General features: G+C 37.4%; 11 protein-coding genes and 3 long non-coding RNA genes across 59 annotated transcripts; 6 read left to right on the top strand and 8 right to left on the bottom strand.

The window, feature by feature from the left end:
- The first annotated feature begins 1,174 nt into the window (after window positions 1-1,174).
- Window positions 1,175-11,625, top strand: LOC107311521 (solute carrier family 22 member 2-like). Its single transcript, XM_015858060.3, has 11 exons — window positions 1,175-1,681; window positions 2,997-3,100; window positions 4,151-4,305; window positions 6,147-6,315; window positions 6,691-6,805; window positions 7,232-7,338; window positions 7,444-7,658; window positions 8,428-8,536; window positions 9,535-9,647; window positions 10,894-10,993; window positions 11,489-11,625. The coding sequence occupies exons 1-11, from the start codon at window positions 1,271-1,273 to the stop codon at window positions 11,553-11,555; spliced, it is 1,665 nt and encodes a 554-aa protein (XP_015713546.2). The 5' UTR covers window positions 1,175-1,270; the 3' UTR covers window positions 11,556-11,625.
- A 1,620-nt stretch (window positions 11,626-13,245) lies between these two features.
- SLC22A2 (solute carrier family 22 member 2) lies at window positions 13,246-33,777 on the bottom strand. Of its 3 annotated transcripts, XM_032443291.2 has the most exons (12): window positions 33,227-33,777; window positions 24,139-24,648; window positions 23,209-23,312; window positions 20,013-20,167; window positions 18,922-19,090; window positions 18,527-18,641; window positions 17,888-17,994; window positions 17,508-17,722; window positions 15,868-15,976; window positions 15,104-15,216; window positions 14,645-14,744; window positions 13,246-14,151 (listed from the first exon to the last, which is right to left on the bottom strand). In XM_032443291.2, the coding sequence occupies exons 2-12, from the start codon at window positions 24,547-24,549 to the stop codon at window positions 14,085-14,087; spliced, it is 1,665 nt and encodes a 554-aa protein (XP_032299182.2). In that variant the 5' UTR covers window positions 24,550-24,648; window positions 33,227-33,777; the 3' UTR covers window positions 13,246-14,084. The 3 variants fall into 3 exon arrangements, 2 of the variants coding, with proteins under 2 accessions (XP_032299182.2, XP_085397533.1); XR_014943975.1 differs by lacking the exon at window positions 17,508-17,722; XM_085541407.1 differs by lacking the exons at window positions 13,246-14,151; window positions 14,645-14,744; window positions 15,104-15,216; window positions 17,508-17,722 and having other exon boundaries at window positions 15,818-15,976.
- On the top strand, window positions 15,861-17,073 carry LOC146761384 (uncharacterized). The gene is made up of 2 exons (XR_014943976.1): window positions 15,861-16,001; window positions 16,951-17,073. It is a non-coding gene; the product is annotated as an uncharacterized LOC146761384 (long non-coding RNA).
- Window positions 33,778-37,723: 3,946 nt separating the features above from the next.
- Window positions 37,724-61,617, top strand: SLC22A3 (solute carrier family 22 member 3). 5 transcript variants are annotated; one of them, XM_015858063.3, is made up of 11 exons: window positions 37,724-38,266; window positions 45,943-46,046; window positions 48,003-48,157; window positions 49,433-49,598; window positions 50,245-50,362; window positions 54,623-54,720; window positions 54,855-55,069; window positions 57,971-58,079; window positions 58,227-58,339; window positions 58,779-58,878; window positions 59,935-61,617. In XM_015858063.3, exons 1-11 carry the CDS (start codon window positions 37,853-37,855, stop codon window positions 59,990-59,992), a joined length of 1,650 nt encoding a protein of 549 aa, XP_015713549.2. In that variant the 5' UTR covers window positions 37,724-37,852; the 3' UTR covers window positions 59,993-61,617. The 5 variants fall into 5 exon arrangements, with proteins under 5 accessions (XP_015713549.2, XP_085397537.1, XP_085397538.1 ...); XM_085541409.1 differs by having other exon boundaries at window positions 37,953-38,266; window positions 48,116-48,157; XM_085541410.1 differs by lacking the exon at window positions 37,724-38,266 and adding an exon at window positions 42,453-42,510.
- On the bottom strand, window positions 61,618-82,360 carry LOC107311524 (plasminogen). Its single transcript, XM_015858062.3, has 19 exons — window positions 82,256-82,360; window positions 78,918-79,053; window positions 77,251-77,357; window positions 74,009-74,123; window positions 73,116-73,255; window positions 72,452-72,572; window positions 72,211-72,329; window positions 71,160-71,322; window positions 70,461-70,591; window positions 70,157-70,322; window positions 69,275-69,441; window positions 68,238-68,386; window positions 66,669-66,762; window positions 65,419-65,539; window positions 65,197-65,271; window positions 64,677-64,817; window positions 63,498-63,604; window positions 62,503-62,648; window positions 61,618-62,299 (listed from the first exon to the last, which is right to left on the bottom strand). The coding sequence occupies exons 1-19, from the start codon at window positions 82,302-82,304 to the stop codon at window positions 62,138-62,140; spliced, it is 2,409 nt and encodes an 802-aa protein (XP_015713548.1). The 5' UTR covers window positions 82,305-82,360; the 3' UTR covers window positions 61,618-62,137.
- Window positions 82,361-85,472: 3,112 nt separating this feature from the next.
- Window positions 85,473-104,524, bottom strand: LOC107311523 (plasminogen-like). 3 transcript variants are annotated; one of them, XR_014943973.1, is made up of 19 exons: window positions 104,375-104,524; window positions 102,811-102,946; window positions 101,920-102,026; window positions 100,437-100,551; window positions 99,844-100,007; window positions 99,141-99,270; window positions 98,891-99,009; window positions 98,008-98,170; window positions 97,008-97,135; window positions 96,024-96,183; window positions 94,674-94,867; window positions 93,563-93,711; window positions 92,833-93,021; window positions 91,269-91,386; window positions 90,736-90,810; window positions 90,142-90,282; window positions 87,947-88,053; window positions 86,725-86,870; window positions 85,473-85,715 (listed from the first exon to the last, which is right to left on the bottom strand). XR_014943973.1 is itself a non-coding variant. In XM_015858061.3 (19 exons), the coding sequence occupies exons 1-19, from the start codon at window positions 104,421-104,423 to the stop codon at window positions 85,554-85,556; spliced, it is 2,457 nt and encodes an 818-aa protein (XP_015713547.2). In that variant the 5' UTR covers window positions 104,424-104,524; the 3' UTR covers window positions 85,473-85,553. The 3 variants fall into 3 exon arrangements, 1 of the variants encoding a protein (XP_015713547.2); XM_015858061.3 differs by having other exon boundaries at window positions 92,928-93,021; XR_014943974.1 differs by lacking the exons at window positions 85,473-85,715; window positions 86,725-86,870; window positions 87,947-88,053; window positions 90,142-90,282; window positions 90,736-90,810 and having other exon boundaries at window positions 92,837-93,021.
- A 37,545-nt stretch (window positions 104,525-142,069) lies between these two features.
- On the top strand, window positions 142,070-204,031 carry MAP3K4 (mitogen-activated protein kinase kinase kinase 4). Of its 15 annotated transcripts, none has more exons than XR_014943968.1 (27): window positions 142,070-142,208; window positions 159,024-159,214; window positions 166,717-168,098; window positions 171,456-171,698; window positions 175,156-175,302; window positions 176,700-176,857; window positions 177,255-177,371; window positions 177,781-177,880; window positions 177,985-178,068; window positions 179,324-179,590; window positions 180,743-180,892; window positions 181,621-181,782; window positions 182,120-182,253; window positions 183,482-183,560; window positions 185,622-185,700; window positions 187,680-187,776; window positions 188,651-188,767; window positions 192,141-192,241; window positions 193,448-193,528; window positions 194,429-194,620; window positions 195,266-195,336; window positions 196,134-196,250; window positions 196,744-197,949; window positions 201,549-201,671; window positions 202,180-202,286; window positions 202,481-202,660; window positions 203,449-204,031. XR_014943968.1 is itself a non-coding variant. In XM_085541396.1 (27 exons), exons 1-27 carry the CDS (start codon window positions 142,081-142,083, stop codon window positions 203,467-203,469), a joined length of 4,776 nt encoding a protein of 1,591 aa, XP_085397522.1. In that variant the 5' UTR covers window positions 142,070-142,080; the 3' UTR covers window positions 203,470-204,031. The 15 variants fall into 15 exon arrangements, 12 of the variants coding, with proteins under 12 accessions (XP_085397522.1, XP_085397521.1, XP_085397525.1 ...); XM_085541396.1 differs by having other exon boundaries at window positions 185,622-185,688; window positions 196,744-196,903; XM_085541395.1 differs by having other exon boundaries at window positions 196,744-196,903.
- Window positions 142,117-143,864, bottom strand: LOC146761383 (uncharacterized). The gene is made up of 2 exons (XM_085541405.1): window positions 143,397-143,864; window positions 142,117-142,257 (listed from the first exon to the last, which is right to left on the bottom strand). The coding sequence occupies exons 1-2, from the start codon at window positions 143,862-143,864 to the stop codon at window positions 142,180-142,182; spliced, it is 546 nt and encodes a 181-aa protein (XP_085397531.1). The 3' UTR covers window positions 142,117-142,179.
- Window positions 204,032-204,985: 954 nt separating the features above from the next.
- Window positions 204,986-269,854, bottom strand: AGPAT4 (1-acylglycerol-3-phosphate O-acyltransferase 4). Of its 4 annotated transcripts, none has more exons than XR_014943972.1 (9): window positions 269,660-269,772; window positions 254,922-255,152; window positions 234,776-234,945; window positions 227,701-227,862; window positions 226,064-226,213; window positions 220,693-220,795; window positions 219,525-219,600; window positions 213,842-214,040; window positions 204,986-207,523 (listed from the first exon to the last, which is right to left on the bottom strand). XR_014943972.1 is itself a non-coding variant. In XM_015858053.2 (9 exons), exons 2-9 carry the CDS (start codon window positions 255,097-255,099, stop codon window positions 207,432-207,434), a joined length of 1,134 nt encoding a protein of 377 aa, XP_015713539.2. In that variant the 5' UTR covers window positions 255,100-255,152; window positions 269,660-269,772; the 3' UTR covers window positions 204,986-207,431. The 4 variants fall into 4 exon arrangements, 3 of the variants coding, with proteins under 3 accessions (XP_015713539.2, XP_015713543.2, XP_085397530.1); XM_015858053.2 differs by having other exon boundaries at window positions 226,060-226,213; XM_015858057.3 differs by lacking the exon at window positions 269,660-269,772 and adding an exon at window positions 269,016-269,429 and having other exon boundaries at window positions 226,060-226,213.
- Window positions 269,855-279,138: 9,284 nt separating this feature from the next.
- Window positions 279,139-284,023, bottom strand: LOC107311518 (uncharacterized). The gene is made up of 3 exons (XR_014943967.1): window positions 283,926-284,023; window positions 282,396-282,624; window positions 279,139-280,755 (listed from the first exon to the last, which is right to left on the bottom strand). It is a non-coding gene; the product is annotated as an uncharacterized LOC107311518 (long non-coding RNA).
- Window positions 284,024-291,184: 7,161 nt separating this feature from the next.
- Window positions 291,185-888,261, bottom strand: PRKN (parkin RBR E3 ubiquitin protein ligase). 3 transcript variants are annotated; one of them, XM_085541382.1, is made up of 13 exons: window positions 887,908-888,228; window positions 783,446-783,609; window positions 709,902-710,139; window positions 689,434-689,552; window positions 631,750-631,833; window positions 617,281-617,396; window positions 541,764-541,900; window positions 406,795-406,856; window positions 394,961-395,110; window positions 315,057-315,110; window positions 307,914-308,000; window positions 297,297-297,414; window positions 291,185-292,422 (listed from the first exon to the last, which is right to left on the bottom strand). In XM_085541382.1, exons 1-13 carry the CDS (start codon window positions 887,912-887,914, stop codon window positions 292,313-292,315), a joined length of 1,446 nt encoding a protein of 481 aa, XP_085397508.1. In that variant the 5' UTR covers window positions 887,915-888,228; the 3' UTR covers window positions 291,185-292,312. The 3 variants fall into 3 exon arrangements, with proteins under 3 accessions (XP_085397508.1, XP_032299424.2, XP_085397509.1); XM_032443533.2 differs by lacking the exon at window positions 315,057-315,110 and having other exon boundaries at window positions 887,908-888,261; XM_085541383.1 differs by lacking the exons at window positions 783,446-783,609; window positions 887,908-888,228 and adding an exon at window positions 762,909-762,989.
- Window positions 887,244-1,057,059, top strand: PACRG (parkin coregulated). Of its 10 annotated transcripts, none has more exons than XM_085541387.1 (6): window positions 887,244-887,554; window positions 888,535-888,713; window positions 920,435-920,569; window positions 974,259-974,430; window positions 981,885-982,034; window positions 1,056,576-1,057,059. In XM_085541387.1, exons 2-6 carry the CDS (start codon window positions 888,567-888,569, stop codon window positions 1,056,734-1,056,736), a joined length of 765 nt encoding a protein of 254 aa, XP_085397513.1. In that variant the 5' UTR covers window positions 887,244-887,554; window positions 888,535-888,566; the 3' UTR covers window positions 1,056,737-1,057,059. The 10 variants fall into 10 exon arrangements, with proteins under 10 accessions (XP_085397513.1, XP_085397516.1, XP_032299459.2 ...); XM_032443568.2 differs by lacking the exon at window positions 887,244-887,554 and adding an exon at window positions 887,918-888,047; XM_085541386.1 differs by lacking the exon at window positions 887,244-887,554 and adding an exon at window positions 887,920-888,051.
- Window positions 1,057,060-1,080,125: 23,066 nt separating this feature from the next.
- On the top strand, window positions 1,080,126-1,094,519 carry LOC107311509 (uncharacterized). Of its 7 annotated transcripts, none has more exons than XR_014943962.1 (4): window positions 1,080,126-1,080,238; window positions 1,082,481-1,082,550; window positions 1,084,548-1,084,737; window positions 1,092,567-1,094,519. XR_014943962.1 is itself a non-coding variant. In XM_085541380.1 (4 exons), exons 1-4 carry the CDS (start codon window positions 1,080,218-1,080,220, stop codon window positions 1,092,692-1,092,694), a joined length of 426 nt encoding a protein of 141 aa, XP_085397506.1. In that variant the 5' UTR covers window positions 1,080,128-1,080,217; the 3' UTR covers window positions 1,092,695-1,094,519. The 7 variants fall into 7 exon arrangements, 1 of the variants encoding a protein (XP_085397506.1); XM_085541380.1 differs by having other exon boundaries at window positions 1,080,128-1,080,255; XR_014943961.1 differs by lacking the exon at window positions 1,084,548-1,084,737.
- Window positions 1,093,924-1,097,560, bottom strand: LOC146761382 (uncharacterized). Of its 4 annotated transcripts, none has more exons than XR_014943965.1 (3): window positions 1,097,455-1,097,560; window positions 1,096,557-1,096,660; window positions 1,093,924-1,093,950 (listed from the first exon to the last, which is right to left on the bottom strand). It is a non-coding gene; the product is annotated as an uncharacterized LOC146761382 (long non-coding RNA). The 4 variants fall into 4 exon arrangements; XR_014943964.1 differs by lacking the exon at window positions 1,093,924-1,093,950 and adding an exon at window positions 1,095,303-1,095,332; XR_014943963.1 differs by lacking the exon at window positions 1,093,924-1,093,950 and having other exon boundaries at window positions 1,096,478-1,096,660.
- Between the last annotated feature and the right edge of the window lie 766 nt (window positions 1,097,561-1,098,326).

Below are 1,098,326 nucleotides of genomic sequence, written 5' to 3'. Positions count from 1 at the left end.
TACTGTGGCTTTCTCAGGCTGAGGATAATTTTCTTCCTGCACTGTTAACAGATGTCTCTCAAACAGTTTTTCTAAAGCTTCATTTTATTGTTAAAACAAAAGTAGTCTTTTTAATAGTAAGCATTAGGTTCCTTCAGGGGTATGGGAGGCTTGACAGTGTGTTCTTAATGCTGTCACTTATCACTACAGGTGTTGCCTCAGAAGGTGTTGAAGAATGTTGCTTCTTCTCCCCAAATATTCAAGGTTTGAGTTGTTTGATATGTAAACTGCTGCATGAAGTGGCTTAGTATATGACATAGCACCAAATAGTTATTTCATTTTGACTGTGCATAATAAAGCTTATGCAGAACAGGTACTGCTCGGATAAGCATCCCAGGTGAACTATACCAATAAGACTTTCTATTAATAAATAGATGACAGCACTGACTGTGGTGTTCACCATTGAGACTGTTGCTTGCTATTTAAGCACTGTAGGTAGGCCAGCTTCACCCAGTTTCCAAGCAGGCTTTGACTTCTGTTTGCTTGACCTCATCATCTGCAGATGCACCTCCTGTCACGGCACGGTGGGTGTTGCACACCCATCCCTCTGTCTCCATGTTGGAGCACAACAGGTGTGGAGGTGACATCTGCCACAGGTTGGAAGTAGCTGTGGGCAGCATTGCACTGGCCTTGGAGTAATGCTTCATTAGGAGGCTGCAGGAGCAGAGGTTTGGTTACCTGGCTCCAGTGGATCTGCCTGAAGAGAGGAAGAGCTGTGTGCAGAGTGCTGGGATGCAGAGCAGGTTTCACACTAGGCTGTATATGCTCTGGTGATCAGTGGGCGGCTCCTGTGGGCTTGCTGTGCAATGGGAAGAACTGGTGCTGTTCCTACCCTTCTGTGAGAATGGCCTTCTGACCATTGTATTAGAAGGAAGTCATCAGTAAGGATTAATTCAAACAACTATTAGTGGCTATCTAGCAAACAAACAGCATCAACAACAAAAAAGAATGCAACAGAACAGCCACAGCATTGTTTATTTATGTTTAGTGAGAGGTAAGAAGTATGTGTGTCCTGAATAGGGGTTAAATGCAAATTCTGCCTGGGTGGATTAAGGTCTCCTTTCAAATGAAAACTTTAAAAAAAAATCTTGCAACACGTAGTTTAATAATTTATGGAGTTAATCTTGACTTTTGGTCAAATGTTTTGTTACTTAAATAGCTTTGCTGCCAGCTGAATGTATCAGTGTTGCAGACCGGAGTGATAAGGATTTGAGGTGCTTTTGATGCCAAGATGCCAACCCTGGATGACATTTTAGAGCACATTGGAGAATTTGACAGGTTCCAGAAACAAACCTTCTTCCTCCTGTGTTTGCTTTCTGCTGCCTTCACTCCTGTCTACGTGGGTGTCGTCTTCTTCGGGTTCACCCCCGAGCATCGCTGCTTCAGCCCTGGTGCAGCGGAGCTGAGCCAGCGCTGTGGCTGGAGCCTGGCGGAGCAGCTGAACCACACCGTCCCTGAGTGGGGCAGCCATGGGGCCACCTACAGCAGCCGTTGCAGCAGGTACGAGGTGGACTGGAATGCCACGGGTGTCAGCTGCACCGACCCCCTTGGCAGCCTCGTGGGCAACCGGAGCTCTGTCCCGCTTGGCCCCTGCCAAGACGGGTGGGTTTATGACTACTCTGGGACCTCCATAGTGACCGAGGTAAAAGCATGTGCCTGTCTTCTCTTGTGTTGTTTCTAATGAGCTGAGGGGTGCTGGAGGTTGTTGATGTAGCCTAAGCTTATTAGAGAGACGGGCACTTACCTGTAAGAGAGGATCTTCTCTCTTTTGAACTTAATCTGAATGCTCCGCAAATCCTCTTTGCTCTGTCCCTGCTGTGAAGTATTGCGCTGGTGTGCTCAGAAGGGATCTCCGGCTGAGGAGCAAATAAACCCCCAGGTAGATAAAGTCCAGTTTAATGAAACTCCCATCCCACATGAAGTCCTATTGGTGGAAGTGTGTAAACAACCTGTGTAAGAAATCCAGTGCTTGCAACCCTCCAACAAAACTGGCTGATCTCAGCAGGTGCCTTTCAGGAGCTACGCCTGCTTTCTGCGATCCACACTCAGATGTGAAAGTCTGGAGTTTGCTTTTTAGTTTTGGATATGGTTGAATGACTGCGGGTGGGGAGAAGCACCTCTTGTGATTAAACAGCTTAATTAGAAACAGCAGTGGGTTTGTGCAGTCCTCTTTCAGATTAAAGCTGTTTCCCTTTTCTTTGAAAGCTGGTGCAGGGCTAGGCCCTCAGGTCATTTCCTTCACCACAGGATATCTGATATGCTGCACACATACCTCTGGCTGCATTTTGGCAGTGTACCTTGTTTCTGGCTGTGACTGCTTCTGTTAAAGCTCCTTATGTACTGCCTGCTTGCCAAGCAAAGGAGAGGGCAGCACGGCGTAAAGCATGTTGCTTTGCTCTAAGGTAAAAATTCCAGATGGAAGAATGGCCTCATGCCCTTGTAGAGCATCAGGAAGAAGTTCATATTAATTGAAAATGCACTGTGTTAAATGAACTCAACTGCCAGTAGTGAAAAAAACTCATTTCCTGGTAGCTTTTACTTATTACAGGAGGCAGTACTTGAGAACTCAGGTCGGATAGCAAATGCGTATGAGTAAGGCTCACCCCAGGGTGCACGATGCCTGATGTGCAGGCCTTGTTAGGCTGTAGGGAGGGGTTAGGTGAGTGCGAGGCCAGAGCACAGAGAACAGGCTATGTCCTAGGGACCATTTTTCAGCAAGCAATAACTCAATTACAATCTTTTCAGTAATGAAAGATGATACATGAGTGGGAAACAGCAGGGAACTGCCCAAGGGCCTGATCTTGTTTTTGGTGTTGGATGCTTAATTTGATGAGTATCCTTGGTGCCAATAAGAGCACTGGCCCGGAAACACATATCTTTGCATGAAATGAAGGAGGTTGTGGGTGTGAGCAAGCTACTGGTTCCACTGCTTTGGTTCTAACTGGTTGCTCCTTTAGTTTAACCTGGTGTGTGAGGACTCCTGGAAACTGGACCTCTTTCAGTCATCCGTGAATGCTGGGTTCTTTATTGGCTCTGTCAACATTGGCTACATAGCAGACAGGTACGTGTGGGGTGACAGCAAAGCCCTCTGGCCTCCATTATCAGTATGCAGTGATTGAACTTAAAGGCAGAGAGAAGTTGTGCAATGGGTATCATCTCTGCTCCCTTCAAAGTAAGGCCAGCAACTGGCTGTTCAGTTACAGTCAGAAGAGGGTGCTTTGCCTTAAAGTGAACGAGCTGTCCCTGGTATTTTGTACAAAGCAGAAAAGATTTGTGCAAGTCCTGCAGAGTTGGTATGGATGACAGGCCCAAACTTCCCTGCTGGGCCATGCAAGAGTCCGGAGGATGTTAACAAAAACAGGAGGTGCTGATTTGGAGCCATTGCTTCATCTGTCATACTCAGTGTGGGTACAGCCTAGAAATATCTTCCTTCCTCTTGAAAAGCTTTGAAATAGTAGGTGCAGAGATTGCCAGACAGATACAGCTGGTTTGGAAATCAGTGACTCCTGGCATCTTTAACATCCTGTTCAGAGCCATCCTTTTCCAGGAAGCTAGGGCTGAAAAGGAGCAAATGCTGATATTTGAAGGCCTTTTTCCCCCCTCTCCTTTTCCTCCTGCTTGGAGGTGGTTGGCAGAGCAGGTTCCAAGCATCTCCAGGTGAGAAATGCAGCCCATCAACAGCAAGAGACATACATAAATATATTGTTGTTGGTGGTTTGTTTTTTTTAAGGATTAAGTTCCTAATGCATGAATCTGCTACTCTGGTATGTGCAGATGTATCAGAATCATAAATTAATCTGTTCTTGCTTTTCACACTATTTTATTTAACAGACAGCTAAAATAACTGTTCTGAACTTAGAAAACACTACAGCCCAAACATGTGTAAATATAGGTCTTTTGCTGCTCTCTTTAGGAAGTTTTTCTTCCTCTGAGAAACCTAAAAGCTTTTGGGGGAACTGAAAAGCAAAAGCAAAGAAGTGAGCAATGGACTAAAAGTCAGTGTGTACCTCTTCTATTGCAAAGTGTTTTTTCTTTCTTAAAATACACACAGTTTTGTCTACATTTTCATGACTATATTGTTTTGCTTTACATTTAATATCTTCCAATTCAGGTTCGGCCGTAAGTTTTGCCTCTTAACCACAATTACTGCCAGTGTGGTCTGTGGGATCCTGCAGGTATTTGTGCCCAGCTACCTGTGGATTGTGATTCTCCGTTTCTTACAAGGGCTGGTCAACAAGGGCTGCTGGACTGCAGGCTACATTCTTGGTGAGTTCAAACCCTCGTGCAGGAGCAAGATGGGCTGCAAAAGCTGAAGGGGAAAAAAACCACAAAACAAACACTGAACAAAAGACCTCTTAAAAAATGACTCTTAAAGCTTTTTTGAAATCATATGAAAACCATCAAGAGTGGTTGTTTTTTTTTTCCCTTTGACTTCCTGGGATTCTTTACTCCCAAATGGCAGTGACCTTCAAAGATCAAGGGTAGGCATGTGACTGCTGTTACCTCAAGGCAGGCTTTTTCTGCAGGTCAGCCCCCTGTTGCAGATTGGGGCCCGCTCTTGTCAGTGCTGGCAGGGGGAAGACAGTGGCCCCAGGTTCAGCAACAACTGCCCTGTTGCAGCCCAGCTGAAGACAGAGGTGATGACAGAGGATGTGAAAGAAGCAGGCAGGGGGTAGGGAAGACTGTAGACGTTGTGATACAAAGAGCACTAAAGGGCAAACAGAGGCTTTACAGCCTAAAAATAACTGAGGAACAGCATGTACTTGCTGAGGGAAAGACAAGCTGTTTGGGTGTCTGTGCACTTGGATGAATGAAAGCCAAACCGGGGCATTGTGAAGTGATGGGAAGAGCCACACTGTGCTGGTGTTTCTCTCAGCATGTTGGCTGGCAGCTGTGCAGCAGCAGGGCCAGGGCCAGTTCAGGATCACCTTCTGTATAGTGGAGCTGCATGGGACTTCACTGGCTACTCATCTGTGGAGTTCCTACTCCTGTAGGGAAAAAAACCAAACCCAAACAAAACATGCGTAAAACCCTACTGAGCAATCACTGAAGAAATGAATGAAATATTCTACATAATGCTCAGATGAGTTATATCTGGGTTAGCGTGGCAAGTGGCCTTACTAAATGGCTCCAAGCAATCCAGTTAATTGTGATGGTGGCAGAAACATAAATGCCAATGTCTAAAACTACTGTGAATTGTCAGCGTAGACACTGTGCTAATGCATATCCAGATGTTGAATATAACATAATAATGTATATCCTGCACTCCAGACCATCCTCTGCCAAGATGAGGTTGTTTTTTCCTGTGTATATTCCAGATACTCAGTTGGCATCTTCAATATTTTCCTGGTACAAATGAAGTCTTTATGTGTGAGCCATTTTCAGAGCGTAAAATCCCTCATGATGATGATTTGCCCCATCTTGATATTTTTCTCTCCAATTACATCTCGTTATTCCTGGATTTTCCTTGAAATCTCTTTGTGAGAGAAATCATGTAGAGTCAACCCCAAAGCCCACATAAACTTGTCTCCTGTCAGATGGCTGATGCTGAGTGCTCAATGAAGGGTACAGGGGCAGAGCAACTTCTTTATCCTGTTTTTTCTGACCTTGCCTAACCTGCAGCTGCCTTTGACTCAGTTTTACAGAGCTTGAGGAGTGGTGTCTTTATCTATGCTCATCCTTTGCCTGATCAGTGTTAGTTAATCTGGTATCCCTAAACCAAGGAGCTCCTTGAGCTGCTAAATAACTACAGTCTGTTCTTTCTCTATTAAGTTTTCTTGAAATGATTCATAAATGAATGTACTTTTTACCTTAGCTCTGTGTTGGCAAGACTTAACCTGTTAGGCCAATATGGTGACAAAGTGGTTCAAAATGCAAATAGATGATGAGGCCTTTAGGGTGGAGAATGCTGTATACCATCCAGTGATACAAGCATCTATGCATGCTTGGAGTGAGATACAGGCCAAAAAGGCACGCTTGGAAAAATAAAAATGATGCTCTGTTACTGCACTGGAGGTATGATGTAGGTTAGCATTTGGTTTTGCAACAAAATCTCCGTGTATTTTGCACTGCATGGAGTTGGTGGAGCTGTTATTCTGTCTCTGCAGTGACGGAAGTCGTTGGCCCACAGTACAGGAGGACAGTGGGGATCCTCTACCAGGCAGCCTTTTCAGTGGGGCTCCTGGTGTTCGATGCCATTGCTTATGCAATCCCTCACTGGCGGTGGCTGCAGCTCACTGTCACCTTACCCTGCTGCTTCTTACTGCTTTACTACTGGTAAGACTGTTTCTGTTGTATCTTTGCCCATGAGCTTAAAAGCAGCATCTCTGCTCCCAAGATTTGATATTGAGGGAGATTTGGCATCGCTTTTTGGATGTGAATGCATGTTAGTGTAAAGAGGAGATATGCAGCAGTAAGGGGTGGTAAATAGGATCCCTCAGCAACCAATGTTTCGCTGTATCTTAGCCTATTAGTGGTCTAATAATGTATTAAATATTTCATAAAAGAAAACATATGTCTTACATAGGGCCTACATTGAAAAGATAGATGACGATTGTTGAATGTCTACATGATTGTCACAAGTCTCCATAGGTAGGAACACTGCATGCATGTTGCATTTTGATATAACAGCATTAACTCGTGTGCTGTTAGGTGCCTTCCAGAGTCTCCCAGATGGCTGATATCTCAAGGAAAAACTGACCAAGCTAAGAAAATTGTCAATGGCATAGCTAAAAAAAATCGGAAAAAGATGCCTTCCCATTTTGAGGTGAGCTTGGTATTTGCTTATACATGTAAAAACAAGAGCCCCGCTAGTAACTTTTATCAATTTTTTCTGGTGGAAACTTATTTTACTTTTGATTATTGAGAAGTCTGGTTTTGTAATTAGGGAGGTAATGAGCTCTAATGAGGGAGGTGAGACAGCAAAACTGTCTCATAGCTGTCTAAGCTAAAAACAGTGTTTTCCTGCAGAAATAAGCAAGAGAATGCTAGAATGGGCCAATGGTAAGCCTTGGAGGGAGTTTTAGTGAACTTTGCCCAGGTATTGGCCTTCTGCATGGGGAGAAGGGACCAGTATTCCACCTTGGGACTATTGTGTGTTGTGAATGGTCATAGTGCCTCAGACTGTTCCTGCCATTTTCCAAGGCTTGTAGTGAGTGCTCAGCCCCTACAAACACTGCTGGCTTTTTCATAGGATATTAAATTTGAAGATGAAGATAGTGGGAAGCAGAGTCCTTCACTCACTGACCTTGTCAGGACACCGCAAATGAGAAAAAACACATTCATTCTGATGTACAACTGGTAAGAAGATAATGTTGGTGAGTCATTTTGAAGCTCTGGCTATAAATGCTCCAGCAGAATAGACTGTGAGATCCTGATAAAGCTGGGACACCCTTCTCTGCCTAGGTTCACAAGCTCCATCCTCTATCAAGGGCTCATCATGCACATGGGACTAATGGGTGGGAACGTTTACCTGGATTTTCTCTATTCTGCTCTCGTTGAGTTCCCAGCTGCCTTCATCATCATTGTCACCATTGATCGTATTGGCCGTCGCTACCCATGGGCTGCAGCAAACCTGGTGGCTGGGGCTGCCTGCCTTGCCACAGCCCTGATTCCAGAGGGTGAGTCAACTGGGTGAGGCTTCCCATCCCTGAATTTCCTCCAAGGAACAGCACCCAATTTTGTCTTCCTTCTTCTAGTCCTGAAGGGCTGCAAATGTGTGCCCACCACTGGGTGCTGCCCACCTGACTTTCACTGGTGCTCCTTGCACTACAAAGTTAGAAGGGACCCACAAGGATCACTAAGTCCAACTCCTGTCTCCACACAGAACCACACAAAAATCAAACCATATGTATATCTGAGTATGTTGTCCAGATGCTTCTTGAACTCCAGCAGCTTGGGGCTGTGACCACTGTCCAGGGGAGTCTGTTCCATGCCCCACTATCCCTGCTAAAGAACCTTTTCCTAACTCCCCACCTGATGCTCCCCTGATGCAGCTCCATGCCATTCTCTCTGGTCCTGTCTCTGTAACACAGAACAGAACTCAGTGTTGCACCTCTTCCCCTACAAGGAGCTACAGGGCACCACGAAGCCTCCCCTCAGCCTCCTCTGCTCTGGGTTGAGCAAACCTTAGGGACCTCAGTTGAAACAGTGTAATGAAACAGATTTTATAGCACAGCTAATTATAAATCTCAAAGCATCTGGGTCCCTTGTGCTGTGCCACAGCTCATGAGGTGCTGACTTTTCATTTCCTGATTCACACAAGAAGGAGTCATTTAAAAACATCACGCAATAGGGAATCAGAGATCTAGCTAAAATAGCACTAGTATTAACCAATCCCTGCTAAATCACTGGGATAATTTAAATGTATTGAATGCATTTTACCTGCAGACCTACATTGGCTGAAATTAATTGCTGCTTGCATTGGACGAATGGGAATCACGATAGCTTTTGAAATGGTTTGTTTTGTAAACACTGAGTTATATCCAACGTACATCAGGTAAGTGTATCCTTCTGCTGCTGGGCCAGCAAACAAATAGTTGAAGCCAATGTGTATTTTATGTTCTTATGCTAAATGGAAGAAATTCCCAAATACTTTCAAACATATACCATTGTTACTGAACATTAAGTGGAGCAGAAGTGCTGTAAAATGCTGGATAATGAAAAAAACAATGTGGTTTAAGAAGGTGAAATTTCATGTGGATGAAATAAAGGGAAAGGTAGACAGAACCAGTGCAGATGAGGAGTGTGAAGACTCACATACTGCTTAGGTTTGAATGTAATTTGAGTCAAAATTACATGCAAACGGATGCATTCAGTGTGGCTGCTGCTATGGAGAGTATGTGAACTTGAGCTCTTGACCTGAAGAATGGATTTTTTTTCCTAGTGGACTGCAAGGTGCATAGCTCAGAAGTAGATATGTGCACTGCAGATAACTAAAGCTTGGGAGTAAAGTCCTCAAAAATTCCTTCCCCTGAGTGGCCATTGACCACTGCATGCAGGGAAGGTGTCTGTACTGACTGGATCAATCTCAATCCTCCTTACTTTGCTGGAGACTCTTAATCTTATTTATCTATCCATAATAAACATAGTAGAAGGTAGTTGGGATTTTATTAATGGTACATATTGAACAAAACATTATTTGATACCCTTTGTGCTAAGTCACTCAAGAGGAATTGAAAATAATGGTTTTGTTTTACTGTGCTTGGAGACTTCTCGCAGACACTTTGAGTCTGATTCTTTTCTACATTTAATCTTGGGAATTTGCCCACATGGGTAATACAGGTATACTCTACTGCTGCTATTTGCTAAGCTTTTTTTGCTTGCAGTACTTAAGTCTGAACTAATGGATGTGCACACCATAAGAAAACTAGAGTTTTGCACACTATTTTGGTGTTTTGTGGTTTGTGGAGCCACATGCTGTGTGAAAAGTCAGTGGTGCCCTGTCCTCTTCCATTTGCAGTGCTTGCTAACGTGATCCCTTTGCTGTCAAACCAGGAATCTCGGTGTGATGGTCTGCTCTGCCTTGTGTGATGTTGGTGGAATTGCTGTCCCATTCATTGTCTACAGGCTGGTGGAAATCTGGCATGAACTGCCACTGATAGTCTTCAGTAAGTGCCATGTTACTTCCTCACCAGCTGCTCCTGGGGTGCAGTTAATGGGGTCCAGCTTTCAAAGAGAGGGAAAAGCAGCTGAGACAGCTCCAAGTTCAGTAGGAGCAACTGGTTGTAACCTTCAGTTTGTAACAACGTGGGACTTCTATGTGCACTCATATCTGCCATGTTGTCATTGTGTCATTATTGTTCCCTGCATTTCTAAAAGAAGCTGGAGATGAACATGTTGGATAGATAATGAAATGCTGAGCAAAGCTTCAAAACTATGTTGAGACTAAATGACTTTTGGTTTTGTTTTGCTGTATTTAAATCTGATAAACTGCTGCTCATCTATGAGGAGTATTTCCTCAGTCTTGGAGCCCAAGTCAGAATTCACCCCTCCCCCCTCTTTTTTGTTTTTAATGGAGTACAAACATAGCTGTTATACTTCAGCTTTTCTAACACTGTTAACTGGCTCTTCTTCACCTGTTTGGAAAGAGACTGGTAAATAAATGCAAGAAGAGCATTTGCAAACTAGTGACCTGAACTTTTCAGGTCAAGGTCTGTGTTCTCTGAATCTTTGGATCAGAAGGACGTTGTTTCAAGTGAAATGTCTTGAATGGCAATATGCATATACTTAACTGACAGTGCATTTAGGAGAGTGCTTAGCAGATTCAAAATACAGACATAAAACACATACAAAGTAGGTAAACTATCAGCGAGCAAGTTAAACACATTGTGCAGGAATTAATATGTTGGGTATATATTCTCTAAAGCTTGTTATATAAATAGCATCTGTTTTCTGGCTCAGCCTATAGAAAGTGTTTTTCCTCTTTACAGATGTCAGTCCAGTCTTCATTACCCCACCTACCTCATTGTGTAACTCACACTGAACTTGGCTCCTTGCTATGCTGTGTAGCTGCCAGATCCTCCATAGATGGCATCCCTGTCTTGCATATAAAGCCTTTATGTGTACATTTTCTTTAAAACAAACAAAAATAAAATGCTATTTGTGAGTCCTTTATGCCAGGCAGCAGAAAGTTATGTATATCACTTCAGGGAGGTGGTTGAATCGCCATCCCTGGTTGTATTTAAGAGCCGTTTGGATGTGGTGCTCAGGGATATGATTTAGCAGAGGGTTTTTAGAGTTAGGGTACTGGTTAGGCTGCGGTTGGACTTGATGATCTTCAAGGTCTTTTCGAACCTGGGTAATTCTATGATTCTATAAGCTAACAAGCTCTTTGTGCATTTCTTTGATTTGAAGCTGTCCTTGGTTTGATTGCGGGTGTATTGGTGCTGTTTCTGCCTGAAACAAAAGGAAGAGTTCTGCCTGAGACTGTTGAAGATGTTGAAAACTTTCACAGGTGAGTTAGGCTGGTGAACTCTTGGCACGTTTCACTTGGAACTGTACAAAATGTACAGAACAGAAGCCCATTTGTTACTTTGCTTCCTCCTTTCCAGAAGTTTCTAGCTGATTCCTAGACTCTAGTATAAGGGATTCGGGACTTAGCTTTAGTGTTCATCTAGGCATCTGAAAACAAGCACCAAAGGTCTTTACTGGTCTGTGAACAACTTGTCTAGTATCTTAAAATGTCTGTAACCCTACTATAACTGTAATTTGTGCTTTAAGAAATTGGCTGATATTTGTGGAACAGAGAAAGTGCAGTGTTAATAACAGCTACTTTATATGGTAAGTAAAGCACTGGTCTCCCCTGAGGAGCCAGAGCAACCCTAGAGGGCTTCAAGATTAACTGTTTATTTTCTCTGGGGAAGACGCAGAGCAAACGAAGAACCTGAAATCAGGTGCTAGCTGAATGCTTTGCTTCCTGGTTGCTGCTCACATCTTGTTGTTCTTGCAGGCAAAGCATTCCAAAGGACAAAAAGATCTATCTCCATGTCCAAACATCAGAAGTAGCCCATGATTGAAGAAGGCACAACTTTCTGGACAGTCTGTTTTAGAGCACTAGCAGGAAGAATAAAATTAGAATGAATACTCTCTTCTGTCTTGCTTCCATTTGTTCATAGAATCGCAGAAAACTCAGCCTGGAAGGGGCCTCGGGAGATCAGCAGGTCCAGGCTTTCACTGGAAAAGGGAGCCTAGATGAGATTATTTATTTAGCATGCTGCACAATTGCATCTTGAAAGTCTCCACTGACAGTGATGCTATTCCATCCCTCCCTCTTTTTCTGTCTATCCTTTCATTTGAATGTTTGAGGTTTTCTGATGAGGTTGTCCCTATTACTGCATAGCTTGTTCCCTCTCTGTACCCTGTAATACAGATGTTTTAGGGCTGGGAAGTTTTCACTCAAACTGTGTATACCTCAACATGGGGCAGATTTTAATTTGAGGATTGTGGGGTCCATTCCAAATGAACTTTATAAACCTCCATGAAGTCTGACTTTCATGTTTTGTCTTACATGGACAGCATAACATAACAGAGATGTACCTCTATTGTGGAACTGAGATGACCACAAACCTTGTCTAATCTTATCACATAGGTCAGAGTTTCTGAGCTGACGTTTGTCCAGTGATCCTGTGCCTCAGGGAGCAGTAGAAGCAAAGTTGGGTCTGTCAGGGACAGTTCAGCACCTTTCGTGATTTGCAGCTGTCTCAGAATTGGGTTCTGCCTTTCTTTGTGCTTTGTTCTCCTTTCCTGCTCTCAGTGGTGGCACTTGTAGTCCTTGCTCATCTCTCCTAATCGCATTCTGCTTTTCCTTTTCCACCCCACTGAACAACCTTAATGTCTTGCAAATCCAGGGGGGAACAGACAAGTTACTGTGGTTTTCCTTTACTGTTTCAGCCTTGCTGTCCCCTAGCAGTGTTGGGGAGCGCTGGTTTCTCATAAGGATACTGTTGCTGCTTAATTGTCATCTGTAGAGAGAGAGCACCCAGCTGAGCAAAAAATGTTGCTAGACTCACAGGCAGCATTCAGTTGCCCCAAGATGACTATTTGGTTGTCAGCATGGTGACTTTGCCCTTGCTTTCAAGGGGCTTGAGCAGCAGTTAATGTTCAGTCTTGCTTTGAGGGCTCTGAAAGCAGGGCAGTACGTTGTCCTGCTGAGCAGGGCCCTCAGATGACACTGGCTCAGGCAGCTGCAAAACTAGCATTTGCTGTAGGGTCAAAGAGGAAAAATTTGGCCTTGAGTTTGGCTGAGGGACAGTGAGGATACAATTGGGTGTGTCTATGAAGCTGCTCTCCTGCTGCGATTGCCAAGAGGTCTCAGCTCCATACCAAAAGAAATCAGTCAGAACTGTTGTTTTTGTTGTGTGATACTGATTTGAAACCTGTCAAAAACTTTGTATGAAAAAAGGGTGAGGGGAACCAAGAAGTGGGACTGGTCAGGAGGCAAACAAAAATGCACTACATATATAAAAGCTGCTGAATCTGATGTGAACCACTTTATGAGACTCCAAAGGGCATAGGAGAGGAAAAGGAGAGACTTTCAACCTTTAAAAGCCCTACAGTTGTTATATTTCAGCATGTTATAAATAGAGGTCTACCTAGATAGCTAGATCCTTGTGGCTCATCTTTTCCATTAATTCATATCACTTATAGATACCTTGGAGCTTGTCTATACAAAAAGTCCAAACCACAACATTAGGAAAGCAATGCATATTAAAATAACAGGAGTTTATTGTTTAAAACACTGTTGTATTATTGCTTGTGCTGCTCCCATTTGACAGATGGTGATGAGGCTTTCTCTCCTTGCCCCATTACTGATATCTCAAGATAGAGCAGTAACACTCAGAACCTCATGGCCTAAGGCTCAGCTGCCTGCAGCATCATCTTCCCTTCTTTTTCATATTCCAGCTTTTCTCATAGCCAGTCAAATTCTGGGATGCCAAAGCTTAAAAGTTGGTCTGGAACTTGATTTCACCCCACTTAGATATCCAGAAAAGGTGGAATAAACTAAGTGGAAAGTTCTGGTGGATATTCTTTGCCCTTGCTCCCTAAGCATGCTCTGCAGAAATGTTCACCATAGGGTGGTAGGAGTTGAGCATGCTCAGCATCAGTCGCTGAGATTTTCAGGGGTGTATGGGCAGTGACACTAAATCAGCTGCTATCTGCATGCTTTCTTTCATGTAAAATTAGGTGCAGTGTAGAGGTGGGTTGGGAGTACAAATACATTCCTGCTTGCTATGGAAGAAAGCATTCCTTCATGAGTGTCCTGCCTGGGCTCCAAAAGTCACTGCTGTCAGATGTCCGGGGACCCTGGAAGTGTAAAAGTGCTCAGAAGACAAATAGAGAAATTCAGTGGAAGATGGTCTGTGAGAGCCTGAAGTGGAAATCCATGGAATCAGCTGGCATGGCTGTGGCTGGTGGCAGTGGGAGAGCAAGCTGGAAGAGGGTAGGCTGTGTTTGCATGGTTCTTTCCTCAGTGCTGGTTGGGGGCTGGTTGTGATGGCCCTTCCACTGCTGCCCAGTAAAAGCGGGTCTGGAACAAAAGTGGAGCCTTACTTGGGTAAACCTTCTGAAGACAGAATTTGAAGATAAATTGTGTTTTCTTTGCTTCTTTCTTGTCTGTGGAAGAAATAAGGGAAAGACAGATGATGCCCTCGGTGGCAAAGTACATTATCCCCTAAATAACCCACATGCTTAAACTCCCTGGAAACTAAATTTAACAACTCTCTCATCACTGTCAGTTATTCAAATGAGATAAAATTATTTGGAAGAACAGCAGGAAAACAAGTGGTTTGGAGAATTTCTGTAGGCTGACCGCAGCTGCATGGATGTCTGAAAATTGTGTTAGTGGTTGCATTAGTTACTTTGTCTGTTTCTTTTTCTGTTAAAGCTGTGGTTTCTACAGTAATTTCTGGGTGTGTATTTGCCTGTGTGAACTTCCTAACTTCTAGAGACAACTTCTATCCTTCCTGCACTGTGTTGCACTCACTTTCTGGCCAGGCTAGGTCCTGTCAGGTCCCCAACTTCGGGTGATGAATGAAATGAATGATGGCTTTGCTGCCGTGAAGGAAAGCTGCTCTAATCTGTGGGGCCTGTGCTTGACACATCGTACCTGTGCATGTTTTCAGCATCTTCAATGGTCTCAGGCAGAGATTTTCCCTTTGTTTCAGGTAGGAGCAAGACCAGGCCACCACCAACAAAAGCAATCCCGGCTGCAGAGAGACAGCAAGAACCAGGATAGGAGAGACTTAACAAGCTAGATCTGATATGCATCTTGTATGCACATAAGCATATGTACATTTCTCTCAGCATCTTGTTTGTTTTTTTTTTAACAGGGGGAAATTGGTCACCAAAATCACCTGCCCAGGGAGGTGGTGGAGTCATCATCCCTGGCAGTGTTCAAGAGGCGTCTGGATGAGGAGCTACGAGATGTGGTTTAGTGGTTTGTTGTAGGTAATGGGAGGGCAGTTGGACTAGATGATCTTGTAGGTCCTTTCCAACCTTGTGATTCTACGATTCTGTGATCACTCACCTAGGCTGAGGCAAACTAACCACCTCCCAGCTCTCTTACCAAAGACAACCAGAGGCAGCTCATGCCAGAGCTCCGCCAGTCTGTACACAATGAAGGGGGTAATGATCCCACCGATGTCACACATGGACGAGCAGATCAGCACTCCTAGGTTTCTGGAAAGAACACAGACACAGGCCCATGTCAGGGGCTCTGCCTAGGGGTACCCCATACAGTGCTGTGCAACCCTCCTGCTGCCACCCATGGCTGGAGTAGGGTGGAAGAGAGGGGCCAGTACCCTGCTGAGGGGGTTGCAGCTGATGGGCAGAGGAACAAGCTGTGGGGACAACAAGGCAGTAACAAGGCAGGGGCTGAGAAAGGCCCTATCAAAGTGAACATAGGAAAGCACAGGTTGTGCGCTCTCCTCTGAGGAATGCTGCAATAAAAATGGGTGAGGAGGGAGAAGATGGTAAGGTAAGGCATTAAAGCCAGTCCTATCTTGGGATAGGGGTGTTAACGAGCATTTGACTTCAGGTTCACCAAACAGCCCTGAAAGAGGGATATCTGAAAAAGTTTCTTACATATCCCATTAGGGAGTCCTGCCTTAGTGCTGGGCTAAGAAAAGCAGCACTGTATTTCCTCCTCACAGTGATGGAAAAAGCTGACTGGTGGGCTGTCAATTTTAAATGACATTTCTGCTATTTGACAGGTCCTCTTTTTCTTCCATGACAGATGTTTCTGAGGTCCAAATGGTGACTCTATGATTGCCTCAAGTGGATTAACAGATATACTCACTGCTTAACTCCAACAGAAGGAGATACACTTACCTGAGAGAAGTTGGATACAGCTCAGGATTTACCAAACAAACCATCTCAAAGCACATGGTAATTCCCATTCTGCCCAGGCATGCTGCGGTCATTTTAAGCCAATAAAGAGCTGGAAAGACATTGCGTATATTGAGGTCAGGATACAAAACCAATTTTTTTCTGCGGTAAACACAGAACAGCACTAAAGATTTAATTTAAGAAAAGAGGAACTTTACTGTCATATATTGTCCTGAGGTCTGAGTATGATTGTGTTGTTTCATTCTTTAAAGAATTTATAATATGATTGTCTTGTGATTCAAGCAAGTAACAGAGGTTTGAGGCTGTCACAGAGAGGAAACTGATAAAAGTATATTGGGTATTTCAGTAAATTAACCAAAACTTGTGCAAAAATGCCATTTCCTGCATGCGATAAAATGAAGCAGTGCGCAGCTGCTTTCTTGGTTGCCAAAATTTGCTAACTTGCAAGATACTGTGCACTTTTGCACAGAGATGTCTGATGGCTTTATGGAAGGCACAAGCTGGTGCTGTCACCCCTCTCTCTAGGTATGTGCTCTGTGATTGCTTTCACACCTGAAGACAGAGACATTTGCCGCAAATGAAGGCATATCCCAGTGCTGAAGTGGGCATCAGTCCAGGACACTGCTGCATGCCTCATGGGTTCTTAGATCCCAATTTGACCTCAGACTGTGGTTTTAGCTGTTTCAGCTACCAGCACATGTACAGCATGGACTCTCTGCCTCATTTACCCCACTGAGGGATGCAGTGTTTCACAGACTAACAGCTACTGATAACCACTCCTGCAGAGTACCTCCAGAGCTGAGCAGACAGCCACTGCTGCACATGGCTGGCAGCAATTGCATCTGAGGGCAGCGGCCGGAAGGCTCCCATCCCAGTGCTCCTGTGGAAAAGCACATCAGTCCCCTCTGTATCCCTGCAGTCCCCAGCTGCTTGTGAAATATCTATTGTCTGAATGCTTTGTTGTTATTTTTGCCTATTATTTTTTTTCCATGACATTTTCTGTTTTCTGTCCTTGTTCTGCTGTGAACTGATAGTTGTTTGGCACTATTATTTCTATGGTTTCAGCCTAACTACACTCCATAAAAAGAAACGAAAGATGTTCCAGTCAGTGGCTCTCATGGGAGACATTTCCTTGAGACTCCGGACTTGGAGAGAACGCTCAGCTGAATAAAAGCCAAGTGCCTGTCACTGTGGTTGCTCAACATCCTACGCTGCAAGAAGCAGTGTATCCAGATGGTGTTTAAGTTTGTTTGTCCCTACATCCTAACGCTTTAGAAACAGAAAAGATGGGGCTTGGGGGATGAAGAATGGTGCATCCAAATCCAAATTCTAAGCCACACAAAAATCAAAGACTTAACAGGGCATTTCTTGTGGTCTAGCACTGGCAGACTTGCCATCTAATTTGGTGCTATTTTGGAAATGTAATTGACCTCCTTCCTCAATCCTCTCACTATCTGGTGTAAATAGTGATACTGGATATACATAGGCTTCTGTGGAATTTGTGTTCATTGGATCATAATACTGACATGGATCAGGTTTGCAAAGATTCCTTTTGATTTTCCAGAACAGTGACATGGAGATGTAGAGGGATTTCACTGACTGAGGAGATTTGAGTGACTCACTGTCTGGAACTAACGCCGTAACAAGGCAGGCACCACCTGTCATCACATTTGCCACAGCCCATGGGTAGCGACGGCCAATGCGATCCACTGTTAACAAGAGGATGAAGGCAGCTGGGAACTCAACAAGAGCAGAATAGAGGAAATCCAGGTAAATGTTCCCACTAGCTAGTCCCATGTGCATGATGAGCCCTTGGTAGAGGACGGAGCTTGTGAACCTATGCAGAGAACAGGCAGATGAAATCAAACTCTTTGAGAGAGAGCTTATGCAAAGGACTCAGATTTGTAGCTGGTTTGGAGCAAAACAGGCTTAAATCAATGTTGACATTTTAATTTGAATTGAATACAACACCTCCACATAGGCTGCAAAAGTATTCCCTTACCAACTGTACATCAGAATGAATGTGTGCTTTCTTATCTGAGGTGTCCTGACCAGGTCAAGGTATGAAGGTTTCATCTTTTCTCCATCTTCATCTTCAAATTTGAGGTTCTGGGAGCACAGATGAGAGAGAAGGATAAAAGATTATAGTTAGCAGGTGAGAGGATGATGAGCACTGCAAGGAATATTTTCCCCTGGATGTTAGTTTTGATTTATTAGTTATGAAAACAAAACAACTTCTCCAAAGTATTTTGGGGAAAGAAAATATGAAAATGTATGTAGACAGTTCTCATGTCTGTGCAGCAATATGTATGAGGCTGTTGCATGGCATGAAGTGGTAGATTAAAAAATGAATGAGGATGTCTTGGATTGTTCAGTTACGAAACTGGGTGAGTCTGCTGTGTGTTGATTGGTATTAATTAAAGGACGAATGTTTCTTGTCTGCTGGCCATCTTTGCAAGTCTCTTTTCTCAAACAAGCTCTGTTAGAGTTCTAGGCAGGCAAAGAAAAGCAACTTGTACGTTAGGAAACTGCAGTTCTTTCTGCCACCAAGCTGCTCCCAAATCTAAACCCACAGCAAGCCTAACATTGTAGCTTTGCTTGCCTGAGCTTTGCACACACTCAGCAAATGCAGTGTATTCACCTGGAAAGATGGAGGTAGCTGCTTCTTGTTTCCCTTGGCAATGCGCTTAATAACTTCCATAGCTTTGTCATTTTGCTTCTGAGTTATTAGCCATCTGGGGGACTCAGGCAGACACCTGCAAGGCATACAAGCATGACATTTAAGGGACAGGAAAAGGCAACTGTGCATGTTACAGGTTGTTCCTTGCTTCAAGATGGCTTGGAACAAACTCCTGGGCAGGGGGAAGAAAATGAAAGAAAAACATAAGATCTGGTCTGACATTGTTTCCGAAGTCCCACTGGTAGCATTATGTCTGACCTCCTCAAAGAAACTTGGACTCCCAGGTGCAGTCCACTGAATTATCTTTTTGACTTAGGGTTGCTGGGAGTTGTGATACTGGGAACTTAGAAACTTACCAGTAGTAGAGTAGGAAGAAGAAATTGGGCAGGGTGACAGCAAGCTGAAGCCACCTCCAGTGCGGGAGCACATAAGCCACAGCAGTGAGGATGAGGAGTCCCACAGTGAAGGCAAGCTGGTAGATGATGCCCACCGTTCTCCGGAAGCTTAGGCCAACAAATTCTGCAGCTACAAAGATAATGTTATGTGAGGCAGAGGGAAAACAATGGGAAAAGGTATTTGCCAGCAGCTGAATGACATGGAGCCCCTATAGCATCATGTGAGGACGTGGGTTTAGTTGGGGAAGCAGAACTGGCCTGGGGTACAGGCTGCAGCCTCAGTGCAAGAAACAACTGGTGCCACTTTTCTGTCTGTCTGCAAGATGTAGTTTGCTCTGCTTGGAGGCAACAGGCAGTGTGGCTTCAGCTGGGGCTGACCGTGTGGCATGACTCAGCTTTTCAGGAGAAGTCTCCATCGGTCAGTTAGGGACTTAGCCCCTCTACTAGGAGTGTCAGGTCTCACCCCAAACAAGGGCAAATACAGCTTTCTGTCTCCTGCTCCATCTATCCAAGGACTAGCTTGCAATACCTGCAGCATCTGCTGGCTCCTGCCTCCCACCCAGTTTGATAACAGGGCCTCTCCTGCTGAGATGCAGCACAAGGTTTGTGAAACACGGATGTTATCGCTTGCAGTGGTGCTTGCTGCCTTTCCTAGAAAAGCACTGGATGTCTTTACAGCATTTTCAGTTCTCGACCTTAGACTTTGTTCTCCTATTTGGCATGTCACTTCAGATACAAATGCTCCCTAGTGTCTAGAACTGCCTCCTAATTATTCTATGTATGTGTACAAGTTGGTGCAAGCTTTCCAGGAATAAAATGTTGATTTGAGAACAAAGTCTGTAGGCCTGCGAACACTCAAGACAGGAAGCTCACAAAAGAAAACACAGTTTGACTCATAGACGGTTTAAAGCAACAAAGTGCAGTTGGGCAGTAAACAGCATGCTGTCCCTGTCTCCACAGATCCCTAAACACCAAAAGGCAGCAGCAGTGGCCAGCCCTGCTGATAACCGAGGGGCTCCTGCCCAGTGAGAGGAAATGCAAGGCGCCGTAACTCAGGACGTATCCTGTCAGCCAGCCCCCCTTGCTGACCAGCCCCTGGATCAACCGAAAGATCACCGTCCACGTATAGCTGGGTGCGAAGGACACGAGAACCCCTGAGACAGAATTGATGAGGACTGTGATCAAGAGGCAGAGCTTGCGGCCAAACCTGCAGAGGAAAAGAAGAAAAATAAAAGAGGAAAAAAGACTCAGCTCGCATTTGCACAAAACCCGAGCTGACCTCTCCAATTCAATTCCCTGGTCTTTTGCTCTCATCTACCTTCCCACCCACTGGAGCACAGACCTGTGGAGAAGAGCTGAGATGGAAGTTGTGCAAGTTGTTACTGTGTTTGCTTAGCACTGCCATTACCACATCAGTCTGAAAAGTGTGGTGTTAGACTGATGGTGCACACAGTGGCCAAATCCAGAAGCAAGAGTTAATAGAAGGAAGAGAGACTGTATCTCTTCTGAGGTATAGTTGGAAATGGAGGGACCGCAGGAGAGACCTGAAAAGTGGGAGGAATGTAGGAGCCATGTTGTTTTGTTCTGTTCCTGAGCTCTGATGCATTTCCCATTTGCACAGGCTGGTGACAGATACTAAGAGTGCTTGGGAAGAAAGAAAGCACCACCTGCTTTGGCCAAGCTTCCCTGCCACTATACTTACCTGCTGCACACACAGAGCTAGATGGCAAACCAAAGGGTGTGAAGAGGCTGAGCATGGTCCCTGTCCCCCTTTTCTGTACTCATTCTGAGTAGGAGTCTGGATCTGCTACTCCCTTTACAGCATTTTTCATTTCAATAGAAACTCAGGGAACTCCCTAATCCTGTCTTATCAGGTCATCGCTGAATTCTGGTTCATGACTTATTGAGTTCAATAAGTGCTCTAATGAGGCCCTTCCTCCCTTCTTTCAGAGCTGCAATATATATATATATTTAATGTAGATCGTGTTTGATTACTGTTATCTTTACCTGTATTCTCATTTAATTTTTACTGTCTGCTGAGCTCTTCTTGAAGGGGGTCTCGGACATTCTTGTTATTTGTCATTCTCTGTATCACTGTGACTCACCCGCACATAGTCAGAAATAGATTGTTTCCAAAAGAAACAAGCTTACTGGAGCACTTGAAAGGCATTTCTTCTTTAGCTGACAGAGACATCTATTCAGTTAGAAGTATGATTTATGAAAGCCATTAAATTAGTCAGCGTACACTGACAAAAACAGCATGATAATAAATGCCAGCCAAAATAAATATCTTCTATTCTCCCCAATAACCAGCTGATCAAATCTCTCATACTTCTTTCATGAGTCTGACGTACTGATATTTTTTGACTCTGTTTTAAAGACCAGCCCATGAGAGGCTTGTCAGACCACAAGAGATGTCCTCTCCTGTGAAGGCCATTTCCCAGAGGCCTGGCAATAAATGACAGAGGTGCAAACACTGAATCTTAACACTGACCTTGTCAGCTGTCCAAGGAAATAGGAGTGTTCTTTCCAAGACACCAGTACTTGGAAATGTGCCCAGAACCCGATCGAGTCAATGAGTTGGTCTGATCCCTCTGAGAGAAGTGCATCTGGGGAGAGCTGATGAAATCTCCCCTGCAGCACATAAAATGTTCTCAAAAATTGCCCTGAGTACAGCAGATTTCAGGCACTTAATGTATGGAAGAAACAGCACTCCGTATGCACTCCTGGTAGAGGAGAGATGTTTCAAATTCAGGAAACAAATAATACATAGGCCTTTTTTTCCCATTCTGTCTATGAAATTTTAGGCTTCTGCAGTTGTTCTTGTCCTAAGTACCTGGATGTGAGATCTTGCTTTGCTTCTGAAAGCTTGCACTGCTTTAAGACCATAGAGAATGGGAGAGGGTGTCTGTGAGTACAGCAGCAGAAAAATGCTCAGTGTTATGATGTGTACTTGCATTACCTTAACAGCAATAATATCTGACTCTCATGTCTTATAATTTGCCTGATTATTTAGTGTTTTTAAGCAAAAGGAGCATTTTACATATAATATGCTGTGGGACCGTGATCCTTGGTTCTACTGTTTCCTGTAACCATACTTTGTCAAGAAATTCTTTTCCTAGTTGTTATTGCTTAGTTCATCTCTGTGTTTTTGGGATCTGCTTATCACTGTTTCATGTCCTATGATACCTATGCTGCTACATATCTCCTCCTTTGCTCCCATAAGCTGCGCATCATTACTGAAATATCAGTTCATGTAAAAAGGATGGAATACTTTTAAAGTGTACTGGAAAACTGGCCAGAAAGCAAGAGTTTTGCTTTAAGGGAAAGAGAAGACAATAGCTTGCTGAATGTTTCTGATGCAAAAAGAAATCAAGATCTTTCAAAATGTGTGAAGAAAAGCAAAAAATGGAGGAAGGAGGAAAATGAAAAGGGAGATTTGGCAGTATATGAACAGCAAAACCGAGTTAGAGTCCTCAGCATGGGAGGAAAAGGCTATCACCACCAGTGCTGGCATAAATTCTAAGAATTCAAGGAAAAAACATTTCTTCAGGCTGACTCTATGGAAGGAAGCCTTTGTGGGACTGTTCATCCCCTATTAACTTCACATATTCCAAATTCCAATTTCAGCCTCTTTTATCATTGTACTGCGGGGAAAAAAAAGCACAGGAAAGCCAGCTATGAAGCATAATGTTTATTTTGAGTGTAACCTGAAAAAAATATGAGCAGATATATGGCACACTGACATTTTTTGATGATAAAAAGGAAGTGAGATTTATACCCAACTGTGTACAGAGTGAGCTGAGAGAGGGACAAGGGAAGAGTTAGGAAGTAACTTTTTCTCCATCTGGGAAAAACATTCCTATTTTAAAGCTGATTTACAGCCATCTGGATAGTGTTAATACCAGTGTGAAACAAATTTATTACAAGATGGGCAAATAGTTATTTGAGCTCATATTGCAGATTGTCACTGTTAAAGAAAACAAAATCACTCCACTCTTAATCATGCAAATTCCACACAAAACCATTGAGAGAGTGAACACTGTGACATTTCTATGGATTCCTGAATCACAGCAGCCAGGGTTTAGGAACCATGATCCATTCCTTTTTAAGAGATACATGGGCCTTCTGAAACAAGTTTTTGGTGCATTTATTTCCCCTTTGGGTTGTGAATGTTTTTCAGTGACATGCAAGAAGCAGAGGACTGGAAGAAATAGTTCTTCTCACACCTGTATACACATTACATACCTATCTGCTATGTAGCCGATGATTATGGAGCCAATAAAGAACCCAACATTCACAGATGATTGAAAGAGATCCAGCTTCCAGGAGTCCTCACACACCAGGTTAAACTGCAAGGATAGTAACAGAAGAAGGGAACATTCAACTCCAAACATGGCTTTTCGAGGAGGGATAATGGAAGGAAGCAACTTGGAATGGAAAAGAATAGAATGAAAAAAAAACAACTAGGAAACAGGCTCTGAAAAATAAAATACATAATCTCTTAAAACCAACATCTGCAATACATCTCATCCAGATTTTCCCAGACCTTACAGAGAAGTTATGCCTTGGAAAATGATTACACAATGACATAAGAACAGAATGACAAAGGCAGAGAATCTTTGAATGGAAAAGTAAAAAAAGCTCAGAGAAATATTGCTTTCTCCTCCCCCATATCTACTAGAAATTTAGGGGATGCTGGGAGCATTATTTCCTTCTCAGATGCCAAAGGCTGCTCCTAGCCATGCAGTATCTCACTGCATGAAACCAGCACAGTGTGGGAGGTGGTGGTGTTACAAATTTCAGGGCAATTTGTGTGCAGGGACTGTAAGCAAGGATCTCCATCCATGGAGCTTTCTTTAGCTGGGCTTTGCCCTCAGGTGGCACTGCTGGGTAGCGTAGAGTTTTCCCAGCTTTGACTGGGCAATATGGTTTGCAGGAGCTGGGAGAAGCTGAGAATTTGGCCAAATGTAGCTTTTGTAAAAGTTAAAGAGGGGTATTTGGTAAATCAATGAAAGCACTGCCTTTTTCTTTTTAAACACTATTGCGAAAATATCAATTCAAATGTTACTAGAATTGAAAATTTTATTGAAAATTTTATTTCAACCCCTCTTTCTACCTCAGGTAAGTTTAAGGATTGCAGATAAGATAGGTATTGTTGGACAAACTGTGCCTTACCTCGGTCACTATGGAGGTCCCAGAGTAGTCATAAACCCACCCGTCTTGGCAGGGGCCAAGCGGGACAGAGCTCCGGTTGCCCACAATGCTGCCAAGGGGGTCAGTGCAGCTGACACCCGTTGCATTCCAGTCCACCTCGTACCTGCTGCAACGGCTGCTGTAGGTGGCCCCATGGCTGCCCCACTCAGGGACGGTGTGGTTCAGCTGCTCCGCCAGGCTCCAGCCACAGCGCTGGCTCAGCTCCGCCGCACCAGGGCTGAAGCAGCGATGCTCGGGGGTGAACCCGAAGAAGACGACACCCACGTAGACAGGAGTGAAGGCAGCAGAAAGCAAACACAGGAGGAAGAAGGTTTGTTTCTGGAACCTGTCAAATTCTCCAATGTGCTCTAAAATGTCATCCAGGGTTGGCATCTTTATCTCCTGCTGCTTATTAAAATATCTAACTGTTGCTTTTCACGGCTTCTACCTTCACTGTGATCTTACATCACAGCTGAGGTGTTTATTTAAAACCTGTAGACAAATAATTAAAGAATGTGGTCAATTGTCAAGCCATGCATTGCAACCTTTGTTTCTCAAGAACCTTTTCTAAACAAACTTTGGCTCTCGTATTTTAATCTTTGCTGCTATTTTGTATACAACAGTGAAGTAGATGAGTTCTTGCCCTACATTATGGCCATTTCGAGTCAAAGAATCACAGAATCATATGGGTTGGAAGGGACCTTAGGAAGTCATCTAATTCAATCCTTATGCTGAAGCATGTTCCCTACAGCATGTTGCGTATGAAAGCATCTGGGAGGGTTTTCAATATCTTCAGAGAAAAAGACTCTACAACCTCTCTGGGCAGCTTGTTCCACAACCTTCACATTCCCAGACAGTTCTTTCTTGTCATTTTACAGTATGGGGTAGACAATAATTCCTTTTCCCAGTGCCTTACAGTTAACTGAGGGCATAAATATTATGAAGTATTATCCTCTCCCCTGTATATATGCGACTGTAGGACCTAATTATCAGAATTATCTTGGATATAGATAACAGCTTGTATGCTACTTTGGGGTTCTGGAAAAGACAATTCCAAGAAGGCACAACAGAGCGGATTTCTATTAGGGTTTCAAGAGCTAAAGAATAGCATTGTATCCCACATCAGAAACAGACAAGCCACCACAAGTACAAATGGGCATTTCTTAATTGTTGGTACACAGACCAAGCTTGCCATAGTTCACAGGTGACTGCTCCATGACCAAGGAGCAAGGAGAGGGTTAAGGGTCAGTGAGTGTCCCCAGGACACAGCACTGGCCCTCAGAGGCCTTCCCTGTCCTGCACCCCTGAGAGAGAGTAGGAGGAGGCTGTTCCAAGCTACAGCCTCATCTGTCAAACACATTCCAGCTGTTTCATGTGGATTTATTAAACAGCGTTAATGGGTAAATGTGTGCTTAAGCAACGGAGGCATCTTCAATCTCTTTTACTGAGTGGGATGATTTCTTTCATGTTCTCAAAATTGCAGTTACATAAGGCGCTTTCATGATGTTCCCCATTTGCGTCCCCTGTAAACAATTAGCTTGTGTTAAGTAATGTAAGTCGTGATGGAGAACTGGAACAGATTCAGGGCAATGCATCTGAGCATCAGAAGTGTGGATTTGGACAAAAACATCCGTCAGCAAAGGCTTTGGCCGTTTAAAGAATATTTCTGCTGGTGAATGCTCTGAAAACAGGTTTTATTTTTTCTCTTTTCTGGGCAAAATGAAACCACTTTGCAGCTTGCCTGGCCCTTCTGGGGGGAATCCCTGGGCAGGTTGGTGTCACGGAGTTAATGTCTCTCCCAGGAGCACTCTGTGACCTCTTTGAGTTTTATGAAGCACAAAACTAAGTGATGAACTTTGGAGGTAAACAGAGGTGATAAGTAATGTGCTATTTTATAGGGCTATTAATAACAAATCCTGCTGAGTTGCAATGACAGTCATACCTGGAAACTGTCAAGAATCTCATATGGGACTGCTACTTTGCAATAAACATCTTTTACAGCTAAAAAAAGAAAAAAAAAAAGGCATAAACCTTTGACCATTTACAACTTAACCGTTCACCTATCTCTGTTTAAGTCTGTTATACATCAGAAGCAGGGAACTAGCTATTCCCCTTGTGAATGCTTCAGGTCAGAGGGAAAGGACCTCATTGCAAAAGCAGCCTTCAAACTGTACTCCCAGCTGCACATGCACAGCTCCTCAGTGCATGTATATGACACATCTGTTCTCAGGTAAAATTTGGGCCAGTGAGAACCCAGTTAATTGCAACAGAAGTGCATAAAGCACCCCATAAAGCTTTACTCCCTTTTTTGATTCTGCCAGGTTTAATTTGATCCTGGAGTAAGACTGATACAGTTATTGAGTACATCTGCCAGCTTTGCTGGCAGAAGGTTGTCTTCATTTGTAAGGTATATTAGTGTTCCTTCTCTTGGAAGACCTCTAGTGGAACTTAGAAATTCTCTTGTATTTCCAGTAAGCTACTGAGTAGTTTCAGATATTGAATGGCATCTGGAGGATTTTGCTACTGACATCTGAGCTGCCCTCAAATATTGTAGGAAGACTCCCTAAGATTGGTGACACCAGCCATACATTTATGCCTTGGCTACAGCACTTTCTGCTAGTCCATCCTGAGTAGTTCATCCCATCAACATGAGGGAATGGAACTTCCACTGACTTCCATCATCTTAGCACATAGAGTGTGTTTGTTTGATCACTTCAGGAAGTTTTGCAGATAAGTTTTTTCACTTTTGAAGAGGATGACGCAAACATGTATGCAGTTCTCTTGGTAGATCTGAGTGTAAGTAAATGTGCAGCACGATAGCTTATCAGTATGACATCTGTACTGAGAACCTAAACAGGGCACTATTTGGCCATCCACACTCCTTAGCTTTACCACTGCTTTCCCTTATTCTCATTAGCATGGTTCTCACATTGCCCAGATGTGTTTGGTCAGTGACACTGTCCAAAAGCTTCAACTGGTGTGCAGGAGGAAAAAGCTCACCCTGGTTCACTATGATGCGTACAGATGTAAGCCATACTATGCCACATGCCTTTAGCAACAAAAAGTGGCCAGCTCATTTTATTTGTTAGTGCAGATACAGTACAACGTCACTCAGTATATAATGTGTAACAGCAGCTGGGGAGCAAGATAAACAAAGCTGGAGCTGTTCTGTTAGCAAAGGATATCTGAGCCTCTGGCAGAAGAACCATATTGCCCTGCAGTAGCAGGTCCATGATGCAAAGTACCAACTGTGATAGTTTTTCTGTATGTAATCAGTAATCTCTTCAGTTTGCAGCAGTGAAACATTACTGTGCCTGTTTCACAAGATGTCAGCCTTCTAAAAGATGTGCTCCTGTATTCCAACCTTCCTGAACTTCAGATGTACGCTTGCAGGGCTGGGTGAAATGGGGATGAAATAAGGCCTAAAATTCTGTTCTAAAAAATTAGATACAGTTGCAAGCCAGGTCTAATTAATCCACAATAATAATGTATAATTATAGCACATATGCTGTCAAACAATAGCCCTGACAGTTAAAGATCTGAAAACATCTCACTCCTGAAGATCAAGACTGAAGCAGAAGAATGCTCCAGGTTATTGTTCCAGAGAGGTTAGCCTTTGGTCTTTGTGAATTTAGGCTAAAATGACCTACTAAAGGTGCCTTAGGCAGATATTTCCACTGAGGTGCCTGCTCTAGTGTTCTCCTACAAGCCTTCTTAAATGAGCAAGTATTGCTGAATTGAATTCCTTCTGGTAAGTCATTCTTTTATCCACATCACTTAGTTATGCTTTCGATAAGTGCTTTGCTGTATGTGTAGCTTTATTGCAACTCCATATCCAGTAAGGACTTAAGCATTTAACAGGGAGCTTTACAGGTGGTGCTACATGCCAGAATCAAGTACTGATCTAAGGATCTGATCTAAGGAGGATATACCATATTCACAGGAATATCTTTGAGAAAAACAACAAAAAAAGCAAAATTTGGACAGTCTAGGAGTCCATAAATCACCAGTACTTTGCATCATGGGATCTCAGATTTTCAGATCCAGAGGTGAGAACTAGGTATCCAGAAACCAAGAGCTGACTATAGAGGGAGCCTACACACCTTTGTTTTTGGGCTAAGTTATTTGAAGAAGCACATGTTTGTTCTTAGTATTTATTTATACCTAGATAATGTGTTATATAACTGAGAGAGAGAAACAGAGTGTACTTTGTGGTTGGCTCACTTACTACTAACACATTTTTCTTAGATGATAATTACACTGTATTTGGCAAAAAACCCCAAAACCCTCTATCTTTGGATTCCCCACCTCTAAATCCACAAGTCACTGCATGAGCTCATTTTCTCATTTAACACTAATTATCACATAGTATTGTGCAACCTGGGAGTAGCTCTGCCTATGACAACTCAGTGCACAGTCTTCACTCTTCAACTTCTGCTGTGGCATGCAGTGTGATCTGCAGCTGGAGTTGGCCCTCGGAACACTGCATTTCTGCTTTTGCAGTGGGTGGGAGCATGGCTGAATCACGCTGCCACTGGTGTTGGGGCACAGAGGAAACAAATGGCTGGGTTGATGGATGCTCATGCTGCACTATGAACCTCAACAAGCTGAGCTCCTGTGCCATGGGGTCCTGCTGCTTTGTTCTGACTCACCAAGGAGACAGCAAGGTCACCCTGCAGAACACCTGGGGCATGAGCAGCTGCTCTTATCAGAGCAGGTGGAGATAACATATTTCTACAGGGAAAAAAGAGCTCTGGCAAGTAACTACTAGTACAGAGTCTAAAGAGTGTGCTTCGCACTTCAGGAAAAACACACAGGTTTTGTTCAATGGCCATCTGAGCTTTTGCACATGCCCACTCACCCATAGAATTCACAAAACACCTCCAAGAGCTGCATGGAGAGTGAGGCTCTTTTCAGCCAGTGATGAGGCTGTACCTGGTGCTGGGGTGGGCCAGTGTGGGCTGCCTGCAGCTATCCTTATGTTTCAGCCCAGTCTAGTCACATCCAGCCACACAGCTGGGAAGCATGCTGGTGCTGGGCTTTGGCATCCTGATCACCTGCCATTCATGGCTGGAAAATTACAAGCCTGGTTCCAGAGGGCTTGCATTCTAAGTCTCAGGTTTATTTCCTTTGCATATGTGAACTGCTGATACCAGCTCTAAGGGGAACAGGACTTAGCATGAGACAAGCAGTGCAAACAGTACATATATTTACTGCCTCAGTTACTGCCTCTGGTGCAAGAAGCAAGGCAGTGGGTAGATGTTGGTCTCCATTAGACATCCCCTTCAGGGTGGTGGTAGGTAGAAAGAAATTACCCATGACCTTCAGTGAGAGCATACTGGCACCTTTGAGCATCTGTAAACCTGGTTGTCTTCTTGAATGAACAGCTTGTGAGATACCTGAGCTTCTGAAGTGACCAGCCATGGGAAATCCTCACCAATAAGGGAGTGAGCAGAATGAGATCTTTGGAATTGGCACAGGTGCACCAGAAATCCAGTATGGAGGTACTGTGGGGCTGGAGTGGGTCTGCTCTTGAGGTATGAGGAACTGGATAGCTGCAGTTAGGAGAGCTCCCAGTGGAAGAGCCCCTTTCAGCAAGTGGAGCTGAGGTGCCAAGTCATGCACATTAGCTAAGTGACTGCAGATGCTCAGTCTCATAATAATAAAAACAAGGACAAAGTGCAGGAAACAGACAAAAAATGAATCACAAATTCTAATGTGGCAGCATCAATGTGTCACCATGTGTGTAGGAACAGTGTCTGTGCAGGGAAAATCCTGTGCTGTTGAGCTGGTGATGAACAGAGGGTTTCCCCTGGCTAATAGTGTGAACAGTACATCCTTCTTGAACATGGTGATTTCCCTAGGCTGAGGAGGTGGAAGCAGCAGCACAGACAGTTTTGCAGTGCATGGGCTGTTCTGCAGAAAAGTATCTTGGACTGAATGACCTCATAAAACATGTGTTCTGACAGTCCTATTGAGCAAGACATCCATTTAGTGCAAGATTCCAATGACTTCTCAGTTACTGGGCTGCTCCCATGGGGATGACACATAAGAGTAAATGGACTGTGACTATACCATGAAATTCCGAACCTCAGTTTCATTTTCATGACTCCCTGAGAGTGGAAGATGCTGGCAGGACAGTGAGTTATATCTGTGGGGAGCATCCAGCTTACCAGGTATTTACAGTGATACAGGTGATAAAAAGCTTTCGCATGCTTTTTCAGACCAGGTCATAGCTACATTGCAGCCATGTCAATATTTAAGTGCACCTGATCTTTGAATGCAGCAGAAGATGCTGGGATCTCAACTTTTCTACCTGATCTCTGGGTATGTCTTTACTGTGACCTGCAGCTGAATTGAACACTCTAATAATGCCAGCACTAGTTCCCAGCTTGCACAGTATACAACACTGACATTAACTGCCTGTTCCAGGATCTAACCACTCTCCTCGTGAAGAACTTCCCCCTAACATCCAACCTAAATCTTCCTTCTTTTAACTTAAAACCATTTCCCCGTGTCCTGCTATTGTCAGCCCTTTCGAAGAGTTTACTCCCCTCCTGGGAGTAAGTTCCCTTCAGGTACTGAAAGGCTGCAATGAGGTCACCCCGCAACCTTCTCTTCTCCAGGCTGAACAAACCCAACTCCCTCAGCCTGTCCTCATAGGGGAGGTGCTCCAGCCCCCTGATCATCTTTGTGGCCCTCCTCTGGACCCTTTCCAAAATCTCCATATCTTTTTTGTACTGAGGGCTCCACACCTGGACACAGTACTCCAGATGGGGCCTCACAAGAGCAGAGTAGAGAGGGACGATCACCTCCCTATCTCTGCTGACCACCCCTCTCCTGATGGAGCCCAGGATCCCATTTGCTTTCCAGGCTGCCAGAGAAGAGTATGTCCCTCCATGCTGGTCCTTTGTGGGGATGAACTGTGCTATCATCAGGCCATAAATCTAAACCCAGCTCAAATCAAATGTGACAGCTACCCAGTGGGGAAAAATACATTGCAGCCTCATTAACTCTGATTTTACTTAAAAAATTCTGTAAGACTTGTACATGATCTCAGTTACAGGGCAACTGTTAAGCCAGATGATAACATACAAGATCATTGCTGTGGTTATTTTGTGGTTTCCAGTTACAGATAATTCAGTAGAAAAACAATTTCCTGTTCTGTACCCGAAGCACTGTGGTGACACTGTTGTGGCATCTGGTGATGCAAACTCCCGTTCTCACGGCTCCCTGTAAGATGAGAATGTGCTGTGGTGAAGGTTTTGTGGTCCATTCTTGTTCAGCCTCTTTTTCTTCTAGGTTCTGAGGTCACAGCACCTGTGTGTCATGTTCTCATTTGAGCTTGGTGCCATGTATTCTTGCTTCTACTTCCAGTACTGCCTATAATCAGGTTCTCCTAGACAATGACCTTTGCCTCAGGCATCATCTTGTATCAGGACTCCACGTGCAGGCCATCACCCCAGCTGCCCCTTGGGAACAGCCTGTGCCATCTCTCTGGGCTGGCTGTGACTGCAGCCATCAGTGCAGCCTCACTGATTCCTCAGTCTAAGGCTTGCACACACACATAGCATTCCTCTGGGAAAGGTGAGCAGTGCAGAGGAAGCAGACTGCTGCCCACTTACATCTACCAGGTGACCTCAGATACTGTGTCACAGGCCATGCAGCAGCAGACAGGGAGGAGCTGAATGCTTTCTGAGATGGCAGTTTCCCTGCCACGTACCAGTTGTTTTTCCCCACCATCCCCATCTCCTCACAGATTGCCCCATTTGAGCCTAACCTGCTGTTCTGCTGGTTTTTGCAGTTATTTGGTATCTGTGGTATGGTAGCCTCTGTGTTTTGTGCCTGGGTCAGCAACTCCTTTGAGCTGCTATCTCCCTGCTGCAATACTAGCAGCTCTGTGGGCACAGCAAGGATTGGTACTGTATGCAGCTGGGTATTTGGAAGTTGTCTGAGTGGCTAGGATGGTGCCACAAGCTATGCTGATGATGCCTATGTGCAGATGACATGGCAACACTGCTGTTTTATGTATTAAACAAAACCAAAGTTGACCTCTTCTACTTCAGCTATGGGAAGAAAAAATAGCATGTGAACTAAAAATACTGTATGAAATAATCCTCTAAATAATCTTTTAATGAAATTCATCTCTGGATGAGCCTCCTCAATCTCAGTGTCAAGGATCTGACAGTTAGTCCAGTAACAGCCTGTTTGCTAAAGCTGGTCCATGCCATCTCCTCAGCTCAGTACAGAGGCATAAAAAGTGGGTCCAAGAATGCCCCACATACTTTTAGGTATGTCTCTAGGGACACAGCAGCTGTTGGTGCTGCCTCAAAGGAGCCCCCTCCCTGCTTCCCCACTGCACTGGCCAGCATGGAACTAGGCTACCTACCACCCCCCTTGTTTGGACTTGGTGGTTTCCCCTATCACTTAGTTGCCCTGGACTCACACTGCATAGTTTCTTCTGGTCCGTCTCCCAAAGACAGGTGACAGACTTGGCACCCAGTAAGTGTAATGACATTTCAAAGCAAATAAGCATTAAAGCAACTGAAAGTAATTAAAATATCCTGTGATAGATTCATACGTACAAAAAAAAAAAAAGCCCATTTAGAGTAGTGTGCTAGGTGATGGAACATGAACAGTGAGGGTGTATGCCCAGTTAAGCAGTCAGATGGAAGTGGCTTTGTCCTTCCTATTAATAAAGCATGCTCATCAAATAGAAGGTGAGAACCCAGACGTTCAGAATTCCTTCTTGTTAGTATTGTGAAGTGAGAACAAAGGACACAATGTTACAGCAGAGATAAACTACAAAAGCAGTCAACTATAAATAGACTGTTAGCACTGTGAGCTTCCAAAAACAACAACGAGATTAGAGGAAGGCGTTGAAGAATTATGGGTTCACATCCAAAAACCAACAACCAAACAAACCAACCAACTTTATCTCTAGAAATACCCTTGCTTGTTGCACTGTATGAAGTAGCCCTTGTTCAACTCTTGTGACCAAAAACCTCAGTTTTTTAAAGTTATTAGCAAGGGTTCTGACAAGCATACTCTGAAATTATAGCATACTTACCTGAACAGGTAGTGCAGCCTCTCTACTGGTCTCCAGTGCTTAGAGAGATGCAGGTGTTCGCTGTTTTCTGAATAGCATTAAAGTCAGTGAGGCACAAACCCTCCCTATCAGAGGTGCATCTGAATGCCTAGCACCTCATGCTCTCCAGAAGATGACAGGTGCAGCATACAGCTGTTGTGGTGCAGCCAGCCATTCAGGCCTTGGACTGTATTGTTTCTCAACAGCCCTTGGTACCTGAACTCCCACCCTCTGCACTGAGGCAGCAGGATGTGAGGATGGTCTTTGGCTGTAAGGTAGAGGATGTCTTCCTGCTCTGCTCTAACCTTTTTGCTTATACATGATCAAAAGAAATTGAAATATGGTCCATAAACTTGGACTGTCTCAGTTGGTGATCACTGCTCTCTCCCTCTCCTGTGTGTACCTCTTCGCTCCTCTTTTGCTTTTCCCTTCATGCTTTGCTTTTGCTTACTCACTTGAGCTTTCCCATTTCTCCGTGTCCCTATCTTTCTCTGCTATTTCAGCTGCTGTGCTAGTCATGAGTACAAATCCCCCTGGTTGTTGTGATACATTTGTGTCTATTTGTTCTTGGAACCAGATAGTAAAAATAGTCTAAATGCCATGGAAATAGTGAGGGAGAGGAGTACAGTGTACACTGCTTTCATGGATTGCCAAAAGGTGGAAACCCTGTTGCTTGATATTGACTTTTCCCATGTCTCAAAGCTATCCTGCAGCTAAGTTGATCTTTGAGGCCTGGGAAAGGACATGCTCTACTGAGAAGAGCTGTATCTCTTGGAAAGAAAATCTGAAAAAATAAAATAAAATAATGGTGAGAGAAAAGGTGAAAGTGGGTGGTGAAAAAAAAGAAAGCTTGATAAAAGTGTAAGGAAAAAAAGACAAAAAAAAACAACCAAACCCAAACCGGACAAAAGAGTTGTCAGAGAAAATGCGGCATATAATTTAGTATCCTGACTTGGAATATGATTGTACACGTGTGGGAGAGGGGGTTGTAAACTTCTATAACTGCCCTCCAAAGGAGGTCTCAGTCTCACTCTGATCTCAAGGAATCCACAATTTTATCTCCAAGACTGAAGTCTTGTATTTTTTCCATCCTGGTTTCTTAATGAGATGTATGGACAAGATTTTACTGAGAGCACTATGAACATGCACTATTTATGGAGCTGTGGTTAAGGTTCTTCACTTCAGCATGGAAGAGCAATGATTTCAGCACAGGACCACTATAGCTGGTTCTCAGAGGTGGAGGTGAAGTGACTGGAGAGGAATTAAGAAGGGCCCTGCCATCTTCTGCTTTGAACTGAGCTTTGCCATTAAGATGTTGTCATTGTAATTTGATCTACTTCTAGTGAGTTAATCACCGTGGACTCTGCTGTGAAGCCACTAGGTAGTGGAGGTACAGACAATGCTGCAGTCCAGTAGAAGGGCTGCCCCTTTTCCTGGCATGGAGGGCTGAAGAAAAGACTGGTGTGGGCAGTCTTCTGGCCCTAGGATGTGGTGATACTGACTGGTTTACACTCCTGTTGCTTAGGGCTACCTTACCTATAGCAGATTTGTATGGGAGACAAACATTTGGGGGCACAAAGCAGCATAATGAAGTTGCATAATGGGCAGGGTCGATGATGGCTGCCCGAGCTCACTCCAGGGCCCTCTTTTATTAGGCATTTCTATTGGATATGTTTTTCTGTGTAATTTAATCACAGAAGTAATGCTATAATCTGTGATCGTGTCCTAAGGTGTCTGCATGTTCACTGATGTCACTGCTACATTGCTTACATTGTCCCAGAGGATATCAAGGTTTTTAAGTGTTTCTCTGAAGCACTGGTAAGTTATCTGGGGTGTTATATTAAAGCTAAAACTTTCTAGGATTCAGCCAGAGTAGGTATTTATCCAAGTCCCTTTTGTTATTATGCAGACATATATAAGCAGTACTCTAGAGCCTAAGTAGGCAGGGAGTGTGTGTCTTCTCCTCTAGACTACATAGTTTTCATTCTGTTTCTGAAATAGCTGTGACATTCAGGGGTCTAAAGACAGCTCCTAACAAAGATGTTTGTGTTTGTAACTTAGTTCTACTTCCACATCTCTTTCTCCTCTGCTCCCCTTTCATCAGAGGCTTCTGCCTCTCTTCTTTCCCTGGCCTGCTGCCTTCCCACCTTCCACCTTACTCTTTTTTGTTCACTTCTCCACATCTATTTTTTTCTGCTTTTATCATCTTCACCAGTCAGCATCTTCCTCAGCTATGTATCCCCTTGCATATCTCCCAGTACCAAAGAGCACTGTTTATTTTATTATATGCAGAGGACAAAATGCTTGAAATGCTAATTTGACCCCAAGATCTGTCCTCAAAGAAGAGTTGAAGGCATTCTCTCAAGAGGCTACAGTTGCAGGCTTTGTATACAAACCCATCATCATCTTGACCTCAAGTATGTTCAGCTCTTGCAGTTCATGAAGCTGAAGTTCCAGGAAAGCCTCAGAAAAAAAGGGAATTGCTTGCTGTAGAGTAACTGTAATGCTCATTCTCATGAATCTCTCACTGGGATGTTTTAGAATTCTTTTACAAACTTGGAGCCTTACAGCACATTGATATGATATGGTGGCAAATACTGATAATTCACTTTTGGACCAAGAAATGAAAACAAGTGTGAACGCTATGGAGCTCAGGTCACCTTGACATCGTCTATGCCAGTCAATTGAATTGACTTAATGAATCATTATGTCTATGATCAACAATTACAGTAAGTAATATCAGGAACGTTCCCAGATTTCTGCTGCTGGGACTTAGTGCTAATCTCTTGCAGTTGCTAGGTTTTCTTTCAGGCTCTGGTGCACATGCTGTGCACAACAGGAGCAGAATGGATGAGATCAATGACATTTTGATAACCAGCTACTAGACCATGCTTATTTTAGGAAAAGAAAGTTCCTCCTGAGGAAATGCTCAAATGTTGCTCAAATATCAAGTCCGACAAGCCTGCTTTAGCTCCACAGATTAACTTAGAGGTGGAAATGGATGACTTCTTAAACAGGTGAAATGCTGACCAGTGATATGTTATTATATGGCATACAGGAGGCAACTCATGGTTCAGAACTGAGCAAATGCTCTACATGAAAGTCACATTTCTTACTAGAGAAAAGCTTGAGAAGCAGCCAATATTTCACACACACTCAAGCAGAGCCATGAGAGCACTGCGCATCAGTGCGCTATGAGAGACCACATCAAGCTCTATCCCTGTTGGTTTAACTTAGAAGAGGTCCTACAGAGAAATCTTCCTGGTCACAGGGAGCTGTCAGAATCTGCTACTTGACCTTTGGCACCCCAGTGTGATCAACCCTTGCTCAGCCCGGCTGGGATAAAACAGCTTCTTTTGTTCAAAGCCAGCCATCAGACTCTGCCCTTCTTCCTTAGGCACAGACCTGGACCCAAAGGTCACTTCTAAGCTTGATTACTACGAAACAGTTTAACTGGCAGTCAAGTGAAATTCTCTCAAAAGCATCTCTTGGTACAAGTGCAGTAGCTCTTCTACCTACAGCACTCATCTTTGCCAAGCTCACAGTGCAGCCCTGGTCTTCACATCTGTTACAAGACCCACATCAGATAGACTGTATAGTGATCAAAGCCCTCCTTATTTTGCAAGTAACTGTTTTAGAAATTGGAGTTCTACCCAAAACTATAGACATCCATGGTCAAAGCTGTAAGTGACAGTAGATAAGGGACTGATGGAGGTACACTTCGTAGGTGTTGGCTCTGTGCTACCTCATGTAAAGGGGGCTGTAGACTGTATAATCCTGAACAGAGTACAGAATGTGTGCTGTTCCTCTGACTGAGGGAGTTCTACATGAGATGTGCCCATGTGCCTACAAAATGAAGCCCAGCTTTCTCTTCCCTTCTTTTCATACTCAAAAATCCGTCAGGATAGAAAAGTGAAACAGTTTCTTTCCCATTTGTTTTTGAGAGTCTGAAAGGGAAACTGGTCATTTTGTGTTTTACATATGGGGAAGATTTTCTGAAAATAAAATGAACAAGGACATGTAAAAGACTTTATAAGTAGATGGAGCCAACTTTAAAAATATCCTGAATTTAGGATTGAAGCAGTTAGAGAGCTTTCTTTTAATTATGCTATGGAAAGACTTGCAAATTAAATCTGTACGAGTGATGAAGTAGTGCTCTGGACAAGTAATAAACCATTACTTCAGTACTCACTTCTGTTTGCTGAAGAAAGACTTCATAGTTCTCTCTGAGACAACTTTCTCTCCTGCTGAGCAGCTGCATCACTCACTGCTGCATTCTGCAACAGCCTTTGCTCTTTTCAGTTAACATTCTGCTTTGCCCTTGCACCTACATATTTACGTCAGCATTAGTGCTTCACTCACCCCTAAGGAGTTAACTGCTTTTATTACACGATCTGCTTGACATTCAGGATGAATAGGAAACACTCGCCCCTCCTCTCCGACAATATTTTCCTGCTCTTTAAATCTCTGTGCCCCGGACTGCCTGCAGCCTGGCACACCACAAGTTGCCGGCAGGTCATGCACGGGGACACCCGTGGGACATGAGCACAGTGCTGTTACAGAGCGTGATCACTGCGGGCGCATCGAGAGGGCAGGCTGCCTTGCACCATGCCCTCGTTCGATGAGGTGTTGAAGGAAGCTGGGGAATTTGGAAGATTTCAGAAAAGGGTCTTTTTCCTCCTTTGCCAGACAGGCATCACTTTTTCATTCCTGTTTGCCAGCGTGGTTTTCCTTGGGCAGGTGCCGGACAACTATTGGTGCCGAATACCTGGGGCAGCTGATTTAAGTGAAAAATGCGGCTGGACGCTGGAAGAGGAGCAAAACTTCACAGTGCTTCCCCTGCTGCTGGTGAATGGCTCCTCCGGTGGGCGCTGCGAGCGGCTGGATGTGTCCTGGGATGCGGCCACAGGCTGTGCCAGCCCCCTCACCCACCACCTCGATGGCAGAGTGGGCAGCCCACCACTTATCACCTGCCAGGACTCCTGGGTGTACCGACAGCCTCATGCCTCCATTGTCAGTGAGGTAAGGAAAGGCTCTGTCCCTGCCTCAGCTCTTCCCTCTTGGTGTGGGGTTGCAGTAGGAGGACCTAAGGATGGGTCATTTCTTCGGGCACTGGTTTTCTTTACTGGGTTGGCTTTGGTCCCATGAGCAGATCAGTACAAGGAGTTTCAGTGTCAGACTTCCAGGGAAATGTGAGCTGAGCTGGCTGGTGCCTCCTCTTACTGCTCTCATTGCTCTGTTGCTGGAACACTGATTGCCGTGATGTTAAAACAAAGTGATGCCCTTGTGGCTGGGGCTGCTGGTGACCAGGTTGGACCAGCAGCATGTGTTCTCCATGTCTCCAGTGATGAATGCTGAGCTATGCAGGTAACAGTGAAAACCGGCAGCTGGCTCCCTTCTGAGATCCAATGGGAATCAGCTGCGACTGTTGTGTATGCTAAGGAAAAAAAGCCACACATCTACTCTCAAAGTTATCACTCAGCTTCTCTTGAAATGTCACAGAGTGCCACCAAGTACCTGTTACGGCTGCTGGTAAGCACTTGTAAGCACGGTGACATTTGTGAAGCTATGAAAAGCCACGTGTAATGTTGTCCTAGGAAACCCTCCGTGCAGTCTGTAATCATGAAGTGGGTGTACAGTAGTCTGCTCCAACTGTGTCACCGCTGCGGTAATGAAAAATTATACGTGTGCTTCAGGAAGCTGAGCAGGAAATAATCAAGGTGCAGTGCAAAATATGCCAGCACAGTTGCTGGCTGTGGCTTCTGCCTGGCTCACCAGTACTGACTGCACTGGAGCTATGGCCCTGAATCACAGAGTAGGGCACAGCAGCTAAAGCCTTGAGCAAACATGAGGCAGAAAGTGGCACCCACCCCAGCCTTTCAACTTGCCACTCTCCCCATCCAGCTAAGATGCTGCTGCTCACAGTTCTCAGGGTCTTCAGAGAAGAGCTTTGTGCCTTGAGTGCCAGTTTTTGTGTGCCACCACCAAAATGAGGCCACAAGTGACACGTGGGGAGCTGGTGTCCAGATTTGGTCTTGGCTGGTGGTAGTGGTGACAGGAGGGTGAACGCTGTTGGGCTGTGGCAGGGAAGCTGTGTTGCTGATGCAAAGCATGCTGCCAGGGTCAGGACAAGTGTAGGTCCTGGGGTCTTCTACCTAGGAAGCTGTGTTAGCCAGCCACCTGGTAGCTTCAGAAAAAAATATAAGGAGGTTCCTTTACTTTTGCATTTCTCTCCCTTCAGCTTTGCTGTGGCATGTAAGCTGTGCCAACAGGACTATGCTCAGAGGCCGTTTATGGCAGTTAACTGTTTTGATTTTCCAGCTGCATTGGAGTACTGGGCACGGCTTAGAGAAAATGAAACCAATGTTTGTGCTGCCACAGTAAATGGGAGCAAAAGGTTGAATGTTCACTGGCAAACCCTGTGCCCAGCCTTTGTCCTGGGGGACCTGCCAGGGCTGTGTAGAGCAAGAGGGATGTGAGGTGTTTGTGGAAGCACTCCCACCTCTCTGTCAGCATGTTGGGGAAACCAGAAAGTAATAGTTTGTGACTAGCAGAGGGCATTAAGTGCCTGTCCCTGCACAGGGACGTCTAGTCACACTAACAGTGTCACCGCAGCTCCAGGGTAGTGGGAATGTGGTAAGGAATGTGACATGAACACCCTGGCTCAGCTGCTTTGAGTTCAACTATTAAAGACTCTTGATTTGAGACAATTTAAGTCCCAGATTTAATTTAGTCTCCTTGTACTCATCCGAGGTGCTAATAATTAATGACTCAATTTTAGTAGATCTCTAATCTGCTTACCCAGATCAATAAACACCTTCTCCTTTTCTCATGCATCTGCTATTAAGTGCATCATTTTGTCCAAGTATGAACAGAAATGTTTTTGTTTCTTTCAACTACCTTAAGGATTCCAGCACCTTATGTCTGCACTTTATGTCTGCTGGGGAACAGAGCAGGGCTTTTGTCCTTCCACATTTGGGAAGAGCAAAATCTATTCAGAAATCATCATTGGAAGTCATCCTCTGGTGCCGTGGTGCTTGAAGTAGATTTGAGCAAAGTGCAGCCGGGATGATCTAAAGGTTCTGAAATACCGGCAAAGGCCTCACAATGTGTGAAACTTGGCTGAGGTCCCTCTAATTTGGTAGTGTCTTTGATGATGGGTCTGAGTAGATGTCTGAGCCAAGTACGGTCTTCTCCCATTCAACTTGATGGAGCCTTATGCAACTCCATGTGAAAGTGGGAGACATAACTGTGTACATCAGTATCATGGTTTTGGCTGGGACAGTCTTAATTTTCTTCATAGATGTTGGTATGAAGCTGTGTTTTGGATTTCTGATGAAAATAGTGATAATAATACACCAGTGTTTTAGTTGCTGCTGAGCAGAGTTACACAGAGCCAAAGGCTTATTTCTTGTGCTGCCCTGCCAGCAAGGAGCTGAAGGTAACACTAAAAGCTGGGAGGGGACACAGCCAGGTCTGGTGACCCAGGCTGACCTGAGAGATATCCCATGCTCAGCAGTAAGAGCTGAGGTAAAGGAGGAGGATGTTTGGAGTGAGTGACATTTGTCTTACAGCTGCTACCTATGATGAGGACCTACGATGAAAGGGTAAGGGTTTGCAAAGTACTTTATTCGGGCATTTTTGGTGATGATGACTCCTACAGGCATACTCATGACTAACAGTCACAGCTGCAGCTTGAACTGCCTGTCAAGGTGCATGAAAGCATGAGGAAAGTCTGGGTGCTCATCAGCAGCTACAGCACAGCTGGAATATTTTGGGCTTATATTAGCAGCCTGGGCTGGCAAAACTTCAGTAGAAGGGACTGGTTCTAATCTGTCTTGTCTGTTGCAAGTCTCCATGACACAGATGATGTCATTTTAGGACTTGACAACAATTTATAGTCCAAGTGTGAGGTTTGAGGTGAACAAGTGATAATTCAAACATATCCTGTTGCACCTGCTGTGAATAAATTTTCTTACTCCTCTGCTTGCATCAGAAAATAAGTCAGCCAACATTTGCAGAACCTGCAAGCAGGACTGTAATGTTTGTTTCAGTTTCTACAGTCCCTTAGCTTGGGGGATAATGTGGCGGTTCAGGTCTGGCTGAAGATATCACAGCTGGTCCTTTTGCTCCCCTCTGAAACAAGAAACAACCTTGAAGCACTGATCTAGTGTGATCGTTGTCGCTGGCACAACACTACAGTGTCTTATTTCCACTGTCACTATGGGATTAATATTAAGCAGCGAAGGGAATGTGGAGACAGCAGACACGAGCTCAGAGAGAAGTAATGGCTAAATTTCCTACAAAACTCTCCTCTTTGCATGTGTGGGAGGGGCTGGAGCTGTTCTTTGCAGTTACACAGTGGGGCCATGTTTCTGTTGAGCTAGCTGGTACTGGCTGAAGGACTGGGCCTTGGCTTGTCATGCTGTTCTTCGGACAGATGCTGTTTCTTAAGAGACTATATGTTTCTCTGGGAACAGAGTAAAGGCTGGCTCCATTTGTCCTGGTAGGTGCTCAGCTTGAAGTAAGACATGGAAAATGACTGGGTCCTTTAGCACTCTTTCAGAAGGTTTTACAAAAAGATTATTTCTCCATTTCCTCTGTGTGTACTTGCAGGGGCTTTCATTGTATTAAGTATATATTAAAGATAGCACTTTGGCTGTCTAGAGTATGCAAGAGATGAGTGCTTCCCAGCAACAAATAAACAACTCCAATTTTTCTTTTGCAACAAACATTATCTTAAACTCTTTGTTGCTCTGTTTGACCACTTGTATGGATGCCACTTAACACATGTGTATAGGTTTTAACTATGCTACTGAATCTGGGGTGATGGATCATTGTAGGTCACTTTAATCAAATGATGGGTGAAACTCCTCATTGGAACTTTATTATGTCAGGTAATAAAGTACTTCCAGACTCCTACACAAAAGTGCAATGTTTTGAGGAGCTTTTAATGAAATGTTGTCATTCAAAGCAGCACATGTCTGCAGGGATAGGTGTGCTGAAGCATTGTGGGACTTGGTGTGTAAAGCCTCTTGTATGGTAACTGCTGAGTCGCAGCCTGAACCACTGATTGAGCATCTGGGGAAAGGACCCAGTCAGCCCTGGGAGCACAGGTGAAGGCAATTCAGCTTCATGACCAGAAGGAGTGGAGCCTGGCTGCACCTCTCTTAGACCTCATTTAAGGGCTGACTGTCACTGGGAAAGGTTCTTTTTTTGGAGATCCCTCCTGGAGGTCTATGGACCTGGAATCTTCTGATATGAGGGTGAGCAATCTTCCTTTATAGCACCTCTCTATCACGCTGATTCTTCTGTCATCACGTTTCTGTTGTAACACCTTTCCCATCGTATTGATCTGTCCAATTGCTATGCCTCTCAAGTACATGGAATTGTAAGTCTGCTATTAGCCTTCATGTCCAGCTGAAATGGAAAATGCATGTCACTTGCCAAAACTATGAGGAAATAAGATGTTGACACAAATTATGTTTCATAATCATTAGTCAAGTATGAGCACTTATTCTGTTCTTATCTTAGTTGGTTCCCTCCCCTTTTCTAAGAATTTCTTCTCTAATGACATGCAGAGATCCAGTGCTAAACCTCTTCGTTATCACAGAATGATCTAACCAATATAGTTTGCTGCTGCTTTGAAGATCAGCAAAGAAGTGCACCAGCATTGTTCCTTCAGTCACACCAAGGGGCAATTCTGCCCTGGGACTTCATGTTAATATTCAAGCCTCTAGTGCTTGGGAAGGTGTCCATCACTGGGATGTTCTTCCAAGCAGGGGTGTCCACCTGCCTGTACTGTAAAGCTATCAGGATAGGAGGGACTGATTTCCCTGCCCTACGGATATTACAGAAGAGAATATCCTGAAGAAGATAGTACCTATTGCCTGTCTCATCCTCAAATGCTGAAGGAGGACTGGATACAACTCTGCTCACCCTGGTGTCCCCCAAAAGTTTCTCTAGGATATCTCACATTTTGCACCAGATGAGGCATTCTGGTGCAGCCATGGAGTAGCACTTCTGAAAGGAAACCCCACCTGGATCCTAGTTTGATGAGGCACTCAGTTTGATATGGTGCTCAGCAATGAGCCATCACTCTCATATCTCTTCTGCAGATTATTTTCTACTGATGTGAGCGACTGATGTAACTTTTGTGACCCTCACCAGCGGACCCTAAACTGGGAAGTTTAGGGGAAAAAAACCCAACAAAGCAGTAAAAAGCAATCAGTCAGCTGTGATTTAGACATATAGAACCTCAGAGTTTTTGATTCTCAACATTACCAATTTTCAAAAACAAGTTAGATTGCAGGATGGTAGTTTATATGTATATATATATGTATATATATATATAGGCTTGCAGTGGAAAGAACATGTACTGTCAATGAATGGGCTCTCCATTGATTTCATTACAAGGATTCCCTATTCTTATGGAAGTGCTCCTGGTTGGCAGACTCCTCACAGTGTGGATCCTATGTGCATGGACATGGCCTATGTGGTGGTGGCACAAACATCAACCTGTGCCTGGAAGGACACATGTCCTACTCTGAAGCAGAGAGGAGGCATCACCTCTTTTCTATTTATTTATTTTTTTTGGGGGGGGAGGCTGCTAGACAAGTAGATAGAGATGTTTTGGCAAGGAGGTGTCATGCAGGAGGACTACTGGCTAAATGAAGGCAGACTAAAATCCTGGATATATAGATACAAATGCTTTTCTAGTGATAAATAGGGAATATTAGGTAGAACTAAATGTCTGAAGGCCACTTAGATAAAAAGGAGATTTCCAGAGGACATGCAATTCTCTTGTAACTGTTAAATTCTCTTTTAAAGATGTCTTGCTTTTCATCTGCAAACTATTTATAAGGTAATCATTTAAATGCTAGCTGCGATGTCAAGCAAAAAGGAAAGGTTCAAGAACACTTATCTGTACCACAAGCTATTTAAGTGCATAAAAATAGGACTAATTCAAGTGTGTCTTCACTAATCTCTTCAGAAAGAACACACAGTTTCCTAGAAGTATTGTGTTTTCCTATTTACAAGAATATTTTAAAATAATTGACTATATTGTTAGCCAAGAGCTAGTTTTCATCAGTTTTCCCAGTCATCTGAGATTGATATTGAGATAAAAGACTGTTCTCCAGTAAATACATTTTTCTCTGAATGTTTCTGGCATGTGTTCTCCCCCTCTTCTCTGTAACAGCTTGTTCACACTGCCTGTTTATAACAAAGAGAGATCAAAATACTTAAAGATTAAATGTATATTCTCTGCAAAAGTATAGATCTAAAGTATATGCTTCCAGAACCAGAGCCTGGGCAGGGCTATAATGCTGCTCTACATGGCCACTGAAGGGCCTATCACAGCTGTGGGCCTTGCAGGTTCTTGACTTTGTCCGAGGTGGTGGTGCTTGGTGGCTAGTTCAGACTTGGTAGCAGGTCAGATCTGACTCTTCCCTGGCTGTGGTGCTCCTAAGTTACCTTTGCACCTTTGGAAATGTCACTTCATGCTTTGATGGGTGGCGTGGCCTTCCCAGGATGGCAGCTCTGCAGTGCGCTGAGAGGTGTGGACCAGTCCTGGGCTTGGTCTCTGAAATCAACAAATGAATTCAAGGGAGAACCATTTTCTTAATGGATTTTGATGTCTGTGTAAGCATAAGCTCATCTTGACATTGCTTTAGCAGTTTTGTTATTACGTGCATCTTTTAATTTTTTCTCATGCTGATTTTATGGGTGTTTCTGGCAGGGCAGTAATGCTCTCACTTTGGCTTTCTGGCTTATAAGGGGAGTCCTCTCTCATGACCATCTTCTGGAGGAACAAGTATCAGAGTACTTTTTGCTCTCTAACTCAGGCAATTCTGTGAAGGGCTCTTAAATATAGTCCTGTATGAGCCTGCTAATCTATTAGTCTGATACATCCGTCCAAGGTCTGAATCATAAGGAGCTGAGCTGTTTGTGAGGTGCTAAGTATTCTTGACCCCTTGCAGGAAAGGGTATTCACTCTGCAGGCCATGAAATCAAACTATCTGTTATTTCTGGGGACTGTTAGCAGAGCGATGTGAGGACTTCTCTGCCTGTCTTAGAGAATGACATATTCAGAGTGACTCCACAGGCATTTGCTGGAAGGAGAATAAAGTGGTGCAAAGGCTTATGTGAAGTTGTGTTGATAGCTGGAGCACAGATGCAGTTTGAAGCTGGCTTTCTGCTTTGTTCTGTGAGAGCAATTGCTGCATTGTACAAAAGCTCAGCTGAGCAGCAGTGTTCAGCTCCAGCCAAAACGCATTGTATATGCCTGAAATGAAGGCTCAGTGGACCAGAGCCTTTCCAGAGGATCTGCTGAACGGGTGTTGTGGTTTAACCCAGTTGGTGGCTAAACACTACACAGTCCTTTGCTTGCTCCCACCCTTCCCTGTGAGATAGGGGAGAAAACATGGGGGGAGAGGGAGATTATAACCATAAACTTATGGGTTGAGATAAAACTGTTTACTAAGATAGGGAAAAGAAAAAGGATAATACTTACAACTATACGTATGTGAATGTATATAACAAGTGATGCACCATTGAAACCAACTGATTCCTGCATGTAAGGTGTGGTGTCAAAAACTCCAGCTCCTCTTCCTGCTTATGTTGTTTCTGTACTGCTTTGCTTTGGGGATGATGAATAATCTCTCCAGGATGTTTACATCTCTCTCTTGATCCCACAGTATAATCTTGTGTGTGGCCGTGCCTGGATGCTGGATCTCTCACAGGCTATCCTCAACCTGGGCTTTCTGGCTGGTGCCTTCACCCTTGGCTATGCAGCAGACAGGTAAAGCATTAGCACTGCTGTCCTTCTATTTGTTTTGAGATGGAATAACTTGTAGTGACCTGCACTAAGCACACATGACCACTTTAGAGGTTTAGTGAACTTTGGGTAAACATCTCCAGTCTGGGTTAACCAAACCTTGACTTCCTTTTGGGCTGGAATCTTCAGGCAGTGATACTTTCTAATCATACTTGGGCTTTAAAATGTCATGAAAGGAGCTTTCCTTGTGGTTTCCAATGTTTTCTGTATACATTTAGACCCAGGAAGGGCAGAAGGAAATGGAATGAAAAGGATGTATTCATAAGAGCTTTCTGGAATGGTGATTACTGGAAAATACTTAAAGGAACCATTGAGGAAAGCAGTTACTTGAGGAGAAGAGGAGAAAGCACAGTAGGTTAACTCTTTTCACATACTGGACTCACATGTAGACCATCAAGATCATAGCTCTGTATGGTCTTTAACTGTGTTAGGGCTGAATGAATATCAAAGAAAAGATGTGGTTGACACCCAGGCTTGGGCAGCAGCCCACTCTAGAACAGGGATCCCCCAATATTTTTACCTATTTCTCTCTCTTACAGTGGAAGGAGGAGCCTGGCTTATGTTTTGTGTTGGTAATTACTGATAGGCAACATATGCTTTGCCTAAGAGCACCCCTGTTCACTATTATCAGTTATCAAAGAAAAATCAAGGCAGAAATATGCTCTGCCAGTGAAGTGGACAGCAAGAAGAACCATAGAATTAATCAGAATTTAAACTCAGATACCAAATTTTAACCTAGCAAACAAGAGTACTTTTAAGGAAAACCTGATCTCTTCAAGGGATATAGTAGTAAAGAACATGGGAAAGAGGAAGAGATGTCATGGCACTGGCATCTTAGGTTATCTTTGCTCAGTGTTCGGTTGTGCAGTTGTAATACTAGTACCTTAAGACTGTATAATGAGAGACATTGCAGTTAACTATTAAATAATAACGTGTCCAGGAGTACCTGTGTGTTAGTCATAGGCTATCTACAGCAAAACTATGATTGCTGTGTCTTGATAGAGGCGCTGGAGGAATGTGCTGCACCCAGACCATTAAAGTCTTTTCTTCTTGATGGCACTCAGGAAAACTGACTGAAGTGAAAATAACTTTCTACCCAGATTATTGTTTCATAGCAATTCTTCTCATAAAACCTTTTGAACAAAATGAACAAATGTACTCTCGCTAATCCTTTCTGGTAATGTAAACAACTGTATCAGTTTTTAGTTTATTTTTTTAAAGCTGTAAAAGTAACAACAGAAAAGATCAAAATGGAAATGGAATGGAAATTCTAGTTGGGTTCCAAGGACATGATTAAACTTATAGGGAGGTTTTATTGTGTTTTTTCTTTGCCTTTTTTTTTTTTTTCTCCCTGTTTTTCTTCTGGAATTGTGGCTTAATTTCATTGCACCCATTAATACTGACACTATTTGTTTGCTGGAAAATGAGACTCATGAGTAACCTAGGCAGATTTGAAAACCAAGTGATCTTAAACCTTAAAAAAGCCCACACTGGAAAATCAGATAAAATGACTATGGAAGAAATAGCTTGCTTTCACAGAGCTGGCTACAATTACAATTAAGAGGCTACTCTGTGTAAACAGAATTCTCCCCCCCAGAAAAATTTCTCCTATTTCATCTGGATCAAAACTACAAACTGTAACTTAGGAGCCATAATTTAGCTATGATATGATTGCCAGTTTTTTAAAATAAAAAGGAATCTGGTGAGAACATTACCAGTTTTAAAATTAGCGATGTAAAGTCAGTGGTAACTACCATGGAGAAAAGAGCCTCATATCCTGAGATCCAAGACTGCAAAGTTTCAGGCAACCTCCATTTGGAACAAGGCATGTTTCGAAAAGGCACCTCTTCAAATTAAACATTCAAATGAGATGATACATTCTATCGACTATCATAATTTCCATTTTCTTTTTTTCAACAGATATGGCAGAATCCTCATCTACCTGCTCTCCTGCCTTGGGGTTGGGATATGTGGTGTCATAGTGGCATTTGCACCAAACTTTACTCTATTTTTGATCTTCCGTTTTCTCCAAGGTGTCTTTGGCAAGGGAACCTGGATGACATGCTATGTTATTGGTGAGAATTATTACTATTATTATTATTTTTTTTTATTTTTTTTTTCTGGTTCAGAAAAATGATGGTATGAGGAATGGGGGACAAGAAGTCTGGCTATGCCAGAACAGAGGGGATGACAAATAACACAAGTCTATCCTATTGAATGCATTTATTCTCAGTGACAAGATAGATGCATGTGAATTGTAACTTGAGATGATCCTTGGCCTGGGCCAATGAGGTACATGAGGTTCCTTACTGGTATTATTATATTCTGAAAGAGAAGAAAGGAAAGCTCTCTCATATATAGCATCAAAACAGCAGGGATCCAGACTGTTTAATAGCTCATAGTCATGGCTCAGTGATGAAGTTCCTTCATAGCAAGCTTACTTTTCATGAGAGAAATGTATTGTCATCAGCAACTTGAACGACTGCCACGTTCAGAAAAGGGAAACTTTCCAGCATCCTTCTAGAGCATGAAATTGGATGACATTAAGGAAAGCATCCTACCAGAGATAATGCATCAGATTCTTTTTAAAAAGGGAGTAATCAATAATCTGTTGTGGTAAACCAAAACACAGTGGAAATATCGTTTAGTGCAAAATTTGTACCATCACTGTAGTCTGTGGGGCCTGTGATTATTATTATTATTATTCTTTTTCAAATGCCTGGATATAGTCAACGAATAAAAGCAAAACTACAATCAGACATAAATGGTTATGGTGAGTCCCAGAAGCCCTATGGGGTCATGGGTACATGCATGCTACCTCCAAGCCTTTTTGTAGCCCACTCAGCATCTGCAGCCCAGAAGCACTCTGTCTTCTGAGTGAAGTTTCATTGTGGATCAGTTCAGGTCTGAAGTCTGGCAAAAGGGCCAGAATTTGCTAAAGACTCAGACAGTTAAAGTCTCTTTCCCATGGAGGTTTTGTCTGGATTGACCGCAAGTACAGTCCCTGCCTGGACAATGCTCTGATCTGGAGCATAAGCCAAAATTATGTGAGGGAGAATGCAAACAACTGCTACTAATTGTGATGCAGTCTCAAGACCTTGGTCTGTCCCTGTTTGATTTGTTAGTAAATGTGCAGTCAGAGACTGCTAGATGAAGAATGATGGATGGGGGTGATATCACTCATGTTTGGACAGACCTTGTGACAGCTTAAAAAGCTGAAGGCAAGATGATGGGCTAGGCAGACTTGTGAGCTGATACAGTACCATCCTTCCTTATGGTTCACCACTGATGTTTTTCTTTGGAGTTAGCTTTGATTCTGTTTTGTTTATTCTGGCTTTCTATCTGCACAGTGACAGAGATTGTTGGTTCTGACCAGCGGATCGTTGGGATTGCGATACAGATATTCTTCACCCTGGGAATTATAATTCTCCCTGGAATTGCCTACTTGGTTCCCACCTGGCAGGGGATCCAGCTGGCCATTTCACTGCCCAACTTCCTTTTCCTGCTCTACTACTGGTAATATTGCAGTCATTGCTCTTGTTATTACTATTGCTATTAGAACATCTTGAGTCCACCGCAGTGGCTCAAAGTCTCTAGTGTGCAAGATGTAAGTTAGGAGGGAGATCTTGTGTACTCACACATACATACTAAGCAATATATTCTTCTCCTGCATGTTATACTGTTTCTTCAATTATTTTCTGTCATTGCCATAGCACTTTTAGAATGTGATTAATCTTAACTGCAAGTAAACAGAAACTGAAATACTGATTTGTAGTCTTGCTTTGGGCACGGTTTATAAAATACATATGCATATAGCTAAAAGCTTGCTGGTCTGTCTGTTCTTAAAAGCATGCATGGTTAATACTGACTTTCAGTAGTCTCTTGCGGATCTTTACTAACAACCTGATGGCTTGTTGGTTATTGTGCTTTGATGTACAGTGCCCATATAAAGGTAAGAAATCTAACTTGAACTTTGCAAAGTATTGACCGTCTATTTTCCCCCTTTTGCCCACAAGGATGACATACTGTGTGGGAGACTGAGGAGTCTTCTCTTCTAAAGACTGAAAAATCAGCATGTTGGGTATAAAAGCAGGCAAAAGGACTTTTCTTTATTTAAGACTTTAATGGGCGAAGCCCCTGTTAATGACTTCTGTTCTTACAGGGTTGTTCCTGAATCTCCACGTTGGCTTCTGACACGCAAAGAAGGAGAGAAGGCATTAAAAATCATGCATGACATTGCAAAGCACAATGGAAAATATCTCTCACCTCATTACTCTGAGGTACTGTCACCTGTCTGAGCTAGATTTTTTTTTCTAAGATTTCTTAGTCTTTTGAAGGTTCAGTGTGATTTGTGTGGTGGGCAACACTTGAAGCACCACACCAAAACAAGATTTTAAGTTGTTATGTGCAAGAGTGTTAGAAAGTACAGTTGGCATCCTGGGTTCTGACAGATTGGTATCTCACTAAGTTCTGTCCCATTGCTTTTCTTTAGAAGGAGAGAAACTGAGATTTATCTGAGTTTTGTTTGTTTTTTAAAGTGGAAATACTTCACAAAAGTCCTATAATATTGTTCTGGATGAACCCCAAGCAATTATGTTTGATACTTTCTTCCTCAAACACCAAACAGCTCTTTCCTAATGCACAGGATTTTATTCATCTGCTAAGTAATGTGCTCCATAAATCAGTCACTCACCTGAAGCAGCTCTGCTAATTCAAGAGCATTACTGCCATAACTATAGATATTGCAAGAAGCATACAAGAAGTCTGCAAATATGGAAGTATTATAGAAATGGCTAGTTGGTTTTTACCTATATCCCATTATATTTTCACTTAATGAAGTGTATGTTAATGACAGCTCAGGAAAACTATCTTTACACGGTAGGTTCTGTAGAGATGCTGGACCCTGATCTATTCTGTACCTCTTAAGATATGTATCTAGACTAACGATTTTCTAAAGTCAAAACTAGACATACTCTTAGGGCTTAGTGTGCTGAAGCTCACATTTCCATAGTCAGCTGCTTTATTCATAAGCAACTTAAGTACCATTATGATGCTGTAATGAAATTTTTTGTATGTTACATTGTTCAGGGGAGCAGGAAAAGGGTAATGATGGGGGTGGAGGGTGGGAGGGAGTGTTTGTTGGGGAAGAAGTTATACTTCACTTCTGTGTCCAAGAAATGGAATATACATAATAAGAATGTTGTATGCTAGAGAAATAATGTGATTGAGGGAGATCTGAGGAGAAGTAATAGTTTAGCTCAGCATTCAGAGCCATGTCACCAGTGAAAGCCAAAGCATGAATGTAATACCGGCCAAGGTCAGGAAGTCAGCCTGAGCTGTCCCACAAAGCAGAATGAGATGTGCAGAGCTAGCCTTTACTGTGGCAGAAGTGCAGGTTGAAAACAGTGAGAGAGAAGTAAATTGAAAAGGCTAACTAATGAGAAAGAAATGGTTAACCCTGTTTGTTGTGCTTGTCTGGGGCAGATACCCCAGTGAGGTTCACGTTTCCTGCATTACCCAGTGCTGAGCTTGGCCAATGATGGGAAAAGCTGTGCTGCTGCAGCTTCTCCTCTGCATGCAGTTCTTGCACCCCTCCTTCCCACCATCCCTTGCCCAGACATCAGCATATTCAAAGCCTCACATCAGAATGCAGATGTGTCTTTCCCTACTTTTTGCTGTAAGTCATATTTAATTTCTTTCAGAAGCGTTCCACCTCATGACCCTGAGGCACTCATAGCTGCAGCAGATTAACCCAGCTTCAAGCTGGATCTGTTCCTGGGACCTTTTCAATATGCAATGTGTCATCTTTGGTGCTGTGCCCAGAAGAGAGTATCTCCGGGGAGCACGTTAGCAGAGGAGTGAGTGCATTTCTCACATTAACTCACATCAGAGTTCTCATTCACATTGCAACTCCAGAGTTTCAGGTAGCGAAGTGCAGGTGTGGAAGGATAGGGCCGGGAAGTGTTATCCTTCATCATATTTTGGCAAAGATTTTCCTGTCCCTCTACAACAATTTCATTGCCTGCATCCTTTGTATGGCTCTGGATGTATCAGCCCTGTGTTTTTACTGGCACACAGAAACCACAGATGACCTTTGTATAAAAACAGATAAACGTTTCTTTCTGTTGCTCTTTGAGATGTGACATTGGCACGGTTCAGTTCTGTACAGACCTCATTAACTTTTTGTTGTATATTATAAACATTTTTTCCCAGTTGCTTGTAATTATCTTAGTATTTATTTTTCACACTAATTGTTTCATACTTGATCTCTATTCAAAAGGAGAATGAGTCATAACTAGTTGGCTAAGAACTGCTTCATGAGAGAGTCTCTCCCTTTACACTAAGGCATTTCCAGCATATGTATTAACTTAGATGTATGTGTTATACATATGCACGTGTGCTGTCCTGCACAGAGTTAAGACATGCAGACTTATATGTCTGTGCTATGAGTAGCCTTTGAGACTTATTGCTGAAAAACTGAGATGTAATTTGGTGGGACATAAACATGTCATGGAAGTTAATTATAAAACTTCCCGCAGAGTCTTCACATTGTGTATCTTTGGAAACATGGGCTCTTGTCTTTGAATTCCTAGCTGCACTGATGTGAATAGCAAAGTTCTCCATGACTTCAAGGGAGAAAAGAAGAATTTTCTTCCAGATGAATTGTTGACTCTTTGGTGTTTTATTTCTTCATCTATACAGAATGCTCAGTTATGCTTGGCGTTATTATGACTTTATTTAGACATTAAAATGTATGGTAGCAGCCATGCTGAATTTATCTTCTGTCTTTTGGAAGACTAAAACCATATTTGCACAAAGGCACAGCTGGTGGCTGGCAGCCTGCTCTTACAAACAAGTCATGTCAGCTTTGTAACTATACTATGAGCAAGTCCAAGAGCACTGCAGAAACCCAGCAACCTCAGCCTGCCCTACAAAATGCTCTGGAATGCGGCAGAAGTGGCAGTGCTTTGAAGAAAACTCAAGGCTCTGGCTGCAGAAGAAAGGCAAAAGGGAGTAGAAAGGAAGTTCAAACAATTGTGGCATTTGTCTCTCTATTTAGAAAGCTTTGTGACTCTCAGTTACGGAAAGCCATGATCAGATATGGCGATATAAATCTTGCTGAAAACATCTGTGCTACTTTGTCACCTGAACAACAAACACAGAGCTACAGCCATGGGCACAGCCCTGGCTGAACTGAGGAGACATTTGGATGATGCTTTGCCCTTTACCTGTTGCTTCTTCATGAATGTGCATGGTCCCACATACTTTTCTGTGTCACCTTACCTTCCTGTAGGCCAGGATTGCTTCCCTGGGCTCCTGGCATAGGACAGTAACTTTGAGTCCCAGCAGGCAGGCTGCCTGAAGTCCCCCTCAAAATGCACCAGGTTTAACTCTGTGTTTCCTTCAGCTTTTCTGTGAGCCAATGAAAATTCCAACCATGGCTGCCAGTCCTTGGGCAGACCTGTGGTTGATCTCTGCCTAAAACCACCTGTCTCTTCTCTTTCTCACCTGCAAAAGGAATAGAAGAATCAAAGGGCAGCCTCTTAGCTCTGTCACTAGCCTGTGTTTTAATGTTATGTCTCTGTAAATGTCAATAGTGAATGCTAAGGGAGCAAAATACGGGCAATGTCTTGGACAGGGATAGCCTGATCCTTCCCCTGGTATGTTCCCCAGCCTCTGGTTCCTGGCAGGCTTGGGAAACCCCTGGCCAGGTTCTTCTTCTGACCTACCACGTTTAAAAACTACTGTCCAAGTAAGCCTCTGTGGATGTGCTTAATCCCTTTTTGGCCCTCCTAGTGTTCTGGCTCCACAAAACCTTAAGGCAGTGAGCTCCAAAGTATAGTCATAATATAATTGTGTAATCAACCTGCCCTTTTCTGTTATTGTTAAACCTTCTTGCTAATTACTTCATCATCTGCCTCATTATAATTGTGCTAGAGGAAGTGTGAGCAGATTTACTTAACCTCTGAGGCATATGAGAATCATGAATTCATACTTCACAGGATTTTTAGTTGTTTCAGGGTAAAACCTTGCTCAGCATAGTGCTTTGTATTTGAAGTGCCTCTGAATTTCACCAGCTAAATTCTGCAGCTCCTTCACAGATCTAATTTTTCTCACATTTCCTGCTGCCCATCTTTGTCACCAGTGACCATCCCACAACAAATTGCTTTGCCTGTCCTGTGGCCTTCTCTGCTCCTAATGACCATAGTGTGGACAAAGCTATTTACTGTCTTTCATGGGATTCCAGGTCAATCTCTTTCAGTTTGCTATGAGGAAATCATTTTTCCACTCTCAAGTCAATATTTGAGATTATTTTTTTCCCCCAATTTTTGCACTGTCATTGCTAAAGAAAACCAGTGTCTGATTTCAATTATAAGCTATTTCCAATAACTACATAATGCGCCTGAGTGCTAAAAGCAGCAAACCAGGCTGTCAGCGTGTTTACTCGCTGACTGAAATACTGCTGAGCACTGCATTTACTTAGATACTGCGCTGTGAGATGCCTGACGGCTGATTTTGTTCCTTGCCTTTCTCCTCAGATCACTGTTAGTAACATGGAGGTCACCAATCCCTCCTTTCTTGACCTGGTGAAGACTCCTTGGATGAGGAGGAACACACTCATCCTGATGTATGCCTGGTGAGTGGCCACAATCGGTACTGCTTGTTACACAGGTGGGACATTATCAAGGATAATCTCCTGCTGACTTGAAGGGACTTTCTAGCCATTTGCAGTCATTTGCCTCTCAGTACTATTTTGCCTTTGGTTTTAAGGTTCACAAGTGCCCTGATCTACCAAGGGCTTGTCATGCGCCTAGGAATTGTTGGAGGAAACCTCTACCTGGACTTCTTCATCTCAGGAGCTGTTGAGTTGCCTGCTGCTCTCATAATTTTAATCACAATTGATCGCATTGGCCGGCGCCTTCCCTTTGCAATAAGCAACATCGTGGCAGGAATTGCATGCCTTATTACTGCCTTCTTGCCAGAAGGTAATTTCCAATCCTTCCCTACGTTGGGCTATTTAGGTCAGTGGCTTTTCTCTCTGACACCTCTTAAACAAGGGCATGTAGACAAAAGCAAAAGGTGTCCAGTGATGCAAGCAGAACCAAGCGTCATGAAACAGCACAATTTATTTGCTTGTAGGCTGTCCTGGGATATGTCGCAGTTATATCTTTAATGAGCAGTGAAAAACAGGTGCGTGTAGTCTTGGAAAACGTGTATAAAGGCCCTGTACAGTTTTGAACACACATGCAAGGGAAGAACACACAAACAGGAAGGGAAAATACATTAATTGACTTGGAAGACTGTTAATGATGGAAGAAATCAGTGGTCTAGCTGAGACACTGTTGCGGTCCCCTCATTACAAAAGAAAACTATACCTGGGAATATATTATGACTCTAACCTCTTGAGATCTTCCTCAGGGCTCTCCTGATATTATCAGGCTGTTCCAGTGGCTCAGTGGTGCCAGGTTATTGTGTGCTCTGTCCACCCTAATTCATGCTCTCCCTTCCATTCTCATCCAAGGAAGAAGGGGCTGTGGCACACAGCAGGAGTTCAGGCAATGCTGATAGGGTAGAGAAATGATATGGGTTTCAATTAAGTCATTCTTTCCCGATTTCAAGGGCATGTAAAAGGTCTGATATCACTTGACGGCTTCCCAGCACTCCTTTGTTTTCTTAAAATTGTTTTTGCTCCTGTACAGCTGTTATGTTGCAGCTTCAAGTTCATATCCACGGGGGGATGGGGATGTTTGGAGATGCTGTGTACTGGGTGTTACCACATCAGTATGCTTTGCTTCAGAACAGCAAGGAACTGGCAGCCAAACAGGCATTAGAAAGGTTCATTCTTCCCCTGGTTCTTTGTGTCAACAAGTGGCAATTTCTGCTAACCAAGAGGTTTTAGTCACAGGCTTAATCAAGAGACAATAATTTTGCTTCAGAAGAGCCATGAGGAACCATTGCAGGGGTGTGATGTGTTGATGAAAGCAGGCAGATTTGGAGTGAAAGCAAAATGGAATCCTTCAGAGAGGACTGCAGGCTCACACCCCTCTCAGTTAAGTTCCCTGCAAAATGATTCCTCCAGAAGTACTTATTACAGCATGTTTGAGGACCACTGAAGTCTGTGAATGCTGGGTCTGCTCTCCTGAAGGATTTTGCCCACCATGACTCATGTTTCTGCTGCTGGGAGCCCCTGTGAAGAGCCAACATGCTGTGCATGGCTCCTGACCGGTTCTCTGCTGTGGAGCACTGCCATTTGGGCACAGAGTACCCAGTTCTGGGGGCTAAGGTACTCATAGATAGGACATCTGAGGTGCCAGTACTGCTTTCAAGTAAAATATTTACACAGATAACTTCACTAGCAGTTTGTGAGATCTGTGAGGTGCTCACACAGGTCAGGTCCCTTGGCTCAGGGATGAGCTAAACTCCTCCTCAGGGGTCCTATGGACTGAAGGGGAACCAGGCTGAGAATGTGGGTTTGTTTTGGTCTTTCCAGCCTTTGCTTTTCTGGCATGTGTTTGAAAACAGAGCTTTTCTAAGCAAAGGCAGTTTCACAACATAAAATGAAATTTGTTTCAGGTCTTGTTTGATTATTTTGGACTGGAAAAATCTGCAAACATCCATTTTCTGGGTTTGACTGAACTGAAATGTTTTCATGTTCCTCCTATTGGAGTTCTGAGAAAGCACAATCTCTGACAGAGCCCTCTCCAGAGGCAGAGCTCCCCTTCATGCCAGGTTCAGGGTTACTGTTTTACTAGCCTCCCAGTCTGCTCAGTGTGTCCATACAGGAGACTGTCCTCCTCCAAGGACATTTTGCTGTTCCACATTATGTTCTGTGTGGCTCTCCATCAGAGGCTGTTGGCTTTCCAGATGGGGCTGGAGGACTGCTGAAGGGTTTCACATGAGTCATGATGACTCTGCCCTGTGGTGTGGATGTGGCCATCAAACCCCTTTTACCTGACTCCCTATAAACAAGCAGTGTCCAGAGCCTGAGCTGAGCAGAGAAAGCCAGCTTGAGTGGCTTCGGGATGGTTGTGCCAGATACGATACCAAATGATAAATGCCAGAGAAGGGAAGTAGGAGGATGCCTGAGTAATTCAGTGTTAGGGGTGTGTCCAATGTGCAATGGATAAACAAATTATGAATTGTAATTAGCCTGTTCTAAGGAAGATGCTATGCTGTCCTGAATCACTTAGTTGGAAGTCATTTATGATTCCCTGCAGAAGCAGCTCATGATGCTGGAAAGCAATAAATGCCAATCTAGACTGATATCTGCAGCAGTTTGACTTTCAGTCTGGCATGTGCTGATTCAACATTACTGTGTCACAGCTTTTGCTGACAGGGCTCGGAGCTTTTAGGAGCATGAAAACAGAAATAGCATGTCTGGGTGAGACCTGAGGCCCATCTAACTCCTGACAAGGAATAACTCAGGCAGATAGGCAGAGAGGATGTGTTTTCCTTCTACCTGTCCCATACAGACATGACTTGTCACCAAAATGTTAGAGGCTGATCTGACCAGGGGTAGGAACAGCTTTCCAAAATGTTTTTTTTTTCTTGTTAATCCCCAGATGTGTTGTTGGCTCTTCAATCCTGTTTTCAAGCTTGGTAAGCTACTGTTGTCACTAATTTCACATGGCAGGAGTTTTTCTATCTGTGAGGAAGAATGGTAACACTGCCAATGACTATTAGTGAGCTCAGAGCACCCAGGAGCAGCTGTAGCAGCCAGAGACTGCTCAGTAGGTCCCACCTCAGCCTAATTGGGAAAACCCTTTGCCCCTTTGCCATGCTGTAGTCAGTGCACACATCAGGGTGAAATCCTTACGAGAGCTGCTGACAGCACACTGCTGATGCAGTAAAGTCCCCCTCACCAGGGTTTCTTTCTGAATGGACAGATATCCCATGGTTCAAAACCACGGTGGCCACACTGGGAAGGCTGGGCATCACAATCGCTTTTGAAATTGTGTACCTTGTGAACTCTGAGTTGTACCCGACAACACTGAGGTAAGGCAAAACTTTTTTCTCTGCTTTTCCCATTCCCTATTTCACTGCTTTTTAGTAAAACTCATGAGGTAATTTTGGAGTTAATTGTATTGGCTCATCTGCTAGTTTGCACCTGTTAAAATATCTGTCACTGCTTTTCTTTTGCAGAAACTTTGGTGTTTCCCTGTGCTCAAGTTTGTGTGACCTAGGTGGGATCATAGCCCCATTTCTACTTTTCCGATTAGCAGCCATTTGGTTGGAGCTACCTCTGATTATTTTCAGTAAGAATTGAATTTAAATATACTTATGGTTGACATAGTCTCCTAGCAGAGCTTTTCTTTTAGAGCACTAGTGTAGCGTGTGGCCAGCCCCTTTCCACCATCACGCCTAGTGCAAGAGGCAGAACAGCAAATGGTTGAGATCTGGGTGGTTTCACAGCATTCTGTGCTGTGAAAGGCCCCCTTTAGTAAGATGATAGAAGAAGCTATGTGAGGTGCTTCAAGGCTGAAAAATCTTGCAGCTAAGTTCTGTAATGGCAGAGGAGTGAACTTAATGTCTGAAGGTGCTCACTAAGAGTAGAATTAATCAGAAATACCTGTTGTACTTTAAAATATCCCTTTAACCTTAGTCAAAGTAAGTTTTCCATATCTGATAAACCCTGAATATCAAAAAGTAACACCTTTAAAAACTGGTTTTGTTTTTCTTCCATGCCCATTGCAGGTGTTCTTGCAGCTGTCTGTGGGATCCTAGTATTACTTTTACCAGAGACAAAAGGAATCCCTCTACCCGAGACAGTGGAGGATGTAGAGCAACTTTCAGGGTATGCTATGTATTTTCTAACTTTTACCTGGTTGAGGTTTCCTGAGGGTGTTCTTCTCCAACCTTGTTGACCACCATAAATTACTGATGCTTTTTGAGCATCAAAGTAAGTTCCTGTATAGGAAACTGGTAATCACAGCCTGAACCTCTGATTAATCAGCTGAGGCAAGTGTCGGGTCAGCTGTGGGAGCACAGGTGAAGGTAATTCAGCTGTGCTCCAGGAAGGGGTGGAGCTTGACTCCACCTCTCCTAGACTTCATTTAAGGGCTGACCACCACTAAGGCAGCATCTCTTTTGAGATTGTTCCTTTGTGGAGATTGGATAACCAGCCTCAGCATTTTCCAGCTAGACTGAAGGCATTCGTATTGGTGAGTTTTTCCCTATAAATAACCTTTGGATATCTATTACCACCATCTTTATGATATTTCTGCCTTACAGTTCCCTAGTCAGGTTGATGCTATAAGCAGGTAATATTTTCCCAAATAGAAGAGTGAACTTTCCAGTACCACTAAGGCAGGTTGTTAAACGAATAACCACCACCACCAAAAACCATTGAAAGATAACCTATATTTTTCTCATAAAATTTTCCTGTGCACTTCTGGAGGCAGAAAATGATAATGTACAAGAGAGAACTGCAAAGAATATCCTGCAGTTCTCTAGTCAAGAAACTGAGCCATTGCCTCCATTAAGGTGCTGTGAAGAAGAGCCCTTGATAATGTGAGCTTGTCTACAGCTTGTGGAAGCTTCCACTGATTCATTTTATAACTGAAGGCATATATGCAGTGCTTCCCCATTTCTAGCACGTGACAAACTAGAATCTTCAATGCACTACAGGCACACAGGGAAAATTTACACCTTGGCTTGCCTGGCAGCAAATTTCTTAGTGAGCTAGTGACGTAGACTGCTGTTTCATACAGTGGGTATGGATCTTGCATCAATAACGTTTTACCACTTCAATATACAAGCAACAGGAAAAAAAAAAAAAAATTGAATGTCAGTTCTGTGGCTTGAACTACAACTCTTTTTCTCCCTCATTTATGTGTTCATTTTTCTTCAGTCACTATGGTAAATGTGGGAAGAAAAGGAAACACCAGAACACCAACTCTTATATTTGATGTCTAAAGGATGATGTTGAGCAAAGGACTGTTATCCCAGACTGGGAATTTCTTCTTCACTTGCCACCACTTTGAAGTTTGCTCCAGAGTATGGATTAAACTCCATGATCTTATTCCAAGTATAAGGACATTCAGAAAAGGTGGTGTATTCTTCTGTAAATATGAAATAAATTCATTTTATCATTATGTTGTTTCCAGGAAGAAAGCGCTCTTTGATTTTGACAGAGAACAGATCAGCTTAATTGCACTATCCAGCTCAATGAGCTTTTATTTATTTGTTTATACATTTGAGCTATTTGTTCATTGGATGATTTTGGATAGTTTTGGGGAAGAAAATATGAATATGTGAGCCTTTGCCCTTGGACCATCTGGACAAACAGAAGAACAGATGTCTCATGAGGGAGAGCACTGAACAGGGCAGCTGTTTTTGGATCAGAAGTGATAAAACTGGGAGTCTATCACCCTGGTCTGCTCCTCTTACCCAGCAACACTGCAGCAAAAGCTCTGCCCATTGAAGGTCTTTCTCAAATGTGGTAGCGCTCCTCCTTTCCTGTTATGCAGCTGTCAGTTCTTGCACAGGGCATTAGCTCTGCAGGTCAGATCATCCCACTGCCCATTGGTGCTTCTCTCCAGACCTGTGGTCTTGTGTCCCACACATGCTGATTTTTTTTCCATTCTAAAATATACTCCCTGCCCATTCCTGCAAGCCAAATCATCTCACCCTGACCAGGACCTAGGTGACTCAAGTTCCTTCTTCTCATTGTTACTTGTCATCTTTCTGGTTGAGGATAAGTTATTTGGGATACTGACAGGGATGTTAAGCTGTCTTGGGAAGATGAGCAAAGATGAGATGAGCTTTGTTTATAGAGGGAAGTATTAAATGGATCCTGTTGTTTGAAGTTGACCCGGAGCGGAAATGTTTGATCTCTGGCTCTGCAAGCAGATAAAGGGACATCTCACTCCCTTTCATCATGTATGACCTCCACCTAGTGCTGGGTCCCGGTCAGAGACAGACAATACCCTCCTTATAATGAAGAACTTCAGAAGATGTGATAATTGAACAGGACCATGTCATGGATAATGAAGAATTAAACAAAGGAAGCAAAGGAAATTGAGTTGTAAAGAGCCTTAGAAGATCCAAAACCAACAGATTTGGTGTGAACAAATTGAGGAGTGAACTTTCAAACTTCATACCACAAATGACTGATGCTAGCATTAAGTTTAGTGCTGCTGAATTACTACTACTCTTGCTTAACTATCTTATGAGCACTAATAGTTTCCCATGCATGGGGTTTTCCAGTCTTATGGGCACAGAATTCATTTCCTGTAACCACAGGCATACGTACTTCCTCTTCATTTAGAGAAGGAAAAGCTATATGTAATGGTAAGGCAAGTTATATAGTGAAACAAGACCAGTGCTGTGGGCAACAGAAGTTTATAATACACTACCTGCATTGTCATTACTTGCTGTAATGACTGATATTAGTTATTTCTCTGTCTTCACTATGAGCTAACTTTAGGATAAGGGTATTTTTTTATTCACTGTTTTGTATCTATGATGCAACGTTTGTGTTTCTGCTGACACAAATTTCCACATCAATAAAAAAAAAAAAAAAGAAAGAAAATACAAGCCAAATGTGTTTATTTTTTTCCGTGTAGTTAATGCAGTCAGATATATCTAATAAAACACAGCAGGCATAAAAGATGTGTACAGTGAGTTTCTTCTTCTTTTTATCATTGAATTGCTGGAAAAAGATCAAACAGCTCATAGAAAATGAAGGATATTCTCCTTTCTTCATCTGTTGGAGACACAACATCTTGGGGATTTCAACCTTAGAATAAAGTCATTGTAGAGTCTCATATAGGATCAAAATGCAGATATTCAGTTACAGTTGGTGTTGGGATTTTCTACAAGTATTTTAAAGGTGTGTTGGTCTATTGTCAAACATAGCAAACCACAGAATGTATAGAAAGAGGGTAATGCAGTCAGCTGAGTTTTGCAGCAATAAACATTACCTTAAAGCAATTGTAAGTGGATGATCATATTTATTTTGCTTTTTAGGAATGATTGTAGCTTTAATATTGCACTTGTAATATTTCTAATGTGCATACTGCTTTCCAGGAGAGGGCAGTCCATACCCAGGATCAGTTGTTTTCCATTACGCTCTTAATCCAAGGAATATAATTAGAAACTCGAACGTAAACTCCAGGTTTCATGGGTTGGGCACAGCCAAGGCCCCAAGAGGTGACTCCATGTTGGACAAATCTGTCTTGGTCCAGACAAACCAGAGGTCCTCCACTGTCTCCCTAAATAGAGTGAGAAAAAACAAAATGAGAGCTTAAGATGTGAAGAGTGGTGTTCTCACAGGAGGTACAGAAATGGAACTACCTCTTGAATGAGAGGCCCCCATGTGTTATAAGAAAGCACTAGAACTTTAGCCAGAGAGTTTTCTCACGTATGCTGTTGAGCAGTGTTATAACCAATGCTGATGCTCACAGCCCTTTCTTACCTGGCAGGTATCTGTGCCCCCATGAATATTCCCAGCACAGAGCTCATGTTTTTTGACTCTCCCATTCAAAAATTCGGGGCGGTTGCATATTTTATTCTCAATTACAGGGAAGCCAGTTTCCTTTAAATAGCCTTCACCAGGAGTTCCTTTGCAAGTAAACAAAGTAAATTGTAATTAAAAAACCCCAGCAAGTTAAATGACAAAGATACATCAGCATAATCATGAAACAAATATCAGGATAGGAATAAGCAGTAAAATAAACAGTGTTTATGAACACGCTTTCCATGCACACATAGAGCAATTCCAAAATCAGTAAGCATTGTCAGTAGTACCATAGTGCTTATCACCTTTTAATACAGTGATTGCCCTTACTGTTCTCACAGAGAATACATATGGGTCATTCCCCAACCGTTTTATTTCTCTGGGTCTGAGAATACCTCTCTGTGTAAGAAAGGAGGAAGGAAGCAGCCAGTAGAAAATGTTGCAGTGGACAGAAGCAAGGAGGCAGAAAAGATGTGATTCTCTTCTCAGCCAAGACAAAGTGGGAGGTTTGAAGATGGGAGCATTTTCATATTCAAATGAGATCTTCTTAACCTGCCTAATTGTGAGAAACATCATTTGAGAAAACAAGCAAACTCACATTATATATTAAGAAAATTGCCTACATCTACAAAAACTTTCCATCTGACTGTGTGAAAGCCTACTCAAGGGAAAAGCAGAGTGGGCTGAGAAATAAAACCAAGTATGTGCTTAGCTCTGATTCCTCTCTTTTTGTATTGGTTTTTGGTGTTCCATTGTCTGTTACTTAGACAGGATTCTTTTAGAGTCTAAATCAGAAGGAGGCTTTAGAAAGAAAGGCAGTCCCTTACAAACTGGGATGTAAAATGCTTGCATGTAAGTTTTTTGGAGGGGTGTTTGTGGCACAGAGAAGGTAAGTATACTTTAGATACAAATATACACCAAGCTCCAAAGATTGAGTGTTAATTCTGTCTCACCTTTTGTATCTCCCCAGCCTGTTACATAGCACTCCTCTCTTCCTCCTAACACAGCATTTTCTTTCGGCAAGCAAACAGGGATTACCTGATCAGTGATGACTGCTGGGCTGAAAGAAACAAACAAAAGACTCACAGGAGGTCAGTCATTAGATCATGTATCCGCGATACCACTGTTGTTTTTTTTCTCAGAGGATTTTATACAGTCAGCCTTTTTTTTCCTTGAAATTCTGAGGTAATGGTTTTTTTCTGACCACTTATATTTTAGGCTCTAATCCGACAGAATACAATACACACACAAAAAAAGACCTGAAATGGAGAATGGTTCAAAAGGAAAAGATAGTAAAAATACTAAACTAAATCCAAAAGAAAGTGTTCACATATGGTTAAAATGCGGACAACAAAGCCTACCTTGCTCTGCCTGCCCTCAGCCTCACTATTTGTAGGTCATTTTCAAACTCTTAGCATATAGCAGAGGCTGAGTCATTTTTACTTAATTCTGTGTGCAGATTCTTAGGTTCAATTAACAAGCCACTTTAATTGTGCTGTGTTTTGGATTTTCATTGCAGGCAGAGAAAGCAAAGAATAAGTGCACGTTCACATCTGCTTGTAGCTATGTAGATGTATTCCTATCAATTGCATAGCATGCTGGAGTTTCAAACCAACAGAAACAGATGAAGGAAGTGCTAACCTGGGTATTGCATCAAAAGCATGTATTGCTTGCCTGCAATAAGGACAACATGCTGGAAGAATTCTCCCCACTCTATCATGGAAAAAGTATTGAGTCACGGTGTGCTGCCATTGTAGCTTTCAATCTTTGTTTCATTACCAAGATCAAAGTGTATAGGGAAAGTTATGGAGTGAAAGCTTTATAGGCACAACCTCCTCCTGTTCCACTACCTCCACTGCACTTCACAGCAGAGGGCTCTGAGCATACTGCTAGAGTGTGTCACCATCTCTAGCCCTCCTCCCACTCCAAAGCAGCCCTTTCCCCTTCCTGAAGCCCTGTAACTGAATCACCTTAGCATCCACTGGAGCTTCTGTAGAAAGAGAAGAGAGGGTCGTGGTATGCATAGAAACACATACTTTCATAGCACCAGCAAACAACCACTGCTTAGTTAAAAAGCAGGCAAACCAAAGTTTTCCTGTCAGAATGAAGGAAGGCTTCAGGCAAAAGGATACCTCCTCAGTTTTAGTAGAGCAATGTCCGCCCTGTGAGGCTCCTTGAACAGCTTCTCAACATCTCTTTTCTGTACTGATGTTTCTAAAGCTCTTTCTTCATGCAATCCAAGGTATACTTTATACGAAGATGGCCGTGATGACCTATTGGAAATGATTGCACACAGTGAGCAGATTAATGCATGTCCAGGACACAGGACACTTATGATAATGTTGGGCACCTAGTTCTGTCAAAAACAAAAAAGAAACCCAGCTTTGGAGTAAACTTATTTTTGTAATTCCTTATTATGGCATGTTAAACCAAGGCTTGCTATGTGCACTAGCTGGTGACAGTTACTACTCAACACTCTCTGGTTTTCAGTCAGAACTGCTTTAATGAATGATGAATAGTTTTGGCTCAATTCTTGACTGTGCAAACTGAGTCAAGAGGCAACTCAGGTTGGTTATTGGGCCAGTCTTATTTCCCCTGTTATTTTCTATCTCATGTAAGAAAATGCTGTTGCAGTCTATAACAGATACTTACTTTTCTAAGCAGTGAGCAGCAGTAAGGACCCACTGTGGGTCTATCAGTGTTCCCCCACAGAAATGCAAACCATAACTGTAACAGAGCAGAAAGACATGAAAAAAACATGGGTTTAAGGTGGTGAATTCAGCTGTAGATCGCCATAGTTCATCAGATAATCCTTCCAGCATTGTCTTTACAAACTAAATAACTTATTCTGCATTTTTATGAGAATGACTGTACCTTGTCCGGAGACTGATTTGCCAGGGCCAGGAGTGTGGATGTGAAATACACCCAGCAACAATCCTTTGAGCACACAGCTTTGGTCTGGTCTTGGCCTTTCCACACTCATACTGAGCAGGAGCTACAGAATAAGAAAAAAGAACGACTGTGAGGAACTTCAGAGTATTTGCTGTACATTCTCTACGCACTCAGAAAACTAAAAGGTGAAACTCTTACATTTTTCTATTCAGCTGCTCTGTAGTAAGTTATACGCTATACATCATCTATGTTTTGTTAGATTTGTCTCATTTAAAATGCCAGGTAAATCTTTTTTTGCATAACTTTCCAAGTTCTCAGCAAATTACAAATGAATAGAACTACAATGAGGTAGGAAAAAGAAAAAGGAATGGAACAAAGAAGGAAACAATTAAATCCTCCCAACACCTTTAAATGTATTCTTACAGATGACAGCAATGCAGAAGCCACACTGCCAGCTGTATTCAAACTAAATATAGTGACACAGCACATGAAATTCAATCACTGTCTCTGTGGAACAACACTTTGTCTGCTCTTATCCCAGGCTCTTTTAAGCACTTCAAATGACTGCATTATTCTAGAAGGGTAGATTTTGGTTAGCCATGGGAAGATGACCTAACAAGAAGGCATTTATATTTGTTGTTAACAAAAGTAGCTAACTACAGAAGCTAAAAGCAAATGCCATGTTTCCTCTGCTCCTTTACTGAGCAGACTGGAAAGTTACACTAAAAAGAACTTCAAAATGAAGTAAATGATCTTGTGTAAATGCTATTTTTCCTCAAGAGTTCCAGCCCAAAACTTTCCAGGCAGTAATATCTTTACAGTTATGCTTTGTACATATTATAGAACAGCTTTCTTATTCTTGTTTGTTCTATATTTGGGTTTTGATCAGAGATATGTAAATACAGAAGCATGTTTTCCAACCAGATATGCCACGTGACCAAGCAGGGTAATTTCTCCAGGACCAGCCCTATTTTGAAATATCTGGCAAAACCTCCATGAGCTTTGGTGGACTCCAGGTAAGTCCGCTGCTGTGTTTGAGAATTCCAAGGAATAAGCATTTTTCTTAAGAATTCAGGCCTTGGTGTTGAGCATTACTTCATTGCAGCCTTAATTTCCTATCTGAAGCTACTGCACTGTCTTAGAGCTGTCTTTCAGATTAATCACTGAATGTTGTCCAGTAGTCATAAAAGGTAATAAGAAAGGGAGGTGCTAGTCTTAAAAGGAATAATTACGGCACTTGGGAATGTCACAGTACTCCCAGGCTTTTCTTGGGTCAGTTGTGTAGCACCAAGGTCCATTCACATCTCCATCAGGGTTCCTGCAATACTGTAAAAAATAATGAAGATATTAACTATTAACAACCTTATTGATCTTGTCCCAGAATGGGGATTTCTAGAGCACTACAGTGCCTATTTCCACTCCCACTGTAGTTGGTAGGAGCTGTAACATCAGCTCTAAGGTCTTTTCACAATCAGTCTGTTTGCATGACTGTGAGGCATCAGGAATTGTATAGGCTGCTCTTGCACAACTTGGTGATGTCTATGAGTCCCAGGGCTGGTTCGAAGTCTTCACACAGGGTGTCTAGTTAGCTGAATTATTGTTTAGGGTTCTATGGCCATGCTGTCTGATCTCCATTTAGAGCAGACACATCATACAATTGCATGCACTCATATGGAGGAATGTGAATTTAGTCACTGTCATCTGAAAGTTAGTCCCACCAACTGCCCGTGTGTCCAGTTATCACCCTAAAATATAGCAAGCAAGACCACTTGGCCATGCAGCAAGATCTCACTTCTACAGGCTTAACACAATTCTGATCTTTCAGAGCATCTTCATCCTCTTCATCAATTTAAGAAATACTACGACAGACATTTTTTGTAGTTAGCTTCCCTACTCTGAATTATGACCACATATCATAGGAAAAAGAATGGGATAGTTGCTTCCATTTCACAGGAATCCCAACCAATTACTCTATTCAAGAATTAATAAGTCATGACAGGCAGCTTTTCATAGAGCATTTCCCCAGTCTTAGCTGTTATTCAATACAGGCTATATGATGCTATCAAAGAAACAGCTAAATCTATGTCTATAATCAAGTACATGGAGGAAAAAAATATTGTTCAATCTGGCAACATCAAACTACTTTTTTATATCATATATGTAGCTCATCACAAACTGGACAAGTACTGTATATAAAATGTTACAAGTCTTAGCAGCCACTGGCTAGAAAAAAGATCTTTTAATGGGTACTTACATGAGAACTACGTTAGAATTGAAGGTTATAGACAGGGAGTGAGTTACAGAATGGGTCAGAAGCATGGATATCTGTGCATGATAGGCTGTGGCAGTGGCTGGAGTACTTTGCGGAGGATGAAATTAGAAGAGGCTGAGGACTGCAGTCTATCAGGTATATAGTCAAAGGCACTAGAGCTGAACTTGAATCCCTCAACAACTCACCTGTTGCTGTTGTTACTGAAACCTAATAACCTAGGTGTTGGGTCTTTTTTCTGTCAGAGGAGGAAAAGTACTGCCAAAGACCAACTCCGGATAGTCTTCAGCAGTAGGAAAAAGCAAACACTCATACAAAGCCCTTTGGTTATGCTGCAAAAGCATTTGACATTGCTCTGTTTGTCCCAGTGAAGAACAGACTGCTAGTGTCAACAAGAATTAACACAATCAGGTTCTTGGAATGAACTGAAGAAAATAATTTACAAAGACTTGACATAAAGTGCTTACTGAGAGACCACAAAAAAGACAGGAAAAGCTCAATGACACAAAGTATTAAATGAATAACTGCTTACATTTTTTTCCAGGCCTGATTTTGGATGGGTCCTTGGAGTGAAGTAGTCATGTTTATGCGGTGTCTGAGAACTCCACTCTTGACAAGTCCTGCCCCTTGCAGTTCTTGCTACTGTGCCACGATAATCTATACCGTTTGAATGAATGCAATCTGTGAAAAAAGAGGTAAAGAAAAAAACTGTTAGCTGTCGGCAATTGGGTCACACCCATACTTGATGGTGGTGAAGCAGGAATAAATTTGAGGAAAAGCTATTTGAACTTACACATCTTCCTTAATGTATATACATGGAAAGAAGGACAAAGTAGTGTCAGTGGTAGCTAGCAATCACATTCTGATTTGTTTTCATTTGCAGTTTTTTCTTCATTACTATGATAGGCGTAGATTAAAGAAGCTCACATTCACTTAACCGTTTTTGACTCCAGGAACCAAGACCACAGAGATCATGCACTCAAAAAATCTTTTTCTTACAGATGTTAATGCCTACCCATCATATTTTATATTATGTAAATAGGTCATAATGCATATTCAGGAAAAACTATTAATTTTCAACCTCAAGAAAGTGACAGAACACAAAATGAAAGCTGTAGCACTCTTAACATCTACTGGACAATGAAGCTGCATTTGAACTAAGTTCAAAAAGCCAGCTGTTCTCTGGTGGGAAATGGAGCCCAGAAAATGTGAATGCATGGCACGTGAAAATACGCTTTCAGAACATTTGCCAGCAAAATGCCATCACTTCTATATTTGTTGTCATTGCTCATAGCGCTCCCACCAGAGTGGTTACTATCAGTCATTTTTTTTCCTTGTGCTTCCAGCATTGCCAGATGTAATAGTTAAAAATATCCTACGTTACTCTAAAATAACATGCAGAAACTATCATACAAATTTTACAGGAAAGTTCAGAAAATGATGGCTATGGATAAGGTGTTATGTTCTGAGGTTGTTTAGGACTCTGCCTTTCATCCTCATTCAACTCTATGATTTTTACATATAAATGATCTTCCTCATTACAAGTGTTCCCAGGGAAAGTCTTCTCACCAGGATTTGGTTCCAGAGTTGTCTGAGGAGGTTTTGGTAGAGTCATCTGGATATTGTCACTACATCTCTTCAGGTTGCAATACTCCCATCTCACACTTGGGTCAGTAGTGTAGCACCATGGGCGGCTATCAGCATCTGGGTTTCTGCAGTAATTCTGCCTCAGGTCCCTACAAAAGCAAACATACTGTATGCCTATCTATGCCACAGGCCTGAGAAGAACTTGATAGAACATTTTAGAAAGCAGGCCTGGTACAAAGATCATGTATAATGGCTGGCAGAAATCATATTTTCAGCATAAAGAAACGAAGAAACATTTGTAGAAAATTTAATTTCAACGGGTATTATTCACTGTTTAAGGCATATAGTAATAATACTGTTTGCAAATCCAGATAAGTAAATGCACATGCTTTAATGTATATCAATACCTTTTAGTTTTTTAAAAAAATTATTTATTTTTAAGAAGAAAGAGCTTTTTGAATAAATAAATAACAAAAACCAGGAATAATGAAATGACTTCTCTTCTCCACAAACAAGTAATGAACGACAAACTAGGAACCTAAGACTTCAACTCACGAAGAATCTGATGTATAGAAACTGTTCATTTCAGTATAAGGTAACGTTTATGGAAACTTAATTTCTTAAAAGTAATATAGGAACAGAATTAATTAGCATTCTGAAGCATAACAGTGAGAACTGAGTGTTGTTTCAAGATGAGATTAATAGAAAATATTTCCAGATTTAGAAAAAGAAAAAAAAAAAGGAATAATGACTTTTAACAAGTATATCCCCTTCAAATCACTGTTGTGTAAAGGTGTGGCAAATAAAAATGAATTCATGAGTGATCATTCTTGAATGAAACACAGAAATGAGAAATGCACATACGCATTTGGGAAGTGTTCTGAAGTTTTATTGTGACGGTGTGGTGACATTGAGTTCCAGGCTTGACATTTCTTCCCTGTGATAGTGAAAGACGCTGTACCACGATAACTCACGCCATTGCCCTGGTAGCACTCCTCAGTTGCTTGAGCTTGCTCAGGCTGATCAACAGCTGTAGTGAATAATAAAAACCTGTTAGCATTACAGAGTGTGACAGCAATAATACAGCCGAGCAGTCACCTAAGGTTTCTTGCAACCAAACACAATGGCACAGCACTTCCATAATGCGAATGCCTCCTGTTGTTCTTACCAGGGGTGTCTGGCTCTTTCCCATCACAGGAGGGGATGGTGCAGTATTCCCATCGAGCAGTTGCATTCGTGGTGTAACACCATGGCATCTTCTCACCATCTGGGTTTCTACAATAGTTTTCCTCTAAATTCCTGAAAAAGAAAGGTTGGCTGAGAAAAGTCTCTCATGGAAACCTGATAATGGTTATGAACAAGGAGGAAGTGTGTCTTGCTTCCTAGTTTACTGTTGCATTTACTGGTTCATTTACTAGATGAAGAATTGCAGTGCACCAGTGTTTTGGATGTGCTAAACCAGATGTCTGCTAGATGGACATATGACTTCATGCAGTACTTTGAGGCGTACAGCAGGAATGCAGAAACACAGGGTGAAAGAATCCAGCCACAGGCAAATATCATAGTAATACTTTTCTCATTGTACTTTTTTTCACTTGAGCAACAATACAGTAGAAGGATGAACTGAAGAAGGAAAAAGATAACTAAGCAGAGCTTGAAAATCAGAAGAAGAGATGATCATATATAAGAAAAACAAAGTGAATGGAAAAGCAATAAATGTGTGAAAAACTAACTGAAAAGATGGAATCCTACAGGTAATGAACTCTGGTGTAACACAGGGACTGTGCAGACCAACTGAAGAAAAATGAAGTGTTTCTGTGCCTTGGTACTTCTCATGCACACTGAATAGAGGAGAGCTTTCACTTACTTGCAGGGATAGTTTTCAGGAGTGCGAGCGTGTCGGTGAGGAGACTGAGAACTCCAGCGCTGGCAGGTATTCCCTGATTCAGTAACAGATATTGTGCCTCGATAGTCTTCTCCTCTTCCTGACAGGCACTGACGCCCTGGTGCAGGTACAGGTGGGGGTGTCGCTATTGCAGAAAGAGGAAATCAAATTAAATATAGCCTTCTAAAAATACAAGAAAAACAACAACAACAAAGACAACAAAGCTCTTAAGAGCTTTAGAGTGAGGTAGGAATTTTAGCTTTCTTTACGGGTAAGGTTTAACAATCAAAATGTTTGGAAAGCCCAAAATGAGGAGAAAACATCTTCTTATCTTTTCTCTCTCTCATTTTAACATTCAGACTCCCAGAAGGGCGTTTGTATCTGCCCCTTTACAGCAGCCAGAAACAACACAACCAATGCTAGCAGCCCCGTCAGAACATAGCTGAAAAGTGAGCAAACAACATTGTGAAGAAAACTGGGGTGAATGTGGCAGGCACATCAGTGACAGATACAAGTGTTGGTGCAAACCAAAAGATGTGTACACAACCTGGTGAGAGTTAGGGACAGCAAGGATGAGGTCTGGTGAGAAGACCCAGGGGAAAAGTATTGTGGCAAGGACAGACCCTCAGAGGAAAAGGAAATTGAACTGGGAGAGCAAAAATTCCCCTAAAAACAACCAAAATTTTTTTGGAATGAACAAAAATTTCATCAAAAAGGGAATACAGAAGGAGTACCAGAACCACTGGCCTGGAGAAAAAAAAAATATAAAAAAATAAAAAATAAAAAAAATTAGAAATGCCTATGACAGACAACTCTAGTCTCAAAAGAGCCATTAGAGGCTCATTTCAAGTTTATATCTTTTTTCTTTCTTGCTTGCTTTCTTTCTTTTTCTTTTAATGAGATAAAAGTCATCAGTCTTTTATTCTTTCTTTTATTTTGAAGGCTTAATCTACCTGTTCTAGTTCTTTGCACTACTCTGAATAAAAGATGTCTAGATGTTTTAATGTCTAGAGGCCTAGAAGTCAGACTCAACTGCAACGAGGAATGTCACAGAATTCCCAGCGTTTATTCGGGTTGGTAGTGAAACACCAGGGCCGAGGTTCACCATCAGGATTACGGCAATAATTCATCTTCAGATCCTTCTCTGGAAAACTGAACAGGAGAAATTTTAAACAAGTTTTAAGGTTTTAAACAAGTCACTTATGGCTGGCTGTGACAATTAGCCTCTCTGGGGTAAAGTGGTCTATGGGCCACCATGGTGATAAACAACTTACTTTTCAGGGAGGTATCCATGAGAGTGAGGTTGCTGGGAATCCCAGCGTTGGCACTCAAGCCCAGACATTGTTGTTGCAACTTCTCCATGATAGTTTTCTCCACTGCAGTGCATGCACTCCACTGTAGGAACAAGTTTAGAATGAAGACAAGAGACAGAGATTTCAAGTGGAACTTATCTGTAAACAAATTCATCTCACTTGAAGATCAAGAGTCTAATCAGAACACAAGGCTGGAAGACAATAATTTTTGTCAAAGTTTGTCGATGACTTGAACTAACTGGTTAAAGTATTCTATGAAAAATATATACTATAGAATATAGTTTCCAAAAGAGATGAATTTAAACTGCTGATCTATAATTGAAAATCTGTTCCTCGCTCCTAGTGTGTTTTATTTACTTTTGCACTAGCAACCATCATTTCTAGTTCTATGATTATGGTCTGAGAATACATTTATCATCCTTTTGTCTAGAGAAATTGCTCTCGTATAGGTGACTTGGGAGATGTATTTGTGGTCCGTGTAAAAAAAAATCCCTTTGGAAAGTTCCAGATTGAACTAAACTCAAATTTGGAACAAATATGGAATGAAAATAAAAATATCTAAATAACTACTTGTTTTTGAACAAATCATCTAAACAGGGGGAAGAAATCATATATGTATCCTCACCTTCACATTCTGGGATGTTACAGTAATCAAATCTGGTATTAGGATCTGTTGTGTAACACCAGGGTCCTTTTTCATCATTATCAGGATTTCTACAGTAATTTTCCTCCAGCCCTGCGTTAGGGTATTTTTCAGGTGTGTAACTGGAACAGAAGTAAAATGGGATTAGAGAACAGGAGAAATGTCACTGCTGTTCAGTTGAGGACTTTAGAAGTGAAATCTCTGAGGAGCATTTTGAAAATGTCATTCATTAGAAATCTCCTAATTGCTACTGAGTGCCCTAAGTCAAGGGTTAGAAGTGTCAGAGCAGCAGACTTCAAGAAATTTGTTGTCTTTATGGCCAGTCATGTATTTAATACTAACATTTACTCTAGATCTTCAGTTTCCAATCATTTTCACTCAGCTAGGTACTTTTGTTCACTGAAACGTGAGAGTTCTCTGTGAGCAGAATATTATGCTATGTCAATAGCAGGTTACTAAGTAAACCCAATTGAGAGTTTTTCATTAAATACTTTAAATACTGATCTGTATATTGTCTATGGATTCACTGATAGAATGATTTAGTCTGTCTCGCTGGCTACATATGATATTTTTCAGTCAAGAGAAGATACTCTTGTCCTGAGACTGATGAAGATTCCTTGTTTCAACAGAACCAGCTGCTTCTCTGTCCAGCATTCTGCCCACGTAAGGATCAAAAAAAGTTAAACACAACTGCCAAGACTGAAAATGTCCCTTTGATTGTGCAGCTCCAATTCTAATTTAGATTAAAGAAGTGTAAGACATTATTTCGTATTAAGGATTTGAATATGAAATGACTTAGTTGTAAGACTACTCAGCACATACAAATGTTTTAGCAATAAATCAGAAAAACATGAGTACATATGAAAACACCATACTTAGGTTTATGGGGTGCAGTATCAGCCCACTTCTGACATGCCACACCCTTCTGAGTTTTGGCTTCTGTTCCTCTGTAATCCTTCCCTCTACCTTCCTTGCATTCTAGAAGATAAACTGAAATGATACATGCTTAATTAATTGGTATCATCACATATCCTTCTGAATTTAGCACATAAAAGTTATCTTTTTCTTTAAAGTTCAACATATCACAAATGACATTTAATTGATTCATGATAGCATGCTAAAGCAGTGACTCTGCAAGATAAAGACAAGTTATAATGGTTGAAATTTTATATTATACATACCTTTCTACTCTTAGCTTTTAAAACTTAGTAGTCCCTTCATGGAATAAAATAAAATAAAATAAAATAAAATAAAATAAAATAAAATAAAATAAAATAAAATAAAATAAAATAAAATAAAATAAAATAAAATAAGGAGGAGAGGGAAAGATAGGAGTTGATATGGTTCGGCAGCAATACTGGCTTGAAGCATTCCTGACTACCCACAGCATCTTCTTTTCCCAAGGATTCATCACATTGCCTTCACAGCTGCAGTAGTGCAACTGCTGGCATGGATATGATGTGAAAAAGACCTAATTTGAAAGAAAACGTTCAAAAAAATCTCATATTCTGTATAAAAAAATAGCCTCAATGAGGCTATGGGGAAAAAATGCAAAATGGTGAGTGGGGAATATCAAGCACTCATAGCCAAAGGAAACCAGCAGGATTTCAAACCCACATTCATTTGCCTTAACACAGATTACTGCACTATTTTTCCAACCTGTACTCCTTGTGGGACTCCTCGTTACAAAAGGAATGTATCAAAAAATACATCACAGTAAGTATCTGTATCAAGTCTGGTCTACAGTGCCAACTCAAGCAGTCGCAAGCTGTGTCTAAATCTCTAAACTGAGAATCTCATCAACTTTGTTCAGTTCTCAGACAGTAAAAGTAAATTGGTAAAATCTATTCATAATCCCCCTCAAATCCAAACTCAATGGTCAAAATATTTGCAAATCTTTCTTAATGTTACTACCTTTTGTTTTTATTAGCAGACGAAAAAATAATTTTTGTTAGTCCCTTATCTGGTCAGTTAAGGGGCTTTTTTAAGTAGACAATTTTTTCCTAAAAATTCTAGACTGAACTGTCACAACAACCTAAGTTCATTTTTTTCAATAACTTCAGCATTCATCAATTCTCTCCTCCACTCAATACTTTTTAATGCACATGGTTTAGTTCATCAACCAGTTCCTCTCTTTTAGCAGAAATAAAGTAATCTCTCTTTTAGGTTGTGCCCTGACTTGTCTCTGTATTTATGCAATGTCCAAACACAATATTTTTGGGGACGAGTTATGCATCAGATTTTTTCAGCATCATTTATAGCAAAGGTGATGTATGAGCACAAGTTAAACATAAATTTAGAGAAATAATGTCAATTTACACAAATCTACCTTGACAAAAATGAAAAGAATGAATGCATGAATCTTCTGTGTGCTGGTGGTTATTTTAGAACTGGATCTATGGGTCTTACCTTCATTTTGATGTGTATATATGGACAAGTTTACTCTAAAAGCTTTAACAGGAATTTCTCAAACATTTCTGCAATAGATTAACATTAAAAACCTAAAGAAATGAATCAGTTAAGTGCCAGTTTTTTCTGTTTGCATAAACTTTTGATCGTTTATATAACCTTTAAGTTTCATTCAGCAAGATGACAAATAACTAACTTTGATCCCCAATCTCAATCCTTGTTCCTTTGGGTTAACTATTTACAAACTGGAATGTGGAGAGCAATTTGCAGAAGCCAGTTTTAATTCTTACTGCTATTTCAATAACCCAGATAATTTTAACTTTCTGTAATATACCATTTTTACCACTAGAAAAATAATTATGAAAGCTGTAAATTTTGTACTAAATGCAATACTTCCCTTTGAAAGCAAAAATAATAATAAAGAAATCATATAGCAATTGCTTCCACTCTCAGTCTGGTTTCATCAGCAGTAGTGCAAAAAACAGCTGGGCACTTAATAGGAAATTCTTTGAAATGCAGTAGCTCCTAGGGACAGTGATATGATCCATCTGGGTGAAAACTACATTTTGCTTTGTGTTCTGTCAAGATATGTAAAAATTACATTGTCATTAGAATGAGAATGTATGGTAACTGTTGAGTCACAGCTTGAACCACTGATTGAGCTCTTGTGGAAAGGACTTGGGTCAGCACTGGGAGCACAGGTGAAGGCAGTTCAGCTGTGTGACTGGAAGGGGTGAAGCCTGGCTGCACCTCTTTTAGACCTCATTTAAGGGCTGACTGCCACTGGGAATGATCTGGCGATTGCTCTTTGGTGAAGTTTTCCCTTGGGAACATGGAATCTTCTGATAGTGGTGAGTACTCTTCTTTCCTTTATAGCATCTCTCTATTTTGTTGGTCCTTCTATCATCACAACTTTATTGTAATAAAGGGATGTTCTACTATTGTACTGCTGGTCTACTTTGACATGTTAGGTAAGGCCTTAAAGCTATCTAAGATTATATTCTGAGTGATAGTAGCTCTGGGTGTGGAACAGTAAAAAATGAAGTACTGACTGACTTGAAATTTGGGGGGAGGGGGGGAAGCGCAGCACTTTCCCAAAGATTATATGGATAAGGAAGATTGTGTAAGTGAAAAAGATTATATAAGGAAGGAAATCTTCAGGAAATCATGAAAAATACTAGCCTGTAAGGGCCCTTAGAGGTATTGGTCTAGTTCCCTATACAGCTTCTGAGAGCTTTGTCCAGTTAATATCTGTGAGGCTCCATAGCCTCTCCTGCTAGTGTGGTTGAGTGCTCACTCATCCTATTTCAGGATCTGTAGTCTGTACAAGTAGCTCTTCCTACTACCCTCAGTAGAAACAAAGAAGATGCAGCTATAGGTAACAGCTGGTTCAAAAAGAGAGGTAGATCAGGAACATTTAAGCACCTTCTTTACTCCTGACACTATCTGTGCTCTCTGAGAAACAGTAGTTTTTTGAGCCTTGTGGATCCCCAGAATTTAGGGAGCAGGAAAGATGTGGAGCACTTATCTAAAGGGAAAAATAGCTGGTACTACTGCTTCTCCATCTATGTGGCAGAAACCAGATATCAGAGGTCTGTTCTACCCACTTGGTGTGGTCCAGTGACCACATGGCCCCCAGCTGCAATAGTGTTATGGTAGCCTTTCTCAAAAGGATATCTTGGTGAAGTCAGTTAATGTGTAAACATACTTCTTTTTTCATAAAGAACCGCGTTTGTTCTTCTGAACAGCACTGCTGTTTTGGTGTTCTCAGCCAGTGTTATACACTGTTGGTCTTTACTGGTGAATAAGAAGGCCCTGTTAAAATTAAGAGGAGAGAGCAAGGTAAGAAACAGTAGATGCACATGTACATTATTTTCCTGAAGACTGTTTTTTAGCATTAAGTTATCATTGTGGAAACACTGCATTTTGGCAAGGTTTAAGATTCAGTAGTGCTTTGCAAAGCACCAAATGTCCCATCTCCCAGTTTCAGTGCTGACATTAACTCCAAAGTCTTACTTTCATCTTGACTTTGAGAATGAGCCATATGAGAAAGCTATGAAATGGGTTAAAAAAGGAGCATTTATAATGTGCCAGAGACACCAGAGAACACATGCAAAAATGTTACTGATCATTCAAGGAGCAGGATATTTTACAGTATTCAGCAGTTACCAAGGAACAGATAAAACTCAACAAGCCAGCATCGTAAGTTACTCTGTGATAACTGTTCTAAGTCGTTATTACTTGAAGCAGTGTAAGCACTTCGTATAGTACACTCATTTGTGTTTTTGGTGAGGGCCTAGGCTGGAAGTCTGAAAAATGAGAGTTGGTGATGTAGCCTTTACAACAGAATCTGAGGAATCTTGGTAGGCAAGTGATTTCTGTTGTTGACTTTTCTGATGCAACAAAGAGCAGCAGCAACATGGCACTGAGTGGGCAGGTCTGCACCAGTGGGCAAAAATGCATGAAATAATCACCACAAGGGTCTCCCTACCTTAAATAAAGGTCTGACAGGGAATCAAGGGCTGGAATGAGCTCTGTGGATCATCAGCATTCTGAGTTCAGAAAGGAATCCTGCAGAAGTGGTAGATCTGTGACTAATGAAGGCTAGTAAAGTAAGTCTCCATGCCTCATGGAAGAGAACAGCCTCTCACTGCAGTCACCGTTCTCCTTCCTCATTACTCCAGTTTTCCACTTTACAGCTGAGATTCAAGGAGCTTCTGAGGCTTAGATGTGGAATGCTTGGAGGCCTGAAGCTCAGAGCATTAGGCTCTTCTCAGGCAGAATCCTGATGATAAGCTAGTGGTATAGAGTGGTAAACATCCTTCATGGTTCATGTTTCTAGTCCCTCAGTTCCTTGTTAAATGCAAGTGCAGAGGGAGTGCTTGGGTGGAAATAGCGCACAGGTTTAGATGGCTGTCTCTTTCTCAAGGTAAATAGAAGATACACAAGTTTGAATTCTAGTAAAACTCAGAATAGTTCATGTGTCTGCTGGGCAGTAGGTAAGGCATAACCATGTAGTTATTGCTGTTCTAAATTTCCAAGTAATTACTTGTGACTCTTTATTGGGGAAAAAAAGTGTCCTGATAAAACCATGTCACATCGGTTTTCTGTGTGCCAAACTGTGCATCAAGAGATAATGAATACAATACAAGTATAATATAGTTTTCTTATTTTTCCTACTTCTGCTCATCTTCACTTATGTCTCTGGGGCACTGACTTCCCATATCTCTGTATTTTTCCAACATACTGCAGAAGCATGTATCACTCTAAAGTCCAGTCAATAGTAAAGTCTAGTCAAGTTGTCTACTCCATGATCTGTATATGTATGTCTCCATCATCTGAAATACGTATACAGGACATAGCAGTAAAAATTACCTGCAAGGAAATTTTGTTTCAGTTTCACATTGCTCTGCACATTCTTCTTTACTGTTTGTCGTATAAGTTTGCTTCTTTGAGTTAAGCAGCCAAGCTCCCTCTGTCCTCACATAGCTGTCTAGTATGCTTCCTTGCACTAAAGGGAGAAAAAGAGAGAAAAGAGGTAAGAATGTGAATGCTGATGTAGTTAATTTCAAAATTTCATATTAAATCCTTTGACAACTAGTTGAACAACATGATTTAATTATAGCAATAAATCAGTTAATAGCTACAGAAAGATTTAGTTGTCTAGTCTGTTAGATGACTGTGTCACTAAAAACCCAGGGCGAGCAGGGCAGAGACTTGAACAGCACTTTGGTCATTTTGAGAGGCATTGTGGATGTCACAGACTTGGTATATAAGGCGATGGGAATAAAGAAGAAAAGAGAAAGTTGCATGCTTTCTGTGACAGAAAGAACCCCCTGCCCCCATAGTTTGGAGAAAATAGTGGAATGAAACCCAGGAAATACATAAAGCATCAGTCTGTTGCTGATATCTATCCACAAAGAGAACAAGAAACCTTTTTGTTTACACTGTAGATGCTCTTTTTTTCCCCCCTCCAGATGCTCTTGTGAGAAGCAAGCTGTTCTCTGTCACTGTGGTTTTCACTGTGGTCATTGTCTGTTTATCATTTTTAATGAATCTGGACTTGGTATTTGCTTAATAATCAAGGTAGTAGGTGTTTTCCTTTATTGCAGCTAATAACTGGTAAATAACTTCATTGTGTAGCCCCTGAGCTACAGCTGCATGTGACACGTGATGCTAAAAACACATCTAGGTTAACCAATAAACATTAAAAGAAAAAAGCTCAAGTACAATCCTGAAAAGGAGTTTGCCATTTAGTGGCTTTTTTTTTCTCTTACAATAATGTTATTTCTGAATGCTTAGATACACATTGTAGAACCATGATTTTCATGATTTCTGGCAGCAGGGTCACAGAGTTACATGAATCCTGTGATTTTTTTTTTTTAATATTATTATTTTTTTTTTTTTTTTTTTACTGTTTCCTTATGAGATGAGCATATGACTTTACTGACAAACATTTGGCTATGAGATTTGTCCATTCTCCTTGGCTTCAGCCTCCAACAGGCAAGTGACTCATGGTCTTTGTGACACATCCCAGTCCTGCTCTGTGCACTGTTTTGTGTTCTGATTTACACATTTGCTGAATAAAAGGCATATAGAGTGTGAATTGCATGTGCCTCAGCTTCCTGCTTGTATGCGGCAAATACACTAGAAAGGAGGTCTTTCTTCATTTTTTTTTTGTGACTCGTTTCTTCCTGAGCCATTGCCCAATGGCAGTGGAAAGAGAAGGCAGCTTTATTTCACTCTATTCTACAGCCTCTGAGTAAGAAACTTTCCAGGGCTATTCATTAATTTACTTATTTTTAAATTGAGTAAATGTCTTTTAGACAACTATTTCTTCCTTTCCTGAGCAAAACTTCTGTAGTGTGAAACAGGCTCATGTACCTTTTGGTACAGCTAAATGCCTTCACCTGAGTGCTAGCTCAGGCAGCAGTTAACTAGCTACCCTAGATAACCAGCTGTAGCAGGAGGTTGGACTAGATGATTTCCAGAGATCCCTTTCAACCCCTTTGATTCTCTGGTTGTACTTTATGATCATTTTACATTTACAACAGTTAGCTGATAAATTGGACAAAAGAGCCAGACTTCATAGAATCACTGAATGGCTTAAGTTGGAACAGACCTTAAAGACTACCTTGATCTGACAAACAACTTCCTCTCATACCACTGCAAACTCAGCAAGGTTACTGAATGTCTTTTTTTCTGTATGTATTCTACTGAAGATATTGGCTTTAAAGGTTGACTAGCATCATGCATTAAAGCATAATTAAATGTAAAATGAAGTGAAAGTGGAAAATGATATAATAAAATTCATGTGACAGGCTCGCTTATTACCATACCTATTTCAAACCAACAATGATATTAAGATGTAGTCAGTTGTGGGGAAAAAAAGCACTGAACTGGGTTTAAAAAAAAAGGTCATATGCTGCACTGCTCCCCATAACAACAAGAAATTTAAGAATTCCTACTGTGGTGTAGCTGTATTTTAACATCTTGATGTAATATCATAATTATGGTGTTATTTTAATAAAATGTTGGTTGGCTCATAGCTTCTTTCTGTTATAATTACATGGCAGGGTATAATGCTTTAAGAAAACAATAGAAATATATTATCAGAATAAAGATGTGATATATTTTCTTGCTACCCTTTTTCCAGCAACTGTGGAATTTTTCAGTGCTAAAAAGATGTATTACTCTTCTTTTTTTTTTTTTTCCCCCCCCCCCCTCAGAAATGCCAGTATTTACAGCAAATTTATGAAGGATTTGCAAACAGAAGTGTTGCAGACAGAAGCCCAAGTGATATTTCTTTCCCTCCCCCATATGCATTCCTAATTAATTGAGACGTCTGCTTGATCTGAGTGAGACTGCTCTCCTACAAAAAGCATAGTTTAGAGATCAGGATTTAAATGAATTTGTTAGGTTGGGGCTTGTCTATAGTATTTCTAGTTGCTGAAGTCTACTCATATTTTTCTGTGACCTATTATGTATTTCCCATTTATGTAAGAAAAATGTTACTGTATTTTATTGTTCCTTTCTTTTTGATACAAACTAGCATGCTTGGGAGTATATTTTAGTTGCATTTGTTGAATACTGTGTAGTTAGAGATAGGGCTCAAATCACATCATTGATTGATGCTCCTGATCATATAAAATGAAAAATTCCCTGTTAAGACCATGGCAGTGGAAAAAAAAATGAAGCTACAGGGTGTAAAGGAACTTTCTTCCACTTCACTTGATCGTTTTTATGAGTGTGTGTAGTTCTACTTTTAGCAATACTTAACAAAATACATATACATTTTATATATATGTATGTATGTATATATATATATATTCACAGTATTCATTGATTACAGAAGGGGAAAAAAAAAAAACACAAGAAAACAATACCAACCAACATTATTTGATTTCAGCTGGCTTTTATCCTGAGCTACTCGTGTCTTTTAAGCAGCCTGCTTGTTTACTGTGTCCCCATTTCAGGCCACTTGGCTTATTGGCAAGTGCTGGCCATTTGGCACCCTTGCAGAAACCAAGACTGTCGTTCTTCTAGTGTCTCCAGCAAACATCAGAACGACCATGGGTCTAACTTTTTTCACCAGAAGCTCTTGCCCATTGTCCATATAACACATGGATTTGGTGACACACTTGCACAACATGAAATTTTCAAGTGCTTGGCCCCCATCTCTCCCACATAAGCAGAAGGAAAAAGACACTTACCTGTGCTGAACAAGAAAAGAAGGAGCAAAGTGGCTTTGCTAATTCCCATTTTGGCCCAGCTGGTGGGTGCTGGAAGTTGTGTCTGTCAGTGCACAAAGTTTTATTGACTTGTACTGGGTTGAGGAGGCATCAAACAAACAGGACAGGTAGATTAGGTTAATGATTCTCCCACACTGTGATCCCCTTTTGCTGCGGAGTGGCACAATGTTCAAACAACCTTGAATTGGATATATTACCAAATCAGATTCAGTCATTTGTATTGGGTGCTGGGAAATGTGAAGGCACTCTTGTATTCTGTGTGGAATGTTTTTGTACTTACATTGTTAGATGTCTCTATGCTAGAGAATAAGCAAGAACGATCTTGCTGGAAAGTATAGGAAATCATTTCTTCTGGCAGAATTTGTCATTCTTCCAGCACCGGGCTCACAATGCTAATTTTAGCCATTCACACTTGTACTGATGTATAAGGACCACCTTCCATTTAACCTCAAGAAAAGCACTCTTATTGGATCCAAATAATCTTATCAGATCCATTTAGCTCTGAAAGATAGTTTAATTTTACTTTAGGATTTTCTTTTCTTTTTCTTTATTTTCTTTGTTAATTTGGGAGTAAGGGTTCATTTTGGTACAGTGGTAAATACATTGTTACTTTTTGCTTAAGATCCATGAATAGCTATTTTTCTTTCCCAGACATTTAACCTCATAGTGTATGCTTAAACTCATCCTGTGAGGTTGCCAGACTTTGTTCATCCATATATTATACTGATTTCAACATCAGCCACACTCTGCGTTCCCCAGGTGGCCTTTGCCTTGGAAAATTTGCTCTGCGACACCATTGCACAGTTTCTTGTGCATGTAAGGTCACTGGTGGAGCTTCAAAACAACTTGAATCAAATATGCTAGTGACTTGTATGAGGCAGGAAGGAGTTGAATGCTGGATGAGGAAAACAGGCTTGAATGGACCATCCTGGGTCATGAAGTTCAGACTTCTGCAACTGAAGGCAAAAAGTTCATAGAATCACGAGCTCCAGCTAAAAGCCAGTTGGGCCGTCTGTGACCTTGTCTCACCTACTCTAAGTCAAAATTGCATTGTACTGAGGTCTTGGGATAAGGCTATGAGTGAAGAAGTAAAAAAGAACTCTATGTGCACTAGATTAGACTTCTTGGATACAGTTCACTCTATTTTTCATTGTCATAAACCTGCTTAAAATGCATCTAGTTCACTGCAGCTGCTCCTGAGAAATAAAACTTGGATTTACTTTCCTTTCAAATATGATAATCCATGTTTGTGGAAATATTCTCTCTCTCTCTCTTTCTCTCTCTCTCTCTCTCTCTCTCTTAATGGATTTGATCACAGGGAATTGATCGTGGAGTTACTGTCAGCAATCAATTCTGGTATAAGAGTGAGATCTCAACATGAAAATGCCAAAATGGGAGAAAGTTTTCATCTCCCAAAATGATGCTCCTCACTGCTGTTTTGTAACAAAGATATGACCTCTCATGGAATTGTGTTTAAAATGTGCTCTTGTAAACTGTTGATTTATCTATCTACTTCTGTCTTTATCCTTTCCTCTTTTTTTTCCTCATAAGATTCATATATTGTTTAAATCTTTTCCTAGTTTTGATCCTATAGTGTTTGTTCTCACCTGTTTGACCTCTGTGAGGCCCACAGAGGCGGGCCTTGTGTGGAAGTTTATCAGACATTATTTCAGAGTCAGGGTACTTTCGTTAGCATAGTGGTTAAAATATAAACAATGGTAGAAAGCTTTTTAAATAGAAGTTGACCCTTGAAATTGGGTTTACTGTAAGCTCAGAAACTCCCCTGCAAATGAAACTGCAGACAGTGTCAGAACATGGGTCACAACTTATTAAATAAATTCATATAGTCCTACTGTTTCTAAATATCAGAATAAGAAAAAGACAGAAAACAGCCATTTAGATATCTATTGCTTCCAAATAGGAGAAAGGACCAAAGGGAAGATTCAATTGTTTGGAACAAAATTCTTAAATACAGCTCTAAGGAAGGACACATTTGTTAGACTAGGGTGAGTGTGAGCTAAAGCTCTTATTTGAGCTCTAGAGAGTAATAGTATAGCATATATCTGTGCCCAGCTGGGAAATGTGGAAGATATTCTTACTTCCTTTTCAAAGACAAGCAGAAGAAAAGATAACAAAATTGAGAGATACGTAGCCCTGAGTAACTGAGCTAAAGAGCATTTTGTGCGTCAAACCCAGAGGATAATGTAGATGGCTTCTAAAGGCAGAAGCTGTCGGGAGCAGGAAGGGAAGTTGTTCAGGAAAGAAGGAGGCAACCAAATTAAAAGCAAAGTCCAGCCTTGCTCTAGACACACACAAACACAGAGTGCAGAATCCCTTGTGGATGAGCTCATCTCCATCACTTCTGTCTGTAGAAGATAATGTATCTCAGCAAACAGTGGAGACAGGAGGTTTTTTCTGTAGTAAAATTTTTGCTTTTTGAGACACTTAGGCTGTTGTCAACTATCAGAAACCAGCAGAATGAGGTCAGACAAACCTATAAGAAGCAGAGAGATTTAAAAGTGACAAAAAAAAAAAGAGCGTCATTATCAAAGAAAGATCTAAAGAATGAACTACTGGCCTTTCTGTGCTGCAGAAAAAATATTTGGAGCAATGGAGATCACGCAATTGTCTTTTAAGAACTATGAAGAACATTACATGCATAGAGAACCTGGCAACAACTGTTACTTTAAGTGATTAAGAAAAAATACAGTCCTTTTTTCCACCTCAAAAACAGGCATCTGAAGAGTGAAAAATACTTCGAAATAGTTCCCAGTTCAGCAGCAGTTGCGTTTATCTGAACAATTGTGTTTGTCTGCAGGTATGTTTAAGAGAGAAACGGATATATTTTTTTCTGTGTGACCAGAAGGGGTGGAGCCTGTCTGCACCTCTCTTAGAGCTCATTTAAGGGCTGGCTGCCACTGGGGGAGGGCCTCTGGTTGGTGATCTCTCGCATGGGGTTTTTATTGGGAGCCTAGATCTTCAGAAATGAGCGAGCACTTTTCATTTTTGTGACACCTTTCTATTGTGCTAGTCCTTTTGTCATTATACTTCTTGTTTAGCTATTCCATCGTGTTGATCTTTTGTCATTATACTTCTGTGTCATTATACTTTTATCCACACATAGTGCTGAAAGAGTCATAATTGGTCAACATGGTTATTGCTTTGTAATAACTACTTATTCTCAGTAAGAAATGATATTTATTTAAGATTCTTCTGAATTATTTCTATTTTAAAACTATGCTTGGAATGCTGTCCAGATTCAGTGGGTAACCATTACATTCTTGATCCAAGACAGAAAGCTAGGAATTTGGATAAAACCAGTAGGCTTTGATGGCTGGGCACAGTCCAGTCCCCAAGAAGTGACTCCATATTGGACAAATCTATCTTTATTTTGGCAGACTAGAGGTCCTCCAACTTCAGCCTAGGGATAAGAAGAGAAAATAAGGTAACTCCTCTAGTAATGACACTAGACATGCAAACAACAAAATACTGTCAGCAATATCACTGTGGTAACTCTGAGGGCCTCAGAATATAGCTGAGGAGAGAGCTGTAGAATAGAATTTTCTTCTCCTTATTTTAACAAAAATTTGGAGAGGAAAATGATGGGGTTTTTTTTGTTTGTTTTTGTTCTCCAAGGACTCAGGTCATTCTTTTTGTCTGAAGAAGAGAGATCCAAGTACCAATCCTGGGTGTAAAATAACCCCATATCAGCTTGAGAGCAGTTACACAACAGCAGGAAGTATCTTAGTTTTCTGCATTCTCCATCTTCTTGATTCCAGACAAAATGAATATTATGGTTATTATGCTGTTTCTTAAAACCCAGGCAAGGCAGGATACAAATAGAAATGCTTAGTGCTTTGTGTATGTATCAGTGAATTCACCATCCGTACTCTTGTATGTAGCGTTTGTTGTGGCACTGACTACTTGCTCAGACAGACTTTGTCTTCTGACTGCCTCCAGGTAGTCATCAGCTTTGTATTGAAAAGTACCCAATATGATATCCTCCAATAAAGAAAATCACATTTTAAATGTCTTACTGTAAGTTTGTGAAGATTTGGAAACTGGGAACACTTTAAGCATTAGCAATCAGGGGATTAAATAAAGAAGTGATACAATGTCAGGTGGGAACCAGAAACATTCACTGGTTTCCTTCTCTCTGCAAAGGGAAGGCCAAATAGCTTATCCCAGAGTTACTTTATGCAGGGATGGAGTATTCACAATACTGGGCTACTAATACATACAGGATATGTCAGGATACAATTTTGCAGCTGTTCTGATTGACTGTGTGAGGGAAGAAAGATGCTACCTATGCCTTAGTCTTCACATTTCATGCAGAGACCTTGAACTGGTGAAGCTATTTCTCAGCCTTGGGAAAAAAAAAAATAAAATTACATTTGACCTGCTCATACTCAAAGCTATATTATTCTTACCTCACAGTAACGTACTCTTACAAAAGGGAATCCACCACAAAATTCATGGTTCTCTACACTTCCATTGAAAAATCCAGGGCGATAGCACATTCTCTTTTCAAGTATGGGGAATTCAATGTCTTTTAATCTCTTGCCTGTATCAGTACCTTTGAGAATGAGCAAGAAAATAGAACAGTTATAAATCGTAACCTAGGCACTGTGACGATGCAGTGAGGCCTGAGCAATGAAAGGACTAGGATCGGACCCCAGCTCTATCATGGGTACCTTGGGATGCTGGACTCTCACTAGTAAGTGTTTTAAATTTTTAGTAATTGGACCATTCCTCTCAACAATCAGTTTGTAATGTGTTACAAAATAAAGCTAGATGCTTAGTATGGAGAACAATCATGTTTATTTTGGGCTTTCACTATAGTGCGGTAGCTATGGCTTACATCAAAGGAAAAAGCTTGGATTTACTTCAAATTAATTTGAATTCTTTCAGGCCTCAATGTAGCACTTACTAGATTGTAAAAACAGTTGAATTTTCCTAGAATACACTGTATTTAGGTGTGGGGCTCTGCCTCTGTACCCCTTTTCAATAATTAGTTTCATGATGTGGCAGGACCATCTTTCTGCTGTAGCTTAAATGCTATAATGGCCTGTTGAAATCTTGACTTTACCCTTTTCTTGTGGTGATCGCTGAAATGAATGTAAGAAGCTGCTGCCACCGTGTGGCATGGTAAACAAGAAAACCCTGTCTGTGCTGAAGAAAAATGTTATTGGTGATGCTGATGAACCACAACACTGATGTAGTGATTATTCCTAAATGTTATCTTCACAGCATCAGCTGTATAGCTAAATGACACAAGAAGGAGAAAGAAGCATTGCAACCCATGTGAAAGATTATTACGGTGAAACACAGAGGCAAAAAATTGTTCTGTGATTATTATTTTTTTTCTTTCAATTTTATGAATGCATTCCCTAAGAAACTTCTGTTTTCTTCATTTTACAGGTGGAGTGCTACTAAGGTGCTGTCTGGCACATAGGGTGGGAAGGATGTACCTTATATGCTCAGTGAGGTAAAATGTGCGTATATGTTGAGAAAAAAAATAGAATAATGCATGGTGATTTCTGACTTAGTTAAATCTGCATTTTTTTTCCTCCAGATTCTAAAATTATATGTATTTTTAGGAAAACATTTGAGAATTCCCCTTAGTTTTCAGTCCCACTGAATATGCTTTACCTTTTGTTTTTCCAAAAGCAGTTAGAAAACATACGGAGTTTCTTTCAATCATCAGACTTGTTTCAGGCAAACAAACTGGTTTTACATGGTCGGTAATTGTTACAGGACTGAAAAACAAGCCAATAAAGAACGGTTACTTAGGCAAATGATAATCCATTTGTTCAGTCTTCATACTCAGTAGGCTCTGCAAGAAAGTGGGGAGATAGGGAAAGGTGGAGAAGATGATGATGCTTTGAAACTATACAGATGATTATAAAATGGTGCCTGATCACATCCTGGAAAAAAAAAAAAAAATGTTACCTATCAGCAACTGAAAGTCTCTGAGATACATTTGTGGGCAGAGTCACAGTGTGAGTGTGTTTGCAGGTAGTGCTAGAGAGCTGATCTCAGGTTATTCAGTCAGACTTAAAAGAACATGCACAATCTTGAGCCCAACTTAGCAGCCCTTGCAGGTGCAGTGATTCTCTCTAACTTGGAGGCTGCAAACATTTCCAGGGACTTAATAAGAAGTGAAAGAATGGATAAGTGAGTAAATAAGCAGGCACAGCTTAAGTTACAGAAAAATATTTTTCTCTGGCTCCATGGCTAATGCAACTTCGGATCTCGCACAATGTCAAGCATAGTAAGTAAATATGAAAATAAAACTCTTCCTTATCACAGCATAATGCCTCGAAGCTTCAACATTGGAATAAAGCTTAATGAGGAACAGACAGGGGCCTGGGAAAGTTATTCAGGGGATGAAAATATTGTATGTGGAGGTCTTCGCTTTAGACTGTTCAGTCACTTAGCAACTCGCAGACAAAGGTGCCTGAAGGTAGAAAGTGATGGATCACTATCCAGATCCATACTTGTTATTTATGGCATTTCATTTGCAGGAAGTGTTCAGGTGGTACTGCTGCTGCAGAACTGATGGTAGTGCTATAGCATGCATAAGCTGTATGGGAAACTTGATCACAGCCTGAACCTCTGATTACCATCTGAGGCAAGCAACTGGTCAGCTGTGGGAGCACAGGTGAAAGTAATTCAGCTGTGCTCCCAGAAGGGGTGGAGCTTGGCTCCATCTCTCCTAGACCTCATTTAAGGGCTGACCACCACTAAGGTAGGATTGCTCCTGTGTGGAGTTTTGCAGTGAGCCTTGGTATCAGTGAGCACCTATCCTTACCATGCACCCCAGCATTGGTGAGTATTTGTTGTTTGTCTTCTTTTCTGCATAACCTCTGGTTATCCATCAACTTTACAATTGTACAATTACAACTGTATGGTATGTATGTGGGGCACACAATAAAAGAAGGAAAGAACAAGCTAGTTACAAGCAATAGCAAATACAAAACTGATGAAGCATGAGATCCTTATGTTCACTTGAAATTAGTGGGATTGTTGTTAACTGAGAAACAGAGGGCCTGTGTTGAAATTTAAGTGAAAGTAATTGTTCTTTGTTCATTAAAACTGAAAATATTAGGGTGGATGTTCTAAAAAGAAAAGTCCTCTCAGGTCAAACACAAAGTTTTCATGCTTTTTAACTTATGTGTGGTGAGCAGACAGAAGACCAAGTAGAAAACTGATAAAGAAAGAAGAAAATCTGTGGGATCATTCCAAAAGGAAATAAAATTGAAATAAATGTACAGATTTCAGAGCAGACTGCTCAGATGACTGAGAAAGACACAAAAGAGGACTTCAGGAATTTACAATTATGCATGTGAATTTTTCCTATGGCACAAACTGGGTCTGATTTTACTGAGTTTTTGGCCAATTCTGATACTTGTGAGACATGCATGTGGCCTGGCCAACAGCACTGGCAGGGAAACCTGAAGAAGTTCTGGTGCCTCTTAGCCAGAACTTCAGCTGATGATCACAGCTCAGGTTGTCCAGCAGGAAAATCCTCCAAGCAGAAGATCCTCCAAACAGAATTCTACTTGGATTTATTTCTATACTCCCTGTTTCAGTGGAGCTCTAGTCAGCAGGTGCCAAGTGGAATTCCCCATGGCAATCCCTCCCATCTCAGTTAGATGAGATTGTCTTTCCTAAGCTGTGTAAATAGCTTACACAGGTTCTTCCAGTGATGTCTTTCAGCAGGAGCGATGCTCAGCATTTGCAATTGAGCAGATCCCTAAGCTAATATGCTCTCACACAAATCCAGGCTAAGGTAACTCATGACTTCAGGTGCAGAGAATGGAAAACTTTGATTGAAACAGTACCTGTTCAGTTTTAGCAGAGCAATGTCTGCTCCACTGGGTTCCTTCAGTAATTTGTGAACGCTTCGGATCTGCAGGGATGGCTCTTCTGCATTTAGGTTCTGTATCCCAAGAAAGACCCTATAGGAAGAGGGCTCTGCTGACCTGGAAGGAATGACAGTGGCAAGGTTATGCATCCATACACATATTCAGGAACATCATTCATAAAATTTCCTGATTTCTTCAGAGAGTGGCAATTTACAAGATGGCTGGGTTTGTATTAGTAGTGGGGGTTGCTGTGGCCCAGGTGCAAGAACTTGCACTTGGATTTGTTGAACCTCATGAGGTACATTAAAGCATGCTGATTTAACTTGTGTAGTTCTCTCCGGATGACACCATCACAGGTGTTTTCCAAGACACACAGTTGCCTCCTTCAGATGTAAGAGATGCTGCTTGCTTGCTTTAACTTGAAGAGATGGTGCAGATATAGCACAGGCTGATTAAACCATCAATCAAGATCAATAAGTGAAGTGCCCAATCAGTTACATTTTGTGCCTCTGTTGATTTTTTTCATCAAGCTGTAAGAAATACCTGTCCTTCATCCCAGTTGATACTCACTCTTGCAAGCACTGAGCTGCAGTAAGGACCCACTGTGGATGTACCAGGGTGCCAGCACAATGATGCATGTTGGTACTAGAACAGAGAATAAAATAACCATATTATTCTCAGACTGTACAGTCAACTTCCTACCACTTGTGCTACGTGCAGTGGGAAAAACTAGCAAACAAGCAATTTATTTTTGTTCAGAAAGGTGGTAGTCTTCACATAACTTCTAACACAACAGAAATATAGATTTGAGCATTTCTGGGCATAAACCCCCCAGTGCAGAATGCAATTAACTGTCATTATCCCCAGTGAGACTTATTGCTTCTCCACATCAGTAAATCTAAGAGTATCTGTAGTTCAAGTTTGCTTTGGGTATTCAGAAGAAAGTGGGAATAATTTATATGTTAAGGTATTTTAAATAGAAACAAAACTTAGTTTCCAGAAGCGTATACATTGTTTTGTACCAATCCCTTTCTGATGCCTGTTCCTTATGAAACCCTTGTAGTCAGGGATGGTATATATTTCATAGTATGAAATATTAATACCTTGTCCTGAGACTGATATGCCAAGGCCAAGACCCTGGAGATGCATCACACATGCTGTATTGCTCACAGGTCCGCTCACTTCTCATTGAGAATTTTCCACAGTCATGCTCAGAAGAAGCTACAACATAAAAAAAATTTTAAAAAAAGCTACAATGAATTTTGGTTCACTTCTGTAATGCCACTCACTGTGTAATCTGATGAAAAGAGAAAGAGGTGAGGCTCTTTTGTATTTTCTTTAGATTTTCACTGTTGAAATTGGTTTGGATTGCATTATGTTATCATTATCTAGAGCATTTCAATGTGACACTAATACATGACATACATAGTTTTACTATGAGACAATTAGTAAAGTAACCAAAGGCAACTGATTGTAAGACTGGCAATTTGAAAATCTAGTATTCCAAGGTTCTTTCGAGAAGAAATCAGATCTTTAGAAGTGAAGTTCCATCACAGAAATCTCAGGGAGCAGGTTTGTTTACAAGCTCTGCCACCTGTTTGTGTAACTTTCTGTATTCTTTTGTCCTGTGCAGCTCTTAGGTCTGGTTAGAAAAATTGATGTGCACAGTTGTAACATATTACTGCTTAGATGAACACAGTAGATGGCCATCATGACAAATATCACATACTTGTAAAAGAGTGATCATTCTTCACTATTTTGCATTATTACACTGTCCTGGCTGCTAGATGTTACAAATGATACATAAGATGAAGAAGAGATAGAATTTCCATATCCCCAACATTTTATATATATATATATATATATATATATATATATGCAAACATACATGCACACATATTTATGCATGTCTTCATATATTATGTATCTACATGCATGGGTGTGTACATACATATATGTATACATGTATATAAATACGCAAACATCTGCCAAAATTCAGGCAAAGAAGGGAAGAGCAAAGCAAGTGTGTTGCCTCTGTGAGCTAAGTAACACTGTCAATACACCGGAGCTATTATACGCATCAATTCCCAGGGCATCACAGAAGATAAGACATCTTTTGCTGCTGAATTTTCTGCAGATGCTACAGCTGCTCAGTATAATAAATAGGACGAATGAATAAATAAATAATACATAAAATACCCAGGACCAAATTCACTGCCTACCCCAAAAGAAAAGCAAAATGTCAAGGGAAAAATTATTTTTACATCCAGATCAGAAGAAAAGTTATGTCAGCAGATTATGAAAACAATTTTTGTTTAATCTCTGGTTCTCCCAAGAAACAGAAAATTGTATTAGGCATTTCTCAAGGCACTAGTTCTGCCACAAAGTGCATGGAAAGACTAGCATGCACATCATGGAAATCCTTTCCTTTGTTTGAAGACTCCGGGGAAAGAATGCATCTTTTTCACAGCTTCATTTGGTATTTCATATTCACATAGCAACTCCAAGTGCTCAGCTTCTCTGATAATAAAGAACACATTAATGATTATCTATGAAATCTTATTGAGGATTCTCAACACCAGGTTATCTAAACTTTGGCTGAATATTAGAGGCGTCTGATTTTGTCTAGCTGCTGTACAGATCTACATTGAAATCTAAAGTTACTACCTACTCCATCTGCTTGTAGCTGAGTTTAAAACTTTCTGTTATTGCCACAATGTGTTGCAGAAAGGGAAAACAGAGAAGTCTTTAAGGATAATTACAGCAGCGCGGGATTTCACAGTACTCCCATATTTTTTCTGGATCTGTTGTGAAGCACCAAAGACCATTTATATCTCCATCAGGATTCCTGCAATACTGTAATAATTACAAAAACAAAGAATGAAGACTCCAAATGTTAGCAACATTATGAAGAAGTCTACAAACACATGTTTTCTAAAGTTGTTAACCTAAAACTTTGAACTATGTTCCCCAGCCACTTCCTCACTGCATGTTTAAAATTTTCTATTCCCTCTAAACAAAATTCATTATTTTCTGTATCTCAAAACCAACTGTAAAAGTATACAAGTATGATAAAGCATCTATACTTTTCTGAATCCATCAAGAGTCAGCCTAGCTCTAGTGCTTTTTAAATAAAGCTTGACATAGGATGACTAACTGTTTTGCAGTATGGCATTTACTGTTGGCCTAATACTTCTTCCTCTGAAATTAGTGAGAGCAAATTAGGTTAGTCCTGAGAGTTTGCCAGGAGCCTGCTCAGCTGGTGGCATACAACAAAAGGCATTGCTCTGGTACTTGCAAAAATAAGGGAAGCCTTTATCAGCTCGATGTTGTACATCTATGCTTGAAATACCAACATCTTAGGTCAGTGACACCAGTGGCAGTACAAGATGTTTACGTTTTTATCCAGGCCTGCTCTTGGATGAGTCAGAGGAGTGAAGTATCTGTGGCTATGAGGGCTCTGAGAACTCCACTCTTGACAAGTTCTGCCATTTCCAGTTTTTGCTGCTGTGCCGCGATAGTCTTTACCGTTACCGTTAATGCAGTCTGCGAAAAAAAGGAAAAGGAAATGATTGTTATCTACTGAATCTATGTGTGCTGGTATTGCAGAATGCAGAACTAACCCAGATTAAGTACTTTTAGGGCTTCCTTCTTCTCTACTGTCATTAGCAGAAAGGCAAAGATGTACCATGGGTTGTGATCTCTTGCCTGTCAAGATGTTCTCCTGGACATAAAGAGTAATTGAACCGCAAAGCAATATATACAAGGAACTTCAGGCTGATGCTTTTCTGATACCTGAAGACTCTAAGATCCTGGCTAAACTAAAATCAGGAAGCACCTTTGATGAGAAAATCATGTTTAAGAGTTAGCAGCCCATTACACTGAGAAAGCAATTGTTGTCTCCTAGAACGTTGCTTCAGATGCTTCCTCCTTCCGTGCGGAAGAGTACAGTGTCTTTTATAAACAAATCTTTTATCCAGCCCAGCCACCCTGCTTTGCAACACAAATATTCAGTGGACACTCTATGGAGCATTCAGAAAAGTCACACTGCTTTGACCAACATAGGCTATTAAATAAGGAAGCAGTAAAGGAGGATAGAGCAAAAGCCAACTTATCTTGGTGTATAGCTTTTGAAAGACACAGTTGCCTATGAACAATACAAGAAGATAAAGACAACCTCCTAAAAACAATAAAGCAAGGCACAAACAAAATTTATTATTGTTGTATTTCAATTGCACACAGCTACAGAAACGCTAGAAGTGCTGTCTATTTTCATTCATCCTCCTAAGTGAAGATGATATCTCATAGAATGCACTGTAAAATGATACAGGCTGCTGGATAAACTCTGGTTAAGGAGAATTAGCTGCAAAATTCAACAACACAGTTGTGACTGCCAGAGGAGAGGTGTGCCTGTTTTGTTGTAGCACTACTCAAGAATAATTGTGTTGGGTTGCCATTTGTTTGATCCATAGACTGTAGAGAAGGTGACAGCTAATGCCAGCTGTTACCAGATGTTGTGGGAGGGATAGGAAGGTCAACATTTTGTGCCACTGCTGCAGGGGGGTCGTTTGGTGTGGCTTCCTCAGTATGACCATCACATCTCTTGAGACTGCAGTACTCCCATGGAACGCTGGGGTCTGTGGTGAAACACCATGGGCGGCTATCACCATCTGGATTTCTACAATAGTTCTCTCTCAGATCTCTGCAAAAATAAGTACAAATATTCATGCTGTGTAAGATTGAAAGTAATGCCAGGAATGCCTTACCAAAAAGGTATCTACTACACAGAGATAAATACATTTTAAAATTCTTTTAATTATTGCCAGATATATTACTACCAGCAAAAACATCTTTGGCTGAGATAAAATTGGAGTTTTATTTCCCATGTACATCAGAGACATTAATATATTTATCTCTAAGGAGATGTATCTCTACCTCTGGCTTAATTCTGGCTGCAATATGTAGATGTACTGAGTAGCTAAATAAATGCTGACAAAGAATTTATTTCAAAGTACATATATAGGCAAGCATACATAATCATGTAAATGTGCAAATTAGCTATGAATATGCTGGAATATTTTAATTTTTTTATTGTCAAAGGTTCTTCCTTATATGAAGAAGAATGGAAATTGAATACTCATGAGAATTATTACTATTATTATTAACTTAATTTAAAAACAAATGGTAATTTACAAACACATGGTAATTCAGGGAGTGCACTGTATTTGCTGGGGTGAATGAAACTGGAATTTCTCTCTCCAATGATTTGCAGAGTTGCAGTATTTTCTGATCCCCCCAGAAATGAAATACTTTTCAATTTCAATATGTAAGTACTTTCAATGACAAAAATATGACTTAAAAAATCAGTAATTATGGTTAGTCCTCCAAGTTGTTTCTAATCCAGTATTTTAATTCCAGAGAAAAAAGTAAACAAATCAAGTGAGAAAATTCAGTGAATTCAGTTCTGGATGTCCAGTTCCAGCCACAAAAGATGTTTAAAATGGTATCTCTAACTATGATGTACTTGTCTGTGTGTTTTGCAACATACATGCTGTGTTCTCCCCAGGTAAAACAAGTAGAAAAAATATTGCAAAGGTCTCAAGTTCTTATATAAAATGCATATTTCAGCAGATGCCAGAAAAACACAGATTAGAAATATGAGGCTAATAGAAGATATTTTCTGAATCCTGCTAAAACTATAGTGAAAGAAATTGTCTTTTACGGATACATTCCCTATCCGTGTTTTAAAACATGGATGTGCTGAAATAAGAAGATCTGTCTCATTTTCAGCGCTGGTCATTGTCAGATAGAGAAAAAAAAAAAAAAAAAAAAAAAAAAAAAAGGGAAGATAAACATACGCATTTGGGAATTTTTCTGGGGTCTTTCCATGGTCATGTGGTGACTTGGAGTTCCAGGCTTGGCATTTCCGTCCTGATACAGTGGTGGAAGTTGTGCCACGATAATTGAGGCCTTGGCCTTGATAGCACTCCTCTGGCAAGAGTACCTCTGTAGCCACATCTGCAGCAAGAAGCAGAACGGGTCTCTTGTATCATGATTTTATGATTGTATTAAGTAGGCACAAGAAAACATTGAATTCTTAAGAGGACAAAAGGGATTTACTCATTTATGCAGTGAAATTCTTATGAGAGCATATTAGCCAGTGTGAAAAACAGAAAGGCTTTTCCAAAGTTATTTAGAACTTTCACAGATTATCCTCATGCATCAGATGCTGGCCATTGGGGTGTGCATTCCTCTGTTTCATTTTGGCATTTGTGGAAATGTTTGAGTTGAAAATGAAACTCCTCAGAGGTGAGAGATCTTAGTGATTTTGTTTCTATTTCTAGAATACAGATTATGTTAAATTTCTGACCTCTTCTTATCCTTTTAATTGAACTAACACTTCCTTCTTTTGTCTGCTTGAGTCAAGGGGTACTTCACAGGAGATTTTGCTGCTTTGGAAGCTACTGTCCCCTCTTTTGCTATTTTGTTTTTTCCTCCAAAAACAGGACTTCCTTTTATTTAGCACTTTTTATGTCTTTTAAGCTCTTTTTATTTTATTTTTTTTTCAGTTAACTTGCTAATAATGACCAGAATTTGGAAAACAGAACCTAACAAAACCCCTTTTTGATCTGTTATTCTTCTGTTGGGTCAGCTGGTGACTTACAGTCTCCGCACCACTTCCATTGGAAGTCCACCATTTGGCAGATTTTCTAACATACCTAGCAGAACAACTGCATTAACAACAGTGACAAAGTGACTGAACAAAAAAATTGACGTTCACAATGAGAAGCAAGAAGTTTGTCTCTGCTTTGGTGTCCTTAAGTGCACTCCACTACTCATACCAGCACTCTGTTCTGTCCCATCACATTGGGGAATTGCACAGTATTCCCACCGGACACTGCTGTTGATGGTGTAGCACCAAGGCCTCTTCTCTCCGTTAGGGTTTCTGCAGTAGTTTTCCTCTAAACCCCTGAAACAGAAGCACTTGTTTTAAATAACTCACTGGAGTAAAAAACAGTACAAGACTATTCACAATTGCTGCATGTAGAACTCCATTCAGCAATTATATTCATTGTTTTTATAGATATATTACCTCATTCACCGCTATTCTGGAGCTAGTCAGCAGCAATTGAATTTATAGTCTAAATGATGATGTCATATGAAGGGTTTCTACAGTGCTTACACTTTCTGCTCTTTCTTTGAGACCAGGAAAGGGTGGTAACAACTGACTTTGAAACACAAGGCATTAGTGCACCAGACCCCGTACTGCAAGATCAAGGCAAGGCTGGATGTCACATTGTGCAAGCTGCTCTCTGTCCTCAACCACCTTCTGCAGTGATGATAGATAGGGTTTTGCATGCTCAGGAAATCTTACAGGATCTATTTTACAACCCACAGGTCCCAGAGAGGAACAGAGCTAAAAGCCTGTGCCCACTGATAATGCTCTACAGACCCAGCTCCTCTGACCTCTGAGCACAGGGAAGTATTGGAACATCTTGAGCCCTGGAGCATTGCTCTTCAGAAGAGGAGCACATCAAAAGTGTGTCAGAGAACACAACCAGGGGTTTTGTTGATGTAAAAGCAATAAATACTTACAGCTGCAGTGGGATGAGGAGGAATGCAAGTATAGCTGACATGAGTACATGAGAATTAAGTTGGTTAAAAAAAAAAAAGGAGTGCAGAAAAAAATAAATTAAAAAAAGTGAAGAGCAAGGCCTGAATAGCAGTAGTGAGAGGTGACAGAGAGAAAACAGCTTATCAACAGAACTGCTCCTTTTGTCTCTGTATCTGGATCACTAAGGGAAAATCATGCTCTTGCTAAAATGAGGAGGCTCAGCATACTTGCAGGGGTATCTGTCAGGAATCCATCCATGTTTGTGAGGAAACTGCATGTTCCAATGCTGGCAGGTGTTTCCAGATTCGGTGATGGCTATCCTGCCTCGGTAGTTATCTCCATTCCCTGAGATACACTGGGAGCCCAGGCCAGAGGCTGGTGGATGCATAGCTGTAACAGGATTAAAAAATAATAATAATAAATAAAATAAAATAAAAATAGTGAAGAGTAAAAAAATTACAACTAGACAATGCCTTCAACTATATTAAAAAAATCATTGCTTTCTATAATGGTAACGTGCAAAGTTTTCTTTCAGCAGAGATTATGTTGGTGAAAATCCAAAAAACAGCAGTGCTAATGTCATTATTCAGTGCCTTGGAAATGTCCAGAACTAGTTTGTTCTTCATGGTCAAAGTTAGCTAACAATTGAATTAGGTTTTCTCCTGAGGCCTGAACTTATTTCTCAGGACTAATCCCTCACTAAAAAAAAGGCAGTTCTAGCTGTGCTGGCCAAACTCAGGTAAAAAAATCACAATGCAGCCATGGAGGCTTATGTGTTTCTTATGACTCTGCCTTCTCAGGTAAATGGAAAATCAAGGTGATTGAGAGAGAATGCCCTGCCTTTTAGGTGAATTGAAATGTATGGTGGTTTAGTTTAAGACCGGAGTTTCCATAACACCTCTGGCATTGTGCAACTGCACTCTCAATCACCTTACATGATTTTATGCAACAGTAGTATAGTGAGTGATTCTGCTAATTATTGTACATTATCCCATATTCACAAGGATTTCCTTAGGATACTCACAACTGTCATCTCTTGTCTTTCTCCTCCCTACGTTATTTTAATTATAAGAGCTACCCTATGGAGCAATCTCAAGGAGTCAGACTCACTGCAACGAGGAATGCTGCAGTATTCCCATCGTTTAGTGGGGCTCATGGTGAAACACCAGGGCCGAAGTTCTCCATCTGGATTACGGCAATAATTCATCTTCAGGTCCTTCCCTGGAAAGCTGCATATCAAAAATGAAAGATAAGCTTATGAATTTGCTATGGGTGGCTGTAGCAATAAGAGTGATTGCAGGCAGGGACTCCCAGGCACTACAGAAATGAGTGGGGTAGCACAGCACTGAGAATGACTCACTGTTTTAGGGTATATCCATGCATATGAGGTTCTTGAGCATCCCAGCGCTGACACTCAAGCCCAGACTCTGTTCTGGAAACACTTCCATGATAATCTTCACCATTACACTCCATGCACTCCACTGTAGGATCTATGTAGAATGAAAACAAAGCAAGGTTCACACCAGCCCTTGAACTCTGATCCTCATGAAAGACTAGATTGACAGGAAAACAGAAATAATAGAAATTTCTTGTTCTTCTAGAAGGTTTTGCCCTAAACAATGATTGAAGGAATCCAGAAGACACAGAATGATAGCCCAGTCAGACAAATCAAGCTTCAGAGATATATATCATTTGCAGAGAGGCCTTTGTCACATGTTTGCATGTAATGGTTGTTCTGGAGTCTTTATATGTAACGCAGAAATTGGGTTAGTATTTACTCTTGTTAAAATTAAATAAATCAGTAAGGGTAAGAGCAGAACAATACCAGCAAATCAGTACAATAAATAAATAACATATAAATAAAAATAAAAATGCTCTGTATTTACAACATTATTTTCAAACTGGATCCAGATAGGAAAACAATCCTTGTGCTGAAATCTTCTTAAGTTTCAGCTTGACCTAAATTCACATTTGAAACCAATCTGTAATAATAATGTAAGAACAAATAGCAGGAATAATATTATGTCCTTGCTGAAAACCTTGTCCCAGAAAAATAAATGTACCTTCTCCAGTCTGCATGATCTGCCCCTCACACTCTGGGATATTACAGTAATCAAATCTGGTAGCAGGATCTGTTGTATAACACCAGGGTCCTCTTACATCCCCATCAGGATTTCTACAGTAGTTTTCCTCCAACTCTGCTCTTGGGTGTTTCTCAGGCGTAAAGCTGTAATAGTATTAAAACTATTTTAATACAATTCATTCAGTAGAGCAGGAGGGGTATGTCAAACATACTGAGCTCCTTTTGCTCTCTACTCATTCATAGTAGAAATGAGAAAAACAGATTTGAAGATCTAATCCATGAAATACTGTGTCACCAGTAGTAAAACTTTCATTCAGTGTTGGAGGAAGCAGCATTTCACCTTCTTAAGATGTACAGTGAGTAGACAAAACTTCTCTAGCTGACAATGCAGCCTTTTCTTATCTAGATCATTGCAGTTCTCTGCCAATAGAATCAAAACTAATATGAGAGCTGAAAATTGTCTTAAAATGTCACTTTAATAGCTTGCAATATGAAGTTGTTTATACACATAAAGTTGGGGAAGCTTGGAAATGATTCAGAACAACATAAACACAAATATAAATAAGGCCTTACTTTGGATTGTGGGGTGATTTTTCTGCCCATTTCTGGCATGGAATGCCTCTCCAAGTTTTGGCTTCTGTTCCTCTGTAGTCCTCCCCAATTCCTCTTTTACATTGTAGAAGATACACTGAAATTGAATTTTTTTCTTTTTTAATTCAGTGGTTACATCTCTTAAAACTCAGATTTAAGTGTTTTGAACCTCTCACACATGAACACAGAGATGTGATTCTGTAAGGCATTTAAAATGCATTAATTAGAAATGAATGAGTGACTAGAAAAGAAAATTCTTGAAGCATTTTATGAAGCTAATAAAATCAAATCAGAAAAGGAGATACAACAAGTTACAAATACGAGTTGCATATTTATACTATCATAATATCGGGATATGTATAGGAAACTGGTAATCGCAGCCTGAACCTCTGATTAATCAGCTGAGGCAAGTGTTGGGTGGGACACAGGGTTGTGTGGGAGCACAGGTGAGGGTAATTCAGCTGTGCTCCCAGAAGGGGTGGAACTTGACTCCACCTCTTCTAGACTTCATTTAAAGACTGACCACCACTAATGCAGCATCTCTTGGAGATTGCTTCTCTGTGGAGTTTGTCTCAGTGTTTTCCAGCTAGACTGAAGGCGTCTATATTGGTGAGTTTTTCCTATAGATAACCTTTTAGACATTTATCACCATCTTTCTTGTATTATTACTATCTTTGTATTATTTTTACCTTACAGGATATAAAACAAGGTATTTCACTGACCTCTGGAGATTGATTCTTTGAAATGTGTTTGTCACAAGCACATTCACAGCATAGGTAGGCATCATGCAGTTATCCCTTCAAGGGGTTACAATTTATACAAATTATGGAGTTGTGGAATCATAGAATATCTGAGTTCAGGAATGTCAGTGGGATGAAATTTGGTTTGGAGGCATCAAAAAAAAAAAAAAAAAAAGAAAGAAAAAGAAAAAGGGGGTGGGGGAAAAAAAGAAACTATTAGTGTTTCCTCCCTTCCTGAGAGGTGAAGGCTCCTGGATATAAAAATCACATCCTCTGGTAATAACATGAGGATCAGATGTATCTCTTCAGATGTTTCAGAAATTTGGAAGAGCTTGGATGATGGCAGTCAGTGTATAGAAGATCAGTTGAAGTTAGGGATGTGTATTGATTTGTGCCAGTTTACACCAGTGTTACTTTCTGGCCTCTGTTACAGAATATAATTTGGGTCAAAGATACTTTTTTATTAATTTAGAAAAGTTAATTTCAATTTAAAATCCAATTACTTATTCATATGTATTTTTTGTTTCAATATATGAAAAAAAAAAAACACCTACAGCAGAAACTCCTCTTTTATCCATTTCTAACTCAAAAGATAACAGGTCAACTCGCCTCACTGAGACTGTCACCACCTGCATTTATTTACTCCAGAACCACAGTAGGGGTTGCAAGGATGCAGTAAAAATAGGATTCATGTATAAGTGTGTAGTGTCATACTATATACATACTTTTCTTTTCATAGAGAACTGCATCTTCACTGTGGAACGCGACTGTTGTTTTGCGATTTTCAGCCAATGTCAAACACTGTAGCTTTTTCTTGGTGAATAGGAAGGCTCTGTTGAGAAGAACATAGGAAACAATATCTTTAATTCAGTTCAAATTTTAAGTAATTTCCTATAGATTATTATTTTACTAGTACTTTCTTATATCCATCTGGCTTTTTCAGAGGCTGCTCTCAATATTTGAGGCACTGACATTTTCTATTGCTCTGAAGTGGTTGGCATTTTCAAGATGTCAGAGTATATGAATAAGTTACTGTCTCGGAAGCTAGCTACAGCATTGGGAAAACACTGCCAATGGCATTATAGCTGCCTAAGTTAGTGCCTTTCCCTACAATGCATAAAAACATCTCTTATTTTGTGAAACAAGGCAGCATCAAGCAAAATATTGTAAACAACCCTGCAGGTAGCACTGGATAGGAGTAGGACCTTGGACTTCTGTAGAGAAAGAGAGGCAATGCAGATTCACCTTTTACTTGACCTTTTGCTAATTTATAGGTTCCCCAAGGGCTCTGGACTTGTTTTGCACAAATGTACATCCCATGCTGAAGTCCCCATCCTGGTTTCTGAGTAGCACACTTCTGAAGAGAATGTATAGAGCAAAAAAGTTGAAGAAAAATCATGTATTATTGTATGTTTCTTGTGGAATATGCATACCACTTCACTACATGTGTTAAAATGACAAAAACCAAGCATTACTTGTTTGCCTTTTCCATACTTTCTTTTTCTAGCTACGTAGTCCAGAGGTTTATTTATTTATTTGCTTTCTGTTCAATTTTGGGGATGTGGACTGACTTCTAAGCAACAGCAGAAAGTGTTTTAAGATTCAACGGAAATTACCTGCAATTAAAATTTCTTTCAGCATCACATTTCTCTGCACACTCTTTTTCATTATTTGTACTGTAGAACTCTTTATTTCTAGTAAGTATCCAAACACCATCTGTTCTTAAATAGTCATCCAGTATGTCTCCTTTCACTACAAGAGAAGAAAAGGAATCAGGCATTAAACATCAGAATACTGCAGCTAAGGAGATCTGTGACTTTGCATCCCAGTTTTCATACAGCATGGGTAGTTAAAGTCACCATTTAGATAAAGCTGTCAAACAAACACCAGTCAGAGAAAGATGGGAAGTGGTGTCAATACTGAGGTTTTGGAGAACTGCAGACTGGGATACTGTGAGACTGTGGTTTCCACATAGGTTCATAATCACCACAGTTTCATTGGTCACTGAACAGTTGTTTATCCACATATATCTTGCCCTGAAGTAAGAAATCTCAATCAATAAAATGACATTGTAGTCCTTCACAATGACCACCACTCTGTCACAATGGCTTATGCAGGCTTCATAATGAATTTGTCAGGCTGCATCTCTGGTGCAACAGAATATACCATTGTAAATTAGTGAATCAATTAGTGTGAATATATCTGAAAGTTGCATGTGCATCAGATGTAAATGATGTATTTGCTCATATATTTAACAATTATCTCTCAAATATTTTTACTCATAAAGGAATTTGCCACCTAATTATTTTTTTTCGTGCCCACAAAGACTCCACCTTCTGTTCTTAGATTTCCATACCCAGTATTAGGTTACGGATTTACAGAAGTGATGTGGCTTATTTATTTTAAGGTAGGTTATTGTTGACAGGCATGGGAAAGTCAAAGTTGCTTTCTCTGGGTTACCTTGGGCCCAGCATTGTTTATACTTGAATAGTCTGCACAACTTGTAGATGCTCTTGAAATTCTTATGTTGTCTTTAGTGGAACTCCTAGCTTCTTTAAGAGTTGTTTAAAAAAAGAATTATAGGTTTACTTCTGGAAAAATTAATCCAGTTTTTTGAAGATTAGATTTCTACCTACTGCCCCCAAGAAAATAGAAAACGTTTACAGTAAGAGTTTGACAAGAGAGAAATGTGATGTCCATGGAATGTCACGGAGATTTTCTTCATTCTGTTTTATCTTTCTTTTAAAGATTGCTTTTAAAAACTGGAAAACTCCTGCCATAATAGATGGGAATCAGGATCACCATGCTTGGCAATGCTCAGCAGTTGAAACATCTCCAGAATTTGATCCAGAGCCTGCTGAATTAGAGATACAGCCCCACTGACTGCTGTGGATTTTCTCAGAGGCTTTTGGATTACTTGCTGAAGGTGTCCCCATTTCTGGTCATTTGGTTCCTGTGCAGAAACCAAAGCTTTTGCTCTTCTGGTACCTTCAGTGAGCTCCAGATAGACCACAGCTCTAAATTTGTTCACAAGCAGCTCTTGCTGACCAGAAAGCCCCAAATCGGCCATTGTCCATGTAAGTGGTGACACACAGATTGGTGAGCCACTTGCACAACATGGAATTTTCAAGTGTTTGGCCCCCATCTCTCCCACATAAGCAGAAGGAAAAAGACTCTTACCTGTGCTGAACAAGAAAAGAAGGAGCAAAGTGGCTTTGCTAATTCCCATTTTGGCCCAGCTGGTGGGTGCTGGAAGTTGTGTCTGTCAGTGCACAAAGTTTTATTGACTTGTACTGGATTGAGGAGGCATCAAACAAACAGGGCCGGCAGATTAAGTTAATGATTCTCCCATACTGTGATTCCTCTTTGCCATACAGTTGACGTTTAAACAACCTTGAATTAGATATTACCAAATCAGATTCAGTCATTTGTATTGGATGCTGGGAAATGTGAAGGCACTCTTGTGTTTTGTGAGGCATTTATTTGTTCTCAGTATTATAACCAAGTAAAGCTCCTGAAATCTCAAGAAAACTCAGGACTGCCTAGACCTCTAAGGATTCACAAGATGTCCCACAAACTTCAGCACTGTGTCCACTGCTATGGGGCTCAGCTGAAGCAAATCAGGAAATCAGTGCCCAATGACTTTCAGCTGGTTTACCTGCCAAGTCAATAAAGCCTTTAGCTGAGGCTAGCAAGGCAGGGTTAGTTGAAGTTAGGAATTTATTATTATTATTTGAAAGCAGTGCTGGAAGGCTGATGCTTTTGGAAATGGTATATGCAACAGTCATATGGGAATGGAAGAAGCAGGATTAGGGAATCATTTGTCAGTGAAGAAGTCACCTAAATATTTACAAGTTTGATATATGTGAGATGTGAGTTACTCAAGAGATGAATGAGGACGTGATGAACAGGGGTACAAACCATACAGAGCCAAACCTTGCTTGTTTTGCTACCAACAGCACTGCTTGCTCTTTGACCAAACAGTAATTGCTACAAAATGCAAGTGCAAGGTTCTGAAGTTGCTCTAGATATGTAAGCAGGTATAGTGGAAAAGTCTTCTCTCTTAGATCTCGTTTTAGTCTTAGGAAGCTGGAGAAACGTTGTGCCTATTTTCTATTCATAATAAGAAAAGCCACCACGTTGCTCATGAAAGCTGTGCTCCAGTCCCTACTTGTTTTTGTAAGGGATTTTCTGTAGAATGTGCTGTTCTGGTAGTGCCCAGAAGGGTGCAGCAGATGACACCTTTTATAACATGGTAGGCGAGTCTAAACCCATAAAGGAAGGGGTGTCAGATAATTATCTGAGCAACAAATTCCCAAGGGATTTATTATTTCCTTTCTTGTCTCACAGCACTCTTAAGGAAACTTGTCTTATGCAAATAAGTTCTATTTTGCTTTCTCAATTCTTTCCTATGCTCCTCCCACTGCAGTATATCATTAAAATACTGAGACAATGAAAACAGAAGGAAGAGAAGGAGATTCAAGGCAATTTCAGTTGTTGATGGAAGAAGAGTATGAAAATGCATCATAAGATTTAACAGTGTAGCTTAGGGAATGACTTGCAAATATGATTGCTTCCAGCACCACTGTATCACAAACTGTGTGTGGATTTTATTTTTATTTATGTATTTATTTCACACACATGCTGCCATTACCTACACATCTGTGTCCCTCTAAGGAGACTGAGACTTCTAAAAGCCTTCAGCACTAGTCTGGCAGCCAACAGAATTATGGATAACAGGGCATTGATAAAATGATCCAAAACAGCCCCCAAAATGCTATGGTAATTTTAATTATTGCTCTTCCTGTATTTCTAAAGAAGGTGTAGATCGTTGAAATAAAAGAGGCTTAAAGTTGATTGATTTGAACTTACTAAATAGTAATAGGTTAAGAAAGCCTCATTTTCACAAAGTTGCATTCTGCCTATAAGAGACAGCGTGCAAACATAAAGGACAGAGGAAAAAATAGAATGAGAAAGAATAGCAGGAAGAAAGGCCAATGTAACATTATTGCTGTGGGGGAAAAATAAAGATTAAGATGTGGTGGAAAATAAAGGCACCTATTTGGAATAACAATAACAACAAAATTTATGATGGCACAGCACTGATTTCAACTACTCTGGAAAACTTCTAATAAGAAGGAATAGTCCCTTGAAAACAAAAATAAATATGGTTTAAAAAGAACAAGTGTGTTGCAAGCTCAAACTTATGTTTTTAGATCAATTTGGGAAAACAGAGCCACAGAACTGTTCAGGAATTTAGAACAAAAAAAAACAAACCAAAACAACAACAACAACAACAAAAAACCAGAACACATGATTTTTAATGCCTGGTGTCAAATTGCAAAATAATAAAAGACTTTACACAGGCTTTCAGCTTGGAGAAAGAAACAGATTTGCACATGCTTGTTTGTTTTAAATTTTCTCTGGGAACATCATGCAGCTCTGCTGTACTGGCTTGGAGTGTGCATTGTATTTTTCTTTTGATAACAGAAGACTTGCCCATTAATCAAAGAGATGCTTCAAGCTACCGATTTAGTGAAGTCCATCAGTGGCATGGAAATATTTCTGCTTGCTTTAGAGGGCTTTTAGAAAGGCCTTGTGTATTCTCTAAATTGCTACATTGATTTCTACTCTTGTAAGAAAACAAGTTTAGGAACAGAAAAGAAAATGATAGTATTTCCCAACCAGTGAGTGAGAAATCATTTGATTTCTTGTCAAGGATAGGTCACACAGAATCACAGAATCACAGAATTACCCGGGTTGGAAGGGACCTCAAGGATCATGTAGTTCCAACCCCCCTGCCTGGCAGGGCCACCAAACATACACATTTACTAGATCAGGTTGCCCAGGGCCCCGTCCAGCCTGGTCTTGAACACCTCCAAGGACGGGGCATCCACAACCTCACTGGGCAGCCTGTTCCAGGACCTAACCACCCTTCTAGTAAAGAACTTTCCCCTAACATCCAACCTAAATCTTCCCTCCTTCAACTTAAAACCATTTCCCCTAGTCCTGCTAATATCAGCCCTTTCGAAGAGTTTACTCCCCTCCTGGGAGTAAGTTCCCTTCAGGTATTGAAAGGCTGCAATGAGGTCACCCCGCAACCTTCTCTTCTCCAGGCTGAACAAACCCAACTCCCTCAGCCTGTTTTCATAGGGGAGGTGCTCCAGCCCCCTGATCATCTTTGTGGCCCTCCTCTGGACCCTTTCCAAAATCTCCATATCTTTTTTGTACTGAGGGCTCCACACCTGGACACAGTACTCCAGATGGGGCCTCACAAGAGCAGAGTAGAGAGGGACGATCACCTCCCTATCCCTGCTGACCACCCCTCTCCTGATGGAGCCCAGGATCCCATTTGTGGTCCTTCTGTGAGGAAATAATAACAGAAGATTTAGCTGAGACATGGCTTTTTATACTTGCCTGAAACAAATAATGTGAGTCACAATCTCCATGAAATATAGATATGTTATCATTTGCCTGTCAGATGTAAATTCCTTTCAAAGAACCAGTTTCTAGAGTACTTTGTACTTTCTCAAATCTCCAGTTGTTCTCTCTGGAAAGGACACACTGATAGAAGCAACAAGTGAGAAATCAACTACAAGAAGTCATAGAGCATGTAGTGAGTCATCACAACTTAATATTTATTGGCCTTTTGTTTTGTTTTTCAGTGTTATACTGCACATTTTCTTGGTCTGGCCACACCATTCCCAGTTTCAGGCTGGTTTCTAAGGAAAGTAAATGCAGTATCCTCTAAATTTCATTAATGGTTTTTTGCTTCTGCCCCAATATGTAAAAGCACAAAAATTAATCAAGGAGTCCGTTAGTGCACTGTTATATATGCTAAGCTCAGAGCGGGACCTAGCTCCATTCTTCCACTACATGTGAAAGACATTGTTATGAATTTTGCTACCTTGATTTTGGTGAGGTGAAAACTTGCTTGTTCTAGTTGATACTTCCTTTGTCCTTATTTTTTCCAGATGATGCTAGTGATGATGGCTGTTATTAACATCGGAGCCTCCTGAAACCAGGGCCAAAGCATAAAGGGTCTCAGCCCTGAAGAGTGTACACCATATGGAGTAAAGAGGTGAAGAAATTAAATGTCGTAGATGAGGCAGTTGCATGGTCAGAGATCCGTATACTCTGCCTATTGGGCTAACTTGTGGCTGTGGGGCATCACACTAAACAGCCTGTTGCTTGCATTTTTAAACAGCTGTGAGAATGGAGGTAAGAATAAGTCAAGCAGCTTGACTTCCCTGCCTGGGGAAATAGGTCTGCTTCACATGCACCTGGAGCTTAAGGCTGTTTCTGATACACATGTTAACACCTGTCCCACTCATGATGGCTCCTGAACAAAACACTGTAGCAAGTTTCTTTTTTATAAAACAGAGACAGCATGCTGTCCCTCTTTCGTGAAATAAAGACTAAGTGCTAAACATAACCATTTTATAAGATGGAAGTCATATAAGGTTCAAAATATATTGGTATTTATTTAGAGTATATAAGTAACACAAAATATTTCCAGTTTGATCTTACAAGCATCATTTCATTCCACTGACAGCTCCCTCTGCCCTGGAGCACACTAAAAGCTCTTGGTTTGCCCCTGCTTTTCACAAAGTGTGACTGTGGGTGTTGCCTCACCTTGATACTTCAATTGTTTTTAGCAGGAGTGCCCTCAAGCTATGAGGAGAAATACTTGCAAGTCAGACTTGTTTAGACCTGCTGTCCTGGTCTCTGCAGCTGGTAGAGCTCTGGCTCTCATCCAGCTCTGCTGAAAACTCTTTACCTGGAATAACCAAATAATTATCAGATAATAAAATGCTTTAGAAAATTGTCTAGACCTAAATGGCATTCTTAAATAGGAGACAGATGCTCAGTTTAGCTTGCATGATCTCCAGTCATTTTTTTTATGTGATTATGACCCATCTGAAGTGCAGATCGTTCAAATGGAGCACAATCAGAGTTACGTCCCTATTAATGGTCAGAAGATGCTGATTCTCTTGGCTGAACAGTTGCCAGTTAATGACCTCCCAACCTGGTGTCTTCACACCCTTTTCAAGAAGCAGCTAACAGCTATCCTTGCAGTTAGGTTGTTACAGATGTCTAACCTAGACACCTTTTTGCTGTACAGTAGACCTTCTCCTGTAAGTGGTCTACAAGTGTCTTCAACATAGCTGCAGCCAAAGCTAGATGGGCTGAATCTGCACCTGCTCTGACACTTCAGGTGATAAGCACACTCTTGGCAGATGGGAAGCCTTAGGCTAAGTGCATCCTTCCAGATCCTTGGCTGCAAGAATGCCTGGCTTAAGTAAGCTCTGCACGAGACGTTTTAATCAGCTCCTGCTGTGAAACAAGCTCCGGCAGGGCTGGAGATAGTGTGAGTTCTACAGGGGTGAATAAAGATAGTCAGCTCTTGAAGGCTGTGAAGCAGGTCTGATTGGAGGGTGCTTCACAGAAGCCCGTAGTGAGTTGTGCTGCCTTACCCCACTTTCACTGACAGCCGTTTCTTGTACTTCGTCTGGCCTGGACTCAAAATATTGCCCATCACAGGAATTGCTTTGTGGAGACATCAGACTTTCCTCATGGCAAGGACAATGAGAAAACCATTTTGCTTCTTAAGGAACTGGGGATAGGGTGAGCAGGTGCTGCCCATGGTTCCATTAGGGCAGGATCTGCAGCCTGTCCCTCCCGTTCGTTCCATCTCACTGGGAATTGTTGCCCTGGGTTGATGTGGAGACTGGGCTTGGGAGTGGGCAGAGATGGGCAAGGCTGGTGGTGCCTCTGAAGTTCTGACAACCACAGGTTAAGGAACTGAGGCAACAGGAGCTTTTTCCCCTATCTTGCACCTTGTCATAACTAAAAATCCTTTTACTCTACACAGTGCAGTTTCCTTTGTTATAAATGCCTTCTACTCAGAAAATATCTGTTTAGCTTCACATCTTTTATGTGCTTTCCTATTCTCCACAGGCCAAGTTGGCATTCAGCACTCACTGCAGGGAAGAATCCAAGACTAGAGGCGTTTCTGGAGAGAAAAAGTCAGTGAAAGCAGTTTCTTCCAATGGAGAAGCTGAATATTCAAGACACCTGGCTGCCTGTTATCTCTATGCCTGCAGACATCCAAATATAACTCTCATAAGGACCTTTTCCATGATTTTCTCCATGCTTACAATCATCATTTCCTTTCCTGCATGGTGCAGAACTAGGAGCTGGGTTGGCACAAGGAGTATTTTTGCAATCACCTCTTGGAAACTTTGGGACAAGCTTTTTGTTCCTCTTAGACATTTCATTAACTAAGGAGATAATAATCTGCTATGACATTTCTTATTACAAGTTATACTGGCCTAAAAGTAAATGTCAAAACTGTGAGTAAGGCCACAATGAGCTACATACTGGCCAGTATCTTACGTGCACAGTGACTGGAATATTTAGCCTTGCATTTTCTTTGTCTCCCCTGTACGTATCTGTCTCAGGTACTGTGTTGAAGCTTATTTTTCTGCCCTAAAAAAGACCTCCCTTTAAGAGGAATCTTATTCTTTCTCATTTGAGGAAAGCATTTCTTTCCCATGCCTCTTTCTCCCCAGTAAAAGTGGGGAGTAATCAGCTGCATATTCAGTCACAGGCCACTCTTTTTAGGAAATCAAACAGATTTCTAGCCATGTCAACTGGGCTGATGAAGAAGCTCGGTTTTTTTTTTTGTTTGTTTGTTTGGTTTTTTTGTTTTTGTTTTTGACAGAGGATAGTGCTTGAAAAGTTATTTTTAAAAGCAATTCGATATTTTGAACAATTTTTTTAAAGTACAATAGCTGCTATAAAGAGTAGGATGGAATGGTGTATAGGAACTGTTGAGTTACAGCCTGATCCATGGATTGAGCACCTGAGGAAAGGACCTGGTCAGCCCTGAGAGCACAGGTGAAAGCAATTCATCTGTGTGATCAGAAGGGGTGGAGCCTGGCTACACCTCTCTTAGACCTCATTTAAGGACTGTCTGCCACTAGGGAAGGATCTCTGGTTGGAGATCTCTCGCGAAGTTTTCCTTGCGAGCCTGCTTTTTTGGAGATGGGTAAGCACCTTTCCACCTATCTATTCCATCTGTACTAGTCCCTTTGTTACTGTGCTCCTGTATTGCCCTTCCTCCACACTGACCTTTCTGATTGTTATGAATGGAATATGAGTGAACAGTTCAGTTGAAAAGGACCTGCAAAGATTACCTAGTCCAACTGCCTGGCCAATTCAGAGCTAACCGAAAGAGAAAGCATATTGAAGAGGGTGTTGTCCAAATGCCTTTTGAATACTGGGTGTCAGACATCAATTGTCTTATTAGGAGGCCTGTTCCAGTGTTTGGCCAGCCTCAAGGCAAATAAGTTTCTCTTGACATCCAGTCTGAGGCTCCTCTGGAAAAAGCTTTGTTCCCTTGCATCCTTTTACTGGTACTTTCCTCTGCGTTTCCCCTCCTTGTGGAGCTGCTGAGAGCAGTGAGGTCACTTCACAGCTTCCTCTTCTCCAGACTAGAGACTATGGCTCTCCAGACTATGCTCTCAGCCTCTCCTCACAGAGCATGCTTTCCAGCCCTGTTACCAGCTTTAGTGCCTTCTCTAAATGTTTTCAAGGATCTTGATGTTCTCCCTACATTGTGGAGGCCAGAACTGCACGTAATATTCAAGGTGAGACCAACACAATGCTAAATACAGTAGGAAAATCACCTTTTTTAACTGGCTAGATGTACTGTGTTTGATGCAGTAACTAGACATGGATAGCATATTTGCTATTTAGATTAGATATTCTAGCAAAAATGGCAGAGGGGATCAACACTGAAATAAAATTGGTTTTTGAAAGACCTAAACAAAAATATTGTCAGTTACTATAGAATTACTAAGTACAGCACAGGTGAAACCATAGACACGCATGGTGATTAAGATGAAATAAAAGTGATTTTCTTTTTTAGGGGAGCAATGTGGGCAACTGCATTTATAATGTATTAATAGGTTTGCAATGGGTGTTGCTTATCTTAATTGGGTTTGAAAGCTTTGTAAGTAAAGTAATAGAGATGTGTTAGTCTCGTGTTCATGAGGCATAAGTCAAAATGCTTGTAAAATTCACATCAGACTATTGTTATTCTTCTAATGAGTGGTTCTAATGCAGTATTATTCAATCAAATAAAATAGCCAAAGTCTACTGCCTATATCTTCTAATTGATATTACTTTTAAATATGTATGTAAAGTGCATATCTTAATGATTAAAAACTGTTCACTCTGCAGAGTCATCTCTGCTATATATCATCTGCTTAGCTCTTGCCAAGATAGTGGGCATGATATCAATTGTTAGGATTTTACTTTGTTAGAAAACTTGCTCAATATTAATAACTCTCGTGCCATTATTCTCTTTCTACTGTGCTGTACATTTATTATACTAAATCTAGTAAGTTCTACACATTTTTTTAAGGAACAGATTTACAATTACCCTTCTTCATTTGTACAGAATATCCAGTGTGGGAAATAACTGGATTATTTGTTCCAAAGCTTTATTGGGTCTTCAGAGAGAGCACAAGTAATAACTGGGGATATGGGATAAAAGACACAATAACATTTTAAGTGATAATATACAGGGAAACTGCCTTTAGGACAGAGATGAAAGAGTGCTCTGCCATGCATGTCCTTGCTAGCAATAGCAATTTTAAAATTGAAATTTGGAAAATAGATGCTGAAGACGAGAGATGAAAGTTGCATTGGCCTTTGAAACCTGTTCTGACTGCAGAGATAACAAAGCACACTTCTTTTTTTTTTTAAGAGTTAATGCGATCAAATAATAGTCTTCAAAATTCACAGTTCAAACAGCCTGAAGTCCTTAAAAACTGATTTCAGTCTATTCCCTTCTCTCCAAGGAGAAGAGCAGGGTGATGAAAATCTTGTGCAATGAATATTTGAATCTAGTCCAAGGTAACTGTTATTTACTCACAGGGTAAAAATTATTCCTTGGGCTATGAATGGCAGATGATCTTTTGGATCTATTGACACTTCTAGACAGCTTGACAGTCATTGTCTTAATGATTGCAGTTCACTATATTGGCAGACAGGCAACTATTTTTTTATGACACAAACTGGGAGAAATGATGTTGTATGGATGCAGAGATGACCATGGTAGAATGAGCTACTGAAGAATGAATATAGAAATGCAAAACGAAACATTAAAATAGCCACTGAGATCTGATAGTTTCCTTTTAATATTATAAAGTATGGTCAAGAGTAAGTTGTCCTAAAATGCTTTGCAGATTGTTTTCTTCTGTTGCATATCATAAATTATCAGTAAGCAGTCAACTTACTTGCATATGCATAGCAGCTGGGAAAGACAATAATGTTCCTCCTTAGCAGTCCCTGTGATGGCTGCCAGGTAGGTTCCAAAGCATGTAAACTGCCATTGCCAAGTCCTCCTGACTGAAAGAGTCTTTCACAAGTCCCAAGCCCAAATACGAAGAAACTTGGCATCCAGCAATTTAGCTTCATGCCTTCATGACCTCTGGCAGCCACTGCGAGAAATCTTGAAGTGTAGCCATTAATAATAATGGAGGAGGTCAGTGAAAATGTTGAGAATACAAAGGACCTAGAACAATGCAACTGTTCTGTAGGTTTCCATGAGAGCTATTAATGTGTAAGGTTCAGCTACATGCAGAGCAGGATGTTTTGAATGGGTTCTTCCTATGTATTGTAGGATACACTGATAAATTGAGCATATCGAAAGAATGTAACAAGCCATCAGTTTGACTACTTATCAGTGTTCATTTGCAGTAATTTATTGTGGATAACTTTTTTAAAAAATATATTTTTAGAATATAATATAAATTCAATGTAGTACTTAGAATCTCATGCTTCAAATATGCATATGGCTTTCCAGGAGAGGGCAGTCCATTCCCAGGACCAGCTGGCTCCCATTATGTTGTTAATCGAAGAAGTGTAACAAGAAATTCCCATAAAAAGATAAAGTGTTTCAGATGAATAACAATAAATGCTCCCAAATGCATTCCACATTGGAAAAATCCATTTTGGAGAAGAAAAGCTATCAGTTTGCTTCTGTATTCTGGAAGAAAGAATGTAAATATGTTAGTGACATCACACTGGTAATCAGTAATGAGCAGAAAGGGGCACAGAAGCAAACCACAGAATCATCAAATATATCACTGCAGCTGCACAAGGGTAAAAAAACAGCACAACCTAAGCTTTGGCGGGGGAAGATTTTTTTCCCTGTCTATTATGGAAATATAAATTGGTGTGCTATGAAGAACTCTAGAGGCAGCAAGGAGTTAAGACTGACCTCTTATTTTCTTTCATTTTTCAATTCGTTTCAAACTTATGCTTCATATTTTTGTGGAATGATGTGTGGGGATATTTTGGGTGGGGGGGGGGGGGAAGTCACTTCACTTATATTTCTTCTCTTGAAATCCTCCCTGTCCTCTCTTAACCTGTCTCTGTCATGGATGTGACTCACCCGAAAGATCCTTGAACTTTGTTCTGGTGTAAAAGCAAAGCAGTCACGTTGACAAGAAATGTCATCTGTTGTAGTTCACCTTAACAGCATCTGGCTCAGGTACTCCTAAGCTTGTCAGAGATACCATGTTTGTGTCATACATTCCAGGGTTATTGAAATCTAGAGAAAAGACTGGATCCTATTCTGATGTGGGGTAGCAGGGTCAGTGCAGTGTTCAACAGCAGCTGTTCAGGTATTTAAATAGGCTTATTCACAGCCATTGTTGTACTGCATTGTAGTCTGCACAGCAGGAATCAATGCTGTGAGGAAAAAAACCCACAAAAATCTCAGCATGGAGAAGGTGATAGTTTAAAAAAAGGTCCAACAGTGTTGATTTTACCCATTCATACTTATTTTGTCATAGATGTTATTTACTCACAGTTTTATGGCCACATGCATACAAGTACCAGGACCTACCTGACCGAGCATCCTGGTCAGACTTACTGGTGTATAACATGAGGGACAAGGGGTGCCGATACTGAATTCTCACTGTATCTCTGGGTTACTTTTGAGTAGTGATGGCTAATTAGCTTTTGGAAAAATCCTTTTCTATGTATGTCTTCCTAATGGGTTAGAAGCAAAACAAATGGCACAACAGGATGTGTAGGAACCTTGCTGCCTTCTTTCTATTCTCCTAGCAGAGTTGTTTGAAGCAATGAATATACTGAGAGGACCAAAGAACTGGGAAAGTAAATTTCTAAGAGCAATATAGCTTTGGTAGGCTTGCAATAAGGATAGTAAATGATTGGTTATGTGATCCCAGGCTTCTCTTACCTGACAGGCATCTGTGTAACAATTAGTGGTTAGAAGTTAAAGTTTTCACAGCTTCATCCAAAAATTCAGAGCTATTGCATATCTTATTTGCAGTCACAGTGACTGTGATTATGTCTGCTTTAGGATGCAATCTTCACCCATATAATTTTAAAATAAACAATAAATAAATAAATAAAACCACAAACAACCAAGCTCCCAAAAGCCTGCATCTTAAAATACAAAATAGGGTATTATCAAAATCTTTGTATTGAGGGGAACTCTTGTCCTCTGGCCTTATTTCATATTCTTTATTCAAATCAGCAAGACCTGCTTGCGCTTTGTGCCTCAGTAGGTGTCTTCATAGGCTTTGAGATGGAATTTTTGTAAATGATTTAGTAAAGGGTATCAGAAAACATTTGACTTGGAAGTAGCAGGAGGAGGAGGAAGGAAGTTTACATGTATTTGAAAAGCTTAAGTTACTAAAGCTAAGCTTAGAAAAATCTACCCAAATTAGATGGAAAGTCCTTTGTGCTGTAAACCAGTGGTGCCTTCACAGTGTTTTTTTTTCACTTCTGGTTGCTGGAGTGATTATTGCAAGCTTAGAGAAATATCACTCCATGTCAGTACAAAAATAAGACAAATATTCCTCTTGGAGAAACATCTTAGTGGGCGCTCAGTATGAAATTTGGTTCAAAGACTGGGGAAAGAATGGTTCAGATTTTGAATTTCCATTCAATTCTTTGTACTGGGAGTTTCCAGCTAGAAAGCTTGGATATTGGACTGAGCTTTTCACTAAATGCTAACAACTGTTCACAGGTAGGGCTTTAATTCTCAATATTTTTTTGCTAATGGGGCAGAATCTTCATTTAAATATCACACAACCTTGTCAGAACAAATTTGACTTAATGCCTGTTTTTCTGCTTTTGGTGAGTGCTGTAGGTAGCCACTTAGATTAAGATAGTGTTTCTAATCTGTAGTCAAACTGTGTGCAAAAGAGATAAGGAATTTGGGAAATGGTGTACTGTAAGATACAGTGGCACACAATGAGATGGCACACAACTGCGCACATCATATTTTTATACATTCCTGAAGCTCCGTGTCTTTTGTTTCTAATTGAAAAATGAAGCTACTGCACAACTGCAAAATCTCAGCCTGAAGAGTTGTATGTGGGTTAGGTGAGTTCACAGCTGGAAGGCTGTATGGCTCAAATTTATTGGTGAATTGCTATCTGCCTGAGACACAATAAGCTCAGGTACCCAAGGGTCAAAACTACAACACAAACAGTCAGTATCTTCAGTAGTGACCCAAATAATGTACCTGACTTCTACTATCATCAAATTTGAAGTAGACATTGAAGTAGGGGAGTGCTGAACCAACATCTGCGCCAGGGATACAAGAAGCCTTTGTGCTAGGAAGAAGTTTGTTGAGGAGGATGTCACAAAAAGAGCCTGCAAGTTGCAAAGAGTATGGGGTGAACAACAGACACATTGCATGTGGCAGTGCCTTAAAAGCAGAACAAGGGAGGCTTTGTCCCTTTTTATCCAGAGTTGATGATGCTGTATCTGAAATCCCATGTCTGACTGTGAGTCATCAGTTCAGAAAGGAGTCTGAAAATCTGAGGAGAATCAGCCAGCAGGGTTAGGACACACGCAGTATGTGGCCTTAGAGGAGAGACTGAGAAAGTTGGGCTTGTTCAGCCTTACAAGGAGGAGAGTAATAGAAGATCCTGTAGTGCCCTACAACTACTTGAAGGAGAGTAGCAAAGGCAACAATGACAAACTCTTCTTGTAGATTTTCAGGCCTTGGTGAAGCAATATTGCTCCTGATCTGACTTGTTTTTAGTAGTCCAAGCTAAAGAGTTATATAAGAGTTATATATAGTTCATAACAAAAAGTTATATAAACCAGTGGTACTAACATAATTACCCCACTTGAAGATTTGACAGTATTCCCAAGTTTTCTGGAAGTCTGTTAGGTAGCTCTGAGGGCCGTAAACATCTTCTTCAAGATTTCTACAGTGTTCTTAAAATTAATGAGTAAAGAACACAAAACCTCAGCTTCATGTTTTCCTAATTTCTATCACTAATGCAAAATCAAACTTTTGAACTTTTTATTTTTTTTTTAACATTCTCTTTTATGACAAGACTATCTTCTGAACACATGCTTCTTTAATTATCTCAAAACCATTACTTTGTAAGAAAATGTAATGAACGTAGGAGAAGAGTTGCTCGATAGAGGCAGGCAGAAGATGGAGGATTCTAAGGGCACCTGAGAAGCAGAACAAGACAGAGATTGGGATTTTGTTAAGTGTTGGCACTGCCTTGTTGCCTCTTAATCCAATGGAATTTGAGTAGGTCCACACCAACAATTCCTTAGATCTAAGAACACTTAGTCCAGTTTTCATAGTACTATAAAAGCTGAAAAGGTTATTGCTCTGATATGCACGATGTAACTCATATTTTGAAAGGCTGAAGACCATTAAATTTTTCTTTGCATGGTTTGTACACCCACGTCATATCCCATCAGTGCTTTAAATAGTAGTGTCCAGGTAAAGTGTAAAGTCCTCTAAGTCTTCTGCTCATCTCCTCTGTTAGATTCAAAGAGAGTGAGAAGATTTCTAGTTATTGTGTTTGTTTTTAACTACTTTATAGGCTTCTGTGGATGAACAGGTGCATATTACAGAGCTGAAAAACAGTTTTGCTAAGAGGGAAATGTAGCAAATGTTTATATTTGGAAGGCTAGAAATATGAGGTTAATATTGTAAAATATCAATATTAGAAATGTTTCCAAAAGTCTGGAGTTCCATTTCAGTTTGCTGTATCTGTTGGAAATTGGATCAAGATCTTTCCTAGATTGATGTTAGTGCATTGTCTGTCTTGCTATTTACGCACATTCCAGTCAAATCCACATTCTAACAGTTACTTTAGAGTCTAAGGCAAGAGCCAAAGATAAGTCCAAAACTGTGACCAGGAGGGTAATGAATCACACAACAGCACAAATCAAGCAGAAGACTGAAAATGAAGTACCAGAGCAATTGCAGACTCTACTTGGAATAAGGCACGTTAAAGTGTGCTAGAAGAAGAAACAGAACTGCTGGGGAACTAGATTGGGCTAAATTCCAAGATAAATGGAAATAAGCAGATGGAAGTATTTTATTCACTCCTGCTTACGTGAAGAAGTTTTTTTATTGATGATATTCTGAGAAAAAATTGCTCAGAAGTAAATTAAATAAACCTTTAAAATTAAATAAACCTTTAAAAATACCAGTTCAAAAATTACGTTGATTTGTAGGTGCTGCTATCAACCATCACATATAGTACAAAAATATTTTTCTAGGGCTCCACTGTGCTGTTTAGGATGCAGTTAGAATTAGCGGCCCATTTCAAAGTAAAAACGTACTAAGTGCCTTTTCTCCACAGATATTTCATATTCTTTGCCATCCAGCAGAATCACACATAATTTTTAAATCCAAAGTTTAGATTCAGATAGCTCCCAGTATTGTAAGAGGTGGGTATCTGGGTGTATGCCCATTTGCAGGTGTGTTATAAACTCAAAAAATTGCTGCTGCAAGGCTTTGCAGAGGGTACTCAGTATCTTGCAGCACTATGATTTAATCTTGTCTTACCACTTTATTTTCAGAACATAACGGGCCGTTGCACTGCTTTACCATATGTTTATATCTCTACCTGGGTCTCAGCAGTAATTCTCTTTCAGATCCCCAGCAATGTGAGTATGATGCACCTTGGCTCATGTATGGAGCCCTGCAAATATGTGTGGGAACATTTCGCAGAACAGATGATGTGTAAAGTACACAAATGGTATTAATTTGTTTCTTTACTATATATCACAGGACATAGATCTTTAGCAAGTGAAAAGAAATAAGACCAGTCTCAATTATTTTCTCCACCTTAGTTCGGAACAGTGATGAAATGTCCAACAGCTTCATAGCTAGAAAGCTTTCATGATGAAAATTAAACAAATTTGTTGATCAAAAAAGTATAATTTGGGATAGAAGAGAAAATAGGAGATAAGCTCTTACTAGGATTGAACAAGGATTAATATGAGAAGAAGTAATGGATTTGAAGAAAAAATGAGAGATAAGGGGACTGTAGAAGACACAACTCACATTAGTTACATTGGTTTAGTCATTTCCATTGCCTTTTACAACTAAGGGTAGACCTGATAGCCATTGTGATTGCTTTGTCACGTAAAACACATTCTTGACCATTGGTAAATATTTAAGCTGTTTAAGTCTTTCATCTATTACTCTCTGAAGCACTTTAAGGACTATTACAGCTCTCCAGAGTTTATAAAGAGATACTTTTGGAGAGTAGGCAGCTGTTTTACCATATTCATGAATGACTGTTCTTGAGCACATTCTGGAAGAGTAATGACAGCTCTTAAATTTTCAAGGGCAATTTAAAGGGACCTCCTTCATTTACACTTAGTCCACAATTTGAGTTTTGTGGGGGAAAAATAAAAGACATTTTAAAATTTTGAACGCATTGTTGTGGCTTAACCCAGCATGTGGGGAAAGGGTAGAACAACAAGCTAACACAACATAAAAATGCAAAAAGCCCCTCACCCTTTTGGGAAATTCCTTGCTGTTCTACAGTGATGATACATCATGAGTGAGCTCCAGGTTTGGCTTGTTTTTTCAGTGGTAATTAAAGGTGATGTTCCATGGTGTTATCTCTCTCAATAGCACTCCTTTACACTGGAAGACTGCATTGGCATATCTGTATCTGTAATGCGCAACTGAAATAAGTTACTTAATTTTAGTACATGTCTAAGTTTATCAATTAAAGCAAACAAATAAACAAGCAATACCTTCTGGAAATAGGTAAAAGTTAGTTAAAAAAAATCAGACTGATTAGTAAGCAGTTGCAGGAATATTTGAGAATAAAGACCAGAAGGTGTTTGCAAGGGTATTTGGAAAGACGTCACGTAGCAGATGGCATCTGGCAAGAACATTTGCATTTAAACTTCACTTTTGCACACCAAATCTGTTTCTCATTAGGGAAGGAAAAGTTTCATACGCAGATCTAAAAATTCATAAACTGTACTTTTTCATGAGTTAGATTTGAGAGATTAATGCTCAGTGAGGTGGTTGGTGGTGTCTTTCAGCAGTGGTGACAGTGGGTCACCTCCACTGGTGCAGATATTTATGAGTGCAGAATGCAGGCACTTGTTCTATGACTGGTGAAAATGCATAGCTAATGGTGTTGACTACACTGAAAGATAGTGTTTTGTAGCTGAGAATTTTCTGCATCAAATGCTGCTATCGTGCTCTTCTTATCTGTTGTAGTTTACACAGAAATACTAGGAAACATTATTTTCAGAGCAGCCTATGTGTTAAGTGATGAATATATGAGCCATCTGTAATTCTCTCCATGTCTAATCCAAATTCCTTATAATTTTCAAAACAGTCTCAATTCAGCTGCTTATGAAAAAAGCTGCTTATGCTTTTTGCTCATAAAGACGTGCATTCTAATTGGTTTAAATGGAATGGAAAAGAATTTCAGTGGCGTACATACTCAGGTGGGAGTAAGACTTAGGTTAAATCTCTAAGCAGTAGCAAGAAAAGGAAATGTGGCTTAACCTGTCTGACAAGGACTTCAAAATAAAAAATAAATACTGATTTTAAGACACAAGAGATATGCATCATCTTGGATTGAAGACCAGTTCTTTATAAGAGGAGAAATGGTGCAGGAAAAATAAACTGGTCTAACTGTCCTACAGATACACAACAAAATTGTACAAAATATACTGATGTGCTTGTTAATGTACCTTAAAAACACAACTACAGATTTAAAATAGACATGTTTACTGTCTAAATGACCACACTATCATATTTGGTGTTACATGAGATCTGATCCTGCAGTGTGTTCACTGAAATGTTCAGTCTCAATACCCAAAGCTTTTAGAGTAAGTAACATACATTAAAAATAGAACTTAGAAAATAATATTTACAGGTTTGTACCGAGTAATGGGAAAAGTAAAGGCACTCTAATCTTTCTTAACATGCTGTTATTCTGAGGTGGGTTTTTTTGCCTCATTTTATCTAATTAAAGATGTAGATAGCATTGCTGGAAATTACGGACAATGTAGATAGAATCTCAGATTCTGCATATTCAACCCCCACTGTTTGTGTTATGAAAGGGTTACAAAGAAGATAAGGAATGCAGGACTGAAAAGGACCTTCAGACTACTTCCCTGTAATTGGAGAATCATACCTACTATCACATGTGCAAAATTATCAAAGTCCAGTGTAAAATTGTGTATGTTGAAAGCTTATCTCCCACGCACTATTCCAACAGGAAGGCTGTTCTTAACCCTTCCAGCTCTGGTAAATCCACAAAAGTAAGAACTGATGAAGATGGGGAAGGAGTTAAATGAATTGTGATCTGCAAGACTGAAATCTCACAGGATTTAGAGTGAATTGCCTCTAGCTAAAGATCTCCTAACAGCAGCTTGTTTGCACTGAACACTATTTGGAAACACTTGGAGAAGCCCAGAACTACACAGTCTCCTTAAGGCAGACTCTGCCTGGAGTCATGGCTGCAGATTAAAATCAGAATTTCTTCTGTGGAAGCTCTTAGCTCCACAGACAAAAAAAAAAAAGAAAGGCCCGGGATGTAGCTGACAACTGAAAGTCATAAGTGGTTATAGACATCATAGAGGAGGAAGAGTCCTCAGCAGAGAGAGAAAAAGCAGCCCAGTTGTCCTTAGTCTTGACAATACTTTGCATGCTGCCATTTTCAAGAAGGAAGTAGTGATAACACTGAAAAATGTACAGTGGTACTGGCATTTGACCTCAGAGGTCCCATTTCTTTACCAGTAAGACTTACCAACACTCAGTGTTCGTGATCCTGCTGTTTGATAAAATACTTAACATTGACCATGTTTCAGGTACCCGTGAGGACAGGAAGAGCTCTCCACATTATCTTTAGAAATTAGAGGAACAATCAAGGAAGAAATGAAGACCTTAATTTTATCCAGCCAAAACAGTTAAGGAAATATGAAGTGGAAAATAGCTGGATGCGTGGCAGTTATTCAGAAAAAGTGATGGAATATTCCAGTTGTTCGCAAGAGGAGTAGGGCTTGGGATCAAAACTGTACTTCCAGTTTCAGAGAGGCCAATAAGAATGATCAATTATCTTAAAATACTATCTGTGAGGCAAGCTTGCAAGAAGTAGATGTTTTTGAAGTCAAGAGAAACTTGCATTTCAGTGGTAGGCTTTATAGAAACCTTCGGAAGATGAAAGGGTCTGTGCTCATGATGGATAAACTTGAAGTTTGAAAGACTCAGGATAAATGTGAAAAGCAACCTGCTGTGTCAGAACAAGAAAGCCTTGGAGCAGAACATCTGAAAAGGTATCTTAAGGGCAGGATAGACAACATTTGATAAAACTGATATGGAAGAAGTCGCTCTGTTGCAGGACAGAAAGGTGGAACAGATACTTCTATTCTTCTCTGAAGCTTTCTATTGTCATTGACCTCCACTCTTTCTTCTTTCAACAGTCCATGACAATGTGTCATGTAGCGTTTGGAACAAGAGTGTGTCAACTTCCATTGCTAGTTCCAAAGCAGACATCTTTTTGTCTCTGCCCACTTTTCCATGTCTTATTTTCCTGTTCTGGTTGCTGGCTTGCTATCTGTAGCATTCTGAAGTGGAACAGAATGCAGAGAATTAGAAGCTTTTTTAAGAGTAGGGATGGGAATTTTATTTCCTGTAAACTGCAAAACAAATTTGAGTTGAAGTAATAAACTAGTATATATACAGATAAATTTATAAAAATGTATTAAAGTATTCCAGTGGCAAGTATTTTAATTGTGTTTTTGAACTGACAGAGTGGATTTGGAATTAAAATGAGTTATTTAACAACAAATAGGAAGTTCCTATATAACAGTCTGAATTTTCAGCTTCACCTCAGAAACGTTCAGATGTTTTTGGCTGAGTAGCAGCTGCCGCCTGCAGTAGAAAAAATACTTCAGTGGATGATGGGCTATCAGAAACTCAGTACCTGTCCCTGCAGCATGTAGTGAGGTCAATTGGCAGCATAATTTGTGAGGAATATACAGGAACACCTTCTTGTGTCCTGTTCCTACTAGAAAAGAAATGCAGAACAGAACTGAGATGAAGTTAAGATACTAGGTAGACACTCATTACTAACTAGTCTGTAACTGCTCAACCATCAGATTCACTTTCCAACTGAAAGATAAACATTTGGATACAGTGTCCAACTAAACATACAGTACTACTTTGGGATAAGCCACACCCTAGGAATTTTTATTTTTCTCATTTATTACAACACAAGTTTAGTGAGATGAACTTAGCAGGAGACATCTACGCTGTAGATCTTTGCATTTAATCAGATAAATCCACCTACACTGTACATAGTCCAATTGAAAGAGAGCTTGCTTCACTTCCATTTGTTCTTAAGAATATGCTTAACAAGCGTTCCTTCCTTGTTGACGTACTCACTGCTAATAAGATGGGAAAAACAATGAATCTTTGGATTTGTTTTCCATGCAAGTGGCATTCATACACACTGTGAGGAAGTTTACCCATTTTTCACGTTACTGATACATTCATATCATCAAAACAGTTCCTGTTTCTATCTACTCAATTTTTGTATTTATAATGGATCACTTTGTTCTTTTTCTCATTTAGTCTTTGTTGTCATATTATTAATATTCCTCATATAAACATTCATTATATTCCTACATGTCCCATATTATATTTTGTTTCCCATGCACAAATCAAACTAAAAATGTTAAATAAACTATATTTCATTCAAAACATACATAGAATCATAGAATCATCTCTGTTGGAAAAGGCTTTCAAGGTTACGAAGGTCACTTATGGAAGGTGACAGGAAGCTTCTATCAAGGATGCTAGAGATCTCTTAATTTATGGCTGCACACCAACATTAACACAAATACCACTAAATTCCATTGAAATTCTTTCATTTTGAGAGGTATACTTTAACAAACACAAAGCATTTTGTTATTGTGCTCCGTCTGTTTAATACTGAAGACTGCGATACTGAAGATCACAGCTCAAGAAGGCATAGCAGTAATGAAAAGCTCTTCCTTCTTCACAGATAGTTTTAATTGCTAAAATTAAAAGCTAAAATGGGAATAAAATGCACGTACCTTCAAATTGATCTGCCTACAATTTACAAAATATCTTACTGTGGTTGCAATTTTCTCAGTATTATATCACATATGTAGGAGTATTTTGTCCTTAGGAAGCAAAAAGAACTACTGTATAAATATAGATGTGATTTGAGATCATGCTCCAATTTTGGCAAAAGATAATATGGAAAAGTTCTTGCCACTGAATCTTCTTTGGTCTTCAATCAGAAGGTATTACTCCTATAACACTAATTGTGCCTTGGTAACTTGAGCCACTCTGCAACAATAAATGGAGTAAACAACAGGAGGGGTATGACTAGAGGTAAGAAAATTCAAGGTCTGCTTGCAGTTTGGGAGACGTATCACTAAGTAATTTTTGTTTGTTTTATGTCCCTAGTAATTTATAATCAAAATGATAGATGTTCAGAATAGCTTTTCCTTGAATTCATTCTACAGTTGATATTGAAAAAGTTTGACCCTAGTAAAAGATTTGGAAGATTCCTGCCTCAATAATATAGATAGAAAAAAAAAGAGGAGCAGGCATGACATAAAAAGTGAAATAAGAGCAAGTAAATAGGAAATGTTACAGATATTGACAGTAAAGGAGCAAGGAGAGACATATCTATGAATATGCTATGAAATGTTATGAAAACAATAGGCCAAAAATACAGCTTTCATGACAATTTGAACCAGAAGACAACATTACCAAGACCAAGTTTCCATTAACTAGCCAAGTTAACAAGGTGCATTAACATTTTATTCAATGTGCAAACAAAATCTAATTCTATAAGGACTCCAATAACAGCAGCAAATTGAAAATGTGAAGCTTATGATTAGACATACAATGGAGAAAGACAAAGATCCAGAATAATTTATCAATATGAAACATAGTTTGGCCTTCTTTTACTCACTTCAAACATACAAGCACATGCTTTTTCTTAGGGATTGTCAAACCATTATCCTGAGACAGCTTCTGCAACTCAGTGTTCATCCAATTAGTTTCCCTTCCCATTACTGTGTTATTCAGTGTTCCCCCTTTTGACACTGCACTTCTGCACTGTTGTGTCTGTAGGGATAACCCTTTTAACACACAACACAACACTGTGAAGCACTGTTAAGAAGAGCAGTTAAGAAACTAACCATAGCATTTTGACTATCGGCAGCTTCTGCACACCACTTGCAGGCCTTATCCAAAGACCAAACACAAAAACTGTGACAATGACCTACTTCCACCAGCCTCCACAGACTTCCTGCTAAGCTGTTTGTTGGTGCATGTTTGGTGCATGTGCCTTAGAAGTGAGTTAGAAATCCATGGAGGAAAGTAAGGGTAGAGAATGAATAAAATGAAACACACTATTTTTAGACGTGAAAATGAAAAATTAGACACACAGCTCCCATTTTAAATTAGTTTTGTTAGGGTACAAAAAATCTTTTCGATACCCAACTCTTCACACATTCTTGTGACTTGTTAACTGCAGCCAGCAGCAAGTCATGATCTTGTGAAACATGAGTACCTGCAAATCTCAATTCCATTGTGAACACGTAGGCACATTATTTCCTTTGCTACTCTGCATTTTTTCCTCTGATATCTGATGTTTCATAGTTCTCTATTGAGAAAAATATTGTAATGACAGTGAAAAAGGAGTAGTGTAACAGTCATGGGGTGTGATGTAATAACAGCAAGTACAGTATTGCTCACAGTATCGCAGTGTTCAGTTGTTTTCTGAAATGAATGAGCCTGGTGACCTTTAAATCTGTCCTTGCTACTTCTGCACTGAATTTCTTACCCACTGCCACTCCATCAAAGCCACTGGACCATGTTCAGCACAGCACAGTTCTGGAAGAGTCTGTTATACTGGGAGTAAGTAGAGAAATTTCCTTTCACCTCCTGTGCTTTGCTTTCTTTGGTTCTCAGTCTTGCCTCTTTTGTTTTGTTTTTTGTTTTGTTTTGTTTTTTTTGGGGGGTGGGGGGGGAGGAGGAGGAGAGGGGGGGAGGGGACATGATTATTTTGGTAGCTTTTGTTGCTATTATTTTGTTATATGAGATGCCACATTAAAAGTATCATCACTTATTCATAATTTCTATTGCCATTATTAGTATTACTGTGAGTTCTTCTGGCAGAGATTGGGAGGGGAGAGAGCTGGGGATTAAAAGGGCAGCTGCTGCCCACTGCATGTCCCTGGGCTGGGCACTGTGCAAGATGTTCTCCATGGGCTGGTGGGTACCATGCTGAATCCTGCTGTCTTAATCCTACCATCTGACACGCTTTGGCTAAAGCAGTGCTCACGGTCCCTGTGATTAAAATGAAGGTGACAACACATACCTATCTTCTTCCTCCATGTCTGAGTAGTGAGTGTGAGCTTGCTGACAACTTTAAAAATGAGAAGCATCGCCTACCTTCCAAGAGTTACAGTTATGTAAGGTACTTGTTAGCTTCGAGGCATGTTACTACCACAAGCTACTAGTTTAGAAAGACATTTGGAAAACTGCAAAAGCCCTTATTTCAGCTAAAGCATTGTAGTTTGGTACATAGTGATGCTCATGGAACTGAGTGATTTTCCTGGTTTTGCAGAAATCTTGCCTCAAGACCTGAATACCTAGAGGGCTACAGGGCTAGTATTTCAAGTGCCTAGCCTGTCTGACATTGCCTAGATCACAGTATGAGTCTAACTTACAAGGAAAAGAATCTCTGTATTTCCAGTAAAAAGCAAGCTCTCATTTTTCACTTAAGAAATATTTCCATGAAGCCTCAGTGGTGTGGTGCATTTCCAGAGAGGCTTTAGTCTAGGATGGACTAGGAGCTGTTTCTTCAGGGAAGACAGACTATAACTGTGATCCTCTCTTATTTTCCTGATGTTAGGTCAGTATATTTTTTATCCCATGGATGAGAACAAGCAATCAGATGGGATCACTCACAATATATTTGGCTTTCATTAATGTAGTTTGATTGACTACTAAAATACTCCTTTTACAAGGACATAGACATTTCAGATGATCTGGAATTTATAGTGACAGACAGGGTGGTTTAATATTCACAGTACAAGCACCTCTGGTGGTTTAATATATTGTTGCCTGTGACCAACCACTGTTTTTGGGCTATCTGCTCTGAGTGATCACCCTCTGAAAAGAACATATCATCTGAGCATACCAATCTGTGGCCTCAGCATAAAAGCCCCCATGTGCTGTGGCTTGGACAGAAATAACTGCCATTTCCACATCAGACATACCCATAACTTAGATCACAACCAGATAAGAACTTTGAGCTGTCCCTGAAACCAAACTATTTCCTCCAAATTTTCACTCTATTAACCCACTCCTCCATATGCTGTCAGTAGCAGGTTGGTTTGCTTCAGTGTAGTATGATTTCACAGAACAAAGCAGCTGAACCCGAGCATTCAAGCCATAGCAAATAGTTGGGATGATAACCTTTTTATCCAGCTCATCATAATAGTTCATCTGACTGCTCTTTACAAAGCAGACTGAAATGAACAGGGCAGCAGAGGAGACCGAGTGATGTGGCCTGCTGTGGTAACAGAGGTGACTAAAGTGGCAGTTCCTGGCTGCGGCGCCTGGCTGTGTGACTCAGGTTGATAGGGATGGATGAAGCCATCTGCTGAAAGCCCCAGGTGTGACTCCTTCCCACACCTCTCCTGTGTGTTCGTTCTTTCGCATGCTCATGCTCATTCCCACACCTCTTGCTGCATACCAGTGGCACCATGACTGCTCTGAGTGTTCCTGAGATCCTTGATTGTAAATTCTGAGGGCTTGGCTTGTGCACATATGGTTTAACCATGGAGACCTACTGCTAGATGTGGTCTCTCTCAGGTGACAGTGTGGCTTGTTCCAAAGGGCAAGGGAGGTGAAATAACTTCAACCTCAAAGACAACCTCAGAGTTCCCATGGATGCTGAGCAATGCGCCACATGATCCATTCTGCTCAGCTGGTACCTGCACTACCTCTGGTCAGGAGAGCAGATACTGTCAGGTGTGAGCTTCCTCCATGAAGTAGTCACAGGCTACCTCCAAATTACCTCCTGGTACAGACCAGTGTGGGAAGGAGTAGTTCCCTTTCCATAGATCCCTGCTGCTTGTGGTCCTTGCCTAGCATGTCTTGTGAGGACCAAGCCCTGACACCCAGGAGGCATCCATCTTATTGGGGTGCTCTCCACTCGGGTGGTCTGCTGCCCATAAAGCAGTAAGTCATTCCACAGTGTGTGAGGAGCAAATGTTTAGCAAGCCTGGCAGTTATTTGGCTCAGGGTCTGAGGAAGTGGCTTGGCTCATCATTCAGTGGGTTTAGAAAGAAACACAAAAAGGTGCAGTTGTTCTGGGCCCAAATGCAGAGCTGCAGGACTCAGAGGCTGCCAGCCTGCCCTTGTCAGCTAGCTCAGGTGAAGTTCAGTAGGATTAGTGGGCCCATCTGATCAGCTACTGATGAAAAGCCTTTCACCAGATTGCCCAGAGTAGTTCTGGATGCCCCATCTCTGGAGGTGGTCAGGGCCAGGTTGGACGGGGCCCTGGGCAGCTTGATCTGGTGAGCAACAACCTTGCCCATGGCAGGGAATAGGAATTGGGGGAGTTTTAAGGTCCCATTCAACTAAGCCATTCTATGATTCCATGTGCACGATCTGCCCCACAACATCCCTCTGCAGGGGTGAGCAGCAAAGAGCAGGACGGGGAATCAAGAGGTTGGATGGGGTCCACAAAGTAAACAGTGCAAACACTTCCCTGAATACCAAGAACTGCAGAAAAGTCTTCTGTACTTTCAGCCAATCTTTCTGGAACATTTGGTCTCATTGCAGAAAAAAAGAGCTGAGTCATACAGTTTTTTAGGAGGGCTCCTCCTGCCATTCTAATAATTACTTAATTTCACAGGTAGAAGAGTCACCTGGGACACAAGAAGGGCATCACAAGCAAAGGAAATTATTGAACAGAAATAAAATTATCTTGTGCATATACTGTAAAAAAAGCAAGAAGTTCTGTCTGACTAAAAATTGCAAGCTTTCTTTTGTTATAATTGCTCATCTAACCAGAAGAAGTCCATTTGATTCCATGTCTTTTTAAATCCCCTCCTTTTCTTTCCAGAACAAGCTGGCATTCAGCACTGTAGGAAAGAATCCAAGCTAAGAGACGTCTTTGTAGAGAAAATAGTGTGAACACAGTTTCTCTCAATGGTGAAATTGAATGCTCAGGGCACTTGGCTAGCTGTCATCCTTATCCCTACAGATGCACAAATGTAATATTTAGCAAGGACCTTTTACATATTTTTTTCCATGCTTACGTTTGCTGTGACTTTTCCTGCTGAGTACAGGGTTGGAAGTTGGACTGGCAAACAGACTGTGTTATTATAATCACATTTTTTAGATCCTCTGGAAGAGCATGTGGGTTTTGCATTTCACTCCAAAGCATTTAATTTGGAAAATGAGTAGCATAACAGCAGCTCCTATTAATGAAGTGGTTTTATCTTTTTAATAAAGTAACAGAACGAGAGCATGGGCAAATTTATATTAAAGAGCCGGGTATTTTGAGAAAAGGAAGAATCGGTATCAGATCAGGCCAAGAACAAACATAATGATTTCTGCAAAAAGCTGAAAACTATCACTATCATTTTTGTCAGTAGTCCTGAAAGGGCAGCTCCTCAGGTAGATGGGCTGAACGGTCACTGAAGAGCAGGATTTCACCTCTGCAGAGCTAGAATTTGCAGAAAAGCAGAGTAACTCTTGTTTCTTGTGGGACTTGTTCCTGTCCTCTTTTTGGTGTGTTTTTCCTGTGACAGCTTGCTGCCCAGGAGAGAAGGTAGAAGGCGGTGAGAAAGTTCCTCCATGACAGAAGGAACTGATATCGAACCAGTGCAGGGGCAAATCACACTGCATAGTTACTGACATAGTTCACCAGCATGTATTCGCTTCTTACACAGAACTGTCATTTTTGAAACTTCAAAAATCACTTGGCAATGTGTCCTCATATTATCTCACTGCCCAGCAGCCTTTGTTCTTTATTATACAGATCAATGATGTATCAGTGAGAGAATATCAGGATAGAAGCCACTAATGGAGATAAAAATCAGGGTTATTTCTGTGTCCTTCTTTTACATATTTAATGAAATGTTAAGTTAGGCTCTACTGAACAATGTGTAAGAATCTGCCTTGCAGAAGCTATCAAAACATTGTTATACAACTAGCTACATTTGGCAAAACATGCAGTCATCCAGAACACCTTTGCATAGTTTAAAATCTGTTAATCTTTAGATTCATAACCAGGGTTGCACATGCCATCATATTTTATAAGTTTGTCTCATTAAAATGTGTGCAACATATCCATGTAGTCATGTACAGATAAGAAAATTACAGAGAGAAGTAAATAGCTCAAATAATGCAACGTGACTTTACAGCAAAGAGATGTAACAAGTTCTAGAAAGGGAAGGCATACTGGAATTCTGGGCAAAATAAATAACTTGAAAATGGAAAAGAGACATGGAGAATTTTCCATCACGATGCAGGCATGGGCATGCATACAGGTTAGTGGATGGCAGTATTGTAATCTTTTAGTCAGAAATACAGGAGATCACTGTTGGAGAATTATACATACTCTTTTTACAGTCTTTTACTAATTTGTGGGTTTATTTGTATTGTTTGTTTTAAGAATGTAAGGGTTTTTTGTTTGTTTGTGTGTGCTAATAAATACAGTGACAGACACACCCTGCACTCCTTTCCTGCTCCCCCAGACCAGTGCATTTAGAACAGCTGGTGCCCTAAAGGAGGTGCAGCTGTGGTTGACTGACATTTGCTTAAGTAGGTTGGGGTGAGGATGGGCTGGTGCCTGCTTTGAGGAGGTGCTGGCCAGTTTCTGATTCTGGACAGCAGGTAAAGTGCTTATATCAAGGATTTGGATTGGCTGTAAGGAGTTTCTATAGCACTGAGGATGATAATGTAGAACATGTGGGATGTTTTTTTAACATAATAGTTTTAATTTGCATCTAAAATACATATGTATAAAAGAAAACACGTGCTAGAGAAGAAAACTTATTTGCATTACTCTTGTAAGCTTTGAAAGCCTGTATTCTGGAATGAGGAACTCTCCCAGTGTGAGGCCTGAACAAATTGATTTTGGTACTTCATGCACTCCTTCATTGCTTTAGATGCAATACTGAGACTACAAATTGGTCAAAATTATTATTTATTTAACGTTTACAATACAGCAAAGTGGAAAAGGTTCTATCTGATTCTATCTCCTTTCTCCTTCTGTTATTGATAGTCTCTGCTCCAAAGAACCAGTCTGAAAGATTAGACATGGGAGAGGATAAGATCAAGAAATAAATCAGACTGGAACAGACAAGTAGGAAACACAGGTAACTGGTTAAGACTTGTCTGCATTCAATCAGGAATACTTTGCACAGTTTTCCAATTATGTAAGTTCTGAGATCACAGGTTTTCACTTTAAAAAGGACATATTTATTTTGCTTGGTGAACCTGCTTTGTTGGAAGTTCAATTTCTATGCTCTTGTTTTCAGGCTTAAAGGAAAAGTAGTGGACGACGAGGGGTTCTTCAGAGCAGCCCATCAGTCTCATTCACTGCAGAGAAGAAAGAGTTGAGAACTTCAGTTTCAAGAGGCACTGTTGTACATTGATCTCTGTGGGCACGCTCCGCTAACTGCCAAGGTTTGGGTTTCTTTTTTTAACAGCTTAGCATGGCTTTTAGCAAGCATAAATATAGCTGTACAAATAGTGAGAAGCTATTTTTGAACATTTTGTTCACTGCTAAATACAGAATTGCTAACTCAAGCATTCAGAAGTCATGATTCAGGTCCCCAGAATGAAGAGGCTGGCCTAAGTATGTAGGTCCTTTTTTGTTTGCTGTCTGTTTTGCCTACTGAAACCTTAGAATGTCTCTGGATCATGTCTTCAGGCTTTTTACTTCAAAATTGCAAATAGAAGTTTAATCTGAGTTTATATTTGCAGGCTCTTAGAGCCAGGACTTAAAGAATTCTTCATTATACTTTGGTATAAATGCAAACCTTGGAAGCAGTGTAAAACAATATCCTTTCATTCTTATCTTCTATTAGCTCTTTAAGAGCTGTCAAGGGACTTTCTTGGCTTATCTGTCAAAGTGTATGTCATCCTGGTAGCTGAAATTTCTTTAATCAAAAAGGGGAATATCACCTCTGAGCAGGCAGACCAGCACAGGACTGACCAACGCACCATTGCTTTCCCACCTTCCCTTGTTTTCAGAGCTTTGGCAGAAGGGGAACACAACGGCTCCCTGTACATTAGTCAACCGAGTGCAGAACAGCAGCAGACTTCTGAGTGAAGGAGCACTTGCTCATGCAGCATAAATGTATAATGAATGTCACTCAGAACACAAATATCGTAGCAGAAATGTCAAATACTCCAAGGAATATCTGCAACAGGCATTAGCTTAAACTTGTTTGATGAATGTTTTGTACAAGTAATTTCAATTTGTGACGCATTTGGAAGGGCTTTTGTTTTGCAATTTTAAAAGCTGTTAATAGGCAGCTCATAAACAGGACAAGGATTTGACTTTGTCCAGTGAAAGGAAAATAATACGTTGCTTGTACAGTTGTAACCTTAAGCCCAGTATGATTTTGTACATCCTCACCTCCCACTCTCTAACAAATTTTAAACTTGGCTAATGTTGTTTTCCAGCAAGAATGGTTGATTGTCCTCCTTCCCTTGAAAAGAACCATTTTTAGGCAATCAGTGTCATAAGAGCTGGTGACTGTTCATTTCTAAGAGCACTTGAAAATATATTTTTGTGGATGAAACACACTTTATTCACTATTGTACTTTTCCGGGAAACACCTCAAAAACAAATTCCAAGCACAATGAATGCATTGGCCTTTTCACCAGTGCAGATTAGCAAGCTTCCCTTCTTCCTTCTAGCATCATTTACTACTGCAAGGCTCTCAACTGGTCTTTGCTGGCAATTAAATTGTTCTAGCACCACAATAGTAAATTATTGGTTCTGCAGTCATTTACCAAACAGCTGTTCTATTTTCTGCTTGCTCCACATTTTGCCTTATACTAGTATCCTTTCACCTAAATAAAATTACTAAACACACTAAAAATACTGTAATAATGCCAGGCTATTTTTGTCAGTAGCTCTCAAAGAAGACTGTGTGCCTCTTTTACTCCCACACTTAAAAGTGGCAGTCTGCTTGATACCTATGAGGGAACAAATAGTCTGGCAGGGAAGGGCATGGGCAGGGCTTGCATCACCCTGACCCGTTCCTGCTTGTTGAGCCAGCTAGGCAGCCCAAGTCATAGGTTACACCTTCCCTAAACAGGTGTAACTTGAATTGTCCTGCAACTATACTAGGGAGCCAGAGAGAGGGAGCCACAGTCCCTGAACAATTTGCTCTGGAGTTTTCTTCCAGAAGCTTTGTTGAAGTCCAACCAAGAGCAAAAGTCACGTTGTCCTTTCTCTTACCCTTGCAGATATAATGCAGCGTGTAGCATGCTTATGACTCGCATCACAATAACGTGGAAGTCAAGTCAGTGTGGGCTATGCTGCTGCTGCTACACATGGAGGTGAGGAGAGGGAGCACTTGAGTGAAGAAGGGACAAGCAGAAGCCCTGCGCTGCAGTTCCCTGTCAGGCTCATGGCAAGTCAGGACACTACAGAACAGGAGCAAAGAGGCCTGCAGCAAAAATGAGCTGGTCTAGGATGTGTCTGGCCATCTGCAGTGACCTCATCCTACTGAAAAGCCACAGGGATTTCTTGCCAGGTCACTGCTGAATTTGCAGGTCTTTGGTTTTGCATGTGTTTTATTTGAGGATTAGCCTTACTAAATGTAGATTAAATGCCTATCTACATACATTTGCAAATATGTTCAGGGATAGTGGGCCTAGCAATTCTCTCTGTACCTTTGCTTTTCATGCAAAACAGTCTATCTTGGTTTAATGATCTTGAGCCAGACTGACAAATGTTAATATTAATTATCTTTCTTACTTAGATGGAATCTAAGGGTTTGGAAATATTTTTCCTTATCTAGCTCTTTCAAGAAATAAGAACCTTGAGTATTAGGGTTGGTGGTGGTGCTAAGGAGAACATGCAGACTTCTGTTTTTAGCCAAAAAGACTAGGTACTGCTCTGATAATATGGCTAGCAGATGGGGAGCATGCAGCTGGCTAAGCGCTGACAATTAGGCTGGGCAGCCCATGCAGCTGAGTTCTTTGCTCTTGGCAAAAGAACACATGGCTTCTTGGCAGTGAAACTGGGTCTTATTCTATTGATAAGAATGCACACTTTCCTTATTTGCATGCACAATAAATGCAGATTTCACAGTAAGCTAATGATAGGTGTCTATGAGGTATGACAGTATCAGCTCAATTGTTGATTTAGCTATTCTGGTAGAAAATGCACCTTATTAGTTTCATACTGCAATAGGAAGAGGTTCAGTTGTACTCACAAGCTCTGCTGGAGCTGTATCTATTGTTCTGCCGGTTCATACCCAATATAAATACACTAGAGAAACCCTTTTTCAGCTTTGCAGATCATAAGAAATAAAGAGCACTCTGAGTAAGAATGCTACTGAATAAAGCATTGAGTAATCCGAGCTTATGGAACAGAAAAATCAAGCAGTATATGAAAGTGAGAAGCATAGTTCATATACATATTGTAATAAATAACATAAATTAATTCTCAATAAGTTATTTTTAAGGTAGGCTTCTTGCTTTGAAAAATAGCTACTAAGTTTAGTCTAGTCAACTACTGTTAAATGAATTCTCCAACCAGATTAGTATAATACTCAGCTTACACTAGAAAAGCAGCATCTACGCTATCCCCTTTTTTTCCTTCTGTTTCTGCCTTATATTGCCACAATTGCTAACAGGACCTACCATTTAATATCACATCTGGATGGGACATATTGTGGCTGTAATTATACTTACCTAAGTATATTTTTAAATTTTCCCCTCCATATTATATGAGTATATCTTTCTAAGTGTATCTTTCTATATTAAAGTTTAAAATAAAGGCAAAGAATGAAGTATATTGAAGAGAGCCAGGTAGAAAGACTAGCAGATCTACTTTGTAGCATCATGTAGGTAAGCTGGCTGATTCTTTGTGTGGTTTTCAATGCAGATATCATACATTTTTAGACAGTGGCTTTCAGATTATGAAAATATGTTCTTTTTTGCATATAAAAATAATCAGCTTCTAAAGCTCTGATCTGGTATGTCAGTTTCATGCTGAATCCTCAGATTTGTACGTGATTATAAGTCTCTGTGGTTGTTAAGCTAGTAATCCACTTGTAGTTTGCATTAAAAATTGCTAGTAGTGTTCCGTGACCTGTGGATGAAAGTGTCAGTGCTCAACAGAAAAGATCTTTGTTTTCACCTTTAAAAGGCTGCTGGCTTGTTACTGCTTCCTCAGGCAGAAAAGTTTAAAATTAATGTAAAGATCATTTGACCTTACAGTTTAGAGAAATTGAGGTTCTGTCATGGTAATCCTAATGGCTGTGACTGTGACACCTACAACTTGCAGCTTTCTAGGAGACTCATATGTACTGCATTGCATCAGAGAGTAATTTTGATAGCTCTGCCCTTACCCTCTTTAGACAAATGATTACACGCACAGAACTTCCCTTTCTGAGCTAGTGGCTCCAGGAGAGGGATCCATTCACAGTGAAATCCTCTTATTCAGCACTCTTGTTGGCAAGCTGTTGTGGGTATGGCATGGACATTTGGAATAGCTATAATAAATGTAGCATGAAAGGTAAGTGGATAATATTAGTAGTATAAATAAATTCTAGGTACTTTCCATACTAAGCACGCTTGCAGATTGTTATTTGAATGCAGACGGTGTGATAATTAAAATACATCAGACAGACTTGATTTATTTGACACATGAAATGCAATTATGTATTATTTATGGAACTTGAATATTAAGATTTTTTTTTCATTAATTGAAGTATGAAAGCAAAATACATTGTTGATGTTATTTTTTCTGTAAGAGATTCTTAAAACAACTTACTTACAGCTCAGGCATAAAATAAAGAAAAGGCAGAATGGTCAGCCTGGCTGTGAAACTTCATCAGTAGGAAAATGCACAACTTTGTAAAGGAGGAGAACAAAGATTTTCAACAAAGCCATCCTTATATCTTATATAAACAGTCATTATGCACCTTCTTCTGGCAGGAAATTACTATTTAATATGCAGAAATAGTGGCTACTTAAAAGCAGTGTGAATGATGATGTATTTAAGAATAATTTAATCAGCTGCTTCTCTATTTAAGCTGCTCTATTTAAGATCCCTAATTTAAAAAGCAAACAACAAAAACACATAATTTGTGAAAGAACTGTAAACGCTAACAAAAGTTTTGTGCTGCTGTATGCTTTTAAATAGTTTTATTTTCCAGTGTATTAGAGTTTGCTTGTAATTGAAAAGCATTTATGAGATCAGTCAGATCACTGAATTACAGAATGGCTGATGTGGATGGGTACTTCTGAAGATCATCATACCCCAGCCCTCTCCTCAAAGCAGGTGTCAGCTGGAGCATGTTGTTTAGAGCCACAATTAGTGGAGTTTTGTATAGCTCCAAGGACAGAAACTCTATGACCTCTCTAAGCAACCTGTGCTGTTGCTCAGCCATCCTAGTGACAAGGAAAGTTTTTCTCATGTTTGAACAGAATTTCCTGTGTTATCAGTCTGTACCTGTTGCCTCTTCTCCTGTCACTGGACATCAACCCCAGACATCAAGTATTTGTTCACTTTGGTAAGATCCTTCCTGTGCCTTCTCTCCTTCGGGCTGAACAATGCATGTCTCTCAGCTTCTCCTCAGATTTTAGATGCTCCACGCCATTAATGTTCTTGATGGGTCATTGATGGGTCCACTCCAGATGGGCTATAGCTCAAAGGTTCATCTAAAGTGCTAGTGTCCATCTGAAGAGCTAGTTAGAAGATAGATAATTCTATGATCTCATGCAGGCGGGTTGCTGTTATGTAATGTGTGATAAAGTTTTGTAACTGACCCATACTGAATGCTTCCAACAGGTGAACAAGCAAGCTTGTCAGCACTCCCTCTCCAGAACTATCAAAAGAATAACGTGTGCTCACCCAATTTAAATCTGTTTGCTGAATGTCCAGATACGCTTTGCAAAATGTTCATGAACCATTAGAAAGCTGGAGTCTTTCAGATGAGTTCAGGATGCATTGTGTTAGTGTCTTAATGTCCAGCCGAAGTAGCAGGTCTAATTGACTACTATCTCTGCTTAGATTAAGGAAGAAATCGAATTTCAAAATATGGGTAAACGTCAGAAACAGGGTTAAAGGTGTAACAACACAAACTATAAGAGAGGAAGAACTGAGCAATGACAGACAGATCCTCAGCTTCAACAGTCATCCCATTCTCCATCAACACACTGTTTTATTCTATTTTCTTTGGTTAAAAACAAGAACTAAGAAAATTCCGTCACCTTTGTTTCTATTTCTGACTATCACTATAGTAGCAAGCAAATGCTATGGATCTGAATCTGTTGCGCATCTGCTCTTAAAAAACAAAGTCTGTTTTATCCTCACAGTCACAATGAGATCTACCCAAAGGTGGCAATATCAATCATCTTCAAAAAAAGATGCAACAATTTCAAAGGCATTTGCAGCACTAAGAAAAAACAAAATATGGTAACAAGTCATGTTTGGGATACACAACACTTTAAGAATTGGTTAAAATCGGTGACATCACTTCAAAAGCTTCCTCTTTGAATTTTTGGGGTTTTTTGGTCTTGTGTAGAATATAGTGATGATATATCGGTGATGATGTTGTCACATATAGGTAAGACTAACACTACATCCATAAAGGTAATAGGAACTTTGTGTTTTAAGCAAAACCAGTATAAACATATAATGCTTGTTAATTAACACTGCTGCCTCAGATTATGTTACTGAACACTCCTTTGGCAGATGCATTAGAAATAAACATTTCCCTGGCATTCTGCTCTTTCCTTAGCTTCAGTGTGTAAGTGACTGCAAAGAGGTGACTGCACTATCCTTTGACTAGGTTACAGATGTGTGCATGGCTATCCTTGGGAATGAGAGGACATAAATGAGACTTGAAATTTTTACATGCTCTTTGTACAATTTAGGGCAAATGTTTTTCTTGGAGGAGGCCTGAATTTGGGAACCATTATTTTGAAGATTCTGGGGTAATTATGAACCTAGGGAAAAAAAAAAAAAAAAAAGCAAAATGATGCATCCTTTCAATAATTATACACAGAAGACTTTCAATAAACTTGTTGCTATGGTTATAGAAAACAGTTACATTAATACAAAACCTAACTGTAGTTTCCAGATTTTGCAAAAATTGGCTTTCCTTTTTCCAAATCAAGGTTACCTAGGTAACTCTAAGTCACATGCTAGTCAACATATTGGAAGTAGATAATATTTCCTTTATCTGTAACATATTTTCTTGTCAACAAATGAGAAAGAAGGAACTCTTACGTCATCTGTGAGATAACAGGATTACAGAGGAAAGAGAAATTCACAGGGGGTCCATTGCCAAAAGACAGAAGTTTCTGAAGAGGCGATTCTGCTTGTTGTGTGCAGCCTCTGCAGCTGTGATGGATGCATGTATGTTATTCAGGCAAATGGGGGACAGGAAGGAGGATGGCAGAAAAAAGATGTAAATGGGGTAAGATTCATATTTTTGAGAAACAAGAACTTCTCAAAGCTGTTTTGAGTTTCAGGATTCAGGAATCTGTCCTGGAGGAGACGTATCACTGGACAGAGTAACTGTCAGTCAAGCAAACAGGTCTAAAGCTTTACTTTACAATTCATTGCCCGGGTAACAACCAGTATATGGATTTATAACATACATGGAGATCCTAGGGAATCTCTCATCTCAGTTATAGGTACTAAGTAGGCCAAACAAATGCTTTGCAATATTGGTATGTCTGATTCCTTAGAGAAGGATGTGTGAACTCCAATATACACAGCGGATAGGAAAAAAAGACTCTTTAAAATTGGTTAGGGTATGAATTTTGTTGAATTCAAAGTCAGGAGAGAAAGAAATGTTGATGAAAGAGCTGTTAAGCTTTGACAGTAAGTTTTTCATAGGTCTTCCAAAATTTTCCTTTATAGTTTTCTGTTGCTTTAGTCTAGGCAAGTTTGAGAAGTAACGTTCAGAACTAACTCCCAGGTCTCTTTCCAAACTGACTCATAAAGGTGCTAAATGTGCAGATGCTCTGTCTTCTGCAGCTGCTCAGCGGAGTGCGTCACAGAGACCTTAGCTCTGTGGTACAAGGGTCATAAGCTGGATTCCTCAACTGGCTGTAGCTGGAGAGATTCCTGTTGCCAGGAAAGCAGATTAGCTCACATCATTCAACACTTATTTCAAGTGCTATGTGCTATGTTTCCTACCAAGGGTGTGTCTTAAAATAATCATCAGTACCTGTGAAGATGAGGAGACTTAAAAACAACTCTAAAAATAATGATAGGGAACAGCAAGACACAGATGGGAATAAAAAAACTTGAAATGCACTGAAATAACATAAAATGGCAGGTGATTATCTCTTTAGTGGTTTATTCTGAAGGATCAATGCATATAATCGTTTAAAAGGATGAAAATAGTGATGTTCATAATGAGTTAACAATTGTTTTTAGTTTGTTTGTTTTAATTAATGAAGTGGACAGAGATGTAGGTAGAAGGTAAGGCAGAAATACAGAAAAATTTGAGATAGCAGGAGCTGTAGAATGAGATACAAACCTGTCATCCCCCAGACAGTTGTGCACTGTGACAAGGGGAAAATACATTAGTGCCTGAACTATCAACAGGATTAAATCATGACAGATTAATTCACCTTGTGAAATCATGGGTGTTAAATTACTCCAGATGATTCAGAGCAGAAGGTGGAAATGGATCCTCTAAACATTGCTGTACATATGAGTAACTACTCTCTTGGGGCTGTCCCATTGATTTCAATATGCCTGTTATATAAATGGATTGATACGTACGTAAATGTTTGCAGAGATTAACATTAAATGAAGATTAAAATTTTCTCATAGTTGCTTACAACGTCATAGAGCTGATGCAAAAGCCATGATCTACTGAGATGAAGGAATATACCAGTTATGCTGCTTTGCTGTGACTACTCTCACTTTACACAAAGCTGCTGGAAGGAGGAGCAGTGGACCAGAGCTATAGAAGATATTTCTAGGCAGGAAAGATTGATATAGATCTCACAGCTGTTTTGCAGCTGCTGTAAGGCAGTTATAGGAAGAATCTCAGATGCACAACCAGTTATTTTAAAAGACAGAGTATGGAACTTTTAAATTGTTTTCTGAGCTGATTAAAAAAAAGCAACAAAAAAACAAATAGCATCTCTAAAATTTTTAATATAAGCAAGTGTTCAGACACACAAAATTCACAAAAACACCAAGTGTTACATGCAATGAGGCACTAAATTGCACTGCCAGACATACATAGAAAGCAACTGGGTATGCTCTGGATCTATAAAATGTGGCTTCCGAGGATAGGCCTCAATTCATCAGTGGAGCTTCTTTGAATATGTTATTATATTATATCAAACTCAAACACGGACAAAGCACTGCTTATGATCTTGGTCTTCTTTAAGAATATCCCATGGTTGGTTGCTGAGTGTGTCTATAATGCAGTTGGAGAAGGAATTATAGTGCGATTAACAGGAACCAAGTTAGCTTTAAATGGACTCACGCTGATATGTTCAAGCTGTCCTAAATTCAGCTCAGGCTTTATTAACAGGTCTAAAGTAAGTTGTTGGGGAGATATGAGCTACTGTAGCCATGGAAAATGTTTTGAGTCTCACTATATCTATAGATGGTCGTTTCCATGCCCAGTCTCTAGGTAACTTTGAGTATCTGTCAGTGACTGTAGCTCTGCCCCGCAGTGCAGGCACTCAGCCCCGTGGCCAGCTCTACACACCAAAATTGTACTGCTTTAAGCACAACTCAGGCTCGTCGTCCTCTCATGTAGGTCATGTTGTTTTAATAACGGCTGCACACAGTTGCTTTTTAGGACAGGAAGTACCAAAAAACTAAACCAAAACAAAAAAAACACAGTGATAAAACAGTAATCCTAGGAATGTTTCTGACCTCACGCTACTGTTACTTACAAATACTCCTTTAATAGTGATGAGTCAATGATATCAGGCCTTGTGTGATCTGACATGCAGCATGTGAGATGACAGTGTTTGGACAGAAATACTCTACCTCCATCAAGCTCGCTGGCTCCTATTATAGCATGGCTGTTAAGTCATGCTGCTGAACAAGCTTTGGCAGTTATTATGCAAGCTTCTGAAGTGAATGAATCACAGCGGTTAACAGACGATTGAACAGAGCTATACAGTGTGATTCCTTAATTTCTTTCAGAGGTTCACACTTCAAATCAATTGGAGCAAAGCTCAAGCTATGCGACATTGAAAACAGAGTCCTCTTTCTTTCCAAAAAAAAACCCCATCCTGATCTTCTGTGAAAGGAACAAAAGTGTAGATGGACGAATCTGCATATTTCCAGGTAGAAATGCATCTTGGTATTTTATTTTGGCTCTGGGGTGAAAAGCTGCAATATCTACACATGAAAGAAATGTTGTCACATGGTCTTCCATATGCCAAATGCAGGTATGGTTCGTGCTTTATTCTTCGTAGGTCTGCAGAAGAGCATTTTAACCTATGACCAAGAAAAAAATGACAATTCTGTCTTCAGCAGATTTAACTAGAGCTGAACTAACTGTATCTAACAGGCTGCTTTCCAGTGTCTGCTGATGAGGGTGGGACTACATTTAATTAACTACTCTTTGCTTTTAAATAGCTGTTAGTGGAAATGAAAACTATTGGAAAGAAAACCCAAATCTACAAAACTGTTATTGTCCGGGATATTATTTTTGCATATAAACTCAAAGCAAACTATCATTTGATTACTGTGTTTCCTAACACATGTGCACTTTTGGTATACTCAGACTCACAAACTGGCAGTCATTGAACATTTGATATAAAAGAATATTCCCTAAAAGAAGACAAAATTACTAAAAGAACGTTATATTTATCAATTTTTGTAAGGTCTCTGCAATTTATTTAATTATTGCATGTCTAAATATCATCTACAGATAGGCTCTTTGAACTTGTATTACCATTGCCAGGGTTTGCTGCTCTTCATCCAGTCCTAAAACATATAAAAGATGAGGCTCTCACCAACTGGAATATTTAACCAACCCGTTGTGTTTCTCTGCTATTTGAAGGGCGTTAGCCTGTATCCCAGCCAAGTTATAGATGTAGTTCAGGAAATTACGTTTTTCCTCCCTATATTTTCACATGGATCATGTAGCTTCAGGTCTTTGTTTTAAACCGATAAACAGCTCTGCTGTAGGCTTTAGAATGCTTCTAAAATGAAACAAGCTGTTCCAGGAGCACTAAGCCTGCTTTCCCACACACCCCTCCCCCTGTGTGTGTAACTGCTCTCTTGCGATTCTTCTATGAGAATGGAAGTCGGTGCAGGGCCTCCAGCCTTTCGGATGGCTTTGAACTATTTGGGTGGCTCCAACCTCTGTGTGTGTAGGTCATCACCCGAGCACCCAGAGATGGTCAGTATTCAGGTAAACCCTACAGCCTTCCTTACAGTAATCACTAACATTGAGTTTCGCTCTGTCCGTGGATGCTAAAGTCCATGCTACTCGCTCACAGTGAATTACGGATGTCAAGAACAGTTCTGTAAACCACCTGACGGACGGTAGCTCTGAGATAACCAATAGGCAACAAACGAGCGCATTGACCAACGTGGTTTCCTCAATAACCCAAAGAAACAACACGCACAATACAGCGGTGTGAGGCGGGGCTGCGTCCCCCCAGTTTCTTAGCGAGAGCCGCTTCACGGCAGACTACCGTGGGACAACCCGGGGCCGGGTGGCGAACCCCGGGTAGCTCCCCCTCCGCCTCCTCCTGCTCTCGGAGACAACAACGCCCTGCTCCTACCGCCCGCCTCCGGCCATAGGGCGGGCGGCAGCGGGACGGAGAGCACCGCGCGTCCCGCCCGGGGAGCGCTGCCTCCTCCGCACCCGTCCGGCCTCGTCGCACAGAGCGCCTGTGTCTTGGCGAGTCCCTCCTCGCGCGCCGTAGCGATGCTCCCGGCTTCGCTGCCCTGTGAGGCTGATTCCAAGATGGCGGCCGCGCGGGCGGCTCTTGGCGGCCGGGTCCCTGCAGCCGGGTAGAGCTCCCACCCCCGTCCCCTCCTCCGGCGTCGCAGCGGGCCGGGTCGGGCCGCGCACCTCGATCCGCCGTCATGGCGGCCTCGGTGCATGCATGAGGAGAGTCGCCGCACCGCTCCCTGCCGCCGCCGCCATGGAGGAGCCGCCGCCGCCGCCGGGGAGGTCAGTGCCGGGCGCTGCCAAATAGGGAGCCAGATGGTGGCTGCCACATTGTGGCAGCGCGGCGGGCGGGGGCCGAGCCCTGCTGCAGGGCGTCGTGCACGGAGCTTCGGCTCTGCAACATCAGCGCTTTTGCACCGCGACCACCGAGCCAGCAAACGCACCGAGCACAAATCTCTAGCGGCTGCGGTGGGTAAGGCAGTGCTTTGTGGGCGCTGGGCAATTAGCGCTGCATCGCCTCCTCCACCCTGTCGGGCAGCACAGAGGAACGGTGTTGTGAGCTGCTCTGCGGGACGGCTCTCGGGACAACTTTTGCCTGAGCGGGGACTGTGGGGTGTGTGTGTGTGTGTGTGTGAGCATCGCATCCATCGCATCGCATCCATCGCATCGCATCGCATCGCTGCTGGCGGCATCCTCGGGAGGTGCGGCACTGGGGAAGGCTCCTGCACAGCGGCTGCGTTGTGTGCTCTGCCTCCAGCTCCGTGCCGCCCGCCGCTGCCTGACCCCGCGTGTGTGTGCCCTGCTGAGAGCTTGGGGTGCAGGTTGCTTAGCGTTTGCAAGCGTGGCTGCAGAAGTGTTGCATAAATCCGAGCTGTTAGTTCTCTAGTGCTTATTTCTCCTTTTAAAATAACATCCTGTTGATGCGCTTCGCTCCTCGCTAGGAGGCATTCAGGAAGCGTTTGGGAAGCGCTCGGCTGATCGATTAGTTCTGCAGAGCTGGATGAGGGCGGCGTGCTCCAGGTGTGCTGCACCTTCCTCTTCTTGCTCTGACAAGAGGGGACGTGGGGATGCTCTCAGTTTGCATTGAGGCTATGGGGCTGAATAACATGTGGTTTTCACGGGTGTATTTTAACGATCCGCTTTTCTTACGTCTTGGGGACCGGCAGAAGCGGAAGGTATGGAAAAGTTCTTTCAGAATACTTCTGTGATATCTTAAGAGTGCCAGCAGGGCGGATGTGTCAGTGTCAAGGTCCCTTCTTACAGTAGCTTCGAGGAATGATAGTGCAAGTTAAGCGGAAAACGCTTTCAAGTGAAGTTTGCACAGCAGCGTGACCTTGGACCTGGGCTGCCTCCGTGTAGAGGAGCAGTGCAGCGCCTCGCTGGAATACACCCAGGCATTTCCTGTCTGGGGCCATTTCTGACCTCTGCTGGTTTCTGCTTATTAACACACAGTTTATGTGAGTCGGATGTGGGTGTGGATGGTGCGGTGGCAACTTCACCCGGCGAATGAAAACAGAATTAGTTATTTTGGTGTGAGCTGGTGGGTGGGAAGGAAACGTCGCAAAACAATTAAGTAGTCTTAATTGGTGTGGGGCAACGCATGCACTTTGCCGTGATTCACTTCTATATGGACTTGGTGTACTGACTGCACAGCTGCTTTGGATGTGCTTCTCTGGCTTTGTGCAATACTTTATTTCTGCATTACTTTTAAGAAAAAGCGTTGGAGGCTTTTTTCAACATAGTCAAAGTTTTTTTAGATTTTGGAGCTGTCATTAAGTCTGTCATTCCTGCTTGCGAGGTCAGAATCTTGCTGCAATCACTGTGATGCACCAGTGTGAAATCCATTTGATGGCTGATTGTTTTCAGTCCTGCTTGTGGTGTATGAATGCGTTTTTATGCTCCCCTGGCTAGCACTGCGTCACTATAATGCATTCTTCTAAAGTTCATTTCAGTTTTGTTGGGCAAGTCCTCGGCCATTCTCATTTGCTTAAAAAGAAAGTTGATTGCTTTATTGTTGTGAGACAGCCTTTTGTGTCAGAAATCTTTTGATCTTTGTCTGAGGGTTCTGTCATGTCAGAACAGAGGTGCAGTGCTACCTTATGTGTAGGTAAGGTGAGTGTGCAGTACATTCATGGTCTTATTTGAATGATACAGTTGTTCCAAGATGTTTCAAAACATTTAATAGAGAACTCCACTCTAAAAGCAAACTTTTTCTCCCCCAGGGCTTCCTTTTCTTCTTGAACATACTTTGGGGTCAGGAGAGAGGGGAGGCAGCTCCAAACCAAAGAAGGTACTTGGAGCCTGAGAGTAGATGCTGAATTTGAGACAGGATTGCACTTGCGTGAGGGACAGGCTGCTGTGATTGTGGGTGAAAGAAATAGTGCCCCTAGAAAGTTGTGTGAAGAATTGACATTTAGCTATCGATTCTTGTTAAAAAGCAAACAGATAGCTTTCAAGGTATTTCCCCTTGGGAAATAAATAAACACTAAATAAAACAGGCGTCTCCTTGGTATTTCTTGTTCGTGGCTTATAGGCTTTAGATCTTCTCACCTCAAACTCAGGCACTTGCAAGAACTTTATAGCACAAAATTCACTATGGCAATAAATGAAGCCTTAAGCGTTTCCTTTTTGAGATGCCGTTTATTTGGGCACACTGCAAAGGTGTGAAGACCCATAGAGCTACTCTGACTTGTCCTTGATTGCTTGGAAACCTCTTTTGTCCTGGCATAAATCCAATGCAAGGGGAGAATGAAGGAGCAAGGCTGTGAGTAGAGCAGGGCAGAATAGAGAATGATGGTGGAGGCTTCCTCTGCACTGTGATGTTTTAATTCGGTCTGTCAGATTTGTTGGCTGTATGATGACAGTGAATTGGGCCGTTAGTCTTCAGCATCTGTAGTTTGGGGGAGACTCGAGGTCATTACATGGATTGTACTTAACATACTTCTCTGGTTGCCAGAATGTATCTGTAGGATTGATTGTATGTCAGCAGCAAAAAAAGTTAAAACTATTTGATTCAGTTAGGATGATAGCTTCCACTGGAAAATTGCTTCAACTGTAGTGATTTACCACCATCCTCTTCTTGATTTTTTTTCCCCCTGTACATTTAAATAAAGTAAGGTATAATCTCTATTTTTAACGTATTGCATTTTCTTGTTTACATGTGAAAGACTGGGATGAATGGTTGCTCTACCTCCACCAATGATTGTTTGTGCATGCAAACACATGAAGTGCTTAATGAGATATCTGCTATTTACAGCAGCAAGGATTACTCTGTGTTGTGTGGCTGCTGGAGTTGGTTTTCTGTCTGCTAATCAGCGCTGCCTGTGTCAAGGTTGATTTTACTATTATGTAAGCAAGTGGTTTTGGCCCTCGTGGAATGCAAACTGTGCTGAGATGAAAAACAGATCTACCAGATTTAATGGAGAGGTTGAGGGGTGCGCAGCAATAATTATTCTAGAGAGTGAGTTGGGTGTCTTAGAATCTTTTAAAGATTTGGTTTCCATGACAGCCACATGTCATAGACCATTCTAAATGTGTTTTAGATGCAGTTTAACAGAGGACAGGTTCTTATACTACCCACTGCTAGTTAAATAGCACATTGACCTGTGTCAGCATGGGAAGGTACAGATCTGTCAGCTTCAGTTCTTCAGCTGTGTGGTTGGATTTACTGTTCTGTGTGCCATTTATGTCCGCAGGGCTGATACTTTCCTTAAGGCTTCTTTTGCTCTTCAGTATTAACTACAATAATACTATATTTTGCCTGTAATCTATTAACAATAGTTTATTCCTTTAAAAATGTAAAAATTGTTCTGTACTCATCCTTGACCAGCTGCAAACTTAAAACCAATGAAATGTTTGCTCTTACCACCCCAATTTGTGTGTTAGTGTCTTGAATGATGTTGGTTCACATGTAGTCCAGCAACTGTGTGTGCAGGAGCACAGCAGCTTGCCATGAACCTTCAGCTGCCTTATTTTGGATTCAGACAAGTGGGATGTAGCTTCATTGCCCAGATGCATGTCTGCTATTGTCACGAGTTGGAGGAGCAGATTTTCTCTGCTCCTGCATCCAGATACCACTTAGCTGTGTTGACTGTTGTGCATTGCTTTCTGATGTGTGGTATCCTTGTCTGGCTTGTTACGCCCTTGGCTTAGCGTGTTGGTAGTTTACTTGCTGATGGTTTCTCTTAGAGCAGTATTTGTAAAGGCTTTTACCACTTTAGCTCTGAAACATCCATCAAGGAAGTGGTAACAAGGTCACAGTTAGAGATGTCTCTGTTACTTCTCAGCTGCATGATGGAACTGCCTGTGGATGTGAAGAGCTCCAAATTGTGTGGCATACTGCAGCTTGACTGCATTGCCTGCATTAAGAGCCGTTTGGATGTGGTGCTCAGGGATATGATTTAGCAGAGGGTTTTTAGAGTTAGGGTACTATGGTTAGGCTGTGGTTGGACTTGATGATCTTCAAGGTCTTTTCCAACCTGAGTAATTCTATGATTGGCCATCCAGCACCCAGAATTACAAAGTACTTAGGTATCAACTTCCACTAAAAAATATGCTTCACTTTCAGTGCTTCACTTTTGAGTTTCTCGCAGACTTCATCAAAAAGATGAACTGAAATATTGGGATCAAACCCAGTTGATAGCTTTTCTTATCTAGGAGTGGAACTTTCTGTCAGAATAGTGAAGTTTGTGAGCAGGAAAGCGTTGGGGAAGAAGAGAAATGACAAATGAAAATCAGTGGCTGTTGTGGTTCTGATTATCTTTTAGTGTGGCTCTGTGCCTTCCCAATTTATCACTTAAAGTTACCTTTTACTTTTTTTATGAGTCGCCCTCTGGAACTGGTTTGGGGTATCTGATGCCAAGTACTGAACTGCAGCGTTTATCCTTTGGATTTGTACTGTGATGTCTTTTGCTCAACCGTCTTTAATTTGGTGATGAAAACACACTTCAGAACTTCTCGTTTAAAGAAATAAAAAGGTGAAGTGCTGTTCTTTTCCTCAGGGTTGAGTTATGATATAGCTGGGGTTGAGAAAATAGCACAAACCTAAGTGCTGAAGAATGAAAGAAACATAGTTACTGAGACCAGTTAGTGAGAGGCTGAAGATAAGGAAACTGAATGCTGGATAGGCTGGGTGAAGCTCTCTGTAGTTTCCCTCCTGTTTCTGCACTTCTGACCTTTGATTCTTTTGCAGCCTCTCTTCCTGGGCTTAAAAGTAGGTGTGGGAATCTAACAAAGTCACCAGCATTTTCACAGTAGGTTTTTTTTCACACGTTGCAGAGTGATGTCAGAATTAAATGGCTGCTCTTTTTTGTCCAGATAACTTTTGGTATGGTTTTAATCGAGTAATACGTTTGTGTATGGGGAGAGCACTGGGAGCAAGCTCAGATCACGATGTACATGCCTATGTTATAAATGCTGTTCTGTCATCATCCAGATTTTCATGAAAACTTAAAATAGTCCAAGATGGAAAATATCAGTTAACCTTTTTCAGTTTCCAAATTTACTGCTAAAAACAAACAGGAAGTCCTGACTATTATTATTTCTTTTTCTGAGATGAGAACATGAAGACCTGCCAAAAATGTTATGAGCTTTATTTTGTTTCTTTTTTTGCTTATTTCTAGTTGGTGTAGCTTGCAGGGGGAAAAAAAATCACTTTCTGAATTCATTTAAATAGGTCTTGATATCTTTTATTTCTGCTTGTAATAAAACAAAATGATGAAAAATAGTTTGTATTTTGGTTGATTTATGTTCAGCTCATTGTTTGACGCTTTTATCATTCTCAAATTTAACAGATTTTACTGTCAGTTTGTGGTCCCTCTCCACCTCTCCGCTGTTTCAATAAGCCTTGATGCATTTCTTTGTGACTGTTCGTCTTTCTGCTGTAAATACAACAACCAAACGCTTGGAAGCTTCTGCTCAAGAATTTTGAGCAAAGTGTCAAAGTATTATCAATTTAGCAAACCGGCTGCAGGAGTTTCTGTGTCCTGAGAAGCAGAACATTAAGTTTGAGCTTCTGTCTTCAAATAAACGTAGCTGGTCTCGATACAGATTTCTGGTGGCTTCGTTCTGCAGTGACTTCATTCACATTCATTGCTCTGAAGATCTTTGTGTGAGGGGGAGCTGGCTGCAGGCAAATGTGCTTGAGGTCTGCGCTAGAAATGAAGGATGTTCTTGCTTGCTGTGCCATTCTGTTCTTATTAAATGGCTCAAACTGAGATTTGCCAAGGGGGAAAAGATGTCCCTGGAAATCAATCAGAGATGAACTGGTTGGCTGTAAGCATTGAATTAGGTTGGTTGGGTTTTGTTTTTTTTCTTCCACAGTAACTACTTTTTTTTTCCCTTCTTGATTTCTGTGGAAATACTGTTTTGTTGTCTTGCATTGAAGTCTTGCTACAAACTGTTGTTGATCTTGCAACAGAAATACTTGTTTTGTGCTTCTCTTAGGCTTTAGCTGATCTGGGATTTGTTGTCCTTGGTGCTTACTGTTAGTGTGGCTCTTGCAGTGTAAGCCCATAACCTTCATAGCAGCTTCAAGTGTTAGTGTTTGTGCAGCCATGCAATAGATTAATCATTGAATAGAAATAAGATATAAATAGTGAGCAGAAGATGCAATTACAGTGCTGCTAACACATTCTGGTTATTTACCAATGCGGTTATAGTCTTTCTGTAGGTTTTTTTCTGTGCCACAGTGCCTTGTTCATAGGTTAATTTATAAATAAGCTGTTGGAATGGTGTAATTCAACCAGTTCTTGGACTGATACAGGTATTACCTTAAGCATCTTCTGCTTTTATCATTGCTGCAGATATAGAATGGCATTCGTTCTGAAGCTGACCCAAACAAGAAGTTAAATTTCTCATTTCCCAACAGCCCTGTCTTCCCTCCCACTCCCAAACCAGGGATTTCTGCCATAATGAAATTTGCTAGCATTGCATTATATGCATTTGGTTGCCCAATTGAATTCAAAGTGATTGAAGTTGGAAGAATTCTGCTAACAAAGGCATTCCAGCTAAGCTGAATTGTTTTGGCAGAAGAAGTGAAGAACCAGGGTTGGTATGTTCAGTTACACCAGAGCATCTGAGGAGCTGGTGACCTCCGGCAAAGTGTCACTGGAAACCAGCAGGAACGGTCACATTCCAGGTTGCCTCACATGCAGCTAGAAGAGTGTGACTGAGGGAATGATTTCACATCGTGCTCAGTGTGTTTGAACAGCAGGTTGCCTTTTCTTTCACTTGGTCTCTTCCTGAGGGGAAGACAAGCTTGTTTTGCAGAGAAGTACTTTGTTTGGGTCCTAATGGATAAAAACCTGGACATGAGCCAGCAGTGTGCTCTTACAGCCCAGAAGGTCAACAGTATCCTGGGCTGCATCAGCAAAGGGGTGGCTACCAGGGCTGGGTGGGTGTTTGTACCCCTCTACTTTGCCCTCATGAGGTCCCATTTAGAGAACTGTGTCCAGATGTGTGGTCTCCAGTACACAAGGGATGTGAAACTGTTGGAGTGGGTCCAGAAGAGGGACCTCTTCCCTCCAACAGCTTTTTTCCCTTCCCTCAAACAGCTTCTTGGTATTATCTTGGTATTATTGCTATAATTGACCTCATTGCAGCCTTTCAGTACCTGAAGGGAACTTACTCCCAGGAGGGGAGCAAACTCTTTGAAAGGGCTGACAATAGCAGGACTAGGGGAAATGGTTTTAAGTTGAAAGAGGGAAGATTTAGGTTGGATGTTAGGGGGAAGTTCTTCACTAGGAGAGTGGTTAGGCCCTGGAACAGGCTGCCCAGGGAGGTTGTGGATGCCCCATCCTTGGAGGTGTTCAAGGCCAGGTTGGACGGGGCCCTGGGCAACCTGATCTAGTAAATGTGTATGTTTGGTGGCCCTGCCAGGCAGGGGGGTTGGAACTACATGATCCTTGAGGTCCCTTCCAACCCGGGTCATTCTGTGATTCTGTGATCTTTGTTATCACTGCCTCTTCTTCAAACTTTCTTCTACCATAAGCATAAGCTTCAGGTCTGTTTTTTACCCATTTGTATTAGGCCTGACATTGATGTGCTTTACATAATATTTGTTTTTATAAGTACAGAAAGTGATGAAAGGTTCAACGTGACTCATAAATATTTACGTCTGTGCTTTCTGAAGAGGTGGGAAATTGATGCATTTCACAAGGCAGGATTAAGCTGCTTCGTCTTAGAAAGAAAGAATGCTGCAGATGGAAAGGTGGTAGTGGGGATATAGAGAGAGGGCTAAAGAAACTTGCTTGAAAAACAGGTCCTGAGAAATGGAAGGAGTTAGCAGTCTTGCTTTTTACTTACCAACTGGAAGAGAAGAGCTGCAAGGGCAAACTGTTTTAGAGAGCAGTGTTTTTTCTCTGTGCTTTTTTTTAATATCATCTTCATGCCAGTAGAGGCAATAAGCTAAAGTTCTCTTTTTTCCTCTATAATGTTTCTGTTAGGTCTTCTAACAGAAGCTCTTCTGCCAAGCTTTACTATCAAGTTTAGTTACCCAGATGCCTCTTTTCTGGAGTAAAGCAACGACTACAAGATTTACGACCTGGAAACAAAGTTCTTGTTGCTGCTTTTTTCCGCTAGATCGATTTTGCTTTCAGTGCTTTTTGTTGCAGTGTTGAGATGTGGCACAGGTGTCTGTGTGCTCTTATTTTCTCTGACATTTGGGAAGGCAGAAGGTAACAGATGCCTGCTCCAGTTCTTTACACAAAAACATAAGTGTTTGCCAAGAAGCAATGTTTTCTACATGCAATGAAGGTTTCCTTTTCTTTAGGGGGACTAAAGAGGACAGTGATCCAAGACTTAACAGAGAGATGGTGCTTGGTGGAAATCTAATCATGTTTGCCCTTTGTACTTTGAAGATCAGAAGAACCTTAAAGTGGACTGGATCTGCTTGTTTCTCTTGGTGGTAGCGATTCCCATTCAGGAAAAGAAAATCAGAAAGCTTGATGCTTACCCAAATTATGAAAGGATAACAGATTGAAAAGCCAGACATGTCCTTAGTTACAAATACAATTTAATTACACTGTTAAAATCTCATATAATATAATTCCAAGTTTGGAACGATAAACCTCATTAACCTGTGGACAGCAGTCATGAGTTATTGGTGACTAAGGTTTGGTGCTGACTGCTCAGAAGTGCTGAGCTGAGGCATATCAATTTCAAATGCGGATACAAAAGCAAGCATCTTCATTACTGTCTCTCAGTATTATGCTTTAATGTGAATCCGGGTTTTTTTTACTGTGTTTAGGCGTAGTCACAATAGCAATACGATGTGCACCATTCCAATCTCTGTGCTGGTTTCAGAATTTTCCTATCTTGCTAACCAGGCAATTCCTTTTCCTCATTAGCACTCAGCTAGGTTTGCACAGGATTTATTTAGCAAAATAAGTTCTATTTGTGTGAACTGTGAGCAAATTCCTGCTGTTCTGTAAAAAACAAAAAAGCAACCACACAACAGCAACAAAAAAACCACACCTTTTTTTTTCTTTCTTGCCTTTTTAACCAAAGGCTTTTCTATTTCTTTTGTTGCCATTAATCTGTTTGTAATATATGCTTTAAAAGCACCATCTGCAATCTCTTGCATCTAATATTTGCACATGTAGATCAGCGAGAGAAAATTGTATGCAAGAATGGTTTTATAGTCTTTTCTGCATTCAGCAGAAACTTTTCAGAACCAAGAAATTAGAGCTGCTGGCAACGGAGCTGTGCCGTGTTTAGCAGCTCTAACTGCAGACTCCTTTGTTGTTCGGTTTCAACAGATGGCTCCCTAAAGCACGCGTTTGCATTGCTAGCAGCTGCAGCACGATCATGATTTGCAATTCTGTGCTTGTCGGTGTGCTGGTTATGTTGGAAATAAAATGTTTGCAACTGGATTTAGGGATAGTTGTGTTAGTTTAAAGAAGGTTTTCTTGGCTGTGTCTAGTGACTGTGTTTCTATCCCCTTAGCTAACTGAAAATGTGCAATATGAAGAGCAGGCAAATGAACCTTTTTTCTTCCTACATATTTTAATTGCCTGGCTGTATTCTGGTTAAAGAGCATATGTGTTAGAAATTAACTATTTACCTTAAAAAACAAAGATACTGAGTGTCAATAACTTGGTGGTTTGGTGGTGGACTTTGTATGGATCTTGCAGTGCAGTGCAGAGGAATGGCAGCATGCCCCGGGAAGTAGCAGGGATCCTCCTGAGTATATGGAAGGTGTAACCTCTTCAGGAGCTGTTTGCAGGAGCCTGGGGGAAGGCCCGGCTGGGGAACTCCTGTGGTGGCCTTGTTCTGGCTGCTGCTGCCTTGCATTACTGCTGTGTGCTGGGGGTTCAGGTGACCTCTGCTGCTTGGATTCCCAGAAGCTTTTAATCTGGGAATGGGATGGTGAGCAGCGGCTATACTTGATATATGCAAGCACCTAGTGTATTTGAACTCCTGCTAATGAGGATCAAGGGCAGCAGGAAGTTTATCTCTGTACTGCTCTCACAGTTGTTAACATGAGATGGTTTTCACTTGTTTCAACCCATAAGATGAGGTGCTGTGTGACTGCTGGTCTCCTACACCAGCACCCAGGCCTTGTGCTGCCCGTCATGCTGCTTTAAACTTCATACCCTTTAAACTTCATGCCCATAAACTTCACTGGAACAGGCTGCCCAGGGAGGTGGTGGAGTCTCCTTCTCTGGAGATATTTAAGACCCACCTGGACACCTACCTGTGTGACGTGGTGTAGGGAGCCTGCTTTGGCAGGGGGGTTGGACTCGATGATCTCTAGAGGTCCCTTCCAACCCCTACAATTCTGTGATTCTGTGATACCCCAGTTCTTCCCTCTCCTGATTTTGTTTGCAGACCTTTGAAAATCTGAAAGATATATCTCAATTTTCCTGATTGAGCTGAAATATTAGATATATAATATTAGATATAACCAACACTTTGGTTTATTTAAAACAAAATGTTTGTTGTCAGACATGCAAGAAACTGAATCTCCAGATTCTGGTTGAATTGCATGGCTGTGTAACACACAGTAGTTACTTGTTGGAATATTTTTGGTTATTTATTTTTAGTTAAATTTCAAAGCTGTTGGCTTTATTTATGAATGCATGTATGTATTTTTTTAACCACGCTTCTCTTGCAACTTTTCTAATATTCCTGATTTATGTTTCTTGGCTATGGTCTCTTCTGTATTCCAAGAATAAAACTGATGAGTAGCATTTTGCTCATTAAAATTGAGGATGGGAGCAGCCTGCAAATACTCTACTGTGAAGACTATGCACTTCCAATTTTCCTCCTAAGCATTGGGCTTAACCTGTCCTAAGAAAATGAGTAACCTTAGTTAACATCCATGTAGATTTCGCTTTTCGTGTGCACTCTTAATTGCAATTAGGATGGTTTTTACTGGCTGTGGGGAGGAAGACCTGCATTTCTTAGGAGCAGACAAGAAATCTGCTTTTCCAGTATTGCCAAACTGTTCCAGTTAAAACAGTATTTAGGAACCAGCAATTCTGTGTAATAACCAACGCCGTCATTTGATTTAGGATTACCAGCAGTGCATTTTAAAGGTGTATGGATTTAACTAGTCTTTGATTAGTTCACGAAAGTAAGCAGTGTGCTAGCATTACAAATGCTATATTAGTAATCTAACACATCTAAATCTATGTTAAAGTGACAACTGTTTTTTAATACCAGAGGGTTGCTACTGGTATTCACATGTGTCTGCAAGCTATTTGATTTTGTGTGGGTGAGAAATCCTTACATCAGTTTAGTCCTACCTGTGTACCTCCTTTAGTTCAGAACCTATATGTTGAATTCAGTGCTGTACAATGAGGCTTTCATTGGTGAAACTGAGTCTTTGTGTTCCTTGGCATTGATTGGAGCTCTGGCTTTCTTTAAGTGCTTCCCAAGCATAGAAACATTTATCTGCATGCTGGATTTTTACACTTGAGTTGCAGCTGATGTTCTCCTCCCTCTTAAAACATCAGCCCATCTTGTCAACCACTAACGTGGTTGGGCATGGTTGCTATTTGACAGTATGACTTCTGGTTCCGTGTCTTGTTATAAATCTGCCAGTATTGCATATGAATTCATAAGAACTGCTTACCCAGAAAAATGTATCTGAATTGTAAGGTACTTACTGAGTCCCACTGTATACATATGTATATAATTCAGGTGTGAGGTTGAAGGGCTTTTTTAATGCATTTGGCCTTCATGCCCTCTCATCAGGCGTAGCAGGAAAGATGAGCCATTGGCTTGTGAGAAAGGAATTGGCTTATGGGCCTTAAAGATCAGTTCAGCCAGCTTGGCGAAGAGGGATGGTCATTATGCTCTTAGAAGAGCTTACTCACTTAAAAACAAAAGGGAAACAGTGTCCTCCCTGGTCTTCTACAGCAAGGTAAGCTGTCCTTGTTTAAAACTGTCTTGGCACTGAGCCCTTGTACAAGCGCCAGGCCTCACAGAGCATCAGCACCCCACCCTCTGCCTTGAACAGCTAGTGACATCACTGAACAAATAAATAGTTCCATAAGCATTGGAAGTAATGACTTCTTGTTTCATGTGGTCTGGTCTCTTGTGGTTGATTCTGTCTTTGGCAAGCACAGAGGGGTGTGCACTGCCTGAAGTTTTCTCTGCAGTAACGTTGTTTGCAAGAGTTCTTGGGAACAAAATCCTTTTAGTGTCCAAAAAGATGTAAACTTGTGTTCTGCTTTCCCAGCTCAGCATTTACAAGATTTGTTGGAGTAAATTATATCCAAAAGGGCTTCTTTGTTGTATTTGGCCAACGGTGCTTACTCAAACCGGTCTGTTAGAAGACGCACAAACAGCATGATTTCTCAGGGCTAGGAAACCAGATAGAAGTGTTGCTGATTTTTTTGTAGTTGTCGTTATAGCCAAATTTACTGCAGGGCTTTCCTTAAGCTACAGATGGTGCTATGGTAGCACCTGAGTTTTTCTTTGGTAACCTCTGTAGTTTATCTGCAGAAATTAGCAAGCTTGACTGCCTTCTTCTTGAAGCTGTAATGTGAGAAGAGTAATTTCACACACTAAATGCATCGACATCTTTGGGGAGAGCGAGTCTGTTCTGCGTGTTAGGATATTTATTTCTGGTTGTAGCTAAAGGCAAACAAATGATTCAGTATCTGATTTTTCTTAATCTCACTGCCGTGTTACTGGCTGGCAGTATGCTGACATATTCTTCCTGCAGACACTCAGGCTCACTCTGCCAGAGCATGAGTGATGTTCCTTGTCTGCCTCAAAAACAGCAAGGAAAATGCTCCTTGTATTTCAGGTGGAATTGTCACGGAAGTGATCAGGAGCTGGTGCTAGTCATATTCCGTCTGACTTAGGCCAAGTATTTCTTTGCCTCCATGCCTTTCCTCAGAGTCAAGATCGTGTTGCTTGCACACCTACGTCAGAAATAATACTGCTGTCCTTAGAGCTGGTCCTGGTGCTGTCCTCTGAGAGTAGTGTTGTTGTGGTACATCACTTGGTTGCTCAGCAGTGATGAAGCTGGTACTGTTACTGTGCCTAACTGCCACTCTGCTGCTGTAATCTTACAGTGGGACAGAGCAAGTGCTTCCCAGGAGGAGTGAAAGACTATCCAACTAGTTGTTTACTGTCTTTGTCATGCTTTATTTTTATAGCAAACCCTTACAAGAGAGTGCATGCGTGCCCCATCCTGCTTGTTTTACTTCTGACCTCTTCTCCAGAGATGAAACTGGCACTGGAAACTTATATATGAATCTAGCCTGGAGTTTACATATGAAAACTTATGTGTGTGGTGGTTTCTTTTCTTTTGTTGTTTTCTTTTGTTTAATTTTGCCATGTAAGCTTAGGGACACACCAGCTCCTGGCATGGGCTTAAGTCAGAAGTTACTCGAAGGAAAGGCTGATAGTTTTTGGAAGGGAGAAGGAAAGACCAAAATCTCCATAATACAGAATTTGATTGGATTGTTCTGCAATAGAGCTGTGTAGTACCAGGCAGAGGTTTCTGGAAATGCCAGTTCCTTGCTGAAGGAGAAAACTGTACTCTAGGTTTATCATTGAAGGATTCAAAGTACTTTAGGGCACTTAAAAAGATAAGTCAACATTTTAAAGAAGTTGAATTGTCTTGTGATACTCTACATGAGGCTACACGAAGCAGTGATTGCTTAAATGTCTCTAAGCAGACCCCAGTGTGCTTTACGTACTTCAGGGGATCTTGTAAACAGGAGGCAGACAGGCTTCTTAGATACTGGCAGGGCAAAAGGGAGTGGCTTTAAACTAAAAGAGGGGAGGTTTAGATTAGGTGTTAGGAGGAAATTCTTTAAATTCTTTATTCAGAGTGAGGCACTGGAACAAATTGGGCTGAGAAGCTGTGGGTGCTGCTTGTCTAGAGGCACTGAAGGCCAAGCTGGATGGAACTCTGGGCAGCCTGAGCTGGTGGTTGGCAGCACTTCCCACAGCAGCAGGTTGGATCTGACTGATCCTTAAGGTCCCTTCCAACACTCACTATCTGTGGTTCTGTAATTCTATAAAATGTAAAGGGCAGTGGAAGTCCCACTGGGGCTGAAAAGATTTTGTGCTTGATTCTGTGCTGACTTTGCAAAGGTACGTGCTTTGTTTTGAGCTCTGTGATTCAGCATCCAGTTGTTAAGTTGACCATCTGAACTTCAGATTGGAAAAACTTTTATACATTATCTTAATTTCATGTTTGCATTACCTCTGAGTTCTTTTGAAGTATTATCTGCATCTTTCCTAAGGGCCCAAGTTGTTGAGACTAATTAAAAAGTTACTGTGAAGAACCTGTTATTTTCTTGCTACAGGAAAAAAAAGCTTTGGGATTGCTTCATATTAAAAATCAGTGGAAAATACATAAAATACATGCAGGTCTCATGGGCTAGATGTTGGTTTTGAGGATGGTAGAGACTGTTTTCAGAAAGCTGGAAGTTATCTGCATGGTATGTGCAGTTTAGAGGCGTGGAGGGTGAAAGGGAAGTTCTCTGCTGTTAATTCTGCCACTAAGTATACTCACTTTCCTGTATTACATTTGAATTGTTGAACTTTGATTTGTTTAATATACCTCTTGATTTAGAGTTGCCACAAGTTTTCTGAGGAACAAACAAATTGTATTTAAGGTTTTCTTACTTTGTATTTCCCTAATGACACTCTCTGACTGTATTCTCTGTACTGCCTGTTGCCTATCCTTTTCTTGGTTGGAACATTGCCTGAATGAGTCTGTTAAGAGGTGGGGAAAATTTGCATGACTGTTCCAGGAAAACGTGGAAGATTCATGCTGATTTACAGAATGCTTGGGATATATTGATGGATTAGCTTTCTAAACAGATATTGCAAGTAATAAATACAGTATCTTTAGCATCTTGGCTTAACTTGATCTTTTCAGGAAAGAGTGCAAATCTGAAGATGCTACTTGCAAGATCTCTGAATCTGAAGCTGAGGAATTATCAGATGAAGCAAGTGCTGACACCTTCTATGGAACTTCTCCTCCTAGTACACCCCGCCAGATGAAGCGTATGTCAACAAAACATCAGAAAAACAACGTTGGGAGACCTGCTAGCCGCTCTACTTTGAAAGGTAGGTGTTTTTTTTTTCTCTCCATTTTTAGCTGTAAAATGTCATAGCAGCAGCTCTTTGTTTCCTAAAAAAGGAAACATACAGAATATGGAGTGGGACTATGAGGTTCAAAATGAAAGGACAGTGATTCATGTTTTTAAGCTAATGAATACATTTCAGATATTCTCATAAGATGCAACCATGTCTTTTACCTGCTTCTTTGACTGAGGTGTTATAAAAGTTCAGTGATGCTTTCCTGTTTTCTGAAGTGTTAAACTTGGACTATGTAAAGAGTAGGATGTCTTTCTCCCTTTGTAGTGCATCGGAACTTGTGCAACAGAATGCTTAAACTGAAACTTCTGTCCATTCCACCCCTACTTCCTGAAGTTCTCCATTCCTATAAAATTAAGGGCTATCCAGAGTGCTGAAGACTAGAAAGATATTGGAGCCTGCAGAGGGAAGCTTTTTCTTAGTCTATCTCAAGCTATTAAGTCCTTTTTCAGTCAAAAGAAGAGGCTTGGATTTCAATTTAATTTTATGATCTCAGTTTTTTATGAAAAATTTTATTTAGGATGCATTCTTTTCCACAGAGCAGGAATCAGAAAGCTTTTTAGTTAATTGAATACAGGGAAAGGAATCCAGCAATCTTTACATTAGTACTCTATAACAGAAGAATTGGTCTTTCTTATAGGTGGTGGATACTAGAAAGCTCTGTGGCTCACTAAATACCAGGACTACTAATTGAAAATGGAAAATCAAACCAGATGAAAGATACTTGTCTTTTTGGTACTCTTAAGCGAACATAAACATCAGATGGTATTTTGCAGCTCCACCCTTTCCTTTGAGGCCACCTTATTACTTCTTTTTCTTTTTTTCCTGTTCTTCATTCTCACCCTGTGAGAATTTGAAGCACTGAATCAAGTTAACTCAAACATTATTGAAGCAAGAGATACCAGACTTACTTGAACACCCACAAACAGAAAATGGTAATCACCACTTGGATCACACTGTGTGTAAATATTTTTTTTGTCAGAAGTTGTCCTGGCAAAGCTCTTTGGAATTGTCTAACAAATGTGCAAGTTTAGACTTCTTAGAATTCCTGAAGTATCCCTGCGTGTAGTTATTTTCATCATGTTCTCTGAACATAGAAAAAAAGTAGCACTTCTGATGTAATGGATGGGGATTGGTACTTGAAATATAAGGAAAGGTTAGTAGGTGCAGCTGTTTATTAGGAGAAAGTTTAGAAACAGAGGAGGTGATAGTAAAATCTGGTAAGTGCAAGATCTTATGAATCTATTCTTCCCCAAGACCTATTGTCTAGGTAATGAGACTGTCAAATTCCAAGCATTTACAGGTATTGTAGATAATGCATTTCCAGTCTTCTATTTCTCAGGTGCTTTGCAAGTTTATATCTCTTTGTGTCTTTTAAATACTTTTCTGTACTCCAGTTGGTTGCAAATGACTCACTGCTTAGAAACAGCAGAATGGATAGGATGTCTGTGCTATAAAGTACCAAGGTTTATAAAAGCCAAAAGGAAAGGAAGAGTTTTTAAGGCAAACTGAGTCTGAGAACATCTCTTTGTGTATTTCAGAATTTTGTGCACTTGTTTTAGGAAAAAAAAAAATAAATAATGATAAAGCACAGAGTTATTGGAGAGGTTATTTTCTTTCCTGGAAAATAAATAAAATGGAAGCTTTTATTATTTATCTAAGTAGAGTTACCTTGATTGGAAGGTACTCCAGCGATTTCTCTTAATGGGAGACTGGAAGCAGTGGTAAAGCATCTCACTAAATTACCATCCTCTAATGTTTTAGAGTAAGTGTCACATAGAAGAACAACCTAATTTGGAAGAAAGCAAACTCCCATGCATTCCAAACTTTTCCTCAGATATCAGAAGGGCTGGGAGTGGCTGAGCTTAGATTCTGAGTAATGCCCAATCTGGCACTGTAAGGCTTGGGATGCTCAGTATATGAGGGCGCTACCCAGTTAGTCTAGCGGCATCCAAATGGGCTCCCACAGCCACTCTTAAAAGAGTTTGGGCCACACCCAGCCTAAGAATGCTCACGGCTAGATTAGTGAATAGTGCAGTTTATTAAAGAAATACCATGATTATGGATTCACAGATAGCTGCCCAATTCATCTAGTGATGTCTGTGTGGGCTCTCATGACCACTCTTAAAGAGTTTGAGCTGTGCCCAGGCTAAGTGTGCTCATGACTAGATTAATGAATAGTACAGTTTATTAAAGCAACAGATTTCTGGTTTTTTTTTGAATTGCTGGTGATAAATAATACACTGCAAAGCATATGAACCAAGAACATGAATAGCACGTCTGAGTACAAATGCATTAAGTTATAAACAACCCAGAGATCTCTAAGTTTCCTTGGGAAGCACTCAGTATAACCAAGTATGTGAATTTGCCCAGTAGTCATCCTATGGGGGGAAGAGAAGCTCAGCCTGTTTTACTGATCCCAGAAATCAGAGATGCTTCTTGTATGACATCCAATTATATCTTCCCCAACATCCCCCCCCTCTCTTAAGCTTTTTTTATACTATTTCTTATTTTTCAGGAGGAACTTGAGTGACTTATGTATCATATATACCTTTGTTTATGGTTGGTGTGTAATGATCTCACCTCTCTTTTAAATAAATAGGCTAAAAAATAAAGAGCGCAGGCTCAGTGAGGAGTGGTTGCTCCTTGAAGACAGGTAGTATTTGGGGTAGAAATGTGTTCTGGTATTACAGTGAGCATATAGTGAGCATAGTTAACCCAAAGGATGGCACTCTGTCAAGAGATGGCAGACCGTTGGCCCAAGGGAGCAAATGTGCATCTTATCAGTTCCATAGTACCATCATGTTCTTGTCTGTCACAGGACCTGGCCAGGATATCTTCACTCTGCTCCACCCTCCATGTCGCTCCTCTTAAAGTCAGTGCATTAAGCTCCCCAATATTGCCAACACTTAAGGCTGCCTAGGGAACTTCTATGGGATGGTTGCCACCCATACCAGCTGCACTCTGCTTTTATACCCTGGTGAACAGTGCCATACCTTAATTTCTAAGTCACTTATAGCAATTTTCTCACAGAAAAGAAGGCAAATTACGTGCTGAAAATTGTCAGAGATATTCAAGGATCAAGTGTAGAGCACATGTTTGTGTTCTAGCTTGAGATGAACTGGAGAATTCATGAAATTGAGATATGCTAGAAATCTGTCTCACGTGGCACAAGTGATGGGAAATTATGTGAAAACTATGGTGGTACAGAACTACAGAGCAGCAGTTGTGAAAGGAAAAGCAAGTATTACTAAAGTTATGACACTTATAAGCAAAAGTATTTGAAGCTGAGATTACGTAAACGAGTAACATTTTGAGGGAATGATGCAGTTGCACATCTTTGGCCTCATTTTGTGCTTGACAGCACATGAGACACTGGAACCAGGGCAGAGTATGCTCACTGGCAGAAAGTGAATGCTATAATCAGAAGCTAAATAGAGGAACAAGGATCTGTCACTTTGGATGGGCATTAATTGCTTTTGGATGCTGGCTACTCTTGTTTCTTTTGTTTTTTTCTGACTCAGATCCTATTCCTGTGCACACATGAACTTCTAGTCATCAGCTGCTTTAGCTGATAGGGTCCCAAACACAATTTCCTTGTCTTTTCTTTACAACTGCACCTAAGTCTGCATGGTTTCAGCTGAACCCATAAGTTTGCTTTGTAGGGAAGCTGTCAGTTCTTATCTTGCTTTGTTCTGGAAGGACTTCTCAACAGCAGCTTCTAACTGCAGGGAGCCTGTGCAGGCTCAGGGGAGGAGGCAGAGGCTGTCTGCGGCCTCCTGTGTGATTTCTGTTACAACTGTGATTCATACAATGAGAATGTACTAAGTACTCAAAGGAATTTTGGCTGTGTGTCATTGTAAAATTCAGGTTGCTGCTTACTCGTATACTATGCTGTGTTCTTGGTTGCAGCTTGTATTATCTCTTCTAATGAAGGGTATAAAAATTAGTGCTGTATGTTAAATAGCGTTCCACATAAGGCACTAGCAAGAGTGTGCACTTTAGTATACTGTTCATATTGCATCTTCATTGCGTTTCAGACTGCCTAAAAGAAGAGGAGGGTTCCTGTTTTGATCTTTTGATCAGTTAATTGTTTTTTTTCATTTTCATTTTTTGACTGAAGTGCAGACAAAGTGCTGTTAAGTCAGTCTGTTTCTTATCTACTTCTGAGTTTGGGAGATTTGGTTGTGTGTGTTTCATCTCTGCTAATTGCCAATATCATCGTTCTTTCCTGCAAATGCAGAGCATGTGTTCTTGCTGCTTTGTCGTAGCTTTTTGGGCTATTCTCTCCTCACAGCAGTGCCAGCTGTGACATGGAATGCAAGCTAATATGCTCAGCAGTGCTCTCAGTCTTAGACTGGTGCTGGCTAATATCAGTAGTTCACAACCAGTAAGAATTTGGTTCTGCTGTCCAGCACGGAGTTGTTTGAGTAAATGTAGAATCAATGACAACAATTTTCATAGCTGATAGCTTTCCATTTTCGGGAGCATAACTGTGCTTGTATTCTTTGTTGTCAGCTGTTGTACTTAGTAGCTATTGAAAGACACACAAATGCCTGTAATGAAAGTACTATAAAAGTTATTAGTAAACTCAGTATTTGCTAAAAGAAGTTTCTGTGCTAAAAATTTTGAATTATGTTTGATTCTGGGTTTATGATGACATATACTTAATACTACAAAGTTTCTCAGTTCCAGCACAAATGGAGAACTTGTAGCGTTTTAAGATAAAAGTATTTAAAGGTGCTTTCAGAATGCAGTTGAATGCTTTAAAACTGTTTTACTGATCACATCTTTCATACTTGCCCTTGTAGACCTGTTATAACATTCCAAATTTATAAATTCCAAATTTATAAACAAATCAGGTGGTATCTAAATGAAATACCAATAGCGTCACATACTGTTACGCTTCTCCTGAATATTTTGCATATAGAAATAAATTATCCCCAGAATTATTCTTGCTTCAGCTTTTGTGTGGTTAAGCTGACATGCTGCCTGCTCCCCACTCCCAGGCAACAGGGTTGAAATAGAAATGTCTGTTTCAAAAGTAGAGTTCCACATTACTTTCGTTACAATTCTCAGTACAATTACTGATTCCACATACTTAGACAGGAAACTGAGCAACTCTTTTTTTTTAGTGATATTTCTTTGAAAAGCTTGATTTAGTTTGAGTTCTTGAGAAAAGTGCTTGGCTGGAATTAGAAGTTTGATTAAGTTTTCTAGAATGGCAATCATTCGCCATAACCTTAAAATTCTTTTCTCCTTCTGCAAGTCCCTACTGTTTCTATGCCAAACTTTCAGTTTTTATTGCAATAAAGATGATGGTTTTGAAGTACAAGTAACAGCTGTCTTGGCTATTCTGCCCTCCAGTTATTTTTCTTATTTAGTCTTTCAGTGAGAGCCAGCATCTTCATGCTGTTGTCTTCTGCGGCTTTGTGTTCTTTCTTTCTTATATCCTTCAGAAGATATTTTGTTCTTTTTCAGAAAGAAGTGCTATTATACACATTGTGGCCTACCACAATCCTGTGGGGGTATGGTACATCTCTGGCAAGGATTGAATTATATATATATTTTTAAATATGAAGAGTAGAAGGAAACAATGTGGCAAGTCACACCATTGTTAACTTGCTTATAGCTCATTAACAGCTGAAAATGTGGTTCCTAATGACTGTTTAAGATTGTAAGATTAAGGTTTGGCAATATTCCTTATCAAGATACCTTTCTGAGCTAATCCTTCAAAGGAAAAGGTCGAGTGAAATGCTATTTTCAAGCAATAGGTTAGTTGTAATATATATTAACTATGTGTGTGATTAAAATACAAATAAAAAAAACCATTCATGTGTGCCATAGCAGTTTGGCAGACTTAAGCAAGCTTTGATCTTCAAGTAGAAACTTTCCAGGAATTTGAACTCTGCAACATTCTCTGCTTTGTTCATTTCCTGGACTAGAGGGTTGAGAAACTTCTTGTGCGCTTAACTGTTGGCTGTAGGGGATTTAGAGAATGAAGATGTCAACCTGTATGAAGCACATGAGCCATAACTGTAAAAAGTGAAAGTACAAGGATCCTGCAGAACGGAGTGATAAGTTAATTGCCAGTGAAAGGAGTTTAAATAGTTTGTGTACAATAGAGGTGTGGCAGGAACAGATGGGTAGATAGAGCGGGAGTTGGTTAGGGATTAGGAAGATGGAAAATAGAAGCTGGAGGGTAAGATAACCAAAGAGAAGATCAGATAAGGAGTGATCTATTGTGTTTTTAATGTTCTATTTTTAATAATCCCTTGTTTTTGTCGATAAGTTGCCTGATGGGGTTACTGTAATAGCTTAGAGATAAGGAAAGAAGAGTGAAATAGATGGCATCTTGGAAAAAGTCTGTAATGATTTATTTTCAAATTTATTTGAAAATTCTTTTTGTTTAGACTTCAAAAAGCATTAGTATTCCAGAGACTTGTCTGAGTTTTCAAAGTACCTATTGGGCTAGTAAAAGTTACTGTCTTAAGCAGCAAACCTTATCTTGAGTGTGATCCTTTGGCAGATTGCCTGATTTATTTAGGGTTTTCCTTTAACCTAGACAGCTCTGCTCAAACATGGATTTTGTTGGCAGATCTTTGTGAGTTTCCAAAGAAAGATGCTAACAAATGTCAGAATTCCTCTGTGTGGGTTTTCCTGCGCTTGGTTAAAAGGTTGTGCTGTACCATCTGATGAGAACTTTTCCTCCAACCAGAATACCTGGCAGCATGAGCTTCCAGATGTGCTTTGCTTGGAAACTGGGAGGGCATATTTTTCAGGGGGTCCCAGAACACTTGAAAAAGAGGAAGAGAATACACATCTCATAGGTGTGTCTGTGTACTTGTTTGCCTTACCTGGCCAAGCCTCTGATGTTAGAGGTGAACTTGAAAGCTTTTTCAACAAGAATTGCTTTCTGATTTTTAAACTCAGATCGCTGACTGAATGAGAAAGATTAAATAATGCTTAAATCAGAATTCTAAATTGCATGTAGCTAGAAGCCTTTTTTTTTTCTCTCTTTTTTTTTTCCCCCACCACCTGTCCTGTAGTCTGGCTACTGAAGCTCATGCTGTTAGTCATCAGCTGTGTGGGATGCTTTTCTTCCAGTGTATCTTGATGAGAGAAATGATGATCCATACTTGTATTTTTTGATTTTGGAAACATTCTTTTATTCTTCATCATACTCAGTTCTCTGCAGATGACGTACTCAGGATGATGAAAATTCTCTTGAGGTTCTTCATACGTAAGAGGTAAAATAAGAAGAGAAAAAAGATCCTTTGATTTTACCATTGGTTCTGCTCTACTAATGGTAATTTACAAGACTTAATTTTACTTCTATCCCTGCCTTTTTTGTTTTACTCGTAGTAGGAAATGTTGTATGTGTGTCCAAGAAATACAATTGGAAGCTGACTGAATGACAAATTTTCTTGTTGATTTAGTCAGATTCTTTCTCTTTTTTTCTTTTATTACAGAAAAGATGAGTATACCACCTCAATCTGTGCATAAAGACAATGGGAAAACCATTGAGAATGTGGAGGAGCACAGCTATAAGCAAGGGAAGAAAATTCGTGCTACCCTAAGGACGACAGAACGAGATCACAAGAAAAACGTGCAGTGCTCATTTATGTTAGACTCAGTTGGTGGGTCTCTGCCAAAAAAAACAATTCCAGATGTTGATCTCAATAAGCCTTACCTCAGCCTTGGCTGTAGCAATGCTAAGCTTCCGGTCTCTGTTCCCATGCCAATCTCGAGAACTGCACGCCAGACTTCTAGGACTGATTGCCCAGCAGACCGCTTAAAATTCTTTGAAACTCTGCGGCTTTTGTTAAAACTTACCTCAGTCTCAAAAAAAAAGGACAGGGAGCAAAGAGGACAGGAGAGCACCTCTTCTGTCTGGCTGAACCGATCCAATGAACTGATCTGGCTGGAGCTGCAAGCTTGGCATGCTGGCCGGAGCATTAATGACCAAGACCTCTATCTCTATGCAGCCCGTCAAGCTATCCCTGATATTATCAATGAAATCCTTACATTCAAAGTGAACTATGGAAGCTTCTCCTATGTAAAAAATGGAGCCAGTCTCAATGGTACGTCAGGAGAAGGAGTTTGCAAAGCGACGCATGGAACCAGTGCTTTGGGTTACTCAAGTTACCACGAACACCTCCATCGGCAGCGAATCTCATTTGAGCAAGTAAAGCGAATAATGGAGCTGCTGGAGTATATAGAAGCACTTTATCCATCTCTGCAGGCTCTTCAAAAGGACTATGAAAAATATGCTGCAAAGGACTTCCAAGACAGAGTGCAGGCACTCTGTCTGTGGTTGAACATTACAAAAGACTTAAATCAAAAACTAAGGATTATGGGGACTGTTTTGGGCATCAAAAATCTCTCTGACATTGGCTGGCCAGTGTTTGAAATTCCTTCTCCTCGACCATCTAAGGACGATGATCCAGAGGATGAAGGAGTTGATAGGGAAACTGAAGTAAAGGAATCCTCAGGAACGTGCACAGAGGAGAGTGATGGCGAAGAACAAATCTCTGAGGAGAATGTTGAGGAACTTAGACAAGCCATCAAGAACAATTTTACTAATCAGCCAAATTTTGACTTTCAGGACCATTTTTCAAGGAAGCTTGATAGGCTTGAATCTGGGGATGACTCTGCCTCTTGGATTATTCCAGAATGCAGTGCTGAGGCAGGCTGCAGCAAACACTGTTTGACTTCTATTTACAGGCCGTTTGTAGACAAAGCACTGAAGCAAATGGGGTTGAGGAAGCTAATTTTAAGACTGCACAAGCTAATGCATGGTTCATTGCAAAGGGCTCGTATGGCGTTGGTAAGGAGTGATTGCCCACTGGAGGTAGGTGGTTGTTGCGTAAATGGGTGTCTCCATCTGCAGTATTGTTTTTAACTGAAACTGGAGGAATTAGAGCCATACATAAGTATTGATTGCTTTTGAGGTTTTGGAAGATAATGTATATTATGATTAAAAGCCCTGTTCTACTTCTGCTGAAGCGCATCTGTTATTTGACCTGAATCAGAATGCGTGAAGCTCATAAAATTTCCTAACAGCCAAAGCTGCGAATCAGAACAAGTTAGCTATGAAAGTCATATTTTTGAAATTGCTAAGTATCTTAAATGTCATAAGTGTTTTTAACACAAGTTAAAGAAACACCAGCAACTGGAGTCTTTGTTGAAGAGTCACAGAAATAAACCATTTAGTCATTTAACAGTGGTTGATTTGTATAAGATGGAAGGATTTTTTTTTTTTCTCTCCTTCTCTATTTTAATGACTTTGAGTGTTCATTTTCTGTAATTATTCCATTTTCTTTGGAGAAAAATCTTTAAAGAAATGATATCGTGACTGAAGTTGAACATTAATGTATCATAAACTTTCCTGCTCCAAAATTAAAGAAGGTGATGAAAAAAAGAGAAAATGGTATTTGTCAGAAGCTTGGTACCTACTGTCATGAAAGGTGATGTCACACTGAAATAGAAGAGAGGTTTCTGGTTGTTTTGGATGGGTCTTTGCAACTGGAAGTAGTTTGAAAGTAGAAATTAGTAGATTAATGGTAATTTCATCTTAAGTATACACAGATACCCATCTGTGTATTTTTAGAGGTTTTAATGTATAAGTTTCATTCATCATAGTTACGGTTTGATATTTTTGCAAGAATTAGGTTCTATAAAGTGTTTCATGGAGAAGCTATATAATTCGATTCTCAAAGAAAATGACTATTGTTTTTTATTGTTTACAAAATCAAAAAAGCTGCTTTATTAGAACATTACTTAAAGCCATTACATCCTGTTTGTTGCTTATTCAACTGGCTGCAGTTTCTGATTTTATGCAGGATGTTAATAAATGACTTGGGTTTTTTGTTTTCTGTTTTTTGTTTGTTTGCTCTAAAGAAGCGTAGATGCTTGAGAGTAGTTGATAATGGACTTGTTGATGAGTAAAATTAGACCAGCTGAACAACAGAAGGTTGAATGTCCTAATGTCATGTGCTGATGTCCTAATGTTAGGAAATGAAACGGCACATTTATTCCATTTTGTTTCATTAGTTTTTTTCATGTTATAGTTATATAGCTAGATTTTCCCAACACTATGCTTGCATCACTACGAGGATTGTATTTCTCAAATACTTTATTATTCTGTAGAGGTGAAGCATTTTCATAATCTATTATTAATGAAAATCATAAAATCACAAGGTAGGAAAGGACCTACAAGATCATCTAGTCCAACTGTCCTCCCATTACCATTGCTACCACAAGCCACTAAAACAAATCTCTTAGCTCCTCATCCGGACGCCTCTTGAACACTGCCAGGGACAGCGACTCCACCACCTCCCTGGGCAGCCATTCCAGTGCCTGATCACTCTCTGAGAGAAAAAGTTGTTCCTTATATCTGATCTAAACGTTCTCAGGTACAACTTGTGGCCATTTCCTTGGGTCCTGTTTGTTGCCTGGGAGAAGAAGCCAAAAAGTCTCTTGTATAAAAAGCCTTTAGCACTTGTGCTATTCTTCAGAAGTTAGGTTTATATTAGAGAGATGTAATACAAAGAAGACATTAATATACCTTTTAAGAAGCTGATCAATTAGTGATTAGATTTCAGCTAAGCTTGATGTAGAGGAAACCCCCACTTACGCTGTCTGGTTTGCTATCTGCATAATGAGCTAGTGGTTTATAAACTACATGAGAATCTGCAGCTCGTAATGTTTTGCTCTAACTTTAGACTGTAATGAATGTGCTATCCCACCCCCTGTGCCAATTGAGAAACTAAAGTGAAAAATAAATACACTAAGAAAATGGACTTTGTCTGTACCTGTAATTCTGTGTGGCTCTTCTGAGAAAGCTGGGCTTGTGCAGGACTTTAGGCATAAATGTAAAAAATGTGTAAATGTAAAATAATAAACTTTAAAAACAGTTTCTCTTAGGTAAGGAGCTTAAAAGTGACTTAAGTTTTTAGATCTTTGTAGGCTCTACTGTAAAATCTCATCTTATTTCTGATGTTTTTCTTTCCTTTGAAGTGATGTTTTTAAAATTTAGCATTGAAGAAAAACCTAGAAAATGCTAATTATATTTAATATACAAATAAGAGATATTCATACTTAGCAGATATGAAATAAGAATCGGAATAAAAGGGACTTAATCTTAAACAAATTTTGTATTATGTACGATGTGTTGTTATTACTATGATCTGCACACATGTTGAGATATGTATTTTCTTCCTAGATTAAAACCCACAATGACTACATGTGCAGTTTTTCTTAAAGTATTATCAGAAGACATATGGTTTAGATATCTAGAGTATACAGTTCAGATTTTTTTAATTATTATCGCTAATAAGAAATGCCATTTCATTTAAATGTATTTTTCATTTCAGTGAAAAAGTAAGTTTAATAATGGAAAAAAAGCAGCTTGATCTCTCTTTTTTCTTTTTAACCTTCCTTTTTAAATTTCACTTTCAATTTCTAATACCCACCAAAATTCAGAGCATATTATTTTACAATTTTTTTCAGCTTAGCTAGTGACACTTCTATGAAAATTGCATTACTTCATAATGTGAAGCTTTATATAAAATATTTGGGAAACAAAAGTTGTAGATACTCTGTGTACTTGAGAAAGAATGATGTTACTTGCCTGACCTAAACAAGTGCAAAATTCTTTCTTAATTTGTTGTCATTAGTGTAAAGCCTTTTTATTTCTTCTTATTTTTAATATATCCTGAAAATTTCAAGTACTGTGCATTATAAGGGTCTGAATCTATGTATTCCTATATTGTATTAGGCTTAATTGCTGTGTTTGTGATAACCACAAACATCAGTTTCTCCCTGTGTAGTGATTTTGGTGCTTAATTGGTGATTTAATTATTTTAAATCAGTAACATAAAGTAAAAAATGGTGTTGTTTGCTCCCAAGGGAGGGTACATTTGTGTTCACCTCAGTATGGTGATCCTCAAATGAAAAAAAATAACAGAAGTAGTGTTATTTTTAACAAGAACAAGAAGGCCAAAAAGAAACAACCACTCCACCACCTAAACAAAAAATGAAAATAGAATTGAAACTTCTGTGGTTGATTTGCCAGTTAATTAATAGGCAGCTGCTCTAATAGAACCTTACCTTTTAAAAATAGTCTTTTTTATATGCTGCTTTAATTAGACCCTAAATCTTAAAAGAGTTTGGGGATTCTTTTTATGATACCTATTTCTTGTTACAGTTTTCAGATTGTCCAGATCCCATGTTGTGTTCAGATTATGTGCAGTTATTAAATTCCCCACCTTGCTGTGAGCAAAAATGCAGCACTGTATCATGGGAAGAGCTGAAATCCATGGATCTGCCATCTTTTGAACCTGCGTTCTTGGTCCTTTGCCGAGTCCTGCTCAATGTTATCCATGAATGTCTCAAGCTAAGGTTGGAACAAAGGCCTGCTGGGGAACCATCTCTTTTGAGTATTAAACAGGTTTGCTTCAAGTGTTTTTTTTCTATTTGAAATTACTTTGTCTCTTTCATTTTAGTAAGGTCGTCTATTTGAAGAGGAATTGTTTAAGAAATGAGAGTATATAATTATGTAATAATTTCTATAAATTGTCTTTATTTCGTATGGAGATGTGGTTTTTGCATGGTAAACAACTGGTTATGTATACATCTCTGATTTAGACATCCAGGAATCAAAATTGGTGATTAAAGAATTATCAACCAGTAGCGTAAATAGTGTTTGTTCCATCTGCATTACAAGCTATGTAATCTTGTCCAGTACACTTATTTGTACATGGGTTTTCTAGGCAGAGTAGCCAGTTTTATGGGAGCAGCTTTAAGGGTTTCTATATTGGTTAGACATTTCATTTGATCCTTTTATCTTTGTGCATGTAAGACCCCTACCAATATGGTGCGGACTCACATTGTAAGTTGACTAGGAAGAAAAACTAAATGGGAAAAAATGCTCTTAGTGTGCAATATTTTTTATGTAAATATCTGATCTTTATAAGTGTAGTTACCCAAGATTGTGAGTCTTGTCACAGGTTGAGAATTTTCCAAGAGGGTTTCTCTTCTGATAGTTATCCCATGTAAGAAAGGCTGCTCAGGTAGTATCAGTATGTCTTGGACCAGACTTTGAAAAACATTGATCTAAACTCATGTTCCTGCTCCCCAGTGAATCTAACCAGAATATGGCTTTGTCAAGTGGCCTTTCAGGGTAAACTTCTAAATATACTCTGACTGAGTGTGATTTCACATTTCAGTTAGTCAGAACTCAAAAATCAATTGCCAGAGTACATTATGGTCCCAGCCACATAAGTTTCTGACTACTCTTAGCGAGGTACTTACAATTTCAATCTCAATGGTCGTATTTATTGAATAGTATACTGTATGATAAAGTGCAACATCCTTCTTTCCCTGAGACAAATTGTATTTTTTTTTGCCATTACATTACATTTATGGAATTTGAGTTCTGCAAAAATGGCTGCTTTTTCCTGGAAAACAATATATTTGTTACAAACTGTTTTGGCTGTATGTCCTGTCTCGCTAATTACATTGAAAAAGTGAATTTAACTGAGCAAATGCTTACTATCCCACACACTATTCAGTATTTCAGGTTGATTCTCATCTGTCTTGAGTTTGTGCTGAGAAGTGGATTTACTGTCATAAAAGCTTTTTCCTTACAAAATTCAGCGGAGAAATTAGATCAGTACACCTGAAGGTTTTTATTTCCACATTATAGGATACTGTATTAGAAGAGTGCATTTGTCATACTTTCTTCTTCAAGATCCCTTGGATCTGTAACTAGAAGCATTGTAGCATACTGTAAGTTGATGCAGGTGCAGATTTCTTAGGAATTCTAGGAATCCACACACTTATTAGCCAGGCAGTATTTGAATACGTGTTTTAACAATTAAAGAAGAAGGCAGTCAAAGGATTTGTGTTTGGATGGTAAAAACAGTATCTATCAGCGCGCTATCTGGATAACCTTACCAGCTCATAGAATCATAGAATGGCTTGGGTTGGAAGGGACCTCAAGGATCATTAAGCTCCAACCCCTCCTGCTGCATGCAGGGCCACCAACCTCCATATCTAATACTAGACCAAGCTGCCCAGCGCCCCATCCAACCTGGCCTAGAACACCTTCAGGGATGGGGCATCCACAGCCTCTCTGGGCTGCCTGTGCCAGCATGTTGCTTCCTGTAATTTTAGGATCAGCAGTCATTTGAAGTTAGCTGACATCGTTTTGCATAGTGACTGTTAGCTGTCATGTAGTACACATTACTAGTAGGTAGCCTGACCTGGCTGAAAAGGGTAAAGTTGCAGCTACCTGGTTGTCTGCTAAGTGGCTCATTCTGTCTGGAGCGGAGCCACAGTATGCTGACTACTTGACTTGTCCTGCTTGATTGGATTTTCTGTGTCAGGTATTATTCAGGTATTTCTCTTTTTAATGGTGTTTTAATAGTATTTTATCTCGGAGAAGATGAAGGATCTTCTGCAAGGATTAGAAGTACTTTTCTAGTATCAGTGAAGTGTACCATAATATGAAGTGTTAGGGACAAGTGATAATGCCAAGTCCTAATGTCTCTATGAAGTAACAGATTGGTTATTAGATACCAATTTTAAATTGTTTGAATAAATGATGCTTTCCTTTGTGGGTCCAGTGGCAAAATGAAACAATAGATTAGCACTGTGTACACTGTGTGATTGAGTGGAGTGTGGATAACACATTTTCATTTTTAAGTAAGACACAGTGGGGATATAAATGTCTGATTTTTAGATTTCTACATTATAGTGAATTACTGTGGTTGTGTTTTTTCTTTTTTTTTCCTTATCTTTTTTCACTTGAACTGCTAACAGACCTAAGACTGAGTTTAGAAAGCTACCATTGTTTTCCCCCTGCATGCCAGGGGGATGTAGCGTATTGTTTTTTGTTCTACAAAAGATTCAAAAGTACTCTTGCCATATTGTGGCTGTGGGTTTTTTGCTTTCATGCCATTGTACTTTCTCATATATTGAGAAAGTGATATTTTCTTTTTCCGGGACAGATGTAACAAAGGAATTCAAAAAGGTTAATCAACCAACAACTCTGTCCTCTCTGACCACCCAAATGAACCCTTCTCTTTCCTCTTTTGATCTCAGACTCTTAATTTAATGAATTTGGTGCTCAAAAAAGGTTGGGATGTCAGACCTGGAGACTGATGATATAATTTCAAAAGAACACACACTTAGCTCTGGAAGGGATTTTGAGAGGCCATTGCTAGCGGGGGTCTGAAATGTATTGTGTTATGTACTCCTGTGTTTGTGCTTGTGCATGTTTCTTTAAACAAATGCAAATTTTAAGCTTTCAGTTAAGAGTGACCACTGTTTGGCCAAAAGCAAATGTGTGGTGGTCAAAAGATCTTTTGCCTAATGTTAGCCTTTTCCAATGAAACAGCAGGAGTACCAACTGCTTTTCAGGTACAGGTTTTGGAGTAGTGGACACATGGCCAATAGATTGAAAATCAAATTCATGTAGTAACATATTTCTCGTAAGTCTTCAAGTGTCTGTCAAATACGCTGCATGTTGTTCCTGACTTGCTTCTGTTTAAAGTTGCTTTTGATTGTTGTGAGACCTCTTGCCTCCCACTTCCAAATGTTTAGTCTGTCCAACAAGGTGCTTACTGTGGCCCTGGGTGGGAAACAGAATATGAAATGTCAGCTGCAATCTCCATTTACAGTTATGTGGCAGATGATGTGATAGCAGTTAGGTAATCCTGGCAAACTAACGCAGGTCTCTCCTGGAGTCATACAGAGTGACCTGTATGCATTTCTATAGACATTCAGAAATTGCTCAGTGATAAACTAAGACAAACATCTGACAAAATTAAGCTTTCATATTCTGGAGACTATTTATGGGTAGTGTCTTGACTGACTCTGGTTTTTGGGGTTTTCTTTTGCAGCTAGTGAGAGAGTGTAAGGAGGTTCTGAAGGGTGGCCTGTTAATGAAGCAATATTACCAATTTATGTTGCGTGAGGTGTTAGATGACTTGCAAAAGATTGATTGCAACATTGATGCTTTTGAAGAGGACCTGCATAAAATGTTAATGGTAAGCTTCAAAAGAAGGGAAGGCATTTCAGGTTCTACTAAGAGTACTTATCTGAGTAATATTCATAGATGTGTATCGCTCATGTTAGGTATAGATATTGCTAATCTGTTGCTCTGCTCTATTAACATAATATTGTTATTCTGAAGGACTTGTAAAGATAATATTACAGCTGTTGTCATTTGAAATAATACTAATTCTTGTTTCCTGGACTGTGGAGCAGTAGATCTGTAAGTAGCGTGTACTTGCAAGAAAATGCTTCATAAATAGACCTGTGAATTGCATACAGTTTTTTTAAATGTTTAATAACCTTTTACTAGTGAATAAAAAATAGGATTGTTTGATCAGTGCTGTGTCTTAAAACTTTAATACCTTACGTTCATCCATGAAAGGTGCCTTTTTTGTGTGTTCATTATTGTCATAAGCAAAACACAGAGGTATTTTCAAGGTAAGTGCCCTACTTCTGACTAATCCTAAATGAAATATTTAGATCAAGTAAATTTAATTTAAATTGCTGTTCCTTTAGAATTGACATTATTTTTGAGCTGTAAAAGTTCAGTCCTCACTGTTCTGGGGGAAAAAAAACAACAACAAAGAACAAATAAAACTAAGAGCAATAAGATATACTTCAGTACCTTATTTAATAGTGTTTTGTCAGCGGAGCTGCTGGTTCTATCAGTTGTTGAGGATACACAGTTATTTCTTGTTAACCTGCTTTTTGTTGCCTATAATGGGAAGAATACACCATTACACCTAAAGTTTCTTGTGCAGACTATCTGCCTTTATTGCCATCTGAAATTGAAGAATTGTACTTACCTGGATTTTTTTTTTTTTTGTTAGTTTAAAACTGTATATATATATATATATATACACACATACATATACACACACACACACACACACATATATATATATATTAGAAGTAAGTGTTGGTAAAAGGGATGTAAGGTATAACAGAATATGAGAGGTTTGTTCTTTGCACTTATCCACACCCAGGAATATGGATCCAAATATTTTGGAATAATCCAGTTAATAAAAGATTTAGGAATGTTTTTCTCTTTGTTTTTGCTTTTTCAGTAGTTTTGTTTTAACCAGCTCTCGCTTCATTATGCAATATTGTGTTGAATTGCAGCACAGCAAATAAGGTGATGATACTGCAACTGCTTTCAGGAAAGTATTGTAGAGAGTGAACTTCAGCACCACTTTTTATTTCTTGAGTCATAAGTTACACCATCTTCGTGCAAAAACATAACTCGTTGTCATTCCTAGCAAACAAAACATGTAGAAATATTTTCTATGAATTGTATAATAGTAAGTTTGCTTGTTGGTTTGGGAGGTTGTAGTCCTTAATTGCAGGTTGTGTAACAATTTCTGTCTAAATGATCTCTTTTCATATGCAGGTTTACTTTGATTACATGCGAAGCTGGATCCAAATGCTACAGCAGTTACCTCAAGCATCTCATAGTTTAAAAAATCTCTTAGAGGAAGAATGGAATTTCACCAAAGAAATAACTCCTTATATAAGAGGAGGAGAAGCTCAAGCTGGAAAACTATTCTGGTAGGTTTAAATTACTCTGTTTATGATGCCAATTTGTACCATGTTTTTATGCAAGTTGGTACTTGTTCAGGGTTCTCAGACTGGGCTTCTTGAGCCTCCAGTAAGCAGGTAGTTGTCTTTTTGAGAACTATTGGATTATTGCACTGAGTGTAGCTACAGGATTCAGTAAGTTCAGATTAGTCTTACTCTAGCTGTAACGGGAATGACTGCTAAAATGCAAAGTCCCTGTTCCTGATAGCCCCACTAATGTAAAGTAACAAAGGGCCCCCACGATGCTGCTTGCTTCTTCAGTTGGACTTGGCAACACAGCTCTCTTGCATTGGATAGTATAGGAAGAAGCTTAAGGTGCCATACTATCCTGAATAAGACTGAAGTTCCACCATTTCTGTTGCTACAGTGATATTGCAGGAATGCTGCTGAAATCTACAGGAATATTTTTAGATTCTGGACTACAAGACAGTTGTGATGAATTTTGGGCCAGTGCCGATGACAGTACTGCATCAGATGAAATAAGGTATTAAGCCCTTTGGCTTAATAATAATAAGCACAGTTGTGTTTCTTTACCCCTGACAGGTATATACTGCATTTTAATTCTTAGAATTAAAACTTAGTAAATGTGACATTCCTTAGACTTTTTTTTGCTGATATTTCTGTATGTGGTAGTATTGAATCATTCTTTTGAAACCTAATAACCTTCTTTTAATTCGGGATGTCAGAAGTTGTTATCTAGCCGTCTTTAAATTCTCTTTTTATATCCTTAACAAAAATGTGCTTGGGCAAGTTTGATTTTTAGTCATCTGCTTGTAAATATTTTCTACACTCTTTCTATTGGTAAATAAATTAAAAAAAAATCTTTTAATAGCTGTGTAAATGTTAACATGCTTTATTAAAACACCATCACTTCATTCCTATCAATGTTTCAGGAGGTCTGTCATAGAGACCAGCCGAGCACTCAAAGAACTGTTTCATGAAGCTAGAGAGAGGGCCTCCAAGGCTCTTGGATTTGCTAAAATGCTGAGGAAGGTAAGTTAACAGTAATGTTTCATGTGATTCACTGATGTTCACTATTATTTATATGCTTTAAATAAATTTAGTTTGAAAGTATATTCTTTTGATGTTGCTTTTAGGACCTTGAAATAGCAGCAGAGTTTGCATTGTCAGCCCCTGTCGGAGATCTTCTGAATGCTCTGAAAACAAAAGAGTATGTGAAGGTAAATTCAGTTCAAGTGCATGAAATTAGCGTGGGGGTGCTAAGCAAAGCACCAAGGCATATTTATGTTAAGATTTTCAATTTTTTAATGTCACCTGTATATCTCAACATTTGTAATTTCATGTTTTTAAAGCTGAATAGTGGCAGTAGAATTATTTTCTTCGTCTGTGTTTGTGTGAGAATGGTAGCTGATGTTTTGGGAAACCAGAGTCTAATTCCTTGCCCTTCCAAAGATTTCCAATTTAGGAAGTGCAACAGTGCTGCAATAGTACTTCCCCATTCTGTGAGAGAGGAATAATAACACTTACTAAGGAACGGGCCTATGGTGATGAATTGATGGTTGGACTAGGTGACATTAGTGGTCCTTTCCAACCTTAATGATCGTATGATTCTGTTTCTAGCAAACTGTTGTGCAGAAAATTTAACTCCATTGGGCACAGGTGCCCAATAACAACTGCATTATAAACTCCCATGTGAATGGTTTAATGCTTTGCTCCTAGGCCAGCTAGTCTTTATTGCAATTTGAATTTAAAGAAATCAACTCTTTCAATTAGTTATATTTATTTGGATCTGCTGCACTGTTGGTTCTCTTTTGTTTGATTGTTTTGTTTTGTTTTGTTTTCCTTATTTGTGTTTAAGCTACATAATTTACAGTTGGTACCCAACTGACTTACTTTTATGTGAGAAATTTCCTGTTGGATTTAAATGAGTGATTGCTAAAAGGGAACATTGGTTTGAGGAAAGACAAACATGTTAATAGGAGAGAAGCGCATAGGTGTTGTTGAAGGTGTTGTTAAATATATACAGCTTTGTGCAGGGAGTTGAAATTTTTGAAAATCTATTCAGTCAGTTGCACAGTAGTTTTGGAAAACTGTTTTAGATTTCATTCGCAATGTTACAGGTTTTATTTTGACCTATGGACAAAAGTGATTTTAATTGAGAAGTATACCTGCCTTATGTCAAAAATGTTGAGTGCTATGTTTTGTCTTAGCTTGATGGCATCCAACTCTGAAAAGAAAGAGCTAAACTTAAACTCTACATCAGTTACCTTATGACAGATCACAGAAATAACTATTTTGCTGTTCTCACAGTCCGATTCTGACTCATGACTTGGTTACAAATATTGCTTTAGCATGCATATCGTACAGCTACTCGAGATAACTTGTTTAAATCAGATGACATGTCTCTATTTTACTTATCTCAGGAGAAAGTGAAACTCATTCATTCATTCAGTCTCATTTTATTTTCTTCTACAGGTACAAATCCCTGGACTTGAGAATTTACAAGTATTTGTCCCAAATAGTATTGCAGGTGAAAAGGCTGTGATTTTGCAGCTCCTGAATGCGGCTGCTGGGAAAGATTGCTCAAAAGATTCAGATGAGGTTGCATATGAGGCCTATTTAATAATGACCAAACACAGTGACAAAGACCATGAATTATGTGACATGTGGAGTGCGTGGGAGGGCCAACCAGTCAAAGTAGTGCCACAAGTAGAAACTGTTGATACGCTACGAAGCATGCAGGTGGGTTGCTTCTTTTTGTTTTGGCTGTTTGTGTTATCTCCATGCTTTTTTGAAGTCTTCTTCTAGATTAGCCAAAATGATTTAAGTGAGGCATGTTTTAGTTTATGTGTATATTTATATATTATAGCATAAGATTGATTCTTAGCTGTATTAGTAGACTACATTGAATTGGAATGCTTCTTAAAAGTATTAATCTCTACCATGTACATTTTTCAGGGATAGATTTTTGTAGTAAGACGTTTTAAAGTCTTATTTGGTGTTCAGATGGGTTGACCTTTATGTTTTGTTAAGAACTCAATCTTCAGTAACGTAGGTCAGTTGCATGTTTTCCACTCACTGACACATGAAACAAATTAGTTTCAGTCTTGAGTGAATTGTGATATTTGAAGTAAAATATCTGTGGAGTTACTGGATGTTCAGCAGCTCTTTAGGAAGAAATATTTCCAGTTATACTTCCCTTCATTCCAAGCCAACGGGGGTTCCTGCCAGTAGTTCTGCTGTGCTACAGTATCCGAGCCAGCTGCAACTCCCTGCCTATCCTGTTCACATGCCCTTATGTTAAGCTAAGTGAATTTTCCTATTAGTATGTCATGCAGTTCCTTGGATCCCTACCATAAATGGGCTCTCCTGTCTACTAACAGGGTGACTTTCTGTAACACTGAGTGTGGCCTCAGATGTTCTGAGGGCCTCCAGCAGCTACAGGCAGTTAGAAATACCACTTCTGTCTAGCACTGTTTATCTGTAGGCAAGACCGAACAGTAAAAAAAAACCCAAAACTTATAATTAAGTTTTTAAAATTTCATTGGACTTGTAGTAAAGGTACCATTTAATTCAGTGAGTGAAAACAGCAGAAGATGGAATTTAGTTTGCGAATGGCATCCCATCTGACTTAGATAATATAACATGGATGCATTTATGTTTGTGTCTGCATTTAAAGAAATTTGAGCTTGAAAATATTATTTATTGGGAAGACCTGTGCTTGAAAGACGAGTGTTTATCAAGCTCTGTTGCTAGCATTAGTCTTTTCGGTGTGAATTAACCATATAATATGTTAGAATTTCCAAAAATTCCCAATTGGCATTGGCCAATGCAGGACATATTTGTAGAGAGTGGGTTTTGTTGATAAAGACTAGTGGTATCTCATATTCCTAGGTTGACAACCTCCTTCTCGTAGTCATTCAGTCTGCCCACCTTGTGAGTCAGCGAAAAGCTTTCCAACAGTCTATAGAAGGGCTCATATCGCTCCACCAGGAACAGACATCCAGCCAACCAGTCATTGCCAAAGCTCTGCAGCAACTAAAGGTAAGCTGCTGTTTTCAAGATTATGTCAGTAAAAATGATTTTACTTTGCTCACTGATAAGTAGAGGTATGTAAGGAGACTTGATTGCAGTGCTAATGATATTCTACAGCTGTAATTTGTGCTAGGCCATTGGAATCCATTTTCAGTACAGTGTTCATTCTTTTTTTGCTAAGAATGTATGGGTGTGATTTTGACCAATATTAGTATAATCATTGTTATATTAGTTATGTGGGGAAAAAGTTCATCATGCAATAGAAATACAGTAACAGAAAAAGTAATGTATTTGTTTCAGAGGATTAGAGAATGGAAGGAAAGTGTCTGATTTTTATTTTCCCTTTTTAAAGATCCAGAAACACTAAAACATTCCTGTGTTGAATTTGCAGTATCAGGGTCCTGTGTTTCCTCTTGCATTTAGCAGAAGCTATAGACACTTCATGGTTAAAATACTACCAAAATTATAGATAGAAAAACTCCTTTTTTTTTTCCCTTTGCTTTTGTTGTTCTTAATCTCATAAAAGCAAACAACCTGAATTGCGATACTGCATTTAATTATAAATCCTGCTTAGTGCAAGTTCTGAAAACTATTTGTTTTTCTGAGACTGAATGTATTGTGGTGACATTAAAGTATATTTGCATTTAAAATAATGTAATCATCAGATTTGTATTTTCCTTAATCTACTCAGCAGTCAAATATAAATAATAATATGATCTTTTTTTGTTGTTATTTAGAATGATGCATTGCAGCTATGCAATAAGATAAGCAGTGCCATTGACAGAGTTGATCATATGTTCACATCTGAGTTTGATGCTGAAGTTGATGAATCAGAATCTGCAACTTTGCAGCAGTACTATCGGGAAGCCATGATTCAGGCTTACAATTTTGGGTTTGAGGTATGGAAACTAAAAGCTAATGATAATAATGACAGTATGTTTTGTGGAATTGACATGAAATTAGCAGAACACTTCAAAAACTAAGACTGAAAAAGAGATATTACACATACAATACGGCTGAAGTGCTGCCCCTTACTAACTCATTTTGTGTCGTATACTTTTATGTTTCTTTCTATAGTTATACAACTACTTGCATGAAATCATTTTATTTGACAGTAGGATGTGATTGTTACACTGCGCGAAGTTTTCTTAGCCTGCAAATACTCTGGTGGATATTGCAAATAATACTTATGATATTACTTATATTATTTGAAAAGTAATCTTTAATTTCTTATAGTACCATAAAGAGGTTGTTCGTCTGATGTCTGGAGAATTTAGGCAGAAAATTGGAGACAAGTATATCAGCTTTGCCAGAAAATGGATGAACTACGTGCTAACAAAATGTGAGAGTGGCCGAGGCACTCGACCCAGGTAACAGCGAACTTGTTAATGTTGTAGTAATTTGTGTTATTTTTTAAATAATATTCGGGACTCTTCATGCTGTGAACAGTGATTAATTGTTTAGAAGCTATTCTTTTAAACTATTAATGCTTCTGGCACTTGAGTTTTGAAAATAATTTGAATTGTAAATACATAAAGCCAAATGAATCCTCCAGCTGCTTTGCAGAATCTTCTGCTGAACATCTTGCCTCCTGTTAGGAAGAAAAAGTGGAGATCATTGGACTCAAACAGTTCAGAAACTGGGTATGGGCCATTAGCTCTGGACAAAAGTATGCGACCAGGCGTCAACAAAGACTGCTGAATATGCAACAGTCATTCTCAGAGTATTGTACAGAGAAAGGACCATTGTTTCACGTGGTTGCAGAAATGATGTCCTTATAAAAGCTTTTGCCTCCTGTACAAGTCCTTTTTATCATTCTCTTTGGAAAGTAAGGCCCACAGCTGAGGAAGAAGTGTTTCCACTCTGGTGAAAATTCTTCAGGCTGATGATTGCATATAAATATTAGAATTCAGCCTTTGTATTTGTGAAATGGTTTTTGTTGCAGTCCAAATTACTTCTGCTTGCACATGATTCCTTTTCCCAGTTTTATTTCAAAGCCTCTTTTTCTCATCTGTAACTTTATTTCAGAAATTAAATGGATTGAACCACATTTTGTACTTTGAGTGATATAAAGCTGTAGTTAAACTAACTGTATCTAGAATTACATTACAGATATCTAAATACATGTTTCCTCAGTCTGTTGAGAGTACTGTTGGGCCTGGTGGTCTCTCAAACTGTGTTTAGAGTTAGTGCTGTGAGACTTTATTGCTGGATGCTAACAGGAAAAAGAAAAAAAGAGAATTTGCAATATCTTAACCATCCTGAGGATGTAAACTAGTGGCTGGGTTTTGCAGTATTTTGTAGCTGATAAATCAGAATTTCATGGAATTCTGTTGCTTTATAACAGATACTTTATATTGATCCGTGCTTGCAGATGTTTTTATTTTTCTATTTATTTTATTATTAAATACTCAGCAAATATTAATATAAGTTAAATACATTACCTTTATTATATCAAATTGCTTTCTTACTTATTTTTCCTGTCGAAAATATGAAAAAAGAAATCTTTGTAACTACCATTTGCTTTTCTTTGATGTTGTTGAAACGCCTGTGATGGTTCTCATCAAAGAGTAATTCATATTTCTATCTCTGAAATAGGTGGGCAACTCAAGGCTTTGATTTTCTTCAAGCCATTGAACCGGCATTTATTTCGGCTCTCCCAGAAGATGACTTCTTGGTATGGAATAAGTTATTGTGATTATTATTTATTTCTAAGTATTTATGAGGCATTTCTATCACTGTTTGTTATCAGGGGTGTTTTTTATAAAGCTGTGTCTGACTGCAGATGGGCTGAAAATTGTTGTTATGTATAACCGATGATGACATCTCTTCAGTTCATAAAGTTAGGAATAGTGCATGGTTATGACCACTGGTATTAATATTTTCAAATTGCTGACAGTTTGCCTGTTCTGTACTTCTATCTCTGGGGAAACTCGGTACAGGCTTTACTGCAGAGTTAAAAAAAAATGTAGACAGCCCAATAAATTTCTGAATACAAGCTTCTGAGTCTTAGCACCCAATAACTACTACGTAGTTTAGTTTTTATTTATGTTTTTGCCAACAGCTCTCAAGTAATTTATGTTTTTGTTCTTCTGTGTCTATGTTGTTGTATGAGAGTTGTCTGCCTAAATGATAAGGTTAAGGTTATGATGGTAATATGGTAATACTGTAGTTTCAGAAAGTAACCCCTCAGCTTTACTGATCTGATTTGACGCAGTTTCAAAGGTGCCTGCTATTTTGAAGAGTAATGTGTGTGTACTTTGGTGTTACTATCTTGCTAGAGATCATTATCTATAAGGAAGCTTCTAAGGAGGAAAGAATGTGGCCTATGACATTAATTACTGGTAATTTTGTCCATAAGTGGAACTGATACTTTCTTGTGACCATGAAAGTGTGCTAACAAGCAATCATGCTTGAGTTAGTTTGTTGACTGATAATTATCTAAAATACCTTGACATTTCCTCAAGTAGGGTTTTTATGACAGAGGTTTCAGAGGTTTATGTAATACAGATTAAGTTTGGATATGGAACAAGTAGGAGAGAAAGGGAGAAAAACCAAAACCCTTCACTGTATTTCTGAAATTTTGCTTTGTTAAAGCTGGATTTCAGTTTTGCAGTGTGTTACTTGAAGCTCCTTATGGTTATTTAGTTTGACTGCTGTATAACACCAGCTCACAGCATTTTACCTAGAAATGCCTATGTCAATCAATCTCATTCAAATAATACTTTATGGCATTAAAAAAACCAAAAAAGTCCGGGTTTGAAGCTCTAGATTTAAAGCTGAGATAGATTTTAGCTCAGTCTATATTGGTAAGATATGCCAATCACAGACTACACACTGTTATTCCATTTAATTGCTGTTCATTCAGTTAGTCTAGTGTCTAGCTTCCACGTTCCAGTCTTCAGTAAGTTTTTGACTTTCTGGAAGAAATGTTGACTAGTCCGAATGGCTGGTATTTAGAAGTGGCTTTCATAGCAACTGTACCGAAGAACAAAATTTTATTTCATTATTGTGAAGATGAATTTTATCCCTGGTGTTCTGACAAATTAATTGATTCAGTCGGATTTAATAGTTTGTTTGATGTTTCATGGGCAATTATGAGTCAAGCTCAGATTGCCTCAGTCTAAGTTCAGTGATTTGACTAATAAATATTCTTTCCCAAAAGTTTTACTTGCTTCCTGGGAAGGTTAGGAAAGTGAATTTATTTTACTGTGCAGTGCATCATATTCATTGTTTTACAGGCTTTCATTTTATGATTCAGGCTGGCATATTCTCACTCATATTTTTTCACTATTTCATATTGAAGAGTGGGGACAGGGATCAGAGAGAAGGCAGCAGAGGTTGTTGCAGCATTTTCTTAATTCCAGCAAGCTTGGTTGTACATATTTATTAGTGATGGATAATTGTAAGTTTCACTAGCTTTATATTATGAAGTATTTTTATGGTGAATCGTTGTTCAGTTCTTGTGGTTACTGAGTTTTGGCAAGGCCAGCAGACAAGGCAAAATTAAGACTTTCTATGTTGAAAATAAATAAATTAATTTAAAAAAAAAAGTCAGTCAAAACCCCCATATGCATCCAAAACTGTAATATCATTGGTAGACAGGGGAGTGAGGCATGTAGTTTTTGAGATATTATGTATTTAACCAGTATCATTTTATTACTGTGAGATTTACTGTATTGTTCTGAACTCTCTTGAAATATAAAATATCTCAATGTTTTCTGTTTGCATTTTCTAGAGTTTACAAGCTCTGATGAATGAGTGCATTGGCCACGTAATTGGAAAACCTCACAGTCCTGTTACAGGTCTGTACCTTGGTAAGGCAGAAGTTACTGGTGTTGGTTCTTGAGTTTTGCTGCTATTTTAACATAACTTTGTTTGTAAAGTAGTTTTAAAAAGCTAGAAAGAGAAATAAGGATTTTATTTCAAGGCTTTTGTGATTCTTGATGGGAAATTGTGACTGCCTGAAAAAAATGTAGATAAATGGTGCTTTTACTCAAGAAATTTAGAAGATTTACAGATGCTTTTGTCTGATTTTGCCCCCGAATCCCTGTGAAGTTTTGCAGATCTTCTAGAGGATTGTGTTTTCTAAAGATTGGTTAAAGAAGTAGTTTTAACTTCAGACAGATGTTCAGAACTCTCTATCCCAGATTTTCTTTGTGGTGCTGCAGGTGTTTACACTTCTGACAGACTTCTATTTAAGTGTTGAGGTACAGAGTAGTTATATTTGGTGGTATGAGATAGAGCTGTGGGAAACAATTCTCCAATACCGAAGTTTGTCATGGCTTAAAAAATATCTTTGTTTGGCATAAGAAGATCAAGATATTTCATTGTTTATCATGAGAAGAAGGATGTTTCCTCAGCTGTGTTTCTTTTTCACATACCTCTCTCTCAGCACTGTTTCTCTTTTCTTCCTCCCAAGTCCACTGAGTGGTTTAACTTCCAAAATACCACATCTCCTTCCTGTCTTTCTCCTGATGCCCACTTCCTGGATAGGGTTTGGATAGGATATGGCCAGTGACATGAAGGTAGTTTGACTTGGCCAAGAGGAAGTTTTTCAGTATTTTAGCAAAGCTTTACTTTTTATGAGGAACTCTTGTAAGCTGAGAAACTTTTCACAATCAAAGTCAACATAATCCTTCGAATAGAAGTACTGTCTAAAAGAAAAATCAGTCAAATTCTGTACATTCACTTTTTGTACTGTATTGTAAATAAGTATAACTGAATATAAACTATATTCTAGCTGCAGAACTTGCAAATACACCTTTCTGTCTCATGATTGGGAGTAAAATAAGAATTCCTAGTTCCGTTTGTATTCTGTATTGAGTGACTTAAACCCACTGTGATCTTCGCCCCCTTTCCTAAAGTTGCATTCATGCTGTTGCCTATAGATACACAGCAGGGAGTCTCCTGGTGTTTCATCCTGCCTTCTTCCTTTGTGTAGCAGCATGTATCCACCTTTGTGCGCTGGATTTTACCTTCTGTTAGTGTCCTTGCAAATTATAACAGGAAAACCAGCACTGGTCCTGACAGCCTGGTAGTGCAAACAAGGCAGAAAACACGCTTGCCATGATTAATCCAGCCTTGTAGAAAGGGAACTGTCCCAGGTTTTGATGAGCAATCAGCTATCTTGTGTCACCGTATATTTCTGACTACTTAGGGAGAGGTTGGGGAATGGGAAAATGCTGTAAAATGCTTTTGTGGGCACTGAGTGAGCTAGGCATAAGGTCAGTGTGGCTGATTTAGGTATGACCCTTTTCCTGTTCACCATTTATTTGCAGTCTGCCATAGGGAGATGATTAGTATTGGTAAAACTGTCATATGTGTTTTCCCCTAGTTTTACTTTCTCTTGTCTGAGAAACCCAATTTTGATGCAAAATGGACATAGTAGTGTTGTTTGCTTCTTAATTATTATGAAATTTGTTAAGATCTATTTTGAAGCAAGACAATAAAGCAGTCTTTCAACTATGAATTTAAAATAACGAGGATTTAGTTTTATTCAAGTAAACATCTTCAAATTGCTGCTTTTTTTTCATTTTCTTGGGAATTTTAATTATTAATTATTATAAGTGTTACATGATACAGTGTGAATAATATTTATTATTCATAGCTTTGTAACAGCTTTATTTAAAATCTGAGTGATTAGGAAATTTTCTTAAGGGCTAAGCAAATATGTGCTGGTTTGCACATAATTCTGTAAGATTGCAGTTAATGTTAATTTTGTGTCTTGAAAAGCCCTTAACAGTTTTCTGACATACAAGCTAAGATCTTACCTTTTTTTTCCTCATGTCTGCAGCTATTCATCGAAACAGTCCCCGTCCTGTGAAGGTACCTCGCTGCCATAGTGATCCACCAAATCCTCATCTTATCATCCCCACTCCTGAAGGCTTCAGGTATTTAGCATTAGTTTAGATTTCTAAACTGTTTTGTTCTCTGGTTGCTCTGCTGACTTTTGGGACACCATGTGTGGAACATCGTATCTTTCCTCTTGGAGGCAAGACTTCTAAAAAAAATATGGCTGGCATGTCTCAATTTTATAGAAGTGCTTTTAAAGACAATACAAATTCCTTCTTTCCCTCTCCTTCTGCCCCTTTATTTTACAGATTTTATTGGTGCATGCTTCCCAGCTTTGAAGTCACCCACATCCTCATTGCCTTTCCTGAAAACCCTGTAAAAACGGAACAAATTTTAGTCTAGTAAAAACAGTCTTGATAGCAAGACTTTTCTTTTTTTCCTTTCCCTGCTCAGAATCTCTGTCTGTGTTACTGTGATAGTGGTTTCTGTAGTTTAGCTGTAGGTACAATTTAAAAGCCCATAGCATTCTAGTATATAGAGGCATTTCTGCGTCATCATCAATCTTTGACAGCCAAAAAACAACGACTGAGTTTGCTTCCCTTTGAAAGAGTTGACATGAAAATTTTTGTGTAAACCTCGCCATGCATCTTTTTACACAGAAGGTTTTATTTTTCAAGGACAGCAGCACAGTCAAACTACACTCTTCACTTTTTGGGGAATTGTTTAGCTGCTGGCAGATGCCGGCATTAATCTAAACATTTGGAGGTCGTTATTTTAAGGATGATTTTTCTTGTACATATTGACATTTCCTGAGGCTTCTGAGACCCAAGATTGTTTCACAGAAAAGTCTGTATGTGTTTGGAAGACATTTAAAGTCACGGCTCAATCAAAATTTCATTTTTAAAGTAAATTTTCAGCTCCATCCATTATTATTTTTTGAACTCTTTCCTGAAGTTTTTCTTCTTGCCACAGCACACGGAGTGTCCCTTGTGATGCACGGAACCCTTGCAACGTTACTGTCAGTCGCCCCGCTCCCATCGGTAGCGACTCAGCTCAACCCAAATCTGTCAGCAGTACAAATGATACCAGGTAGCCCAACTCCATGACATAGCAGTCTCATTCTACTTACATCATCCATATAACTGTTTCCACCTACTTGCATTCCAGTAGATCATTTGCACCGTGCTTTTCCGTCCCATCATATATTCCACTGGCTTCTTCATTCCTGTTTGACTTGAGTAGTATCTTACTTTGTAGAAACTGATGAAAAACCCCTTCTCAGAATTAAAATCTCTGAACAAAATTTGTAGTTTAAGCATGTGCTTCTGACATTTGGAGTCAATAGATAACAAGCTCACTTAGTTGAAAATGTCCATGAAATTAACATAATCTAGTCAGTTTGGTATAACTTCACTAAATTGTATTGGTAACTAACACTTGGCACTAAGTTGACTTTTACGTACAAATCAACCCAAGATGCGATATTTAGTTTGTTTGTTTTGTTTTTATCTTTATTTTTGTTCTGTTAGATTTTGGCATTGTTAGTATCTGCCATTACTATTTTGAAACATTAGATGGTGGCAAACAAGATTAGACAAGTAAAGTATTTCATTCTATAAACACGATTTTCAATAGCAACCCTTACCAACTGGACCAGAAAAGCACATATTAAGGTTTTAAGGGGGAATTAAATCACAGCTTTGTATATAGTATCCTTCCTGCAAGACTTTTTTGTTGACAAAAGGCCTGAATTTTTGTCATTCATACTATCTGTTTTTATCCTTCATGCTTCCATTTTAAGCCCTCTGTTGAAAAAGCAGACAAAGCAGGCAGTAATCTGCAGTGCTATGCACTTGCAAAACCCCTTTCAAGTAAGTAAAATTCTAGAGAATTTTTACTGGGAGATTCTGACGGCTTTATATGCATACAGGGTAAAGTTTTGTTTGTTTTTATGATTTTGAAAGTCAAATGCAGAACTTGCTTGATTGTTTTTTCCCTTTATACAATAAATGAAGATGATTTTTATCTTGAGTATTTAGAATGCCAAGGTATGTCTTTGCTTGAAGGCAGTTTTTAGAGGGGAGATAGTAGGCTTTTTTGCAGTATCTGTAGTCTTTGTTGTGATTTTCTACCAAATGAAATGGTCACTATTCTAATTCGACACAACTGAGTACATGGCATGGTTTCTATATGTGCATCTTTTACACTTCTGTCAAAATTTGTGCAGTTTAGCATTTTGGCCTTTTTCTTCTAGTGCTAGAAGGTAGTCATTAAGGAGAAAAGAAATAAGAATTCTACTTTTAATTGCAATTCAATATACGCTACTGTAATATGAAAGTCAATGTGAATGCAGTGCTTTAGTCTAATGGCTTTGCCTGTTTATCTCATACCTGTGTTTTCTTTTTCTGGTGGTTAGTATTAAAGTATCTTGTGACTGGGTGTTTTTTGTTGTTTTGTTTTTCATGCAGTGCTTGCAATTTTAGGTAGCATTGCTTAACCTCCTTTATCAAATAGGATATCTGCTGGTTGTTACTCAGTTGATGGCCAAATATTACAATGTAATACATTTATAACAAGTTTCTGCTGTTAATGTATTCAAAAGAACTTGTTATACCTTGCAGTCCTAATTACAGATGTCATTTATATTAGTGCTTCAGTAGGAAAGTGGAGTCTTTTGGGTGAAGTGGCATTGGCTCTGTATGCAAGAGGTGAGGAGTCCAGCTGCTGGAATAGCGCAGAAGCACAAACTGTGCACTTTCCAGAATCTCTCTAGACGCTTATGGCATGATCATAAGCATTACACAACTATAAAAGGTTGAATGTAGAAACTTGATACATCAATTGAATTGGGTTGTGCATAGTGCATAAATGCCACCATAGTTCAGTTGAAGTTATGCTTGTAAAATAAACCCCAACAGCTGTTCCATATAACTGGAAAATGAAATCCAGAGCAGTAATATTCAGTTATTCACATTGAGCTTGATGATAGGTATAAATTTGTACTACATTTGTGCCAATGACGTATGTAAATGTTTAATTTCTGAGCTAGCTGATGTTATTAATCATCATTTTATATTTATCCAGAATCAGAGAAGAAATTTAGCAAGTATCTCTCTTTTACTCTATTTCTGTGCCTGAGAACGTGCAGGCAGTCCTTATGGATGCAGGCATTAAAGGATTTGGGTGGCTAGGATAGGACCATGGTAGATTTTAGACTTTTGCATTCAAAGTTATGATACTTAGAATATTCTATTTGGTTACTACCTTATTTTAGAGACATCAGGAATTTTTGAGCTCTGTACAATTAGAAATGTTGTTCTTTATGTCCTTAATATTACTGATTTAAAGCTCAGCTTCCCAGACAGCATTGAGGATTTTCACTCGCTCGGTTCATCCTCAAACTTCAGCATTCTAGTTGAAGCTGCAGGCAGTATAGAACAAACATACTGAGAACATTCACATGGGAGAGTATCCTGGTCTTCAGCTTCTGCTTTCAAGGTTGTGTGTTGCATTTAAAAATATGGATATATATAATTAGGAAAACATATTGTAGGATAGGGAGGTGTTCTCATATATATGCAGCCACTGTGTCAACTGTTGGTGAAGGATTTAGTAGTATTCCCCATTTTCCAGTAACGTTTAGCTCATACTTCTGAAACATTAGGAGGCATCAATCACAGCTCTACCCCGCCATGCCTTAAAAAATGAAAAGAGAACCCTGTGCAAAAGGGATTTACCATAGAAAGTTTTGTAGTTTTTACTGTAAAACCTGGGTGAATTCATCAGTATCTTGGTAGCTGGAAAAAGGTGTCTGAAGACTTAAGGGCTTAAGACTCATTTATTTCAGTACTGTTTCTGTTCAACATGCTTATTCATCTGGGTCTTATTCTGAGGTATCTGATTGTACTCTGCTTTTTGGAGGGGGTAGGGCCTGGGCTACGGGTCATTTAACACTGTGTGTCCAGTCTGCTGAATCGTGCCTCTACCCCCCAGTTCTTACTTAGTGATTATGGGCTTTGAATTTGTACTTGTCATGCTCTGGAAGCATAATTAAGTTACCATTCTTCATCTGATAACGTGGTCAGGTTATCGTCAAGCTGAATCTCTTCTGACTGTACATCCATAGCTGGCACCAGCCATGTCCTGCAGCAACCGTTTTGTTAGTGTGTTACATATCAGTAGAAGAGAGCCTGTTATGAGCAACAACATTTTCATATTGTTAATGCTTTAAAAGCTGAAGGTTTTTATAATAGATAGTGGCATAGTGAAAATTATATTAAAAGTCTTCATTTTGGGGGAAAAATAGCTGAGGGTTTTCCATTTGCATCTCAGCATCAGTTTTTCTTTCATGGTTCATGTCCTAGGCTTCATAGCTTTCTTTTTTCTCTTTCAAACCGCAGTTAAATTGTCATTAGTAGTTACTTAGTGCAATGTTAATTAGTATGATGGCTCTATTTAACAGAGGTTCCAGTGTCCCTGAAAATGATCGACTGGCTTCAATAGCAGCCGAGTTGCAGTTCAGATCCCTTAGTCGTCACTCCAGTCCCACTGAGGAGCGAGAAGGTGATTGTCAGTGTTATGTTGTGACCTGAATATGCTGATGATTCGTGTCAGTAATGTATTTTTATCTGTTCCCTGTTCTTAGCTCTCTCTTTTTCTTTTTCCCACGTTTCCCATTGAGACTTAGATTTTTAACTTCCAGGGTTATACTTTTAAGTTCTTCTGCTTTTGTATGTAACTCTTCTCTCGCTTTCCATACTGTTTTTGAATTATATCCAAAGGAATTTCCTGGTGTCTTACTAAGATACATTATGCTTAATGAACTGAGTAGCATGGTTACTGAATTATACACCATCAGATAGTAAATTCTTAAGTGCTGTTAATGAAACTGGACCCATTGGGGCAATGAAGAGTTTCCAGTCAGATTCTTACTACCACTGCAGCTTTCATACTACAGATACTTGCTTTTACTTGAATCCACCGTGTGCGTGACTTTGTCTCAACCGAGGCTCCTCCAGGTGTACCTGGCCCCTGTATGTGTGGTATTTTTTGGTAATAAAAGCAGAATCACAGTGTGGCTGAGTTTATAAGAGCCCTCTGGGTCCACCGCTGCAACTCAGCTTCAGTAGGAGCACTCAGGGCAGGATGCCCAGGTCCATGTCCAGATGGGCTCTGAAGGTCTCCAAGGAGGAGACTCCACCACCTGTGCTGGTACTCAGCTACCTGCACAGCAGGTAGAAGTGCTTCCTGGTGGTCAGATAGAACATCTTTTGTTCCAGTTTTTGTGCCCACTGCTTCTTGTCCTGGCACTGAGCACAGCTGAAAGGAGCCTGGCAGTGTCTTTTTTGCAACCTCCTTTCTGATATTCCTACATGTTAATGAAGATCTCCCCCTAAGCCTCCTCCTGTAAGATGATGTGTTCCATGTAAATTAGAATGAAGCATGGAATGACAAACAAAGCAGACATCTCATTTCAGAATAACTTTCATAGGATCACAGAATCATTAAGGTTAAGGTTGGAAAAGACCTCTAAGATATAATCTATTCCAACCACCCACATACCACCAGTATTGCCCACTAAACCACATCTCTCATAACTCATTCTCTAAAGATGAATCATTTATTAAATCAGGAGCTTACGCTGTTTAAAATACTTGTAGTGTGTATTAGTCCTGATATGTAAGATTTCCGTTTCTGCTGCACAGTGTGACTGTGTAATCCTTAATATGAGGTAAAGCCACTTTTATGCTGACAGTATTATTTCTCTAGAACCATCATATCCAAAAGGAGATTCAAGTGGCTCATCCCGGCGGAGTTGGGAGCTCAGAACCTTAATCAACCAGACCAAAGGTAGGTGTCACTGTAATGTAGTATTTCCTAAGCGATTGCTGTGTTATAAGGCTGAATTGTAATGCTCATCTGAAAAGGTTTTCACAGCTTTGTTCCATAAAGGGGATTTTTTATTTATTTATTTTTCAGAAATCTAGGAGGCTTATTTTTCATTTGGGGCTTAAGCACTGAATTAATGGAATTGGTTTAAACTGGAAGGAAAAGAAGAGTGAGGAGCAAAGTTTCTAAAAGAGTGCTGCAAAGAGAACTGCTTTTACCATCTACAGTAGATAAGACAAGTAATTATGGGCAGGAAGAAGAATACAGGGATATTTCAGTATGTCCATCTTTTGGGAACTGTTAGAAAAGGTCTATCAAGCTGTCTATCAAGAGTGACAGATACATATTGTTTCTTCATAAGAAGGAGTGTAGAAATGATTGCTTTACTGAAATATTTTCTAGCTTCACTGGCTAGGATTCTGTTTCATGATAAGACTTTAAATCTGGAGTTATGTAATACCTCTAAGTATCTGAAATAACAGAAGACTCTTGCAGTTCAATGGAGTAAAAACTTAACTGCCCTTCTGTTCTTAACGACCCCAACACATTTCCATTATCTACCTGTGGTTAATTACAGGGGAAATATATATATAAAAAAAATCTTTACATTTCAAACATCTAACTTCCTTTAATCGATTGAAAGATGAGTAGAAAAGTCCCAGTATTTTTATTTTCCTTTAGTTTCATGTTTCATTCATATGTGGTTTCTAAAGTGCCTTATCCTTTTGCTGAATGTTAAATTTGATGCATAAGATAGTTATACTGTAGGTCATGTCCCTTGAAATGATGCCAAAAGGTAACAAAATAAAATATAAAAAGAGGATATTTCTCATACAAATTGTACCTAACTCTTCTTTTTAGACACTGTTTCCAAACAAGCACCAATAGAAGCTGTTCAAAAGTCTGTTCAGTTGTTTGAAGAAAGGAGATACAGAGAGATGAGGAGGAAGAATATCATTGGCCAAGTCTGTGACACACCGAAGTCTTACGATAATGTCATGCACGTAGGTTTGAGAAAAGTGACTTTCAAGTGGCAAAGAGGAAACAAAATTGGTAAGTTTGTTATATGTTCATTTGTTAGACTGGGGGAGAAAAAGAAAAAGATGGCAGTCTGAGACCATCTTTTGAGGTCTCGTATCTTCGCATGGGTAGTACCAGCATCACTGAAATCAGGATCTTGAAATACAAAATACAGTTACAACTGGGATTTTTCTTTGTGTAGAAGTTCAGTGAAGTTTTCCCTGCCCTAACCTGATAAGAAGCAAAGGAGTAAAAGGATTTTACTTCCTTTTACTTTCCTTTACTTTCCTTTTACATTCAGCCTATTTTGTTAGATTTGTTGATTTCTGCTTTTGGAAGAACCACGAATATGAGTGGAAATGAGCACAATCTTTGGTTTGTTTCCTTCCCCAATATTGGTGTTGATTCCCACATATGATTATTGTTTCCTCTCTGGTTCAGGATTTGTGGGAAAATCCTCATACTCGGGTGGTTTACTTTCAGATCAACCTGTTAAGTTGATAAAAAGTGAAAACATGACATTGAATTCAGGATTATGAATGTTTTATTAGGTGCTACAGGTTACAGTCTACTTGAAATTTTCAATGAAAATACAGGTGAATGACTTTGGCAAAGGTGAGCTCAGTTGATGTGAGTTATTCAACGTAGTTTAATTCATTTGTCTTATTTTAACTGCAGGTGAAGGCCAATATGGGAAGGTATACACCTGTATTAGTGTTGACACTGGAGAGCTGATGGCTATGAAAGAAGTGAGTATTCAGTATGCAAGAATTGCTGCTGCTTTTGCCTTTTTTCCAGACCAAATATATATGTGTTGTAGGGCAGTAAGGTCTTCTGAATATCGTTGTTAGCCACCTTGAAAAGGATGGGAAGACAAATCATTTCTTCATGTGGCCACTATTGCTCCCTGTTGCTTGTTTTTCCTTATGTTCTTAAGCCTTTTCTTTCAGTGTACAGGTTTCAACTTAAATGTATGTAAAAAGGATATGGATAATTCCACAAGGAGTTGAATGAATATTGAACAAATCCTTGCTTATTACCTGTGAGCTCTCATGAAGAGATATTAAACTGGTTTTGAAAGAGTTTTCTGAGTAGTAGATACGGTGCACAAATTTGTCTTACTTTACAGTATTTCACGTTTGATTTACTCCTCCTTCATTTCTTAGATAGGAAGTATTACTTGGGATGTTTTTCAGCTTCTCCTGTAGTTTAGGTAAGCAAGGGTGAGTCACGAAGCTGTTGATTAACCTGTTGGTTACAGAAAACCTGATTTTCCTTACAGAAGCAAGTCAAGCTGTGTAGGCATAGAGATCCTTCTCCCTTCCAACATTTTGTTTTTGAAAAGATGTGTACTGTTTAGTTTTACTGCATTTCCATATCCTTGTACAGCAACAACCCTTAAGTGTTCACAGCAGTTACCATGGCAGCTATTTGGTGCTTGGACAGTTAACGTTTTTATGTGCCAGATCTTCCACATTTTCTTGTTACTGTTCCTTAACAGTTTGAAACTTAATAGCAGGAAAATAATGAAAAATGTTTCTTGCAGATAAGATTTCAACCTAATGATCACAAAACCATCAAAGAAACAGCTGATGAACTGAAGATTTTTGAAGGCATCAAACACCCTAATCTTGTTCGGTATTTTGGTGTGGAGCTCCACAGGGTAAGAAAATACCAGTCATGGAGGGACAGGAGAGGGGCTGTATAAAGGGCTGAGAACATTTTAAGAAGCTTTGGTTCATTGGAGGTTTTACTTCAGATCATTCTTGTTGAACTTAGTTGTCTGGATGCCTCTGTGAATTGCCCTGCAGTGTAAATGAGTAGTGAGTGATGCTGCAGCTGTTCAGTGCTGCAGCTCTGTTTGACTGCTCCAAGTGCAAACTGTGTTATGTACTTTTTGGTAACTTTTGTGGGTAGATAAAGACTAGAGATCCAGCCTAAAACTTGTCACTGTTAGCAGCAGTGTTTTCTTATCTGAGCAGCAGAAACCTGGAGTTGGATCCCACAGCGTGTTGAGATACCTGACCTTTTCTTACTCTCTGATCCTTGTATGCCTTTATCCCCTTCCAAGTCTGAGCTCTTTTCTGTATCTTAGTTCTAATTCAGCAGTTAAAGAAAATGAAAATCAATGACATCTGGTTTGATTCCCACCACAGGAAGAGATGTACATCTTCATGGAGTACTGTGATGAGGGCACTCTGGAGGAGGTGTCAAAACTGGGCCTTCAGGAGCACGTCATTAGGCTCTACACAAAGCAAATCACAATTGCTATCAATGTACTTCATGAACATGGTATCGTTCATCGAGACATCAAAGGTAATGTGAACCAAAAAGGTAATGTTGTTTTGGTGTTGTAGAAGAAAGGAGGAGGAGAGGAGAACGGGACGAGACTTTTCAGCTATAGTGCGCATTATCTATACAAGAGTTGAGTAAAAAGTCTTCCAGGCATTTTTCAGTCTCCAGTTTACAAGTTGGTGACTTAAATGTTCCTTTTAAAGCACAGAACGTTAAAAAGCAAACAAAGGCAGTCACTGGTGGCATTGCGAACTTATAAATTCTGCTCATGATTTATGTTGCTTTTGTAGAGGTGGTGAGGATTGTTGAGGATTCTTCCAGACTCAAATTTTGGTCCTTGTATTTCTCCCATTAATGCACTGAGTTACGTAATGCTGTTTTTCTTCTCAGCTGTGCAAGAAACTACGGCGTTCTGTGGGAGCTGACAAGCAGTGTTCCGTGCTAGGGTGGTCCAGCAGAGCTTTTCCTAGCGATTCCCATATGACAGAAGACTTTTAGTCTTTCAGACGAATGGTTGATTAAATGCACTATTAAAATCTTTGTTAAAAGAAGTTTAATGGATATGGTGAAACTATGTATCATGGCTGTTTTGTTGTTGTTGTTGTTTTTTCCCCCATATATGTATCTACTCATTCCTGGCTCTCAGGTTTTGCTTACAAAGTAAGCAGAACGGATCTACAGTAATTGAAGGGGAGATGGTTTTGATATTTGCTTAAGGTACTCAGTGTCAGTCTGTATTGCACATTCGTTTTTCCTTTCCTGAACCTTCTGAGAACATCCTTCACGTTTAGTTCTCTTATTTTTGTTAGTTTGACATATTTTGCTCACCTCTGGCAGATATTCACCTCTGGAGAAATTAGGGGAACGGTGCACACAGTATGCCCCGTGAATGCTCATTTTACGACAAGGCAGTGCAACCCAACGATGCTGGGTTTCTATGTCCCTCTTGCTCACAGGGTTTTGAACCATCGCAGCAGTGTAGGAGGTTCCCAGTTGCTTTTGGTCCTTTGGCCTCGTGCTTCTCATTTGGGAAAAGAACTATCTACGATCCAGAGGCCTCCCACCAGGTAGGCCACTCTTGAGTCAGTTTTGGCTTTTTTTCCTAGAAAGCACTTTCCCTTACACCCATTCCCCAGCAGTTTTGCTTTTTCTGGTTCTCCTTCCTGACCAAAGGTTTCTCTGCAATCGTGGATTTCCCTTTGTGCTTTTCACAGTGCCTTCCTTATCCTTTACTTGATCATTCCATGTCCATGTTACCCTTAGCTGGATTGCAACCTCTTGGCAGCTCACGATCCAAATCCAAAGTGACTGATAGGGATTTATTTTGTGCTTCTCTGTATCATTGCTGATTTCCGGATATGTTTCCAATTAGGTCTTCCTCCCATCAGAGAAATGCATTGAAGAGAGAAGAGCTGCTTAACAGAACTGTAAGGCTACATTATCCAAGGCATTTCTGTTGCAACAGGTTCCTCATACCAGACATTGGGGCAATCCTTGAGAGTAGTAACAGCTACAGAGGGTCGCTTCTGACAGAACTGTGTACGGACTTTCTCTAAACTTAATGGCAGAATTTGAAGGCAGACTTCAGAGAGGGTATCTCTATAAGGGCTGCCTTCTGGTTACATTGCAGGCCTCTTGCTCCATCTTTTTTTATGCTGAAATTGCATCCTCAAGTTCTCAGACAACAGCAGTAAAGAAAATTGTTTTCACTTTTTTTAAACCCGCGACATTATTACACCAGAAGATTTGCATTTACTTGCAGTCCATTACTCTTATTTTTTCCGATAGGGATGTGTCATTCAGACTGTTAAAACTGCTTTTCTATGGGAATCTCAATGATGGATCACAGTAGATCGCTCATGCCCAGTTTGCCAAATATCACCATGGATAACGATGGAATGTTTAATGCTGAAGAGAACCTCTGGACATCTCTGGCTGAGCCCTCTCCTCAAAGCAGGGCCTGCCTCAGTGTCAGATTCAAAGCCAAGTTAGATCAGATTGCTCAGGTCTGTGTCTGTTTGAGTGACAGAGGATTCCCTCTTTCCCGTGTCCCATCCCAGTGACCACCCATCCCCATTGTAAAGAAAAAAATGCCTTTTCCTAATACCTCCCTGGAATTTGAGATGCTCTGTTGGTTTCCCCTGCCCTGTACCATTCCACTGTGTGTCTTTGAGGAAAACTCTGTTTCAATCTTCATGATAACATTGAAGTTGAATACAGCAATAATTTCTCTCTCTCTACACAGTCCCCATCCTTCTCTTCCTCATGCTAAACAAACCCGTCTCTCAGCCTTTCCTCATCATGCATAGCAGCCCTCTGACCGTCTTGATGACCCTGGGTTGGGCTCGATGCATCTGTTGACATCTGCCTTGTATTGAGCAGCCGAAGAACTCCAAGTGTGGTCTCCCAAGTGCTGAATTGATAAAAGTTAATTGCAAGGTCATGCCTGGTGCCCTCTCTTTGGGAGAGCAGAGTATATTACACAGAGTGCTCGGATTGCATTTTCAGCCTGAATACAGAAAATGAAGGCTTTGTATCTGAAACTTCAGTAAATCAGAAACCTGTGAATGAGACGCTCCAGGCCATGAAGTCTTCATCAAAGCATTATTGTCTTCTTGTTAACTTTGCTGTTAGCTCTCTCAGAATTTCTGCTATTCCTGCCTTCATCTCTTTGTGATGAGCAGAGGGAAGGAAGGTCATTCAACAAGAGGCGTAAGGTTATTCAGCGGGAGACTGTGGGCATTTCATGCTCTATGTGAGTGTGGAAAAGCAGATGATAAAGCTGATTTTCTCATCAAAGGGCAGCATTTGGCCTGAAGCGAGTTGTTTCGTAGATGAATGTGACTGTTCTGCTGCTAAAGTACTGCTGAGGAATGGCTATGAGCTGCCCTGTTGGTGAAACTGTGCCACATTAGTCATGGGGATTTCAGTGCAGCTGCTTGGGCTCGCAGTATTGAGACCAGCACTGCTGGAATATCACACTAGTGTCAGTTTTCACTGTGCTTAATCTGGGACTGATCCTCTAAACTTGAATTTAAATGCTCTGAGTCACAGCTGTTTGTTCTAGCAAGAGAAACGCTTTTGGTGTTTGCTCTGCCTGCAGTCTGCCAGGAAGGTCTTGTGGTGTAAATGGCAGCAGTATTTTGCAGAGCTGTGCTGCTTCCTTCCTTTCACTAAGTACAGTGGAGCTACTTTGATAGTGCATGTGTAGGAGAGAGGGAACAGGTAGGGGTTGTTGACCCTTTGTATTGTTTTAGCCTAAGTCTCTGCTTTTACTTTATTTTGCTTGTCAACCATGCAGATATGGTAGGAATTTTGTTACATTTCCAATCACATTGACTGTAAAGGGCAAAAAAGATTGTGCATCAAGTACTGCTTTTCCATCCCCTCTTTTCTTACCCAGGTCCTGCTGGGTTCTGTGCAGGTGTCCGCTATCCAGTGAGATCCTTTTTTAAAGCTCCTGGAGCTTGGTCTTGTTCTCCCAAGCACAGACCGAATGGCTTAGAGGCTCCAGCAGGCAGCGCAGCAGTGGAGGACTCATTCGGCACTGTGTGCCCTCCTGACTGCAGGGCTCACAGTGACGTAAAGTCATAGAATGGTTTGGGTTGGAAGGGATCCATGCAGGCGTCTGGCTGAGTTCCGCAGTTTGCCAGCAGAAAGAATTCTGATCTTGAATCCGTGCAGGCACCTGAATGCTGCCACTGGAAAATGGGGGGACACAGGGTGTAGAAGAGTGGTATTTACTAGAAGTTTATTCTCGTTTCAGAGGGCTTACAGTAATCAAAGGTTAGAATTTATTTCTGTTAACAAATTCTGTTGTATCTCCTCCTTTTATTGCCTCTTGGACTGAATCAATTTAGGTTTTAAAGCATTCTCAGAGCTGTAAGGGGAATCTGTTGAGAAATGGGGTTCTGGCAGGATGTTGGATGGAAAACCCCACCTGTTTATCAGAAGCACTCGGCTTATTTTTGCAGTGTCACGTAGAGCAACTGACCTGAAGCCAACTGCAGGTTTCTCTTGGAGAATTTCAACTATGCTGGGGCAATATTTGGTAGTGTAAGCTGGCAGCATAGCCGATATTGTAATGTTAGCCCTCCTCCAGAAATTAGACTGTAAATAGAGTGAAAAAGGAGTGGGTGTTTGGTGGTACGTGGAATAAACGCTATGAGCTCAACTTTGTACGTCTGTCCTGATGGCACAGATGTATTGTGTCATCTGTCTTGACTCAGCAGGACTGAGAAGGTGGGCACTGGGAGGTGAGCATCATTGGTCTCTCCCATCAGCTGGTTTTGCATGATGCGACACTGGCAAGGATGAGCACTGACAGTCAGGGATTTCTGGAGGAGCGTTTTCTCATAGTGAATGTATGTGTGGAAACCTGCTGGAGTGTTTTGTGCTATGAGCATTTCTTGTTGTCAGCTTCCAGGGTCTTTAGTATGAGCTGAAACCCACTGGGAATCCGGCCACCTCATTGGTCGGGTACGCTGTGGGGAACATCTCCAACACTAATTCCACACTTAGTTAATCCACCAGTTCAGTTCTAAGTGTGAATTCAGCTATGATCTACCGTGTAATTTCTTCTGGCAGCATTTCATCTTGAGGAGTCCTCCTGCCTCAGTTCAGCACGGGTTTAATGGCTGTTACCGTTTCTCTTTGTGTCTTGTAGGAGCCAACATCTTTCTTACCTCATCCGGACTGATTAAACTGGGTGACTTTGGCTGCTCAGTGAAACTAAAGAACAACACTCAGACAATGCCTGGAGAAGTGAACAGTACGTTGGGCACTGCAGGTAAGGAAACACGTGTGAGGCAGCAACTTGGCTAGTTACCGTACAAGAAGATAACTCTGCCGAGAATAAAGCAATATGGCTCAGGGAAACTTGTTTTAAGCTTCGCTAGTTAGTTGTGCTTTACATCCATAAGTGAATGTGGTAACTGGAAAGATAAAATGTTATTATTTGTCTGGTTAACTATAAAGGTTCTGAAGATTTGTTCTGTGGGATTTGGCCTTACTGAAGCAGCAGTGTTCGTAGAGAACAGCTGCTTAATCTCTCTGGTTAAAAACCCCCCAAATACCAGAGCACATACTGTACCAGTGCTTCCACTGTCGCTTTTCACACTGCAGGACAGTTACGCTGCAAATGTGTCAATGAACAAGGAAGAGCCAGCACATGACAAAACTTAGAAAAGCTAAGAGGCAATTCATTTCAGATGTATTAAAAAGCATTTGGTTTGCCTACTTAATCACTTTGTTTCCTTCTGCTGTATAAAGTGATGACATTGTGTCTTGTTTCAAAGCGTACATGGCTCCAGAAGTAATTACCAGAGCAAAAGGAGAAGGGCACGGACGTGCAGCGGACATCTGGAGCCTGGGCTGTGTTGTTATAGAGATGGTCACTGGCAAGGTACGTGTGTCATCTACTGACAGAACACAAAACGTCCTCAGCAGTTTCTCTAAAATCTCTGACCTCACTCCCAGCAGTGAGTCCACAAGTATCAAGGGGGGCTTTTAACTTCCCGGGGCACAGAATTATATGCTTTGTTCTACAGTGAGCTGCTCGCTAAACCTTGTGCTAAACAATTCTGTTCTCTGTTGCAGAGGCCTTGGCATGAATACGAGCACAACTTCCAGATCATGTATAGAGTGGGGATGGGTCATAAACCTCCTATTCCTGACAAAGTGAGTCCGGAAGGGAAAGACTTCCTTTGCCACTGCCTGGAAAGTGACCCAAAGATGAGGTGGACGGCCAGCCAGCTCCTCGACCATCCTTTTGTCAAGGTTTGTCTCGCAGTTTTGGCTGCAAAGACCGCAGATGGGAATCAAACTGCCTTGAGTTGGCTGTGTTGTGCGCAGCTGTGCCACAGGGCTTTGTGTCATGGTGGGAGGCTGATACTTAGTTGATGCCCTACAGAAAGTGAGGCGTGGAAAACTGAGGAAGCACCTGCATTGCTGCGGACAGACATGTAGCTACTACTACTTTGCTGCTCTCGAGGTGCATTATCCTTATGTTAAAGACTTGTCAAACTTCATGGCACTTAATTGGATTTAGAGCGCTATAAATGTGCCTACAGCTTCAGTGTGTATGTATAGTATGTATGTATGCAGAGACATGTAACAAAGAGAAATGAGTCCCTACATTAAACAGTAAAACAAGCAAATGCTTGGGACATCTACTGTCCTTCAGTAAAAGGGTCAGCCTTTAATTTCACACTCTTGTTGACTGTTTGCCTGGCATTACCCCAACAAGCTGCAGTTATTGTATGAATTTGGGTTTCATTTTTAGCTGAGAATGTTTTTGCCTGTTGTTAAGCAATGCAGTAGTGTAGTAGTAATTGTAGCTAAACCCCATCTGTCACAGAGGCAGAATGAATTGTTGTGGTGACAGTGGAAGCATCAGTTGTCAGATAGATAGGAACAGTTGTAATGCATTATATCATTATAACAAAGGAGAAATAAAACTTGCTTATTCCTTCTGTTCAATGAAGGTTGCTGAAGAGGTTGAACTGTTGCTGTCTTTTCCCTGCAGTAGGGACAGATGAATTCATTGCCTCGTGTCCCCTTCACAGGTTTGCACAGATGAAGAATGAAGTCATTCACTCGATGGCCTTTTTTTACTCTGGCAAAAATACCTTTTAAACACTACTGTATGTAATATTTACATAAAGACTGTGCTGAGAAACAGTGTAAGAAGAGGTGACTCACGAAGACTGCACAAGTGACAAGCGTCACTTTCTCTGCTGCTCCTGTATGTTGTACTTGGCACATGTTGCTCACGTGACGGTGTCCGCAAGTTGAAAGAAGCTGCATGTTTCAGTGAAAGTGCCATTACTACTGTATATGGACCAGACCTTTTTTTGTTGTTCTTTCTCCTGTTTCTCATTTGACTGAGAACCGTTCATGTTAATACGTAGGATTTTTGAACTCTTTAGGTTCAGAAACAAAAATGCTGTAGTTGTTACCAGGCGTTATGGACCTTGTTTTTTAAACCTGTTTGTTGAGTGCACTGACTGTGAACTTGGACTGGTTTCTTGTTTGTTTTGTTTTTTTTTTTTTGGCAAGCTTCGGATTTGTGATGCACAAGGCTGATTGATGACATTGAAAAACAAACAAAAAAAGGGTTTTTTTCTCAATAAATGGTTTATTTTAGGAGTTGGTGGTGATGGGTTTGTTCTTCTGGAAGTAACTGTGGAACAACAGGAGCTGTGGGGAACTGTGAAGTTGAAGTTTTAACTCCTAATGCTGCAGAGCTAACAGGAATTGGTGTCTCTTTACCTTGCTATAAGTAAGTCAGTGGCTTGACAAATACAAACATGTAAGAAGAGCAGTGCACTGCACCAGGGATAACAGAATTAAGGCTCTCCCTTCACTCTCTCCTGTGGAAATAAGGTGATGTTGTGCACTTCCTTATGCTACCTGCTATGTTAGGGATAGACTCCAGGGCTACATTCACTTTCTTCTTGGACACCTGCACTACAGAAAATGGCATGATAACCTGCAATGTCTGATCTGTTCAGGTATGAATATATACTTCGGTGTGCTGTTTCAAACAGTTGCCTTGTAGCTGTTACTTGTAAACTTTAGTGCATGTCTGGGTAAGCCAAGTTAAGTTGTTAAGCAGGGAACTCCCTGTCGATATTCTGTCTCTCTCTCCTCTTAGTGTAGAAATCCCTGATTTATTATAGGTGAGGCACAGCTGGATGAGCTGCTGAGAAGATAGATATCACAAAGTGACAATGAAACCAGAAATACACCACTCTTTTATGTGTGGGTCACCAGTGCCGTATATCCAGGCTTTCAAAAGAGAATACAGTGCCCAATTTAAGCAAAGAACTTTTCCTATCTTTCCTACTTTCAGTTACGACAGGAGGGGAATCATCGTCATCCTAAGCAACAGAGTAGGAAAGTACCTGAGGTTGAGGTGCAGCCCTGTCCCGCTGTGCTCTTTGCTTTGTGGCACATCGCGGTATCACAGTTTGTCTCCTCCTTTGTCTTCAGTGTCCTTGAACACAAGCAGGAATCCAGAACGGTTTTCAAGAGTCAGGAGAAAGATGACAACAACTGTTTGTTGTTACTGCAGACCAAAAGAAAACTCATTCACTGCACTTCAGGCTTTTCATATTTTTATTTTAATTAATTTGTATAAACAAATGTAAGACTACTTTTGTTTGTTAAGGCAGTTGTAGACCATACAGTTGTTTGTGGTGAAGAAGGGCAAACACTGATTCCTACAGACATATGTATGTCATTCTTTTAATACAGTGAACGGGGTTCATTTACCTTTGGCAAATACCATTAAACCTTCTCTGTTGGCCAGTGAACGCTGGAAGGATATTGGGTGGCAGCCCTTGTCTGCTGAGACTTAGATCCAGGACTGGCATCTTTGGCCCTTGTGCCTGTTACAGTGGCTGCTCCAAGAGAAACCTGTGTGAAATACCTTAAATGTTCATTGGGAAGCGCTTCTGTGTTTGGTATTTTCCTCCTAGAGAAGCAGTACTGTGTGCGGTAACTTAAAAAAGGACTGAGATTGATAAGGGACGTTAGAGGTCTCTCTATCAGCACATGAAGGCAGTTGTTCTTTAAAAAGGGGGGTGGGGGGGGAAGAGCTGGGGAAGAGCTGGTTTTTTTATCACCTGAATATGTATTTGCTGCTCTCAACTGTCACCTATTTAGGTGTTAAGATTGTTTCAGTACAGGTGCATGGTAGCATTTTGGCAGAGAAGGGCACGTGCTTTCTTAAGAGACAGATGGATAGATAGCTTTATAAGCACGACAGTATCCTCTGGGCTCTGGCTGTATTTTGTATGTTAAAGAAATAAACCAAAGTCCATGGTTATTTTTATGACACATTACACCACTTACTCCAATATGCTTCAGAGCACAGGGAATGCACGTGCACAAGAGACAAAAGCCTACAAAACGAGACCCTCACAAGACCCAAGGCCCATTTCGTCCTTCATATTGTACTTCTTACTCACTGCATTCACTCTCAGCAGCTAGTGCTGACTGCCACATGCTAAATGCACCACTGCAGCTGCTCTTCAGATACTGCATATTTAAAGGATTACCGTCTAGGTGATCTGATGGTACAGAACAGCAAATGCATATTTCATTGAATGATTCATACACTTTTCTATTAGCCTCTGCTGCTTCTGGCTTCAGTTTTATTCTAACTAAAGATAAATGGTTTTTACCAGCTGTTAGAAATACAACTCTAAGAAAATGTAACACGACTGAACGTGCCAAGAATGCTCCCCACTGCTCAGCATCAATAACTTTTGGGTTTAAAATGTTGTTCTTTTGTTCCCTTAACTGATTTCAGTTGGAAGTCTCCTCTCTAAAGAGCAAAACAACAACAAACCAAGAGGAGGACGCCCAGCAATCAGTACGAGGGGGATGTGAGAGAAACTTGGTTTTCCCAGGGGACTCGATCCTACTTTAATTTAATTTAGAAGGCTGTTAATAAACTCCATACAGGCATAGAAACCTGCAAGCCATTCCTCTGTCCCAGGTCCCTCTCCAATTCTTTTCTTTTTACCCCAAAGAAAAGTGGAAGATAATGTAACTATTCCCTCAGACCACGTTAGGAGGCCCTACAAAAAGTCAGGCGGACAACAGATTAATTAGATTCACAACAGTGAGGGTGCAGGGCAAGAACTTTTAATGCACGCTTTGTATTACTTTGTTACAGCACACCCAGCTGTTATCTGTTTCCATTGCTGTTAGGAAAGCCTAGAATTTGAACCTGTGTTTAAAGCTGAAAGTAATTTGTTACCTATTTTTCCAAACTATGAATGGCATTTATTCTCAGAAGAACTGGAAGTTTCAGCTATACCGCTAAGTATTGCCTAGTGGAAGATGTGACAGTGGGTAGCTCAGCTCTCTGCTCAGGCCACAGGCCCAAATTCTGCTCCAGGTTATGACACTGCAAGGCTCTGAGCCAACAAAATGGGCCCATAGTCAGCCTGACTGGGTCCAATGTGGTGCTCGCTGTGGGATTAAATTCTAGATGTAAAAAAAACTCTACCACACTCTTGTCAGTTCAGTAGAGTTGCAATAGTGGTATCACCAAGCAGTGCATCGTACTGTATTTGAACACTGACAAATTACTGTTACTCAAACTGCTAACATGGGAGCTAGACAGCTATCAGTTTTAATCATCTTGTAACAATCTTCTGACATTTATCCCTTCTTTAGAGCAAGTCAAGATAAAGCTCAGACCTCAGCAACCACCGAGCAGTTTCCGGGTAGAGTCTCATCATACCAGCACACTGAATTTTTTCTCTTCAAACCTTAAAGACACTCTATATGAAAACAAACCAACCAAACAAATGCAAACCCGTTGGGAAGAGTGAACCGAGGAGCGCCTCGTCCAAGAGAGAAATCCAGCCCAAACCCCGGGAGAAAAATAACAGGAGTGCAAATTCAGATATGCGTGGCAATTGCTCGTCCTACCATTCCTTTGACCTCACTTGAAGGACCATGGATATGCACTTAAGAGTTTTCAGAGGTTGCATTTGTTCCCTTTGGGTTGAAGCAGTCTCTGAAGATACTACTTCAGTTTCTGCTTGTTGTCATTGTTGCCGTAGGTGGAGCCCTTGTTAATTTCTGTAACACCGATCATCCATCTGACACCAACGGAAGCTGCAATATAAAAAGAAAATAGAGTGAAAAGCCTTCTCAGAGGCAGAGACTGAAGGTCTGAACATACACAGCATCTTAAAGAGACAGTCAGTATTCTCTGCTCTACAATGTGACCATAAAGTACTGTATAGTATAGTGTTACAGCATTAGCAGCATTGAAGTACTACACCTATGCTCCCATTTGTCAGATAACTTACCCATTCTTACTTCATTTTGGAAAACCCTACATGTGTTTTGCTGGCCTACGTCTTGAATTAGGCCAGATGGCTGCCCTGCCAGTCAGAGGGACCTCAACAGGCTGGAAAAAGAGATCAAGTGGGTAATCCAGAAGTTCAAAGAGAAATACCTTGACTGGAATAATCCTGTGCACTAGGACTGTCTGTGGGGCATCATACAGCACACAAGGCAGAGAGATGAGATGGCTTCGAGCAAGTTCACTGTTGCTCACTGTTAGCCCACGAATGGAAACAAACAACTGCGACAAGTGAAAGATTTCACTCAAGAACAGAGAAAAGAAAGAAGTCTTTGATATTTGACATGAGCTAGAAGACAGAGGAAGATCCAACACAGAGCCTGCAGTTTGGTATGCTAATGTAATAGTAAGCATGAAATCGTTAAGACTTTAACCAGAGGGATATAAACCACATCTGGAGATGGACATGGAGCATAAATAAGAGTGACTGTTATAGCAACCACACGGCACAGTGGGGATTTCATAAAGTTCCAGGAATGCTGCTGCCTGGACACCAAAAAATACCGAAGAAAGTCAGCAGTTGAAATTTCTTTCCTTCTCTGCTCTCTGACGGGAACTGCCGCTGCCCTTCCACCCTCAGTTCACCCTGCAGTCCTTGGCACTCTGGGGAAGGCTGGGTGCAAGAAAAGACTGCTCATGTTTGCCAAGCCTGTGGAAGCACAGCAGGGCTAAGTGCTGCGCTGCTGCAGGCGCTTATCCATGCGCTGACTTATCCATGCCCTGACTTGCCTCTTCTCCACTCTCGGAGCTTAACTCTCCCCATACTCTCCTTAAACCCCAGCAGCTGCTGGGCAGCATTTCAACGTTCCTCTTCAAGAATGTATCTCCATCGTGGTAGGATGCTGCTCACCTAATGATGGGGAGGGTGAGAAGGGAATCGTTGGGCTCAAAGCCAGGTGGTTTTGTGACTACAAAGAGTACCACATATGAGACCTCAAAGTCCACAAAATTAGGGCAAAATCTCTTCTGCAGCATGGCAACTAACAGACTTAACTGTATTCCCCTTACAGAACATTGTAGCTTATATGAAGAAAACTTCCTGAAGCAAGCAGGCCTCAGACAGCCAAATCAGAACTGCAAATGAAGGACAAAAGGGAATCGGTGTCTATTTGGTTTTATTAAGAGGGAAAGCTACAGATTTCTATTTTACTATTGCAGGGTGCTAAAGGAAAGCTGTCAAATAGCATGTCAGTACAGTGCCTCAGGCCTAAAAACTATTCTTACCTTACCGTATGCCCTGATGACAACATCATGTTTAAGGACTTGTTCTGCTGTGGCTTAAGATACAAATACGTGATGGGAAAGAAGACAAAGAAACCAAAGAGGAATTGCGGATAACCATCAGCTGTGAGACTTTGAGCCCCCTCTTGAACAGCAGGAAGGAGAAGCTGTCAGCTGGGGTATCCCCATGGCGTTCCCTGGCAAGCTGCAGGAGGTAGCAGAGCTCCTGCTGTCTTTCTGCCCATCACTGCCTACCCTGCCAACTGACACAAGATGTTGCTACAGACCTGCTCTGCCTGGCTGAAAGAAGGCTGAGTTAACACAAATCAACATAGTTCTGAACATGGAATCTGCTTATTGAACATTTATTTAGTTCCAAGAAAACCAGCACCCACCCACATCACAGCACCACATCCCTCATCGTAAACCTTTGTTCAGAGCAGACAACTTCTTTTCTCTCACATCTTATCCATTTCCTGTGTTTTGCACCACACTGCAACTGTAGTAGGGGCATAGAAATTTCCTATATAGTCTACTGCACAGATGTGTTGTATAGACTATACACCAAAATGAATCTGTACAACTAAAGCTTATACTAATTGCAGTTTTTTTTTAATTTAGTGTCTGTCTAATCTTCTATAAAGGAAAAGAAAGAAGCAAGTAGAGACAACAAACATCAAACCCTGCAGTTTTAGGCACCAGGCTCAAAGGCCAGACTGTCTGGCAGCTCCACCAACAGGCAGAATCCTGCACATAGTTTGCATCCTCCTAGTGTTGTAAAACCTCCTGCACACTGCTGGCTCACCCTCATCCACTCACGTCAGCCTTCCTTCTCAGATCACATCACGCTCTCACCCTCTGGTCTGTATTCTGCATTTGGACACTGTCACATCGCTGTCACATAAGACTCATCTCTATGAAAGCAGGTTTTCTGATAGCACTGTCCACACACTGTGTAGCAGATACACAACAGCTCCTGCAGAATCGAAGCTGGCTCATTGTTATTTGTGCTTGCTTCAAATGAAATACTTGGGTCTCTAAGTGATACTTAACTGCTGGAGCCATGCCGTAAGCTCAGATTTCATTATGCTTTTAGCATTAGACATGTGAGAGCTACTGTCAGATATAAATATGAACATATGACAGACTCACTGCTTTAACGCTGTAATACCAGCTCCAAGTTTTAAACTGTACCTGTGAGTTAAGTACATAAATCTCTTGCCATGTAGCCTATGAAGCTACAGCTGCTGGAGTGGGTCCAGAGGAAGGCCACAAAATTGACCAGAGGGCTGAAGCACCTCTCCTGCGAAGAGAGGCTGAAGCAGTTGGGCTTGTTCAGCCTGGAGAAGATTCTGGGGAGGCCTCATTGTGGCCTTCCAGTACTTAAGGGAACCTTCAACACGTGGAGGGAGACTGACTTTATACACCATCTGATAGGACAGGGGGATCAGATTTAAACTAAAAGAGGGAAGATTTAGATTAGATGTTAGCAGGAAATTCTTTACTCAGAGGGTGGTGAAGCACTGAACAAACCACCCAGGGAAGCTGTGGACGCCCCATCCCTGGAGGTTCTGGGCCAGGCTGGATGGGCCCTGGGCAGCCTGATCTGGTGAGCGGCAACAAGGTGATCTTTAACACCCATTCCTGCCCAAGCCATTCTGTGATTCTATCAAAGACTTCTGTCTTTTGAGCTGCTTGAGCATTTATCCTCTGGAGCAGGGACTGCCTTGTGTCACTTCAAGTAGCATCACAAAGGACTCCTGGTCCCAGACCAGTAGTTAGATATTAGCACAGTGCAATGATTATGATGAGTATAAATAGCCAAACTGCTGCACAGCAAGGCAAGAGGGGATGGCTCAGCATTCTCAGTATAAAGAGGAGACATTGTTTATTTAGGGCTGAAAGGGTTTGAGCTGAACCAGCAGAGCTATATATACACCCTGGTTATTCATTTCTCAGATCTGAAAGTTGGGTTCTCAGGTGCTCCTGTGTTCTCACTCCAGCTTGACCACCATGGGGCATTTCTCCTACAGATTGTTTGACCTGAACAGCCACTAATAAGGCAGTAAGCATTTAACTGGAGAACACAATGAGCAGGGGCTGTTGGAAAGATAAATAACACTGAATTCAAAGCAGAGGATCAGGTTGTAGAACCTCCCAGTCCCTCCTCCCTTTCCTATCACAGAATACTCAGCATAGGCACAGACAGCACAATAACAAAGGTAATGTTATCGTGTAGTGAAGCCTGCCCTTTGAAACAATGAAGTCTACCTATAATGGGAGATTAGGAACCACTTCCTGATGCAGGTGAGATGTCAGACTAGCACAGGTATCACGGCTGCATCACATCCAGAACATCTGGGCCAGAGAGACCCCTCAGGATAAGAAGCACAGTCTGGGGAGAACGGCCCTGCTGCAAAGACAGCTGTTGGCTACAAAAGGCAGAGTAACTGCTTGGGCTAAAGTTTTGGTGCTTCCACAACAGAATGAGACCAAAAATTACCAACTGGCAAAGCTAATGCTTTCAAAGGGGCACAGGTTAAAAAGAAGAGACTATAACATACTAAGGAAACTACTGCCCTTTTAGTGAGTAATGACACATCCACTTTCAAGTGTGCAGGGTAACCAACCCTGTTGTTTATTTTTACTGAAGGCTGAGCTTTCCTCCTCAGACCATCAGCTAATAGGTGACATCACCTTTCTGTTTTGCCAGCTCATCAGCAAGAGGTGGCTGGCTGAATCTAATCAGATGATACCCTCTGCTACAGGCAATACAGTGCCTTCTGCCACGCTGCAAATCCTGGCCAATTACAGGCACTTTGACTATGATCACACCATATATTCAGAGAGAAAACAGAGCTGTTGCTAAGCACAGGGGTCTTTCAAATCCCTATAGAGGAACTGCAACCTGCAGCATCCCACAAATGTTGCTGATGATGTATGGTGCATCAACGCAAATCATACAGTGGACTGTTATCTCAGCATTCTTAATGTGTTCCTCAACTGTGCTCTTGCAGCCTGGAAGCTAATGCAATTATTCTGGAAGCCGACTTCTGCTATAGTTCACTCTTAGCTCCAGCATCACAAATAACTTGAAAAAAGTCCTTTGGATTCAGAGAAACCACAGCAGCCCATTTATTAATCTTACCTTGTGGCCAGAGGCAGAAGAAAGAGCTAAGTGAGGCATAAGATATCCCCCCAAAAAGTTTGTTTTCCCACCTGTTCTTAGTAGCATCATACCTTTATACCTTCCAAAGGCATAATACCAAGTGCTATTGCCAGAGACGTAGCATTTGCAGTGGTGTCATACACCATCCTATTCACTGTTGTGAAATTCTGTTTCTTTTTTAAAAGCATATTTATGATACACTCAGAAGTTAAGGTGAGGAAGCCACAAGCACACGGCACAGCAGCCATACAAGGCGCTTGCTTTATAAATCTATGGCTTATTCCGGATAGGAATTTGTTCATCCAACACATACTCAATACCACAGAAATTGCAGATACCCAAATGCAATTTTGTCTGCCCAGCTGATCTGGCTCCCCCTTCCATGAAGAACATTGTAAAAGATTTCCCTCCTTTTCTATGGGTCAGCACCTTGTTTTGTTTCCTTTCCTCTGTTTAGGTAACACAATCACCTCAACCACAAACAAAAACATTGTGGTAGTGACAGTAATGGGAGGACGATTGGACTGGATGACCTTGTAGGTCCTTTCCAACCTCACGATTCTATGATTCACAGAATCACAGAATCACAGAATGACCCGGGTTGGAAGAGACCTCAAGGATCATGTAGTTCCAACCCCCCTGCCTGGCAGGGCCACCAAACATACACATTTACTAGATCAGGTTGCCCAGGGCCCCGTCCAACCTGGTCCTGAACACCTCCAAGGACGGGGCATCCACAACCTCCCTGGGCAGCCTGTTCCAGGGCCTAACCACTCTCCTAGTGAAGAACTTCCCCCTAACATCCAACCTAAATCTTCCTTCTTTTAACTTAAAACCATTTCCCCGTGTCCTGCTATTGTCAGCCCTTTCGAAGAGTTTACTCCCCTCCTGGGAGTAAGTTCCCTTCAGGTATTGAAAGGCTGCAATGAGGTCACCCCGCAACCTTCTCTTCTCCAGGCTGAACAAACCCAACTCCCTCAGCCTGTCCTCATAGGGGAGGTGCTCCAGCCCCCTGATCATCTTCGTGGCCCTCCTCTGGACCCTTTCCAAAATCTCCATGTCTTTTTTGTACTGAGGGCTCCACACCTGGACACAGTACTCCAGATGCAGCCTCACAAGAGCCGAGTAGAGAGGGACAATCACCTCCCTATCCCTATTCAAACCAAGACAGCCCAGAACTGCCACAGGTACTGTAGGAACCACCTATGTCAGTCTATACCCTATGCTGCACAGATCAGACTAGATGGCCGCAACAGGTTGCCCCTGCCTTAATCACAATTTTATAGGTTCCCGATGGATTATGTAAAAGACTACAATTACATTATAGAATTCTCAGAGTAAATAAGCTTTCAGTACTTGTAGACATTCAAAGTGAAATCCAGCACCACAGTACACAGAAGAAGAAATCCTCTTGTAGGCAACACACGGGAAATGTACTGTTTGATTTCTACACAAACAGCAAATTCTGTATGTAGCTCTTAAAAAACAACGTCATACAACTATACAAAGATAAGTAAGAAAAGGATCTACCTAACCTGTTCCAGGCAAAAGTGGATATAGTTTCATGTGGTCTGTTGAATTCACTAGTCCTATGTTTAGTCACAGTGGTTTAGTAAGGATCAGTAAGTCAAGCCAATTATTCTGTAAAAAAAACTTCTTGCTTGAGAAAACTTACCCATTACAATGACAAATCCAAAACTAGCCAATGTTAGTGACGATCCACTGTTGATCATGTTGACGAGCAGCTTGAATAAGGGATACAGCAGCAATAAGGCCCAGAAAAGCCAATTCAAAAGCGTCCATGGTCGTCGGGGTGGTACTATGGGGACTTCTGGGTAGGTTCCTGTTCGGTAGTACTGTTCTTGGAATGCATCCTGGCAGAACAAAGGAGGACAACAATTAAATCTCCATCTGCCGACAAAACTACACATTCCTGACTTTGACGTTTTGTTTGTATGTTTGTAACCCTGCTGGGAGGTCAAAGAGCAAGTCATGGCTGGAAAGCATGCGCTTTGAAGTCAGTGAGCATAGAATCAGAAATAAAGAGCTTAGAAGGATGTGTAGGCATCCTCCCTTTCTCTTATACAAAGAAGCCTGAAAAATAGCATGCCTAGAAAGTATAACAAACACAGTAAGGAAAAATAGGTGAGGAGATGTACACTCTGCAGCTACATAGACATCATTGTTGCACTTCTTGCAAGAGCTGCAGACACTGGACAGATAGTAGCAGGAAGCCAGAGAACTATTTGGGCTACATCTGCCGCAGCAGATCCTCCGCTCCTTTATGTTCTTCCATACACTGCTCTAAAACAGCCCTGACAGAAAAAGTGCCATCTTGTAAAATCCTCCAAAGAATACTTCCCACTTCTGATCACTTTGTCCCATGGATGTAGTTTTACTTATGTTCCTAGGCAGCCAATGGAAGAAAGGCCTCTCTAGAGACAGTTGAACATACAAATAGTTTAAAGATTCTTTCACTGTTTTTTATAGTCTTGTTTAACAGAATAACAGAAAGATAGCAGGGTAGAGTTTTGTTTGATCTGTGGTTTTGGGGAGGGTGTGGTGCTGTGCTTTGTCTTGTTTTTTGAAGCACAGAAGGTTTAGAATTCAGTGCTTTTCTCTAAAGCTTAGCTGCGTGAACAGCATTGCCTTTAACATTGTGACCAACATAACATATCAAAGCTGGTGGGGAATCTTCCTTCTGGTTCCAAACAAAGATTACTAATCTCATTAACACAAGACTACTTAATTGAGTCAGAATTAGACTAACATAAGAAACCCCAATTAAGTCAGAACGAAGGGCCAGATTTCTTCAAAGAAAGGAATGCTTCATGATGGTTTCAAAAAAAATGCTGGCAAGGCCAATATTGTCCCAACCAACCACAAGAAGATGAGTTCTACTATGCTATGATTTTACATTTACTTATGCTCCAGCTGACACGGACAATTCCTTAATTATTTAATGGCAATCTAGCAATTACAGGCTGCTACCATTTTATCTAATTCAAAGGGAACATTCAACTTTTAAGAGATTACACAGTAATTAAAGCATTCCTCTCTCCCTACTGAGATTAGAAAAATTATGATTGCTTTGCTCATGTGAACTAGATTATACTATGATCATTATGACTAATTAGTTAGCTGTCTTCAGTGAATTATGCAATGTATGAAGTTTTCTTTACAGTGCTTTGAGGATTTCAGTTTATGACTGGTTTAACATAGTTATTTATCATCGGCAAATTGAATTCTACTTTATACACTGGGGCTTCTAAATACCACCAGCGTTACCTAGAAAAATACAAACCATTTCTGACTGTTATTGGTAATACCATTAGGGGGCCCATTACTACGAACTGCAACACAAACACTGAAAAGAAGCAGCATATTTTCCCCCTTGTTTGTACGGCACAGCACTGGAGTCAGCAAAAACCACCGACCCTATCTCACTCAGATGTTTGAGACAGATGTAAGAAATACATAATGGACAAATGGATGTCACTGTCTTCAGCTCCCCTAATGTATCATACACCACTGTGCGGAATGGCTCCTTAATTCAGTTAGGATTCCTTGCCTTTAAAAACATTCCTGTTCCTCACAAAACAGATCCATGTGTTGATCTGTCTTCTGAGACCTAGAGGGTGCCTACAGTACCCGTGTACAGCTCAGGACAGTATTTAAATCCATCATATCCATCAATATTCCCTACAACCATCTCCCCCACAGTCATCTCCTTGCACTCCCCTGCACGCAGAGATTGTTTTCTGTTTGTATTAAAGTTTCACCCACTCAAGAATCATTTTCAGATGTGGAAGAATGCTGTCCCTAATGATTCCACCAAACTTCAGTTTCTTCAGGCACTGATGTGAATAATGCAGTAGTGAAAAAACAGGGAAAATTCATCGTCTTGCAAGAATCTAACTGGATTCTTGCCCTCTGCTCCCACCAGGGAGGTCTAGCTACAGAGGGATGCCTCTGCTCTTCCACAAAGAAATCCTCAAAGAACAAGTATCCAAAAATATACCCTTAGTTCCCAAACACTTGAGCTCTGTGCTCTTTCCTTCTTCACTTACCCTTTACTAATTCCCTGAGGAATTTTGGCATATAGTTTCATGCCTTGTTTTCCATGCTTCTCTTACAAATGAGAAGAATCAAAAACTCACTCTCTTTTTAATGGAAATTAAGATTCTGAAGCAGAACTTCTATTTCAGGAGCTGAAGCTGTAAAGAGGTACAAAGAAACAAAACATGCAAAGGCCAGCAGAGCTGTGACATTTATACAATACCTCTTCAGACTGGACACTAACATGCACTAACATGCTCCATCTATTTCTAGTTAAAGTCAAGGGGAGTCTTTCTACTGGTAACAGTTTAATAAAAGAAAAGAAAAAAAAAAGAAAAAAAAAAGGCAATTTGCAACCCAAGTTGCACCTCTGTCATGAGCCAGCATTAACTGAAACACTGCTGGCTGGCTGTACAAGGACAAAATTCATCCTCAGCAAAGGAAGAAGCACAAGGGCATGACATCTGTGTATGCCTGGAAGCATAGGAAGGAGAACAGCACTTGCCTTGTAATAGGGTGTGCCACTGTTCACCTGTAAAGGTCCTGTTTGGGACATTTGCAGCATGGCTGAATCAGAAAACAGGAGTCTGAAGTTGATTATAAGGCAAATTCCCAGAGAGCAGTATCTCTGATTGAGAAGTGTGTAACTGAGACCAAGCAGCAAGTTAAAAAAGACAATACAAGCTTTTCTCAAAGACCAGCTCCCTTATTAATGATTAAAAAGAGTCATGTCCCTTGATGTCCACTAACATCATATTTTTTCCCTCATTCAAACAGCTGTGTCCTGGATGATAATGAGAGCCCGTCACTCCAGCCTAGTACTGTGGCATGCCACAGCTGCTACATTACACTACTAGAGTACAATCCAGCTCTGCTCCATAGGGAAGGGAAGGATAGTGGAGCTTACCATTAACTTAGACTCACACTCAGATGCTCAAAGGAAAATGTACGTAGTCATGCTTTGGAGAGAGCAGGACTCTTCAGGAGTGGTTTTTTCACATAAATGCTAGAGCAGTTTGAATCACAGAATGACCCTGCTTCTGCTCAACCCTTCTATTACCATGGTCTTGCAAAATAGACAGGGCAGCAATTACTGGTAGCCCTTGGAACTTCACAGCTGACAAATCCCTATGAGTGCACCTGCATAACGAGAGGCACATTGTGGGGCAACTCTGCAAAGGGCACATAATTCATCTGTGAAGGTGTCCTAGAGCTGGCAGCCAGTGCACAGTGCAGAAAAAGCTCAGACTGCCGTGAACCAACCGTGCTGCATGCTCTCTCCCCCCATAAGGCTTGAGGGGGTATTGCAAAATTACGACTATCACTGAGAACAAGCAACAGCACATGCAACTGTAATGCAAGATAAAATGGGAATCTGATTTTCAGTAGTGTGCATACCTTGTCTTATTTTAAAACAGTAAGTGGAGTGCTATAACCAAAATAGACAAAGCAGCTGGTGAGTGCATATCTTGCAATGAATTTAAGTTCTTTGAACAAAACTTCATTACTTTTTATCATTAATATTTACTGACTCTTGAGATACGAGCCTAAAACACTTCTGGAAGCAGCACTCGGGTATCAACGCTGCATATCATCTCACCTAAGAGCCAAACTCTGTCTAAAAGAAATATGGCAGAAAGGTAAAGCAGAATTGAATTTTCACTCTGCACAATGGTTTTCATTATCTCTGAACTCTTTAACAAGTTAGCCCTGCTCTGTACCCACCTGAACAGTCTGATTTTACAGAGATGAATGAAAGCAATGGAATAACATAAAACAGCTGAAGAGGAACATACCCATCTCCCAGTCCAAAACCAACCAACCAACTAACAAAAACTAACAAAACAAACCCCAAAACATCCACACTAACTAAAAGCTGCTCAGGGAAAGGATAACTGAATATACACTCCTTCCTCCTATACTTAGATGGGAAACTACAGATTCAACCAACCAGCAAACTAAGCTGCTAGAAAAAAGGTAGGATAGATGTATACTCTGCACTAGAAATAAATGCTAAGGAGAGAATAGCAGAAAACAAAGTGAATTACTGCAAAGGATGTAACAGAGAACTCAAGAAAACAACTCCCACATTCTCATTTAATTTACGTTCCTTCCTGCAAATTTTTTAAACATTATCTTAGCAACGTGAAACATGGTTAGAAATAAAGGTGTAGTAGCAGGAAACTGACTTCTGCAATGTTCATCTAAATGACCTTTTCCATTAATATTCTTGTAGAAAGAGAGTGCACACACAGGCTCATTAAGAGGAAGTGATGGAATCAGCTGCAGAAGGCACAACTTACAGAAATGGAGCATCATAGGCAGTTACATCTTTAACTGGAGACTCAATATGCATTTGCTTTGCATATTCCTGTAAATATGCTGCTTGAGGAAACATTAATTAAACTAGGAGTAGTCAGGGTTTGAAGCAGAGAAAGGGCATGGTCAATATAGAAATGCTAACATGGCATTCTGGGTTGAGTACAACAAGTTACACTGTAATGAGTGGAAAACAGAACTTAGCTACGGTCTAAAATTTCTAAATCCTAAGCATTGCTGTATTCCAGTCTAAATACATAACTGAGATCGTACTGTGCTCTGTGTATCTATGACTCCCAATGACTGAAATGGGCGTGCTGTGTGTATTCAAAGAGCACATACACAACCGTTATTTCTTATGTTCATAAAAACAAAACCTGTAACAAACACATTCTGAAAACCTGAAGAATGAATACAAAAGCATTTGAGAAAAAGTCAATAGGCATCTACATGCATGCAGTCATTATTATTCTGCAACTGTCTTACGATCAAGAATCTTAAATGCACAATCCCATTGCTGTGCGCAAATAAGAGTGTAATTTATCAACTTGCCTGGTTAACATTGGATATTTACCTTCTAAAAGAGACAGACTAAAACAAGGGACAAACATTTTCATATACTTAAGCAGAATATACTTCATTTAGCCCACTAGTTCTTGATTTAGGAGATGCCTCTTCTATCAAGGAGGCAGTTGCTAGTTTGTATACTTCCTCTACAGTAGAGGACTACTCCTTCACTGAGGCTTGTGTAAGTTTCCTTCCTCTTGATGTTTAAAAAAAACAAACAAAAAGGCAACTATGACTGACAGTGCAAGACCTCTTTGCATCTGAAACAGCACAACACTTGTCTGGAAAAACAAACAACTAACCCACAAACCCACAAAGCACAACCACTACACATAAACTCTCTAAACATCTACTAACAGTGTCAAGAACTGAGCAGCAGTGGCTCACAAGCTTTGTTTAGACAAAACACCAACCTTTTCTTGATACAGTCTGTGGAGCCAATTAGAACACTCCCGCTCATCTTCTGGGATTTCTTCCAATGGAATCCGCCTGCCAATAGTAAACAAGAGAAACTGAAGAACATTAAATAGTTCCGCTCTGACAAACAGCACTTACATTGCAGAGGCAGATCATTCATCTAACAGTGGACTCACTATACTCGCCCCACCACTCTTTTATTTATTAAATAATTTGTAGTAACAACTCCCAGCTCAGAATAGTTTTGCTTCTAGAGCTACCTTCAATTCTCATATATATCTGAAACTCAAATATTGATTTCTGAAATAGTAATGCATTCTATCTGAGCTTACCTTCTAGCCAAAGGTTTGCAATTTTCTGTTTCTAAAGTAAGGCACTGAATGAGTTGATTTCCTACCTCACTTAAGTGTGTTTAGCAAACTAGGCACCACAGAGATCACACTGTTCTCCTCATAACTAGAGTAAAGCAGATCTAATATTTTTCAGGTAACTTTTCTGATTCATTAATTTATTTATTTTTAATGTGCATGCAGCATTAGATTATTTCTAGCAAAATGGCTTTTTTTCACAAAAAAAAATCCCACAAAAAAATAATAATTCAACAAATTATGTGAACTTTGGTGACAGAAAACATTCCTTTGTCATCTTCCCCTAGAAATGCCAATAGCAATTTTTAATAGATTTTATATTTTTCAGTATTATCCGTACTTTAATTCACCTCAGTTGAGAACAACACTGAATTAATTTCTTTTAGCAAAAGAGAGAATACTTCCCATAATCATTACACAGCTTGTCCCAGGAGGGAGGCAGAGTCAGTCAAATCTACCAGTAGTTACACCAGAGATGGGAACAGTCCTGAGCTTGGCTTCCACCCAGAAGCAAACCACTGCGCCAGAGGGGAAGCGTGTAGATGTGGTTTCTTGACTCCTGTCTCTGGTGCAGGCCTCAATTAAAAAAAACAATAAACTAATCCTGCAGAGCTCCAAAAGGGTTCTCATATCCTCACATAATTACAGTTGCAGAACTTTACATAAAACCCTGAGCAATCCATATGAGTTTTTCCATGTGGAGCACTGTGACACCTGGTTGGTAGAGATTTGCTTGATCTGCTTGTAAATATTTCCTTATTTATGCCAAAAAAGAATTAAAATGTACATTACTTGCCTTACATATAAATCTGCATGGTATTTCTTTCCATTTAGAACACCCAGCAACGTTGGATTCTCATTATTTCTAAAATTGAGAGTAGAATCATAGACTGCTGAAACTACAAGAAGAAAAACAAGTTATGTGAATAGAGAAGTAGCAGAATGGAAAAACCAGTCATTCACTCTCAGACAAGAGAATACTTAAAAAATCATCAGCACCATAGTTTGAGCTATCAACACAGTAAAGATAATGATGGAATATTCAAGATGCGGGTTATCAGAAGCCAAATATCCAGTAAACCTTTCAGGAATTATACCAGCAGAATGGATGAGTTTGGACTCCACGCTTGTCTCCTTCCCCCAGCAGACATCAAACACTGAGTGCAGGGAACATAATGACAATTCATACATCACAGGACATCCTAGAAGCCCTGTGGTTGGAAAACTACCAGCTTTCTCAGCTCCCTCTGAAACAGACACTCTTCTCCCCATCCTCCTACAGAAAACTGGGCAAATAACCAGGCAGATAAACACTTAGCGAGCAATATATAGTTTGTCTAACAGTGGGTAAAGTTCATCTGAGATAAATCCTGCAGCCAGAAGGCTTGATACAACTATTATTTAGGGTTCGAAATAGAAGCCCAAACTGTGTCACAGCATGAAGGTTGTATCCCTCAGTCTATTTTTTGTACTACAGTTGGGTTTTTGGCCCAAGCTCCAAACTATGTATTATAAGCCAAAATCTGCTTCAAGTACATTACTTTCAAAGTACAGTAACTACCTCCACTTTAAAGCTCTGAAGTGCAGAAGATTTTACTAATCCACTCCCTATTTACTAATCCAGTGTAACTGAAAGAATATAAAACCTTTATCCGGTTTGTAAAAGACAGACTTGTTAGCTTAGAATAATCTCAAACTATTAAAGAAAAACAATGAAATGAAAACAATTAAGCAAAGTATGATGCATCCAGCACTTCTCCTTTTTGTCTTTTAGAAGACGATTACATTTGAATTCTGATACAGTTATTAGTTATAAGTTACAGTTAACAATACAGTTACTGTTCATCATATTAGAAAATGATTCTCTTGTTCTGCAAAAAAAAAAAACAAAAAAACCCGCAGAGTTGGGCAGGATCATCTTTATGTGCTGGTAGGTCACACATCATTTTCCTCCAGCTCCACCAAAGCAAAACAAAATAAAGCAAAACCAAACCAAACCACACCAAACAGAAGCAAACTAAACTCTCCTTTTCCAGTATGTAACTTGCCTGTATTTTGATACTGAGTCCAGCTCTTTTTGTTATCACACAGAAATCTTTTGCTGGCAAAGCAGTATTAAATCCAAGATAACAACAACATACACAGGAGTAAATGGACCCCTATTATATCAGGATAGAAAGTAACTGAAGAGCTACGCTTTTCCATTTTGAAAGTGCAGGAAAAGAAGTAATGAATTATCTTGAAACCTTTTGAGAGAAAAACTTTTTTTTTCCATTTAAATTGCTATCTTCGGACATTAAATAAAGACATAAATCTCATTTTTGTCTTCTAATTAATATCTATTTTGATTCCTCGTACAGAATTCTGACAAAGAACTATACGATTAATGAATTAGGATTAACAATGACTTAAGGGTTAAGAAAGCTTTGAACTGTGTACATGGAGAATTTTTCTTACTTTTATTTTCTTACACTTATTTTATAATTTATTTTTATTGGCCTCTTGAATTTCACACGTTATGTTGTGGAGATTGAGAACTACGTCTGGATGAATGTCCAACAAATCAACCTGGCAGCAACATAATCTCATTCTAGCAAATAATGATCTGAAGTGAAGATTACAGAGCAGAGTGGGGAAGAGAAGGTGGAATTCACTGTATGTTTCAGCACGATCCATTAATGTTTAATAGCTTGCTTAAAATATCTTGCTTAAAATAATCTGTCTGCTCAAACTGGCTAACTTGCACAGGTCTAAGCACTGAAGAATTCCAGAACTGAAGAGCTGCTCACGGAAAACAAAAAAGTCAACTCGCCAGCATGGCCATATTGAATGCCATGAGAACATCACTGTGGAATTTGTTCTCACATGCTCCCTCTAGGACAGCAGTTCCCAGCACGCACAATTGGAAGAAGCTGACAACCTGGAATTAATCTGCAATTCATCTTGAGGTACATTTATGAGGTAGCCTTAACTAAACAAAAACAGCTGAAACAAACAGCCTGGTATATAGACAGAATAGCTGTTGAACACATATTTTATAGTATTTATGATGTTTATCTTTGCTGAGAGTAATGGATAGGTACTTTAGAAACAGAACTATGTTTTCATTTGCTTCCAGCTGAGCTGTACAGGCAGCAAACTCTGCACTATCATCTAACGATTCATTAGGACAGCACGCAGCCTCTAGACATGACATGGCTGGTGACTCCATCTGTTACTTGTGAGCTGATAGAGATGACCACTGATAAAAATATCAGAACAAGTTTGAAAATGCTGGAAGCAAGCTGTATTTTAAGGACATCTGAACTTGTGAAAGTCACTAAAGGGAAGTGAGTTCCATTATTTCTAATGAAGGAGAGACTAAATAATAGTGCTTATTTCATGTGGAATATTTTAGGGGGGGGACTATTTCTCTAGATGACCATTACAATAAGACTTTCTGAATAACACTTTCAGCCATTAGAGTAGTATCAACCTCGTGAAATTATATTATTCTACAGAGGCACAATTGGCAAAGGTACTCTTGCTATTATAAAAAAGGTCACTGTGATTTCTTAGAGATGGAAAAAAGAAACCCTACACCCGAGGTTCTGACAATAAAAATGTGTTCACTCAAACAGGTGTATAAGGTTATCTCTATTTAACGGCAAGTGGGAGGAGGGGAAATACAGTAATTAGGTGGTAAGTTTCTTTGTATTTGTATGAAAGATATTTTTGCCCAACTAGATCTGCTGATATTGACAGATGTGGCATCTACTGGTGCAGAGACAATTCCTTACATATACACATTAAATAAACTCCATCTGAGGTTAAGTTTTTTCAAAACATGATTTCATTAGATTGATTTCATCTGTATCTGTTTCCAACAGATACAAAAGTACAGCACAAAGGAACATCAGATGTTGAAACAAAGTTTTGGAAAGCATCAACCTGTGATTGCATCATTACAGTGGTCACATCAATGCTCTTTGGAACAAGTAATCTGATTGCAATATGAGGTATACAGACAATTACTGTGCCACATTACAAAGTGGAGCGTAACACTGAGACTAGGGAGCAGTGAACAAGTTAACAGTGAAGAAGTTAAATATTACTAGTTATTAATGTAAATATTCAAAAGAAAAAAATGTCCAAATTACTACAGCATAAAGCCTCTGCATATATTGACACTTATAGCAACACTTTTTTCCTTATAACATGGATACTCCCCACCACTTATAACATGGTATGTGCCCTGGGCCTGGAAACATTCAGGGTCAGGCTCTGAGCAACCTGATCTAGCTGTAGGTGTCCCTGTTCGTTGCAAGGGAGATGGCCTAGATCGCCTCTAAAATGACGGTAACATGTACCCCTTGTCTGGGTAAGAGTGAAACAAATAGTAACCCAGATCTAATTACCTCTCTCTTACTCCAAAAAGTGACAGTGCAAATAAGGCAACACACCCACAAGGACTGAAACACTTATCAGAGATCATCAGGCTTTCCCCTCTATTTGTTGGCTGGGTTCAAGTTACATAGTTTCAACAGCAACTATCTATGAACTTTCCCTGCTTCCTCTTGAACCCTCACAAAGGAAACCTTACCTCTTCAGCCTTATCCTCATAAATCTACCAAGGATTGAGGTAGTAACATACTGTTCCCTAAATAAGTAAACCAGGGAATCTAAGTCTTTGTTGTCCTGAAAATATATTGAATATTTAGGATTCTAGAAGTGCTATTGTGGCTTATCTAATGAAATCTCAAACTTCTTATAAATGGCACTTGAGTTCCTTGAAATTATTTCCTTTTGGAATATTTTCCCATAAACCAGCTGCTTGTCCACAGCCACATTACGCTTTGTTTTCTTCATACTGAATAGTGACAAGAAAACAAAAAATAAAAATCAACACTTAAATCACCTGTCCTTGACTCCCCAGCTCAAGATACTGGAGGTCAGAGAGTTCTGACACAGATATTCTTCAGTGCCTCAAGTCTTTCTCCCCTCCTCCTCAGCAAAACAGTCTTATTCAAAAGGGAAGGTTAAACTACGCTCTTTGGGAAGTTGCACATAAACTCCATCTATTTTGTGTATCAGAAAAGATCCAAGCAATGCGGCCTGTTTTGGGGGTGGGAAATCACTGATGCTTGACAAGCTACAACAGTGATATCATCTACCTGATTTGAGAGAGGGCATGAAGAAGAGACATGACAGGGAGCAAGATAGCTGACTGCAAAGTGGTTTTTTTGTTGCTTTTTTTTTTTTTTTTTTTTTTTTTTAACATCAGCTATCCCAGATATGCCAGATAAAAACACATCTTCAAAGACAAAAGAAGCTTTGACATTAACTTCAGTCATGCCAGAACATTTTCTTCTAAACCACTAACTACTTTGTCTTCCTTACATATCAGCCTTCTAACAGCACATAAATCCAAAGCCCAATTTAGCAGTGGGTGAAGTTTAGCACCATCTCTCCCTTGTCCATGAAGTATGCAGCAGTAAACCTAGCTGGATTTTACTAATCAAACAAGATCACTTTAAAGGCATTTGTGTCACATTCTTGCTGATGGCACTCTAAGTTGGTAAATTCAGTTCAGGTAACCAGAAGGAGAGTGGGGGGTATCAAACAACATTCACAAGGAAATATTTATTCATGTTTTGTCATTTGTTTCTAAACTTCTCCCACACATAACTTCAGAAAAGGTTGACTTCCCACATATCTGCTCCACAGAGGTTACCAAAACTCTCAGGAGTATATTTACTCAGATGTTTTAAAGTGTAACATTCTTTTGATAAAAAAAGATAATTGTATTTGCCATAAGAAAACATCTGGGATGTCTTCTTAGATTCTCTGAAGTGGTTTGTTAGCTTCATTTGGAACAGGAATTCTTAATGGTATGGTAAAAACTAAGAATCATTATCCTTTGGGAATATATAGAAAATCCAGACTCGGGGATTCCCCAGTACAATGACAGAACACAAAGCAAAAATAAGAAACTAATGAAGCTGCCCCTGGCTTTTACAAGTCAAACCCAGTTTTAATTTTCATGAACTACTAGAAGAAAGCTCAGAAAAGATTCCACCATTCTTTTGATAGAACATGCACTATGGGGAAAAGAATAGCATAGCAAAGTGAGAGCAGTTACATGAAATAACCACTTAGCACTGTTCCTTGTGACTTTCCTTACCTACATTTCTCAAACACTGCACGGTGACAGCAAATCCTTTTGTTCGTGGCAGTAGGTGATATTTGAGCTTGGGCAAGCCTTTGGCTTCAGCCACCTTCATGCTAGCCTGATGCTTCAGCTCTGTGAATCTTGTGCCCTCACAATGAATCAGGAACTATAAAGCAAGAAAGAACAGTAGTCAGAAAACAGCTCACATTTTCTACATATGCTTGACCAGAGCCCTCAGTGATTCCCACTAATATGGCCCAATCAAACACTGCTAGCAGGGACACGAGTAGACAGATACACTACAAGGTAATTGCCCTTGAGCTATTAAAAACAACAACAACAAACTTCCCTCATTTGCCACCATGTAACTTGCCATCCTGTGATCTTTAACATCTGCTTTGTTACTCATGACTAAATCACTTGATTTCTCTAATGGGTCACCCTTTCTCTAAAGAGATGTTAGAAACCAGTCAAAACATATTTTCTGTTGCAAGTGTTTTACTGATGCTGAGGTGCTCCAGTATCTAAAAGTTGTTAAGTGTCTGAACCAAATGCAATTCTAGGAAATGCCTTATTAGCTTCACTTGCCTTCACAATGGCATATGCACCATAAGCAACAGCAGATACTACCTTTGTTGATAAGGACAGGACTGATAACATATGTAGGGCAGTAGATGCAGGAGAACTGTAAGTCTCAATCCCTTAAGAACTACACAGTTTAACTGCCCAGACATTAATTACAGTTTTGTCAGTGTCAGGAAAGGGACACCACAGGGATCTTCAGAGATTTACCACGTGCTCATGTGCTTTCTGCCAAGCCTGAATCCAAATAGCAGTGCGTATTGCATCAGTGAAGTTTCAATAAGCCACAGCAAAACTTTAGCTCATTAGACAAAGAAACTGAAGAAACCTGTCCAAGTTTCCAGCTTCAGCTCCAGGCTCTCTAGGAGCACTTTTATTCACTCATAACATGCATCACATTGAATAGCCAGATGAAACATACAGAAACTGCTGAGAAAATCCTTCTAACGCATCTAGCACACTCTGCCTTTCTACCTACAAGGTGCTACCACTGTGCCTTTTGACATTATATCATTCCACCGCACCAGAATAAATCCAACAGTACAACAGCAACTAAATATTTCCTATTACAGGCACAGCCTCATCTCAGAAACCCCTTCATAGCAGCATATGAAGGATGGTGGTAATTTGAGTTTACCAATTAGCACTGACCTGCCTTGGTCTGCAAAAATGCATTCAACACCTTTTGCAAGTGAGAGAGCACAGACACCCCGCCTCCAGCTGCTATATTTAGAGAACTGGAATTTGCCTTAGAAGATTCAATGATCTCTTAGAGGTCCCTTCTAAGCTGTACAATTCTGCGATACTATGAAAGTTTATTATTGATCACAGTGGGGACGTTTTTCAAACAGCATCTGTAGGGCTCCATAGAGGGAGAATATAGACAGGTTAGACTACTCTACCAGAAATTTAAGATAAAATTCAGGTCTCTCGTAATATTCTCTGGATACTTCTAGGGAGTTCATGAATCAAAGTTCTCAGAAGCGACGCGGTTACCACCAGACACTACCCACGCTTTCATTCTTACAGGCACTGCAGCACCTCCCACTCCTCTCATTAGTCATCACTCACCCAAAAGTTTTCAGGGTAGTCCCGGAGATTCAGCAACTTCTGCATAACTGTTTTCCGATCTTCCTCCCACTTACGCTTGCAGAAGACTATCTCCAGAAAATACCACATCCAGCCAATGATAGGCATGTAGGAGAGCTCCTTCTTTGCCAGCACTTTGGAACTCTGCAAGACAGAGTGAAAGGAAATAAGACAGAATCACACCAGTTACTGAGTTCTGTTTGGACCTGGCACATGCATAGCTAGATATTAATACTGATTCATATATGGATCAGTTCCAGACAGTACAAAAGCAAAACAAAGAAAAATATTTCTTTTATGACACAGCAGCCAAATCTACTTAACACTCATAAAGCCTGCACTGTACAATAGCATATTGAGGCATACATCTGTATCACAAATATTTTCCCAATGTAGGATATCTTAACACTAGAAACAGCAGCAGCAATACAAATACTTCCTTTGCGCTCAGATTTGTTTATGGAAAGACAAAAATAGTTACACAAGTGAATTTCTCTTCGGAACACTTTCTGTAATAAGATAACCTCATGGATTTGACAGACACTGAAGGGATTCATCTACACACTGCATAACAAGTCTATTGCTTATCAAGGGTTCAACTCATTCCAAATCTTACTCAAGAACTCAGTCTCGTGATTACCTCACAACAACTCTCCTTTAGGCAGATTTGACTCCAATTGCTCATTTTCTACTTTTCAGGTCACCCTGCATTGGTGTGTGTGTACACAAAAATTATTTCAGCAATTCCTGAGGTAGCTGCATTTTCCTAGAGGACAGCAGGAGCAATTACACAATCCAGTTTCTATCTGTGATATCATTATAAGCAGTACCATGCTTGTGCTCTGCAGATGGGTTTCAGGACATGGCATCTGACTAGAAGAGATTATTCACTAGTAGAAATTATGAGCAACTATTACTTGCTTTTATTTTCTTAGTTGCTGTTGTTCATTTGGTTACTAGGAGAAGAGACTTGACCTAATTCTTTTATCTCAGTTCATTTCTCTCATCTGCTCTTTCCTTGAGGAAGGAAAATACCTTAAATAATTCAGCAATCTAAAAGCTCATAGGAGTGGAAGGCAAATGCACATGAGCAGCTTCCAAGTGACTGTTACACAGAAGTGCAAAAAAAAAGACACGAGAATTCAATTCCTAAGAATGCAAGAATTAACACCATCAAATAATTTAATACTCTATAATAAAGTTCTCTCTCAGCTATTTGGAGTCTGAGTGATGAGCCCAGATCACACCCCCAAGGCCTGTTCTCCCCCAGGGAGCAGCTGGAAGACCCAGTAGCTGATACTGAAGCAGACTTCCTGCAATTTCAGTTTTTCCTGGACATTAATCCATGCTGCATAGCAGCAGTAGCACTGAGCCCATCCTCCTCTTCCAGCTCCCCAGACCAGCTACAGGGAAAGGCTCTCCTCCCACCACCTTCCTTAGCTCTCAAAACTTTTTTTTTTTTTTTTTGCCACAGTATTGCTTTTTCTTTTCTCAGTTACTTCTGATATGAGTCATCCTCTTATTTCCAAAATAAAGCTAAACAGTTTTAGTATACACTTTTAAAAATCTTCTTGGAGCTTTTTTTTTTTTTTTTTTTTTTTTTTTGGTTATAGACAATGTCGAATGCCCAATGAAAATACAAACATAAGCACAGCAGCTCTTTCATTCCCCGCTCCTGTGCAAGACTGAGGAAGATACCTGAGCCAAAGCTTTTCCCTGTTAAAAGCCCAAAAGATGCCAAGTGATCCCAGATGAGGGAAGTGGGACAAAACCTTAGGGAAATACTACCCACACCTTAGTCACAATCAGGTCAGCCATTAGCCAGCCACCCAGTTGGAATTATAGAATCCACCATCAGGCAAACAGCAGCAGTCACACCTCATTCACCCCCCAAAACAAAGTGAAAACAAAGACAGGCCTATTGTGAGCTGTGGTGACACAGGGTGCAGCATAACCACAACAGCAGAGCAGATGCTTGAATTCTTCCACAGGTCACACTCTGCATTTTCTGTGCCAAAGCATTTTTGAAATCTAGAAGTGCACTTCAGACAAATGTGAACATGCATCTCCTTTAATGCACATAAAAAGGAATTACATCAACTAATGCTGCTTTGTGCACCTCACCTACCCCAGAAGTAGAAGGAAGACGGATGGCACAGAAGCATTTGGCAAAAGGAAGCTCTGCAGTAACTACACTGGTAGGAGTGCTCTTCTGTGGGAGTAACATATTAGGCCTGGCCCTCAGGAGCTCTCATCTCCTTTACAATAACAACAGCTACAGCCTGCTCTGTTTCAGCTGGCTACATGCGTAAATACAACAGGAAGAACACAGATGTGGTTCATTTCTGCCACCAATTTTCCTTTTACCAAAGAGCTTTGGAAAATATACGACCCTTATACTCAGCTCACTCAACAGAATAAATGGAGTAAATTGTCACTTCTTTATGAAATGCACATTGCCTTCATGAAGGAATTTAAACATTTCCACTGCTTGAAGCAGTGTAATTCCAACAGACATCTTATGAAATCACTGCTGGGACAGGAACACTTTATCTATGGTCACAGCATTTTAACACAGGTTAATTTCTTTTCACCAAGTTAGTTTGGATAGAAATAGCTGCAAAATTCTCCTTGTATGCCAATGTCACACACAAAATTTAAAGGTCATTTTAAATATGTTCATACAGCTTTGCTGAGCTATGTCTCCAGCCTCAGTTATTCAGCAACTTTTAATCACAGAGTGCAACAAAAAGCCTGAAATCTACTTGCAAGCTGAGGATGTCTAACAAAATTTGTTCTACAATTTCAAAACATATTTACTGTAGCTTCAAGACAGTAGCAGCCAGCAATTCATGTCATAGATTATTTTCTCTATGGGCTGCCCTCACTGCTGACATACTTTTGATAATTGTTTGCTCTATTTTTGAAATATAGCACTCTTTCAAATTATAGTATTAGGTCACAAGGATGAGAAGATGTATTTCTTTAGGGGGAGGGGAGGACCCACACTTTTTTTTCATGTGGGAAAGGTAACAGCAATATTTTAAATGGATGTATGCTCAAGTATATGCTAAGATGCTGTACTAAATGCAAACAATAATGTGTTTAATGCAGACAATCATATAACTTCTATTAATATATTAAAATATACAAACAAATGACTGTTAAAAACCTACCAACCATGCTCAGTTGCTCCAACAGCAAGCTTCAATATAAATATCTTTTATTTAAAATTTGGGTTTCCTGGCATATGAAACAGACAACTAGGGTTAGAAATGACTACACAGGCTGAGCAATACCTGTATTCAATGGAAAAATGAATGAGTAGATTTAGCTTTAAACTCAAGGTATTTTTTGCTGGTGAAGATATCATCTCAGGAAAAGAGTTACTAAAATCACTGAAAAGGTAATTTGCCACTGCTTGTTTACATCAAGCAATGAATCAGAAGAGCCCAGTTTACCCTGGCAGGGAGTATACCAGTATGTTTTCAGTGGAACACCTGAATAACATCTTACACAGAACGTGACTTTGTCTTCCAGGCTTTATGAACTTTGCTTTCTTCTCCTAATTTCCAGCAACACTAATAGCCTTCTACAGTTTGGTACTGCTAACACACACTAGTAGCTTCAGCTGCATAGAACCTAACTGCAAGCAGCAAGATAATCCGTGGCTTAAAATAACTTGCAAGAGAAAAAGCAAGCACAGAATTGCTTCTTGATGTGGTTTTTGCCTTCACCTCTCTAAATGAATAGGCCTCCGGCTCTCACTCAGAACTGTCAAACCAGCACCTCCTAAAACTTTGAATGGGTGCTCCAAGAGTATCATATTAAATAAAGTAATTAAAAAGTAAAATAAATGTGGTTTTGTTTGTTTTTTACCCTGTTCCATCCCAAACATACGTGTATTCTTAGTGACTCCTTTGTCTCTTTTTGCCAGGTTTTCTTCTGTAGACAAAGAAATCTTTCATGAAAGTAGAGAACCTCATGCCATCTAGGCATAAGTAACAAATAATGACAAGAAGATACAGTATCACAAACCACAGTACAAACCACAGTATCACCAGTATCCCTCCACCACAAACTTCCCCTCTCCTCATCCCCTTGAAAAACTGATAAAAAAAACAGAATCAAAACCATAGTAACAGAATATTATAAATCCGACGGGACTGCATCAATTTAGCCATAAAGACAGAAGAGAAAGTCAGAATGAAGAAGAGAGATGAAAGGAGAAGAACAATGCACGGACTGAACATCTGTTGCAAAAAAGACCAACAGGGATAGTTGTCATTGCATTTAAAAATAAATAAATAATAAACAATAAGTACAGAAAAAGGTAAATATAGGTAAATATATATTTTTTTCTGCTGCCAGGAAAGACTAGAAAGTTTTAAGGAGTTTAATTTTCCTTTATTATGAGCAAAACCACTACCACCACAAAGAAAACCCAAACCAAAGAACAAACAATGAGAATTTATTGGTTTCATTTAACACAAGTTCAAGGTGTAAAAGAGAATTTGAACACATGCTTGCAATATTGTTAACAGCACAGTCATTGTGTACCACAGCTGTAACATACAGCAGTGCACTACAACACCACCATTCTCTCTGCCTTCTGCAGCTAAACACAATCAGTCCCACTCCCTTGGCCACAATTTGCCTTCATCTTCTTTCTCTTCATCCTTCCCAGCCACCCCTCCTTTTTTCCCCATAGAATTAGGTATGACACGAGACAGAAGAGGTGCCTGAAACACAATGTACCAGGCAGACAAGTACAGAAACTTATACGGGAGGTGTCATACACAAACTTTCAACAGTAGGGGACACAACACTGACTTAGTGAGACGTTGGTAGATGCTTAAAAAGCCTACAAAGACACTTTGCAGAGTATTAAACTAAACCATGTTAAATAGAAAGCCACATTGACTCACAAAGTCCCTGAGCCACACACTGCCAAAGGCTAGGACGATCCTTAGAAATCTCACTGTATACTCGCCTTGTTCTTGCAACTCTTTCCCAAACATCTGCCTCTTGCTTCTGTTAGAAGTCAGGGCAAGACTAGCTGCCAGCATAATGGCTCTTACATTCTTAATTGTGCTGTCACAACAAATCCTGCAGTTCTGAGCCCTGCAAGCTGCTGTAAAGCAGCATGAAGTCACATCAAGATAGGCCCCTCATCCCTAGTCATCCATTCACTCCTGTGCTGCACCAAACCAAGTACCAGGAAGCCAATGCAGTAAATACAGTTAGGAAACTAACTCAGAATGAAAATTGGGGTGGGGAGGTGCTAGTTTTGCATCTGTTTGGCTTGAACCTTAGCTTATGATGAACCTTAACTAGTAACCCCTACAGGGAAACAGACTGCTTTCCTGTGTCAAGACATCTACGCAAATAAGAGCACATGGGAATAATTTCCTCCTGGAACATTTTCTGGGAAGTAAAACCACAGCACATTAATCAAGACTGAAATAGTTTAAAAAATAATTACAAAATGATATATCAGCTCCTAAAAGAATTCCAAGATTAGCAAAGATACAAATTGAATAATAACTCAGCATTTAAAGACAGGAAGAACTATTTTCAGTTAATGCAGCACAGTAATTGTGCAATAGTTCATACGGTGGTTTTCCTACGTGTAGGTAGCAATATACAAAATTAAAACATAATCCTGATTATCTTGGGAAAACTATTAAAAGACATCATTAAAACTAATGAAATTTCCAACCATAAAGCACCAATATAAAACAAAAGACCTTTGACCTTGTAGTCCCTTCCTGGTTTGTATAGAAACAATCCTTTAATGGCACTTTCTGAAGAAGGTCCTGAACATCTACAATAGCTTTATCTACAGAACTGCAGTCACTGGGGTAGTCAGTTTAATTTTGTAAGCCTAAAGCACAACTGTATAACAAGCACTACTTAATAATGAGAGAGTACGCTTTTAGTATACACATCTGCTGTGAACAGGTTTCCCTACATCTACTGAATATCTATATTAATTCATCCACTCTTTATTAGTTATCAGTTGGTTACTGCATTCACATCAGATGGCTGCTCTTTCATTCTAGAGACAAAAGTATGTACATGATTTAAGCTCTAGTTGTGTGTTTGTTGGATTTGCAAAATGATTCTAAAGGGAAACAAATTCTATGGTTTACTGGGAAAGAATCACAGAGCAGCTCACCTTTCTGCAGCACAATCAATCAAATAGGTACGTAGCAAGGTGCACAGAAAGAAACAAAAGTAAAACCTCCACAGGTTAAAAATCTTCATCAGTTTTAACTGCAATACTTATAAAAATTTCTATGATTATCCAAGAAATCTTGGTCCCCAAGTACTTCCACTGCACTGATTTAAGTTCATCTTGCTTAGTGTGCATAAGAGTTGAATGAATTTGAACAGATGTGTCTTCTTCTTGTCCCAGTTTGGGCTGGGATAAAATTAGTTTTCTTCATAGCAGCTGGTATGGTGCTGTGCTTTTGAGTTAGGATGTTTCAGTTCTTGCAGAGCAGTGCTTACATTGTGTCACGGTCTTTCCAGCTCCTCATGCTGCCCTGCCAGTGAGGAGCCTAGGCATGCAAAAAAAGCTTGGAGTGGACAATGAGGATAGCCAACTAAAACTGATCAGAAAGTGCTGTGTTCAGCAACATAGGCTAGATGAAATAAAAAGGATAGTGGGAACATGTAGTGATCTGGGGAATGGCAGTTGTCTTCCCAAGCAACTATTACAAGTAATAAGACCTGTTTGCACGGAAGTAGCTGAACATCTACCTGCGGACAGAAAGTAGTGAATAAATCCCTTCTTTTGCTTTACTTGTGTATATATCTTCTGCATTACCTAGTTAATCTGTGTTCACCTCCACCCATAGTTCTTGCAGTTTTATCTTTCCAGTTCTCACCCCACCCCACTGTGAGGGGTGTGAGTGAGCAGCTGTGTGGTACTGCATTGCCTGCTGGGGTTAAGCCACAACAATTACAAATAAACAAAACATTTTACTGGTGTGTTTTTTCCCCACATCCAAGAAGAGGAAGCTTATTTAAAATGCTAATCAAAACTTACCCCCAGGACTCCAAATCTTTCACAGAAATTCCAGCCACAGAGAAAGTCAATTTCAAAGTTGTGATTTAGAATTACGATGGCATTCTCCTTCCCATACTTGTGGTAACTCTCTGGATCAGTGTAGAGGGTGCAGTCGGTGCCTGACCACCATTCCAGTAACATTACCATCTCTAAAATAAAGAATAAAAAAAAAAATAAATGAAGATACAAACTATATGCAAAGTCACAAATTAGTATTGTATTGAAAAACACCAGCTGCCTCAACAACGTGTGGTAAAAAGAAAGGGAACAGCAGGGAGCAGGAGAGAAAAGGGAAGTAAGGAGGTAGCATGGCAGGACAAGGAATTTTCCACAGCGACACTGAGAAAATGAGTTTCAATTATTTGAAAATTACAAATTTAATATTAAACATTGTATTATCAAAATACATGTAAAATTAGCATTTATGGTTTGCAGTACTACCTAAAAAATATATTAAAAAAAAAAATCACATGAAGATCAGAACAAGCTTGCAGAAGGAATAAACAGGCCTATTTCTCCTGCACACAGGTTCCTGTACTCCTAGGAGTTCTGCACACAAAACTTCTGTGAAGCACTGACAGCAACCAGGACCTCAATCCATGTCAGGATCATTTGGCTCCAGGCAAGGTAGACTCAAACTACAGTGATTTCAGAAAGTCTTATTTGTAGTGTAGGTGATAGTACAGCCAATAACTGCATTTTGTTTATTTAAGTTTCTTTAAAATGCCCAGAGCTTACATGAAACTGGCACTAACAAACTCTGATAAAAGAAGCAGCCCTGACACATCAGAGCCTTTCTAGAGCCATCCAGATTCAGATATTGAAACAGATACAGGATAATGTTCACACTGCAGCTAGCTCACTTCGCTCCCCAGTCTCCTCTGCCATACAAACATTTGTCCCAGCATAAAGCCTGTGATAGGCTGGGCTGCCCAGAGCCAACCAGCAGGACCCAGAACACCAGCCTCCAGAGGGCACTGAGGCACAGGGTCAATCCTCTCACTTCCTCTTAACTTTCAAAAGTCAGTTAACTTTGTCCATGTAAGCGTAACCATGAGCATCCCTCCAGACTGCTTCACCCTTCTGCTTTTTACATAGTCCACCTAACACAACTTTGATTTGGCCTAAAGTGAGACTGGTGTCCCAATGTCACCATTGTTCAGTCACATTTAATTGTCCAAGACACCTTGAAAATGACCCTTCAGCATTTAGAAAAGTTTTTCTCCCTAGTCCCAAAAACAGGCATTGAGGAACAAGTCAGAGAAATGGAGCAACATTCAAAAGTTACACTGCTACTCACTATGCTGTTTGTCAAATAAACAAAAAGAAGTGGCATCTAAATAATGAATTAAGTGGCAAGCAGGTGAAAAAAAAAGCAACTGTGATTCAATTATAAGAAAATAAACAAGAAATTCTAGAAATGGTATAATTATAGACTAAAAAGTATCTAGGACATCTGTAATCAAGTCTGCTGCATGTACACCTTATTCATCATCCTTTTAACTTGTCTGAAGTAGCAGCTGTATGTTTCACTACAACAGATGCACTCTGTGTTTGGCACGAGTGTATCAATCATTCATGGCAAAGCCAATAGCTCAGACAGGATGCAGAACTGCCATCCCCAGGGCAAAGATAAGGTGTTGGCTGGCAAAGTGTGCAGAGCCAAAGGGAGTAATCGGTATGAAATACATCTGTACATCTTTTCCTGATATAATAGTTAAGCAAAAGGAGTGAACAGGGGTGTGGAAAAAGCCTGCAACAAGAAAATCAGTGTTAAATGCCTCAAAACTGCTCTGGATTAGCGTTCAGATTTATTCCTAAAACTTTAAGAAACAGATTCTGAGATAATGAAAGATAGGATAGTGAAAACAGTTTAAAACAAAGCTGTACTTAAAAGCTTAAAAGAAAAGTCATTCCTCAACAACCTCCTAGTGACTATCACACAGGTTCTACCTTCCTATTATCCTATTATCAAGCACAGGCAAGAATTATGCTTCATATTTGCTTTGCCTGTAACTACAAGCTTGACAACGGGACTTGTGAATTTAACCTTTGTTTAGGAAAGTTTCTCTGGTTTGGAGCAAGAAGCTTGGAGAGCTTTATCTCAATGGAGAGGGAAATAAAAAAAGCAGTGGCTGTCCTTGAGGAACCCATGTCCTGAGAAGATCTAAAGGGTAATAAAAGACATGTTTGTTTCACGTCAAAGCTCGCAATACTTCTCCATCAAAGCAAAAGTCTCATGAGAGGCGCTGCTCTTTGCTCAGAGAAAAGCACCCTTTTCCTAGGGCATATATCTCTGCTGGAAAGATGAGACATCTAAGATGCTCTTCTGGCTTCAGGTAAACCCCTGAGCACCACACATCCTCATTCACCTCAGAGAAGATCAAAAGCAGGTCAGTCTTTGAACAACTTTTGAAATCCTTTCTGTTTAGATCCCCCACTGGCCTCAACTAGCAAATGAAAACAGAGAACAGTCAGGAACAAGTTTTTCGCATGTTCAGTCTTCTTTAGCTCAATTAATTGCCTGAAGCTTTTAGATGACATTGTGCTGTACAATGAAGAACAAGCACTAGTGACATGAATGAATTTTATCTAGCAGCGTTAAAGCAGGCTAATAGACAATCTCTACTCAAATAATACTATCTTAACGTGAAATAAATACACTCAAGGTACATACAGGTGACTGACTGGTCAGCCCCCTGTTTATTTCTGATCAGAGCAGATGTAAGGGAACTATTTGGTCATGGCTTGAACTGGTAATTCAGCGCCTGGTGAGGGGTGTGACTGGCCTAGGGCTTCACGTGACCAGGATCTGTGTTTGAATTAAGTACCTCAGAAGCGTGTCCCTATTCCTCACCTCACTTGCACTTGCTGCAGGAACACAAAGCGGAAACTGAATGCTTTTGTAAATAACATCTTACAGCCTTTCAGTTCTTAACCCTTATTTTTTCTTTAACCTTTCCACTCTTTCTTTTCCCTTCTCCCCACGTTCCTTCTCTTTATGGCTCTCAGCAATGTAATGTCAGTTTGCAGTACCCTTGCATCACGCTACCAGCTTACACCCAGGATCTGCCACAGAAATTTATTACCCAGAAACTCTGTGGTAGCTCAGCAGCACAAGGTCACTCATATATGCACTCCTGCCAACTCCACAGAGCAGACGTTCAGTGAAAGCCTTCTTTTCTGTGTATACCAGCCAGACAATGCAACTAAACATCAGTTTACATAGGAAAAAAACTTAAAATACAATTCTTGCTCCCAACCAGGGATGATCCAAAATTTCTAGAGTAAATCTTTTCCCTACCCCTTTTTTGAGAGGTTTTAGAGTTTGAATTTCACAACTGGGCTGGACAACTTGCATTCACCCACATCATGGAGTTCTCAGCTTACAAACCAACTCCTCCACTGACACTTCCACACAACTCTTGCACAGGAGAAAAGAAAAAAATATGAAATCCTCTCATATCTGCTTGGAAGGGAACATTTGCACAGTAAGCTACAACCCACTAGCTTCAGGAGGGACTGACTGTAAGGAGAAAGCATACTTTCACATCTCTAACACTGATTCCTTGTCTCCCTGAGAATGTCTAGCTCTTCTACCCTGAAAGGAAAAAAAAAACAAACACAAAACTACACCCTGCTACAGATAATGGCATCTACCCTTTGTGAGGTTAGATTGCTTCCTGCCCCTTCAGTACCACAACCTGATCTGCCTCACCGCCTGTACTTCAAGAACAAACAAGAGAACATCGCTGATGCCAACTAGTTACTTGAAAAACACTTAAGGGAAACACACAAAGAATTTACTGAGATGTTATTTTCCACCTTAAAGTTTTGAGAAAATGAGTCATTAAAACAACTACCGCTATTCTTCTAACCTTGCATGAAATTTGATAGTAAATTTCTTTAGCTGGACTAGAAACCCTTGATGATACCTACCATCTCAACTGCAGAGCTACCAAGGAGCTTTACAAACAACTTCAGGTACTGACAAGTCCACAGCTCCTGGCATAGGCAATTCCAGTGCTTCACTGCATTATCTAGCTTCACCACTCATTTATTTTGGTTGTCTACTTCTTTCCCTGCAGCAGGTAATTATAAACTAAAAACTGAAGACCAGCATTCTGCTCTAAGCTTACACTGATTAGGTACAGGAATAACTGGAGCTCAGAGGTGGAACATTACTGAATGTCTAGTAGACGATGTATTATAAAGACCTTACACACATTTTCTGTCTGGCATTGCCTTCTCCATTCTGCTCCAAGCAGATTCTTATTCTCTACTGAGAATATATCACTGGAGCAACAGTGATTTATAATGGAGAAATCTGGCCCACTCCATGACAGAGGTTCTGGTTTTCAATCAGTACAAAAATGTTTAAGAACATTTTAAGCAGAAGAGAAAACCATAACTCATACATCTCTTGCCTTAGCCTCTTGCCCACCCTGAGCTACCCTATTAGGTGATGTAATCATTTTTACCTTTGGACTTGTTTTTAGTAAAAGGGTGGAGAGTGATAGCAGAGAATCATGCACACAAATCTAAAGCAACAACAAAAACAAAAGAAACCCTCTCTCTACTGGCTGCAGGTCTGCTCTTGGAGATTTCTGCCCCACTCCCTGCGGGAGATGCTGTCAGCACCTCCCTTGAATAACATTTCAAAGACTTGCATGGCTGTGCTTTTAGGGCCAGAAATCACCAACAGAGAAATCCAGAAATGATTATTTAATTCCCCACCCACTAGAGTAAATTATTGGATGTGCTTTCAAGGCAAAAGATAAGTGCAGTCCAGTCCTTTCATACATTCAAGCAGAGAGACTCATTTCAGCATTTGCTTGCAGGAAGTTCCTTCAATGTAGTTTTCTTCACCGATCTTATATTCCAGCAAAGACCGTGTGCTTTTTGATGTATTTTTGTTTTGTCACAAGTAACCAAGGTCAATATAGTATGTGATGATCAAAGGAGTTAGAACTAAGCAACAGTGTAAAACAACATGCAGCTTGGAAGTTTCCATGACACCAACATCTGCTTCATACAGACATGAAAGCAGGCAGTCACATCTCTTGTGGATGTGGTTTCTTATTGTCCAAAATACTGGCTTTCTAACATTGCACATAGGAACACCACCACAGAAGAACTGCTTAGTAAGTCAGAAATGGTAGCAAGCCACTCACTGCAAGTCTCTGTGTAAAAGGAACATCAGTCTTATTTCAACATTCTCTTTTAAGCAACTTCCTGTTTGATTTAACACATTGAAGATATTTTTTTTCTTTTTCCTAGTATTTACTACCTTTAAGCCAGCATATCTTAAATTTAAGAGACATGTCCCCACTTAGCTGCTTTTAGCAAATGTTTTCACTGTTAAGACTTGTACAACATGACCATCGCATTTACAACAACGTCACTGCTCAGCTCTTTGCTGGAATTAGTTATCACCAGAAGGGAGGTGACAGCTCAAAGCAAAGCCACAAGGCTACCAAACCCAGCTTACAAGTAACCCCAAACAGTACACTGGGAAGAAGTCTGGTCTTGTACAGGATGGTTCACTAGAAGAAACAACATAAATCTGTCCTAAGCACACATGCTATCTAAAAAAACAAAACAAAACAAAAAACAACACAACTTCGTGACTTACTAATAAATATGCCAAAGGTGATGAGAGATACAAAAATGAAAATGACATGTGAGTTGAAAGCCCAACTCCAAATGTTCATCTTGGCCCAAAGATTTGCTGCTGCTCACTGGAATCTGGAAAGAAGCCAGAAGACCTTCTTGCTGTCTTTAGACCAGTCTTCTGTTCAGAACAGACTCCACAAGAACTTGCCTTTATGAGAGATTACAGGGAGCAATCATCTCTAGTGTTTCCCAGAGAGCAAGAACTTCACATCAAACTTTCAAATACACTGGAGAGAAATGCTATAAGCTCAAGTCAGAATTAAAGCTGATGAGTTGTAAAGAGGAACACTGTTTCTCTCAAAGAAAGCTTAGCCTATGATATGCCAAAAACATTCAGAAGATAGCTGGAAATTATGATTATGAAGTTACAGTTTTTGTCACCTCCGTGACTCCTGCATACCACTAACTAATGTCTCTGTTCCATCGATGATTCCCCCTCCTCCTGTCTTCCTTCCCAGATCCACAGGTACCAACCCTCCTTCTCCTTTAACTCAGGCTAGTGGGTGAATAGAGAAATTAAATTCAAATAGAGGACAGCTGACCAAAAGTTAACCTGAAGGTTGCAGTTCAATTCTTAACTTCAAGAAGGATTGCTGCATGCTAATTCCTTCCAGTTTCTCAGGCATGACAACTGATTCTAACAAGAAAGATTACTTTTGACTGCAAAGTTGCATCATTTACATTATCCATTTTGCTTAATCCAGTTGTGTTCAGTCAATCAGAAAAAACCAAAACCAAAACAGAAAAAATACCAGATACACTGCAGCCTACTGTTATCCATGCAATACAAGATAATATGTCAAAGCATCTTCTCTTTCTCAGATTATTCCCTTGGGTTCCCTCTAGCACAGGCTAACAATTCCTATGTAAGGGGGCAAGACTTCACAATTGGATTGTGTTAAACCATAGAATGGGTTGAAAAGGACAATAATGATCATGTAGTTTCAACCCCCCTGCTATGTGCAGGGTTGCCAACCACCAGACCAAGCTGCCCAGAACCACATCCAGTCTGGCCTTGAATGCCTCTAGCGATGGGGCATCCACAGCCTCCTTGGGCAACCTGTTCCAGTGCATCACCACCCTCTGTGTGAAAAAACTTCCTCCTAATATCCAACCAAAACTCCCCTGTCTCATTTTAAAACCATTCCCCCTGGTCCTACCATTGTCCACCCTTGTAAACAGCTGTTCCTTCTCCTGTTTATACGCTCCCTTCAAGTATTGGAAGGCCACAATGAGGTCCCCCCAGAGCCTTCCCTAAGCCTATCCCATTTCTGACATGGGATACTGAAGTATCCAATGCAAATTAATGAATTTTATCAGTGATATAAAATCAGAACACACTTTACAAATCAGATAACCTTGAGAGGCAAGGTAATAGAAATGACATTAATTTTGACAGCACAAGCATTGCAGAACTAATAAAACTGAAATGATGCAGGACAAAGGGATCTGGGAACATCAGTTTATATTCTGGCCTACTCTTATTATGCAGCTCTAAGAAGGAAAAAAAGATGTCATTAGGATGTTCTTTCCTGGAGAGAAAAGGAATGGCTCGTTGCAATAGTGAGATCATCTCTGGGCCAGCACATCACTAACAGACATTCGTGCTCAGGAAATAAAACCTGAAACAAAGCAGATGTAGACCAGGGCTACCAGGGTAACAGGAAACCAGAACAGCTTGGCTCACTTAAGCTATCAAAACACATACAGAAAGAGGATTGGGTTGCCCTCACAAATATCACTTAAGGACGATGGGAGGTTAGCAGTGGGGAAAGAGCAATTTAAGCTAAATACCACTGACACAAGAATAGCTATGTAAAGTGACTGGAAGCACAGATATTCTTAAGCTTCTTCTAGTTCCTTTAACAGATATTCCTATTTCCTATCAGTAGAAAAGAAGCATGATATTTTCCAAACAGTCTGCACTATATACACCAATACCTCCCCTCTTCCATCACTACAAAGCCATGACACAACAGATGAGGAGGAAGCCAGCATTTCCCAGGCAAAGATTTCTTGTTTAAGGAGAGAGGTGTCAGTGCAAGGGAGTTCTCAGTCAAAAATCACTTTTCAGGGTAAAGATCTCAAAAATCTGAGCATGCACAAAAGAGAACATGAATCAAGTTAGTGGCTCTTTTCATCTTCCCTATTATTTACTCAATCACAGTTGAATTATTTGACATAATGAATTATTAGCATTTCCTTAATTAGAGGGCTACTGGCAGTGTCCATTCTTAGGACTCAGAACAGCTCACACATTCCTGTGACTTTTCTAGTATATGCATTGTTTGCAAGTACTAATTAAATCATATAACAATTAGAGAAGTTATTTGACTCAAATGAAGTTTTTGCATTTAATTTACATAGGAGTGGAAGCTATTTTCACACATCTCTCCTTCTAGCATATGTTGTAACAAAAGCCTTTATTTCTACACAGACCAAGCTTCAAATCAAATCAAAATTCAGTTTTCAGCAAGAAATTAGTTCAGAACAAGAAAGCACATCAAGAGAGAAAATCCTATTGTTCTCATTGCTCTAGATCCACGTCTTCAACATGTTTAACCTCCACTTGCAGTTGCTGATAAAAAGGGATGGGAATTATCTCTGAGAAAAATGATTGATGATAAAAGCGACTACCAGTTGCAATAGAAAGTAATCTTTAGTACAGATCAGGGGAAACAGAGAATTAAATTAGGAAACTGAGCAAAAGGTAATTTAAAACCTAAGAAAGTCTACAGCAATATTGAGTAAACCCCTCGTTAGTAATAGCTCAGTTTCCTAGAGGTAAGAACAGAAGGCATCACAGAATTACCAGTGTTAGAAAAGATCCACTGGATCACCCAGTCCAACCAACAGTTCTCACTACACCATGTCCCTCAACACAACGTCCAAACGTTCCTTGAACCCCTCCAGGGTTGGTGACTCCACCACTTCTTTGGGCAGCCCTTTCCAGTGCCTATTTTTTTAAATAAATAAAATCTGCACAAATCAGCAGAACAAGAAAACCATGGCAGTGGCAGCCAAGGTTCCATTCATATTTCCACTTCCTTTTGATTTCAGATAATGCGTGTGCTTCTGAAGAAACAGATACTTATTACCAGAAGTAATATGCTACGAACAATGTACTTTTGCAAGTTTAGGCAGATAATTTAAGTACTTAAGTCTTCCTATGAAAGACTGTCTGAACTTCAGGACTGGAAACAAGTTGACTTAGCACCCATATTGTACCACTGAAGCTATTCATTTAATGGCAAATAGCCACTGAACCTCTATCACTTTGAGAACATGGTTCAGAATAAAACCATTACTCATTTTTCACTTGCATTCCCTGAATTCCCTGTCTCTGGCTGTAATCTTGCAGCATCTCATCATGTGAGGTCTTCAGAGAAAAGAGCTATGTCTGCTGATGCTTATTTTAGTTTCTTCTGAATTCCTAACAGTGACTTTCACCAAGCGTGCCTCGAAGGGACAATAAGGTCATGAACTACAAGCCAAACAAATGGCTTTCATGAATTAAAAATAAAGTACGACAGATCATATATACCCATCAAGTACACAGAAAGCCTCACAAAGCTGTGACACTTGCATGGAGCGTAGAGTGCAACTCCTCAAACTGAAGTTATCCAAATAGATAAATACATAAGAAATACTTCATAAAACAAAGAAGAATGCACTCAGGTAAGACAGACATCCTCCCAAAAACTCGGTAATAAGGAACACCTGTGCCTCTCAGATAACATTCCATTTGATTTTAATATTTCCTCAAGCTTAATTGTAGGAAGAAAGGTAGAAGAAGAATCTACATGCATACAGGCCTGCTCAGAAAGCTGGCAGCTTGTTTGCTCCAGCAGGAGAGGATGTGAAGGTTCCACCAGTTTGTCATCTGCTCTAACTGTACGGGTGCCTGCAAAAGAAGCATTACTAGCTTAATGCTCTGTAGTCCAACTAGTCCAACTGTAACACACAGATGTGCGATTTCCAAGCACACTACCTTCTTGCTTTTGCATGGCTACTGCCATATTCTTGGAATTATTTGCATAGAATAACATTCCTTGCAAATAGCTGATGTGGTCAACATAATCAATAGGCTCAGGGCTCATGCTCTTCCATTCCATTACCAGCCAAAAGTCAGAGCAAATAAATGCTATTTATCATATGAATTTAATGATCTTATTTGAAAGCTTAGACAAATAAGACTGTTAAGTACAACGCTCCTTCAATTAAAATAGCTTGCAATCAAGGAGATTGCAATGGCTAGAATCAAGGAGAAAAAGCATGTAGGGGTGCTCCAGTCCTTTCTCATTATAGACCTGCTTTTTGAAAACTGCAACTTTTTCTGGTTCAGATCCTTTTCCAGTTGCAGCGTAGGCTGATAGCAGTGGAAGAAGCAACCTCAGCAAGTTCATCCAAAGGACAGAAATCACTCATGACTTGAGTTGCTGTGACTATCATTCCTTATGCTTTCTTTCTGACTGCTAAGGGTATGACTGGGAAGCTTGTGAAAACACAGTACAGGGACACAGTACAACACTCGAGTCAGATAGCATACAAAGGCTCCTCCAGGAGCTTGGCCCTGTGAGATGATGCCCACTCAAAGGTTTCCATAAGAATGAACTCATCCTAGAATTCTGAAAATCCAAGTTTTGCAGCACATCAAATCACTCCATGACACAGTGTATAAACAAGGCACACAAACAGATCCTGAAGTTCTTAAATGAAGACTACTTTTATGAATTTTGTGCAAGACATACATCTTCTTACACAGGAAGATACACAGAAGGGAGTAGAGCAAAGGCAGCACACTATGCACCGCAAAGAAGGAGTCTCTGGGAAAGCAGGTGGGAACGTGTTTCATAGAGCTCAGGGCACACTCAGGCTGTTGTAAGCAAAGCACAATGATGGCTGCTCAAAAGCATGCTCTGTGTAAAGGCAACCAGTGACTGGCAAATAGTAATAAGCTAAAATGAACAGCTCATAAATGCATAATTTGGAACATTCATGTACAAACCGAACCACCAGTTTAAAACGATAATAACCCTCCTTCCTTTTGCCAACATGCTCAGTGTTAGCCAATCTAACCTAAAGATCAAAGTAATGGATTACAAGACAGGATGATGTATTAGATGTGTTATGAAGTTAAAAATCAAATTGAAAAATAAATAAATCCAATCCTACCCACATTTGGTTTGTAAACTAGAAATACCAAGTGCAATTGAAAGCCTAAATGTGAATTTTGCATTAGTCTTACTTAAATACGCTTCCCCCAAGACTGATGATACACACTCCTCCCCCACCCTTTTTTTTTTATTTTTTTTTATTTTTTAAATATTTTTATTTTTTAATATACACTGACATTTACTTAAGTTGGCCAAATCCTCAGCTGGTATAAAAATAATCTTCAGCTTCAGTCACTGCTACAGCAAACTGAGTAACCCAAAATAAGGAAAAAGCTCTTTGTACTCATTACAAAGCTAGAGCTTTATCTGTGGTTTATTCTTCTTGGCAATTTGATCTCGACGCTTGGTTAGTCAGTGAATTAAAACTTAATTCACATACACGTGCATGAATTGGCCAGTGCAATTAGTGAGAAATACTTGACATTATTGAAACACCCTGGCAGAAATTTTGATGGCAGACATTACAAACTGCAGTTGTGGTACTTTTTGTGCCTTTGCTCCCTGAATGTGATCCATTTCATGTTCTTACAGAATGAATCACAGATCACAGAATCACAGAATTGTAGGGGTTGGAAGGGACCTCTAAAGATCATCGAGTCCAACCCCCCTGCCAAAGCAGGCTCCCTACACCACGTCACACAGGTAGGCATCCAGGCGGGTCTTGAATATCTCCAGAGAAGGAGACTCCACCACGTCCCTGGGCAGCCTGTTCCAGTGCTCCGTCACCCGAAGACAGTGCTTGATTGATAAAATTGTTTCATGCTTCTTGAAGGAACAACATCAACATTTTCTCAGATTAAATGTACTGAACTAGGTCCAAAACTACTGCCAATTTAATGCAGCCACACCTGCACTGCTGAAATGCAGCCAGGCTATAATTGCTTTGGGAACCAAAATCAGAACCAGATTTAATGAAAGATCTTAAGTGCACAAGCTTTCAAAGAATCCTGGAAGTTATAGAGTATTTCAGACACTCACAGGAGTACTATATACAATAGGCAGTGAGAAATTGTGATTAAAAGAGGACAGAGCCTTAGTACCTCAAGGCCTCTTGCACTAACAGCTCTGCTGTGGTCAGCTCTGGCCAAGACCATGCCCTGTTACCACTGTGTGCTGACACATCACTACCTCATGTCAGCTTCCCCCATCTCTCACTCCTGCATTTCCCTCCCATTCAAAATGTGCACTGATCATTCAGGTTTGATTAAATGGATTCTCCCCCCTTTCTAACCTAAGGCCCACAAAACATAAACCACATTTTTTCTTTGTGTGAAGAAGAAATGTTAAGTCTGCATATGTGTTCTTGAAACAAGAGGTTTCAACTGGTGCTGCCTTGTCCAGCATAACCCAGAGCTAGAGAGGTGGAGGAATATAGAAACAAATGCTGTTCACTTCTTTAGTCACTGTTCCTTTTAAACCATCTCCATGTTGAAAGTTAAAAGCAACCCTCCCCTATGGAATAAAATAAACACAACAGCTGCACACTTCACACATCTCATTACACAGCTTTTTTCTGTCTTTTATCAGTAGACAAGCTGCCCACAAAACAGCTTCTTCTCTCCAAGTTACAGTGCATGTGGAACAAAGCCAGCCTTGCAAAGTACAATGGGTTTAACACATATGCAGAACTTCGGTAGTCACTGCTTTGAAATGCTCTTTTCAAACCCTCTGGGGAAATTAATTATTTAGCAGCCACGTGTCAAAGAGATTTGTCTCACATTTGAGGGCTCCTCTTATCCTTCCTCCCCGAGGAATTTAGCAGTACTCCTATGTTTCAACAAACCAGCAGTTCCTCATGGCAACAGGACCGGTCAGTGCAAATAACAATCAAGCAGACAATCACCAGAGCTGCCCCCAAAGGACAGCATGCAATTCTTTTCTGTTGACATAAGGTACCAAAGAGGGAAGTAGAAATGACCTTCCAATTGCAATACCACAGTTTAGCAAAACTGCCCAAACTGATCCCATTCTATTTTTTTTTTTCTATTGAAGTTTATTTTCCATATCTCAATAAAGCCATCCTACTCCAAAAGCATCCATCTACAACAGGCTGCACATATATGATGGCAGACAAACTTCCTATCTCTCTTTTTGTCTTCTTCATTTAAAAACGGGATTATGCCTACTGGACTTTCCTATATCAGCAAGTGAAGGACATGAGCTAGAAACAAAGCACAGAATCATGTATCCTGACTATTAACAATTTATGAAGGCCATCAACATCATTACATTCCATCCAATCTAAGTCAAACTACGCAACAGTATTTTCAGCCTTCTCACACTGTTCACGTGAACAATGTTTGAAAAACAGCTCTGAAGATTATCATGACACTCCAATATTCTACAAAACAAAAGGAAGAGCCTAGCATAGCACTACTCTTAAAGGAGATCCAATTTCTCTTTCCAACTAGGAACTTTTCAGTGACTTCTTTACACAGCCTACACATTACGCAGCACCAAACATTAGGTCTAAGCCACTAAGTCCTACAGTATTACCCACATGGCTTGGAATACTCCCAGGACACTGCTTGCTCTTCTTAGCATTTAGAAATACATTGAAAACGTAGTGTTATAAGAAAAATAAAACATACTGTGGTCTCTATTTTAAACTCTAGATAAGCAAGGAACACATGAACACTAAAGAACTATCAGTTATTTTGCCTATGTAACTCCTTCCTCCTCTTTATGCACAAAAAAGCAATGTATGTACAATTAATAAAACATTAATTGACATTTTGGTGGTTAGGAAAACTTCTTCATAAAAAATTCAACTGAGAAAATCAGTTTGCATTCAATTTCTGGAAAAATAACTAAATCTAATCAGTAATAGAACTCTGAATACTGAAGGGTTAATATCTCCTGTCATTTGTATGAAGAGCAGCATTGCAAAAAGCAAGGTCAGACAAACCCCATTAAAAATGATTCAAATTTAAAGGAAAGAAGAGATTTTTAAGTTTTCCATGGCTGGCTTGCAAATATAGAACCTTCAGCAAATTATACAGTGTTAGCGCATTGCACATCTTTGGCTAAGACCCCATTTGAGCTAGGGAAAAGGTCTGGAAAATGTCAGAACACTATGAGTTTGTTTGTTTTAAAAAACCCAATAAGAGATTTTCCACAGCATTCAAGGACAGTACAGGAAAGGTGCTACTGCAAAGCAGCAAAGCAATATTAAGAAAAGCTACTGACAAAAGCCTCACAGCTGCAGATCTCCCACAATTTTCCCAAAACAAGGGTAAAGTGCTTTAGAAGCAACAGTCAAAAATTAAGCCTATACAATCACTCTATTATCTTACCTACCACAAGCAACAGATCCATTCATCGAAACTGTTCATTAGAAGTACATACTGATTCCTGGATTTTTGGTCCTAAGTACATAGCCATGTAAGTACCAATAAGTAGTGAGAAATCTATGTAAAATGGGCAAAAAACCCTCACGTATTAGGATGTTACCCTGTTTTTTAACCTTCAATGAAAACGCTACACTCACAGGTGCAATAAAGCGTTGCTAAATCAAATTTCAAATAAATGAACTGAAGAATAATCAGACTGAAGTGCACTTTCCCCTTCAACGCTATGAGATAACACAAATGTTTGGTATTGACACCCCAGTGTAATTTATTTGAGTACAGAAAGAGCATATAACTTAGGAATACCAATAAAAGTGGGCTAACAGAAGAATATAACAACCTACCCACAAATAATTATACAGTGATCTCTATTATCTCTTTCTCTCTTTGTGGTTTCTTATTTTGCTTTGAACATTGTTTCAGCAAGGACCAAAATGGGTCTGGCAAAATAACTGCCTCCCCCAAGCCCAAGCAGATTAAAGAACTGTCTTGCAGACATTAACATTTTTCCTCTTTATTCAGCATTAAAGTATTCAGAATTCCAAATACTGTGTTGAAAGAAGCATGTTTAAGAAGAGATTACTACAAGACAGACGTAGAAGACATTCAGCAACACACATTTAGAATGCCCAACAAGGCCTTTCTACCTTCTCTAAAGTGAGAAAACAACACAATCCTCAAGTAAGAAGCATTAACATTATGTTTGCAAACAAGTCACAAACTATCTTGCCATAGGGGAGTACCAAGCACGTGCAATCAGAAGCTCTTTCCACTCAAGTATCACCTCAATGAAAGACTTCAAACAACTGGTGAAATCCTTGACATACAAAGAGCCTAAAAATCTACACTGCAACACTTTGCTATGTGAATTCCATGCTTTTAAGAGAGGGAGAAACACCATAGTATGTGCTTCTAGTGGCACACACTGCTCAAAAGGGAACAGAACAGTAGATGTAGCCTACCAACAGCAAACCCCAAGACAAGTTCTATCTCAACTGCACATAACACCAGTAGATGTATTCCCTGACCTGACAGAACACAAAATACCTCCAAGTAGCTCTGTCTATGTGAACACTGCTCCTCCCCAGACCAGAAAGAAATACAAACTAGCAGCTGTGCTTGTAACTATTGAGAGCAATCCAGGAAATATTTTCTACATCTTTGCAGGAAAGTTACATAAGATTAAGAGGCTCTCCTTCAGATGTTTTTCTATTCTAGCAATAAAAATCATCCCTGGAGCTAAGGTGGGAGTTTCTACAAACATCCAAAGTATCTTAAGATCTGCTGAGCTACCCAGGCTGGAAAAGACCTCTAAGATAATCCAGCTCACCCATCCACCTAACAAGGTTCAACAAGGACAAGTGCAGGGTGCTGAACTTGGGCCCGGGTAATGCCAGGTATTTATACAAACTGGGGAAAGATCTCCTTAAGAGCAGCCCTGTGGATAAGGACCTGGGAGTCCTGGTGGATGAGAAGCTGGACATGAGCCAGTGGTGCTTGCAGCCCAGAAGGCCAACTGTGTTCTGGGATGCATTTAAAAAGGGGTGGCCAGCAGGGAGAGGGAAGTGATTGTCCCCCTCTACTCAGCTCTTGCGAGGCCCCATTTGGAGCACTGCATCCAGGCCTCCATGTAGGCACAGAGAATGCATGCCACCAAATAAAAACCTGAGGATCAACATGGCCCTGATACTACCACACATCCTCATCCGGATGCCCATTTCTTGTACTGTGATGCTTATAGTTGTATGTGGGAGGAATTAGTTTCACTGTTTCATAACAATCAGCTAAGATGACAAGCCTGAAGCAGTTTTCAGTTTCACCTGATTTTGTTTCTGGAATGCTCAGTTATAAGAAGAATCAATTTCCATCTTGTTTTCTCTGCAGTCTGTAAGAAGGTATCAGGGGTGCCCATTTGCATGCAAAGAAGGGCCTTCCCCTCTGAGAGATTTACAAACTGCAGCCAACACACTGTAACTTTACCCAGAGGTGTAATAACATCTCTTTCAAAGCACAAGAACAGCTATTAGTACTACTATAATTAATTTATAAAGGCAAATTAGAAGCTAAGACAATTGTTTTTAAACCCCTTATGCATCCTTCCACACAATCGTACTCTTCTTGGCAGATCTTCCATTTATGCAGTGCAAAGTTCACCTTGGGCTGATAGTCAGTGGAAGGCCAGTTAGCTATTCAAGTGAGGAGCACAGACTTCTCAACAGAAAGAGAAGCTAACTTTCTACCAAAACAGAGGCAGAAAGAGGACAAATTATCAATCACTGCTCCACTCATAGCCAAATACATTCCTGAGTAAGCACACCCAACACCATTAAAGAAGCCATTCATCCAACGTGTATATCTCAGTCTCCGCACTCGGCAGTTATGTCCCATGCAGCCAACAGGTGCCCAGCATACTCTGCTCACCCTGCAGTAGCACTGCACCAGCTTCCGAAGCACAAGCTAGTTCTGGATGTACAAATCATTCACCCACTGCCTACAGAAGCTGCACAGCCATGTGCACACATAGCGCTATGGCCAACTCTCTCTCTACAAGTTTGGCCAGCTTCACAGGCTAGTGCAGAAGAGCTGTGCATACCCTCTGTGGTGCTTTGCTTTCCTCAGATAACAAGGAGGTAAACATATTCCCATCTCTTCCAATTTAGGTACAAGCATCAACAAGAACTGAGATGTGTTCTGCACTTCCTTCCTCTGCATACTCCTCGACTCTTCATTTTTTGGAAGAAGAGACCGAGGACAAAGTGCCCCTAAATTATTTAAAAATAGAAAATAAGACTGACTGCTTGCCTAACCTATATTCCAATGCCATTTTCCAAATGCACTTATTTTTAAAACTTATTACGATCTTGCACAGTTTTGCAGTGCTCAGTTTCCCCACTAGAGCTGCACTTTGCAGAGTTCAGCATCAGGAAGAACTTATCAGGGCTGACATTTTACAGACATTTAACAGATAATTGAATCAGTAGGTGAACACACACTGAGAGCCAGAAAACATTGACTGAAAGTCCTAAGCCCAAAGGTCTTCTTTTCTCTTACATTTGAAATATAACAGAAGTTGTGTAACTCTTGGCACTTCTCAAGAGCAACACAGACAAAAGAATCAACAAGTTTTCCTCTTGGCTAGTTTAATCTACCCACTCTCTGCAACTAACATTCTCCAGTAAGCACTGAGGCATACAGGGTAAGGAACACTACAACTAATCACTCCCTTGCAGATAACTGTCAAAGGAGTCAATAGATAAAAAAGAGAGAGTTTATTCACAGTAACACACATAAAGTAATTTGGACATCTAAAAGCAGCCCAAATTACAGTCTGGTGAATGGTGACCATTTGAAGAGAAAGAGACCAGAGCTGAACAAAGCATCCAATGCAATTAAGAACTTTTCACCAGTTCCAATTTCATAAAATGCCACAACAAAAGAAACAAACCAATCCCACCAAAAAATCCACAGCCTATTTAACAGAACCAATATTTTTAAGTAATAAAAATATAGATGCCAATAATACTGACATCAGAAAGTATCCACATCTCTAAAACACAATAAATTAGGTCACTACAGAAGCTAAACTCTCCCTATCTGACCAACTCATGATTCACAATTGGTTTGAAGACGCTTTCAGTAACTGGAATCAACAATATGCAGTTCTGCTCCCTTCCCTTAAATCCAAGTTGTTGCTCTAGTTTGATTCTGCAAGTCATATGTGTTCATCAGCACACCAATGCCCCCCAAAAGTAATTATATTACACATAAACTACTACAAAAACACATCAGTTTTGACTAACTGATCTACTGCAGTTCTTTCAAACACCTTTTTTAATGAAGTGTCACTTTCCCCTTTTCAAACTTCACTCAGATACAGGTGAGTCATTTACCAGGTTGCAGAACTCTGTTGTAAAGCTCAAATAACTGTCTTTAACCTGCATGACTGGGCAGAAATCTCACCACACAACCTGTTCCATTGGAGACTAAAGGCTAGATTAGCAACCCTGTATAAAAAGCCATCTTTCCAACCAAGAACAAGCATATAGTATTACATGCTCTTATTTACATAGCGACCAGCCTCAGGTATAGATGGAACCATGCTGAGGGCAGCTAAAGGCTTCAACTTGGAGACTCTCAACTCTGATGTCTCTGTATCAAGTAGCCAAAAGGCTGAATGAGGCAGAAGGTATTGCATTAAAAATAATATCGCTACAAAAAATCTCTTCTGTCCTAAAGGAAAATTTACACGTGTTGTTTCCTGTATTCCATGGCTTCAAATATATTCTGTGCCACCAGAAAAAAAAGTGAAAACTTGGCCACACTCATGGCACTGTTTACACATTAAAACAAATACTACTTGCAAACTCACTACTTCAGGAACATACAAATGGACAACAAATGTGAAATTCCTTTATGACATTCGTCCATTTATCACAGAAATAATAAGACAGTACCTGCAATTTATTTGGGCTCATACATACTGATGCAGCTTTGAAATCTGAATCAAAAGTCTGTTTGAAAAGCCATGCTTTGAAGAGTTGCATAGCAGACTCACTGATGAGAGAAAAATAATCTCCAACAGCCTCCAGCTTGAGATATGTGGCAGATTTCTCCCTCAAGTGGTTAATTACAATCACTTACCATGCTTCCCCCTTCTCAGGTTCCTAGTAGTGAGTAGGTAGCCTGGAGGAAAGCATTTTGCTGTACTCCTGCAACGCAGCTCTTAATCATGGTGTTGGATGGCTGTTTTCTTCATATGAAACCACCCATAACTTACTCGCCATTGACAGCAACATATTCAGATCATCTTTAGGGAGCCTCATAAGGCACACAGTTTTTAACAGTTTCACTTTTAGAGTCCACTTTCAAGTCCTGGAAAGGCCCAGATCAATTACTCAAGAACACGGACACATTTAACAGCACACATAACTATTAGACAAAGGGACACTTCTGTATTTGTTAACAGCTTCTGGTGAGATGGCACTGTGCTGCAAGTTGATAGCAATTATGTTAAAGTCAGGAGTTACACTACTGTAAATCATTGCTGGAGCTCTGCCATAGCTCTTTAAAAACAAATATATAAGCATAGTGATATTACTGAGATGCTCTGATAATCCACTCCTTATGGGTGGAAGTTCTACCCACTTCCTATTAACAGAGAAGAAATAAAAGGATGTAGATCTCAGTCATCGTACTGGATCGATTAGTCAACAGCCAGTGAGTCATCACAACTCCCAGCAGCTGTACAGATTTGGTCTTACTAAAGTTATACCCTGAGCATATGTTCTCCACTCCCCTAGAGACTCCCATTTCTTTTAACACTTACAAGCTACCTGTTGTAATGTACATTATAAACTACATGCTTATACCAAGTACATCAAGATGCAGGTTAAGATGAAATGCTTATTCAAGCAAACAATTTACAAGTGGCTTAAGAAAGCAGCATATTGAATTGGTGTTTTGTTTTTTTAAAACTACTTCCCATTTCTGAATAGCATCCACATATGAAAGCTTTACAAAGATCAAAAACAAAATCATGCATAATAAAGAGATTGAAAGCGCTATCAGAAATGACTGTTAATGATGCAAACCTATAGACAGTGCATGTCACTGAGGTATGCTGTTAGTTGGTCGTTATTTTTCATTTAGCTTAATGAAACATGATTAATAGTCAAACAAGAGGCAGTCTTTCTTCATTATTCTGAGTTAAGCAAATATCCCAATATCAAAGAGCAAAACATTTCAGCAGAACAGTATATTTCAACAATGCATACACCTCTCCACACAAATGCAAGCACTGTAGGAAGAACTAATGATCTTTATATTTGTTACTTTGACATCTATTTCAGACTTTTTAATGATTCCCTCAAAACAAAATATGAAAATAGCTTGAAACAAAATAAAAACAAAATAAAATCTTACGGCTTGAAATGCAGTAAGCCAGCCTGCAGTTGATCCTCCTGAACAGTTGCTTGTTGATTGGCCAAAGTATAAGTGTAAAGAGTTGAATGAAGTTAATGATCAGTCCTGACACTATAAATATGTAGCAGATCAGCAGGTGGCAAATGAACTGAGACTTCAGAAAGCCAACGATGTCCATGATTTGCTGAGAAAGTAAGAAGGTACCTTCAGACCCAAAATTCAGAAGACAACCTGCAAAATCAAATAGTATCAGCAGTTACAGAGTGCATTTTTATTCCACAAACAGATTAATACATATGTCCCACTGCAAATTTAAACATCCAAAAGAAAGTCAATGTCTTTATTTAGAATAAGGCCTGATTAAAACATTTGCAAGAGTAAACATGGATAGAGAACATCATATTACTGTATTGATTTACGTTTGGCTTTGGAAACAAATTTTCGCATTTCAATTCTAATTCTACAAAACACATAAGCATGCGACTCCATTCCACACAGTGTAATGCTCCTCTATCAGGCCTTCGCTGTTAAAAAATGAGCAAAACAAACCACTTACATTTTGAATTGTCAGTACTTTATAAGACACATGCTGTGGCCTTTGCTATATTTAAGAGCAGCTCCAAAACCTGCAAGTCTTGGAGTGTGCTGTTTCAACAAAAGCTTGCTAAGTGTTTTTCTGCCAGTGTTAATGATACTTTTACCCAAAGAACTGTATCACAGCTGGGACTTTCACCACACCCACAGTAGGATACTTCTTTATTAAGGTTCCATGGCCTCTCTTTAATGTTTGGTATTCTTTCTAACCTGATATTTATTTCCCATTCAAAACTACTCCATGCATTTCCCACAAACCTGGGGGGCATACAGTACCTTCCACATTGCTATAAACAACTGTATGTGTGTGTGCGACTCTGAGTAACCTCACGTGGCTGCTTTATGCAACACCCTAAAAAGGTGTTTCCAACTTTCACTCTATTTGGGACTATTTACTTTCAGATAACTTTACCAAAGGTTTGCTTTACTTGCATATACATACGGAAGTCCAAAACACTGCTGGCTTTTATTTTTTTAAGCCATATTTGTTTAACAATTGATACTATGAGATTTCTGTGCAACCTTATTTAAACGAACTGGCAAACCAGGAAGCTTAACTACAATTGTACAGTACTAGCAGGGGTAGGAACAAAATTTTCTTCTTTTATTTAATTAAAGAAAGACATCCAATATATCAGAGATCCCACAGCCTTCAGTGCATCCCAGAGCACTTCCTGAGTACACAGAATCATAGAATCACCAAGGTTGGAAAAGACCCACAAGATCACCCAGTCCAACCATGCACCAATCACCAACAGTGCTCACTAAACCACGTCCCTCAACACAACGCCCAAACGTTCCTGGAACACCTCCAGGGTCAGTGACTCCACCACCACCCTGGGCAGCACATGCATAATCAAGAAAGGGTCTTTAAATGTACAGTGTGTACATGGTAGTGTATGTGTGTGTTTCCATTCCAGAAAACAGAGAAGTACACTGATGATAGGCACGAGAGTAGCTCTACTGATTTTGAGCAGTATTCCTTAGTACGTACACAGCCTAAGACTCCAGTGTTATCAGAGGAGGATAAAAACCCAAAAGTTTTCTGCCCCATTGCAGAAGAGATTAATGACTCATTTCCTTCACATAAGGTTATTACAAACAAAAACTTCTGCACAATCACTTCATTCTTGTCTACTGAAAATAAATACAAATGTTGCAGCTTTGTGTTTTTTCACCTTCTTCTACGTGCTGTTCTGACCATGCTCCCAAACCAAGAGGTAGCAGCAGCTTCCAGCTTTACTAACTTGTTCCCTTGTTCCATCCAAATACCAGTTGGTTTTGGCAGAAGAATAAAAGCTTGACTACGCACCATAAACACAATTTGTTCAATTATTCCTTGACACTGTAACTCCAACAGTTATGCTCCATAAACCCAGAAAGGAAACATCAACAGCAGCACTAACCCCTGACCCAGCAGTGTTTCCAGAAAACCAGCTCTTAGGTTACATCAAATGGTCTGTACAATTTTGGAAATGAACAATCCAACATTAGCAGCTGAGAATCCAGAGGAAATGTCCTCTTGCCAAGTATACCAGCCTGTCAAAAACCATACTGAACCTCTGCAGCCATCATGACCGCCAACTCCTGGCTCAGTTGTTAGGAGAAAATAAATATGAAGTCACGATCTCACAGTAATCAATACCCTGGTCTTTCAAATGTGGGTAAGGAGGAGGTGTTGCCACGCTGCTCCCTTCCTAAACCATTTCTCCTTGTGAGGCACAGGAGTTTGCCCAGGAAGGAAGCCCTGAGATAGTATGTCTGAATATGCCAACCACAGGCACTAACAGAACAGCAGCTGTCAGCATCCCAGGGAATTAACTGATTAAAAAAAAAAAATCTTAAGGCCCATCTTTCTAGTTTATACAAGGCTGCATTATGTGAAGCAGTGAGTCTAAATCAGTGTCCTGAAACATTTATTTTACTGCCCTTGCTGACTATGCTTACTACAAGAATATGCTTACACACAAGAATTGCCACAAAGCAATAGGAAGATATTCAGCCAGGTCTTCAACCACAAGGAAGATGAAGCAAAATTTAAGAAAGGGAATCTGTGCTGTGGGATGATTTATATAAAGTGTTTATGGCAGTCCCAAGCCCATTATTAGCAGTTAAAAATGTGCCCTTTGTGTATTACAGACATTGTTCCTTTATCTTGCCGTACTATTCAATATCAAAGCAGACACCATCTGTAGCTCAGAACTGCAGGGAAGGCCTGCGCTCATTGTAGTAAGCACTGCCATTATACTTGCAAAAATCTTTTCCAGCTTTGACCAGCTATGTGCTACAGATACGCTTCTTAGGATGGCAGGCAATTTATTAGCATGGCTTTGCCTGAACACCTTGTTTTTGCTGAAAGTTAAAAAGAATGAGAAATGCTGTCTAGCAGAAATGGTTGTAATGATTCATCCTGGAGCCCTCTGTCTCACACTATCAGCATAGAATCAAATACTGAACAGAGGGAAAATATAAAAGTAGTAAAACCATGTTTTGAATGAATATACAATGAAAAATAAATAAAATACTTATTTAATTCAGACTATATCACTTTTTTGAGTATCAGAATGATATCATTTATTTAAAACTGTTAGATTGAAAGAAAACAGTGGCTTACAAATGGATGGCTTCAAAGACTGCAAAATGCCTGAAACCACAATGATTGGTTTTATCCTCCTGTCCTTGGTTAAAACTGGTAAAAGCTTTTTGCACTACTTGGCCTGTTTAATTCACAAAGATCAGAAGAGAACATACCCAAAGAACCACCCATGAAATAAAATGAAAGCATGGCTTGCTTACAGTGGAGATCTGGAAACTCACTATTTGATAAGATCAACAAAATCCTTCAGTTCTAAACAGCTGATTGACAGTATTTATGAAGAGGAAAAGCAGTTGATTGTCTGACAGTCATTGAGCAGGAAGAAACCATGATGCCAGTACATCAGTTTGCTTTTAGCCCTGCAAAAGTGGTTAAACTACATCAAAATCTTACATTTTATGTGCATCATTTACTTCTTGTTGAGTCTATAAAACAAAGCTTCACAGAATGAAAAGAGACACTGATGAACTGACTATGATAAAACGTATTTTCTTTCTTATTGTTTGATGAAGCCACAGTGGAATATTTAAAATTCATTTCTTCCTCACACTCATACTTCAGACACGACATTTCAATTCTGTAAAGCTCCCATGAAACGTTTTGCATGTAAACTAAAACTACTTAAGCAGCACCACTGAAATGAACGTAATCCAACTCACCAGAAAAAGGAAGAAGACATTACCGCTGGTATTTTAGTTTTCTGAGAAGTAATGTGAGCAGAGATTAAATTTCTCCTCTGATTAAATGAAAGTTATTTTTTCCTACATAGCGCTCGTTCACTATTTTATTTGCTCACAAACTTATTCTTTATAAGATTAGTTTCAATGTGACAGGACTATTTCCATTACTCAAACTCCAAGAAAAGCAGCTCATTCTTTGCACAGGCTATAAAGTAGCTGAAAATTAATGTTCAAGAATCAAGTCTGATCTTGTCAGAGGTCTAGAAGCTTTCTAAGAGTTCACAGGAACTCTTCCCATGTGCTCAGCCTTACTTAAGTTCCTCATGGGTAACATCAATGTTACACTGGTCTAAGTGATAAAAGGATCAGCTCTTTAATTCTTAATCCATGACGTTAGTTTAATAAACTACACTGATTTCCTTATAGATAAAGGCTGAAAATTAGAGCAATCTTTTACGAAACAAAAGGGCCAATTGATGCACTTTCTCAGAAGCTATTAAGATCGGATTGCTGCCAAGAAGCTCTCTTCTATCAGACACCCCTTAGAAGAAAATGGCCAGCCAGCACATCAGAAACAGATAGGAATGTTCTTTAGTAACAGTATTCAGTTGGATACGAAACAAAAGACTCAAACCTCAAACGTCTGTCTTGGGAACAAGCGTCTATTCACGTGATAAAAAGGTCACACGATAAGGTTTACAAGAAGATTCCGCAATCATTCATTCTCTCCAATTCTTCCCCTAGTTCCATTCTTCAGCAAGGTCCACTCTTTTTTCTACTTCAACTGGTCTCTGCATTCCCTTCCACTTGGAAAAAAATGGTCAGGAGGACACAGAAAAGACAAGGCAACATGACACCAACGGTAAATAAGGTGAACATCTCTCTTCTGGCAGAGGCTGCTGCCAATTAACACCACCACGTAGTACTTCAGAGTCCACAGGAGATTTCAGACTACAACTAGGGCTCATCTTATTGAATAAAACTGTTTGCACTTTCACAGGAAGCATGGGAATGAAGCTGAGAACTATCACCCACCTCATTCAGAATTTATTCACACTGGCATTTGGGCTAAGCTAACATTGTACGCACCTACAACTATAGGCAGGACAGCATTGATAATTGTTCATGTCAGAAAAGCATGTAACAAGCCTACACAGAGGTTTTTGCTCACGTCTACTCTTTGATAAAGTGATAGTGCTTAAAACTTCAATGCTCTGCTGCAAGTTAAGGAAAAACAAGCATACAATGATGACGCCTATTCTTGTATTTTCTTGTCTAAATCAGATTCTTGGATAGAGAAGAGTAAGCACAAGTCAGATTACAGCAGTTTCTGAACGGCCTCTAAATGCCTTTCAGTTGCCATCAGGTCAGCGGAGATAGCAGCATTGTATCTCATACCATAGTTCATCTAAACACTGTTTCTGTATACGGAATGTATAGGCAAGGCAGTCGCAGGAAGCCCTTGTGCTCCTCCTATTAGTGAGCATCAAAAGTCAGCAACAACAAGGCTGTGTCCATAGGTGTATTTGCTTTCAAGGGGCATGCATCTATACATGCCATGACAAAAAAAAATAAATTCAGAAGGGTTACACCTACACGCTTCATGCTTCATCAGGGTTTGAATTGCACGAATGTGCAGAAGGACTTCTTTATGGTGAGGGTGACAGAGCATTGGAACAAGCTGCCCAGGGATGTGGTGGAGTCTCCTTCTCTGGAGATATTCAAGACCGGCCTGGACGCCTACCTGTGTGACGTGGTGTAGGGAGCCTGCTTTGGCAGGGGGGTTGGACTTGATGATCTCTAGAGGTCCCTTCCAACCCCTACAATTCTGTGATCTGTGATTCTGTGAATCACTTCTCCCTCTCCCCTAAAGGCAACTACCAAAGTATCACCTCTTCAGAAAAGCTCCAGAGTGGGGAAACATTTGAGCATATCTTACACCTTTTCCCTCCAATTACAGAAACTCCAGAAAGCTTTTCAGCTTTCCTGAGAGGTCACACATTCCTAAACTGCTTATTTTGTAACCCGCACAGCTTCAAAGGAGAGATCAGTCCATTTGGTTGTTCTGAAGGCTGAAGAATGAATACTATCTACCAGCAAGTTTCAGAATTTCCAGCTTAGAGACTTGATATACGTACTGGGCTCACGCAGTAAGATTTTGGCAGTGGTGGGATAGCCTGTGTGAATAGAGCCCAGAAGCTGCCCCTCGTGAGCTCAGAGAGCAGCACCAAGCCAGCTTCAAAGGGGACCTGCCACTGCCACAGCTGAGCCATGAGTGACACCAGGCATACTGCTGGGAAAGCAGATTTAAGAGAGGGGAAAACTGATGTGTGACAGCAGTAGGGAGAGATGAATGAGAAATACAAGAGAAACAGCCCTCCAGGCCCCAAGGTCAGTGCAGCAGGAGGTGCTCCAGGCACAGAGCAGCAGCTCCTTGCAGCCCAGGGATACCCGCGGTGGAGCAAGCTGCCCCCTGCAGCCCCTGGGCACCACGCAGAGCAGATTTCCACGTGCAACTATGGAGGAGCCTGCGGTGCAGTAGAGGATGAGGCCTGAAGGAACTGCAGCCCACGGAAAGCCCCAGGCCATAGCCCATGAGGACCACTCCAGTCCTGAAGGATAGGCCCTGCGGTACAGAACTGTGTTGGGGCTGCCCACACATGGTCAGTTCAGGAAAGACTCCCCAGTGGAGCTGGCAGCAATCAAGGAGGAGTGGCAGAGACAGAACTTTACTGATTGACTGCAGCCCCCATTCTCTGTTCCTCTGTACTGCTCAGAGGGAAGAGCTAGAAGAGGGTGAATGGGAGGAGACAGATGGAGGGCAGAAAGAGAAAAGTCTTTAATTCACTTTCAGTTCTCACTGCTCTAGTCAGTTAGGTAATAAATTATATTAATCACCCTATGCCGAGTCTGTCTACTCCACAACAGTAACAGCTGAGCGATCTCCTTGCCCTCACCTCAACCCTTGAACCTCTTTATATCCTGCTTTCTCCCTCACTGCTTCGAGGAGGGGGAGTGAATGAACAGTGTGATGAAGTTTAACCATCAGTGTGAAGTCAGCATACTATAAAACTGAATTTTAGTTTATCTTTGTTAAGCACAGAGGCAAATAAGCATCCGAGAGCCCAAACTAAAGAGACAAAAGTAACCCAAGATTTTTCCCCCTTTCTATTTTCTTCCTGCTATGATCTAATGTCAGGGCAAGACAGCCATGCCAGCCCTTCCAGCCTGCCAGAATATGAGTTCTTCATCCCTGTTTGCACGTTGCCTGCTGGTAAAATACTGCTTAGCTGCTGCTTGCCCTGACAGCCCCAGGTCTTGCCCCTTTACTGCATGGAAAGGAATCACACAAGGGGAAACTGGCTATTAAGGACACACAGTGTCTGCACACACAGTGCAGAAAAGAGACTGCAAGATGGAGAGCTACTGCCAAGCTTAGGTGAACAGCAGCTCAATCTTACTTCTTCTTCCAGGAGAATTAAATATTCAGAGAGTAGGAAGCTGAAAGAGGGTACCAAAGGGAGCTGGGCTTACATCTAAAGTTGGGCAGTCTAGAACTCCTGGGGGTGCTGAGTTTAGGAAACATAGGGACAGCAGAGCTTGATGTTGAGGAAAGCATTTATTTGGCGAGGGTAAACTCCTTGAAGTTAAGCACATCTCCAGACCCCTAAACAAATACTCAAAAAAATACAGCTGGGTGAAGCACAGCCGTCATGTGGGCTGCAGGATAGGACACTGACAAAAATGGCAGTAGAAGGCACGTTGCTTCTTTCCTGTATGCCAAGAATTGTTTCCCCACTCAGGTTCCTGGATTTTAATACTTCACAAAAATATATATTTCTCAAAATCGCAACTATTTGCTTTTTCCTCAGGATAAACTAAAAGAGCTGCATGAAGATACTTAAGAGCTGAAGGACTCACAGTTCAGTTCTGTATACCACAAAGTTCCTCTGATTCCTCTTACTTTCTCTACATCCACCAATCCAACAAGTTATGTATCCTGCCAACAAGGGCGACATGCATGCCAGGCAAATTTAGAGATTGAGCATGAGAGCAGAACTAAACAACAAACACAACCTTACAAGAAAATACATAAGAATCGAAGCAGGGTGTGAACTAAACTCTGACAGATGTAAGTGACTTGGACAGTTCCTCACATGTAGCTGAGGTGAACACACAGAGTCCAAGACAAGTATCTGTATCATGTACTTGCAGCCAATGTCGTATCCACTCTCAAGTCTCCATAGGCAACATTAAGTGCTTAGTCAGAGGTAACTAGAACCATGTATTACTGTTATCTGGCACTCTCCTCCTCCAAAAACAAACAAATATGCAAAAGCCTCAAAACACACTTCTACCAACATACTTCAGTGAGTGATCAGCTTGCTGACAAAGTACTGGAGGCTCAAACAACACGAAAGGATGCACCCAACACCCCGGGGATCTTCAGCAGCAACAGACAAAGTAAGAAGTATAAATGCAGATTGCTCAAACTAGGATGTGTGTACTCATCTAATGGCCTCTATTTTCCCTCCATATTTCTGTTCCTCAAGAAACAAGAATTGAGTATTCAGCAATTTAGATGGAGCTGTGCCACGAACTAGAACGTACAGCTTTCATACCAAATTGATGATGTTGTGTGCATGTGAACACAACAAATGCAGATCTCCGTCACTGTCTGTATCCAACAAGCATTTAAAGCTACAGTTCTGCCCCCCTCTGCAGACCCAGGTGCTGCCAAGGCACATGGGCCAGGCAGCGCCCACCATGCTTCCTCTTTGCAGGGGTGTGAGGGAACAGTGCTGACCTCTTTCGTGAGGGGACCCAAAAGCTTCCAGGATGAATCACAAGATACAATTAGCAGTGCTGGAAATGAGAAGCACCATCCACCTGATTACAAATCCAGTGAGCTGTCAGGTTGGTTGGATTTTTTTTTCATTTTTTTAATTTTGAAGGACTGGATCCTTCAGCTAATCTATTTGCATATTTTTAATTAATATGAAAGGGTATTCATTAATATGCTCTTTGAATACTGAAGGAATGCTAAACAAAAAAAAAGGAAATCTTTTGTTTAGCAGGACTTATCTTTGTTCACCTCCAAGTATTAATTAAATGTGGCTTTATGTAGGCACATGACACTGAAGAGTATGAAGGAATACCGCACTGCAACACCAGAGGGCCCGGGTTTGAATCCCCCTGTGGTGCAAGTGGTAGAAGTGCTGCTCTGCTACACAGAGGCTCGAATCCCAGGGGTTGGACTCGATGATCTCTAAGGTCCCTTCCAACCCGCACGAGACTGTGATACTGTGAAGTACCTGAATTTCTCCTTTATGAAAGTCACACACTACAACTGAAATGGCGGTGTCTGTACAAGATGTAACATACCAATCACAGGAAAATACTTTCTTATTGTATTTTCCATGCCTGCAGCAGGGAAGCGTCCAGATGGACTGTTCCAAGAAAAGCAACTTCTACCTCAGAGAGGTAACACCCAATACTTAGAAACACGTGAGTCTTACAGCTGAGATTTTTTTGGCATGTCCCCCTCCCAAGAAAACAAGATTCTAGTGTCAGCAAAAGGCTCAGCTGCAGCCACACACCAAGCAATCAGACATTCGGATGCCATGTTAAAAAAACCCCAACACAACAAAACAACAAATAAATAACGGTAACTGCTTTTTACCATTCTTCACTGGTCATACTCTGCATCAATTTTCACTCCTCTCCACCTCAAAGACCTGCTTCAGAACCACTTTGCTACATAGTAAACTCAGAACTCAGCCAGCCTCCTCACTCTGCCCCGTCATCAGCCCCCCAGCAGATGGATTTAATCTGAAAATTTCAGAGAATAAAAGCCTTTATCACAGACACGGGCTTTATCAAGTCCAATAATAAAGGGAAGTTTCATTTTGGTCCTCATTCAAATCCTGCTGAAGCCAGAAGAAATCTCTCAACAAGCTTTGCTCGTTGCACATTATCCCCCAGAAACTGCCAAGTGTCATAGAATTAATCAGTGTATTCTCAGTACCTAAAGTTACAGCTAGTCAAAGCCATAGACTTCCATTAAAATGATTTATTTGGAGATGGTGCATTTACTTGACCTGCATTGACTTGCAGGTGTGCCAAAATGTTACAGTTCTGGTAAGAATCCAGTAGCATTTTAACAAACTTTCTAGGAAGGAAATTAAGTATGTCAATACCTACCCAGATTTTCTCTGCACAACTTCAGGTGCCTAAACCCTTTTAAAAGCCTGGCTTTGAGCCTTTGTCCTGGTAATTTGAAATGAACACAGGAACAGGGACAAGGCTCCATTTCAGAATGAAGCTCTTTTGTCCCATCTCAGGAGAAATGCAGTACTTACGCTCGCTTTCAGAGGATTACACATATCCATGTGAAAACTAGGCAGCAACACAACAAAGCCTCAATGAATTTAGGATCCATACACTCCTAGTTATCCTTCCGCTTATTTATATCCTTATTGTGTCCATCACAATCAATCTTAGCAAGACACAGAGAAATGGTTTTAAGTTAAAAGAGGGAAGATTTAGGTTGGATGTTAGGGGGAAGTTCTTCACTAGGAGAGTGGTTAGGCCCTGGAACAGGCTGCCCAGGGAGGTTGTGGATGCCCCGTCCTTGGAGGTGTTCAAGGCCAGGTTGGACGGGGCCCTGGGCAACCTGATCTAGTAAAGGTGTATGTTTGGTGGCCCTGCCAGGCAGGGGGGTTGGAACTACATGAGCCTTGAGGTCCCTTCCAACCCGGGTCATTCTGTGATTCTGTGATCACCATAGGGTGACAAGAAAGGATGGTCTCTTTCAATTACTTTGCTCCTCTAGATGCCTGTTTTACATTTGTTGGTTGTGGGAAGATAGTGGTATCCCTGCTGCCTAGTGCCTATTGAATTGGCGACACTGATGTTACTGAATTGTTTTTAATGTAATCTTCGCTAGTACTAGATCAAAGAAAAGATACTAAATGTCTGTGCAAGCTTCAACACTGTCTAAACACATCCACAGAACCATAAAATCAACTAAAGCACTATTAACCCTTTGCAAACCACCCATGGCAAAGTCATTTTCAAGAGTAGGCTGCTACACAGAGTGCTTCCAGAAGTGCAAAGAAGCATCTGCACTAACAATATTACCACACTTTTCAGCACTTTGGGAAATAAGAGAAAAACAACAATACGTGAAGAAAGAGCCCAGAGAAAGGAGCAGGAGTAGGACGTTATTTACTTTCACACAGTAGCCCTCATGTGCAATTTCTACACATGGATTTCCCCCAAACATTTTCTTTTCCTGTCTCTACAAACAAGTTTTCAGTTAGATGTCCCCTTATTCTTTGAGAGGTGAAAGAAGATTGTGTGATCTGCCAACTGAATCTGTACAAGCAAGCTTTCCCATTCACCTGGATGCTGCTGGAGAAATACAACCAACATTTGGTTTTGTTGATCAAATACAAAGCAAATAATGCCACATTCTGACATATTTGTCCAAATTTTTGCAGATACAGTAATCAATCATGCATGTACCTGAGAGAACAATGTGAGTCTCTGCCTGCAGCTCCTAAACTTCTGGCAAGTAAATCTTCCCACGCTGATCTCCAACTTCCTTCTAGCCTAGAACTGGTTAATTGCCTTTCCCTGTTCCTGTTATTTATGCTACAGCAAAAACCTCAAGCCAGGTCAGCCCACTTGCAAGCAACAGAAAACGACTTCTGTGTTACGCCGTGCCATTACAAGTTTAACAAAGCAGACAGAAGAGCTGAAGGCGAAAGCAGAGTTGTAGAAGCAACAAGATTAAGTTCAAAACAAAGAGCAGACAACTCTCAGGATAGCAAACCAGCATCTCCTAGCCCTGGGTTCACTACAGCTGCTGGCCCTTCCCATCCAGCCTCTAACACTCCTCGTGCTCCCTTTCAGGAAAACCACTACGGCCATTATCCTTTCCTCGTATTATCTAAGAGCAGACTTTACAGCATCACTGTCCTTGCCACAGAACAGTTATTCTCACTCACTTCCATTTCCTCTTTTTCTGATCTCACCTTGACCCCACCACATCTCCACTCTGAGGCACTGGAGGAGGAAGGGAGGGGAGGAGGGGGGAAATAAAGAGAAAAAAGAAAAAAAACACCCACAAGAAAATGAAATGATTCAGCAGTTTCTGGGAAGCACAGGAGCATTAGTCAGAGGTGATAAGGGTAATAGCCACAGCGAAATATGAATGGTGACCGAGCAACGGACTGCTGGATGTACTTCCCCAAGCCCCTGAAACTGAATAACTGGGGAAAGTCAGTCCTCACCAGAAGCAGTAGAGAAAAGGCAGGATCAGCACCAGTGCTGAAATCAAGTGAGCATACAGGTACTGCTCTCCAATCATGTTTCCTTCTTACAGACAAGCCCACTGCATCCCATAGAACTAAACAAACACACCTGGACAGACAGCTGCCCTCTGCAAATTTCTCTCCAATTAAGGAGATCCACATCTGCAAAAGCTTTCACTGACTAAAAGATGGGCACATCTTTTAGTGCACTAAAATGAATTGCTGCTCTCTTGTTCCTCTTCTCTCTTATCAAGATATACAAGCAACAGCGGTGGTGATGCAGTTGGTTAGGGAAATATTCCTCTACATCAAGCAGCAGTTGTTTGACCTTTTAAAATGAAAGACCAAAATTGCTAATACAAGTCCTAAGGGCTGCAGACACACGTGCAAGAATGACATTTGCCAGCCCCAGCAGAGTCATAACAGTACCTGCCTAGGCTGGGGAGGTTTCCAGGGGCTCTCTTCCCAGCCTTCATCTTTCAGCAATAAAAGCAAGGTTCACAGAGCAAGACAATAAACCACCTCTTTTCAGCGGGACAGAGTATAGCCATACGATTCTCACCCATCACCTTCAAGGCAGCCTTTCTTCTTTATGTTGTGATAAGTATGTTAGGCTGTAAATGATGCACAACAATCACCCCCCAAAAGCACAGCTCCTTCCTGAGAAGCTGAACAGTTTCATTACTGCCCAGTTTTGGCTGGACAGAGCAAGGCCCTGCTGCAAACAGCTGCCCCACAAACCAACACTTACTGGGTCTCAAGAACTGCAGTCAAGGTGCTGCTCCTGGAGCTATTCCCTATTCTGTGCCTCTGAGCCAGCACTGTCCCCTCTGTGCAGTATCTCCACTCAGAAGATACAATGCTACAGCTTCTTGTGGAGCACGTACTAACACTGTTATTTAAATGCTTACCAATAATACAACCAAACTTTGCTTAAGAGCAACTTTTACCCACCAGCAGCTCACAATGCCTCCTCTGTTCATTGCAGGCATATTTTCAGATATATTCTTTCACATGAGCTCTGGCCCTCTTTCTTCTACAACACACTGCTACCATTTCATTTTTAGATACAGCTTATTCAGGCATTGTTATGTAGATCATTAAAAGGAAAAAGCAAAACTATGCATAAATTTATAAAAACTCCTACAATGAACATAAATGGATTTTCATCCATAGTACAGCAGAATGTATTCTGAAAAACGCAGCATTATGTCAGCTAGAGAAAGTTGCTGGGCAGTAAATGACAGCAAACATTTACAGCACATCAACTCACTGTGGTCAGCATTTATGCAAAGGTAGTCCTGGCATATTATATGCCAATTAGCTTGTGTTTGAAGTACTGTTAATATCCATGTGAGAAGGTAGTGAAGAAAGAAGGCCACAGCCTTGAGCTTACGTTGCTCCACACTCCTACTGCTTCCTTATCTGCTGGCTTTAGTTCCCTACAACTCACTCTCAGGGAGAAGTGATTATCAGCATCAGCTGAGGCTATGAGCGCCCATACAACTCCCTAGGCTGGGTGCATGGCTGCAAGCTTCACGATTGTTTGGGAGATGGGGGGAGCATGAGGGAGCTTCTTGTATCCTCCCCCGACTTGTGAAGGATTTCAGTTTCCATGCAGCAGCAAGGTTATGCCGTCCCAAACACCTGCGTAATACACATTGCTCCTAAAGCTCTACGTGTAGCACTGAAATAGTTATAACTTAAGAACGGATGATAACAACCCAAACCCTCCACACGACACTGTTAATTCTGTTCCCTTTTGAGCCTTAAAAGCACACACACTAAGAACATTACACAGAGGGCTGCACCTTAAGCTTCACAACCCTTCCTCGGAGCTCCCCCACGCCTGCTGTTATTAGCCACAACACCTCAGTCCGGCTGTGGCCATTGTTTCCCTCACCCGAAGCCTCCACAGGAAGGCAGGACGGCAGCGGGAAGGAAAGCAGAGCTCCACAGGCAGGGGCTCCCGTCCTCCGTCCCCCGGCGCTCGCCACGCCTCAGCTCACAGCAGCCAGCCCCGCTACCTGTGACTGCGGCCGAGCCGAGCTGTGCGCCCACCGCCACCACTACCAGCACTACAACCCCCTCCCGTATCCCTGACAACCCCGTCTCCCTGACAGGGGGCGACGAGACGGATCGAGGAGAGGGGACGCTCCCCACCACCCGGCCGGGCTGCTGCGTCCCGCCGAGGTGAGGCCGCCGTTCTCCTCCCGTTTCCACGGAAACCCCGGGGCGGTGCGAGGCGCCGGAAGATTCTGGGCGGCAGACGCGGCGGGGCCGGCGGCGGCAGCGGGGTGAGAGCCGGCCCAGAGGCGGCGGGTTGGGGATGAACCGAGGAACTCGTGGCCGCAACCCTCAGCCCGCCTCCCGCCGCGCCTCGCCTCACCCCGCGCACACACCCCCACGACCCGCCCGACTGCCGGCGCTGATGGGTTGGGGCAAGACGGCTCTTTGTTGTTCGTTTCCAAACCGGGCTCCAGCCGGCTTGAGAGGCGCAGCCCCGCACCTGAGGAGCCCTCCGGCCGCCAGGGGAAGAGCACGTACCTGGCGCCGCCGAGCCTGGGCATGGGCGCACGCTGAGGCGCCGGGAACGGACGGCACCGCGCCGAGCCGCGGCTCGCCAACTGCCACTAGTTTGCACGAGCCGGGAGGCGGCCGGCTCGGGCGGGGCTGCCTGGCTCCACCCGCCGGGCGGCTCCCTGGCCCCCTCGCCTTCCCTCCCCGCCGCCATGTCACTTCCTCCCCGACCTCTCCCCCCACCTCAGGGGCGTCCGCTTTGGGACGGCTCTAAGAGCGGAAAGCCAGGTTGCCCCAACCCCTGAGAGTGATGGGCTGAGCCCTGGCGGGGATGGAAATGGGGTAGAGATGGGACGGAGTGGGCTGTGGCGGCACGCAGGGCCTCTGAGGACGGGCTTGCGGAGTGAAGGGCACCTGTGTGCTTCTACCACTTGAGGGAGAAATTGGGGGATAGAATAGCGGCTGCTCCGCCTGGACAACATGAGATGCTGGTGGCAGCCATGCAGGCGAGCAGCGAGTATCCTGATGCGCTGTGATCGCCGCCTGTGGGAGCGCAAACGTTTGCTGCCCGGCTTTGGCTGTGGAGTCACAAGTGGCTTCTGAATAAGAAACAGCAAGTAACCTCCCGAGGCTGTTAAACGCCCAGAGTATCAGGAGGTGATCGTGATGGGGATGACGCGGCATCGTGGGCGGCATCGTCAGCCCCGCAGATCGTGTAGTTACACCGGGGCTGGAGTGCACTGGCACGATCTGTGACATCCTGGTCCATAGCAGCCACACAGGATATAAGCAAGACTTCCCAGCTAGTTCCAGGAGCACATTCAGTACCGAGTTACAGGGAAGCATCCCATCTAAAATGCCCTATGTGGGAATAGCAAGATATTGTGTCTATCAGAGAACAGAAAGGGCAAGGCAGCTGCACAAAGGAGGACAAGTCTGAATCAGAGAGCTGAGCGCAGCACCAGCAATAACTGACAGCCAGAGCACAGAGCAGGGTCTAATGATGATCCCTTGAAGATGAAGCAGTGCAGTTTGTTCATTCTAGCTAGGAGATGGGGTCAGAGATAGAGTCAAGGCTGCAACATGGGTTCAGCCAGGAAACAAGGCCAGAGGCAGAACTTGACAGCACATCCACCTCCTACACAGCTCATGCATAAGCTTAATCTTCAGACCTGAACTTAAATAGAGCTAATTTCTGAGGGCAGAGCATGTGAGTGGAGGTCTCAGGTGAGGCTGATCTGGGCATTAAAGACCTGATGGTGACCTGAGGGCTTTGTAAGATTCTTCCTGGTGAATACATATAGTCTTGAAGGAGGCCAAGATTTAGCGCATCTGTGCTATTCACTCACGGAAGTGTTGAATCCAGCTCACTAATATACTCAGGCTAGTCATGGCCTAACTACTGAGGATTAGTAAAGGGTATTTTCACAGCCATACTTTAAAAGACTGATCCTGTGTACACGTCTTAGAAAGGGACACTTCCAGGTAGGGGGATGAGATTGTAATCCCTAAGTGAGGTAGTCTGTAACTCAGCTGCTACCTAAGCATCCCCTACCAGCTATTTTAAGCAGCTTTGTGTGCTACACATACAGATTTTCTGTGTTTTAGTTGAAGGCATCTCCTTCAGTGTCTTGATATTTTTTTTCATGAGCCAATTATTCAGAAATCTAGTACTAAGCATGGTAGTACATCTAGTACTAAGTGTGGTAGTACTCATATATCTTTTCTGATCTGGCTCTGAGAACAAAATCTCTGAAGCTGATAATGTTTACACTCCTCATTTTCAGAGAAATTATAATAAAAATCTGGCTTGTTTTCATTATTATTAAGCTGCAGTTTAACATATCAATTTGTGGATGCATTACACTTGAGAAAAATCTACAGTGGGGAAAGAAATCCTCAGCTTGACAGAATGTGTCTTTATCAAAAATCTAACCAGGAAAATGGGAATAATGTAACACTTTTATTTAAACTGGACTTTGAAAAGTAAGCATGCTAATCTTAGAAAGCTGTTAAATTCCATGGTAATGACTAAAACTGAAAAGCCCGTGGCAAAAAATGCTTCTATAATTAGGAGCAAGGTTTGTCAGGTCCTCACTGTGTATTTTTTAAGTGTTATCAACGTGGATGATAGAAAGGAATCAAATGAACTTTCCTTAAGCTCTAACCTCTACAACAGCGAGTAGGTTAAGATGTGTATGGCTAATTAAAAACTACACCATACAGCCAAGGACAGATAAATTGAGTATCTTCAGGTCTCAAGTTTTGGCATTTCCTTCTGAGTGCTTGAATTTGCACTTTCAATGAAGTTTTTTTCTTCTTGCTTGTGGGCACATAAATAGCTTATTAGCATTGGGCAAGACTCTGGAGTTGAGTCAGGAACTTATACCAGGTGATGAGTCTGCTGTAGCGCCAGGGCCATTTCTCACTGTGCTTAAAATGGGTAACTTTCAGCGATCTTTTTCTGCAAGAAACAGCAAGCAAACAAGCAAATTAAAAGCCAACAAAAACTTCTTTACTAGGAGAGTGGTGAGGTCCTGGAACAGGCTGCCCAGGGAGGTTGTGGATGCCCCATCCTTGGAGGTGTTCAAGGCTAGGTTGGTTGGGGCCCTGGGCCTTATTATCTAGTAAACGTGGAAGTTTGGTGGCCCTGCCAGGCAGGGGGGTTGGAACTTCATGATCCTTGAGGTCCCTTACAACCCAGGTTATTCTGTGATTCTGTGAAAAACCTTCTGCTGAGTTAGATGCGCACTCAGATCAGGAAGGGGATCCAGGTATCTCACACAACAGAAGCAAAATTGCTTGCTTGTTCTAACAGACAGACCCCAGCCCTACTGACACTTTTAAGTGCTTTAAGAATCTGATTTCAGAACTTTGATTTAGTTAAGAGCTTATCTATTCTTGGAAGTTCTGCAATTCTAGCTATGGCAGCCTAGTGATAGAAGCAGCATGCATAGTATTGATGCTGCTAGATTGAGGTGGTATATACTGTATAGGAATATATGATGATGCACCGCTGTGAGCAGCTGGGCTCAGAAAGCCCAGTTTTCTACTGCTGTTTGTCTTATGGTTAGATTCTCTGATGTCTAATAAGATATGTATTATAAATGACACATTTCCCTCATTTAAAGCATTCACATAATGTTCCTCTTCTGTGTAGGCTGAATGTAATAAAGATTGTACTGCCTGCTATCCCTCTGGGGGGGCAATAACAGGAAGTCTTTCCTGTATTTGACTTATGTGTCTTTATGAAATCTGTGGGAAATTAATTGTATCTGAGATCTCTGCTTCTTTTTTGGGGCTTCATTAGAATCAACAAACAAGTACGAGAGTCTTGGCTATGATTAATACATATACCATAGTTTAATATTTATTTATGAAACCAGATGAAAAAAAGTATACACCAGCCAATAAAAGTTAGCTGTCGGAGAACAAAAATGAAAGGTAATGCACACATAGGTGTTATTAAATATGCTAGTGTGGGATGGCAGTGAAAATCACACTCTTTTGGCCCAAGTCACTAGCTCTACTAGGCAAGTTTTCCTACATCAGCTGTACAGTGGTTCCACTTTCTTCACAGAAAAAAAAAATAACCGCTTCCTTACAGTATATACAGTGGCTATACAGTAGCCATACATGGAAATATCCTGTTAAAACTAAACCTTGGGTCCACAGTTAGTTTTAGAAGACATTCCTTCTGTAATTGAACATGCAGAAATAGAGCTGTGTGAAGTGCAGTAGAGTAATTTCAGCTCCTGACAGCCTAACCCAACCCTCTACATATGGAAAGATTAATACCATGCAAAGCTATGGGGAAAAAAAAGGACTCTGTCATTAATTTCCAGTACCATCCCTCTAAGAATTTCCAAAGATCATATCATAAAGAAGTTTTATAATGACTCTGCAGAACTGTGCTCAGTTTTTCCCCAAATACTGCCATCCACAAAACAGGCATTCCTTACACAAGTACTAGAATTCCCATGTCTGTTCTAAGAGCCCAGTATGAACCTACCTATAAGGAAAGGAAGGGCTGTTGTTTCTCTCTAAACGCAGATGTAATATGCTGTATCATAGATTATTTTCACTCTTTTCTTAAAGCAATGAAGACATCATTGCGTACCACCTCGGGCCCACAACTGTTGGCTCAGGTGACTAGATTTAGATTATCTGAATGTGCAAATGCCTGAGCTGCCATTTATCAGACACAGCCTACAAAACTACATGCAAAGGAGGGGCTAAGCTACAAAAAACGTAAGGGCTTTAATAGGACCTTGGAAAAAGAAAGATACCAATATCTGTCATGGCCCTGGGTATGCATCTTGGGGTGAAATTCCTCAAAGATCTTCGGGGAAAGATCTCTTTGAAGCTGCAAATTAAGTGCTGTATAGCTGGTATTTGGGAAACCATCACTCTTCCAGGAGCAGAAACTGTGTAGAAAAAATCTTGGTCTGAACAGCTTGGAAGTCAGAGAAGCTCTGACCCTGTAAAAACAAATGCTGCTTATGCCCAACTCTGTTTACATTGAGTTTACCAGGGAAGAGACACGCTGGCTGTTCTCCAGGTTTTCAAGGGCAGTACCTGATCTGAATATGTAGCTACGCAGACTTTAGCAGTCAGAAACAAATCCACACAGCCATCCTTTTTTTGGCTCACCCCGAAAAGGAAATTTCAGTATTACTTCAGTAGTGAGTAGTGAGCTCCCTACATGGTGTAGGGAGCCTGCTTTGGCAGGGGGATTGGACTCGATCTCTAGAGGTCCCTTCCAACCCCTACAATTCTGTGAGTTGAGCTAGGCTTGGTGAGCCTGCTACTTGGAACTTCTGCAAACTTACTGGTAAGGACAGTCACTGCAATAATCATATACTGCTTGATCTCTCTTGCAATGAATTCTGTAGAAGCATCCTCTTCCTGTGGATGGCTGCATGCTCACTCTGCCCATAAAAGACAGCAGCTGTAAGCCATGCTTAAAGCATTCATCTTCATTCTGCCAGGGAGCATTTCTAGATCCCTTGCCAAATTTACACTGAAGCCAGCATTTGATTATCTCATTGTCATTCAACTACACAGAAATGGAGAGGTCATTAAAAAAAACAGTCTTTTAACAAGTGGCAGGCAAAATACTCATCCTTACGTGCTGCTCACTGAAGGACATGTTGCTCACATGCACCTCTCACCAATTCTGCACCACATTTTCTGTGCTGGAGATAAAAGGCAGGATACAACCCTTGCCTCAGCTGTAGCAATCTCTATCCAGTGTTCCCTTATGCGCTACTTTGTAAAGATTGCCATATCTTAAGGGACTGTCAAGAAGCTGTCTGCTTCCCAAAGAAAATAGCGGGTTAAACCCTGGTTAGGTGACAGGAAATATCCACTGTGCAACACTGTATATTCTGTATATTTCAATGGAACCCAATAATTATTCATAAAACCCTCAGACTTTAGAGGCATCCTGGGAAGTATTGTCTATTGAGGGCTTGAGGGTTACCTTCAGTGGTGCACCTTATAAAGTAAGGGGCTCTGTAGGAGAGAAGCTGACCCCTCGAAAACGGAGAAAACTGATATGCAGTTTTGTTGATTTCTTTCTTAAATTGAGGCAGTGGTTGAGGAAATAGACTTTTATATAAAAAGGCATTAGCTAAAAGCTAATTGGGTGAAAGCTGAATGCTTCCAGTTCTTGTAAACGTCTACTGTGCACATTAAAGAATGAAATAAAGTGGGGACAAGATCTTTGATACCAAACTGCAGAAGCAGACTGTATAAGAAATGGTAACATGCAATGCAGAGACAAAAAACATTAAAAGCCTAGAGTCAGAGAAAAGGAGATGAAAGATTCAGAAAAGGTTATGTATTGATTTTGCTTCAGGCTGCCTGTAATATTTCTGAAAACAATACAGTACGCTATATAATTAGACTGCCTTTCTCTCCCAAACAAGGCAAATGTGTGTTTGGTATGGAAAACATAAGAGGAATGATTTTTCCTCTATTTTCCCCCAGTTAATCATTCTACTCCTCTAAAACTGTGGTATAGGGAACTTACACATTTGTGGTGTCACAGCAGGAGACAGGTATCCTACCTTGACCCCCTCAGCCTTCTGTTTTTTACTGTCTGTCCTTATCTTGCTCTTGGTGGCATTTCATTGATTTCAGTGAACATGGACACAGATCCTGCCTTTTGTATAAGGATTCTGTATCCAGAAAAATCCTGAGTTACAAAGAAAAGAGAAATATTTCCTGAATATAGAATGCTCAGGTGAGAATGGAAACGTTATTAAAAAAAAACAAACATAAAATAACTGGAAATCATAGTAAGACACATAGTAAGCCACAACCACTGCAAGACACGGAAGGCCAGGCTATTTGCACAAGAGCTTGCTTTGGCCTCCAGCTGCTGAATTTTGTCTGTCTCAGTGCTTAGCATGGCCTCCAGCACAAACCACAGCTACAGCCCCACAGTGCCGCAGGATAAAGGCCACCATTCTCCACATGCACTAAACGCAGCTGTTCTGCCTTTGATTCATAGCACAAGCCACCCTACTGGATCTTCCTCTCCTCTGTTCTTTGATCCTTTGGAAAGCTTGGGATATGACAACTGGTCGTGAAGCTGGTCAGCAGGCTGAATCCAGCACAGGAGAGTGGTGAATTAATGACTGCTTATTCCAATGATTCCTTTGTGGTTTACATGAAATTGAAATTGTGAATTTGAAATTGCAATCTGCTTCCTCTGGAAAAACACTGCAATTGATAGTAATTAGCAACCTCTTACAAACCATTGGCAGGCTGTCCTGAAACTAATCCTCACATTCCCTGAGCATTGCATTGCCTGAGGCAGCTGGGTCCCTTGTCACCATTTGATACATTCCTCAGGCCTGAGGCAAAGGGCTGGCTCCAAATACCTGTCCAGTAGGAAACTATGCTAAGTGACCTGATGGCTACGTGCCCAAAAGTCTCAGCCAGAAGCTGGGGAATTCTCCTAGTCAGCCCAGGGCTGGAGGGGGGGGTTGGGGTGAGCCTCCTGAACGTGGTCACTTAAACACAGCCTGTCTCTTGGCTGGTACCTCTACTAAGGATGTACCTTGGAACAGTTGCCATGCCACATCTTGTGAGAAGACTGTCTGCTTCATAGATGAGACTCAAGTACCCAGGGCCTTATGGCAGATAGGTATCACAATCACAGGTTTAGAAAAACCCTCCCAGAAACTATTATATATGGTACACAGAATGGACTGTTTTCTGGGAAATACTAACTGCAACAATGTGGTTTTATAGAAATGCAGAAGGAAATACAGAAGTACCAAAGCTGACTACATCAGATTTTTTGTTTGTTTGATGTATTCAAAATTGATTGGGCCAAAGGAACTCAACTGCTATTAAGTAACATTTCTTGCTCTGCAGAGAATCCTCAATATTGTGCTATTGTCGGTATCATTTATCTCACAAGTTCATGTATTTGTGAGCTTGTGTCACCAAATGTTAGCAAAAGTCTTGTACACATACAGCCTGATAAGCCTATGGCCTGGAAGTGCCAGCTCAAACCCCACCTTTCGACACAGCAACAGGTGTAACACAACAGTTTTCAGAGTGATTTGACACAGGCTTATTCATATTCTCAATTCCATGCTAGCAATGTTATTAATCCTAGAAACCCCACTGTGTCATGTTTTCTTTTCCAATCTGAATAACACAGCTAATGTCATTTCCTATTCACTAACAACTGGATGACTAAGAATCACGAGTCCAAGAAACTCTGAGCTCTAGGGTCTGTCACTTGGCAATTCAAGCACAAAACACTCAACATAAACACCCTGAATTTACTGCTTTTCACACCTTTTTTGAACCACTGGTGTCATAGGTCTTACAATCACTATCAGCAATCACTATGAGCATGGCCTGCTGCCTTCAAGGCATGGTAGCCTTAATGCTAGCATAAGTCAGAATTAGGTACACTAACTGCAGTAAATCAACAGCACTGAGCAATCCCATTTCATTAACATCAGCATCTCACCACCAGCTGCTTCTTGGAGACAGATGGCTGCAGCTGACTCCCAAAGCTTTGCTTTCTCTTGCCATCCACAATGGGTAGAAGCATTTGAGACAACAGTGACAGGGTAGTCTGAGTTTGTTTATACACTGAAAATGTCCTCTTCTGTCCTCTACCCTTCTTTTGCCATCTCTTTTTCTTAGTGAGGGAAAGGAAGAAAAAAACAAAAAGCCTTCATTTCAGGCCAAATAATGGAGTTCCAGTATCCAAGGCTGAAAAAATCTACATCTTACACTAGCATCATTAAAAGACCTACATTGGCTACTGTGTTCCCATAACAAAAAAACAAAACAAAACAAAAAAAATTTGAAAAAAAAGCCTATTCTGGAGGAAAAACATTCTACATAGTAGGTAGGAAATGCTTTTTTCTTCACACACACCCCACTCTTTTTTTTTTTTTTTCCCCTGTCTTAATTCAAATACCATTCTTAGGCAAAGAAATGAACTCAGAAAATAAACCTTCGGCATTGCCAATGATCAAACAGCCCCTGCTGATCCCTAGCTCCTGCACTGAGTTGTGCCAAAGGCACTTTTCTAAGGTCTTCTTGAAATTAAGAAAGCTTCTATGAAGACACTTAACAGCGAGTCCCATTCACTCGCCAAGACATATGGCATTTTAAATAGCAGTAACCTGCCTGAGCAGGACCCTCCATCATGCGGAGAAACAAGTAAGGTTTGCACAAACCCTCTGTAAGTCTTCTGCCTTGAGTGGAATGCTTTATCCAGCAGCCAAACAAGATTCCTAGACAGTGATTCAGTGCACAGCCTATCTGAGCTGGAGGAGTGCAGTGCCCTCCATAGCACTTTGCCATCAAACTTCAATTCTCTTAGTGGAACAGAAGCTCATAGAATCTGATACACCAACAAGAGCAACTTGCTCCAGACTGTTGCTCTTACTACACTACAGGAAGTGAAGGGAGGAAGGACCAGCCATCTGGGTTGATGCATTGGACATCAATAGTATTCTTTTCCATAACTCTGAAAGATGTGAAGCACAATGAGACTTTGTAGGGGCTGCTAAAATATCACTAATAATACTCCACAGCTAAATGAAGGCAACCATTGATAGGCTTGGGTAATAGAAGTTATTTTGTAAGCATTATTATAGATGTGTTTAAGAATCTAAAAGACATGTATGAATTAAGAAATGAAAGCAAACAGATATTACCTGTTTAGAGTGTATTTTTGGAAGCATGGCCATCCATACTTTTAAAGTAATTTAGAGCCAATTACTTTACACTGGATGTTAGCAGCAAAGGGGAACTGGCACACTAATGGGAGAGGGAGCAGGTTAACAGAACAAGTACTCACAAGGGAAGAAAACACAGTAAATCTTCCCTGACTCCAAGTATCAGCACTAACGATCACTTCATGCTACAGTGTCTGGCACTCAAGCTGATAACAATAGAGTTATTAAGATGATCCTTAAATGTTTGTGGACCAGTTGATTGCGTCATCTTAATTAGGCAAGAGCTGAATTCCCCTAATGTTGTGTTCAGCCCACTGAGGGACTACAAATTACACTGGGAAGGTTGCGGGTGCTCTGCTTGGAGGTAATGTGAGGGCACACGGAGATGGACCTGCAGCTCCATAGAGGGAAATATGCGTCTGTCCTGCCATGCATCTGGACAGTGCAGAGTATAGGGAACCTTGCCTTCTGCTGTCTAAATATTTACTGGGGCACGAACTACGAACAATTTTGGAGAGAGTTAGTTGATGTAAACCTGGCATAGATTCATGGATTTCCACAGCACTGGGTACTGACTTATGCTACAGGAGTCTGTGGCCTTTCAACTGTATACCAAGATAGTCAAGGGATTTCTTACCAGTCAGACTCCAGCAAATCTTGCAGGGGCATTTTCAGGTATTATTAGTCTCCTGGCTGCCCCTTCTTTCTTCTTGGGGTTACGGATCCTACAGGAGAGGCAGGAACAACATATGCCTGTGTCTTAACTGTGCCAAGGCACGGCCCAAACTTTCAAAGTCACTTCCAAAGGCTAAACTGTTCACTGCTAACTGCCTGTGGGGAATGAGGTGTGTCACAAAAGAAGGGCAAGGCACAAGGACAGCCATGGCTATGTCTTCAGCCACATCAGCAGAGTTCTTTAAAGGACATTTGCTAAGGTCTTCACTGCAACCAGATCTGTACGGTAAGGTAACAGAGGCACAGTGACTGCTTTCCCTTCCCCACACTTAGCACTCCTAAAGAGACAGCAGTACAAAGACATGTGACAGATCTTGAAAAGACTGAGTAGCAAACTGTTGATACAGCATGAGATGAAGCACTTCCCAGAGCTAGCAAATGCTTTGATGCACTGCTTCAGTTTGCATTTGAATGCTACACATACTAACAGCAAAACGTATGCTACAAGGTCAAAGGTGGAAATGACAGAATGAAAGAAGCCTGAGCAAACTTACTGCCTTCTCATACATTACACAGGTCACTCATATTACCTATATGTTCCATTGGTTTTAGCTTCTATGGCTTGCCCCTTCCCTTTTTCAAAGCACAGAAGAAGCAGGCCTCACTTAATGAGACATTATTCAAAACTGGCTCCCCCCCAACACCAACAAACTGTTTAAACCCTCATAGGCATTTTTGATGGTACTGACTTTTCAAGTGTCCAAGTTTATTTTTGCAACTTGCCTGCAAAGTGAAGCTAGAGGAATAAGTCTGATTCTGCCATCCTTGCTGAAGCTAGTAAGCAGCTTCCTTCATAATTACTGGCATTGTGCTTCAGAAAAATAGAAGAAAAATCAGGGCTGTTCCACGGTTGTTCTGTTTGTGCTTCCTTTAAATGCATGGACACCATGCACCAAAAAGATATTTGGGACTGTGATGCTCCTCATCTGGGATGATGTAGATTCTGATCACAGAAATATAACTGAACTTAGTAACAAATTCAAACAAGGAATCTGGATTGTCAGCTAGAGAAGGATGTCTCATTAAATCCAGATTTCAGATATGTAGTTCTGCCATTACCTTACATACAACTTCTAGTCCCATATATCCTCATACACAGCCTCTTTCAGCGATAATGCGCGGCACTCTTGGCTGGCAGAAATTGACACGTACAGAGGTAACCTAGAAAGCAGACAGAAGAAAGGATGAAATTGTGATATTATCCTGCTTAACAACTTCCTCTGTGCTACAGAGCAGGACATTTAATAATGCAGCTGTTTGCATGTACAGGACAAAAACTGTCATATATAATAGCTATGATAACTATTAACAAAAGCCATAGAGTCAGCAAGTAAGAGACAGTAGCCCCTAAAGGGAAAAGCATCCCTAACAACTCCCATCACAGCAACTCTTCCAATTGCATATGAAATTCTAGCTTTCAAATTTAATTTTCCTACTTTTTAATCAATGTAAAGGCTACTTTTGAGTAAGTCCTGATCAAAACGTTGGTGGTAGATCAGTAGGCTATTATTTGGTACTATTGTTATCACAAGCAGCTGTGACACAAAAATTTACAATGTCTGTAATTAGGAAGTGAAGATGGCATAAAGCCTTTACAATCAAAATGAAACCAAAATGCTCCTTTGCCTTCTTACTGGAGTAGGACACAAATGAACTGCAAAGGCTTTATAGCTACATGGGAAGATTTAATATTCTGTTTCCTCAGCTAACATTAAATTCTTAGAGTTTTCAGTAACATTAAAACATATTTTGGAGAAACAGTGTCTGACAAGGCACTGCTTTATACAGAGAGGATGCCCTAAGGGCACTTACTTGGTGGTGCTAACATTTGCTGCTGGGTTTTCCACTAAGCAGTTTGCTGAAGTGTTATGTGTGTTTTTGAAACCCACATTACATAGGCTTTCAAATTATGACCATGATGAATTTTATTTTTATTATGAAAAAAAACTTGTTAAAGAGTTGGATTTTTTTATTATTATTCCTTCTGGAAAAAAAAGCAAACTCTATAAATGTTACAGATCAGTATGTGTTCCAAAAAGTATATACCACATATGTCATTATCTCCTAGATGTGGGATACACTGAGTAGAATATTCAAGAAGGTACCTAAGACGCTATTTCTTTAGCTGCTGCTAAGTGGTAACACTGGGAGAAAAAGTTAGAAAATGCATAAATGTCAAAGAAGACAACATCTCATTTAAACTTCAGCATTTTTAGAGCAAAAATAGCTCTTTTTAAATGTGCCCCATTTATACATATATTAAAATTATTATTTAGCAATACAGCTTATATTCTACCAGACATCATTGTATATAACCTCAGTCAGGAAAAAGAAAAGGTTTAAGAATCCCCACGAGACAAACTAAATGGGAAAATATAAGAATGTGATTATAAACATGTGGCATTATTTCAAATACTGTCACCTACTGATAAACAGCCATTAGAATCACCTCTGGAAAAACTTTCTCTATTCCTTCCTTAACAATAAATAGGGTCTGAGCTGGAATCTGGCAGAGCAAAGATCAAGATCATTGAAACTCCATTTCTTTCCTCCTCTCATCTTTCCCCCGGCGCATTAAATGCTCAGAAGCTGCGTGAAGTGAGAAGGCTAGTCCAATGATCCATTTATCACCAAGCTGCTGCAACAGAAATAAGTCTGACTGCAGTCACCTGTGACAAATGTCCTCCCTAGCGATTAGGGAATTGTGTTCCATGTGCCCGAGTGATCTTTAAATTGTAGCAAAAAGCAAGCTGCTTGCAGCTGAAATAATCCCACCAGTGCAAGATATTTAACTGAGATACCTGAGTTAAGAGTTTGCTTGCTCCAAACTTCATCAGTAGTCATGAGACACACAGGGAGCATTTGGTGAAAATGAATCAGATAATTTCTGCAATTTTCATCACTGATGTGTTTTGAATATTTTAATTAATGCCAGCCTCATTTTCTCCACAGGTTGGTAGAAACAACGTCCTTTAACTTCACAGGACAAGGCCTAGGTTTTGGCTTGGAAAAAAACAAGCTTTGTGCTTCCTATATAGACCAAAAAGAGAGAATGGGCATGAATGAATCAATTTATCACAGCTGTCTACCTAAATGTATACAACTCTTCCCGTATGTTAATAGGGAACTTCTGGTTTCAATTCAACGAGGGCATTAAAACTGAAGACTAGATACTTAACGATTACGTACCCATCATTTAATGATAAAATGAAGCAGTACAGCTTCCTTGCTTCACCTCTCTGACTCTACTCCACTCCCCAATAGCATGGTGAGAATTTAATGTAAATATATATTTGCTTATTCCTACTTTCTTCGCTGTCTGACACTCTGTGGAGCTGTCTATCAACCCTCCTGCAGAAGCTTCTCCATATTAGTCAATTTCAACCAAGTTTGGTCAATGCAAAAAGATCCAGAAGATGCTACATCTATATAAAAAAAAAAACAAACAGACTGGTAGCCAAGCAGAAAAACTACTAGTATCCCTATTGAGGAAAATCTTTCACCATTAATGCAACCCTTCTTAGCTCTTGGAGCACTTCAACAGGCCAAGGGAGGAAGCTATTAATGCTGCCATCATCACATGTTCAGCATTATATAAGCCACCTACTTCAGACCAAGTTTGTCATATTGAGTTTGGCTGGGAGGGAGTTAATTTATTCCACAGCAGCCTGTATGGTGATTTGTTTTGCATTTGTGATTTAGTCAGCATTGCTAACAGGCAAGTGCTTTGGCTGTTGCTTCATACACTGAAGCTCTCTCTGCTTCTCTGTAGCCTGATGAGTGGGCCAGGGACAGGCAAGAGCTTGGGAAGGTACAGAGCTGGGGCAGCTGACCTGAAATGACCAGAGGGTTGTACCATAGTGAATAATGTCACGGGCAGCAACAAGAATTGGGTGGCTTTCTTTTTAAAGTAACTGTTGTTTGGAGACTGACTGGGCATCAGTCTGATTGCGGCTAGTAGTAAGTGATTAGTTTTCCATCACTATTTTCTTCCCAACCTGGCTCAGTGTGGGAGTGGGTGATCATTGGGGTAGGTACTGAGTTGCTGGCCAAAATCAACCCACTATATTCATCTACATCTACATGAGATAAATCAGTAGCACTATAGGCAACCCTTGAAGATAAGAACTTAAGAACTGAAACAAGTTTAGTAAACAAATAAGTTATCAACCTGGAGTTATTCAAACACATCAAGCTATCAAATTCACTGAAAATAGAAGCCTTACAGCACTGTAAGGTAGTTTAAAAAGAAAAAGCTTTTGTAGCACTTGGAGAAAACACTTATAACACTCAAAAACATGTTCAAGGATGATTACCAAAATGATGATTACCTATATTTGCTCAATGTGCAGTAACTGGCTTGTATCCTGTGATACACAGCAGTAAATAGCTACCACTGTATAAATGAAGAAAAAAAGCAAAATAAATAGTCATAAAGTGCAGATACCTGATAAACTGGAGGAGCTGATGAATCAGAGACAATAACTGCATAAGAAATACTTCTGGATTTCTCTCTGCAAGCAATTAAATAATCATGCAGCCCTCAAAGTTTGAGATTTCATTTGAGAGTAGGCCAAGTAGAGAACAAAGCTGGGTGAACAAATACGGAGGGACCTCATAAGATGCCCTTGGAAACATCAAAACCCACGTACCTCTTACACATGCTTTCTTCCTTAGTGGAACAAGGCAACAAGAAAACTCATTTTCCTTTGGATGAAACAGTGTTGCATAACAATAAATAGAAATAATTTATTAGAGACTTGGTAAAGCTTTGAATCATAAAAGGTTTTAGCAATGTAAATAAGTAAATAGCATTCACAAATAGCAAAATAATAGTGTGATGTATGTAGCGCTTACTGGAAATATAACAAAAGAGACACTGGATGTATTCATTACAGCGGGCTCTAGATTATGGATATCTTGTATTTCCTGAAGAAGCCAACACCGCTTTCAAGTTAATCAGGACCATATTTTTCCATAGAGCTCAGTATCCAGAAACAAAGCTTCAGTTTGCTTTGTATTTTTATTTACTCAATTCTGTCTAAAACTATACAAAAAGGAGGACTAAAAAATGAAGTGCCACTGATTGTTCTTAACTTGTACATAGTATATATTGCACAAAAAACGACCATTAGTCTCAGGAGGAGACATCCTACCACGCTACCTTGCTGCTAGCACTGTTTAGAAGCCCATGTTTGCTTTCTGTAAAACCCAACAAATTCAGTCTATAAAAATATCCTACACTGTTGTACTTCTGAATTAAACTAAAAATCTAAGTGACTGCAGCTTAGCTAGGAAATACCTTAGGGTTCACTAAGCACAGCCCAAATAATATTTTGGTATGGATCTGTAATCAGTTAAATCACTGCTAAAACTCACGATCTCAAATCATTTGATTTAAGCTTCATTAAATGACTAATTTTAACTTAAATATCACAGCCATTTTTGCCTTTGAGAAGTAATTTCTTTTTAAAGGACAAGCAAACCTGCCATTCATTGCAGCAGTGAGCATTTAAAATGTCAGTGTGGCTTACTGATGTGGTCAGTTTTTTTCCTGTTTTAACTCCATTAGCTCTGGAACACATAAATTAAGGCCAATCATTTATTTTATTTTATTTTTTTTAAACCATATTATGATCTCTTTACTTTGGAAAAGAGCAGTGCAGAGCTTTCCAGGTTTAACTTCAGGGATAAACAAGCTCAGTTGTCTGATCTTAACCAGGAGCATTTTACCATTCTGTATAAACAACAAGTATACAGAGAAGTTAGGCTGGTCTTTAGAGAGCACATAGCAGGAAAGATTATCACAGTCAGGAAAGATTATCACAGTCAAAAAAGTAATCAGGAATAAATGGAAAATGCTCACCAGTGCCATAGGCTTGCAAGAAAAACTCCAAGAGAAGGAATCTCCAGAAAAAAATCCATCTCCAGAAAAAAATCCTTCTCCAGTGGCAGTCAGCCCTTAAATGGGGTCTAGTAGAGGTGCAGCCAGGATCCACCCCTTCCAGTGACACAGCTCAATTGTCTTCACCTGTGCTCCCACAGCCGACTCAGTGCCCTCCTCAGGTGGTCAATCAGAGAATCAGGACGTGATTCAACAATTCCCATACACATTCATTACAAGAAAAAAAACAACCAAAAAACACCACCACCAATGTTGCATTGGTCCCACCAGATGGAATTTCTGAATAGTATTTCATTTTTTTTATTGCTCCTTTTTATTTTAGCAGTGTTTTTTTTAATCATCGCTTGAAATCCTCTTGAAGTTTTGAGGCTGGAGTAAAGAACAAAGTTGGCAGACTACAGAGATTACTGTTTATGAGGCAGACAATACAGCCACGTACCAACTGATTATACAGTGCTGCTTCAGCTGTACTTAACTAAAGCTTTTTAAAACAACTCTGACATTGGCACTTGATGGATTTTAGTTTGCACTAAAGCGAGGTGGATAGAGTGAGCACAAATATGTTTTAAAGATGAAATATTAAATGAACAAAGAAACAAGGAGAAAGCTGGGACGTTATGTTCTCCCAGAGATATGTGCTGCTAAAAAGTCAAACTAAATGGTGTTTTCAAAGCCTCTAAATTACCCTTCTCCCAGTGAAGCCAGTAGTTGAATCTCCCAGTGGTTACAGAAGATGTCATGTTAGGTCACAGTTTAGGCCACTGAAAAACCTAACCTTTTAAAATTTCATTAAAAAAACCTCAGATGAACACCTTCACTAAGAACCGCAAACACTGCCGTCAGACAACACTGGTGTGGTAGTCTCACAAAAAGCAAGGTCAAAGATCCCACTAGTTTTACGTTTTTAGGGTTTTATTCCCCCCCTCCCCCTTTTAATGTGTTAAGAAAAATATCTCAAATTAAAATGTTTTGTTACTTATCTATTAACAATATTGCATATTTTGTGAGGGCTGCTTCCTGCTTCAAAAGCACTTACTCCTCTTTTATTCTGTTGGCCCATAACAACAGAGGTGGATACTGGTGGTATGGCAGTAAAAGCTGAATTTTCCCACAAATATTCCATTGCATTTTGTTGCTGTGTGGCAGATGGCAGCAGAGAGGCACTCTGACAAAATGGCATCTGACATGGAAGTGCAGGTGAAGCAAAGGTGTGGAAATTAGTTTCTCTATGTGGAAAAGTTGCACCCATTGACATTCACTGACGCTTGCTGAATGCTTATGGAGACGTGTATGGAGACAGTGAATGAGAACACAGTGAGGTGGTGGGTAGTGAGTTTCAACACTGGTGACAGTGCACCGCCTTTACTGAAGAAGATTGTTATGAGCATAGCATGCAGGCTCTAGTTCATTGATAGTGAAAATGCTAGTGACTATGTTGAAAAATAGTGCTTTTTAGCTGAGAATTTGCTTTATCAAATAGTGTCATTTCATGGAAATAAATAGGAGGCATTACTTTTGGAGATACCTATGTATATATGGCCCCAGACAATTTCTATTAGCTAAATGCAGCCCAGGCAAGCAAAAAAGGCTGACACCCATATCCTAGACAATCAAGCTAGAAACTGCTAGAGCATTAGCTAATCTGCCTGAGGCTGGGATGGTTCACAGCTGGAGATCAGTAGATGAGCTACAAGGGGAATTAGGAATCAAACAGGCAAACGTATACATGAACAGGCATCATGAGAGTCAAATAATCATGCTTTACGTAAAGATTATCTACAAGCATATAATCATAAATTGTTTTCAGGCTCACATTTTCCTAAGATATATGAGTACAGTTTCAGAATATCATTGGGATGGATTTCAAAATGGCAAATTGTTCAGTGTCAAGTGTCTTGGGCTTTGAGGGTGTTACCGTCACAAATAAATGCATATTGTTCTGATACAACTCATGTGCTGACATCTACAGTTTGCTATTTGTTTCTGTTGTGATAGGTCCACAATCTATGTTCTAATGGATAAAGTTTAGTTCCATTGAGATTTAATTCTAGTGCAATGATGGGTATAAGGTTTATATCAAAGCATGCATATTGATTAGACAAAAGCTGTGGCCTTCTTGTTGATGGGCTTAAAAATAAATCTTGCTAAATGCCATCAGGACTGAAATTTCTTTTCAGATTTAGCTGCATTACCCCAAATTACCTGTTGAATTCCAGTCCTTTTCAGCAGGGCTGTGTTCCATCCTTTCACCCCCCACCTTATGAAGCTCCCTTGGGCCCACTGCTCAAGCCTGTCTAGGCCTCTCAGGATGGCATCCCATCCCTCAGGTGTGTCAACCACATCACAGTTTGGTGTCATCTGCAAACTTGCCAAGGCCCCACCTGACCCCAGTGTCAATCTCACTGATGAAAATATTAAAGAGCACAAGACCTATTACTAACCCCTGAGGGTGACCATTTGCCACGATCTCCATCTGGACACTGATCCATTGACCATGACTCTATGGTGTATGATCTGGGGTATGATCTTGCAACCAGTTCCTCATCCATCAAACAGACCACCCATCAAAATGATATACTTCTGATGTAGAGAGAAGGGTGGTAAGGCAGATCCGCTAGGTTTTTCAGGAAGGACTTGCCTGTGGTGAAGCCATGCTGGTCATCAAGTATCACCTCCCTGTCTTCCATGTGCCTTAGCACAGCTTCCAGGAGGATCTGTTCCACAACCTTCCCCAGCACATTGTTGAGGATGACAGGTTGGTAGATCTCTGCACCATCATTTCTATCCTTCTTAAAAATGGGAGCGATTTAAAAATGGGTGAAATCACTAAAGGACTGCCAGGACAAGCAGACATAGGGTTTCCTTCTGCTGGCTGCCTTGGTCCAGAGCTTTCTTTTTCAGGCTTTGCTGAGAGGAGAAACTGAAAGAAGCATGTGAATTTTGCTGCCTGGGAACAATATCTTATTTTAAAGAATCAGATCACATGTAGGGTATTCATATGCAAAAGGCAGAACTCAATACTTAATTGTCCTTTGAGAGTGTGACTTTTCCAGTAGTGGTATAATCTTTCTTCTGAAGTGCCACTTACTGATTTCTTTTTAAAGTTTACATTTTAAAATGAAATTAGTTGGATTGCAGTTGGCAAAAAGGTAAGGGCAGACATACAAAGCACATTTTAGTCAGTCACGGCTCCTAAAATATTATTTATGCTAAGCTTTGAGATATGCATTGTCCTTAGGGAGCCAAGATGTTACATATTTTCTTCTTAATCTACTCAGTCTTCAGATTTCACTGCCAGCTGAAATTGAATATTAGATATTTTCTGTATTGTTATAGAGCTGAATTATTATAGAGATAATTATAATTGAATATTTCAGCATATATTCTGTACTTAATTGATTTAACACACATTAAATGGAGCTCAGGTTGCAGTACCAGGGACAAGTCTCTACATATTAATCCAAAAGATGAAGGTTTGAGGTGAAGTGACTTCAATTAACAAAGGCAAACCTAGATGTAAAAGGATGCAAACTTCTTTTTTAGCTCTATATCACTGTAATGGATCATCTTTCAGCATTACATTTTAGTGTTTCCAGAGTGCATTGCTAATGGTGAACATAAACCCACAAGCTCTTGAAACCTCTGCATCTGCTCATGTCCTCGGTCTGCCTCTTGTTTTGTGCTTGAGTCCTGTTTCCCTTCCTCACCCTGCTGCTGACAGGAATACTTCCATGAGTGCTCAGCCAAAGGGAGCATTTGCCAGGCAAATGAATGCTGACAAAAAAATGAGTTTGTTAAGTTTTAAGAAAAGGGCCCCTCCACCTCCACACTCCTCTATAATAATGACAGAACATGGGGGATACCCACAGTCCTGTTTGTACATCTGTAGCTGCACTCAGTCCTTGGCAGGAAATTTTTCATCACACCTCTGCCATGAACAAGTGTGATTGAAACTTACGACGACCCCTATCTACACGCACAGCAGGTCTATACCTAAATCCAGAGGTACCAAACCAATTGACAACTAAAGCTGAGTGGGACTAATCCCACCCTGACAGCTCACAGTTGAAATAAGAGTAACAGACTGCAGGGACACACAAGACTTGGTTTGTTCTGTTTCACTTTGGTTTAAATCACAATTTCAGTAAGTTTTAAAACAAATGTTTTACATTCTTTAAAGGTATTTTTCCATGCAGAATAAAAAAGAAGCGTAGGAAATTTTAGGTCCACTTCACACATTTCTGTAGGCATTCTAGCATTTTTACTCTGTCAGCAGAGCATTAATCTTATTTTTTTCATGCCCTCTACATTGTGAAAACCATGAAAATTAATCTTACTGTAAACAGAAATGAGGTACAGATGGCTGTACCATCTCAAACTGTGTGTATACAGACACAGACATATATATTAATACAGAGAAGATCAGGATGAGTTCTACCAAAATCTGCAGAAGCCACACTTTTTTTTTTTTTGGCAAGTAAATGTCATATGGTTGCAAATGGAGAATCTGGACTGTGTGAAGAAGTCTTACATGGCAAGGGGCTATAAAGTCACACTCTAAAATGAATAATACTGAGCCAATGCTTTTATCCTGAACTCCTTTGTTCTCTTTTCTTGCCCTTGCTTATGACTTTGATGAATGTTCATAACCCTATCTTCTGACAAATTCTTCCCAAGAAAGAGATCTTTCCATTGTAGCCTTATGACTCATGCTCAGTCATGCCCTGCCCAGACTGGAAAGAAATATAGGAGCTGATCTATATGGTCCCTTGGCTTCAATGGACCTTGATGCAGAAGCCTGTGTTAAAGGTATCTACATTAAAATATTACCTTGTTAAGAATAGCTCTAATTAAGTGAAGCTGTCTTCCAGTAGACAAGTTTTTCTATCTCTGTAAGAAAGGCACTAAACAAAAATGGGAAAGAGATACAGACTTCTCCCATGTAACTTAGTATAAAAGTAAAATTATTTATGGAGATTTTTTCCCAAGCCTGTTGGTAAAAAGCCATAAAATGATAAAATAGACCCAGGAGAAAGAAACCAAATGATAAAATAATCAGAGCTAACAGTAAAATATCCTTATTAAAATAATGTATATAAATGAACTACATCACATCATTCTATTGCACTCCTGTGCTCTAATGAAACCATACCTGCACACATTTTAGTTCACTGGTACTAAAGAGAAAATGGCCTTTACCAGGAGGCCATTGTGCTCTCTTTGCCACTTTCTTTCTCTCACAGCATTTTCTTAATTCCGTCAGTTCACTTTCATTTTTGATACTTCACCCCTTCATCCTTATTATTTTTTTTCTCATACTTCTAAGGTGATTTCCAGCTGAGACAGATGAGTACTCCACTGCTTTTAACAGCTGGCCATTCTTGTAGAGTCTGGGATTTCTTTGTACCTCGAGACTGTTGCTCTGCACTGACTGATCGAAGGCACACCCATAATTTCAGAAGTCTACAGTCACACCACACAAGCTGTTAATTCAGACTTGATAACAAGAAGTTAATGGCCCTGGAATTTATTTTTATTCTAAGAGTATGCTTTAATCAAAGGGCTAGTCTGTCAGCTGAGAATCAGATGAGTTTAATCTGTCAAGGAAATGCATTATCCATTACACCTAGCATCTTTGTACTCACTTACCTCGTATAAAAATAAATGAATACATAAGCAATGAAGTCATTTTTGACACCTTTATTTGCTGTGTGCTTTTTCTCAAAATGACTTATAAGAAATCCTTACCTGACACGCTGAGATGAACAGTACCCATTTCATTTTAGATTAGGACAGCAATGCAAAGGATATGAAACAGTAACATTGTTCAGGCTTGGAAATGCTATAAAGCTTTACTTATTGTGTAAACACTGTAAAATGAAAGAAGTTCCTCATTGTTTGAGCTGTAAATGCATTTTCAGAAATCATATTCTGATTCAATTTAGATTGACAATGAAGGAAACCCGCAAGAAGGTTCCTCCTGCTTCCCCTGCTACATTCAAAGTATTGCTATAAGCACAAGAAAAATGAAACCCCTGGAGTTTAACTTCTACAACACTTAATCATATCCAACCACCACTGCAACACTCATGGTTAGAGCTCAAACTGCATGCATCCTCAACTAATCTATGAGAGGTAACATAGTCTGTGTGATGATAGGCAGATTTCATGCCATGTGTTACAAATACGCAAGCACAAATCTGGCATAAAGCTGGCTGTTTCTATGAGAATTTGGTTTGAAGGCAAGAACACTACAGCAAACCTGTTCAGAAGGAACCCTGAGTAAACACTGAACAGCCAGTGTCTTCCATCTGTTAAAAAGCTATTAAGCTGTTAAGAAACACAGTCTTAAAATCAAAAATTGTGCTGATTGAGCAAAGGAGTTGGTGCTGGGACTCTCCACTGTAGCTCCTGATACACAAAAGCACCTGCTGCTCTCTTGCAGGAGTCAGGGATTTCTGACTAGAAATATCAAGTGTGTTCCTCATGGTAAACCTGTCTGCTCTCTGTGCTGACAGGCTGAAGATATTCAGAAAGGTGAAATTTATCCTTCTTTGTACCACGATGAGTACGTTTGTCCATTAAAACAATTTCTCTTTTTACTTAATGGATTTAAAACTCTTGGCGCACCTTCAATGTGAGTTTAGTATGATTCCACAGGTAAGCAAGAAAAAAACAACAAACTGAGCTAACATCTGAACTATCCACCCCTGAAACCACTGGGAGTTTTGTTCAAGCAAGGAGTTCAGAATGTGACCCTGATGAAAGCCAGCTGCAGCAGCAATGCCAGCTAGCCCCTGGGTCACTGTGCCATCAGTCAAACCAATGATTGCCCATGCAGGTTCTGTTCCACTCCACGCCACAGTTCCAGCACCACTCAAACCTGCACTGAGGTCGAGGACATTTCATGTGCATGCAGCCACCTGCAAAAGAGCAAAAGAATGGTTTTGGTACGTGGAAAGCACTTACTGATATTAATCAGCCAGTAACAGTTTTAAAATCAACTTTTGTTGGCATTCAATTACTAACCAAGTAAAATATTTAGTAAAAGGGAAATACAAACCTGAAGACTGCTTCTCCTCAGCTTTCTAAATCCTGCTACTCCCTCTCCTATTAGGATGCAACGTGCTGGTGTCATTTGAGGGACTCCAGAAGTAGGAACTGAAGTACTGCCTGACATTTGGAGAGACTGTGCAGGGGACACAGAACAGCAACGGCAGGCTCTAAAACAACACTTACGGAGGTGTCTGCTCCGAGGTAATCTATGCTAGTAGAGTGGTGAGCCAGAAGTTGAACTAAATTATTAGTTTTTTAAATTTGGATTCAGTGTTGGAGGGTTTTGCAAAGAGTGACTCAAGAGACAGATTTTAATGGCTGAGTGCCGATGATACAAAAATGGCATTAGTAATTTAAGTTGACTTGACCTTCTTAGTATCTGAAGCAGTCTTTAGATCACATCAATGTTTCCTTTGTGTTAGGTTTCTTACATGCCCATACTGTGAGAGCAGCTTTAATCTCTCTGCTCACAGCCTTGACGATATGTTTAGTTTGTAATATATAAAACATTAACATTGTCAAAGGTCATTACAAAAATGTACTTCAAATGGAAACTATGTTGCTCACCACACAAAGAAATCTCTTGTATAATTCAAACAGAATGAAAACCATGCAGTAAGAAGTGCTGAAATGTCATCTCAGTTTGACTCCAGATGGTGATAAGATGTACAAGGAGTGTGTGTTTCCTACTGTACGACCTGCAACACTTACACAACCTTTCCTATAAATGCCACTCCAGAAGGTAAAAACAACAGACACTAAGAACTGATCTGTTAAATAGGTCAATCTGCTTCATTTGACAGAGGAAGAAAACTAGCTGTGATGGCAAGGTCTATTCAACATATCAAACATCCTGTATTAATGTAAGAGATGCAATTTACTGGACATTTCTGTCTTATTTAAATGTAAATGTACTGATGGCCAGCCTCCACAATACATTTTACTTAAAGTTTAGAACCACTCCTCTCTCACAGTTCGTATTAAGCCATCACTGGATGAAATGCATCTCAATCCTGGTGCAGGACTACAGCTCAATAAGCGCTCTGCGTCAAGCATGTGTTCTACCTGCTAAGCTACATCAGTCAAGTTCTCTGTTATACAGGCGCTGAGATCAGCAGTCAGTGTGCAGTGCCTCAAGCAGTGTGGCCCGCAGCTCTGTGAGAACAGTAGTCTTCTGAGAGACATCGATGTGTATTTAAACTCACTCGGACTGACAACAGAGCTGTGGGAGAGTGCTTTGCTCTTTCATATTGTCTCTGCAGAAAAGTTACTGGCACTTAAAAGGATTCTACAATGCCTGTAGAAACACAGGCTCTTGTAGAAAAGTTATGGACATAAAGGAATACAGTATTGCCACTGTCCCTTGAAACAAAAAAGGGCCACAGAGACCTTTGGGGAGGGAAAACAGAATTATTCTCTTGTTGCGGAGTCAGAGCACTCCTCCTAAAAGAGGACTGCTGGCAGATTTCTGCACACAATCACCAGCCTCTTAACATCAGCTGTACTCAGGGAGATGCAAAGTGTTCCTTTCAGTCAGCCCAGAAGCTGGAATGTGCAGTACTTTTTACCAGAGAGGAAAGGAGGCACTGCACTTTTCATGCTTTGTGCCTTAATTCGTGGGGCCACTGAGGTGGGAAGGCACAGGGAAGATGAAAAAGCTCAAGGAATTTTAGAGCCATTCAGGGCAGCTGGGCAGCATCCATGCTGACAGCAGGTTATCCTGGTTCATAGTACTAGATTTTTTCAGCATGGCCTAAAGGCTATCTGACTACAGATGAGACAAAGCTGTTCTGCACAACAATCCTCCCCAGAATGCCTTCCGCAAGCATGATTTTACCAGAACATTTTTATACCTGTCCCAGCCAGTTCTAGACTGCCAACAGAACCACAGCCTCACAGCAGCCAGACCCACTGAGGACCTCCTGGCTTTCTGTGCTTGCAGAGAAGCAAGAAGACTACTGCAGTTCCCAGGAAGTCTTGTCAGTTTGACTTCTCAAGGGCATTAATCATTTTTGTCCACAGTTGTTAACAAGTTTTCACTAATGAGCAGGCACAAGTTTGGTTTGTAAGTGGTGATATGAAAATCTGTCATTTGTGCATGACTACAACTTTTTGGGGAGTACAACTAAACTAAATAGTGCTGAGATACCATTCCCTTTTGAAATCCTGTTAATATAAATTGGCATATATATTTTGAGAGAATGCAATTAACAAAGGTGTTTTGTTAAAAGACATTAGGTACCTTTTTATCTTCTGACTCAGTGAAACACATCAATACCATCACCATGGTATTGTTACATGAGAAACAATGGGCTGCCAGCAGTTTACAAATGTCAGTCTGGAAGCCGGAACATGCAGTACCCATTATCAGAGAAGACAGCAAGCACTGCACCTTTCAACCTTCACGCCTTAATTCACAGAATCACTGGGGTGGGAAGGGACCTTGGGAGATGATCCAACTCAACCTCCTTCTGCTCACATAAGGATCAACTAAAGGAGGCTGCTCAGGGTCATGCCCAGAATGTTTCTTAGAATGGAGGCTCCACAACCAGTCTCGGCAGCCTGTCCCAGTCTTCAACCACCTTCATGGTGAAAAGTGTTTTCATATATATTTTATTACTGCATTTGGATTTGGACTCGTTGCCTCTCGTCCTTTCACTCCACACTACTGAGAGGAGCCTGGCTGTGTTCTTTATCACTCCAATCAGGTATTTATGCACGCTGGTAAGATTCCCTTCTGTTCTTCAGGATGAACAGACCCAACTCTCACAGCTTCTCTGTTCTCTAAATTAATCACCTCTGTAGCCCTTTCACTGGCCTTGCTCTGCTCTATCCACTTGTTAAATGGGGAGCTCAGAACTGGACCTACTATTACAGCCATGTCTCATCAGAATTGAGTAGAATAGAAGGATCGCCCATGATTTGACGGTGATGCTTCTCCTAAGCAGTCCAGGATACAGCTGACTTTCTTTGCTTCAAGGGCACTGATGGCTCATGCTAAACGTGTATAAACTTGTATACCAGTATACTGTATATACTTGTACACCAGGACATCCAGGTCCTTTTCTGTAAAGCTTTCCAGCAATTGGTCCCCAGTTTGAACTGGTGTATGGAGTTATTTCTCCCCAGGCTCAGGACCATTGCACTTACCTTTGTAGGACTTCATGGGGCTCTACTCAGTACATTTTCCAGCCTGTCAAGGTCCTTCTGAATGGCAGCATTACCAGCTGGTTCCAGTACACTGAAATATTTGTAGCTTGATTCTGTGTCTTTGGCATTTTGCATTATGAGGCATTGTTCTGACACAGGTCTAGCCATAAGCAGGGAAAGGTCTGTTCTTGCTTACAATCTATTTTAAATACTTATTTTCTTCCAGGGGAAAAAAAATATAATGGCCTTTATTTTCTTATTTTTTTAATACATTGGTGGTTTTCATAAGCAATTTCCCTATTTGGAATTATATAAATTATATCATAGTGTCAAATAGGGATATTCTATTTATGATGTGTTACAACAACTGCTTATAAATTAACAATGAAGTTACACAGTGTAAGAGAAAGTAAAGCTCCTAGCACTGCTTCCAGCCTAACCAGAAGGTTTTTTGTTTGTGTATTCACATACCATAAGTATGAACAATCACAATTACTGCCTATTTGTAACCCAGTTCAACCTTCTGGCTTTCCAGCTCATTTTATAAGCCTGTAAATAACTTTTCTGACCTACTCCTCGGTTCTCTCTCTTTTGCTGCCTACCTTGCTCACTATACTTTGCCAAATCTTATCTCCCCTTCCCACTCCTGAATTCATGCTTTCATTCCTTCTGCTCCTTGTGCTTGAAATCTCCCACCTTCCATCTGCCAGCTACCTTCTTTTCTCATACCCCAAATCTCAGGATTTTGTCCTATTTCTTCCTCAGTAATATTTCCATAGTATCACTGCTTCAAATGTTTTCTCCTTACAGTTTGCAGTGTCTCATTTAGCATTTTCAAAGTCCCTTTTGTATAACTGATGCTACAAAATGGAGAAGCAATCTCTATACTCAATATTAATATAATATTTAGGCAAACATTCTATTTTGATTAATTCACCTTAATACAATTAAATCTCAGAACAGCACATTATACAAAGCACAGCCTATTTGCTTTTCCTGTTCCCTGCTTTAACCAACCCATTGCTAACAGATTACTTTTCACCCTGCAGGGAAGGCACTGATCAGTGTAAGTAGTTTGTCAGGACTCACATTTCTTCCTCAGACCTGATCTTCTACTGCAGAGGGCATTTCAGTAGGTTGAAATTCATTTCATTTTAACTCAGCTGTATGCTGTCTAGACATCCACACCAGATCCAATTCTCCTACATCCCACTTTTAGATGTGAATCTTCTGGACCTCATCAGACTCATGCTTTGTTCCAGAGTGAGATGAGTTTTGCCCTGCAAATGCCTATTTTTTTTTTCCATTCCAAAATGTATACAGCTAACTGGGCATTCAGTCATATTAACACTACAGCCAGTGCAGCATGTTCCTTGTCTATCACATACGTGAGTATTTTGTGAGGCTTAGTCAGTGGCTTCTGAACTAAATGATTGCTTTCAAGATAACCTAGATAAAGTGACAGAGGGAGCATTCAAGCTTTGTGCCCTTCCTCTCTTGTCATAGCAGCATGCATGTGAGCACATGTTCGTTCATACACACATACATGCTAACATTAATTTTACATGACAGTTAAGTACCAGTTATTTACCATTTTTCTCCACAGGAATATGGCAGTTGGGACATGGCTTGGTTGTTTTCTTGATTGTTTCTTTAGATGCCTCTTCCCACCGAGCTTGCATGGCTGCGTTTTCATCAACTACATATCCCTGCAAAGAGAAAGCATTTACTCACAAGTGCAAGCTGCATTTTGTTTTGTTTTGTGAAGCAAAAATTCTGTGCCTCTCACAGACTGTTTTCCCATGGTGGGCACAGCACACACACTGGGTAGGAGCACAGGCTGCCCTCCCTGCTGGGGCTGCAGGAGTGTGTGCCACCTGGGGGAGATCCTGCAGCCAGGTGGAGGTCAGGGGCATCCTCCAACTCCCTGCCCAAGCAGCCCTACAGGATGGCGCAGCGGGCACTGGGACATGTTGCAGAGGCACCCAGGCAAGTAAAGTAAAAGGTGAAGCTTGGAATCAGGTGAATCCAACTGAGAACTGACATTTTATACAGGTCTGATATTTGCTTCAGGGATTAAATCTCTTTTCGCATGAAATGCAAAACACCAAAGCAATGCAATACCTCTAAGCAAGGTTCCTAGAAGAAAGCTGTTTTTTGTTTTTGTTTTTTTTCATAATAAGGTATACTCCTTTTATTCCTTTGTTACTGTGATTGAGATTTCATTCAAATATAACCTTGTGCAAATGTGTAAGGCTTCATAAACTACAGAGAAGAAACACAAAGGTATTGGAGGAAAAGTAACAAAGTCCTGGTGAGTAATGAAAGCAAGTGTCTCCCCAGCCAGAACTACACAGACAGCAAAAGTCATTGTGAATAAGGCTGTAAAAGGGACTCCTGTGTTTGTCCTATTTATGAGTGGGACAAAATTACATAATCTACACAAGTGTCCTACTTGGCAATTTCCTACCTAGAATGACAATACAAGGACCAAAGAGATGGCAGTGCCCTGGGTAATTTCTACCATACAGGATTGGAAATGATGCTGAAAAGTAAACATTGTGTTTTGGTTCCAGCCTTGAAAAGCTGCTCTACTCATACCGTGTTTTCTGCTTTTCAAGTACATGGAAAAACAACAACCTTATGCTAAATTATATCCTTTGCAAAAATTGTTACAGCTTCTTTGTGTTTCTGCCTTCTAGATGACTACAGGCTGCTCTGTGAATCAACTCATATCCTATTTACACGGATTTCTAAAATATTTATTTCTAGCAAGTCAGAAAAAAGGAACTGGCCCAACTTTGAAAGATGTGATTTGACCCTAACTCTAACTGATTTCTACTGCGCTGCTACAGATAAAACACATGACTTTTGCAGTGTCAGAGAGCAACATGTAGTTGGTTACTTCTTGGCTGGAGTCACCGGAGTTCAGATGGAGTAACAGACAGCAACATCTCATTCATCTAGTGGTCACTGCATCATGCAACTAAAATAATCAGCCTCTTTTAATCAGAACACCTTGAAAATGTCTTTATACCCTCATTTCCTTTGTTTTATTACTTGTATCAGTCACCTGAGCCCTTTAAACCCTTCTACTGATCCTCACTTTTGTCCCATTTGCCAGTATTTCTGATGCAGAGACAAAAAAAGTGAACAATGTTGTCTCAGCTCTATCGTAGAAATGATTTTTACTTTTACCTCTCTGCTTCTGAGGGGGGACTTAGGCTCTGCATGCTGCTGGGTTATTCAGCAGTATGGCAAATGGTGACATCTGTTGAATGGTGCATTAGGAACTTCTGGGGAATAGAAAAGGCTACTCAGGCTAATAGCAACGAACATAATCTAAGCCGATCTCACAGCACCCTGATCTTTAAAGAAAGGAGATTTTAGCAAGAGATCTGAGCTAACACAGAGGGGCCTGAACAGAAGATGTGGAGGGCAGGAACAGCAGTAGGGTCTCAGTTTGCCCGATGACAGAAGGAAGAGGATATTAATATCATCTGGTTGCAACAGCAATTAATTATTTAGCATCCATAAATACAAGACAAAAATCACCATTGCAGCAAAAAACGTTACTATTATTTTCAGAATAACAGCTATAAGAGGCCATCAGATGCAATTTTACTTTTTCTATTCAACTCAGAAGAGCTCCACAGTGGCTCAATTTTTTTCCCAAACAGTCCAAATCCAAATGATGTGATCCAGTACTTGGAAATGTATTATTTTCACTTCTCCGTGACTTTATTGTGCCATAATAGCAAATGACATTGAGGCAAAATTTCACACACCAAATTGCTAATTGGATTTGTATAAACATATTTGACCTTAGTTCTAAAAGCAAAGACAAACTTCAGAATGCTCAGAAATAATTAAAATAAACAAGTGCAAACTGCACATACACAATTCACTGAGAAAGAACAAATTGATGACAACAGCAGAGTGAATTACTATATTAATGTTTTCCTTTGCAAAACCTCTAGCATAAATAGGTTCAGCAGCATGTTATTTCCAGCCCATTAGAGCTGAAACATCCTTCTTGTGCCCAGTACTGCTGAATGCTGAGGTAAAAAACTTCCTGCTGCAGGAAGCGAATGCAGAAAATGGTATACTGATAGAGTCTCTCTAATTCATTAAAGAAACCATACCTATGAGCCTCATAGTGCTTTATGTTCAATGTGCTTTATGTAGTGCTCCATATACAGTGATTGCAGGCATGTGTATTTATCTTCATTTTCTCCTCAAATAATAAAGGAAAAATTATATGGCAGTTTTCCATTTAGCAATGTCTATTTGTATCACCTTCATTCACCCTATGCTAGCAGAACTCACCTTGACAATGGGATGGGTGACCAGAGCTTTCAGCCAGAGGTGGTTCGCACATGCCTGGGCTTGGATAGGAAGCTCTGCAGTACTCCAGGCATGCACCACATGGGATGGGAGACTTTGCTACACTTACGATGCAGTATGCTCCAATTCCCCAGTTATCATAGGGTATTCATCAGAGCTTTACTGAAAAGCTGCTAGATTCCATCCATTCCACTTTATGATTTTTTTTTGATTCCCAATTGTTGATGATGACAAGGAGCGAACACTCATAAATAACAGGATGCTCCAGATGAGCTGTTGCAAGCATTTTTCAGCCTCCCTTCTTCAATATCTCTTAGTGAAACGGAGAAAGAATTCACCTTGCTACCTCTGGGTCACACTGAAGGATGAAGATTTACTTCTGTTCTGTTCCTATGCTGAGTCTTTTGGAAAAACTAAGGATAAAACGACCACAGAGACTGCTGAGCCTCACACAACATTGCAAGAGAACACGTACATGGAAAGTTCTTCATGCAGTTAACCTACATTGAGCACTTCAGACACAGAAAGCAGCTCAAACAGAAACAAGGTGTCCTGCTTTAATGTAGCAGCTCATTCGGGTAATGGGGCACACACCACCTTGTCAGCAGAATTATGTAAAGCAGCTGAAGTACGTGGTCAGTCAGCAACTAGAGAGTACCAAAAATGTATATGGCACAACTTGTTCAAAAACATCAGAAGCTTTAGATACATAATGTTAAATTCAGATGCCTCCATATTAGACTGTCTTACATAAGCATTCTTCTTTTACAACCATGCTTAATTTGTGTAGCACAGACAACATCTGAAAACTGAAAGCCTGTGGTTCAAAATAAATATGAAGCTGTAAACACTGTGTTGTGCTCAGCTTTGGTGAATGTGGTTTCTGGGCTCCTGCTTGTTTGTTGTTGCTGATTATTTCCACTCTGATGAGCAAAAGAGCTGGCCATGCATTATTTAAAAAATACATCCAAAGCAGTTTGCTTTTCATCAGAAATACTTCTCCTTCTGTTCCTTCCATAATATTTATATTAACACTGCCTATAATTATTTTGGGTTAGAGCACCAAGCAAAAGCAGACTCCTCTTTAGAAATCTGATCTACAGGGGTTGGTGACAGCCTAACTTCAATTTCTTTTGTTTTCTCAGCTTCTACTGGGCTGTCCTATTTGTCCTATGAACACATTTGCACAAAGTAATCCCCTGTCATGTTTAGCGATGTTTTTTATTTAAGTTCTAGGATAAAACAGCATATTAAATAGGACATCAGATAGGCTAGAGAAGCATTGAAACAAAAAATTGAGTAAATTAAGAGTGTCAGTAACACTCAGGTCCAGCTACACTCAAATGAAGCAGCTTTGTGTGAGCCAATTGGCTTGGAATACCTAAGGAACCCTAACTGCAAAAAACTGCTGGTGTGTGAAGGCAGCAAGTAGCTAAAATCCAAGTTCCATGTTACAAATGGGGTATTGTATCTGATGTGAGATGAAAGAGATTTCCATTAAATAAAATTAGAGAGCTCCAGTTTGGTTACAATGCACATCAAGATTCTCACACTGCATACTGGGGATATTCATATCAGAAGATGTATTCAATTTAAAACTCAAGCAGCAAGTAGACACTAAATGATCACCATCCTAAAGCAGACATCTAGTCTAATACAGGTCATTTTCATATAACTGTTGTGCACCAATGGAAGGAAGAATATGCTTTTACCTGTAAGTGGCAACACAGTTGCAATGAACTGTCAGCTCAACCTCTTAAACAAAAGTAGTTTGTCACATCTTTTTGCTTTACTCTGGCCCAAAATACAAAAGCTAAATTCTTTCTATATAGTTCCCCTCATTAGACAGTAAGCCAAGACCTACTCTCAGATTTCTTCCAGTATATCTTTACTTTTAACATAGGGATCCATTTTACAGGGCATTTATAACTGGGTTACAGTTATTTTTCTTGTTCTTTTAAGGAGTCATCTGTGAGTTTAAGTATCCTGTGCCTGACACTGGGAATATACCAGTTACTGAATCCAAGCTTCAGTTTCTTTTCCTATTGTGTCAGATACTTACAACATTGAGCTACATGTATCATTTTGGTACAGCCATGTATTACTTAACTTTTTAAATTTATCCGATGGGAAAAAAAAAAAATCAATAGTCTAATAATAGATGTTCCAGATTTCATACTGTGACTCATTGAAAGATATTTTGTATGAAGTATGTCTCCAGTAGCCTTTTCTTTCACTAAAATGCAGTGAAATAATTCAGATTAATTCAGAAGCTTACACAGATGGGCCCATGTGAACCTAATGAGATTCAACAAAACTAACAACAAGGTTTTGCACTAGGGTCGGGGTCATCTCAGGCTTGTGTATATGTACAGGGGCTGGGAGAAGACCTCCTTGACAGTAGCCCTGCTGGAAAGAACTGCTGAGCCATCAGTGTGCTTTCGCAGCCCAGGAGGCCAACAGTATCCTGGGCTGCATCAACAGATGGGTGGCAAGCTGGGTGAGGGAGGAGATTGTTCCCATCTGCTTTGCCTTTGTGAGGCTTCATCTGGAGTACTGCATTCGGGCCTGGGTTCCCACTGCACAGGAAGGATGCGTAACTGTTGGAGCAGTCCCAGAGGAGGGCCATGAAGATGATCAGAGAGCTGGAGCAAAAGGTTAAGGGAGTTTGGATTGTTTAGCTAGATTGTTTCACCCTTCACTGAATTTTCAAAGAAAAAGAATTACTACTTCTTTAAAATAATATGTAGGTTGCTCTGCAAGTAGTGCTTCCTATTTATTTCCATCAAAATTACAACAGATACAAAAAGCACATCAACACTATTTGATAGAACAAATTCTCAGCTACAAAAACTATTTTTCAACATAGTCACTACCATTAACTATGCGTTTTTCACCAGCAATGAACAAGAGCCAGCGTGCCACACTCTCAAAAACCTGCATGAGTGAAAGTGAACCCCCATCACTCTTGGCTCTGGGCAGCCTGGTTGGCAACATACCAGGTGGGTTGAAACTAAATGATCATTGTGGTCCTTTTCAACCAGGCCATCCTATGATTCTGTGCTTCTACTGCCACTGCAGAAACACACCACGCACTGCCTTACTGTGCTCACGTTCACTTACAATATTGCAAGAAATAAATTGCATCAAACCTGATTTTCATGAAGCATTTGCTTAATATTTAATATTTTACCATTACAATAATTCAGCTAAGGATTTTTTGTGATTGCCTGTGTGAATTCCACGTTAGAATTAAATTCTGAAATAGCTCTTGTTCACAGTGAACCAATATGTTTTTCTGCATAATTACAGAAAACTTCCACCTATCTAGAGACCAGCCTTCACAACTCTTTGTGCTTGCTGGAAATCTACAGCAAAAACATCATAAGAGATCAGACAGATGTTCAGTGATCGGGAAGGGAAACCTAGTAAGGCACCACTGCGTATTTTATACCACCTACTGGCAATTTAAAGATCTGCACACAAGAGGCAATGGGACAGAACAAAGGATGGGAGGTTCACTTCAGGCTCAAGTGAGACAGGAACCCTTCCAGCAACTACAACACAAAAGACTTCTGCAAAGTGCTAGGTGATGTTACAGGCATTCCTGGATGTTAGTGCACCTGGGTATGTTTTCAAGCTATGCCCATGCTAGCATAGAGCCACTAAAGGCACTTCTGAGACTGGGTGCTATGTTACCTTTTCTTGAGTCACCAGTGGCCTCATCTGCCTGCCATGGCTTTTCGAATATCATTGAAAATGGACTGGCAACTATATCGGCTAATTTGCTCAGCAGTCTGGAATGCATGTCATTGAGACCCATAGACTTAAGAATGGCTTAGGTTGGAAGAGACCTTAAAGATTATCCATGTTCAGCCCCTCTACTGTGGGCAGGGCTGCCATCCATCAGATCAGGCTGTTCAGGGTCCATGAATGCTTCCAGAGATGGGGTACCCGCAGCTTCTTTGGGCAGCCTGTTCCAGCATCTTACCATCCTCTGAGCAAAAAATTTCTCCTTAATGTCTAAGCCAAATTTCTTCTCTTTTAGTTTAAAACCATCCCCCCTTGAGCTATCACTAACTACCTGTGTAAAAAGTTTATTTCCCTCTTGTTTATAACCTTCCTTTAATAATGGACCCTGGGAGTCACCACCTGTGACAGGCCACATAACTGCTGACAGCAACCCTCTGGCTAAGACCATCCAACCAATTCTTTATCCACCTAATAGTCCAGCCTTTGGATTCCTATCTCTTCAATTTAGAGATTAGGATGTGGTGGGAGACCATGTCAAAGGCCTTGAACAAGTCCAGGCAGATGAAATTCAAACACTTAGCAGGGCTGGGGCTGCTAGAACTAGCTGAGTGGCTATTCAGGCTTGGACTAAGAGTACGTATGACTTGATAAGATTTTAATAGCTAAGCTTGGAGCAGAAGGGACCACTTGGCAAGTTTTAAGACACTGGCCACCAGGGATGTTTTATCTAGGCTTTGGTTTACAGCAGTTGTGCTAGTGTCAGTGGTAAAAATCAAACTGTTCAGAAAGTTTTTGTGCCAGTTTAGCTAGGCTAATTTTAAGTTGTGGATTTAGAGAGGAAGCTGGTTTATGGCTGGATTCCCCTGTATATGAGTGAGGTTAAAAGGAGCCAGGAAGCTTGGTCTTGTGGTGTAGATAGCAGGTGCTATACAGTTATTTCTAAACCTAAATCTGGCTGGAGTCACTTTTATGGTATCATTGATTCTATCATACACACTTTGCCTTTGAATCCATCAAACATGATTACTTCTCACATCCTAATCTTCAAATAGCCCTAAGAAGCTGCAATGGTTTTAAAAAAAGCTTGTCAGTCAAAGTTGGCTCAGATACATATTTTTTTTCCCCTAGAATTATGTAACATGCATTAAGATGGGAAATAATCAGAACATTCTTAGGATGAGTTTTCAGCAGGAGATCAGGGCTAAAAATGGAAATTCAGTAGAAAAGAGGACATTTTATCCATCCCAATAGACCACATAATATCTGCATATAGATATGTAAGACCTTAACATACCAGTATTTAATGCTAGATTATTCTCTGCATTCCCATTGCTGGATTTCTTTTTCTGTCCCAAATAACAAACAGAGAGGAGAATGATTTGGTGACTGCATGTGTGGTTGACCCTTAAATCTGACTACTAGCTATTGTGGCAGAAAGATCTGCTTGTAAAATAGATGACATGGAAAGGATCCTGACTATCAGAAAGGGGAAGAGTCAAACTAGAGGAACTTAAGCCCCAAAAGGCCACCCTGGAAATGTAGCATTCCTAACTAAACAGATATGGTCAAAGTCATCACAGTCTGAAAAATAGTACAATTATAGCAAATTCTCAAATGTTCTCATACACAGGATTCTGCCCCAAAGAGGACAAAAAGGACAAAAGCAGAAAATACAGGTGGATAAGTATTTAAATCAATTTCAGTGAAACAGATGAACCAGTCCCACATGCACCTCTTTCCACCTAGGCTTTGTGAATGCTCTGTATGCACACACTTGTGATGTATGCAAGACATTTTTTTACTTATGCAATTCAGATGAAAAGAGCATCTCACCAGCAGTTTGGCTGGTACTGCTTTAGCTAGCTCTGCAGTTTGCTAGAAGCATGTGAAAGCATTTCCTTAGTAGCACATCACCACCTTGTGGAGGAGTTTGATCAGTGCATCTCACTTTCTAAGAACAAGTCGATCTGATCTAAGTCAATTGTCTTAAACACAAGTTAGAGTCGGAATGAATTTTGAGTAGTCTGTAGTCTTCTCTGCACCGGGGAACAGATTCGCACAGCTAAAAGTGATATTCTGACACCATTTAACTATTCTTGGAACAGCTCTTTCAAGAGCGCTGGAAATCATTCATGAGCTGCTAAAATGTTCACTTTACATTGGAACATCAGTAGTATTCAACTTCCCTAAGATAACAAATCTAACTGGGTATAGTTCCTGTGTGAGACTTGGGATCAGATGAATATAGCACTCACACAATTATCAGGAGAAGCTAGGGCAATATGTGAGTCTTTAAAATAAACCTCTTCTTCCTACGGTCTTCTAAATTTTCCTGGCATTGCTCTATCTTTTGCCAGCATGGAAATCTTACAAGCTCTAGTTTTCAGTAACTCAAAATTAGTGAAGCACTTTGTGCAGTGACAAGAAGACTGCTCAAGGATTTCAGTACTATAAGGAAGACTTGTGACATAAATAGCTTGGTACACTATAGCCTGGCATGAATAGCTTGGCACACTATTCATGTTGAAATGTATTCAATTTCTAGCTCTACAATATTTGGGTAAGGCTTGTTCTGCTTCACCAAGTTATTGGATACTTTAACTAAAGAATCTTCCAATGTCTTTGCTGAAGCTGTTTTGTTTTTCCATAGATGTGAATGGGAGCTGGAATGCTTTTCTAAGGCTGCTGCAAAGAAAACAAGCTTATTCTTTGTGGAGGACAGCTAAGCTGCTCCTTGTCACAAAGCAATGTGAATGCCAGAAGCGTACATACGACTTCAAAAACGGAGTTGCGAAAATATATGGAATAGAAATTTGCTGTTGGCTGCTAAGTACCAAATTCTATACCTGAATCACAAGAATGAAGCATTATTATAGTCACGCGCTCCTCTCTGGACATCAGTAACTGAGAGCTGTCAGAGATGGGGATCTGGGCTAGATGGACTTTGAGTCTTCTATAATACACCATTTCCAGGGCACTGGGGACACATGTCCTATGTGCCAAGACACAGGTTGTTTGATTCTGTCTTGATGAGCATTGATTCTTTTTTATAAAGTAGAGGAGCTTCACTAAGAAAAGTTAAAGAGAAACACCTCTACATGGGTCATAGCCTCCTGCATTGTCTCCTAAGTACAGTAAATGAATCATCTCATGTTAACAGATGGGGAAGGTTCCCTTCAGGTTCCCAGCTCTGTCTCAGTCTCTGCATTCAAAGAGTGAGAGGCCCAAATGCCAGCTTCAGACAGAGCCTGCCTGTAGGTACCAACAGGAGCTGCACATGCGTAGCTGAGAGCTGGCCACGCACCCTGTCAGCACCTGCTTACAATCTTGCATCTGCTGTGTTGAACTGCCTGGGGTCTCAGTTAGCCTTACTGCTTAACATCATACATGCCAGACACCTGAATTTCAGTGTTTTATATCCTAGAAGATCAGCCTGGCCATCAAGCAGTGAGGTATTTAGATATTTAAGGGGAACCTCTCCTGTTTCTTGTTGCTGTTCATTTTGTTTTAATTCACTGATTTATCAGTCATGGAGAGCAGGGAAACTTCAGTCAGTTCAATCTCAAACAGAAATGCCAGGAGAGAAAAACTATTTCCTGTCCATGGCTATAGCTACAATAGGCACAGCATTATGGAACAGCCTAGAGTAATTATCACCTAACAGCCTAGGCAATCCATTTTCTATTTCTCTAAGCTAAAACATAAATTATCAACAGCATTTTCTCCACAAGCTCTATAAAAACCCTGTTATTCAGTCAAAACCCACATGATTTCCTGGCTGGTGCACTGAATACAAGCTGCAAGGCAGCAAGGCTAAAGAAAGCCTTTCAGAGGTGTTCCCATTAAATAGAGACAGCCCCTGAAGCCCACTGGAAAGGGCTTTTCTTTATCAACTGATGGCAGACCTCTGTATGCCCCTGACAACTCAGCTACTCTGTCAGTCAAAGAAACTGAAATCCAGCACAGAGTCAACCCCAATGGCCAGAGCAATTCATCATGAACATAATTGTTTTGGCTTAAGATTATAATTAGAATCAACGTAGCAAAATGTCACTCTTGCTGGGCAAAGGAGAATGATTAAGATGCAATGAGTTGTGGGTATCTCTACCTTTTGGGCCGCAGCTCCCTGTGTGCTGAGGAAGGAGCTGCATTCCTCTTCATGGTATTCTTCTTTACATTCACGGCAGAACACAAACTGGAAAACAAACCAAAACACAGAAGTGATAAAAACATGTTAGGGATACAGACAGCAGATTACAAGCATGAAGAGTCATATAGCAGACAGTCTCTTGCCCTCCTCATCCCATTAAATTCCCATAATCTTCCAAATTGTGTATCTCATGATACAATCTGATCATTAACACGATAATTTGGCATATTATTATCATATACTTCTTTGCTGAAAAAAAAATAAATGCCATTACTAAAAATGAGATTTTGCTACACGGTTGGTTTAGGGACAAAATCATACTAGGTGCTTCTGAGTGTGTTTCTGTTGTAATGAAACCTATACAGGAAGGGTGGTGGCTGAAATAGGCAGTTCTGCTTTATAGTGTTTGCTAATGGAAGCAGCCTATTTGTACTTCTGAGTCAAACACATTCTCTGTGGAAAACTGAATTTACTAGAAGATGATCATTTTATATAAGTTATATAGAACACGGTTTTCTAGAAAATTATACCCTTGATGTGGATTTTTATAGACTGGTTTAAGAAGTTCTCAGTCAGAATGCAATGATAGATTACTTAGCATGGATTTTAAGGGACTCCCTCTAGACCCTTGTCAGATTTCTAGCAACTGTTCTGATTTCACCTTCCTTCAGTAACATTTTTCTTTACATAAGAGTTCATTCTTTTGCAGAGGCATAAAACAATTGTTCCTCCCTCAGTCTGAGCTGCCTCTCCTACCCAAACTGGTTCATATGTATCACATTCAATGCCTTTTTTTAAACTCTAAATGAAGATATCTGTCTTGACATGTGTCAAAATCTTTGACTCATCACTGCTGCATTAAATTCTGTGTCCTTGCAGGTAAGAGGAAAAGTCAATAATGTAAAATGAGTTTCTCTTTTGCTGTTTTAAAGTCGCACTGTCTTGATGCCAGTCTAGACTCAGAAAGATCTCTCAGCAGTAAGCTGTTCTGACTGGTATTATAAGCAAGACTGATAAAACAGCCTTGATTTTTAGATACAGAGCTGCATTCGCTTGTAATGAATAAAGGATATCAAGAGAACATGACACTGGAACATTTGTCTGACACAATTTCCATCTTTCCCAATTTCATTTTGAAGTCTTTCAAGCCTTATTGTCACTTTTCTAAGAACTACTGAAAATTGTATTTCATTGTCATGCTAACGAAATGATGCTTTTATGAAAAGCAGCATTGTGCAATTCCGAAAGGGTTGAGTCTATTATTCAAAAAGCCAGGGAAATTTGGAGTGAAGAAATGGAGTGAACACTTTACCTTCTAGAGGAATCGAATCAAATCACTTGCTCTCTTGCCACTTCACTCACTATTTTGTCAGTGATTTAAAATGTTTTCTTTTACATCAGCTGACATCGATCTCTTAATTCCTATGTGCTTCTTAGCAAACAGTAACAATGAAGGCAACTCTGCAAGGCATGCTATATGAAAGGTTGCACTATTATAATACAGTATTGTGCAATTACAACAATTTGCACTCAAAAGTTTTTTTTGTTGAACATTGTCCAAGCATATAGAGATGTACTCTCTCTGAATATCTAATATCTCCAAGATTTGTTACCACTGAGCAACTGAAATTATGGCCAGGCTTAAATGTACTTCTTTGGGTACGACCTATTTTCTTTTTCCTTCCTGAAATTATTTCTTATGAATATGTCTGTCTGAAAACATTTGTCTGAAAGGGTTTTGTATAAAGTGGTATCACTGCATGATCACAGAATGCCTCAGCTTCCTCTATTCTCTCCAATATCCTAAAATTGCAGTTTTAAATACTTCATAAATATTAATAAGGAGGATGTATTGAAGAAAGATTAAAAAACAAAACCAAAACAAAAAAGGGACAAATATATATTGCAATGATATTTCATCTGCCTCACAATGTAGTTTAGGAAGTGCTGCTATTTATTGCAACAATAAAACCCAATAATCACATTCTGTATTATTTAAGGATGTGAAATGCATTTTCTCACTAAAGAGGCCACTTTCTATTCTTACATTTAAACAAAAACTCTTCAAGAGCAAGATCGATGTGTTTACCAGCGTTTTCCTCAGAGGCTTGCTCTAGTGGAAGTGTGCACAAGTGTATAAACTGGACTCTCCACTAACCACTTCGTGCCGTGCAAGTAAGCCCATGAGTGACCCTGTCACACCCTTGTGATGAGACAAAGCTTGATTATTTTTTGTTGTTGAGCCGGGATACTCTTTTCACATCTGATTAGATAATGGATGAGATGTAAAATCAGTTCTGTGGCAAAAGAACACCCTGGAGGCTGATAGGTTTGTCAGAATAAATAGGCATCTCCCAGCAGAAACACATTAAGTGCTCCTTTTTTATGGCAAAGCATGTATCATAAAGAAAACACATCATTTACAACAAAGAACAGTTTGTGGTAGCTCTATTCATTTTTTACATTCAAACATGAAAAATTATAATAAACTTTCAGTAATGAAATACAGCAACCACAAAAATGCTGTCATTTAACTTGTATTTTGTGGCTGCATTAATATTAACTCTGTTATTTTGCCCTTGGAAATAAAAAGATCTAAGTTGTTCTCTCGGGATTTAACAGTTTTGCATACATTTAATATTAGAATGTGTTTAAAAATTACCCTAAGTAGTGCAGTTACTAACAACAATCACACTTTCATTCCCCTTATTTACTTAAAAACTGTCAGGTTACTTTGATAACACAAAATGCTCAAGAGCAGCGTATTTAGCACTTACTATTGTTAACCTTGAAAGATTCTTCAGTTGTAAAACTACTAGCACAAAAAATAAATCCCAGAGGTCCCAAACCTACTCTCTAGGCTTATGCATTAAAATGAGGATTAGCAGGAAAATTCCCACAGCACTTAAGGGATTTGGGCACTGGAAATTAATATAACCTGTGTGCATGCTATTGCGGGCTTCGGAATATCTGCAAAAATGTATGAGATAGGCCCAAGCAGAAACCCTGAATCCAAATTACCTCAAAACAGGAGGTATTAAAAATCTCAACAGATCCTGTTTTGAAAATCCTCCCATCTCTATCATCACTCAAACAAAAGGTAGAATTGGTCCAAACTCTGCTCAGGTGAGGGGAATTTGCACCCCAGAGGTGACCTGTGCAGGGTGACACAACTGGGGCTGTAAGGAACATTGGATGATGAAACTGAGATTATAGACTCAGTTATTCCTGATCAAGCCACTCATTAAGTTTAAAGTTTGAAAGGGAGAGCAGAATATAGTGCTTAATTTAGTGGAAAAGGACTCTGTCATTTATATGCTGAGCTGTTTAGTTTTTTTTTTTTTTTTTTTTTGAAACAGGATTTTGCCTTTTTTAAAGATTCGCTTTCTTTTGTATTAGGCACCACAACTCTCATTTTCTTGCCTACTGCATATGTCTCAGTTTTCATTTCTAGCACTGATAATATCTCCTTATAATGCTTGCAAAGTATTCCTGCTAAAATAAGATTCCTTCCAACTTCAATTCAATACCCAGTCTTGAATCCCTACACAAAGCTTCGTTTTGGCTCCCTACTTTTAGGTTACTTCTCAACTAAAGGATCCTTTTCTTTCTCATTTTCACCTCCTCTCGAGTCTACACAAAACAAAGGCAAATTTGCTGTGGTAGTCATAGCTGAGGCTTAAGCTGCATCCCTATGGGTGCACTGTTAGGGGCTTCAGTGTATGCTGAGAACTCAGGTGTGCACCCAGATTTCTTACCAGACTCATGTAGTCTTGGGCTGCCAAGTTTTCCCTCTGACATCTACCACTATTAACTAAACAGAGTACAGACTGTGTGTGACAAACAGTTTAGCCAAAACAAACAATCAAGTCCAGGAAAGATCAACTAATACCTCTGCTACAGTGTTCTAATGGCCCTTAAAAATCACTCTTCCCATCCCCAGGTAATACTCATGGCACTTTTCTGGGGACTGGCTTTTGTTATTAATTATATTTGGCTAATCTTTGTGATGTTGCAGCACTGTATCAGTGAAATCTATTCTGGGTCACAGTCAAGTGTTGAATTGTGACAGGTATCCTATCAGTCCCTATTGAATACTGCTAGCAATACTCTGCTGATCACAGACTACGTTCCAGTGAGGCACGCATACTCTGCCACCTGACAGCGATGAGACAATGCTATTGTCACAGCAAATATGCTGACAACTAGACTTATCAAATTGTTTTTTCTTCTCTGTTCTTTTGCATTTTTTTCTTGATCTTCATTCACCCATTCATTGCTGGTTGTCTTGAACAGTCACTACAGATGAGAACTGGGAAAATTAAAGCTACTGAATGAAGGTAGGATCAACACCCTGACCGTAGTGTAAAACTAGCATGCAAGAGAGGCAAAGTTCTCTCAAAACTATAACCATATGAACAAAGAAAAATCGCAGATCCATCACCTTCCATTTAAAATGCAGGGATCACAACTTTTACTTTGCTTTTCCAGGAAAACGTGTATTTCAGGAAATAAAACTTCAAAACCTCCACCCACTCCTTTCTCTAAAATCAAGAAGTCCCCCCAGACCTCTAAACAAAACAGAGAAGCACTAAGTTACAACCACAATTCAGGCTAAAGGCGAAATAAACCACAGGTGACAGCAGTTAACTGTGCTATTTTAAGAGCTGTCAGAAAACGCATGTGGAGGGCTACTGTAATAGAAGTGCAAATATATTTTAAAAAGAATACAAAGGAAGCAATGCATTATCTGACATAAGCGGAACTGGGTAGATTCATCTTCACATTCAAACACATTTTTGCTTATATTTTATACATCAAAGCAGAAAAAATATCATTCTATGATACTTGTATGGCTTTCAATTTCAGAGTATTGGAGCATCTTGGATTTGCAAGTGAACCTCACCCTACTTCCATGAAGCAACAAACCTCTACTACTTCTACTATAGTGACTGGAGCCTAATTCATAAAACCGCTCAGTCACAAAACCTTAAAATGCGATGATATCAATTAAACTGATGTGAAAATCTGAATGTCACTGAGGACAAACTCCAAAAAGACTGGTTCAAGATCACAAAGCAGTACTGTTAGGGAGAACATTTCCGATTTTTAAGCATTGGATAGTCTGCAAATAATCTCAGATCACTATTGGAAAGAACCACACCCTGTTTCCATACAGTCAAAATTCAGCCTGTGGTTCTGTAAAAAATGAATACTGACATCATGTTTGGCCGGAAAAGGTTTTACCAGACATACATGGGTTGCTCCAAAAGAAATGCCTCCTATTTATTTTCATGGAAACTACAAACAGAAACAAAAGGGCACAACAACACTATTTGATAGAGCAAATTCTCAGCTAAAAAAAAAAACAACACTTCAACACAATCACCACCATTAGCTATGCATTTCACCAGCAATGAACAACAGCCTGCATTCCATCTGCACCAGAGGAGTCGATCTGCCGTCTCTTCTTTCACCTCTGCTGAAATGCACCACCCACAACCTCATTGTGCCCACATCCCTTAGTTGTTTTCCATCAACATTCAGTGAGTGTTAATTAATGTCAGTGGGTATCATTTATTTCACATGGAGGAATTCAGTTTCACACCTTTGCTTCATCTGCACTTCCATGTCAGATGGCATTTTGTCAGGCTGCCCCTCTGCTGCTGTCTCTCATACTGCAACAATATGTAATGGGATATTGGTGGGAAGGTTCAACCTCTACTGTCATACCACCAACATCCGCCTCTGATGTTGCAGCCAATATAATAAAATAGGAGGCATTAGTTCCAGAGCATCCCTTGTATATACTCTTATTTTGAATAAGAAAGCAAACCGATTCTTGGCTGGAGTTCAAATCTCTGGAAACAACTACAAAGCTTTTTTTACTTTGAAACAGTGTACTCTATTACTTATTTCCATCTAAAGTCAGTCAACCCTTAAAAAACAACTACAAACACCAACTAAACAAAAACCACACAACCAAATGTCACACTCCTTGCTGTGCCACCGCTGTGAACCACACATTTTAGATACTGGACTGACTTTGCCTCTGGCACTTCTATATCCAGCACTGAGTGTGAGACCACCAGGCACATGCCCTGTCTTCTGATACGTTTTGTGCTTACAAGCAATAACCTTTTAAATCGGAATATTTACCATCTGCAGCAGCTACATGCACTTAGGATTTGTGGCTTTGCCAGTTGTCAGTTACCGAAAACCTGCAAATACTACAATGAAGATAAATGCCATGGTAGAAAAAGCCATTTTTAATGACACCTGTTTTAATAGATATAATACAACTGAAAAGCATGGTAGTGCTCACAGAGTAATTTTGGTCTTTTTCCTTACAATAAAGTACACTCTCTTACTATTCATATTTCATCTGGAATTAAACCTTTGTGAGGTGCATGACAATCTGTCAAAACGTGGTATCAAACATATAGCTGCAGTTTCTGTGTAGCTTTTGCAATTGAAAGGCAATTTACCATCAATATTATAAGAAGCAATTTTCTATAAACATTAAAAGCTATAAGTGTGGGTCTGCATCAAGATGTCTTAGAGATTACAGTGCTTTTCTTTTGAATCTAAAAGTGAAAGCCTCTCTTCCTGACTCTCCAAAACAACCCACAGGCTCATTGCCTCAGGTCTAGATGGCAGCATGCACATGCAGAGACTCTGTAGCGAGTGATGGTGAGATGGTGTCTGCAGACCTTTCTGGAGCTTGCTGTGCACCAGACTGCATTAACCTAGGGATAGCCGCTCAGACCTCTCTGGATTTCCCATTTACTGATTGATGCGGATAGGCAACTTTCTTCACCCAGCTCCTGTCTGAAATGCCCAGTTCCTTGTGGGCTGCAAAGGACAGAACAGAAGTAGGAAGCTGAGAGGAGCCCAGGCACTCCTTTCAGAAGAAATGCACAGCTTTTACTGTGAGCAGAACAATCCTGTACCCTGGAGCACTTGGAAGAGAAGCCCAGACTGATGCTGACCAAACTACCTCTGGAAAAGGAAGCCAAATAAACGTAAAAGCAGGCAGATGTCTACAGCAGCAGGATGATGAGCACAGCAAAATGCACCTGTTCCTAATATTCACCTCACCTGTGGGAGAGCTCCCATAAGCTGAAGAGAGAGCCAGGCTTCCAGTTTGTCATACTGCAGGGACAGCAGTGGGGAAAATTACTCTTATCTTGAGATGTTTTTAGAAAGTCTGAGACAAAACACTCTATAATGCATAGAACAGCACATATAGCGCAGAAGATGTAGCACGCTATAAGCACGATGTCAAAAATTGACTTTTTTTTTTGGAAAAAAAAGGTGGTTGGAGACTCCATTAAAAATCATATAAAGTCTGGAAACGATGTTATTGCTGAATGCATATATCTGTTCACAACAAATGTCACAAAGAAGGAATTTTACTGCTTGTGGCTTTAGCTCTGCCTGTAGCAGCTTTGGAACTCAATTAATACACCCTCGCACAGTAAGACAAACCTAATTCCCTATGATAATACTGCTGCTATGCATACATACCCTGCAAATTTGAGCATCCAGCTGCACACTGATATGTGCAAACAGACCTGGAATTCTGATGGATTCATTAGCGTGGTTCTTGGAACGAGCTCCTGAACATGAAGGTTGGGAAGTTGATGAGAGATAAGCAATTATCTGGTGCCTAATTCACACCGAATTACAACAGAAATCAGGTCCCACCTGTCCCTGAATTCTTAAAATCTCTATGTAACCCCAGCACCACATTCCTGAACTTATTCCATGCTACTGTGTTCCTGCAGCCACCCAGAAGTAGTATGTATTCGTTCACCTCCTGACTGTCAGGTTTAATCTAGATAATAATAATCATAATAATAATATAAAATAATAATAATAATAAAAAAATCACCTAGCTATACTGACATTTTTCCAGAAGATGGCAGCAGTGAAACAGGAATCAAAGCAGACAAGCTTTGTTAAGCTTTTGAGATTGAAAAAGATTCTGAAGAAATCAGTCAACAGCTAAGATCCAGTCCAGGTTAGTAACAGCTGATACATGCAAAACTAGTCCTGACATGACAGTCTCATAAAGAAGAAACGGTATTCAGCTGCACTGAAACTCATAAAGAGGAGCAAGGGGCACTCCTTGCTTCAAGGACATTGCATCTTATTTCTCTCAAATTTGGCAACAGCTGAAGCTCCATAAAGAGAACATAAATATGACAATCTAGGAAATAAAATAGCATAAATAATATATCTCAGATAACTACGGTGTTGCTTTAAGTATTTTACTGGCTTCACATTACCTCCTATGTGTATTGTTTCCCTTTTACAACTATACAGTCAACACAGCATACGTGCCAGGCAGAACAGAAAATAATGAACAAATCTCTCTTGTAAAGGAACACCTCGCTTCTGCACAAGGCTCCAGTGAGAGTGCATTTCCTCATCATAACCAGATTAAGCACAGTGTGAGGATCTGTCTGTGAGAGAAATTATTTTTTTAGGGGGTGGGTGGAGGGGAGGAAGGAGGGCGACCTTAAGCCTCTATTCTGCTTCTAGGGAAAAAAGTCTGAGAGAAACTGAAACTGCAAACAGCAAATTCAACCCACGCTCCTTTCAAGACTCATTTCAAAAACTGACCATGGATGTGCACAATGCTGTACAAACACAGAACATGAATACTATGAAAACCATCCGCATTAGATTATTCTAATTACAGTTATTTCTAGGCTGGAATAATGACGCCGAATGACATAGAGAATCTTTGGGCAAACTGCAAAAACAGGTGAAGACCTGGAGATAAGCCTCAGTCTAATGTTAGATGTAGCAAATTTACACCATCATCATCTCCAAGCCCCAGAGGATAGATTTAGAATCAAGCTCTGCAATGCAAAGGTATCTGAAAACTAAAAGTAAAAAGCTGTTTAGAAAAGAAGCAAGAAAGAAATTGAAGCAAATGTTGAAAACCTTCAGATCTGGTTCTTCTGAATGGGGCATCATCTGTGCAAAATGTTCTGTAAACACTGCTGGAGAAAGCATTGGGATAATGATGAAAACATCACGGTTCATCTGTCAAGGAAGAAAAGCAGGTAGCTTCTCAAGAAACACAGCTTGCTGATCAAAAATCAATGATAGCTGGGTTGGTTCATGCCAGGAGTCCCTTGTTACAACCCAGAGCACTGTTAAGGATCCTTCAATTTATATGCCTTGTTTTCAGTGCAAAGGCTAGTTACGTGGTTTCAAGTTATTTTCTTGTGAAAAAAGGAAAGTTTTGTAATAGCTACACAGTTTGTGCTAATGGTGTTCACGGTGTATATATCTAGTCAATACTGTGACTTCTTGTCTGACCTTTCAAACAGATCCTTTTGTGGTTTGTTGATCATAGACTTTTTTGGATCAAAAATCCAAACTACCAAAAATGACCCTTGAAAAATGAGCTCAGGATGTTAGTTGGTTTACAGGGAAGCAAATCTAGTTTGGCACCTGTCTCTGCATCCTTTTGATGAGCCACACAATAAACATTTTTGCTATAGAAATTCCATATTCAGAATACAGAATATAGGTTCTATATGAATCACCTTCTGTCTGGCTTAAACAAGTATGAAGTCATGTAACAAGGCACCATTAAGCTCTGGAATAGGGTCCCCAGGCAGGTGGTTGAGTCACCATCCCTGGACATGTTTAAAAACCATCTGGATGTGGTGCTCAGCGACATGATCTAGTGGAGGGTTGTTAGAGTTAGGGTAGTATGGTTAGCCTGTGGTTGGACTTGATAATTTTTAAGGTCTTTTCCAACCTAAGCAATTCTATGATTCAATGAAAGGCATGTTACTTTCAGTATAGATGCAAGGTTCTCCAGCTTTTTCCTCTCTGAACATCTATGTAATTTACCAGTAAAGACCATAAAATCTTGGATGGTTGTCTTGACACACAAAGGTACAGATGTTCAGTGCACTCCTAGGACACAAAACTGTCATAAACCCCACTACTAGTAAATACATAGTAGAAGACTACAACTTGGGCAAAACATCAGATGACTCTAAGCTGATTCTGTGATTCTGTGTGAAGCCCTTGCTGTTCAGCCTTTTCTTGGCACAGTCAGCAAAGACCTAGAACTCAGGGAAACAAGCATCTGCACATGCTCTATTTCAGACAGACCACTCCAAGCTGTAACTTTTGCTCAACATGGAAGTAGAACAGATCTCAGCATAAAAATGTTTTATGCTTGATTAAAAAGCATTCATAACTCAGTTTTGATTCAAAAGATCCACTGCAAGATGACAAATCACAGTGTGCCTGAGTACAGGTGTTGGAAGGCGCAAAGGTCTCTTGACACGTCAGGAAAGCTTGACTCAGTCCTTCCAGGTACTACTAGGAGATCCTGAAGCCTTCTGACATGCCTGCTTTTAAGATGAACTCTGAACTGGCACAGCTTAATGCCAGAATTAATGACTGCAGTGCAAATGATGTATTTCTTTAGAATAAACATGCAGGACATTTATTTACTATTTCTACAAAACAGATTTGGTGGGGCTTATTGTTTGCTTTTTAACAATGAAATTGAAAAAATCACCTTCTGTGATAATTATATTGTGTTCTGATTATCTGATTCTATGTGAAACCGCTTGCTAACCTGGCCAGATCATGAAAAGGGGTATGGCACAAATTTTCTCCAGCAGAGCTATATTAATTTATAGCTGCTCAGAATCAGGGCCTAACTGCAGGTTTTGACATTTACTATATCAGTTCATACAGCCCTGTGTCATCAAGACTCACTAGACAAGCAGAGCACACATCTCTATATTTTTCATTTGAGACATACCACTGCAGTAATTCACCTCCTTCTGGGCCACCCTCCCTCATTACTCTTTGAATGCATTCCATCTATACTCTTTTTTCCCCTCATTTCTCTGGCTACATTTACACCTTGGTCCTCTTCACAGCACTCCTGAAACAAAATCCAAGCTCTTCTCTTTTTCTTTTCTTTAAAATAAATAAATAAATAAATAAATAAATACAACCCTTTTCTTCCATGCCTTTAAAGCCTCCCTGTCATAAAGCAAGTTATTGAAATTTCATTTCTTCTCCCTCTTTCCAAATGTTTTCACTTTCCTTTTATTCATACCAGAAAGCAGCCTCTCACGTTGCTATTGACTAGAAAAACATCTTCATAATCACATAATAAATGCAATAATATGCTTGTAACAACAATAACAATGTTATCATACCAACACTGACAAGAATAATACTACTGTCTAACATACGGTACATCATTACTCCCTCCCTTTCCTAATCTCAAAGGGCTCGAGGGCAGTCACACCTGGAAGCCTTCCACCTATGACTTTAGAGTGCTCATGCGGTAGGAACAAAAAGGTATGTGTTTGAAGACATTCAACCTTTCCCACCTCAGGAGGCATGCTGAAGGTGCTATATGCAAATCAGACAATGCTAAGTACAGTAGCATCCTAAAAAGGAGATAATTAATTGAGGGGAGGGGGGAAGGGAGAGAGTGAGAACCTTTTGCTTTTTTTTTTTTTTCTATCTAAAACTTAGCCTGAGGAAATTATTAGTCTGAGTCTATTTCCTCTACTCGAACATACGTGCCTGTGGTTCAGTTCTGTCACTAATGATGATATTTTGGCCTTTTGAGTTTTTGAATAAATCAAAGAAAAAATAAGAAAAATGGATCACAGTTAAATAGCATTATACAATTTACCTTGAAATAATTATAATCTGTTGGGAAATGTCTTTTTTTTGCTCATTTCCTCTAAAAATTTGACTTTCTTTGCTTCTGGGAATTTAATGCCAAAATGAAAAGGAAATAGGCACTGTTAGTATGTGACTCCACTGTACTTTTGTTCTTCTGCTTCAGAGGCAACCTGCCAGCTCACACAGATAACAAAGAGAGGTTACTACCTCAAACCATATTAAAAACACTCAACAATAATCTCAACAATAATGGATGGCCCCAAACCACTACAGCTCCCAGTCGTCTTATTGCAGTATTCGGAGGCTATTACTGTAGCTTTTTATTAAATAAGGATCATTAGTAAACCTTGTTTTGATTCTTATGTTGTGCTACTTTTATGGAGTATGTTTACTGCAGCTGTGTGCTACAACAGTGCTCTACAAGCTCCTTCTGACTTCCATCAGATTGTTGGATACGCAAAAGGTCAGAATTTTTCTATAAGCAGCAAAACAAAAAGAAGTAGCACTTCATTGCTTGTACTAAAGTGGAAAAATCAGGTTTGTCAAATGGAGAAAGCCTTTAATGTGCTTCCATGTGTTGTAATAAGTGTTGGAGGATTTCACTGGAGAATCAAGTGTGCATCATGATTCTCAGCTGCAATATGAGAAAATTGTATTTCATGGAAACTTGAAAGATATTAAAGGAAAAGGAAACAATTTCATTTACAATTCAAATTATCTGTATTTTCCATTAACAAAATGTGTTATTTTTTTTTCAAATTCAAAATGGTCCAGAACTTCAAAGCTCTAGTTCCACCAGCAACATTTTGTTTAATCTCATGCTTGAGGAACAATTTAGAAACTAAATCCATGCTTATGTTTACCTCATTTTACACAGCCTCTGTTCAGGGATTCTGGCACTCAAGGAGTAAGTATCTAATTCCACAAATATGGTTTGTGCCTGTTTCTTCTTAAGGTAAGATCAGAAAGTCAAAATTAACAATTATTTCCACTAGCTTGTCCAGTGTCCTGGATTCTTGAATTCACTACCTAGCCATCTGCTCAATACACACAACAGCAGAATTACACAACACCTTTTCCTGATGAAAACACACACAACCTTCCAAAAGGAAATAATATTACATAATACAAAAGCATGATTTTACGTATATATAATACAAGCCACCTGGACTAGTACTATCACAACAGATGTAATGAAGCAATTATCTCATTGGTGACAGGTGACAGGATGAGGGGAAATGGCCTCAAGTTGTGCCATGGGAAGTTTAGGTTGGATATCAGGAAAAATTTCTTTACAGACAGGGCTGTTAAGAACTGGAATAGGCTCCTCAGGGAGGTTGGCTGAGTTAACATCCCTGGATGTATTTAAAAACCATTTGGATGTGGTGCTTGGGGACTTAGCGGAGGGTTGTTAAGGTAGTATGGTTATTTCATGGTTAGAGTCGATGATCTTAAGGTCTTTTCCAACCTGACTGATTCTATGATTTTATGATCTTTCAAGTCAAAGAAGAACTCACACATTTGCTATTTTTTGAGAAACCTTCACCTAAAGAAAAAGCGTTTCCCTGATTTTTGATGATATTGTCATTTCTATGGGATCCACTTAAAGGTTTTATTCTTATGTAATGATGGCTAAGGATGTGTGCATGCAGCAGTATACAAGGATTTAAGATGTATAATTCTTAGCAGTATCTAACGCCTCAGAATAGCAAGCTAGGCATTAGGTCTATGTTAAGAATGGCCTTCAGTTAAGCCATTTGGATAACCTCACTGAAAAGATCTTTTTATTTAATTCAACTTATCTAAGATCTTGCATTAGAAACATAAAATGCCAAGTAATTGAAACACCTAGTTTCTTTTGTGAGGCCTTCCCAATAGTTGGGGTATTTTTGCAAATGATAATTGAGAAATCAGCCTACAGCCAGTCTCTGTAAATTTTGTTTTACTAGCATCTTCTACACTGAAATTATTTCCTCAGTGAGAAAATAATTTGAAATACTGGTGGTGGTCTTGGTGTTGCTGTTGGGCCAATGTAGCACACTAGCAGCTCTGCACTTAAAATCTATCTGCAATTGTATGGTTTTTCAAAGAAAACTAGTAATAACCCAATCCCTTTCTTGACTTTGGTCTAAGTGCTTTTCTATTATACACATTCGATATACAATTGATGTGCATCTTAGCACTGAACTGTAGACAATGGCAAAGCTATAAACATATAAAAGTAGCATTTCTGCTAAGACCCTGACAGTAAGCTTGTCCATCAACTGCAGAAAATGTAAGGCTTAACAAGATGTGTGGTACTGCGAGATAACGTATGCCTTGGGGGGTGTTGTGAAGTATGAGGCAGAAGTAAATGCTTTTAGTGACCTGCCAGTGTTATCTTACAGTAACATACACACCTAGGAATAGCCTAGAAAATTATAAAATAGCCCCAAACTCACAGAAAACTAAGTATGTTATTTTAATTTAACAGCTAAACAAAAGAAATGAGGTACATAATAATTAATTGGCCAGTAAAGAGCAAATAGCTTATGAAATATTTCATTTCTTAACTGCTGAGGAGAATAATAGGCGGGGTCACAGGTGAATGAAATAAAATGTCATGTACATTCTTCATGCTATTCAAGCATAGCAATTTCCCCAAAAGGTTCTTCATTAAAACAAAAAAATGAAATAATGGGAGAGATATTTTGGAAAGATTTTTCAGATGCGTTAACATTTCCCAAGATAGACTCCTATATATAGTTCTGATTGGTATTTGGAATGCCACAGCTGCTTTACTGGACCATGTTACAGATCCATCTAGGATAAAATTTTGCAGCCTTTAAGTTTATTCTAGCAGATATCTATAACTAAAATAATCCAGTGTTTCCAATAATATTTACATCATACAAAATTTAGTGGGTTCACATTTTCTAGCATAGAATCCTTTTCTAAATCACATCCCTACACTCAACATATTTTCAACACACCTACTTTTAAACACCTGAAAGTAATTTACCACTTTGCCCTGAAAAATTGTAGTGCCCCATAACATTCAGCAAGTACAAGGGACAACTCCAGATTTATGGGGCTTTGTATTTGTGGTAAATACCAACCAAAACATGCAACTTGTTCAGCTACAGGTATTAAGGTATATTAAAATACTAAGTTCCAGGTCTCTCTTGCAGCAATCTTTCAAAAATGCAGTCAATTAATTTTATCAGCCATATCCTTTAAAAACAACAACAACAAAAAACCCCCTTCATTATTTGGATGGGCAATCAATTACAGATAAAATATTTGCTGCCACAGTTGTGCAAGAGTGGATTTCAATGCAGCTTTTGAAAGTATCTTACCAGACTACCTGTCTCATCATCTTCGTGAAGCAGTGACTTTCATATTAGTGAAACACTTCACATTCAAGAGAGACATCCTCTTGTATTTCACTTGAGTTACTGTCTTTTAAAATTCATAAGCAAGATGATGAAAATACAGCTTTGATACAAGGGCACGTGAATGCCAACAAATACCTCAACATAAAAAGTGAGTAACAGACAGACTGTACAGTCTCTTACAGTCTTCCTTTAGCTGTAAGGATAAACCCACCCCTAATATTTATCCTGTTATTTCATGTGATGAAATTTACTGAATAGTAAGCCTGCTGAAAAGCAGTACTTTGCTCAAGGGATAAGATCTCTGCAGAAGGTAATATCTTTTACTGGGCGGGTCAATACAGTTGGAATACCAGACAGGGTCTTTTGTTATAAACATTCCTCAGTTTGATCCAACAACAAAACATTCCTAGGAATGAAAGAAATTAGGAAAACTTTTCTGCAAACATTAGCAATGAAGAAGATAGTTTTGCAGGCATCTGTATAATGAGTTTGAGAGATCATATGATGTTGTGGTGCTCAATCAGGCTTGAGCTCATAATACAGCTTAGGAATTTTGAAAGACCTTTCTCTCATTTCTAACCCACTACTCAGAAGTTGGACTCAATTAACTGTACAGTCTTCTTCCAACATGGGATATTCTATGGTTCTCTGAATCTATCTGTTCATGAAATTAGAAATATATGGTAATTTATGGTTAAGTGGAAATATATATGATAACATATGGCTAAAATTGGCCCAAAGATTCAGAAGTTACTATATGGGAGTAAAAGATCAACAAAGACATGGAAATTGCACTACTGCATTAAGCTTACTTATTTTCATACAGAATCAGGATTAAAAAAAAAAAAAGTGAGTTTGTATCATGCTTTCTGACAGAGTGAGTCTGCTGATAAAGAAGGGAACACGAAGGTGGAGCAGGTGTTCAGAGATGAGCACAGGGTAAGGACTTACATAATAGAAAACGGAGCAACATCTCCCTTTGTTAGATCTGCTCCATTCTGTACTCTCTATATCACTTCCTTTCATGCTCCTGTAACTCTCTATCCTTTTTCTGCTGTATGTTCTGAAAGGCAGAGAGATATCTTTTTAAGTCCCTCAATAGGTTTTTGGTAACCTATTTTATGAGATCATTAGCCTCCATATTATTCCTAAAAGTTCTTCATTATGCTTTCATCTTTTGATTTTCACATTACTTAGTTTCATTTTTATTTTTTTTTGCTCTCCGTGAATGTGAAGAAAGAGATTCACCTATACTGAGGTTAGCTTTTTATATTCTAATCCCAAACGCTTTCAATAGAGTACTATAAAAGTGTTTTTCCTTCTTTCATTCATGGAAAGAACTGTATATTTTTCAACATTTAGCCCTTAAATATTGGAAACTTTTGGTTGTTCTATTTTGCTCCTTTTTTTCAAGAGCAATGATACCCCAAGGCAAAGGACACAGGACAGGGGTTATAGCATTTTTACACAATTTAACTGATGCCTTACGTAACAGCAACATCTCCTCCCAGGCTTTGCTTCACTTTGTTTACCCTCACAAAATAATCTAGCATCTGATTTGCTTTCAGCACTGCAGCTGTATTTTAGACCAAAGGCTGTAGGGACTTTTCTATAAAAGTACTCTCAAATTTCACCCTGATTTTATGTATAATTGTATAATCACCATTCTGTGCTGGAATTACTTTTTTAAAAATTAGTTTTTATTATTATTATTTTTGGTGAGTGCTTTCTTGCAAGGTATCTGAACGCTGTTTCTTCTGTTGTTTCCTTTCAATCTCCCTGCCAATACATGCGTGGAAAGACAACAGCACAGTGCTCACACCACCACAGCTGTTTCCATGAGAATTTTGATGTCCTGAACAAATGTGAGCTTGCAGACACAAGCCATCAAGAAATATGCAGTTATAAAGATGAAAGTTAAAAAAAAAAAAGCTTTTTCTCATACTGTTATTAACTGTGGTAAGCCGTGAATCATCTGTGTATGTGTTTTAACAGATGAAGAGTCTCAGCAAGAGATGACAAAACATTAACATTTTATATATATATAAATTTATATATATGTTTTATGGTTTACTTATTGATCAGGCTATGATCAGATATGCTACAGCACTGAATGCTTATGAGGGCACTGGCAAATGTACACAGTAGCAAGGCAAACTTAGCTCATTTACCACACATAAAAATGTATAATAGATAAATACCTGAGAACAGAAATATACAAACACAGATGGAAAATACTTCCCTGTTTCTGTCATGCTTATTTGCAAGAAAAAGTGGAGCAGTTCAGCTTCATGGATTCTATAGGTATAGATACGCACATCCATAACATACAGTAAGAACACACTATTATATGGTTAGGAAAAATGCCTATTGAATTCAAAAGACATCAAGTAAATCGGGAATTTTTTGTCTGTAATTACCATTTTGAAATAATTAATCTCTACAGCATTTGTCTTTCAATATTCTTACAAGAGCCATATTTAAGTAAATAAATGAAACGCAGTGGAATCAGACCTGTGTCAGGTCTTAGTGTCAGAGGTTATCATGGTGCTGGTACCAAGGCAGTAGCACTGATACAGGTACCAGCCACTATAGCTGTCGGCAAGCCCTGGCAGTGGGAACTCATAGGGTAGCAGAGACAGCAATGAGGTCTAAGCACATGTCGTGCCTGCTTTGCTTGCTGACTGCATGGAGTTAACAGGAGCTCACCTGTCCCATGGCTTCTGAAGCTATGCTGAAGACCACATTAATGCCAGAAACAACCCAAAACAGAAAGCACTGCTCACTAGTCTGCAGCTACATCTACACTCAACTGCATCTTCTGGGATGGTCTTCTGGGATGTCCCTGCTGGAAGGGCAACACTGGAACTCACTTTTTATATATGAGATGCTGACTGTGTGAAAACAGACTTAGCACAACATTAAGCAATGACAAACTCTGTATGGAACAAGAATTTAAAACCAAAATTTAACCAAGGGCTTCAAAAACAACTTTTCTCCCCAGCCTGTTGCAAATTACACAGCCTTCAGTATAATCTTAAAGAAACAGCAGTTCTTGACAGCAGTTAGCCTCTTTTTTCATTACTGGAGTTCTTCCAGCTCCTCCAGATCGATAATGCTCCTATGTATCTTTATAAATCTGAGTAACAGATCCATTCTCATAAAGTTGAGCCTATTTTTCTTTTCTGCTAAAAAGCTGAATCAAATACTGATTTTAATGGATATTTGAAATGGGGAGATCAAATTCCCTCTTAGTTATGCCATGAATAAAACCCAAAAATAAATGTTACGTATCTTGGCACAGATTTTCCCTTAAAATTCCTGAGAACAAAATTATTTATTATTCCCCTCCCCTCCCAGTCCCACCCTTTTTTGCATTGCTTTTTTGCAGCCCTGGAGGTCCCTTATCTGTGTACATGTCAATGGTTTATGGGCTGGTCCGGCCTGGTTCTGTGATGAGTGGTGTGGAGGGATTTCACAAAATCCGCGCCTCCAGAGAAGGGAAACAGGGGATCCCAAAATAATTAAAAACAGCGGCATCAATTTGAGGAGAAACAAACTAATTTACTTAATACGGTATCTTGCATTCCGATAGACACTATAATACAATATAATTAGAACCGAAGCTATTAAATCAAATATGAGAGAGTATCTGAAAGCTGTAGGGCTTACAGTAATACTGAAGTGATGCACGTAGTTGGGACGGGCAGCAGTGAGGAGAGGCAAAGGAGAAGAGAGAAAAGAGAGTGATCAGGTGACCTTACCAGGAGTTAGATCTCCTCTCTACAATTACACAATTTAAACAAAAAGCATGGACATAAAGTCACGTACATAATTAACTATAAATATAGGCAAAGGCATGATGAGTATAAGTGGACTACTCGAATAGTTAAGTAGAAATACAGGATAATTTACATCTTGAGTATAAATTGATTGTAAATAAACGTGGAGAAAAAAAACCCACCATAATATTCCTTTGTTTAGGAGCATTAAAAATGAAACAGGTTATCTTTCCACTGACAAGAGGATGTTGAAGCAGCCAGAGAATATACAGATCTGCTAGTAAACCTAGCTTACTAGTAGAGCTCCCTGTATGTGGGGAAGCCATTGTGATTGTTTTGTCCATCTTGGAGGTAAAGGTTTGCTTATGGAAGTAACACATCCATGGCTGCAGCTGTCATAGAATCTGTGAACAAATTATGCTCTAGCACTATTTGATAACATAGAGTATTGAAAATAATCCCCAAGGTTGTCATCGGTAGTCTGAAACACATGTATCTTTGCAATTTAAGAAGAGGGAACTGGAGAAATTGCAACTTCTGATTCTGCCTCTGACTCACTGTGCAATTGTCAGTAATTTGAAACTCCTGAACGATATCCCCTGTTTATTGAATGTGTTTTTGTGGGAAGTAATTCATAAAATTCCCAAACTTGCAAACTGAAATCCTTATGTGTCTGGTCAGAAGATGGATCCCTTTCAATTCTGCCTATGGAATGGCACTGGCTCCTCCTTGTTCCTGTCACTTCCACTACTCTGTCCATCAAAACTTGAATATTCCAGCAAGGGGTCCATGTATCTAAGTACTTCCTAATGGTTGTGAGATGGAACTCCTTACTGCAGATTTTAGGATGTGTACGTGAACATCTGCACCCTGCTGAGAATGGAGAGGGCACAACATTCCACATTTCACAGCTTGGCTGCACCGGAGCTCTCTAAGGCATGAAGAAAATGGACACACAAAAAGATACCTCCTTGCTGTGGTGATGCTGAGGATACAATTACTTTTCAGCTTTTCAAAGAATGCTATAACTGGCAACAAAACAGAGCCAACTGTAACCAAGGAAACCACTGTGAAATAACCACAGAGTAAGTGAACACAACCACTGTGAAAGTTACATCTGCAACAGACATCAACATCTAGAGATTCTGCTTCAAGCTATGAAAAACCTGCACCATCTCACTAATGGACTTTTAAATGGAATAGGTAACACAAGCAGCGGTCTGGTCTATGGCAGCTCTTCAGAGACAGGAGGTGTTCTTTGTAAAGCAGAAATCTGGGGCTCCCCTGTATTCTGGGAGTGAGGCTCCAATGGAAAAATGATATCAGCTCTAATTCAGTTCTAAATGGCACATGTTTTCAACTCACCAGTGAAGTTCATTAGCAGTTGTTCAAAATGGGTATTACAAGCTATACACACAATAAGACTAAAGAAAAAGCCCTTGACCCACAAAGAATGCACTAAACAGAAGAGCTGTAAAAGAAAGAAAGGGATGTGCAGGTTGCATGCAAAGGAAATGTACATAGTTTGGATGTATTTAAACAGATTTCCTTACTTTGAGAAAGATGTGGTGGCCTTTTTTTTGCTGATGACTGGTTGTATTTTATTAAATGCAAGTAACTAAATTTCAAAGCATCAGTATGTTCACTGTTAGCTCTACTCTTCTCATCCTTTACTGATTTCTGGGTGTGAGAAGAACCCCAATTTATATATGTGAATTATATATTAATGTGAACAGAAGCACTGAAAAATTAAAAAGTATTTCCCAACATCTTTTAGACACAAAGTATTCCAAAGCTGAAGATCAGGAAACCTGCTTCAGTGTCATCAAACAATTCTGAACCTAAATACCCTTAGCCACACGTGCCCTCAACTCTGCAGCTAATCTTTATTCCACTAATACATTTCCTATCAGCAAAACCTCCTTTTGTCTCTGTCTTTTGCAAACACAGTGCTGGCAACTTCACTTACTCAGAACAATGCCATTCACTGCAAGTATTCTTTTTGCCTTCAATAGTGTCGCTTTTGAAGTAAGATACTGGTGAATGTGATTATTTCTTCTATTCAACCACCAGGAACAGATCCTATGATTGCCTATCACAGAATAATGCAGTAGAGAACCAGAATCTCTATTTTCATTTGAAAAGTTATTCCTCTCATACTTTTCTCAGTCCTTTTTTTTTCTTCTCCCTGAAGTGGAAAATACCAGTGTCCTAACCATGTGCATGTTTATTTGAAATATAAAAAACACACAAATTTGATGATAACTTCAAACAAAATCAGACATCAAAGTTTCCCCCAACCAAATGAAACAAAGACTTTTAAGAGAATGTATGTAAAATCAATAGAAATTGTAGAGAAGTTTGGATCTGGATTTGAACTTCTGCTGCAGGGTTATAACAAGAGCTCCTTGATTGTAATAGTTAGAAATCTATTACATGGGGAATTTTGCTCCCAAGCTCCATCTCAGTGCTGAATATTGTTGGGAATGTCAGCTCTGGGATATACAGTACACTGAATTACAGAACTTTTAGAACTGTGGTAGGAAAACAGAGATCAGACAGTGTGCAAAAGGAGCTGTTAAAGAGTATTTCCTTAAACAGCATTCCTATTCTAATACAAGAGAAGAGGGGATTATTTGAATAAGGATTTTAAACATATGTATGTATATATACACACATATGTACATCTGTATGTAGCACAGAGGTAATTTTTCTTCAAACAATGCTCAAGGCTGATTACGTATGAAAGGCAAATCATTCTTTCATCCAACAGAGGATGGTCTCTGCAGACCGGAATATCAACAGAGAACTGTGGTAACATTCTTTAGTTATCAAAGACTACATTATACATAGGTTATGATTTAATGGATCTTCCTTCTAAATACAGACACTCTTCCCATTCACAGAAATTTGAACTTATTCAAAAAAGGAGAAATATTGAGTATTCACTCTCATTCTAAAATTATCTGACAGCCTGTCATTCCTCAGAAAGACTGTGAAACAACAGTAGCCATGTCACCTGAAGATTTCTAATGTACTGTTCACATAACTAATAAAGCCATATGGATAGACTGAACTTTATTGGAAACAACATCCGCATACACAAACACTTGTTTCCTGTTCAGTTATGATACACTGCTGATGGCTGTGACTAAGATGAGTACATATTAGCTATGTCTGTGCATCTGAGTCAAGGCTGGGTATGCTAATATGACATTTTCTTAACTTTTGACTTCCTGGTTCTTCATCCATAATATTTTTGTAACATTTTTAAATAGGACCTTATTTATCTATAGCAAAACTGTCATTTCAGGGATAACTTAATGGTCTTAATTAGATTTCTTACTCCTCTGAGGCTGTACAGTATTAGGAGAGCTTAGCTGTGAGTTTCTAGGCCTACAGATAAAATAAAATGAAGGAATAATCTTTGAAAGGATTTTATTTTATTTTATTTTTTTTGTACAACCAAAGCATACAACCATATTGTTTAGCTTACCTAGCTGTCTGTGATTGTGGACCTGACTCACAGATTCTATACTACGGACCATACACCATATGTGAGGCATTATTCAAATGTCAGTGCCATACACTAGCTACTTTTGTTATGAGTGTTTTCCACTTACAGTTTGACCAAAGGCTTTAAATAAATGCAGTACAAATACAATCACTATCAAAATGTCCATTCCTGCTATGGTCTGAGATCACTTTCCATCTCAAAAGAAAACACTGCTTCTAGGCACCCATGTAGGAAAGAGGTATCTTTATGAATAAAGCAGAGAAACTTCCTTTTTTGCTTTGTAAAATTCACTAGCATGTTACAATGGATACTTCAAACTGCGTGCAAGTTAGAAGCAAAACCTGACTTGTCAGATTCTGTCCTCACTGTCCCTTGCTTTAAAGTAGGGTCAATGTTCATAAGGAAACCATTCTCTTTTCTTAAATTTCCTATCATGATAACCAGAAATTGAATATTTATATATAAAAGTTTATCTGAAGAAAAGTTCCTCCTTCATGACACATTTTTATTTCTACTATCAGTTTTTGTCTCCATTCTGAGTGATGCGTTTGCCCACATGCTGGAGTGACTCTGGAGCCCTTCCCATACATGCCATGCCCAGCAGACAGAGCAAGGTGAATCTGTCTAGACAAGGCTGTAGGGCAGCAGGGAGGCATTTGCTGTCTTCCCTACAAAACCTGGTCAAGCTCCTATCAAGACATTTAATAAGTGTGAAAGCAGATAACAGAAATTTGCCTTTTTGCCTCAAGCATTTCCATGTCCAGGGCAGCTTCTGAATTTACAAGGGTACCAGATGTTAGAAAGTCCTCATAGAAAGGCAGAGCTGAAGAATCATCTCCCCAGAAGATGACCACAGCCCCAGGCACAACTGGGAAACAGACAGACAAGTAGCTAAGCATACATCTAGATCACAGATCTGAAACAGCAGCACTTCAGTTATCCCTGGAGGAACTCTGGGACCAGAGGAAAGGCCTTCGAACTACCAGTGACTCCCAGAAAAACAAAAAAAACCACTCCCTGTGTCAAGGGAATGAAAAAAAAAGAGAGGAACACAGAAGGAAAGGGAACTTCCCCAGCCTTTGATGGCTAGCAGCACCAACGCGCCCCTACCCAAACTCAAGTTTATATAGCTTGGGCTGGCAGGAGTTACCTTAAGAAGGGCCAAATGCGATGTTCTTCTTTACCTTCATAAACATGAAAATCTTGTGCTCACGCCAACACAAAATATGAAGAAAGTATAGAAAGTAGTTCTGAAAAGGTTGTGTTTGCTCTCAGAATGCCTGCTGAGGCAGCGTGCAATCTGTGTGTCTCTTTTTATGTTCTTGACACCAGAGGAGAACGCAATGAGGGAAATTACATCTGAAATAGCAAATGTAGGGGTTTTGAGTCACCACCCAGAAGCATCTTTTTATAGATGAAAACTGCAATCGTTTTGACAAGCAAAGTGTACTTTTTTTTTTTTTTTCTTTTTTCCCCCCGTATAATTTGACTTATCTAGGTTTTCTATTTATAGACCTTTTTCATGGCCACAGTGTCAGTTTTCTGTTTGCTGCCTTTTCCAAGTAAAACATCACTTGTTTCCATTTCTAATTAAGCATTAAGAAGTACAGCATTGAATTCAGTTAATCCAGCACAGCCTTTACTAGTAGAGTTGTTTGGTTCTTCCAAACAATGGGAGAGAGAAAGCAAACATGTTTAGTTGTTATATCACAGCAAATATGGTCTCCGGAAGTAAACAAACACAAATCTCTAAATTCTGACTTTGTACTAGAGGTCACTTCCAATTCAGGTTGTAATGGGAAGTGTTTGAAATTCTTTATTGCTAAAGATTTTAATGTTTTCTACAAATATTTCTGTGAAATATTGCAGAATTTTTTTAAATGCAGAAGTTTTTGTGTGCATCAGCCCAAATGAAACTTGACAGCACTATGTGTTTGCTATGGGAAAGTGAGCAAGGCCAAAATGCATTTAAGATCAAGCCATATTCACTTTAAAATTGAGTCACTTTCTGAGGAAAAAGCTTTCAGTGATATTATAGTTCCAGTATGAAATACCACCCCTACATGAAAGTCTTCTTTTCAAATTGAGCAATAATTTGAAAACTCAGCTGGGTAGTACTGCAATATTTTTAATGTTCTTATGTAAGTCAGCATTAATTCACAGAGAATTACAGAGAAGGGACAAGCAAATCACATTGTAAAATTCACTGCTTTGCCAACCTCATTGTATTCTGTCTGCTAATAGTATTGGTATTACCATTGGTGGAAATATTTGACTCAGTAATTATGAAAATATAGCATCTGTGATTTCAAAAACCTATATGCTATACAAAGACTTCAAGTCTTAGTCCAATTTAGTTTTCTCCAGCTTCAGACTTTAGACATTTGTTCTTGTTAAATTCTTACATTTCCATGTTTTGCAGTTCTCTGATGGATTATAATATCCATTTCCCAGAAGAGAGATCAATTACCCCTCAGTCTCTCTTCTGTTAACATAAAGGAAATGGGCTGCCTCACATTTTAAGATACTTTCCCTAGTTCTAGAATAAATATGTTGTCTTTTGTCTGACTGTTCTGAAATTTTCAAATGTTCCCAGTCATGACATCCTCGTTCTCACTTCAGGATAACCTGTTCCAGTTGCATTATACTGTGAGTGCACGGGTAGTTGCTACAGCCCTCATGATCTACAGATCTTTGTCAAGGTCACCACTTTCTTAAATGTAGACCCCTGTTTGGAAGGGCATTGTATAACTCTGTAGGTAGCTACATAAGAAGTGCCTTTTGTTTGTGATCTCAGTTGCTCAGAATGGCTGCATCTTTGTTTACAGTTCCCATCAGTCTTTGTATCATCCATAAGTTCTGTCATGGGTCATTTCCATTCACCTCCAAAACATGGCTAAGATGTGGCTTTGTACCAATGTCTGATAAAGTCCAATGACATCACCCCATCCATGATAATCCCTCATTGGCAAAAGCTTTTTGACATCTGTTCAGTACATTAGATTGTTTTAAGTTACTAAGTCAAACCCCTATAATAAATCATAGCGCATCGTTTCTATCCTATTATATTCATCAAACAGATGCATCATTACATCAAAGATTTAAATCAAATGTGTTGACAAGGTCTCTTCATAAAGAACTTGTGCTTTTTGAAATTGATTGCTTTCTTGCCCTTAAAGGGCAAGGTTATTATTAATTTAATTTCATTGGCATTCTCATTTTTGTCAGGGATAGATGTCAGGGTAACCAGTACATATTTATCTGGAACATCCTGCTTGACATTTTTAATAGAGAAAATATACTATGTACTGCAACAGCAACTACTACTTCATCATTGCCGTTATTCTATTTTACCAGAATTTCCTCTGTTCTGAGATCTATTAGAAAAAGCATCAATAGGCTATAGATCTCCTTATCTGTCTCCTTCAGGACTTTTGAATACGTGTTACTGAATCTACTTTAAAATATTTATGCCAAATACACATTTCTGCAGTCTTTTCAAGTTATTTAAAGCCTGGAAATTCTCCTCGTGAAAAATAAAGGAAAAAAAAAAGCTTTAAACTACTTCCAAATATAGGCCTAAAACAATTTTAGAACGTTTTCTACCTTTTTGTGCACTATCAATAACTCTGCTGACTGGATCTTAAAGTGAGATCGTACTAAACTTGGGATTTCTTTAATAGCAGACATACTAATCCGTTATTCTCTTACATTTTTAATGTCCCTAAAAGCCATAAATTTTTTATTTACCTCAATCTTTGATTCCTTTTATTGACTTTCTGGATTTGACAACTTCTAATTGATATTAATTACTATCTATTTTTCTTTGTCCTATTGCTTTATTCTGCTTTTTGTATCTTTTTTTTTTTTTTTTTTTTTTTTTTTTAAACCCGTGTTGCAGATGAACTATCCAAAGCTCTCTTCCACACTGAATCTGCTATGGTCAATAATGAATTATGTTTCTTGAATAATCATGACTACCATTAACCCATTCCTAAGAGTTTATTTTTCATTTCAAGAACAGTATTTATGTAATATTTATATTTTCAAACATATAACAACTGCACTGTAAACTTAGCAAGTATATTTTGTAAATATATTCCCTTTCCATTGTGCTCAAACACATTGTATGTTTTGTACCAAAATGTTGGTATAACATTTACAACTTATGTTTATGTAAGCAATCATACTTACAAAACCTTGCAGAATTATATATAGGAATACAGGAACAACCCTGGCCTGTGTAGGCATGTGCATTTGCTTATTGTGATCGCTACTTACAAGTGCCTACTGCAATTTTCATGCTATTCATAAGCCAGCTTCCTTACTGGAAGCTGTTACAATTTAATTAAAATGGCTTTCTTTTGTGTCTTCCTAATTCAGCCTTGTTGTAAGTTCCATGAAGAATTTAACCGTACTGGTTATTGTCAGGATGACAGGTTGAGAAATCTAGTTAATTCCTTATTCCCAATTAACAATAGTATTTCATTAAAAATGAAACTATTTCATTAAAAATTAATACAAATGCAGAGCATAGAGACAAAATTATTTATAAAGAAATGTAACTACATTGTTTCTTTCTGAATGATAATGAACTTTTCTGAGACAGTACATAAAAATGCTGCATTTTAATGGGTTTGATTAGTTTTCTGTGTTTTCTATACTTTTAAAAGTTACTTGCCACCATCATGAGCTATTTCTCTTCTTGATTATATTTAAACTCAACGTTCACTTAATTAAAACCAGAGTAAAAGTCTTCACTACTCTCTGACCACCCAGTTCTTATACAAACTCTTATTGCCTAACCCTATTAACTTCTTTTCCTCTTCTCTCTACAACTCAAGAAGTTCATTCTAGCCTCTTGTTTTTCTCTCTAAAACCACAGTTTTTAAATTCTTCTTTCATTTATACCTCTATCATTCTTTCATCCATTAATTTCTCAATGGACTTTCAGAGCTCCTGCTCTTTTTCCCCCTTTCTCAATATCTGTCTATGTTGACAACAATAATTTGGGTACATCTTGCTGAATCTCAGATGGAATCAATTAGTATTTTCCTTATCTACATCATCACCTGAAGATGGTAGCATTGCTTTCCACATCATTTCTTGTTATTAGAACTTATTAGCCTTATTAGGACTTTCTTCTCTTTTTTGTGCTTGTTTTTTAACAACATGGATGTGAAATTGATTTTAGTGGAGAAAGAATTTGTTTTCCACAAACCTATAGACAAATTCACGGACATAGCAAAATCCACGCAGATTTGGCAGTGAGATATGTAGCTGGGTCAGGATTTGAGATGGACCAACAGCTGGGTTTGAACTGAGAGAACTGTAACATTGGTGCTGGGCTTCCTGAGATTAGATAAGATTATAGCTGTGTATGTGTACACAATTTGGTACCTTCAAACTGAGCTTGCAGCATTATTTTGGGAAAATGCAGCTGTCACTACTCCTCTGTGTTAATCACTCTAGTGAAGTGGACAAGGGCACCTGAGTATTTCCTTCTACGTATAACTGCTTATTACATGTGTTTGCATGGCTACCAAATATGAATTCTGGTAAAATACTTCTCTAAAGTGTAACTGCAAGAATAGCCTTTGAAGATATTTAAAATGAGTGTGCGTGAAATGTGCACTGGTGGAGAAGTGAACTGGATAGCGTTTCCCAGCTCTGATACTTCAGAAGCTCTGAAGTCTGCATATTGGTTTTTAATACAATCAGTGATTGTGAGAGACAGTGTGAGTGCTTACACATCACAGAATCATAAAAAAGCTTTGGTTGAAAGGAACACTAAAGCCCCAAAAATTTGAACCTCCATGGCATGGGCAGACCTTGCTGCCCAGGGCCCAATAGAACTGGACCCAGAACGCCTCCAAGGATGGGGCATCCACAGCTGCCCTGGGCAGCCTGTGCTAGTGCCTCATTACCGCTACTCAGAAGGATGAAACATTTTCCATGATTTTGTAAGGCATTTTGATGTACAAGGTTTACAGTTATATATGATCATCAGCCATTTCACGCATCTCAGAACCAATGTAACTTCAGAACATTTTTGCTGCTTAAGGTATTAAGGAAAGCTCACAACAGCCTACTTTAACAAAGTGCCAAAACTGTTCTGAGTCTGGAATGGGACAGCATGCTATAAAATGTACTTCGATAATTAGAACAAAGAGTGTTTGGCATGGTTCTAATACAGCCTCATGCATGAGAGAAGATAGTGAGTCTGAGAGTGTGTCGCTGCACTTCATTAACCTGTCCCACATCTTAATCCAGGCTGAACTAAGCCCTGCCACTGATTACTTTCTACAATCTATGCTAATTTATGTGGGTCTCTGGCACTGCTGCTTTAAAAACAGAAAGTGATCCACAAACTTGGATTTCCTTCCCCTCTTGCTATGTAAGGTCCACACAGCAAGCAGTGAGAATTAAGCAGGGCAGCTTGTTTCACTTTTAATCAATTGCGCAGACACGTGGGACAGACAGTAATCCTTCTGCACACTTTGTTTAGAGGAAATTAAAGCTCTATGAAGGACAAAAGCTATATACACTTATCAACTAAATTTCAAGAATTATAATTACCCACAGTTATATTCAAGTAAGATGAAGAAAGAGTCTTCCTTCAGTTTTAAAAGAGCTAAAGGTTAAAACAGCCTGCAAATTAAAATACATGCATAAAATGTGCTATTTCCTATATTTTATAATTACAGTCTTCTTAACAATTCCCTGTATTTCCCAAATAGAGAAGCAGACGTTTCAGGCCAAACATTTTTATTTTCAGTATTATCCTATTGATATTCAAGCAGCAGTATACGAGCTCTTAGCAATTGACCTGCCTGAAGCTGGAAAATACATCTGAGACCAAGGACAATTTGACCAGTATGAAAACTTGTAAGAAATTTAAAAGCAAAATAAAGAACATAAAAATTAGAAGTTTTTGCACATTTCAGTTTTGAGCAACTTCAAACTACTTTGGAAGGCTTCTCCAAATAAGAATCACCGGTGAGCTATTTTAATGTCTATTATCCATGTTTCAAAATTCCCAGATTTCAGGCTTGTTTGGCTGGGATCTTATTCCCAGTTAAAATGAACACTCAATTTTGTCACTTTATTAGTGAAAACAAAGTAAGCACTTACATGTTTTGACTACATCCTTATAGAAGAATCTTTCTTATACAGCCACTATCTAATGCATGAGCATTAGGTCCCCACACAGATGAAACTAGACTTTTGTGCACTATCAATTTGTTCTCTGTGTAGATATCAAATTTTGAAAAGCATAAGACAGATTAATGCTCCCCCTAGTTGCTTAACTACTGGATTTTGCATATGATATCATCTAAATTTAGTATCTTATTAAATTAAGTCTCTGATAGACAGACAGCTATCCTTGATGCATCAGAAGTATTGGCATGAGAAGAAAAGAATTTACAGCCCTAATGTTCCTGTTCTTGATGAAAACCTTTAATTTAGAGTCACCATCATAGGTTTCACGTGGTTTTAATGCCTTCAGCTGAGAAGAGATGCCAAAAAAACCTGCAATCTTGTTCTATTAAGATAAACTTTCTGAATTCAGTGTCAAAATCAGATTTTCTTAAGACAACTTAACACTCGTCTAAGAATATTATCATAGCCTGTTGTGCTGTCCTATGTACTAAAATGTCTGTGATAAATAGATATCATATGCTATGAAAGCCTCTGCTTATTCATGCAGTAAAGGTAGTACTGTGTTTCAGTCAAGAAGAATGTACAGATTTCTGCTTCAGTCCTACTTAATTCTTAATAATTCTTAATAATTAATTACGTAATTCCTCCTTAAGTCCAAGCTGTATTCCTTAAAGTTGACCTATTGCTGCAGATGTACATAACCTTGAAAGCAACTTCAAGAAGAGATACGCTGCTGAAAATTAAAATTTAATTTTTGGTATGCTAAAAATAATTACAGTGCTCTAAATCTGAGCGACAAGACAAGAATGGTTTCAAATATCCCCAAAAGTATGCTTTTCCTCAGTTTAATCTTCAATCTCATTTTTCCTTCTTAATGCAAGAGATACGAACATGTTGCTTTTTTTTTTTTTGCCATTTCCTCAGTTTACTGAGTCACTTCAGATTATTTTCTTTACAAAAGAATTGTAACCTAGTTTGAGGTCTCTTCCTGCCTTTATGTTGGCTTTCATTGCTTGAAAGGTAAAATTTTCCTCATCCTCTTAAACCAGTTCAAAAATGTGTGTGGGTTGACAAGAATTAATTCAACACTGATGTCACATCTTTCTCTTGGCTGGAACATGATTTAATAAAAAGACCTCTTTCCATTTGGATCATGGTTCAAAGCGATTTATTTATAACTTACATAGTGGTCCCTTTCTTATATAGTACACACTAAAAGTATAACTATGCAGAGTATGGTAGGAGCACTTGTCCAGTGATGCTGGAGTAAAGAAACAAAGGCTCTTGACTTATTTACATTTACTTTCTACACAATGTTTATACCTACCATATTGCTATATGAAATTCTTTGAAAAAGTTTAACTTCATATGGCCAGTGCACATGGCTATGCAAACCTGACACCTCCGGAATGGTAGGCCACATGAACTAGTTATCTAGCAAACTTACCTAGTATTGATTAGTGGAAACAAATAAGAACAGCACTGTTACAAACATCATCTTAGTGGCAAACAGAGTAAAACAGACAGGTGTTTCACTGCAGAGGTTTGTTGATTTTTTTTTTTTTTCAAATGAAAGATGTTTTAGCAGGGTAACTACTACTTTCTTCCTACTAAGTTCAAGGCCCACTAAAACAGTGGGACCTATCAGTGAAGACTTGATTTTGATTATTTTTCTGTAAGATAAATGTGAGGAAGGCAGGAGTCTGAGAACAATCAACTAAGATACTGGATCTGGGAGGCTATTAAGATTAGCTTGGAAAAAAGTGCAGACAACTAAACGAAGATGTTGCTCCCCAAGGGAAGAAGGAGAAGAAACAATTTAGAAATGGATGCATTGAAGCTACATAGCACGCCAGTGATTCAAAGTCTTCTGACCTTTAGAAGGACAGTGTTACCATTTAAATCATTTTTTGTTTTGTCAGCTATAGCGTACAAGCTCCTGTATGGTCAAGCTATTTAATCATTACTTAATTACAGTAAAACCAGATGAACAAAACAAATGTGAAGAGTTCTGGCATAAACACTGACCTGAGCTGCTTATTTACTTTTTCTAACAAAATGAATCTACATCTGTCACTTCTTCCATAGGAAAGTTGCTTTGTGAGCTGACAGATTTGCTGATGACACCACTCCGCTGCACAGAACAAGCTTAGAAGAGATCCTGCCAAAACCTGTAATAGAGTTTATCGCTGCTCCTTTTCATCTTGCAGGTTTGCATATGTTGGACTTCAGTGATTTTCCATTGGCAGACATACTGCAAATTTTAAATCTTATGAAGGCTGAAAAGATGGCTGCATCTTTTAATTAACGTTTATGTATCTAAACTATTGATTAACTGAAGCCTCAATATCTCTTGAAGAATTCTGAAACATTTTATATCTAAGTGAAGTGGCAAAAGCCAACCATGGTTCAAAAGGGTTGTTGTCAGTAGCTATGTATGCACTTCTTTCAAATTCAATGTTTTGACATGGGGTAAAACCGTGATTGTGCTCTGCAACCACTGTAGTCTTGTGTGGTTGAATCAGGCAGCATTTCTTAAGTGTCATGAACCTTGGCCTCAACACAATGTAGAACAGACTCTTCTTTCTCCTTTTGAATCAAATGTATTAAAAGCAGCTATGCAATCTATCCATTTTTTTTTCCCCAAATGAAGAAACATTTAACACTAAGTTGTTAGCATCTGACATGTCAAGAATGTTAAAACAGAAAACCCTCACACTTTCACTAGCAGCTCTAAGAAAAGCCGATAAAAAACATAGCTGCAGGGATTGGGTGGAGCAGACAGATACAGCATCTGGCTGATGTAACAGGTGGGGATCCATATCACTAGATGCTTCTGCTGTTCAGCAATGGCTCTGAAAGAGATGTGCTTCTTAGTGCAGCCTTGAAGGCCTTTAATTTACTGTGAGTTTTTAAGTGTATTCAACTATTGATACTTTTGCTTGTTTTCATATACTTCTGCAGTTCTGAAGAGCTGTCTTTTCATTTCCAACAGCTGCTTTTCTAGCTAGAAGCTCAAAATGTACTATAATAATAATAATAATAATAGTAATAATAATAATAACGACAATGATAATACTACTCTGAAGATGCACCTCAACACATGCATCTCTTTCAAAAACTGAACAACACTATGAAATTACCTCTCATGCTACACTTAGTCATCAAAGCCTCCTACCACAAATAGTGTCCTTATGAAAAACAAAAAGGAGTCATTCTGTGGTTCTGGCATTCTTCCTATATCCCGTAAAGATATTTCACTCTTGTACACCTCAGAATATAAAGTGGTGATTGCAGGGTTGTAGGTATCTGTTGATCTGAAGGGCACTAGCTAGAAATGAATATACTCTTTGGCTCAGACTCCTCACTGAGCACCATTCTCTTTACAGCTGCTGAACATATCCCAGCACTTTTTCATGCTTTTGAGAGCCTCAACAATCCCAGACAACTCACTTCATGCTAAAAATATTTTCCTTCTTGATCTTCACAAACACTATGCAGAATAACTTTGAAGTGGTTGTTAAAATAAGTCATCAACAGGACAATAAACTGAGCTTCTCATTTCATCCCAGCAGAGACAAGCCTCCTGACTGTATTCGTCTTCTGAGGTGCAGCTGGTGGCACAAGGACATTACTACTCCTGCCTCCTTCTCTTTCAAAGCAGCAAGACATATTTCATCCATCAAATAAATGTTTCTCATAGAAAGACTGATGGAAAGGGTTTCACAAAAACCTCTGTATGTTATAAGACCTACTCATTAAGTCATCATCTGTTTTTTCTTATTAAATATTGAATGGACATTTAATTGCTGCAACTGCTACTCGCATGATTTGCAGTTTACCCTGAAGAGACAACCTTCCTCATTTCAGAATAGAGCCTATAGAGTTTCAAAAATGAATATATCAACTCATACTGAGCTGAATTCTGTAAGGAGGAGTAAGAATTTCCTAAACAACAAGATGTCTTAGCTTCTGCAGCTCCCCTTTTAGGGCTTCCTTACTGGTGAAGTCTACAGGAAAACTATAGGCTTCATAATGAGTTTAGGAGACCAGTCAAAGGTATTGTTGACAAATTAACTGAGAATTAATGTTCTTCTACACAGTAAGACTCTTAAAAAGACATTTTAAGCTTAACTTGACCTAATTAAATGTATCCACTTGAAATATATATATATCATTCCACAAAACTTTTTTTAAAGTATATTTGAGTCGGAGAGCTATTTTATTTACACTCCATTTCTTAATCCAACCTCTCTGTGGCACTGCAAGCTCAACATAAAACACTCTTAATGTCTCCTGAGTTGTTCAGAATGCCTAAGTAGAAAACTGTTTTCTTTGTCTCTTTATCACAATAACATCTTGAAAAAATTATGACATGTCTATATAGCTTAGCAAAAGAAGTACTCGGTGGGGTTAGCAAGGACTCAATTGTTATTTCCAGCTAATGCTTCCTCTAGATACAATCCCACCATTTTGATAGGAACAATGTTATCCTATCTAGAATAACCTATCGTGCCCACTGCGTTACAGCTGAGAAATTAAACTTTTCCTCCTGCTGGAATCTAAACAGATGTGATCTAGGTTGTCTAGATATTACACATAGAAATAAAACACAGTATTGTACAACGGCCTATTAAAGAGATAAAGTGGTGCAATCCTGATAAAGTTATATGAAGGGAAAAGAAACATTATTTCACTGTGAGAGTGTTTTGTGGATAACAAGCAACAAAGCAACATTTATTTTGTGTACTAATAATTAATGGGCAGCACAGGCCGCAGTTTTGAATTTTTCTGGTCTATGTCATCTCTCTAACTGTCCTTTTTCTTTACTGTGCAATCAACTCCTTAATGGAAGGGAGTTTCTTTTTTCACTAAGTTTGGCTTCCAGCATATGGTATTCTTTAAAAACCCACTCTGTGATCAGCTCAAATAGTAATTTTTAAAAGGTGCTGCAGTTGTGCTAAAAATGGTTTCATGGTACAACCCCTCATTTAACTTGCATGTTGAATAAACCATATACTTAAATGTACGAGGACTTGGAAAGGAACTCTTGGCCAAGCTATGTTTCCAGAGAAGCATAAGAAAGGAGGCACAGAAAGGGAGGAACCAGGAGCTGTGATGACATGAGAGAAGACAGAACTCTATTAGACTTGCATTGCTCATTTTTTTTTCTCTTTCTCTCTTTTTCTCTTTTTCTCTTTCTCTCTCTCTTTCTCTCTTTCTCTTTCTTTCTTCTTTCTTTCTTTCTTTCTTTCTTTCTTTCTTTCTTTCTTTCTTTCTTTCTTTCTTTCTTTCTTTCTTTCTTTCTTTCTTTCTTTCTTTCTTTCTTTCTTTCTTTCTTTCTTTCTTTTCTTTCTTTCTTTTCTTTTCTTTCTTTTCTTTCTTTTCTTTCTTTTCTTTCTCTCTTTCTTTTTTTTTTCCTAATCTGAGTTTTAAGTGATAGCTCATGGGGTAAAAGTATAACAGTACGGATTTTTGCTGAATTCAACACTCAATACTGATCTAAGTATATGTTCCAAAAAGATGTTTTAAAACATGTATTTCAAAGTATTACCTGGTGGATTTTGTAAATAGTCATAAGTATGCATACTTTTCTCTTTTGTTTCATTACAGCTGGCTTGTGAAATGGATTGAATGAGACAGATTTATATTTTATATTTTATAGTTAGATCTAAGGAAAAATTCACAAGTGAGGGAAAAATCCCGAGTGTTCAGGAGTTTAGGTTTCAGGTAAACAAGATAATCAGGCAAACAAGATAATCAGAAAGAAAATAAAACAAAACAGAAGTCTAATGTGAATCATGGGAGAAGATAACCCAGGAGTGAAAGGCAAATGCAGCCTGGTACAGCCAGAGAGGGTGTCCCTTCTCACACTGTCATCCTCGACCCATGCTGAGGGGCTAATCTTGAGCTTAGTGTAAGATTACACGCTCACAGACAGCAATGGCAACCCCGACATTCCCATCTGAATTAGCAACGGCAACAACAGTTTCCATCTTCTATGTAGGTTGCACCAAAAGTAATGTCTCCTGCTTATTTCCATGGAAACTACAACAGATACAAAGAGCACAGTAACACTATTAGACAAAGCAAATCCTCAGCTACTAAATGCCATTTTTCAATACAGTCACTACCAGTAGCTATGCATTTTTACCAGTGATGAACAAGTGCCTGCATGTCACACTCGTAAACATCTGCACCAGTGGAGGTGACCCACTGTTGCCACTGCTGAAGAGCATCGCCCACTGCCACCCTGTGCTCACATCTACAGTTTGGTCTCCATAAACATTCAGCAAGCATCCATGGGTGCCAATTCTTTTTCTGCACAGAGGAATTCAGTGCCACTGCTTTGATTTGTCCACACTCCCACATCAGACGCCATTTTGTCAGACTGCCCCTCTGCTGCATCTGTCACACAGCAACAACATGTAGTGGAATAGTGGCAGGAAGGTTCAACCTCTACCACCATATCACCACTGTCCGTCTCTGATGTTGTAGGCCAATAGAATAAAATAGAAGGCACTGCTCTACAGAGCTCTTGTACTTGCAATTAAAAGAGAAAGAAATATGTAAAGATACAAGAAGGTGGCCCTTCATAAACCTAGTGTGCTTTACATACACTTTAACCTCCACTTTAAGACAGATTAAATGAGGCATAGGGTATCTAAGACTCAATTTTTAAATAGGGGCACCTGAAACTGAACATCTGTTTCCACACTTGCATTTCAGGGCCATGTGAATTAGTATTTCCTAGGAGAGGATGTTCCTGCAATTAAGTCTGTCTAGGACACTGAATTACTTTTTTTTTTTTTGTTTACATTTTTCTCACAGACTTTTTGTCTCAAAATGGTATTATTGTGAGAAATGTTTCTCTATGCCAAGGTGACAAATGCCACCAAGAAGCTACTGAGAAATAACTACTTATTATAATAGTGAATAATAGTCTATTATTTTTCATGTCAACATTTGGATTTTATTGACTGTTTTAGACACTCAAGTGAAAATATGTCTCTTAGATTTTTGTCACACTTACATATTGACTGTAATAGAAGCACAGTCCACAACCTTTACACTAGGCCTTGGTCTTAAAAGCTCTACATTTACTTTTCAATATTGTCTCTCTTGATCTACAAGCTCAAGACTTGCAAGTTTATAGAAACGCAGAAGGATAAATACGAGTTCCTGATTTTAAAATAATAAATGATTCAATTAAAGTAATACAAAAAAACAAACAATAACCTAGCTAGTATAGCTTGGTATTCATATATTCGTAAAGAATTATGATGGGTATGCAATTTTATTCTTCTTTTGGTGAAGCTGTCAAAATGGACAAAAATATATAACTATATTCATTTTATCCCCAGGCAGCTCTAACTGCAAAATGAAAAAGAAATTACGTATGGTAATAAGTATAAAAGAAATGCTACCATAAAAAACTACCTATTTATATTAAATTCCTTTTTTGATTTGGAAAGGAAGTAATAGAAAACCCAGCAAAAGCAGTTTACAAACTTATGCAAGACTTGAAAATACTTGTCACGTAAGCTCCGATACATCTATTACTAGAGGTTGGCAGTGAAAAAGAAAACAGATTCCCAGAAGCCCCAGAGAAAAATGTTCTTGAAACAGCAAGGTCACACAGCAGTGTGTGCTCAGAAAACACTGAGGTCTATCACATCAAAGACTGACAACGTGTGTACTGTTCAAACCTGAAAGAGGGTGTTGGCTACTGTTAAGCCTAAGTATCAGAGTACTAAACTTTTCCCATCCAGATACATCTTGGAAGCATTTATCCAGGAATGTTAAAGCCAAATCAAATCCCTTCCTTAGCTTGTCTGGTTCAGCTTTATCTTCAAGGGAGGTAGCATAATTTTAGTGGCAAACCAGTTTGCCAAGCAAAGTAAAAAAGTGTATCATGAAACAAACACATTAAAAAAAAAGAAAAAAAAAAAAAGATAAAAAACTGCTCTACCTATGTTACCATTTAAATCTTACTGAAACCTTCATGCCAGTTCACAAGTTCAGAGTGACTTAAAGGGAACATCTTAGCAAAAGTCTTTAATTTAGAAGAGGGAAACAGAAAATCTGAAATGTATTTATCATTTACAATAGCATAGTGTAAGCATAAATGGACTTAATCTTGTGTACTAAACTAAAGCCTAGGTGCAGCTTCCCTTACTGAGCTGCTGTGCAGGGATCAGCATGGCCTTGGCTTGCTGTCTCATGGTTCTGCTTATGTGTTCAGACACACATGTCCACACCTACAGTGCAAACTTCTCAGTATTGTGCTGGAAGACTGAGGCTCCTGGTTTACAATTCATCTCCGTACCAAATGAACAGAAACTACATAGATGGTTTTGCCTCAGTTACTTTTTATAGAATATATGAAATGTAAAAAACCTACTGATACTTGATTGGAATAAACACTTTCTGTGCAATGATGCTTACTGTTGCATCCTCTATAAACGTTTTGATGAAATTGTCAGGACTTCTCCAGCTTCAGTAGGTCCCAAAGCAGACAATCTCTATTTCCAGTGAGGAAAATGTCCAGAGATGTAGAAATATCTTCACACTTTTATAACCTTTCACTTTTCCGTGGCACAGACTCTTGATCCACTTTGACAGGTTAATATACATCGCTTATAGCCCGCATCACCCCTGCTAAGCCAACTGTCATGCACAGAAGCCAAACAATTGCTCTGAATCAACCCTTTTGACTGACAAAACACATGAAAGCAAAATCTTTTGTTGATCAGACCTTAATGATCATTTATGGTTTAATATGGCAATTAAATATTCCTTTTCATCTTTTTTTTTTCTGTATTAGATATTTTTCCTTTTTCTACTGGTACCTGATTCATACTAATATTACCACCACTATTGCATATTGAAGTACCTTTTTTTGATGATTCCTGCATTAAGCAGATTTTTTTCTTTAATTCTCTTAGACAATCATTAATAACATAAATTCTATTATAGATGTATGTAAAACTAGATCTGAATATATTGACATCTGTAGTAGGTGGTTGGCATTCATCTTAGCATGGCAGTGTATAAAGCATGACACTGTTTTATTATTCTAAGTAATAAAGAAGATTAATGCACTGTATCTCTGTATAATCACAGAGAAAATCAGATCTTAATCCTGCTTTCTTCGTGGTGCAAAAATATGTTCTCACTTATTAGTGCTTCTATTCTAATTCTTCCACATTTGGTGGATTGCTCTCCAGTATTAATACTGTACTACTGATTTAAGATCGTCTCCCATAGAAAAGTCCATAGAGAACATAGAAAATGTTCTCTCATTATACAAAATGTAATATACCTTCCCCTCACTTTCACCATCATACAAATCTTTTCTCCAAGCTATTTCTCAGCTTGTCTTCTTCCGAGCCTTCATTAAATCCTTACCATAGTCCTTCTCCTACCTGCTGCCATGTTCCTTATTCTCCTTCAGAACCTCCTTCTACTATACTTTTTATAGCTTGTGTTGAAAATTGAATTTCCATTTTTGGCTCTCTTTGTCTGCTGGGACCTCAGATTTTGCTGACTCTTCTCTTTGAAACTGATATCCTTCCTTTGCCCTCTTGAAAAACTCTGGTTACACCTTTAGCCTGTGCAGTCTCTGGAGCAACCTCTCCACCTTTTTAAACTTTTTTTGGTAATAGTTATAAGGGATTTGTCTTTAGCCCCATTTTCTTCTGTATTGCATGTTTTTGGAGTGATTATATCAGTAGACATATATTTAATGTGTCAATTGATAGATTGTCTCTTCTGAATACTTGTCTCGGCCAACCATACTACATTTCTGATACAATTCTAGTGTTTGTTTATGAATTTGTAGTCTTGTCATAAAATTAAATACAAAGTAAATTTAAATCAGAACTTGTTATTTTTCTGCCTTACCATACCTTTTTACTAATACAGGTAAGAGAACTATCCTTAGCTGTATAACTTGATACCATTCATTTTTATATCTTTCAATTCTTTGTGATGCTTTGAAGTGTCTTTTTTGTCCATACACATATTTGGAGATGTTTGAGGAGAGCTGTGTTGGCATGTGTTCTGATAAATTAAAATATTCTTTTTTTTTGGTCCTTTTTTCTGCCTCTATTCAGATTATTCACCTAACCAGTACCTTTAAGTGTGTCACTCTGCCTCTGCATCCTCCTTTGCCTCTTTATTTCTTACCCTACTTTGCAAAAGTTTCTTGTCATCTCTTTCAAAAGCTTTCACAGAATATTCTTTCTTTATGTACCAGTTGTCCTTCACCAGTGCAAAACTGGTTCTCATTCCTACCATGCCTCAATCATCGAATCTTCTTATTGCTTTCTCTCTTAGTTCCCTTCCAGCTCACAAAAGCCCTCTATTTATATAGCCACAAGGAATTTATTTCTCCAGTTTCACATCATTGACAGTAAAGCATCTGTTTTCTTTAGTGTCTGCTTTGCAAAAATAGTTGAGAATAATTAGGATACTTATCTACAGAGACACTTGCTTCTTGTCCTGTCATATTTTTTCCCATGTATCCACACTTCTCCATCTCAAGATGTTGTCTTGTGTCTTACTGTTTTTATTTGCTTTGCTTTGTTACCATCTTTCTCACTCTTGGAGTGGAATTTATTCTTTGGCAAATACATATGAATTGGAAGGCAGAAAACAACTGCATGTATCGGAATATGGGTGTGAGTTGATATACATAAGATTGGAGGAAGAGCAGAAGTAGATTAACGAAGTTAACCATTTCGAACTCACTATATCTACTTATATTTGTATTATTGTTGTTTCACATCTAAAACTTATTTCAAAATATCTTAAAACTGTAACTGTTCCAGAAATATTTACCTTTATTAAAAAACATAAATAAAAAAAACAAACAAACCAACCCAAACCTACCATTCTCATTACTCTTCCCCATCCTGCTGAAGATAGAAAGTGAATATTAGCAGCTATACAATAAGTAGCTGTGGTAGTACTGCCTTGGAAATTGTCTGCCACTATCATTATGAAGCCTACAGGAACCACCGTTTAAAATCTATCACTGTATACTTAGAAAAATCAAAAGCTTTCCAAAGCACATTGACACACTCTGGTTCTTTGCCCTAAATGACAGTGACAAGATGCCTCGGATAGTTTCTGATCAAACAACAGAACAGAAAGCACACAGTTCTATAATTAGGTCTAAATCCTTTGGCTGAATGAAAGGCTGTTATGGAGAGTGAAAGTGGAGTTTGGAAATTCACATCTCTACATTGTCAATGCTACGCATTATAACCAAGAACATTAGGGAGTCTATTATACAGAGGCAACCACACGCCCACACAATAAAAGCAGTGTGCTCATGTTGTCTTTCCTTTGTAAAGCTTTCTGGAAATAAAAATAATAATAATAACATATAGAGCAATTTTGAGACAGGATTTCAAAGACTGCAAAATCATTATCTGACACAGGGAGAACTATCATATGGAAAATGACTACTTTCAGTATTACCTTGACTGCTTGGAAAGCTTTATAGAAAAATGAGAAACATTTTTTCCTTATTACTAAGCTTTCAAATTTTTTTTGTATGTGCTGTATCATTGTACTAGTAAATGCAGCACTTAGCTTCACGGTGTGCCAGACACTGCGATGCCCAGGTGATAAACACCATCAGCCATCCCCAGCAAGTCCTGTGAGCCTGACTGACTCTAAGGAACTTCTGACAGTGCCTTCAGAATTTTGAAATGCCCTTCCATTTTCATCATCTTTTTGAGAAAGGAAGATTGAAACATTAATAAATAAGTAAAATGAGTCAGAAAACAACTTTTCAGCACTAAAGCACTAGTCAGTGAGACATTACCTACCCATACTTCCTCCTGCATTTCAGATCCTGGCATGTTACTACATATTCTTTTCTTGTATTTGATTTAAATCATATTGATGAGATTTAATGACAGGAAACATACGGAATAGGACTGTTTTGGCTGCACATCTTAAGTGAGGGCTTTGCCCCTTTCTAATTCAAGTTGCAGTTTCTCAATAAGTTGTCCTTACAAAGCACTGTGACGAGCCATACTGTCACTTCAGTACGGGCCCATGTTTTGGATCCACAAAGACTGAACAAATACCAGAAAGGAAAAGGGAGAAGAACAAAACATCAGACCTGTTAAGAGTTCTGCAAACTCTATTTATTTATTTATTTATTTTGTGGTATGAGACTATACCTTATTTATTTACATGACATAACCTTTGGAAAATTATTTACAGTCCAGCTTTCTCTTTTACCTCCAGGGCAGAAGCTACTGAGAAGGTAAAATGTCAGCCTCTTTCTGTGAAGAAAGACAGATTATATAAATGATGAGTCACAGACAAATTTACAAATGTAGGGTCTTAAACTACTTGCTATTTTAGTATGCTTTTTACTTGTGATAATAAGATGTTAGGAAAAAGAAAAATAAAGTATAAGAGAGTGGTATCCTTGCTGAAGTTGGCTAACCACTTCTGATTCTCATTTTCACAGACTGTTATTAGTTCAAATTTAGGTAACCGCATATATCACTTTATTCTTCAAGAGGCTGCTTTTCAGGGAGTGAAAGGACGATGCTGAGAGCAAGGGAGAGTTTGGGATACAGCAGCACAGGGCAGACTTCACTGTAAATACTCTCCTCTTCAGCTTAGATATCTGAAGGGTTCAGTGTTCAGCTGGTATTGACTTCTTGAAAGGACATTGCTTCTGAGCTTTTTAAAGGAGCCCAAGTCCTTTCTGGTGTTTCTGGAAAAACACTAAATATTTTAGATATTTTAATATGGAAAGTTACATGTTGCTTAGCAGGTCTGAGATTTCAACACCAACTTGCACTTGTTGAGCTTGCAAGAGTGAGATCTTGTAAGATATTTGTAAGATGAGTTTGAGCTGGTATATACTGACATAGATGTTTTGTTTTCAAGAAGCAAAGCCAATTTTTATCAACCGGGAGTTGTAAATGCAGCTGGTAAAGCATTTTTGGATCTTTGATACGTAATTAATAAGTAATGATATTCATTCAGCAAATAGTTTCTCTAGATAATAACTGAAACATTCACTAATTCTTCATCTGTGGAGGAAAACTGTTTTCAGTTCTATACTTAATATACAACTGGTTTGAAAAAAAACATATTTCTCCTTGAAATAAACGTCTTAATTTGTATTTGCTAAGTCTCTTTGAAAAATCATTTTAAGATGCTCTGCTAAACAGAACCTAGGACAGGAAATTGAAGCTCTAAATAGTAGATACTTTTTAATACGAGTTGTCCTCTTTCTGCTCATGTGTACCCCTCTGTGATTATATGGTTGTTGACATTTTCCATGAGACAGGGCAAGGTCAGGGTGAGCGCTGCTTTATGCAATTCAATAGAAAGACCATGTGATACCACTTTCTCATTCAGATCACAGGAAAACCCAAGCTGCCAAGTGAGTACAAATAAAATGCGGAGCACTAGACCTGAACAGGTTTGCTGGCTCCAGCAGACCGGGAATACTGGTTTTAAAGTCAGGAACAAGATGAAAATATATACATCTTTTAATTCACAGCATTGAAAGAGAAAAAAAGGGGCAGTGTCTGTGAGGTGGCAATGTGTAAAGTACTGCGAAAAGTGCATTCTTGCTGAATGAATCAAATCATAAGCAAGGCTGAACTTCTCTCACAATTAATTACCAATATGAACCAAATGGGAGATACATGCATTTTTACTTTATCACAGATGCTGCGGCTACACATTAACCAAACACAGACTTATTTTAAGACCACGAGCTGATTTAGCCACTTATTTATTTTCCAGTTCCCATCATAAAGTAGAAATTCTTATCTGTTTTGCATGCACTGGATAATGTAGCATATGCTTTCCTATTACCGAGTGGCTAATGACTTTCTAAATTAGTCTGAAGGCCTAAGGCAAGGACTGCATGGTTAGTACATTTGACCAGTCATTAAAGTGTCTCTCAGTGGAAAGAAAAACAACTTAGCCAAAATGGTACTACGGTTTTACATTAGCAGTCTTTCCAACTGCTACCCCAAAGTTTTCATCTAATAAATTGCTTTTCTATAAAATTCTGACAAGGAGGTGGGAAACTCTTTTACCTTGTTGCAAACATTAGACACATCCTGAAATCTGAACTACACTCTAAGTACTGCTGCAGTGATGCTTGCAGTAATATATATATATATATGTACATATATATAAAAGACAGTAATATTTTCTGTAGAAATAAACTAAAATAAGCCTCCCGCAAAACAGAACAAACAAAAAAACCCAGTATAACAAGCAAGCACAACAACCTCAAAGTAAACAAACAAAAGTACCAAGAAATCCCTCCAACATTCTTGTTCAGCAGAAAAAGCTCATAACCATATTTCCCTTCACTTTTTTTCCTCTGAAGAATCATTCTTTAGTACTGCAATGTGATATGAAGAGATTAGAAAAGTCCAACATTGGTTCAAGAGACACAATGTCCACAATAGTCATATTTCAAAGGGGTTATTTAAGACCAGTTTTAGTCTGTCTTTGGACTGAATGCTTACTGGAAGCAGGAATGCATTATATGAACTCTTGGATCTTGCTGTTCAGTTTAATTTCTTGAGGAAAAAAGGCCAGTTGATGTGCTCTGAGATCATGCTACAACGTGAATCCAAGTGCAGTGAGCTGAAATAATTGAGAAATTTGCTTCAAAAGGGCTTTTCTGAGATGAAAACTCAAAGGCCAACACACATTCTGGTATTCTGTGATACTGTGAATATTTAACAACTTCATTTCCAATCTGAAGGTTGTAATTATTTAATGCAAATAAGGATTCTCTTCCTCCTATTCCTTTACACTCTTAGCATGCTGTCATTTTGCAAAAGTTTTGAATTGGCCAAGTACTGAACTAAATGAAAGAAAATGTACATTTGTATACCAGTAAGGTATTTTAAACATTTACTTTTCAAAATCTGTCTGATATGAAAAAATAAAATAGATGAAGACTTGGAAAACTATGTTTGCCTGGAGCATCCTGAAATATGAAAGGAAAATATGTTAATTGGTATCTTCTGATTCGTGCTTAAATCTGAGTTTTCAAATAGCCCTTCATCTACATGAGCTAAGGGATCTAAATTATGGCAGTATGATTCAGCTTGTCTTTTGTCCATTCATTGCTGCCCAGTACACCTGGACAGCTATGAAAGGGTATCTGGTAGTACAGAAACCAGCTCACATTTTGTAACTGAGCACATTCACAGACGTAAGTTTCCCTTATAACGTGGTGATCACAGATAAAACACGCACTGACACCATAGCCTAAAGAGATCAAAGCATCATCACCTAACTACCTAAACTGTATCCAGTTCCTATTCTCTAAGCTTCTGAACTTAGAGCTAACTTCTAGGCCTATGTCCATTGATTTAGGCTAGATTTAAAGAATAGAGCCTTTAGCTTAATTCCTACCAGTCACAATCAATTCATTGTTGATTTTCTGTTTAGCAGTTTTTATATGAGAAACTGGTATTTCTAGTGTTCTGCTAAAATGAGAAGGCTGTAATGGAACACACATTGTTCAGGTCTTGTGTGAAATGGCTTGCAGATTGTACTCTGTGAGGTGTCCAGCAACGGGCTTCAGAAGAGAGAAGAAACTTCCCATAATTCACTTTCCTTCAGCTGTGGCCAGTTGATGTTCTACCTGGTATGGTTTATGTTTGGGCAATACTGTCTTTCCAGAAAATTTTGAAAGTAACCACAGAGAGAACTTCCCTGATGCTAACAGTTTTCTTCAAAGAAAATGTTCAATCCTTTCGGTACAGGGGCAGATGAATTATTTGAAAGGGCTTGTGAACGTCTCTTCTTATGTATCTGTTCACTCATCACTTTCTTTTGTCTCTCACTGTATGTTAAGACATCAGGGTTTTGCCTGGACTATAGTTCTGCTGAAGTCCATGCAGCTCTGCTGATTTTGACCTCAGAATCAAGCACTTAACTCCTTGAATTCGAGACAAAAAGGTGGAACTTCAGGTTGCACAGCAAAGACAGCTCTCAAGGGATGTATTTAGCAACTTGTATTTCTCAAGGTTGAGTGCTAATGTTATGGGCATGACTGCTGCTGCTATGTTGACCTCCCTCCCTGTTTACCAGAGATGACTGAAACACCTTTGGACTTTCAAGACTTGCAAAAATCTTTGCTCAAACCCCTAAACTACTTTAAAAGTTTCACATTCTTCCAAGTTTCTTTTAACAGATAGCAATGGGGAAGTCTTAAGCAGGAATACCTTGTCTTTTATTCTAGAATAAGTATAGGAATGATTTACTTCCTTAGCAATCTAAAAATGTGAAGACAGTAGGGACTGTAATTGCTTATCCTTAACCGCCCAAGTACCAGCTCTGCACTTGCATTGTTTGCAACTACAGAGTGTGATACTTTGAAGGATAATCAGCAATGACTAGATTATCAATCACATACCATCTCAGCTATAGGTAGGTATATGATATAGGGACAGGCAGCTGTTTGGAAACATTTTTTGGCTCAAAATCCTAGTATTTGCAGCATTACTTGATTCTCCTAGATGAATGATCCCTTGGCTGACTCTGAACCTAGGTGGAGCTGTGCCATCTGAACACATGTGCCATCTAAATTACTTGGCCAGTGCCATTAGAGGTTCAGTGCCAAGTGACTGCAGGTTTAGACAGGCAGCATACATAATATTGCAAATGCTGGCTCCTCTGTAGAAAATCCTGTCCTCTCTGACAATGCTAAAAAATTGACTTTACTTGCAGTCCAACACTAAATGCACCTGCTGGTGCTTACAGAAACCCTCTTCCCCATAGGCAGATCCTCAAAGCAATAAATGACCAGTCAAATGGCAAGACGGGTCCTCATACACCAAAGAAAAAACAAAACAAAACAAAACAGCTTCTATTGAGATATTACAAAAATAAGTAGTATGATATAACTAGTATGATATCAACAGCATTTAGCTAGACACACCTTTCATGCTGTTTACCTGTGCTTATATCCATATATCCTGGTAAAATCTGGACAGCCCAGATTGCGCTTCATTGGTAGAAGTGTCCAGAAGAGATGCAACATTGTCAACGATTCAGAAAATGTCTGACTGCACAGAGTGCTGAGAGGAAGAAATTTTGGCCAAATTGCTTATGCAGGCACATTTCTGAGATTTTTTTTTTTTTCCTTTACAAAATGATTAACTTATTAAGTCACTCACTGGAAGGCAACCAAATACCAATTGCTAGCATTCAGTGAGGACTCAGCAAAGTTAATTACTGTGGTTCCTATCACTTAGCCACCTATTTTGTATCTGGCAGGTCTGTATGTAGATGCAGATTTGCAGGAAGTTATTTACATCAAAGTGTGTATGTGTGATACAGGAACAGGTTAAATGTTATAACTATTGCTGTCAAAGGAGTGCCTAATCTTACAATACAGACAAGATGTGTGCTGCTAGGAATCATTTAACTCCCCATCAAAGACACAGAGACATCCACCTTTGGATGATCTGCAAACTCAGTCATCAAACTGTAGATAAAATGGTGCCTTTGAGTTGAGTTCTTGGATATGGAAGAGAAGTTCCACAATCATCAATCAACTAGCTGAACTTTGAAGGGGCTTCCTCAGGAAGAGAAGTCTGCATCAATGAGAAATGATGTAAAGAAAACCTCCCTAAAAAGAGATTTTTTTCTTTTTCCTAGGAAGTTTGTTGGAGAACAGGATAACAGAAAAGCTCTGTGACTTTAAATCAATGCTCGTATTTAAAAAATGAAATAGCTAAAGAAAAATCCTTCCTTTTCAGTATTGAAGGAAACAGCTGATGACTTACTGACCCATGCCACTGGTATCACATAGTAATTCATTTTAAGAGTGCTGGAGACAAACTAGAATTACTGTGACTTCAGTATACTTCCTTCCTCCTGGCTCTTATTGGGATGTACCCTAATTGCAACAAAATGAACTTACTTTCTAGTTATGTATTTCAATTTGTCACACAGAAAACCAACCAAAAACCCCACCCATATCAGTTTACACGTTATTCACTGAAAAACTACTGGGTGAGCTAAGGCGAACTTCAGTTTAATGTGAAGCTGAGGAAAAGCCAAAAGCACTTAATTTCCCAGTGGAATTAATTTTCAGATAGAAGTATTATTTTTCTATTTAAAGACAGCACATACAACTCTTAACTACAGGGAAAAAACAAACAAACAAACATATCTCGCTTTGTTTGGGAGGATTTTAAGTCATACTTGCTGATTTAGAAAGCATTACTTACATACAAAACATAATGGTAATTAAAGGACTGATCATCTATTATCTGTGTTCTATTATCCAGCTTTAAATTCTGTTTATTGGCAGAATTTAAATATTACTGCAATTACAGATGATGTTTTCAATGCAAAGCAATACAGGTTCAAGTATTTCTCTTCCACTCTCCCAGGTTTTTATATACTGCTCATCACCACAGTTTCTGAGTACCTTTCAGAAGTTCAAGGAACAATGCAGCTAATGTTTTGTACATATTTATTTTCATAGAGAATCCCCACAGGGAGGAGAGTATATGGTCTTGTTCCAGTAGAGATTTTTGTTTTGCTATTTATGTTAACAGAGATCCATGTATGTGAATGGGAAAACAAGGTCAGAGACTGTCTGTGTGGAGGAATGATAAGCAGAGCGGTAGCTGCTTATTTCTGCTAAAATGAGCAGCAGCACAGCATGATTTTTAGAAGTGAATAATGAAAAAATACCTTAGCTGTACACACACACACACATATTATGCATGTATGAAAAATCTGCTCTTTGAAACGGGCATGGTACAATCAGTTCCCAAGATGAGAACACTTCACATCTTTAGCTGATCACCTCAATACTATATATTTTCATTATCATTTTTGGGAAGGAAAATTTACAAGCGAGTAGAGAAGCCATTCTGATTCTGTCTGGGTTCTGTCTGTTTTGATTTGAACTAAATAATAATCACCATAATGAAAAATTATTCACCTAGAAAGAAATAATGCAACACGGAGTGCTAGGCTCTGCAGCACCAAATCCAGTTATGAACATGAGACATACAGCTCAGAAGGATTTTTGCTGTTACACACTTTAAAAAATCTCCTGAAGTTTTGGTTTAATTCTCTTGGAGTTACCCAGTCAATCCCACTCACTGGAATGGAATGATTCATGGATCACAACAGAGTACCCGAAAGAAATATCATACCCTTCATCTCTACATGACATCTCTACTTCCTTTTTTCCTAAGCTGAGCCTGTAATTTAAGCGCTCGAAATCAGAAATGGGAGTATGGAACCCCTGAAGCTGTGGACAAGTTTCTTAATTTTGCAATTCCAGTCTTCCCATCTGTAAAAACTGGGGGTAATACTTTCCTGTACTGCAACAAATAGACATTAATGAGACTGTTTGCTGCCTCCTGCTGTGGGACAGGTGTCTGCTTCTTGAGCCAAGAAAAGAAATGAGGTTTCTTACCAAGGCTTGTGCTTATAAAGCCTACCACAAATGCCCTTCTGTAATTGAAACATGCATAATATTAAGAATGTAGGTTGAATATGAGTCCTGCTTCTGTGGTATAAGAACAGTACATTAATTTCCATTTAATTTCTTGCTATTTCTGTCAAGTTCTTCCACTGAAATCTATTTTTTTTTTTTTTTTTTTTTTTAAATTTGGAGAGGAACATATCTCATGTTTGTCTCTTAAGCATAATATGTATTCATGCTGAGTCACTGCTGGATGGCACCACTGAGAAATGCTTTCACTGGTCTTAACTCAAATCCGATGTTCCCTGAGATGCTCAACTTATATATTTGATCTCACACATTATCTCCTACACCTATGGAAAAAAAACCACCTCCTATATTATGCCTTGATTGGCACACTGGGTTGGCTTTTGCCTCTTTTGCATTTTAGGTTCACCACGCTGTAGCTGTCTGATATATGTATCCCTGAGACAGATTTCTACTTAGGCACCATAAACAAAGTGAAACCTAAGATGCAAAAAGCATCACGCAGGTGAAAAGACTGATCCATTTAAGAAACCCATTAGCTCAGTAGTTACTGCCAAGAAGCTGGGTATTTGTACTGGCTCTTCTTCGCAGCCCTCTTTATTTTCCTTCCAGAGTGGTAATCGCAGCTTGTTTCCTCTGGCATGGAAAATAATTTCCTGCATATTTTTTTCTGACAACATCACAGGAGCAGAAGGCTTGTTTTTCCCTTCCAGAGCCAGGAGAAACTGTATGGTAAATGCAGTAACCTTCTACTAATAAAGAGGTAGAGCACTGCACAACAACACTGAGTTGAATTCTACAGCAAAGCTGACTGATATCTACTGTGTGCCAGCACTGAAACCTGGAAAACACTGGAAAATCCCTGCTGCCATGAAACATATTCAATGATTTTTGTATTAAACAACAAAGTGAACTTCACATGCTAGAGTGTTGTTTTCCACATCATTTAGTTCAGCATTTATATTCAACCCTGTTTTTTCTTTTCTGTATTTATGTTGCCAACACATTTCCATTAAGAATGGGAGACCTTGCCAAAGTCTAAGATTTAAGTCTAATTTGTTCATAGAAGGTGAGGGACAAAGCCATGACAAAGTTTCTACTATCGGGAAGTAATTATTTTTCAGTTCCTGAAATATTTAACAAATAACTCCTTCTTACTAGCAGATGTCTGAAGGCTGCCTAAATCACCCTCTCTATCAATTACCCCACAGAACTTGAAGAAGTTGAAACTCTGTATCTCCATAATTCATAAACTTTTGCCGTCTTCTTAGTGTAGCAAAGCTGAAGATCATGGAATCACGGAATTACAGAATTGTAGTGGCAGGAAGGGACCTCTAGAGATCACTGAGTCCAACCCCCTGCAAAGCAGGCTCCCTGCATCAGGCTGCACAGGTAGGCATCCAGGTGGGTCTTGAATAACTCCAGAGAAGGAGAATCCAGAGCCTCCTTGGGCAGCCTGTTCCAGTGCTCCACAACGAAGACCCTTTGCATATTGGTGCAGAGCTTCCTAACCTCCAGTTTATGGCCTGTCCCCACAGACCGCTGAGAAGAGGTTGGCCATGTCTCTTTGAATCCGACACTTAAGATACTTATAAACATTAATCAGATTCCCTCTGAGTCTTCTTTTCTCAAGGCTGAACAAACCCAGTTTGCTTAGCCTTTCCTCATAGAGGAGATTGTCCAGGCCCTAAGGAGGACAGATGACAGGATAGAAGCTATTTTGAAACCTCAATGGTTTTAAAAAATCCTGGACTCAAATTTTTAAAAGCAATGAAAAAAATAAAAGCTTTCTGCTTAGGTGCAAATGACTCAGTGAAGTGGGAGAGGAAATAACAGCAGGCAATCATTCTACCGGTATAATTCAATAACTTCCACTACATCAGTGAATCATTATTCCACTATTTATTAAATTCTTTTGTAGTCACAAAATCCTATCAAGGGTCTCCTTTCATTTTAAGTCTATCTGCCAGGCTTCATTCCTAGTCCCTTTAGACTACTTTTATGATAATAATGATGAGAAGTCTACATTAAGTTGGATATAAAGAAAATGGAGAAATCCTTGAAATCAAGCAGGGTTCATCTTTGTTAAACTGCAATAACCTACTGTACACTTCAGCTGAATACTATTTGCAACATCCTCCCTGGAGTACTGCCGTACTGCTGGATACTAGTATGTGAGCAAATTTAACAGAAAATAATGTAATATTTCTTTCAAGCTCTAACTTCTACTGAAACAAGGCAACGTCTTCAGTTGTTTGCAAGGGTGAGCACATACTCTTGAGTTTCTCAGCTTGCTAATATCTAATTGATGATAAAACCAAGATTTCTATGAAACTGCTTATTTAAGTATTATGACTTCTCTGACATGGTACAAATAGCGCACTTTCTTGTTTGATTTTTTAATTTAGTGTTTTAAAAAGAAATACCAAAAAAATAACCCATGTTATATTCCTAATCAAGTATTGAGCTACAGGATATGATGCTGAAACTGCTAATATCATTGACAGACCAAGGAAGGCAGATTATCATTAATTTGAAGCTGCCCTGACAAAGATTTTCTATATGCCATTGAACAGATCAGTTAAGAACAAATTTTTAAAGATATCTGAGCACCAAAGTATGCAGCAAGTTATGTCTCTCAAAACATCCTGCACAACATTTATGCACCTGTAAGACAGGGATAACAGCATTCAAATACTTCACAAAGATGTCCTAAAACATAAATTCATGATAATATGAATTTATTATCCCCGAGCTCTGATCCCGGGACAGTATGGTCCCTCTAATGATGAATTATTAACTGCTCTTAATTTACACCAAGAAAAGCTGCAGAAAGAAATGACTCCCCTGGTGTAAAACTATTAATGCTATAGAAAGAATCAGTCTTGATGGAAAATCTATGAAACGTACCTTCTTACTGTCCTACCTCTATCCACAAAACTTCTATACATCTGACTACCTTTTCTGACTTTTCCCATCCTTTCAGCAACAGGGAAAGATGCACTAAGAAATACACATACAGATGTAGACACACACATAAAAAAATAAAAGAGAGAAAGATAGGGAGGAAGAGAGGAAAGAAAGTAGGAGCGGAGGAAGATAGGGAGGAAGGAGAACAAAAGATAAGAAATGTTTAGTACCTGGAGAACGTCAAAAACTATAATGACCTTCCCATGACTACATGGCAAGTAAAATTAAATGTGTTAAAATAAAAAGGAGGCTTGTTTTCTTTTCTTTCCTGGTTTGCAAACTCATCATAAGTAAAGTTAGTGAGATGTCAACAATTCTTCTCAAGTCTGCAAGTTAACTGCTGCTCTTTTAATTGTTTTCCGAGGATTCTGTTCAACGCAGATACATCTTTACACATCAGGGAAACTATAAAACCTATACTATAAAGTACAGTGGGAAGAAGCAGTAGCAAAGTTGGAAGGATGCAGATGTTCCACCTCCTTCTTTGAGAGTGCAACCTGTCCTAGGGCCAGCACTGTGCTCTGCTGCTCTGAGGACAGGTGCAGCAGGGCCATGGATATGCTTGCCACCACTTTTCCAGATGATCTTGCTACCTGTATCATGTCTTTGATGTTTAGCCTTGTGCATGTGACTGCAATTAATAATAATCACTAAATAATGAGAATATTAACAAAATAGATAAAATATGAATATGTGCAAAGACAGGAGCTTTTTCTTCATTAGTATGGTTTTCAACACTTGTTTTGAAAACAGAAAGTTCAAGCCTTACCCTTTTGAACAAAGAAATAAACACTTTAAAATGAAACTGAATAGACTGAGGAGCAAAAACAAATCTTTGAAGAAATCCTGAAAAATTACTGAACTCTCTGTATTTATAAATCATCTGGTAAAATAAGACTAACAAGGAATCTTTTTGGTTCTTCAAAGACCCAGTAAAATAAACTACTGCCTGTTGCCCCTGAACCACTACACGATAAACAATGATCAAATGCATTTTTCTGTAGACTGATGTACATGCACAGTAGAAAATAGCAGAATATATTAAACATCTGGGGCACAAGGGTAGGTTCTTAAGGAAATTCAAACACAGAAACAGAGCAGAACTCTGAGTAAATGTGTGGCTGTTAAATGTAAACAGAATGGGATGATTTGAATGTCATATCTGAAGGAAATATGTTTACTTGACAGACCCAAGAAACTTCTCAAATACAGTCCCTCCTTTTGAAATTGTTAACTGTATATGACTGCAACAATCTACTGCTTTAACTAGAGCAACTAACTTTTTGGGTTAAAAAAGTGTACTTTGCACTCATGGATCTTTAACTTTCACTCATTCAACAAGTCCCACCACTGCCATTACACTCTACCTGCTTTACAGTGTGCACAATGTAAGACCAGCTGAGGTAGCTGGGCTTGTTCAGCCTGGAGAAGAGAAGGCTGTGGGATGAACTAATTGCAGCCTTTCAGTATCTAAAGGGAGCCTACAAACAGGAGGGGAGTTAACTCTTTACAAGGCCAGATAATGGCAGGACAACATGAAATGGTTTTAAGTTGAGGGAGGGAAGATTTAGACTGAATATCACGGGGAAGTTCTTCACTATGAGAGCGGTGAGGTGCTGGAACAGGCTGCTCAGAGACGCTGTGGATGCCCCATCCCTGGAGGTGTTTAAGGCCAGGTTGGATGAATTTGACTCTTATGAAACTGAACCAGAAAATGAGTTCCAAGAATTCATTTTATACCCTATGGTGCTACCACAGAGAAGAGCTAGTTTGAGGCAAAGTTCCTAAAAAGTTAGAACCATGTCTCTGTAACAAACTATTTCACATTTCAGGTGCATTCTTGCAACTATGTTTGCCAATGGAGACAAAAGCCTTAATATACCAGCAGACCTGCATACTATAAAAAAATAAGTAGGGCACAATTCCCTGTGTCTTTTGAAGAGATACAGAGTTCTAATTGTTATGTATTATGGTCTGCAGATTGAACTTACATTTTTGTATATACAAAAATTTGATTACGTAATCTGCAAATTCAAATTAAGATGTTTATAGCTCCCTCTCAATTCTCAGTGCCCTTGTCTGTTGTCAATGGGCAATAAATGACATTAATCTTCTTTTGCACATGATAGAAACTGGTGAGTGATCTCCCTGCACTTATCCCAGCCCTTGAAATTTTTAAATTGTATTTTCTATCTGTTTTGTCAAGGAGAAGAAGGAGTGAGAAGATGGCATGATGGTTCTTAGGTGCTCTCTGGTATTGAACCACCACAATAATGTAAAGACAAGTTGCTGAGTTCAGTATCATTGATGAAATAATCCACAAACATGAATAGCTACAAGTAATAATGTAATCAGAAAAACACTTTCATTTGTAAGTGGGTATCAATAATCCAGAATAAAAGCAAAGACAATTTCTGTTTGCAGCATAAATGTGCAAAAATAACATAGACTGTAAACAGAAACTTTGAGAAAAGATAATGGCTCTTCTTTTTGTCCTCTATTTTGCAATAATATATATAATATAGATAATATTTTAAATTACAGAAATCTGTAGCCTGGAGGTGTAAGATGTAAACATTTCAAGGAACCAGCCTATCACAGCTAGGTCAGTGGTTCAGTTATAGCCTATTACCACCCGACTGTTGCTCAGTAGGTTGTATGCAATGAACTGCTACACTGATTTAGCTTCCAGAGAACATTGCAACTATTGTCCTTAGCATGCTGCTGGGAGATCAAAGGTTAGAAAGAAAAAAAACGGGAAGAACTTTGTGGCTAAGCTAGACTTTTGGGGCAGCTTATTTTGTGCATGACTTGTGCTTTCCATAGCTGCCATTTGACAGTATTCATAATAGCTTATTAGGCAGAAAGAAAATTTAAGACAAAATAAATTAGTGCCTTTAAACAAGATATTTAAAAGGGAACTACAATCCACTTCCAACACTTTTTTTTTAAAGAAACATAAGTTCAAATGATGAAACAGTATATTTCTACTGTGAAAAACAGTTTAAAATGTTATGACGAAACAAAGTAAATTTGATTCAAACTCTACTCTGTACTGACTCTGTTATTTACTTTAAAAATTCTTGTAAGTTCATGAAATATATAAGCTGCCAATAACCTCTTTTGTTCACCAACATCTTCACCATCATGAAAAAAGCATTCTCATTTCTAATTAAAATCTTAGCGATGAGGAACTCAGATTAACTCGAAGCTCGTATTTTTCTCCTCATTATTTCCTCCACTGAAATCACAGAATCTATCAGTAGATCACTTCATAATAAAGTCTGAATATCGCTTTCCATTATGTAGAAGACTAAGGTAAATATCATAGATGTCAAGAATATATATTTATCTTAGGAGTAAAAGGCAGTTTCATTATATTTATTAATTGAAATGGATATGCTCTATATTTCTCTTTAGAACAAGATTTAATTTAGTATTTCTCTCTAGTAGTAGGATAGTGAAAAAGAATAGGTATTATCTACTTCCACTCTTTCTTCCAGTTAGAAAACTGTCTTATATAATGGGTACTTCAGGAATTGACTACTGTTCTCTTCCTATAGGATAATTACAATTTTACTCTTTAATGTATATTTTACATATTTCATTTAATATTTAATTGACTTGCTCTCCTCTGGATATTTAGAAGCCACTTGAAAGTTTCACTTATTGCTTTATCATGACTTTGTTATTTTTGATGCATCATTATGCATAAGAATACTGGATTTATATTTCCATTCTTTAGCTTACCTTTAATAGAAGAGCAGTTCTATTTTTTATTTTTAGCCATAAAAAGGAGTCCTTCTTTTTAGGGCTTAAAGACCAAAGATCAGATTCTCTGTTTTGTACACAAAGACAAATTTGATGAAATACCATGTCTTTATTGCTCACCTAACTTTTCTTTCATATGCTAATGGTAATAACGTTATTAATCTCCACACACAGACACATAACTTTGAAATTCTACCTAAATATATCTCAATATTCTTTTCATAAAATGTACTTGTGGAGCAAGGTTTTCAATGGATTAATATATATTCATACTTCTGCATTTCTTTGTTCCTAGTTGGTTGAGGGCTGGCAGAACTTACTTTTAGCTCTGCTTCTGCTATTTAGTGTGTGCCACACCTCTACACAGTTTTCTGAAAAGAATATAAATATTCCCTCACCCGTAGTAACACACTAAGTGTAAGAAACTCACAAAATTACTGTAATTGTACTAACAAAGAGTACAAAAAAAAAACCAACAAAAAAAACCATAAAAAAACATAAAAAAAAAACATCAAAAAAACAAACAAACAAAAAAAAAACCAAACCAAAAACCACCACCACCACAAAAAAACAAAACAAAACAAAAAAAACCCAGGGAAACATGGATATAAAACAATGTCTGACAAGGCATTTTTCATTGGGAGTGCCAGGAAATTAACAGTCATTTAATACAGAACCGCTTTTAAAACTTCTCTGTACTACTAATAAAAAAACCATCTAACTAACCTTTAATCTTGAAAAGTATGGTATCTAAAATGCCATTAATAATACTCCCTAGGCAACTTACTTTTGATTCTCTGTGTTCTAATATAAGGTTCATCAAAAAAGATGTCTGCTTTAGATCTGGACTTGGGCATAAGAGGGAACGAGATGCTCCTTTTTATTCTAAGTTAAGATTTAATCCAATTGGTTTTAAATTTTAATATTTTAATACATAATAAAAAAAACACTAAGTAAAACTCACTCCTGTCACCTTGATATTTCACTGTGGAATTCTGCGCTAGCTTTCAGCAATGGTTCTTTATGTATAATCAAAGACACTTACACATTTTGTCTATTATGCTACATGTTTCAGGTTTGTAGACTGGATGAATAAGTCCTATGACTCTGATCCTCTGCTTGTACTATTTAAAGTGACTCTTTGAGACAGTCATTCAACTGAATCATTCCCTGTGGATATTTACTGATGTCATCTACTTTTAGTGGAAAAAAAACCCAACAAAACAAACAAACAAACAAAAAACAACAACAAACCAAGAAAAACTATTGATTAATGCTGTCAGAGTTTTAGGAGACAACATGGCTAACAGTAATAATGGCTACTACAAGAGATCAGCGCTATAAATTCCATTTTGCCTGGTGCATCATAAATAAAATAGTTCACTTAGTTCACTACAATAAATTAGATTTGAGGAAATGTTTTGCCTTCTCTTTCCAATGGAAAGAACCCAGGTTGAGTTAGTAATGCACACAGATTCATCAGTTCAAGGCGTTTACTCCCTGGATGAATAGCATTGTATAGCAGTGGGAGGAGCAGTCACAGGGAGCAGTCAGGGTTTGGTCCTCCAAGGCACCATCCTCAGATGTGAAATGTAAAGGTACTTATTTCCTTCTGAAAGCTTAGAGTGCTACAAAACTGCCATTTTAGCAAACTGTTTCAAATTGTATCTACACTGCAAGAAACTCCAGTATTAGGTTGCATTTTAAAAGAGCAGGACACTATGCACGCTATGCATATGCAAGCGTGAAAATCATGATGCAAACAAAATGAGATGACTAAAAGTAATTAATCCTCCATGTTCAAAGAGTACCGACTACATGACAAATAAAAAGGCTCAAATAAATTCAGACAGCTTTTTAAGGGTAAATCTACAACAGACAATAGAATAAGGCCTACAGTGTGTTTGTAACCAGTAGAAAGTATTCTACTTGGATTTTACTTTTAAATTTGAAAAGGGGTGGTGCTTTACAATCTGAATAATTTCTCTGAGTTTATTCTGGGTTGACAAATGCGTGATTAATTGGGAATCTCGAAAGAATAAAGTTTTTCTAAAGGTTTTAGCATCAGGAGCTGGCTGATTAGTTTGGGCTATATATATTTCTTTAAAAAGCTTGAAAACACGATTTCAATGGAAGCTAATGCTTCAAAGATCAGGGTGTTAATAATGGTACCTGATGACTCATTAATCAAAAGCCATCATCAAAGTAGATAATATTCTTTTAGACTATACATCAGCATAATGCTAACTTCCTAATTAAAAGTAAATTAACTACTGAACACTGTCCTAAGTCAGATCCAGAATAACAAAGTTTTTTTTTTTTTTTTTTTTTTTTTTTTTTTTTTTTTTTTTTTTTTTTTTCCCAACAGGGAAGGAGTTCTTTCAGTTATCTTTAGGAGCTCCTCAGACAATTACCACTAAATTTCCCCTGGACTTCTGGCTCTTTTAGTTGATTGAGGTTAATTACTTGCATGACCTTCCGCAAGCCAAAACACTTTCTTAAAGGGCATTCAATAAACCTGTTCTCTTCTTGATTACAGAAAATGAGAATCTGGTTAATTTTTTAAAACAAAACAAATAAACAAATATCTTAGAAATCTTTGTGAAAGGATTTCTTCTATGTATAAAACTGAAGCATCATGAAGTACAGTTTCTCATCTGTGAAGTCTCCTTTCATTTATTCTTTTAGGAGCAGAGAATATTTCTTTTACAGTAAAAACAGAATTGGGTTGAAGGTCTTCAGAAAGTCCAGGCTGGGTATCTGTGGCTCCCCTGCTCTATGGACACTACTGTCTCTGCTATTATGTGCCCATGCTGATAACTGGTTTTCCCCGTATCTTAAAGAGAATGACAGTTGAAGAACCATATATTCAAGCAAATCCAAGCAAGTTTACAGTGACTGAGTGATGTAATTATCTTGATATATGTTTTACTATTCATGATACAATATGACCCAGCTGAAAGGAAAGATGCCTTTCTAAAGACAAAGTACAAAACACACACAGTGGGCATTTAACATGTAAAAATCGACCTTTATAAATTATAGAAGATTCATGACCTACAGCACTGTCCAGAATACCTGTGACACTGCATGTTGTTTGTACACTTAAGAAGCTTTTCCCTTACGATGCAAGACTTACAAAGGGTTTCTTATAACCAGTTGTTCTTTGCATACCCGTAGCAGGTTGCCAGTCTGAAAGACTAATGCTTTATTATGACACAAAGACAGGTCATCTAACAAACAAAAAATAGTCTGAGGACACTCCCTCCAAGCTACTGATTGCCTCAGATTGCACAAGGGTCAAAACCTACTCCTAGCCATTAGCATTTGGAGTTTAATTGATCTTACCTTAGAAACCACAGGCAACTCACAAGGAATAGAATAACATTAGCATTCTATTTTACCATGGTTTAAAGTATTCTGACTGTGACAGCCATTCCTTACAGTTGGATTTGTTTCTGAATGATGCTACATTAAAGCTAACATGCATTTTTATCCCTAAAGATATGAAAGAGAGAACCAGTATGGAGATTTTTCTGAATTCTCTAATTATGAATATTATATTCCTCATGTTATCTCTTTTATAATCGGAGACTTTTCATATTGCTGCAAATTTTCTTTTTTCTTTTTTTTTTTTTTTTCCCCTCTAACAAACCAACTGCAAACACAGTGACGTAGTGTTAAGCTTGCATGCTGAAAACAGCAAAATCCCCAAAATTCCCAAGTAAAGGATCCAAAAGCATTGTTAGTTCATTCCGATTGTCAGGTCTGTATATTTTGTACTGTATACTGCAGATTCAATTATGAACACCAAATTAAATTTTGAGAGAAAGATGGTTACAGATGATGATGCTTTCTATAGATAGCATCAGTTATTATCTTTCGGGACAGATAGCATCTATCTTTATAGATAGATAAAGACAGCTACTTTTCCTCTCTTTCAGTCCTTGCTTCTCCACTCCAATTATTCATCCAGCAGCTTCTGTGAATCATTTGTTGGTCTTTTCATCTAATTTCCTATATTGGAATAAAGAAAACACTTGTAAACCATTGTTCCGAAACTTCAGAAGATAAACAGGGTTGATTTTGCTTGGACCACAATAATCTGTTAGTGACCATTATATAAGCAAGAAACAGCCAAAATGTAAAAGCATGTCAGAGGTTGTCCTTGGGAAATTTCCCAGTTGTTTTACTGCAAAATACAACAAAGGAGGGAAAAGTTGAGTATCTGGCTCTTAGCTATTAAAAAATACGAGTCCTGAGGGAATCTGCTGATGTAGTCACCAAGCCACTCTCAATGATATTTGTAAAGTCATGGCACTCAAGTGAGATCGCTGCTGAGTGGAAAAAAAGCCAGTGTGACACTCATATTTAAGAAAGGCAGAAAGGACATTCCAACTACCGATATGTCAGCCTCACCTCTGTGCTCCAGAAGACTGTGTAACAGATCTTCCTTGAAACTATGCTAAGGCACATGAAAGAGAGGAAGGTGATACTAAAACCAGCATGACCAGGCCAATAAAGTGGTCTTCTATGATACCATAACTGCATCCATGGATAAGAGATAAGATGTCATCTACCTCGACTTCAGAGAGGCCTTTAATTTGACCCCCACAACATCCTTCTCTCTAATTGGAAAGATATGGATTTGAGGCTTGGATCATTCATTGGACAAGAAACTGGTTGTGAGATCATCCAAAGAGTGCTGGTCAATGGCTTAAAGTGCAGATGAAGACTGGTGACAAATTGTGTCCCTCAGGGGTCAGTACTGGGAACAGTGCTCTTTAATATCTTCATCATTTACATTGATAGTGGAACCACGTGCATGCTTAGATAAGACTGTAGATGACACCAAGCTGGGGTGCAGTCTACACACCTGAAGGATGGAATGTCATCCAGAGAGACCTAGACAGGCTAGAGCAGTGGGCCCAGGAGAACCTCATGAGGTCTTGAGCCTAGGTCGCAGCAACCTCCACTATCAGTACAAGCTGGGGGAAAAAGGATTGAGTATAGAATCACTGAAAAGCTCTCCTTCTTCCTCCCTTTACTCTCTCTCTTCTCTGCTCATCAGTTCCTTTCACTATGTCACTGGCGAACTTTCAACTCAAAGGCAAGGATTATAATATTATATAATGTAGTAATTTATCACGACATACTATTATTCATCTAAATACAGTACACACACACATATATATATACTATGCTACATATGCAGTATAAAAAAAGTACATAGTAACATAGTAGTATACACTATTACATAGTATTCTACAATATTATATTGTAGAGGCAGCAGTTAAAATAAAGACAATCTCAACGAAGGAGGTATAGAGTTTTGCAGGGTGTTTATGACCTGGTTATGACTAGTGACAGTGGCCCAGTACTCTTCAAATATTCTCACGCTATGTTTTCAACCCATAAACTCAGCTCAGTTTCATTTACTTAAAGCGCAAGTGAAGTTCCACCAGGGAGACATACATTCATAATCGTGTAAATGTTGGCCAAATTAGACAGTAAACTCCTTAACAGTAATTCATCACTTCAATTCTTGTGCTTTTTATCAAGCTTTTTTTTTTTTGACTGATGGTAGATTTTATTTTTCTTTAATGAAAGCTGACACTCTTATGCTCATCCTGATATGAGATCTCTATTTAGATTTGAACATTCATTGAGCAACAGATTAGCCCAATGCAACCTAACGTGTCCTTCATCGTGCTGAATTATCACCATAGTGTGAATGAGCATACATTCAGCTACTACTTCTAAGTGAGATCAGTTAGAAGTGAAGAGAACAAATGTAAACCTGCAGCTTCAAATGGTTAAAAAGCTTCTTGTGAGACACTAGGGAAATGTAACCCTGGGAAAAGTTGAGGCAAGTAATGGCTCTGGTATAATTTTTCCAGCTGTGCTACTGTTTCTGGGTTTGATACAGATGCCTCTTCAAATGCAGTGGAGCAAATCAGATAAGAAAAAGAATGAGCAAGAAGAGGGAGCACAAGCAGTTAACACTGTTTGGCACAGGCTGTGCAAAGAAAGAGTACGTTCTTCAAATAACAAGTAAAATTGCCGGTGACTGATTAGGCAATGCTCCACAATATGGGTGACTTAACAATTATTAGCACTATATCTTTTCTCTTTCTGAAGAAAGATAGGCTTCAGAAAAAAATACTTAACTATTTAGCTCTTACAATAGGTTTTGTTTCCTTGACTACCAGATATAAAATGTACTATTCTGATGTATTAACTCAGCAACAGATTGAGAGACCTTTATTCCTCACTAGTAATACCTCAGGATATTATGAAATTTATTCCCTAATAATGCTGGTGTTTTTTTTTTTTTTTTTTCAAATGCATGAAGTTTAATGTGTTGCCTGCTAAGATAAGAACAACCTTATGCCTCTGTTGCTGTTTTTTTTTGTTGTTGTTGTTGTTCTCTAGATTGCCGAACACTTGCTTTACACTACACTGAGGTTAACCATCTTAATGTTGTACATACAACATTAGATACCGTGATATTCTGTTACCTTCATCCTTTGGAATTATTAATAAGAAAAATGTTTTATTACTAAAGCATTCGAGTACTGATCCACTTCTTCAACAATACCAATTTCTAAGGAAATAGTTATAACAATGGATTAAGAATGGAGACAATTTTTTTTTAATCAATGAATCTTTAGTTTTTTTCAGGAGAGAGGGTTCAATTTTAGCAGCAAGCACTCAGATGGCATTTGTGGTGACTCTGCAGATCACCTTATGATAACTGCCAACATCTTGGAATCATAGAATTGTTCAAGTTGGAAAAGACCCTCAGGATCAAGTGCAACTGCAAACTAACCATACTACCCTAACTGTAACAACCCTCTGCTAAATCACGTCCCTGTCGTTGTGTGCCTCAGACTATTTATGGAACTGTGCTTAGCTAATCTCCAGCAGCTCAGAAACACAGATAAGCTAGGATTTACTTCTAAGATTATTTTTATTAACTCATTTATTAATTGATTTTATTTAATTCAATACATTTATTAAATCATAGGAACTTTTAACATTTCCTGCTTATTAATTGAGCACCATGGAAATTTGCTGCATTTTAGGGGGAATCCGTAAAAATTAATAATTTTCTAGATAAGGTTCCCTCTCCAGTCTCAAAATTAAATTAAAAGATGCCTAGATTTCTTGGCCACTTAATTTTTTAATTAAGTGCCACTTAATTTTTCCTAAGGGGACATAGTTTTAAATGGCATAAGGTAAAATGATACAAAGATGGTAACAGATATTCAAAAGGTTATTTATAGGGAAAAACTCACCAACATGGATGCCTTCACTGAGAAATGCTGAAGGAATCTCCACTAAGGAACAATCTCCAAGAGAGACACTGCCTTAGTGGTGGTCAGCCCTTAAATGAGGTCTAGAGGAGGTGGAGTCAAGCTCCACCCCTTCCAGGAGCACAGCTAAAGTACTCTCACCTGTGCTCCCACAGCTGACCCAACACTTGCCTCAGCTGATTAATCAGAGGTTCAGGCTGTGATTACCAATTTCCCATACAAATGGTCTTTTGCTACCATTCTTTACTCCCATAATATTCTGTATTGCTTCAAGTAGTTTTTCAATGAATTTAGAATTCCCCCCACCCCCCTAAAAAAAAGGCTGATTCTATCATTTCTTTGACCCAACAATCAGTTAAAAACAGTTAGGCAAGCTATGACACAGTGCTGTTTCCTTCACAAAAGTGGGTGTTTAACACTCATGACAAATTTCCCACAAATATATTAGAATAGACCCCATCCAAGCAGCCAATGTGAAGCAAGCAGGCTATATTTCCCGACTGATTTTATCTAAAAATTTGAGGAATATATTTTCCAAACAAAAAAGCAGGATCTGTAGTTCCCAGTGTGCAGAGGGCCTTCAATTAATACCAAGATAGCTCTTGTTTATAACTCTGTGCCGGACTGGCTGTGTTGATAATGTTCATAGTTTTCTTAATATCCTATTATCTCTTCTCACGCTTATCCTTTCAACAGAGACACTTGCTGAGAACATTATAGTTGAGGGAGAGAATAAGGTATTTTTCTGTTCATGCCACCTATTTGGACTTAACAAATTCATCATGGCCTCTCTCATTTGCTCCCCTTTTATGGGCCTCTCTCATTTGCTCCCCTTTTATGTTTCTTAGACAGCTCTGGGATATTTACTGGACAGGCACCACTGTCTGAAAGTTTTATTTGTTTTGCTGCCTGCCGGAACTACAGAAGAAATAATTCTGCTATTCAATTATACTGCATGACATAACTGAAGCCATAATCCTTTTCTACATATCAAATGGGAAGAAAATGTACAAGGTATGATTTTGATTTACTAGAAAACATGATTTAGCCCTGCCAATACCATTTGTGGATTTGGCTAGTCAGGTTTGGAGAATTTTCTTTCTACAGCTTAAACTCACAAAATCAAGAAAGCACTGGAGGGGTTAAGGAGAAAATAAGTGTTTCCCTCTTCTGCTTGAAAAGCCTTGAACCCTCATCTGTTGCAGAATGCCCTAAGCACTGTTGCCTGTTTAGAGAAGCCCCCTGAAAAACACTTTGAAGCCCATCAGATGAACAGTGTTAGACAAGTGTTTCCCACCTACTGAAGGGAAGATGCAGTTCCTCTTTGCTGATTTAGATTAAATCTAGCATTAAATCTAGCCCAGCATTTCTGTTGCTGTGTTTATAAAAGAAATGTTTCTTGATACAGAGATGAAGCATACCATTCAAGGCCAAATATAATATTTCTATATTGTTTCCCTTTGGTGACTTAAAGCCTCTTTTTTATTAGATGGCTGAATCAAAAGATTTGTCAGTGTTGCAGTCTCTAGATCAGAAGAATCAGTAGGAGAGAAACACTTTAACAATTTAATCCAAATGTCGACAACTCTCTTTAAAGATAAGCCATCTGTGACACTGTGGTACCAGTATCAAGTTCCACTTATCCAATTTCTCTCATGTAAACTGAACACCTCTGTCTGAAGGAGACAGCATCAATTTTTTCTGAATGGTAAAGAAAGCAATGGTCTATAGGGAACAGAATGATGGCAGTACAGTTTTTAAGTACATCAGTTTATAATAAAGTCTAAAGAGGTCAATTTTTTCTTTACACCAATGAGATAAATTCTCCAACAAGGATAGTAAAAGTCACCCACTGCTACATGAGTCACGATAAGACAAATTACCAGAAAAAATGGAAATAATCTCAAAAATAATTTCAGTTATTTCATTCAGTTTCATTTTCGTAACTTTCAAGGAAAATTAACAAACTTCTTTGGTATTAGTTCCTTTAAAAGGCTCACAGAAATGATGTGAGAGTTGCATTTAGAGAGGAACAAAGGACAAATGTGTTAACAGTATAGGGGGAAAAATAATCTCTTGGAGCCCCTATAAACTCTGATGTTTACAAGCAACATCAGCTGTCACAAATCCTGCTCTAGAAACAAACACATAAAATTACTTCCTGGATTGTGTTTGCCTAAAATACTCTGATTTGATTGCTTAGCTGCGACATCACTGAATCATAAGTATCTCGTGATCACAGGTCAAGATGAGAAACAACACTGCAGGCAGTGCGCTGCAGTAACTGTGTAGTTCAAGCAGCAGATGGGCAGCTTGATGAAAAAAAAGCTGTCTACCAACTGGCAGGAGAAATGTTAGAGTGAGAAAACAATATCTCAGTTTTGGGAATGCCTGCAGTGGCATTCATTTTTATCATGGGATGGACTTTGTCTCACTTGCAGCACAGGGAAGAACTTTTTTTCATCTCCTCATTCTTCTTCATGCACATACCCACATCTTCAGTGTCAGCACAAAAATTAACTAAATTAAATCTCATATTAATATTAATTTGCTCACATACGCTCAATTTATTTGAGCTTCAGCTGCCAAAGCTTCAACTCAAGGTCTCTCTCAAATGAGGTTTTAACACACAGGTACCCTCTGCTGATATGGACAACTGCAATGTCAGAAGTTTGACCAGTGATTAAATCCACTGTTCACAAGTCAAAAAATTTCAAGTCAGCGTTACACTGTTTAAACAAGAATTTACAAATGGTTGAATGAATAAGCACAAAATGTACATACACTGTTACATTCCTTGTGGAAATTCTTTCTGGCTTGCAACACTAATAGCTTACATAAGGGAATGTCAAGCATCTCAGAACTGAAATGTCTTGTGCTGCTCACCTGTTTACATCAGGCTTATGGTTTAGCCATGGCCTGCACTACTCACTGCTACACAGAAAACTGGAAAGAAGAGAACAATAAGGTCGGTCTAAGAAAGAAAGGGAAAGGGAGATTCATCTAAGAACACTGAGAGCATTATTAATACCATACAATATGTTCACAATGTGTGGGAAGTTTGTAAAAGAGCAGCATTTAAACTCTGCAAAATCAAATGACTAAATTGAAAAACCTTAAAAAAGATCAAAACAAAATGTGAGAACTAGCAATGTTACCACCATCAGCAGATCTACTGAAAACCTGATATCCAGAAATAAGCATTTTGCAGCCTTCTGTGGAAGGGCAGCCATTTGCACACAAGCTTAAGTGCAGGCCATTTATCATACTTTAGGTGAATTCCTCAATTATTTATCTGTTTTTTAACTTTCAGACTCCAAAACTAGAATCATATGACAAATATCTGTATACTACTTCTTCTTATGTACGTTCTTAAGGAGTTTTAGTTCGGAAACTCAGTTGCACTCAGATAAGACAAGATTTCCTATTCTCATTATTCTCTTTTTAATTACTTCATAAAATCACCATAGTTGGAGAAGACCTCTAAGATCATCTAGTCCCACTGTCCACCTATCACCAATATTTTGCACTAAACCATGTCCTTCAGTACAAAATCCAAATGTTTCTTGAATATGTCCAGGGTTGTTGTCTTTACCACCTGCCTGGGCAGCCCATTCTAGCACCTGATTCTTGCAGAGAAGTATTTTCTAATGTCCAACCTGAACCTCCACCGGTGCAACCTGAGGACATTCCCTCTGGTCTTATTGCTTGTTACATAGGACATACATACACTACAACCTCCCTTCAGGTAGTTATACAGAGCAATAACGTCTCCACTTCGTCTCCACTTCTCCAGACTGAACAATCCCAGCTCCCTCAGCTGCTCCTCACAAGGCCTGTGCTCCAGACCCCTCACCTGCTTCACTGCCCTTCAGAAATAAACAAAATGCCTTAAATGTGACTTAAAGCTTTTCCTGCCTACATCGAATAACAAGTCTATGTCAGCTTTACATTGCATTCATTTTAAAGATTTCCAAAGAAGAGAGGAGCAATCTCCATTGGAGAAGCAATTTAGCAGAGAATGTTCATTTTCATTTTCATTCTTACCCAGTTTCTGAACGGGGCAGGTATAGATACGAATGAGGGGGAAAGATGGCTTAATATTCCACCAAATCATGACTCAGTCACTTTCAGGCCAATCTCAGACATGCCAAAGTTTCAGCGTGAGTACTACATTTTGAATTGACTTTCGTGTGCACTACGAATTTGTCTTTACTGCTGCAGTTTGGTGGGTTAATATAAAGAGATCAGCAGAGGCTTTAAGAACGTGGCCTGGTATATTTCAGATTCTCATATTCCATTAATTTGTACATGCAAACATAAAATTAAGTCACGAGTAACTTATCTCCAAGAATTTTACTGTTAGGTTACTCTCACTTTGAAACCTTTACATCAATCTCATTGTGTTTCTCCACAACAGAAATAAAAACAAAACTAAATAAAACAAACCAAACCAAAACAAAACAAAACAAAAATAATTAAATCAATCATTTGTGATATATTCCAATAAGATGCAAGATCTGAATAATGGAGAAAGGATCCAATGGTAAGCTCCTGAGTAATCTTCAAACCAAAATATAAAAATGAATGTAAATATAATGTTTGTGCGGTAGCATCAATAATATATTATAGTAAAAGTCATCTGGAATGGAACTAGAAACCTGCAGGAGAAGTCTTCTTTATTTTTTTTCTTCACTTGTGGCTATAACATGTACATATATCTTCAATTCAGTGTACATCTTGGTTCACCAAAGGAAAAAAATCCTCATAATATTTACACTAAGCTATTTTCTGTGTGTCATTTTAGTTTCTTGGGATTATAAGTAAGAGCATCCATGCTCTGGTAGCTGAAGGATCAAAATTCCCTGATTAAATCTATTGTTTGTATGTCTGTTTTCTGTACAGTTTGCATTTTCATTAGCACATCTCATGGAAAATCATACATGTAAAGACAGTTTATTCAGTTATGTGCATTCAATTATACATTCATGTATATGTATAATTCTTAGTTCACTAGAGACTACTCTCTGTGGGGTAGAAACCACGCTGTTCTAAGTATTCTACAAATAAACAACAAGTCCTGGCCAGAGAGTACAGACAAAAACTGACATGGTAAAATAAATGATATATTTAACAGTTTTGCATTGCAATATCCATAGGGAAAGACAAGGGAAAAAAGCCCACAGCCTTTCAGATTTTGGAAGAAAACCTTCAACAACATTTGTGTAAATAATAATTTGTAGATAACCATAAATCAGCCAAATGTAAAATCAATCCCGGCCAAAATATTAATCCTAGATCCAGACCATAAAGAAAGCAGGATTCCCTAAAGAGGCAGCAGGTAAATCTATTTCATGCTGGCAAAACTTCAATGTCCTGATGTCTGTACCTACACATCTCATAAACAAAGTAATATCTGGAGAAAAAAAAAGCTACTTGCAGATGAAATATTATGGTTGGCAACATTTGGTTTTTTTCATATTCAGTGAATCCATTTCAATGATCAACATAGATCATTTGGTGCTTTTAAAAGCATTTATCCATCTAATTGGAACAAACTGTAAACTTCACTTTCCATTTTTCCATGCCAAAATAAAGGTCCTTCCCATCTCACACTGAACAATACCATAAGGCTTATGATACGTTCAAACTAAGCAAGTTTTCTCCTACAGCTTTATTCTGTATGTACCTTTATCATGATGCAATGACAGCCATGCAGGCTATAAAGACTGTCACACCCTACTTGTATACCACTTGCTCTTAAGATCATCAGAAAATGATTCCATAATCTAACCTCATAAATGCAGGATCCCCAACAATAATTCTCTCAGAGAGAGGCTAACATATATTAACATGTAACTGACTCCCAAACACCCATTTTTATCCTTCATTAGATAACTTAAAAGCAAATTTAGAATGTACACGGAAAACAACTGAACAGATAGAATGCACTCAGAGAGTTAAAAGTACTGCACAACAGATTTGCAATAGGGGAGAAGAGGGACAAAAATAAGCTTCAGTTTGTGAAAGTCTCTCTCCAAATGGAGGTTTAAAAACTGATACTTAGCAAAAATTTTCTGAAATGGTGTCTCTGTAGGGCATTAAAAAAAAAAAAAATCCATTAATAACGTGTTAGCCGTTGTTGAAATGTCTATTATGAGTCTCAGACTGTGTGAAAGCCTGTCTCTCCACAAGAGAGATATGACAGGCCTGTCAGGAGGGAAAGGAGATGGCTGAAGATGGATATGTGCTGCTCTGTTGACAAGTGGTGGGGACAATCAAAGAGATGGATCAGTAAAAATTTCCATTAAATCAAGAAAAACACAACTTGCCCCTAACATCACCACTGATAGTTTCTTAGACCAGCTGCTTCCCTGACACCCTACTGAGGAACAAATTGCTTTCCTAGCAGGACATTTGGACACTCCTGCATTAATAGATACGGATCCCAGCATGCCAAGCCAAGCAAGAAGGCAATTTAATATGAGCAACACTGTCATCTCAATTTAGGACAACAGTTAGGATGCCCTACAGGGCATTGCAACAGCTTCTGGAAGTACATAGTGTAAGACATTCTTTCTGTCTTAAGGCTATAGAAAGCTGGTATTTCTAGTAAATAGCCAAGCCAAGGAGAATGGAAAATCTAAATGCATAGATGACAACAGCATTGTATTGTCCAGAAGCATCAGTTTCAATTTGAAGGTCTTTCATTTCCGTAGAGAAGTGCAGCAAAGTTTACAGGGAAAAAGAAGACAAAAAGCCTTGAGGAGATAGGAATAACACTAGGTGGCAGGCAATTCATCGACAGGTGGAGGTGAGTTTCAAAAGAAAAACTTAGGCAATTTAGACGGCTTTGTAGCATAACAGTTTTAAGTAACAGGAAAACATAGGAACTTTCAGTATTTCCTTTCTGATAGTGAAAGCTTTAAAAATTTTTAGCTGTTGTCAGTAATTGTGCTTTTGTTTTTGCACAAGTCCACTCTTCATTACTCATGTACACAATCTCCAGTTACGTTTAAGCAGGAAAATAAATGTTCTAAAACCATCAAGTGGTGTAGTAGGGCAAAGTCTCCATGACCATGTGGAAAGAAAAGATGGGATTTCTTGAGGTATAAGCACCTGCATTCCTGCAAGTTTTGACTAGTTTGGCAAGGTAAGGATTAAAAGATTGTGCACTTATCTCTGCAGCTGTTTACAGAGCTCTTGTGTGCACAAAACAGATTGTTAGCATGTAAACTTATTCCGTCCTTTTTCTTTAATCTTACTGACAGCTTGTTTTATTGGTCACTATTTTCAATTCCTTGATCAATAATCAAGTACTAAGCAATGCAGAACAAGTTCTAATGACATGGCAGCTGCAGTTAAAGTGTACTACTTAAACTACTAAATTAAATAATGTACCTGCTTGATCTCTTTCTACCTATCATGATCAGAAAGAGCAGCTTTGGTTACATTTAAAAAAATGACTGGCTTTAAATTAAAAACACAGGCCAGAAAGATGACTCTCCAGCTTTTTAACTATTTAGATTTTTGTTTACAGTACCATGTTTTAAGGTAAAAAAAGTACAGAGAAAAAAGGTTTTCTACAACTAGTCACTAGAGATTAGATCTAATAAAGGCCAAGTGCAAGTAACTAATAATTCTCTAGAAAAAGATTCTACTACCTGATTAGCAGTGCATGCAAGAAAGTCCTGTCATGATTAAGAGCTTTAGCTTATTCATTGTTGGTGTCACAGTGAATTGCTTGGAATATCAGCCAATCAAGACAGATTACCAGATGAGTGAGTAGCCAATACCTAAAGTGATGTTACAGCAAAAGGAAATTTCCAATTAAGATTCCCATTATCTTTTTCCTTCTTTCTGATGAGCAAGGCTTAAAATTCCAGTTATAACTACATGATCAGAAATAATGCGACACAATATTTGTTAAATATTGAAACCATACTTCTCAGAAGCTATGTTTATATTTCTAGGAAAACCATTTGCCAGGTACACAACTATTCTTTGGAAACTATAATTAAATATTTCATGTTATTTAGAAAAATACATATTTAATATGCATTTATAGACACAGTTAAATGCATCTATACAAAAGCTAAGGTTTTCAATCAATTCCTAAGTACAATTTTAGCTTGTCATATGTGATTAATTTCTGATATAAGTAATTTTAGAGGGTTTTTGTTGTTTTTCATATTTCTGTGTCACTGAACATCAATTGTTCACATGCACTGTATATGTGTACCAAGGCCAGAACACCTTAATTTATTGTAGAGTAAAATGTTTTGTTTCCCAATCGATGTTTTGGGTGGCTTTTTAAACAAATTTCTCTTAGAAAACTAATACTTTTCCTTACTCAGCTTCTTCAAATAGAAAAGTTAGGCTCCAAAAGTCTAACAAGAAGGAATACATGAAAAAAATAATGACAAAGTTTCATTTAAACTGTGTAATGAATGCTAGAATGAAGGACTACAAAAAGGATGTTATACAATTCATAAGATAACAATATGACAACGTAAAATGAAATAGAAAACACAGTTGTATTAGAAAAGTCCTTTTCAATGAATACAACTTCTGTGCTGTCCGAAAATATTCTAAAAGCCATTATTTGCTGCATTGTGTAAATGCATAGATTGTTCTCCATGTAAAATGACAGGAAAGCCTCAATAAAGAGATAAAATAGGGAAACTGAAAAACATCTTCAGTAAATTCTTGCAGCAGGAGCAGTGCTATTTCAAAACAGTAATAATAATACTCCATCTAAGTGCTGCAGTTAAGAGGGAAGTACATGCAGAGAAAATAATCTATTTACAAAGAAAGATTTAAAAAAATACACACACACCAAATTCAAATAGCAGATAAATAGCTTAGTGTGGTTTGCAGAGGATTTGCTAAAGAAGGGGTGAGAGGACCAAAAAGCACAGGACTAATAATAGAATTCAAGTGGTACAAAGAAGCATGGAAAATAGTAAATTCACACCACTGTGTAGGAAAAAAAATAAAATACACGAATATACACACGCACACACACAACTACATATTATTAATCACTGAGGAATACTAATTATTAATTACTGAGGGGGAAAAATGCCCTAAAAATGAATGAAAGAAGCACTAAAAACTAGAATGCATATAAACATTTCAGGATGATGGTGACTGACCTCCCCATTCAAGGGAAAATTCAACAAAATATTTGGGAGATTTATGGGGCAGAAAATATGAATTAGAAGAAAAGATTTAGTTACTGAAACTTTCTCTGATTTTCACTTGCCTGTTCAAATACTAATGTTGCATATGGAGGTAGCCACACAGTTTCCTTTCTTTTAGACAATGTTACATGTGAAATTTCTGTTCCAATGAAAATTTTGAAGCAAGTAAATTGCAGAATGAATGTAATTACTGTTTTGGCTTTCCTATATATATCCACACCAAATAGCTGAGTGGGAGCTCTGAAACTCAGGACTGTGGGAACTAGTTTTCTTTTTTTTTAAGGTTAAGTTGAATATTTCTTTCCTCATAAAATGTCTGCAGTGATTATGTGACACAGAGACTGATTTATCTGCTGTTATCTTGAAGTATCAACAGTGTCATTTCATAAGCAGCTGGCTATTCTAAGGAAGAAGATTTTCTAATCCAGTTCTGGCTGTTGATAAAAGAGAGGAGAAAGTTGTAATGTCATTCTGAGGTAGGATTGTCTTTCTTTAAAGCAGTATTCAGAAAGTCTCCAGGGATTTAAACCCTCCTTAGGTTTATGTATGTTAATTGCCAAAGCATATATGCATTCGGCAATATTGCACATAATTGATTTAATCAGTTTCAGCTGGCTTTACTAGAGACTATTTCTAAATCAAAGCCTGCTAGAGATTAGAATGACCAGAGAGTTGAACAGATATGGAGAAACAAATATGTTGGTACATTAATCGATTTTCTTCTGAACCAAGTGGACTGAAAAAAAAAGTTAAGATAAAAAAAAAAAAGAAACTTTTCTTGGACAAGCAGTATTAACGCAATGGTCACCTTCCCTCTTTAACTGAATCACAACATCAGACAGGAAAACATGGCTGTACTTTCATTAATCAGTGCTTCAGGTTTCTTCAATGTATTTTTAATTTGCAGTGTTGGAGTAGGGAACACAATTAATGTGATTTATAAAACTTGGTTCAGCATTCTCCTTTTTTGTGCTAATACATTTTTGACTCAAGTTCAGATTTCCAGTTTCTCAGATTATCTTCTGCAATGTTCCACTTTCTGTAAACATTTGTTGACTTTTCTCTGTGGTCATTTGTACTTGTCTAAGTGCAGAAACTTTACATTTGTCCTGACTGAATTGCTAACAAGTTCCAAATTGTTTGCTGCCCCCTAGCTATATATTATATGCAAATTTAATAGTCTTACTCCGTCATCATTCATCAAGGCATCAGAGAAAATATTAAAGACAGCCAACCTCAGAACAGACACTTGAAGAATATGACTTGAAGCATCCCTCCACTTCAATTACAAAATGCTGATACATTGTTTATACAGTTTTCCAACTCATCACATACCCACCTAATGAAATTATCACCTAATCTTGTATTTTCAATGTCTGCCTGAAGGAATTTCATGTGAAACGATGTCACAAGTTTTACTGGCATCAAAATACAGCAATGTCATCATCTACTCTCCTACCCACAAGTCAAAAAATAGCATTATAGTCCTATCACACTGACATAGTTAGGCTAGATTGATGTGATAACTCTTGTTAAAATCACTGTTTTTTTGTCTTCTAGGTACATGCCAGTAATTTGATACTTTGCTAAAGATTTCCTCTGGGAAGTTAAACCTACTGGTCTATAATTCTGAGGTTCCTCACCCCTTCCCCCCCCCCCCCCTTTTTTTTTATTTTTTAATTTTTACTTATTTAGATATAGAAATTGATATTAGAATTATTAAAAAATAATCAGAAAAGGTCTCAATAACTAAAACATCATATTTTCATCCTTCTAAGAAGTGATCATTCATGTTCTTAGTTTTATTCAGCCATTCCACTTGGACAAACTTCCTCAGCCTCAACTAACTTGAAATTATGTCTCCAGTGCATCTTATCCCCACTATAGCTTGTAGCTGTTCTTCTGTTTTATTGTTTATAGATCTGCTAACCTGAGTAGGTTTGATATGAAGGTTGAAAGAAAACAAGGAAATACTTTTTCCTTCTTGGAACTGTTTGATGATGATTTTCCTCCTCCATGAGGAGATGGATAGCAACTTGCACATTACAGTTTATATTATTTTGTTGTTAATATTCTTTCATAGATTCTGTACTGTATTAGAAGTATTCTGTTTCATGTCCCACACTTTCTGAGTTTTCCCACCATGTATTACTTATTGTTCTATCTGATCAGCTGCTATTTTGATTCATGCAATTCTTTCTTGATTTTCATGTTACCAAAAAGCTTTTTGTTCAGCTAAGTAGGTCTTCCCTGACTGTTTTTAGTCCTTTACATTAAGACAATTTACCATTGTGCCCTTAATGCAATTTACTTACTGAACTCTTTGCTTCCTTCTGGTTATGCTCATTTCCTGTCAAATATCCACATCTGCATTTTTGTAATTTCTTGAAGGCATAGTTTTCTTCTTGCATAATTTTCAGAAGTATGTTTAATTTGACTGATTTGTTTGTGTTTGCCTAGGAGACTTATTTTAAAAATCTACATGTCTAAAAGATTCAAACTTCATTTCAGGAGTTGACCACTAGTCATCCATACAAAATTAATATTTTTTTATTTTTCTGAAAAATAATGAAGGGGAGCACGTTTATATTATGCAGATAACATTTTTTTTGTGTGCGACTATGAAACCTTTGCAAATGTTATTAGGGGAGTTTGTTTCTGCCTTCAGCAGTAATACTCAGCATGGGTTAAATGTTTTTTATATGGTTTTGAATAGTTATATGTCACACTCTGAAAATAGCGATTAAACTGTTCATTCTTTGTTGACTGAAATCAAGTAAGAGATCTTTTGCTAATAATTAATGTAGTCTCCCATAGGGAGAAACACTATTTGCATGGTTTATAAGAAGAAACAATTCAAAAACACTAATGTATTTTCTGAACAGTGAAAGCTTATGATGCATATTATGAAAATACCACTGGTGAGAACCACAGCAGCATATAAAAGCCATTTTTGTATTGTACATTTACTGCTAACTTTATTTGCTGTCTGATTTATTTAACTCAACAACCACCAGTTGCTTTCACTCTGATCGTTCATAAAACTGAAGGATATGATGAGATGCTTCCTTAGAGCAGTGCAACTGGTTGGAAGCTATATTTTTTCCCCACCTCCAAATGTGTCATACTTTCCCACTTAACTTTACAGAAGTACTTCACGCCTACATAAAACCTCCTGTCAGTATAAAGAATTTTACGGTATGATATCTGTAGATGCTTGAAAACATAACATCTGATAGGTTGTAATCAATTTGTGGTTACATAAATCCACTGCACTAAGCAGGAGTGCATGCAAAACAGCATGGTCATGTTGCTGGTCTGCTCCTTGTGCATCCAGCTCTTGCACATTTAAAGCTTTCATCCATTTAACAGTCCTTACCCTCTGCACCCCCTGCTCCTCTCACACCCCCACAGCACTTCTCATTACAATTTGTGATATAACCATCCCAATTCTGTCTTTGTATCTGCACAGATTTGGGAGCCAGTTTCCCAGTGTGTGCTGAATACACACAATTTGGCTATCAACACTTTTATTCCTTTATACCAGGCTTGCCTATGAAAGGATTTAGTAAGTTAAAGGTTTTCCAATAGGATATAGAATTTCAGACCTTGTCTGATTTGTAGAGAAATTCCTACTTCTGCCTGGACTCCATCTCTGCCTGGTCACTGAGCACCATGCAGGCATTCAGAGGTGTTGTACTGCCTCATGCAGAGTCACGAGTCCCAGAAGAGGAAGCAAGTTAAAGCTCCTTTTCTCTTCCCCCTGGCTGTTCTCACAAAATACAGGAGATACTTCTCACTTCTTGGGTCAAGCAATAGAGTGGAGATATTGGTGTTACCCTGAGAGTTTTCAGTGCTCATTAAGATCCTGCCAGGTCTTCTCAGGTCTTCTCAGCCCTCGAACTGAGACTGCTTCCTTATTGCTCTCATTTTCCTTTTTTACTCCTTCTCTATCTTCAGAGGATATCTTGAGGATTTCAGTTTTGATCTTCTGCCTTTTATTTATTTATTTTAAGATTTTGGCTTTCTTGTTTAGGTCAAATGTCACTGAAAGACTATGTTATCAGCAGGCATATTCAACTAATTAAAACCTTTAAAGAATAGCTCTTTCTTCTGCCTTATGACAGTTTTATAAGCACATACTGACTCTGGTTTTTCTATGACTTCCCATTGAATTAAAGGTAGTCATTGTTCTCCAAATCTATGTGTTTTCTTTTCAGTAATGATATTATTACTTTACAACATAAGGATAACTTCTATTTCATTTGGCATTTTATTTTTGGTCATTTCATTTTATTTTCATAATTTGCCTTTGACTTCAAAATATTCTCTTTACCCCATTACAGCGTAGTGACCTTAATATCATTCTTAAGGTTAAAATGCAACTTCTATTTCAAACTCACTTATACAAGCTTAAAACTTCCACAGATAATCTCTTTCAGACTGAATTTTTTTTTACACTTCTGCTTTGTTAGAAGTGGATTTTTGTTTGAAGCTTCACAAGCATCATCTATTTGTTTTGATTTAGCCAACATGAAAAGACAGCAGTTCTGCAGCAGTCAAGACAGTTTTCAGATGCTATTTTTTGGACTCTGATAATTGAAAATCAGCTTTGTTTCAGCACTTCAAAATCAGCTTTGATTGTGAAATGGTGGCTTTGCTAGCTCTTTGAAATTGTTTGGAAATAATGAAGTTATGTATGTGACTTCATTATTAAAAAACTGAAGCAGTAGTAGTGAGGGAAGTTGATAATAAAATAACTTCTCTACCTAAAAATTGTAAAGGATGTTTCTTTTCTATAAGGAAATTATACTTACTTATATTTTATAAATAAATAAAATTATAAATCTCTAAATATTTTTAGTGTCACTTCCCCCTTACTCTTAATGGATTGTAAGCAACAAAGTATGTTACAGAGTGCCCAGTCAATCTGGGTCTAGTACAGTACCTGGAAATAATGCAAATATTTTTCTTATACTGGTGAAAAGACAAAAATAGCCTCTTTTCTTTATTCCACAGACATACAGTTGCAATTACAAAATGTTGTCTGAAGACATAGTGCTAAATCCTGCAGAGATGTAAACCCAGGCTTAAGCAATGGTTAGCAACAGGAAGGTGAGAACAAGTTCTTATATGCTTTCAACAGAAAGGATTTTGAGCTAAGAAGTGTTAATGCACACTGCCCTCACTTTTTCTATGATTCCTCCCCATGGTGTGCTTGTAGTGTGGATTTTATGCAATACCCTTTCATCACAGAGTCTCACAGTCTCAATATATAATCATTTCATGCCCTACTACTTGAAAAATGCAGTTGTTATCTTGGAAGAATGAGGGAAAGAGCCTGGCTAACCAACAAGGAACTTACCCATTTTAGAAAGTCAAGGAAAGGCCGAGAAAGAAATTCTTTGGACGTTTCTTTAGTCAGGTAATGGAGGAATATATTTAAAAATGAATAAATAAATAAAGCTAACATTTTTAATAGGGACATTCCTTTTAGTAAATGTTTATTTAAAAAAAAAAAAAAAAGAGGGGGAATTACTAATGAGTACCACGCTGACACAATTGCCATATTTGTACAGCATAGAGTCGCAGAATAGCCTGGGTTGAGAAGGACCTTAAAGACCATCTAGTTTCAATGCCCCTGATGCAGGTAGGGTTGCCAACCACTAGAACAGGATGCCCTGAGCCACGTCCAGAACTTATACAGAACAGACTTAGATCTCAAAAGCTCTATTGCAGATTTTCAGTCTGACATTCACTGAAACGAAGACTACAGGTGCTACAAAAACTGCGTATTGTGGCACACAAAGAGTACATTTTTCCTTTAGCATTCAGAACTTTGAACTTTTTTCCACGGCTAAGCTACAATTGCCAGTCAGTAGGTTCATTCTAATCTAAGATCTTACTGTTTGGCTCCTATCTTTTTTACTCTATCATTTCCCATTGATTAAGTAGCTCTTGCATTTTACACTAATGCAGTAATAGAATCCAAAGTGCCTCAGGAGGCCTTTATATGAAAGGCAATAAATAATCCTACCTTGATTCACATTTATTTTCCTTTTCATTTATAAGCAATTTTCTGCATTCAGCCTGTGTTTCTCCTTCCTGTTCAAATTCAGAAAGTTTTAAGAAGATTGCTCAAATGAGCCTCTCATACAATGTGGATCCTGCCTTCAGTTGCTGCCTCTCTCTGAAAGTACAGTCTTTGCTGATTGCATTATTGTTCCCCCTCCAGTGTCTCAGTGATAGGTCTGGTTTTTTTTCTTTTCTTTTTTTTCATATCAAGTTTTCCATTAACCCCTAGTTCTGCTAATTTGCAAGTTATTTGTATTCATTTTATCTATTATACAGCTGCAGTCAGTACGTAAACTGTGTAAGAATGAAAGCTCAGATAGCCTGTTACAACCAGGAGTTTTAATCCATTAGCTGAAGGAAATACAGGTCAGTTTAAGATGGCTATACTTTTCCATCAGCATTTCCCCCATGTCATAAAAGTGAGAATAATCTTTATCTATAAATGGAATATAAAGCCAGAATTCTAAACATTTTTAGTTTCTGACACGTGTATAACATAATGGATATTTCTATAATCAGAATTTATTTTGCTTTTACTTCTTATGTTACACTCCTTGTATTTCCTGATGGGCCACATGATAAAACATTGTCTCCAGACTGTCAGAGGTATTCCCAAGCACTTTGTTGAACAGGATAGGAGTAATGAGAAAAAAATAGTGACAAGTCACAAACAGAATGTACAAGGTGTGACAGAATTGTGAGTTCATTTCATATAATCTGAGCACCACAAACAACCAGTTATCACTGGAATAACAGTCCACTAAATGATGCACTTCAGTGAAGCTGTTCCTCCTAGTCAGTGTGCTGATATCAAATACAGCAAGCAGCGAATACTGTAAACCCTGCAAATATTCATGTTTCTTTTACTTGTAGATGCCATTTTACCCTTTCCAAAGATGAAGAAATTTGAAGGCAGCTTCAGCTTTGGAATCTAAACACAGAGCAAGGGACAAAGTAGACTGGTTGGCATCACTAAAACCGAAGTTCCCAGCACCCTTCAAGGTGACTGTTCGATCTAACTGTTTACAAAGACTATGATTTAGTTGATAAATCATAAAACAATGTGATTTTAAATCTGACTCTTCTTTTAACTCAGCCTTCAATTTAAAACAGGCCTGACATGAAGTTTCAGCTACATTGGTAAAACAAGGACACATTCTTTTTCAGCAAAACATTAGTCTACAAATCACAAATTGAGCCAGTTTAGGTTCATACAGACCAAGTTTATCCCCTTGCATCATAGGTCTGTGTGTCCAGTTTTGACTTTGCTGTATAAGCGACAATTTGATTTTTTCCTAGTTTTCTATAATACAGTTTCCCTCATCCACAAGTAATGCACTTCTGCTATCTGTGTTCTCAAGCTAGATTACAGAGGCCAGCAGCCTCCATTCCCTTATCAGGTAATTACCTCATGTCTCTAACTCCTTCGTCCTTCTTCCTCAGACCCCACCTGGCAGATTTTAAATAGGGAAGTACTAGGTAAGCCAATAAATAACAAATCAAGTCTGTGCATTAAAAACATCGCACATTTAATATAAAATGTTCAACATTCATGTAGAATGGCCATTTTTCAGATGCCTGCATGATGCAGAAATAAGGAAAAAGCTACACCTTACATACATGAAGGGATACAGTATTTGATCCCCTAATATGGCACATCTTATATTGTCCTACACATCAAGCAGACAGAGTTGATGGTGTTTCAAGTCCAGGTCAATTAGAGTTGAAGAGAGACACATGTTTTCTAACACTTTTTTTATCAGCTAGTTCTCTGTGATTTAGGAGGTAAAAAAACCCAACACTTATTCTTTTAACTATTGAACTAAGCACAAGTAATTGATTTATTCTCCTCATAGAAAGTATTTGTTTTGCTTTTGCTAGTTACATGAATGAACATGATCTCTTATACCAATAATGGAAGCATTCTCTGTGTTGTTTTATCCCCTTATTGTCAGCTGAGCTTCCTATCAGTCACAAGGTCAATGAATTGCAGCACTAAAACATATGGGCAACGGAAATAACAAACCCTGACACCAACACATACAATTTGTTAATTTCCCAGTGTTGATCTTGTGCAATGCTTTTGTTAAAATATTGCCTTTTTTTTTGTTTAAGTCCCATGTTTATAGACTTTGTTTTAAATCACATAAAACATTACCAGAAAGAAAAAAAAAAAAATCAAAAAATAATATTGGTCAGTCTGAGGAAGCCTGTCATATTTTAGCAATGAAACAACTTGCTTAGCTACTGAAACATAACACATCAACAAGATGGAATTCCACTTTCTATAGAGTGCCCACACAATAGAATAAAGTAATACATGATGATTGGCTAGAGTTGGTGGCTCAGCGCTAGCAGCTCGGCATTTAGCCATAATAGAAAATGTCTGTCTCATTTTCCTTCTCCTTGAAAAAGCTCCCTATAGTATATTATGAAACATTCCTACTGTGAGGTGGTTTCTTAATCTAAGCAATACCTTCAGCTATTACCTTATCCATGGTAATACATTTCTAATGAATTTCCTTAGAAGCAAAAATTTAATGCCATATGGAACCAGGACAGATACCTGAAATGTAATAACAAAGAGTAACCCAGCAATTTAACTACAGACAGTACTAGATAGTGGCTATTTACTATTTCCATTTTAGCATATTGCAAATGACGCAAAGGTCTTGAGGTCTTCTCTTTTCTGAGCTATTATTACTCTGTTTTCCAAAACCACTGAATCTCCTATTCAGACTACTGACTTCATTGCCATTCCACTCTTAAAACTGAGACAAGAATTAAGAATGCTTTTCACACAGTCTTTCTTTACCCATAACATTTTATTAATCTGATTAGAGAAGTAAAACTTTTTCAATCCAAATATCTTCAAAGTTTGTCTTAATTTACCAATACTCATATCGTCTATCTTTAAATCTTGGAAGTATCTGAAGAGGCACCTATTTTCTCTTTACATACAGTCAAAATTTTCCTGCTGCTGCTAATGAAGAATCAAACATTTCTATCTGCACCTCTATTTACAAATTAAGTCTTTTAGGTTAGTGAGACTTTCAAATGTTTTGATCAGGCAGTATATATGGAATCTTGTACCAAAAGCAGATGCAAGTGTGAAAATTTGCACAAAGAAGGTACATGCTGATCATGAAAACACATTGCATTAGAGGTAAACTTTATAACAATAGACTTAAAACTGCCAGACGTTGAAACAAATTTTCACTGCAAGACTGGGGAATTTTACAAACTATGATATGCTTTCATATGTATGAAATAGCTCTGAAACAGTATTTCCAAGCTAGTTCATGTCTCAGAGTGACAATTAAGCATGTATGCTAAGAAATGCACGAACAAGAGACAATTAACCATACTAAAAAAACTTCGCAAACAATAGGAATGTGCACTGAACTTCTTCTGTAACTACTTTAGAGTTTCTTCTATTTTATTAAGCTTTCTGAAAGGACAGACAATCATTAATTCCACAAATACACTGCAATTGATTGCATTAACATATGCTTCCTTAGCTATGAAAGAAGACTACAGAAAAAATCAAAAGGAAACTGCCTTTGAGATTTTGTTCTATTGGTAAAACAGCCTAGGACCTCTATGTATTAGGAAGACATGGGATCTACATCTATTTTTCAGGGAACTTTTCAAGTCTGCAGCCATAAAATTTCACCCATTCTGGAACACAATTCTTTTTGTGCGTGTGTGTGTGAGTGTGAAATCTCGGTATTTTTCAATGTCACTGTCTGTACACATATAGTATAAATTGTGTAGTAAATATGGTATAAAGGAGGTGAAGTAACCCCAATTAAGCCTTTGCAAGGTTACAAAACTTCCGTTCTCACTGTACAGTGCAATCCACTACACTTATGGACTGGAGCTTCAGCTGAGGGGAGTCGAATGAAGGGCCACAAAAATCAGTGATGATAGCTTGTTCTTAGCATAATTTGGAGTGGTCTCAGGACATCCATGAACTATGTCACTTGGCTATAATGTTGGCAGTCAGATCCCTGAGCAAGGGATTAACAAAACACAGAGGAACTGGAATTACATTATTCTTCTTGCTTATATACACTGCTATCTAGGAATGAATAAACTAAAATGGGATTGTCAGAGGCTCTATCTCCACCATCTCAGTTCTCACATTCCAAGGGAATCACAGAATCATGGAATTGTTTGAGTTGGAAGGGAACTTTAAAAGTCATCTAGTCCAATCCCCCTGCAATGAACAAGGACATCTATAGCTTGATCAGATTGCCCAGGGCCCAGTCCAGCCTGAACTTGAGTGTCTCCAAGGACAAGGACATCCACCACTTTGAGGCAACCTGTTCCAGTGCCTCAAACCCTTACTGCAAAAACTTCTTCTTTATGTCCAACCTAAATGTCCTCTCTTTGTGATTGAAACCATTTCCCCTTGTCCTATCGCAACAGGCCCTGCTAAAGAGTCTGACCTTTTCTTTCTTAAAGTTATCCTTTAGGTATCGAAAAGCTGCAATGCAGAGGGGCACAAACACCTCCCTCAACCTGCTGACCATTCTTTAGATGCAGCCCGGGATACATTTGGCTTTCTGCACTGCGAGGGCACATTGCTAACTCATGTCCAGCTTTCCATCCACCAGCACCTCCAAGTCCTTTTCAGCAGGGTTGAGCTCTATCTATCTTCACATCTTCCAGCTTGTAGTGATAGAAAAAAATCTATGCTTGGATCAGTTAACTGATCCTGCATCTTGAAAAATGTTTATGTTATTGTGAAAAAAGGGTTGGGATGCAATCACACATTAATCAGTTACCATCCCACAGAAAGATGGTGTAAGTAGCGAAAGTAGTGAAAGTTTCCTAGGACAGATGAGCTATACATGTATGTATCTTAAAGCGTACTTTTTAATAAGCAAGTAGTAAAGTCCTCCTTGAAGTTCCACTCTAACCTACTTTTAACTCCTGTTTTTTTTTTTTTTTTGTTTTGTTTTGTTTTGTTTTTGTTTTATTTTTACTATGTAGGAAATAATATTGCAGTATAAAATAAAACCAGACAAAAATGTTTTACTTATAGAGCTATCGTATGTCTTGATTATTACAGCTTTTCCTGTACTAAAGCCAGCTGGTACAATATGAACTTTCTTCTATGTTTTGTTGCTGTTTTCTTGTATTAAATATGTCACACTTTTATATTTCTGCAATAAAAGTTAGTAACATAGGTCTGATACATAGTAATGAAGGAAAAAAACATCATAAAATGATGACAGTCTGATAAATCAATTAATATGCTCATGGGTAATAATAAAAAATGTAAAAAATTAGGCAAGAGTCAGTCAGTCTGTGGTACCACAACATGGATGTGGCTGACAACTGCTCATGATCATTAAAAATATTTCAGCATGTTACTTTGTAAGACAAAATTAGTCTCTCCTTGTTCAATTTCTCTGCTTGAAAGCCTCAAACATATCACCAACTCACTGTAAAGACTAAATATAAGGATGCTTATTTTCTTGGCACAGTTCTATCTAAATATTCTCCAGGCTGTTTTTATATTGGTGTTTCCAAATTTCCCGAGACAAAGAAAAATCTACCATATCTAATTTTCATAGATACCCTTTAACAAATTAAGAGCACTCTCTTGAAGATGTATTTTGCTCTCCATTGACACTGACAGCAATTACTTTGCAAAAAGAGATTCTAGTTCCTCATTTTACATAGCACAGAAAAATTGAGAAAGGCAAAAAGTCTGCATCCTAGCCCAGCTCAGGTACCTCTTCACCTTTTTCATTCTTGTACAGGACTGGTCACATCCTTGCCTATTTGGGACTGCTTCACACAGTTTCTTTTTTGATTAATGGAATAGTTATTTTACCTCAATCCCTTTTGACCAACTAATTCTCTATTTTGCTTCTTCTAAAATGGCTTCTGAAAAATCTCTCATTTACTATCTTAACTTTCACTTCAAAAGTTCTCCCCTCTCCCTCCCTTGATCAATCTCATTTGTTAATTAAAATCCTTAACTGTTTGACAGTTCCTTGCACTTCAATTCAGACCCAAGCAATCCATTTGTTCTGTGAAGTGGACACATATTTATCTAAGTTGGCTTTTGGGTGAAGGAGTAATGTCATGTGTTAGATCTATTTTCTTCTTCTAAGTCTATGTCACCACTTATTTGAACTTTACCAATAGACGGAAATTCAAATACCCCAAAAGAGACTCTATGCATCTAAAGCGTAGCTTACAGGATGACACATACTCACAGAGGATCTCCAGATTCATGTTGCCTTGTTTCTTTGCTTAGTTGCTTCAACAAAGAACTTGTCTCTAACCTAAGCTGCACAGGTAAATATTGCAAGACATATTTTGCTGAACTTATTTGGAAGAACAAAAAGGATATTTCTTCTTTGAGCCTGTAAAGTGCTATGTTTGCTTGTGAAAGAACCCAGAGAACTGAAGTGACTGAGCCTGGACTTCTCTGACACTTAGTACACAAAGACTGGAAGGCCTTCACATTAAAATTACTGGAAAAAAGTATCACCACAGTTTAACTTTCTAAATAAAAAACACCCAAAGTGACTCCAGAAGATGGAGTAAAAATAAACAGCTTTCCTAAATGTCTTGGTGTCCTTGTAGGTAAATTCTTACATTCTGCCAGCTCAATGAGTTTCTCACCAGCAGCTGACTTGGCCATTGCCCTCTGATGCCATGGCATTCCTTTTCCTCCCTGCTTTTGTTTGTGTTCTGCCATTCCCAGCTCTGGGCTTGTAGCCCAGAAGGCAGTGAGTGAGACTCTGTCACCCTGAGTAAGCTCAGAAACACCTGAGAGAAGAAGCAATCCCCTTCATCTCTCTCATGAAGTAGAATTAGTAACTTATAATCCTAAGAACAGCTCCTGTCCACCACAACTTCATGCATCAGATATGGTAAAGAATATGAGGCTTTTTTTTCCCCTTTTTTTTTCCTCCACAGCAGGGGGGGAAGAAAAGAAACAAGAAAAAAAAAAGAAAAAAAAAAAAGAAAAGCCTTATCTGTTCACAAGTTCTGGTTGGATTGCATGCAGACACATGTGAGTTGCACTAAGCAGGACATCATATATATAGCGCTTGGACTCTTGCAACAGACAATATTCTGCCACAAATCTTAGAGGTTATTATTTGTCAAATGTTTTTTTACCACATTCCATTACACATTCTGAGGAACAGCCTTAATATAAGTAACAGATGGCTTACAGACCAGGCTTTTTCTCATTTCAGACCCAGAGAAATGTAACTCACGATGTTAAAGGCATTATGTAATCCAAACAATGGGTGAGGTTAAACTCCAGACTGTAGACCTGGTCACTGGCAAACAACACAGATTCCACTGAAGGAAACAGAACAATCTGCTAAGCTAAGCAATACACCAATCCCTTATGCTTTGTGAAATTTATTTACAGGGCATTTGCAGATTCAAAATGATGATGAATGAAGCTGCAAAACACAATTTGATTTTCATCACTTCAAGGCAGAAAGTAGAGGAAAAATTACTTGTGATTTTATCTTTCTTAAACAATCCCTAATGGTTAATCTAGAAGCATTTCTTTTCATTTACTCAGTCTTGTTTCTTATTACTCTCCCACCTTCTGCTTTATTTTATTGCCCTCTGTGTGCCCAGTGAGGCTGGGGAGCACTCTTTTTTACATGCACCACTGCATGGACAGATAGAAAGCTTTACCAAGGTCGACAGATGCTAACCTACTCAGAGGAGACAAGTTACTGCAACCTCCTAGTTCGGCAAACAATTATTCTTCCATGCTATCAGTTTGAGCAACATCAAAACTACAATAAGAAGTGCATTTTCCACAAGAAAGACAACAGCAGGAGCATGATAATATTTTATAAATACAGATATTTTCTCTTCTCTCATCCTGCATGGAATTCAGTAACATGAGCATAGAAAAAGTCACTTAGCAAAACATCAGTCACACTGACATAACATGTAACAGATTTCTCTCTGCATATTTCTGTTTTTCTTGCAGACTGATTCTTGAAAAGCTCTGTTATTTCTACTGCAAAAAATAACTGACCTGTATGATTTAACTGATTAGCAAAAACATTTCCAAGTGTCATTGGCTTCTGTTTTCCAAAATTTCACCATTAATTGAGCATAGTCTCTAGTTAAAATTGTATTTCTTTTCATTGTATATTTTAAAATAAATTATAAATGCTACTGAGGTATCAACTGGTAATTCTTTTTGTCTTCTTTTTCTCATTTATGAATGAAGAAAGGTGGTGTTAATATAATAACAAATTATTTAGTCAAGATTCGGCTTATTTTTGCTGAGTGCAAGGAGAAAAAAAACGAAGTGCATTTGGACTGCCATTTATACAACTCAGTTTTTCACTTTAGCTATTCAGCAGCTTCTAAAACCAGTTTAAACAAAGCATTCTGGAATGGAAACAGCCTGAATGATGAAATAGTCATTCCTAAGCCGTGGTACTGTATTTCAATAGTTTATAGAGATACAGCATCCCATTCTCTTATAAAGGGCGATTCAGAGTCACCAATGGAAAAAAGTCCCCTTTTCCCACTTTTTCTAACATCCTAGAAAAGCATTTGTCTTCCATAGAGCTGATAGAAAAATATATGTACTTACCCCACAGCCTATTCCATTGCCTAGTTCACATACAATCTTCCTCACTCCTGGTTCAGGTAGCAGACCTGCGCCACAGCTGGGCGTTGGACACAGCAGGCCCCCCATCTGCAGCACGCACTCCTCTGCACCATAGCGCTGGTAGCGGTTATACTGCAACACAACAGACAGGTTTTAAACTTCTGACTGCATGCAAAGAGAAAAAAACAACCCCACAAGCTTAGAGCTTGAATCTATCCCACATATAGAGTCATCTGTCCTAATGGCTTGCGTGCTAAGTTCAGCTTATTTGATAAATGCTTCAAACTGTGTAGATCACTAAATGAGTTGTCATTTTCATAGAATCATAGAATCATTGAGTAATGGAATAGTTTAGATTACATCAAAGATCATCCAGTTTCAACTCCTCTGCCATAGGCAGGGTTTCCACTCACTAGATCAGTCTGCCCGGGGCCCATTTTGCTCCAACTCACTTTGCATGCATCACTCAGTTATCTTTTAAACAACTAGAGAACTGTGTGTGACACTAAAATGAAGAAAGTAGCAGACTGTTCCTGCAAATAATGGGGAGAACTCTTACACTGATCTACCAAAATTGTTGTAAATATCATAAATGTAGTTCAACAACAAACACTGATAAATGCTGTATACACATTAAAAAGAATCCACAGAAAGACGCAGTACAATGTTTTTGAGCCAAGGGGCTGCAAAAATTGGTCAGTCAATTTCCATTTCAAAATACATTTCATGATATTGATTGATTAAATAATTGTCTCAGATCCACTCAATTTAATATTTGATGCAGGTGGTTTTACTTCCAGGATCCTCCAGGAAATTCTCTTCGTCTCTGCAGTTTTCATCTAGTCCCATACCAATAACTTGGAGGGCTTTGGAAATGTCTCCAGTTTAATGGTGGACACATTGACATACAGGAATATTGAATAACACACACATTCTATCCTCTGAGACAAAAAACGCCCACTCTAAGATGACTGATGACATAGCAATAACTTTCCCTGGTCTAACTTATCGTGTTTTCAAACTGAGATAAACTGAACAAGTCCAAATCATGCTGTGAACATGTAAATCACATCCACTCGAGGGCTCTGCGCTGGCGCAGTTCCACCCTGGTGGCTATAAAAGCACTGTAAACCAAGCTACAGATTCACCTATAAATCTGGTCTAATGTAGAGTGAAATAAATGAGAGAATTTGGTTTAAAAAGCCCCATGAAAACAGAAAAATCTAAAAGGCCAAAGAAAAAGGGAGTAGTATGAATTTTCTTTTAGAGCAGAATGACTTTATGGTGAGCTAAAGTAAAAAAACAAACTTTATGTTACAGTGCTCACAACAGTATTTAGTGCTTCATAAATTTTCTCTTGTAACTGCTCATGAAAATCCACTTGTTTCCTTTTTCTTGGATAAAAAACAAAAACCTGGTTGTGATTCTGTCAGCATTCCCATTATAAATTCTCAGCTGAAAAAGAAAAAGATATTCCTTCTAGTTTCTAGCTTAAAATAGAGGTCATGAAAAGACTACTTTGGTCATCTCTCCCTTTCTTTTGATTCACAGAAGCACAAGGTAGAAAATGGTCCTCTTGGCAAGATGGACAAAGCAGTTGTATTCTGCCTGAAAAGTCTGATATTTCATAGGAGTTCAGCACAGAATTTATGCATAATTATAACACTCTTATCAGTGACTTTCACACAGTAAAAGCCAAACAAGTGGATCAGTACAGTTGCTGGGAAGACCACACAAAGCGCATTTGCACATCTTGCTATATAGTTATCAGCCAGTTTCCTGCTTTCAAAGCTCAGACACATTTACAAGATCACGAAGTCATAGAATGATTTGGTTGGAAGGGACCTTTGAGATGATCAAGTTCCAACCCCCCTGCCATATGCAGGGACACCTCCCTCTATACCAGGTTGCTCAAAGCCCCATCCAGCCTGGCCTTGAACATTTCCAGGCAGGGGGCACCCACAGCCTTGCTGGGCAACCTGTTCCAGTGATCTGTCATAAGAAGCCATTTTCCTTTTCCCTTGTTCTTGTACAGTAGTTCAGTTAAATTCAGCGACTGACTAAAACATGTAGTAGCAGAATATATACATGTTCTATCATTCATAATTTGCTATTATATGCTGTGTTCTATGATCTTAAATAAAATGTCTCACTTTACATTAAGATGCGCTTATAAAAGGTTTGTAAAGGACCAGAGCACTATTAATGAATGATTAATTAACAACTTTAATACAGTGACAGATTACATATATCAGAGAAATTTCCCCTTGATGTAACACAGCCATACGTATCACACAGTCCTGATTCAACCAATATGCTTAAAAAAAGTCAGTTTGCAAAATCACGCAAATTATTTTGGAGTATGTGACTGTGTTTTTCATCACTTGTCTGGAGATTTAAAGTAGTATTCACTTAATTTAATTTCAGTTCCTACAGCAATGATACACATGGTTGTATGAGTTGCTTAGACTCATTCATGAGAGAGAGACGAGATGCAATTCATCACTTTTCTTTTAGAGATATGCCTTACTGTGAGAAGAACTGAGCCTTAGAGTGTCCTATTGTATTAACAATAAAGACAGAGCAGACAATTTGCTAGATACTGATACCTGGCATTAGGTAACTCCCATAATAGGTGCTTCAGAACCAATAATTCTGATCCTAAGTCACCGGGCCAAGCTATTTTTGAATCCAAGGATTAAGTATCCAAATAAGTTAGACTGCAAATTACCTACAAAACTTTCTTTCCTCAAAAATTAAACATTTAACTTAAGCAAATCACATGGGCTCCAAATATACTGAACGTGAAGAGACAGTTATCTCAGTAAGGGAATTTATCCTGACTTAAATGTGATGTCTACGATAGGTGGAATGAATCACCCCAAGAAAATGTTTTAGTTGAAGCTCAGAATACTAACTTAAACTAGGTATCTAACACTTACAGAGCTGTTACTGGAAGATTAACTCTTCTGTTCATTCAAAATACTTCACAATATCTATTAATTATTAGCAGTGTGCACCCTATTTAGTAATCCACTCACCAAGTGAAAAGTGTTCTGCATGTTAAAAGTAAGAAAAATACTGTAATTATTTTTAGGAAAAACTTCTGAAAAATGTAATATATCAAAAATTTGACTGCAATGGCATTCATAGCACCTGATTTTAATTCCTGTCAGCAGCACAGCCTGCCTGTGGTTTTCATGTAAGTCACTTAATCTATGCTTCTCATCGGTTCCCCATTTGTCAGGAGGTAGAGTTATACTTGCTGATTTCACTGTAGTGTTGAGAGGCAAAATCCATTAATAGTCATGAGGACATCAAATACTATGGTAATGAGAGGCATAGAATTACACAGAAATCACCAGTAATTTACTGCTGCTAGAAATCAGCTTTTGAGGAAAGCATGCAAGGCATTAGAAATATGCCTTAGAAATTTAGCTAGGTATATAATTGCCAGATTCACCATAGAATCATGTATTTCAATATGTATTTAGGAAAAAAAAAAGACTATAAAATATGATTTACTCCAAACAATTATTGCTAAGACAGATAAAGGTACAGAATCAAGATACTCATAAATGATTTATTATTATTATTATTATTATTATTATTATTATTATTATTATTGTTGTTGTTGTTGTTGTTGTTGTTGTTGTTGTTATTATTATTCTGTGAAAACAGCATTCTGCCATGGATGTTCCCCTTGGTTTGCTAATTATTCCAGACAACCCAAATCTATACTTTCCATTGAAAAAAAATTTGAGTAGAAAAAATTCCCAGCTCCACTTCTGGTATTTTAACCACACCATTAAGGTCTTTCATGCAAGTTTTACTCAAAAAGAGCTGTGAGGGCCTTTAGAAATTATTTTTATAAATGATTATAAATTACACTATGACATGGACACAGAAATTAGATAACAGTAACCACTTATTCCCTGCTCCCCACTTTGTAGATAGGGATGATGTCCCCGGAGAGTTTGAATAGTAGCAGGTTTTCAACCAGAGGAAATTCAATCACTTAATATTGTAAATCAGTGATAATATAATTGAAATCACTGGGCTGACAGAAGAATGAGACAGGGTCAACTATACATTGCTCTACTTTAATGTTCACTGAGATTTAGATATTAAGACAAACCTGAAATGCACCTGGATGCACAAAACCCTTGTGAAACGTACTTTGTGAATACAATGCTTTCTTGCTAATATTATGTAACTTGCAAGTTATGCTTTAATATGCCTTGTGCTGTGTTTTTAATGCCGCTTTTAAAATGTAGGCATAGTTCTTTATTTTCCTCTTTTTATTATTATATTTTTTCCCCTTAAGCCTAAAAGGATCTTCTCAGTAGCAGCCTCACATGGAACTGTGGACAAAAGTTAAACAGGTAGATATAAAGCCAGAATTTCTAATCTCTACAAGATAATTTAATTACTTTTTTATTTTATTTATTTATTTTTTAATCTTTATGCAATGGTCTCAGAGGAAAGAAAATTTACTTTCTGGAGTCAAATTCTTTTTACTGTTCATATAAATCAAATAACCATCTGTGTGTTTTAAAATTAGATTGTGGAGCCTATTAGTCCATAATGTAGACTAAGCACTTTATTTATATGTATTATACGCATACAAAAATAAAATAAAATTAGTTACATAATGCAATTATGTAACTTAATGTATAAAACCCTTACCACACTTTGGAATAGCAAAAGCACTTATAAAAGAGGCAGCATATCAGTGACTTAAAAAATAGATTAAAAAGAGATTGACTGTGATGGTTGTCCACCATTATGTGGTTCATTGCACTACCTTTAGATTATTTTTCCTACGTTACTGGAACTCCGCTGCCTGGATAGAATGGGAAGATCAAGTTCAAAGCATAAGCTTTTTACTCCCTAGGTGTCACTGAGCACCACAGAGGATAACAGAAAGAGAACCACCTTACACAGAGTTGCAATTTGAATGACTTTGGGAATGTACATAAGGCAGTCTCAAGAAAATACTTCAGGTAAGGAATCCATGACTAGACTAATGCAACACAGTTTATGTTCAACAGTAAAACAGGACAGAGCAAGGAGAAATGAATTTCTGGAAGACTGTAGCACACAAAATGGTAGAAAGCACAAGATGTGGAGTATAAAAATAATAATGAACAAAAAATACCGTGAAAGGATAACATTGGAGAAGCATGTATTGGAAGTCAAACTGAATACACAAGAGGCAATATGATACAGGGAAGAAAGCTGACTAAGCACAGTGTATGGTTTGACAGCATATTAACAAACTACTGAAAGTTTTATTATTTCCCAGCAGGTATTTATGGAATCACTGTGAATAGATCGAATGCTGGAAACCAACATTCAATTCCTCCAGACCCTCGTGAGCATTCCTTTGTTCCCTACAAACGGCAAACCTCAAGTCTCATAACTTATGCTTTTGTAAATTGCACAACTGAGATTCATTGAGGTAGAGAATGGCTCAAAGGAATTGCACTTCTCAGGCTGCAAGAGTGAGGGTATGCATATCCCATGAAAGCAGAACAAGTTCACCTAAGGGATATAAGAGCGCTTGCTTGTTACACCTGCCTGAGACCCTCAGCGCTGGAGTTCAAATATTCCCTCTGCATTCAATAAAAGCTGGGAGGAAGAGAATTTCTGTGGTTTTTTTTTTTAGAAGCATGTTTTTCATTGGTATATTTTATAGAGAAATAAACAATGGAAGTTTGCTTCCTATGCAAAATGACATTTTTGTTTGATTTTGACAAGACAAGAAAATAATTGATCTTATCACAGGTAATTTTCTCCGTTCTTTCTCCCTCATTTTTTATTTCTCTCACTATTGTAGTGCACAGGCAACGTGGAGAAAAAGAGTAAGAAAGTAGGAATTATCTGTCTGTGACAAGAACACAAACAGTATAAAGTTCTGGTAATTCAGAAGCAACAAAGCTGAGGAACTCACATGGATGTCAGTTACTTCAGGAAGAAGATTTGTTTGGAGACATGCAAAAAGACAGAAAATACTAATGTTCTGTAGCAGATATTAAAAAAAAACAACCTCACACAACTCTAGTAAATATTGCAAGCAAAATAAATAAATAAATAAATAAAATATATATATAATTGCCACAAACATGTATTGCACAATAGTTATAAAATCTAAATTAATATTATGTGATTTCTGTTCATTCTGTGCTCCTTTCATACTTAGATTCCCATGTCTTCTGAAGTTACATCTCATAGGAAGAGAGAGCACAACCCTTGAAGAGCATGGGAATGTGCACCTGCAGATTTTCAAAACAGAGTACCCTTTGCAAAAGCTTTCCCCAGCTCATAAGGAAAGTATCTTTACTCAGGCTTTGTCTGATTTCAGGGATATGAACACCCACGACATTTGTAAAGAAAAAGTGAGCAGTGCAACAAGCTGCAGTAGTAGCTGATAGAAGAGATCTGTTAAAATTGAACATTCCCCTGTCAAAATACCAAGAAACTGGCCAATCCATTCTGCAAAGTTGTCAGAGCAGATGATATAGTAGAGAAGCATAGCTATACATTACTTTGCAGCTTCTGTTCCTGCCACTAGGATGTGATCAGCTTCATCTGTTCTGTGACCTGTTGGGGGCACTCAGGTATAGCAGCAGACTGCTCTCTTGCATTATTTGTTTTCCCTTCCAGCCTTCAGATGTAGCTGCTATTTTATTAATGAATCACAATATTCCATTTAAACAATTAAACAAGATTTCTTTATCACTTTGGGGAGAAGAGGGAAATTTCTCGGAGAGTCACTAGGGAGACTCTCTAACAGTTCACTGCAAGTCCTCTAGCTGTGTTGGTATATCATAGTGTTGAGGTCTGAATTAAAGTATTCTCTGCTGTTTCTGGCACTGGCTTTTTGAATTACCTGCTTTACACTATATTTGGACACAGCCTATATTTACTGCACCTTTAACATATATTTGTAAGCAGCTTGTATGATCATGACTTGGAGACACCCAGCCTGACAGGGCAAATGGTTGCTGCAGGAGACCGTAACTTTCTTATATTGTGCTCTTTCTCAGTAGCTCACCAGTTAATAAATCTTTCATCCCAGTCCTGAATATCTCTCAAGGTACCTATGAAGTGAAGCGGTTAGACAGCAGGTTGGACTGCATCCATTATGCTAGGGGAAAATGATGGATTATGGATAGTGATACTGAATTGCAAGAAAAAGCTCAGCAGAACTAAAGCTAGTTAGATGGCTTCAGGTTTTACCCTTCATAGGGCTGCACATCCAGGAGAGTCTCTATACCTTATGCAGGCTTTTGTGCATTGGGACTGTCTGTGAAAAGGAGATCCAAAATGACCCAGTCAAAGCTCCTTTCTGAACTTTTTCCTGCATCCCCTCCATTCGTGTAATATATCAGGAAACCAGCAACCAGAAAAAGAATAATGATCCAAGACATGAATAAGCCTTTTTATTTCTTCCAGCTCTAGAAGAGGCTTATCATTGGAGACATTTCTAGGTCATACTCTCTGGCACCTTCTCAGAGTCTCCATTACTGAATGGGGTAGCAATCTGTTGCTAAATGTATTTGTGATGCATTTTAAATCAATGACTTTGGAAGCCAATTATAACTGGTAAGTTAGTTAGATATCCACAATGCATATCATGTACCAGTGGAGTTTATACTCTTCTATTTCACCACTCTTTCTACAAAATCTGCAAACAATTCCCTGTTTAAAAACTACCTTGCTGTTTCCAATTAATCTTAAAAGATAGAGTTTCTAGCAAGAATGCATTTCCTGTACCACACAGTTTCCCGAGGGAATAGGAAATTTACATGTCAAAGAGACTAATGAGAATTTAGACTATTTGGAAAACAATTTTATTATTACAGAACTTTTAGCAAATATTAATCAGTAACTCCTCAAATTTCAAGTAAAATATAAAGCATTTATTTCTGAGCATTTTCACTCAGTGCTTATGTTTAGATAAAGAAACAGTTTATTTGGATAGACAGACAGGTAGGTAGGCACATTTCCCAGTAGACTGATCATTAAAGTGGCTCAACACCTTTATCTCTCATTGACATTAATAAAAAAATACATAAACTCACTATTTACTGGAAAAAAAAATATGCAGTGAAGAAATGGTTGAGATCATTGTTTTCTATTAGAAACAGATTATTGATTTTAATTTGACTGAAATTTTGTTGATAAAAGTAAGAGAGCTGAAGAAGCAGGCTTCTCTAAGACACTTGTCTTGGTGCTGCATGGCATTTTGATTAAGTATCTAGAGTAATGCAAAAATAATATGCCATATATTAAAAGGATTAAAATTTAGCAAATTCTGGCAGGTCTGAAATATAATTGTAAATAGGTAAACATCATTACGCAGATCTATTTCCAAGAAGATCCTAAAGGTACTGATCCCTGGACTTCTGCCATCTAAAATTTTTATCAATGACTGTGAAGTAAACCAAGGAACACAGAACAACAGTGATAAAGTTTGCAATAATTTGAGGAGCAATGAACAAGTGAATCCATGTTATGGGGCTGTCAGAGCTGTTGGTCAGGCAGGTCTAATCTAACAGCTTACTTTTCAGCTATTTTTCTAGGGAAAAGCAGCATAGGGCATAATCGCACATTGGGATTTCTGTGTGGGAAGCATCATTACTTATTCTGATCTGAATCTGAGCTGTGTCAATGCATGTCCAAAAGCACAAAGGCAAATCTTTGATGAATATTTAGAAATCTCTAGAAGGGAAATAATGCTCCTTACTGGGCAGCCACTGCTTTAACTGGAACCAGCAAGTAACTACACTGGAAATGCCCATGTGAAGTGAACTGTAAATACAAAGTAACTGGACTGAGCAATGGCAGTTTCACAAAGTAGGAAGGGTGCTGGCGCTGGTAGAGTAGTGGAAAGAAAAGAGACTGGCATTTTTTATCTTTCATCCCTGAAAGGTATAATAGGATTTACTGTTTTTAAGAGATTTGTAAACAAATAATGGATGTTTTTCTCAGCAATGTACTCCAGTTTAAACAAGAATTAATCCAAGAAATTCATGTAATGTGGATTCTAAAGAAGATCAGAAAAGATTATCACAATAGTCTATTCTGCTTTTATAATCTGGCCTTAAACACATAAGCATATTAAAAATAAATCAAGTTTCGACATGTAGCAGTAACCTGCCCCTGTTATTCCTTGTCTGTTGCTTGGATTTGAAGAAAAGATTTGTTTAAAAGATTGAAAACGCTGAAACTAATTAGTCTGAATAAAACAGTGTTATAATTAATTATGAATTTTCTGTATGCATGAAAACAGAAAAAAAAAATCCCTTAAAAAAGTAAATACATAACAAAAATATGAGAAGTTATCAGATAATTACTTTTTTCCCCTGAAATTCATTCCTTTCAATACATTGAGATGTATTTTAGGTGTTTTTTTTCTCTTTCTCTCTCTCTCTCTCTCTCTTTTTTTCTTTTTTTTTTACACTGTTTTTGCGCCTACTTTTCCTTTTATGCTGATTTCAATCAAACAAGAGCTACCGTGGTCATCACAAGATCCAAGACGACAAAGCTTTTATAGAGACACAACATAATTGCAACATTCTTCACACCTCCATGGGTTTAGGGAATCATTCATAGCATAGCAATGTGCACTATTTGAAAAGGTATTTATTATGACTGTAATGATAATCGTACCTGAGTAACCTGTTATTGCAGCCAGTTTCAGAGAAAGACAAATCTTTACAGGTCTGATCCATTTTGTAAAACAACTTCCTAGCTGCATATTTTTACACTCCTAATGCTCTCTAACAAAAGTTTCTTATCTGTTCAAGTGTAGTCACTCCAAATATGAGTAACTTCGTTACGAAAATCAGTAAAAATACCACAAATATTCCAAGTGGAAAAAATGTAGTACTTACTTGACTAGCAGAATTTTATTCATTAAAATTCTCCACTCTCTCCAAAACTTCTCTTATTATTGGCAAAAAATTGTCTTTTATTTTAAGGTTCCTCATGATTTGCATATCATCTCACTTCTGATGATCATGTATGTCATCATCTAATTCAATAATGAAAAGATGTATAGGTAGGAGTGTGGAATAAAGAAAGAAAGATTATATAGGCAATCTTAAGTCTGACATCTAATGTCAGATTTGCAGTCTTAACTCTTTAAGCCTTCATCTTGTTGCCTACTGCCTCTGCTTCTAAAAAGCAAACAAACAATCAGGAAACAAAAACAAAAACAACAAACCCACAATGGAAAGTTTATCAACTAAATGCTTTTGCTGGGATGCACTACTCAGACTACTACCAGTGCTGTTATCAATCTGTGCCTGGCTCAAGACCTCACACACCTACTCACAGTCTTCTCATTCAGCTGTTTACTACTTTACCTTCAAATCACTACCCTTCCCTTTCCTCCTAGCCCACATATCTTTACTGCACGGCAGTTCATTACATGCAGATTAATATATTTCCTTTATTTAATAATCTCTTCCAGCAAGTTTCTGTACTTGGTCCCTTCCAGTTCTCAGTCGCAGTTCCTCATCCTGCCACTCAGTCTTTGACCAGCCAGCTCCATCCCTCCAGTATCCTCAAGTTGCTCTGCTCTCCAATTGTCAGCTGGTTCTCACCAGTCTCTCAGCCCCATCAATCCCAGTCTTTATTTCTTTTATTTTTTCTTTCTGAACTTTCATTCTCACTAGACTCCTGTTTCTAGTCTCCTGGCCTACCCTGCCTTCAGTCTTTTTTTCTGTTTTTGCCAGACAAATCCTCCCACACTGCTCTTACTGCTTTCTTCTTGCTAAGAAGAAACTTAGTCCCTGAGGACTTACATGCTTGATTTTCTATAACATCTGAAGTGAGGGGCTGGTGGAAGAAAATTGAAAGTCTGGAAAATGTACCAGCAGTCCTAACTGTAAGAAAAATATGCCTGTAGGATAGTGAAAAGAAAAGGTGAAGAAACAGGGTGTTCTAGACAATATAATATGATCTAACAGCTAAGTTATCAGACTTAAAATTAACATCTCAGGACACGCTTCTGCCTTTGTCATAGACTTCATATAACCTTCTGCAAGACCCTTGGGGCTATGTTCCTTAACAGAAGCAGATATTCTGAGGTACAACACACCAATGCTGAGCTTTCAGGCACCTGGTTCCTAGTATGTATAGCAACTCTCTGGTAGGCCATTGGGCTTTGTAACCGTACAGTAGGAAAGACACTTGAGACACTGGCAACTTGAATTTCCGAAGCACTGAGTATCCGACAATTCAACTTGCCTCTCAATATTTAAGGCTATTTTCTCAATATCTCTGTACACTGATTTCATTGTTAACAAAACATTAACTATGACCATCTAGTGAGTGTAGTAAAGCATACCTCACTTGCTTTTGTAAGATTGCTGTATAGAAACAACTTTGTCAGTGCAAAGCGCAGCTATAATTATGAATTAGAAACATTCTTTTAAAAGAGACCATGGAAAAAAAAAAAAAAAAAAAAAAAGGGATGGATAACACAAAGCAGCTGTAAATATCAGTCCCTTAGTCAGATTGTTTGTCTATCTGATGTTTTAGAGAGCCTGTTTACCGCTGTAATCTAAAGCTGAAAAGCTGTGGCAGATAGCAGATGTACCAATTAATAACCTGTCAAGGCTGATGGATAGAATTAAAAAAAAAAAAAAAAAAAAGCACATATATTTCCTGTGTGCATTTTCCCCCATATTTCAGGTCACTGGGGGTCACAAGACTGACTCTCTAGAGATAGACAAAAATGTCTCATTAGTGTCTATCTTTCATGACATTAAGATGTTAACTTTGAGGTTCTTACTCACCTGTTCTTCTCCCAGAATCCTGAAGTGATGAACCTCTTTAATCAAGGAGTCTGCACAGCCAGCTGTTGGAATGAAACAAAAACAGCCACTTTAAAACTCCCTGCCAGTGCAGTTTCAGCTGTAAGATACATACACACAGAGAGGATAGAACATACAGATTATGTTGGATTTAGAAGATTAGAAAGATAAGCCATGGTTCTGTGGGCAAAAGAATGCTGAAAACCATCTATCAAATAATCCCTCCGCATTTCAGAGCATACTACCAAGAATGCGTAGAAAGGTTATATTCTGTATATTTTAGCCCTTTCCTCAAAGGACTAAAAACAAAAGCAAGATGAAAAGGGCAGCAGTGTCTGCCAGATACTACCAGTCTCTTAGTGTAACCCAAGAGGTCTGTTAAAAGAACTTATCACATCAGAACCTGAGAGCTGCCCAAAGCTGCATTCTGATTCACATACCATATTTGGACTCAGCTCTGAGTTTCATAAAGGCATTCCCTGGTTCCCTGAAGGATAGGTTCTGCAGGTGCCACAGATTACTTTACTTCTGGCTGACCCAGACACATTCCATTTCACACATACGTATTTGTTACTCACAAGTGTGATACAGAAATCAACTACATAGGCAGGAGGGAGATTTGCCAGAACTTTGTAATGAGTTTAAACATTTTTTACGTCTGTACCAGCCAGTAAGAAACAATACATCTTGCTATATGACATGCCCATTACAGATCTGTTCAGACTCTCATTACCTGTCTGGTGATGAAACTCAAGCATGCTTATCACTTTTGTGCACTACTAGACTCAAGTTTGGCAAGGGATAAAAGTGCAGACTGTGAAAGCAATCTGAGCTTTATCCTGCTTACCATAAATTGAAGCATCTGCTTGTGAACAGAGAAAATTCCTTAAAAGGAATTAAAAGCAGAATATGGGAGGAACTAAAATTTTTATCAACCTGTTTTTCTGCTGATGCAAGTAGGAACAGCTACCTCTCACCCTTAATGACTGCTATTAAAAAGATGTAAATGAATTTGGAGACAGTTGTCAGGAAATCTCCATCAGCACCATGGCTTCACTCAAAAGCAATGAGGCATGGCCTACACTCAAAATTCCTCCTGGCATAGCTGTGATACGGATACAAAGGGAAAAGCCTTTATACTTGCAAGTGCGTAACTAAAGAAGGCAAAAACCCTATTTTGGACACATTTGTAACAGTACGAGTCTTTCAGCTGTTTAACTTCTTCTACCTAGGGTGTTGATTTAAATGATAGTTTAAAAACTTCTTGCTGGTAAAGTTTCTATTTCTATTCAGAGGAGGTTCGTGTGGAAAATGCAACATCAACATAACTTCATCACTGAACCCCTTAAAAGGTAGCCAAGATTTAGGCATACTGAAAGAATTTTCTGTTACTTGCTTATCTCACTAAATATTCCTTCCTTCCCATTTAATGAAACCCAATATATTCTTATCTTTACCACCCATCTCTTCCATCCTCTCACAGAAGGATATGGATATATTTGAATGTGCAAGTTTAGCTTGGAGTGATTTGTTATTAACAAGTTTTTCTTCTTCTCATTCTCTGTGACCACAGACTCTGTGGTCATAGATGAGTGTCAGATAAAAAGTCACTGCCTAAAATAAAGTTCCTCTTTCCTACCCTCAAGATCCTACTTAATTATTGCAATTTTTTCATATACAATATATATATTTTTTCTGAAAATATCTGCATTGATTTCACACTTCTATAGGAAATTCTAACTGTGGCAGACAATTTTGTATAATGCTGCATTGTAATCTTTGACAGATGATAACTTTCTATCAACAGCTGAACTGCTTTACGGTTGTCTCTGCTTCTTTCAGTCTTCATGAATTCTTCAATGAACCTTCTTCCACTCTTATCCTTCCCAATTTATTATCCCACCTTTAAGAAAGGAAAGTTCCCCTTTTCTTGCCTAGCAAGGATTTTTTCCCTTTTTCTTCTTATTAAAATCATCTTTCTCAAATGCCTATTTCTGCAGATGTGAAGAGGGCAAAATGGAATGGACTTCTGGGAGAAGTAGGCCTCAATCGTAAGATGATTACACAAGTCAATAGAAAAGAAGGGAGAAGACTTAAAATCATGTCACAGTTGGCAAGACCCCACGACCCTGGAGGTGTTCAAGGAACATTTGGATGTTGCCTTGAGGAACATGGTTTAGAGAGAACTATGGGTGATGGGTGGATGTTTTTACTGGGTGATCCTGCGAGTCTGTTCCAACCTGGGTGATTCTATGATTCTACTTCAGTTTTTTGTAAGCAGGCCTTTGTAAAATAACCCATTTTCTTCAAACATCTGGGAGATTTGAAGAAGTCTTGAGTGATGTTAAATTCCTGCACTAGAGACATAGGTTATAGAAAAATAACCATTCCATAAATTAAAAAAAGATGTAAAAATACCTATTTTAATGAAGACTGTTAAGAAATACTTTTCATGGCACCCACAAAAACACCCATACATTTGTTGACTTTTACATGTAGACGCAAACATACATGGGAACTCGAAAATTATTACAAGTTAAGCACCGCACCCGCTGGGCTCACTGGCAAGTCGCACACATGAAAGCTTATAAGAAAAATGCATTTTCTCTTTCTGATTTGTAACTTGAACTTGCCATTTGGAATAAACAATCTGCACTTTAAAGACTCCTGCTGTTTTGTGTAGGATGCTTTGAGGATTAAATTATACATCCTCTATAGGACAGAAACCCTTACAATTAATACTCTTAACAATTAACTGAACACTTTCATTTCCCTTCTCCCAATAATTACTTGAAAAAAAACCAAAAACACAGATATGCAGCAAATCTCTACAGATATAAGCAAAAATATAGAAATATTTAATTAAAAAAAAAAACACACACAAAAAAACACCAACCACCAAAAACCAGCAACAATTAAACATGAGTGTTAAAAGCAAATGATCCAAAGGCATGAACAATTGCCTTTAATCAGAAGCCAAAACTCAGGATTGAGGACATCTGCAGACTGATAAAATGACAGCTAAAGGGCTTATTAATTCCCTCTTTCAACTGACATTCAAGCCTCTATGTTTCATATGTTCTTGGCTGCAAGGGCTGTTACAGCCTTTTGCCTGCTATGGAGGCACAACAAGACACAAGAAATATAATATCAATGCAGATCTTTAGGTTTTATTTATACCACCTTTTACCGTGACATAACTCCACTGACCTAAAAGGGATACGATCCATTTCATTAATGTTATGGTTGAATCTAAGTAGGAAACTAAGTCTAAAGAGGATGATACCTAGTTCAAAGGACTAGTAGCTTTACAAGCCCATTGCAAGCAACTTCTTTGCTTTTATTTAAGCTTTTATTCATTGCTTAAATTTAAGATTATTACTTTTCTAAATGTTCTATCAGATAACAGATTATTTGTTTTAATCATTTTATTGTTGCTTGAATTCCACACTGCATTATTATTTCAGTCCAAATGCCACTTACAACTTTACATTTACAATTTACATTGTGATATTTTCTTCATAGGGACATGAAGACATTTTCAATCTGTTCCTATAGGGGAATCTACATTCATGAGAAAAGTAAAAAAAAAAAAAAGAAAAAAAAAAAGCAAAATTTAAGAAGGACAGTTTAATGTCTGCTAACAGCATAAATCCCCTGATTTGAACAGCTCTGAACACACATTTCCAATTTGTAATTAAATGTGATTCCATCTAACACCAATTGAACTACTCAGCTCTTCACAGATATATATATATATATATATTTTCTCACAGGACTAGCTTCTGGTTACTTTTTTTTTTATTTAAAACTATCACTTTGTATGGTTTATGTTCTCCAGTGAGAAGGCAAAGGAAAACTTAAACCAGTGTCCTTTAAAGAGAGAGTGTTGAGGTACTGGCACAGGCCGCCCAGAGAGGCTGTGGATGCCCCATCCCTAGAGGCATTCAAGACCAGGTTAGATGAGGCCCTGGGCAGCCTGGTTTAGTATCAGATATGGAAGTTGGTGGCCCTGACTGCAGCAGGGGGGTTAGATGGGTTGGTTCTGCCCAACACTTCTGCACATGCATTAGGCATATAAGTTTTCCATAACGTTAAGCTCCCTGAGCACTTGTATTATGAACACAGCATAACTCAATTTTTCTCACTTAAATTTTCTGTCTGCATCAAAAGTTGCTAATTCTGAAAAGCACATACCCTTTTTCCTGTTCTGAACGTAACTAGGTAAGCGTATCTATCAGTGTCCTTCAAAGGATGTCTTTCCACAGTACTAACTGCTAAATTAAGCTTGCAACTGGAAAAAGTTCTGAATACGTGAGAATAACTACTTTGTGCTTAGAAAATTAACGGATGAGTGTGCCTTTTTTTTTCTTCCTTGGTTGCACTGAGTAATATTTGATGATTACAAATAAGAACAACGTTTCGCCTTAAAAAAATATACATTCTAACATTTGGCAAAGCAGCACTTAAGGGCAGTGTTTGCACTACAGTAGTGATAAGTCCTGTAGTTGACTGTGTGTGCAGGAAAGTAGCATGGGAAATATGCAGCCCTCAGTTGCCTGTTACAAAGGGCATCTTTCCAAGGCACAGCTAGCTCCTATGTGACCCCACAAGCAAACTTCAACTGCTCAGCACAGTACAGCACAGCAAGCTCTGCTCAGTAAGAGAACAGCAGAACAACAAACAGAGCCCTGCTCCCCATTTTGTGTGCTACTAACAGGAATGGTAACTGAGTAACACAAAGGAGTCAGGGGAGACTTAAGCACAAAACAAGACTCACCAGGTTTGAAATCTCACGATTAGCATGCATTTGTTTGATCTGTCATTTTCTCAGTTTCTTCCAACCTGTTCAACTAATTGGTATATTGGTGCAAAAAATAAACCTTTATACTGTCAGAGTCTGTTCTGATGAAAAGCAATCCCATGCCGGTGACAGTACTGTCACTCTCATGGGAACAGACAACAATTTCAAAGCAGGATGTCTGTTCACTGCATTTTTGTTAATTAAATGTTTGGATGTTGCAGGTGACCTTTTCTCATCTTTGAAGTTATGTGAACATGAAGAACATGAACACAAAACCGAAGAGATTGACTGGAGTGCACAATTTTTTTTTACTGAAAATTGTGCAAAATATCAAGTCCATAGTTTACGGAACATAAGTACATAAGCCTTATGCTTGAAATATCGTTTGTAGTTCCACACTGTGGAAGGTATGGAAAGCTCTTCCCACTGATTTTTCAAAACCACACAATTATAAACATTTTCCAAACTTACTTTACAATCTTAAAGAACAATATCTTTGTAGACAGTCAATTACTGGCTTTTTTTCTCTTTTAAGTGTTACCTAGATAATTTTTGAATGTAACCAAGCTTAAAGCTTAAAAACTTTCTAGACTTTCACTGCATTTACTCATACCATGTTTTGTGTAAGAAAATTTATTTTTTAAAGAAGTAATAGTGACAGAACTGTTTTGTGAGTAATTTGGCATGTCAAGCCCCATGCCTTATAGCTGCAGATCTTAACATGCGGGAGTTTCATGTGGGCACACAGCTTTATCTGTAAGATGAATTGGTGCTAACCAGGATTAAATCACAAGCCTGACTCAGAACTCTCATGCAATCAGCTTGTAAACACTAGGTTAAATTACTGATTTCATTTATTAACTACAGATCTTATTTATTTACCTTCTGAATTCTCAATGGTGATTATGCATTTTATGCATAGATTATGCAGGCACATTCACAAACTAAAATTCTCAGACCCACTAACTCACACTTCTTCCAATGTCTATTTTGAGGATCTATTATGATTGATAGGTTAATTTGTGGAATATTTATTTTCACCAAGAAAGTAAAGCAAATGTCCTTTGGTACAGTGGATGCACAGGGTTTTTTTCCTGTATATCTATAGGTACCATAACTTTTCTCAGGAATCTGTTTCAGCTATAGATATATACCAAAGTAACTTGATGATCTTTAAGGTCTTTTCCAATCTCAGCAATTCTATGATTCTATAATCAGCATTTAGTCTGTTGGGCATATAAAACATCTGATGATTTTTTCTTTCTTTTTCTTTTTTTTTTTTTTTTTTTTTTTTTTTTTTTGTACATATGCTATTGACTACAGAGTTTAATCCGGAGACAACCTTTTAGTACTTACATATCTGATAGTATCCGCCTTACATCTGGTGTAGGAAATAACATTTAGTAAAACTGGAACCCAAAAAGTCACATTCTTTGATTGCACAATCATTTGACAACATCTGTTACCAGATTATATTTTTCCAGATAAGCAGATAGTAAAGTAGAATGAATGTGAACCTGAAATGAATTAGTTTTTAAATAGTATAGATTCTTAATGAAAAATATAAAAACAAACAAACAAATAAATAAATAAATAAATAAAGATATATTTTCAGAAGTAATGAGTACGGACTTCAGTCCTTTTGAAGTCAGTAGGTATGTATTTAGTCTTCAAAGCTCAGATCTGCCACTTTTTGATGTTAAACCAGAGGGCAAAACAAGAAACTGGCATTTGGCTTACATCTCCAGAGGTCAACATGGTGCAAGTCTTTCCTACAGCTCTTCTGAAGTCTTTAGATATAGAGTTCTTCAGTTCAAGCAAACCGGCTTAGGTACAAATAAGTAAATGTTGCTTGCATGTATTTAATCTACTAAGAAGATGGGTTTATATATATATATATATATATATATATATATATATATATATATATAAGTATAATGTTTTGGTTAAAAGACTGTATGCCAATAAAGACACAATAAAGATCAAATGCCCCTTTTTGCAAAGCTTAATCTGCAGTAGGAAATCAGATTGTTTCTTTTTGTAGTTGATGTTAAAATTCAGAACTAAATGGCTTTTTGTCCTGATTAATAGTCTTGCCAAACAGTATTATGGTCATTTTCTTTTGTCTTGACAGACTTCCAATAACTGAATTCATTAAAAAAACTCTATGCATTATTTTGCTATCAAAAAGGCTACTAAAGCTAATATTAGCAGAAGTTTCATAAAAGCTTGATTTTCAGGACAGAATTTCTGACAGATAGCAGAGATGTCAGATGCCCAGCTGAACATGTTACATTTTTATTTCTGTGTGTGTCTTGACTTCAAAATCCTCTAGGGACACAAAAAGTTTTTTTTTGCTCTTTGTGAGCGCTAGTGCAAAAAATCTGCAAGAGGACTGCAACAGAGATGGGACAGGATCACATAAAGTTTGACTACTGGTGGCAAATAGAGCATCTCAGATGCTTTAGAGAAAAATCTGTCGGCCTGGCTGTCTCATACTGAACACAGCTCTGGCTTTTGCTGTGCATTTACTGGTTTTTAATGACGCTTTAAAGCCAAATGACCCAAAGTAATGAACCATGTTAGCAATTTCCTCCTAGAGTCTTTCCTTAAATCTTTACAACACAAAATATCAGTAGGAATACTGACCTGCCATTTCAGTTCAGAAACTGTTTTCTCGCTTGCTTTTTACGTAAGACGATACATGAACAAGCCATGCTTGTTCACAACAGCATTCCAACCCTGAATTGTAAAGAGCTGCACAATGCCAGCATTCCAGTACTTGCTATTCTTGCCAGTTTTCTGTATATACAGCAGCACTATAAGATGGACTGTCAAAAAGATCTGTCTTAGGAAAGGGATTTTCTAAAATGAAATTCAGTGTTGCCGAATAGTCTAAGACTTCATAGTGGCCATGCAATAGTGCAAAGTTATTTCACCAATAGTCTGTACCATCTGGTTGTTCAACACTCTAATTTAAATTATAGGTGAAAATTCACCCATGCAGTTGCCAGTGAAGTCAGTGAATACTGAACTTGTGCAACAAAATGAAATCCATGCTATGCTGTCTATCAGCAATGAGAACTGAACAGGGCCACTTACTGCACAAATATAGCAGTTTCAACAGCAGAAATAAGGAGACTTCCTTCTTTCAGCACAAATACTGACATGTCAAATTTAAGTAGCTTTTACAGAAATATAATTTCTTTTCTTTTTTTTTTTTTTTTTTTTAAAGCTCCTTAATTAGCAAAAGTTAATCCTACAATTACTATAACATCAAAGAGTCAGAAAATCACCAAGTCAGAAAATCACCAAGTCTGAGACTTCTAACATAATCCTGGTGATTTTTTTTTTTTTTAGTTCAGTTGAGATACAACAGAGTTGCTCTAAATTTCCTCTGGAAGGCATATTATTCTCTGCCATGTAAAACTTGGTCATGAAAATCTTATTGCAGGGATCTGGGCTGAAAGGAACTCTTCACTCTCAGTCTAGTATGTTTTTAGCTCAATCAGCTCAATTCATGAAAGGCTTTCTCATCTTTTATTCAAAAAGTAGTTGAAATCTCCAAAGCAAACTCTGCTCTCTCAAATTCCCACCTTCATGCTAGCACTGGCCTTTGATGATGATCAGTCCTTTTGAGAAGGCAATTGAGAGGTCAGGAGCTTTCCGCATGTGTTAGAGACTGCATAAGAGAGGAGACTGTCTTCTCAAGGAAAACCCAACTATTCCTAAATAAAAGTCAACACAAGACAAAAAAAAAAAAACAAAACAAAAAAAACAAAAAAACCCAAAAAAACCAAACTAAAACAAACCACAAAACACACCAACACCCAAACCCTATAGAGGAATTTCATTTGTCAGCTACTGATGGGCAATTTTTGAAGGGACTTATTGCTGAATGATAAAATTAAAAAGGTGCAATGTAGAAACCAGTAGAAGTTGAAATTAAATCAAAGTCCACAAAGGCATTTTACACATGACAGCTTGATAACTGAAGTATACTGTAAAGTCCTAGTGCTAAGAATCAAACTTAGATAACATTTTTTCCTTTCTCCCCTAAAACTTGAAAACTATTTTCTTCTAATTTTGAGACTCAGAGATAGAACAGCATCAGCAATTCATACTGCAGTACATTTCTCTCTATACATACTACCAAATGAGTTAAGATGCAGGCTATATAACGCAGAAAAGCCACTGTACTATCAAAAAAGATGTGGTCAGATGCCAGAAAACAAACACAGGTTTCCATCTCCTTAATTACACAGTAGTGTTAAATTATACTAAAATGCAATCTGTAAAGGTAATTTTTCATCTACTTTAAAGGAAAATCAATATGCCAAGCTCAAAATACACCTGGGGAAAAAAAAAAAAAAGATGCACACATGCAGGTCTCACTCTCTTACTCCCACACATGCGTAAGTGTGCACAAAAATACTGCTGGAGAAAGGAGAATGGCAAACAAAATTTAGTGACCCATAAACAATGCTTTTCTTGCTACTTCCGGAATTCTTTTCTCTTTGCTTTTCTTTTTCCCCAGGGATATGATGTCATTTTGTACAAGCAGTATATAAAAAAAATGCTATTCCTTTGGTCTGTAGAGCGTTTATATGACTGTTTCACTGAGAGTTTAGACAATTATTTAAATTGCTACATAAATGGCTCAGACTACATGGCAAACCTGGGTTACTCTAAAAATAAATGTTCATGGACAATAAACCCATCCAACCAAAACAGAATTTTAAAAAGTCGTGGAATATATTATGTCTCACAGAACAGAGCAGACGTATCTGGACGAATGGCTATGATTTTCTCTCTTTCATTTTGCTTTCATGACAGAAAATTATTTCAAGAATATTTAAGAATGAAGTAATTGCCAAAGAGTAACCCGCAGTCTAGGAATTTTAATTGCTACCTAATTCTAATATTTTTCTTTCTCCTCTGCACTAGCAATACATGCATGCACTATCGTTCTCTGAGATGGAACATGGCACAGTTCCACTTCTGAAATGAGGACAGTTTTGCATTTACCTTAATCAGATCAAATTAGGGCAGGTGGTAACCCTGCAGGCAACGTAATTAAGAAAAATGCCTGTGTTCAAGACAAACCGTCCTTCTAGTCTTGAGGTCTAATAGGACATCATAGTACAATCTTTTAACATTTTGCTGGCAGGCACATATATACAGCTCTCATTTTATCTCTGCAGATCCAGAAAAATCATACGCTTCTCAGTATTTACTCTAACATAAGAGGAAAAGTGATCCTGTGAGTGCAAAAGCTGATGTGGGCTACAATCTAACGTTAAATACAGAAAAAAAAGAAGTCATTCTCTAGTCATGTCTAATTCCAATAATATTTCGTGAGACAAGCTAATCCTGCATTACAGTCATTCGCATTTCTGCTATAAAATACTTGACAGGCAGGCATAAATACAGGAGTTCACGCTGTCTGCTTGTCTAACAGAAAAGAACTGAAACGACCTGAGAGCTTCCCCAAAGATAGAGCTAAGGATTTTTCTGATTTTATATCAATATACTGGCTCTATTCCTGGGCAGACCGATAGCTGGCAAAACACATTTTAAATAAGTTGAAAATTTAATGCAAAATTCTATTCTACATTAAAGGGATAATTCAGCCAGGTTCATTTAGTATATTACTCCTCTGAAGACACCCCAAGCGCTACAATAACAAATGTTATATCAAAGATGCACTCAGCAACAAATGCAGTATGAGTCTCTGCAAGGCAATTTTTCAGAACGTCAGAATTACAATATCACTCCATGGAAACAAATTAAGCAGCACAAGCTCGGCTGTTGGGATCGTTTTATTAGGGTGAAAATAAACATAACACTTTAACACCCGGCTCTCTTTCTGCAACACTTCAAAAGTGGCACTGAGAATAACAAAACAAATCCTAATCATTTTTAGTGTACAGATAAAAATCCAGTCCACTGCGCCTCTCCTTTATCAGGAGGGATAAATGTTTTAATAAAAAGGATAAGACTGGTACACTAATACCAGTGTAGGAATACAGAACCATTTCCATCTGGTAGAAGAACTTCTGTTTTTAAAATATCCACAAATTTCTGCAAAATAATGAGAAATATGCTGTCCTGGCTAGTCCTCATGCTGATGCATGGATTGACTTCATCTTGTTCCTCTCATTAAGAGAAAGCGCAGTACTTCCTATGTGCTTTCTGCCACCTGGATGCTGCCATGATGGCTAGGCCACCTCCTGATCTTGCACCATGGCCATTAGTGCCCAAGGCTGTTACAATTCATTCCCAGCTCAAGGGTGGCACTGGGCTCAGAACACGAAGGAGGGACAGACGCAGTGCTGTGTACAGGGAAGAAGAAAACCTCCATAGCTCAGCATTATGCCATCACAGACTCATTGGTACGCTGAAGTGAATTAGTGCAAGCAATTTCACGAGATTAAGCTAGCAATTTAGTACAGAACAGCTGCCGCTCCGCACTGGAGGATACTCCTTCTAGTCTTTACTTACATGGCCACAAATAACTTCTGAGTTAATCCAGAGCAACAATACACATCTTTCATCTTTACTACCTTAAGCAGAGATATGTTATGCCTTGTAATTAGGTGGTCTTGTCTGATTTTTTCTTAAACTTGCAATAGCTCCCTTATCACAAAAGTCCAATATATCCTTATTGAATTAGACACTCTATTAGGTACTATTTCTTCTAATCTTTGAATTACTCAGCCCATATCTAGAGCATGCACATTTTTTCCCCCTGCTACATCTTTTTTTTTTTCTTTTTTTTTTCTTTTTTTTTTTTCTTTCTTTCTTTTTTTTTTTCCCCTATATTCTTTCAACAGCACAGCACTTCTAAGCCGTAAACTTGAAATCGGAATAGACAAGCGGGGGAGCAGATCTCCAGCTCCACCAACTGCAGATATGAAACCCACAGGGTACAGACCCAGCTGCAGAGTGTTTTTTGGATGGTGTCATCTTCTTCCCCTTGGGTACAGGCAAGACTATATCATTCATTCCCAATTAGGAAGCAGATTCTTTTGAAAATATATACCTAGTGTGATTCTAGAGTTATAGCTTGGTGCTATGAATGCTGATGTAGACACCAGAAATCAACACTGGGACATCCCTGACCTTGACACTGACACTGAAGCAGGCTGATGAACCAAGTCAGAACTTGGATCTCCCCAGGAATCCCCCTTTTCCCCTGCCCCCACACTGCCTCCCCATCCACCAGCAGCAGAATGACAGAGCACAGGCATGAATATCCTATTTTACTTCCCTTTTGAAAACAGAAAAGTCAGGTTATTGAAACTAACCATAAGGTTCAGATTTTTTTTCTCTGATCATTAAAATGCTCACTTGACTTTGCTGCATTTCAGTGTATCACTGAGTTGCAGTTGTAAAAAATAGCAACACTAGGTCTCACCATCTGTATACTTACCTTTTGACACTGTGTTAACTACTTTTTCTGTAGAGTACTTCTGAACAGTCATTTATATGTTAAGTACTGAACTCTGCATCACTTCTGCCTTTCAACATTATATTGCTTGCTATGTATTTTCCACTTGTGTCTGTTATGTCATGGATCAGAAATTCATTCCTTCTCAAAGACGCTTGGCTCCTGAATACCATCATGCATGAAATTTCAGAGAGAGACATTTTTTTCTAACTGGGAATGATTGGACATACAGCTATAAAAATATGCATAAAAGCTAAAAGCCCTTAGAATTATTTGGAGGGGAAACAAAACATCCCTTAACTGTTAAATCAGCTGGAAATTCTTCATACTGTACCAATTCCTGTAGGATTTACTTTCTATTGTAGCTCCTGTCTGCTTCAGCAAGAAAGATTGTCACTTATGATAAATGATTCTCTATGGCAAGATTTAGACTCAAGCTACAGAAAACTATATTTAATAAGATTATCTGATCTTTTTTTTAAGGATCAATAACTTATTTATAGGCTGGCCTCCAAGGTTAATTTCTAGTGCTTTACTCACTGAGCTATCCAGCACCAAAATGACTTGCAAGAGACAAATAATCAGAACTGGCTAATCCGCACCAGCTTGTTTAAAAAAACCTGTCAGATTAACAAATCAATGATACTTACACACTACAAAATTGGTTTCCACTTAAAAGCTGACTGGATTTACACAGTTTACATGCAGCATAAATCCTGTTTTCTTGTAATTTAGCAGGGATTACAGGCAAAGCGATTCTCCTGCCTCATGTCAATTTAGAAGATACAAAGTGGCCAGCAGAAACCCTACCGCAGTTTGATGAATGTCTATTGAGGGAAATGGAGGAAGAGAGAAAAAAGAGCAAAGCAGGATTTTTGATGTTTGGGTACAGACTGCCATCACTGATCACTTTACTAGCTTTACTTCCACAGTTCCCTGAGACTTTCAATTTAGAGGGCTTTTCCCGGCTTTACTGGTTACAACAAGTAGTATGCCTTATCTAACTTGTGACATGATTCATTCAACAAGGTTTTTCATCTGTTTTACTCATCCTAATTCTTCTCCCATCTTGTTGCAGTTGTTAGAAAAGAGACAATAGTGTGGTTGTCATCAAGTAGGCTGTTATCACTGAAAGCAAAAGTTAACTTTGCTGCAGTAAATTCTTTAGTATGGTTATGCACATCTTCCTTTTCTCTCCCTCTCTTTCCCTTTAATTCAATATATTCGTTGTTCCATTTTGAAGGTTATGGAGCCTTATCTAGTTTTATTTTTTGTTACCTATAGAATTCTATAAGAGAGTGGGTTGTGGGAATACAACACACTTGAGATCATTAGGACTATCCCTGCCTTCACTAGGATGATAACAAATAACTAACCAAATATCTTAAAGGTAGAATTTTTTTTCTGCGCTATCACCATGGAATTAGAAGAGTTGTGTTATAAAACTTACTCAGTGACAGGTGCTTAATCAACTGAATCTCTAACAACTCAAATAATAGTTGCCTAACTTCTTTCTGCACCTGGAAAGTACGATCTGAAGACAAATGTAAATATTTACAATGAAGAAATACACCACAGTGTCAGTCCACATTTTTTTCAGTCTTCTGTCTAGAGATACAACTGAACTGAAGGTTAATGTTAACATTTAAAGACAGCTTATGCATAATCTTAGAGGATGTGACATTTTTATGTTTCAGGCTAATACTCTGTGTCTTTGTTATTCAGGAGAGTCTCATGTAGGAAAGTAAGCTAATGTCAACAACTATCTCAATATTAAATAGTTAAATAAATAAGTAGAAACAAAGGAAAACATGATGGAAATGGCTGAAATAAGTGGTATGCACACAGTACGGTAAACAATTCGGCTGAGCACCATTCTAATTTGGCCCAATCTACCACAACCAATTATTCCTGCATCAGAGACTCCTTATCTTAGATTTTCCAAGCCAGTTAGCCTCTATTTCTTGATAAAAGACACAGCAGTATTTGAGAAAATTGAACATTAGATGAAGAAGAAACCTAGTGTTAGAAATAATTGCCTGCATTTTTCTCCCCAGCTGAGCCTATCGTCCATCTAAATAGTTGAAAAGCTAACTGTCTTCAAAGTTAGGTCTCAGTAATCCATCTGTGCTGACCACAAAAATAATAGGCTTGACAATATTGTAGAAGAGTTGCCCTCAGCATTACTGTTTGCTAGAAAATGCTTGTAAAACAATTTTTAAGAGGTCAGCAAGAGCAAAAAAAGATTGTATCAAATTGTGCCCTTTACAATACCGTCTGGACATAATACACATTTGTGACACAGATACAACACTGAGATCCACAATGAATGAAAGGTAGAAATCACCTAACTCCACTTCCTTGTCCTCTTTCTTCCAGACCTTACTGCTTCTGGGAAACAAATGATATCTTTAGTCTGGGACTCCAAGAGTCTATCTTGCCTTCCTGACTCCAGCACAACTTGTCCTCAAGCTGAGACTTGCCCAGTGATTACAACGCCACTGCTGACCCTGTCGGATATGCCCACTGGCATGACTCAGCCGGCCCCACTGCTGTGCCAGGGGCAGTGTGCTTCTCACATCCTGCCATTAAGCAGTCACCATACTGCACTGCAAAATCACCTAAACGATAGCCAAGGAGCTATGGACTCCTTAAATGCTGCGTGAGATATGAGAGAAGAAAACAAAATAGACAAAAACCCAATAATTGGGAACCAATTCATAAATACATGAAAAAGAACAACTAAAAGCTTTTTATCTGAAATCTGAAACAGAAGAACAAAAGATCAGGATAGCAAATAAATAGAGAGAAAAAACGTAAAGCACCCACTGTCAACCCCCTCCTTTTCAACTTCTGAAAGATAAATATCTGCTTGAAGAGCACTATATTTACTATGTAGTAAGCAGCTTTGCAATTTTCATTACAAAGATCACGCACAAAGAATAAAATTACAAACGTAATTTCATTTTTTGACAGATGAAACAGTGTAAGGTGGAAAATTCTGTGCTGGACAATGACTGATAATTAGTTGAACTTCCCAACTTTCTCCAAAGCATGTTGAGCAATTCGGGAAAAGTTTAGTGTAAGTAACCCTTACCTGCACAATATTTGCAAGGGCACTGTATTCTACTGTATATATAAATATTTATAAATTATATTTATAAATATATATATAAATACACATACACACACATTTATATACATATATTATATATATATATATATATATATATATGTATTTAAAGATTTATATATATTCTACTATATATAAGACATTCTCAGCTTCTTTTCAGTTCATCAAAGTTAAGAGAAATAGAAGGAGAAAATAATATTGCATATATGCCTCAGAGATCTGAATCTGAAAACTATGAAGAAAGATTTCTCAAAATTCCAGATGCGATGAGTTCTGTCCGAGTTTCACAGAGAGGCTCCTTGCTGCCTGACCTGTGCACCATGCATTGCGGAGCACTTGTTGCTTATGTAGAGTTGTACTGAATTCAGGCAGAAAGCTCCTGAGGACGAGACTATTTGTCTAGTACTCTATGTGTCCTGACAGTGCTAAGCAATACTAGGACCTCAAATGCATACTGCATTTGACCCACAGTAAGTAGAAGATGAAATCTCTATTTGTAGCTTAATCTTTCATCTGCAGATTCAGCCTCACTTTGTCTGTTGCTTTTTTTATTTTTTATTTACCAAGAATTCTTTTTCATTTCTAGGAGCAGCCAGGATAAGCTCTTTCATGATTGAAAATCCTAGTTATGTAAAGTATGCTGCATATATATGTGCAGAGACAATTTTTGTTTTTATTTATATCAGCACTAAGCAGAAAGCTGAAAGCTTCATCTGTGCTCCTAGCCCCATTGCGTCAAAAAGTGGGCATGAAATGTAACAGATGTTATGGTCATCTCTAAGTTTACCAGAGGCTGTCATGTGCAAAGGGTGGTACAGAACTAGTGGCAGATGCCTAAAGGGAGAGGGCTGAAAACTGAATTCTTCTATGCAATGGATGTAATAACCCAAGCAAACTGGTATTTTAACAGCTTTCAGCACCATCAGCTGTGAGCGTGGCCTCACTTTGTGAGTTTACACATAAAAATATTACATTGCCAAAGGTAATTCTTCAGCTGCACTTCACAAACAGAAAATGATAAATCCCATGTCTTGAATTTACAGAATATAAACCAACAATCTAGAGCAGACTCAAATCTCTGTTTGACAATGACAAGGCAATGCTGCCATGCAATTACCTTGGGAATCTCTATCAAAGGCAATAGCAATTGAAAGTTACAACATCTGTCTCTGAAACCTCAGTTTATGACTTTGTGGAGAAAGAACAGTCATAACTACATGACAAAATGTCAGTTCCATATTTTCTGACTTTTCTATGTTTCCTGTCAAAAATTTAACAGTATTCAAATATGTCTCACTGCACACTAATGCACGCATGCATCATATAAGATTAAAAAATGCATATCCCAAAATTTCTTTTATGGAATGTACAAAGGCTGCTCAGAAAGTAACACCTCCTATTTAATTATGTTTCCCACAATGTAAGAGATGGATATTGATGGTATGGCAGTAGAAGCGGAACCTTTCCAGTACATTTTTTTTTTTCTATGGGACAGATGACAACAGAGTGGTAGTCTGATAGAATAGCATTTGACATGGAAGTGAGGATGAAGCAAAGGTGTGTAATTGAATTCCTCCATGTGGAAACATGGCACCCACTGGCATTCACTGATGCTTGCTGAATGTTTATAGAGACCAATCAGTGGATGTGAGCACAGCGAGGCAGTGGGTGGTGCGTTTCAGTAAAGGTGACAACAAATCACCTTCTCTAGTAAAGATGTTTATGCAGGCTCTTAGTCATTACTTGCAAAAATGCATAATTACGTTGGTGACTATGTAGAAAAATATTGCTTTGTAGTTGGGAATTTGCTCTATCAAATAGTGTTATGGTACTCTTTGTTGTAGTTTCCATAGAAATAAATAGGAGGCATTACTTTCAGAGCTTCCTATGTACTAAGAATACTCCCTGTGGAAAGGGATGGGTTGCATTTGAGGGAGCTACGAGGCAAGAGAATCTCAGTGGCATAAGGAGAGTTGCAAGATAGGGTGGCTGTGCTGAGATACACCTGTGGTCAGAGAAACGTCGCTGAGAAGAAGTTTGTGGGGGAATTCTCCATCTCCCAGTAGAAAACTGCCTCTCTGCAGAGAAGAATTTGGCTGGTCACTTTATGTGGAGACTTACACTCCCTAGCAGGAACGTATGCATAGAAGACACTGGTAACAAATTAAAAATGAGAAAAATCAGTGACAAACCTGAGAGTGAATACTCTTCCTGCCACATATGCTAGACACACTAGGAGATGCGTTGCTTCCCAGAAGCAAGAAGACACACCATAAATGAAAAAATCCTGTGGATCGTAGAAACGTGTTCTATCCCTGCCCATCTGTGGGCATGAGCTAATCTGAAAAATGATCTTGGAAAGATCAAAAGGTGCTGGAGATTCTGTGAGCAGTTGTGGAGAGAGGATTTCTAGGATTGTGCTCTTCTAGGGAGAGCGTGAAATGTCAGGTGAAGACAGATATGATAAGTACATGGATGCAAAGGCACTGCTGACAAAGATCATTGGTTTTCTCAGCTACGCAATGGTATTCTACAAACGCGACTTCCCAAACTTTACATTAAGTTAATTAAAGAAGTGGGTGAAGCAAACTTAGAACTTCTGACAGATTCTTTTGAAAGCAGGTTCACCTTGGTAAAACCAGAGAAAAATGTTTTTGAGTCCTTGACTTTTATGAAATAATAACAGCTGGATTGCCAATATGCTCAGTGCTGACAAGATCCTTGCCCCTAAGAAGAATTTTTGGCCCATCTATCACACAAGATGCACTGTGAAATCCTGATGATGATGACAGCCACACAATCTGTGTTCAATGTTTTTCATTTCTCCATATTTCACATACATCTTTTTCCAACACTGATATCTATTAAAATTTGTGCATCAGTTGGTCCATAACTCAGGAGGAATCTCGATGGCAGTAGACATAGAATGAAGTAAGTATTAAGTATAGCCTTTTCCCCTTCCACCCTTTACTTCTAAAGCCAAACAGAGGCTAATTCAGCTTATGACACGATTCATAGCAGCCCACGGAGCATTTTAATTTTTGCCAACTGCAGTATTTTGAACAGGTTTTGGCATCGAGAGTTCTAAGAATGCGTTTAACTGATACACTTTTTCTGCTTATACATCTCTAGAGTCACAGAATCATGCTAAAACAGCTTCTCTACAGTAGGTTGCAGTCCCTAATGGCAGTACCAAAGCTCTGTGCCACCAGTCAGGAAAGGAAATTTCATGCTGACTACTTGTTATCACCTCAGCTTTCCAACTCCATGAAGCAAAGGAGATGCTCCATGATGGTATACTAACATTTTAAAAGAAAAAAACCCACTGTCGTTATAAGACAAAGGTAAATGGAGATTGCTTACAACAAATCTGAGCAACATGGTATCCACTGCTTATCTATACAAAGTATATGAGTTTACCCATCACTGAGGAATTCACCTCTTCTGTCTCTATTATTTTGCAGGTCTGAATTCTCTTTGCTGTGTTTCATAGATGACTTCCACTGCAGTGAGACAGTCCTCCATGCATCAGAGTAGGAAGAAGCTTAGGAATTTTATAGACACTCAGAATAATTTTTCCAAATATGCGTGACAAACAAGATAGAGTAGGAAAGAACACTGATTTAGTGCCATATTGAAGGTATAGAGGTAGTGTGCTCAAATAAAATCAAAGAAAAATTGCAAGAGGCTTTTCTGTGTATAATCACAGCCAAACAAAATGGTTAAGTTTGGAAGGGACCTCTGGAGATCATCCAGCTCAACCCCTTGCTAAAGCAGGGTCACCCTAAATCACATTACACGGCACTGTGTCCAGGCAGCTTTGGAGTATTTCCAGGGAAGGAGATTCCACAACCTCTCTGGGCAACCTGTGCCAGTGCTGTCACTCTCACAGTAAATAAATTTTTCCTTGCAAAAATAGTTGATAATAGAATCATATTTGTACCAGTGTAAGGTGACAAATAAATAAACTTATCTAAAAAAAAGATTATTGGAAGGGCAAATCACTGACTTAGAGGCTGATCAGGTTTAAAATAAATTTACAGTATGAAAACTTATATTGCAGAAATAAAATTGAAGATGAATTCCCCAACATAATATAAACAACTATCGATGTGTAGCAGAGTGAGCATCCCAAGTTTTGACTAAATAAACCTTAACACTTCTATCCAGAAGTCTCATTCTGAGTTATAATACGCTGTGTATGTTTATAAAGAATTTCTGGTAGCTGCGGTTGTCTCACAAGAATTCTTGATGAAAATAAATCAGAACTTTGCCTTATGTGAACTGGGATTTGATATGACCTTCATGCTGCAGACCTGTCATGCTGTAGCAATGATGAATGCAATCAGACAGCTATTAGACACTGTTCTAATTTAGACACAGCAAAAGCTGTTGAGTAATGTCAAATGAAACAAAAAGTAGGACTGGAGTGTGAAAGGGCTTTAGTTCCCCTTAGGTAAAATTCAAAGGACCTTGTAACATCAAGGCCATGCAGAGCTGGGCACAAAGGCCTTGAAAGCAATGAGGCAAGATTATTGACTGAGTATGGCAGAATCCTGTCACAATCCTCGGAGGAGATTTAGAATTTCTACAGGGATGCTGTGTTCCTGAGGAAGGCAGTTAAAATACTTCTGAAAGTTCACCTTTCTTTTGATCCCTTGTCAACAATACCTAGAAGATTAATTCATAAGCAAGACATATATGAAGAAAATTCTAAAGTATTTTATAACTGTTTATAAACTTATTGACAATATATCAATGAAGAGCACTGAAACAATTTTCTAAGTGCTAATATGTTAATAAGCAGAAAGACATGAGACTAGAAACCTCATCCTTGAACATAAACCACCTTCATAATTTTAGGACATTGCTGAAATTGCTCCACAAATTCCTCCAAACCCAAGCTCGGATAAGTTCAGGATATAAACTGAGAATTTTTTATAAAGCTTTATCAGACTACAAAGCTGTCAATGAAACTGCATTTTCACCTAAAAACAAAACCATGACAAAACTAGATCAGAAAACAGATTGTTTTCATCTGCATCCTTCTGAATTTACAAGGAAACAGAAGATTAGGTAATATGGCAAGTCAATTCCTTCTGATCAAATTTTCTGCCCTTTCCATTTGGAAGGATGTCTCCATAACTTCTTAGGTCAAATGGAGGGATTCAGTGGAAGTTGGAAATTATCTTAGAGACAAATTCTGGCTATGGCTTCAGAGTGACTTCATTGTTTTATATGCAGATGTCTTCTGAATTCACCACACAGTCTGTATTGTACCGGCAGTAAATGATGATGGTATAATTAAGATGAAATAAACACTATAACATCAAACACTAAAGAGAAGATCCACCAGCCTAGTCAGATTCTTACTGAGATCCTGAAAGATCAAAAACAGAGAAAATGGATGCTGTAATCCCGTGAGGATTACATATGGCACAAAATCTGTGACGTATTGCAATGCTGAGCAGGGCTGCAATGAGCTGATGCAGCTGGGAAGTGCATGTTTGCAAAGCAGCTGGGCAACCTCTTCCTTTCCAAGACAGCAAGTAACACTAAACAGGGTGAAGCAGCCTCTGTGGAAGAGATCCCATGTTGTGAGGAGACAGAGAATCTTATTCATTTAGGCTTCATATTACTAAATATTGTCAACCTAGTCAGAATCCAAGCTCTAATATGGGGAGAGTGAGATTTAGAACACAACATTTGCTTTGTTTTTCTTGGACATTATAGCTGGACAAAGTACAAGCTAACCTGGAGAGCTGAAGCAACCTGTTTATACTAAAGGAATATTATCAGGCCTACTAATGTGTATATTTTTGCTATGCAAAAAAAATCCCATCTCAAAAACATCACCCACAGATCGAGCCAACCAAACACAAAACTCGTTTCAGCTTTTCAGCTTGAAATTGGCTCAAGACCTTTGGCCATTCCCCATAGGCTTTCTGAATACAGACACCCTGCTTTGGAGTATAGAAGAACTCCCCTAGCATAGACACAGGCTGCTTTAATGCCAAACCTTTATGCGCTTGGGTACCTTTGTTTTCATGTTTATTTCACTTCTCTACCAAATCTTTAGCAAAATATTCCTGCTTTGGTACAACAACACATATGGAAATGTTCTCAATGAACTACTCCTTTACTCACTACTAGTGTCTTAACATAGGTAAAGACCTGGACTAAAACACGCCAATTATTCCCTCTCTCAGTTGAAATCAGTGTTAACTTGCAATTTAATTCAGCGTAAGCAAAGTTCTCTTTGCCCTATAATGGAAGCAGAATTAGGCCAGAGTGAAGTGGTTTTGAAAAGTCAATACAGATATGGTGCTTTAGGCAAGGTAAATTCCTTTCAAAGAAAATTTCAGTTTCAGTTAAGAGTGGGAATAGAATTTGTTGCCTGTATATGCCTATTAGTGAGATCTTATATAACCTCACTTGCTGGCTGTGAGTCCAGGTTTTGATTTATATTATGTCCTGAGGATTAAAGTACTACTTAAGATTTACAATAATTGCTAGGGCTGCAGGAAAAAGAAGTAACACAAATCATTTCATATAATAGGGCTTCATGTGTACGAGCTGCTGTATTAGCTTATCATTCAATTGTTTTAATATTCTAGCTCAAAGACTCCTATCAAAGAAATTACCAATCTTAATAACTGTATGAATTACTGGCAGTTTACAGATTATTCATTTCAATGGCCGTAAGTTCCTTTTCCTTTGAGACCTTATAAACTTCAATAGTGGTAGATTTATAGCTATACTTTGGAAATCATTACTTACACTCAGTTAGGACTTAAAATTTTCTCTTACTTAATTGTTAATGTTAAGTTGTCTTTACAGGAAAGCTTTTATCAAGGATGAGAAATTAACTAGGTAAGACTTAATAAGGGCTTCATTTCTGGTGTACCGCAAATACACAGAAGAATCAAGTCACAAACTGTTTAAATGTCTGCAAATTTCCTACAGAATCCTAAAGTTAAACTTACTAAATGTCTCATTTTAGAGCTTTAACTTCCTGTGTTCCAGAATGTTTAAATGCATGTTTTATTGAAATGTAGCATATTAAATATACATATATCAGTATAAAAGCAGTGTAAGTTGGTATTCTATGTTTACTTCTCCAGTACTTGAGAAATCGAGGACTGAAGAAGCTCCAATACAAAGTCCAATATACATATACACTGAAGTGCATTTGTTCCTGTTGCCTTTCTAAGAAGAAAAGATTAGAAAGGATAAATAATAACACAGGGAACTAAAGTGAAGAAAAGGACCACAACACACATAACCTGAAAGCGGAAGGTACTGCTAGCAAAAAAAACTGCAGAACTGTTCAGCGTTAGGTAAGAGTGTAGATGCTTATGCTGATGCATTTGTAAGGAAAACAGCAGATCTGTCTGCTTTGCTAACAGAACAAGCAAGACGTAAGTTACCAGTTTTTCCATCAGTTGATCTTATCTACCTTCCCTGAAAAGTAAGAGGTCAATATGAAACTGTTTAAAATGCATATTTTTAAAGCACTGTTTTAAGCCAGCTTCTTGAAGATGCAAGCTCCAAGTGCAAGTGGGTGACTTTTTGAGTATAATACTATTTTATTTTATTTGGGGAGGTGAGGTGGTGTGGTGTAGGCAATTAGAATGTGTAATGGATTTCTTTAATGCATAGTCAGAGCTGTACTTTTTGAAAGAAGATCTGAAAATTATGAATGGAACGGCTACCACACTAACAAGCAACTGTGTAAAGGTTGCCTCTAGATGCCTCAGTTGTATTTATTATGTTTTACTCTGAATACAAATTTACTGCTTAAGTTTCTTAGTTTGTGGTGCCTGATTTTGAAATAAACCGTAAGATCTCCCTAATTCAGGTTACTATGAAATGATGAAACAATGACCTATACTGAAACACAAAATTTGGTGAACACTTGTTGATGAATGTTTTACAGCTTTTTTTGGAAAGTGCACTTGCTACAAGTGGTAAAAAAAAGTCCTTTTAAAATAAATATTTCAGATACACAGTGAGAAATGCTTGTTAAAACTGGACAGTAAGAAACCCCATTCAAAATTCCACTATAAAAATGTCTTTACATAACTGAGTAAAACACATCCTCTGCAGTCAAACTAAACAATTCAAACTTGTAGTAATAAATACTGCCGTACTACTGCTCATAATCCATACAAAGAAATAGTTACTTAAAGTAGATGTCCTGAAATTTAAAAAGCAGAGTCTTAGTAATTTGCAATCAATTCATAAACACAGAATGGGAAAAATAAAACACAATTAATAAGAATAGATATAAATTCAGAAGATTAAGCTTAACCCAGGGTAGAAAAGCAATAGACTATGCTGTGTCTTAAGGGCAGTTTTAATGAAATCATAGCTGGTTCTCTAACAGCCATTGTGATGTGATAGTTCAGAAATGTCACTGGATGTGTGACTGTGTAATTAGCATTAGAAGTTAAATACAGTGATCATAACAGTAAAATTAAAAAGAATAAATAAATCTCAAAACCCAGGATATTGAAAACGTTATTCTTAGAATACCACAGAGAAAAGCTATATTTAATAAGCTAAAAATCCTCGCTACCTTACTTTTTTCCCAAGTATTAATAAAGATGCTCACATGAGAATAACCCTGCACTACAGTAAAACTGCCCACATATTTCAGCTCCTGTTTTTACAGAACATTTATTTCTCATTTCAAAAGTTATTTTCATCAAATGCTGGTATGCCACAAAAATAGTTCCAAATATTTCCCAAATTCTGACAATTATTTCAAGACAGCATTTGATTCTACTTGTATGTTTTTGTTTTTTGTTTTTAAAGGCACGTTCTCATTGAAAATGATGATCTTGAATTTTCTCTTAGATCTCCACAACGAAAAGCATTCCCTGTTTTAATCCCCATATGTTAACTCCTGAGATTAAAACCCAGAATAGGACTTCGATGATGCTGACACTTCGCTGAAAAGCCACTCTCCCTCTTCATCTACTCCATCCTACTGATGGGACAGGAAATGCAATCGTGATGTTTTGTACATTAAATGGATGATATTGCAACCCCACTAACCTCACAAACAGAGTTCATATCAGAAAATGAAACCATGTTTGCTAATTGTTCCAAAACAGTTCCAAACCTGTTATTTAAGCATAGAGCTGAATACAGTTTGCTTGGTGTAGTATAAAACACTGAATTGGTTTTACTCTAAAAGATGATTTCAACAGAAAAATTAAATTTCCCAAACATCATTTCAAATAGCCAGTGCTTTCTCTCATTATTTAAAATGTTAACATTACAATAACCTGTATTCTTTGAATTGGCTATTGGAAGATTTCAGTTTAATGGAGATAATAATGAATTTATAATGCAGTTAGGATTTGGAGGACCATATGAAGATGGGGTTAACTATTACCTTGTCAAAATACATAATAAAATGAAATTAAATTAAATTTCCTTCCCTCTGGGCATTTTTCCAAAAGGCAGATTTTAAAATATCATTCAACATTTGGATGATGATTAGGTTCTATCATATCTATAGTGGTCTAGAAGAGATCAGAGGGCCATTCTTTTTCCCTTTCTCCTCTTTATGCTATTCCTACTATGAAGGAAATAAGAGAAGCAAAATAAAAATTAACATTAATTAACATTAATTTCTGAAGGAGTAAATGACCCAACAGTGGTCTCTCACCCAAACTAAAGACAGCTACAAGAGTATGTGTCACTTGAAAAGTTTTCCTTTTTTCTTTTCTGTGAAGGTTTGGGTATAGAATAGTACACAAGGAAGACTGAAAAAAAAAACAAACAACCCCAAACTGTCCTGAATAACATCTTTTCATTGGCAAAAACAGACATGAGGATTCATTCCAGAATGTCAGGCTAAGCACAAAACCATATCACTTCATCTAAGTATACCCCAACACTAGGGGGAAAAGGGGGACACAGGAGACATCAAATTTGAAGTCATTGGCATTAAGTGAGGTGTCTTTGTATAAGTTATATAGTAAATGCAGCAGGAGAGCAGGAGTGTGAAAGATTTAATTTAAACTATGCCAGGCAATACACAAAATCCAGAATGAAAAGATGACTTTTCCCTGGTAGGGAACCCAACTTTTCCTCCCACAAATATTATTTTCACTCTTGCATCTCCAAAGGAGTTTTCATATGCATTCAAAATTTAAACACAGATTATTATTATAAACTCTGCACATTTAAGAAACTGCTAAAATAAAGTTTAGGTAAGATGTGATGAGCAAAAAGCAATGAGAAAAGTTAGCATCTCACAGAACTGTAGGAATTAGAAGGGACCTCTGGAGATCATCTAGCTCAACTCCCTGCTAAAGCAGGTTCCCTACAGTAGGCTACAGAAAGCGTTCATGTGGGTCTTGAATATCTCCAGAGAAGATATTCTTCCCTGGGCAGAAGACAATAAAGCATAACAGAGGTAATAAGTCCAGAAGAATAACAGCACTAGCTTGAACTGTATAATTTAGAAAGTATAACAGCATACAATCAGGTACATGCAGGAGACTTCTGTCTGCTTGTCATTTCTTGGCTCATTACCAGAATCCTCCAATGATTTGATGGGTGTTACATCAACAGGGCAGTTGACAAGGACAAGACTTTTGGAGTCATGAGTATAAATTATAAAGAACAAAACCATGACTCGTAGAAGACACATTAGCATTCAGACTTTTACTGCACACAATGAAAGATGTATTTTCAAGTCTCAGAGTGTTATAAATTCTTGTGCTACTGTAAAGATATGTGCTTTAGTAGGCACTTGTTTTACTTGAAGACCATCAGAACAATGAAAGAAAAAAAAATCTCTTTAAATCTGAAAGCTGTCTAAAATCTTGTGTCACACATAATCAGGCTATTCTGTTGTCATGTCATCTGTGAAAGGATATTGCAAAATACAGAGATATCAATGTTGCAAAGAAAACATTCTATTTCTGCCATTGTAACTGTGTGTTCTGCTTTGCTGAGTGGAAATCTATTAATAATCATTTCTTAAATTAATACTGCTAATATTGTTGTCCATATTTGAGCAAACTGCTAAATATTGTTTGCTTACTAGAACACAGTGTGCTGCAACAGCATTTTGTTTTATGAACTGAATGAGTAAATGCCTCAGCTTCAGCTCTTCGCACAAATATCATAGTGTATAAAGGCAAATGGAAGAGGAGAAATTCAAATTTAAGAGATTCCATTAAAGCTGTCAGTATATTTGTCAATATTTACATTGAATTTCTTGTCCATGAAATACTTTACCAGTGGAGATGCTGATGAGAGTCTGTAATTCAGGCTACCAGGTATGAACAAATAGAAATGCATTAATATTGCTGGACTCAGAAATTTCACTGTCTTCACAAACTTTTTTTGCTTCCCCCTTCCCCTTCATCAAACAAAAATCTGCATTAGAGACTTACTTGCAGTTTATTGCTTAAGCCTACCTACAAACTGTACATCAATACAAGACTAATTGTGCATAAAATTTAAATTCTATTGCACAGCTACATAAAAATGCAAAATGCTCCAGTGGTATAATGGCTGGTGCTGAGCTCAATCCAATAAGGGCTGCCCCAAGGCAACTTATACTAATGCAATTATCTCTCACATACTCTAACAGCTTTCTTTCACAACATTACTTTTATTATGCAAATCTATAAATCTAATTTTAATCCACAGGACCATCTAGAAGATTAAACCAGTACTCATGTCTTACCTTCACTAAGTGTAATTAAAGATACTTAAAAATTTAGTCTTGAAGGAATGATTGCAATGCAAAAAAAAACTTGATATCACTCTCAACCTAAATTATTAACTATAGACATTAGAATAAATTCTTTCATTCAATATGCTCTCTGTTGTTCTCTCTCCTCCACTCTTCCCTCTCTTCCTGAGCAAGGCATATTTATTATACACATGAAGGCAATGTGGGAAAGGGACATTGGAGTAGCAGAAGTCCCTATTTCAATAACGGAGGCAGAAGCACTGAATATTACTTGTGCTGCAACCTGTGCAATCACTTTGATGACTGTAGTAGTTGCACTGTGATTAGGCAGCATTTAAACTCACTCTACACAACAGCAGCTGACAATGGAAAGTGCTGAAACAATGAATGAGAAAGACTGTATCAGCAAGAAACAAGAGCAGAGTTAAAAAAACAAACAAACTAAAAATAAAACACAAACATGCTGAAAAGTACTAGGATAAAAAGGCAAAAGTGATTGTGAGAGCTACATTCAAGTGGGATGTGGAATGGAAGAGCCTACTGCTTCAACCTGGCACCCCTCCGAAGAACCCTGTGAATTTTCATAAACTGCCTAGGGAGAGAATTTATTCCAGTGCCAAATGGATGGGCTTCCTTAGCACTAACAAAGGTTTTTAGAGCCTCTTCCATTATGCCAGTCCTCTTAGCTTGTGAAAGGGGAGGGGACAATATCAACGATAAGAACTGGTAACCTGAATATCTGATGAACAATAGACAGTTTTTCATGAACATAAGCAAAATGCACTCCAATTTACTAGCTTTCATTTTGGGCTCTTTGATTTAGAATTCTTACAAATGTATTAAGCAAGATGCTTCCTTACAAGTCTCAGAAACACAGAAAAATGAAAGGATGGAAATTTAAATCCATTTGTATTAGAACTGAAAGAGTGAGAGGAAACAATTTTTCAATAATAAACAGTGCGAAAAAATTATAATTATCTTCAGAAATGGCTATGATAACTCCAGGAAGAATGCCAAGATACAAAGTGCTGTGGCCCTCATCCAAGAAATCATCTTTTTCACCCCCAAAGAACTTGTTCTGAATTTTAAATATATGCCCAAATCTTTTTGAAATCAAAAGGACAGAAACCCATGTGATAATTACAAAAACATTTAGTTATGTAGTTCCTTTAATGTGATGCTGAAATGCTACTGACATCATTAATTTTAGTCTCGATTAGAACAACATTTAAGATGTCTTCTCCCTGTTCTTATTCTCCAACTTCTTTTATTAAACTAAAGTTCTTCAGATTCTCACTTTTTTAAATCTACTGGCAAAAATGAAGAGGACCCTCCCCAAATTTCAGAACAGATTAAATAGTGTTTAAAGTTCAAAAACCTGAATGTGAATACATACGCAAAGTACAGTCCTTTGCCAATTCAATCAGATCTGGACATATTTCATATTAAACTGTTATTGTAAAGAACAAAGAAACAACAAAAACCAACAGTGAAATACACAGATGAATAGATGAATAAAATATCTGCATGTTTTCTGATGATAAAAAAGTGGACGCTCATTTTTACGACCAGTCCAATAGAAAATATATGAACTAATAGATTTTAGGAAGATAGTCTCAGTTGCTGCTGAATATTAACAGCTATTTAATTCTGCTGGCTTTTGAAATTAAGACAATTAAGAGTTTCATGGCTGGCTTGGATTCAGAACTCTGTCAATCCATTCTTGTCCACTACAATGATTACTCCAGATTCTGCCTTACATTCATTTGGCATTACCATGAAACCCATAAAGATTCTTTATTTAGTACGAGTTTTGAGTATTATCTCATCAGTCTAAGCATAGGTGGAAAAAACTTGGCTATAATCAAAGCTATAGGTATCCTAGGTATTTCAATTCACAGGGGTGAAGGTAGGGATTTCAGTTTTGTATACAGCAGCTAAAAAATTAACACTGAAAATCTATGTCTATGTAGTGTACCTAGTCCTAAAGTGATGTGGAGAAGCATGAGAAGGTGGAGAAAAGATCCACAAGAATGACTGATGCATGAATTCTTGAAGAGAGAGTTTCTGATAGTGATGGCCTGAAGAGTTTGATCTTACTGAAAAAGAAGACTAAAAGCAGACTTGCTTACAAAGCATATTTATTAAAAAAAAAACACAAAACCAACAAAACAACAGCAACAACAAAATCCCAAATACTGGGCAGTACACAATACTTTAATCTACTGGAGAAATATGTCATGATATCTATTGGTGGAAGATGAGGCCAGGGAAATAAAAACAAGGATGAAGCCACAAAGCACAATTTCTTTTTAAAAGGTGTTTGATAACCTGGAGCTGAACAGAAAACTAGCACTTCCATTGTGACTTTCCAATACAAACTCAGGGCCTTTCAGAAGGGTGTGCTTTTGCCAAACAGTTTTGCTTTGCTTGATTACTGAGTTTCAGGAGCGATACACATGTAACTATGTAAAATACAATGTTCTGTGACTTACAGGAGAGCAGACTATATTATTTAATTACGTACTGTGAACTAAAAATCTACTGATCTTTGTGGCTACAGTTCAAACAACATTTTGATTCAGAAGCAGATTTATCTCCTATTCACCTTCCATGGGGAAATCACATTTCCTGGCAAACCATTGTGACTCAGCTATATGAAAGGGCAAAATGATACAAGGAGTCCATGAAAGACTGCGCTAAGGAACAATGGGAACATTCAACTGGCATTTCTGAAAGCACTCTGTGACCCATCTTTACCAACTTTGTGAAGTTATGGATAATACTAAGTGCTTAAAGGCCCCATTAATCCTTAGGGTGGACTCAAGTGAATAGAGAACATTTTCCTCCTTTGCCCGTTTGCAGTTTCAAAAATCTACTTCAATATTCACATTTTAAATGACTGATATCAAACAGAACAAGGAAGCAGACAGATGATCTAAATGAAAAGAATATTTATTATCTCCCCAACTTTTGAAATGGAAGCAAAAAGCAAATAACATGTAAAAATAGTTTTTGAAAGAAGGGCAAATTACCTATCCAAAGAAAGAATTACGACAAGAAAAAAAACAGTGGCCTGCCTTTAAAGCTCATAGCTGATAACAGTTCCTTTATCATGCTGGAAAAGGCATTGCTATGAGATTAATACAAGATGAAACAAAACTATTCGATTTACATTACCCTGTAATTTAATAACTTAAGAATGGTTCCTAAACTTCCTAGGCTATAGACTAATTAATTGTCCAAACTTCTGTTTGACCAGCAGTTTTTTTTATTTAAAACTTCAAAATTAACATGTTACTTTCAGTGAAGCAGGTAACGTAATTCTGTAGACCACCTGAGGACCACTGTCCAGTTGGGCTACCACCTGCCAGTTTAATGATTAAGAGCCACTAACTTTGTCACAGTTTGCCAGTTCTTCCAGGATAGCCTCAGAATGGAGAATATCTCTACAGCTAAAAACTGGGGTATCAGAACTTGTTAATGCATTGAAGATGTTTTTACTTTTGAAGACGCTAAGGAATAAGGTTGAGCAATGTGAATCTTTCAGCCTTAAAACTGAAGGGAAAAGTACATCTAAACATAGATTGCTCTGGTAACTATGGCTTGTATCTTGCTATTGTAAATGAGTGGGTTTTGTACTACAGTCTAAGAAATAAAATACAAAGATGACATACCTTACTGACGCAAATCTTGTTGGATAGAGTGACAGAAATAGGAATGGTTTGCACTTCACATAATAGAAAGCATATTTAATTGGCTAAAAAATGATACAGCACACTCCCCTCATATGTGCTCCTCTGTTGGTTTGAAAATCATTTGAAGAGGCTCTGAAATCATGGCAGAGATATTTTAACATCCTATTTGTAGGTTAGTCTAACCTACACCAAAGATTTTTGATAAGATGTAGACACAGTTAAAGTAATCACAGAGGATTTCAATAAAATATTGAATTAAGTAGCTCACTGCGAACTAAATGATGTTACAGATACAGAAGGGAAAAAAAAAAGTTGCTCTTTAACCAAAAGAATAAAACATCCAAAAGGTATTTTGAAACATTTGTCATTTAGACAGTTCTGTTTGTGAAAGGGCATGTTTAAAAAAGAGCCCCCTGTAGCTCCTAGGAAAATTCTATTTTTAACAGCTATTGGCCTCCTTCTTCTGCCAGACCAAAAAGATGCGAGTATGAAATAGCTAACAAATTACTAGCAAGATCTAGCTTCATGAAAATGCTTCCTTGGCTTTATAAACACAGTCTTAAATCTAGCTGCTAATTTCTTCTTGAGTTTGCTTGTGACTTTCTGCGTTAAACCCCTATGAAAGGCTGAACCTTACCAAAGTGCCAAGTGTCAATTAAATTTTACCAGTCTCAGTACAATCTGATGGTCAGCAGCCTATTCTGCAAATATCCAAACTGCATGAAAAGCAGCTTTATAGTCAGTGATGTTCCTGACACGTCTGCCTACAAGGAAAATTTTTGTCACTACTGCTCATTGAGAATTTCTTAAATTTGACATATAAATAAAGCATGTGTATATCTACAGGTATGTATGGGAACTAACTGAGAAAAGACAAAATTGAAAAATAAAGACATATTCATAAACTTAATATTAGAGTTTAAACTCCAAAATATGGTGCAAAGCTGTTTATATAAATATTCTGAAACACTGCAAAGGATAATAATAAGCTTTACACTAGCTCATTAAGGACTGACCTTTTATCTTTTAACCAATTCAAACTTTAAACTATTTTTAACACCATCTTGTCTCTTTTTTAGTCAATTTTGGATTTCCTCTTTTTTGTGAATTTGTAGTAAAGAAAAGGGACCCTGTAAGGAGACGCTATTTCGAGCCATATTTGCTGTAGCATGAGTATCAGTATGCAAAATGAAAGATAAAATGCAAGAAAGATGCAGAACAACTGTTTGTAATCAAAAATACCTGCACAAGTTTGCTTGAAATAGCCATAGTAGCCTTCATGCATAAGCAATATCATTCTTGGTTAGTCAGGGAATGTGTTTACTTCTTACTGTCTTCAAATCTGCAGCAATTTCTCCCTTGTTTGCATCCTCCGGTAAGTGCCAACCTTCTGACTTCTTTCATGTTTCAGTCTGTACTACAGTGATAAATAACAATGTGTTTCTAAAAAGATTTGTTAAAAATTAATGGGAAACTGATGGGAACCAAGTTTTATACTGCCAAGCCTACAAGAATATTACCTCTCAAGGTGGTTTCAAAAACAAAGTTTTTCAAAAACAAAGAGAAGTAGGTTTTTAGGTCATCCTAGGTACCTTCAGGCTAGTTATTCTCAGTGCTATTGCCCAACATAATCAGAGCTGGAGAAATAGTTGCTAAGAAAAAAAAAAAATAAAACAAAAAAGGAAAAAAACAAAACAACAAAGCAGTCACAGGGCATGTTGAATTTAGTTTGGAAAAAAACACATTTAAATAGAACATTTGCTGTGTTTAATTTCTACAAGGCTGTTGTATACAGTCCTACATTACTCCAGAGCTGCATGAACTCGAAAGCCATTTTCTTTTCCCATCAATTACTATAACACATGCATATACCCTCCACAAGGATAGTATATCCATACTTTATTTCTTTAACACTTCAGTGATTTTACTCATGTAGAAAGCCAAAAAGTTTCAAGATAGTTTCAAAGTTTTGCCAGGTACAATCCAGATTATTTTAAACACTGCTTAGTAGACTTCTTGCTCTGCTGGGAGTAATACACCTTTCCAAATGGGGCTTATCTCACTTGATCCTAGCTCCACTGCTTAGTATGAGTGTTTTAATAGTAAGAACAATTTCCACAGATGGAAATAGCATCAAATCTCAATCTGCTACAGTACATTAAATATTGTAGGTTTAATGCTGAGTCCTATAGACACTAGCACAATTTTCTTTGACTTGATGTTTAATAGGATATAAAGGCATTATATTTTGACTTGATGAATTTGCTTTTTGCTTTCAGCAGCAAACAGTTACGAAAAGTTACAGTGGTACATTAGTTACAGTAATTTGGTTTTGGAACACAAGCAGAAACAAATAAAATCCATTAACAGAGCCAATGGCTATAACCAAAGCTAATAAAAAGGGCTAAAGGCAATTTATAAAAAGGAGTCTTAAAATGTCTACAAAGCAAGGAGAGCTTAAAGTGATCTTAACAGTAACTGAAACAATATTCTTAATCCAATACTTGAGCTAAAGCTTTTCATTTTCAAACATTTAACAATATATACAAGTAGATCAATGCACAAATTCAATTTATTTTCCTAGGTTCAGTACATCTATTTGCTTGAAACATGTATTTTTGTTCCCATGAACCAAACATGTCAAACAAACCAGTTGAGAAATATTGAAATGGGACATTCCTATAGTTCTGATATATATATATATATAAAAGATATATATATATCCAATATATATATATAATATAAAATTATTATATGTATATATATATATAATATATAAGTCATTATCCATCTACAAAATCATTTCCCTTCAATGGCAGAACAGCCATTGACATATCCTAAAGAAGTCATTCCATGCTGATTTGTGTGATTTTTGAACTTTTTTTTTTTTTTTAACTTAATCTACCCCATAGAGAATTGTACCTGGATATATCATGATTCTGGCCTTCATAGTATCTTTGAATTTTGCTGAAATTGGGTACTTTGAATGACATAGCTTCTTAATGGACAAGAAACAACATTTAAGAAACCAATGAGAAAAACTGAGTCTACAGATGGTTAAGGGGAAAGAAGATTTAAGAGGAGGTGGGGAGGAAAGCCCACAGGTCTTGAGTTTTGGCAGTTTAAAGCAGAAATGTGATTTATAAAAGTGCATTATAAGCTGAATTACTTGTTTGAATCTGGTAAGAAAAATACTATACAATTTAAAGCAGATATCATGCAATGGTAGCATGAGAGGTGTCTGGGAAATGGTCTCAGGGGCATCAGATACCTACCATTAGTGATAAGATATACAGCTTTGCATTTCACACGTTATCTGGAAGTGATTCAAGACACCATGGGTTACAGAAAGCTTTCCAATGACATGCTGTGTTTAACCAATGGAACCAAGCCCATTAGCAAAACCATTCGCTGCACAAATTTATGTGCTGCTTAACCCATCTTTTTGGCTGTAGATGGGTACAGTGAAAAATTTGCTTTTCTATGGGAAATAAAGAACAGCATCATTTCATTGCTGTAGGGGAATAGAACGTGCAGTATAAAATATAAACTGGGTATAACTGGAAGTTGGCACTGGTAGGGGTATTTGCCTCCATAACAGGCAGAAAAATTTAGCTCTCCCCTTAGCTGTCAGAAAGTTAAAAATGTCTGAGGGCTTATCTACACCAAGAACATACAGTTCAGAAAGCTGTGACACGAATCTGCACTAGATCTGTAAATGTTCTTTGTCTATTTTGGCCACCAGCTAGTTTAATCCATTTGAAAATCACAGTAGCAAATGTAATTTAGAGTGGGAGCCAATAAGTTTCCACAACAAAAGCTGGCAAGGGAAAGGATAGATTAATAGCTGTCATGGAGGTAATTATCTACTCTGTTTGCTCTTACCTTAGAGTAAAGGTAATGACCTAATTTTCCTATGGGGAAAGACACCTTGGGTTACCTGTACACAGAACATAAATGCAGAACAGCTAGTGACTGTAATTTCCCATACTATTTTATGGCACAATAACCAACCTGTGTGAATACATAAACCTGATCTATATTCTAATCCTAGCTCCTGGCTACAAAAACTGGTGAAAAGATTGACTTCCTCTGTTCTTCAAATATGATATTCCTGTTCATTTGGCTATTGACTGGTTTGAAGATAGTACTGCAATGACAAAATACAGACTTCATAATTCAAGCTTATCATTTTGTCTGATCCATGTTTGTTAAGGCAACTGAACTCATAAAAGTGAATTCTGTCCATAGAAAGAGATAATTAAGGACATGAGCAGCTTATGCTTATTCAGGAATAAATGTTACTCTGTGGTAGCACAGTAGCTATGAACACACACGGCTATATAAAATTGCTACAAAATTCTGTGTGAATGTACAAACATATATATATATATATATATATGGAAATTATATAAAATTATACAGTGCATAGTCAAATGCTATGCCAGGTACATAAATATGCATGTATATATGCACATTGAGCTCTCCATTTCCATGAATAATTTTACAATTTCACAAATCCAGGACATTAAAGATTTTGCAAGATTTTTCATGAAATTGGCAGCCCTAAAATACACAGCAAATTAAGCATTGAGAACACAACTGAATAAGACTCAAATAATGAGCTTTTCAACTTTTGATGACCCAAGAAGAAACTGAAGAGATATTACAGTGGATACCCATCTTTTCCATTCCTTTCACAGTACAAAACTGTCTCTTTGAGTCAGTTTGCTGCTTGGAGAGAACTAGATATTCCTCCAAGAACAAGTTGTGAACAAGACAGCACCACTTAAGAGAAAAACAGTATTCCTTAACACATACTACAATGAGCGAGGGTTGTCAGCTTCAGACATCTCCAAGTTTCCAGCTCTGACCTTCAAACATATATTTTTGTCCTTTACACCATAATGGCAAGACACAAAGAAAAAGGGGGAAATCACTAACTTCTAAGTTTTTTCCCCAAACATACTCAAGTTGGATACTACACTAAGAGAAAACTCAGTTTTATGATGAAAGTAGTTGCTGCTGAAAAACAAAAGCAAATGAAACAAAAGTGTCATCATTAATATTAAACACAATATTTAATATTAACAGTAGATATTTAATATCTACAATTTGAATTAAGTACTACATGATGATACCACACAGATATAACACTTAAAGAGGACTCCTATATACATGGTCAAATTCAGATTTCCACAGACTGGCTTCCACCATAGCTGACTCTTCTGGGGAAATTCAACTTACTAAAGATTAGAAAGTAAAACAAACAAGCATAACAACAACAAAAGCCACACACACACACACAAACCCAGCTTCGGTATTCAAAGCATTTCCAAATTAATTTTGCTAGATCTAACCAGGGTGGAAGTGAGGTGAAGTGAAAGCAGGTTCCCTAATCAGGGTGTACTGTTCCAGCAGATAGCTGGAAAGCCATGCCTCAGCTTCAGCTGGGAAGCTGCACAGAAGAAAGGACTGCTACAGAATTCCTTTTACACTCTAATATGCTTTTGTCATGATCTTTCCCTGACTGTACTCTGAAAATTGTGGCCATTCATACAGTAGAACATCGCCAGGGAAAAGAGTTTTGGTTTGATTCAATATGTTTCAAGAAAAAAAAAAAAAAAAAAAAAAGAAAGACCACAGTGAATTGATAGCTTTCACTGTGTAAGTTGTGAGAATGATCTTTTCTTTGTGCTTTCTGTCACCAAAATGTGGTGCCACTTAAGTGGACCTAGAAGCCATACCACAGTTTTAAAGACCTGAATCTCAACAGAACTACTAAGAAGTAGTGACTGGTGCAGTTGAAAGGAGCTGCTATTTGTCTAAAAGTCCCTCTCTGAAAATCCTGACTCAATTAAATTTGCTGCCTCTCAGAGTTTAATAGGTCAAGCTAATTTAAGCTGAGGCTCATTTAAGTAAACAGGTTCTTCATCTCAAAGACTGACACAGATGTTGCTTTGTTACTATCGAGGATGATAGCATTAAATAAACAGAGGTAAGGTGAAAGAGGACACGGCATATTATTTGACACCTTCTGTGCTGCAGACTCCAGGCCCAAGTCTGTGATAGAACACAAAATATCAAATCTGCTATTCCTTTTCCATGGATGATGTGTGCATTTACCAAAGTGTACTTGGCTCTGCAAGCTTACTTCTAGTGTGGAAGAAACAGAGTGGATACTTATCTGCTTTAAAACAAATTGAAATAGTTAAGGAAGACGAGTGGGGAGGAGAGGACCGACTAGCATTATGCACCCAATAAAGAGAATAATGGAGAATATTTCAGCGCTGTTAATGTCACCAAATTCAGAAGCAGAAGGTATCATGAAGACAGAAATCAAAGCAAGTAAAAGAAGCTATGATGATAATCAAGAATATGACTAGAAAAAAGATGAAAGGCTGTTTTTGGTGTGTTTGTCTTCCTTGGTCTTTTACCATTACAGTTTAAAGAAAATGAAGACATCTCTCTGCCTTCCCATGTATGTGTAACATCTGCTATTGCAAATAGTAGAATCTCACTACTTGCTTACAAGTTAACAAAACTGTTGTGTTGCTGCACAAAGGTTAAGGTACAATTGTTAAATTATTTTGTTCCTATATTAGTATTGCGATGCTGTTTACACTGCAGCATAAAGTCTAACGACAGACTATGCTTCAAATCTGGCACTGGATACAGATTATCAGTTTATAGATAACTTGAACCGTGTACATTGAAATTTTCTTTTAATCATATATTTAATGATGTGATATTTATTTTTTTCTCTTACATGGTTTATGCACCATTACATATTGTGCATGACACTATCTAATATTATGTCAGTTTGCCAAAGTTCTTATGAAACCAGATCTTTGTTCCTTAAATACGCTCTATTTAATGCATCTAAATTACTTCAAAGGCAACTGATGGGTAAACAGGCTGCACTTCTCTAATAGACATGACTAGAGAGCACATCCAAGGATGCAAAGCAATAACTTCACAGTCTTCTGCTGAGCAAGAATTCTAGGTTACTTGAGGAAGTCCCAATAATTACAAACAACAATAATTTAAAGTCCCAATAATTACAAAACTTACAAAAATCCATCATGTTGATATTGCCCTTCTTTAATTAAAAGGGCACCTAATTTCAAGTTAAGTATGCTAGTTAAAATAACAGGGAGCATCTGTATTGTTACGAATAGAAAGGTGGTCTACTTTTCCACATTGGAAAGAGTTAACATTTTATTATAAATAAACAAGGATTTGAATGCATGGCAAATGTGATGAATATTTTCTTTTCTAAGCTGATGAAAAAGAAAATCATCTCATCACAAGGGGAGATGAGAAAGTCACTGTAGCAGCTATCATTTGGCTTACCTTTGCCCTAAGAATTCATTTCAAGACATAACCTTCACTTATCCCTCACAAGGGCCCATAAACGGAAGTCATGTTTGCCATCAGACTGCTGATAAATCCCATCTGTTCAGCAGTCTCAAAACACTACCTAGATTTAGCACTGAAATTAGATATATTTTGTCCTTCAAGAGGTACATACACCACTTACTGCATCAGAGCAATAACTTTACACCTGTCTGCACCAGCTAATCTGGTAACATTGAGAAACATGGAGATGTGGCAACAGAGTTTGGTTGACACAGGGAAGAGGGCATACAACAGGTTTCCTGGTCTTTACAAGTTTAAGTTTGCATCATTAAACTCTTATTGTTTTTTCCTATGTTACAAGCTTTTCATTTCTGTTTTACAGAGCTCCTTGAGTATGGATTAACTCATGCTTCTAATAGAATTCAAGGTAGAAGTGACAACCTCTACTCCAAGTAGCTTATCTGAGCAACACCCAGGTAACATTCTGGCAGCTGTTGTAACCAACAGCTAATCTCGTACTTACATTTATCTTTTCCTTTAGAAAGAAAAATATTCTCAACAGGCTGCTGGCATGAACATTTGATGAATGTGAAAATAAAACAGACTGTATCTGTTCTGTATAAAGAACCATGAGAACTGCTTTACCAATTAAAACCAATATATGCACCTCCACAACCCACAAGCTGACAGCGAGAAGAGACTACTGAAAAAAATATATATACAAGAAGAAAATCCCACAACAGATCCAGTTTAAAAATCTTTCTCCATCTTTACACATTCTTTTCATTAATATAGATGAGGCCTAAGGTTATGAAAGCTGTGGAAGAAGTAAAACTTAATTGTGCCCGGGCAATATTTCCTGGAAAAGGCTTCATTTTAGAAGAAATACAAACAGCTCTTTAACTTTCATATGAACACTTTCAAATTCTGTAAGGTCTTGTCATGCAAAATCCCTCTGCTGCTAATTATCGGAACAGTTTGTTAGCTGGTTAATCCAAACCTTCACAGGACTTTTTTCCTTTCTTTTTTGGAGGAGTGGGTAGGGGCAGACGTGAGCTTTAGCAAGACAGAATGTCCTCTGCAATTTTCTCAAAGGATCTTCCAACTTCTTTCTTCAATCTTAGTGCTAAAACTTAAATTAGCCAAACATATTATTGTTCTATTAGAGTAAGGCAAGCCTCTTATATGAGGCTAAGCCAACATTTTTAAAGTGTGGATGAGCAGCACTGCTCATAAATTGGCCAGAACTTTTCATTCTTCATGGGGAGGTCTGACAGCTAACAAACAAGTAAGAATTGAAATACTTAAAACTAAGGATTTTTTTTGTTTGTTTGTTTGTTTTTGTTTTTTTTTTAAACAGATAATTGTTTTGATGCAAGACACACGTAACATATATTCTTTCTCTACTATTCAGTTCAGTAGCTTTGCGAAGAATATTTACATGAGAACAGGATACTTCCCCTACTGCTGTTCTTTTTAAATACTTGAAATTGCATCAATATTCTTTATGACATCATACATATTTCCACAATAGTTAAAAAAAGACTGACACTTAAAGTGCAAAGTATCATTTTCATGTAAACAACCCTGTCATTAAAAAAATGGTGAACTGAAACTACAGAAAGCATGCGTTTCTACTAACAGAAGAGTCAGTAAATGTAACAATCATTTTTCTGCGTCTACCACAAAGTTCATTGCATGAGTGAACAGACTTTCTGTGTTACAACTGAATTCTTAGATTCAGAGAAAAGCTCCTTCACTTATCAACTGTTGCACTTGAACTACTACTATTTCAGCTTTGTGGTAAAGAAAACCACAAACTTTGCACTATTTTGCTGTTTCAAAAGGGAAAAGGAAGGAGCTTGTGTACACGTTTTTTTTTACAAAAACATGCTTTAGAGTCCAATTCATGACACAAATGCCTAAGGGACAAGTTTGCAATGTTGTACTTCTGGCCTTTTGTTGATTTATCATGTCATCTGAAGCATCTGACCTAATCTCAGTGTTGTTTTCCTTTACTGTGCTCCAAAAAATGACAAAGTACCATCCAGCTACAGTGTAGTCCTCCCTCCATAGAGATATGCAAGTATGACATTTTTCTTCTTTAGCGAAATGACTTCACTCAAAGCTGTCTCTGCAAAATATATTTTCATCTTAATGAAGTCCTTGAACAGAAAAAAATGGGTTTGAAAATGCTCTATCCTTAAAGCGTGTTGCTTTCTGTCCCCAAATTACTCAAAACAGTGTGGATTGACCCAGCTCTGCCATGCTCCTCTAAATCTTATTCAGTCCATATTTGAATACCGTAACTACTGTGATGCAAATTTCCTTCTCTGGTTAATTTTATCAACTTCTTCTCAAACTGTGATGTCCTTTCTAGACAGTACTCTTATTCTGCATCTATACAAATTCTGAGTAGATTTAGTCTTTACATTACACTCTAATTAGAACTGTGATGCTACTGAACATGAATGGTTTTAATATTTTGCTTTTTAGGGAACATTTGCAGTAATATCTACCCAAGTGATCTGCTACTTCTGATGCTATTCCCACATTTGTTTCTCCAGAATGTGTCACAGTTTACTAGCTCTTTACCAGAGCACCTGTATAACGAAGCTTTACAATCATTTAGATTATTGTAACTGAAATTCAGCTTTTGAAGTTCTATTGCAATTCTTGCAATATTCCCCTTAGTAGTATTTTCTATTTTAAACATCTGTTAAAAATCAGTAGCATTAACTTAATAACTTAATGGGATAATCTGGCTGGGCTCTTTTGAAATTAATCGGACAAATTAGCATTATGGACTTTTAACAGTGACTGAGAAGAGCTGATTATAATACCACACATTAAAGTAACAGGCACATCTGCACAGGGGCACAGAGGATGCAGCAGACAGTCTTCCATGGTGAAAAGCATATTTAGGGTCATAGAGTTGCCATGTGCTTATAAATTGACACAGGAATGCCCTATTCCATCAAGTGAGATATGGTTTGAATGAAGCAATTGTCAAAATAAAAGCATTTCCTCCCTTCCTGCACCTTCCTCTGTCAATAAGGATGTCGCATAATTGCATAATGATAAATGACTGAGACATGCTGTTCCCGAACATCCATAATGACAAAGTGCTGTACTGATCCTATAATGCTGTAATGTGCTTCTGTATTCAGTCAATGGAACAAAACAGCAGGGCAGTGTTAATTAAATCCAGATGTAGTGAATATTTACCTGACACATTCATTCTTGATTTAAAATATAACTATCAATATGTTATAATTACACTCTATGACTGCTTAGGAGTACAAATTCTCAAGCGACAAAGCCTGTAGATAATAGCGATAGTAGACAAACAGCAACCAGAAAATGTTTGAATGCTTGGCTTGGTTATGTAGACCAGATACTAATAATGTTATATTTCTTAAACTCTAATCTGATGATAATGGTGGATGGAAGGCGAGTTTTCATAAAAACAATTTAGAGTTTAGAACTCTACACAACACAATTAAATGCTAACCCCCTCACTGAGAGCACTGAATAGTCATAGCTAAGGGCTGCATGAGTACTCAACTCCAAATAAGCCTAGAAAGAAAAGAGAATATTTTGCTGAAGGACCGTTGAAAGGATTTCTTCAAAGCTGGAAAGTTAGAGCTATCACAGTCCCTGGCAGCCATTTCATAAACAGGGTTTTGTCCAAAATGTCCTCTGATATTTAGCAGGAAAGAATATAAAACAGAAGAGCCAAATGTATCAGGTCAGGAGGATAAGGTTCAAAATACATCAGAGCTACTGCATCTCTGCATCAAGTATTTATGCATTTGAATGCCAGACAGCAATCCTGATGGTAACCTGTCAGGCTGTCATTAGTGATGCTACAACTCACAGTTGTACCTGACAGCTACTGCAGATTCTGAAAATCTGAAATGCACCTCAGTATTTTGGCATGCAGTGGTAACATTCAACATATTCAAATAAAACTCAGCAAACACGAAAAACTGCAAAGCATACAGATACTTATAGAGTGCACCAAATGTATGAACATCTATGTTTAGATTAGACTGCACACAGAATTAACACCGTTTACTGAACATGCCATGTCATCTCACACAAACAGCTGAAGTAAGCAGCAACTGGTTCAGTATACAGCTTCTCCTCAGAGTTAACAGAGCATGACCAAGAACAAGACATGAAATGGGATTTCCTGAACAAACCGAACTTCTTAAATAGAAGTAAGAAAGAGTTTTAGGAACTTGCATCTTTGTGACATGCTTTCCTGCTTGATCATTTCTATATTGTGCTTATACTTTTGTAAGCTGGATCTAAACCTTTTCTTTTTTTTTTTATTTAATATATATCTTGTTTATCTTGCTGATATTACTCCCCCTACTCATCCACTTAAATTTACTATATATAAAAGCAGAAAGCACATTACCTTGAAGAGCTTTGGGAGGTTACAAATCTGAATCAATTTCATTACCATAAATAAATGTCAAATGGCTGAAATATATTTTCTCCGATTAAACTGTCAAGGACAAGAACATGCAGGAAGAGTGAATCTTTTTTTTTGTTCCTGTTACAGTAAGAAAGGAAGGAAAATAGTGAAGAAAAAGTGTATATTTTAAGAGAGATCTCTGCATAAAATCAAAGTGAATCAATAAACTCTAGAGACAAAAAGATGACCTCATTGTCTCCTTTATTAGTAACTAAATAATTCTATTTGTGGGTAAAAAAATAAATCTGAATGGCTGATATGCTCACAACTTGAAACACACTGTGCTATTTTCAGACTCTTCCCTTCCATTTTTTTTTTCTGCTCTCAGCTCAAGAAAGAAACATATATGCATTCATTTTTCCAGCATATCCCAGCTAAAACACAGAAAACTCCAACATTTTCGCACTATGCGTGCTCATAGAAATTTTTCACTAGAAGTGGAGAAAGTGGAGAAAGTACTTCCAGAAATGGTGTTTATAAATTATTCCTACTGCTTCAGAATGTGGGAGTCCTCTAGAAATATCTGTAACTCACTTTTGACTATAATGGAGTTTGAGGTGAGAGGCTCAGTTGACAACAATTGCATTACTGGTTGAGGTCTTAAACAAAAGGCAATTTTCTTCTGCATTCTTATCACCAGGTATAGCAATAAACAATATTAAAAAAATATATATTATTTCAAGCAGTCACCTTCATGGTGCTTTTACATGTATTACATAAAGAACTGCAGATGAATGTGATTAAATGGTAATATTCAATTTGAAATTCAGTACAGAAATTCAGAGACATGATTTCTAGCAGCAATTTAACAATTATGGATGAGACACTTTCATACAGTTCATGTACATATATATCTTCCCAAACATTATTCATTCTTGTGACTTTAGCTTCTGGAAAATACAAGTATTATGAGTACCGTTCATTAGTGTCAAAACACAAGTGTACTTTAAATATTCTTCTCATGCATTATGTATAGGAAGGAGTGGACTGACAAAATGTCAAAAGTAAATGGATTGGAAATAACAGTTTAGGGTTAACTAAAGGAGATATAGCCCTTCGAACTGGAACTCTCCAGCTCACCTGTACTCATAATCAAAATTGGCAACTAAGTCAATAAATACAGTTCATTGGGGTTATTTCCCAAATAATGTCTCCAATCTAACCCTTGAATAATGATGTTTTGCAAAAACAAACACACAAAGAAAAAAACAAAACAAAAAAGCACTTTCAAGAGTACAGGCAGCAAAGTTACAGTGCCATACTGTGGAAAATGATGTGTTTCCTGAATGACAGGAGTGGTAGCTCCCATCTGTGGTCCCAGCCCCAAGGCAGCCTGCCAAAGACAGTGATTAATTTGTCAAAAAGAAATCCCCAATGGCTGCTATTACAGTCGCATTGTCTGTGGCCAGGTATGCTTCCTGTCCCATCTATGCAGATCCCTGATCATAAAAGAAATTAATTTTCTTGAGTTAATTAGTGAAGTGCCTTTGTCTAACTTTCAAAAAGTTAGAGTTCACTGTACACAACTCTTGCACAAACTTTGATTCAGGCTTAGTTTAAAGCACATTAATAGAACTGAAGGTGGATTTGTGTTAATTATTGGACTAATAAATGCACTGAATTACTTCTGAGTTAGTACAGCGTGATATGGCTGTATTGATTTTTCAGATGTGCCTTCTAGGTCATTTCTCAGTTTGTGTTTCCAATCTTTATTTTGCTTCCTGTTTTACTATGCAGGTTGAGCTCAGTCCCTGCTGTTCACTTGCATCTCTGCATGCAACTGTGTACAAGGTAAGGCACACCAAGTTTTTAACCGTTGTGAAGAAAACCGACCCCATGGAAAACAATCAATCACCTTGCTACCCCAGTATCTGTCTCCAGCAGCAACCTCCACAACACAGCAGACAGAAGTGAAAAACAAAATCCTTACTGTGTTAGGCTATAATACTGGACAAGAAAGGGGAAAGAAAGCTTCCTGTTCTACTGTAGGTAGCTGAAATGTCTAAAATCAGTGTAACAATACAGCACAGTTACCATATTTAGGAAAAAAGAAAAAATATATAAAAAGAAGGATATAAGTGAATAGTTAAATGCATAATTAGAGAAAAAAAATAAAGGCTTTTTTCAATTAAGAGAAAACTGTGGCTTGGGCATCTCTTGGTTTATCTCATTCACTCAGTTTTGAACAACCTTCAGGAGTGTGACTATTCCTAGGACTGTAACCGCCCCAGTACTCCCTGTAGTGCTCCTGAATGTTACAGTGAGGGTAAAAGGGTCAAAAGTAAAGAAGTGAAGTTGAGCACTAGAAAGGGGAGAGGAATTGTGTTTTAATATTTCTTTCTCACTATCATAATCTGCAGTAATTGTCTATAAATCAGTCTAATTTTCCCCAAGTCAAGTCTGCTTTACCCACAATGATATCTGATAAGTAGTATCTTCATATTACAATCCACGCACCACAACAATTAATAGCCAGGTCAAGTGTAGCATTGTACCTGAGCTTGAAAATTCTATGGGACTTTCTTCAATTCTCTGAACAGATACACAGATCTCTCTGCTGCACTCCAAAGCTTCTCATTCTGTACACTCAACACATGGGACACTCTGCTTGCTTAGTTAAGTAGGACAGTAAGAGAAACATTTGTACTTTGAACAGCTTGCATTTAAACAGCCTTAGTCCTGTTAAAATATATATATATTGAAAAAATTGACATAAAAGTCTGGAGAACTTTATGGTGCATTCTAATTGCATATTACCGGGGAGGAATATATTGGAATGGCCATAGAGACAAATGCAAATGATGCAGCAGTCATTTTATACTCAGCAATGCTGAAAAAACAGATGTGATTATTAGAGCCAATTAGACTGTATCTGTTTGAAATGGAAGAGTGAGTACTGCCTTTTTTAATGACATCACTTCTTCAGTGGCTGAAAAAACCCCCCAAACCCCACAGATTTTAACAACCATGTGAATCAAGATTGAATGTACACCAGTACTTTTGAGGACCCTCATTTTAAATCTTACTAGAAAACCTGACCTTTTAGCAATAGAGCAGCTTTCCTGGGATAGATTTAACAGCTGTTAAAATTATCCAGATTCCTGACCCCTCACTGTACTGTCTAAGGGGATACAAGAATGTGCCAAATATTCAGTATAAAGTTATAGCTGTACTTTCTGATTAACAATCTGTAAACTCCTGATTTTGGAATATGGTATTGGGGTGTATGGCAAAGTAAAGCTGCATACAATATTTTAATGTGTTTTGGGCACAAATTTCTTAAGTACATGACTGCAATATTTCTTCTAATATATGACAAAACTTTTTAAATAGAGAAAATAATATGGATCCTTGTATTCTATTCTGCTAAACAATAAAGAATATTTTAGTATAGGAGCTCAAGGAAAAATTATTTTAAAGGGACACAAACATAAGAAAAATTACAGCTATCAAGACAGACACATAATTGTGAAGTGCTTACACAATATACCTGTCCTATTTTGGAGATGACTTTTCCAAACTCTTAAAAACTCTGTTCAGTATGAGACCTGGGCTAAAACTTCTGACTGCTGAGGGACTTTCTAAATGTGTCAGGCATAACATCCTGAGCCTGAGGAATAGCTGAAAAAATTTCAGGGAAGACAGTATCTTTCTCTCTCTGGAGACATTCCCAGCAAAGTGGTTATGTTCTGGTGCAGGAATTGAGACTTTATCCCAGTTCGGATCTGATTCCAGATAACAAAATGATACTTCATTTTCAGTGCAATGTGGCACTTAAATCACTACTGCTCAAAGAGCTTTCCTAGTTGTGAGGCAAAACTCAAACTTTTTTTGTAATAATTTAAAGAGTGCAGTCACAAGATTCAGTCTAGCAGTGAAAAGGAGGTTATGGACAACCTATGGAAATTAACACAACAGTCTTGAAACTTACTTTCTGGACTTGTAGATTTAGTCATAGCTTGGGTAATCTGTTCTGCATTGCCATGAGCACTAATTCAGAAAGGATGAAAACTGAAGGAAACATGTGCATCATCTCTCCCTTCAATGGAACTAAGAATACATCCTAGACATCCAAGAAACAGTATAATTATGGTTCATAATTTTCTTGTCTTTTTAATGATCCTCAAGGCAAAATAAGAGTAGCATCAGAACAAACCCAGCTCTAAAAAAAAGATAAAATAATCTAATCCACCATTTTTCACATCTTACACAATCCAGAGTCATAAAAAAATTTAAATTCTCTCCAGCAGTTTTCACCTTTGCATAGTCAAACACTAACAGATGAATTTGATGGCCTCTAGAGACAAAATTCATAATTAATGCATAGTTAAAGGGATCTAATTATTTGATGTAGAATGACAGCAGTACTGCTTATCACTTTATGGATTTACAATTCTGTAATACACAGTAAAAAGTCCCCCACAGAATATCTTCAAATCATACTGCCATGAATACACTCAGTTTATAGTTCCTGAGCTCTTAGTCCAGTTAAATGGGCTCTTCAGTAACAAAGGCAAGTGGTTTTTGTCATCATCTTGCACAAAGTGAATGAACCTGAAGGTACACTTCTGCAGACATACTTCAGAATCTTTCAGTAATATGTGGAGCCGTGCATATGAATTACAGTAGTAATATGTGGTATGCATCAAGTGAGCACTGCTCTGACTGATGCTGCTTATTCATTCAGGGGTGAATTATGAAAAAAATATAATGCTTAAAAACATAATTTGAAAGTCAGGTATACAGAGCAGCATTTGTACATTCATACGAAAAGATTTAATAAAGAGCTAAAACAGTGTAACAATACTCCTTCTACTAATGAAGTTCTAACTACTAAAGAGAGGCTAATTTCAAGTCAGTTTTGCTCTTGTAAGTGCCAAGTACTGAGAGAGAGAACAAAATGAAATGATATTCACTGTAACTGAACTCTGTAACATCTACAGTGAGGTTGACAGTGTTCATCAGATGATGAAAAGAGCCATACTTCACGAGTCAAGCATAGATAGTAATCATAATGTTCTATGTATAGTAGCCATAGTCTTTGAGAAGATACTGGCTGCCAAGAAAAGATCTAGAGAAAGGACTCTGATGTCTGTAAGAAGAATACTGCAATACTTCCCTGGATTCCTAAATTCATTGTAAACTAAATCCAGAAGACAATAAGTGAGCACAAATTGCATGGAATAACAGTCCCAGAGCATCTTATAACACACAGCTCAAAAATGCAGCTGAGCTGCAGAAAACTTTTCCCCACCCCTCCCCCCACCTTTCCTCCACAAATGAGTAAATATTTGAAGTCTGAAGTTTCTCGTTCTTCTCAGCAGGTATGGCAGTTTCCAGAGAGCTGCAGTTACAGCAAATCTAGTATCTCATCCAGGAGAGCACTCACTTTGACTCCTCTCCCCATTCTTCCCAAAATGCATTACATCAAATTAATCTGGATCCAAAAGGCCTGAACTAACACATAAGAAAAGTTCAGGAGCTGAGTGATGATGGAGGCTCAAGACCATATGTTATACAAAGGACTTCTCTAGTGGAATAGTCAAAGATGAAGTCAATATATTTAAAAGCTCCAAGAGCAACCAACAGGCATCATATGTTCTATGCAAATTTGTGCTCTTTCTATTGGTAATTTAAGTAGGCTCTCCTGGAAAAAACATAGTCTGAGGTCTTTGTGAACACTGACAATATAGTAAACAATTCCCTTTTTGTTTAACTTGCTTCACTGAGAGATGGTGCAATGGCACATGGTGAGCTATAGCGTGACAGAAAAGGACTTTTATCAGGATGAAAATCCATAGGATAATTTGAAATAAATGAGGCTGCAGTGAGCAGTAAAAAGGTAAATTTAGAATTTTGTGGTACTGTTAAAGATGGACCACTTTAATAGTGTGATGAAGTCTTGGAGGAATACAGATAGGTCCTCAAGGAAGCAGTAAGTGGGCTTCAATAGTAATGAAAAGTGGATGGCACTCGGCATTAGGTAGACACGGAAGGACTATTTCCACTCAGCAGAATACTGAAAGAAACATAAAAGAAACAGCATGCCTACTCCTCTTAGAACTACAGATAAATATGCAGAGGCAAGGAGGATCCTAACAATAATGGCTAACAGCACTTGCATACTTTTTCTCGACACTATGAATATGTATACGGAAAAAACAGAAAGATTCTATAGTGCTGTTTCTTTGTCTGAAAAGAATATTTCCTCCAGTGTTTCTAAAGCCAATAAGTGAATGTAAATAAGCTTGAAGCAGCCTGTTAAGATTCATCAGCTGAAAAGCACACAACTTGATATTTTCCTTTACCTCCTGAGAGTACATTGAAAGCAAACTTGGCTTGCACAAACAAAGGCAAAGCACCATTGCATGGAAATAAGAAGCTAAGAATACAGTTCAGAGAGGAGAGCTTATCTTTACTAATTATTTTGTTACTTTGCTTAAAAGCTAACAAACAAATAAATTTGCAGTGTTATAATAACCTAGCTGGTAAATGTCTTTAACACATTAGAATTTCAAAATTCATTCTAAACTTCAAGACCTACAATATATTTTATAGTTAGTGGGAATATTGCAGCTACAGAGACACAACTAAATAATGAATTAAAGTATTCTCTGAAAAACATAAAATGTGCTTAAGTATAGCAACATCAAATACCGCAAACAGTAAACCCTTGTAAAAGGAAAAATGTTTGTAAGCAGAGTGAAAATAAAAACAACTAATGGTCATGAATCAGTTTATGATTGGTAAGTAATAGCTGCTGTCACTTTCCATTTGTTATTGTAAAGATCGTTTTATTAGCCCTGACTTTTATCAATCATCTGTTAGCTATGAACAAAATCAGTGAATATTTGGGGAAAAAAAAAAAAAAAGAAAAAAAAAGGAAGTGAATAGAGATGCCACTGAGAACCAAGACAACACAATCAACTAAATTCCCCTCCCCCGCCAAGAACTGATCACTTCAGCTAATGTTGATTATGGGTGTGGGAGGAATAGTAAGCAGGATGATAAAACAAATGCCAACAGCAAATAGTTTTTTCTTTAGGTCAGTATAAATACTGGAGGATTTTAAAAGCTGGAAACACTGATGCTGGCATCTTGTTTTCAGGAACAGATATTCACATTTAGATAAAGGACTTGCTTAATGCTTTTAATCTTTTAACCTCAACAAACAAGTCTTTTTTGTTTATTTACTTGAGCGTTACACATTTCTTGTTGGAAATGTCACTTGCAAATGTTGTATATTTTGAGCCTATTTTCCATCTGGAGCTTTTAGCCTTTTGATATATATATATATATATATTTTAAAGCAGAATTAGCATGAATAATCATGATTTAATTGAGCAATAAAGATCCTAATATTTTCATGCATCCAAGAAATTTAATAGGCACTGCAGCTCACTGAAATAAAATCAACTCAATAAGGTTCTGCTTTTTCCCTCTCATTGCTTACCTAAGCTTTTATTACCAGTGTGGTGCTCATGATGGGTGAAGAACTGACAGCACAGAAGCCTTGTCATCTACATACGCACCAGAAGGAATAGCTCAAGTGGAAACAATACATAGTTATTCCACTAGTGCAGATGCACTTCACATCTAACCAGATGATGCTATCTCTTCTAAAACAAAATGGCCAGTCAGGTTTCATGTTCATTCAATTTTTTACCCTCATGTGGATTTACAACTGTGCCAGACTGTGTATGATGGTTCTATATGGTGCTCCTGCCAAGATGCCAGCAATGAATCATCCGACAACTCAGTAGGATTTGAACAAGAGGTTCCAAGCCTGTACAGTCTGGTTTTGAATCAGTATTTAAAAGAACTAGGGATCAATATTTCTAATAAGTCTTCAAGGGAAACACTGGAAAAGAAAATGCTCATGAACAGATACTAAATGCCTACACAAATGAGTAAACAATGGTCTGACACATCTGTGTCTGGAAAGGTACAATTTACATGTCTAACCTTGGTTAAGATGTTCACATTATCTACAAAGTGTAATCCTTTGTATATAATTTCAAATTTCTGCCATGGACATTTTTAGCACAGTTTTCAGTGTCCTGAAACAAAATGCAAAGCTGCCATGCAATATACAGCTCTTCTGCAAAACCATCCACAACAGTTAATAAGTTCCTGCTTTCCAGGAAGTGACTGACCATCTGCCTGCCAAAGGGAAATAGTGAATTTTTATTTGCTTAACTGTCTTCATCTCAAACTCTGAGTCAACCCTGGCAATGAAACAGAGACAGAGCCATGTTTTGCCACCAGTAAATAGGCAAGCAAGAAAGGCTGAGATTTTCCACTAATACTCATGGTAATACTCTCATATGCCATACTTCACAGTTGACTGGAAATCAGTGAATGTCTGAACTTCTCTATATATTTTTTCTTCCAAAAACCTGAACAGTTGCATTAACACATGAAGATGGATTGAGCATAAACATAAACTGAGGTGTGAAATTTCAAGATAAGTGAATACATTATTCAAGCATATGACATAAGCAGTATGTCATAGGTTCAGTTCACTTACACGCAGGTTTTAAGACATCAGATCTCACATCAGCACGAAGATAAATACGTAAGAAGTTGAACACTAATGTATGTCATGTGGTATATGCTTTGCTACTCAAAATCTTATCTGACGTGAACATATACGTGAAGCTTAAACTTTTCTGTATTTGTGCTAAGTCCTTGTGAAGGAACTATCTAAAGAGACAAGATGGACAAATGTTTCCTATTCCTGTATGATAATGTATTACTTGCACTGCTGAGTTCCTTCGAATAGAATAATGAGGCATCTGCCAGGCTCCTTGCAATTACAGTAAGATATGGGGCAAAAGATCTCACAGTAAAGGCACTGTTCCTCACCCAACTTCTGACTTGTTGCATGACCCTTCATTTTAACCTCTTTGGATTTCAAACTTCTTAATTGCAAATTGGCGGAATCAGAAATTATACTGCTCTTTAAAACCTATGCACACACTGGTTACAGCTGGAACAGAGTTGATTTTCTTCTGATTCTGATATGACACTACGTTTTAGCATTAGGAGAAAAACAATGCCAATAACACATGTAGCTGCTTGCCAGGTTAAATGACAACAGCCCTTGTTGCAGTCATCATGGGACTCAAATGGTTGAAAAAACAACAGACCTGACCAAAGTGTGTTAAAACAAGATACTTAACAGCTACACTACAACTAAAAAATATACTGACAGCATAAGAAGGGGTTTGAGTTGCTCTGGAAGTGGATGGTACTGAAGTACATCTCATCTTGGCCCTTTCAACGCTTGTGCTGGACATTCAAGCTGTGGATCCCCTCCACACATAATGCAAATTATGAGACCTATGTGTGATATAAACGGTATGGTATAGAAGGCTAAACCACAACATACACTAATGCCTTAAAACCCAAAACGCGAATAGTTGCTTCCTTTGCTAAAATACGATTGATTATTGCTAACAATTGATTGTGGTGTTACTGCTGTTCGACAATCAGCTTAATATCTAGCTACAAATTTAACAGTTCATACTTTATATTCACCAAATAAAAAGGCAATCTACATGCCATAAGGCCTGCAATCTTATTTTAAAACTAAACAAAAATAAAGAAACAAAACACACAGAAAAACAAAAAACCTCAAGCAAAAAAAACAAAACCAAGAAAAAAAAAAATCAACAATGATTAAAGAAAAGGAATTAAAACACTGTCAGCAAGACATGATAGAGAGTAACCTTATCCAATTCGTAAAAAACACTTATGTGGACTAGCCAAACAAGACATATTCACTTCCAAGTCCTTCACCAGCACCATCTTCAATGCCAGTTTTTTTTTGGTAATGGTTGACACAATTGTGTTCTTTTATTTTTCATTTCTGTCTGTTCAGAAAACTAAATAACCCATTTGCCATTATCTCATGTGACTTGTTAAGTATTCTATATTGAAAACTACTTAAGTCTTTTATATTGCAAGAACAATATAAAGCATGCTTTATTTTTTCCTGCATATAAAAGGACCTCATATTGAGTCATACTGAGGAACCCGCTGTATTTATTTGTAAGTATTTCTTAAAAAGGAGAGTCCATGAGAGAATCTGCATAACTCCAAGATGGAACTGAATTCTAAAACCTACCAGAAGGAATATGACAGACATCTTCAGATCTCACTAATAAGGAAGTTAACTTTGGGGCCAAAGTTTGATCACTAACACATAGAAAAAGGTTGCAAGAGGACATGCATATAAGCAGGCATAATGAACTTCACCTTCCAACTCTCCCAAATGAGAACCTTGCTACACAGAAATTGTTGAACTTGCCTCTCTGTAATGTTTCTGAGACATGACACTTGTGCTGATTGTGAACTACATGACTATACAATGTCTTTTATTCTGTGTCTGAAATGTTCTGAAGATCTGTATAATGAAACGTAAAGGAAATTCTTCATGAGAACTTAACGTACTCCAGTCTGTTTATAAGCCAGAAGAAATGTTTTTGCTGTGCTCTGGTTGCTGAGTCTACTCCCAGAAAGCTCTCACAACCCTCACTTTCTCTACTTTGCAGTGCAATGGCATTGAAATGGACCTCTGACATATGCACGCAAAGAGAAGAAAGATACTTGTCCTGTATCAACATCGTTGTATGATAAACCTTTTATTTTCCTTCAAGCTATTACCCTAAGTAGCCCTTTTCTGTGAAGCTCAACATATAATCTTTTGACTCTCTAGAGTAAAACAAATAACAGAAGACATTATTTAAATGCCTGCATCCGATGAGACCCGTAAACTTTTTTAAAAACAAAACAAACTTCTTTTTTTTCTTTAAATTCTTTTAAGATATTTGTTACTGCATAATGAATTGACAAATATGGTTAGCAATACTTCAAAATGAGAAAGGCACATTGAAGAAGAAAAAGTCATTCTGCTCTCCCCAAATCTCTTTAGGAACACAACTCCAAACCAGATAAATAGTCATTTAAGAATAGTTCCTATCTGCCTGCATGCATCATCACTTTCTTCTCTTTGTCAAGACTCCATGGCCCTGCACTCTGGTTTAATTTATAATGGTTAACTTCATCCTTTATTTAATCACAATTTAATAAATTACTGCTAACTGGTGTTTCTAGTAATTTATTAACACAAAATAATACTTTTACAGGAGGTCACTCTGAACAGTCCGCAGCTCTGTAACATTTTCTTTCCACTAATACGTATCTATTTAATTCCTCATACACTGTTTTTGTTTTTCTACACAACGGTATTTTTCCAAGTATAAATTCCTGCTGATTCCATGGGCAACTTCAGAATGTAGAATGGATTTTTAGTGTTACTACAGTCTATTTTGATATTCATATAAATGATCCTTCTCAAAATAAAAGTGGAATTAAACTCATCTGGAAAATATTTCTAGACTCAGCTAAAATGTCAACATGCAGGTTAATATAATTCAGTCTTGAAATACAGGTGAAAACTTGTATTTTAATGCCCAGAAAAAGGGGCTTGCTTTTCGTTCAACTAGTGGGAGTTATATATCCAGGTTAATCATGTGCAGTGCAATATCAGCTAAACAATTCTTCTCTATCAGATTTTGTTCTGGATGCAGCTGTGGAATGTTTGGAGCAATTAGAGGCAACTTGTATTGATGTGCAGTTTTTTCCTCAAGGTCATGACAAATGAAAAATGGATAATGCTGATAACTTATGACACTGGCTTCTTCAGCAAAGAGCTGTTACACACTCATAGCATCTCTTTTTTTCTTTTTTGCAGTTGAAGAATATTTGACCTTATTGGAAGAACAATGGTAAATATACGTGAAGTAGTCTACTGCTGAAGTACTAGTACTAAAAAATATAAAACTGAAACAATTCATGAGAAAGGAAATTAGGGCTAAAATACCAAGAGGCAATTGATTACAAGTATTTTATTTTTTTCCATTTAACATAAACTGTAATGTTTGTTACTAGATCCTAATATTCTATAATTTTATATTAATCCATAGTTTCATACGATTATCTCTCATGTTATTTTCAGAAAGTCCTATGTTAGATGGATTTATAATGTCTTTCTAGAGATCTTTGCCTAAAATGATCACATCATCCAGAAAATACTACTAGTGACTGGCATGAGGTGGATTTCTTATCTGCAGAAACAAGATTTGGACAAAGCTAAATGATCATTTCAGACCTAAAGGACAGGATAGAACATACTTGCTGAATGGCTTTCAGAAGATGACCATTCCAGATACAAGTCCATTAATAACAGCAATATATCTATACAATAGATCAATTAGACTTCAATTGCCACAGATACGACATCAGCCTTGTTAGTAAACACTAAAAAATGAAAGTTAAATATAAAGTTACTATAAGTGTCTGTGATTACAGTTAATCCTATTAGATTTTCTATGTTTCATCATGAGTGTCTGGTTAAAGACCAAAATTTTAAGTAGCCATTGTAACAAAAGTTTAAAGACAAACAGCCCCAGCAACCTAAAAGTTTAAGCAAGGAGAAATACTTCAAGAAGTGGAGAAAGTCTCAGAACTACATGCAGCAGGCCAAGGAAAAATACTTCATCTGACGTATGCCTGGAATTGACTCAAACACTTGCAATAAAGACCATAACCACAACAACAGGTTAAAGTTTGAAGATGGGTTTGAAGGAGGGAATCCTATGGCTGGCCTTTCTTTGTTTGTTGACTAACTTGCTGACAAACAAACTTGTTTATAGCAAACTTTTAAAAGAACCTGTTGAAATCAAGCAGGCAAAAAAGTATCCATTATTTAAGTTCAAGCGTGCTTTGATAATTCTGGATGAGCACTCTCACAGAATAAAGGACCCTGATGATGGAACCTGGACTGGTAACCTCTATGTCCATTTCTCTTTTTCTGTCCCCCTCCATCTCTCTCTCTTTCTTTTTAAAACTGGTAACTTACTTACTGCTTTCAATTTCTTACAAAGTCACATAGTTTAGCTGCACAGATTAGATAGATATTACTGTAAGAGGCCCAATTCCTTGGACATAATTGTAGCACAGAAATTCTCATTAAAACTGATGACTTCATTTAGACCTTGAGTGTCAGATTCACCTTGATTTGACCAGTTCAGATGTCTGAATCTCATCATCCACCCTTCCCTTCACAGATGGGATATGACACTCACTTCTGCCCAAGCAAAATGTTGGAATTGGTCAAATATCGGATTTAAATTAAAATCTTACAGCCACGTTTATTTCAGCCTTTCAGAATTATTTAGTCTGCTTGGAAAAAACAAGTATACACAGAGCTTAGACATCAGATGGTAAAAGTTACATTCCTCAAACATAATCCTCCCTGTAATAATAAGAAACGAACTAAAAATTGCATTAAAAAATGATGGCCATTATATTCACAGGAACTTCAGCCAGTAACTGTATACTTTGTTACAGCTTTGTATCTCTTTTTATATATATCTTTGCTTCAAACACAATTACAACAAACAAAAACCAATTGCCTTCCAGTGGTGTGACCTAGCTATTATTATAAAAGAGAAATTATACTTAATTGTGTATGCATACATCTATTAGCAATAACAGCTGGAGAACTTGCACTTTAGAGGAAATTCTAAGCATCAATGCAGAAGAATTTAGATAAAGGTCACATTTTTCATTACAGTGGTTGTAAATGTATACAAATTACAAATTCCGCTTGTTATAATTAACTTTTTTGCTTGTTTGTTTTGTTTTTCTAAACCTCTAAGCTTACATTTTTGACATTTGGTACTAAAATTGGATCAGGTGACCCAGCTGATATGCAATGCAAACCTCAAAGACTAATCGCTTTGCCAGAGTGCTCTTAGAGTCAACTGTGAGAATGAAATTTAAAGCTTTGCTATCTTCTATCACACAGGCAGAACTTAGAAAGAAGCAGCTGGAGGGCAGTCAGTGTCTTATAGAAGTCAAGTACATCTGGGAGTAAAGTGTTCCTAATGAACATTGCAGTATGCAGCAGAGAAACTGTCCCCTGGTGATAATAAAAAGATTAAGTGGATAAAACGCAGCAATCGGCAAAATAAAAATGAATGCTGCACTTTTTAAACTGGAAAAGAAAATAAGGTTTGGCGATGATGGACAAACAAAAAACATCAAAGACTCTTCCTCAAATTTGAGACTTAAGGGTTTGCATTCTGTCAACTATTAGTATAACAGCTTAAGAATAGTTTATCTGATGCATAAAAGTATTTTATGTGAGTGTCCGAAAGGTCAAGTCTTTCCTTTCCAGCTGTCATATGATCACTTACATCTCATTGCTTTAGAGTCCATAGAAGGAAATATTTGTCTTTTGCATTGTCAATTTAGCTCCTTTCCCTTTGCTTCCCTCACCTCACCCTCCTCAACAAAACAACAAAAGGGAGTAAGACAGAAAGCAGTGGCACGTGACTCTTCAATACAGTGGAAGCTTCCCGTGGCTGAACCACAACAAGCTGGGAAGCAGAACAAGTGGTTATGCAGATGTAGAATACCCAAGTAACTGCTTTCCACATCCACCTCTTTTTTGAGGGCTGTTAGGAGGCAAGGTGAAAAATTCCCATGCAGTCTTGATAGCCAGATCTAATAACTAATCCATATTTATTATCATTTCAGTTAACTTCCTTCAGTGAACTTCCTGTTCACGTATCTTCCTGTGAATGTGCATCTAATAGCAATTAAGTGGGCAGAGAAAAAGAAAACAGAACCATAGAATAATTTAGGTTGGAAAACACCCTTAAAATCAAGTCCAACACTAAATCACACCTCTTAGTGCCAAGTCCACATGTCTCTTAAATATCACCAGGAATGGAGGTTCCACCACCAGCTTGGGCAGCACCATTACAATGCCTAACCATCCCTTCCATGAAGAAGTTCACCCACATATCCATTCTGAAGTTCCCTGAGTGCAACTTGGAACTGTTTCCTTGTGCCCTATCATTTGTCGCCTGAGAAACAGGACTGACATCCACCTCACTGCAGCCTCCTTTCAGGTACCTGTAGACAACAATAACATTACCCCTCAGTCTCCTTTTCTCCAAAGTAAACAGCCTTAGTTCCCTCAGCCGCTCCTCAGATATCATGTTTTCTAGTCCCTTTCTCACAGCTCAATGTTCTTGTAGTAAAGGGCCACAAACTGAACAATATTTGAGATGGCTGTCTCACCAGTGTGTAGAACATCAAAGCATTAATCAATTTTCTGATGTCTACAGAAGGTTGCAAATTGCAGAACTACATTAGATAAAAATACTAAAATGGTCCAGAAATATAAAATCTACTTGAAAGACAAACATTTACTGCAAGCTTTCCCTATTAAATGTAGACTCAAATAATTAGCCTCCAGTGACTTTTATTAGTTGGGACTGTACCACCTAATTCAACTAAATCATTTTACACTGGAAGAAAAATAATACTTCAGAATTCAGCTTTTTTGAAGCCCTTTCTGAATGCAGAGGAGTGTTTATTATAGCTAGACGCAGCTATGAAAATAACTGGAAGGAAATACTGTGAGAGCAGTACTGTGCATAAATACATTTATTTGTATTTTGGACTATTAGAAGAGTTTACGTCACATAGAATACCGATAATCAGAGAAAGCACTTTTGCAAAAGAATATTGTTTTTTCAGTCCAAACCTAGAGGAAAAATAAAAATCAAGATACTGGATATAAATCAGTCTTAATATAGCTTGGTGTTGTGGGTGTGGTTAGAATATTACATCAAGTGATCATTTATTTAGTGAATGAGCCATGAACTACAGCTTTCGAGCAAGTCATGAAAACAGCAGCATGGCAAAAGTGTGTATTTAGCAGAGCAAACAGCAATTCATAAAAAAAAAGTCTGTGACCATAGGAAAACTACCAACAGCCCTGAGTTAGGTTAGCAAAGCTCTATAAGCTACCCAGAGCAGAGAGGGGCTAACAAAGAAACTGCTGAACTTCTCTGAAGCCTGGGCTCTATTCCTGTTGCTGGTCATGGTTATAAACACTTCTAAACACACACTTGATTCCTCTGCCAGTAAGGTTCTCATGTTTACATACTTGTGTAAAAGATAAGACTGATGAATATAAGAAAATGGTCAAATATTACAACTCAGAATACTGAGGATATATTACAGATATAACTGCAGCTGAGACTTTTATAACCGTGTCGTCATAAATATAAAAAAATAAAAAATATAATCTCTTTTTAAAACAAAATTTCTCAGTCACTGTTGATTTTGTTCTACTTCAGAAAATCAGATACATTGAATACATGCATCAATACAAAACAAGCAGGATGTCTTAGCAAGAGAAAATCTATTGTTTTCCACCACTATAGTTAAAAGGCAGTTAGTACTTGCAACTCAGCTTGCACATACATTGTAACTGATATCAGCATAACATAGAAAGATTTTCTATTACCTCTTCCAACCACTATCATACAATATGACAGTACTGTTAGACCTTAGGCTGATTTTCAGGTTCAAGCACTTTCCTAAACCTTATTTGTTATAAAATATAATATTTACCTGTAAACTGATCTGTAGGTTAAATTGACAGAATAAAGTAATGAGAATTCTTTTCAAGAAATATAAAAAACCTCACACTTCAACACTGAATAGCTTCAGCATAATGGGCATTGATGATAATGATGAGAACACAAAAATAAACTGCCTTTATTTAACAGTATTCCAGTTTAAAATGTACAAATTCTTTGTGTTCCAGGACACCTAAGCAACAGGCAAAAATACATTAATTTTCATGGTAAGGAGGGATGATTTTGTCTCTCCATGTTCTCCACCTTCATCACTGATGTTGTATCTCTTCCAACCCTTAGTTCAAATCTTGCTGTTCTTACCACTTCTGCACCACTTTTTATTTCATAAAGTATTGCTCATACTGCTACCCAAATTTAGGCTTTTAGGTATAAGTTTTCCAACCTGCCTCTTTTTTTGTCTCCTCAATCAGCTGAGACTGAAAACAACCCAACCACACATATTTCTCTTGGAGTGTTCTTCCTATAAATGCAATGCTATTCCTTAAAATTAGGACATTTTTAAAGTCATGCTCTTGAAGACCCAAAACCCAGTTATTTGAGTTTTACTAGATCTCCCCATAATTAACTTAATAAACTTAAAACATTTTATCAATATCAAGCAAAGAAGCTAGTGGTTACTGCTTTCATTTCATGGATTCCTAACATTAAAATAGCAATGCTATAAAATAGAGAAACAAACATATTTAGCTGTGTGCACATTAACAAATAAAGAATGTAAGGTGGAATGATACAAAAACGGTAACACATATTCAAAGGGTTATTTACAAGGAAAGACTCACCATTACAGATGCCCTCACTGGAAAACGCTGAGACAGCCTCCACCAAGGAGCAACCTCCAAGAGACACTGCCTTAGTGGTGGTCAGCGCTTAAATGAGGTCTAGAGAAGGTGGAGTCAAGCTCCACCCCTTCCAGGAGCACAGCTGAATTACTCTCACCTGTGCTCCCACAGCTGACCCAACACTTGCCTCAGCTGGTTAATCAGAGGTTCAGGCTGGGATTACTAATTTCCCATACAAAAGAAATATACAAAAATAAAGTAAAATCATAATAGACTCAACGCATGATGATCTAGATATACAACTCTTTCAGGCCATGGAATTCAGATATTCCTACTGATTGAACTGAGAGTAAAGCAGGTAGTTTGCTTATTTAAGGTCTTCTACTTTATTGCTTACTGTTGAGATTGCAGCAGCACCTATAAACTCCTACTTCCAAAGACCATCACTATATTCTTTGAAAAAGACTTGATGTTTCAAAGTTAAGTAATGAGACAGTTCCGTACTTTTTATCACCCTATAACTTATCATAGAATGATATCATAAAAGTAGCCTGAGTGGAGAAGGACTATAATGATCATGTAGTTTCAAACCCCCTGCCAACCACCAGACCAGGCCGCCCAGATCCACGTTCATCCTGGTCTTGAATGCCTTCAGGAATGGGGCATTCACAACATCCTTGGGCAACCTGTTCCAGTGTGTCACCACCCTCTGGGTGAAAAACTTCCTCCATATTAGCAACCTAAAACTCCCCTGTCTCAGTTTAAAACCATTTCTGCTTATCCCATCACTATCTACCCTCGTAAACAGTCATTCTCCCTCCTATTTATTGACTCCTTTCAAATACTGGAAGGCCACAGTGCAGTCTCCCCACACCCTTCTCTTAAAACTTGTCTGAATACAGTCTTTATTTACAGGATAGAGATGAGCTTTCAGTCTAAATTAAATGAGACCAGGTAAAATTCAGCCTGCAAAGTATCTCACATGTGGTCTTCATCAGCATCAGAGGGAGGAAAGGGACTACAAGACTGCAGGAACCCCCTTTTTTTTTTCCAGATCAGAACAGAGGTGTGTTGGCTAATGAGGATAACCTTACAACTCTTTTTTCACATTGCACACAATCTGTATGCACAGCAATACCAAGAGAAAACTTCCGTTCATGGTATTTTCAATGTGTCAGTTTACAGGACCCACTGTTAAAGAAATAAAGCAACACCCTAGGTTTTAAGAACCATGCTATAGTACTGAAAAGTGCTATTTAATAATTCTGAGCAGTCAGACTGCTGTGGTTTAACCCAGCAGGTGGCCAGTCCCCACAGAGACACTTATTCACTCCTCCCTACTGGGATGGGGAAGAGGATCACAGAAAGGTACAAGTGAGAAAACGTGAAGGTTTTAGATGGTTTGTTAGATAAAGCAAAAACTGTTCACATGACCAAAGCAAAACAAGGCATTCATTTGCTACTATCCATCAGCAGGCAGATGTTCAACCACTCCTGGGAAAGCAGGACTCATCACCTATAGCAGTGGCTTGGGAAGACAGATGCCATCACTCCAAATATCCCTCCTCCTCCTCATTTACCTCAGCTCTTACTGCTGAGAAGAGGATATCTCTCAGGTCAGCCTCGCTCACCAGACCTGGCTGTAACTCCTCCCAGCTTTTTGTGCACCCCCAGTTCCTCACTGGCAGGGCAGCACAAGAAACAAGAATATTTGGCTCTGTGTAAGCACTGCCCAGAAATAACTATGTGGTTTAATCAACACCGTTTTCCTTGTAAATTCAAAACATTGCACCATATGAATTATTATGAAGAAAATTAACTCTATTGCAGCTAAAACCAGTGCACAAAAATAGAAATTTTGGACTCAACATCTCTTTTGCAACTGAAGCTGAACTACTACAGCAGACAAGCTGTCTCCTCTCACTGTTTTACTATATCTCTCAGTTACTCCAACCACATTTATAGGACAGTAAAAGGGCCCAGCAGGACCACAGGTTTTACTTATTCCTCTATTTAACTTTCCAGCAATGGCAAAACACTTTGGCAGGAGTAGACTCGGCTTCTCTAAAACTTCAATAATGCAGATTTTTCTCTAAGCCTGTTGCAGGTCTGTCTTCACTTAAATTTTTATTTTCCAAAACAGTAGCTTCACATTCAAGACATGAGGGAATATATTATTTTAACATTTGAAGAACATGTGACCACCTTCCACAAACAATACCACTGAGATATGGTACTAAATAACACATTTCATTTTAGTATTAGAAAATTAGGAATGTATGAAGAAAGAGGTATTAGAATTTGTTTTGTTTTTTCTCTCCCCCCCCCCCCTCCCCCCCCAAATACTTTAATAAACACCATTTGGAAATGCATCGCAGCTTTTGAACATTACTTATTTTTTTCTGACTTCTTAGGTTCTATGTCTGAATACTTCTTATTCTCATTATTCTGGTTAGTTTCTACTGCATTTTTCCCTCTGACACACATAATTTTAAAAAGACAGTAAGTTTCTACTTTTTTCCACTACTGAAAATTGCTTGTCTGCTGCTGTAATAAGAATTACAGAGAATTCAAACCATTGGATGTCTTTGGCATATATAATATATTCTTATACTTTCAGTGTAGATAACCCATCAGCTCAACACATTCAGTCATTATGACTGTACTGTAAAACTTGCTCTTCACTTTAGAATAATATTTAAGTTCAGTAAAATGGTATTTGTCATAACACCACATTATAGAGAAGGAAAAATGTTAAATTACATCTTTGCCTGTGATTCCTAGCACACTGCTGAAAATACTTTTATTCTTAAAATCTGAGTTAAAACGCAAACCAAACAAATTCGATCTTTTGAGAGACTGAACAGGGAAGGAGACTAATAAAGCTGAAAGAACCACTGATTAGCAATAAAGTTTATCTACACTATTTTTTCTAACACAGATATACCTAGGATTAAAATGTCTACACTTGCTGAACATTTGCAACAATGTTAAGCACAAACAATCATGCTGCATATATGATTCGGACTACTTCCAGTAAGCATGAACTGCATTTGGCATTGCGAATTTCATCTGTCTTCATTCTGCCTAATTCCTCATCTCTATTAGCAGACTACTGAGTTCCTTATCATCTTCTCTGGCATGAAATTTTTCTACTTCACTTGAGAATTTAAATAAAATTAACCAGTATTCAGAACACTTGAGTATATGCTCTGCTTTCTGATTTTAGTTGTGGAGTTTTAAACACAGCATTTGCAATGACAAATTTTACAACACCGGATACCATGCTGGAAAAGATAATACACAATAAGTTTATGTGAAAAGAACTGTCATGCTTAGTGCTTGCAAAGTTCTGTCCATTCTACTTGGCAAGGCTACAATGGACCCAAAATAACTATGCTATATTTTTGCCTAATGTTGAATAAGACAGCTAAACTAGGAGCGTGGAAGCAAAAATAAATTGTTGCTTGTTTACCTGGTTTATGCTCGATTTTATTTGTTTTCTAGACAAGAAAAGACTGAAGAAAAGAAAGATAAGAGTTTTCACTTAGGCATAAAGGGCCCTTCAGTCAGCTAAGAGCAGGATCCATTGTGATAGAGATGTATGAACAATATAATCAAAACAATTATATTAATTCTAGAAAGGAGAGGGAAGACACAGAATGGAAGGGACAACTACTGTTATTAATATTCCTTTAGTGAGGTAATGCTGAAAGAGATTACTAAAATTGAAACACAACCAGATGTATTTGGAAGGCCATCATGAGAAAGCAGGTTATCACAAGACCCATATGGAATTTTTTTTAAAAAGCTTATTCTCCCAAATTTGTATTTTCACAGAATCAATACACACTGATATGACATCAATACACTCATATTTTACTAAAGATACATCAATTATCAGCTTAGGTGGGCAGACACCAGGAATATATTTCTATATACTCTATTTCCTAATTTGAGAGAATGTTGCTGTATATCTCAAATGAAAAGATGGTATTCAAAAGACAATCACACATACAATGCCTGTTAACATGTCTTTTTCCAGCCCATGGCTATAATATGCACCGAAAGTTCTAATGAACAAAACATATAGTCTCTGACACTCATACCATGCACAGATTTAGTCAGCCAAACATAATGCCACTACTTCATATAAAGACCTTGGTATGGGGCATTGATATAACTGAAAAGGGTAGGGAAGAAAATAATGTGGAAAAATGGCATGCAAAATTCAAGGTTTCTGCAACTGAATTAAATAGACCTGAACCAGAACATGTCAATTACTTCTCTTCAATCCTTATACAATCCACCAGGTAATACTACAGTATTAAAACAAACAACAAGAAGAAGTAGTATTGCACTGTAACTGCAAACTCCAAAAATCATCACCCTGCTCCTTCCAACCTGACAACCCTCCCCCCCCGTTTTTTACGGTGACGGTGACACTGAAACAGGCTGCCCAAGGGGGTTGTGGGGTCTCCTTCTCAGGAGATATTCAAGACACACCTGGACGCATACCTGTGCAACCTGGTGTAGGGAACCTGCTTTGGCAGGCGGGTTGGACTCAATGATCCCCTAGAGGTCCCTTCCAACCACTGCAATTCTGTGATTCTGTGATTCAAAGACTGTCATGGTGACAGTGGGCTATGTTTGTACCATTTCCCAATCTCATTAAAGCTACTATCATAGGTACAAATCAATACTGTAGTATTTCATGCTCGTGTTGCAACCCACGGCATAAGAATGAACTATCAGAATGTTAATGTTTCATATATTCTATAAGTACAGCCCTGTATGGCTTTGACCTTTTCAATATTCTCTAATTTGACTGACAGGCTACTCTAAATTTTCCCCTGTTTATAGTCTGAAAAACCTGTGGGGAAGAAGTAGAATGCCTGGCCAATCAAAATACTGAACACTGAAAAGATCAAAGTAGTAAAACACCACAGTCTTTTACAAAATATATTAGGCATTAAAATTTTGATATTACACTATAAAAAGATAACATTTTCCTCTGCAACTCTAGCTACAATAAAAGTGGAGACACTGTAAAGCAAAGGGTGATATCACTAAACAAAGAAACACAATTTTTACTACTTGGACCTTTTTTTTTTTTTTTTTTTTTTTTTTTTTTTGTTTAGATAGCACTTTCCTAGCATCAAATTAAATCAAATTCAAATTCAGGTGCTTTTCTTTGATTCAAATTCACAATTTTCCAGTTGGCATTCTTCTGTAGTCGATGATGCTTCCCTGTCCTTCTGAGTGTATACCACAAAACTATCCCAGTAACAATTGGCATTTCTAATTTACACCACATGGAAGATTTCAGATTTGTTTTCTTTGTGATTCACAGACACTGGGTGAGTCTGGTAAGAAAAAGGCAATTTTACATGATTTTTAAGAACTGAAAGATTCATCATGCACTCTATCATTGGGTAAACAGAAGACAGAAAAATCCATTGCTTTGACAACATGGCATTCAACTGAAAAAGAAAACAACAACAAAAGCAAGTCATCTTGCCATAAGAAAGATGTTAACAATATAAAATAAGCAAAACAGATTAAAAATAAAATGTAAACAACTCTGAGATGATATAATCAGAACAGTTTATGGGTTTGTTTCCAAATAATCACTGCAGCTTAATTGGGTTATGGAACTAATACACCTTGTTATCACAATGCATGTTTCTTATCTTCTTGCTAATGAGACTTAAGAAGAAGAGCCCTAATATGATTTGATTTGTAATTCTTTCCTAGAAAATTCTCAAAGAACTGATTATCAATAGTCTCATCAAAAAAGCCGCTACTTCTTCAACACAAATTGGTAATCTGTATCCCTAACAAGTTTCCAAACCAACTCACAGTTAATTAGAAAAGCCTGTCCCTGTTATTAGGACTTATCAAAATAACTGCTTCCTCTTTACCTCTTCCTCTTTTCAGCTGATCATTTATAACAAAGGATTTCAAATATTACACTGAAGTTGCTCATCTTGCTTGCAAGTCTGCATTTTGTGATGTGATCAGACAACAGGCAATGTCACCAAGGAACCAAAGTAAGAATCTACTTCAACATCAGCCTTCACACCGACCAAACAACATATGTCTTAGAAGATCACAGGAAGTTGTAACTTTGTCATCTGCTGGGCACTCGATTATATGATCTCATGCTGTGCATTGTATTTTTCTGTCTTTCTCCTTTCATATTGCATTACAGTGATCAGGTTTGCCATTCTATATTTATTTTTTTATTTCATGGCCTTCTTTCCATACTGGATCACTAAAATACCTCAAAAGAATTACAAAAGTACCTTCTAGCATCTTCTTAAGGTGAAATCTCTTTCAGTTCCTGAAGAAAATGATACTCTATAACAAAGCTTGTGTATGAATTTAGAAAGAACTATTTGCAATGAGAGGTATGTTAAGACTTCACCTAATAAAAGTAGTCAGGTGGAGTTAAGCAGAAACGACTGAAATGCTTGTATAAAAAAAAAGGTGTCATTTTCTTATAAAAAGAGTGGATATAAGGAGGCAATGAATAGACTGAAGAATCAATGTCATCTTTCAATTATTAGAGGAAATAATTCTTGTACCAAACAGTTGCACTTGGAGAAAATTATTCTAAACCAAATTACAAAGGTAAAGCACATTGTCATTTTACTTAGATAATTTTCTGTGTCAAATTTTATGGCCTTATATGAACATATTTACATTTTTTTCCATTCTATAACAAACATAAATATTTTGTACGCCTGTTTAGTGAAGTATAAGAACTGCTCCAGAGAGATGGCTCATGGAGTTAAACAATGTAAAAACTTCTAATGCTGTATTCCTCTGCACATCTATTACCATTATAAAGAGAAACACAGAGTAAATGAAACATTATTTCCCATTTCAAAACACCTGTAATTTCTCAGCACAGAATAGAGGACATACAATACCTTTTCTCTCAGATGCTGATCATGAAAGTTTGTGTCAACCATTGCCAGCATGCTTGGCAACACAGGCCTAAAGACCTTGGGAACAACCTCCAAAACACCACAACATTTATGTTCCCCTTTATAAAAATGCTATCAGGAAATTCAAAGTTACTAAAATACAAGTGCTGCACTTCAAGGAACAGCTGAAGAATGAAACTGGCAAACCTCAGGCATTACTATCTGGCAGACAGCCTAGCAGAAATCAATCAATTTCTAAAGAAAAATGTACTTCAGACTAAGTAGAGATTTAAGGAGAGATGGCAAGCAGAAAAGAGTTTCAGTTCCAGGTAAAGTTTTTACTGCAATCAAAAGATATTCTTCCTTGTCATTACAACATAAAAATAGATGTTTGCTATCACATATATGAGAGTTGCTCTGAAAGTAATACCACCTATTTTATTATTTCGGCCTATGATGTCAGAGGCAGATGTTGTGAAATGGCATCTGACATGGAAAAGCATATGATGGAAATCATGTGTCATTGAATTCCTCTCTGCAGAAATAATTGCACACACTGATGTTCATCTGTACTAGTTGAACACTGATGTAGACCAAACAGCAGATGTGAACACAGTGAGTCGGTAAGTGTTGTGTTTCAGCAGTGGTTACAGTGGGTCACCACCTCTGGTGCATATTTTTTACAAGGACAGCACGCAGACTCTTGTTCACTGCTGGCAAAAATGCATAACTAATGGTGATGTGTATATTGAAAAACAGTGTTTCGTAGCTGAGAGTTTGGTCTATCAAATACTGCTGTCACAGCTTTATGATTTTTGGTTACTGGTATTCCACATCATAACATCATGTAGTGCAATGGGAGTTAAAAGTGTTAATGCTCCAGTTCCAGGTAACTGTCTGGAAGAGAAGAACTACTCTCTTCTCCTTCACCTCTGCTTGCTGCTGCCTGTCCTGACTGCGCACATTACTTCAGAATTACTGCAAGGCCTACAGCTTTATATTTTCCTGTGTGTTCTCCCTCTTTCCACTGATAGTAATATGATGAGTGATTACTGATTATTACTGATTATTATGATGACTTTCTCATCATCTGTCCATTTGAGAGAGGAAGGATGAGACAGAACTCAGAGAAGCATGCATGAAAATAATCCATCAAAGACAGATCTGTAAATTCATAAAAACACATAAGGTATTAAGAATTATATTCTGTTTGAGATACACCATGAGCTGGAATCATTGTGATATGGATTTGTCATACAAGGAGTTTCTGTCAAACACATGAGCTTGTTAAAGAGAGCTAAATTTAACAGGCTTCCACATTGTGCCAGTCTAGATTTCATCTGCCATTTCTACTCAATTCCCACATATTTTCTATTCTAAGTTGTTTCATAGAAGTGCTGTGGTTTAAAGAGATTGATTTTTTCTCCTGATAATGAGCATACAGCCATTTGATATCATGCAGCTTAAAATATCTCTGTAGGAAGTAAGCAAATTGAGAATGAATTTGACCCCAGACCTCCTCTGCTCTTTCCCTTTTGTCTAATGGTTCATATGCATAAAAAGAACATAGGTTCAAGAAAACCAATTAAATTCCAACTGCTGGGCATTATATGATTTGTCAGAATACTCGAATATAAAATATGCCTCTTTATTTGTAATAACGCCATTACTACTTGCTGAGAAAGGACATGTAAAACAGATTCTTTCAACAACAGAAGAGAGAAAAATAGTGTCCGAAAAACTCAGGGTTAAGAAGACACATAACAGAGCTATTACTGAAAAGTTGCATAGTCCAGTCCAAATCTTGTTAAGTAGATAATTCACATAGCAACTCATAAATAAAATATTGTCAGGAATCTATAAGCATGTCAAAGGGAATATTATAAAAGGGATTTATTTATATCTCAATATGACAGTCAACGTTATGTCCTCAACTTAGATGTATGTATACACAGCCTCATTTTAAAATAAGTGCTTCTAGAACTGAAAAAATCCTAAGCTGCTTCTAAATACAGTGAATGCAGATTGAAAGATGTCTATAATAGCTTTATTTTATTTTTTATGATGTCAATGGCAGATTTAGATTCAGAGTGAATGCAGACTGAAGTTTTGTGTAGGTGGTCCTTTGTAAGAAAAATGTCACAATCACATTAACTCTATCACTGGGGAATACGGGCATTTAGGAAGGAAGACTATGGAAGAAGTTGTGCAAGCAAGCAACAGGAAGAGTGACATAAACATCAAAGAGGAGAGGATTAGAACCAGTGATGCTCCATCAGCTACTGTTCAGATTATATTTGTTACTATTTGCCTTCTTGAGTTAGGTAGCAACTTGAAAGCACCAGAAGTACAGTGCCTATTGCTGAATGTCATGGTAAAACAGTTGGCAGTCTCAAAGAGTAACAGCATTAGGGTAGATGATTAATTATTTAATTGGTTTTACACTTTTTACCCATTCTGTCCATGCATGTATTCATAACACACCCTCCTAAATTTCACGTGCCTCATTTTGTACCCTCTTCATTCTCTTCTTTTCTGTCCTATGAGTCTCAGGCTATCTTATAGAGACATAAACTTAAGGAATGAAATCACAGGGACATAAAGATAACTTTACTGACCACGTGCCTGGGAAGATAATACAAATTATTTGCAATCTGCTGACTTACTAAGCATAGGAATGATTGCACTTTTATTTTAGGGATGTAGAATGCAGCCTTCTTGTTTTATTCTAATGACTATACCTTCTGATCGCTCACAGAGACCCAGAAAGCAACAGTATACAGATCTCCTTTTCCATTTTCAAATTAAAGAAAATGTTAGCAAACCTTAATAAACAGACAGATCTCTATTAACTCACCAGAATGCTACTCCAGTTTCTCAAAGTGCTGGATGAATAGATAGTTGCAGCATTCAGACTGTTGATAACTTAAATTTTGCCAACACGTGGCTGTTCTGGCCTTTCAAAGGGAAAGTATGCCCCCCTTTGCTCAGAGATAAGGCAATACTGTGATTGCAGTGAATATGTTGCAGAATACAACAGTGAGCATTAAAATGGCAAATGCTAATTTAGAATCTCAGATATCACCAGACATGAACACAAAGGTAAACTGCTTTGCCTCCCTGAAGGGCACTCCATCTTGGGAAGACAAAGAGAAGTCATAGCTTAATACACATATTTAGGTTTACAATAAACTGGATGACCTGGCTTTGGCTGGGATAATTTTATTCATAGTGTCTTGTATGATGTTGTGTTTTGGATTTAGGAGAAAACTGATGTTGACAACAGACTGATGTTTTAGGGGTTGCAGAGCAGTGCTTACACTGAGTCAAGGACTTTTCTGCTTCTTGTGCTGCCTTGACAGTGTGGAGGAGATGGGGGTGGAAAAAGATGAAAGGAGACAGAAACAGAACAGCCGACTTAGGCTGGCGAAAGGGACATTCTGTACCATACAGTGTCAAGAAAAGCAATAAAATAGGGAGCTGGTTACAGGGGCCGCCACTGCTTGGGGACTGGCTGGGTGGCAGCCGGTGAGCAACTGCATTGTTCACCACTTTCTTTGGGTACTATTTATTATTATTATTTTCCCTTATTTTTCTGCTCTATTAAGTTGTTATTATCTCAACCCACCAGTTTTACCTTTTTTTTTTCTGATTCTCTTCCCCATCCCACAGGTGGGGAGTGAGCAAATGGCTGAGTGGTGCTGAGCTGCCTGCTGGGTTAAATCATGGCTGGATTACTATGATTTGCAGAACTAACAGAGACAAGCATTACAAGGCTTATTTAAAGGATGGTACTTTCTTTCTCAGTGGAGAAAAAAAAATAATAAAATGTACCCCCATGTGGTACCCATACACAGTAAATCTCAGAAGCTTTGGAAACCAGACAAAACAACAAAAGCTGTGGAGGGAAAAACTCGATTCTCTAACAAACAGAAAAATAAAAGTGGAATTAAAACAAAAAAAAAAAAAAGGTATCAGAAATTGAACATTTTGCTTATAAGTTTTTTTTCTTTTTCTTTCTTTGCTTAAGAATTACAATTTATATTCCACAGAGTAGAATTAAATAACTCGATTTATCTACTGCAAAAACAGGAGGATTGGTAGACATCAGGGGGTTATTCTACGGTCACTCATACAACAGAGTAACTTTCCCATATAAGATCTTGTGCAACAAACATTCAAAATCAATTTCTTATTTGCTAAGGGTCAGCATCATATTTTTGCTTCTTTTATTTAGAAAATGTCTACTTATCTATATGTATTTATTTTCTCTGTTGACTGTGGGGAAATAATTAATGACAAACATGTCTGCTTTGATTATTCATCAAACAATTCCATAAATGCTACTGAAAATAGGACCTACAAGTAATAATCTAATTCTCTAGAAGTCCAGAGAAATATCTGCTGCTACTGTAAGTCCTGAAACAGTCTGTGAAGGGAATGGAATAAACACCAGAAGCACTTAAAGAAATCATAGTTCCCAGTAAAACCAGGCAGTCAATGTGAACTCTAGAATTCAGCATAGGGAAGTGAATTTAAAGATACGTGGTCACTAAATCAGATATCAAAACAGAGAAACACAAATCCTTTTATGTGATTTATTCTATGTTCTTAGCATCCCTAGTTACAAATAAAATCAGGGGATACTCTGAAAACATAGAAAAGAAAAACAACCTAACTATGTGATTTGCCAGACACATGATGATCAGTTTTCAACCTCTGTAAAGCATGGGACATAATTTAAATTCTTACGCTGTCTCACACTGCTTACTGAAAACATCATAGCATCCTGTTAATGGTTTAATGAGAAGGAAAATGATATAACACAGGGTTGGAATATGAAGAACTTGAGACTAGCATGGGTATACATGGCACATATTTTTTTTACTCTCTGGTATTTCAACTTCATTTACTGCTTAGTCAGCTAAGAAGCAGTAGTTCATGCTGCTTCTGCTATCTGCTTTATAAGAACAGTAGTTCTCATCTCCATTTCAGCCTCAACAGGAAAGGAGAGAAGATGAGCAGGCAGTCTGGTGATAACAAAACCTATATTCCCTAAAACTGCAATGGATACAGAAATAGTCCCTAAAAGCAAAACATTTTCTCCTGTGACTGAATCTGTTAAGTGTACAATAATGTTAGACAACAAACAGAATAGCATTCTATCTAATGAGTGCATAGGAGATGCCACAGGTTCAGTGAAGCCTGAGAGAAAAGCCAAGGAAAATGGTGTGAACAGACGTGTATTTTCAAATAGATAAATGGACTAAGAACTCACTTTTGCTCTAGGTTTCACTGTATCAATGGCTGTGGAATCAAGACTAATGAATTTATAATAGTATGGGAAGATGACTATACTTCAGTATGACAAATGTTTGTGTTCTTGTATTTTCTATAATTAACAGCTATAAGCATTGGTTTCACTCATTAAAAGAAAACACCCACCAATTACTATAAAATAGAAGCTGTAAACTCTAAAACATCATTTATAATATAAATAAACTGAGAAAATGATTTGAAAACAAAGGTAATTACTATAGGGATTTCTAAGTCACCTTTTCACGGCATCCATCTGCCTGAAAAGTAATATTACCTGCGGCAATAGCGACACAGCTGCAAGAGATGAGCTATTTCAACAAGTGCCCATCCTGATTTAATATTTGTTGATGAATCACGGGGAAAAAAAGAATATATAAATATACATATATATATTATATATGTGTGCGTGTGTGTATATATATATATATATATATGTGTGTGTGTGTGTGTTTTTTACCTGTTTATCATGTTATTCAAAGATTAAACTTTTTTTCTGATCACTATATCAGTATTATAGAGGGTAGAAATTTGTTTACAGTCTCTTACAGTAGGATTGCTACCTGTCAGTATCAGATTATATCATCTTCAAGCCTGTAGCTGGTGACAGCTTTCTTGCTGTGAGATGACAAGTGTAATTAAAACTTTGGTTTCAAATAGAGTTTGCATTTTACATTATGATTTTTCAGACTTCAGGACTGAGCAAAAATATTAACTTTTGCTATAGCAACTTTGATTACACCTGTATATCATGAACATACACTTTGTTCTCTGACAAATTCTCCTTTCTGTACAGAACTGCTCATGTAGTGATTCTACCTACATTTTTGTTTTTATTAATATCTGCTTAATTGAGTTACTAAAGTTATTTATGTAGCTGTAATTTAGGAAATGATTTAGGCCATTGACTTACTTGTTTTGTGAATTCTTTGCCTAAATGTAATTAAAATATCTTGAGATTAAATCTTTAGCTCAGTATGAACCTCAGTGTGAATCACAAGTTAGAATTGTTTCTACCAGTATGTGGTAGAAACCACCTGTGCAGTATGTGCAATTTGGGATTTGGTGCCCAAGACTGTAATTGGAAGACGAGAACAAACTGGACTAAGACAAATCAGATACCTTTTCTAAAGGATACTCAAGCTCAGGAAGGTCTGACACTGTACCTTTTCTGCAATGCAAGCAGTTATATGGTGATCACTTTTTTTTTTTCTTAATTCTGTCCTAAATTATCTGCAAACACTGGCTCTTGGAGAGCCTGGTATTCCACATCAACATTTATACAGACTTGCTTTAGAAAAAGGAGCTGCATTTCAAACAACAAAATAAAAAGGGTCTAGACCAGAAAGAGTATTCAAATAAACTGCAGAAGTATAAATCACTCTATCATACACTGTCCCAAGACTGTAATTGCAAGTTAGCATTCCATCTACATCTAAGGCTAACAAGATAAAATTTCAAAAATTAAGTTATTGTCTGACATCACTGTACATTATAAATAACATGTGTTCTCCATTTCATAAGGGAATTAAAAGGGCATACATTTATTATGCACATGCCAATTTTATCTCTGATGTAATGATATGGAATTACAAAAGAGGTCATCTGGTTAAATAGGGCAAAGAAAACAGGTCAGTGTGCAAGCAGACATCAAAAGTCAATGGAATTACATTATACATTCATCTTCCCAACGGTGTTTATAGTTCTAGTAGTGTTTCCAGGGAAGTTACACTAACTCCATGCTAAAACAAAAGCTGAACAATATTTCAGCAAAAAAACATGGCATGTTTTTGTTCAGCACTTTCCCAACATGCCATAGAAGTAACTAAAATTAAGTTTGCAACTAAAGTATTTTTTATATTACTTTTTTATATAAGAAACCAAACTTGGAGGCATTACCTGTCTTCCTCAGTTGAGTAAAATTCACAGTATGTATATATATATATATATAAAAATATATATATATACATATACATATGTATTTATATGTATATATATATAAAAATTGTGAATATATATATTCTATAAGGAACAGCTGAAGTTGAACCTTAAGACTTGAAAAAAAGATTCAAAAACAGAATGAGTAATAAACATATGCCCATTTGATAAAGGCAATTCAGACATCATGCTGGTAAGGAGGCTTGTTCCTCAGAAATGTGCAGAGCTCAGTGCTCCTTTCTTTCTCAGTTTGTTCACTTCTTTCTTTTTCTTTTTCTTTTCTTTCTTTCTTTCTTTCTTTCTTTCTTTCTTTCTTTCTTTCTTTCTTTCTTTCTTTCTTTCTTTCTTTCTTTCTTTCTTTCTTTCTTTCTTTCTTTCTTTCTTTCTTTCTTTCTTTCTTTCTTTCTTTCTTCTTTCTTTCTTTCTTTCTTTCTTTCTTTCTTTCTTTCTTTCTTTCTTTCTTTCTTTCTTTCTTTCTTTCTTTCTTTCTTTCTTTTCTTTTTTTTTTTTTTTTTGAGAGATGAAATTGCAATGGCATAATCCTCATAAATTAGTAATATAAAAGGACGTTAGTATGAAACAAGGTAGAGAAAATCCTCTTTCACATAAAAAAAAAAGGAGAGAAAACAGGGCATAGTAACAGCAGAGACACAAGACAGTGGTATTGTTTTGAGGTAATACACTGAAAAGGAGATGAAGAAATAGTCTCAGTAACTCAGAGACAATCACACATAAAATAACAAGTCCTGGCTGAAACTCTATCAAGCAGAAAAAAACAAAACACTGGGATACATTTAATTGCTCTGTATAAAGCTATGACATACTGATACAGTTCTGAAAAATGCTGAATCTAATGGTGGAAGAGAGCCTCTGCAATAAATATATACTGCCTATTGCCACAAGTAACCTGAAGGCCGTATTCTTACAACTTAAAATGCCATTAAATGCTTGAGTGCTTGTACTCCTATTTATTTGAAACACTCAGAGAGCCATGCACCTCCTAAAAGTAATAAGAAGAGCTCCCAAATACTCCAGCTTTCCTGATTTAATCACCATTAAATTGTTTATTATGGTTCCTCCACAAGGGACTTAATATTCTTTGATATTCATATGTATAATTGCTTCTTATAATCGGTACATAGCTATTAAGTGATGTATTGCTAAACTTCCAGGTTTCAAATGGATAAATATTAGCCTAATGTGCTCAATCAATGCATAGAAATAGCCTTAAGCACTTTTCCTGCAAGGGAAAATATTTACCATATATCATAGTTAGATTAACTTGAGGCACTAAGCAGCTGATAAAGGAGGATTGAAAGCCTTGAAATCACTTTAAAAGTCCTTGCATTTTGTGAAGGACATCTTCAACAAAGAGGGAGAATAGAAGAAACGAGCTCCATTACCTTGAGCCTCCTATAAAACCAAGTACTTAGGATCAGAACCATGTCAGAATATTTGCTTCATGAGACACAAAATGCTCCTTTCTAAAGAGAAAAATCACTAGGGGATACAAAGAGCTTCTCATCTCTTTAGTCTACTGAATTTTGCAGTCTAAATGGCAGTTAGTGACTCTGGAGTGGGTTGTTAATAAACAAATCTCATTCACTGAAGTTTACACTGCATTTAGAGGTCACACTTGGCAGGATACGTAATGAACACATCAGATCTAATTGCACAATTCTTAAAAGTGATAACTTTGAATAACAACAAACAAAGACTGCCTTTAAGTGCTTTTCAATCTGAAAACTTAGAAGCAGGTCAAAAAAATGTCTGTACTTTACAGAAACGGTAATACTGTATTCAAAATGAGATATTTTAGCTGTTTTATCTTCTTCATCATCGTCTAATTAAGTTAAATAAAAAAACAAAATCACAGAAACTGCAGTTTGTGCTCTGAGGGTTTCAAGTCAGAGCTGAAGGGATTAACATGCAGGAAATTATAGAAGATTCTTCACTACTAAGAGGAAAAGTTCAACTTACCAAATATATCACATATAAATAAGCTTCTTTAAATCTTGACTTTTAGTCAACTGTCAAAACTCTTATTTCTTCAGATGTACTGAATAGGAGTTGATTGCTTAGACATATTAAATAGTTTGAATATATAATTTTCAAAGTTGTAGGCTCTTTATTTTTCTATTTCAATTGGTTATTGTTCTTCTTCCTATCATTTATCAAAGCTGAATACCTTCTTACACATGGGAACAAAAAATGCCGAACTTAGGATCTTTCAAAATAATCTCAGTGCTATTGCTAGAATGCATTTGTCATTGTCATTTTTACTACAGCACTCAAAATGTTTTATGCCCCGCAAGACTTAGAATTGTGAACTCTTAGCATTTTGGCTCTCCAGTTGGTGTTTTCTGATTGTACAGCACACATCTGACCATCAACATGTAAAACACTAAGATATGAATTAATTTAAACTAAAACAACCAGACATGGTTTGCTTTCCTTTTGTGGAAAAACAGAGGGCTATTAAACTTTACAAATTACTTGGTGTTCAGTTTCTTGAAAAGAAATTGTATTTTTGACTGCAGTTAAAATTATTCATAAAGGCGTACTTTCTACAGAGACTGAAATAACTCCCAACACATTCAATACTAATCTTTCAATAGGAAATAGGCTGTATTGAATAACATTAGCAAAAAAAGAGCAATTATTTGAAAACAGAGTGCAAGAGAGTCGAATAAAATGATCTCAACCATGGTTTTGAAAAGAAAGATTTTGTAACTTTTGAAAGGTAGTTACACAATGTAAATATAGAGCTGTTTGTCTTTTAATTCAAGCTTATGGATTATTTCATAAATTATTTCTTATTTCACATACAGTGGAATTGCTGGTGCCTTTAGTAACTCAGGATACTTCTTTTCTTTAGCAGTTTCTCAGTACTTCCTCAATGCACTAAAACCCAGCCAGGCATAAGACAAACAATAATTGTGAGAAAGGCTCCTCACATTATTACACCCCAGTCTTGATAAGGTGGTTCAGGTCAAAAGTGGAGTTCAGGGAATTTATTTGAAAACAAAATCAAGAAATGAATGCCAATTTTCCAGTTCATTTTTTGCCAAATTCTACTCATAGAATTACAGAATTGTAGGGTTTGGAAGGGACCCTGGAGATCATCAAGTCCAAATGTCCTGCTAAAGCAGGTTTCCTACAGCAGGTCACACAGAAAAGTGCCCAGGCAGGACACGAATATCTTTGCAGAAGAAGACTCCGCACCCCTCTGGGCAGAGTATTCCCTTCATGCTTCCAAATAAAATGGAAGGACATTCTAAGTCAGAGCACATTGCTACATTATGAGAGTTGAATTTACTATGCTTTCTGAAGGCATTACTCATCTTTCACTAGCCAAAAAACTGCCACCAAAGCCGATGGCTGCCAACCTAGTGAAGGAAATAGCCACTGACTGTAAACTCTTACACTGAAGAAGTCAGTTTCCCATGTTCTGAATGGAAACACATTTACTGATTGATTTGGGAAATTATTGGTATTGGGCAACCTCGATCATTATTTTTCCTTTATTTTTTTTTCTTTTTCTTTTTTCTTTTTTTTTTTTCTGTTAACAGATGAGTATCTTTATTCTGAAGATTTTCTGACAAAGTTCTAATGCAAGATTTGCACAAAAAATGACTAACTATACTAACTCACAGTTTTGTTGCAAGGCTTTACAAAGTAAAAGCTGTACACGGACTGGGCTAAACTATGTATATCTTTTTAAAAAAAGAGGAAACAAAGAAAAAAGAAAAAAAAAAGGAAAGGAAAGGAAACGACAGAATGAAGGACATTTGCACAATTAAAACTTAATTTAAGAACAAACCAGGCATACTTCTGAAAAACAAAATAAATAAATAAATAAATAAATAATAGACAAGAAGTATCTTCAATTGGAATAGTTTTCCACCTTTCTTCCATTTTCCACGCTAGATACATGGTAGGTAGTTCTCTTCCCACCCCATCACCTACCTTCATTACCTGTTCAAATAGAAAAGAATAAGGCAATTCTCCAGCTGTAACACTCGGTAAATTATATCTCAAGGAAGAAGGTGTATTACATAAACCACAGAATTTTCTTGGCAAATGTAGTTTAAATTCAGCTGATATGAACAAGTGTAGAGGGCTTCAAAAATGCTCAGCACTCATCAGGTCTCACTGTAGTCAATGAGAATGGCTGCGTGCTGAGTTCTTTTGAATTATGAAGTTACTTTTAAAACTTGGCTGAAGATTATATGCTGTTGTATTGTAAAGCAGAGAGATTAGATCCTTTGTCTAGGACTAGATATGATACATTTTTAAAGTACTATACAAATTATAGGAACTTGAAGCAAAGATAAGATGTGCATTCATGAATGTGGTTAACATAACTAATTAACATTACACAAGTAAGTGCACTATGTTTGCTACTGTGTTGTGAAAGAAAAAAATATTTGCATACTCAATTTACCACATACAAAAGGATCTCATCTGTCGATTCGCAAATGCACGTCTGAAATCAGTGTCTAATTGCACATGGAAACCTCACATTGTTTTAATTGTAATGGTTCCTTCTGCTCATAAAATGGCATAAATTTAGTTCACGCATTCAAATAATCTAGTTTTACCAGGTGTTTATTAAATTGAATTCACCATTTTAAGATGCATTTAAAGAGATTAAAAAAGAACTGCAAAGTATAATTCTGTAGTCCAAAAGTAACTACAAACAATCCTTACATTCTTCCACAACCAATTCATACAGGTCCTACTATTTCAGATTTCAGTTCTTAACTCACTACTGAAGCAAAGTCTGAAGATGAATAAACCACCTTACCTTATTTTTTCCTCAGAAATATGGAATTAAACCTTGCTATAGCTCTACAGTTGTGTTGGCCACTCAAAATAACACGTAAATGTTGTGACAGAGCATTTATGTAGGCAGAAAACGAAGCACAGAAAAGTCTATGAAAGAAATCTCAAGGAAGGTGCAGGAAGCAAATGGGATCACTGGCCAACAATGAAAACAAACAAACAAATAAACAAAACCATAAAAAGAAGCTTTTAAAAAATAAAAAAGCATCAAGGGAGTTATTTAACCCTTGGGCAACATGGAAAAAATGGCTGAAATTCTGCTTTGCACTCTGCTAATCATCATTCCTCCTGGAGGATCAGGGAAAAAGCCAGAGTTTATATTATAGACAAAATGTAGACATAAATCTTTATTTATGACAAGGAGACAAATCCTTGATTTAGGAAGAACAGAAATGATCTGAAATAGTGAAGATGATGAAGAGTTTTTCACTACTGATAGTAACTGCAATCATTTCATTGGTTTTGTTGCAGCAATTTCCCAAGATTTTATACCAGTATTAAAAATCCTCATTTTTAAGTTTTTATTTTAATGCTTATATCATCTTTAATGACTAAATAATCTGATAAACACCAAGGTATTTAGTGGCATAAAGATTTTTCAAACCTTAACCCAGGGATACTTCAGCAACTTCTGTTTCTCAAACATCTACATACTTCTATCAAATCTGCTTTAAAGCTTCAGTTGAAGCCACATGGGCCAGACTGAGGTTAGGAGAAGCAAATGTTTAAGAAAAAGCTTACATTGGTATGCCTTGAGTTAGCTGGAAAACGTTTCTAGCCTGTGACAGGCTAGGGAGAGCAGGCTTGGACCCCAATGACTCTTCCAAACATTATAAGCAAGGAAGCAATAATAAGCAAGGAGAGAATCCAGAGAAGCTTTATTTTTATTTTGGATGCTAACTATTGAATACTCAGTGTTGATGGAGAAAATGTTATTTTTAGTTGCAGACAAAGTATACATAGTAGTACTCATAAACACTGCAAATGTGATACTGCAGTGCCACTGTTTCATTTATTTTTCATATAATAGTCCAATAATAGTACATGGGATGCAGCATAAACTCCAAATTTTTGGTGCATAGTTCAGTATCATATGGGCTACAAACTCCTTAGTGTCTCCATGTGAATGAATCGTAACACAAACTTTGGAATGAGGCAACTATATCAGTAATTATGCACCTGGCACAGCACACAAGCTGCATACTGAGAAATCTGGCAGCTTTTGGTTTCCAAGCATACCTCATTATGTAGTGATGAACTAATAGCTGTGCTAGCTGCCTTCCCCAGCTCCTTAGGCAGATGGAGAGCCAGCAGCATCATAGAATGCACATATTAAAATTCTTGTTGCAGCTGAAAGCAAAAGCACAAGGAACAATTTGCTTTTCTGAAGACTACTTCTAGGACATCATCTAACAAAGAAAAAGACCTTTGAAAGACTTCATTACACCTGCCAGTGTGAAGAAATCAAGAAATTTTAGCTGCATTGTAGACCTTCCCCCTAAATTCTGAAAGCCATTGTTCCTCTTTAGCACTCAGGTATAATAAAATTGTCACACACCTTTCTCTTTTTCACTGGGTGTCTAGACCATAGTAAACCTCTAGGACTCAACATTTATTTTCCTTCCAACCCGACTAACCAAAACTCATGCTCTTTTCATCTTATAGTCTAATCTATCAATTTCACTGCTTCTGCAATGAAAGCCTGAGATTCTAGAGGAAGACTTAAGTATCTCTGTTTCTCTATGGAACTCTGTAAAATATACTGTACTAAAGCACTAAGGAAATGTTTCCAAGGCAACCTCAATGCAAAGAGAACTTCACTGCATTTTATTCTTTATATATGACATCAAGTTCAATGAGATGTCTTGTAAGGTTGGCAAACTTTTCAACTGAACTTTGGCCATTTAATGAGTTTTCAGTGAAAATGCAGAGAATTATATATACATATGTATGTATGTATGTGTGTGTATGTATATACATTTGCAGCTCGACCAGAATAATAAAATCATAGAAACAGAAAAATAATCAGCATGGTCATCTTTGACAAATTGCATGTGTATTTTACTCTTCTCACTCAGAACAGAAGTAAATCCGAATAGTTTATTTGGGAGCTAGGTATAACTGAATGTGTGTTAATTAAAATTAGAATCACTAGTTAAGGTCTTATGCACAATGTGCACAAATTTTAACACATTTTTTGCTGATTTCAGTGCAGCCAGTTTGAAGTTGCCTTTGTAATGTAACTCATGGATCCAACTTCAAACGAACTGAGAAACAGTTCTATGAGGGCTTATTACCAGGGTTTTGACACAGAACAAACATAGGTAAATACATTAATTAAATTCTCATAGTACTCCCTTGTCATTGGCCTTGAGCCTTGATAAGCAAGTGTCTGAGAAACCAGCTACTCACAGTTTTAACTTGCTCTGAAAATTTTAAGCAGACAGCTACAAGCTTGATTTTTCATTTCTTTCCCAGCTCTTTCACTCCTTTCCACTACTAGCTAGATATTACTGAACTATGATTCTGTGATAAGTACTAAAACTAAAAATCCATTTGAATTAGGTCTAGAATTCCCAGCCTGTCCTCCTGAAGATTTGCATTACTTCTCAGAGGAATGGTAGAAGCCTCTGCTGAGAGCAATTTAGAGAATCAGTTTACAAAGTGTCTTTAAGTCCCAGATGTGCAATTCTTTCTAACAGTCAGTGGTGGCGGTAGATCTTACACCTGTAGAAAGGCTTGAAATTTCCTCCCTTACAAGGTAAAATGAAAGCAAGCAAGGATCTCTAAGAAACCAGAGAATTAAGAATTTAATAATTAGTAACAACTCCACTAATAATATTTCACCTAGTAGGTAGCACAATCCTATGGTTTCCTATGAAGAATGAGAAATATGATGAGTAGAGAGAGAATACTGCCCTGCTTTGTACAATATATTGCATATATTTGTATAATATGCAATTTCAGTAAAATAATCTCTTTTGTATATGTAAGCCACAGGGACACCAAGTAACTTACGCTATGCTATCCAGAACACTGAAAAGCAGAGGTCTTATGCTGCACATTCCATTGGCCCTTAACATGCTTTAACAATTCACTTGGGTTTGCTGAAAAATTTCAGGTAGAAGCCTGCACATATGCCATCTTTATTTTTTTACTGTAAAAGATTCATTTGTGACATGATTCTTTTGTGATCATTCATTCTAAGCATTCTCATACCTCACGTTCCTCAGAAGACTGTAAAGGGCCCCAAACTTGTATCTAAATATTATATTCAGCACGCATAGTTCTTTTCATCTCTAATCCAAGTCACACCAGTAACAGCTATGTAAAAAAATATTTCAGTAGTCCATTATCAATAAAACCCTCAATTTGCCATGACCTTCAAACTGAGTAGACATTTTAAACTAAATTGTATATCCATTTTAATTAAATATCAGCAAGAGATAATAACTGTGAGTGTCATTTTCAACCTGAAAAACAGCTTTCTATCATATGGGTTATGTGCTTGCAAAGTTTATTCTCTTCTGCTTTTTTTTTTTTTTTTTTTTTCTCTTTCAAAAACATTTTGTTATTGTTCAAAGCAAAATGGATATGGATATGGATAACTACACAAGCTCCAACAGGATCCACTAAAACGCTTTGGTTAGAAACATGATTCCATTGGCAGCATCATTATGACAGTCTCATACCTGAAACAGTAAGTTAAGCAGTCAAGCATACTAGAACCTCATCCTCATCAGTATGAAGGCTGTTTTACTGAGACTCACTGGATTAGTGTATAGAAATAAAAGCAATATTTAAAAATATAAACTAAATTTACTGCGTAGTGTTCAGTCTGGAACAAGCCTTGCATTGTAGCTTATCATATCAATGTTCTTTAGCAGCTAGGTACCTTTCCTAACTGCTCAGCAATGAACAGGACGGTATGCCTTATCCAGCAATGACTGCTAGGCTACGCACTGAGGTGAATAAACAAGCAGAGCCTTCAACATTAAAATGGACTTGCATGGACGAATGAGGAAAGGCTACAATATCCATCAAGTTAATGACATTCCTATGAAAACAATACATTTCTTGTGACAAAAAAAAAAAATGGAGGAATGAATTGAGTGGATCAGAAGTGAACAAAATCGTGTGCTGTATTTGAAAGATATGAAGTGGAGAAGGGACACTGCTTATGTCCTAGTTATAGTGATACAAAGGAGAAACTGTGAGGAAAAAGTACAAAGAAACGTGAACTTCAGTAGCAACACAAGCAGAGCCTAAGTTCTGACACAGCTACAAAAAGTGAGAGATTCTATAAACAGCACTTAAAAGGTTCTTGCAAACACTTGAAAAGGTTTATACTTTTTAAATCAAAAATGCCAAATTCTGGCAGTAACTTGAGACTATAACACAGATATCTGATGATAAAGATTATAGAATGCTCTGTTTCAAGTATTTTCCTCAATTCTTTATCACACACTATTTCATATTAAAATGAATCAAAGAGTTTCACAAAAAATTGACAGCTTTTTGTTTTGGCAGATATCTCATTCAAAGTGTCCAGTGAAAATGCAACCGGATAGCTGTTCTACAGTATGATACAAGGTTTCTGTCCAAGAAAATAAAGTCTGCTTGCTTTTCTTTCCAATTACTATAAATATGTGATTGCCTTGAAATATTCCTAAGTTTTTCTGAGACATTACCAACCAAAGTTGGCTACAACTAAAGCCCGCTTTAAAATAAGTTAAAACAGACTATTCATAAATTAGGATTATCTGGATAGACTAAATTACTATTTCAATGAAATCAAGAAAATTCGGAGATACTTTGATAAATGTATGCCTGTCAAGTGATAAATATCTTAAGAGGCAAAATGACTAATAGGCTATGTTTCTGCTTTTGTGCAAGTAGTACTTTGGGTGATGTAAAAAGTGAGGAAGTGCTTCGGAAGTGCTATTTCAGTCTGTGTGATTACCACTTGTGTCAAAGGTAGCAAGCACTGAGTGGGAGCCCATGGCATGTAAATACCATTTCCACAAATTGTACACTTTACTTTGCAGAAGGATTGCTAGCATCTTCTAACAGTCCTAGATGGAAAGCTAGAGAATTATATGAGCAGTCTTGTCTATGACTAGTATTTTGGCAATGACATGAAGAAACTAAAGTTGCTAGTGAAGGGACAGGAGCAGAATTCGTCAAACAAGAAATAAATGTGACTGTGTCTAATAGCGTTGCTAAAATAAGATACAGTGAAAATGTGATGTTCCTTGTACACAGAAGGAGATTTATTCCCATGAGTTAAACTACTATATAATTCGAAAACATGAAGGGATGAATGCTTGACAAATTCAGTAACATTTCTTTCTGCAGTATCCATCAATTACACTCCTTTCTTGCAGCATCTTGTATATATATATATTTTTTTCCTTTGGAGTCATAGTACTGGGACACTGATGTGAATTCAGGGGAGCCTTACTGTATGGGCAAGGAATTTCACCTCTCTATTTTCTATTGGCAAGTAAGAAAAACAACAACAACAACAAACAAAACAAAAAAATTTTTTTTCCTTATAATATTAGAGAATTATTCTATTTAAATAAATGACAATGAAGGTTCTACTTTGCTCACAATATGCAGTATTCAAGACTATACCCACAAAGAGAAGTAGGGACTGTTTGTTTCAGGCCTAAAGGCAAAGAAAAGCTTTTTGGTCATTCACAGGAAGATGTTTGGTTTTTTTTTTTTCTTGATGGACAGTAACTGGTTTATTACTGATAATTTAGAATATTCCAGAAGACAAAACATGAAGGAGATTATGAAAAATATAAAACTGTTTTTAACAAACCTTGAATATTTGTATTAATTAATATATGCTTCTTGGAGAAAGCCTATGAAGTATCTCATTATGCTTATTATGCACAATACTTAAATCAGAGATTATTATGTTGAGCTTATTCATGCATTTGAAAATAAGAAGGAACCTTTATGTTCATGACTTGTTGTACATTTAGAAATCTTCTCTCAACTAGTTTTTTCAAGCCAAAACCATTTTTTATCTTTTAGCAAAGAATCCAGCTTTTATTTAAAAGCTGCCCGTGATGATCACAATCCTCGATAACCTGATCCAGTATTTAACTATCTTTGCTATTAAAAATAATATATTTGTTTGTTTTTAACAGTTGAGTCTGATAAAGTGAAAAACCACTGTTATCAACCTTGTCTCTGATTAAGCCATGCTTTAAGATTTTCATTGTAAAACTAAGAAGACTTGGCTATTTACTTCATTGTACACCAAGGAACTATTTCCATTGACATCTATTTTCTCCTCTGTTTTGATTTATGGGACTCTTTAGCTAACCCTTTAAAGCATTCAGCTCCTTTGAACATGGAATTCAGAACTGCAGAAGTTGTGCTGTTGCACTGAGGCCAATGTTGGACTGATTATTTATCATAACTATTTTCCATGAGCCTTTTACAGACTACATGCTTGCAGTGCACAAATTCCCTTCTTCGATAAATATGTTTCACATTCCTTTTTGCACACATATTTTTAAAGGAAACGCTCACTTCTTATTTGTCCTCAGTTTATCAACTTACATTGCCCTCTATCACTGAGGTTTTCTATGTATTATTTGCATTTACTCTATCTTTATTTCTTCATAAAGTTAAATACAGTTAATATAATGTATTTCTCCTACACTTTATGTTTCTATTATAATCTATCAGCTTAATCATGACTGCTCATTTACAATTACATTTGAGTTTTCACATAACCAAAAATTGTGACATGTATTTTGTGTCCTTCTAGTACACTAAGATCTCTTGCCTTACCAAGCCTTACCAAAGGCTTTTAGAAGCTGGTTATTTCAATATTATTCTTTTTTCTCAATCAAACTGTAAAAATTATAAAGACTCGTTTTAAGACGCAATTTTCATAATTCACTTTCAGAAATTTTTAATGATATATTTCTTTTTATGATCTGAGTCTGAGAGCAAAATAACAGGCCTTCGGCTACTTGACTTTCCTGCCTTCTCTCTTCTAAATCATTTTGGCACATTAGCTCCCTTCTGTCCCTTCAAAACTGTTCTCTAAGAACTGGCATATGTCAGCATTAACAGTCTGCTAGTTTCTTTCAAGTAAAGCTGTGCAGCCAGAGGCTCAGGCTGTTATACCTGAAATCATTTCTTTGCAACATCCCATCCCATCAAGAAGAAAAATATTTTTGCTGTTTTAATAAAGGGAAGACATCAGAAAATTTGTAAAATAAATCTGCTTTAGAAAAAAAAGCAGATCAGTAGCAGAAAAACAGTGCAGTAGTTGTCTGACACAATCTGTCTAATTTTCTTGGGAATCTCTCTTCAAAAAACAGATACAACATGCTTGGATGGGAAGTCTTGGCAGAAGAGCCAGATGGGCAGGAAATCTTTTATTTGCAGGCTTGTCAAGCCACTTCTGTTAGTTTGTCAGCCTCAAGATAGAGAGTGGTATGGACAAAATCCACCTCCTTACCCCCACGCTTTTCTTGAATGTGGAAATGCACTAGCTGAAGGGGAGGAAGGCAGTAGCCACCCTCTCAAAACACACCACAGCAATGAAGCTCTCCCCAGCATCAGGAGGCCCTTTGGGGAGCACCGCAGAAGGTGTCGCAGAGACACCATGGGGCAGGCAGGTGGCAGCTCCCCCTGCAGCTGGCTGAGGTCAGGTGTGGAGCCTTCATGGAGTGTACTGGGGCTGGGCCAGCAGCTCACCCTCTGACTCAGCAGTTCCATATTTACTCAACTATTGCTAAACTCCTAGTTTCCCAATACCATTGAAATGTTCACTGGAATTTGGACATGACCTAAAAGAATTACTCTCACATTAAGGTGGCACATGCCAGGAATGAATCAGACTTAGTAGTGAAAAGGCTCATTTAGGATAAGCTGTAACACTATTCACCTTGTCAGAACAAAACATACAATTCTGTTTCTCTTTTTAAAATATGTTTACCTGCAATTTCTTAACCTCAATGCAATTACACTCCTGCAGCTGCAGGCTGAATTTAGAGCCTCTCTTTGTAGTGAAATACAATGACTGTGGTAATTATCAGGTCCACTTGGCTAAGCTTTGCATCATCTTACTACGTATCTGTTGGGTTACCATGCTCTGTTGTTGTACAGTAAATAATTACAGATTCACTAAAATTACCAAAAGAAAAAAGAAAAAGAAAAAAAGTTTAAATTCTGACCACTATACACTTTTCAAAAATATGTTTAACTTGGAAGTAAACAAATAAACGAATAAATGTTTTGCAATAATGTTCACAAAGGTCTATTATTAAAACAGCTTAAGATGAATAAAGAAATCACAGGTGGCATTTTTTGAAGATTTTTCTGTACATTTTGAAAGTAGTGAAGTAAGAAAAGCTGTTCTGAAGTAAGCAGTACAACGGACGTGTTAAACCAACAGAAAAGATCAGCTTACGTAAGTATAAAATAATAGATACAAGATACGCTCCAAAATAGAAGGTAGTAAGTGCTGCAAAATCTGTGGAAGATGTATTTGCAACAATTATTTTATAAATGAAAATCATGAGTCTGATTTCTTAAAGCATTAATATTTAATAACTTCATATTTGCACTGATAGACCTCTACTTAAAAATGAAATTGGCTTATAAGTTTTTATAAGAATCACTGGTCTTCCACACACTTAAGGGTACATTTTCAGGACTATGCCTTCAAATTAACATTAATGGATTTTATGCAACAAAGTCTCCGAGCACCACTCTGAGTATTACCCTATTTAGTTACTAATTCAGTGGTGTTACATGAGCATAAATGAAAGCAGAATTCTGATTCAGTCACTTTATAGCATGAACTAAATATATGTAACAGTTTGCTTCTCATCAATATAAAATAGCATATTTCTATTAAAGCAGTGATTTGAGAACATTTTTTTCTCATTTGAAAATTCATGTAAGAAAGCAACTTTATTTGTCTATATAGGAACCGAAAATGTTTAAATTTACAAGTATAAAATTAGACTTTGAGGGCACAGTAGGTCTTAGGAAATGATAAATGAAATTAAGGCCTCAATTTCAGATCTTGGAACAATTTTTTCCAAAAATCCAAATAGTTAAGATTCAGATGTTCTGTTTCTTTTTTTCCCATTTTTGCTACTACTTTTAACAGAGAATACATCATTACCTTGATCAAATACAGGATCCAAAAAGGGTAGTATATTGTATTCACTTGCTATCAGTCTAATTGTGTGCCCCGGTGGCGCAGTGGTAGTTATGCCGCTTGCAACACTGGAGGCCCGGGTTCGAATCCCCCCTGTGGCGCAAGTGGTAGAAGTGCCGCTTTGCTACACAGATGGCTCGAATCCTGGGGGTAGGACTCGATGATCTCTAAGTTCCCTTCTAACCCGCACAAGACTGTGACTGTGACTGTAATAATATTTTATTTATAAAATTCAGTGAAAATATTTGTTAAGTTTTCCTAATGTGTTTGCACAAACATATATACATACACACACATATTACTTAAAAGGAGGAATTTTACTCATCAACAAGGAAAAAAAGTTTTTAAAACAACCTCCAGTAAAACCCAAATGCACAGGACAATCAATTCCTGTGCCTCTTCCAACACACAATCTCCATATCTTAGCAAGAGCTTCCTTATGTTCTTACACCTCTTCCCTGAATATTTTGACTTCAAGATAATAAAAACTAAAACAAAACAAACAACAAATGGAAGAAATAAAGAAAAATAAAGGTTTAACCACATAACAGAAAAGTACTAACCCAAATCACTAAGGATGTGTGCTTATTTCTACAGGCAACTGCTGATTACCATTCCTATTTTAAATTTATAATGCTCTAATATACAAGTGTTAAGGCCGTTAACATCCACAAACTTATTCTCGCACAGCAGGGTTCAGGGGTTAGAAAAGTTGTGTTTTCCATCCTAAATTGACCTTCAGAGAGTTTAGACCCATTTGGGCTTATATGAACATAGCTCCTTAGCTCTTAGGCTCTGACATTTATTGTCTCTGCAATACTTGAAGACAGCACTGACATTCCTGCTCAAATCTTCATTTTTCTAGTTTAAAGAGACCAAACTGATTTGGCTTCTCTCCCATTCTTGTAGTCACCTTTACAATACATCATCACCTTTTTCACTTTTAAATCAGATTTCTTATGGTGGCAATCAAAATAAGTGTTATGACATTAAGCACATCCACAGATTTTCATGAAATGAAAGACTGGTATCCAGAGAGCAACCTTTTGAATTTCCATGTCTATTTACTATCTAGTATAGTAGAATGTTCTTCACTGTATAAGGCCAAAAAATCAGTCCAAGGCTTCATACTTCTCATGAAATTATTCCATCTAGACACACCACTGTCAGCTATGGCAGCTGAGCTGCAGTAACTGCCCACCCATCCAATCTCAGCACTCAGTCAAAAAGGCTAAGCAAAATTAAGCCAAGTGTCTTCTTCTGGACTAGGAACACATGCAATGTGTTTATCATAGTTCAGGTGATGCACTGCAACTCACAGAACATAATGTAAGCCTGAAATTCTTCAGATGTCACCACGCTTTATCTCCATTGCTAACCTCCACTGAGTTATGTCTCACAGAGAAAAGTCCAATGAAATGGCCAACCATTTACAACTGCAAGTACAGAGTAGCACACTGAGAAAAAAGCCAGCCCCTGTACTCCCATTCTGTGATGGTACATGAGATAAAGTGATCCCCTAAGAGTTCAGACACTCTTTTTCTACAGGTCAGAACAGAGCTACATACTTCACAAAATTTACAATCTCATTCAGGCATACGGACATATGGGAGGCTAACAAATGTTCTACATGAGAACTGTAATTTTCACATACTCTTTGTAACAAATAGATTAACAAGGTGTTTCTAAATGTCACACTTTGAATAATTATAATCAAATTAACATAACAAATTCATTGTTCAGTGTAACATTCCTGAAGCCTTAGTAGTGAAGGCCAGAAAGACTTATAACATCTTTGCTTTGTCTTTCTGGAGAGATTTTTGTCCACTAATCTTCTAAACATCTTTTGATTTTCATAAACACAAGTCCACACATTCTCTTCTGGACACTATCTTTGCTATGGCATCCATTTTCAACCCTGAAATTTCAATATTTGCTTCCATAGTCATTAATACATTCTCTTTTTATTCTTGTCACACTCTGTGTTGTACATATGTGCAATACATCTTTGCTTTACAGCTCACCAAACGTACATAAAAAGTGATCCATGTAGGACTTACCCACTCATACCTTCATTAGGAGACAGAAATAGAGGACACTGAATGTGTTATACTTAGTAAATAATTTTGCTATCCCTTAAACACTTCCTAAAAATAACACCAAATGTACTGTAAATTATAACAAAAAATAAAAATCAGTAGAACAGAACAGTTGGGACACATATATTTCACACTCAGTGTAACCTGCTTCATCAGAGAACCATTCCCTAGCAGTTCATGTGATCAAATAGTTGCTTACTCAGTAACAGAGCTACAATTCCATGTATTACAGTGAAAACACTTCTGGAAATAGTTTGCAATGTTAAAGTTAGAGAAGGAGGATAAAATTCTCATGGAATTCTGTTGTTTAGACCACTTTTGCTGAAAAATTGTAATTTCCCACTCAGTTTTTTTTTGTTTTTGTTTTTGTTTTTTTTTAAATCAGCCTATGCTTTATCTCTCTATGATGAGTTATATGTATTCATTATTTCCTTTTTGTATGTGTGTACTTCACATACAATACATGGAAATAAGAAAACCCACTTCACAAGGTGCACATAAATCTAACAGATATTATAGGGTTAACCAGCTTTGAAGAAAGACAAACATAATGCTTATACAAGCTCTTCTACAATATGTTTGTAATCTACCTAACAGCATCCTTAGAAATGTGTAAGTTCTCCGTGGTAATTATTTCCAATGGGAAATGAATAATTCAGGAACCATAAAAGAGTAATTTAAGAATTGGGAATTACACAAATAGTCCCTGGGACAGCTCCCCAGTCACAGGCTTGCTATGTCGCCACCATGGGCAAACCAAAGACTTAGCATTTAGTTTCCCATCAGTAAAGCAGGAATATAAATAATTCTCATCTTTATTAGTGCATTTTGAGAGTAGTGTTGGAAAAGTCATACAACAAACAAAAAAATCAAAACAAAACATAAGCAAACCCTTAAAAATTATTGGTTTAAAATCATTGGCAGAAAATTTAGCTTCTGAGTTAACCTGTTTGAACAACTGAGCCTATGCAGCATAATAAGACAATAACAATTCCATTTTTTGGCAAACCCCAGCTACTCATAGGCACATAAATAAAGTGGAAAACCTAAGATGGCCAATATGCTTCTAGTCTCTTTCACATGCACTTGTGTTTACTAACAGAAAGTTATATAAACATTTAACAAAACTAAAAACATGGAGTTGCTGCACTAATACATTTGTTTCTCCAATCCTTTGCTTTTGGAAAGAAAACAAACAAACAAACAAACAAAAAACACCACAAAAAACAAAAGCAAAGCAACAACATCAGGTATTTCTAGTCTCTATTTGTATTCCTACTCTAATTTCACTTTCTAAATTGAGTGTTGCCCACTAACCAATTACACACCTGTTCATTTCAGGGGATTTGGACTAGATGACCTTTAAGGAACCCTTCCAATTCAAATTGGAATTCTGTGATTATATATACAGCTATAACAACATCTTCTTAGTATATATGTAAGAATATTTTTATTTGTCATACCTTGCAGACAGAATTGCTTTAAGAAACAGAAATAATGCCTTCAAATTAAACAATGCAAAATCTCTTTTTACAGTCAAACATTATCATCCCATGAAATTTTCCTTCTTTTTTGCTCTTCTCCAAGAAATGGAGCCACAAGAAGCATGTTCAAGTATGCAATTCTGCATAAATTGCAGTAGAGAGATAACAGAATACATTAAGAATCCCTGGAGGAAAATTAGAAGTATCAAAGCTTTATAGGACAAAAAGGTAACCCCGTATCCTTAACATAAGGATGAGTTCAGCTCACTGAATGTACACAGATGATGTGCATGCCAGTATTCACATTTACTGGAACACTTTGCCCTACTCACCCCAACCAAGAATATCCAATATAAGCCAACACATGTTAAAACTGATAACAGCATAGTGCATTGCAGAACAGCAGTCATACAGCTGCCAAGTGCTACCCTCTCTATTCACGAGGAATACAAACACAGAGGTAAACAGTACATATGCATAAACCTCACTAGTACCTTGTAAAGTGAAGACAGAAAAACTATGATGAGCACAAAGGAATTGTGATGAGAAACAAATAATGATCTTCTAGACTGTGTAAATGGATAGCAGCAATAATACTGCAGCCAATAAACAGAGAGAGACAGAAGATCCTGAAGTGTAACATACCCACCTGTTCAAGAAAACAGAGTTTTCACCCTTATGTAAAATTATTTTGCTCCAACATATATTTCTTACTGAAACTAAATAGCAACAGCTTAACAGCTCAGGAGGAACTTCAGTTACAATATATCTTATAACAGCACAAACATGTATTAACATTTTAACTACTTATTCCAGAATAACTTGGACATAACACTAATAGGTACAAAACCAGAATGACAGCTGCCTGGTGCTGGCTGAACTCAGCAGTAATCTAAGCAATGCTTGCAATAGTCTTTCATTTCTGGATGTGGTACAACAGAACAAGTGTTCATGTGGCATTGAATTTACCCAAGGACTTCTGAGCCATGGCAGCTAAACACACCTGGCAACACTACTGGAGCTTTTCTCTTATTTCAAGTATTAAATTTACAGAATTTGCTTCCCACAGAGCTGAGTCTCTAAATGTTGAGGCTGAAATGTTTACTTCTTAAAAATAGCAACCTTTGTCTCTCAGTGCAATTTCTTTTTCTACATGAAAATGTCTAATAACAGAACTAAGGCGGGAATGTGTATAACTCCTATGAGCAGTTATACATCTGTTCATTTTTATGCCATAGTATCACAGCTACCACACACACACACAAATAAAAATAGATATTTTATGGGCTTACTTAAGCTTACATGATTTCTCATAAATGAGGAGAGTATTTGTGCTATTCCTAGGTCCTATACCTGATTCCAACAGCAGGAACCACAGATGTTTTAACAATATTTGTAATTTGGTCATTTCATGAAATGTTACTCTCGCTTTTCCTGAAGTCACTGCCAAAAAACATTAATTTGTTTTGATGCCACAGTACAGATATTTGATAGATATTGAAAGTGCAGCCAAGGTATCAAGTGCTTAGTGCTATAGACATCAAGCGCCAGGCCAACAGAATGCCAAAGATGCTGGCAAGTTCACTTCCGAAATGCTAGCTTGATTTGGGGATGGCTATCAGGGCAATCCAAAACCGTTGGTAATATGTTGTTTCAAATAAATACTTCAATCATTACTGACATTGCAAGCATTAAGCATTAGGTGACAGCCTGCTCTGCAAAGGATGGAATTCTGCTAATTTTGTGAGCTTTCTGAAAAATGGCTAAAAGGTCGTGTACACAGCAAGAAAATAACTAGGAAAGAGATTACTCGATGCCAACTTTAACTAAACTCATAACTACACATGATGACAACTTGATAATGCTTGATAATGAGTGGAGCCTTGATTCATCACATGGGCAAAATTACCAAAGGCATTTGAAGTTATGCCACTATGAAGCCAACCTAAACAGTAAAGCAATAACTAAAATGATAGATTAATGACATAGATCTTTTAAAAAACTGAGCACTGAATGAAAGATCATACTCAAGATAAGTACAAAACCCTGTGAAACAGTTTGGCTTTCTTTACCTTGAATTTAAACCTTCAGGGACCACTATAAGTCATATGTGATGTACTCTACAGCAGTCTGTACTATGCTAGTAGCATACTATATTGTTACACTGAGGAGAACTTGTGCAACAAATCTGGAATGGGAAAATCATTACTGTCCTCAGGATAGTAAGTATACTTTGTACCCTCACAGACTCCAGCACACCAGATTACTAACATATGTTTTTGAAGTATCATCACATAGCATTTGAATGTTAATAAGGAAGGAATTTATTACAGAATCTGAAAAGGAATTAGCATTATAGCAGAGAAGATCAGAAGGAATAATGAGGCAACATGCATCAAATGTATTCAATTCAAGGAGGTAGAGTGAAAATGTAAAAAGGAAGGCAGGGGTGTATACATGGACAGAGACAAAAAAAAGCTAAGGTCTGTGTGGGAAGACACAAAAGTTCACATAAAGCAGAATTCAAGAACACAGCTGTAGTGAACTGGGACTTATGGAGTGTAATACAGGTCAGACAACACTATCAAGCATCTCAGAACAATAGCATACTGACACCAGACTGACATTGCTTCACTGCACCTACACGCATGTAGTAGAACGTAGATGGTACTATTCTGTGCTATGCAGAGTTAAAATAAGCAGTAACACAGGCCGTGAATGTATCTCAATTACTTTTCTGTGGTCAAGGGAGAACTGTATGCAGTAACATAAAGATTGCTTAAAGATTGCTTTTACTAAATATGAGGATATCTTTTTTTTTTTTTTTTTTTTTTTTTTTTAATGGCATTCATCTGATGAAAGACTTGTTTCTTTTACTACAGATATTTTTCATTATTCTGTGGTCTCTAGGACAGGCAAAACCTTGGAGAGGTTAAATCAATGAATAAATACACTGTGTCACAACTACAGATTGTGTCATTATACCTAGGTGCACTGAAGTCACAGATGATAGAATAGGGCCTACTTGGAACAGCGGATTCACATGGCCCAGTTGCAAATGTAGGGCACTGTGGCCAGAATACTTCCATGACCCAGTTTTGTTGAGGAAAACAGATAATTTTTTTCCATATGAGGTTGGATTTGAAGAAATGGCAGCAAGCTCTCAGTAGAGAAGATAGATGTTGCTTAACTTAAAAGGCTCATGTACAAAAGATAGACATACAAAGATGGCTTATGTAAGGGAATAAGTTTCAGAACATGAATACATGCTACAAGATGAGAGGTGCTCCTTTTTTTAATACACTCTTTGAGGCCTCCACAATAAAGTTAACCTCTGATCTTTTTTTATAGAACTAGGATGTCCAAGACTGTATCCAGGTCAGCCTCCACTATATTCATTTTGTCACATTTGTCCAATATTTTCCAAATTAAATCTTTAATAGAACAACATACTATTTCTGTAAGTTAGATTAATTAGAAGTCTGTATAATTGATACCTTTCTCCATTTTTAAAAACAGGCTATTCTCTCTATATAGAAACAGTCAATTGTTGAATTTAAAAGTTAAAGTTGCCCTTTTTTACTATTTTTTATTTTTGTTGATTGTTTTTGCCAGGCTTCTTTAATTCAAACTAAAAAAAAAATCCCATTTTTGCAATATCTCATGCAGAATGTCTATGGATACTGCATTTCTTCAAAAATGTTGAAAATGCACACGCAAAAAGCTCATGCTCCATACTCAAACAAACAAGTTATGTCTGGCAGCTAAAAGAAATAACCTCATCTTTTGTCATCAGAGAATGCTTCAGAAAAGATTCATGTTGTAATAGCAGAGTGCTTTCTTTAGTTTCTGACTGATAATAAATCTGTAGGTAGTGGAAGGAGTTCTGGGTACCTAAGGACTTGCAGACAGCAAGAAAAGTCCATCCACTGTTGACAGAGCAAATTAACAAACCAAACACATTTTGAGAACCTTTGTTTACTTTTCCTTGACATACTTGTGCTCCTACCATAAATTCATAAAAATACTCACAGAAGAATTTTAATGAAGACAGCTGAAGACTGAAAAGACAATTTGACTTAAAATGGAAAAATACCAACAAGTCACCACTTCCAGACACAAACCCTTCAGAAAAACAAAATATGTGAAAAGCAGCTATGACAAATAATCTTGTTCAACCCCCTACCAAGTTTCAAATGCTTACTTTAGATGCAGCTGTGTAATTTGTCTCTGATATCTCAGAAGTAACTATGCTATTAAGATCGCTACAGAGGCTACAGTTTAAACTCATTCCAAACGAAAAGTTGACAGGCACTTTTTAAGCACAGCAAATACAAAAGTAGTGTTACTTAATTTGTAGCTGATGCCTGAAAGTTTCTTGAGTTTCTAGTGCTTTGTGTACTTGGGAGATCACCTACCTCCACCTGCCAGAGCTGTTACTTGAGCTTCCAGTCAGTAGAGATTAATGACATCAAAACTTGTCAGAAAACAGAAATAAAATTTTGAGCGGAACCAATGTGCAGCAGTGGCAAAAATCACATTGCGTCTGGTTTTAGAAGGACCAGAAATGTCTTTTCTCAAGGAGTCTATGCAGTTTTGCAGGAAGAATAACCAAAATAGAGAAAGCTCTATACCAAATTGGCTGGCACTATTTCAGAATACAACAAAATTTTTTGCTACCTCAAATAAGATGCCTTAAGAAATATTTGATTCACCTGCATTACAAAGCCATGCTTTGCTGTACAAGGGAAAATCAGGCTGGATGAACAGCTAGTGTAGCTCACCGTTACATTCTTCAAAGAAGCACATTGCAAGCTCTTCCACTAGATTTTAAAGCTATACATTCTATTTTGTTCAATTCCCAAAAGCATGACTCTGGAAAACAACTGCATTATTCCTCATTTTTGAACAAAGTCAAAGGAGGAAGAAGCAACCGCGACAATAACAACCACAGTGTATGTCATCCATGAGTACTCTGGATGCTTTGCATCTGGGAACACAGTATGGGAATCCCCAGTGATGGCGACATTCATAAGTTATAGAGGACAAAAAAAGAGAGAACAAGCACAGCAGAAAGCATAGCAAAGAAAGCAGGAGAACCTGACAGGTGCTATTTGAAAAAAAGAAATGACTTTTCAGTTCCAGAGATGTATAGTGGGATTTAGTTCACACTGGATGCAGCCTATGCTAGAAGGTGCCCAGCATTTCAAGTCAGTGAAGGATGCTCAGCATGAGTGCACTTCACATATCCAGGGACCTACCTGCCTTTTTATGAGTTTCCAAATTTTGCCGATAAGCAAGAAAGATTACCTGCTGCTCTCCAAGGAAAGGCCTACAGAGTGAAGGCGGAGTGGAAGATAAAACATGTTTGATTTCATTATAAATCTGTCAAAGATTTAATATTTAGCCCAACAGATCTTACAGCAGCACCGGCAGTAAAACTGGGGAGGGGCCTCAACTTGATTCACAACAGCTTCAGAGTTTGCTCAGATCTTGACTGGAGATTAGGGTCACTGACTTCATAATAGGAAATATCAAATTTACAGCTTCCCTTTCTCTTTATCCTTCAGTCTTAAACACATACACAGACATGGAGACACTTGCTTCTTGAATATGCTTATTCCAAAAACCATGAATTATCCAGGAGAATTAATATTATGTAATGTACCTGAACAGCTCACATACTGACCCCCAATTTACTGCAGTTAATATAAATACTTCAGCAGTACCACAGTACGCTATGACCACAGTATGCTCACCGAACGAGGGATCATTAAAAAAACACACTGTAGTTGTGTGATAGTTTCACATACAATCATAATATTATTTTACTTGATATTATTATATACTTAGTAGCAATGGAGAATTAAGAAGAGCATGCAACCATGGAATAGAGGGCAGTAGCCAATGATATGGTAATAGAAGACTAGAGAGAAATAATCCCATATGCCATAGGGTTACTAAGTGGTACCCTTAAGCACAGTAGTAAATAATCCCCATTTCTTTCCAATGTGAAGAAATACCCTGGTATTTCATTCTTCTCTAAATGAAGCTTCACAATGCCTTGTCTTTGTTCAGTTCTCCACAGAGCAGCGTAACACATAAAATCCTTCTGAAAAAGCCATCTCTCTCCCTCTTTTTGTCTTGCTGCTACCATGGATATGACATCATTTTTGCCAACCATTGCTAAGTCATGAACAGAGGGTACATTTCCTTTTCTCACACACAGGGCAGGGTAAGAGCCAGAGCTTCCAGGAGACACAATGTTCTCTTTATGCAGCCAGGGAGAACAGTGAGGGAGGGCTGCTGATGGTCTGGGAAATGGCGTACAGCCACAGCATACACAAAGCTGACAGCGCTGTCTGGCCAGCTTCAGCTCTCACTAACTCGGTGGCCTATTTTCCCATCTCAAAGAAAGGAGAGGGAGGGAGAGCAAAGAAAAAAGCCCCACATCCTTGCCCTTGCCAAGGCAATGCATTTACCCTTCACCCTTCCATCAAGGCCTGCACTCTCATTTGGAGGACAGAAGAGGGAGTGCTGATGACAGGTATGGAGCTACTACTCCTACCCTGCTGTGCACTGTGCTTCCAGCCGGGGGATGGGTGCCACAGGTAGGGAAAGAAGAAGCAAATGAAGAGGTGCTTGGCCCAAAAATGACACAGAACTTGCTTACAGCCAAATCAAGAACCACTCACGCATGATTTCTGCAGGTCTGTAGACTTAAGTCCCTATTTCCTAGCAGGCAAAACCACTGCTGGTATTGCTGAAAACATCATATGGTAAAGGATTTTCAGTATGGGAGCTTTGATTACTTCCAACACTTGCATAGCTACAGCAACACAGACTGCATTGCTGTGGTTGTAACGTTCAGCATATTCAACTTTTCTGTAAGTGAAAAAAGGTCTATTTATTTACTTATCAAAGAAGACATCAACAAAAGATATTCCTTGCAATTCTTACACAACTCTCTTGAAGATGCTATAATTGAAGCAATTGCTAACTTCCCCACAGTTCTGAAAACTGTCCTTGCTCACACTCTACGACATGGAGTGAAGAAAGGCAAATACATTTTCTTTAACAGAACAGTTAAACTTTTCTTACTGCAGCTATTAACCACTTACTAATTTAATTTATAAAATATAGAGTTACTTTTGCTTACCCCTGTCCTAAAATGGAATTTCATACATCTCAAATAATGGTGCTAACTAAAAAATTGTCTTTTGTTTTAGGAGATGACATTTCTCAAAGGAGGTGGGGGTAAAAGGAAAAAATATACATATTCATGCATTTTCTCCTTATGACAGAGTATGCGTATAGGCTCAGATTAAAGTACTTTTGCATTTTACCACATGGAATTTCTCTTCCAAGCCAGGTTTTCCAGAAACCGTTATCTTCCTTTGGAATGTCAATTTACTCCATTGAAATTATCTCACGAATACGTGAAAATTTAAAATATGTGCTATTAGTTCTCAATTCTTAATTTATGCTAGAAACTAACAAAAATGCATGTTGAGCCAAAGCTTGCTTCACCCAGCTGTTCCTGTACAAACCAGTAGGGGACAGTGAATGAGCGAGAGATTTTCACACTGATTAACAGATGAGTTTAGTTGACCTTAACATGGTTAGTGATAAATCACATGCACATTAAGAAACAAAGCCTGCCCAAGGCGAGACCTTTCTTCACTACGTATCTTCAGCCTTCCTATATAAAGACTTTTATGTAATTATCGTTTTGGTCACACAAAACCACCTACGTGGCAAAACCAAAAGATTCTCTGACACAGGAAATAGCCTGTAGAGAAAGACTGCATTAGTTGAAAGATACCACCTGGGTGTTTGTATGCGTAACTTGAGAATATTAGATCTGAAAATGAACTTTGAATACAACAGTTATCAATTTGCTCAAAAATGGATTCGAGGAGTTTGACAGAATGGGATTAGCATATAGTACATAGTCTGTGGCATAAAAGAGAGAAAACTTCTAGCTCTGGTTCACAGTAAATCACAACATCATGAATAAGCAGGGAGCTTCTGTCCTCAGTCACCAATGAAGGGCTTGATCCTGCCCTCAGATACGAGGGCAGGTGTCTTGTAAAATCAGCTACTCTGCCAGCACTGTCTCTGATATTACAAGACACCAAGAGATGCATGCTGGCTTACTAAAAAGAAAACTCAAAGCACAGAAAATAACCTTTCTCTGAAAATCCCTGCCTGTGAGCAACAAAAGAGACAAGGACTGAAAGAATGGATAATAGAAAATAACCCCATGCCCTCATCTCCAGGTTAAGAACAACAAGAAAAAAATAAAAAATATGGCAGTAGTTACTCATATAAATTTTGAGATTGCAATTGAACCACAGCTTCAGAAGCAAGGAATTTATATTAAGCCTTTTAGAACGCTTTGGAGTCTACTGATGGCATTTGTTTTGAGTTCAATCACGCCTGAATGCCCAGGAAGGAAATGAAGTGAATGTGCAATGTTGAGCTTGCAGGATACACTGCTTGATAGAGTGTTGGCATTAGCAGGGCTCCTTTTCTTCTCAGAACCCCAGAGCAACACAAGCATATTATTGTGTGCTTTTGTGCAATGCTAGGGAAGTTGGAATTCTTCCACAAACTATATGAAAAGATGTAATGCATCATCCTCCAAAAATGCACTCTTTTTTTAAACTCCTCTTCTCCCAAAATATTGCTTGCTAGGAAAAAAATGTTACCTCCTTTGTAAATCAGAGTCCTTTTTTTTTTTTTTTTTTATGCATGTGTGTTGTTGAAATCAAACACTGTATAGGGCTGCTCCAAAAGCAATGCCTCTTATTTTATAATGCTGGCCCACAACATCAGAGGCTGATGTTGGTGACATGGCAGCAGAGGCTGAATTTTCCCACCAACATGTGTGACAGATGGCAGCAGAGGGACAGTCTGATAGAATGGCATCTGATGCGGAAGGGATAATGAAGCAAAGGACTGTAATCTAATACCTTCTTATAGAAAAAAACAAACACAGCCACTGACATTCATCAGCATTTGTTGAATGGTTATGGAGACCAAACAGTGGATGTGAGCACAGGAACAGAAAGAACACTACATGCAAGTTTGTCAGGAGTTACTGAACAAACATTAGGCTGAAGGTGGCAATTTCCTGGACTGCAGTTACCAATGATTTGACAAGTTGTCACCACTAGGAGTTGGTGTCAAAACTGGCAGTCCATGGAGTGGTGACATACAAATTCCCCAATGAAGAGAGTTCAAGATACAGCCCTCAGCAGGTAAAGTGATGCACACGGGACAGGAAAGGGGTGATACTTCTGGATTTCCTGGAACCTGGAAAAATATCAACTGTGATCATTACAGTCATTACATTACCATTACAGATGAGGGCTCAAACTTCCAGAGATAGGCCAGAGAGCTTTCTCCTGCAACACGATTTTTACGATCATGCCATGCAGGCAGGAGAAAATGCATAGCTAATAGTGGCGCTTACAGAAAACTAGAGTTTCATAGCTGAGAAATTGATCTATCAAATAGTGTTATTGTGCTTCTTGTATCAGTTGTAGTTTCCAATAAATAATAAATAGGAGGCACTACTTCTGGTGTGCCCTAAGCAGTAGTGCTGCAACCCTATATGCTTTAATACAGGCAATCTCTGTCCAAAATACAGCTTTTTAGTGGAGTTTTAATGTAGTCTAGCTTCCTTTTATTTTTTATTTTTTTTTTATTTTTTTTTTTTTCCAATGGCACTTGCTCATTTCTCATTTGTTTAAAAACTTAAATTTCTTGATCCCCTCCATTCCACCACTAAGGCAAAACCAGATTTACATGAATCAACACAAAAACCTGTGGATTAGCAAGGAAAATATCCTAAAACAAATAATTCATCTTTGAGAGTATCTCCTCATCAAAATTCAGAGCCCTGGAAGCCTATTTGCATTAATTATTTAGGACAGTTTACTAAGGAGAATATGAATAGCATGACTTTTTTTTTTCTTTTTTTTTTCTTTCTTTTTTTTTTTTTTCTTTCTTTAACTAGATGAACAACTTTTTTGTTAATTAGATACAGGATAACTAGCATCATCAGGAGGCAAACGTGCCACTAGGGAAAAGAAAGCTACTAATGTAATGAAACATTAAAAGAGATAATGAACCCAGGCAATACATAATTATGTATTTTTGTCAAAGGAAAGTATGCTTTTTCATATTAGACAAGGCAGAAGCTTACAGTCTTTGAGAAATTTCCATAAACAGAGAACAAAAGTTCCATAATGGACATAGACCAAACTGGCAAATGAATGAATTAAAAAGAATGCAACCAGAAACTGAGCTGCTTCCTTTCTGTTTCGACTAACACATATAGAGGTAGAGTGTAAAATGAGCAGGGTTTGATACATATGCAGCATAATTATATTACATCAATGGAATGGAAGATGTTAAAGGCTACTCAATTTTTCTACATTAATTAAACACCAATTCATTTTCTGAAGTCAATACATTGCACTATATGAGGCATTTCAAAGTTTAATAATGTTAGAAAGGAATGGGAAAAAAATAAGTAGGCCTGTGCTGAGTAGTACTCTACTCCCTGTAAGAATAAGTATCACCATGACCACTACAAAAAAGAAACAAAGAACTAATGTGAATAAGCATAAGATACCGAACCCTTAGACTCCACAGTGCAGAAAATGATGTTAGGAAACTATGTAATCACATCCATCAATACACACATGTTGGACACTTCCAGACTATCAAAATAAAAAATCATTAACCTACAGAAATAGGAGTTGAATAATTCAAAGATGGAAAATCACAACAAATACATGAAACTTGAGGGAGCTTTTTGAGGTTTTTTTTTCTTTTGAATAAAGCAGTAATTTCAAGGAGATTAGTAAAAAGAAAGTGTTTTGGTATTTATCTAGGGATTTAAAAAGCAATTTGAATATAAAAACAGTGAATTAGACCTGCTGTACTGGACTCGTCCAAGGCAGTGCCCAATCCCCCCAAATTAAATATAAAACCCCACAGTATAATCTAACCTGATGCAGCAGGATTTGTTCTATATAGGACTGCTTCAGTCTCAGAAAACATACTGTTGAAGTGCATGTTTTAGTTTGACCATAGTAACACATACAGCAAACACAGCACTGATTATTTTCTGAACAATATTTCAGCAAGAGTCTTTTTTCAAAATATTAGAGACAAAATTACTTTTGTGAAAGCTTTTTTTTCCCTTGAAATGTCTTCTTATATTTTAAAAGAGAAAATCTTATATTTAAAAATAAAGAAATCTACTCTATTAAAATTATAGAACACTCAAATGTTTTTTGTTGTTTTTTTTTTTTTAAATTAATTGCATAATAGCTAAAAATATACTTAAAATGTGAAACATTTGATATAGTACACAAACGTAGAAATTCGAAATCTCCTCTTCTTCCTTAGCTGGTGTGCTACAAAAAAACACCCACAAAATCTTGTTCTGATAAAGAAGATCTATTTCAAAGTATCAGCAAAAGGAATTCTTTTTAAACATAGTAATATTTTATCGCTGTGTCCTTCTCTATTTTATAAAGTCATGATACAGCTTCACTGAGTGACTCAGTTTCTTACTCCAAGTAAACTGTTTCAGACATCCCTTCATGCCCCTTTCAAACAGCAGGGGCTGCTGTGTGGCAGGCTACGAAGCCTGAAGGCTAAATGAAAGGAAATGGAAATCACCTACAGAATAAATAAATTAAATATTGTAGTATGGCCCATGTATTAGAAAAGACTGAGCATAATGAGACATCTCATCAGTGTAAAAGTAAAAGGAGAAGTCATATTAATCTCAAATCCTCTTGGAAATGATCCATTATAGTCTGCTGCAGAGTTTTGGGAAGGAACTCTTCTACTACAAGTTCTTGGACATTTTTCATTACAGCTTGCTGCCAGGAAGCCCTGAATGACAGCACTTATGAGTTATGATGGTACAGATTTAGAACTGTGCATGCCAAGGCATGTTTCTGCCTTGGCTTCTAGTGAAGGCAGGCTCTTCATAAGATGAGCAAAACTACACTGGTTTGTATCCTCTAAACTATAAAACTGCTTTTACCATCCAAAGAGTGAAGCATTTGCTTTAAAGGAGTGCTTAAACATATTATTATTGAGAATTTACCCCAGAAAAAAGGTAGATTTTTAGGTACAGATGTGCTTCCCAGTAACAAATTGTGCAGTAATTAAAGAATGACTGAGATTCTCATCCAATGCAAACAAAACACCAAATGAATATTATTTACTTTTTTTCCTTTCAAACTTCCTTTGATTTCCTACTCTTAAGCAGAAGAAGAAAAGCAAGCATATAGTAAGTAGGTGTGAGAATATTTTGACAATTAAAAAATAATAATAAATTGAAATCCCTTCTCCAGGACAGCCCAGCTTCACTATGCTATTTTACTGAATATCTGTCCACGCTGAACTTTGAATGTGCAAAACCTTGTTGCTTTCACATTCTATATTTTTAAACTATGATGAAATTTTTCATTATCTTTCCTCCTCTTACACAGTTCTGGTTGCCTGCTAATCTGCTAATCCGTTGATTAAAAGTTTACATTTACATTAAAAATAAACAAAACAAAACAAAACAAACAACCCTCATTATTTCTCTTTGGTTGTAAGTGCAAAAACAATTATCTTGCGCTTAGTTAAATAGGATAATATTGGTATCTCAGACATTGTATAGCTATTGGTGATAACGTGAAGAAGTCACGTGATGCCTGCAGTCTCTTTGGTTGCATTTGTAAGAAGTTAGATTCCAAAAACAGAGATTTCCAATACTATTAGATCATACTTATTTTTTTGATAGAATAAATGCAAATCTCCCTTGCACTTTGCTAAATCTCTAATGGCTTTATTTTTATTTTTTTAAATAAATAGGTTGCTATTTGTAATACAAAATGCAGCTCCAGGTTAAAATTTGGGAATATAATTTTTCAGTTGGGGAGAAATATTTTTGGTTAAAAAAAAAAATAAAAAAATCAGAGTTGTTTGAGTTAAGGAGAAATTCACTAGAATTTCTTTCCTGTTACCAAACACTTTACTGGAAACCCCTCAAAATAACAATGTGTAGAAGATACAAACTCCCATTACTTCCCTGAGTCAATCTGATGAAATACCCACATGATAACATTAGTATCAGTCTTTTCAAATGAAACACAATACATTAGCCAAATCATTGTTGATATACAAATCAATGGAACTGATTTGGTCTAACCATTAATTTTCTTTGAAGTTATAGTTGTAGTAATCTCACAGAAATTTAATCAACATTAAAACATTCATGACCCATTATTTCATTTCCTGCAGAAATACTGGATATACAGGAAGTTGGATCACAATGTTATCAAACAAGAATAGGTTGCTAGTCAAAGTCAGGGATGATGTATAGCCTTAGATTATGCATAGGAATGAAGGAAAACTTAATTTGTCACTGGAGGTACGAACCATACCACATGTTATGGTATTCAGAACAAGAGGTCACAGCGCTATTTATAACTTACACGTGTTTGATACACTCACAGATATGCGTACACAACAGAGATGGTTGACAACACATGCAAATTTGCGTGTGTACAATTGCATACAGATCCTTGTGTGAATTTCTGTATATGAAATCATGCAAAACAGAAGCACCAGGTGTTTTTTATGTGCTGAAATTGGCCACCCTTTGATAGCCATTGGTCAGGAAATACTTAAAAATCCTACAGTTTATTTAGGGATTATGTTTGCAAGAGGAAGGAGACACAGGTTGTACTGTTCCATTTTTACCACTAATAAATATCTATCCTTCACCCACAAGCTGACCTCTGGGTACAGCTTGAGACCTGCTCCAAGCCATTAGATCTTTTATTTTTGAGAACTAACCATAGACATCTGATTCCAGTAGACTTAATAGATGACTTACAAAGCTGCAAGAGCTCAGGCAGAGAACTCCGAGTTTCAATACTGAACTCTTTACAGAATATTTTAAGGCAGTTCAGTACCCATTACATTTGCAGAATACCTGCTTTAGTATGCAAAGTGTGGCTAGTTAGTTGCATGTCAATATCCTTACTGATATTACAACCTAGTCACTTGGAAATAATTGAGAGCAACTCCCTATCTTTGATATTCATTATTTTTGACTCATTGTAACAAAACATAATGGTTCTCACTCCTTCCAAAGACTACAGAGATGATCATTTTATCTTGAAAATATGACTACTAATTTCAACTACAGTTTGGATAATAATTTTCTAATGTATTTTTTTAAAATACTTCAATCTCACCAGTTCATTTTTATAGCAACTCCATCAAAACAAACAAAGAAAACCCCCCAAAACAAACAAACAAAAACAGTACTTTTGAGGATCTTAATAAAGCAAAGCATAATTTAAGTGAAATTCTTGTTGTAATTATTTTGCATTAGTGTTCTCTCTCGATTCTTCTGGAACAGGTACAACCTCCCCAGGTAGTACACTGATACAATCACTTGTTACTGCAATCTCTTTTCAGTTTCTAGCTTTTATTAGTAATGAAGTGAGCTTGCAAAAAGCACCATCTGTGAAAAGTTGTCATATTTTGACTCCATAATATCAGGAGTTAAAATGGATTGAGAGGGCAATCTAAATTCATATCTGATGGTCAATGCTCTGATAAAAAAAAAAAAAAAAAAAGGATCACCAGCATCATTTACAAACAATGTCCTAGAAATATCTTCTTGTTAACTTTAGCTTGGTTTTAGAATTATAAATTTATTTCCAACATTGATGATGTAACAAAATTGACATCACGGTAACTGTGGAATTTCTATCTAAAAATGTTTCTGTAACTCCAATGGAAAACATAATGACTGGACATCATGTTCTTTATTTATTTCAGAGTGTAAAATATACCCATCCATAATTTACAGAGAAGGGTGTGTCGTGGAGGCATGAATAAAAGCAAAGGCCTTGCCATGTATTGTGGAATATCTCTGTTTAACACACAAGAAACTGGTAAAAACCTACCTACATTTTTTCCCTTTCCTTTTTCTCTTATGTCCCCATTGGATTCTCTACAACATTCATTTAATCTTCAGGAGAAAAAAATGTCACATGTGGCTCACTTTATTTCACTCCATTACTTATGCTTTGTATAGGTTTTCTCTCATATCACAGCCAACAAGCAGGTTTGTTCTGGTGTCCACATACAATCACAACAGAAATGGTATGCTACAAGCAGTAGTGATGTACAGCAACAATAGCAATGGAAAAAAGGAGGTAAATGTGACATTTTCCTCCTGAGGCTTAAGTGAATAATCATTATAGAAAAGTAATGACAGAGCAAAGAAATAACGTGAGCCAACTCTGTTTTGATATAGGCAAAGGAAATAGAAGGAGAATAAATCAGTTGAATCTTCCACTCCATTTATATTTCTAAGCTGTATTGAGAACTACTTTGCACAAGATTGTGCCCAACTGACAAAGACCCAAGTGAAGGGCAATGCAAAGACAAACTGTCCAAAGGGAACTCCAGGAGGTTCTGTGCCTCACTGCTTCTGTTTTATAGACTCTGGAACAACCCTTTATTCAAGCTATTCAGAAAGCATTAACTCACAGTCTCGCCATCTCATTTGAAAACTATGACATCCCTTTGGAAGTACAGATTCACAAAAAATCTTCCTTTTGGTGTATGCTTAACAGTGATTTCATTGAGTAAATGCCAATTTTTCTACTAGATATTGTTAAAAGTAACAAAGAAGTATGCAGAGGGGAGGAGAAAAGAAAAGTGCTCACTGTGCTCAGCAAATTGTACAAAGCTGGGTCTAAAGAGTAATTCATTTAGCCATTGCAAAAACATTGGATTGCCTCCAAAACGGAGATTCTACAGACTTTTTCAGAGCAGAGTGTCAATTCATCCAGTGAGGTTTGCCTTTCCTGGGAAGAAAAAGGCATTTGTCTACACATTTTAATGTCTTACGAAGACTATAGTTTAGGCTTGTGACCAAACTGGCATGTGATATATGTATGGAGTGCCCTGATCTCTTGTAATTAGTATGGATTCATTAAAGGGATTGGTAGATTGTGTCAATTCACCAGCACTTCCCCCTCTTCCCACCAACTTTAAGAAATGATGTGCCCATGACCTCTGTTTTCTGTTAAAAGAGCTCTAACTTAAAGAGGAAATGAAGACTTAAAAGCTAAATGCTGGAGAAGTGAGAACTCACATGGACAGGCAAACTTTTTTTTGAACATATTGCACAATTTCCTTTTTGCCATGCCAAGAAGCTCAGCTTTGCTGTTTGTTGAGGAGATTTTAATTCCTTGTCAACAAAGAATAAACCTACACATAGAGAAAAATAGCAAATATCTGCAGCTAAGTCTTGCTGGAGGTTTAAAGAATTCTTAGATCACATGTACACCTAGAATGAGAATTTCATATTTTCATACTGGAAGCAGAAAATAACAGAGGCAATATCAAACTTAAAATCGAATGAAGAAAAATAGAAGTACTACCTGATGCAGAAGAATTACTTAGCAATACAGTGACAATGACTGTGTCCTTGCTTTCAGTTGTAAAAAATCTACAACGGCTGTGTCAAAACACTATGCAGTAACATGAATTCTGCTGGCTTCGCTACTGGTACCACTAAATCTGATTTTTACCACACTGTATGACAGCCAGTAAATTCTCTTTTGTTCAGTAAGAAACAGAAGCCACAGCCCATTCACTAAGAATAGTGATTTGTATGGATATCCAGATAGAGGGATTCTTTTAGCTATATAATTTCTCTCTGAGAACATTTTGTACCATCTTCCAGTGACTGCACTGGGAATTCACGTAGTCGCTGCCCATTCTAATGGCAAAATTACACGTTGTTATCTTTGTATACACAGTTACTCACTTGTACTTGCTGTTTTACCCTCTAAGATACATCAGAGGTAAAATACACTAAATCTCAAAGCTGTAGAAAGAATGAGATGCAGCACAGGAATAAATCCATTATTGTTACAGTTTTAAGACTGTTATGTATTCTCCCTGGAAGCTCTGTGACATAAATTAAATGAAATTCATAACCTGGTATTAGATAGAAGGCCATTAAGGAAAGGCTGTATTGACTCGTGTTCATGCCTCACATTTAGACAGAACCCTATTTTAATCAAGTTTAACATATAATCTTGGCTGGAAAAAAAAAAAAAAAAAAAAAAAAAAAAAGCAGAACTGGCAGAATAGGGGCAATTTATGATATTTTAGGGAAGTACTGTACACAGATTTGAAAATGCACTGAGGTTCAGCAGACTATTTTACATTTAATTAATGTGACTTCCAGATTGGACTTTTTAATTGAATAATCATCTAAACAAATGACTCTTTATTTTGTGCTGAAGTTCTTAATTTCAGTAATCTACTCTGAAGCCAAAAGCCACTCAGACTGATATAATAAAAAATTGTTTAATCAAAGATCTCACATAAGGATAAATTGGTATGGCATTTGTTTTTATGTCCTTTTAATACAAGAAATTACAGAAAAAGAAACAGATTTCTAATCTACCTATCCAGTGAGTCCTTCCAGACCTCTTTCTATTTTATAGGATACTACAGTTAAAGAATAATTGCAACCAAGCAATAAAGATATCAGAAAACAATGATGAACAAAAATTGCAGGCATTTGAAGACTAAAAGGCTATGACTAGTTAACTATGAAATGTAGTCATTACCTTACTGACGGTAAAGTAATAATATGTAGTCTATACCCATCCAATAGCTAAGATATGCAACAAATTATTACCTATGATAAAACACAGGCATTTAAAAGGACTTCCAGTTCAACACCAATTGTATACCTGAAAATGTGGGAAGAGCAATTTGAAATGGGAAATGGTGCTGGGCTCAAGGCTGAATGGGGAGAAATGTGTCCAATACTGCCATGCCCCTCATATGCCTGCTCTCTCTGTTAAGGCTTCCTAGGGCAGCTGCTATACATGTTTTGGACCAAGTGGGAATCTGGCATGGCTCCAACATGGGGAGCTTCTGTATGAGAAAAAGGGGTAAGAGAGCTACCAAAGGGCTGAAGGGAGAAAGAAACAGTGAGGAGAAACACTTCCCCCTGTAATCACAGCTGCTTACTACATCCCTATCTACTTCAGAAATAACAGAATAATTCTTTCTTGCACAGATTTCATGTCTTATAACTCTACAGAAAAAGACACTGTCCTGACAGAGATTGTAAAGGGGTGAAGAATCAAGATTATTATTGAAAATAGAAAGCATTTTGTAAATTACACAGGTTTGGAAATTGTAGGTTTGAAAAACCTGTATAATTGCCAGTGTGTGCAATGAAAATAGCATCTGCAAGTCCTGTACAAGTGTGTAATATGTGGAGTCCTTAATGCTCAGTGGGAAAGAAGAGAAAAGGTAAGATTACAGTGAAAAAAGCCACCCAGGAATCATCGCAAAAGCTCAACCTACTATTTTCTGTCATGAAAGACTTATCTGTAAAGTAACATTGAACATACTCACTATGCTTTTCACTCATATAATATTCTTCATCTGCAACTATTTGATACAACTTACTAGAAAAGAAATGAGAATTTACCCAGATACTACATTCTTACGGAGGGGAAGGATCAGCTAAGGTATGTCTCTAGAAGCAATATAAAAGTCTACTTTATTCACAGTTTGACATACTAGGCATTTTTATTTTTCTAAAGAGCCCTGTATCTTTAAACAAGCACAACTCCAACTCATTTGTCTCAAAAGTTTCCTGAGAATTGTCTGTTTATGAGCCTTTGTGAATTTCTTCATTGCTGCCAAATATTAATTGAAACAATTAACTGTGAAGAACACGTGGGTACAAAATATTAGCACCACATAATCCTTTCTAGTTAAGAGGTCCTTACCGGATTATTGCAGAAATGCTCTGGAGTTCTAATTACCTATGGAAGTCCCACAAGGTTACTGCAGAACACGGTAATTAGACGGTTGTAATATAAGGTGTTAGCAGGGGATTGAGGATTTGTGCTAAGAAGCATGGTGTTTTCATGGCTATTTACTGTGCAGAGTACCAGAATTTAATGGAATTTGGTGGAAATCTCCAATGACAAATGTAGTTAAAAGGTGGGGAAATATCTTAATACAGACTCAGCAGCTGGTGGGAGGAAACCAGAGATACTACGCTGTGATCTTTACATGAACAAAACAGTTCATGTGTTAAGATGTGTAGACTTTTTGAAAATCTCGATCAAATATTTCAATTAAAATACTTTTAATTATTAAATAAAACATTTCATATGAGAAGTCCATTTGACTACTGTCCCAAGTGGCAGCAAAAACTAGGTCTATCTGTGTAGCTAATGGCACATAATAGAGTGACATGGCTCATGTTGCATCCCAAAACCTTTCATTTCCTTGCTCTCCAGAAAGACACTGAACTACTCTTTTGCAACATCCCATGTAGTAGCAGCAATTCAGCATTACTGTTTACTTAACTTCAGTTAAACATAGGCACAGAATACATGGACAGATTGCTATTTAATTACAGCAAAATAAAGGGTGAATTTTGAGTATCTCAAATTGAATCAAGAAGCACTATTGCAAATTGACACTGATGAACAAGAAAACAAAATGTGTTCCCTAGTGTTTCTCTTCTATACAGCTGGGACTAAACATGATTTTGCAATTCTCAAGTCATTCAGATGTACCTCCACTGGGAAAAAGAGTAGAAGGACATGATGCAAGGCTCCACTCTTTTTCAATCTGCAACCCTTTATAACGCTGAAGTGGATATAAAACACTACAGATGAAAATTACTTGATAAGCTTGAAAGTGGAGAGTCCACCTTCTAATTTCTTCTTCACATTCTATATTACAGCTAATGTAACTCAGCTGTACATAAATAACATTCAGACTGAAAGAACAGTCTTTGGCAGTGCTGCAAAAAGAGTCTTCCACAGGATTACATAAAGGTGAAAATGACCTTTCATAGCTTAGCATGTAACAAGGTTAGAGCTCCTTCATTATTAGAGTGATAATAATAACATCTAATCTTCCTTATCCTCTCTTGTCAATAAAATACATCTCTTAGCTTTGTATGTTTGGCTGAATGATAAGCAGTTTATAACAATTCTGAAGAACTCAGAAAAACTAAGTTCTTAATTCTAAAAAGCAGATTCCTAATAGTCTACATATATGTATTTTAAAATCGTATTCTTAAGCTATTTTTATACTTAGGCAAATAACCATTGAGATGAAAAAATATCATAAGCTTCTTTTAGCACACATGCATATGAATTGATTAAAAAAAACCAAAACATAACATAAAAGAGCACCCTAATTAAAACTTTCCCTGATATTTTTCAGGTCCTCCTTTTAATCACAGCAAACTTTTGTTTTATTTTATTTTATTTTATTTTATTTTATTTTATTTTATTTTATTTTATTTTATTTTATTTTACTTTATTTTACTTTATTTTAATTCTGATTCTGAATGCATGACCTTATAACATATCATCTTGTCTGCCTCTGCGTATCTTTTCATTTGTGACAAGATAACAGTTGCTACTTCCATTAGTTTGTGATGGTGACTCATTTCTGAGGAAGTTAAATGCTGGCTCTTATGATCCTGGCCCAATTAAGGCAAGGGGGTTTTTTTTGGTTTTTTTTGTTTGTTTTGTTTTATGTTTTGTGTGTGCATGTGTGCAATTTTTAACTCAGCATTAATTACAAGCTTGTTACCTTCTGCAGGTCTTTTCTAATGAAGCAAGCATGAATAGGGATTGATGCAGAAGTAAAAGCTGCCAAGATATGAAAATCAATGTCTGTCTGTTTTTCAATGGTGCAAGGAAAGAATCCTCTCCCAGAGAGTGAGAGAGAGAAGAGAGAATCCAACTGGAATGACAGTTCCCTTTCAGAAAAGCAAACATCCTTCTAAACATTAAATCTGAGTTACAAGCAAAGACAGGAAGCTGCTGTGTCACATTCCCTTGCGAAAGGACTTATCCTGAAAAGCTTATCTCTTCTCACTTGATACAAAAATAATGCCAAAGGACAAAAGGAGGGGATGCGGACAAGAGGAGGAAACAGCCAGAATCGATTATGAAATTGCACTGAAGCAGGAGCCAAGCTGAAAGCAAGCGTCCCTCTAACTTACGAAGTCACAACACAAAACTGAGCCCAGCACATCTCACAGCTTTCCAATGGATACTGGGAAGTTCTGCCTATTGATGTATAGCAGTATGTCAAGTGTAAAATGATTTCCTCATTATTTTTCAGACAAAAGCTGTATTCAAATTTTTCACATCCCAGATACTGACAGGATGTGACTGGCTAGCAATTTTACCAAGTAACACCTTTACACCTTGGGGAAATATCTCTTCATGGTGTATACTGGAAGTGCTAATTGACTTTTATTTCCTAATAATCGTTGAAACTAATAAGTTTGGAAAAGCTAGTGAATTCAAAAAACTGTAAATTAGGCATTTAGACATTTTTCAGCCTGTCAAGTCTGTATGTGAAAATCTAAAATAAAAGTCAATATTTAAACTTCTGTCCTTGGACTGAATGAATGAATTAATCGATAAGTCAATCATAACTGTCACAATGCAGGATGTTCAGAATCTAATAATATCATATATGTAATTACAACTACAGTAAGTCATTGGAAAGGTAATGCAATTGCGTTTTCCTGCATCAGCAAAATGGCAGTATGGAGAGGAAAAAAAAAAAAATAAATAAAGCTGAATTACAGCTAAGACATTTAGGACACAATTGACATTATGCCTTAGGAGTGGGACATTTAAAAAATGATCTTTCTGCATGCATCTGGCAGTCTCTTCATTCACTTTCCTATAGCGCTTATTCACCCAGGTGTTTTTTTTTAACAGACCAGCTGATTTTTCTGAGTAGAAATTAAAATTACTGCAAGTAAGGGACCCTCCAAATGTGAATTGAAAGGAGGATGCAAGAGCTTCTAATGTGTTAGATTGTAGAGAATCCTCACCAAAGGCCGGCCTTAAAACATCTCTCAGTTGTGAGAAACATTTTAGTCAGTGGTAACTCTTAGATACCAGTTGACGGGCCAGGAATCGCAAACCCAAAGGAAATCACCCCTCATGGTTTCTCGCAGTTCATTGTGGAAATTACAGAAGTGCCATACCTGACCCTGACACCATAGCTACGTGAACTAAACCCATCTGTAAAAGTTTGCCTTGTAAAACAGTCTATCATAAGGCAAATTCAGATATACAAAGCATACTTACCATTTGCAGTCTCAAACACTCAGCACGGTTTTGCAAATGGTTTCCTCAAACCCCATTCTAATAATAGGCACATATCAAAGCAATTGGATAGGTGGTAACAATGATTAAGGGACATTAGAAAGAGAATAATGAATTTTGGAGAGGGGAAAAAGATAGGAGAAAGAACACCCAACCCCTTGCAAAGTTCTCACCCCAAACCCACAAAAACACACAGATGGCAACGCTTGTACCATGGAGGCTCCTCTGGTGCAATGTGAGGACTGATTCCCACCTTGCCACAACCTTCTTTCTGAGAGTTGCAGAGAACTATAATGTTTCCTTTCACCAGCTTCGTAGCCCTTCTCCAGACATGCTTCACTGCCTGAATATCTTGTAGCAAGGGACCCAAAACTGAACACAGTACTAGAGGTGTGTCCTCACCAGGGCTGAGTTTAGGAAGATGACCACTTTTCTGCTCCTTCTAGAAGCACTATTTCTGAAAGAGGCCACTTGTTCACACTGCTGGCTCATGCTCACCTCCCTGGCACAGAGGTGAAGAGGTGAAGAATACAGGTTGGTATTTCCCCAGGTCATCCTTTTCTCTTCCCTTCTTAAAAATGGGTGCGACATTGCCTGGATTGCCTCTCAGTCACCTGGAGGACTTCACCTGAGGAGATAAGTAAATGCTATGCTCCCACCAGCTTGTAAGCCTTGGCACTCTGGCTTTTTTGACGAGAAATTTAGTCCTTCCCTTGACCAAGAGTTCTGGATTTCCCCCTTCTACTAAATTAGAACATAAACACACATCATACCAAAACCCCCAGATCCTTTCCCCCCATTCAGCTTTCCAGATATCTTGTCCTGAGCCTGTAGATTTGCACAGGGTTGTTGTGACCAGCAACTACTGAGACAACCTGACCAAACTGAGCTGTGTCTCATTCACTCTGGAGGTTCTGACTAATTCAAAGGACATTCGCAACCACAAGGCTGAGTCCCAACTGCTTCTCTATTCAGTGTGTATAACTGGAGAGGTGGTAAAAGCAGGAAAGAGGCATAACAAGGCCAAGGAATAGAATGAAAGATAAAACTGGTTAACGGATTTTTTAAGAGGGGATAGAAAGCAAATAAGATACCTAATCTAATGAGAAAAGAAAACTGAGTCTCTGGAAAAGAAAATTGGTGAAGTTCAATCACGAATGGAAGGGAAATAGCCCCATAAGAATGAGTTGCAGATGGACGAAAGGAGGATGGGTCTGGGGGGCAATGAAAGAAACAGAATACAAATAAAGAGAATTACATGGGAGGGAATTAAACTGTGGTAAGACTGTTACACAGAGAACACCAGGAGATCTCAACAGACTAAGGGTGAAAAGATAAAACACAAAACTACACTGAAGTATGAAAGAGATAACAGGGAAGAAATGAGATGTTAAAATGAAAGAATTGAAACCGTATTTGCCACCAAGTACTCCAATAAGCCTGCAAGGAAACACTGCAACAGGGAGAGCAAGCCGAAGAGGCAAGATCTCAGTGCGCACTGAAACGATGCCAAGAAGCAAGACCAAAGGATTTCACAATGAATGTACAGACATGACACTAAGATGTACTAGTCAGAGCAAGATGTACCAGCACAGACTCCTTTGAGGCTGACTGGCTTTATTAACCTTATTTATTTATTTATTGTCCTGCAGGCAGATTTCCTCTTATGAGCTGTAGTAACTTTTGATCAAGGTGCATCTTTTCCAGTGACCAGCAATATCACTGCTTCTGGAACACCGAGCTGTTTCCTGCTTAGGAGTTTTGTCTGTAGGTTGCCAGCACCTTCATACTTCCAGTATAGATTCCGTATAGATTCAGTACAGGGACCATACACAATACAATTTCTCAGGGAAAATAAAAGTGGCAAACAAAAATAGTTCTACTTCCAGTTTATGTCAGAGCAGTCTGAAGGTCTGATTTCACATCCCCCAAATGCAAGTTTTGAAGTCATTTCATAAGAAACCTGAAATACATTTGAATAATGTTCTGCATCTATGGGCACACAAAACCAAAATTCTCAGAAACCACTTTTTATTAAAATCAAGTGAATTCCCAGCAGATAATTCTATGAGAATCACATACTTCACTGATGTTTCCATTTGTCATTAGAATTCTTTCTCTCCATAAAAATATGAAGTAGAATATCTATGAATAACTCAGACATTCAGATTCCTAAAAGTTTTTCTGCATTTGAAATCCAGCTTCACAGTCATATTAACAGTTCACATCCCGTTTTGTCAGACTGTACTGCCTCATACAGCAGAATCCGTCACAAACATACAGTATTTTCTCTCCTAGAATAGACATTTGAGGTAACAAAAGTCCTTTCCGAGACACCAAGGATTTTATGAACATTATCAGTAATGTAGCTGATTGCACTATTTGCAGAGAATACTCAGCCATTTACAGTGAAGAAACAGACAGATGCTGTGCTGACCGCTTCAGAGAGCACCAGAAGACTATTAGAAATAGGGTTCTAATAGATCTATTGTGTCCCATTTCACTTCTAATAACTGTTATCTCTTTGTGTCCTTCAGCAGGGTTTCCAGGATGCTAACCATCACTACTTAATAGCCATATAGATTCTCACTAGCCAGCAAAATTAGATGACAAAATAATTTTCTACCAGCTTTTCCTTCTGCTTGTATTTATCTCAAATCTAATTCTCACAGTACCTAATGGCATTGCAGTTCTGCTTCTCTTCTTCAACTATGTTCACTGAGACATCCAGAACATCTTTTAAGTCTTGCAGTGTTATGCATAGCTTGAGCCATCTCCTTGTGCTTTTTTCTTATTGTATCTGCTGAATTCCTGATTTTAAATTCTTTTTTAGTCTTCTACAATGCATCTTTTTTTTTTTAGTTTTCTTTTTCTTTTTTTTTTTTTTTTTTCCCCCTGACTACCCTCTTCACTTCTCATAATGATTCAAGCTTACTACAGTAAGGACCAATAAACTCCTATTTGAGCTACACTAGCAAACAAATCCTTGCTTTAAGTAAACCAGATAGCTCTTAAACAACAATAAGCATGAAAAGAAATGATGAGACATGGAGTTAACATGGAAAGGTGCCATTAAGAAGAAATATGATAAAAATAAAGAAGCAAAATGAATGGTGAAATAAGCTAGAAGAATAAGTGAATGAACACTTAAGCCTAAGCAAGATAACTGAATGGGCAGCTGCAAAGGAGCTTTGGAGAAGGGAATAGTGAGTCCTGAGAAAACTGTAGCTTTAACTTTGAGGTGGAGTTCAAAAGTGGAGGGACAGTGAGTATCACCTACATGGCAGCTTTCCCAAGGGTAGGGAAATCATCACTTCCACACAGTTATGGGAGAAGGATATGGAAAAAGAAAACACCACCAACTTCATGCCTTTTTCCTTCTGCCCAGACACTTCTTAACTTCTGCTATAGGACCTTCTGTTGACAGTAGTACCCAGTACATGTTTCCTTTAGGAATCCTTTTTTCTTAATCTCTAATGTTACATTTATTCCTCTTCCTACCTATACATGAGTTTTACATTACATTATATTGTAATGAAAAATATGTTTTTTTCCAGAACAGAATTTTCCAATGTAAAAGATACAAAAATGCGATTTAAAGAAATCGTGAAATACAGAGGCAGAAATTCCTGCAGTAACCCAGCCCACTTGCAGAGTATGCATGCTTTATGTTCTGATGTTAAATTTTTTTAGTGTCTTACTAGCTAGTGGTTCATTTCTTCTAATGTAACATAAAGAATCATATTCAAACCACTTCATTTGAAGTCACACAGGAACATCAGAAAGGAAGAGCTGACTGTAATAAATGAAGTATCCACAGTAGTATGGCACTTTCTGGTATTTAATTTCTAACCCACAAGTTATACTTATCTACACACCTTTATGTCTGTGTGAGTATAAAGACATGTTACATTTGTTTGTATATGCATATTAGTAGTCACATACAAATTTTTATGTTTACATAAAATGCATAACAGGAGATTGTAATGGATAAAATGAACAGCAGCAGAACTATGAGGAATCTATGAAAGTCACCCTAAATTGAAGAATATTAAGCCATAAAACCCCATCACTCATCCTGTATTCTCTCTATATATTACAAATATATTTCTATAAAAATGTTAAAAAGAGTTTTACAGATTTTATTAGGATTATTTTTCACATCCATCTGCTTGTAAAGGCAAGCTCCCTTAGTACTAAGATTCCAACTATAGAGGGCCCTGAGGGAGAGGAATAATATAATTTTTTCTAAAACCTCTCAAATTATGCAAAGCAGATTTCCAGCATATAAAAACTGTTATGATCTAAAAGTCTGCTGTGAGCTAAAACTATGTGCCAATGGAATCAAGGACTCTTGCCTAAGAGTATATTTCCATTTTTATTCGTTAGATTTGCAAGATATCTCTAGTCTGCAGAGCGCAGCACTGAACACTGCCCAGCACAGCTCTACAACAAATTTAATTTTAGCAGTGCTTCTGCATGTTCTGAAAAGACCAAAATATGAGCAAACAAAAAGGTTTCTCCTGCCATCTGTACTAAAGAGTGCAATTTGATACAGCCCAGAGGTTTAGAATTCTAAAGGAACTCTGGTTAAATCCTGGTTGGTCAAGGGCAGGAGAACCGGACAAAGTCATTGTAGCTGCAAGTAACCATATAGGTTACAAGTGAACACCTGAATATCTCATCTAATCCATGTGGCACCACACAATTTGATATGCCTTGAATTTCAAGAATTCAGGCTAACTGAGCAGGAACAGAAATGAACCTCCAAAGGGTGGTGTTTGGGAGAAGTCACACACAAAAGTTACCATACAGCCTGAATCTAAATCTGGCTTTTTATATATAGGTTAACAATGTGTATTATAGATAACTTTAATTCTACATGAGCGTATGTTTGGAATTTCCATATGGATAAATGGAAACAGTACAAATGTTCCATTAGTCAAATTTTCAACTTCGGCTTCAACAAAATGAGCTAAGACTGTAAGAAGAGCAAGATAGCTAAGGATGATTATCTCAAGAAGCTTGGAAGATCTTATATCTACAAGGACAAGATTAAAACTCTTCCACAGTCAATATGCGAAGTAATAGTTTTGCATTGCAAAGCTACTTTTCTCTCACAACTTGAAAGGAAAAGAGAGGTACTTCTAAGTATGGGAAAAGCCTCATCACAATTTAAGAATGCAAAAAATCTGCTTGAGAGAATTGTCTTTCAAGAGTACATGTTTAAACAAGGATAAAGAATAGATCAGTCTTAAAAACATTTACTTTCATTGTATTCATTTTCTGATTTCAGCTATAATAACTCCATTATTATATATAGATATATAGTTGGGTGATTGGATTAAAACTACTGTGGAAAGACATTACCAACAGACTGAAAAACTCAGGAAGGTTGTATTGATTTGTATCTAAAAAATTGCTGGAGCAAAATTCAAATGACAGTTACATTTTCCTCATAAAATTAAATACTGTTTTAACACATACTTGTGCACTTGAATTGCATTAGTTTTCCAAAATAAAATTTTGCTGTGATTAAGTTAAATGACATAAAGTAAAAGGGAAATGTAGATATTTATACACATATGTAACACATACGCATCACGATAGGCACAGATCAGAAACATCAGTCTTAAGTAATCTCAGTACATGCAGTTCATTTTGTGAATACACATGCCAGCAGAACAAGTTGAATCAAGACTATTCTTTGCAGGTGTAAATCATTACACACTGCTTGGATTGGCCCAAAATTTTAGGATTTAAGTCTCTGTCTACAGGCTGTCAGATCAGCAGTTTGTAAGTGGGTGGCTGAAGCAAGCCAAGATTGCAGTATTATCTCTTTCAGATTTTTTCCAGTACATTAACATACACTTTCTGGCTGCAAACAATAACATACTGTATATGTCACACTGTATGTACTATGCTTTAATTTCAGATGTAAAACTGCCTCTCAAAATAGAGCAAAGAGTGAACTGAAAAAGAATCTCATACCATGAGAACTGTGAGAAACTAGAAAAGACAGCAGACCATATTTTCAGATTTCTTGGATATATCACAACACATGGTCTAAAGAACATTTTATGCTAACAGCATTCTCAAAATAATCAATTGTCATTCATAAGACTCTTCCGTCCTTTTGAATTCCAAGAATCAGATTTTATCTCATTTTTTTTCTTTACTGCTGGCATAAATCCACATTTTCCAAGAGCACCAAAGATGAGACATTTAATTTATTAAAGAAAAAGTCTTTGCTTTTCTGCTATCTATTTAGGTAATCAAGAAGCTCCTCTTATACACATGGGTCCAAAAAAGCCCAAGTTTTCAAAGTTTGGAGTACTGTATTCCTGAGCTGAGTTCATTATAATGAATTCTAGTGTTAAGATTAAAACCACTCTTCCCCACTCCTGTTGCTTTTCAATCCCAAAATTCAAATACCTACCTAGCCTGCCTTCTGACGCCGGCGGGAGAAAGTTTTTAAACTTTGAATTATTTAGCTTAAAATCTCAAGTCCCAAGATCCATCCATTTGCAGCTCCCATTATTTTCACTGGGAGTAACATAGCTAAATCCCATATTTTAAATATATGTAACTCTATTAATTGTAGAATCATAAATATTGCTTTAGAACATAGAGACACAAAGTAATATAAGGATTTCCTGTAAAAACAAGTTGAGACTGTCAGTTGCCTTCAAATATTTAACCTATGAGATAATATTAATTATATGATAGTTTTAATTGAAGTAGTAATCATCTTTGAGAAAACAACTTTGTCACACATCAGTCTTGGTTTCTAGAATAATGTAACTATGAGCGCTAGACTTCTTATGTAGCATATAGTATCACTTTCCTGTATGCACAAACTGATTATCAACAGCTTTTGGCAAGTCTGAGAGATGCAGAGAAAGTGACTTTAAGAGACACGCTGCAGCCATAGGAGGACCATGGTAGGAGATTCTACTGGTACAATATGAGCAGTGGTTGTCCTGAATTTCATGGTCCTAATCTGTAGAATACCCACATTGATGCAACTTGTAAGGCATCTAGAGAACAAAATCAGCACACAGTCTGTTCATATGAGAAAAATTCTGTTCCCTCAACAGATTTTACTTTCCATCTAGGCTTCGGTATGGATAAAATGAAAGCAGAGGTTAAATCATCTGAGATTTATTCTAAGCTTGGAATTTGCTATTTGAACTAAATCACACTGTCTTGTGCAGCTTCATCATATAGTTCCAGAGCATGAAATCTATCTGGTACCATATAATCTTTCAGATCTACATATGCGCTTAGTGTCTGCTGTTTATTAAGCAAGATTAGAATAATATAGATTAAATGGAAGCTGTTTTTTTTTTGTTGTTGTTGTTTTGTTTGTTTTTTATATGTCCAGCATTTAAACAGCAAGTCTACTACAGAACACTGCTAAACTGGGACACAGAATTAAAAGGAACGGAACAAGGTGGGAAAATGCTGTCATGAGCTTCATCCAGTACATGTAATACACTATTATGCTTGCTGTACATCTGGATAGCCGTACAGTTTATGAGGGATTGAATACCAGAAACAACATGCTTTTCAGGATAGAATGTACTTCCAATTATGCTATAAAAATGCAGAGAAAATTGGTTTGTTTAGAAATAACAAAGGAGTTTAGTGAATTAGTCCGGCTTGATGATGCTGATGCTATCTAGCAATGAGGTAGAAATCTCCTTATCAGGCAATTATGCAAGTCCAAACAAAAATACAAGCACTTGAGTAATAAGCAACTGGATTAAACACATGATGTAATTATGTAAGTCAGGAGGTGGTAAGGTAGTTGTGGATACTTCTCCAGATACAGCTATTGAGATTTTTTCTACATCTGTTTCTATAGAGAAAATAGTTAAAGTGCTAACAGTATGATTAGAAATAATCTTAATTTACCTTGTGGATAAATATACAATCTTGAGAAATTGATTATTCTTTTTTTTTTACTAGATTTATTATGAAAATAATTCTACTTCTCTTTAAAAAGGGAAAACATACTATTTGTAAAAGTTCTTGAACTGAGGTATTTTCTCATGAAAATTAAATTTAGCTTTCTAAAAACCCTGTTTCTTGAGGAACATGAGTAGCACTTGAATACAGAATAATACCAAGCAAATTCAGATTAACTTTCATGATAGTCAATGGAAACTACTCCATAAACTCCAGAGTAAATGAAAGGACAGAGAGAAAAAAAGATCACAAGCTGATGGAGGTAGGAACATACGCTAGTAGAAAAAATAACTCCCTATGGACTGACAGATACACTGTCAAAAAATTACTAATTTTAATTCTGACAGATATATATCAGACATTCAGTTCTCTTGCTAGTAACTAATTATGCTGAAATTATGTGATTAATTATTCATAAGATTGAAAGAGAAAACTGTCACGTCCATTGCAAGGACACTAGGCAGTCACTAACCTTAACTGTGATGTAGTTTTTAATAACTACTGAATAGAGCTAGTCTGATTTATTAATGGTCTCCAAACTCCCCATTCAGAGGGTGTGCTATCTACAAATATGACTGCTTCAACCTCCTGATTTTCACTGCATGGAGAAGAAAGATAACTATTTTAAAGCAAAATCAAGACTGAATCCTTAAGAGAAATACAGGAGCACCTGAGACCAAAGTAGGCAAAACCCTGCATTTGCTAATATTTTACCATTCTCTCTATTTACTTATTTTTTTAACCTCTGACATTCTCAAGCCAAACAGTTCTGTATGGAAAGTCATGAGAAATTCACTCTACTTACCCCAGAGGCTAGAATGACTACCTTCAAAAATAAATAATTAGGCAGATTTACAAAACACGCGTTATTTTCCCAAGTGGCTGGAACGGCTCCAAGCGATTAAATACATAATTAGGTAGTTTTTCTAAAATGCTTATTATTTACCTGAGAGTCTCATCATAGACTCTCTGGTAAATACTGTCTCCCTGCTAGCAGTTATTACTAAAAACGCCTCCATAATTTCAGCCTTCTTCCAGCAGTGATATAAACAGAGAATATTACCTGGGGCAATGGATCATGAAAAACAAAATCTGACTGTGCCAGGCTGCCTATCTGACAAGCCGAGCTTCGTTTGTGCCTGGCACTGCACTTTTTCATATTATAAATAGAGTATAAAGAATCAAAAGAACTTTTCAACTTTCTGGTACTTCAGTTTGTATTTTAGCTGGCCAGAAATCCTGCTGAAGGTTGTGCTTACGTGTATTTATATTCATGCATGGATATGGAAGAAAAGAGCATAAAATATCCACAATATCTACTAACTGCTTTCCTATCAGGTGAACATAACAAAGGAAGCCAAAAACGAAACATTGCTTTTGACATGGGATTTAACCTCTGTTGGGCTGAAGCATCGCAGAGGACTGAGTTTAATCTGTGACTACTGCAATGGTCTCTCTGGTCATTGGATGTACAGTCCAAAGCATACAGTCCAGACATGCAACAAGTGACTAGAAATATTCCTGCTTACAACTCACTGTTCTATGAGTGTGTTCACAGAGGGACAGGGAAAAAAGGTCAGTTAAAAGACCTAACTGTCTCACCCAATCGCCCTTCTCATCCCAGACAATAAAACTGATCCTAAAAAGTGACCTCTTTACATTACTCCACCTCCACAGTCAATTTCCCACGCTTTTTTATCTGCACAGGGTCTGCATTGCTTTGTGGTCCTTACAGAAGAAATCAAGAGTGAGTGGAATTTCAATTAGGGCAGGAGGATACAGAGAGATATGACAAGGTGAGAAAGAAAAAAAAAAAAAGAAAAGAAAAAATGAAGAGCAAGAGAAAAAGAGATGGAAGAGATGGAATAGAATCAGATTAAGACAACAGCATTTGGTGATCAGCAAATAAGGCAACAAAGACAGACAAAAAGCATACTGGCAGTGCAGGAACAAAAAAAGATTTTGATTTTCTAAAAGAGAAGGAAAAAAGGAAAAACAAAAGAAATTATTAACAGAAGTAATGTAGAGCCATGATTGGCTTATTCTTGAATTAAATTAAAAAAAAAAAAAAAAAAAAAAGAGGAGAAAAAGAACTAAAGAAAATAATTAAGAAAGAAATCAGGAGAGGAAGGGAGGAAACTGGAATAACTAAGCAGTGAACATCTGCTGTGCATACCGTTTTCCCAGAAAGATGTTTAATGTATTTCTAAGTTCAGTTTTTTAACACCTTTAGCTAATGGATTGTATTTGTCACACATAAGATGAACACACAGTCACAACAAATACTCTCAATGAGTCTGATAATTTCTTCAGAATTCTAACTTTATGGTAGTAGAATAAAATCCTGCTATGGGTACTTTAGATATTTCAATAAGAATCGTAACATGAAAAGTAGACCTGAAGCACTGTTGAGTGTTTCATGCCATGTGAGCCACAAAGCTGAAGGTGGAGCAGCTGAGACGTGCTCCAAATCACAACATGTACACACTTTGCCAGATCACTGCTTTTATAGCAGGAGCCCCATTTTTTTCTGAAGTTTAGAAAAAGATACCTAGGTCAAAGAGAGACAGAGAAGGAAACAGGCAGACAGGCAATTTTGATAGTCCACCAGAACCAGGATACCACTAGATGTTCTCAGCTTCAATTCATTGAATTGAATCATTGTTCCCATTACGTTCTGACTAATACTACAAATAAATGGACTGTATCTTGCAGTTTCAGTTTAGACATGTTGATAACACGTAACACATAAAATAGTTCATGTATTATAAAATCTTAAGAATGTCTCTGTACTAGAGCTCATGATTTACTGTTGAAATTCATCCACGAGCATTTGAAATAAACAGTGTGTGAAAAGCAATTGACAGGTAATGTTTGAACACTGTTTGAACTAAAACTGCTAGTGAAGGAAGCAACTAGTAAGGGTCTGGCAAGTTTCATCTCTTCGACCATTTCAGCAACAGCAAAATGATGACAACATCTTTTGCCTTCATTTTCAAGCCATTCAAACAATAGATAAATAATATATAAATTCCACTAAAATACTTAACAAACTATATATATTCTGCCTTTAATAACTTACCTTTTCTATGAATTGGATTGAATTAAATACTACAAAAGTTCCTTTTTAGGCGTCATTTATTCTCCCTAGCCATGCTATCCACCACCTAAGCTCTGCAGATGGCAATGCTGGTGTCCTTACTTACTAAGAGGGCAAAACATACACTGCAGTAAATCCAGCAGCATTAGAATGTTTTTGCTATTGTCTAGTTACTTTCATTTAAATAGCGAGGCTACTTTGTTTTTAAAATTGGAATGTGAAATATAAATGTTCTTAAACTAGACCAAACTTAGCTTTTTTTCCTTTGATACCTGATAATCTAAGCCGCAGGATAATTCCTTATAATAAAAGACCTTATTAAAACTCCTTATCTGTTCAAATACATTTTTGTCTTAAATATTCTTATTTTCAAATAAATGACTCTCTTATCGTACAGTTGGCAAATATGAATAAGTAACAGCTTGATAGTTTAGTATCTTTTTGTAACAGCCTGTGAATCTGCAACCCAAACTTATCTGGATCACTGTTTCTGTGGTCTTCTCTCAACTACCTGTGCTCAGTACCACTGCTTTGTTTACCTGCTCTGTATAATGACAGTTCCAAACCACCCAGCTAAAAACTCAACCATAACAACTGTCTAGCAGATAGACTACAACCACAATATCCAAGGACCACTTCTTAAAAATTGTCCTGTGGCACAAGTTTCTATGTGAAACTACTGTACACTCAAAGTCAATACCCAACTTGTTATATGAGCTTGGAGAATGACACAGCGCAGGTGCTCAGATTTCATTAACTTTTTATTTTTAAGTTAGTATGAAGAAGGGACCTGATAAAAGCACTACAGATTGCATCTCAGTGGCATTTCATCAGTGCAAGTAACACGATGTGGTTCCATCCTGATTTCCCATTTACACAAAGTACTTCAGCAATGAGGAGGAGGCTTGACTCTATCCTTTTCCACTTTCTTAGGAAAGGAAACAAGGCTTCCATTTGACAACAGCTGAAATAATGGCTTTTGGAACACGAACAAAGATTCTCGAAGGACCAGATTGAGAACACTAAGTTACTGCATACAGACCATTTAACTGTTAGCAGTTTCTGCCACCTTTGCAGTGGACTGTATTTGAACACAATATAGAATGAAAATCTCCTCTCTAAATGACAAACCTTATTCTCTTTCCCCCTATTTCTTTCTTTTCTTATAATATATCTCTGGAGAGATAAAAGATATTGAAAGGTAGTTTGAACCATGTTACTTTTTATAACCCTCACTTGCACCTACACTGTGCAGTCATTTGGCACATCTGCTTTATCAAGAACAAATCTGATTAAGAGTCTTAATAAGGACTTACATCAATAAATTATAACAGATTGGTGATTAGTGGTATTATTTATATGCAATATTTTTTGTACCCCTTACAATGCTGATGTCTGCTTCACAAGGATTAATTATTTTCATAATTTTGTCTAAGTAGTAATATAGAAAATGTCAAAAAGAAAATTAGATTTTCACTTTCCAGACACAGAAATTTAATTAAAGCCAACTCCTTGTTGAAGGGGAATGTCCTTAGCTGGTTCTGGGATGTGGCAGCAGCTCTACATGCTGCCATGTGGGAGACCAAAGTGACTTGGGGAATATTAATCAACAGGCTTCAGAGACTAAACACATGCTGAATGTGCTACAGTTGATCCCAGCAGCTTATTTATGGAGTATATTATGTAGAAGACATCAATGATTTCCTACAAAGGCAGCTGCTTTCAGAGTCCACTTCAGAGATGGCGCAACACTGAAACCCTCTGCTCACATAGGAACCAGTCTCTCAGGAAATGTGCAATTATTCAGGCATGATGGGTCAAGGATCTCCCCCTGCTATTCTGAAAGTGTTAGCTGAACTGCTTGAGCATATCCCAGCTATAAATATTAGCAGCTTCTACAGTCTGATGGACATTTTTTAGAGGAAAAACCGTATGTCTCCATTCTGTAGAACAGTCCACATGAAAACCACTAAAAAACCAAAATGTGAGAAAAGATGAAGGTATTACTCCACCATTTTACTCACCCTCCCTTTTTAGAACTCTACTCTTTCATTCCTTGACTGGTCACCAACACATTTTAATATCTTTCAGTTCCATCCCTTAATGACTCCACTTTTTGCTGTTCCCTGCGCATCATTCCTTCTTTCTTTTTGCACTACCCACATTTTTCATAGAGTATATTCCTCAGTAGTGTTAATGCCCAAGGACTAGAATGTTAGCTCTGTGCGAGGCCATTTAGGTCTTGAATTTCATCCAGCCACAAAGGAAGTTTTTGTTCAAAAGCTGACCTGCTTTCCTAATTATATATATATTATATATATATCCTCCAGAAAATAGATTTCAAGAATATGCAGTCAAAATCATTTACTCCCTAAAATCCCAATCAGCACTTACATAAGATGAATTAGAAAACAGTTTGAATTAAAAACCAATTCAAGGAGCGGGCTGTCAAGTTGATGACTAACAACAAACTACTACCTTCTTGATAGATGATATTTTTTTTCAGTTTGATGAAAGCTTAAAAGTGACTTGCCAACCACACACCCACATCAAGTGATTATTATCTGATAAACCACTACAAGCAGGAGCATATCCAGTCAGAAGAAATATCATTTCCAATGTCATAGCACTAATGGATTCCAGCTTAGACAAAAAAGAAATAAGACTTGAGCTGGATATGTAATCACCCCCCCCTCCTTCAGACACGTGTTCTGCCACTGTTTCAATGCTGTCTGTTTTACTTCAACAATGGACATAGTTTTCTAGAGTACAAAAAGTCTGCTTTGAAAGATCATTCTCAGTTGCTGTTAGAGTCAATTAATTTCTAAGCTAGACTTTTTTTAAAATTACCTTAAGTCTTAAGTCATACCAACCAGAGCAAACATATATGCACTGTCATCTCCATGTAATTTAAAAATTAAATAAATCACAACAAAAAACACAAAAGAGATAAGGGGGGAAAAAAACCTACAGTAAGATACCTCACTCGGAATTTAATTACAGTAACTCACATTTTTAAAGAATCATGTGGTATGATTTCATTACAATTATTCCCAGAGAAGAATTTCATATCAAGCGTCACTTGTTCTAAAAATTTTTAGACTGTTTTGATATGGAGCTGGCAATCTGCGGCTATGGAAACACAGCAAATACTTAAGGGGAAAAACCTCAAATTTTGCTGCTTGAACTTCAGTCAATGCTGGCAATAAAAATGAAGGAGCTGCTGTGACTTTCTAACAGGCCTTTTGAGCTCAACTCTCATGCTTCTGCTAGTAAAGAACCACCAAAAAGTTTTTGATACACTATTGGTTCATGTTTTTTTTTTATGCTCACAGCAAGATGCTAATGCAAATGATTGTTAAAAGAACTTCAGGGAGCCACTGCAAATTCAATTGCTTCTTGAGAGTAAAAATCTAGTTTATCCACAGCTTCTTTGTTCCCTTTTCCAGCTAATTCTGCATGGAATATGGCCAGGTTAGCTCTACCTGCTTGCCCTGAGTAGAAAGCAATCCACCTGTAACATCTTATAAACATTGGCAATTTTAAGAAATAATACAATAATACATGAAGGCAGTTGACCTTTTCTTTGCAAGGCTCTCTCCACCAGGGTGCTGCACAGATCTATACCATTTTTTCTATGCATACATTATGTTAGAGAAAAAATAATTTCTCAGTCTAGAATTTTAAAGAGTTTGGAGAGACTTAAAAGAAAGGAAATCAGACAAATTTACTTTTAAAACATACTAAAAGTGAAAGCAAAGTAATACATTCCTAGGAAAAGAACTGTAACAAGACTCACTGTTCCAATCCAAACTCAGTAAATGATCTCTTGTATACCTTCTACTGCTGCATCACCCTTGCTTCATTCTCCTTTTGCCACATAGGTGGTGAGCCCAAAGGGACAGACGTCGCCTCTTACTAAGAAATATGACTAACATTTAAGTCAACACAGTATGTTCCAACTAACATAACACAAACAACAACACAACCAAAGTTATATGAACAGAAGAAGGGAAACCTCTCCGTAAAAGTGCAATGCAGTCATTTCAGGAATTTGTCTTACATTAAATGAAAGCAACAGCACATCACTTCCATATAATACCACTTATGTGGAAAGCTCCTCTATGATGATGCCCTTCACCATGGCAGTCCTTGTGTTCCCCCTACACAAGGAATAAGCAGTTTTCCCCTTAGGAGGATGCAAAGAGGACAAATGACCATGCATACCCTCCTTAGACTAGAAAGCGGGGCTCAGTCAGATCCATGGAAATTAATGACAGAAAGCACAAAAAAAAAGCTACATCAGTTATTGACAAATGTCCTGCTAAAGTCTGTGCTTGGGTAACCCCTTAGGAAACAAACAGAGCACACACTTGCATATATACATTTTCCTTGTCATGGACAACACTGGGAAAAGAAAAACACAATTAGAGCTGTCACACAAATACTCTGAAAACTCTAATTGCTAGTTAATTAATTTCTAGGAGTGAAAGAAATTCTCTCCCAAGATGTGAAATAAAAAAAGAACAAAAAAACATTGAGGTCCCTTCCAACCCGGGTAATTCTGTGATTCTGTGATTCCTCTGGTCTCCTACACCTGCTTCTGTACGTTCAGATACTTCATATAAACAAGAAATTACAAAAACCTTATAGCTGTCATGGATTTAACATCCACTAAATATTAAATTTAAGGAGCAGTTTGAAGAATTTCCAACAGCTGCAAATGTGTCTGCTTTCAACCCCTTGTATTTTATTCCTCTAATAATAAGGTGCCATTTCCTACATTGCTTTGAATACTTTCAAGCAGGGTTACTGGAGAATAAAGATTTAAGAAACAATTCAAATATTGAGGCTTCCATACTAGATACATCTTACTTCTTGTACTAACTGCCGCGCTCTTTCAGGACCCATTGTCTGCTTCCTCAGCACAACCTTGAGAAGCCTCTTTCCAGAGACCACTGACCTTCATTTTAAGGCCCATGCATACGTAAAACTTCCTAAACACGTTAGAGATTTTGTTATTAATTAAAAAGACTCGAACACTATTGGAGTGATCAAATCAAAACAAGTTATCCTGTTCCCTTTTACTTGCAAACTTTGTTTAGGCTACCCGTTTATTCTTCCCTGTTCATTTTGGGTGGTATGCTTTTAAAGTGCGATCTAGAGATACACCACTGCTTTGGCATCCTTCACAGGAATAAAATCGCCTTATTACTACACAAACACAATCCAGTGGAGATAAAAAATTTAATCCCAAAACACATCTCCTTACACATTTGCTAGCAACTTTATTTCAGTGTAATATAGCTCTTTAAGCAGTTTTTTATACTTTAAAGTCCTTTTTATTAGCAGATGGCAATTTCATTTATATATTTATATATATGTGGTAAAACAAGATTTCTTCCAGATACAACAGTGTTATACAGTCATCTGGAGGTCTAAATCTTTTATCCAGATTCATTTAAAATACATCATGCATATGATTACTCATACGAAATAAAGCAAAGTGCCTACAGCAGTATAAAACATTGTCTTTCCTTGACCTCACCAAATTTCTTATGCCAAAGATCCATGAGGACCAAAACCCATAACGCCGTAATGCTATGTTAAAATTGAAATGGTAATCATAAGAACAATATGTTTAAATATGGTAACACATTGTATGCTTGTATACAATTCCTGCTTTGAGGTAATGCTATGAGACTCTTTGCCCTGCACAGTAACTAAATAACTACAAATGATCTTTCATGCATATGCAAATCTGTCCCTCTAAGCACCTTATTAATTATTTCAAAGATACTTGGAGGTCACCACTCATGGAAATTTCTATGCATGAAGCCTCATTAATACAAGACACCACACAGAGAGATGGGATAGATTTCTGCTGCCATTTAACAAGGGCAGAGAGAGTATTATCTGTAACGTTTACTTTTTTTATTTTAATGACCAGTGAAATACAGCCATAAGTCCTTTCTCTGAGCCGATACAGTGGGCTTGAGCCATGGGGTTGCTGCTACAATTTTCTGAGCTGCTAATCCTATCAATGCACCAGAGTTACTGCGCTCAGAGCTGCAGCCCTCCATGCTGGCTGTTCTCAGCTGGAGGAACACTGCCTGGCACTAGATTAGCAGCTAAACACTAAGGAATTAATTCTGTTCTTCCCAAAATCTTAGCAATGACACGTTTTGTATAGGCATGACATACAACTATGGCATTATCAAGTTGATAAATCATAGCTCATAAGATGAGATTGCCTTCCTCTGAACACACACTACCTTCTACTTAATTAAGCTGCATAACAGAAAACAAAGAAAAGGAAGGATGAAATCAGACAAAATAAATGAACACGATGACAAAATGCACCTTCTGGCATATATGCACCAGGAAGTGAGACATTAAACCTACTTGAGAAGAAGTATTTATCTGAAATCCCTAGATCCTTACCAGTTCAAGTTACCATACATACGTAGTAACACTGATCTTGTCTGTCACAGTGACCCCCCACTGTAGCTGCTGCTGTTTATTTTTATTCTGTTGTGTGCATGGCATTTTTGACTCTAGATTGATCCAATAGAAGATACAAAAATCTCACTCTGTTAATACATTCCCTTGATAAAAATCTGAACAATGAGTCAAATGTTAATGGAAACTGCAGGCTTTGCTCATTATGTTATCTATTTCAAAAATACTAGAATAAACACAACTAATTGGACATGCAAAAGGTTTAGACTTTATTACAAAACCAAATCCTCCTCTACAGTTCTACAAGCCTCAAAGAAATGGGCTACATTTAAAATAAATCAATTATTGTATGAAAACTGAAATAATTTTAAGTTAGCATAAATTTAGAACACCGGTATTTTCTGATCAAGACACCATAAATACCACTCCATCACTTGCTTGTAATGTATAAAATACACGAATGATATAGACAGAGGTTTTGATCTGTCTATGCAACCCAGTCACCTACTGCAACACAAACTTTTCTACAGTAACTATGACTTTGTTTTGCATTCCTTTTACACATAGGCTCAAATCAACATCTAACCTTTCAATAAATCTCAGATCAAATATTTTTTGCTTTGAGTCAAGCGCTGTTAGAAGTAACACGTATTAAATCAACACTGCCACTGTTAGAAAAAAAGTCATTTCTTGGCATGCCCCATGGTATTCATTCCTGTCAAGAGGAAATAATTTTAGGCTTCACTGAGGTAATTAGAACAAGCTGTGTCAAACACTGCTTTATCTTCCTCACATGTAAATATAAACTGCAAATTGCAGTTGCAAAAATGAAGACTGTGAACTCTAGATTGCAAAAATCTTCTACTATTCAGTAGGAGTGCTACGATAAGTAGAAAAGAAAATCACATGACACCATACTGAATGTTTCTTAATTGAATTCACTGCTGATGAAAGCTGCTGAATGCAGAGATATGAAGGAGGCTAAACTTCTTTATAGCAGAACAGTAATAGCAAGAGGATTGGCAATGCAGCCTTTGTTCTTCACAGGTGTGATACAGCTCAGCCTTATGTCTTTCTCAAATGACAGAAGATAACTTAGTCATCAGTTTTTCTAGAAACAACTAAGTTTCTTGCATACCAGAAAGTCAGGTTAAAGGTGACAGCAGAAACACAGCAGTAGAGTTACAACACCACCAGTCAGACTCTTCGGCCTGCTGTGCAGTCAAAAAGGTAATACTTAGGAATGTTTTTATTGATACAGAACTAATAATACACCAAAGAGAACTGACAGAGTTAGAAATCAATTTTTGGCTTAGATGAAGTGACATATGAAACTGTGAATGCTCAGAGATTATGACTGAGAATCTCTGCAACACAAAGCATGACAGCAGAATATAACATCAGTACTTACTACAAACCATCAGACTGGCTTTGAGCAAGCAGGCACACCTGGACAGCACCAAAAGCACTATGCAGAAACACTAGGGTAGGTCATGAACTAGTATTTGCCTTGACAGCCAACATCAGCCTATCAGCAATGTCAAAAATGTTGTCCAACATGCTGTAGTGACCCAGCTACACTGCTTTTCTTTCAATATCATAATTTGTCTCTGGCTCGGTATTTGTACTGCACTGTACTCAGGCACATCTAAGATATACACTTGACTGGCCCAGGACAGGGTCAAAACACATAAGCAGGCAGTTTCTCAAAGAAAAATTTTTACAGATGGTGAAAAGAGACAAAATGTATGGCACCTCTGTTGCTCTTATTCATACTATCACAGCTGCTGTTACTAGAACTAGCACTACTACTTTATTATATAATATTTGGAAAACAGCTTTTTCACTTGAGAAGTTCAGAAACATGAAGATTAGCAGTACTTCAGTATATCCACGTTCAGCTATTTTAACACAAAGCATAAAAAATCTGAGACTAGATTGTCAGCGGAGCCCTATCTCACTTGAACAGAAGTACTGTCTGTACATTGCTTAGGGTCTCTTTTTCATAGGCCAATTCCATGCCTTCTTCATCCCACAAAGACTGAAATGACATCCTTGAGGTTTTCAGCTCTCTTTTTGCATTTTCCCCTCATCTCATCCCTACCTTGTTTCTACTGCTCATTTCCCATAGTTCCCAACTTCAACACATGTAAGGGGGGAAAAGTGTGACTTGCCAAATGGATGGATTCAACTCAGTTACAACAATGACATAGCTAGTAAATTTGTGTAGAAAGTTGATTAAGTTTTGGAGAAGTAGGCACAGGAGGTTAAGAGTACAGACTAACTACACAGTTACTACAGTAATGGTGAAGGAAAAAATGCTAGGAGAAAAGTTCCCTTTCTGTTCTTCTTTATACAACATTAAAAATATTTCTGCATGTAACTACAGTAGCAGAGCAAGGTGCCTATGAAAGAGGAGAGAAATACAGTGAGACAGATGAGGTGAACAGCATGTAATTCTAGTGAAACATCATTTGATGCCCACCACAAGATTGCATCCTAAGTAATTAAGAACAAATAATGTTAATGGTTCTTATTACTACACTTCCAGTGTCCTAAAGGCAAGTCTTCTCTGTGAGTAAATGCTACACTTAAGAAATGTTGACCATTTATCTTTGTAGTAGTTTGAATCTTTCTTGTCAACTATCCAAGCAACCAGGTAAAGCCAGCTTAGATGCAGCTTCTAATATACGGGAAAATGATTCTTATACCACTACACAGCACATATTTAAAATCAATATGCACATATGCAGATACAACAACAGGAAAAAATATATATACTTCTTAAAAGCAACAGTTTTGAGAATTTCTTAGTTCAGAAGTCAGTGTAATGGAATCAAATCTCCAAACACATTTTGTTTCCTACGCAGGTAAAACAGATAACCTACCACTTTGTCAGGGCGATCTACATTTCATTCAATGCAGCAACAATTAGTAGCAATAACTTCATCAACAGGAAGGCAATTTGAAATTCCTGCTGCAGTCCTTTTTTATTAGCTCTTGAAGACAGGCCAAGAAAGTTAACAACTTATTTCATTCAAAAGTGGAAATGTGGAGGTCAAGGATTTTTTATTTTTTTTTTTAATTTTTAACTAGAAGAGTAATGTTGAACCTCAATTAGCACTTCATGATTATAAAATCCTGACCAAAAAAAGGAATCTATTTAATTCTCCAGTTCATGTGCCCATCAAGAAACACTTCAGTATTCTTTTGCATGACATGAAACAACTCCTGAACAACATAATTTCTGTAGGTGTACTCAAAATAAGATGAAATTTTAAAAATGAAATAGTAATAACCTTTTTTTTTTTTTTTTCCCAAAGAGAAAATCCGCTACAACTTACCTACACATGGGAGGGAGTAGCCAAGATCTGGGTCATAGATGAACTGACGATCATTTAACATTGTCACACAGTACAAATGGAAACAATCTAGGCAAATGACATGGCGATGCACGCACTGGAACACAAGCACAGGACTCCTGTTAAAAACAGAACCATGAAAATGATAAGTACTCTACAATATAAATACTGTGAATCAAAATCCACAAAAAGCTTCATAATTAACTTCTAACTGTGTAATAAGTTTTTATTAGTGGTACACAAGACAAGCAAGGACACAAATCCAGAATGTAGCCTGGCACATTGCAACAGTTTTATAAAGAGGGAGTTTCTAAAATGATGGAGATACGTGGCACAGGAGATAAATTTTTATTGAATCTGGAAACTTCACCAAAAACTGGAATCTGAATCAAGGAAAATGCCTTAGAAACAGAAAACTTTTATATGAGGTAAGATCATATATGGTAAAACAACAAACTTTGGAAGGTAAGATTAAATAGAAATGTTAAAAGAGAAATAAAAGAGACCAGCTAAGAAAGATAGACAGAACTTTGTGATAACCACCATGTCCCTTCAGTCTCTCAAACCAGCCACTGGAACTCTACAAGGAGATAATTCCTGCAGTGAGGATATGCAAAATCATTCAGCTTCTGGAGAGAGGTATGTGATTCAATAGGGAACAAGACTTTTAAACTTCAGTGCCACATAGAAGTAACTATCTGCAGGCTAAGTGAGAAATTCCCACACTATAGTGAACATACTCAATGGAGCCTGGAGTACATCAGAACACGAGCTGTATGCTGAAGCAAGCTGGTGAGCTGAATCAACTGCTTGGCTGCATGGTCTGTATGGATGAAAAATCCACTGACAGTGATAGGAGCTCCAACACCTACCACACATGCAGACACCTACATGGAGATACCTAAGTACTCATATCTCAAGCTTGACAGGATACGCTAATGGGGCTGCAGGGGAAGAACACATAGGAATAGTGAGGACAAAGAGCTAGACTTCTGAACTTGAGTGTACCCTAGGACACCCCAGCAGGGGCTGCAGCAAGGATGGGCACCAACTCTCTAAAAAAAAATTTCAGAACCACTTCCTCAGAAGGTGGAAGAGAAAAAGATGAGTAAGATGGTGAATATCACACGCACATGAAATGTTTCACCACTGCAAGAACAGTTTGCTATATGCTAAGCTCAGTTAACTTTTGATAGACACACTTTAACTGTCATTCCCAAAGTAATGACTATGACCCCTCTAATAAAGTCATGTTTTCTGTAAGTATTGTACAGCATGGCTTGCTTATCTCTTTCTTGAGAAATATTATCAACTCCAAGCATCAATGATCAGAAAACAGAAAAAGAGATGTATTAAGATGAAAAGAACAGTGAGATTCTTACATAAGTGATTAAATAGTATACTATACATTTTTGCCCACAGGCAAATAAAAGTAAAAATAGGTTAAACGTTAACGTTCTCTCAGAAACAAGTACGTTTTTTTCACATATTCACTATACTCCATGAGCCACGCGCTAAAATACATCAAATACAGAAGAACTTATGATAAAATCATTTGTTAACAATACTAATATAACTTCTGTAAATCCTGCTAGATGATGCTTTGAAAACCCACTGAAACAGGAAATCATCAAGCCCTCAATGTGGGAATACAACAACAAAGAGTAATCAATAGTAATTTTAGATACTGTATATAAACATTTAATCATCCATGAAAATATGCTTTAGAGTTGCACATAGTATAGAATTCATGGCAGTGTGTGTTGGTGTCTAAAAATATAATCTCTGTGTTCTAAGGATTTTGTTGAATAAAGCAGCTTAAAAATGGAATTAAATAAAACCTACCCATTACTAATCCTTATTAGTTGCCCACTTGCTGTTCTGAATGTAACAAATAACAATTTTAAAAAGACAGCTGTAAGGCAAAATGAGAAGCTGATCTGTATAATTTTAGCCCTGAATGGTCCTAAGATCATTAAACAGAGAACTAGAGGAGCAGTTATCTTGTCCTTACTGTGCACAAGTCCTCACGGCTCACCACTAGATGTAATCTTAAGAAAAACACCTCAAAGCTTTCTTTCAGAACCAGTCCAAATTACCTGTAGCTGTAAATGAGTAATGTGAAGATTCCTGGATCTAAGGTTGCTCCTCTCTGACCTTTCTTTTGAGGACAAAAGACAGTTTTTGTGTGAGGAGCAATTCACAAACAGTTAAGTATCATTAAAAAAAACAGGTCAGGAAAGAACATGGTGCTTTTATATTTTCACCTAAACTTGTAGGAAACCAAGACTAATAGGACTCCATTATGCAAATAAGCCACTACCATCAGTTACTAACATAATTAACATAATTAATTTGTGATATCTATTTTGCTTCTTAATGAATTGCCATTGTTTGAAATCAAACAATACTCTCCACAGGGAGCTCAGCTCCTAAGGGAGAAATTCTGTGTTTAAACACTCTATCTTTTAACACTAACAGATTTACAAACAACGCATAGAAAGCATATACAATGCTTTATACAGAGTGCTGCCTGTATGCTGAAACATTAAATTTCACTTGCACAACTAAGACTGTTAATTTTGCAGCTTTTGGTATCTGTGTCGCAAGGCTTTCAGAAATCTGTATGCTATGTAGATTTACCCAAATTAGTTTGGCATTAGAACAGTCACTGCACTACAGCATTTGAAGATTTTGTACCAAGAGAAAGCACTTCTAGTTTAAAATGAATATAGTTTTGTTTTTGAGATCAGTAAATACTAAGATGTAGAGATTATGTTCATAATACTTGAGCAAAGCTAGTAAATACTCATAGCCTCAACACTTATTAACAGAAGCCTTACTTGAACCAAACACAATTTATTTTAGAAAGGAATATTGTAAAAGTCAAAAGAATTGCCATACAGTGTAACAAGAGCCCTTGCTCAATCTAACGTTAACAGTCTAGTAATGTAAGTCTGATGTATGTTTTAAAACGTATTTCATAGGCTCCATTTACATAATGTGGTGGGCTGAATTAGAGGCTTCAGGAGAATAATATATAAGAAAAATGTTTCTCACAGCAAGGGATAAATTGGCCCTTTTTGTTCACCAATTAGGAAAGTAACCACTTTTAAAAATTGAAAATCCACCATTACAATGAATCACAGAAATTCTCCATAATAAGTCACTCACTCCTCAGTGCTCAGTCCTTTTCATTAGAATTTTATCAGCACGAATTTACTTAAATCAAGAAGAAAAGAGAACCAAAATGTTTCTGCTTCATGCTATTACTTTTACATAACTGTGGCACAACTACAGCACAGTTGGAATAGCTGCCTGGTCTGTACACTATTTCCTCCTTCCTCTTAAGTGAGAAGCAGCAAGGCACAGATAATGCTCAGATACACTACAACAGTGCTCTGGGTAAATAAAGATATGAGGACTTGATCTTGTTTAGATAAGAATCCCTCTGGGAAATCAATTGCACTAGTATATCCCAAAATCTCACAGATGTTATTAACGTACTGAGAGTGAGTCTGGTGACTATGAACATGAGGGACTACTTACCATCAGGAATCGTTTGCAGGCATAGCAGTGCATTAATTGATGTATCTTACGGTGCCTATTTAAGAACAACCTGGTAGGCATCTGTCCCTCACTCGGTCTTTATCTTTCAGATTTTGAAAAAAGCTTGGCTGGGTGAAGGTCAAACAGCATACCACATACATCAGTCTGTTATTTTTTGGAAAATGTGAGTAGCCGTGGTCTGAAGTGCTTTGAAGTGAGGAATATATCTAAGCCTGTATAAATCTGTGAAAAACATTTTGGACAAATCTGTGAAACCCCCTCGAGGTCATTTCTAGGTGACAGTTGGATTTTTCTCACCTCAATCTCAAAATCTTAACCAAATAATAATAAAAAACCTTAGCAGATGTCTATAAGGCTGCCTTGGTGGGATTGCAGTCAGTGAAGCAAAAATAGCCATTTGGGATTCATTTCCGTGCAGTAAATAAATCTGAATGCACACAGCTATATCTCAGCCTTTAACCCCACCTCTGAGTGCTATATTTATCATAACACACTTGCGCATTTCTAATACATTTTTCTGTGTTGGCAATCTTCCTGTACTTCAAAAAGCTTTCTATATAAGTACCATTTTCATTTATAAATGGATATCTATGCTATTCCAAAATGAATCTTGGTTAACTTACAGGTCAGATCGATCAGTGCTATTTGGAAAAAAAAAAAAAAAAAAAAAAAAAGATGAATCTCTGAATAAAATATGTAAAAAGGGGAAATACGGGAAATGCAGACTTAGGCTACACAGACACTACAGGCACTCTCATACTCCATAAACAATCAAAATAATTAAGCAAATACTATCCTTGAGTAGCACTCAACAGAACAAAATTACAGTGCCTAAATAAGCCACTTCATCCATCCATCACGTGTGTAGGAAGGGTACAGTTCTCTAATTCATACAAAGCTAGTGGCACATCTGGCTTTCTTTTCTATTGCATACAGTTAACAGCCCTATTCAAAACTATTGAAAGAACTGCTTCCTGTTTATCATGCTTTATGTGTGTGGTTTTCCCACTATGGAAAATACTCCCAAGTACTTCCAGTTAGAGTAGATCATTAAATCACATTAGAAACACGCTACTATTTATATGAAAGTATGAATACAGAAAAATAGAAAATTACCGCAGTGATTCCTGTTTTGGAACTGAGGCGGTTTGGCAGAAAGAACAGTAACTAGTCCTGCCTTTTAATGAGAAATATGCTATTATATGGGAATACAAGGACTGAAACAGCAACTGCAGACCAAACTTGTGATCATGGAATCATAGAATCACAAGGTTGGAAAGGACCTACAATATCATGTAGTCGAACCGTCCTCCCTTTACCATACCTACAGAAAACCACTAAACCATATCTCATATTGTAAGTAACAATGCAACCTCTAAGTATTTTGACAAGGGTTATGCATTTGAAACAGGTATCAAGATCTCACAAGAGAAAAGGGACAAGAATAACATTGCAGAAAAAAAAACAAAACTACTTTTCATGGATTTTTATAACCACTGAAATACACAACCCTGCATTTCCCTTCCCAGAGGATAAAAAATATATATATATATATATATATATATTTTAATATATCCCATGCCAATTAAGAAAAACAGTACATATAAGAATAGTATTTTCAAAACATAAATATTAAATCCATTAAAACAACAAAAACATTCTGGTTTTGTGTCTTCAATAGCTTGCCACACTACACAAAGGTCATGCAGTGAAGGTTATGAACACCATGAGACACTGCTGCATGTGCTCAGATTTTCTGGCTGCGCTTCTGTATAAAAATGTATTCTGACCCATGGCTGCTAACTTAAAGGGGCTCTGGCAGAAGAAATTTGACCTACTGTCTCTTTTCTTATGTTGTATATTTTTCTGCAAAATGTACTTTCATGTTCCTCATTTCTGTTGGAAAGCAGCACTGAAAAGCCTGAACACAGGAACAGACTGACAGCAATAAACTAGAATGCAAGAGGAGAGGACAGGCACTCTACAAACTGGAGAACATGATGGCAAGTGCTCCTTTCAGTAGAACTCCTGTTAACCCGTTGTCATAATTCTTCTCATGCTGTGGACGTGATAGACATTATGGCCTGTAAAATCTGTAACTGCTGTAGCTGGGAACAGCATCCATGCCATAATAGCACAGGCAAGGGAACTCTTACATGCAGTTACATACGTATGTTGGTGCCCTGCAATGGAACTATGCTTGCTCAGACACCCCTTTCTGAACTCTGTGTTGAGACATGAGAATACTTGCCAGTAACAGCTGTGTCTAATGTTATAAAAGAACAGGGTGATTAGGATGGAGAAGAAACCTCTTATCTGTCAGACTGGTTGTCTGTAACACTCTGTGCACAGTGCATAACTGGAACATCAGTCATGCTTTGAAAGGAGATCAGTAGTACATATATATGCAACTGCACTCACTAAAAAACCAGAACAGAAAACAAAACAATACAAAAAACCAAACCAAAACAAAAACAACAAAATAACACAGCAGGAAGGATGGAGAAGTATCTGTAAACATTAACTCAGAAGGTGTGCAGCTTACAACTTGCTGTGAACTGATTCTGTCACAGTCACTTTTTGCACACACTGACCTCCTGCAGGCTAAGTAGCCTCACCTCTGGCTACCAAAGGGAGGCAAATGCTTCACACACTCTCCCTCGATTTCAGCTGGCTCACAGCAGACTTCCCCTCAGCCCAGAGGCAACCTCTGCAGCTCCCAGCAGCATCGGCAGAACCGTACATAACAGCAGGCAATCCATGCCAGCACATACTCCCTTTTTCTCAGACTCCCTTTCACACTCTTTCAACTCTGTAACTTGAAATATCCAGCTCTGACAAACCAGAGACACACAGTCAGAAATCAGCCTAGTTTGGTTTTCAGAAGAATAAACAATCAGAGAAACAAACACAGGGTTTGAGGTTGGGATATCACAATAAGAGAAGGAAGGTTTAACTCTGCTGCGCAAGTGACACCATGAAATCCTTCAGTGATAAGTTGAATAAATTAAAAGTTCAAATTGCCTTTGTACCCTAATGATCTTATTTTTCTGACTAGTTTATAAGGATTCCATTGATTTCTTCCAATGATTTAAATTAATTTAGTCTTAGTTTCTATATCTATATAGATACAATTGCACTGTATCTATACAATAAACAGTGTCAACAACTGCTCTTATTCCACTGGAAGTCAATCTTCTGTGACATTAATTTTTTAGAGGGGACCCCGGCACAGCATTAGGCTTGCAAAACAATGTCTTTTTTTAAGACATTAAGCAATGTCTTAAAAAGTTTCTGGGCATATTTCAAGAGTTAGTATGCACAGCTTCCAGTAGGTAACAGCAATTTGTGTGTGGAGAGTTTAATACTACAGATTTTTGGCAGAAGGTTTATTCTGAGACTCTAAACACCAGAACTTACTGAATTATTCTGTTTTCTTATTTAAGACCCATAACTCTATTTTCCAAAACAAACCTCTGGAGAAGGCCTTTGAAAATTATGTCTTCTGTAAATACATGAGATAGAATTAAACTTTCCCAAAAGGCAAAACAAGACAGAATCGCAACCACATCTTCTCTTACTGTAGATGCTGAAATCCCTGGAAAGACACAGGAGGGAAAAAAGAAATATATATATATATATATGCTGTCACACACATAATCATTTAAATTCCCTGCGATACCAGGAGGGATAGGTCTGTTGCATGCAGCATGTGTCTACTGTGAATCCTTCAGTTATTCCTTTTCAGGAATGTATAGAAGAAATAAAGACCAGAAAACAAGGTAAGGTAGAGAAGGAAGAAATGAAGCAGGAGATAGAATAGCTAAACTAAGAGCATTTGCTCCTAGAGAATTGTCTTACACCACCTCAGCATTATGTTTTATGCTTTTTGTCATCCTTTTCAAATATGAATATTCAGTTTAAATGTTCTTCTAAACAATAACTTGAGGGTGCTTCCCATTAAATGAGCCTTCAGTCTCAACCAAAGATATGATTATTATCTTATAAACAAAAACACCCTGAAGTTATTGCTATAATGAAGTGATTCCTTTATAGAGAATTATCTTCTTCAACTCCTTACTGCCATTATAATTTACAGATAGTTCACCATTTCATCCTCAAGGCAAATACTTCTGCATAAGCATCAAGGCGCAGTTACCTGCATCAGCTCTTCTATTCAAAGGGAAGAAAAGTGAGCCTTGGGTTAGGAAATCTCACTGAATGCACTTTGACTTGGTAGACTGTAATGGTGCAAAGCAGTTAATTTCTATTAAAAGTGTGATGGAAGCAGTTTGTAATCTCAATCACACTACAGTACTAGTCGTTAGAATGACTTGTTTATATAATTCTCTCATTTTCATAGTTTTTTGTTGTGGTGAGGTCAGTGTCTTCTCCTTGGTAACAGCAGGACTACAGGAAATAGCCTGAAGTTTCATCAGAGGAGGTTCTGTTGGATATTGCAAAAAACTTATCTCTGAAAGAGTGGTCAGGCAGTGGAACAGGCTGCCCAGGGAGATGGTGGAGTCACTGTCCATGGAAATGTTGAAGGGAAGGGAACAAGTCGTACTTAGGGACATAGTTTAAGAGGCAATATTGGTGGTCGGCAGACAGTTGGACTAGATGATCTTAGAGGTCTTTTCCAACCTTAATGATGATTCTAATGGAAAATGAGCGTGCATGGAAGGATGTATCTCAGTAACCGTCATTAGTACTTCAACTTTGCTCATCTTTCTCTTCCCCTTCCACCCCCCCTTCACACCTACCTAGTTATGTGAATGGATATATTAGGGAAAGAAACAAGGATTTCCGACTTTAATACTCCTACTTCTTTGTGCTTATTGAAGCATTTGCTCAAAGAAAAGGATGCAGAAAACAGAGCTCTGCAGTTTACTCTGTGGGGATATAACAGCTATAATTGTCAACACTAATGAACAGTTTTGACTTCTTATATTTATTTACAGCTTTCCCCACACACAGATATTTCCCACTGAGGCTATTCATATTCACTCTTTTGTTGTATTCTCTGTGTCTGTAAAAGGAATTAACCTGACCTCAAAATAGCAGACAGGTTGTAGGTAAAAACTTGACCTGCATCCCAGTGATACAGGTAATCAACGATCTTGATTAAAACTAATTTTAAAATATTTAAAAATATTAACAGGTACTTCAGTTTTTCTCTGTCATTTATTTCCTTTTGACAGTCTTCAATATGCAATACTAGCTGCATATGAGCAAGAGTTTAGATTAGAGTTTAACTAACTGGAGAAAAAATGAAGAATAAGGAGGAGTCATTCAAGAGTTTTAGGAACTGGTATGGCCAGTGAATCCCCATGCTATGCTCCATCTGATCTGATTTAAAGTTCAGATTCAGAGAGAGGAAAAGTTCATCGGCAAAGTTGATGAACTTTGAAAGTGTCATATGGTGCTGTTTCTAAGATGCTTTTGCTACTAAACTCTGTCAAGCTTCCTAGCAGCTACACCTTCAGCTGACTTTGCCTTATTTCCTCCTTTGTGGCAACTTCACAATCCCCTGACAGACTGGAAAAGAAAATGGAAAAAGAAAACAAAGCAAATACAACCTCAAAATGACAGCTACTAGGAAAACTAGCAACACTAAGCAAGCCAAGGATATGAAGAATTTAAGCCTCTTCCAGAAACTGTCAAACACTGTGAGTGTGACTGATCCTCAGAAGGTGGTTCAGGCCAGCTCTTAACAAAACTGGTTCCCAATTATAAAATGTACCAATTATATTTCCCATTCTCTCCTACATTAACTAGTCTCAGTGATCTGTTCAGTCATGTGTGATTCATCAGGCTTGCCTTCTCTTTCTAAACAGAGCTATGGAAGAGAGCTGTCCTTGAACCTAGCCTGTGTTATTAAAGTGTGATAAAACAATGACATTGCCTTGTCTTACGGCATCAGAAACTCTGCAGCCTGCTACTGCTCCTAATCACCAGGCTACACATGATCTTCTCCACACTGAAGCAGCGCAGGCTTTATAAATATAGAGTCTATGCAGCATTTCAGCATACTTGAGCAAAGGACCTTTTATTTGAGGGCTGGCCTCTCTACAGACAGCCTTGTTACAAGGGATGAAGTTTATCGGATTAGAAGCAACACTGTTAGTATTCAGGACACATTTCCAAGTGCACATGACATGTCAGCTGCTTACATATCTTCCAATTCTGCTTCACATATTCCTTTTAAAGTTAAACGTGAAGTGACAGAAGTGCAGAAATATCTGTGTCCTGCACTCTGTGAACATAACAGCTCAAAAAAACCCAACACCTTGACATGTCAGCTGACAACAGCAAAAAAAAAAATCAAAAAAAAAATCCCTGACCTCTGCTGAGATGATCTGATTTTCCTAACATCAACTACTTGTAACACAGATGAGGAAAAAAATACATAATCATGAACCACACAACTAAATATATAGAGAGAAAGCCTGAAGAATATTGTTATATTGTTTGCATGACCCCAGATGCACTTCCAGTCTTCTTTCCTTTTGTATCTGTACAACAACCACCTATTCTATTTTACAGAGGCATCCCACGGAGATCTAAAAATAGGGCTAGCTAGTTGTTTATTTCATGTATTTTTGGTTATTTTCTTTTGAAAGTCATTTTCCTGCATCTTCCGTTGACAGATACAATGCTTTGAGCAGATAGTTCTTCCATCATTTAAATAAACAGAGCACTCCCTGCAGCAATACTTTTTCCTCCAGAATTAATTCCCTACTACATTAGGGACTCTCTCTGTCCTTAAGATTCCTCCTTCAGCATCTCTCTAGCTCTGCCCTCAGATGTCACTGCCAAATTAAGGCCAGCTTGGTCATTCTGAGTTCCTGTGGACCAGATGATCCTCCCATGAAACCGATTACATTTTTCCTATTATTTTGATTCTGGATTCTGTATTTATGGGCTATGGTTTCCAGAAACACAAGGGAAATTGGTAAGGATTCATTATGCTAAAAATAACACAACCGCACGCTGCCAACAGCTTTCTTCTTCACTCATATCTTAATTTTATGTTCAATTAACTACCAATAAACTTTTGACCTTTTAATATCTAATATTTGAAAAGTTATGTGATGAAATGAGACCTTCAATTCATCTAATAATTGGATGGTGGGGCTAGTCACAGTTTAAATATACGTTCTCAAGTGAATTAAAAACAAAAGGGCTGCAGCGTGTTAAACGTCACGTGTGCTGCCACATGACCTTCAACATCCTGCACATGCAGTGAATTGCATGGAAGACATTTGTTACGTACTTCAAAAGGTGAAGAGCTTCAGCAACCTTGTCAAGATTCTTATCAGTACTCAAAGAATGGGCCTCATTTTAATCTTGCTTAGTTCTGCATTAATCAGAAGTGGCTACACTGATGACAGTAAAACTGGTCAGCTGTAGAAGGTGGGAGATCAATACATTGAGGCAAACCACATACTCAAAAACTCTTCTGCAGATGTTTCTCAAACAATGGATCACAATGTCTAGTCAAGTCACAAGGAACAATCAGATAAATGCAGCAAAAGTGTTGTCTGAATTATAACACAAATAATATTAATTTAACACTTCTAAGGAGGCCAAGATCTTCAGATTTGGGTGATCCAGTAACATGCCGTTGCCGCAAACAAAGCTGTATGTCCTGAGCTGCTTTAGGAGGAGTATGGCCAGCAAGTGATAGGAGATGATCCTTCACCTCTATTCAGCACTAGTGAGGTGACACATGGAGTCTGAGTCCAGTTTTGGGCTCTCCAGTACAAAGAAACACATGGATCTCTTGAAGATTGCCAGCAAAGGCCCAGGCAGCTGGTGAAGGAACTGAAGCATCTCTGCCATGACAAAAGGTTGAGAAAGCTGGGACTGTTCAGCCTGGAGAAGCCTTATGGGAGATCATCAAATACTTTAAGCGATTATGTAAAAATTGAGCCAGCCTTTCTTTGGTGACAAGCAGTGACAAAACAAGGGGCAATGGATACAATAGGACGTACAGGAGCTTTCTTCTGAACATATGAAGAAACTCTTTTAATATGCAGGTGACAGAGCACTGTAACACACTGCCCAGAGAGACTGTGGTGTCTCCTCTTTGGAGCCATTCAGAAGCTGCCTAGACATAGGCCTGGGCACCCTACTATGAGTGTCCCTGCTTGAGTAGGGGAGGTTGGACTAGATGACCTCCAAAGGTCCCCTCTCCAATCTCAACCAACTATGGCTCTGTGAATAAGATAATAGCATTTAGGAGAACAAGCAAAACAGCAAGTAGAGTTAAAATTACAATATTTCATAAATATAATGCAGAGTTGCATCATTCAGTCTATAAGAGGTGACTAACTCTTACTAATTAACTGAATGCAAATTGCAACCCCCAACTGAAAAAAATGCTTGAAAGATTCTGGGCAGTGTACTTTTAAAACAGAATGAAGTTACGGGAGCTGATAATTTTATTTTTGTTCATCTTGAGGGTCATATATATTAACTCCAGCCAGCACAGCATCCTTTCCTTCCCGTGAGAAACAAAACTGCTTGCAGGGCTCCTCTGTACCCTTGTTTAATCTGTGACACTGCAATTGGAATTTGTCACTCTAGGAGTTACATCTGATGTTACAGCCTGAAGCAGAGCTAAACCAAAATAAACAATCTGCTCCGTTCTGCTTAGACTAATACGACAGTGATGTAAGCCCCAGCACAGCAGAAAATGCATAAATGGGCTGCCGCACAGCACACACACACACATTAGAAAGAAACACAGCTCAGAAGTTTTATTGCCAAGATGCTTTGGGTGAAACAAGCCTTGCTTGGCCTTGGGCATTGCTATGCAAGTCTACATTTTGTTTAGCATTCACGTGGCAAATATCTTTATTATTTCAAATTAGTGCAGTAATTTTGTGCTATATCGAGACAGTATCTTTAAAAAATAATAATCAGCCAAGTGTTTGCTTCACCATAGCTTGTGCAGTTATTAAGCTGAGAGAGTTCAACAGGATTATTTTACCATAAGCATCCCACAGTGACACAACTGTGCAAATATTTGTCCCAATATCTTGTGTTTGAATACAGTATTCATCCCTCTCTCTCTCTCTTCCTCTCTCTCTAGTTTTTCATTTAGGGTCTCTGGAGCTTTGCCAGCACAAGCCATAACAGGCTCAGTTATACAAAGAGTCACACTGAAGACCTAATCAGGTTACTTTTACTCAGGATCAATAGATCAGTTTGAGGATGGGGAAAAATGCTGTACATAAATCCTGCTAAATTTATCAGCTGGAATGGCTGAAGTTAAGTCTAGCCTTACGTGCAGGTATTTTCCCTTTTCATTACCTCCAAACCCTGCAAGTGCAACTGGCTAAGATAGCCACATTTTCTATAAGGATTCAGAGAGGTTGTCTTCTTGATATAATGTTATTTCAGGAAAAAAAAAAAAAAAAAGGAACAGAATAAAAAGGAAGGCAGCAAGGTCACTTCAATAACAACAGAATATTTTCTTTTCTTCTGAATGCCTTATTATTTACACATATTCAAATTCAATGATGCGTTTGTACATAAAGCTGTTTTTATATGAAGAGGCAAGAAAAGCCACCACCAACATAGGATACCCCAAAACCATGAATAAAGCAGCTCATGAAGTCAGGCACAATTTGCATGACCCCAGCATAGGATTTCCCACTTCACCCTGACAGCAATCTCAGCCCACATCTGTACCATCACCTCCCCTCAAAAGAAGCAGTTTTCTGTGCTGGGTGAGAGCTGCAGTCCTGCCTTTCCTCTCATTTAATGCCCCCACCTGAGCTCAGCTGAAGCATAACAGCCACAATTTAAAGTTAATGCTAGGAAACAGACTCAGAAAGCAGCAAATGCCTGCCTGCCTTTTACAGAGACCACAGGCTTTCTACAAATGTGCTGCTCTGCTTTGCTGCTCCTGCCTTGCTGACAGCCCAAGCTGCGAACTGCTTGCTTTCCCTGCTCCTGTAGACCATGAGCTGGATGCCGACAAGGCAGTGCGCAGCCGTTGCTCATCACTTCTGGCTGTACTAAGTACCACACCATCACAAGATTAACCAGCCTAGACTTCGTCTTGATTTTCAAATATATCCTTTGACCAGAAGCTTCTTTTCCCTAACACATTTTACCAAGGAAGTCATCGTTCTTGTTTCTGTTCTTAGGCTGCATCTCAGGTCAGATGTGGGTATTTCCCACAGTCTCCCTTCCCCCTTCCAGGAGTGCTCTAGCCAGCCGAGATGCTCAGATCTGCCCCTAGATGGGGACACTGTCCACAAGTCTCTGCATTGATACACAAATTCAGCGCCAGGAGCTGAAATTAAATACTGACTATTTATTAAAATCCAGTCCATTTATGAACCCCCTCATCCTTTAATACACACTTCTCTGGCTTTGACTGGCACATGTCATGGATATTATCTAAACTATTAACTCTTTCTCATCCTTTTCCTACTCAGCAATACGAGCTGCTTTCAAATCACATACATCTGGTCAGAAAAAGAATGGGTTGAACACCACTCAGAGTAAACCACGGCACTTACTAGGTGAGTAGCAGCCAGCAAGTGGCATGGGAACAATTCTCTCATGAGATCCTAAAAGGAAATACTTCAGCAGCATAGAGTCACATCAAAACCACATCAAGGATGACTTTTATGGCTATGTGTACTTCATGCACATTGCTATACCAGTTATTATTTCCTGTTTTAAATTTCACATTCTTCTTAACTCATTGCAACTAATGACAGCTAAAATGAAGAGCCAAAGCAATTCCCTACAGAATCTACTTAATAACCAAATACTCAATTCTTTTCAGTTTTAGCAAGATATTTAGTGTAATCTCACACAGCAGAAACAACAGTGATAGTACTAACAGATCAGAACTCCCTATTCACAGACCTTTTCCATTGGCTTGCTTTGGGAACGCCCTCTTATTCTGCCCTGCATCTCTTAACATCATTCCCGCCTGTACTGAGACTGTAATTCACTGTCACATGAGCTGGAAATATTTTACATCACCAAGTACAAGTACAAATGGATAAAGACAGGAAGCAAAGTATTCAGTTCTCTATGATTAGTACTCTTTGCCAAGCTGACTATGATGCTATTTCTTTTCACTCTAACTTGAAGCCACAGAGATGCCTTTTGTTTCACTGAACTACTTCTAGCAAGTCTGCATGTTTGCCTTCATGTAAAAGAAATGTACAGCCACTGTCAGTGCTGCTATATGAAAAGATGAAATGATTCCATGCTCAGTTCAAAAATTGAAAATATAAAACAAAAAGGAATAAAGAACACACATAATGGAACAAAGCGGACAGTCAAATTGAAGTAGACAGAATAATTATAGATGTCTGAAAAACACTCCAGATGGCATTTTGGGCATCACATTTAATAAGCGGGCTGTTTCAGGGGACCAGCATGTTAACACATTATTGCAACAACTGGAAACCAGCAGCTGAAGCATGTCTATCTGATTATCCAGGGAGCAGACTAGATGAAGCAGCCAAATCCAAGAAAAATGTCTGGATGCTTACTGGTATGGCAGGTTCAGGGATCCATTTTTCTTAATAACAGTAAGGACACACTCAAAAGCAGTAACCACAGCCCTATCTATCAGTATAAGAGAGAGATCTTAGTCCAGCTGCTTTGGCCTACAGTTTCGGCATTTAGAAAATGTATCATTTAAGCATTAATTACCACCACCATATATTGACATTAAAGTTTCTACAACTCTGTGCAGATGAAAATCAACCTGCTCCTTATGTTCATCTCCCTCTGTGTAAATTTATTTTCCTCAAAATAACACTAACAACCAAGTGTATACAATAAGATTTCATTTTATTATCCTTTCCACTATTGGAATCTGTGATCTCATTCTGCAATTGCAAGTGTTCAAGTTGAATGTTAAATTGTCTGCCAAAATAAGCTTGATATCTTGTCAGTTGCCTCCTCAAATGAAATACATCATCTTCAGTACAGCAAAGTCCTACTGCTGATATGCAGCCCTTAGGAAATGTGTTTCATGGATGGAAGGACTGATATTTCCATCAAGTAAAATCTGTAAGAGACCCTTAAGTAAATCTATCCCAAGGTAATCCCTAACTTTACTCTAAAACAGTAATTTTGTGAAAATATATATTATTTTACCAAATGATATATTATTTTTATCTCCTTACTTTCAATTTCAAATCAAGGTTATACCACAGAGCTCCTGCAGACTGGGTATCAGAGACAAACTCCACAGTTCCACCTCTGAAATTAGAAGATTTTGCTTCAGTGCCTGTCTTTAGGTTTTCCTATTCATATTCCTCAAATAACTTGCCAGGTTTCCTTGGACGTGAACATATCTACACATTAACACCGAACAAAATTAACAGAACACCAACCACTGAGATATCAACAAACTAAGAAAAGATATACAAATCATCTCTATAGGTAGGGGTTTTAAGTGTTTGTCTTAAAAATTATGGGTCTTCACCACTCTTGGTCTCATTAAAAAAGTTCCACTATAGAATGCATTTGTAGAGCCCTCTCACTTCTCCAAGTTATTATTCAATGGTATTATTATTTACTTGTTCTGAAAACAGATAAAGAGGAATTCCAGGGAAACTGCCTGAACCAAAGAGTGAGCTACGAGAGTATATGAGTGCCTGGAGCAGCGGCAGGGGGGGGTGGGGGGGGGTCTGGAGCCACCCTACTTCCATGCAATCTGAGTCTGTGCAGGTTCCCCCCTTCTGTCCACCCCCTTTCTCTCCTGTGGCACAACTGAATGAACTGGGGAGGGTTATATTTCTCAGCTTGTCCCTTACTCCAAGCTATTACAGGGAGGGATGAGTTAATTCCTTTTGATATCTTTTCCTATAGCACCTAATTCTCAAACAAAGGCTTTGTCATTGCCCTCATTTGCCCTACAACAGAAAATAAATACGGTTCCACCAATCTTCAGGGTTCCTATGTCACCAAGTCATGGAAAAAAAAAAAAAAAAGAAAAAAAAAGAAAAAAAAGAAAAAAGGGTTTCAAAGAGGTAGTATGAAGATCCAGTCACTTTCTAGGGTGCTGTGATATAAAATGCCTTTATCTGTGTACACACATTCCACCCTCACTGAAGGATTTACCATTGTAATAATGCACGGTACCAGGCTTGATGTACCTTAACACTGGACACACACACCCATTCCTAATACCTTTTATCCTCTAGGAAGAAAGAAAATACATCAAATACATGAGAAAAGGTGGCAACTTATGAATAAGTCATAGTGTCTTCTTTGGTTCTTGCTTTCTTATTTAGTATCTATTTCAGCTTGTCTACATTTACATTAAAAGAAAAGAGAACAAGAAAAAATCTTGAAAGATCATCATGAAAAAAGTACAGGTGGGTGCTTACTGTCATAAACTACACTGGATAGGATGTGCACATGCAGTACTGTGCATACTGTGTACTGCAATTAGCAAGGTGTTGCCCTTTGCCCCATAATATTTAATTATATGGCAGAGAAAAAAACAAGAAAACAAAACAAAATAAAATCCAAATCAGAGTAGAATGTAACCTAAAATGCTTAAAAATTAAATACAAGTCAGAAAACAGCCAGAGGTATTTTTTCTCAAAATATAAGCTCACATGACACATGTAAAGAGTAATTAATTAAAATATAAATTTGACATGGGAAATCTGGGAAATAAGGGAATACTAAGTATTATTTGTCTCCAGCTAGATTAGGCAAAGTTTTTGGGAGAGGTTTTAGTGCGTGTTGGCCTAACTCTGAAATGCTGCACGCCAGATGAACAAGGGAAAGAACATACATAAAAAGAGCTGGAAAATGTAAAGGTTGCCAAGTCCCCTGTGTTCAGTTCCAGAGTTCCCATTGAGCCTGTGCGTGGAAATTTCTTTAAGGATCATCTAGACTACTGAAGTAAATTACGGAAATTTTAAAGAAGCATAGAAGAAACATAATAAAATGTTGTTTGCAAGCATCAGAACATCTTTCATACTCTCCCTGGAAATGAAATGGCCTATCTCCACAAGATAGCATTTTAATGGATTCTGGATCTCAAGATATTACATTACCATTGTTCTGTTCTTCTTTACATTGTTTGCTCCTCATCCCTAATCTCCCTTACGTGGACATGCCACGCCATTATAATATTACTTACATCAGCAGAGTAAAAGACGTTTGGGGAATTAAATTCAGTTCCTTAAAAAACAACAAAAAATCCAACACATAAACACAACTTCCATGAAAATCCAAGAACTCAAAAAACCACATTCTTAGAATTACCATTTGTAGTATTTGGGCAGATCAACACAATGGGAAAGGCAGTAAAACAAAGGTATGATGATGAAAGGACTGTCACAATAGAGAGGTGCTCTAAAGGAAGGGAGTAAGTTTGTTTACTCATATCAGAAGATTCCAGATTCCCAGGGGAAAGCTTCAACACGGAGAGATCTCCAGAATGAGATCCTTCCCCAGTGGCAGTCAGCCCTTAACCGAGGTCTAAGGGAGGTGCAGCCAGGCTCCACCCCTTCTGGTTGCACAGGTGAATTGCCTTCATCTGTGCTCCCAGGGCTGACCAGGTCCTTCCCCCAGAGGCTCAATCACTGGTTCAGGCAATAACTCAACAGTTCCCATACACCATTTATATCTTGTCAGGATCACCCCTCCCTATTTTCTCCCTTGTGTTTTCTACTTAAATGTCTTTTTTTGCAACCATAACACATTTTTTTGAAGTATCCTATACAACAGAAACAACAAAATGCAAAGAAGAAAAAGGGGAAGAAAAGTTATCCTCATATATGGCATTTTCACTTGGATTGAGTCAGCAATAAATTGCCATAATTTTGTAAGAGCATATGAAACCATATCATATGTTCTCTAGTTAGGCATGGTAAATGAATATGTTGGCTATCTCCAGAGGAAGGCATTTTCAGAAATTTATCTTCAGAGTTAAAGCCACTGAGGAACCACAAACAAAGATAGTGTATGAGACCCAAAGCATTGCAGGAATTGTCATTACTAAACGTACAAATGCTAAGCATTAAACTAAGATAAATCAAACTCTTTGACTGCAACAGAAGATGTTCGTGAAGCTTCCCTGAAATCTCAGCTCATGAAAATGCCACTGATTTACATAATGCTTGAAGGTGATTACTATTATTTACATAGCAGCAACAACAGAAAACTAAAATAATAATAATAATAAACAAACAAAAAAAAAATAGGGTAAATAAAATTACTTGTACATACTATATGCACTTTTTAAAACCAAGTGTACAGGAGAGAGAAAACCAGCACGTTCAGGATGAATTTCTGATGTCTGAGCTTCAGAATTACAGTGGGAGCAGAGTAAGTGTCTTTTATAAACAATCTAAATCAAGGCATTTAACTCAAACAGAGAAAAACAACTTGAACCTACAATTATTATGATTGCCTCCATTGCAGGTTCAGGGAATGGAACGTCCTTCTTACTTTCTCAGCAAAATTCAAACTGTGAAAAATTTACTAATTTCCCGGGAAGATAAGCAAAAGGAAAGGTAATTAGGCAGCTGCCTTTATCTGTGGAGATGCATATCTGTGATGTGGCAATAGTAGACAATGATGGTGGCTAAAGGAAAACAATCCTACAGCAGCTTCCTTTAAACGTTTCCTGGTACCATAAATAGAAATAGAAAGGTAGAATATCACAGATCAGAGGGAAACTGAGTTCAGAGATGATAAAAGAATGAATAACAGTCTCTCAGTAAGAAAAGTACCATTTACTAAATAGACAAATTAATTATCCATTAAATTAAAGAAAATGTCATGAATGTTTTTTAGAAAATCAACTATTAGCAGACAGTAAAAAAATACAGAAGAGAACAGAAGAGGAAGAAGTGAAGCTGTAGAGTTCAACTTCTATGACTTTTAAACATTTGAGTATTTTCATACAGTAGCTTAGGTTATTAACGGAAATAGTTTATTAATACGTCACCTACTCCCTTATGACACAGAATGAAAAAAAAACACAGTACCTATCCATGAGGTGACTTTGTTTGTTTTGCATCTGCCCCTTCTACTGAAGACCCAGTTTTTAATATGTGGAAAGCTGATCAGGAAAAAAGACCTTATCGGAGTAAGGACAACTACTTCTGAATTCTACAACTGCTCTCTCCCTCTTTGGGCTCTCACTCAGCCATTTTCAACATGCCCATATTAAGTCATCAGGATTTTTGTGAGCATAATGCTATAGAACAGCGAGCCCATAAAATGAGGTCACTAAATCCTTGCTTTATTCTGTAATGACTACCTAACAAATATGTTCGTATCACCTGTCAAAGAGAAGATGTTTTTAAATGTCTAGTTTTTCAAGCCATTTGGGAATTCAAAAATCCAAGCATTGCTGTATTTAACGTTGACACCAGTAACAGAAAATAAGTAGCCACAATACTTACACAACTACCACAATAGTCAGTCAGCTACAAAGTGCAATAACTTGCACCCTCATAGCTATTATATGTTCCTCAGATTAAAAGGTTAATATATTAATCAGCAAAACAATTAAACACACCTATTTTCTATTCAAATCCCTTATTGAAAGCAAATTTTTATCACTTATCCACATAGTAAACTGTATTTACCTACATCACAAAGAAGGCTAAACTCAAAGAATGAAAAATCCCACATGTAACTGTTTTAATTTTAGCAACAATGAATCCAATAGAAAGTATTTAGAGTAATAAAATCAGTAGTGAAATAAAGTGTGTCTTAGGCATAATTTATCGTGTTTCTTAGAACAAATGGAAAGGTAAAACAACAACAAAAAAGCTTTTCATTTGCTAAAAATAAATCACTACTTAAAACTGCTCAAAATACAGCACACTCCATTGTATCAGTGGTATTTTAAAAGGTAAACTCCAAGGAGGGTGGGAACAATATTATTCACCAGCCTGATTTACTATAGTGAAACAAAGGTGCTAATTATGAACTCCAGAAGAACATCCTCATAGCTTCCTTTGTCAAAAACACTTTTATTAGGACAAAGATGTCTTTCTGTTTGACCGGCATCCTTCCTCAGAGGACATTTCACTGACTATGGCTTTCTACTCAGAGACAGAAGCTTCTGGGGCTCTGATATCCATAGCAGCCATAAACAACCCAGCAGCACTGTCAGCTGCATCACAAATCTGACAGGAGGAGGGCAGAGGAAGGGGAGTCAGGTAAGACACTGAACATTTCTAACACAGATTATACTCATTATTAAATTTTATTCAAGTTACATGAAAAAGATTAAAAACATTTGCTCACCTTCCTTTATCTTTATTCTTTCATTCATCCACTCCATTCTACTGCTTGTTTGAATTCAACTAATTTATAATTGGCATTAAATTCCACTTACGCAGTTATAAATGCAATGTATGGCTGCAGTTCAGGTAGCCAAGAATACTGTCAATTTAAAAAGGCAAATTAACACAGTTTTCTTCCTCCCACTCCCCACCCCACCCCCTTCTCTTTATTTTTTTATATATTATTTAGGCATTTGGATTTGTTTGTTTGCTTTTGAAGCAAACTTTTTGCTTAAATTAATTCCTCTGTAACATTAATATTCTAAACAAATATAATTTTTCAAAACTTGTCTATTTCCACATGGAAATGAACAAAAAAAAAACATGAAAGGGAAGGCTGATAACTGCATTAAGAGCAAACAGTACTCAGGAGTTCAAATTCTCTTCTTTTTTTCCCCTACCCCAGGAAAGAAAAAACAGGATGGTCCCTCTCTATTACATACTGGAGAACTAATGAATCTAAACTATTTTCTTTTGACTATTTGAAGAATATCTGCATGATGATTTTGTTACTGTTGCTTTTCAAAATACACCATATATATCACAGCAGGAAGTATTTAAATCCAACAAGAACTGGCTTAAGGTTAACTTCAAAACTTGACTCTGTTACAGCAGTTAAGAGAAGCAGTGAGTTTAAACTGTTTGCAGTATTTATTATCCAAATGCTGCTACAAAATGCATTTTTATAGCCTCAGCATTTAGTAGGCATTAAATAGCTGTCAGAAGAGATTTCAAGAGTAACCTTGTAAGGTTTTAGCACAGATTTCACAGCACCGTTATCCTGACTCACCAGAATTGCACAGATCAGGTATGAGCAATTACACTAACAGCCCTACACAAGTTACTATGTCCTCTGTCTTTATAGGATGGAAAAATCCGCCACCCCCATGTCCCTCTGAGGAGTCACATAGCACCTCATTCTTGGCACTTCAACATACCCAACTGCCCTTGTGCCTCTCTACACATGAAGGAGCTCACTGCAGAACTGCAGGACATGGAGTGGTCTAGTTACCATCTTGGACAGAAACTGCATATGTTTCCAGTCCAAGTGAATGAAAAATTGCTCATCTGGCCACATGATACTACACACATAACAGCTGAAAGCATGATGTTTAAGAAGGAATCTGAGCATAGACCTAGCAAAAATTCTGGAACAACTCTTTACCTGTAGGTAAAAAAACAAAAACAAACAATAATGCTAGTATGTTTCACTGCTTAAATAGTAGATACAGATTTTGGGTTTCTTTTTTGTTTTTGTTTTTTTAATATTGAAAAGAGAATACCTGCTTGCTCTCATCACCTCTACTGATATTCTTAGGTGCAACTAGCATGGAAGAAAATAGAGTCTGAATTATGAAACTTCTGCATCTAAAGTTAACTGGTTTGCAGTCCACTGAACTATGGCTGCAATTCACAAGCACGAAGGACTCATCCCCAATAATCAGTTGTGCTTTAAACTACAGAAAGAACATTCATAATGATAAGTATAAATGGAAAGTGTGTAAGTGGGGTAAAGAAAATCACACAAATTCTTACAATTGCCCTTACCGTACTTTGAGTCTGCAAACATATGAGCAAGGCAAGTCTGCAGCATCTGCAGTCAGTTCTCATAATTATGTCAATACATTGAAAACTGAAATGAAATTTCAATGAACTGAAACCAAATGAACTATTTTCGTTAATCCCCAAACAATATGCTGTTGTAAAATACTTCACCAAGATCCTATGACAGCTGTGTACAACCTAGGTTTCATCTTGAGACCCTAAACACAATGCACAGCAGAACCATAGGAGAGAAAGACTGCTCATGAGAAGGAATTTACAGTTGCTAACACTAGATATATTTTCAGCAGGTTTCTGAGATTTAGACAGCAACATAGAAAGAAGCTGGCAGATGTTTTCAGTGATGAGGAACAATAAGTGACATGACTGAATCTAGATTGCCGTGGCACACAGATATACTGTTTTAACAAAGATAAATTACACATTTTTAACCAAAACTGATCAAAACACCACCAAAATTTAAAAATTTGTCTTTAACAGAAGAAAGAAAATATCTGCTTTTGAAAAAAAGATCTTAGGCCCCAACACAGCAAAGATGTGGAGCTGTTGGAGAGGGTGCAGAGGAAGGCCACAAAGATGATCAGAGTGCTGAAGCATCTCCCCTACAAAGACAGGCCAAGAGAACTGGGCTTGAGAGAAGGCTGCAAGAACACCTCACTGCAGCCTTCCAGGGGATTATATACTGAAGGGTAATGAACTTCCTTCAAGAGTAGATAGTGACAGGATAAGGGGGAATGGTTTTAAGCTCAAGGAGGGAAGGTTTATTTGGATGTCAGGGGAAGTTCTTCACAGAGAGAGTGATGATGTGCTGGAACAAGCTGCCCAGAGAGGCTCTGGATGCCCCATCCCCAAAGTCTTTAGAGACCAGGTTGGATAGGGTTCTGGGCAATCTGGTCTAATACAAAATCTGGAGGTTGGTGGCCCTGCCTGAGGCAGGGGGGTTGGAACCTAATGATCCTTGTGGTTCTTCCAACCCAAGCCACTTTATGATTCTATTCTACTCTGAACTGTTTTCCTTCATGAAACTTTTTACAATTTTGATTTTAACTTCAGCTTTGGGCAAATTCCACAGCTCAGGCACAAGTTGGTGGAGTGAAAACATTGACAGCAAAACTCCCATAGGAGACAGATTCGCAATAACTAAAGTAGGCTTGGAAGTCATTAGCAAAGATCCATATAGCTGAAAACATAAAACAAGGAAACAAAAATGACCAAGACCAAAACCTTAAGACATGGTTAAAGAAAATAAAAGAGAAGACAATCTTTAAAAACAGTCAATAAAGGATTGGCAGAGTGACAGCAGAGCTAAAAGAGGACTCATGACAGCCTGAGGAAAAGAGGGAAAGGAAGCAGCTTAGAACAACAAAGTGAGCAAAACGTTTCCATCCAGGTAGGCCAGACTAAAACATTGAAACTAAGCCAGAAAAAAAATGCAGTTAATGGCCTCACTGAGAATAAGTTCTCTGGTGTGGAGAGTGTGGCATCTGTTGAAAACACACAGGACAACACGGTCTAATCAGCTCTGTACAGGTACTTATACCATGCTCACCACCATAACGCGAATGCCCTCCAGCAGTGCATTAAGCTACATGATTAACATCTGCTAGCAGTTGTGCTCATTTCCATCATTCTATCCCATACTGCAAAACCACTGAGAGTTAAAGAAGCTCTTAAAAACAGGCCTTTTCAAGACAGGAAGATCATTAATGGATATTTAGGTAAATGCACATACCACTGAGTTCTGTCAAGACTGTAAATCACCATCCTTGGGAAAAAAAGTCCATTTATCCTAAGATGGCAGCACTTTTTGCAGGTAAAACCATGACACAGTCTCTGAAAGGGCATGAGTTATAGTAAATTTTCCCAAGTCCAGGTGGGCTGCCTGCAGTTTACAGCTACATTTTACAGACTCATTTTAAAATAGCAACATTTCCACCAAATCACTGGGGCATTTTTTTCAGTTTCATTTACAACCAGTTGATCTTTCTATCACTTCTCACTTTCATTACTTTCTATATTTTGCTTCTCTGTAATTAATTCTGCACAGCCAAGAAGAATCAGATTTTCAGAATCATGGCCAAATCCTTACAAACTGTTCAAACTCATGAAAGATAAGCAGTGACCCATGTACTTTGGACTGCATTAAATAATATTTCATAGTTACAGAATGTGTTAGACTGAAACAGACCTTAAAGATGAGCTTGTTTAAACTCACTGCCATGGGTGAGGCTGCCACCCACTGGATCAGGTTGCCCAGGGCCCCTCCAACTTATCACTGAACACATGCCTGTGCCAGGGCCTCGCCACCTTCTGAGAAAAAGAAGACTTCTTTCAACATCTAAAACTCCCTTCTTTTAATTTAAAAGCTTATAACCATCTAATCACGTAAAAAGTAGGTTCCTTCTTGTTTATAAGCTCCAGTCAAGTACTGAAAGGCCACAGTAACATCTTACCAAAGCCTTCTTCAGGCTGAAGAAGCCCAGCTTCCTCAACCTTTCTTTATAGGAGAGGTATCCCACTGTATATATCTTGAGACCAAAAAACTGGACATTGCAAGGTAAGATTTGTCCTACCAGTATCATGCAGAGCAGGCCATCTAATATCAAATAAGCCCATGGTCTGGACTCATATTCAAAGCAGGCACTACTTGCCTTGAGAAGTAGGAGGATTGATACAGGGGGCTCAGCGAAGTCATGAAGGCTATACTTTTTTTCCTTCTTTTTTTTCCCCTCCATCTCATGCCCCACAGTTCCAGAAGAAATAAATTTCAACCACACTGATTATATTTCTTTAAAACTGCCACAGTAAAATTTATGAAGGTATACTTAGAAGCTGACTGCCTACTACCCATGATGCATCTTCCAGCTTTTCAAAAACAGATTATAACCATTACGTTGGGATGGAGAGTGCATATTCCTCTTAAGTTATTCTCACTGCAATGAAGATATATTCTGCCTTGACAAGTTTTATTAATTAGTCAACATTACCATCTAAATGAAAATAACAGCAACAGGCAAAAGCACTTTCTCAATATTTTCAATGTGCAGCTTTACAGTCAGGGAGCAACAAATGACTAATGTTAAGTTACAATAACTTAGACTTCTAAACTTTCTGGTACCTTCAGCACGTGTTTATAAAAACAGGGCTGCATCTTACCCATTAAACCCATGGGCAACAAGATGCCTTTCCCAATATTTTGTTTAAACTTAAAGCGATGATCTGAAGTGCTACTAAACGCACCTCAAGCTTTGGATCCCTGGAAAACAAACAGTAGTATGACAGAGCTGGTACTTTTTCTTCATGCTCCACTTCCTGACTTTAAAATATTTCTTTAAACAGCATCTCAACCCACCAAGTTTCTGGGAGCTACCAAGTCAAGCAATTTTCTGCTTCTCATGTGTTCCTAAGGCCAGATAAAATCCCGTCTCGCTTTACCTCCCAGAAAGTCATTAACACAGGAAAGTACTAGCAGAGCTACAGCTCAGTATTAAAGACAGCTATGTCACTTCCTGAACAGAGGTACTCAAACTGTGACAAGAATTAAAAAGCATTTTTTGAAATGGTCATTTTCTGCCCATGAGCTGCTTGTTTAAAGACTGAAAAGAATTAAAAGTAACCACAGGAGTTTCCTGCAAAGCTTCTGCCTACTACATAAGACACAATTAACCCTTCCCATCATGATTCAGCTGGTGTTTTATAGGTCAAGGTTCCTGACATAAGGTTTTCTTGAGCACCATGCACATTTCCTGATGCAGTGGGTACCATGCAGTCGTACCTATAAAAGCCCTTCCCTCGCTCCTTTCAAAAGGAGACAAAACAGCACTGTGATTGTCTCTGGGATCAGTAGTGTGTGGGTGGCTGCGCGGAAATGGTATTATATGGCATGAGTAATTGCTTAGTTGTGCCTTTCAGTTAACTAAGCTTAGTCTTGTTTTTTTTTTTGTCTCGATTAGCCATGCAAGTCAGTTTGAATGTTTCACTTCTAGGAGAAATCTCACAAGCAGTCCTCACTTTACTGTGTGAACAGAAAACTGTTACTAATAATGACCCTTTTCCTAGGCAAAAGAGATTAAAATCCCAGAAAACCCCAGAACCACCACCTTTTTTACTTACAAATAAGGAACCACTTTCATAACTTGATATACTAATAGGCATTTACCAAAGAAAAACTGTTGAAGATTTATGTAACTTCTCTTCATTGAAGGAAGCTCACCCTGGGTCAAGACCAGTTAAATATTTGTCTGGACAGTATCTGACTTCACTGTAACACTTTTTCTTTTTCCTACTGGTTTTATATCCTAAATGGAAGGAATTTAAACCCAGACAAAATCATCAGCACAGCAGGCTTTGCAGTAACCATTATTGTTGGAAGATCACTGGAACAAAATAGTCTTCTTGAAAGAAAAAAAAAAAAGAAAAAAAAAGTGGTAATTTAAATATTTTTGGCAGAGCATTTTTTAATACACTAGAATAAATAAAATCAGGTTTCTAAAATAAAATTTGCTTCAAGCATGAAAATCTCTATTTCCCTCAGCTGTCACCTGTGATAAGGAAAAGAAAGACTCTAAGTCTTTTTTTCCTTCTTCTGACAGCTGCTATTCCACAACAAGCCTGCTATCCTGCCGTGGTTTGACACCTCTTTGTCAAGCAGGCAGTTTCCTCTGCAGAAAGGTACCTGAAGTCGTGATGACCAAACCGAAGACTAGCAGCAACAGTATACAGCTACAACAAGGACTATGGATGGGATTTTCAAGAAATGATCTTGATCACAGATGAACTGAAATCAAATGAAGCTTGGGTTCCACAATAAATTTATTCTTCTAAACCCAAAGCAAATCTACAATAAACAACAATAATACCACCATAATCCTTACTCTATCTTACAATGAACATAAGGATGAGCACATTAAAGGATGGGGTGGATTTTTCAGCTATGAAATGTCAGTTCCTAGTTTTCATTTTTTCTCCCCTTTTCAAAAATAGTTGCCCTTTATTTTGGGCAACTTGGCCCTGTTGCAGACTGAAAACTGAAAAGAATAGCTGTTATTCCACAGAGCTCACCTGAAGACTTAAAAATTACTTTCCAAAACCAGGAAGCTTGAATTGCATCTTACGACAGACATACTTCTCTAGAACATCTCACCCCAAGACATAACAGAAAATAAAATTGTGAAGAAAACACACAGAATTTCCCACATTTGTTGAAACATGCATAGATTAAAGAAACCTAAATGCTTTTCAGAATAACACCCACAAGCTGAGTGCTTCAGAAGACAGCTGAGGATTTCCATACAGTTTTGCATTTCACATGTGCTCTGCCCATATCTCCACCTGTAGCTTAGGGAAGGGAGCCTAAAAGAGACTCTTAGCTCTAGATTGCCCTTACATGAGAGAAGAAACTGAAATGCCTAACAAAGCCACTGGGCTGACTGTCATGCGTTATTGAGACAACATATGCAATTGGAGGAACATATCTTCAGAATAGTTTGTATAATTTTCCTGGTAAAAAACCTTGAAAATGTATTTGCTATGCTGCCTTGTGTCTTACTCTAGAATGTCAAATGCATTGGAGAGCACAGTAAAAGGTCAGAAAGAGTTTGGGGCAAAAGTACTGAAGATTTAATCCTGTCCAGTCAGTTGAGCTTTACAACACAAGATTCTTTACAAACATTATGTCCTACACAGTTCAACAAGCTTGTACTTCTTGCCCCAGTAGGCAAATAACACAACCAAATCTCCATTTACAGCTCTGAAATAGCCAGCTTCACTTGCTGTCAGTCAAGCATCCCCTAAGGAAATTAATCATAATTGTGATTTTGCACAGTGACTCTGCAAAGACTGTCATTAAAAAGCTTGATTATCCTTATTAGTAGATTTTGAAGCTTCTACATATGACAGTTTGTTCTCAAAGTGGGGTAAAGCCAAACATTTGCTAAAGATTACTAGCCAAAGTGTTAACCAACCCTTTTCGTTTCCTCTGTTAGAATAGCTTCTTGATTCCATTTGAAGTACACTTCATGTCATGAGAGGAATTGCTGCAACTGTCACAAAGATATTATACATACATTTTTGAATAGAGGGAAAAGCTCAGAGTCATCTTGACATAAAGAAAGAGGTTTCCTGTATAGATATCAGAGCTACAGTCAGTCTTGAGACCCCCATTCTTGCTGTTTGGCATTTCAGATGAAGTGATTCAGAACAAATAAAGTGTTGATTTATACCTGAGGGTGGCATGGCTAGCAAACAGCTCAGGCCAGGTTGTTGGAAATGCAAGGGTAAGTAGAAAAAATAAAAATGCAGTTCCTGAAAGTGCAGTGGAGCCTCAAGCTGGACAGCCCAGCTCCACTCTGTGTTCAGACGCCGCAAGACCCAGTTTGCAGCCAGGGCAAAGAAATCACCACACCAGGGTCATGCAGACAGCTTCCTGGGACCCCTGGAGTTCCATAGCCAGAAACAGTTTGTTAACACCTGTTTCTATTGAGTAAAGAGCTCACCTTGTGACACCTACGAGTAAACAAAGAGGGGGTGAAATAAAAAGAATCAAGTTCACATATTTCTTGCAATGTAATACAATCAGGGCTTGAAAGTCTGGAGCACAAACGCACCAAGACAAACATGAAAGATATGGCAGCAAGACTGCTCAGTCAGGACCCACAGTAGAAGGAGTAAAGATGCAGATCTTTCTTGGAAGACAGTGCATCCTCATTGCTGTTTTATTTCTTAATTTACTATAGCAGACAGATGAAAAGCACAGGAATGACAGAACTGAAGCATGGTAAATGTGAAAGGAACCATTACTGTCCTTTAAACATATAATCTTGTGTGGAACCATTTTACACTTAAGTGAAACTGTCCCTGACCAGAATTTTCTGCAAGAGTCTGTATGCAAAACTACTTCAACAAATGTTTCTGAACACAAAGGTCAGAGAAGAACCGAACTGTTTTCAAGATTACATTATCAGGAAGGATTCCCAGAGTGAGTAAAATATCAATCAAAATAAAAGAGTCCTGAGAACACAAGCTGAAAATTGTTTGCTTGCAATTATTCCATTTATTTTTGTGATGTGCCTTTCCGTTGACACATTTATCCCAAAAGGATACTCAGTTTTCACAGCAGAAATATAATACAGAGAATATAGAATTTTCCTGCAATGGAAACACACACTAAAAATACAGAAAATAATTCTGTGATAGAGATGACACCTACTGAATCTTTATTTCCCTAGTTACCTCTCCAACTGAATGATCTAACAGGACAAGGACTAAGATACTGGTATTTGAAATAAATCTTGTAGCTATTAGTAACCTGAGTAAGAACAAACAAAAAGCCCAGAAACCAATTTACCAGCGGAAGAAAGGGGAATGTATTAAGAATAGTTTTAACTTCAGCATTTATTACTTAAATGTGCAGGTCTTTTCTTTTGCAGTCCATAAAATTCCCTGCACCAAAAATTCAAATATATATATGTTATATATATTCTTGCCTTAGAGACATACCCCTGAAAGTGTGTTTGTTCATCTTTCTTATGAACGTGGGCAAGCATTCAGGTCACTGTTTAAATTGTTTTGTCCAACGAGCGCATATTTATTCACTAAGAATGTACATCTACATATGCAGATGAGGTAACTGTCACAATTCTGTGTATGTAATCATGTAATTTGCTCACCAAAATATCTATTTCATTTCTGGTGAAACAGATAATAATCTTCATAATTTAGTTATTTCAGCCCAAAGCTAACAGAACAAACGTGAGCACCCATGAAAGATTTTAATCACATCCGATAAAAGAAGTTACCCATGCTGTAATGCTTTGTAGACAAGACTTTAAGGAGGGAAAATGAATTTTATGTAAGAAGAAATTGGCCTCAAACTCTTCTCTCACCCAGCGATACCAAGAATTGTAAAGAAATGAACTGGCAGTTAATGAATGCTGCAAGTTATGTTGATTATTCTAACACTTCAGCAGAATTCTAGACAAGGAAAAGATACTGCAGATGAAGATTGATGGCTGTGTTAATACAGAGTCTATCTGCTGTATTCACTGCTGTCAATCATGAACAAGTAGGTTTTTCAGAAATCAGTTAATGATTTTTGAATGCTGTGGTATTTGCAGGACCTAAACAAACCCCTTTCATGGATTTTCAGGTCTGAATTTACAGTATTTCTTGCACAGGATGAGTTTTTACTATATTCTGAGGATGCTCACATTAGTCCCTAATTACAGAACCTCTTCCACAGCCCCAGTATTTTTAGGTATGAACAGCATACTAAGAGTAAAGCAGGGCTGTTCTATAAGAAGCTGATCTTTCTGTATTCCATACTGCCAAAAAGAACCATAGGTCACTCCTTAGAACATTATCATCAGAATTGCTACGAGGTTTCTTCTTTTTCCTCACTATTGACAAATATCAGTTAATAATGATATTGACTTCTGAAAGATAAAGGGAGGAAGCAAAGCTTGTGCTTGGCGCACATTGCTGAAAAACAGCTATATAGCCTCTTCTTCCATCTAACCCAGAAAATGCTGCTAAACAGGTTTCAAAGCATCTGATCAGAAACAAAAAATATAACTGAAGAATCAGTGGTAAAACTCAATCTCAGGAAAATGGATGTGATATCCACGCAGTGGCAGAAACTATCAGAGTTAATGTCAAGATTATACATGGCCTTTTTCCCTTTTATTTCTTTATTTATTTAGTTTTTAAATGAGACGGCACCTGCTTATTACTCATATTTTCAATTTCAGAATGCTCTACCTGCTGCTCCTATTAAAGCAACAAACTGCTATGGATTTAAGCAGGATTTTTTCATTGCTGCAAGACTGGAAGACCACAACCATTTCCATCAGCTGCAGTACTTCCCACAATAATCTGATGTCTGTGTCACTTCAGGATAAAATGCTATAAAATAAGGAATGCAGCAAAAAATACAACTTGAAAATAATTCAGAGAGGAAAAAAATACAAAACAGGCTTGCTTTCACAGTAGTCCATGCCATTGACAGACGTAGCACCTTTACTCTACCCCTAAAACAAAGTTCATCTGCTAGTGTAGTAACCCCTCTGCAACTCAGGACCTTCTTACCAAAGCAATCTAAAACTCTGTCCCTGCAATAACACGAAGGTGCAATCATTTGGCACATGCCATGCAACAAATGTCCTAAACGAAAGGTGTGCTATATGAACATTTCCAAAAGTATCTATCTGGAAATTCACTTTTATTCCCTAAGGAGAAAAATTCTCATTTTGCTTTCTACTGCATATTTGTAGATGTTAGTGACCTTAACACATACACAGAGAGAAAACAGAAAAATGGTAACCTTGCCTTGTACTGAGGAACACTCAGGAGAACCTTGGCAAATCTCGTTTATAGATTTTTGGAAGCACTCTATTCTTTGGGTTCTTTTGCTCCAACATATCATACTTTTTAAAATCATATTGCTATTAGTGCATCCTGTTGCTTCCATTTATTTGCATTAAATCCTCTTTTGTTTCCAGTGAGCTATCCCATTCACTGAATTTATATAGTACTTTAGCTATAACATTACACTTGTGCTAGCTGCATCTAAGATGTCAAATAATGATATATGACTTCCATTAATGAACTCTGGATGGCAATTATGACTTATTGTTTGCATTACAGTCGTACCTAACAGTTTGCACTAATATCAATGCTCAGTTTTCCTAAGCAGTGAAAAAAACACTATGACATAACTATTACTCTAAAACAAATGTAAAGTAAGTGATGGTCATAACAACAAGCAACTCAGGAGCACAATACATGCCTGTACAATTGCATGCAATTGAGGAATTGCAAGAAGCAATTTCCTACGGTCACTTTCTCTTGCCTTGTGTGCCTCACCTACTAGTTCACATTGCATTGTCATGAATGATTCCCCTCATGCAGCTTCTTGCATAAGATTAATTTTGCATAAGCCACTTACAAATACTAGCCTAAATCTTATAAAGCAGGGACTGAAATGTAATTGATGCCATTTGATTCTTCACTGAAAACGTACAGAATCTGTATTTAAGAACAAATCCTGAATTCCATAAATGCGTTGTGGAACATGATTATCATACAAAAAACTTGAAGCTATTGAAATACAGAACACAAAAGCAGAATATAAATTATCCAGCACTAGCGTCATATTACGGAATGAAAAAATATTTAGTTTCATGGTGCTTGCTCCTTGCTATCACAGAAGGGAACCCTTAGAGCATAGTGTTTTTGAGATGTTAGAGTACCATAAATTCTAAGCACAGATATGTTACATTCATTGAATGAACCTTACTAAATAATGGTCTGATGTTCTGGATTAGCCTTTTGTCCTTTGTCCTCAGATGGGCCAGGCTCAGTGTAAGCATGATGAAAATGTTTCTGTCTAATGGCTGACAGCAACTGCTATCAGCCTAACATGAGAACCAAAGAAAATCAAAGAACTAATGAGAATCAAAGAAAAAATGAAGAACAAACCAAAACCCCAAGGAAGAAGTCAAAGAAAGACCTGCGTGTATTCCATCGATTTAAAAAAAGAACACATGATTTTATAAGAAAGCCCAGAATCTTTCAGGGGATATAATTAACACACCGTCATTAAGTAAAGAAATAAGTTTACTGTATTTGCTTTATATACTTCTTGAACAGTTGTACTACATAAGAAGCTTAGAATCCTCTGTGAGCTTGTTGAAAATATGAATCTCCAGGGACATATTATATAAGGAATACTTGGACACAGGATCAGGAGAAATCAAGAAGATATCTGAACAACACAGTTAAGTGTTTTTCTTTGTCTCATCTATGACGGAATCTCAACATTCACTCTTTCAACTTTTATACCCACAATTTATTTTCAATTTATTTTCTTTTCATATAAACTGCATAGTTTTTTGGGCTTTTTTATTTTTCTTTAAAGCCCCAGAATTACATCTTGCCACGTGACTTAACCACAGTAGCCTTTTAGCATTTACTACAGGTTTTAAAAATTCATGAAAGTTGCGCAAAGTTAATGTCAGAAAATCTTGCCAGTTGGATTCCCAATCCAGCCTGAATAGCTTAAAAACAATGTCTTCTCTTGATACCGTCTTATACAATGGTCTCAAAAACATGCTGGGAAAACATACACCCTATGTAAGATTTATATCATATTGAGCATACATCAATTAACTCTTGTGTCCAGAGCATCAGGCCTTCGATCCTCATCTATACAAAACTTTCAATTACTTCTTGTGTGACTGAATAGAGCATACTTCTCAATTCTAACAGTAGCCTTGGAAAAAAAACTATAAATGCCAAAAAGAGACAGGAGCTGAACTAAAAAGCTGTCCCAAAAATCAAGCAGATAAAGGAAAAAGAGAAACTTGAAAAATATTTATATATATATATATATCTCAAACGGGGACTAAAAACGGACAGTAAGACCCTAAGGCAGGACAAAGGTGCAATAGATAAATAAATATGTAGTCTTTCCTTAAATAAATACAAGCTAACCATGAGTTATATAGAGAAACAACGTGATTGTACAGAGGCATAACACTGCATGCATATTACTTATGTAATAAATGTAGGGAAATTATTCTGCTCTGTTTGCTGCGGAAAAATACTCAGGTGGAATATCTTGCCCATTTGAAAGCACCACAATTAAAGCAAAATATACCCAAACAATTTATTTCATAGGGGCACTGAAGAAATCAGGTTTGTTTGTATTAGAGAAGAGGTACAGGAGATGGGTAACACAAAGTGCTTCAAATAGCCAAACACACATACAGAACACAGTGGCCCCGTTCATAATAACCATAGGCAAAATAAAAAATAATAATAATAAAAATCAGCCTACGTAGCAGAGCAGAAGACACAGGACATTCTCTCTCCCATTAAAGAACAGATATTCTATGGAACAACAGAGAGAACAGAATCTCCACCCTCAGAGGTTTCCAGGAGCAAGGTAGACAAATATCAGTGTGGATGAACTCCAGTAAATTTTATCCTGCCACAAATTAAAGGTTTCATGAGGTAGCCTTATACATTATTTCTACTACTATTATTCTATGACAGCCTTCACTCTAACATTTTTTAATTAAATGATATCTTAAGTTCTTCAGTTCCTCTTTATATCTCTGTACGCTCTACACAAATTCCTCTTTCTAATGTGAACACCTGAAGGACTTCCCAGGCTTAGCACAATGTAAGCATCTCAGGTACTCTCAGGAAATTTAAGCATTAAACTAGTTCTCTCTGAGTACAGAAGTAAATACTACAGTCAATTGGAAATAAGAAATGAATCCACAGAATACAAAAATGACATCTCTTATTAAGTCTGAAAAGGTAATTCACCAAAGAGAAAGATTGAAAACAAAGGTAGAACAATTTTATGTTACTTGACCTTGATGTTCAAAGAACTTGAATTTCTGAATCCTAAAAAACTAGACTTCTTAGAGTAAAATTTAGATAAAGTTGCCTGTGCAGAGATCTTTCTTCAGCTGCTTAATTACACAGAATATTATTTCATTCACTTCATGAAACAAACCTAATTTTTCACATGTACTTTCAAAACCTTTAATATTGATGCAATCTGAAGGTAAACAATAGAAAACTAATTAAATAGAAATTGAGCTAAAGGCTCTCTCTATATAGAAGATTTTGTTCTAGCTGTACTTTATATGAATCTTCAATTATCATCTTCCTTTTGTTCTTCTGTCATCTAGAGGTCTTCTCTATATGATCACAATCTATTCTGTACCATAAATGGTGAAGAACATTAACTGAAAGTGAAAACTTAAACAGCAAATGAAAAAGCATTAAAATTTCTTTTTAAAAATCAATCTCGATTATTTGATCATTTTCTCCCCTCTCAATAATTAAGAACATGAAATGTATTTCACTAACGCACAAAGCTTGGCAGAAACATCAAAAATATAGTAGTGGAATAATTGTTACAAATCAGAATTGGTCACCTTGAAACAAAACACGTGTGCCTTGTACCTCCTATTAAATTCAATAATGACAACATTTGCAATTAAAACCAAAGCAAATGCATGAGGAATAAAATTAAGGAGAAATGTTAGCAGCAGAAGTTACTCTATTTTTTCAGCTTTGGCTTGGATTAAGTTTGCAAGGATATTTTGATTTTGTTTGCTCAGACTGTGGCAAATTGATAATAGTTTGTCACAACACAGAAAAACCTGTGCGTGAGATTAAAAAATGATACTGCATACCAGAACACAATTAATATTAATAAACATGATGTTGAATGTCATACACATCAAAAGCGATGCATATAACACTAAACACGGTCAAATAAATAATTTCACAGTATTTTAAAATATTTTTAAATTTTAACAAGAGTACAAACATGTTCAAACAACTGACTCAAAACTCCATTCCCCCAACTATATTGGCTTTAAAAGCATTCAACTTCATTAAACTCAGTTACACATATGTATTATTAAAGTGATGCATCCTGTGCCTTAAGTACCATAACATAGCCCAATCTATAAGAAGTTTGATAGCATGATTCTTGTAAAAACTCCTTCAAGATGGTTACGGAGGGGGGGGGGGGGCAGCAGGAAAGAGGAGTTAACAACTTACATATGCCATATTTTTACAGCCTATCTTTACTATACAATTACTCTTTATTTTCCTGATCTCAAAGAATGAACTCCTTTTCCTTCTCCTTCTCATATTTATTTCTACTAAATGTGTGCTCTAATACCCTCCCAAAAGAACTAGAAGGCAGTTATTCTCTGCAGTCTCTCAAAGGGTTTGGTGCTCTGTCTCAACACAAAACATGCTCTTAACACAGTCCCACCCACACTAAGCTACAGTGGGTCTGTCTACCTAGATGTCTGGCATACATCAGTTTAAGGAATAACTAAAGCATGATGGGTTGACTTTGGAGTAGAACAGTTATGAAGTTTCTACCTGTGACTGACTGAAGGATTTATTAACAAATAAAATACTCAATTTGTGTTTGTAACAAGGTCTAAAGAGGACACTGAAGATACCACTGCCTATTAAAGCAGCTCCTGAGACTGTCTCAAGTTAAAATAGTTAAAATGTGCTTTCCCCTCCTTCTTTACCATCATTCATAACCTGCCAAAAATGTAGTTAAAATGGTAGCACAAATGTTGGAGTTATCCTATGTTAACATGACTGTTGAGAGGATTAATGTGAGAAGTTAATCTGAATATTAACTGGGCATTACTTACTATCAGAAAATAAGAAATGTTAGATGCACATATCTTATGTGCATTCGAGCTGGAGAAATGCTGTTATCAAGCTAAAGTCTGTTTTTTAAATGAAATTTTAAAAGGGATATAAAGTGAGACACCTGTTCAAACTATATTACGATGCCAATACTTCTGGCTTGTACTGGCCCACAGATGTAACGATGACTCCAGGTACATTAGGATTTAATATCCTCCCCAAGTCCCCGAGGAACATGTAAAGGGGATTTCAATATCACTTCAAAAACGGTGATAAAGTAGCAGATGTAAACAATTCAAGCCTGGGATTTTAAATTCGGTGCAAGTTCACACCAAGTGTTCCAAACCAGATTTACATCTAATTAAGGGATCACTGGGTGCCTGGATGTAGACAGAAAACACAAACCCAGTGCAAAACAAGAGAAAATGAAAAAATAATCAGTGCTCTTATTAAATACACTCAGCTGCTTGCCTGAACAGGAGTCAGCAGAAGTAACCTCTGAGTAATGTAACAAACTGAAAGAGGAGAGATAGAAGAGCCTGCCCAGCAAGCAAACTTGATCTCATCAGACACTTCCACTGGTTTGTTTACTGCTAGCATTACAATACGGTGTTATGAATAAAGTACAGAAAGCTGCAAGAGCTAGACAAATCTCTGGTAACAGGAAAGATGTAATAAGACAGTAATTGATTCTCCAATTTCTAATTGCATTGTTGACTCTTATTAATTGATACTAACTTAAGTAGCACAGAAAGACTGGCAATGATCATACTGAATGCTCTGTGGATATATTCACAGAGGCAGACAGCTGTGCTTAGCTGACACAGATGTTTTTGTTTTATTTTTGTTAGCTCTCAGCCAGTTTTTAGGGGGAGATTACTTACAGCTGTTGCACACAGGAAAAATAACGTACTGATACTAATCCTCATCTACAGTGGGACTCATCAGCACTATATGTAGTGTTACTTGCAGCTCTGGGCAAAGAGGTAATGCTTATTTCTTTTGGTCTTCAGTCTTTGAGAAAATAGTCATTAAATAGTGTAGCCTTAGGTGGATGTCTGTATAGTACTATACTTGTCCCTAAGAGGCACTGCTATGACACTTTAGATGAATAAAAGCAGTATCTGCAGTTATATTCAAGAAGATGAAAATTATAAGTCAGAAAAGAATGTTTCCCTATGGTACAATATTACATATCCAAGTATCTTCTCTGTCTCCCCACAAACTTACAAGGAAGAGTAAAACTTGTGAGTGTATTATTCCCAAACACTTCGGGAATTTCTCAGCCTATTCCTAACAAATGGCTCTTCCACGATGTCAGGCCCAGAAATAACTGAACTACACACTTCTGATATAGCTGTGAAAAATAATAAAATATAAAACTGGAATTTTTAAATGGATAAAGATGGACAAACATTACAAGTCCGGGTGTAATGCTGTAATGCAATGGATAGTGTATCAGTAACAGCACAGTAGCAAAGCCCTAGGCCACAGCAGGTGAGAAAATGCTCAAGCGCAGCAGCTGTGGAAGCAGAAATAAAGAAGCTGCTTAACTTTAGAAAGCCTCAAGTAGACAGGATCTTTAGCAAGATTCCTCAACACCACTGCCAACCCAAAAATGAGGTCTGGGAAGGGGTGGATTCTGGCCTCACCCTTTCCACTCACTTAGGTGCATTGCATGCACCTAAGCTCCCTTGTGTTGGCCCTGCCTTCCCATCTGGTGCTCAGTCACTGCTTCAAGCCGTGACTTAGCATTTCTGCTGCACTGGGCTACCCAAATGCATTGTCTGTAAAGAAAGCCATGCAATCACAAGAAGAATTAAGGTTGAAAATAGCACCTAAAGATTCAATTTGTCAATTCTACCTCAAGAACACTCTGCTTTCATAAGATACTCTTTCTATTAAGGCAAATTGCTCATCATTAACTCTCATTTTCCACAATCCTGGATCTGATCACACAAGTCAATGATACCTTTTAATCTCTATTATTTTGATACCCTGCTATTTTATTCCATGTTTTACCATTAATTGTTCTTTTCAATCAATAGAAGAAAACTACTGAACTAAATCAGACAGAGACCGATTTTGCAACCCATCCACCATGACAGGTATTTTTTATTTTCCTTTCACAGATAAGTCCCTTAAAAACACATCATCTACTAACACACCATAATAGTATATTTCTCCTACTTATGTTCTATATAATAAGAAATCATTGCCTTACTGAAAGCAGAAAGCCAAAAGTTGTTCTGTGATTCTCAAATTTAATAAGATACATATTAAGTTAAAAAAAAAAAACAAAACACAACCAGATATGTTCAGAATTCCAGAACAGCATACTTGCCTCATACTTGATTCAACACACTACTATACTGTTATCTGAGAGAAATCCTAAAGTCCTAAAGGCAATTGTTTACAGTTCACAAAGAGACTAAAAGTTGCTTGAGTAGACATTTTAGAGAGTTCAGAAGGAAAAACACATTATTTCTTTTCTTGTATCCTGACATAACTTACAATCTTTGTCTAGAATAATATGTATAATTATTTTTAACACTTTCTGATCCAGCACAGAAGGAATACTGCACACTGTACATGAAAGCTGTTACTTAGATTGTTGAACATTGAGGGTTTAATTGTATTTTAGGATTTACAGTGAAGTAATAAGATAGCTGCAAAATCTCCTACCTGAAAGAGAAACATCTTTCTATGTAGGTATATTCACAAATCATAGTTTTAGTGGTTGTGATATTTATTTCTACTCATTCGCAATCACCTTGCTGACTACGTAGAGCAGGTAACTTTCACACATAACAATGTCACCAGAAGGGCTGCAAGGATGCAATTATTTCTAGGTATTACTCATTTTAATACACTCTAAAATCCCTAGAAAAATTAGCACATTCAGTTACAGAAAATGAATCAATTACTAAATTCAGAAAATGTTTCTGTATGTATCAGACACAAAGACAAGATCTAAAAAGGCATGACAGGAAATAGAACTCAACAGGTACTTCACTTCCCATACTGACGTACAATTCCAAAACCATAGCTTTTAATGCATATTTGAAATGATGCATATATTGTGCATGTTTCATATAAAATTGAATAAGAAATGTACTTAACTTTGCATAGTTGGTACCATTACATCAGCATAAAATTTCCAGAGCCACCCTGGGTCTGTGATAGAACAAAGGAAAATGGCTTCAAGCTTAAGGAGGGTAGATTTATGGAGGATATAAGGAAAAGTTTCTTACAGAGAGGGTGGCGAGGCACTGGAACAGGCTGCCTACAGATGTGGTTGATGCTCTGTCCCTGGAGAATTTCAAGGTGAGGATGGATCAGGCTCTAGGCAACCTGATCTAATTGTGCATGTCCCTGTTCACCGCAGGGAGGTTGGACTAGATGATATCTAAGGGTCCCTTCCAACTCTAAAAATTCTAGGACTCTGACAGATCAATCTCCATCTTTGAGAATATTTATATTTTAGCAAATTTTTACAATGCAAAGTATGCATTACTCTTGATTGACCAAAAGGGTTTGAATCAAAACTGACAGTACTGAAAGGCTGTAAATTTGTCTGTTGAACAATCTACTTACAAATGGCATCAGAATATGACTGGCATTTCTTATTTTGAAATAAAACAGACTTCAACCATATCTTCCATGTTCACGTGTTTATTAACGACAGTGAAACTGGTGTTGGTACACGTTAAGATTAAATTTTGAGACAGGGATTCTGGGAAGACATGGATTGTTACCACAGCTCTATTGCAACAAGGCAGATTTTAGGTGAATGTTATTCAAAATAAAACGTAGTGCAGACAGTAATCACAATGGAAAGCTATATCTGATAAACCTAATATTGAATAAATCAATCAGATGGAAGATTTAGTGATGTGAGATACATGGAGCAGAAAAAAGTTGGGTAGGGTTAGGAAACTATTGAAAAGAATGAATGATACCATTGACTATAGTACTGTGCAACTGTTGTTGAGAAAAACTACTGTATTAATCTGTACAAGATAATCACATTTAAGATTAATTAAGATTACAGATAACTGAATAGGTTGCATACTTTTCCCACATGACTAGCTGTCAGTAAACTAAATTCAGATTAAGGAAAATCTAAAGATATTTTAAAGCATTTGAAATTAAGTAAGAGAGGTAAGTAAGAGAGGTAAAAGATTATGTTCTGTACAGTAACATTGTATTTGCACATGAATTTAAGGTGAAGTTTCATCTTGGAAACTATTTTTCTTAGATACAACTTAATTTCAATTTTCAGTCTGAACTTCAGACTAAAAATTGCATAAGTAAGCACAGTGTGTCCAGCTTGCATTAATAACTGCACATTTCTTAACAAACAAGCAAAACCAAAACAAAGTACTACTGCACTGATCAGCTAAAGAGCCATTCCAGAGATGCCCAGGTGGCCATTAAGCACAAGTAAAGCCCAATACTCTCATCCAGAACAAATATGCCAGTGACGTCTACTTGATCATAGTGTAATAGTGGCTTTGGTAACAGCACACACAATTGTCATTTTCCAGAATATAATTAATTGGCATCAAAATCACACTGATGGATCACACTATGATGGAAAATGGGTGTCAAAGACATGTCTACCTCACTAGAGAACATTTTTATTATAAAAAGCTGCTTCTCCCACAGAGCAACGCAACAGTAATTCTTAATTTATATTATTTTCATCAGACTAAATATTCTGTATCATTGATGTTTAATATGAATAAGAAACATACAGATAACAAATTACACCTTAGATTTTTTGTAAACTGAAATTACTTTTGAAAAAGTGGTGTGATAGGAAAAAACACAGTAAGCTTTAATGTTTAATGTAAGTTTTAATGTTTCCCAGTTTTGGTCTGTTTGACTTTTAACACCTTCACAGCGTCTTGATGACAACAAAACCAAAATTATACTGCCCACACAACACTTTCTAAAAGATGTTGGGTCCCTCACTATATTTTTGGTGAATTACAGCAGTTTTTACACTAACATGAACAAGCAATCCACTTTCTTAATTATCTGTGTTAATATTTATATACCTAATTACTTGGGTTGGACTTGATACTTGCTTGCATACATTGTCTTATAAAAGTTGTGGAATTTAACAGCAACTTTTGCTTTACAGAGACATCCCCAAATCTGCAGCTGTTGAAGAGGTATTTGAGATGAGTCTGTTTCCAAGATCCACAGCAGATAAGAGATTTGGCAGATTACAATAATTGTTAAGGTCAGTACTCACACAACAATATGAAGAGATTAGCAAGTGACAAAAGTGTCTCCGCTTGCAAAAGCAGTCACCCAGAATGGCTACTGAGGCTTCTAGAGCTGGGCACATATCTGGGAAACTAATGGAGCTAGAGCAGGCAGTACTAGTATTGGCACAGCTCAGAGAATGCAACAGCTATTCAGAACCAGGGGCATACTTGGCAACAAATAAAATACATGCTGAAGTAATGTTCAACTTCTGCAGCCTACACTAACAAAATACCTCTCCCCATCCTTGTTTGTTGAAACAACTTCAGCACATTCATCCCCAATTTTGAATGTACGTAGGCACATTTTTAATTCTCCATATAAATCCAAACACTGTTTCTGAAAATTTGCCCTGTATGACATACTCGGTCTTAGTTATACCATTTGCCACATGAGATAACAATGAAAATGTATTTGCAGCAGGGTTTCCCCTCTATCTGAATCAGTCAATATCTATTTTATTTGACAGTACACCAAGCCAGCTTCCCCCAGAGTTAAATCTGTATTGCCCAGGACAGTAATTGGTAAGGAATCTTCCTTTCTTTATCTGACCTATGAGCTTTCTAGCCCTCTTCCCTTCCTAATTTTTTCTCCTCTCCTCCTGAGAGAGGAAAATGAGCAAGCATCCAGATGGATGTTCAGCTATTAGTCATGGCTAATCCACCCCATGCAACTCTAATATGCCTTGGGCAGATCACAGAGGCCACAACAAAATACAGTCTTCTTCCCAAGCTCAAGAAGAGTTGCAGCCAGGGAAGATCACAGAGCTCTATTTTATGCTAGGTGTATATATGAAGAACTAAACAGGAGAACAACTGAGATCCTCGAGTTTTGTATATCTTTCTATGTTCTTCCAATTTTATTGTAACCACCCTTGTGTTTCTCTGAAGCACACAACATATGGAAAATTTATTATCTGTATATGCATTCTTCCCCCAACTTAAATTAAATTTAACTCTTCTCTTACTTCTCTGTTGCCACATCTTTCTGCCTTAAGTACCGTCATTAGCTCATTACAAGGTTTGGCCAAGACATCAAGCAGCAGGTCAGCTTGACCTTGTGCCTGGAAATGACAAAGAAGTTGTTTTCTGGAAGAGAAACCTCCCTGTCCATTCATTTATTTTTAAATGATGTTATTATTTAAGGGATCACACAGGAGTTGCGTGGCCACCCCACATTCAGAAACACAGAACTGTCGGAAAAAGGCAGCAGCTGCTGTTCCAGTGCATCAATCCAGACAAAACTCAGCAAGAGCAGTGCATTCCCCTTGCTATGCCATTTTTCCTTTGTTGACAACATCACAACTGTATTCGTGGAAGCCCTAAGGGATTACTAGGAGCTGCTTCAGCTGCTCAAAGGAAAAATATAGAAGTCAGTCACTCTTTTCTTTCTTTCAAATATATTTCACTTTAAGATAGTCTGTGTTAAAAGAATGAGGCACAAAGGGACCAGAGTGAATTGCCACACACTCTTAACTCCCACCGCTCAGTGCATACAGTCTGAAAAACAGCCATAAACAGAATCTTACAAGTGGCAAGGACAAGATCTGACACCGTGACAGAAAAGACTTTTTTCCCCTCGCAGACTGGAATAGATGCTAAAGAGTCTGGGAAATAGAAAAGTCCAGAAAGTCTCAGCTGGCCCTTTTTTGTTTGCATCCTATCCTCATCTTCTGCCAGCAATGAACAGTACATTCAGATACATGAGATCTAGAGATAACTCCATGACAATATCTGAGTCCATGACAGCAAGACCACAAGCCTACCAACCAGGAAAAGGAAAGGAGGTGGTGGGGAGGGAAAGCACCAGCAGTTTACAGGCTGGCCCCACCTGCAACTAACAAGGTAGGGAACCCATGGACCCACACAGTGGGAAAGGGGGGGAAAGGTAGGGAGACAGTAGGTGGGTCTAAAAACAGAGCAGCAGCAACAATCTGATGAGGAACATTAATTTACTAAGTACAATCTCCGAATGCAAGATAACACAATATAGCACAATACAATTGGAATTGCAGCCAACAAATCAAACAAAATGAGTGTCCAAAACTGAGGCCTTACTTGATAGACTGCTGGTGAGAGCACCGGGGAACAGGTGCTCCTTGACAGCAAACAAAGAGAGCAGCTCCTGGCCTGTGAGGAGATGTACCTTCTCCTCATGCAAAGTCCTCTCAGGGATACAGCCCTATCCCTCCCCTCCCAAGAACAAGGCACCCAGAAACAGCAGTCCACAGAAACTGGAGCATTAACTCTTTAACTCCCAGTGCTTTAAATGATGCTATGATGAGGAATACTGACAACTAAAAATCACAAAACCATGACAGAGAATTGTGATCTGTGCCAGACTGTTCTGCAATGCAGTTATCATAAGAACCACAAGAAGAAAAGTATATATTTTGCAATATAGACTAATATAAAAATAGAGCTTCCTAGTGCTTAAATAATAATGTTTTTGAAGAAAAAATCTACAATACAAGTCTTTATTCTTTGATGTAGGTTGCAATAACCTCTCATTCATGTCAGTTTATTTACCCTAATATAATACTATTTCTGTAAACTGTTAAGATTTCATTAATGACTGCCACAACTCTTCAGCTTTAAAGGACTCATAGGACCAGCATCAACAATATGGAACAATGTCTTGGCTTGATAGAAAATACCAGTAATCCAATTTTTAAAACACTGTTAAATTTAAGTTATTATTTAATAGCATTATAGTGCCATTATAAAACATTATGTTTAACTTCAAATAGTTTTGTCTTCTTGACATTTATGCTTCATGATTTTTTTTTCTTTGAGTCTACCTTATCTATTTTGGAAGCCACTTAACAGAAAAACATTACACTGAGATCTGATTTTTAATACAGCAGAACTAAAAATACTTTTTCTCCCTCAGCATTCTTATTTTTGTTTATTTTTGCTTTAGAAAACTACATAGTAGCCTTAAAAATCATTATATCACACAGAAGTAAAGGTACAGTAATTTTAGGTGCTGCTATACACTATCACAGACATAACGTCTTTGGTAATTTTCCCAAAGTAATCATCATCATTTCTGGCATTTCCTCTCAATTAGTGATATAAATTTTCCTTAAGATACACAATTGGAACCTTTAATAGAAGGCTAACTATGAAACTTCTAACTGAGCCTTACTCAATACAAGGTGTAAGTAACTGAACTCAATTAACTAACACATTGCTGCTGAAGAACTTTAAAAGGTACTTTGCTACAACTCAAAGCATACAAAGTACAGGTTCAACAAAAGATACTTCTTGTGAAATTGGCTTCAAACCTGCTATAGAACATGTAAAAATGGAGTTTTACAGCTAAGCTTGGTCTAACTACAGGAAGAGCTGAAATACAATTTGCAGTAAAGCACAAGATGAAAAAGAACAGTGCATAGTAAAGAATGCTACACTTGCTTCAGAAGCAGTACATTTTGTCAGTAAATATTGAAAATAAAAAATGCAAGCTTACATTTTCCTGTGTGAATTCACTTTCTTCATTGCAGGTCCTTGTCTACCATTTTGAATTCATTAAAAAAATAAAGCAATTTGAAGATAAAATCTGCTTGAGAATGATCTCTTGCATCTTTTACTTAGAACTACTAGCAAATGTTTTACAGACATGAAGCAAACCTCTAAGCACTCCCAATTATTTTATCTTCTTCCCCTCCCCCCTTCCCAATTCTTCAATTGGTATCACCTGCTTACCCAGCCTGAACCTCTGAGTGCTTTCTCAAAATTGGTGGGGCATCTCCACCTTCACGACCCTTTCACAGATGGAAAGGAACTATCCTGTTCATTTTACACACAGAAGCCTCAGCCTTAGATGAGACAAAGCAACTTCTTAAAGGTCGCAGAGGAAGTCTGTTTTGAAAAGTGAACACAAATACAGGTTTTCCTAGATTTAGTTGGTGACTTAGGCACCATCCTATTCCAACGTCTCCCTGCTGACATCGTTTGTAACACCTGAGGAAGGAAGACACAGGTGCGATCTATGTTACACATGCATTTGAGATGGGGAGAGAGGCTGAAGTCATAGTTCCCTAATCCCAGATGAAATGGTCTTTTCTCAGTAAATGTTTTAAAATAAAAAAATGGAAATGACATGAAGATTAATTTTTGTACCAGGTATAGAAAATAAATAAACGGGGAAATAAATAAAAAGACAGAAATCATTCCTACTCTGCAATCAATAGGGGATTAAAATGTCTCCAAAGTCTATTTGGTTTTATCCACTTTCTTTCTGTGTGTGTGTGTGCTTTGTCCCTGTCCTTAACCTATGCCCTAGAGAAAGAGTAAGCAGCTGCTAACAGTGCCAATAACATTCAGTAGTTCATGTCCCCTTACTCTTTACCCAGGCTGAAGTAAACACATTCCGTATGCATTCCACTCCACAGCAACCTGGAAATCGCCAGTCTGAGCCCTTTTTTCAATTTAGAAGCAATGCACTCAGAACAGCAATATGTTACTGAGCCAGCTGGTCTTTCTTGGCCTTTTACCCTCTTTTAATCTTTTAGTGTTCTACGGCCACCTCATCTACTCTTGGCTGCTGTAACCTTATATCATGTATCATATTTGTTGTATTCTTTTACATTACCTTAACCTTCTTGTTGAAAAGGGCAAAGTCACTGTTATCAGCACTAGAAAACAAAGAATCTAGCGTTCCATTTAATTCCAAGTTAGAAAAGAAATCTGCAGGTGAACTACTTCTGGTGTGTATTTTGACACAAAAGCAAAGATGAACAAATCTAGCCAGGGAAAATTATTAGCTCCCAGTTACAGAACTTCTTAAATGTATGTCTGTATACATATCTATGCATACAATCATCTCCAAATATGTGCAAATTCCTATTCACTAGTTTGCACATACAAATACCAATTGTTTTTGCAATCATAGAAAAAAAACAACAAACACACACTAACATTACCCGTATATCTCTTCTTTACCTGGAGGGTATGATATTAGCTGCAGTCCTATAGTTGGCTTTTCTTGGTAGGATGATTCCAACTCTGTTCTCCTAATTTTTGTATTTTCAGAAATATACACAAAGGAAAGAATACTGAAGTACAGAAGTATTGTACTTAGCCAAGCATATTAATTCCAGCATAAGGTAGTCCATATTTTTGGACTACAGCAAAGATGGTATAAAACTTGTTTTCATGTTTCTTTGTGATTTGCTGGAGAATGCATAAATTTTGAATTAACACAAATGTGTTAAAATTTCCAGAAGAAGTGTGAATCAGACAAGTAGAATTCACATTGTATAAATTCAGTTTGCAGTCCTTTATCTCAAAAGGATTAAAGCCACCAAGACCTAGATGCCACTTTCACACTGAAGTTTGAAGTTATTTGTGAGGATTTAAGAAGCACAACTAGCATGTTGGAAATTAGGCAAAAATGTTTCATCAGTGTCTCATAGTATCATAGTCTTGCGCGGGTTGGAAGGGACCTTAGAGATCATCGAGTCCAACCCCCGGGATTTGAGCCCTGTGTAGCAGAGCGGCACTTCTACCACTTGCGCCACAGGGGGATTCGAACCCAGGGCCTCCGGCGTTGCAACGCGGCATTGCTACCACTGTGCCACCGGGTCTGCTTAGATCGGTAGCTAAAAAGAACTTCCCCTCATCAACCAAGTATCAAATGGTACTGTTCAAGAGCCAGCATTGTGAATTTAGACTCTTAGACAAAGTTTTCAGCTACTCAATATTAAAGCACAAATGAGGTAATTGGTATGTGTAAGATCAAACAATATGAACCTGAAAAACTTAAATATAATACTTTACACCTTGCATTTACATCTTTGAGATAAACCTATGTAGTGTTTCGTATTAAATGCTAGAAGTAAAAAATTAGCATCTTTTTAGTTCTAATAATGTCTCTCTCTCTCTTTTATTTTAACCTGGCATCTGCTATCACAGCAGATTTCTTCCTCCTGCAATGTCAGGAAAATGCAGTTATCTCAACACCTCCTGAGTATATTATTAAGCATTATATGCAAAATAAGAACTATGAAAAAGCCTGTCTCAAAAAGGTACAAAACTCGGATGTGGAGTTAAAATGATTCTGGTGAGTTCGTAAATGAAAAGCAATTATGGCATATAAACTTCTAGAATCAATTAAGACGGAAAGCCATCATAAAATCAGACGTGATGGCTTCATTCTGCCATGGTACACATTAGCCTATACCTGTAGGGGATGTTGTATGCCAAGCGTATCAGCTCCAGTTCAGCAGAATATTGTATACAACCTCTGTAGCATGCAAAATCTCATCAGCATAAAGCCTCACAATCAGATTCTCCATACCAGCTCCTACAGAAATACATCATCATCATGCTACAACATATCTCAAAAACAAAGAAAACAACAAACTTGCACGCATCTTCAGCAAAAGAGCTTCTGACTTCATAAAGATTAAGAAGCCTAATTGTTTCACTTGCTGTCTGCTACCTTTATTACATATAGAATTTTTTGAATCTTACACACACTGGTTATTGGACTATCATCTTGTCCACCATCTTGTCCATCAAATTTGATACTTTTGAATATTTCCTGGCAGTAATTGGAAAATGAACACCTCTAAGAGAATTTTCCTTGTCCTTGTGCTGCTGTTTACTCCTCAGCTGAGTACTACCAGCAAACCCAGCTCCATTGAAGCAGCAGAGACAAGAACAACCACGATAATGTAGTAGGCAACCAAGCCTAACACAGCACATTAACTGATGAATCAGAGCATGTACTGCTGTAACAAGAGACTTCATAATTCTGTTTGCTTTCCCACAAGGATAATGAATTCTGTAACCTCCACTTCAGGATGACATGCAACTTTTTCAAAGAAAATAAACAATAAATATTTAAATGACAAGTTTTTAAACACACAATTGTCTTCTCATCATCGTTTAATAAATATGTAATTAAAAATGTCTTGAAATCCCTTTCCCCATTTAAAAGTAAAAAACCTTACAAATGGCACTACTTCTCTTCCCTCACAAAATTCACTTCAGGCTCTAATAGACTCAGTGGGACAAGTTAAGTTCTTGCCTGGTCACTGAAGCTCAGCAAAATTACACAAGGAAAGAATCTGAACAAAGCATTTTTGTCTAAAATACACTAGGTGGAAGATGCCTAAACACGGTAATCTAGTATATATTTTGCTCTTCAGCTGAAATACCAAAAATCTTTCTCTGCTCCGAGTTTAATTCCACAAAAGATTGTAAAAATTACAAAAACAGCATCACCATTCATATGCAAGCATACTGGAACGCAAGGAGCTGGAAAATGTGTTCCTGTGATTCATGTGGACCACCATTTAAAAAGGATGATTCAGTAACCGAAAGTGTATCTGAAGTAGGCAAACCTGCATTTACTGAGTTATTTTCAGCTGCACTTTTTTCTGTTCTCCATTCCCGCTGTTTGATATTTAACTGCAGACAGAGCTGCAAATCCAAATGGACAGAACAGTCTTAGATATTGTTTTCCTAAAATTCATGTTCTTCCTTGTTCAGACACAAGTGGCATATGTAAGAAAAATACACCACATGTTCTATGTCAATATCTTTGGTTATTCATAGTACTGCAGCAACCAGATGCCTCAGTCAGGGAAGTACACAATTCTAGATAAAATCAAAGGCAGAGGCAGAGACAGTTTTTCACTTGAGAAGCTGAAGAACCACATGAATACAGGAAGCCACTCACTGCAGTGTGGCACAGAACAGACCTGGATCCCGCAATCAGCAGAAAGCACCATGCAGAGAAGAGTTTTGTCTCCATTCTACAATTCACTGTGTCAGCTTTCTAGACTATGGTCTTGGACTCAAATACCTGAAGACCATTTTGTTAACTCATGTGTTAACAGACACAAGCTGTTAAGTACTTAAGCATTCTCTTACAAGCCCATAGGTTTGGATGTGCTGCTTTTGTCTCCTCCTTTTCACAATTACCTTACCTATAAACGGCTGCATCCTATATCAGCTAACACAGTAACTTGGATTTGTGTTAATTATCACAAAGCATCAGAAAATAAATAAATAAATAAATAAAGCTGAACACAGCATAATTAAATATTAACTATAATCCATACTTTACGTGTAAGGTAAAAGTAAGCACACCTTAGCACCTAGAGCATGAGGGGCATATGATGGAAGAATGTTCAGCTATTCATAACAAGCTACAATACATCAGACACTGGAACTGGTATATAGCTGCAGAGGACACAACTGTGTCCCTGGCTGTGGTAGAAGTAAGCAGTTGCCAGTTAAAGCCACTGGAGACTACTTGCATGAGTGTCACTAACATATGCTTGTAGAATCAGGATCTAATTTCCCACACAAAAGCATCAAAGCGTCATTGTTGCAGTATCTTAGGCTTCTACTCTGTGGGAATATGATTATCTTGGGCAGGACTTCCCCTTGGGGTGTATGTTCTTAATTTATTGCTGCAGGGTTGAGTAATGTACCCATCACAGAGCTGCTCATGTTTTATTAAAATTAATTTCAAAGGAATGCTGTTTTTAGGAATTATGTATAGGACTATTTAAATGCTTTTTGCAAAACAATACCAACAATAAGGAATAATAAAAATATTTCCTTCGTTCATTTTATTTAAAGATAAATGACTTATGTCTCAAAAGATACTAAGAGAAAGAAAAAGGACAGGAAACTGCTGCTATTTTGCCCCAGCTCTTCTGAATGATCCAGTCTGACTATCTTGCATTGCTTGTCTTGGAAAGAGTTTTCCATTACAAATGCAGCTCCCAGAATCTATCTGCAGATCTGGCTTAGTAAAAAATAAATAATATTGTTTGTGAGACGTGGCTCTCCCTACCAAAATGTAGATTTATTTTTTCATTTTAATGTCATCTCTGATCTTCAGGCTAATACTTCTTTTAAAGTGCCTTCCTTCAGATCTTTGCTAAGAGTGAGGGAATGGCAGAAAATAATTCCTCCACCTTTTAGATCATTTATAGTCTGAGAGACCACTTTAAGGTGAAGAGACATCACCTGCTATAAAGTTGCCTCATTTGAAGGGTGATATCAGAAGACTAAAACTGGAAATGGCAAGAAAGAAATGCAGATGGTTCCTTATGTTTCATCCCCCTTATAAGGAAGCCAATTCAGCAACATCCTTCTTCACAGGGAGAGAGAAAGAAAGGAGGGGGAAAAGAATGTGTGCATATGTACATGCTCTGGGTATGAGTTTGCTCAGGGAAATATTGAGAAAATATGATTGTGACTGTGAGTACAGGCACAAAAGGTCTAATGATTTCTATGACAGAAAGCAAAAATAGAAAAAAAGAAAGAAGTAATAAAGCTGCAGTTCTATCTCAAGCGCTAGCAGGGATCACATACTTTCTGTTATGCAGATAAAAGTGTTTCAGATGTACCTCAGAAGCCAGAGTTCATACATCATCATGTACCAGCGCACATCACTGCTGGGCTCACTTTACACCCACACAAGGTGTGGTATATCAGGCTGATTCTTGTAGAGGCATCTTTCATTTGTCAATGCAGCATTTTATAAAAGCAAAATTCAGTGTGGACCACAGACTTTGCTATAAGGAGTGCAGAACGGTTTATTTTGTTATTGTGTCACAATACTGGGAAAAAGGAATAAAATTAAAGTACAAAATGACCTATCAAATTTGTTTGACAGGTACTAATTCACTTTGATCTATCGCTCACCATAATTTCATTGGCAGGGAAACTATACATATTTATGGAAGTGGGAGCAGGCTGCTGTTGTTCTGTTTGTAATTTACAGCAACAAAGAATTCATTTAGATTACCATACTCGAAGTCCCAAGGTGACTCTGCTGTGGTTACAGGCCCCCTGCTACGCAGGATACCTAACATAATAAAGAACAAAGCAAAACAATGCTACACTGAGACCGGGGCTCCTGGGTAATCAATTCAGGTATTTACAGCTGAAACAATAGCACTGTGCAAATCAGCATCATTACTACAATTTGCTGATAGAAACCCCAGGGAATGTAGGAAGTGTCTGACTGCAAAGAAGCTGATTAATCTGAGTTACTTATGTTTTGTTAATGCATTATTGCTTCTCATAATAAATAAGAGTAAATTATTGCTTAAGAAAAGTGCAGAGGAAGTGCAACCAAACATGCAAGATACACATCTGCTCCACCCCTGGGGCATTCCACATTGGTCAGCAAACTTACCTGTCACGAAAAGCAATAAAGGGAGTTTCAACTAAGCACAGTGAAGCATCTTACGGGCTTTTGAATAGACGCAAGCATAGACTCAGAGAGAGAATTTAATCAACTTTTAAATCAATTTAGTGCTTTTCCTACTTTTTTTCTCAGATAGATAGGGCTTTCTGCCTCCCCATTTTATTTTTCCTTTTTGAAAATTTCAGCATGGATCCATTCTATTGCAACAAACAGGACTCTAACACAAGGAAGGAAAGTCTGGAAAGTTTGAAATTCTGGATAGCATACAAAGCATCTCTCTTAATATCCAAATAGTCAGATTCCGTAATTAAAAGCTGAAACATGTTTCCTTGATATAGGAAAGGTAAATGCTTACATTTATTACTGTGTTAACGGGATGCCCATGCCCAACAACTCTGGCACCAGACAGTAACACAGAAATGATCTTTATGCAAGCACTGTTGGGATCAACAAAGTTCCTTAGTCAGTGATCTTGTCTCAATGCACAAAGAATATGCTTAATGAGATCATAACGTATCACAGAATGATCATGAACTGTAGTATGACTGTGAATATCCAGGAGAACCAATATCTGACAGTATTTTTGAGCAGTAAGGAAAAAAAACCCACAATGATAACATAAGCTATGGTTTTGTTGTTGTTGTTGTTTTAGGGCTCCTGAGACATTAGCAAGAAACCAATAACTGAAGTAGGGCACAAATCCTAAAATGCAGGAGACATTTTTGTGGGACAGTATATTTCTTATGCCAAGACTTAGAGTAAGGCTGGGAATTAAGTTAACTAAGCTGCTCATATCTAAATATACATTAAGTATTAAAAAAAATGACAAACAATCCAAGTCTCTGGTTTGTAGAAAGGGCAAGGATTAGGCATTGCTGTGAGATGTAATTAAAATAAAATGTATAGAAAAAGAGAGATACAACGTATCTTTGTTTCTATGTCCACTCAAACCCCTACAGCCTACTAAAATAAAAGTATACACATTCAGCTCAAACATCTTAAAAATAAAAGCACTTAGCAAATCCTTTTTAATTTGGAACACTATAACAAAGGAAGCTGAAAAAGATCTATTTTGTTTGTTCATTATATGTACTGGATAACCTCAGAAAAAGGGTTGTTCAGGCCACAGCAAAACTATTGTATTTGCTTCTGCTTTCAATGTTCCCATGTGACAGATAATCTATCCAAAGCAACTACCCAACTCTCAAAGGATACCAATAATTCAATTATATTCATCATGATTCAACCTCCATTTTCACTTTCCTACTTTCTATTATTGCACATAGTACTTTCCCATAGACTTACAGAGAGATTAAAGCTCTTGGTATTCACTGCTTCAGCATAAAGCTAAAGGTTTTGGTTGCATGTCTAATGCGAATAGTACAATAAATGTAAATAATGTAAAATTGACATAGATCTGAGCTTTCAGAGTCATTATCCAGTGCTTACAAGTACCAACTATGAAATATCTAGAAAAACAGTGTAGTAGCTTTGAAGCAGTAAAGAACAGAACTGAGTTCAGGAAAGAACACATGGTCATTTTAATTTTGGTAGTAAATTAATGCTTAGTCTCTGTGATGAATTTCAAATGAAAACTGGGAAAAAAAGATCCATTAAAAAAAAAAAAGAAAGAAGAAAAAAGAAAAAAAGGAAAAAAAAAAAATAAAATAAAGTGAATAGAAGCCAAATTGCCCGCAGTCTCCTAGGAGGTATTGGAGAGAAGTAAAACATTTATGTGGCCTTCACAAATGAAATATGAACTATTTTTTTGTTGTTGCTGTTAATTTTTTTCCCTGTAGCCCTGAAGTCAGATTTTAGCTTCTGTAGAAGTACTAAACGATGCCGATTCATGCAGACGTAATTTACACACACACACAGTAAACAGGGGTGGATGCAGTAAATAAAACATAACTGGGGTTCAATTTTAGTGTCAAAGTATTCTGCTACTCAGAGTTCCAATAACCACAAGCAATTTAAGTCTTACACAAAATACAGAGAACCAAGTGAGTCAAATACATGGAGAAATGAATTCAAGGGTGATAACAAATAAAAATATGCCAATCCAGCCCACAGAAAGAGTGTAAATGAGAGATAGAAAAGATGGAAAACATTCTTTTAAAACGGAAATATCTCTACTGTTCAGAAAATGGGACTAAGAATCACTATCTATCACCAGGCAAATTAGGTTGGGAGATGTTTAAATTTCACACTGTTTTGGTTACCCCCCCCCAGTAAAGTATTTGTCTACTTAGGATAGATACAGTCTGTAAAACACTCTCAAGCCCAACATCAAACATTTTTACCAATAGTTTATGATTTTAGGAAAAACAAAACAAAACAAAAACAAAACAAAACACCATCTTTTAGAAAATAACATACTCAGTAATATGCTTATCATTGGTTTCCTACATTCTAACATGGTTCAACATTAAGTACTAGCAGAAAAAAAAAAAAAAAAAAGTGATTTTATGTTACTGGAGTTTTAAAGCATACAAAAAATATATTACTAAACATGATCCAAGAGCATATAACTAAGAAATAATTAGGTAAAATGGAACACATTCACATATTGGATAAACAATGAAAAAATCCTTGGAGATGAAACCTATAAGGACACAGAATATAATTAATCTGCAATGGGACATTCTACAAGCTTTGCTTGCAAACATCATTTAACCAAGACGAATCTCACAGGGTTTCTTACAGAACAATCTCACAGTGAAAAGATAACCTGGTTAACCTAAACTGTTCCGTTTTTCTCATTTTTCTGAGAAAGATATAATTAAGCCCAGGGTGTGTGGCATTGTGGAAAGGTCAAATTTGAGATATAAGAATGGCCACATGTTAAGGGGCACAGTTCTGTCACTTGCACCTAGCTGGCTGTAATTATGGTCAGGAGAATCAATCTACTTCAATGTTACTTTTGGTGATACCTTGTCAAGCATCACCCACACTACTAAGCAGTACCCAAGAGCTATGAGAATATCAGCTTTGTATTTGATTCCCTCCATTTTCAATATCTCTTTCTCTTGGTATTTGGTTAAAGAACACTTTGTGAATTATTTATTTTATTCTCCTGAAAGGCAAAAGCATTTCAATAGTCATGAAGCATCCTTGATTGTCAAAATATACATGTAGGTCGCAAAGTAAGCAAAGCTTCAACCACAAAAATGTTTTTTCAGAAGTTCCCATGAAATTATCTTCTTACCTAGAAGGCATCAATAAAAGACATTTAGTAAAATAGAATAAGAAAAAAAATATATATCATTCTGGAGATGAGAGTTGAAAAGTTTTTAATAACTCAGCCGGCACAGAAAATTCATGTCATTGCCATTCAAAATCATGACAGTAATAAAGCTGCGCTCATAAAATCAGCACATAAAATATTTCACTCCACAATTCTTTCTAATTGCATTATTTAAATCAAACAAACAAAACTGAAAGTTGCCAATCAAAAACAAATAAGCTGCAGCTCTGGGGCGCTGAAAAACAAAACAAAAAGAAATGCAAATCCCAAAAGAAATTAAGTCAGGAGTTTCAAGGCAGAATGAGCTGGAGAGATACTTGGCACATTGAGAGTGAACAGACTTATGGAACAAAGCACCAAAAATCTTGAAAGAGCGAATCAAGCTAAGGAAAACAGCATCTCTGAAATAAAAGCTGATACAGAGATCTGAAATTTAACACTGAAAGACTATAGCATCACAGTGACAAATACAGCTCTATAGCGACCCAAACAAAGACAATGCTATTTCTCTGTGGGTCTGTGGGAATTTTTTTTCTGTTTGTTTTTGTTTAAACACCCTCAAATCTCCAAAATATTCATTTCAGAAAAAAAATAGCACTGATAGAAGTATCAGAACTATAAGCCTTCCATTCTAACTGAATTAAATAGAAACAAGGGAAAAGTACATGAGTTAAGAAGAGAATGGCAGTCGTTCAATTGCAATTTTATTCTGATCTGAGTGGTCTCTGCCAAGCCTTCTATAGGGGCATCTTAGAAAATGCAGCTGGTGGCATGACTTGATTTAGAAGCTTCTGTGTCAAAGCCAATTTTATAGATATGACTCATTCTTTGCATGTTTCCAAAACTGAAAGCCAATGTCAGAACACATAGTTGCTTACATAGAGGAGAAAGTATAAAGGTTTGATTCTAAATCAATAAAAATCTCAAACAGGCTTATTGAAAGGCAGCGCTATGGACCTCAGCAGATGCTAAACTCTTTGTTTCTGCACCAGCTGAGTGAGATAAAACGACCTGAGTAAATCTGCTGGTGGTGACAAGGAGGATCACTTCCCTATCAAGCAGTACATGAGAACAACAATGGTCAGCAGAAGATAAAAGTATTTTGTCTGCCACCTTGTATAAGTGGTCAGGTTCAAAAAAATCAGAAATTTTGGATAAAAACAGTACCACTGCGATCCGGAAACCACTTTAAATTTCCTGTAACAGAGAAGGGGTGGGAATTAATTCTGTTCAAACAGCAGCTGTGAGATTATTAGCAATAATTTGAGTCACTAAGCACATTTTCAAAGGTGGCACTGATATAACAGCCTAATAAAATACTTTGACACTATTGACTTGAAGGCAGTGCGTGGTTGTAAGCTTCAAAGGTGATATGAAATCTAAATGAGTCCTGAACTAGGTATGAGATTTTCCATTTCCCACACTAAAATACTGATATGGAACCATGTTCAATCTGGAAGTCTGTGCTGAGTTTCCAGCACATTAACTCCATACCCACAACACACGTACAGTAGCACATCTAACAGATCGGCAGAGGCAAAATGGACACACATTCATACAGAAACGAATCACTGCTTCAAACATCTCATCAGGATTAACCGCATCTCTCCAAAGAATGAGGTCACGTAATACAATTGCCCTTTTGCATTATAAAGTAACTAAAAATGAATTATTTATTAAAAATAAATTATTATTATTATTACTATTTGCTCAACAAATCAAATAAATTTATTCATTAGATACTGTCACCATAACATTCTGTTACCAGAGAAAATGGATTTTGACTATTGATGTGTGTTCAAAAACAATTTAATAACCAAACAACAGATTTATTTTCCTTCAGGTTGCTCAGCACTGGATCTGTGACCTGTCAATTGTGTATAAAAAATAAAATATGAAAATGTAATTTTCCCATTGGCTTTAAAATCCTTTGTCATGGACAAGGATGCTGGACTAGCTTTTAACTACTTTCTCCTTCCCTGAACTGCAATTGATTTTGACCAAATATCCCAAGTTTCTAAGCCAAATATATATATATTTTAAATTAATTCCTACTAAAGTATATAAAAATGCCAACTGGATCAATTTCTTTTTACAGAAAGAATAAAATGAAGAACTCTATGTTAGATCTCAGCCCCCAAATTAAAATTCTACATATGGGAGGTAGATAACATCCTCACCCTGAAACTGATGTTTAATGCCCAGTCTCACTGGGGAAAATATCCTTGGGCCTTTTAAGGACCAAAAGAAAAACACACTTATTTGCACCCTGGTCCACAATGCTTTGTTTAATAACTTGTGACCAAATATTGCTCAGTGAAGTAATACTAATTGTGACAATTGCTACATGAAAATGCCACGATTCTTTCAGAATTTGAATAAGCACCATATCATTGTCTGCCTTGCTTGCTGGTTCCGTATTGCTCCCAACAATCTGCAGGCAGTAATCCAGTTCTGTTAGCTGATTCAGGGCAGTCATGCCAATTTTATGCTACTGAGCAAAACAGCAAGGATGTTTCAATAAAATACAAACACTGTAAGTACTGCAACCATCCATACAACTTCTTTAGTTGCACAAAGCTCTCTAAAAGCAATAAGCAGCCTTGCACGTGGAAAATTAACAACTTTTAAGGCCCTGCAGTAGAGGCAGGCTGTTTCTGTTTTTCATTGCAAATCTCACCTGCCAGAAGGCAAGCAAACAAACTTTCCTGTATTTCTCTCAGCACATGAAGGGATTATCTGGCTTCAGTAAACCAAACTGAAGAGTATCACATTTCTCAATTAAAAAAGAAAGAAAAGAAAGAAAACATCAGAGTGTGATGCTAAAGTGTCTGGCAACCCGTGCAAAATGCTCAAACTCCTGACTGCATCCAGCATCACTCAGCACTATGTTAAGACTGAGTCAGCTGGTGGCTACGAGAGATGTCAGGAAAGTCCCTGAAGAAACTGCAAGCAGCGGCAGATCTCCAGGCATTCCTGGGTTCTCCAACACTGCTGAAAATTTCAATTAGTAATGGAGAACAGGAAAAAATGAAAAAAAAACAAAACCAAACCCCACTGTGAACTGTTCTTCTGGTGAAGTATTTTGCAACTACTAACATGTTTAGAAGTCGAGCATGTGAGTAGTCTGAGCTTTGTTTAACTGATCTTTCGTCAACATCTGATTATTTGTATGGTGAAAAAAGCCAAATCCAGAAGATAAAGGAACTGTGAAATGTAATATTAAAACTGAAACTTAAAAAAATAACTTGCGACAGGTCATATAAACTATGTGATACTTCTCACTTTTGCACACTGGGAAACAATAAGACAGATGTCAGTAAATTCTAAGAGGAAAACTTTGTTTTGAGATTACAATTTTCATGGCATAGTCTGCCCAACAGACAAATATCAATTCAACAGTGGTAATTTAAAATTTCAGACAATACAGTAACAGCCACATCATGCTGGATTAAAGAAGAAACTCTTAACTACACGATTCATTACTTCACTTCTTCTAACCAAAGATTTTTTGTTTTAAAATGAAAAATGAAATATATAAAAAAAGAAAAATATTCTTGCTTCTATTAAAACTGTCCTGCACATTCTTGACAGATCTAATGTTAAGCATTTCTTTCTATTTTTCCTTCCCTTTTCTTTGGTCTTTCAGTCTAAGAAATAGGTTTAGAATTCTTTGTTGAATCTGGCAGACATAGCTGGGAGGAGAAAAGGGATGGGTGAAGAAATGACTTCAAAGGGTTGCCATACACCCTCCTGGCTTCTCCAGGAGCTTAATTAAGTCTCATCAAGTTTGTGGAATGGGAAGAAATAACTTCTTTATATTTAGAAGAGAACAAATTAACTAAAAGGGAAGGAATGTGAACATAAAGTATCAGTATGTAACTTCTGGAAGGAATGCTCTCTCTTCTGTGACATATTTTGTAGGCTCTCTTGATTGGTAATAATGCAGTGAAAAAATACTTTGTTTCATCAGAAATATTCTTAACAGATTCAATGCTAATAGCAATACTAATAATTAGATAAATATCATTTGAATTCCACAAGTTTATAATATATATATTATAACAAAAAGTGTAAGTACCTCCCAGAAATGAAATATCATTAGAAGGCCTTATGTACAGTCAAACAAAGTACGTGTGAATGCAGAATAGCACAGACTGTCTGAAAAAAAAAGTGCCCAGTGGCAGAGGAAAGAGCCCTTTCTAGCAACACTGGTTCTCACGACACCACAGCTTTCAGCTTTACACACAAATAAATAAATCTAAATGTTCACTATTAGCTCTATTTCCTGTGATTAAAAAAAAACTCCTAAATCTCACCTCAAACGAAGGAGTGGGAAGATATTACCTGACTACTTTTTGGATATAACAACAGAATTCAGGAAAAACAGAAAGTTTAGATGGAATGAATTCAGGCTGATAGAACAAAACATATATATCTGCATTTAAATCTGATTGATTTAATGGAATTATATAGATTCAGTAAGTTAAAGGCAGTTTCATCGCCTTACCAAACAAAAGACGTGATTCACAACAGGAGTACAAAATGGATGGGTGGGGAAAGAAGCCAGTATACAACACTTCCCATACCCTATTTACTACTTTTTCAATACTCTTTTAGTATTATACAGACTTCTTAACTAGAAAAGACAATAGCTGACTTCCTTACTTACCTACTTCCATCACAGGAATTTGAGCTCAAGTTAAAAAAATTGTCAGCAAGACTTAGAGGGATGTGTGGAATGCTTTAAATCATTACTTTAAATTGCTCAGATTTCTAGAAGGTGGTGTTCCATTAAGCAAAACATAATTCAAATACAGATGCAGAAAATTAGAAAGTCCAAAGCAGAATAATTTACGAGCCACTAAATAATGAAAGTTAATTTTGGAACATGATTTTCACTACTTCCCAATGCCAATAAATAACAATAAATGTACCACTTTATGCATGTAGCAAATTGTTTATTTTAAAACAGTACTCTTCAATTCAAGAAAGAAACAAGATCCTAAAGCCAGAGTAATTAATGGTGTTAAAACAGCTACTCTTCTGATAACAAAGGTAACTGAATACAACTAACTAGATGTTATCTCTTGCATAATTTTGAACTTATACCCCAACATATTTTTAAATAAGCATTTATATTTGAACATGAAAAAACAAAAGTAACTCCTTTGTTTTGACAATTTCACCCTTTTTCTTTCATGGCTGCAGCAGCGATCCTAAAAAGAGACTCTTTAGAGACAGCTCAGAATTTCTTGAGTGTATGGACTTCCAGTACAAGGAATGGGATAAAATATCAGACAACAACAGCACAGAACAAGAAAGCAGAACAAGCAAGTTCCATATGTTACCTCTTGCCCCTTACTAAAAAGTGCATACACTGCACCTAAGCAGTGTTAATCTTTGGGGTCCCCAGAATCTCTACAGATAAGCAATGTATATTTGACTACCTTGCATGGTATAACTGTATCCAACTTAGCCAAATAAAACATACACAAAGCCACAAACATATATAACTATTTGTACTTGTGTTGGAACATTTTGACAAGCTCTACATTGTTTCTGAAAAAAATGTGTTAGAACAACATTTTTTCTATTAAAAAAACACTAAGAAATGTAATAATCTTCAGCATATTTATCAAACTGCAGACAGCACACATAATTATTGGCAAAATCAGTTCAACAATAATTAATTCATACTTCCCTTATTATACATTTAAAGATAGCAGATTTAAATTTTCTCATCTAGATTTCTCCTTTCTTATTCCTTAAATAAAAAAACAAAAACAAACAAAAAAAACCCACAACAAAACAGCAGACACTAAAATTAACTGAGTTACAAGTCCTGTCTCTTAGATTATTAACATTCTAGTATAGATCTATCATAGATCTAGATCATTTAGACATTCTAGCATAAAATAATTTTTGCATGGTTCATACTCTATGATTCAATGGTCAATAGATGTTCTGGACATATTGCAGCTGTGCAATGAACAGCACAAAGGTCACAGATCCACTAGAGTCTGCATTGGTCCACCTGATGACTTATTAGACTCAGGTACAGAATTTAGTATGGACTAATCATTTATTAACAAGTCTACTGAATATTTCTGAGTCCTTTCAGAACTTTTTATGAACTGAAGTTTAAAATAAAAGCACAGACATCTTCCTTAAGGTATTGCACACCTTAAATATGCAAAGAAAAGAACAAACTATTATTTGCTTCTCTTCTGAAGAAAATTATTACAGACTTGTGTGAATAATTCAACATTTCTCACAAGGTACTAATACTTCAGGATGCTTCACTGAAGTTTAAGTCTGCAAGTGTTAAGAACATGAGGAATACTTTAGGAGTTTTTCTATTCACATACATCTTGACTAAGTGAATGAGCAGGCCACCGACTCAGCAATGATCTTGTATTGCTGAAGTCAAGGGAGTTTTTCCAGTGACCCCAATGGGGACAATATCACCTTCTCAATATTAAGGTTTCCCATTTCCTGTCTCCTTTAATCCATTTAACAAGGTGATGAACTACCAACATCTAGAATATTTACTAAACTCCAAGCAGTTTATATGTTTGGCAAGACTCAAAGAAACACTGATAATCCCATCTAAATTTTGATCTCTCATCTTGATATTGAATTAAAAAATAAAATAAACATAAAAATGTATTTTCTGTATATACGCAGTATAGCCTGTTCTACTTTTAGAAGCAAAACCAAATCAGAGCTGATACTGTAATTTAGGAAATGAAAATCTTCAACATTCAAAGGAAAATATTTCTTCTGAGAGCACCGAATACCATCTTGTGATATATCTCAATAGTATGGTCTCATATGTCAGTTTTTTTGTCCATTTAGCATATGCATCACATATTTACACTTATGATCTGGATGATAGGGCAGAATACAGCCTCAGCAAGGTTACAGATAATGCAAAGCTGAGTGCTGTAGTGGATATATGCTGGTCACATTGCCACTCAGAGTGACTGGAACAGTCTAGAGAAACAGGCTGACAGTGACCTCATGAAACCCAAGCAAAGAGAAGTGCTGTCCCTGGGAATGAATAACACAAAGCACCAATCAGTATGTGCTGAGAGACACCCAGCTGCAAAATGGCTTTGCAGAAAAGGACATGGGGGTCCTGGGGTACAGCAAGTCAAATGTAAGCCAGCAGTGCACTGCTGTGTTGTTATGCAGCTGATGGAACACTGGCACAGATTGCCCAAAGAGGCTGAAGGAACATCCCTTCTTCAAAAGCTGATTGGACTTGAGTCTGGGTGCCCTGTTCTGAGTGGTCTTGCTTAGGTAACAGGGGTTTTACCAGATAGCTCCAGCAGACCCTGCTGATCTCAAATGTATTTTTCTCCTTCTAACGAGCTCCTTGAGGCCCTTCAGATAGCAACAGCTCACATTCTTCTGTTGCTTTGTAATCAATCTGAACATCTCATACTCAGTGGAAGCCTATTGAAGCAATGCCCAATTTATGTGGATGCAGAATGTGCATTCAGAGACTATCTCTGTATTACCAAGCAGGCACAACGGAGACTTAATTTCATTCTCTTTTGCACCTGCGAAATAACAGTCTTTGGAATTTTCTAATTTTCATCAAAAGCTCTAAAAATGATGCCAAAAATACTGAGATTTGATTGGTCAGTAAAAAAGTGACAAGTATTAGATTCTGCATCTAAAAATTACTGCATCATAATGGAAGATATGCCAGTGTGTATGTAAAGTGCTTTCTCTGCCTTTAGCATTTTGTAACTAGATCACACTGTATGCTTTCCACAAGCACTTATCAGTTTCTAAGCTTAGTTAATAACTCCCGTTAACTTTCATCTTCTAACTATGTCAAAGTTTATGACATCGTAAAACCTATAAAACATACCCAAATATCTGAAAATATTAGAGAAGATGCTAAGCATACCAGACATATAGAGTACTTGTCTTTAAGACATGGAAGAGGAGTTGTAATAGGATAATTCATAAAATCTGCAGTATGGAAATTAAATAAAGAGAAAAGTGCTACAGATTGCTGTAAGCCAGATTCACCTAATGGCATTAAAGAGAAAGGAATGACCATTAGAGTCTATGAGATACTCTAAGTACCCCTCAAGGGCCTGTACATGCTTCACTGCTTTATGGGAAGCCTTGTGTCCTTTACAGTACAATCTTGTTAATCAGTTCTCAAGGTCACAGCTGAAAACGAGACTGACTGTGCAGATGTAGAAGTTATTTATTTCTGGAGAAAACATATAATTCTGTTAATGTGAAAACAATATGCTAAAGTGTATTACAGAAGTCCAAACCTGCTGGTTTATCCCTACTGACGTCACAAGAAGACATTCAGAAAATTGCATAATCTGTCTAGAGGCTCAAAGGAGAGATATCCATGGTGCAAATAGCCCTTCTCATTGTCTCTACTTGAGAGAAGAACATGCTGAAGAATTGAGAGAAAGTGCAACTACCTTGGGTACAGTTTTTCCCATTAGAATCTTGGTGACCAAGAAAATACACTTTAAGAGAACCTTAGCAAATTATGAGGAATCAGAATATGGGTAAACAGTACTAAATTCAATTTCCAAAAGCAAAGTTCTGATGAGACAAGAAAGGCTTTAAATGTCTGTTAATACGAGCCCTATTTGTAATTCCTAATAATTTGTAATTCCTAATAGTGATTATTGAATTTCCACTTGAGAGCAATTTAGAGGGAAGAGTCCAAAGGTTTCAGCAGAGGAAAAAAAGAGAAAAAAAAAAAAAAAAAAAAAGAGATGCATGGTCCCAATGCAAGGAGTGCAATGATAGATAACAATAATAAGAAGACAACCAGTTTCTCCTAAGCAGCAGCTTAACAATTTCAATCCTCACACCTGCAGAACCTGCCAGGTACCAGTTCGTCCAACAGCAATATCCTGACTCTTCTACAGTAGCTTTATAGACCATGAATACGTAGAGTCAGACTGCACACACACTTCAGAATTCTACTCCTAAGCTCCATTACACTTACAGCTTCAAAGCTGGTAAAGAAATAGAAGTTTCTGAGAAAAAAATATTTGAAGTAAGTCTTTTTAAACATAACAACTTTAAATAAATTAAAAAGAGATGAACGAGATAGAATAAATTCATGCACAAACCCACCCAAAACCATAACAACTATTTTAACTAAATGTATGGATATTTTTGAAATGCAAGACAATAATATTTTTTGAAACCTTGGTGAATGAAGTTTTTGAAACACTTTTTTCTGTCCCCTTACACTGGTATTTTACTTTAAACACAAGATTACATTAGAATGCATTGGACTGAATGAAGCAGTTTACTTTCTGAAGCAGCTTTACCTTAGCACAACCAGCCTGAATCACATTGCAGCTTTCTTATCACCACATGCTTTCTGATCAGGACATAGTTTGATTTCTTAGGAGGAATATGTACCAAAAGTAAATAAGTAACTTATTTTGTTAGAAAATACAACACGTCAATTTTGGAGGTTCTTTTTGGAGCAAAGGCATTGATTTGCTGCAGAGCAGAGCTCAATATTGGCACCACCATTGTCAGTATCTTCGCAAGAGCAAGCTGCCCAGATTCATATAGGTAACATCTCTAGTTGCAGTCAACTTTGCTGTACATTATATCTGAAGAGGTTGGTCCTTGGTTTGTTGGAAGTTTGTATAATGTTGGCTACAGTGATCACAGAGAATGTATGTTATGGGAAGAGGTCTGGCTGTTCTTTCTGTTGCCACTAACATCACAACAAGAAGAAAAAGGAATGTAATTTGAATTTGGAAAAATGCAAATGGTATTCTCATGCCAAGAGAATACTCCCCACTTCCTACTCTTTTTTCTTCATATGTACCAAATCTGCCTTCTGTCAAAGGAAATAAGAATAGGGTAATTAGCAGAAAGAAAAGTGTATACATTTTAAAATGTAATGCACCTGAAATAAAAAGGCTGCTCCGAAAGAAATGCCTCCTATAGTATTTTATTATGTCAGCCCACAATGTCAGAGGCAGATGCTGGTGGTACAGCAGTAGAGGCTGAACTTTCCCACCAGTATTCTGTTACATGTTGTCACCATGTAACAGTCTTACAAAATGGTGTCTGATATGGCGGTGTGTCTATAGAGAAATAAAACAAGAAGTTTGTCCACTTATTATCCATAAATAACTGGACCTATCTTTTTTTCAACACATTTCTCAGTCCCTCCTTGCTCTCCCAAACAAAATTTTGTTAACCCAGACAGGTCTGGTAAGCAATATATATTCACTTGCCACTAACTTTCATGCAATGTAGTTATTCTGAAATGTTGATTCAAACTGGGCTTTTATGAAATCTTGGTAACAGTCTCTACCAAGCTCTTACTCTGACAAATTGAATAAATATTAAAGACATTAGCTAGGACAATAGTTACTGTTCCATAAACCATTAAGGGATTCTATATCAAGTGACATTTAATAACGTTCACTATGTATTATGACAGGTTGTCTACCTTATAAATAGTCCTTCATGTGTTTGATTAGAGAAATTACATCCTAGTATTTTTGCTTGATAATGCTACTTCCATTTTTTGCTTTCTGCAAATTTTTTGCAAATTACTCGGCCATGCGCATATTTCATTTTTTTGATGTTGGGTTTCATATAGTGCATGTATTTCATGAAATACAAGATGTTATGATGTGGAATACCAGTAACCAAAAATCATCAAGCCATGACATTTCTCTGTTTCTCATATCTCTCAACGCTATCCATGTCTTCCACAATCACTTCTTCCCCAGTTCTTGCCACATTACAGTAACAAGTGTTTGACAATACTTCAATTTATAATAATAATCAGTAATTTCCCTTTGATTTTATGACTAAAAACAACCAAATAAAAATGAACTACATCAGATAGGAAAAGTTAGTGTTACTTTTTTTTCTCCATAGAGAACTAAAAAGCTGCATATGCAGAATATTTATTGTTGTGTATATGTAACACTTGTAGATTTTATCCAAGGCAGAGCAGCCTAAGAGGTTTTTTCAATTATCAGCCTAATCACTAAGAAATTTTTAACTCGTTTTGACTTTATCATAAATGTATTTATAGCTGTTTCTTCCATGTTAAATAATTGCCTTACAAAGTCATCTTCTGAACATCAGACTTCAATAGATTAAGCATTCATAATGTTTAAATATCCTTTGTAGGACTTCTAAGAAATTTGCATATTTTTGTTTGACTACTTCTTCAGTAACCGTCTACAGAACACACCACCTCATTTTCAGTTCACCAAGATGTCAGTATCTCCTCTAATGTGACTCACTAGTCACATATACTTGTACATACAAATATATGTATAAGTGTAAAAAATCAGCTGGTAGTCAAGACATTCCTTCCACAGCTCTTTCCTATCTGTGATATATTTTTTAAGTTAAGCAGAAAATGAATGCAATTTTCTGCCTTTGCGTATTCTGCTGCTCTTGAGTCAATCACTACAGAGTAATTCTGCTACCAAATAAGTGAAGATTGCCTGAGAGTGATAGCTGGAAAATTTGGAAAGATGTATCAATAAATACACTCCTCATATACACACATACACACACATACATACATATATATATATATATGTACACACATACATATACACACAGTATATTTAAAGTAGATTTAAACATTTTTCATGCAACATTCATGTCATTTCTTTACTTTCCTGTATTTTTCCAAATTACATCAATTTCCAAATTACATCCCCCATCTATCCATGATTCATTAATGGCACATCCCATGTTAGATACTAAATGTCAATTAATTAAAAACATTAAAGTAATGCCTTTTTTGTAGGGTAGATTTCTTACTGTCACACTTTATTTTGTATGATTTTCTTCAGCTGTAACATATTCACATTCATGTTCTTGCTGCTGCTTTTTTTTAAAAATACCATAAAGTCAGAAACATCAAAAGGTGATGTCTCAACAGCTCTCAGTTACTGATGTGCAAGACTAGCCAAATGGAAGGCCACTCATCAGACAACAACAGTTAAAAGTTAGTCCACAAAACCTTTCCAGAATACTTAAGCTCCAACCTGAAGGGAACAAACTCTGCAATTTATTCACCTTGCTCATACAGACCTCAGGTTTCTGCCAAAATTATTAGGATTAATGATTATTATCCCCTGTGATGGTGAGCTTCTGAAATATGGATATCTGCCCAAAGACAACTGGACCTTGACCTCCAATGACATTTCTCATAGTCCACTATACAGCTATTGGCTGGTGACAGTACTCAACTGTCACCATATATACTCAATATATATATACTCAACTGTCAATATATATATAATTTACTCTCTGTGTTGAGGAATTACTTTTAAATAGAAGGTAAAGAAAGCCACAAACACCTGGCCTTGCTAACATTTATGAGGAAAGATACACCGTGTGCTTGCAAATCTCAAAATGTCTCTTCAAACAACTTTCTACAAAAATCTGCTACTATGTTTTTCTTACATAGTTCAAATAAATTCTAACAGTCATATGTAGACATGCAACTCTTGCACAAAAATTATAGTAATCAACTTACACATGATCAAGAAATGAAAAATGTTAAGTAGTCCTGCTTCCTCAAAATATTTTAGAAGTAAGGTCCAATACATTTTGTATGTGGAGAAACTGGAGACATAACGCATGCCACTTTCAATTAAAAAAATTAAACTTGACGATTTAAATTAATTTGAGTTAATTTAAGTTATTAAGTCTGTCCTGCAAAATGCATTAAAACGCAAAAGCAAAGAAATCAGCAAAACAGAAAGCTCACTGCATTACTCATGCCATAACTAAGAATGGCAGAGAAGACAGAGACAAGAGTCTACTCAAAATATTCTACAATCTGCAGAGTTCAGGTAAAACTTTAAATGAGAAATAAATTTGATGAGATGTGCTGCATTGAGTATAAACATGAAGATGCACGTTACTGAAATCAATTTGTTAGAAATAAAATACACCTGTAACTACCCCAAAAATTCTTAGCAACTCTTAGTAGCTGTTTAAAAAACATGTCAAGTCAGATACATCTTTTTTCACAAATACATGAATAAGTGTAAAAAAATCAGCTAGTACTCAATTTCCCATCTCTCCTTCCTGTAAAATGCACCAAAAAGAGGAGAAAGGCGGCAGCATTTGTTCAAAATGGATGGAGAGAAAAAAAGTTCATTCTTGCTATTTGATAAAGGAGAGGTTGCATAACATCCTACTAACTTATCCCCTGCCAGTAAAGGATGCGTATAATATAACTCTACAATAGCTTTGCCAATCTGTTCTTAACATCAGAAATCCTTAGAAGCCAGAAGCTGTCTCACTGAGATGAAGTTGCAATGGATAACATAACAGATCCAGAGGCAAAACAGTAAGCTGAACTGTCAGTGCCATAAGGGGTAGCTATGTAATAGTGGCTACAATTCTATGGAGAGGTTAAGGCAGCTCAATTTCATGCAAAAGGTACATGTTCCAGAAGCCCATGGTACAAACATTTGAGTCACTTACTGGCATTAGAAGACTTCGTTCATGTTTCAAAAGACCAACAAAACTGGCAGAGAAATGTTTCCTCTGCATGGCATTGCTTGTATCAGAACTCAGAACAGAACAGATTTTTATAACTGTAAAAATCTGTATTCTACAGGCTGCTTCGTTGGGAAAAAGAAAAAAAAAAAAAAAAAAAAAAAAAGAAAAGAAAAGAAAAAAAGAAAAAAAAAAACCTAAACCAATTAGTAACACTTCTTAGTTTGCTATTTGATTAATTACTTACTTTAAGTGATTCTTTAGAAATCCCATTAATTTCTTAGAAGAGAAAGCAGTAGACATTGTCCCTGATGGTCACAATACTTAGACAAAGTAGATTTAATTCTTAACGTAATCTTTTCTCACTTCTCTTTGAACAACTCAAAGTACATAAAGACAACAGAACATAGCAGGCAGAGATTTGGAGAGGAGACTGCATTATCAAAACAGGTCACAGAGAGAAACAACATAATTTTAAAAAGATGAGCTAAGTATAGACTTAATAGGACGTAATAACTTGCATGGATTATAACAGCCGAGTGATAATTCTAGGTTCCATTCCCCCAGAAGCAAAGAGAAAATAGTAATTGAAAGACCAGAACAAGGTGTTATTTAATTTACTAAAAAATATCACATTGGAAATATCATTTCATGGACACAGCCTGCAGTCTTGAAGGGGAACAGAAGGGCCCTTGTAAAAATCTGTTCAAATTGCATCAGAATTGACCCCAGATAAAACTCTTCAACTGCAACTTCTGATTCAATCCTAACAGTAAGACCTGTAAGATTATTTATATTTTAAAACTTTTGGATATCAAGGTAGATTTTTCTTTTGAAATCCAGATGGCATCCAGAATGAAAGGAAGGTAAGGCAAATAATTTCATGAGTTTCTAAAAAAATGTTTGAATTGCAGTAGAAGTGTTTGACCTCAAAGTAACACACAGCATTACTAGGCAAGATGGGAAAGAATGTCATGGCTAATAACTAACTAGGTACACTTTCTACATCACAGAACCACAGACTGTTTGAGGTAGAAAAAGGACCTCCGAAGGCCATCTGGTCTAATCCTCTGCTCAAGCAGGCTCACCCAGTAGAGGTAGGTACTCCAGGATTGTGTCCAGGGTACTTTTAAAGATATCTAAGGAGACAGCCTCTTTGGGCAATGTGTGCCAGTACTTGGTCACCTGCACAGTAAAGAAGTGCTTTGTGATGTTTGGATGGAACATCTTGTGTTCCAGTTTATGCCCACTGCTTCTTGTCTTGTCACTGGGCACCACTGAAAAGAGCCTGGCAATGTCATAATTGCATCTTTCCTTCAGGCATTTATGTACATGGATAAAATCTCCAGTTCCCTACGTCACTAAGCTAAGATGGTCTTTCATCCTCTCCTTATTGGAGATGTGCTCCAGTTCCTTAATCAACTGCAGGAGGGGAAAACAAAACAAAAACCAAAAACTTTAGTTTTATTTTTTATTCATTAAAAAGTAACAGACTGAAACAACCAAACCAAACCAAATAAATAAATTAAAAAATATGGCTAATTAGGAGCTAGTTAAAGGCTTTGGAAGATGAAAGTAGTCCCAGCAGAACAAGACTAAAAGTTATCCCTAAAGACATGCAGTATCATTTATTCTTTATTGACTCAAGACAAAGTCAATAGTCTACTGAATTTCTAACATGACTTCCTCTGGCACTTTCCCTTTGAGGTTTTCCCCCCAAATACTGACCTTCTTCAACAGTCTCTTACCATGGTAAGAGTTTAATGTTATCAGAGACTGAATTGACTTGTCTGAAAATAATTATGACAAAGCTCTTAAACTGCAGTTACCCTTAAATAAGTTTGAAAGTACACTTCTAATTCTTACCATTGTCAGAATCAAGCTCTTCCTTCAGCTGCAACCTTAAGAAGACTGAATAGCAGAAAAACAAATTACAAGATTCTATTGTCTAAATAAAAATAACTTTTTTTTTTTTTTCTTTCCTTCTGGAGATTATAAAGTTAGCATCTGTTGGATAAAATCTTTTGATCAACCCAAAAGCAAACACTTCTGGAAAATTCTATCTACTAAAGGACAGCAAGCTCTACATATCTTTTATATTTATCTGTATCTCTTGAAAGCTAAAAATAATGGTGCCTTTAGGAATTATACTCTATCTAGTTTGTGAAAGATTACGTGAGGCACTTCTGTTCTGCACGTTTTATTTTTACACTGACTAACACTGTTGTTATTCTTGAACCTGATTTATGGGTACCCAGGGGGTACTCCTAACCCCTTTTGATGTTACTTCTAGAAACAGTTGAGAAAAGCAAATCCCTTTTGAGTATTGAACAGTTTTAGTATTTGTTTCATCTTTCAGCCATTTGCTCAATTTAATAGGAGCTTCTTCAAAGACATAAAATAGCAACACATCACCTTGAATGCTACAGAAAGGAAAAAAACGCATAAATGTTGCCAATTCATACTAACTCTGTTGTAGACACACAGAAAGCATTGGAAGGAATTACACTGTATGGACTACTGCCTACAGATTTAACAGAAACCTACAAACATGCTTGGCTCTGAAATATTTCATTCTATACATCACACCTACATGAAAATATTCGTAACAAATCTGAAGTCAGGCCAAACATAATGTGTGCCTAACGTAAACTTGAGAGCAAAAATTGGTAATAGGCATAAATATTATTTTGAAGTGTGTATTTTTTCTATATACCATAGAGTATGGTAATTCTTTAAATAAGATTTTTGTGAACTATGCAGACCTCACTAAAATCAGATGGGCTGCACTGAGAATCCCAGGGCTTAACTGTTCCATGTGTGGTGGGCTGATCATGATAAAAGTAAGTAAGCAATCAGAGAAAAAGTGAGAAATGTAGAATCATCTAGGTCAGAAAAGACCTTCAAGATCATCAAGTTCAACCATCAATCTGAGCTATGCAGTCCACAAATAAACTATTCTCTTCAATGCAATGTTCACATCTCTCCATGGGTGGGGACTCCACCACTTCCATGGACACCACACTCCAATGTTTGACCATCCTCTCCATGAAGAAACTCTTCCTAATAACCAATCAAAACCTCCTGCAGTACAACTTGAAACCACGTATTCACATCCTATCACTTGTCATCTAAGTAGCGAATGACTTCCTGCAACCACCTTTGAGGTACTTACAGACAGTGATGAGATCTCCCATCAGCCTCCTCTTCTGCAGACAGAATAACCCTAATTCTATTGGTCATTTCTCAAAAATCATCATTCATCAGTCTCGCTGCTCTGCACTGTAATTGTAAATGCTTGAGTAACTCAAAACCCTTCTTATGGCAAAGGGCCCAAAACAAAACACAGTATTTGAGATATCTTGCAAGAAACAATATTAATTAAGAAATTCATAAGTAACACATGGTTATCATCTTTTCCTGTTCTTTTATTTTTCTTCAGAAAAATATTTTTCTTCAGAAAAATAAAAGAAAAATGTATTATGAAGAATAGCCACAAAATCCTTTTTTTTGTGTGTGTGTAGCAGAGCTAATACAAACTTATTGCTAATGTTCCAGCTGAATGCCATAAAATGATGAAAGTATGTTTCACTAAATACTACTATAGAAGAGTTGCTACTTTTAGCTGCATAGGAGTATTTCATAGAGATCAACATCAAGAATACAAAGACGTATATGCTTAAATAAAGTGAAAAGGTTATATGTATATATCTTTAAGCTATATGCATGTCCCAAGAACATAAGATTGGAGAAAAGAACGGAAATTCAAAAAATCTGAGCAGAGATCTCATATGTAGCCCAAGTACACAGAATGACCTTTGCACAGCACTCCACCACACAGGTCCTGGAAATAGGTATCACTCACTCGAGTTTTAGTACAGAAATTTCACAGTGTTCAGTAACATCTTTTGATGCTTCCGGAACCCTACACAGGGAATGCTAGGTCACTAATAACCCTTTTCCATGCCATCTTTCCACTGTGATAAAAAGTATACCTTCACTGCAGATCTAATGCCTGGTCTAGTGGTTGGCGACCCTGCACATAACAGGAGGGTTGGAACTAGAAGATCATTCTGGTCCTTTTCAGCCCAGGTCACTCTATGTTTCTATGATACTATGATCTAGTTTCAGCAATGAACCTTCAGATTTCAGTCTCAAGATTTTGTCAATGTGCCTGTGGCAAAGAGACATATATCAGATTACTGGGTAGGATATCTCCCAGTCATTTGCCTTGGGAGCACAGAGTCAAGCTGGGGCTCTGGATTGCAGTAAGGGAACAGTTCGAATGGACAGGTGAAATTACTGCTTTCAAGTAGGTTACAGTGGGCCCCTTTGCAGTGAAATTTTCAGTTAGCAATTCAAGAGAGATTACTGTTTGGAGACAGTTCTATAACTAAGAGGGCCTCCTACGCTATTATATTGGCCTATGACGTCAGAGGGAGTCTGTGGCATTATGGCAGTAGAGGCTGAATCTTCCCAACAGTATTCCATTATATGTTGTTTCTGTGTGACTGATGGCAGCAGAAGGGCAGTCTGACAAAGTGGCATCTGAGACAGAAGTGCGTAGGAAGCAAAAGTGTGTCACTGGATTCCTCTACCCAGAAAAACGGCACCCACTGAAATTCACTGACATTTGCTGAAGATTTATGGAGACCAAACAGTGGATGGGAACACAGTGAAGCAGTGGGGTCGTGCATTTCAGAAGTGGTGATAATGACATGAAAAATGAGCCACATTCTGGACAGTTATGCAGGCTTTCTATGAGTAAGACATGCTGGCTCATGTTCAGTGCTGTTGAAATTGCTAATGGTGGTGACTGTTGAAGAATAGTATTTTGTAGATGCTAATTTATTCTATCAAACAGCACTTTTGGAGTGACCAACATACACCACAGAGGATTCATTCAAAATAATCTCTTTCCAGAAGACACACCATATGAATCACTACAGAGTTCAAATTTGTCCATAAATTCTCTATTTTGACCAGCATTTCACAGTTTTCATCAATATACATTCTCATGTGAGTGAGGGTGCTATCTGCACTGAGGCAGAGTCAAGGTACAAACAAGTCAGTTAACCACAAAAGAGAGGAGTATCTGAAACAATATTGTCTAATGTCTGTTGATTTCATTTTTTTCCAGTTCCACTGGCTAGTAAAAAGAGCTGCTCATAGTTGAGAGTAGGCAAATGCAGAACACCCTCAAAATCTTATGAAGTATATAAGACAGAAGAAAGAATATCCTTATTAATATTTCACTCCATCTCTATCTCTTGAAGAATGAAAGAGGAAATCTATGTCTACAGCTCTAGGAAGTGAGAAGCTGAATTCTGCTTATATGAAATAATTATTATATGAAATAACTGTAACCATCTCTCAAGCCTAAGTAAACATATTCATGACTGATATTCTTCACTCTTATCCTTTGGAAAAGGAGAAAGTTGGGCTCAGAATGGAAACTCCATATTGCCTTTAATTACTGAGAGGTTAATACTGGTGCTTACCAAACCATTAGGACAAACAAAGTAATCATACGCACTGTGCCTGCAAGACTGAAAGAGATGCAGAGCAACTCCACAAAGCCTATGTGTATGTAATGAGATGGATAATATACTCTTCTTTTCAATATACAATTTAGTCTATAACTAAGAAACACATTAATCAACCAGATATTGTCAGCAACAACTATCAGTTCAGGAGCATATAAACACAACATACTACACAAGGTCTGGGATAAAATCAGAATAACAACCCAATGTTTCTAATAGGAATGTTTTTTTCCAGGAATTCAGTTTATTTTCCCCAAATATCCCTAACAGATTTATCCAGACTTCTTGCCATCTTATAAGACTGCAGGTATTTTTTTTTCTAAATACTTTATCCTGTTTCTTAACACAGATGAATCAGCAGAAATAATTATAATATACTTAAAATGAGTAACATTTTTGTTATTGATTTTGAGGATCCACCTCAAAATTTCTATCAGTGAATGAATGTGTTTCAGATAATTCTCCACAACAGTGGTAGCTGCCTTTCTTGGCAATTAATTTTCAATCATGCGCTTGCGAGCAATGCTATTCTTGAATATATGTGCTGAATTGCCATACAGTAAGATGGATTACAGTATTTAAAACTGCAGTAAACAAGAATATGAGAACAGATGAACCACCAGGATTTCTGCTTTGATTTACAAAACAAACACCAAAAGGTTACTGTTCACTGCCATATTTTGTCAACCTCAAAATCACTATTTCATTCACTGTATCTCAAACGCAAAGCAGAGGCAAAGATCTATACATCTACATCACTGCATCAAGCACTCAAGACTATAGCTAGAACACAAGCAGTCAGACTTCCACCTGTAATTTAACTAAGGCATACAAACTGTATTTGTATCAGAAAAGCAATGAACACATCTGAATGTGACCCTTTTTCTACCACAATACTGGAAAAAAATACCATAAAAAAACCCCACACCTTTTAAAAGATAAGTGTGCACAGAAAAAAAAAACAAACAAAAACCAACAAACAAAGAAAGTTCTTTGAAAGTGGTAAGTACGCTAAAGCACTGAGACTGTGAATCTCTGACACTGTTCATTGTACTTACCTAATATCCGTGCATGTTATACATGTGATACCACGACTGTTTGTAGCAATGAGGTTCAGAGCCACAGATGTTTCACTGTCAGTTGTTGGGTGTGCTCCACATTTAAAGTAAAACTCCTGAAGTATTGAAAGGAGAGATAAAGAAAAGATTATGTAACTGCAGCTCATGTCCTCCCTTTATCTTAGGCTAACTGACATTCGAGACAGCAGACAAATCACCACTGCCAACAGAAAAGGAGGACAATCATTAGGAAAGGTTTAGAAGGAATCCCTTGCAAAAGCAGCAGTCAAGGTGCATGTTTTCTTCACAGAAAAAGATACCATTTTTTTGGACATCAAATTGTGAATCAATTTGATGTCAGTGTGATACTCTCTTAGAATCTTTGGATTTTCAGGAGGAAGTGACTACCCCTTGACTTCATCTAAGCAACAAACACAGAGTAATATGAACTATAATTCCCAATATTTCCATTTTTTGTTTTTGTTTTCATTACAGACATTACCGTTTTCTGAACTTCAGAGGACATAATTTTGGCTTTCAATTAGTAAAACCTGGCCTGGTTTCTGTGATGCTGGAAACAGAACAGAATACGATTTTACTGCAATACTAAAAGGAAGCTCTCTTAAAACACGCACTTCATTTGCAATTACAGAATCACAGAAGGGTTTGGTTTGGAAGGGACCTTTGAGATGATCTAGTTCCAACCCTCCTGCTAATGGCATGGACACCTCCCTCTAGACCAGGCTGCTCAGAGCTCCAACTAAGTTGCCTTAGGTCATACAGCTCTACATAGCCTCTTACACCGTTATCAGTGGAATAATTTCCACATAACTGCATTTTTTTTTTATCTTTTCCTGTTTTCTCCAGGGAAGGCCATAACAATCATGCTAAGATTCAATCAAGTTTTGCTATGTAAGATTGTTTCACATGTCCAAATCACTGTGCATTTAAACACAGATGACAGTCTATACGGTGCTGTTTTGTTTTTTTTCCTCTTCCCCTCAGAGACCTTTTTTTTTCCAGTAAAAAATTGTGGAGGTTTGTAATGAAAACAGTAAGACTGATGGAATTGAAGTGTAAATTTGAAAGTATAAATGCAAATGCATTAGAAGAAGAGATGAAGAGAAGTCACAAAAGAATGATAGGTGTTGATGGCATCAAGATCATGAATGCCTCTCCAGACATCCACACAAGGGGAAAAAAAAATAAAAAGAAAAAGAGAGAGAGAGAAAAACAATATAAAAAAACATCAATAATATCAATACAGCCTTCCTTTTATGATGGTAAATTCCATTTAACAAAGAAACATTGATATGCCAGAGAATGAACACCAATAAAATAATCAAACTCCACCATATATTAAAGATTCACTTCTGAAGGACATATTAGCAGCATTTTATTAAGACAGCTAAAAAGCAAGAAGATAGTTTAAAGATAAGTCTACATTTACTATAATATCTGTACTTATTAACATAAACTCAGTTGTTTTTTTTTTTAAATGACCAAATCATCCTTCTGTGCTGTTCCAAATCATCGTGATCCCCAGCGAAGAAAATAGGTTTAAACTCATCCTAATAGAATAGATCAGACTTTTTGCATGTGTTGTTTTTCTCCCCCCGTCTTGCTTAGGATCCTATTTAACACTTTGGCAATTAAGCTCAAGATAAACTTGACGCAGTTCAGCAATCAAGTATGAGGTAATGGAAGTACACATTCAACTGGAGTACATAAAATCTTAAACAACCTGTAACTAATTTATTTTCAGCTTTTAAAAACAAACCCATAATCTTCATATTATATCATTTTGGAGCTTAGGTTTTGTTTGTGCTGTAATTCTATTTTCTTTTTCCCCTTCTTGTTTTGAAGGCATGAAATGGTAGGATGGGTTTATTTTAATGCAGTAGAAGACCTGAAAATACCCTCTTCTTTCAATACATATTCCACACAGAACACAAAAGTAAGAGAATACTGAAGACTCACTACTCCTGAACAAATAAATTATGGTCAAGGAAGCACACAGTGAAAAGATACATATATTATATAAGCTCCTAACTAAGGAACTTAAAAGAAGAATGATGCTACATTCCCAAATGGCTCTTTCAGCAACCCTGGGAAAATTACTTCTCTATACTTCTGCTTATCAGCCTTAAAACTGCTTTAAGAAAATTCCTCTGCTAATTACATTTACAAAATGCTTTGGTGTTCCTGAACAGAGAACATTATGGAATGAAAAAATATTATTTGAAATAACAAAAGAAATTATTGCCATCCTCAGAAACCATATGCTGAGAAATTGCCTGCTTGAGCAAACTACAATTAAAAAAAATAATAAATCTCAATATTAAATGCCAAAAAAGAATAGAGGGCTAGTTAAAATTAGAGGAGAAAAAATCCCTTAGATTCCATGCTGAATAGTTTGTAGACTAAATTTTCTATAAAAAGTCATTATGAGCATACTGAGACACAAAATGCAATCAAAATAATTTGTGTATGAAATGTGAACCCTTGTAAAAGATGTCGGCCTGCACAGTGCCCAGCTGCACAATGCACAGCGGGACAGTGCTTCTGCAGGCCTGAGACATCAGCGCCGTTGCACTGGGAGCTCTGAAACGCAGCAGGTTCAGGCCCTGACAATGCAGTGTGAGCACCTGACAGTTGTGGCATTTCCACATTTATTTTTAATCATCCTAATACATACTCCAGTTGTTTAAGGGATTTTAAAAGGCATGAACTTGATTAGCTTGCAGTTGCAATTAAAAACTTAAGTGGCTTGGGTTTATACATTGTGTGAATAATTCATAAATTTTTGTTACATAGGATACGTATATAAGATTATATTTTAAACATACACATTACCCAGAGCTTCAGATTTAGTAAACTTGTTCACTGGCGATGGTGTGTTGAACCCAGACAGCTCCCTGGTCCGGATCTCTGCTAGGTGCTGCTTGCACCTATCTACCAGATTTGCCAGATCTGGACAGCTGGCACATTCATATGCTGTGGTTACACTTCTTCAGATTACCACCAAAATATCTCCCCATACTTAATTTATATGGCGATGCACACTATTTTCAAAATTTAAACCTAACAAAAAACAAAGTTTATAGGACAACATAAAAGAGTAAAATTTTATGCAGTCTAGGTCACTGTCTGACCACTTCTAAAATACTTAAAAATAGGAAAATTACGTTATATAACCATTCTGTATTTGTTTTGATTTTGTTAAGTATTCCTTATCTGCAGTGAGCAAGGATGTGAAAGAATTACTGAGAAAGCTTAGAAAAAAATCTCTAAGGTCTGAAAGTGAGTACTTTTATGATCACCTTCTATTGCAGTGAATACCTTTAGATCATTTTCTTGCCTAAAGGCATAGTTCCCATGAAATTGTGAACATTCTATTAAACATTACAAATGTCATCCTCTTGGCAGTGCATCTGATAGATTGTTACTCACTGAAAGGAGCAGGCACTGCTGTTACATACTTTGTCATTTTCTTCATTCCTGTTACCATTCCTTGTGTCATGCAACTCAGTAAAAATTGCAAGGGGGAAAGCAAAGGCGCAAAGATGCATGGTAACTGTAAGCAGCTTTCCAATAAACCCTTCCCTATGAGGAAAATATACTTCTAAACAAACGAACACCTTATTTATATTTAGAAGGGAAGGGAAAACAACCCACACCCCTCAAAAACCCATCTCCATAAATTCTATCTTGCCAGATAAAGGAGAAGTTTGCACATCCCTAATTTCTGACTACAAGCAAACTGCCTTCTAGATGATCAAACTGGCACAGTAATTAAAGTGATCAAAGTGATGCTAAACCTCCACTGTGAGACTAGCAACTGCCAGTGAATAATGCAAGACAGTCCCAGACAAACAGTACCCTTTTAATGGGCATTACTCACCCTAGTTAAATGTACTGTCAGAAACAGTACTGCTCTTGGCAAACGAGTATCAAGATAGCCTGAATTTCAGAAGCATTTTGGCTGATGTGCAACTGAAGACACATGAAATAGTTTGTTTCTACATACACTTCTAACTCACTCCTGTGATAACTGCTTCAAAATTCAAAGGAACCTCATACTCAATTCCTTGTTCCCTTTTCTTAATAAATTATAGATCGAGATAAGGCCTTAAGGTGGTGCTGTTCTGTGTTGTTTTTTTTCACATGTGTAATGCACACGTTTACTTAGAACTGATTGGTAGTTATTTACTAAAATATTGTAAATACAGATTCTATTTTCCTAATTATTAGCTGTTATACATCTCTCTTCATGTATCACCAGAATTACTCACCTGAAAGAGAGAATACTTCAAAGTCTTCCTGGTACATTACCCAGATAAGGCTTCACTGCCTTTTCCAACTAAAAGCTTAAGCACATGTCCAGTGTATCTTATGACAAACTGGAAGAAACCCACTTTAGAACAGCCTTCAAATCTAGCATGTTTTCAGAGATGTTTCGGGAAGAACTGGATTCATTTCTAAGAGACATTTTAAGGTTCCAACATCCCAGCAGAACTGCAGGCTGCAGCTTTCCTGAGCACAGGAATCTCACTCTAATGACAAATTCAGAAAATGTAACAAGTTACCTGTGTGTGGACCAGGTGCAGTTTTTGAAGTCAAACAAAAAAGAAACGTCAGACAGAAGAACTGTTCAAGTTTCATTGTTTAAATAATGAAGAAGTCACCAACCCTGGAGGTGTTCAAGGAACATTTGGACATTGTGCTGAGGGACATGATTTAGCGAGAATCATTGGCATGGGGTGGGTGGTTACTGGATGATCTTTTAGGTCTTTTCCAACCTTGGTGATTCTATGACCTAACCATACTAACCTTACTAACAATCCTCTGCTAAATCATGTCCCTGAGCACCACATCCAAACAGTTTGTAAACACATCGAGGGATGGTGACTCAACCACCTCACTGGGGAGCCTATTTCGGTGCTTAACATCCCTTTCTGTAAAAAAGTTTTTTTCCTGTTATCCAACCTAAACTTACCCTGGTACAACTTGAGGCCATTTCCCCTCATCCTGTCACCTGTCATCAGTGAGAAGAGACCAATCCTGCTCTTACTGTAAGCACATTTCAGGTATTGGGAGAGAACAATAAGGTCTCCCCTCACTCTCCTTTTCTCCAAACTAAACAGCCCCAGTTCCTTCAGTCTGTTCTCATGGGACATATTCTCCAAGCCCTTGACAAGCCTCGCTGTCCTTCTTTGGACCTGCTCCAGCACCTCAATGTCTTTCTGTACTGAGGTGTCCAAAACTGAACACGGTACTCAAGGCCTCACCAATACCGAATACAGAGGCAGGATGACTTCCTTAGTCCTACTCACAACAACATTCTTGATACAAGCCAGGATGCCACTGACCTTCTTGGCCACCTGGGCACACTGCTGGCTCATATTCAGCTGACTGTCCATCAGTAAAGTAGTTGCTTAACATATATTATAATCAGCATATCATAAACATTAGCCCTGATTTAATCTTACCCTTATATCTCTTTTAAAGTAGAATCAACAGTTCACATTTCTTACTAAGTGTTTCCTATAGAGAAACAACACTTTACTCTGATCTTAATTTCCTCAGGCAATCAGATTTGATTTTTATATGGGAATGTCAGCCACAAAAAGGACTTTAGGAGGCAAGAACACTCAAATACCATATGACATCAGATCCTCAGCCTGTGCCTCTTACAGCATAAAAAGTTGTCTACAATTACAGCTTTGAGTGATTTGTTTCTTTTTCAACCATACCAACAAGCACTTGTGGCAAAGACAGTGATGAAGAATTTTAAAAAAGATTACAGCATAAATCTAGAATGTATAAGAAACAAAACTCCCATACTTGAATTATAAATAATTCACAGGTGACATTAAGTTGTGCTATCACCCCCAAAATAATCTCATCTTGAGATTCAGAGATGTCTGCAGAGTTACGAAGTCATACATATCTATGAGAAAATCATTTCTGTAACTAGTTATCAGTACTACAGACTTCATAGCCAATTTTATGGTCCCAATTACAACCAAGATATTTATATTTTGTCCATCCTGGTGCAGTGGAAATCCAAGATCACAGCCTGAACCAATGGGTGAGCTATGAGAGTGCCTGGAGTGGGGAGGGGGGGGAGGCAGTTCTGGAGCCACCACTTCAGTCTCCATACTTCCCATGCAATTTGAGTCTAAGCAGGTCCCTCTTTCCCCCGTCCTTCTCTCAGGCAGCATGACGGACATGTTTTGTTCTGCCATCTTTCCGATGCCTGACTGATCTATGGATCAGGACAGGAATGAGGACGCAACTGTCAAGACACTGATTGTAACAGGAATGGTGAAAAAAATAAAGGAAAAAAGTAGCACTAATGTTATTCTCTGTCACATTAAGAAAAACGTTCACAACTGCTGGGCACTCCCTGAATTGGCAGTAGTTTTATGAGTGATACAGCCCAGGAACATGGCCCTCTTGTTACTCTCAATGGGAATCAATCAGTTCAGAGAGTCAGATTTCAGCCACCCAAAGGAAATCTACCCTAAAATGCATAGATAAATGAACCTCAGCTCCCACTGTTCTGCTCTGGAAACTTGGTTCTTGTTGGCCCTCACTCCTCAACTAAGGCAGACATGAATGGAATGAAACTAAGCAGCTGACAGCAGTCAACAGCAAGCAGCTGTCACCAGGTAACACAGTGGAAATCTTGTGTACCCATAAGAACAGAACTGGAACTTCTGAAAGTGTTGTCTAGTTCAAAGACGCATGCAGACAGAGCCAAATGCAGAAATGCTGTTCTGTTTGGATAAAGTTCCCTGCGCAGGATGCAAAGCTTGCAGGGGTAACTGAGCCAACCAAGATGAATTTGACTTCACACACAAATGTGTTGCATTTACACAAACATGAAATGCAATAACATGCCCATTATGACAACTCTTTTCTCAGACTTTATAATTCTCCATAGGTAGCATAAGTAACTAAAAAGCAAGCACTTGCCAAAAGCTGCTGTACAGTTACCACTGCCCATGCACTTCTTTTTCATTTTGCTCTGTTCTCAGCACAGGCATTACTTGATGAACTGCAGGAATGCTCATTAGAAAAGTTCACACAACTGACTAATTTTCCAACATATAGCTGGTGTTTGTATGTTCTGCATACACTGTAGACCTTGGATAAAGACACTGCATGAAACAGTTCCTACAGGTAAAAACAGAAAATATATTTGTCCATGAAACATACACCATCAAAAGGTGCAGGTCTGTATCATTGTAAAGACTCACCCTTTAATTTCAGATGGAAATTGCACCTTACTATCTGATATGGTGGTACTTTGCTTTCCCCTCTTCACACAGTTACAGTGTAAACTTCTCATTTAACTCCTATAGTGCCTTGACCTGCTCCAGAGGAAACTGAATCCATCACTTACAAAATGCTGTCCATGAGAGTGAAGTGGTCCTGCAATTAATGGTACACGTAAGTTTCCAGTTACTTCTTTTTTTTTACTGCAACTTTATAGGAGGCTGATATTTTTGTTTGCAAACAGATAGACAAATTATACTTTCTAAGGCATTCTAATGGTGTTTAGTGAGCAGTTACTTCCTAGTAGTTATCATGCTGGCAGCAAAAGTGAGTGGCTTTTCTTTAAAGCAAAGGAAAAAACAAACAAGCAAAAACAACCAACCAATGCAACTTGAATGCTCCTGTGTTGACTGTGATGTTACAATGGCAAGGCAGCATCAGAGTGAGATAGAGCTTTAGCACATCAAAAGAATGAAACCTGGTTTCCCTCATTTCCTGGCAGCAGTGTGAGCATGTGTCTTCTCAAAACAAGCGCTACCTGCAGTTACTTTGCTCCTATGCTTTCAAGTATTACAGTGGAAACTTCACAATACCCCATACATTCACTGAACTCTTAAAAAGCTACTATGATTTACAGTCTACAGATCAGCAGATATATTTCTCATACACATAAGATCTCACAAAGACTTGCAAGAACTGCTTTCTTGAATGGTGCCATAGCCTGCAGATAATGCACTCATAAAATTCAGGATATGTTTTAAATGATTAATTGTGCTGAAGCAAAGAGAGTACTTGAACTCCAAGCATCCTTGCAGCAATCCAGCTGAAGTATTAAGTATTTCTTATGTCACTATAAGAACTTCAGTAAGCTATTTTTCATGTATATATTCAGTTAATTAATAAATATTCAAATTGACATCCCATTGGGGCAGCTGCTTAAAACACAGAACAATATTAACTACAGCACATTGTGTATTTAAAGCTGGGTGTAAATTTTCAATATTCTCCTGTGCTAAACCATTAAGGCAGAAAACAGAGTCAAAAAGACATCTGTCACGACAATTTATGCTTTCATGCTTGAAACAATAGAACTTCTGCTACAAATTGCTACAAATACACATTGTGTACTGCAAACAACCACATTTGACATGTCCTGTATAGCTGTAACACTGAGAAATCAGGCAATTCTGACAGCAGCTATTCAAGAAGCATCCTCACTGGTGTGAAGCAAGAGACACGGTGATCATAATTTGTAGCAGTGTCCCCTGCATGAATTACCCCAGTGAGAAAAACTGTCAGATGATGCCGCTATGTTATTTCTACACAACTATGGATCTTATAAACAGCATGCACTCATTTTCAATTTTATTCTGATTTGTAAAAGTGAGCTTATTCCATAAGCTATATGGACAGAAGCAGAAGACAAATGAAAGAACACACAAACTGATCCTCAATCAGTTATTTGCATGGTCCCTTGGAGACAGCTAGACCAAATGAAAAGTAGATATCGTTAATCAAAACCTACTACATTCAAATTTTAGAATCTCAGACCAGAACACTGAGCATGCAAACCATAGGTGGGAAACAGATTTCATGCTGAAGTAATTTTCACAGTAGTTTTTAGATCTAACAGAGTGTATCACATACTACGCTAATCCGCAAAATGACAGTTATTAACCACTCAATTGCAGCACTCGCTAGATATGAATGAAGAGTGTGCTCCTCCAGATAAATGCTGTCTGACGTTTCTAAGGAGAGACTCCTAGCAAACTGTACTGCACCCTAACAAAATCACTTTCATCCAGTTTACTCAGAGATGACTGGAAGAACAAGTCATATGCTTGAGTGGAAGTCCAAGGTTTCAGTCATCAGTAATGAATTTACAACAGCTGCAGACAATAGCATACTGTTCACATCATATGCAGCATGCAAAAAAACCCACCACACTGTGTAAGCTTTACTGAATCACAAAAGACCATCCTTGAACAAGCCAGAAACGTTGCCATAGTGCATGCAAAAACACATATCAAACATTCTGTATGCAAATTAAAATTTGGGTCTGTTTTCTGAAATAGCATAAGTGCAATGCTAAGATTTGGAATGGATTCTGCTGTACCTTCTTGACTTTGCCAGCTTCAAACTAACAACACTTAATTCATAGTTTCAATTACTGTTTCTCTGTTCATTTAAGCCCCTGAATGCTTGCAAGTTTTCTAAAACTTTAATAGATCAAACACTTGAACAGTAAAATCACCTCCATGCAATCTGTAGAAATGACTTGTAGAGCAATGTAGAACATAAATAGAATGCCAATAGCACTGTTTTCACAACCAGGCTCAAGACTGTCTTACGGCAGTAACATGTGCCAGTAGCAGTCACAGGTCCTCCTACATTCCTCTCAAGTATATACACTTTTTGAATGCTTTTTAACTTCCACAATGCATTGTGATAGAGTTCCACTGTCTAATAGCAACAGTAGTTGTTCTGAACATCAGAACAACTGGAAGAAGACATTATAAGGCCAAAGTAAGGAACATTACAAACCTGACATAGCATTGCAGCGTTACTGTTAGGTCTCTATGACAGCTAATACAGAACAGGTACAAAGAAGTTACTCACTGCAAAGCATCAACATGCTTCTTAAGATTTCCTAAAAGAGATAAATATCTGAGAGACTTCAAAGGTGAATTTTCATTTTTCTTTGGCTTGCTGATACCATCTATCTCTCTTTCAGCATAGTCAAGGAAACTAGATGGGCTATGAGCAATACAGGATTTTGCTACATCAAAACTAACAGTGTTCTGTTCATATTCCTTAATGTGGCACCTGGGATGTTGACTATCTTGCAGAATACAAAAATGATCTTTTACAAGACACTTAAGTGCTCATTCAGAAAATCTAGGGGTGTCACAAAAGAAAAGCTGAAAACTTGTTAATCAGAGCTATGAGTCTTAAAAATGATTCCTCTAACAGGACAGATCCTCAGCTCCACAGAAAATGCCTCGCAAACACTGAGGCATCAACACTATCTGAAAAGTTTTGAAGAACTATCATCGAAGGAGATGTGAAGTTGTGCTTAGAAGAACTTTTCACTTTCTAAAGGCAATTTCAAAGCAAAATCTGGTATTTGAGAATGATGCAAAGTAATTGTTCACATCAGATGAAGTAACACACCAGGAAGAAAAAAAAAAAAAGCTCTTGAAAGCATGATTAATGTCCATGTTTTCAAATCAGGCTTTCTGGAATTGAAAGACAGATGCAAAAAATAACAAGCAACAAAGGATTTCTCTTTTCTTTCAGAAGCAGCATTAGCCACTTAAGAAGAACATCAAAGGGCAGAGAATTTGTTTGAAGAAGGCATTGTAATCTTCAAAATATTTTATTTGATCTTGTACAAAACTGTAACACTTCCTTGCATGTAAATAGAAGTGATGGTGGCAATACAGGAGATGTGAACTTCCCAAAACCATTCAATGCAGAGTCTAACTGTACAAGTTCCTCTGTGTTTTCCAAAATGTCTATACAATTTCAGCTGACAGAAAAGATTAGAAACTCTTATTACTGTGTTGGTGATACAAGAAAACTGAAGAACAGATCCAAGGACTCAGCTTGATTTGTTCTGCATATCTTACGGCCTCAAAAATTATGCACTGGTTAATAAAAAAAAAATCTCTTTTTTAGAAATACTTCATCAGAAGAGTAACCTGTGCAGTATATAACTAAATGATCTAAACCACGCTCAGTATATTTGCTAACAGTGGGTTTTGGCCCACAAAACATGTCCAATACACCATGAAAATGCTATATTTCTACAGTAGGAAAAAAAAAAAAAACCCACAAAAACACATTATTTAAAAAGCAAACAACAAAAACAAAAAACAAAAGCAACAAGGATGGATCTTAATAGTAAAAACCACGTTAAGCTTTCTCTCCAAGATAAATAACTCAGTTTTTCTGTCTTGGTATAGAACCAACTCCACATTATAATTCAGTTTTTTTCTTTTCACCAATCATTGATTTTTCTACTGTAAGAAGTGGAGTAACAGATTGTTTTGTTTTGTTTTTTATAAGCAAAAGATTGATGGACTCCAGAATAAGGATATTCGGAGAATATCTATGAAACAACGATCTAATTATAGTTTTCCAAATATGAAACAGGAAAGTTAGAAAAGATTTAAAATAATCTGCAATTACAATACAAAGAACTCCAAAACACATGGCGCACCTTCAAATACTAAAAAAGTCAAAAGCCATGTTTCTTCACCATTCACTTGTCCAAAATGAGTACTGGCACTGTTAATTGCTGTTGAGGACATTAATTTAAAGACCTCACACACAGAAACATGCAAAATACTGTAACTTAATTACAATACTTTTGTAGATTACCCTGAACTCTGTGCTATTTTCTTTGTTGCAACTTTTCCCCCTCCTCTTCATTACAGAACACACTGTTGGTAAAGTAAAAGAAAATAGCCTTTAGAGATTGTTTTAAGATAATTTTACATGAACAAAAGCATACAAAGTCATAATCTAGGGCAGTATTATATGAGGCAAACTAGGTAATCACAGGCATGTAAGCTTGACATCAGCCCTAAATATATACGGTACTTGATAAATAAAGGAAAAATGTGCAATTAATGTCAACCAACAATGACTTATAGTAACTAGATACCATCAGAATAACCTGATATTTTTACATGATTACAAGTTTAATGAAATAAATTATCTATACAGGTTTCTCTGTGGCATTTTATACAGAATTGACATTTTGATTAAGAGACTAACACACTAAAATTGATGTCAGATGGATTTAACTGACATGTTTCAAAATATTATTTCCCACACTGATTAATCAAATTGTATTTTCCAAGCTGGTATTGCAGTGATCATCACTTAGCCCTTTGATATGCAAAATAGTTATTAATTTTCTAGAATAAAAAGTAATTAGTTGCTCATAAGCTGTAAAGAAGGCAAAAAAAGTCTGGGGAAGAGAAAAATAATGAAATGAACAAGTAACTGAAGAACACACACACAAAACGCTTGCTCAGTAGAGACAAAAATCACATAATATTCATTTTTAGAACAGCCAAAAAATACACAGTTGCAGCTTAAGAAAAAAGAGCTATACATATAGGAAGAAGCCAGAGTCTTACATACAGGATTCTGCACAGGCTGGCAGTAATTAGAAAGGACTGAGGCTTTCAAAGCGTAACTAGAGGAACAGAAGATGTACAGGAAACATTCTTGTTGACTCTACTAATAAATTTACTGTATTTCCAGCATATATCAGTAAAGTTAAAGTCCCCCATGAGAAGAAAGGTTGGCAATCATACAGCTTCTGCCAGCTGCTCATATAATGCCTCACCTGTCTTCATTCTGGTTTAGGCAGTCTATAACAGACTTCCACCAGGAAGTCCACCTTTCTGGTCTTTCCCCTGATCCTTACCTATAGAGACTTAACATTCCCAGCCCCAAGCTCAACAACATCAAAACACTAATGTAGAAAGCCATGCCACCATCCAGCTTTTCTAGAGTATCCCTTCCAAAGAGTTTACAGACGTCCACTGCAGCACTCCAGTTGTGGGAGCAATCCTACTGTTTTTCCATAATGGCAACTAAGTCACAGTTTGCCTGCCGCACCATCGCTTCCAGCTTCTACTGTTTGTGGCCTGTGTTGCTTGCATTGGTGAAGATGCACTACACCTAAGCCCCTGGCGTCACCCTCACTCATGTTGTCATCATACCTCTGGGCTTCTATCCAGTGTATCTGGTTTTAACCACATCCATCTTCATAACTAGTTTAAAGCTCTCTCAATGAGCCCAGTCAGCCCTACAAAAAATGATATAACTCTTAGTGCCATGGTTTTATGAATTTTGGTTATCGGTATTCCACATCATAAAGCACAGTGGGACTTAAAGAGTTAATGTTCCAGTTCCAGTCACCTGTCTGGAAGAGAAGAACTACATTCCCCAGAAGACTGTTCTATGTGCTGTTATCATTTCTGCTCATGGGGAACACATACAAGGCCTTGCTAGGTCACCTGACACCCATCTTTTCAATCATCAGGCTCTCTCTCTGCTGCTCATCCCAACTGCACACCATTAGCGAAAGGGCTTCAGCTTTTTCAGATGCTCTCACTATATTTGATCTACTAGCTTCAGTTCTAATTTTATTGTACTATAGCATGTTATCTTGCATTCTGATGCCATTATTTACTAAATTAGTTTGTTTCTCCTCAGATTGTTGCTGCCATTTTTAATTATTTTAGGGTCCCCTGTTCCCCCTTTCTGAAGGCATGGATTCACAAATTCCTCTGCCCCACCAGTCACAGAACCAGGCCAAACCAGCCTGCAAACGGTGGACAGTTAACAATGACACAAGACTATTATAATCGGCGCACAGCACTGAACCTTACTAACACTGTAGACACATTTCCAATGGGCGTGACAAATACCATGTTGTTATTAATGCTCTAATGTTTTCTGAACACATACCTTCTAGCACAAATTCCAGAAAGAAAAAAAGAACCCTTACACTACATATTTTACGGGCAACAACACAGTTTGCAACATTACAAATTTTACTCCCTTTAAAACTCCCCATCACCACCTGCAAAGGATAATGAAGGTGGTCAAAATTTTTTATATTATGTTTAGAAAGCTGTGAGAATCTCAACAGCGATGTTCAAAACATATAACACTGATACAAAACAGAAAATAAACACAGTGCCCCTGCAGCCCAGCAGGCTGCATCCAAAGAAGCGTGGCCAGCATGGCAAGGGAGATGACCCTGTCCTTCAGCTGCGTGCTGGTCAGGCCTCATCAGGAGTACTGTGTCCATTGACTGCATTGACAATATTCCCAAAATAATGAAGTACGCATTGGTGTAAATACTTTATGAGCATGATATTTCACATTTAAGGTAGGCATACTTGAGTATTTAAGAACTCCCCCATAAATAATCAAGTAAAACAACTTCCTCCTTCATCCCAAGCAGCAACCGATGAACTTCATCCTCTTGCTAAAACCTGAAGATGTATTTTATCCAATTATACACCTCATCTAAAGCACACCCTACATGTCAACTTACGTTAACTTCCACAATTCTAATAAAGGTATAATTAATACAAATTATTATTCTCATAAGTGCCAAAGTAGCTCAAGAAAATGTGACTATCTTACCGCTACATTTCCATTGCACTTTGGGGACCGGCAAACACCTGTTATTCTGTTTGGAATCAGCACATCATCCCAGCAAGATGGGCCCTTCAGAGAAAAAAAATATATATATATTAAGCAAATAAAAACCCTCAGAAATAAACTCATAAAAATTAGCTTTGTTGCCTCTTTTCCTGTCCCCATGCATTTTAAGAGCTTTTTTAGAGAGCTTTATTAATATTAAAAGAATACAGATGACAATATTCATGAGTAAAGTTCAGCAATTATCATATACAGCCCCCCCATTCTGCATTCAACACTGGAGTCAAACAGGAGGTGTCTTCTCAGCTTAAACTGTGAATGAATCATTCTTAAAAAGCTACAAAGACTCATCTTCTGATTGGCCTGTAGTTGACTGAAGGCAAAAAGAAAAAGGTCACAAAGGTTGGATACAGAACAAACAGCTAGAAATACTTGAGCGTAACAAAAAAGAGGTTAAGTAGATTTTCTCTACTTTGCTGTTTAGGTAACTGTTCAACACTAAGTACACTAGAATATAAAACAAACTTAATTATTAGCATCATTCATATTTTACATCTGCAAAATATTATAGCTAACAAGAAGATATATCAACAAGAAGATATACCAGATATACATATACATGTATACATATGTATAAATAATACATATGCATATACAAATGTATGTATAAGAACATTCAAAAATACCAGCCTATGGGAGATTTTAAAAAAAAATAACACTAACAGCACTTATTTTAATATTAAATCTCACATCAGTTAACATTTAATCTGCAGACAACAAGTATTAGCTAAGAAAGTAGATATTAAGAATAAATATACCTATGCATATGGAAAAGAGCAACTACTAAAATATCAATCAAATATGCAATACTCTCAAGAGCATTCTGGACCAAAATGCCATGCGGTATTCCAAAACTTCTTATGTCCTAGAGTGGCAAATGGAAAGATGGAGTTTCTTAACCTTAACTTCCACAGTATTTCATCTTTTCTCCAACAAGAAGTCAAGTTCTCGAGGGACAAATTGATCCAACAGCATCAGCCCAAGAGGCACACATAAAATATCCTGGTTTTATGTCTGAATGTGAGAAGTGTAAAGAACAACAAGAAGTATATTTGTATCACAAATATACACACACACACCACACACCTCGACCTCCATCCATGCTTTAATTTCCACATTAGTAGTAACAGCAAATCTCCTTTCCCAGATACGCGCTTAGCACTCTTGACAGCCATATTTTATTATTAGTGAGAATGCAATGTACTTAGAATATTTAGTGTGTTTGAGAATTTTAGTTTTCCACCTTCAGAAACCAGAGAAAAAGACATAAGTCCTTGAAAAGCACTGAACTATGAGTGTTAATGTATCTTCAATGACAGCACTACAAAGTCTCACTGCTATAATTGCACCAAAATAAAATTAGGAATTTTGGTGAGACAAGCACTTTGAAAGGCAGTTTTTTTTTGTTGTTCTTTCTCAAGACTCAGGAAAGTCTGTCAAACTGCTGGCCAGTCAATCACTTGAGTTGTTACAATTCTGCATGCACTAGTGCTTGCAATTATTAGTTTACATTAATCATGAACATGCTGTGAGAAGGACAAAGCCTTCTGATTGCAAGATTAAACCAACTGCCCCTCTTGAGCATAATCACAGATAAAAGCTATGCAAGAATATACCAGAGCAGACATTTTCTGGGGTACAAAATAAGAAATCAAGAAAATAAAGATGTATAAGAAGAACACCAGTCTATCACTGAATTTAGAAAAGATGATATCAAACGCAGTTGAATATTTCCTAACCAAATTGGCATGGGAATTCTCATTCTTTGGGAATGTGGTAGCTGTTCTTTATTTAGTGGTAATACAAGGGAAAAAAAAAAAAAATAAAAAAAAAAAATCAGCAAATGGTACATCAGATTTATCAGATTTGAACTGATCTCCTACATAGTGTATGAAGGACAGGGATGATGGAGGTGTTTTGTTTTTTTTTTCCACGTATGATGGAAATACTGGAAAACCTACATACATTCTGCTGTATATGGTATTGGTGGACTGCAAAACAAACAGTACACTGTGCTCCCAGTATACTTGCCATCCCATAGCCAGTAACTAACTTCATATTTTAGAATCATAAGTGGATTTCAGCTAAAGACTTAACAACAATTAACAACAAGAAAATCTCTGCAAACAGAAGTAGTTTTAGAGATCTCAGACAACAAATTATTCAGCATGAAGTTGCTGACAGTATTATTGACCTGTGTGGTCAGGAAAAGGTCAAAACTAGAGGTCAGCAATGGAATCCAGTGATTCATCAAAGACTTTGAATCATCATAAGGCTGAAAACTATCCATGTACATAATGCTTTGTGTTTTTCCTGCTTTATATTCTCCCCTTGTGAACAATATGCAGCAGAATATCATTAAAACACATCTTAGTACCTGCTAATACCCTACATGAGAGACATAAATCATGAAAATGTTGAGCAAATGACCCAACAGAGGGACAAGTATTAATTCAAAAAGATCTTTAAAGTAATGTAAGAAATAGTTCTAGGTACTTGAGAGGGTTTAAAGTCAGCATAGCCACTGAAGAGGGTTAAATCTAACGCAAGCTGTGCAAGCACATTTGCAAAATACTGTCTATTAACCTGTCTACATGAGAGTATATGAGGAGTTAACATTTGCATGGTGTCCCCTCTCAGATTCCTTCAGCAGGAAATGAGAAGGTTCCTCAAAATGCAAAGATCACTTGGAAATAAACAAACAAACCAAAACAACAGAAGAACAACTCTTTTGTCATTCCACAGTCATAACTTGGTGTAGATATTCCTTCTGTTAAGTGTCTTCAGTTCCAGTATGAGAGAAAATTCTGGCCCGAAAACATAGCAGCAATTAAGAACCATCTTTATTATTATTATTGGTTTTGGTCAATTGGAAAAAAAAAAACAAAAACCACATGCATAGCTTTATTCACATAAAAACTTAATACTAAAGTACAGTTAGTCACATATCAAGCCTGCACAAGATTGAATCTCCTAGTTTGATTTATACTGTTATCTTAATGATGAAATTTTCCTTGCAGAGCACTCAACTTACTTAGCAAATTGACAGTTTTATGTCAATAGTCATAAGTCATTGGCAATGAAGTAGCTGACAATTTGCTGAGCCACATGAAGTTGTGTAATTAGGAAGACTCCCTGTATGCCAGTCATTTCAAATCAAAGATCAGATAATAATATACCCATGTGAAAATACAGGTCACTGCAGTGAAGTAATTCATATTATTATTTTATAGATCATTACTTTCCCTTTCTAATTATAGGTATCATTGCTTGGGAAGAAAAAAAAAAAGAAAAAAAAGCCCATTAAGAAGTTCTGGTTTTTATTGTTTCATATTTTCTTCTAGGACATGATTTTGTAACTGTAATCCCACTGATTTCAACTAAATAACAAGGCTTCATAGAAAGACATTGAGATAAAGGTCTAGAGAATCATTCCTCTATCAGAAATATTTTAAAGTAGGTACTCTGTTGCCAGTTTCTGTGTAATATGGGCATAAAACTGATAATGAAAACTACAAACGAAATGTCCAAAAGAACCCATTACCACCAAAAAGGGAAGAAATGAATAAAAATTCAAGTACAACTGCACCTGAGAAAGTGAACTACGAGTATGGTTGTTGACTGGCAGGCATGATAGTGTGCACACCACGCTCATACACACTGGCACCAATGCAGATAATCCACTGTCACCACTGCTCCACCCACTGCCTCACTTTTTTTCCCCCCTCGAAAAGGATTTTAAAGCCTCTTAGCAAAGAGCTAATCTAGAGCATTCCCACTATAGACAACATCCAGTAAAGTCCTCATCTCATCTGTTCACTTCTAAAGTACTCATTCCATGCGGGAGTACCAATGCACCAAATATTTTCATGAAAAGAAAAAAAAAAGCAAACAAAAATGCTAATGAATTCTAAGACTAAATTTCTCAATTAATGGACACAAGTCTAACACAGAGAGGCCACAAGCAAAAGACAACTTCCTTAAGGTGCTCAAGCAAATTTTTCAGTTATCATAGTTATATGAAACTGTGAAAATCAAGATTACACACTACAGTACCTGTAGAAAATAGATTGCCATACGGTCCATTTTTGATTTTACAAATCATCACAAACTCTGAAAGACAAAACCTTACCAATTTCAACAATATTTCTAATTCTGAGTACCTATTATCTTTCCTTTGGAATTAAAAAAAAAAAAAAAAAGCGACAAAACAAACAAACAAGCAAAAACAAAAAAAAAATACAAGAACAGATTATGTTAACACCTGGCATTGCCACCTTTGTTATGTTTTTTTCTTGATGATAATGTTGTAAACTTCACCTACCCACTACACTATTTACAAGCGAATTATCTTCCAGTGTTCAGAAGTACAGAAAATCCTGAATCTCATGGATTATTCAGTTTTATTCAGGATTCATTTATGGTTACACTGCAAAAATGTCACTTTTCAATAATAATAACAATAATAGCATGATCCTAACACACACAAAAAGTAATATGCTTATTTAAGCACTTTGCTCATGCATTTAACTCATGTTGGAGAAGTAAAAACTTCATGACAGATTCCACCTGCAAGACAAGAACCTCAGCTGGCAGGTAGATGTCTTAGCATACAAACACCCACGTGAGCAACAAGTGTAACAGTATAGGAAAAAATAAAGAAAAAACAGGGAAAAGGACCAGCAAGTAAACAATAAAAAAAGAAGGAACTAGAAAGAGACAAACAAACATTCACCTCTTTACAGCAGAACTGCTGCATAGCTGTTGAATAGCATAGCATTTCAAATGCATAGCATTTGAAGCCAACTTTTGCTCTAATAAAATAAGCTCTTGAGGAGGCCTCTACATGAAAGAAAGGGGTGGGGGGGGAGCAGCTCTACTGTATGTAAGAGATTACTGTGAACATCTTGAAAGAGATTCAGTTGAAGAAACGTCTAATTTCTTTGTATCCACTATGAATCCTTATTTATTTCTCGGAGCTGAACTGCTTGACTTAGACTTTTAGTGATAACTATCAGACCCCCACTTTGCCATGTTTTGAGGTGAGAGACACCTGTTAATTTTAAAAGGCAAGTGAGTAAAGCATCATGTTTCAGGGTGTTTTAATTTCTGGTTTTCTTGCACATCTTAAAATGAGATTCTTAAATTTAAAACAAGTTTTACTTGTTTTTACTTTTACTAAGTATTACATCTCAGAAAGGGTAGGCAGGCATTAGAATGCACTGCCCAGGGAAGTGGTGGAGTCACCGACCATGGGAGTGTTAAGAAACGTTTGGAGGTTGTGTTGATGAATATAATTTAGCTGGGAAGTATTGGTAATGGTTGGACTGGATGATCTTCTAGGTCTTTTCCAACCTTGATAATTCTGTGATTCTGTTATGCATGAGTTTTCTCCTCCCCATTAAGGCAGATATTACATAATAATAAATGAAGGTAAATAATATGGAACTGCTACCAAGATATTCTGGAACTACATGATTTAGGATAGATAACCTAGAAGCTATATAAAATTTAATTTAATTTCATATTAAACTTCAGATTTTCACTGAATTCTCAATGATAACAATATAAGTGAGAATGCTTTACTTTTGAAGAAATGGTAGCTACATTCTATTTACGTTGGTTAGGACTTACTTTCAGCTTATACCGTAAGTATTCTAATTATTTGTTTTTAAATGAGCAAGCCCTCCAAAATGAATTCAATCTTCAGTATTTCTACCTAGCACTGCAAACTCATCTGAATTTCCACAGAATTTATTACATTTTATTCTGAAGACAGTTTCCTTTTCTCTTATTGCAATCTCTTTGAGTACCTTTTTCCTTTTGTCACAAAGAAAACAAATTACTAAATTATATTAGCATTTTATAACTCAAGATTATCAGTATTTATCATTATGATGTTGTTTTCCTTGCCTACAACTCAGTGTAAATCATGACAACAAATGAAACTGAGGTGATTCACTAGAAGTAGTATTATGACTAATTCACATTTTAGTGTGAATTTTAATGCAGTACATTATATATTACTAAACAAACTGCAAGAGTTCCTCGAACACATGTGCCCGCCAATACATTCAGTTCTGTATTGCTGCTGTTTAAAATTGTGTTCCACTAGTCCAGTTCTTAAGCATTTCTTTAATCTTCAGTTTCTGTATTAGGTTGTTCTGTATACATTGTTTTTCATTGTTATTTCATGGGCTTTATTTCACAATTTAGTCTCTTCTAGTCTGAACAGATATTACATCTGCAGAGCAATCAATAGCTCAAAACTGCAACTCTGCAAACAAGATTATTATTATCTGAGTTGATGAGTTCTGTTTGCAAAGAGAAAGTATGTGCAATCTCTTCATCACTACTGAGTGCATGTCATAGGCAGGGAAAGGTAGTGGAGAGAATCTCCTTCTGAAAATAAATAACAGACACTATATAATGAACGTGTCTGATGAAAATCAAGGTTCAACTATGCTGAATCCTTCCAGTATTAGAAGGAAAGCAAATAATCATAAATTTCTTTACCCTCTCACAACTTATGAGATACGTCACATTCTCTAGAACTTTGGTTCTACCACTATAAAGTCTATAGATATCTTTTTAAGCACAGTAACTATTCATTTAATTATCCAGTGCAAAAGCCTGGATCAGACAAATTCCTATTGGGTTTCATCACTTTGAGATAAAGAATCATAATTTCTGAGCACAATTCTATTACCAAAGAGAAAGAGAAGGCGGAAAGTTAGTACTCATTTACTGCAGTCCAGATTGTAACAGGAGTCAATCTGGACATGGATTTGAACAAACAAACAAAACAAAAACACAACCAACTAACGAAACAATCCCCAACAAAGTAACAAAACAAAACAAAAACAACCGCATAGTAAAAAAAAATATCAAACCAACCGGCTTCTGTTCAGAGCTCCTACCTGCCTACTGTGCAGCTCTGGGAATTACATTTTCTTCGTCCACCATTTTCTGAAGCCACAATACATTCGTTTCCTTCATATTTCTTAAGAGCTACTAAGACATTTGTACTTTCAGATTTAGGGTTTAATACAAAATTAGAAATCTTATTAACAATAACATTGACTTAAAACAAAAACATTTACAGAAATGACAAACTGAAGTAGTCCTACTTGCTCCTTTTATCAGTGTGCTTTCCATTGAAATCAGAAGGTGGCTTTCTTCTCTACTCAGACTTTAAAGTACAAACATAATTAAAAATAAATAAATAAAAAATCCCTGAACCAGTACTTTCTGTACTACAAACAGAGTAAAAAAAAACCCACCAGTTCCACACTCCAAGAAAAACTCACATTTTATTTCTACTCCGCATGCTTAAAGATTGTGTTTTCTATTACTCTAGAGGAAATCACTTGATTTTAAGCTAAAAGAAAAAAAAAATGTTGTCTCTTACAATTGTGGTTTGCAATTAACTTCCCAGCTTTCATGTAAGTATAGAAAAGATCTGTCAACTCATGTGCTGTCACTTTTGTCTCGTGGTATGGTATGACATGGGAAAAATCCTCCATTTAATGGAAAATATATGTGTATCAGTAGGTCGTCACTCATTTGGTCTTACAAAACATGTCCTTGAAAAAACTAAATGGGTTCAAGCTGAGCAAGGAAAGAAAACGCAAACCAAAGCAAAACAACAACAAAAACACACTTAAATCCTTAACAGCTTATTTATAGCTGTTTAATGTTTTTCATGATAGCAATGCCTGTTATCTTTAATTGATATGCATATGACAGCCACATTCAGTCTTGCTTCATTTGCTACAAAAGCAATGACCTTTCAAACACTTTCCTAGTTTTCCTTTAAAAGAAATAATCACACTGAAGTGCCAGCAAAATGGAAAACTAGCCTTTTGAAACAAGCAATTCATCCTCCACTCTGTTAAGAGAAACATAAGACTGCATGACAGTGGAATGCATGCTGAATCACGTAAGGTTTCTCCTACTGTGCATGCTCCAGAGAAGTCCTTGACATTGCTAATGTTTGTCTTGCATATAGGTCCCAAAGCTAAACTTCAGTCTGGAAGAGATTTGAACTACTATCCAGAGGCATTTCAGGATCTGAACCAAAAGGTTTACAGCATTACAATCCAGTTAATTCTATTGCTTCTAATTCTAGCTGGACTTAAAGTCTTATCTCTGCGCTCCAGGCCTTCAGATACAGCCTATCACAGTAACACCAATTCCCAGAGAATTCAACTTCATGACCCAAGTGAGATTAAATCCCCCTCGATAGCCCAAGTAAATGGCTCATAACTCGTTTCTGTCACTTTCACTAATGCTTTTGTACCGTGAAAGAAACCAGCAAAGGTGTAAATATCTACAAATTATTAACTGCACTTTTTCCCTTGACTCCTATCAGTGATTTCAGTTGTCTGATTCCTGCTGAGAACATCAGATACTTACTAGCCGAACTTTCCCTTTAAATACCACACTAATCAGTTACTGGATAGTTGTACTCTTGCAACCTAAGCACTGTTACTTTTGGCAAAATGCAAACAGACAGATATAAATACATACAGAAACACCAAGGACGAGTTGCATATTTGACACCAGCTGTACTTAGACTCCCCCAAGTCAGGTAATTCCACAGCATGTTTCACATTAAACAGTTTCATCCGGATGAAAGCAAAAGTTAGCTGAAAGAGAATATCTCAATTCTACTCTTCAGGACATGAGTATTTTACGGAAGTGAAGATAAATTTCCAAATAAACCTTGAGAACAAGTGGAAGGAAAAGGAAATATGCCCTCAAAATGCTATAGACTACTTATGAGAAAGTCCTGTGCATACTGAAATCCAAACCAACAAAAACAAAACACTCTGGTGGGAAGTACTTTTAAATATAACAACAGTCAAACAAAGAGATATTTTTAAGATCCTCTACATCCCCCTTTTAAATCACAGAGAAGGGAGGAGTTCATAAGGAAGTAAAATTAAAGGAAGAAGAAAAAGCACAAGTGAACAAGAAGAGTACCCAAAACCTTCAGCACTAAAAGGAAATCCCTTCCACCAAAGTCATAAAGTTTCAAGTAAATGTTTATGCATATAAATCTACACGTAAAATATTTAAGCATTTTACAATTCCAGTCTGCTAGAGTCCTATGCGTCCAGTGCACCTGAGAAAGACGGGTAAAACAAAGAAAAGCATCTACCAGAAATCAAATAACAACAACACAAACCTCTTCTTTCCAGTAGAAGAAACAAAGTGCTTATTTCCTAAAAGCCTCCAGAAGCAGCAAATTTCTACTTCCAACACATTTTCTTGCACAAAGCTAATAGAGTCCTCATTCAGTGCTTCTGTTAAGAGATTTCCTTCATGACTGGGGGTGACTAAGGACGAGAATATCACATGAACAGAGAAGATACAGCATCGCACTAAAGGTATGTAATGCACATGTGCAGCTCAATTCCCAAATCAAGAGGATGACTGGCAGCTGGGGGCACTAGGTCATTTCCAAGGCATTCATTGGCTCTCAGCTGAGGACCAAGTCAAAGCACAGCTGCAGGACATTGTGTTGGCAGTATGTACTGGGATGGCACCTGGGCTGATATGCAAATTGTGGTAAAAAAGTGTGCCACTAGGCTAGGCAGAATATAGCAGGAAGCTTCTGGGCATAGCAGGTAGTTTAGGCTAATCTTGTAGAAAGAGTCATACAATACAGTGTTGTGAACAGAGGGTCCAAATCAACTCAAATGCCAATTTCTATATTTAGGTAACATCCTTTCTGATAGAGAAAAAGGAACATGGGCAATATACTGTTGTATTTATATTGTCTAACTACATATTGGAGAACAGTATTGCTGAGGTGATTCATAAGCAAGTTTTCTTCGAGTAACGTGTCCAGATAACCGCCACTCTGAAACACCCCCTGGTTATTCCCACCTAAATAGCCTAAGGTGGTTTCCTGAAAACTACTCTGAATTGAAACATGAGGAGGGAGCACTGTCTGCTAATAGTTAAAGCAGTCATGGAAGACAAAACTTTGTTTATGGCTCATTTAGGGACCTATAACTAGAAAAGGTCATTGTGCCAATACAATCCCAATGAAGTCAGATCAGTAGAGGTAGTCAGCAAAAGGGAAATGACTCTATTAATGAGGCAGGTGACTCATACTTGGTTTTAATCAGAATAAAAGACATGAAGCCAACATAGCTCAATTAATTTACTGGTTGTCAGATTGTGACCATATACTATAACAAAGAATGCTTTGGCAATCATTAGAGTGATGCAGCACTGAAAAGGAACTAAACTCATACCCTTGTTTAATCACCTGTATATTATAATTCATGTGATGTATATCAAAAGAAAACTCTCTACATCCATCAGCATCCCATGCATTTTGTTTTAGTTGAAGCAAGCTCTGAATATCGGAACAAGGTAAATGATGTGTATTAGCTCAGCTGAGAGTGCATGCTTATTAGACTTCAATACTTAAACAAATTGCCAACTTTTTAGTTCCAGCATTTTGAATAAACACAAATAAACAAAGCACAATTTATTTATTTTGCATATTTACCCTTTTTAAGTCCACCAAGTTTTAAGCAATAAGCCTACATTAAAGCTGACCAATAATTGTCTTGAGACAATGAGTCATAGAGTAAGTGCTTGGATCATAATAAAGGCAATTCAGATGAGTTATAATAAAAAGGGTAGTGGGCACACAAGGATATTGCCAACACATGTGACTGAATGGCAGTTACTGTTTATAGATAGTACAAATTCCACAGGCCACTATGCAAAGTAGAGAGGTCTGTCTAGGTTCACAATTATTAGCATGATGGCAGACTTAAATGGGACCAGACAAGAAATCTCCAAATATAATGCATTTTAAAACTGAAGAACTAGTATACTGTGTGGCTCAGAAGGAGATGTTAACATGTAAACTGATGTTCAACTTGACAAGCAAATTACTTTTTTTTTTTTTTTTGACCCAAGGATGAACACAAAAAACTGCAGGCTAACCAATTTTTTTCTGTCAATACTAAACTGAAATAGAATTTATCAAATTAATAAACTGGATTAACATACCATCTCAGATCTACCTTAAGAAGTACCCTAAAATTGTTATTACCTATGAGTGACTTTTATTACTTTGCTAGCTGGTTTATATTTTTATTCATTGATGATACTTTCTATTTAATTAAAGGTGACAAAACTCTAGCCTTTTAATTCATGACAACAGTTTGAACTCAAGTAAGAAGAGATTGAACATCTGAGCTTTCTTGTATGCAACTGTACATTGAAACACTCGATGAACTCCCCAGATACAATTAGTACAATTATCAATGAAGATGCCCAATACGCTTGCATTAGTTACTAGTGTAATGCACATAAAACATATTGAAGTAAGCAGCAAGCAGAGCCTACTGTGTTCACAAACAGGAACAGTGGCCATGGTCAAACTTAAATAAATAAATAAATAAATAAAAATAAAAAATTCCTGTGAACAAAACAAGTACACATACTATTGTTCTTGAATATAATTTGGAATGCCCTGACAGTATCTTTTTATTTGAGCATGTGTATGAATTCAGTATCAAAAGTGAAGCTGATCGAGAACTCTTGTGAGTTGTCACACAGGCTCAACACCACATTCCAGCTACAGAACCAGGCTGGTATATCATGCTGTAACATGGCAAGGAAAGAATTAAACTTTCAGAGTGGAAAAAGAAATTTGGTTTCAGCTCCATTATACTTTATGTCAACTAGAGAGTAGAGAAACAGGACAACTAATTCATCCCAAGAGAAAGCTATTAATGAGTAAAACACATTTTGAGACATGTTTTCTGCTTTTAGTGAAGCTGACAGTGATTCTAACTATACAAAGGTTGTGTTCTCCTCAAAGAATTGCAGTGAGTTTAATTCTGCTCCTTTCTTGTAGCTTATTATGAATCCTTGGCTGTTTAAAATTACCCACCAGGACCTCTGCACTCTTTGACAGCACAGAAAAGAGCATGGCTTTACACTTTAAAGAGTTCACCACTTTCACCAGCAGATCATATTTTATCACTAAGTATTCCTTTTCCAGAAATGAAGCTAGTACATTGCTAGCATATTCTAAGATAAAGCTCATGTATGGTTTATGCACTTCCTATTATTTTTATATTATTAAAATCTTTTTTCATAAAGATGCCTTTATATTCCTCTGTCATTTTTTTGGCTCCAGGCTGCAGTATTTCCTTAATCACTAATACAATACTTTACAATTCAATATGAGCTAAATAAAAAAAAAAAAAATCAGTTACAACCAAAGCTGAAAATAAATGTTAAAATGTACTGTCAGTCCACAGATTGGATATGAATTGTATCTCTGCAGTGCTTCTTATTTCAAAGCACAATACAAAGCAGAATTCAGAGACCTTGCTGAGAACAGATCACATTTATAGATACCTGACTTAAAAGAGGACTTAAAGGTCATCAAGCCTGATTACATTTTGTTCAACACAATAAAGTGCAGTCATGTGTAAATTACTGTTGAGCAAATTATGAATGATTCATGGCAGGTTTTTCATTAGAATGTAATGTCGTCTTTTCTGTAAAGTCAACATTATGATCTACACTGTTATTTATTAGAGCTCTTTCTATTAAACTAAACAGGAGGAGAGATTTGTACCTTTTGTACCTGCGTACACTTGAAGCAATGGTAAAGAATGTTCATCCTTCAGCTACTTCCAAGCTCTCAATCACAAATTTAACTGGAAGAGCTGTTTCCCAAAATTTGGTTTGTCAATGCTACTTTGTCAAGGTAAGATTATCATAAAATAAATACAATTTATTATAACTTGCTTAAGTACTGATTTCTGCCAATTTGCAGTGATGCTCTTCACTCTATGCATGATCAACATCTCCATTTGCTTCATAAAGGTTATGGAAAAACATCCTTGCCTGCTCTTTAGAAGATAGCCACTTCAAAGACTCTTTTGAGAATCAACAGCCTTTAACAGCTTTTGATAGAAAGCCAGAAAAGGGCATGTGCTAAGGGGGGAAGCAATACTTAAGTTTGTGTGGTAGGAAATAAAGGCCAAAAATACAGTTTATCATAAAAATTAAATTATTCTTTCCACAGTAACTTTCTCCTCCATACATGCCTACAGCCAAAACCCTTCCATGCTGATACCCATATAAACTCATCTGCAAAACCCTGCTCTCAAATTACCAACTACTTCTTGCTTCAGTACTCAGGTCTGTTTGGTGCCAGAAGCAGCCTTAAGCTCACAATAAGCTTCTTGATCTGAGTTTTGGCACTTAAAGGTGTCTGGATGTTAGGTTTACAGACTGATGACCGTTTACAGCTATGCCTCTGTTCAGATAAAAAGGGAGCAGGTGCTGTATCCAGCTATTTTCTGTCAGTTTAGGAGCAGACAGCCAGATAGTAATGTTTCTTCATATATAAAAATGGGAGCGTGCTTTGTCTTGGAAAATATTTGAAACAGTAAAACAAAACTAATTAATTATTCACTAATTAATCTCCCCCCCTTTTTTTTTTCCCCCTCCAGTATACCAGTGTTAATGGTAGAGAGCACATTATTGCGGATCACTAGTATATAATTCCCAAAAAAGCCTTTCAAGGCAGTGTTAGAGAACAAAATTTATGTAAGTGATTGAAGAGATTTTGGGGTAGCCTTATCTTGAAATATATTTATATTTTAATTCTTTACTTCAAGAGCAACATAAATCCCAATTATATACTTTCAGAAGTACAATTAAGTCATTTCCATAGACAGTCTCATATAAGTTAATAAACTGAAGGTTATGATAATAAATTGCAAAATTAAATATTCCAAGGCCTTCAGTAGATAGTTTTGGCATTGTTTGAGTGCTGAAGGGAAGCATGACAGTAGCAAATTTCATTTAAAAGCATTTATATTAAACATGATCATAATAAAGAAGAATGTATGTGATGAATAGAGTAAAAATACCACATGGATTATTTCTGGATCTTGCTGGTTCTTTTATAGAATGATGGACAGGACTGTGAGGCAAAACATGCCTATGTTAAGCGAGCAGGTGAGTAGACTGTAAAGCCATTCTAGTCCCCTACTTAATTGTGTACCTGGAAATTCAGTCACAATCTGCCAGTTTTCAGTTTCCCTCTTAAAATTCCTTAAGACTGCAAATAATATTTGGTATGGCCAAGAGGTAGGAAGGACTTTATTAGCTCATGATTACCTAAAGTTCTAGAGTACACAAGTGGAAGAAAAACACTGTACCTACAAAGAATTTCTGCTAGCTGAACTCTCTTGCAAGGTGGAGTAAAGCCATTTCACAGTCACATCTCCTGAAAAGGGCCCTGCTGCAGTAAGGCAGCTGAATGCTTAAGACTTGCATAGAGTCTGAATGACTGGAGCTTGCTGAAAACTGAATATATTGTTTAACAATCTTATGGCTGTTTAAAAATAACTTTAAAAAAAAAAAAAAACAAAACCATGACAGTAGTTCGTGGAGCTTTCCCCAGCCTTCTTCTAGCTTAACTTCTGACTACAAGTCTAAGACTATGGAATTGTAGTTTTCTGAAACAAGCAAACAATATTTCATAAACTCACATTTCACAGGATTGAAATGTCAATTATTGAATTAGGCTTTTAGCAATGCATTTCAAAATTCACCAGTTAAAATTACATCTATCTAGTTTCTTAAATGAGAAAGTCATTAGATAAAGAAAGAAGCAAACACGTTAGATTAAAAAGATGAAGTTAGTGTACTCTTGAGAATCAGCTTCATATTACAACCACTCAGTTTTGCCTCTCCTGCATTGCCAGCCTTCTTTTCTTTAAAAGAAGCTGCTGATTTGGTGCAGGAGCACTTATAATATTTAATATATTCCCCGTAATAATATATATTTTTTAATTTTAAGAAATAAAACTAAAACTACAGAATAATATGAGAATACCTATGTAGCTCCTGCAGATTCATTTAAATACACACAGCTTTTCACACAAGCTTACCACTGATGCAAGAAATTGATAAGTCAGTAGGTGGTGACAGCCCACCCAGGGTCTCTCCTGACAGTCTGCTCTTCAAGAACAAGATCTATTACTTATAGTAGCAGACCTACAGTAAGGACTACACAATGTTTTAAATTCAATGAGTTCAACAACAATACAGTACAGAGGCAAAGTTGAGGCCAGAACCCTGTTCTTGGTTAACAACTTGTAAATAAATATAAAGAAAGATTTTGCAAGCACTGAACATAGAACTGTTTGTTATCAAGACATACATCCAGGAGATTCTACAGTAACAAAAAACACAAAGACATCAACCTTAATACTACTGAGCTATTTAATCAGAACTATATATAGGGTATTGTGTCCAAAATGAACACATTTATTTTCTTTTTTCAAGAAGGTAATCAAGTTTAGATATGTAACTCCACAGCTGTCAAAATAATTTATCATAAATCACTCACAGTCATTTATTCTACTAATCAATACGTTAAAGCTAACACAAGTCTTTCTTTTTATAAGCAATGCATTCTTAAAGGCCTTCACTAAGCCACTCAAGTACAGGGTTAACTTCCAAATACACCTCAGCTTCAGCTAGTTATGCTTTATGGCTCTTATTCACATTTCTGAACTTAAAAAGTTGTTGCATCTTTAAATATATCAATATACAAAATATCCACTGTAAGCCATGTCATAGATCCTAACCTTTAAACTGATCTTTCATTTGACACTGATCTTTCAAACTTTTTCTTGAACCTATGAGAGATGCAAGCCCACTAAAGGTTAATAGAAGTGCTTGTAGCATAACTGAGATGAATTTCTGATATATTTAACAAAGAAAAATGGATATAAATTAGAACAATGCTAAATGATACATTATAAAGCTATGTCAACGTGAACAACATCTGCCTTCGCAATAAGCTGGAATATTTTGTCAAAAGATCAAATTCTGACCCAACAAATTAATTCTGCACCCACATGGTCCACTGCTTCTGTTTTTCTCTCCTAGTGCATACTACTGCTTTTATTTATAACAAATCGTTAAGAACACTTTCATTAATCTGTTAATATTTATATTTTTGAGGGATAATAACTAAGAATCATAGCAGAAACTAATCCAAAATTAATTCCAGTTTTATGTTTGTTTTATCTGTATTGCACTGTAATAACTTTCCATGAGAGTAATTAAACTAAGGCTGAAGTGTTCTATAACATAGGGACTTCCATCTAAATGCTATTTTTAGTGGAAATATTTGTGTAGCTTCTCAGATGCTGCGGTAAGGAATGTCAAAAATAAAACAAAGAGGGTCTTAAACTAAGCAACTAATTAAAATAGCAATGTTGGTAACCGGTGTTGCTGACATTTCAGGGTAAGAAACACATTTTAATAGAGACAGTTAGAAATCCATTGGAGATATATCAGCACTTTGTGTTATTTGCTTATTACACAGATGAAGTGTTTCCAAAAACATGTGTGCATTTGTCTTATGCCCTCTCTAATCACAAGGATTCTTTCCTACTTTCCTCTTGGTTTTCTTCTTGTTGAAATAAAATCATAAGACCAGGCATACCAAACGAATCACATAGTTTCTAACTACAGATGACCACACAAAAGAGGTTACATTCAGAAGTGTCCATAAAATACCTACTTTACTCACTATCAGACCATGAAAACAAAACATTTTTCATGTCACAAAGACAACTTCAGATGGGCAGTGAAAAATAAGTGAAAAATAAGTGAAAAAACTTAAAAGCTGCAATAATACTACCACTCAAAGGCTGGCAAAACCCCAGCAAACTACCATAATAAACCACACGGGCAAAGGGAGAGATTTTATTATATTATTTTGCATTTTGTTGTGGATTCTTTGTTGCTGCTATGAAAAAGGGAAAAACTCATCCTCAGCAACCCAAGCCAAATTATGTGCCTAGGGACAGAAGCATCCTCCCATACTTCTCTTAAACTCAAAACCCCAAAACTATATTTAACATTCCATATTTGTCTCATCAGTGCTGTCTAGAGGGGAAGGATCGCCTACCTCAACTTGCTGGCAATGCTTTTGCTATAACATAGCAGCATCCAAGGCCTATTATTGTAGTCTCCACCTGAAATACATCTATACAGGTCATCAATACAATTAACCATTTGGAATTACTAAATTCTATTTACGATAACTTGGGATCCCTGCACCTTTTCTGCTTAGAATGTTTTCCAAACTAAATTGATGGGATATTTAGAAATTCTCTTTTCATTAACAGTTATTCCCGAATAATTTAGAACTATCTACTTGTGTGTTGCAGTTATCTTTCAAAAGTTCTTTTTCCAAAACAGTGTTCTAATGTGTATGTATTTATATGCATACAATTAATGTATTAATTGTATGCCCTCATGTGAACCTTCATTTGCTTAGGCTAAACAAGATAAGGGCTTTCAACAGTCGTCATAATATAGATAATCTATTTCTACCCTAGCAGTATGCCTGCATCTGCTGTACTCTAACTTCACATTCCTTAGGAAACAAACAAAAAACCTATAGTTGATCAAGACAAGAAGACTGCTTACCAATTACCATCATGGGCAAAACAGACTCAACTTGTAGGAAATTAATGTAATTGAAGGCCAACTAAAACATGGTGTAGGATAGCGAGAAACAGAGACAAAACTGCAGACAACATCTTCCCAGTCACCCCTACTTCCCAGGGTCAAATTCAGTATTCTAGCACCTCATCCCTCTACCTTTGAACCCCTCTCCAGCATGCAATGCCATCTTACTGAACAGTCCCTGTGAGCTTCACACAGACACAGGTCACCAGGCTCCAGCCCAGGGCTCCCCACGGACTGCAGCTCCTTCAGGCTTCATCCACTGCTGCACTGCAGACTCCTCTGGGGCTGTACTTGGAGATCTGTCTTGTGTGGTGCCCGAGGGCTGCAAGGAGCAGCTTGCTCCACCACAGGTATCCCTGGGCTGCAGGAAGCTGCTGCTCTGTACCCAAAGCACCTCCAGCTGCACTGACCTTGGAGCCCACAGGGCTTTCTCTCACATCTTTTTTCACTCTCACAGCTGATTGAGAGCACTCTTTACACTTTACTAAATGTGTTATCACAGGGCACCACCATGGATTCTGCTTTTGCCACTGGTGAGTCCTTTTTAGGGCTGGCTGGAACTGTGTCTATTTGACAGGGAGGACAGAAGCCAACCCTGCAGCTCACCACCACCTCGTTACGCTGTTTTGAAAATTATTACTCATTTATTTATTTTGTGTGTAGCTATACTGACAGATACAATTCTGGCTAAATATGCATCTTGCATGTGATTTTGTTGTACGACTCCCTCTAACCTATCTCTATGGAACAACTTTCCATGGATCTGTATAAACATTGTAAAAATAGACTAACTTGACAGAAACCAATGGACTCTGAATGCAGAAGGAATGATAAAGCCTCTTGTTCCGAAGGCAGAGATATAGGACAAAGCTTACGTGGAGTTCAGATGACAGAAAAATGCAAGTATTTCCTTAATAAGAAATCCTACCACAAGCACTACACATATGCTAAACACTAAGGCTACTGTGATTGTTATTATGGTACTTTCATATCTTTGTTCTTACCTGTTTTTTCTTTTTACTATTATTTCACTCCCTTGCCATATTTTTTACAGTGCCTTTCTTTTCTGTTCATTATTTGCATTTCCCCATGATGTCTGACTGCAGCCTCACTGCCCCCTATTTTTCTTCCCTCCCTTGCTCTACACTACAGATTCTGTGCCACAGTTTCTTATTTTCTCCCACCTTCTCTAACTGCTTTTGCTGTCTGTGCCTCACATGGTCCCCACATCATTCCCTGTCTCTGTGGTTTCATTACCTTCATGTTCTCTCAAGTTCAGTTGCTTCTTCAGTATCAGTGTACTGGGGAAGACAATCCTCTCCTCTTCAAATTTTACTTACTGTTCTATTTTTTTTTTCTTTTCTTTCCTGAACAGATACTGTTATTTTCCACAGCTCCACAAGCTCTCATCAGCCTATTTCAGGCAGGGAACAGAACAACAGCAGAAATCCCATGTCAGACACCAATCTGTGATAATGAGCTCTGCCACGATTCAGAATTAATTTCAGGATTAGGCAAAACAACTCTATGAAATAATCACACACATCTCCTACAGAAGTACAGGACTTCCCCTCTCAAAAAAAAAAGGACATGCAGGTTTATTGGCAGGTGAGCAGTGAGGGGTCTGCAGGGCTCCTTGATTGCAGCAGTAGAGCAGTGTGAATGTGGCAGCTGGCTAATTACGCTGCAAAGAGCTTGGCTGTTTTTCAGTTCCCTTTCTGCATTTTTATCAGAATATGTACTGGAAACTGTGGAACGGGATTTAGATAACTTCTAGAGATACTTTTTGCTGCTTCTTCAGGTAAAGAGAAGAAATAGTCTGATGCAAGGAGTATCTCTTTCTACATACCACAAAACGTGCTTTAATCTATGTTTATGGCCTTCCTAAGGAGTTCTGAAAGGACAGGCTTAAGGAGAGCCTGCAGACTCAGGTAAAGGACTAAACAGTCCTTTGGGAAGCCATAATAATAATAATAAAAAAGCTGAACAATTAGAATGACAGAAACACAAAGATGCAATAACCCTATAAATAATTTCATAAACTACATAATGACAAGCTTTTTGACCTCAGATTTGTTTGTACGTAAAAAAAAACAACACTACAAATACTTGTTCCTTAGAAACACTTTACATCAAAAGTTCCTCACCACATATTCATTTTTTATATATTTGAAACTTCATCAGGAATATCTCAGTTCATTACACATCTAAGGTAAAGTGTGTTCTATGCAATTTGCTACAGGAAGCACCTTTCAAATCAAATATTAGAAGCTAGTAATGATCAAGAGCCTACAGCACCAGAAATTCTTATATGCTTAAAAGGAACCATACTTGCTCAGCACCTTTGAAAAAGATGAGCTAGTCCAGTTTTGTGTTAGTGAGCACACCAAGACAACGCTGGACAATTTGCACATCCATTATTATTACCTTATGCCTGTATAAAGTTCCAGTAATGTGGCACTTAGGAGCATTCAGCATGCCTTTAATTTTATAATTAACGCTTTTAAAAGAAGGCAATAAAATGCAGTTGCATCAGTTTTTCAGCATAATTCTTCTTCTGCCTCCACTGCAGAAATGAGTTTCATGCATCATTTCTCTGCTTGCTTGCAGCTTTGTGACCTACGAATGAGGCAGCCTCTGTGATGGGAAAAGACATACCTGACAGTTCTCTACAGCAAGGGCTCTTTATTTCTCTATAGTTTAGTTTAATCATCTGCAAAAAGTACAGGATAACAATTTCTATTTCACAGCATGATCACACGAGTACACAATTTGAGTTAAGTACTGAGAAATGATTAAAGAAAAAATATCTTCATACCTGGAAAGCTATTTGACATATTTGAAAGAAACTTGTAAATGTCACCAGAGACCGTAAAATAATAGAAAAGAAATGTCACCAGAGGGTGTAAAATGCACAAAGGAAGAATATGTGTATGTCAAAGAATCATTCAATTTCTGCGTTCCCTTCTGGTCAACATAGCTTCAAATAAAAAGAGAGCGAAAGAGTAACTCTAGAATTTCTGTTCTCATTTTAGACCGTAGATTCAAAAGATATTTCTGATGGTATATTTCTCATAGCAAAGGAGGGTCCTTTAACTATGTAAATCTGTAATCAGTTCTCTTGGACAGAAGCTAGTAGTAAGTCAAGATCATTTCTGTATGAATATTTTCAAAACACAGTATTTTTTAATGTATATAAGAGAGCTTAGTTAGTGAGCTGAAAATCTCAAAATAGCTCTGATATAGTGTAATAGTTTAAGTAGTTGTCAATGTGTGAGAACACAATATCTTTTCTTTAAAAGAGTTTACTCTGAACCTTTCAAGAACTATTCAAGATCCCATTTTTCACATGTGGAAGGCAGAAGAACGGTCTCAGCTTAAACTTCAACTAAGATAAAACAGCTTCCTGAAACTACAGTATTCTTGAACAAGAACAAACAAGAAACGTGCTGTTGTTTTTTTTTCCCCCACAAACTACCGTGACTCATTTAATACTGTAACTCATAGCCCGTATTGTACCAACATGAAGTGCTTTTAGTGAGATCTGTTGTTCAATTTTGCATGTATTCTTAGAATACAGGCTCTTTAACTGGATTCTAAAATGTATAAACACTACACAATTCCCTAAACTCATTAATAGAGAATTTATTAAAGTACTGTATGGTTAGAATAATACACATGTACAGTTGTAATTACAGAGTAAACAGCCAGAGGGTATCTAAGAAAAGACTCACCAGTGCTGAGACTTTCAGTTGAGATGAATACTTGACAATGTTGAAGCTCACCACAAAAACACCACGAATGACCAATCTCCAGAAAGAGGTACTACCTTAGTGATGGTCTTAAATGGGATCTAGAAGAGGTGAAGTCAAGCTCCGCCTCTTCTGGGAGCACAGCTGAATTGCCTTCACCTGTGCTCCCACAGCTGACTCGTTGCATGCTTCAGATGGTTAATCAGAGGTTCAGGCTGTGATCAACAGTTTCCCTTACAAGTACAATGTCTATAATTCCTAAATGTTTCCCTCTGGAATTTGAGCATGATTAAAAATGGTGCTGTCATCTTCTTTTCAGTCTTGGTAAAACAGCTATTCTTACCCCCAGGCCTCACAACTCCACCTCAGATTAATTCCCTGATGACCAAAGAATTTTTATTTACCACTTGGTCACAGGAAAATAAAGGCTTTGAAGAAAAAAATCAGAAAAAAATGCTTCTGAATATATGGGTTAAATTAATTACTTCCAAATATCTAGTCTTTGAAATACCTCGACTTTGGCATGAAGTTGAGATGTCACCAAAGAATCAACTGTGCGCCTGCAGCCAACAACTAATTTTATCAAGCAATACTGTCCTCCACAACTGCTAATCTAAATACGTGAGAAGTAATTAGCTCAAATCAGTTCAGGTAATAGAGCTCTCAGACTAATTAGGGGCTATTAATTTAAGCCTTGATCCTTTGCACAATGTTCTTTTTAAACTTCAGGTGTCTCTGAAGCCTTATTTTTCAGAGGATGCATAAACTTACATAAGACCCTCTGGAAGTAAATGTCTCCGATTTATTTCCATGGAAACTACAACAGATACAAAGAGCACAACAACACAATTTGTTAATTAGAGTAAATTCTTAGCTTCAAAATACTGGTTTTCAACATATCCAAGTGAGACTGCCCTCTGCTGCCATCTGTCACACAGCAACAAAATGTAAAGAATATTGGTGGGAAGGTTCAACCTCTACTGCCATACGACCAACATCTGCCTCTGATGTCATGGGCCAAGAGAATGAGATAGGAGGAGTTACTTTTGGAAGAGTCTTCTTATTTTGTTTTGTTTTTTTTTAAAGGAAGGACCAATAGACAAAATATAGTATTGTTTTCACTGCAAACAGGCACAAGTATAATATACCCAGCATTACAGTAATACTTAGACAAACCTCAAGAAAGCCTCAGCAGATATTATCGAATATATATAATCATATTTTGAGAGACAACCTAGAAAACCTACAGAGATTCTCCCAACCAATGTTTATATGATGCCAATGGCAACCTGGCAGACCTGGCAATAAAATTCCTTTCAGAGAGAATTACATGGCTCTTTTCCTAGTTTTCAAATGAGCAGGATCAGCAAAATAATCAGACATTGATAACTTTATGGGAATAACAAAAGTTTGTGGAAATAGTTCCTCCTAATATATCAAAATTTCACTTCTTTCTACTTTATCTGTTGGGTATCCTTGTTGGTAGAGGGCAATGTGAATCCAAGAAATGACTTTTCTTCTGTTTGATTACTTCTGTTCTCAGGCAAGGGAAATACTGTAATATTGCACACATAACCCATCTTTACATTACACACTCATAAAAACAACCAGTCCCTCATAACAGATATTCAGAAACCTGCTCATGCAGAGAACTTTCACTGGAGAAAAGCACATTCCACCAGGGGACTCTGGAGGGAGGAAAGTGCTTTATCAGCTGCTCTGACACAGAAGTTTTCCCCCTTGCATTACCCACACATAAGTATAACTTGCTGTGCTTCTGAATAGAAGCTTCTCCTCACAGATATTACCTGAACTGTCCACATTGAAGTACAGTATGCACATTGAATATGTAAGTAGTACTGAATATACGCCTTAGGGTATATAACAGGAGTATGTGAATCAATCATGCTTGCAATGCAGCGTTCCAGCAAACATTCCCACTGCCCTTAATGGACTATGGATCAGGCCCTAAGTACTCCCTTGTCTCTCCTTAAAGATGCTGCAGCAATGAGGAAACTAATAGAAATGATCATCTTATTTCTCTTAGACCACAGCCAAAGGACTGCAGGAGTAATTCCAGATGCTGTGACATGCACTCATGGACCTTCTGCCTGCAGAGTCTCTCTCAGCCCTGGGATACAGTGCAGGGACACATTTCATCCTCAGCCTTTGAGTACCTGTCAGAAAATTCTTCCTTCTAGAAATGCAACATAAAGACGTTTTTAGAGCTGAGGATGGAAGTCAGTTACCATACAGTTATGTCTGGTTGCTCAAGTTATATTTACAAACAAAAAAAATACTCGGAAATGGCACATTCTCAAAGTTAAATGAAAAAATAATGGTGAAAATATTCTAGCGTGAGTTAGAAAAACAAACAAACTCAGGTATCAACACAAGAAATTATCTACCTCTCTTAAAGGATCTTTGGTGTCAAAAAGGTGGGAAAAAGTGGATGAGAACAGTAAGTAATGTCAATGAAATGGAGACTTAAGTGCATTCAGTTTGCTATGACATAAGGCATCAGCTTCTCCTTATTCCCTTCTCATGCCCTGTATTGCTACAGAGTAAAAGGCAGTTTCTACTGACCTGTTACATCAGCAATTTTCTCCTTGGGAGTTTGAAATGGATGTTTCAGAGCACTATCCTTGCACTGCTGCTTAAAAATAGGAAGTGCTATTACTGGAGAAAATTCCAATACTACAGCTTGCTACAACTGACAACATTAAAAAGTCAGTGTGAGCCACAAAGTGGTTCTCCATCACTGATTTGCCATTTGTATTTTAAAACCATACATTTATCTCTTATCAAAAACTTGTTTCCAAACTATATGACACAAGGCTCTAAGGAGCCCTGCTTGAGTAGGAGGTCTGGATCCAACGCTGTCCAGAGATCTCTTCCAACCTCAGCCGCTGTGTGATTTTGTAACATTTTACTGTGAGGGGTAACAGAAATGCAGGTAAATTTGTATACTTGAGGAACAAACAAACAAACAAACAAACAAGGTCATTTTGACTAAGTCACACATCATTAACCATTTCTATGGTAAATAATTAAACATGCAATTGCTTAAAGGAACCTTTCACTTTCCACCTTTCTGATACCTTAACATGTTTGGTAAGTCAATTCTGAAATATCTGAAACTTGCCTATGCTTTACTAATATTATATGATCCACTCATTTCTTTGATCATTATGGTATTGTTTTCTACACAAATGCAAGGAGTTAATTCCAATACGAGCTGAGTCCTAGCAGACAAGAAAGTAAGTAAACACTTTGGAAAGCCCCATTCCCTCACCTGAAGTACCAGTGCAGATCATGGCCACATGGAGATGTATATCACAATTATGCAAGACATGGAGAAGCCTAGTAGGAAATTACAGGGGGAAAAAATCAAACCAGATAAGCTAGTGATCTTAGAATGATGAGAAAAACTCCCATACAAAGAGCCAGAGACTGAGTGGAAGTTGACTTCATAATTATTTGTAATAACACTGACAAATACAGATGCTTCTTTGTGTTAACATCAACTTCTCTTGTTATATCTTGTTTCTGCTATTGAATTTAACAACAGTTTGTTTCAAGTAAGCTGTTTTGGGTCACAACATCCATCTTTTCCAAAAAGTAACTGCAGAAATAACTGATTCTGGAAAGATTTCTTGACAACTACAGCGGTAATGAGGCCCAGTAAGTTGGTGTAGCTGGGGCAGGGACTATGAGATTCAAGGGTATCATTACATGTTGCTAAGAATACCTGTTCAGTGAAAAGCTGGTATTTTACCTTTGATCTGAAATAGAGCCACATTCTTTTAAATGAAGTAATACTACATTTCTACATTTCATGAACATTAAGAAAAGCTATTGCCTGACCTTACACATTTGCAAAAATTATAAAAGAAACAAAATAGGAAGATGAAAGAAATGAAGCAAAATTCTGAAAATTGAAGGCCCATTGGTAAATAATAATCTGCAGGCCTCGCAAATCCAATACCGTGAGTACACTGTATAGAAAGCAAGAGCATTACATTACAGAATCTGTAGTGTTCCTAACAGTCACACAAAAACTGCAAACCCTTCTTCTTTGAGCACACCTGCCTGTTCCTAAATGTCCTGAGCAAAATTGAAGGAAAACATTTTGCATCATGTCTATTTCACAAAGAATATGAAAACATCCCTCGTTATATTGAATAGCATGCAGCCTGCACTAACAACATTGATTTTCCAGCTTCTCTCCTGCAGATTTGGCAAAGTCAAATGCAAATTGCATCCACCTGTACCAAAGAGACAGTGACTTCCAGGAGAACACAGGAGACGTTTGGACAGGAGAAATGCCTTTCTGTCAGGTTGGACCTGGATGTTGAACAGATTTTTACAAAAATCCATTATCTCCAAGGCTTCCTAACTTCTTACGAGAATCTTCTGTTTCCAAGGATGAAGTAAAAAGGGAGTTTGAGGTCGACTGGTGATGTTATGACATTTTTTCCACAATTAAGAACTTGACATCAAGAGAGTACCAGATGCAGTGAAGCACAAGTTCCTCAGCATTTAATTGCTCATGGTATTTCAAAAGGAAATAACTCAGCAGAGCTACAAAATGGATCACTGAACAATTTCAATCAAATCCTTTTACTACAAACTATTTTCAGTGAAGTTTTAAATGACTCATTCTGCTGTGAGACTCTAACCCTATCTAGAACCTGTTAGACTTATTTCTTGGAGAGCATGGCAGAATACAGTCTTTACTCAAAGCTCAAATATTTCTCAATGTATTTGTTGTCACGTTATTCGGAATTAGATTATGTCAAATATTTCATCCATTCTAAGAGAAAGTAGCTAAACTCTTCGCCTTTCTTGGCGTCAAATCCTGCACTGAAAGACCAGGTCGCTTTGTTCTCTTTTCCAATCCAGTGTTTTAGAAAGCAATAAATAAAGAAAACAAACAAACAAATAACCTTAAAAAAAACATAAACAGAAATAAGAATCATGACAGGCAATCATTTGCAAACATACAACTCTTTCAACATCTGCCATATTCAGCTTCATCTTATAACATCTGTCTTGCAATATAAATTGTGCTTGGCTTCACAGGTACTCTGTGCCACACAAAGAAAACAATCATGACAACTGAAAGATAATGCACAGTGTGAGTGTGGGGACGGGGAGCTGAAAATCTTTCTTTGCGGGGGCTTTATTTTGAAAGAAAAAAAAAAAAAAGAATGTTATGTTAGCTTTCCAGTTTTAACACAACTGAGTTCTGCCAGTGGAAGAAAGGTGAGAACTATTGCATTTGTGAAAGGTGCCAAACCTCCAGCATTTCCAAAAGAATCCCTTGAAACTACTGCACAAAAAGAAAGCAATTTATTCATTCCAGGTCACACAGATGAATTATGTCAGTAGAAATTTATTGTTACAGGAAGTTAGGCCTTTTTTGACACTGAGCAGCTATATTACAAATATCTTGAGAAAAGCAGCACTTGGAAAATACAAACTTCACACAAGAACCATGGTGGAGAGAAGCTAACTTTGTGTGGAATACTACATCTTCCTCACAACTTACTTCCCTAATTGCAAGTGTTGTCTTAATTTCCATTTATAAACAGATACAAAATACATTTCCAAAAACTCTTAAAAAAAGCCACAATGTTTTCATTTTGTACTAATGACAAAGAAAGGAAAATTAGACATTGATTCAGGAGCCCTATTTCTATAACAAATATTTAAGTACATGCGCAAAGTGTAGTTTAGTTTGTGCTTAAATCCAGCCTTTTCAGTGGTACATGTGAATCTGAATTTACATCCCAGAAGATTTAATGAGATGCACATAAATCTTACTAGCAATTTTATTTTAAATAACTATTTATTTTCATTCAATATTCCATTTACTCATATGTTAATTTGAACGTTTGTTTCCATTCATGTTGCAAATATTGCCATGAAAATAATTTTCTCCCATTAAAGTAGGTCTATTAATATAACTCAAGGTGCTCAAGGGGATAGGAAGCAATCATGGAAAATCTACACCTTGCAAGAAAATTTGCATCTCTGATTGGACTTCCTGCCTGTTTGGATCTGCAAGGACCGAGAGTGATCTCCAGCATCAGCCATGTTAAAAGGAAGCAGTTTCCACCTTACTTCATTCATCTGACTTCCCCTTTCATCTACTAAAGAATATCTAAACTTTGTTCTGAAACAGTAAGCCCATGTCCTGCTGCTCCCTAGTGGTGCTGGATACATGAAGTGGCTCAAAAAGTCTGTTTTCAATTTTATAATAGATCCTTTGCCTCAGATGTATCAGTCCAATGAACGGGACAAACTGCCGTGGTTGTTCTGACTGAGCTCCAGGAGCCACCATGGATGCAGAGCCTTAAACAGAGCCTTACTCATGCACAGCAGCCTCTCCAATTAATTAGCTTTCAAGGGTCAGCGAGAAGAGGAAGGGACAAGCAGACCAGGAAACACACTGCAGACACTCTATTCTTGAGCTGATGATTCTTGCCAGTATGTAAAGTATAAATTATTGAACATAGAGACAGATGGATATTAAGAAAACAACCCAAGAAGGCTAGAAAAGGAATTACTCATCTGAGTTAAAACTCAAGTGTGTAAACTGTATGTCAATGGCTTACAGGCTTGTTTGGTCTGGTTCTGTGATTAGCAGGGTAGGGGGGACACATGGACTCATACCCTTGGGAAAGAAGAAAGGGGAAAGGGTAGAGAGATAGACCTAAAACCAAAACAATGGCAATGATCTGAGGAGAAACAAACTGATTTACTATATAAGATATATATCCAACACACTATAATACAATATAATACTTATTGAAATTAATAAATAAAATGTGAAAGAGTGTCTGAAAACTGAAGGCTTTACTCTAATGCTAAAGGCAGGCAAGATGGCTGGGAGCAGAGACGTGCAGGAAGGTTGAAAAAGAGGAGGGGATGTGAGCTGTGGATGGTTTTTATCTTTTCCCTGAGTGGAAAACGGAAACACAAATAATGCAGAGTCGTCTGGGGAATGCAGTTCTTCTCTTCTGGGACAGAAGAAAACTGACCCAGAACTGGATCATTAACTGTATAATTCCCAATGCACTACATGATGTTAGGATGTGGAATACCAAAAATCATTAAACCTTGACACTCTGATGCACGTATTTGTCTTAAAAAAGATATTGTCAAGTTGTTCTTTGTAACTTTTTAGACTATTTGCTCTGAGGTCACATGCATGTAGAAACTTCTGGATTGACAGCTGCAGACTAAGTTAGTTACTGGCCAAAGGAAGTGCTGTGACTGTTTGCTAAAATGCAAACTGAGAGTTACAGGCTTTTGAAAATATAATAACAGCCACTGCAATGCATCCTATATTTTACAAAGGCAACATCTTATCAAAGCAAGCCCTAGTCAGTCCACCAGTACAATCATCATGCTTTTGTAGGACATTCACCCTAGTTGCAATGAATTCACTATGCTTATAAAAAATAGCTCTCTCCCCAGAAAAGTAAGCCATCAGTGTACTTCTGACATTCCTCATTAACTGTGTTTACAGGGGAATTTGGAATCTCTCATGACTCAACAGGAGACTGAGTCCATAGGAAATGCATGCAGAATAACAGAAGATTAATATACTGCCAGCCTATTTTGGTTGGCTTTTTAATTAGAGAGCAAATAAGAAAGCAAATAATGTGCAGAAAAAAATAAATGCATAAATTCAAGTGACAGATTATCTTTCTAATGACAACAAAACATGGTTGCCTGCTAAGATTCCTAATATAGTTTAATTATGTCACAGGTAAGATCTGTGTGTAAATCATATTTAGGGCAACTCACATCAAAGAGTAAAATAAATCATTAAAATGTATTTGGACAGACTCTTAATCATTTTTCATGGAACAATTATTTTTGGAAACCTAGAGTAACATAACTGTCTCCAAAGGGAAAAAAGCTACAAATGATTATCCAGTTTTTGTCCTTGTAGAAGCAAAGAAATCACTTCCTCCACAGGACTGGAAGGAGAGAAGAAAGAATAATACCTGGGTGCTCTGAATATCTAAGAAGTGTTCATAGCCCTGTGCTATAAGGAAGATGAATATTTCAGGAGCAGAGAGGGAAGGGATGAACAAGACAGGTTAGAAAAATTACTGATTTTTACCATCAGACAGACATCAAACTGTGGCAGTCATGCATAATAAGCAACATATGATTTGTATTTCCCTTTAATTTCATGGATGCTTTGTCTAAGAAGGCTCATTGGTTTTGATTGTTTGTTTTTATTCGGGATGATTTGACAAAATTAGCTTTCGCTGTTCCTTCCTTTATTGTTGATGTTGTTATTTTGCACAGCATTTACAAGGGAAAATGGACTAGTAAATGCTACTGATCTTAACAAAGTCAGTGATATAAAAACCTTAAAATCAGATTGCTCCAAATACAAATATGATATCCTAAGTTAGGATTTCCACAGTTTGTCCAAGAAGCCTGAGTCAACGTGATGAGACTAAAACAATGTTTTAAATTCAATTCCTCTTGTATTGTCCATGTTTATTTAGCTTTCTACGTATACATGCATATTCTTCCTTCTGTTTTACATAAAAACTGTGACTTTTTCAATAACTACACAAATGAAACAAATGCCTGTTTCCTTAAAGAGAACTCTGTGTGTGGAACTAGTAGGTGCCTGATGTCATGACTCCTATGACATCCTATCAATCCACAATACCATTCCATGCATATCAGGAAAACTGGCACTGATGTGCAACAGAGAGTATACTTCAGCCACATAAGCCATCCCAATGCTAAGTGATCTCCTTTCTTTGCATAGAATCATATAGTATTCCCAGTTGGAAGGGGCTCATAAAGATCATCAAGACTGACTACTGGTTCCACAGGACACCACCCAAAAATCAGATCATTTGACTGAGAGCATTGTACAGACACTTCTCAAATGCCCATGAGCTCATTGCTGTGATGACTTCCCAGGGGGCTTTATCCAGTACCTGGTGACCTTCTTGGTGAATAACTTTTTCCTGATACCCAACCTGACGCCCTCCTGTCACAACTTCATGCTGTTCCCTCAGATTATATCACTGATCACCAGAGAGAGATTAGTGCTGCCCCTCCACTTCCCTCATGAGAAGCTGTAAGCTGCTATGAGGTCAACTCAGCCTCTTCTGCTCTGGGCTGAACATTCTAATTTAACTTCTGATTCCCCCTTCCCAACTTGCATGGCATGAGAGCACTGTATTTCTGCAATATGCATGTACAGTGGCAAAAATAAAAAGTAGCACAAATATTTAGTTAACTTGGGAGAAACAAAATAATTCCACATTATTTGTATAGTGGGCCATTTTTTCTCAGTTCCTCATATAATTGAAAACATGAATATTGACAGCTCTTATGGCATGAATGACAATTTTTAGATACCATAGTGGAAGAAGCTTCAAAAGTTATGCTACATATGATTCTCTAAGTGAATCCTGCCTGGTCTAATTTTAGCCGATGATCTCTCTTTGCATTTGGCTTTCTTTGTCTGGAATTTCTTCTTGGAAGTAACAATTCCTTGTTTCAGTCCTTCATCAGTTGCCTGCTTTAGTACTTTGTTCTAATTGTTTGATTGGGCATAATAAACTCACTTCCTTACTTGCAACACACTATAACGCAGAGAGGTGCGACTCAGATGACTAACATGATGCATTATTGAACAACTCAAATTAAAAGGGAATACAATTAAGGCTGCTATCTGTCTGAATGATGGATGCTCTTTACTTACCTCTTTTCAAATCATGAATCTAGTTTTCTGTCTCACCAGTTCAGCTAGTATCGTCTCCACAAAAATTTTTTTCGTCTTTTTTTTTTTCATTCTTTTTTTCCCCCAGAGAAAACACAACTCCCTGTCTCCTCTTATATTTGACATCCTGCCCCCTAAACCACTTTCCTGTAATCTGCATATAGGGAAAGGTCAGATTTTTTTACTTCATATATCAGTGTGCTCCCAGGAGCTGATAATAGTAACAAAAAATTAGTATGGAGGAAAAAATAGTGACCGCCCCCTGTCCCCCCTTCCTTCCCCCCACACCTCCCTGCCTCCCTGGCTGTTTGGGATGTCTGATTCTTTCCCATATTAAAAACCCTCAGAACAGATCAAAGAAATGTATTCTGCTCTCTTGAAAGCCTGCTGTGACAGCAGGAAAATCAGGAGGTAGTCCATACAGCAACCATACAGCAATGGATAAAGCTTGCAATGAAGATTACTAACATCAGAAGAAACAAACAAACAAGCAAACAAGCAAACAAACCTGCAGTTTTTCCTCTGAATTAACTTAAAATAATATAGTACAGCTTGTACTTTCACTGAAATATTGCAGCCTTTAAAAAAAAAAACAGTGTAATTGTACAAAAAAGTAAAGGATATAAAATACAGCCAAATGCTACTTTACAGTATTTTAACATATTCTTCATTGTATAAATAGCAAAAAGAGTATGCAGATGCTCAACAAAGCTAGTAATGCTCAGAGATTTGAGGAACTCTGTTCAGTATTTCTTAATCAGCAAGGCACTTAATGACAAAACTTCTGAACAGTTAAACATACATGTATCACACTTTCTGTCATGCTTGGAAAATGGTTGTCAGATCACAAATAAAGATGATAGTAAGAAAAATTTAGAAGTACATAAAGAAGGTGCACTACATTGAAGCAGGTCTTAGCTCCACAAAACATAAACTATCACCTTAGTAAAGCACATACTTTCTCTTTAAAGGTCTATTTGAAATGTTCTAAAATTAGAATACTTGTACATACTAAACTCAAAGGACTTGGTAATACTCAAAGACAGTAATACACAAAGAAGTCTGGGTGCAAAACACTAAAATGTGATGAGCCTTGAATCTTAAGTAAAGGTAAAATGATAATTCTAGGAAACACATTCTGAGACCCACCCTTTCAAAAAGATAAAATTGTAAATTAGCATTGCTGAAAGACATTTGATGGCAGTGGACAACAAGCACATAATGGAAATGAACACATAATAAGCACAAATGAGCCCATAATGGGATTGAGAAGAGTCAATATGCATTTTACGTATAAGTATAAAAGACATTACACTACTGGAGAGGATGAAAAACAAAGTTTCCTATGTAGATCTTGCATGACTACTTCTTTGTTTAGTTGTAGTAAACTCATTCCTGGACTGTTATTGACAAATACACACCAAGCTAACAAATGTTTACACACTTTAAGCCTGTACCCTGAGAGAGAAAGAATAAATGATTAAATGTATAAAAAAGAAAACAAATAAGAGTAATATTAACAAGCAAAAAAACCACAAAATGTAAAAAAATTTTCTCTGAAAATTCTTATTATTATAAAATCTGCAAATTTAGCAAGCAGTCACCTACTAATTCTTAAATACCCCAGTGAAATAGGGACTGTGCTGGTTTTCCTTTTCTATTAGAGAACACTGATACCAGCTTCCAATTCAGCAAAGCAGTTAGGCATGTGCTTAACTTCAGGCACTTGAATAATCAAATTTAAAGTTTTTAAAAAGAACTACAGATGTCTTTGTCATTTAAACCAGAGTACCCGAATACCTGGTCTTCTGGTCTTTTCTTCTTCCCTTACTCAAAAAAGCTCAGGACAAAAAACAAACAAAAAAGCAGAAGCCAAAGGCATTCATAAATATAACCAGGAGATTAGCAACACTGATAAACACCCAATATTGAGCTATCAAGCATTAGCAGAGTGATGAAGCAAGAGACTAAGATGTTTTTTCTCCCATCTGATCCAATATTTTTTACAATATGTTACAGTAAACGTTATTCCATTATTCAGTGCATTCACAATGATATCTATAGTATTAAATATAGATCAGAAAACATAATTTGATTTGTATACACGGCTCTGAATACACAATGCATGCTGTAATGTGTTCCTTTTGCTCTTTCCTATTATGCACTCAGTAAATCAAAAAAACATGCTTAGTAAAGAATAGGACTGAATAAAGCATGTTCCATATTATTATTCTGTAGAAAGAAAGAAAGAAGGAAAGAAAGAAAAAAAAATATTCAAAAGAACAGAACAATTGTATATTTTAAATAACGGAATTCAACCACCATCTGTTAGCCTTAAAGGCAGCTTTCATTAAGGCCATCACCTCTTCATGAGTCACAACAGGGAGCTATCATTAACATTAGCTATGATTAATGAGGATGTTGCCAATTGCAATTATTCCACTCTAAAGCTCAGAAATATTCTGGCAGTGTCATATAGCCTAACTACCACCTTCATCCTCTCAGTCGCCTCATTAAAAAAATCCCTGTTGCAGTTTACTTTAGATTCTAATGCAAACCTCTAGCAACTCATGGAGGTTCTCCTTGGCTGCAGACCCAGGCTGGTCCCTTCAGGCTGTCTCTGGGAAGTGCTGAGATATAATCACTGAAATTTGAGCCTGAATTCACTATACTGTTTTTGTAAATTAAGGTTAAAAGTGAAGGAACCTTTATATCTTCCAGTTTTAAGCTGACATATTGTGAATTTGGTTGAGCTTTGCAGTAGAACAATTATTTTTCCTATGCTATATTCCTATACTTGTAAACTTCATACACAGAAAAGAAAATGACCTAAATTGGTAGGCCAAATTCCGGCACCAGGTAAAGAAGCCATAGTGCTCATCTAAGATTTAACCAATACGTTCCAGTGTAGCGTTGTTAATGCTATTGTTTTTACACGGAAAGAAAGCCTTAGAGAACCTACTTTTCCCTAATCTCTGAAACCTGAGATTCTTTTTGTTCATTTTCTGGGCATGTGAAATCGACATGAGAGAAGAATGCTGAAATCTTCATCATTGCACAATAACCTATCTGCAATAATTATCTGCATGTTAGCAAACACCTGCCAGATACTGCTCAGTGCAGGAAAATGCACATCACACTGCAGTGCTAGGAAAAACTGATTTATGATCGTGAAAGAATAAAGTGAAAAGCAAAAGCAATAATTATCTAAGTTTCAATGGAATCATAATGATTAGCGCTTTCCATTTTTCAGATTTTAGCCAGAGTTAAACAATGTGATGTTGAATGTTTAGGGATTCAGATGGTCACAACTGTCTTTTCTTTTTGGTTCTTCCACCCAAAAGCTCTCTTCTGTTAACTGGGAATATTACATAACAGTTCAACCAGATGTATATAAAGTAATTGATAATACTCTTTTCTTAGGAATTGTTTCTAGTGGAGCAGCATGACACTTCGGTTTTACCAGAATCTACTGGATTGTATTTCCAGTCCATGGCCTGCCCGGCATTTGGGCTCCTTTGGGTATGCACAGTGTGGCACCAGAGTAAAACAACAGAATATTGGAATCGCATGAAATGCATACTAGGTAAAGGAGGAAAGTTTTGTATGATGAAGACTTATCAGAAAAACAGAATACTTTGGAAGAGGGTGTGCAGACAGACATTAAGGAACTGAAGAACTCAACAAAAACAAAGGGAATTAAAATACGAGACCCTGAGCTAATACATTCATAAAAGCAAAAGCACTTATGTTGCTTTAAACTGTATTTAAATATGACTGGGATCTTGTAAGACTTCAGCACATTGAAGTAAATGACTGGTGCAGGAAAAGTGAAACATTCGGTGAACAATGTGTATTTAATGTGTTATAATGGCCTATTTTGGTAGCCTATTATTTCTGCAAATGTAATAAATGAACTCTAAAGGAATTCTTTAAAAGGTATATTTGTTTAGGTAGTTCTGCTCTGAGTCTTTCTAAATTTAAATCTATAGCAGCCTTACTAAAAGCATTTTGTTTTTTCTCCTGTTACTGTTAATACAAAATAAAATAAATTATTAAAAGTGTATTAAAGCTAAAACTCAACTTCACAGAGAATCTCAGTTAAATCCACAGTGCTCCCCAGACGAATGACTTTCTAATGACATTTGTGCTTGTTCCGTTCCCTTATGGCTGCACTGTCTTGGGCTCCTTGGAAAGCCCTTTGTCGCTTTGAAAAGGGTATGATGATGTCTCCCTCCTAACAACAGACAGTCCCTTACTGCAGAGTAACAAGACACAGAAAATACTTTGCGCAGACTGATCCTTAGTCTGCCTAGCATGTCCCTGCTTACTCTGCACCATTTGTTAGCTTAACTGCTCCCAGGAAAAAAGTTGTGTAAATTTATTCAAAGAATCACAGAAATGCAGGGGTTGGAAGGGACCTCTAGAGATCACTGAGTCTAACCTTTATTCTGCAAGTTCTAAATAGGCTCTGTGAAATCCTTGTTATTTATAAAGGCTGCATTCCAAATTTAATTTACCATTTTTTTTCCTCATTTGTATCCTTTATTTTGTTTACCTAAAACAATTAAGCTAGGCTGGTTGGTCACATAAACTAACAAAACACTTTCAGTGAACCCTACTTTTATTAAAGTAGGAAAAAATCACTTTCATACTGTTAGAGATGTTACACATAGGAGTTCTTTTCAAGACCATTTTAGAAATTACAACATCCTAATGAGATATTAATTCCCCACTTTATGGAGTTTACTTTAGAATCTTTTGTGTTAGTGCAAACAAAGGATCCATATTACCACTTCATTTTCCGAAAGATACTGGAATACTCTTCAGTTAAAAATACTTAATATTGAGCAGAAATTTCCCTCTCTAAAACCAAAACTGTGTTTCAGATTGAAACTATAAATAATTTTTATTCTTCTTTGCCAACAGCTGAATGTACAATCAAAAATCAATCATTGCAACTTTGCTGAAGGTTTTCAGTTGGAAGACAAATTGACTGCTTCCTAACTATTCATCTTACACAATCCCGATTTCTTTTGTGCTGAATTCTTCACAAATATCTATATTTGCTATCTTTCCCTTGCTTCTTTCCGTGCATTAGGAGAAAATGGTTCAATTAGTTTCTAGACTCATTTGAATTAGTGTGAGAAAAAGAAGTGGAAAGCAATTTACTGGAAGAGATGGTCTAAGAAATTTGTGTTTCTAAATCTTAAAAGCTCTTAGTTTTTAAAATGGCATGCACAATACTTTGTATCCATACAAATAAGTCTTTTGCTCACTTTTGCTTAGTACTTGGACTTGAGAGCCAATCTGTGATCCTTTGGGAGCAAAGCTTCTTCATGAAACAATAAACACTGGCACACCAAGATGTCAGTACTCGAGGCTGAAGTAACATCTGTGGTGTTGTGAATCAAAAACTCTTCCATCAAAACTACTTTGTTGAACCCAATACAAAGACTTTATAAAGACTGTGACTTCATTCCTTTTGATTTGTCTGTTTTCAACTTTACCAATAAATACTTTCAATCAACCTAGCAAGTCAACGTTGAACCTCATCTGCTTCAGTTATTGACACACAGAATCCTTCAAACAAACAGCAGGATTCTGGTCATTCACAGGACACTGGAGGCATAAATGTCTCAAGTGGTAACCAAACAAAGTAAGGTAACTGTTAATAAACTTCTCAGAATGTTTACTGTAAGCGTAGCATCCTGTGAAATACCTGTGAGTCATCAATGTTCTCTTAAATATAGTAAAATTAATTGAGCAAGTAAAATAGAGTATTTTATTTCAATTTTAAAAAGTCATCAGAGAATTAATTTCTAAAACTGAACAGAGTATAAGTGATCACTCATGTTTCTTAAGCTAGGGAGGTGTGATAAACGTACCAGGCCTGGTAAAGGACTGCATGTGGTAAACAGATTCAGAATTATTGTGAACTGAAAGTATGCTGCTGAGTAAGAGTTGGCAGGATAAACTATGCCTTGAGATTCGCCATGCAAATTTCAAACATTCTTGAATACTGAACTCAAGGTATGTGTGGTATGTTTACACATATGAGACCTCACTCTTGTTATGAAAAGTGGAATCACAACAATTTCATAATGAGCTATTAGAGACTTCAATCTATTACTACTAGAGACTTCTAACATGATTATATATTCAGAGAAAAGTAAATGTAAAAAAGCAGAGTACCTGCTTGATGTGTTCAAAGAGACCTGCAGTTCCATAGCTGGATGCACTGCAGCTGTAATTTCCTACCTCCAGGAGGCCCAAATGTTAAACAGTTTTTAGCGGGTAATGATAGTTAAGGAAAACTGCACCTTGCATGCTAGTAGGAAGAGAATAGATAGGCAAAGATTCAAACAGCTATTAAGAGCAGCAAGAGTGGCACAGATAACTAGAAAATGTACACCGACACAAACATACATGGTGAAGAAACCTGTGTTTAGGTATGTTTAACTATGAAAGTCATTTAAATGCTTTCAAATTTTAAAAAAAAAAAAAAAAGTTTTTATAGAAGAAAAAGAAATCCTGAAAACCTGTGATAAATATTGCTGTTTTTCTCATTGATCAAATTCAGTATTTAAAACTGCTACCACTCCCTAGAGCATGTTCCTAATGACAATCACTTTAGACAAAATACATTCTACTTTTTTTCCTATGCCCTAAATAACTGTCTTCTAATCCATCATCAGTAGCAGACAGGCACACAACTTAAATGACACAGCTCCAGGCTGACAGAAATGAGGTAGAAGCAGGTAGCTTATGCAGTTGAAGACTGATAAAATCCTAAAACCATGTTTCAGCTGACTACATAAATAGACCAGGAAAAATGTTAATGGTTTAAAATCAGACAACAACCCAGGGAACGAACACAGCATATTGTGCAGTCCTAAGTAGCTGCATAAAACAGTGTGACACTTCCGAAGAACACATTTAGTCCAATAGGGCTGTCACCATTGAGCTCTTCACGAATGAGAGGCAGAGCACCACTTAACAATGTAGTTTTACTTATTATTGTCACCCATGGTGAGCTGCGGATCTTACTAATCTTAACAAATCTTACTAAAATCTTAAAAGCAAATGCATTTTCTCTAATTATTCACGCAGGTACATGCTTAAATACTGGCAAAGCTAATTGTGTATAAAACAAGCAGACAACATGCATAAGTGAACAGGAATGCACATACACAAAGGGAAATGTCAATCAAAGGACTAATACTTATTTGTGACGACACACTGCACAGAAAGAGCCCATGCTGATGCCATGTCTAATTCACTACGGGCTAAAATAGTAGATATGGCTCCCTCAAGCATTTTTAAAAGCATATTTTCAAGGGTTTATGCATTCATTTTCTGACTTTACTCTGAATAATTTCTAGGGATACCAAGTTCCATTTCACAGTCCTCTTTGGATCCCAGGATGCACACACTCCAGACAAATAAAAAAGACGTGTTATTCTGCAGGTGTTACTTCAGTTGGATAATTGTTCATATCTGCTCTAAGAGTCGGTGCTTTGCACAAAAATCTAGCATTCAAGATATGGAAGATGATTCTGAGGAGTAGTTAGAAAATCAAGGCTTTGAATCAGTGATGGGTTTGTGCAGCCTTTCTGAAGTTGCTATGAGAAGGCTCATCTAGTATTTTCTTGTAAGCAGGTTTCCCAGCATGAAATCTGGATGGTGTAATTTTCTGCTCAGCATAGTCTTAAGTGCGCAAGAAGCCTCTCATACATTAAGCAGATGAAGACAGCGCAAGAACATTAATTTTCTTTCATTTCGGGTACTTGATGCCAAATAATAAAGAATCTGTGCAAAGGATTTGGAGTGGATCTCTTCCTGTTGGAAAGACCTCCACAGTGCACAGACTGTTGCTCATCTACCTTAGAAGATAAGAGACTTTGAATACAGGAGTAGTGGGGAAACGACTCACGAAACCCTCCAACCTTAATTGGCTAGAAAAGGTACAAATATTTTCACGCTGTCATACTGAAATAAATATAAATTTTTCAGTTTCCCATTAGCAAATGATGTCTTATGCATTCTATGATTCTGTGAATGAGATATTAGTTATCTTGCTTTGACAAGCCATTTGTATAGAGACTACAAAGTAAGCTCATGTAAATCTTTCTTGAGAAACCACTGAATAACATTTGAGTGGTAAAGATGGTTCATTATAAGTTATGTGAACTATGGAAAGCTTTGTTGTTCAAAAAAAGGTAAGTCTATACTAAGTATATTGGGCTGGATGAGCCAGTAAAAAGTTCTCTCTTCTTTTTTTACGTTTAGTAAATTCTGTCATGGCTTAAAAACCCTCAGGAGCTGGTGAGAGTAATCAAAATATATCCCAGAGGATTCATACATTTTCCTCAAGCAGTTTTCCTAAAATATTGAAGCGGTTTTTGAGAAGCTTACAGAATCACAGCAAAGCAGCAAAAGGATTTCAGCCACTAATAGATCTGGCAACATGGAACTAATATGAACACTATCATGTTACCTCCCTCAATACTATGGCAAAAATATTAAGGATACCATAGTTATTAATCAATCAGAATTTCCATTATAAACCAGCATTTTCAGCAGTGATATAAAACACACTCTTTAGAGTTTGACATCTCATCTCAGATGTCAAAATCTTCTTAAATCATCTGCCTTTAGAGGGGGAAAAAAGACACTTCTGAGCAATTAAAGTTCCTTTTAATTCACAAATGCCTTTTTATTCTCCTTTGAGGAAGTACTTCATCCATAATAAACAGGAAAGGGAATAAAATAAAATAAAAAAAAATAATAAAAAAAAAACAACCATTTAATATATATTAAAAAAAAATAAAAAAAAATGGTACAGTAATACTTCAATGTCTAAGACCATTTCTCTCAACTAGCTGATGAATATGCCTTAGTCTTGACTTGGAGTTTCCTTGGCTAACCCTAGGTTATAAGAATCCAATAGCTAAATAACAACCCTGGGGAAAAGATGAAACAGAAAAAACAGATAAAACATGCCAAATTTGGTCCACAGATATTTTTAATATATGTATAAACTTCTGTAGATTCAAATTTACAGAAATGATGATTGCTGTGTAGGAATGAAGTTACAGTTAAATAAATATTGTTAGAATGTTGTAGTTTCAGAAACCAGATGAGACACTGCACTTAAAAGACATCAGACTACACAGTCAGCTTGATGCACTGGCATTATCTCATTGGCCTCTGATACTCCACAGTGCAGTAATTTCACACTGTATGTTGCATCAGTCTGCAAGTCTCTCTATTTTAAGTATATTTTTATTTACATAAGCCTTTTAATTCAGAAAGCATACTCTTCTACTTTCTCAGTGTTCTACTTGATTTGCAATAGAATAGTTACAGTTATTTTGGAAACCCATTTTGCAGAATAGGAAAACTAAGTTGACAGTAGCCAGTCACAAACCTAATAATTTCCCAAACAGTTCCTGAGCAAATAGTTTTCTGCTTCTGTTCTCCTGTAAACAGAAGTTTTAAGCAACTTCAATCAACTGTTCATAAGTCAGTGACTGCTTTATTTACGGACAACAGTTTTGCAAACAGCTGTTCCACTGTAAAATTTCCCAATTACTGGAAAATACAAGGAGAAAAATCATAATAAAGAAGGTGAGAATGACACCCCAGTACCTGAGAGCAGTTAAACGCAATGGCAAAGAACTCAGCAGTGTCCCATGGAAAGCAAATGATTTAACTGCTTGACTGCCTACCTCATTACACAAAGAATTATACTTCCACAAATTTTGCTTCCATTGTGTGCTATGTGGAATAGCAAATCCCTGAGCTCCATACAACAGCTGGTACCATGAATTTATCTAATATATACTCTTCATCTTCCTCTGTACTGCTACTTCCCAACTTTTATTTTTCTCTATCTTAATTAGGCATCAGCAAAACAGGCATGATTGAATCTGTTTTCTATATTTTCCATTATGTATTTATGTATGTCTGCTCTGGGGCTACAGAAGATGGCAAGAGATTTTGCATACCACTGTTTCGAGATAGTACTAGTATGAATGGCAGTGATATAGCAAAGTATCTTCCCACAGGCACTAATTAAAAAGCAATAAGATCACTTGAGAAGTGTTTTCTTCTATTTCTTTCCTTCTGTGCTCAATGCACTGAAGTTTTTCTCCTTTTCTCCCTGATTACCTCTACACATTAAAACCAAAGACAATATAAAGACTGGAGATAGAAAATTTTAGTACAGCCCAGAAATAAATCTCTGTTGTTGTTCTCTTGTACAATGAGTCATAGCTGAGATATTCTGACTTTTTTTTTTTTTTTTTTTTTTTTTAGAAATCTGGCCATGTAAGAGCTGATTTTTCACAAAAATAAGGGTTTTGAAAGCAGATTCCTGTCTTAAATGCCAGTTTGTTTGTGATAAAATATAACTATTTTGGCTGCTTTCTTTAAATTATTAATTTCTTTGGAAGTTATAATATATCCATTCGTATCAGAGAGCAGTATTAAAATGTGGATAAATTATGTATTTGTATGGGAACAGACAAGGTTTGCCAGGTGATAATCTGACAACACAACAAAAGCAAAACCAGTACAAGTAAATTGAGATGGTTCACTGAATAAGATGCAGGCAGCTGACAGAGAACTGAATAGGAAAAAGCAAGCAAGACATAAGAAGCCACAGTATTATTTTAAATAACAAAATGGGAAAAAACAGAGAAGAATAGAGGAAATGTCATTTTTGGTTAGACCCATCAATAGCTAGCTCTTTAGTTCTTGCAATTACAAATTGCCTGTTGTCTCCTTGCTTACATACCTTGCCAACAAGTAAGGACATTAAATACAGAAAACACAGTTCTGAGGTAAATTCCTCAGTGCCCAACACAGGAGGAAAACAGGTTGTATCACTGAAAAACCAAGGGCCTGTTTCTTGCCTTTTCATTGAAAGAGATGGGTGAAGATTCTAAGCTTAAGGCTTGAACCATATCCTGCAACTCTACTCACTATACATCAGAAGTTTCCTTGGTCTCCATCTCTCAGAGATAATGTAACTAAATTCAATGAAGTGGATTTAATTAATTGATTAATTTTCAGATGAGACTTTAAAGAGGAAATAAATGTCAGCTCTTTATATGTAATGAGATGCTGAAGATCCTATTCTGCTCTTTATAAAAAATAGGCTTTAATAGGCAGTATTAAAAATAAATAAATAATCCTTTAAAAATAAAAGTACTGTATTTATTTAAAGAATGGGTAAATTAATTATGAAGTATTTCACTGCTATTTGACAAACAAAGAAAATAGAGTCCTATTAGATAAAAGTCTTGGTTTCAGCTGGGATGGAGTTAACTTTCTTCCCAGTATTGGTATGGTGCTGTTTTGTGGATTTAGGATAAGAATAATGCTGTTATCACACAGATGTTTTAATAGTTGCAGAACAATGCTTACACTAAGTCAAGGACATTTTGGCTTTCTGTACTGCACTGCTAGTGGGGGAGCTGAGGGGTGCCCAAAGAGCTGGGAGAGGACAGAACCAGGAGAGGGGACCCAAAATGGCCAGAGGGATTTTCCCATACAATGCTGGCCTCATGCTAAACACTAAAAGTTCGGGAACTAGTCCAGGGGGCTGCTGCAGCTCACAGAGTGGCTAAGCATTGGTCAGCAGGTAGTGAGTAATAGTATCATGCATCACTTGTTTAGTATATTTTTTTGTTGTTGTTCCAAATTAGTATTATTTATTTCCTTCCTTTTCTACCCTACCTTAATCTCAATGCATGAGTTTTGCATTTTTTTTCCCCAGTTCTCTCTGCCATCCCACTGGTAGCGTAGCTGTTGAGGGAAACCATATGTTCTGAAAGTGATATGCTTAGTCCTAGAGGGGGAGGAAGATGGATGGCAATTACAATATCCTCAGCAGATAAATATTACAGTGGGATTTACAATGTCTTTATAAAGTGTTTTACAGCTGACTGTTCAGCACCAAGGGTGAGTACAATGCTGGCACAAGTCACCAAGGTTAGGAAGCTCAGCTACAACCACTATTGTGGGACCAACTTCTGCTCTGCTCTCTAATCCACAAGGAACATTTCACTGGCAAACAACAGGCTAGAAAATTAAAATGAATTCCCAAGTCCAAGTACGGACAGGTGGTAACTCTAAATCTAGGAAGCTAAATTACCTTTTTCATAAATCTCTTGGCATAGTTAACACCAGATTTATTTTTCTTGTAAGAGAAATTTTCAACTCCATCCTTGTTACTGGAACCTTAACTGGAAACACTTGTGTAACAAACAGGTCAATTTAACTAAGAGTGTCTGTTCCACATAAGATTTCCATCTACAGCAGTCGCAGAAGTAGTAGGCCATAGTTTGTGGCTTTGTTTTGGTGCTAAGTGCTGCAGCAAATAGTATTATTTTCTAAACCCTAAAACAAAAACATATTATCGTGGTTTAATGCTTCTAACACATAGTAGGAAAGAGTTCCTTCACCCAGAACAGTTTCTGAAGGTGATGATGAGAAGAATAAAACTTCTGAAGATTAATTTTTCACAGAGGACTAATTTTCCTTTCAGTTTTATGGGTGAGGATAAGATATAATTTCACTTGAGTTAACCATTACGGGTCTGAAAGTTTTACATTAAGTTAAAATTGGTGCAAGTGAAAAAGAATAAGGCCCTCTGTTTTTCATACTTTCAAGTTATAAACATAGATTTGTTTAGTTACTAAAGGATAGAGTGAATCTATTACTGTATTATTTTTATAGTACATAGTTTATTGACTACTATAGATTACTGAATATTTATGTGTACATTTAAAAAAAAAAAATCTGCATACAGAAACACTATGATTTTCAAGCTACAAGTATCGATAAAATAATCTGATAAAAAACAGAAACCAATGTTCTTGTTTATTAAACTACATCCCTCTGAACAGATTGTGATTCTCTCCATATCTGTTTTCCTCAGCATCACACAATGATCCTGATGCCTGAGGAAGGCCCATGGTCACAGAGACTTCCTGCAGATTCAAGTCACACTCTACGTGTCTTGTTGTTTATATCATTTTATATCTCAGTAAAATCAGACTGTGACTCTAAAATCCTCTGTGATTTACGTAGCCTCAACTACGATTGAGGCTGTGTTCACTTCAATCCGATTTGCTTATCTGCTGCTATTTGTTCAAAAGAGACCACCCTGAAATGAATCTCTCCAAATACTCCAAAGCTGAAATTCTACTGCAATGAAGACACGGTGCTCTTAGTGATAATCAAGATCAAAAGATCTTTTCCCACACAACGTGCACTAAAATGGGATCTTACTTGCACACTGAACTCCCTTCTTGATTCACACAAAAAACGCAGCTGCACCTGCACCGTTCCTTTCTACTTGAGTCTTTTTTCTGAAGTCAGCACGGAAGAGTTTCTACAGACACTTATGAACATCTTCTTCTCATTCAGAGACCTATTACCAGTAAACTCACCAATATTTTAGTGGCAAGTCTACTGTTTAGTATTTTTACACTGTTATATTTTTACTTTTTTTGTTTGTTTGCTTGTACAAATAAGTGATTTCTTGTTAGTAAGTGCTGCCTTCTGCAGAGTTTTAGCTGTGTACAAATATGAGGGAACTAGAACTAGGTAGAAAAATGCCCATAATTTCATCTTAAATTTTGAAGGCATACTTATGTGAGTAGATGATCTCATTCCAGTTATTTCCATGCAAAAGACAGTAGTAAAATAACAACAGAGTTCAGATTCCTTAAAATATCAAAGCCTTTTAAAATAACACATATTAAAAAAAATCACATAACAGCAGCAATGAATGAAATAAATCCTTTTCTCCCATTTTATTCTATTATATTTTGAGGACTGCTAGGTTTTTTTTATATCATCTCACTAGATTTTGCAGCCATATGGTCAAACAGAGAACACAGTGACTAAGTGATAGACTTCCAGCCTCAACAATCTGCATTTGAAAAGGAGAAAAGGAGTAGGTCCATATGTTTTTCTCCTTTTTTTTTTTTTTCCTATCCTATACCAGTTGAAATAACAGTTGCCTTTTTTGCGTAACAGACAGCATTTGGAAGAGCACAGAGAGACAGTTAAATTCCTGGCAGAAAGCTCTGACTCTACTTATTAAAAAGATCCTGTCCCACAAGTTAACGTACTGCCTTAACCTTTACCAGCAGCTTTTGACTTCACAAACACAGTATAACTAGAGAACATTTATGTATGATCAAACTACATAAAGATGGGTTGGTCTAATACAAATTGTTTTTTGTAAGGCAGATGCATGAATTTACAGTAAACAAGTGCCAAGATCATTCCAGTCTAGTTCTTTAAAGGACTAGCTTCTGAAATTGCTTGCTACACATTGCTGAACTCCATGACACTTAACCATGGAGATTTGTGGTTTTTTTCCTCTTTATTTCTACCCTTATATCACTTAAAACCCTTAGAAAGACCAGGTCCAGGGTTTGCTGTTTTTGCTGATTAATAAAATATCCTGGGTTCAGTTGATGTACTAATAAACACAGGCTCTAACATTTTCTTCCTAAGTGTTAGTTACTTTTTGGTTTACAAAACAAATACAGGTTTTGTACAGAAAATCCTTTCTTTGAAGTAAAAATACCAAATGAGAGGAGGATGCTCACACAGTATGCTCTAAGAATTGAAGTGGGTCACTCCTAATATGCCTAATGACAGCTGGTTTTAAAAGTTTGGCATAATCAGTGATTTATTATTTAAAGGATCATCTTTAAAGAGGAGAGTGCATACAGTTCTCAGTTAAAATTATACTCACTTGTTTATTGTTTATAGGTCTCAAATAAGCTTACTACTATAAAGGGAATAAAAACAGGCAGTGATGTAGATCACTAGTTACAGTAACCCTTTCCTTTTTTTTTTTTTTTTTTCCTTGAGAGAGAGTGATAGAGAGGGAGAGAAGCCCCCAATTCAATTTCTCGCTGGAATGGGTTTTTCACAAAAAAGGATAATCCTTCATTTACTGTTTACACACTTGGTTACCTCTTAGCATTCTTCCCTGCCATATCAAGTTCTAAAATTTTATTTAAAATTACCAGAATTCATTTCAGCATTAGCTGGTTTTATTATAGTGATGGACGAGCTGGCATTCAACAAATTCAGCATTAGCAAAGTACAGTCATGATTTTATCAGAATATAACAGGACCCATACCCAATTTTTTACCTTCATTTTCTTCTGATGTATTACTGCTCATGCAGAAACACAGGCAGCCAGCACAAAATGAGTATTTGTACAGACAAAAAACTAAATAATCTCTTTTTGACTTTCCCCTATTCTCCTTCCCCTTCTCACGTAGAACAGACTCCTGACTTCATTTTTCCAGAGTATGCAGGGAAAAGCAGGGAGTGGCCTCTCTGAAGTGCATAGAAAGATTATGCTCACCACACAAACAATGGGATACAAAAGTATCAGATGTATTTCAAAGAATAATGCTAAAAAAAAAGTAAATCAATTCTTTCTAGTGTAATTTATAAATTGAAATATGTTAGGAGGAAATAAAAGCATAATAGAAACCTAAGTGTTAAATTGAAGGAAAAGCATTTCAGAAGGTTAAATATACTCCAAATAAAGCTTCACAATTTGCAGACTTAAGAAAGAATGTAGTAAAGAAACCTTAGTCCAGTTGCTTCATTCTACTTGAACTAAATGAAGGCTAACATTTCTAATGTCTTTTATTATATACTGTTTTCCCAAATGTCAATGTCAGCAGTCTTTGCTTTCATCATTGGGCCTAAGTTTTAGCAAACAGCTTTCCATTAGCAAAAATTCAGTTACAAATACCAAAATTATTCAATACTAAAGCTGACAGCAGAACTATGCATGCAACCTGTTGGCCCCCACTTCTAATCACAGCTTAGGATTTGAAAATCCTGGCCCTACCTTCCTTGTAATGAGGTTAGCCACAAGGACAGGGTGAAAACAGGTCTAACTTATTACAGCATCAGCTGAATATTAATGAATGCATGTTAGGGAATCGTTATCATGAGATCAAGATCCGCAGGCCAATTAAGAGAAGAATGGAAAAATGTGTCTTTTGGCATTACTGCAAAAGCCTGAGAATGAGGCAACATTTGCTTAATTTTTAAAGCCATCTTCACTGTATGATCCTCTGCAATCACCATCAAGAACTGACGTTTGTTGTTTTTTTTTCTAACTGATTCTATGAAAGATTTTCTGATCACATTTAGAAAGAGCATGGAAGTTTTTCATCTGATCTACAATAAATATATGTATAAATAAATAAAAGACTGAATATTCAAATATAATTATTCTTCCATGATTTAGCACTTTATATTTAAAAAGCATCATGCAAAGCTTGGGTTAAAAAAAAGTCTGTCCTATTTGTTATTTGAAAGGAAAGCAAGAAATTACACATGACTGGAATTAAAAGCCTAACTTCAGGGGAATTAATTTATTCCATCTGAAACTAAACTTTTATAACTACGCAAGTAAAAATATACTGACAGAATATTAACACCTAGAATGGATGTGTTCTTCAGATGAAGTCACAGCAAAACTGTACATCCTTGTACCTGCACCATGTGATAGTATGAGAGCAGATAGCCAAACTGCAGTCCAAGAGAGAAACCAAGATACTTTGTTGTTAGAAATATGATATTCTTCAAGGAAGTTTTTTTGTGGGTTTTTTTTTTTTTTTGAAATTCTGAGAACATACCTTACCATCTATGGCATCTATATTGGAAAGAGACAAATATCACTGCCTTTTGTTAGAGCACTTTTCATTTTCAGATGTAAACAGTAGGCCTCCCAGTGTTCAGGGATTTTCTCTCTCTCTTTCTCTCTCTCTCTTTCTCTCTCTCTTTTGTTTGATTTATTAGCCTCAATTATATTGTACTATATTGTGTTATCTTGTATTCCAATATCATATTTAGTAAAATAACTTTCCTCCTTAGATTGCTGTCACTGTTTTTGTCCATTCCCTTCTTTCCCTTCATTTCTGGGGCGGTGGCCCCTGTCATGGGCACAGGTAAACCTAGGTAACCCGTGACATGCCATCAGATAATAACAGCTTATGACCATATATAGATAAAATGTAAGTCAAAATAACATTTCTGCTTTCCCAGCTCATCTTCTATGACACTGTACACACCTATCTCAACTTAGGCTGCTCTAGTAACATCAGTAGTGAACACAGCAACAGGGAAAGTTAGTTCTTGTATCAGGTAGTGGTACAGGTAACCCAGTGGTTTAGGAACACCTTATCTGTATTTTTAGGTGCAGGTAAAAATAAGAAGGCAAAGCCTCAGGAATGTTAACCTTCAGCAAGCCCATAGCTGTGGTACCTAAAATCCTTAAACTTTCAGTGCCAGGAATTTCCAGACATGATAGTAACTGTCACAGTTGCAATCAGTGTATCTATCTTTGTCACAAAGCAGTAAGTTTAAATGTCAGTGGATACAAACAACATAAGGCTAAGATTCAGATATTTCGCACTCTTGGCTGAACTGCTTGCATTGGGGGAAAAAAAAATAACAAAATAAATAGTACAGTTTGTTCTCTGATTGTCTTACAATATCTAAACTGAAACTTTAGTGTTTCCACACATTTCTTATTTTTCCCCAAAACACGTTCTATCAGATGTTATCAAATCCAATACAATCCACTACTCTCTGCCTGAAACATTTTCATGATTTTCCATGTCCAAAATTTGTTCTTTGTTGAGAACAGCAGTCTGATTATGTAGTTAAGAAAAATGAATGCTTACTCCAGCACAGATAATTCTCATGCTTAACTGATAAATTTGGAACAGTTAGGAGGTAGCTCCACCTACTCTGGATAGTGTATCACTTTACCTGTAAAAAGGCAAAAATGTTTTTTCTCAGCTGAGATATTTTGACTTGTCTGAAACATCTCGATGTATCATCTTCACAAAAGCATGTTATTCCATTTAAATTGAGACTATTACATCATTAGAGTGGTAGAATATTTCTTTGCCACTCATTTCCATAACACATCTTTCATCCCCCACAATTTTATGCCTGCTTTTAACCAAAGCAATCAAGACATTAAGACTTATGGAATAATAAATCTATGCTCAGAAATCTTGAGAAATAATGGGTTCTCTAAATAAAATCCAGAAGTTAGATATATATATATATAAACTCCTATCATCCTAAATTCTTAACATGGAAATGCTTGCTATAAGTCTATCAAAAACAAATAAACCCATTTTATATCCAAGGTATACTACTGAACAGAAATAAGAAACACACTTTAAGCATATGGCAGTTAGTACGGGGAAGCAAGCATGTCCTGTGGACATGACTGTGGACTACTGGTTGGTCAACACCATACGTCCCAAAGAACTCTTTTACACATTAGGAAAATCTCCATGAGAAGAAGGGAAAAGTCTTCCTTATAATACATATCAGTAGAGTTTAATCAAAATAACTTTGATAGTTGTGGTTGCACATTGTTAATGATGTTTTACAATAATAATGCTCTGAGGAAAGGCATAACAAGGTGAGTAACTTAAATAACTTTAGATCATAACCCTATCCCAGCAAGTATAATTAATACAACTTCAAAGTAGCTATTTATTAGTTACACTAGTCTAAACATTTACTTAAATTATGTTCAAGTACCCTAAACCTTTTTTATTAACTAATTCAGTTCAAAACAAAGCAAAACAGACAAAAACCTTCTGACATAAGGCAGAAATGTAAACATTTTGAAGTTTTCTTTCCACACCGAGGTTGAATAGAGATTTGTTTATAGTTCATTTAGAGGTAAACCATTATTTTAATGTGTTTTTAATTAACCATCCTAATTATTAATAATTAATATAAAATATAATTAATCATCATAATTTAGAAATTACAGCAGCTTTTAAAAGAGATGAAGGCAAACATTTATGAAAACATTTTGGCATTTGCTACTTCAGTAACTCCAGTATCTTAAGAAAACAGTTATTTTTACTTTGCAAGCCAGTTGGTGATTCAGATGCTCTATCATCTCAAAAATTAGGATAAATTACAATCATAGAATCATAGAATCACTGACCCTTTAGACTTGATTAATATTCATAATTAAGAAAACTGTTGAAATAATCTATAGTGTAGCACAATCTCTCTGTACACATATCTACGAAGGAATAATACTGGGAAGAAATAAGTTTGGCTATACTTTAATAATGAAGACAAATTAGGAGAGTTATGTTCCAGGACATCTAAATCTCAACTGACAGCTGCCTTATTAAAAAATTAAAACAAACAAATAACAACAACCACAAAACTGAACCATCATTGTCCAAGTACTACGGTTTTGTACCATAATAAATTCCAGCAAACCATCCACAGTGCCTTATGATCTTACTGAGTAGAAGGGAATTAGGGGACAGCCAAGGACTCAACACTATACTCACAGCTTAAGTCATCAGCAGGTAGATACAGATCTACATTTTCAAATTCGGAGATATACCCACCAGCTGATATTGAAAAACACTCAGTATATCTCCTTTCTACATAAAAGGCCAATAAACTTGAAAGCAACTCTTTGTTAGGGAGGAGATACAGCATGGAAAGAAGGTAGTCTTTATAAGTTGCTAAGAGAATGATGGCAGAGATGTCACCAATCAATAAGCCAAAAGATATAACCTGAAGATATACAGACTTTTTATATTCCTGGCCAACTCTTCTGCTGAGTCTTTGGGGCTCATATTGGCTCCATAAAGGCCTAGGGAGGGAAAGAGCAGTCCCTCGCCCTGCCAGATTTCTGCCTCCAAGAACAGGCCAAACTAAAGCCAAATCAGGCTTACTCATGTTTCTGGGCAGTGCCCACATACCTTTTTCTTTTATTCTTTTTTTTCCCCAAAGCAATATAAACAAACAAAGAAAAAAAAATACAAATAAAGAAGAAGTATAAATAACACAAAGTGAAAGAAATCTGCACATGATTGTGTGCCACCATATTAGTATGCTAATTTTCTACTGATTTCCATAGGAATTTTGAAATATAGATCTAATTATCTGAAGATTCCTGACTACTAATATAAGAATTGACAATTTCACACAAGAAATTCAAACACAACAACTAATTTGAACAGAAGAAATATTTCTCCAAGGCTGGTGTTTTCCTCTAGTCACAGATTTTCTGAGACATACTGAAAAAGACATGTGAAGATAGGGTATGAAGAGGACGTAGAGAGTCTCTATTAGGAGGAGTCCAGTGATAGGACAAGAGGCAATAGGTACAAACTGAAACACAGGAAATGCTGCCTAGGCAAAACCTTGCAGATAACAGAGCACAGTTTGCCCAAAGAAGATGGGGAGTCTCGTCCTTGGAGATCTTCAAAAACAGCTTGGACATGGGCTGGGGTCACCCTGCTCTAGATGACCCTGCTTGAGCAGGGGCTGGTGCAGGTAGACCAAGAGGTTGCTGCCAGCCTCAGCCAGTCTGTGGCTCTGTGATACTACAAACTGCTGATATGCAATAGATGGACTGAACTGATAACCACCTATTTCTAGGCACACATGTATCTTCCACAGGCTACGTCAGATGGATATTTGAATCAGAGTCATGGAAAAAAATGTAATCTGAAAGTACATGTATAACTGTTTTTCTTTTCATTTATGACTGTCATCACTCAAGCCAGAGAAACCCACTTTTGACTTCAAATTAAAGGGCGGTTTTATTTCACAGAATGTCTTGAAGTGGGGGTACGTGACACTGAAGTTATTTTCCCTCTTTCCTATAATTGGTATATATTTTTTCCATCTTTTAAGATACTTTATAACATGCAATCTCACCAAAACATATACCACAGTAAGTTAGAATGCACTATGAATCAAACATAGACATCTCAGTGCTTTAACAGAATTCGAAGTTAAAACATACTTTCTTATTACATTAAAAAGAAAGACCTTTATATTTGTATTTATTTAATGCAGATGTCCAGCTCCAAGTCGCTGAAAGTAATAGGTCAGCAATAAGAAGGAGTGGATGATAGATGAAACAGAATTCTTTCAGGGCTTTTCAAGTCAAAACTACTAAAAATAAAGCCAGGTCAACTTCCTCTAGATTTTATTTTCCTATAATGGAAGAATACCCACTTTACATTCTTTTTTTTTTATTACCTGTTCATAAATTCCATATTTATTTGTAATTATTCTTCTTATCTTCACTATTTATATCATGTAGATAGAAATACATATATGGATTACATATAATTTCCTGCGAGTGACATTTATTTATTTATTTATTTGCCAAGTGCAGGGGAAATGAAGTTGTTGTTTTTTTTGGTACACACCAGTTTATTAGCAGGAACTCAATAATAAACAGTTGCTTCATCTTTATAAAGGAGTGCACACCACAATGAAACTTTTCCTATGCACAGAATTTCAATACAAGTATATTAACACACTGTATTTGCCACACAGCTAAGAAATATCAAAATCATTGTTACTCTCACAGCAAGTGTGCCTTGTTGAAGAGACAAATACGTACTTCTTTCAGTCTTCGGAATTTAATCGCAATTTTAGTGTCTGTGAATTAGATCATATTTTGTCATATTGCACTGTACAGGGTGGAGCTTATTTTGCAGCTTAGCTCCAAAGGCTGAATTGATATTCATTTTTATTTGAGCTTGGTCATTTTCTGTCACTCCATCACAGAAAGAAAATGAGTGAAGATTGACTATTGATGCTAAAGACCCTCCAAGACTGGCAGTTCTCAAACAAAAACTTGCAAACTATACGCTTCTAGTTCTATGTGCACCACACTTGCAAAAGAATAACCAATAAGGACAGCAGTGTCAGTTCCTCTGCAGGCTACTTGCTGAGTTACCCCACCAATGGCAAGTACACAGAGGCCCCGGTTAGATAAAGAACTGCTATGCATCTCTGCTTTTCAGCCAGCCTCAGTCCAGTGCAGCAAGACCCACATCCAATTCCAAGAATAGTAAGTGAAATCTAACAAGCAGTGATGAGAGGCACTCCACTGTGGAATGGATTTTTTACAATGATATATTAAAAAAAGAAAAAATAGAGAGATTTAAATTAAATAATATGCAGAAACAATACATTCCTGCCAGAACTGTAAGTATTACTATAAGTAATCTATGGAAAGGCAAATATGGATATATTTAAAAGAACGCTCTCTGCCTTATTATTTTAAATTACTGAAAATCTCTTCTAAGTTTCTATTCATTAAAAAGCAAACAAACTACTCAAATAAATACTAGAAATGAATTAGGAGGTGGAGGTAAGAGCCTGTCAGAAATTATTGTATTAAAGGCCTCTATGTTCCTAGGAAATATGGAAGTTTCAAATTCAGTACACCACATTTTCAACGGCAAGGACAACATCTAAAACTATCAATGACTTGCTGCTTGTCAGTCACGACCAGATGCTTCAAAGGCTTTAGAGCCTCTCATTTGCCAAAACTGGACTACACAGCCTACACTGAATGACAAGCTATCTCAATGATAAGATGCCAGAAGAAAAAGACTTTCCATTCTTTCTTAGTAGATACCAAAAAAGATTAAAATAATATCCATAACAATACAAATGATGAAAGAAATGAAAGAGTAGTTCTCTGGCAGAGAAAGTTTAACCAAACTCATGAACTATGGAGGCTCCTGTGCAGCACTAAGGAAAGCAGAAAAACTGTTGGTATCAGCCACTGGATAAAACCCAGATATGCTTCAGTGTCAGACACTGAGTTTCATCTCAGCTGTAGTCAGTTAAATGAGATCCAAATGTAACTTGCTGTGTCTAAACAATTCTGAAATATCGTGAGCTACAAGGAAAGCTCCAGAAGTTGCACAGAACCCCTTTATTGTTTATACTGAAAACTCAAACAGTAGTACACAAGAAGAGCAAAGAAAAATTACCAAACAGTGATGAATTGCACATCTCTGCAATGAAAATACCTTTACTACAGAGCCAGCAGCTAAGTATAAAGACCCAAAGCCCATTTCCCATGTCAGTCTCAATTCTTAACCTGGTTAAGTTCTGTACTGTGACAAAGACAGTCAAATATCTCGTATACCAGGTGTGTGACAGACAGTTACATTTTCAAAGTATACTAAGGATATCTTGGTGTACAACAGCTTGCTGAACTGAGCCTCCCCCATTTGTAAATATGCATTTTCCTTTCCATTATAGAGTTAACACAGTGAATGTAGACATTACTATGGCTCTAAAAAATAAGTCTAATTGTCACTAGTATAATCTTGAGTGAGTTATTTTTGGTTTCTATTTAATTTTATTCTTTTTTTTTTTCCCTAAAGGAGGGATTCCCTAAGTATCTGAATGATGGCTATCAATACAAACTGCAGTGCTCTATGGTAAAATAAAATAAAACAAAACACAACAAAATACAATATATAGCATAAATATATAATATCTATGTAATAAATATTATATGTATATATTTAAAAGTTTCAAAGTCCGAAGTTCTAAATTGATGTGAAACTAATGGAATTTCCATCCACTTGGAGAAAGCTGCTGGCAGGGTAGTAGGTGGGCTACATCAGACTCCCACACTCCAGTCTAACTAGACATGCTTTTTTGTTCAACTAATTAGAGAAACTAGAGAGAAGTGATACTTTTGTAGTGACTGATGTTTTCTTATAATTAACTGAGTCTGGTATATATCTCCCATAAAGAATTAGGTCATGAAACGTTCATAAAACACCAACCCAAGTGTCATCTGGAAAATTACAAATTTAATATTTAGATAGATGTCTTCAGTAAAAATAAAAAAAAAAGTGGGCTCTTTAATTTCATAGAAAAATAGCACCATAAATTTACTCTGAGCATTACGTATGAAAATAATGGAACGCAAACAGGCATGACAGTTAAATAAGGTTTTAGAATAAGACTGTTTAAATGAATAAGTAATATTTTAAAATGTCAGTCAGTGAATACACTATGAAAAAAAGAAAGCTCAATTTAATTAGCTTGGTCATTTGTGGCTTAGGTAAAGGAATTAGCACATAGGGTAAGCTAAAGCTGCCCAAAGCTTTGTGCGGGTTTTAAACAGGTATTCACTTTCATCTCAATAAAAGAATTACTGTAACAAATACAGGCTTAGGTGGTGCTTTGCTGCTTGTGGTTCAACAGAGCCTCTTAAACTGCTAGGCATTGCCTGGTGCAAGTGAAGGCTGGAAATAGAAAAAAATACACCTCCAGAAAAACTTACAGCTTTTCCATGTCCACTTTATCCTGACTAATTTTCTGTGAAAGGGAAATAATATTCAGTTATTACTGTAATCTCTTAGCAATTACTGTCATAGTCCAGTGGAATCAGATGAGCAAAATGGATGGTTTGTGGTAATACAGCAATTTCTAACTTACATGATTTTATTTTTTTAATGCCTACAACGGTCGAGTGAAGTGAACATTTTCAGCCTTATGTAACTTGCTTACTATGGTCTGAGATACAATGAAGAAAGCATAGCCAATATAAAGCACCAGCTCCAAGACTACACTTTTTGCCTAGCAGTGGTGCAGAGATGTTTCTGCATAGCATAGAAAAATGGGTGGGGCCTGATATGTATTTCAAGTCTCCCAGTTGTAATTATTTTCTGTTACTGAACAGGAAGTGAAAAGAGAGGATGCAAGGACGAGGCACATAGTAAATCTGCCCCTAATCTTCATAACTAAAGGACTGAAATAGATTACACATATTTATAAAACAAGCTGACTGTTATGTTTACTACAATAATTGTTCACTTACTGCAAATGTTTCACTTATATAAGCATTGAAAACTGCCATTCAGACTGTAGGAAAAGCATGTTAACTGTTGTCAACTACTTCATTTTCCTGAAATTTGAGAGGAAAAGAATAGTAACAGGTATTCTTTGTTTGGGGGAGAAAGTAAGAAAAACCTGAAGTGCTAATTTTTCTGCCTGTGTTGACCTGCCAAGAGAATGTAGGTGCACATGCATTCTAAACAGTCACATATTAAAAATGTATTTAGAAATGTGTCAATCTGTAGCTTTTATATAGTAGGGTTTTTATAGTGGAGTCATGGAACATTCTTTGGAGACAAAATGAAGAATACTATTCAAGTACTGCTGTAAGAACTGGGAAGTGTCTAAGTGTAGTACGTATACTTAATACAAGACACATAATGATTCCAAACCTAACACCACAGATAGGAAGATTTCCAAAAGAGTAGGCATGCCTAGGGAAGCCACTGAGTCTAGGAAAAAATGCATGTTCTGTGCAGATCCAGCAATACAGAGTATAAGCCCAGCTAGTGATAATGTCTTTCAGCAGCATGGACTACTTATTTTCAATCTGAACAAGCTGTTATCTGTGTTTATATTCACGCTGAATATTACACCATTGGAAATGTACATTAAAAACCACTTCTTCTCTATCTTGATTTGATGTAATTTAAGTCTACGCTATTCACCAATATTTAAATAAGACATTTTGGAGAAAACAAATGCCATTTCACAAGTTCACTCGAAACACCACAAAATACAACACTTGTGAGCCTAGGAATACTCAGTCCAGAATAGCACACAGATCTTGAGGGGGTTTGTTGTGGAGTTTTGATTTACATGTGTATAAGCACTGATACAGTTTATTTTTTCAATGAGATTACAGGAGTTGGGTTTTTAAAGTTTCACTGTGCTATTTTGTGTAATGACACAGAAATACTGGGCTACATCAAGAATATAGAAAGTGAAAATAAGCCCTTTAAACCACATCTAAAGACAAATTTGAACACTTAAATATGCATCAAATATCACAGAAAGGTCCCCAAAATATAAAGCACAGTAAAGTTCTCTCATCTGTAAAATCTAAACTCTCTCACATAACAAAGCTGGCTGACAAACATTGGGATTTATTAATGAGGAAAGACACACTTTCCTCAGTAGCACAACTAGTGAAATTCATCAGAACATTCAGCAAAAACATCTCTAAAACTTCATGCTACTGTAAATACAACACTGTCCAATTTTAGAATGAAAACCAAGCCTGACAGTTCTCCTACTGACTTTCTATCCTGGCATAATAATGTTTCCCTGACCTTACATACAGTGACTGAGCTGGAGAGATTAATATTCTCAGCCGCACAGCCACTTAATCCCTCCTTGTCTCATTCCATAACGTTCAAAATCAGCAGTGCTGAATTCAGGTCTTTCTGTGGCCTTAAACACCGTTCCAAGCTTTGTATAAACACATGCAATATCAACCCTTAATCGCTTCCTTAGTTGCATGTATTATGAATACTTCCAGGTTAACCACTAGGACTTAAAATATAAACCTGAGAACATATTTACAGAATTGCAGTTACAGTCTGCAATGTTTTACTACTTTGTTCTGTAAATAACGGAGATAAGTGAATGAAAACTTCCTAAAGCTTTGAATTACTCTTCAAGCATAAACAGCAGGAAAGATTTAAGTAAAAATGCCTGTTTGTAACACCACATATATGCAAACGGATAAGACAGAACAATGTAAATAATTCTGATATGCTCTGAAAAGTTGAAACACTTACCCTTGCCAGTGTGAGTGTGCCTTGCTTACATTCACTGCATCGGACCCTCAGTTTCCCAGGTTTCACAGCTTGGCAGGAATTTTTGCAAAAAACATAAAAGCTGTTGTAACAAGCTGCACCTGCCAGGAAGGAAAATAAACAAACAAAACCATTTATAGTCAACGTCAGTATCAGAGTGTAATGAAAGGTTTCTATTTGTATGTGATACATATATATGTATTTTTGAATACTGATTTTAAGGCCTGAAGACAGCATGGTGATTTTCTTTCATAATATATTTAATGTGTTTGTTCCAGTAACTCCTGCATCTTTATCAATACATAAAGTGAACTACACTACAACTCCCTGAAAGTGCATCCTATCTTGAGCTTGAGCTCATGACTGATGAAAACTGACTGTAATCTTTGGCAAATGATGTATGAGATTAATTACTCTGGCTCTCCATAATTTGCATTTTACTTGTAATCTAAATTTCATTGGATGCAATTTAGTGAGTTCAAATTGCATGAAAAGTTTATAAGACTTGTTTGGTGGATATGAAAAAAAAAGCCTTCTAAACCCTTCACCATCTTCGTAGCCTTCCTTTGGATGGTCTTTAATTGTTTTATATCCTTCTGATATTTAGGGGCTCAAGCCAGCAGACAGTGCTCGAGGTGAGGCCACAACCCAATTTCAGCAACAGACAGTGAGATCTGAGCCTGTTACTTAATTCTGGTATCACCGTTGCTCTTCCATTGCTCTGCATGGGCTTTGAAATCTAATTTGACTGCTTTCTGCCTAGTTGTGTTCTAAACTCATTCCATCTGCACCCAAAGATAAAATTATTGATAATATTCTGCAAAATATTCACAAGATAGTACAGCATAAGTCATCATGACTGAATACTGCAGTAAAACACAGCAGTCATGGAAAAGGTCTAAAATTAGACACACTGATAATTTACTGCAGAGGATAAATCCTGTCTGTTAGCTTGATATTTACCACCTGCAAGAATAGACTACTTTAACTCAATATTTATTTTATTTAGGTGTTTGGTTTTTTTTCCCCATATTATTTTGCTTTTTCGTGAATATAAAAAGTACTCCCTATGCACATCACTCATGCAGAAATTTGAAATACAACAAGAAACAAATTTATAGTATAGTGAATTTCAGCAGTTAAGCAACACAGACACCCAGAATAACTTATGAAATATCTCCTACAGCGTGGTTGCTGGAGAGGCAGAACACTGCAGGAGAAATGCTGTGATTCTGGGAGAAAGGAGGAAATGAGTATTTTCAGCAAGCCATTCAGCGTTCTATGCAGACTTGGTGATCTCACTACCACCAAGTACAGTTACTTTACTAAGTGAACGTCCTGAGAAGCATCACCAGGAGTAGGGAGGACTGAATAAAACATACAGAGGCTAAATGATGGCTTAGTACACAATACTGATGACAAGAATTAAAGTATTTACTGACTCGCTAATATCATTATGAAGTTTACCAATGCTGTATCCCCTTGAACGGTTTTTCAGAGGGGAACTGAAAGAAAGGAGGACAAAGGAATCTGCAAAGACAAGGAATCAGCTTGATGTAGCTGTAGTAATAGGAATTGCAATTATAGCACCATGCCAGTAATCACTCAAATGGCTGCAGCACCAACCTTACAACCTCATCTTTCCTCATTCAATCATGGTCTATAGGTTTTCATAAAGCTTTCCATTAATATTTTATAACACTGGTACTCAGCAAGAATTTGCAAACGCAGCAAATTACAAGTGTGAAAAAATGGAAGCCCCTTAAGTGCTAATTCTACTATGCAAGGTATGCATTAAAACAATAAATAAACAAAATTCAAATTTTAACCACTGATCTGTTTGCATTTACATACATGGGTGGATGAAGGACAATTGAATGCATTGTATCTGCTCTTATTTCCTAATAGCAATTTCAATTACTCTGCATCTCTTACAGTACATCGTGCTTATCCTCAAAGATGGTGCAACAACAGGATAAAGAAAAGCAATAACTGGCTAAGGGAGTGGTGCCATGTACAGGGCTTTAGCTATTTAAATGATGAAACTAGTGGGGTTCATCTTTCAGAGAAGGAGCAGATCATTTTTGGCAACAAGTTTTCCAATTTAATCAGGAGGACTAAACCTGAGTTGTCTGGTAAGGGGAACAAGCACGAAGAGTTACAAGGCACGTGCATACCTACAGGACTATGATGTCATTGGCATCACTAAGAAATGGTGAGATGGCTCTCACATCTGGAATGTAGGAATAGATGGGTATAAACTCTTTAGGAAAGACAGGCAGCAGAAAACACCATCTTGAGTCCATTGTGCTCCACCTGGGTATAGATGAGGATATCCAACATATTTGAAAGGTCTGGTGAAGTTCCCACTGATTAGAAAAGGAGCTTAGAGAAAAGAAAGCTCCAATGAGATGTCATAGCAGCCGTCCTGTACCAGGGCATCTACAGGAAAGCTAGAGAGGGACGTTATATTAGGTCCAAACAAGGGGAAACGGTTTTAAAGTGAAAGAGGGTAGATTTAGACTATACATTAGAAAGAATTCTTTACTGTGAATGTGGTAAACACTGAAACAGATTGCCCAATGACATTTTGAATGCCCCATCCCTGGAAGCATTCAAGGCCAGGCTAGATGGGGCTTTTAGCAACCTGGTCTAGTGGGAGGTGCCTCTGACTACAGCAGGGGGGTTGGAACCAGGTGATCTTAAAGGTCCCTTCCAACCCAGACCATTCTATGTTTCTGTGACTCTATGAAAAATTGTAATTACCGTCAAAGTAATTACAGTTTTTCATAGAGTCACATAAACAGTAAATTAAAAGTAATTTAATTAGTTTACCATAAACTGAAAAATATGCAACCAGTAAACTGACCTTACAAATCTGAATTTCTAAAAGGTAGAAATGTACTTTTCAGCACAAGATCAGAGGCTGGCTTTTTAAGAAATCATATTTGGGATGTCAAACTAAAGACATTCAGACATGATAAATTTGCAGGTAAATGAATTTCCATCTGCAACAGTAAACTTCCCTTATACTTAGATCCAACATAGCAAAAAACTGCTTAGCTATACCAGCTTACCTTAAATACTCTTTGCATTTGTTGAGAAAACTTATAGGACTGAATCTTTCAGGGAATAAACAAAGGAACATCTTCTTGCCAGGAAAAGCACCTCCCATTTGTAGATATAGAGAATTCACAATCCTTTTTTTGTGGTGATCTGTTCTAGCACTTCAATCAATATATTTAACACCACACTATTTTCCGTTTTAATAATCTCTAATGAAATTAAACCATCAACCATGTTGTCCTCTACTTGCCAGCATGAACATGGAAAACAATTTATTTTCTTCCTCTTTGTAGCATTATTTTACATTAGTTTTCCATTTCTTGGGCTATTCAATGTCGATATTGTCATCCTTCTCTTTTACACCACTTGCAAAAAAAAAAATCTTCTTGAAGTATTCTTTAAAGGGTGTTAGGTATAGCTCCCCAGTCTTGTCTAAATATTCCATCTGAAGTCTTTTTACTGTTGAGAACAATTGGCTTCTATATTTTTTTAAAACACCTCATACATTTTTACCAGTTCTAGCACAATACTTTGCTGACCATTATGTATGTAATTTAATCAGTTCCCATTCATTTTGCAATCTAAAAATCAACCTCCAAACCCTTGTCTCCTTCACCTCTCTTTATCCATTCTGTATCTGTGTTGCTGATTACTGCTAGTTGAGTACAATATGCTGTGCTGGACCCTTCTGAGCAGCACTGTGAATTTTTCAGAATAGATTTCCAACCTGACATGGTAGCTTTGTGTTCCAAGTCTGTGATCCAGTTTATTAGCATTCTTTTCTAATTTGGTGATGTCTACAGATTATTTTTAATAAGGATGCCGTCTATTTCATCTTCCTGGTCATTAGTGAGTGTTTTGATTAACATGATATGGGCAGATCCATTTTGATCATGGACTACTACTTACTATTCCCAATTTACAAGTTAGTAGACAAGTTCACAGAAACCTCACTATAAACTTTTCTTTACTTGCACTCCTGTTTGCTAATGACAGTACCATGATAAATTGTCAAAGATTTTACAAAAGTGAACATGCAAAATCAATAAATGTAGAAACGTGGAATGGCTTGGGTTGGAAGGAACCTTAAAGATCATCCAGTTCCAAGATCCTCTGCCATAGGCAGGGACACTCCACTAGATCAAGCTGCCCAAAGCCTCATTCAACCTGGCCTCAACCATCTCCAGAGAAGGGGCATGTTCCAATGACTCACCACACTCATTTTCTTCCTTAATACTATTGTCTTTTATTTTAAAACCATTAACCCTTGTCCTATCTCTCCAGTAAAATGTCACTCAAAGTCTTTCCTGTATGCCTCCCTTATATATTGGAAAGCTGTAATATAAGATCTACCCTGAATCTTCTCTTTTCCAGGTTGAACAACAGCCTCATAGCCTGCCTTCAGAGGAGAGGTGCTCCATCCCTCTTCTTACCATCCTAGTGACTCTCTTCTGGACATGCTGTTCTTACACATGGGGCACCAGAGCTGAATGCAAACTAGCCTGTGAGATTTCTTATGTGGAACATTTAATATGTGTAAATATATTTGCACATATATGATCTACAAGCTTTTTAAGATAAAAGCTTAATAACAATTCTGTAAAGAATCTATTTTAGAGACTTCACTTAATAACAGCAGAATACCTGTAGACTAAGTCATTTATTAAAGACTACAGTCTTTGTAAAATTCTTGATCGTTTTCTCAGTCATGTTAATTTACTCATGAAGCTCCTGCTAGGAAAATAATAATAATATAATAATAATAATATATATATATATATATATGAATGCAAAAGGCTGTTCGATTATGATCCATTCATAAACATGACTTCTTATTCCAATAAGATACCCTCTCTCTTTTTTTACCTCTTCAAAGCTAATTTTCTCACCAAATATTCTTTACAGAAAGTATTAACAGTGTTCCCTCCTTTTACTATTTCTATACAAAAGAGAAAGTAGCATTCTCTGATGGTTATCCCAGTGTTTTGTACTGGCTGCCCACTTAGATTTTTAAGCTTTTTAGGACCAGAATTACCTCCTTTTTTTCTATGTAGTTAATGATGAACATGCTTTGGGAGCTTTATACATGTTAGTGATAGCATAGACCAATTATTTTGATATGCTTGACTAGTTAATCAGAAAACATTACTCATAATGACTAGAGATCTGATTCTGAAATCTCTAATCAGTCAAAACACCCATTATCATCCACACGGCTGTTAAAGTGAATAAAATCTAAATAGGGATATTAGGAGCTAATCTACTGTTTTCCTTTGAACTGCATTTTCATATAGATGATAATGATTACCGATTCTTTCCTGTAAAAGTTATTTAAAAGAGGACACAGCTATGGGAAAGTTTTTCAAAACTGCATAATGTTAACATTGTTTCCCATTCCATTATATTTACATTTAGATTAGTTACAATTTGTGAAATGCAGATTGGCTGTCATAGACCTCTCAGACTATTTTAGCAACTTATACAACATAAAGAAAAATACACAGAAGTGAAAAAAGTAATTTTCAACAATCTTTTAAGGACTTTGCTCCGTCCAACACAACAGGAAGAAAAACATCCTCATATACACCCAGTATTCTCAAAGTAGTTAAAGTATCCATAAACAGCCGAATTTAAATAAAGTGTGGAGGTTTGACTTCTGAATAAAAGATAAAATAACGATAATAAAAAAGAACATAAGAAATTACTTTATATTTTCCATTTGTTTTCCAAAAATAGAACTTACATCTTCTACCTTTAATCTTCTACTTTTTAACTGTTCATCTTTACCTGCAAGATTTCACAGAACAGGACTTCCCCCCAAGACACGGATATGCAGACATATACATTTATAAAACATTTCTACCTGTTGATAATGATATTTATTATTTATGATGCTAGTCTAATTCAGACCATGAAAATAGTTTTCATTTGACAGATTCATGTAAGCTAGTCATGTTCTATTCTACTGAGAAAAACACACACTTTTATGGTTCAATACAATTCATTCTAAAGTAGATATAAAAAGATATAAATATATCAGATAAATTGTGCCTAAAAGAGTCTACTTCTCTCTGTTGTGGAAGTTCAGGACTTCTAGGTCTGTTGCAGATATCTACATTATCAACCTCTAAAATTATGCCAGATTAATCCTCCTTGGTGATGCTGTACACAAGAACACATTTTTCTTTGCCACATATATGACAAATAGCTATGGTATTTCTGCAGTAAAGATAACAATATTAAATAGACTGAATTTTGAAGAAATTCCTTTCCTTGAGACTCAAATACAATTTGAGAATGTGTTTGTTGGATAAAGACACAACTGTTTAGGAAAAAAAATGAAATGGATCTGTCATTATATCAGGGACTACAAAGAAAAATAAGATTTGGAATTTGGCTGATTAGTGTTTATGCTATGCCTGTGTAAGAAATGAAATACTGGAAATACTTTACAAAGACCAAAAGGTGGGGAGGGGAGGGGGAGAATCATCTTCTAGACTCCATCCCTCCCAAATAAAAGTTTGTGTGTATAAAAAAAATAGGAGTCCTCTATTAATTAAAAAATTGAAGAAGAATATAAAGAAAAGAACCGTATTTCAAATTTCTATAATTCAGGATGGGGTAGGGACAAAGGTTATTTGACTTTCTTTTTCAATCTTTATCATAAAAGAATCACCTGTTTCTCCTCGTTTTAATTCCCCAATACCAGAACAAGTAATTATATATATACATATATATGTATACAAACTTTTACATAAATATATATAAGAGATAATTTCCCCAAGCTGTGTCTATTTCACCTGCAATGGTGATTGGTAAGGCATGTTGCTGTCTTCAGGTCACCCTATTGCCTTTCTCACATGCATTCTTCTTATTTTCTTTCCCTGTTCCCTTAGGTAAGAATATGAGGGAATGGCTGGGTGGGAGTATGGCTGCCAATGGGGAACAACCCACCACAACTTTCCAACAAGGAAATTCATAAGAGGATGAAGGTGTAGGATAGATTTAAAATGGGGAAGTTACTGGAACAGGCCAGCAGCCTGTAGACTCACTGAAGATGTGCAAAGCATAAACATCTGACAAGGCTTCTTGCAGCACTTTCTCACATAACTCTTTTCACAGTGGTCTTATCCAAGATTACACAGCTGTTCCATGTTAAAGCTGGTCTTTGACATAGCCAGTTAAACATCAAAGGAGGGAGAGGAGAGGTTGAAGCAAAAACAAAAGTAGAAACTGCAGAAGCTGTTGGTGCATGCAGCACCTTCACATCAAGCACGTGATATATATAAAAAATAGCTATGTCATGCTCAACAAGTAACAAAATACTGAAAGACTGTAGAAAGAATAATATATCAAGATGTTATCAGCTTCTTAATTGAGAATCACTACAGAAATTAGGAATAGAATTAAAAGAATACAGTTTCAAATACAAAACATTTCACAAAGGCACATTTGCACAAGAGATTGTGCAAATTAGAAAATCCCTTTTTTGAAAAGAGAAAATAAATATAAAATTCTGTGCAATAACAGTAGCTAATTAGATTTGTGTCATTTGATTGAAAATTCCGATAGCAGCATACTCTCCATCAAAATAATGGTTATTGCCAGTGGGGTTCTTGTGTGTTCCTTACTTATTTGCACTTTCCAAACAACAAACAAATCCCATATATACTCAACTAATGTTGTCAAGAAAACATATAGGAAAATTAATTTATCAATAGCAATTACCAGTAACCATGAACTCCTTGTGACAATAAGCAGACAAGAATTGTAGAGTCAGTTACCCTATTACAAAACATTTTGGGAATATTCATGTTTCAGAGCACCCAAGGAATAAATAGCAAGGTGGCAAACTTTTCAGTTATTCAAGGAATGAAAATCCTAAAATGGCTTCATTAACAATTTCTAAATCAAAATTTCACTGTTAGTGATCAAAAAGCAATGTTCTCTTGTGTCCGTATAACCTGTCAGAACACAGGAAACAAAGCTCAGAATTAAATGGTCAGTTTTCTCAGAGTAGCACAGAGGAAACTGTGCTAGGGCTAGAGTGATCATCATCAGAAAAACAAGAGAAATAAACAATGAAATGATGAAGTTTCATGCTGATATAATTTACTTGGGGTAGTAAAAATGAATGCCAGCAGGAAAAAAAAAGGACATTGAAGAATGAGGGATGCTGAGTGACTAGTAATAAAATGAAAAAAGAAATTAATTGCAGGTAAATGTAAGGTAATGTGCATGAGAAAAATAGTTTCACACAGATAGTTGTGGGCTTGACGGGTTATTACCACATAGAAACAAGATCTTGAAGTTATAATAGATAGTTCTAAGAAAATTTCAGCTCCATGTTCAGTAGCAATCAAAAAAAAAGTAAATTGAATGCTAGGAATAGAGAAAAAGTAGAATATAGTGCTATACAAATGCCATTACAAACTCCACTGAGTGTTCCATTTCTAAAAGCCTACTCTTTCCACTTCAGAGCAGAATGCAGTAGAACTGAAAAGATACTAAAAAAAAAAAAAAAAAAAAAAAATCAATAATATCCATACAAGAATCACTTAGAATCACTTAAGTAGACTAAGTAGACTATGACTTTCTGGCTACCCAGAAAAGAGATAATTAAAGCAGAGTATTAAACCAGTCTACATAAGAAGGTGAAATACAGCATCCTAGAATATATCATCGCCAGTCTGGTACATTCTTATCTGCAGTTTCTATGGACTACAAATAAAATACGATGTTATGAGTTTTTTTATGTGAGCTAGTATAGTTGTTGTCACCTTTCATGTAAGAAAGAGATGGAAATAATCTGTTAGCATATTTCATTGTCCCTTCAGAAGGACTATAGCTAGTTTCATTTGTCCAACTAATTTTGACCAACTGGCTGCAACAGGAAACTCATAGGAAAGTCCTGATCAGAATGATGATACATTTTGTGCTACCCAGATCACACCTTGCTGGAGGCATTTTGTGTTCCTGCTCAGCAATAAATCCGGTCCCATCAATCTTTACAAAATTACTTTCAAATCATTAACTTTTTAAAATAAGTATAGATATTTATGCACTTGTTTTATCTACAGGAACCCATACATACTTGTGACCTTTAGCTCTGATACACACAACCTTTAGCTCTTCTATTAAAGTACTGAAGTAAGGGCAGAAAATGTCATAGATGTATTTGTATGTCTGAAACATTCTGGGGAGTAGTAGTAGCAGGAATACTATAACCACTGGAAGTTGCTAGTCAAAACAGACCCTTCCATAATCGATAGGAAGAGTCAAGATAGCAGCACTGTGTTTTGTTGGCATTGAATGAGATGATAGGGTAACAGGCATACTATCAAAGAAACATTTTGCATATGCAATACAGTTGAGTGTTGGAGATGAGAGCCAGGGATTTGATCAAAGAGGTATAAAAATAGTAAAGAAAATTAGCAACGAAGAAATCACATTTTAATTCTGAAAAAAGACACACAATAAAGGATGAATTATAAGGGAAAAAATATTCTTCCTGTCAGAATACATAAAGCTAATTTGCTGTACTATATCAGAGTTGAGCTATGAAAACAAGAGTGAATGACTGAAAACAAGAGAAAATGACTGATAAAAATACTCCAAACTCCCAATCTCCATATTTTGCAAGAAAACGAGTTGTTCAGGGAATGTTCTTCATAAAGAATTGATGGCTTTCATGGAAAAAAGGAAAAAAAAATTAAAAAAAAAAAATATATATATATATGGTATATGTGTGGAATTTATAAATGCAGAGCTGTACAAGGAAAACTGCAAGAAAAAATTCATGGCTGGATTCAGGGTAATAATGACTGATAAAATAGATTAAAAAAATAAATGAATTCTATGTATATCTTGAGGTTGTAAAACAAGCTGTAATTCAGAAATTCTAGAATTTAGAAAACTTCTGTTTTCTCTCTTTACCAGGAATAAGAAACGTAAAATGACCTGCAGATTAAAGGCACTGTGTTTACACACATAATACACGTACAGCCACAATATTATGGCACACTCGGTGTATCACTTAATGTGGAACCAAGACGACACTATAAAAAGTAGGAATAGACTTTTTGGAACAAAAGTCAATTCAGAACTTAATAAAATGTGTTTATATACACTCTAAAGAGAAATCCTGGATATGTGACAACATTATCTGGCTTTTAGAAGAGAGTTTTGAAAACATAAACTCCTTCAAGAAAGTCCTGTATTTCTTTAAATCATTCAGCAAAAGGGGCTGGGAGGAAGCCATGTAGGCTTTTCAGGCTATTAAAACCAGGTCTACATATAAAAACAATAAGCAGTAAACTGTAGCTGTTTAAAATAACATGCAGGTTTCACATGTGCAAAAAGCTAACTTCCTCCTTTTACTGAAGAACAGAAGCAGAGAAAGCAGAGAAATCACTTCGTCAGTCTTTAAACGAATGATACAGACTATCCCATGCCTGTAACTCTCAGGATTGCTCAACATGCCTGAAAATTCCCCAGTGACATAATGGCATCTACAGCACAGTAAGCTCTGCTGCTTTTTCAATATATGTGATTCTGCTTATGATAGCTTTGAGCTTCAGCTTCTAAGTGGTCCCCACTGCACTTTAAGGAGACACTCTGGGATGTTTCTCTATCAGAACGAATAAAGCTAATGATTAAATATTTGATGCAACTCCAAATGAAGTTTATAAGAATTTAATAGATATCTGACACTATAACTTCTTGATTGCTCAAGTAATCCCCAAATGTAAAGATACAACCAAGTGAGACAGCAATAACATACTGGTTCTGCAGGACTTATCTAATATATAGTTCATTCTTCCATACCTTGTTCTCTGGTTCATCAATTGTTAGATATTTTCAACACTATATTTATAGTATATTCACATGTTATGATAGTATTAATTATTCATTGCATTTTAGATATTAAAATACATAGCAATTCTCTTCACCAGAAGCTTAATTTAAACCAAGTCATATTATCTGTTTTCAATCTATTAGCTTTGGAAACCCTCTGCTCCAGGAACTTTGGAGACCAAACTCCTCACAGCACAGATATAGAACAGCGCTCTACCAAGCAGTTGTTACCTTCCTGCTCAGTATGTCACTGAATCAGTGGCTGCCAGCTTAGCTCTCAGTTGTTCCAGCAAAACCACACCAATCAATTAAGCCAATTGATTTTGGAGAATGGTTTTCTTGAAGTTAAACAGAAATGCTTAAAGATTATTTTGTACATTCAGCTTGAGATGTACTTTACACCTCTTAATCTCTACAAAAGTCTGTTCCCTTTCGCTCATCTCACAAGTAGATATGACAGCTTCTTTTTCTTTCCTTTTTACCCATTTGACAATTGCACAAATACATGTGCTGGAGCTCTACTGTCTACAGCTGAATTCCCAAGTTGCACCATAATATAAAAAATATTCCTGCAGTCTCTCAAGAGAAAAGATTTAATCTAGATGACACTTCCTTTATCAACAACCATTTCATTTCTAATGGATTCTCTTGTGCTATTCTGTGAAGGACCCAAACACTCTAGGAAACAGAGTCAGGCTATTACCTCTATTTCTCCAGTCCATTACTCAGACTCTTGAAGTACTATGTACCTCAGCAGGAGCTAATAACACTGTAGTTCCACCATCTTTAAACCTTGTATATCATAACAGATGAGAAGCATCCTGTATACTAGTGAAGTGACTCACATCAGATCATTAAACATCTCAGAAGTAGAAGTAACTCCAATTCTGGTGTCTTAATCGCATCATCAGTTCTCTTTTCTGGAAAGAATATATATTTTTGATGTCATCATCTTACATATTCTAATTCTTCGATATTTGAAACAATGAAAATGTGAATGAAAATTATTCCAAGAATAAACAGAAAGCCACTGTAGGGGATAGGTGGACAATAGATACATAGAATGAAATATGAAGAGATTGAGTCCCTATTACAGTTTAAGAAACACTATGTGCAAGACAGAAAAAATTTTGTTTGAAAAAATCATTTGCATCTCCATCTTAAATATTTCACAAAGTGAAATATTTTCATCCAACCTAATCCTCCCCTGGCACAACTTGAGGCCATTTCCCTTCATCCAGATAAGGCATCTTCTGACTTTCATCTATTCAGGCCAATGAAAGATGAACTGTATGGGTAATATGCTGTCACAGTAGTTGTGAAACAGTGAGTCACCTGCACTGGTTTAGATTTTTACAAGCACATTGCGCAGGATTACAACCATCAGAAGCCAAAAAAAAGTATAGCTAAAGATGATACTAATGTTGAAAAATAATGCTCTGTTCCTACCAAATGGTGTTATTGTGCTTTTTATCCTAGTTTTCATGGAAATAAATAGAAGGCATTACTTTTAGGGTAATCTTTTTATCTTCTACTATCAACAGAATTTATTCAACTACCTGTTCCATACAATTATTTGCTGAAGATCAAATCCTTCTAACAGGGTTGCTCTCCCCATTCCCTTGTTGTGCACACAGAATTCTAAATAGCATTAATGAAACTCAGATGTGAGTTCAGAGAAGAATACAACTCTCAAATATTTTTGAGCAGAGAGATCCCATGCCATACAAATACCATGCTGTGCAAGCACCAAGACTCACAGTAGCAGCAAGTACTGCCATTTAATCACATTTAAACAAAGCACTCTTTTCATTTGGGCCTCATAATTGGACTCCATTCTTTTTCCATACGAGAGGTGTTTAAGTGTTATTACCCTGTTTTTCCCTGTAGTATCTCTAGTTAATTCCTGTGAACAATTATTCTGGGAAAAAAAAAAATAATAACATACATACTTTTTAATAAACACAGAACATTCCCATCTACAAATGCCACCTCCAGCCAGTGACATAAAGATGCAAGTTCCACATTTGCAAAAGAAAACCCATTTATGCTGTCATCTACGAACAGACAAAATACATTCCAAGGACACAGAAGTGTTCTGACCCTACTCCCCCTGACACAGGGGAGTTAGCAAATGTTACTGTTTTCAATTAACATGAAAGGGCCTTTAAAAACAATAAAGTAATTAGACACATTCAAGGGAGATAATTATGTCATGTAAGGATGAGCATTCCCAGAAGGGCTTTAGGCTCCAGTAAAAAAGAACATATCTCAAATGAATTTCACGGACATGCAAGGTATGGGAAAATGGCACCATACTCATCAGTGTTAAAAGCATATGATACAAATGAGGTCTCCAGCATGGCACCGACTGCAATAAATTATCAAGTGTGTGTTCTGTTTTCTGAAATGGGCTCAATTTATCATTTTATTGAAAAGGTTCCATTATGCTAATGTCTCATAAAATCACTTTTTGCTGTTGCTGGAAGGTGAAGAGAGAATATCAATTTTTATACAGAGAACTTGGAAGTACTACAGCAGTGAGCTGTCAAGGGTTAATAACACTAACAGAAGATGCAATGCACACAAGAACAAATCCCCAAGGACTTTGTAATGGCAAATTTTTATAACCTTACTGAAAGCAGAATAACTAGTATATTTCTCTAAAGCTCAGTTAGCTATTAAAAATTAGAAGATACGACAGAATCTATCTAAACTGTAAAGATACAGATTTGGTGGGTGGACTGTTTAATGAACAAAGAACTGCCTGCACAATCAGGTCCAGAAAGTGGTGGTCAGTGGCTCAGTGCCTGGATGGAGATCAGTGACAAGTGGCATCCCTCAGGAGTCAGTGCTGGGGCTGATACTTTGTAATATCTTCATTAATGACATTGACAGTGGGGTCGAGTACACTTTCAGGAAGTTCGCTGCTGACAGCAAGCTATGGGGTACAGTTGACACACCAGAGGGCTGCAAAGTCACCCAGAGCGATGATCCAGAAAGATGGGGCTGCTCAATCTGGAGAAGAGAAGGCTGCAAAGTGACCTTATGAAAGCCTTTCAGTATCTAAAGGGGAGCTACAGGAAACAGAGACAGACTCTTTATAAGGGTCTGCAGTGATAGAACAAGAGGAAATGTTCAACAAGGGTAGATTTAGGTTAGATATACAGAAAAAAAATCGTTACAGTGAAGATGATAAAGCTCAGGAATAAGTTACCTACTGTTGTAGTTGATGCCCTATCCCTGGAGACTTCCAAGGTGAGGCTGGATCAGGTTCATGATCTAGCTCTCATGTCCCTGTTCAATGCAGGGGAGTTGGATCAACTCTAGTGGTCCCTCCTAACTCTAAGGATTCTATAATCATCAGCAACAGTTACTTAGTTGGGTGAAAACTCTCCTTCTACTCTCCAGTTCACCCATGAACTGACATTGGAGGTTGTTTAGGAAGTGCTGTTGCAAGGAAGGTCAAATTAAAGAGCACCAGCATCAGCTTAAATCACCTTACTCAGAGAATAGATTTGAAAGATAATCAGAGTGGTGATTACTTACAAAAAGGAATGCTCCTTCTCTAAATATTAAATAATATGAACACTTGCTTTCTTTTGATGAATTGGATACCAGACAGGTAAGTATTAAAAGAGGAAGATAACTAGATTTAGATAGACAATTGGTTTGATCTTGTATAATAGCTTTGTTCTGACTGAGATGTGACTTGTATCCACAAAACTTCCTGTATGCCATGCATCAAAAAAAATAGAGCACTGTTTCAGTAAAATTATCACACAAAATGACTGTTAACTGAAAGCCCTTCCTTATAAGCTTGTCATCTATTTTCTCCAGGCATAGCAATACAGCATCCACCAATAATAACCCAGCAAATAATCAAGAGGTGTAATTTGTTAGCATATATTTTAGCAGTTGAAAACGAGTAAATGAAACTAGATCACTGTGACCACTGTTTCAGTGGATTATCAATAAATACCCTTCTGGATATCAGAGCTTCAAATACAGATCGCAGTTTGGGAACTTCTGCAATGCAACATTTTCCAGTCTGGAAACATTTAAGACTTCATAGAAACTCTAATTTGATGCAACAAATATTCTGTGAAATTGATTTAAAATTAAACATAATCTCACTGCACCACATAAAAAATTATTATGGTCATATTCTGCTCTTAATACACACCTGGGTTTTTTTCCTAATTCAGATGAACATGAAGTATGATTACCTCTTGAAAGCATATTGTAACACTGTGATGACAGAGGTACAATGTTTGAGCACTTTGCATTATGTATGATATCAATGTGATCTTCAGAGGGACAAAGACATGTATAGTTGACCACAGGAAGCATCCAAGAGATAAAAGACTGAGAAACAAAACACATATGAAAAGGAGGTAAGTAGTACATAAACATCAAACGTGTGGAGACAATCTGGAGAGGAAGGAACAAAAGTCTGCTTTTGTCCTAATTTCTCTTGGCAGAGTTCTCAGGCATCATCACTTCAACATGTGTGTTGACAAGGCACATCAGCACTGGCTCCATAATATTGTACACTGACAGAAAATTCAAGATATATGCTCTTGTTCTAACAGTTAAAATGTTTGGTATATGTAACGAATGCATACTGCTAATGATTAACAGTGTTCCAAAGCTAACCATTAGCACAAAGTGAGTGGTTCATGTAGAAACTTCATAAAGTTTTCTTCTAAAGTTTGAAATTGGCCTTATTTATCAGACTTCTACATACTCAATCACAGTGAGCTCTGTTCAGTTGCAACTGAAATTGCACATACAGCGCGCTCATCCAGTGTGTAATGAAGACAAATGCATCCATACTTCTCAGAAAGTATTTGTCAAAATCAGAACTAGAATATTACTGCTGAATTTGTTCTCCTTTTCTAAAGTAAAAGAGTTCCTTCCCTTATCTGAATATAGATTGATCTTCACACTGATTTTAAAAACTCTGGAAGAAATGCAGAATAAATCACAATAGCATAATGCACTTCAATCCTAGTACAAAAGTAAATTATCAGTGCACCAAATATGAAAATATCATAGTAATATAAATAGTTACTTAAATGTTTCAACTGAAACAACACATTGGTCGCCATTATGTAATTTACTATTTTTCCTTCTACAGCCATATGAATCTCATTCAAATACATGTCTGTCAGAAGAACTACCACAAGAACTGTATCACCACCATTAAATGGCAGTTTAATATCTCAAAGTCAGTACAAGTACTCTGATCATTTGTTTTATGAAGAAGATTTTGATAGCTTTGGGGAAAATAAATAAATAAATAACCTAATTAAATAATGTGAATTAAAGAATACTGCTCACCTACCCTCAAGCTATTGATTTGCAATACCATAGACCCATTTAATTCATTACATTATTTTATAATTAATCAACAAATGATTTCTACAATGATGCCATGGGAAAAATCTTTATACTAATTAATTTCTCATTTAAAAATAGAACTAAATGCCAGAAGAGAAAAAAGAGGAATTTTTTTTCCCCCTATGGGAATAGTAAATTCTTAGATATCTTATTTTCTGATAAATAAGTAGGTCAATGGAAAGTAAGTTCATTGTTGCACTTTCCTGAGAATTGCCTGGTTCAGTTGCTAAATGCTTACAAAGCTTCATGTCCCAGAGTATCCATACAGATGCTCTTGTAGTGCTGGAGGCCGTTTTGGATGGATCAGTGCTTACATTTTAATGGCACTCTCTGAAAGAAGGTAGGAAAAAGCAGCAGAAAAGTCTAGGGAAACTCAACTGAATGCCACATGAAAACAGGTAGGTGGGGATGCACATCATGCTGTTCCCTGGTCTAGAACTAATTTGAAAGCATACCTTTTAGTTCAGTATGTTCAGTAATTTTAAACTATACCTGGAACTTACACTGCTTGTTCACTTCAAACAAACCTGACAAAAACAAAAATTAAAAAAAAAATATCACATCCTCTTAGATGTTTTAATTAAAAGAATCATAATAAAATGTAATATTTATTATAGAGGAAATTATGGAAATTATAACACACAACCAACAAAATACTATTCAAGATGTATTCATATATTGTTGACAGTATTCATAGATAAATTCTTCTCTATTATTATTTCTTCAGAACTTTCCTTAGAAGAATACAGAGATTTTGCTACCCGAACTCTACATTCTGGATTTTTTTTTTTCCTAAAAGTTTCTGCCTGTATCTTTCACAAATCAGTCTCTGATTTAGAGCAGAAAATAGTTATCACTTCCTACTTTTAAGCACTGACAGCATGGAGGTTTTGCTAATGACTGGGTTACCCCTCTCATAACTTGTATTTCTCTCAAATGCAAAGATGGCAGGTTTTAATAGGTGTTTTCATTAAAAAGACTTCCTAAGTAGGTGTAAGAGAATCCATTATTCTTTCTGCTACACTTTATAGCGTGGCCCAGCTAAACCAGATCTTTGTTTTCCATTTTCATTAAAAAAGGATACAAGGTGATACAGAGCAGACAGAAAAACACATTGCTGTTACCTTTGTCTGAAAAGAGAGGAAGCACGGAAATTCTTGATGCAGAGATAATTTACATCTATTTTCAATTATTTTTTATTTTTTTTTTCAGTTTGTTAATGGCTGTCAAACTTTTGAATTTCTTATGGACAAACATGTTTTGTACATCCAAAACAATATATGTAAGATGGTTCTCCAGACAAATAAAAAATTGCTTTCATTACTTGCCAATAAGGAGGGGGATGAGCTGAGAAAATGTCCGTTTGTGCTCTTTTGCAAGGAGCAAATAACGACCCTTAGTTGAGACAGGACGGCAGGCCATAAGGGCATTTATCTAGTCAAATGTGTCAATTCATACTGTAAATGTACATTGCATAAGTGTACATGCATAACAGCAGTACAAAATAATGATTTATCTCCTGGATTATCTGGTAAATTTTTATCTCCAATTCAGCACTTCAAAAATAATATCCTTCCACTCAAATGATGCAAAAGCTTATAAGAGAAGCTTCTAAGAGAATCTTTTGCCATGCAAAAGTTAACCACAATCCATTTTCCTTATAATTCAAAGGCGGGCAAAATAAAACAAAAGCTGGTTAAGGGGCACAGGGTCACCATTTTATGTTAACAAGCAGAAATAACTTGGTCTACTGAAAGAGAAGTGGTTATCTCTGCAACCACAGAATAGCTGATTAGCATGTTAGACAAAATAGTAATCAATTAATCATCTGCCTCTAAATTGTAGGTTTAAATTGCCCCCTGTTCATTGTGTGTGATTTCACACACAGAAAATAATAATTTTTGGTTTTACTGCATAGGTTTTTCATTTAGGTTAATCACAACCATCCACCTTCTAACAGAATGGCTTTAAAGGTATTTAAAGCAGAAGTAATGACATATGTATCCTTCAGCTACTCATTCCCACTATTGTTTACTCATCACAACTGTGTCAAGGCAAATGTTACTACACAGAAGAGTTGACTAAAAAAATATCATCTCTGGGTTCATATTTTATTTATTTTTTTTGTTCTTGCTGGATCATTTATAACCCAGACCAGTACTCATCTCAGTGAATAATGTGACTGCACATTAACCCACCTCAACTTCCAGAAACAACAAAGACATAAAAATCCTCCATATTGAACAGAAGTAGTAGAGCTGAGCAGTGGCAAGGTCAAGTATTCATTGTGAAAGTCATAACAAACCAAGGAGAAGACAACAAGCTTTTAAAAAGAAACATACTAACATCCTTGCGGGCAGAACCTATCAGTCATTACAGGAAACTGTTTTTTCCCTTACGACAAAAAAATAAAAAGAAAAATCTCTTTTAACCACAGATAAAACTAGACCACATATACTCCTCAGTATTTTTTCCTCAGTTGTCCTTCTGCTGTGAAAAGATTTGCTGCAACAGAACATACCTATCTATCTATCCATTTGCAGACCTCACAGAATTTGCAGACTATGGAAAAATGCACTGTGTAACACATTTTAAAATGCCTTACATGTGTATAAACTATTCTGTAAAGTCAAACGCTACTATTAATTTCATGTAAATATCATGCACAGTACTGAAAAAGCAATAAGGATCTAGCACCATTGCCTTGACTTAGAAGGCCCAGCCTGAAACTCTGTCCCTACCTTAACAGATTTAAATTGGCATGCACCCCACTTATCTCATTATTCATGGAGAATGAGAGATGTGGATCATTAAGCTGGGCACTAATTTGCTCCTAAACTGCACTCATTCATCATCAGCTGGCAGTGAGAGTTTGATCAAGTCAGTTGTGGAACACTTCTCTGACCCTTCCATTTCTTTTTGGCATGAGTTACTTAAGAAATTTTCTATAAAGTTATTCTAACAGTTTAGTAGCTGTTCAGTTAAGCACGATTATGTTTGTGGCCAGGTTAGTTACAGAAGTATGTCTGTGTCATATTTACAAACTCCCTTCTGTACCCTGGACCTCTGTGCTTGCTACTATCATCCATATCAATCATTCTAAAAATACATCTTTGGTAGACCGTTACCACAAATCACCACTCAGAGTCTGGTATTCCACAAAACGATTTTACTTCCTTGGAGACAAACACAGCATTCAATGAGGGTTAGTTAGACTGTGTCTGTAGGAGAGGGTTAATCTGAGAAGTATTATCTAAAACATTCTTGTATTTCTGTCTTTTGTACACATCTCTACAGAACCATTTTAGTTATTACCATAGAAAGATTTATATAATCACAAGGTTGGAAAGGACCAATAAGATCATCTAGTCCAACCGTGCACCTTACAGAACAATCCATTTGACCGTGATGTAATTTGTGCCTCAGACAATTTCTTATGATGAAGAAAAAGTATTCTCAGTAATAATTTGGTGGGTGAAGAAGTACTCAAATCCACAGTATGAATCATCATCATCTTTTGTGCCAACTATGTTTCTATAAATAAGAAGCCCATTGTATAGAAATGTTTTTTATAAAATGCATGGGTATGAAAACATTACAACAGACTGACTATTAAACATATTTCCAGTGTAAAAGCTTCTAAGAATCCTAGTAAAGGAAGCTTCAGTAATGGAAATTTTAGAGGGATTATTTTTGCTTGCCAATAGACTTCTGCATTTTTGTGTATTTTTGGTGCTTTTATTGTTGATGATAAATTCTTAGAGAAAAGACTAAGAAAAGAAATCATTGACTTTATCCATAAAGCAAAATTATGTTATTAGAAGATGTGTCAGCTGTTTAGCATCTCTTAGTTGCATTTTTTGTTTGAAAACTAAAAGAAACAATACGTTATGCTTTTTGTCTGTGGTATAGAATTGCTCACTCTAATAAAGAAACATAATTTTTTTGTTTAAGCATTAAAATGCCCTGTCTCTGGAGACATTTAAAGTTAGGCTGGACCAGGCTCTAAGCATCTTGATCTAGCTGTATATGTCCCTCTTCACTGCAGGAAAGCTGGACTAGACTTTTAAGAGTCCCTTCTAAATGATTCTATGACTCTGCGTACCAAATAACTGATTTACCTGACTTTTCAGAGGGAGGGGAAATGTTGGGTTCTTTAGTATCCAGAATAACAGCCAACCCTGCAGACAGCGATGGGAGGATGCTGGAACTGAGATCTATGCGAGTTAGACTTTCAGGTACTCTTTCCAACGTTTTTAGAATGCCTCCAGTATTGTTGTCTTCAGTCTCATCCTTATCACTATTCTTCTGTGGATTCTGAACAATATGAACGATGCTTTGCTGGACCAGGTCACAATTCTGCAACACAAAACCAAAATCCTAGTAAATAATTAATTGTGGCATAAGGGACAAAATCCCTCTATCTACAATTTGTTGTTCATTAAATGGTCTCCAAGCCATTTTGTGTAGAATTTCAGCACCCAGTAATGGAGTTTAAAGAAAACTGACAAGTGTGCATTGCTAGAATTAGGATTACTTGCATTGGTAAAAGGGTCACAACACTTACAAATTTGGAACACTTAACAAGGAAATGGTGAACCAAAGCAAACAGCTCTAAATAAGTCTGGTTTGTTGGCACAAAGGTTGAACTCCAGAGAGAATACTATTAAATTAAGTACTAGGAACATTCAACATAAAATGCATTTGTACTGATAATGCTCACACACTCTTTTCAACAGCAGTTTAGGGACAAACGGACAATCATGGAAAGCTCATGACCAAACTGCTTCAAAGCGTTTTGTTTGTGTTTTTTTTAAAAACAAAAACAGAGAAGATGGTGGTACTGATGAACACTGATACCTATTTTCTTCTAACATAATTTTCAATCTAAATCCAGGTTAAGATGTAGTCCCAATTCTATTCTAAAAAATGAAATTCAACTGTCATCTACAGAATTAGAGAAAGCTTGAGCAAGATGTCATGTCTGCTTCAGTCTGCTACATTCAGCCCAAGAGATCTTACATGCACACAAGTACTTCTGCTTCCTCTATCCTTAATAGAGATGATTCTCAGTCAGTCACTTCAGATCTTACATCTTTGAAAAACAGGTCTCATTTCTAGTTTGCATTTGCAATCCTTAAATGTCCTTTTAATTGCAAGAGATTCCTTTACAGATATTTTAGTGTCATTTATAACATTGTCCTGCTCTCTCTTCGGGCACTTTTATCCCCCATTCAAATAATTTCTGTTTAGTGACTTTACTTCAGTCTCATACATTAATCTCTCAGTACTTCTCCCTTCACCCTTCCATTCTTATGGAGCATAGTTCTAAAAGTTGGAAATCTGCCTTTTTAAACTTGGATTTTCAGTAACAACATTTGCTTTTTAGTAAAGCAGTAATAAGTCTGTAAAGAGTTTTCAGAGCAAGGACCCTGTAGATTTAATATTCAAAGAAAGCAGTCATTAGATTTTAACTTTGAAACATCATGTTGACATTAAAGGTTTCCTTTACGTTCACCTTGTTGCCAGTAACATTTTAATCATATCCATTAGCTACCATAATAATTTTATTCATCAACAGGAAACCCCAAACACAACTGCCACTCTGAAATGTCTCAGTATATTGAATAATGTTAGAAATTAATAACCTATAAGAAATTAATAATAAATTAATAAGAGAATGAGGAGCTCCAAAGTGATTTGCTCAGTTACAGCTAAAATTGCAATGTAAAATGTATATATGCACACACACATAATCTTGCAGTGTTGAAAACCCTTAATCAATGGACAATCAATTAAACCGTGTTTTAGTGAGCATCTCTTCTGGGGGTTTATCTTGCTTAAGTAGTTTTCCTCCTTCCTTTCTCCAGTTTTTGTCACCATTTACTTCCCTTTTCAGCATGTTTCTTTTTCTAATTTCCCTGATTCAGTTCATCACTTGACATTGTGCTACAGTCCAAGGGGAGAATGAGAAAGATGGCAGGGGCTACTCAAATCAACGGAAATATCCTCACAAAACAGAACCACAGCATTTTTTTCAGTCAATCGTATGATATTGGTTGTTGTACGTATTATATGCATGGTTTAAATCAATCTCTAAAAAGTGTAGGCTCTGTTCCAGATTTTGAAAACTGGGAGGTATGTGGTTAGTTTAGAAATAAAGTAAGAGCTGACAAAATTAAGGTCTACCTTATCTACTACTCTCTCCAATAATGTGTAGCACCACATACTTCAGAAGAGATGTAAAAATTGCATTTCAGTGAATTGCAAGTATACATGATTTATACTGTTACTGGGGTAAGAACAGCTCTATAGCAGCCTTGCGGAGAAGGACTTGAGGATCCTGGTGGATGAGAAGCTGGACATGAGTCAGCAGTGTGTGCTTGCAGCCCAGAAAACCAGCTGTGTTCTGGGCTGCATTAAATTAATAATAATAAAAATCTGCAAAATGCCAATAGCACAACATACCTCTTTAAAGCAGTTGACCACTGTAAAAATGCACAGGATGTACCAACTCTATGGGAAAATCTTTTGCCATGGATTGTGTAAGGAGACATATAAGATTTCCTTCTAAACACACACAATTAAAAAATGCACATGAAATTCCCAGAAGAGAGATCCCAACCAAATGTTATTGTTCTATACTTGTAAAACTCCCACAACCCAGGACAGAGACCAAGTCTTCAAAGAAGCAGATGCAGAAAGTAAACCAATTGGAAGAACAACAATGCTATTTTCATTCCTCAATCTCAAATCTCTAGACTCAAATAAAAAGAAAGCAACAGAAAAGAAAAATACACCTTTATTACACAGGAAGAAAAGATGAAAAGTGAATGAACTTCAAAAAGAATAGTAGACTAAAAAAATACAGATGTAGTTTTCACAAAAAAGGAAGCAAGATTTCCAAAAAAGATCTGACATAAAATCACACAGAATCACCAAGGTTGGAAAAGACCTAAAAGATCATCTAGTCCAACCATCCACCCATCACCAATAGTTCTCACTAAACCATGTCCCTCAACACAACGTACAAACGTTCCTCGAATGCCTCCAGGGTCAGTGACTCCACCACCACCCTGGGCAGCCCATTCCACTGCCTGAGGTTCTTTCTGGCAGATACCCTGCCTATATAAACAAACCTGCTGGGCTCTGCTGGACAAGCTCTGGAGCACAAAAAAGTTCAGCAGTACAGACAGATAGCTAAATGCATTTTACTCTAGAGTAGAAGAGTCTGGGTACAGAGGTATAGTCAGGCATCTAATGTTACAAAATTGTAATCTTTTGGAGTCCTCACAATCCCTAGCTGTAAGAAAAATGCTGTACAGAAGACACTCATATAGAACAAGACAATCCTTCTATCCAGAACACATGGGCATAGTCTGACAGCTCTTTTTCCACTCACATGTAGAATGTCCTACATTAAAAGAAAACACCGACACAAACAAAAGGGAACACAGATTAATGTTAATAAGATAAAAAAAGTAATGCAAATTGCAACAAAAATGGCATCGTTTGCTTTTAAGTAAGGTATCTATTAAAAAAAAAAAAAAGCTAGCATAAATGGTAAATATGAAATGCATACGAATACAGACTAATTCTCCTAAGTAATCAGCCTGTATATAAAATACCACTATAAGAGAGAGGTAGGAAAGCCTTGTTGAGTCATAGATGAAAGACATTTTTGAACATCAGAACAAGAGAATAATGACCCATGAAAAAGATAAAGGAAACCTGCCTTAAGCGAGTGCTTTTATCCTTACCTTGACAAAATCTTCTATTTCCCCTTGAAGCCACTCAATTTTAAGATAGAAATCTCCAGTGAAATAGCATCTACTATCATAGGGAAGTGTAATACTCAAATTATTAAGACAAATAAGGGTTTTGAAAACTAAGCTAAAGACATTCCTTATCACAGCCATTTCTCCTCTGTATACATGCAGTTTGCAATTTATCATATGCTTTTTATAGGTACATCACAAATAAATTTTAACTCTTACTTTGAACATCTAAAAAAAAATCTCAAATATTCAAACCAGATTATTAAATCATGTGCAGGAAGAATGGAGACAAGAATCATAGACTTACAGAATCATTTGAGTTGGAAGGGATTCTTAAAGGCAATCTTGTCCAATGCCCCTGCAATGAACAGGGACATCTACAGCAACATCAGGTTGTTCAAAGCCCCATCCAGCCTGATGTTAAATGTCTGCAGGGATGGGGCATCCACTGTATGCGTGCTTTTAAAAACATCAGAAACCCTCTTTATTGTTACTATTTCTAGATTTTTACTAGTTGCATTATTCATTCCAGACCTCATTTGCTACTTTATATATATATATATATATACACACTATATATATACATACTAAAAGCTACGCTATGTGTAATCATATTACTTGCAGGAAGCACAAGTAGCAGGGAGGTCCTGTTGCTTGCATGGAGATGTTAAATCAGGAAAGCACCTGCAACTAGGCTGTTATTGTATGTCCCTATCATGACACGAGTTCCTCCACTGACTGACAAGAGTTCAACTGCACAGATAAGAATTTAACATTAGATTCTGTTAGACCTGTTTCAAGGTGGCCCAGGATGTTTATACCCTCAGGTTTTTGCAGAGGATGACTCAAAGTACAGTGAGAAACATAAGCCTATGATTCTAGTATAATTTTCGAGTTCCTTGAGAAGGAACACTGAATTGCTTCTCTGTAGAAATGAGCAGAAGAGAGTACAGCACATACAGTCAGTCTCCTATAATGTTTCAGACCAAAGCCTGAACTGTTTGCATTTTTTTTGATGATCTTGTAGGTACTTTCCAGCCTTGTGATTCTATGATTCTATTCTATGATTAGAAAACCTGAATGATTCTGGGGCAAGAAAGCCACCAGATGAATCCTTTGTCACCATACTGCATGCCCCTCCACTTGCTTGCCTTGCCAACAAGTCACATTCTGGAGTTTAGGAATGGAAGCTGCTGATCCTCTCATGTCATCAGCAGTACTTCTAATGCACCTTGAGCACAAGTGTGCACCTAATCACAAGTCTGCCAGTATGTGCTTCTCTCCACACAAAATTATGCTCCCAGTTGAGAGCTGGGACATCTCTACCTTAGATTACACAGAGTTGAGCTGACAAGTGCCAGTTAGCAAAGATGAGCAAGGGACCTGAGCACAACCTATCTGTCACTGTGACCTTGGAAATTCAATGTCTCTAATCATCTGAGCATACATACAAAACATTTGCATTACTACCATGCTCTGTAAAAATTACTGCAAAATTATGACAACTTATGTGGCAAATTCTAGGTATTAATTAGGTTCAACCACATTTGTTGTACATCACTTTCTTTTCTTTATTAATTAGTAATTGTTTACGCTCCTGTTGGGACTTTCCTCAATACAAAACTGTTGTTATTATTCACATTTAAGGATACAGCCAGAGGGCACTCATATAAATTACACAGTTTTGCTCCATAATTCCTTGTATCTAAAAACTTTGCCACCAATCCTGAAAGATCATACAACTTCCATTACGGGGCATCAGTGTTATTACAGATGAGACAACTAGGTTTGTAAAACTCTGATTTCACTAGTCATTTCCATTAGAATATGACAACTCCTCCATTACAATCAAGAAAAAAGAAACAAACAACAGGAGGATGTGGTAAAAAAAAAAAAAAATATATATATATATATATATATATATATATATATAGGATAAATGGACACAGCGGTACTTTCTAAATTATGTTTCTAAATCCTTAAAATAAATAAATAAATATATCTGATCAAAGTTTGTATTAGTCTTAATCTATCAACACTTCAAGAGCTGTGGCACATCAGAGACACACTGGGATTAGGAGTTCTCTCCTACCCAGAATATATGCAGAACTAAAATACATATCAAATAGACTCAGCTTATTTTGGCTCGGTACCAGAGCTGATGCACCAGCTATACAAAGTGTTGCTATGCTCATAAAGACAAAAGGATGTCATTCAATATTAAAAACTGACTCATCATGCTAAAAAAAAAAAAAAAGCCAATTTCAATCTGTGCTCTACAAATTGCACAAATGTATGTGTGATAGAGATAAAAACACAGTAACGCATATTTAAGTCAATCTAGAAGGTTTCTCTAAATGAACACATGGAAATTGTAGAAGCCCAGGGGCAGTTCTTCCTTGAACTCAGGACATTTACATAGCTTTCCATTGTAATATTTAATATAGTATTCAGTAAAACATAGTTAATTACTTTCATAAATGCTGAACATCCTATGAGATGTCTTTTTCCTCAGAGCTGCAAATATGATCATCCAACACTTTTCCCAACGAATGAACTGCAAGAGTTTTCACTGTACAGTGCTTTAAACTGTAAGAAAACCAGTCAGTTCTAGTTGTCACCTTACTGCTTTGGTAATTAAAAACAAAAGACTGAATTATTATACTTTGGGATGAATAATTTAGTAACAGCAAGGAATAGGAGGATTATGCTGCAAAGATCAAAAAAAGCACTGGTGTGTTCTTCAATAGTAACTTGAGGAGAGGTACTGCCATCTTTGTTCACCCATGAGGGTTTGTCTAGCATACTGTCAAAGATTTCAAGGGAAAATTATAAGAAAGTCTGTTGACTGCAGTTACAGAAAGATTTAGCCACAGAAGATATTTTTTTCCCTAACTCCTGTAGTATTAGTGCATGGATATTTCATTACTTACTCTTCCCAGGATATTTACACTCTTCTTAGACAGATTCAAACTTCCATAACACAAATGGAAGCCTCTAGGAATCCTACTGCCCTGGGCCTTTCAATACAGTAGCTGTAGCAACATTTGTCCTCAAACTGCAATACTCACACTATGAAGTCCCACCACATCATGCACTTAAAACAGCTGAATGACAATTTCTTATCCACATTCACTTCACATACATTCACTTCTACATATGTTTATCATATCCCTTCCCTGATGTTCTCTCTCACATAAACAGTTCAAGACTCTCCTCTTACAGAAGTTTTCTATAGTACCAATATCATTTTTAGCTGTCAATTCCCACTACAGGCAGTAATCTGGTCTGCCCTCAACCACATTATTATTCCAAATACCCCTCCAATCCTCCAATGTATCAGGAAAAGTAAAAAAAAAAAAAAAAAAAAAAAAAAAAAAGCATCAAAAAGCATGGCAGCATATGCAATGTGGTGCAACACTTAAAAGACGTAACTCTGCTTCCTGGAATACACATCTTCCCCTACCCTTGCATTTTGTATTTATTTCCCCACTTGTTTAAATTACACATATAATAAAATCCCATGACACAAGAATTCTATAAGAGTATTACAGAAACACCTACATAAGTAATTTTTTTATTGATTTGAACCTTTGGGGTGTATTTCAGGGATTAAAATAACACTTAAATAGGGCAGACTGCCCTGGCACCAATCAATGTAATTTAATGCAAATCCATAGAAGAGGATTGATCTTACTGAGCTTATCTCCAATGTGGTTTACAAATACTGACTCTGAGTGTGTTAACTTATGCTCTCTTTGCTCTGAAAGAGATTTTTTTTGCCTACTGTCATACCAGACGGGAACCCAAGTATTCTAATTTTTCTGTCATTTCTTATACATTATATAAAGTTTGAAAGAAGCAGACTAATATCGAAACAGAAAGAATACAGACTTAAAGAATTCGCCTAAACCAATCTTATATTTCATGACCTCATCATGCAGAAGCTGTCTATCAATTTCACAAGAAGTAATAAATATTAATGATTTTTTTCTACATTTTATCAAACCCTTTCAATATCAGTTGTTTTCACAAATGTTTTCTCATGTAAGCAAGCAGTGAAAGCCTTTTCAATCTTTTATCAAAAGCAATCTTGTTCTGATTTCAATCTTATCAGAAAAGATCCCCTCTCTCCTTTGTTGTTCTTTTTCCCTCCTTGACAGAAAGTACATGAATATTATTTCACACTTGCACAATGCTGCATCTCCATCAGATGGAAAATAAGTAAGTCTGAAGGATGTACTGTGATCCCACAGTGCTCCAAATAACAGACATATATGTAATGAACCCTCCATACATGCAAGTTACAAGGAGGAAAGCACGTGAGCATGTTCACGTGAATTCACATCTCTTTTTCCAAGGAATATTTCACTGCCAAATATTTATTATAAGAGAAAATGAAGATTTAACATGGGACTCATTCCTGCATACCTTTCAGATATATCCATCAGCCTTGAAAGACAATACATGTTTATCAAAACAGCAATGGAACACATGGCTTGGGTTTATATCCTCGATTCTGTGAGGCATGCCTGGCAGAGTTTCCACAGGGGAGCCTCTGGTGGGGAACAAGAAGCAGCCACAAGCTCTCCCGTGTCAGTCACAGCTGGACCCAGCCAGCCATGAATCAGATGACAGAAGCATATGGCATGTCAGAACTGCAGCCAGGCAAAACCAGCTGCATTGCTCCAGTGGCTCTAGAGCAAATATGGCTGCAACGCATAGACAAAAAGCTTGCAGTCATTGGTGAGGGGAAGATGTCTCTGGAGACAGATGGCTAGAGGCACATAACTGTGGAAATAGCTGAAGTTGTGCTGCTGAAGGTGCTCTTGTGGAAGCACAGCCAAAGGCACTCTTCATTATAAAATCACCATGTTAATATAGTCATATATTCATAGCATGAAGGACTATGGCCCACTTTGAGCCATGCCAGGATGAGGAGACTCCTGAGGTACTGCAGCCCAAAGGCACCTCATGCCAGGTCAATGACATCTCTGAGGAACCATCACCCGCAGGCAACCCTTGCTAGGAAAAGGACACAAAGAGAGCTTAAGAGGAAAAGGACAAGCAGCAAGCAAACAGAAGCAGTCAAACAAAAAACATTATATACACAACCAATAAATTAACCAATAAATTGAACTCCATAAAAAAAAAACAACCCTGAAACCAGAATGTTTTGCCTGCAAGACTCACTTGACTTCTTGTGGGAAATAGGTTGATCACTACCCTGTCTAAAAGCTCATTTCATACTTCACCTAGGACTGTAGGGAAGAAAATACTTTGTGCAAACACCATATGTTCTCTCATGATAAACCAGGACAACGAGGATTTTAACCTTTCTGGACAAAAGCTTTAATTTGTACAAATGCCATTCCAAAACACAGAAAATTTACTGGAGGTTACTTCTTAAAATGTCCACTTCCTAAAAGAAGGTAAAACTCTAGTGTGGAATGCAATTCATGATCGATTCCAGTTCCTTAAGCAATGTGACCTGTGACCTTAGCTGTTGCAAACATAAAGGGAGCCTGATATGCTGACACTAAGAAGAAAAACACAGATTGTGAAGAAGGGATGGAGGTCCTGTGGCCTAACCCTGTGATAATCCAGCAGGGATGAAGTTTTGATGATACTACTGGAATTGATAAGCCACCTTCCTTTTCTGAGCCAGCAGATCTCCACCTTTCTGCCAAAAACGCATCTTGGTGTAAACTCTGCAAACCAAAGGTATGTTTGATTAGAGTCACTCAGGCTCACCTGAAAGTAGGAAAATAGTATAAAAATGGCTTAAGAGAGAAGGATTCTTGAGGAGGAAGGATAACAGGGATCAGTTAATAAGCTGACCCTGTCAACCTGTATATCACTCTTATAGGGGATAAGATTCACACAGTTGATTACACTGAGTGCTTCTTTGGGAAACACTGAAATCTCTATAAAGTTACTCCATAATTTAATGCATCTGTTGTTGGCCATCTTTTTCATTTTTTTTGTTAACCTCACATGCTTTACAGACAGTGCATTTACCAGCAGTAATCCAAAAGAACCTTTAATCTATTGTTCCAACAAGGTGCACTATTTGCTAGTCTAGCCATGAGAGTTCTCACTGGGCATAGATAAATTTGTTAAGAGTAGTCATGAGAGATGAACTAAACAGTGCACTATTTCTGAATCAATAATCAAGATATTCATATACTGAGTGCAACTGGATTTCTAACATTGAGCATCACTCAGCTAACACCAACTCCCCTGGGGTCTGAGGTTGAGTTGTAATGAAAAAGGGGCTTATTTCCTGCCTCTTTTCACACAACACAAAATTCACAGTACTCTGATGACAACACACAGCAACGTAGCTCCTAAAGAGCAAGCTGGTGTATAGATACGTGCTCTCTCTAGGGTGTAAAGAAGGCTGCAGAACTCCACATTTCTGACTACTGCAGAATATTTTGATTTGGCCCTACTGAGCACAAAGGCAGCAGACTTATTTTCCAGGAGAACAACGGAGAAAGGATGATGGTTTCTCAGGGTTGGTTCTGTGGCAAAGGATTACAGGAAGAGAGAGATGCACAGTAACAAAGGGCATGTAGAAGGTGATGAAGAAATGAGCATTCACTGTTAACAGAAGCAAGCACATGCCAGGTATAAAAGATGGATACAGGCTGTAAATTTTTCATAAGAAATTTTATATTTCATGGCTTTTAGCAGCTTTGCAGAAGGTGTATATAGGTTAAAGTAGGGGTACGGGAGGTTAGAGGGTCAGCAGCAGACAGGGAAGTAGTACGGTTATCTCTCAAAAACAGCCCCTTGCGATCACTCTTTCCTGTTATGCTATCAATATTTATCCCTCATGTTTTTTAAAACACTATTCATACATATCTGACAGGATGTCTATGAGATAGCTCAGCAAATTTGATACAGACTTTTTATTAGGTGAAGTGTAGGTAATTTATAGGAAGAAAACAATCATTTTTCTTCATAGAAAAGGCTCAATTAAGTCAAATTCAATCATTTAAGCTATATACGTTGCATTTAACCCTGACGAAAACAGGAAAAAATTTCTAACTGGAGGCTGGAGACCAAGGACATACAAAGCTTTCTGAAGATAAAAGTGTAGCTATTAGGATTGAACTCCCTAAGCGCTCATAACAGGAAGACAAATAAATGCTGCCTTCCAAAGATATGTGCTATGCTAAGCTAGTTACTTAATTTTTAGAGATGTTCCTTAGCTGGCTCCTCAAAATTTTCTGTTTACCTTGAGACTTAAATACTGTGGAATAAACAAGGCCTGGAAATAAAGCCATTTGGTAGCAAGTTGAAGAAAGTCCAACAATCTCGCCATAAATACCTTCCACCCCCACACCCACCACCACCACCTTGCAGAAGACAGCAGTCTGGCTGTGTAATTAAATGCTATTTCATAAACCACCCATAAAACATCAAAAACATAATTTTTTAAACACGTCCTTTCCAGGTTACAGCACATTGTTCTGTTCCTGCCTTACATCAAGACAAATGCAGCTTCACAGAAATCTTGCTTTTTTCCTTCAGTAGTACTTGTCTGTCCCTCATTGAGAACACAGGCTAGAATGTTTTTAATTCTTTTGTGAAAGAGCAAAAAATAGGTTATTCAGGGGAAGTGCTCTGATGGAGTGCTTCCTGTTTGTGTTGGAAACAGCAGTAATGCTAATATATCTGTTTTGCTCAGGATATTGAAGAGACTTGAGGGAAAGAAAAAAGATCATTCTAAATACTTTGTCAGATGTAAGAAAAAGCTGTTCATCCTTTGCTGCTCATATGCAAATTGAATAAGATTTAGATCATATTTATTGGCAGCAAAGAGTCATACCCAAAATATCCAGAGTAAACAATCTATTACATACACTTTCATTAATATTAGACGAATGGTACCTAGTTGTGAACCACGTTTTAAACACTTCACACATCAATTATTTTGGAGTCCAAAATCTCTCAGAATTAAAGCTCTTAAAAAGATCTGCTTGACCTTTCCTTCCTTCTCCAACACACCAAATACAACAAGGAAAGCATGTATAGAAGAATGAACCAAGGCTGATTTCCTATAGATTATGGTTTTACAACCCACTGATCCTACCTTTATTACTATTTATTCATAATGTATCCTCAAGAGTAGCTAGAGAGAAAACAGGAGGGTCACTATGTTTTTCTAGGAATGCAACTGCACTTTGTGTTTTAACACCTGGACGTCTTAATTTATTATGTCAACTGTTTGTTAGTTCTTTAATTTTTGTCACCGTGTTCCACAATGTGATGCACTCATTTTTTTATGTCATACAATATATAATTGTATTTTTGCTATGCTCCCTGTGACTTACCCACAACTGATATGACATCTTACTGGGTAACCCACAATCAGTTAATGAATAGTAAACACACAAAACAGACATAGAATATTATAGCACACTAGGCTTCCCAATTTTATAAAAGTAACAATCTAGTCTTTTTCTTGGGCATAATATATGTAGTTCAAAAAATACACAACGAAGTCTGGTAAACCCTTCAGCTACTAGACACTGCGTTACGCTTAAGGGATTAATGCAAGCGCCATGTGTGACAAAGAACAGAACTGTAAGGAGGAGAGATATAAGGGAGAGCAGAGCAGAAAATCACAGTATTCTGTATAGGAACGTCAGCTTTAATTCTTTTGCCCATAGAAGCTGTAAGAGTCTGCTCTGAATGCCATACCTGAGCACAAGTTGCTCTTTTAGCCCAGACACAATCATGCCTGCAGTATGCACTCACGTTGAGAATGCATGGCTTTAGTCCAGGGGTGAGCTGATGCATTCTGTACACCTGCCTGTGTACACATCCTAACACAACCTAAGGGCAAGAGAAGTCGCTGCATGCACAGCACCATAAATTACACTTGTTTTTATAGTAACATCAGCTGACTTTATTATTCTTTCTTGTGCGCATACATCTGAGCCTAAAGTGGTCTCAGAACAAAATCTGAGTACTTCCTAGGGCTAAACTTGATGTGTCCTGATTCTAAGCCATAAAGGAAAGTGAATCAAGGAAAAGCAGCAGATCAGATTTAGCCAGCATATGTACACTATCCATATGCACAGATGTTGCTCAGTATCTTCTGATCATCTTCTTGGTAGCACAATCCAAGATGTGGACATGAATGTTTGGTCTATTACACTCACGTCTGCAAGTACTCTTTCCCTCTGCTCCAGTCCTCTTGTACACAAGCTTATTTCCTATTACCTGTCCAGTGCTGAAATTATTTAAAATCAGAATCAAGGCTCTTCAATATAATGGAAGAATCAGTCAAGTTCCCTATCTTGGTTCATACTCTTGCAGTCAGTAGTATTTCTACCCCCTCCCATTTGACAAGAGTGACTGTCTCCTATTTTAGGGATGCAGTCAGTAAAATTGTATGTTTTTTTTTTATATTTAAAAATGTAATATTAGATTATTAGCTCATTATGTGGCTATTGCTTTCAGAAAAAAGTAAAAACAAATTCTCATCAGTCCAAATATTGCATTAGCAGCTTTCAGAAATAACAAGATAACTCATGTCTGATTTGATAAACAAAAGGAGGAAGAAAAAGGGAGAAAGCCAGAGTAACATCCAAGAAAGGGCTACTCAGTAACCACAAACCTAATGGGAAAGTGAACAGATGAGGCAGAAAGAGACAACTAAATGTAAATCTAGAAAGTCTGAAAGCATTGCGTTATAAAATCACTACTTTGGAGGGTCATGGCAACCTTTTAGCTATTAAATGTCATGGCAGCTTTGGCAATTTAAGTTAATAGGGTTAATAGATGAAATAATCATCTTTTCCATATAATCATATGTAGAGGTATAGGCCATACCCTAGACCTAAAGGTCTAGAGGTATACTTTGAATACTTGAAAAAGATTGTAGAATATACCTCTAGACCTCCAATGTAAGTCAGACATCAGATGTTCAGAATGCTGAAGAAATACTAAGTAAATTTATAACGACAACTGAGAAATTTTCAGTTCCTGATCTAATAATCAAGTCTATGCCAGCTGTATACAGGACTACACAAGTGACATACAATATATTAAAACTCAAAATATTATCGCTTTCATTTACCACCAGACTTGAAAAAACTGAACGTGAACTGAAAAATAGAACGTGAAGATACTAGACCAGAATTTACTGCCCTTTAATAAATTCTTATTAAACGTTAGATAGGTAAACACATCAGGAAGAGAATTCAAGATCTTCCTTTCTACTAAGAAAAATAGAGCATTTGAAATGATTGGCCAAGGTAGCACATTTCTCATCTGAATCTCTCCAAGACTAATGTAATCAAAAAGAGGATGGAAGAAATGAGGAAATAATTTATATTCACACGTGTTCTAGCCCATAATAAAATAAGTCATGGAATTTGATGGAATAATTCATGCACATGATGCCAGATATTAAAAAAAATGAAATTTATTCCATAGGTAAAGTTTTTAAAAGTATTTTGGAACGTTAAAGAAATTCAATAAGCAGCATAAGCTCACTTACAAAGGCAGAAAAAAACCTTAGTAAGAAAAAAAAAAAACAAAAACACTTTTCCTCTATTTGGAAGGCAGAAGAATGAAGAAGTTACTATATCATAAGGATGAGGAAACAACTTGCATTGTATTTAATATCTAAGGAGGATGTTGAAACATCTGTTACAATTTAAACTATTAAAAGCCTTGGACAGGCTATTATCAAGGATTCCAATGAAGCAGACAGTAAAGATCTCTGACTTCCTAATGCTAATTTGTGCAAAACCATGAGGGAAAAAAAAAAAAAGCATTCAATTCTGTAATGCTGGAAATGAGTTAGCAAGATAATCTGCTTACTCCACTACAAGACAAGTCACCAGCTATCAATCCAGAGAAAAAGAAATTCAAACAATTACATTTGATGTAGTTTAATTTAAGGCTTTAAAAATAGACATAGTATTCATGCTGGTCAACAAAACTTGATGGAAAAAGTGGGTTTTGCTAAACAAAGCATTTCTTTTTTTAGAATGGAATAAACAGTCTGGCTGAGAAAAGTAACCACTTTGCCAACAATGCCAACTTAAGGAGTTGCCCCTCCTCCTCACCCTCTGCATGTGTCAGTGCATCATCCCAGCAGCTCTTCCAGTACATCCTGTAGAGCTGCCATTGGATCACAATGAGAGATCTAATCAGAAACAACAACTTTCTTTTTAAACCCCTGCACAGTTCCTCCTCTGATTCAATGACAGTTAGACAAACCTCAGTGAAAGGCACGCAGCTGCAGGACAAAGCTGGGAATGTGAGACAGAAGGCAAAAAGGCACATTCCTATGAGTTAAAATTGCCACCAAAGCCTCCATTTCAGGGAACTCTCACCTAACTCACAGCATCAAAACATAACAATAATTAAAAATAAAGTATGAATTTTTCCACAGTCACAAGTACTAGGGCTGATGCCTTGCTACTTTTAATCAACAATATGTAAATAAATACACATTCTTGTCAGATGGCATTTCTGTGGACATAAAGGTGAAAAGACTGGTAAACTCTATGAGGCAAGGTGCCTACAGAGAATAAGCACAACTGTGTGGCAGTCTAGACTCATAAATTAAATGTGCTTCAGTTCAATCCAATCCAACAGTGGTTCCGGAGAGAATGTGAAGGTCTCAGTGAACATCAGCAGTCCTACAGCAAAGTTATGAGGCAAGGCTAAACAGATCCATTAAGGAGGTACAACAGAGGATAAAATATGGTTGGGGAGAGAATTTTTCTTCCGCATACAGTATGTGTATAGATTAGAATTGGCACAACATTAATCTCTTATTTTTGTATCAAAATCTTGGAAGTATGTAGTGGTGAAGTATATAAATAATTCAACTGGTGGGAAAAACAATGTACAAAATAAAATGAAAGAGAGAACTCAAATGCTGAACCCTTCAAAATAAAACTGATATATTACTTAATCCCATGAAGTAGAAATGTCAAGGGAAGAATATTTTGAGAAGTCAAAGTATAGAACTTTACAAGAGAAAGAAATCAAATGGTTTGTACATTAATTTGTTCCATGTCTTAAGAATCACTCTTAAGTACCACCTTGAAGTTAGCAGCTACACTATAAATAAAGGGCTCTTTTTACTTTTACTTTACATTTATGCTAGTATTTCTTTCCGTTATTTCTACAAAATTGTTAACATGGCTAAAGACATGAAAAAACAAATATTCAAAACAGGTCTATAGAAATTCCAGCGTGATCATAATTTGATGAATTAGTTTTATTGTAAAATAAATATTACATATTTAGAAGCAATCTAAGTGCACCTGTTACATATATACACACACACACCAAAAGCATCCATAATTTCTTTCAATATTACATATCCCTTTTAACAAAGCCAGAAGCATTCTGATGTTTTATAACCCCCACCCCACTGCAGGTAATTACTACCAAAAAAAATTACATAGATGTACACCTCAATAAAAGAATCTGTTTCCTTTAGACAGTGCTGTACAGCTGTGCTTTCCTAACTTCCTGATTGACAGCAGTTACCATTCTCATGATCTTTCACTACGACCAAACTGCAGCAGGAAAACAGCAGGGAGAGTATTGGCTAGCTCAGAGACGGATAAAAGGAGCTACTACAATAGCCCAGCCAGTACACCTAACTGCAGTTCGCTCTCTGCTTTTACTTACATAATCAGCCAAGAAATCACTCTTAAGTCTATGAACAGACAACATTTTGGTCTGCCTGGCTTAGCTTCTAGATGTGGCAGCTCTGTTTACCTGGTCACTGCAAAGGAATTTTTCACCATCAACAGCAAAAAACTGCCCATTAAACTGAATAATGGTGTTTAATATGTTCATATCCTTTAACTAGAGTTGTAACTTTGTAACAATCTGAAAAACATTTGATAGGGACACTTGTCAATTCTTAGCACAGAACTAGAGTTGCATCAGACTGTATCTCTCAATCACACAGCTGTGTAAGTCAGTCATAGGAGTTGGAGAAACCACAGAATCCATAGTGAGAATTGTGTTAACCACAAGGCTCATTGTGTTGTTATTGGATCCAGAGGTATTCTCTTACCTTTGAGGATGCTGAACCAAACTTGGTAGGCATAAGCCAGGCCCCAGCATGCCCAGATTTATGCCTTTTTAGGACTGCCAGGGTGACAGCAAATCTTTTCCAAATATCCTATCAGTTTGTCAGGATTCTGCAGTTGATCAGAGATGAAGATCCAAACCACTAGTGGTCCCCACTGCTCTCAGCACCTGCTCGTGCAATCCCACACTCCCTGTCACACAACATGATAGCTTGAACATCCTATGAATATTCAAAATTCTCAAGCTATTTTAACGAGCTCTTGAGCTCTACGAAAAGAGGGAAAAGTAAAAGAGAGGCTGAGGGATTGCTGGAAAGCATACTCCATGTTCCCCCCAAGGATACAAAGCAAAGGGTGAAATTACTAATACTATCAACAGTAGGGCATCCATGGCCTAAAGATGGCTGTAATGCTGAACACACACAAAACAACAGTTTCTCCACTGCCAATTTTTATCTTTATATTAATAAATCAAGGTCACACAGCATAGCAAATTAAAAACCTTCACCCAATCTACAAGCATGACAAGCAACACAGAAAGGAAAATAAGTAGGAAGCAAGTTGCTATGCAATACAGCTGAAATTAACATTATGATGAGCAATTATTAAGATACCACAATACCCTGCATTAACAGAGTCTGGTCACAACTGCTGTTACCTCAGCCATTTGAGCCCCTACATTGGGCAGCAAATAGACTGGTTTAACCCAGCAGGTGGCTGAGCAGCACAAAGTCATTTACTCCCTGCCCCCCCCCTTCTCATTTAGAAGAGAAAGAAAATCAGAAGGGAAAACAACAACAAAAAAGCCACAAGAAAGTAGAACTCATGCATTTAAATAAAACTTTTTACTAAGAAAAAAAAAAACAATAATAATCATTACAACAAATATATATATATGCATATGAAGTAATGCAGAAACAATCGCTCACTTTCCCCAACTGGTGGCCAGATACCCTCCCCCCCCCCCCCCCCCCCCCCAAGTAGTGGAAAAGTGAGAGATGAACCCCAACTACCTTCAAAACTCCTTCTGCATGTTGTCGTATAGTATGCAACACCCCTTTGTCCAGTTTAAGTCAGCTGTCCTAACCCAGCTCCTTGGACCTTAAGAACAGCCTCCACTCTGTACAACCCTGCTTAGCAGAAACTATAATCATCAGTGCATTACCAACGTTGTTTTTCTCCTAGAACCAAAACACAGCATCACACCAGGTGCTCCTAAGACAACAATTCTGTCCCAGCTGAAGCTAAAACACACATGTGAGCAAGTTATTACAGTCATTACACTGCTGCTTATCTAACCTTTTTAGACTCACGTATCCTATCCATTACTCGTTGAGAGAAAACTAATGCTTTCTGTATGAATATATTTGAGGATGTTTTTTCTTTGTTTTCTTAGTGGTGGTTTTGTTGTTTTTTTGGTTTTTTTTTGGTTGGTTTTGTTTTGCTGTATCTGAAATCAAGTAATTTTAAAAGGCTAATTCAGAAATAAAAATGCTGAATTTTTAAATGTTCTGACATCCAATATTCTTAAATTGAAGATACAACTGGAGTCTGATTACAGGCAATGTTAAGTTACAAGGAAAACAGTGGCTGGCATCAAAACAAAGAAAGAAGAATGCATTCTGTAACCTAAGAAATTCTTGGTAACTGAACCCCCTGTATTTGAAATCACAGTAATATTTTTTCCTGTAACAGCAACAGGACCAGCACAATGAGAAGCTGTTGCAAAAAGAAGAATGCTCACCTGTCTCTGACGATCTAGGCTCACAGAAAGACTCTGCAAAGAGGAATCTCCAACAAGAGATCCTTCCTCAATGGCAGGCAGCCCTTAAATAAGGTCTAAGCTTGCAGAGGTGAATTGCCCCCAGCTGAGCTCCCAGAGCTGAGTCCCAGGTCTCTTCTACCAGGTGGCTCGATCACTGGCTCAGGCCATGACTCAGCAGTTCCCATACACTGCCCCTATCAAAAATGAACTGATTATATGAATCCATATCCTCACTGCCTATTTCTTGAATCATTTAGAATCACCAGTCTTTCTGCCCCAATGTTTTTAACTACTTTTTGGTATTAAATTAGTTGTATATTTTGTGCAAAAGCAAATATATCTTTGTGAGTGCAAAAAACTTTCCACTTTCCTGGCTTAATCCCTTGACATTTGCACTCAGTGTGATTCAGCAGCATGAGACAACATCTACCCTCAATTTGCTTCCCATGTACATAATTATATTAACACATCACAATTTAACACTGTAAGAGAAAATGATCCCAGGGGCTTTCTGTAGCTGTAGCTCTCCTCGTTCCTAGAAAAGATTAGAAGTTTCCGACTGTAAATCATGATTTTATTTACAGCACAAGTTCTTACTGATGGATCTGGAAGTAAAATAAATTAGTCCCCATACTGAGCTCCACACTGCCACAAAGTAGTAGCCACAGCTGTAACTGCCTGAAGCCAGTTGAGGTACCTTCTGGTGAAACTGCCCCAGCTGTCCATGGTTGTGGAGACAGTTAGGAATCACTCATTCTCTAAAATGGCACGATCTGCTTGCATGTGAGTTCAGTACAGTTTCAAGGAGCTACAGGTTGGCCAATACAGTTCCTCACGAGTTATGCAAGTTTGAAGATAGCTGAGAAAGTAACATCTGAAAGAACAGTAGCGGATTATAGAAGAGCTCATCTCCAGGTTTTAAAATTCAGCTATACCCTTTATTATCCCTTTTGAAAACTTTCTGTTGGAAAATGTCTTTCATATATTTTTCCAGGCTGCTATGTGCATATCACAACAGGATCCTCAACAGTGCCTACTGGAAACACACACATATACGCATAAATAGACAGATGACTACTGACATACTGAAAACTTTGTAGAACTGCTCATCTCCATGAATTCAGAATAGACAGAAGAGAAAAGCCAAACAGCAGTTTACAGTGACAAACAGATTTATAGAATCACCAAGGTTGGAAAAGACCTAAAAGATCATCCAGTCCAGCTGTTCACCTATGACCAATAGCCCCCACTAGACCATGTCCCTCAACACAACATCCAATCATTCCCTGAAGTGTATATGGAAGTGTACCTTAAAGTAATGGGTTTGGTTTCCATAATACTGTATTTCCTTGGCATCAGCTTGAAACATTATGACTTTAATATGCCATATTCCACACACAATGGATTATTTCACACCACACCTACACAGTGCAGGAATTCTTCAGAAACCTAAGTGTTTAATTTGACAAGGATAATGCTTTATGATTTCAATCACACTGCTAAGAGTCCAGTTTATGCATAAAATGACTCAGCAGACCAGGAGACTTGCAGCAACTGATGTAGATTAAATAATATTTCACTAACCCCTCAGTTCCATCCTTGTCATCCCACTTTACTCTTACCTCCCATATCATATATCATATGATGCACTTCACAAGAGAAAAATAAAGATTTTTATTATCATGTGCATGGTGATATCAAAGATTAAAAGTACTAGGACTAATAAGTCCTTTATGGAAGCATCAGCCTTGCCACTAAAATCTATTTATATGTTAAGATAATTCCATTCAAGAAACAGAAAAAAAAATTAATGCAATTAGGGAATATAAGTCAAATATAATTAAGCAAATAGTATTTTGATATATTGCTACATTAAAAATATTACCTAAAGGCTAAATGTAAAGTTGTCCTTTTATTAATTGCCTAAGGACTCAAAAATATTAATGATACTTACAAAGGTGTACACTTTTACATTATGCAAATCTTAGACCTCAGCTCTAATCCCCTACTTAACCAGTGAGAATTGTCCTTGCCTGAGGTCCCTAATACTCAGACTTCAAGAGATTTAAAACAGCTCTCCAAACAATAAAACTTCATTGATATAAAACCTCCTCAGCCTCTATTTAAAGAAAAAGTGCCAATAAGGAACTTGAAAAATAATGGTGTTCCTCTGTTTAAAAAATGTCTTAATGTTAGACATCAGTCACAATATGACACTAGATTTAGAAACTGTGGGGCTGCAGAGCTCTGCTGAAGCACAGGTGTTCACAGTAAAGGGCAAACACTTTTAAGCAGCTATTTCAGATTGGTTTACTACCCTCACTATACCAGTGGTGTCCAGGATAACACAGAGCATATCAGTAGTACATCCTCCACAGTTTGGAAGTCCATCATTAAATAGGAAGATGTTTACTTCAGCTCAGAGACTAAGAAAAATCTTGTTTAGAAAGTTTTCCTCCAAAGATGCAGCAAGTAAAACCATAATATCACAGAATATCCAGAGTTTGAAGGGACCCATAATGATCATTGAGTCCAACTCCTGGCTCCACCCAGGACCACCCCAAAAGTCAAACCATACAATGAAAGATATTCCATAAGTGCAACCCTGAGAAAAAAGCATGATTTTTGCAGTATCTATCACCAAAATAACACTCTGTTAACCATAAATTCTGTTTTACAACATAAGCTCATCAGTTCAGAGTGAACTGAAAAATAAATAAATGCTTGTCATAACTGGGTTAAAAATGTTGAAGATCTGATTAAAAATAGCCAGGAATAATTCACATGTTTTATTGGAAAGTGTTTATATGCTGACTTGTTTTTTGCAATCTATGTGTGGTCGGGTCAGAAGACACAAGCAGTCATTATGTGATAGGAGAGTTAGTACAGGAGAAGCAGCCCTGGAAATGGTGATCTCATCTGGGATTTCACACTACAGAAATAACATCTTCAGAGGTTAAACAACTCAATAAAGAAATGATTCTGAACTCACTGAGGAAGAAAGCAAGATCAGCAGACAGAGATAGTCACTGAATCAGGCAAGGCAGTGAGAGCAAGGTATTTCTCTACACATACTACCAGCAAAACAGACATGGTGCTGATGGGAGGTGTTCCTGCTTCAATCTGCTATAAGCTAATCTGCAGGCAGGAAAATCAGTTGGCTCTTACAGCTCTGTCTAGTGGTTGAAGGTCTTGGCTAATAGGTACTTCTAGTAAATTAACTGTTCATAGTCTAAAGCTTTTTTAGTCAGCTAAGTGTCCTCCAAGCCCACTCTTCTGAACAGTCCTTATGCTTTGGGTATATCACCATCCTCACTCATGCAAATAGCCACTCATTCCTAGATAGACAGTTTGCACAGCACCTCCACTGTGACAGAAGTGCTCAAATGGTCCAGATTAAAACATGCATTAAGGCAAACTTCAATCATGCTGCTAATACTATTCACAAAATGGTTTCAGAAGCAACTGCACAGCTAAACAGGAGGATGGTAAGACTTCTCAAATACATCTTCCAGAAACTATGTGTACTACAGCTCAAGATGACAGACGCTAATCCATTCAAGTATCTGCTTAGTTTAGCTTAGTCTGGGATAGGTCTGCTCCATCAAATACGTAGGAAGAGTGCTCCTCTTCCTCCTGCTTTCTCCTCTGGAAGGAAAGTTTGAAGAGAGTACAATATAAGATGTGTCAGGGACAATAAAAATCAAAACAAAACAAGAAGGACCAAACAAAGGAAAGAAACTGGTAAAAGGAGAAGGGATTCACCAGGCTTTATAGGAGATAGAGTAAAACTCTGTTGTCACTGAAAAAAAGAGATAAGTTGGTTGACAGGAACAAAAACCCATCTATAAGGATACAGTGTGAAAAGAGGAGAGAAGTTCATAAACTGCTTTTATCTCTATTCCTTTTTTCCCTAAACATCTTGCTTTTTGATATTTTTGTTTTGTTTTGCTTTGTTTTTAATTTAAAATACTAATCTGAATTATAACCTAATATAAACCTGGAGTCTTGATTGAGTGGTGAATGGGTGAGGGTTATTGGTTTTGAAAAATGCTCTTCTTCACACACTTCACTGCAGAAAGAGATGAAGGTAAATCCACTTCAATCATCTTTTAGCCAGCCTGGGGAGTCATCACATTTTTCAACAATAGACACACTAATATTTGCAAAGTAATACATACAAATTCTTTGTGAGATCAGAATATTAGGAACAATTCCTGCTCTTAAAGATTCCAGTGTGAACACTGGTAACTTAAATCTTCAGTACAGTATCTTCAAGATACCCAAGAGGACATTTACAGCAATTCAGCGAAATAAATATAATTAAAACTAAACTAACTTGTCAAAATGATGAACAAAGAACATTTTGTGACACAGTATCTTTGACTTCATTAATCTGAAAAACTGTTTGCCCCATAGTGGGTTTCCATGTTATAATAAGTTAATTACTTTTACTGAATTTACTTTTATGTATACTTTGTTTTGAACAAAACCCAAGAGCTCTACAATTGTTGTTTGCATTTTGTTCATATTCTTTCCATTGCTATAAAAACTCATACCCTACTTATTTCTGCTAATTGCTCAAATAGAATTTATGAGCGATACTTTTAGCCTTTTTATGATAATTGGCCATTAATTTAGTCTTACTTTCCATCAGTCATCTTTTCAAAAGCACCAAACAATAACAAAGTACTGCATGTGGTAGTAATACTGTCACTGGATGAGTATATGTTTAATCAAGAAGTAAGTAAATGAAATGAATGGCATAACCAACATGAATAAATGCAAACAGCTGCAATGAGAGGATTTATGTCCAACTTCACATCATAGACATTCTATTCTATTTTCCATTCCATCAGTCAATATGACACAAATCACATTCAAGAAGGAAGGCTTCTCTAAAGAAGTTCAAAACATTTCATGAACTTACTTAAATGCAGCAAAAGATGGTATTTTAAAGTAAATATTAGAGTGGATGGCATATTTTCCCAGATTTGCTTTGTATATGTAGATTCTTTTATGATTTTATTTTGACATTCAATAGTTTTCCCTATCAGCTACAGTATTTTCAGGTAAGAAAATATTGAAAATATAGTACAAATAATTTTATCTATTAAGCAAATACATGCTATACAAATCTCATGACCTCTGATTACTTGACTGCCATTTGGGGGCCTGTGGCCATTTGTGGCCATACAGTCTATGTATGGCTCATGTACTTCAAATGTAAACAATATACTGGATGCAATAAATACAAGAAACATCTTAAATATCGATTCAGTTTACTAATAATGTGGATAATGTCCTAATAAAAAATAAGATTCCAGAAATACACTAATTCTTCCTTCCATTCCTGCTCTGTTCAGAATTCTGTCAGAAGCCAGAACACATACTCTGTACAAGGAGAGAGAAGAATTAGTTGGATCACAATAAAAACCCATTGTTTGATCTTCGAGTGACAGGGGAAGAAAAAAAATTTACACTGCCACAGGTTATGCTGTTACAGTTTCTGAGAGGAGACAATTGTTCATGTTACCTAAACACATTTACATACAATTTCACTGAAGAAAAAAAATTAAAAAGTTGATGGATGGAAATAGTAGATACGACAAAAAAAATAATCACAAGAGTTTCCCCGAGAGCTTTACACTTACGATCCTCATCATCTCAAGGGAATTTAAACTACAGACTGTTATGTGACCAGTGGACAGAAAAAGATGGTGAGATTATTTTCAGTAGAGAATCAACACATTTTTATGAGAATCAAATATGACAAGCTCACAAGTTGCAAAGAAGCACAATTCGTACTGTGAATATTATTCATCAGGTTGAAGCCTTTTTCAAAATATGCCAGAGGATAGCAAACGGCTGACAACTGCTCTCTGGAAAGTTTATTTTGTCAAGAATTTCACAGATGTGATTATGCTATGTAATTTCAATATATTTTACCAGACTCCTTCAGGCGTGGTTAACACTCTACTGAAAAATATATCAACAAAATTGGTGAAGTACTTCAATATATTCAGTGTCACTTAGATTAGGCTGACTAAATTGTTTCAAGAGATTTAGAATTCCCCACTGAGTTCAGTTCTGCTATTTGGCACTACCTGATTATTAAATCCAACCCCTCTCTATAACAGAATACCATTTAATATTTATTTATCCAGAAGGATATACAAGGAAAATCATTCGTTGCCCTTCACACTCCACAAGCAAGAACTCTCCCTTCTTGCTTATTCCACAAACTTGAAACATATGTATAATTTATAATTATACAAGTCATAATTTAAAAAATAAAAAAACAAACAGTGCCTATAAATGATGGATAGAAAAATATATGTTCTGTATGTGCATTGGAAGGGAACGTAGAGGCAGAGAAGTCCAAAGAGCAGAAAATTTCAGTCTATTCTAAGCTAATATGGATGAAAATTCCTTCAATATCTTAGTCATGTCTTTAAGTGCCTACACAAGACACAACAAACAAACATTTCCTTGCGAGGTTTCAGAGAACCACAATATGTCTCCCTTGAACAGAATCCCATCTCTAGCTGTACATATCCTCCAATGTTTTAAGAAGTGCAAAACTCCCCAAACCTGCATCACATAAAAATGAATTATTTTGTTTCCAATTTTCTGCAGTAAACCAGCAAAAAGTTTGAACACTGAAATTATTTATATACTATTAAAGTAAAACACCACAATTAACACTGATTCATATATTCTCGAGTTACCTCTAAGGAATATTCACCAGCTGCAGCTGTACATCTAATGATTTTGTCTTTCATCTTAGGACTGTACCCATACTATCACACCAACTTTTCCACTTTGTCTTCAGGTTTCATCATGAAACAGCTTCTTTTCTTTGCCTACACAAGTATGTTTTCCACAAACCTCTCTGTTTTTAAAATCTTCCCTGTAATTATCTGTGAGACAGTATGAGTACTGCACTGAAAGCACGCTTTTGAGTTCATCACTGGCAATGGTGCATAGTTAATATTGGTGACTTTGTTGAAAAATAGTTTTGTAGTCAAGAATTTGCTTTATCAAATAGTGTCATTGTGCTCTTTGGAACTGTTGTAGTTTCTGTGGAAATAAATAGGAGGCATTACTTTCAGAGCAACCTTCATATGTTGTTTCTCCTCTGCAGATTTTCAATATTTGAGCAGTTGCACACAAAGAAAATCGCTCTTCCAACTGTATGGAATGAAGAGTTTATAATTACGATTTTATTTGCTTTTACATTAACAACAAATATATACGTATATATAAAAATTTGAAAATCAACATAAAGCAACCTCTATTCCATATAATAATAGATAAAATTAAGGTGTCTATACACATTTTTTTCCAAGAAAAACAGCTATTACTTCAGAGAAAGGTTTTATAGTACTCGACTCTAGACTCTACCTTTTGGATGCACTCATTACATTATAAAAGCTTTGTGTAAATAAGTGAAACCACTGTTTTACTAAGCTCAAAAGTTGTTTTGCTATGTGTTTCAACATGGCTTAGACATCTCTAAGATCAAAAGATATAAATGTGAAGTGGAGAAAGAAGGGGGGAAAATAAAAACAAACAAAAAAAGACTACCTAAAAAGATTGGTCATTCTGATTCTGAAAACAATTTTATGATCTCTCCTTTTATGAAGAGCTTCAGGATTAGAAGAATCTATCACTGCTGTAGAGGTGGTGTTAAAATGTCAAAAAATCTCAAAAATTCAGCTAAGGTTTTGGAGGTACAAACTTTTCAATGTATTATTTTCCTGTCCTATTTCAACCCTTCCACAGAACAGGTCCTCTGATGTTTCAGTGGTATGTTTATAAAATGCAGGGCAGTTTATTCAGATAGCCATTCCTTTGCTAAAAGTTAAAACCATCCATCTGGCACATAATTCAATGCCAACTGTTAAGCATTGAACTGATAGAGGCTTATGACCAAATGCTAATTTTCTTCATGTTTTGCATGAGAACAGTAGTATGAATATGAAGTCTATTAAAATGTGAAAATGATTGATGTGTACCTAGTAAACACCATCTCCTACTCTTAACTCCAATTATTCAAATAATGCCAAGCCAACATTTTCTGAAAATGAGTGAGGAATTTGGCAGCTACAACTGTTTTTCCACTCTATTTTAAGAGTAGTTCCACAAGAAGAAAGTCAAATCAGGCTCTCCTTCAAAGACTGCTCTCTGAAATAACATCTGGACAGCATTAAAAAGAATGTGCTCCTGCATTACTAGTGGTAATTCAAACAAGTGCAAAGAGAAAAATACTTATATGAATCTCCAGAAGAGCATCTTATGATATTAATTAAGAGACATTTTAGAAGCCTTAATAAAAGTTTTAAATTCATTAATCAAATCTCTAAGTATCCCTCTTGTTTCCAGAGCCTTGGGGGCACTGCTAGCTCTGCCCGTGCCTGCCCACTACTCCTGGGCTCCCCATGGCTCAAACCACCGCGCCTGCCGGGCCTTCCAGTCCCAGCTCCAGTAAGGCAACAGCAGGGCTAGGCTCCATTTCCTCACAGCCCTGCCCCACCACAGGCCCACCTCTCAGCCCAGCCTCAGCCCTTCCCCATCGACAGAGAGATTTCTGGCACCAGGATTGGGCCTTTTCTGGTGCCTTCAGTGTACTGCTCCCAGTGGGATAGGAGGAAAGGCTAAGCTTTCAGGCAATGGAGAAACAACATTTTCCTCTCTTGGTAGGGTGCTTTGAGACAGTCAGTTTTAAACAGTTCTACACAAGTGTAAGTTATTAAGCGTTTGATGACCTATAATGTTACAGTTCATCCTGCAGGCACACAGAGAGTCTTTGACCAAAACAGAAGTCTATGTTCAGAAGACATTAAGCATTGTGGAAAGCTCTGGGAAGGTAGATTTGTAGCTGTTATTGTTCCCTCCTCTCGTCCATTAAAAAAAATATATATATTTACACATATATAATACACATTATAAAAAAAAAAATTATAAAATATAATTTAATGATTATAATAAATATATAATACACATATAAAATATAACACATATATATGAGATATAATTATCATATATCTCATATATATATATGTATTTAACATTTGGTACAAGTCATGCTATGATACCTTTTTCTCTTTTTTTTAATAAGAAAAATGTGACAGAAAACACTGGGAAATGAGTTTCAGAATGCAGCAAATTATTTAAGTCAAAAACAGAATTTTCTGGGTGAGACAAAGACTCTGAACAGTAAACAGTCTGTATGTTCTAGTTTTGTTTTAGAAATAGCCTAAACTAAATCCCTAAAGCAAACATAAAGAATTAGCCTCAAAATCTCATATTTTGGCATATGCTGTCCTAGTTTTTCTTCAAATAAAAACATAAAATCAGCCAGCCAAAAGGTCATCTACCCTAGCAATCTTATTTTCAATAGTGACTGCAGATAGACAATAGTACACATGTAAGAACAGATCATGCATTTACAGTATTTCCTCTCCAATCTTCAAATCTCCAAATATTCAGCCTGGATCACAGCATTACAGTCCACCTACAGTCCATAACCCTACAACTAATATGACACTAGCTCAGTGAAAACGAATGTTTTTTGTTTGCTTGTTTTTGTTTGTTTGTTTTTTGTTTGTTTGTTTTCAGTACTATTTCTTAATGTAGTTCAGGAGATGACATACTACTGAAGTGGAGACTAGAAACATTACTAAAACTCTCCTAAGCAAGGATCTGCAGCTCTGCTCACAAAAGCTCCAGTTTTTCATCCAAGTTTACAAGTCACTGAAATTCTACAGTGGCACTGAATTCTGCTGGAATTAGTTGAGTCTCAGCATCAAATTTCTTAATTTTTCATGACTAAATAACTATCTTACTTTTCTTAAATAAATAAGACAGTAAATAAAAAGGGGGCTTAGGTTGTCAGATATTAACTGAGTAAACCAAAGATAGAAAAATCACAAGACTTTGCAGTCCAATTTTCTAAATGCTTTTTGATTTTACAGTATATGAACACCTCAAGGTAATGGAGTTTCTAGTTAAACAACTTTCATAATGTATATTTAAAGCATGGATTTTGGGGTACCTAAATTAAAGTCAGATAAGTCTGCTTTTATTATTGCTCATAATGAAAGCTGAAGAAAACTATTATGATAATATTCATAGTCCAATGCACTCCTAAACAAAGAACTTGCTACTCTGCCTCTGTAATCTCTCTCATCCTCACTGGCAGCTGGAAGATCAGCAGGTTTTCATCTATTATCATTAGTTACTGGGCTTGATGATGATTACTCTGCCACTTGAGTCTGAGACCACATAATTAGTGCTTGCAACTGAGAATGTGAGTCTTATCACAGCTTCTGCCACTCTCAAGATAATTGCAATGTAAAGATGAAAACGTATGACTGAAGTTTGTTCTGAAAGTCCTGATGGAAGACCAAACTGAGATCCCTGAAACATTACTGAGACAGTCTCAGTTGTACATTATTAAAAAGGGTCTTTTTACACTGTTTTAATGATACATAAATATTCCAGAGTTTTCCAAACTTGCACAGAGGCCAAGTTTGTCTGTGAAAGTCTTTTCTGTAACTGATTTTAAAATGTTAGTTCTGTATAATGTGAGCTATCATCTACAAAACATCTACATTGCCATCACCTTACAGTCACCTGCAGAATAAACAGAACATCTGCCAAGATGCCACAAGCACTGCTTTGGTACCACTGTACTGAGTGCGTATCCTGAGGGACTACCTTGGCAGTGCTCAGAACGGAGAAGACCTAGAAGTGGGAGCTACACTAGAAGTCTCACAGTAAGTTTTTGGCAGCTCATTGTGTTCCACATGTTGCCACTTGTATGGTTTCCATGCATGTTTCTGTGACAACAACTGACCGCACATGAACATGTTTTGTGTATGCATTCATACTCTCACTCCATGAACTCATCTCATACCAATCACTAGAAGCCAGAATGAACATTAAGTTTCAGCTGCTCCCCTCTTGTATTCTTCTAATACATTAACATTATTCACCTATTAAGATCACAATGCTATAAAATAGGATTAAAAAAAATTTAAAAATCCTATGAATAGCTTTAAAAGAAATTTGAGATATAGATGAAAAAATATAGAGGTAAATGCATTATTTTATGATGGTTACTCAAAGACCTCCAAGTATCATCTGACAAAAGAGGAAATACATTTCTTTTGAGAAACTAACAAAACATGACAATACAGCAGCAAATACAGATGGTATCAACACTTGGTGTGAAGAGGCAGTATTAAACAGATTTTCTACAACCATTAGAATAAGAAAATGCTTATTTTAAACTCTTAGAAGAAGAAGAAAAGCATTTCTGTGGCACTTAAAATTAACAAGCTTTTCAGCATAGAAAATTGAAATATTTCTGCTTTCAGAAAAGCATCTCACATTATTAACATTAAAATAAGTTCATATTATTATATGTTGTTATTTTTAGAGTATGTTCACCAAAATTTCAGTACTCTATCAAAAAAGTGTATATATCTCTCTCTCTCTCTATATATATATAGATAGATATAGATAGATATATATAGAATTTATCTATCTATCTATCTATCTATCTATCTATATTTTACATTAAGATTGGACAATTTCAGTATTAATCATTTGAACTTTTATTCCAGGGACAAGCTCAAAGAATATTTTACTAACTACCATAAAACAGTCGTTGTTCACTTTATACAATGCAATCCATTATTCAGCAGTATTTATCACACCTATGTCCAACAATGTTATTTCTGTGCCCATTTCAATTTTCCAAATTGGCATAGAGCCAAATGGCAGCAATTCTTGTAGTCGCAATGTGGGTAGTGATAATGAATCACAACTTGTTAATAGTACATGGAGCCAGGAAATATTCAGAAGTTATTATATTTACATGATGAGATTTTCAGGAATAGAAAAAATATAAAAGTGCTTTTACTTGGAAATTCTTCCTTGGGTCAGGTATGAGTGAACATTTTCCTTGTAACAGAGTAGAGGTTATTAAAGTGCGTGCATGTGAAAAGCGAAATTTTGCATTGGATAAGAAAAGTGTAAGAAAGAAAACACTATTTTTTTTTAATCAATTTTTAATACAATTAAGAACTAGATCAGAAATTCAAACTAGAGACTGAAATTCAAGTGCATTCCTGCAGCCCACTATAAAGAAGAGAGAAAATGTTGAATCTTGGCTTGGGTGAAGGTAAGAACAGGAATCATCGCATCAGGGAAACGACTGTGATCATTTTGGTAATCATCACAACATGACAACCAAGCTAAATGTTTTCTAGCATGGATACTGAGTTTAAACGTTATTAGAGAACTACAGCTGAATCCTCAAAAACTTTAGAAAAAGATGGAAAAGGATGCTGACTAAGCCTGACTTTCTACAACTGAGCCAAGAATCATTATATAAACACAAGTTAAGAATATGTCAGACTGTTTCTGGCCCCACATCAAGTGTTGCAAAGATGTAAATCTGTCTCTCAATACTCAATAAAATTCATGAAAATATATTAATATTATCAGTACATATTGATGTGGAATGGAATTAGATGTCCAGATATCCATATTTTTTGCAAAATTTAATTTCTTTTTTCCAGTTATTACTATTGACTGCATGATTTCCATTGACAACTTTGATAGAACTGAGACAGTCTTAAGAAACATTTCTATTTTATAAAATTGACATTTTCCAAGGGAAAATTACTCACCAGACATGATTTATTTGCTTTAGCATTATTCTCCTACTCTCTACTTTGTTTTTAACAAGAAAGCATGACATACCTTATTTTGTTGTTACCAGCAGCAGTAATTTCATTTCAAAATAAAGATCGATGTATTTAAATTTCTGCACAATTCATTCTAAACTGACAGTATTTGTCTTGGTAAAACTGTCTCATAAAGAAAGGCATGTTGTAATTTAAGTGCCTGAGATCAAATGAAGCTAGTGACACCATTCTCATTATAGTATGTTCCCATTTTATCTTAATCTGTTTCACAATAGTGACAAATTCATTAATGTCATCCAAATATTTCTCACTTTCATAATGTGACACCTCTTAGTGTCAAAATAAGAATAAAGGCAAATTTCTGTACTTTAACCAATGGCAGTAAAGTACCATACAAAAGGATATGCGCAGGTGCAGATGTGATACAGAATCCCATTTGTATGCTTTTCTTATTCCTAATCCTTGGCATTAAGCAGTAGCAAAAGAAAGAACATTCTATAGCAGATTCTTTTTAACCACTTGGCACTGCAGTAGGAGGGGATGTGGAGGGGGGGGTGTGTGGGAGTACTATTTGTAAATCAAAAAAAGAAAAAATGCATATAGAAAGGAGGCTGGAACAAAGCAAGTTGCACAGAACCAGTGTCTGAGCAGTATCCTCTTGTGTCAGACCTACCCCTCCCCTCAAATTTTGTTAAAAATAATGTTTTGTTTGTGTTGTTTTGTTTCCTGTTTGTTGCTGGTTTTCTTTTTCCACAAATAAAAACACATTGGATTTCATTTTATTAAAAAAGCGTATTTGGAACTGTAAAACTTAATCCCAGTCAGTTAATCAACAAAAGTGAATTCTAGATGTTGACTGAGAAACAGCATAAAGAAACATTTTATTCTAACGTTCTGTAAATTGTGATTAAACCTTCAGCTATACAAAATTAGATATTGATATTTCAGTGTGTTCCTATTTGGTGTGCAGAAAACTTAGATTTTTTATTCAACACTATGTAATTAGGCTGTATATTTTAATTATCTGCTATACACAGAAGGTAGAAAGCAGAGATGCAAACATAAACTTTCTCCTGTATCCTTGTCACTTAATTACCATCGCTTTATAGACTAAAATACAACACTGAATCCTCCCTTGATGACTAAAAATAAATATTTGACAGTTTATAATCAAATTAACAGCGTTTCTACTGTTCCCAAGATCTTTATTAAGAAAGAAAAGAGCAAAAAACTTTTAGAAAAGAAAAAAAAATATATAGTTATATAACACAATTACACCAATTAAAGCAGAAGAAAAAAAGTTGTGTTTTGAATAAATCTTAGTTGGTTATAAACTTCAGCAGTTCTCTTGCTTGTACATCTGCCAACATTTATGTTCCTCATTTCTCTGAGACCATGAGGAACAAAGGTACCCCTGCAGCAAAATATTAGTATTAGTAATTGCCTAAATTAGAAGGAAATCACAAGGCAACCACTACCTGAAACTGTGTGCTCAAGACTTAAGATGTAATAAATCTTTGTAAAGAAACATCTTAAATTCTGTAATAAAGCATCTATTATTTGGTAGAAAAAAAAAAATTTGTTAACAAGCTTTTCCAAAGCACTCAGTGAATGAGGTATGATGGACAAAGAAATATGCGTCAATAGCAATAAGTTATGCAGCATTTTAAAATCAGAGAATCACAGAATTGCAGTGGCTGAAAGGGACCTCCAGAGATTATCAAGTCCAGGCCCCCCTGCAAAGCAGGCTCCCTACACCAGGTTGCACATGTAGGTGTCAAGGTGGGTCTTGAATAGAAGGAGAATTCACAACCTCCCTGGGCAGCCTGTTCCAGTGCTCCATCACCCACACCATAAAGAAAACCTTTTGCATACTGGTGCAGAACATCCTATGCTAAAGTTTCACAGAATCAAAGAATCATTTCAGTTAGAAGGGGCCATCAAAGGTTATCAAGTCCAAATCCCCTGCAATGAACAGGGATATCTGGCCATTTCCTTTTGTCCTGTTCTCACAGACCACTGAAAAGAGGTTGGCCATGTCCCTTTGACAGCTTACTTATTATAAACAGTAATAAGATCACCTCTGAGATTTCTAATATTAAGTATTAGCAAGAAAATAAAAGTATTTAAATGTTACAGAACAGGCAGTACTACTGAGCGGTATATTTTTGAGGGATAAAAGAAAAAAGGATAAAAATGTTACTGACTAGATTTGATGCAAGCCTACATTTGTAAGTTCAACTCAATCACATTACTGGAGAAAGTTATAAAAATGCTTTTATAGGTTTTCAATTTTTCTCAACTGCTTACTTCCAGCACAGGTAGAAAAAGTAAAAAAAGATTTAATCCTTCTTTGAGTGTTCAGAATTTGATTGATTACTTGCCAGTAAAATAATGGTATACAAACCAGTGGATAGCAAAGGAACTGCACACATGTCACTGAATGTACACTCTGATGTTGGCAATATTTTTCTCCCCCACATTCTCAATGTTAACATATAGAATGCAATACCATAACTGAAAGTGCGAGCCTCAGGCTGTCTCCAGAGGTGATAATTACAATGTCCATGTAAAGTGAAATACATCAAATACAAATGTGAAAGAAAACAGAAAGAAAACAGAAGCACATTAAGGCTTCTAAGTATTTCTTGTATAGTGAATGTACATTTAGCATGATTTTAAAATAAGTGTGGAGTTTATCTTTTGGATTTTAAATTTCCAAGTATGTATTCTAACTTTCCTGTTTTTCTACATGATTTCCATGTTTTTCTCTCATGCTACAGGATTAAAATAAATGACTGTATATCGTTGTATTCTTCCCAAATGGATTTCACATCTAGTTGTCCTGCAAACAAATTTTACTAATTATCCTCGCTATACAGTGCTAACTCTACGTGCTGCATTTGCATTTCAGAGAAAATATATATTTAATTATTTAAAAAATTATTAATAAAAAATGTATAACTTTGATATGCCAGAGTGGTCATTTGTCACATAGTTTGGATTTAAATAAATGAAAACATTTTGATCAGAGGAAGTATCCTTTCCTAGCTTACAAATCACAAGTTTTAAATCACAGCTTTTATAAACTTGAAAAGTATCACTTTTATGTTGAAAATAAAGTGAGATTTCAGCTAAAAAAATAGATTTTAAAAAGCTACATGTCTGTAAGGAGACACTTATAACAACAATGCCTCTCATGATTGCAGCGGCACAGATATAACATTTCATACCATTTTTTTGTACTCGTGCAGCTTCTACATTGATATGAAACTAAATAGTGCTTTCATGTTTCTCTACTATAAAACTTACTTGTTTTGATGACTGTAAGTAGTAGACACATGACTAGGTTGATAAGGAATCTAAATTTATGCCAGCTTCTGTCTACATCCTGTTTACATAACCACCTATTAACTCTTATGGAAGCTGACACAACTGCAAGTAAGATAATACATAGTTTACCATGTATTACACGAGCTGATCTGGCTGGATCAGTTCCTCTTGGCAGTATTTTTAAGGATAATGACTTAATAGTCAAGTTCTCATGAACGTTTTCATTTCGGGAACCCTAATGATGCATCATAACTACAGCAGTTTGCATGTTTCTGTTCTGTCATTTCATTTTCCTGTACCTGGTGACAAACCAGGTATAAAAGCAATCATGGTGCATTTAAAATTCATAAACCTATGTTAACTTTCTGTAGGACACTGCAGGCAAAAAGACAGGAGCTGAAAAAGGTGCATGTAGTTACTGCAGGAACAAGATTTTGATTAGAAGCAACCAAAAAGCAAGATATTTTTTAACTACTGAAGCAAGACAACTTCTACTACATGCAAAAGTTTACATGAGAATGCCCTCAGTAAAGGATCTCTGGCCAGAAAATGTACTGTTGGATTAAAGAACACTGGCCTAAAGAGTGACTTGTGAAGCACATCAGAAAGCCAGAGATGAGAACAGAGAAGTGAATGAATACTGTCCTGTATATATCACAGAGCTACTGGACTAGAAAAAACAAACCCACAGATAGATCATCGAATTTTCATTACACTTTCAAGATTGGCACTATAGAATGAAAAGGGAAAATAAAATGGCCTAGGTACTAATCTCCAGTGGTTAGGATGACAACACGGCAAAATTTTTCTTCAAATTCCAGAATTATTTTCTTCCTCAAAATAGTACAGTAGCCTGATGTGCCTGTTGGGAACAGATCTCAGCTTTTCCATTCCAACTTCTAGAAAGCTTTGCTTTTAAAACATTAACTAAGAAAAACTAAAAACAAAAACAAAAACCACCACACATTTATCTGCTATTCAACTCATCTAATTCCATGTCAAACATCTAATTTCATTTCACTTAGGAAAAGAGTTTAAACAAATGTCCTCTGTAGCAGAAGCCTCCAAGGATACATGCATAGGATTACTGAACATTGAAAGCACAATCATGAGATATTATTAGAGACCTGAAAGATTAAAGTACAAATTGCAAATGGCAAATTTAAGTCCCTGGGATTTAATGCCTAGGAAAGAGACTAAAAGAGCATATAAGATCAACAAACACGAATTACATATATATATATTTAAAAAAACAGCACTCCATATACAGGCACCATCTACAGTGTAGGCATACATACTGACTGAAGCCAAAAGTGAAAACGTGCCAGTATTTATTTTCAGTGACAGTAATTTTAATATTATCTAATTCTCTTAACTAATTGATTTCTTGTCATAGAAAAGTGGTAGAATACTGCTGATTCCATTAACTGGAAAAGACAGAAGTTTTTCCAGGAACTTTGTCTTTCAGAAGAGTTCGAATTCCCAGCACAATATTGAACTATATTATTGATAATAGTATTAACACACTTACTTCTTTAAATAAAAGCTTTCTTCAAATAAAATATTTCTTCTCTAAAATGTCACAAGTCCAATAAAAAAGCTGTGCTATTTCAAATCTTTCACAAGGAGTGAGAGCACAATATAGAGAAAGGTAACTTGAAGACAACCTGACAATACACAGTCCTGAGCTGATTCTTAATTAAGCAGCTAAAAACAAATCCAAGCTGACACTGAAGAGCTTAGAATCTGCAACTTAATATCTCCTTTTCTTCTTCTACAATATATATGGTTAAGCCATACACAAAATTACTAGAACTGCTGCTTTTAGTTAAATATTGTTCTTACTAACTTTTACTCAGCAACGCAATGGAAGCAGGCGAACAGTTTGTACATTTCTGAAAACTTTCTCTTGAGTGGGTCTAAATTCCATTTTTATACTACTGGGTAGAAAAATCCTGCCTCCATATACATCAGTCATCTTTACATCATTGATCTTTACTCAGATATGGAAAATGTCTAGACTGATAAAGAAATAAGTAGCAAAAGTACTCTATAGCAAATTCGACCTGTTGTCTCAGGTCTGTGAGGTATAGGGTGATCTTTACTGTGATGTGACCAATGAGTTTTGGGTGCAAAGAGTGTACTATTATTTGCCAAATGAGAAATAGGTTACCATAACTTGAATGAGAAATCTTACTTCATTAAATTGGAATTGGAAGATTGCAAACATCAAAATAGCATTAAAATGTACCATTAAGTGCAAATTCTACCAAAGAGAGTTTCTCAATTGTAAGAAAACCAGTCTCTCTGCACAAGCCACTTAATAAACCATTCCATCCTAATATAAGACATTTTCTTTTTATGACTCATACTACAAGAAGATGAAATGGTTCAAAAACTGTTCTAAAATGAGAAAGATAACTGGGTTAAGCAGTTACTGTCTATGAATCCGAGAAAATTGAATCATGTGACAAAATCTGAAAAAAATCAGTATAAAAGATAACACTTAAGGTTGTATTTGAACAGGCTACGATGCCAACTACTAAACTCATAACAATGAAAAAAAATCACCAAGGCTACAGCATGCAAAAAAGTATATATTTATTTGTAGTAATTATATCTCACCTTCACTCTACACCTATTTTTCAATAAGAACTGAAAAAGGAAACAAAGCAGCATGAAAAACAAAGTTTTATTTAGAGTTCATTAAGAAAAAATCAAACTCTTTACTGTAATTATCAGAGCAACTCGTAGTAAATGCAATAGTGAAAGCCATAAAGAGTCATTTGATATTGCACACCTTTTCCTGCAGTACAGAATGAGTGCACTGTCATTTTACTGCTGCCAATCAGATCGCTGTGTTACTTCATCTTAGATTTCATAGAAAAGAAGGGTACAACTCTGTATATTGGCTTGAAGTCATTACCCCACAAGATTGCTCCTTACATTAAACTCTATTATTTTTTCCTGATTAAAAATGCTACATTTTACAAAATGACAGTAAATCTGATTCAGAAAACATTGAGTTGACATCAAAATGCTCTGATTAGAAATTGCCTTTTGTAGAATTAATTATTAAAAAAAAAAAAAAAAAAAAAAGATTACCTGTTTCTTCTTGCATGCACAGAAAGTAAACTTAATTCCCTCTTCAAAATTGAATCTGCTTGCTATTCAAGGAAAGTTATAAAACTCAATGCATTTCTCCTGCTCAATTATAGCCAGGCCTGTTCTCTTACACATCCAGCTAAAATGTGGAACTCCAAACAATTAAATTTGAAGGACACACCCTCCATGCTATCTATGCTAACAGCAACTACTCAACTACTTAAGCAATATCAAATGGACAAAAATAGTAACTGATTCTTTAGAACTGGTTATAATAGAAGAGGGAAAGACAGACACACAAGACACAAATCTCAAAAATAGAATTTAATAGTTTAAGTAGAGAATTAATTAGATCTTCATTCATATGAAAATTATTGTCTTAGTTTATATTGTTGTTAGTACAAATTTCAGCATGAAACCAAATATCAGAAAAATTTGGGAAGTATCAATTGATGAAGCATCAAAAAGCATATAATACACTTTGCTAAAAGCATTTTGAATTCTTTTGCAATTTTTCTTGCATTTCACAGTGAGGTTTCTGTGTTTCTCACTGAGTCCACCCCTCGCTAAAGCAGATTCCCCAGAATATGTCACACAGGTAGGCATACAGGTATGTCTTAAATGTCTCCATAGAGGGACACTTCACAACCTCTCTGGGCAACCTGTTGCAGTGCTCTGTCACCCTTACTGTAAAGTTCTTCAGCATGTTAGTATGGAATTTCCTATGTACAAGTTTTATTTAATGATTAAGGTGCATTACATTTTATCTGGTTCATATCTCCATATTTTTCACTATCTTCTGTGAAGAGGAATACTATCTTTTCAGGTATGCTCGAATATTCATAACACAGAACTCCAATAAAGTTCAAAGTAATAAACAAACACAATGAACTAGCACAAAAAAATTTGTACAGAAAGAAATATAAATATGAAGCAAAATAAATACTATATCTATGCATATATAAATAATATATATTTATATATACAGTAATAAAGTGTCTGCTTTAAATACCAAATGAGCCAATATAATAATTGCCAATGACATCTGTTGAACACTATTTTTTAATCAGTGAGTTACATTACATATAAACAAATATATACTAGATTAGCTACTGTCTTCCTTTCATTCAGTGACAAATTAAATCTATGTGCTCGTGAAAAATGTAAAAAAAGTACTTCAAAATTGCTCTTAAATAACTGTCTGTACTTCATTTTATCTTATATTTCCCCATTTTTGTGCAGGTGTATTGGAAACAGTTCAGCTGTCACCTTTAAATAACTACACTTTCTGAATGTGTTCTATTTTATTTTTAAGTTTTTTGTTTGTTTGTTTGTTTAATTTTTCCAGTCTGTTCATACATACAAATGGAAAATAAAATTCAGGTCAACATTTTATCACTCAAGTATTTTCTGTGTTTTTAAGGGGTGATTGCTAATATAGTATGCGGTAAGTGAACAAAATCATGCCAGAAGCAAAAGCAAAGCTTTCCTAAAGCACTCAGTACTTCCATCTATCAGCTGGCTATTGGGTAATGTCACCTCCTGTTCTGCAAACATATTCAATAATGAAACACTCAGATACTGCTGTCATTTCATATTTCACAAAATTTCCCAGAATTAGATGAACAAAAACATTCCGGTTTTGCTTGATCAAGCAATACAGTGTATGATTCCTGTTGGTCAGTAGCCACTTCATTGCTATGCCACTACATATTTCCTACCAGAAGAGCCTAGAGACATGAACACACATTTCAAAAAGATTCACCTTCTGAGTTTCATTCTTTGAAAAATGGTAAAGCTTTTGGAAATGGTGTTTCTAAGACAGTGTTTTAGACACCTGCCAAAAACTAAAAGCAATAATTAAAAACAAAAAAATAAAGCTTTTCCTTTTTAAAGGCATCTTTAACTGACTTTACAGTTTGCTGCAAAGAAGACTAGAGAAAGACTTACAGGAGCATAGAGAAAAACTGCTTTATAATATGTTAGCTATAGCCAAGTTTTTCATAATCCCAGGTAATTACATGATAGAAACATGCATATGGAGAAAGGAGGATGTAATTCATTTTCCCCCATAATTGTATGACATTCTGAAAATCAACAAACTTCAAATGTCAACATCCATTTAGATCAGTGAGAAAGCTGTGATTTCATGAAAATTAGATGTGAGCCCAGAAGGCACGAGAGTCAAACACACTGTAAGAAACAAACAAATAAAACCATGGAAATCTGGAACTTTTTCACTGGCCAGCTTTATCGTTTTAACCTTTGCTAATGGATAGTCAAGGGTAACTCAAACTATGAAACGATCTCAGTAGGACAGATATCCCCCACTCCATTCATTAATAGTTCCTTCATCCTTCCTCTTCCCACTCACAAGCCACTCCAATGATTTTTTTTTAAAAACTTTTTCTCATGAATGGAAGTTGGTGTTCATGAGAAAGTTGATAAATATTGGCTCTTAGAATGAAATATGTTGACAGCTCAGAGCTTTAGTGAGAAAAAGAAAATGAACATTTTAAAACAGCCTTTCATCAGAACTGAAATATTTTCCTCACAAACTTTGGCATCTCCTCCAGTACCTTTGAAGGTGGCTCTATAAGACAATTCATCTTATTAGCTGAGTGGGAATGCCCTTCAAATAGTTTCAGTGCTATTGCTTGTAAATATCAGTCAATTTGAAACATCTGCATTTTCAGTTGGCTTTCTACTGACTACACATCTAAGATGAAAATTTCAAGTACACTTAATTTTTTTATAGACATTAAAGAACATCTTTTAATTCCAAAACTAACCCTTCACCAAGTTGTGATGAAGTGATGACAAATACAGACAGTGATTCAGAAGTAATCAATCAAATGTCTCTCATTACTTTTAGGACATAATGCATATAGATCAGGGCTATTACACCAAAGGAAGTACTTTCCTGTAGCTCATGTCTATGTGAGCCTGTAGATGAAGTTAAATATCAAAGTCACGCTTTCAAGGCAAAATGAATGTATTCACATAAAAAGGAGTTAAAATGAAAACTCGCTTCAAATGAGAGCTGAAATACCTTTTTATACAGAAAAGATGTTACTAATAGAATTTATGAGTTCACAACCAGAGTTAATATTACAGTAGCCCATGAAAATAATGTCTTGAAACAAAATTTTACAATAAAATATATAGCGTTCCAGTGAAGATTATTTAAACTGTATTAGCTTTTATAGATTATTTAGTATTTCCTAAAATACTCACCTGTCACTTTATGCTTTAAATAGTGATAGGTAAATGTATGGTCTGTTGAATGAGACTATCATTACTAGTAAATGCCACCTTTATTATTACAAGGAATCTTTTAAAACTGTTCAAAAATATTTTTGCATTATTTCTGTATTTTATAATTCTTTTTTAAACTACATTGAAAATCTGTTTCCCTTCTGTATTTTCATGCATTTCTTACAAGAACATTGTGCTGCATTACCTTGCTGAATTTTAGTTCAGTACCAATTAAATTATTTAATCATTTAAATTGTTTTTTATCAAAACAAAATTTATTAAGAGACTTCAACATGACTTAAGTTATCAAAACACAAGGTAAATGGAGCCTTTTAGTAACTTGGAATCAATTGGAAATACCTTCATTTATAAATTATTGGTAAGCTCAAGTAATTTCCTCTGTGTTTCTATTTCTTTTCCCTGAAGCTCTGACTAAGCAAAAGAATAGAAAATAAATAGAAAACATAAACAGAAAACAAACTTGCTCACACAGATTAAAATATATATATTTTCCAACACATACAGTCACATTTGTCTATAGATTAGAATTGGAAATGAAACAAGAAGAAATACACTTAAAGACATTAGAAGTCCTTTCCTTCTGAACCTCCCATGTACATAAATTGAAAACAAAGCAACAAAATATGCCATCTGCTCAAATAAATTACAGGTAAGCAAGAGGAATGAATTAAGCTTCACCACAGCTTAATGCAGCTGTGCACGGATACTGAGTCTCAATGGTCCTGTTTTCAGCTGATAAGATCACTGGACTCTTCCTCATCATATGAGCATTGTGTGGCTCTGGAAGAACTGGTTACTGCTGTGCGCCATGGTGGTGGATCTTAGTCTGATTAGGGTTTATTTTTTCTTCTTTTTTTTTTTTTTTCTGAGACTGTTTCCTATGTCTATAAAGTGTTTAACTATAACAAGCAGTTTTGAGTGGCGATGTAATATCATCTAACAACAGCGAACATATATTTCATTTAGTTATGGTTGTAGGTCTGTCTGTCTGTAAACACAGCTCTTCTTGAAACAGATAATACAGCTCTGGTGACTGGACAAGAATTCATCAACAAACCCTGGAGAAAAACTTTTAAATCCTCAGTATTTCCAAACAGAAACTGAAATTAATTTTCACTTGGGGAATGGGCACATTAAGTAGTCCTATTTTCCTTCATTCTAGGAGTTTACGCTAGTAATGCTGAATTTCTATGAAATTCCTTTATTGTTCATTGTTCTTTCCTTCCTCAAACTCTTATACACCTAATGAGGTTTCTCTTCTATTGCAGAACTACTTATTAGCAGTGAAAAAAATTAGATTTAAGGAGATTTTCTTCATAATGACTTGCAAAGGGATAAGCTCAAGAGGGAGAGATGGAAAGAGGGAGGAAGCTCAGGGGGTCAGAAGTTTAACAGAGTATATCAGACAGAGATTCTTCCCCAAGGATATTCCAAACTCTTTTGATTTAAAGAACAGTTCATTCTGAGGGTAATCAGAGTAGTGTTTTCTTTCCTATTTTTTTTCCCCTTTTTTAAATCTAATTCAGAATAAAATTTGTAGAAATTGAAAATCTGTATGTTGTGAAATACAAAGCAATACAAATCTTGGCACCATTGCTTGCAGCCAAATAAGTCAAAATTGTCCCTTAATACTGTCAGTTAAGGGTAACAAACTACCTTTGAGCAGTTAAAAGTCTCTGTGGCAATTTAAGTAAAAAGCAGCAACAGGGAGCTTGTTTTTCACTTACAAAATGAGAAATCAACATAATTCATGTACTTTATCCAGACTCATTTCATGAAAGTAACATAACAAAACCAAATCTGCACCATTATTGGCTTACAGTTTTAAGTGCTATGGGAGAATGTAAATCCCAACAAAGCCATGCAACTCCACTGGCCTATTAGAAAACATAAAGAATAGCAGCCCACTTGTCAGACAAACAGCTGGGTCTCAAACATTCAAAGCAATTAACTTTCCTCTCAGATTTTAGGCTAATGTCTGACCAAGAGTCAGCAATCTAAGCAGGTTTGTTCCAGTGCTTCTGTAATAAGCACATGTCGATAAGTTACCAGTTACATGCTATCAAGTCAGCTTTGGCAAAGGGAGGACCAGCAGGCAAAGAAATTTCAGACTTCAAAGTAAGCTCTAACATATCTGATCATATAATAAAACATGCTCAGTCTTCGTACCTTATCTTGGAAGCTCACATTGGTTAGACGGTGACCTTTACAGGATTACCTCAACAATGAGGGAAATCAGACCCTCTCTGAAGTGTTCTCAAATTTGTAATAGAAGATGGCTGTACGAGTGACGTTTATGTTGGAAAAAGAAGTGGGAGAAGGAAAAGGCTTAAATGTCTCCCTGCATAATCTGAAGCTCTGATTTAAAGCCATTTGACTTTAAAAGTCCAGAACTATGATAGCTGACAGACAATTTGCAGGATGCAGCATAACACTCTCCCTCTATCAACCAGAGCTGGAGAGAATGCAGCTTTCAGCCTCTATTTCATTTTTTTTTTTTTTTCCAATTAATTTGATCGTATTACCAATACTAACAGGCAGATTCTTCGAAATACCTTCTTTATTCCCCTCCTCAGTATATCCTGTTATGACTGGATAAATAAATAAATAAATAAAATGGCAAAGATTTTAAAGATACATTTAAAAGCAGTAACTGCTGTTATCTTCCATTTATCAAGCACAGGTGGGGGAGTACTGTGTAGATCTGTCAGCCAGTTTCTCTGCATCTTTACAAAACTGAAATATTGCTTTATGCTGCAAATGTCTACTATCAACCATTTATATGTGACTGTTCTTACTGAATCCTGAACAGCTGTGGAAATTTTCAACTGTTCAACAGAGTTAAGAGAAAAGCAAACAAACAAGCAAACAAACAAACCCTCTATTTAAGGGCAATAAAGACGCATTATCCCCCTCCCAAAGTCAAATTCTGTTGACAACTTCCAAAGCCCAGTTTCTCCTCTTATTTCTAACAAAATGCTTTTTGCTGTTTCATCACCATATCCTGGAACACTATATTTGAGATTGCCACACAGACCATACACAGACTAGCTACCTGTAATGCACTAAAATCAAAATCATTCATTCCCTTGAAAAAAATAAAGTAGTATGAATAATGCGTAACCATACAGTTTCTTCTTCTTCTAACATCTTTTAATTAAAGCAAGCAGCTAGACCAGTTGCTTCCAGTCCCCCCTGCATACCGAGCACAGAACTAAAAATAAACATTAAAACATGCATCAATTACATCCTGAAGAACAAAATTAGACTTGCATTTGGATGAAATGTTATTTGAAAGCTGTCTCACATTTTCTACCACTAATGCAGAAATATCATTAATCACAGGTCTTATTATGTTACAGAAGATAAGAGTTACTAGTTTTCAAACATTTAGCTATACAGAACACATAAGCTGTAGTTTCATTAGCATTTTGGTTCAGAGTTCTAATGCAGTTTGAAAGGAATCACCCCACTGCTTTTTCCTATAGCATACTGGTCAAGTTTCCAGGGCTTTTTTGCTGCATGCTAGCTGGATTCGTTGTGAAAAAAAGATGTAAGCTGGGTATTCAAAATGCACTTCAATCCCCACAGGCCCCACTGGTGGTCTCTCAGAAGGCTCTGCAGTATATAAACATGGAATAGCCAGCTTATGTACTTGGACCAGCCAAACTCCAGCCCTACGTAAAATTCCTGACCTGGATGTACTACAGATAGTGGTGCATCAAAATACTTGACCTATCAATCCCTTCCTATACTACTCCATTACTTTTAAAACAGACAACAGACAGAGAAGGCTCAGGAAAACACGTATTCCCAAACCTGGGCTGAAATCACACCTAACACAAAAAACTCCTTACTAAGGATGTACTGAACACTGTTAGTGAAGCAATGATAGCACTTGAGCAATACAAAACTCTCCATTCCCCTTCTTGGAATTATTTTGCTTATATTTAGCACAAAAATCCCTATATGGTATTTTGCATTTTCAGCTATTTTAAATTTAGGTAGCATTTCAGAATATATAGCAGATGTCTATAAAATACTCTTGTATTACTTCTACTAGCATCAAGGGTGACATTTATTTACTGCATTTCATCTCCGTTCAAAATAACTAGACGTATCAGGCTTATTTATTTTTGACCGACGAGATATAAATAAAGCTCCTGGGATGTCATGGCACTTCAGGGCCAATTTGCAGTTAGGATCAGAAAATATTGCAACTCATCTATAACAATAAGAGCTTGAAGATGTGGAGACAGCGCAGTCACATGTGGGGAAGTAGAGCAAAAGCATCCCAGCCTCTTCAATCATTACAGCTGGTACAGTGAATTTTATATCCCTTCCTGCTAACTAAGCTCTTCCTGGGACAAAGCTGGAAAATCCCCCCGTAGTGCAAAGGGCCCCAAGAAGGCAAACGCCTGCAGCCCAATCCTTGGTGCATGCCTAAGGGTTGTGGTCCTGTCTATACCCAGCTACATGTCCTTGGGGCCCTATTTGCTTTCCCACTTTTATCCTGACCTGCCCTGCCACAAGGACAGGCCAAGCACAGATGGCCCTGGCTCTCGCCATGCCTGGCACATGGTACACCTTGCAGCACGGGGATGTAATTCAACGGGATGTTAGCTGCCATGCATCAACTACCTAATAAAAACGTGGTACAGAAGATATTGAGATACAGCCTTAGAGAGTGAACTGATCAAGCCTCACATAATAAAGGCTAAACTTTTCCTCTCAAATGCACAAAACTCATCCTGTGAAGTTCCAGGCCAAAGCCTCCACAGATTAAAAATACTGAAATGTATAAACTGGTTAAGATTTGCAGTGTTTTTAATGAACCAATAAGGCAGAGAGTGGTTCAAGCAGAATGCGGGTACATGGTATGGGTAGCAGGCACAGAGCACCTGTGTTTATGACAGCACATTTCCAGCCTGGGTAAGACTGAGACATGCCTGACTTCTGATGCCTCTGGTCTCATAACTGGAGCCAGGTCAAGTGGCACCAAGATAACAACACACAGTTGGTCAGTTTAGCCTTCACCTCTGCAGGTGGGAAGAGGCAGGTAGATCTATGATTGTTAGCAATTATCCATACCAACATAAGTAACCGTATGAATAACTAGCCATACGAAAAATCTGCTTCTGCTGGAAAAAAAAAGGATGATAGGATAATTGTATAAAGGAGCATTTAAAACAAAGTCTCCCCCTGCCCTCCCTGGGAGATGTGACCCTCAGGTAGCAAACTGAAGCAGGCAGCAACCCCAGTCCTCTCCACATTTAATGACTGAGCTTATTTTCCTCTCATATTAAAACCTTGTTGTTTTGTTTTGTTTTGTTTTTTAAATGATTTTAATTGACTCAAAGTAACTGTCCGGAGAATTTGTTCACTCCAATTCCTTTACTGCCCCTAATCTTTACCCTGTAAACTGTTGAGGATTCACTGCATTTTAGTTCCTTGCATCTCATTTTCATTACCTTTTTTCTCCTAGCACTGTTTCTTAGCTAGGTGTACTTTATGTAACACAGAGGGCAAAAGCCATCCCTTCCTTTGCTCAGTTGCTGACACAATGCCATCTCATTATCTTCTTGTACAATTACACATACTGTTTCAGTGCCCACTATGCTCTTTATTGCATTCATGAAGGTTCTGTATTCCACATCTAAACCCTTCTTAAAGTCTTCTGCCAAGTGAGAAACCCCGTGAACTATTTTTGTTTGAAGGTGCTTAGTTCTTGGTTCTGTTTCTCTTGCTATTTGACAGTACTCAGTCTTTACCTACTTCAGTACCTTCCAATTTACAGTTAGAAAATTGTAATGCATGTTTGCACACCTTTGATTTTAATTATACCTACACTTCAGGTAACAACCACAGCAGAAATTAATAGATACATAATTTAATGCAGCCTGTTTGCTCATGCAAGGTTTTTCAGCAGCCCATAGAACTGACACTGCAGCCATCACCTATTCTAACTAGATGTAAGGTACCTCTTCAGACACTAGCAGCAGAACAACCTAAACAGTGAACATAGCCATTATTTCTTTATTCTCAGGCTTCAAAACACCTACCATAATAAAGCAGTTAGCTTACGTATTGCAGTCCCAACTCAATATACCATCCAAACAGCGTGCCAGTAGAAGAAGCTGACATATCTAATTTGAAATGCCAGATCAATTAAATGTTTCATAAAGGGAGAAATAAATCTATAAAGTTTGGAGGTATTTTTGGAATATATTTTCAGTTCAGCAGTTGTAATCTTATTGTTGACTAAATTATCAACTAGGTGATTAAAAACCGCAGGGCTAAAAATGACAATGAATCAAAGATGAGCAAAATAAATACATAAAACTAAAAGCCAACTATGCTAGATTAAATGATGATTTCAGATATTAATTCAAGTGACACAGAATGCACATTCAGTGATTATGATTGAATGTCTTATCAACTGAAATCCATATTTACAATTATAGATAAAACGGAAACACTCTGATGGCAAAATTTTATACAAAAGAAGGTAAATAAACAGATCACGAATTAGAAATACACTGGAAAGACGGTGCCAACAGAGTTACTCACTTACTAATCAATAGAAAGTAAAGTAAAAAATAACACGTGATGCTGGAAAACATTATGAAATGGGAAAAAAAAAATGTTAACACAAGCAAAAAAAAAAAAAAAAGATATAAAGTCTGGCAAAAATCTATAAACCCAACCCAGTACACTGATTAAACTCTAATTTTGTCAATATTTGCTCACAAGAGTCTTCTGATGCATTGCCCTTTAGAAAGTATAAACTATAAGTAACTACAATGAAGTAACTCTCAAGACATTCACACAATGATTTAATCACAAAGTAGAATTCTGAAAGTGGGATTTTTGCCATTTCTATTTACATGTTAAAGAGTTTAAGTTTATACATTTTATTCAGTAAATGACAAACTAGAAAAATCCTTTATTATCTAATGTGAAATTTCATGAAAGCATTTGAGTTCAGTCTAACAACACTTCAAAGAGAGATTTAGTTAAATCCGATAAGTAGGATTACATACAGATGTCAGTCAATAGATGCTCCATAGCTATTTGCATTCAAAAAAAAAAAAAAAAAAAAAGAAATGTCATTCTTAATAATTACTTTCTAAATGTCCTTTTTATCTAAAACTCATATAAAACTGTTGAAAAAACCCATTATACTAAGCCTGTGCTCTGCAGCTTTAGAGTAACATTAAGGTTTCACCTTCGCAGTGCATTCATGTTTGTTAATGAAATCTAATTTATTATTTTTACCTTGAAATTATGGTATCTTATTAAAAAACAGACAGAAAAGACCTAGAGAGAAAACATACCCAGGGAAGAACAACAAACAAACAAACCCAACATTATGGCTTATTTGTCATAAAAAATAGTATATTTTTAGAAAATATGAACAAAATTTTCATTAAAAAAAAAATTAAGAAATCTGTAGAGAATTTACAGCTAATGACATTTTATATTATTTTCTTTAAACAGGTATCTCTACTGGAGTAGACTACTTCTAGCTGATTAAGTTATGCAGTCCAACAAGCCTAGTTTTGTCAGGAGCCTACACTGAATTAGAATGCTATACAAGTTACAAAGCAAGCAAAAGGAAACTGCTCACTCCTGCCTCCTGTTTGCATAATGCTGCCACTGCTGCCTTTGAGCAAACCAATTAAACTGAGTGATCAGTAAATCCTTCTAGTGCAAGTATTTCTCTCAGCCAGTCAAAGGATCACACTAGTAGGCTTCTGGCCAATGTTTTGTATTGCTGACACAGCCAGCTTTCAATGGCTCTGTTCATCAGTGACAAACACCAGAAGCAGCAAACTCTTGGGACCTGGCTGTAAAGGTACCACTGCGTAGCAGGAACACGCCTTCAAGGTTCAATAGGAAAGCCAGCACAGTAGCAGATTTGCAGCTTTGCCCTTTTGTTTTTCTCCAGGACATAATTCAGCTAAATACATTCACTTACAAAATTCAGCCAAGGAGCTACTGAGGGGTGTGTATACTCTTTCATAGCTATCAATGTGCATCATGAATTGAAAGTTTTTGTGAAAGAATCCTAAGCCACAAATAGTATCATGCATGTTTATTGTAAAACCATGATTCTATGGGATATTTAGTTGTATTTTTGAAAAGAAGGGGAGAGAATACTCAAGGATTAAGTGTTCTTTGAAGAGGTTAACTCTAGTCTGACCAAATCTACCTGAGAAGAAGCCCTAGAGGACAGATACTAAAAGAGCTGACAGTACACAGATCCAAAGGTATCTCCAAAATGACCACAGTACCTGTGCACCCTTCAGCACTGCAGCCACAGGCAACTTGCCTTTACCCTCCAACAGAGTGGCTGAACAAACAGACATGTTTATAACCATGCAAACAGTCTAACAGACCTTCTACTGACGGGATGTCAGTAGAACTAGAGTATGAGGAGGGAGACAGAGCTTCTTCATTTACTCAAGTACCTTTTAAGGAATGGGCCTACATTACCAGGTTACTCTAGAGAAATTACCTCCACAAAAATCAATCTTGATTAGCTTGAGTACAGAAATAGCTCAATTCATATGGTTCCTCCTAAATGTCCAAATTTTACATCAAAAGTTTGTTGCTTGGACCTCCAGTGGATGGAATATAGACAAATTTGGTTTTGTCAGCAATTTCAGGTACAAGTTCAAGCAAATACCTTTAAGTGTCTTATGCTGTTTAAAAATTTCCAGATCATATGGCAACTGAACGCTTTGAATAGAGTATCAGTGAAAGAATGATTAACTCTTCAGCCACAAGACCTCTGTCTCCATCAGGACTTTATCAGCGCTGCTGAATCACCCATCCTCTTATACTCTTATTCACATCTTAATTCACAGATAGCCCAGCAACTTTCTAAATGCAGAGTAAGCCTCCCTGCATGTGTATTGGACAATTATTCTGCACCCTATTTATGTCTCAAAAGAACACAAAATAGAAAAGAAAAAAGAAAAAAAAAATCAAAAGAAAATGCTGGGCTGAGTGAATGCAGTATGCAGATATGTAAAGGAAAATGACAAGAGAAATAGTTAATCCAAAACATTTTTGAACCACAGCCAATCATTAGACATCCACATCACTTCAAGATGTTTTCCTGGCCCACATAAATTATACATCTTTCCCTTTCCTTCTAAGAATGAAATAAATAGTTCCATTTTCTATGTGAATGTAAATGTGCCAACAGTTGGCACTGGTACAGATCTCAAACTTTTCCTCAGAAAGAAAAAGACAAAACCTGATGGCTTCAACTCCCTTTGTTATTTTCAGAAAAAAAAAAAAAAAAGAAAAAAAAAAATCGTAACCAGAAATAACCTCTTATCATGCAACAGTAGCACACATATTTCTTATTCAGCAGATGGATCTTTCTGTCCTTTCCTACTTTCTCTTACCCATCAGCCAGCAACTAACCCTTCTTCACACAGTGAAGGTGATAAAAGGAGAAAGTATCATAAAATTCATAGGATGCAAGAAGTGAACGAGTTTTTCAAATTATGAGCCAAGATTTAATTGAAACGTGAAATTTCATGTGAACTTTGGGAAGGGCTGATATATGCATTCACACCCCAGCGTCACTATTCTTAATATTCCTCTTTTTCACTTCAGTTGGGTAAAGAGAGTTTCTACATTTTCTGTCTTAAGCCACCTTTTAGCTCCCACTATACTGATTTCTCTGTTGTGGATATTGTGTTCTTTTTTTTCTCTTTTCCTCTTTAGTTGGAGAAGTGCCGCTCTGCATTAAAAATATTCCTACCACGTATTTTCTAAGAGGAAATACAACCTAATTAGGGCTGCCAGTCAGATGATCCCATTTTCACTTGATTATAACTCAGCACTTAACTCAGGCAGCCCAGACTTCCAACACAGCCAAAATCCATACCTCTGGACACAGGACTGGAGTCTGATTAGTCAATGAGAAATCTGTAACAATACATTCTCACGCCCTTTGGGATTAGCAGCAAACTAATATACAGAGAGAAAAGTAGCTTGGAGGATAGCTGGCCAGTTAAAGAATCAGTGTTTCCAACATAACTAAAGATGCTGCAAGAATAACAGCTTAAAGTAGTATCCTCTATCACAGCTTTCCTTCTTTTGTCTCTTCAAAGAAATTAAGATTTCTTTGCAATAGCCTATTTTGTAAGCACACGGTGGTTACAAAGTCAAGCACTTGCAAGTTGGGAAATGCCAGACTTACCCAGCCTGTGTAAATTTAATTCTCATTCACTACATTCATATTTCTGCACTGTGATTTAAAATTTAATTACCCCATTGGACACTATTTTTTCTAGCACATCACACAGTCCACCAGATGAATACAGGAGGAAGCTGAATCAATGCACTGACAGCTATAAAAATGCCATTTTTGATTTGAAAGTGCTTGACTTTGCAGCCAAAGTTACATTCTTTTGGCACAAATCTGAATAAAATTTGAATTATATAAACACATAGATTTGAGGGAATCATGGAGCACAAGGGAGATGAATTATTTATACGCAGCTGACATCAATGCAATTAATAAGAAGTGTTCAACAAGGTTGACTGTATTTTGCAAACACAAAGTCATCACCATAATTAAGATATTTGAAAGCATTTCACAAACCCATAACATTATTAGTTGTGACCTTAGCCCTTATAAGATAGTCTGAAGAAACTGCATTATTACAAAGATAATTAAGACCAAAAAAGAAAACTGGAGAAGCACAAAAATACATTTATTGTTTATTCTTCAAAGTTAACATATTCTTAAAGGAAAAAAATAACCATCCTTCTGTAACAGGAGGTGGATGCCTTTTTAAGATGCCAGGGGGTAACACTGCTAGGAAAATATTTAACTGAAGTGGAACCAGAAACTGGCATCAGGAAGGCAGTAATGTCAAAAGCTCCAACCCTGCAGCACATTCGGTCATCCAGAAAACTGAGGCTATATTTGGTTTACATTTGCATGTTTTTATTAGGAAAAAATATATAATCAGCTATAGCTAAAACTGTTATTTCAAGTTAAATGCGTTCTTAAAATGGAATTTGCTTGTTTATGAACTAAAGTGAGCCTAATGTTTATTCCACTGTACAGATTTCTTCTAAATATGAAGCTATAAAACTGATGCCACACCAAAGGCTTAGATCTTTTAGTTTCATCACTTATTGCTATGATGTGTTATGCTGTGACAGTTGTAAAAAAAAATACTGTAGAAGTGTAAATAAAAAAGTTATAAGTTGGAAACAAATTCCCACTATTATTGTGTTAGGTTTTTGTTTTGTTTTGCTTTTTAAATATACCATGTTGGATTCCACTCCAAATATTTCCCTTCAGATACAGAATGGATTTCAGCAACCATGATATTTTTTGCTATTGCTTCTCAGGATACTTTTCTGAGGTTCTATTACATACAAAAATGAAACAGATTAAGTATTAATCAAGTAGGTAACCAAACATATGAAATAAGTTTTTAACATCCTACAGAAAGCAGTAATTTATAAATAAGCAGATGGGTTTGGGTTGTTTTTGGTTTTCTTTTCAATGGAAATAAATAAATAATACAAAAAGCCTTACATCACACTAATAATTCCATTCTTCTCCTGTTTTTACTTTTATTTATTTTAATAAATTGCCCCATCTTCCAAGTCTCATAGCAGCACCAAGCACTGATTTGGCCTTCGTTGATTACTTCCACACACTGCTTCTTCACCATCTCACAGGTTTGCCATGTCAGCACCAAACCCAAAACAGAATAATTATCCTTAGCAAAGTCTCCTGATTCTTGTTCCACACTGCACGTTCAGCCCCTCTTCCAACTATCAGTCAGAATACATACACAGACCTTATTCTTCTTTAGTTTCCAAAAATGCAAACAGCAATTTCATCCTCTGCTTTTAAAAAAACAAAAACACTTTGGGGAATCAAATTTAAAGCAGGACTTTAAAGTGATGCTGTCCTTAGTGCAAATGCCAAGTACATTTTAGCAGATGCTTCAGCTGATGATGGCTATACATTAACATCTGAAAAAACGGGTAGAGTGCTCACCATTTGGTTTAATGGATCTGCTTCAGTGAGGCAGAGGCGGCCCAAGCTCCATCTCTACCTAACAGGGCAGGCCTTCTGAGCGGGATCTGTCTCCTGCTAAATGACAGTTTTACCAGCCCTTAAAAATGTAAAATACTGGTGAAGTTAAGAACAAAGTGCAACTGCTAATGCAGGCAAAGACCGAAAAGAGCATGGAAATAACAGACTCCTCAGCTTCTTCCACAGATGTAGACCACAAACTACTTTCCTGCCCTTCAATCCAAATACAAATTGCTGCGTTGGTGTCACGGAGTTCACTCTAGAGCTCACTGCGTGACAGCAGGAACAAACCCGGGAGTGAAGAAACAAAGTACCTCCCCTCTCTAACAGGCACAGCCACACAGCCACGTGTGCTCCGGAAGAGGGGAAGGGAGATTGCGAAGGAATCTAGGAGGGGAAAAAAAAAAAAAAAAAAAAAAAAAAAAGGCAGTTTAATGAACCCAGTAACACTAAACAACAACCAGAGAGTTTCAACAAGGAGAAAAACAAGTCCAAATCTCACCTGCGGGCTGTGGGAGGAAGGAAGGTTCCAACCACGCCATCCCCACGCAGGGAACCGGGCAAAACCTGGACCCTTCCCGACCTCCCCTCAGTATTTGTATTATTGCCAGTAACAAACAAGACCTTGCATAATATGCTCTTTAAAAATTGCATGGCTGTCCAGAACGTGGCTTGACTTTCACACCGCTGTCACCACTGCTGAAAAACACCACCCACCACCTGACTGTGTTCACTTGCCATTCATCCTGTCAGACTGCCCCACTGCTGCTATCTGTCAAATGGCAACAAAATATAAAGGAATATTGTTGGTAATGTTCAGCCTTTACTGCCATACTATCAATATCCACCTCCGATATTGCGGGCCAACATAATCACATAGGAAACATTACTATCAACCATAATGTAATATTTAATAACAATAACAAGGATAAGAACAAGTTGTGTCTTAAATGTAATTCTAAAAAAAGCGCATATGAATTGAAAAGCAACTCCTAAACATTCTTCCTAAGACTAGATTATAACTCATTTTTCTCTTAGTCATTATTTGATTTATAGGAACTTACTAATTTCAGATGGAACTCTTCTTAAAGCAGCCTGAAATATAAATCAAAACAACTTCAGATGACCACAAAGAATCCACAAAGATCTCCCTTAGCCTTACAGGTTACATGAGTCAAACACCCCTTTAGAAACTCCAAGGTAGGTCAAACACATCCTGGGCTGCATCAAAAGAAATGAGGCCATTAGAGCAAGAGATGTGATTGTCCTCTTTTACTCTGTCTGCAATACTGTATCCAGGACCTGGACACAGCACAAGAAAGATATGGAACCTCATGAGTCCAGAGGGGACCACAAAGATGACCGGAAGGCTAGAGCACTGCTCCTTTGAAAATGGACTGAAGAATCTGGGCTCAGTAAGAACGGAGAAGAAAGACTTCAAATACTATAAAGGGGCATAAGGGCAAGCTTAAGAAGGACTCCTTAACTTAACTCCTCCTGTATAGGGCAAGGTGTAAATGCTTTAAACTAAAGATGATAAACCTAGATAAGAAAAAAAAAATTATATGAGGATGATGGGGCACTGGAACAGAAACATCCAAATTACTGTTATTCAGTAACACCATTTCAAAGCAGACAACCGTATGCTGAAATGTTTCTGTTCTGCTAAGTATCTTAAGTTTTCTAGCTCACAGGACTGCTGAAATTTACTCTAATAAATGTATTTATAAATCAATAATCCAATAAAACCAACAAAGTTTACAATTTTCTCTACAAAGATGTTTCTAAACAAATCTATCCAAAGTGAAATAAAGGATTTAATGTATAGAATTCAGTTACGAAAGAGCAAGAAAGCACAGCTGAATTTTATTCTCACAAGGTGTATGTGTTATGCAACTATAAACAGAAGAAACGAACTAATTTTATTTTCGCAACTGAAAACAGCTTCTCGACTGAGCAGTTTTCATTGAGCCAGGATGTCTGACAAAATACATTATAACTGAAAATAAGATTACTGCATAATCGAGCTGTGGTTTTTTCTGAACAACTACACTTAGTGGCTCTCAGTTTACAGCTGTGCAAATACACACTTAAGAAAAAAATCCCACTTTTTAATTATTTTTAAATTCCATTTTAAGCAGTCTAAATACCAAATCATTTTATATGTATTGTTTTTTGTTTTTTAATTTCTTCAGAAACTGCTCAAATTCCACTGTGACTTTTTTCTAGTTGTAAAGTCCTTTGGGTCCATTTACTCTTCCCTTGGAAATCACAGTTGATTTACTTTAAATGCTGAAACTACTTAGGCTGTAATAATTTAAACAACAGTCAGAATTAGAAAAAATTTGACACCATTCATTTGAATGGAAAATTGCTCCTTGAGAGTAACAGAGCACATAACTTCCAAGTATTACCCTCCTAAAGAAATCCACCAAAATCAAAGAAAGGTAAAAACTACTTTAATGTGACTTTCTAACAAGAAAAGATGTAGGTTAGGTTTAAGGTGCGGCATTTCAGGCTTTGAACCTATCCCTGAACTCAGAAAAAGAATAAAGAAAAGTTGTCATTTTTCACTTGTGTTGTGCTGTGTGCATTTGTATTTAATTTGGAGCGTGTGCTTATTTACTCTATAGAACTTCTCCTTTAACAACAGGTTCTAGACTTGCCCTTCTGTGTACAATTTCCACCAAAAATGCTACTGATGAGAGAATTTCAAGGTAGTATGTCTGAAATGTCACAGCAGGTGATGGGTACAGCTAATATGCATAGGAAAGAATGGCTGCAGAAGTTATAAAGAGAGACCGTATTAATAAAGGAGGACTGCAGCCCCAGGGAACTTGCCACCACTCTGCAGTGTTTAGCCGTACAAAACACTTTCACATAGAGGGTGTAGATTAAGAAGGAATATTCCATGCAATTTTTATACTAATCTACATCCCAAGTAAACTTTCATCCAGTAAGATGATGACTATTGAACAGCATGTAAGAATTAGTTAATGCAGCTTCCTGAGAGGATACAGAATCAGTGGGGAATGTGGAAATCTCTGTGATTCTTCTCACTAGTTTTCAGGGAACAAGACAAGAATGAGAATCAAATTCATGTCTCCTTTGTAATAATAAAGAGCTGTAATCACAGGCCTATCAAAATACAGTAACATTTTTTAATACTACAAGAGAAAATTGGAATTTATGCTGTGTGCTAGAGCAGCTTAGAAGCATATTAAAACTGGTACCATTATCTTAATGAAAGAACCAGAAAAAGTGAACTATTGGGAACTTAAGCTCTCAGTGAAGCAAAAGAAAATACCACCCCCATTATTCATAAAACCATTCAACAATATCCTAAAACAGGGAAATAATACTTTCAAAAGAAGTGATGTAAAATAACAGCATTTTAGCGTTGAGGAGTGTGGGGAAGATGTAACTGTGAGCAAGTCACCAAAGAGCTTATCAGTCTCTTTGGTAGACCTTATCACTGTGAAACCCTGGAAGACCAGAGTGCGAGACAAAGAGCAAGCATTGTCTGTTTGCTTCTAAGGGTGGACAGGAGGTTCAATTGATATGCATTGTTAATCCTATTATTCTTAAGAAACCTTTCATCCTTTATCACTGTTGTTTGGGAGAAGCTGGGACCAATTAACTGATTGGAGAAACTGTTAGAGGAACAGGAATGTCTTATTTGTAAGTGAATGGTAACACAATAAACACACTATTCTGATGCTACAAGAAACTAAGAGAGCTCTCTAACTCGACTGAGCCCCGACAGAGGAGAAATTTCATTTAGCAGAGATAATACTGTCGAACAGGCGGCTTAGGAAGTGGCTATATATGATCCTAGAATAGTTACTCACCAAAAAAAAAAAAAAACCAAAACAAAACAAAAACAAACGCCATGGATTGGTTTATAAATGTTTTGCAAGCAATGGATTTTTCTTTTCAAGTTTAAATTCACGTGAGATAAAAGGGGAAGAAGAAACAGAAGCCTATATTAATAATGCCTGCACTCAGACCCCAGTGGGACCTTCTCCAACTGAGATGTTTGATCATGTGCAAGTTAACTTTCTGTGTCTCAAAGAAAGAAGAGGCAGACTAGATAGAACTCACTGTACTGCAAAAGAGACAGAGAACAAAGAAGGACAGCTGTGGCAATTTTCCAGTGGTTGTTTCTTCATCTCCTGTTTCTAAAACTGTAATTTAATTGATTGGCAGCCTTTCTATAGATCATAGATGTAGCAATACTTTGAGTAGGGGCACGTTTGTCTTTATTCTCTCATCTAACAGAATGCTCAAGCTGGTTGTTGTAGAGGTCCTCTTAGCTCTTTATCTGCGGAGGTGGTCCTGACTGATCTGGAAAAAGTAGCGTGTGGCTCTGTTCTCAACATGTGAATATGCCAAGAGACATATAATACAAATCAGAGTTGCACTGTAAAAAGGGAATGCTAGTCCTTGAAATCAGCAAGATACACAAGTGTGTGATAACCAACAAGTTACTGTCTGCTAACTGCAGAATTTGGATGTAATGCCACAGTATTGAATGGAAAGGAAAAGTCTTTAAGAGAATAAGCAGATACACTAACAAAAAATGTTTTCCATCAAATATACTTGGATATTTTAAATGCTTTGTGTAATAGTATTTTTGCATGCATTAGTATTTGTTATACTAAGGAAGACTACAGAATTTCTATTCCCTGACATTTGCAAATAACTAAGAAGTAATTGATACTAATTGGTGTTAATGCCTACCTATTAGAAATGATTGAATAAGTAAAAGCATTATGCCACACAGACAATAACCCACATCAGTAGAGAAAGACTTTTAGTATGTAACAAAAAATGCATTTTTTTTCTGTATACTTTCCAATCATCGTCTAATGAGAGCTTACACTGACTTAAGTAGTAAGTAATTTCAAATTACTTAAGAAAAACACGCTTTTGACAAACTGGCAAAATATTTACCAAAAATCCACATATTGTAGGTTCAAGGAAAACAGCGAGAGTCTAAGAAAACAACTAAGTCTTTTAGGATTGGCCCAGCTAAGGGGAAAAAAGGGAACATGAGACAACATCAATATCATTGGGGGCATGCCCAAGGAACGTACATCTTGAGATCAGAAGGGCAATTTTTAACAGCTAGGTTTCCTAAACTGGACCAAAGAGCCCATCAGATAGCCCTAGTAAAATCATCTTCATTGTTTTTTAGCCCTTACATTCAGTTATTTACTTAAAAGAACATGAGTACTTATTAGCTTTCTAGAAAAATCCTAACTCACACTTTGCCTTGCACAGCCTGTGTGCCCGTGCTTGCTTTGAAATAATCTACAGTGTTTGGTGCAAGAAAAAAATCTGTTCCTATTCGACTGTTGTTTCTTCTTTTGATTGAAAAGGGAAGAAGCACCAAAGAGAAATTACGGAAGAAGATTTTAATGTCAGAGAAAGGTAATAAGGCATTCTGTAAATGAATATCAACAAAAAATACTTTTTTAACATGTTTGAAATTAGCAAAGAGCATATTTTAAGACTGATTACTGTATGCCACATATGGCATATCTTTGTCCAGGTAAGACCTGTGGCATGTAGATTGCCTCAAAACACAACACTGCAATAGCTTTCAGTTAATCAGACAATTTTATAAGTTCTTTAACAGTTTCCTGAAATCTGTATATTCCTCATATTTGCTTGTCAATGAATTGAGGTTAATACCCAAACTTCCAACACAGCATATCTCAAGAAATTGTAGACATGTAATAGTGCAAATAATGAAAATATTTTCCAATATAGAGCCAATAGTTGTCTAATTCATGTAATAAGTTACAAGACTAACTGAAAAAACATATCATACACTGAAGATGAAGTCAGGAAATAGCACGAACAGCTTAGTGTTTCTTGAGGTGGAGGGCAATTGGATTACAGTGCAAGCAACTCAGCTAACATTTATTAGTTTAGGAAAGAGTTAGCAAACATTCAGCAACAAATCATCTTGTTTTTTTCTAAAATACATCCAGATATCATATTCAGAAATGTCGCTATTTTCTAACCTAGTCTTCTCCTGGCATTTACTAAGCCTCTATTCCTATGAATTAAAAAATTGCAGCAAAACGCACTGAAATATTATCAGCTTATTAGACTCTAAGACAGGCTAAAAGGCATATTTATAGACATATATGTATATATATATATATCCAGAGTGTTATTTCTTTCTTAGTCTTTATAGGCTGTGGGACTGGGACTCTAGTGTGCAGTGCTGTCACAAAATTATAAAATGCCTGATTAAGGATGTGGAATTCCAGATATTTCCAAATTATTCAATATTTGAACATGCTCATTCTGAACAATTGTGTTTTCTTAAAGACACATTTCAAATAACTATTTAGGAAAATATTCTTCACAGATAATTTTACATTAGATAAATCTAGAGTATACCAATCTATGTTTTTCATTCGGTCCTTCGCTATCTGTCAAAGCCTAGAATTGGACAAGGTATTACATTCTGAAGTTTGATTACATATCATCATCTCTTGAAAACCATCAGTAATTGAAAATCAGCATAAAAGACAAGAAAGAAGAAATGATTGCTTCCAGTTTCAAACAATGCAACTCCCACATAAAAGCTTTGTTTGTCCCGCTCACAAAGAATTTGAATACCATTAGTTTCTGAAACATGAAAAGAATCCAAACTGAAACAAGTAACATTCATTTTCGTTGGACACTTTAAAAAGAAAACATTAAAACAACACCAGTACATTTTAAGAATAACAATATGAAATGCCCTACATTTTTTTCTTTATGGTAATACTTCTATGAAAACCACACAAAAACAGTTACCCTAAAGAATGCTGACTAAAAAGCATTCCTAAATCACATATTTTGGGTTTGCAAAGGGGTCTTAAATGTCATAATTGCTAATAAAATTTTTAACTTCTTTATATTTTTGCTTAAACATACTCATTATCATTGCTTATCCCTTCCATCAGTGTCTACGTATTGAGCCCAGTTCACTCATTAAAAGGCAGCAATCTCTCACCCGATCTGTTTCTTTTTCTGCAGTTACTGGGATTCCAACTGTTGAACAGATCATGCAGTTGACTCCCCATAGACTACATCTTACTTTCCATTCCTACAGGAACTTCCTAGCAAAAATACAAGAACGTATACAGTATCTTAGAGAACATTTTGAGAATCTTCATATAGATTCCAACATTATTCAGAATTTGAAAAAAATATGTAATAGATGCAATTAAGATAAACACTTAAAACCCCGGTAAATATTATTAATTTGCAAAGTTTCCTGCTCAAATCTTCACAATACCTTCATTAGGGCAAATAAAACAGTTGCTTTGTGGCTAAAAATCTATGAGAAAATAGAAAACTCTAGAAAATATTCCAAGTATTACAAAATCAATATGCTTTACGGAATGTAAGAAATGCTCATAGCAATACAGCTTATTAAATTGCCTTGAAACCTAAAACTGAATGAACTACATACTACTTTGCTAAGAAAATTATGTCCTATATATAGTTTGAAAAGCAAATAATTTTGTAAGAATGGCATCTAAAATATAATAATTATGTGAAACTGAAACCAATCACCATCTGCAGCTGCAATTAAATCAGTATTGTACAATTATATGTCAATATATTTTTTTCTGCAACACATTATAATTATGAATTTTCAGATATTTCCTCACTGTTGCACATGAAACTGACCACCAGTTAATCTTCAGTGGAAACTTCTGCTACTCGTGTCTTAGGGCAGACCGGAAATTCTGAATTAAGTACAATGAGCCATAAAATACGTCAGTCCAAATGTAATGTTGAATCATAACATTAACAAGGATGAATTTAACAGTTGCTTGGGCTTTTTTAAGGGACATATTTTTAGATATTCCAGCTTTCATAATTATGTTAGGTTTAACAGACACTTAAGAATACACGTTGTCATTCTGAACTGCCACACTCACTTAAAAGATTTCAGCAGCTTTTTACATGTAGTTGATAAAAAATTTGTTTAGAGGGATCTAAAACCAACAACCGAACATTTAGTCAGATATATAACCACACCTCATGATAAACAATATCTGTAACATCAGACTAAGTCTTACATGTTTTCCAAGACCTCTTTTCACCCCCGGTTATCTGATATGAAGTTTGCAGAACATCCATTCAAAACTCAAACTGTTTACAGATCATTTACTTCACATGTAGAAGAGTGAGGAGACACCAAAACAAATTCTGTGATCAGACAAAGACACCTATCCGTTTCATTAATAGTTAAATTTACTGATCAGGTCAAGGTGGGGGGGGGGGGGGGGGGGGGAGGGCAGACTTCAGACCATCAGCCTGAGCTCAGTACTGGGTGAAATCCTGACTACAACAAACACTTCCAGGATCAACCAAAAATAAATAAAATTTCTGAACAGGGAGTAAATAAGTAGTATGACCAGAAAGAGTACTTGTTTCTAATACAATCAATATCTCTTGACTACACAAGAAAGAACCCACACAATAATACTGCTGTAAGACCTGTTTAATGATAATAGGAATAAATGCATAACAACACACAAGCATAAGCAAGCAGTTTCTCTGGCAGACTTATAACTACAGTTTGCAGTGCTTCTTGCAGCTCATACACAACAAGATGAAAAGCTGGAAGTGAATTAATACACATTGATATAATCAAATCACATGAATGTAAATATGTCAGTGAAAAGAGTTCATAATTACAAAAACCTTCTATCAAAATATAACTACATGTCACAGACTTTCCCTGACAAACACAGACAACTTATCAACTTGGCAAAGTCAAACAGATTACTCCTTAAAGCTATGCTTTAGTCATGAAAATAAAAGCTGTCTTCTCCAAAATAACATACAGTCCAATGAAGATTAATGAATCACAGGTACATAAAAATACACACTTCAGCCACTTCCCTATACTATAATGAAGACAGGACACAACACAATCCTTCAGCCCCAAGCCCTCACACACTGTTATTAGGCATCTATAGCAATAGAACAGGTCAGTATGATGGGAAAGTCATTACAACAAAGGAGTGATGACAGAAGCACAACAGAATAGTGATATAAAGGAAGGGAAGAAGATAGCACACCCATATCAGAAGATTCCAGGTTCACAGTGGAAACCATCACCAAGAAGGGATCTCCAGAAAGAGATCCTTCTTCAGCGGCAGCCAGCCATTAAATGAGGTCTAGGAGAGGTGCAGCCAGGCTCCACTCCATCAGGTCACACAGCTGAATTGCCTTCACCTGGGCTGACCAGGTCCTTTCCACAGGTGCTCAAAAGCACTTCAAGCCATGACACTTCCCTTACAGCATCTTTTGAAAAGCCAGCATGCCAATGCCATTTTTAAAAAAGGACTGAATGAAGCTACCACAAAGTGTCCAGTGACAAAACAAACCTCAAAAGGACATCATCTCATTCTAGGAAAGTTAATGCCTCTCTCAGATCCTCTCTTTCCTAAACTCCAGTGCCTTTTGTTATGTAAATATCACTAGAAAACCTAGTGTTGACTGATAGCATCTGATACAACATCACAGAATTGCAGAGTCATAGAGGCTGGAAGAGACCTCTGGGGATCATCAGATGTGAACCCCTGATTCAGCAAGTTCCCTACACCAAGTTACACAGTAAAGTACAGCTTCAAAACCGTGGATGCTGGCCTTGCTGTGAGCTAGTATATATTATTGCCTTCTGCTGTTATTGCCTTCTGCTGCTAGAAAGATTAGCTTTAACTATAAATACACAACACAATATAGCACAATAAACTACTTTACAATAGAGAAAGCGCATCTCCCAATGCATGGAAACAATTGTACACATGACAGTTTCCAGAAATGCAAACTAAGTTTTATATTCCATCCTAAAGTTCTCTCAAGTTCTATATCCCATTTATTTTTCAGTAGCAATTTTTTTCATTTATTTTACTTTATTTTTTTATAGCCCATAGGAATCAACAAAGTCAATACTTCATTTTAATAGGAAAATAACTTTTCTAGGAGATTTGAGTTATATCAGGAGATAAGTAATTCATAGACTACTTTACAACTGGCATACATATACTAAAAGACACATGAAGATTAAATCCTGTGGCTACTTGAAGTATGAACCCATTCCATTTTTTTGAGGGGAGACTGACATCAGGCAGTGCTCACCAGTCAGAAATGCATCAATCCTTCAGAGAAACAGAAGAGTGAACTTCTATTTGCATTCGCTTAAATAGATGAGATCAGCAATGAATTCCATTGGAAATGAACACTTCTGGGGATGCTGTTTTTATTACCTCTTCAGTGATAAAGGATGGCATTTACAGAATTGTCCTCTGAAAAGGAAGTTCACAAATCATAGTATAGGTACTAACAGTAATGTGTTACTGCATACAGCTTCTCCACTCTCCTGAGATCCAAATTAGCACTCTTCATTCTAATTCCTAATAAGTCTAAGTGCTTACCTGGCTTAGAAATCCAACATTTCTGGTTGTTAATCTGGCCCAACAATCAACATCTGCTGGTTCAGCTTCCTCAAATCCTGCCTTCTATGAGGTGTTTAAAACTGCATTCAATTATGCATTCTGTAATTCTTCGGTTGCCACAATGAATTATAAAACAGTAATTAGCATTAGCTGCCTTTATTATAAATAGCAACATTGAGTATTTTGAGCTGTTTGTTGGTTTTTTTCCCCCTATTCTTTAAAAAGTGTGCAAAATATTGGCCTTTTAAATTTTTTTTGAAGAGACCTCTGTTTTGCCCATGAGAATTTGTTACTTTTATTCAATGCTATCATTAAGTAATCACCATGATAACTCAGTGAGTCCTTCACTACAGGTGGACTTCTGCACATTATCATACTTCCTTTGAAGGCAATAACGCATGCTCTTATTTTAGGTGCCATGCCTTGAATATTGTTCTTTGCATTCTCTTCAAGCAAGTTGGCATTGCAAATTATTTACCATACTGAAAATTCCCAATTCCACAACTTACTGGAAAATTTTGAAATTGTATCTTTAAACATCATTTCCAGTAGGTGCTGTCGGTTCATATACTTTGCAATCCATTTCCTTGGGTTTTCTTACTTTCCTAGTCATCTCTAAGATATCTTGAACTCCCACCTTACGTCTGGCTTTCTTTCCTAGTGGAATGCATCCAGATGCATCCTGAACCCTGCTGCATCATAATTTCTTTAGTTGATCACCTAATCTCACTCACAGTTAATCAATGCCATGTAAGAAAGCATAATGCTCTCTATCTAATCTTTCAGGTCTACCTGAACCCTGTTTGTCTAAAATGCCCTTCTAGCCTTCTGAAACACAATCTGGAACAAGTACATCATACATGTACATCATGCACAGCATATATTTCTACACGTATTGTTTCTTCCCTCCATTATTCTGTTGCTTTGTTGCATCAGTTCTTCTCTCTCTTTTTCATATTTAATATTCTCAGCAAATATTTAATATTCTAAAGACATGAAAAATTTAGACTGAGAAAAGTAAGTTTGCATTACTATTTTCTGCCCAGAAACAAAAATTAGATAAACATTACATTAAAATTCCATTATTAAAAAAAAAAAATAAATAAAAACAAAAACAAAAAAACAGTCTCAATACATTCAGAAGAAAGGCACAATAGTTTTCACTATTAATGAAGAAAAAAGGACTAGAACACTTTCAAAAAGAATCAGGTTTCCAGTAACAAATAAATTAAAATATCCAATTGGTTACAAATTGTCCTTATTGAGATATTTTTATTGTAAAAATCAGATAATAGTTGGTAATTCTGATAAATGGTTGTTTCTTTCTCTCTTGATGTTCAGACACTACACATGCTTAAACTGTAGTAATAAATACACTGCTGTAACATAAGTAGTAAACAAAGACCCCAAATCGCTGTCAAGGGAAATGAAAGTATTGCTGGAATAAAGGTTATACGATGTTTGTTAGTTAAAAAACTAGTTATTTTTTTTTCCTGTACTTAAACATACTTGCATACAATTATCTGTTTTGTGGTAGCATTATGCAAAGTACTGTGAAAGATAAGATAGACTGCAAAGTAAAAATGCTGAAGTAATACAGTAGAAATATGTTTACTGGATAATTTGGAATGAGCTATATAAAAAAACAAATCCAAAAGGCAGAGCTTCAGTATATCAAGCATACCTAATACATGACGATAAAACTTTTATATATTTCCATCACACTGTTTTATGCCAAATAGTTAATATGGAAAAACTGCATTAGAAAGGTTTTTGAAGCTTAGAGATGTTTTATTATCAGTATCACTTTTTATCTCATATCTGCCATAAAGCTAGCAAATGTGCTATCACATACATGCCTTCACAAGACTAGTAACCTCATCAACCAAAAAATTACCAACACTTACATATCTTTTCAAAACAACCTAAAATAAGGAGATAACTTTTGATGTATTATCATGCATACATATACAAACTCATATGCTGATATGCGTGAAGTCCAGTACCTCAGAAGATTATTAGGCTGTTTACCTGTCATGAACAGAGCTGTCTGAAATGAGACAATCCCACAAAGCCCTCCCACTACCTGCAGAAACCTTGGAATTCTACAGCCTCTTACAGATCTGTCAGACTCTTGTTAGATCAGAAAACACGGAGGTCAACAGAAACTTGTCACCCAATATGAGTCACAAATCAGAAATGTCTGCTCACTATCAGATAGAGCTGATCTACAAGACAGCTTTTCTCCTTTTATTGTGTACACCGGTAAACAGAAGAAAAAGATTAAAAAGAACAATTATTTTTATAAGTGGGTTTAAAAGATATTGGATGGAAACAAGGTTTTAAAGAGCTGGAATTGATTGGGGATGGCAGAAACAAAAGCAGGAAAAATAACATAAACTGTGGAAAACCAATATTAACAAAATAAATAGAAGCAAAGAAAACACTGATCAATTCATTCAGGGATACTACTAAGCTATTCCTTATCACTAAACTAAGGAAGAAGAGATACATCAATACTTCCATGGATGAATATACATCATTTTATGCTAGCTGGGAAGCTTTCCCTGTACAGTTAGTATTTTGGTCAGGGAAAGGAGAAGGAAAGAGTCACGTGCTGATGCCAGGATAGTAAAAGACAAAACAGTCACCAAATCAACAAAGCAAATGTTTTATATGGAGAAAAAAACTGCTCTGGATATTAAAAACAAACAAACAAACAAACAAACAAAAACAAAACAACAAGCTGTAATTATATAATTTCTGTCACAGGTACTCCTGGTGGATTTTACTTAACCTAAATGAGGAGAGAAAATTGCTCTATTGTTCTGCTCATTACAGATTTCTATTTATTTTCTAACAGTTCAAATTTATTTCTTCATCAGGCTTTTATAGTTCATAAGAGTAAATTTATGGAGGGTTACTCTAATGAAATATATATTTATAAAATTGTATATCTAATATTACTATAGTAACTTCTAAAGTAATTGCCTTTTTTTCCTCTTTAAACACCTGTCTTAGCATTATTTTTTCCAATTATGACCAACATTATTTCCTTTAACAGGGCATTTGAAGTCATTATGCTGCAATGCTTTTTCGCTTTTTTAGAAATCTACTTATTTATTTTTAACATCAAAGCCGCTCCTTGCAGAAGTAGAGATTCATTTATGATGACAACTCTAATCAGCTATGGAACAAATTTCCCTTTTACATTTTCAATTAACACAAATGAGAAAGCTTGAAAAACAGAAAAAATAGAAGGAAAAGCAGAATCATTTTCTAAATGTTTACATGACCCTGACAATTACAAATATGATGGTTAGGAGTAAAGCAAAGACAATATAATAGTGGGGGACTACAATCCCTATAGCTATTGAGGAAACATTTCCATTGGTATATTATCTGCTATTTACAAGATAATTGCAACACTAAAGAGACCATCTCTTTCTTGCAGTGGCAACAGTGATGTGCAAAACTAGCCACATTCCAGACTGCCACGTAGATCTCTATGAAAGCAACATGCAAGCTTTGGTTCAACGCTGCTAAAAACATATATCTACTTAATGGTGGTGACTACGTTAATAATAGTGTTATGTAGTTGAGAACTTAGTCTTATCAAATGCTGTTATCAGATTCTGCAGGTTATCAGGTTCTGTTATCAGGTTTCTATGGCAGTTGCCATAGAAATAAATAGGAGGCATTACTTTCATTACTGTCAGAGAAACCATTCAGAGCAAAACATTCAATTTTCACTATGTTTTAAAGAGTATTAAAATAGTTGTCAATTCTTTTTCATACTTTAGCTATGAATTTAAATGTATGTAGCTTCTTTGGACATTTCCTCTTAATGTAGTCTGTCGGCATAATTAAGGACATGCTTTTGAGGAAAACAGAGGAAGAAGACAGGAGATGTCCTTCTTACTCTTGAACTTCTGCTAATTCAACTGTAGTTTTCAGTAATGGTGAGTAATAAACTAAGTACTTTTTCAACAAAGTAATTTAGAATGGTGATGAAATTAAGTGTGCTGACCTTTCTTCTACTGTCATGATTTACAAAATCAAGTTATTACCCATTGCCACCACCACGATACCTCCAGCTTTTGAAATTTTATTTCATATACATTTTCACTACAGCAATCACAGCAGGTTCAGAATGGTAAGTGTACTGTAATGTAGCCCTATGAATTAGATTATGCCCATAGCAGGAGAGAAAGATTCTAAAACTGCACAGCTAATGCAATTATCAAGGTAGAAAACAAAAATTAATTATCAAGTGTCCTTTTAAGATAATTTTATTCTTAGATACTATATATGTCTTCTGAAGAGCTTCAGTAGTTTACCAGAGGAGTTTCTTATCAACACATTGTATTTGGTGCAACTACTATTGCAGTTTCTTTAGCAGCCACATGAAAACCAACTGCTCTTTCAGATACAGATTTCATAAAATTCATGTAATGACCTCAATGTAGTGAATTTTAACTGCATGAGAGAAATGAAGTTCAATAAAAATAAAAATAAAAAAATAAAATAAAATCATCTCCCACCTGAAATCTTTCTCACAAGAAAATAGTAACAAGTATACCTGGATGCCATGGAAATGAATCCCACAGACTTCAAACTGTCTGAAACAATGTCATCAGCAATGTTATTCCTGGCAACCATGGACCATATTTAATGAACAAGATAGAAATAATCTAGTTATTCAAAACCAGATACTTCTAGAAATTAAAAATAAACTCATGAAGAGTGCACTTCTGTGAGATACTTTGCATAGAAAACCACATCATACTTCCTCTTCTATAATCAGCAGAACAACCAAGACAGTGTCAGAAGAAACCAGAAGGTACTAGCAAGTTCATCCTAGATGCCTCAAGCCTTTTAAATGTGTCCCATTTACCTTCCAGAGTCAACAAACTATTTGAAATTAGTTCCTCTCTTATCTGGCTGCAAGTCTGAATATATCCCAGATTGCCCTACGTCCTGGAAAAGCTTCACGTTAAAAGAATAGGAAAGCACAGTATTTAAACGCAGAATGGAAATACACTACCAGGCTCAAAGGTCAATTTTTAATGTACTCAGTGGTTGCCTTGTTGGAACAATTAAAAAGCCATGTATCCTGTTGAACAGATGTGGAAAATTTGTACATTTGAGCTGGACCTAACGATTTCAAAACATACATGGCTATTGGTATTTTTCACATTCATAATGGGCATAAAGGTATATAAATAATAATGTGGTCCACCACAAATTCTGGAATAACTTATTCAGCATATAGACTCTGTTCTCACATAAAGTCAGACCGCAGCTGTCAAAAGAATGCAGGACTGATCAGTACTGTTATGTACTCATTTAGCAATGTTTGTATTATCTGCAAACACGGATGGCATGCCTAGATTTCCTTTACTACTGTGATACTCCTAAGTAATTTTCAGGTAGCATTTGCTGGTTTGAAGTAGTACAAGTTATCTCTTTCAGCTTTACAAGTAAGAGAAGATCTGCAGGTTGATCAGATTGACTCAAGATACACACACAGAATCATTTCCTCTCTTTGAATTCCACGTAGGATGATTGACTCAGGCAAAATGCCTGAGAGCAAATCTCTCCAAACAGCATTTACATATACAAACGTTGGCTCCGCTGTAATCTGCAAGCCTTCAAACTGCCAAATGTAGAGGATGTTCTTTGAGTGATTTGGTGTGGGGCTCTGTAAAATGCACTGCCACTTCTGTATTTCAAGGTGTCAGTTAGATTCTTAATGTTCATGGGTTTATTACTAACATCAAGCACACAGTTTTTTGCTGGTTAGAGACATACTTTGCATTTACTATTACCAAGTTTTTGCTTTGTACCTTCAGCAAAAAGAAGTCAGAAAATCTAAAAAGTACTGGAAGCTCTATTATACTGCGTTGTGCTTTGAAGTAAGAAAGTTGCCATACACTTACTTGCACAAGGCCTTTCCAAACTATGCAGTGTTCCAGTCTGCTAAGCAAGTTGTTTTGAGGGATATCTACTGAGATCCTTTGTCACAAGGAGCTCTGCCTGGCTTTGAGCTTTTCACACAAGGATAAGGCTTTCAGTAGAACCAGGTGCTCTAATTATTGAGCTCTAATGCCTACCATTCAGAAACTGCTCCACAACAAAGCATATCCTTTCCAAACCACCGTAACAATTCAGCACTCTACAATTATTTATAGCACCATTTCCATAGAATCATAGAATGGCCTGGGTATTTCCCTCCTAACATTTCTTTTTTTCTATCTTGTGTAGAAGTGACCATCTATGTCATCATTGCCTTTCACTCATTTTTAGTTATGCTCACCAACCCACACACCAAAATTTATTAATGCTTCTAGTCATCACAGTTCTTTTTTGAACACATGTATAAATAACATTAGAAAAGCATCTACATGGATATATGCAGTCCAAGACAAATTCACAAAAAGCTTATGACCCAAGGCTTGAGACTGTGCTCCTGCCAAATACAAACCCTCAATGATATGGAAGATTCCGTGGCAAAGCATATGCTAAAGCCAGCTAGTCCTACTACTACTAATCATATCCTTAGTCTCCACCTGTCTCAGAATTGTATTTTCCACATTTACCTGACAGAAGAAAAAGCATCTAAAAGAAATGGCTTCAGATTGGGAAACAGAAGACTTAATTCTACCCCTCTTCTGCTGACTTTGAACAAGCTATGAATTCCCATCACATCATTTGTGTATAAACTATGCCAGGCAAGGAATCTCTCTTGTTTGCCATTTGCAAAGTTTCTCTACACAAGTGGATTTTGATTTCTCCCAGAAAAGGCAAGCCTATATTAATATAATACTGCTTCTAGTATTAACATTAGTAAATTTCAAATAAGTGCATTGAGCAAAATTGGATATTTATCTATCTATCTATATATATATGTATTGCTTCCAGAGAGCTTAACTGATTTTCTAGTCTTGGAGGCAACAGTAGTATTTCTGTAAGCAGCAGTCATCTCTCCTTTAAATATTTCAGTGTTCCTAATACCCAGCCATCACCTTCTTATTCCTTTGGTGAATTTGCTATGACTGAGTTCTTCTTTTGCCCTTCTGATTGACATAAAAACTCTTACCAGTGTTCTCATATACCCATGATCGTCTTCTGAAACATTTCCTACTTTGAGTATATATTAATTAATTACTTCTATTCATTCCAAAGTGAACTGTAATCAGCAGGGAGCTCTTCATCATTCTTCAGGATATTTAGCACCCTTAAAGTGACATCATTTGCTGTGCTTTTATGAAGCAGCTTATTGCTCTAATTCCTTCCTATGAGATCCAAATTTTGCAAGTCTCATTCTTCACCCAGTCATTACCAATCTTTTCTTAGCACGGCTCTAATTTCACTACTTGCTCCTTTGTCACTAGCAGAGATACTGATCTCCCTTGTGTACAGTTGAATCATTGTCTAATCTTTCTCTTTTTTCAAGGACAAAACACCAATCTGCGCTACCAAATTAAATGTCTCCACACATATTTCACTCCTGTCGTTCCTAGATATTTTGTACTGTTGTTGTTCTCAAATTTTTCACTTATGTAAAGATCTCAAGTTGGCATTTTCTTCCTTATCCTTATTTCTCTCTAATATTTGTCCAGTCAGCATGCATTTCTCTTCTACAGTATTCAGCTACCATGAAAGATTTTTCCATTCTCTCTGAACAGGAAAACAAATGTAGTTTTCACATTTTCAGTTGTGTTCTGTATCACCTGCACGAGATCCCAAAGTAGCTGTCAAGACAAATCTAGCAGTTCTGCAAGCTGTGAAACCAGTAAACTTTGTTATCCAGGGATATATTTCTTATATCCCTGCCCCACACTCCTAAGATTATCCCAGCTCATTACAAATCTCTAAATTCTCCCACAGTATTCTGGGTAAGTAAGCACAAAAGTAATTTATAAAACACAAAAGGAAAAAATGGTCTAATTAGAAATTCTAAGCTACCAAGAACTAAGATTCAGCCATGTAAAAATGTATGTTGTGTTTTGTTTTATTTTATCTGCATGCAAATCATTAGGTCCAGAAAACAACTGTTATTAATTTTCTTCTATGTGATGTTAACTCTGATATTACAGATGCAACATTAATGCCAGCAGTTACTATTTCACTAGCACTCAGCTGCTTATGCAAAAAGCCCCAAATTGCCTTCTGTAGGAAAAGTCAGATATATCAAACCATCTACCATTCTTCTTGTGCTGACAATTTCTACAATGAATAGATAAAAACAATTAAAATAATTAAATACCAGGAATAAAAATCTTGTTGACATGTTGGTATTAATCATTGGATTATGTAAGGCACTTAAATACACAAATATGGATAATGCCACCTGAAATAGCCATTTTACGTCCTATCTGCTTTAGAAAATGAAAGTCACAGCAATGAACATAGATCCGGTTTATTAGTAAGTCTTGGCTACACTTGATAATTCTGTCATTCCTATTAAATAAATTAAGCAAATAGTCAGCAGGCTTCTATATCCAAAAAGCACATTTTAATTTGCACAGCAAAACATTGTATGTTGTAACTGACAGCAAATTTGTTTAAAGGCAAAAAACATGATTCAATGTCTGTGACATAAAATAGCAGTAACACCAATACCTACAGCTGCTCAGGAAACACTAGGGGTTCATAAGCTTAGGACAGGATAACACAGACAGCCAGAACTAGCAACTGGTATCTGGTAATTTCCACTATTTTTCTTCTCACATGTGAAAAAATATGAGTGAAATACACTGCAGTTTACATCACAAATATATGCATCAATGCTATCTATAGGTTATGCATTGTGGACTGACAACAGTTCATATTTCTGTATTGTTTTCTGTCCTAAAACACACTAAAATCCTTTGCAAAATATTGAGTATCTTAACCACAGAGAAATAGGACGGGTCATTAATACAGTAGTAACCTTCTGTACCCAGACTTAGCATCCATTTTAATTACAGAAATACTTCTGAAACTGCTAATTAACATGAAATACTTCTGCCTGTGAGGGACCTTTTATATAATCACCTGCAGTAGTAGAGACTGTGTCTGTTATTTTGATACAACTGCAGAAGGATAGCAGTTTCATTAAGGCAGTAAATTCAAGTGCACTCTATTCAAAGGCCTTTAGGTTTTCCTATGTTCCTAAATGCCTTAGATGTACGATCTTATGCTAACCCCTTCCTGAACATACTCTGAAATTCACATTCACTACTCATAGTATAAATAAAAACAATGATAAAGCAACTGTGGCAGCACTGGGAAGAGTAGTAAAGAGTACAAGGAAGAGAAAATTGAACCTATATTTCCATGCTTACTACAGCTCATCACAGATGAACAATTCTGCACTTATTGAACTGAACAGCTACCTAACCTTGAAAAACTGAAATTCAGATACCCACTTATAGCCATTCTTCCACACTCCTTGCTGCTCTCAGTTTCACACATTTATGAGCTTGGTGGTTTGGATCACACTTCCATGAGCTTTTTAGAACTGGAACCATCATTCCAGCAGTGCGTTCACCTGTGTATGGCACACGGCGGCATTCAGAACAGCAGCAGCAGCCCTGTAGCTATCCTCCAGGGGTCACAATTGGGTTACAAATTCTACAGAATGTGCTGACCGTGCAGCCTGATCTGAAGCAATTTATTCACATCCTTCTTCATTAAGATTCAAATGGAATAAGTAAAATAAAAATTGAACAGATACAGAAATTGTGCATGGCTTGCTTCTGTAGTCAGTAAACATTTATTCACTAGGCACAGCTCTCTCCCATACTCTCTCACTCATATGCTCTCCCTATCCTTCCTGCTTGCTGTTTTAATGCATAATTAAGAAGGTCAGAATTAATGAAGCAGTGTGGAGTAAAGTTCAAGGAATCCCCAGGCACTATTTATTCTATTAGATCTCAGGAATGAATGTCAGATTGGCAGCATTAGAGGCAGAGGCAGCAGAGCTGGCAGCAGTCCAGGAGCAAAGCTACCACAGAGGCTTACCTGCAGCGTTAAGTCGTTGCTGAGCTCTCTCCCTGCAAAGATCACCCGCAGCTGGTCAGCTGGAACTCCCTGTCGCTGCGCAACCGCCTCCTTCAGCTGGAGGATACTGGCTTCCAACCCAAGCTCCACCGGGAAGCCATGGCTTGAGTTGAACCTGACAAACACTGAAAAAGAGAAAACACCTTTTAAAGCAAACATTTCTCACTGCCGGTCTGTACTAGAGTGACTACAAGTGGCTTATTTGTCAATTTCAGAGAGCACTGACTGTTTTAAGAGAAAAGCTACTAATACTGTAGTGTATAATTTGGAAAAGAGGAACCGTATGGGATTTCCCTTCACAGAATAGCTAGTGACTAATAAACAAAAGCCATGTGCTTCCCCCAGCAGAGCTATAAATTGAAGAGAATCATCAGAACCAAAAGGGACCCATCCAGCCAGCAGTCCAGGCAGGCACTAAGTCCTGGAACAGATCTCTGATCCACAACTGACCTTAACAGACACAGGACACACACACTTTCTGTGCCCCTTGTGCTCTTTCCTGCTGCATGTAACAAATGCATGCAGAAAACTGAGTTTTAGAGCTAAGTTACATTAAATAATACTAAGCAAAACAATTCACTGTTATACTGCAGAGCACGGTCACATAAATTGGTTCCCCACAGATACAATTCTGTGGAAGGTAATGATGGAGAGAAAAATCACACGCTAGCAGAAATGTTTGGGAGTGTTGTATTACACTGTGGTCTTTTCAGAGTTCACTAAAACATCTGCAGTACATAACTCCTGCTGGCATGTTCCTTCAGTGCAGGAAATCACTACCGCGCTCGCCATATCATTTTTAGAGCTGCAGAGAGTGGTTTATATATCCTGAGAAGCCTGGCAAATAAACTCACGAGCTTACAGCCATTCAGCTGGCAGTGTTGTTTTTCACAAGGGTGCTGAATGTGCTCATTGAGCCCTTGACCAGGGGAGTAACTACAAGAACTATGCAACAAGAAAAGCTTGACTACATCCATACCAGTCACTAAGGCTGCATAAACATTACACTCAATCCCAGTGGGCTGCTTCAGCCAATAAACAGTTCCACTAGCACAAAGCAAAGGAATTAGCAAGTAATATAAAGCAATAAAATCATTTGTATCAATTAGTCACTGGCTACCTGACATTTGAACTGTTTAGGTATTGATTGCAATAACCATCCCTCTTGAAGATTTCCCATTCCCACTGCAATGTTCTAACTGAAGACATACTCCTTTGAATTTTTTATGAGTGACAGATGCATAAATTCAAAAGTGCTCATACAGTTTGAGGAAATCTATTTTTAAACTGACAATTGGATCAATGATTTTCCAAACACAAAGTGTACCTGACTGCTGTAAAGGAGTCAAATGCTTTAAAAGCATGCGAATATAGTTGAGAATGATGGCGATTTTTTGCTGAGCAATGAACGTTGTAAATATTTGCAATTTTACACCTTTAATATAGATTTTGCTATTTCTGGATAATCTTTAAGGCCATAGACCAATATATTTTTTTACACAACATTTTGAGTTTTGCACATCCTCTAAATTTACTAAAAACCAGGATAGGATTACATAACACCGTGTCAGGAGGAGTGCAGTACATACGGCCTACAATGTGTTACAGAGTCTCCTGCAGTACATCTTGTTACTGGGTTTGATTTCTATATAAAGATGTTCTGGAAATAACTGAAATGTGCAATTCTTGTATTTGGATTTTTTGAAAAAGTGAGTGTATTTTGAATTTTAGTTTGATTGCAGCTTGAGAAGTAAAGAGCAAAATAGAGGGCAAAAGTAGTTCCAACTACTGAACACTTCCTGCATTCCCAGGAACACTCAAAATGCTCAACTATGAGTAACATTATATTACTGATATTACATAACATTATATTGATCTGTACTTAAAACAACAGGGTATATAATTCATTTATCTGCTAAGGTGGGACTATCTACATGTACATATATACAAACAGATACACTCACATACACACCTAATACCTGCATATGTGCATTTCCAAGGACATATTCCTATCTAGGAAATTATGCTATTTTCCTTTAGTCGTATGAAAACCAGTGTTTTGGCTCTGCAAATCAAACACTCTGATAAGTGCAAAATGCTTGATAAAGTAACAAAGAAGCGATGGAGAATTTAAATGACTTCTATAGTAGTACTCTCTTTCCAAAGACAGGTACATTCAACACACTTACTGCATGCTGCAGCAGAATTGCCAGATCATGCCCTGAACCAAGAGTTTGGCACATGGTGAGAAGGCATGGCTAAACCAGGGAGCTCAGGTGTAAGCAGTGCACCTGTGTAACTGGAAGGAGCAGAGCCTGGATCCACCCTTTCTCACCCTCATTTAAGAGTTAGAAGCTGAGGGAGCAGTATGTCTACAGACAGCGATTAAGCTCCTCTTGAGCCATCATTGGTTGTTGGAAAGGGTGAGCTACTTTTTCTTCTGTACTCTGTAGTGCTTGTATCCAATTAGAAGGCTCTGTCATTGCCTTCTTTAACCATACACAAACATAATTCATGCTCTCCATCAACAGCTGCCATCCCTTTCCCCATGCATGTTTTCATTCATCACTAAGAGGAACAGTCTTCCCCCTTCCAATACGTACAACAAAGCAGAGCATCCATCTCACAATTCTAATACAAGCATATTTTCCTGGCAAAATGCCCTTCTGTATGTTTTGCACCAGGTCTAGCAATTGCAGACTGACAGATGTACATACAACAAAGTTAATCGTGACTTCATGAATTAACAGTCATTGCTGAGCCATGATACCTGGCTGCACTAAGACTCCTCTATTACTATTGTAAAATAAAATGCAGAAATGTAGGCCAGCTTCAGAGCCACAGCAGAAGAGCATACACAAGTAATAAGGAGCAACTAATTTAGCTAGACTATTTTGGTTGCCTCTGATAATTTGTAAATTACCTTCACCTTACAAATGATTTTATGATGTAGTCACACACAGAGAGCAACACAGTAATCAAACATAAACAGCGTCTATAAAACCTCATCCTTAGCAAGGTTATTTCTCTCCTTAGCAAAAGGATAAAGTGTCTCACAGAAGCATCTTTATTTCTAGTTAGCTAAATGAATACCATAAAGAGTGTAAAAGTGTTCCTTGATTAGTTACTCAAATTTTTATATTTGATTTCTGTTTTATATCCATTTTAAATAGAAGTCATGATTGACTTTTATTCAGACAACTATTTATGACAGAGCCATATGGGAGCATTCATAATTACTATATTTTTATCTGCTGTCAGTTTTCTACAAAATCATGAATAGCATGGAAGGGATAAGTAGGGACTGGGCATTCACTTCTACTGTGAGATTTAGAGGACATTTAGATGAGCTGGTAGGAGCCAGGTTCAAAGCAGACAAAATGACATGGTTCCTCACATTTGGGAACTCCCTGTCAGGGAAGCGATAAATGCAAAATGCATGGCTTGGACTCAGTGGGAGAAAAGAAACAAATTGGAATATGGCATAGGCAGCTCAGGAAACACTTTACTGAGGAGTATAACGCATACCAGTACAAAATAGTTTGAACAAAGTTTTTCAGCATAGAGGGCTATGTCTTCAAGTTCCATGCAAAGCCAAAGAGGAAATGACCACTGGAAAGTCAGTGAAATAAACAGATACCAGAAAAATCCTCCCTCCCCCATTTTTAGGGGAATATTCATGAGATGTGAGAATATTGGTTTTCCTCGTTCTCTTTCTTGAGGCCTCTGCTTACGGTCAGTGTTGCAGACAATAATATACTGTATTAAACAGACTCTGAAATAGTATGACAGCTCTCCTGCAGGTGTTATGGATTTGCATTTACAGATACAATGTTCACAGAATGCAGTATTGAATGAAATCTAGAAGGCAGACAGATTAAATCTTCTCTATTCTCTTCCTCTTTCCCTCTACCAAGTAATCCAAACCTAGACAAGAACCCACCACTACCCTTCTTTCTGCCAGAACTATGCATGCACATGCAGTCGCATTCCTGTAATACAGAGTGCAAAGATTTAAATTCAGCAGTTCTCACAGAACCTAATTTTGTTCTATGAAGCATGCTTCTTAATCCAAGAGACAAGCTAAATTTGTCCAGTAAATTATTTCCTGTGAATGATTCACTCAATTCTTTCTACTATATCCAAATTCTCTGTAAAGTTCAAGGAATGCATAGCTAGCTAACTGAACAGTGTAATTTTGCTGGCACTTCCTTTAAAAGTGTCTCAAAACCACTATTTGCCTAGCTATTTTTGTCCTGATTCAGTGGCTGCTTGTGTCAGCACAAAGCAGCCATGAACTTCCTTGATACAGAACCGAGTCACATTCGCCTTTCATTTTAAATGCACATACACCGTTCTTTAATGTGCTTGTGTAAGAGTATTCAGACTACATATTTCCAGCTATATGCTACAGCTTTCTGCTCTAATAAAAGGTATTACACATAAAATTATAACATATATTCCTGCAGCTTTTAAATTAGCCATCCTATGGAAGAATAGGCCTACATTTTTGCAAAGAATGTATGAGTTCAATGGCATTTGTAAGAGGGCTGGAAAAACCTAAGTAAGGCTTATAAAACTATTGAAATCATTTTAAGACTGCAAGAGGGACTGCAAGGTGGGGAACACAAGAGTGAGATTCCATTCTTAATATTTTATTTTAATATTTATTCTCATTTACAACTGTGGTGCTGTAAAGAAGGGAATGAAGCCAGCTTCAACAGAGAAGAGAAAAAATAAGAGAATCGCAGAATCACTAGTGTAGGAGAAGACCTCCAAGATCTCTAATCCAGCCTTCCTCCTACCACCAATATTTTCCCACTGAACCATGTCAACATTAAACTAGGTACCTAATCTGAGCCTCCACAGCACGGCTGTTCCCTTTAGTCCTTTCCTAAAGAGTGTGAATCCCTCCAGTGTTCACAGGTCTAACATTGGAGATCTTTTGGTGTCATCTCCAAAACTCACAGCATGTGAACTGTTGGAAAGAGGATGAAACATTGGAGGTGTGACAGAACTCAGTAAAGTGATATCTGCTCAGCTGAAGATCCACCTGAAAATGCCAGGGTGCCTCCTGGACTGGTAGTGGTTCTGTGATGCAGGACTGACTGTGGTTAGCAGCGTTTAGCTGCCGCTCTGCTGCACAGCCAAGCACCAGGGCTCTCTAAAGCCCACGGGCTGGGTATGAGCACTGCACTGCTGTGTGGCTCTACAGTACTTGACTTCCCACCTGCTCTGTGGGGCCACACCACTGCCTGCCTCCTTGGCCTGAATTGGAGCACGATGGCTGCAGCTTAAAAAATTCACAGTTCCCCACAGCTTGCTGAGACTTCAGAGTTGGCAGAATGCTGAAACATTGATGGCTTTGAAATTATTTTAATATGTCCCTACCTTTTAGCATTTGAAAAATGTGTTTTATTCCAAAATGTACATCACTTTTATAGTAGCTTGAAATTCACCCTAATGGTCCTTTTAGTCTGACAGGTTTAAGTTAAAGTCTCTAATTCTCAAAATTATACCCCAAATTGTCAGATAAAAATCCCAAGCAATTAATCTAGCTTTAGCAAAACGACCTTAGATATGTGCTGCTATGACAAATAGAATTAACCATTTAAATTAAGAGATGTATAAAGCAGTGGGTTTTCTAAGAAATGTCCAATTATATTACAGAAATGTGTACCCCATTTTTCTTCTGATTTACAGAGGAAAAAAAACCAAACGGTTCCTCCAGTTAAGCTTGAGGATTTGGCACATTGCAAAGATAATTTTGTTCTTTCTGATTTTTTCAAAGCTCTTCCTCTCTTTTTTTTATCACCTGCTTTTGCTATCTGGCTCGCATGTAAATAATCTTATATTAAATACGTCTAAGTCCCTGCCACGAGAAAATACACAGCAACCACTATTGCCAGGCATAAACATATGACCTGAATTGACTGCCAAAAATAGTCTGCCTTTTCTACTGTAAAACCGCTGGTTTGCTAGAAAAAAGAAACATATTTCAAATATCCCATTTTTGCATTAAAATTGTATTAACTCAGCATATTAGCTTAAAAAAAGCATTTACTGTACCTATTCAGAATACATCCTCTACTGTAATTTATAATCACCTCTTCATAATATTAAAATGTGCAACGATATATATATATACACATGTAATATACCTACATATGTATAAAATCTCCATTTCTGAATTTTATAAGTTTTGTACAGAGTGAAATTCACTGAGCAGCAGATATAAATTTGCTGAGTAGGATGTAAGTTGGAACTCCAATAGTCAGTGAACAAAAAAATGCTTACTGGACCCAGGAATCACATATTGTTACAAATAAATACATATATATATGAAAAACTCCAAATGATAAGAAGTGCCTAAATACAGTAGGAGATCTCAGATTAGTGAATTGGGATGCATTCAGTACAACAGCTGGATACAGTGGAATAAAAACGGAAAACATTTCAGACTCTGTACAAGACTTTGCTTCGTGGTTGGTTGTGGGGCTTTTGTATTTTTATTATTTATTTTTTTTATCAACTCTAAGCACAGCTAAGGCCTGTTTTATGTGCATATATATTACAGATATGCACACCAAATAGTGAAGATCATGTAGAGCTACATGTGACACAACTTCCAGGTATGTTTTCTACCATATAAGGATAATTAAACCACTACCCAGTTTAGGTCGTAATTTTGCTGGAAAAACACATCTACATTCAGTGAATTCAGTAATTCACTGAAGCCAGAAGTTCCGTGTGTATGTTTCATTTCATGAGCATTACAGAAAATGATTTACAGTATTTTTGACAAAAGCAAGATCTGCATAGATTAAAATGAGAAATAAACAGCTGAGTTGATAAAGATGGTATGAATCAGTTTCTCTTTACTGAAGTGAAAGCTTACTTAAAAGAAATTTTGTTATCACTTTCATTTTTCTATCTATCTTTTCATATATATCTATCTAAAAATCTACATTTGATTACATGTGATTTTCTGTAGGTGGTGTATATTCTGCCTTGCACTGGAAAAGCTGAAGGGTAGTGGGAGGCAGTAGGTGCAGCATCATCCAGCCTTTGACAACAGGTAACAGTGCTACTAAGATATATCTGCGTACCACAGTACCACATATTGACTTGCAAAAAAGACACAAATGCACCATCATTACTGAGGTATCTGAAGAAAATGCAATTTAAAACAAGAGAATATACCTTAATTTTAAAAATAGACCAAGTGTTACGATTCACTTGGTTCTGATCAAGTCTCTTAGCACTCTAAAAGAAATAATTGTAAGCCAATATTAATTTATTCTTTTGGACTGTTCCTTTTGTCAGGAGAAATTATGCTAAAAGAGCATGTGTAGCCTTCTCTGGGATTTGCACATTTATAAACCCATTTTGAGGCCTAAAATAACAGTCCTTTATGCTGAAAGCAAAGTTTTTTTCATTCTAAGTATGAATATTCCTATAAGAAGATCTATCTCGATTTAATAAACAACACTTCTCAAGATTTCCTTTCTTTCCTATGCAAACAGGCTCACAGCTGCAACCAATCACTGCTTGTGCCAGTGCATTTGTCAATTAGTTCTAAGGAAATCTCCTAGCACGTATGGCTCAGCTTATGATCAGGCAGGAAATTATGGTCTATTATGCAATTTTATTCTGGTCTGTGATTGACTGCACAGCAAAGGGCCATTGAGTGGCAGCCAATGATATTTTCCTAATTCCATAAAAGCAGATGGTGGAAATATGACACCAGAAGATCAGAAAGACTAAACCTGCTAGACAGTAAATGAACTTTCTAGAAATGAAATAGAAGGAATTTAACATACAGTGTTCCTTTGCTGTGTACTGACATTGCAAACTCTCTGGTGTTTTCAGATTCAGTGGAAGTCAGCAAAGTTCTGATCAAAGTATATTTTCTTCCATTCTATTTAGACATGGACCTATTGGAGCACAGGAAGGATGATCAGAGGGTTGAAGCACCCATCCTGTGAAAACAGGGTAAGAGAACTGGGGTTGTTCAGCCTAGAAAAGGTTCCAGGGAGATCTGACAGAAAGCTGGGGAGGGACTTTTTACAGCGGCATGTAATGATAGGATAAGAGGTAATGGCTTTAAACTAAAAGAGAGGAGAATTTTATTAGACAGTAGGAAGAAATTCTTTACAATGGGAGTATGAGGATTGGAGCAAATTGTCCCGATAAGCTTAGCATGCCCCATCCCCGGTCAAGGCCAGGCTGGCTGGGGCTTTTAGCAACATGAACTAGTGGATGGCAACTCTGTCCACAGTAAACAGTTAGAACCAGGATATCTGTCAAACCAAATATTTCTATAATTTAATGATTATTTACAAGAGATTTGTAATTAAGTAACCAGTTATTAGGAAAGCAAACTCAGAGGGAGAGAGGAAAACAAAAATATATGCATCAGTTGTAAAAAAGAAAATAATATCAAATATCAAACTACACTATTTAGTTTTTGGAACTTTTTGTAAATGAGAAATAGTATTTCTCACAGTGGAGAAAGAAATTTTCATCTGTAACAAAATTACATGCAAAATATTTTGAGCCATCGTTTATTTATGGTACCACATATGGTGATCGTAGCAAAACTGCAAATATTTATTGTCAGATAGATGAAAGCCTTATTTCCTTTCTTGAAAAAAGAATCCAAAAGACGTAGCACACATCTCATGATTTCTAGGTAATTAACGTAAGTCACTTTAATAGGAAGGTTACTTCTTTAAATTTGCCAAAACAGAGTTATGTGGCTTTTTTTTTTAATTTCTTTTTTTATTTCTTTTTTTTTTTTTTTTCCTGTGATTAATGTAATTGAAACAGCAGCAGCAATTAAACAGTTATACTATGTTAGTGAAACGGCTTCATTGCCATGATAAATTACTTCTCTGAGGATATTACTTACAACAAGCAGAAAAACCTAAAGTGTATTAAATCAGATTAAAAAGGGAACTTTACCTTTCTGAAGCATTTTTATGTGCTTTTCTCTCCTAAGCCTTACTTCTAGTGAGAGTACGAAGAATTTCTAGAATTATAAAGGTTTTTGATTTTCACAGGAAGTTACAGGAGCCTGGAGCTAAATCTAGGAAACTGGTGGATTTGGGATATCTTTAATCTTCAGTAGTGCTACTCTGGCTTGTCCATGAAATAATGTTAAGCCCTTTCATCTCAAAAATAGTTAGGACTAAAGTAGAAATATATGCCTTGGAAGAAAGGGTAAATATCCTGATATAGCAATGTGGTAAATCTTCGCTTGAAGCAGCAGGAGGGTCCAGGAGAATTCAGAAGCCGGAGGCCTGCATCTAGAAAACACTCACAGGATAACTGCTGATTAACGCATGAAATAAATAATATAGAAATTCTGGGTCTTTTTACTACCCAAATAAACTATGAACTTAGAATTCTGCAGTTCAACTGATTTAAAAGCTAATAATAATAATGCTTGTATACTACTTCAACAGACCAGAACATTCCTCCACATTACTACATTGGAGGTGCCATTAGGAGAAGGTAGGCCCAATGTAATATATCACTTAGATTATACATACATCATATATGCATGCTTATATGTATACACTAAAAACTATATATGTTTCAGCTTTGGAGGAAGATTTTCACCTGAACAGGAAAATCTCAGGGGTCTGTATTATTATGAGAAACAAACTTTCTGGATTAAGTAAGGTTTCCACGTGCAATTCAGCTGCAAAGCCCATCAAACCAAGGGACATGAGCTTCCAGTTCTACAATGGTACTGATGCAGGCCTGGGTACTTGATAACACTCAGTCTTACTCCATCAAGGCTAGCCTTAACTTTCCTTAGTTGGAGAAATACCGCACTACTTTACACTGTTGTGAGAAACATAATCACTTGAGCTAAAAAAAAAAGTGCAAGGTGGAAAACATAATTCTAGCTTCCAAATAATAGAGGCTGAACATTTTTTGAGTATATTTTTGAGTGGTATTCAAAGGAAATAGATCAGTCTAGCCCCATATTCAGTTCACAAAATGAATGGCACATTCATTCTTTGTCACAAAATAATATAAAAAGAAAAATCTTTTGATAATTTTGAGATTTCCATTAAATCACTTTCTACTTAAGCACACAATTAATAACTAGAGCATCAGAGAATAATTATACAAGAAACCATTGTTTTAAAACTGGAACCAGAAGCAATGCAGTTTATATAGTATGAAATATCCTGACCTCACAAACCACATCGCAGAAATATCTGATTTTCAAGAGCCGCGAGATTCACTCCACATATGTTGAAGAGACCGATACAGTGGCTGCTGTATGGATGCTACCATCCAGAGGCAGAAAATTACAGTGGCTTTCCAGGGATCTCCACATCTCCACTTAAGAACAGACTAAGATGTGTGAATGGATCCCTAGATCATTACAGACACCTTTTCAGTTCTTAGTGGACCACAAACTGTCCAAAGCTGCAAATGATTCCTCTCTTGTTAAGGAATAAGAGAGTGTTTATTAATGGTGAATCTACCAAAGAATGAAAACAGCTTAATTAATAGAACAGAAAGTGTTTGATTCCAGTATAAAAATGTATTCAGTTGACTTTATACCACTAATGGAGGCCTAAAAATATAAAATTATTTTGCTATATTATTGCCATCTGTTAGAGACTACAGAACTCTGGATGTTTTAGAATATATCATATAAACATTTAGCTCACAGGTTATAAATAATTATAAGCTTGAAATCATAACTTTTTCAGAAAGCATTGCTAATTCATTATGACATTCAAAATAATCACTCATAGGAACTTTTAATATAATTTTCTTGTATTTTTCTTTTCTCAAGTCTGCATGAGTTTCAGATGGATTTATAAGATTTTCAGCATATTAAAATAGATAAATCAGCTCAGTGGATATGCCAGGTGCACTAGTTTAGCGAATCAAACAGTTTTTGGCATGGAGTGAATCAACTGGCAGTGTCACTGTTTGTCCCTGACTAAACGGAAAGAGTACACACCTCTTCCTGTGTGTGCCATACCAGTATGGGTAGGGGTAGACTTGCACCACAATCAAACACAGAGAATAAAAAAAAATTATACAGTAAATGAACAGTGCTTCAAAGGTAGCAGGAGCCTTCAGCTGACACTCAATACATGCACTTCTTCCTGGTTACTGGGTGATGCTAAGTGTCATGATGGTGAGTGTATTATACCAGTAGGTACTGAGAATCACAGTCGTGTTGTGATGAAGCTGAATTATTGAAAATACCGTACTGTGCAAAGTGTAATTTCCCCAGGTATTGTTATTTAAGTGCATTGTCTTATGGATCTGCTAACACAAAAACCCACTGTAATGTCCTAAAGCTTTAAATAAATAAATTTGATATTAAATATTAAACCTTTAACTTCTGAAATATCAAAAAGAATCTGGTCAGGATTCAAACAAGGAACAGTTTTCTGTGCTTGAAAGAAAATGCTCATTTATTTACCCATACTGAATGGAGTTGAATATCTAGAAGAAATGCTTATTTCTAGCCTTGCTTTTCCAGTGCTATGAATTTAAAAACAAACAAACAAACAAAACAGAAAACTAAAAAGCTTTACTCACCAATATAACACACATGCTAAATAACAAAGTCAGAATTTCACGAGCTATAGAGAACAGAAGTGAAAACAAGCTCAATGTTGAAATGTGACCTTTGTTTGGTTCCTTAGTTGTATCGGGAGACATTTCAGTCTCTTGTCTGGTCATTGAATAAGTGATACTAGGATGAGTCATTTTCAGTGAGTTATTATCAGTGTAAGAATTGATCAGGTTAACTGTGGTTGTAACTGGAACAGGTCTTGTTCTCCAAGTAGCTTTGCTTCGTTGAAGACATCCTAAAGTAAGTTAAAGTCATTAAGTAAGTTAAAGTTCTGTCAGTCTTTTTTCTCCTAAGGCAAAGCGTACATTACAGCGATGACTTCTTAGGAATCCTGATCAGAAAGAGGTAAATTTTAATTTCTTGCTTGAAAAAATTTACTGTCATACATTTTGTTTCTAAATATTGGAAGCATGCATTTTGTGACAAAACAGACCAACTCAAGCAGGCGAATGATCAGCCAACTTTCAATCATTGTCACAACTGAGGGAGTAGCTGTGGTGTTTCCAGGCAACTGTTGTTTGCAGAAATAAATCATAGTAATACCAAACTAACACCAGGGAAGTGACACGCAGCTATCTATTTGTTAATTGTATCTGCATACACAGTACATTGGACACATGAAAAATTATTTTTTTTAAGTGTCCCTATTTGTTGTGGAGTAAGTTATCTCATTATCTGCTTACCTATGGTACTAATATCCAGCTTCTTTAAAGAAAACATAAAACCCCTACCGTTGAGTAGTTACATAATATGCATAACAAGCTGCCACAGAATTCTTCAAACATAGATTTGTTTTGTGCTAGGAATTTCTGTAGCTGAAATATGAAATTAACTTAAAAAATAATGAATAACTTAGATTATCAGAAGGGATTACAGATGTTTTCTTCAGCTGTCACACCAAATCATTCCAAGCTATCTGATTATCTAAGGACAAATGCATATCCTGGGAAAATGAAATTAAAGCTTGATGACAGAATGAAGTACAAGCCAAATACTCAAATAATCCTGCTCTAGAATCTTCCCCAACTAAAAATGCATGTAATTACACTAATAATAACCTACCACGATGTAAAAATATTTCAACACCCTTTTCCACAACACCCTTGTCGGTAAACTTAGTAAGGGTGGGATAGAAGAGAGGACAGTGGTAATAGGTAATAGTCTCGTGCGTGTTGGAAGGGACCTTAGAGATCATCGAGTCCAACCCCCGGGATTCGAGCCTCCTATGTAGCAGAGCGGCACTTCTACCACTTGCGCCACAGGGGAGATTCGAACCTGGGCCTCCAGTGTTGCAACGCGGCATAACTACCACTGCGCCACTGGGGCACACTGTGAGATGGTTATAGAACTGGCTGACTGGAAAGAGGGTTATGATCAGCAGTGCACAGTCTAGTTGGAGGCCTATTACCTACTATTGTTCCCCAAGGACTGATACTGGGCCTGGTCTTGTTCAACATTTTCATAAGTGACCTAGATGAAGGGATAGAGCGTACCCTTGGCAAGTTTGCTTATGATCTGAAGCTGAGAGAAATGACTGACACACCAGAAGGATGTGGTGCTGTTCAGCAAGAACTGGACAGACTGGAGAGCTGGGTAGAGAGGAATCTGATGAGGTTCATCAAGGGCAAATGCAGAATCCTACACCTGGGGAGGAATAACTGCATGCATCAGCATGAGTTAGGGGATGACCTGCTGGAGATGAGTTCTTCAGAAAAAGACCTGGGTGTCCTACTGTCGTCAACAGGTTGTTCATGAGCCAGCAGCGTGCCCTTGTGACCAAAGGGCCAGTAGTATCCTGGAGGGCATTAAAAAGAGCTTAAAAAAGCGTGTGCTGATGCTTTTATCACCATTCTTGTAGCTTGGAGGAGTGGAGGAGTTCTGATTTTTGGCTACTTTTAAGTGAAAGAAAGAGGTAATGAGAAAACTCTGTATGGGCGACAGATGGAGATAGGAACACACAGAAACCTAGCAGAGATATGGTTACAAATGTCTTAAAGTTAATGCAGGATAACACTTTTCACCAGGCTAATACAATCAACAAAATCAAAAGCAGATGCAGGTTAAGGAGAATGACTTTGTGACCATGAGAAATGACCAATACAATTCCTTTTGAGATTCTACCATTATACTAGGATCGGTGATCTGGAAAGAGCAAATATCAGACTGAAGGCAACAGCTGGAGTGGCAAGATACAAAATCGAGCAAATGTTAAAGGAGATAATCAAGTGGAAAAAAGATGGAGAACTAATTCATGAGTACTGTAAAGAGAAGGGGATACATACAGAATTAATGGGAGCTACAGAAAGAGGAGGACAAAAAGACAGTTTTGAGATGAAGGAAGAATAAATACAAAGTGGACTGAAAAGAATGTTAGGTGAGACATAACTGGTCATATTGACAAGTAATCAATTACTTGAAAGCAATTACTGTGGAATTGCTTAGTAGTGCGAAGATTTAATTAAGCTGAGAAGCAATTATATGAAGAATCAAGTACTATATGAAGTAAATTTGGAGAGAAATAAAGTAATATGAATCGGTAACAAAGATAATCAGTAACAGTGTGAATCGCTTATGTCAATATGTACATATGGAATTAATCAATTATATAATTAATCAATTATTGGAAAAACAAAAGTAGTGAGAATTAATTGTGTCTATTACATATGTACTGTAGACATTCAGTTCTCAACAATAGCTAGGAAAGCTTAAGAACTACCCTAACCTGCTATCCACATGTACAATTGACATCAATACCTATACATTACTTTTGGAGATTCTGAAGAACAGAGATGCTCATGTCACAAAGCCTGTAGACTGCAGCCAGTCTAGAGACAGACATCTCTTAATGTCATCTCATAAAAATGTATTTTTGCACATGTTACAGACTGTATGAAAGATCCCTACACTTGTGAATAATCAGTGACACAACTAGGATAGATCTGTGGGCTGATTATGAAATCTGAGCTACTAGTAATAACTGCCAGAGACAGAAATACATCTACCATGTATTACTCCTCATATATTAGCTTAAATAACTTTTCTTTCCTCAGATTCATATCTATGTTATATTTAGTTAGCCATCACATTCTACACTTTCACTAGACTAGAAAGAAAAAACAGCCTTCTATAGAATCGCTTTCTTTTGGCACTCAAGAGAATTGTAGAAAAACTCTCAACCTTGACTGTACAATATGCAGATATCTCAGAATGTCAGATATCACTAAAATGTGTGGAGATGTTAACTGTGATCTGAAAACAGTATACCTATGTTAGTGGGACCCTGGATCCGTGCCAATGAATCTTTGCTAGAACTGCTGTGCTATGTCACAGGACTCTGTTGAAATGACAGCTTTTTAAGTCAGAACTAATTCACAAATTCCAAAGAAATGTAAGGATGCATCTCAAATGCCTTCTGTAGGAACATCACTTCATTCTTCTGATCAGTCAGAGGCAGTTTGAAATTAAGATGCGTGAGTGTAGGGTTCTACACAGAATTCTGCTGTACTGCCAGATATCCGCCCTTACCTATTAAATACATTCCCAGTAGAAGTCAGTAGAGCCCAGGCAGTTTAGCTGGGCAGCATTTAGCTGCCTGACCAGTAGGTTCCCTGTGTTATTTGATATGTGCTACAACAGATGTAACACGTGCGTGGGGCTTACAGATGGAGCACAATATGTATGGGACACCATTCACTTTTGTCGTGGCACCTGGAGGCTGGGTAAAAAACAGGAGAGAATCTTCAATGACACAATATGGCTGTGTGCTGGAAAGAGAATCACATCCTAAGTGCCCATGTTCAGGGTAAAAGTCACTATCTTCTCTTTGCACCTCTCACCCCTGTACTGTCTGTAAAGATTGGATGTCTGTTGATAACAATGAGAGCACAGACAGCAAGCACTTCTGCAGGCTTGAATGTATCAGCTTGAAACAATATTAAAAAAATAGAATCCCAGTATATATATATAATACATACGTATAATATATATATATAGATCATTTCTACTCTCTGAAAAACTAGAACATCAAAACCTAAACCTCAAAGCAAATATCACTACAAAATCTAACAAAAATTGGAAAACAGCGTATAACAGAAAGAGATTTGATAATTCCAGGCTTGTTAATTTTACCTTAATAGCTGAAAGGCTACAAAAGAAATTTTGAAGGGATGTATAATTAAACTCTTAAATGAAAAATGAGATAAAAAGCTATATAAGTTTATAAAGTTGTAAAGCTCCATGCCAAGCTAAATATGTCTCTTTCTGTATAAACACTTTGATGTTATTGTTGGTTGTTTCCTCCTAAGACTTGAAAATGAAGATTTAATTGTTCTGAAGTTTAATGAAGCTGACACATGGCAATGAAAAGTTCAAAACTTGCATTACTCTATCTAATGTAAGACATTAAAAATTAAAGAGGAGAAAACAATGAGCTATGCTAGAATACTCTTTTGAGTTCATAAGAATTGGCTCTGGGATTAATAACTGTTTCATTCTTTGACTTTGGCTTAATAGATAATTAAATTTGTCAATTTTTACTTTTCAAAGTTGTAAGGCATCATTTTGGATGCTTCATGTATTGGTATATCTATGTAGCATCTTCAGTTGCAGGAAAACAAACCCTTGGAGAGCATCTAATTTTCCCATAGGGTTATCACAGAAATTTTCTGAGTGATTCCTAGGTAGAATCCTGGCCTCCCTGTGTTCCGCACTGTCAGTATTTTACTAGCAGATTTAAGGTATGGAGCTATTATTTGTGTGCTATTAGTAATTTGCCTTCTTTCATGTAACATATGACATACATATGTAACATATGTCATGATAAGACAATTTTACCAAATCATTTCTATATGCTACTGATAATTTAACATCGAGCTATAGCACACATTATAGGAAGAGAGCCAGTTTCCATGCAGTTGTGAATTCATCAGACTTTTATATAAGCTTCTCTAGTAGCTTGTTAACATTGTCATAAAAATATATACCTTCACTTCAGTGAAATCTGTCTAGACCAAGACTCCAAGCTTTCCATCTTGTATACCTTTTAGATTTAAAAATACTGTATAGTAAAATAACTTCTTCCTATATTAGTAAAGCCTATGATCAAGCAGTATTGCAATTGTCTTTTATGATAAAATAACACAATTTGCTGCTTTAGACTACCACTGCAGGACAGATTTACCAGATCTTACAGTTTTTTCCTGATTATCATCATCTTTTGAGAAAAGAGAACACCCAGAATGGACAAAGCCTCATAATAATTAATACTGTCATGAACAAATGCAATTACAGCTGATGAGCCTCTGCTTGTACACAGGAATTACAAGTCCTTTTTTTGCCACCACATCAGCATCCTTTATGACACTAGGTCCTCTGACTTTTGTAAAAGACTATTCTGTATAAGTGTTACATCCTTTGCTTCTTTTAGATCTTTAGTCCTAACAGTCCTAACAGTAGCTTTATGGTAGAACTGAAAGCAGTTCCTTAAGCACCTTAAACTCCCATCATTCATTTATTATTCAGTGGCATAGACACTAATAACTAACTCACTAATGTATGAATCACTGGTGTAAAGCGTTACACATATGAAGAACAATTTTCACACTGGTAGCACTGTTCTTGTACCAGGAACTGTCAATAGTGCTGAGTGGATCATTTTTAATTGTGAGCTAGGATGATGCTGCCTTCCAAAGACTGTTTCCTCTCCCAGAACTGCTTTTCTCTGAAATGAGGATTCTTGCTGGGGGCTGAATTCCTTTCACTTATGCGGGTGTATACAACAGTCAGCACAAGGCTATGCATTTTATTCAAAATTGTATGCTTAGACCCTGCAAACTCTGTATTTCTGTACTATCTTTGGCACCGTTAGCTTAGAATTCAATCATTTCTTTTAACCCTGGTGTTTGCTGACATAACTTTTTAAAAGTGCTATTTCTAGAAAATTACTTCTTTTTACCTTTTACTGCACAGATTTTTAAGTAAAAAATAAAAAATAAAAAAATCTAATGCTCTTAAAGAGAGATTAAGGATGTCAAAATCACCCTGATCCAATGGTTTGAAGCCAAGAAAATCTTTTTACACTGCAGAAATACCACAGGCATTGCACAAATGAGCATTAAAATGTTTAATCTAAATTGCACTTAAATTCCAACTACTTATCAAACTATTTTCAGTTTAGAATGTAGACACTCAGTGCCACACCAGTAGAAGAATCTAGGGCAAATCTTAAACCGTTTTGGACATGTCATTTCAATTTGAGAAAAATTCAGGCAATTATGTCTCTAAATTAGAGAGATTTGAAGACTGTACTATTAATCTGATAAGGAATTAGCTGGATGGCTGCATATTTGTTGTCATCAACACAGTATCCGGGTGGGAATCAGTGACAAGTGGATGCCCTCAGGCATGTCCATACTGGGACCCAGACACATGGACTGCATGAAATAAAGAGCAAGGTCCTGAAGTTAGGACCTAACCTAAGTTAGGGCAATCCCAAACTTCTGGATAGACTGGAGGATGAATGGTCTGAGAGCAGACTTACAAAGACACAGACAGGGATAATGGTGGATGAAAACTCATTGGCTTGAGTTGCCAATGTGTGCTTGCAGACAAGAAAGCCAATTGTATCCTGAGCTGCATCAAAAGAACTTGACCAGTGGGTTGTGGGAGATGACTGTCCCACTCTAAACTGCCCTTTTGGGCTCCCCATAGTACTGCATTCAGCAATGGGGGCCCCAATACAAGGACATGGATCTGCTGGAGTTTATCCAGAGCAGGGTGGTGAGGTGAGGTACTGCCACGGGCTGCCCAGAGAAGCTACAGGTGCCTCATCCCTGGAGGTGTTTGAGGCCAGGCTGGTAGGGCCCTGGGCAGCCTGGTCTAATGGAAGGTTTTATGCAGGGTGCACCCTGTGGCAGGTGAGCTTGTAATTAAATTTTAGGTAGAAGTTCCTTCTCCAAGCCATACTGTGGTTTGATGATACTATGCTTTAAGACCATGAGAATTTGTCTTAATATCAACTTTATAACTCTCTCTCATAGTAGAATTTCTTCTATCTTCAGTTTGGTTGTTCCTCTTTCAGATATGTTTTTTTTTTTAAGGAAACAATGAACATTTTAAATATAATTTTCATAACATTAGTGGCTTGTGCCATACAAAGGTATATCTATTCTTGTCATAACTGCCATCAGCTGGGAAATGACCACTCACTTTCATATATGCAGACATTTGGGAGGATTTTAGTTGAACTCCATCCATTTTTTTTGCATGAATTGTGACCTGTTTCACAGTTGTCTTTTACACTTAACAAACACAAATGTAGGGAACACTTGCTATCCAGAAAAATCTGCAATTTAATTACCCATTAGTTAGCTACTGCAAGTCTTTCCCTACAAACTAACAGAATTTTTCCTTTCCTAGATTTAAACTGCTACAAGCACTGATTTGCTGTATGGGGAATTAGAGTATTGGATCTTCATGCTAATTAATTGTGTATATATGAATTCAGTATATTGAGACTATCAGTAAAAGCTGCACTGGAACATAATGGCCATGGCTACATGACTGCAAGTCAGAAAACTCAGAGATTAAAAAGTAGAGGTAACAGCCTCGGGGCAAGGTCACACAGAAACTATCACATAATAAGAAGAAAAATGCCTTGGATTAGAAGTGGAATATAATGTACCATAATGCATTTCTGCTTTCTTTCAGAATCGCACCACATGATGTTGATTCTTTTTTCACTGAATTGCAGATTTTTCCAAAGGTACACAGTTTATTTGCTCACAGCCACTGCCAGGTTAAACAAAACAAGCAAAGGATGTTTTTATATTTATTTGCTCTACACCTTAGTTTGTTGAAAACTATATACTCAGATATACTTTTCTATCTACTTAAAGCAATTTTCTATTTTTTATTTTTTTTTTACACAAGAGGGAAATTCAAACTTCTGCATTGGCAAAACTATTATTCTTAGATTTTATTTTATTTTTTAATTTTTGCTGTTGTTTTCAATACAATTCCTGATGGAAGGTTCAAACATTATCTTTTAATTAAACATGGCATGTGTTCTCAGTATGAAACTGTAATAATTACATTTGGAACACCAGTGTTATGCATTTACAATTCTGGGTAGACACTGAGCCATTAAAGTATTTCTGTGCTACAGTGAGAAAAAAAAGGAGTATATAATTGTATTCAGTTCTGTTACTTGCAGCAGAATCTCAGTTAATAAAATAGAGTACTACTACTTTGTATATTTGAAAGAGACAATATCCACAAAATTACCTTCCGCTTTTAACAATCACCTATAGATGTTTCTTTGAAAGTAATGCCTCCTACTTCTTCCCATGGAAACTACAAATGATACAAAGAAAATGATGACACTAATTTGACAAAACAAATTACCAGTTATGAAACACAATTTTTCAACACCATTATGTATTTTTGCCACTGCTGAACAAGAGTCTGCATTCCGTGCTTGTGAAAGTCTGCACCTGAGAAGGTGACCACTGTTGCTATTGCCTTTGCTGAAATGCACCACCCACTGCCTCACTGCGCTCACATTCACTGGTTGGTCTCCCTAAATATTCACCAATTGTCCATGAATGTCAACTGGTGCCATTGTTCCTGCACCGTTTCAGTACCACACCATCACTTCATACACTCTTCCACATCAGATGCCGTTTTGTCAGACTGCCCCTCTGCTGCCATGTGTCACACAGCAGCAACATGGTAGTGGAATACTAGTGGGAAGGTTTATCCTCTACTGCCGTACCATGAACATCTGCCTCTGATGTAATGGGCCACCATAATAAAATAGGAAGCATTGCTTTTGGAGCAGCCCTTGTATATGTTTACTTTGATACCATCAGATCTACATAGTATTAGTGAAAAATTAGCCTACATAATCAAGCATTCCATAGGTTGGGATCTGGAATTTAGAACAAGGATGAAGTCCATTTGAGAGACAGCCTTGAGGAACCTTATTTGCTGCTAAAAAGTATCAGAAAAGAAACATGACTGAACTTTAGACAATACACTTTCATTTAAAAATACATATGAATTTACACCAAAATGTCTATATGTACATCTTCTAAGACAAAAGGGAAAAAAAGAAAAAGATTAAGAATCCAAAAACAGTCTATAACACACATTTAATCTTTCCAATTAAAATTGTTGCACTATACTTTAAGGTACTTTGAAATTGAACTTTCTTGAAATCAGTGATTAATTACAAAGTTTCAGTAAGAATTTAAAACTTCCAAGTATCTCTTTTCAGTTTTCAGAATACAACTGCTAGATTTCTCCTGATTTTGCAAAAAGTCATTTCTATTTTTTCTTTGTAAACAGTGCACAACAAGTGTTGGTAACAGCAACACAAAAGTATGGGCCAGCAAACAGAGCACATCTACTCTTGTGTTATATAGAAATGTTGTTACATAGAACTTCTGTTACATTACTCCCCTTGTTCATCTGTAAAAAGGGGTATATAAAAAATAAATAGTAAATATATCCTGGTCTCATCTAAAAAAATAAATGATGATGGCACTAGATACTTCATTTCAAATATACAGTGTTGATATCCTGAATCAGAAACTAGCAGTGTAGGGACTGAAAAATAGCACTCTGTTTAAAAACACAGCATTTCAGATGTAAACCTGCAATTAGGCTGAGCTCCATTTTCTGTTTCTTTTCAGGTGTGCTTGGATGCACATGGATGTTATGAAGGGGGGGAGGGGGGGGGGAAGAGCAAATCACAGTTCTCATAACTGTGCTAAGAGTGAATAACTGGAGTGCTGAAAAGGCAGAAATAAGGATACCAATATTTTATATACATTTTATACATCAACCATTTTCTCAATCCAATGAAAATCTGAAGCAATTGATTCTTAAAATGTTAGTCAATAAGAGAAAACTTCTGTGAGATTACTTATAAAGATTTCTAGCTTACATTCTTGTAATCCAAAGTTATTACTTGTATCATAATACTGACAGGTTTATCTTAATAAGAAATGTTTTGTGCTATGAGAATTTATGTTTTTATGCTCAATTACATTTTTATGTTAGAAGCATTGGGTAGGCAATAAAAAGGCCTTACATTACATCTATTATTCGCTTTTCAAATCCAAAGTTGTGAGGTAAGATATCCTTCAAAATGAAATTCTCTTTCCTTTATTAAGCAAGTTGTATTAAGTCTGCTTCTCTCAAATCTTACTATTGTAAGACTGGAAAAAGGTATGTCATAAATTACGTATCACTTCAAGAATGGTACTTTTGGAGATGCCTCTAATTAGGACTGGATTTCCAGTACATGAAACACTGTATAAACATGGAAGGAAATATAGACAGTATATGCTATGAAGTGTTCATAATCTAAACTCAACAGAACATAAAATAGGAAATCTGAGGGTCCAGACAGTCTGTGCATGCCATCAGGTCACATTTTGAACAAAACAAAATTATTCTTCTAAGTAAAATAAAGATATAGCAACAAACCATAATACAGTATTTGTAAATATAAGAAATGATGCAAAAATAATTATACTAAATATCTAAAAGGTCCCTAATGTCTAAATTTGAAAGAAAAAAAAAAACAACACACTTTTCCTTCTCCAGTCTTGCAGATGTAGTACTGTACATGCTACTAATATAGATGAATAACACGAGATAAAGCTCAAACTCAAATGATTACAGTTTGCTGCAGGTTAAAAAAAAAAAAAACAAAACAACAGCCACTCCGGTAATTATGTTCATTACCATGATGAGTTAGTTACAGTCCAGTAAAAGCTCTAAATGTCCTCTGTAATTTCAATTAAGTTGATACTATGAAGGAAGCCTAAGGAGAAATTTCAGCATTGCCCTTTATGTCTGCACAGCACACTGAAATACCCATAATGCAAAAACTGCATATCTCCTTATTTTTAATTTCTTGTGACGGTCTTTCTATTAACTATAGCTTAATATTGCAACATCAGTCTAGTCTATAGAAATTACAGGAGAGAACCCACTGCTCACTGATCATTAATTAGGTAGGATGTAATTTTTCCACTTTTTGTTTCATGTCCAAAGTGTTCTTTAAGAGGAAGCATCAAATCTTTCAGCATTGCACTGATACCCACTAAGCCTTGACAGGACAGCACAGTGAAATCTGAAGCCTGAAATGGGAGCATCCATTTAGTAGAATAGGGTAACTGAGCCATTCATAATTCATCAGTAAACTATATTGCTTAGATTTGTTAAACATATAGCCAATGCCTGGGCTGATTCAATATTAGAGTAAGGAAACTGCTCCAAGTTCTACAGCCTCATGACTCTTATACAGCCCCATTCATCAGAGAACATGAAGAACTGTGGGGCATCTTCTTGTGCCTACGATCACAAGCTGTGGGGGAGCAAATTACCTTCAGCATTCAAAAAGATCAAAATCCAAAAGCTCATTAAATCAAACTTATGCACCAGGCTGGAGGCATATTCAGTTACAGACATACTCTGAAGCCTTGGGAAGGTATTACTTAATAAACAAACCCACTGTAGGAAGCATTTTTCCATAGCCAAGAAGCCTGTATTAAAATCTGGGAATGCTTACGGTACGCCTTCAATCCAAATTTGCTAATCCTATATTTGTAACTACATCATTTATCTACTGTTTGATTCTGCAGAGATGTATTTTTCCAGGTTTATTTCTGTGAAGAAAAACATCATTTTGTACCAACTGTTTTAGGAAATGGTATGGGGGAATCTACATAGTCTTCTCATGTTAGCACAACCTAGCCTATAACCTGGGTAACAGCAGGTGACAAAATGAGCACTGTGAGCATAATCAGTGAGTGAATAGATTTTCCAAAGCTGCTTGTGCTGAGAGGATGCTTAGACTGGTGATGTCAGAAAGGAATTAACAATGGAGTTTGGCTTAAGATGAATATCAGCTGGATTATGCAGTAGCCAAAGTTTAGCAAGAGACATTTCAGAAAATGAGTTTGAAATGAAGCATGAAAAAAAAAACAATTTATGGCTGAGGAAAGACCTTTGTCTTTGGCCTCAAGTTGCAACAGGGCAAGTTTAGGTTGGATATTAGGAAGAACTTCTTTACAGAAAGGGTAGTTAGGTACTGGAATAGGCTCCCCGGGGAGGTGGCTGAATCACCATCCCTGGTTGTGCTTAAGAGCCGTTTGGATGTGGTGCTCAGGGATATGATTTAGTGGAGGGTTTTTAGAGTTAGGGTACTATGATTAGGCTGCGGTTGGACTTGATGATCTTCAAGGTCTTTTCCAACCTGGGTAATTCTATGATTCTATGATTCTTTGTATCACCAACTTAAAGAGAGATCAATATTCCCAGAGGCTGCTCCACTGGCATTGCAACATCCACCTAAACATGATGGAGCATCGTCCCCGTCAGATGCCACCTGTAGGCAGACTGACAGCAGGGGCTGCAACAACTTGCACCTTGGCTGTGAGTATGTGTGACCTTCTCGAATGGTTCTTCACCAGTGTGCAAAGTGGTACATGTATGGAGAAGCATAAGTGATGGGAACTGGCATTCACAGAAAGCAGCTGCTTGTAACGAGAAAGGTCTGGGCCAGCAGAATCCTGGCATCATGCTGTGGGAAGGACTTGTGTGTGAGATCTCTTGCAAAAATGTATCTAAGGTCCCAAAAGTGTCTCAGATGGTGGTTTATCTGTTGCATCGATGACATTGATCCAGTTTACTGAGTGCCAGTTAATTACATGTTGTTAATAAATCGATAAACCTCTTCAATCCCAACTCTATTTAAGCTGTATACTAAGCAGTTGTTTCAAGTGGGGAAGAAAGTAAAAAAAAAAAAAAAAAAAAAAAAAAAAAGGAAGAAATTATTCCATTTTGCTATAATTCCTAAGAAACCAGGCACAATCTGTTCTAAGGAAGCTGAGCACAAGCCCTTCCTACCAAGTCAAAGCTCCCTTCTGAAATGGACACAAGCACCATGACCAGATGGTGTAATGCGTCACCATTTACCCAGCACATCAGTGAGAAGCTGGGTCAGGTACTGCAGGAAGTTTTCTGAAGGTGAAAAAAACAATCCTCTATAGCTTGTATGCCTGAGGTTAGGAATAAATCACTGTCTGTGCCCAGTAACAATGCATCCTGCAGAAAATACTGCCCATGTAACACTGCCAGGGTCACTGCCAGCTTTGCTCAGCTGCACAGGTGGTGGTTAGGAAAACTGTATCTGGGGCATGCTGTTCACTTGACTTGTATCAGCCCTCAAAGATGTTATTCATAAAGAGAGTATTATTGAGAAACTTATGCAAGTCTGAATATGCTTTCCTCATCTCAAGCTTGTTTTTACTCTGCATTACAGTTCATCACAATAGACTGTTGTTTAGGATAGGTATTGATTACATATAAATAGAGGATGCAAAGTGTGTATTCATTGTGCATAGATTAGATAGAATTGAAAGTATATAACCATAATATTCAATCTCTGTTTCCCTACATTCCTTTTAGTGGATCTGTGTATCACTAATGCCATTAGAAGTTTTGTCAATTGTACTGTGAATAATATAGCTAATCATAGAATCATAGAATCACTCAGGTTGGAAAAGACCTTAAAGATCCTTGAGTCCAACCACAGCCTAACCATAGTACCCTAACAAACCTCTGCTGAATCATGTCCCTGAGCACCGTATCCAAATGGTTTTTAATGGGTCACAATCTGTAAAGCCACAAAGGGCTTTCACACCACAGTTTTGCTCTGTATGCCCCATGTATGCATGGGGCACTGGGCAACCTGGGTTAGTATCGGATATGGATGTTGGTAGCCCTGCCTGTGGCAGGGGGATTGGAACTTGATGATCTTCAGGGTCCTTTCCAACTCATGCCATTCTATAATTCACATAAGCATCCTAAGGACAGATTCATACCCTGAAGCACTGCTTCAAGATGTCATGCAGTGACCCACACTAAAATAAATAAATAAATAAATAGATGACTAAATAAAGTTTCAGGATTTGAGCACCACGTTCATATTATCAGCATTAAGCTGTTTAGCACCATGCAACACCATTATCAAAGCTCATTGTCACAGTTCCAGTTGTGATTTGAGCTCTGGTAGATCAGCACAAATATTGAAATTCTCAGAATATAACTAAAGTAGGGCTCTATTCTAAAGAATAGAGTTCCTTATAATTACTTCCACAAAAGCATTACACACAGATGTAAATAAGACCAAACTCTGAACTCAGATACATATGGATGTTCTTCAACAAGCTAGAGTTTCATTCACAGATCATAGTATCATAGTCTGGTGCGGGTTGGAAGGGACCTTAGAGATCGAGTCCAGCCCCCAGGATTCGAGCCTCTGTGTAGCAGAGCGGCACTTCTACCACTTGCGCCACAGGGGGGATTCGAACTCCAGGCCCCAGTGTTGCAAGGCGGCATTCCTACCACTGCACCACCGGGGCACACAGAAGATGTTAAGTCATTCTTCACTGAAAGAAGGAAGAAAATAAATAGGATTTTAAAAGCTGATTTCCATCCTTGGGAACACCAAGTACAGCCCTTTGCTCAAGGCCAGATGTCTGACAAGTGAGAGCAGTTTCATAAGCCTCTGCTGCATTGAAGTCCCTCAAGAAAGAGCCAGAAGTTTCAGCAGAGATTTCCCCAAACAACTTTTAAGAGGGCATAGAAGCCGACACCCCACTGAAGCACTAAGCTCTTGACCTGGAAAACTGGAAAAATGAAGTAATAGCAGGCTAGTCCTTCTTCAGCAGGAAACGGATTATGCCTCTGTACCAGTAAACCAGACAGTAAGCTCCTGCCTCTGAGAAATCTTTGTCTCTCAGGGAAGATCTGCTTCATAGAAGAAAATGAACACAAGAGAGCACTGCTCTTGAGCCTCTGTTCATCAGAGAGCAGAGAGCACAGTACAAGGTTTGGCAGTATGTGAAAGGCTGCTGCAAAGAGACAGGACTAATCTGTTCTCCATATCCATGGAGTATAAGAAAAGGTGTAAAGGAGCTTAACTGCAACAAGAATGAGTCAGGTTAGAGAGTAAGGAAAACTAGAAGAAATATAAGAGTAGAGAAGCACTGTAATAGATAATCTCAGTTGATTATGGAATCTCCATAGGGAGATTAAAGAAACATCAATGAAGAAACACATTTGTAGAGTTAACTGAAGAGAAACACAGCAAAAGGCAAGGGAAAGAAATTACATGCTGAAGTCTTTTTCATCCCTGTTTTTTATGATTTGTGATCTTTTGATCCTTACTTTAGAGCAAGTAAAGGTTAGGTAATGGAGAATCATTCTGTCCAGGGGAAAAAAAGAGGGTCTGGGAATTGAAATTTGCTGATATTCATCCAAGTATGCAGATGTATGTCTGAATATTCATAAAAATATTAATATGTCATAGAAACACATGTAGTTCTCTAGTGAGCATAAATAAATGATATCCAGGAGGAAAGTGTTACAGTCCCTTATTGGTACTAAGAGAAACTTGTCAGCAATCAAATCAGATCAAAAGACAGAATGGAAGGATTAAACTCCCCTCCAAAAGACACACTTACAGAAAATTACATTTTCAGATGTTGTCATAGCAATAAAAAGAATACAAAAATACCCACTACTGATAAAATTCACCTACATAAAACCCTTTTTTGGCCTTCTGCACTCACTGAAAATCTAGATTGGCTGTTGGTTATGCAAGCATGTGATGGGGTGAAATGAAAGCATGTTCCATTTGTTCTGAAGCAGTTAACAACTATGTTTAACAAGTAAAATTACTGAACAGTTTGAACTGACCGAAGTACATTACTAACACACTGTTTTATTAGTTTACCTTTTTAAAACTGAAGGTACACATAAAGTGCATATGAGATTCTATGAACAGAATAATCAAGTTTTAAATCAAAATGATTTATAATTGAAAGGTAATTAATTTATTCCTCAACGAAACAAGCTTTATGATTGAGTGTTAGATTATTGACACTGATGATTGCTGAAGAAGAAGATGGGAAATATTTTTCAGTTTTTAACCTATTCATCCATAGTGAGGTACCAAGCAGACAAGGATATATAAGCCTTGGTTATGGCTAGCATTTATTGCCATTCATTGCTAGCAATATCTTGGCTCTTGGATATCTCCTGTTGTCAGCCTTCTGCTGTTTGCAATTCAAGCCCCACCTCCTGAATCCCACAGTCATATTGAAAGGTTAGTTTCAGTCTTAGTCATGCAAGTTTCCTAAGCTTGGAATCTGTACTTCCGTCCTCTGGGAACTTACATAAAACCAAAAGCAAATTATTGTTTTCTCTAGCAGATTAAAAAAATAAAAATAAAACCACCAACACTATCACCAAAAGGTTTAACAGAAATATGTGTAACCTGCGTTACTTAAAAAGGCATGTCATACCTAGATATGCTATGGGGGTTATTCTCTGTCTAATTTTTATTTTTATTTTTTTGGTCTCAAACACAGCTTAATATTTTTATCTTCTCTCTCAGACATAGTCTGCATCTTTCTGTACAGTTGAAGTTACTGTGCTCCTACCATCTCAAGCCCATGCAGTATTCCAAAAGAAAATAACTTAGAAAGCTAGTTCACGGATCCTGTCAGTACTTCACAGTAAAAGGGCCAGAAATGTTCTTCAAATGTTTGGGAAGTGACATATGAGACATGTCTAAAGTGCTGAAGATAAATTTCCTATCAATATCAACAATGGGTTGAGAGCAAAACACTACAGTAGCCCAAGTAAACAAATAATTGTAATGATTGTAAACAATCGTAAATTATAACTTGTAAATAATTGCAGGTAGCTCTGAATCTATCAGAAAATAAGGAAGCTTGTGTCATAGAAATACTATGAACCTTCATGTCCCGAAAGACCTTTACTAACACTGTAGTACCAATGGATATGTGGCAGCATGTCCAAAAGCAGCAGCACACCCTAAAGAAAGCAGCAGTATGAGGTCTGCCAGCATACCATGTCAACAACATTGCAGACATGTAGTGCACATGCAGGTTTGCATAATGCGGGCACCAGCGAAAGGAAACCTGGAACTCCAGGTTAGTACACAACACAAACTGCCAGGGTAAGAGCAGCGGTGAGAGAGCTGTGCGAGAGGTCCACTGGGACCACTGCCTGCCTGCCCTCGGAGACCACTGGACTGGGAGCAGCACTGCTAGGCCTGGCCTTGCCTCAGCTCAGTTGTGGCCATGCCTCTCTAGGCACTGACTTTCCCAGTCCTGTCTTTTCAGCATCATCACAGCAATTTTTTGAAATATTTTTATTTTATTAGCTTAGCTATTAGTTTTCCTAATAAGTTCCCCAGCCTTTTGAAAACTGGAACTTTCTGTTAATGGCACAGAGTACACATTCAGCATGAATGGTCACTTGAACCTCCCACTTCACTATCCAGATGGCACAATCAGCCAGGATTACTGACCCAACTTTTGTGACAGAAGTCCAACAATCTGCTTCTCTGGTGTCTTCAAATGGCTTTATAAGCTGACTACCCTAAACCAAGAAACTCCCAGCTCAGCATCTCTTAATGTACAGGGAAATTCAAATGAAAATGGGAAGAATACCTAGCCAATATTGTGGAATGCATACTGCGCCCTCTGCGGAGGGTGCTGTTTGATGTAAGGACTCAAGTATTTCATGACTACTCCTGCATCTCCAGACACTCATGAGGCTGGTTTTGTCTATACTTAACCCATCTACAAAGCAATTAGAGAACAGATAGAACAAGTAATACAGTTACACAAACTTTAGATGGTTCTAAATTCAAAACCTATTGTCATAGACACAATCTAGGCAGTGGTTAATTTTAAATTCAAAGTAGTTCAAAATATACTCACATGTTTTCAGGAGTATACAGTCCCTAAAAAAACATTTTCACCTCTAGTCACAACAGAGAAAATGTGATTTAGAGTTTAATACCTAACGGATATAACAGCAATGGCAAAACCATGGCTTTAAAGTAAAAATTATTGTGTATTCTTTTGAGAGGTTATTATCAACCCTTTCAAAAATTAGATTGTAAGGAATAAATTGTTTTGTGGTATTTAGGATAGTTCTCTGGAAAATGAAATTTTCTTTCTGGCATGAGTGAAAAGATAATGCAATTTTCAGCATGCTGTACTTCATACAGGTATAGTTATCTTTTCACCTTACTTAAAATAAGGCAACAGCAAAAGGATTGTACTATAAATATCAGTTCCCAAGCCTTCAGAAGTAAAATAACATTATCTAGTAAAAGGTATTCATCAGAGATATTGACGTTCTTCTAAACTACAATATGAAGGAGATATAGGAACACCCTCGGGTTCAGATATTCTTGTGTTAAGATATTACTCATTTGATGCTACTGTATATAACAGCAGTAGATCATTTTTTAATATGCTTAAGTTTTATGTTTCATATCCTAAGTAGCTCTATTATCAATATCAAAGGACTCCTCTGTCTTCCCTATCAGCTATCTTTATGTTCTAATTGTACCTCAGTATAAGAAACACAAATATGGTGAGCTAACCTATACTAAACAGAATAGGCCTATTAGGTATTATTCTGATCAAGATAATATTATTTGTATAAATCACCATGAAGATGATAATAAATAAATAAATAATCCCATGAATTGCTCTGTTTTTAAAATGCTTATATGCATAGACACCCTTTGCAGCTTGCCTTTCTTTATATGTTGTTATATTAAGCACAAATCCAAAAGGAAAGTGGAAATGTGATGTGTTACAATAATTCACAGCAGAAAACACGTTAGATGTGATAAAAAAGGAATATCTCTAGCTAGAAAGCTCCAGAAATCTTTTTGTAATATTTACTATAAATTACATGTCTCGTCAGGGCAGAGAAAGACACATAATTGTGTTTAACATCACATCATTTTTCCATAGGATAGTAAATACAATCATCCACACAGAAGGCTTTCAGGAAAAATCTCACATTAAGATGCTCTCTATTATCATTCTGAGCTGAATGTCTGAAAAGTTAACCTTGAAACTTTCAAAATGCTATTTTCTCAGAGTAATACAGTTTTTCAGATTGAATATTAAGGATTTGATAAATTATAGCAAACCCTGAACTGATTAATAAATCAATTTATTTTACTCACTGTTATTTGCCTTAAAAGAAAACTACATAAAACTGAGAAATAGACACAAATAGACTCATTCAACAGGAGACAGAAATAACTCCTGAAGTTTAAGCTTTATCCCTCCAAACTGAAAGAATAATAATTTAATAGCTTTTCTCTTTGAGTAAGTCATTTCATCCATGTTTGCTTACTATGTACTATACTTTGAATAAGCATTATATAGATGCTCATCACTAGTATGCAAACTAAGTAGTGTAACATTCAAATAAAAGTATTCAGTGGTTTATGGTTCCCCTCTGGAAAGGGAAGCATGATATTTGCTTCCCAACAGTTTCATAGTCATTGATTATTGAAAAGACAATCCTATTATGGGCTTCAGGAAGAGGATCCCTACTTCATACCAGAAATCCCATTTTTATCATCTTTTATTCAGAGACAATTTCAGAAAGATTTTCAGGTAGCAGTCTGCATGGATGAGTACAATAAAGTGCACCATGGCTGCTGCAGTGCTACAGACCAATATCAGAACAATGGGATATATTCAATAATTAGAGGAAGCAACTGGCAAAGATGGTAAAACTACATGGCCTGATTATCTAGAAAGTCTCAAAAACCCAAGAGCTACAGCTTCATCCCCCAATATTCCCACAGTCAAGATAAGATCAACACATAGGACAGCAAATCTAGTCATCAGTATTCTCCAGAATTTGGATAAGCTATACTCTTTGTAATATTCCACCAGCTACTATAAGCATCAATCTGCAGGCTGCTACTGTTGTTTTCCAGGCTGAAATCCATCCTGCCTCAGATTAAAGGATTTCCTCCCCAGAAAACACGGCACCAAAAGCATCTATTTTTTATTACAATCAGTGTTCCTTCTCATTTTTCACACACAAATCAGTTTACAGTGTCCAAATGCTCATAATTTCCAAGCTCAGATACCACCACTTTTGCTCTTCTCATTAGGAGAAAAAGTAAAGAAAGACAATAACAACATTGTGCTTCCTAGAAAATTCAACTCACACAAGCAGATTTGTAACCATTACTTTGCAATGTAATCACTGTGAATTTGTCCTGTTTTCCTCTCGCTCTTATTCCCCACAGTCCAGCTTTCTATATATATTCTTCATTCCATAGAGAAGCAGCATATCATCTCAGATATTCAGAATACCTATGGCTATCTGCTAAGGTGCCTAAAATACCTCTGAGTAGGGTCACAACCCATGGCAGACACATTCAACAGAACCATATGCTCTGTACCAACAGGCTCCAGTCTGTGCATAGAAGACAGAATCAACACAGTGATGAACCTGCAAGTTTGCAATATGCAGAAAACATTCATAACGGTGTTTGGCCCAGTCTCCATTGATAAATGCACTACAAATTTAAAAAATAATAAAAACATGGCATCTAGGTTAAAAACCATAGCTCAGACTAAAGACTAGATGTTAGGCATATCAAAAGATATTCTTTAAATTCAGCAGCTCTCTGTGACTTCATTAAGCTCAGAAGGCTCTCTTTAAATGCCCTGAAGGATGGGACTGATTTCATGTTTTACTCTTGGCAAACCCTAATATTACATATTGAATGAAAATGTACGCATTTCAGTCAACTGCTGTTTTCTGGAACATTTTTTCCTTTTACTGTGATGACTTAGTTCTGTTTGTTTTACACAACACTGACACTGATAGGATGGTTTCATATGAAATGATGTAACAGCTGCTTTCCCTTCCTTTGAGTTTTTGAAGTACTAATTCACAAATAGTATTGAGGAGATTCAGTTTGAGCTTCTAGATCTTTGTGCATACAGAGATATGCTTTGCATGATGTTGCTGGCAGTGGGGACTTTGTTGTTTAAAGGCAGTAGCTCATTCATTGTCAAATGCATTATTTTTTTGAATATAATTGAAAACAGTACACATGCCATTCAAATAGTTGGTCTTCCCATGTGAACTGCAACTTCTATAGAACTCAATGTTTTGATTAGTTTTACCACTACTAACAGATAAAATTGTTTAAATATGCACATAATCCTCAAAAATAGTAGTGTTTTTCAGTGCTTGCATTTGCATTACAGTGTAAATTATATATATTTTAAAAATCTGTGAGTTTTTATATAGGAAAATATCCTTTATATGTAATATCAATTTTCTTTTGCTCGTCTCCATAACACACATGGAAATGTATCTAAAAGAGAACAAATAGATGCATTCAAGTTTTAGGTTTGTCCTGTTTGTTTTTCTCCCCAAAGAATCACTTTCAAGGTTTGCACCCTTACAGTAGAGCAGATGAGAACTTGATTGTTTTTTGCACTCCTCCTCTTCTGCACAGTAGGCACATTAAAAAGACATAGTTGTCTATCTCAATGTACATGTGCCATAGTAAAATGTGTGTTATTTACTGATAAAAACCACATGACAGCAATTTAAAAACAGGATTTATTCTGTCAGTGAAATTAGAGAGGCAGAATATCCTCTATGCCAAGCGATTACTGTCTGGGTCTAACTGTGGCAAACTGCCAGATCAATTATAATGGTACAGAAGAGGAAATATGAAGACAGATTGGCTCAATTCTAAACAGAAGCATCAGTAAAATAGAAACCCAGGGACATTTTAATGCAACATCCAATTACTTAAAAGTGTATATTTGGCCTAAAGCGCAGTTTTTATTTATACGGTTTCTTCCTACATAGAGTATAAAGAGGGAAATCAACATGCATTTGTACAAATCAGGTGCAAATTAAAATCACAGAGCTTCCACTGATATAACCTTTATGTTGATGCCTCTGAGAAGTATATTTCTGAATGCTGAGTTTTACAGCAAATGCCTAAGAATAACAAAGAAGAATATACCAGAAGACATGCAATAAAATTTCAGATACTATCATCACAATATACTGCCACTTTTCTTCTCTGACCTGAAATTCTTAAAGAGAAAAAAAAAAAATAAGGTGCTAGTTTGCCCTTCATAGCCATGCTTCCTTCCTAGTGTTCATTATTTTATGGATAATCTACCTTTCCAAGTCCAGAAGTAAAATGGATAGCAGTGGAGCTGGTCGGTTGAAGCCACTTAAAACAGATTTACAGTTTAACCTCTTGTAATATAACAGCAAATGAAAGAAAAAACAAACAAAAAAACAAACAAAAAATCACCCACCCACACACACAAGAAAAAACAAATGTGTTCTATAAGTGTTTTCCAGCTATTATTTTTGTTAGTAATGGGAACTCATCCTTTGAATTCATCCTCTAATGGGATTTTATCCTCTGAATTGCAGGTCCCTATTACAGGTGGCTAGAGCCACTGTGGGTACATGCATATCAATGAAGGAGAGCAGCTTAGTACATTAGAAGATATATTTATCAGCACTGTGTGGTCTGATCAGCGAGCTGCAGATTCTGATAAAAGTGGTTAAGGTTGATACTGCAGAAGTGATGCAAAATTACCGTTTAATCACTATTTCAGAAAAAAAATAAAAATAAAAAATGGCATTGTTTAGAATGGGAGAAATACCTAGCACTGGGCAGACCTCACCATCATATGTAGTATCTGCCAAATTCAAATTGAGCATTTAGAAAGTGATACAATTCAGTAATAATAATTATAGAAGAAACATTTGGGTTCTCAACCTGCAGTAATTGCACAATATTGCTTATACCATTAAACTGTTTTACATTTCTATTTTACAAAATTTTGTAATTACCTAAAATCCAGAGAGGTACAGCAGTGGGGAACCATACAATTCAAGGAATTAGTACTGGAGCAAAAGTAAAATTACACCCATTATTTTGTAGCCTGCTGTATTACAACTGTTAAGGTGATGCCCAATATATCAGCTCTTAAAAATACACTTTGATGCATTTTGAAGAAGAATCATAACGAAAAAACAAAACAAAGCAAAACAAAACAAAGGAACAGAAGTTTTCTCTTGAGATTCAGAAATGGTAAAGAGGCAAAAAAGAAAACAAACCCAAAAACATGATAATATAGTATGAAAGCTTTAACATTTTTGATTCATTAAAGTGAATGGTTCATCTTTAAAAGAACAGAAAAGAATATGAAAAGAATATGAAAAATATTGCTATAAAAATCTGAAAACAAGCATGGGAGATTCGAATGCTGAGCATCAGTCAGTATGCAATTTTCCACTTTTTAAAACCCCATTATGAAAATGTATTTATACTACATAAATCTATCTTAACAATACAAAGTATTCAGAAGAAAATTACTATTTTGTGCAATATGTTTAAAACTGGTTGGCTGATAACTGAGAATTAGGAATCAACATACCCTGGCTGTTTATGATTACATAAGAAACTGGAGCATGCAGCTGACCATAGCTTAGAGTAATCATTCAGTTTCAAGCCAGATCCTCAATGTTTGGAATTAATATTTCTATCTTGGACATATATGCAGGGGTATATAACTCCCTCTATTCTTACTTTATAATGGCACTATATAAAATAAAAAAAGATCAATGCTGAGACGCTGTAATCATTTCTACTGTCATTGCTTCAGAAGAGATACTGGTAAAAGATGGAGAGGAAGAGCTGCATGAATTAATAAAAATTAGAAATAACCTACATTAAAATTAGAGAACAAAGCTGCAATCTATTTTTGTAATGCACTAAAAGGCTGCAATTGAATTAACCATCAATAAGTGAAAACTCGAATTAAGTCATACATACATATATGGCTTTTTTCTGGCTGCGGACAACTAACCTCTAAAATAATTCATCCATGTACAGAAAGGATACTCGATTATTTCAAACCCTTAAATCATGATCACACAGCTTTCTCAAAAATATGCTGCAGTCCAAACTGAAGGTCTGGGCATAAACTAGCCCAGCTTTCTTTTCCCTCTGCTCTATAGGTCAAGCCTGTTGACTGTCCTGTACTAGTATTAAGTCCACACATTTTTAAATGGTTCTCCACATTACCACTTGTTCTTCCTAATTTATCTCAAAATTCAGAGTGATGGCTCTTAAGGTTACCTTATCACTGCTTCTTATCACCAAATCTTTTTCTTTATAAGAAAATTTAGCTTTCTTTTGTCAGAAAAAAGTAAATAAATTTTAAAAAATCAAGACATTTTTCGGTATTATGCTACTTACACTGTTCCATTAATTAAGTCAGGTCACCAGAGCAACTTCCAATGCCACTTGCGCTTAGAAAAGACAAACCAGCAGTAGAACACGTGTGCATACACTGTGGACTGCTGCCTGCTTTCTACAGAATGAACATCCATCTGAAGCACCCAAGAAGGCCCACAGCTGCTGCCCGTGTTGTACTCTCCCACTGATGGTTTTTATTCATAACTCGGATGTGGGGGTTATCTGGCTCTAAACGCAATCACAAAACCTGGCTGCAATTGCTTCATGGACTAAAAGTATGTAGAGTGAAATCTGTTTGTTTGCAAAAAGCAGATTTCTAAGCAAAATTAAGGGAGCTGCCTGCAGCTCCTATGTTACTGATCTGCCCTCCTTGGTTCTGACTCCAGCTCAACCACCTGGTGAGCGCCCAGGCTCCAGGCCACCACACACATCCCAGTGGGTAACCAGGGCAGCAGAACCCTTTCTGAAACTGCAAGCCAGGTTTCCCTGCAATATAAGGATACATAATAAAACATTCAAACAGGAAATGCTGTAACTAAGGCCACATACATGTTTTCAGCTAATTAATGGTTTATGGGTTGATATGGCCTGGTTCCATCACTAGCAGGGTGGAGGGAACCATGAGCATCCAGAGAGTGGAAAGTAAAGGGAAAGAGATGGGTCCCAAAAATAACAGCAGCAACAACCTGAGGAGAAACAAACTAATTTACTAAATAAGATATCAGAATGAAAGATAACGTACTATAATACAATATGATTAGAATTGGAGCTAATAAATCACATGTAATGAGAGAGAGAGTGTCCAAAAACTGAGGGCCTTACTCTAATGCTGACATGAGACATGAGTCAGGACAAGAAGCAGGGAAGACAGCCTGGTCCCGTGACCTTGCCAGGGGCATTATCTCCTCTCTGAATGTAAAGTTCCCTGGAGAATGTAGTTCTTCTTTTCCTCCAGACAAGTAACTGGACCTGGAGCATTAACTCTCTAGCCTCCATTGCAGTACATAATGTTATGATGTGGAATATCAATGACCAAAAATCATAAAAACCATGATAAAGCTGTATCCACTTAGATTAGATAAGCTCTTCAGTATCACAGTATATCACAATACAGTTTGTATATCAGCTGAATAACTCCTAATGACTCTAATATTCTATCCCTCAGATCCTGAAATTAAGTTAACGTGCAACTAAATTTTCATTAAATTTTATTAGACCTCTCATACACTGTGGTGAACAGTTCCACCTTCCAAGCAGTTTAAATACAAATTCTTAGAGTAACAGTATGGTTTTTAATGCAATAATTAGATTTGTACTTAATCTGGCAATTCAAATACCCAGACACCTGCTAAAATACTACTTCAGGTGTTTTTTTTACTATGTAATCTGTAAGCATTGGGTTGCTTAGTGACTCACGTCAGTCGGTCAGTTAGCCTTTAACTGCTGTAATGAGACACCATGTCAATATCCAAAAAAATACTGCTGTGAGATTTCTGTGAAACTGAAACAGAATTAATGTAATTGCCAAGTACAAATGGCTGGTAAGGAAGTGATATGCTAGGATTATTTTATTTTATTTTTTCCTTCCTGGAAACTGCATTTTTACCCATTACTTTTGTATAATGCAGACAAATTCTATTTCTCAGAGTTGTTCCTTGCTAGAGTTAAGAGGCATATTTCAATAGTCAGAAAAAGTAACTTAAAAAAATGAAAGAAAATGCTGTATACCAACCAATCAATTCATTTCTTAGAGCCAAAAATACATATTTCTGCAAATGTCTTTTCACTGCTAATTTGTATGGAAATAAGGGGAAAAGTTGCATACCCTCACCCATATACATATTTTTCTCCATGTTTCCATGTTGAAAAGATGAATGCCTTCCTTGGTAAGTCTCACCTTCCCTACTACTATATAAAAATCTTAGATCAAAATACCACAGGGTCTAGCACGACACTCACTGGGTGTAGGGGAAGCCAGCAGCTTCTCAAAGAAGATTCCTCTGAATGGCACATACAGAAAAGTTAATCGCAATATAGTCCCATGAATTATACAATTACAAATGTCTACTCATCTGTATAAAGTTCTGTGGTTGCACCTATTAGGCGGGATGTCCCAGCTGCTCTCTCTGATCTCCCTGTCAACTGCTGACTGGGTGTTTTAATTACTCTTTTCAGTCAAAGCCAAAGTTTGAGTAGTTTTGTAGGTTACACGTTTCTTGGTCACACTGACAGTCCTTTCAGCTTGATATCCAAAGAAAGTGTACCTGAGTAATATAATTTTTTACAAGTCTGGATGCTTAACCACATCACCTGGAAAATATGCAGGAAAACATCACCAGGCTTATTCCCTAGCCAATGAACAATCAGCATTCTTTGTAATTGCATTTCTTCACTTTGAGTTAAGATCTATTCCAGTTTTATGAACAGCTGTTCTTCCTTGTGAGTCAGGTTGTATTCTGGATGTTCACATTCTAGTGATTCCTTTTGAGGCAAAATATACCCCTGTTTTACCAGCTGTTTTCCAAAATGGTAGGCCAGTTCTCAAGCTGTGCAGAAATCCCCAAAGGATTACACAGAAGGCCCAGTTCTTAGAAGAGGAATAAGAATTTTCTTCTACTGAAAATTGAATGCTTATATGAATACATTTGAATGAAGTCTGGTTGATCTGTACTCAATACACATATCTGTTAAAGACACCTACATGTATCTACACATGCATATGTAGATATGCCAGTCTTGGTGCAAAGCAAGACACCTTGGGGGACTACCAGAAGACATTAAGGACACAAACTCACTGTAGGAGGCACACTCTTCCAAAGATTACTTACTAGACACAAAATAACTCACTTATAACTCACTGTTTTAAAAAAAAAAAAAAAAAATGTGACTGGTTGCCAGCTAATGCAAAGTTAAATGCATTAAAGTTTCTGAAGTAATATTCCTATACCAACAAGCCCTCAGGGAGACACTGGAAAAACTTATTGCAGGCATAATGAGTGCACACTACGTGCATGATTCTAGCTCATGATATTTAACTCAGATATATTAGTGCCAAAATTAATCTTTATGCTATCACTCAGAATACAAAATAATACTTACCCTCTTTGAAAAGAATGATGATTTCCAGGAAAAATAATAACTTCTCTAACAAAGAACTTAAAAATTAACTGTGAATGGTATTAAGAACTGCCTTCTTTCATGTCCATATAGCTGTGTTTGGGTACCATAATATACAGAAACAATATGTTCAGTTCAAATACTCTAAAATATTAAACATACTAAGTGAAATTCCACTGAAATCAATGGATTTATACCAAGTAACAACACTAACTTTTTAGATAACCCTTCAAAATATAAAAAAAATCTGTAGATATTATGTAGACTAAATATTTCCATACATCTGAAATAATACACACACTCATAATTAACGCTTAGAAGAGACAGTTACACTGATGGAATTTTAAAATGGGAAAAAATAAGATTTAAATTAGGCATTTAAATTCCAGCCTGTGACAACCTGTGCAATATTTGTCTGAATCTCTATTTTATGTCTGAATTATAGAAGATTAAAAAAATAAAATCATAATCACAAGGTATATACATATTATTTACCCACAATAGCTAGACATACAATGTACATTATGTAGGACTACTGATTTAACCTGATTTAAAGCATCAGAAGAAATGATGACTGCAGTAAGCACTGGATCAGGTCCTGGATTAGCACTACCTGTCACTTGCTGTTTTTTCCTAGCTTGCTATTAAATATCTACATTTATATAGCAGAACCTCTCAGCAGACTATTCAACTGCACAGATATTAAGTTCCTACTCTTAATAACTTACCTAAACTATCATTTCTCAGCTTCAGGCTACTGCTTGACTTTAGAAAATGAATAATTATCTTTTTAGATCTTTATGTGCTCTACTCTCTGCTAGATTATTTTAATTTATCTTTTTTGGTCCCATATATATCTTCCTTGAAAAAGCTTTTATAAATTATATTTCCTTGGTGCCTTCTTCAGTTTTCTCTTCTTCTTTCAAAGCTGCAGATACCACAGAATCAATATAATGAAATTAATATGTAGTTTGTTATCTGTTTTATATTTTCTTCTGATTTCTTATGTTCCGCTTTGTCTTTTATCCTCTGTTTTGCAATAATGAAATTTCTTCTGAGGTGAAAGAATTGCACCTTGTTAATCAGAATGAAAACCATTCTATTGTTCATTCTGATATGTACAAATTTTCCATTTAAAGAAAAAAAGACAGCACTTAAATTGCAAGAAGGAACATCACCACATAATGCTTTAGGTCAAGCAGAGACTTTTCCAGCAAATTTCTAGAAAGCCTGCTTAAATTAATTTGCATTGGGGAAGTCCATACAGGAAAGTCAATACACTTTAATTGAGATGTCTGTCATTATTATGTAAAGTATCACTTTTTAGGGAGCTTATTGCTTTCTAAACTCCAAAAGAACGTTAAATGGCCATAACTGAAATACTGGCAACAGCAGCAAGGCCTATTTCCTTCTGAAAATGTACTGAGAGATTTTTGAATACCAAAAATGACAAGGAATATGGCCTTTAATATCAGACATTAATTTTCTTCAAAGGTAATTTTAAGCCTCCTATATAGCAATCATTGCCAGAAAGAAAATGATTTTTGCAATAAAAATATTAGTATGATCTCGTGCAAAATGTACTCTTTGTGCCAGTTCCCTTCAAAGTACAAATCATTTTTTAATGAAATCTCCTTAACTCAAGACTTAAGTCAGCAGGTTAGAATGACAAAGAGTGAACAAAAATTAAATCAAATTATTTGTTTGAATTTGTTATCAATTTTATTGTCTGCACAGCCACCATTACTAGGAAAATAGAAGACTGATGGCTAGCAAAAACTGTTTTCAAAGCATTTGCTGATCTTACTGACAATCTTTAATTCTAACTACACTTAGTTGGTCTTCGCTTTGGCCAATTTGAAAGGAAATACTTTGAAAAGATGTCAGCAGGTCTGATTCCACAATTTCTCTATTTGCAGATCAAATAACTTTACAGAGTTATAAATCATAAACTTTATAACTTTGTAAGAAATTGTAGGATCATTCAAACTGAAATGGAAACACAATGCAAAAGAAACATAAAATCTCAGAACACTGGCTGTTCTTTGCAATGTCATCTCAAAGCTCAATGAAATACGTATCAAGGTTAAAGATAATAATTTTTAATGTAAAGATCAAACTGTGTTAATGAAGTAAATTAAATTACCTCATTTTCAAGAAGAAAAACAAAAAACAACAAACATCAAAACAAACAAAAAAAACTAATCAAGTCTTTAAAAGACAAGCAAATAAACTGAGAATTAAGGATATTAAACACAGTAAAACGTCAGCATCCTCACCAAGAGAAGGTAACAAACCTTGAACATCGTGTTTAAATACTACTCCCTATTGCTTCAATCATAAGCATTTTAAAATGATTTTTGCTACCTTACTCTTCTATTTCCTAATTTGCATAAAAATATTACCATATTTTATGTGACATAATTGGTATTTTGTCTAATAAGAAAATGAAACACTTCTACTTTAAAATTGTTTTAAATATAAGTCATGCTTTTAGCTTTCAGGCTGTAGAAACCACTGCAAGTATAAATTATACTTTGATTAAATTAAATTAATAGGAATTTCGAGTGTTCTGCATGCATAGTTTAGAATTGTAACACTTTTATAACAAGAGTGAAGTGATCAAATGGCTTGACTTTAACAGTTACTATTACATTAAATAGATTTCTAATTACACTGTAGATTCCAGAGAGAATACCACAATTAATGAACCTATGACCCTGAGTCTTTCAAATTTACTGAACTGTATTAAGTCTGACATAATATGGCAAATGCTGGTGTGACAGTGAATGAGAAGGGTGCTGTGGGGACCACTGTGAATTCAAACTGATTTTTGCTTAAGCTGTTGAATCAGCCCTAAAATGAGTTACCTAGAGGGTGCTCAATACTTTCTACTCTCCTCTTTCTTTTCTGAAGGCTTTGCTAAACTTTTAAATATGCAGGCATACATACGAAAGCTCTTATATATACCTAAAATTGACTTTTTCTGGACTTCTGGCTATCCTGGCAATCCTCTTTGACAACAATTTATGAAGTGATTTACAGTTCTGTTTTCCTCATCTGTTGGTGCTTGAGTTAAAGCATGGGATCTGGTTTAAGGGGGTAAAAAGCTTAGAAACATGAATAGGTGCAACTGAAGTCAATAGAAGCTGTACTTTGAATATATGAGATACTATCTGTGATGCTAAGTATTCTTAAAAAATCATCTCATATCTGAGTTAAGCAAATTAAGCCAGGCTATTCAGAAAATGCAGAAGTACCTAAATAAAATAGAATCTGAAAAAAATGAATCACCCAAAGGACAGGGAAATGCAGTATAGCATTCTCTAAATGTTTTTGAAATTATTAGTAATGGAGAAGAATCCAGACCCATGGAAAGATGACTCACAATGCCCTCAAAGCTCAAAAGTATCACAGTATCACAGTCTCGTGCGGGTTGGAAGGGATCTTAGACATCATCAAGTCCAATCCCCGGGATTCAAGCCCCTGTGTAGCAGAGCGGCACTTCTATCACTTGCACCACAGGGGGGATTTGAACCCGGGCCTCCGGTGTTACAAAGCGGCATTCCTACCACTGCGCCACCGGAGGTGCCCATATGCTCATAAGAAGTTTTGACAGAGTTCTTAATGACTTATTATGGTCGCATAATAAGTCATCATTATGACTTATTACAATTCTATCCTTAAACAGCTTTATATTTTAATCTACCTGTTTCTAAACACTTCAGATAATGAGAAATAGATATGACACAATTGTCTCATGCTCAGTAACATTATCTCAAATACTGTGAAGGATGATGGGAATCCAACATTTCCCTCAATTTTCGACTAACTTCTATCTTGACTGACGCTATTCACTCTTGAAAAATTTCAGCTAAGTGTGTGTTGAGAGAAAAATATTCCTCGTTTTTTATAGTAACAACATTTTCTTCTCCTGTGTTGAGTTTGTTTGTTTGTTTTCTTTGTGTGTGAGTGGTTTTGGTTGTTGTTGTTACTTCATTTCATCTCGACCATTTTAATGCCTTTGCATTAAAAAAAAAAACAAACAAAAAAACAAACAAACACCACAAAAAATCATCTGGGTAGTATAACTCACGCAGAACCAGAAAATGAATATAATAAATACAATATCAATAATTTTGGGGGGGGGGGGGGGGGGGGGGGGGAGAGAAAAAAGAAAAGGAAAAAGTGATTGATGTCTATATCACTACCCTTCATGATTCCAAAACTCCAAATATCAGATTTTGAAAAAGTAAATCTGACACTATTTTTTCCTTTCCTAATCTGTAGTTATTTTCCCTCAAGTTAGTATTTTTCACTTGAGAAGTTCCTGGGGTATGATTTATTTTCTCTTGGGGAGAATAGAACTTTTTTGTCTTCACTGTCATGATATTACAAAACACATACAATGTCAAAAGAAAAACTTTGTGCCTTTGATCTGAGAATCAGAGTAGATATACTGACTATAATACTAATACATGCTGCTTTTTCATATTCTTTTATGTTCATAGTAGACTTGCCTGGATAGTGAAAGAGAGTTACAGTCTCATGAGCTCCCTGTTTTGACCAGGAGATCCAATGAAGATAAACAGATTTAAAAGACAGAGCCCTGAGTATAAGAAATCGGCAGGCTACAGAGCTTTCTCTTGGCATACAGTCTATTTGGAGAAAGGAAGGAATAGATAAGAATTGGATGAAAAGAGAAAGCTCAAAAAACTGCTACGTGATTAGTTAGTAAGATCCCCTATTTGGGAGTAGATGGTTTTGTGACATCTTCTGCAAATAAGCATGGAGTTGAATTGACTGGGATAAAAAGGAAACATAAAACATGAAATCTCAAGGCAATATAAAGGCAATGTCAGCAGAGCCTTGAAAATCAGACTTTCTGTGACAATAACTGATGCTGTATCACAGCTGTGCCATGAAATAGTTGTTGGTCACCATGGTTAAGTTATAAGACAGTCATGAATCCTTCAGCATTGTAAGCAGTAAGGCAAATGCTTAAGTGAGTGAAAGGAATAACGTGACTCTTGCTTACAAGTACACATCAGAATTTTCTGTCAGCGAGAAATGCATTGTAAGAGCTATTTGTCCAATGTTCTTCGTTCTGCTACACCTCTCAAAGTCTGATAGGGAGGAAAATAAATCTGAATCAAAATTTACATTCTGTGATTAATTTTATGCCACCCAGTATGGCATAAATGCTGAAAACATTAAGGTTTTGTGATGAGATCAGAGTACTTAAAAAAACAAATATGACATTCTTTGGTACTATTTATAGTCACTAAAATTAAAGGTGTCAGTTTGAGGAAACAAGCTATCTTCCTCCGTTGCATTTAATGCAATTGCAGAAATGAAGTAGCTCAGCTTCATTCATCAGGACTGACAAAAGGGGACAATTGCCTTATTGAAAATATCTAGTTGGTGTTTCAGACTATATTTCTGACAAATGTCTTTGCAAATGAAAAAAGACTTTGACATTCAGACCATAACAAAAACTGAGCTGGTAAAGGGATACAAACTTGGCAATTCTGCTAATTGTTTCTTATTCTCGTTCTGGCTTTTCCTGTCTTAGCAAATGCTAATTGGATGAGATAGAGTGGATAAATAGTAATTGGATTTCACAGTTACAGTGGTCAAACCCTATGAACACCTGAGCTTGAATGCAGATAGAATTTTCACTGTCAGATCACTTTCATAAGCCTTCAGACCTCTAAGGTCAGATGTAAGCCTGACCTGTACCATCAGACCAGGAGATGGATACGACCTCATTATTGGGGCAGCCATGGAAACAAGGAAAATCTATTTCAGGTGAGAGAGAAAAAGAGGATGAAAGGATTTACTTCATAGGGTGCCTTGGATACTCCAGCCCTCATTCTGTTTTGTCCTTCAATTATGCATTTCTGCTATCAGTGACCACTTTCACTTCTGGCGGCAAGGAAAACAAGCACCATCTTTCTGGTTTCAGGTAAGAAATTAACCATCTAAATGCAGACAAAGAACAATCATCTTTTCACAAGCGCTGCTCAGCAACTGCAGTACAAATAATACTTATTGATGCTTTTAATAAAACAATTGCTATTAAAACCACATTGGTGCCTTATGCTTAGTTAGTGGTCCTAGCTTGGTTGTGTTAGTTGCTGGATAAGCAAAAAACCAAAGCATACAATTCTTGCTCCAGATAGGAAATAACTGGTGTAGATCAAAGAATAAAATAGTGTCACACAAGAAACTGATAGGCACACAAGAGGACAAATACAACAACGAGGCAAATGTATCCCACTGTTCAATTAGTAAGAATGCAAATGTGCTGAAACAAACAGTAGAGAAACAAAAAGCAGGATATAGGATATACAAGCCACCTAGTCAGAAAGCTTTCTCCATACTAACTTGGAGCACACATTTGGAGTCAGTTCTATGACCAAGAATAAAATTCTTTACTTACTGAATATTTCATGGTAGTTACTCAGAAGGAACCAATTTTAGAGCATTGATAGGATCACTGTTAAAGATGCATTAAACTCCATTAAAACTTCTCATACATATCAGATGAAAATTATTGTTTCCACCTACTGTCTCTTATTTTGCATAAACTGCTTCTTTAAAAAACTATTATATGTGACAACAAGAATAAGAGCAACGTCAAGGGCACTTTCCTTTTTTGCAATGGATTTGATATTCTGGAACAGGAGGAGGCAAAACTGTAAGCTGTACAATATGTTACTACATCTTGCAAAAATGTGTTCAAGTGTATTAAGTTAAGTCTAAATGAAAACCCCTTCCCACCTGTTGATAGCTGAACAGTTTTATCAGTTACAGGGAACATTTTATTTTTGTACGGAAATAAATAACTAAGGTTATTTGCTCTGCTGTAACAAAATAGTAAGCCATATGAAGTGTGAAATCAATCTTGGCATATTCATAAGCTGTGAATCCTGTCCAGGAGGCCAGCTGCCAATGTGGGAAAAATCAGTGATATTTCCAAGTAGTATCAAGTGCACGTTGCTTTTTTGCTTCTCTTTTACTGAACGTATTGCTATAATAACAAGACCAAGGACAGCTGGGAAGCTGACAGTAATTATAAACTGTGAAGCCAGAGTTTTCATGTGTAAATCTAAAGCAGCCTTGAATCCTGTGATTATCTACTCAATATATTAAAAGCATGTTCAAAATCTTCCATGCTTAATATATATATATTTTTTCCATTATAACCAAAAGTTACGATACAGTCATGTTAACCTACAAGTCATTTTAACCTGACGGCCACATGGATTAGGTCTAAATGCATGAAGTCCCCACAGGTCAGGGCAGTGGCAGCTCATGTGTTATGGCAGCAGCTACAATGCTCATTCAACAATGTACAGAATGAGCTGGTCAGCTATTTCAGAACTAGCAGACAATTATTTTGCATCTCCACTGGACAAAAGTCATAGGTAAAGATTAGTAAGCACGCTGTGAGTTGATTCCAGCAAGCTCCCATTTGGACTCTATTAACTTAAGAAACTGAAGCAGTATAGCTAATAGAATAGTTTATTGGGATTTGCTTGTTTATTTGCATGGGTTTTGCTTGTTTTCTTTAGTTTTTATGAGTCATGTCACTTATTTCCTCTTCCCTCTCAAAATTTTATAATCTAGAAACTGTCTTTTTAACAAAGATGAGTTATCACTGTGAGATGAGGCTGTGATAACCATAGTTATTACCATACTCACAAGATGATATACATCTGCTAAAATTACCATAATGACTTGCCATGACAGCTCAGTTAATTTAACCATAAAATAAATAAGATTAGAGGAGCCCTTGGAAGTCACCCAGTCTGACCCCATGTAAACAGCCTTCTCAGGATATACTATACCCTTCCTCTGCTACTTGGGGGTTGTTAGGATATGTTAGAGCAGCTACTCCCTCCCACAAAAGCTGCAAAGGCTCATGGACTTGAAGCCACTCTTCAGAGAAAAACTGACATTACAAGGTTACACAACAGAGAAAAGTTAATACAGACTTTACTGACCTTTGTAAACAGAGTCACAATTTATCCTTGAATATAAAAGGTCTTAACTAATACAGATACAATTTGAATTTCACAGAATCACAGAATCTCAGAATCTCAGAATTGTAGGGGTTGGAAGGGACCTCTAGAGATCATTGAGTCCAACCCCCCTGCCAAAGCAGGCTCCCTACACCACGTCGCACAGGTAGGTGTCCAGGCAGGTCTTGAATATCTCCAGAGAAGGAGATTCCACCACCTCCCTGGGCAGCCTGTTCCAGTGCTCCGTCACCCTCACCGTAAAGAAGTTCTTCCACACATTCATGTGGAACTTCCTATGCTGTACTTTCATCCCATTACCCCTAGTCCTGTCCCTATGCACTACTGAAAAGAGACCAGCCTCACCACTATGGCTCCCACACCTCAGGTATTTATATACCTGGATCAAGTCCCCTCTCAGCCTTCTTTTCTCAAGGCTAAACAGACCCAGTTCTCTAAGTCTCTCCTCATAGGGGAGATGCTCCAGGCCGTTCACCATCTTTGTGGCCCTCCGCTGGACTCTTTCCAAGAGATCCCTGTCTTTTTTGTACTGGGGAGCCCAGAACTGGACACAATATTCCAGATGAGGCCTCACCACGGCAGAGTAGAGGGGGAGGATCACCTCCTTTGATCTGCTGGGCACGCTCTTTTTAATACACCCCAGTATGCCATTGGCTTTTTTGGCTACAAGGGCACACTGCTGGCTTATGGTCAATCTGTCATCCACCAGGACGCCCAGGTTCCTCTCAGTAGAGCTCCTCTCCAGCAAGTCTTCCCTCAGCCTGTACTGGTGCATGCAATTATTTCTACCCAGGTGCAAGACTTTACACTTGCTTTTGTTAAACCTCATCCAGTTTCTAACTGCCCAGCTCACCAGCCTGTCCAGGTCTTGCTGAATGGCAGCACAGCCTTCAGGCGTGTCAGCCAATCCTCCCAACTTCATGTCATCAGCAAACTTGCTGAGGGTGGCCACTATCCCCTCATCAAGGTCGTTGATGAAGATGTTGAACAAGACCGGACCCAGTACAGACCCCTGGGGGATGCCGCTAGTTACAGGCCTCCAGCCAGACACCGCACCGCCAACGACAATCCCTCTGCACTCTGCCAGTCGGCCGATTTCACATCCCAGAGTTAAAAGCACTCACATAAGTAATGTAAGGGGTTATTTAATGGCTAACACTGCTTGGTGCTTTGGATTTTGTTTTCCCCGCTCAGGCAATTCTACCAAACAATACATTTTCTACAAACAAAACTACCAAAGGAAAGATTTCAGATTTGACTCAGAAGAAATAATTGTATCAGCTGACTAGATTGGTCTCTAAGTTTATTTACATTCCAACAAAATGAGGCTCCACTTGGAATTAGATTCATGCAGTTCTCGCTGTTGTACAATACAGCTCTGCCCAAGTCTCACAACAACAACAACAAAAAACTATTAAAGAAAGAATGAGAGTCGAACACTGACTGTCTCACAGGTGTTCAGTACTGCAGCAAAAGGAACTCTCTTATCATTTTAATTAACTCCAAGAAATTTACTATTTAAAATCACCTTTATAATAGGATACCTGTGCAGTAGAGAATACACGGTCCCATTTTGTTTGCATTACAATTATAGCTAATACAGATACAATGAATAAGGGCACAAGCACTATATAAAGCATGTGAACTCTGTTTAGTAATTCTGCCTCCAATATATTTTATTAAAGCCTCACAGCAAAGAGAAGGAAGTCCTGGAGAGAGTGCTCATATTCCTGCTGCAAACTAACTGAGCATAATGAACAAACCTGTGAATACTGAATAAGGCACTAAGGTGTTCAGGAACTTTAATTTAGAAAACCAACTTTTCTGTGCATATTATTTATTAGTCTTCTTTATAACACTTCTAGTCTTATTATGTCTTTATAAAATATTTATGTCTAGATATGGTTTTAATTTTACCTCCATAGTTCACAGTCACTCATTGATATCATCATCAACCAATCAGCAAAGACCCAAATGGATAAGCAATGCAACTGTACATTAATTACCATTTATTAAATAACTGTACATTAAAATATATTAAGTAACATGCATTTTTCATGTTACAGAGCTTGCAAGGTACAGGTTTATTTGTTTTTTATCTCACTTTCAATTGGTCCTATTGTTTTTATTTACTCACGTTTTCATTCCTCAACTCTTTCTTTTTCAAACTTCTATGCATTATTAAAATGCAAATGGCAAATGCAAACTTAATTAGAAGAATTCCCCTTCTTCCAGCCCCAAAAAATTAGATTTAATTTTTTTTAATCTGAAATATCAGCCTAAGAGTATTTCACTCCTTCGTAGAAAGAAATTATTGCATAATGAAATAATTTTCTTCACAGAACCATAGCAAAATTCTAAAAATGTGAAGTACAAATAATTTCCTCTACATAACCCTTAAAATTCAATTGCTAGCATAAGGCTTACCAGAAATGATATTCATTTTTTGAAGCACAAATATAATCTGTATTGATTGAGCCAATTAAAAAAATAAAAAATTAATGGAATCAAAGGTTCTTGTGACTAATTAAATCGATAAAAATGGCAATATTCATTCAGACTTGAACCAGAATCTAAAAGCCAAAGTCATTATCAAAACCCAGACTGAAGTTAAGAAGTTAATGAAATGATTTTGCCAGTACTACTCTAACTTGAACTATAATTCCATTCACTCTCCTTTTGTGTGCTTTTTCATTTTTACAGTCAAGCAAACTGAAAATCAAACACACAAAGTCTTCCCAGCAATTAATATTTTTAACAATAAAATAGTTATCAATACAATTCACTCTGAAAGTGAGATTATCTTGTTTAAGCCAATGTACATCTTGTTTTTGTGACATTTGCAGATAAGTTTATGACGGTTTAGTACAATTGGCAATTATGAACTATACCATGCATCGATGAAAGTCAGCACTTTCCAACAGGAATGAAAAGTAAGAATGAACAGACAGTAAATTTGTATGTATGCTCACAGAATACAACTTTTTGCTTCAGATACCACTATTAAGCAGCAAGTTTGCAACTAATTCAATATATAAGATATGCATATGAAGAATATTTGTTTATAGCCAAACACAACAACTATACAACAGCAGATACATGTTCTGTATCAAACAGATCTCACTTATGCTCTAAGGTTAAGCAATAGCAAAATCATTTGGATATTTCTCAAAGCTAATATTCCAAGAGTAAACATGCTGTCACTGGAGATTCTGAAGATTAGAATTTTCTTATTACTTCTAAATTCATCAGCAGTTTTTGTTAGATTATTTATTTGCCATATTCTGCTGTTTACAGTTTTATTATATTTAAATTTTACTTCCAAAATAAATAAATAAATAAATAAATTGTGTCTTTGCAAATGAAACCCTTTCTTTTCTAATTTTGCAATGTGTCTTACAATTCTTGCATGATTGAGCAGAAATATTTTTTCAGGCTAAAAACTGTATAGTATTACCTAGCTTTTAATCACCATACTTGGCTTCACTGAAATGTATCTCAGGAATTATGGCAGTTTTAATTTCTTCAACTGTTGTGATCTTTGTTGTCTCTTCAAAACTGGAATAAATCCCTGAGATCAGACAGTCCTCTGTTCTTTTGTCCTATCTCTGTGTCATAATGAATTCTCACTAAATATATGAAAAGTGGTTTATTCATGGCCTTTCCTTTGTCTACGACAAAATTCTCACTCATTTCACTGAGGCCATGTTTCTGCCTATTAGAAAAGGTTCTGCTGGATTGGAGAACTGCTGGATCATGTAGAAATAATTGCTTTAGAAAATGGAATAAGAGAAAAGAATATACGAAAGGAACGCCTGAGAAGCTCCTGAAAACCTGAGATAAGAAAATAACACGGAAACAAGCACAGTCCACTCTGAAAACTCCATGGGGAAACAAGAAAGCAGTGTGAACCACCATGATGCTGGCTACCCATACTGGCTGAATGCTGATGCAATACCCCAGACATTAAACCACATTTGTTTATGTAATGGACAAACTCAGATGCCTGAATGACATTTTAAATATCAACACTGTATACTTTTCATTGCTTTAAATGATGAAAGAAAAGATCTCGTAATATACAATAACGAAATACATACTTCAATGATTTACCTGTCTCAAGCAGATATATTTTAATGATATCTGCTGTGTTCAAAAGAAATAAAATTGACTGTATGAAGACAAATAATATTTCAAAAACTTGTGAAAGTTTAGATAAAGGGAATGAAACTTCAGTAACGTCATATATTCCTAATTTCTCACCTCAACTACGGATGTTGATAAACAGACATTCAAGTTGGAGATACAGCAGGTTGCTGTATGGGCACACTCTGTAAAACAAGACCAAACGTCTTCATCTTGTTGGAAGTATAATTCACTTGGTTCTCATTCAGAAAACTTCCTCTATTTCAATCAGGTATTCTGATTTGACAAATTAATGACAATAGAGCCTTTGACAGAAGGGAGTACCTTAACTCCAGTTAGCTGTAACCTACAGGACAGGGTGTCTTATCTTTTGACAAGACAGTAATTCATTTATTTTTCTTTTCTTCCTCTAGAAAATTTTAGTTGGAAAGCTAAACTCATTCTTTTTTTGATTCACATCATTTCTTAAATACCACATTAAACACTTTCCATCTCCAAATGCTAACACGTATTCTCTCAGGTGTCTCTCGTAATTCTTATTTATTGCAGAGCACTTATAGAATAAAAGCTTTCCAAGTTGAACAGCTGAATCTACATCCATAGCTTTCTCTTCCCCTCCTGGTGCCCTACATGACCAAGCTAGCATGAAGTACAGAATATTGATTAGAAGTGTGCTATAGATTCCTTGCACTGCAAGTTAAATTACTGTATACTGTATATTTTTAATTTCCCACATATAACAATAAACATGATTGATTCTTCAATTTCAGAGCATCGTTTTGGCAATTAAGAAAATAAATATCCTTTCTGCCTGCAGCTTGCTTTTTTTCTAAGTAAATGTCTGCAGTGCATTAGCTCATGTGTGACAGACAAATAACTACCCTTCTCCCTGTAGGCCGCACTCTGTTTTGTGTTTCCTTCTTTTTTTATTTATTTGGAACCTGCCATTCATTTTCACACCTGACAGTAAAAACCTCAGGACGTGGTTGCTGTGAAGAGGATTATCTTTCAGATCAATGCTGAAATTGATTCCAAACCACACTATTTATCAGCCTGCAGCTGAAGTACTAGGAGTCAGGAAATATTTACTCTCCTCCAAATCCATTCTGATTCTCCTGTTGGAAATCACAATGCTACGGCCTCCATTAACACACAGTTTTTCTATTCCTTGTGTATGCAGAATATAATTATTAGAGAGACAACGCAATTAGTTGCATTATCAAGTTCTCTTGAAAAACAACTAGAGTGAAAACACAACAGCATAATTAATTTTCACACTACTGCTGAATGGTTGTTGGTACTGAGACTGTAGCCTTACGGTGCCATTCGACATTTCTGAATCTCATCTATGAAACAGGGATATGAAATGCATCTATTAATTATCTCTTTTAAAGCCATGCTTAAGGGTGTTTCGTGTTTTTTTTTTTCTTGCAATTAACTTAGACTGAAAGGAAAAACATACAAACAAACAAAAAAAGCAAAAAGGCCTAAGAAAAGGCCTCCTTACTTAAACAACAGAATACTCCAAGAAGAAGTACACTAAACTTCCTAGGCAGAATACAACAGTTATTTAGGTACACAAGGTCGAATCAGTTAAACTCTGTCCTGCTTCTGTGATTAACAAACTTCACGATGAATAATGAGGGACAGTCTGAAGAATGGTAAAAGTTAATAGGAGTCTTCACTTATTGCAGGAATTATATTAGGCCTTTATTTATTTGTTAGTTATAATAACATTGTTGAAATATTATGACATGACTTCACTTGTGTTAAAATACAGACCTGAAAGTACAGGACAAAGCTTCTGGTAAAGCCTAATTCAATTCAGTACCTGAGCTCCAAATAAATAAAAGTTATAGTGTAATTTACAATTAATTTGCAATACAAACACAAAAAAAAGTATAGGGAAATCTAAAGGAATGTCAACAAAAATTAATAAATGGTTAATATAAAGATGATAATGAGTGGTTCAATTAGGCAACTGGCTTTCTCCTCACTTCTTTTATTGCAGGAGAACAGCTATTTCTGACTAAGATCTTAAACATTTATCAGCTCTTCGAAGCCCCCAAAGTTAGAATTTGAATGTTCTGGATTTTACTAGAACTGCAAGCTGAAAATGATTACAATAAGACTTAACAAATGGAAACTTAAGATTAAGTAATTTTGACTATGTTTAAAATGGATACTAAATTCATGTGTCTCAACTTCTGATGGCTATTCCAATATCTATTGCAAAGACCTAAGAGGGCTTTCTAGGAAGCTAGTATTTAACCTGTTCTGAGAACTAAAACTTGCCCCAACAGTTTGTTGAAGTAATGAAAATAAACTAATATAAAATTATGATCATTCAAGATATAATATTTACAATTTTTGTGAATTAATTTTTAATCCCATTTTAATATAAATTCTAATTAATCTTTAAAATATTTAAGAAGTTAAATATTAATTTTACAAGTGGAGTGGTATGAGAATATTTCACTTTTTTTACTTAAGTTATAAAGTGTGTCTCATAGGGATCCAAAATTCAGGCACTCCTGCATTTTAGTTTAGAATCTCACACTGTATTCTATGCTTATCAACCCTTTACAGGGACACAGCAGAGAATTCAAAATAACATTGCATTATAATTCAAGTTAAGACAGTTTAAAATTAAAAATTTTTACATAGATTTTTTTTTTCAATATATTTAATGGTTTTTGAATATAGTAAAAAATTTAGTGAAACAGACTTATTAAGAAGCACACTATACCCAAATAAATTACTGGCAGTTCTGGAAGAAATTCAGTGACATCCAAAGAAACAAATAAGCCATGTGTATGTACTTTGATACTGAGCTTGATAGAACAGCAAACACGCTGCAAAACAAAATTTTTGAACTAATCCATAATCAAATCTCTTCAAGAACACACTTACGAGGAAGTTTCCCACTTGTTTCCCACTAGTAGCCCCAAAAATTACCAAAAAACCCCACAAATTACTTGCCGTTATGCCATTTTCTTCTACTTTATTTATTTATTTAATTATTTCAACTTAAGTTGCTCTAAACTCCAAACCAAAGCATGCAGAAAATTAAACTTGGCAAATCATTAAGGAGCCCTTTAGCTTTGGGCTTTCCACCTTCAATTTCAGTTTTGAATATGCACTAATTTCAAAATAGAAGCAAAAAGGAAGCCATACTGTTCAAAAAATTCTACTTGAAACATGTGCAGCACATGCAGCCTGGAGCACTTACTCATATTTAGAAGAGAAAAGTACTCAGCTAGACAGAATAACACTATTTTTTATAATATGCATTGAATGCACAAGCACTTGTTTCTAAGCGTGATCAATACACATCAGAACTCTTAGTAACATTTCGCATTTCTCGTGAATTACTTTTTCAAATAGAAATGAAATAAAAAGAATATTTTTAGTGTTTACATAATTTATATCACTGAAAAGAAAATCATCTGTAATTTTGCTTCTTCTAGTATTAGTGAAAAATTATACATCTGGTCTATAACTAATAGGAAATAAACTTATTGTGTCTTATTATACACAGACACAACGTGATTGGAAATTCATAATAAATAATGGCATTTTATTTCTGAGAAAATGATCTAGAAAGTAGCTTACATCATTTCATCAAAACATTAAAAATGCTCTACTATTTCTATTAAATAGAGAATATGTACATTTTGTACAGCTGGGTTTGCTTTGGAAACTGCTTTTAACTGTCTTACTCTGTCTAAATCTCATCAGCAAAGAGGTACTGATGAAATGCCCTGATTAGTGGGGAAGCATTGGATAAAACTGTGTTAATACTATTATTACAAAACCTCTTAGGAAATGAGTCTGCTGATTTATACAGTTTTGACTAGTGATCTAGCTTTTTTCTTCCGGCATAAAAGGCTAATGTTGGTTACTTTTTATCACATTAGGCAATTATTTCCCACTATAATTCTTGACTCATTGGTCTGTCTACTAATTTCTAATACATATATAAAGAAACATTACACAGATACATGTGATCTTACAGCTACATATCATGTTTAATCAAATCACATTAGCCAAGGAAAATGGGTCATTTAAGAAATTAGCAGAGACCCACAGTGTCTTCGTAACTTCATAGCTTATTTTGAATTAGTGTCGAATTCCCTCCTCAGGTTTATAAGGAATTGTTGAAGGATAAAACTGAGTCTTACTTACTTACCTGTTAAGTAAAAAGTTGTCTTCAGTGTTCATATACACTTGCTATATCTGCACCCACAGGCAGATATATGTTCAAATTATGATGCAACCCACTGATCAAGACCCTGGACTTCATTTAGGGTATCAGGCTCGTTCATTTAAGTACAGTCCTGTTTTATGATTTCTGAGCAAAGTTTAATCTCTCCCTGTTCATTTTTTTTCACTTCTCCATTAATGCTTCAATTCATTATCCTACTATATGTGGTGACATAGAATCTCACTGTGTTTAATGCTAAAGCATCCAATCACGTTGTACTTGCATGACATAATGCTACATAAAAACAGGAAGTACCAAATAGTGATTGAGCCTTGAAACCAAAAGAAGATGTATCAGCACAGCAGTTCCCCAGAACTGAATAGTCCTGCAAAGTGAAGGCAGGCAGGTAGGTATTAACTGAGTAAGAATAGAAACAAGAAAGAAAAGACGAAATGGGAAAGGGGTGGAGGAGAAAGGAGGGAGAAAGGTGGAAAAGGAGATTTTGACAGCACAGTGCCATTAACAGCAGGTGATTCTCAGCCCTGCTCCCTTTACTTCCCTATCACACACTCACTCTTTGTAGCAAAATCTCCTTCTGTTTCTTTGTTTGGAGCCACTAATTCTGCTCCAGTTCTTAGGAAACAAAAATCTTGCCTTGAATACTGCTTTTCTCCTTAGACTCCCATATTCTGAGATTTCTTGCTTTACTTAAAGAACAGTAAAACACCATCAGAAAAATCAGAAAGAAATAATAATGAAAGAAACATATCAGTAAATGTATTTGTATTCAACAAAGCCTAAATGTTCAATGTATGGTAAGCGATTCATCTGTGAGAGTCAAACAGACCAAACAATGAAGAAATTCTATTAAGCTTGTTTATTTCTCAAATCGTCTTTTCAGATACAGTGCTAACCACATACAAAATTCTCATTATATACATAATCCACCACACTTTCCATAGTGCAGGCACTTCTCTGTAAGTGAAACTCAGTTAAGAGATTTAACTCAGCATTGTATTAAGAGACCTGTTAGTGTCTCAATTGACTTCTGTGGAGTAATACTAGAGTAAAATGAAACAACATAGTGCTTGATCAACCCTAAGATATGTCCCTAATGGCGTTTTGTTGTATTCCAGCCCATTAACAGGCTATCTGGTATGACAGTGCGAAAGGATCATTATGTCTTAATGAGGTGATTAAAAACCAAAAATGTGCAGTTGTTGCAAAATATTAGAATGGACTCAAGAAAAAAACAGCAATATTTAACGTACTAATTTAATACTGTATTTGTGTATTTACAGACATTGATCTGATATAATTTATGGTGTATTGCTACATGTTTTATTGATCTGTGCTGCACAATGTCTAGCATTTATAGGAAGCAGAATAACAAAGGTTGTGCTAAAACTCAAATTTTGTCTAAAATTTCACTTGTTAACAGATATATCAGAGGTTTCAAAGTTTCAAAGTTTCTGAAGCCAGTGAATACACTAACACAGCTTCTGAAAATATGAAGCTTGAAGGACATTACCATAGTTCCATTCTGAATGATTCTGCCTTGCCAGTTTCCTGAGCACACTTTCCTTCAAAGCTGCTTCCCATGAGAGCCCACCTGCAGTTTACATAACGTGGTGAGTTCTGCTTGCTTGTACACCAGGATCTGCACTCTGCTACTCTCCTTCCACACTTCCCTCAGGATCTTGAACTCTATATCATGGTCACTACATTCTTTTTTTTCTTGCCAACAGCAGGATCCAACAACGTAGCACCCCTGTTTCACCAATCCCCTATTGTAACAAGAAGCTCTCCATAAAACTTAACAAGAGCCTCCACAGTCAGTAAGTTTAAAATCTACTGGGAAGTGGGAAGGCATGTAGGAAAAAGGAAGTACTGAGTAATGGATTGACGGTGATGCTGAACAAGCCTCATTTCCCTAGAAAATCACTTTAACTAGACACACAAATAAATTTGATCTAGTGTTTCCAATGGCAGAGAAAAACATACTATCTTTTCAGCAGTAGTATGTACACGATAGTTTCAAATGGTATGCCAATAATATATTAAATGCTTATGCATAATTGCAACATTATTTGGCAAGTCAATAGCACTAAGATGCAAATGAAAGTGACATAAAACATAAATTAGGCCTTTCAAAACAGAGTTCAACAGGCAACCTATCAACTTATCCCTTTTTAAGGCCACATACCCCAATGTCATAGTGCGCAAATTCATAACTATCGTCACTTTTACTCAGGTAACCTCAGGAACTATTCTATAGAAACACTGGATATGCACATCCTCTAAATGCAAAAGGGATCCAGTGGCCAAGTCAAAATTACAGTCCTGCTGTAGTGTTTACATACTGAAAACTACATATGTTATGATAATTAAAAGATGCTACACAAATGTGAAATATTTTTAAGTAAGAAAAAGGAAATATATATATATATTACTCCTATGTTATATAGATGTTGCCCTAGAGCTAGGGGACTAAATAGAAAAGTTATTCCCTAGAGAATTTTTATAGTAGATTTATGTATCCCTTAGTTTTCTAACAAAACCGTTGAAACATATATCCTTGGTATCTCAAAAGCAAGGCTACAATGTTTGCCTTTCAATTTTTAAAACATACATATTTCCTTAAAATATGTATTTCATTGCTCTTTAACTTATTCTCCCTAAAAAGAAAAATTAATTACTTCCATATCAGTAAGATACATACCTTCTTTTTTTATAACACTATATTACAAAATGCAAGGAACCACAGAATTATGAACATCCATTGTTCAAATTGGTACATCCCTCCTGATCTCTTTGGTGATGTCACATGCCAGAGTTCCCCCAAAGTCAACAAACTGCCTGATGTACAGAGAAGCATCTGCTCCTGGTCAAGATTCCTCCTTCATCAGTGAAGTGTTACTAATCCTCTCAGCATTCAACATCTTATACAGGCATAACCAAAACATCCTTTATGCATGATGTTGACAAAAACACACACACAAAGAAATCCCTTTTTTGTTTATGTAGAGGTTCATTTACTTTCTTCCAGAATGTACTTCCGATGTCTTAAAAGCTATAATGATGAATTCTAGTATTAGTAACAGAGCCATCACAGTAATAGACCTTACAAAATATATACTCTGAAACTTTTTTACCACAAATAAGATTTCTCTCTGAGCTTGTAAATTTATGAATGTTAAGGCAGGCTTAAAAGAAATATAGCACATTAAAATGAAATAAGGGCTGTTTTATTATTATTTTAAAAGGCTACAATAATTTATTACCTATAGCGTGTTCATCAGGACTACAATCTGACAGACCCATGTATGCTTTCCTCCCTAATAGATCAAGTTAATCATAAAACACACACTATTTTCTGCTCAGCTCCCTTCTGTTAATCTACTTGCTAGTATTAAATCCTAAACAGCAATGCTAATTCTAAACATTTCAGAGCCATAAAAATTATTTACATGACCTGGCACTCAATTTTTTTATTTTGCTAAGTGCAAAGAATATCCAAGGCAGTGACAACTTTAGATATGTTACTGAAAATGGTAAGTGATTTAATACTTTAACTACGTTATAGAAATTAATGGAATACAAGTCAAGAGAAAATGAGAGCTGATGAGTTTCTTTTAACTATGATTCAGGACACAAACAATGGTAAATAAGACAGTCTGACTGCTGCTGTATTTAAACAGGAGAATTTACATGCAGTGAAAATGTGAATTAAAAAATAAAATAATAAAATAAAATAAAATAAAATAAAATAAAATAAAATAAAATAAAATAAAATAAAATAAAATAAAATAAAATAAAATAAAATAAAATATGGAAGCTTTTCTAAGTTCACATTTAAAATCATTAACTTTAAAAGAAAAGTGGCTTCACTGAAGTCCAAAGAGTTCAAGTTTCCTATGGGTTTAGTGCATAGCATAAGTTGATCCAGAAAAAGTCCATTTTTGCCACTTTCGCAAGGTCATGTTTTAGCAGAATCTATGACCTACCTGACAACTATCACTAATGAATGACAAAGAGAGAAAACACTCTGCCAGAGGTGTTACAGCATATCACAGCATCACATTCACTGCCACCATGGTCTCACAGCAACTTAGATCAATGGCTTTTAGTATAAGCCATGTGTGGTTAAGCTGAAAAGAAGAACGGAACCAGAATATGCCTGCTTTTCAATTGTGTTGGCAATTTTAAATCTCCGTGTAGCGCTACTGCACCAATATATTTCATTTTTATCATATTTATTGTTTATTTTTTTGCACTCAATAATTGCTTGATTAAATTTTCACAGCACTGTTTCATCGCACATTCTGGATGGGCGTTCTCCATTTACAAGCCTCAACACAGTTGCAACACAGAGCAAGATAAAACCACCTGAATTTGTTTTCATTACAGCACAGCTCTTGATATTTTTTCATTGATCTATAGTATAATCAAAGCTTTGTCTTACTTGCAGAGCAAGAGACCTCTTGAATTCGATGTAACAGTTAGGCACACTGGTTTACACATAAAATAAACAGATATTCTGTTCTACCACCTGAATGAAGATGAAATATTCTGGAATACTGAAGAGTTCTGAATAGAAATATACTGCAACAAAGAGGGATACAGAATATGGACTCTATTTGTAGGAAGAAGGATGGAGTTTACAGGAAGAGTAATAAGAATAGCAAGCTTTGCTCCTTAAGAAAAGTGGAAGAAGCAGTGTGTGGCATTAGCAGACTGTCATTTCACTGAGCAAACCAGCTGGCACACCTGTTAGTGGCCTTATAAAATGAAAAATAAGATTTTTAAAAATTCCTTTCTGGGAAGGACAGACATTCTCTTACTTTTAAAGTATATACATAAAATGTGATTATATGATTTGGAAGCCATGTGATGTATTAAAAAATAAACAGCATCACTTCATTTTGTTACCATAAATTCACAAAAATATTGACCTGAACCAAGTATTCAGAATATAATGAAATTTGCCTTCAAATATCTAAAATAGAATGAATGTAATCATTCATTAGTAGAAAAAGAAAGGTCATTTTTTTACTAGACAAACTACAACTTTCAAAGGAAAAAGTGTGAAATCAAATTTGCTACAAAAATGAAAGGACAAACCTGAAAAATCAGTTGATCACAATGGATTGTGATGAATATTATTTTCTTACTAGCTACTTCCAGTATTTATATAAAAACTCATTTTCAGCACAGTCACTGAGAGAATTCTTCAAAACATACCTTCATGACTGAAATGTCTCATGTCCTTATGATTCTTTAATAACAAACAACCTTTCAAACTGCAAACAGTAATGCAGCGATGATTATATCTGCTTAGTATTAAGCCTTTCAGAAAGATGTCATAAAAGTAAGTAAATTTTGAATTCCAAATCACAACTAGACAAGCAAAATAGCCCAAGATAGAAAGCACTGCATGTGATAGAGTTACTGTGCTTTATTTCTGTTGTTGTTGTTGCCATTCTACACGCTTCCTTTGTTGTCTCAGGTCATTCATATGTATTTTTACTTTTATGGAAAGGAACACAGTTTCTGTGAAAATAATAATATATTGCTCCCTGAACTGAAAAGTAGTCAGAATATCTCTGTGGCTGTGGTCTACTAAGTAAAAATAAATGTTATCTACTGATTATCTTTCTGGGGTTTTTCTTGTTGATTATGGTTTTCACAGAATCACAGAATCGTAGGGGTTGGAAGGGACCTTCAGAGATCATTGAGTCCAACCCCCCTGCCAAAGAAGGTTCCCTACACCAGGTCGCACAGGTAGGCATCCAGGCGGGTGACTCTTGGACTGAGAGGCCCAGACTGGACACAATATTTCAGGCGTGGTCTCACCAGGGCAGTGTAAAGTGGGAGGAGAACCAACCACGACCTACTAACCCTAACCCTCTTCTAATACACCCCAGGATGACATTGGCCGCCTTGGCCATGAGGGCACAGGGCTGGCTCATGATCATCCGGCTGTCCACCAGGACCCCCAGCTCCCTTTCTCTCTCCAACGAGCTCTCCAACAGGTCAGTCCACAACCTATACTGGTACCTTGGGTTGTTCTTGCCCCACTGCACTTTTCCTTGCTATATTTCATTAAATTTCCCCACCCAACTCTTCAGCCTGCTCGTATGTCAGTCACTCCTCCCAGTTTTATGTCATCAGAAACTTGCTGACAGTGCACTCTAGTCCCTCATCCAAATCGTTGGCAAATATATCAAACAGTACTAATCCCAGTACCAACCCTTGAGTGACTCCATTAGATACAAGCCTCCAACTAGACTTTGTCCCATTGACCACAACTCTCTGGCTTCTTTCCTGCAGCCAGTTCACAGTCCACCTCACTACTCAATTGTCCAGACCACAAATAATAATACCATGATGCAAACCTAATTATATGAAAGAAAGAACTAGTCAGTAAGTTTTTTGTTGTTGTTGTTTTGCTGGGTTTTTGTTTGTTTGCTTTAGGGGAAAAAAAGGTACTGTATGACATCTGGCAATATAGTCTTTTCATCCTGTTGGCTAACTACCTACAAACTGCTGTACCAGTTATTACTGCTGCTGGTTAGTTTTAACTGGCGTGTGTTTTCTCCTGAGGATTGCTTCTATATTTCACATCCTTTCAATTTTCCCAGAGAAAATGCATTTAGCATTCCTGATGCTTAATGCACTGCATTATGAATTCTACCTTCTACAGTCAAATCTTGTATGGAAGATACATCTTGAAGAAAAAGAGGATTGAAAAATGTTACACATATATCACAATGACTTATAGCTGGAAGTTGAAATTATTGAAAACAGTTATATTTGTGCCAGGATTTTCTTGTGCTTTGTAGAAACAACATAGCCCTGGGCATAATCTCTGACAAGCATTAAAATGATGCAATAATGATTTTTGATATAGAAATAATTAGCATTTTTTAATGATCTGTTCTGTAGAAGCCATGTCTAATTTAGGGCATCTGTTTCTAACAATACTTCACCATCCATGTATTAAAGTTTAAATCTTAATTATTGCTTTTGCAATATAAGAACACAAACATAACTATCAATTATGGAAACTACAATCACTTGCAGAACACAGCTGAGGCATTACTGCCAAGCAAACAAAACTACAAGAATAAGTAAAATCCCTTTTAAACCACCCTGCAGCCCAGAAGATTCTATGAGTTCCACTCTTTGATTAACAACTAATTATGCAAATTCAGATCTACAATTCTAATAGCTAAGAATAAATGACTTTGCCTGGCCTATTTAGATCATATGCATGCTTTATTTTTCTCCTTCATATGTTTATATTGTTCAAGAAACAAATCAATTTGCCAAGATCAATAATGATTCAGATATTCCTCTAGTAGCAGCCCTGAAAACATCACCGCAATGAGAGAAGAAAAACAGAAACAAAAGAATAACAATTTTTTTTTCCTGTTTGCTGGAATTAAAAAGCATAAAAACAGCTTTGTTGTACTGTTAAACAAATGTTCATCTGTTGGACTTCCAGGTTTAGCTTGCCAAAAGTGTTAACTAGAAGACAATTTCCATACCTTATCCTAAATGTATATGTCTACAAAGATAAATGCATCATGCTTCTCTTTTAGATATGTGCATATATCAGAATGTAACATACATAAGATGTAACTATATAACTAATGTATCTTTATTATGAAAATATTTGGCTTCCAGAAAAATATATATAATCAGTTAAATTAACTTTTCTTCATTTTCTTAAGATATACTAGCTGGAAAGTCACAAATAAATTATCACCAATATCTTATGTTGGCTTTGATATTGCTGAAATGAAAGCGTAAAGAAGACAGAGAAACATTTTTCATTGGCGTCCTATAACAGGACAACAGCTAATGCGCATAGCTTGAAATAGGACATTCTACTTGAACTCAGCAACATTTCTTATTGTGTAGGTGGCACATGAGACGCAGTGGAGTCTCAGGCCTTGGAAGTCTTCAAAAGCTGCTTGGGCATGGCCCTGGGAAACCTGCTCCAAATCACGCTGCTTGAGCAGGGGATTGGACCAGATGTCCTCCAGAGGTACTTTCCAACTTCAACCAGTTTGTGAGTCTGTGATAGCTAAGCCACTGCAACAAAAATTGAGCATCACAGTTCTCCAAATACCTCCTCTACACACCGTAACACCCTACCACCGTATTGCCTTTCATATCAAACTCTCATACATAACAGTCTTCTTCGAGACGTAGCTCAATCTCACCTTCACTTTAATTATCCTTATTTTCTATGCTCTACCATTTAACAGAACTGAACAGGAGCCAATTTTTTTTATCTCACAGAACTCTGAGATTTCAAAAATGTTCTGCTTCAGATTTTCAGACTGGATAAATGGAGATGGAGGAAAGAAACAAAAGTAACCACCCAACAGTTGATGTGTGCATTTGAAAAATAAGTTTGCAGTCTGCAAAAGCTTAAAAAAAACAATGAAACAACAACAACAACAACAAAAATAACCACCTGAGGCTAGTTGTTCTTCTGGGTAGGGCTAAAATTCATATTTTGACTACAATTTCCAACAGAGCTTAGGATTTCCTAATCTTTCCATTTTAAATGAAATTGAACTAGCAAATGATTTCTGACAAAAGGACATCTGCTCAGAATATTCCCAACCAGATGCTCCCTAGTCTTTTCTTTTCCCATATTACAGCCTCTTCAGTAAGTGTTTTAGCCCTGTTTAGATACAGATTCTTTTTTCCTTGCATGCCTCAACATCTCACCTTAAAAGGGAGAATTAGTTCCATCTGTTTTTTCACAGCAACATTACAAATTCTGCTCATGAACTTAGAAGACCTTCCTGACAGCTGCCTTATTTCAAGTCTTTGCATGGCTTCCATTGCCAAAATACGGGGTACCAAATGTTAGGTACTCTTTTCCCCATCACTTTCAGTAACAGTTGTCAAGGTGTCAGGAAAATCCATCAAAATAAGTAAATACGTATGGTAGAGGTACAAAATTTTGTGTACTAAATCCAAAATCACAGTCTGTAACTGAGCAGATCTGACATTTCTACTCCTAGTTCCCTAGTTGCAAGTTAAGAAACAGCTCTCTTCTTCTACACTCTTTTTTTAACTCACTTTTTCAGTTTCTTAGTAAAGTTCAGAAATGCCAGTCTGAAACAATCAAGTCTGACTTCATTGAAACAGGGCCTTCTTTGACATGAGACAATTAATGAGAAAACATTACCTTTTTCCTATCTATTTTACTCTTTTTTCACACAACATGAACAAAATTAGGTTAATTAGCATTGTGCTGGGGGAAATCAAATCACTTTATTGGGATTAACAGTTTTGGGCTGGCCTCATTATAAGGTATGAAACTGTTAAAAAAAATACGAAAATGGAACCACATCCCCGATGTAGATTTTCTAATAAATTCTGTGTCAAAGATATAGCAAACTTGAATTAGAGTATTCTTCTATGAAACATATAAACAAACACACACATACAAATTAAAAAACAGAAATATACGTCAAATACCTTTATACTTTTTGCTTTTGTAGAAAGAGATATATTGGTGCAGAACGGTTATATTTTCCTAAGATTATCATGCATGACAAAAGCTATTTTAAAAATGATAGCAAAGAAGGATCTATCATTCACCTGGGAAAGTGAAAACATGATATGAATGGATTAAAAAAGACTAAACATGCAGTTTCATTTCAGCTACCTAATGTAATTTCTGTTGGTTTTCAACTCCAGATTTTCAGGAGAGTTCAGTCAGACTGTGCAGTCAGTTCTGCACAGATAAACTATATTAGCAGCACTAAGGAGCTATGGTGTTCCGATCTCTACCAACACTACCGGAACTCCTTATTCAAATATCACTAATCTTGAGCTCTAAATTTTAGTTTTCTAACAAAATCAGATGAATACAATTACTGAATTGTACCTCAAGTTAATAATGCAGTGAATACTAGTCTTAAATTTGAAAATGTCATTTTCTTAAGTACTGTAAAACAGCAGAAACCCCTTCATGTCAGTATGACTATGTCATATGATATTATTTGAGGATCAGCCTCAGTTAGTACAAATAGCCTCAATGAAGAGGACTTTGAACTATGATATGCTGGAGAAAGCTTATAATGTCTTGGAGGCATTCAAAGCCAGGCTGGATGTGGCTCTGGGAAGCCTGGTTGCAACCACCAGGTTGGCGACCCTGCACATAGCAGGGGGGTTGAAACTCAGTTATCTTAGAGGTCCGTTTCCACCCAGGCCATTCTATGATTCTATGATAAGGATGAAAAATCTGTATCCAATTATATATAATTATGATTCCATTGAGATTAGACGTAGGAATGGACTGGCATGAACATCTGGGATGGAAAAAATCCACAATTACAGTAGGAACTGTGAGCAAACTGGCTAGAAAGGACCTGCCAATGCTACTGCACAGTAAATTGCACACAAGTCAGCAATATTCTCTTGAAGTCCAGAAATCTGCTGGTTTAGTGGACTGCAATAGCAACACTCCAGCCAGCAGGTAAAAAGATGACTTGTGAGAATGCTTCTGGAGTTCCACAGCCAGTTCTGGACTTCCCAGTACTCAAAGACTTAGTGCAAAAGAGCAAGCCCAGTAGAAGATGCTACATACAAGCTGAAGCAAGGAGCACTAGCTGTGACCTGCTTTAGAGTTGGCTAACAAAGATGTTACAGCTCTGCTCATCTTCCCTTTGGGAGAACACAGTTCAGACGGACTTTTTTCATCAGTGTCCATCGATGGGAAAAGAGGCAACCATTTGGAAGCTTGAAAGATGTAATTATATAAACAGAAAAGATTTACATCATGAAGGTGTCAACCACCAGAAAAAAAGTTGCCAAGAAGGACCTGCAGTTTTCACCACTGAAGAGATTCAAAACCTGAATGGGTACTGCTCTGAGGAACATAGCAGTTTTGAGGAGTGAGTTGACTTGATAGTCTCTGAAGGTCTCATGCCATTTAAATTATTCTGAGGAGAAAATCAGGATTTAACTTAAAACAGAAGATAGTATTTGTTTCCTTGGGAAATGTAGAGTTTTACTGTATAATAAAGCCTTTGTTAATAGCTCTTGATGTGTCTTTTCCCCCTCATATCATATCCTTTCTTTTCTTTTTCTTATTCTCTGAGGAGGAAAATTAGACTTCATAAGACTTAAATCAAGTGTAGCAATACTGGCCCTCTAGGGATAAACCCATCAATACAATTACAAATGCATTCCTTGAAAGAGGCATACACACAGCTACAAGACTAACATTTTTAGTTTATGGACAATTCTTGGCCAGCAGCAGTGTCATTTTTCTATTATATATCAAACACATCCTGACAATACAGCTTTCTATCATGCTTTTATTTTATTATTAATGTTTCTCTATTTTACTTAACAAAATACTATTTGTTTTCTTCATTTTCCTGTGGAAATGTTCAGTTCCTATGTGGCTGGCACTTAGTGCTTTCTGCTGTCTTTGTGATTTATGAGTTTGCCGATTCTCAGTTGTACTGCTGAAAATAAAATCCTCCACAAGAAAAAATAATTTGGAATTGCTTAATATGCCCCAATGAGTGTTCTAATTATTTTGCAGAAGTAGATTTGCTGTCACCCTTCATTGTTAAAAGCAGCCCACTCATGACAGGCCTTGACGCTACCAAAATAAATACCATAACTGGTTAATATTAGAAAACGCTATTGGCCATATGCAGTGAATGCTTTAATTTCTTCACCATCCAATGAATTTGCATGAGTCCTTCCCATGATTTATGGCAGAGACTGTCTTACAGCTTGTAATTCATCATACTACAAAGGGTCTTGGGATAAAGTTTTATGAAAAGAAATATGTTAGTCTTTATTATAATATTTTAGAAAATACATTGCCATTGCATCACAGCCTTGGAGCCCTATAACCAGATTTCAATGGATGAAATGAACAGTAATGGTTCCTAAGCATAAAAGTAAAACTTCAGGGAAACTCACAGTGTAAGAATATATATATGTATATGAAAAAAAACCTGTTTTTTTTTTAAAGGTACTCCACACAACAGCTTGAGAGCTAGCTTAAAAATAATCAGTTTTCATTCACTGAAACACTGGGGCATGCTACCCTTATTTTATGACTGCAAATGTGTTTTTTTTTTCAGAGTATCTAACAAAGCACACAGTATTTCAGCTGTTAATAACAATTGTGTCCGTATTTTAAATAGTATAATATATTCCGGGCAGTAGCTTTGTTTTAAAGTCAGATCTGTAACTCCAATATGTCTGACTTCTGAATGTCTTCAATGCAAAATTTAATCATGTATTGATAAGCAAGTGTGTCTAAAATATTCCTTTCATTGCTTGTTTCCTTGATTTGATTTCTTTGGGATGATTCAAATATGAAGACAAGTGATTATGTCTTAGCAATGAAAAGTAATACCTCAGCAGTGTTACTTTATGTCTTCAGACTTAGGTATAATTTTTGCTCATCATGTTTGCACTTCCAAATTTGCTTGCTACACTCCCACCTGAAACCAAAACTGTTTCTAGTGAAAAATAACTACTGAGGTAGAACGGCTATCTAAATAACAGGCAAGAAACATTAAGTGTATCTAAAAGTGGACGCTAGCTTTTAAGGTTTAGATGTTATTTACTTTCTATATTCATTTTCATTTTTTTTTCTCTGAGAATGAAAATTGTGGGTTATTTTCAGATTTAGATGGAAGAACAAACATAGTACAACTCTGTACTGACCAAATTCAATTACCAATTAATACACTCCAGTGATCTAAGTATTAGAAATTCATTTCAACTCATTTGCTAGTATAACTGTTGTTCTCAGAAATAGTGTATTTCCCAATACAGCCAAGCATTTCACAAACATCTAACTGAATTACACTGCTTTGTACATTCTGTTTAGCAAGAACATCTCTACCGAAGACAAGATGTCAGTGTACACTTAAAAATTTTCCCGACATTATGTAGTTTCTTTGAATTAAGAGGTAACCCCCATAACTCAAAGAAAAAGAGTTGGTGAAGGAAAGTCTTAAACTCTTACCCACATCCATCATTTGAGATTTATGTATCCAGCAGAGACCATGGATAAAGCATTAGGCTAGTACAGTCCAATTATCTCCCTTCTTCCCTGAATAAAAACAACTACAGGGGCTATATGGAAAAATGTTTTCCAAAGCATTTCCAGACAATGAACTGAGATGACTGAATTGAAACGAGGTTTATCATTACCTCTTTGGATACCAAAATTTGTCTACAAATTGAAATTACATACAAGAAGTATACAAAGACTTAAATCAAATAGCTTTGCCAAATGAATTAACAGATAAAGGCTCATAATTAAAGAGATGACGGAAATACATGTTTCTTTGGGATCCCTTTTTTTTTCCCTATGCTTTTTACATTATGGTTTGTAATCCTGTAAAAGAGATAAAGAATATAATATCCAAAGAGACTTTTTCTCCTGTATACTTGACCTTGCTTCTAAAGTATTTAATAGGTTTTTTTCTTGGTAACCAAACTACTCTTTAGTCATTATTTCCAAGAAAGATGATAAAAATTCTGTTTGCCCTCATCACATGCAATGAACATTTTACAGGCTCATGAACATCCATTTTGTTTGTTATTTAAACACAAAGCTGTTTCTAGGGTTTCTTTGCACCTTAACTTCATTATTCTGCAGCTTGCTTTACTTCATTTCAATAATTTAGTACCACTGTAGTTAATTGTTTTCTACATGTATAGCAGCAACATGTACACTGCAATGGCAGATTTTTTCAAGGTATTTCACCATATATATATTTTAAAAATGCCACAATATACTAACTGACCTTGTAACCTACACGTCAGCTTTCTCATAAAGATTTGCAGCAGTTGGCTCTACTAACATGCTGGTGTCACCAAAGTTATTTCTTATGATCACTTATAATTTTGGTTCAAGTCACCAATCAAGGTAGCTTTTGTTTGTCAATTGCCTTTACATTCATCAATTTGAAGGAGAACTCTATGTCATCTTATGACTTACCAGCAGTTATTATTTTTAGTAAATAGGAAGACATACCAATAGGATAGTGCATAAATTACGCCAAATTCTCTGTAGGGATGGAATCAAAGAAACAATTTGAACAGCTGCTGCTAGAAGGTTATAATCAGGCTGTTTTTACTTTTTCCTCTTAAACAGCACACACACACGGAGTGGTTACTGTTCAAAATCATCACCTTTCTGAAAGAATGTTTATATACTTATATTATGAAATTGGTATTCATGAAGACTGCATTAATTTAAAAAATAATAATAATAATAATCCTACAGATGTTCTCTACAGATTATGGTGCTCAATCATGAGTAGCCTTTTGACTTCAAAGAATTTATTGTGACAAAATACTCTAAGACAAGTGTTTTACAGCTGTAGGTAAATATCTGAAAACTATTTATAAGCACCAACCGCTTTGAGGATGTGATGATTAGAGCTTTTAGGGTGAAAGATTTGTTTCTTTGTCTTATGCTTCATCTATGTCCACCTTCTATGTCCAACACGCAGAAGGCATACTTTTTCCATGTAACCAATTTAGAAACCAACACAAGGTTCTTCCACTGAACTAATTCAAAGCACTTCAGAAATTAAATGTTTAACTATAATGATACAACTTTTCCCTGTAGATACTGTCTTTCAGGCTTGTTCATGACAGCATTTGTCAGATCAATAGGTGATTTTTTTGTCACAAAGGCAGACAGGAGAACAAAGAGCCTAGAAACACATTACGTTTGCCTTAAGAGACTGTTGGTTTTGATGCAGGGTTGCATACTGCCACAGCTCAGTAGCTTGTAGCCTCTCAAGAGTTGCAATGCCACTCTACTGTGCTCCGTGAGCTACGACAGCTGTATGCCTGGCTGAACTGCTGGACCCAAAACCAGCTCCATTTAATGGGACAAATCCATCCTGGCACAGGCGAGACCCAGCTCCCACACACCATACAGATTTTTCAGCTGAGCCCAATGGATCAGAGAATGGGCTTAGTGCTGATTGAGAGCAATCACCCTAAAGAATATTGCCTATGTAGACACCTGGACAGTGCTAATAATGTGCTGACCATAAAGTCAGGTCATTCAGAAGACATACACTTCATCTTGCTTTTATTAGAGACAGCATATGTATATGTATTAAAAAAATAGATGGCAACTACACAAAGTACTGCTCTGAATCAGTCCTAATCTCTTAATTATAATTAGTGTGCCCTGGTGGCGCAAGTGGTAGGAATGCCGCCTTGCAACACCGGAGGCCCTGGGTTTGAATCCCCCTGTGGCGCAAATGGTAGAAGTGCCGCTCTGCTACACAGGGGCTCGAATCCCAGGGGTCGGACTCGATGATCTCTAAGATCCCTTCCAACCTGCACGAGACTATGATACTATGGTAATATGATGATGATACACAGTCTGTATTCATTTTGAGATTTAAAAATATATAAAACACTGAGATAAATGCAGCTTTGGGGAAAGACGGGTGCTCATCATATAACATAAGGTTTAACCTTGATGTAGCACTTTTCTGCAACACAAATTTAAAAGTCTAAGAAAAATACAAAACTCCAAACATGTTGGGAAGTTGAACCACCTCAGCTATTCAAAGTTGGACTGTTTGGGGTTTTCTTTTGGTTTGGTTTGGTTTTTTTTCTTGTGTTTTGGTTTGTTTTGGGTTTTTTGTTTGTTTTTTGTGTGTGTGTGTTTGTGTTGTTTTGTTGTTGTTTTTATCAGACCCAAATAGTAAAGAGAAGCTAAATCTCTTCTCTCCTAGTTAGAGAGCTTTCATATTTAATTTGCGTCTAAGGAAATTTTACTAACATAGAGTCCCTGGGATAAAAAAATAATTTAATGGTGATAAAAGAAAATAGGGGAATTGAAGAAGCCCCTCAAGAGTTCAGTCACAAGAAGAAAAGATTCAATTACTCTAAAAATCTTTAGAGCTACAAAACAGAAATATTCGAAATGATGAGCCAAACTGGGGTCATCATCAACTGTAATACCAAATGGTACTTTTTCTTTGGCTTGTATTAGTCATGTAGAGAAATAATGAATTGCAAATCACTAAAAACATGTGGAGATAACTGTACTTAAGGAAAGTATCTTCTCCCATAATTATTAATTCATCAAATTAAAGCAAATGTTAACCACAGTAATATTTTCATTTTCTGCCTGTACTCGGTGACAAAAATGAAGTTTCAAAGAAATTATAGTTTCTGTCTATTTATGTAAGATCCCCAGTGGCAATATATTACAAAAGAGCAAATGTGCAAGCCAATGACTAATTATAATACATTTTAATTCAGGAAAGGTTATTAAGTATATAGTAAAACACTCTGATGAAAATATATTTAACATTATCTAAATTTTCATGGAGTTAAACCGACTCACCATTTTATACTACTCTTTCTCTATTAATTTTTTTGTTTTTCCTAATGAATGCTATGTAAACACGTTACTGTATTTATGTGCACAAAAATGTATATGTAGCACAGGGATGAAAAGTAAAAGTGAATTATCAACAGGCAACCACTTCATTCAAATATTTATGTAAATTGCTAGAATCGTGAAAACCAGTAAGTGTGTGACAAAATGAAATAAAAGCCTTAGCAAACAATTCTGTAGTATGAATTGTTTCATTTGAAGTGGTTTATAGTTGAACATTCAAGCACTGTAGCATTTTGAGAGACCTCAGAACTCACAATGACCATCTTTAAAATCATCTTAAATAGGACTTATATTTAAAGCACTAACAGCAAAGCACTGATCATTCCTTTTTTTAAGTACAACCTTCTGCAACATACTTTGTCAGTAAACAGAGAATTCCATGTGGCATCTAAAATGTCTCTTCATACTTACATCTCTGGCCACTTGAGTAATTTTTCTGAGTGACAAACACAGTGAATTTGGCCTACACTAGTTTGATAAGACAAAGATGTTCTGTGTTCTGAGTGGGTCTTTCGGCAGGGGGATTTATCTCCTATATATACATAACTGATTTGACCATTGATCCATCACCCTGCATCCTAATAGTTTCTTTGTTGCACACACCACTGCTTAAGATTCCTAAATTTTAAGATGATATCTAACAAACTGAAGATATCTTGAAGGTTCCCTAGGCATAATCCTCTGACAATGGAATGCTAATAAGTTAGAAAAATAAAATAAGCCATATCATGTTCTTATCTTCTGTTGACAGTGTTGAACAAATATATTTAAACTGTAGCCATCATTTCAACTACTGATCATTATGAAATTCTGTGTACTGCATTAACTGAGGTGGCTGTAATTCCATGCTCTACTTGTAAGAGCTCAGTAGTAACAACATGCTGGGCAACGAAGACCACATCCTTTTCTATGCTCTGCTGTAATCTCCAAGCAGGTAAAATCATCCATTTCAATGAATATCAAGTACACAAATATTTTTAACTCTGGGACAACTGAATATGTTATGTTTGTTGTAGAATTATACCTTACTTAGAGTTCCCGGGCATTCTCAGAAGCAATGTATTCAAAGGGAATTGATGATATTGAGTATTTCATGTGGCATAGCCTGACTGGGTGTTCAGAAAAGATGATGCAGATTAATGCAGCTATACTCTGTAGCTGCAGAGGTAAGAAATCTTCAGTTTTGAAAGTTGATTTTAAATGAAACTGGGAAAAAGAAATCACAGTGACATACACTGTTGTTTTCATGAACTGATGAAAATCAAATAAGTGTTCCCATCATTAATTGCCAGCAGTCACTCATCAGACATTATTTATTTACTTCAAGATAATTATTTTAATAGGTTTAATTTTATTACTATTTTATTGAGTTTCATCTGTCTATATTATTTCCCTATTTAATTTACAAAGCAGCTGTCACCTTTGCCTTTCTCAGCATATAAATATTCTAGATGTACATATATCATCTTGATTGTTTGGTTGTAAATCAGTCATTCCCACTCTTTACAGTATTACATGATTCACAGCACAACAGTTAGGAATATCTATGCCCAAATAGCTGAAAAGATATTGTTGCCTGTGTTGTTGAAGAGAAATGAAACTGTTGAAAAACAAAATCATACTAGTTCTGCATTAACTTTCACCAGTACATGTAATATGGCCTAATTTCCCAAGGTTTCAGTATGAAGCTCATAATTGTAAACTGTAGGATGTATATTTTTCTCCCTTACCATTTCTACTCAATGTTCAGTTTTTTTCGGAATAAACTGTTAAATATGATTAATTTTGGATTTTAACATTTCCATTTTAAATTTTTATACCTCTACTTAAAATTTCTCTATAATTTTATCACCTCTGCTTTCATTTCTTTACTATCTTGCATCAAGCTTTCCTTACCTGTACTACTAGTTATACTAAACAGTCTCTGCCTTTCTATTTCAGAGTATCATGTTCTCACTGTGTCAGTCAATCCTTACCTTACCAACATATGGTTTCAAAGGCCAATTAGATAAAGTACAAGGAAAAAACTCTGTCTAGCAGACAAAGGTGCAGCTTCAAACTCTGTCTAAGAAAAATCCTAAACTGGATATCTGTCCTGTTCTTACATCGGCTTTAACTGATGTTGTTGCTGAATTCTACAATAAGAACAAGCTGCAGACAGTCCTGAAAACATAATATCCTCTTACAAACAGTCAAGAAACAGACAACTTAACTGCAAATGATCAAGAGATTAAAAAAATGGGGATTAGAATGGGAAGCATGCCCTTCATGTCCTTGTTGATTCCTAAAGGCATTATCAAATATGTCAGAACTCTGGCAAATTTTGGCGATATTGTTCTCAAAATACTATACATTAGCTTTTTTAAGAGATTCAACCAATAAAAATGGTATAAACATTTAACTTACTGGCTTCATATCCAATCCTTTCTCTACTCAGATGCTTCTTAACAAGCAAGGACAGCACAACATCAGAAGAGGATGCCCCAAAAGGCTATGGAATCCACACTCCTGAAGATTATCAAGAAAAGCCCTGAGCTAACTAGTTTGAATTGACTGTCTGTATTTGACCAGGGGTATAAACTAGTCCTTTCTAAGCTGAGTTATTCTGATTGTATGAAACAGGCACTTTAAGGAAAGAGATGTCTCGACTGCCTTCACATTTTCAAGATTTCTAATGTCATCAAAAATAAAACAAAGAACTGACCCAGTATTACAATTTGTCATTTGCATTACTGTCGTCTATCCTTTGTTTCTGGACTATTTGAAATATATTAATAATTGTAATTATTTTCCAATCATTTATGAGATGTAGTACTTGATCTAGTGGCTGGCAACCTAGGGGGATGGAGTTGGAACTTGCTGATCCTCTAGGTCTCTTTCAGCCCAAGCTAATCTATGATTCTATGCTGAACAACACCACTTCCAGCTCTGTGATATGAACACATCTTGCACAATCACGTACCAAGATTTGGAGGAAAATATCTGGAATAAATTCTATTACTGTAGTTTTAAGAAGAAATGAGGGAATTATTCTGTTGAGTTCAAAGATGAAAAAAAGAAGAGGGAAATAATGTTGGAAGGGATTGAGAGAAGTAACAGGTATTCCAGTGCACATATACATACATATGAAAGTAAAACATAATTTCAGAGAAAAAGAACACTGAGATTATGGTCAGAAGATAATCTCATATTTTAAGAGCTAAAACAGATCAAACTCCTATAACAGTTGAAAGCATGTAGGGTCACAAATGACAGTTAACACATTTGGAAGCAGAAACACAAGAAAGAAACAGAAAAGCATAAGATAAGACTAGAAAACATGGATCCAGTGTCATACAATAAGGCAGAAACAATAAAGAAGAGATGAAAGATGCATTTAAGAAAAAAATTGAAAACAGTTATCAACTAAAAATATTAGGTGGGTAGGGTGGGAGGAAGAAAGAAAAAAAAATCAAGAAATAGGGAGGAAAAAAAAAAAAAAAAAGAAAAAAAAAAAAAGCTTTAAAATAAGCCAATAGAATGCAAACCAAAAAGAGATACTAAAAAGTAAAAAAGCTGCTTAAGGTCTGAATCAAAATGTTGATACAAAAGGTAAAGCAAAACATATATTATCTATCGATGTGTAAGGTCACTCAGAGCTACAGTTAGAAAGCTTTAGATGTTTTTCTGCATATTCTGGATGATGGTGGAAGTCTGCCCCAGAAGAAATTCCTGTCTGATGCAACAGGAATTGTTCTGTCCTAAAGCACAATCAATGAAAATCAATTGGCTCATAATTGCTTTGCATCAAATTAAATTATGGAGGACTGTGTGGCCCAGGGGGTTGGAAATGAGATACGGAGCCTTTCACCTTTAGGTCACTGCCACAAACACATCCCACGTCAATGATGACTGAGAGTTGTTACGGTTGTGTTTGTAAAGAAAATGATTTTAAGCTCTACCTTTACTACTTTGTAACCTCAGATTTATTTATTTAAATAAATAATTATTTTGCCAATCCCAGAACAAAGCTGAATGAAGCTTCCAATACTTCTAATGTGACCTTTATGCCATCTGGGATTACAGTCTACAGTCAATTCTTTTTGAAAATTCTCTTCTCATCTTTTCAGTAGGTTAAGAGATCCAAACAGCCAAGTTGCTTTTGAAAACAGAGTTTCAAAAATGGCAGTCTGTAAATGAAATGTAAGCTACATATCAGAACTCCTAAGCTATGCATTTCTTTTTCAACATAGGGCATAAATACTCAAAAATAAGCAAACTGTCAGCATTTGCTTTGATTCCCACTCTGTAAAGAGAAAGAAAAAGAAAAAAAGAAAAAGAAAAAAAAAACAATTCACCAAAACCAAAAGGAAATATTCCAACTTTGTTAAAACATTAACTGGTAGTAAGTACAGTTTTTCATCAAGCAGTGATAACATGTGGCTTTAATTTCATCTAAGCTAACCCATGCATTACTGTTTGCTATTTTGTTCTTGGCTTGAGCAGATGCTCTGACTGAATTACAATATGAGTTGAAAGAAGAGGAAACATGAATAATTATCATTCCTAGATTAATCATTGCTGTCTAACTACTTGCTACTACATAGATAAAGGAATTTTAAAATGGCGTGCTCCTATGAATTACGTACTATTATCACAAAATTAATATTGATGCTGTTTTGGCTTGTGGAGACTACAGATGAGAACTTCCTCTGTTACTACTGTGCTGGATGTAAATATTCCCATAATCGTTAGATTATTTAACATTTGAGCTAAGTAAACCTGGCTGATTTGGCCGGAAGTTTATCAACTCAAGGACTCAAACAGGGTTGTAATGAGAGATACTACATCTGGCTGGCAGCCATTCAATTATCAAGTTTTGGAGCCAGTTCTGTTCAACATTTTTATTAGTGATCTGCATGCAGGAGTTAAAGGAATCCCTAGTAAACTTGTTGATTCTACTAAACTAAGTGGTGCTCTATAATTGACTCTATGGAGGGAGGCAGGGACATGCAAAAGGATCTAGACAGATTTGAGAACAGGGCCAATGGCAGTAGCATGAAATTTAGAGAGAAAAAATGCTAGATTCTGCACTGGGAAGAGAGAAATGCTGGACACTAAGTATAGCTTAGAAGATGAGTAGCTGAAAAGAAGCTCCACAGAATGGGATCTGGGGGTGTTGATTGACATGAGCCATCAGTGTGTCCTGGCAGCCAAAAGGGCAAATTGCATTTTAGCATGCATTAAACACAGCACAGCCAGCCAGTCAAAAGAGCTGATGCTCCCGTTGTATTCAGTGTTGCAACCTTGTCTTGGATACTGTACACAATTCTGATCTCCACAATATAAAAAGGATGTCTGTGAAGACATCCAGATGAGAGCAACAAAGCTGGTTCAAGGGCTGGAAGACACCTTGTGAGGAGAGGCTGAGGGCACTGGGGTTGTTTAGCCTGGAGAAAAAGTGGATGAGGAGGTGACTGTATTGCCCTCTGTAACTTCCTGACAAAGTGAAGAGGAAGGTGCTCATCTTTTGTCCTAGGTATTTAGCAACAGACCATCCTGAGTGAGATCACATGGCATGTGTGTGACAATAGGAGGATCAGGCCCAGCCAGCATGGGTTCATGAAAGGCAGGTCTTGCTTGACCAAACTAATCTCTGTGATCCAGAGACCCACCTGGTGGATGAGGGAAAGGCTCTCGACGTAGTCTACTTAGACTTCAGTAAAGCCTTTGATGCTGTCCCCCACAGCATTCTCCTGGAGAAGCTGGCTTGGACAGTCACAATCTTTGCTGGGTAAAGAACTGGATGGAGGGCTGGGCCCAGAGTGCTTGATGGCCCATGTCTGTCTGTTTTAAAAAAGCATTTTGATAACACACTTAATGTTATGTTTTAACTGAGCTTGCTCCAAATTAGTCTGATGTTTGGACTCAGCAACCTATCTCACTCCCTTCCAACTGGAATACTTGTATTATGTTTCTATTCCATTCTAACCACTACAAGCATATGGGTTAGCAGGGTAGATAAACAGAAAGAAATATCCTGCAGCTGTTTAGTGATTAAATATTGAGAGTGTAACATCATCACAGCTAGACTGAGATGAATGAGACTGACTGTCAATACTCCTGGTTTCACTGCAAATCAGTGCATCTACTATATTTTAAATATAAAACTAAACCAGATTCAGTGTCCAGTTTTGACCGGAATCAGAACAGATAACAGAAATAACAGTGTTTAAGAGAAGAACACATTTCTAAAAGCCTCTTAACAATGGAAACATACAAATAAAATACAGCACAGGTGGTGATCTATCAGCAGGAGTTCTAAAGTACACTGCAAGTTTTTCCTCCCATTTTTAACAGATATTATAGAAGTTCAGTTATTCTAGAGAAAAAACAGCATTCAAAAAGACTACTCTTAACAGAATTGGTTGCACTCAGACTTGCAGCTGGTATACTTCTACCATGAGCAAAACTGCATATGATAATTACATATACCTCTTTTCAGGAAGGGCAGAAAATAAGACACTTGAATTGCTCTTCTAAAATGTTCTCTGGTAATAGAACATTAATTATATTTGGATTTTAATTTAGTATTAAGAAACTGTTAAGCACATATCTATCTACACACCATTTCTATAATAATTATGTGTTAAAATGATATTTCCTTTACTCTTAATTTCTTCCTCTGAGAGCGATACAAATTAGACTTTTAGGATTTCAGTCTTCCCAGGGAGAGTAGAGCCAATTAAGCTTTTTCAACAACTCTGGTTTTTCACTACTATATATGTAGTTATTCGTAACTTCCATTAAAGTGATCAATAATGGTTTGATAGAATAGCATAAAATCTAAAGTAATATTAACAACTATAGCATGAGTCACTGAACTCTACTACAGAAGTAATCATGAAAAATACAATGAATGAGCATCCCAGGATCCCAGGACCCACAAGGATCATCAAGTCCAACCCCTGGCTTCGTACAGCGCCACCCGGAATTCAAACCTTTGGTCTGAGAACAATGTCCAAATGCTTCTTGAGCTCCAGCAGCTCAGTGCCATGACCACTGCCCTGGGGAGCCTTTTCCAGAGCCCAACCATCCTATGCTGAAGAACCTTTTCTAACACCCAACTTGACATTTCTATAATGCAGCTTCCTGCTGCTTTTCTTGGACCCTGTTGTTGTCATCAGAGAGCAGAAATTAGCACCTACACCTCTGCTCCACAGGTGAGGAAGCTGTAGAATTCTCCCATTTTAATGGGAGAGTAACCCTAGTAACTGGCTGCCAGCTTGATGTCACCCCATTTACTATAACCCTTTCAGCCAGACCCCTCAGTTCATCGTTTGTCCATGAAATTATACATAGGTTGCTTCCAAAGTAATGACTCCTATTTAATTACCTGGAAACTACAATAGATACAAAGAGCACCATAACACTATTTGACAGAGCAAATTCTTGGCTACAAAACACTATTTTTCAGCATAGTCACCACCAGTACTTATGCCTTTCAACACCCATGAATGAGAGACTGCACGTTGCTCTTGTAAAAATTCACACCAGTAGAGGTGACCTGCAGCTTCACAGCTGCTAGGACAGCACTGTTGCTGAATCTCACTGCCCATTGCCTCACTGTGCTCACATCCACTGTTTGGTCTCCACCAACATTCAGCAGGTGTAAGTGAATGTCAGTAGGTGCCGTTTTTTCCACATGGAGGAATTCCATGACACACCTTTGCTTCATATGCACTTGCATGTCAGACGTCATTTTGTGAGACTCTCCCTCTGCTGCCATGTGTCACATGGCAACAAGATGTGATGGAATATTGGTGGGAAGGTTCAACCAGTACACTGAATTTTACTTCAGTTAGAAAGATACTTTTATACAAAAAAAATAGTGATTAGAGCAGTCGGGAAAGTAGGAATGCTGATCTGTGGGTACCAGACAGCCCAAAGTCACAACTTCTTGCCAGTAAAATATTCTAAGCTATACAAAGGAGCAAGGGGGGATTCTTCCATTCCCTAAGCGAGCACAGCGCACACAATGGGATTACAGCCTGCAAATCACACCACACACTTAGAGAAGTGTTTCTGTAGTCTCACTAATCTTTTATTGGTATCAGAGGTCTCACATTCACTTTTGGGGACAGTCACCCTTTTCCAGCTTAGGAGCTTGGAATGTTTTTTAGAGAAGCAGAGTGCATGTACAGGCAGTTTCTCTAAGTGTCTCTCGGTGCTAATTTACCCAGCCTTTTTGTAAAAGGTTAGCATCACAAGATGTGTTTTGGACTCAGATGGAGGCTATCAAAATGAATTTGTAATTCTCATACTCTGCCAAGGAAGCCTGCTTGTACCAGTGACTTAGACAAAGGTAAGGTACCAGCCAAAAGGTTTCAATTTACAATCCATTTCCTTTGTGTAGAAAAATGAACATTTCCCACATACCTTGGTAAATAGGACTACTAATAAGTAGATTCTATTATTCAGACTTCTCAATGCCATGTTATATGTCTATGATAGAGAAAAAGTAATTAATCTTCAAACTAACATAGGAAATAAATATTTATAATGAATCTTGGCCTGGACACTTGAATGAAAGATTTTGCAACTTAACAGTACTTAAAAGTATTGGTCAAATTGCACACTATACTTGAAAGCTAAATCTTTTAAGCTTTTTTACTACATGGTTTTCCACTAGCAGAATAACTATTGAAATCATTTTTTCAGCTAACTTTAAAACAGTTTGTCATGATTTTTTAAACATACATTGTATTGGCATAAACAAGTTTGATTTCAGCTTGATTTATAAGGCAGGTTTCATTGTGTGTTATTTTCCTAAAGTAGCTCTTAAAAAGCTGTTTCCATTCACAGGTACATTGCATCAAACAAAAAACCTTCTATACAAAATGTACAGCACAAGTACGATTTGAAAATATTCATCTCATTCACAGTCCCCTGCCTCCACTGAAAGATTTATAACACAGCTAAAACAGGAACCAATGAATTCATCAGCATCTGGGACATTTTGATCATAATCAATAACCTAATTTTGCCCTTTAAATGGGATTTCAATTAAAGTATATTTTCCAAAGTAATTTTATTGCAAAGCAACAGCATTAACTCGCTGGATGCCAAATTCTGTTCTGGAAGGAGCAACTGCATTAGTTGTACAGTCAAACAATGCTGATACTTAATTAAAGAAAGGTAAATACAGTCGGTTGTGCTGTTATAAAGGTCAAATATTTGAATGTAAAACATTCATTTGGTAAATAAACACAAGAATAAAAAATCAAGCATTACTACACATGTGCAGAAGACCGTTATCCAAAATGGAAGAATGTTTGGATGACTATTGAATATTGACATAAGTACAAGCTTACAGTACAATTAGAATTCTGAGCTCTCAGGAAAGCAGAGGGTACCAGCAGCATCCTCTGAAAGTTAACTTTACCATTTTTATGGGATGGAAGAGTCTGCCAGCAGCAGCAGAAAGGGAACAGACAGACCATCACCAGTCTCTTCATCAGATGATGTTAAATGACACTGTCAGAACTTATTTAGAGCTTTCTCTCTTGTTGAAATAGTGCTTACCAGCCGAGTGAGTTAAGTTAGAAATGGTTTTAAATTACATGATTTAAAGAATTTTCAATTCTGTAATACAAGACACTTTTGATGTAAGGAAGGAAAAAACAAACAAACAAACAAACAAACAAAAAAAACCACATAATAAGCTGGAATAAGATGAACGAATAAACACATATGAAGCCATGCTAAATGAGAAGGTTTTATGGTCCACTCCTGAAGTAAAAATGAAATTAAATCAAGTTGTATAATCTGGTTATCTTCAAGGACTCTTTGTCATGGGTAAGCTATGGGTCCAGCTACAAAGTGGCAGTAATTGATGTCTGCCTGCATAGACCCATTGTTGCACAGCTTCTCTGTTCCCAAGAGGCTGGTAGCTTAATGTCTGTCACTTTAAGAAATGAAAATACACCATACTTAGGAAAGAGAAAGGCAGGTAATTCAAGGGTCTTTTGTCTTTCCCAGGGTTGTACTGCTAAGAAGTCAGCAAATGTATTTTCTTTGTCTATGTAAGTAAATCCTTGTTAAAGTGCTAAGATATAAAACATCACACAGCTCATACGAGTGGATAGTATGTATACATACATCCAAGGAATAAAATTCTAGCAATACTGACATATATATAAGGACATATATAAGGACACAAGCCTTCTGACCTTGTCCAGGGAATATAATATTCTTCATAGTCTATGAACAAGGCCATATCCATTGTAGATACCACCATATTTTTAGTTAATTATCAATTTTAACCATTGAGCTTGTCTTGAGGCAAATCTCAAGATAAATAAACATCAAAACTACACAGCAGAGAACTATATTAGATGTAAGCAAGCTCTATGGAAGCCCAGCAAAAAGCAGATGATGCCACTGCTTCTCACTTTTGTCAGAAACCATTTGTTACTTTCACAGTTGTCCACGCAATTTGAAAACTGAAAGTTACAGCTTGGTAGCAGTCACAGAAATCTTATTTAGTTTAGGCTGGGGGTGGAAGGAAGCTTTAGCTTCCCTCACACTAATTCAACTACAGAGTCTATCAGCTTGTGTTTGTTTACATTTGAAGTTTGTCCTTGGAAGCTTCAGCGTACAAGAAAATCTTTCCATGGTAATTAGCCAAATATGTGTAAAGCCAGTCATGAATTATCAGGTTACTTCATGGTAGAGTGGTAAACACATAAGTATGGATTAATTAAACGAAAAGAGAAATTTTGGTTTTATGTATACTCCTTTTTCTCTCAAAAAGATTCATTCCCGCTATACAGTTAGGAATACCTTCTGTTGTTACTTTATGCATCCACCTAGGCTCTTTAGAGCTGTGAATTCAAGTCCCAGCTGGGAGATCCAAATTTATAATGACATTCTAGTGAGTTTCTGAGGCTCAGTAAATCTGGCATAGGGAGTCAGACTCCTCCGAAAGGAATGACAGCAGATGCCCTCCAGGGGAGATAGAAAACATGAGTCATACCAGGCTGCCACACTGGGCACACATTGTTGACTCAAGAAAAAGAACTGACAGGCAGCAGCCATAACTTCTGATGTTTCATTTAGATCCCTCCCAGTAGGTGTCACTGCTATGCAGCATTGCTATAATACCTTAAAATAACGAATATAGAAGAAGCATTTATTTCCCTTCCAAGTGGTAAAAAAAAAAAAAACAACAAAAAACAACAAAAACCATACAGCTGTACACTAATTATGGCAGACATGAATAATCAGTAGGAATCAGCCTTGTACAGAGGGTGAAAGAGAAATTGCATTAGCTGTACATCACTTCTATTTTCATACAGCTAACTTTTCTCTTAGAAATTGTTACACATCTTCAAGAAATGTCCTTAAAGAAGTGGCTAATTTAATGCACAGACTCGGCGTTCTCTTCATAACAGCAATGTACACTGATGGACATATAACAAACTTTATTTATCCATTTCACATTGTTATAAAATGGCTGTTGAAATCTATTCTTTGGAAAGATGGAAAGATTTATAGTATACATGGCACACACAGCAAACTTGTAGAAACTAGTCTGGAAGTCTGGAAAAAAAAAAAAGCAAAAAAAACCTAACAAAACAAGAAAATGAATTTTCATTTTAAAAGCAGTCTGTCTTCATGCAGAGTCTGAGCATCCTACCACCCAGCTATTCTGCGGGCATTCAGACACTTCACTATAATGTCTCAAAAATCAATAGCAATTTATTCTCTCTTTGGACCCCAAGCAACAAAAGTAAATAATACTGTCACCTCCAGTCTGCCTTCAGAACATGGCCACAAAGTGGTCTTGCTACTACACTGCAGCTTTACACAGTTCTTTATCTGTGCTGGCTTTTCTGCCTATACTGGCTTTCATAAGGGACAAATGCATAAGACAGAAACACAAGGGGGTCAAGTTCTTGCATGTTCCGGCCAGCTGGAGCGCTGAGTATGAGTAAAGGGAACAGAGAAACAAAAGATGCCAAGACTTAGCTGATTTTATTTGAACAAAAAATAAGCAATATTCGCAATTGTTAGAATTTCATAGTTTCATAGTTTCATAGTTTCGTGCGGGTTGGAAGGGACCTTATAGATCATCGAGTCCAGCCCCCGGAATTCGAGCCTCTGTGTAGCAGAGCGGCACTTCTACCACTTGCGCCACAGGGGGGATTCGAACTCCGGGCCCCAGTGTTGCAAGGCGGCGTCTTTAACCACTGCGCCACCGGGGCACACATTTCCCACACAATAAGTGAAAAAAACAAACAGGAAAGAAGTTGAAAAAGAAGTTGCAACTTCAAATATGCAACGTGTTGTCATGGGTTACACGGGTAAAGGCATTTCTTAAATTACTTCCATAAAACAACTAACAAGGGCTTTAAAATTCATGTCCCTTAGTAAACTGCATATTGAAAATGTCAGAAGATTCAGAATAATCCAGAATGTTCAGACTAATTAATTTCTTGACACTGATTGCAAATCATGATGATTTTAAGAAAATCTCTTTCATCATATGCCAGCTAGACTTGTTTAACTTTTTATAGTGTGCGGCATTGATAAAAGCACAGACATGTTTACGACGTTTCTAACATTCAAACTGGTAGAGATAAAGATACACTCAGTTAACAACTGGTAATTTTCTGTACACATGTAAACTTTTTAGGAAACAGCATATCTATTTTTAATTTTTACATATTTAATTGCCTTTAGTAGATGCAATAGTACAGCAGAAGATTGTCTTCCCTGTCCCCTGCCTCACTACTCCCCCCCACACCTTTAATTCAGTTTTGTTTTTTTCTAGCCATAATGATTTTCAAGGATTCATATAACAAGTTCAAGGTGTACCACTCCTGCATACTGGCATCAAGTCCTGATTTGAAGGAGGCTTCCATTTCTTCCCTGGCATTTTGTACCAATGAGCATAAGGACAGGGCACAAGCTGAATATAAAGCAAAGACTGTGTTTGAAAGAAGAAAATTTACCTTCTATTGCATAGTAATTCCATGAAGTAAGTTCTCATTCTAAAATGATAAATTGCTGGAACTTAAAAGCACTATAAAAATTCTGAATTTAATGGATTGCATAAGAATTCTCATTATCAGGCAAGTTACAATTGTGATAATATGTACTTTTTAAGTAAAGAAAAGCAAAAACTCTAAGAGGATTTTAGGCTGCTATCTTAAGAAAGAGCAAAATCTGAATGAATTGTTCACAACTGCTTGAGAGTAATGAGATACTAAGACTTTTCACACAAGTAGTTGTCTAATCAAAGGGCATTCTGAATGAATGTCACTGAGAAGTTTTGGTAAAACATTAGAATACAAATGTATTTCTTCTTTTAAAATTCAAGTGGAAGAGGGTAAAAATCCAATCACCACTCCTAAAGAAAAGAAACACAAAAAGCTGAATTTTATATCCAGTCATAAACTGAATGAAAAGGAAGGAAGATTGTAGAGATTTTATTTTTGTATATGACTCATGTAATCCACAAGGAGATTTGGATAAGAAATACCTGGAAAGAAGGCAGCAATAAAGCTGGAAACAAAGCCACAGGGCTTCCTCTGAAGGTAAAAAAGATATCTGCAAAGAATGAGAAGTCAGCTATTCTGAGAACCAACACCTGTCACAGAGCAAAGAAAGTCTAAACAATAGATTATTATTCAATTATTTAACTTAGAAACAACTACAGCAATAACATAAAATTGTACATGATTTTTAATGACAACTTAAGAAGCATGTAAGCAGCTGAAATCAGACTGCTGGTGTTTGACTGACTCTGGTCAGAACCTACACTGAACTCTCATATTCAATTCTATGCAGATTCTCACTAAATCCCTATAAAAATATCTCACAGGATAAAGAAACCAGAAATAAATAAATAAATAAATAAATAAATAAATAAATCTCTCAATTCTATTATTGTTTTCCCCAAGAAGTATGTGACGTTTAATTTCTGAATTAGATAATTTTATATCAGCTATTTTCTTCAGTATCAGTGAATGCATTGCTAACCATATTTAGCACTGGGAACACAAAGCAGATATGTATGAGACAGGCTTAAATCATTCCAGAAATTCTTCTGTGGCTCTGATGTATCTCCCAGTAAAGTTCTGACAAGCGAGATAAGCTTTAACACTTTCAAGAATAGTTCTATTGTGCTTACAAAGCTCTATGGGAATGCTTTGGAGCTCTGAGATTCAATAGGTCTTTAGGTATAGAGTATATAAAGCAGTGAACACCAGATCAATGTGCACTGCAGTTTCTGGCTAATCCTGTTAGTCCTGTACCTGCAAAACGTTAAGAACTTAAGTCAATACCTCATAACAAATTTATAAACTAAGCCTTTTTCAAGCTCAAGCTTATAAAACATCTGGAATTCAAATACACATATATTAATCGAAGTGATGTCCAGAAATGATATCTCCATGGTGCGACTAGATGACTCATTCAGATTATCAGGATGCCAGCTGGTGTTCTGCCATCAGCTTCAGTAAGCATCATCAGATCACACAGACGACAAGATGGGTTAATTCACACATAAACAGGAATACTCTAATATGGCTTAACAGGGATGTGATAACATAGAAGGCTTTTAAAAGTAGCTAAGTAAGATTCAAAGTACTTTTGCAAGTGAAGGAGATGAAAGAGTCTGAAACTACCTTCAAAAAGTCATTCCAACCATAGCTCAGTGGCAGCCAGCTTAGTAAGGTCAAGTAAAATCAGTTGTTTCTTGCCTGATCCTTAAAGCTCATGAGTGCCAAAGCTAGAACCACAACTTTAAACCCAAGCTTTAATTAAAAGAATTCTTCAAGAGAGTTCTTGTTTTTTCTTATACCCCGTTAGTCTTTCATTGCTGCCAGCAAGGCTGTCAGTTTAACAGAATGCAGACTATACACACTAAAATGTGTTAAGGCTCTGTGCTCAGAGATATCTCCTGGGAAGCAGAGGATACAGTTTTTATTTCCTTCTCTCAATCTACATGAAGAACAGATATGAAGTCTCCTAAGTACTGTACCCTGTCAAGAACCAGCAGTAAATTGTACTGTTATTGAAAGAGGTTTAGCTCAACTCAGTGAGATGTTCAGGTTTCAAAGAGCATACTTTCGTGTTTAGAGGCACCTAAAGTTATGATGCCAAATATCTGCAGAGTAAAAATTCAGCTGCAAGCCTGAATAATATGTCCTACTGTAGCCCAAACAGGCACAAAGCAGTCAGAGATTCAGAACTCCTCTCAGCAGTTACATAACTTTCCTCTGCAGTTGCTTCATTTTGCCCGCACCTGACTCCAGCTACTCATCTGATCTCACTGGAAGTGAGTACAAGGCGTTAAACCAAGCCAAAGTAACCTATATGAAGGCTCAAGCGTCCCAATATACCAGTCACCTGACATTCTTAAATGGAAGTAACACAATTAAGAATTTATAATTAAAAATTATGTGACTTAACTACCACAGTGAATGTAACACGCATTGCAAACTGTTAGCTAATTTTTATTTTACCCACAGCAAAATGAGCAATAAATATATTTATGTTCATTTTAAGGGGACCTCTGACTTGAGAAATTAATTTTTAAAAGGATTTTGTAATTAAGAATTGTATAAATAAACATTTATTTTATTTGGTGCCTTTAAAATATGCATTACCAAATTCAGAATGTCCAAATCCAAGTGCTACTTCTTCCTCCAGAAGCATATAAACACACACTGTATGAGTGTTGCTATCTTACAAAAGCTTCTCTTTATATATTTCTAATAATTAAACTATTATCCACTCTCAAAAATTCTGAGAAAAAGGATAATTTCACAGAATTACAGGTGTTGGAAAGAACCTCAAGAGATCATCAAGTCCAATCTCTCTGCTGAAGCAGGTACCTTACAGTAAGTAGCACAGGTAGGTGTTGATTGAATATCTCTTGAATATCTCCATAGAAGGAGATTCTACAGCCTCTCTGGCCAATCTGTTCCAGTGCTCTGACTCTTACCATAAAACTCGTATTGTTGTTTGTACAGAATTTCCAACGTTCAAGTTTTAGGCCATTACTTCTTGTCTAATTGCTACACACCACTGAGAAGAGCCTGGCCTCAGCCATTTGCTCCCACCTCCTTCTAGATATTCATTAATATTTATCAGATCCCCCCCCTCAGTCTTTATTCACACTGGAGTTGCTTGAAGACCTTTTATCGCTTGCATGGTCCTCCACGGATCTCCTTGTAGGAGATCCCTCTTTGATGAACTGAGGAGGCCAGAAATGAACAGAACATTTTAATGTGGCTGCACCGGAGCAGAGTTGAGAGGGAGGATAACCTCCATCAATCTGCTGGCCATACTTCTTAGTGCACCCCAAGTTACCACTGGCCTTCTTGGTCACATATGGGGGCCTTGTTGATGTGTCCTCATTCCATGTATTCCATCAGGAATTTCTGTTATCACTGCGGCTGAGTGATCCCAAGCATAATGACCACTCTTCATATGGAACTAATGAGAGGTAACAAGATTATTCACTATTCTTGTAACGAATCAAATCCTTCCCTTCTAACCAAATCACTACTAATTACTTCAACTACTAATAGCTACCCTGAACAAACTAAGAATTAAGATAGTGATTCATTCTAATCACCATTTTGCCAATACTGCCAATAAGGTTACCACTAGGATGCTAATGTGGGCATTTTTCTTCAGGACTTAAATAAATATTGTTAACTTACTTCTCTCAGATAACTAGATTCCTAATCAGTTTAGGTCTGATTGACATTTGCATTCTAAAATTAAACAAAAACAAAAACAACTAGATGACACTACCTTGAGTTACAGGTAAGCTGAATTTGCCTGCACAGGACAGCATGCTTGCTTCCAATCTTACTATACAAACTATGCAACTTAACTAACATAATTAAGCAAATCTAATTAAGGAGATTTATCTAGGTGCACCATATTACCTTAATGAAAAGTATCACCTGTTAAAACATGTTCTGCTATTCATAACGATATATTTTGCACTGTCAACCCATCTAGTTTTCTTGGTTTACACTAACTTCTTGAACATGCTTCAATCAATTCTCAATTAATAGACTTTCTTTTTCTTCCCAAATAAGCAGGGTATACTTTATTGACATATTAAGAATTTTACATATGACTGTTTTGTTTGCTAAAGAACACCACCTTCCTTACCTCAGTATTTTCCCTTTCTCAGTATTTTCAGTATTTTATATTTCTAAAACCATACTCTAAGGTCACAATGAGTTTATTTCAGAAAGGAGATAAATACGTAATTTAATTCACTTCATGTATTGAACCTAATTGATCAAACCATGCAGATAATTCTTTCTTTACAATGACAGAATTTATAAAGACATGCAGTTGTTTCTGAAGTTTTTTTGTAACAGAAACCTATTAATTTATATGAACAATGATTTTCTCTGAAAAATGAATAAAACATTTATAATGTACCTTTAAGTACTCCTATTTTATTAACTTGTTCGGTTAAAGTAATATTAATCTATAACCATAGCTAATTTTCATACATTATTTTTGTTTGGCATATGTTTATACAAAAATGTATTGCAACTAAATGAGCGATTTCAATATTTTTTGCATTTTGAACCTTTGACATTATTTCTTATTTGAGTAGTCCCAACACCTCCCCTCGTTGAAATCAACAGGACTATTAGAGAGTACCAGGCAGGTATGGGAGTCAAAAGGGAAATCATTCCTATCATTTAACAGGTTCTTTGGATTTCGTTCTCCTCTCACCTACTAACTACTGCTACAAGAAATAACTCGTCGTTGCCAGTTGGCTGCCAGTTGTTGAATGGGATTAAGTTACATGGAGCTTAAATTATCAAAATGGCCTTTAGTAGGACATTCCCATCAAATAAATATGGAGTAAAGAGTTTCACTCTGGGCAATCAGGCTTATAAGTAACAGTTCATTATCCTGAAATATCCTTTCATACCACAAATAGATGTACGCAGTAACTCTTAATTTAGTTTTATAATTATCAATGACCATTCTGAAAACAGCAGAAAAATTCACCTCCAGAGGCATTTCTATTTGCAAAAATGTTTACATAATAGGCCACAAAATACAAAACATTAAAAAAAACACCAACACCTTAAGCACTAATTAGCTACTGCAAAACTGCTCTCCCTTATCCACAGCAAACAGCAGAACACAACCATTCATAAAAGAAAGATGAAGATGTTAAATTTTTTAACCTTAAACACATGCCACTATTTTCTGAAGTTCGCCAAGCTGTCAGATTAGAGGCTTTCCTTGTAGCTTTTATAGAAATCATTTTAAAAGAAAAATAAATAAATAAAAAAGTCTCCAAAACAACATCATACCTGTGCTATACTTGATAGAGGCAGCGTGTGAAAGAAAGGCCAGAAGATAGATAGAAAAAAGCAATTCTAAACTAGAGAGCAATATAAACTTAATTGCTCTCACTGCTAGATATGATTTGCATTTATTAGGCTAACAGTTACAGATTAATACACAATTTTCCTACAGCTGTTTTGTTATTCTCTCTTTACTGAAAGTCATCAACCCACAATGTTCCCTCCTTTTCCCTAGAGCTTCTATCATAGCTGATAAATCTGCACCAGCTCTTCCTTTCGCCCTTCTCATTCCTGACCAAACTGGACCTTTGCTTTCTTAAGCCCTTCCCTGCACTTGGATTGGGTTCCTCCAGGGTTACCTAGCCCTGATTCCAGCTCTCTTCCTTTTTCATCAGGAGGCCCCTATTAACCCCAATCTGATTTGTTTGATTTCCTGCACATCAGGATGAGCTCTTAAACTCCAGGTGATAATCCCTTGGGTGATACCCAACTGCTGACTGGAACAAGCAGCTGGGGAGAACTTCTCAACTCACTGCTGGTTCTGCTCCTCTGCTTGAGGGCAGCAGCCTCCAGCAGAAGTACACTGCCGGAGCAACATCACAACCACTACAGTACGAATGGCTAGATCTCACCTGTCAGAGCCTGAAAACAAATCTAAAAGCCCAGCTGGACACAAAAACCAAGCCTACTTTATTTTGCACTGAAATGACCATGCATGTAATTAGTTACAATTAAACAAATCAACAGAAATGGAAGCAGTAAGGGAGTCTTAAGCTCCACAGTTATTTTGCAAGTTAACAATTCGTAATAACTAATTAATTACATTATAACTTACTTCCATACCAACTAAATCAATGATGAAAAACAACTTGCAAAAAGAACAAATGTGCATGTCAACAAAACAAAATCAGAGTTGTATAGAAATATTACATGTGAAACATCAATGAACAATTAGTTTAGTGCAGGGAAAGGAAACACCTAAGAGGTACCCAAGATGGAAAACACTACAGTGTGTTTCCACCAATGGTCAACTCTTTTTTTTTCCCCTGAAGGGCACTTTTCCTCTGTTTGAATTACTGTTCATTGATGTCTGTCAGAAGAGTTCTACCTGTTTCCAAACAGAGGAGCTCTTCAGAGTCTGCAGGAAAAGAACATAACTTGAGAAGCAGAAACTGCACTACATTAAAAAACAGACCGAGCAGCAGCCTCAGCAAGGCAGATGAAGTAAATGCTTACCCTGAAAAGATGGATAAACCACTCACTCCATCTTAGATTGTCAAAATTTCAGTAGTTTAACAAAAGATGTTCTGCAGTAGTAAGATCACAATTTGATTCCTAACAAAACTTCAAGAATGAGAATTTACAGCCAGCAGCTATTAGAAGTAGCATTGATTAAGCCACATGAATTGAAACATTGTGCTTGGGGGAAAATAAACATAATTTGTACAAACTTATACTACTGTACAGCGACTGCCTGGTTTTATCTCCGCTATAGGTTATGCTATGTGTACTAAAAGGAAAATAGTTCTGCATGCACCAAATCTCCAGTTTCATTTTGTCACAACTGGAGGAAAACTAATAAAATTCAGTTGTGACAATTAAGAACATTAAATTTGTATATCAGCTGTGTAAGTGACAAATGGGATATCAATAAACATCATTGAGAAAGACGGGCAAGTTGCCAAATATTAATAAAAATATGATGCATCAAACTTTGAACAGCCATATCAAACACTCTAGGGACAAGTATTAATTATTAGATCTTTAAAACATCAAAAACAAGTTTTGTATATTTCAATAATTCTAGTCTTCTTAGTTCACTTAAAACCAATTTTAATTAGAATGATCTATTAATACAACAAAGTTTTTTTAAGGTATTTGTTTTGTTCCCCTTAGATTGCAACACAGCATACTTTTAACTCATATAGTCAGTAGAAATGATCCATGCAATATCACAAATTTGTCGTTTTCTTTTTCAGTGAAACAAAGACAGAGCCACAAAGGTTAACTTCACAGAGAAGTATTAGTCTGCTGCTTTAAGGAACAAACTGAGGAGACAGCTATTTATAGAATGCTGCTCACCATTATCCTTTCCAAATTCTACGGAAGGCTAAATATTGATGCATTCCCAAGTCACCTTTTCCCTTCTTTGGTGTTAACAAGAAGGAGTGCGTTTTTGATGCTCTCAATTTGTCAAGATCAGGTGGACTGAATGGTTTTACAGAGTACACTATTCCAACTCCTTCAGGGGCTATACAACCACATTAAACTCTGCTTGTTATTAATAATTCATTGCACCTTCTGTAGTTCACTACAGGGGCATCACTCTTAGGGCATCACTCTTATTGAAATAACAGGGAAAGTCAGATAAACAGTGTTACCGTCACAATGAGAATAAGCCTACCACAAACCCTAGAAAACTGAAAGCTCTACAAAACATTTGGTGGTTTTTTTAATGCAATTCCCAGACTAAATTCAGCATTCTACAGCCCTTCCTAAAAACTTATTAACAATTTGACGCATCAGTATAAAAAAAGCCAAAAAATAAATTCTGTCTACTAAGATTTGGCCTCTCTGCAAATTTGAAGCATCAAATTTCTACACATTCAGCTATACTGCAAAAGCATTCATGTTTCCATTATTCTGAAAGATCTCTTTACAGTTGTATTGTACTTCAATTACGGCTTAAGCAAAGTATAATTCACAAAACATAACTATGCTGCAAAATGCTATGATTTGGAATTGCAGCATTTTTTAACGTAGTTAAAAAATACCCATGACTAGACCAGTTAAAAACATAGATTACTATCATAAATACAGAACAAGCAACTTTATCCCGGGTTCGAATCCCCCTGTGGCGCAAATGGTAGAAGTGCCGCTCTGTTACACAGAAGGCTCGAATCCCGGGGGTTGGACTCGATGATCTCTAAGGTCCCTTCCAACCCGCACGAGACTATGATACTATAGTACTAAGCAACTTTACTCTTCATAGTTACTGACAAGATGGTTCATACAGTCATGTCACATATTTCTCACGTTTGACTACAATGCATATGACAGTAAAGAGAAGGAAAGAAAGAAGTGAGAGAAAGCTGCATTTTGCATAAGCACATTTAAGAAGGGAGTGGAGACAAATGATGTTTGTGTAATTTACCCAAACAAGCAAATTTTGCTTTGATGTATCAGGACAATACCACAGGCAGGGGGGACAAGAGAAAAGAAGAAAAAGGAAAAAAAAAAAAGACAACAAAACACCCAGATTTTTACTTACAGAATTAAGTCAATTTCAAAACAATAGTCTGCTGAGTAGAATATGTTCTGGGAGAACTTATAGAAAAGGACTGACAAATGTTCTGTCTTCCAGCCCTACATAATTTTTCCTTAAAATAAATAAATAAATAAAGATCTTCTAGTATACTGATGCTCTATTTAACTTCTATAAGAAGTAATGATACTAAATGTATGCTTAAGTCACCTTTAACGCAGGTGTTAAGAAGGAACTGCAGACAGATTTGCTTGAATTCAACTAGTTAGGACAAGAACTAATCTCAAGCACGATAAGAGCAGTTTATATACATTCAACTTTATTTCAATCCCCATCTGTGTTTGCTTTTATTCACAAGGAGGTGGTAGAAATTGTTTAATACAAATATACTTCATTTGTATTTGATCTGTTGCTGTTTTGAACTAACTATAAATAAACACTATCCTATTTTGTCCGTACCCATAAATAGGAACTGGGGGGAAAAGAAAAGAAAAATGAATGTTCTGCTTGAAGGAATAAGGAGGAGACAAATCAGTATCACTTGTCAGTCACCAAAATTGTAAAATGCATATTTGGACAATTTAATTCTCCAAGGAAAGACAAAAAGGAGAAGACCCTTAAGAAAAAAGTAGAGAACCAATTACTTAAAATACTGAAGTACACATTTAAGAAGCATTTGTTTAGAAAATTTTTAGTAATCTATCTAGTATCAGAAATCTTTGTAACAAAAAATGTTTAGAAAAAAAAGTTGAAATTTGTCAGTAATAAAATGTAGAGGACCAAATGAAACTAAATTCAAAGGAAGAACAGAAACCTGTCTGCTATCCAAAAAACATCACTGATTAATATCCTCATATGGGGCTACATTTATACGAAATTATAATTCTAAACTGCCATGAAAGGACGGCAACTTAATCATTTAAATAAAGATCTGGATAAAGACCTCTAGGCACTTTAAGTGCTCAACACTGCTGGCTTTATGTAAAATGTCAGATCCTTGTAAGCCTCCACAGGGAGCTCATCCAGACCATCACCTTATTTACGTGAAAGAATAATCACAATGGCAGCCTGTGGAACAGTGCTGGAAGTAGGAAAAAGCAGGAAAAGGAAAGTTTACATCTTACTTCTGTAAAAACAAAACAAAAGCCATCACTATCAAAGCAGTATGAATGGTTGGTTTTAAGGGAAAGGAGTCCTGGAAAGGAAAACTAGAAAGGAAAACAGGTCACCTCCAGTTAAGGGTAGAACTCTCCTTCCCAAATCCTAAGAATTTCAGCATACAGAAGCATGGATGGGGAGACCAGATTTTTACTAGCTGTACCTAAAATAGTAAAAATCCTCCCTCCTACTGTCACCTCCAGCAAGCAGTTGCAATTCATCCCCACATCTAGGCTTAAATAAGCTTTGTTCCAACCAATTGTTTCACCTTTCTCACTGTAATTTTCAAGGTACCTGGGTCTGATGTTTTGGAGAATTAGGTACAAGATGGCAAAATCTGTAGTTAAGGAATGTTATTAGTGAATGGCTTGCTGTAAATTGTACCTAATGTACAGTACTGGTGAATGCTAAAAGGGCAAAGCCTTTGAGGCACTTGAGACTAAGGAGTTCTACTACTACGCTTTGGACATACAAGGAAAAAGGAGACTGTTTTCATAGTCCTTCTCAGCATTAGGTGAATACATTAGCTACATTATAAAGGCAAAATTTTAAAAAATCATTTCTGACTATATTGGAAAAACCAAGAAGGGTCATTATTTTAGATACAGAGATGCAGCGAGTAGATATGAATAGTAATTTCACTGATAAAATGAACGAAGACAACAAACATTTCTTGGTTTTGTATTTGAACCCTCCTCTCCCAATTGCACAAGTAGCAAAATAAATAAAGATTTCACTGTGTAGAGAGGCCCTTTGTCCTCAAAGGACTGCCTAATCATATTCATGTCTAGAAATGAAGTAAGGTTTCAAAAGCTGTATTCACATAAAAATCAACTGTTTGAGTTTTGTGTGGTGATTGCATCTTAAATTGGTTTACAGCAGGCAGCCTTCTTTCTCTTAGCTCAGGAAACTGATTACATGAACAGTTCTAAAATAACACATTTAATAAGAAATGGGAGCTAACACTGCACGCTTATTTCACACAGTGGCACACAAAGACTTCCCAGCTCCTAACTGGAATTATAGCAATTGTTGCCCTACTACCTACACAAATTCCTTACATTTTTCAGTTTTTCTAATACTGAAATGATAATTTCTTAATATTGACAAATCAGGAATAGTAAACATTGTTCAAATATGATTAGTGTGTGATTAAAGTAGGAAATGCTACACCCACAAAAGTAGAGTGCTCCATGAGAAACATTTCAAGCCTGTATTGAATCTAAGTTATATCACATGCAAGAGTTACATAGTGCTGTTTGAAGCTTATGTCTATAAAGTAAAGCACTACATAAGCAAGAAGGAAGGAATCAAATTCTAAACATGTTTGTGATATGTCTTTACAGAGCCAAATCCACAAAACAGCTTGCTCACTTTGATATAAGTTACGTACTGTTTGGTCAGGATGTTAACTGGCTGAAGAAAAAGCCAACTCAGTAAAGGGTAACTATGTTAACAGAGCAGCTGTTAACTGATGCACTGCTTGATTACAAGGTATTTAATACAGCATTAAGTATCTGATCACAGAATCACAGAATGACCCGGGTTGGAAGGGACCTCAAGGATCATGTAGTTCCAACCCCCCTGCCTGGCAGGGCCACCAAACATACACCTTTACTAGATCAGGTTGCCCAGGGCCCCATCCAACCTGGTCTTGAACACCTCCAAGGACAGGGCATCGATGTTTACTTTTTAGTCCTTATATTTCTCTTCGTATCAATAAGTAAAAATTAATTTCATCCAGAGATCAATTCAGAGATGCACTTTTATAACCCCCAGGAAGAGCTGCACACAAAACACACAGATATTAAACCACGGTAAGTACATGTAACTCTCAGTTACTCTCAAATATGAACAGGGGAAGAAAGCGACAGATTGAAGCATCAGTCCAGAAAATTCAGACAGAGCAGCTGAACTCGCAGGAGAGGGCAGGAATCAGCTGTGTGATCCTCCTCCCCCCATGTTTTCATACAGGTTACTCATCTCCTGTATTTGTCTGCAGAATATCTAAGGCACAAGAAATGACTTCCATAAGCGTCTTTGCTAAGCTTCAGATGTTTTAGTAGGACTGATGTGGCCAAAGCCCCATGCTATACTTTAAAAAACTAAGTCTTAATGTTCTTTCAGAGCAGCGTTCAGTACTTTTATAAGCTGCAATGCATTTTCATTTTACCTGGATGGGGAAAAAAAAGAATAGAGAACAGCAGGGAAGCAGCTATTCTAAGAAAGGGAGGCATAAAGTGTAAACATAATAAAATAAAGAAGCAAATGAAGAAACTCTTCCTTTCCTTTATTAGAAATATGGGAAACAGATTGTGCTCATCTTGCTCAGGGCCAAGAGCTGCACTGTGTGGAATTCAGCCAGGCTCTGCCACACAGCTCACTAAGTAGTTTTGCTGTGTTAAAGAGTAAACCAGATGGGACATTTGCTTCTGACAGGATAATTCTAATGGAAATTGTTAAAAGTCATGCAAAAGTAACTTTTCAGCTTCATCTGCTATTTTATTGTGTACAATGAGGGCAATCAGTACGATGAGTAGGATGCGGGGGAGGGGGAAATAAATTAAAAAATGCAAAACATTGGTCATTAGCCTGCTTTAAAATTTCTCTGAGATTCACGGGTTTACATAAAGGACACAGGAGCCTAAAGCCAGGTACACTATTAAACAGATGCGCAGCTAATATCAATAAAATATTTGCAGATTATGTAAAGTCAGTGAGTCAAAATACTTTGCTTAAAGGTGAGCCTATAGGGTCATACAGCTCGAAGAAAATATACAGAGCAGGTTAACAGATTGCTACACCCAGGGCCTGGTGAGACTGTAATAGGCAGCCTCTTTGTTCAAATCAACATCCCAACATCTTCAGACAGTCCTACAGTTTCCAGATGAGTTTTGAACACTAAAAAAACGACATCACGTACAGCTCCTGCTCTCAATGTGCTCTTGTAAACCAAAGAATTATGACCTGACTGTGTTAGAGCAAAATTAAGGTTTTTTTCTGTTGTTGTTTGTTTTGGTTTTCAATCAAAAACTGTCCCTGGCAATGAACAGCTTTGGCTGAAACAAATTTATCCCATGTAGTTCAGATACATATTGAGCATACATATGATACATATTTCTTTGAAGAAAGCGGGTCATTTAGCGTAAGGAGACAGGCTCATGCTTCAGTCATAGCAAGCTTGCCAGATTATGCAGTTTGGCAAGCAAAATTAAGTACAACTAAACGTTCGCTCTTGAAGTGGGCAATATTCATATACTCTAATCTTGCTCTCTCAGCTTAAAAACTCCTCTAAGCTCACTTCTGTTCATGAGGAACCAGCTTCACAACAGACTTGGATAGTCTTTATGAACTGTCTTCGACTTTCTCCTGCCATGTTCCTTCAATCAGCTGCAGAGCAGACATAATGAAATTGATGTGATTGGATAAAGAAAATCAATTTATTTATTTTTTAACATTTAGTTTCAGTAATCTGATTATGAAGCTTTTAGTAATAGTGTAATTACTTTGAAGTTCTGAACATATGTTTCCACTGAGAGTACTGCACAGAGGACTCTGTATCAGAAAAAGGAAGAAATAAATGTACCAAAAAAACATTACAGCTCATCCAAAAACAAAACAAATGGAATGAGAACCGCATGTCAGAAATGTAATGTTTCATTTTCATCATGCACAATTCCTTTATTTAACAGCAATGATTGAACTGGAAAACACTTTTTCCATGACTTCAAAGAATATCACCAGAAATTTGTTCATCTTCATTCATCTTCATTCATTTGAACCAGTTTCTGCGCCTCTTAAACTTATCAAATCAATTTCTAAATGCTTTTCCTTCATATATCAGGATTGCAGACACTCTCAGTCAAAGGGTATGGGCTTGGAGTAGGAGGAAAAATACAAACAGACTACACGAGCCATTCTAAAGTGATGGAACACAAAAAAGCAAGAAAAAAAGGTCCGTGCTATATTTTTTCCCAGGTCAAACATTAACAGTCCTCATACAGGCATGAAAATGCTTAAGTGAGGAAAGTGATCATAGAATCATAGAATTACCCAGGTTGGAAAAGACCTCGAAGACCATCAAGTCCAACCACATAGTACCCTAACTCTAACAACCCTCTGCTAAATCATATCCCTGAGCACCACATCCAAACAGCTCTTAAACACATCCAGGGATGGCGATTCAACCACCTCCCTGGGGAGCCTATTCCAGTACTTGATGCAATATGTAAAGTTACAGCTTAGTAATATCAAGCGGACTTCACACTAACTCCAAAAGGAGGCAGCAATGTTCTGATTTTCTCCAACTTATTCCTGATATTGGACAAAACAGACAAGAAGGTTCCAGTCAACTTTTCAGTTGTTGTGTAATGTCACCCACCTTTCCACTGCTTCTGTACTGATCAAAACATATACAAATGAGCTAGCTGAGCTATTGCGGTACAATATTTAGAAACAGAGAAGATGTTACAGATTTTAAAGATAATATTTTATCGTATAAAAATGTGTCTACTTAGGAAATAAGCCCTCAGGAATACGAACACTTGCAAGACACAACACTGAGGAACAGAAGGCAGAAGAAACACATTATTAAATGACTGACAATCATATAACTAAAGCCTGCCTGCTCATAATCTGCAAAGACCGAGCTTTGGATGGAACCTGTGGAATTCTAAGTTATATAGTTATATATTTCCAACATTTCCATTTTTTCTTCTAACAGTCTCATGACAGAGCATCCTAGAGCAATGAATTTCTATCAGTAAAGGGGGTACAATGTGTTTCTGATTTGGAAATTCATTCCAGCTCTTGAAGAAACACTATCAAAACTGAATCTGATAGAGCTTTGGATTACAGTGTACCTAAAACAAAGAAATACATTACTTTGGCAGGGAATCTCTAACATATTACTTCCACATTTTGCTACAATGGGCCTTTTTTTCTAATTATTTGTGGTTAGAAATGGAACTTGGAATTCTTAGTTCTGATCTCAGATACCTTGAACCAAACATTTTGGCAATAAATGCTATATGTAATTTGGTATGTAACAATTCCTCCTTCCTGCTCCCAAAGTTGTTTTCAGTTTGCCTTGGTCACTTTGAAAAGCTGGTAAGAGAGGGATTTAAATATAATCTTCTGTTTTACATTGTGCTTTGTGCCAAGGACTGCAAAATCCTTGGTCAGCTCTGTATATGTTCCTGATGATACTAGAAGCTGAGAGTGAAGATACACAAGAACTACATAGATCAAATTGTTTTTGTCCCATTGTTGCTGTCTCCCGCACATCCCACTTATCTTGAGCTGACTTTGGTTTTCACCAGGCACTTCTGTAAGAACGAAATCCAGCAAAAATGGAGAGTGTTTTTTGGTACAACAATAAGTTTAATTAGTTCAAGAGTCAAATTACAAATATGTCAGTGAGAGGAGTGAAGCAGGATGTGCATATAGCAGCAAAGCCTGTGAGGGAAGAGCAAGGGAAAAAGAAATGGGAACCGTTTATTTTAATCACCAATTTGACTGGATCAGAAGACCTACAAGTCTGCTACAACAAACATTTAGCACAACACAAAAGTCATCTTAAATTAACACACATTCATGTCTACCCACTCATAATTCTATTTATGTATATATTACTAGTAACTAGACAATGCAGAGAAGGGTAGAGATCCTGCTCATTGTAAGGTAGCGTGAAATTGTGTCTTTAGGATCTTAGCTAAAAGACTCAGAAAACTGCACCAGAACATCCACAGCCACTGCTTTACTGATCTTAATGTGAAATATCTTAATGAATCAGATATTACATTACCGTCATTTATTTTGTGAGGAATTAAAAAACAGAATGTCATCAGGAAGTCTTTGTTTAGTTCTTGTCAATCCACACAGAATTTCTTCTGTCATCTTCAAAAATAACACTAGTGTTTATTCCTTCTGACTAACCCCATATAGTTTAGTGCATTAGAGGCCCCCAGGCTTGATAAGATCCTCATATTCAAGTGACTATTTTTATTTTATCTTTTCAAGCAAATAAATAGTACATAAAATTGAACATAAGACCTACTGTTAGGCTACCACTTATATTTTCTCTCCAAAAGGAGTAACTTCTCTTCAGCGGTGAAGAAAATTATTAAGAAACCTAGAACTAGTCAATGAACAACTAATGATTTAAGTCAGCTAAGAAGTTATTTCATATGTAACATCTCAATCATGAAGCATGTTATCAGTTCCATTAGTTCCTGGCTTACAACAGAGTCCCTGTTTCTAGAAATATATTTAAATACAACATTTTCACCATTTCATCATGAATACATTATTACTTAACACTATTTTCTCTTGTTGCAGTGGTAGAAAAAACTGGCCTTAAAATGATTTTCAACCACAATTCCAAGACAACAATAACTTGTATGCAAGCCAGCTGCAAACCGAGATTTTAACCTAGGTTATCTTCCAGGACTTCTTCCTGACTTTAATAGGATTACTTAGGAGACAATTTTAAAGTGACAGTATCAGCCACATCAGCCATGCTTGACAGACATGGTGCTTAAAAGGTAGGTGTATTTATTATTTCTGCTGTAGTATTTAAACGCTCACTGAAAGAACAAGAAAAAAGAATATTCACCACATAACAGAGAAAGCTCGACATATCAGCACAGTTAGTGCTGTCTAGGACACCAAACAGCTGCAAATGAGCCCTTCAGTAAAGTTGCTCTCAACCACAGCTCCATGTTCAAGCAACAGCATTGCTGACCAGGAGAAAAAGTCACTAAAAGGAATCAACAGCAAACTCTATCCCCACATCAGCCATTAACCACAAAAATAGGCTCTCTAAGCATTAGGCTGCCTGGCACAACTGAAAAGAGAGGGAGAGCAGGGGTGACAATTCCAGCTTGCATTCATCAGGCCTCTAGGCTGATCAGTTTTCTTCTCATTGGATGTAATTTAACATTAAACTCGTGATTTCTAAATGTTCTTAGCTTCACTGATTTAAAACTCTGAATTCTCTCTAACACAAAGGTATTTCCACTGTTTCCACTGAAGCAAAAAGAGCCATTGAGCAAATGTGCACATAGAAAAAATAAAATAAAATAAATCAATGGGGAGGAATCAAAGTGATAAAAAAAACACTGATTTTGAAATAGGACATGAAATCACTTGAGCTTAAGGTAAATGGTACAGAAGCTGCCCACAGAAACACTTTCATTTATAGCAATCTCCTTTAAGAACAAACTGACAGCAGAAAACAAAGCACAACACTTCTCATGGAACTGGAGCCACTACTGCAAATATAGAAAGGGAATACAGATTTGACTCCATAGTATTCAATAGCACATGAACATTCCCATCTTCCATCAGACGGAGAACATACATACAGTAATCTCTTTTCAAAATAACTTTAATTTAGTTAATTTAATTTCAAAGTAACTTTAATTTAGTGTTTCTCATTTATAAAATTAAATAATTTTCATTGATAAGAAATATTAAACATGCATCAATAAGTTCCCTGAAGTTTTTAACTGAACAACCCATCAGCACGGAACATAAGCGGATTGCAATGTATGAAGTAATACATGCAGAAGTGAAACGACAGCTGAGGAATCCTTTCAACCATGCTGAGAGGGTAGAACACACTGCAGAACAAACAATATTCTAAAAGCAGTCACAAAACCAAGATCTGCTTTTGGACGTCCTGCAAAAGCGAACAGTTACATCATCAACTTGCTGACATGACATTCCAAATGCAGCTGTCACACAGCTGAAAATAAGTACATATATATTAAGGGGAAACAGTTTTAAGCTGAAGGAGGGAAAATTTAGGCTGGATGTCAGGAGGAAGTTCTTTACTATGAGTGCAGTGAGGTGCTGGAATAGGCTGCCCAGAGAGGCTGTGGATGCCCCGTCCCTGGAGGTGTTCAAGGCCAGGTTGGATGGGGCCCTAGGCAGCCTGGTCTAGGCTAGGTCTAGACATTTGGAAACTGATGGCCCTGCCAGGCAGGGAGGTTGGAGATTCATGATCCTCAAGATCCCTTCCAACCCGGGCCATTCTGTGATATGCTTAGTTTGAAGGCCTCTCTCAAGGAATAACTTCCGAAAATAAGCACATTTTAATTACGATATTTTATATTTTAATTTTAATATATGATTAGTACTTGTTTTACAAATAAGATGATAGCATTTAAAAATCTATATGTAAGCAAATCTTTCTGTGCAAGCCTTGACAAGAGAATGCAATACCAAGCAGGAGGACAAGTCAGATGGACACTATAACAGTCAGTGATGTATGTCAGTGATGTGATGCACAACCGCAAAGTGGCATTAAATGGAAGATATAGGAAATTAAAAAAACAATTAAAAGAATTAATTGCCATATATTGCACAACTGTCCTGTCTTGCCACAAGAACTCACTGTGGACATCAAGCATCTCCAGAGTTCGAAGAACAACACATTTTGGATACTATGTTATCTACCTCATGATACAATTCTTTAAGCATTCAGATTCTAGTGTTCATACAGATTACAGTCTTTCCACCTTTCCTTCCTACTATTCCCATCCTTGCCATAGTATTCCTGACTCCTAAGTGCTTTGAGGAAACTTTTCAGAGGGCGGGATGTTGGACTACATCATTACATCACGTACTTGGAAAGCAATTCTTCTATTTACAGAATGTTTTGGGGGGATGGGAGTGTTGGAAGATTTGTGTGTGTTTGTTTTTGCTTTCGTCATTAAAACAAAAGGTTGCTGCTTAAATAACTTAGAATAGCAACTCATAAAGGCAGTGTTTATAAATTCGCATCTAACTGGGGGGCACAGTTCACGATCAATATTCAGAAACATTTGTCCACCGCAGAAAAAGTAAAGCAACAATTCCTCAGTCACATAAACCATGTCTGCATACACAGTGAACAAGCAGCAACCTTTCGCTGCGAAGGCTGAAGGCGTGAACTTCATAGCCATAAGGGTATTACCTCAAAGCTCTCAAAAGCAAACAGTGCAGCCCTGCAAACACAGATTGCACATACTGTAACAGAATCACAGAATTGTAGGGGTTGGAATGGACCTCTAGAGATCATCGAGTCCAACCCCCCCGCCAAAGCAGGCTCCCTACACCATAACAAGCAACAAAACAGCAGAGGACATAACATTAACATTGATACGGTGGACTCCGTGATTTCTTGTGCTTTCTTTCAGCAAAGCGTGTTGTCACGTCATTTTTGCATACAACAACCCCGCCGAGCAGTGAGGCTGAGACAGGGCGCATGAGGGAGCGGACCGTGCGGCCAGAGCCGGGTGGCTCCGCGGCAGAAGCTCACACAGACACTCGCTGCTTCGCACCAATTACAGCAGCAACAGCAGCAGCAGAAGGCTGCGGAGCCCCTCAAGGACCAAACGACCAAGCTCCCAGCCTGCAGGATGATTAAATCGCTTCTTTTACGAATACCTGCCAGCAAGCACCGTGTCAGGCCAAGAACTCCTCACGGCCAGACAGGTTCGTGAATCCGGCAATGCTTGCCCAGCGGTATTTACGTGGATATAGCGTAGAGAAATAACAATTCGTTATAAACGACTCTAGCTGCAGGCCCTGGACGCGCTGTCACAGGGCTCCCTCAATAGAGGGACGGACCAGGGCAGGGCAGGGCAGCGCTGCGTGCACGCGCCGTGACGCCGTGCCCCCGTGCCCTGACCGCTGACAGCGGCCACCCGAGCACCGAGACGGCCACGACCGCAATCAAACAGCCCCCATCGACCCCGCGGAGCCGACACCCGCCGCGGCGGCAGCCATGCGGGCAGGAAAGGGCGGATCAGCATCCGGGCTCTGGGCATGGGAGCGCGCTCACTCACCTATCATGGCGGCCAGGGGAGGAGGAGAGAGGAGGGGGCGCGCACGCTCGCGAGCCGCAGCTCGAGCCGGGCAGCCGGTAACAGCGGCTGGAGGAGACAGCGCAGCCGGCAGCGAACTGCGCGTGCGCCAAGGGCGCTGTGTGGGTAATGTAGTAGTGGCGTGCTCAGGTGCCTCACGTGGCTGCCGGCTTTCCCCCAGCGCACACAGACACACACAGACACGAGTTACACGAGTGTTTTATCTTATTCCTGCTGCCCGCTGTGATGCGGCGCAGTGCCCCGCCTGCTGCCCGCTCGTGTGCCGCGTGCCGTTCGTTTTGCTGCCCTTGTGGTTCCTCCGTTGCTCCCCCGCCCGGCGTCACGGCGGTTGTTGACGCGTTGCTTAGCGACGGGCGCTCGGCCCGGCCGGTGGCACAGGGCTGAGGGGGAGCGACCGGGGCGATCGGAGGTGAAAAGGGGCTGCGGGGACAGCGGGACCAGCCGGCAGCCCCAGAGCGGGGGCTGCGGTTCGGAGGAGCGGGAGGAGGGCGATGCCGGCGATGCCGCTGGCTGCGGGGTGCGCGGGGCAGCTCGGTGCTCGGGGAACTGACCGGGGCCGCTCGTTGTCGTTTGCTTGTGCTTTTGCAGTCCGCGTGCCGATTCTCGCCCGCTGAAGGGAGATGGTTGAGGAGGAGGCGGGCGGCGGCCCCGCCAAGCCCGGGGGGAACAGGCTTTCCCAGAAGCAGGAGCCGTTGGGACACGTGAAGAAAAACAAGCCGCAGGTCTCTGACGGCTTCACCGTTAAAGCCATGATGAAAAACACCGTGGTACGTTTGCGGATAGCGTAGTGGTGTTAAGTGGCGTCCTCAGACGTGTTCTCTGGGCGGGGAGAGAAGGCGTGGGTGCTGGAACTGCATCTGGAGTTGGCTGGTTGCTACGGCTGCCTGCAGGTTGCACGGGACTGTTCCCACAAGGAACAGCCTGAGCATGTAGAAATTGAGGCTCCTGCCTTTCTGCAAGGTCCCGCATTGTATGGTACGAGCACTGTGTTAGCTGTCAGCCCATAGAGCAGAGTGCAAGGCTCCCTGCTCTGCAAAGTGCTGCCAGACGGTACTGAAGCACTATACGTGTAAGTGCCTACACGTAGTCACATAGTGCAGGCTAAGTTTGATGTGTGTGTCACAAAGGACCTGGAAAATACAGTAATTCTTAAGCTAAACTTAGGAAACAGTAAAAACTTTTCACTCAGAACTAGATGTACACCAGCCTGTAGAGGAACTAAGTCTCCATTTGATATTCCCAAGGCTAAGGGCAATGGATCCAGCAAACTTCATTTTCATTAATAAGCTATTTTCTAATGAACTTAGAGGTACATGAGTGAAAATAATGTGATCAAGGCTGTTCAAATTGCTTTATATTATTGTCTACTTTTATTGTTCTTAAGGAACAAATATAAAAGAAGGCAAATGGTCTCCATGTAAGTGAAGGAATTGCTATGAAACTCCTGGATTGCATTTCTCTTTATTTAGACACAGTTCAGTGTTTTAACTCACTATTGTTTTTTCTGCTTTGCTTTTTTTTTTTTTTTTTTAAGTTGTATATATCATTCTGATTTCAGCTGTGAAACATATCATTTCCCTTATTTTGCTATAGCATTCTTCTATTTGAGGTCTATACATTTGTTATCTGTAAGAACACCCTCTTAAGAAAAGTAAAAAATCCATCTTTTAACAAAGTTTAAATGGAACAGAAGTTCTTTACATAAGTAACTTTCTTTGTGTTAGTGAAATGAAAACTTGTTTCACCTTAGTGGGAAGAATGCAAGGCTAAGGCAATCCAAGCAGTGTTTTATAGATGGTTTAATTTGTTTGGTTTTAATTCTGTAGATGTAATAGACTCTGAGCTTAGCCTTTTTAAAGACATTTCTCTCTACAAAATTCAATTTACTAATACTTACATGTGCTTATTTATGTCTTGATCTGCAAGAGATACTTGATTTAGTCTAGAAGAATCAGTGATTTCAGCACAATTTCAGAAATAGAAGTATTTTGTTTTTAAGAAGAGAACCTTGACTTATGAGTATAACTCGCTGTCACTTTAATCAGAATTCAACTTTCCTTTTAAAAATGTTGGAAATTTTATCTTTTATTGTCACCAGTTCTAACTTTCTAAACACCCATCTGACATCTCAACATTCCACAGGTTCTTTTCCTACCTCCCTGGCTCCATAGGAAGCAGTGAGACTGTCTGAAGTCCAAGGCTGTTTTTTTCCAAAAGTTCTGAGTGAGGACAGGCAGACAGGAATTATTTCCCTGGGGTCAATGTGCGAAATGTCAGAATAGAGTAAGGATTATCTCACTGCCACTCAGTCTCTGTAGAAATGAGAGTTTCTTTTCTCTTTTCCAACAACAGACCTTGAGATTTATTAAGTACTCACTTGTCAGAGGTTGACATCATAGATGAAGTTGTCATGGAAGGCTTAGGAGTTGATTGGTGGGTTAAAGGCTAATATAGTTTAAGCATGGCAATTCTTTTTAACAGCATGACAGAGCACAGTGTCGTCAGTGACTTGTTCAGCATCTCTAGGTCAGACTGTGAGGTACAGATTAATAACCTTTGATGCAAACATGCAGTGAAAAGGGTGTAGGTTAGTGAATTACCATTATGTACATATGACGGTAAATATAGTAGTAAAGGTTCCTAAGTTCTTTGAAGTTTCTTGTGCAGGGTATGTCTTACTAAGCCATTTTTTCATGGAAGTTGCTGGATAAGAGTTTTTTTTTTTTTTCTGAAGTCTTTTTTCATAGTCAGTGATAAGTACAGAAATGTAGATATCTGGTGACTTTTGTAGAATATCCGGGACTATTCTAAGCTGTGGTGTATTATCTCTTAAATTTATTAATTGAAATACTTGTTTAATAAACATTCAACAAGCAAATTGAATTTGCTTGAATTGAAGAATGTGTTGTATGTTATTTCCTTCTGAAATTAGAAATTTGTACAATGGTTGACTTTAGGAGCAAAATCCAGTAAAGGCTTTCTATACTAACAAGCTAGATACTATGACATTTACATTTTAATTGTTCTATCCTCCAAGTAGAGTCAAGAGTGCCACATTACCTGCTCACCAGTTCATCTCTACTGCGTGACTAGAATTAAGATTAAAATTAAAAACTTCTAAGCAAGGTATCAGGGATTATAATATCTCTACATGAACATGGACAGCAGGAAGATCATCATAGTATCACAGTATCACAGTATCATAGTATCATAGTATCATAGTATCATAGTATCATGCGGGTTGGAAGGGACCTTAGAGATCATCAACTCCAACCCCCGGGATTCGAGCCTCCTGTGTAGCAGAGCGGCACTTCTACCACTTGCGCCACAGGGGGATTCAAACCCAGGGTCTACGGTGTTGAAAGCGGCATTGCTAACACTGCGCCACCGGGGCACACAGATGCCTGTGTTCACTTCTGATCCTCTCCAGACAATTGTTTATTTTTCCTGCTTTCTGTAACTGTACATACTTGAGGGAATAACATATTAATGCCCTGTTTTCTTCTATAAACTAGTGGTAAAAACACTTGTAAGGAGAGGGTGTATTTAGTGTCTGTCGTTACTAGCTCTAATGGATCTGATATTTTTTAGTACAATTGGAACATAAAACATCTCTTCATGAATGCCAAGCCAATAAAGCTATGAAATAATGTTCTTCATTTTGCTGTTTTTAAAGGACCTTGAGTTCTTTCCACTGAAATGCCAGTTTTGTCAGAAGAGGCAGTTATCCTTTCTCTACAGGTCCTCCTTTAGTGACACTAGTGGCAGTTATGTTGGAGTTTCCATCTGCAGAGTATCAGTCTTAACTCCTTTGACTAGAATACTGAATTCAAATCTCCTTCCTACTGGGTGTGAAAACCAGTAGGGTTTATACAGAAAACATGGCTAGCACATCCATCTGTGTGTTCCATGAAGGCAGTCAGTACCTGCTGAGGTACTAAAGGACCACATCTGCCCTGTGTTTAAAGCATAAAGCGAGAATGTTTAATAAATGGACTTAGAAGGGAGGTGGTACTAAGAATTGTTTGATTCATGTATTAAAAAGAAAAAAAGCAAAACATGGCTATTCAACATGGAAGAGTCTTTGCTATGTGCAGAAACACGGCTCCCATCTCTAAAAAGAATGTAATTGTTTATAAGTAGAAAAAAAAAGAAAGTTATTTAGATTACAATCCTGTATTTTCATCCCTCTGTTTCTCATTTAGGAGCCTGTATTGGAATGAACTCTGAGTCTTTGAAGTTTAAACTCCTTCAAACTATTATCAGCACTGTATGTAGAGGACTTTCTCACCCTTTGATAATAATTCAGAGCAAGGATTCCTTTTTAACCACAGAGATAATATGATTTCATTTAAATTCTGAAACTTCTGATTACGTATTTTTTTTCATATTCTCTCAGCCTATGTAACCAAAATGACTTATTTTATTTACACTGTAGCAGTAACAGTGTTTAATCTGACTTTATGACTATAGAAAAGTGCTATTTGCAAGAAGAAAGTTCAACATTTCTACTACAGCAGTTAATTTACTGAAAAGATAGTAAGTTTTGGAGCAAATAATGACAAATTAAATGCGTATTTTGTTAAATGTGCATCGGACAGTAATATGTGTGTCTTTGGGAAGCTGGTCCAGGTCAATAGTTTTGTACAATCTACTTTAGTGAACTGTAAGGGAATTTTAACTCTTAGTGCTCTGGGAGGCTGTCCTATCTTCTTCCTGTTTCAGGCTGTTTTTTACTGCTGTCACATATTGTGCCTACATTTGTACAGTAGCGGAGCTTGTACATTTGTAGATCAGGGAACTGATTCTGCTGAACAGTACTCCATCTTGTTTAAGCTAAATGTAGGTGTGTGGTCTTCAGGGCTGAGGCGAGCAAAGATCCTTCCTGCCACAAGGCTCTTCATTCCTGCCCTCCTACCTGTCCTGAAAGCATGCTTCTCTGTCACTCCTTTTGTGTTTGCATTGGTGTTTCTTACAACTACGCAGGAGGCTGGCAAATAAATACTGCAAGAAAAAGGGAAAACAGAAATGTGTTATAAGCACGAACCTTTATCTGCAACATCTCCATCTTAAATCACTCAAACCAGTTGTGAAGCCAAGTTTTAGCAGAATAATTTCACAAACACCTAAAGCAGAGTAAACTTGCACTATATTTGAAAGTTGTGATTTTCATCCCTGATCATCTGTTCTTCCTTTATGCAACAGAAACACTTGTGTGGCCATGCAGGGAACTAGGCTAGGGTGTAGCTAAACCTAGATTAAAAGCAACAATTTTTTTTTTCATAGTGCAAAATTAACTTACAACTCACAATGGTGTAAACTAACAAATCTGCCACTGTTGCACCATTGCCTGCTTCTGCTGCATTCCTGCCTCTTCTGTAACACTACTCATAGTTAATGCAACTGAATCAATGAGGTGCTTCAGTTGCATTAGATCCCAACATGAAAGGCTTCAACACAGTGCTGTTGGTTTTTTTTCCCTTCAGAAAGGGAAAATATCTGTGTTCCTTTCCAATCCTATTTCTTTTACTATAATGAGCACATTAATATTGTGTAGTGATCATGATAGCATAATGTCAAAGCAGAACACTGAAAGTCACTTAATGCTTAAGATCATAATACCTTCTAGGAACCTTTAGTTTGTATTAAGTTTTCCAGCTGTATTTTATGTGACTTAATCATACTGCTTTTGCTATTTAATACTATAAGACTTTAAAATCAGCCCTTAATTTTTTGCAAATGTGAGGGATGGTTGATATTTTTTGTTTCTACAGTGATAAGATGATAAGATTTGCTTAATATCCTCAAGCATATGAAGAAGTCATACTGTTTCATTTATGAAGATCTCTTACACACTTAAACCTCTGGTAAATCTTTCTTTTATAATTCAGTCATTTGACTTAAAATAGATAATAAACAGATTGAGTTAGAATCCCTTCCATATTTTTGATTGATGTTTCTTAAGTCACTTCATCTGACTCATAATATTTAACATATAAAAAGACCTTATACAATTTTAAATTTCATAGCTAGAGGAGGTAAATGTAAATTGATTTTAAAACATGATGACAGTGTTTCAAGAATCTTCTGCTAATCAGATTTTTATGAACTAATGAATAAAATATTCTAACTAGAGACAGTTAAAAGGCAGTTGTCAAATTATTTCAATGCTGGCACTGAAATTCAAGTGTTTTAAACCTTTGTAACCTAAACTAACAAAATAGCAAATGTCACATTAAATTCTTGAAAGTATATGATGGAAAAACTCTTGCAATGTTACAGTTTACAAACCAGTTAAAATCCTGCCAAGGTTTGAGTATGTGAGTGTCTTAGTCTTGTGTTTCACTGAATGAAGTGAGCACTTCGTTTTCAGGGCCTTGACTCCAAGTAGAAGAAGAAAATTTTAGAAAATAGGCAACAGTCTCAGAACAAATTTCTAAGCAGCCACCATGTTGAGTCCTGGGCAATTATCAGAAGCCCATATTTCCCAGATTTATGTAGTTTGCTCTAACAGTAATGCCTCATTTATTTCCACGGAAACTATATGAGGGACAAAGGAGCACAATAACAATGTTTGACAGAGAAGATTCTCAGCTACAAAACACTCTTTTTCAACACTGTCACCACTATTAGCAATGTATTTACACCAGTGATGAACAACAGCCTGCCTGCTGGGTTTGTGAAAATCTGCACCAGTGGAGGTGATCCACTGTCATTGCTGCCACTGCTGAAACACACCACCCAGCTCTTCACTGTGTTCACATCCACTGTTGGTCTCCATCAACATTCAGGAAACATCAGTGGATGTCAGTGGGTACAATTTTCTTCACATAGAGGAATTCAGTGACACACCTTTGCTTCAACTGCACTTCCACATCAGATGCCATTTTGTCATACTGCACCTCTGCTGCCATCTGTCACACAGCAACAGAATGTAACAGAATTGATGAGAAGATTCAACCTCTACTGCCTTCCCACCAACATTTGCCTCTGACATTGTGGGCAAATGGAATGAAATAGGAGACATCCCTTATTGCTGAGTTGGAAAGCATCTGCTATAAAGCTTTCACACCCAGACTCCAAAAGTTCCCATAGAACGTACAGATGTACCCTTTCTTTTAGAAAGCTGATAATTTGAAATCTTTTTTAAAAAATGTAGCATCTTAAATGAACAAAAACATAGAGGGACCAATTCTTTGTATAGGGAAGACTGCTTTGTTGAAGGAAGTGAAACTCCTGTCTAAGCTGGATGTCTTAATCCTACGTGGTAGAAAGGGATGAATAATGGCATCTGCAGCTCTTTTCTGAAATTGTTCTGTGGGGCAAAAACCTCGTATATAAGACAACTCAAGGAAACAGAAAACTTGTCCAGACAGTGAGTGAGAAATCTTGAGCTCTATTGAATAATCACTGTTCATTTTTAAATTGAGAAGTTACTACAGATGCAGAAGCTGCATCTTCTCTCCAGCTGCATTCTCTGTGCAATCATTAAGCAGCCTAGGCTTTGTACACTGTTGATGCTTTGCAAAGAGCAATGACACTGTGAATATAATAGGACATAGATTTGAAATTGGTTATGTCTGGATCTTGTTTGGGCTTGGGCTAAGATGCGAAGTTGGTAACCTAGGTGCCATTATGTGTATTACAGTCAGATATGAAAATCACGATTTTCAGAACCGTTCTACGTGTGGTTGTCTCTAGTCTCACCAACCCCCAAGCATCCATTATGTCTAGGTTGTTGCAGAGATATAAACAATCAACACTTCAACAAAGAATGGATTAAATGCCACCTGAATTGACAGCACATATTACATTTTATATGCTCTTTTGGCATGAGCGCCAAAAATACCCCTAATAAAAAATCTGTACTAAATTTCTGAATTTGGTCGCAATATTTAGCAGCATCATGCAAAATCATGTCGGAAGGAAATGCTATTCAGTAATGGTATTGAGTTGATTATAAATAGAAAAATGGCCTATGAATTGTACAGCACAACAGTGAGTAGGACAGGATATATCTGCAAGGAGAAAGGGTCTGAAATTTATGCTTGGAAAGCTGTACTGGTATGAAGCCCCTTGAAGGAAGGGAAGTACTGACAAAAGGTCAAGGCTGGGATAAGAATGGGACAAGGAAGCCATAGAGAAAGTTCTTTCTGGGGAAGGTGAGTGCAAAAGATATATTAAAGATGGAGTGAGAGGAAGTGCTTGCAGTGCATAGGTAGACTGGACTCTGTAAGGCTGCATCAGTGTTTGATAGCGGCAACAGATGTTTATCAGCTGAGATGTGTGCTGCAGCTAATTCTTATATGATCTGTTCTAACTATGCAGCACGTACTGCTGCCAAGTCTGCATCTAATGCTGTGGGGATTTGAGTCAGCAGGATTTGAGTCAGTGTCTGTGGCTGTCAAGCTCTGGATGGTGTCTCTTGTCTCTCAGTCTTCTCTTTTCAGTGTTGTATCTTAAATGACATTGGAAACTTAGTGAAGAAGACAGTTAAAATACCACAGTGGCATTTATTCTTGAGAAAATAGTTGAAGAACACTGGGGAAACAGGAAAGGAAATAAATAAAATTCTCCAGAGTGGAGATCTGGGTGGTCACTAATACAACAAGATTTTTGCTCTGCAGATTTCTCCAGAGATGAGCAGAAAATAATTTTTACATTGTTTCAGGTACTGAGGAGTGGAACCCTTGTGAAGCGACTAGAGATTTTCTTGTTTTTAATACTTCTTTGTATATATGCATAGTCTGTGTTTAGCTGAAATAATGTGATAGGGTTTTGAAGAGGGCGTATCTTCTTGTTTTCTTTCATTTATTTTTATTTTGCATGAAGTTTTCTTGACTATTTCAAAATAGCAATTACTACAAAGCCAAAACATAATGACCACCAGTGCTGAATTAGTACGCTGATCAAATTTCTATACCATGTAATATAAATAAGCTGTGGAAGACTGAGTTGTTCCTCCCAGCAGCAGTCAATTCCTTGGTATATTTGACATTCATGGAGGCAGATTGGTGTAGCTTTTCATTCTCATAGCATAGCTGTATCATTTTTTTCTAGAAAATGTATCGCATCCTGATAACTGATTTTCTGAAACAAAATACATTTTCAGTTAGATTAAGTACAGTGTTGTAAAAGTCCAGCATGTAGACACAATGTGTAGCAGACTTCTCTATGAAGCCTTTTGTTTAATTGTTACATTCTGACTGTGGGTACCTTACAAATATTATAACTACTACAGCTGCAAATTTTTGTATTTGAGAGGTGAAAGTAAAAGGTGTGTGTAAAATTTCATTAGAGAGCAAAGTAATTTTAGAGTCAGAATAAACCTTCAGTGGAACTTCAGTCAGATTTCTTACCTGACAGTACAGTGTTACCTTGATATTAGATAATAAAAGCTGTCTGCGGGCAGTATACACATACATGAACTCTTCATACATTTCTGGTGCTATTTGTTAATGAGTGTGCAAATTTGCATGTTTGTCTGTCTGAAAACAAGATTCTTATTTAAGAAAGAAAATTTACTCTTCATCCATGTTTTTGTAAAAAAGAAACAAACGATCCTGATAGAAAGACTAAATACATTTAATTTTTTTTCTTTAAGTAGCTGAGGTGTAGTTCTATATGTCTAGAAATGTTTTAGGGTATGTACTTACAAAGCTTCTATGCATAACTTAATTGGGTACTTTAGATAAACATTTTTTTCTCTAAAAAATATCATAAGAAATGAGCTCACTATCCTTCTGTGTTGCAGCTTTATAAGGTATGACTGAAAAATCATATTCACTGGAAATGTATATATATTAACTCATTTTTTACGTCTTTGCGTTGTTTTACTAATTCATCGCGTCCTTCTAATTTGTGCATCCTTCATTTATTTTGTCAGATTTTAGGTTAATAGTTCAATGCCAGAGGAACAGTTAAGACAGCTCCCATGTAATGTTGTCTGTCAGACTCGAAAGGGATTTCTGCATGAATTGTATAACCTTTAGTTGAGTTAGAAGACGTGTTTTTTAGAAAGTCATACAACTGAAAGGTAATGGGGTGTTAGAGAGTCCATTATATCTGTAAATTATGCCTATACCTAATTTTACTAGCATCACTATCAGAAATTTGCAGTTCTTACCTATATATAATTCACACAGAATGGTCAAATTTCACTCTGTAAATAAATATTTTACAGTTAGACACACGCGTTCAGAAACTACCTTGAAAATTGGCAAAAATAATATTTTTGCATACTTCTGGCTTCTACTTAAAGCCTATTTTAATCATTATAACCTTCTAGTTTTATTAACATTTGATAGAATCATATAATGGTTTGGATTGGAAGGGGCTTTTAAGATCATATAGTTCCAACATCTGTGCCTGAAGCAGTGACACCTTGTACTAGATCACCTTGCCCCAGGCTCCACCCAGTCCCCTCTGTTGGCCTGCCCACCACACTCCTTTTGGTGCAGCCCAGCATACAGTAGGCTTTCTGGGCTGCGTGGACATGTTACTGGCTCATGTTGCTTGCCCCAAAGTACCCCAGAATCCTTTTCAGCAGGATGTGCTGCTGTGAAGTGAAAGTTGTCAACTTGATATGTTGTGGGATGAAAAAAGAAAAGAACGAAGTCGCAATCTGCTGAGCTTGTATTTTTATTCCCAAATAAATATACAGGTGGTGGAAATAATATTTAAGGGGTCCTTAGTAAGAGTAGATTTTAATAATAGAATTTCATGTTCTATATTTTCGGTAGACACATGTCCCTCTTTTATTGTGTTCCCTCAAATGGCTGACCTCCAAGGAAGAATGGAAGATCACATACATCACTGTATTCAGTATGCTGTAGGTGGTTTCTGTATCAAGACATCATCTGTTTCAATCACTGGAGTGTCTCATTCCTTTAAAAATCAATTTATGGAGCTTAGCTTCAGACCTAATTTAGTCTCTTTGAGTTGCCCTAATATTAGAGGCATTCAATTGTGATACATTATTTCGCATTTTAGATTTGTTTTGTGTATTACATGATGAGGCAGTAGTCTTTGATTAGATATCCACAAAGTACTGTAATGAAAACATGGGTTTCTATCTCATGGGTTAATTTTATATCCCACTTAAGTTTCATATTTTTCATTGTAATGGGGCAATATGTCATCCCATGTGGCATTTAATAATATCTTTCAAGCCAGGGGTCCTATGGGGCGGCTGCCCCCTGTCACGGGCACAGGTAGATCTAGGTAACCCATGACACTTCTTTTTGATGGTGTCTTATTGTCTTGCTCCTAGCATTCAGAATGTGCTGGTCTTCTGATCTCCTTTCCAGCAGAGCCACATAGGAGATATACGTGTACCACATCAAACCTCTTGGCATTGTTTGGTCCTGAGTATCTTCTAATTGTCTTTTATTCCCAGCACCACACCATTTGTTTTTGTTTTTGTTTTTTTTCTTTTTTCTTTTTTCTTTTTTCTTTTTTTTCCCTCTTATTCCAAACATTTTTAACAGTATATCCAGTTTAGTTGCAAGGATTTCAGGACTGCAATCCATCTGTAATTGCAGGAGTGAAACAAAATAAGGAAACTGAAGTTTCGGTTCACACTGAATTCTTGGTCCCAGCAAGTTTTGTGTTAAACAAAGAGCTAATCCTCATAGCCTTACAGAAATAACAGCTTTCAGGGCTAGAATGAAACCACACATCTGAATTGTCTTCAAGCAGACTGATAAGAATTGACCTATGCAGTTCAGGGTGACTGATTCATTCTACCAGTCTCCCAGGCAAGTCAGCAGCACATTCTGATCTTCAGTGTCAAACGCTTCTGATAGGTTTAATGAGGTAAGCATGGATATGTTCCTCTTAGCTGTGCCAGGGAGGAAATAGTTCATAGGCAAGACTAATGCTCACTGAAGGCTGTTACAAAATCTGAAAGCCCAACTGCATAGATTTTTGTGATTGGCATAGAATTCAAATTCTGTAGAAGAGTATTTTGGTTTTTTGTGTTGTTTTGTTGTTGCCGTTTTCCATCAGTAGTGGTCTGTTTTCTGTTTTTGTTTGTTCTTTCTTTTTTATTATTCTATATTTCTTCCAAGAATAAAAGGTCACAATGCACAGTAGCTGCAGAGAACATTCAGGCTAGAAGATTTTTTTCTAATCTAGGCATTATATATCTCATGTTAGTTTAAAAAATGTGTATGGCAATTTGTACTAACTAGAATTTGAACTGAATTTTGGAGATCATTTCTTCCAACTCTTTCACAGCCATATACCCAGAACAGAGCCTACTTGGAAGCATGCTCTTGTGGTTTTGTCCAGCTGGGCTTTGATTGTCATCAAAGATGGAAATTCTATGTCATTTGGACAACCTGCTCTAGTGACTCCATTCATTGTGAAACATTTTTCCTTCTGCTCTCTAGTTAGAATTTCCCTTATTAATATTTGGAACCAGTTCCTCTTGTCTTTCTGTTGTGCATCTCACCTCATGAAACAGCTTGATCATTTCTACCGTGTCCTTATGCTAGGTAACTGAAGACAGCAGTAAGATTCCTTTTAAGCCTCCTCTTCTTAAGGTTGAACAGAATTTTTCAGACTTTTCAGTCTCATGTTCAAGCCTTCTTTTAATAGATACGATGGCTGCTCTGAAAGTGGTGCCTCCTGTTTTGTTATGTTGGCCCATAATGTCAGAGACAGATGTTGGTGGTGTGTCAGTAGAGGCTGAATCTTCTCACCAGTATTGTTACATTTTTTACCATGCAACAGATGGCAGCAGAAGGGCAGTCTGACAGAATGGAGTCTGATATTGGAACGGTGTTTGAAGCAAAGGTGTGAATTGAATTCCTACATGTGGAGAAAAGTTGTACCCAGTGGCAATCATTGCTGTTTTCTAAATGTAGATGAAGATCAAGCAGTGAATGGAAGCACAGTGAGGCTCTGAGTGGTGCGTTTCAGCAGTAGTGACAGAGACAGTGGGTCTCTTCAACTGGTGCAGATTTTTCAAGCACGGCATGCAGGCTCATGTTAACTGCAGGTGAAAATGCATATTTAATGGTGGTGACTATGTTGAGAGAGAGTGTTTTGTAGCTGAGAATTTTCTCAATCAAATATTATTAGTGTTCTTTGTCTCTCTTGTAGTTTCCATGGAAATAAGTAGGAGGCATTACTTTCAGAGTGACTAGCGCATATATAAGTGTATTTAGAGACTATTTCTCGTACACTTAATCTTACAACAACCCCAATATTAAATAGATTTCCCCAGTATAGAATTGCAATAAATGGATCATGTGTCCCTGGAAGATTTTTTATTTATTTTTGATTTATTTAATTTTTTATGAAATGTGCCCATTTTCTACTATTTTTTAAATTCTATATTATATAACTGCACATATTCCAAATTTTTAGTCATATCTTTAAATTAAGATATTACCACATAAATTGTAATCTCAAAATATTATAACCCAGCTGAGTTCATGTTTATACTTCAGTAGTTTGCAAGTTCAAGATGATGTTTCTACAATAAGAGTACGAGTTCATTATCTATACCTAATTTTCCCAGGAGAATGAAAGCATGCAATCTTCATTCCTTGAACACACACTACTGCCTTCATTATTTAATTTTACAGTAGTTAACAAAATAAGCAATAAAAACAGTACATATTCAAGGACTGAGACAGATGATTGATTTTGTTTCACTGGCTTGTTTATACTATTGCCATTTTAGAGGAAAACTTAAAAAATACTCTGTGGATGCCACATCACTGGAGGTGGTCAAGGTGAGGTTAGATGGGGCTCTGGGCAGCCTGACCTGGTGTATAGATACCCTGCCTATGGCTGGGGGTTAGAACTAGGTGGTCTTTAAGGTCTCTTCCAACCTAAGCCATTCTATGATTCTGTGGATAATAATTTAAAAAAACTGAAATAGTTTTCTGCTATTAAATTGTCTCGAAGCCATTTAGAATAAACCTGCCTATAAACATTGTTAAATGACCATTTTTCACATTTATGAATGTATTACTATTTTCCAGGTGCTAAATGACTGACTATCTAAGTAGCTTTTTTTCTTTGATAGTACATTTCTAGGCTCTGAGTCAGAAAAAGATAGATTATTCCATTAATTGTGAATTCTGCTACTTTTGCTCTGTGGGAAAGCATAAACTTAAGTTACTCTGTAGATCTAATTTCAACTTGCTATTTAATGGTAATACTTCAAATTGTAGTCTTCCAGACAAACCTATTCTTGAAAGCTTCAGGATGGTTAATTGTCCTATACTGAGATATTGCTGTGAAAACTGTAAATCAGGAAACAGTTACTAAGTTTCATAGAGCAGAAGAACAAGCAAAGGCAAGCAGAGATTTTTTTTCCTACCATACTAAACTTTCTATTTTCAAATTCTTTAATTAACATAGCTGGCATAACAATGGTAGAAATTTATGAAAACCTATAAAAAATGAATTCTGGTTCCTATGTGTTTTAGTATTTGGGAAGATGTCATAGCTCACATAGTTCACTATAACATTTGCTTTTAATTTGGTATGACATAACTGACTTGTTCTCAAATAAAAAAATTATGATCATATGTTATTGGGATTTATTTTTCCTCATCCAGCCACATGAGAAATATAACTGGCTGGCACATTGCCAATAGTTAAGTCCTTGTCTTGAATCTGTTCTTCACGGTGAGGATGGTTTTACAACATTCCTTAGATACATCCTAGAAAGACAGTCCACAAAACTTCTGTTCTGAAGCAATCCCTGCTGTGTCTTTTTAGTAGGGAAAATGAAACACATGGTTTCATATGATATGCCATCATCTTAAATTTATTATCTCTGGCTTTAAGGTGTAGGGAGGTACTGTAAAATACTGAAGTATTTTACAGAGAATAAACAACTACTAGAATTCTTTGAACACGTGAAATCAGGACTTTCTTTCTGTGTCTTGGCTAAAATTATTATTTTCTATATAATGATATTAAGAAAACTAATGTGTAGAGATTTTGTCAAACAAGTGGATGGTCTATGTTTATTTCTCTTATTCTGAAGAGATTCAGGTCAGTTCCAAGACAGTTCATATGTATATATATATATATGTATATATCTTCAGTCTCTTCAGCCCTTCTTATTTCATGTTGAGCAAGAAAGTGTTCCAGATAAAAAGATTTCAGCTTTTACATTTGGAAGGAGCTGTTTTCACATGCTGAAATGACAGAAAAGCAACCCCCTACTGTTAATACAGTTTTCTGATCTTACTGCACTGAAACAACTTAGCATAACCTGATCTAGACAAGAAAAGGAAACATTACTGGGGATAAGGTAGTTCTGGCACTCCAGCTTTGAAACGTATTGAGACACATTTTATTTAGGTACATAAAGGTACTTACCTCTATCTTCGCACTGTTCCCTTTTAAAACAGCATTTTGTATCTACATTTTCAGCAATGATTGAATTTTTCTAAGATTAATATATATAAACACAAAATTTTTTTTAAAAAATTATCCTAGAAAAAGCGAGCAGAGAAGTGAATTGCTGCAGAGACCAATAGAGCAGATAATAAAAAGTATACTTAGTATGTTATTTGATTCATCATCAACATTCTAGTTAATTTAAAAGTAATTTTCTTTTATCTCATTGAAAACAAGATTAGCATTCATTTACTAATCAGTGAAATGTAAACTTAAAACAGCTGCCAAAGAGGAAGGCCAACCCTATCATTACAGGTTTACTGGAAGTATTTAACTAGTACTTAACTAGTGCTTTACTGTAACACAAAATCTCAAAATGCAATGTGAATACAGTATCTATTTTTCTTGGATTTGACTTCAAAACACACACATAGTTTTCACAGTAAGCAATATTAGTTGTGAATTTTTATATTATAAGTGTATTAAAATAAGTGTGATAGTATTTTCTACTTTGTTTTTTTTGTTTGTTTTTTTGTTTGTTTGTTTGTTTTACGTACAGCAAGTATATTTCAGAAACTTACAAGTCCTTGCAAAACTTTTACATACCATCGCGCCTTTAAAATCAGAACGTGTTTTACTTACAGTTCTCCTCTACATGTTGTAGTATACATAATGGTACTTCATCTTGAGCATAAGTCTTTCCACTTCTTATCTGAGTAGTTCATTAAGGTAGTAACTCAGACTACCTGAGTGAGTTAGGACCAGAATAATCATTTTGTAGTACTAGACTATTTGGGGCACTCTTTGGACGGCTTAATTCAGCCAATCACGTCTAGAGGATCATAAAGTAGGTAGTTTAAAAATTGGAATTTACTATGTATATAGGAAATAAATGGTCAAAATGTGCTTTTATTAAAAAGTCAACAGGAGCCATTCATCATGACTTAAATTTCAGATTTATGAAATCTAATATCATAACAAGCGTGGAAATGAAACTTTGTAAAATGATCTGTCAGTCTCAAGTATTATAGAGCCTCAGATTTTATTCATCCTATTTCTTTTGAAGGCATGATATGCTGCCTATACTGATGAGAAGATATAGGAAAAAATTCATTTGAAAATAAAGAATTTCAGGTCCATTTCACAGATATGAAAACATTTTATCTTATTCATAAACCAATACTAGAAACTGCTTTAGAGGAATAAAAGGAACATAAAGTGAGTTCAACTTGCTCATACAATTATGAAAAATATTTACAGGCTGAATTTAGGTTTCACTGATTTAAGTACAAACTTGGTAAATGTAGCACTACTACAGATAGTCACAAGAGCTTGCTTCCAGCGTACACATGAGAATTAGTGAATAAATACAGTAATCGCTCAAAAGTTCGTTTTAGGTGCTTTCATCTGGGTTGCATTTTATTTTCAGAAACTTGCAAAGTTTTTTCTGGAAAATTTCTGTGAGAACACAAAATAATATACTCAATATAGGGCAGATTTAAAATATTACTAAAACTTAAAGAAAAAGGAAGTCTGAAAAGTACACCAAAACGTAGCACCTATTTTAGTGGCTCTTTGTTCTAATGATGAATTTTCTCTTATCCATGTTGTATTACAGAGTTGATGCCACTAGTCTTCAAGGATGCGATCAATCATATAACAATAATACCTACAAAATAGTCTTTCTATAATTTGAGTTGATTTCAAAGCCATTAGAATTTTGTTTAAAAATAGTATCGTTAGGCTTGGAGAAATCAGCTTAGCAAAGAAATTAATGATAGAAATCTGAGCATGTACTATGAAATATTGTGGTATGTCAGCAGTTTTGAACAAAGATGGAAGTTCCGTGTGGTTCAGTACTTTGTAGGAATTGATATTGCCATTTGCTGTTTATTCTGTGAGCCCTGATTTTAATTATATGATTGAAACTTCATGTCCAATATGAAAGGAAAGTTGTAAAGTTTATGTTAAAATGCTGTCTTCTCACACTCCTCATAGAAAAATGGGTGAAAACAATGAAATCACTCATTAAAAATAAATGTGGTTTCATTTTTTATATTGTTTGAAAATAACATAGTGACAACCCATTTATCCTGAATTTTAAAGTTTATCCTATAAACAGTAGAAAAATCTAATTTAATTTAATTTACATGATCTGCCCAAATCCTAACAGCCCTCAATTAATAATAATGCACATGACAGCAGAGGTAGATGTGCTGTTAATCTGTTATGAAGAACATGAAAGCAGCGAATGTTACGACTGTAAGATGTTTCCTAAGGGATCAAGCAATCTTCCACACTTTCCTTAAGACTGACCTATCACCTTGAAAAGCAGTCATGAAGGACAGCTGCAAATGAAAGACCACTGTCAGGTCAACCTGTCACCATGCTGACAGGTCTCTGATATAAAACCCAATTTAATGTTTAAGAAGCACATCCATTATCCTTCTGATTTTAAAATAGAACATACATCAGCAAAATGATAGAAGAAAGTACTTAAGAATTATGAAAGTCAAGGACTATTTCATATCAGAGAGTCACAACCTTTTTTGCATATTACTGATTAAAATTACAGTGACTGTTAATACTCATCTGTGTCTTTTTTTTCTTCCAGAAAGTTGAGTTTGCATCAGTTGAACTTCTGCATGTATTAATTTTTCATTTGGGTTAACCATACATTATCCAATATCACTCCTTATGGGGGTTGAAGGATGTCTTGGAAGTGTGGGTATTTGGGGGCAAACTGATATATCGCGTTGGAGAAAAAAAAAAAAAAGAAAAAAAAATCTGTCTTTTTCAAAAGAAAAACCAAATCCATCAACAAGACTTATTTTTCCTATCATCATTTTTAAATTTCATTTCCATTTGTAATTTGAAATACAGTAAATTTATTTCCTGTGTAAAGAGGAGCTGTAGACTGTTAATATGTTTTCAGTCCTTGGAAATAGAAAATTCAAGGCATTACTGATCTGGCAGCAAAAAGGAAAAGGATATTAAAACTTTTTACTTGATGACTTTAATGGATTTAAATGGATATGCTAAAATAGTAGAAGTAAAGCACTGATTATATTACTGAAATGTCCAGCAAGGCTGATGGAGAAATTAGATTATGGATTTCTAATATCAAAGCGGCTTTCACTGTTTGAAGTAGATTCCAGCGTCATCTTACTGGGGTCTTTTTAAAATGACTGTTTGAGTTTGTGCCTGGACTTGATTATGACTCTTTTCCTGTCTTGTAGGACTTTGTTTGTTTGCTTGTTTCTTTTTCATCGATTCATACCGAAGAGTTAGAGGCTCACTTGGTGTTTAATTCTGCAGAACTGTGTATAACATTAATGAAGTAAGGTACATTTTTTAACCTTGAGAGGTTCTCAGGAAAAGTACCTTACTGGTTTCAAGTTTTTGATGTGTTTGTCCTGACTGCATGTAAAAATATGCACTTATTTAAACTGGTAGGCATGTGAATTCCAGAAGGGTTTTAAGTCTTCTCTGCATTTTGTTTCACTTTCATTTTTACTAGTAAACATTTTAAAGTTAATCTCTGCACTATTCAGTGTGTCGTTTTTCTCAGTGTATTGTGTTGCTTTTGTCTTGAGACTTGAGGTATTAGTGGCAGTAATCAAGTTTTCAATGTTGAAATACATTTAATTAATTTAATTTCTAAAGTGTAGGACATCCTCATATGGAGCAATTTATAAAGGCACAACATTTTTGTAAAACACTTAGCATTTCCTTGTTTCTTGACGACAGTTAAAAACTACAATTTAGGTTATATTTTATGTCAACAAAAAAGGTAGAACATATATAATTGAAGTACAGAATGGAAAACACCAAGGTATGTAGTCCATCCAGTCCATACACGGGATTATTCTTCAATTTATAATATATACATAGAAGTTCATTAATCTTTGTATGGGGATTGAAGCAGCTGCCATATAGGCTTGTAGGTTTGTTCCTTCCAGGAAATGTTTCCTATTTGAGTGATATTCTTGTTACTGTGGCAGTATATAAAATCCATTTCTGTATGTGAAAGGTGGCCATAAATATTTGAAGATTGTCACAGATTCACATACTGCTCAAGCAACTATTGAAATACTGTTCATTATTATGAATATGATTTTTTGTTGTGTTTTTGTTGTTGTTATATTTAATAGAGGCAGATTAGGACTTGATATTTCCGAAGAAGATGCATCAAAATGTTATACAATATGGTCTTTGATTTTTGCAAATATCAATTGTGATGAAGCTAATCATATCTTAAATATTCTTTAATCTTCTTTATGTCTTTATTATTGCAGAATCTAGTATCTGACACTAGCGTTATTATTATGCGTATTACAATATGAACTCATTTGGGAAATTAGTTTTTCTAACTGATTGTATTTGTTCCTGTGTGTCTTTAAGTTTTCTACGTGGGGCAACACTGAATCTTCTGAAGTATCGTTTGCTGAGGTTTTTAAGAGATATGCTCTTACCTGTCATCACAATGACTCTCTGCCTTGCATTATTATTAGCTAGAGGTATTGTTGATTGATAAATACAAAAATACATTTCCATTTAAATTTCTAGAGAACTCAATCTGAAAATAAGGGTTGAAGATTTGAGATAGAACAGTATTAAGACTTGGGAAATGGCCTCAAATTGCACCAGAGTAAGTTTAGTCTGGATATCAGAATAAAACTTTTTTACAGAAAGGGTTGTTAAGCCCTAGAATAGGCTCCCCAGGGAGGTGGTTGAGTCAGCATTCCTGGATGTGTTTAAAAACCATTTGGATTTTGTGCTCAGGGACATGATTGAGCAGTGGGTTGTTAGTTATGGTAGTATAGTTAGGTTTTGTTTGGACTTGATCTTTAAGGTCTTTTCCAACATGAGCAATTCTATGATTCTATTCTGTAAACATTTTAATCAGTACAATTAAAAAAAAATCAAAACAGTAGCAGTAGGTAAATAGTCATCTTTTTATTGTTAATATACTTTATTTTATTGAAAATATTATGCCATAAAACTTCAATCAAAGTTTTCATTCTTTCTGTCAGTCTACATCTTAGGAAATCTGTTTGGCGAAATAAGACGGTTATGAAGTGTTTTGCTTTTTTCCTTTTGAAGAAATAATACCTCAGCTGAGATAGAAGGTATCATTTAACAGCAGTCATGTTAGATGGTCCTGAGGTAATGTAACCTTTTAAAAAGCAAATTACTCTTTTTGAATTGTTTCAGCTATATTTTTAAAATTTCAATTCAGACACATAGTTACTTTAAAAATGCTGTATATTCTGAGGAAAAATATGTGATCTTGTGTTAGCTTTTGCCTGAGAACAGAAAGAATGACTGATGATGAATTAGTCATTTACATATGGCTCATCTGGGTTTTACTTCTGATCCTGTCAATCTTAAAAGAGCTATGGATTTTATGGAGACCAGTGATGCACTTACAACCTGTCTGAAAAGCTACAAAATACTGAAGCTCTTTAATAACAAAATGCTTTGTATTTCCTTGTGTCAGCAAATTTCCTAACCTGATACTTTCTGTTTGCTTGCTTCAGTCCTACTGGGCTGTTTATGTGGCTCTAAGGTGTTAATTTTTACAAGAACTTTAAGTAAACTAGAAAATGCATTATTTAATATATTTAGTTTAGTCATATTTCTTCGTTCTGGGTTGTGATAAGCTGCAGCGCTTATTTTATTCTGTCTTTCATCAGTGTTATTTCTTGATGTCAGTTGACAGTTAAACTGTCAAGTACTGTATTACTGCAAATGAATTCCTTTTTATATTAGTAGGTCCGATACCTAAATAATAGCTACCGATCACCTTTCATTCGTGCCTTCTTTACTTTTCAGTTACCCAACTGTCTTTTGTTTCCAGGGTGTTGCAATTGATGTCTATCAAATTCATTTGAGAGTAGTTGTTCTCAGTTTGTGCTTAACTATTATGTTTAGGGATAAAAAGGAATTTACTACCAATCTAGGTAACTTTACAACTGTTATTTTATGCATAATCTTGAGTCAGTAGATTTCTTTTGGAAAGTGGTAAATTTTCACTATTTATAGGAAGGCATGTTTTGACTTTTGTTAAGAATCGTAGGCGTTCTGAATGTGGAAATGGAAAGGAACTCTACCTGAATAACAGAAAGATCAGTAGCTACATTTTTCCCTCAATGTTAAGAGGCATTTGGATGTGGTGCTCAGAGATATGATTTAGCAGAGGGTTGTTAGAGTTAAGGTACTGTGGTTAGGCTGTGGTTGGACTTGATCTTTGAGCTCTTTTCCAAGCTGAGTAATTCTATGATTCTATGTTAAATGTTGTAGCAGTGTTGTTTTTCATTTAGTGCATGCGCTTTAGAGTACTCCTGTTTTCTTTACAATGTAAGCAGGCAACAAAATGGAATCTTTCCAGTTGATCCCATTCCTTTTCAAGGTACAGAGTATCATCTTTTCAGTTTCTTTTCCTGACTGCAATCTTAAGTATGAAATCTCATTTTTCTGTAATAAGTCATTATTTTATCATTTTTTATTATTATTTATTTATTTGCTTTGGCTGGTACATGTCTTTTAATCTTAGAAATACCATTAACTGGGACCTTGTTTCATATGTGTGGATAGTTTGTTTTGTTTAGAATCAATTAATTTTCGCCAACATAAAGCACAAGTAACCTTTCATTTTGATTTTCCTATACAATTTTGAGCTAATTATCCTTTATTTTTAATGCTTTATTTTTTATACTTTTTCCGTGTATACAGTATAGAACATTGTCTTCCTAGGTCTGGCTTACGTTTGTTTATGTTTGTTTTTTTTTAGTTCATTGATAAATTCAGATTTACATTCTTCAAGAAATATAATTTTATGGATGTATCCTGGCATTCAAGATGGTGATATGTGATTTGAAAGCTAAGAATTCCACAGATTTATAGTATTGGAACAGATGTCTTTGGGGTATAACTTAATCTTTATTTAATTAATTCGAACAGCTTTTTTTAGAAACAGTGTATTGTAACGAATATTGAAAATATTGATATTTGTATGAGCTATTTTTCATGTTATTGAAGATACTTTTTGCTTTCCTTTAGTTCTCACTTTTTACACTAAATGTTTCCTACTAAGCTCAAAATTGAGGGAGGCTGAAATTCTGTTCTCATAGCAGGTTAGTTCCTGAGATAAGGAATGGAAGAAGGAGAAACACTCAAGAAAAGGAAATAGAAAGTAGGTCACATGTTCTAGAAGAAAAAGGAAAAGCCTCTGGTTCTGTTGTGGGGATTGCTGCAGTGAAAGGAAGTAACTGAGTTCCAAAACTATGCAGAAGTACTTGTGTTTTGATTAGTCACAGAGATGTATTCTTGTATGGAGTGGGGGGGATAAGGGGAACATCCAATATTTCTGTGGGGAGGGAAAAAAATATGTCAGTCTTAAATGTTATTTCTGGTCTGATTGATTGGAGTCAAAGATATATGCAGCAATATAAAAAAAAAAAAAAAAAAAAAAAGGTCTGAATCTATAATCACATAAGTATGTAGGGCAGTAAGGTGAGCAAAGTCCCTGTTATCTTACACAGAAAGAAACTAAGGAAATTGCAACTGAAGCAGTTGGACAGCATATCTAAGTGAATGATGACTACATTAAAGAGGATCTGCCTCTCAGTCCTCTTTTCAAAATTGGAAAAAAAAAAAAAAAGCTGAAACAAACAATGCTTGAAGTCAGTACTCACAAGTCTAAAACTAATCTAGGAAGTGAGAATAGAGAGTTATAATATTTGAGGATTTTTTGTTTTGCAATATCACAGAAGCATTGGATCAAAAACAGTATCAAGACTTTTAGAAAAAGAGAAAGGCCTTTGATATTAAGAAAAGTTGATCTATCTCTTCATTACATGCCTATGGCATCATGATGTCAAAGAGCTGTTGTCAGCTCCTACCTGAATTGTTTTCTAAAAGATGAGAAGTAGAACTCGTGGTTCTACTGCATTTTCTTCTAGTAGATAACCAGTTCACTGGGAAAGGCTACTGCTGATCAGTTAAATACCTGCAGTGTGGACATTTGTCTATTACTCATTTCACAGATCTGCTTCTGTATAGATAGTTTGGTGTCAGAGACTTGTTGGAAAGATTCATAAACACTTCATTAGCAATGAAGTGAGTCTAAATATATGTCCTAACATTTGTTTCTGCCATGCCTCAGCTCTTGAATAACTTTGGGTTTGCTACAAAATGTCCTCATCTAAGCGCCTCCAAGGTAGAATCGTTTCTTGCTTCTTTGCAAAACCCTACACAAAATTGCATAGAAAAGACTGACCTAATATGGAGATATAAATATGATGCAGAGAATTGTTTATAAAAGTTTAAGTATAAGCTGCTTTGATTGATGCTGCTGCTGAAAGAAATGGCTGAAAGTTATTAACCAAAAGTTATATTCATGTGGAATTTAGAGGTTACAGAGGTGAAATTGTAGTATTAAAATGATTTGTATTTAAAATAGAATTCATCATTTTCCCTTCCATACTTTTTTGGATCTGGGCCTGTGGTCCTTACAAAATGATTACATCATGATGTTCACATTAAGCAGCTGACTATACTGATTGACTCTTCTGTAGACGAAAAGAGCTAGCAAAATAGTTTAATTTTTGAAATTTTTACCATTCCAGGCACTGGGATGTAACAACTAGTACAGAGCATTTAGTTGTCAAAGACCATAGAATCTTTGAATGGCTTGAGTTAGAAGGGATATTAAAGATCATTTAGTTCCAAGCCCCTGCTGTGGGTGGGGTTGCCACCTGCCAGATTAGGCTGCCCAGGGCTCCATCCAACCTGGCTTTGAATACCTCCAGAGAAAGGGCACCTAGAACTTTTTAAAAATAAAAAAATAAAAAAATAAAAAAAAAAAATTAAATAATAATAAAGAATAGATAAATAAATAAATAAATAAAATCAAGAAAAATGTATGATTCCCAGGTTAAGTGGAATGCTTTGTCAGACAAAGAAAACAAAACAACAGCAACAACAAAAACTGTATCCATCTGCAGACTGACAGGAGAGAAAAAATACATTAGTAATCGTCACTTGTCTGTCTTCTTCCTTTATATTAAGGGAGATTGCTTGGCAAACATAAGGAGAGAAATTGAAATGACATAAAATACTCTACTCACCACAGAATGGAGGTGGAGAAGAGGTGGAGGACCTTCTGAGGACAGAGTGATGTACAGATATTTGTAAAGTAGAGCAGTTCTGGTTTATCTAAACAGCTTATCTTTTTCCCAATCAAAAATAACATTTCTGAGGTGATGAAATAGAGTAATTCTGTATGCAGCTTTTGACTTCCTTTCAGTAGTGTCTCAAGGCAATAATGAGATACAATATCTTTGTACAAAATCACATCTGATTTTTCTTTCAAGTTCTGGTGCTTTAGAAGTGTTTGTAATGTTTGCTGACCTCTATCAAAAGTTTCATTTGGGGGTCTTAAGATTGATTTCTCTCATTTTGACTTTTGAAGCTATGAGATGTGCTTTGATCTGTTGTCCAGATTTGTGCAGTAGCCCCAGAAGCAAGATTTCAAGCATTAGATGTGGCACCATTTAAAGCACATCAAGAGTGGCACATGTAAAGAAATCTCTCCCAAGTTTCTTTTTGTGTACATAAAGCTTTTGTCTGCTACACATTGATAGACTGTTCTCTTTTGATATTGAGTGCTTTTGATATTGATAGTAAATAAAAGGAATTTATATGGAACTCAGAGGATCTATTGGGATGTCTTTCTATGCCACTACTATCATTCGAAGTTTCTTATCCAATTTTGGATTTGTCTGCATAGTAAAATTGAAACAGGATTGTAGCATGTATTATCCGCCTATGGTATCTAATCAAATGGAGATCAATAAATGAGGACATAGCTGAACAGGCTTTGCTGCTTATTGTCAGCCAGCGTAGGCTTTCTTGGGGATGCCCAGCACAGATTTTAGTTGTTAACTTTGACCAAAAATTTGTTTCCAAGTCTTCAAAATTACTAATGCTAGTAATAATAACTAGCATTATATTTATTAGAGAGAGATCTGGATATGTCACACACACGCAGAGGCAACTACAATAGCACAGTTTTTCTGCTGTGTTGGTAGGTAACTGTGTGCTGGTTAATATGATGGGTTTCTTTGTGGTACCACTTTAGGTACATATGGACTTTTTAACTCCTAGAAAAGGAAACTCTGCATGTCCTGACTTTTGTAGCTAGTTTTTGTTTCTGAATGCAAGTTGTTATTAAGCAGTGTTGTGCAGCTGCCTTGTCGGGCAAGTTAAAAGCTTTATCACACTACATGGATGAGGAAACTTCCCACTGGGGATTGTAGTAATGCTTTGCATGTCAACAAAGCACTGTTTTGTGCTAGGTATATTATTTGATCTTTATTCTTCCTGTCTTGAGGATTTTTTCATTACATGGGGCAATTTATTTGGCTTAATGTGTCATGCATTGCATTTGAAGTTTATCTTAAGATTTGACTCTGTCTTCAATGGAGTCTTTGTAGGAAGTATGGGACAGATGACTGGACAGTGAGGTGGAATGAAAACTCACTGACTGGCAGAGCTCAGAGGGCTGTGGTCAGTGGCACAGTCTAGTTGAACACCTGTGTCTAGCAGTGTTCCCCAGGATTTGCTGTTGGGTGTGATCTTTTTCAACATCTTCTGTGGGCTGGATTAAAGGGTAGAATCCATCCTCAGCCAGTCTTCTAATGATACAAAGCTGAGAAGAGGGACTGACATACCAGAAGGCTGTGCTGCTATTCAACAAGACCTAGACTGGCCGGAGGGCTGAGCAGAGAAGGACTTTATGAGGTTCAGTAAAGACAAGTGTAGAGTCCTGTACTTAGGGTGGAATAACTGCCTTCATCAGTACAGATTTGGGGATGATCTTCTGGAGAGGCACTCTGCAGAAGGGCTTAAGCATGAAGGGTGAAACAGGTTGACTGTGAGCCAGCAGTATGTTCTTCTGGACAAGATGGCTGATGGTATCCTGGGGTGCATTTAAGAGCGTGGGCAGCAAGTTGAGTGAAGTCATCCTCTCCCTCTGCTCTGCCCTGGTGAGGCCATGTCTGGAGTATTGTGTCCAGTTATGAGCTTTACAGTTCAAGAAAGTCCAGCGGAGGACTGCAAAGATGTTTGGGGACCTGGAGCATCTCCCTTATAACAAAAGGCTGAGAGACATGGGACTGTTTAGCCTGGAGAAGTCTAGGAAGGGATCTTATTGATGCTTAGAAATATCTAATGGCTGGCATACGAGTGGATGGGACAAGGTTATTTTCAGCATTGTCCAGTGACAGAAGGACAATGGGCACAAGCTGAAGCACTGGAAATTCTGTATGAACATAAGGGAAAACTGTATTCTGAGGATTACAGAGCCCTGGAACAAGCTGCCCAGAGAGGCTATGGAGTTACCTCTACAGATATTCTAAACCCACCTGGGTTGTTTCCTTTGTTCTCTATGCTAGGGAACCTGCTTTAGTAGGGGAATTGTGCTAGATGATCTCCAGATGTTCATTCCAACTTCAGTGATTCTGTGATTTGTCAGCAGCTTCTTGTTCCAGTAAACAAAGAAAAGAATGGTGACACTTCCTGTGGGTAAGTGAGTGAGTTGCTCGTGGGACTATGCTGCATTAGCTGAGTAGGATTTTAGTTTAACAGCAGTACAAGAGAAGAATACACTAAGACCCTGACAGTGAGCGGTACACAAACATTTTGTGAATGAAATTTCATTTATCTCTGCCCTAGTGCATCAGCATGTAGCAGTAGACTCCATTCCATACAGTACAATTTAATACAAATGCATTTTTCAGTTTGGATAAAAAGAAACAATACGTACTATTTTATTTTTAAAAACTATCAGTTTACCAGATGATAATGAAGTACTGTGTTTTCAGGAAAGACTGCTAATATGTTTTCGTCAAGAAAGTTGAGTGATCGTATGAATTCTGATCCCTGTAGCTTCAAAAATAAGTATTATAAACTAATTTTGTGGGAATAAAAAGCACAAGAAGATCAGTTTCAATTCCAGTCTTCCCATAAGGAAGTCAACTGACTAAGAGCTGGATTTATTTTCCTTCTTCCCATAGTCATCTAAATTAATTGAAGATGATTAAATTTGATTATGAGGATAGCAGTCATATTTTTTTTTAAATATATGAATGGTTATATAAAATCAGCAAGATCTCAGTGTATTCTACTTTAAGGAAGTACATCTTTTTAATATTCACACAGCTCTTGAAAAATTATCAACTAATCAACTACTGCTTGGAGTACTACAACCTATGTCTGCATAGGCAGATGGGAAACTGTGTCCAATTGACTTTTGGTGCTCAATATAAATTCAGCACCATTCTCTTGAAGAAGCAGTCACCCAGTTCTTCCTGTCATACCTGATCCTGCTCCTTCCCTCGTGCTATCCATATTTTTCACATAACTTCCCAGTAAACCACTAATACTTAATAAATCAACCTAATAGAAGAAAACAAACAAACAAACAAAAGTAAAATCATCTTTGTTTCTGATATGGTCCTCTGAATACCTAAGTGAAATTTTGGGTTTTTTAATGGAAGCAGTAGCCTCTGGTAGAATCCGAGGAAGTGTTTGATTCAGGGCAAGATATGCCAGTTCAGTGACAATTTTGTTTGGCATCTACTGCCAATGAAACTACAGCACAATTTTTCAAGGAAATCACCAGTCATCCTATGCAGGTACATATTTAGGCTCCTGAGCATACATCATTTGATACTCACTTAGAAATTTAGGCAATTTGAATCTTAGGTAGTTATTATCTAACTATTTAAAGTTGACTTCAACTATTTTTTGTTAGCATTTTCCTAGTGTGTAATCACTGATGTCTGAGAATGCATCCTGATAAAATGGTTTAAAATGCCCATGAGTCGATGAAAAAAATATGATATTTTTCCTTTTTTGTTTAATGGCTTGTAGTTTTTATCTTGTCATATAGTTCAATAGCACTACAATAAATTAGTTTTGCAATTATCAAATTGTTTTATTTCTCTTTGGCATTTAATGAACCTCAGCAGCTGTTTATTGCTTCATATAATTTGTCATCATGAATATTAGCCTTTAATTAACTGGAACTCTAGTCTTAGTCTTTCTAACTACATTGCAATGAAATTTTTTATTGGATTGATGAAGGTAGCATTTGTTTCTGCTTTTTCCAATAAACTGAGTACTTTCAGAATGTTTGGGGTTTTTTGTTTGTTTTGTTATGTTGTTGTTTTTTTGTTTGTTTGTTTGTTTGTTTTGTTTTTTTGTTTTTTAAGTCAGTAATGGAAGATTAAACTAATTATGAGAAGCAAAGATGCAATATATTTTTGTATATTTTACTTGGAAGATGAAATTGCGTAGAAGCCACATTTGGGAAGGTCCTCTGAAAAGCATCTTGTCCAGCCTTCTGATGAATGCTGAGCCTCCCTGCCAAGCTAATTCTTTATATTTTCAGAGATATTCCACCACGTCTGGGCAATCTATTCCAATGATTTTTTCTCAGAATTACCTTTGAAGCAACTTGCTCCTGTTGCGTCTTTTCTTGCGCAAGAGAATACCACCATTTTACTAACTGCCTTTTAGGAACTGATTAAATCTACCCTAAGCCTTATCTTTGCTGGGCTGAACACACTCAGTTTCTTGAACCTTCTGTCAAAACCTCTAGACCTCTAATCGTGTTCATGGTCATTTGTAAGATACACTCATTTTTGTCATGTACTGAGAGGACCAAAACTTGAGACAGCACTCTAACTGTGCAAGCAATTCTCAAGGGGAGTGGAACTCCTTGACCTGCTAATGGTACCACTACCAATGCAGTATAGAGTTTAGTTTGCCTTCATTGCTCTAGAAGTTCAACTAACTAAGTTTTGTGCTGTCCATATGAATTCCCAGGTGTTTCTCAGCAAAGCTGCACCCTAACTGGTGTTATACCCCCGGCAGCTTGCTCTGCTGTTTGGGATTATGTGTCTCATGTGCAAGGCGTATTTCTGCAGCTCTTAGTCCAAGTCAGTGAAGGTGTCTCTCTTTGTGATTATTATTTCTTCTGGTGTACAGTGCTTCTTCCAGTTTGATGTCATCTGCAAACTTGAAAAGTGAGCATTTGGTTCTATAATTCAAATTCTTTATACATAAGTTAAGTTTATAATCAATACCCAACCCATAGGAAATCCATTTTTGACCAGCTGCCCATAAGCCAGTAAAAGTCTTCTTCTGAAAGTTAAAGCCATTGCTTTTCTATTAGATTTTGAAAAGCATTTTGAAAAGTCACACCACTGAATTTGTGCAAGGTGTTCCATAAATCCATGAGTTGCTGCATGAATACATAATCACTTTTCTTTGTTCCAGACTTTTCACTTAATGGGTTGTTTTCATGCTCTGTACTCTTAGAGAGGGAAACAATGAAAAATCAGTCCCCATTCATTCTCTTTGTGAAGCAATGATTTGCTTTTATTTCTGCTTAATAATGATTTTTCTGACATTATTTTTGTATAAAAGCCATCTTGTAAGTTCAGTCATTTTGCTTCTTTGAAACTCTTTTAAATGAACCATATCTTTTTTGTTTGGCTGGTTGGTTGGTTGGTTGATTGGTTGGTTTTTTGAGCTGGCAGATCAGAATAGGTACACTATTTAAAATGTGATTTATAACTATTGAAATAAGGATGACATATAAAAGCATTTCAGCAGCTTAAATTTCTTGTCAATTTTTAAAATTCATTTCATAGGTCAGAAATATTAGAGGAATAATAGAGGAATGTCTTTGATGACCAAGATCTTTTCATTCTTCCTGTTTCTTTGTTCCCGAATGAAGAATAGGAAGAAGTTGAGTTAACACAAAATTGTCTACTAGAAAATTTGCAAAAGCTCAGTAGATAAAAGTTCATACCAAAAATACTAACATTGATAAGGTAGAATAATTTTTGTTTTCAGATAAGATGTAGTTTGGGATTGCGTTTGCTAACTCTAATGGTGATAGTCCACCAAAAGTAATTAAGATTGTAGCTCATGTAAACAAGACAACATATTCTTTATCAATAATGTAATTTAAAATTTAATTAGAACGGTGACTCCTGATATGTTATGGAAACACGGCTCAAAGAATGTGAGAAGATCACACCAATATTGAAAAATACATGGAAGGACCGTAAAAAGAAAAAGAAATCTAAGGAAAAGTGAAAGAACCTATCTTGATGGCGCAGAACAAATTGTACCTCTACAGAACAACAAGTGTAGATTTATTCACATGTGTTTGAAGTGCTTTTCTCAGAGTGTTATGCTCTACCGCTGCAGATGTATTTACTAAGCAGTATTACAGCTGTGCGTATCAAATCTATTTTCACTAGGCATGGTCTATCTGTGATACCACTATGCAGCAATATATAACAGTTTAGAAGCCCTAGTTTAACAATTTTCACTAAAGTACAGCATATGCATATCACTGGTTGATCACACTGTGTCAATCTTACGAGGAGTAAAAAATGGCAAATTATGTTGAAGGAAAAAAAAAGCAAAGTCAAATTTTGATCTTGGTTGCCACAGTTAAGTTGCAGAGTAGTATAAGTGAATCAAAGAATGCTACATGCTTGTATTCTGTTCACTGAAACACTAAATGTACTGCTAGAAACTAGTATCAAGGTCATTAAAGACATAGAAATATATAATGACACCATTAGAACAATACAAAATACTGGATATGATTTACGATCCTTGAAACTCTTGACTTTTTTTGAAAATGAGGCTTTTTATGTTATAAAAGGCAGCAACTCACAATGATATTTTTGGAGAAAGAGATATTGAGAGAATTGTAGGCAGTCCTTATCTCAGACGTTGCTAAAAAGTAATAAAATAAAAAAAAAGAAAAAATGGACAAGAATTTCTCAGGGAGTAATCGTCAAGGGCATTTGAGATCAGTTTAGCTCTCTTAGTCTCTTCTAGCATTTGAGATTAGCTTTGTTAATTAGTTTAAACAATAGATTTTGTATAAGTACTTGAAATTCTGTTATCTTTTTGCTGGTTTTCAGTTACTGTTACTACTAAGTTTGGCTGAGAAAAAAGTTCCTTTGTGGGCGTTTTAGAATTAGACTGTCATTCAGGCACTCAGTCTATTTGATATACTGACCAGACATAGCTAAGGAACCAAGTGGAGCTGAGTCGGATTTTTTCTTCCAAGGCAACAAAGACAGAGTGGAGTGATTCAGCAGTAGACTTCTCCACTTTTTCTAGGCTCCAACTACTAATCATAGAATCCTAGAATCCTTATTGTTGAAAAGGACTTCTGAAAGCCATCTAGTCCAGCTCCTCTGCAACGAACCAGGACATCCACAGATAGGTCAGGTTGCCTGGTTGCCTTATCCAGCCTTACCATGAAAGTCTGCAGGGACAAGGCATCAACCACAACACTTGTTCTGGTGCCTCACCACCCTCACTGTCGAAGATTTTTTATATTTTTATATATTTTTTAATTATTTTTATATCTATTATTTTTATATCTAACCTAAATCTCCCCAATGATCTTGAAACGATTTTCACTTGTGCTATTGCCCTGATAAATGGTCTGTCACTGTTTACTATAGCTCCCCTTTAGATACTGAAGGGTCATTACTGAGTGGCTGGATGAAAGCCATATCCAGACAAACTCAGGAAAGGATCTAGTGAAGTAGGTCAAAGAAAGACAATGGTAAGACAAGGCAGCTGTATTAGATAGAAACCAAGTCAAATGTCTTCTATAAAGAAACAGTTGGAAGAATATTTCTCAAGGACAAATACTTGATTATACAAGAACTTCTATTTATTATGTAAATGTATTTCTGATGTTTTAGTCTTTAAAATGCTGTGGAAACTGAGGTGGCCACAAAGAAATACAAAGTTTTTATGGGGGAGACTGAAATTGGTAAACAAAGAGGAGAGGGTAGTGAATCTTGTAGAGAAGATTGCAAACTAATTTGGGAGATCAGTGAGGATTTTTGTTTGTGTTTTAAGCCATAAGAAGCTTTTTGGAATTATGGTTATTGTTATTATTTATATAAATATTTTATTAAATTATTTTTTAATAATCATTAGCATTATTATTTATGGAATTATGGAAGATTTTGTTTGTTTCTGTTTTAAGGTAAAGGGGCCTCCAGTTGCAGGAGCATTTAAAGAGAGACCAAGAAAGCCTACAGCATTTCGCAGGTTTTATGAACGTGGAGACTTCCCTATTGCTCTTGATCATGATACAAAAGGGAACAGAATAGCATGGAAGGTAAGTCTTGGCATGCCTTTGACAGCCAGCTGAGCTTGTTGAAGTGACATCTCTGATTGTCAAAAAAAGTTATCTTGTAAGTAAACAAACTGAAGTAATTTCTTAGAAAATGGAAGGTGGTGGGGAAGCTGTTAAAAAAAAAAAAAAAAAAAAAGGCTCTTGATTCAGCTGTCTACCTTGGGTAACAATTAAATTATATGCTGCAAAAAGCAAGATGACAGAGTTGCTTTGCCTTAGAGAATTGCCTCCTGCCCAATTCATCTCTCTTTTTATGAGGACCTGGCAATGCAGCCTATTTCAGGCAGTCCATCAAATGATGGAAGTGGTTGGTTTCACTGAGCAGCAGCCATTTATCTACCCCAGATTTCACCTTCCTGCAGGACACTTCCAAATAGAAGCTTTAATTACCTAAATGGATAGGTCAAGATTGCCTGCTCCCTGAAAATGCAGAGCAGAATACAAACGAAGGCAGATTCTCATTCCACAGCTGTACTCTCAGTCTACAGCATATGTCAGACAGCGTAATCGCTGTCATACGTGCCCCTGTTAGAGGCTGACCTCCACTGCTGAAACCATTACAACTACGACATTTCTCTGACAAAAGGTTAATTGGCTTCAAAATAAATGTATTGCCTAATGACTCCATTCTAATGCGGCTGTGTTTCTCTCTGAAAGGCTTGGTGATGTTATTTGTAAAACTTGCCAATCTTCTAAGTAACCACTGCAGACTTTTAAATTTAATTTTAAAAATGAATGCTGATCTTTAACCTGCTCCTACTATTTAATTATTTTTGTTATCATGAATTATTCTTTTTTTGTGTTGTTTATTGAACTAGAAAAAATTTTCACTGAAAGCAATGATAGTTACAGAAAACGAAAATGGTACACATGAAAATAATATATCAGATTTATAGAATATTTAAAACTTTTCATGTAGAGAAAATGATACAAAATTTCTATGTATAGCTTTCTTAATTCAACAAAAGGGGAGAAATTTTACGGTCTCATAACTGATTCTGGTGCTAATGATGTCAACAGGATTTGACCTATGCTGTAGTAAGTGGCACAGTATAATTTATTAGTAACTAGGATTTAAGATAGATTTTTTGTGTATTTAAGTATAGAAGAGGGATTTGTACTGTGAGAAAGTACTATTAACAATAACAGTGCTAAATTAACACAAGGAACAATTAATATTTCTTACAACAAGACCCTACCCTAATCAGAATGAGATTCCGTTGTAATGTTACTTTATACAGCCTTAATCATGACTTTTCTAGATTAAAATTCAGAGGTTTACAGTTTCAGTTTGCATTCCAATCTTTCTTCATCCAGTAAGAGTCAATAACAGTTTGTAAATATATGCAAAAATCTGTAGAGTTCAGGTTTTCTTCCCAAAGCATTATAATTTCTAATTTCTCAAGATTGGATTGAGAGATACATTTACCCTCATTTTCACTGCTATTTGGTGTACATACTTCTATTATAAGGACTAACATTCCACTTCATTATGGTACTAGCTACTTAATTGACTTCTTGCAAACTAACTTTCTATGAGCCTTCAAACTAAAGCTTAACATCTAGAATAAGTGTTTGTTCCCTGCATCTGGCAATTTGAATAGTGTGAAGATATTCTTACTACCTTAAGACAATGACAGTAAGGAATCTCTGGTGAACAACCCAGCAGGATTTTTTTTCTTATTGCAATTTGTAGTCTTATCACTCCAGTTTCTCCCTAATACCCAGGTACCACAGTAACACACTGTCATGTAGCTAGTGAGACCTGGGGCTCTTATGTCATGCAACTGTTACTTTTGGTATTGCTGTTCATCCTCTCTTTCAAAACAAATTATCATTACTTCAGCAGACATCCAAGAAGGCAGTGTAGTTGTGCAGTGTTCCATTCTTCTATCATCAGCATGGCAGGGCCCAAACTTATTTCCCTTATTCCAATCCACTTGATTTATTCACAGATCAATCTAGATGGAGTTCTGTGGCAGGCACTCAAGAAAACAATACTGAGATAGCAGAATTACTTGAGGCTGTTTAATTTGGCACACAACCATCATTGATTATTGTGCATTTTAAGAAGATGTAGAAGGCAAATAGGAGTTTTCTAGATCAAAATTTAGGTTACATAGCTTCTAAAGTCCTGCATGCTTCTTCTAGAGGCTGAGAATGTTGTTAATCATTAGTCATTAATTTAAGATGATGCCTGTATTTACTTGGTTCAAGGACATGAAAATAATAAAAAAGCTAACATACATCTAAGGGCTCGTTTCCTCTCATTCATCATATTTATTTGTAAACCTGATTAAGTCACTCTAGAAACACATTTTACTTCATCATGCTCAAATTCATAAAGAAAAAAAGAAAACATTTTCCTAGTATGTTTAGGAAAATGCTTTAAAATACCTTGTCTAAACTACATTTGTATGAGTTTGATTGTTCTAGGGAATGGATAAAAGAAAGAAATGGTAACTCTTGTTTGAATCTGGAAATCATTGCACGATATTATTGTTTTATTCTGACATGAGTTTTTTGTTTGTTTTTCTTTATTTATTTATATGCTATTTAAATCATGGTTCATTTGACTCTTGTTAGTTTGGATACCCAGTGGTGCATGAGAGAAAATGCAAAGAAGTCTCAGAAACATGATTTATTCTGACAAAGGAAAATACTATAGGATTTTTCTCCTTCCTTGGATACATGCAGTGGGTTTTTGGTTTTTTTTTTGGTTGGCTTTTGGTAATTACTGAAACAAAATAAAATAGCCATGCATATCAGACATTAAATAATTTTTTGAAAACTCTTTACTATTCACTGTATTGTAACTCCATGGAAGAGTCATGTTTTTCAGGTAGAACAGAAGAATTTGAAATCTTTTAACATACATGAATTGTGTTAACCTACAAAAAGCTTTGGCTATTATACATAAATGACCCTGGATTTTGTAATAGTTCTGGCTAACTCTTATTTTAAACCCATCATTCATTTCCTGTATGGGTGAGCTAAGTATAACTATTATTTTAGACCCAGGCAAGACATAAATGTTAAGTTCAGAACTATTCGTGAATACCTGCATGTGTTGATTCTCTGATTCTGAAATAATAATTCTTACTGGGAGATTAGCTTAATTGATTCCAATATGGACAAAATTTAGAAAGAAGCATTTTTACTGTAAAGTAATCATAAACTTTGTCAAGATTAAACTTTGCCTGCAATGATAGTGCTTACATAAGATCCCTTTCTTAAAATAAGAACCAAAGCAAATTAGATTCAAGTTACAAGATTATTGTAGCATGATCTGGCTTTGATGTGACTTTTCAACCAGTTTTTAGGTTTAGAAATTCACACTGGCATCCTGACTGACAAGTTGCCATATTACACTACATAATTTCTGCATTCAGTTTTTTTATTATTATTACAAGTCCAAATAAATCTGTTTCGACTCAATGGAAAGAAAAAGATGAATAAATGAAATCCGGTTACAACATAATCTTAGTAAATCATGATAACAAGTTCAGAAAATTAAATCTGATTTTAAGTAATACCACCTGAAGAAAAGAAAGAAAAATAATTTTAAATATTCTGATAATTTCAAACTTAAACAGTCTGATGTTAAAAGCTGTAATTGAGTTTATTTTCAGAAGAAGGCATGACCACTTTGGTGTTCTTAATCTTCAATTGCAGAAATGGAGAAAAATTGTCTTCATCTTTATCAAGAGGTGAATATGAAGAATGCTTTGTGAATTATGTTGGTGAAAATTCTGCATCTCTGTAATTCCTCAGAATATTTTCTGATTTTGAGTAATCTTGAGTTTAAGTAAAAGAATTCATAGAAAATGAATTCAAGGCATTCGTTCCACTCAGGGAGTATAATGGCAGTCAGTGAATTTTTTTGCTTAATTCACACACTCAGTAAAATACTCAAACATCTGATTTAAATTCTTTGATTTCATGATCCTTATGTGGTCATTAAATACATCTGTAGTACCTTATAATTGATGCAAATACATAATATGCATACTTTTGGATACAGCAATAGCTTTTGAGAACTATAAACATACTTCTTAGGTTGAGCAACTCAGCTAATGTTCAAGATTCTTTCCAAATTTGAAGTATTTGATTTTCTCTAGTAACAAAGAATGGATAATAATTGCATGGTTTGAAAATGTGTCTCTGATGTGGATCAAATATAAAAGTTCAGAATATAAATTGCTGTTAATTAAGAACTAGATGGTAGCGAAAAGTAATCCTTTTGCCAAAGGAAGTGCTGGAATGTTTATCTCATAAGTCCTGCGACTAATTGTTTGGGATCCTTAAGTTCTCTTATGTATGTCACAATTTTCTTTTAAAATGTGTAGTAAAACATTCTTTTCCACAGTTTCACACTGAACAATGAATTATAAAATCCCACTGCTCCATTCTTGTAAAGGACTTCCATTTTTAAATATACTGAGTTAAAGAAGGTCAGAATGCAATTAAACCTTAGACTAAGGAAGCTGATAATCCAAAGAAGTATTTCTGAATTTTTAAGGATGTTTGAAGTGCGCTCTCTCTGTATCTTAGAGAAAGTCATCAGAATGAAAAATTACTTGTTTAGGGAATAGGGTTAATCATGAAAGATGTTTCTCTGTGGAAGAAAAAAGCTACTCTCCTTCGAAATAATTTTAGCTATTTCAAAGAGGATCAATTTCAAAACCACAAAATTCTTCATCAAACAAAATGTCAAAATGAATATTATGTGTGTCCTTTATGGACTTTTTTCTAGTTTGTTTTTTTTTTTCCAGGGTAGCAATGGCTTTTTTTCAGTGATGGTGCAAATTTTATCATTATAGTTTCTCTTCATCCTCTTTCCTACATAGTTTAGCTTTTCCAGATACTCTCGAAATCTTTGACACCAAAATGACTTCTTGACAGAAACTAGATCCAGGGACAGAAGTCTATTCTCTACATTGATGCTGTGTGTTTGCATGAGACATCTAATTTTTTATTGTGCAGACTATTGAAGGTTGTTTCTGGGAACAGGGACCACAAGTAATTTAAACATGCCACAGAACTGTAATTCTTGTTAGCACCTCTCATCCCTAATTTGATTTCATCTGTCTGTTGTATATTAGCCTGTATAAAATTCTGAGCTGCTGTGATTAAACTGGCACCTATACCCAGTGGCAAGAAAAATCTTTTCATTCCTCCCCACCCCTAAAACAGCTGCTGTGTGGTTTGTAAGTTTGTTTTCAATTTGTTTTGTTTTTATGCAGTTTAACTGTTTTTGACTGAGTACATTTTTTGACTGGGTACATTTTAAACAAGAGGCAATATAGTTTACTGCAGCAACCACTATAGCTGAAAAAGGGAAGGTGCACAGCTCCTAAGCAATATTCCTCAGTGTTTTCCATTTCTGTAGCATTAATTTTCAATTAATACATATGAATAAACACTTAATGGATGTTGTTCCATTTGTAGAGTTCAGTTAGCCTAAGGAAGACTTAGAGTGTGCTCATTTACCTTACAGAGTGATCCCATTAATATTTTGTCATTTATAGAGGATATTATTCCAGAAGTTGGAGCATTTAGTAGCTTATTCCCATCAGAAGGGGAAGGTCCAGTTTTTCTGCATTCCTTCTCTCTGTTCCTAAAGCATATTTGGTACTGGCACTGATACTAATCTGAACTCTCCATGAGTAAACGTATCTCACTAACTCACGGAAAAGGAATTGGATATGCTTTTTTCAGTTAACAATGTCTTCACAGTCCTGTAAATTTTCAGTACAAAAGGGTCCATAAATGTTAAAGCCATGTGTTAATGACGGAGAGAAAAACATCAGTAAAGAAAGACAGAAGGCTGAAGTATCTTAAAACTATTTTTCTTCCAACAGCAACAAACTGCTACATTAGCTTAGATGCTCATGGAAATGGGACTTCAGATATCTCTCAGATAAGGGAACTATATGACTATGAAAAATGTTTTTCTTTTGACTTAATTTTCATATATATATATATATATATAATTAAAATATATAGAAAATATATAAAATATAATATATATATAAATATATATATTGTATAAAATTTTATATAAATTATATAAAATATTATATATATGTGTAGATATATATATATATAATATATGTGTGTGTGTAGATATATATATAGATATATATTTTGGCTTCTATTCATTGCTAAATTCTTTAATACCTTCTTAATAACAAATGTCATATTGAAGAAAACATTTCAGTCCATCAAAAATGTTGTCACACAGGGTTTTGCAGATTATATACAAAAGAAGGGTAAGCACGTGTTACAATCAGCCACTGTTACAGTGCAAAAATGCCAGTATTGTATTATACATTTTTTTATTTTTTTATTTTTTTTAATCATTTCAGTGATCTTGTTTAAGCCTTTCCCAATACACTTGTGTTGGTATAACAGAAAAGGGCAGTGTGAATTCAGGTGAGAGCAATTGGAAGCAGGAATTACTTAATCCAGAAATAATATGTAATAATTTAGAGAGGCTAGAAATATGAGCTGATATAAAGTAATGGTCTTGGAGAAACAAATTCTATAAATGCCACCTCTGAAAAATAAAAAGGTGCCAGTAGATCTAAGATGAAGAAATAGTTTAGAAAACAATTGGAAAAAAATAAGTAGTAAAGAACCTGGTTGTGTGAGGTGTACGTAATCACAAGAAGGAATTATTCCTTTACAAACTAAAATGCAGCAACAATGTGTTGCATCATATCTTGAATCTGAAATTATTTGTACTCTCTCACTATGACTTACTGAAGCAAGTACAATCATGAGATGATCATGTGTTTAGACAAATCTCATTCCTAATTCTTTGTGACTGTTTTACTAGTACCCAACTGATTACTATCTAAGTGCTTCCTTTGATGATGTGCATGTGACATTTTCTTAGACATTAAAAACTGTAATCATGGTTCTGTTCTTCTAGTTTTCTTTTAAAAAAAAAGCTAAACAGTACTAAAATACAGACACATCCTAATATCTATGACCTGATTCTCATTTAAAAGAAAGTTATTTTAAATCTCTTAAGCAATACTATGTAAGTATTATACCCTCATTGTTCCCTGAAACTATATAAAAGAGCACTAGAATAAATCCTTTCTATGGATTAAAAAAAAAATCCAATTGATCCATTAAAATTGGGTCCTTCTTGCCATAGCTAAATAGTATCCATTCTTCTTTCCATTCTTCTCCCTATGATATTAAAACTTTTCTTACTAATCTGTTAGAAAAAAAAAAAAAAAAAAAAAAAAAAAGAAAGAAAAAAAACAAAAAACATGTTAATTTCCTTATCAGCAGAATCTTTTCAAGGGAAAAATATTAATGTTCTCTTAGATATGACTCAGATTTTCTTTGTTTCAAGAACATCAATGCTGAACTTAGATGCTGGTGCTCAGCTGAAATCTAAAACAGGCCTTGCAAAAAACAGTGGCAGTTTACCTGATTCTTGTAGCACAGAGCTGCCACATTTCAATTATTAATTCCTCTGTGGCTAATTAATAGCTGCATCTTGTAGCAAGATTTTAGAAAACAGTAGTGCTGTGGCAGTTAATTTTCTGTTCCTTTTTCCCCATATACACAATTAAAGCCATCTCTTTATCCGATGTAAATTGCCATCTCTTGAAAGTATATGGAATGAAAACCTAGCCATGTATCAGAAATAACTTTAATTTAAATTTGTTAAATGACCTCTGAAAGCTAGATGAAAGATTTTCTGCTGAATGGGTTGGTGCTCCCTGCCTGTATAATTTATGTGAGAAATTAGTGCGAATGGTTCACTTTTATGGAGCAATGCTGCTTGTAGCAAGCCTGCAGAAACAATTTTCCCCCAAGCCTCCATCTGTTCTTCAAACCAGGGCATATGCCATCTCATCGAGCTTGAAAGTCAACTGATTTATAACTCCTGAAAAGTGCATAGATTGAAAAGAAAGGTCGACTTCTGCTATGTGACAGTGATTTGCTAGGCACTTGGATAAAGACAATTCACATTCCTGTGGACCCAAGAGGACACAAGTGATGTAAGCTTCAAAAATTAGTAGATTGACATGTTGGACAAAAACAAATAGTTCCTCCTCCATGAGTTAAACAGCTATCCCTGTGTTCTAAAAATCAAAACTTTTTAGATGGTAGATATGTAATATAGCTATGAAATCTTGTTATGATGTGTTTCAGACTGAATATTTTCCTAGCTACAAAGGTTGCTATCTAGAAGTACCAGGGCTTATTCCACTTTAAACTGCAACCAGAAACATCTGTCTTAAAAACTGCTTGCTGTTATTTGTCAGAAAGTTCTGTTCAGAACCACTAACACAGCTTTGATGAATTTTGTATGTCTACACCGAAGGTGAATTCGGAACACTGTCCCAATTAATGGATGATATCTTTTTTGTCCTTTCATTGTCAGCCTTCTTCCTTTTACCTAAATATTACATAGTTCTCTGGTGAATGACAAAACAAATGGAATTGACAACATAAAAATCAATATGTTTTTGATGTTTTCATTTGCGGTCATGAAATACTGAGACTCTCCTACTTTGATTCTCATAGACTGAATAGCATTAACTACTTTGTCTTATCTTTTTTTTTTTATTATTTTAAATTTTCTGGTAAAAATTTGAATACAATTAAGTGCCTATTGAATACAGTAAAGATAATATAGAAATCATGCAGAGCTTTTTAATGTGAAAATTTGTGGGCAAATTTTGCCTTGTGAAGCACAGAGACTTAGCATAAAAAATGCATGTAAACTGCAGAAAGAATCATTCATTACAAGCATGAGCTTGTTGAAACATCTTTAGTATTCCTAAGAAAAAATAAGAAATAAAGTCTTTTTAGGTGTCTGATGTTATGTAGATATGAATGTGCTGATCTAACTCACATAGGCAAGTACAATTTCTGAAAATAGTGGATAGCACAGAAAGGCAGATTAACTAGACCACCGTTATGAATTATGTCTATTGTATAAATGAGCTTCTAACACTTAAGTCAGTATCCAGCATAAAGGAATTAAAATTCATATAATGTGTATACTATTAACTGATTAAAGATGAAAATATAGAGCTACTAAACTGTTCAAATTAAATACAATTTATAAATATTTCACTGTGTTGAAGGTGTGTTAAATGTAGTTATAATATGGCTTTATGAAATGCTGCACTGAAACATGGGAGATATTTAAGAAGGCTTTATACTGCAAGTCTTGTACAAATTAATAGGGAAAACTTACTGAAACATATATTCTAGATACATAGTTTGCCAGTGGCTCTACTTTAGAATTGTATTACAGTGGACATCTATACACAACAGTTTTGTGATAAATATTATTCTATTTTGTTACTCTTCAATTGTTTCCTTTTTTTTTTTTTTTTTTTTTTTGTCCATTACATTGTGTACATGTAGTAAATTTATCTCTCTCCATCATTTTTGTTATAGCTTCCAAAGCAGAAACAAATTTACTGTCATTTCACTGTCACTTTCAGTAGCTTCTTATGATCCTTTCACATTGAATTCATGTTCACATATCTACTGTTCTGCAAAGTTTTAATTTGTATTCTGCACTGTTCTAAATCATCACATTTAATTCTGCTCGTTAATAGTATTTACTTGTCTTTAAATAGTAAATACTATTTATCTGTCTTTAAATAAAGTTACTCATGAGGACAGCTCTACAAGAATTGTCTTAAGCTTTCTACTCAAATAAAATATACTTTAATTACTACATATGTGTGTCTTTGAATAGCAATCATTCAGATTAAGATTCCAAATAACTTCCTAAATTAATAAGCTCTAAACTTTAACTTTTAAACTTCCTCTGACTTTGAAGCTTCTTAACTACTCTGTTGAATAAAATAACTGTCCAGCATTGCCTGAAAAAATTCTCTTCCTTCTCAGATTTAAGCATGTAGGTAACACTTCGTAATCAACCTAGTCTGAAGCCTTGTTTTGGCTGATAATGTGTAACAGTGGTGTTAGTGAGATGATCTACTTAAATCTAACATGAGAAAAAGGTATTTACACTTGCTTGTTCTTTGTTACAATTATGTAACTTTCTTAATAAGTGCTTTAGTGTTATTGCATCAATAAGGCATAAATTGCCAAGACCTTTAGAACACAACCTATTTAAAGATGTCTGATAAATATTTTATTGAGGCAGTTGATTTGCACTTTTTTATTTAATGGAAATTTATTTTACATTTGAAGTTGGAGTCTATATGTACATTTCAGTTAGCAATGTGTCTGTGTGACAATAGCTGTAACATGTGGTAGGTTACAACCAAAATAATTTTATGTATTTAAATTAAATAGTTCCCCTTGGCTTTCAGCTTTTGCACATTAATGCTCTGGAAACAGGCAATTTTGGGAATTATAAATGCTGTGGTACCAAGTGATAGAATTTGTGGGTTACTAGGTTTTTTCCCTATGACTTGTTTCAATATCAGACCAAAAAAAAAAAAAAAGTTTTAATTTGATTTTTAAGGAATGAGTAGCTAAGTTGTCTGTGTATAATGAAACAATTTAAGCGCTGCAGGACATTGTAGAAGTTTCATCAGAGATAAAAGCCCAAATAAAACCAACTGTCACATCATACGATAAAATAAATAAATTATATCTCACATATTGGAACTGATTTTCTGTGTTTTAAAATAAATATTATGTTCACATGATCAGGAAAATGTGTGCTTAATTAAAGAGTCATTACAAAAAGTTGGACAAGTAATACCTAAAAGATTACAAGTAAGGATCTTTAAAGAGATAAGAAAGAATATTGAATGAAAATTTCCTAAGGCTACAAAGAAGCAAAACAAAGGGTGTTGCTTACAGCTTAATCTAAACTTCTGTCTAAAGACCTATTTCTTTAGAAACGTGGGTTGTGTTATAATGTAGTGAATCTCTGCTAATAACGAAGTCTAAGTGCAACAAAGTGTGGTTCTGCTTTAAAAAGGGACATGTTAAAAAAAATTGAGGGTTTGTTTTTATTGCTTTTCACTGACCCCTAGGTAGATTTATACTCTTTTATACCTTTCACCTCTCCCAATTAAAAAGCATTTTCTTCCTCTTCATGTGCTTATCTAAAGACAAATTTAAATTAAAGCATGTAAAATGCATATGTTAAATATTTGTTGAACAAAAATATCAATTTTTCCTATTTGATACATCTGACATCTTCTTGCTCCTCTGTCAGCTGTGTTAAATGCTAAGTTAGATGATTTCATGGTCTCTATGATGTCTAAGGTACCACCTATCTACATGCCATATGTGTGTAGTCAAGTTGTATGACTGAGAAAGAGATTCATTTGGTTTTTGTTGTTCTAGCTGTCATATGACAAACTTTTACAGTCACTATTTTCATTTTTAACTTCTTGCTGGCGTCTCTACGTTAAATACACACACACATAGTGATTATCGTTCTCTCTATCTTAGTAAATAGTTTTATCTCAACCAATGAGTTCTACTTTTTTTCTTTTTTTCCTTTTTTTTTTTTTTTCCAATTCTCTCCCAAATCCCAATGGGAAAGAGTAAGACTGAGCAAACAATTGTGTGGTACTCAGCCACCTGCCAGGATAAACCGTAACAGTCCTTTGGGTGCCTAGTATGGGCCCTAAAGAGTTGAGATAATAGCAGATCTGACTGGAGTGTGTTAGCACAGAATGTTGTGGCTCTTTGATATTTGCTAGTTTTCCAACATAATTGCTTATGTTTTCTTTATGAAGTTTTTTGAGAGTCTTCTTGTCGAACTATATTATGTTGCACCTTTCTTGTTGTTTATTTTCCCCGCTGTTTGTTTGTTATCTCTAGTTGCTGGATTAAGGATCTTATTTTGTTATACTAGGTGGCTTTGGCTCACATTATGATAAAATTGGCATTAGAGAAACTGATATGATGTGTGTATTTGGCACTGCAGTCATCTTTAGGTTTTGAAAACCATATTGCTAATATCATTAGCAATTATACTCTTTGCTTTGTCTCCTCAGGGAGACAGGCTATGTAGAAGTCACAAAAGGACATTTTCCAGCATTTCCTCAGCCTCCTTTTCTCTCACACATCTACACCTTTCCTTAGACTAGTTACAACAGCTATTGAGAATTTTGAATATCCATGAGATGTTCAGATCTACATGCTTTTATTGGTATGTGTCGCAAATGTGTTCCAGGTTAAGATTAAACAATTATTTAAGAACATCACCCAGAGATCTGTTCTGAGTCATAACAGTTCTGAGTAGCAGGGATAGTGGGATCATATGAGCAGATGATGCCAAGAGTGGCACTCCCAGTAATTTAGAATTTCACTTTTGGACAACTGCAGAATCCTGAAAAACTGGTAGAATACTTGGAGATAATCCCAGCTGAAACTAAGACAAAAAAATTTAAGCTCAAATCTATTGCTTTTGCTCACCAAAATTTAGTTGCCATTTTACCAATTTAGGCTTTTTTTTTTTTTTTTTTTGTGCATTTGCCTATTGTTTCTAGTGGATTTTTATTTTCTAAAGTATAAAAGTTCAAAATTAGGAAATAATTGATTTTGATGCTAAAACTGTGCCATATCCATTGCTTTCAGAGGATCCTGAGTTACTAACCTATGCTGGTATCACAGAATCACACTGAGAGGTTGAGGCTGGAAAGGACCTCTGGAGATCATCCAGTCTAACCTCCATGCTCAGGCAGGGTCTGTTAGTGTTTGTTATTCAAACTGATTTTGGTGGCCTCCAGGGAAGGAGATTTTGTTGTCTCTCTGGACAGCCTATCCCATTCTATTTCACCATCACAGTAAAACAGTTTTTCCCCATGTTCAGACATAACTTCCTGTGTTTTGTTTTGTGACTGTACCGAGAGTCAGAAGATGTTGATTGTATGCTTAATGAATCATAAATGCATATAAACCCATGAATACTTATAAACCTGTAAGAACCTGTATCATATATGATGGTCCCACTTTGTGATTCTTATCTTACCCTCAGACTGTTAAAAAGACCCTGCTTTGCCTTGCAATTTAATAAGAGCACTGGAGATTTTCTATTCTTATTCTCAGGCTGATGGACTGGAGGCCCATTGTAAAGCCTGCGACTGTGACAAAAACATTCTTTTGACACCACCAGTTTGGATTTAGTTCATTTTCAGATGAATTTCAGTTTCCCTTGATCTGCCATGATATGCTTCTGAGATGTGAAAGACAATGTGCATTTTTAATTGATCTTAGTAAAAATTTTTTGCTTAATATATTCACAGTTCATATACAAGCAGGGAAAAAGAAAAAAAAAAAAACAAAAACAAACACACATTAACCAGGTGAAAAACGATGAAAGCTGTAGTATATTTTATGTTTGTGACAAAGTCAAACCTTCTGCTCTCATGCAGCAGTTTGTGGGGAAATAGCATACAAAGGTTTGGAATTTAGGCCTGTCACATATATTGTGAATATTTTACACCTTTCAGAATTAGAATACACTTGGCTGTTTAAAATTTCTACACAATTTTGAATCATAGAATAGAATCATAGAATCATCAAGGTTGGAAAAGACCTAAAAGATCATCCAGTCCAACCATTCACCTATTACCAATAGCTCCCACTAAACCATGTCGCTCAACATGACATCCAGTTGTTGCTTGAACACCCTCAGGGGCGGTGAGATAGAGATGAATATTTCTAGTTTAAGCTAAAGACAAGATACACTTTTTAAAAAAAACTGTCTTTATTTTTTGTTTCTGATATCTGATGTTTCATTGTATCTTATGATTCTCATATGAAGAGGTGAGAAAAATAGCTGGAATGAAACCCTTTGGTAGCACTAATGAAATTACCATATTCTTTCTTGACAAACTCTAAGGAACTTATAGTCATCATAACTCCCTCCCAAAGTAATTATTTTTGATAGCTAGAGATTATCTGATAAGGAAAAAAAAAAATAGTCCTTATTGAATTTATGCATGGATTTTTAGTCATTTTAAAACTTGAACTTATTCAAATCATTAATATGAATTAATATAAATAATAACAAAATATTCAAAATCTATTTGTCATCAGCTGGATTGACATATTTCTATGAGATAATCAAAGGCAATAAAATTCTATCAGTCTAGTTACAATAGGTGTCACTACACTATATGTAACAAAAAACAGGAAAGAATGAAGTGAATATAACTTCCTACTCACACAGCTTTTTAATAAATAGCGCTTTCCATCTGTGTCAGAGATCTCTTGTCTACAGACATTTCTTACTGCAGACAACAATGTAATATTTATGCTTCTTGTGTAAAGAGTTGCAGTTAATTAGGACAATAAATCAGTTTGCTCTCAAGGGCATAGAAAGACAAACTTTTATGGATTTACCACCTCAGAAGGTGATTTAAACTATTTGAATGACTTTGCATAAAGTTGGTTTGGAATACTTTCATGATGCATTAGTTTAATGCAGCTGGTAACTTTCAGGTAAGAAATAATGATGATCACTAACAGCAGGAGCATCAGCCCCATACCTTTTTGTTGTGTAATTGTTCATTGATGCATTGAAGATCCTAGGTCGTTCACCTGGTTTTTAGAAATATAATTACCTAAAGCATTAATATTGCCTAATATGGAGTCTTCTGAGTTAAAATAATTCTCCAAAACGTGGTTTAATTTTTACATATACACCAGTAGTGATTCACACTTCCAGTTTTTAGTTGGTATTGGGTTGTCAGATTAATGTCTAAAGGTAGCAAATACATGTCAGGATTCCTAGAATTGTGCTGTTCCTCTTAATCTTTTATCAAACAGGTGTACCTGAGAATGTAAAAGTGTGTTCTCCCTAGCTATAAACTATGTTTTCTCCGCTTTAATAATTAATTCTATAACTTTGCATACTTCCTCACAGAGTGCCAACTCTTTACACCACTCTTACTTCTGTAAAGAAGACAAAACTACTCCCACAGGGCACAGTACAAACCCCTTAGAATGGTTATTCTAGTTTTCCTCAGAGATTTCTTCACCTGGCATAACATGCTAAAACTCTAAAACATTATTTATATAAAACCTACTACTTTTGGTCTTTAGAGGGATTTAAAAGGTAGTTGAGTCTGATCTGATTTATCTCAATTAAGTGACCTTATTTGGAAGAGATTTGATTCAGGTCTGTCATGTTTTATCTAAAAACCAATTTTCACTAACCCAAATGGAAGCTACCGTGGCCTGTCTAAAACCTGCCAAGGCATATCATACGATTGCATTGAATTTTTTACAGCCATTGAACAAAACATAGTGTGCAAGTCTTGTTGTTTAATCAGTATTCATTTCAGAATACTTTCAAATACTTAGTAAAACTGTTAAATAGTAAGATATAGCAGAAATGCTGAATCATAGCCTCAAACAGTGACTGAGCACCTCGTAGAAAGGCAGGACCAACCCAGGGGAGCTCAGGTGCATGCAGTGTACCTGAATGACCTCAGTTAAGGGCTAGCAGTGCAGGTGAGGGTATTTCTTGTTGGAGGTCCCAGTCTACTTGACCTCTTTTCCTTCATTTATGTATCCGTGGCTACTGTGCTGAGGCTCATTCTCATTTGCTGTAGCTGAAGACTTCGTTAACCTGCTATTACTGTGGAACTTTCTATCCTATTATAGCATTACATAAGGTTATATGTTCAAAAATTCCATTGAATTCCATCTGACTGAATTATGCATTTTGTAAGCCAAATGCTTTCTAACACCTGCACCTGAAAGTTGACACTTTGTTCTTATATACATCGGAAGTTGCTATGAGAAAAATGCTCAGGCTTAATGTTTTAACTATAATCCAATGCATACTACTTTTATTTACAAAGGACTATGACAAAACTGTTTTACAACCTTGTAAAAAATAATAATAATAATGGTAATAATCTACTGACTGCAATACAGCCTATAGCAAATGTTTCTCTGTTGCTTAATACTTTATTGAACTTGTCTTCCTTTGTGAAAAGTATTATCTCTTTATCCTATGTTTGTCTAAATACTTATTATTTTTATACGTTTCAACATTCTTGAATGTACCTATTATACAATATGATTAAATATATTTGCTTTCTTTCTTCCTATTAACATTTAGTTTACTCTGGTAATTTAATAAATTTCTTAAAAATGAGTTTTCAAGTACAAACTCTACAAACTAGGTGAATACAGAAATGTCTGAAAAGCTAACAGATGTTTCTTGCTTGTCCCAACACTACATCTAACACATAGGATCCAAAAGTCCTTCGAAGTTCTTGGGTCTGATTGTACTCTGGCTGAAGTTTGTTTTTGCTGAGGCTGGGCTGAAGCAAATGACATGAGTCTAGCTGCCCTTTGAGAACGACGGTTGGGTGGAGTTATTCTGATATTATTTTGGACTCTTCTCCTGGTCTGCAGCTCACTTTGAAGATTAGCTTGGGTGTTGGTTGTTGTTCTGTTTGTTTAAAAAAAACTTGATCAGATGGAGATCACAGTAGAAGTACTGGGGGAGGTATGGTTTTTAGGATTTGAGTCTTTCTATTTTGTGTACATATCCAGATTTCTGGGGGATTTTCTCTGTACAGGTTCTATTCTGTTTCTCTGTATTCCAAGATGATCAAAACCCTTCCTAGTAACGTAGTCCACTTCAGGTTATATTTCATCTTTGCAGTTAAATACTTTTGTTGTTGATATGATACTACATAAATATTAAGTTTGTGATTTGCTGTTGCAACGAACTAGGAAGCTATATAAATCACGTACTACAAAACTATGTTTTGATTCATTATCATCATCTTCAATTACAAGATCATAATGCTTTTCCCTTAGGGCCTTGCTTCATCTAATATACAGGATGGATAGTTCACTTGGGATAGAACTACATCAACACTTTGTTGCATAAGAACCAGATTAAAAAGTTCCATCTGTTTGTTAATGTCCTGGGTTTCCTCAGTTGCTCTTCAGTTTTACTCTGTGTATTGAATCAGTGGAATGACAGATTTTAAAACTAGTTACAAATAAATCTGTGGCTTTGTATTTTTCTTTTCTTTTCTTTTCTTTTCTTTTCTTTTCTTTTCTTTTCTTTTCTTTTCTTTTCTTTTCTTTTCTTTTCTTTTCTTTTCTTTTCTTTTCTTTTCTTTTCTTTTCTTTTCTTTTCTTTTCTTTTCTTTTCTTTTCTTTTCTTTTCTTTTCTTTTCTTTTCTTTTCTTTTCTTTTCTTTTCTTTTCCTTTCCTTTCCTTTCCTTTCCTTTCCTTTCTTTTCTTTTCTTTTCTTTTCTTTTCTTTTCTTTTCTTTTCTTTTCTTTTCTTTTCTTTTCTTTTCTTTTCTTTTCTTTCTTTCCTTTCCTTTCCTTTCCTTTCCTTTCCTTTCCTTTCCTTTCCTTTCCTTTCCTTTCCTTTCCTTTCCTTTCCTTTCCTTTCCTTTCCTTTCCTTTCCTTTCCTTTCCTTTCCTTTCCTTTCCTTTCCTTTCCTTTCCTTTCCTTTCCTTTCCTTTCCTTTCCTTTCCTTTCCTTTTCTTTTCTTTTCTTTTCTTGTCAGTGCAGTACCTTGAAATGTCATGCAGCCATGTAGATTGTTTCACTGATAGAAATGAAAGAGCAGTTAACCAAACCAGTAGAGTAGGATGAAAGAAGTCTTAAATCCTTTTTACACCTAGATAAGCTTTAAAAAGATAAAGTATCAAATTGGCAGTCCCTAGGAACGTTGCTTCCATAGTTTCTAACTCTAACATAATCCTAGTAATTATTTTAACAATTCAATGATTAATTCAAATGGAGACATTTTATTTGGAGACTTGACTAACCAGGTTACTTAATTTTATTTACTTTCTCTGTTTGAAATGTAGCTTCTGCTGACTAATACAACTTTTATGGAACCTTTAACTGAAAGACTTCAGAAACCATTCTTCAGAATTTTAAATATTTTAATATTGCTTAGAATTAACTTATGCTATGTCAGTCAAGTGAAACAAATGTTTCAGTTAACAGCCTGGAAAATACTTTCCAGCCATATGTGAGGCATCTTTTCTATAAAGTGAAAGAACAAAACAAAAACCTGCTTACTTGATTATTTTTCTACCTGATGTTTCTGCCGATCAGGTCCAGAACTCCAAAGTGCAGTGCATGAAAAAACATAAGCAGACAACCTAGAACACAGGGAAATTTTCATGTAATAAGGGCACATTGTGCCGTGTTTCTTCTATATGTAAGTTCATCCTGTTAAAGAGATGAAGCTTGATTCTATAATAAAAATTTTATCACATTATTATATAATGCAAAGATTACATTTTGGATTGCACAGCAGATATAGTGTTTGCTTTTCATAAGGTTACAGGGTTCATTCTTGCAACTTCAGAACTATCTAGCAATGCAACTTTTTTACTACATCATTCATTACCATTCTTTCTGTGTTTATCCTATGCTTATCCAGCAATAAAGTAGAGATTAACAGCCCTACATTATCCACTGTAGAGGCACATCGGAAGCATTTCAGATTTAAGGTTTAAACCATTTTCTGTTGCTACATTGCATCTGTAATACCATGAATTAGCTAGATATATTTTGAAAATAAAGAAAAATATTTCTGCATAGGTGAGTAAATGTTACCTCATTAAGGAAAAGAAAAAAAGCCTTCCATAGTTAAGAAAGAAACTCAAACAGCAAAATGTTTCTCTCAGTAAGAAAAGTAGTTGCAGATCTTGAGGGTTGGAAGGCTCTACAGAGTGATCTTGATAGACTGGATTGATGGGTTGAGGACAATTGTACAAGCTTCAACAAGATCAAGTGTCAGGTCCTGCACCCCAATAATCCTGCGCAAATCTATAGGCCTGGGGTAGAGTGGCTGGATTCTGTATGTAGGAAACCTGCCTGGGAGTTCTTGTTGACAGCTGGCTAAACATGGGCCAGCAGTGTGCTCAGGTGGCCAAGGGGGCCAATGGCATCCTGACTTGTATTAACAGGACTAGGGAAGAGATTGTCCTTCTGTATTTCAGTAGAAGAGAATCTGTCCTAGATGTCATGGAAAGGTAGCCAGTGAAAGCTGTTTCTTAAGAAGCTGGTATTCAGTGCAGCAAAATCCCAATAGGTACAGAAGGTGATGTGAGATACGACTCGCAACAACTATTTCATTGTTCCTAGAGAGTTTAAGCATGGAGCACAAGAAGAATCTTTCAGTATCTCCACATAAAGCAAAATTGTATCGATACTATTTTCCAGAGGGTTCATAAATGAACCAACATACAACTAATGATTACTGTAATCTTCAATGGAATTAATATTCTGAAATAAATAACGCCTTACAAGCTTTTGATTTAGACTGCATGGTGGAGGTGAGTATCAATCTTATTTTGAGGGCTCCTACTGCAGGAAAGTGTTAAAATATTTGGTGAAATATTGTTGTGGTAAATGCGTATTGAATGTATTATGATTATATTTCATTAACAGTTTGCACTTTATTTCAGGAAAGTTAGTATATACAGCAAATCTGGTTAGTTTTAAATTGCTGCAATTTAACCACTTATTTTATTTAATGAGCTAAAAGATGTTCTTCCACATAATACATTTTCATTGGATTATTTCTGTAATGGTGTTAAGAAAGTAAAGTTCTCTTTCTTTACCGATTACCTAGACCGTAAGTTCAATATAGAGGGTGAAATTTTAAATGTAAATTGAATAGTAAGGAGTGAAATAAATGTTATTGAACAGAGAAGTATTTCTTTCACCTATTCTTATTATAAATGCTAGTGAAAAAGCACATTGTAGGACTGTCAGAAACTTTGTTTGCTTCAACAGAACTGAACTCAAAGTAGTGATTCTTCTTTGAGTGGCCCTTGTCTAATATTAACTGTTTTGCATATTAAGGTAAGTGGATTAGTCAGCATGGTTGTTTACTAAAGGGCCGGATGTGATCTCAATGATCTTGAGCTTCTTCTGAAGCTTTTAGAATGCATAGAGTTACACTATCAAGCAATACCCTGAATTTTATCCAAAGAGCTGAAACGGGAGAACAACTGCAACAGCTGCTGTCACAGAACTTAAAAATCTGTCCTATTTGTTTCCTTGATTTCTTTTACCATAAGGTAATGGAGAAGACTATGAGGACAAAAGCCTCTATGTTACTAGCTGCCTTTCTGTGTAGCAGCTTGTTGAGCTAATTAACATAATTAAAAAGTATTTGCTTTAAAAAACAGAAAAAAGGTAACAGTGCTGTTTTTAATTAGAAGAGCATCTAAGAAAGATTCTTCAGTGTACCGTGTAAGGGTTGATGGGGAAGTAGTTGCTATGGAACTATATTCTGAAGTAGCGTGGCATGACAAAATTTAGCCTGATTTAATTTCCATCTCTGTTCTGTATTTTCTTAAGGGTGACGTGGCTGTAGATCTCATCAGTAGTCTTCCAAGAAAGCATAGCTCAGCACTGATAATAGCTGCTTCCTTAGCAGCAGTAAAAATTTCTCTCCTCACTTCCCTTTAGCAAGATTTCCAGAAGTAGTGAGGAACGAGTCTTCTAAAGTTTTTAATATTTCATCTAGTGAGCAAGCTCCTAGTGTTATTTCAAGAAACTGAAGCTGCATTTCATAGTGTTGTGATCAAGAAATGTTTTACCTAGTCGCTGTTAATTTCATTAAGAGAGTAGTAAATTCATAGGCTTTTCAGGCAAGCTTTAATTGTGAGCTATTTAGACAAAACAATCTCAGGAGATCAGAAAATTACCCTTATCTGCAAATCCATGTTTTCATGTCCTATGGGTCAAAATGTCATATGAGTCAAAATGTGCACATTGTAAAATATATGTAAAGTAACAATTGGCAAATTGGAAGACAGAGTATGATGACTGAAATAGCTATTTTTCGTTTGACATTACATGTGCCTCTGAGACTTATTCTCACTTGAAACACTGCTAAATATGTTTAAAAATTAAGTAGATAGTAGTGCTGGGGCTGTGGTTGTCAAAATTCCTCTTTTCCCATCTAATCCTCTGCTTTGGCAGAGAATACATTTGGATGTCATCCAGTGCCTATTTGCAAGGCTGTCTCCCACAGGAACTTCTTACTAGAAAAGGAAAGGGAGAAAGCATTCTGCCACCATTAGGTGGCTCACTATGAATGTATTTGTGTTGGAACTAGCTATGTTACCCCTCCTCCACTTTGCCTTGCTCCATGTCTGGGGCTGTCTCTGCTGCTATGAGCTTTTTTGCAATGTGTGAGTCATTTACAGGAATAAGGAGAAAAAGACCCTGTCTTTGAGTTCAAGAAAAGCTGAGACCTTGGTCTTGCTTGCTCTGAGGAAAGTGTTCAGAAACTGCAGTGTAAGGAGAGGTCTATTTGCCTCCCGTTACTGCCTGCCCCTTTGTTCCTTGTGTCCTTGGCAGAGGCTGAAAGAGCTGGGCCTGTAATACTTGGTCCCTGCTGTGCCACTTAAAGCAATAATAAGCCATTGTCTTCATTAAGCAAGCCTTGTTTTAGCAAACAGAATTCAGATACTAAAAAGGGGACATTTTTAAGGGGGGAGAGTTAAGAGACAGGGATGCTTTACAAAATTCCCTAGAGAAACTGCTTTGTTTCCACTATTTTATTGCTGCTTACTGAGAAGATTCATATTCAAATAGGTTGGGGTTGTGAATCGGTCGTTTGCACATTCTCATGCACCCAGGAAGGCTATGATTATGGCTAATTACAATGACGAATGAAATTCTAACAAGAGTGCTCAATCAGATTGCTGTTCATGCATGAAGCAACTAAGACTAGCCAATGGAGGTATGATTTTGGTAATTACAAACAATGGGGCCAAGTTGAAAAAAGCTTAGTAAATCTGCTCGAGACAAAATAAGGTCTAATTAATCACTTTAAGTTCTGAATTCTCCAGATGATCTGCATGCTCTGTTCTATTAAGCATTCTTTTAATAGACTTAGTCTGAGGAGCAAGAATGCTTCCTTTTTGCTCATACTTTCACTGAATAGAATGCAAGTGTTTCAAAATACTCTGACTTTCCCTTTTTGACAATGGTGTTGCAACCTGTGTTTTTTTTCAGGCCAGTAGATGGAATGTTAGAAAAATAAACACACTGTTATTTGCCTTGCTAGCAGCATCATCGTTTTCTTTGAGAAAAAGCAATGAAGTTGCATTTGGGTGTCATAGTATTACTGACCTCATTCTTAGGTGTTACCTCCGAAGATTTTAAATCTGCCTTAAAGGATAATTGAAAGTAATCACTAAATACTTATGAAGTATTTTCAGGGTTTTCCTTATTGATGGGTAAGAGAATATTAAAAGCATTTTATAGAAAATGTAGACTAAACATGAAATTCTGAGAGTGGGGTGGCTTTTGTTTGATACGTTAATATTGATTCCAGTTTTTATTTTAAACATTCTATTACATGAATCGGTACCTTTGTATGAGAAATCCTCGTCATTAGGTTTTCAATGTGTAATCACTGTACTGAGAATAAATAGTATGTGAGTAACCCATAACCTGTCTTTAGGACGTTAGGGGACACTTCAGCAACTACAATTGAATCAGTTGGCATGAGAAGACCACCTGGTTATTTGACTTCAGGGAAATGTTGCTTTGAGATATTCTTTGATAGATGCCCTTTAAGTTTTGAATGTTAAAGGTGAATATTATTTACATTTCATTAAATACCTGTTTTTCATATTAAAGTTTCCATCACGTTTCTTAATCCTCAGAAAGCTATAAGTCTGTCTCCATAAATGTTCATGAAATATTAAGGTATTACATACTCATAAAACCTACAGAATAAATTCCTTTTTAATTCACTGCAATGTGAAAATCCACTGGCCATTAAATAAAAGCACTTATTTTGTACCACTGCTGTTTGTGTGAGTCAGTCCTCACTAATTCCAATTGGATCTGTTTCTCTCATTGAGAGATGTTGGAAGATTGTCCACAGGCCATTTTTTAGTCTTTTAAAGTACACCATATACAACTTCTGTTACCAGGAATGTGTATGAGGTACATAAAGAGGTTGAACATTTTTAATAAATATAACAGTACTGGACTAGAAACAGACTTCATCACTACTATTTTTTGAAGTCTGTGTTAAAAATGATAAAGCTTAGATTTGAAGTGCTAATGTAACTCTAACAAATTAGTCAAAAGCTGCTTGTTTTACGTGAACTTACAGATTTGCTAATAAAGCTTCAATGTATGTGGAAAACTTTTAACCATGATTCTTCTAAAATAAAAAATAAACGTATGTATGAAATAAAAATAATGCATGTGGCAATGTATTACCCAAGATGCAGAACTATTTCCTTTGTTATCTCAAAATACATAATTTTCATTGTGTGGATCAGCCATGTGAAAGCCTCAATGGCCTTTATTCTGTCATATGTTGCATTATCCAAAAGTACACACATCTCTTATTAAGGATTAATGGAATCTTTGCTATCAACAAGACTTGGGCTTATGGAATTCTTACGATAAGCCATGGAGTCTGTTGCTTTAAGAAGTGATTGAGTCAATTTTGGGGACTAAAATTTCCCTTGGTTAAGTTCAGCTGTTCAACTCAGCCTCAGAGAGGCAATTTTGTTCACTAAACTGCTAGTGGATATAGTGTTCTGTGGGTGAGCTGAATTGATCAGCAAAAGATCAGGACAGTGCCAGAATAAATAGGACAGAAAGATAGTACACAAAGAGTCAGGAGACAGAGAAGGAAGTAAGACTTCAGCTTTTTTTTTTTTTTTTTCAGCTAGATTGTTTTAGTCACCCTGCCTGCTAGGTTGTGTTTATTATCTTGGGTTCCTTCCATTTAAGAAATAATTTTTCAGAAAGTGTCCTGAAAAAGTTTTTTTTCCTCCAGTTTCCTCTAGTGCTCATTAAATACCTGTACATTTGCATGGAAAGTCTTTGTGTAATCTTGTTTGGTGTTTATTGTGGGCTTTTGTTGTTGTTGTTGTTTTTTAAGTAGCTCATTGAATTAAAATAGTCTGATTTGTATGCCAAACACTAGGATATTCTGAAATTAATTAGGTAATCCAGTTCATAGCTAGGTCACACACACTGTTCATGATCTAACAAAAAGCTGAAGTAATCATTTTGCCAGGCTGCAGGTTTTCATTTCTTGTAATATAAATGAGAAACTTACTTGACTGTGGTCAAGTATACTTAAGTATACTTAACTTACTTAAGTTGAAATTCTTATAATAAATTCTTCATGTAATGCCCATACAGTAATCTCTTACCTGTGGGTCTTCCACCTAGTGAGACCAACTTCTTTCGTCCCTGTGTCTGTGCATCTTCACATCTCCATCTCTTGCTTTGATATAAGATATAGTGAGAGTAAAAGGAGAATTTCTTTTAAAGAAAGAGGTTTGTCTTCCTCACTGATGTGAAAACCAAGACAGGAAGCAATAATTCCTAGATCAGAGAAGTCCAGCAATGCTAAAATAGACAGATACTTGGAAATAACTTGTCTATAGTTTTATTCTGTCTGTTTATTCAGAATTTTTAAATCATCTCCAGCTCTATCTAATGGTCCTCTAAAACAGCTGGCAAACATCTTTACTCCAACTTAATTTTCAGTTATTACAAGTTCTTTAGCAATATTCTTAAGACTAATTTAAATAATAAATAGTGTATTGTGGCAGTGGGAAAGGAAGGTCTTATAATAAGTCTTCATTCTGTTGACAAATCTATTTTTAATGCACAACAGTTAGAGGAAGTATCCAGTATTTACTGGATCTGAAATTCCATTACTTTTTTCCTGTAACAATATAGCCATTCTGGACATTATCATTTATAACACATTCCAGAAGTGACATATGTCAGTAACAATTTGATGTGGAAGTGTTATATTTCGTAGCAAGATCAGATGTATTAGCTATATCCCCAATTTAAATAAGTAAAATCTGTTCTTCCCCACAGTTTTGCTTCAGGAAATATTTATCACCTTATTAATTCTAGTGATAGTGAAAATTGGAAAAGCTATGCCTCACTTCAGATGTAAAAGAAAAAAAAAAAACAACTTTATATCACTTGAGTTTGAATTTCATTTTGGAATGATAAACATTTTCTTAGTTTAGGTAGCCCATAACTTATACATACTCTGCATGTATATGTATATACTGTGTATTTTGCAGTTATGATAAGAACAAAGTAAGAAAAATAAGCTCTCTGAATTTTTTAACAAGTGTCTTGTTAAAAAAGTGTCTTGTCTGTGTTAGCAGACTTAAGTTTGATCTGTATCCTTTTACTAACTACAGACTTTGTTGATCCTTTATGTATGAACGTAGCAAGCAACTGTTTGGAAGTTGTTAAAGACATATACCATTTTGTCGATTTAAAACCAACCTGTAGTTTTTATTTATAAATATTGAACAGTAGTGTTCTTTTCAGAAAAGTTTAAGAGAAATGCGAGACAGAAAAATAAATTTTTTTTTGCTCTTGACAGAGGGTTTGTTGTCAGCCCAATAGGATCTAACATGAACTATTTGCTGGGTAACCTACGGCTGCTCCAGAAAGAATATCTTATGTCAAGCATTTTTCTGGACAGTGTTATTTAGGACTATGTCAGAAATTAGAAGAAAATATATAGAAACACAGTATTAAGAAAAATATTTTTGCTGAAAGCTTTTCAGGGCTTATTTTTTATTCTCTGAACTTTATTAACATTGTATTACAATACTACTGTTTGATTAATGTAAATGAACACAAGTCACTCCAAATCTGTTGCTGGAAAGAATACTACCATGTTAAAGCACACAGGCAATACTTAATTAACTCTTTGATAGCCTTTATATATATTTAGCTAGAACAATATAATACAAAAGTAATAAATACTGCTGTAATGTTCTGAACTTACAGAGATGCATTACAGTCAAACCCAGAAATGTATGACTTTATTCAGAATATTTTAATTAATTTTAAGTCATGGAAGTGTTATAGTTCTTCAATTTCATAATGTTGGGTGTTTGTTTTTTCTCTGTTCTGCTCTAAGTCTCTATTAATTTGTTCCTGAAGCTTATGGAAGGCAGGAAATGTTACCATTAGAATTAACTGTTCAATAGAACTATTCTAGCTGACAGACAAGCACAGAAGAAGAAGTTTTTATTTTTAAAATATTGATTTTTAATTGTTATTTTTTAAAAGAAATTTCTACCATTTTTTCCGTATGAAACGCCTTCTATGCAGCTTAGAAAATGTGGAGTTTATAGTACAAGCCTAACAATCTATTCAGACATAAATAGAATAAGGTACACTTGCATAATAATTATGATCATAATGTGGGGAATAATTTGATTCTAAGAGAACTGCTAAATAGAGAAACTGCAAAAAAAATGTGTGTAACTCACTTTAAAATGTATGCTGCTTAATAAAAACTTGGGAGGCCAGAATGTTTTTGATGAGATTCAAAACAAGCAAGGAATAAATATCTGACAGGAGAAATTATTTTAAGAATTACTAGCCTTCGAAAATAAGTAGCTGTAGTAAGTCAGAACTGGCTGCTATTTGTAATCCACAAATCAGTTTACACCTTTTAGAAAGTTATAAGGTAGGAATGCAAAACCCTTCTTGAGAATGAGTTGTAGGGATACTTCTTTATGCCTGTGATAAGGGCATATCATTTATCTGTGATAAATGTAGCTGTGTAAAACAAGACATTTGATGCTACAGTGAGTGAAAGCATAATGAATACCATATTCAATATCAATTGAGAAAGATCTTAGTAGTGTACCTATCTTATTCACTTAAGCCATGTCACACTGTAGTTTGAAAAGTCTTATTATATTTACAAAGTAGGTTCTATTTATCTTGAAGTAGGAGTATTCTTACTTGTTAAAATATTTGCCAAACATAGTTTAATCTCCAAAATATTTTTGGAAATGATGATTCTACGGTTGAGGGGTGGGGGGTGGGGGGGAAGAAAAACAACCAAAATGTAGTAAATAATATAGAAAACAAGATTTCTCACATATTCTGTCCATTGTTTCTAATAAATTTCCTGTATTCTTGCAATAAAATATATTAGTTTTTGTGCAAGGCAATGAAGTAATGCTTGTGTATTGTTAGAGAATTTTAAAAATTTCCCTGCTAGTCTATTTCTGTATCCATTTTTTGGTCTATTACATCTTGAAACTTCTCTTGGCATATAGATAGGTGTTATTTACTTAGTTGCAGGGGTACTGCCTGTTTTATTTCTATTACTAAATTACAAGAAGAAAGAATATTATACAACTATACAGTGGCTTAGGTTGGAAGGGACCTTAAATTTCCAACCCCTGCAATGGGCAGGGATACATTCTACTAGATCAGGTTGCTCATGGTGCCATGGTCTTCTAAGGTGGGGCATCTAAAACTTCTCTGGGCAACTTGGATCTTGCCACCCTCATAGTGAAGAATTTCTTCTTAATATCTATACTGAATCTTTCCTATTTTGAGTTTAAAGTCATTACCTGTGTCCTATCAGTGCACTTCCTTATAGAATTCTTCTCCAGGTTTCTTGTAAGACCCCTTTGAACGGACATTCTCTTTTTTTTTTAATTATTCAGTTTGTATGTTTGATTGACAATTATACATGTCACTCCAAACTGTATTTCAGGCCTGCTGTAAGGTAACTGAAGTTGATAGGAAGCCTTTTATGCATTTTTGAAAGAGGGATCCCAGCCCTGAATGAGGAAAAAAAGAGATTGCACTTGAATTCAAAGAATACTGAGGGTGTGGTTTCATGGTTCTGTTATTCCAAGTAGATTTAAAATTCAAATTCTCGTGTTTGTTTTTTATTTATTCAGAGTCCTATAAATGTTATAAAACCTTGTGTAATAACATATTACTTGTAAGAATTAGATAGTATCATACTAATTTGAAGATCTGTTTGTCTTGTTTTCAGCAGTTATTAGTCTGAAATAGTTAGGAAAATTACCATCAACCTGGTATGTATTTCTGCTTTATTTCCCTGGTGTGCTCTTCCATTTCCTAGAAATAAGTGGTTTAGCAGCCTCCTAATCTGGATGTTAAATTCAATATTTTTGAATTTAGGAAGTCTTTTCTAATCTTTGTTAACTTATTAATTTGATCTCCACGATATTTTTTGTCAATAACTTCTGCAATTTCATTTTGCACTGTATGAGAATAAAACACTTTCTTTCATTTTAAGTTTATGCCTGTCTTATTTTTCTTTCATTGTGAAAAAAGTAGAAGTATTGTTATTTATTCACTCTACCTATATTGTTTATGGTTTCTGATGTGTCCAGCTCAGTCAACGCTTTATCTAAACAGAAAAATTCTGGCCTACTTAGATGTCTCCAATTAAGAAAAAAAGTACACGTGCTTTAAAGTTGCATGACTAGAATTTTTTGCAGTGATCAAACATTGTGAATTTACTACCTTATATAGTGAAATTTTAAGACCAGCACTTAGAATTTAGTAATGCTTGCAATCATTGTATTAGCCTTTTTTACTGTCACCAAACAATATGCCTGCATTTTCAATGCACTGTCAGCAGGATCTCCAGGATTATTTGCCTCTGTCATGCATGTAAAATTAGGATTATTTGATTGTTTTCAATCATGTGCATTTACCAGCAATGAATTTAATCTATTGTATTATCATCATTTTCTATATATATATTTTTAAAATATACTGAACAGTACGTGCTGCCACCTATCCCTTTGGAATCTATCCCTTTGTCCCTGGAAAATATTCCCAGGGACAAATTCAAGTTATCACTACATTACCAGATATTATGGAGTGATTTAAATTGTTATGTGAAACAATTGGAACTGATAACTTTATATTCGTGCTTGTAGTGGAAATGCTAAGTCATGGCTTGAAGCAGTGATTGAGCATCTGGTGGGAAGCCAGGGCCAACCCAGGGCAGCTCAGATGCATGCAATGTACCTGAGTGACTAGAAGGGGTGGAGCCAGGATACACCCCTTCCCAGACCTCATTTAAGGGTTGGCAATGGAAGTTAAGGCATCTCTTGCTGGAGATCCCTGCATACCTGAGGTTGTTTGAAGGTAACCAGCTCATTTCCTTTATTTCTGTGCCTGCTGCATTTGGGCTTGTTTTTATTTGCTGTACATGAAGATGGTCAACATGGTATTACCATGGTACTTTCTACCCCTTTATAGTATTACAATGCTGTGTGTGGCTCTAGAGGGTTGTTTTTTTTCCTGAGTAGCTGTGGTTTGCTTTTGTGGAAGGAATACCTATCAGTAGTTGGAACATGTCTTTTGATTTAGTTTTGTCTGAAAGGAATCTAATTCAGGCATTCTAAGTTCACTTTATTGTGTGAGGATAAGCTTTCCTTCAAATGCTTATTCTTCCACAAAACTAGTGCACTAACATAGACCTTCCTCAGAATTCCTCTATTATTCAATATAGACCTCTGTCAAGAATCATTCTCCGAAATAACCTCTTTCCTTTCATTATCAATAGTGGACACTAGAGACATTACACTACAGTTGTGTGGTTGTGAACACAAGACTTTATTGAAGTTCTCCAGACGTACTGATGTAAAACAGAATAATCATTGTTTGTGTAGTTGGCTGCTATGTGGCATAGATGCTGCATGGCTTCTGAGATTTTTTTGCATCCTTCCGTATACAACACATTTGTGTATGTAATCATTAATTTTATCATCCATTTTAGCAGTTCCAGTGTCATGTTCTGTTCTGTTGCTACTAGCATCTACTTAAGTGATAGGTTGCATTCTACAGTAAGTGATGGAGAAATTTCATAGTTGTGTTTTCTTGTAAGATTATTTGTTAGGTATATACAGATTTTTATTAAACATAGCACTTCCCATCTTGCAACTTGTGTTCATTGTACCATCAAGGCATGTTTGGAATCTTTTTCTTACAGGGGGGGAAAAAAAGCATGTTATAGGTTATGTGGATCTATAGATTTTGCACTTCCATTTCTGAGACTATAGGTTTTCAACCTATACCGGATGGATTTTTTTTTCTGCAGGAATGAATGAAGACCATTATTTACTATCTAAATCAGACTTGTCAGAGAAAAATTCTCCAGTAATATTTTTGAGTCAAAATAGACTTCTTTTGTGATCTGTGATCAGTCAGGAGTAGATGTTTCCTTTTTAATATTTGCATGCTGAATTTGGAATAGAGACAGAGCAATCTAGGCTGATGTACTCTTTTTAATAAAAATGTGCATTGGATCTGCAGTCAATACTCAAATATGTGTCTACCTAATAAACCATTAGGATGTTAAAGTTCTGATTGCTTTCTATTTAGAAGTTTCTTTTAAGATGTTTAGAGTTCACATTTTTTGTTCATAATACCAAATACTAAATTTAACCTTATCTGTTTTAAAATAAATAAACAAATGGTAAATTACTGGTAATGCTGATACATTTTAGATTTTCTTTGGGAATTCAAACTACAGTAAGAGGGGGAAAAAAAAAAAAAAAAGACAAGGAACTTTATGGCCCAAAATGAAATAAATATTAAAGATAATTGAACACATATTTCTTTTCTAAACTTCTATTTTTAAATAAATAGGCTGTGTTGCTCAGACATCAGAATGTCAGAATATATATTGCTGCAAGGAAGGTTTGTTATAAAATCCCAACAGGGAAGCTCAATACAAAATAAATACATTACTTGATTTGAAACATCAGTATCTCCTGGAGATGCTGCCAGATGTGGCTTGAATGGGTACACTCTTTGCTGGGTAAAGAACTGGATGGAGGTCTCAAATGGGGTGGTGAGTGGAGTTAAATCCAGCTGGTGACTGGTCGTGAGTGCTGTTCCCCAGGGGGTCTGTATGGGGGCCTGTCCTGTTTAATATCTATTGATAGCCTGGACAACAAAATTGAGTATACCCTTGAATGCCCAGGAGGCCAATGAAGGCCAATGGCATCCTCGCTTGTGTCAGCAGTAGTGTTGCCAGAAGAAGCAGAGAAGCAGTTTCCCCTTGTAATGAGTTCTGGTAAAGAAAAGTATCACGTAGAATGAAATGCAAGTGAACAAACTTAATAGAAGGTTATAGTTAACAAAAGAATTTTATATACGTGTCTCATTGTCTCTTTATTGTTGTTGTTTTTTAGAGTGTGTTTAGAGTTGTGAGTAATACATAAATTCATTTTTAGATAAGGAGTTGCAACACTATTATATACCTGAGGAGATGTCATGGTTTATGAGGCAAGAGATCATATAATAGTTCATGCTGCTTTACTTTCGGAGCAAACAATGCCTCCTATTTATTTTCATGGAAACTGCAACAAATGCAAAAGAGCACAATAACATTATTAGAGTGAATTCTCAGCTAGAAAGAAATTTTTCAACGTAATCACCACCTACTGGTGATTATAACTACATTATAACTATATATTCACCAGTAATGAACAAGTGCTCTTCATTTCATGATGTGACAGCTGTGGATGGCCATCAGGAACATAGCTTGTCTTTCGCATTGGAAAACCCTTTCAATAATGAAATGCACTATCCAATGTTTCACAGTGCTCACTTTCATTAAATATTTTATTAAATGCAAACTGTACCCCCACTCAAGAATTTACTCTTTTTTTCTCAGCTATTGTCAGTGCTAACATTTTAGATACATTCCTATTGCTATGTCACATTATTAGGGTGTTCAGTGAAAGAAACCGTATTGAAATGTTTATGCAGAATCTCACTGAATTTGTCAAATTAATTACAAAACTATTTGTTTGTTGCAGTACTTAATCTTTGTTTATTGAAATCTAATTGTTCTGGTTTTATTTTTGAATAAGTCTTTGAAATTATTGAGAAATTGTGGAGATACAGTATGCTTGAGGCTGGTGACTACTGAGAAAATTGTCTACTCATCTGAGACATTACCTTTGCCAGAGAACTTACTTTTATACACATATATATTACATATATATACATGTAAATGTACAGAGGTTATATGTGTGTATACATATATGTAGAAATATAAACATATCTAATTTATTCATTTTCTAACTCAGTATTTAGGCTACATAGTTTCTTGTTTCAAAACATCTTTCATATAAATAAAAAATAGCTCTTGACAGCATCAAAATAAACATCTACTCTGAGAAGTGATTATACAAAAATGTCAGCTTGTAACTTGGCATATCTATTTCTGTTGTGACATTTGAGTCATATCTGGCACAATGTCACAAAAATATTTTACGTTTAGTTACCTACCTTCGGTTACAGCAGTAGAGACCCACAAAGTCAGCACGTATCTTGAGATATTTATATTTTGCTGGGGCTGATGATTGATAAAGTAGGAAAACTGATGAAGTTCAGACTCCAGGTCGCATTTCTTCCACTGATAGACTGTATAATATAGGGAAAAAGTGAACATCCAAAGTTTATGATGGTTTTGAGAATGCCCTTGTGTAAATTTTTTAAATTGTTTTCTTACTGTAATTTCCAATCAGTATTAAAGTTCCCATTTTATGGGGTGAAATTGAACACATCTCCTCATCAGAATTAAAAAAGCAAATATCATAAATAATTGAGCATCTGTAGCCAAGTGGTATTTTCAAATAGCAGTTCCTTTGTATTGTTGAAGTCCAAGGGGCCAATCATAAACTTTCAGTAGCCTTTGAAAGCAGCCGTACTGGCACACAGTGAGCATGAAGAATCCTAGTATGCAAATAACAAGTATTACGTTCTTCATTTAGAGAAAGTGCGTACTCTGTGAGATTGCTTCTGTCTCTCTTGGGGTATATTTACTTGAAATTTTTAAATGTAATGTGAAATTTTTTGGTACTGAGCTCCATGAAGGCTAGTTATGAATTTGACTCATGTATCATGCACCAAAGTCTGGTGTATTTAACAGATCCACCTTCATTGCTTTCAGTTTTCTTTGCTTAACTTTACCTGATGGGTCGTATATAATATTAGTGGAGTTAACATTCATCTTCTCACTAGATAAGAAAACAAATGTAGCTGAAAAATCTAAGAAGTTCAAAGTCAAAAGTACTTTGAGAGTTTTATAAATATTATTATAGCAATAGGAACAGTAGTATCTTCATTCAGAAACATTTGCTGCAAGTGTTTATTCATTAGTCACTTTAATAATCACTTTGTTACAAGAGAAATTTTTTAGTGAAAAAAGTATTGTGGGGGGAAAAAAAATTAACAATTTGCCTCTAAACATGTTCATAGTACTACTTTTAATATTGATTTTTCTTACTTCTGAGAAGTTTAGTTTAATATTTTCAAAATTCTCAGTGGTATGAGTTTGTATGAGATTGTATGATAACGTTTAATATCTGTATCAAGATTTGTTCCTGTAAGTCTGCAACAGTGTGATACAAACAGAGGCAGGATGAGAGTCTAAGAAAGCTTTGTCTTTGTACTTTCTACTCTACAACTCCCTATTTGGTAACATCTAAGTAGTTCTTTGGTTGCAGCTTTAGCCCAGGCTTTTAAAGTATGTATTCAGTTTATTTGGCAATCCACTGAAATATGTTTGTACATCACAAATAAGAGAAAAGAGGTGATCATATTCAGTGATTTTGTAACTTTGCTAAACTTTGAGTTTTGCATCACAAAGGAAGGATTCTTTTCCAATATGAGCAGTTTCCCTGGCTAAATATATTCAGTGTTATTTTCTGTCTCTGTATGGTCTGTCATCATTTTATGTCAATCGGTAAGAGGCAGGAAAATGAGAGACACTTACATTGATCATCACTGATCGTGTTTGTAAGACAGAGATATATTTCATATTTCCTGAACAAGATGTTCTTGCAAAGAGGTATTTATGGAAAGTAGTAATATCTGAGTGTCAATAATCAGTCTTTTAGAAGTGTCTCAACAGATCAATTAATGTCCCCTTTAGTAACTCAGTAACTGCCTTCTTGAAACTAATTTGGGAATCGTCACAAAGCTCAGGTAAATCCTTGAGATAATCATCTCTGTAAATATAGCTAAATGTACATATCTGTAATTGCCACTAATATTTGTTTACTGATTAAGTGGTAGATCTACTTATAGAAAAAAACCTAAAATGTTAAAACTATGTACATCTTCAAATGCTATTGTCCACTACTTTATCTTTCAATGGTAGAACTTGTATTTATTATTATTTATTTAGTAGAAAGATTTCAGTCTTCAAACAATAGTCTCTTATCTGAATGAATGAGGAAAATAGTGAGAATTAAACAGAGTTGCATGATTTTGTGATATCTGTAAACTGTCAACATGTTTTAAGTATACGAATGTAATTCTGAGATATGCAGAGTGTTTTTATGAGAAATCATCAGTAACGCTTCACAAGGCAATATTTCCTATTTTGTTCTCAGTCTCTTTCCCAAAGGTGTTATTTCTCACTGGATCCAGTTCAGAGAAAGCTACTGAAATAGGTGAAAGTATATTGAATCTATTTTAGGTGAAGAAAAAAAAATGTATATATATATAAAATTACATTTTTTTCTTCACCTAAATATATATATATATATATATATATATATAACCTAAATATATATATATATATTAGACTAAAACAGTAAAAGATGAGACTTTTGGCTGTGGGATGTTATGTATTGCTTTACAATTAAAGCATCATCAAGGTCTGCTGTTCCACCCAAATCTTCAATCCTGGAAAGTTGCAGACAGTAATTAGGAGCTCCAAATTTTGAGTCACATGTAGATTTCTCAGTGAGCAACATTGTTATTTAACAATTCTTTCTCAATGCCTGCCTGTAACTGTAAGCGTTTGACTGACAGTGTTTGCTGTTTAGCATTCTGTCTTACCTATTCTTCCACCAACGAATGAATGCAAGATATTCAAGTTTAAGCAGGAAAAGATGACATTTTCTAAGATGTCATTGCATAAGCAACTTCTATTCTGTAGTGCATATTTCTGTATTACTCGGAAGTAAGCCAAACAACTCCATTAGAGCAGTTGAGTTGTTCTACTTCCTTTGGAATCTAAAGACAATTTCTCATGATTCTGTGGGAAATTAATGCAATTTTTTGTTATCCTAGGGAAATCTTGAAAAACTGTAATTTTGGCCTGTCTTTGAAGAAGCAGAGCCATACTTCATACTTGGAGGGGGAGAAAAGTCTCTCTTTAAAGATACTCTAATTTCTGTTTGTCGGTATATTTTACCAGCTTCTTAATACAGGCTGGTTAGATCTTTGCTCTGTAAACTGAACAGTTCAAGGCTTGTTTCCTCTAAAATGTCTTGTAGAATTTTTTTGTAGATTTTTTTGTTGTTGTTCTTACCAGCTGTGATGAAGACAAGGTTATTTCCATTATACTATCAAAGTGCTAATATTATATTCAGCTCTTTCATATATTCAAATACCAAATATGTCTGTTCTTAGGTTTTTGGTGCATACTGACCTTTAGACTAAAATAAACCCTCAATTTTAATGCATTGTTTCCTGCATGTGTAAAATAGATGATGAATAAAGTTACCATATGTTCTTGTCTGTTTAAAACCATTCCAGACATTCAGTTTTCAACCTTTTTTATGATGTTTTTGGTAGACCTTATAGACCTTACCCTATATGAGAATAGTTTGGGAACTTGTTTCAATGTGGCTGATAAAAGCTGTTACATCTTTAGCAGTGACACTTTTATTTATAGTATAGATTCAGTAGTTAGATCCTCTTTGTTTACTTGGTTTGTAAAGAAAATGTACCACTTTTCCAAGTATTCAGATAGAATATGTCTTTATCACAAGGAATGATTTCAATTCCGTAGCAAGTTCAGTAGAACTTTTGATCTGCTTATTCAAGTTCAGCACGCTGTCTAATGCGCTTATACTTGGGGAATTTTTGCTGATACGTGATTGTATTCAGAGGACAGACTTCCATTGCTCCTCTTCTAGTCAAGGTCTTTTCTCACATATAAAGATTTCAAGCATGTTCTCATTTACTCTGGTTACTGTCTAGCCACAAAAGAAAGAAACAAACTCCTCACAGACTAGAGGTTAGCCTTGGATCTAGGGAAGTCTTTGCTGGGGGATAATTTCTGTAGAATGACTAGACTTGTTCACTCAAGCTAGTTAGAAGAAAGTTCATGTTTCTGTCAATTTTTCACAGCTGTTACTTATTTTTATTGCAGTGAATCACATGAAGTTATGCTGATGTTTTCTTTTGAGCTAGTGGATAGGGTTTTGCATTTGTTCTAGGGTGTGTCTGGATCCAAGAGAGGGGTCTCAGAAGTGAAGGCAACTCTGCACTCAGGGCAGCACTGAGGGTTACAAGCTTTATTCCCAGCAACCAAAAGCTCCCTAAGCAAGCACAATATGACTTTCCAGCTCTTGAGAGATGGATGAAATGCCAAATTGGAGGAGGAGATGGAGCATGCTGGCAGTGGGTTTGGTAGGAGGTGTCAGCACAAAAACACCACAGCATCCCTCCCCCTTTTGTATTCTCTCACAGGGTCTACAGGGGTTTATTTTCCACTTGCATATCGCGCCTGTGTAGCCAGTGCAGTATACAGAGCCCAAGTGGAACGCTTGCCTGCAAGCAAGCTCAGCCGCTTGGAAAACAAGATAAACTGGCAAGGTCAGCTCCCTATGAAACAAGATAAACGGCTGTAGCTGCAAATACCACTTCCGTTAAAACTGTCATGCAGCCTATGGTTCTAGTCACGTAGCCATCTGGTTATGTTATCTCCCAGAATCCTTTATTCTAACTCAGGATCATTCTTTGATCAGAACATTTAGGTCCCCAATACAGCATTATAGAAGTCTGAGAAATATATATAAGTAATAATGGAAGACTTCATTGGTTTGCTTGGACAGGAAAAAACTTACTGACCAGAGCAGAGGTGATAAACTGAGGGATTGGTGCATAATCTACAGGAGCATTTCGGCTATTTTTACCCAAGGATTAATTGTGTTTATTTAGCTTGAATTTACTGGAATCCTTTAAGTATATTCATGTTCACATAGTGCTATACTGTCGTGTAAAATAGATACTGTACTATTTTTTCATGAATATTCCTCTTGAACTATATTTGAAAGATGATTGTATTGTACATAACTTTTTAGTCAGATACATTTCTTGTTCTTTTTTATCTCCTCAACCTAATTGATTAGCTGGAATTAAATGTTCTATCCATCTTTGTAGCTAGGAAGTGGGAACTTTTAATGTAGTCTATTTTTTATACAATTTTGTCTATTTGCAAGAAAATCTTAAATCTTGATTTCCTGACTATTGAGGAAGTCAGCAATTAGAAAAGCTTCCGTGCACCTGCTTTTAAAGTCTTTGCTTTGTACTAAAAGTCTTGTTTTAATCTTTTTCCTAGAACATATGCCCCTAAGGGTTTTGGTGGTTTTCTTTTTCACTTCTTTTGTATGTTGCTTTTCTCCACAAACCTGAAACTATTCTGCCCAAAACAGTGCTCAGAAAAGTTCCTACTTTCACAGTTTTACTTTCACGTACAACTTCTGAGAAGGAAGTAGCTTTAAACTAAGTTTTACTAAAATTTGGTCCAAACTATAGCCTCATTTTTAACTTCACTGTGAATGTGGGGTGTGGGAAGATTAAGCTACTGAAAATAATATAAGCTGAAGAAAAATGCATGTGAAGTAAAAGCAGAAACATCCATACTTTCTTTTGAATTATGTTTATAGTCTGTGAGAAGGCCATGGTGTAAAATTCAGAAGATGAGAAAAGTGTAAAATAAGTAAGAAATTCCAAAGAGAAAATACACATATGAAATGAAATGAGATAATGATGTTTCTTGGATTTGTATTAAATGCATTTAATTCTTATCTGTCATGAAATCTTAATACATGACTTAAATATTGATTCTTCAATGAATAAGGAGGTATGTTCCAAACTTTGTTAATACTTACTAAAAGCAAACACTTGGTTTTTGCATTTTTACTCCAAATGGCAGAGGGAGTAGGAAGCCATGATTATTTACCATGCCTTGAAAGCTTGATAAAAATCCTTTCCTTGCCTTCCTCTTTTGTGCACTGTTCAGAGGAGAGGGAGGAAAAAAAAGGGGGGATGGATGTAAACAATTATATGCTTAGGCACAAGGGCTTTTATGGCCTCTATTGTGTAATGGTCGTCTTTTATATGTAGCATGGAATTTAACATACTTACAAGTCAGAAATCACATTGCTCTTAACTTACATAGGGATTTTATCCAGCAACTTATGCCTTTATTATTTCTCTCTGTGTGAATGAAGTAAAAAAATAAAAGAAATAAAATAATAATAATAAAAAAAAGTTTTGTGTTCAGTTAAATGTAAAAGCTATAAAAATGTTAAAATGAAACTTGGCTTTTTATCTTGGGTTCTGAAGTGTTCTGCCACAAATACATAAGCAACTTCAGACTTGACAGCCTGAATTTGTGTTGTTCAGAAACCTGTCAATGCAAATATATTTACAAAGCAGATGTGAATATAGACAATTGCATTATATCATGTGAAAGAATTGGAAAGAAAGCTTAGTACATGATAATTTCCTAACTGTGCTTTCAAAATGTAATGTTTCATTGTGTGTTTCATTTAAATGTAAAATCACAGTTCACTTAGAAGGTTTTTAATTTCTGAATTCTATATTTAGATTGTCTCCAGATCTATTCTCATGCTGTTTTGTAATACTTGAAAAAACAGACTCTGGTGGCAGAGGCGGTTTGTCAGTATGTTTTTCACATTGCAAGCTTAAGCTACTGTGATGATTTGGAAAGGAGTATTTAACTGATCAGGCAAATTTGATTCCTTTGATTTACACCATTACAAAGCAGTTTTCACAAAAAGACTGTTTGATTCAGCTCTCACAACAGCTTGTAAGAGATATGGAAGTTGTCAGATATTACTGGATGCACAGGGACTGCTTTTGAAGTTCCTTTGAGTTGACAACTAATGAGAAGCTTTTTTTCTTAAGTTGCACTTCAGTGTTGATAGATGATACAGCTATTTTTTGTTTGCAAAATGATGGATTAGATACAGCTTTGTTTGTTGTTTGTAACAGAAAATCTACTTTACCTCCAGATAGTTATTTGCCTGTTTCTGTTGTTATGTTTGGTTTGTTTGTTTTTTTTTAGAGTCATTGGTTTTTCTGTTATTTTGTTGTTTTGCTTTTCCTGGTAAGTATCTTCCTTACAGTGTTAGAGCTTAACAGTGATGTTTATTCACACTGTAGATGACAGGAAGTCTGCTTCAAAACTGATATGTTAGTGTGATTGCAGTGAATACATTTGGAATGTCAGAAAGAAGTATTTTTTTTCCTGAAACACTAAATACATTTTGTAAGATAAAGACACTCTGGTATATGTGGACCTAATAGTGTAATGAAGAGGTTATGTTGGTGGAGGTTTTTTGAGGTGTATTTCAATGAAATTACATGGAAAAAGTGGCAGTTCCTTTTGCTTCCAGATATGCTATTTTTTTACTTTATTAATGCAGTATCAACAATTCAGAATTCAACTGAAAAACAGACCTTAAACTTGACATCTGAAATTTAGGCACAACTTAATGACTAGTTCTGGAAAAGCCAGTCATACTCTTAATATCTAAATATTAGAAATCTTACTTTGGTCTCTCTAGGTTTGGTCAAGAAAATATTTTTTGTTATAATGATGATACCATGAGAGATTAAAAACAGAAACATCAATCTTAACAGAATATTAAGTCTGAAATTTAATTACGATCACTTAAATCTCAATATGTTTAATTATTTTTATTGTTCATTATTGTATTAGTATATTCATCTTGGATGCTTGTCTGGTGTGATTAGATGATGTTGTTGTAGGATTTAATTGATCTTGCTGATTTTCATATTAGAAGAACAAGGCTGTGAGCACTGTAGTGGTCGCTGAATGGTCTATCAAATATAATTTGGATTATTTAAATAATGAATTGTTACTCTTCTTAAAAATTAAGAAGATTTAGAGTAATTACCTGTTAAAGCTTTGTTGGATTCCTGCAGAAATAGATAATTGTGTGCCTACTGAGGTATTATTAGCCATAGCTGATACTTAAGAATGATGATACGGTAACCAATAAAAAGAATATTGTCATAAGTTTTGCATAGCGTTCCAGCAGTATCTATTTTCCCTGTTTTCAAGTTTAGTTTCTATAGCCTGTTTGACTTATATTTATAAAATCTTCATGAGATTCCATTTTCATTGCAATTTCAGTTTTTAGATTTATTTAACACTAAAAAAATAAGTGAAAGTCTATATTAGACTGAATTTACTGCTATTTAGAATCCTATTGGAACATGGTAACACATAAGACTGCAGTCACACAGCAAGACAAACATTGTACCTCAATGCTGAGATAGAGTATGCCAGCACTGTCTGCACTGTGCAAATGCCTCAGCTTAATCTGAAGAGAGAGTCGTGTACAAAAATCTTACCACTGATACACTGACTTGCTTCTTCTAGGTAATGAATTTAAGCAGAAGTAATAACATTTCAGCAATGTCAAACTTGATACAGCTATAAAAAATTTGTAGTCACTTAAAAATTATATTTCATGGTTTTTCACTGGTATTCGTCCACATCATGATGTCTTGATGTCTTGGAAACCAGACTGAACTTTGACACCCACATTGAAAGTATTGGTGAAATTGTTAAAATCTTCTCTCTCTTTTTTTTTTTATTTAATTTATTTATTTATTTGCTTTTTCCTAAATTGCATAGTATAATTTAATTAGCTATACAGACAGTGGGTTAGCTTAAAGCTTGGAGTAGTGCTGCTGCTTTGAGTCTCAGTCTGTGATACCCTTTTTGTTTTTGTTTAGTTTTCTCCAGAAGAGTGCTGAATTTCTGGGAAGATTGCTAAGGTTATGCTGTGCTGCATGGCAAACACCATGTGATAGTGATCACTTAAGACATAAATCTCAATAAAACATGAGGAATTTCTTGTGTTTCTTCCTTTCTCCCCTTATTGTGCAGTTTTAATTCATATTATCTAGGAAACACATAGGTGTTTTATTTTTTACCTTATATTCTCAGTTTTACACTTGACATTGTTTTTAGTCCATTTAAATTTTTATCTGACTTAATAATATTGCCTGTTTGTCTATGCTACTTAACCATGAATGAACACAGCTGTGGCTAACAAAGTGAACAGAAGAATAACTCACAGGAATAAGTGTGATTTCTCAACTTCATTACTTGTTAAATTTCTTACAATTTATTCATCTGGTCAGTGTTAAGACAGAAGAGCATTCCTAATTAGTCTAGACTACACATCTCTGAAAAACTGTATTAAGTAAATGTATAAAATTGTATATTTTGAATGTGTATCAATAATACTTCAGTTTCCAAGTAGGAAAAATACATTTTACTATGAGAAATGCTACTTGAACTTAAGCAAACAACCAGTGGATCTTCTAGCATTACGGAAGCCTTTTTTAAATTTCAAGGACAAATTGAGTATTACTTTTATAGTACAACAAAATAAAACCTTAGGTGCTACAGTACCCATCAAAATTACTCTGTCCTTCCAGATACTTTTGCCATGGTGCTATCCTGGTTCCATGAATTTTGTATTGTACTGAAATGAACCATTTGTAAGAAGTATCATCTTGAGAGAGCAGATAAATCTCTAATAAAGCAAACTTCTACATGAGGGACAGTTTGTAAATTCAAGTCTGAAGTTGTAAGTTGTTGATCAAGCAAATAACCCCTTTGAAGGGCCACTTTTACATACCTTTCTGGATTTGTTATTGGCACCAAATTCAGAAAGAGCTATGGAGTTATCAAATTGGCATTTGTTCTCAGGCATGATAACACTGCCATTGTTTTCACTAGCTGAAGAAAGGTGTTCAGGCTTGTGTATTGTTTTGCAAGTTAATCCTCATGAGAACAGATAGGTAACTTATCTCTGGTATTTATTTTAAAGAAGCAAATGAATAATTTCTGTATTTTTATTTTAAATTTTTAATCAACGTATGACCTCGAAAAACAAAAAAAAAATCAAAGGAGGTTGTAAAGATATAATGACTAAAAGTCATCTGAAGACTTCTTCCCACCTTTGAAGTGCTATCTTTGGTGACACCATCAATGTGAAATGAGTCATTGCACACAGCTCTTACAGACATCCATGTCAGATGCCACAAATGAATATAATCTCCTCCTAAAGCAAAGTTTATTTTTAACTTTGTGACAGAATGTGGTCTAATCAACTCAATTTTATATTCTTGAGTGATATATCTGCAACAGACATTTTGTTTGCATATTTTGGATATATTATAATATTTTAAAACCTCACAAGAGAGCTTTTTTTTTTTTATGTTTTCACATTCTTCACCTCAGTTTGTGTAATTCATGCCAACCTCTGCATTTATCCTTGTAATGTAATGGGCTTGAGAATGGACACTCTTTAGTGTATAGTTAGCACAGTCCTGGCATAGTTTTGTTAGAGTCAAAGAATTATTTCTGCTTTGTTCTGTTTGTGTGTTGATATAGATCATGGAAACGTTTTGATCACAACGTAGATTATAAATTCTGAAGAGCGTGCACTTGTCTTGAGTTATGACTTAATTGGAATTATATTGATTTTCACAAGAAGTGTCTTTAAACTTCTCTATGGCAGCCTGATCTGTTTGTTCTCAAATAAAGCCTTGATATTTACATGAATCTTCTGCCTATCTTATTCAGCTCTTTCACAATTGAAATAGAGGACAACACCATCACATTGTTTGGTATCAACCAGCAGATGGTGCAGTATTCCCTTCCATTTCTAAGGTTTTTATCAATGTCTAAAATTTCTTCATGTAGTATTTGAGTTGCCTGTCTACAGTTTACCTCTTAAGACCTTCCAGTGTTGCTCATTGTCTCATTCCACCAGACCATGACTAAAAAGCATAAAATAAATTCTGAGTTATCTTCCAGGACTCTTGGGGTCCATGGAACAAAGGACTTCTGGTTATTGACCTCTTCTCAAACAGTTCTCTGTTCCAGTGCTTCTCTTGGTCTGTGCTCCTTCTCAGACACACAGACAATGAGAATACTTTAGTTTTCATTTCTTAGTATTCTTCTTGAACTTAGTGAAGATTCACAGACTGTGACCCTGCTTATTCCGATTTGTTTCAGGAAGTTCTGATGACAGAACTTCTTTGAAAGATGCAGCAGTTTCTGGCCTAGGTATACAGCTTTCATGGTAACTTTATCAATATGTTTTATTATATTTCTTTCTGGGCACTGGATGTTTATCTGGATATGTTCAGACATTGCTCTATCATGAGGAGGATAGTCATCATTAAACGTGGGAAGCTGAACCCATTGAATCAGTGGAACAAATTCCCAAGTGTATGTACTGCAAAATAACTTGGAAATTTTGAGGATGTTTTTTGGGAGTTGTCAGTCAAAAACAATCAGCAATTGCTTTGTCAGTGTACACCAGAGAACCTTCTCACACTCTCTGAAAAATCCTTGGTCCTTGTTAGACTTTGATCTTTAACATTGTCTGGGGTTTAACTGAAGTTTCTGTGCTTAAGAGATATTAAACAGCATTAAACTGAATGTAGTTCTTATTTCCATGGGGCAGCCACGGGACTGATCAGATATTTTTTACCTGTTCTTTTCTTCACATTACTGAGAATTAGTTTTTTAAAGTTTGTAATATATTGCAGGTCTGTGAAGGAGTGAAGTATTCCAGATATTGTAGAGGTGCCAGCATCATAAGATATTCAAGTTACTGGACTAAATATACTACTCTTACCAAAAAAAAAAAAAAAAAAAGTATCTAAATGTACTCTAACTAGTATTAAATATTACTGACCAATATTTGCAGCATGAAAAATGAACAGCTTCTTGAACTTATTTGAAATGGACAGTTGATGGATGAAGAACTGACTGCAGGAGCAAGTCCAGAGAGTGGTGGTCAGTGACTCAATGCTGGATGGAGATTGTTGTTGAGCGGTGTCCCCAAGAGATCAGTGCTGGGGCCAGGAGTCTTCAATAACTTTATCAATGACCGTGACAATGGGGTCAAGTGCACCCTCAGTGCAAGCTGTGGGGTGCAGTTGACGCACCAGACGTGTGGCGTGCCATCTAGAGGGATCTAGACATGCTGGAGTGGTATGCCCACATGAACCTCACGAGGTTTAACAAATCCAAATGCAAGATCTTGCATCTGTGTTGAGGCATCCCCCGCTACCAATGCAATCTGGAGAATGAAAGGATTGAGAACAACCCCACTAAGAAAGACTTGTGGAGTACTGGTGTTTGGGAAGCTGGACATGGGCAGCAATGTGCCCTTACAGTCTGGAAAGCCAGTCAGATCCTGGGCTACATCAAAATAAGTATGACTAGCAGGTGAAGGGAGGTGATCCTGCCCTTCTACTCTAGCAAGGACCTACCTAGAGTACTGCATCCAATTGTTGAGTCCTCGTACAGGAGAGACGTGAAAATATTGGAGCACATCCAGAAGAGGGTCACAAAAATGATACAAGGGGGGGAACACCTTCCTTACGAGGACAGGCTGGTGAAGCTGGTGCTGTTCAGACTAGAGAATGCTCCAGGGAAACCTGATTGCAGCCTGTCAGTGTCTAAATAGGTGGTTTAAGGAAGAAGGGAATATGCTCTTTAATAGGTGCTGTTGTAATAAGACAAGGGGAAATAGCATCAAACTGAAAGAGGGGAGACATAGAGCAGATATAAAAAATATGCCTTTTACAATAGGAGTAGTGAGGCACCGGAACATGCTGAATATGCCCTGTCCTTGGAGACATTCATGATCAGTCTGGGTAATGCTCTGAACAGTCTGATCTATCCATAGGTGTCCCTGTTGGGGAGTTGGACTAGGTGACCCTTAAAGATCTCTTCCAACTTAAATGATTCTTTGATTTATTCAGTTTCAGTCAAGAACTTATACATGACTTTCCAATGCAAATGTGGCATTAACAGAACCAGAATGAGTTATCAAAGGATGACCTGACCTTCTCTGGCAAACACCTTCCTCTTGGAATACTCAGAGACTCTTGGAATACTCAGAGAGGTGAATGTGTAAGATAAGATTCATTTTGCTGATAGAGCATGCAAAGAGCAGGCCTCATAAGGGGAGCTCTAGACATAGAGAGAGATAACTGTTTTCACTGTTCACACTTTACTTTCAGATAAGTCTAATTTCTGCATGAACTTAATGATTTTTTTTCCCCTGAAGCTCTAGGCTAAGATTACTTTACTAGAATTCATAACAATTCTTATCATCCTTCCTTGGCTGATGCTGTGTGCATCCCTTTTGGTCTTCTTTCAAAATTGTATTCCAGAAGTAAGAAATGTTTAAGGATTGCGAAAGATTCATGATGGTTAACAGTTGGAAAAGACTATTACCAAAAAAAAAAAAAAAAAAAGTTTTTAGTTACTGAAGCTGTAGCATTATATATTGTAAAAAAATAATTTACGATTTTTAGTTTTTGTTGTTATGCATTCTACCTTTACTACATACACTGATAAATCATTTCATCAGTTTCAACTATTTGCAGTGTTTCATTATTTCTATCATTCTAAGTAATGTTTTTATTTTAAAATTATTGTAGCCTTTGGTAATATACTAAGAAGCATCATTTCTACTAATCCCCTGGACACTCCCCCATTAACAGGTTCGCTTCTTCTATTGTAACCGGGTTTTAATTCATAAAAGGACTTCATTTTGCCTCCTGTGGCTACTAAGTTAACTTAATAATCTCCTGAAAAGGACTCTATTGAAAGCTTTTTGAAATCCTAATTTAATATCTACAGAGCCAGATATCCTTTATCTATTATTTTAACTCTTAAAACTGTCCCTTAGATTGCTTTTAATAAGCTGAATCTCCAGAGTGCTGTCTACAGATTTCTGCTCTTTGTCTAGCACGCCTGTTTTTATTAGAGTAGGAGACATGTAAAACCTCGTATTTAGTGTCATATAACAGCTCCTCGGTTCTTACTAAACTTATGAGACAACTAGTTGAGTCATCGGGTGCTCATACATTTGGGATTCTGATTAGACTTATTAAAGGTACAGATTCTTAGAAAGAAAACTGAAAAATGGGTTGTACTCATTAGGAGAATTTTACAAATGTCATGTAAGACCAATAAGATTAACTGCATGAGAATAAATGAGTGAATAGACTGTGAATTTACTGGGACCCTTTCTGTTCCATGCTTACTAATAATGATGTCTAAAAAAAATTAACTTGCGTCTCTGGAGATTAGCGAAAAGTGAGGATTCTTCCAATTGTAGTAGTATAATAATAAAACCTCTCTAGAGTATAATAATAAATAAATAAATAATGATTGGAACAGATGTATGATAGGTATAGTTGTTGCTTTTTTTTTTTTTTTTCTGGCAGTGTCCAGAAATCCCCCCATCACAATGTCATTGCAGTTTGTGAGCAAATGGAACACTTTTCTGCTCCATAGGAAGACATCAGTAGCCCTTTTACTGTGCTTATAATAAAGGAAAAATGAAAAAGGCTTAAATAAGAAATAGATTAATTGCAACTACAGACTGAAGCACATTTCCAGCATCCAAAATGTTCCACTTCTGTTTAGGACCAGCTTTGAAATTGCACAACTGCTCCAAAGTAAGATATTAATGGTGACTAACCTTCAAGTATTTCAGGAAATCTCTCTTTTTCTAATTAGGAGAATGAACAGAGTATCACTATGCTATTTATTATAACTTTTTTGCTAACTTTTCCACATAGAAATAAATGTCAAGAGTCAAAAGGTGATGGGAACAGTGTAACTGAAAGATTTTAACTTAGAAAAATTGCTATTCTAATTTACCTTTGAGCACTTCATTTTCCACATCTTTACTACATTTTAAAACATACACTGTATATAAATATTCTTAATAATAGCACATAGTAACAGATTTTAAACGTTTTCGCTATTTCTAAAGCTATACAACTACTGACTTTTTTTATGTGCCTGTCTGAAACATATTATAAAATTGGATGTATTCTGCATTATATTTTGAAGGTTTCCAGGTATTTTATGGTATGCCTTAATCACTAAATCAAAATAAATCTTGAGACAGTTGTTTTTAATTTTGGCCACAGAGTTATTTTTTTATTCCTGTACCTTTATCCCCATGATCCTGATTTTCTCTATTTTTTCCTGGTTTTGTCTTATTTATGATAAAGCTGAAGAATCTGTTAAATTAACTTGAAGTAGCTTTTCATTAATAATTGGTGTGGAAAAAGAACATTAATGCCAACAGACACAAAAACAACTGCTTGGTCTCTATCTTTCTAAAGGTATCATATAATCAGTTGAGCTTCTTTTCTGATTTGACTACATAGTTCACTCTTTGCAAATAGTGTTATCTTTCTTCTCATTAAAACAATAGCAAAAATTATTTCAGTATTTTTTCCAAAAAATTAAACTAGTTCATTGCTGATAGACTGCACTGTATACGTTTTGTTGACATGGTTTCTTCAGTATGGTTTAAACTGAGCTACATATTGCACAAAATAATTAGTGGTGATCAGCATCTCTGCCTCCAAAAGGTAGCCAGAATTCCAGATGTTTTCTTATTCTACCTCCAATTTGAAAATAAAGAGTAATCATATGCACTTAGTTGTCTCTTCTTATGGAACTGTTATCGTTTTTGCTTTCCTTTTCAGTAATTTCTCCAGTAGCCCTTTGTACCTTCTATAGTGATGGGGCAGAATCTGTCCTCTGCTTCTTGCTGGTGCCTAAGTGCAGCTGTGGCAAATTTCAGTGCTCCTTGATGAGAGTGCAGCTTAATCTCTGTAGGGGGTATGGACCTCTGAGCAGTCATTCACTCCCATTCACCTCAAAGTAGGTGTACACAATACAAAACAAATATTGCTTGATTACTGTAAATGCAAATTATCTTTTCACATCATGTAATGCTTACATTACACAACTGCAGATTAAAAAATAAAAAAAAATTAGGGCTTTCTTAGTCTAAAGTTTAAAATTTACTGTGCTTGTGGAACTTTTACGTGTTAATAATTTGTGTAAGGAAAACAATGGAACAGTTGGGTGTGTCTAACAAGGTTTCAGAAAGTCTTTGAACAGTAAAAAGAATGTAAATAGAACAGCATTCTTTCTGAAGTAGTGGAAATATTTTGTCAGCTACTGAGGTTATCCTCTGGTCTGTTATTTGCTTTGCACAAAAAATTCTTGGGTACCTTCTACTTCTGTCAGTTATGTTTACTGAGTGCTGTTCTCAGGGTGCATTCATCTTCTATTCATAGAGCTTCTCATTAGTTAAAAGAAAACGGTCCTGGGAGCATAGTCTACAGCTATTTGCTGTGCTGAGATAGCGTGTTTTGCATACTTTTCTAGAAACCAGTTGACTTGAATAATCTAAAGTGATTAGAGAACAAATAGGTTAAAAATTTTGGGAACTTTTTTCCTTTTTTTTTTTCTTTTTTTTTTCTTTTGTTTAGTTGTTTGGTTGTGTTTTTGTTTGTTTGTTTGTTTTTTAATTCCATTTTGCAACATTCATATGTATCTGTTTGTTCCTGTTACTTCCACTACAGAACATATGAGTAAAATCTGGTTGTTTTATACTGGGACAAATTGATCATAATAACATAATAATCCTGTAAGTGCCTCGTATAGTAATAGCAATGCTTTCCAATCTATTATATAACTACCTAATACTTGCCCTTTTTATATCTACCTCATATTGGTGGCCTGTAATTAATTAGGCTGCTCAAGTTCTTTTGTTACTATAACATCGGGATGAACTCCCACACTGTAGCAGTATTCCATATAGTATGACATGCAGTGTTAAAGAGACAGAAAGGTAAGACCTGTATTTTTAGTCATCCTGATTCATCTGTATGGATACTACAGTCCTCTTTAATATTGGTAAAATCTACCTTTTCTCTATCATCATCAAAATGTATGCTTATAAGATCTATAGTCAGGCAGACCAATTTAAAATAAAAAAAAAAAAAAAGTAGATTCAAACCCTTAGAAGTCTATTGTTTATTATTATTATTATTAATAATAATATTAATAATAATAATAATAGTATTAATATTATTTAGATTAGCTTCTGTGTGGCACAGTTCGCATTCACTGACATAGCTAACAAAATATTTCTTAAAATGTGATAGCTAGCTTGCATTTATAGGTGAGCTTGTAGGATGAGTAGGTTCAACTAATGCGGAAGGAAAGCTTTTTTCCCTAAAATCAGAAGGTACTTTAAAAGGGAATATTCAAGAATATTTCTGCTTTTCTCTTTCTACCAAGCTAGGAAACAGAGATGGGATAGTTAGAACTTTTCAACTGAAGGTGGTTTAGAACAGAAAAAAAAAAATTTTTAAAGGAACAATTATTTTACCAGAGAATCCATACAAAATCTTTACTATGCTCTAAAAAGTTCCTTTTTCTCCTTATCAAACTAAAACCTACAGTTTCTTCTTATACTTCTTTATTTTAGATAAAGGAATTAAATGAATGTATAAGCAGTCTGATACAGTGTTTCTGGGAGATCAAATCCAGGTTTTGGATAATTGTATCAAAGGAATACAGTGCTACATGGATAATAAATAAGATGGCAAATACAGTTTCTGTACATTAAATGCCATCTTCTAAAATTCATGTTTGTTTTATAGATTACCAGATTGCTTTAAATTTGTTTAAGAAAGGTCAATAATATGTTTCTTGTCAAACATCCATACCATAGCTATTTTGATTTCTCCATTTATAAGGTAGGCTATTCAGGGTGCTTGTTTTTTACTACTTACAGACTAAACTTGGGCTTCTTGTTATCTCAGCAGACTTTCCTCTCACTATTAGCTACTTCATAGGAATGACTTACAGGGAAAAAAAAATAAATCTGTAGATATCATGCTGTCGTTGGTTTCCTTCCATCTTGTGCTTCAGTGAATTATACATATTCATGAAATAAGTATGAACTGTATCTTGTTTGGTTTGAACCTAGGTAGCTCAAATGTCATGAAACAGTGGATTTTACTGATGCTTATGCAGTGATTTTCTTTGTCTGATCATATTTTATAGTAGCTTATTAATTCTTTTATTTGGCTTAATTGCTGAAAATTCAAATTCATGTTTCAACAAATTACCACTATATAGAAGTTCACTAATAATTATTTTGTGATCTTGTAAAATTCTTATTTGCAGCATTTTTGCTAGATGTGAATAAGTTTTGCCAAGAATTTAGTCTTTCATCAGCACTTTTTGTGGGTGCATGTGAACAACAGAAGAATTTTGTGGGTGTAAGCAGAAAAATCACATTTTTCTCTGAACAGCTGTATAATAGCCACTTTTAAAGGCTAAACAGTAAACACAGAAGGAAAGGGTTTCACACCATGGAATGTAAGACAAAATATTTCTGGGATCCATATTGTGGGAGTTATTATAGAGCACAAATCGCTAAGTAAAAATTTTCTGTATGCTTGGCCAGCTTCAAGAAATAAGACAAAGTCCTTTTCAGAGCCATACCAGTAGCTGTCCACCAATAGCTTTGGAACTAACTGAGAACCCACAAATGCTTTATTATCTAATGCTTGTAATACCAATATATTGTGGAGATTTTGGTTTCAAAAAAGAAAAGCTTTTGTATAATGAAAAAAATATATTTTTTAAAACCAAAAATTGTTCTGTCCTAAAAGTTAATATATCACTTCTAGTTTATGTAATGTTTGAATTGTAAGATTCAGTGTAGATTAAGGTTACGTTGTTAAATGACTAGCTATTATCACTGGGAAGACAAATTGAACAAGCTTTTCAATGTAAAAGCTTTCTTCAAGTCTGGTTCATAAAAGTCAGATTTTAAATGTAAAGAATAGCTGAGTGAAATTGCTCAGACTATCAGAAAATCTTTGAGTAAAAAAATGACTGCTGTTGCATGCAGAGAAGACAAGATGTTAATAAAGGGAGAAAGAAAAAAAAGAAAAAGAAGGATTCTATTGTATGTTTTGATCAGAGTAGTTGCAGAACCTTGTACAGTAACCTGACAAGGTAGTGTATTTCCCTGGAAATTGTTTGTAATTTTGAAAGAGTTGTCAAAAATCTATGTAAGAAATGGGTTTAGAAAAAGAAATAAATATGGATAAATAAAATGGAATAATATTCTGACAAAGGTGGTTTTCTTTGTAAAAAAAATAATAATAATAAAACATATATATATATTTCATTTTTACATCTAATGCTTTGCTCAGATGCAAGTAGTTGTAGATTTTGTTCTAAATTTTCTGAAAGCCAAACATTCAGCAATGAAACTGTAATCAGATAATTGTGTAAACTATAAATTTGAAGTTTGAAAGAGAAACACCAAAGGACAGAGGACAAGGAAAAATGTCCTCTTGCTCATCCTTTTTCATCAATATCTTTTTGACTAGCTGGCCATTTCTTCTTGATGCAAACTTCTCTCTGTAGTGAGGAATTTTGCTTCTGAATTAGGCTTGTAACCAAAAATTTGCAGTTGCTATTTTACCAGCTCACAAGCCTTATCCATAATGTACTGAGTGTCAAAAATTGTAAATACAGATAATATAAATATCTTCTGAATTTTATTTTTGTGGTTGCTTGGTATAGTTATTTTTGAATTTTCTCATTAATTGACAATGGGATATTGACTCTAAACATATATGGCAAGGGTGTTTTTCCTTGTGAAATTAAAAACAAACAAACAAATACGAAGATGATCAGGGGGCTGGAGCAACTCCCCTATGAGGACAGGCTGAGGGAGTTGGGTTTGTTCAGCCTGGAGAAGAGAAGGTTGCGGGGTGACCTCATTGCAGCCTTTCAGTACCTGAAGGGAACTTACTCCCAGGAGAGGAGTAAACTCTTCGAAAGGGCTGATAATAGCAGGACTAGGGGAAATGGTTTTAAGTTAAAAGAGGGAAGATTTAGGTTGGATGTTAGGGGGAAGTTCTTTACTAGGAGAGTGGTTAGGTCCTGGAACAGGCTGCCCAGTGAGGTTGTGGATGCCCCGTCCTTGGAGGTGTACAAGACCAGGCTGGACGAGGCCCTGGGCAACCTGATCTAGTAAATGTGTAAGTTTGGTGGCCCTGCCAGGCAGGGGGGTTAGAACTACATGATCCTTGAGGTCCCTTCCAACCCGGGTCATTCTGTGATTCTGTGATTCTGTGAAATACAGTGAATCCACCATATATGGTATTATAGAATCTCTGCTAGGAAATGTGGATTTTATTTTTTCCTTTCTCTGCATGGCTCACAACTGGAAATTGATTTTGTTCATTCTTAGGTAAATTGTTATAAAGCAGTAGTTCATTTTAGACTCTTGAGATGAACAGGCTCATGTGTGAGAGTATTTAAGTATGTAGTTGGCTCTGCATCTGCCAATAGTGAGATATTCACAGCAAATGTATCATCATAGTCTCATAATCTCGTGTGGGTTGGAAGGGACCTTAGAGATCATTGAGTCCAACCCCCAGGATTTGAGACTCCTGTGTAGCAGAGCGGCACTTCTACCACTTCTGCCACAGGGAGGATTTGAACCCATGGTCTACGGTGTTGCAACGTGGCATTCCTACCACTGCACCACCGGGGCACACAATGTAAAGGACTTACTTTCAAGAACTTCTTCCATTTTAATTTTCATTTATCATAAGTAGATCAGTTGCAGCATGAAAGGCTGAAGTGTTCTAGTCGGTAACTATGATGTGCAAGATCATGTCTGCTTATAGTCAAGCAGTGTGGGAAATGAATGACAGTGGCCAACAGGGAATGCACGTCTGGTATTTGCTTGACTTCCATGATTCAAGTGAGAATGATATTACTGGCCCTTAATCAAGTGATGGATATTGGTTTGCTTAACTTGACAATTTTTTCCATAGGGTGTTTTGAGCTTCAGCATAATCTGTGATAAAGCTTGTTAGATGTGAAGGAGGAAGTGCTTACCAAATTCCAAAATGCCATCTCGCTAGAAAAATAATGTAGCAGTTAAGCAATATTTTAAAGAAGTGGTTACCTAAAGAGATGTATTGGTCTCTCAGTAGTTTTGATGATCTTAAACTTTTCAGAGAAAATGCTTGGCTGTTGAGAACCAGTTAGCTATATTCAGAGCTCTAATAGGCTGAAAGCAAACAAATTCTTGTTCTCACTGCCTATTATAAGTGTATGTAACATTGGGATGATGGTGGGTAAAAAAAAGAACAAGTAAGTGCAAAATCCCTCACTTCGTAGATTAGTATTTGAGGGAGGTTCCTATTAGAAATAGGTACTTAATTTCTCTATACTTTTTCACAGTAGAGATCCATGAAATTTCCTTAGAATTCTGTTCTTGAAATGAGTAAAATTAAGTTAAAATTAAGTCAGTAGTCAAGGAAGTTGGATATTTATACAAATACTGGTATAATTCTGAATATTTTTTTTATTACAGGATTTTTTATTTTTTTTTTGGTCTTATTTGCTCTTTTGAGTGTCCAAGTGAACATACAGTGATCAGATCTTTCTGAAATAAACAGAACAAAATGTTCTGCTTGAATTAACAACATTGATTCCTGTGGGTGACTTGCAGAGTATGGTATATAATCAAAACTTTAAGGATTTGGTACTGACAAATCAGGAAGCTTTCAAATGCTATTTCAGATGGTTGAATCACTAGTTTCATCTAAACAACTCAGTTGAGTGGCAGCTGTTCAGAAAATATATGTGAGCATACTAATTTTCCTTCTGATTTTTACATCAAATATTTTGGTATTTCAGTATCTGCTGATATATCTATCTTGCTGGAGACTTAATGACACTCAATGATACTCTGCAGTGATATAAAATCAATTATTTTCTAAATATACTTATTAGATGCCATGAATTATCCATCAACCTGATAATATTGTATTTGTTTTTGGAAAATTGTATTCATTTATTTTATTTATTTTACATTTTCAGGTAGAAATTGAGAAGCTGGACTATCATTATTATCTGCCTTTGTTTTTTGATGGACTTTGTGAAATGACATTTCCATGTGAGTTTTTTGCTCGTCAAGGAATCCATGACATGCTGGAACACGGTGGAAACAAGATTCTTCCTGTCATTCCTCAGCTCATTATCCCAATAAAAAGTAGGTGAAGATGTGGGAGGAAAAAAAAAAAGCCACTAAAATCACATTTATATGGCATAGACTTTTGACAAGTTGCTAATTAAGCAGCAAAACATGACAGGCCGTAAATTTAATGTAGATTACTGCAAACTTGAGTAATTCGTAATTCGTAAGGCCAGAAGGTTTATGCCTTCTATCACATGGTAGATGCATTTCTCCAGAAAAATAGGCTGTCTGCAGTCTTTTTCTTATTACAATATGGCTCCTCGTCTTTGGAAATCTGAAGGGACATCTTTCTTACCTGATTTTTATGTATTTGTTATCTAAGTCTGTTGCTGTATAAAACAGTTCATCTGAGATGACCGGAGAATTCATCAGATGAAAATTACAGAATTATCTATTCTAATTTGTTTTTGTTTTGTTTTGTTTTGTTTTTGTAGAAATATACATTATGTAATCTTAGATGGAAAACCACTAAGAGTAAAACTTAATGTTTTGAAACATCTGTTCTTTCACGCATATTGTTTCATCCTTCCTGGTTCTTTAGATCTTGAACCAGAATCCTTCTCTAATTTGATAATATGATTCTTAAGCCTACATGTCACGCATATACTAATAAATCAGTGTCATGCTGCACTTCTCAGTGTGGGATCATGTCAGATTTGTTTTATTAGAAATGGAGTTTCAGCCCATGCTGATTTGTCCTCTCCAGAAAAATTCCTGGATATGGAACCATTACCCATTAGCAGTTTTGATGCAGCAACATTATTTCTTTTTACTTTTTTTGTTTGTTTGTTTGTTTGTTTTGTTTATTGAGAGAAAGAGAGAGAGAAAGAGTTTAATAGGTGAACTAATGTTAATGTGTGTCAGCTGGCTTCCATTTATTTTTCCAGTTGTCAACTATATAACCCTAGCACTAAGGAGCCATGTTGATCAAACTTGATTTCAATTTTATGATTGGTATCATTGCTCTACTTTGCCCTATTTTCTGTAGATGATTCAGCATCCATGCTAATGCAGAATAAAATAGAGTCATTTTCTTTGTATTACAGGATGAATTGTCAAGCAAAATTTTAGACAAGAGGATAAGGAATATTGTTTGACTTCTGATAATACTGATGTATTAATATTGGAAAGATCAGAATTGTTTTGTTTTATTCATTAGCTTTGTTCTCCTTTTAAAAGATCAATTATTGATGTCACTATCTCTGTCTTTCTGTAGAATGTCAAAAGGAGTGTATAATTCTAAAGAATGGTTACTCTGTAAGTGATAGTTGTGAAAGGTTATGGAAACAGCATCCTGTGTTTTTCTCTCTAAGACAGGAATCATGTCATTTCTTTAAATCTTTACTTTCAACACCACCTAAATAAATTTATAGTAGTATCTTTTTGAAATCTGAAATAGTTTCTTTGGAAAAGACTGCAAGTTTATGACGGCAGCTGCAGTTCAGATTTAAAAGTCTTGCTGAGACTAGAATCTAGCTTAGAAATAATTACCTAGAAGCTTTATCGGTTACACAGCTTTTAGCATTAGAAAAAGAGTGCTGGGTAAGGATATTTATATGGGTTTGATATATAGCCTTTTAAATTGAATCAGTATTTAAGATGCTGAAACCCATTCAGGAATGTGCTGGCTAAATTTAGTGGTTGGCTCTGTTTTATTTTACTGTACATTGGGTCACTGGCAATTTTTGTTGCTTTTGTTGCTGGGGAGGGGGAGTTTTTGTGATTTTTTTTTTTCTTTTTTCATATCTTCTGTATTATTTGTAAAGTGTGAAGAGTCTAAATAGCACCTAAGCATGACAAAGGCTTGCTCCTGAGTAAACCCATAATAATATGTTAAAAAGACATACACCATTTCAAGGAACCTAAAAGTGTATACCTCTAAGAGTTTCTGAAATTCTCTGTGCTCGTGTAATTTAACAGCGTAGTCAGAGCTGTATATTTTTGAGACTAAGCTCCATCCCCAATAAGCTCAGCTATGTTTTACACAGATTACTGTTTCTAAAGTGTTCCTCTGGGTGTGTTATATCTGATTAACCAGTCTTCTTTTAGACCACTACAATATTTCTACTGCGACCAAGAGCAAATCAATGGATTGTTAGGCAATATATATATATGATGGAGAGGAAGGGGATAAAAGAAAAATAGGAAGATAACTCTGCACATGAAGTGCTTTTTAAAGCAGTTTTCACTCCTGCTTTGTGTCAAAGAGAAATATTATCAGAAACTCTGAAAAAACATTTTGAATTAAATTAGATTTTTTTGTATTTTTAAAAGATTTAAGGAGAAATCTGTCAGCCTAACCAAGACAAACGATTTGTTTAATGTTCACACTTTTTGAATATTGTGTCTTAAAGATGAAAATGAAATTATTTAATAAATGTGTGGTTTACTCTAAGTCCTAATCACTTCTACAAATTTTCATCCAGTTATGCAAACAAGCAAAGGGAGATACCTGAAATCAACCAATACAGTTTCCTTCCTGAAAACACCTGAAATAATTCCTTACTTTTATTTGCAACCTTGACAGATGTTTGTTTTTAAGGAATTGAGAGGAAGAACAAAAAAAACCAAACAGATTGGAGATAATGATTTCTCAAAGAGAAAAGTATTCAAACTATACTCTGGTTTCTCAAAATAAGAATTCAAGTCATATTTTATTTTTCAGTGCCAAACCGTGATAAAGTTGTCTATAAACATTGTCACTGAATGATGTAAGAACAAAAAAAACAAATTACCTGGAACATCAAGCCTATAATGAGTCCAACTACAAATTAAAAAAAATTACTTAAATTAAAATTTAATTAATTTAAAAACTAAAAATTAAAAAATTGTGGAGTCTCCTTCTCTGGAAATATTGTAGACCCGCCTGGACGCCTACCTGTGCGACCTGGTGTAGGGAACCTTCTTTGGCAGGAGTTGGACTCAATGATCTCTGGAGGTCCCTTCCAACCACTATGATTCTGTGCTTCGTACTGTAAACAGACTAGGAAGGAGCCTAATTCTGCTTATCGCAAACTGTATCTGTAGCAGAAGGCAGAATAGAACCAAGATATACATCTCTGGGGTAGCAAGCAAAGCTGTCTATAAGAAACTGGAGCATTCCTTTATTTTTAGGGCCCAAAAGGGTCTGTCTGTACCCCATGTCTTTCAATAACACTTGATTTATTTTAAAACTGACTTGTGGCCTGATCTTATCTATAGGCAGCTAAGAATAGTCAGGAAAAGGCAGAGAGGAGGTGAGAGAGGGATGTTATATTGTTTGCTTGCTAACTGAATGCTCCTGTTCTAAATTCTTTATGGTCATTATGTGAATATAAAATTCCTTTTTATACTTTTATTTATTTGTTTATTTATTTTTTTGAGGCAACTTATGTTTACTAATATGTTTGCCATAATGAGATCAGAAAAGCCATGGTTCTTTATACTTGCTGTTCTTAGGTTTTTGGAGAATCCTGCAAAATTAACCAGATTTAACATGAGGTGCACAGGCAAAAACACACACTAAACAGGCGGGATGTTATTACTCTTTTATCTGGTATTACTATGAGCAACATCAGGGGCATCAAAGACAGTTTATGGAAGCACCTGCTTCCCTTCAAAGGCACCTATTGCTCTTCAGTAGCTGTAAGCATTTCATTTGTTTTTTTTTTGCTAAAGTCATGATTGAAAGAGCTTCCAAGACCTTGACATGCAAGCAACCAATTGTTTCATTTCTTTCACCTCCAGCTCATTGCAGTGTACTTTAGCTAATGCAATTGTTTGTGAATCTCACTTCCTGATGTATTCAAAGAAACCCAAACAAATGAATAAAAACAAAAACAAAAACACTCCAAACCTAAGATAATTTAAAAAAAAAAAAAAAAAAAAAAAAAAAGAAAGAAACATTTTCAGAGGGGAGTTACTTGTAAACTCAGATGATATCAATGGCCTAGTTTATAGCAGCTCTGTCAAAAATGAAAGAATAGTACGTGATAGCACAGAAATTGGAATAAGTAAGTAAGTAGAAATGATTAATAGAAACATCTTGTTATAGCTTTACTAATGAAGATAATGTGAAATTAAGCACGTAAGCAGCTTGGATTGCATAGTTGCCAGAGTATTTTGTTTTCTGTGTTGTGAATCCTAAAAAGGACATGTAGGAAATCTGAATCTAGGCCTAGAAGTCAAATAAAGCTCACGTTTGCACATTAAATGTAACTTAGATGGAAGTATCATTTTTACAGAGTTACAGGCAGCAATTCTCATCATCTATAGCCATTTATTGTTGCTCTCTTCCTAACCATGGTGGTCAAGTATTTCAAGAGCCATCAGTGAGAGACCTTGTCAAATATCTTCTGAAAGTCTCAGAAAAATGTATTGCCTGTCATTTTTTGTCCACATTCTTCTTCTTCAAGGATTTACAGTACATTCAGAACACTTTCTATTAATTTCTTTCAGTATAGATGCCAGCATTACTGGTCTTTGGTTCTGTAGATAGTTCCTGAAATCCTTTCTAAAGTGATTCACTGATGATGAAACTGTGTTCATTGAGAGGATGCTCAATACAGTTTAGTAGTTTTAAAGTGATTTGCTATATTCTTCTTCAGCGATATTAGGACTTCCATACCTTTTTGGTAACCTTCAGTTATCAGTGACATTACTCAGAATGTTGAGTTGTACTTATTTCTTAAACTACATTAAAATTTTATTCCTTTCACTCATGTGGGAGAATGGTCTGCAGTGATGGTACACACAGAAAATAATTATCAGATTTTTAAAAATAAGCATATGTTTGGAATTGATGTAGGGGCAGGAACTGTCTCTAATTAAATGTTTATACAGTGCCTAATATAATAAAGCCAGGAGTTGGTTGACTGTTATGCTTGGCATGGTCCAAATATTTAATAATAATAACAGTTCTGCAGTCAATTTGAACTTACTTTTGATATTTACAAGTGTTTTCCTAACACACACACTGCAGACTTATGCAAACTGAAGGACTTAAGGCTCAGGTTCTGCTGTCTGTTTGTTTCTACTATATCCTCCATTTTGGCACTCAAAATCTTGACCCAAATTCTGTTTCTTTGTTTTGGGTGTTACATGAGGGATGTGATAATGCTGTGTTAAGGGAGGTGTAGCAAGTAGCCAACAAATGTTGGCTGGAATGAAGGTGAAACAAGTGCCAATGTTACTATTTAAAGTTCCTGTAGGTATGCCTGTAGTACGCATCTAAGTTAGGTTATGTGAAAATGTTCTTCTGAATTCAGTATGCGTTTGGTTTGCTGTAAGAGCTGGGACTCCTTAGTCAGGAGTGAGAGACATAATTCATACTTTTGACTTTATTATGCAATTTTTACTGGCATAATCTCAGCTTCCACTCAAATTAGGGTTATCATCACATAAGACAAAGTCTGAAAAGGGGAACTGTGAAAACCTTTGGCAGCCAACACCTGCAGAGTTTGTTTCTTGAGGTGGTTGGATAGCCATTTCCATTTACATGGTACTCTCTGTATGCCTAAAAATATGGGGCCTTAACCTCTGGGCCAGCTTCTACAATCAGGAAAAGCCATTCTTGGAATTAGGTGCAGTTTATTGCTTAAGAATTAAGAATTTGTGATTTCTGCCATCGGTTGAGTTTTACAATAATTATTGTGCTGAAAAGTATACATGTTACTGATTATTTTCCTTTTTGTTCATTTAACTGGTATCTCCGGATATGACAGTTAAGTTATGAATAAACATAGAAGCTGCAAATTATATGCTTCCTCTTTCACTTCTTAAAGAAAACATACAATGTATGTTCCTCTTTAAGGGAGTATTTTCTTGCCTGGCATTTGGACCAAATCTTTAGAATCTTTCTGTGAGTCTCCCTTTACAGCAGCCCTAGAATGTGATTTGGAATAACTGATGTCTTTGCTGGGACTTAGTGGAAACAAGCTGGATTGATGGACTTTTTGTTCACATGTGAATATTCCCAGGAACATCATAAAACTGTGTGTAGCCTGATGAGTATGCTAGGAACCTGCAAATAAGAAATTAGAGTAGCCAGTCTGTAATTTCATTTAATGGCACTTCTTTACCATAGAATCACAGAATGATGTATTACGGTATCTTTGTACCTTGGGCTCCCGACCTTGGTTGCTCAACAGTAGTTTTAGCATGCTCTTCATAAGCATACAGAGTCATGATAGGAGAGTACTTACAAGCTGATTTTCAAGAGTTTTTTTCTATATATTTATTGCAAACAGCCTGCCTTGCCCTTGCTTCAGAGTTCTAGCTCTGATTTTTTAACACTCAAGAAGGCATAAGATAAGAAGCAGAACAGAGTGTGGCACAGTGTATTTATTTCAAGAGATGAAAAAAGTGATGTTCATCTTGTGTGAGGATACTATCTCATTTCCTATGGAACGAAATTCCAGTTCACTGCCAACACTTACTGTCAGAAATACTGAATGTCGTAACTTGATTTTGAGCAGGCAGTTCTTGAAGAAGTTCTTAGTAAGTTAATGCTCTTACAGTTTTGATTGCATTCTTTCCTATATATATATATATTTTTCCCCAATTGTTAATACTTACATCACATTGAATCACATATTTATATATTTTATGTTAGTAAAGCATGTATGGCAACGTTTGTTGCCAGCTGCATGATTATATATAAGGTCTTATATATATATAAGGTCTTGTAACTTGGGGGGTTTTGTATATATGTATGTATATGTGTATGTATATGCATATTTCTCAAGCAGAATGCATTTTTAATTACCAAAGAGACAATTGCTTTTAGTAGCCTCAAAAGTGAAGAGAAACAAAACGTATGTAGGAAATGTCTTAGCATCATACAATTAGAATCACTATGGTGAAAGCTAAGAGAAAAAAAAAAAAAAACAAGTAGTCAAGACAAAATCTTTCTTTTTTTTTCTTTTGTAATGTTTGTCTTCACATAAAAAGCCTACAAGTTTTTTTTCTGTGTTTTCTTCCTGTAAACATTTGCTTCATTGTACTGATTCTCAGAATAGTAGGAATTGTTAGTTGAATGAATAAAATGGTCATGAAATGAATGGGTACAAAAACACAAACAGTCTAATTGTGGCACTAGAATGTATCTGTTGTCAACCTTTGCAGGTTGTCTTGTGGTTGTACAGTTTCATTGGCCCCAAATGGTACTTATTGAACATTTATTTTTTATTTGTTTGGACCATGCCAGTATTACACAGGCAGCATGAGGGAATAATGAGCTGCATTCTTTGGGTTACTGAAGAGTCAGCACAAATTGTGGGAACAAATAACAATCAGACAAGGCAGTGTTTTATAACATCAGGACTGCAATCCATCTTTGGGGTCTTTCAAAACTGAGCTAATAAAGGCTCACTTACAATCCCCAGCAGAGCACAATTTAATTAAATTTGTCCATTAAAGTACTCCTCCCCCTCACTCTGCATTTTAGAAATTAATTCTGCTTTGTGACTGTTGTTCTTTCTACATCACAGATGCACTGAGCCTTCGTAACCGGCAGGTCCTCTGCATCACACTGAAAGTCCTCCAGCACCTGGTGTTATCAGCTGACATGGTGGGAGAAGCCTTAGTGCCCTATTATCGGCAACTCCTCCCAATCTTTAACATCTTTAAGAACATGAATGGTGAGTTATCCTAACAGACACTGAGTTGTCTTTCAACCCCTAAGGTAAAAAGGGGCTTGAGACAGGGTTAATTAACAGTGTAGTTAAGATTTATTGCTGTATATAAACTCAGATCCATTTGGAGCTCTAAATAATGTAAACCCTCCCCCTTTACTATTCCCTAAGGATGCACTGAAATTAACAATTTCATTTATTACTCCTAGCACGTACGGTTTAACTTTGTACAGAAGCACTGAAGCAGTTCCGTAATCTTCCAATAATTAAACTGTAAAGTTTTGTAAAAGTCTTGAATAAATTAATAAATTACAAAGGTTTTTCACTCCCTTAAATACTTCAATTCAGTCCACTTGTTTTGTTCAGTTCTACACTTTTCACAAGCAGCATTCACAACTTCCTGCAGACGTTGGAAGGAATAAAAATAAAAGGAGCAATCAAACTAATTAATTAGAGGGTCAAGATAACTCCTTGTATAAATCTTTCAAATTGCACGATGTCTAGCAAAGTAGTGAAGTTGTAAGTTACCATTTCTCACTTAGCAGGTTTTATTTGAAGAAATTTTGAACTATTTTGTATCTACGATTGAGAATGTTTCTTTGTCTCAATCAATCACCATCTTGCCAGTCTCAGTCTTTAAAAACTGTGATACTGAGAGCACCATGAATACTGTGTAATGTGAATGCATTTACGCTGTAATCACCAGGTAAAATCAATATGCTGTATCTTGCTTTCTCCAAATTACTCTTTAGGGTATTTTTCTGTAGTACCTCTATGCATACTATCCATACAATTATTTACCGTGGTATTGACTTTATGCTTATGTTATTCATATACAGCCCTCTAGGTCAAAAGGATGCAATTCCTCTCAGTACTGATGGTTGTTTCTTTCTTGAAATTCATGGCATTTTTACAGTTATCTACAAGACTGCTTCCTGTTTGCATTACCACTGAGTGTACTATCTTAAACTTACTCTTCTAATACCTTGGATAGAAAAATGCATATCCAAAGACTGACTTGAAGAATCAAATGAAATTTAGATTTTAGTTTCCTCTAAATGCATGTAGGTCTGTGACTATTAAAGTTAGTAAGAAACTTGCAACATGTGGAATTCTGTAAACAATATGTGATTCAGGTGACAACTGTGGTTTTAAAGTTGTGGGAGGAAAGGTTATGAGTAAACTCAGTAGGCTGAGTATAAGTGTGTTCAGTAAGGCTCATTGTGTATTAGAATATTTCCCCATCACAGATCAAATTTGACTATCCATCACGAAGAGAAGGTCTGTCAGTGGTTAGTAAATACACAATTTATGTTTTTCCAAGTTTCTACCTGAAGTAGAATAAGCATTCTCTTGAGTAGGCATGTCCCAGTGATTTCAGACAAATACAGGAAGCTAATGTGGACTTTGAGCTTAATAAAAACATAAAACATTTTCAGAACTTCCCCTGAGCTCTGATTTTGATGTGTTCAAAATAAAATGTATTTTCAAAACATGTGCATGTCATCCATGCTATGTATATTTGTATGCGTATCAGACTACACCAATTCTTCATATTTGGCATTTGTAAACTGAAAAACAAAAATAAGAAAACTAATAATTAGAAATTAATACATCTTATTAAATCATTACTTTCTCAGGAATAAGATTTGAAAGTTTGGTATTACCAGCAGGGCAATAGATAATATTTGCAAGGCATATCACATGAAACTATCCCACTTATTGAATATTTGCCTAATAACAGAGGAAAATTCTTCTGCTATTTCCATTCCCCTCAGAAAACTTATGTTTCTTTCATCTTTCACTGGGTCTTTAAAGAAACTGTGTTTTTCTATCTCCTTTCCATCTCCTGTATGCTTAATAGACAACTGAGGTACAAGCCTTTGCTCCCAGTTCTGAGTAAGGTTTAGAGTCGATTCAAGCTATTTTCTCCACTGCTTGTTCATACAGGTGGAAGATGGATTGAATGAGTGGATGCTCTTCTTAGCACTTTTAGTACTTTTCTGTGTAACTTAAAGAAAACATGTTGCATCTTCTAAGTGTTGTGTGTGTTGAGATCTATGAAGTCTGTCGCTGTGGAAATTTGTCCAGAAATAAGGTAGTTGTTAGGTGCCATGTTTTTGTCATTGCCACTTTGCTAGATCAATATCTGTCTTCTGGAAGGAGCTCTTTCCCAAATTCAAACACCATTCTCACACTAGACAGGCTTAAAGGCAAGAGAACATGGGGAAAAAAAAACAACAAACCGTCTTAATAAGACTTAGCCAGCATCAAATGAAACTACCTAGTGACCAATTCAAGACAAACTTAGCAAACCAAAAATCATGTAATATGTGACATCAGACTCTAGAACTGTTTATCCCAAATTCTTCAGATGATAAAAAATGTGGTGGAAGCTGAGAAATCATTTTGGTGAAATGCCAGATATGCTCATCCTGCACTCACGTTATCTAGTCATCTCATTTTGAGAGACACTCTTTTGGACTGGAGGGGTATCTGCTGTTATCTCAATCATCCATCCTTATAGTCTTCTTAAACTAGTACCTAGCAGACTTGCAAAAAATATACAAGTCCCACTGCTGAGTTTAGTTGCCTTAGGAATTATTTTCACAGTAAATGCATTTGATTTGAATTCATCCCAAAGTATTAAAAAAGCTTAGAAGTAAAACAGGGAAAAAATAAAAAATAAAAAAATAAATTTAAAAAAAAAACAAAAACATATTAAATTCAGTCTTAGGTTCAGCCTGACAGGCGCTTATCTCTCGCACTGTTCTTCAGCCACTGAAACTGGTAAATTAGTCATATATTACCTGAGCTTGAAATGTAATATTAGATTGAGAAATTGTCAGTCCAGTCCCACTTCAAGCTATGTTTTCCAACTTCCCATCTGTTTCCCAACACTGAGGCTACAGTTTCACAGTCAGCAACAGTACTGTTTAGTTGCCATTGCCTTCTGGGGCACTGATAAAGAAAAGTAAGTAGCTTTGATGACTCTCCCTGTAGGCAGCCATTTGGTATAGCTGACTGTGATTACCACTGCAGATTTTTACTGGATTAGTCAGGGAGGCTATGAGCTATGTAAATCCTCTTTTCTGGGATCTGAAGCCTTTGGTGTACAAGGATGGTATCTCTTCTCAGTGGTCTGTGGTGCTAGGACAAGGGGAAATGGCCATAAACTTGAGCTTAGGAAGTTCTGCACCAGTATGTGAAAGAAGTTCTTCACAGTAAGGGTGATGGAGCACTGGACCAGGCTGCCCAGGGGGGTTGCGGATGTTCCTTCTCTGGAGATACGCAAGACCTGTCTGTATGACTACTTGTGCTGCCTGCTGTAGGGGGCCTGCTTTGCAGGGGAGCTGGACTCAATGATCTCTGGAGGTCCCTTCCAACCACTGCAATTCTCTGCTTCTCTTGAAGTTTCACATATCGAAAAATAATTTTGATTTTATTTTCTGGAATTTTATGTCTATCTGTGACAACACAGTATTTATGGAATTGTTATTAATCAGCAAATTGAAATATGGCAAATACATACTATTATTAGAGTCCATGGGCCATGGATAGGAGATTGTCAGGCACGTGTTCAGAGTTATAGAAGTGGAAGAGGATATTGGTTCACTATGGGCAAATTCTGCCATTAACTATTAATTCCTATTTCTTGTTTACAGGTAACTTCAACGTTGAGATACTTTAAATAGAAAAAGCATATATGTTGATGAGAAATGAATTTAATGTTTTATTTAAAACAGCTAAAACATGCTCACCCATCCGAGTAATAAGATAAGGATAACAAGTCACTACACCTGCATTACAAATGCCAGGGAAAGTTCCAGGTCTCAGACGGCAGGTACCTAATGGTTTTGAAAGCCAGAGTGAGAAATCTCAATGAGCTTCTGAAGAGTCTGTGTAGTGAGCAAGAGGCTTTTTGGTGTGTAAAACGTGCTTGGTATGTCTGAACTTGTGCCCTCTCCAGATTTTAAGCCCTAGTCTCACGAGACATTTCTCTTCATTTGGGTCCCCAAACAGTCTGTGTCAAATCAGTGTGACTTAAAAGGAAAGTTTTCCTAGTGGTGATGTGGATGCCAGTGTTTTCAGTATTTGTGGAGAAAGCAAAAGCACCATCACCAAGTCTACAGTGTATTCTGAAAAAGGATTGAAGCCTTCGGTAAAAGCTCTTAGCTAAAGTCCTAACACTGGCAGGAGAGCAAATAGAATGGGTAATGTCTCGCTCCCAATGGAATACTACTGAAACACAGGAGTGGTTTGCCTAATCTCTGTGGACTAAGAAGAACCTAGCACCCTCTAAACAAGCTCTTCAGCATATGGACTGTTAAGCAAAAATGCTACTATATAATATGAGAAACAAAAAAGTTATCATACTGCTTACTAGGTCTATTATGTACCCTGTAATGCCCCTTCAGTTTATTAATTATAAGCACTCTAATGAAACTAATTTCAGTCTTCTGAAGAGGGAAGAAAAAAATCTGTAGAATCAAATGGAAATGCACTCCCCCCCCCCCCCCCCCCCCACCTCCCCCCCCCCCCCCCCCCCCCAAAAAAAACAGCTTTTATTTTCTAAGCCAGCTTTTAGAAATCTGTGAGGTATCTGAGGTAAACAGTTTCAGAACGTATTGAGTAATTTTGAGGAACAAAAAGGACTTTTCTGTGCCTGAAGTTTGCTGTTAGGTTGTGTGTATAGCAGAATACAGCCTGAAACACAAGCTTATTTATTATAAAGATTTAACAGCTAAGATCAGCAAACTTCTTGTTTAATTTGCCTGACTATTGAATGAAAATTTCATTCTGTCAAATCCAAGCAATCTTAACAGCTACACCACGTCAATTCATGTACACAAGTATTTTTTCGTGGAATCAATGTAAATTATTCACTAGTAATGAAAAGCAGCTTTTAGAGAATTGCAGATAAAATAATGGATGAAAACAAAATACTCTTATTATTTAGATACCTCAGGCAGAGAAGTATGGGGTGGCACTGCTCTGAAGGAATCTGTAGCGTGGTGATTTCATCTATGGCTTGTTTCAGTCACCAAAAGGCAAACAGTGATAGCAGATCAGACTGAAGCCCAAGCAGCTTGGCTGCAATAAAGGTGCTCTGACACTAACAGTAAGTTAAAGCTAAAATGAACTTTTGTCAGCCTCTGTGTAGCTAGTCAGTCATCTCAAATAAAATTTTAGAGATGTGACTGAGAATACCCAGTATAGCTGAGTTGCTGCATTCAGTGAAGTGTGAAGCCACAAAACAGAGTTAAAATGCCTGCTTTCCAGATCCCCCGAATTTCACTTAGGAAAAAACATTTTCTTATCTGAGAGATGTTTCACGCATTTTGGAGAACTCTTTTTACAAAATACAGTAGTGCTTCACAGACTCTAAAGAAAGAAGAGCTGTTTAATTGCAGAAGTAAGAGACTACAGTGTCCCCTGTATTGGAGCTGGAGTGTTCTCAAAAGTGCTTGTGAGTTCCAGAGGTGTTGATGGTCCTCAGAGTGGTTCGTGGTTATTAGTGAGAAACTTGCATCATCTTTTAATGTGATTGAATATGCTTTAAAGAAACGTTTTGTCTGCTTCCTTCTCTATGAGATCCCAAAGTGCTTTCATAAACATCATAATGTCAATCTTATTCTAAAATTCTTTACAGTTTACCAAATCTGTCTTCAGAAATTGTTCCACATTCTCTTCATTTCTCTTCTGAACTTTAAGGTTTTGGGTTATTCTTAGGCAACTGTCATGATTTCAAAAACATAAGAATGAAGACTCTGAAATGGCTTTAAAGAAACACACTTCAAAGAATAGGACCACCATGGGAATATAGAGCTTGAGTGGACAATTTTTTTTAATGTCTGTAGATTTTTACAATACATTCTCAGCAAAAGAGGATTCAGAATGTTCTGATTCATCACCACTTACAGAAAAAAACCTGTGATTTTCCCTAAAATGGAGTCTGCTGTGCCAGCAAATCACTTTATTAAACCTAAAGATTAATTGATTGCATTCCAAAAATTAATACTATTCTGGAGAGAAGCAAAAAAAAATGTGTTTATGCCACTACTACTTGAAATTAATAATATTATTTTAAATAAATTAAATTGCTAAGAATGTTTATTTAACTAATGCCGTTCACTGTTTTTTAATAACTCAGAACATTTTTCTTCTAAGAGATCAGCTGATGGTCTTCAATTTTTTTTTTAATGGTTTTTGTTTGTTTGTTTTTTGCCAAAAATCTTGTTATGAAAGTGAAAACAATGTGAAAATAATGTTTTTAAAATAGTAATTAAATATGGAATGGGAGTAATCTTCAACTGTTAACAAAAGCTGCTCATGTATTTCATTGTACACTAATCAGTCCCTGCTTGTTTCAGTCACCAGTACTGCTTAATGAGCTGCAGAAAATCCAATGGAATTCTGAAGTACTGAAATTAGAAGTTACTGAGACCCACCTATATCATTTTTTGCTTTAATACCTTCCTATGCAAAGCATGTTTGGTTGTTTATTTAAGCTGATGATATCACACACTGTTCATATATAATCAAAACCCTGTCAGATACTTTATAATACATTTGGAAAATTTTTATGCTTAGATCGTAATTGCTGGGTAATTTCTAATTACCATCTAATTTCTTAGCTGAAAAATACAGCATCAGTATGTGTAAAGTAAAACTGACTCAGCTGTGATTAGGCTGCTGTTATTAACACTTAGCACTTGCTTTTAATGTTTTAATAGCCTAATTATTCAATCATCTTGAATTATTGATAGAAGAAAAATGGAAAGCTCACAATGTTCAAGGAGTAATGTTTCTTTTATTTATTTTTTTTCCTTTTTCCAATTTTAATTTTTTTAGTATATTGACTGGAGGAAAGGAGAGTTATCTAGTGAGTGAAACACAAACATGAGAGTTAGGATTTCTGAATTAACAGCAAATTAGTGGGTAAATCCAATAGTACAAATGTTAAATTCATCCTGTGCCTCAGTGTATGCAGCTGTAAAATGATTATAACCTCAGAGATCTTGTATAACTCAATCAACATTTTCTTTTCAGAACTTTTTAAAGTTCCAGGGCAGTGAAACAGTATTTTCACCAAGTTAAGAATTAATATGCTTTGCTTTAATATTTTGTGGGATTTGTGCCCCTGTGGAAAATAATAACCTTTGGAAAGCATACATTAGAGGAAGAATGGGACATCCAGAACCAGATTTGTGCAGAATTACAATGGCATTTATAGGTCTGCCTTTTCTGCATGTTTATACCTTTCTGAATCAGTCCAGTTCTGATGAGGCTTTGAGCAATCTCTTCTATCAATCTAGCAGAAGGTATTCTCAGCTGTGTCAGGACGTTGGAACAAGATCATCTTTAAAATCTCTTCCAACTCACTTCATTCTATGATTCTAATATGAACAGATAAATACCTGATCTCAAAATGAGACAAGGAGATACTTAAGTTACCAGAGAAAACCATCTTTAGCATTCTTTGAGCAATATTGCATGCCTGCAACATTAAGCTCTAATGAAAGCAGAGTAGGTACTGCCATTTTCATTTGTTTTGCATTACTTAAATTTCTGTGTGTTTTTTGTTGTTTGTTTTCAACAATCAAAATCATGTACAGATTTACACAGTTCAACAGCCCACAGTTCTATACTGCTGTTTGGCTACATAAAGACTAGGCTTATACTTGCTTCATCTATAGTTTCTTCTTTGCGGGAAGGTCCTGAATTGCTTGATGAATCTAACCAAGCAATGGCATCTAGGTTAATGCAGAATAGCTTCAATTTATGCACAAAACTGCTTTTCATAGAATCACCTTGTTCAGCACATGCCCACATAATGGGATTGCAGCTCTACAGGTTCACAGTTATCCGGCGGCTCCATGTAGATAAGAACTGCACCATCCATACTGCAGTTCTCATTATAGCCTCTAAACTTTAGAGGAACGGAATTTCAGATTTGCATGTGCACTTCTTATTTTCAGTTGATTTCCTATAAGCAGCTCCCTCATGGACTTCCTTGACACCCTGCTGAGGTTCCTGATTTGGTTTGTATGGACTAGAGACACCTGTATTTGTTCTCTAGGTGTTAAGGCTTTCTTTGGATTTGTCTCTTACAATTAAGATAGAATGTTAAAAATCTGACTGCAGTGTTCCCATTTAGGAGTTATTTCCTTCTTCTTGGTAATTTATTTCTACATTTTTCATCTAATTAGATTGCATACACTGAGACTGAGAAGTGATTTTGTCAGTTGAACTGTCCCTATTCACTTCACTCAAAACTACTTTCAGATATGTATTAAATAACCTCAAGAAAATATTTATTTTTTGTATAATTTTTCTATTTTCATTTTTGTTTGCAAACAAAGGTGCTTAAGTTTGAAGGGATATGTGGTTTCAACTTGTCGCATTTATTAAAGTAACATTTTTTATTTTAAATTATACACCTGAAATGTTCAATTTTTAATTCTAAGTAAATTGTGTTTCTTTATTGTGGGTATTTTCAGTTTGTGTGCTCAGTTAAGATTTCTTTCTATTCTGAGAAGAGTATTTCTGTGAAAGTAGTTTGAAGTTACCAAAATCACAGAAATTGGATCTGTACCTGACTTTCTGCTTTTATATGAAACCAAACAGCAGGTAATGGGGAAAGAGGAACTTTGGAAGGAGAGTTTTCCTTGTGGCATCTTTCTCTTGCCCTCAAGGAAAATAGATTAAAGCCCCATGTAATGGAATGATACAAGGAGGTGTATAAATATTGCGTTGTGATTAAACCACCACAATACTCAGGTGATTAAAGTGCTTCAGGTCCTTCAGTTATTATTCTATTATATCATTTCATCTCATTTCAGGACATTGCTTTTTTCTTAGATTCTGAAGAACACTCTAGGCAACAAAGCTGATTTTCTGAGGCCCATAATAGTGAACTATTGATTCCTTTTTCTATATTGCACATCCATCATTTTCCTTTTTAGGTGTACCGAGAAAAACATGTATTCTTGTTATAATATCATATGGCCATCCAACATGCTGATGCGATTAATGTATGACAATCTCAGTTTCTTTTGCTGGACTGTAGTAATTGAACAGTATGTTTTTACTTTTCTGGTTTGCATATTAGGTAAACTAGATTTGATGTTTATGATCAGAGTATTTATATACTGATTTCTGCATCTCATCCATAAGCTCCTGCTTCAGATGGAAGTTACATTTTAGAAAAACATATACATATATGTATATACTCTTTTTACAATAGGACTTTCCATTTTTGCACCAAATTAGCTTCCCTCTTCTTTACATTTTGAAAGCTAAATTAAGCATTTAGAAAAAGAAATGCCATGGTTAACATTCAATCTCAACTCTTCTTGATTGGTTTTATGTATTACAATACAGTTCCTTACCAAGCGTACTTACTGTTTATAACTAGCGCAAATATTTTTGTACAATTGTACTCAACTTGGAATAGATGTTAGTGTCCCGATTTTTTATTTTTTCATTTTTCATTTCACTGAAACAGCTCCTGCATTCATTTACTCTCTGTAATATACATCTAAATATAATTTTACTGTTTAACAACTTTTCTTTGCTAGAAATTGTTGGCCAAGTGCTTATGAAATTGTTAGGTCAGAACATATCTAGGAAAAATGTTTAGGAAACATATTTAGGAAACAAATAACGGGAAATAGTTTGGAAAAAAACTAAAATTGATTCTCCCCACAAAAGATGAACATATTCAAGCCAAATGAAGTGGGAGGATTCAAAAGCAAAATTGCCACTATGAGGACATGATGTTTAACATTTCTCCTTGTTTGGAAAAGTACAAAAGTTTCTTTAATATTTGGACAATGCTTATTACATTGTCTGTCCACTGGGTGCAGAGGGAGCCTGAAGAGGAGCCTTACAAGAAGCAAAGTTGGCTTTGGTAAAAAAAACTGCCAGTGTGCTACATTTCAGAGGCAGACTGTCCTCATATTCCTGTGCAGCTATTAAGCTGTCAGTTGTAAATCAAGGCCAAACAGTGCTGTGGTCGTAACAGGGAAATCCTCATAAATTGATATGAGACAAAAGAATACATTAGTTTGCAGGCTCTGTAATAAAAACAGTGTGGTATGCTATTTGAGCAGCAGCACAAATAGTTACAGCAGGCATTATGAAAAGGCAGTTTCCCTGAGGCACAGGAGGCATGCTCGTTGGCCCCAGAATCTGTTCCTGAAAGATCTCAAATTGGTTGTGTTCTTTTCCTGTAAAATGAACTCCCCCACACCTTATTTAACCACCTGCTTACAATTTAAACACTTCAATGAGGTTGGAAACAAACACAGATTTTGTTGTTTTGAAATAGTTTTTCTAATGTTCCTTGACTTTTTTGAAAAAAATATTTGTGGAGGGCAGGCCATTGATCACTGTGACCCAGGCCCACCACAGCAGAGAGAGACGTATCCAGCAGAACTTAAATGATATGAAGTAATTGGCACATACATTTCTATGAGCAGAAATAATCAGAAGCTACCATCTGCAACATTGCATGTGGAGGGAAAGAATCAGAAAGATGATTTATTTTCTTTTGTATTGAAGGCAGATCTATAATGAAGATCTTTATCACATTATTCTTGTGATTTTAGCAATTCAAACTTCTGTTGAACATTTGCAAAGATTACTTCCTATCTTTTTGAAAACTAGTTTATTGATACATAGACTTTTCACAGAATCTACATATTTTGTCAGATATAACTGAATTAGGGAGGTAGGAGAGGTATGGAGCAAAGAATAAATCTACATACAATCCTCCTCTTCAGAACTGCTCAGCTCCTGCATAGAAAGTATAATTGCTTGTCTGTCTGAAAGTAGTAGATATTGAAGAGTCAATATTTCCTGTAAGGGGTCCCAAAGAAACGCATGAAACTCAAGATAGGAACAAAGACTGGTTTGTGGAGGAACAACTACCTGCAGAATAGTTTGTTGGTTTTTTTGTTGTTTTTTTTTTGTTTGTTTGTTTGTTTTTTGTTGTTGTTTTTTGGTTTTTGGGGTTTTTTTGGGTTGGTTTTTTTTTTTGATATGTGAAAAAGAAGGGAAAAAAAAGTAATCTTTTAAAAATAGATTTAAAAATATTACAAAATGTTACTGAGTTTATAATACAGGCGTATTGCAGATTTAAGTATGTCTCATAATAGTGTATGTGTTCAATAAAAAGAATACTTAAAGGTTTTTCTTTTTCCCAAAGACTTTTTTATATTAGGAAAAAAGTTATATGAAAATAAACTACCCAATAATTCTTATTATTATAATCCTTAATTCTAAGTCAGATATAACATATTCATTGCCTTTTTATTTCATTCTGCTCTCTGAAACTTGTTTCAGAATTTACATTACTTGTGTGAGCTCTGACATAAAATTCCACCTATGGCCCATAACATTACTGAATATGAATAGTGTTGACTAAGGGCTCCAATCTACAATCACTGTTCAGACAGCAAGCTTGGGAGAGCCTACTCAGAATTGAGTACTAAGAAATTTCAGGAGTGTTAAACTCTCAAGGTAAAATGTTGGCATCCTTGAATCCAAGCGGATATTTTCTATTTTTTGAAATCATATTCCTTTCAAGTTAAACAGAGTATTTCTCAGCTGTCTCTACTTAGTGCTTTGTATTACTTCGTAAGGGGAACAAAGATTTATTTTAACTGCAATTCACAAAACTATCAAAAGAAATAGCATAGAAATGCAGTTCCAGTTTCTATAAAAGATGTACCCAAGCCTCTGTTTTGATAAAGGTAGCTTTGAGGAGCAATGTGTGGTGCATCTGTGCAATATTTCCTTTTCAGTGTTGTGGGACAAGACATAATATAGTTTTCTTGGTCAGATTTTAAACAAAATCATGACCATTTACACATTAATTTTATTCTTTATTTTATAAGCCCATAAGTACATGATCTCAGTGGTTGGTTTTGAATTGTAAGTGCACCCAGCAAATGCCAGTTTCTGAGGATTTTTTAACCTTCAGCCTGAAGATATGCTCTTTTACCATTTACAAAATGTTTATCAATGTTCACTTAACAAATTAGTTTAAGATACTTATTGTTTATGAATAAAGATTATTTATTTTGCTTTTATGCTCAATAGCTGTAACTATTCTTAAATGATCCCAAACATTATTACCAGTTTTTTTTTGTTTTTTTTTTTCATTATTAAATGCATATTTTATCTCCGTCTGTTTACATTAGCATTTCATGTATTCTGAGTTTCATAAATGATCAATAATTTATTAATTTTAAACAAATTACTTTTGTAAGTCTTATTAAGACTGTTGTCAAGTGACACTTTTAATACAATATAAGATTAAGATTAGATTAATACAACTTAGATTGCTTTTAATGAAAAGAAATTAAGAACTAAAAATGTAAAAATCTACATTTCTGACATCATTTGGCTGTTGCTAAATGTTCATGTTAGTTTATGTGCAAAGCTGGCAGGATAAAAATACCCTAATCTGCATATCGGCTGTGTTCCACCATATATCTGTTATACCACAGCACACCTGGCTTTGATAGAAGGCAGAATAGAATGTGGAAGTATACATAAAAATTGTCATGGAAGATTACTATTTTATTTCTTCCATCTTTTAACTTGTAGAGATTCCTGGCACTCATAACCGTGCGGTAACCAGGTAGTGTTGCTGTTAATTTTCAAATCCTACAGCGTTACAGAATGATAAGTCAAGATGCTCTGTCAGTCTCACTGTTTAAATAAGCAGTGGTCTTAAATGTCATCCTGCTCTACTGCAATTAAAAACGTTTGCTGATGACTGGAATATGTAGCTGATTCTTCACTGATTTGTTCTATTTATGTGTTGGGCAGCCTGTTCCAGGGCCTAGGAGAGTTCCAGGCCCTGGAACAAGCAGCCCTGGGAGGTTGTGGATTCCCCGTCCTTGGAGGTGTTCAAGGCCAGGTTGGACGGGGCCCTGGGCAACCTGATCTAGTAAATGTGTATGTTTGGTGGCCCTGCCAGGCAGGGGGGCTGGAACTACATGATTCTTGAGGTCCCTTCCAACCCGGGTCATTATGTGATGTGTTTGCATTTATTAGAAGTAAGAATAAAAATCTGGCTAAGATGTACAGTGTTGCTTCTCCACTTGAGAAACAAAGTGGTAGAAACAATCTTTCAGATTTTTTTTTTTTACTTTGTTTTTGATGGATAAAAAACAACAGCATTTCAGCCAAGAACCTGGATATTGTCATGAGAAGCAATTGAAATCAAGTCTTTTTGCTTTACCTAGTTTTAAGAAATGATATGTTTGCTCTGTGTTTATTTGTATATATTTAGTTCTTTTTTAAATTGATTAAATGTAAATTATTCTCATAACTGTAGAGAGAAATAAATTCTGGTCACGTGAATTCTCTGCCATTTGAGATACATAGTGTAGGATTCAAGAGCAGAATTCTGTACAAGCTTACTCTTCTATGATTAATATTTAGCATGTTTTGTACAAGGCAATTGTTCACCAACATTATGAGAAAAAGGTCCCTTTTATTGCATTATTTTGTGTCGTTGGAATGGCATGTGGTATGCTGTTTATGTAAAGGAGCCGTCTAGAAGCCATGGGTCCTTTTCTCATACCCTCACTCACATTGAGGCAGTACGTTTTACAGTTATTGATCCTAAGGAAACAAATTGCCTGGGAGAGCTAGGGGATTTCATAGAGTAAAGGCCCATTCAAAATGTTAGCAAGAGCAGAATTTGGTGCTAACAGAAGCAGAAATGTTTAAATGCCAAAGCCTTAATTTCTGTATGCAGTAACAGTCACCATGCCATAGATTGATTTATATGAAGTCTACTTATATGCTACAGCTTCCTTTTAAATAAAATTATCTCCACATTTAGAAGTGGTCATGAACATACAACCTTCTTTTCATTCTTATTAATTACATTTTTATGTAACATTTGTCTCTGACCAGTACACAGACAAACTGTACCTTTTCTACTCTACTCTACTGGACAGAAAACCTGTTTAACTGCAGTGAAGTATAACATTAAAATATAACTGTGTTTTCCATAGTAAGACTATGTGTTTTGAATGTGAAGAATATTAGAACTACACTAGAAGTAGTCTTTCAAAAGAAGGAGTCTCATTTCATGACTGTCTCTTTTCAGATTTTTTTAAACAGTTCCAACAAGTTCTTGTGCTTTCACGAAGAAAACAAACATTGGTAGCAATAAAGTATAAAATTTCATTTCTTCTTTGGTTAGATCTAATGCCGACAAGCACAACTACAAACTTTTTTTTTTTTTTTTTTGTGACAGAAGTGCATGTGTGTGACCTGGAAGTGTATAAATTTAGTTTAACTTCAATGTTTTTTACACTTTCACATTGTTTTCTTCTGTATTTATGCTCTTTAACTCCTGTGGACATACTGAAGCTGTAGTTGAGGAAAGTGCTGGCTTCTTCTCCTTCCTTATAATAGGAAATCTATTGTAAAACTTGTTTCTTTGAAGCCTATGCCATATCTTTCTTGAAAAGAGTATGTTGGTGCCAGCTGTGATGTAGAAAAGCTGGTAGTACAGCATTGTTTCTGGACTACGGACTATTTTCCTCACCTTACAGGCTTCTATGTTTTGGGGGTTGATGGGGATGGAAATACTGGGACAAAAGTAGACATGTAATTCCTTGTGTTCATATAGCCATCTCATTCATTAAGCTGATATAAAAAAAAAAGAATAAATATCATGTAATATGGTTGTTATACGAGAATATCTATTATCATTGTTATTATTGCAATAATCATGGATACCATATGTTATATATTGGAAAAAAAGAATATTTTTCAAGTCTGAGCTCCTGCATAACCCACCTAGATTTAAGTCTAGCTGATGGTTTTTCAATATTTATATTTCTACATTAGCATATTTCTCTTTGTCCTTATTGATTTTTTACTGTGATTTTCGCAGATAGTTCTAGGATTGCCTGGAATAACAAATGTTAAACATAGTAAGAAATTGTCACAAAATCCATCTGATCAGTCTTACAGTGTCTTTCAGGCATCCAAAGCCATTATTAATTGACTTTTGTAGCTTCATTAAAGAGGTACAGTGTGGCTTACATGTGTGTGTTCATACATACAGATAAACCCCAAGAAATGGGGTGCTTCAAGACAGAGATCACAAGCTATTTTAAAAGGGCGTGATATACTTGATATACTTCCTACTGATCATGGTCCATTACCAGTATCAGGTTCCACTGGGAGAGAAGGCTAGTCAAGGACTATGCTTGACTGCTTTAGGGCAGAGCTTGTGTTGTTCAGTTTACTACACTAATTATATTCTCTTGATGAGATCATAAGAGGACAATAAAGGAAAATGAAAACAGTTTGCAATATGTGTGGTCAAATTAGCCACACAGAGAAATTATGGTTTGTACTTAAATGCTGTTTAGAAAGTGTCCATTAAAAAAAATGTAGACACTCATGTATGTACACTATAATGATGCCTAAACTAATTTTCTTTAATGTGCTTATTTTTGAAATTGGGAATTGGACCCTGTTTCTATCTGATTAGAATGCAAAGGAAAGATTTAAATGAGACAGTCAACAGGATATCTACGGCCATGAACTTCATGGAAGCATGCATGCTACTGTGTACAATTACACAGACCAGAATTGGTGGATCATTTACAACATTTTTGTTTTTAACAAAAATTAAAGATGAAATCTTATTTCCATCTGAGAGAGAGGCTGTTCTCATGCACTTAAGTGCAATTAGAAATTTACTTTAGCTAATGCATGATAATTTAAAGAAAAAGAAAAATAAGGATTTCTTTAGTAAACTCTGCATGTGTATACACAACTTTTTGTCCTTATCAGGACACATTGTTACAACTTGTGGAATATGTACTTTGAAAGTACATCCTTCAGAAAGAGAAGTAATAATTCTATATTACTCAAATCTGGATAACTGAATTCCACTTATAAGCTAGGAAGTGTAACTAGGTAGAGCTTCAACTTTTTAAATGACCATTCTTTTATTGCAAACATTTACTTTTATAGATTACTAAAGGAAGTACATTTATGGGTAGGAGAGTACATTTATGGATTATCGTAGAAAAACGTCTCTATTTTTCTATGGGATAACTGGACTGTTCCTTTTTATCCACTAATTACCCTGAGGTCTTTTAACTTAACTGAGGCCTGATAGATTCCACAAACCAGAAAATTAACTGCAGAAACTCCTGAGAGCCCACATCTATATCAAGAAAGCAATATATTCTTTAAAACATACCTTTCTGTTACCAGTGGACTAATTGCCCCTTTTGCATTCCTGCACTTGCTGCCTACTCAGGGTGGCACTGCAGTCCAGAAAATTCTGTTCTATAATGGCTGGTTGTAAGTGCAGTGTTAGGGGCTTTGTGAACTTCATTTACTGGGGATTAGAAAGAGATGGAACAGGGTGACGTCAGTTACTAATAAGCAGAGAAAATGACTACGTTATATGCTGTATACTCCTTAATACTTGATTATACTAGGTTTCTTCAATCTATATCCTCAAAGCTTTGCTCCCCATCTCTTAGGACATTAACATTTTCGTAATCTTAAATCTTAATATCCTTCTAAACTCAGCAACTGAAGAACGGAAGAACAAGTGTTAGTTTGATCCAGGTCTCAGTAAGGAAAGACCTGACATTAATGAGAAATGGACCAGCCCATGAATGAGGTATTTGTATTGCCTTTTAATTACCTAGCATGGCCAAGTTAGTCATCACAACAAAATCAAGGGACTGTGCAGACAGTTGTTGGTTCAGATATTCTTAACTGAATGCCTACACATGCATATTTAATTCATTTTATCAGAGTTTAATCTGAATCATTCTTCAAATCAATAAATCACTTAGAAAAAAGAATCATTTTTTGCCAGATTGGAAAGAACATCAGGTTCAACAATGAAAAAGTGTCTCCACTCTTTTCCAAGAAAAAGAAGCTAATCTGCATGCAATTTGCTCCGTATTTAGGCTTTTTATCTATGTCATTGAACACCTGAATGTTTCAGTATCCTAGGTGCTTCTCTACACTGTCGGTAGTTACAAGAGAACCTTCCAACATCTCTTTCCAGTTTTATGGTTTAGGCCTTCGTTCCATTTCTTTTTCCCTTCAATAATATCTTAAAATGTCAAAGATGTAAAGGGTCATTTTCCATTTCTATTGCAATGACATTTTTTAAGAACAACTAGATATGGTCTTTTTTTTTTTTTTTTTAAGAAAAGGTAAATTGGAAGGTGATTTTTAATGTTTTTGGCCAGAAAGAGTGAATTAAAAGATCATTTTTTCATGCAGCTCTAATGCAATTTCAAGTTTTATATCATATAAATTTTGTTTTATTTTGCAATATTGCCTAGTCTTACTTATGTACATATTATTAGACATATGGCTATGGAAAATATCCTCTTCCTTTTTGCTTTTATGCTAAAAATCTACAGGTTAAAAACTATGTTACTCTGCTGGTCACGCCAGGTTGAGACTTTGAACTGTGTATCAGGACTGACTGAAGGCAGGTTTATATTCAACTTCCATTGGGCTATTTCAGAGCATGGATAAACATGTTTATGTATGATCACTAACTTGTCTCAGTTTCTGTATGAATTTCCCTCTCGTGTATTAAAATATAGTTCCTCTCATTTCTGTGGAATTACTTCAAATCTTAGACAATCAAGTTCCATTTTTAGGTGTTGATTTTAGTTCTTGATGCCTAGCAATTACAGCCAGAATGTCTGGTTTTTGTGAAACTTTGTAATCTCAGCTTAACATCATGAGATCTTTTTTTTTGTAAAAGAAAATGAGTAAAATATTACTATTACTGAGATTATTATTATTATTATTATTATTATTATTATTATTATATTATATATTATAGTAATATTACTATATTACTGAGAAGGTCCAGTTCTTAATTTTTTCATGTTCTTTGACTAAAAAAGACAAAGAAGGAATTTGTGTGTTCAGAAGTTTCCAGAATTCTGGCAAAAGTCAGAATTGTCAGAAATCGCTAGCAAAGCTGGATGGCTTCTCATGCATAAGTACCTGCACTGCAGGTAAAGAAAGTATCTTATAACTTTGCCATTTACCTTTGTTTCACATTCTTGTTTATGTTATAGGTTTTAAAAGTGCATTGATCTTTATCATTCCAAGTGTGGTGATATAAACAACCCGAATTAAAGACTTGTCTTAATGAATTGTTAGAAAATTAGTGGTTCCTTAAGTGACCACAGTGATACAAAAGTAAGCACTACCAAGAATTTCCTTGCTGATATTGACCTCATAAAGTGTAAGGATCACATTTCCACTAGTTTTATCATGGCTTACACAAAATGACTTTTATTTTAGATGTAAAGTCTTATTAATACATTTTTCTTAGTATTGCTTTGACATCAAATGTTTTGGATCAATTGTAATCCTCTTCCCAAATATTTTATAGCTATGAAAAAATACAGTGAAAAAAACAAACAAACAAACAAACAAAAGCCAAACTCATGTTTTCTTTCACTTCAAAAGATTTCTGGATAAAACTTCCTTTTCTGCTTATATTTTTAAATGTCCATGTCGAGCAAGTCACTATCCTCAGTTCTAGAAGATGACCATTCTCCTGATTCTATTCTGGTATGCCTCATTAAGCTGTGTGCAAAATTTCACCTGTTTTTCCCTATAGCACCTGTAATATGTGATCACTTGGTCCTGACTGACAAAAAAGCCCTTTGTGTAGGCCTTTCCTCATCATGCCTGCTCCCTATTGTCTTCCTGTGCTTTTTAATGGAAGAGTTATTTTCCTTATCCACTCCAAATCCAAGTAGTACATTCGTATTTCTTTTAGACTGTTCTGACCATATAATTGAATTGCCATTAGTTTTGGTTTTCTTTTAATCTTATAACATTAGATAATGTTAGTCATTGTGCTGTTACACTTTAATATTATGATAGCATGCACTCTAAACACAATAATATAGAGGTAATTATAAAAATCACAAAAAGTGTGTTAAATCTCCTAGCCTGTCCTCTGCTAGTATAGGTATGCTCTCAACAGTATGTTAGAGGCATAATCAAGTGTAGTAATAAAATATTAATAGCTTTGCTTTTCACTTCTGAAATAAAACATCCATTTATAAATAGGCTTCGCAATGATAGTAGATATTAAATTTTCCCATGTGTTTTGTTTCTTAGAGTAAATAATGAGTTTAGAGGTAGATGAGGCTTTTAAAAGAAGAAAAACACGACAGAGCTCTAGCATAAAATGGAAAGATTTCCATGACTGTAAAGTAATTATAATTGCAGGGAATAAAAAATGCTGCTGCTATTTTTTATTAAACCAAATGAAGTTGAGAAAAAATCTGTACTTGAGGGCAAAGAGATTTATTTTTTTTTATATGACTGCTCAGTACAGTAGCTATAAAAAAGTGAAGTTTATAAGCTTTGAAAGAAAGTAACACAAAAAGTTAAATACTTTTCAATGTGACAATACTTAGTGTTGTTTGGTTGGAAATATTTAAGCAGAAAAGAGGTTACGGAATCTGAGTCATATACTACGTAGAAAATGCATGCTTGAGTAGTTCGTGAGGTGGAAAATGTTTAAAGAATTTCTGCATTTATTAGAAAACATAAATTACATTGGCATATATATTATTTATAACAACATTGCTACTGTATCATATACAGTTGCTACAGTGCAGCTGAACATTTTGTTATTTGTGTAAACATGAACACTGAAAAGATTGTTTATTCCCAGAATGGGAGAGAAAAGTATTCTAATTACAGTTTGCATTGTTTTGCCTGTGGGCTCCCCAAGAGCCAGTCCCTGATGGGAAGCTGATGCCTCACATTCAGTGATGCATGAACTCAGTCTCTTTGTTCTGCAATAGGGGGAAAAAAACACTATCTGTGCAGTGCCATTTCTTGACTAATGCATGTAAAAGGTTATTGTACTTGATTCCTCTGCATCTGCACAGAGCTGACACAGAATCTTTTCTTTCTGCTTCTGCATTTTTCTTTTGTTAGTTTCCCTTATCATTTAAAGATATATTGAAAAGAGATTAGAATCAATCTTTTATTTTTCTGGAAATGAAAGAGCTATTTTGTGAATCTGTACATTGATATCAGAATAATTGCCATAATAATAGTCAGATAAGCTATTCACAATGTATGTGTGAAGGGAAAGTAAACTCACTATCACCTGTACCTTTGGGCAATGTATATAAGCTGAAACACGGGCAGCCAAATGTTATATTATTTACATGGCATGCAAATTTATGTTCTAAAATATTTTTGACACGGTATTGAATTTGCTTGTGAGCTTATAAAAGATCCCTCTCATAGCGAAGGTCCTTTTTAGGATGTTCTCTGAGTAATTAAATCATATGGAAAAATGTCAGAGGACAGAATAAAATATATTTATTCCAGCCGTATCTTCCCACAGCATGACATGTCATCTGAAAACAACACTAAGCACTTTATGCCATCTGTGCTGGTTGGGGTTACATTTACAACACATTTCAATTTGGAATATTCCTTCTTGAGTTACACACAGTCAGCTTATAGCTATAAGCACCTAAATAGAGTTATCTAAAAAACAGAGAGACATCAATACCTTATTCACTTTCATCTGCTCCTCAAGAGCTGTTCTATCATTGGGAGACAGAGCTTGTTCTTCATGCTGCCACTCACTGTAGTAATTAGATACAGAAGTAATTAGATTTTTATGCAAAACATGCTGAGTAATATATATTAAATATATATACTGTGTATTCCTAAATATATATACTATATATTCCTATAAAAAACTCATAGTAATATATTTTAAATGTTTGGTTTTATAATAATAAGAAAACATAAGATTGGGAAAATGCTGTAATTTCTTGGGAAAAATTACAGTAAAATATTTGGTAGCTATAAGAAGTCTTAGCTTCTGGTTGTATATAATCATTGTATAGCAGCTCTCCATAAGTGATCTGTGGAATCAAAGAATACACTGTTTCAGTCTGCACATGTTGAGTAAATTGCATCTTTCAAGTCACTCTCAAACAAGGGTGGTGTGTTTTTGTGACTTGTTACGTGCAACAATTACCAATGAAACTGAAATAATTTACGTCTACATTTTTTTCCTAACTTGTTTGCAGTTAAGAAATGTTTTCACAGCAACTAAAAACTGCATATCAAATGATCTTGATTTTCCTCTATGTTCAGCAGAGCTTTGACACTCATGTTAAAGGATCTGCTAAGTAATTCAGATCTCCCTAATTGACAAAGGCTCATCATCAGTGTAAGCTAAAGCTGCAGAGGAAGGAAGATGTCTCCTTAACAGAATTTGATTTTGCCATCCCACTTGTAGAGAGTCCTGGCATGAGCTGAAGCACTATCCCCTTATGTGCTGTGGATTCTTTTCACAACTATTAATTGCAAAATACTTTTATTAATTATATATTATTTTGCTTTATCTTTATTAAGCAAGGTTGTTTTAGTCTGAGTACTTTACTTGTGTAACATATGCTATATGATGTCACAGTCATGATGCAAATATTTCCACAGAATCAAGGTGAAGGGTCTGAAGGCTACTGTGTAGCATAGGAGAATTGTACACATTTTGGTTATTAAGAAATACTGTTTTCATGCTGTGACATAAATCTCTTCTCTCCTGTTCCAAAATGCAAGTTATCAATTATATTTGTCAATGTCAATGCCTCCTTAGAGGACATTCAACTCTGAAAAATTTAGGAAACAAAATGGTGGAGAGTCACCTGAGGGGAAAAAAAAAGAAAAAAAAGAAAAAAGAAAAAAACCCACAAAAAAAAAAAAAAAAAACAAAAAAAAACAGGATGAATTGATTATTGGTTATTTCTACTCTAATTGAATTTATAATTAAAATATGGCTTTCCTTCTTTTTTTACTTAAATCTGCCTAGAAAAAGTCCTGGGTCCTTAGTAGCTCTTTTATTTAATCTCAGTGATAGACTTTCAGCATATATATATATCATATCCACTGTATAATATGTATGCTAATTTCTCAAGAACATTTTAAAATGCATTATGAACAGTTCCATCTGGTAGAATGAGCTGATGAGTTGACAGAATGACATTTTTTTTTTGTTATCAGAGCTGATTGAAATTGTAAAAAACTGTGAAAGGCATTGCTTGTAGAGAAATCTCTTATTAAACAGTTGGTAATATTTGAGAAAGTTGATGTTTTCTGATACTTAAACTCCAATTGCAAATTCACTTCAGCTTATAGTATATTGTGAAAGTTTTGAAAACATATTTGTTCTGCTGTGATCTGCTAAATTACATTTCGCTTCAAGTTATAGAGAAGTTTTCACTCTCACTCTGTTTCATAAAGATTTTTGTCAGGATAGCCATTAAATGTTTCTTCTTCCCAGGAAACACTTCTGTACATGCTGTCTTGCAACACAACTTCTGTATAAACAGTCTTTCTGTGTAGTCAATCTGCCCTTAGCCAATAGCCTTCAAAGCCACCTTTTCAACCTTATCTCCTTTCAGGAAAACAGTTTGTGTTTCTTCTGCACCCTTCTGTGTCCTGCTATTATGAGAATTATCAGCCTACCACATTCCAAGTGGTGTCAGCGCTATCTTACTGTTCTTTGTTGATTGCAGATTGTTCAGTAATATAGAGCATATTCCAGACGTTTAGTATTAAAATATGCAGTACTAATTGGGAAAAGGCAATTGGAAGACAACAGCAGCAACAAGATAACAAGATCCTGGTAGATCTCAGTCAGCAGTTTTCTTTGAACAATACAAATAAACAGTAACTTTTGTATATGTGCATAAAATAGGGGGGAAAATAATCATATATCAAAGGAAGAGAAATATTGGCCAAAGCAAATTCAAATCTGAAATAGCATTACATAATTATTTTGTATTACTTTATTTAGCGCTTGTAATGAGGGCCTCAGAAGATCAAACGTTCTTTATTATTGTTAGACAAAAGAAATGTAAGCCATGTAGAACTGATGATAGGTAACAGATTAGGCAGTTTAAAATATTGTAATCTAGATATAAAAAATATATACTTACATTTAGCTAAATTAATTTCCAGTTTAAAAAATATTCTGACTGTTTTGTCTCTAGGTACTGTCCTGTCCAAATCCAGACAGCCAGTGAATAATAAGTTGGTTCTGCTCTTTCCTCTGTAACAGTGTGGAGATTTAATGCAATGCAAGTCATATACAATTGGAGTAACAAACACATAAATATACTTAATCAGAAGCTGATTACTGCCAATCAGACTTGGGAGGAGAGATTAATCTTTAGCCTTACAGAGCCAGACCTGTATTCTTTAGTAACATCTGTGTTTCTCCCACATTAATGTTTTCTAGATTGAAGAAAGCATTTGCACGTCTGAGTCACCAGTCAGTGGTGACAGTTTGCTCATGCCTCAGGATATTGAATCCACTAGTTTCATACATATTAGTCATCTCATTTGAAAGGTTCTGAATATGTCCTCTTTAGGCTTCCCTTAGTACAGAGATTTTTAGCAGATACCAGTTTGATAGATTTTCGAAAGTGATGTTGCAAAAGGATAAATGGGAAACTACACTTGACAGGGTCTGAAAATTAATAAAAAATCTCATTTCCTTTTAGTGTTTTTGTGAGCAAAAAATCCTCAGAAAACCAGCTTGTCTCATTTCAATATAAAATATACATGCTTATTAACTTGTCTTTTATATATACAGTAAAAACTCCTTAGCAGGAGTTTTGCTATTTAACTCAGTTTTCTCTCTACTTGTCTTTTTGCCAAATCTTGTTTTTGATACAGACTGTTGACATTTGCTATTGTTAGGATCTGGCCTTCTGCAATTATTGCGTTGTCTTCATTCATTTATTTATGGTATTTATTTATTTATTTATCCAGATAATGTGATGAAAAAACATCTCAGATTTTCACATGAACAAAACGTAGGAGGAGAATGGATTTAATGTCTTCTATAAGGAATTTTTAATGCTTGTTAACATGACATTCAAGTAGAGAGTATATATATATGAAAAGGATAACAAATTATAGACTACCATAGAAATATTTTGTAGCTTAAACTTGCTTGTCTTTTACAGAGATGGTTTCTGTGGCAAAAGAATTTACAAGCATAAGACTTAGGCAACAGCATTCTAATATTATTAAGAAACTACTTTGAAAAGCTGGTAGGGAAACAGATGTTTTGATTTGGCCCCCAAAGCAGCCATTTCTACCTGCTGAGTTACAGGTTAAAAACTTAGTGTTAGCTGATATACCTTCAGAGCTCCTGGCCACTCAGGAAAATTTACCAAAATGTTGCACAGAGAAGAATGTTGCAATATCAAATAAAAATATAATTCCACCAAAGAATACAATATGTCACAGCACATTCTCTTAATTTCTCTTCCACACATACTGTACCTATGAACTGCTTAAAGTACAAGTGCAGGGGATCACATGTTGTTCGTTATCGATTTAGGTATGATATATTTCAAATATTTGTGCTTAAATCAGTACAAAATAGAAGATGGTGTCTTCATTTAAATTAAAATGTAACAAATCCTTTGTGCTGTTACAATCCCTGTGTTCTGGAAGATTCATTCCCTCCTTCATTGCTTTGGCTGTATTAGAACATTATGAGTGAAATGATACTTAACCAGAAATTTCACTGTGAAAAGTTTGCTGTTTAATTACATCTTTATTGAACTTCAGTTTCTACAAAACACAACCATCTCTCCATCCTCTGAAATTAAATACACACATTAAGCAAAAGTCAAAATCAATGACCGGATTTGCATTCCAGTTTCTTTTATGATTGCTACCACTACAGGAGATGGGTCAATGTGTATCTGAGGTTGCTGATATCAATTTCTAAATGGAAACATTTAAAAAAGATAAAAAGAAAAAAAAAGTGTATCATGAATTACAATTTGTTCACTCGTTTAACAGTCATTAACATTTAACACACAAATTGTTGTCCCACATTTGCATGTGTAAGTTCAAGTAAGAAATTTAAATTTAGAGAAGAATGTTTATTGTGATTGCTTGTACATGTATGCATGTATGAACAGGTATCACTGACTGTCTCCCAGCATATGGCACATTTGAGAATTGGTGACTGGGCTAAGGGTAAAGGAAACATCAGAGAAGTAGCAAAGGTGACTGAAATATGTGAAGGTAGTGGGAGTAAGAGTATGAGCATGGGTTTGGCTGCAAGTATAAGACTTGTAAACCTGTCAGTCTTCATTATGTCATGTTTTAAGATGAGTAGAAAAAATACAGATAAAAGGCATAGACATAATTCTTGTGACTAATTAAACACACAGCCTATCCTGGAGATTTTAATCTATATGTGCATATATTAATAATGCATTTATAAAATTTCTGGAGTTTAGAACCAGATAAAGCCATAGAAGCATATTTCATCAGTGTTTTCTTCTGTGTTATTTTATTCAGTCATGTAAAATCTCCCACCTTTGAATATTTCCTTTGTATCAGGGCAAACATTCTCAAGTATTAATCTAATAATAATGGATTTGAGTTACAGCAGAATATTTATAGCCTATTCAAAATCAACAGAATTAATTTTAAGTGCATTTAAAATACAACTATAACTATGAATTTACAGCTAGCACATCCATAATGCTAATGATTAATTTCACAGGGAGATTATTTTGACAAATATAAAATGAAATAACTGGGAAAGGGAAACTCTCTTGATTAATTTTAAATGATAATTGGTGTTAAATATCCACAACATTAAGTAGCCAAACAGTTATTAAACAAGACATATTGACATAGTATGCGGATCTTTCCATTTATTTGTTTTGGGGATATATAGCATTTGGGTTAAAAGCACAATACATGGAATTAGCCAGGTGTATCATAAGTATATTAAGGACTGGCTCACTACTGCGGAAGGTATCACTAGCTACAAGCAGTAAAAATCTCTCAGGGAACCATTTTCGTTGTTAGTCAGTGTTTTGATTGATGATAAAAGTTACAAAGGCTTTGCAAATTGCAGTGTCTAGTGATGTATGAAATAAATAAGGCAAACCAAACTTACCTTAATCAACAGATCATAGAGAAATATATTTGTTTTAGTATAGCTAGGTGCAAAGTAGTAAACCTGGAAGCAAAGTGCACACTATGTACTTACTACACGATAGAGCTTGGGGAAGAGTTTAATGTCATTGAAGATATCTGCCTGAATAGGAACTCTCAGTGCAGTGTTATGAGTAAATGGGATAATACAGTGTTTGTAAGAGGAGGTCTATGTAGTAGAAGTAGATTATGTCTATGTGCATATCAATAAACTGTTGTTCCCATGTTCCAATCGGATATTCTCACTTCAGTAAGAATACAAAATATTACTTTGAATATGGAACTATAGGTTTTTTTCTTAAATTCTTTGGAATCATAAAAAAGACAAAAAAACACCTTGCATTATGGCTTAATTTGTATGTCAGTTGTTATTTATTACAGTCCTGTATTTGTATCTTTGTATTAAAATCTACAGTTTACTACATTTAAGAAGCCAGTTGTAAATGATGCATAGCTAGGAATCACTTTCAATTTAACGTTACCTTGGCAGCATCTTAGAAGACTGGCATTTGGCTTGGACTTACTTTTCCTTTGTCTACAGTATTCTACTATACTGTGAAACTAATCTATGTCCTTACTATTCTACTCTTTCACTACAACCAGTGGTTGTAAATTCCTGCCCACTGTTAGGCCAGGTCCTGTGCTTCCCTCACCATGTAGTGACATATTTTTGCTGTCACTAAATGTACGCCAGCCAAAGTACTCTAAATAGATATCAGGCTAATATGCTGAGTTGGCTCAACACCACATGAGATAATAAAGCTAGAGCTGGGAAAATAAAGATGGTGGGAACATAGAGAGCTGGGAAGAACAGATAAAGTTAGGCAAGAGATGGCAAAATATATTAATAAAATGGCACTATTTGCCAACATCTGATGGGAACCGCAGCCTGTATGATCAACAAAAAAGCCAAGAAACTGGAAAAGATTTCATTATGGGGAGAAAAAAATTCTCTTCAGTGAATCACTTACAAAAGAGTACTTTCCTGTAGTATGGAGGGCACCCTGTGCATCTAAATATACTCAATATCTCATGAGACTCAATAGGAGCTCTACATACCTCTAAAATGTCATAATAAAAATTGTTCAACCCAAATGCCTGGCCAAAGTTTAGTTCTGAAGACAGTAGTGTTAATACTTATTTGCAATCTGTATTGTATTTTTTTTCAGTAATGGGTTTCAGAGCTGTTTTATCACTTTTACTGTGATCTTCTGATGATTGTAATAGAATCTTCTGATGTTATTATGGTATCCACTGGATGATCTGCAACTACTTATAAAATGTGATATTGACCTACTTCAAGAGTTGTATAAAGAAAAATTGAATCTATGAGATAAATATAACCACCCATTGACAGTGCCAAGAATATATCTCATCCAACCACTGAATTATTCTGTTGTTATTATACCTATCACCCTTAATTTCTCCTAACACGCAACAGGTACAATATGAAGATGAAGTAATTTTGTTTCATAGTAGTCTAAAATAGTACATCCTATAACTTTAGGAGGCTTTTCCAATTTTCTCCAGAAACATCTTTTCTATACTGCCAGAATTCTGAAAAGCTTGTTGTTTTTTGCCAGAATAGAATGTCTAATAATGCAAACAGAATGACAATGTTTAAGATAAATTGTAAAAGTGCACATGCTGATCTATCTTTTCGTATTGAATTCATTCAGTCGTCTTATCTGAAATCTAAATTATGTTTCATTAAGCTTTTCTTCAATGGCTTATACTCTTACATCTCACAAATGGAAACCACAAAAATATTTATTTATTTATTTATTTATTAGCCAACTCATTGATTCAATTGCAGCATATTACCTCAGTTTAATCAAAACATACGCGTTAGCAATTAAGTTGCTTTCCTATTTTTCTGCAGTATTATATAGCTACAGCCAACCAAATGAACTGCCAGACTCATTTGGATGGGGCTTGTAAGAGGAGACAATTAATTCCTTTTTCTTAATACGATGTAGAGCCATAAGTAGGAATTTTTTAGTATGTAGGTTATCTGGTTTAGAACAGGAACAAATAACAAAGAAGAATACTCAGTTGAAAACAGAAGAATAACATTAGATCACTCCAGTATTTTAAGAGCTGATTATTCATTATGCTGCAATGCTATGTACTGCACCAAAATTTCTTTTCAGTTGAGTTAAGTTCTTAATCCTGTTTAAGAACATTGCTCTCTTTTAGTTTTATTTTTGCAGATTACGCCTCTGTATGTTAAGATTTTTGCAAGGATGTGTTTTCTGTCCTCTGTTTTATTTCTGACATATTAAAAGTAGTAAATGGAACAAAATGGAAGGGCTAACTCACATCTTTGTATTTATGCCATCAGCATCTGATAGACCCTATATTCCTTGTAGTGCTAAACACAACTAGTAGTACGAAATGTTGCAAAGTAATCATTGTTCTAAAATGTTAAGCATAGCTAGACTGGCAGCTTGGTAACTGCAGTGCTAAAAGCTTACTTTGAGAAGTAAATCTTTCTTCTCTTAAATGTGAACTGTTGAAGCTATGACAATAATAGTGAGCAGGTTCTTTGAAAGGGTCTCCAGAAAGAAGTCAAATCTTGAAAGAATATGATTTCTCTGTTCGTAATTTCACAAAACTTCACAAAAAATAAAAAAATTTTTAAAAAAGGCAGAATTTTTGAAAAAGAAAAAAAAATGAGGTTAAATAAAGCTTTGGACAGTACTCTGTTTAATTTGGAAAAATTATTTCTTGCTACCTTTTTCAGAGAAAGCAATTGCTTTCTCCTCTGAACCTGACTGTAAACTTAATAGGAGTTACCAGGATACATAAAGATCTTCAGGCCCAAGATGCAAAAATGCTTAATCCACATTTTCTTTCTTTGAAAATGTTTATATTTGTGATGATGATGATAGAACATATTCTAAGGAAATATTTTCTGTAATTCACCAGTGAACATTCCAGAAATGTTCCAAAACCATTTATTATCTTACATGCTTTGGCTATTCTACTAATGGGTGGAGATTTTCAGAAAGAAAAACATAATACATGTTCCCATAGTAATTTAGTAGCTATCTCATACTTACGATGAAGTCAGCAAGTTGATGAGTGAATTTCATGATGAGATTTCTGAACAGTTTTTCATTATAGACTGTAAATAAATTGTTACTTGCACCATCTGATCATCTTTTGGAATTAGCATAGATCAGGAGCTTGCCTACTTGGCCAGAGTGCACAGAAATTTCAACTGCCTGAAAAACGAATATGCAGGTTAGAGCATGTAAAAATAGTGTGGTACTGTTTGTACTATCAGGTGCAAGAACAGAAACATTCAATGCTTATAAAAAAAGAAAAAAAAAGAGAGAGGGAGAGAGGAGAGAATAGTAGATAAAACAGAAAGAGCACACAAAAGGGAACAAAAGCATTCCTTCTGCTGAATACTTAAGTATAGTCACTGGAAAATACAATAGGTTAATCCAGCTCCCTTGTTGGCTAAATTGTGTGTTCTTCCTACAGATAGGTCCTAAAAGAGAACTGTTTATTGTTTTCCTACATAGAGACACAGCATCTGTTGTTTATGGCTGTAATCATAGCATGCATAGTTTAAAATGTGGGACTAAGGGACAGACTATGTTTCTCCTTCTGGTTTGTCTTATTTATTAAGGCTTCTTTGTGATTTACTAACCAAACTTATGCCTTTAGACTAGCTTTTTGTGCATTGTTTCTATTACTTGGAATGTATTTTTTCATGCCTGGTATTCATGAGAGAGTTTTTGGACATTAAGAATCTCTGTGTTGTTGGGATCTGATTTTTGTTTGTTTGTTTTGTTGTTGTTAAAACACTTTGTTAAATTTGGACAGGTGCAGTCCTCTAGAGCTTTATAAAACTCATGGCTGTCACAAGATTATCTTTTATGGGAGGATCTCAAACACTGTTAGCTCCTGGGATCTCATTTTACTGACTCTGCTAGACTACCCACTACCCTCTAGCTCACTCATGAGTATGAAAGTACAAGATAAGAATATAAACTTAGATATAGATTTATTTGGCTTGCAGTTTGGCACACTTTTTCCTTCTTCCTGTAAATATATTGCTGTGCAAACAGTTGGGAGTGTACCTTTGAAGAAATCATTCTGATTCATTTGGTGAAGCACACATAGGTGGTATGTAACTTTGATGTTCTCCACTCCTGATATTTTGTTTAATGGCCGTTATACATAGCAATGACTGTTTATGTCAATATCTATCAGTGTTGTGATGCAGAAGCACACAGAAACAATGTATGCATTTTCTCATTATCAGAGAAAGCTCTCCATATGTTTCTTTAGGTATATCCATAAGCTATAAAGCATCTTATTGCACAGCTGATGACTGCATTCTGACTTAATTAATGCCTTCAAAAATATGTTTATTTTTATAGGTCTGTGGCAGCAATTCTCACTTTTGCTGACTCCATTTGTGGGATTATGGTCAGATTACTGTTTGCTGCAGTAGTGGAATATGTCACTTTTTGAACTTGCCTGCAAGAGCTGTTGTGAAATTTTTGGAAAATTGTTGCCTAAGCAATTTTGCTTGTACATTGTCAGGAAAGTGAGCGTATGGTAAAACTCTTTCACAGCTGATTATCTAGGAGCTTGCCAATAGCCTCAACTGTATCCCAATAGCCTCAACATCATGCCTCTGTGCTTTGTGTTCATTTTTATGAAAGGCAGAGGTGTAGTAGATGTAGTTTTTATTTTTTAATCCATCTATCATTGGACATTGTTGCTTACAATAACTTTCACAACTCAAGTTTCACGTAATGACATCAAAAGAACAGGAAACTAATGCTGTGCTATTACAGCTTGTTGTCCATAAACCAGGATTTTATCCATAATAGCTCTGAAAAGGTGAGAACAGAACAGAACTCAGCTCATCCTTTCTAGTAGCTCGTCTTGGTTACACTGAAGAAGAAAAGCTTTAAATAGCATATCTGGTCACTGAGCTTAAATCAATTGTCTTTACAACAGGCAGTCTCTCCTTTATTCCCCCTTTTTCTTTGCCTTCTTGGTCTTTACCTTTTTTCTGTGTTTCCCTAGGATTGTAAGCAATCATTAGGAAGTCATACCACTGTGATTACCCTCATATCTGCGAGGCACTAATGACTGACCAGAAGTCTATGGCTCATACTGAGGAGGCAGTCTTCACTGAAAACCTGATGATTTTACAATAGACAGAATAAACAGAGGCTAAAACCATCTTGAAAGATTTCATAATATTAAACACACCAACATGAGCAAAGGTCCTAGTGGCATAAGCATCCCATTTATTGAAAGCCAAGTTTGACTATCTGAAATTGTTTACACAAACACAAATAATTTATCACAAAGTTTTAGAAAAAATGCATACTATGGAAGAAGTATTGGTGATTACCATCTAGATTACTCAATTTTAAGAATTACAACATGCATTTTTATCTGATAATAATGCTGTAATAGTGGGTCTGTATTTAGTACATAACACCACTATGAAGAAAATATTACTTCAATCAGCACCCTTAAGCATTTTATTGCTCAAAGGATTGGAGTTTTCTTGAAATATAACCTGCCATTTTAGTATTTAAGACAATTGCTCCATCACCAAAATTGTTTTGATGCTTACATTAGAGAAGTGTACTCTCAGCTTGAATTCCACTTAATACAGATTTCCTGCCTGGGAATTAAGTCATTTACTACAAGAATTATGTTGGTGCTGAAAAAAAAAAAAAAAAAAAAAAAAAAAAATTATGTTGGTAAATTCATTCTTTCGCAGGACCTTAAAAGGGCATGTGTTCTTATTACCATCAGTGTTAATGGAAGGTTTTTAATTCATTTGGAGCATCAGCACTAAGTTTTTAGCTGACATGTTTGTAAACTACACCATACCATAATATCTATTACCTTCCAATTTGCATGCCTGCATTTTTGTTCTGTTTTGCTTCTTTTTCATCATAGCATGAGTTAAAGGGTTACTTGGGAATATGAATTAACTTTTAAATTTGCAGTGATCTCTCCTAATGTTAGTCCTGATACCCAACAGGAGTGATAAAATCTGCCAGTTTTTTGTGACTGCCAAGTAATATTTGAGCTTTGAAATTGGGACTTTGTTGGGCAAGTATAGGTGCAAATTTGTGTAAACAACTGCAGTTGTAGCTTTATACCTGTCTCCATCTGACTTCCAGAAGCAATTCATTCATGGAAATAAATCAAGATTTAAGCATCAGTCGAAAAACACAGCAATCAATTTTATAGGTGCTTTTATAACATGATTTAACACGGAATGGGCATTGTTTTCTTTACTATATAAAAGAGTCGATAAAGGCTTCTAAAATACAGTCATCAGGGAGTCCATTCTGTTCCCTGAATGAAATCCATCCAGTGGAATAATTTGCACCATACTGAAAAAAAAAAAAGGAAAAAAAAGAAAAAAAGAACTAAAATGGTGTAAAATCAAAAACCTGCAATTGTGTTTATACTGTATACAAAGAAGTGGGTAAGAACCTACATTACAGGTACTTTGTGTAATTTCATTTAGACACGTTTTATTTTCACATGTAATGGGCATTCTATGTAAATGGTTAGATGTAGTATGTACATTTTAAAGCACCTGGCAAATATCAGGCTTTTCAGTAGCTGACAGACAGTAAGGGTATTTGTTACAGAAAGCAATAAGACAGGCTATTTCTAAGCAACTTATTTCAGGTAGCAGAAGCAGTAGAGCCAAATAACTTGTTGGAGGAAGCTCACTCTACTGAAATGAGGCAATCTTAGTTGAAGCACCATGCCATCTTGGAGAACCCATGTATCTTCACACAGTACCTTTGGGTACTATGTAGTTACTACCATATATGCTAAGTACTGAAAAGAGGTAGGGGTTATTGTCAAAGCAGCAAGACTGAGTATCAATGCAGTAAATTTCTATTTACATGAATATACAGAAACAGTAACAACATGCTTCTGCTTTTCTGAAAGTATTTTGCCGTTCAATCAGTAGGTGCTCTGAAATGAGCTACAAAGTGAAATTTGGCTGCTGTAGGTTGTTTCTTCTACAGAAATCAGCTGTTGCTTAAATTTTCAAGACTACTTGGTAACATTTAAATGATTGTCCAAAGCTAGAGGCAATCTCAGAAGTCTGTCTGCTCTGTGGATTCTTGACATATTTATAGTCTCTTAACATTCACTACTATCATGCAGCACTGCTCCAACAATGTTAGCGATGAAGGGAATGCTTGCATATCCTGGCTCTTGGCATTCCTGATGCAATGGTTTCTCTGGCTCCTGAGAGCAAAGCTGGAGGAGGTGATGACAAAAAATCTTGTGACCTCTCTGCACTGAGCTTCCCACCACTGTACACTGAGAGACAAAGAGTGGCAGATCTTATGAAAGCACTACGTAATCAAGGCTTGAATGTTCTCTTATCAGGGAATTCAAACCTTGCTAGGTGCTCAAGTTGAGCTAGGTGAGATCAGGGTATGCCAAACACTTAACTGTCCAGGTATTCTGTCATTGCCCATAAACATGATACCTATAACAACATAACTGTTTTAGTATAAGAAGGAAAATGCCAGTACTGGCTTCTTCACTCTGCCTCTCTGCAGCCTGGAAGTATCTGCCAGTGAAATTTACAGGTTTGGAATTTTTGTTTTGGAACAGAGTAGCAAGGAGAATTGACAATTTGTCTGATGCAGTTACATGCAGAAATTCAGACCATAGCTCTTATTGAAGGGGAATGTCAAAGCTCTGCATTCCATCTGGATGTCACCAAAAAGAATTGTGATTTCATCAACACAGCTGTTAGCTTTGCAATGACATATGGGAGTAACCTTTTTTCTTTTTTTTTTTTTTTTTTTTTACATGAACATTCTTACTGCAATTTTCCATTTGTCTTCTGCATTTTTTCCTGATATCATGTCTTTAAATATGAGCACAATTTACAAGGCATTGGAAATTTCTGACAAACTGTTTTTACTTGTGTTAGCAATCTAACTTTTGTTATTTAGAATTAGCATTGTCTTACGCCGACTGTTTTCTGAAGATCTAAATAAAGCTTTAACTTATTCTGTAGTTATGAGGTCGATATTTTAGTCTAGAATGTATTTTCCCAAGTAAAGCTGACTGAGAATTAAGGAGTTTATACATACAATGATCAGTGAAAGATTTTCTGGATTCCACTCCACAGCAGAGGTTAGGGAAGAAAGAAAATTGTACAAAAGGAAGGCAAGAAGCTACTGAATTTCATACAAAATATTAGTATGCCCAATAAAATATGATGACAAATACATAATAATAGCATAGTAAATTCCTACATGCTATGCTATATTTAATGTCATCTTGTGCTGTGTAGGTGCTTCCCAAACTAAGATAAATCTGTACAGGAATAAATTCATACAAAAGCAATAAGCTTCTGCACAACAGTGTTCCTTATTTTGCAGTTAATCTTGGAGTTTTTATGAACAATTCCAGCATTTCAATTATTATTTTTAAAAATATTAGAAAATAAAGCGTGATTTTTATTTATTTAATTATTTATTTTGGTCATAATTTCAAATCACTTTAATACCTTTCAGTAAATGTTTTGTGCTACAAGAGGATGAGAAAAAGGGAAATGTTACCTTTCCTGTTTAAAGAGGCGTATTTTTTTGTGAGAAAGTTTAAGTATATACCAACAATCTGCATTATTTGACATAGGCCTCTTTTGGAGGCTTCTTTTTTTCTTTTTTGATGTGAAAGTCAATCTCATTTTTGTGCTGCTACGAGAAGCATGTGCCCTAACTAATCCATGCACAAGCACTTTGCAAGTTCATTTACTTGATAAAGCAGTGAGATAAATATTGTATACATTCTTCTGATATTTTTTACTTATAAAAATATTCATGAGGAATTTAATGCAAGTAGTAAATAAGGAAATATGAAGCACTAGATATGGAGATTTGCAGTTACTAACTGTTTTAGATAAGAATTTTCTGTTAGATTCTAGATGTTAAATTTCACTGACTAGTTAATAATGTTATATTTTTGAACAGTAATAGAAAAGGAACCTTTCATGGAAAAGCAACACTATTATTTTATGTAAGACTGCTGCAATACTGTAAGATACAAACACTTAATTACACCTTAATGTTTTGCATTTCATTTGTATGTAGTTTTTGCTTTGAAAAATAGCGTTAAGATATATCATTAAGATAGATAGATAGATGATAGATAGATAGATAGATAGATAGATAGATAGATAGATAGATAGATAGATAGATAGATAGATAATTAAGAAGAAGGGGCAATCTTACTCTAGAAGAGCAATGAAATGTCAGTCCATATGTGAGAAGTGGTTAATTTCATTTCTGTCCTAGAACGTTCTTTCTGAACTCCTGGCAACTTTTACACTTGCACTGCTTGCAGCAGTTGCTAAGAGAAAAGTTTAGTTGGTTTTTTTTCCTGTTTGTTTGTTTGTCTGTTTGTCCCTTGACTCCCTTACAATATGGAGAGGAACCATAATTTATCCATATTAAATGGGTCTGCTTTAATATCTTTATGTGAATAATTCTATATTTTCCTTTTTGTTCTTATGCAGTGTTCAAAATGTCCCAGTCAGCTGTTACACTAACAAATACATTCTTAGCAGTACAACAAGTCTATCATCTCACTCAAAACTTACTAATTTTGAGCACTACTTTAACTAAACAGTAGCCTTCATTGACTCACTGAAGAGCTGTGTAGTTTGCCCTTGCTATCTCTAGTTGCTGTTAACCTCCTACAGTCCATTTATTTAAATTGTCTGTTCTGAATGACATTGCCCTAACTTCTCTTCACCACTATCAAAAGAGACTTGCAAGCTCGCCTCCCTCAGTAGCAATTTCTTCATCAGTTTCTTTACAGAACCATCTTTATCCCCAGTTGAAATCTTTGAGAGCATTACATGAGAAGGAGTCAAAGCTGGCCTCTGGGGAACTGGAATTGAGGTTGAAGGTCTCACATTAAAAAAGTCATTTATTTCTGGTTTAGTTTTGCTCTTAGGCATTATTCACAGCTTTGCTCTGTCTTCAAACAAAAGGAGCAGTGGCCCCACTAAAAGAAGAAAATTTGAAGCTATTGAATGTGCTTAGGGTTAGTAAATATTAACTCAAGCTTTCGGGAGCCAATCCTCAGTATGTCTCTAAAGCAAGTAAGCTTCTGCCTTTCACTGCCATCTCCTTTTTGTTTCCATACTAACTTAATTCTCTTCTTAACAGACAAGACATTTCTAATAACACTTTCTCGAGGCATATGGTTCTGTAGGTCATTGGAGAAAAAATCATACTCCTCAGCTGATTATTATTGTTTTAATTTGTTTTCTTGTTGGTACAAACTGAAATAAATATAAGTATTTACAAAGAAATGCAGAAAAATATTTGATTCAGGACTTAGTAGTTCTGGGCTTGACGTGAAGCTTCAGTGTGTGTTTTAACATATCTGTTACTGACTGCAAAAATGTACCAGAACAGGTTTGCAAAAATCACCTGTTTAAACTTCGATCACACAGAATGTCTCATTATGCTTTTGACTGTGGGAGTGTCAGTCTATTGGCTTTCTCATTTTCATGTTATTTTTCCTGTGTTAGTGTCAGATTCCATACTTCTCATGTAACGTAAGCTGACTTAATTTAAGTGAGGTTTATTTGTCATATGTGGAGGACACGGTGTATTCCTTGTTGACAAAAACGTTTTGATAAGAAGAGTAAATTTATACCTAAATAAGGTGCTTGTAATACCCACTGACTTCAAAGGGAATTGTTTCCATTTATTCCAAAATGTAACCCAAAGAATTTAAGCTGTCAAGATAGCCAACGGTTAAAGTGAACATACCTGATATACTGTGACATTTTTGTCATTATTTTTCAGTTTATTTTCACTGATAAGAAAAACAAATGCGCTAGAGACATCAAATAAATAAATATAAAATTCTGCCATTCATTATAGTCTTCTGCTTAATAATGTGAAAGTAAAATAAAATAAACATGTTTGTCTTATTTTAGTTAAACAAAAGATTACTAAACATTTTATAAGAGCAAATTCAGCAATTTAGTAACAAATTGCTAAGATTCAGAATAAAATTGATCTCTCACATTAATCTCAACAGAAATGTCTGTCTTCATATAATCTCATCTGCTCTTTATATAAAGTGTACAGGAACGTGCATGAAGATACAAATAACTGATTAACTTGTGCACCTACAAATTCATGCTTGCTAGACATGGCCTCTACAATCATAGCTTAGTGGCTGACCCCATAGTTTTATGTTTTCTTCTGAAAAATAATGGGCAAGTGTCTGCACAGCAGGTACACTGAGATGCTTTAGGTGGGACCTGGCAAGATGGGAGAGAAACACAATACAAGGAGAAGCAGAAGCAGCGATTTGGACTGTAGGATGAGTATAGCTGGGTTGGTGGGTGCTAATCTGGAACTATCTTGGTTGGACTCCACTGAGCTTTGTACCCATAACCAAGTGATTTTCTTTTTTCTTTTCTTTTCAATACTTTTTTTTCTTTTTCTTTCTTTTTTTTTCCACTGTAGATGCTGTAAGCAACTTCTAAGATTTCCACTCTTATGTGGCTATGTGTGGGGCCAACACATGGTTATGAACTTTTCCTAAGCATCTTTGCCAGACAGGGATGCAAAGGATTGATATCACTACTAAACTGTTTTCTAACAGTTGCCACTTATTGACATGAGAACTTGGGTTCAGTTCACTCTTTCACAGAGTAAGCCTGCATGTTATGTAAAAGGGAAGGTGATTAAACCTTAAATATTACCTGAAGAATATGGTGCTCTCAGTCTATTCTGTGATTTCTTCACTGATGTGTTTGTAGCAGATTCAGGCAGATAAATTAAATGTTAGTTTCAGAGCTTTTCCTACACACAGATAACTCTCTCAAAAGGCAGTAGGTGTAAATTTACAGATGATTCAATGACCATTCATTGAGAACAAATAGATGTCTTCTATATCATACAAAGAGACACCGTGGCTGTTGAACTAGCTGATAGGAAGGAGATATCACTTTCACCGTGCTTTTATGCTATACCGGAAAGTTTCATCTGGATTGGTTTAGTGGCTTGAGTACAAATTACTGGCTTGTTTTCAAATCACCAAACTGTGGCTTTTAAGTAAACTGTACTGTCAAAAGCAGAAACTAGCTTGCCTTCATCACTTTGTTCAGCTAATGAAGTTATTACAATGTTAGGAATTGAAAGTTGCAGCTAGTATTTGAAGTCTAATTGCTGGCTTTGAAATAGTTTTATTCTATTAGTCAGAGTCCATTCAGAAACTACAGTTTTCCAAAATTTCAGATCTATCAACTATTTTGAAAATATTTTTAAAGATTTCCTTTAGCTGCTCTAATGTCCTACCTTCGATTTGTGCTTCTCATACAGTTTCTTGGCATTGACTCCTGTTGCTGAAAATACCCCCCTTCAGCATGTATATCACCGATTATTTTATGTTGCCATTTCTAAAGATGATCATCGAGTCCAACCCCCTGCCAAAGCAGGTTCCCTACACCAGGTCACACAGGTAGGAGTCCAGGCGGGTCTTGAATATCTCAAAAGAAGGAGAAACTCCCATCTGATCTTCAGTAAATTCAGGTTGGGGGGGGGGGAGGAACAAAAAAAATCATAATGCAGGCCATTGAAAGAGAGCAATAACAACTGTTAGAGGTGGAGGAACTGATATATGAAGAAAGATTATATGAATTTTTTTGACAAGTTGAGACATACAAAAATTTGATTTTGATACAGTGGACTGAAATTATGGAATACTCACTGGTGTTCCTGTATTGCAATCTGTAGAAAAATCTCTTGAAAGAAGAGATGCAAATCACTGAGGACTTCCAAAACTAGACAAGATAAACTTCAGAATACAGAAAAGGACCTTTTATGTCACTGATTGAGATTTGACAGCTCCTTCTCTATCCTTGATTCTATTATTATACTTGCTTATTTAAATTCTTCAACAGCCCCATGTTATCCTTAAATTATCTGTTATTATTAAATGAATTCTTTTAGCAGGGAACATAGCAGAAAATATGTTTTAATGGAAAGATTAAATGTTTGACTAAGAACTGTTTATGTTACCAGAAAATCCTCAAGGAAAACACCAATGACAGCACACATGGGAACGACACAAAGCTGTTCCAAGGAGCTTCAGACTATATGTTATGAAAAACTGATTTACTATGAGGGAACCGGGTTCCTTGAGAGGTGGTTGATGCTCCATACCTGTCACTGTTCAAGAGACACTCGGACAGTTCCTCATTTATATGGTTTATTGTTTAGCCCTGAAGTAGTCATGCAGTAGGTCCCTTCCAACTGAACTGTTCTGTTCCATTATATTCCAATAATTTCTGTTAACATTTTAGGCTGGTAGCATCAATTAGCTTTTATACTGCCATGGAATTTAAGTGAACTTCATGCAACTTATAACAAAACCATGATTTTCATGTTGTTCTTTAGAGAACTTAGAGCTGCAATTTCTGAAGACTATTGTTTCTGTAACACTGGGATTTGCAAAGGGTTTCTCTTCCCACAGGCTTTGGCTATGTTTGTCAGCTCTTTAAAGACTATATAGTGAAATGCGAGCAAAGCTGATTCCATCTATCTCCTGCTGACATCAGTAGGAGCTTAGCACCTCCCAACATCAAAGAGTTTTGATACTGCAGCTGACTCTCAGTAATGCAAAACAATTAAAAATAATAGCAAATGGAACAAAAAACAAATGATCCAGTAGAATCTGAGAAATCTTTTGAAGGTACTCTAGTATTATAGAGTAAACTTAGTTTTACGATTGTACGCTCCATTTGTGACCAGAGAGTATCAGCAGAATTTATGATGCAGAATGAAATTAAGACCTAAAGCTGAAATAAATTGTTTAGTGATGAGAATTTCAAAAGACTGGCAATGACTAAATCAAGATTAATAAAATTTAAACCTAAAGTAATGTGGTGATAGGAAACGGCGTAATTTCTTATTTCAGAAAGTATTTAATATTTAAATGATGTGAATCAATGCTAAAAAGTTAGTCTTTCTGTCCACCATAGTATTTACTGTACTGTTTGACATAGCAACGATCAACAGTACCTTATATGGTGGAGGTCCTGATTCATAGCTGAAGATCTTGTATAATAAGTAAACGTTCACACTATAAAGGCTTTAGTCCCAACATACACTTTTCTGTTGATTCCAGTCTTACCTATAAATTTATCAAATCTTGATTCTTTCTGCAATACTACTTCTCATCAGTAGCATGAAGCTTTATTAGTGTGCTATGGTGTGCTTATTGTCTTTCTAAGCAGTCTAGATTTACTGAGGATAAAGCTGACTGAATGTCACCCTCCCCTTTTAAAGGCTTGGCTGCAAGGCTTGGTGTATTTGTGCCTGAAGTCATTATAGTTAAGACTTTATTCAAGTCCTCTATTATGCTTTGATATCTTTTCAGCTGGACCTACACAGAAGTCCTATATTTAATTGTCCTTTCAGAAGAGTAAAAGATTCCAGAAGCCCTGCAGTTAAGAAATCACAACAGAGACATTCTCTGAACATAACAGAGGCATAACTAAACCTGAATGTAACTGGAAGTGCAGTTGCAATACTACATTACAAACAAAATATGAAAATGAATCACAGGAAGTTCAAGAACAAAGATCAGACCTCTAAGCTACGAAGGAATGAATAGGATGTTGCCACAGGGCATAAACATCAACTAGCACTTTCCTTTGAAAGCCACTTCAGAGATTAAAAGCATGGACTCTAGGACTCACAATAACTCACTAGTGAAAGAGGCTTTTGCCAGGGTACAGTATCCAATGAATAATATCAACCAAGGTCTGTCTGAAGTGGACTATGTCTCATTTTTACTGTCAGCTAGCCTTTAGTCTCTAAAGTATTCAGGGTGCATCACTACAGGGAAAGTCACTGAAGTATGAGCTGGCATGTGAACTTCTGAAGTTGAATGCATTGCTTCCCAGACCTGATGTGCCCTGCCAGGCCAAAGGGCCAACAGTATCATGGTGTGCATCAGGCCCAGTGCTGCCACCAGAAAAGGGGAGAGATTGTCCCATTCTGGTCTGTGCTGTGCAGCCTCACCATGAGCACTGCATGCAGGTTGGGATGCCACAGTATAAGAAGGACATAAAACTATGAGAGAGTATCCAGGGGAGGGCTATGAAGATGCTGAAGGGTCTAAAGGGCAAGGTGTGTCAGGAGTGGCTGGGGCCCTTTGGTTTGTTCAGCCCAGAACAGAGGAGCTGAGGGGAGGACTCATGGCTGCTTACAGCCCCTCATGAGAGGAGAGGAGGGTCAGTGCTGAGCTCTGCTCTCTGGTAACAAGGTTACCCTCTGGTAAAGAACCTTTTCCCAAAGGTTAGGCCCTTGAACAGGTCCCCCAGGGCAGTGGTCACAGTCCCAAGCAGCTATAGTACAAGGAGTGTTTAAAAAAGCTCTCAGACATAGGGTTTGTAATTTGGGTGATCCTATGTGGAACCAGGAGTTGGTCTCAATGATCCTTCTGGTCCCTTCTAGTTCAGGATGTTATATTATAATATGAACCTTGTAGCATAGGTTAATGTTTTGTTTGTGTACCTTACAGACATTGAACTGGGAGATATTTCATTGCATTTTTTTAATTGTAGCCCTAATGTGGGATTACAGTGACTCTCAGTTAATTTTCATAGTTTCCATTCTAAACTACAAAATCCCTTCCAGACGGGCCAGTGATAGAGTGATGAGGTATGTTCCTATTTATAGAGAACATATAGTTCTGAAGAAGTTCCTCTGTGCCTGCAAGAAATTACTCATCATGAATTAAAATGCAGTGCTCATTTGCATGCAGCTACTGTGTACCGCCAACTGTTTAGCCCTGTTTGACTGTGGGGTATAGATTGCCTGTGAAGATAAGCCATAGATAGCATCAATTTTATGGAAGAGCCATGTTCACATAGGTATCTGTAATATTTGTCTATGCAAAAAAAAATGCTTTTTATGTTCTTTTTGTCAGGATGACGATTCAGGAGACTGGAGGGTTTTTTTGTTTGTTTGTTTGTTTTAGGTGCTGTTGCTAATTTCTTTATTATTTCAGGATACTGCGTATAACACCTAGGCCTGTTTTCATGTCTATAGTCAAGAGATACACCAAAGAAGTTTGTCTCCATGCTGAACTTATTGGTACAGGCATAGACTAAGATACGTAGTCCTAAGAATAACTAATAATTAGCTTCCTGGTCCATTAATCAAATCCATTTCTCTGTTGAAAGAATCGCTACCTGCAGACAACCTGAAAGAATGAAATTTCAGACTAAAAGATAAAAGATTTAGGTTGCATATAAGCAAAGCTTTTTACAGCTAGGACTGGAACAGGTTGCCCAGAGAAACGATGGTTGCCCCATTCCTGGAGATGCTCAAGGTCAGGCTAGACAGAGCTCTGAGCATCCTGATCGAGCTCTAGGTGTCCCTGTTCATTGCAAGGGAGTAGATGACCTTTAAAAGTCACTTCCAACTCAAATGATTCTATGATTCAGGTATATCAGGCAGATCCTAAATGCATATTCAATTAAACTGACTCTAAAGGCTTTTACCATAGTTTCACAGTGTTTGCAAGGTTATGCCTAACTTTTCTTTTTTCTAGTTCACAAAAACAGAGCAGTTTCAAAGTCATGCACCTAAATTTGTGCTATCGTCATTTATATGGTTAACTAGACATACATAAGAGAGCTTAATATTCCACTCTGTCCTTTCGTGCAAATGACATGAGCCAAGGTCCCTTTTTCCTGTTCTTGATGTGCTGCTCAGGTAAATGATAAAGATCTAATGAATTAGAGTAAAGACTAATAGATAACAGATGTACAGATGCTATCCACTCTATTAATTAATGCTGATGTACATTATGTGGAACTAATGCAAATTACCGTATGCGAATGTTTACAAATTGAAATTATGCTCAGCAACTCAGTAAGCACCTTAGTGAAAGTATTTCCAGTTTATTAGGGAAAACACTATGAGGGAAATAGTAAGGTACAATCACTGTGGCATTTATTCATGACCTTCAGGTTCTAATTTAGCTCTCCTCGGTCATGAAATTTTTCTTCAGCCTAAGTTAGTTAAGGCTGCATTTTATCATTACTCCCATTCTGCAGTATTATTTTATTCTGCATTCTCCTACTGTTAAAAATGATAAACAAAGAAAATTATCATTACTGATGAAATAGACTTAGGTCTTGAAAGGTTGTTTTTTGTTGTTTTTTATTTTTATTTTTATTTTTATTTTGACAAAGTACATGTACAAAAACATGTATAAACGGTGTTGTTTTTAAAATTCATAATCTGTTGCCAACATGTCAGGTTTTTCAGGTTGACAAATTATTTTTTAATACTCATCAAGAAAGATGAGTTGTCCAAATATTACACAACATTGTGTCCTTTGATATTCAAATGAGTTCAGACCCAAAATAACATTTAGGGGGAATTTGATCAAAACTTGTAAATTGTAATTGAAATGAAGCCTGTATGGCTAATGGTTTACTCAACATTATGTTTTCTCTTTCAGATAGGTACTATGCATAATGGAGCATATATAGTTTTCCGTTATAAGGAAATATGTTCGTACAAATTAAGTTTTTACTGTGTCCACTGTTGAACAATAGCCTGTGTCCAGATCAAACACTCAAGCTGATTCGAATAGATAAAGAAATATAAAATAGGAGTTCTTAAAGGAGAAATACTGACCAGAATAAGTGCACTTCACTTAAAGCAAATACTTTATCTGCGATATGTACAAGCTACTGAGAAGTGATTGAATCAATAGAGGAAATCAATACGAATTTGGTATAAACTTGTGTTTACAGCAAACACATGGCATCACTGGAACAGGTGTCATGGTATTAAGACATTGTGCATGAGTAGTATTCGTAATGGCTTTGGTAAAAACGTTTTTCACATTTAATAATGAAAGCCAGCAAGCTAAATATTATTATTTTTTTCCCCATTTGAAAATATACACCTGTTAAATGACCTTTTGCTTACTTGCTGTTTAGAAGGCTTATTTTCTGTCTTTACGTGCTTGTGTGCTTGCATATATGAAATTCACTTATTTCATTCTCAGCATAAGTGAAGACAAATCTTTTCGGTAGTATTCATGAAAAAATTTGTAAGCTGCAAAAAAAATGCTTTCTTCTTTTGCAATAAGATCTTTGTTCCCTTATGTGTATCAATTACGTGTCATTCAAACTACCAACCCATTTCTGTTAAATACACTGCTATAATAACATGCTACTTTTTCTGTAATTAATTATTTTGTCCTAAAAAAGTTTTTTTATTGGAATCTTTCAGTAGCAATTCAGGCTTTTGCAGTAATATCAGGAGTACTACCAAAGAAAAAAGAAAAAAGAAAAAAAAAAAAACAACACACAAAAATCCCCCCAAAACAGAAAGCATGGTAATAATCTGCTACACTGTCATATATGCTGTGGCATTTGAAACGCCATTGATCTCTGGTAAACAGTGTGTTACATTTTTATTTGATGTAGTCAGGAACTCTTGAAGTCTTTGCCAGGATTGTGGAAGGGAACAACCGCCTGAGGTTTAGGCAGATTGCAATCAAGTCATTAGCCTAACTGAATAGCAGAAGTTCTGGGATGGGATTATTTATGAACCTAATTGACAGCTTGCACTGGTTTACCATAGGAAAGGGAAAGAGATAATCCAACAGGGGAAAAGGCTACCCTGAAAATGGAACTATTAAAGCAATGAAATTACTTGGTTTGCATATTTTCAATCTTCTTGAATTTATGGTTGCCTTGCTGGGAGAAATTTAACCGCTGTCTGCTGAGGAAATGTTGCTTTCTTTTTAAAGTTCTGTTGTGTCAGCATCCAATTTCTTTGTAGTACATTGTTGAACATCTCCATGTTCTCTCTTTAAACATGATAAACTGCCTCTCACAACTGGCCCAACAGTTGTCTTGATGTATATTTTATTCCTCAACTACCTGTCAGTGTATTTAATGTAAGAGATTTTGAGATGCGTGTAGTCAGGATCTGTTCAGGATCCAAAACAATTTTTAACTTTGCTCTACCAAAGCTTCCTGTGCTCTGGTTTCTCATCTGTAATATGGAACTGGTGACACATTTCCTGTCAGGACAGCTCTTAAAATAAGCAAAAACGCTGTATGAATATTCAGAAGAAACAGATTTTTGCATTACCTGTGATATACAAATTAGCATTTGTAATAAGTACTCTTGAAGTGTTTTGAAAGCCTTGGATGAAAGCATTATGATTAATATGTCCTGTTTGCAGTTTTTCCGATGTTGTTTTATTACAAATATTTTCAGTGATTCAGATATTGTGTAAATGCTTGCATATTTAAAAACCATTGTCGTCTGATTTCTCTGATTATAAAGGTCATTGTCAGCATAAACTAAACTGTAAGAAACGGGATTCAAAGATGAGTAAGTAGAATTACTTGATAGTTAAAGAGCGTAAAATAGCCCCTTGTTCCTTTTGGAAGCTATGTAATCAACATACATAGAATTTCCTCTGTATTGCACCCCTATCGAACCCAAGGTAATCCCCTTTTTTGATGCAATTTGATCAGAAGCTGAGCAGCTAAAATTGATGTCATTTTTCAAAAGGGCACATAATAACTGTGTGAGATATTAGCACTTGAGCTTTAGGTAACTATTTTAAATTATTCTAGTCGCACTTCTTTTCCAAACCATGAAAAACTGTTGAATTTTTTAAAAAAGCTAAACTAATTTCTGCATTTTACATATGTCTTAGTGACCATTTACCAAGGGTGTTAACATTTACCTGTGTTGAAAAAGAAATTGCTTCTCTGTCAGTTCCACATTTTCCTCCATAGTTTTTGTCTCAAATGAAGTGGGAAGCTGTAGGACTTTTCATGTTCAAACCCATGACTTTCATGTACTTGAGCAATTTTCAGTGCATTGTGCAACTCTCCCAGAATTAGCATGCAAATCTAGAACCATTCACAGATTTTTTAGCAGTCACTGAAAATGGGGAAACCACCCTTCTTTTACAGAAAAGGTAATGCTCAGCTCTCTGTGGATTTGAGATCTGTGCTGCTCCCTACTCATTTTCTCCAGCATTCCTACAGTACAGTCATTAATGGCAAAGGAGAAGATATGGCTACAGCCATATGTACAGAAGGCAACGGTATAAATTACAGCAATTTACTTTTCAGTGATCACAGAGCCTTCTGAATAAACTAGTGAGATCCTCTATGACTGCAGCTCTGGGCTCTCATAAGCTCTCCCGCTTCCATGTTTGATGGAAGTGAGTAAATTCCTTCTCTGTTTCAGATGGATACAAAGAAGTCATCTCATATGAAGCAAAATGGGAGAGGTAAAGATGCATATCTCCCACTAGGTCACTCTGAACATTTTTAACTGCTGCTCCTTGCAAGAACACCTTACAGCATTCAGACTGAATTATCTTGTTGTCAAAATTCTTTGGCCCAGATTTTATCAGATATTTACAGACATCTGATGCACATCAGTGCTTTCTACTGTTAGTTTGGCAGCTGCTACAGTAAATCTGAGAAGCTAGTACTGGTACATGTGTTGGTGAGACATCTTTTCCAGGTCATAGTAGAGAATTTTGAGTACTCCTCTGTCACCTCTGGTTTGTTCTTTCTATTAAAGAATGTTGAGGGTATGTTCAATTAGATATGAAGACGGCTGCAAAAAACACAGGGCATAACATGCTCAAGGCTGATAAATAGAATGGTAATTAGGGTAGACTGATCAGTGGTGAGGGGCTGAAAGGAAGAGGGAGTATTAGACATAGAACCAGAACTCTGAATATGATGCAGTGAAAAACAATAAGCCAGAAAAAGTGTTCAGAGAATATGCCGTTGCATCAGACCTCCAGGCTAGGAAGATGATAGTGGCTGTGTTTTCAATTGGGTTCAAGAAGGGACAATTTATGTCAGTGAGACCAGGGCTGAAAGGATTGTTTTGAAGGCTAAAATGAGGTTAGTATGTTCCATTTCTCTTATTCAATAAGAAGGAAACCACACCATGTTAATATGTTTGGGAACAGCAAGAGAGGTTTCGCTGGGTTTGCTTTCTCTTTCTAAATTTTGTTTTATATACTGCATCTATTCTCATCTTTTCAGTCCACTTGTCTCTTCCACAGGTTTCTCATAATTTCCTGTCTTGTGGTTATTTCTAGCATATAGTAAACTGCCCACAATGTAGTAAATCTATTTTCTTACACATCTAGAAATAATGCTTGTTTTTATTTTGCAAATATACGTAGTAATTTACAAGAATGATGACCTGCTACTGTGATTGCTGTTTTCTCAACTTCATTAACCTGCAAAAAGCCCAGTTTCTAATGAAATCTAAATCCATTCCAAATCCAGTGTAACTGCTAGTATTAATTAGTTTTTATAATGCTCTTAAACAAGATATGATATATGATCTCTTGTTAAGTATATGTATGCTTACTATGGAATAAGACTGTAAAGTGATTATAGGGAATTATCAGGGGAGAAGGTGAGGTGGAGTGTTGTTTGTCTGGTGTTTTGATTAAGCATCCCTAATCAGTTCAATTCATTTTCATCTGTAAGTGAACTCATACTTTCATAAAATAATACGCCTGTTTTATTATTTTACAGCTTAAAACATTTATGTTTTATATCACTGTACTCTTCTTTCAAATGCTGCTTTATTTTTTTTATTATTTTGGTTCATTGCTTACACATTTAATTTATGGATGTGAGCTCTGAGCTGTATGTTTAAAGAAGATTCATTCTCCTCTTCCCTTTGCTGCAGAGAAATATGAACTTCAAGGCTAATACTAACCTGTATGCTGAATTTGCTATTTATTCAGTGAATATACTGTGCAGACTTATTCTTTCAGATGTTTTGAGTAAGTGGTGGCTCAGACAATTTTCTATTCTTTCACGTGTAGAATTCCAATGTGAAGTTCACGAGAGACTGTTGAAAGATCTTAGGCAGATTTCTCATATGGAAATCTCAAATAAGAACTTCTACACGAACACTGTTATTATCACTCTGTGTGACAATGCAACTTACACTTTTTATTGGACTTTCTTTAGTACTTCAGAAAATACTATACAAATTTGAGTGGTGTCTTCATCAAAGATTGGATATAAATCTACAAATATTAGTAAAACTACAGGTGAAGTATTTTATTCATTACACTCTTTTATATTTTTTTTTTCTTGTCAAAGGCAGATTAAAACAGAAAGTAAAGTAGTGTTAAAGTATTTTCTTTCTGGTCTTATATCCAGCCTCTCCTTATGTCAATCTCAGTCATTATGAAGTCAGATAAAGTGTAAGTCCAGGCTGCTTCTTGCTTAAATAAGATTCACTTTGGCTAAAGAATTACTGGCTTTTTTGTGTTTTGGGGGGGTTTTTTTTGTGGGTTTTTTTTTTTTTTTTTTTTGTTTGTTTTGGTTTTTTTTAATCTCTTGAAAGAGAAGCAAAATTGGTTAATATGAAACAAGTTAGACTTATAAGTTCTAAACATTTGACACTTTCTTTTCTCCCCATGAGTAATTTCTACGACACGAAATAAATGACTGACCCCACCCCCTTCCTAATAATATATTGCCCAAGACTATAATTTTTGAAACATTAATGGCATCCTTCCAACTGGCCATAAAGCTGCAGACACATTTTTTAATCATTACCTCTCTCATTGCGGGAAGCTGAAGTCACACCATTTAATGTGTGGTCATGATAAATTTCACCTTACATAATAAAATAGAAGCTAATGAAGAAAAGCTCTGTTGTGGTGAATTAGACAGCAACAGAACAAATCACTTACTGACATTACCAAACATATATTGAATGCATTGGCTTTTGAACTAGCTCATATTCAATTATTTAAAAGGGTCTGGGGAGTGTAGTGTTGGCATCATAAGGAAGAAGATAATAATAGTTTTTTAGCTATCAGTTGACAGCCTTGTTACTTAATGTCTTTACATTTAATAAATATTTCTATGCTCTGTGACTTATTTCTATCTTTTTATTTGTCAACAATGTGTAAAATATGAAATTCTATTTCTTCTCTCTACATATTTGAGGGGGGGAAATGGTTGTATATTTCCAATAGAGTGTCAATTGATTTTGGAATTTGTAAAGGAATCATTTCTTTAATGCAATTAGACATGAGAGTGCACTATATGTTTGTTCTTTGACTACAGATGTGGTTTATATATTAATTCTGTTTTAAGAGACCCACAGGTTTCCTGAATAGAAACTTAGGAGTGCAGGGAATTCAGGCTAATCAAGAGACTGTGATGAAATCACCCAGAATGGAGTATGTTTGACAGGAATGATTAAGAGGCATACCTGTTTATTATTCTGTAAGTTATTGTTTTACTGTAATTTTTACTCCCAGCAATTAGAAGTACATATTTTTTTGCTGCTGTTTTCTACTTCATCCTTCCAATTCATAAGCAACAGACTGCTGTCCTTGTAGTGTCGTGAAACAAGAAAGGCTCTAAAGCATATGTAGTTAGGATTACCATGCACTGCTCACTTACGTAAGTTTCATTAACAGACTATGGATTTATATAAATGCAGATTTTGGGGGTATAAAAGACCATTGCCATTCCTATACATGCGAGCCAATAAATGTGCTCATGACACAGAAGTAATTATAATTATTTCAACCAGTCTGTAGATCCAGTAATTTTATATGTTAACTACTTAACCAAAGACCATTCCAGCAGCTGGAATGGATCACGTGACTGTAGATCTTCTGACTGTAATCACAAAGTGACTAGTGGTGTTTGGCAACAACTCAGAAAAGTGATCACTGTCTCTCCTTCCTCCTTTGCCATGGAGTCCTGCTGTTTCATTCAGCTCACTCCTAAGAGAGATGATTCCATTTACCGTTTTGGCAGAAAATGAATTTAGCAACAAAAAGGTATGGTTGGTATTTCTGCTGGGTTTGTGAGCTGAGTCAGCCTACAGACATTTGAGATGAGTAGAGAGGTGGAAGGAGGAAATGTGTCTGGAAGAAAAGCAGCACATGTTCAGCCAAATCTAGATCCTCACTATATAGAACAACTAAATTCAAGAAAATCTTTTATTTTTAAGTGTATTGCATATACAAGAGAACTACCTGACATGAAATTAAAATGCACCTTGGACAGGAGATGACTAACAGGGACAGGGTGATGAGGAAGGTAAATTGAAGTGTGTCAGAAAAAAGGCTTTCTAGAAAGTCTGTCCCAAACAAGAGCCAAACTTTAGGTATTGTGTTTCACCTCAGGAAGAAACTGCTCTCTCCACATGCTCTAAAGCAGGTTGAGTAAACTAAGGGACCAAACCTAGGTTAATGATAGTCTTGGTGATTGCATTGCACTGGCTTTAACAATGAGTAAATCAAATTCCAGTAAGTTAAAATATTAATGGTCTAATTCCGTGCAAAATTTAGCTTTGGTAGCTTCAAGAAGAGATTAATTTAGATTTAAGGAAATGATTCAGAAACCCAAGGGAAGCATAGAGGAAAACACACATACATGCATGTGTTTCTCCAGAGGACAATCTAGAAATGCTTTTAATAAGGCAAAAAGTTATCAGTTAGTACGAGATGCGAGAGGCAATTTCAGGCAGCTGGTACTGAAATGGTTGAAATTACATCTGATTATTCTAGGGGTGGATTTGACCTGTAATATCCTGATTTCAGGAGGACTTTTTCTTTTTTTCTTATTTTATATTCTAACCTCCTAAAATGATACAATTCTTCTCACACTGAGGGTATGTGAATCACTAAAATAACTCTTGTGTCTTTTTTTTTTTTTTTACCTTACTGTAATTCAATTAACTTACAATGGCTTTGCTTACATTGCTAAATAGTAGATCCCTGTGCTATATAACATCTCCTGTCTGTGATTCTGTTTGTGTAACAGTTCAGCATGATACAACTCTGTCAGAAAGTAAGCAGCAGGTATACAAACTGTTACCTGAAGCTGAAAAGAAATTTATAACTCAAACTCTCACTGCATGTGGGATTTATCTGTCTTCACAATTTATAGCACATCTGCTATAGCACATCTATTCTAGTTCTTGCCCTGCTCTTTATTAAAGGATTAACCTTTTAATATGTGTATTTCTTTACAGTCACTGTGTGACGGTGTTCTAAATGACTCCTCCTGTCTGCAAACACATGCATACATAACTTTAGCCTTGTGAGTAGTTCACTGCCTTTCAGCTGGAATTATTGTGTAAAATTTTGTATAACTAAAAATGGAAATCAGAACTCATCATTAGTTCTAATTGCACTAAATATATATATATATATATATATATATATATCCCAAACAATAAATATTTTAAAAATTTCTATTCAATTGTATTTAATGTATGAAAAAAAGACTCTAGAAAAGGTATCATTTATTTCAAAATTCCATCTAATTTGATTTTACCACAACTTTGTTCAGCCTGGAAGAGCATTTCAGTCAAAACTTTTTTTATTATTTCTGAATAATCGATTCTCTCTTAATGGAAGCCAGTTCTTCTTATGTCAGCTGACATAGTCCCCATAGATGTTGTATTAGCATCATTTCACTCTATCAGGTAAAGATCTAAGAATGCAATATTTTCCTAGAAAAAATATGCCATTACCCATATGGCATGAAATTTTAAAAAGAAAACAAAAAACAGTAGGTTTTTTTGTTTTATTTTTTACTTTTTGAAGACTAAGATTTTTAAGGAAGCCATAAATTAGAAAGATAATGGGATACTGGAGTCTCTCTGAACTTTAATTACAAATCAGATATCCCTCAATAGAAAGACTTAGTATGTAAAATATTGTGGAGTCAGGCTTGGATCTCTTCTTACTAGTAAAAATATAAATCTGTTTAATAGGAATATCTTCCAAGAAACAGAATACTTTCTAATACCACATAGAAGCACCAAGTGTCTATTTTATTTTGTAATGTTGCCTTTATAATCATATGTACATTTCCTTTTCAATTCAAGGAACCCTACTAATGAAAAAATCTTTTCCTAATTTCCCTGTATAAGTACTCCAAGCATGTGCAACAGGCAGAATCTGAGTTAGAACTTCTTAAAAAAAATGGAAAGGACTGCTTAGATTTGCATTTCTGTTGCTTAAATCGGGGTCAAATCCAAAATGTGGGGTTACAGTAGTTTACAAGAGCATTTTATATCATTTGTAGCTTCCAGGTAATAGATGACTGTTTCAAACACAGTATGTAGCCTTTAATACTTATGTTTCTGTTTGCCAGGCAGTAAGTGGCGTAGTTGATCCAAAAGATGCTTATCAATTATTCTAACTAGATATCTCCCAAAAGTTATATTCCTCAATGAGGATCATATAACTTGACTGCTGCACTCCTTCAAACCATGTTTACTGTGATTTAGACAGACTGCAAAACAGATTACAATCCAGAGTAGTAAGGAATGCATAACGGCAACGTGAGAAGAATGTGGCACCTTACCTGTGTGTGATAACTGAGCTCACTGGTGCTGCTTTACAAATAAATGGACAGTCTATTTTCAGAAAGAATTTAAATAAGGCACAATAGAAGGTTTTGATGGCAGATTTTCCAGCAGTGATTCAAGGAGGTATTTTTTTCTGGTAAAGAATGAAATCACATGCTTATAATCATCTGAAGTAAACAGAACATGAGCACTGATTTTTGGTTAAGCTCACAGCCAAGAATGTTTCCAAAACTGGGATGAATTTAAACACGTTAGCTGATTTCTTGACATAGGAGCCTACCATCTAAAAAATATCAAGTATTTTCCTTGTTTTCTGTTTTGAATCCTAGGTTCTCATTTAAATTCAAGAATTCAAGAGGGCAAGATTATGCATTTCGTGTTTAGCACAAGCATCACTGTCTTATCATTCTAATTGTCTTCACGCAAAAAAATCAAAATGATACAATGTATTAAAATTCTTTTAGGTTTAGTTGATTTAGCTATTGTCTGATGAAACTATTTGCTGTCAAGCTTACTGCTTAATTTTAGTAGATGAAAGACTGCAAAAGGATGAGGACAGGGATCACTGCTGGTAGTCTGTGAACTCTAAATGAAGTTTAAGTCACTGAATTAACTTGGATATTTCCCAAATAGTACGAGCCTTTTTAGAATGGGAAATTGGCCTAAATTTTGTGCAGTAGGAAGGAAATCACATAAAATTTCAGAGAGATTAGCAAATCAGGAATGAATTAGAAAAATCAACAGAGGAGCCTTTCTTTTACCATTTTGGACTGACTAGAGTCTTTGCAGTTTGCTCCATTATTTCTGTACTGGAAAAAAAAGGGCGCTAGGAAAAGAATGCTAAAGTATCCTAAAGTATCCCACTGGGAAAACACAGAATTTACTGTCCCCAGAAATTAATGGTTTGTTTTACTTTCATTCTTTTACATTTGTTTAGCCTTTTTCTTGGAAGAAGCCTCAGGCAGTGAATTTTTTTTTACTAGACTAGAAATGAATATGTACCTTGTACAATTCAGATTCTGCCTATGGACAGGATTAATTCTGGAAACTGAAACACTGCTGTCAGAGACCAATGGCAATCTGCAAATTAGCCGTCATAAAGGTAATTTGTATCAGACCTCTTCTGTGAATCTATTTGCGTAAACTTGGGTTTACTGGTTTCCTGCAGGAAATAAAGTGGGAGCAAAGCTAGTAGTAACACAAGGGCACAGCCAGCAGAAAAAGAAGAGATTTCGAGAAACAATATCATCATGATAATAATCGCAAAAGCTGAAATGATTAAATTAAATCTGATATTTATTTATTTTTTTCTTAAGTGTACATAATCTCTCATTCTGAAAACTTCTGGACCTGTCACACAGCATTTTCTTCCAATCCTCTTTCTGCTATTTTGTTTTATTGTTATTTGAAGGAAAGGAGAAACTGTTTTTCTTTGTTATTTACTTTTCCAGTTTTGTGTATAATTTCATTTCTTGAAAATATTAAAAAAAAATATTTACCATGAGAGAAGGATAAAAGTAATAGTAAAAGTACCATGAAACCGTACCTTCGTACAAAGTCTTCACAGCTTCCTTAACTTACAGTCTTCAAATATAGTACAGCTGCCAATCACAATTAGTAAAGGAAAATTAAATTGTGACTTTGTGTAGTGAACAAGAATGTCACTAGAATAATGTCTTTTAGTTAAACTTTGCCTTTACTTCCAATGACTCATCTATTGCAGGGTGAAAAGCCAGTTAGTGTGTCAACTTGCCATTCTCCCTAGATTTCTTCCCTTCTCTTTCTCTTCATCCCAATTTAGGTCTAAATGTTACCTGACAATATTGTTGAAACACTCTCTTCCTTCATCCAGAAGCTCATTTAACTTTTTGTACAGGCCACTGATTTCATCATGTGGGTGACTGTGGTTGCAGAACAAGCTTAGATGATCTTTATCTTGTGTCTTTTGGAAAACTTCAGGGTTAGTTGAACAATCTTGCTACTGACTCAATTTTATGTGCTTTATTAACCCCCAGAGCTTGTGTAGAAAAAGAAAAATGCTTAAAGATTCTTTTCATGGGATGACTGATTTTAGAGAGGATTCTATGCCTTATTTGGCTTCTTGTTTGAAGGCTGGGATATTCTTTTCAACCACCTTTCATGCAGGATTTTTTGTGCCATTCCCAACAATCATAGAAGCACTTTAGATTCTTATAAGCCTGATATTAATATTACTAGGGACTGTAAGAGTTAATATATGTAATGATCAAGATTTACAGCCCAACTGATTAGATTCCAAAAAGTTATGCTAAAAAAAGTACCAAATGACACCATGTCCTGCAGCCATACCCACTTTTCTTATATTAAATGTTGATCATGAGTTTGTGATTTGAAAACATTTTGAGCTGTATTTCTCATATTGTGTAGCTCATTGAACAGCTTATGTACACGCTACTAGCCATATATATGGAAGAGTAGTCCAATACTATACTGTGACTAGCAAGGCATAAAGTTTAAAAAAAAAAACAAAAACACACACACACACACTCAAACTGCCAAACTACACTGTAAACTACGCATCTGGAAGAGAGTGGAAAAGAAAAATTGTTATGCTACAATTATTGTCCTAGTTGTAAGTAATGAACTTGAATGCTAGTCAATGTATTTGTCAGAAAGAGTCCCAGAGGAACTCAGGGCTTTACTGGAGACCATTTTAGAAGTCAGGTAGGCAGCCAATGTTCAGTGATATTCATGGTGTGTTATAACGGGGTTTATGGTTGGCTTTCATCTTTTCTGTGTTTGTAATGGCTACTTGGCTGGGTCCAACAAATGGTGTACATTTTATTTTTAGAATATTTTTTTCTTCTTTGCTAAGAAAATATTTATTTATTTGAAAAATAAAGATTATCAGTGTATTCTAATTGGCAAGATATACTATGTATAGCAAATGCTGTTGAAATTATGCAAAAGGATGATAATGTGTAGGAGTAATAATGGAGATGTAATGTTCAAATAATAGCTGCATTTGTCACTTACATCCAAATTTGTAAATGTCACTGAGGTCAATTTACTGCATATCTAACATCGCAAACATTGCATGCTTGTTATTGTTGTTCAGAATAGTAGCAGCCTTATCTTAGATACTGTTTGCAGTCCTATTTACACCTCCAGTAATTACAATAGGAGACATACATGCATTCATGAAGTGAATTTGACCTTAGATACAGGACTAGGAAGCATCTCTTCCTTAGTCATTCAATTCAGCTTCCTGAACAAAAGCAAGTATGTCTTTTTTTATAATAGCCATCCCTAAAGACTACGGTCTTTCAATTTCCTCATTCACATGGGCTTTGGTGAATCAAGCCTAATGAAATAGCTCCAGAGAATGAAAGCTGAAGGCTCATAATATTAAATGGTGGTCTCTGTACCACAGTTGTGAAGAGGTTTGAAGAGTTCAGTTTTTTCACTCACTCTATTACTATTACTGCACACTATGTGAGGGCAATTTTAAAATGCAAATCATATTCCTTTCCTGTTAGGTCAATAAACCTTGAGTGAATGCTGGACTTCTAATGCCACTGTGTAAATTATTCTTTAGAGTCTGTGTTACAAATCCAAATGTTCCAAGCTCATTTCATTGGATGCTTTTGAGATGGTAACATGATTTTTGTCGTTGTTTCAGATAATAATACACAATCTTTGGAAAAAGTCTCTTCCTCCTTTATATTTAACAGAAATAGACTAGGACAAGTTTTCAGCTCATGTAAATGCTTATCGTGCCAAAGAAGTTCTCTTATGCTAGTTGTAATTTAGCTTTCTTGGAAAAAAAAAAATCTAAAATTTGTTCTAGTATTTTCCACAATTCTGTTTAGTTCAAATGATGGAAACAAAATGTGCATCAACCAAGATAACAGCTCTGAAAGACAGATAAGCCTTCTTGATGACACAGTTCAAGGGAAATGTGTTGATTTGCCAGAAGTGCACTAGAATGCAATAGTTCAGTACACAGCTATCTTTACTTAATTTCAAGCTTTTTAATTGAATGTCAGTCAATTACACAGTTATGATACACATCTTATTACAAAACAAGGTAGTACGCACATGCATTTTAAATAGCGTATTCCTCAACTTTTAAACCATTTTCTGTTTTAGAAACCACTGCAACTAAGCAATCATATTCAATTATGGTATCAGCCACAAAACATTTATTACTTAACATGATTGTTTAAATACAAATTAAAACAAATTCCTATCTTGTTTTCTATTAAAACATTTCCCAGCTTTAAATACTTCTGCAGGGTGAAGTATTTCTCAACTACTCATATAAATAGGATACTTTAATATTACCTATCACAGTATTTGAGTATTTTCCAAAAACTAATTTGAATCACAATAGCTCAGCAATCTAATTTACACTTAACCTCACCTTTTCCACCCTGATCCATGTCCTATTTTCTTCTTCTTAGCTGCTTTCTATAGTGACTATGAGGATACTAATTTGAAGTGAAATTTCAGCTTTGTTCTGAAAGCTAAGAGAGCTGTGGTCAATCTAATATCTTCTGACAGGGAATCTAAAATCTTTTGTTCTGTTTATTGAATTAGCCTATATTCTGCTCCCGTGAGCTTTGTTTTTCAGATTGATAGATTCATGATTAATGCAAAAGAGAGCAGCCGAGGATGACAATCTCCTCACGAAGAAATGCTCTCTGAAGTATGTGGGAAAAACATTTCTTAAAGGACTTTGGCATTTAGGATGGAGATCACGTCTTTGGCCTGGTAATTTTAAAGGATACCAATAATCAAAGTCTGTGGTATTTATATGAAAGTAATATGAATTTCAGTAATTCATTCTAGCAGTTTTCAAGGAACGAGTCAGGGCCTGATCATTATACAGAAGACTAGGATACAGTTTTCAACTTACTCAGGTGGAAAAAGGCCTTTTTTCAAAATTTTAAACTATTCAACCTCTCTACAATGCCAGGTAATCCAAATGGATTGCTTTGACAGTCTGGTAGGCATAAGAATCCCTCAGAGTAGGGGGATGATAGGTTGGAAGATTATAGCTTTAGCAAAATTTAACAGAATATTCTTTTCTTCTCACATCATTTTCTGTCTTGATGAAAAAAATGAATTTGCACAAGTGCTCTATCCAAAGAGCTGATTTCTCTGAGGCACTTGGAAAGGTGAAAGCCAAGAACATTACACACATTAGAGATAAAGAAACTGCATGAGGGAACCATTGACAGCTGAGATTATGGACTTTATCAGGTTTTCCTCTGTGAAAATATTTGTGTCAATATGGAGGTTTATACTAAACATGTTCATCAAAATGATTTGTGAGAAAGTCCTCAACACAGCAGAATTAAAAGGAGAAAAAAAAACAAAACAAAACAAAACCCATAGGTGGATGGTATTCCTTAGATATTTCCTTCTATTCAAGGACTAATTAAAGATTGGGGGATTATGGTATTATAGTTCTCTTAACAAAATCAAATACAAAACTTTGTCCATGTTTTCTACTTTCAAATAGTCACTATGAGGCATTAAAAAATTGATATCCAGATTCCATTTTTGATCTGTTTTGTGGAACATTTCTGATGTGCATCAACATCCCAGTATTTGTTTGTAGTAATCAATTTAAACTATGTAACGGAACATATGCATTATATATGAAATATGTGAAGTTCCAGCTGAATTAAACACTCAAGGTTCCCATCCATTTAATAGGTCTTCAAACAAACTTTGTGCACAATTTTATATGAAAGTGTGTATAATTTTTCATTTAAATTGCTGTTTAAGATGTGCATTTTTGATCTTACTGCATTAAGTAATTGTAGGTTAAGCGATGAAAAGATTAATGCATAATATATTTCTGCAGTGTATGTTTATGGGCACTCAGACATGTTTTATTATCAATATTTTTTGTACCAAGTGGAGCTCATTTGTCATTAACTCAGAAACAAAACAAAATATATGGCTTGTAAAGGTATTGTGAATGTCCATTAATAATTTTTTTAGGGAGGTGGAGGGCAGGAATGATAGTCAGAGGAGTGTAATATAATGATACTTAACTTTTCTAGGGGAGAAATACAGAGTTGAGTATTGCAAAATGCACCGTTATCATTATTAAGATAAAATCCTGTGACATTCTTAAAGCAATATTTTTTATGAGTAATTATTATGTTGTCTTCAGCTGTTAAATGAAAATCTTAAGTTGTGTATTCATTTGGACTACAAGTACTCATTTGGAAACAAGCTAACATAAATTAAAACCCTATAAGGAAGAAATGGTTGTCTGATATTGAAAGCCATTAGAATGAAGTGCTGATGATGCTGAAATCAGAATAATTATTTTAATTTTTTTTCTTTGTTAAGGGAATGTGATTTCCCTCAAAATAAAGTACATGGCACTAATCCTACCAAAAGTAAATGAGCAAATCTTAGAAATATACTCAGAGAGAAAGATGATTGTATTCTGCATTACCTTAATATAAAACAACAATTTCAAAATGTGAGGAAAATGTTAATCCTTACTCCCATTAACACTTTACCCATGAAAATCAAATCATAGGATTTGATCTAGCTCTTACTGAATTCACTGTTTTAAACTTAATAGAAGGATGACCTCATCATTGCTGAGTCCAGCCCGGTCCTTCTTGCTCCAATTAGACTTTAACAACCTTGGTTTCTTTTTTTCCTCATCTTTTTACTTCATTTCCCTTGAATGGAGTGCAATTTCACCAAAAAGTAGTAATAGACTAATCATTACCTGGCAGTAGTGTATAGTGTAAAACTGGAGTTCGAGAATCTCAGTCCTAGAATACCAGAAATTTATAGAAGCGTGTCCATTTCTTCTGCCGGATGGGTGATAATTGTTTTTCTGCTCATTTTCATCCCAAAATAATTAAACTATGCTACACAACTGCGTGCTGTATTCTTGGTGCCAAGTGTGCTGTTTGGAGGATGTGCAGAGTTTCCCTGAAAATATCACAATGGGAACTGTGGTTCATTTGCATTGTCACTTCCTAAAATTTTGCAGAAACACACCCTTGAAAGAATTAGGTCACACAAAACGTGGCCTGAGGGTTTCTCCTTTCTGTTTTTCCCCCGTGGATTTCCGCAGCTGATGCAATGAAAATTGTTCTGCATCGATAATTTTTTGAGTTAAGGTTTCATGAAAAATGTGTTTGGCTTATGGAAATGAACCATCATTCACTGGGAAAATTCCCCTGTCTTTCCTTCCAGATCTGTTTTCTCAACACAAATGCGGTGGTGTTTCAGCGCATGTACAACTGTATGCTAAACAGTGGCAACTGTAATTACCTTCTCCGAGTGGTTGTCCTTCAAAATGCACGTTACAGTAGTGGAAGGAAATGATCACAGCAAATTTTGTTTTCCTTGGATATTACAACTTACATATCAATAACTGTAACTTCAAAGCTGACAAGCTTTATCCTGATGGTTCTTACCTGTGTGTAATAGTCACAGGTTTGAGGTTGGTGGGTTTTTTTTTGGTATTGTGAAAAAAAATTGTGAGATAACAATGCAGTTGTTTTTTCATATTGAAAGTAAGACGGTTGATCAGTGTGGTGAGCACACAGAAACTAACATGTATACCATATTTATATTTATATAATTATAATTATATTTTCTGAAGCTTCTGATATATACACATCAAATATATTCTTTACCTGAGTTTACTTCCTCCTCCCTCCCCCCCTTTTTCTTTAAACTTTGGTTGTTGTTTGGTGTTTTTTTTTAAATATATGATAGTAATATGTTACAAATATTTAAAATAATAATAATGATAATACAATGGCTGCTCCAGAAGTAATGCCTCCTATTTTATAATGCTCACCCATGACATCAAAGGCACATGGCAGGAGAGGTTGAACGTTCCTGTCAATATTCTGTTACATGTTGTTGCTGTGCAACAGATGGCAGCAGAGGGGCAGTCTGACAAAATGGTTTCTGAAATGCAAGTGCATTTGAAGCAAAGATGTAGAACTGAATTCCTCCATACAGAAAAATATGGCACCCATGTGCATTCATTCACTCTTGCTGGATGTTGGTGGGGACCAAATAATGGATGTGAGCACATTGAGGCAGTGGATGGTGCATTTCCATGGTAAGGACTGTGACAGCAGATCAGATGATGCTGGTCCTGATGCTAATTTATGTTGTTTCAGTTTACTTTATGATCACAACATTTATTTTTCTTTTTTTAAATATTTGGAAGTCCCTTTTGTGAGTATGATACAGAGAGATTATCTTTATGTATTTCCTGTAGATTACATGGTATCTTCTTATCTTTAACTGTTATTGTGATATAAATTAATAAAAAGACAAGGAATAAGCCTGTATCATTTAGATTTGTTACTTCTGAACAAATATAAACAGTCATAAATAAATAAAGACAGATGCAGAATAACCATCTGTTAGGAAGTTAGTTCAAGTCAAAACACTTAAAATTTGGCACTGCAGGATGTATTCATGTAAATCTGAATTTAGCCATATAAGTAACTAGACTCATGTCCAGATGTTCTGTTGCACTGCAGCCTTCACTTGGGAGCTGGGAAGGGCTCAGGATCAGCCCACTGAGGTAGCAGCCTAAAATTGGATTTAGGTGCTGAACTTTCTGTTTGAAAGTGTTGGCATGAGTTCATCATCGAACAAAAGGTCTGTCTTACAGATTCTTCATTGCTATTGCATGCATAGAGGTCGAAAGATCTTCTTTCAGTCCATGAATAACTATGGTGATTATGTGAAATCTCCCAGATGATGAAAGATGCAGATTTGAAGCCATGTAGGCTGAACAATGCTGTGTTTGTTTCCTGCTTCCTGGAAAGGTACATCACCACTAGATTTTCATAAAATAATAATTGCCGCGGCCACTACTGTCCTCTCTCATCTTTTTTTCCCCGCCTTCCTAAGGATACAAGGCTTATGGGGTCATAGTATTTTTCTTTTCTGTGAGTCTTGACCCCCCTAACTCCCATAAATTTTAGTCTAATTCTCCAATTCCAGTCAAACTGGAGAACTAGCAGTTTCTCACAAAATGAGCATCTGAGTAAAGGAGAATAATCAAAACACACACCCATGCTCAGAGAGAAAGGTTGGTGCAGCTCAGTTACTGCGTGGTAGCTTACACTATCTTTCAGCTGATAGAACTTGAACAAAACTTGCCTTATGAGGTGTAGCACAGAAACAAATACACATCCATGGGAAATGGGTATCATCACTGTCCTGAGGCACAATTTGTTTTCACAAGAAAACAGTCAGTCTCACCCAGAAGGAAAGGCAATCAAATCTGTCTTCAGGAAAGGTTCTGGGCTGTAGCTCCAGGCTGGATGCAAAAATCTGAGTCTTGAGAGAAAAGCAACATTTTAGACATCTGTTTCTGCTTGCTCTTTCCCACTGGCTGCCTCTGGGAGACTCACTGCTCAGCCTTTTGCTCACTTGGACACTTATGACTGTAACACCTGCTTTAGGCAGTCCCATGCTTTGTAAGTCTAGCACGGATGTATGGATTGTCCTACAGAGTCTCTGTGATATATACAAAGTTTTACAAAAGACCTGACTGTGTCTGAAATTTCCGTTCTGGTTATAAGAGATTTATACCATGGTGCTGTCTCCTGCACTGTCTCGAATTCTGCCCGTCTGTTCTCACAGTTGTCTTCCGCAGGCACGTGAAGTCGAGTCAGTCTGTTTGCTGAAAACTACAAGCATTATTACTGTTCCTCTCCTGTAAAAATGAGCTCTTATCTTGTTTTACTACTTCCCCTACAGAGCTAGATTCATAACCCCTGCGCATGTCAGCCTGAGCTGCTAGATACAGATACATTACAAAAGCAAGCATATGTAAATAAACTGATATCAGCCTGACTTTTTCCACGACACCTGAGGATTTGCAGGCAGTAGTTACAGTCTCTCTGCCAGACGACTATCAGCAGTTCTGGGAGCTGTTGAGGCAGATGGCTGAGGCACTAGATCTGACAGCAAATACGCCTAAAATGACTTACTGACTCTTCAGTGGTTTTTGATATTAAGCAGAAAGGAAAGCTTATGCCTCTCTATAATGAGGATATTACCAAACCAGCAAGAATGGATGAATGTATTTTTGATCCATACAGTTAAAAGTAAGGAAGACAGTAAAGGAAGAGAAGTCTCAAGCACTTGGAGGTTACTGGTACCTCTTCTCTCATTGACTACTCTGAATAAGTCAGTACTCGTACTGATAGCACACATTCCTGTAGAAGCCCTTTACTCACATTAGTAAGGTTGGCTTTTACTTCTAAGCTTTTTCTCAAAGTAAACTTGTAAGCAGGTGAAATTCTTACTCAGAACTGTAAAGCAAAGACATCCCTGCTACAGAGATGCGGATAAGCCTATGTAAATTTTCACTTTGTCTTAGTGCAGAATGACAGTGGAAAATCAACAGGCTAAAATATAACATACCAGTTGGTAACCAGGGTGATGCAGTGAATAACATTATGGAATAACTTACCTTATTGAATAACTATGCTAACCTGTTATGCATTCATATAAATTCGAATCTTAATGTAGTATGCCTAAGAAAAGTTAATTAACTAAATTAATAATCTTGGCTTTCTTTTCTCCTTTTTCAGCTTCTGTTTTTCTTTGGCTTTAGATATTCCTTGTCCAAGTGCTTATCCTTGCAACAAGAATTGTCTATTTTACTTATCAATGAAGTGCCCAATAAACTTTGTGCCAGGGCGAGTAATTCAGGAAACACATTCCAGATATCAATCACTTTTCAGTGATGGAATTTGTTCATAGCTCATCAAGGATTTTGCTCATAGGAATTTATAGAATAGTATATGTTATTCTTTTACCTGCAGTAGCATCCCATAGTTTCCTTCAGAAGTCATTCTGCACTAGCTGCAGTTGTCCAGAACTGTGCAGTAATAGTTCCCTGAAGCAATGTTCCTGTTACTCCTGTGCTAGTGCTAGTGGGTACCATTTCAGCACTGCAGCTGCAGAGTTTGCATCAGAGGCCTTTAAACTCTCTGCAGCCATTAGCACTGGGCAATGTAGAAGGTGAAACAGCCATCTGTGACCTGCTGGAGAAAGGAGATAAAGGAATTTTGTGAGGTATTACCTCTCCTTTTCTCTGGAGGATGACCTACGGAGTAATAAGCTTTGCAGGAAAACTGCAAGAAAATATTCCTCTTGAAATATCTCCCACTTAGGTGCTAGTCATGCTGCCTTCCAGATTCCTTTCAATGTGTCCCATATTTATTTAAAACAAAACAAAACAAAGCAAGGAACCTTATGGCTTTCTTTCATAGAAATGAAAGAAATTCAGTTCATTAAGTCTAGGTATAATCTAAGTGTGTGTATTACTTTCAGACTGTACAAGTGCGTGACAGCATATTCAAGTAACCAGGGAAAATTTATCTTGACAGCATTTGTTTTTGTTCTTCATTTTAATACACAAAAATGCAAGCTGACAAATACTCAAACATATTGTGCTCTGCAGTGCTATTTAGAAACCTCTAGGCTAGCCTGAGTTGACCAAGAGCATTCAGCCATATCGATGACTTTTTCTTTTGTCTGTTCCTCCCTGTTCTGACCTGTATGTGTGTGTATGTGAGTGTTTTCTTTTTGAATCAGAGCAGATGTAGGTATTTCTGTGACCAGGGATGGAAGATGAATGAATGATGCATAACAAAATTAAGACTGAAATTGCAAAAAGTAGCATAGCATGGCATGCTTTACTTAGATATTGGAGAATATGTAAGTGGTCATGTTTGCCTTATAATGCAAGGATTATCTGGGGAATAACAAATTACAAAAAATCCGATCCTTGGCCTAAAGGCTCTGTCACAGCAATGTGTTGGGGTAAGCACTCAAATGACCTAACTGTAACTAGCACACTTCCATCAGCTTGTAGATGCATTATATTTGCAGCAGTTTAGGACAAAGAAAGCGAAATATGAATTCAGTTGAGAAACAGACAATCTTTATCAAGCCTCACTGTTGGTCAGGTTTATTGCTTTAGTAGTGAAGCAAATGTATTTGAAAAGGTTTCACAAACTGAGCTGGAAGTGCTGTGCTGTTAGCAGCTGGATGTTTTCTACATGAAGGCACCCATACAGAAATGAGGAAGGTATTTGTAGTGAGAAGGGGGGTGGAACTTGCCCTGCTGAGCATGACATGCATCCTGTTTGCACACAGAAAAGCCATTTTTGCTTCCATGCTTATTCTCAGAATAGATAAGTTCAAAGGTCTATTTCAGTAAATGTGGAAAATCTAGTATAGGCTTAAGAGATTATGTGCTTATGGGTGATTATAATTATTCGGGTGTAAGCAATGTAAGAAATAGCTGCTTTTTTTTTCTTCTTATATATGCCAGCAGTAAATCTGTGTCATAGACACTGTAAATCAGAAAACTAGATTTTTAGTTCTCTCTTCTGTAAGACATAGGATTGGTTTTGATTTTTTCAGAAAAGCACTATATGTAATGGGGGGAAAGATTCTGCATTAACAGGTTTTACTGAAACAACACCGTTTTCTTAAAATAATGAACAAGTATAATAAAACTTAATAAAATTTTCTGGCCCTATTGTTTTTATACACACATGCTGTTCGTTAGATTTTTTTTTATTATGAGCAAATTCATCCAGACATCATAAGAATGCTTTTATTTTAATGAATTTACACTGCAAGTTAGGATCAGACTTTAAAAAGCACGCTCTAGAAGCTATGATGCCTATCATATAAATGGCATAGACAGTAGTCCATCTGTCCAGCACATCTCAGAAGGTGGTTTAGTAGTGGGACAGGTTACTGAGGGAACATGTACAAGTAACTTCTGTCTTTCTACAGACCCGCTGATAGTATCAATAGCATTTTTTCCTAACTGCTGCTCCAGTTCAGTTGCTTTCAGTTTCATCAAATTCAGCAAAGCAGTTCTCAGATGAATGAAAATATCAGGCAGTTCAGGAGCTCACAATATCAGCATGCTTTGCTCTTTGAGCCCTTGCAGTTCTGAAGTAAAGGTAGACAAAGAAGCACTTGTACTGGTGATAGCTGACTTCTAGCAATTATCGAAATAGGTTCTGTAGTTCCACAATATGCCACCAACAAACCTCCCTTTCATTCATCTCAGGAGAAACGTGTTCAGAGAAATGTATGATTCATAGGATGATAATAATGTCATTTAATATCAGTGAAAAGTGCTACAGAGTTCTTTAAATGCCAATACTGAAACATTTTAAAAGGAAGCTTAGCTTGGAACCAGATTTGAAGTACTCAGCAAGCTACAGAGGAGAGATTGCATAACTCTTGTTCCTCAAGTCACCCATCCTTCAGATTTCTACTTCACAAATAAAAATGATACAAGGTTCAAAGACTGGGACAAATGCCTACTGGGTTTTCTTTCTGTTGGGCTGGAGGCTTGTGATAGAGGTAGTATGTCCTTCCCTAACTGAATGCCACAGCGATCAGACAGGAGTGCTTTGTTGGCATGCTGAGATAAAGCATTGCTCCTCAAGCATTACTGTAGAAGACTGAACTGCTGTCAAGTGTAACTTCCCTGTGACCTAAGATACTTGTTTTTTGGCACGTAACTTAACGCCCCAAGGTTTATATCTTCTTGTGCTGGATGCTGCTGGACCTCCTGTTTCCTTCATACCTTACACCCTTTTGAATTACATATTAAGCAGCAAAAGGTGCAGTGGTAATATAAGAAGGGCAAGTGCTTTCCAGTTAGAGTCAAGGGTGAAAAAGTTACCACTACATACATTCTTCATACTTAATAGTGGAAAAATTAAAATAAAAATTAAAGAAGGACCTAAATTAGTGAAAGATTCCTAAAGCTTTTAGAAATAAACAAACAAAAAAATTAATCTGCATTTGTCATATGTGCTTTCAAAATGCTTCAGCTTTCACAGTTCAAAAGCTGTGAACCTACAGAATTATCACACCTACAGGACATGATTTTCCCTCTCTTCTATCAGCTTTGCATTGCTAGAGGTATGGGACTATACAAAATTCTAGTTCTAGCAAAAACATTGTCTTTTTCTGTTGCAGTGTAAAATGAGTAGCTGTCAGCCAAGTGCCTTTCCATTAGAATTTATTTTATGTCCTTCTGTTCCTTATTTAAAAAGAAATGCAAATTCATGCCTTGGGAAGGTCATTATTTTTATTTATCATTAAATTTTTATTTATCATCGATGCAGTTGGGGAAACTCAGAAAGAAGCAATAAACTGCCTTAAAAAAAATAAAATACCTTAAGTGTCACTGGAAGGTCCTAGCCATTTTAGTACAGGTATTTGTGGCAGTGAAATACTGTTTTCTCTATCTGGCTTCAGGATAAATGAGTACATTCCAGTCCCACTTCTATCTGTCTTTTAGCATGCATAAATTCTGTCCTTTTCCCACAGCAGCAAAAGAAATCTTAGCAAATCCACATGGTCATTCATAGGTTACATCTCCTTGTCCCTTCTCAAATCACTGCTAAACACCCTCAGTTGACTTTGTGTTTTTGTTGACTTCATTTAATTATGGTACAGAAAAAGTAGGCAACTGCAGACAACTTCAGACATATCCAGCCCACTGCTCCCAGAATTCTGATGTGAGATTTTTATTACATTGTCCCATTTTTACATGGTTGATTTCAACCCACTGTTACAAAGTTACAAAACCAGTTGTTGAGGTCATTTAGTTGTCCGTGCACTTTTTTTATGAGCAAGATATACAAAACAAGGTCCTGAAATGATGATGGTTTTGGACAGTGATTTTAAACACAACAAATTTCATTTGTATGTAACAGATGTCCAAAACATCAATGGTTAATAACACTAAAGAACTTTAGTTCCTTAAAGTCCATTAAAGTAATGAATTACTGAGCTTTTTTGCTTGTAAAGAAAAAAAAAAAACAACAAAAAAAACCAAACAAACCTGCTTTCCCTCTAAAGCATTTTGGTTACATAAATAAAAATATTCCAAGAGAGGAAGGAGGACAGGTTGTCAAGCATTGCAATTTTAATTATGAATGAACTCAGTGTTGAAAATTGGCTGTTGTAGCATTACATTTTATACTGAAAACAGCGATCCTAAAAGCATTTTGGGACTTTCAGCTTTGTCACTTTGAATTACTTTGAAAGATGAATTACATTTATTACACTCGCACACATACGCAGATTTATTTCCCGTAGTTTTAATTCCTTTTGCATTAATCTGAATGAGAAGAGAGTGGGACAAGTAAATGCATTTCACATCAGACCAGTAAAGCTATGCAAATTGTGCACCCACAAACTTGTTTTTCATCTTAAAAAAGAAAAAAGAAAAAAGAAAAAAAAAAAAGAAAAAAGGTGTGTTTACATGTGTCCAAAATGACTGGAAGAACACGGGATTCACATAAGCGATGCAACCCTTGTTGCGCTTTAAGCATGATTTGTGACCTAATTTTGCAACAGTAAACGGTGTCCCAAGGCCACAGAGCTCTCAGATTTCAGTTTCTGCTCCCCTGTTGTGCATGCTGTTTATCTAAGATTGTTTAACACTGCTTTGTTCGATATTGATTACTAGCACAAACACTGGGAAACTTCAAAGTCTAAATTCACTAAGTGCTTATGGAGGAAAAATATACAATAAGCTTTCCTTCTTTTATAACCTCAATGGTCAAATGTATTTCTTAATGCCATTTGTTTCAGAATCTGTGATTTCAGTTCGGTTGAACTGTGCTTCAGTTCAACTCAAAAAAAATAAATGTCTGGACTTAGAATGGATTACATCTGATGTTGCTAACATTTCCTGGAAATGGAAAACTCTGATAGCAGCTGCTGTCTTGGCTCATTTTCAGTTATTGGGGGTTTTTGTTTGTTTGTTGGTTGGTTTGTTTTGTAGGGTTTGGTTGTTTTTGTGTTTTTTTTTACTGCAGCGATTTAAGAAGGGTTGCAGCTCTCTCCAGCAGCTTGCGTCATTAGTAAAACATCATCAGTCGGTCAGATGTTTCCTTTCCAATCACAGTGCTTCCTCCACTTGCTGAACTGTTTACTTTCTGAATCGTATTTATAGTAACTACACTTACACTCTAAAATAAATGATAATTTATGAAATAAACTAAAAGCGAACTGCATATGGAAGATAACAGCAGAAAGAAACCAGGCTTTATGTTAAAGCAAAATGCCTCCAGTGAGAATCTAAAAAAATCTTGTACGCAGCTTCTTCAGGCAAACAATACCTTGCAAGTTCATAGCAAAAGTATAAAGGGTTTTGTTTATTAGACATATGATGAGCAGAAATTTATGCATATTAGTATTCTTTCTAAATTCCGAGTATATGTGCTTTCTTCTTGAATTGAATTATTCTTCTGCAATCTCTGCAGAACCGCAGAATTGTAAAGTGATAAATATTCAGCACTAGTGATGAAAAATAGAATGAGGAGCCAAGAAAAGCAAGAGACAAGGAACTCTAAATGTTGATAGTGTCAAAAAACAGGTTTGTGCGTGTTCAAAGGTAAGGTCTGCTTATTTACTGGTACTTCCAGCTTTAATGTTTTTAAGTGCTTTGAAAGATGCACTTTTAAAAAACATGGATACATTCTCATAGTTTCAAAAGTGTTAAGAAAAATGTTATTAATTTTTCAGACAGATCTGTACCTTTTCTTTCATATGTGATTAGGTTTCCAAAACCAACATTGCATTTGCAGGTTAGCTCTTGTTACTGTGCCAGAAGTTTGGTTTTGTTTTGTATCAAAACAGACAATCTCCCCAGGAATTAACTTCGGCAAATATACCTCCAGTAAACAGGTTTTAATATTTAAAGAGCACTTCCCTTCATCACATTTGAAATGGCTGGTGAAAAGCCCTGCCGTCACAAAGATCCCTGCACCGTTTCTGGTTCTGGGATTACTTTGCACTGAGCAATTTTGAGTATTTGATCCTGAGCAACATGATCCAACTTTGAAAATGGAGCTGACTTTGAGCAAGGCATTTGGACCAGATGACTCCAAAGGTTCGTTCCAACCTAAATTACTCTATGAGCTCTTCTTTCCAGTGTTCTAGCTTTGGAACAAGCCTGTGTGAGGCCAGCTTATGCTTCTGTGTGCACATAATCTAGACACGTCCTAAGAAACATTTAAAACTGGTGATCATGTTGCTCTGAGCTTTAAAGAGTGGAAGGCAGAATGTTATGTCTGGATTGGTAGTGACTCAGAGTCATAGTCTTCTTGCAGCTCTTCCTCTACCCAAGTGAAATGAACCAGCAATTTCTCTCCATTTCTTAGTGGTCAGGAGGGTTGTAGTGCCTCACCCCATGACTTTTCACAGACTTACAGTTAAAGGAAAAAGAAGACCAAGCCACATTATCCTTCCTGGAGCTGGCTATTTCAAAGCAATATTGTGAGTCAGAATAGTGGGAACAGTGCAAAGGAGTCCTGCTGCACTGACTCATTGGGGGCTTTCACTTTCCACTGCTGTTGGGAAGCCAACACCTTCTATGACAATTAAACTAATTCTGAGGGGGCACTGAGAAATTTCTAAAGCTCTGAACTCTACCTAAGCAGTGTAGTTATGAGGAGTGAATCCTAACACACATACATGCCAATCTGTATACCATGTCAATCAGCTTTCATTTATGTTTTGTTTTTGTTGCTGACTTATAGGAAGGATAAACTCCCAAAATATAATACAAAATATTTTAAAGCAAGTTTGTACTCCTTAGCTGTATACTGCTCTGTTTTAAGCTTTTCCATATAAATGTGATTCCATACCAAGTAATACATCTGCACACAACAATGGCATCACTGTTGGGTTTTTTTTTGAAGCAAAAATTTATGCAGTTAGTGGTTAGTTCGTAATAGTTTTAATTGATTAGAAGGCCTGTTGGTTTGGCTAGGATAAGCTAAGCGAGATGCCCAAAAGGAGTTTTAACCATAGTTAAATTTCACCATAAATAGTAATTTCATTTTCTACACTAAAAATTAAAACACATGATTTGTGACCAATCCCTACAATTTGGCACAAGTCACTTTACTTTCCAGTATCTCTGTTTCTCGTGATTCAAAAAGGGAGGAATGACGCCTGTCTTTCCAAGTAGCTTTGTTGGTTTGTATACAGAAACTGTCACATGACAAAAAAAAAAATAAAAGAAAAAGAAAAAGAAAAAAAAAATAGCAGCAATGAACAAAGTGCATATCACTCTACCATTAACTAGTAGTAGTTCAAAAATTCCTGCTAAATTCTCTTGTTCCAAGACAATTTGAAATCTATGTGGGTGTATATGTGTTTGTAAGTTCATCAATAAAGAATAACAGAATGGCCTTTGAATTACGATTGAATTACAAAAATTGTTTAAGCTGTAGATATGGGTATTCCTTCACATTGTCTTCAGAAATCTAAGTATTGTTCTGTCCTCCAATACTAAGCATTCCTTGGACATTTAGCATCTAGGAAAATTCTAATATCCCAAGATCTATGACATTCCTAACCCAACCGAGGTATTCAATTCAATCTGTGATTTACAGTGAGGCACCTTGGCATATTCCAGTGATTAAAAAAAAATACACAACCCTATCCAAAATCTTGTCTGCCTTAATGTGATGTCTAATCTGAACAAATATTAAGTCCTCTTTCAGATACTAACAAATGTCCAGAGGAAAGAACAGATCTGCCTGAGCTTCAAGGGTTAGTTTACCTTTCTTGTTCACCCCAGGTTTTAAAAACTGCTCTTCGAAGCTCTTAATGCTTTGAGAGAAACTTGCTTCTTTAATGTAATACGTTTTTATATTTGCAGCATTACCATAGTAAAAAATTTAAAATGAAATGAAATGGAATACAAATAACACTAGATTTTCTTCAATATCCTGAATCATGAATAGAAGCATGTCTAGACTCAAATGCAAACCACATTTTAAAGCACAACTCAAATCCTTTTCCACTCCCTGCCAAGTGCTGAGTTTGGTCCCTGCGGGTCTGAGCAGGGTTTCCTCAGCTACAGCAGCTGGCACAGAGCAGGCTGGTTCCATCAGCCTGCGCAGGTCTTGACAGGTGCCAAGCCTTTCACTTCACTTTCAAGGACCACAAAGCCCTTTGTGCATGATTTAGGAGACTGGGAACTAGGCTTTTGATCCAGAAAGGGAAAATGAGATGTTTTCCAGATTTTAATCCTCTAGATCTGTTAGTAGTGCTTCAATGAGTTTCTTCTAACTGCAGTAATAACATTTGCTCTGAAAAGAGTTCTTGGTGCATGATGAATTTGCCAGACATTTTACTTTGAGACCAATCTGACAAATGTTCTTTCTAGCTTTCTCATGTTGATTTATTCTACCTCACAAAGGACAACTTCATAAGGAACTTGAATCAGATCCATGTTCACACTTTACATATGCAACATTTTTGTGGCTGACAAAGTTGGCTCCTCATGCAAACTAGCTTGGAATTAAAGTCAAATCATAGAAGGGCATGCTGAGACCGCTATAATTCAGTAGCTATTTTTTTTTCCAGTTAGTCATCATTATTATGACTAGATATTTACCCTTAGGTACACTGAGCGGGTGAGTTCTGACTCACCCACTTGGTGGACGCTGTCCTCTTGGGTTAATTGTTATCTTTCTGTCTGAAAGATTTTTTTAATTCCTATAACTGTGTGGGATAGCTATTTTGCTACTTACCAGGTGACCTTAGTGCTGACATAACCTTTCCAGTATTGTTAGTTGTGACTTGCGCCATGACCTTTATGTGATTTATGTTTGTCTTGAGGATACGAACCTTCACACAGCACAGGTAGTCTGTTAGAAAAAATGATAATGAAGGTCTGCACATCACACATTGCAGATTACTTCCTTTACCATTGCCTCATTGTCTTAGGTACCTTTTCATCGAGGACCTTTTGATCAAGGCATCATTTCTTGTACAAAGAGTGCTCTAATGTAAAAGACTATAACACGGGATTCTGGAAAATGCACTGTCCCTGCATCTTGTTAACCTGCTCTAAACTTGCTTACTTCTCCATTATGAAGTGTATCACCATTACTTCCAGAGAATAGATTTTTTTTTACAGCATCTTTGAAAGAATGATGAAAGCTGTGTAAGCTCATTAAAAGAGCATGTGTGTAGGCTTAAAATTACAGATAATAGACAAGTGGTTGGAAAGTCAGTAATTCCTTTACGTATTTGCCAAGACTTAGGTTGAGGTTCAGGGGTTCCTTTGCCCAGTCTGGTGAAGTCAGAAGCAGCTCCAGGTGTTTTAGGGAGCACTGGCAGTGCACATGCAACACAGGTGAAGGAGGCACAGTTGATCTCAGGTGTTTTCTGCGAGAGCAAACCATGTCCAGTCTAAATCACACTCCATTTTAATATGTCTTTTGCATCTTGTATAAGCTAATCCCATTTTCTTCTTCCTTGACTTTGTTTCTGCACTCTCAGAATCTGTTATTTCTAAAATTATTATCAACTCATTGAAGTAAATGTTGATACAACAACTCCGGCTTTTCACATCCATGAAATGAATTGTTAACTTGTAGGAATGTGTCTGCGTGTTTAAGAGTAATCCTCACAAAGAGTTTAATGCCTTTCTACTCCAAATCTCAGTCCTTGTATGTCATATCTATGTTTGTGTAGATGTTCAAAATAGTCATATATACATTATTAACTTTGAATGCAATCAGATATTTTACATGAAAATTCATCAAAAGGGTGATTTTTATCTCAGTGTTCACTAGCTTTTCTTCATGAGCATGGGGGTAAAGAGTCACAAAATTAATATTAAGATCTTTGAGCTTGGATAAAGGAAGGGATGTAAGGGTGGGATGCAGCTGTATGTCTGCACTTCATAGGACTTATGATGCGGAAGCAGCAGTGGAAGCAAAACCTTCTCTCACACTTACTTCTATGCACCGTGTTTCTAATGTTAAAGACAGGCACCAGAGAAAAAGTTGGTCGTGTTGTCTTGACAAACATGTCCTTTGCTGGCTCAGACTGTAATAAGTAAGTGGAGGTATGTGAGGTGATAAATGTGTGTCATGGGCACATTGCCACCACCACCTGGAGCATGACCAGTGGCTGACTGTGTGTAGACTGCCCCTGGCAATGTGACATCCTGGCCACCACAATGCTCATGGTCAGTGTACATTACACTCATAACAAACTGGTTTTTATATGTCTTAGAGTATGTATATATATATTAAGGAAGTTTCCAGAGTACTGTATTAAAAGGAAACAGAATATATTTTGCTCTTTTAAATTTCTCAGCATCATTCCTTACTCATGCATTTTGTGTTCTGACAGTTATTTATGCTGCAGATTGTTTTGAATAATTATGGTCTGCATCTATAAATGCGTGCCACCCTTGCTACTCCCTGTTAGAGAAAGAAACAGTACGTAGTGCTGCATGTAGGGGCACCAATAATGTGTCTTTTTGACATTGACTTAATTTTACATAATTTTCGGGGAGCAGAAGTTGAATGAGTGCTGTCCTGTACTCCAGACATCTCTTTTAGGCCAAATGACATCCTCTCAACCAGAAACTGCATAGCCTGTGAATGTGATGTGTACATGGAACTGACCCAAAGCAGTGCCTATTTAAGATTTCAAAGCACAGCAAGTATAGCTGAAGTCACATTCTGTAGATAAGCATTTATGCATCTGGCAGGAGAATTTGGTCCCAAATAAGCAATGCTATGAAATAATGTAGCAATGGTTTTAAGAGATTCACTGTGTAACAGAGTCCATCCATGTCTTACAATACAGTGTGTTTTCTTTAGTGTTTATTTGGATTTTCACTTGGATACTGAAGTAACACATACATAAACAGCTTTTGAAAGGGTACAGAGTGGGAGCCTGAGCGGAGCCTTAAAGAGAAACCAAAGATATCCTGTTTTCAAATTCAGCCATTTTGCGTTGCAGAACAAAGTTTCTAATAGAGGCAAAGTGACTGATGAGCAATTGTCTATGTAATTATTTCAAAGTGTAACAGTAAATTTAATGTAATCTTTTTTCTTTCCCTTTTTCTTTTATTAATCAGTTAATTCAGGCGATGGGATAGACTACAGCCAGCAGAAGCGTGAAAATATTGGAGATCTGATTCAAGAGACACTGGAAATCTTTGAACGCCACGGTGGAGAAAGTGCTTATATAAACATTAAGTACATGATCCCTACTTACCAGTCGTGCATATTAAACTGACTGGTATCAAATGGGATCATTCCATTTCAGTTTAAAGAAAAAAACAAAACAAAACCTGTGTCTGACTCTGTGTGGCATCTTGTTAGTCATGCTTTCTTCTGTACAGCTGCTAAAATAGTGGCTTCTGGGGCATTAGAGTGTTAGTACTATTGTGAACAAGTCTTTCCAACACATAAATAGTGCCTGTTCCTTTGATTACAATGGTGTACTGTGCTTGTTTGTTCCGTGAAAGAATTGCTTCTTTATAGCAGAGCTGACTCGAGCAGGAATCAGAGTTAAACCTTCAGTTGTGTAGACAATAAAACTATAATTTTCATATGCAATTCAGCAATCGCTGTTCTGTGTCCGCTTGCCCTGAGGGTGATGTCAGACGCTGTAACAAGAAGAGTTTATGCTGACTGCTTAATAGGTGTTTGTCATGGAAGAGAAACACCAGTTCAGCAGTGTCTCTCTAGCAGCTGTGCCAAATAATGTGCACCAACATACAATAAAACTGTTGAATGTATATACCCGTTGTAGTGGGAAAAACTATATGGCCCATTATAAAGCACTGTCAGAAAATTAATGGATGTCCCTTACAAACTCGTGGTCTAAGCTTCCAGTTGTTTACCGTGACACAGAACTTGGGTTCCTTCAGTGACTATCAGACATGAGCACAGTTTGGAATGAAAAAAAAATTTTAAAATCATTTAAAATATCATTTAAAGTCAGCTCAGAACAAGTCAGGAGATATGAACCCTGTCTAAAAAGCATAACATTTCAAAATGTCCAGACTTTGGACTCGTTTTGTATTTATTCTGGTTTCTGACTCTTAAAATATAACCAGGTTGCACTTTCGAGCATTTCTCTGTAATTACAAGGTCTCAAGATGCACCCTTTTGTGGTAGAAGCAAACAATTTTATCCAAGTTTTATCTGCTCACATGCACACACACTGCAAGGACTGCCTGTGCCGGAGGCACGGCCTTGTGCTGTCCTGTTCCTTTGGCTGGGCACAGGGCACGTGGGGTGCACCTTCCCACCCACTGAAATGCTGACACTAGACTTGCTTTTGTCTGCTCTGATCGTTAGCTATAGACATTTTTCTTTTCTCTCTTACTTCTCTTTCCTGTGGCTGAAAGACAAATCAGGAAGAAGAGAATCTGCCGTACCCAGGGGTGCCACTGGCCACAGGTGCTCCTCAGCCATGGTTCAGGCCCCACTGCTGCAGAGTACCTGCAGTGTCCCAGGCTCTGGAGACCTTCCTTCTCTGCCTGGTTTCCACTTATTTGTTTTCTTTTACACATAGCCAGAGTTTCCTCCAGGTCCCTTGGGTTCAGGCAATGCCTGTCCTGTGACTAACACACACCTGTGACAGACGAGCACAGCAAACATGCTGCCTCACATGCAGGCCTTGGTAAATCTCCTAGCTCCCCACCAGAAAGGAATACAAAGCCTGGCTGCAGGCCTGCCTGGGGAAATTCAGCAGCTTTCTCTTTGAAATTTCAGGGGAAAGGGGTTGAGCACATCTCTCAAAAAATGCCCTTCTGCACATCCATGCAGGCTCTAGCAATATGGCCTTTGCTTACTGTTTCTCCCTCTACCTCCCCTCAGTGGACCCCTGCCCTGCACGCTGTGCCCTTCACCAGTGAGCTGTTCTGTCTCACGTGATTGCAGCTATGGGTTTGGCTACAGGGAAATCACAGGCTTCCACCATGAGTACACGTTATGCTGGAGGCCTGCTGCATGGAGGAACCAGAGTTATTTGACTCTGAAACAAATCAGGCCCTTCATATAATGGAAATACCAAGTCATCTTTCATTTGTTAGCTATTTATTATACTCCATCCTGACAAGAAATCCAACCCCACGCTCGTGCCAAAGCTCAGCAGCCAATGCATCTCCTGCCCTCCTACCACAAAGCCACCAGCAGAGGTGGCATCTGGGGACAGGATGCTGATCCCTGGGACCTCCGCACTGCGCTGCCCTCTGTGTCCCAGCTGCACTGCTGAGGAGGTGATGAAGCTACAGCTTCATCCTCCCAACTCCCTAGCTCTGTTCCTTGACTCATTCACGAGTTTTGTATCCTCTCCCCTTCTGCTCAGCTAGGACAGGACTAATGACTGACAGAGGCTAGAAAATAGGCACCTTGTGCAGCTCCAGACTTGCCCAGGCCTGATCCCTACACCTCTGTTCTCTGTTTGAAGATGTCTCTTACAAGAGTTTGCTTCAACATGGAGTGACCTTACTGCACACCATAAGGGCAGCAGAGGTCATCCCCATTCACACGTGGGGAAAGGTTTTGCAGCCAAGTGCTTTTACTTGCCTGCTCAAGATGGTAACTTATTAATCTAAGGAGCTGGACTGATGAAAAGAAGCATGATAGAAAACAGAGGCCAGTAATTTAGGAAGACTGAAAATGAAACTATTTTTGGATGTCATTTTACTAAGGCAAACTGTAGGACTGCTAACCTTGCCAGTGTCCCTTTAAGCATGATCAGCAGCGTATTTATAGGCAATTACAGCACAGCTCAGAGCACTTTATAAAGCACAAGATCAAGGACCCAGGTGCTTAAGCATTTGAGTAATATTATGTCATTTGATACGCTGCCTCGCTATTTTACCAAGCTCAAAAAATGGAATTGTAGTTTCAAAATAGTATCTGTCTCTCCTCCAGCTCTTGTCATTGTGGTCACCAACGCAATGGGCAGCCAATCAACAGTTTCTAATTGAGATCAATTAAAAGGCACTTTGGGCCAGGTTTTTCAGGGGATATAAATTAAGTGTAGCTCCATTAAAGCCAATTTGGCTGTATAGAAGTACCTCATGCCCTAGTATGAGAGCATGAGATCTGCTCCTTTTTAGCTTTCCATCCACATCAAAGTAAGCAATATTAGGAAAGGACCCTGTGGACAGTAAAGTGTTAAAAAAAAATCATGTGCTGGTTTTCTGAAACCAGTGTTTGAGATAGGTCTGGATTATCTGGCAATTACTGGGACAGCCCGGCATCTTGTGAGTGCTGGTGGGCACTGTAAAAAGCAAGCTCTCTGGTCTCTGGTGAATGCAGCTTGAAGCTGAGCAGGGGCTCCAGCCCTTGCCCAGCACTACAGGGCTGCCATGGCTTGCTGGGGCCTAGCCCAAGCCACTGCCAATGCTGGCAGCAGGACACTGGAGTCAGGCTGCTGGCTGGTGGCCTTCCAGCCTCTCAAAGGGATGGCACTGACAAAAGGAGGCTGGCAACGTCCCCCAGCGTGAGACACGAGGGGCTGTGGGAAGCCCTGTGTGGGGAAAGGCGTGGAGGTGCCCGTGGGGGATGCAGGGAGGCGTAGCTGCAGCCAAGCGGGGCCAAAAAGAAAAGGAAAAAGCTAAAGCACACACTGTGTGCTTTCCTAATCCTGTCTGGAGACCCTCTGACTTCCAAAAAAAAGTGTTCTCCAGTCTGAGGGGCTCTGCAGGCAGCAGGGCAGCCGGCATTTTTCCACTCATCTGTAACATCCTGTATTTCCCGCTGTAAATAAAGGCGGTGATGTCTGCAGGAACTCAGTACAAAGCCTGTATGCTTGAGGTCGCTTTGTGCCTTTTGGAGACTGGGGGAGGATGGTTCATGCGCTGGCAGGACGAGACGTTCCCAGCCCTGGCCCTGCGATCCTTCCTGCACATGAGGGGAGGGGATGGGAGCGTGTGTGCCAGGCACGCACTAGCTGTGCTTGCTCTTGCCTAGCAAACACAGCCTGGGGTTGCTGCTGTGACCCTCTCTATCCCAGGGACAGTAGCACCAGGCCTTGGTCACTGAGCTCTGACCCACACAGGCCTGGATCTGCAAGGAGGATGGAGGGAGGGTGAGGAGACTGCTTGAGTGTTCTTGCTGACAGACCACCCTCCCCCTATACCATGGGCCAAAAACTATGGAAGAACTTCAGTTAGATTTGGTTTTGTTCTAATTAAAAAAGTTGAATGTTCTGCAATGCAGTTGCAAGCCAACCTGCAGCACCAACCTGCTCTGTGGCACAGTGGGAATGTATTGGTTTGGGGTCTCATTTCTGTATGCTTGGTAAAGAGGAACTAAACCAGCATATAACATGTGAGTGGAGATAAGCAAACCAGCTGTACAAAATATCTGTGCAGATTATTTTCAGCTACCAGCATACATAAATGTAACTTCTTGCCTTCTGTTGGACCACTCTGGCCTTACATAAGATCAAATAGTTCTCAGATATACTCAGATATAGGTGTAGTGATCAAGGATGTGGACAAATTCCTCAGAAATTGTGAGAAAGCTCTAAGAGATTTGCATATCACATCCTATTCCAAAGTGCCCAACATGGTGTGCTGAGGCCTACAGGGTGTGTACTGGACAAAGCCAATGGCCACCACAGAGCAGTCAGCTCATGCTGCATGCTGTTGTATTAGTCAGGAATGCGCTCACTTTAGAAGCGTGGTTCACACAGCTCTATCAGCTTTCAATTTCTGTTTTCTGGGTGTAATTCCTAAGCCCTTCCCGAAGGAACAATTACCTAAAAGCAACTTGGCTTGCCTAACTCCAGACTTAGGAGTGGTGAATTATGCCCTTCCATCTCTCCAGCTCCATCTTATGCATTAGTCCCATTACTTCATTTGTGGGTGTTTGTGCTTCAGAAGTGAAGTGTCCAGAGGGGCAGCTGATAGCAGGGCCATCAGGGAATGGCTATTCCAGCAAAGGCTTTGGCTGAGCCGTTTATGTTTTGGGAAAGTACATGTTTTGGGGAAATTGTATCTGCTTCATCGCAGAGCTCTCCCTTGGTGGTACCTCAGGCAAAACATTTCTGGAAAAAAAATCTTCATCCATTCTCTCCGTGCATAATGCTGCAGTGTGCTGGGAGAAGAATAGCTACAATGCTGAAGGTGGGGGACGGGAGAGAAAGCAGACAGCAGGAAAATTTTGTCTGACTCATCAGATGTGAGACTGCATTTCCCTAGTGTTTTGGGGCCCTGTGGCTGTGCACTCCAAACCCAGATTCCCTGGGCTGATGTTTGTCCCTCCCAGCCATCCCCTGGGAACTTTGTGCAGCTGGGTTTCTGTGCTGGAATCTTTCCAGTTCTTCTCTGCCATGTGCGTGTCCCAGTGATGTGGGGCAGCCTGGGACCTCCTGCATCACCAGAGGGTTTTCCAATGTTGTCTCCTTCTATCCCTGCCTGCTGTGACCTCCTGTTTCGGTTAGCAGCATGCAGTCACCATTATAGCTGGGAAACTGCACAGTGCCCAGGAAGGCAGTGCCAGCACCTCTCACATGGGGCTCTCACAAGGGGCCAGTCCAGGACAGCGACCACCACTGGGACTAACAGCACACTGTGTTCCCTCTTCTCTCTTGAAAAGAACAAAACTCTTCCTGAGTGAGAGAAAAAAAATGAATAACACCTATCAAAAAGTGTTTTAGATCAATTACCCGACATCTGAGGATGAAACTCGGATCTCTTTCTAAACGTTTTCGGTGTGGGGAGGGGAAAGCCTCCTTGCTCAGCACTGCATTAAGCAGCGTGTGTTTTATTCCATGGCTGTGTGCTTGAAGAACTCTATGCCTGAATTTTTTTTTATTAACACTGAATCATTTATGTCTGTTACAAAGGAAGAAATTGCCACTGCGCTGCCTCGAGAATCAAAGTAAAGGGAACATCTGCTCTAAACTTCTTGCATCCAATTATTGCTTGCTATGCATTATTACTTACTGGAGCAATGTGACTAAATTAAAGCTTCTTTCTTGTGCCTGCTTTTATGCATTGCTTTGGTATAAAATGTGTGGCTTGCTTAAAATCAACCTACAGCTAAAACTATGTCCGCACACAGCCCACGTGTACTTTGATGCAATTAAGGGCACAATAGGAGCATTCTGAAAGATTGCCTCTAAAAGGCCTTTTGTTCACTCCCCCATAGGGGCTGGCTGTACAAGCATGCAGAAATGCAACATTAAGGCAAAAGCCTCCATGAAGAACCCTGCAGACACAGAGTTGTTTTCTGTAGCTCAGCAGTTGTCTGTATGCAAAAGTAGGGAAGCAAGTGGCGATGCGAGGGTGATGACCATTTTGATAGGAATCCCCCACATCGCAGGAATGCTTCTAATGAAGCCAAAAAAACCCACCAGAATCATTCCAGGGTCACAAACCTGCAGACTACTGAAACTAGCGCCTAAGCTGTGCTGCAGACAGCGAGGCAAAGACAACAGAAGCAAACCACGCTAGTTCTGCAAGAGACAGACGGCCATTATTTTTGTTTTCCTTCCTTTCTACAGAGCATTCAACATTACCATTGAGCTTAATTGATTGAAAAATATCTGAAAAATAAAGCCCTTGAACTTGCATGCCTAGAAACCTACCAGCATCACGTGTGTAGCAAAGGCCACATATCTCACAAAATACCACAGCATTTCACAAAGGAGGTTTAAGAGCTCCAATTGAATAAAGCTTTCTCTGTGAAATATCTTTATGGATCTACAAAGCAGTTAAACCCTCCTTGGGAAAAAATGTGTACATCTCTTCCAGGGCAGTGGCAGCAGTGTAACTACCTCATTAATAAGGTTTCTCCCTTATCAGTAGAAGGAAAAAATAAATCTCCATTACAGAAAAGAAATTTAAACTACTAAATTCTGACAGCCTTTTCTTTTCCTTTTCCTTTTTCTTTCTCTTTTTTTCAATCCCATGCACATTTAAAAGCAAAGCAGACACGTCTGCCTAGCAGCACTCCGGCCTTCCACAAGGGATGGGTCCTGCTACCAGTAGTCAGTGACAAGAATAACAGGGATGAAATAAACTTGATAGGACCATTTTCTATCAATAATTTTGCTACAGACATAGTACAGGATTGGACTTTGTGCCGGGGTTTATTTGGGCAGTTGCAAACCTTGTGGTTCTCCTTCTTGCATATGCTGATGGCTGTTTTTCTCCTCAAAGAAAGAAAAATAGTATTCCTGTTTCTCCAGTGTTCTGTTGTTGTTTTTTTTTTTCAAAGCCTGTAATCCTCAAGCAGTTTTCAGCTCCCCAGGATGTGTGCATTGCCTCTGCTTACCAGTCTCTCTTTGCACCCACAAGTACTTCCAGCATTTTATTAGCAGAAGCGTGGTGCTGCACTGCCTTAGCACATCTCCCAATCTGTTATAATTGTGTCTGGGGATTGGAGATGCATTGTGTGTTGAGTGTATGTTTTGTTTCCTCACAGCCTTCGTTCACATCTGTTTCCTATAACGTGATCAATAGCAGGCAGTTGTAGTAACAGTAGCTTTTAATTTCCAGTTTGTGGTTTCAGATTTCTTATGAAAATTCCCATGTTTTGCTTGAATTATGTAGTACAGTTTCATTTGCTTTACCCGAGATATCCTATGGTGATAGTTTCCCTCCCTTTGGACAGGACTGGGTCAAAGCTGTGACCATTCACTTCCACACTCTTCTAAAACTCACCTGCTCCTTTATCAAATAATTTGAGCTGGAAGGGACTCACTAGGATCGCCAAGTCTGATTCGTGGCTCCTCACAGCACCATCCAAAATCCAAACCCTATGTCTGAGAGCACTCTCCAAATGCTCGGCGCTGTGCCCACTGCCCTGGACATCCTGTTCCATGCTCACCGCCCTCTGGTGAAGAACCTAAACCCCAACCTGACCCTCTCCTGCCACAGCCGTTCCCTCAGGCCCTTGCTCCTCACTGTGCACAGTGGAGTGCTGCAGGCGGTGTGGGGTCAGACAGCTGAAGCTGGCTGAACAAACAGGGCCATGCAGAAAATAAGTGTGAGCACAGAGGATGAGGCCCGGCCACTTGCCTGACAGCTGCTGACGCTGCCCGGTGCCAGGCCTCCCCCCCTCGGCGCCTGCTCCCCACAAAAGCAAAATGAGGAAGCAATGCCACGTGACCGTGTGGGTTTTGGTTCAGCTCAGGCAGAGCTGGTAGTGACTGCTGGGCTCAATGAAGTCAGAAGCACTGCCTATATGAAAAAGGAGAGCAGGAACTGCCCCCTGGCCTTGTCTTACACTGACGTTGCTGCTACACAGGTGGCTGCATCTTTTTCCCCAAGTAATTTGTTTTCTAACCCTAGCAGCACTTTAGACGTGTCTGCATTTTAGCTGTATTTTCATCTTATTGCTGAGAGATCTTTTCTTTTAATCCATTTTACTCTAATGGATATCTCCCAGGATACCTCCCACACTGGATCTTCACCTGCATTTTTGCATCTAAATGACTACAGAAAATGTCAGGAGGCTGGAGAGCTCAGTATCTTACATTGCTCTACAATTTGATAACAGAAGTAGCACAAACCTAGCAAAGTCTGGCCAAGGTTAAAAATCAGGGATATGATCTATTTGTTTAGGAATTTGAACAAAAGTTTCACTGTTGCACAATGACACGAATAATCAAGTTTTGTCTGAAAGACTTTGCCTTCCCATCCCTCCCTTCTCCTCCCTGCCTGCCAAGCCCCCTGTAGCCATCTGGTTGCAGGAGGTCTCCTCCTTTTCTCTCCATGGTGATCTGCTCACACCAATGCCTGCTCTAAAGGGCCCCTGAGCAGGGGCAGGGCCTAGTGCAGGCAGGGAAAATGGAGTGGGTTTGCAGGAAGGAACTTCATGGGCAGCATGTGAGGGCAGGGGGAAGTGCTTTAAAGAGCTGAGAGGTTTTGCTCTGTTGAAAAGAAATGTGAAAAAATCTACCGAGAAAAGAAGTTCTGGAAGAAGAAAGAAGAGACCAGTGGTGTATGGAGGGAGATGAGCAGCCAAGGGGATAAGGGCAAGTCAAGGGAGGTAGGTGGTGGGGAAGAAAGAAGATAATGCTGATTAATGGAGATGTGAAGGAAAATGCTTATGCCTGTGGTAGGTGAGCGTGCGTGACTAAAAGGAGGAAAACTCCTACTGTGCTCTCCCTGCTGCAGTGTGAGGATATGACAGTGAAATCTCCTGCTCTGGGGATCTCCACAGAGCCACCCCTGCTCCTCCGGGACATACCGAGACTGCTCTCCTGCCATTGGATGGCACAGTGCTGAAAAACACTGAGTGCATAAAATCATGATTCGAGACAAATAGATACTTATCCCTGCATGAGAAAGAGAATACTGCTTAAATATTTAATCATGTTTTGGTTTACAATAGTTTAATGATGTTAAAACATCTGATACATGCTCAGAAAAAAAATCAGCATTTTAAAGCTATGAATTATTCTGGTTGATTTTTTCTTTTTCCCTCCAGATGAAAGTAACCATGTGACAACAGGCTCCCTCCAACAACTCAGCCCATGATAGTCTCATTACAGGCTAACGTATCCTCTCACACATCTGAACCAAACCATTGAGAAAGTAATAAGTGATCATTCATAGATGCAGACTTGTAGCTAATAGCATCCTCACTTACCTTCCAAACACTGTGCAGAGTTAAAATAAATTCAGGATGAATGCATGCGGAAAACTCAATTGCAGTCACATCAGAGATGAACCAAAAATGGAAGCACTCAGAATTACTAGCGTTAAATCCAAATAATGACCTGTAATGGATGTCAGCCAGAGAGGACAACACATCCCCTGTGATCATCTTAAAGGGACTTAGTCGATGTGTTCACAACCCACATCTCAGCAAATACATGTAATTCTGGCCAAGTAGATGTGCTACACAACCGAGTGCTGAAGCTAGACAGGAAGTCTTGTCCCAGTGAGGATATGAGAGCCATGTTTCCCTTTCCAGAAATGTCTGGGCTGCAGCTCCCATTGTGTTACTGGAGAAGTGTGCCAATGCATCCACTGTGTAGGAAGAGCATGGTGGAAAGTCAGAGGAAGGTCACTGTCTCTTTGGGTCCCTCCCATAAGGCCATCAAGACTTCACCTTACAGATTTCTTAGGCCGTGGTAGAAGCTGAGAGTCACCAGCATTTTGGGAACTAGACCTTCAGATCTGTCACAGTTGACTTGTGACACTGTCTTCAAAATGTTCCAGAGCAATGCTGTGGTGTCTGTGGGTTCCCTACAAAGGCAGGCAGCTGTCACACTCCTGCAGTGCATAGAGATGGCAGTGTTATGGATAATGCAACACCATGATTTATTAAAGGCTGTGATCCTCCTGCAGCTTTTACTGCATCATCATAAAGCAGCACTCCTATGTAGTATGCTGAGCTATGTCATTCTATTGGATCCTCGCCAGGGTTGGCAAAAGCTTATTTAAGGTTGCAACCTGTTGGCTGGTGAACTTAATATGTGGTTGGAGGTCATCAAGGGAGGAAAAAGCACCTGGTCAACACAGCATGAACATCTCACAGGGCAAGGGGGTCCTGTGGAAGGGAAAATCCAGCCATAGACTGCATCAGCCAGTGCAAAGTGAGCAAGGTTTTTGTTTTTTTTTTTTATTTGCTGGGTGTTACTCTATTTCAGCACCAGTGAAAATAAAGGCTGACTGGCTCTAGGGTTTGATGATTAGGGCAGGTAATTAGAGCTCTTTGGTTCCTGATTCTGCTCTTCTATTGACTCGAAGAGGGACATTTGGGTTGTAGCTTGACCTCTTTGTGTCCTGATTTTCCCTTCAATAGCACGGAAATACTTGCTGTTTTGTTGTGGTGTTGTGATGCTTGGTTAATTTGAAGGAACATGACAAATGCATTAAAGCCAGTAAAAATGTTAACCAGAGTGCAGCACCATTAGGATGTATATGTTTGCATTTTAGAAAACATTCAAATTCCAGCTCTTATATATCCTTTGCAAATGAAACTTGCAAAAAAGCAGGGCAAACATTGCTAACACAGCTTTGCCACACACTGTCAAGTGCTTATAAACCCTATTTATAGCTACAGTTAAAGATTCAGATATGCAAGTACTCCATTAAAAGACCACATTAATGAGCCCTTAGAGAAAATATCTCACAAAGCCTTTTGAGCTCGTAACTGCTCAGTTGCACAGGGCTTCTTGCTTGTTAACATTCATAAAATATGAATACTGTGTACTAAACACCAGCACTTTGTGGATTGCAATGACTTATCTCACCATCAGCAACTTAACTTACGCAAGCGAAGACATAGCAGAGCAGTTCCGCTGCAGATGGTCAGGCTGTACCAGCCGCTCACGTGCTGCCCTGCTTGGGGGCCTTTCTTCCTGGCGCAAAGCTGAGTGTCAGGCTGACTTGCAGGTCAGTATCTGTGAGTATAATTTCATAGAGAACAATCAAACCTATTAGCTAAGGGTGGCAGAGCTGGGCCTTCTTGCAGCCGCAGCTCCAGAGCGTGGCAGGCATTCAGAGCAAAATCTAATAGATAAAAGTCACAGGAGATCTTTTCTTTTTCCCTTTGACATAAGCTAGCTGATGAGAAATGTCATTTAAGAAAGAAAAGTTTCTGTATATTTTTCATTATTTCTCTACTGTTCTTTTCTCTCTGGCATTGTGCATTTCCCATTTTCTCTCTTTCCTCTCTTGGAAGCCCACATTTTAGGTGTGTGACAGATGCTCGTGCTTGAACATTATTGATATGTGTTTTACCTTTATCAAGTTGCACTGTGTAAACAAACATTCCTTCAACCCGTTTAAGAAAATTCTCTGTAACCTTTAATAATGTATTTCCATTCACCAAGGGGTCACAAGGGGCTTAAGCACTGGAGGAGACAGAAAACAGCCTGCATCCTGTCCTTTGCACCTTGGTCCAGCTGTCTTCCCAACAGAGCATGCATTTGTGCTCTCCCTCCCCAAACAAAACAAAACAAAACAAAAACACCCAAAAAACCAGATGCAAACATGATGCTTCAGAAAGCTTCAGGGCAGCTCTTACTGTTCAAATGTGCCTTTCAGTAGTGCATTAGTAGGCTTGTTAAGCAGGACTAGAGTGCTCAGCTTTATTTTATTGTGATGAATCCCTGACTGTTTAAAATGTTATCATCATAGTGTAGCAGCAAACCCTCCAGTGCCATAAACTGCCCTACACCATGCAATTGCTGAGTGCCTGATAAAACAGGATCACTTGCAGTCATATGGGGATGAAGCTGAAGGCAGGGCTGTGGCACTTCTCCAATTCAGCTTGGAGTGCCCATATTGCACTTTCCCCCAAATATTGTCACTTAACCCCCTCATGGAGCTCTGGAAGACAGAGCCATCAGGGTTAGGCTGTACCCAGTGCAGGTGTTTTGCATGGCTGTGGGTGGCACTCACATCTATGGCCTTGGTGGGCTTCTCCTTTGGGCTGTTCTGGTGGAGAATACCCATGACCAAGGACGAAGTGAGAAGGAAAAGACTCTGGCAATGGAGGTTCCTTGGCGTTACAACTGAACATCACAGGTGTCTTGTGTCTGCCTGAGGGCAGAAATGGCTCTGAAGGCTTTCAGATGTAAGAGTATTAGGATCTCCTTGAGGTCTTCCAGGATTAGCTGGCAATGGAGTAGGGGTTTGAAGACTTCAGGTCTTACAACATTTGTTCCCTCCAACATCCACTGGGGACTGAATTTAGGAAGTTCTTCTGCTTGCTTTTAGCTTCTGTGTATGAAGCAAATTCCAGCCATTAAGGAATTAGAAACTACAAGCCACTACAAAGCAAATAGGTCATCTCCACATCCTCAGTTCTTTGGGTGATATGGGAAAATGGGAAAGTTGGAAAACACCTGTGGTCAGAATCCAGAGGCAGCCTCGTAGGGAGTGATGCTGGCTGCAGACTGGCCCAGCCTTCAGGCTCATTAATTATGTATAAATTAAGCTTCTGTGTGACAGTAAATGGAAGGATGAAAAGGGATTATGTGAGTATGTGGAGTGAGTAAGTGGTGCTGGTGGAGGCAGGATGTGTGTGTGGGGCAAGGGGACTGGAAAGACTTAGAAAAGGGGAAGCATCTTTGAGAAAAGCAGGCAGACTTATAAAAAATAAAAATAAAAAAGGAATAACCTACAGAAACAGAACATGTTTTTTGTTTTATTTTAGCTGAATTACAGCTAGGCACTTAAACAACTTTGCAAAAGCAGATCTTATTTTCTGTACTTTCCCTCTCCATAAAATGCAAATAATGCTTTTTTCCCCTCACAGAGTAATACAAAACAAGTTCATTCATGTCTGGAAATACTTCTATGCTACATGGGAAATACAGCAAAGATTATGAATATATAACTAAAGATGTGGGCTTTCACTGTAGCATTTGGCATCTGCCCAAATGTGTGATGCATCATGCAGAAGGGCTAACAAGGAAGGACATGAAAATGTAAGCCAGAATTTAATGAGTTCTGGAATCAGGAACTGAGGACTCCTCAGAAATGGAAGTGGGAAAACACTGAACTCACAGAGAACACTGATAGCAGTGTATGTATGCTTAAACACAGCAAAAAAAAAAAAACAGCAAAGAATGGACATACAGATATAGACCACAGAGTTCAAGAAATATGTATAACATTGAGAAATAAATCTATTTGGAGCAGAAATGACCACTGTGGATGACCGGGAAAATACAAAGAGCAATAAAGAGAGAAGAATATGAGACCTATAAATCAGCAGGGTCAGCTCTGCTAGAACTGGTACTATTGTGAAAGAAGAATGCAAGAAAATGATCTAAAGAAACTGAGAAGGGAAAAGAAGGAGGGAAAAGATGAAAACACACTAAAAGATTTTATAAAGTTAGTATATAGGAAGTGAAAGTTCACTCAGAGCTACAGCCATCACCTTCCTGAGCAAGGGCAGGCTACCTTGACTAACAGGGGCTATTGCTGGAAAAACGAATTACTACCCATACCTCAGTGTTCATCAGGGAGAGGTAGAGAGTCTGTCACAGTTTCTGTGTATTTTCCAAGGACAAACAATAAACAATCATAAACTCTGAAGACTACCAGGAAATCAAGCATACCAAAAAGAGGGGTATTCACTTCCCAAATTCATCTTTAAAAATAGATGCCAGACAAATACAATCAGCTATAGCTATAGGAAAAGTACCTGGGCTATTAAGGGGGGCCAGAATTACACTGCAAATTTTAAAGGAGAATAATGGGGAAGAAGTGCTTGTGAGCTCCAAAGAGCACACAAGACAGCTGATTAGCCTTATCAGAGAGATATAATTGGTTTCCAATTATTTTGCTTCATTAAAAATAAATAGATAAATAGATAAAATAAGAGGGAGGGCAAGAGGAAAGGGAAGGGAAGAAGGAAGAGCTAAGATGAAAAAAAATCAATTTTAACATTCTTAGATTTCAAAAGTACAGAGATACATCACACCATGAGATATTCCTGTGTAATATGAGAGGTCTGAGAATTGAGTCTGTAAATGCCTGGTTTGATTACAGAAGCCAGGTGGTGATAAAATAACACACAGAGATTGTTTAGGATAGAGGTAGGTAATGGAGTGACACACTGCTGTACTGAGCTCTCTTAGCACTGAACAGCTGTCACTGGGAAGGAAGAAGTACAACCAAATGCAAAGAAGAAAGACAAAGACTTTTGGAAAGAGAAGATGTTTATACTGGTGTATGGAGTTTAACCTGAAAAAAAAAATATGAAGTTTGGACAAAGAAATTCAAGGTAAAAGTGCTGTAAGAAGATAGCTGGGGCAAGTTGGAATTGGAAGAATACCTGGGGATAGCAGCCAAGTTTCTGCTTGTGTTCCATTTTAAGGTTCAGAGAATTAAAGAAGTAGGTGTGAACACTGCAACATCATATGCTTTGATGGAGTTCATGAACTTAACATGTGCATTTAAAATGTGCAAGAAGACACAGCTACCCAAAACGCAAAGCTTGTTTCATGCTCAGTGGGCAATCATCCTACAAGAAGAGCTAAGAAAAGGTCACAGCTCAGGCCCAGCCCCTCTGGGGCCAAGGTACCCAGTGACATGACGGGTTTGGTGCCTGCTCCACACAGCATTCAGAGCTGTGAGTGTGGAGCTGGCTCTATCAATTTCTTCAGATAACTTCTCACAACCTCCCATTATGAAGGTGATTAGAGCATACCACTGAGATGGGTAAAAACTGAATCCAAAGCTTTCTCTCTTTCTGAAAGGTATTTCAGCCCACAGCTCCCCTGTGTAATACCTTCTCAGATTAGGCTAGTTGCATTGCTCCTGCAATTGGTCCCAGGGGAGAATGAGAGCTGAGGAGGCTGTGTCCTGGTGCCTGGCCAAGGTGCACCTCCTGCCTGCTGTCACCTGTGGGGCAAGGCAGAGTCAACCTGTGGCACTGGCATTTTGTCCAGTCTACAGGGGTATGGAATTCACCTTATTACAAGAGAGGACAAAGCTAGTTAAGGGAAGATGGGCAACTTTAACTGCCCCTGTCCACTTCAAGGGAGTTGGACTAGATGGCCTTCAGAGGTCCCTTCCAACTCTAAGAATTCTATGATTCTATGCATGTAGAGCTATAGCATAAATTTCAAAAACAAAAGTGTTTGGGAACATGAAGGTAAGGAGAAAATACTGAGTTTGTGCTTGTTGCTGTTGGTTATGCAAGCTGATGATATCTTTCCCTGATAAAGCTTAATAATTTCCTAAATGAGGGGAATGCTTATAGAGTCATAGAATCATAGAATCACAAGGTTGGAAAGGACCTACAAGATCATCTAGTCCAGCCATCCTCCCATTATCATTGCTACCACAAGCTACTAAACCATATCTCATAGCTCCTCATCCAGATACCTCTTGAACACTGCCAGGGATGGCAACTTCACCACCTCCCTGGGCAGCAATTGCAGTGCCTGACCACTCTCTGAGAGAAGTTTTTCCTTATGTCTGATCTAAACCTCTAACCTAGATTTGGTTAATGTGGAAATGACAGTGGTTACACTTGAAAAGGGAGAGCAATTAGCAGTGAAAGTATCAAGAATCATATTTGAGACTACACATTTCTGGTACCATAAGGAGGTAACTGTGAGTTTTCTGCAGCCACAATGCCAAAAGGTGAGAAGGCTGGGGGACCTGAGCTGACCACCGAGTGCTTTGGTGTCTGTGGGACAGCTTGGTCACCCAGCTGGACACTGGTGTTAGATGCTGGCACTGTGCTCATACGGTAAATAATTTGCAGACCCAGGTGCACAAAGGAAGTCACAAGGCACCAACTGTTGTGCCAGTAATCCTCATGCTTATTTCCATGAATGTAGACCAATACAAAGTTGCAAAAATCTTTAACTCCCACCTGTGGACAAGGCCAATAAGGAATCCTAACTGCTAATCTAACTGCTGCTGGCATTTGCTTACCATCAACGCTATTAATTTTGCATGTTTGTAGATAGGGAGAAATGAAGTGATAATTTCTTGTTAACACTCCTTGATAGCACCTCTTCTGTACATTCTAGATATTTCTATTCAAGTCCTTCTGCTTCCATCTGCAGACATGACTTTCTCTTATAGCAGACCTTTAGCCACAGTGAAATCTGGCATTAGCACATCAGGTGCAAACACGAGGCCAGTCCTACACAAACTTTTTTTTGAAATAGGATTTAGTCTTGATGGACGTAAATGGAGAAAAAGAGTCCACATTCCTCAGTACTGAGGCAATTTTTGTTTCCGATGGACTGAGATTTGTCAGTGTATTAACGCACCCTCAATTTATTGGAGAAATGCATTACAAAATGCTACTCTATACTGTCATCTTTTTTTTTTTCTTTCTTTCCTTTTTTTTTTTTTTTTTTTTTCCTCATTAATTTCAATCACAGAAGAAGAAAAGCCCAGCTGTGTTAATTGGTATGACTCCCCTCAAGGGTATTGTGAAGCATGAAATAATTCCCTTCATTACTGACAATGCAGGGACACGAGTTTTCCCGCGAGGATCTCTCTTGTCTGGTGATCTGGTGACCGTACAGAACGGTGATAGGATTAGGGAAATATTGTTTTAAAATTAATAGTTTGGCTAAGGGCTGGAAGGTAGCAAGGTAGCTTAAAAATACAGAGAGTACATGTGGCTTTGAGAGTCTTGGAAGCAGTTACGTCTCAGCCTGCTGAGACATCATTTGCCCCAGCTCTGGTTTTCTTTTTAAAGGACAGTTGGGCTGGTATTTGGTGTTTGAAACATCCACAGACAAGCAGAAAAGCAAATCATTGTAAAGCTGGACAGATTCATTTCTCCTTTTTTATTTTTGGGAGTCAGAATTTCATTTCCCTAAAGTGCAGGGAGAGCTCAGACATGAGCTCCCAGGCTGGCCCAGCCAGCTCCAGCTGGTGGTATGGCCATGGCCAGCAAGATTTGCCCTCTGCTGCAGCAGGTAGCCAACTGTCTTCCAGACATAGATCAAGCTCCTGTCAAACCAGTGTAGATGAATGGCTGAGGAGGGACAAAAAAAAAAATAATCCCACCTTCTTTTTCTTTTTCATTTGCTGAGCTAGCAAAAAAACTCATCTATTGCTACTTCTGCTGCACTTGCAACATTTTCTTTAGCAAAGGTTTTTTTATGGAAACAAGGCTGCCTGCATGTGGAGGAAGCAAACCTCCTGACAGCTATGTCATTTCCTTTCTGTCTGTGTACCACCTCCACTTGTCTCAGGGAACATCTGGCTGCAGCGGAGCAAAGGAGCAGGGACATTTCTGCCAGCCTCTGGTCTTTCATTAGCTTGTCTTGGATGATACAGTCAAGTCTTTACTGCAGGTTTAAATTTGCTGAATTGATACACATGCATTTGGGTATTGTTTCTTCTATGCTCTGAACACACTTACTGGCTTGGTGACATCTTCCCTTATTGCTGATGGATAGATCCAAGCCAGCAGTGACCCTTGCTGCATGGGTGTGTTCATTAGCTAAGCGTGAAATACCGAGCAGTGTCAGACACACAGATTGTTCCATCTCTTGAGCAGTCTCTGTGCTGAGGATTAGCCATCAAAAATAATCAGGAAAATGCATTACAGATGAAGGCTATGGCACTAGAGATAACCTTGCCATTAAAGGTCCCATAATGGAAGCACATTGCTCTCACAGAAATGGAAACGAGGATAACATGTCTGTTAACTGAATCAATAGTGATCAATGCAGTGACAATAGCTTAAGAAATGGATGCATTAAACAGAGAGTAAGAACCAATATGCTCCCTGTGCTGAACCATGGCTCTGCAATTAGAGATGCTGAAGGGACACAAACCACATTACTAATAATGATTGAAGTCACTAGCAAAAAAAAAAAAAAAAAAAAAAAAAAAAAGAAACAGAAAATAATTACTGGTTTTTGTTTTAACTGTGTTGTATCGCAGAAAGTGAGATCTTGGTTGGGAGAGGATGGGTACAGAGATAAAGTAGCTTTATGATCTGGAGTGAAATCCCATTTTCTCCCTACGGTTATCCAGGAGTCACACAACCATCATAGAGAATGTGACCGGCTGGGTGGAAAAGGAGCATCATCAGCCAGGGACCACCTCATCACCATCCCCAAGCTACCCTGTGTTGGGGAAGCTTTCCCGTTGCAGCTGAGTAAGGACTGAGAAGATGTGTTTCATCCTTCTACCCACATGTTTTTAGAAAGGAAAGAAAAAAAAAAGACTTAAGTTTAACAGGCCCATTGGAAAGGTTGATGCAGTCGGGAGAATGATATCACACCAAGTTAACGTGCACATGAGGGAACTAAAACCCCTGCTGGAAGAACTTGGGGGATGGTAGGGGGAAAGGGAAAATATGCATTAAACTTGGCATCTAACAAATGCAGCTGCTGATGCTGTAGGCATCCTGTGCACAATGCAAATGACAAAAGCAGAGCTGCACACGTCGCTACCCCAAGCTTACTGCATACAGCTCCCACAGTGATCACGGGATGATATATAAAAACATCCCAGGGGCTATAGACCTGTGGTTAAATATACTGATTTCATGACCTTATTAGGGTTTTTCCTTCATCAGAGAAGAACATAAAGTGATTCATAGTCACTGGAAGTGTGCATTTGCATTCTTCCACCCTACTAACATACCCGTGATTGCTCTTTTAATTTAAATGTCTCGATCATTGCAGTGCACTTTCACACCATTCCCAAGAAGCTAATCATGATTATAGCAGCAGCGACGCTGCAGTGTTGGTGGCCATTTCCCAGTGACACAGAATCCCTGTGGCAGTATTGCTGCTTACAAGGATGCTTTCCAGCACATAGTCTTAGCAGCCCATGGTTTGGGGTACCTGTGAGCCAACATTTCAACATTGAGAATCCCTGCAACATAACAGAAGGTAGAAGCCAAAAGATAGAAACTGGTTTTCTGGAGATGCAACTGCATATTTGAAGTACTTGCTCCACTGTCACAGAGCAAGTAGAAGAATCTTAAGAAAAGACACTTGAACCTTTTAAGCATCATCACTTGGCACTTGACCTCTCATGCATATTTATGTGCAGCACTCAGCTTGATAATAACCACTTGAAAGACATTTAATTCTTTGCTTAGGAATGAAGCTATGTGGAGTGTGACAAAAATTTTCCAAAGTCCAGATATTAAAATACAGAAATGGCTCTGGTATTTCCTGCACACCGGCCCAAACTTCCTTCCAGGAGTATTTGGTTTGAGAATTTACGTGCTTCTTCATTAAGCGTGTATATATTTGTAAGTATATAGACATACATGCACACGAGAGTTAGTGCAATTAGGGAGATGCTGCAGGACTTCAACCAGGCTTTCCTGAATGAATTTCAGACAGGTTCTGTGGCCTGGGTTGTTTTGTAAAACCTTTTTGTTGCACAGAACTTAATGTTATTCATTATGCACTGAAAGCAAAATCATATGACTACTATTTCCTAAGTAACATAATTATCTTATTGATTCTTATGGGGCAAAACACTAGTTTTATTGTTAATTAATACTTCCAAATCTGGTTATGCAATTCTGGATATAGGAAGTTTGGTTCAATGTGTGTTTAGGTGGGAAAAGTGTAAAAATAAATAAGCTTTTTTTCCCTCCCAGATTGTGAGTATAGGTATTCCTTTGTGTGGTCTCTGCTCCTAACTCCGACAGCAAAGTATGTGCTATAACCTATTATCACTATTCATCAGCAGGAAAGAAATATGGATAATGAAACATTAAAATGTCCCATGAAAACTATATTTAATAAAGCTTTCAGCTGTCGAACAGAAATGTAGCAGGCAAAGAAACACTGTCCTGCTGTTTCAGAACCAAAGCAATTTTATGGAAAATGGAAAGAATATTTGCAGTAATTTCAGGCTCTCACCCTTTCATTCTTACTTTAAGAAGAAATATATCAGAAAATTCTTGCTCAGAGGACACGTAAATAGCATTTTGCCTGTCCCACAGAAAAGACAGTATGAAAGATTCATTAGGCACTGGGACACAGAACGACTTCTTGATTCTTTCAGATCTTGGCCAGAGCTCTAATGAAATCTAAACCTGCTACATCTGCCATACTACACTGTTAATTAGTTTTCTATTTATTTAGCAGATCTAGAAGTGGAAAGCAATCTATTGCCAGTGAATTGTTTGACTTCTGTGCTAAGCAGGCTGCATTCCAATCCTCTAATGTTGAAACTAGCATGAATCCAACTTTCATTTCATTGCCATGCCAAATTAGCACCCAGCAAATTCTGCATACAAAGACTTTTTTCTTTCTTTTTTTTTTTTTTTCACTTTGGTTTTTAAAGTCCAACATTTCTTGGAAGCCAAGAAGGTGAAGGTAATTTTCTTCACTATCTCTTTATCCCCCTTGTTCACTCCAATGGATCAAATATAAGGTGCACATATTTACTGAGATATGTTTATAGTGAGAGAAGACCACAATTTTAAGCAGATTTTCTTCATTATGTAAACTAAAAAATAGTGATACATACTCCTCAAGATTTTCCATAAAATGCCATCCATTCCAAGAAAAACTCAAAATGCCTTAACAAAGTTTATGAGATGACTTTTGCACATGCTTTGCCATTTTCTATTTCTGTCTCTCCGTATTCTGCAACATATTGCAGCATCTAAACATGGCATTCTGTATGGGACTGACTCCTGTCTTGCAGTGTCAACAGAACCACGGGGTTGTGAAAGTATTAAAGAAAGACAGATAAAAATAGAAAAGAAATTGACTAGAAACTAAACCATGAATCCTTGCATAATGCAGTGCAGGAACTACAGTGTGTTAGAGGTGATTGTACAAATACAGACCCATATCTAGACTTCTGAGTTTGCCTTGAACTTTGGAATTCTTCTAAAATCAAGATATGAAATTCAAAGAATGTGAATCTGGGACCACACAGTGGTCAACCAAGACAACCAGTCAAGTACTGGTTGAAAACCTACCTACAGGTGCTGAACTGTGCTGTGATCCTTTCAGTGTCTGAAGAAAGAAGAGGACAGGCCATCAGAGTCTGTTGTGACAAGACAAGGGGGAATGGTTTCAAACTAAAAGAGGAGAGATTTAGATTGGATATGAGGAAGACGTGGTTTTTTATGATAAGTGTGGTGGAACAGGTTGCCCAGGGAGGTGGTGGAAGCCCTGTCCTTGCAGACATTGCAGACAGATCAGCCTGCAGAGGTCCCTGATGACTGCAGAAGAGCTGGACTAGGAGACTTGTAGGGGTTCATTCCAGCTCAAATGATTCTATGACTCCACAGTTCTAATTGATTAGACAGCTTGGTTTTCATAGGAAGAGCAACTTACCTAAAGAACTGGTAATTCTGAGGCTGGAAAAAAATAAAATGGTCCAATGTAGTGATATCTGTAACTCAGACCCTGCAGGAACATGAATTCCTGAGTGCTCCTGAACCCTCCTTTCTTACTGCTCAGTGCTTCATCATGGAAGGAAAAAAAAAAAAAAAAAAAAAAAAAAAAAAAGGAAAGAAACTGAGTGAGTCAGAAAGAGTAATTTTCCAAATTTCTTTAAGTTGTTTTCCGGGGTTTCTGTCATGTTCAAAAGGACTGAACAGTACCACTTAACAGAGTTTGCCAGTAAGCAAATGTTGCATTTGCTATGGTCGGGTCTGAATATTTGATAGTCAGGAACCGGAAGAGTACAAAGTAGGATTTAATCCTCTCTTCCAGTGTTGCTAGAGCTGAATGGATTGAATCAAGCAGCTGAGATTTAAGGTGGAAGTCTGAAAGCTGGAGTTGCAATAGTGAAGTTCTAAAACATATAACCGTGTCTTCCAGTGATTAGGAATACATCCAAGAGTTTCGGGAGCTTTAAATGTACCTGGCCTGCAGTTTTTCCAGCTGAATTAATTATCTGCACACACATGTGACACACTGCCAAAAAGACTTCTGCTTGTTATGAACTATTTGTAATCTTCCTGCAAGCTGCCAGAGCTGAATGTCAGCCGCAGCTCCCCTTTGTTCATATGCCCAGTTGGGAGATTCTGGTTCTATCCTGACTGTCCCCGAGTACTGAGTGCATGGTACAGAATGTCCTCTTTCACTGATTCCTTCTGCACAGCTGGGAGGGGCAAGGAGCCCACCCTGAAAACAAGGCTGCTGTGGTGCCCCTCTTGCTGACTGGGTTGTGTGCTTTGTGCCTTATTTCATGCAGTAGCATATAAAAGGAGTTTGTTTAACTTGCATATGCAACCAGCAGGTGCTTGTGACCATGGGGCTTGCATAATCAGTGAATGACAACATATAATCTTTAAACTTGCAGAAAGAATTGAGAATTTCTGCAAATTTCTCTCTCGTCTGGCTGCTCATTTTGATTGGTTATAGAAAAAGAAAAGGATAAAAAAGCCAGTTGTGCATAAACCCCATCTGTTCTATGCAGCAGTATGTGTGTGGTTAGGAGGAGTATTTAAAGGGACAAGTGAGCAGTGTCATTGGATAAACAGAGGAACTGAATATGGGATCAGAATCCCTTTTGATGCATGAAATGGGCTGTGATAATTGGAGATCGCTCAACACATACGTGTATACATATACTTACAAATATAATTTCTTAAATTATACTTCCATTATGCAAACTACACCTCTGCAGATGTTGCACTGAAAAGCTTCTCTATGTGCTCAGTGGAGAAAGATCTTTATTGAGCAGTGGAATTAGATGCTGAGTGTTAGGTGCTATTGTGTAACACGATGGACACATCTGTGGATGCTCCCTAAAAGCCTCTGCATTTTGTGAGGCCTGATGCAATTTTTTAGAGTTACAGAACAACCCTGGTGAAATCATACTTTTGCCACGAGAGCTGAGCTGTTCTGAGGAATGGGAAAGAAGAGACAGAAGAGGAGAGGAATCACTGAGCTCTACTTTCCACAAAATAAGGCCTTTGGAAATAAGATGGTGTCAAAATCTCTGCATTTATCATTAAGCACTTAAAAGGTCCTTTACAGTTCAGGCAAGAATGATGCTTGCCCTGGCAAGCTTATAGGTGCTAATTGAAACTTCTGTGTTTGTGTGTCAGCACAACACAGCAAAATGGAGAGCTGCAGTGGCAATAGAAATACTCTAATGTTGCTCAAGTCAAAATAAAAACTTCATCTTGTTTGGCATCATCCATGAGAAAAGGTGGATATTGCTGCAGGACAGGGAGACATTGGAAAAGAGAGGCTGGCACAGCTAAGGGGGGAGTGGCCCAGTGAGAAAAGCCTGGGTAATTAGAGAGGAGAGAAACTATGCAGGAAGCTTAGAAAGCCACGAGCTATGGGGTAAATTAAAGGAGACGGAGCAGACCGAGTAGATTTGATTGCCTGAATTACATGTGTGCAGCTGAGCAGCAGGTGAAAGGAATGAAGAGGTAGCAGTCTGAGAGGCTTTAAAGGGATCACCCGAAGGCCAGGGGGCAGGTGGAGGGTTGAGCTGTAGAGAGGAGGAAGTGAAATAAATCTGGGAAAAGTGGGGGGGGGAGGAGGGATATACATTGCTTGGAGGTAAGTATGGCTGTATGAAGGTTGTGGATAAGTGGAGGATCAGGTGGGACAAAAGTGAGAATTTGAAGCTTGATATGTGTGCTGTGGGTCAGGAGAGGGAGCAGAAGTGTTAGGAAAGGGGGTGGGGGGAGGAGGAATATCTCATAGGTGAGATAGCAAAGAATGTGAGCTTTAGTAGGCTGTTTGTTCAGTGTAACATACAAAAGGGAAGAGGGCTACTGCTGCTATTAATGCTATGTTTTGATCAGTGTACAGTATCTAATCTTGCAGAATTAAGAACTTGCTAGTAAATGGCAACACAAGTGAAATGTTCAGCTGGGAAGCTATGGTTTGGTGCAGCCAGTGTGGTGAGGCAAAGCAGGAAGAAGACCTGTGGTATGGATCAGTGTGCAATCTAACTTCTGGAAAAGCAACATTGAAAGACAAGCTTTTCAGGGACAAATGGTTTGGGGAAGCTCTGAACATGCTGAGCTTTGAACTGTTTCAGTGAATGAATGCATTCTTAAGAGATCTGAGGCTACAAACTTTCTTTTTTGCAGCACATGCTGTCACGCCCCTGGAATTCTGTTTATCGCCTCTTGCTGCAGCAACTCTGCCCCATTCATACCCACTGTCCTTTTCCACCACCCTCTGCATTCCACTTGAGTTTGCTTTGTCGCTTGGTTGAGTTCTTCACATTTCTCTACTCCCATACTACATTTTTGCTGCTGTTGAGTATGGGGTGCCCTTAAAGCTGTACTCTGTTCTCCTCCCCAGTGTGCATGGGTGAATGTTTGCCTCCTCTTTTCTGGGGACGCTTTCTCTGTGGTTGCTCTAGTGTCACCATGGAGCAACTTGTTGCCTTCTTTATCTGCTCTTTGAGATTCACTCTCCTTTCCCTTTGATACATTGTGGTTTCTGTGTGCTATAGCAAGGAAAAAGGCCTATTTCCCATCTGCTGAGACTGTCCTGAAAGATGGCAAAACTCAACATCTTAAATTCTGGAAGAGTTTGCCAGACTGGGGTGGGGGATGAGAAGGAAAGTTCCTATCTATCTGCTTATCCTGGTAAATGTCCTCTAGTCATGTTATATTTCATTTGGCTTTGAGAAATCTATTGATCAGCAATGGATTTTCTTCCCTCCTGTATTTTTAAAGGAGAGACCAACTTTGAGTGTCACTGAACTCACAGCTCTTTTCTTCACCTTCCTCCCCTCACCAAAGGCCTTTGTATAAACTGAAGTCTGCTGGGTCCTAGTGGATTGAAGGGAAATGTGTGAGTTCCAGCATCAAATCTGAGCTAAGAGGTTTCTGAGTAGGACATGTTGTGACATCTGTTCTCCGCTGAGGGCACAGTGATAGCCTGGGAGGGCCATTGGTTGTGCTGTAGCAGTGGTTTTGTGATACGGCAGTTCATGTGGTGTAGTCAATATAACATCAACTTGCAAACACCTTGATTCCTATCTTTCATTATAATTATTACTTGTATGAAACGTGTATATCTGCATGTATGTGCACTTGGCAGTGTTTCTGTGCTTTTGATTTCTAGTTTGTAGACAGCTGAACATGTCAAGAAGAACAAAATGCCAAACTGGCAATTCTGTTAATTTGCACTTCATAATATTGTGAAGTTTTATTGTGTTTTATGTTCCATTTCCCACTGCTGTTTATTCTGGACTCTCATTTCACTATATTTAAGCATGTGATGCAACAGAGAAAATATTATTGGTGAAATGCATGTCTGCTGCCACTTACCTGAGGCAGTTTTGAAGCCTGTCAAGTGCTGTTATTGGAGTTAAAAAGGTATTTCTTTTTTCTAAGCTTCTTTAAAAGTGATACTGTAATTTTCCTAATTATTCTGGAAAATGAGGGGTTAAATCCTCACATCTGTGAATCAAAACACCCATTGAAAGCTTGAATCTTCCCTCTACAGGTTCACGAAGGCCATCTTTTTCGTTCAGAAAATAACTGGTTTTATGAACTAACTGCAGTGTAAACTCATTGCTGACTTCACACTTAATTTTGCTTATGAATTACAAGAAACTGGGCACATGTAATGGTTTCCTCGATGTTTTGTGACAGCAGAATAACTGAGGCTTTTCACTTTTACACAGGGTAAATCAGTGCCTGACAATACTCAGGAAAACATCTGGAGGAGACAGGACAGTGACTCTACAGATTCAGGTAAGTGTTTGCAAAGGTCATATGCATGTAGGACTATTCGTTCTCCTGTTTCTGGCTGGATAGAGTGCCAGCTCAGAGTGAAAAGATCTGTACTACAGCCTGGGCCTTGTTCACAGCCCAGTTAATGTGAGCTTTAAAGATTAGCTTGCTGCTATATTTCATTTGTTGCTGGGTTTAGACACAGAACCTCCCTGCTACTGCTTCCTGTGCTGAAGGACATGATGGATCCTTTTTCTGTCTAGCAGCTTTTTGTTTGTTTGCTTGTTTTTTCCTTTTGTCTTCACCTCTGAAATATAACCAGGAAGATGAAGTTCAGCAGACAAATGCTCTGTGTCAAAATCAGAACAGAAACCTGTCAGTGAACAGACACTAGAACTTCATTTTATTTTGTGATTCTGGGTAAATTCAGAAGGTTTTTATGGTGTGAAAGGGGTCAAAAAGGAAGTGTAGGTACTTCAATGAATGAGTACAGAAGCCTAAGAATGTACACTATGTGTTGTTTGCTCCAAGATTACATAAGGTGGTAACCCAGCCGAGGTGGCTAAGCCAGGCACCATGCTGTTACCAGATAGTCATGCAAGATAAGGGGATCCCATTTTTAACCTCTCAATTTTGGCTTCTTGCTGAGGCAGAACAAATAAACCTCCAGATGTTGAGGCCTATCTTCAAATTTATTTTCTAATTCCCTGCTGAGATAGAAAGCATCTAACATGTTTGTTGCTTGTGCAGCCTTCTGTGAACCAAGATACCAACACCCAAGAAGCTCGGTCTCGAGCTGTGAAGCCAATTATTCTAAAAACGAAGCCTTTACTACCCTGTTTGGCTGAAGCTAACAAACTTGAAATTCAGCTATTCCTTTGAAAAGAATGGTCTTCTAATTGGTGTCGAGGCTTAAATATTTGGGCTTGTTTATTTCTCCTACTTCCCTAAATTATGTTTCAGAAACACTCCTGTTATTACAGTCTATTAAATCAGACTTATCAAAAAGGAAACATTTATTGATATCTTGAGAGATGTGTGTCTAATTAAGGTTGTGTTACTGCGCATATTTTATATAAAAGTAAATGCTTCTTGCAATTTGACTTTAATCAGGTTTGAAGGGCTTTAATAACTGCTTACTTTTTTTTTTTTTTTTTTTTAAATGTTCCCTGGGCTAAAGGAAGAAATACACTTTTAGTTTGTGAAGTTGCATAATTTATCATCACCTGAAGGAATCCTGACTCAAATTGTAGTTTGTATCCTATACATTTATTCCCCCAAATGTTGGCAGCTGGTACTATACAGACATTTAGAATGGAGGCTCTGGGGAGCCCAGGGGAAGTCAGAAGTGTTTGTGGACTCTAGATCTGAAGTATGATGGGATTGGTTAAAAGACTCAAATGTCAAAATCACCTATTTTACTTAGGACTATAATTACTAGAAAGGAAAAAGATTTACAAGTTTCCAAATTCCTGGTTTAAAGCTTCTAACTTATCACTGTGGCTGATGGTGGTGTTGTGTAGGCTCCCTGTTTGTGCAGTTATTGTCCTTCACCAGTTTTGTTACTGCCTTTCTAGCTTCATTTACAATTACCATTGTTGCAAGGAAATTCAGTTTCAAGTATGCAGTCATTAAATCTCCCATCCTGTGTTTAGGTTCTGTTTTCCTTGTGCTGTCCCTCAGCTTGGCAGTTAACTTCATCCTTCGTAGATTTTTTTTTTCCATGCAATAATTTAAATAATATACTATGCAACTGATCTTAAAAGATAACTTGAGAGTGGCAGATACTAGCTACAATTTTTTTTGTTGTAAAACAGTCAGTTTTGAGTGATGTGTCATATATACCTACATGAAAGCATGCCCAGCTTTTTCAGGACAGTCAAGTTTATCAAATTAATTGTTTCTGTCAGAAAGCTGTGTAATAGATTATCTGAGTTCTACTGACAGAGGAACATGGTAACATAGGCTGTGCAAAAGAGCCCTGTTTTAGTACATACTGTTTTATGCTTGTATCACAGAATCTAATAATGGCCTGGATTGGAAGGGACCTCAAAGCCCACCCAGATCCACTCCCCTGCTGTGGGCAGAGCAGCCACCTACCAGCTCAGGCTGCCCAGGGCCCCACCAAGTCTGGCCTTGAACACCTTCAGAGATATGACATCCACAGTTTCTCTGAGCAGCATGTTCCAGTGCTTCACCACCCACTGGGTAAAGAATTTTTTCCTAACATCTAACCTAAATTTCCCCTCTTTTAGTTTAAAGCCATTTGTGTCACTACTTGTGTGGGAGCTAAAGAATTTATTTCTTTCATCAGACTCCTTAAAATTTGAGTGTTTTCTCACTTTTCTCATTAAACTGTATAGTAACTTCTATTTGAAGTTCTGATACTGTAGTTGTTCCCAAATAACACAGAGATTTTCATTTCTTCCTTTATTGTTTCTGGTTTGAAAAATAAATAATAACAAAGAAAATCAAGTAGACATAGCAGATAACAAGAAAAGAAAGAAGTTATTCCCCGCTAATGGAGGATCTGGGGATAAAATAATCCCATGCTTGTTCGGACTCACAAGTCCATGCTAAGAAATTCAGCAGCATCCGGGGGGTGTGTCCAGGTGTGTGTGTGTTCAACTGCTGGAGCAGCCTGGGATCAGCTTTCCCCTCAACACCAACTAGCACTTTGCTGAAGGCTCACCAGGCATTGCTTGGTAGTGCCCACCACTGTACTGGATGAAAGCTCAAGTGGGAAAATAGCCTTACTGTTGCACTTGGATCCTTCTTTTGTTTGCCTCATGTATTGGACTATATGCAGCCAGAAAGTCCACGCTAAAAGCTGATGTGGAATACAGATACCTTTTGTCTCACTCCAGTGCCTCGTAAGACATTGTTATTAAAATCACCCTGGTAAAATGAGTGTCCAAAAACAAAGCAAAAAAAGCCTTCAAATAAGCAGCACAATTAAGATACTACTTTGGTTTTCACATTTGAGGATGGTTCTAATTTTTTTGTGAAAGCCTGAGATTAGACAAATTAAAGGAAGCGAAAGAACTGATTCAGAAATCCTTTCTGAAAAGATCCCAAATTAGATCATGTAATTAGTACGTGAGCATTATAAGCATTGACATTTGGTGGAAATACATTTATGCAAACAAATTCGGTTCACATGGTTTAGGAACACTGAATGATCTTTAGAAAGGAATGATGATTTAGGTTTATGTAAGTTTTTGTCAGATTTAATTCTGGATATTCAATAGCTCTTAAAACAAGATTTCTCACTGGTTACTGTAGGATATCCCTAATGGGAAAACTATTAATGGTAATTGTTTAAAAATGGCAGAAAAAGAATGCTAGTAAATGACTGTTTTGATGTAAGGAATGTATGCTGCTGAAGAAACAGGGCAGATCCCATAATTAGTTTGTTCTGCATTTTTCCTTGCATAACCTTCCATGTTTTGCCAGCAGTTTCTTTTGTCTTTCCAATACCGTTTTGTATTCATAAAGCTTGCAGATTCTGCTGGCAAAAATAACAGGTAAGAAAACAGTTATAAACAGAAGCCTGTTCTTCTGCCCCTGCCCCCTTCCTATGGAGAAACAGGAAAAAGCGGGGTGAGAAGAACACTCCTCGGAGAGAAAAACTCTTCCAAATTTACTTTAATTTTGCTAAGTGGGCACCGTTGTTATTGAAAGCTGCTTGCCTAGAAGAACAACTGCTCTTGAGAACTCTTGAGAGCATGTGAAGAAATCTGGAGTTGATTTGTGTAAGCGGGAGGAACAATCTGTTTCGCTTCACCAGCATCATGCAGTTTCGGTGTTACAACATTCACTTGTTAGAGGAGCTCTGTACAAAAGCTAATGTTTCTTCATGGCTAGAGGTGGGCTGAGGTTCCTTCGTCAATTAATTTCTAAACGTTGGGTGTCTGAAGAACACTTCTGGAAACCAGATTTGCAGGAGGTCAGTGCTATGCCTGTGAGTGTGAACTACAATCTGAACATTGTATACCACTTGAAAATGGGGGAGGGGGAACCCATATCACCTATTTTAATTTAAGAAAACTTGTAGGCCTGCTATGATCAGATGATGAACAAACCTGCCCATCTCTCTCTCTTTTTTTTTTTTTTTAATGAGAGAATACTTTCAGAGAAACTTGTATAAGTACATATTAAGCATCTAAATGCTTGGCTAGCTGTGGATTCAGCTCTTTGGGCTGCGTATCTGCTAGCAGCTGTGGGTGCATTCATCAGTAATTTACTCATTTGTGTATAGAAAAAAATTGACAACTTGTTTTATACACTATACCATAGGCTCTTTGTTTAGACACTACAGAGGAATACCATAAGGATGCATCTCAAACTCAAACATCACAAACATCCCATCAACGGAAACCTTTCAGTTCAGTGTCATCCATGGAGGTAACGCCTTCTGATCTTTGGCATAATTCTGCTAGATTAATATAGAAACATCTAGACTGGTGAAGTTGCTGATTGTATGTTGAGTGTTACGGTTCAGTTATACTAAATATTTTGTGGGGGAATAAAAAAAAGGTAAGTTTATGCAGGAATATATTTGGAAAAGTCCTGGTGTAAAAATTAAGCAGATCCAAGAAAGAACTTCCTTGAAAACATGACTGTACCCCGCTGCCTGCAGATAAAATGCAGCAATACTGGAGTCAGCCTTAGGGAAAAGGGACATCACTCAAAATGAGTGTTTGTCATGATTGATAAATGTTTAGCAACCTGAAACTTTGGTGTTTTTTTGTTTTCCATTCTTGGATACATACATATGTACAAAATAGAGTAGAAAATAAATAGGAGTGTAAAGCAAGTTCTCTAGACGGCAAACAATTAACGGAAGGTTTTTACTGTTGTAAATTGTAACCAGCCTGGTAATGCTGATTTGGTCCCTGGAAACAATCAATTCCACTCTTTTTCCCCCCTCTACCCCCCCCCCCCCCCTGTAAAAAATCAGGATTTTGCATTGAGACCAGAATTCTGAATCTGCTGTAGGATCCTCTGATTCAGAGAAGTGAGGAATGCATTCTATCCTGGTTTACTCTTGAAGGAAAACTTAAGAGGAAAGAAGGCCTTGCCTTTAAGAACCCATTACAATTGTTACTGGTTTACTTGCATAATTGCTTTTGCACATCTTCATCTTCTGGAAGCAGAGGTTAGTCCAATAGGTTATAAAACTGTGGATGCAAATGAGTTTCAGAGGAAGAAAGCAGGTAACTAGTTTGTCCTGTGTGTTATATGAAGAATGTGAACTAGCTAACACGTAGGCCTGAAGTCCTGTTGGTCTAGACAAGACTTTCTGGCTCCTCACATCAGCCTCTTTCTAAATAAATTCCTGAGGGAGAGGCTTGTCTTCAGTGTCATTCTGACAGACTGAGGTTTGACTGATGGAAATAGCTGTATAATATCTAGCTTGGGCTGAAATTCTTTCTGAATTCTTCATTTTCCAGTGAAGAACTGTTTCAGTCACTTGTTGGGTATCACAGACAAAGTTGTCAATAATAGCAAAGGCAGTGATTGAAGCTCACATAAGCAGCTTCAGAATGAGATATGGATAGCTTTATTGGATTTAATTACATGCAAAACTGAACAACTCTGATATATGAAATACAGCAAAAGCAGGAATATATTTATTAGGGCAATGTTTTATGAAATCCAGGCATATTATAATAGCTGCTCCAAAAGTAATGCCTCCCGGTTTATTATGTTGGTGGTATGGCAGTAGAGGTTGAACCTTCCTGGCAACACTGTTAGGTTTTGTTATTGTGTGACAGATGGCAGCAGAAGGGCAATCTGATAAAAACCGTGTATGCAGTGGAAGCTCCCATGAAGCAAAGGCGTAGAACTGAATTCCTCCATGTAGAAGGAATGGCACCCGTTGACATTCATTAATGCTTGCTGAATGTTTACAGAGACCAAACAGTGGCTGTGAGCACAGTGAGGTGTTTCAGCCCTGTGAGGTGTTGTGTTTCAGCAGTGTCAACAGTGATGTGAGAGACAAGTCACATTCCGGACAGCCATGCAGAGTTTTAGAAGTGTGGCATGCAAGCTCTTGTTCACTGGTGATGAAAATCCACAGCTAATGGTTGAGACTATGCTGAAAAATAGCATTTTGTAGCTGAGACTTTGCTCTGTCGCAGTGTTACTGTGCTCTTTGCATCTGTTGTATTTGCCACAGAAGTAAATAGGAGGCATTGCTTTTGAAGCGGCCTATGTATAAATACAAAAAGCATAACCTAGACAGTGAAATACTATTGCTGAGAGTTAACATTCTGCAATTGCTTCAGTAAGTTTTAAACGACAGCATGAAAGCACACTTCAACATCTTGTGTTCTGGTTGACAATTATGAAAGAAAACTACAGAATTCCTGTCCCACTTCTATAAGCAGGGCCTGGTCTACCACAGCTGAGTGGGCATCTGAAGGGGAAAAAAGGGAGCACAAAGTAGAGATGATTAAGGGTTAAAAAGATGAGTCATCTTGACAATGTGGTATTAAGAGAATTACATTCATATTTCAGTGCTTTAATGCACTATTATTTTTTTTTCCATCTAAGAATAACTCTCCAATTTACAATTTTGAGCTCCCTATAATGAAAACATATAATGAAAACAAATTCATATTCTAACATCTTGCTATAATCTCAGGGTAGTCTGGTACTTAATTAAAGAAAATAAGTATACAGTTTAGTTTCTGGGAAACTCCTCAATCTCACAACACCTAAAGCTCCTAAATAATCCTATTAATCAAAACAAGAGCAGAAATTTTCATGTAATCGTTTGACTTGTAACTCTACTTACTTACCTGTATCGTGTTTAAAAAACAAACAAACAAAAAACCAATGCAAAAAGCATGTTGATGTTGAAGAAAACTGTACAGTACTGAAGCTTTGCCTTTTTCATTACTGGAGACACAAATCCAGTTAAGACTTTTTCAAGAAGCTTTCATTTTTCAATTAACGTGTTTTATTTCAAATTTATTCTCTGTTGAAATGAGTTACATTTGCAGCTGAGGAAAGCAAAGATGAAACTTTGTTCTTTTCTTTTGTGCTCAGCTGTACAATTTATTTTTTCTCCTGGCAACAGATTTTAAATCTTTGCCTTTATTTTATTTTTCATGGGAACTGTTTAGTAAGTGCTGACATTACAGCTGACAACGCTTTGTGTGTTTCTTCCTTTTGCCTGGTTTCTGTGTCTGTGTGTGCAGGCATGCATTCATTAACGTAATTCCTCAACATTCAACAAGAGTGTATCATAAACCAGAGGAAAAAAGCTCATAAATATTTAGATCCTTGCCTACCTTCCAAAACTAAAGTGAAAAAGAGTATTTAGTGAGGACTGTGAGGACTTGGTTTGAGTTAATCTGCATATGAAGTGAAAGAGGGTACAAAAGGATGAAAAGGTGGTGGAAACGAGCATACAAACCCTGTAGTCTCCAGGGGGCCATTCGTCTTGTTCTTGTCAATACAATCTCAGTCCTAGGGCTTGGCTGTTTTTCGCGCATGACCCAACAGGCTGGCTTAGCTAAGGCAACGTTTCAAAGGATGTGTGTGCTTTCCTCTTAATTTCGTTCAGTCATGTAATTTTTCCAAAGGAGAGCAAAATTCTTCGTGTTTCAGAAGAATCTAGACAGACTTCTCCAAATGCATCTCTACTTGTTTGTCCCTCACACTGCCGTATGAACCTCCCCTTTTTGGTACAGTGACAGGTAGGTTGTGTGAAAAGCCATTCTAGGCAATGTGATAATTAATGAGAAATAGAAAGGTCACATTCTAGCTTAAAGCATGCTATATCCATTTGCGTATACAGTCACGCTGTTATACAATTTGGACTTAATGCTATGTATATTTATACATAAAATTCCACTAGCAAATAGCATTGCTAATAATAATAATCAAAATTACAGATATAAATATTATTATAATAGAATGCCAATAAAACTTGCTATTTCATTTTTGTAACTGTACAGAGTCACCCACTTAGGCTGGAAGGCACCTCTTGAGATCTAGTCCAACTCCGCATAGGGAATTCTGCAATTATTTTAGATGCTTTTTAATTTAATTTCTCCATGAACTGAGATCAAATGGATTTTGAAGGATTGTATCACTACATACAGTCGCTGACAGTTTGCAACTGTTTTGCTTAGATGCCTTTTTCAGCCGAAATGATACAAGGGCCACTAAAGTCTGCAATAAGACATGAATAATGACTTCACACAAAACAAAATTCTCAGTCATAAAAAGCTAAACGACAGCAGGTTTTCTTGGCTATTTAAAATATAAAATAAGTACATTTTTCTTCAGTTTCCACATTTATTATCTGAAGACAAAACACAAAATTTACATCAATACTGCATGCAAAATTGGTCTTTTAAATTGTAACTTATTGGTAACGTTCACTTATTATATTACTAACCTACTATTTTGTACTTTTGATAATTGGTTATCAAATTAATCTTTGTAATTCAGTCTCTTAATTAAATTAAGCTTCTTGGTTTCTTTAATGGTTTTTAATAGACCTCCTGAGAACCCGACTGCTGGAGCAACATAGCAAACATGTTAACAGAACATCTCAAGCGTAAGCCTGAGTGTACACTGACAGAACTGCCTTTACTAATCGCCTGTTGTCAGTCTGACACAGAGCTCCACCTACTTGAACAGACATCTAATAAGGCACCAAGATCTATCTGTAGCCAGAGGGATGAAACTTAGTTCACCTCTAACCTGTAAGACAGGTGTGCACAAACTCTGAAAGGGTAAAAAAAGATCAATCATACCTCTAATGAAAATCTGATGGATGACTATAAACAGTATACGTGGGAGACAAACCAAAGTAGAGATGTATAGATTTGAACTGATTTGCTAAAGGAAAAACATTCTCTGGTATGAACTTTGGCCATTCTATCAATTGTTTCATGGCTTTTGAAAAGTAGAAAATATCTGGAAATGGAGAAACATTTTAAGTCCAGTAGTGCTGCTTCATCACCTCTAAAAGAGATGTGGTTTGCAGGCTTTTTCAGTAACAGAGACTTTCCAGACTATTCTAGAGTGGGCAGAAAGAAAGCTGCCTATTTTGGCATACCTAATACATGGTTTCATGCTGACTTTCTTTAATCAAAATGAAATCATAAAAGCTCAAGGGAACTTCTCCTTGTCTTTCCTCAGGTAACATTTTCTTTATAGATGCTGCCACAACCTGTTTTTAAGCATACTGCACGACATACTAAATGTTTGTTGATGCGTAACAAAATGGTATTGTAATGTAAACTGAATAGTGGAGTATGCTCTGTGGGATTCTTCTGCATTTCTCCGTCCCTTAAGCTGTGGGGGAAGCAGTTCTTCATTAATGTCAGGATGCCAAAGCGAGGACTAAAAGCCCAAGGGAGAGAGCTATCACACGTCCAGTAAAAACAAAAACCTGTAATCACTATAACAACCTTTACATAATCAAAGTATGAAGGAAACACTCAAAAAGTGAAAACTCTGTGAAACCTCCAGATACATATTTTAACAAATACAATACCATAAAAGATAATGTTAGCGCTTAGTGATCATCTTTATTTACAAACTGTAAATAAATTCCATCACATAAAAGTACCTATCTGAGAAAGCAGCCTTGACATCTGTAAGTTACAAGAAAAGTCATCATGTATGTATGTGGAAGCTTCTCATGTTCAGGATGAATGGGAACGTCTATGCTCATGAATTAGACCTGTGTGAAGGTAAACTGAGATTATTAGAATGGTAAAACAATTTCCAAATACCTCAAATTAATCTGCAATAACTTTTTGAAATCAGATTACTCAATTTTGCCCTTATGCTATTAGTGGACTTCACACAGTAATTCCATGCACCACCCCAACTCTCTGGCCTATCCAACACGATAACTGACTTCTCAAAGCCAGAACTAGGGAATGGCTGCATTACTTTCAATAGAGTAATTTAGTTCTTGTCAGAATCCTGAACCCAAACTGCTGCTCAAGCTATCCTGAGAGCAAAAATAACTAATAAAAAATGTTTCTGTATGTTTACAGCGAGATTCAGATGCCTGTGCAAGAACTTGCAGCAGCTGTTCTGGATGTCCTCAAGATGTAAGAAGCTCCCAGAGAAGGCTGATGTGATACAGGATGAAAGAAAACTGACCTTCTGGAGATTTGATTAGGCACCAAGCAGGACAACATGAAGCAAGTGAATCCTAACCTTTCTCTTAATAAAAAAATACTGTAACTCAGCATTAATAATGAGATACAGCACTAGCTAAACAAGATCAAATGATCTTGTGTGAAGCAATTATACCTCAAAATCAGCTCCAGTGACACTCAAACTGGGACTTATAATACACCAGTCTACAATTGTAGAAAAAAGCCTTGGGATGCTTTTGGGATCCCAGGTAAATAATAAAGATTTAATAAATAGCAAAGATTTGGGATATATGAAAGATTTAGTGGAAAAAAAGATTCTGATCTGTCCAATTAGTTTGATTATATTTTATCAGAAAGCTCAGCCAATACAAATGATTCTTGTTCATTACCAGCCAGTTTAAAATGCAGTGTTTCACTGTAATTCATGTAGATGTTTTCTGTCCAGTTAAATATAAGATCCTTGGGTAAATACTGCTACTTTTTGTGTACTGAATGTAAAGAAGCATAAGCAACTCCAGCAATGCTTTGGTACAAGTCAATATACACATATGTTCGCATTTCAGACATTGAAAGGAAAAATTAATTCTTTTTTACCAGTTATGTTTTAAGCTCTACTTGCTTTTAGTAGTAATTCAGATGAATTTAAATCAATTTACAAAGTTAAGGCTGAAAGCATTTCATTTATATTCAATAATAACCAACATAATATGGCGTTTTACCAAAACATGGGACGCCTCAAAAACAGAAGACTTTTTTGGTTTCTTGTTGACAGAACTGACAGCTCTTTGCTACTGCTGTTGCCAAAATAAATATGCTAATTTACTTTTTAATTCTATAGCAAGTGTGAAAATACTCCACTGTGAAAAATAAAAATACTTTTTCATTATGTATCTTAAACGGAAATGTCTTTGAACATTGTATTTTTAGTTATACATTGAGAGTAAAAAAACTGCTGGTGGCATTATTTTTAAGTAGCTGATTTCATCACTTAATTAAACGCAGAACAGTATTCTGGATAGGTTTAATAACTAATGTAAATCAGATGATAAAAATGGCATGTATGAAACAAGTAATGGCTACTAAGACATCTTAATATTCTCAATTTCTATATAACTTACTATTGTAATCTTAACTTGAGCATGTGTTAACTGGGCAGACATATTCAGCAATGGTCTTCTCAGGGCCTCCACGGAGTTAGGCAGCACATAATCACCACTGCTCTCACTTCTGTAATCCATGGCGCAGGCAGGCTACGTGTTGTTTTCAAATAGGAGTTCTCCAGAAGAGAGAAACCAGAAGCCATTTGAAGTTCTCCTGTACTGAAACCTATGGTTGCATAGCTACTGTAGGACTTCTGTGGCTTTACAGATGGAAATCAGAATACCTGCCACTCTGACTAAACCTATAGGACTGCAGATGGGACTGGAAAGATTAGAAGTGCACATGCTGTATTTCAAGAGACTCTTAGACTTCTTCTAATGAGCAAGTAAGAATACTGATTACCCAAACAACAACATGTGCAAAACAATGCATGTGTTTGCATGTTAGAAGACAGAGGGAAGTTTATGAGGTTAGAGGTAAAAAAAAAAACAACTTTTTAATTGTGCATGACTCAAATATATTCTGTGAAAACTGTATTTTTCCCTGTGGCTTTTAAATCTAAGTGCTGCTAAGAACAAGAAACTAGGTAGGTAAATTTTATGTTCAATATATCTCAGTTTTGTCTTCTTTAACTAACTGTTGGTTATATTTTTTTCTATTCTTTATGAGATTTCTTTCTTTTCCTCCTTCTTCTTGTTTTCTGCCTTTCTTAGCACTATTACAGTAAAAGTGGCATATGAGAAACATCCTTCTCATCTTGTCTCCTTAATTCCAACCGGGAAGATAATGGGTTAGTGTACCATTCTTAAGACAACTGTTATGCAGCTTGGAGTACCTTCAGTATGGGGAGATACAAGAAAAGGATCCTACCTAACCAAGGTGTGCTTAACATCTCTACCTTCCACTCTACAGCAAATGCTCAGTGCTGACTGTGAACACAAATAAGGTGCAGAGATTACCCAAAATGTGTTCTGATTCAATTTACTGAGCTTAACAGCTGAAATTTGTGCTAGGCTTTAAAATGAAGTCAGAGCATCTTTTCCAGTCTGCTGTGTCAGGAAAACATTCAAACTGGAATGAAGCATCCAATTCCATAGACAGTTACGCCTGACACAGAGAGTAGACAGGTTAAGTTTTTAGCATGAACAACTAAAGAACTTGAAGTGGTCATTGGAAAAAACTCATATGTGCTCTACTATTATCTAACTGTTCAAAAAGTTAGCTGTCAGTTTGGCTTAATGTCAAAGGAAATAGCTTTTCAGCACTTGTCACGGCATCACAGAACCTGAATATTGTTGATGTTCTTGATATTTTCAGTCTGGCTCTAAACATTACTCTGTTCGTATTTTAGTCACCTTGGAGAGATGAATGAATTTCAGATGTTCAGCTGGTAGTGGCCACATCTGCTGCATCATAGGTACAGCTGCTACCGCCTTGTACACTGTGAATGAATTGACAACAGTCCTGGAGTAGTATTTTTCCTTGGATGACTGTAATGGGTAAGGGAAGAACTGCTTCCTTTCCTGAAGGAGGGCAACATGGCACGTTGGTGTCTTCCTGTTATAGAAAGCATTTCAGAAAGCTGATGCCATCCAACTGTATGTGCCTATGACTAAGTCAACAGAGATGCTTTAAAGAATGTTTCCCAGTAGTCATCAACCTTCAGCACTCCTACTTCCCAAGCTGCTATCAGATAGGAACACTATAGCAGTAATTGAATTTGCTTTTTATGATCGGTGCGAGGCCTTTACTGCCATAGACAGACTGCTGCTGGCATTATCATATTTTTTTCTTATTTCAAGATTAGATTAATGCAATAAAACTTCACCTTTAAAAAATAAGCTGCTGGAGAATACTACAGTTTATATGACACAAGAAAGGCTACCTAGATAAAACGCAGGAGTTAAAGATAAGGACTTCTGTTGGTGTTCCGACAGAAACTAATGGGTTATGTAGTTACCTGAAGAAACTTGACAAGCCATAGGACCTGTTTAATGTCCAACAAAAAACTAAAGGAACAAAAAAGATGCCCGCCCCCACCAATACTACACCATCTCCCTCCCAACCCACAATCCCTGTTTACCCAGCCCTGCCCCCTCTATATTTCTTCTCCCCCTGGGAAAACTCCAAAGTTCAATCCAAAGCAGGAGTATTTCTGCTGTGTCTGTAGATTAGGTTGCAGGCAGGCCAGTCTTTTTGGGAGTTATACCTTCACGTAGCTCTTGAAGCAGAACTAATTCAACCTTCGCTCCCATGCATTCCCCTTTCCTGGAAGTGCAGGAAGGTGGAAGAACACAGAACACAAGGTATGCAGACAGGCTTTTATGTAGATTTTCTGTTTTTGCAGAATACTTGATGAAGAAAGATGTCATACTGATCTACTTATTTAAAACTAATGGCGCGATGTCTACGTTTTGTCACAGCATTCGGCTTCTCCAAGGGCATTTTTCCAATGATTTAAACTCAGTCTCGAGGCACTCGTGACAAAATAAAAGATGAGAGGTTTTCCCTAAGTCATTTATCCTTAATTACGCAGGCAGCCTCAGCACGTAGCTCTGCCTCCATTTTTGTACCGTTCAGATTAGAAAAACAATTCAGATTAACGCGTGGCAAAGCAGAGCTTGAATTTGCATTGAAATGCATGAGTGATTCCAGTAACTGCTGGTGTGCAACATCTTGTTCACCAGTAAATAAATGGAAAATAGCTTAGTAGAAGATTTATTGTTCTCAGTAGGCAAGACAACAGATAGTTATTGCACATCTGATGTTGGTGTTTCTTACCTTATATTGTGTACTTGCTTCACCTGCTCATATCCAAACAGTGGAAGCACTTTATGTGCAGGAAGCAATAATGAAGCAGCATGGGAGCAGCTGTACCGAATCTTCTGAAAAAAATAAAAAATCTCCATATGCTATTTTTACTGTGAGAACTGGTAGTCCAGAATTATTATTCTGACATTATCTAAGCTCATCTAATTGTAAGATGCAGCCTGACACTGATGGCCTCAATCAGGTCAGAGCAGTTCTCCCACTCGCTGCTCAAAAACTAGCAGATAAATAAATGGTAACAATAACGCACCACCCTTCAGGCTGATCACAGAATTGTAGGGGTTGGAAGGGACCTCTAGAGATCATCGAGTCCAACCCCCCTGCCAAAGCAGGCTCCCTACACCACGTCATACAGGTAGGAGTCCAGTTGGGTCTTGAATATCTCCAGAGAAGGAGACTCCACAACCCCCCTGGGCAGCCTGTTACAGAAAAGGACGGCAGTCTGGTTTGGCATGTAAGGTTTGGTATTGCTCATCATGCTTCTAGAACAAGAGAGGAATGGAACAAATACAGCCTTGTTACTGAATAGCAGCAGCACCGTGTCATCATCCATAGCCACGCTGCAGGGTGCTCCGGACATGCAACACAGGGACCAGCAACACACGTCTGAAGAAACCAAAGCAAAACAGCCTGCAAAGTCGCTACTCTCTTTCATAATAAAGATGATTTTAAAAAAATAAATAAATGATGGAAGCAATGAGGCTTATCTTACATAAACCATTACATTTTACTTCACATAAACCAAACGGAAGCGAAATACAAATCATTGTGTCTATCTCAGATAATGAGTTATCGGAGATGGCCGCGGTCCCTTTCCCCGAGGCGGAGCCCCCCGTACCTCACCCCGTACCTCACCCCGCACCTCATCCCACGCCGCTCCCGCTCCAGCCGCGCTGCCGCTTTAAGGATTATTACAACCCGCTCCTCTCTCCGCTCGCACCGCCCCTCTCCCCCCACTCCTCCTCCACGGCGGCGCATGCTCGGCGCTGCCGACCGCCTCCCTCCCTCGGCGGCTCCGTGTGCTCCTCTCACCGCGCGAGACGCTCGGCGCTGGGGCTCTCCCCGCCCCCGTCCCCTCCCGGCAGCGCAGCGGGCGCAGCGCCTCGACTTTGTTTGGCAGCTCCGGGTGCGCGCAGCCTCCGAGCGGGTGTGTCGGAGGGAGCCCCGCCCCCCGGCCCCGCCGTGCGCGGGCAGCCGGCAGCCGGCAGCGGTTGGCTCCGCCAAGCGGCGCTGCTGCCGCCGCGTAACGGCCGCCCCGCCCGGCGTCCCGCCCCCGGCATGTCCCCGCCCCCGCGGGCCCTGCCCCCTCCCCTCCTCCTGCCGCCGCTGCCGCTGCTGCCAGCGCAGCCTGAACTGAAGCGAACTCCAGAGCGAACTGAGGAGAAGTGAGGAGGCGGCGGCGGGGCTGACGCTCACAGCCACAGGCGGCGGCGGCGGCGGCGGCGGCAGCGGGAGGGCGGGCGGGCGGGCGGCAGGCGGCAGGCGCAGAGGAGGACGCGCCCGGCGCAGCGCGGCGGCGACAACAGCGGCACCGGCGGAGAGAGCCCGGCGGCGGCGGCGGCTCCTTGGCAGCGCCAGCGCCCGCCCGCCCCGCTCGTCCCCTCCCCGCCTCCCTCCCTCCCTTCCCCCGCCGCGGAGCGGAGCCGGGCTCGGCGCGGGAGGAGCGGCGGCGGCAGCAGGAGCGGGGACGCGGCCGGGACCGCACCGGCCGAGGGCGCGCGG

Source organism: Coturnix japonica, chromosome 3, assembly GCF_054131305.1.
Source record: "Coturnix japonica strain WE chromosome 3, WE-NBRP24, whole genome shotgun sequence".
Classification (NCBI taxonomy): Eukaryota; Metazoa; Chordata; class Aves; order Galliformes; family Phasianidae; genus Coturnix; species Coturnix japonica.
Note: the sequence above shows the minus strand (reverse complement) of the source record. Positions and strands in the feature narration are given on the sequence as shown.

Coding starts and splice junctions, on each gene's coding strand:
- AGPAT4 (XM_085541404.1), bottom strand. CDS start 269,846: ATGGCGGCGGGGAGGGAAGGCGAGGGGGCCAGGGAGCCGCCCGGCGGG. Junction 227,863..234,775: donor AAAGATTTGGAGTCCTGGGG/GTAAGTTTTGAT, acceptor TCTGTCTTGCAG/AGTTCCAAAGTGCTGGCAAA. Junction 207,524..213,841: donor TGGATTTGTCATTGTAATGG/GTAAGTTTTCTC, acceptor TTTATATTGCAG/CTTCCGTTGGTGTCAGATGG.
- LOC107311521 (XM_015858060.3), top strand. CDS start 1,271: ATGCCAACCCTGGATGACATTTTAGAGCACATTGGAGAATTTGACAGG. Junction 1,682..2,996: donor GGACCTCCATAGTGACCGAG/GTAAAAGCATGT, acceptor TTGCTCCTTTAG/TTTAACCTGGTGTGTGAGGA. Junction 7,339..7,443: donor TTCATTCTGATGTACAACTG/GTAAGAAGATAA, acceptor TTCTCTGCCTAG/GTTCACAAGCTCCATCCTCT.
- LOC107311523 (XM_015858061.3), bottom strand. CDS start 104,423: ATGGGAATTAGCAAAGCCACTTTGCTCCTTCTTTTCTTGTTCAGCACA. Junction 91,387..92,927: donor CTGTGAAATCCCGCGCTGCT/GTAATTATCCTT, acceptor TTTATGTTGTAG/CTTCTTCTGAGCATGACTGT. Junction 90,283..90,735: donor GCAGCTCAGTGCTTGCAAGA/GTGAGTATCAAC, acceptor CATTCCTTCCAG/GTCAGCAGAGCCCTCTTCCT.
- MAP3K4 (XM_085541395.1), top strand. CDS start 142,081: ATGGACGAATCTGCATATTTCCAGGTAGAAATGCATCTTGGTATTTTA. Junction 177,881..177,984: donor TTGCTAAAATGCTGAGGAAG/GTAAGTTAACAG, acceptor TGTTGCTTTTAG/GACCTTGAAATAGCAGCAGA. Junction 181,783..182,119: donor CTTACAATTTTGGGTTTGAG/GTATGGAAACTA, acceptor AATTTCTTATAG/TACCATAAAGAGGTTGTTCG.
- SLC22A2 (XM_032443291.2), bottom strand. CDS start 24,549: ATGCCAACCCTGGATGACATTTTAGAGCACATTGGAGAATTTGACAGG. Junction 23,313..24,138: donor GGACCTCCATAGTGACCGAG/GTAAGGCACAGT, acceptor CTATCCTTGCAG/TTTAACCTGGTGTGTGAGGA. Junction 14,152..14,644: donor GATGCTGAAAACATGCACAG/GTACGATGTGTC, acceptor TTTCTTCCACAG/ACAAGAAAGAAGCAAAGAAA.
- LOC107311524 (XM_015858062.3), bottom strand. CDS start 82,304: ATGGGAATTAGCAAAGCCACTTTGCTCCTTCTTTTCTTGTTCAGCACA. Junction 79,054..82,255: donor TCTTTTCTTGTTCAGCACAG/GTAAGTGTCTTT, acceptor TTCTCCCTTTAG/TGCAAGGAAGCATACTAGAC. Junction 72,573..73,115: donor TAACATCCCAGAATGTGAAG/GTGAGGATACAT, acceptor TTGTTCCTACAG/TGGAGTGCATGCACTGCAGT.
- LOC146761383 (XM_085541405.1), bottom strand. CDS start 143,864: ATGACGGCGGATCGAGGTGCGCGGCCCGACCCGGCCCGCTGCGACGCC. Junction 142,258..143,396: donor CCGCCTCACACCGCTGTATT/GTGCGTGTTGTT, acceptor TCTTGGTCATAG/GTTAAAATGCTCTTCTGCAG.
- SLC22A3 (XM_015858063.3), top strand. CDS start 37,853: ATGCCCTCGTTCGATGAGGTGTTGAAGGAAGCTGGGGAATTTGGAAGA. Junction 48,158..49,432: donor GATGACATGCTATGTTATTG/GTGAGAATTATT, acceptor CTATCTGCACAG/TGACAGAGATTGTTGGTTCT. Junction 58,879..59,934: donor GATGTAGAGCAACTTTCAGG/GTATGCTATGTA, acceptor ATTTTTCTTCAG/TCACTATGGTAAATGTGGGA.
- PRKN (XM_085541382.1), bottom strand. Junction 631,834..689,433: donor GCACACTCACACTGGCAAGG/GTAAGTGTTTCA, acceptor TTTTCTCTGAAG/GGCCCATCTTGCTGGGATGA. Junction 308,001..315,056: donor TTATGGGAGCTCTCCCACAG/GTGAGGTGAATA, acceptor TTTGTTTTCCAG/TTTGTGTTCTGCCGTGAATG.
- PACRG (XM_085541387.1), top strand. CDS start 888,567: ATGGTTGAGGAGGAGGCGGGCGGCGGCCCCGCCAAGCCCGGGGGGAAC. Junction 920,570..974,258: donor GGAACAGAATAGCATGGAAG/GTAAGTCTTGGC, acceptor TTACATTTTCAG/GTAGAAATTGAGAAGCTGGA. Junction 982,035..1,056,575: donor CATCTTTAAGAACATGAATG/GTGAGTTATCCT, acceptor TTTATTAATCAG/TTAATTCAGGCGATGGGATA.
- LOC107311509 (XM_085541380.1), top strand. CDS start 1,080,218: ATGTGTGCAGCTGAGCAGCAGGTGAAAGGAATGAAGAG. Junction 1,080,256..1,082,480: donor CAGGTGAAAGGAATGAAGAG/GTAGCAGTCTGA, acceptor ACTTTTACACAG/GGTAAATCAGTGCCTGACAA. Junction 1,084,738..1,092,566: donor AGTGCTTCACCACCCACTGG/GTAAAGAATTTT, acceptor GTATGTTTACAG/CGAGATTCAGATGCCTGTGC.